The sequence below is a fragment of the Hypanus sabinus genome, chromosome 2, assembly GCF_030144855.1.
Source record: "Hypanus sabinus isolate sHypSab1 chromosome 2, sHypSab1.hap1, whole genome shotgun sequence".
NCBI classification, from domain to species: Eukaryota; Metazoa; Chordata; class Chondrichthyes; order Myliobatiformes; family Dasyatidae; genus Hypanus; species Hypanus sabinus.
Genome location: NC_082707.1, coordinates 32,837,089 through 33,864,290, shown reverse-complemented (window position 1 = coordinate 33,864,290; position 1,027,202 = coordinate 32,837,089). Strand labels below are relative to the sequence as shown.

At 40.4% G+C, this 1,027,202-nt stretch overlaps 3 protein-coding genes and 2 long non-coding RNA genes across 19 annotated transcripts; 3 read left to right on the top strand and 2 right to left on the bottom strand.

Annotated features, from left to right (window-relative positions):
* Positions 1-125,797: 125,797 nt before the first annotated feature.
* On the bottom strand, positions 125,798-893,900 carry mecom (MDS1 and EVI1 complex locus). 8 transcript variants are annotated; one of them, XM_059943765.1, is made up of 17 exons: positions 893,471-893,900; positions 586,182-586,519; positions 226,859-226,990; positions 201,620-201,722; positions 198,768-198,966; positions 196,506-196,653; positions 194,640-194,793; positions 179,277-180,636; positions 177,462-177,552; positions 168,088-168,114; positions 165,050-165,216; positions 162,373-162,450; positions 157,281-157,450; positions 153,233-153,377; positions 130,772-131,011; positions 128,928-129,123; positions 125,798-127,262 (listed from the first exon to the last, which is right to left on the bottom strand). In XM_059943765.1, exons 1-17 carry the CDS (start codon positions 893,505-893,507, stop codon positions 127,128-127,130), a joined length of 3,720 nt encoding a protein of 1,239 aa, XP_059799748.1. In that variant the 5' UTR covers positions 893,508-893,900; the 3' UTR covers positions 125,798-127,127. The 8 variants fall into 8 exon arrangements, with proteins under 8 accessions (XP_059799748.1, XP_059799753.1, XP_059799736.1 ...); XM_059943770.1 differs by having other exon boundaries at positions 177,462-177,549; XM_059943753.1 differs by having other exon boundaries at positions 194,640-194,796; positions 893,471-893,899.
* LOC132377639 (uncharacterized) lies at positions 262,841-272,687 on the top strand. Its single transcript, XR_009506705.1, has 2 exons — positions 262,841-263,238; positions 263,683-272,687. It is a non-coding gene; the product is annotated as an uncharacterized LOC132377639 (long non-coding RNA).
* Positions 412,269-463,879, top strand: LOC132377614 (uncharacterized). 4 transcript variants are annotated; one of them, XR_009506702.1, is made up of 5 exons: positions 412,269-412,322; positions 440,425-440,525; positions 441,353-441,766; positions 443,993-444,112; positions 461,030-463,879. It is a non-coding gene; the product is annotated as an uncharacterized LOC132377614 (long non-coding RNA). The 4 variants fall into 4 exon arrangements; XR_009506701.1 differs by having other exon boundaries at positions 460,999-463,879; XR_009506700.1 differs by lacking the exon at positions 461,030-463,879 and adding an exon at positions 446,261-453,039.
* On the top strand, positions 874,323-954,432 carry LOC132377519 (uncharacterized). Of its 5 annotated transcripts, none has more exons than XR_009506678.1 (3): positions 874,323-874,505; positions 891,571-891,688; positions 950,683-954,432. XR_009506678.1 is itself a non-coding variant. In XM_059943802.1 (3 exons), the coding sequence occupies exons 2-3, from the start codon at positions 947,361-947,363 to the stop codon at positions 951,093-951,095; spliced, it is 1,842 nt and encodes a 613-aa protein (XP_059799785.1). In that variant the 5' UTR covers positions 943,106-946,369; positions 947,162-947,360; the 3' UTR covers positions 951,096-954,432. The 5 variants fall into 5 exon arrangements, 1 of the variants encoding a protein (XP_059799785.1); XR_009506675.1 differs by lacking the exon at positions 874,323-874,505 and adding an exon at positions 889,444-889,631; XM_059943802.1 differs by lacking the exons at positions 874,323-874,505; positions 891,571-891,688 and adding exons at positions 943,106-946,369; positions 947,162-948,789.
* A 12,582-nt stretch (positions 954,433-967,014) lies between these two features.
* LOC132377533 (uncharacterized) lies at positions 967,015-968,223 on the bottom strand. Its single transcript, XM_059943813.1, has one exon. It carries the CDS (start codon positions 968,134-968,136, stop codon positions 967,015-967,017), a length of 1,122 nt encoding a protein of 373 aa, XP_059799796.1. The 5' UTR covers positions 968,137-968,223.
* Positions 968,224-1,027,202: the final 58,979 nt, after the last annotated feature.

Here is a 1,027,202-nt window from a genome sequence, read left to right as displayed (position 1 = left end):
TCCAATGTTATAAGTTTGGTCCATGAGATGGTTTCCAGAGATTGTGCCTAGACCGCTTGTATTTTACTTGCTTGTTCAACCTGAATACTACTGATCAGGCTCTCAGCAGATTGTGGGTCTTAAGGTTCATCCAGGGCTCCTGGTTAGGGAAGACTCTGAATTACTTTGTGGAGGCTCATTCATCTACGACTCTATTAATACAGTCCGTGACAACTGTGGTGTATTCGTCAGATCACCGCCCAGTCCACCGGTTTGCAGCTGCCTCTCTGCCTCCTGATACCACCTATTTGATGTCCTTACTTCTGGAGCCTGATCTTAAGCCTTTGCCTGTGTGCAGGTAGGAGGAGGACAGCCAGATGATCAGATTTCCTGAAATGCAGTCAAGAGATGGAATGGTAGGCATTCTTAATTGTAATATAGCATTAGTTGAGTGTGTTGAGACCCCTGGTGCTGCAGGTGATATGTTGATGATAATTGGACAGATTGTCAAGCCTGACTGAAGTTCCTGACAATGATTTAAATGCATCAGGGTAGGCTGTTTCTCATTTGCTGATGCTGGCACTCAGTACCTCGAATGGCTGCTTAACACTGGCCTTTGGTGGTATGTAAACTGCAGTCGGGATCACGGAATAGAACTCTATTGGTCAATGGAGCAGTCCGAACTTAATCATTAGATGTTCCATGTCAGGGAGTGGGAGTGAGGCAAGAGAGTGAGCTATCTGAGCACCACAAAGAGGTTATCATGAAGCACTGACACCCTCCTTTTGTCTTCTCTGAATCAGCAGTCCAGTCCATCCTGTGTATTGAGAAGCCCTCTGGTCTAATCACTAAATCTGTTGTGTCTGGATTGAGCCATGTCTCCATGAAACACAGAATGTGGCAATTACTAATTTCTTTCTGATACAGAAATCTTACCCTTAGGACCTCAGCTTGTTCTCCTGCACCTGTACTTTTGCTAACAAGATAATAGGTGAGGAAGTTTAATACCCCCTTGTTTCAATTGGGCTTAGAGTCCTCCCCTCTTCCCTTTCTATCAGCCATGGCAATATACCTTAAATACTTAATTTAAGAAGGCTTAAATTCTTCAGGTCACAGAGAATCCACATTCCTCACTGTATTGAAGAATGCCATTGAAGAGCTTTTCCTTTTTATTGGTCTTAGAAACACAAAATGATTGTCTCATCATTATTAAGAAAAACAGGAAAAAAGAGCCTATTCTCATAAATATTTTGCATATTTATCTAATCATTTCTGACATGGGGGAAAATACTTAGAGGATACAGAAACACATTCTCATTACTAACACTGGGCTTTTAATTTGTTCTTTGATGAGTTTCAAGAAGCCGTAATATTTTGAGTTGGAGTAAGTCAGTCCTAGGAGAAGGATCTTCCATGGAGCATCTCTGGAGATAGCCAATGAGTAGTCACCCTTCCATAAGTGGAGAATGTTATTGGACATGCTTGTTTCACTGCACTGTGACTAATTAGCACACAATCTATACATGCGAAGTTTAAGAGGAGCTAGCAAGTATGGACGTTGAGAGAGAAATAAATCAGCTGTGATCAAATGGAGGAATAGACTCAATGGGCTGAACAGCCTAGCTCTGCTCCTATGCCTTATGATCTTATGATATGTGTCAGAAGAAAGTAAGGTGAAATCTGCTCCATCAGCCTTTCCCTACTTGTAACTTCCCTAATCTTAATAAGACTGTTCAATGACTTTGAGCCCAATTTATTGTCTGAATGTGGAGACAAAGGAGTCTGTAGATGCTGGAATGTGGAGCAACAGGCGATCTGCTGGCAGAGCGGGGAGGTGGAATCAGGAGATACTGGCAGGCAAATGATGGAAGGAGGCAGACATGACAGATGTTGGGCTGGGCATGTGGGAGGGAGTGGGACATTTCACAGGGACAGCATGAAGGTTGGAGATAGTTGAGATAACCAGGAATACAAAAAGCTACCAGTGCTGGGGCTGAATCTGATAAGTAGGTGGAGTGAGACAAAAGGGAGTCAGTAGGTGAACTGAGTGTAGTGGGATAATGGAAACAGAAGGATGAGTGGAAGTTGAAGGAGAGGGGACAAAACTGGGAGGACTGGAAGGGAGTGGGGACGTGGAAGGTGAAGATGAGGGTGAGGGAGGAGCTCAAAGACAAATGTTGCAGCTCCTAAATTGGCAGGGATGGATAGGTGGAGAAGGATGAATGGCGAGGAAGCCATGAAAAGAGTGGATCCCATAGAAAGTAGAAAGGGATGAAGGGGTGACTCAGGAAGGAGAAAGTGAGGATCTTGTTGCAATGGCAAAAAAAGATGATAAGCTGGAAGCAAAGGCTTGTGAGGAGAAAGGAAAGGACTGGGGAATATGCTTCTCATGTTTTCTCTTTCTTTTCCTACCTCTGTCTATCATCCAACCACTATTGTCTCCTAACTCCATATCTACTCTCCCTCCCCTATATAGTGAAACCTGCCCATCATCTGACACCTGTCCTCAGTCTACCAATCACCTCCGAACCCTGTCTCACTGCTCCCCTTCTCTTTATAGTGGCCATCTCACCACTATACTCTCAGTACTCATGCAGGGCTTCGACCTGCAACATTAACAATTTCCTTCCTCTCTTCCTCAAACTGCTGCTTGACTTGCAGCAGTTCCTCCAACAGTTTGCTTGTTTCTCTGAATATATTGCTTCTGTCCTATCAGGAAATTGAAAAGCTGTGCAACATTCCAGTTAGAAATTTAGAACAAATTTCTCAGAATTTCGTCTGTATTTTTGGTTTATTTCTCCGATTTTACCATCTACATATGCAAATAACTGCTTCATAATGAAAGCACAGCAGTGCCTCTCCTTCCAAGTTAAGAATTTGTGAAGATTTGGCATGACATCTTAAACTTTGACAAACTTCTATAGATGTGTGGTTGTGAATATATTTACTGGCTGCATCACCTGCTGGTATGGAAGCACCAATGTCCTTGAATGGAAAATCCTACAAAAAGAATTGGTTACAGCCCAGTCCACCTGGTGCAAGAAAGTTGCATCCATCATCATGGATCTCCACCACCCAGGACACTTCACGTCATGTTCTCAATATTTATTGTTTATGTATTTATTATTAATATTATTTCTTTCTCTTTGTACTTGCACAGTTTGTTGTCCTTTGCAAACTGATTGAATGCCCAAGTTGTTGCAATCTTTCATTGATTCTGTTATGGTTATTATTCTACAAATTTATTGAGTATGCCAGCAGGAAAATGAATCTCAGTGTTAGATATGGGGACATAGATTTACTTTGAACTTTGAACCTCTGTGGGATAGCTGGCTGCTTTCAACTGGAGAATTTACCCAAACCTTGTTCTCTTTACTACTTTTAAATCCACTTTTTGCTAATATTCACTGTCTGCATCAGAGGTAAGCGTACCAACCAGTGATGATTGTTGGTGTTACTTTTACAACAGTGTTATCAGAGAAGCAGGAAATTAAATGTATTTGACAAAATGTTGTCTCTCTGTTGATGAAGGAAAGTGGTATCTGAAATCCTGATAAGTACATTGAGAGCAGACAATAACATGCTCAGCTCATGGTTGTAATTTGCTGCTACAGGGCTTGACATTTAAAACAACATGTGAGCTGAGGTTCTGCATAAGGTGTCTTTAGCAGGATCTCGTAAAAATTACATCTTTTACTTATTTCAGTAGTGACATTTTCACAAATATTACATTAATTTTTGTTGATAAAATAGCAGCAGAAATCATGAAAAATGAGCAGTGGGAGGCAAGAAAGGGGAAGGTTACAAATGCAAATATGGAGTCTGATTAGAACAGCTATTGAAATCTTGACTAAGATGCAATGTAACAGCAGCTTAGAGCACCAAACTTTAGCCTTCCTGATCAGTTCTACTTTCCATTAAATTTACTGCTGTTGCTGGGGTTTGTACCACTAACCAAACCTTGGATAAATCAATATGGCTTGTAACATCACTGATGTACAAATTTTACCAATACCCAGGCTATGATCATGTTTATAAAGTGGGATACTGACTCTGACCCGTGCAGCAGTGAATATTGGCCGCTTACAATATCATCAGTGAGGGTTGAGTTGCAAATCTCCAGTTCTAACTGGGGCTCCTTACAAGGTTTGGAGAAACCTGGGTATCAAATGGATGCAGCCAGACTCTGCAGTCTGATGTGTAATGGAAGTGTAGACAGTCCAGAATGGCTGTTTATACTCCTCTACTGGTATTGGACATTATTTCCACATTATCTCTGACCTATTATGACTTGTCTTTTGAAATGAATAATGCTTTTTACTGTTAAGTATAATTTGTACTGAACTTGGTGCTATTTTTTATAAACTATAAATAAAATGATAACTTGTGTTTTCAAAAAGATAAATATGTTTAACTTTGTTTAACTGAAAAAAACTCCCCCCCCCCCCCCCCGGCAACAACTTCTATTCCCCATTCTGGCCTCTTACCTCTTCTCACCCGCTCATCACCTTTCCCCTGGTGTCCCAGCTCCTTCTCTTTCTCCTATGGTCCAGTCCCAACTCTCATCAGATTCCTTTCTCTTCAGTCCTTTATCTATGCTAAGCACCTGGCTTCACCTATCACCTTCCAGCTATCCCCTTCCCTTCTCCTCCCACCTCCCACCTATTTATTCTCATGCCTTCATTCTTCAGTTCCAGTCCTTAAGAGGAGTCTCAGCTTAAAATGTTCACAGTTTATTCATTTCCATGGACCCTGCCTAACCTGCTGAGTTCCTCCAGCATTTTGTGTGTGTTGCTTTGGATTTCCAGCATCTGCAGGATCTCTCATGAATATGTTTAACTCCTTGTTTCTCTAAAATAGAAGATACCAGATACGTATTGCCTTCACACCACATTAAATGTGATTTAAAAAAAGGTTTGCATTTATACTCTTCTATTCATTAGATTAAGATTAGCTTTATTTGTCACCTAAACATCAAAACAGCAGAACATGCATTTGGAAGTTCTTTGCATCAAGGACTAACAGTCTTACGATTGTGCTGGGGGAGTGTTGCCATGCTTCTGCTGCCAACATAGTTGATGCTTGTGTCTTTGGAGTGAGTGAGGAAACCAGATCACTTGGAGGAAACCAACATGGTCATGGGGTGAAGCGTGGCTGCACATTTGCACTGCACAAGCTCCTTCAGAAAGAAGTGGGAAGAATTATTTGTTTTGACTGATGTTAGCGATGTGATTGTGTACCACTGGGTTGAGGATGTCTTGCTTTGTGGATTCTGAGGTTATCAATGAGGGTTCGTGTAGGTAACCGCTATCAGATGTGGGGGGAGAAGGCAGCTGATGGGACAGGGTGAATGGTTTGTGGGGTTTCCAACCACTGGAGGAACTCGACAGACTGCTCATCATCAGTGGGGATGGGCAATCGGGAGAAGAGAAGCTACTGTATTGACAATTCGAATCATCTCAGGGCTTCTATTCGCTCCTGCTGTTTTGATTCAGTTCTGAAAACCATCACAATGCTCCTTAATTCAAGCAGTCAGGGCTCAGAGTTTCTCAGAAGCCAATGAGTTTGAATGGTTCCCTCTGTCCATCTGATAATATCTTCCTTCAGCACCGAGTGTTCTGGGAGACTGCATTGGGCATCTAAAAGATGTGAACTGGCCAACTAAGCTAAGCTTAGCTAACTAAGCTAAGTCCCCACCATTGAGGAGATCTTCAAGAGGTGATGCCTCAAGAAGGCAGTGTCCATCATCAAGGACCCTCACCATCCAGGACACGCTGTCTTCTCTTTATTACCATCAGGGAAGAGGTACCGGAGTCTGAAGACCTAGCACAAAGTTTTAGAAAGTTTTTTCCCCTCTGCCATCATATTATTGAGCCATCCATGAACTACTCATGAACAGACACCTCTTTTATTTAGTTATTTAATTTTGGATTGTAACTTAAAGTAGATTTAAAATATCTTGCACAGTATTGCTGGCATAAACCAGCAAACTTCATGACATAGGTCAGTGATAATAAACCTGGTTCAGATTCTGAATTGAGTGTAGTGTCTCAATAGTGGGGGCATTATTGGATTCCTCATCCCTCTGGTGAAGTGGTTAATACGTTCAGACTACTGGTCAAAAACTGTGGAGAAACACACTGTATGTTTGCAATGCAGGACGTACTGCTTCAGACAGCACAGTAAATACAATTTGAAAATAATATTTACAAATCCCTATTTATTCCTGCAACAAACATCAGATCAACCATAAATGAGGAGTTGGATTACCATAAGACCATAAGATATAGGCCCAATGTGTCTGCTCTGCCACTTCATCATCGCTGATCCAATTTTCCTCTCAGCCCCAATCCCTGCTGTCCTCTCCCCATATCCCTTTATGCCCTAACCAATCAAGAATCTATCAACCTCTGCCTTAACTATACATAAAGACTTGGCTTCCACAGCTGATGGTGGTAAAGAATTCCACCAATTCACTATCCTCTGGCTAAAGTAATTCCTCCTCACCTTTGTTCTAGAGGATACCCCTCTACTCTAAGGCTGTGTCCTCTGCTCTTAGCCTCTCCCACCATTGGAAACATCTCTCCACATCCACTCTATCAAACCATTTGATAGGTTTCAATGAGGTCACCCCTCATTTTTCTGAATTCTAGTGAATAAAACCCATTACATCCTTGCGTTTATATTCTAGTCCTCTTGAAATGAATGCTAACATTGCATTTGCCTTCTGCACTATAAACTCAACCTGTAAATTAACCTTAACAGAATCCTGCTCAAGGACTCCCATCCCATTACACCCCTATTTATTTTATTTTCTCTCCATTTAGAAAATAATCATGCCTTTCATTTATTCTACTAAAAGTACATGACCATACACTTCCCAACATTGTATTCCATCTGCCATTTATTTGCCTATTCTCCTAAACTGTCTAACTCATTTTGTAGTCTGTCTACATCCTCAAAACTACCTGTCCCTCCACCTATCTTCATATCGTCTGCAAACTTTGTTACAAAGCCATCAATTCCATCATCCAAATCATTGACCTATAATGTAAAAAGAATGAGACCCAACTCAGACCCCAGTGGAACACTACTAGTCACCAGCAGACAGCCAGAAAAGGCTCCCTTCATTCCCACTCTTTGCCTCCTGCCAATCAGCTACTGCTTTATCCACGCTAAACCTTTCCTGTAATACCAAGGACTCATAGCTTGTTAAGCAGCCTCATGTGCGACATCTTGTCAAAGGCCTTCTGAAAATCCAAGTGTACAACATCAACCAATTCTCCTTTGTCTATCCTTCTTGCTATTTCTTCGAAGAATTTCAACTGATTCGTCAGACAAGATTTTCCCTTGAGGAATCCATGCTGACCACAGCTTATTTTATCATGTGCCTCCAAGTATTCTGAGAACTCATCCTTAATAACTGACTCCAATGTCTTCCCACCCACTGTGGTCAGACAAACCAGCCTATAGTTTCCTTTCTTCTGCCTCTCTCCCTTCTTGAAGAGTGGAGTGACATTTGCAACATTCTAGTCTTCCAGATTCATTGCAGATTCTTGTGATTCTTGGAAGTTCATTACAGATGCCTCCACAATCTCTTCAGCCAGCCTTTTCATAACCCTGGGGTGTATATCATCTGGTCCAAGTGACTTATCTACCTTTAGACCTTTCAGTTCCCCAAGCACCTTCTCAGTAGCAACAACCTGGCACTCAACATCAGTAAGACAAAAGAGCTGATTGTGGACTTCAGGAAGGGTAAGACAAACGAGCACATACCAATCCTCATAGAGGGATCAGAAGTGGAGAGAGCAAGCAACTTCAGGTTCCTTGGTGTCGAGATCTCTGAGGATCTAACCTGGTCCCAACATATTGATGTAGTTATAAAGAGGCTATACCTTATTAGAAGTTTGAAGAGATTCAGCACGTCAACAAATACATTCAAAACCTTCTATAGTTGTACCATGGAGAGCATTCTGACAGGCTGCACTACTGTCTGGTATGGAGGGGCTACTGCACAGGACCGAAAGAAGCTGCAGAAGGTTATAAATCTAGTCAGCTCCATCTTGGGCACGAGCCTACAAAGTACCCAGGACATCTTTAGGGACCGGTGCTTCAGAAAGGCAGATCCATTGTTAAGGACCTCCAACTCTCAGGGCATGCCCTTTTCTCATTGTTACCATCAGGTAAGAGGTACTAAAGCCCGAAGGCACAAATTCAGGAACAGCTTCTTCCATCCGATTCCTAAATGAACATTGAAGCTTTGGACACTACCTCCCTTTTTATTAATATACAGTATTTCTGTTTTTGCACATTTTATAACTCTATTCAATATATGCAATTTGATTTACTTGTTTATTTATTATTAAGTTTTATTTTATTTTATTTATTATTTTTTTCTCTCTCTGCTGGATTATGTATTGCATTGAACTGCTACTGCTAAGTTAACATATTTTACATCACATGCCAGTGATAATAAACCCAATTCTGATTCTGATTCTAGTTATGGTAACTTCATAGGCTTCATTGTCCTTAGACCTTGAACTTCCACTATACTGTTTGTGTCCTCCACAGTGAAGACAGGTGCAAAAATGTTTCACAGTGTTAATTGAGGCTCTCAGTTTGTCACAGTTGATCATGGATATTGCATCCCAGCTGTCTACATGATTCTCAAGCCCAGACAGTATAATATGGAGAGCAAGTTGTTGATCATGCAGCGTTCTCCACCTTTCCTTGCAACTGATAAATCCAAAGGAAGATCAGGGACTGATACAGCTTGGCACCAACGGCATGTAGTAGTTGCCAGTCAGTGTTGAACTCAATGTAGGACTGCCTTAGAGACAGCAGCATCAGATTTATTTTCTCAAGGTTTATGCCCAAAGCCTTCGCCACGAGTGGCCATAGCAGCAAGTCAGCGGAGGTTTGAGATCAGTTTTCCTTCTAGATGACTTACCAACCACAAATGACAAGCCCCATCTACCTGAAGCGACTGGTTTTAAGGCACGTGTAACCCACGTTTGCCCCTTCTCCTGTCACTAGAAATGGTTCTGCTGGGCTTTGTAGCTAAGGTCCCTGTGAAGAAGAGAAGAGAAGAATTGCCCTTAATTCAGCAGTGGAGTCACCAGGGCACCGTCATGGCGGTATTTCCATAGCAACCTATTCTTCTTTTTATGAGGCCGAATTAATAGCTCAATGCTGAACCTGACAATTCGAACTCGGGGGCCTTCACTCCAGAGTCTGGCGCTGATAATATTGCACCACCAAGCGGGACAAGCTGCATGTGAAGGCCAGAGGCTATTTGAGATGCACACCATTGGGAGCATTTCGTAGGCAGTGTGAGCTTGTCCCCACTATCACTCCCACCCTGTCTATAACAACCTTAAGGAACCAAGCGGCAGTGCCTCGTTTATTCGAAACTTGTGGGTTGCAGATTTCCTCAGACAGCGATGACACTGGTGCGAGAGAGAGAGCTCACGTCCTAAACAGTGCCAATGCAGAGGATTTATTTTATGCCGGTGATTTACACTGACACAGCAACCTGCTATAGATCTTTAAACACAAAAATGATACGAGTTGTCCTGATACTTTGACAATATTTGCCACAGCCTTGTATTCTGCATCAAGACTTATGAGAATATGGGAATGGAGGAGAAAATAAAACACGGAGAATGCAAAACGAAAACTGGATGGCATTTCAAAGGCTTGTCTTAAAGTTCACAACCAAGCATAAATGCAACCAAGTCCACACAAAATATTTGGATAATGTCTCCACCTTGTGAGTAGCCTTGCAACTGCAACCACAACTATTTTTTCCCCTCACACTCACACACAGCCAGTTAAATAGTTAGAATTGTACAGCATAGATGTAGAACATTCAGTAGAAGCTGACTACAGGGCACCCTGTTGTATTATCTCCATTGTCCAGAACTTTATCTACAGCCCTCTTTGTATAGGCAATTCAAGTGCTCATCGAGATGTTTCTCAATGCAGTCAGTGATCCTCTTCTACCACTCTGGGCAGGCAATATATTCTGGGTTCTTGTAATTTCCTTGGTGAAGAAGGTTCCCTCATATCCACCTTAAATCTTTTCCCCCTTATTCTAAATCTATGTCTTCTAGTTTTAATTTCCTCTGAAAGGTTTTCTGCCTATAAATATAGGTGATCTACCCAACCATACCCCCATATAATTTTATACACCTCAGTCATGTCTCCTCCTAACTACCTCTGTCCAATCAGAACAGACCTAGCTCCCCCAATCTGTCCTCCTAACTGAATAGCTCTATCCAAGGCAACATCCTGGCGTATTTCCTCTACACCCTCCCCAGCGCTATCACATCCTTCCAATGGCATGTTGACCAGAACTGCATGCAGTACTGCAGATGAGACCTGACTTAGTTCTTGGAAAATTGGAGCACAGTTTCCTTACTTCTGAATTAGATTTTATGGCTAATAGAGCCAGTATCTCTAGTGCCATTCAAACCATATTATCTATTTGTATTGCCACTTGTACACCACAACCACTCTGTTTCTCAGTATTCACTGACCCTACCATTCATAGCTTATGATTAACCTCAATAGTGCTCCCACAACACATCACCTCATATTTGTCTGCATTAAATTCCATCTGCCAGCTTTTAGCCTATTCAATCAGCACATCAACCACCCCCACCCCCCCGCAGGCTGACTGCTTTCCGCGCTGTCAACAGCTCTGCCAATTTTCATGACGTCAGCAAACTCATTGATGATGCCTCCCACAGCCATGTCCAAGGCATTCATGTGTGTTACTAACAGCAAGGGTGTCACCCAGATCCCTGTGTGACATCACTAATCACAGGCATCCATTCATAAAAAAGAGAACTTCTACCATAACTCTCTGTTCTCTCTCTCCTTTAGTCAACTGGTAACTCAATTGTGCCCACCAGTGTTTTAACAAAGCCCTTGCAATTGTTCCCCTTCCCTCCCATAAAAGCCTAGGATAAATCCCCTTCTGGTACTGTGGATTTATACACTTAAGGCATCAATAAACTCCTCTTTATTGATGGAAACCTGTGCAAGACCTTGAGATTTGTACTACCATCCTGAATATTTACCCCCTACTTTATTTGGCTATGGGTCGGAGTTCTCCAGCGATCAGTGGGAAGTTACACATTTTTCACAGAAGTTCTGAGCACATCCCTGAAGTGTTTTCTCCCCATGGTAACCTCACCCTACCACAAGTATACTTCAAGTGCCTGGTTTTGAGCATGCAAACAATGTAGTCGCCCCAACAAATTTACTGAGATTATCTTGGGATTTATAGACATTAGACAATAGACAATAGGTGCAGAAGTAGACCATTTGGCCCCTCGAGTCTGCACCGCCATTCTGAGATCATGGCTGATCATTCACTATCAATACCCAGTCCCTGCCTTGTCCCCATATCCCTTGATTCCCCTATCCATCAGATATCTATCCAGCTCCTTCTTGAAAGCATCCAGAGAATTGGCCTCCACTGTCTTCCGAGGCAGTGCATTCCACACCTCCACAACTCTCTGGGAGAAGAAGCTCTTCCTCAACTCTGTTTTAAATAACTGACCTCTTATTCTCAATCCATGCCCTCTGGTACTGGACTCTCCCAACATCTGGAACATATTTCCTGCCTCAATCCTATCAAATCCTTTAATTATCTTAAACGTTTCAATCAGATCCCCTCTCAATCTCCTCAATTCCAGCGTGTACAAGCCCAATCTCTCCAATCTCTCTGCGTAAGACAGCCCTGCCATCCCAGGAATCAACCTAGTGAAACTACGCTGTACTTCCTCAATTGCCAGAATGTCCTTTCTTAAACCTGGAGACCAAAACTGTACACAATATTCCAGGTGTGGTCTCACCAGGGCCCTGTACAAATGCAAAAGAACATCCTTGCTCTTGTATTCAATTCCCCTTGTAACAAAGGCCAACATTCCATTTGCCCTCTTCACTGCCTGTTGCACTTGCTCATTCACCTTCATTGACTGGTGAACTAGGACTCCTAGGTCTCTTTGCATTTCTCCCTTACCTAACTCGACACCGTTCAGACAATACTCTGCCCTCTTGTTCCTGCTTCCAAAGTGGATAACTTCACATTTATTCACATTGAATGACATCTGCCAAGTATCTGCCCACTCACTCAGCCTATCCAAGTCTCCCTGTATTCTCCTAACGTCCTCTTCGCATGTCACACTGCCACCCAGTTTAGTATCGTCAGCAAACTTGCTGATATAGTTTTCAATGCCCTCATCTAAATCATTGACATAAATCGTAAAGAGCTATGGTCCCAATACAGAGCCCTGTGGTACCCCACTAGTCACCTCCAGCCAGTCCGAGAAACACCCATTCACTGCTACCCTTTGCTTTCTATCTGCCAACCAGTTTTCTATCCATGTTGAAACCCTGCCCCCAATGCCATGAGCTCTAATTTTACTCACCAATCTCCTATGTGGCACCTTATCGAATGCCTTCTGAAAATCTAGGTACACAACATCTACTGGCTTACCCTCGTCTAACATCCTTGTTACACCCTCAAAAAACTCCAACAGATTAGTCAAGCATGATTTGCCCTTGGTAAATCCATGCTGGCTCGGCCTAATCCTATTTCTGCCATCTAGATGTGCCACTATTTCGTCCTTAATAATGGACTCAAGCATCTTCCCCATGACTGACGTTAGGCTAACAGGGCGATAGTTCTCCGTTTTCTCCTTCCCTCCCTTCTTGAAAAGTGGGACAACATTAGCCACTCTCCAATCTTCAGGAACTGATCCTGAATCTAAGGAACATTGGAAAATGATTACCAATGCATCCGCAATTTCCTGAGCCACCTCTTTTAGAACCCTCGGATGCAGACCATCTGGACCCGGGGATTTATTAGCCTTCAGTCCTACCAGTCTACTCATCACAGTTTCTTTCCTAATGTCAATCTGTCTCAATTCCTCTGATATCCTCTGACACTGGCCCATCCATACATCTGGGAGATTGCTTGTGTCCTCCCTGGTGAAGCCAGATCTAAAGTACACATTAAATTCTGTTGCCATTTCCCTGTTTCCCATAACAATTTCTCCCAATTCATTCTTCAAGGGGCCAACATTGTTCTTAACTATCTTCTTTCTCTTCACATAGCTAAAAAAGCTTTTGCTATCCCCTTTTATATTCCTGGCTAGACTGAGCTCATACCTGATTTTTTCTCTCCGTATTGCTTTTTTAGTTAAGATCTGCTGTTCCTTAAAACTTTCCCAATCATCTGTATTCCCACTCATCTTAACCCTGTCATACTTCTTTTTCTTTAATGCTATACAATCTCTGACTTCCTTTGTCAACCACTGTGGCCCCTTCCCCCTCTTTGAATCCTTCCTTCTCATTGGAATGAACTGCATTTGCATCTTTTGTATTATGCCCAAGAATATCTGCCACTGCTGATCCACTGTCTTTCCTGCCAGGGCATCCGCCCATTTAACTTTGGCCAGCTCATCCCTCAAGGCTCCGTAGTCTCCTTTATTTAATTGCAACACTGACACCTCTGATCTGCCCCTATCCCTCTCAAATTGTAGATAAAAACTTATCATGTTATGATCACTACTTCCTAATGGCTCCTTTACTTCAAGATCACTTATCAATTCCTGTTCATTACACATCACCAAGTCCAAAATAGCCTCGTTCCTGGTTGGCTCAAGCACAAGCTGTTCCAAAAATACATCCCTTAGACACTCCACAAACTCCCTATCCTGGGGTCCAGCACCTACCTGATTCTCCCAGTCCACCTGCATGTTGAAATCTCCCATAACGACTGCATTACCTTTAGCACATGCCAATGTTAACTCCCTAATCAACTTGTACCCAATATCCACGCTACTGTTTGGGGGCCTGTACACAACACCCATTAGGGTCTTTTTACCCTTACTGTTCCTCAGCTCAATCCACACAGACTCTACTTCCCCTGTTCCCAAGTCACCTCTTGCTAAGGACTGAATCTCATTCCTCACCAACAGGGCCACCCCACCCCCTCTTCCCATATTTCTGTCTCTACGATAGCACGTATACCCTGGTACACTCAATTCCCAGGCCTGATCCCCTTGCAGCCATGTCTCCGTTATCCCAACAATATTGTAGTTCCCCATTTTCATCTGAGCTTCAAGTTCATCTGTCTTATTTCTGACACTACGCGCATTCAAGTATAGAATTCTTAGCCCATTCCTCCTCTCTTTGCTTAAAACACTGTCTACTGTACCTAACCCAGCTCCTTGAACTTGCATCGGGCAAATTGCACCCTGAATTTTGATGACCTTCTCAAGATCACCCAAACCTTGTACACATTTAACCCCATGCACCTTCTGACCAACCCTCTGGATCTGGATCCCTGCCCCCTGCACATCTAGTTTAAACCCCCCCCGAGCAGCACTGGCAAATACTCCTGCAAGAATGTTAGTACCCCTTCGGTTCAGATGTAGACCATCCCTTCGAAACAGATCCCAATGTCCCTGGAACAAAAACCAATTATCCAAAAACCTGAACCCTTCCTTCCTGCACCATGCTCTCAGCCTCATATTAATGTGCATAATCATTCTATTCTTCGCCTCACTCGCACGTGGCACAGGTAGCAATCCCGAGATTGTCACCCTGGAGGTCCTGCCTTTCAGCTTCACTCCTAACTCCCTGAACTGTCTAAGCAGGACCCCCTCACTCACCTTACCTACATCATTGGTCCCTACATGGACCACTACATCTGGGTTCATGCCCTCACTCTCAAGAATAGCCTGCACCCGATCTGAGATGTCCCGGACCCTGGAACCAGGGAGGCAACATACCATCCGAGACTCCCGATCTGCCCCACAAAATCTCCTATCTGCCCCCCTAACTATAGAGTCCCCTAAAACTATCGCTTTATTCTCTTCCCTCCTCCCCTTTCTAGTTGAGGGTTCAACCTCTGTGCCAGAGGCAGGACCACTACAACTCATTCCTGGTAGGTCATCCCCATCAACAGTATCCAGTACGGTATACTTATTGTTAATGGGAATGGCCGCAGGGGTGCTCTGCTCTCTCTGCCTGCTCCCCCTGCCTCTCTGGACCGTCACCCATCTGCCTACTTCTTGGTTTTTTGGTGTGACTACCTCCTGATAACTCCTATCTATCTCTGCCTCTGCCTCCCGAATGATCCGTAGTTCATCCAGCTCCAGCTCCAGCTCCAACTCCCTAACTCGGTCTGATAGGAGCTGCAGCTGGACGCACCTTTTGCAGGTGTGGTCATCAGGGACAACTGTGTTGACCCTGACCTCCCACATACTGTATACGGAGCACACCACTGCTCTGACTGTCTCCCCCATACCTGAACTGGATTAATAGAATAAGTCTAAAAAGCACCTAGCAACCTTACCTTCTTCCCCTCAGCGAGCAATCACACAAGCTTACCGAAGTCACCTTACGCCGAAGCCCACTTAGCCAAAGCCCAGGACTCTGCTTCCACGGACTCCGCTGCCCAAGGAGGATGCTGAGAGTGGATTGTTTTGCATTCTAGTAAATTTGAAGCATCTTACAAAGTATTGCTGGCATTTTCCAAATATAACCATATAACAATTACAGCACGGAAACAGGCCATCTCAGCCCTTCTAGTCTGTGCCAAACGCTTACTCTCACCTAGCCCCATCGACCTGCACTCAGCCCATAACCCCCCATTCCTTTCCAGTCCATATACTTATCCAATTTTTTTTTAAATGACAATATCAAACCTGCCTCTACCACTTCTACTGGAAGCTTGTTCTACTCAGCTACCACTCTCTGAGTAAAGAAGTTCCCCCTCATGTTACCCCTAAACTTTTGCCCCCTAACTCTCAACTCATGTCCTCTTGTTTGAATCTTCCCTACTCTCAATGGAAAAAGCCTATCCACGTCAACTCTATCTACCCCCTCATAATTTTAAATACCTCTATCAAGTCCCCACTCAACCTTCTACACTCCAAAGAATAAAGACCTAACTTGTTCAACCTTTCTCTGCAACTTAGGTGCTGAAACCCAGGTAACATTCTAGTAAATCTTCTCTGTACTCTCTCTACTTTGTTGACATCTTTCCTATAATTCGGTGACCAGAACTGTACACAATACTCCAAATTCGGCCTTACCAATGCCTTGTACAATTTTAACATTACATCCCAACTCCTATACTCAATGTTCTGATTTATAAAGGCCAACATACCAAAAGCTTTCTTCACCACCCTATCCACATGAGATTCCACCTTCAGGGAACTATGCATCATTATTCTTAGATCACTCTGTTCTGCTGCATTCCTCAATGCCCTACCATGTACAATGTATGTCCTATTTTGATTAGTCCTACCAAAATGTAGCACCTCACAATTATCAGCATTAAACTCTATCTGCCATCTTTCTGCCCACTCTTCTAACTGGCCTAAAGCTTTGAAAACCTACTTCATTATCCACAATGCCACCTATCTTAGTATCATCTGCATACTTACTAATCCAATTTACCACTAACTTGAATTCCTCAGATAGGGCCCTTTCATCAATGGTCTACCATTGTGTGGTGGGGTAGAGATATGTCTCTACAAAAGGAGGTGTAAGGCCCTCCTTTCTTCTGCTAACAGCAGGTCACCCTGGGCAAGGTGTAGCACCTGCTTCGAACCCTCTTCCCCCTCTCCCCCCATTCAGGGTCACATGAAGCTATGGGAGCAGGTGGTGGATGGTCATATGAGCAGATGGTGCATAATCGCAAGTCCTGGTTATGTGACAATTGATCCCAGGCAGATGATCTCTGAAGTGTATTGATAACTGCTGGGGTCACCCATCTTTTACAGACACTGCCCAGGAGAAGACAATGGCAAACCACTTCTGTAGAAAAATTTGCCACGAACAATCATGGTCCTGGAAAGACTATGATTGCCCACATCATATGACACGGCACGTAACAAACCAATGGCATAATTGCCAAAGACAATTCTGGTTAATATTTGGGAAATTGAACCCCTCCTCCAGTCCAATATCCCTATTTTTCTTGTATGTCTTTGATATCTGTTCTTCCTTCTCATGTTGAGTGTAGGTGGAGGGCGGTGGGGGTATCTGTAATACACCCTCAGAAAAGTGACTTCTTTTTGTGCCTTATGTCAACCCATATGTCTTCATTTGAGGAAGCATCTGGGATAACCCCCAATTCAGTACTGAAGTAATGTGTCCTTTGACTAAAGTGTAATATCTCCTCCACTTTAAGTGCCCCCCAGCTGAAATTTCCATATCCTGAGCTGCAGTTCTGCCTGTCTTTCAACCATGGCTCAGTGGTGGCAGCAATATTGTTGTCCCCCAAATCCTTTGTGTTCAGCTGCATTACTACTATTGTCATTTCATTAAAATAGATGCAATTTTCTCTCAAAGTTCAGGCTAGCTTTATTATAAAAGTATGCATTCTATATATTGCCTTGAGATTCATCTTCTTACAGGCAGCCACAAAAACAAAGAAACCCAATAGAACTCATTAAAGAAAGACCATCAAACACCTAATGTGCAGGGGGATTAAAAAAAAAATCATACAAACAGTAAAAGTAAGTAAGTAGCATTCAGAAGTAGAATTCAGAAGTTCACAGAAGTCAGTCCACAGCCACGAAACCAATCACAACCAATCCAGGAGCCCGCTAGTTGTAGGCCACAGCCTCAGTTCAGCACAAAGACGAGTAAATGGCTCCGAGCAGCGAGCTGAACACTGGCCTGTCTCTCACCTCCAGTCCCCACACCACGACCTTTTCAACCTGGCCTGGTGCTTCAATCAGACCTGGGCCCTGCTGTTTCGATACACTCTTGGGTCTGGCACACGCTGCCCGGATGCAGTCCATACCTGACCTTTCCAATTCGGCCCAGTGCTTAAATAAGTCAGTCCTCGGCTTGCTCCTGCCATCTCGACTCTGCCTCGCCTCAGTTCTGCAGTTTTGAATCATTTCCATGTCTGCTCCAGCAACCATACTGAATTCCCTCAATGTGCACTTGTTTGTACCGACCAACTATTTCAGTCATAGAGAACTTATTTCATGTAACTGAATCAGTTATTGCAATGATCTACAGAATATGATTGACAGAGATGGCCTTGGTAGATAACCAAACTGACAGTTTATCAAATGGGGGCCTCGGGTCTGCACTGCACTTCAGTAAGATTATGGCTGGAATGATAGAATTGGAAGTTCGAGTCAGTGATATGATAGATGGTACTGCAGTTATGATGCATGAAATCTCCATGGATCCCCTGCATCTTAATTGCAGTGCTCATCTAAATACTACTAAACTGCCTGCTTTCACCAACCTCTCAGGCACTATAACTATGGTCTGGGAGAAGAAAAAAGTCTTCCTCCAATCACCTCTAAATCACTTACTCTAAACCTGTACCTTCCTCTTAGATTTTCTGAAAGCTTATTATTTTCTTCATCCTTATCAGTCTTTGACCAGCCAGTGCTTTCTATAACATTTTTCCAATCAATTAGCCTGCTATTCGCTTTGACAGCATTTTAAGCCCTTTTAAAGAAATAGAAAATGCTAAAGTGAAGTTATGCTACTGGATTAGAATTCCTGAAACCTGGCCTATTGATCTGGTGCCTAGTGAATAGTTTATTATAGTTAATAACCTGGAACAAAAATCTGGAATTAAAGGCTATAAAGAACTACTGATTGGCATAGAAAATAAGACCATAAGTCACAGGAGCAGAATTAGGCCATCTGGCCCATCGAGTCTGCTCCGCCATTCAATCATGGCTGATCTTTTTTTTCTATCTCCTCCTCAACCCCTGTTCCCAGCCTTCTCCCCGTAACCTTTGATGCCATGTCCAGTCAAGAACCTATCAATCTCTGCCTTAAATATACCCAACGACCTGGCCTCCACAGCTGCATGTGGCAACAAATTTCACAAATTCACCACTCTTTAGCTAAAGAAATTGCTCCGCATGTCTGTTTTGAAAGGGCGTCCCTCTATCCTGAGGCTGTGCCTCTTGTTTTAGACTCTCCCACCCATGGGAAACATCCTTTCCACATCTACTCTGTCTAGGCCTTTCAACGTTCGAAAGGTTTAAATGAGATCACTCTCTCATCTTTCTGAATTCCAGTGAGTACAGACATCAAAAAGTTCCTTGTATGATAACCCATTCATTCCTGGAATCATCCTCATGAACCTCCTCTGGACCCTGTCCAAGGCCAGCACATCTTTTCTAGGTTGAGGGGCTCAAAACTGTTCACAATAGTCAAGGTGAAGCCTTGGTCGTGACTTATAAAGCCTTGCTCTGGTATTCTAGACCTCTTGAAATGAATGCTAAAATGGTTTTTGTCTTCCTCACCATTAACTCAACCTGCAAGTTAACCTTCAGGGTGTTCTGCACAAGGTCTCCCAAGTCCCTCTGCATCTCAGATTCCTGTATTTTCTCTCCACTTAGAAGATAGTCCACACATTTATTTCTACTACCAAAGTGCAAGACCATGCATTTTCCAACATTGTAGTTCATTTGCCACTTTCTTTCCCATTCTCCTAATCTTTCTTCTATGTCCTACCTGTTTCCTCAACACTACCTACCACTCCACCAATCTTCATATCAAGTGCAAACTTAGCAACAAAGCCATCTATTCCATCATCTAAATCATTTACATACAGCATAAAAACATACAACATCTTCCCAACCACTGAGGTCAGGCTAACTGGTTTAATGTCCTTTCTGCTGTCTTCCTCCTTTCTTAAAGAGTGCAGTAACATTTGCAATTTCCCAGTCCTCTGGCACCATGCCAGAGTCCAATGATTTTAGGAAAATCATTTCTAATGCCAGCACAATCTCTAACACTATCACTTTCTGAACCCTCTGGTCCGAGTGACTTATGATTCTTTAGGTCTTTTAGCTTTTTGAGCACCTTCTCTCTTGTAACAGTAACTGCACCCACTTCTCTTCCTTCACACACTACAACATCAGGCACACTGCCAGTGTCTTCTACAGTGAAGACTGACATAAAATACTCACTTAGTTCATCAGTCATTTCCTTTGTCCCCTGTTATTATTTCTCCTGCCTCATTTTCTAGTGGTCCTATATCCACTCTCATTTCTCTTTTATTTTTAACATACTTGAAAAAAACTTTTACTGTCCACTTTGATATTATTTGCTAGCTTGCTTTCATATTTCATCTTTTCCCTTCTGATGATTTTTTTTACTTTCTCTAAGTAGGTTTTTAAAAACTTCCCAGTCCTCTGTCTTCCCACGAATATTTGCTTTTTTGTATGCCCTCTCTTTTGCTTTTATAATAGCTTTGACTTACCTTGTTAGCCATGGTTGTACTATCTTACCATTTGAGTATTTATTCATTTTTGGAATACAGACGTCCTGCACTTTCCTCATTTTTCCCAGAAACACACCCCATCACTGCTCTGCTGACATCCCTGCCAGCAGCTCCTTCCAATTTACTTTGGCCAACTCCTCTCTCAAACCACTGTAATTTCCCTTACTCCACTGCAATACTGCTACATAACACTTTACTTTCTCCCTATCAAATTTGAAATCGAACACAATCTTTGAAGTTCTTTTACCTTTAGCTCCCTAATCACCTCCGGTTCATTACATAACGCCCAATCTAGTATAGCTGATCCCCTAGTAGGGTCAGCGAAAAAGCTGTCTCTTAGGCCATTCAACAAACTCACTCTCTTGAGGTCCATTTCCAACCTGATTTTCCCAATCGCATGTTACAATCCCCCATGACTACCTTAACATTACCCTTTTGACTCGCCTTTTCTATTTCCTGTTGTAACCTGTGGTCCACTTCCCAGCCACTGTTGGGAGGCCTGTATATAATGTCATCAATGTCATTTTGCCCTTGCAGTTTCTTAACTCAACCCACAACGATTCAACATCTTCTGATCCTAAGTCACATCATTCTACTAATTTGATGCCATTCTTTACCAGCAGAGCCACACCACCCCCTCTGCCTACCTTCCTATCCCTCCAATATAACATGTAACCTTGGACATTCAGCTCCCAACTACAACCATCCTTCAGCCATGATTCAGTGATGGTCACAACATCATACATGGCAATCTGTAATATTGCAACAAGATCATCCATCTTAGTTCTTATACTATGCACGTTTAGATACAACACCCTCAGTACCATATTTGCAATCCTTTCCGACTCTGCATCTCTAAAGATTTGATACTCAGCCTGTTGGCTACAACTGAGTCCCATCACCTGCCTGCCCTTGCTGACAATCTGACTGCATGCTATTGTTACTTTTTTTTCCGTCTGTCCTTCCCTGAGTCCCTTCACTCCGGTTCCCACACCCCTGCCAAATTAGTTTAAACTCTCCCCAACAGCTCTAACAAACCTGTCCGTGAAAATATTGGTCCCCCTTGGGTTCAGGTGCAAACCCTCACTTTTGAATAGGTCATACCTCCCCCAATTATTCAAGAACCTGAAGCCCTGCACCAGCTTCTCAGCCACGCATTTATCTGCCAAATCATCCTGTTTCTACCCTCACTGGTGTGTGGCACAGGCAGCAATCCAGAAATTACTACCCTGGAGGTCCTGCTTCTCAGCTTTCTACCTAGCTCTCTATATTCTTTTCTCAGGACCTCATTGCTTTTGCTTCCTATGTCACTGGTACCAATATGTACCAATATATCTGGCTGCTCGCCCTCCCTCTCCAAAACGTAGTGAGCAAGATTTGAGATATCCCTGAACTTGGCACCTGGGAGGCAACATACCATCCTGGTGTCCTGATCACTTCCACAGAATCTCCTGTCTGTTACCCTCATTATTGAGTCCCCTATTACTACCACTTCCTTCTTCTCCCTCTTTCCCTTCTGCACCATGTAACCTGGTTGCCATTGCATTCTCCTGGGAGGCCATCCCCCACAAAAGTATCCAAAGTGGTTTGTTGTACTTATTTTTGAGGAGAGTGGCCACAGGGATGCTCAGCTCTAGCTGCCTGGTCCATTTCTTCTCACAGTCACCCATCTACTCGCCTCCTACAACTTCAGGGTGACTACTTCCCTGTAACTTTGATCAGTTATATCCTCACTCTCCAATGCAAGCCGAAGGTCATCCAGTTGCTGCTTCACATCCCTAACACGGTCTTCAAGGAGCTGCAGCCAGTTGCACTTCACCCAGATGTAGTTCCCCAAGAGACTCTGGATCTCCCAGTTCTCCAACATCCGGCACGAAGAGCACACCACAGCCATTTAAATGGTACGGTAAGAGAGGAAAAACAAAACAAAAAGAAAACCTTAACAGGCGCTTTACACAGAGCTGACGCCTCTTCCTAACCGAAGCCTCCTTTGAGCCAAAGCCTGTCGCTTCTACTCTCACTGCTGGCCTACTCCCAACAATGGCCACTCCGCTTATCTCTTCTGTACTTTTGTTTAGTTCGTAGAGCTCTGTTGACACCACTGAATGGCCATGTACAATGGACAAACACTCTCGAAGTTCCCTTTTTAAATAACCGCCCCTGACTTGCAAGAAATTCCTCTTGGTAGAGCTCTTTTAATGCCGTGATAGGCCACGTACAATATATGAGTGATTTAGCAGATGCTGGAAATCCTGAACAACATGCAGAAAATGCTGGAGGAACTCAGCAACTCAGACAGCATCTCTGGAGGGGAATAAACAGTCAATGCTTCAGACCATGACCCATTGTCAGAGATTGACATATAACTCATTTGATTTAGTCATATTATTCAGAATAGGAAGCCTGCCATCCGTTTCAAGTCCAGCCTATATATTTTTCTAGATCCAAAACGGCTGACTATTAAGTGCTGACTCTGAACAGTACTCTCTCTTCATGGACAATTAACAACAGACAATAAGTGCTTTTCTTGCCAGTGAACATATGTGCCTGTGAATGAACAAAATATTTTGCCATTCAGCCATGTTCCCTTTGGAGTTTTTATTCCTCATGGTATGTACATTTTTTGATAATTGGGACTATGTTCCTTTAGAATTTTACCATTGCTTATCTATTGGATGTGTCCTTCAGTCTGGGTGCATCTCACGCTCCCCAATTTACAGCCTAATACGCATTGACTTCTACAAACAAGCACTCACATAAAAGAGTTGGAAATGTCTTCTGAGCTGTCACAACCTCTGACTGGACAAATGAAACCCATTAACTGACAAACAGAAGCTGCCACAGTTGTCAAGAGAGCCAAATGAGAGTGAAAGTGTAGGCTAACTGTTCAACCAGTTTTTTAAAAAAACGACCGGGCCACAGCTCTATTGCTTTCTCTCCAGGCTTTCAAACTTGCAATTCAGGTACTGACACGAGGCGGGAAGAACACAAGGTTATGGCTGTCTGCATCTGTTAATGATGCTTGTCAACAGCTATCTGGACTCTGCATTCCATCAATCTGTCAAGCCAGGCCACAGACCCACAGTCTGCTGATCTCCTACTCCGTGCAAAACATTGACTTTCTCAGTGCTCTCTACAGATAAATCATGTGTGACTTGAATGAGTGGGCACAGCCAACCGTGGCACAAAGAAGCTTGCTGATGTTGTCTTATTCAAAGCATTAAAAAATGCCCTGTATAGAGAAAGGAAGATTTAAAACAGCACACAGACAGATTAAAGTGAATTCTGTGTTTGACAATAAGCATCTCAGTAATGATGCATTGATTTAATTAAACATTGCTTAGAATAACACAAAGACACAAGGCTATCTAAGTATCTGTGAGCACGTTTTAAAGAACTGAACTAACACTCTGTTCTGCACTCTGTTTCACTAAGACAGGACAGGAACGGTCAGTAGTCCTTGTCCGTCTGACATCAATGTGCACAGGCTGACCTACACATCCCTGCACCAAATCTATCCTCCAGAGAGAAGGGTGAAAGAGGTACTGCAAGTTTTCACAATGGGAAGTCCTGCTGCTATCTTTTTGGGAGGAGTTAAGCACACGATCATTTCAAATGTGCAGTATGTTTCTCATTACAGCACAGCCGTGAAGTTCAACAACACTTGAAAAATTCACTCAGGATGAAAGTTTTTGATTGAGTGTCCATAGTGAGGCTTTTCTAACTCCACAACTGTAAAACTGGGATGCTTCCATCCCCCAGCAGGTTAGTGACTGCAAAATACAAATCAGAAATAATTGAATTATCCAGGTTTGTGGAAGAACCATTCTGAATGTTAGCAAGGATGTTGATGCCTTTTGAACTTTGAAGTACAATATGCCTAATCCACACTTTTAAAGGAGCTGACACGCATCTCTGTTATGACTATAATTAACATATACTAGTACAGCACAGGAAAAGACCCTTCATCCCATGATGTTGTACTGAATTAAGCTAATAGCACCTAATTAAACTAACTCTTTCTGCCCGTACATGGTTCATATCACTCCATTCTCTACATATTCGTGTGCCCATTTAAAAGGCTCTTAAACACCTCTCACATATCTACCTCAACAATCACTCCTAGTAGCACATTCTGGGCCCTCACTGCTCTCTGTATCAAAGACTTGTCCCACACATCTCCTTTGGACTTACCCTCTTTCATCTTGAATACATGCCCTCCAGATTTTGACTCTGGGAGAAAGATAGTGGCTCTCTACCCTATTCCTCTCTTCATTTCCTACCAGGTCTCCCTTCAGAGAAAACAGTGCTAGTTCTTCCAGCCTCTCTTTATATCACATGCCTCTAATCTAGACAGTATCCTTTTAAACCTCTTCTCCAAAACCCCCACCTTCTTTCTATAATGTGGTAACCAGAACTGAATGCAACAGTTGAAGCTGCCACATAACTTCCCAAGTCTTGAACTCAAAGCCCCAACTAATAAAGGTAAGTGGGACGTGTTCCTTCCTTACCATCCAGTCAACTTGTCAGCCACATTCAGGGGGCTGTGGACTTGCAACACAAGATCTTTCTGCAGATGAAGTGGAAAAGGAGCCTTTGATGTTTTAAGAATTATGATTTCTCCCACTACTGGTCTGTTGAATGCCAGGGTATTATTGCACAGTGAATGGTTTCCCATCCAGTTTTAGGATAGAGCCAATCTGCAAATAAAAAAAGGAAATAGTGCTTAAACGATCCCATGAGTGCCACTTCTGCGTTGTTCAAAGCTTTGAAGGATAGATTTTCCCAACAGTGTCGTGTCTGGGAAGAGTAAGACTTTCAGGTTGTATACTGTATACACGATATTAAATTAAACCTTTGATAGTCCATTGGATCAAAGAAGAAAACTGGGGAAGACAGGAAAACGGATACTTGGACAATGCTTCTCACCTTCTGCATGCCACCTTGGCTGAATGGAGGAGCATTTTTAGTGATAGACTAAGACAACTGTGCTGCTCCAAAGAGTGCTATATGAGGTCATTCTTAACCTTGGTCATTAAATGAGTCAACCTATAGCCAGGGAAGTGATGATCCCTTCCTATTAGACTGTTTGAGGTGACTTAATTTTTATTACTTACTTCTCTTCTAATATTTATGTATCTGTGCACTTGTAACGCCATTGTGACACTGAATTTTCCTGAGGGATCAATAGAACATCTATCTATCTATCTCTATCTATTTATTCAAAGTCAAAGTCAACATTGAGTTTATTGTCATATTCACAAGTGCATGTGTACAAGACGTGCCTGCAGCAGCATCACAGGCGTGTGGCATCATATATGCAACATCCACAAAACCAATATAAACATGAGCTTATACAGAAATATACACAAAAGTTAAAGAGAAAACAGAGCTAAAATGAAAAAGGAAGTCAATTTGAGTGCAAAGTAATCATAGTGTCACTAAACTCTAGTGATAGAAGTTGTGCCAGTGGTTGAAGAAAGAAATGATTGGTAATTATGATATTATTAGGGTGAATATTTGATGATCTTTTTAAAATGATAGCAAGTGTGTATAGAGCACTATGATACAGGGGAAGTGGAAAGTGGATATTTTTGACTTACAATGAAGGGGAACTTTTATATAACCAGGGAACTACCTGCACAAGATGAATACAGCTCCAACAACACTGAAGAATTTCTACACTTTGCAGGACAGGGAGTCCTGCTTGACTTCCATCTAATCCACCAACTGAACATTTACTCTTTCACTGACACACAACACTACCCACAAGATTCATTGGATTAGTAGCCACTCTTCCACCCTGACATGACTTTGTCAATCTCCCAGACCCGTTTCTATGAGTCACACACACCCAGCCTTAGAAATATTTTATCACGTTTTTCATTAGCTCTGGGTCAAAAAGGAACTTTTTTTCCCATCAACATGATGGGAGTACTTTCAACTGATGAATTGCAGCAACTTACTGCTGCCATTTCGGTGGAAAATGGGAATGGGACAATAAATGGGAATGCAGCCATACTTCATTAGGAGTTTGAAGAGATTTGGCAGGACAACAAATACACTCAAAAGTTTCTATAGTTGTACCATGGAGAGCATTCTGACAGGCTGCATCACTGTCTGGTATGGAGGCTGTTGCTACTGCACAGGACCAAAAGAATCTGCAGAGGGTTGTAAATCTAGTCATCTCCATCTTGGGCACTAGGCTACAAAGTGCCCAGAACATATTCAGGGAGCACCGTCTCAGAAAGGCAGTGTCCATTATTAAGGACCTCCAGCACCCAGGGCATGCCCTTTTCTCACTGTTACCATCAGGTAGGAGATACACACTGTGGTGAACTACATATACCTGTCTGGACACGCCCCCTGCTGACTGCTCCTGTGGCTCCTCCCACAGACCCCTGTATAAAGGCGATCGAGGCCTGAGCCTGGCCTCTCAGTCTCCAGGATGTAGTATGGTGGTCACTCACTGCTGGTTCCTTCTTCCAGTCAATAAAAGCCGATATCTCGCCTTTACATCTCAGAGTGAGTTATTGATGGTGCATCACACACTCAGCGACTCAGAGCTTCTTCCCTTCTGTCACCTATTTCCTAAATGGACATTGAATCCTTGGACACTACCTCACTTTTTTAATATACATATTTCTGTCTTCGCATGTTTTTTAGAAATCTATGCAATGTATACTGTAATTGATTTACTTCTTTACTTATTATTATTTTTATTTTATTTCTATTTTTTTCTCTTCTAGATTATGTATTGCATTGAACTGCTGCGGCCAAGTTAACAAATTTCATGCCACATGCCAGTGATAATAAACCTGATTCTGATCCTGATTCTGAAATGCTGGCTTTACCAGCAACAACCTCATCTAATGAATGGATTAAAACACTGCATGTCCAAGGCATGGACTTAAGAGGCTATTACCCACTGAGTGTAGCCTGTCATGGGTGAATAATAATTTTTTTTTCATTGAAACTTCTCTTCCTGCTCTGACAAGTGAATGTGCAAGGCCATGGGAGACTATGACAGTGTTGCTTAAGATTAATGAAAAAATTACCTTTCTTACTTTCATAATCCTTCATATTCCTAATGTGCAATCTGCTATTTAACATTATTTTTATATTAACTTATTTGTGGTGATATTTTGTTTTATGTGCTGTGTGTGATATATGTTTTGTGGATGCAGTGTGGTTCAGAGGAACATTGTTTCGTTTGATTGTATTTATGTATAGTCAGGTGACAATAAACTTGAACTTCATATTCATTTGAAACAACAAATTCAGGTGTCACTATTGTGACACTGGCTGGGAGCAATTGCTGTAACATACAGATGTGAGAACTGTATTTTTTATGCAGGAAGGTTATACAGTGTGGGGTTGTAAGATCTAAGAGCAGAATTGGACCATTTGACCCATCACGTTTGCTCCACCATTTCGTCCTGGCTGATTTATTGTCTCTCTCAACTCCATTCTCCTGCATACTCCCCATACCCTTTGACACCCTTTCTAATCAAGAACCTATCAACCTCTTCTTTAAATATACCCAATGGCTTAGCCTTCACAGTTGTCTGTGGCAATGAATTCCACAGATTTGCCACCCCCTTGCTAAAGAAGTCCCTTATTTAAACACATCCAGTGGATACCTGCTACCTTTAAATCTTATTTATGTGCATGTAATTCCACTATGCATCCAGCGTTTCCCTTTGACTCGATTTTTTACAATCCAACCTCATATGAAGTTCCAGCAACAATTAGCAACAGCCATTTCCAAGCAGGCCAGGCATGAAGCTCAGAGTTAAGGTGAAAACAGAACTGAACTACTTGGATTCTGTGAGGTGGATTGTCATTATTCACAGTGTTAGGAAAAAAAGTTATATCTTAGTTCATTTCAACATTCCTAAACAATTATTAAAGATTATAATGTAAGGTAGAATATTGAGTGCTCTAATGTCAAGGTTTCAGTTCATAAGTATACAGTAGTAAATTTCTAGAGGTGCAGCCAACTCTGTAAACATGGGTTGAGTGTGAGTGGTTACAGGAAATGGATTATGCTTTGCAGCATGTCTGTTCTGCTCAATAAGGTTTCAATTGACAATGAAGTTAAATGTTCAATGAATACAAAAGTTCTTGGCAATTAGCTGTTCTGTAGCCAAAAGCATGGATTTGGAAACAGGATAATTGTTATCATTCCATTCTCCCACGTAGATTTTTTCTGGGTTTATTTGTACAGTATTTTTCTGGAGTCACTATCATTGTCTTCAGTGATTGTGGAGAGTATTTTGAATTTATTACACCATTACAATTTTGTTCCTAAACAGATCCAAATTTAAGATAGTGTTACCAGAAGGGAAGCAGTTGAACTGATTCAGCATAGCTATACTGAGAAATAACTTCATAGAACAATCAGATTTCCCTCTTGCCTATCTGGACTGTAAATGGGTGTTTGTGCATACTGCTCAAATCTCTGTCAAAGTTCAAAGTAAACTTATTATCTATGTACATACATGCCACCATATACTATCCTGAGATTCATTTTCTTGCAGGCATTCATAGTAGAACAAAGAAGTACAATAGAATCAATGAAAATCTGCACACTAAGACTGACAATGAATGTGTAAAAGAAGAGAAACTGCAAATACAAAAAATAGAGAAGTAGTGTGGGACCTGTGGCTCCTGCATCTCCTGCCTGATGGAGAGCATGGCCTAGTTGATGGGGGCCCTTGATGATGGATGCTGCTTTCTTGTAGCAGTGATCCTTGTACATATGCTCAACATATGACACTCTTGCCTTAACCATTTGTTTTAAAAGGGGTTACAGGAACACCCTTCATTTGTAACCTGGATCATTTCTGAGGTAATTTTAGTAGAACAGCTCTACAAGTCACAGCCCTTAGTTGGGCCTTCTCTTCCTTCAGTCTCAGCCTTAGTGTTAGCTTATCCAAGCTTGTCTTCATTAAACATGCTGCCTGTCAGCACTCATATTGCAAACCTTTTTCATGTTGCACTTGATAAATCACAAACCAGGTATAAAAATATAAATAGTCCAGGACAGAACAGATAAATTAATTGCATGTTTTATATCTGCTCAGTTTCACAGTTTACCAGCATACTCTGATCTATGTGCTACTGTATTCAATCTGGGTAAGATAGTCAATTGTTGTTGGGTATTCAAGGCTTTGCCTGGGCATGTCTGTGCTCTCTGATTGTGGTTTAAGACTGGCATCTAAATGGGCAATTTTATTAATCTGTAACCTGAAGTTGATATAAAACACAAATGCTTTTAACCTATTTTAAAGCAAGTTAATAAAATACCAACTCTTGCCTACTGGTTTTAGTAATGCTGTCCAGAGCATATTTCCCTTTGATACTGATAATGCCAGACTTACACAGTGTCGAACTGGCTAGATTCAAATCCACTGATTTTATTTTATTAGTTCAGGGGGGTTTAGGAAAGGTATTTCCAAATTACATAAATATATTTCTGAAACTATTGTCTAGTGTTTGAATTTTTCAGTCAATTCAAACTAGGTTGAAGGATCAACCTGCACCTATATTGCTGGTGCCTATAATTTGACATGGGTAGTTTGGCATAGCAACTTCCAAGCTGAAGAAATAACCCGTATTTGAACAGTCCCTAAACAGGAAAGGTTCTGTTAATGCGAAACAAATTAATACTAGACACATTGATGATATGTGTGAAAATGCACTCCCTCCAGCAGATATAACAGACCATGTTTTTAGAATTGTTCAAGCTGTGGAGAGATTCCCCCCCCACCGCCACCTCCCCTTCCGCTCATTTTCCACTCCTCATTCTGGCTCCGTCTTACCCTCCTCATCTCAGTTGCCTATCACGTCCCTTTGGTTGTCTTCCACCTACCCTCTCTCCCATGGTCTACTCTCCTCTCCCACCAGATTTCTTCCTCGTCAGCCCATTCACCTATCACCTTCATGCTTCTCATTTCATCCTCCCTCCTTGACTCACCTACCTTCCCCCTCATCTGCCTTCTCCTGTCACCTTCCAGCATATCCTCCCCCACCCCACCCAGCCTTCTTATTCTGGCTTCTTCTCCCTTCTTTTCCAGTCCTGATAAAGGGTCTCAGCCTGAAATGTTGACTCTTTATTCCTTTCCATAGATGTTTCCTGACCTGCTGAGCTCCTCCAGCATTTTGTGTGTGTTACTGTGAATTGTTTGTATCAACGAGTCTTTCTCAGCTGCCCAAGGATCCTGTACTCAAAATCATCAAAACTAACTGTAACAGCATTGAATAGTAGAGTACCTGATAGTATTTATGGTAGCTTTGATGACAGTAAAGTCTTTCTCAAACTTTCTCCAACACACAGACTGCTTCATTCACTAATTTTATGCAGGTGTGGTTAAACTTCCTTGTGTTTTATGAAGTCTCTTGTCACTTTAGTTATGGAGTTAAACATCTTAAGAAACATTGTGTTTATAAATTGTGACATGTTTCTGCATGAGTTACATGTTCCTTCTCACATTTACTCTGGGTGGAATAGAAGAAGAAATTATATGTAGCAGTCCAATGATTTGCATTTATCAATCCCTTATGAGGTTCATCTCAGTGAGGAATGAAGTATCCTGTGCCATTATTTTCCTATGTACTACTTGACAAGCCACTTATTTATCTTTTCAAAAGTATACATTGTGTTCTTCTGTGAAATTGGATGGCATTCAAGGAGTGTTGTTTCTGATCATTTATTAATTCATTGTGAAATGGCTCAAAGGGTACAAAATGTTTACATATTTTCAGCCAATGCCAAAATAAATTGAGCAGGACATTCAAGGGCTAAACTTGGGAGTGAAATATGTTGTATTGTATGCAAAGCAACGATTTTTCTTTCAAAAGCTGCATAATAAGGCCATAAGACCTAGGAGCAGAATTAGGCCATTTGGCCCATTGAGTCTGCTCCACTATTCAATCATGGCTGATCCTTTTTCCTCTCCTCTGCTCCACTCCCTGGCCTTCTCTTTGATGATGTGTCCAATCAAGAACCTATCAATCTCTGCCTTAAATAAGCTCAATGACCTGGCATCCACATCAGCCTGTGGTAATGAATTCCACAAATTCACCACCCTCTGGCAGAAGAAACTTCTCTGCCCTCATGTCCTAGACTCCTTTACCATGGGAAATATCCTTTCCCATGTCTACTCTGTCTAGGCCTTTTAACATCAATGAGAACTGCAACTTCCTTCTAAATTCCAGCACGTACAGATCCCAGAGCCATCAAACGTTCCTCGTACGATAACCATTTCATTCCTGGAATCATCTTTGTAAACCTCCTCTGAACCCTTTCCAATGCCAGCTCTTCTTTTCTTAGAAGAAGAGTCAATTTATTTTGGCATTAGCTGAAATTAAGTAAGCAATTTGTATCCTCTGAGGCATTTCAAAATGAATTAATAGATGTTCAGAAATAGCATGAATGTCAGTGATGCTTCACTACCAGATGAACTCAACACCTTTAATGCCCGCTTTGAAAGGGGGAGCACAACTACAGCTGTGAAGATCCCTGCTGCACCTGATGACCCTGTGATCTCTGTCGCAGAGGCCGATGTTAGGCTGTCTTTAAAGAGAGTGAACCCTCGTAAGGCGGATGGTCCCGATGGAGTATCTGGTAAGGCTCTGAAGACCTGTGCTAACCAGCTAGTGTGAGTATTCGAGGACATTTTCACCCTCTCACTGCTACGGGCAGAACTTCCCACTTGCTTCAAAAAGGCAACAATTATAACAGTGCCAAAGTAGAATAATGTGGGTTGCCTTAATGACTATCATCCAGAAGCACTCATATTGACAGTGATGAAATGCTTTGAGAGATTGGTCATGACTAGACTGATCTCCTGTTCAGCAAGGACCTGGACCCGTTGCAATTTGCCAACTGCCACAATAGGTCAACAGCAGATACAATCTCAATGTCTCTCCACACAGCTTTAGACCACCTGGACAACACAAACACCTATGTCAGGATGTTGTTCATCAACTATAGTTCAGCATTTAATACCATCATTCCCACAATCCTGATTGAGAAGTTACAGAACCTGGGTCTCTGTACCTCCCTCTGCAATTAGATCCTCAGCTTCCTAACCAGAAGATGACAATCTGTATGGATTGGTGATAATGTATCCTCCTCACTGACTATCAATGCTGGTGCACCTCAGGATGTGTGCTTAGCCCACTGATCTACTCTCTATATACACATGACTGGGTGGTTAGGCAGAGCTCAAATACCATCTATAAATTTGCTGATGATACAATCATTGTTGGTTGAATCGCAGGTGGTAATAAGAGGGCGTACAGGAGTGAGATATGCCAACTAGTGGAGTGGTGTCGCAGCAACAATCTAGCACTCTACATCAGTAAGACGAAAGAACTGATTGTGGAGTTCAGGAACAGTAAGAATAAGAAACACATACCAATCCTCATAGAGGGATCAGAAGTGGAGAGAGTGAGCAGTTTCAAGTTCCTGGGTGTCAAGATCTCTGAGGATCTAACCTGGTCCCAACATATTGATGTAGTTATAAAGAAGGCAAGACAGCAGCTATACCTTATTAGGAGTTTGAAGAGATTTGGCATGTCAACAAATACACTCAAAATCTTCTATAGTTGTATCATGGAGAGCATTCTGACAAGCTGCATCACTGTCTGGTATGGAGGGGCCAAAAGAAGCTGCAGAAGGTTGTAAATCTAGTCAGCTCCATCTTAGATACTAGCCTACAAAGTACCCCGGACATCTTCAGGGAACAGTGTCTCAGAAAGGTAGTGTCCATTATTAAAGACCTCCAGCACCCAGGGCAAGCCCTTTTCTCACTGTTACCATTAGGTAGGAGGTACAGAAGCCTAAAGGCACAAACTCAGCGATTCAGGAACAGCTTCTTCCCTTCTGCCATCCAATTCCTAAATGGACATTGAATCTTTGGACACTACCTCACTTTTTTAATATACAATATTTCTATTTTTGCACATTTTTAATCTCTTCAATATATGTAATTGATTTACTTGTTTACTTATTATTATTTTTTTCTCTGCTAGATTATCTTCTGCATTGAACTGTTGCTGCTAAGTTAACAAATTTTACATCATATGCTGGTGATAATAAACCTGATTCTGATTCTGAATCTGAAGAAGAGCCCTAAACTGTTCATAATACTCAAAGTGAGGTCTCACTACTGCCTTATAAAGCCTCAGCATCACATCCCTGCTCTTGTACTCAAGACCTCTTGAAATGAATGCTAACATTGCATTTGCCTTCCTCACCACCGACTCAAACCTGCAAGTGTTCTGCACAAGGACTCCTAAGACCCTTTAAATCTCAGATTTTTGGATTTTCTTCCCTTTTGAAAATTGTCTACATATTTATTTCTACTAATAAAATGAATGACCATGCATTGTCCAACATTGTGTTTCATTTGCCATTTTTATTTGCCAGATTCTCCTAATCTGTCTAATTCCTTCTGCAGCCTACCTGTTTCCTCAACACTACCTGCCCCTTCATCTGCAAACTTGGCAACAAGACCATCTATTCCATCATCTAATTTATTGATATACAGCATAAAAAGAAGCGGTCCCATCACCGATACCTGCGAAACACCACTAGTCACTGGCAGCCAACTAGAAAAGGATTCTTGTATTCCCATTCACTGCCTCCTATCAATTAGCCAATGCTCTAACTATGCCAGTAACTTTCCTGTAATATTATGGGTGTTTAACTTGGCAAGCAGCCTCATGTGTCTGACCTTGTCAAAGGCCTTCTGAAAGTCTGAATGTACAACATCCACAGAATCCCCTTTATCTGTTCTTCCTGTAATCTCAAATAATTCCAACAGGTTCATCAGGCAGGATTTTCCCTTAAGGCAAGCATGCTGACTTTGGCCTATCCTGCCCTGTGTCGCCAAGTACTCCATAACCTCATCCTTGAAAATTGACTCCATCTTCTCAGCCGCTGAGGTCAGGCTAACTGGTCTATAATTTCATTTCTGCTGCCTTCCTCCTTTCTTAAAGGGTGGAGTAACATTTGCAATTTTACAGTCCTCTGGCACCATGCCAGAGTCCAATGAATTTGAAAGATTTTTACTAATGCCTCCACAATCTCTACCACTACTTCTTTCAAAACCTCGGGGCACAGTTCATCTGGTCCAGATGACCTACGTACCCTTAATTCTTTCAGCTTTTTGACCACCCTCTCTCTTGTAATAGTAACTGCACTCACTTCTGTTCCCTCAGACCCTTCAACATCTGGCACACTGCTATTGTCTTCCACAGAGAAGACTGATGCAAAATACTCTATTAGTTCATCTGCCATCTCCTTGACCCCATTATTATTTCTCCAGCTTCATCTTCTATCGGTCCTATATCCACTCTCGTCTCTCTTTTATTTTTTACATACTTGAACAAGCTGTTACTATCCACTTTGATATTGTTTGCTAGATTGCTTTCATGTTTCACCTTTTTCCTCCTAATGATTCTTTTGGTTGCTCTCTGTAGGCTTTTAAAAGCTTCCCAATCCTCTATCTTCCTGCTAAGTTTTGCTTTGTTTTGTTTTTAAGTTTTTACATTAGCTTTGACACGCTTGTCAGCCACGGTTGTGCTATTTTGCTGTTTGAGTATTTATTCATCTTTGGAATACATCTATCCTGCAGCTTCCTCACTTTTCTCAGAAACTCTCACCACTGCTGTTCTGCTGTCATCCCTGCCAGCATCTCCCTACAATTTACTTTGGCCAGCTCCTCTCTCATATCACTGTAATTTGCTTTTCTCCACCGAAGTACTGCTACGTCAGACTTTACTTTCTCCCTATCAAATTTCAAGTTGAACTCAATCATATTGTGATCACTGCCTCCTGAGGGCTCTTTTACCTTAATGGTGGTTTATGAGGCTGATACAAATAGTTCCTTAGAAATAAACTTACTAATCCAATAAAACACTACAACTCTGCCAGAAGATACTTCAGTGAAATAAAATGATATTCATTCAGCATTAAACATGTGATCACAGAATATGGATAACACTGTAAATGCCAGCATTTTGTCTCCAGCCCCAATGCCTGTTGAATTTGCTAGGTTCATAGGCAATTTCAGAGAATGAGTAAGAATTAAATGAATCACAATCAGAGTAAGTGCAATAACTTTTCTTCCCTGAAAAATACTAATAAACCGATAGAGCTTTTAGAACAATTCAATAACTTTATGGCATCACCATCATTCATAGTAATATATTCCAGAATAATTTTTCTAAATTACTAGAATTAAGTTGCTCATGCTTTGGTGGGATTTGAACCAATGCTGCTAGATGTACAATCTAGGCTCCTGATTACTGATTCAGTCACTTAACATCTGTGCTGCAATATTCCTGTATGACATGGGATTTTCTATCCATCAGAATGCTAATGTGGTCCTGTTGCCCTGGCCTGCACACACATCTGAGTTATTAATGAAGACAAAGCTTCTGATTTAGTAGTTCACCTCCTTTGCCAACAGAGGTATACTGGAAAAGCACAAAAACAAGAACCACATGCCTTTATATTCCACTAAATGAAAGAGAAGCAGCCAGAAAAGATCTTGTGGCAATTAGTGCCCTTTTGCTCTCCCCGCCTTCCAGTATACCTCCAATATACTTCCAACTGCAGGAAACTCTAGGCTATAATAACTTAGATCATCCATTGTGTAGATGCTGAAAAGATACAGGTATTCCTGACACAATAGGTAGGTAAGTTTGTCTATTGTATCTGTATCTCATTGTACCTGTGAACATGACATTAAACTTGATTTGTACTTCATCCTGACAATGAGTATTGGAAAGGAGTTCAGGGTTATTGGATCATCACTTCTTACCTAGCACATAAGTGTTCATTTGGCAGAGTAAATGGCTGTTTTTGATCATGTTCGATTTGCCTCAGATACCAATGGTTGTCATCTTGGCCACCTGCTGTGTTCAATGTCATTTTAACCAATTACTCTTGTCATACATTTGATTGCTTTAATTTCAATGCAGCTGAGCTTTGTGAGCTATTGGCTACAACGTATCAGAGATTCAACTCACTCCGTACAATTTATCTGGCTGTTGAAAGCTGTTTTTCATTTGCTCGTCTCACGGCCTCTTGAACAACACACACAAAGTGCTGAACAAACTCAACATGTCAGACAACATTATGGAGGGAATAAAACAGTTGATGTTTCAGACTGAGACCCTTCAACCAGAATGGAAAGGAAGGGGAGAGAAGCTGGAATCCTTTTGTTCCCTCCCAAAAGAAGCTGCAGAGGGATATAAATTTATCCAGTTCCATCTTGGGTCCTACCCCGGACATCTTCAAGGAGCGGTGTCTCAGAAAGGCAGTGTCCATTATTAAGGATCTCCCGCACCCAGGGCATGCTCACTGTTACCTTTTCTCACTGTTACCATCAGGTAGGAGGTACAGAAGCCTGAAGGCACACAATCAGTGAATCAGGAGCAGCTTCTTCCCCTCTGCCATCTGATTACTAAATGGACATTAAAACCATGAACATTACCTCACTTTTTTAGTATAATTTCTATTTTTGCATGATTTAAAATTATTTTTCTTCTTCTATATTATGTATTGCATTGAACTGCTGCTGCTAAGTTAACAAATGTCACGACACATGCTGGTGATAATAAACCTGATTCCGATTCTGATTCTCATTCTGCTTCTGATTTGCCTCTTGACTATGTCATTACCCTACTCAGAAGACCATTCCAGTAACTTGTCTCTTTCAGTTTAGGAGTACTTGCTGCACTTCCAAGTTGGTCATAATCGATGGGTTTAATATAAATGCGCTTGTAATGGTTAAGTCTAACTCAAAGTTCAAGGTAAATTTATTATCAAAGTATGTATATTCCACCATATGCTATCCTGAGATACGTTTCCTTACAGGCATTCACACTAGGACAAAGAAATACAAAGAAAAAAAACTATACACAAAGACTGGCAAACAACCAATGTGCAAAAAAAAAGACAAACTGTGTAAATACAAAAACACAATAAATCAACAAACAAGAAAGCAAATAAATAAATAAATAAATAAATAAATATTGAGATCATGAGTTGTGAGTCCTTGAAAAGGAGTCCATAGGTTCTGAAAACAATTCAGTGTTGAGATGAGTGAAGTTATCCATGCTGGTTGAGGAGCCTGATGGTTGGAGGGTAATAATTGTTGCTGAACCTGGTGGTGTGGGATCTAAAGCTCCCATACCTCCTTCCCAACAGCAGCAACAGGTAGAGAGCATGGCTCTATTTATTGCTTTGTATGATCCATTTTTATTTTCCCCTTCAAGATTGAGCAATTTACACTCAATGTAGCAATAAATCTAATGAGTCTTCTTTGTTCTTGTACCTTCAAGGGTTTGAAAGGTGAGGTTCTATTTTGGCATTATACAACCGGAACTCTACAATGCTTGTCAACTGGCTTTTGGTTTTTTCAATGTTAGGTCATTTCTGGATGTACTTCAGTCATTTTTCTAGTTAGTTCAACAGTCTTTATTTTAAAAGAACAGCCTGTCTTTTCTTCCAGTGTGCTAAAACTCAGATGGATTTCATCAGTCAGAGTTCTTCCTATGTATATGATTTCTGGGAGTTTTGTTTGTGCTTTCCTCCACGAAAACTGATAGAAAATGCATGTGTAATTTCTCTGCCATTTTATCATTTCCCCAATAGAATTTCTAACTTGGATTTATTTATTACATCTATATCAAAACATACCATGTAATGTGCTGTTTGTTTTAACAATGAACACACCTATGGATATTTCGTGTGCAGCCTGCAAGTGTCCACACATTCTGGGGCCAAAATAGCATGTCCACAATGTTCAACAGAACAACACAAGCAGCAACAACAACAACCTCTGCCTCATTCTGTAAGGGAGCCACATTAACTTTAGCTGATCTATTTTTATATATCTTCTAAAGTTTTTACATTTTCTTTTACAATTTTTGCTAGACTGCTATTTTATACATATTAACACAGCAGTCCTTCTCGGCCGAATCCCAAAATGTGCAGGCTTACTGTGATCTCTTGACAGCTTAATAAACCACTGATTTAATCACTAAATCACTGATTTAACTTCTCCGAATAGTATTAGCCAAACATATGTTAGATTTTTTATAAATAACGTAGGTATAAATTCTGTAACTGTTAACCATGGCTTGTTTAATGCTGCGTTTTAGAAGTTTTCAAAGCCATTGCAGCCAACCGATGCTCCATGATATAATGGTTTGCTTTAGTCAGTAAAGGACCCAAAACTACCAGATCGTCTGTTAACTTCCTCTTGTGGTACCGTATTAGATCAACAAAAGCCTATTCCCTCATTACTTCCTCAATATACTGATCTAGTAAATCATTCCCCTTACACTCTTTGAATTCACCCTAGTGGGTGGTTGGGGTAGGGAATGTGGGCATTTTGAAGATTAAAAACAACCATCCCAGAATGGGAGAGTAAGCAGTGCTTTCAGTCTGATGATGGTCTCTTAGAACATCAAGAAAATATAAGCAAAGAGATTGATGACAATTTAATTGATGCATTGAATCTCCAGAAATGATAAATCATCGGATGAACTAGTGCAGCATGAGATAACAGACAATACAATTCAAGTTTAATTGTCATTCAACCATACATGAACATAGTCCAAATGAAACATGTTCCTCCAGGGCTAAGTTGCAAACACATTACCAGCAGCACACAGCACACTGTATATAGCACAAATAGCACTTATGATTATGATTTCAGAAAAACATAGTCACAAGGCACAAAAAGATCATAGCCCACGAGTGACTGACATAGCTTAGTAAGGTGTTCTGGTCCAGCTTGTTCTTCCACTGAGCAAACACTGGCGCGAAGTACTGACAGGAGAATCTAGTCCCTAACCCGGAATGGATTCCAGCATGTGCACAGAGGCCTCTCCCACATCACCTTGACATCTCTTCCGCTGGCTAACTGCTACAGGTGACCCCATGGCCTAGGCCTAGTCCTGGCCGCAACCCAGGCAACGCGAGTCCCTGCCGTCGGTCTCACCAATGACCAGTGTACTGGACTAAGTAACGTTCCCTTATGTTCACTGAGCAGCAGCAATAAATTAGGAAGTTAGCTCACCTTACCTGTTCTTAAGGTCTAGCAGACAAAATTAATGGGGAAGTAGCTATGTTTTATAGTGACAAAAGAAACAACGTGTCACTCTTAAGACCAATCTAACTGCACTGAAAGGCTTAATGGCACTCGGAAAAGCAGACTGTTAGGATGGTAATAAGAGCTATCGAGAGGCCTCGGTTAAGACTTTGAAATACATGAGGTGAGGCTTTGCCATGGGACACGTGGGGAGTGAACTCCTTCTACAGGTTGACAGGAGCAATCAATTACATGCTCTTCTGTGCCAGATTGGCTCTGTATCAATAACGAGGATGCTACACAATTGAAGTGGAAAATGGAAATGATAACGCAGTAATCCGCAGTCCAGCTGCTGCCACATCGAGTTGTGTGGATGAATGTGTGCCTTCAAGAGTATATTGGGCATGTCCAAACTAAAACCTGTGGGCTACCTGGAGATTCACAGTCTGCCGAGGACCAGATCTGTGCCATTCAAGATCGATGATCCAGAATTTATAAGAAGTCCAGGTTCGACATATGAAAGCATTTTTAAGAATGAAAAAAATAGCTCTGATTGAAGTTAGATATGGAATCGGACGCACGTCAGCTCTGGCGGGGTTTGCAGGCCGTTACTTCCTACAAGGCGAAACCTAACATCATGAATGGTTGTGATGCTTCACTCACGGGAGAGCTCAGTGCCTTCCACGTACGTAGAATAAAACTATACCTTTATGAATCCCTACAACATCCAGTGACCGTGGTCTTTGTCTCAGAGGACCGACGTCAGAACGTTTTTCAAGAGGGTGAATCCTCGTAAGGTGTCAGACCCCGATGGTGTACCCGGGAGGACACTGAAAACCTGTGCCTGCCAGCCAACCAACCGGCGGGAGTGTTCGATCTTCAATCTCTCACTGCTGCAGTTAGAGTTTCCCGCCCGCTTCAAAAGGGCAACAATCATACCAGACCTCAGGAAGAGCAGTGTGAGACCATCGCCCAGTTGCACTCACGTCTATTGTGATGAAGTGCTTTGAGAGCTTGGTCATGGCCAGAATCAACACCTGCCTAAGCAAGGACCAGGACAAGCTGCAATTTCCCTTTTGCCACAATAGGTCTACAGAGGATACAACCTCACTGGCTCTGCATCCGGCCTTGGATCACCTGGATAATGTCAGGCTGCTGTTTATTGATGCTCTGGCAGGGTCTGTGTTCTATGGGGAATGCTCAGCATTCAACACAATCATAGTTACAATCAACAAGGTCCAGAACATGGGCCTCTGTACCTCCCTCTGCAAATGGATCCTTGACTTCCTCATTGGGAGACACTGTCAGTGTGGCTTGGAAGTAACATCTCCTCCTCACTGACAATTGACGCTGGTGCTCCCCCAGGATGTGTGCTTAGTCCACTGCTCTATCCTCTGTACACCCTTAACTGTGTGGCTAGGGACAGCTCAAATGCTATCTATAAATTTGCCAACGACATAAGTAACGTTACCAAAATTTTAGATGGTGAGGAGGAGTACAGGAGCATGATAGATCAGCTGGTTGAGTGGTGTTGCAACAACAATCTCGGACTTATGTTAGTAAGACCAAGGAATGGATGGTAGACTTCAGAAAGCAAAGTTTGAGGGAGCACACATCAGCCTCATTGAGGGATCAGCAGTGGAAACGGTGAGAAGTTTCAGGTTCCTGGGTGTCAACATCTCTGAAGCTCTTTCCAGGGCCCAACATATTGATGTAATTACAAAAAAGGCACAACAGCAACTATATTTCATTAGGAGTCTGAGGAGATTTAGTGTGTCACCAAAGACTCGCGAATTTCTACAAGGTGATGCCTCAAAAAGTTAGCATCCGTCATTACGGACCCTGTTCACCCAGGGCACGTCCTCTTCTCATTGCTACTATCAAGCAGGAGGTACAGGAGCCTGAAGACACACACTCCACATTTCAAGAACAGCTTCTTCCCTTCTACCTTAAGATTTCTGAATAGACAATGAACCCAAAAATCTATTTTTTGCTCTCTTTTTGCACTTATTTAATTTAATTTACATGTATATTTCTTCGTGTAACATAGTTAATTTATAGTTTTTAAAATATATATACTGCTGCTGCGAATCAAAAAATATTCATGACATACAATACAGTGTAAAAGTCATAGGTATCTATATATTGCTAGGGTGCCTATAGACTTTTGCACACTACTGTATATTGGTTAAGATAGGAAGGTGGTTGTGAAACAGAAATAAGAGCTAGCTTCGTAGTAGCTCATTGGTATGAAGTGTTATTTGGTAACTGGAAAGACATAATATATAGTACTGTGCAAAACTCTTAGGTGCTCTAGCTACATATATGTGTCTAAGACATTTGCATAGTACAGTATGCTAATGATATTAAACTAGATTCTGATTCTGGCAAGTCAAAGCTCTAAATCCTATGCCTTTGTACCTCCCTCTGCAACTGGATCCTTGACTTACTCACCAGAATACCACAGAACTAACATCTCCACCTTGCTGATAATCAACACTGGTGTGCCTCAAGGATGCGTGCTTAGCCTACTGTTCTGCTCCTTCTACACCCATGACCGTGTGGCTCGGCCTAGCTCAAATGCTATCTATAAATTTGTTGATGGTGCAACTAACATTGGCAGAGTTTCAGATGGTGACGAGAAAGTGTACAGGAATGAGATATATCAGCTGGTTGAGTGGTGTCGCCGCAACAAACTTGCACTCAACATCAGTAAGATTTAAGAACTGATTGTGGGCTTCAGAAAGGGTAAGATGAGGGAAAACACACCAGTCTTCAAAGGGATCAGAAGTGGAAAGGGTGAGCTATTTCAAGCTTCTGGATGTCAACATTTTAGAGGATCTATGCTGGACCCAACATATCAATGCAGTTACTAAGAAGGCACCACAGCAGCTATATTTCATGAGCATTTTGAGGAGATTTGGAATGTCATGCCTTAAAGAGGCAGCATCCACCATTAAGGAGTCCTGTCAAACAGAACATGCCCTCGTCTTATTGTACCATAAAGAAGGAGTTACAGGAGCCTGGAGACACACACTCACAAATTTAGGAACAGCCTCTTCCCCTCTGTCATCAGATTTCTGAATGGATATTGAACCCATGAACACTACCTCACTACTTTTTGCATGACTTGTTTAATTTAACTATTTTATAGTTAAATTAAATTTTTGCACTACTTATTTAATTTAACTATTTTATGTAATTTACAGTTTTTATTATTATGTATTGCATTGTACTGCTGCCACAAAAATAACACATTTCATGACATCCATATGATGTTAAAAATGATTCTCATTCTGATTCTGAAATGAGTCAAATTTGGATTGGCTTTTCAATGTGACACCATCCCATTTGCAGAGAACTGAAGGAAATGGATTTAACTTCTAACCCTGGAAGAGCATCATTGGATGTATATGTTTTGTATGTGCTATCCTTTCTAGTTATCACCACCCAAGTGTTGCACAATCACCCTATCTTTTCACTTTCACTCTGAATTTCTCCTAACCAGAACTCTTCCAGCCCACCGACTCTCCAGTCTGAGCAGGTGCACTGGGGTTGTTCAGGTGATCCACATCCATCTTGAACTTCCTCCTTTCTTCCCTCGCTTTTCCCAGCAGGAAGTGCATTGGCAGTTCTTACTCTCCCCATGGCACAACTGTAATCTGGAATTAATGAGACGGGACTAGCATGGGCTGGCTGGTTTCCGACCTCGCCTGTGACATGTTCCATGATGTGTTGCACCGTCAGGCTGCAACTTAAATCGATTTCAGAAAAATGTCGCTTTGGCAAGGGTCACTAACAGCAACCTCATGACAAATACTAAGTTGCTTAACAGTCATGGAGGACAACTTCCCCCCACAAACACCCATCTCTCTTGCATTCACTGATTTAATTACCAGTTGGACCTTGGCTACAAAGGCCTTATCGACCGAGGTTTTGAAGAGGAAGGCTGCGCCTTTCTGTCTGAAAGGATTTCTTTCATCACCTAAGTTGCTGTAAGTGTTCTGCAGAGCTCTAATGTTCTCCAGCTACTTCAAGGTGGTGAGAGGCTGAGTTAATATTGTGATGAAAGACTAATCTCCTTATAAGGACTGAAGCTGCACATTTTAACTCTCGTTTGAAACCGACGACCATATGGCAATACAGGAAGGCTTCCGTTTACACTAAGTATTCCCCGCATTTCAACAGTTTTTCTTAGTGTTAAGTGTGTCACTGGAGTGTGCTTGTTACATGACTCCTGGTTTGCCTTGGGCATTCATCAGCTGTCGAGCAAAACTCAATCACCATGTTATGTAATACATTAATCTCCATTAATGCCCTTTAATTGCATTCTGAGATTTTTGACTTAATCCTTTGACTGACAGGTAAAGGGATTTGATCCATCTCACAGGGTGTTAGAGTGGAAATTAGTCTCTAGTTTGGCCTCAGACTCCAAGGAATGCAATTAAAAAGCACAAGAGGAGTTTCTCATCACCAAGCAATGGAAGTAAAGAGGAAAAATACCAAAAAAAAACTCAGTTTATATCAGATCAGATTGAATTCTTGGAAAATTAGCTGCATGCTTTCAGATTCCATTTTAAATCTGGTTTTTAGTATTTTTAAACTCCTTATTACATTGCCGAACATAAAACTTAGCTGAGCAAATGTCATTGGAGCATATTTTAACTCTTATTAAGTTGCATGGTTTAAACTAGCTGCTGCGCCATCAATAACTCACTCTGAGACGTAAAGGTGAGATATCGGCTTTTATTGACTGGAAGAAGGAACAAGCAGTGGTTGACCACCATACTACATCCTGGAGACTGAGAGGCCGGGCTCAGGCCTCAATTGCCTTTATACCGGGGTCTGTGGGAGGAGCCACGGTCAGTGGGAGGGGCCACATGAGCAGTCAGCAGGGGGCGTGTCCAGACAGGTCTATGTAGTTCACCACATTCACCCCCCCCCCCACTTTGTTTTAGAAAGAGTCCCCATGTGGCGAAGTTTCTTACAGGTTAAGTCTATCAGGTGGTCGAATCTGTCGCTGCGATCTACGTAGCACCGGCTGTGATTGCACCAGAGATGGTGGTTGTGCTGGTCCCGGCCTAACTGGAGGTGTCAGCCCACTAGGCGTCAGTGATCCCTCATGCATGTGCAAGGTGCCTGGTATATACGCGTACGAAACGCCTGGTATATGAGTGTCGTGAGGAGTCTGGAGTCTGTGTAGGGCCTGGTGTGCGCGGTGTCGCCTCGGGTACAGGGTTCATAGTTACTGGGGAGTGTTCAGGGTAGTGGTCTGCTGCTTCTGCGGGCGCCAGATCGCGGACGGAGACCGTGTCCTCCCGCCCATCAGGTAAGACCATATAGGCATACTGGGGGTTTGCATGTAAAAGGTGAACCCTCTCGACCAGCGGGGAGTATTTATTACTCCTCACATGTTTCCAGAGCAGCACTGGCCCTGGGGTCGTCAGCCAAACTGGTAGGGTGGTCCCAGTGACAGACTTCCTGGGAAAAGAGAATAGGCGCTCGTGAGGGGTGGCATTGGTGGATGTACATAACAGGAAGCGGATAGAGTGGAGTGCCTCAGGGAGGACCTCCTGCCATCGAGAGACGGGCAACCCTTTTGACTTAAGGGCTAAAAGTGTAGCCTTCCACACTGTGGCATTCTCCCTCTCCACCTGTCCATTTCCCCGGGGATTATAGCTCGTGGTCCGACTAGTAGCAATGCCCCTAGCTAGCAGGTACCGACACAGCTCGTCACTCATAAAGGAGGACCCTCTATCACTGTGGATATAGCAGGGATATCCAAACAGAGTGAAGAGCTGGCGCAGGGCTTTTATGATGGTCGTGGTACTGGTGTCGGGGCAGGGAATGGCAAAGGGTAACCGTGAGTATTTGTCGATAATATTGAGAAAATAGACATTGCAGTTGGTGGAGGGAAGGGGGCCCTTAAAGTCAACACTCAGTCGCTCAAAGGGGCGGGTGGCCTTGACAAGTTGTGCCGTTTTAGGACAGTAGAAGTGCGGTTTGCACTCAGTGCAGATTTGGCAGTCCCTGGTCATCGTCCTGATGGTCTCCGGGAGTACGGCAGGTTCCGGACTTTCACGAAAAGGTAAAATCGGGTGACCCCCAGATGGCAAAGATGTGCATGAAGGGCGTATAGCTGGTCAAGCTGTGTGCTAGCACACGCTCCCCGGGATAGGGCATCAGGAGGCTCATTGAGTCTGCCAGGCCAGTACAGGATGTCAAAGTTGTAAGTGGAGAGTTCTATTCTCCACCACAAAATTTTATCATTTTTGATTTTGCCCCGCTGTTGGTTGCTGAACATGAACGCAACCGAGTGCTGGTCGGTCAGCAAGGTGAACCTTCTGCTGGCGAGATAGTGCCTCCAGTGCCTAATAGCTTCCACTATGGCCTGGGCTTCTTTCTGTACCGCGGAGTGCCGAATTTCAGAGCCTTGAAGGGTACGAGAAAAGAATGCTACCGGCCTGCCTGCCTGATTGAGGGTAGCAGCAAGCATGAAATCGGAGGCATCACTCTCTACTTGGAAGAGAATGGTCTCGTCCACCTCATGCATCGTAGCTTTGGCAATGTCCCCTTTAATGCAGCTGAAGGCCGCGCAGGCCTCGGCAGAGAGGGGAAATGTGGTAGACTTGACCAGGGGGCGGGCTTTGTCTGCGTAATGGGGGACCCATTGGGTGTAATAGGAAAAGAAGCCCAGGCACCGTCTGAGGGCTCTGAGGGTGGTGGGAAGAGGGAGTTCTAACAGGGGGCGCTTATGGTCGGGATCAGGGCCAATGACCCCGTTTTCCACGACATACCCAAGGATAGCAAGTTGGGTGGTTTTGAACACACACTTGCCCCTGTTATAAGTAAGGTTCAGGGCTTCAGCCACTTGGAGAAATCGTTGGAGGTTGGCGTTGTGATCCGGCCAGTCGTGACCACAGATGGTGATGTTATCCAGATAGGGAAATGTGGCCTTCAGTTGGTACTAGTCCACCATTCGGTCCATTTCCCTCTGGAAGACCGAGACACCATTCGTGACAGCAAAAGGGACGCGCAGGAAGTGATAGAGCCTGCTGCCCACCTCGAAGGCGGTGTAGGGGCAGTCCTCTGGGCGGATGGGGAGCTGGTGATAAGCGGATTTCAGATCTATGGTCGAGTACACCTTGTACTGAGCTATCTGGTTGACCATATCCACGACGCGGGGTAGTGGGTACACGTCAAGCTGCGTGAACCTATTGATGGTTTGACTATAGTCCACCACCATCCTATTTTTCTGCCCAGTCCGAACAACAACCACCTGGGCCCTCCAAGGGCTTGTGCTTGGCTCAATGATCCCCTCCCCGAGCAGCCGCTGCACCTCTGACTGAATGAAGGCCCTGTCCCCCGCGCTGTACCTCCTGCTTTTAGTTGCCACCGGTTTACAGTCGGGGGTCAGGTTGGCGAACAGCGATGGGGGAGGGATCTTGAGGGTGGAGAGGCTGCAAGTGGTGTCAGTAGCGCAGCTGTCGGCATGGTGCTGGGTGGGATGTGTGGGTCGGTGTGTGTGCGTGGTCAGTAGCGGGGTATATGGCAAAGTCCCACCAAACTGAGGATTCCTGACAGTGAGTGGTGGGAGGGGCCCGTTATATGCCATAGTCACACTTTCGAGGTGGCTCTGGAAGTCCAGCCCCAATAGCACAGGTGCGCACAGTTGAGGCATGACCAGTAGCGCAAAGTTCCGATATTCTGTGCCCTGCACCACCAATGTCACTACACAACCCACCCGGATGTCTGTGGAATGCGACCCAGAAGCCATGGTGACCCTCTGGCTTACCGGCCTTGTCACGAGTCCGCAGCATTGCACCGTGTCTGGGTCAATAAAACTCTCAGTGCTGCCTGTGTCAAACAGGCAGCTAGTCCTGTGCCCCTCCACCAGGATGTCTGTCATTGACCTTGCAAGCTGGTGTGGGGCGCTTTGGTCGAGGGTCACGGTGGCCAGAGTTGAACCGCCGTCTTGGTGCCCGGTAAACACCGGCGGATCGGGGGCAGGGGATGTTGATGCCGACAAAAATGGTCGCCCACATCCGGACATGCAAGATGGTGACTCCCATGTCTCACACGGGTCGGGGTGGGGCATGTTGACGCCGACAAAGATGGCCGCCCACATCCGGGCATGCAAGATGGTGGCCCCCATGTCTCACACGCAGCGCTGCCTGACTCCGCTCGTAGTTTAGACTTACAGACCCTGGCGAAATGGCCCTTCTTCCCGCAGCTAGAGCAGGTCACTTCTCGGGCCGGGCAGCATTTTCAGGGGTGCTTTTCGAGTCCGCAGAAATAACACAACTCAGGCTTTCGCCTGGCCGCAGCCGTGGTCAGATTCGGGGAGTTCGTGGCATCACGACTGGCAGCGGCGTTGGTGAATTCGCTCATGGGAACCGGCAGCGGCGGGGTCTGAGGCGTCCAAGGAACTGGCAGGGGATCGTGCGACTGGACAGCGTCAGTGTTGTGCAGAGCAGCCTCCAGCTTGTCAGCCGTCTCGATCGCCGAGCGTAAGGTAAGATCGGCATTTTCCAGCAACCGCTGACGCACGTACACTGACCTCAGTCCTGTAACAAAGGCATCTCGTACTAGCAGCTCTGCATGTTGTTCTGCCGTGAGCGTTTTGCAGTCACAAGTTCGGACGAGTGTCTGTAGGGCGCTTGACTCTCCAGGCCACTGTCGTCGTGTAGCTAAGCGATGTCTTGCATAGACGGTGTTCACTGGCCGCAGGTACTGTCTTTTGAGGGCATCCAGTGCCCCTCCGTAGGTCAACAGGTCCCTGATAAATGAATAAACTTTTGGGGCGACCCTCGAGAGGAGAATTCTGTGCATAACAGCGGATTCAGTTGCACGAACCTCCTCCAAGTATGATTGGAAGCATGCAAGCCAGATTTCAAAGGCAAGAGCTGCGTCAGGGTCTTGGGGGTCCAAATCCAATCTTTCCGGATGTAAAACGGTTTCCATGTTTTAAAACTTCCAGTCAATAAAATTGATGCACCATCAATAACTCACTCTGAGACGTAAAGGCGAGATATCGGCTTTTATTGACTGGAAGAAGGAACAAGCAGTAGTTGACCACCATACTACATCCTGGAGACTGAGGGCCGGGCTCAAGCCTCAATCGCCTTTATACCGGGGTCTGTGGGAGGAGCCACGGTCAGTGGGAGGGGCCACAGGAGCAGTCAGCAAGGGGCGTGTCCAGACAGGTATATGTAGTTCACCACACTAGCATCACAACATAGGGTAGAGTACTACACCTATAATGGTTGCTCTAAGATTTCTTAAACAGAACTGAGTGCAAAAAGAAAATCTGGGACTGTGGTTGAAGTAAATAAGAAAGCAATACAGGGATGCTGTGCACTCAGTTGTCACTTTGTTGGAAGTGGAAGTTCTGCTGTAGCCCATTCACTCCAAGGTTTAACATGTTATGCATTCAGAGATACTCTTCTGCACACCACTGTCGTACTCAAATAAGTGTGATTATTTGATTTACTGTCACCTTCCTATCAGCTGGAAACAGTCTGGCCATTCTCCTCTGATCTCACTCATGCTTTCACCCACAGTACACTGTATGTTTTTTTGTTTTCAAAAGTTCAAAGTAGATGTGAGAGTAAGAAACTAGAAAGCTGAGATGACCTGCTTCCGTGCTGTAATTGTTATATGGTTATAGATTTATTATCAAAGTACACAGATTCATTTTCTTGCAGGCATGCTTAATAACTCCATAGCAGAATAATAACCACAATAAAAATAAAGGAAAAAAACGCACCAACGTGTGTTCAACCAGAGTGCAAACGACAACAAATTGTGCAAATACAAAGAGAAATAAATGAATAATAAGTATTGAGAACATGAGATGAAAAGTCCTTGAAAGTGGGTCCATAGGCTGTGGAAACATTTCAACGATGGGGCAAGTGAAGTTGAGTGCTTTTCCCCTTTGGTTCAAGAGCCTGATGGTTGAGGAGTTCCTGAACTTAGTGGTGTGAGACCTGAGTTTCCTGTACCTTCCTTCCAATGGCAGCAGTCAGAAGGACACATGTCCTGGGTGGTAGGAGTCCCTGATGATGGATCCTGCTTTCCTGTGACAATTCTTTGTGTGGATGTGCTCGGTGGTGAGGAGGGCTTTAACTGTGGGCCATATCCATTACTTTTTGATAGGTTTTCTGTTCAAGGGCATTTGTGATTCCATACCAGGCTGCGATGCATCTAGTCAATATACTCTCCACTGTGCATCTAAAGAAATTTGTCATGCCAAATCTTCATAAACACCTAAGGAAGTCGAGGAGCAGCCATGCATTCTTCACAATTGGCTTTACATACTGGACCCAGGACAAAATAATAACATCAAGGAATTTAAAGCACCTGACCCTCTCCGCCTCTGATCCTCTGATGAGGTTTGGCTCATGGACCTTGGGTTTCCTCCTCCCAAAGTCAATAATCACACCATTCTCTGTTAGCTCTGGAGATTGCTGTGCATGAAAATCCAAGGAGATCTGTAGTTTCCGAGATACTCAAGCAACCCCGTCTGGCACCAACAACCATTCCACGGTCAAAGTCAGTTGGATCATGTTTGTTCCCCATTCTGATGTTTGGTCTGAGTGACAACTGAACCCCTTGACCATGTCTACGTGTTTTAATGCATTGAATTGACTGATTGGATATTTGCATGAACGTGTACCTAATAAAGTGGCATCTCTCTCCCTGGCACCCTTACCAATTTTTATGCTCACTTTGAGGCATGGAACACAACAATGACCATGAGAGCAACCCTCCTCCCAGGTGAGCAGCCACTGTCTGTGACAGCAGGAGACGTGAGAAGGACTTAGCAGAGAGTTAGCCCTCATAAAGGCAGCTGAGCCAGACATCATCCCAGGCTGAGTATTTAGGGAGTGTGCACTGACATCTCCACAGACATCTTCAACACTTCATTCATCCAGGCTGCTGTCCCCATATGCTGGAAGTCAGCCACCATCATCCCCGTACCAAGGAACTCTGAACCCTCAGAACTGAATGACTACCGTTTGGTGGCCAATCATCATGAACTGCTTTGAATGGCTGGTAACGCAATACATCAAAAACTCCATTCCTGCCGCTCTGGACACTCACCGATATGCTTACAGAACCATTCTATGATCGATGTCATAGGATCTGTCATGCAGCTGGCTCTGATACACCTAGAAAACAAGGGCACTTGTGTCAGATTGCTGTTTCTGGATTTCATTTTGGCATTCAACACTATTGTCCCACAGACCTTGATGAACAAACTCCTACTCCTCGGTCTAAATACACCATTGTGCAACTGGGTGCTGGACTTCCTAACCAACAGATCTCAGAGAGTCAGGGCGCACAGCCGCTCCCCTCTACCCCTCATCCTCAACATGGTAGCCCACTAGGGCTGTGCGCTGAGCCTACTGTTGTACACTCCACTCACATACGACTACATGGCCAAACACCTGAGTAATCACATTGTCAAGATTGTTGATGACGGCGATGGGGCTCATCACCAACAACAATGAGATGGCTTACAGAGAGAAGGTGGAAGAGCTTGAGTTCTGCCAGGCACATGGTCTCATCCTCAATGTCAACCAGTCAAAGGAGATTGTTATCAATTTCATGAGAACTCGGACCACTCACACCCCTCTTTACATTGGTGCATTAGCAATGAAAACTGCGAGCATTTTCAAGCTTCTGGGACAGCACATCTTGCACAACCTCTCCTGGTCCCAGAGCACATCTTACACAATCAGGAAAGTGCCTAGTTTCCAGGAGGTTGAAGAGAGCTGGGCTACGCACATCAATACTTACATCACTTCACAGACATGCAGTAGAGAGCATCCTGACAAGCTGCATCTCTGCATGGTACGGAAACTGCACTGCGGCAGGCAGGAAAGAGGCTCTATAACAGGTAGTCAAAACTGCCCCGTGCATCACTGGCATCAGATTAATCACTATCAAAGACCTACTGCATATACAGGAATGTGCTGGAGTAATGCCATGGAGGGTCCCACTCACCTTGCTCATGGACTGGTCGTCCCAATCCCATCAGGGAGGAGGCTATGTAGTATCCACACCAGGACCACCCAGACTCAAAAACAATTAATTTCCTCAAGCTGTAAGGCTGATCAACAGCTCCACCCACTAACCCACTCCTCCACACGCCAACCACTGCTACTTTGTCATTTCCTGTCGGTTAACTTATTTACAGGCATCTCTGTGCCTAGTGTCACTTTATGGACGTTCAATCAACCTATGAGTATAAGCTATCTTATGTATTTACATTTATTGTGTTTTTTATTATTGTGTTATGTATCTTACTCTGATTTTTGGTGCTGCATTGGATTCTGAGGAATAATTATTTCATTTTCCTTTATCCTTGGGTACTGGCAATGATATTAAAGAATCTTGAATCATAAAACCTATATCGTTTGTCATAATGAACTGTGGCAATTTTAGTCTACATATATTAAAGATAGAACATACGTTTCACTACCTCATTAAATGGATTCCTCATTGCTTCCTCCTGTAAGCCTCTGCACCTGCTCAGACTCTACAGGTATCTTAAAAGGGAAATATGCTCCTCGTTCTCAAAAAGGATAAAATAACAGCATAACATGCCACATTTAGTTGCTCTGGTCTCCTAATATCTGGCTGTTATTCTTGTGAAGTGTTATGGGTGCTACATATACGTACAAACTTTGTAGAATTGCCTTTAGTACAGTGGATGGGTGCCGCTCATTTTCTGAATTGCAAATATTTTTGCAAAAGTTCTTCCATAATATAACTGAGTTTGTAGATTTAATGGAATCATAGAGGAAAAGACCCTTAAGCCCAATTTGTCCACACCGACTAAGAAGTCCTCATTTGATGCACATCCCTCTGAACCTTTCCTATCCACATACTTATCCAAAAGCTCTTAAAAAGTTGTTATTTTCCCTGCCTCAGCCACTTCCTCTGGCAGCTTGTTCGGCATACATACCAATGCCTGTGTGAAAAAGTTGCCCATCAGGTCTGTATTAAATCTTTTCCCACTTGTCTTTAACCTATGCTTTCTAATTCTTGGTTCCCAACCTTGGGAAAGAAGACTGTGTGCGTTCTCTCTCTTTCTGCCTTTCCTGATAATTAGCTCCATGATAAACATGATCAGAAGCCTTCCTGGACAGTGCTTCTGGGAACTGACAAGGAGAGGTGCTGAAGAATCCCACAAACTGCTCTTCTCTCAGTTTAACTTTATTTAGTTACTCAGGTGGTTCCAAAGCAGGCAGGCCAAATGATCTGTTTGAACACCAATGGACCCTGCTGCTACATTCACAGTTATATATTTCCTTGGAGGATACAAATTTGCAGAAAGACATGACTTCAGGTAACATTATGATATGATGCAAAATATATGAACAACTTTACTGCTATCTGCCTAACTTGCACTTTTTCTGTTTCATGTAACTACTTCCTTTATGATTCTAGAGAATGTAGGGTAATTTTTAATTAAATATTACGCATTGCTTACTTTTATTGATTTATCTCTAAAAGAATGTTCAAAGCAATTATGCAATCAAGAGAAGGCAATGTCTTATCAGTGCCAAGGTGTTCCTAATTTACTCCAAGAGTGTGAGACTGAAGGGACTAAATTAATTTTCTTTTGTTTATAAATATCTCCAGGAAAATATTTGGTATAATCAAAATAGTAGGCATATTTAATTTGACTTAGATAGAGAACTTTTATTTATCCTTTTCCTCCAAATGGGAATGGCATAACAATCTTCCACAATTTCCTGCTCTTACATTACTTTTTTCCTGCTGATTACATTTATATGTATGTTTTATATATATGTTTGTTGGCATGACTATGTTTTCCCTCACTATTTTGAACGCGCTGTGTATTTTTTTAATTTAATTTTTTATTTTACTGAAATACGGCACGGAATAGGCCCTTTGAGCTGTGCCACCCAGCAATCTCCTGATCTTATCTGAGCCGAATCACAGGACAATTTACAAAGAGCAGTTAGCCTACTGGGGGTACATCTTTGGAGCATGGAAGGAAATCAGATCACCCAGAGGAAACCCACATAGTCAAGTGGAGAAAGTACAAACTCTTTACAGGCAGTGTCAGTCAGGAATTGAAGGGGGGTCGCTGCTACGGTAAAGTGTATGATTTGCATCTTAGCCCCAGAGGAATGTTGTTTCATTCGGCTGTATTCGTGTACGGTTGAATGATAATTAAGCTTGAATTTGATTTGATTAATTTTTGATTTTGCATGTCTTCTGATATGCAGTACGTGGCAGGAAACACAGAATTTCAGCCCACTTAACAAGACCAGATGCTATTTTGGAAGATGGACTGGTATTTTCTGGCAAGCCTGTACTCCTGTGCACCACTCTCCCACCAAAGCTGAGAATAAACAAGCTAATTTAGGAATTACAACAAAATGCATAGATTGAATAGGTTCTGCGCCAAAGAATACTGCTGCTCCTTCATTGTATTAAGTTAAACTTTTGAGGGGAAAACGGATACATATTTCTCTTAAAAATTATTAAATAAACAACAGCAAATTGTTCAAAAAGTTTCATTATGCATTTCATTTCCCCTTTATGGGGAGAGTGTAGAAAAGAAAAACCACCTGGCAGTTTCTGTTTATCTCCCTCTTTTCCACCAATGTGAATGCTAATTTTCACCATTGTTGCTGTAAACAACGCTGCAAATATCTAGAATGGATAATATGCAATTAAGATTACAAATATTTCTCAGCAGAAAAATAGAGTTTTGTTTAAGAATGGAAGGAAATCCTGATATTGTAAGAGAATGAATGAGTGGGAGATGGGGGTGGGTGATTGGGGGGGTTGGTGGGAATTGGAGGGACCAAAGCTTTGATAAACCTTCTATAAAAACGCTTCTCTGTAAGTAAAAGCTCCTTTGTGAAATATTTTTCCACCTTCATTACCCAAAAATTCAATGTAAGTTGTAACAAAAATATATTGCATGACTGATCACTCAAGCCAAGGTGTTACTGTATCAACAGACCTGCATGAGTTACTTAGCCATTACAATTTACATCACAAAGTTGTGCTGGGTAGGGTAATGGTTCATTGTAAATTGTCCCATGATTAGGTGAGGGTTAAATTGGGGTTGTCAGGGGTTGTAGTGTGGCACAAGGAGCCAATTTCGTGCTATATCTCTAAATAAATAAATAAAATAAAATCAGGTGAATTTATTCTTAAAGGGAAACACCTCTCCTTGAAAAAAATAGATATTTTCCCTGAAGGTTTTTTTTTGTAAATTAATCAGAACCGGCAGGGGATGTACCTTCTCTGTTGCACACTAGTCTTCCTGCAACTGGCCTATGGAATATGTGAAGCCTCACTTGGGGGTCCTAACTAGAACAGTAGACAGGTGAGAAGGATCTCACTATGTATAGCAGCGAAAGCACATTGGCAGTGGCAGCTGCTGTACTGAGAATCACTGAGGAAAAATCTACCCTTGTACTGTTCAATGAAACCAAATTGATTCTTCTATTTCTCGCCTATATCACCTGCACTGCCCGCCCTCACACACCATGAAGTGTTAGTATTCAAACAAAAAAATTCAAGTTTTGAGTTCCAAAGAAATCAATGGCTTAAAATATGAAACAGAGCATATTAGCAGGAGTAGGACACTGTAAGAACTCAATAATAAGACAGCATCAGTGGAGGCAAAAGACGTAAGTTGATGTTTTGGCCCAAAGCCCTGCATTAGGACCAAGATGATGATTAACTTTGCTTTGAAATGTATGCATCTCCATCAACAACTACCTCATCGATCCATTCCTTCTCTGGAGGGTGATGCAGTGCAAGGTGAGGAGCAGGATTCCACAGATGTTCCATCCTCTGATTGAAGAAAGAGCTGGTCATTGTCTTCGGAAAGTGCGGTGGAGCATGTGCCTCTGTATGTACCAATGGTGCTGTGGTAGACATAGTTGAGAACTTTAAGTTCCTAGCTATGAGAATCTTTAATAGCTTGTCTTGGCCCAACCATGTAGATGATATGGCAAGAAAGCACACCAGTGCTTCTGCTTCCTAAGGAAAGTAGCTAATGATATTTGGCATGTTCTCATTAACCCTTGCAAAGTTTTACAGATGCACATTCGAAAGACCACTTGGAGTACTGTGCTCAGTTCTGATCACCTCACTACAGGAAGGATATGGAAACTTTAGAAAGGGTGCAGAGGAGATTCACAAGGATGTTGCCTGGATTGGGGAGCATGCCTTATGAGAATAGGTTGAGGAGTTTTGTGGGGTAAATTTTTTACACAGAGAGTGATGAGTGTGTGGAATGGATTGCTGGCAACGGTGGTGAAGGCAAATATGATAGGGTCTTTTAAGAGACTCATGGATCGATACATGGAGCTTAGAAAAATAGAGGGCTGTGGGTAACCCGAGGTAATTTCTAAAGTAAGTGCAAGTTCAGCACAGCATTGTGGGCTGAAAGGCCTGTATGGTGCTGAAGGTTTTCTATGTTTCTATATTTCTAAAGCATTCTATCTGGATGCAATGGCTCTGTCCAAGACTGCAAGAAATTGCAGAGAGTTCTGGACATAATTAAGTCCAACACAAAAACTGGCCACCCCTCCATAGATTCTGTCTACACTTCTTTCTCCCTGGAAGGCCTTTATCCCCATCCCAGACATCTTCTCTGTTACCCTCTTCCATCAGGCAAAAAGATGAAAGGTTTTTCCTTGTGTCTCAATAAGAGTGATAATAATAAACCAATTCCCAGCTCCTTCATTTTATTCCCAGTATCTTGACCTTGTGACCTTCATTCTGAACCGACCCCCACCCAACCACCACTCAGGCAAGGGAAATAATTCTCCCCCCATCCAGTCTCACTGACCTATTTGAATATTGTCTCTTTCAATAAGATCCCCTTTGATTTTCTTTGATTGTAGCTATCGCAGGCCTTGTTGATGAAATTATTCCTCATACAACAGTCACAAGCATCAGTCTGGGAAACTTTTGCTGCACATTGTCCTTCCTTTGATGAACAAATGTATTTGAGTTGTAACCTCTCATATTTTTGTTAGTAGTAGGCTTGTACAACAGAAATAGTTAAAAGCCCATATACTTTTCTTGAAAATGAGTCATTTACTCAACAGTGGTGAATTAAGAAATTAATGACAAGAAAACTTTTACAGAAACAAAGTATTATTGCCCCCACTAGATGGCACCACGCGTGCCTAGCTCCTCAACTGAAATGCTTGTCTCCATTTAATCCCAGGGCTGCACATTCTTTGGACCGTATCAGACTCCAAAGGTCAATTTTCCCAAGCCGTAACCCTTGCCAGCTGCCTATTTTTTCATCTTGTCTAACTAGCGCTTTAACTTAAAGAACTCAAAGAGCTGAAAGTACAAAGCTCCTAACTTCCTACACTCAATAGCAATATCAATGGTACGGTGATTCTGCTGCCCCACGGTAGACATGATTCACACAAAGAGATCTGCACAACTGAAAATTCAGTCAAAGAGGAACATTTCAAGGAACGTGTTTGAGCAGAGATATTGAGGTCCTGGATAAGAAGAACAAGGAGGTGCATTACAGGTATTGGCAGGAAGGAACAAATAGGGGAATTGAGGACTATAAGGAATATAATAGTGTTATGTATTTAATATTTAAGTCACCTTGTATATATATTGCTTGATTAATCATTCTTAGTCATTTAAATAATTCATTACAGGTTATAAGTATAAATACATGAATTGAATACATCAGCGTGCTACCACATGATACATGCATACCTCGCTTGAAATAAATACAGTTAGACCTGAAATTTCAAACTCCCCAATCTTCCTTTTAATTGGTTTAATATTTTGAAGTTACAAAACATAACATTGGCAATGAGGTATTTTTTAAAACAAACCAGAGACAACTATCAACCTGTTGAACTGTAGTGAGAAATACAAATTTTTTTAAAAATGCAGCGAGGATCGGTGAGTAAAAAAATGCAGCCCAGCATGTGCAGAACCTGTTGAGTAAAAAAAGGCAGAAAACAGAATAGTTCACAGCATCATAAAGAGAGAGTATCAGGTGATAATAATAATAATAATATTAAAAGAGAGCAGATATGGCAGGTTACATTGGAAAGATAGACAAGCTTGATTATACAACAGATAACTGGATTTTATATACTGAGCAAATTGAACTGTATTTTGAAGCAAATGTAATAACCAATGAGAAACAAGTACCAATTTTTTTGAGTGCATTGATTTAATGGCATGAAGTTTGTTTTGACATTTAACTGCTCCAACGAAACCAACATAAATTAGCTTTGCTGATACTGTCAAAACATTGCAGGAATATTTAGGGTTGAAGTAATTGTTTTTTTTTAAACTTTTTTATTGAATTTTCAAATAATTACAGAAAGAAAAAGAAAATATGTAAAAAAATATATATCCTACCCCCTCCCCTTAACCCCTCCCCCCTAACATCCCTATAGAAAAAAAGAAAGAAATAAAGAAAAAAAAGAAAGAGGGCCTGGATATCGGGAGATCCCTACATGCTCCATGGAGTTCGTAATAACTTTAGTATATACATTTATTTCTTTCCTCAAATAACCAATTATTTTATCTTCGGAGAACCTATATATTTAATCCTGTCTTTTGTAAATAAGGGTGCCAAATTTTCAAAAATGTTTCATATTTATCTCTTAAATTATAAGTAATTTTTTTCAAGTGGAATACAGCTGTAAATTTCATTCTTCCAACGATCTATACTTAAGTATGCATCCGATTTACAAGTAACTGCAATAGCCTTTTTGGCTACTGCCAGTGCAATTTTTATAAATTCTTTCTGATATTTATTCAATTTGGGTTTCGATTTTATCCCTTCAATGTCACCTAATAAAAATAATATTGGATTATGTGGAAGTTGTGTTCCAATAATTTGTTCCAATAAAACTCTTAAATTTGTCCAAAAAGATTGAATTTTAGAAGAAGACCAAGTAGAATGTAAAAAAGTACCAATTTCTTGTTTACATCGGAAACACTGATCGGATAAATTTGGGTTTAATTTATTTATTTTTTGTGGTGTAATATATAATTTTTTTAAATATTATATTACACTAATCTTAACCGGACATTTATTGTATTTGTCATACTATCAAGACATAGTCTTGACCATTTGTTTCTTCAATTTTAATATTCAAGTCACTTTCCCATTTTTGTCTTGACTTATGGACTCCTTGTTTAATTGCCTGTTTTTGAATCAAGCTATACATACAAGAAATAAATTTTTTAGTCTTTCCTTTTTGAATTAAAGTTTCTATTTCATTAGATTTCGGCAATAACATTGTTTGACCTAATTTTTCTCTTAGATAAGCCCTTAATTGGAAGTAACAAAAAAAATGTTGTTTGATACTTTATATTTATTCTTTAATTGATCAAATGACATTAATATACTTCCTTCAAAACCATCTCCTATATATCTAATCCCTTTTTGAAACCAATTATATAAAAGTTGATTATCCATTGTAAAAGGAATAAGTCTATTTTGAATTAAAGATCTCTTTGCTAATAAAGATTTCTTTGTCTCATCATCAACTTTTATCTTATTCCATAAGTCAATCAAATGCTTTAATATAGGAGGTTCTTTCTTTTCTCATATTCATTTAGATTCTCATTTATATATAAAATCTTCTGGTGTATTTTCTCCTATTTTATCTAGTTCTATTCTAATCCATGCCGGTCTATCTCTCTCAAAAAAAGGATGCAATAAATCTAAGTTGATTTACTTTATAATAATTCTTAAAATTTGGAAGTTGTAACCCTCCTAGATCAAATTTCCATGTCAATTTTTCCAATGATATTCTTGACATCTTACCTTTCCAAAGAAACTTCCTCACATATTTATTTAACTCTTGAAAAAACTTCTGGGGTAGTTGTATTGGTAGTGATTGAGATACATATTGTAGTCTATGGAATATATTCATTTTTATGGTATTTACTCTACCTACTAATGTTATTGGTAATACCATCCATTTATTAAGATCTTCTTGAATTTTTTTCAATAATGGTAAGTAATTTAATTTGTATAAGTTCTTTATATCATTATCAACTCTTATACCTAAATATTTTATACCATTTGCCGGCCATCTAAATTGAGTTATTAATCGACATCGACTATAATCTCCTTTAGTAAGAAGTAAAATTTCACTTTTATCCCAATTTATTTTATAACCTGATATTTTTCCATATTCTTCTAATCTATAGGATAATTTATGCAATGAGTGTGATGGGGTTGTTAAATAAAGCAGAACATCATCAGCAAATAAGTTAATCTTGTATTCTTCCTGATTAACTCTGAAACCCTTAATATCTGGGTCCATTCTAATTAATTCAGCTAATGGTTCTATCGCCAACACAAATAAAGCAGGTGATAATGGACAACCTTGCCTAGTTGACCTTGTTAACTGAATTGTTGTTGAAATTTGACCATTTGTCACTACTTTAGCTTTGGGATTAGTATTTAAGGTTTTAATCCATTTTATAAAAGATACTCCTAATCCATATTTTTCCAATACCTTAAATAAAAAATCCCATTCCAATCTATCAAATGCTTTTTCTGCATCTAAAGCAACTGCCACACTCATTTCCTCCTTTTGTGCCAAATGAATTATACTAAATAACCGAGTTACATTATCTGCTGATTGTCTATTTTTAATAAATCCTGTTTGATCCATATGTACATATTAATAAAGAAATAGGTCTATATGATGCTGGCTTTAAAAGATCTCTATCTTTTTTTGGCAATACTATTAAAATAGCTGTCGAAAAAGATTCTTGAAGTTTATGCGTTCTTTCCACTTGATGTATTAACTCCATAAAAGGAAGAATTAATAAATCTTTAAACTTTTTATAAAATTCAGGCGGAAAACCATCTTCTCCTGGAGATTTATTACTTTGAAGTGATCCCAAAGCTTCTTCAACTTCCTTCAATGTAAAAGGCATATCTAATCCCTTCTGTTCTTCCGTATTTAATTTTGGAAGAGTTATTTGTGATAAAAACCTTTCTATCTTGACATTATCATTTTGTGATTCTGATTTATACAACTCAGAATAAAAAGTCTTAAAAATTTCATTAATTTCTAAAGGTTTATAAGTAATTTTATTTACTCTTGTTCGAATTGCATTTATTGTTTTAAAAGTCTGGTCTGTTTTTAACTGCCATGCAAGGACCTTATGTGATCTTTCACCTAGTTCATAATACCTCTGTTTAGTTCTCATAATTGTTTTTTCTGTTCGAAATGTCTGAAGTGTATTATATTGTAACTTCTTATTAATAATTTGTCTTCATTTTTCTTCTGTCATATTTCTTTGAGATTCTTTTTCTAATTTTGTAATCTCTTTTTCCAATTGATCTATTTCTATCATATATTCCTTCTTAATTTTAGAAGTATAACTTATTATCTGACCTCTCAAATATGCCTTCATTGCTTCCCACAATATAAATTTATCATCAAATGAATGTGAATTTGTATCTAAAAAGAACTGAATCTGCTTTTCCATAAAATCACAAAAATCTTGATGTTTTAGTAATATTGAATTAAATCTCCATCTATAAATTGATTCCTCTTTATCTATCATTGGCATTGTCATTATCAAAGGAGAATGATCTGACAATATTCTCGCTTTATATTCCATATTTTTCACTCTGAATATTCGTTGATAATAGGAAAAAATCTATCCTTGAATATGTTTTATGTCTATTTGAATAAAATGAATAATCTCTTTCTTTTGGATTAATTCTTCTCCATATATCAATCAAATTTAAGTCTTTCATCAATGATAGAGTTAATTTTACTACGTTGATTTTGTGACAACCTTTGTTGGTCTATCTAAAACTGGATCTAGACAAAAGTTAAAATCTCCACCTATTAATATTTTGTCATGTGCGTTAGCCGAATTCAAAAAGACCTCTTGTATAAATTTTGCATCATTTTCATTTGGTGCATCAATATTCATAAGAGTCCAAGGTTCTGAAAAAATTTGACAATGTATAATTACGTATCTCCCCGCCGAATCAATTAATACGTTTTGTATTTTAATTGGTAAATTTTTATTAACCAAAATTGCAACTCCTCTCGCCTTTGAATTAAATGAAGCTGCAATAACATTTCCAACCCAGTTTCTTTTTAATCTCTAATGTTCTATGTCTGTTAAATGTGTTTCTTGTAAAAAAGCTATATCTGTTTTCATTTTTTTAAAATATGTTAAAATTCTTTTTCATTAAGCCCATTAACATTAAAACTTAAAAAATTCAGTAAATTAGTCATTATTTTAATTATGTTACTCCAATCTATAAAAATACCTAATCTTTCAACTTTCATGGTATCTTGGGAAATCTTTTTAAGATTCTCCATGTTGCTATGTGTGTCCCCACCGATCATCAAGGTGGAAAGATAGAAGAAAAATAGAGTATAAAGAAAAAAACAAAATACCCCCCTACTAATGTTGTGAAAAAAAAGAACACAACATTACCCTCCTCTATTGTACGGGTCATGGCAATCACCATGATTACACACGTGAATCCCGTAGTAATCGATCCAAAGCTCCCCAGCCCCCCACAACATAAAAAAGTATATATATATAGATATACAAGAAGAAAAAAATACTATTCTCAATTAGTATTTCTGAAATTTTGCTTTTCTCCCCTGTATCATCCTTAAATTCCATCACTTCCATTCACTGTCTCTGTCTTCATCTTTAATCCATTATGCTTGGAAATCTCTATGTGTAATTAGCGAATAGATGGAAGATTTTGTGCGAACTCCTCCGCTTCTCGATAATCGATAAAAAATCTTCTTTTCCCTCCTCCAAAAAAATTATCAGTGTTGCCGGGTGACGCATTATAAATTGATAACCCTTTTCCCATAAAACTTTTTTTGCTGGGTTAAATTCCTTCTTTCTCGTCAAAAGGTTATAACTTATATCAGGATAAAAAAGAACTGCCTTCCCTGCTATCATCAATGGCCCGTTTCTCTTTTTGGTACATTGGGCAGCTGCCTTCAGGATCTTTTCTTTATCTTGGTATCTTAAGCATTTTATCAAAATTGATCGTAGATTTTGATCAGCCTGAGGTCTTGACCTTAAGGCTCTATGAGCCCTTTCAATCTCAATTAGAGTTTCTCCTTCCATTTCCAATTTTTCAGGGATCCATTTTTGAAAACAATTTATTGGATCTTCTCCTTCTATATCTTCTTTAAGTCCAACAATTTTAATATTGTTTTGTCTACTAAAATTTTCAAGCTTATCAATTTTTTCCATGAATTGTTTTCTTTCTGATGTCCAGGCAGTAATATCATCTTCCATTTTTTTCATTCTTTCAACCATGTCTTCCGTTGTAGTTTCCAAATCTATAATTCTCTTTACCATTTTTTCCTGTCTTTTTGTTATTTTATCAAACACAATCTCCATATTTATCACTTTTTTGATTACTTTTAATGCATTTAATTTTTCTAATTTATGCATTATTTGCATCAAAGTCTTTTCAATATTTCCAGAAAAACTTTTACCTCCATCTTTGTCTGATTTTTCCAGAGAATCTGAGTCACTCTCAGATTCACTTTCACTTTTGGTTTCAGTCGTAACTGGGATTTGTAGTTCTGGTTGCTCCCATTTGCGCATGCTCCTTCCTTCACGTTTGCGCAGTTCTCGTTGGTCTTTTTCTTTAGAAATGGTTGATGTTGCCACAGTTTCCTGTTCTGTATCGCTGGTGGTATAATGTGCCTGAGCCCACGGTTCTTTGGCAGAAGTGAGCCTTGATTCTCTTCCAACTTGTGTTGTCTTCATGGTAGTAGTTTTCTTCATCTTCTGTTTGTGAGGCATAACTTGAAATAATCCGGAGTAGTTTATAAGTAACTTTTAGAAAGTATTGACTAACTTTTCTTCACTTAAACATTAATTTATTGATTTTTTACGGGAGAGCTGGGTTCCAGTGTCTCGATCCTATGTCATCACGTGACGTCCCTGAGTTGAAGTAATTGTTGATTGCAGACCGCTTTAGGTTTCATATTGGAATCAAAACAAAGGGACGTCCATTTCAGCATATGTGGCTGAATTGAAGAGATTGTCTGAGTATTGTCATGTTGGTAATGGGCTTAATGATGCACTGAGAAATCATTTAGTTTTTGGAATCTTACAAGAAAGCATTCAAAAATGGCTCCAAACTGAAACACAACTTACATTTAAAAGAGAAGTTGAAGTCACTGTTTCAATGGAAACCGCAACTGGAGATGTAATTGAGTTGCAGTCAGGAATGAAAGTGAGTGTGAACAAAATAGCTGCTTCTTAACAGAAACCAGCCTGGCTGAACAAATTGTGTTATCATTGTGGCAGGGGCTCACACACACCAGATCAATGCAGGTTTAGAGGTGAAACTTCTAGAAAATGCAACAAAGTAGAATACATAGAAAAAACATGTAGGGCAGACAAAATTGAATGGAATGCACAGGGAAGAGAAAAAGCAAAAAGGTCAAGTTGCAGTTTCAAAAAGAACACTAATTTGCATGCTGTTAATGAAAAAATTGATAATGATGAGAGTGACAAGAACTGTGTAGCTTTGAGATCTACAATATGAAAACTAACAATAGACAAGCAAAATAGTGTACACCAGAAGTGAATGGCAAAGTAATTAAAATGGAATTAGACATTGGTTCAGTTGTTTTAGTCATTCCACAAAATGAGATTGAGAAGCATTTCTAAACTGAATAAACTGATTTCTAAACTGATACTGAACTGAATCCTGAAGATATCCAACTAAGAACTTACACTGGAGAAAGATCACTCCTGTGGGAATGACATCCATAGCAGTGAAATGCAACAACCAACAAGCCACATTGAGCTTGTATGTGGTAAAAACAGGAGGATCAGCATTGCAAAGATGTGATTAGCTGTCACAACTACAACTTGATTGGAGATCCAACCACAATTTACATTGAGTTAGTTTTATTTCTTATATCCTTCACATACATGAAGAGTAAAAATCTTTACATTACATCTAAACCTGCAATTTATAATTATTTGTAGTAAATAGTATGTACAACAGGACAGTCAATACAGCGTAGAAATACAATTGTATCAGCATGAATTAATCAGTCTGACAGCCTGGTACCATTTCCGAGATGGTAGCAGCTGGAACAGTTTGTGGTTGGGGTGTCTTGGGTCCCCAATGATCCTTCAGGCCCTTTTTACATGTCTATGTCTGTAAATATCCTGAATAGTGGGAAGTTCACATCCACAAATGCGCTGGGCTGTCTGCACCACTCTCTGCAGAGTCCTGCGATTGAGGGAAGTACAGTTCCCATACCAGGCAGTGATGCAGCCAGCCAGGATGATCTCAATTGTGCCTTTGTACAAAGTCCTTCTCTTGCCAAACTTCTTCAACATCTGAGGTGAAAGAGGCACTGATGTGCTTTTTTTCACCATAGAGACGGTATGTACAGAACACATGAGATCCTCAGTGACGTGTATGCCAAGGAACTTAAAGCCGTACACCCTCTCAATCCCAGATCCATTGACATCAATAAGGGTTAGGCTGTCTCCATTCCTCCTGTAGTCCAACCAGCTCCTTTGTTTTTGCAACATTGTCAAGGTGATGACTTCCTCTCTGTAGACTGCCTCATTATTATTTCAGATTAAGCCAATCAATGTAGTGTCATCAGCAAATTTAATTGGCAGATTGGAGCTGTGGCTAGTGATACAGTCATGGGTATACAGAGAGTAAAGGAAGGGGGTTAGGACACAGCCCTGAGGGGCTCCTTTGTTGAGGGTCAGAGGGTCAGAGGTGACGGAGCCCACACTTACCATCTGCTGGTGATCTGACAGGAAGTCCCAGATCCAACTGCACAAGGCAGGGTGAACTCTGAGGTCTCTTATTTTCTTGTTGAGTCTAAAGGGAATTATGGTGTTGAATGCTGAACTGTAGTCGAAGAACAGAATTCTCACATAAGCATCCTTCTTCTCCAGATGTGTAAGGAGGGTGTGTAGAGCTGTGGCTATTGCAACATCTGTTGATTGGTTGTGTCAGTAGGTGAATTGTAGGGGGTCCAGTGTGGGTGGTAGCAAGCTGCAGGTGTAGTCCTTGACCAGCCTCTCAAAGCATTTGCTTATTATTGAGGTGAGTGCGACAGGACACCAATCATTCAGACATGTTACCTTGGTCTTTTTAGGTACAGGAACAATGGTGGATGTTACGAAGCAGGAGGGCACTCTACACTGGGAGAGGGAGAGATTAAAAATCTCTGTAAACACACCTGCCAGTTGTGCCGTGCACATCCTGATTACTCACCCTGGGATCCCGCCCAGTCCCATGTCCTTGTGACTGTCCACTCACTGGAAGCACTTGCGTACTTCAGCATCAGAGATGACCAAGGTGCAGGCCGCTTCGGCAGCTCTCCGCGGGGGCTCAGTGTTGGTGACATCAAACCGAGCATGAAAAAGATTTAGCTCATCTGGGAGAGAGGCAGCGATCTTTGTAGTGCCACTGCACGTGGCTTTGAAGTCTGCAATGGTGTGCAGACCTTGCCATAAGCTGCACATGTTGTTGGTGGAGAGTTGTGCCTGGATCTTGTCCCTGTATTGTCGTTTTGCTGGCTTGAGGACTTTGTGTAGATCCCCTACAATAAAGTCAACTGAAAATGAATTCAGAAAGATACTGGATGATGCACCAGCTGTCTCTATATAAAACACCATGAACTGTTGCCTAATGGAGATGATGGTGCCAACCTCTGTATCTCTGGTATTGGACCAAGGGAGGACCATGCTTCTCAGAGGACGCATGAAGGTGACAAAAGCAGTGACTACAACAGCTTTTGTTGGAAACATATTTAGAAAACTTCTGATATACTAACCAGTCAGTTACTTGTGAAATGTGGCTTGTTTTTAAGCTGGAAGACAGTTCAAGGAGCTATAGGAAAAGTTGCGAGCATTTGGATTTTGTGAGTATAAAGAGTCAGAACCTACTGTGTATGCATTAAGGTTATTGCACAAACTTCAAATGGGAGACAAGAGGCTGCTTATGAAAGTAAATGGAAAGACAAAAGCCCAGCTGGATGAATGGGAGGGCAAAAAGAGAGGAGTCAATGGAGGGACAAAAACAGAGGATTCGTCAGATGATGTTGTGGATGAGGAAACCAAGGGGAAAGGTCAGATCGTAAAGGGAGCAATAGAAGGATTAATAAGAAAATACTCCAGTGAACTAAACGCACCTTCCCTGATCAAGATGCACAAGCTAGAAGAAGACAAAGAAAGGAGAAGAAAGGTGTCCAGAGCTGTCAGAACCACTTCCTTCAGTCTCAGAGTCAACTCCTACAACCACCATGGAGGAAGCCCTAGAGCCTGAAATTGTTTTCACAGTCAGAAGCCTCACCTGCTAAGCTGAGTGATCCTCCTCATCAGGAAAGACATTACCCCACAAGAGTAAGAGATCTTGCACAACAATTAAAACTTTAGAGCTGAATGGAACAATTTGAAATTTACAATGTTGCGGATGTCTGTATATAGTAGATGTGTTATATAATATTCTGTGTATATAGTTGAGATGTATTCTCTATTGAGTTGAAGTTTACAGCTAAGCTGTTGAGTATTTAATATTTCAATAATATTTGAGTGAGCTTGTATGTGTATTATTTCATTAAGCATTCTTGCTCATTTTAATAATTCATTATGGGTTATATGTATAAATAGAAACATAGAAAACCTACAGCACAATACAGGTCCTTCAGCCCACAAAGTTGTACCGAACATGTCCCTAACTTAGAAATTACTAGACTTCCCCATAGCCCTCTATTTTTCTAAGCTCCATGTACCTATCCAAAAGTCTCTTAAAAGACCCTACCGTATCCACCTCTACCACAGTTGCCGGCAGCCCATGCCACGCACTCATCACTCTCTGAGTAAAAAATCTTACCCCTAACATCTCCTCTGTACCTTAAACCTGTGTCCTCTTGTGGCAACCATTTCAGCCCTGGGGAAAAAGCCTCTGACTATCCACATGATCAATGCCTCTCATCATCTTATATATCTCTATCAGATCACCTCTCATCCTCCGTCGCTCTAAGGAGAAAAGGCTGAATTCACTCAACCTGTTTTCATAAGGCATGCTCCCCAATCCAGGCAACATCCTTGTAAATCTCCCCTCCACCCGTTCTATGGCTTCCACATCCTTCCTGTAGTGAGGCGACCAGAACTGAGCACAGTACTCCAAGCGGGGTCTGACCAGGGTTCTGTTAATTGCATGCACCATCACAGTACCACATGAAATATTTGCACCTCACTTAAAGTAAACACTAAGTTAGACCCAAAATTTCGGACTACCCTGTCTTCTTTGCAATTAGATTAATGTTTTGAAGTTACAAAGCATAACAAATGGAATACTTAAGAAGGAATCAGAGGATGTAAAAGAAGGTATGAGGTTGCTCCAGCTGATAAAATGAAAGTTTCCAGAGATATACTAAGAGCAAAAAGATAGCAAGGGACAAATCTTGAAGATCAGCATGATGATCTATGCATGGAGTTGGAAGAGATGGGGGAGATCCTAAATGGATTTCTTGCATTTGTATTTATTTGGGAGGCAGACACAGGGTCTATAGAAATGGGGAAAAGCAGCTGTGAAGTCATGGACCATATGCAGATTACAGAGAAGGAGGGGTTTGCTGTTGAGGCAAATTAAAGTGAATAAATCCCCAGGACTTGACAAGGTGTTCCCTTGGACCTTGTGGGAGGCTCGGGCAGAAACTGTATCGGCCCCAGAAAAGGTTTTTTTAAGTGTTCCTTGCCATGGGTGAGGTGCCAGTTAAGAGCAAAGGTGTTTCCACTGTTTAAGAAAGGCTCTAAGAATAAAATGGGCAATTATAGACTGGTTAGCCTGATGTGAGTAGTGGGTAAGTTATTGGAAGGTATTCTAAAGGACTGGCTATGTAAGTATTTAGATTGAGAAGGACTGATTAGAGGACAACAACACGGTCTTGTGTGTGATAGGTCACGTCCAGCCAATCTTATAGAGTTTTTTAAAGAAATTATCAGAAAGTTTGGTGAAGGAAAGTTAGTGGATGTTGTCAACATGGACTTAAGTATGGAATTTAAGGCAGACAAATGTGAGGTCTTGCACTTTGGAAGAACAAATCAGGGTAGGGCTAATACAATAAGTGGTAGGACCCTGAGGAATGTGGTAGCTCAGAGGCATTTGGGAATATAGATTTCATAAGATATAAGAGCAGAATTAGGCCTTTCGGCCTATCGACTCTGCTCCACCATTTAACCATGACTGATCCTTTTTTTCCTCCTCTTCAACCCCATTTCCCGGCCTTCTCCCTGTAACCTTTGACGCCATGTTCGATCAAGAACCTATCAATCACTGCCTTATATACACCCAATGACTCGGCATCCCTGGCTGCATGTGGCAACAAAATTCACAAATTCACCACCCTCTGGCTGAAGAAATTTCTCCACATCTGTGTTTTGAAAGGACACCCCTCTAACCTGAGGTTGTGCTCTCTTGTCCTAGACTCTTCCACCATGGAAAACATCCTTTAGACGTCTACTATGTCTAGCCCTTTCAACATTTGAAAGGTTTCAATGAGATCCTCCCTCATCCTTCTAAATTCCAGCGAGTACAGACCCAGAGCCATCAAACGTTCCTCGTATGATAACCCTTTCATTCCTGGAATCATCCTTGTGAACCTCCTCTGGACCCTCTCCAATGCCAGCACATCTCTTCTAATATGAGAAGCCCAGAAATGTAAATGATACTCAAGGTGAGGCCTCACCAGTGCCTTATAAAGCCTCAGCATTACATTCCTGCCTTTATACTCTGGACCTTTTGAAATGAATGCTAACATGGCATTTGCCTTTCTCACCACTGACTTCACCTACAAGTTAACTTTGAGGGTGTTCTGCACAAGGACTCTCAAATCCCTTTGCATCTCAGATTTTTGGATTTTCTCCCATTTAGAAAATTGTCTGCACATTTATTTCTACTGCCAAAGTGCCTGACCATGCATTTTCCAAGCCTTCTCACAGATGAGGTGGAAATTCTGGAATAAACTTGAATCAACGAAGGATGCTTATGAAGTTAAATCAAGAAACATGGGTGACAACAGGACTTCACTTCCAGATGAACTCAATGGCCTCAATGCTCACTTTGACCATCAAAGCATGGAGGAACCATCATGAACACCCACAGTCCACAATGTTTTGAGAGGCTGGTGATGAATCATATCCTGCCACAGAGGTGACTTGGATCTGCTCCAATTCGCCTCCCGGAGGAACAGGTTTACATCAGATGCCACCTCATTGGCTTTTCACTCAACCCTGAAACATCTAGACAGCAAAGCTATCAGGATGCACTTTATCTACTGCTCAGCGCTCAATACCATTATCCCCTCAAAACTAATCAATAAGCTTTAAGACCTTGGCTTCAGTAACTCCTTGTGCAATTGGATACTTGATTTCCTCAGTTGCAGACAACAGTCAGATCGGATTGGCAACAGCATCTTCTCCACAGACTCCATCAGCACAGGTGCAGCACAAGACTGTGTGCTCTACTCGATTTACGCTTATGACTGTTTAACAAAGCACAGCTCCAATGCCATATTCAAGTTTGCTGATGACACCACCACTGTAGGCCAAATCAATATGCAGGAGGGCGATTGAAAATCTGGCTGAGTGATGCCATAACAATAACCTCTTACTTAATGTCAGCAAGACCAAGGACCTGATTATAGACTTCAGAAGGAGGAAAGCAGAGCCTCACTGGAGGATTAGAGCTGGAGAAGGTCAACAACTTTAAATTCCTTGGTGTTATTATTTTAGAGAATCTGTCCGGGGTCCAGCATTTAAGTTCAATTGCGAGGAAAGCACAGCAGCGTCTCTGCTTCTATAGGAGTTTGCGAAGATTCAACATGACATCTAAAACTTTGACAAACTTAGGTTGGTGTGTAGTGGAGTGTTTATTGACTGGCTGCGTCACAGCCTGGCATGGAAACACCAATGCCCTTGAATGGAAAGTCCTATAAAATATGGTGGATACAGCCCAGTCCATCATGGGTAAAGCCCTCCCATTATTGAGCACATCGACATGACTATTTCACAGGAAAGCAGCATCAGGGACTCACACCACCCGGGACATGCTCTCTTCTCACTGCTGCTGTCAGGAAGAAGGTACAGAAGGTTCAGGACTCACACTGCTAGGATCAGAAACAGTAATTACCCATCAACCATCAGGGTCTTGAACCAAAGGTGATAACCACTCATCTACATTTGCCCCATCATTGAGATGTTCACACAACCTATGAAATCAATTCAGGAACTCTTCTTTTCATGTTCTTGATATTTATTGCTTATTTGTTGATTACAATTATTATTGCTTTTTTCTTGTATTTGCACAGTTTTTTGTCTTTTGCACACTGGTTGAACACCCAACTTAGTGTGGTCTTCCATTGATTCTATTATGGTTATTAGTTTATTTTGGATTTATAGAGAGTGCCTGGAAGAAAATGAATTTCAGGTTTGTACAGTGGTGCTAAACAGTTTGTGAACCCTGTAGAATTTTCTTTATTCCTGTCTAAATATGATCTAAAATGTGATCAGATCTTCACTTAAGTCCTAAAATTTGATAAAGAGAACCCAATCAAATAAATAACACCAAAAGCATTATACTTGTTCATTTATTTATTGAGAAAAATGATCCAATATTACATGTAGTTGTTGGAGAAATCATGTGAACCTTTGCTTTCAGTAAATGATGTGACCACCTTGTACAGCAATAACTTCAGCCAAATATTTCCTGTAACTGTTGATCAGTCCTGCACATCGACTTGGAAGAATTTTAGGCCATTCCTCTTTACAAAACTGCTTCAACAGGATGTTGGTGGGCTTGCTTCAGGTCCTTCCACAACATTCCTATAGGATTTAGTTCAAGACTTTGAGTCAACCATTCCAAAACACAAATTTTCTTCTTTTTAAACCATTCAGATGTTGAATTACTCTTGTCTTTTGGATCATTGTCTTGTTGCATTATCCAGCTTCTATTGAACTTCCAGTGACAGACAGCTACCCTGACATTCTCCTGTAAAATATCTTGATACAATTCTGAATTCACTGTTACCTCAATGATTACAAGCCGTCCAGGCCTTGAGGCAGCAAAGCAACCCCAAACCATAATGCTCCTTCCATCATGCTTCACAGTTCGGTTGAGGTTCTAGTGTTGGTGTGCAGTGCCCTCTTTTTCACCAAACATAGCAACATGCATTCCTGCCAGGAAGTTAAACTTCTGTCTCATCTGTCCTCCGAACATTGTCCCAGTAGTGTTGTAGAACATCCAGGTGGTCTTTTGCAAACTTGAGACGTGCAGCAATGATTTTTTTTTTTGGAGAGCAGTGGTGTCCTTTCATGAACACCATTCTTGTTCAGTGCTTTTCTTATAGTGGACATATGAACAGAGACTTTAGCAAGTTCTAGAGATTTCTGCTGATCTTTTGCTGTTACCCTTGGGTTCTTTTTCACCTCCTTCAGCATTGCTCATTGTGCTCTAGGCGTGATCTTTGCAAGATGCCTATTCCTAGAGAGAGTAGCAACAATACTGAGTTTCCTCCATTTGTAGACAGTTTCTCTTACTGTGGACTGATCAACACTCAGATCTTTAGACATGCGTTTGTAGCCTTGTCCAGCTTCATGCATCTTTACGATTCTTTTCTAAGGTCCTCTGAAAGTTGTTTTGATCGAGGTACAGTATACATAAATAGATCTTTCTTGAAAAGAGCAGGCTCTGTCAGTAACCTGACTTTGTGTGCCTTTTTTATAGGGCAGGACACCTCTCCAAGCCATTCCTCCAATCTCATGTCATTGATTGGTACACCTGACTCCAAATAGCTTTTGTAGGAGGCATTGCCCCAGAGGTACACATACTTTTTCTAATGAATACAAATAATATTGGATAATTTTTTTCAATAAATAAATGAACAAGAATAATTAATCCTGCTCACCATAGCCTTCTCATGGCCCCTTCTGGATCTCCTAATTTCATTCTTTCCTGGCACTCTTGTAATTTTCTAGAGCTCTAACAGTACTGAGTTTCCTGAACCTTTCGTAAGCTTTTCTTTTCTCCTTAACTAGATTTTCTACGTTCTTTGTACACCATGGTTCTGTTACCCTACCATCCTTTCCCTGCCTCAATGGAACATACCTATGCAGAACTTCATGCAAATGTTCTCTGAACATTTGCTGCATTTCTGCCATGTACTTCCCTGAGAATATCTGCTCCCAGTTTACGTTTCCAAGTTCCTGCTTAATAGCATCTTATTTCCTCCTACCCCAATTAAAAGTTTTCCCAAATTTTCTGCTCCTATTCTTCTCCAGTGCAATGGTAAAAGAGATAGAGTTGTGGATCACTACCTCCAAAATGTTCTCCCACCAAGAGATCTGACACCTGACCAGGTTGATTTCCCAATACCAGATCAAGTATAGCCTCTCCTCGAGTTGTCTTAACTACATATTGCATCAGGAAATCTTCCTGTACACACCTAACAAACCCCACCCCATCTAAACCCCTTGCTCTAAGGAGATGCCAGTCAATATTAGGAAGGTTAAAATCTCCCATTACAACAGCCCGGTTATTATTGCACCCTTCCAGAATCTGCCTCCCTATCTGCTCCTTGATATCCCTGTTACTATTGGGGGTCTATAAAAAACTCAGCAGAATTATTGACCCCTTCCTGTTTATGACTTCCTCCCACAATAACTCAATAGAAAACCCCTCCATGACTTTCTCCTTTTCTGCAGCCGTGACTCTATCTCCATGAGCAGTATCACTGTCCCACCTCTTTTACATCCCTCCCTGTCCTTTTTGAAACATCTAAAGCCCAGCACACTCAGCAGCCATTCCTGCCCCTAAGACACCCAAGTCTCTTCAATGGCCACAACATCATACTTCCACGTTTTGATCCATGCTCTAGCTTCATCTGCCTTGCTCGTATTTCTCCTTGCATTAAAATAGACACATCTCAAATGACTGGCTATAGACCAGTGAGTCTTACTGCAATGGTGGGCAAGTTGTTGGAGAAGATCCCGAGAGGCAGGATTTATGAGCATCTGGAGAGACATAATCTGATTAGGGATAAATCAGCATGGCCTTGTCAAGAGCAGGTCATGCCTTACGAACTTTGTTGAATTCTTCAAGGATGTGACAAAACACATTGATGAAGGTAGAGCAGTGGATGTAGTGGATAAGGATTTCAGTAAGGAATATGATAAGGTTCCCCATGTGAGGCTCATTCAGAAAGTAATGAGGTATGGGATCCAAGGCTTGACCAGAATTGGCCTGACCACAGAAGGCAAAGGGTGGTTGTCGATGGTTCATATTCTGTCTGGAAAACAGTGACCAGTGGTGCTCTGCAGCGATCTGTTCTTGGACCCCTCCTCTTTGTGACTTTTATAAATGACCTGGATGAGGAAGTAGAAGGGTGGGTTAGAAAGTTTGCTGATGACACAAAATTTGGGGGTGTTGTGGATAATCTGGAGGGTTGTCAAAGGTTACAGCGGGACAGCAATAGGGCACAGAACTGGGCTGAGAAGTGGCAGATGGAGTGTGAAGTGGTTCATTTCAGTAGGTCAAATTTGAAGTCAGAATATAATACTAATGCTAAGACTCTTGGCAGTGTGGAGGATCAGCAAGACCTTGGGGTGCATGTCCATAGGACAATCAAAGCTGCTGTGCAGGTTGACAGTATTGTTAAGAAGGTGTATGGCGTGTTGGGCTTCATCAAGGGATTGAGTTCAAAAGCCATGAGGTAATGTTACAGCTATATAAGACCATAGTTAGACCCCACTTGGTGTACTGTGTTAATTTCTGGTCACCTCGTTACAGGAAGGATGTAAATTCAAAACCTAGGCAGTGTGTACCTTTCATTGCAATGAAATTATTTTTTTATCCTGATTTGCAATCTAGTGCTCCATCAAGTCAGGAGGCCAAAGATAATCCAATAAGGAATGCAAAAGAGATTGCCACCACCATTAAGTATGTGAGAGCAAATCTATAATTTGCTTTAAGACTTACAGTGCAGTGTTTTAGCATTCTATCTCTCATAAGTTTTTGCTTCTTTTTACTCTCCATTTTCTTAGCAATCCATTTTGGGTTGGTTGACTATAACCTATACCAAATTGACTAGATTGCTACAGTTAAGCTGTTTGCTAGCAAGTTAATTATAGAAACAAATGCAGCTGGTATCTGATGAACCAGATGAACTGTTTGTAATGCAGGGTGCTGGGATGTTAATGTAACAGGGGTGGCCAGTGGACATTACACTGGTTCCATAGACACTGGCATTTGCCATTTCACAGTGAATAAAACTGGTTCAGCTGACAGAGGTGATCCTGCAAATTGGATAACTGAGCACAATTAATCTGGTTAAGACTGAAGTACCAGCAATTAACCAAATATAGGCTGTATGAGAAAATAGCCAAGAGAAGGCAAAATTCAGATTTGTGTCAGATCAAAGTCAGAGACTGGAAGCCTGGACTCCACCTGGTTTATTATCAATAAAGTCCACACTATCCCATGACAAGAGGTAAGTTCCTTAATTCCTTTTGAATACCTCAAATGAACTCACCTTGGCTAATGTTGCCAGCTTAATTGTGCTTAAAAATATTAGAGCGTAATACTTGGCTTGACAATCGCAAGAGTAAGAAATGGAAGAATCTGCTCAAGGAGAAGCTGCTTTAAAAGTCTTGTGGATTTCATCAGACCAATAAACAGTTCATTAGATGTATTACAGCCAGATATTACAGGCTACACTGCAGTAAATAGTTGATGATGATTAATGTCAAGCAGTCATCAATGCATCAAGCTAATTGACAGATTACGAGAAGTGATATGCCCAGGTCGACAAACCCTTTAATGTTTTCTTGTGAAAGTAATTATCAGTTTATGTATGGTCATGCTGGCAGAATTGAAATACACCACAAACCACATTCATTACTCATGATGTATATGAAGGATTATCCCTTTTGAATATAATAATGGTGATTAAGCTGTAAAGGTATGACTAGATGCTATCAAGTATATAGGACAAATTTATATTGATAAAGCTCTGTCAAAAGGCATTGGGCTAGGTTGCAAAAGCCAGTGAATAACAGTAGATGGTATTTAACATATCAGTAAAGTAAGTGTCAACATATTTATTATCCATAGTCCATTGTTTTAATAAATGTTGATTCATGCAAACTGATCAATTATTTTAATGATCTTAAAGAAGCAATAAAGTCTGTCCTTTCAAATGGATATCCAGATCACTGGTGGTATCCAGTTCTGAGATGCCTCATAATATTTCTGTCAATGAATAACAAAATAACATAAGTGCTGGTTAGTTTCTAATATGTAAGTACCTCATTTATCAGAGGAGTAACAGCCATTAGAAGAATAAGATGGATTTTCATCATTACAAATTTATTGAACAGTAAAGACTTTATAGAATAGTCGCTCACCTCTTAACTCCCTGAAGAGTTTTCATTGTTAACAAGACACAATTAGGAGCTATTGAATACTCCGCACTTGTCTGGATGATCACTGCTACAACAATAATCAAGAAATTTGGCATCTTCCATGAAAGCGACAGTCTGCTTAACTGGCATTCAATCCACTAAAATTCATTCTGGTCACTACTGGCTCACCACCGCTGCAGTTTGCATCATTCATCAAATTTACCAGTAGCTCTGTAGCTTAGAGGTTAGAGCTTGTAAACCAGGAACTATGAGTTGATGTCTCTATGGGGCCTGAACTTCCCTCTGCTATCTGTAAAGAGTTTGTACGATTTCCCCATGACCACGTAGGTTTCGTCTGAGTTTCCTCCCACAGTCCAAAGTTGGTAGGGTAATCTATCATTGTAAATTGTCCTGTTATTAGGCTAGGGTTAAATTGGGGGATTGATGGATGATGTGGCAGAAAGGGCCAGATGGGCCTATTCTGTGAAGTATCTTAATAAATAAATAAAATAAAAAATCTTTCTCAACCAGGCAACACCTCATATAGAGGTGTTCCATTATCTTCACAGCTCGACTAGCTGTCTCTTCCCAAGTTCCAAGGAAATGCTGGTTGGTAGATTAACTGTCCACTGTAAATCACCTCAAGTGCAGGAAGGTGTTCGGAGAGTCAGGGTGAAATTGATGAATATGTGACAGAGATTACCTTACAGAAAAATAAGAGAGGAAATTAAATCAATGGAATTGTTTCGAAAGCCTTGATGACTTGATGAACCCAAAGGTCTTTGTCTATGTATTTAGAAATTTTGAGAATATATGCAACTACAACTTGCAAAGCCTGTTCTAGCAATAACTGCCATACCCATGGCAGCGACTACTCAGGAGGGAATATCACACTCCCTGACTCGCCTCCAAATAACTGAATTCCAAGTCAATAGTACACTTAATCCTTGTCAATTCAGTAGATCAATGAAGTCAAACAACCAAAGTAAGTGGTTGTAGCTGTAGCTTCTCAAACCTCTGTCTCCTGTTGAAGGCCAGACCAGACAACTGGTCTTGGTTTTGATGCACACCTACTACACAAATCCTCTTCTGTCTGGAAAGGGCTGAATAACTCTTCCCATGAGTTACAAGGCCCTGCACCATCAACTATAAACACAATGTCTCCTGAGAGGAAATTGTGCTTTATACCTGACCATTTTGGATGTCCCTGTAACTGTGGTAAGTACTCCTCGACCCAAAGTTCCCAAAGCAAGTTTGACAATTATTGGATCTGCTTCCATCCATGACAAGCATAAGTGCCTTCCTTTTGGTACTCTCCTGTTGATAGTGACGGTGAAATTTTCAGGAGCGGCAGATGATTGGGTGTTAGTGCTTCCCAGTAATTGGGATCAGAGGATGCCTTAGTAATAGGATGAGCATTGATAATAACCTCTACTTTGAAAAGACTGTGTGAAAACCCTCTTCGTCAAGGTTCTATACGTTTATAGTGGAAGTGAAGACCTTTTGCACAGGACTGATCAATCTCATCAATGTTCCCCCATGATGTGAGCCAGCTGGGAGGTTAAAAATCTACTTAATTCCTCTCTGATTTACAAGTGGTTCCACTTCTCAATGACTTCTGTTAACTCATGTTCAGCTCCAACAAAGTTTGTCATATTATTTCTTTATTCTTATTTGTCTACGAAGATATAAGTACTATCTTCTTCCGACTCTTTGAGCTGCACTACCCAGCAACCTCTGATTTAATCCTAACCTAATCAGAGGACAATTTACAATGACTAATTAACCTACCAATCAGTCTTTGGAATGTGGGAGGAAACTGGAGCACGTGGAGGCAACTCACAAGGTCATGGGAGAACGTACAAACTCCTTAAAGACAGCAGCGGGAATCAAACCTGGGTTGTAGGTACCATAAAGAATTGTGGTAACCATTATGCTACCTGCCACCTCAACATCAGGCACAGTTCACGAAACTGTCCTTGTTTTGCTGTAAAGTGTGCAAATGCATTAACAAAGGAATCTGAGCCAATGAAGATGACTCTTCAGTGTGAGCAGCTTGTATAGATAGACAGGTAAATATGAGCCCCATACGTCTTCACTGTACTCCTTCTGCTCTTCACCTCAAAAGCCCCAAAGCAGTCCACTCCTACACATATAAACGGAGGTTCATCTGGAGAGACCCTGTCCAGAGATAGAACTGCCATGTGCTGGCACCCTGGAGCTGTGTGCAACCATCGACAAATTACACACAGACCGGATTCTTCTTATTGCTGTTCCAACACCAGGAATCCAGGATTTGTGGCACAATCTGGATAACAATATGATTACAGTCACCATGTCTGCCCTCTTGATGTACATATCTTAGAATGAGGTCTGCAATATGAAGACCCTTTACCAGTATAATTGCCCTACTAAGCCGTCTACCAATTCACAAGACACCATCTTTAAGTACTGGATTGAGCTTGAAAATATCACTATTTCCTTTCACATTTTCTCCCCTTTGCAAACTTGAGATTTCATATGGAAATCTCTCTCCATTTCAGTCTTACTGATCTCCACCACTGACATCTGATTTTAAACCTTTCCATGTCTGTCTCCAAAGAATACCTTTTTTGTTCTTCATCCACGTCAGACCAAACAAGAAACAAGAGCAGGTTATTAAATCTGAAAATCCAGGCCAGTGTGTTCCTCAGATGGGCCCAAGATGGGAATTGATGTGCTATACGTGTTACTGCATCCATCTCCTCTTCAGACTGCACGGCATTCATTGTAACTCTCCTCTAGACTTCCAGATTAGCTAGCAGAAGTTCTTCAGATCAATCAGGATTCACAGGCCATTCTCTGTCAGGCTGAAGAAGATACTAAGACCCTGACACCCATGTTTTATTCTTTAGGGATGCTTCCACCTTCAAACAGCTAGAGGCCACCTCTGCTGGGTGGCTTGAAGTGTTTACATGCTCTCCATTGGGAAGCTTGCGAGACCTTTAGAGTCTCTGAATCCCATTTGCAATGAAGATTCAGAACCAGGAAGTTTCATTCTTTCCACACTTCAACACAGAAGTACTATCAGTCCAAAACACTAAGTCTTGGAGCTGCAAGTGCAACCCCTTCCTCCACAATGTGTCCAGACAGCTTGCCACTGTAGCAGCATTGAGCTCCATACGAGGGATGGAAACTGACTTCAATGGAGCTATCGTAGATTTTCCCATGAAACAAAACCTGTGCACCTGAGACAGTGTGTTGTGCAACAATAGGCAGGTCACTGCTCCATAGACATCTACGCTTGTATCTGTAAACCGGTATTACTGTGCAGCAGTAACTTCTCCAAAATCCAGGTGCTTAAAACATTTAACAACCTTGAAGTCTTCCAACTGGCAGAGTTCTCCCAAACAGCTTGTTCATTCATAAGTAACATGTTCTTCTAGCTCTTTCTTGTATGTACCTTGAGGAATCTTCCACTTGACTGTATATTCCTAAAGGATTATTGATGGAGCTAACTGTGGAAGGATCCTCCTTCTCATGAGTGATGTATCATTGATTGTGATATTAAATTTGAAAGCCAGACTGAATACCCAGTATTCCCTCCACAGAAGGTATATCCCGATCTAGCTCCAAATTCTTTATGTCTTTTGCTTTATGCTCCTCTGGCATCACAGCTAGCACATTATGTCTGTTGCTTAAACACCTTGTGAGTTGAAAGCTGCCTTTAGCGCAAATGTATACACAGTTATAGTAGAGAGACACCTCTCCCTCCTCAGAGGACAAGTGGCCATCAACGTAGAAGCAACGTCAAACCTTTTCCACCATCTCTTAGCTGAACTGTTCTTCATTGTCTCCTGTGCATGTCTTAAGGGCAAATTTGGCACAGCTTGGTGATGAAGTTGCTCCAAAGAAATGTACAGTACTGTACCACTATTCTGTAGTCTACCGTATCTTGGCTGTGGTCATGGACAGGCAACCAGACACCCCTCAGCAGATCTGCATCGTCCGCTGGTACTTTAACCTGATAAAATATTGATTCAGCATCTGCCATGATCAGCACTTATTCCTTTCTGAATCAGGTCATGACTCCAATCAGTCAGCTAGTAAAATCTGGTCCCTTTAAGAGCTGAGCGTTAAATGATGTTCTCTCAAAGTTGAACACGACACTGTTTCATTTTTCCAGGATGGTAAACACCATGATGTGGAATATTCCCAGTCTTTCCCATCACTGCATTCCAAATCTTCCACAGGCACTCTTTTGGCATAATCTTCGGAGATGACATCATTCATGAAAGCTGTGTAGTCAAAGCGAAATAAAAAATCCCTTTTAAACCTTCTCCTTAGATTTAGAGTACATGGTCCCACAATCTTCTTATTATTTGCATGTTAGCCTCATTCTTTCTGAAAGGTAAACTAATCTGGTCATGGCCATCCATCAGTTTTTCAGAATCTGCAACCAGTTCCATGAACTTGTGGTATTTTCTTGACAACCCAGGCTACATCCTGAATACATTCAGGGAAGTCTGCCTTGAACTGCCGCTGACAAAGCTCATCCAAGTTCAAAACTGAGATCCTGTTAACTGTCAGCTCAGGCTGTGCACAATCTTTCCCATCATTATTGTCTCCTTACAGTCATACCCAACATTGTCCTAATTGCATATGGACCATTATTAATACTGCAAATCACCTGCAACGGCTCCAGTTCTTTAGGCACATTAATCCCCGTCAGCAGCTCAAGTTCAGAATCAATCTCTGGCAAATGGACGTTTCACGTGAGACCATCCCTAGAAATCTCTCTGTCATTGAATGTTCCCCCTGTTGGCAGGCATACTTTCCTGTGTATAGACGTTAAGTAGATCACAATAATTTTCATCGCCTAAGCCAGCCACTTCCAATCCTGAAATAATATAGCTACTCACAACTTCTCTTGACCCATAGTGAATAAGAGAATGTGTGTCCTATTTCCTGTGAGGTTGAGAGCTTGTTTATGAGGCCCACTGTGCAGGACACTGCTGTACTCCTTTGCTCTAAGAAAACTTAATAACTATTGCCTTGATACCCTTCTTAGACTTCACTGGAGCCATGAGAAGTTTACAATCATGATTGCCAGCCCTTGTAAGGCTATTAGAGAGAAGGGAACTACTCGCTGCTGTGTCTGATCTTTCATGGCTTGTTCTGACTCAGCTTCCCTCTGAGTAGATATCAAGAATGCTGGGATGCTTAACACTACATATCTTGCATGAAAGACGCTTCCTGCAATCTTTGCTGATGTGTCCTCTACACAAAGAGCCAGAGCAGACACCATTTTCCTTTAGGAAAACAATCTTCTCATGGTTCTCACGGTTCTTTAAACCAGCTGAGGTCGCAAATCCAATGTGTGTGTCTACCCCCCATGAAAAGGACAAAGCCTTTAGGCTGATGAGACCACTTCCCTTCCTTTAGTTTCAGGTTCAGTTTTAGCTTTACTTCCCACAGTGGTTCTCAGTAGTGGCAAAGCTGCTGCCTTTAGATCTAGAATGAAGCTGTGACTTAGTTTTGTTTGCACCTTTGCTCATTGTCAGTGATGGAACATCCTGTATATTCCCAGTCATTGGGTCTGTTGCAATCTTTACTTGTCTTTTAATAAAATTGGCAATGTCAGTGAGAGTAGCCCTATGGTTGTGCCTTTCTTGCAGGGTATGTACCACGGTTCTCCATCCATCCTTACGCTTAGGGGGCATTTTCTTTATAGTAGTCAACAGGTTGGCAGCATATCCTTCTCACACAGGTACTGAACTGCTTCCATGCCATTGAAACGGCCTTTAAGAAAAAGGGCCTTTTCCACGTAGGCAGATGCAATTTTCTGTTCAATACCAAAATGTTCCCGTAGTGGAGCCTTAGCCTTGATAAATCCTCGCTTAGGATCAACTTCTAACAAATTTCCCAGGGTGACCCCTAGTGTTCTGTTCAAGCTAATAGAGACAGTCACTATAGCTATCATTCATGCTTCCAACACTGTTTTCAAAAGCCTTCATGAATGCGTGCTACTGCCGTGGATCACCATTGAAGGTTTGGATTTCTCTTTTAGGCAAAGATGAAAAACGTGCCAGTAAGGTTGTTCTTTCATTTTGCTTCCTCATAATATCATAAAGACAGTTTGGATCTCTATCATCTGAAACAAGAGTGTTTGACTTCTCTAAGTGAATGCTCTCATGAGCACTTTGCTGGATGTGGCATAGATTCAGAGTACATCAATAGTACAGACTGAGAATAAGCACCTTGAGCTAACTCTTGGGGGTTTGGTTCATGTTTCACAGACACAAGGAATGAATAAATCAGCATTTACATTGGATGTTTTTGTTTTTCTTTGTGCCATTTCAATTTCTGAATTGGACTGCCCCGCTGGAGCACTTTTAGCACCCAACACCCTGGACGCTGTCCCTTAGCTTCAGCCAATATGTGCAACAATTTCGTCTTCCAACTTAAGCTGTTCCTTCCTTTTCTGTAGCTGTTCCTTTTGCACTTCCAGCATGTGTGTGTCCTTCAATAATCGTTAATGCAGCTAAATCAGCCTCTTTTAATGCGTAGAGAGAAGGTAGTTGATACAGAAATTTCTTTTCCTGTTGCAGAGCTCTATAAGCTTCTTTCAGCTTTTAACATTTGACACACTGTCACTTGGCTTTACATCATTATGTATGTCATCTGTTATATCTAGAATCATAACATGCATTGGAACTTGAGAAACATTATCTGTTGGAAGGTGAGGCATGTTTTTGTTGACAAAATGTAGTGAATACTTGAAAACAAGCTAAAAATTGCCAAGGGCTAAGTGAGGGAGTATTGCATTGCATGACACTGAAAGGTAATGTAATGGTTGGAAGCATACACTGTGCATAATTCTCAACCACTGATATTGAGTTGGGGTTCACTTTAAGAGGCTGGTCTGACGTGAGGGCACAAGTACATGAAGTGTTTTTATTGCTCTTTGTGTTCTGTGTTTGGAGGACAATAAGGGGATCGTTCCCTTAAACTTAAAATGCCTCTGCCATTTTATTTATGAAAATTGATGTTCCTGATGGACTAGGACAATTGCAGAGTTATTCAACATTTCGGCCATTGCAGCCGCTTTCAAACTTCTAGAGTTTTGGGAACAAAATGCTGTCGCTTAGTTTGTACAAGCCAAGGCCTAATCTGCGCTGCAAGAAATCTCCACAGACGACATCAGATTTTACATGTAGTAGCTCTATGGTAGTGAGAGTGATGAGTCTGCCTGAACACCCGCCTGAATACAATAAACATTGATCGCTGAAAACTCCCCTTTACAGACTTTTAGACTATCAGAATCTGAGCACGTCAAACAGTCGCTGTCCTTGCCTGGCCAGGAATATGCTAGGCCATCGGAGCTTATGGACCACATCCTGTCTCTCCTGGGAAATCACCATTCTTGTTTTATTTTTAAAGAACCCTTCATGCAGCAAATGCCTGATCAAGTTTGCACTGTCCTGGCAAATGCTCCTGCGATGGGCTATCGGGGGCTTGCTAAAATGAGTGTGCTGCCAGCATCACCTATTGATCAGAAGACAAAGAACAATGAAACATTGCTGGAGGCTGCCAATGGCAGCAGGATCCAGACTAATGGGACATGATGGGTGATCCTCTGCTTCAGTGGGTGACATTAGACATGGGACTTTGTCCTGGCTAAAGTGGCAGAACCTCTGCTTGGCATGGATTTTCTGTGTGCCCAAAGACTGTTAGTTGATCTTAAGAACTGTTGGCTTGTGGACATCAAGGACGGTGTGTTGTTACCCTGTTTTCCCAGAAAATCCCCCACAACACCTCTGTCAAGGGCATACACCACGGCAAATGAATTCACTCAACTGCTGAGAAAATTCCCAAACCTCACCAAGCCCACATTCTCAACTACAGTCACAAAACATGGGGGCAAACAGCACATTTCCTCAACTGTCCTGTCGGTCCATGCCCCAAAAAGCTGGCAACCGTGAAGGCTGAGTTTGCCAACGTGGAAAGGCTTGGCATTGTACACAGGTTGAATATCCCCTGAGCTTTGCCTCTCCATATGGTCTCCAAATCCAGTGGTGGTTGCCGTCCATGTGATGATTTCTGATGCCTTAATGAGCTCACCATCTCTGATTTTTTTTTTTAACCCTGTCCCACACATCCAAGACTTTTTGGCACGTTTAGCAGGAAAGTTAATATTTTTCTAAAGTTAATTTAGCTAAGGGCTATCATCAAGAGCCAGTATGCTCAGAGGACAGTCCCGAAATGGCTGTGATAGCCCAGTTTGGACTCTCTGAGTTTCTGTGCATGCCACTTGGGCTGAAAAATGCAGCACAGACTTTCCAAAGGTTGATAGGCTCTGTATTAAAAGTCTTAGATTTTCTTTTTGTTTACGTGGATGACATACTTGTTGCCACTGCACTCAAATCTCAACACTTATCTAATCTCTGCACTCTTTTCGAGTGCTTAAGACCACATGGGTTGACTGTTAACCCTGCCAAGTGCCAGTCTGGGTTGTCAACCATTGACTTTCTCATCTATCACATTTCTGCAGAAGGTGTGAAACCCCTCCCATCAAAATTAGCTGCTATTATGGATTTCCCACCGCCCTACACTACTAATAAACTACAGGAGTTTTTAGCTGTGGTGATACATCATTCTATGAGCTGCTGAATTTACACTCTCCCTGTATAATGCCCTTAAAGGCAATACCCTTAATCACATGATTGACTGATCAGCAGATATGGCCAGAACATTTGATGACACCAAACTAGCTCTTTCCAATGCAACTGTACTGGTGCACCTGCTTCCCAACACACCTGTAGCCATTAATACTGACGCTTCAGACAATGCTGTGCACGAACAGTTGGTCGGAGGCGTGTGGTAGCCGCTCACCTTCTTCCCCTGGCAACTCTGTGCCCCCAAAAGGAAGTACAACGCATTCGACTGTGAGCTTCTCGGTCTCCTGCTGGCTGGCTGCCAGTTTTGTTTTCTTCTAGAGAGTCGCCATGTCACAGCATTCGGTGACCACAAACCCCTTGTGCACACGATGGACAAAATATCATCCCTTGGTCTGTACGGCAGCAATGCCATCTGGCCTACATATCAGGGTTCACAACTGGCATACAGTGCATCAAGGGGAGAAGTAATGCCATGGCTGATTGCTTCTCATGGCCAACCATGGAGGCCATACACATAGGAGTTGACTATGTCGGCATGGCAGCAACCAAGTTACTATCCAAGAGGTCCAGGCTTACTGAACAGCAGTCATGGGCCAGCGGCTGGCTAATATTAAGTTAGGGGAAGCTAGGGTTTCTCTCCTGCATGATGTCTCCAGCATTGCCAGAAGTCGTCCCTCTAAGATCGATGATGGTCGCATTCGTGACCTGGGGGTTCATCAGCACCTGGTTTGCTCTTTTTAGCTCTGTTTCCTCTCCTTTCAGATCGCTGCAATGGGCCAGAATCTTGGCGTTAGGTTACATCACAACACACCATATGACCCACAGTCCACTGGCCAATCCAAGTATCTTCACCAATCCTTAAAGGCTGCTCTGAGAGCTTCCCTGGTGGATGAGTGTTAGCATGATCGACTCCCGTGGGTCCTGCTGGGGCTCAGAACACTTCCAAAAGTGAACCTGCAGTTGTTTCTGGCTCAGCTGGTATTGTTACGATACGGCAACAATGAATATAGAAGTGAGACAGGTTTTTTTATAAACAGATAAAACATTTATTAAACACTGCTCAATAAAAAATGAAAAGTAAACAAACAACTAACTTAACCGGATGTTAACTGCTATACGGCAACTTGAACAGTTCTTAAAGTGATAAAGGCAAACACAGTTCTTAATGCAAAAGTCCAAATGATTTACACAGTCAATTAGGAAAAACTTCCCTGAAGTAATGAATTCCTTGACCTCATGACGTTACTGCTGATCCCAAGCGAAATATGCCTTGCCAGAAGGATTTACGACGAAGAAAATAAAACGGCTTAAAGGCACTGACCTTCTCCTTGGCGAATAACCCCGCTCCAGCCCTTTCTGACCTTATAGCAGAGACTATCTCAGATGCAGGCCACTACCCTCTGAATGAGGATTCAATAAGGTCGATCCTGTATTACCAATGACGACACCAACTTCACTCGATCTTTCAGGTCTCTGTACTCCCATAACTCTTCACTCTCCCACTGGACTAAACTGGCAGTGTTTGGTGAGACTGCAGGCAATAACCTTTGAGACTTAAGGCAGAAAGTAAAACTCCACTTTATAACAAAACTGTGTCATGAAACGAACACGTAACATAACGGAGTCACTGACGAATTAACCCACGAACTGGCCTACGTCACAGCAAGGCTTTCCTCTTTTATACCTGTTGAGACAGGCCATCACATGACCTCACACTGGGGGGAAAATTACATCACTCCACCAATTCAAGACCATTACATTTCACTCAGCAGAGACTCAATTACATCATGTGACAGTCACAAGGTACCCACGGGGTATGTAACAGTATAACGGACAGCTGTTATGAGTGGTCGGCCGCTCAACAGCATTCCATCCTCCTCAGTATATTAATTTTCTTTGCACATATTCCTATCTCCGATCATGACGTACAGCATTGGTTTCCTGTTGTCCTACACTCCGCCGCATTTATTTTTGTCCACCATAATGCACAACAACGTCCCCTTACCCCCTTTATGATGGGCTGTTCTACGTTTTGGAATGGAGAGGAAAGACTTTTATCATAGATGGGGAGGGTAAACCTGAATTTATTTTGATAGATTGCCTTAAACCGGCTGACCAAAATTTGGAGCTTTTCGCTACCATGACCCTGAACATTTCAATGCATCTCTGGACAAACCGGAGTCCCCTGCTGTTACTCCATCCACGGAACATTGGACCCGAGCTGGGCGGCTTATTTGAGCTCTGGACAGACTGATGATGTCGGTTTTAGTGAATTCTGGGGGAGGTGTGGGAAGGCGGTCAGTGTAGGGTAAGTGGAAATGTGCATAATTCACAACCACTGACATTGATTCACGTTCACGTTAAGAGGCTGGTCTGATGATGGCATAATGATGTGAAGTTCTTTTCATTGCTCTTTATTTTCTGTTACGGTTTCCCATAAACTTAAAACATCTCTGCCATTTATTTTTAAAAACCTGTACCACGGTTCCAACTAACTGAATTTCAAGTCAAAAAGTGTGTTTAATCCGTTATTACAAACCAACATTAAATTGTCCGACTCTTCCGTAATTCACGTAAAACAAAGACGAGCAAGATGAGTGTGATGACCATAATTAGATGAAACTTGAACGAGAATAAGCAGTCAACAAAAGATATGCACTCCCTACTCATTTCCGCTCTATGCCTACATGGAGGTGAACGGGTGACAGTATTTGTTAACCACCACCCACACCATGCACTGCCCGCTAACCGCCGCCTAAACCCGTGTGAGAAATTCCCTTAACCCTGAGTGAGGATGTGAAACAGAAATACAATACAGGCAGACAGTACATGGAACAATCGCTATTCCCAGAAGGATAAAGGCAGCAAGTACACCTGAAGTAGTGTGTTCCTGGGCTAGTAATTCCACCTCCCACTTCCTACATCAATCAGCCTTGGAAATGTATTGTTATCCCTTCAGAACCACAGTCTAAATCTTGATGCTGCTTGCTCTTCCCCTCCAGCTCTTCCGAAGTATATTGAGCAAGAACGCAGTGATTCAGAAAAACAGCTCATAACCGCCTTCTCTGGACTAATTAGAGATGCACAATAATTAGTTCCACAATCTTAGATATCTATCATTATTAAAAATGCAAAAATAGAATAAAAACAAATATTGCCAGCCATATAATATTTAAAGTACAATGAAAATGTTTGGATTTATTTCTACAGCTCCTGAATTCAAAAGCAGTTAACAAGTAATTCTGATGAAAGCTCATTACCCTCACCTGTACTGCATTATAATGTTCCATGAAACAATATCTCTCTTTCTCTTTCTGACTGTTGGGATTTGACAGCATTCTTTGTTTTTATGTGCTAGCAATAGTGTAAGTGCATACAGCTATTAGAATAGATTTTTAACAATCTGGGTGATTTTGCCTTGTGGCAAAGGCTTGATAGGTTAAAAATAAAAGAAAAATCTACAGATGCTGGAAATCCAAGCAACACACACACAAAATGCTGGAGGAATTCAGCAGGCCAGGCAGCATCTATGGATAAAAGTACAGCCGACATTTCGGGCCAAGACCTCTCGTCAGTACTGGAGAAATAAAGCTGAGGAGTAGATTTTAAAAGTGGGGGAGGGGAGGGAGAAACACAAAGTGAAAGGGGAAACTGGGGGGGGGGAGGGATGAAATAAAGAGCTGGGAATTTGATTAGTAAACGAGATACAGGGCTGGAGAAGTGGGAGTCTGATAGAAGAGAACAGAAGGCCAAAAAAAATTACAGGGGGATGCAACGGGCAGGAAAGGAGATAAGGTGAGAGAAGGGGAAGGGGAAAGGTGAAGGAGAGAGTGGGGAATTGCCGGAAGTTTGAGAAATCGATGTTCATGCCAGCAGGTTGGAGGGTACCCAGACAGAACATAAAGTGTTCCTCCATCCCAAGTGTGGCCTCATCACGACAATGGAGGAGGCCATGGATAGATATCCTTCCCCGTGTTCTTTCTTCCATGGCCTTCTGTCTTCTTCTATCAGACTCCCCCTTAATATTCCCTTACTCTTGCACCTATCTCCTTTAAGACATCCAGAGCGGCAAGGAAACGCTAAGAGCATGCCATCACTCAGATTCGCACTGGCATTTCTTTTCCACACTGGCAGCCCAGTGGGAAAAGAGCAGCATAGGGTCCAGAACACCTCAGGAACAGAGTTGTGCTGCAAAAATGTAGCGAAAGATTTCCATACTGCAGACCAAATAGTAAGACTGCTGAGAATGCATAAGAAAGTGTTTGGTGTACTGTCAGGCCTGCAGTATCAGAGAGCACTGAGGACCATTGGGGTCTGTACAGAAAATGGATTGTGTCTGTTCCTGTTTGTGATAAGTAGCCAGTTCTAACAGCACACCTTATGGGTGCTGACACTGGCAGATACTGAGTGGAAGCCATATTGGACATTTAGCATTTTTGTAGGAATTCCAATGCTTGACTGGAAACATTCATAGGAATTACTCCAGAATACATCAGGAAAAATGTATATAGTGGTGAGCTGTAAGTGGTGGCAATGTTCATTACAATAATAGTAATGTATCCACTTCTTTCAGGGTTCCTGAATCAAATGTTATTGTTCAACATTTAGAATAAACCACCAGGTAAAGTAATGATGCTGAGATACATCCTAGGAAGCACTGTGACACATCATCAGTGATATAACCTGGGGTCATCGGGTGTTTCACATCTTCCAACATCAGACACCCTTGCCCGTGCGACCCAGCCAGGGTTGATCAGAGCCTGTCTTGTGTCCCAGCAGCGTTGGTCCGGTAGTCACACCTTTTGATCTGTAGCCATCTGGAAGCTCACTCAGCACCTTCTGTGAAGGTCCTGTTGGCTCTTCTCTTTGCCGCCCCCAAAATGCCAAGTGTAGGTTCTGCAGAGCGAGTGGCCAGCAACCCACACCTACTGGCTCACACTGTGGCCTCCACCCCTGTCTCTGGCACTGCTCTGCCAGCTCCTGTATTTGGCCTTCCTACACTCAAACATCTCCTCAATCCAATCTTCTCAAGCACTGTCAGTTCTACGCTGACCACCAGCTTCGAGGTTTCTGACAGAACAACTATGTCAGGCCTTGGTGATGTGATGAAGTCGGGGATCTTTAATTATGAGCCATGATCGACCTTCAGTTGCCAGTCAGATGCTGTGGCAAGCAAGCCTGATGGTGACCTGGGCTGGTGCTATAGTTGGTCTCCAGCTTTGACCAAGTCTACGAGCTTTCTGTGTTGGTCGACGTGTGTACTGTTGTTAATGGCTGAGAGATTTTTTTGCCACAGCCTTCAGCACCCGGTCACGGCACCAGTGGTAGCAGCCTACTGCAATGGTGTTTGGCAGCTGTTTGAGGGTGTTTTACAGGGTTCCTCTGCCAGAGCATAGAGGACTTGATGGTTCCTTGCTTGCAGAGGGAGGTACAGAGGCCCAGGCTCTGCAACTTCTCAATCCGAATTGTGGGAATGATAGTATTAACTTATAACATTATTAAATTATAACTCCTTAACATTAATTTCCTTGTAGGCATTCACAGTAGAACAGAGAAATACAATAGAATCAGTGAAAAACTACCCAGAGAAAGACTGATAAACAACCAATGCTCAAAAGAAGATAAACTCTGCAAATAAATAAATAAATAAATGGACACAGATAAACCAATAAATAAATAAATAGATCGATGATTTGGTAGCTGGTTAAAGCAAGAACAGAATTTTGAGGCATTTTAAGGCACTGGTGAGACTTCACTTGGAGTCTGGGCTGCCTACCTAAGAAAGGATGTGTTGACTTTGCAGAGGATTCAGAAAAGGTTCGTGAGAATGATTCCAGGAATGAAAAGGTTATCATATGAGGACATTTGGATGACTCAGTTGCTGGAATTTAGAAAAGCCGGGGGGTGGGGGGGGGTGGAATCTCATTGAAACCTATTGAATTTTGAAAGGCCTAGACAGAGTGGGTGTTGTCTGGATGTTTCCTGTGGTGGGGTAGTCCAGGACCAGAGGGCACAGCCTCAGAATAGAAAGTTCATTTAGAACAGAGATGAGGAGGAATTTCTTTAGAGGGTGATGAATCTGTGGAACTTGTTGCCATGGGCAGCTGTGGAGGTCAGGTCATAGAGTATATTTTAAAGCAGAGGTTGATAGGTTCTTGATTAGTCAGGGTGTGAAAGGCTATTGTTGAAAGGCAGAAGAATGGGGTTGAGAGGAAAAATGGATCAGACATGATGAAATGGCAGAGAAGACTCAATTGGCTGAATGACCTAATTCTGCTCCTATCTCTTATGGTCTTTCGGTCTTATAGAAAGATAGATAAAACTGATGACATGGGATGTATAATCCTTGAGAGTGAGTCCATAAGTTGTGGAAGCAGTTCAATGTTGGGGTGAGTGAACTTATCCACTCTGGTTCAAGAGCTTGATGGTTGAAGAGTAATAGCTGTAGCTGAAGCTGGTGATGTGGGACCTAAGGTTCCTGTACTACCCCACTGAAGGCAGCAGCATGAAGAGAGAATAGCTTAGTTGGTGATGATGGATGCTGCTTTCTTGTGGCAGTGCTTTTTTCCATTTCTGGGCAGTGGTGTTTCCATACCAGGACCCTGATACAACCAGTCAGAATATTGTCCACTGTGCATCTATAGAAGAATTATCTGTAATTTGGACATCCCAAATGCTAGATTTTTTTTGCTTCTTTTGTATTTATTTCAATTATTTAAGCAGTTGGATTCAGACAGTGCCTTAGGCTTGCCTAGATGGCAACAATGGGAAAGAGGACTGGAGAACTCAGTGATTCTGCATTTTCCAACACAACCATTTAGCTCCTTGTTGTTTTGCCATTCGCAGTTGGATTACCGGGGAATGCACCCTCTACCCCAGCTCTGCCTCCTAGCACCCTCAAAGGAAAATTCAAAATGCAGCTGTGATTTCTGTAAATTACTAGATTGAACATTAACAAGGTGGTCAATTAGAAGAGATTTTGTTTTTGTGTTTTATATCAATTTTCATGCTTGGGGCAGAAGTTCAGTTTTATGGGAGTGAATAGGAAGTTGTTTGTGTTCTTGAAACTCAAGGCTTAATTAGAACATATTCACAATCAGCTGTTAAAATTCTGAATTAAAGTATTTGAAATTTTGACCTAAAGCTTTTGGCAAAATCCATGCCGGAGAGCTTCTGCTTTAATTTCTGTGTGGTCCTGTAGATTTTTCTGTTTTATGTGTTTGATATTAAACAGAATATCGTGTTGTGACATGGCCTGTTGTTCATCAGTGTCCTTTATTCCCTGTCACAATCAAGCTTCTGTCCTGCTATTATGAGAAGCCCAGGTTTAACAGGATAACACAGTTTATCTCATTCCAAAATACCCAAACCACAAATGAACTGTCTGGTGTTGGAGAGTGACCTGGGAGATATCATATTCCCTGTGCATTCATGAACAGCTGCCTTCTGTTTCCAGCCCTTTGTGATCTGATCCTGTAGCTGTCATGAATAGAATGGATAGATTTCAGCAGGACCTGGTCACTGTCATTGTAGAGTGACATGAAACACCGTTAGGCATCGACTCTGTTGCCATAACAACTTGCAAAATCCTACGATAGGGCTAATATTTTTGGGGCTTAATTCTATTTTATTCCTTGACCTGCCATTAAAGTAAGTGAAAGTATTTACACCAGACATACATTTTATCAGGTCAGAAGTAAATCAGCATGTTACTATTGGCAAACTAGAGGTTTGCAATTTGGAAACCTCTTTTCCAAAGCAATTTGGAAGACTCAGTTTACACTGACTGAAAGTATTTCTGTATGCTTGTGGTCTTGGGCCACAGCAGCCCATCCACTTTGAGGTTCAGTGTGTTGTGTATTCAGAGATGCTCTTCTGCACACCACTGTTGTAATGTGTGGTTACTTAAGTTGCTGTCGCCTTCCTGTCAGCTTGAATCAGTCTGGCCATTCTCCTCTGACCTCTCTCATTAACAAGGCACATTTGCCTACAGAACTACTGCTCACTGGACTGGGTGTTTTTTTTTTTGGTTTTCGCACCATTCGTTATAGATTGTAGGTGTTGGGTGTGAAAATCGCAGGAGATCAGCAGTTTCTGAGATACTCAAGCCACTCTGTCTGGCACCAACAATCATTACATGGTCAAAGTCACTTAGATCAAATTTCTTCCCCATTCTGTTGTTTTGTCCGAAGAACAACTGAACCTCAAGACCATGCCTGCATGCTTTTATGGTTTGAGTCGATAGCACAAGGTAGGATGATTAGATATTTGCATTAATCAGCATGTGTACCTAATAAAATGGCCACTGGGTGTAGTAACCTTAAGCAAGTACATGCAACTTCTTTCAGAATAAAAAAAGAAGAATATGTCTTGTATTATTAGCTCCAATCTCAGTGTCTCCTCCCGACGTAATTTTGTTTTACCATGTGCATGCTACAAGTTTCTGAACTTAATAGTAGTGAGGGATCTAATGGGTTAATTTATCTCCCCTCATTAACCTACCTTGAACTTAAAGGTCTCCCAAGCTCCAATAGTACCTTAAATAGCTATTCCTACTTGTGTTACTACAGTAAATGGATCTTCCTAAAGCAGAACACCCACAGCCTCTATTCTTAACCAAAATGGTAAGAGTCATGGTGCTTTGGGGGCTTGATTTAAGGCACTGTTATGTTCTTCAGCAGACCACTTTTTGGTTGTTCTCTGAGGGCTGCACTTGTTGACATGAGAACTCAGCATACTTGAAGAACATAGATGCACCCACCAAAGGAAGAGATACAGCCTTCGACTATTTATGTATGTCTTCCTTCAGTAGTCAGAGGCACCTTCCTTTTTCAAGTTCGCTTGATTTAAACCAGTGCCTAAGAAGAATGTGGTAACCTGCCTCAATTACTATTGTTCAGTAGCACTTACAATCACAGTGATGAAATGTTTTGAGAGGGTGATAATGAAACATATCAACTCCCGCCTGAGAAGCAACTTGGATCTGCTCCATTTTGCCTACGAGAGCAACAGAACCACAGCAAAAGCCTTCTCACTGGCTCTTCACTCAACCATGGAACATCTGGACAGCAATGGTGTGTATGTAACAATACTCGTTATCAACTACAGCTCAGCATTCAATACCATCATCCCCTCAAATCTAATCAATAAGCTTCAAGATCTTCACCCCAATACCTCCTTGTGCAATTAGATACTCAATTTCCTCACTTGCAGAACCTAATCATCTCTTCCACAATCACCATCCGCACAAGTACACCACAAGGCAGCGTGCTTAGCCCCCGGCTCTATTCGCTTTACACATACGACTGTGTGGCTAAACACAGCTTAAATGGCATGTTCAAGCCTGCTGACAATGCCACAGTTGCAGGCAGAAACAAAGATGGTAAGGGAGACTGAAAATCTTGGCTGACTGGTGCCATAACAACAACCTCTTACTCAATGTCAGAATGACCATGGAGCTGATTATTGACTAGGAGAAGGAAACCAGCAGTCCATGAGCCAGTCCTCATTGGCAAATCAGAGGTAGAGAAGGTCAGCAATTTCAAATTCCTAAGTGTTTCGAAGGAAATGTCCTGGGCTCAGCATGTAAGTGCAATTACGAAGAAAGAATGACAGTGCCTCTACTTTCTTAGAGATTTGTGAAGATTTGGCATGACATCTAAAGTTTTGACGAACTACTAAAGATTGTGAGTGTGTAGACTGGCTGCATCACAGACTGGTATAGAAACATCAATGCTCTTGAGTTATATATGGGTGGGTGGAGATACAGCACAACTGAAGAAGGTTAAAGGGGTTCCTCCCCTCTGCTTGCCTGCAGTTCAACATTGGCCAAGGATTTATAGAGTTTGCCCACAAAAGACAAACCTCAGGTTTGTATAAGGTGACATATATGTACTTTGATAATAAATCTACTTTGTCTTTGACTTTGTTACTATGACATTTTATAATGACAGACCTTATTTCCAAAAATACTTAGGGCTAAAGAGAAGCTGTTTTTTTACCTCAAATAAATAAATTTTCAAATAAACTCTTCTTGGGCTTCCAGCAGGTTACAAGTATTGATTATAACCCACATTTCAATAACAAACTCTGCCATCTTCTTCAGGAATGATGCATGGGTTTGGTCTAGACCAGTGGTATTTACACCCCCATAATCCAATCCTCCTGGTTCAATCAGGTTTCCATTCTCCCATCTTGTTTACAATTAAATTCTAGTCTTTACTTAGAGCAAGACCATTGTCTTTGATAAAATTCTTTTCCTTTCGTTTCAATAAAAAATAAAATTAAAAATATTAAGTATTAAAATAGGTAGAAGGAAGGAAAATCTGTCTGCTATCTGATTTAATAAAGAAAATAATGAGAAAAGGGAAGTGGGCACAACATTAGAGTCAATAACAACATTTAATGGAACAACATTGCAATATATCGTCATGGAGTCAAACAGCACAGTACATGGTCTTTTGGCCCACTGAGTCCATGAGACCATTTACATTAACCTTTCACTGGTTCCAATTAATTGTCCTCACCTTCCCCCTCACCCCAACTCATCTACACAGACAGGGCAACCTAGAGTGGACAGTTACCTATCGCGTGGATGTGGAAGGAAACTTATGCACACTCCATGAGCAACAGTGGTCAGGGTTGAACCCAGGCTGCTGTAACTGCGATGTAGCAACCCTACTGGTTGCATTACTGTACAACCACAAAAAGAATAAAAAATAATAAACTTTGCTGCAAATGGCATTGACAATGAAAGTGAACAGAGGACTGCTCTAATTAATGTGGAGACTGCCCCATAGTTTAGTAGAAAAGCTGCTGGGCCCAGAGAATGGCAGTAATAAACTAAAAAATAAACTAAAGAATTGTTGGATTTGTTGCCAAGTGAGATGGTGAAATGCTTTAGGTGTGATTCATGTTTAAGGAAACATAGAGTTTGAGATTGTAGCTGAACAGAGAAAGTTTTCACAAGAACACAAGAATGTAATTATGCCAGCACACTCCCACAGGTGCTAAGATGCAGGTTAGTTTGTGGAATCAATGATCTTTGGATTCAGAGGTGAACTTGACCTTTGAGAACGCACTGAAAACTGCTCAGCCTACAGAATTGGCAAGGAAAAACATGCAAGACTAGCAAGTGAAACCAGCTGTTTCATGTAATATTGAGACTGGTGGAGAAGAGGGAAACCATATAATTCAAAGCAAACAGAACGTTATTTTTAAAAAGTCAACAAAGGCTGTTACCACTGTCGAGGGAAATAGAGAAATACATGTGTCTCAATAATGGTTGAGGCAAGAAAACTGCCACTATATGATTTAAAAGGCCACATCACAAGACCGTGTAAGACTAAACACAAAATAAAGTTGAATGAACAATACAAAATTAAGAAATTAAAGGTAGATTTTTCCACTATTTTCCCCACATAAGGAAAGCATTTGAAGAGGGAGTGCTCGTGGTGCCTAATGAAAAATGGGCTGGCTTAACAGAAGTAGAGCCTCTGTTTGTTGTCATGAATGTGAATGACAGAGTTATGATGTTTTAATTTGACGTTAGGTGCCATGTTTCTCTGATGAATCACATTGAATATTCAACTGGTTAGGAAACTCTTAAAATAACACGGCAAATTCTGAAAGCTTATGAAGGTAAAAGCATTGAAGTAGTTTGACCAAAGATGTGTTAAAAGTTTACCACTAGCCTTTATTGAAGGGTCTGAACTAAACCTGCTGGGAAGATATTTACTAAACAAAATTCTCCTGGATTTAGAGGAAAATTCATCACATTATGATGAGTAGGACTGGAATACACCAGTTCTCACTGTAATGGAGAGCTGAAAAGGCCTTCAGAAATCATCCAAGTATGTTGTAAAGCAGCCAAGCCAAAATTCTTGTTAATCCTAATTCTGCACTCTAGTTCTTCAAGACAAGGTCAGCACCTTATGGAAGGAATGAACATTTGAGGAGAAGAATGACAGGAATTTATAGAGAGAATAACTAAGTCTTTTAAGTACTCTAAATGGACAGCACCAATTGACATGAATTTCATCACTGGATCAGTAACCTGTTCCTAAAATGGAAGAACCATATCCATTTGTTTGGAAGTTGAAATACAATAAATTGGATATGAGATAATGTTTTAGAAACAATCTAATAAGTAATTGATGATCAATTGTTTCATTATTTCATTAGGAGTTTGAGGAGATTTGGTATGTCACCAAAAACACACACATTTTCTACAGATATACCATGGAGAGCATTATAACTGGTTGCATCACCCTCTAGTATTGTGGGGGAGGCTACTGCAGAGGATCAAAGAATGCTGCAGAGAATTATAAAATTAGTTGGTACCATCATGGGCACTAGCCTCCATAGCATCCAGGACATCTTCAATGAGCGATGCCTCTGTTACATATCCCGTAACTGGATAACTTACCAGCAAAGATAGAGAGGTCCGTTGAAGTCTGATGGCACAATTTTCAAACGGTTTTATTTATAAAGGGGCACAAAAGTAAGGTTGATACAAACATTCAGACAATGCACGTCGTCAATACTCAATCTAGAGGCCGTGTATAGTAATAAGCATCCTTAAGAAATAGTCTCGACTGTTGTCTAGGGGATAATATATTGTCCGTTGGAGATATAAAAGTCACTCAGAAGTCTGCAGGCTTCAGCCTTTTGGGGAATCGCTGGGTTTCACGTGTTTTAGAGAGATTGGTGAGGAAAGGAAAAAACTTGCCCGGGTCTTTATGAAGCAACTCCGTTGAATCAGGGGAGCGTTGGTTCCCCGTTGTTAGTTCAAAGTCCTTTTTGGTGTTATCAGCCACCCGCTCCCCAGGCAAAGGAGAGGCGGAACGCACGTGGCTTTGTATGGCTTCCCACTAGCAAGGGAGCGCTGAGCGATGGTGTCCTTCTGGTGCGTCGCTGGGGTACTGCCTCCTGCAGTCCCCTTTTATCTTGACTTGCAGAGTTGTAGATGTCCATCAAAGTAGGGTGATGCAATCCCCACCCCCACATTGCCCGAGGGTGTCCATATCCATGGTGGCTGTCACGTAGCAGGGACGTGCACTTCACACAGGTGTCTCTAAGAACAATGGCCAAAACCGTTGTATTGTCTCTCATTTCCTGGGTCCGAGACCCGAATTAATAGTGATCTTGCGATTCTCCGGAAGGAGGGGGCTGCTCCCGCCCCTTCCGCCCCTCAGAGCTGTGGTACATTCATAACACCTCAAAAAGGTGGCATCTATCATTAAAGATCCCCATCACCCAGATCATGCCTTGTTCTCAATGCTACCATCAAGTAGGAGGTACAGAAGTGTGAAGACACACACTCAGTGATACAAGAACAGCTTCTTCCCCTCTGTCATCCGATTTCTGAATGGACTTTGAACCCATGAACAGTACCTCACTACTTTTTTATTTCTATTTTATATATATATATACACACACACACACACACACACACACTTACTGTAATTCTGTTTTTTTCTATTATTGTGTATTATGTAACTGTAGCATAGTTGTTAGCACAACACACTGTTATGCATTGTACTGCTGCTGCAAACTTAACAAATTCCACGACGTATGTCGATCATTTTGAATCTGATCCAGATTCTTATTCTGATATACAGTATTACTGTTGTTCAGTGAAATTTCAGCTCCATCTGCTGCCTTGCAGACAACCATGGAAGGGTGCTGCATGGCATTCCCAAGGCTGCTATTTACTCTGATAATATCTTGGTTAAGGAAGCCTTAAGAGACAAACACCTGCAGAATCTGGCAGAAGCATTGTGGACTGGATAAAAACAGGCCCACATAAAGAAAAGTAAATGTGTGTTTTTGACAAAAGAAGTGCAGTTCTTCTAGCATAGTTTAGATGCGACACATACAGTTCAAGGAAGGTAAAAGTTATTATCAGTGCTCCTATTTTAAATCACAGAACAAAGAACACAGGTAGAAGAGTGCATGCAGTCCCTTCAGACCCCGATGATATGCCAATCTTTAACCTATTCCAAAATCAATCGAACCCTTCCCATCCATGCGGCCTATATTCAGCTTCCATCTATGTACCTATTTTAGAGTCTCTTAAGTGTCTCTAATGTATCTGCTTCTACTATTACCCTGGCAGTTCGTTCCACAGACATACCACTTGCTGAATTTAAAAAAAAAAACACTACTTCTGGCAACCCTCCTATACTTTCCTCCAATAATTTTAAAGCTATGCTCTCTCATTTTGGCCATTTCCATCCTCAGAAAAAAGTGCTTGCTGTCCTCTCTATCTATGCCTGTCATTATCTTATACACCACTATCAAGTTGCCACTCATCCCCCTTCACTCCAAAGCAGGAAAGTCGTAGCTCACTCAAACTTCTCTCATAAGACATGCTTTCTAATTCAGGCAGCATCTTGGTAAATCTCCTCTGTACCCATTCATAAGCTTCTATCTTTTTCCTATAATAAGGCAATCAGAACTGAACACAATACTTAATGTAACTGTAGCACAACGCATTTTAGTACCGGTGACCCTGGTTCAATTCTTGCTGCTGTCTGTAAGGAGTTTTTATGTTCTCCCCATGACTATTTAGGTTTCATCCCACAGTCCAAAGATATACCAGTTGGTAGGTTAATCGGTCATTGTAAATTGTCTGGTGATTTGGCTAGAATGAAATTGGGGGATTGCTGGGCAGCAGGGCTTGGAAAAGGTGGAAGGCCTATTCTGCACTATATGTCAATAAGTAAATTTATAAAACTGAGCTGAAGACATATATGAGATTGATGATGTTTTACAATAAATTTTTGCTATATTTAGCCCTTAGCTTTACTGCACCCATTGCTGCAAGTATATAAGCTGTAGGTGTATGAAGTTCTATAACAGTTTTGTACATTTCAAAGAATTGCTATAGAGCGCTGATATGTTAGTCCACTAAATCACTAAGTAGAGAGAGAGAGTTAACCTCATCTGGTATTACATCTCCATATTTTGTTGGTGTTGTGTTGACTCATTAGTTGGAAGAAAGTTTGAAAGGCTGTTAGGATCTTATGCTCAAAGAACTGACAGCAGCACACACGCACACAAACTATTCTCAAATGGACAAAGAAGACTTAGCCATCATGTTTGGGTACAGTGATTCTATAAGCACATTTATGGATATTGTTTACACAAATTATAAACCCCTGATTTCCCTTGTCATAAACTGAAGCCAGTGTCTCAAATAGTTTCCCCATGAGTTCAAAGACGGGCTGTAATCTTGACAGCACATAAATGTACTATCTTTTCCAAGCCAGAAATAGCAAGAAAATGCAATGTTTTCAGACATATTCCAGTGTCAGGTTCAATTATTAATGATAGATTATCTGGACACTATGCCTATGAGTTGTGCACAAAAGATTGTGTACTGTCCCAAGTGTCGATCAAAAGCTTTCTGGACTGTTTGACAGATTCTGTGAAATGTTGAAATACCTTAATGGTGAGGGGTGGGAGTGAAATATAGTAAAATATATAATTTATGGAGTAATATGCATAATTTAATGTATATAGTTGTTAGCTGTTCTCCTTTAAGCCAGCAAAGTTCGTGGTGCCTTAGGTTTTATCATGTATCGTTGTATTGAAGTTTGGAAGACGTAATTTCTGATTGTTCCCTTTAAGGCTGTATTTGCAGAGATAGTCATGAAATCAAAGAGTTACATGGCATGGTACCAGGCCTTTGGCCCAAGTTACATAACTGAGCTACTCTGGTTCATATGCCTTTAGACCTTCCTTATCCAAATGTCTTTTAAACATTGTAATTGTACCTGACTCTACCACTTCTGCTGGCAGCTTGATTCGCCTACCCTCCTCCTCCTGTGTGGAAAGGTTGCTTCACAGGTTCCCTTTAAACCTATGCCCTCTACCTTTAGACCCCTAGCCTAGGAAAAAGATTATGATTTTTTGGTTTATCTATGTTAATCCTCTCTTATCCTCCTGTGCTCTGGGAAAAAAGCCCTAGTTACTCAAGTCAGTCCTTATAATTCGAGCTTTCCAGTCCCAGTAATGTCCATGTGAATCTTTTTGGCTTAATTACATTTTACCTATGTGCTCTCAGACTTGAATAACATGTATAACTTGCTACAAGATAAAACATAGTTCTCATCTTTTTTTTTTGCTTCTGAATTAAACATTGGTGATTGTGCTTAAGTTAAAATCTTTGGGCCTTTAAATATCATCTTGTGATGGTTTGGGCTGATGATTGCAATAGGATATATTGCATTCAACAAACATATGCTTTACATAAATGTTAATAAACAAGAATTGTTTATTCTTCAGAAGTATTCTTTAATTGTCACAATTAATTTGTCCATAAGTTAAATGAAGATGTATGGTAGTATACCTATTTTCATCTGGAAGAGCATGACGTGAAGGCATTGAGGTAATGTGGTCCTCACATGAGCAATAATTAGAATGTTGTACACAGTATTGCTCTCCCATTATGAAAATTATAATAAAAAGTGTGCAAGCGAAGAATTAAAGATGAAGGGTAAGTGTCTAAGGTGATGAGCTAAAGTTACAAAAAAAAAATCAGAAGTTTGTTCTTAGACCACTAGTGTTCAGAAGACTAATGAGACTCAATAGACATTCAATATTAAGGCAGCTTATGAGAAGGTAGATATTTTTGTAGTAGTGATGCAAAGATATTGAGAGAGACCATACCGGCTAGTTAGATAATATTATGAAGGTAGAAAAGTTAGGCGAAGTCAAAGTTGTTTATTGTCAAATTCACAAGTTCATGCATGCACAGGCGCAATGAAAAACATCACAGAGCAGCAAATAAGTAGCATCTAGAAGAAGAACAAAAACTGGGGATAAAGGATGGTAATGATCAGGCACAGCTGCTGGAAAGAGATATGCAGGAATACACCATACTACCTGTGATGAATTCTGATAAATAAAGGAGGAGAGAATGGGAACCATTAAGGGAGAGATGAACAACAGTTGAAACCAGAATGGGACAGGGGTGGGAAAAGCTTGAAATACCTGTGGATGGAACTAGGAGGGGTAGTGGATGAAGATGGCAGAAGGAGGGCGGTGGTGTGTGTGGGATTGGGGACTAAAAAGCTTAGTTGTTATGCCATTGGTGTGTGGACCACCCAGATAGAATGTAAGGTGCTGTTCTTCCTGGTTACACTGGGTGTCTGCAGTATTTCTACTGGTTGTGCACCTGGAGCTAGGGGACGGGGCTTAAAATTAAAGCCAGGTCCTTGTGAAGCACCTGTTAACAAAAGCAAGTTGAAGTTTTGAATGTCTTTCCACAAATAAGAAAGATGTCAATCAATTGTGGTTGATAATTTTTATTTTCCAATGATATTAAAAACGATGGAAGAAAGTGAATATTTCAGTTAGAAATTAGCAATGATCTCAATGAGTGGAGAAGTAGACTTGATTAGTTAAAGGCCTGCTCCTGTTCCTGTTTTTTTTGTGATTCTGGTTCACTGGAACACTCAGAGTGTAAATGTGTTACAGTAGACATTTGCATTTCAACTGATTAACAATGGCCACATCTCCATATGGGTACAAGTTACCAATCCAGCAGTCTGATAAATCATGAAATTGCATAAGGCTTTACTATTTAGCTGGTGCTCTCTTAGGAGCTCTAGGAAAATGAATGAACCTGCTTGTCTCCAGAACACAACATCAATCATACTTTGACTATCGGTGGACGTTGCCTTCTGACTCATGCCAATTGAATTGCCCCTGGTGCCATAACAAAGACATTTACAGCTGTTATCAATTTAACAGCTATAGACAAGAGCAGATGGAACCACTGAGGACCCCTCATTCTGCTCAGATCAGATCTGATCTTGCTGATTTCTTTAGATCCTGCTTTTCTAACAGATGTTCGATAATTTATCTTGGTCTGTGAACCCTTTCCCAAGGTGAGGTGTGAGTAGAAACTTTCCTCTTATTAGTAGAGCACCATATCATTCACCTTGCAGATCCCCCATTTCATTCATCTTACTCAATTTCCTAGGCATTGGTAACGCAAGAGGTGTTAGCTTTATTTTCAATAACAGTATATAGACTACAATATAAATTGAGAGGATCTCCTTTATAATTGGCTTCACTCGTGGTTTTGACCCACTAATGAAAACCAGAAACCATCCATCACCAAATTGAATCCTTGTTAATTGTAACATATGTTATCATTCTATATTAACTCTAGAAGTAGGCCAATTGATTTGCACCATTTCACTCCACTTCTAATGTTGTCATAAAGGATATGCAGATCCAAAAAAGGGATGTGAACAACCCCCCCACCCCACCACTTCCCCAGCTTGAAAAGATGAGCAATAAGAAAAAGTATTAAGCAATAAGTGTGAAAATTCAAGAGTACAGAACTGAAGTCTTTCAAGCATTAGATGCTGACAAGTACGATAAAAAAGAAAGTGGATAACTGGTGAACAGCTCATGTGATCTTAATTATTTAAAAATAGGTGTAATGGAATCCAGAATTACAGATCGATTCATCCAAGATAGCAGCAAGAAAAGGTCTTCTCAAGTATAATTAGAAAGGTACTTACAGATGTTTCAAAAATATATATGTCACTGTACAAAAGTCTTAAGCTCACACATAAATAGCTAGGGTGTCTAAAACTTTTAAACAGTACTGTATTTTTCAATGTGGAGCAAGTTTGTAAATCTGGCGAGAGCAAAGGATTTTGGGAATGGTGAGGGTGGAGCGCCGTGGGAGGGGTGTAGGACACGTTGTAGAGAGGGAGTGCCAGAGGTGGGAGGTGGAGCAGGTGCAGACACACTCAGCACCTGAAATACCAGGCAGGGTAATTTGATTCCAAACAATTGGTTTATTGATCATTACAAAATGCCTCTCTGGTGCTTCCCACTCCCTCCCCTCTCCCTTCACCTTTTCCCAACCATGATTCCCCTTTCCTTCCCTCCTTCCCACTCTCGGTCCACAAGAGAGATCCATATCAGAATCAAGTTTATCATCACTCACATATGTCATGATTTTTTTTTGGAGCAGAACAGTTCAATATATAAAGCCATTAAAGTATTGTGCAAAAGACTTAGGCACACAAGCTGCATATATGTGCCTCAGAGCTTTGCACAGTACTGCAGGGGCAGCGTGTGAAAGGTATACATCATATCCAGTGGAATTATTTTAATGAAACGTACCAAATGTTGCAAGAACGATTTTTTTGAGTCAGAGAGTAGTTAATCTGTGCTATGCTCTGCCACGGACTGCAGTGGAGGCCAAGTCCATGGGTATATTTAAGGCGGAAGTTGATAGTTTCTAATCGGTCAGGGCATTCAAGGATATGGCGAGAAGGCAGGTGCATGGGATTGAGTGGGATCCGGGATCAACCGTGATAGAATGGCAGAGCAGGCTTGATGGGCTGATGGGCCTAATGCAGCACCTATGTCTTATGGTCTTATAGTCTTATAATGAGATTACTCATGGATAATCAGCAGACAAAATAGGCATGTGATAAAGATTCAAAGTTTGAGACTATTGGTTAAGATATATGTGTATAGAATTAAAGAAAAATTAGCCAGCTGGATTGAAAATTGGTCAGGTAATAGAAAGCAGAAAACAGTGATAAATAGATGTGAATCTGACTGGAGGGCGGTGATTGGCGGAGTTTTCCCAGGAGCGCGTTTTGGTCCCTCTCCTATTTGTTCTATTCATAAATGATGTGGAAAGGGTAAAGGGAACAATATCAGCTATGATAATAACACTGAGCTTTGTGACCAGGTAATACGTAGGAAAGATGGATAACATTTAGGGCATCAAGATAAATTATGAAACTGGATTAAGTACTGGCAGATGGGAAATGAAAAAGACGCATTTCTATAATGCATGCTAATGTAGCAAATATAAAACATGTGTCCTCAGTTGCTGGACATTTTGTTTGCAAAGATAAAATAAGAAAAAATACTTTGTAGTCATTATTGTCTATTTACTTAAATTGTCCAATAAGTCTGAGGCCATTGGTAACAAAGATAATCAAAACCTGGGAAGCATCATGAGGAGCTGCAAATGCAGATCGAAACAATTGGAATACCGAGTGAAAATGGGCCAGTTTAATGTCGAAATTCAATGAAGAGCAATGAGGTGTAGCTGCATTAAAAGTATTGCAATGTGGATCTAATTGCGCAGTAATTATAAGGCAAAGCTGAGAAGGAGTAATTGGTATTGTAGAAAACTGATAATGTTATATAATTCTCCTTTTCTTCAAAGACCACTGTAGTTTAATGATAAGGCCAGTGTGAGAAGCTTTAAATTGTGAGTTGATGCACTATTTTTGCCACCTACCTGGGACTTCTGTGATTTGTTCTTCTTCTGACTTTAAATGCCAGTTGGCAGTCCAATTCAGAAGTGCCCTTGAGATTTGTACTACCATCCTGAATATTTACCCCCTACTTTATTTGGCTATGGGTCGGAGTTCTCCAGCGATCAGTGGGAAGTTACACATTTTTCACAGAAGTTCTGAGCACATCCCTGAAGCGTTTTCTCCCCATGGTAACCTCACCCTACCACAAGTATCATGCTTCAAGTGCCTGGTTTTGAGCATGCAAACAATGTAGTCGCCCCAACAAATTTACTGAGATTATCTTGGGATTTAATGCTCAAGGAGGATGCTGAGAGTGGTTTGTTTTGCATTCTAGTAAATTTGAAGCATCTTACAAAGTATTGCTGGCATTTTCCAAATATAACCATATAACAATTACAGCACGGAAACAGGCCATCTCAGCCCTTCTAGTCCGTGCCAAACGCTTACTCTCACCTAGCCCCATCGACCTGCACTCAGCCCATAACCCCCCATTCCTTTCCAGTCCATATACTTATCCAATTTTTTTTTAATGACAATATCAAACCTGCCTCTACCACTTCTACTGGAAGCTCGTTCTACTCAGCTACCACTCTCTGAGTAAAGAAGTTCCCCCTCAACCTTCTACACTCCAAAGAATAAAGACCTAAGTTGTTCAACCTTTCTCTGTAACCTAGGTGCTGAAACCCAGGTAACATTCTAGTAAATCTTCTCTGTACTCTCTCTATTTTGTTGACATCTTTCCCATAATTCAGTGACCAGAACTGTACACAATACTCCAAATTTGGCCTCACCAATGCCTTGTACAATTTTAACATTACATCCCAACTCCTATATTCAGTACTCAAGGCCAGCATATCAAAAGCTTTCTTCACCACCCAATCCAATGAGATTCCACCTTCAGGGAACTATGCACCATTATTCCTAGATCACTCTGTTCTACTGCATTCTTCAATGCCCTACCATTTACCATGTATGTCCTATTTTGATTAGTCCTACCAAAATGTAGCACCTTACACTTATCAGCATTAAACTCCATCTGCCATCTTTCAGCCCACTCTTCTAACTGGCCCAAATCTCTCTGCAAGCTTTGAAATCCTGCTTCATTATCCACAACGCCACCTATCTTAGTATCATCTGCATACTTACTAATCCAATTTACCACCCCATCATCCAGATCATTAATGTATATGACAAACAACATTGGACCCAGTACAGGTCCCTGAGGCACACCACTAGTCACTGACCTCCAACCTGACAAACAGTTATCCACCACTACTCTCTGGCATCTCAAATCTTGAGATTCCTCTGGGGTTGTGCAAAGTCCATGTCTCAAATTATATAGAAGGCATAATAGATATTGAGGTTTCGGCTAGGCCTGAGGTCTTGATATTCAAATACTCTTTTCCTCAGTCAATCATAGTACTGATGTACTGAAAGTGACAGTGAATTTCATCACTGGTGTCTGTCTTTAATGTGAGGAGGTTCCAGAGATATGGGATACTGTACATGTTGTACCAAGTCTTTTTAAGATTGTTGTTGGTAGACAGTATGGCACTGTGGGCACATGCTGGTGGGGTCTACACCTTGGTCTTGTGGATGTTGAATGTAACACTCACCTTCTCATAAACTTCAGTAAATGAGTTAACAATATCTTAAAGCCTAGCCTCTGAGGAAGCCAAAAACAATGGTATCATCTGTATTTGGCAGCCTGACAACTGAGGTATGGACTATATTGGGTCTATAGTGCAATTGGTCATTTGTAAGATACCTTAGCTTGAACTGTGTCCCATCAGTTCTGAAATTAGCTCCAATCCCTCAGGAAATGTGTAGAAGTGAGGATGCAATATCGCATATCTAATGTGGAGCAAAAAGCCTTGTTTCATAATGGTCTTCTTTGAGATTGGTTCTGCTGTAAACCTGGTGGTTACTATTACGGCTTGCAAACCTTTGTAGAGCAAGACTACAATGGGTCCAGAGGACACTCACAAGAATGATGCTGAAAATGAAAGGGATAACCTATAAGGAATGGTTGATTGCTCTGAGCCTATACTTTCCAGAGTTTAGAAAAATTTGGGTCAAGGGGGAAATCTCATTGAAATCAAACAAATATTGAATGGCCTAGATAGAGTGTACATGGAGAGGATGTTTCTCCATAAGACCAGTGGGCACAGCCTCAGAATATGAGGATGTCCCTTTAGAACTGAGATGAGGAGGAATTTCTTTAGCCAGTGGGTGGTGGATCTGTGGAATGCATTGCTACAGAAGGCTGTGGTAGATTCATTTGGGTAGATTTGAAGTAGAGTTTGCTAGATTCATATCAAAGGTATCAAAGGTTACAGGGAGAAGGCAGGAGAATGGGGTTGAGGGGGAAATAAAGCAGCTATGTTAGGATGCCAAGGCAGCCTCAATGGGCCAAATAGAATTCATCTGATGAATACGAAGGTCAACCAAATTTGAGGAGACTATCCCACAGTGCCTTCTGATTTGTGTAGTGAGAGGTTTTAGTGAGGTTGAACAAGGCCATGCAGTTGCTGCTCCCTGCATTTCATTCAGATGTAGTCTGGTGGAGATTATAATATGTAATTAATGAATTGTGATCTATTAATCCTTCTGGCCTATCCTCAAGAGAATTAGGCTGAAGAAGTGAAAATGGCCTTTTCTGTCTCATCCATATTTCACTCTCAATCTGTATCTATTGATACTATCAATATGAACATATAATACAATAGTATACCAGAAGTTAATGGGTGGCCACACCTCTCTCTGTAACTGGATTTTGGACTTCTTGACAGAAAGATCACAGGCAGTCATTCCGTGTTGGCAGCCCCATCACGCCAAGCACCAGCACCCCCAGTGCTACGTGTACAGCACTGATGCATGATGGTGCTACTGGATCCAATTCAAACTGGATCATCAAGTTCACTGATGACACAACAGTCAATGGGCTCATCAACAACGATGGCATGACAGCATACAGAGAGAAGCTGGTATAATGGAGCGAGAACAACAACTGAATCTCAGTGTTTACAAGACTAAATGGATGATTGTGGACTTTGGGAAGGCGCAGGCTGACCTCTCCTCATTGCACATACATGGCCCCTTCATGGAGGGAATTAGAACCACATAGTTACTGGGAGTGCGCATAGAGGACAATCTCTACTGGTCCCCCAACACCACCTCTTTAGTTAAGAAAGCACAGCAGTCTCCACTTCCTGAGGAGACCGAGGCAAGTGAGGCTCCAACCCCAAACCACCCCCCCCACTCTACCATCTAACTAATTGAGCACCATTGGAAGTGCCCTAACCAGTTACATCACTGTCTGCAAGGCATCTGACTGCAAGACCCTAGAGAGGATTGCGAGAACTGCTAAGAAGATCATCGCAGTCTTCCTTCCACCCATCTGAGATATTTATCACAAGTGCTCTGTACACAGGGCCCTTTGCATTGTGAAGGATCCCTCCCATTTGCCCCACAATCTCTTTGACCCCCCCCCCCCCCTTCTATCAGGAATGAGGTACCATAGTGTTAGAATAAGGTCTGCTACGATGGGAAACATCTTCTTACCCAGACCATGAGACTTCTGAATTCTCTGCCACCACCCATGTATGAAGTGCCTGTAGGATTATAATGTTTACTTTTTAACTTGTGTGTGAAAACACTTTGCGCTACATGTCAATCTTCTGGAATATATTTTACTCTTTGTTAATTTATTTGTGGTAACTGTGCAACTTAGTCTGGGAAACATTGTTTTGTCTGCAATAAATTTGAACTTGAACTTGAGGCGAGGTCACCTATTCCCTTTTAATATTCACACCATGAATCATGAGGAAGAAGGGCATTTTTATGCACATCTTTGAGATTTATTTTGTAGCAATTGGATTCATGTACAGTGGCTGGTGGTGATTGCTCTAACTAAATCATGCAATTTCAACTAGCAGAGATACGTTTCTCTGCATAAAAAAAACACCCCTGACACCTCTGTACCTACTTCCCACCACCTTAAAACTGTGTCCTCTCATGTTAGCCATTTCAGCCCTGGAAAAAAGGCCTCTGACTATTCACACAATCAATATCTCTCATCTTATACACTTCTTATTTGAATTTGTTTGATTTGATCTTATTTGATTTCTATTTTATGTTAGAATTGCAATAACGTCTGCTTTAGTTATCCAAGCCATGACATCTCATGCTCTGGCATTCTTTGCTTAAAGAAATTCCTCATAACCTTTCACAGAACATGAAACATAAAATATTACATCGTAATATAGGCCCTTCAGCCCACGATGTCATGCCGACTTTTTAACTCTAAGATCAATCTAACCCTTCCTCTTACAAAGCCCCTTCTATTAGCCACTTCTGCTCTCAGAAAAGTCTTTGGCTATCCACTTTGTCTATGCCTCTTAACATCTTGTACACCTCTATGAAATCACCTTTCATCCTCCTTCACTCCAAAGAGAAAAGTCCTAGGTTGCTAAACCTATCTTGATAAGACATCCTGGTAAACCTCCTCTGTACATCCTTCCTATAATGAGGTGAATAAAACTGAGCAGAATTTTCCAAGTGTGGTCTAACCAGAGTTTTGTTGAGCTGTAACATTGCCTCGTGGCCTCTCAAACTCAAACCCCCAACAAATAAAGGCCATCACAGCATACACATTCTGAGCAACCCAATGAACTTGCATGGCAACTTAGAGAGTTCTATGAACATGGACCCCAATATCACTCTGGTCCTCAACATTACTAAGAATCTTGCCATTAACCATGTATTCTGTCTTAAAAGTTTGACCTTCTAAAATGAATCACTTCATACTTCTCCAGGTTGAACTTCATCTGCCACTTCTTAGCCCAGCTCTGCATCCTGTCAATGTCCTATTGTAACCAACAACAACCTTCCATATTATCTACAACACCACCGACATTCTGGTCATCTATAAACTTACTAACCCACCCTTCCTCTTCATCATCCAAGTCATTTATATAAAAAAAACACAAAGATCAGGGGTTCCAGAAAAGATCCCTGTGGAACACCAGAGGGCACTAACCTCCAGGCAGAATACTCGTCATTGACCAACACCCTCTGCCTTTCATGGGCAATCCAATTCTCTATCCATACAGCCAAGTTTCCCTGGATTCTCTGTTGACTTTCTGAATAAATTTCTGACTTCCTTTGAGTTTCATCACAGAAGGTGATCCCCCCAGTGGGTTGATCTAAAGTTAGAAGGCATAATTTCAAACATTGGTGTTCCCCATTTAAGAGAGATATGAGGATGATTTCTGCCTCTCAAAGGGTTGTAAATGTTTAAATTTTCCACCCAAGAGAACTGTAGAGATAGAACATAGAACACAGAAAGGTACAGTACAATCCAGTTGCTTCCGCCCATGATGTTGTGCTGAATCTTTAGCCTACTCTATTCAAACACCTGCCACTCCTTTGTAAAAAAAAACCTCACTCTGACATCCTTTTAGTCAAAGTTTCAAATGTTCATTTATTATCAAAGCATGTGTGCATATGCAACTCTGAAATTCATCTTCTCCAGATAGTCACGAAGCAAAGAAAGAACATGAAAGCCTTTCGGAGAGATACATGAAACCCACCTCCCCCTGCACAAAAAGAAATGACATCCTGATCATCAACTCCCAGAAACCCACCTCCCCCTGCACAAAACAGAACGAGAACATTGACCCTAAAAACAACTTGTCCCCCCACACAAAAAAAGCTCACAACACAACAGAACATCAAGTCCCAACAGAACAGAAAAGGAACCGGCATTTGAAAAAACACAGAATACAAATTATTATAAAAACGTAAGTCTGAGAAACGGCCACAGTTCATAAACGTATTAACCACAATACCACCTTACGATATCACGGACATTCAACAAAAGAGAAGGACACCACATGAGGCAGAGAGGCCTACCCACCTGGCACAGCAAGCCACACAGCAATAGGCCACCCACAGATTCCTTTTCCGGCAACGATCAAAAGGAAAGCAGTCGGTGCTGAACTCTCACTCGCCTTTCACATTTGTCTTGATGTCTCAATATTTTTCCTCTAATCACCTTAAGTCTCTGGCTGTCCACTCTATCTATGATTCTGATTCTGATCTTGAGCACCACTATCAAGTCACCATTCATACTCCAAAGAAAAAGGACCTAGCTCACTCAATCTGTCCTCATAAGACGAGTTCTCTAATCCAGGCGGTATCCAGGTGTATCCCTCAGGCTCGCCCAGCTCTTGTTCATTTAGGGGAAAACAGCCTTTGGCCCTGCCAGACTGGGAAATCACATTTGTGTGGATACTGTGTAACTTACACAGTTACAGACCCACAATGCAAAACATCAGACAATACTTCGTATGCAATTAAATGATTGAACATTATGAATCTTAATCTGAACATAAGGTTAGTAATGAAAATTTTAAAAGGGCCCAATTCAAAGAAAAGTCGAAAGCTCAGGTTGGAGATAACTCAGTAGTCATTCTTCCACCATCGGTCTCCTCCGAGTGTTGCTGACCTTCAGACCCTCAGATCCCAGTCTACTCCGTCCGGTGGTCTACCAGCCCTCTCCACGCGTATCTTCTCTCTTCATCTTTCCTCGATAAAAGACCGTGAGAAAACATCCTTCCAGATACACAAGGCAGTGCAACAATCTCTGATTGGCTAACCTGCATACCACAGTCCTGTTATTTCCAGCCATAACACAAGCATTGCTGCTACAGAGAAACCATTATCTCAGCAGTGAACATTACAGAGAAGCCATTACATCAGCAGTGAATCCTTACAGTGCGTGACACAGGTAAATCTTCTTTGCACTCCTCTGCAATATCCATATTGCTATATTTTCTCTTATTTGTCTATTTTTTTCTGACAACCATTATGAGAAATGTTACCAAGTGACTTCTGAAACTCCCAGAGCATAACATGTACTGTATTTGTTTTATCTATCCAACAACAGTTCAACATTATTGAATCTCCATTTCATTACTCCTCTCTGCATATAAAGAATTCAGCGTGCCCCTTGGTTAAACAATTTATATGTTCCATTTACATAGAAACAGCTGCTAAAGAACTCAGGATACTGCAAGAAATTACACATTACAGTTTGCCAGGTGCATTGTTCAAATATGCCTGGCACACAGCATTTCTTACTAACCTGTTCTATATTTACATTCAACTCATTTCACTTCCATAAATGTCAAAGGACTTTATTCCATACTTTTGTAATGGACACATAAAACCATTGTCTCTTCATGATTTACAGTAACATATTGATCCCCATACCTAGGATGCCTCCTGTCAGTGATTCTACTTTGATGTGGTGGCATTGGGCAGTCCTTGACCCTTATTTACGTTGGAAATTAGGTTAAGTCTCTTCAACCAAGTATTGTATCAGAGCTCATTTCACTCTGTTGTCTTGTTTTGGACTTCATCTATTCATTGATTTCATTTAGACATATTTCTTTCTTTTTAAAACACAAAAAATACAACTGCAGATGCTGTGGATCAAACAATACGTACATAACGCTGGAAGAACTCAGTGGGCCAGGCAGCATCCGTGAGAAAAGAGTAGCCAACGTTTCAGGCTGAGACCCTTCATCAGGAATCATTCCTGATTCTTCCAGCATTGTGTACGTATTCTTTCTTTCTTTTTATTTTGTTTCTTTTTGTTTCTCCTCACAGAATCAATCAATTTTGTCTTCTAGCTCTCAATTTCTTTTATTCCTCTCAACACAATTTTGGAATTTTTTTCCCAAGTGTTCTTCCAGTTTTCCTTGCAAACACCTTTCCATTTTACTACTGGTTTAGTAAAGGTGTCAAAGGTTACAGTGAGAAGGCGGGTGATTGGGGTTGAGAGAGGGAATAAATCAGCCTTGATGGAATCGATGGAGCAGACTCAATGGGTCAAAGAGCCTAATTCTGCTCCTATAGCTAATACTTCTATGGTCTTTTAACATTTTCCTGATGACATTATGCTTCATTTTCTCCATGGTAATCACTTGCACATCCTCTGTCATAGTCTTTCTTCCTTCTTGAGGTTCTTCAGTGTCACTTCGCATGACAATACTGGATAAACACCCTTCAGCTCTCCTGATACTTGCCTGATGCACACATCAAGTGAGATCATTTATTTTATATTAGCCTATTGATTTGTCACTTGGGTGCTACATTGATCAACTAGTTTCAAAGACTGAGTTCTGTAAAACATCTTAACTTTTCCCATTTCAGTTCTTCTGGTCATAATATTGTCCTGGAAACTCTTCAGGCAAAATTTTGCAGTGAATTGGGAAACAATGTGAGACTAACTTAAGTTGCATGTAAACATTAATATGCTATTAAGGAGGGACGTTAATGTGTTTGAAGCAGTTCAGAGAAAGTTTATTAATTAATGGGAATCAGAGTGATAAGTCAGAGACAGGGGCCGTTAGCCTACAGTAGATTCAGTGTACAGGGAGACCATGAGAAAGAATGTATAGTTGATAGGGCAAAATTGCAGTCAGTGGGATAGATTGAAGTGTGTCTTGTTAATGCAAGAAGTATCAGAAACAAGGGTGATAGACTTAGAGCATAGGTCAATGCATGGAAATATGACTTTGTGGCCATTAGGGAGACTTGGCTGTCACAAGCGCAGGAATGGCTGCTGGATGTTCTGGGGTTTAGATGTTTCAAGAGGGACAGGGAAGGAGGTAAAAGAGGCGAGGGACTGGCATTGCTAATCAGGGATTGAATCACAATTGCAGAAATGGAAGTTTTCATGGAGGGGTTGTCTGTGGAAGTTAGAAACTGGGAGGGGGGCCATCACTCCATTGGGAGTATTCTATAGACCCCTCCAGGAGCAACAGAGACACCAAGGAATAGATCATGAGGCAGGTTTTGGAAAGGTCCAAAAATAACAGGGTTGTCGTCATGAGTGACTTCAACTTCACTAATAATGATTGAGATCTCCTCAGTACAGAAATGCTTAGATGGGGCATTATTTGTTAGGTGTCTCCAGAAAGGATTCCTGACACAATATGTAGAGGAGTGGCCATACTGGATCTGGTGTTAGGCAATGAACCAGGTCAGGTGTCAGATCACTCGATGGGTAAGCATTTCGAAGAGAATAACCACAACTCCCTGACCTTTACCATAGCCTTGGATAGGGATAAAGGGATAGGAGCAGATGGTATGGGAAAATATTTAATTGGGGAAGGGAGAAATTATGATGCTATTACAGAGGAACTTCTGAGTATACTGTATATAGTGGTTTCTGGTTAATTGGGATATATCAGCATTATACATTTTGGCCCAATTAACTGAAGTTTCATGAAAATAATTTAAGAAGTGTAAAAAAAGACAAGCTACCATTTAAAAGAGTAACAAATTATGTAGTTAAATGAAATATAGAACAAATTAAATACTACTAATAGGGACCATAAAACTGTGTATTAGTTCCTAATAGTTATCGACCGAGGAATTCCTTCAGTGTTCAAGTTCTTTAGATTGACCGTAAATGAACAAAATCAGTGCAGACACCTGGTGTAGATAATGGATTGCTAATAAAATACAATTGACAATTGCATCCTTCAAATCTTCATTTTCATTGTAATGTTCAAATTGCTTGTCGATACCTTCAAATTCTTCATATTTTCTAACTTGTTGAAGCAGTGAAATTATTTCATTTTCACACCTGACCATTTTTGGCAGCTCCAAGCCCATATGCCTGAAACGATAGAGAGCAAATTAGTTCTGATTTGTCTTGCTCCCTGTTTCTCACCAACTATTGGTGACAAAAATCACTGCCTTTTGAACAGAAGAGCATGTAACTGTCACTATTTAAGAACTGTTCGCTCTAAGCAAGATGTGGAGTCTAACAGTCACACGCATCCGACACTAGTTAGAAACTGTTCAAAAGCAGTCTCCTGTCACAATTAAGTGACAGAGTGTCCCAAATAAACAAAGGGAATCACGGCTATTTATTTGACAAATTTTAGTTCTTTAAGACTTGTCACAAACAAGTGGCTGGCCAATTAACCAATGGACCAATCCATAGAACCATAGAACCATAGAAACACTAGAGCACAGAACACAGGCCATTCAGCCCTTCTAGTCTGTGTCAAAACTTTATTCTGCTAGTCCCATTGACCTGCAACCAGTCCATAACCCTCCAGACCTCTCCCATCCATGTATCTATCCAATTTATTCTTAAAACTTAAGAGTGAGTCTGCATTTACCACGTCAGATAGCAGCTCTTTACACACTCCCACCACTCTCTGAGTGAAGAAGTTCCCCCTAAACCTTTCCACTTTCACTCTAAAGCCATGTCCTCTCATATTTATCTCTTCTAATCTAAGTGGAAAGCGCCTACTCGCATTTACTCTGTCTATACACCTCATAATTTTGTAAACCTCTATCAAATCCTCCCTTATTCTTTGACACTCCAAGGAATAAAGTCCTAACCTGTTCAATCTTTCCCTGTAATGCAACTCCTGAAGACCCGGCAACATCCTAGTAAATCTTCTCTGCACTCATTCAACCTTACAGATATCGTTCCTGTCGTTAGGTGACCAGAACTGTACATAATCCACTAGATTTAGAATGGATGTACTCAGGCAAATGCACAATGTAAATGTGGAGGTTGTTCAGGGTATTCTTGATAGGAATTCTTGATATGTACGTCCCAATGAGGCAGGGAAAGGATGCTAGGGTAAAGGAACCATGAGTGACAAGAGATGTGGAACATCTAGTCATGAGGAAGAAAGAAACTTACTTAAAGTTTAGGAAACAATGATCAGAGAGGTTTCTAGAGAAATACAAGGATTTAGCTGAAGAATGGACTTATGTGACCTGGAAAATGGTTCAGTTTAATAACAAAGAATGTATACAGTATACAACCTGAAATTCTTCCTCTTTGCAGACTTCCACAAAACAATAAACCCCATAGAATGAATGATAGAAAGGTCAGTACCCTGAAGCCCCATTTCCCCCTCCCATCACACAAGCAGCAGCAGAAGCATCAACTCTCCCCCCATTTGCGTCAGCAGAAGCACCGAGCCCCCCCTCCAAACCTGCCCACCATGCAAACGGTAGCAATGGCCCTCAGAAATCTTGATCTGGAGTCCATCAAAATCTGCAATCCATAACTCAGCACATCAGTATCTCACGCAGGCTCTCTCTGCATTGAGGGAAAGCAAGGTCGCTCTCCTGCAACAATGAGAGTGGAGACCGACAACTTGTTGTGCCAATGTTACAACCATCCACGTTGCTTCTCCAAGGATTGATAGGCTCTCTCCATCAAAAGAGAGAGAAAGACATGGTTCAAGAACAGAAGCCTTCTTCCAATGCAACACACACTGCTTCCGTGTTTCAGTCTCCCGTGACGCATCAGTCAGTGAAATCGGTGAAGAGCTGGGATGTCTATGGGGCTGCTCCCTAACGTTCTGTAGATTGTGTAGTACCAGGTCATTCAGCTGGTCCAAAAATGCACCGCTTGTGAAGAACTATAGTTCGCAGACTCCGATAGAACATAGAACAGGAGGCAGGAGAATGTTTTGGTGATCAGGATTAAGGCATTCAACACATCAGTGAAGAGCAGGAGGATGACCCGAGCAACAGTAGGAACAATCAGGGATAGAAGAAAAATCCATTGGAAGAGGTAGGTTAAGTCCTTAATGAATACTTTGCTTCAGTATTAACCAGTGAGAGGAAACTTAACCTTTGTGAGCACAGAATAAAGCAGGCTGATATGCGAAAGCATGCCGATGTTAAGAAATGAGATGTGCTGGAACTTCTGAAAAAGATTGCGATAGACAATGCCTCGTGGCCAGGTGGGATATCTACCAGGTTACTATGGGAAGTGAGGGAAAAAATTGTTTTGCCTTTGGCGATGATCTTTGCACCCCATTGGCTAGAAAAGTAATACTAGATGACTGGAATGTGGCTAATGTAATTCCTCTGTTCAAGAAAGGGATAATGTTAAATAATGTTTTTCAGATATATAAAGTGTAAAAGAGAGATGAGAGTGGATATCAATCGCTGGAAAATGAAGCAGGAGAGGTAGTAATGGGGGACAAAGAAATGGCAGATGAACTGGATAAGTATTTTGCAGCAGACTTCACTGTGGAGGACACTAGCAGTATGGTGGAAGTTCCAGGTATCAGGGGTTATGAAGTGTGTGAAGCTACCATTACTAGAGAGAAGTTTCTTAGGAAACTGGAAGGTCTGAAGTTAGATAAGTCACCTGGATCAGATAGTGTACACCCCAGAGTTCTGAAAGAGGTGGCTGAAGAGATTGTGGAGGCATTAGTAATGATCTTTCAAGAACCACTAGGTTCTGCAATGATTCTGGAAGACTGGAAAGTTGCAAATGTGATTCCACTATTCAAAAAGGGAAAGAGGTAGGAGAAGGGAAACTATAGACCAGTTAGTCTGACCTCAATGGTTGGAAAAATGTTGGAGTTGATTATTAAGAATGAGGCCTCAACGTGCTTGGAGGCACATAATAAAATAGGCCATAGTTGGCATGGTTTCCTCAAGGGAAAATCTTGCCTGACAAATCTTCTGGAATTATTTGAAGAAATAACAAGCAGTATAGACAAAGGAGAATTAGTTGATATTGTAGACTTGGATTTTCAGAAAACCTTTGACAAGGTGCCACACATGAGGCTGCTTAACAAGTTACAAGCCCATGGTATTACTGGAAAGATCCTAACATGGATAAAACAGTGGCTGATTGCCAGGAGGGAAAGAGTGGGAATAAAGGGAGCTTTTCTGGCTGGCTCCTGGTGACTAGTGGTGTTCCACAGGGGTCTGTGTTGGGTTCGATTCTTTTTATGTTATATGTCAATGGTTTGATGATGAAATTGATGAAATTGAAAGTTTATAGATACTATGAAAATAGGTGGGGGGGGCAGGTAGTTGAGAGGAAGGAGAGACTGATTAGGAGAATGGGCAAATAAGTGGCAGCTGTATAGCCATGCACTTGGTTAAAAGAAATGAAAGAGCAGGCTGTTTTGTAAATGAAGAGAAAATACAAAAAAAAAACTGAGGTGCAAAGGGACTTGGGAGCCCTTGTGCAGGATTCCCTAAAGGTTAGTTTGCAGATAACGTCAGTGCTTAGGAAGGTAAATGCAATATTAGCATTAATTTCATGAGGACTAGAACATAAAAGCAACGGTGAAATGTTGAGTCTTTATAAAGCACTGGTGAGGCCCCACTTTGGAGTATTGTGAGCAGTTAGGGCCACTTATCTTAGAAAGGATGTGCTGAAACTGGAGAGGGTTCAAAGGAGGTTCACAGAAATTGTTCCAGGATTGAATGACTTGCCATATGGAGAGTATTTGACAGCACTGGGTTCAGAAGAATGAGTGGTGACTTAATTGAAACCTATTGAATAGTGAAAGGTCTTTTACAGTGGATGTGCAGAGGATGTTTTATTTGGTAGGAGAGTCTAAGACCAGAGGACACAGCCTCAGAATAAAAGGGTGTCCTTTTACAACAGAGATGAGGTGGAATTTCTTTAGCCAGAGAGTGGTGATTCAGTGGAATTCTTTGCATCAGGCTTCTGTGGAGTCCAAGTCTTTATGCATATTGTACTTAAGGCAGAGGTTCATACAAAGATTCTTGATTGGTCAGAGCATGAAAGGACATGAGGAGAAAGCAAGAGATTGGGGCTGAGAGGAAAACTGGATCAGTGATGATGAAATAGTGGAGCAGACTGGATGGTCCAAATGGCCTAATTCTGCTTCTATATCTTATGGTTTTCTGCGGCCTCACCAATGCTTTTTTAATCGTCAGCATGACATTCCAGTCCTCTCAACGTTGTATTTGCCTTCCTCACCACCAATTCAACCTGCAAACTAACTTTTAGGAACCCAGCGTGAGGTCACCCAGGTCCTTTTGCACCTTGGATTTTTGAATTTTCTATCTCTTTCAAAAATAGTCCATGCTTTTGTTCCTTCTACCAAATTGCATGACCATAGACTTCCTGCTACTGCATTACATCCACCATTTCTTGCACATCTTCCTACTCTGTCTTAGCCCTTCTGCAGCTTCCCTGCTTCCTCAACATTATCTGTCCCTCCACCTATCCTCGCCATTGTCTGCAAACTTAACATCAAAGCCATCAAGTAGATGATCCAAATCATTGACAAATGTCGTAAAAGTAAGGGGTCCCAACACTGACCCCTGCAGAACACCACCAGTCATCGGCAGCCAACAAGAAAATGCTCCCATTACTCTCAGTCCATGCCTCCCGCCAATTAGCTAATTCTCTTTCCATGCTAGTATATTTCCTGCAATACCATGGACTCCTATCTTGTTAAACAGCCTCATGTCATGGGCCTTCTGAAAATTCATGCGCCAGAGTCTATGAATTCCCTGTAAAATGATCAATGTATTAATGACTCCGCAAAGCTGGCCCTACTGAGGCAGTTCCTTGCAAACAACCTGTCAAATCCCACAGTGATAGTGTCCTTACCAGACTGAGAATCAGCCCCTGTCAAAATGAGCCTGCCCTCCTCTTACTCAGTGGCAAACAGACCCTTCCAAACAAAGAACTATTGATCCTCCTTAGTCTGTTGTGCCTACATTTCAGACTGAGTCTTCATTTGAAGACAATGGTATTAAAAATATAACTGTTTTTGCAGTGAAATTTTGATTTGAGCAATTCTGGCTGGAGTAAATCTCATTCATCCATTAAAACTCATAAACACTGGAAAGTGTTTGTTTAAGAAGGGAATTGTAATACTTGTAACTTAATGGAGGTCTTTCCAATAAAATCGTCAATTACAATACTAAAGAATGAATAATTTGTACAGCTAAGAATTGATTACAACTAATTTCAAGACAGCTTTTTTATTTATTAATTAAATGTATTAATTGCAAACATAATTAGCCAAACAATTTCCCCAGTTTTATGGACAAAGGCAGGGGATTCATACAAATGCAGGTAGAAATGCTGAAGAGTATTTATAAATTATTAGATTAGTACGAAGTGATTATAAAACAATGAATCTAACATGAACGAGCCTGGTGGTGAGATGGAACTGGAAGCCTTACTTTAAAACTCTGATTTATTTGTGATAGGATGACTGCACTCAGGAACAGAGTGCATGTGTTGTGAAGATTCCCTCGGGCACTGTCTCACATAAGTAATTAAAGGCACACTTTCCCATTGCTATGGCCAGTGGCAAAGGAGGGGAACGAGGGTGTTCGGAAAACCTGGCTCCGCCTGGGAGAGGCAGATCTGCATTTTGTTGCCAAGCACAACGTTCCAGCAGGCTTCTTGAACCAAGCTGATAGGGTTTTCACTAAAATGGATGCCATGCTTCTCTTAGAGGTTACAGTGGACTTAAATAAAACCAGCCATCAGCACCAATATCCAGAGAAGGTTGGTAATCAGTGGAGAGCTTTGAAGATTCAAAGCCCTTAACCTTTTATAATATATTTCTGCAAGGAACTTCTGTTGATTCTTTTCAATACAAGAATCAAGAATTATATTTTTATGTTTTTCTTCTAATTATTATAGTACAAACAAACAATAGGAGCAGGCTTGTTGGCATGTGACAAGATCATGGCTAAATTAACTGTAAGCTCAAGTCAGTATACTTGTCCACCCACAGCCACCTTTTAGCCCTTGCTTACTAAGTATCCATTTACCTCTGTTTTATAAAAAACCTTTAAAGTCTCCATTATTTTTAGTTGTTCCCTCAAAGTTATTCTCATTTTTATATAAAAGGATAATCCCTTACTTTTTAAGCAGTAACCCCTGACACTAATTTTTTCATGACAGGAAGCTTTCTCTCCAAAACTCTTGTCAAACTCCTATCAAAACTCTTCAGATTTCAGTCAACACACACAAAATAGTGGAGGAACTCAGTAAGTCAGGCAGCATCTATAGAAAAGAATGCAGTTAACATTTCGGGCAGAGGCCCTTCATCAGGACACTTTTCCATAGATGTTGCCTGTCCTGCTGAGTTCCTCCAGCATTTTGTATGTGTTGCTTGGATTGCCAGCATCTCCAAATTTTCTCTTGTTTCAGATTTCAGTCAAGTCACTTTTCATTCTTCTTAACTTCACCTGGTGTTCCACAAGTCTGTGTCTTCAGCCATCTTCTCTACTCTTTATACACTCATGACTGTGTGGCCAGATTAACTCCACCTACAAGTTTGTAGATGATACTGCCATTGATGGGCCATATCTCAAATAAGGATGAGTCGGAGTACAGGAAGGAGTAGAGAGCTTATTAAAATGGTGTCATGAAAACAACCTTTCGATCAATGACAGTAAAACAAAAAAGATGGTTGTTGGCTTCTGGACAGGGAGAGAAATGCACATTCTGTTGCCTACATAAAAGATGTTGAGGTTGAGAGATTGAGGAGAGCTTCAGAATGCTAGGAGTGGACATCACCAATAGTCTGATCTGGTCCAACCATGCAGATGCCACAACCTCTAATTCCTCGAGAGGCTAAAGAAATTTGGCACAACTCCCTCAATCCTTAGCAATGTTTGTTGCTACACCATAGAAACCATCCTATCCAGATGCATCAAGGCTTGGTATGATAACTGTTCTGTCTGTGATTGAAAGAAACTACAGAGAGCTGTGGACATAGCTCAACATATTACAGGATCCAACCTCCCCTCTATGGACCTGTCTATAATTCTCATTGCCTCAGTAAAGCAGCAAACAATCAAAGATCACAAGCTGATCACTGATATTCTCCCTTCTCCCCACTTCCATTGAACAGAAGATAAAAAAGCCTGAAAGCACAAATCACCAGGCTAAAGGATAGCTTCTACCTGGCTGTTAATAAACTGTAGAATGGTTCAAATTATAAGGTAGACTCTTGACCTCACAATCTTCCTTGTTATTATCTTGCACCTTATTGTCTACCTGCATTGCACTTTCTCTGTAGTTGTTGCACTTATTCTCCATTCCGTTTTTGTTTTACCTTATACTAGCTCAATGCTTTTCACTGTATCTCAGTACATGTAACAATAATAAACTAATTCCAGATACAGGTCCTAATCTGTCCTTGTACGTGTTACCACATAGAACAGAGAGCATAGGACACCAATGCAGGTATTATGTAATGGGACATAGAATACTACAGCACAATACAGGCCATTCAGCCCAATGATGTTGTGCTGATCTTTTAACATATGCTCAGATCAATCTTAGCCATCCCTCCACTTTCCTATCATCCATGTGCCTAATGAAGAGTTTCTTAAATGTCCCTAATGTATTTGTCTTTACCACCATCTCTGGCAGGGCATTCAACACACCCCTACACTCACTGTAAAATACCTCATCCACACTATACTTTCCTCCAACCAGCTTAAAATTATGCCCCCTCACATTAGCATTTCCGCACAGGGAAAAATCTCTGGCTATCCACTTGATATATGCCTTTTATGATCTTGTATACCTCAATCAAGTTGCTTCTCAACTTGTTTCACTCCAAAATGAAAAACCCGAGCTCACTTAATCTATCCTCATAAGACCTACACTTTAATTTGGGTATAGGCAGTGTTATGATAGTCATGGAGGATTTCAATATGCAAGTAGATCAGGAAAATCAGGTTGGTGCTGTATTCCAAGAAAGAGAATTTATAAAATGTCTATGAGATGACCTTTTAGAGCAGCCTGTGGTTCAACCCATGAATGGATAGGCTATTCTGGATTGGGTGTTGTGTAATGAACCAAATTTGATTAAGGAGCTTAAGGTAAAGGAACCCTTAGGAATCAGTGATGATAATAAGATCGATTGCACCTGGCAATTTGAGAGAGAGAGAAGCTAAAGTCAGTATTACAGTGGGAATAAACAGAGGCACACAGAGGAAAACCCACCTGGTCCCAAAGGGAACGTACAAACTATACAAACAGCACCAGAGGTTTGGACTGAACCCAGATCAATGGAGCAGTGAGGCAGAAGCTCTGTCGTTACCTTGGATTCTTTTACCTTCATCCACAATCATAACAACTCATTTGTAAAATGGCACGTCCAATGGCATAGCACCAGTACAGTGCTAAAATTTCATTAAGTTTTGGGAAAGTGGTTTGAACACATCATCCTTTGACTCAGATACACATTGGTCAAATTTTCCATTATCTTCTTTGTAAGGTTAGTGGTAACATATAGAAGTTGGCATCGTATGCTGAGCGTTCACATCAGTAGTGACTGGAATGCCATATTCATGCTTGTAACGTCACCCAGTGCTCTTTGGTTCAAAGGACTATCAGCAGTCTTTCCTGGTGGGGCATCTGTGCATTCTATGCCACTTCATGAACCCTTGCCTCTTATCTTTGGTGTTTGTTCTAATCATTCTTGTGTTCCATTGGTCTAGAAATGCCAATGAATTGACAAAAGAGCAAGGCTCTCAAAATACTAACATGTGTGACCGGATCAAACCAGAAATGAAGAAATAAAAGTGGAAGTAAATCTGAGTTAACTGAGATTTAAAATTGCAATTAGGAGCATATTTATACACAGTGTGTCTGAACCACAATTTAGGTCCATCTGCTCTGGATCATCATCACTTGTGGCTCCAGAGAGTTTATGGCTTAATGACATTGGATCATAAAATGATATTTGAAGGAAAACATATCTTAAGAATCAGCACGTAAATTCAGGTTGGTGAAATCGATTGAGTGGACTTTCTTCCAGAGTGCCGTTGACAGGAAGCAGAACTGTGGAAAAAGACAAGCCACGGAGATAACCGTGTCTCAGCCTGGATACTTGCCTCCTGCGTCAGCAGAAAATGCTGCTGCCACTGCTGTCTCAGTTCCATAGCCACTGTAGGGAAATCTTAGAGGTGGAGTGGAGGCTTGCTGTCGCAGCTGCCCAAGCTGGCCAGAAGCAGGGTTGCAGTATGTCTGAGAAGGCAGCGAATAACCAGATGATGATGCCCATTTTAGAAGGAAAGTAACCAGTTATTGGTCACCTCTCCTTGCTCCGAGAATTGAAAACTTTAGTTGTGCTTTAGCTCAATTGAAGATCTAAATGACTTTCCAACTCAGCTGTCATGGCCCTGTTTAAGCAGGTTACCATTTTAAATATTTAGCACATGTGTATGTGTGTTTGTACTACATTTGTCTCTGTATGTCTATGCTCTTCATCTCTGTGTGTGTATAAATGTACTGTATATTTACCTGTTTGTGTCAGTGTATGTGTGTTACATATTCCTCTGCATGTGTGTACATTCCACATCTGCCTGCTCTTCAGTGACGTGGTGCAGGATAGGTGGCAGCTGAGTGTTCACCATGCCAGTCAGGAAATCATTAAATGAAATCCTTATTCTCTTTAGCTACCTCTATGAAAAACAATTTACTTTTAAAACACCCATTATCTCAGTCATATCATCTTTATTATATTCACATAAACTCAAATGGTCCATTCCCCTTCATAAATGCCACTTAATTCTGGTAGTAGTTACATAGAAACACAGACAACATACAGCACAATACAGGCCCTTCAGCCCACAAAGCTGTGCCGAGCATGTCCCTGCCTTAGAACTACCTAGGCTTTACCCATAGCCATCCATTTTTCTAAGCTCCATGCAATCATCCAGGAGTCTCTTAAAAGACCCTATTGTTTCCGCCTCCATCTCTGCTGCCGACAGCCCATTCCACACACTCACCATTCTCTGCATAAAAAAACATCTCCTGACATCTCCTCTGTACCTACTTCATAGCACCTTAAAACTATGCCCTCTCGAGCTAGCCATTTCAGCCCTGGGGAAAATCCTCTGACTATTCACATGATCAATGCCTCTCATTATTTTGTACACCTCTATCAGGTCACCTCTCATACTTCGTCACTCCAAGGAGTAAAGGCCGAGTTCACTCAACCTATTCTCATAAGGCATGCTCCCCAACCAAGGCAACATCCTTGTGAATCTCCTCTGCACCCTTTCTATGGCTTCCACGTCCTTCCTGTACTGTAGTGAGGTGACCGGAATTGAGCACAGTTCTCCAAGTGGGGTCTGACTAGGGTTCTATAAATCTGCAACATTACCTCTCGGCTCTTAAACTCAATCCCACAGTTGATGAAGGCCAATGCACCGTTTGCCTTCTTAACTACAGAGTCAACCGGCGTAGCAGCTTTGAGTGTCCTATGGACTTGGACCCCAAGATCCCTTTGATCCTCTACACTGCCAAGAGTCTTACCATTAATGTTATATTTTGCCATCATATTTGACCTACCAAAATGGACCACTTCACACTTACCTGAGTTGAACTCCATCTGCCACTTCTCAGCTGTTTTGCATCCTATCAATGTCCTGTTGTAACCTCTGACAGCCCTCCACAACACCCCCAACCTTTGTGTCATCAGCAAATTTACTAACCCAAGTTGTATTTTGTATTTTGCTATCCCCATCTTTGGCTCAGGAAATGGCTAAGCATCCACTGTTGGCAGACTGGGAAAGCTGGGCTGGTGCTTTGCCCACATTGCACACTTTCACCCATTTCCAGCACTGCTGAACCCAGAGCAACAAATGCAAAATGCACCCGGACTCAACAGGTCAGGCAGCATCTACAGAGGGGATTAAACAGTCAATGTTTTGGGCCAAGACCCTTCATCAGGACTGAAAAGGAGGGGGGGATAGAAGCCAGAATTGGGGGGGGGGAGGGAGGAGTATAAACTGGCAAATGACAGGTGAAAGAAGGTGAGGGTCAGAAGGTATGTGCTTGGGGAGGGAGGAACGAAGTAAAAAGTTGGGAGGTGATAGGTTGAAGAAGAGGGAATCTGATAGGAGAGGAGGGTGGACCATGGGAGAAAAGGAAGCAGGATGGCTGGCAGAAGAAGGTGATGGGCAGGTGAGAGGAAGAGAAATGGTAAGAGGGGGCCAAAAGGGGGAGTGGAAAAAAGGGAGAAGATAGAGAGATGGAAACCACTCATTCAAGATCTTGGTGTCTGAACATACATGCACAAGCAGACCTTGGGTTTGCTTTTATTTTTATTAGCTGTTCCTCTCATTATATTTTTATTTAAATGCATAACAGATACATTGTACAAAGCATTTAGAGAAAGTACCTCAGTTTGCTGGCTATTCAAAATCAGATATAAACAAAAAAAAGACGAATCTGCTCGCCATGAACGGCGAAATATAAGAAATACAATCTGTTTTTTTGTTTTTTTCAAACATAAGTTTGGCACATTTATACCTTAACTGCTGCCACTGAATAGGGTTACTGGAACAAAACACCACACAAGCAGACAAATAGCTTAAAATATCAGGTACAGGTCTAATTAGGAGAATCATGCTGTAATGAAGGAGTCATAACTGTTCATACAATCGAATCAGCTCATTGTATTAAACAAAACAAACTAAGTAAAGTCTATTCATTAGGCAGATTCATTAAAACGCATAAGATTGATTTTTTTGTGTTTTTTTCCCCCAACACTATTTGGCACTCATGTATATCCGCTGCCTTACCCCTCCCCTCCCTATCCCCACCCTCACCCTCCCTGCCCCAGACTTGGGATCAAAGATCTCAACCTGTGATATGAAGCACCTGTCAGTATGTGTGTATGCTTGTGTGTGAACTGAACAGTGTGATATTGCTAAGTAACCAAATAAATAGCACAGTGCCGCACACACATCGTTAACAAAAATTACACAAATGATTGTCTAAAATTAAAGTTAATTTGGAAGTTTTCCGGGGGGTGGGGGAAGAAACATTTATTTCTGAATGCAGATTGGAGATCTTCAGTGTTGTCTTTGTTTTATGAAACAGAGTTTGATTACACAATAATAAAAGTCATCTTGATTTGTGCTTAAAAGAACTGAAAAATAATGCAAATAATAGGTTTGTACAGGAAGAGACAATGTTGCCCAAACTCCCCATTAAAATGAATTTTATACAAATGATTTAGTTTTCAACAAATCGAATTCTCAGATACATTGAAAATGGTCTAACCCTCTCCCAGTGAGTACAATGGAAGACGCTCTCCTGGGCCACGGAGACGTGAGCACCCAGTTCCTAGTTGAACTACTTTGAGTTGCATTGATCCTCACAACGCAGCTGCCTTCGCTGTGCAAAACAAAATACTAGGAGAATAAATACAATTCTTTTTTTTTTAAACTGTCAGTTTAAGGTCACAAAATTCCGATTGGGGTGACCCAGCAGATTTCTAAGGCTTTCTGCTCAGGAGTCTCTCTCTATAAATAGACACGAAAGGAAAGGGTAAAAATAAAAGAATCAAAAATTCCAAAGGTCATGCTATGTACGACGCTGGACTTGGTCCCATCTGGTTATTGCGAAGTGTCATACATGGCTAACAGATTGCAGGGTGCTGGGCTCTGTTGCAGCTCTTGGCAGACTGTGCCACATGTTGGGGCCACTGTGCGATGCGGAGTGAATGGGTTCCTTGTCGGACAGAGAGAGCATCATGGCATAGGCCTAGCAAGGAAAGCAAAAGAAGAGTTAAGATAAAAGAAGAAAAATTACAGTATGTGCTGCAGCATGCTTTTAATTTAGTTATTATTCCCGTCCAACCAACAACCATCTTCCCACCAGTCGAGGGTGGAATGGTAGCGCAGTGGCCAGCGCAACACTTCACAGTACCAGCGACGTCGGTTCAATTCCCGCCACTGTCTGCAAGCAGTTTGTACGTTCTCCCCATGACCGCGCAGGTTTCCTCCAGAGGCTCCCGTTTCCTCCCGCGGTCCAAAGATGTACTAGTTGGTTGGTTAATTGGTCTTTGTAAATTGTCCTGTGATTAAATCAATTAAATCAAGGATTACTGGGCAGCGCAGCTCGAAGTGAAGGGGACTATTCCACTCTGTATCTCAATAAATAAATAGGTCTGTGCTGATTCAAGAGCTAGAGCATCCTCCTATTGACCAGGTTGTGTGTACACAACAATAAATACTTGAACTTATGGAAAACAAAGTGGTAAAACATCATGTCATAGAACCAAGAGGTACAAATCTAAGTAACATGTCCAGGAGAAGTTGCATTGTTGGACAGAGAGATCAGATTTCATGACTCTGTACTGGAAACCCTCTTTCTAAATCTAATTAACATGACACTTTGGAAGGAACCCTACGGTACAGGCTTCTTGTGGGTTGCTGAATGGGAAATACTAACTCAGTTGGAAAATTAGCTTCCCTAGGGACCCGTGGTTTGTTATTTTTCATTTATTTGCACTTTGTGGCTGTTGTCAGGAAAGGCCATTCTTAATCATTCTTGAGAAGAACATGGCACCCTCTGCCTGAAGTCACTGCAATTCTTTTGCTTGGGGCACTTCCATACTGTTCTGGCAGGGTTGTCCAGGATCTTGATCCACTGATACATTACACAAAGAAGGATTGTTGGAGGTGACTGCCCCTTCCGTCCCTCTGTTAATAACCGAATGTGATACCAGGCTGGTAGCTGAATAGATTGAATTTAATCTATTTTTTATGTGTGTGGATAGGATATTCTATCAATTTTCCACAATATCAGGTAAATGCCCATGTTGCTGCTATACTTGGTTGCAGATGTTGGTAGTTGCTGGAGCCCTACAAACAGGATTTTCTTTTGCCAATGAACACAGACACAAACCGGTGAAAAGGCTCCATGGGCTAATTCTGGTTCATTTCATTGTTAGTGTTTTATCCAGTATACCCGGTCGGCACCAAACTTGATTAATTCCATTGGCCGATAAAACTTGCTGTGGGAATGCTATTACTGTCGGGCAGCGTGGGTGATGCAGTTGAAGCCACTGCTTCACAATGCCAGAGACAAAGGTTCAGTCCTGTGGATTTCTCCCTGTTACTACGTGGGTTTTCCCTACACCCCAAAGACATGCAGGTCTTTAGGTTAATTAGTGAGTAGACCTTGCTGTACAGGTGAGTGATATAAGCTGGTTTTGAAGGCTGGGAGAATGGAAATAATATTAGATTAGTGTAAATTGAGGATTAATTTCAGACTTGGTGGGCCAAAGTGTGATTTCCCATGCTGTATCTCTATGACTCAATGATACACGTCAATAGACAGGATGAACACTCATCCAATTCACCCAATTCTTTAGCTAATTAACCTCATGTCATAAAGTGAACACCGTCCTCTCATGTGTCTCACCTGTGACTTTGATTTCCTGTATAAGGGCTGCTTCAGATCCTCTGACAGATGGGTAGTGCTGTATGTGTTCAGATCGGCCTCAACGAATTGACTGTTCTCAGCTTTCCTTGCGTTGAGGCTGTCTGTGAAGTGCCGGATATGTTCTAGGGCGGAAAGACTGCTCTTGTTTTCAAGTCTCACATCATCTGCTTTATAACTTCAAAGAAGAACAGATTGGTTGTACGATGTGCATATGCAAACAATACCAAGTAACTCTGGCACAATCATTTCAGTCCATATTTTCTCCAGAACGAAACAAACTGAGTTGATTGTTAGTCATGATATTAAAGCCTGATGTTTCCAAAGAAAACTGCAATGTGCTTGATGAGATGTGGAATGAGGAGGCTTCTTCCGAGCCACAGGGTAGAGAACAAAATCTACATGACCTGCTCACAGCCTCCTGTCTATAACTCTCACAAATCAGAATGGACTGGGTTTTCACTTGAGTTTTCAGTTTGCCCACCCTCATGTTCAACTAACATCAATGGAGAATTAAATCACTCTAGTTGGGTGTAAAGTCAGATAGTCAGCAAGGGATGTAGATTAAAATCCATCCAATCTCTTCATAATATTTCTATATATAACATGATTACTTGGTTTACAAGATCCAAAAATTAAATTTGTTATGTGTTTCTGAAGCTGATACCTCTACACACATTCTGGAGCCAAAGCATTAAGTTAATGCACTCTCTAAGTAGCTGTATGAATGGGGACTAAAAATCAACAGCCAAGTATAATATTTAATTACAAGAGCTTTAGACTACGGTTTATGTTTCTTCTGTATCTAAATATGGGCCTGTTTGTCCTTACCTAGTTTTCAACTAATAGATGCCAAGGAACTACTTAAACTTTACTCCCTGTATACCTATGACTGTGTCGCCACCCACAGCTCCGACCTGCTAAATAAATTTGCTGATGACACTACATTGATTGGCCTTACCTCAAACAATAACGAGGTGGCCTACAGGGAAGAAGTCATCTCTCTGACACAGTGGTGTCAAGAAAACAACCTCTCCCTCAATGTCACAGAAACAAAGGAGCTGGTTGTGGATTACAGGAGGAATGGAGACAGGCTAATCCTTATTGACGACAATGGATCTGGGGTTGAGAGGGTGAAAAGCTTCAAGTTCCTTGGCATCAACATCACCAAGGCCCTCACGTGGTCTGTGCACACCAGCTGTGTGGTGAAAAAGGCAGAGCAGCACCTCTTTCACCTCAGACAGTTGAAGAAGTTTAGTATGGGCCCCCAATTCCTAAAGAACTTTCTATAGGGGTACAATTGAGAACATCCTGACAAGCTGCATCACTGCCCGATATGGGAACTGTATTTCCCTCAATCGAAGGACCCTGCAGAGAGTGGTGCAGACAGCCCAGCACGTCTGTAGTTGTGAACTCCCCGTGCTTCAGGACATTTATAAGGACAGGTGTGTAAAAAGGGCTCGTAGGATCATTGGGGACCCAAACCATCCCCACCACAATCTATTCCAGCTGCTACCATCCGGGAAGCAATACCGCAGCATAAAATCCAGGGCCAACAGGCTCCGGGGACAGTTTCTTCCACCAGGCCATCAGACTGATGAACTCACACTGACTTGGGTATATTCTATACTACATTGACTGTTCTATTTATTATAAATAACTATGATTGCACATTGAACATTTAGATTTTTACTCCTCATGTATGTGAAGGATTATAGAAATAAAATCAATTCAATTCAATATCGAGACTTAATGTTTGCAGGACTTTGAAGGTGATTGTGCTAGTTGTTATTACGCTGTTAATGCTACTTGTGGTACAGACCAACCTGCTAGGAGATTCCTTGCTGTCTTGCTCTGTCTCCCTCGCCTCAAATTCAGAATGTTCTTGATTTCCTCCATCCATCTTACAAACAACTGGATCATTGGTTAGTTTTCTTATTGGGTTACAGACTCCTTCGTCTTCCTCCAGCTCCACATCATCTTCTCCATCATCATCATCATCGTCCAGTTCACGAATTTTCTGACTGGTCACGAGACTTTTCTCCTCATAATGACTCCCATTGATTCTAGAGAGTGAGAACAGCAAGAGGTGAGGGACTTCATTCTGATCTTTGATGCTTGGTCACAGTTAATAAGGGCAATCGTACCCAAGGACTGATGGTGAGAGTTCTGTGAACTGAAGGGGTTCCTTTGTACAAACATTGTTTGTTTCTTTTTCCATTTTGATCATTAGAACATCTCACTGGGGATATTAATCAATGGGAAGGTATACAGTATACAAAAATATAGAAGCTATTGATAAAATACAAAAATAGAAATTTCTTAAAATGATTAAGATGCATGATAGTGGCAGAATGGAAAGAAGAGTAGTTAATGGAGAGAAAGTCAAAAATAAGATCAAATAATGCACTACTTGTGCAAATGTAAGAAGGTAACACATTCCAGGAATCAGTTTTAGGATTTGCTTTGTCCATTGATGAAACTGATTTGAGGATAGAGATAGGATTTGCCGATGTTACCAAATTAAAGGTCATGGTAAATGAGACGGCATGAAATTATATTTGATATTGATGGTTTATGGGAATGGGTAGGTGTGTTGAAAATTCAGACAAATCTAGGTGAAGATATATGAGGGGTGATTGATAAGTTTGTGGCCAAAAGTAGAAGGAATCAGTTTTTGAAAACTAGCAGATTTATTTTTCAACATAGTCCCCTCCTACATTTACACACTTAGTCCAGCGGTCGTGGAGCATACGGATCTTGGACCCCCAGAAAGTGTCCACAGATGGGTGATTGATAAGTTTATGGCCTAAGGTAGAAGGAGATGAGTTATACAGCTGTCGTTACATACACATGCAGGAAGTTTGAAATTAGTAACTCATCTCCTTCTACCTTAGGGCACAAACTTATTAATCACCCCGATGAGTTATTAACTTCAAACTTTCTGCATAATCACTCAAAGAGTCAAACTGCATGTGCACGTAACGAGAGCTGTATAACTCATCTCCTTCTACCTTAGGCTACAAACTTATCAATCACTACTACTGTGGACTCTTTTTGGAGGTCCAAGATCGGTATGCTCCACAACTGCTGGACTAAGTGTGTAAATGTAGGGGGGGACTATGTTGAAAAATAAATGTGCTAGGTTTTCTAAAATTTACTCCTTCTAGCTTAGGCCTCAAACTTATCAATCACCCCTCGTACAGAGAGCTCTTTCATAGTGAGATTGTCAGTAGATTAAAAGTGCAGCAGTTGGGATATTTGTTTTATATGTAATACTCTTTAAAATATACTGTAGTGTTGACTCTGATCAAGACAATTTAGCTCATATTGCATGATTAATATAGTGTATTATTTTATAGTTCTTGCTACGTAAAATATTGATGTCCATGAAAAATATAATTTTCCTGGAAGTTATATCATGGGTTGTGATGAGAGAGTTGGAAAGAATAACATCATATTACTGTACTTGTGAATAAATGTCTAAAAGCATATTAAAATGATCAAAAAATGAAAGACCGTGTCTACTGGACAATTAATTAGTAAAAAGGATTGAAGAGTAGAATATTAAAAAAAGGAAACTGTGCTAAACATTTTTATGTAAAAATTAAAAGTATGATTAAATCCACCTTCAAAATTGATTCCTGAAATCATCAATGTAATACAAATGATTTCTTGAGGAGCAAAATATTTTAAAATGGTTAAGAGTGTGTCGTCAGACAGTGAGATAAGAGCAGCACTGAAAGGAGGTGGTGAATTATCTGTGGTGTCTCAGTCAGCCTCAGACTACTTCCTTGGTGGCTTATCAGGTTGAAAAGCAAAAATTGCAATGCTGGAAAATTAAAAACAAAAATTGCTGAGAACGCCCAGCAGGTCAGGCAGCCTTTACAGAGAGAGAAATAATTAATAGTTCAGGTCTGAAACCCTGGTTAGTTCACTGATCCTCTTTTCACAGATGCTGATTCTTTCCAGTGTTTTGCATAGCATATCAGGTGGGCTGCAGCATACACTTCCATTCCAGAGAAGATGATAACAAACTAACAAAGTTATGATAGTACCAAAGCTATGAATTGAAACTTCAGCTCATGTCTCTATGATGTTCTTTTTACTTGGCAAATACACAGTGTATATGTGTCCTTTCTTAATAGTAAGCCAAACATTTCTTCTGTTGCGGGTAAATGAGATGACCACATTCTGGTTTCACATCTCTGCCCATTTGAAGCCAGGTGATACCCTATGTTCCTGTTCTTAAGAGACAGAATGAGGAATAGAATATCCAGCCCATCACACCTGCTCTGCCGTTCAGTGGTATCACCAATAATATTTTACCTTACAGCCACTTTCCTGAACTAAGTCCATATGCTTTAGTTCCCATAATATCCGAGAATCTATTAAATTCTGATTTGGATATATTCAATGTCAGAAGCCTCACAGAAATCTTTCACCTAGTGGTTTATCAAATGCCTTTGATTCAGTTCATTCCTGGTACTTGATCCTGTTGAAAACTGGCATCAACAGTTAAAAAAAGCTTAATTGCAAAAGCTGATATTTCTTCAAGTCTGATCGTGATCCTACTGTTTAATAATCAGCTATTTAAATATCACTAGCTATGCTAAACAACTATCATTAGGTGAGCATTTTCAGCAGTTGATTGGTTAAAACAGAATCAAGATATTTTTGTTTATTACCTCAGGGAAATTGTGTTACTCAAATCAAAATAAAATCACAAAATATATCCTTTTAAGTTTACACATTGATTTTCATATTGTTCTGATTTTTTTCAGAGACTATACCTTCAATATTGATTTCCCTTTTTTGGTTTTCTAAAGTTGACATTTCTGCTGTTTTGTCTAATAACTCTGATCTTTCTAAAAAAGTTTCAGTCCACCAGACTGATTGAGCAATGTGATTTATGGAAGTGTTATGTGACTAATTTAGATAGGCATCTTGGTCAGCATGGATGAGCTGGGCCAAGAAGACTGTGTGTTGTATAACTCTTATTACTCTAATAAATGTCTTGTCAGGTGTCCTTTGAGGGATGGTTTTGGGCTGCATCATTTAGCAATGGGAAATATGAGGAGGAATTACTGAGATGAGTGAGTGAGTGACCAGTGACATGTTGTAAAAAGGAACACAGAACCGTAGAATTGTTTAATCCACGAAGATGGCCAATTTGTCACCTTGTGTCTTTCTGAAAGCCCTGATTGATTCTATTTCTATTTCATCTATAAACAGTGAATTCCAAATTTAAATTACTCTATGAGTAAACAAAGTTTTTTTTTCCTTATGTATCCCTTGCAGTATTTGTACAATTTTTTAAACTGGTGTCACTTGGTCCTCGAATCAGCTTGCAATGGAACAGCTTTACTCTGATTACTCTGTCTAAACCAGTCATGGCCTTCTATTAAATTTCCTCTCAACATTTTGTGCTCTATGAACAACACTGGCTTCTCCAGCCCACCTTTATAATAAAAGCGCTCATGCTTTTCATAGAAAAGGTGCAAATTAAATTACTTTTCATATATATTTATTATAAATAGCTGCAGATATGATATTGATAAAACATTGTGTTTGGATATCTGTGTGCTTCTCTGTAGGTGAAGTACAGCTTGAAACTGCAGTATCTGTGGCAGTGAGCCTTAGTAAAATTGTCATTTGACGTCATGTGCCGTCCCAGTTTCATGTGCTTCGATCCCTTGACTCCTTTCCTTTCTGATAGCTATTGTATTCTTTCAGCTATATAAATGTAAGTTCCTGCCACAATTATTTACCAGCTGAAGTATCTGTCAAGGTACTAACTCCAAGATTTTTTATTCATTTCCCAGCTATCATTCTGTAGCTGGGTTTACAAAAAAAAACACAAATAGATAAAACAGTTTCAATATGATTGCAGGCACATGTTTGGATCTTACTCAAGAAATCATTACACCGACTCTCATTTAAGAGAATACAAAGGATCCAATATACTTAAGAGAATTTATGCTCCAGCCCAGTGTTCTGAGGATTCATTAAAATCACACTAACTGTTACCAGGTGTAGGTACAATAACAGAGAATGAGACAAACATTCTCACTTTCACTTACACAGGCATCCACACACAAAACCAAAGCATGCATTGTACATAAACAAAAGCATGCATTCACAATTGCACAGATATTGCAATTTCCAACTGCAGTTCACCTTTAGGGCAAACACATGTTCATGGGCAGCAATACCTTCCAATTTACATTCTTCAGCCAATATAATTGCCGCAGTAAATTATTTTTAAAGTGTATGAAATGTAAATAGATGAGACTTATACTTCTACATATATCTAAACAAGTCATTCTGTCACTTAACAAAGGTCAACATTTGCTTTAAATAACACAGACGTTAATTCAGAGTACGCATACATACTTCGATGTATACAAAAGCAGATATGATATAATTAAGATATTTGCACATAACAATGTACAGGCAGGATTTGAATATACACAATACAGTAATTTTTTAAACATTATATTCAAGTGTAATTATGAGAACTAGTGACATTTGGGTATATATACAAACTACGAGAGTGTTCTTAACTACCTTGGGACCTCTGGAGTTCAACCATTCACATGCAATTGAACAGCAGACCTGTATACAGGAATTACTGAGTGATGGAGACCACTAATGGGATCCCAGTAATTGAGTAAATGGGCCTCCCACATTACGATGGGTCCTGGCTCCAAACCTAACCCTATAATGGGTTTAGAAAAATATTGATTTTAATGAGGTTTTTCAGCCTATGGAATAGATTTTTAATGGTCTTTTTAATGCTGGTGATTCCTAGGTATTGTAATATGCTCTTAATGAATGTCAATGCATTTTAAACTTCTGAAAAAACTCAGAGCTTTCACAGGAGACAAAGCTCTACCAGCAGCTTTGGTTTCTGTTAAAGCCAGTAGGGAACAATCTGGGGATGAAGCCTCGGGAATTGACATCAGAAGGGGTTAATGCTCCAGTCTTCACCCTGGGTTCAGAGAGCAGGGGAAATGCTCTTCCAGCCAAAGTGAGTGGGGACTGTGAGCTGTGTTACTGACTCTTGGAAGATATAGCCATTATTATAAATAGATTATGCAAATCCACACACACGCACAATTAACCAGCAGATTCACATCGTGATTTATTGGGCACACACATCTCCCAGTTTGGGTGGAATTCCAGAATCTGTTGAGTAAACTAAGAGCTGATTATTAATCCAGAAACTGGTTAGCATTCAGGACAGTCAGCCACATGGAATACTATAACCCATTTTAGTTGCAATAATGTTAATTCCTTTTTACATTAAATGTACCTATTCATGAAGCATGGTTTGTTAGATAACAATCTCAGTGGTAATTGTTTCCCTGGCAGACTGCTGTGATTCCATGGATCCCAATACTGGGTAAAGACAAATGTCAGAGCAAACATCTTAATTCATGGAGATATCATAAATCTCAACCCGTTAAAATATGACTGTACAACAGTACTGAACAGATTGCTTGCACTCTGCTTCAGGGGTCCTAGGCCAATTTTTCTACTGCATAGGTGGCAGGAAAGGAAATTATGGCTAGTGGAAACTCAGCAGAATGGTAATAATTAAGGAGAAACAAAAAGCCATTTCTTTTCCACTTAATATATGTTGTGATGCAATGTTCAGGCTTCGATTTAGACACGGGCCTCCCTTAAGAACAACGGCAGTTTGCAAAATAAATCATTTGAGTATGACTCTCCTGGGACCTTAGCAGTAACATAAAAGCACCTTATTACGGCTTTTAGAGAATCAAGTTATTTGCAATAGCCTTAAATAGGCTTCTTAGTTCCACTGTGAACTCCGAGATTATGCCTCTGCCAAAAGATCATGCCTTTGCCTATTTTATGGTCAGTAGATTCACCCCTTCTGACCTGAAATTCGTGCAATGTTGAGTGCAGTAATCAACATCTATTTTCTTGACTCTCCCGACCACGATCGGATTACTTACATACTGATGTTGTCAAATCAGAAAGCATGGGTTGTTAATTAACACTCACTCTAATGATTCTGTTATAGGAGTAAACCTTTGCCAATGGGAAAATGGAGGATTCTTGATGAAATGTATACATTATACATACCTTGCTGACATGTATGCATTGGGAAACATTGTAAAATAACATGATAAGAATAGTACTGGGAGTATCTGACACCTTCTCAGATCTCTCTCTAGACTATCACCGTGCCATTGAACTTCAGGCCTTTCTATCCCCGATCTCGTTTCCTCTGGAGACTTTTCCTCCAGATTCTCTACTGTGATTTACCATTCCTAGCCCTCCCCAAGATCCATAAATAGGATTGTTCTAGTGAACCCATCATTTCAACCTGTCCCTGTCCCACAGCATGTACTTTCTTCTACCCTGACTGTATTCTTTCTTACTTGGTCCAATCTCTTTCCACGTAAGCCTGTAAAACTCTCTACCCTTTTGACAGTGTCCTTTTTTTCAGGGTGCAAGTGGCTCCCTTTCACTGGGAATCTTCACTCCCTCTATACTTACACCCCACACCAGAATCTTCTATGCTCAATTCTTCCCTGAACAGAAATTCAACTAGCCCTTTTTACTGCCTCCCTCCTTTCCCTGGCTGAATTCATTTTTACATTGAAGAACTTCTCTTTCAGCTCTTCTTGATTTTTTTCCAGATTGTAGCTATTGAACATTATATGAGCCCCAGCTAATCTAGTCTCTTGGTGGGATACATGAAGCTGTGCTCGTTTGAGTTCCACTCAGGACCCAAGTTCATCTCTTGCTTTGATATATTCATGACTGTGGTGTTGGTGCTTTCTCTCAATGGGCTTGGAAGGTACATCAGCTTTGCTTCTATCCAGCTCTTTGTCTACTTCTGCTCAACTTCTCTACCTTCTTGCCAAAGAACAACGTAGTCACCAATATCCAGTATAAGCCCACAGACTCTCATGGCTATCCCAGCACTTTTTTCTGTCTTAAGACCAGAAGACCTTAAGATGTAGAGGCAGAATTGGACCATTTGGCCCATTGAGCTTGGTCCAGCATTTCATCATGGCTGATCCAACTTTCCTCTCAGTCCCAAACTCCTGCCTTCTCCCTGTATCCCTCCATGTACTGACTGATCAAGAAACTATACATGAAGACTTAGCCTCCACAGCTGCCTGTGGCAACAAATTCCACAGATTCACTGCTCTCTGGCTAAAGAAATTCCTCCTTAGCTCCATTCTAAATGGATGTCCATCTACTCTGAGGTGCTGTCCTGTGATCTTGGACTCCCTTGCCATAGGAAACATGAATTTTGCTTCAAATATTGGTTCCATTTCATTTGTTAGTCTCCCAAGGTTCACCCTTTGTGTAGAGATGAAATCACGGTCAATTTCTAAGATTTTTTTTTTCTTAATTGCAGCTTTTGTTCCATCACCATGAAACGAGCAGTCACCTGAATTCATTTCCCACAGTTCTGCCCTCAACCCCACATCTCTCACCTACAGTAATGATAGAATTCACCTCGTCCTCATCTTCCACCCTCCCAGCCTTCACCGTCAATAAGTCATTCTTTATAATGTCTGCCTACCTTCTACATAATGCAACAACCTTTTCCCTTCCCCTTTCAACATTTGGTCTCTGTCTGCAGAAATACCCAACTACTGTTCTCACAGCATTTTCCCATGCAACTGCAGAAGGTGCCATACCTGCATTTTTTACCTCCTCCTTTCCCACTAGCTGGAGTTCCAAACTCCTTCCAGGTGAAGCAGAGATTCACGTGTAATTCTTCCAATTTCTGGAATTGCATTCAGTACTCATGAGGTGGTCTCCTCTCCACTACGAAAACCAAATGCAGATTGGGTGACGACTATGCACAACACCTCTGCTCAGCCCACAAATGAGATTCTGAGCTTCCAGTTTCCTGTTATTCTCCATTCAAATCCTACTATGACTTCTCCTTCAGCCCTTTACATTGTCCCAAAGAAGCCTGACATAGACTCAAGGAACTTTCATCTCATCTTCCAGTTGGACACGTTACAGTCCCATAGACTCAGCACTGAATTCAAGAATTTCAGAAAACAAGTTTGTGTCAGGGCTGACCATGACTGATGAAAGATCACCAATCTGCATACTTAAATCAGTTTTCTCTCTCTTCATTGAAACTGACTGACCTATTAGAAATTCTCTTTTATTTCAGGTTTTCAATAAATATAGCGATTTGCCATTGTTTGTTTGCCTTATTGTGAGCCTTCTCCCATTTACAGGTCCCAGATATTCAGCATTATGCCCATGATGCTAAATCATTGAATACTTTTGAGGCTGGGTTCAGAGCAGTCACAATTAAGAGCAGTCAAATGTTGTGGGGAATATGGCAGGAAAACAGAGTTGAGCCCACAACCTTGTGGGGACAGGTTTGAAGGACTATATAGCCTATTTTTATCTTATATTCTTATTCAACTTGAATGCTGACCATGAAAAACATTATCAGAATCAGAATCAGGTTTAATATTATCGGTACATGTGGTGAAATTTGTTGCTTTTCGGCAGCTGAACTTCACAATACATGATAATAAAAACTATAAATTACAATAAGAATTATATATAACAAAACTAAATTAAATAAGTAGTGCAAAAAGAGAGGGAAAAGCACTGAGGTAGTATTCATGGGTTCTTTGTCCATTCAGAAATCTGATACCAGAAGGGACGAAGCTGTTGCTGAAATGTTGAGAGTATGTCTTCAGGTTCTTGCACCCCTTCCTTGATGGCAGCAAGTAGAAGAGGGCATCGCTTTTGGAGATGCCCAACGCCCATGATGGAGCTGGCTGAGTTACAACTTCCTGCGGCTTTTTCCGATGCTGTGTAGCAGCTCCTTACCAGGTGAGGATGCAACCAGCTCGAATGCTCTTTATGGTACATTTGTAGAAATAACGATTCAGGATACTGAAAAAAGCTTTAAGTGGGTATAGAACTGTGAAAGCATACTTTGGAATAATGGCTGAGGTTTGTCATGTGGTCAGTATGTACTGATAGTCAGAGGTGAACAGCTGGGTTGTAGTGGAGTTCTGAAATCCTATTTCTATTGCATTTGAAGCATTGTAGTGACAGTTCTTCACCAGTTGTAACACACTTTGAAAATATCCAAGACTGAAAATGGAACAGTATAAATATTTTTTTTTCATCCCACATTTTTTATTTTGTGTTGCAGGAACTGCAGCCACAAAGAGGATGCTGGTGCACTCTCCCCAGAAAGGATATTGGAAGACAACCATCATATGAGAACTGACTTAACCATAGTGCCAGGAAGTTGCTTGCATGTCTGAATGGTTTGGGAGAAGGCTTCATTTTGTTGGGAAGCACAAAGTAAAAGAGGGAACAGGAAAATTTAGCTTGCTTAAACAGCCTTTTTAATCTGTAAACATCCTTACAAAGAAAGCAGACAGGCTGAAATTAACAAAGTCAAGATCTTGCAATGCACAAGCAAATATCTGGAATATCTTCATTTTTATAATAGAAAGGCAAATGCTGAGAAGCATTGGGGAAATTCCATCGACCATTTATAGTCAGATATAAATATATTTTCTGGTGAGATCTAACCTAAATAGCCCAGGGCAACAGGCCAGCAGAATGTGGTGTAGCTTGCAGAAATCGCAATGACATCAGCCGTTATCAGTTCTGCAGGAAAAGCATTATTTGGTAAATCGTCTGAAACCGTAAGGACAAATGATTCACTGATTGCAGTCCAAGACGTGTTTTTATGTCAGTCTTGTAACACCAGTTGAGTCCTGAATCTCCATAACATCAGTCTTTCTCTCCCAACCACAAAAACAATTACAATAATTGGTTTACAGATTAGGCCTGGTACAAAAGACAGGAAATGATCTTTTTGCAAAAATAATAAAAATAAATGATTTATCCAACAATTTGTGAAGGCAAAATTAAAGTAATGCAGTAGAATGGAGAAGATTAATTACTGGAGTCAGCCTGTGTGAATATGGAGACCAGGCATTTGGCCTAATGCCTGTCTGTTATGATATAAGCCATGTGCAACATGTGTACTCTGTATGATAAAACTCCGGATAATTGTTAACTTTATGCACAGGTTAGAATTGTTCCCAGCAGCAATTCTAATATTGACAAGATCATCCAATTCATGATAATTAACCTCACTTGAGTTCATTGTTTAAATATTCTCCAAGAACCGAAGGATTTGTTTTATTTTTTTTTTACATACCGATTATATTCTACAGATCTTTTTCTCCAAATTTCTACAGATTCTGGAAATTTCTACAGATATGCCTTGGAGAGCATTCTAACTGGTTGCATCAACATCTGGTATGGAGAGGCCTCAGCACAGGAAATAAACCCCGTAAACTCAGTCAGCTCCATCATGTGCAATAGCCTCCTCTGCATCAAGGACATCTTCAAAAAGTGGCATCCATCATTAACGACCTCCATCACACAGGGTATAACCTCTTCTCATTGCTGCTTTCAGGAAGGGGGTACAGGAACCTGAAGACACACCCTCAGAGTTTTAGAAACAGCTTCTTCCCAACCGCCATCAGATTTCTAAATGGACAATGAACCCGTGAGCACTAACTCACTAATTTTCTTCGCTTTTTGCACTACTAATATCATTTAATTTATTATATATTAATGTATGTGTGTGTATTATTGCAAACAACAAATTACATGGCATATGTTACTGATAGTAGTTCTAATTCTGTTTCTGACTCTGACATTCATTCACAGAGGGTGATCAACAAGCTTAAAAACAGAGATAAATTTTATTTGTAATATTGGTGATTTTTTTTCCAAAATGCTCATTCATTCATTGTTTTACTGGAAGAAGGAAAGGACTGTTTTCATTCTGGAGAGAATTTTTGTATTTTACGGTGGAAAAATTTGTAATGAAGGTACACCTAGATTATCTTAGCATTTAGCAGTATTAGCCAAAATTTAATGTAAATTGAACAAATTAAGTGCAAGCTGCATTGTATTCAAGTTAAACTAATAACCTTGTCAATGAGCTACCCTTCTGAAATGGGACAAGAGGGTCAGTTACTGTGGATTTCTAAACCTAAAATATTTGACGTTATATGAGCAATATGCAAAAGAAGCCAAACTCATTGCTTAGTTTGAGAATTATATACTGCCATTGGAATGGTCACCCTAACTCATCCAAAGAAGGCTAATTATAAATATGATTGGTTCCTGGCAAAGAAATAGCAAGGGAGCTATCTTGACTAGTTTACATTTGGAAACATGTCACTGGTGATAGAGCTGGAGATGAGTCTCTTGTTCCCCAATAATTTCTGTAATTAAGTTATGCTGCTCTTCTGTGATTCCTCACCCTAACTCATTACTGATCTCGCTAATTATACTCAGACAGCCAATATAATTGAGGCGGTTCTACTCTGTTCTAATGGAGAAAGGTTCTTCATATTACTTCTGCACAATTCTTCTCTGCAAACGAGTTGCAGAATTATACTGAAATCAATCTGACTTGTAAGACCTTAAAGATAAGAAACTGTGTGCTACTGCAATAATCCTTAAAAGGTCGTAATGGTTGATAATAATGTCAGAGCAGATTATAGAAATGGGAAATTGTGAATATAAATGTAAACTGGCAATTTTGCAGATGTCACTCTAAAAGAAGAATTTTTAGATTCAGTAAGAAGGTGTAATTGAGCAGTACCATTCTCTTACACCCAAGAAAGTACTTAATGTGTGGATTATTTTGTTTGTATGAGTTTCAATGCTATACACTTGCTTGTTGTTGTTGAGTGCTGTCAAGTCATCATCAACACACATATAGTAGGGATGTCCACAGGGTTTTCGCGGCAAGATACAGAAGGAGATTGCCAGGCTTTTCTTCCACACAGTTTGCGACCTGGCCAGCTCAGGACCATCTGCCTTGAAGTCCAGTGCTGATGCCACTACACCACCATACACTTGTAATGGGGCATATTTTCTGTTATCATCTATATGTTCAAACTTGTACCCTGCCTTCATATCTACATGTTCCCAAGGTTAAAAACTACAATTTCCAAAGATTATTCACTATATACTCTCCATATTATTCATTTTCCCTTGCTTATCTATCTCATTATTGCCTTTGTTTCACTTCATGTAACTGCTCTCTATTGTATTTCCTGTCTGTTCAGTATCTCCTTCAATAATCAGACTGCAACTATATCAAATGGAAGTCAGTGAGGCAGTAACTTTAACAAGAATAGGAAAGTGGGGAAAGAAAAATTCCTTGTTATTTATTTTTGCATTAGATCTGCTGAGAAAATAATGTTGTATTTAGTCTCTCCTTATCAATGTATGACAATAATGAGAATTGGACAGACATGAAGGGGGTGAGATTGAGCACAGTTCAAGCTGCCAGCTTGCAGGTCTGTCATAAACGATGTAGAACTGGCTCTAAACCAAAAGTATAAGGCTAGATGATTAAGAAAACAAAATCACTAATTACACTTTCAAATGCAGCAATTTGCAGAGGATAAAATATCCATCAAAAGCAGCTGAAAGTGCAGGAGTTGGAAAGGAAACATTATATGACCTTCTGACCTCAACTTTCTTTACCAACTTCCTGCATTGTTACATGTTGAGGCCAGATGTTGGCAAAAAAAGGCAGGATCACCAAGAAGTCTTAATGTGCATTTAATGTTAATTTAATCAAATTTTATCTTGCATATTTCAGCTTTGATATTTCTATCATTCCTGTTACCATTACAAAGAGGGGGGAAAGCTGAAGTGACCTGGGAAGATTTTTATCTCTGTAATCTCTGTGATGTTTAAAAATGTTATGCAAAATTAACAAAAACAAAAAATAAATGTGTACCTAATCTTAGATTTAAACATTGCTCTGGAGGTTAATGAAACTGAGTCAAAAAAAACTTTAAAAAAAAATTCCTTTCAAGAAAAGTAATGGAAAACAATTTAAGAGGAACAAAAAGGTTCAGTATCAAATCTTAAGGCCATGGAGTAATCCATCATCAAACTGTATGGTTCAATAACGTGTTACTTGACACAGCTGAAGAACTTAGTCTGCACATTGCTAAGCATATTGGTGAATGCAATTCTGGTTGGGCAGAGCACCCAACTTGTGCCAGCACTAGCCTCCATTGTATCCAAGACATCTTCAAAGAGCAATGCCTCAGAAAGACAGTACCCATCATTAAGGTACCCCACCACCCTGTACACACCATTGTTACCACGAGGAATCAAGCATGGAGGCAAACAGTCAGCCACTCAGTAACAGTCTTTTCTCTGCCATCTGATTTCTGAATAGACACTAAACCCTTCAACGACCTCAGTAGTTTTCTATTTCCGATTTTTGCACTACTTCTTTAATTTAACTATTTGATATATATACTTACTATTATTTACAGTTTTTTCCCTATATTATCATGCATTGCATTGTACTGCTGCCACAGAGTCAACAAACTTCACAGCATATGCCAGTGATGTTAAACCTGATTCTGATTCTGACCTCAGTTGGGAGAATTCACTCCGAATTTCCATTATTAAGTTTGATTTTTGTTTGATACCAATAATCAGAACAGAACGTCAGCAGATATATTCACGCCCTGCCTTTTACTTGCAGTGATGGGAGCCTCAGGTATCATAAACAATGATCTGAAATAGTACACCCAGGAAGCCTTCGCACCTCTGAATCAGAGCTTGTGGGTCGAAGCCCAAAGCATTTAAGCAGCATTATCGAAAGTAACACGTCAGTGTAGTACTGAGGAAGCACTGGATAATTCAAAGGGAAATTCCAGATGAGGTGTCAAATCCAGGTCTATTTTGCATGCTCAGTTGGACTTTAAAAAAAGAAACCTATTCATATTATGTGAAGAGTGTTGACCAAGTGCTTGTATCTGGAATTAGTACTTGATGGTTGGCATGCTGGGTGAGGGATCTATGGTGTAGGACTCTGTGATGACCGTGGCTTTCTGCTACTCTGTTGAACAATAGTAGCCTGTAATGTATAAAAATGCATCAGCTCTGCATTTACTTTATTTCTCCTCATGGGACTTCATCAACTTCAAACTGAAACCCATTTATTTACAAATGTTTTCACTTCAAAAGTAAAAGTTACTTATGTCCAAAAGAATTATACAGCCAATAAGTCAAGGTGAAAGGTGCCATGCAAATGAAATGTTGCTCTTTCACTTCAAGTGAACCATAAACTTGATTAGGATCTGAATACCACAAGAGCAGTGATCATAAATGCCATGCCATCAGCAGTTGAATACACTTTTTCCACATGTAGAGTACACAAAATTATGAGGGATATAGACAGGGTTAATGTAAGCAAGCTTTTTTTCCACTGAGGTTGGGTGAGACTAGAACTAGAGGTCTTAACTTCAGGGTGAAAGGTGAAAATTTTAAGTGGAACCTGAGGAAGATCACCTTCACTCAGAGGTTAGTGCATGTGTGGAACAAGATGTCAGTGGATTTAGTTTTAATTGTAACATTTAAAGGAAGTTTAGATATATACATAAATAGGAGGGGTAGAGAGGACTATGGCTTAGTTGCAGGTCAATAAAACTACACAGGGATTATACTACAGAACCACACAACCCCCATAGCCTCTGAGACATTGAGGAATAAATATTTGGGCAGATTTGGGAAAGGTGTAATATCAATAAGATTGTTGTTGTGGGTGATTTAATTTTCCCTAATATAGACTGGGATTGCTTTAGTGCAAGATGTTTAGATGGGGCAGAATTTCTTAGGTGTATCCAGCAGAGTTTCTTAAATCAGTATGTAGATAGTCCAACGAGCATTTCAGGATGTATGTTGTATACATTTCTCTGACATTAAATGTACCTTTGAAACCTTGAAACCTTTGAAAGAAGAGGGGCCATACTGGACCTGGTGTTGGATAGTGAACCTGGCCAGGTTGCTGACCTTTCAGAGGGAGAATAATTAATGAGAAGTGATCACGACTCCTTAAGTTTTCAGATTGCTATAAAGGATAAGTAAGATCTTGCAGATGAGTATTTAATTGGAGCAGGGAAAATTATGAGATTATTAAGCAAGAACTACAGAGAGTTAATTGGAAATTGCTGGGTTTGGGCAAGTTAGCTGACATTTGAAGGTTGCTGAAAGAGCACATATACAAAGTTCAGGACATGGGGGTTCCAGTAAGAAGGAAGGACAAGGATGGTAAGGTCAGGGAATCCTGGATATCAAGAGAGGTGGTGAATTGAGTCAGGAAGTAAAGGAAAAGTACATAAGGCTTAGAAAGCTGAAGTCAAGTAGTGCCCTTGAGGATTATAAAGAAACAAGAAATGAACTCAAGAAAGGAATTATGTAAGCCAGCAGGGGCCATTAAAAATACTTGGCAAGTAGGATAAAGAGAATCCCTAGGCATTGCACTCCTACGTCAAGAGCAAGAGGATAGCTGGGTAGGACACTCCAAGATAAACGAGGGAATATGCTTGGAAGTGCAGGATGTGGGTGAGGTTCTAAATGAGTACTTTGCAACACTATTTATCAAAGTAAAGCATGTAGAGTATAGGGAGATCAGTGTGGAGTGCACTAATATGTTGGAGGATCTCAAGTTGGTTCCCCACATGATGTAAGTTTAATGCTGAATCCCTTGAGGTCCAGAATAATGTCTAGCCATGAACAGCACTGGAATTATAACTTACAAAAGGAGAAGTTGTTAGAAATTTTACAACATTTTTTCAAAAATAATGATGAAGAGCACAATCGTAAGAGCACAATCGAGGAATATAGATTGAAAGGGAAAGATCAAATCTATTGTGAAAGATGGAAATGCTTAGAAATTTCTCCCTTATATTGGCAGTGCATTGAACTCTTTCTCTGCCTTTCAATAGACACCAACCAAACAAATCTGAAAGGTGCAGTACAAAATGCTATTGCCTCTATTTTGTGAACTGCCAACTAAGGATGAGTTTCTGCACTGCAGAGCATAATGCTAATAAAGCAACCTTAAACAAAACCAAAGCCAAAAGTGAGAAAATTGAAGGAATTGTATCTAAATGCGCACAACATTCATAATAATCAGGAAGAGTTAATGTCACTTGGAGCCAAAGAGATTTGAATCAAAATTCATCGGAGATTTCTACAGGTGTACCGTAGACAGCATTCTAATTGGTTGCATCACTGTCTGGTATTTACTTTTTTTATATATATCTTATTGAAATTTACAGTTTCTTTTTAATATGATGTACTTTAATGAAGTGCTGCTGCCACAATGCAACAAATTCCATGGGATGGGGCAAGGGGTAGTGCTGCTGTGGACACTTACTGCTGCCTCTGTGCCCAGATGTGGAAGGGTGGGTAGGATCCGTGGGTGATATTTAATCTGATTCTGATTCCGATTCGATATATCTCAAATACCAAGAGTTGCAGAATGTATATTTTAATGGAATTATGAGATATTCTGGTAGAGCTTCTGCAGCATCTTCATAAATGTGTATGTGGGTGGAGCTGGTGACAAGGTGAAAGCAGGGGTCGTGGTCAAACCTTCCACTGACTGGTGGGCAGTCTAAACCCAAAGACACTCTCCTTCTTGCACTGGGTCTCTGTGGGAAGGCAGTTTCAAGTCGTGTGGCAAGCTCCATGCCCAGAATACCTATAATAGCTGGAAAGGATCTATCCTTAGGCTCAAAGACAGTGCAGACTTTAAATTAAAATCAATTGATCATATTTAACCTGGCTCAGATTTCCCAATCTTAAGTGTAGGAAAATCTGAGGAAATGCTAATCTCTGGACACCCGTGGAGTACACTGAGACCTGTATTTGGCTGGGTGGACATCAGCAAATGTTAGTGAATCCCAAGCATTGCCAGTACAGGTCAGTAAAGATCTGATAGCTCCAAGTGGATCTACGGCTCTAAATGAAAGATAAGTGTAAATACATTTTGATGAAATCTCCTGAGGAATTTTGCTATTTTGTTTTAGTCAAAGTCAGCTGTCCAAAGCTTTAACTCATTTTGTGTTTATATTTGTGGAAGTGATATGATCTGTAAATATGAAGCACCCAGAAACACGAACCAGCCTTGTGCCTAATTTCCTTACTTGCATCCTCAAAGCATGTTACAACGTTACTTGGTTCTTTCCATGAATCCCTATGGTCTTTTAATTCCTGCAATTCTTCTTAACATGCTTCACCAATATGTAAAACAGATGTATATTTCTGGGACAACTTGACCAGAAAGGAAACCTGTGAAAAATGATATGAAGCTTGCAGCCCAACGCCATTACCATTACAGTCTTCTAGATGATGGACTTCGGAAAAACTCAAACGATATTGGGCTTTGCTGATCATAAGATGATCTAAAAAGATTCAGTGCATCTACTGACCTGTGAACAACTGCAGTACAATCAGTTTTTGATGGCAGCAATATGTGGCCTTGGATAATGCATGGAAAAGACCCTGAGTTGACACTAACAACTGACTACCCTTTAAAGTAGTCTTATATTTATCCAGCGGTTATGCCAAATCATGGAGTCATAGAATTGTATAGCATATAAATGGGCCCATCATGTCCATATTTGCCCAACTACAATACAAACTTTCTTGTTATCAACAGTACACCAACATTTGTAGCCCTACCACCTACTTCACTGAGTATACAAACTTATTAATCATTCCTTGCTTGGTATTTTTGTTAATATGTAGTATTTGTAACTTTATAAAATTAATGGTGGAAATTACACTATTCACCATTTACATTGTGCCACTTAAGAACTGTAAGTTTGTGTACTCTTGGGTAGATTTAGAATCATAATATGGATGTATTCAGTTCTCACTGGAAACTGTTTTCAAAAAGGAAAAACTAAAAAGCTAAGTTAACCTCCTTAATGACATTTAAGCACACATTACATACGAGTGACTATGGATCTGATTCTCTTACATGTTGCATCGTGGAAGCCAATAAATTAAAATAACAAAGATTTTGTTGTTACAATGGTGCCAAAATTATTCTTTTGATTCTGGTTTTCTTAATGAGTTACAGGTGTAGATGATTAAAAAGGGAGTATCCTTTTCAGTGCCTGTTCTCAGTTCTGTAACTCAAGAGCCAGACAGCACGTCACATCTGCAAAGCAGAGGCCAGGCCACAGATTTATTAAAATTGCTGTTTGACTGCTGCAAGCTAATTGTGTGTTGAGTGACTAAGGACTGAAGTAATCCCCACAGGAAAAGGCCAAATCTTTTTGCTGGATGAACTTTGTAGCCAAGCCAAGGTGACCTACAGCGAATGCACAGAGCCCAATTTTTGTTCAAGTACAGGTATTATTTTCTCTCCAAAGGATTGCAGGCTACCTTTACCCAATTTTCCTTCTTGTCCCCTCATCTTTGTGAGCACCAGAATACATTTCCTTCATTCAGAACAAAGCAGGACTGTTTCGCTGTTTGGATATTGCTTGCAAGTCCAGCCCAATTTTTGGCAGATGCGCAGTTTCAGTTCAAACTCTGCACTATTCCAAATAAACTTGACTGAATCTTGCTGGCAAATGCTGGCTGTTCTGCAGTGAAGTGCTCGCATTTATTGCAAGACTGGGACTTCAGTGCTTCTGAGGAAGTCATCAGTTGGTGGATTTGTTCCATCTGGTGAATTGGTCAGTGTGCTCTGCTGCTTGGCACTGCCTGGAAATCCAAAGGCAGGGCACAATCTAGGGAAAGTTACCCAGCACTTACAATGGCAGTTCTTCCCACTGACTCGGAATCCGCCAGACCTTTCCATTTTACAGCTGTGAGGGACGGTAAACTACTTTGCTTTTCCGGTACTCTTAGTCTTTTCAATAGTGGATTTATTTTGATTTTTATGAAAACTTTTATTAAACATTGTTTATTTTGTTTTTATATAGATTTTGCATATTTGAAAATATCAGAAGCAGTACAAAACATTGGTGAGTTTGACTGGTACTAGCCATTGCTGTTGGTAAAAAGGATTTCTCAGCAGTTCTATGGGTGGGTTTATTCCAGCCCACCAATATAGCCCGATTACTAATGGGGTGGCCTTTGTTGCCAGCAAGGCATTGCTTATTGGGTGAAGGGACAGTCTTGACCAGAAATTTATGGTCTAAACTGGGTAAGTAAGGACAACAGGAAATCCAGGTGGTAAACATTACTCAGGCCAATGCATCTACTGCACCTTGAGATTCACAATGCTTTTATTTTCCAAAATTAATTACATTCACAGATCTCAGTCTCCTAAGGCATCAGAAACCCTTCAAAAGTCCTTAGAATCATAGGATTGTTACGAGACGGAAGGAAGTCATGTGGCCCACTAAGTGTACTTTGGCTTCCAATACAGTAATACCATCAAGTCCCAATCTCCACCTTTCAAGTACCTATCCAGTTCTCCTCTGCAGGTACTGACTAATATTGTTTCTACCACTCTTAGATGCAATGAATTCCACATCCCAACTATTCTCCAAGTGAAAAAGGATCTCCTTACATTCACATTCTGTCTTTTTGTCCTGGTTTTTGGATATGGGAACAGTCCTGTTCATCCAGCCTATCCACACAAGTCAATATCTTATACAAAATGCTGGTGGAACGCAGCAGGCCAGGCAGCAACTATAGGAAGAAGTACAGTCCACGTTTCCGGCCGAGAACCTTCGTCAGGACTTACTGAAAGAAGAGATAGTAAGAGATTTTAAAGTGGGAGGGGGAGGGGGAGATCCAAAATGATAGGAGAAGACAGGACAGGGAGGGATGAAGCTCAGAGCTGGGAAGTTGATTGGAAAAAGAGATTCAGAGCTGGAGAAGGGAGAGGATCATAGGGCAAGATGCCTGGGGAGAAAGAAAGGGTGAGGGAAGCACCAGAGGAAGATGGAGAACAGGCAAGGAGTGATTGTAAGAGGGACAGAGAAAGAAAAAAAAGGGGGAAATAATAAATAAATAAATAAGGGATGGGGTAAGAAGGGGAGGAGGGACATTAATGGAAGTTAGAGAAATCAATGTTCATGCCATAAGGTTGGAGGCTACCCAGACAGAATATAAGGTGTTGTTCCTCCAACCTGAATGTGGCTTCATCTTTACAGTAGAGGAGGCCATGGATAGACATACCAGAATGGGAACGGGATGTGGAATTAAAATGTGTGGCCACTGGGAGATCCTGCTCTGTCTGATGGACAGAGCACAGGTGTTCAGTGAAACGGTCTCCCAGTCTGAGTCAGGTCTCTCCAATATATAGAAGGACGCACTGGGAGCACCGGACACAGTATATCACATCAGCTGACTCACAGGTGAAGTGTCGCCTCACCTGGGAGGACTGTCTGGGGCCCTGAATGGTGGTGAGGGAGGAAGTGTAAGGGCAGGTGTAGCACTTGTTCCGTTTACAAGGATAAGTGCCAGGAGGGAGATCGGTGGGAAGGGATTGGGGGGGGGGGGGTGGGGGGAGCGAATGGACAAGGGAGTCACGTAGGGAGCGATCCCTGTAGAAAGCAGAAAGGGGGGGGGGAAGTTGTGCTTGATGGTGGGATCCCATTGGAGGTGGCAGAAGTTATGGAGAATTATATGTTGGATCCAGAGGCTGGTAGGGTAGTAGGTGAGGACAAGGGGAACCCTATCCCTAGTGGGGTTGCGGGAGGATGTGGTGAAAGCAGATTACGTGAAATGGGAGAGATGCGTTTGAGAGCAGAGTTGATGGTGGAGGAAGGGAAGCCCCATTCTTTAAAAAGGGAAGACATCTCCTTCGTCCTGGAATGAAAAGCCTCATCCTGAGAGCAGATGTGGTGGAGACGGAGGAATTGCGAGATGGGGATGGCATTTTTGCAGGAGACAGGGTGGGAAGAGGAATAGTCCAGGCAGCTGTGAGAGTCTGTAAGCTTATCAGTAGATAAACTGTCTCCAGAGACAGAGACAGAAAGATCAAGAAAGGGGTGGGAGATGGCGGAAATGGACCAGGTAAATTTGAGGGCAGGGTGAAAGTTGGAGGCAAAGTTAATAACGTCAACCAGCTTAGCATGGGTGCAGGAAGCAGCGCCAGTGCAGTCATCGATGTAGTGAAAGAAAAGACGGGGGATGGATACCAGTATAGGCTTGGAACATGGACTGTTCCACAAAGCCAACAAAAAGGCAGGCATAACTGGGACCCTACGGGTGCCCTTGGCTACACCTTTAGTTTGGAGGAAGTGGGAGGAGGCAAAGGAGAAATTATTAAGAGTAAGAACTAATTCTGCTAGATGGATGAGAGTACTGGTAGAGGGGAACTGGTTAAGTCTGGAATCCAAAAAGAAGCAGAGAGCTTTGAGACCTTCCTGGTGGGGGATGGAGGTATATAGGGACTGGACATCCATGGTGAAAATAAGGCAGTGGGGGCCAGGGAACTTAAAATCATTGAAAAAATTCAGAGCGTGAAAAGTGCCATGAACATTAAGGTACACATTTTACTTCCACGTCCCATTCCCATTCTGATATGTCAATCCATGGCTTCCTCTGCTGTCAAGATGAAGCCACACTCAGGTTGGAGGAACAACATTTTATATTCTGTCTGGGTAGCCTCCAACCTGATGGCATGAACATTGATTTCTCTAACTTCCGTTAATGTCCCTCCTCCCCTTCTTACCCTATCCCTTATTTATTTGTTTAATTATTTGTTTGTTTGTTTGTCTATCTATATATTTATCTATCAACCCATCTATTTATTTATTTATCTATCTATCTATTTATTTATTTATTTATTTATTTATTTATTTATTTATTTATTTATTATTTCTCTCCCCTCCCCCCCTTTTTTTTCTCTCTCTCTGGCCCTCTCACAATCACTCTGCCTTCTCTCCATCTCCCTCTGGTGCTCCCCTCCCACTTTCTTTCTCCCTAGGCCTCCCGTCCCATGATCCTCTCCCTTCTCCAGCTCTGTATCCCCTGTGCCAATCAACTTTCCAGCTCTTAACTTCATCCCTCCCCATCCTGTCTTCTCTTATCATTTCGGATCTCCCCCTCCCCTTCCCACTTTCAAATCTCTCACTATCTCTCCTTTCGGTTAGTCCTGATGAAAGGTCTCCGCCCAAAATGTTGACTGTACTTCTTCCTATAGATGCTGCCTGACCTGCTACATTCCACCAGCATTTTGTCTGTGTTGCTTGAATTTCCAGCGTCCACAGATGTCCTCGTGTTTGCATTATCTTATAAACATCTAACAAATCTCCTCTCAACCTTCTTTGGTTGAAGGGTAATAATTAATTCATTGTGTCACTTTGATATTTTGATTGACTTGAAGTGATGACAAAATTTATACAAAAAAAATCAATAAAACTTTTATTTCTTTATCAAGAAGAAGACATGCTTGGCACATCACTCACCTCTCCTCTATGTGCCCTGGTGAACATTCAGTGTGGTTACTATTTCCAATGAAATTCCGAATTTCAGTAAAGTAGGCATCTTCCTTATCATCCAGAATGGCACTGCTACTGTCTATTTCTGAATGAGGTGAAGATGTTGCAGTTCCTGGAAAACAAATTGGTAACATACAGCATTATGACTAAAGTCTGGGGAACTGGACAAAAGGGTTTAATAAGTTGGTGGATGTGAAAAATGTACATTCAGTTACTTCTTGTGGATCAGCCAGAATCCATGCCCATTCATAACTGACTTTTTAAGGCAGTTGGAGCAGCAACAGTTTGATTTCTTGGCAAATTATTCTTTCTATTTATTGATTTTGCAGGGATGTAAGCATTCCTGGCAAAACTAACGTTTATTGCCCAATCCTTCTTGCCTATGAGAGAGGTGGTGAGCTACCATCTTAAAACAATGCAGTTTTTCAATGTTGATGCACGCCCATGATGTTGCTTGGGAGAGCATTCCATGATTTGAACCTAGCTTTGATGAACGACTGGCCAAATGACGTTGGATGGTGTTGTTCGTGTGGATTTGCTGTCTTTGCTCGTTGAGGTCAGACATTTGGGAGATGCTGTCAAGGTTGCCTGGGCGAGTTCCTATATTATATTTGTACATGCTGTAATCACAATGTGCCAGTGATGCAAGGAATGAACATCCAGTGTGATTGTGGGACTGCGTATCAAGTGAGAGATTTTCTGAATTTCTCACAAAAAGCAATGGTTGGTAGACTTACCATCCCAATGAAATTATCAAATCAAATCTTTGATGCTGTTAAAATCTGGAAATTAATTTTGGCAAGTTATGTCTATCATTTACACCACTGCTAAAACAGGGAGATAAAGGCAAAATTAGGGCATCGCGTCAGGTCCAGGGTTCTTTCATTTTTGATGGAAAAATTTCTTGATGGTTATGAGCTTTTAGTATTGTGGATCCTCAGTGAATGGAAAGATTTTTGGATGCTATGGTGATAATGAAACATGGTAATTGTGCAGGGAAATGTGTTTAGGCATGGGATCAGAGAATGAGCTATAGGGGGTTAGTCACCTCAAAGCTGCGACAGACAGGTAGCTGGGTGACTGTCAGGGAAAGGAAAGGAGGTGGGCAGCCATTGCAGAGTGCTCCTGTAGCCATTCCCCTCAATAATAAGTATACCTCTTTAGATACTCTTGGGAGGGGACAACCTAGCAGGGGAAGTACAAAGACCAGGTCTTCGGGGCTGAATTTGCCTCTGTGGATCAGGAGGGGGAGAGGAGTGCTGTTGAAATATGGGATTCCAAAGTTAGAGAATTTTGAATGAAACTTTTGTTGTTATGTTCCTAAAACAAGACATGCTTTCAGATTGTATTGGCATGTGTGAAACATAATAGGCATATGAAACCCATGTTAGAGTGAAGCCTGACAGGAAAAGTATAATCCAATGTGTTGATTTTAACAAGAAAACACTTCAAAAATGGAATAAAGCATTTTATGTGTGATGTGCTCATAAAAATGAGGCAAAAATACCAATAATGCTGAAATAAAAGAGTTCTGAAGTCAGAAAGAGGGGCCTGATTCTTAATCATAATCACTCAAGATAAGACTCCCCATTATTTTTGGGAAGAGGCATAAATTCATATATTGTAAGTGAAGTAACATCTTGGCTGCCATAATGTGCTTGGATGACAATAATGCCCTTTTCCTTCAGGACATTGAGTCCACTAATTGCTAATTACAAATTGAAATACGGACTCCAAAGTTCTGTTAAAACAGGAGTACGGTTCTCTGTTTACAGGCAATGTACTGTACAGTGATTCAATCAGGTATGCCATTAAATCTCAGCAAATTAAAATTATAGCTAAAAATTAAGCTGAAGAAAATGCATTAGAACAAAAAAAATTGCGATAACTTGAAGCCTCTAATTACAATTTTGGATGAGACAGTTCTTGTCTGTTCCAAGAATAGAATATGGCTCAAATCTTTGATATGGTAACAACAACTCCTCTAGGACTTCATCAGCATTAACCACAGCCTTGTCAGAGTCCAATTTACTGTTCATTTCCCTGGTAGTTGGACTTTCATCATAAGTATTGCTTCACTGACAAGTATTTCCCTTGTTTATCATTATTAAGAGCCAGAAAGGACAGAAAAAAAAATGCAACTAAAAACACTAGCTGATAGTTTACTTGTACAACACCTCTTTAACTAAACCAAATTGTCTGAGGTCCAGTTACCCCTCTTGTGAAATACATAGCTTTCAGAAAATGTGGTCTGTAAAGACATTCCGCCAAAATAAACTGCAATGGTCTTCTTTATTCTTGGAGTTCAACAGGCCTTGCTCACACACACAAGGAACACTCCTCTTGCTGTATCTTGAAAACAAAAGCTGCATTTTGATCTGCCATTTACTTGTGTGTGATGGTGTGGCAATAATTGCTATGGGCCAAGTCTTTGATATTTTTCAGTAAAATGTCAAGCCAACTTGACAGTCACATTGAGCAATGCTGACTTGCTCTGCTGAGTCCACAAAACAAGCATTTGGAAATTGAGAGGACGGAGCCGGAGTTTGAACAAAGGGCAGCAAGACCTGTAGAAAAGACTCTTTGGCCTACCTGCTTCATTCTGTGGCAGTACAACGATCGCCACCATAACTACTCACTGCCATTTAGTGGCTATTGTTGCCACTTAACATAGGCAGGAAGCACCTCAATGTATCCTAATCCTGAGTGATACTGAAAGGATTTTAACTTGAAAAAAATCCTCTATGTGCCAGGCAACGACAGTTTAGGAATCCCTAAGATGCAGTCATTGGCAAATGCATGGGGTGAGGAGTGAATCTCTGTAAAAAATCTCATTCGTTCCTACATTCCCGGTAACTCTCATTCCCTTCCACAAGACCTTTCTGGAGCTTCCAATGCACCAATGAGTAGGCCATCTGATCTGCAAAGGGCCACAAGTTCTGTAAGTCCACATTATCAGCTCGGCCACTCTCAGCTGTCAGAATTTTAATGCATGCTGAGCCACCTTCCATTAACATAAGCACCTCCAATTGTTGGTCCATTTGTTGACCACCCACAGACCTCAACTTCCAAATGTAAAATTATTTTCCCAATGTTTAATTGTCTGACACAGGACCTCTCTCGAATTCCTTTAGTCATAAATCCTTATTTGGACCTTTTTCATTGCTGTTCCATATCAGAACATTTTCCCAATTTTTAAAACATCTTTTCAAATTTCTCAAAGCAAAGATTTAAAAGATTGCACCTCAGTGATTTTCATTGTAATATATTCCACGTGATGGATTCATTATGACACTTGAGAAAGTTATTTTATCATCTCATAGGCAAGCTATCTAAACAGTCGTAACACTCAACAATTTCCCCCAACCTTATAAATTATTCTCTATCAAGTGCCCAAGCAATTCCCTTTTGAAAGTGCTAATTGACTTTTTCCCATAATCAGTGAGTGTCAGGTTTAGTCGCTCTGAACCTCCTAATATCCAATGTTCAAAATTTTTAAATGGTCATTCCCAGTCCATGGATATTCCACCAAATAGGGCAGTTTTTCCTCCAGCAACCCACCTAAATCCAGTCATGACGTCGTCCATCCCCATCAAATTCCTTTGCAACCTTCTTTGCTCCAAGAAGAACAATTTCATTTCTTCCAATCTAACCTTGTAGCTGCAATCACTCCCACTAAGTATCCAAATAAGTGCTTCTATTATTGTCGAAAGCAATTGTTTCCCTTTTTGGAACGTCCAATAGCACCATACCACTTCTTCATTAAAGAGGACAGGGATGTTCTGGCAATCAGTTTCCATGTTCCTGCTTGAGCTGCTCAACCTGCAAGTATAGGGTAATTCGTGCCATTCTTTTCCCTTTCCTGGCTCGTGTGGAAAATGATCAGCTTCATATTGGGATTTCTTGATTAATGTGGAAGCTGAAGTTTAATCTATCAAACTATTTTAAGACACAGCAGGAATGCTACTGTCCAAAATTTCAAAGTCCTATCTTAAAGTCAGCTGGGGCTGCTTACCTGACATGTTTCCATTCTCATGCTTCTTCAGATGTCTGTCCAGATTCGTTTGCTGACCAAAGCACCTGTCACAGAGGTGGCACTTGAATGGTTTTTCCTTGTTGTGAATGTTGCGTACATGCCGTTGCAAATTGGAGGAGATACTGAATGAGCGGTCACAGTATTTACACCTTTTGGGGGAAAAGTAGATATCAAAGATTATACTTTTCCTTCTTTTAAACCCTTGGTGCATTTTCTATTTTGACTTTTTAAGAAGTATATTGTGTTCTCTTTTTGTACTATTTATTAAATTTTATATATATTTCTTATTGTAATTAATAGTATAATTTATGTATTACATTGTACTACTGCAATATTGCATTGTACATATTTCACAACATAGAGTACATCTGTAATAATAAACCTGATTCTGATTCTAAAATATCACAGGTGACTCACTGGTATTACTTTTGAGAAGTTAAATGTGCTTAAAGGATGTTAAAGGAAATAATTTTAATTAGTGGATTAATGATCTGACCCATATATACCAAAAGAATTTCCAACGAAACAAGTGTATTTTTATTCTTCACTCAAATACACCTGGTCTTTCTTAAATTTTTGATAATTACGTCTCTAATGAGTTGAACACAAATTGTGGAAAAGCTGTTTATTTATTTTCCAACTTCCCTTCCACTTCTGGGAGGGGTGCCTTGCTGAGCACATCAGTAGTTCCCAACTAATACAATCTGTACCTACTGAACAAGAAGAATCAACATGATTTTGTTACTACCTCTGGGTGATTTTTCATCCTGGGCAGCCTGCAAATAACGAACACTGAACTGAACGGAACCGAAATATGCCTTTTGATCTTATGTTTTATATTCTGTGTTTTCGTCCATTTTTCTGTTGCAGTTTGCATGTTATTCTTTGAATGGGTTGGTTCTTAATTGTTTTGTGACTGCTTGTTGGAAGGGCAAATTTCAGGGTTATATACTCCATACATACTTTGATAATATATGTACTCTGAATCTTTGAATCCCTCCCTTTTTCACTGTAATGCAAGAGGAGGAATAAGATGATGAAATAGTCAAGTCAAGTTTATTGTTATTTAACTATATATATATATAACCTATAGAAATGAGACAATGTTTCTCTGAACCAGGGTGAAGAACACAGTAGTACATAAAACATATGATAATTTATGAAAGTATGAATAAAATCTACAGGTGCATCACACATAAATAACAAACTAACGTGCATTAATTTAAAATATTGTAAGGTATAGATGAGATATTGTAAGGTACAGTGACACTTTGAATACCATGTGGCAGAGAATTCAGATGCCTAATGGCCCGGGGCAAGAAGCTGTTTCTTATCCTGACCATTCTTGTTTTTATATATCATAGTCTCTTGCCTGATGGCAGAAAATCAAAGAGGATGCTGGATGGAAGGGTGGGATCTTTAATAATACTAGAGGCCCTGCATACGCAGCACTCCCGATAAATGTCCTCTACAGGGAGACTCCTATGATCCTCTCAGCTGTTCTCACAGTCCTTTGTAAGGACTTCTGGCCCGATGCTAGACTGCTTCCATACACGATGGGAATGCAACTTGTCAGGACGCTCTCAATGCTGCTCCTGTAAAACGCAGTTAAGATGGGAGAGTTTTGCTTGCCTCAATCTTCTTAGGGAGTAGAAACACTGCTGTGACTTCTTGTTCAGGGAGGTGATATTAAGGGACCAAGTGTGGTCATCCGTGATGTGAGCTCCCAGGAACGTGGTCCACTTAACTCTCTCTATGGAAGAACCATAAATTCACAGAGGGGGATGGTTCATCTGCACCTTCCTGAAATCCACAAGCCTTCTCCACATTCAGGCTTATGTTTTCTCCACCAGCCACTCCACTTCCTCTCTATACTCTGTCTCGTCATTGTTCTCGATAAGGCCAACCACTGGTGTGTCATCTACAAACTTGACACAATAGCTGACTTGGGTTGGGTTTTGCCAGTGGTTCCAAATAGAACCATCATGAAACAGCCCTCGGTGCCATACTTCCACCTATGTGCTGAGAAATGCAGATGTCAGAACTCATCGAATAATTCAGAGGGCAAATCTGTCAGCTTGATCACTACTGCACTCCACATGGAACCCAGTCCTGGTGAGGGGATTCTAGATCCCACTTATTTCAGTAGCAATTGTAATCATGTGGAATAAGAAGCAAAGGGAATATAACTTTAAAATATTTAAAGAAAAATAATTTATGTAATCATTTATGTGTTTAGTTACTTCAATTTAATAGTTCCTTCTGAATGGCAGAGTTGCTTAGTGTTGGATCTGAAATCAGAGACCTTGAGCAATGGACCCAGTCTGGTCATAACTCAAAACAAAAGGGGCTTTGTAAGATTATCTTAGTTGAAGTAGAGTTTAAGTGGATCATGAACACTGATGGACCAGATGGACCAAATGGCTGTATATTGTGCTGAGTACTCTATGGTACTCTGTGATTAAAGCCTCGGTACAAGGCACTGAGTCCTACAGCTTTACGCTGCCCTGACAAGTAACTTGCTCCATTGTCTGCAGCATGGAAGTTATGCCGATCGCGCCACTTGGCCCACATCTACATATTCCTTCTCTTTTACACGTTTGCATACGTAGGCCATCTATGGTTCAATGCCTTTGGCAACGAGACACACGTATTAAGTTCTTAGCTTGCTCTATCCCATGTGTTGCAGCTTCTAAAGAATGACAAACTTGGCCAAGATTTTTCATGCAAAATTATGTCCAGTGATTACATCTTTTCTTCTTCCACGATTAGCCTACTCAATTGCCAGTCCCAAAGGAAGCTCTGTTATCTTCCAAGAAAGATTACAATAAACAAAGTAAATGTTTAATACTGTGCCAATGTGAGCAGTTTAGTCTATCAAGCTGGTAGGACAGGCATCAGCTTTCATACCCTGTAGTCATTTAGAATCCCTTGGGCCTTGGTCGTATTTCTCCGTACACTGTTCTACAGACATAAAATAATTATTCTGACTGCTGTTTATGGCAAATGATGATAGTCTTCATCACCCTTATTTTTTTTTTATCTTGCTTCCCCTCAATAACTTCAGAAAACATACATCTGTCACATAATGATGTTTGGCAATTTTTCAATGTGAAAATTGTTTAATATGATACTAATTGTTTCAGTCTCTTAAAGCAGTAAAAACCATACAATCTGCATGATGCTTACTGTGACATATAAATCATGGATGCTACAGTCTAGCCACACACACTCAGGAACAGCAGGGGCTTGGGGAAATGCCATGTAGAATGTCCCGAATTATTCTGCTCCTTCTTTATCACTGACAATCTTCTGTTTGCTGATTGCACAGCCTACAATTTGGATTGCACACTATTTTAGAGTCTTTCTACTGTTACAAAAATCTCTACAGTCATTACCCTTGGGCTGTCCTTGGCTGGAGTTCTCATAAGCAATCTTAACTATTACATTATATGTACAGATATGGGTACCGCCAAACCCTGCTGTACTTTCGAAGACTGGGTGAGGATATGGAAGTTTGAGGCGGAAAACGATTAGAGACTTATGTGTTCTGCATTGGTTAAGTATTTCATATACCGAGAAATAAGGTGGCAGATTTTCAGCTATAAACCAACATTGCAGATTTTATAGATGATTGCCATCGAAATGAGAGGAATTGAAAACCAGGCTGTTTCTGTTTTATTTGCTGATGTACAAATGACAGTGTGATGCCGGGGGTCATGTTGAAACCATACCTCAATTTGTTTGTTGCATTTGCACTTGTGTTCCTGGTTATGCTGCTCACTGAAACTGTACAGTATTAAACTTCTTTTGGGAAGATAAGTGGGTTAACAGATAACACCTGGTCTGTGTGGTCTGCTGGTCTGTTTTTGCTCAGCTGAAGGGATCAGACACTGATATCTGGGAATATTTTTGCTTCCTTGTTCAGAGTCACTCTGGACTTTTATGTATTTTGAGGCATTAAATAGTAGTTTTGAAGTGGCAGTTGGAGACAGTGTTAAGAAGTGTCTGTTCTTGGAGTAACGTGCCCGAGCTACAGAGACTGATCTTTTGCTGTCCATCAACTTCAAGCGTATCTAAGACACTGCACATCTTTGAAGATAACATTTAATATGTATTGTAACTATGTGGTATTATACTTGGCTTTGAACTAAGAACTGGGAAGTGGGTTTAGACTAAATATGCACTTTTTGACCAAGACAGGCCTGATGAGCTGAACTTGCTCACTTCATGGCATAAGAAGCTTTGCTTATTTTTATATAATCTAGGTGTTTCTAAGGACATGAGGGAAAAAAATTACTGCACAAAATGCAGTTAAATTAGTTGAGATTATTCTCTGGGTAGCAAAGCACAATTTATTGCATTTATGAAAAGAACAGAGCTGTGTTCTGTGACACAGTTATCAATAAGCTGGGTCACTGGCTTCGTGTGAAAAAGCTGGGCTGTTCACATTTCAACACTTTCTGCTCCATTTATTGGAATGAGAGATTGTCTTCTGAGAGCGCCTTTGAGAGTATTTGGGTTCTGGTCCAATTAGTGGTGATCATTACAGAGATCTTCAAAGAGGTAAAAGCCATCCACACAATGTGTCAGAAAGTGCAAAACCAAATGGTCCTGACCACCAGATATGATTTAGGGAAGCAGTCCAAAATTCCATTTGGGGCATGAGGACCCAGCAAGAAAGAGAGTTGTGATCTACAAGTAAAGGCATCAAGTAACCTTCAGCGCACTGAGTGTGTTTTATAACATTTTTGTTTACAAAATTATGTTCCAACATGGGATTTCATACTGCCTTTTAAAATGTTTATTTATAATGGGGCTAAATTGAGAAGCGCTATTTTTTATTAAATATACCAAGGTATAAAATCTCCTTGAAAGCCTGATATGTAAACAATCCACCTACTTCTGAGTATGTGCTGTGAGATAGGCTATAAAAATCAGATGTATTTACATGGACTTTACTTTTGAGGGGATCATTTCCTTTCAAATGAAACATTTTGCCAGAGTAGCAACTTCGACACAGGTATGATTTATGGGCAGGGTATTTCCCATTAACACGGTTTTCTCTAACCTGTAAGGTTGCTCTCCAGTGTGTGTCCGAAGGTGCCGGGTCAGGTTTGCAGATCTTGGAAAAATCTTGCCGCAGTATCTATTGAGAGGAGAGAAACAAGGTCAGATGGATTGCTACAAGGAGCAGTCATGGAATTCATACTGAAATGCTTCGGTTTGGTGCACAGGGAATAGGAAAAGATTTTTTTTTAATGGCATTTGTTATAAATAATGATTCGAATGGTTAATTTCATCTTGAAAGGAAACCTCTTTTTCTAATTAAAGCAATCTGAACATTACACAGGAAACAGAAAAGAGCCTTTCCTGGCAGCTATGTAGTTTGGCTGTCATCTTCTGAAATCAGGAGCAAAAGGGATTTTTTTTAGCAGTGCCAAGGCTCCCTGTTTATTAGGAGCACACAGTGGTCACCTTCAGTTGTTAAAATTTTTCTGCTGAAATACCTCTTTATCTCAGGCTGCTTACTTTGAACTCTCTGGCATTCTTGGCCTCCCTCCATCTGTATCATCTCTGGATTAAATGGTGATCTTCTCCAGATCTCTAATTGTTCCCTTGTATACTTAAGAATGGTCTGGGTGTTCCTCTGTTTGATTTTCCCTTCCTCTCTTTGGAGAGACATTGGGTTCAGCTCAGCACTTTGTCTTGACTGCAAAGTGGAGAGTGGTAACTTACTATATACACAACCCATTTTATCACTGTGACATAGCTGTCAGTTCTCCGATGCCTTTGTGCTCCCCTTGTGAATCACATATGGAGAATATTTGTGTTCCAAAACGATATAATCAACTATAGACACAACAAACCCAAAATTACTTTTGATTTTTATCCAAGTACACAATACGCAAATGATAAAATTAGCCATGAACAAATAAGCCAGACCAAATAGTTTCCCAACATTCACTGGCTATAGTACCAGACAAGCAGAGTGAACACTGGCCAGGTTGGAAAGTCTCCAATTGTAAACTATTGGTCAGACTGGAGAGACTCTATCCAGTACCGGATTTTCTTGATCAGAGTATTTTCATTAAGCACAGAACTAGTCAGACTGAGATCTCCACTGAGTACAGCACTACCCAGAATGGAGTAGTGATGTAGTGATACAGCGATACTCAGAATGGATTACACTGACAATAGAGATATTGCTTCCTGAACAACCTTGGTTGTATATTATGGATTTTGAGCTGCTGATCATGAAAATCACTGTGAAAATTCCCCATCCTGCACTTTTTATTTGAAATCACCTCTATTTATTACTTCAATTCATAATTTATCAGTATAACTGATACCAAGATTAAGGAAGGCATTTTGGTTGGTCGACAAATCCAATAAGTCATCAATTACAGACAGTTTGAATAATTTCTAGTGAGACTGGAGAAAATTGCATGGAAGGCATTCAAGGACATTGTTGAAAATTTTCTTGGCAACTACAAAGCATCAAACGATGTACAAATGGTTCGCAACATGCTTCAAGCATACAAAACCATGAAATGCAACATGTTACTAAAGATTCATTTTCCATTCAGAATTCTTCTCCGAACATCTTGGCACTGTCGGTGATGAACACAGTGAAAGGTTTCACCAGGACATTGTGGTCAAGGAGAAACGGTATCAGGGCAACTGGAATCCATTAATACTGGCTGATTATTATTGGACACTTAAGCGAGAAGCCTCCTGAATTGTTGAGCTCCTCCAGCCTTTGTGTGTGTGTGTGTGTGTGTGTGTGTGTGTGTGTGTGTGTGTGTGTGTGTGTGTGTGTGTGTGTGTGTGTGTGTGTGTGTGTGTGTGTTGCCTTTAATCCCAGGAATGTTGCTTGAATGTTCAGTTATTCCAATAGTCCAATCCCTTTGACCCTTACATCTCTGCCCAACTCTGTTTCTCTGCAAAATTTCCTTCTTGAGAATACACCCAGTTTTATTAACTATTAAAAGTGGTGCAAATAATGATGATAAGTAATCTGCTGTACAGTTATTGCCCAAGTGAAAAATCATATATTCCACTTAAACCAAAGAGTTACAATTTGTCTAATACATAAACACACCAAAGATTGCCCAAGTTCAAATCATGGATCATTATGGTGAAAGAGTAGACTAATTAGCCAATAAGTTCAATAGCCCATTCATTCTCCAAGTCAAGATGAAGATAGGGTTGTACTAGATGATAAGTGTTGAAATAAGTAATACAGATTCCCGATTAATATCTGGAATCAAAATAACTCCCATTAAGTCATTAGAACAAAAGCTCATTTACTAGGTCGTAGCTACTGTGCCTAGTAAACAGGCATACAGCAAATGGCTGCCATGCTGTGAAGCTGGTGGGATCAAGTTTGATCTAAGAGTAAAGCATTCTCCTTAAATGGGGCACAAGAGAAGTCAGGAAGTTTTCCACAAATAAAGTAACCAACTGTCAGTCAAATCTAGCTGATAAGACTCAGCTCCAGTTCATTGTTGAGTGATCCAATTTGGTTTCCTATAATTCAACATAACCTTAGCGAGAGTTCATTGAGGTCTGGCTTCGAATAGCTAAGAATCATTCTGAATCTCAATTGTATTATATTTTCCCTAGGTATGAGGAAAAATGGCTGCCATTCTCATTATTTCATAATGGCAATTTGCAGAAGAAAACGCAGTGAAAATTTAGCATTGCTGCTAGCGTGATTCTCAATTTGAGGAGAATGTAATTACCTGCAGGTGTACCGTTCCTTGCCCTTTCGCAGCAGGCTTTCTGGAATGACGGACGGGGGTGCCCTAAAATCAAACATTGAGGGGACAGACCGGAGGAGGTCATTGGCTTCTGGCTTCAATGAACTGAAACCTTCCAGCTTCTCTGCCATGTTCTCAATTGCTGACATCTGACGTGCAGGGAAAGAAATGGAAGGGAGAGAGAAAAGAAATTACATTTTATCAAGAGTTTCACCTAAATTGAATACACAAATATTTGTTCTCACATCTTGGTTAATTATATTGAGGCTTCCAAGACAAAATACATACTAACACTTTTTCAAAATATTTAAACATAAAAAGTAACTTTATTGTTCATAAGTAAACCTCAACAGCTTTGTCTGTTCTTTCACTGCATGTGGGGAAGCTGTCTTCTTTGTTGGGGATTTATCAGTGATGTTTCTTTAAAATTTTGCTCCACTTTCTCTCAGGGAGTAGCTGATCTAGTTATTCTCCCCCCAATTAATTGCTTGCATTTATAGTAAATACCTTTATTCTGCCGACTGATCCAGCCGCCCACTCTCTTCTTTCACACTATATGTCTCGGCCCTAGTTACAAATTGCATTGTACAAGGCACCTCTGCCAATTTGCAAAATGTCTTTCATCAAACATTTGAAAATCTCTAAGGAAAGTCTAGATGCATTTACTTGTCACACAGCATATATGAAAGCACTGGAAGGCACTGGGGTCTGCCTGTGCTCAAGCTTTATTCATAATCATTCATAGCTGCTAAAACATTCCCTGCACAATGCAACTGGACAGCACATTTGTCAATATGAATGATACTGACATCACAGATCAAAGGGCAGACATAGGTAATAATGATGCTGCTGTGTGCTACAAGGGAATTCTTCCCACCACCAGCCAATCTTTTATCAATCTGTACAGATACATATACAGTATAAGCAAATATATATATTTGTGCTGTGTGTAATTTTAAATAAAATATTGCTTTCTAGGTTCTGTGCAAACCATGTTTTAACAAAAATACACTAAAATTTTCAATAAAATTAGGATAACTGATTAGAGATTAAGAAATGAGATGAAGCCTTTAAGTTATGATATCTACTTATGGGACAAAGGTGGAAAGGTCTTACACTTACTAGTTAAGTGAAAGGATAATGAGAACACAGGAAGTTATTTTATTATTAATTCATCATCAGAAGCAGCTTCGGGAAAATGGTTTTGAAATAAATGATTCTAAGAACCAGAACAGTTTTTTTTCACCTAAATAAGATAGGTTGTTACTATGCCTACCCATTTTAGCAGGGTAATATCCATCGACTGAGAAGGGGATTTAACTTTAATACAATTGCTTGGGTTCAGGAGAAGGTTGATGGGAGGCAGATATTTAGGCAGCAGGTATTACATCATGTGAGAAACTGGGATCTGTTCAATAATCCTTGTTGGAAATGTCTGTGAAGTCTCTTAATTTAACCAATATTCTGTAGTTATTAATGCTTAAAAACTGCTTTAAATTTGATGCAGTATTTCTGTCATCATTTGTTCCATAAATTAAAAATCAACTGATTGCTATTATAGTCAAAACCAATCAAAGTAATAGAAGAAATAATTTAGTAACTACTGCTAGGTCCAAATAGAATTAGAAAAGACTGTTACACTTCAAAAAGATGAAGTATTTGGGCAAAATTACATTTAATATTTACCATCTGTGTGTGCCTGCAGTTCTCACTGCAGGTTCATGTGCCATAGTTACTATTTGGAAAATCGGAGATAATAATTTTAAAAGTGATCATAACAAATGTTCACCCCAAAATAATGTGACTATTTTTTATCTATCAGGTATTGCAGGAGGAAGGAATATTCTGGTCAGTCAATATGGCGAAACTTGTAAACACATTCTTTCTGCTTTGTGTATAGAATAAACATAATAACACTACCATTCAATCAATAGTCCTGAGTAGAAAGAATGTCTTACGCTTTAGCAGAGGGAAGATAATCTTAAACAGTTCTGGAAAAGGATAAGGACTATTCTCGGTACCTGGGTGAAGCTGAACTGATCTAATTAATATACTTTCAAACTCATTCATCTCATTACAGGACCTTGGATCATTTCACTGACCACCACAAAACTGGAAAATGAAGCATTCCCACCAGCCTTGTCTCATCTAGACCATTGTAGATGAAGAATAATTTAGGATGCTTTGTATTTTTAAATACAAAGTGATTAATTATATCAATCAATATGATACGATCAGGCTTTAATTGCTTATCAAATTCCTAAAATAAGTTATTGACATTAGAAGAAAATATTACCTTTCTAAAGCATTAATTTGATAAAAACAATTGGTACAAAAAAGCTTAATTTTCTTTTAAAGGGAACAAACTCTTAGCAGTTACAAAGCTATACAGATGTAAGACATACTTAATATCAGTAAATGGCAGTATTACTTAGCAGCTGAATAATTTGTGATTTACTTTCTCACAATCACTGATCTTATCTCCAGCCAGATGTCTGAATAAGGAAATAATGCCACTCCCTCCTAATCCCATTGAGGCTGTTAACCTTGTACTGATGCAATCCAGTATTTAACTCTATTCCCAGCACAAATCAAGTATGCAGACGACGCCATTATTGGACAAAAGCAAATATTTATAAACTTTTTTTGTGAAAGCAAAGATATGATCAACAATAGACTAAGCAATTATCACAGACTCTGCTATTCACTGGCTCTAATCTATAGGTGACAGAAATAAATACAAGTGGGTTTTGAGAGGCCCTGATATCGGTTCAGTTACCAGATGGAGTGATTTAGAACTCAGTCTACTGTGTGAATTACTTAAATACTGCTTGTGATTATGGTAATGCAATCTGATCCTGAAGTAAAATGGCAAACATTTACACTTTTATTTAGAGGAGGGAAAGGAAGAGAAGGGAGTGTGGGAGATTTTAAATCATCCTGAGTTATGCACCAATTAATAAACCTTTCATTTTGATCCTTATGAATTATGGTTTGGAATTATAAGCAGAGGAACTTACCCAAATTCTTTGATCTGGCAAGCGGAACTAGGGAGTAGGACCAAAATACAAAAATAAATTACAATCCACAAATTGTGACTCTTTCAGCTGCCATAATTGTTTACAAATGACAAATGATATTGTTTGCATTGGCCTCTGATGAGATTTTCTTTCCCCAAAAGCATAAATACCAGTTATTAAGTGGTCTCAAATCAATTCTTTACAATGTGCTTTAGATTTTAGATCAGGAGTCCGAGTTTGTACCATTCTTCCCAATATGAGCCTAGGTGCAATGTCAAATAAATAACGTGCAGGATAGCTAGATTCTGAAACATCACTATTTCTGTTTATTTTGGTGATCTGAGCCCCTTGTTCTGATGACCTAACTGGGATCCAGATATCAGTCAGGAATCTGTATTACTCTTTTTTAATGTTTATCATCAACCCTATACTGTTGATGTTTGAAATATCAACTAACCTTATCAGACTTAGTCACTGTATATTTTTGAAGTCACAGTTGCTAATATTTACTGAATTTACTGAGTAAGGCCGAGGTATTGTTCCAAAGAGAAAATGCGAACACAGTGGTGCAGCTAGCAGAGCTACTGTCTCACAGCTGCAGTGACCCTGGCTTGATCCTGGCCTCTGGTGTTATTGGTGTGGACTTCGCACATTGTCCCTGTGACCCTGCGGGTTTTCTCCATGTGTGCCTGTTTCCTCCCACATCCCAAAGACTTGCTGGTTGCTAAGTTAAATGATGCTTGCACCAAGTATGTAGTAAGGTCTGGGGAAGGGGAGAAACTGATAAAAATATAGAGAGAATAAAATGGGGTTAGTATAATGTTAATATAAGTATTTTCATGATGATTAGCATGGACTAAATGGGTCTGTTTCCTTACTGTGTAGCTTTAGTGCTCGATGCTTCTATGAACATTGAAATTTTTCCACACATTGACCAGTGGATTAAGAACAGAAAATGCTGTAAGTGTTTAACATGCCAAACAACATCTGTGAAAAGAGAAACAACTCAAGTTTCAGGACTGAGGCCCTTCAATTGACAAATGTTCTCAGATCTGAAACTTCACCTAACTTGCTTAGTACTTCAAGCATTTTCTATTTTGTTTTCATTTCAGAGTTCTAGCCTCCACATTTTTTAAAATTTTCATTGACTCTGTGGATCCCCTCCCATGATCAATCTTCTGGATGGTCAATCTTAGAGCTCCTGAGAGTTATAAGGTCACCAGGAAGGGTCCTAAGAAGGGACCTAGGAAAGTTAGAAGGGGAGATCAGAAGACCTGCTGAGTAGGATTCCCAAAAACCTCAAGTGTTCTACATATATGTGAAGAACAGAAGAATGACTAGAGGGGGAAATATGCTTGGAGGCAGGGGAGGAATGAGAGTCTTTAAAAAAATACTTTTCTTTGTTGTTTACCAAGGAGAGGGATTTTGACAAATGTGAAAGTCAGCTTGGTACAGGCTAATATGATGGGGCTTGTCAACGTTATGAAAGGGGATGTGCTGGACTTTTGAAAAACATTTAGTTAGTTAAGTCCCCAGGACCAGATGGGATATTCCCAGGTTACAATGGGAAGTGAGCGAAGAAAATGCTACATTTTGGGCGATGATCTTTACATCCACACTCAAAGTAGTAGCAGATGATTGGATGGCGGAAAATGTTATTCCTTTGTTCAAGAAAGTTAATAGGGAATTATAGACCAGTAGGTCCTACATCAGTGGTGGGCAAAGTCATGGAGAGGATTCTTGGGGACAGGATTTATGAGCATTTGGAGAAGCATAGTCTTATTATGGATAGTGAGCATAGCTTTGTGAAGCACAGGGTGTACCCCGTGAGCCTGACTGAATTTCTGGAGGAGGTGTCAATACAAGTTGATGAAGGTAGACCAGTGGATGTTACATATGTGTATTTTGGTAAGCTGTTTGACAAAATTCCCTGTAATAGGCTCTTTCAGAAAGTCATGAAGCTTGGCTGCATGGATTTGGAATAGGTTCGCCCACAGAAGGGGGGGGGGGGAGTAGACGGAGCACATTCTGCCTGGAGGTCAATGCTAGTGACTGGCGATGTTCCACAGGAAACTGTTCTGGGACATCCCCCCACCCCCACCCCCACCACCACTCTTAGTGATTTTTTATAAATGACTCAGATAAGGAGTTGGAAGAGTGGGTTAGTAAACCTGCAGATGATATGTAGGTTGTTAGTGTTGTGGATAATGAAGAAAATTGTCATAGGTTACAGCACGACTTAGATAGGATGCAGAGCTGGGCAGATAAAGTTCAATCTGGAAAAGTATACAGTGATACACTTTCGAAAATTGAACTTGAAGGTAGAGTGCAAGGTTAATGGGAGGATTCTTAGCAGTGTGGAGGAACAGAGAGATCTTAGATTCCAAGTACATAGATCCCTCAAAGTTATTGTACAAGTTGATAGGATAGTTAAGAAGGCATATGTTATGTTGGCCCTCATTAATTGTGTGATTGAATTCAAGAGCTGTGAGATAATGTTGCAGCATCAGAAATCTCTAATTAGACCATGTTTGGAGTATTGCGTTCAGTTCTGGTTGCCTCATTGTAGAGTAAAAATGTCGAAGCTTTAGAAAGGGTGCAGAGGAGATTGGAGTAGAGGGCATGTCCTGTGAAGGTAAGTTGAGGGAACTAGGCCTTTCCCTTTGGGGTGATGGAGAAATGGGAGTTGATTTGATAGAGGCATAGACAGAATGGTCAGCAAGCATCTTTTTCTCTGGGAAGCAAAGGCCAATTACCAGAGGACATCCATTTAAGGTGAACGGTGGAAAGTTTAGGGGAATTGTCAGAGTAGGAGTTTTTTTTACACAGGAGAGTGGTGGCTGCTTAGAATGTACTCTCGAGGGTGGCAATAAAATCTGATGCAATATGGAAGTTTAGGGCATTCTTCGATAGGCACATGATTGAGAGAAAAAAGAAGGGTTCTGGGCTATGGAGGTAAGGGCTAGATTAATCTTGGATGAGGTTAATATAGGTTGGCACACCACTGTGAACCAAAGGGCATGTACTGTGTAGTTGTGTTCTATATTCTATGTTTAAATTACTAATAATAGATCCCTTGTTAAGGTATCCAATATCATTAAGCTGTATAAATGAAGAACAGTGACTGCAATAAACATGAATATTTTGATTTAAAAATTAAATCATAAAGTAATTTAACCTTGAAAATTCTGACATGATAAGTATTAACCTTGTAAATAGGTCATTAGAATCAAAGCGACAGCATAAATCCAAGTATTTACAACATTTGCTCTCCCTTTCCATGAACTGCCCAGCCTAATTCACAACTTTAATGAGTGTTAAATATACGATAACAGCATCAGAGCTTTTTATTACTGAAGAGTTGGGCTCAAGATTTCAGATAATTAAAAGTTATCAATTAGATATGAATTGTTTAGAATATGTCTTCTTTTGTCTTGAGTAATAAAGCAGCAAAATTTGCTTTCTTAAATTTATTTTAAAATGCATTAGAAACTAATGGGTCCAATATAAGTGACCTGGAATCAGAAGTCTTGAATATTGAGTGTCTTTAAATGGTATCTTGCTATTAATTAGTATTCTTGTAAAAGTAGCAAGAATTGGTGATTAAAGGAAAACTTGGTTCTATAAACAACCAAGAAAGCAAATATCATCCTGGAAGATGATGTAAGTGATGCCCTCATCAAAATGCTGCAGGAAAATCTATTGACCTTCTCTTTTTTTTACTGTGTTTAAAGAAGAGGGGAGGTAGTGAACAACTCTGCCGAAGATGAGACCCCACTCATAAAGGTGAGGCTGCATAAATCCAGCCCAGTTTTAGTGGTGCTCATTCATAGAGGAGCTAGCAATGTAATCTCTACCAGCCAAGAACATTACTTACAGGTGAGTGTTAAAGCATAACTAATGCCATATAAAACATGTGATTGACACTGACAATGGGATTTCAAGGAAGTAAATCTAATAATTCTGATTTTTACCTTATTCCACAAAACTGATAAGAACCCACTATACCTTTAATGATTATAGATTAATGTCTGTACCAAATAAAACCGTGCATTAGGCTAATCCTCAACAAAAAGTTCCAATGATTTTAAAATAGTACCTAAAGAAATTTAATAACAATGTATGCAGTAGAGCTGAAGGGGCATCTGGACATTTAACTAAGGTGGAACTAATCAGCCTTTACCAAACAATGACATAGCATTCGTCCATTTTCGTTTATGGCAGCTTAAACCCTGCATCATTATATTAAAAAAAGTTTCCACAGCTCTTATATTCACATTCTAATTATAGTTAGCAATTTGATTAATAATGATTATATCCATGTTAAATATCACAATTTTTGCCAGTGACCTTTAATCTTAAACACATGATCAGTGAAACATGTTAGTCAAAACTGAACGAGCTGTCACACCAGATGTTTTAGGAACCTAAATAACAATATTACTTTGGCTCTAAATTATTCCACATAAATCAGAAAGAATTTCAATACCCATTCTTTCAATTCACAGAAGTGTCTAAAGAACGACAAGGCTGCAATCCAGTGGTCATTTTGCAATCAATAGAATGCACCACTTCATTTGTTACCACTCCATTTATGTTTAGCTGTGAAAGGGAATTAACATGAAATTTACCCAGCTCAAAATTCCACCACAGCTCCAGCAATTCTTTTTGCTAGCTGGTGATCAATCTGTTTGGACAAATGTGCAGTGGTAAAATACCATGAACATTTCAAATGTAGGGGCTGCAGCAGGATTAACTATTTCAGACTCAGGAACCTGGATCCGCAAACTGAGACTGGGCTGGAAGATCAATGGCTGAGAGCGAATGTATTGAATAAGTAAATGTGTCTAACCTGCTTTGCTGTAAATTTGGGCCATTTACTGGGCCCTGAACTGTTAGTTAATTGTTTAGTACAAAATATGAAAGATGTGACTGATGTTGATGCTGATCAGCCGGGACAGGCGTTTTTTTTGACCACCCGACAAATGGGGATAGATTAATGCAAAAGGGCTAGTTTTATTTAGAGCACACAGTTACAGGCAAACTCATAATGATATCAAACCAGAAAAGATGTCTGCTTCAAGTCAACAGAGCCCTATATTCCATTTTACATTAAAATATGGGAAATCTTGTTGTATGTCACTGCTTTAGAAGGTTGCTTCTGGTTGTAACTTGGGCTCATTTCCTGGTGACCCCATTGGCAGCACAGAATGAAGGGGACACAAATATTCCCAGCTCCTATCCAATACATTAGAGGGGGAAAGAAGGATCAGAAGTTGGAGGGTACAGCTGAACTTTAATACAGCAAGTTTATTTACTGTCTATGAATTCATGCAGATGAAGGCTTATCTAATTTCTTTTAGCGCTTTGCACCTGAAATAAAATGGAGAGATATGTAGAAAAACCTAGTGCTGGTTTACATCATAAATGAATCCTAGTAATAAACTCTGAATTGGATAACTGGATATTGTGCAGTATGGATATGCGCTCAAACATAAGATATTCAGACAATTATGGGAGTGACCAGGGTCAGTTACACACAAAATGCTAACTGAATCCCACACAAGTGTGAAAAGAAAAGGAAAATGAGGGGTGAAGTCTAATGATTCAAAATTCTGTAAATATCGAGAGAGGAATAAATGCAATTAGATGGGGTGATTTCATTTGGAAGGTTGGACCAAACATGGTCTCAATTCCTTCTTTAATTTAAGTAGGAATTGTGTTTCTTAATTGTCAGTGGTCTGAGTAGCTGAAACAGTCATTGCAAACTGTATTAAGACAGCAAAGTGGTTTCCTCACTCACTGGCCTGCACTGACCTTCGCCACTGGTTGAGGAAGGCACTACTACCAGTTAAATAGCTGTGAACAGTGATTTCAAAACAATTGGATCTGCACAGGCTTATGCATTACAGATGTCTTAAAGTGGAACCAGTTGTCATGGAACTTGTCCTGGAATATACTGTAAATATAACAGGTCCTACTGCACTGGGGCTGGAAAACAATACTGAAGCAACTTGCAGGAAGCCGATCGGCAGCATTGCAGTATAAATGCATGACTTGGAATTATATGGCTTATTAGACGTCACCAGTTCAAACTCTCCTAAATGACTGAGTGCAAAGAATCTTTATTTCAAACGTGATCTAAGCACCAGGGATTTAATCCTTTCCTATCATTAGCTTCTCTCTCCATTTAATGTCTGCAAATAACTATTTCTCATCTGTTTCTTATTGCTATAGTTAGAATACCCTTACACTGTAATGTGAACAAATGCATTTACCATGGTATATTTTGTTTCTATTTAGGGTTTTTGAGTAAGTGATATCACAGCAGGCTACCCTAATGAAATGGTCAACATCTGAGGGACAGAAATATTATCATTATAGTCTTGCAGTCTTATACATGAGATAGGGGAATCGTGAATCGCCGTTTCGACATTTCTTACCCTCAAAACACGTTTTTAAAAGACATTTAAAACTTGATTTTACTACCATTTCTGTTTCTTCTTCGAGTGTTAGGAGAAAGCATGCAAATGCCTTTCCTGGATTGCCTGCAGACACTCATTATCTGGTTGGCTAACAGGTCTAGTGGCTGGTCCAGTGAAAACAGGCCAAACAGTGCCCAAAATGGAATAGATTTATTGGAACAGATTTGAACACAGGTTCATGGGACCAAAGATCAATATTTTACTTTTGTTTCAGATTTTCTTTTCTGATCATCAGTGTTGACAAAGTAGGCATTATTGAAATGGCTGACATGGACATCTCATTCTAAGTCATCCTGACAAGAGGTGTCCCATCTTATTAATCAGCAGAAGTTTGTACTGTGCTTCCAAATATCTTGAGATATTTTATCACATCAAAAGCACTATAAGAATATAAATTGCTCTCCTTCCTTGATAATATAGTAAAACTCTACTTTGTAGCTTGAAGGAAACAATGGAGAGAGGAAACCATAGATAGGGGACATACTCATAGCTGGAAGACCTTCCTACATATCACTCTACATGGAGAACTATCATGCAGCATAACGTTCTTCAAGAACTGAGCTTCAACAGAGGTGAACAAGAGTTGTTCACTCATGCTACAGAGATGGCTCCAGGTGGAAAGAGGGTTTGGGTAGGATGGTGATCCAGCCAATCATGCTGATGCCTCACAGCTGTTTTGATTTATGTTCAATCCTGACCTTTGGAGCTAGTGCAGGGAATTCTCATGTTCTCCCTGTGACCAGATGGGTTTTCTCTGAATGTGCCACTTTACTCCCGCTTCCCAATCACGTGGAAGTCGGTAGACTAATTGCCCCTAGGGTGTTGGTGAACAGAAGAACCTGAGTGGAGTTGAAGGAAATGTGGAGACAATAAAGTGGATGGGTGTGGGTAGGTGCTTTATGATTAGAGTGGACTTGATAGACTCGTTTCCATAGCTTATTTTAATACTGTAATCATGTGGAAGAGAGCCTTTTTAGTTAAATACAGCTAAAGCCTTTCAGTTCTGTCCAATTGGCAAAAAAATGGTTGTCAAGTCAGGAAAAAGCCAAGATTCTGTGCCTATTTAAAAGGACTATAGGAATAAAATGTACCATAATATGAGAGGATTACAAGTTGTAAATTCTTAATGGAAATTAAATTCTGGCCACTTTTGTGTAGAAGGTTGATCAAAAACATATCATTTTGGAAATTTGCCCTGTTTTTCTGGACACCAACTCCCTGATCTTAAGGAAGTAACTACCCAAAGGAGATACAAATTCAGCTGAAACAACTGGCTGTAATTGTAGTTAAGACTTCTTGATTACTGGTCCAGCGACATATTGTACTGCTCCTTGACAACTGAATTCAGATCAGTTCAATTCAGTTGTTATAACAGCTGTGCAAATTCAAAATGCTATGGCAGACATTTACAATTTGGCTTCTAGGAAAATTAAATTGCTATTATCCTATCAGAAGAGTATTGGTGCAGAGTGGGCATGTCACTGGCTATATAATATCAAATTATCATGAAAACTCACATGGACCAGAAGTGTTCTTCAAGGAGGGACATTTTCTGCCCTTACCTGGTCTGATTTACATGTGACTCCTGTTTCAGATTCTCTTAACTGCGTACAGCATGAAAACAGGCCCCTCTGCCCAACTTGTCCATGACAAACAAAAATGTCCATCCAAGTTAGTCCCATTTGACTGCATAACCCATATCCTTCTAAACCTTTCCCATCCATGTATCTGCCACTATCTATTAAAAGTTTTAATCTCAGTCTCAACCACCTCCTCCAGCCTCTCATTCCTCATACATATAGCTCTCTGGGTTAAAAATCTACCCTTTGAAAGGATCTAATGAAGTACTTCATTGTCAGATGCTTCCCAGGTCAGAGGCATCCTTTGAGGAAGGTAAGTGTGCTGTCCTAAAAGTGTTGTCAAAGATCTGCCCCATGTCAGGGTGATAAGCTAAAATTACGCCCACCACCACTCTACTAACCTTCAAGATGCTGGGAATGTCATGAACTTGCATCCCCTTCCTTCCCAACCTGATGCCAACTCAATGAACACTAAAGCCACATGTGGATTAAACCGAGAGACAAGTTTGAATGTTACTTATGATCCACAGCAGAAGGGGGATACAGTTGCTAGTGTCAGAGTTGGTGGGGAATATCCAACTACATAATTACATTGTTATGCAAAACACCTAATTCTTCTTGACTGATACCTGTTTCCAATAGGACAAAATGAAGGGAGAACCTACTTCATATTTTAAGCTGCCATTGTCAATGATGCAGTGCAATATACCTGCATGAAAATATAATATCTGTTTATGATAGTTTAGGTATGGTAAATTCTAATGGATCTAGTAAATAGTATACTGCAGGAAATATTATGCCTACATATAATAGAAAATGTGCTGTTCTAATGGTTCCAATAAAAACACACTGGTCTAATGTATGCGATACTCCTATATGAAAAAGTCAGTAAATTCAAGTGTAGCTTGTTATAAACCATGTGCATTTAATTAGAAATGCACTCATTACAGGTTTCATATTTCTACAATTAAAATTAATTAGCTCATGGAGTTTAAAATTTATATATAAAACACAGTAATCCAAATGACCTACCTGGTTTGTGTTCCTATGTAATTGTACAAAAGCTACACTGTGCAACTGGAACACAATATTTCAGGCGCATCATAAATAAAACAACTTGATCTGATCCCAATACAAATAACAAACATATTGTGCTGCTGAGGATATAGCACTGTTACAGGAATTAATGACACACTGTGTTACTTAACATTCTTACATGCTGTAAATGAAAATACACTGTTACTTCAATCTGATAAAAACACTATTAGCATTTCTGAAATGGTGCCAATGAACAGGGAAATCGAGTTACCTGTGGATGGAATAAGAAATTTGGAGTAGGCTTCATGTACTTCTCCTTCAGTCCTTCTACTGGGTCAGAAAGTTTCCTTTTTTCCACTCTACTTTGACAAAATATGAACAAAATTGACAATATTAATCTTGGTTGGAATAAAGCAATGAGGAAACTAAACAGTTTTCAGTTTATGGCCTGAACTAACTAGCTAGTATCAGACAAAGTGAAGTTTTATTCCTCACGAGATCACTTTTGGCTCTGTGATTTTCTGTCAGTCTTGGCTTCAGATACAGTTAATTGGAACAAGTGACAAATCTGTCATTGTATGAGCATAAAGATAAAGCTTACAGAGGGTGCAGATTTGCTCTGATCCAATCGGTTAATTCAGAGTTGTTTTGTCAGAAGCAGGTAACAAGTTGCTTGTCCTTCTCTGCGATGAACTATTATCAACTCATATTATGTAAGTATGGGAAAGACCACTATTTTAAAATAGGGAATAAAAAAATTAAAATAAAGCTATTCAGTCATAAACCAGCATATCTTTAAAGATGCTTTTGGCAAGAGGAAGGCAAGATGACTGGATAGCTGGATAGCTTAGAGAAATGAACATGGAGAAATAAATGATGGCAATAACATAATTTATCAAGTTCTGCTACATCCTATTGCAGTTTACAGCACTTATTTAAGGATAACATGGCAAGGAACTGTTTCACTGGGTTATTTTTTTAATACAAGGTATATGGTATATGGTACAAGGTATATATGGTATATGGTATATGGTACAAGGTAAATATGTATCCAGGACAAAGAAGCAGGCAAGGGAAAAAAAAACTTTGCAGACATGACCCACCCAGAAAACTGCCTTTTCCAAAAGCTCTCTTCCAGAAAGCATTATAGGGCTATGAAAACCAAAACTTCATGTCATTCTAATGGTTTCTTTCTCCAAGCAGTTGTGATCAACCATTCTAGTTAGGCTCCCCTCCATCCTCCTTTATGTATTACCACACACACTGCAAACACTTTAAATCATATTTTATAATGCTGTTTGAAATGCAAATATATGCTGGTACTTGTGTATTTATACACATTTTATTCTTATCACATTAACCTCTACATTTATTATTATAAAGTTCTTTGTTCTTTATAATTGTTGAATATTTTTGCTTTTTGTTGCATGTCCAACACACCACAGTGAAAATGAAACGATTTTACAACTTCAACAAGTTAGGAATATAAAGAATTTGAAGGTATTGACAATTATAATGAAAATGAAGATTTGAAGAATGCATTCATTGGCAGCACTGTACGACGGCAGTTCATTATCTACACTAGGTGTCTGCACTGATTTTGCTCATTTACAGTCAATCAAAAGAACGCACCAGCCTACACTGGATGAATTCCTCCGGTGATAACTATTGGGAACAAATACACATTTTTATATTCCATATCAGTAATATTTGTAGTGTTCTAATTTGTTCTGTTATTCATTTAAATATATAAGTTGTTACTTCGTTAAATAGTAGTTTATCTTTTTTGCACCATTTTAACTATTTCCATGAAATTTCAGCTAATAGGGGCAACTGCTTAAACGGACGAAAACGTACTGGTGACAACATGTCCCAATTATCCAGAATCCACTGTACATGTAAATGTATTTTTGTGAATAAAGTTGATCCTTGAAAAGGTGTGAATACTGTCAAGTTGGGAAGTGTGTAGTTTTGAAGGACACATTACACTATGGGAACATATTCTGAGATCCGTTGCAACAATGATGTGTACATGTGCCCTTAACTCTAGATAAGATGCCAAGACAGAAGCAACATGTTGCCTTACCTGTATATTGGATCCATGAAGAAAGGTGTTGGTTTGGCATGCTGCAGAGAATGATCTGAGCTCTTGGCTTGCTCAACACTGGAGATCCTCCGCTCCCCAAACACGTGATTCTTCCGGGGTTCTAACACGGTGCCTGCGTTGGCCCGACTCCTGCTGCTCATGCTCAGATCCAGAGGCTGCTCTTCACTTGCATAATGAGAACTCAGTGGCTTTAAGGTCACGGGTGGAATTGGCTTCTCCTCCTTACGTTTGGTGGTGAGATCAAAGGGTGATTCGGAACTTGCATTCCTCAGCTTCTTCAGCTCGCTGGGTGACTGGGGTTCTATTTTTAAGGGTACACCGCTTAAGTCTCTATCTGGGAATGGGTACATTGATTGAGAAAAGGCAGGGAAAAATTGAAAAGGGAACATGGAAGGGTATGGCAAGGGTCCTACTTTTTTGTCTTGCATGCCTACAAGTCCAGTAGAACCAAAGTACTTCTCAGCGATAGAAGCAATAGCCTTAATAGAGTCATTAACAGCTCCTGTCACTGCAATCTGTTCATCCAGTGGAGGGGATAAAAGTGAGTGATTGGAAAATTCTCTCTTATTGGTGTTTGTAGGGACTGCTTTCTGAGGGCTATTTGCACTCTCTGCTGTAGTTTTGCCATTTTCTTTGTTTTTCTCTTTGTCACTTTCAATGTCGCTTTCCAGATCAGATCCAGAGGTCGTCTCTAAGTCACTGCCACTGGGTGTACTGACATCATCGAGGTCACTGCTTTCTGATTGGTCACTGGTTTTGCCCCGTGGCTTCTCCTGAGAAGTCTTCTCAGATGGGACCCCCAGGGGTCGAACTTCATCTGAAGGAGACTGCCGATTTGCTGCCTTCAAAGCGTCCGGTGTGTTAGGCAGCATTTGGGATGATGGCAACAACTGGCTTTGATGTTTGGTGTTCTGCTCGTTGCTTGACAGCCCTTTTACTGGTGAGCTAGCAGGTATCAATTGAGGCCTGTGATAAAGCCCTGAGGGAAACAGACCAGGAAAGCTAAATGGAAAGCCAGGGGCTGCTGGGAAAGTTAGTCCAGCCGCGTGCCTATTTGCACCAAAATAGTCAGCAAGGCCAGGATTGCTATGATTCAAGTTCACCAAGCTGGACTTCTCCAAAGTTGGAGCATTTGCAAGGGTAATGCCTTGACCGAATAAGCCCCCTGTGGTGAAATGGTTCTTCCCTTCACAAAATCGTCGATGCTTGTTTAATGATGAGGTCGTGCTGAACATTTGACCGCAGTCCTTGCACTTGATCTGTGTTCTGCAATCTGCGTGCATTCTTTTATGGCGGCACAAGTTAGAAAACTGTGTGTATGATTTGTGACAAACTTCACCTGCAGATGGAAAAAAATGGAAACAAGTTAATCACCACATATCTCTACAGCTGTAGCAGTGAGAACATTGGAGCAATATGTTTAGAGCATCCCCTCCACAAAGATTATCTGCTAGAGATGTGAGCATTTCAGTAAAATATACATTGTATCCCAACAACTTTATGGTCCACCATAGCCAATAAGTACCTGAAAAATTCCTGATAAAATATCACACTTATAACTTAAACATGCTGTTTCATTGTAACTAGGAAACCCAAGATTTGCTTCTTTTGTAAACCCTGATGAGAATGCTGTTCCATTTTAAAATTGGCTGGGTGATAGATTTAGGTAGAATAACCAAGATAAATAGAGCATTAATATTGGTGTTGACGGAATTGTAGGAGAAGTTGTAAATGGAAAGTGAAACAGTTTAATTTCAGATATACTGCCGTCATCAAGTGGCAGAGTCAAATGCAGAATACACTTCCTCAGCAATGCACTTGACATTTAATGGCTTCTAAGGAGGATGAGTATTTTAATTTAAATTGATTCAAATTAAAGCGGGTTTTCACGCTCTCCATTCCCACTGGGAACTGAACCAAAATGACAAATTTATTTTAGGTATAACTGAGAGAACCTCCAAGAAGACTGTAACTTTGTCATTGGGTTTGAAGGCTTGTGTGCACCGATGACCCAGAGAGTGGTGTTGGCTGGAGTCGGCTTTATGTTTTGGCTCTTGGTAGGGTCACCTATGCCAAACAGATCAAAGGGTACAGGATAGGTTAAGAGTGTTTCACCACTCCTCCAGGTTTGGGGGTTCAGCTCCAGGTTAACAACCCTGAGTGATGAAAGAAAATTGTAACGGAGACGGCAATCAAGAATCCTTTTGCTCTGAGTGCAAAGGCATTCCCGAATCTCCACCCTGCACCTGCATGACTGACAGTAGTGAAAACCCAGAGGAAGCTACCGACATGATGAAGCAACCCTGAACACCCAGAGACGGAGGACCTTCGGTGCTGCCCTAAGTGGAAGCGCCATTACAGGCAGTAAGTAAGTAACTGAGAGGAATCAAAAATATCCTGTACCACTGGGTTTTAAAAAAATCAACACTTGCACTTAAACAGCCTCAGATCAACCCAGAGCACCTTACAACTGATAAGGTTTTTTGATGAGTAGACTGTATGGTAATGTAGAAATTCAGCAGGTACTTTGAACTGAGCAGATTCAAATCAGAAGTGTGATATTGTCTATGTAATGTTCTATGAAGGTAATGCCTGAGATATATACATTGGCTAAGAAACCAGGGACAACTCTCTTTATCTTCAATGCTTCAGTATTTTTTACATCATTCTAAGACAGGGGTTCCCAGTGTAGGGTCCACAGATCCCATGAATCCCACGATTAATGGTAGGGGTCCATGGAATAAAAAAGGTTGGGGACCTCTGGTTTAAGAGGACAAACAAGACAATGGCTTGCTACTTCACCTGAATTATAATGCCATGGCTGCTATGTACCGTATTGGACCCAAGTCCCTGAGTCGGTAGATTTCATCCAGTGCACCACCCAATTCCTAGCAGCTCTAAATATGAGATTTTAACCCATTTCTGGTATGCATTTTAACAAGTCATTTTCTCTATTTGGGTTGAGTTGAAACTCCCATTCTACTCAGTATATACCTGTACCAGCAGTTACTGTAGTGGCTTAGTCTGCTTGAGTGTTCTTGTGCAGGCTTTGTTTGATTTGAGCAGATCAGTTTGGAGGTCATTAAGTCTAATTGTATGGCCAAGATTTCAACTAATGCTGTTGCCTAAGGAAAGTTATATATAAGGCAATGACTTTTCCCTTCTATGCATGTGAAACTGACTAATTAGAACAGTTAGAACAGTACTTTGCTCTGAATTCCCATTATGCAGTAAGTACAGTTTTTGAATGGAACCAGATGTTATTCTTCTAAGAACACTGGAGCCTCAGATGGTATCTTGGGATCTGCACTTGTTAATAATGAATTGTTGCTGTAGTCATACTCATCCTTTGCACATCAAAGCAGGAAAACAATGGGTATTGAGTGCTCTGAATGACTTGTCAACAACTTTTTTTTAACATTTGGAAAAAACTGACAAAGTATCACAATGCAATGATCCCATCGCTATTTTAAGCAGAAAAGAAGGAAGCTCAATTGAATGTATCCCATCCTGCACTCCAAGTTCCCATGGTCCTACAATCACGTCCTCTACTTCCCCTCTTACTGTTCCTGATGGTAGCCTTCCTGCATTTGAATGTTTCTCTAACCTTAGCCATTCACATTAAACACTACAAGATAAATAGAAAGCACTGAAGTGTTTCAATAATGCCAATGATACACTGAAATGGGTTGCAAAATGTTATGTACCTTCCATTAAAGCATTACTTCCTATCTTCTGATGACCATTACAGAGCAAACTATCAATAAACTCCACAGTTACATAACATTACTTCCCTTTGCCCGATTGCTAAATACTTGCACTTTGCAAAAGTTTGTCAGCAACATGAAAGTTAAGTTATTAATTAATGATACTGAACTAAGCTGATTCATGTAACTGCTGGTATATATGCAAACAGCCATATACTAGGTGGAATTGGAGTTCCAACTCAACCATTATCACCAGACTGATCGTTGATAGTAAACTTCTGAAGTGGGTTAAAATATTGTGTAAGATGACAAGAACCTGGAACATGTGGCTTGTAATGTGTGAAAGCAACCCATTAAGTGGATGCTGAACCTCTATATAATAAGTGTAGGTACTTTTCCTGGTTTTAATAGTTCCTGCATAAAGGCCAAAAAACATTTCATTACAATGCCATTGAAACAATTTTTAAAGTGATGGAGCATAACCCAAACACACAATGATTCTGTTCTATAGTGTACAGGACTGGTGCAATTCTGGAACAAATGTTACTCCTCATTTCCTTGCCATATGCAAGGAGTGCATGTAAGGCTGGTTAGCATCTGGACTGAGAACATCCTACTTAACTTGAGTGTGAAGAAAGGAGTTACATTTACCATTTTAAAATGGTTAATGTTAAATGTGGTGGAAATTGCAAAAGGTGACCAATTAAATGCAGAGGCTGGTGGAACAGAAGTTATTTAATTGACAGTAAATTGATACTTCTCTCACAGCAAAATGTGAAATTACCTGGTTAACTCTGGCCTCACACTATAAGAGATACTCTGCTTATCCTATCTATCACTACCCACCCTCTACAACTTATAATTAACTTGTTTTCTCTTCCGCATCTGAGAAAGGAGCTTTGGTCTTTCACTGCATCTTTCCACAAATGTTGCCCAAATTGCTAAATGTTTCCAGTGGCTTCTATTTTTACTATAGAACATAGAATGGTACAGCACATTACAGGCCATTCAGCCCACAATGTTGTGCTGACCCTCAGACCCTGCCTCACATATAACCCCCCCACCTTAAATTCCATATATTATTAATATTAATATTATGATTAATCTTATTCTTTCTTGATTCCAAATTGATATTCCCAAATTTAGGAAACAGAGATAATGCTTGTAAAATAACACATTAACCATTGATCATTAACTTAAAATTCTAAAGTACAATAGAGTAAAACAAACACTCTTGATGAATTAAATTAATTGGCATTAAAATGAAAGCTTGGCCAGAGCAAACTCATGTCTTTTCCTATTGTACCCTGTACTTGCCTATTTTCTTATACATCCAGTCACAGAGATTTTAAAAATAAAGACTACGATTAAAAAGTGAATATATTCCTGTTTTAGTCCTTTAGGAAAAGTGTCACTAGTCTAGTGACTATGAAAACATAAGAAATTGCAGGGTAGATCAGTTGGTCACTCATCTTACTCCACCGTTCCATAAGACTTTTGAAATTCAGTGTTACATTCCTATATTGATTCCAAATCTCTTGATATGCTGAAATCCACTGCTTTCTTTCCTCAATAAAACCGGCAACTGGACTTTCATAGCCGTCTTTGGTTCCAAAGGTCCTCTACTTTCTCGGAAAAGAATTATCTTCTCATCTCAGTCATGTTCTGAACACCTCCTCCAAGGAATTATCACTACTGTATCTACCCTGTCAAGGCTATTTTTTTGTTTGGAAATGGTTTATTAACTTTATCTGGGGATTTTACTGTTATCTCAGATAATCCTCCTGTTATACACCTTGATAATTAAAAAACTTGCCAATTTATTTTCCATAATTTAAGGGAAATACCACTTGTTCATCCTTCAAAGTACGTCACTGCTCCAAGATGTCCTCGTGTTTGATATTATAAGCAAATGGGAATCCAACATGCTACTCTGCCATCCATTAATGTTGATGTCCAGTGTCAATTCACACATGTAATGTTTGAATAAATGGAGACAAACATTAGCCAGCTTCATAGTGGGGGGAGGGGGGGTCAATCCAAAATGAAGTCTAATACTGTTTTGTTAAGTTGACAGTCTAATGCAGTCAGGCCAGTTGTTTCACCCTGCTTCAGGGTGTGTTGGCTTTCAATAAGAAATGCTTCTAAGTATTAAGGAAGATTTAGTAAAGCTGCACTTGCCAATTATAGATTTGTTGGACAACAATATAACAGAGACAAGGAAGGAACTACTGAACTAATTATCTGACCTCTACCATCGCTTGCTAATTGTCACCTGTTTAGCACCTTCATCCTTACTTTTGCTTCTGAAGATCATGAATTGAATCTCAATGCTAGACATCTGAGATAGTACTGCACCACCTGAGGTGCCAAATTGTTGATTGAGATCCTACACCTAAGGTTCTCGTACTATTACTGTGAAACAAAAAGGATGTAGTGCCACTGTTTGATCATCAGCACCAAAAAATGATTGATTATAGCTGGTGGATTTGTAGAAACTGAAGGCCAAGTTTGTCTCAAAAGCAATTATGTTTATATTTTGGAGTACGTTGCAAAGTGGTTTGAGATACTCTGATAATATGCAAGTTTTGAACCTGTTAGCCAGAAAGGTCAGCAGGAAGTAAATGTAAAGGTCGGAGTTTCAGTGAACAGGTGATCGACAGTTAATATCCACTGAATCTTTACAGAATGTGAACAAAGGAAATATAATGATAAAATGTGTAATAGAATTGAATGCATGCAAGATTCCAAACACTATATCTGAACTAGATTCACCGATGAAAGATTACTTGCCCTTTATCACATGATAACCATTTGTCTTTTACAACCAGAAACAAGGCCAAACACATGAGTAGATGGGCCAAATGGCCTGTTCCTGTGTTGTAATTCTCCAACACTTACTTATACAGAGGGATCAAGCCTTGGGGGGGGGGGGGTTTATTCATGGCAAACCACTTTCTGTGTTAAGGGAAATGCTCGATCAGTAACATTGCATTCAGTAATCAATTTAAAACACAATTTTACTAAAATAAAAGAAAAACCTACATTTGTAGGGAAATTTTTATAACCTCAGGATTCCCCATAATATCTTGCGACCATGTAACACTGTTTAATTTGGCTGTATTCATGTATAGTTGAATGACAACTAAACTTGAACTTGAACCTGATGGTCATTTAGTTGTCTGGACACTGTCATAAACTAGGCAAATGATGCAGATAATTCACACACAGTTACTGTAGATTCCAAGAACAGGCTCCTGATCATTTATTTCAGCAGTGTTATTTACGAAACGTTCATGGCTCAGGATGTGGAGGAAATCCCCAAACCTTTCAAACAGTGCCACGGGACGTCACACACCCATGTGAAGAGCCAAAACTCTCATCCAAATGATGGAAATATTTACGAGATATGAAAATGCCCTACAATTGTTATAACTTTATGGATCTTGACCTTCCTAAATGAAAAGCAACAAATTGGGGTAAGCAATGTATGGGTTCAGTGTTCGGAGCCAGATCAGGGTGGAAGAACCTCTAGAATTCTTTAACCCAGGTAATTACAGAGGTTAGATCATCAGAAGTACTGAAAATTAGGTCACTACACTTGAAACATCAAAAGGAAATTTAGAGCCTTATGGGCGTGTGGTAGATCAGCCATGGTCATATTGAAAGGGAGGGCAGGCTTAAGGATCCAGCTGACCTGCTCCTCCTCTTTTCTTGATTTCTTGTGAGAATGCAAGACATTGAACCAGCTGAAGTTAACCTCCATGGGCTTCTGCGCTCCCTGATTCTGATAATCACATGGAGTAGGACTGGATTCACATACTGTCCAGATTGGATAGGGGTGGTGCAGGGCTTCAATGAACCATTGGGTTTTCACCAATCTATCTCCTATTGACAGCCACAAAATAAGCAGACCTAGTCAATACAGTTCCATGACTTGCCATCTCTCTCTGCTGTCAAGCCAACACCATAGGAACTGTAATTCCACAAACTCACCTTGCAATAAAGTAATAAGCATTTTGGTCAAATATATAAGAACTGATTGCACTGATGCAAGTGAGCCCAACTTTTTACTGGGATCAGCAATAATTTGTCAAGGTTCTTGAACAATGAAGTCTTCAGGCAATGTGTAGCACAAACAGACTCAGCCAGGATTGTAATTATTGTATGGTAGAGTGGGGTCCAATACCATGTGACCTGCTCCTACATATACATCCTGTGTTCTTTTGTCCCTTCACATTATTACAGTCACTGCTTCACAAGGCCAGAGACTTGGGTTCTCTACGTTTCCTTCCACATCCCAAAGAATCCATGCATCAGTAGGTTAATTTGCCATTGTAATTTGCCCCTACTGTGGAGCTTAATGATGGAATATGAGCAGGAGGAATAAACTGGGCCTGATAAAAATATAAGGAGAATAAAAAATGGGATTATTGTATAATTAATTTAATTGGTTAGTTGATGATCGGTGTGAACATTGGGCTGAAAGGCATGTTTCTGTGCTGCATGTTTTCATGACTTTATCCTAGCACAGTAAGAGCAAGTATTCCATTAACTCCTGAATACAAATAGGTATATATGATTTGTCAATAGTAATTGGAATTAAAATATAGTAATATAGCCAGGAATGATCATTCTAATGCTCTAAATGGATTATATCAAAAACCCCTTCTGCTTCAATACCTTTTGTCAGTATTAACTTGGCAAGTTATGAATTTGGTACAACCACAGCAGGTATTCATACATACAACAATGTCAACAGAAGTTAACCCTTTTCCTATCTCTACTGCATTAAAAGTAGGATGCTTTAAAAAATGTCTTTGTTTATCAAATGATGCATCTAAAATGTTCAGCGCAATTAATTAAAATAAATCATTGCAAGGTTATTGTGCTGATCAACACTTAATGGAAAATGTTTCTATAGCAGTGATTTATCTCATTTACATTAACTCAAGAGTTCAAATGTAACTTTATAACCCAGAACTGGAATTCCAAACCTTTCAACTTCTCTGCCCATTATGTATGTACTTAGACAGTTAAAGCTTGAACGGTTATGCAGGTGTATTTCTTTTAAAATATTATTATTCGATTTCTATTTCTCAAAATTGATGGCAAAAATTACTGTCATGTGGACTAAAAACTATTAAAACGTGCAAATTAAAGGCGGCACGGCAGTGCAATGGTTAGCACAAAGCCTTACAGTACTAGCGACCTGGGTTCAATTCCTGCTGCTGCACGTAAGAAGTTTGTACGTTCTTCCTGTGACTGCATGGTTTCCTCCAGGTGCTCTGGTTTCCTCCCACAGTCCAAAGATGCACTGGTTGGTATGTTAATCGGTCCTAGATTAGGCTAACATTAAACTGGGGGACTGCTGAGTGGAGTGCTCAAAGGGCTAGAAGGCCTACTCCATGCTGCCAATAAATAATAGCGAATAAATAAATGAAAAATATACTCAGTAGCCTTCTAAACCTAATAAAGTGGCCACTGAGTGTGGGTTCGGGGACATCTGCTGCCCACCCACGTCAAAGTTCAGCATGTTGTGCATTCGGAGATGCCTGTACACCACTGTTGTGAAATGTGGTTACTTGAATTACTGTCGCCTTCCTGTCAGCTAGAACCAGTAAGGCCATCCTCATCTGAGATCTCTCATTAACAAGGCATTTTTGTCCAGAAAACCTCCGCCGACTGGATTTTTTATTTGTTTTTTACACCATTCTCTGTGAATGCCCAAGACAGTTGTATGAGAGAAGCAGCTTCTGAGATACTCAAACTACCCCGTCTGGTACTGACAATCATTCCACAGTCAAAGTCACTTAGATTCCATTCTTATGTTTGATATGAACAGCAAAGGAACCTCTTGACCATATCCACATGCTTTTATGCATTAAGTTGCTGCCACGTGATTGACTGATTAGTTATTTTCATCAACAAGCAGGTGTACCGAATGAAGTGGCACTGAGTGTACTGCCCAGAGTAGTTGGTTATCAGCCAGATACACCACAGAGCAATCATTTTAAAGTAGCATTTGGACAGACTCTGGGGTTACAATCAACACCCAATCTTTATTATTCCTGTATTACTCCTCACCTGCATGAATGTTGTTCATATAATCCTCACCCGCATCTCTCAATTTCTGCCCCCACTTTCCTCAGGAGATACAATCGGCAAGGAGGCATAATGACTAAAGATTCAGTCAGAAATACAACTACTTAAAGGATAGTATTCATACACTCACACAATTTGGAAATGCTCTGTGCCCAAATTGGCTGTTGAATTGCTTACATTTACAACAATGTCTGCATTTCAGATTCCTTAAGTTTGTTATAGTCAGATATGATGGTGGGGATAAGATCTCATTACCTATTAAATGTTTGCAATGGAATGCACCTTAAATAGACTCTGACAACCAAGAACACCTCCAGCCCCTGTGTGGCTTAGCAACTAAGCCCAGTGGAACTATTTCTACTGACAGGAAAACTGTGAAAGATAGGTTACCGGCACCTTAAAACCAGCTGCTTCGGGCAGATGGGGTCTCATCGGCTGTGGTTGGCAGCTCATCTAGAAGGAAAACTCTGATCTCAAACCTCCACTACCTTGCAGCTCCACCCACTCATGGGGAAGGCTTTGGGAGTAAACCCTGAGGAAAAACCCAGAGCTGCCATCACTAAGGCAGGCCTACGTTGAGTTCAATGCTGACTGGAGATGCTGTTGGTGCCAAACTGTATCAGTCCCTACCATTCCTTTGCATTCATCAGCTGTGTGGAGAGGGGGAGCCTGCTACATGGGCAAGAGCTTGCTCTCCATATCATTCTGCCCTGGCTTGTGTATCATCTAGGCAGTTGGGACGCAACACCCATGGTGAGACCAGACCAATGGAGGGCCATGGATTTCAGCAGTGCTCCTCTGGCTGTGAACTGTTTTTGGGCGTCCTGAGCCCATGAATTTATTTCTTTCCCAAAAGTCCTAAATAAGCCAATAGGAACTTTGCTAAAATAATTGATTTCAAAGATTTTTTTTCTCTCTGGAGTAAAGCTAATCATTGTGAAGGCTATCTGAAACCACCATCCCTGTTTCTTTCTGCAGATGCTGACTGCCCTACTGAGAGCCTCCAGCAATTTCTGTTTTTATTTCTAACTCAGCGTCCTAGAGAGGCACAGTGGCACAGCAAGTGGAGTCGCAGTCTCACAACTACAGTGACCTGGATTCATTTCTGACTTCAGATACTGACCAGGTGGAGTTTGTGCATTTGCCCTGTGAGACAGAAGTTTCATCTGGCTAATCTGCTTTCCTAACTGGCTACCGTCAATTGGTTGGATAAACATAGCACCTAGGGAAGACTTGATAGGAATGTGGAGAGAATAAAACGAACTAGGGTAGGTTTAGTGTATATCGATGACTGATAGTCTGTACAGAATTAGTCGGCTGTAGAGCCACTTTCTGTGCATCATCCCTCCATGACTCTTTCTTAATCGAACTGATAGTGAGTTAAGTGACACCAGTATCATCCATTTAATTATGTGAGGGCCAACTGGAAGATGGCAGCACAGTAAAAGGACAGCTTTCCGTTTATGAGCAGTAAAGCTTGCCTGCTTTATTTAATGGAGTCCTATTAACTATCATATACTGTAGTGAATAATACATATCTCTATAAAGAATTAGGAACTCATATCAATTCTAAAATCAATTTTCCTTTCTTCTGATGTACATTTTGGCAATTCAGATATTTAAGTGTCTGTCAGATTCCACAGTGTTCAGGCAGTGTGTGGTTTGCCAGAGTCACATGTGGGGATAATATGAGAAAGCTCGCAGCTCTCAGCTCCGTGTAGTCTTTCAGTTTCACACTTCATTGTTTCAGTCAAACTGCTCCCCATTTACACCCCCCCCCCCACTAATTTCTAAATGTTCCAGGCATTACCACCTGACAAGCTTTTCATCACTTTCAAATGCTGTGAGCGTACCGCAAACCACAAACCACTTTGTACTATCAGGTCCATCTGATGCCAGTGTGCTTTGTGAAGTAATTTTCTGAGAACATAGTAATTAGGCAGTACTCAGGGGCTGCATATTTGTTGCTTATTAAAACAAATTAAGTTCTATTTTGAATTCGTTTTGGCCTATACATCCATGTGGTTTCCATTCAGTGGCTCGACTTTTTTTTGAACAAGCTAGTAATTACTTTTTTTGTTTTATTATAGTTAAGGATTTTTTTCTGTTTAGCTAAGGCAGGATGCAGTAATAAGAGACAGTTGCTGAGAACAGGCCTAGCAGGAGGATAAACCGAGTGTGCGTGTGTGGGCCTTTTAAATAAATGACTATGGATGAAGTCGAGGAGAGCAGGTAACACAATACAATGCTCGAACAATATAACTCCACTCGGTACAGCTGGATTACCAAACAATTTGTAAGATCATTACCTGGCAGTGAACAACGAAAAATCAATTGCAATATCATTTGATAGCTTTACCATGCAAAAAGAAAAGAGATTAACACAGGTTTAGTCTCTCAAAAGTACAGAAAAAAGATCAAATGCTGTAAAAGGTGTAATAATTTGTTGAAAATATTCCTATTTCTGTACTTTCCATAGCTCCCTGTGAAGTAGTGCAAGAAGTTTTTCTTGCGTTGAAAGCACTTACAAATGTGAGCAAATGTGAGCAAAATCAAATAATTAATCGGCAATAAGATCGGAGAGTGAATGGTGCTCAAGCTTGCTTAATATCCATTTCTGAGCCCCTAAGCAGGGATTGCCCAAGCCTTGCTGCAGGTCATTAGAAAAACTGTTTTTAGCTTGATTAGCCGATCTTAACTGAGAGATTAACAAAACAAAACTACATCGGCTATCTCTGTATCTTTGTTATTGAGGAGAGAGGGAATAAAGTTCAAATTTATACTGAAAAGCAAACATGCAGTTATCAGGTGAAGGTAGGATCTGACTATGGCATTGTCCGCAATTAAAAAGCCTGGTAACACTCACCAGATGGACTCAAGCATGAGTAGTTACTTAGGTAGGGACAGTAAAGTATTATGCCTAAGTATGAGCCCAAGGTCCAGAGAAGAAAGGTTGCATATTGCGGAGAAAGTTAATGTATAAAATAACAAAAACCTGTTTAATAAATAGTTTAACTTGCACAAGTTTCATTAAGAGAAATTCCCATGAGACTGATTTGGTCTACCAGCTGCTGGGTTGGTTTGTCCTGATTTCCACATTTTTCCTTGATATGAAACCACCAATCTAATATCAACTGCTTCGAGCTACTATCCAGGTTCACACAGTCCTCTCCATCCATCCTGTGGCTAGAAATAGACATTCAGTAAAAAGGTTCCCTTTTCTTCATGGGGTGTTGTGCAGGGTTTGAGCAATCCAATGTGCACACGGTGTTCCACAGGTACCTGACCATAATTCTGCCTCATGTGGTTCTACCAGTAACTTGATCACATAACCTGTGCCCAGTAGGCATTCTAATAACCTAATTACATTGTTGTTATATCATAAGTTGTACTGACAACAGAAGCATGGGTTTGCACGCGTGCATTGACAATTCATAAGTCTCAGTGAGGGGACATGCAACTGTTCGTTTCTCCAGATCTCTGCCACAGCAGCAGAACCGGGAACTGCTCATATTTGTAAGTGCTTTCAACGCAAGAAAAACTTCTTGCACTACTTCACAGGGAGCTATGGGAAGAATGCAGGTCAGGAGCAGTGGCCAAATGCTTGGTCAGAGCGTGTGCCTTTAAAAAGAACGTGAAGGAGCAGGGACAGAAGGAAAAGCAAAAATATTTGGAGAAATTCCATTGGTGGCTGTAGACATGGGCACTAACAGTGGAAAAGATTGGGGAGGGGAAGAGGAGAAGTGCAAACGCAGATTTCTAGGGCCAGAGGAAGAGTTAGAAAAGGATTCAAATGGATTGGGAATATTGTGGAAATGGAAGGCTATGGAAAGCATAAAACAAGTAAAGAAGTCGTTGTCAACAAGTAGTTGACAAGAAGTAGCATGAGGGAAGATATCATTATGTCTGGAACAGGACACAAGAGTTTTTGCAAAGCAATGTTAATGGGCAAATATAATGCAGAATGCCAGCTAGAATGTCTTGGAATAATTGAAAGACTAATACTGGATGATATGTAAATAGCTGATGTTATAGATCTGATATTATAGATCAGTCTTCCAGAGGCTATCTGAGGACAAACAGAAACATAGAAAACCTACAGCACAATACAGGCCCTTCAGCCCACAAAGTTGTGCCGAACATGTCCTTACCTTAGAAATTACTAGGCTTACCCATAGCCCTCTAGTTTTTCTAAGCTCCATGTACCTATCCAAATGTCTCTTAAAAGATCCTATCGTATCTGTTGCCGGCAGACCATTCCACGCACTCACCACTTTCTTAGTAAAAAACTCACCACTGACATCTCCTCTGTACCTGATCCCCAGCACCTTAAACCTGTGTCCTCTTGTGGCAACCATTTCAGCCTGGGGAAAAAGCGTCTGACTATCCACATGATCAATGCCTCTCATCATCTTATACATCAAATGTTTAGTTGGCAGTAAAAAAGGACATGTGGTGAAACAGGTTTGTTCATCCCCAGATTCTGGCTAAGCAAAGGGACTTTACTGATGATCATGAAAATCTGCAGTGGAGCCTTAAACAGAAGGCAAGTAGTAGTAACAGAACAAGTCCTACGGCCCTTGTAATGTGCACTAACATGTGACAAGATCATGCCAGAACTTCGTCCTCACGACCTCCTCCATCCACACCCCTCACTTCCACTGTATTCCAAAGATTTACCTCAGCATTGAATATATGCAACAGCCTTCTTAGGTAGAGAATCCCAAAGATTTACTATTTTCTGAATGGAGAACGTTCAACCTGACCTCAGTGCTGTACATCTGCCATCATGCTCTGAGACTGTACCCCCTCCACTGGAATCCACCAGAAACAATCTCAGCATCTCCAACATCTTATGTTTCAGTGAGATACACCTCATTCTTTAAAACCTCAGATCATATGGGCTCACTCTACCTAATATTTCCCTCTATGTCAGTCCTCTTTTCCCAGGAATCCATTCAATAAACCATAACTGCACTGTGTCCATGGTAAATCCTTCACTTTTTCATACATAGAGACAAACACGGCACATATTACCCCAGGTTTAGTGTCCCCAATTATTATACAATTGCAACGAGGCTTTGTATACTTGAAGCTTCTGGCTTATTAACATCTAAAGGGAGGATCTCAAATGGTTCATCCCAGAGAAGTGGAGGGTGGATTAAATCAGGGAACAGCAGCATTTACTGTCTCAGAGAGCACCTTTAATCTTTTTCTGAGAAGTTTCTTTTAGATCCATGTGCACAAAAAAATATTAAATCTAGGCCTCTTCTAAAACCTAGGAACTCAAAGAACCTCCATTGTTGACTTCATTGCCGTCAACCTCAGCTACCACAGATGGAAGAAGCACTGTAAATGAGACTCATTTGCTGAACCACGAAGCTGTTGGGTTTTCAGAGTATTAGCGACAATATTTTAGCTAAATGAACCAAGTACACAAACAGGTTCATGTGCATCCTCCTGTCCATCCTCTCTGTGGTGAAGATCACAGCTACCCTAGCTAACGGTGAGAGCAAACAGGATGACTCACAGATGAATGGCTTGACACTGCTGTGGATGTGCTTGTGTTGCTTGAGACCTGAGGAAGTGGCGAATGTCTTTCCACATTCCGGACAGGCATGCGCTCGAGCACCGACATGCTGTGAGCGAATGTGTCTCTGCAGATTGCTGGGGTCTGTAAAAACCTGCTGGGAAACAGTAAAGAAATCTGATGCAGGGAGATGAAATACAGAGATCAAGGTACAGTTTTTCAATCACACACAGAAGCTAGTTTCTACAAGGAATGCTTTATTTTACCATTAACTTGACTTAATCTTCAAACTTTATTTAGTTTTCCTGTCTATTGTTTGACCTACTCTATACTATGGCTCCAAGAATGTTTATCTCAGTAACTGATCCAGATGCACAGATCATTTTATATCAGGTTTTATCTAAAAAATCATGAAGGAATTGGGTTTAAAGCATAAAACTTTAAAAATAACTGGATTTTATATACTGTACCATCCAGTCTATCTTCATCTGAGAGTTGATTCCACACTAACAGCACATAAAGCTACAAGCCCCATCTTTGATTTTCAACGATGCACTAGACACTGCCTCTTATGACTGGGAGAACAGAATTTTTTTTATTTTTTGGTGGTCCTCATTGATCCAAAAGCCCCTGCAACTAATGAAAATGGCATAATCCAGGAAATCTTGTGGTATGAGACCCTGTTTTCCCGTGTTCAGCCCTTTCTCCATAGCGGCAAAAGTGTACGTGCCAGGTGGCCTAAATGGCCACCAGCTCAGCTCGGTAGAAATGAAAAGCATTGATGGCATATTCCAAAAGAAAAGAACAATCATTATAGGGATGGAATATAATTGATTGAAGCTAAATTTTATGCCCAATAAAACACACTTAGAAAGATTGGAATTGGTGACTGTGAATCAGCCAGTACGTGACATCTCTTTCTGCCTCTCTCTCTCCTTCTCGCCCCCTGGCTTCGCCACTCTCTTCTCTCTCTCTCCTGCTCTTTCCCCCCTCTCTCTCTTCAAAGCTCAAAATAAATAAATTTATTTTCAAAGTACACATATATTATACTATACTACCTTGAGATCTATTTTCTTGCAGGCATTTATAGAAAAATAAAACAACAGAATTTCATTACAAACTACACATAAACAAAGACAGAGAAATAACCAATATGTAAAAGAAGACAAACTGTGCAAATAAGATATAATACTGAGAACAAGAGTTATAAGGAGTCCCTGACAGTGAGTCTGTAGAACATAGAGTCAGTTCACAGTAGTCGTGATTGAAACCTTATGGTTGTAGAGTAATAACTTCCTGAACCTGGCAAGTCTTTGGTCCCTTCTGTCTGATGGTTATAGAGAGATGGCAAGGCCTAGATTAGGAATATCCAACCTGGGGTCCACAGACCCCTCAGTTAATGGTAGGGGTCCACAGCATAGAACCAAGAACCCTTGGCCAGGACAGTGGAGGTCTTTGAAGACGAATGCTGTTTTCTTGAGGCAGCACTCCATGAAATGTTCTCACTGGTGGGTAGGGCTTTGCCTCTGAAGGACTAAACTCTATCTACCACCTTCTATAACCTTTTCCATTCCGGGTCATTCATTCATGTTTCAAATCAAAGGAGATATAATTTGGGCTGCCGTCTCCCACAAACACTTATGGTGAGCACCACTAGTCTTTTGTAGGTTGGGTGCTGAAAACTACTCTTCATTTTAGGGTTGAGACAAAGTGTGCTGGAATTGGGAAAATGAAGTGATTTTTACTTCCAACTTTCCGAAACAATTTAAGAATTATAATTGGATTCCGAAAAGTCATGTTTTTTATAAATCTTCCAGTCCTCCTTTTCCCTGCCCAGTTATGAGGAAATGAAACCCTTCACCATACCTTGGCGCAGTTTTCACATTCATAGTGCTTGCCACTGTCATGTGACATCTGGTGACGAATGAGATTCGACTTCCAGTTGAAGGCTTTAGGGCACTGGTCGCACTTATATTCTCTCTCCTCCGTATGTGTCATCAGATGTCTGTCCAGGCTGCCGAGTCAGTAAGAGAGAGCCCATTATTCTCATTCTCTCTAGGACAGCCTGTGCCTTACTTGGACCAATGCTATGAGTTCATTATCATTCCCAGTCTAAAACGGGTAACGCGCCAGCTTTAAAAAAATCAGCTGGGGCTGCAGTGTTCTACAAGTAATATTTTCCTCAATTCCATGCCCTTCTTCAAGATTGTTGGCTTATAATGGGGTTCTGGCTTAATGCACCCTGACAGCTTAAAGCACAATGCCAAAGCACCCTTTCATGATTCATAAGATCAGTTGAGATGCATGTTGGAAAACTCAGTTGCCAAGCCTAATCTTGTCTAACCCAATTTTGTACCTGGAGATTTTCTGGCAGGAGTCACTGATGAAAGTTGTGGGCAGATCCTGGCTTTATCCAATGCAAGGCCGGTTGTAGCATATCCCCAATGAATCTCAGTAGTTCTCTTTCTGATCAATGTATGGTAACATCAAGCCACATATTGCTGAACATGCATGCATTCTGCAAGTGCATGGACATCTCACAAGGACATGTATATTTCACATCTTCACATAGTCACTATAAGTTTCAATCAAGCATCAATTTGACAAATAGGAAGTCGACTGGGTTGTGGGCTGCCTAAACTAATTAAGTGATAACGTCCTTTCACCAGTCAGACACAGCTCTTCCAAATGGTTATATTTATGACAATCTCAGACAACTTCACTGATTCTCTAATAGTCTATCTTTCCCTGAGAGTTTTCCTCAGAAATCTGAGCGCATCCTAATGGATGGCAGCAATAGTGACATGTCAATGGCCTTTTGGCCACCAGCCCTCTTTGAAAACTTTGTCGGTTGTCAGAGTTAGAACAAGAGGGTGCTGCTTATTATTAAAACCACAAGTGTGTTGTCTTCTGAAGTGATAGTCTTTCTGAACGCCAATATCTGGAGAATCAGAAACAGTTGAGAGTTGTGTATAGAGGAGCGGGATGGACATCGGAGAATGGAATGCCAGAAGCACGGCGGAGGGGAGGTGGATCAGGGAACCGTCATTTTCATTGGAGTGCAGAGTATGAGGGGAGTTGTACCGTTGAGCAAGACTGACCATTGAGAGCATTATATACTTTAATTTTACAAGAATCTAGCTTTGGGGTGCACCTTTTCGAACGAGCTCTACTAAATATTAAAGAAAGAAACATAATTGAACCATTCCCAGGGAATGGATGCCAATTAAAGTATTAGCATAAATTAAGAGCTGTCAGTTAACATTGTCACTATGGGTAGGCCCTTCCTGCCTCCTATCAGCAGAAACTGAGCCTGGTCATGCCCACACTGTGACTGACAAGTTAAAAAGTGAAACAACTTACTCAATGTTCCTGTAGCTCAAAGCTAGCAGGCAGAACTGAAAATAGATTGCTTTGGCTGAGGGGCAATAGACAAAGGCTCAAAATGAAAATAAGGAAAGGCCAAGTCTGAATTTAATGTTGAGCCATCAAAAGCACTGGACTTTTTGCAAAATTAGGTATGACATTAGAGATCAGAATATTTCATCCAATCATTTTAGAAGCAATCAATAATGTGATTGAAAAAAAGGCAGCTTTCAAATTAGTTAACTTACTAATAATAATTAAACTGGAAGAAGTAATGAATCAGACAAAACCTTTACTGGTGATAATTGAGGCTTATAATTTATCTGGTTCACCGTACTATTGTACTTTCATCCTGTTTCTCTCTCACACACACACAGACACACACACACACACACACACACACACACACACACACACACACACACACACACACACACACACACACACACACACACACACACACACACACACACACACACACACACACACACCATATGAAATATAATCCTGAAGTATGACGTTTGTTTGAAGGTTGAAAATTCCAAAGCTCTCTTTTCCTGCACATTTCACTCACAACACCTGCAACAAGACAGGACTTTGTGGCTTTTTTTTGTCACACATTATAGAGAGATAGTAACATTTGCTGGGGTCACTCAGGGGGCAGAGCTTAATTACGACAACGTTTTCCCTTCAGCTTATTGACATTAGGAAGTACAGTATCTGCCTACAAAACAGAACCTGCATTAAGTAGGCAGCACCTACCTTTGAGCGTCTGGGTAGACTCCGTCACACTCCTTACACTCGTGAAGTTCATCTTCACCATTCAGCTTCGGTTTGAAGTCTTCATCTACCATAGAGAATGCAGTGGGAGAACTGCTGCAAGTGAACTTCTGGTGGTCCAGCAGCTCTGCTTTGCACTCAAAGAGCTTATTGCACTCATCGCAACGATACTCACGCTCCTCTGCAGCAATGAAATACCACTTCATAATCTCGAAACCAGATTGAACTGAACTTTAAGACTTAATAACTCTAATTATTTATTATCAGTGCTAAATATGTTAAAGTCCACCTTGCTGTTAGGAGAGCTAGCTAATGACATCACATGATATAGGTTTTATATGGCATGAGTCAATAACCAATTACAGTAGTCTATGAATAATAATGGGTATCAGAACTGCATAGTTCATGGTCTACTCAACCAGTTCTCACAAGTTCAGGTTATCATCAACAGCATACCCTTGACTTTTCCTTTTCACACTTTAAAGTGGACAAACACTCATTTTAGAGTTTCTAATACCTGGCCTGGTACAAAATGAATGGAAAATACTTATGTCTTCTTTTTAGGGGAGCTTGTTCTATAATCAAGTTATTCTTTTAGTATGTGTCAGTTGGTTCCTTCATATGGTTTGAATGTAACTTAATCTAAATGAGCAGCAGCATAAATACAGCCACAAGGCAGATATGTGCAGTTCAAGAAGAAATACTGAAATGCTTCAAGGGACCAGTGTTCACATGCCTACATATAGCAAACATAGTTAAAGGCATAGGAAACACTTCAAGATGCCCTAATAGAGCTTGTGAATGCATTAAAACACGCCAGAGGACCAATGACATTATTGAAGGCTAACTGTCTCTCTATTCTATTTGTTAATGCTCTCCAACCATAAATTACAGGTAAATATATCACACACTAAACGTGCTGGACTCACTCGACAATTCCTGCATCTTCTCCTCAATAGATGTTAATCTCAAGTTAGAATTTTGACTTCCAATGACCCAGCTCAATCCTTTCTAAAATCCTGGTTCTGCTGGCCAGCTCTATCAGTCAAATTGGAATTATCCACTGGAAGCGGCCAACTGTCTTTACAATTTAAATTTATGTCTAATGTCAGAGCTTGTTTCTCTTTGATCCTTGCATTCCTAAAACAAGAGGACATTAAAAAAAAACTGAAGGAGTGAACTATTTTGGCTCTGGAGTCCATTCCATCCTCCAATAAAATCATGGCTGATCATTCAGCTGAACACTCTGCCACTCTTCGGTCCCATTTCCTTTAATTCCTTAACAGCCCATAAATCTCAGCATCATATATGCTCAGTTACAGAACATCCAGAGCCTTGGATGTAGAAAATTCCTAAGATTTACAACATCTATGCAAAGGAATTTCTCCTTGTCTCAGTACTAATGGGTCATCCCATTATTTTAAGATGGTATTTTCATTATATCTCCCTGGTTCAGATGCAGACACCTCAACAGGGAAGAGAGCCGATTATTCTGAGCAACATCTCAGCAAACTGTGCCACCCATCCATTGCCTTACCGAAACAGACTCTAATGACATCTTCTTTGCAAAGACGCAATTATAAACAGATTTGGGGGTTGAGGGTATACGATATATAGTTAAAATAAGTGTATTTGCTGCAGAGGTTTTGTTTGTTCTTTCATGGTCAATGCGCTTTTTCTTTCAAAGTGATATTCCAAAGACATTTTCTTACACAATAAGATATTAATTTGACCGGCTTCAAGAGAAAAAGCACATCTAATAAGATAACATAGACTTCATACGGTAACAATGGGAAGGAAGTCAATTTTTTATACACAGTGATTTACAAAACAGGCATTCATTGCCAGGATCAATGGCTCATGGTCCTTTAATATCTTCAAGAATGTTTCTTATGAAGAAGAGAATAGACCAACTGAGTGCATTGTGTCAGCAATGTGCACAAACTGCCAAATACTTGATAATTAATCGTCTGTTTTCATCCATGGTGCACAGGGTATTTAAAATGCAACTTCAGGCTCAAGAGTAATATTTTAATCCAACCGCATGCTACTTCAAAAGGGGCAGGCATTCCTAGCTACTGGGAGAACAAAGAAGGAAAGTAGCTACAACTGGCAGCAGCATTGTGTGCTCTTTCCACACAATCAAAATCATGCTACAGAGGACAAGATGTTCTGCCATAGCTACGACAAGAGCAGAAGCGTTCACACCCTTTTGCGTCAGAGTGGGTGAGTAACTTGATGTCAACTCTGAAGTGCTTCCTCTTCCTTTCACTAATGCCAACTCTTCTAGACCACTGGAACTTCTCTGCATCTCATAAGTTTGCAACAAATGCTGTTATTTTGTTTGCAAAATATTTTTAACCAGTACTGGTACAAAGGAAGCACAAGTAAAAGCAGACACGGTAGCAAGTTACTCTGGAACTGTACCAAAATCCATTAAAGTAAATGGACAATAACAAAGAAGCATTTAGCTTCAATCTACCTCAAAGTTCCCAAAATGACCAAGGAAGAACTGAAGAAAATCACTCACACAGGGAATAATGCATGAATAAAATTTAGATACAAGAACGGGAGCCGAATATTCCAAATTCATCACGGCCACAATGTTGCTGCAACCAGCAATGTTGTCATCTTTACTGTGTTCTAAAGTCATGAAATTAATATCATTTGTAAACCACTTCTCTGTTTTTATAATTATACAATGATAGTTCCTCTCAATGCCCAACATTTCTGACAGGGGATCAGGTAAAAACACCCAACAAGCCAGGAAATGTTAAACTATAACCGCACTGGCAGCAGGTGCAGGAATCTGTCTTGATGCAATTGTTGCTCACCAAGTATCTCTGGAGCCATTGTTTCTTGAGGGTAGCCTCCACTCTTCATCAACACCAAGAGCTCCTCTCCTGGGCTAATGTCTCGTATAATTCTGTAAAAAATCTGGAGAATAAAAAAGACAGGTTGCAGTAAGTATGAAGAAGAGAATTATGTGGCTGTCTGGAGGAGGTAGTGATGCCAATCTGCCACTGTTCTCCTCTGCTTCTCACTAGCCTGGGACACCGATGGTCAGATGCCAAGTGCTTTTTGTTGTTTTGCTGCCTGTTATCAAAAACTGATTCCTCACCAGCACCAGCACAACACCACCCCTGCCCGCAGATTTTCAGTTCTGATATCAGGCCCTTATCTTTATTGCTTCTCAACAGGCAGATTTACAATGTCAGATTTGCATCTGAATAGCAGATTCCACAAAAGTCTATTCCACAATGCTTCATGACACATCCAAAACAAGAACTCGAATGCAGAATATCGCAATGTAACATCTAGGAGAAGGAGCAGGAATGCTGAGCCGGCATTAGAATCAGTGATGGATGAGTTCGGAAAGGTGATCTCTGCTGTGTGAAATCAGCATGATCTTCTCATCAACACGATATGGGTATAAGGCAGTTTCATGGAATAAGTTCTTGTGGAACTGAAACATATATTGAACTTAACATAGCAAGTTAGATAATGAATCATGAGAGGTCTTAACTTTCTGGAAGAATGAATGAGATAAATGGAAGTTTTATTCATCAGCGCAAGACTCCTGTGAAAAATGTTTATTTATTTATTGGGATACAACCATTCCAGTCCTTTGAGCCACACCGCACCCCTCCCCATTCCCCCACTTTAATCCTAGCCTAATCGCGGGACAATTTACAATTAACCTACCAACTGGTATGCCTTTGTATTGTGGGGGGAAACCGGAGCACCAGGAGGAAACCCACGTGATCACAGGGAAAAGGTACCAACTCCTTACAGGCAGCTGAGGGAAATGAACCTGGATCGCCTGAACTGCAAAGTGTTGTGCTAACCACCATGCTACCACGCTGTGAGTGGAATAAACTTCTTCACTTGGAGAATCATGAGGTTCTGGAATCCATTTAAAGAGTTAATGGTTAGACCAGAAACTTTATCACCCTGTCGAGATCAGATAGGGTAGATGGATGTAGGAAAATAAGTTGAAGAGAACTGGGAACAGCATGTGTAGATGTGATTAGAAATGTTTGCTCACAATGACATGGTCTGGTTAATTCAAATGGGAAGTTTTCGTGCTGAAATGTATCTGAAATATCATTGAAAGTAAATGCTTATTTGGCAGACCCCAGTCTTTTAACATATTATGGATATGCTAGAGTGACGGTTAGCTTTGTTGCTCAGTAAGTTTAGATGCCACATCTGCATGCTAGTCCTCTGCCAGCCTAGTAATGGATCATTCAAGGGTCAGAACGTGCTCTCATTCCTGAATGGCCCGAAGAATCCAATGGAAAAGCAGGTGAATTAGGTTGATTTTTAAGACGAGGCAAGTGTGGGGCTCCCCTAACTAGAAGTTGCTGCACTCTGGTAGAAGTTATTGACAGGAATGTGCATGGATGCTGCCTAAATTTACTGATATATCAAGGTATAATGATGTCATCTGCTTTTACCAAGTGCAGATATGAGGAGGGAAGACAGCAGGCTGTTTTTTTTTTCCTAATGTCTTATCATTGTACAGGTACCCCAAAATTAGCTGTCACTGTGGGCTGTGCTCCTCAAATGAACTTTCTCTAGGACAATACAACAGACTTGAGAGTCCACTAACTCCCCACACCATCCTTGCAAACACTTTCAAATGCTCCCTCCCATAAACAATAATCTGCAGTGTTGGAAACATCTAATACCAACTGAGCAGTTCATTTCCAGTTATGATAAAAGAACTAACGATATTCACCCAAATCTTGATTGGGTAAATAGTTTAGCTATGAGTTTCAAATGAAGTCAATTTTACACGAAACTCAATTCTACTCTTTTTGTCCCTACATTGTAAAGTGAAGCTGCTTGTATGAAATGTGTTATAAATAATGACAAAAAGGTGAAAAAATATTTCTGCAATCAAAGCACACAGATCTAGGGCAATCTGAACATTTTGTACATGAGGATATGCTGCAAATCTGATTCACTCTGGAACTGCTGACCAGTAAGAATTTGCATTCTTAAAGGATTATAATCACCAGGGAGTTACCAGCCGCACACTAATTTATTTTACTGGGTTTAACAAATAAACACAGAAATAACAGCAGTGATATGATCGTATCTTTACTCCATGACGTGTTAATTTCTGTGAAACAGCAACCAACTCCCCAACACTCTGAGTAATCCCCAACCCTGGCTTAATTTGGAAACTTTGAAATAAAATTGAGAAGCGGCAGAACAGCAGTTCCAAATAGAGTGTCCATCGAAAACCTGTGCCATGAGGGAGAGGGAAGCTTTGGAATAGCACTTGTTCAAAGATTGGCAAACAGAAACAGTCTGATCTAGCCATTTTCCCCCATTGGAATGGGAACTTTATCAATAGCTCCATCCAGTCATGGTGGGAATGAAAAAGTGAAGTTAGTGCATTTTACCACCAGGTGGCTCCTGACACCCAGAGATCACTTAGCATCCACCGAGTGCCTGCTGACTGAAAACCAAAAGCTACAAAACTTTTAATAGGCTCTTTTCCTTATCTCAAGACAGATGCAGATTTGGTTTAGCTACTTTATCTGAGAACAGCTAAGAAAACACCCTTTCTTTCCCCATCTACATCTCTATGGAAAACTATTTCTAATAGGGTTGAGAAAGCTGGACTTCCATTTAATAAGAGCTCAATGGACTCCATTGTCTAGTTCGAACACTCGGTAAATCTAGTCTCTTTTTCAGACACGGATTTTCCTCTCCAGTGTTGTGTTAATGCTTAAACTGAAATATGTAATAAATCTGCACTGACATGGAAATGAAATGAGGAATGGAGTTGTGCAAACAAGGTCACATCTCGAAAGGTAAAGCTCCTGAGGAAGGATCAAAGAAAATTCTCTTGTGCAATTTTCCAAAGTTATTCTACTGATAAAGAAACAGGACTTTTGAATGGACGATAATGCAATTTCCCTCTTGACAGAATTCTTTGGTTTACTTTCCTCTACCTCAATCCCACCATCATTTAGCCAGGGAACAGCCAATCTGTGGAATTCATTGCCACAGACGGTTATGCAGGCCAAGTCACAGGTATATTTAAAGCAGATGTTGCTTGATTCTTCATTAGTAAGGTTGCCAAAGGTTGCAGGGAGAAAGCAGGAGAATGGGCTTGAGAGAGTTAATAAATTAGCCATGATGGAATGGCGGAGAAGACTGGATGGTCTAAATGGTCTAATTCTGCTCCTATGTCTTATCATCACTTTCTCATCAATTTCTCAGTGTTATGAATACAGCAACTGGGGCTCTCAAAAGGTTAAAATGCTACATGTTGTTTAACAACAGAAAGGAAGCACCACAGAATTACGCAGCACAGAAACTGGCCTGTCAGCTCAGTCTATGGCGAACATCAAGCACCCAATTATACTAACCCCACTTCATTCTCTCCATATCCCCATCAACCCCTCTAGCTTCTACCACTCACTGGGGTCAATTTACAGTAGCCAATTAACCTACCCACCCAAACAATGTTTGGAATGTGGGAAGAAACCACAGCATGTTGAGGAAACCAACAAGGCCCCAGGGAGAGTGTACAAAGTCCACACAGAGGTCAGAATTGAACCAGTTCACTTTAACTGCTCTACTGGCTGCCCATCTGTGCTGCTACACGGCCTCATACACATCTGCCCGTTTTCCGTCAGTACGTATGAAATCCAATGGGATGAGAGTCATCTGCAGACAGAGTAGAAACTAGGATCAGCAGTGGAATTTGATGTGTGTTAAATTTGATCAATACCCATGGTGGGAGTGTTGAGCATTGTTAAGAACCTTCATGAAGGTCTTTCTTCCACAGTTCACTGCGCTATTTTCTCTACATTTCCTTTCAAAACTCTGAATGTCTTTGTTTTGTGCAGTGGACAGGTGATGTCGGACTGTGCAATGCAATGTAAAAAGAGGAGCAAAACAAAAATAATGTTCTTCTTAATGAGGCACTAAACCCTGAAAATGGAAGGCATCTCTCAGTACTCTGAAAGCTTTAAAATGAATTGGTACAACAATGTAATTCAATGTCACTGGAACTGCAAGTCAGGGGTTTGGAGTAATAATCTGGAAATCAAGAGTTCAAATCCCATCTTGCTAGCTTGAAAATTTGAATATAATTTAATAAAATCTAAAATTTAAAGCTGGTTATCATTCAAAGTAGTAATAAAGTTGCTAATTTATAATAAAACCATTGGCTTCAAAGGAAGGAACTTGCTATCCTGACTTGATCAAGCCTTAAATCATTGGTAATGAACCTGCCTTTCACATGCCCTTCAAGCTGCCATGTTACAGGGATGGGCAATAGATGTTGGTTTTGGACATGATGTAGTCATCCTGGTGATGAGTTTTTAATAGTTTCCCCGCACCCAGAATTAACTAGATAAGTTTTATCTAATATATAATTTCTGTGTTTGGAAATGTCAGTGACCAGTTCTACAAATAAATGTGGCTGAGCTCATGTGCTGACATATGTAATGAATAACTGCAGACCTTTCAACTTTCCAGGAAGTTAGCTGGGATAATACGAACGGAACTCGAGGACTATTGTTCCTAATGATTACCAATCGAGTCATTTCACTCACAGAGTCCTGAATCTTTACTCAGCTGATGCCTTGGCGAGGGCACCAAAAATCTTCTTTCACGTGGATGACAGCAGTGACCCGAACACTTACACCCCTTCCACTTCTCGTACCCATCTCACAACTGCCCAGGACACATAACAAACGTGATGATACCGTAGTCTTCAGTAAAGCACTTGTTTCCTTGCCTAAACGTTGTTCCCAAATCCAAAAAAAAAATTCCCTTAGACTTATCCAATATGAACCCCCTTTCATCTTTGTATCCCAAGTGAAATGAAAGATGGGACGTAACACAATATTTAGCCTTTTGTTCAATCAGAATCTGCCTCATTAAGTGACACAATATATCCAATGATCTACGGATTTCATTCGAGGCACTCACTGGGATGAGGAGTGTATCTTATGCTGCACTGGGTTTTGAGTGGTTACTCAATGCTGGAAAGCCAGGCTTGGGTTTATTCTATCAAACTCAAGTTTGACTTTGTGGCTTGCTCCCTTGCTGGACTCGCAACAGCTTATCTGGCTATGGAATTAAATACGTTGATATGAATAGTAGATGACATTGTTCCTCACATTTGCAATCTCAATCAATAAGAAAATAGCTGACCGTCTTCAACTCCATGTAACTTCTCCCATATCCACTATCCCCAAACTCCCATATACTCCCCGCAACTCAAATGTTCTCCATCTTCAAGTACTCAGAGATGGATCAACCACAACAGGAATAGAGCTTTTCAAAAATTTAAAGTGTGGATGTTTATTATAGAATTGCACTTGTTGCAACTTTCATCACTGGTGATAACTAAACATATGCTCTTCTCACTTATACAAGTAAACGACAATAGTCTCCTTGGGAGGTGTTGGGCATTCAGAAAATCAAGAGCAGTTTTAATTCTAGAGGCAGGAAGTGCCTCTGCAGCAGCTGTGGATACTAGGTGATTTATTATTTTCCAATATACAATATAATGCTTAAGCCATAAAAATGTAGTCAGAGGGTGTGAGAATACAAATATTGTACTGTGTTATACATTGGCAAAAGCTCTGTACACCTAGCATAGGGTCACAGGATATTATTCAAAGTGTAATAAGAACAGAATTTCATGCAGAGTAGCTTGAAGAATGGAAAAGTTTCTGAAAACGCAGAGCAACACACATGCAAAATTCTGGAGGAACTCAGCAGGTCAAGCAGCATCTGTGGAGGGAAATGACAATAAACATTTTGGGCCAAGACCCTTCATCAGGGCTCAAAGTATTGACTGTTTATTCCTCTCTGTAGATGCAGCCTGACATGCCGAGTCCTTCCAGCATTATGTGTGTTGCTTGGATTTCCAGCAACTGCACACTTTCTCTTGTTTTGTGGGCCTATTGCCATGCTGTATATCTAATCAGAAAAATAAATAAAACCCACGTTGAACCATACACCATCCCTCCAACCATTCTCAGAGAGGCAGTGCATCAGAAACACCCAACGCAATAGAAGTTTCTTACTAACTTCAAAGTCATTGGCGATGTAGAGAGACAAGTATCTCCATCACTTCAATTAGTGAAGTTTACAAAAGCCTGAATATATTGATATGTGCATGGAGTTAATAAGGCCGTCTTGGTTATCTAGCTGTCGGTGGAGAAATTTACAGACATAAATATGTGAGTACCTCACGAATCATTACAGCCTCCAATTTAAAGTCACAAGACAGGTTTGCAGATGGGTGGCCTGACTGGTTAAATAACGAGCAACCTTGACACGTATTGTGTGACGCGGACAGTTTGCTGATTGTGAAACCGTGGCAACAAGCCAGTGGGCAACTGTTGCATTTAATTCAATGAGCATGAGTACCGCTCAAGACTAGTGAAACAAAATGTCTCTCGGGTTTTATGGTTAGCCAGCAATAGCGCAAATAAGTAGCCAAGCCGATCATATTGTGAACGTGCCAACGAGTCCTCGTCAGAAATGGCAGTATTTTGATTAGTGCCAGCAGTTTAGAAGTCCAAAGCCCACCTCCTCCAATCAGAGACTGGCCTGAGTTAGGGATTGGTCAGAGTTGTGTAGTAATGTTAATGTCCTACTTTCCCTGTCTTAAATACTGAAAATAATCTGGGAACAGGGAGAAGGTGAGAAGCATAAGACATTGCTGACTTTGTGGGCTATGAAGAACTCTAGAATAGTTTGCATTTGGAACGACTCTTCAACTACCAAGTCTTGGACACAATGTGGGATAACATGATCGTTGGAAGGCTGGGACTTTGCTCCTTTATGAATGAAGAAAGCATGGCATGTCATCTAAAACTTTGATAAACTTCGATAGATGTGTGGTGGACAGTATATTGAATGGTTGTATCGTGGCCTGGTATGGAAGTACCAATGCCACTTAAAGGAAAATCCTACAAACACTAGTGGATATGGCCCATTCCATTACAGGTAAAGCCCTTCCCACCTTTGAGCATATTTGCATGGAGTGTTGCCGCAGGAAAGCAGCATCCATCATCAAGGACTCCCACCACCCAGCCATGATCTTTTCTCACTGTTGCCATCAGGAAGAAGGTACTGGAGCTTCAAGACTCACACCAGCATGTTCAGGAACATTTATTACTTCTCAGCCATCAGGTTCTTGAACCATTGAGGATAACTTCACTCAACTTCACTTGTCCCATCACTGACCTATGTACTCACTTTCAATGACTCTTCATCTCATGTTCTCAATATTTGTTGCTTATTTATTATTATTATTTCTATTGTCTTTTGTAATTACACAGTTTGCTGGCTTTTACACATTGGTTGCTATCTGTCCTGTTGGGTGCAGTCTTTTGCTGATTCTACTGTGTTATTTGCATTTGCTGTGTATACCCACAGGAAAATGAATCTCAGGGTTGTACATGGTGACATATACAGTATGTACTTTGATATTAAATTAACATTGAATCTCATAGTTCATCTCAAGATATATCTGTATCAGACATCATGTGACTTGGGCCAAGCCCATGGTATGGAGTGAGGGTGCATGGGATTCAGAGAGATCACGATGTAAACCCTCAATGCAAGTGCACAGATGATAATGTACGTACATTCTGTATAAGAGCCAGCACCGGAAAGTCGCATGTTCACATACACGCGTTTGTGAGAAGGCATGCATGTGAAGGGACAAGGAATGGGTTGTAGGAAGAGGTGGCGTACGTGGAAAAGGATTTACAGTGTAAGACAGTGTCTCTGTAGACCTACAGAACTGCCAATTGCATATGGTTCAGTTGGTAGTCCCACCAAGGTCAGATAGCATGTGCTAACATCAGCTAACAGCCCATATTTGTGTTGGCCACAAAATCATTGACAGACAAAAAGGCTAGTAGTACACTGCACATATGTAATCAAAGCTATAGAAAAAGTTTTGAAGTCCAATGTAAGGACTTCCTTATATTTCAATAAGGAAGTCCTATATTGGGTGGATGTGCATTATCCACACAGTATGCCAACAGAGAAAAAAAAATCTGTATCAAAGTGTGATATATAATATGCAAATTCAATTATATGAAATAAACTATATACATAAAATAGACAGAATATTCAGTAAACTACAGTACAAAATAAACAATACAATGTAAAGTAAGCATACATGAACAAACATTAAATAGACAAGAGCATAAAACATAGTGCATATCATAATTGATACACACACAAATAATTTGCACACTCAAAGGATCTCACCAATATCCAGACACATATTCACTATGAAAGTAATTTTATCCTATGTTGCCTGGCAGATAAAATTCAGCAGGATTGCAAAAAAAATATTGTGCAGAATTCTACTAGTTTCTCAGGACATAAACTAGGTAAAAGCTGACTACAACGTTCTCCAGACTCAGCCTAATTATTCTAACATTAAAACAAAAAGATTGGAAAATGTAAATATCTCATTTTAAAGAGAAATACCTTTTAATGTGTATACCCAATTATCAAAACTAAAATCAGTGGTTGTTGATTGACTGAAGTGAACAAGGCTTTGTACAGAATCTCAATGTTACTTATTTCTACTCTGGAATCCGTTTTCCAAAATTGGTGTATCATGAATGAATATTTACTGAAATTTTAATTATGTTAATCCTTTGGTTGGTCAAATAAAAAACATTTGATACCTTGGGGCCTGTAATCAATGGAATTAAGAAGAATGAGAGGTGACCTCAATGAAAGCTATTGAATGGTGAAAGACCTTGATAGAGTGGGTGTGGACAGGATGTTTCCTATGGTGGGAGAGTCTAAGACCAGAGGACACATCCTCAGAATAGGTGAGTGTCCTTTTAGAAAAGAAATGAGAGGGATTTCTTTAGCCAGAGAGTGGTGAATCTGTGGAATTTGTTGCCACAAGCAGCTGTGGAGGCCAAATCTTTATGGATATTTAAGGCAGAGGTTGATAGATTCTTGATTGGACAGGGCATGGAAGAGATTTTGGGGAGAAGGCAGGAGAATGCAGCTGAGAGGAAAGTTGGATCAGCCGTGATGAAATGGTGGAGCAGAATCAATGGGCAAATGGTCTAATTCTGCTCCTATATCTTATGGTCTTAATAATCACACTTAGTCTAGGAATAACGCTCCTTCACAGGAAGATCTTCTGATTTCATTTTCAGTTTGCTTTACATTGAATGAAACTAAAATGAGGCACATTTTAGGTTTTTCACTAGAAATCTAATCTCAATGCTTAACTGGGCTTTTGGCCTTATGCCTGGATTCCAATAATAGAAATCATGTGGAGCCCACTTACTCAGTATGATATAGTTATGTACGATTATTGAGTGTATTACATGTCTGAATTGGTCTTTGCATAAAAAAGTTTATTAAAGATGCATCCCTACAGAGTAGATTAACTTCTAACATGCAGCTTTTTGCTAATTTTATAGGTATAATATTATCAAACGTTATTACAGAGGCAATTTTTAGAAGTCTGACTTTACTGCCCTGCTAGCAACAGAACATATTTTGAGCAGGGTTATGTGCAGACAACCTAAGCACATGGATAACAATCACAGTACTGTATGTGTAAGATATAGGACACATGTCGCTTGTGATCTGCTTGTACTAGAGTGTTACCAGATCTTCAGCATCAGACTCCGCCAGGTAAACTCAAGACTATTCCATCACAGGATCAGCCCTCTACTCAGCTTCAAGTATTCAAGTTCAGTGCCCAGTCCATTGCAAAATACGTTTGCTGCTGTCAGATTTTCCTCTCAGCTCTCTACCTGAACATCGGCAATATGAAATACTGCAAACAGCTAGTTAAAGTCAGAATGGTCAACCCAACCTGTGTTCCCAAAACCAGGCACTGGAGAGATTAAATTTGGTATTGATGATTTTTTTTTTAAAGTTTCACAACTTTGAAAAGGTGCCGTTCAGATTTTGCAATGAAATGTTTTGCTTGGATTCAGAATTCCATACAATGGGAGTGCATGGGATGTGGTTTGCTCCACTGGAATTTTATACTTGGATACAATTATCCTTGAATCAGCTATAGGTTTATCTTAAGTCAGCTAGATCCTAAAAACAGACTGGGCTTCTGCTTATAGTGGCTATGAGGGGAGATTCTCAACATTGTTTCTTTGAATAATCAGTGTTTATAATTACCATATCATAAAATGGGAAAAGGGCTGTGGGATTATCATGCATTCATTATTATTTGATGAATTGCGTATTGTTTGATCATGACATCCTTAATCGGAGTGCTTTTCCTAGAGCGAGAGACAATGTAACAATTGTCATAAAACTGTCAGCAGGCCAAACAATTGCTTCCCAAAGGAAGGAGACAGAAATGTGAAAGGTCTGATTCAGACCAGGTGGCAATGGAGACACCAAAACCAAAGGAGGCATTTTGAAACCTATAGAACATGGTTTCTTAAAAAAAAACATGAGAAGTTATGGAAGTCTCTATTGTAAACAGGACTATGTCACATCACAATAGTGATTAATGCGGGCAGTGGTCAGTGTGCTTGCTGGTTAGTGGGACATTTCAATAGTTACAGACTCCAGCCAGCAGAACAATACAGTGACTGAAAATTCCGGTCAATAGAACTATTCAGTGACTGCAAATTTGGGGATGTGAAACAATGAGTGACAGGGAAGTCACCGCTTCCAACCACCATCTCAGGTTAAACTATAGAATGGGTCCCAATTATAGCACTGACTCACAGTTAAGGACGACGCTGTGAGCACGCCTGGTGCTGGAAAGTGCCATCAGTCAGACTGCGAATGGAGACAACACTTAACTTACACCACCCTCTCCCCCAGTTTGCTCGGGGTAAGGGATATTTAAAAATTGAACCTGCTGCAGGGGAAAAATCCAAATGGCTGTTTTAACATCAGCGATGCTGAAAATGGAAAATATTGGGTTGTCTACCTCGTCTATATTCTCCTAAATATAACTCTCCATTAACTTCATAGTGACCAACAAGGAACACTATATGCTGTCAAATCAGAACTATATTAACATGGCAACCAATGTATCCCAGCAAGTGACACTGGGAGGCATTAAAGCTATGCAAGGACTACCATTAAACAAAGCTGCAGCTATTGCTTTGTAAGCACGGAGAAAGTAGTTAATGACACCTTAATTGATATGGTGTTGTGCAGTAGATGATTGCCCGAATTTTGGATTTAATTCTTGTTTCTATTTTTTCACCTCACACTTGCTGTCTGACACACTGAGCATTTTCTGCCTTTATTTCTTGTTTCCATAGCTGTACCTCTGTTACATTGCTGAAATAATTGCAACCAAAAAATAATCATAACTGAATTGATTTTCATTAAAAGAATCTGAAAGTGCTCGCCAAATGCAAACAGAAAATACCAAGCGATTTTCACGGAAGGGAGAAAAAAAGACAATACTGTTTGCATTGAATGAAGGTTGCCAGGCTTCCAGAGAACTAAAACTTTTCTTTGATTCTATTTTTCTTTAAAACTGGAGGTGTGAAAGGTAGGTAAGGAGACCAGTGTTTATTCTGGAATACAAAAGGGTACTATTCTGGCTTTGTCCTACATTCATAAGAAAGATTTTTCTCCCTGGATCAGGGAGAGATTGCTCCTTTTCAAAAGCAAGACATAGGTGACTAAAATCAGATTGAAAGCTAACGTCCAATCCCAGCCTCACACAAAGTGCCATCGCTTGCTTTTATCACCTCACAGCTGCAAAGGAATAATACAGCTCTACACTATCCTCAGATAACTATCAAATATTTCCAAGCCTTATCTGAAGACCTCCTACTTGCAGCTGTCTGTGTGTGTGAGTGCATACAAGAGGCTTACTTCTGGCCTTGGTCCAGCAGGATACTTGGTAACATAAATCTATGCTAGGCTCAACCTTACCAAGAGTCCTCCCAAGCAGCCGCACCCCTCTACTTTAAGACACGAATGCATGGTGTTGAATTTAACAGGCAAGCTCATGTAATTATAATTAAAGGCTAACAATCACCACTGATCGAGTGTCTCTGTTTCGGTCTTGATACTGAAAGACTGCCCTTACACAAAGGAGTCGTTCAGTGGGTAACGAGTGGTGCTCATTCAATTCTTTGCCATTTCTTTGCCCCAGATAGAAGAGGCAGAGAAAAGGAAACTGCCAGGGGCACTTGAGTCAGTTCCTCGGCAGCGGGCACTTCAGAAAACTCCCTCCAGTCAAAAACGATCAGTGTTCACTCTGCTATAGTCAACTATTAAATATTCCATTCCTGGCTTTCTTTCAGCATTCCTTCTGTATCTCTTGGCATCAGACATTATAATTACTCTGCAACTCTCACATATAGTTCATTATTCTGCTCGAGTTCATGTTTCCCACAGTGTTTACAGCTTTGGTATCACCTGTACATCAAAAATAAAGAGGCACAATTCTACAACCCTCTCCTCAGAGATTTACAATTCTGCTACAACTGTGATCTTCTACACAAGAAATACAACAAGAAAATAAACTTTCAAGACAGTTGAGAGAGCAGAGGGTTAACCATTATAAAAATCAGTACAATTTGCCCACTCTATCACACAAGCCCAAATCAACAAGGGGCCATTCATATTTTTGCAACTCACCCCAGAGGCACCTATTTTGTGATTTGGATCAGGCCTGTGGACCTGATGGGCAACACAAATTAGATGAGGTTTTCATCTGAATTGGTTTGACATCTTATATGATCATTGTACCGCAAAACTATTTTACAAATGAGCTGTCAAGTTTCCTAATCCTCCCACAAAGTTCACTGTGAGGGACACTTCCTCTCAGCACTGCACCCTGAAATAAATAAAGATCACAGAAGTGAAGCACAGCATTCAGGATGATTCCTTAATACTGTCACACAGTGGTAACAATGGAGTTAAACTGGCAATTTTCCACACTGGAATGCCTGACATTAGTACTATTGATTAGCTCTCAATTACTCCAATTTTGCTTCGATAAATATTTGAAATAAGTAATGACACCAAAGAGAACCTCAATTAAATAAAAAGGAAATGTGTCCAAGGGCTCCATTCAGACATAGACAAGAAATTACGACACTGTATGGTGTCTTAAATGATGCATCCAAGAAGGTATGCCCCTTTCTCCTTTCCACCATCAGGGAAGAGATACCAGAGCCTGAAGACCCACACTGAATAATTCAGAAACAACTTCTTCCACTCCACCATCAGAATTCTGAATGGTCCATGAAATACTTCGCTATTCCTTTTGATTGTGCAATTTATTTATTCTGTGGTTTATGATATTTTATGAATTTGCATTGTACTGCTGCTGCTGCTAAACAACACATTTCATGTCAGCCAATGTAGTGATAAAAAATCTGATTCTGATATTAGCTTATTTACTTCTGTGCTATAAACTGTTCACTCTTCAAATATACTTTTCTAACTTTATGAAATAATGAAAATATTCTTAAAATTACAACAGATACCTTCCTTTCAGCACTCTCTCATGGATTGATTAAATGTCCTGAGTGAGTTCATTCATAACACCACTGCTATACTGAAACCAATCAGAATTTGGCATTGCACAATTTTAAGTACTGGGCGTCCCAGCTGAAATCTGCTTTTAAATTAATTAGTTATCAATTAGTGTGGGTTGGTCTTCACAACTGATTATGCCATTTATAGTTTTTTAAAAGCAAATATAATCAGGTTGTGAGTTCAGATTGTTCACTAAGACCAGCTTGTTTATAGAATCTTCGTCTTTTTCCACCAGTTTTTACGTTTCCTTCAACTAACACACAATCCTGATTTGGAAATGCATCTCAAGCCCTTCAATATTGCTCGGTATAAACCCTGAAACTCTCTACTGTCAAGATGAGCCCTAAAGCAGACATCACAAACATGAGAAAGTCTGCAGTTGCTGGAAATCCAAAGCTACACAGACAATATGCTGGAGGAACTCAGAAGATCAGGCAGCATCAGGACTGGTGAAGGTACTTGTCCCGAAACATCAACTGTTTACTCTTTTCCTTAGATTCTGCCTGGCCTGCTGAGTTTCTCCAGCATTTTGTGTGTGTTGCTAAAACAGACATATCAAATTGGGTTGAGTGATTGTTTCTATGTCCAATGTAATTCTCTGAATACTTGGCTCTATCTTTTATCAACACACCAACTCTGAAGCTGCTGACAGAGGAATTCAGTGTGTAAAACAGACTAGCTAACTCACGCCCATAAACTATAGTATAACTTAAAAAAACACATTTAAATGTAAAATAATAGTCAAAACTTTATTTGTGTTTAGCATGCATAACCTTCAAAGGTGCTGTAAGAATCTTATAGTGTTGATGTTTCCAATGTTTATTTTTAATTACTGTAGATGTCCCAATAATCAATATTGTACATGGAATACTTTAACATGGAATTAAAATGGTCTGGCAACTGGTGATCAAGATAATTAACAGGACTAGATTACATTCATTTTCCTGGCTCCAGTGTTCAATGTGTGCATTATTAATCATTCATAATGAGGATGTTATTTATTAAGTTCTCTTGTTTTGTTCTGGAATGCAAAAGTGATGAAAATTATTCTGATTTGATTAAGTATTGCCGTGAATGTTAATATTGTCCCGCAATGCAGACTGATATAATGCATCCCAAACCAGATTCTCTATTGCAACCTAAGTCACAGAAGACACATCAGTCAGCTAACAGTAAACATGCAAGTTAACGAATCTCCTCTTTCAGTAGTGAGGTATTTCCTTAAGTGCATGGCTTGTCATGCCAGTGGGAAGATATTTTTGTTATTTTATAATATCTTACACATCGGCAAGTGCAAATAAGAAATACAAAACATAATTAAAGGAACAAGGATACTGAGAGAAATGGAGGTCTGTTTCAATTCCAACCAAAATTAGGTGATCTAATAGTAAAATCTATTAAGATAGAATGTGTTGGTATAATAAATCAACCAACCGAATGTTATAAATTTAATATCACTGAAAAACTGAAGGAACATGCTAAGCTTTTGTAAATATCCTTTGGGCTGTTAGGACATGAGAAACTGGATGAGGTGTGTAAAAAAACACTTATCTGCTTTTATTGCATATACTGTAGATCATGCAGTAAAATAATGCTACATGTAACTTTAAATGGTTGTTATGATTTCTGGTGCAATTCCTGTCTAGATCACTAACTTCCAGTCGTGACTCACAACCAAGGGTGCCACTTCTCCACCATATATCATACACAGTCTTGACCTATGTACAGAAACTGCATCAAACGTTCGTGACCTCTGACCATTGTGGTTCACTCACAGTAAATTTTAGAATATATCACACAAAATAAACGAACGGTGGGACGGTGGTTTGTATTTTTGCTGGCTCACCCACATTGACAGTAGGTGTATTCTGTAGCACCAACAATAACGCTGACTGGGGCTCAGATACAGTGCAGTATCCACATTACCTCAAACTGCCTTGTTTATCTCTTCCCTGCCTCCATTTCTTTCCACCACACTTTATTCTCTACCCCTCTCTTGCTGCGGTGGTCGCATTTTCCCTTTTCACCGTGGCTATCTGGGTGGGTGCTCTTTAACGTTACTGAATGCGCACCTTGACCTCAAATTGAAAACAAAATGCTTTCAAGTGCCAAAGAAAAACATTTCTTAAAGGGAAGTGAAGTTTAAGAGACTACTAGAAAGGTATATGGAGGAATTTAAGGTGGGGGGTTATATGGGAGGAGGGTTTGAGGGCCGCCACCACATTGTGGGCCGAAGGGCCTGTAAAGGGCTGTACTATTCTATGTTCTATGTCCATGTTCTAAAACATTAAGCTTCACTTTTTCTTATGTTAGTCACACCGAAAATGGATTACGTTGAATTGCTGGCAAAAGCAGCAGAAGGAAAATTCATAATGGAAGTTAAAAAGAGAGGTGGATGAGTGCTTGAAAAATTAAGATTAGCTTTAGCTTCCTTTGTCACAGGTACATCGAAACATACAGTGAAATGCGTGGTTTTGCATCAAATCAAATCAGCGAGGATTGTGCTGGGGGCAGTGTACAATCGTTGCCACATTTCCAGTGCCAACACAGTTTTCCCACAGTTAACTGACCCATATGCCTTTGGAATGTGGGAGGAAACTGGAGCTCTCGAAGGAAACCCATGAGGTCCTGGGGAGAACGGACAGACTCCTTACGCACAGCAGTGAGAATCGAACCCTGATCGGTGATTACTACTGCTGTAAAGTGATTGAGCTAACTGCTGCGTTACTGTGGCGCCCCATTTTATTTTAATTAGAACTTCAGATTCCCCTGCTGCAGGTAAACAAAAATAAATTGAATAGGATTAAGGTGATGGCTCTAATTATCAATGCAAATAGAGTTACTGATTGGCTGCTATAAATCAACCAACACAACCTAAGAATGTGCTGGAGGTGGCCTACAGCGTCACCACGCATTCCAGCGCCAAAATGGCATGCCTACCGAGTTCGCTTAACAACACAAGCATTAAAATATGCTCTGAGATACATTATGATTTTGTCACTGAAGCACTGAAACAAGCCCAATAAAAGTTTGACATTTTTATTTAAATAAACTAAGCAAAATATAAGTCAGGTGAAATAAATCTATTTGGAACCTTGAGGAGATAATTTCTGGTGTGAACATTCTTACAGAAATTTAACCTAAGATACATGCAAACAAATAGTTTTACTAGAACTACCATTTTAGCATCCTGATAACCATGTCTAAAAATTGTAGTAAGATCTATTATGTTAATAGCCTGTCCAACCAAAGACATTAATAACATGGTGTACCTTATGATAATTGATGGCCATATGTCCAGAGATATTATCTAGTTCAATGTTACAATCTTTGATTTGTGTCATATGAGTCATGTAGCATTGTGGCAGAACAGCCAAAGATTTCCTATTCCACCCTCCACCATGCCAAGCTGCATTGTAAAGTTGTCCTGTGTTGACGTTGTGAAGTGCCACCCACTATTATAAACATTGTGGGCAGACTATCCCAGCTGAGCTAATGAATTACCTTCATACTGATTAATATAACTAACTGTTTGGATGCTAAGTGACAGCCAAAAACAACTTGAAGAGTTAGGAAAAGTTGCACAGCCTAAAATTTGAAGGGTAAATTACACCTGGTGTCCCAAAACAATACTTGGGTGTGAAAAAAAAGGATATTAAACACTTTAGACCAGTATCTAATAATTTGCCAAGACTGAGGTATAACATTTTGACAAGACAATGATTTTATTTTGATTCACTGAGCATACTTCCAGAAGAATGAGGCTTGCCTTGCCTACTTTCTGACCATGTCTTGGTGATAAAATCAACAATTTTCAGATTCAGATCTATTTCAAAGTTCAAAGTAAATTTATTATCGAAGTACATATATGTCACCATGTACAACCCTGAGATTCATGTCTTGTGGGCATACTCAATAAATCCAATAACCAAAAGAGAATCAATGAAAGACGGCACCCAACAGTGCAGATAAACTGTGTGCAAAAGAGAACAAACTGTGTAAATACAAAGGAAAAATAAATAAATAAATGAGCAATAAATATCAAGATCATGATACGAGTAGTCCTTGAAAGTGAGTCCATAGGTTGTGAGAACAGTTCAATGTTAGGGCAAGTGAAGTTGAGTGAAGTTATCCACTCTGGCTCAACAGCCTGATAGTTGAGGAGTAATAAATGTTCCTGAATCTGATGTGTGAGTCCTGAGGCTCTTGTACCTTCTTCCTGATGGGAGCAGCAAGAAGAATGCATGACAACGCTCCATGTCAATCTGCTCAAAGGTGGGGAGGGCATTACCCGTAATGACTGGACCGTATCCACTACGTTTTGTACGATTTTCCTTTCAGGGGCATTGATGTTTTCATACCAGGCTGTGATGCAACCAGTCAAAGTACGGCACCATCCACATCACATCAACAGCAGTTTGTCAAAGTTATCACATGCACATGAAAACATACAGTGATCTGTGCTGTTTGCATTAACAACCAACACAATCTGGATGTGTGCTAAGGGCAGCCCACAAGTGTCACCACACATTGCAACATGCCCAGCATGTTCACAGGACAACAACAACAAAACAACGACAGCAAAACAAGCCCTGGTACTCCCTCTCAACACCGACATGCAGTCAGGAAGATAGTCCTCACACAATATTCTTCATGATAAGGCATAACAGACTTTTTTTTAAAATCAGAAGAGACTTTGATATAGGAAAGAGGTAAAGGAATTTGGAGGAGAACAAGACTGGAAGGGTGATTGAAGTCAATATCTTAAATAATATGCAGAAATGTGAAGGTGTTGTGAAAGCACATTTGAGTGAAGGTGGTTCAAGGGCAACCTTTGAATGTCGAGAACAGTGGACCAAAAACAAGCCTCACTGAAGATTTTAGAATTCCCCACCCCACCGCCACACTGTAAGTGAAATTGAGATAAGGGTTTTAAAATGTGGACCCCAAGGTCAAAAAGAGATTGATTGGCTAAGTACAATAAAAATATAGTCGAACAAACACATGCACAGTTAATGTGCTCAGTTGTGTGCAAGGGGAATCAGTTCAAGGATTCTGGATTGTCTCGATGGTGCTGGCAGTCAGGATGACATAGAAAGGAGATCACAATTTCACTGGGACAAGGCAAGGAAATAGTGGAAGCATAAGTGAGCAATTGTTCACATATTCAAGGGGCAAATTTGAAAACTGACTCATTGTTGAAATCCAACCTTGGGATTGAAAGGGAAAACAGAGTTATATGTTAGTGATTAGTCCAGAAAGTCGCAGGGCATCTGAAGGCACATTCCTAATTGTGAAACCTAGCATTTGTTGATTTTTTTCCTTACTAAGTAGCCAGTATGTAGGTCTTTGACTCATCTGGGACATGATCAGTCAGGTTTAACTTCAAAAGTAGTTATAGGTGGGAACAGTTGAGTCAAACAAAGTATGACCCACAATCATTACTCCAGCCAACGCAGCGATTCTATTTCATTTTACCATCCAAAAAGATTGGATAAACAACATTTGAAGAATAAGAAATTATGTTGTCTTTGACTAATAGTCTGAATTAATGTAAAATTAAACTAGGGGGTTTGGCTAATTTGTGCTTTTCCAATGATGAAGTAGTGAAAAGTGACTGATTGTCATCACTAGAGTCATGCCAGTAATTCACCGGAGTATTTCATTAACAGGACGTCAGAGGTGTAAATAAGCATTGCATTGCTGTCTAGAGGATAGTCTGATTCAATTCAGTGTTGTGTTTCTGTCAATTAAAACATAGACCACAAGTGTGTGCTATCTGTTTATAAAGTATGAAAATAGTTATGAATAAACTCTTCTCAGGCTTCCAGCTAGGTACAGGTATCGATTCTAACTGATGTTTAGATGACAAACTCTGCCATCTTCATCAGGATATGTCTAGTCTGGTGGCATTTATACCCCAGTAGTCTGTCCATCCTGACTGGTTAGTCCTCATCCAATCAGGTTTCCATTCTCCCACCTTGCTTACAATCGAATTCCCATTCTCATTTAGAGCGACACGTTCGTCTTTGATAAATACAGGAGAGCCGGACCACAGGGGTATGAATACCAGCAGAGTAGACATACCCGGGCATCATCTCCGAAGAGGATGGCAGAGCTTATCATTGAAATGCCAGTTATAAACGATATCTTAACCTAGCTGGAAGCCCAAGAAGAGTTTATTCATTGTATATGCAGGGAAAGCACTAGATCCTTTTTTATTAAATGAAAATAGTTGTCTGACTGAGTGACAATCAACTATAAATATTGAGAAGCAGAAAAAAGGGACATTCTAATTTGGGAAAGAGGTAAAAACTATCACTTTATGGTTGCTCTAAAAATTCATAACTCTTCAACTTCTATCTAAAATTCCTTACAAAAATATAAAAAAGACAAAATTGTTAGATTATACATGTGGACAATTATAGTGCATTTATGTAATGCCCCTCATAGGATTAATTAACATACTATTACAATCTTTGACTCTTTGTATCAAAGATGTTGACCTCAAAAAGTGAATAAAGAATGTAAGCGAACTAACTTCTTTCATAACCAATTATGAACAAACTCAGGTGATGAAGTGAGCTAGATTCACAATGATTCATAGTGATTGGTTACTTTTTCCATATTCTTCAGGTTATGGAGTTTCTGCAACTGGTGTTTTTCTCTACAAGGAGCATTGCTGCAGGAAAGCAGAATCCATCATCAACGACACTCACCACCCAGACCAAGCTTTCTTCTTGCTGCTGCCATTAGGAAGAAGGTACAGGAGTCTCAGGATCCCCACCACCATGCTCAGGAACGGATGTTACCCCTCAACTGTCAGGCTCTTGAACCAGAGGGGATAACTTCATCACTGAACCATTCCTACAACCTATGAACTCACCTTCAAGGACTCTTCATCTCATGTTCTCATTATGTATTACTTATTCATTATTATTATTATTTGAGTCTTTTTCTGTATTTGCACTGTTTGTTGTCTTGCACATTGGGTGATTGGCTGTCTTGCTGTGTGCAATTTTTCATTGATTCTATTGTGTTTCTTATATTTATTGTGAATGCCCTAAGAACACGAATCTCAGAGTAGTATAAGGTATATTTTGATAAATTTGTTTTGAACTTTGATGATCCCAAAAATATCTGCATTCATGATCAAGCTAAGTTTGGATTTATTTTCCTTCAAAGTTCCAGAAATTTATTTACATATCACTAAATATTATATCAATGAAGAACCAGGATAATTCACCAATAATATACTCTTAGATGATTTGGCTTAAAGTACATTCTTCACATATTTATGATTTTGATTAATTCTCCTGAAAATAGGTTCAACAGAAACAAGGAAATGTTTTTAAATGAGATTGTCCCTTTCACTGTCTGCAAGTAACCTGGCTTCAAATAACTGAAAAGATCATAAAACCTACACACTTGCTGGTTATAGTGGCCCATTTCTTGGTAAATTATACGTAAATTATGTGCATTCAAAAGCTTTCAAAACATGCTTTTTAGTGTCCTTGCCCTCACAAAAGAAGCTTCATTTTAAGACCGTTCTGGAAGAGCCACAAATAGGCACAAATAGCATTTACTTGCTGTGATGAATAACCTGGTTCAATAATTTGCCCACTTTTATGGGCACAGCCACGTTCCACCATGGTTTTTACTTTGAAATTAGGGTAGATTATTGCAGAAACTGGATTTGAACTAAAAAAAAATGTGCTTAAAATTGTGCAATCTTTTGCAATGCAGTGGCTTATTTTATTGCTTAGAGAGCACATTCAACCTAATGGAAACCCCGGGAAGCCCTGGGCCAGAGCGTGTGTTTTGTGCTTGTATGTGTGTGAGATCTCTGGCCTTGAAATACATTGTGCAAATATTAGCATAAGAATGCTTAAGGGATTCATATGAAATTCCCTTGACTGCTATTTAGATAACCCACTTAGAATTAATAGATTAACATTTTCATTAGAATATGAAACAGCGAAATACAATACCAACAAATTAACTATTCTTATGCTACTATTTATACATGGTAATTTCAAAACTTCTGTTTATTAATAAACTTCTGAAGATAAAGACTCATTGTGAGGATTAATCAGAATCATTGCAAAATTTCATCTTTTAAAAGAGACCTGATGTCGAGACTCCCTCTTTAAAGGGTGAAGCCATACTGTGCTATATTAACATACAAATGCATGAGGACTTTAGAAGGAAATTCCTTTGTCCACTCCTTTAAGGTAATGACTTGCCTCTGCAATAATCATATGATGCAATCTCACTCCTTACCTAATTCACATACATTGAATGTGGTAACCATATTCTACTACTTAACAAAACAATTGTTTAAAGAAGTCCCATGGATAAAAGAAGTTCCGAAAAAAAACATAATTAGTAAATCCATGCTAGGCCTTGCAGCATTATTAATGCCTACCCTCAGATCCTGCCCCTTTTTGCAGTGATCAATTTCAGGTCACTTTCATTCATTCATCTATCAGGACAACCATCACTTTGTACTTAGCCTGATTTACCAACAAAGCCATCAGTAATTACATTACTGCAATAAAATAGAATCAACATTTTTGAATGAACACTGATCAGAACAAGAATAAGCAGATCTCATGATGAATTAATATACATTTTAAGGAGGGGAAAAAAGATTTCTGATCCCAGTTTTCAATGTCACTCCCACCTAGTGTGTAATATAAAAGATTCTAATAGATCTATGGCTTCCTGGAAATGGTCTTAAATATTTGAAGCTGAAATGCAGTCACTTATATGCAAAACCTACAAAATGCATTGTTTATTTTGCCTGTGGCATTCTGTATTATTCATTATTTTGTTATTTTCTTTCATTTGTACCATTCCTGATCTTCTTCACAACCTGCTAGAGCATCTAGTTTGCCTAACTTCTATGACATATGGACCTTTCCAACCTTATCTTAATTACAGGATCAATCGATTACACTCAAATCTGCGCCCACTTAACTGCCAGCCCAGTTTTGCTGCCAGGTCCTCTCCTTAAGTAATAATTCTGAATGGTGCAGCAAGTCAGGCCACATCAGAAGTAGGAGTTTCTGAGTTTACCTTAGATTTCCAGCATCCACAGCAGTATATTTTGGACTCAGGAAGTGGTCCTTTTTCTTAGCTACCATCTCTTTTCAAAGTCTTTATGGTAATCCTGACTGGAGGATGTCACTTTAAGAGATGTTGCAATTATTTTGTTAACTGTTTCTGTTGGCTGAATAACACAACCAACCCGACTTTAACATGTAGTGAAATCTGATGAACTGTGATTACTCTATTTATAATCAAGCTTTGTACACAATGAACAGCGTTGTTATGACAACCATTATCACATTTTTCTTCCAAATTCCAATCTCCACCCATCTCCCCTAGCAAAACTGAAATGCCAATTCTGTTTCTCTCTGCACGGATGCTGCCTGAATAGACAAGTATTTTAAGAGCGTTCTTCTTTTGCTTCAGGATTCTGGTCTGCAATGCTTTAGTTTCCTGTCATATCAGACCTGTTTTCCTTTGTACATCCAAATCTGTCTTCCCAAAACACCAATGATCAGATTTTTAAGAAAGTGGGGAAAAATCTCAGATGATGACTAAGGTGCCTCATTTCACATGAGAGGGACCTGTCTCACTTGCTTCTTTTACTGATCAGTTACATGCACAGTCAATGTACTGGTAGCTTTATTTCCCACCTCTGTGATATTCCTAGGTTTTGGAGTTCCACTCCTCTGTCCAACCTATGTGCATCCCTTTGGAGTCACCATTACAAGAAAAGAGATCTGTTTGAACATGAGAGCAGCTCAAACTCTATTTAACATTGGCCTCTCAACCATTTCACTAGTCTATGCCCTCAGATTGATTTCTCTCAATTCTAGCATTTCCTCCAGTTAAGTCTTATCTTCACCAACTGCATCCCTATCATTACCTCAAGCTGAAACAAACGGTCACTATTTCAGTTACAGTTACATCACAAGCTTTTGCACGCATATCCACTCTCATAAGTGCTGCTCAGTTCCACATCCCAGTCCACCCGTAACTTAAGACATTTGGCACTTAAATTCTCACTCATGAACTTGAAACCCCTTGACTCAAGTACAGCAACACTTTCCACCCATTCATCCTTCCTGAAATCCAACCCATTCAAGATTTCAGGACATCTGCCTTCAAAGTTCAAAGTAAATTTATTATCAAATTACGTATATGACACCAAGTGCTATTCTGGATTCACCTTTTTGTGGGCATTCACAGTAGAGCGAAGAAACGCAACAGAATCAATAAAAAGCCAATACTAACTAACAAGCAACCGAAGTGCAAAAGAACACAAACTGTGCAAATGTAAAAAAAACAAGTAAATAAATAATATTGAAAACATGAGGTACAAACTCCTTGAAAGCTGGCTGTGAAATCAGTTCAGTGCTGAGATGAGTGAAGTTGTCCACACTGGTTTAGGAGCCTGATGGTTGTAGGGTAATAACTATTCCTGAACCTGGTGGTGTGGGACCCAAACCTCCTGTACCTCCTTTCTGATGGCAGCAGTGGGAAGGAGGCATGGCCTGGGTAGTGATGCTGCTTTGCTGCGAGGGCACTCCATGTAGATGTGCTTAATGGTGGAGAGGCTTCTCTTCTGACGGATTGGCCTCTGTCCACTACTTGTATCATGCACTGAGTCTCACTCTCCCGTCACTCCTATTGTTGCTAACAGTCATTGAATCCTAATCTGCCCCTTGCACAGATTCAAAAAAAATATTGTCCTTCAAAGATCTGTGTACAAATTCCTTGCAGTGACATTACACATTGAGAAGAAACATCAGTCCTGGTGCCACCGGGTGTGAACTTCACTATGTCACCTTCTGATATCAAGTAACTAATTAACATATCTAAACATAAAATATGGGAACAGGACCATTACTAAATAGCAGGAAGTGATCTATTCTCCTTTATTTGTAGAAGAGAAAGGCAATTAAAATCAATATAAATTCCTTACAATGTAATCTTTATATTAGTCCCATTTTCTACTGGTACTATATTCGATTTGCATCACCAATGTAACCATACTCATGTAGCTTACATAATTGGACAGTATATAAGAATATTTTTAAAACCAGGTCATTTTAGCTCCAATTAAAAAGTGAGGTTCTGTTGCTTAGCTTTGGTAACTGAGTTCTTTGCTAATATCTATTGTTTCCTTCCACTAGTATTTTGCATGTGATTGGGTCTGAGCTGTTTCTGTGTAAGGGAGGCAGTCAAAATGATTCGTGTGTTTTCACAAAAATCATAAAATAACAAACAGACAGGAGATGACAACACTGGACAACAACAAGAAAAATAACTGCCAGACTGTGAGAAGAAACCCGTGTAATCTGTGCTTCACATCTGCCTTATGGCACTTAACACAAGAGCAAACAGGACATAAGGATCTACAGTAGCTTTGCTATCAGTTTCTAATCCTATGCTCTCCTTAAAGCTTTGCAATAGCCTTTGAAACCCCAGGTGATAAAGCCCAACAAGTATTTTCAACATACCTGATCATTTATCTGGCATGCGACTAGGTTGTGATCATAGCTTCGTCCAAACCTGATGTATTTGAGCCAGCTCCCTATATCAGGCTGACTGGCATCGATGCAGAACTTCACATTGCCTAACTCATCCAAAACCTGGAAGAAAAATGTTGAGATAAGATCAGTATAGATTGAGTCACAATGGAATCTAGAAATAAACTATGTACCTCACACATCGTTAATTCAAAAAGTGGCTCTCTCATACATGTGCACATAAATGCATACATGTTGTTACAGTAGGCATACTTAACAGGGAACATATAATTAATCCCTTTAACTGAATACTGTTTTAGAGTTAGGGCAGCATTTTCTACACATTTCCTGATTAGAGGGGAGTGGAAAAGGAATCATAATTCACCTCTTTCCCTTATGGTGGAATATAACCCTGACTTTTATTCTCTAAGGTTACGATCTCACTCCCCTAATTTCCCCCCAAGAAGTCAATGCCTATGATGCAGAGGTTTCATCTCTATGCAGCAACCATTTATAACTACTATGTCATTGTTGTGATTAAAAAAACACTTTCAGCAAAGGATTAACTTCAGCACTAATTTCACATGAACAGATGTTTGATTGCCTGAACATCCACTGAAAAATACACTAAGTTCATTGAAAACACAGTGATAATGGTGGGTTTGCAATGACAACTTATTGCAATGTCTATCCATTGATTTACATAAGAGGTTGCTGTTGTGCCAACAGCTTCCATCAGCATGATTACGTTAATTAGATTAAATAACAATGAACAACTATATTGTTTATGGGGTTAAAGCAGAAACACTAACCAATAATAAAGCATTAAAAGGACGATGAGTTTTTCCTTGTATTTGACAATAATTGCATATGGGAAAAACTGAACTTGATATAACAGTAATGACACTTGCTTGTCATTTACACATTCGATCTTTGTGCACACATTAGTCACTGGGCACGAGAACACACCTACAGATTTACTGTAGCTCTTAGTATATAAAAAAGTACAAAACTTATGCCTACATGTGTAAACATACACAGTTGCACATCCACCCACCCAGTGAGCAACATTTATTATATACCATTCACAGCTACTCTTTACACCTTCAATGGAAACAGCTACTGAACAAAACCATTTTATAATATGTAACCTTCAAAACTTTCACTATCTAACTGTGAATCAGGCTTGAGATACTGTAAATATCAAGAGGTGGGTAAGTGCAGACAATGAACGCTGTGTGTTTGAATTGAGAAAATTATTCTTTATCATGAAAACACCCACACATTTTAATAAAAACTGGGAAGAACGGAATGACAAATGCCAAAGTAATTGTCCAGTAAGTTTAATAGGTTAACATACAATAACCCCAACTACCATATATTCATTGAAATTTGGAAGATTACTACAACAAAGTACAGTTTCGGACTACAAATTAGAAGGAGGAGCAATTATTAAAACCTAGAAGAGACAACTGAAAACGAAAGTATCCTGCGCCCATCAATGATTAAGCGATACAATTAGTTGAGACAATTAGTTTACTTAAAATATCTCCTTCCCCAGAAATATTATTTTCATAAAATCTATTTGCATTTCGTTGGAGGAACTGGCTTTATCTAGTAACGACTGAAGGTTAAGAGGCTAGTCTCTGTTTACTTAACCTTCAAGTACTATAACTAGCAAATCAGACAGCCTCTACGGGAGCTGCTCCAGGTCATTAACTTGCAATAACTTTCAGGGACGCACTACTGTACTGTAAGGTGCTGTTAGATTCATCTTAGCGGGGTAAACGGCCTCCTCTTTTCTCAGTTGCGCCCAATTACTTCACCGTTAATGAAACTATATACAGGGAGGGCAGCTGTGGAACACCAGGAACTGCAGCCCTTCAGTCAGTTCGTAGATAAAATAATCGCGGCCTGTAACACTCGGCGTGCGGAGTAGCAGCGCCAGCTCACCTTACTTTCCCGACATACAGATGGCAGGGAAAGCTATCGCCGACCGCGCGAGTTTTGAGTCGCGCCTTTTCCAAATATTTATTAATTTTAAGCAGGTATATTTCAAACCATGTATAAAAATTATACACCCTCCGTGTTTCTAAAACATTGTGAATTTCTGATTATCGCGCACTGAAGGAAAACAAACAGTATTTTGTTTAATCTGCATCTCCTGGTCATTCTCGGTAAACACCTGAAGCGAGAATCGACTCATCGGTACCGACTCGCTTCTCGCCACTTAGGGGCACACGGGAAGTAGAAATGAAAATACAAAGGTTTTGTCCTGCTGGCGATCGTGCTTGTACTCTCTTGTCAAGAATTAGATATAATTAGCACAGAGAAAGAAGTCGAAACCGGGTAACCAAACGCACTGCGACTGGGCCATTCAAAACTTCCTCTATCACTCTTTCTGGGGAGCACACTCACTTAAAGTGCGGCACGTTCTGCAGGTGCCGTTTTAAGACCAATTACTGGAAGGACCTCGATTAGAAAGCGATTTAAAAATAAAGTATATGCCTATTCCGGCTGCCTCTGGTCTCATGAAGAGAGAAATCCCTTTACAGATCCGGTGCCCCCGCTTTCAGGACGAGTGGAGAAGGGCAGCCAAATGTTCCGGTAAAGATGCAAGAACTCGCGGGAATTATGCATTGATGCACTTTATTTCTGCATTGATGCGATGAACGTTTTGTTTGAAGGGGAGGTTGCTATTATAGGGGTCCCAGGCTTCAGGGAGTTTACGGTGTTTGAAGGCTTCAGATCGCCGATCGCGAGTGCCCCGTACAGCCGGAACCTTCTCCACGGCCTGGGCCACGGTGATACCGGGAGGTGTGTGTGTGTGTGTGTGTTTAGTGAGAGAGCGTGGTGTTATAACACTGGATAGGCGACGGTATTTAAAGTTTGAGCAGGAAACTTAAAGGAAGAGTAACTTTCTCCGAGTTCATCGGCTGGTTAACAGTGAACGAGACGGGTAACCCAGCCACTTACCTGCAAGGGGCACAAAGAGGGAGAGAGAGGGGGGTGGGAGAGAAAGAGGTTGAAGGGAGCCAGCATGGAGCGAGGGCAGAGGCTGTAGCCCACAGCCAGCCAGGGCGTGGGGGGAACTCGCTTACCTTCAGGACGGGACGGGACGGGACAGGACGGTCACCCGCTGCAAACAGCCACCACCCTGCTTCAACTGCCGTTAAAAACAAATCCAAATCCAGTTGGTGCGGCCGGCCGGGGGCTTTACTCCCGGCTGATCTCTCTCCCCCCAACCTCAGAAGGCCCTCACTCCTAGTTACGGGGGCTGAGCCCAGTCTCTCTCTCTTTCTCTCTCTCTCTCTCTCTCTCTCTCTAACACTCCGGGTTAGTTTATTTGCCCAGCTCGGTCAAGGCCATCAAGTTGTGAAAAATCGCAGGGGGAGGGTAGCAACTCCTGTGGGGGTGGTCGATCCCCTTACTGACCCGCTCGGGTGGGGTAAGGAGGGGTGGTTGAAATGATGGAGGGGGGGCAGGGCGGCGAGTACAGAACCGCTGCTCAGCCTCTAGGACCTGCTCCCGGGTGAGTAAAGGAACCGATGCACGCAAACACGCGGCTTTCCCTGGACCTAAAGCGCCCTTTCCCTTTCCCTTCCCTGTCTCTCTGTCTGTCTCTTCCTTTCTTCTCGCTCTGATGAAGTGTCAGATGCGTCCTCGATCGCCGAGGTCAGCGAAAGGTCGTTATTGGAGAGAGATCTCCTGGAGAGCTCATTAAAAAGACAGTAACCCGGTGACCGGCTAACATGGGCTGGATTTAAAGAGACAGCGTCCTGTCTCTCTCTCTCTCTCTCTCTCTCTCTCTCTCTCTCTCTCTCGCTCTCTCTCTCTCTCTCTCTCTCACAATCACTCGCTCGCTCGCATCTCTCTCTCTCTCTCTCTCTCTCTTCTCTCTCACAATCACTCGCTCGCTCGCATCTCTCTCTCTCTCTCTCTCTCTTCTCTCTCACAATCACTCGCTCGCTCGCATCTCTCTCTCTCTCTCTCTCTCTCTCTCTCTCTCTCTCTCTCTCTCTCTCTCTCTCTCACTTTCTCTCTATTGCAATACCTTCGGCTAGAAGTAAGCATGTAGTGAAAGCTCCGATTTAATAACGCGCCCATCAGTAAGCAACATTAGCTCGGACTGGCGAATTCGACGCTGCTGTCGCTACACTCTACCGGTGAAGCATTATTGAGTTAACACAATGAAGATCAATAACTAATCAGAAAAAAATACAGGCCCAATTTGAACAATTTACTAGCCTATTTACATTGAAGAACTGTTACACTTGGGATTAAAGTTTGCTTTAAAACGAAAGTAGACACTAAAATCTCTTTAAAAACGTTTATATTTAAGTCAGATAAACATGTTATAAGCCATTCGTGCGGTGGCGTCGACAATAATTTCGCGGAGATGTATTATAATTTGTTTTATGGTTGTTTTCTCCCGCTCCCGAAACCAGCTCCACAAGACTCGTGTTTACATAAATCACTTGCTGAAATCGGATCTATGCCCACACAGGGCCATCTCGATTCCCACTTTTACTTAAAGATCTCATCATGTGAAGAGGTCTTTCTCCGGGAGATAACAATACAGTTGCCTGAAGGTGAATTGCACAGAATATTAATCGCCAGTGCTGCCATTATCCCCTCTGTACATTTCGACGCGTTTTTATTCAGTAATAAGTGGGATCCGTTCCCACTGATGTAACTTTGACGCTGTCTTGGAAAACTCCCTAACGAAAGCTGCCAAAGTGAATAGGTCAGGACAGGCTGGGGGCCATTTTCCTTTTGCCCCCGGGAACACATCACCAGCGCATAGACGCAAAATACTTTTGTAAACTTTTCGCTATAGGAGTGCCAGGCGATTTTGAGACGGATAATTTTAGGTTGAAAATATTATAATTGTTTAAAAAACGACAAACACGTGTACAATAATTGAACATGGCGTGATCTGTTTTTAAAAACTGTTAACAGTTGCACTGAATATTATTTATCCATACATATTAAATATTATATGTACATACCCTTGAACGAGGATTGTTAAAATAACTTCAACGAGCACTCACAAAATACAAACATTCAGGTACAGACCGATGCATACACTCGAGAGATTTACGTACAGAGCCACACACTCAGTGTTTCACAGATGCAAGCTCGATTACAGGTTTCTCCTCAGAAAATAAACTAATTTCAGGATAAGCAGGAAGAATAGATGAGAGATCGCAAATAGGAAAAGGATGTCCCATGATCAGTCAGTGGCTGTGGTATTCCTGTCCGCTTTCGCCCCGTTTATCCGCACTGAAGATATTCCAATTTCTTCAATATGATAGCCCTGGGGAGAGAGTCCAACTATCTACTAATTGAGTTACTCAACATTTAACAAGGAACTCAAACGCCGAGGCTTTTCCCTTCCCTGTTCTCTCCGAACCAAAGTCCCTCCATCACTCTGCTACCTCAAGTCCTCAGATCATCTTTCTGGTGCTGACTCCCGGGAGGCATTTATAAAATTGCCTTCATGTCATTTCGTAAAATAAAAGATTCTTTTTAATTGCTATTGTTTAAAGGGTTTCTTTCCGCAGTGGCTACAACAAGTTTCCAAACCTTTTTCGGATTGATGTTAAACATTTAATGAGAGGTACTCTGTCGGTGATGCAATAAGTAAAGTTCTGGGCACTTTCCAAAACACTCTCAAAATCTTCCATCACGCTTTTTTTTTAAGAAAGGAAGACACAATTACCGATTTATTTTACGTTCATTCATAATGTGAATGTCGGAGAGGCTTCTAGCATCTACTACTGCTACTGCACCTTGTGTGGTGGTATTAATTACCTCAAGCTTAGTAAGTTTTCTGCCGAGAGAATCCTCATACCGGGACAATATAAACCGTGCCAAAATAACCCAAAGAACACCGCCAAATTACTTATATTTACTTTTATTAATCTAACGAAGTCGCTGCCTCTGACAGGGCGAAGCGTGCGTCTGCTGTGCATACGGAAAACTGTTCTTTATTATATTTTCATGTTGTTTTGTTGTGTGTGAATATTACTGACGTGCGGCTTGAACTGCGACGCCAGGTACTGCCGGATAAACTCCGGGACTCCTTTGTAAATAGCACCAAAACCTGGCTGGAGATTCCCATAGTCTCGCAGCTCTGAGAACCTTCACTAAACCCCGGTTGCTGACCGCCAGTTTCCTGTCGTTCCTCAAGATGTCCATTGTTGGAGCTTTTTAATTTAGCAATAAATTGGGCAAGCTGGGCCTATGAGCTGTTCTATTTTCTTCCTGTCAGGATGAGGGATTTGTTTTATGATGCATTGTGTGTTAAATAGAAGCAGCAGTGAGCTGGGAAACTGATTACTATTCTGAGGAGTTGTTCTGCTTTTCTGATATAGAGCTGTTTTTTTTAAAGAGTGCAGTTCTCTGAAAAGCAGGAAATGTTTCTGAGTAAACAAAAGCGTCGAGTATCAGGAGCACGTCCTGGGCAAATTAGCTTTATATTGATAAGGCTGAGACTGGGAGCTGGACTGGGTTTCATGGCGCGTCAATGTCAGAAACCAACCAGCAGATGGCAATCGCAATCGGTAGTAAAATGATCTGACATTAGTTTTCGGGTTTTAGCCAATATATAGTTTGTTTCGCACATAGCCAATCTGCTCATCGCCGCATTACTCTAAATTGTTGTCGCTTTAACTGCTGACGTTGGGGAAAATATCATAGCTTTCGGACGCTTTTCAGTTAAATTCCTGGGTCTGGAGTCCCCTTTTCAATGCTATTATCCAGAAATCGATTCTATCCAATTGAACCCAAAAATACGCATAACAATACCAGCGTTACTTGAGGATAAAGGCAAGTAATCAAGGGGTTACTGGACAATTAGCTGTAATATCATGCACTTAGCGGAAAAGTCAGAGAAACCAGGAAATGACTTAATAATAATTTATACCATGCAGTCATGTTAATGAAAATATCTCGGTCCGGTGGTAACTTTTAAAGGGAGAGTGGTCTGGAAGATTAAAATGGACAATAATTAATCACAAATGAAGGTTTCGTCCTGAAGGATAATTGCCGGTGTTAGATTATTACACTTGCACTTTGTCAGAAAGGCACACGCGCATTTATATGAAGTAATTTACACAAACACACACGCGCTCAGATCGATGCGTGGACATATTCGGCTGGAGAGAAACACGCCCACAAACATGCAGAGGGAAGCTCATACACAGACTGGGAAAATAATACAATCCCAGAGGAGACATCCGCTCGCTTTCCGTGGCAATGGCCTACTGGATGAAGACATCCTGTATAACATTGTACCCTGATCTCAAACTCGGGACCACATTTTAACTCGTGGTCTCTAACTTGGGGATGGAGAGTTTCGAAGCCTGTTTGTTACTTAGTGATATCTCTTAATGGAAAGCATGTTTGTGTCAAAACTGGGCGAGGAAGTTTGATGCATAGCGTGGCGATCTGTGCAGTAAGCAGGCCGTTGACACCTATTCTCGAAGCTCGTATATTGCGAATGACTAGGTGGAGTAAATTAGTGAAACTGCACTCTTCAGGATTCAAGGGTAGGATGAGCACAACGGTGGGAATCAGTATTACTTGTACGGCAGCGAACAAGCAGTCAAGCTTACACTTGGTTTTCTTTTCCACTTCTTTCTATTGAACAGGAATGAATTTGCTGAAACAGTCTACCAATTTCCTGTTGCCAATGCTGCCTTACTGCCCAAGTCCTTTTCCGACTCCCTGCGGATTTAGGAAACAGTGAAGAAAAACTACTGAACGGGGGAGAAATACAGGCACAAACAGAAACATACAAACACAGACGTTTTCACAGTGACAAGGGCACTTTATTACACTCATCTGCAACAGTTGCACTGGCTCGGGGGCAGTTAATATAATACACTGCAGGACATACCACCTCAGTGATTATACCCAGCTATTGACTCAATTCTGGATACCTTTAAATAGCAGCCACACAAAAAGAAAGATTTATTTTCTAGGATTCAAACGCACAAAACTAAATTTGCAACGCATGCCAATATCCATGGGGCCTACTTGAGATGTTCTTTACATCAATATGTGTCTCTCATATCACCTCATGCCTCTTAAGCTGTTGATTGCACTTCAACATCTGAAATAGCTTCACATTAAGGGACAGAATGAGGATGTAGTAGGATACTTAGACACGTACAGTACAAACACACCAGAAACAAAATATATAACAATAAATACAATTCGCTAAATAGCCGTTCTCCCTCGTGCATAGACATGGGCAGCATAAGTACACAGGTAGTCACTCTTATGGAAGTAAACTGCAAAATGCTCCTAGACTCAAGCAACACATAAAATACACCAAACACCCACCAAAACAGACAAACCTGTAAATTCCAACACATAAGTAATTAGCATTTAAACCTTGCGCACAGACTGGTAATAATAGATGTTTGTGGAGATATGCAGTACATATTGAAAATATAATGAAATGCATACTTAAAATGACTTCTTTGGCCTTTTGATCCCGTTGTGCAAATAATATAACTAAGTTTTAAGTAATTTCTTTTGTACAAAATGTTATATTGACACGTGTGCTCTCCCGTTTAAAAATTTACTGGGATTTTTTTTTTTAATAAGAGCTTTCCTTTTTAAACAACCCCTTGGCAGACATTTCCTGAAAATATGCAAGAATACCAGAGAAATTTGGAACAGGAAAAGGCCAGTAGTCCTGAATACCATTTTTTTTGTTGGAGAGTGACAATCATAAATATAGTAGTTTTAAGGTAGGCAATGTCCCGAGAGACTTGACGGGGCTGAAATAAATAAATCGATATTGAGCCATAGGTCAGTGGGGAATTGTTGGGCATGTGTGCGAGAGTGCGTTACGAAGGTGCGGCGAAACGGTGAGAGCGGCAATAGGACACAAGGAATGTTCACCTAGGTGCTGGCATGGGCCAGATGGGCCAAATCGCCTCTTTCTGTGTTTCATTGTATGGTATACTAAAAGCTGAAAGGGGCGATTAGGACGAGCAACAGAAGGCATGACTTAAAGATGTTTTTTTTAGAAAATTCTAAAAGATATACTGAATGGTCAAGAGGGGCTGTCCCAGGGGGAACTGCGCTGAAGCAGTTGATGGAGTCCACAACAAATGGTAAGTTAATTATCTGACTAAGAGGAATTAATGGCATGAGAGGAGATGTAAAGTTGAAGAAGGGGCTATTATTATGTGGGAGGAGAGGGGTGGAAGTAACAACGGTGAATATCACCTTCTCCCCATTGGTCAATTATTTCCTTATCCTCTTTTCATTCTCCGCACCACTGGTCTTCCTTAATAACATTCCTTGAATCTATTATGCCTTGGGTAAAAATGCCCAATTTCTCAGCTTCCTTCGCCATTCCTAATTTTGCTCATTTGAGCCCATCATTCTGTGAGATTTTCCTTGCCGCTCTCTTCAATTTGGTTCGTTGGAATTCTTTTTTTCGAACGCCCTCACCTGCTCCATCGCCCCTCTTTAACTGAATCGCCATTCAAGCACAGACATTGCCGGAGACACATAAAAGTGACAGATTTCCTTCCTTGAATTGGTGGCAGTACTATATATACCTGTATACCAATCAAACAATGGTTACCACAAATAATACGGAATTTCTTGAATTGTGAGTTTACTTGGCTACTAAAATGCGGATCTCGTGCGGGTCAATGGATGAATGCCGCCGTTGGTAAAGCGGTTGGCATGGAAGCGACGGGCCGAAATGCCGGTTTCCATGCTATACAACTCCATGGCTCTGTGACTAAACTTCAGTTTCAGTTTCCAAGCTGTCATGGTGGGATTCGAAAGTATGGTAGGCGAATGGTCTGAGAATATGGACCATTTCAAAGATCTGGCACCTTCCGTCTTTACTCCTAATCTCGTTCCAGTCCTGTTTGATGAATGCTATTCTCTGAATCTTTATTAAGCATCTTGAATTATATTCGTTGAAACTGTACTCCCTGATGTAATTCTAACACACCTCTGGTATTCCCATTCTTTACATCGGTGCAGACTTTGCTTGAAACATCTCAGAAAATTATTTTTCGCCAGAATCTTCACGACTCATCTCTTCCCATCCACAATACACCAAAGCCTACAATAAACCCTCTCCTCACATCCTAGGGGAAAAGGGCCTGAAAAAATAATTTTAATCCGAATAGTTGTCAGATCCTATATCAGGGGACAGTCTGATTTCTGGGAAACGGGGTTCTGAGTTGGTCTCCCTTTGCTCAACCCCATTAACTCCACCTGTTCTATTCCGGTTCCCGTGCATGACCCACAGTAAGTCCCAGGAGGTAACCGATGGGTGCCGGCTTCCCAAAATCGGACTAAATGAGTGCCAGTAGAATAATAAACCTCTATGTTCTCTCAAAGGTAACAATATCCTTCCAATAACCAGTCGCCCAGATCCACACGGCGCAGTGAAAGTGAAACGCTGGAGAGGTGAAGTGATTTTAAACGACCACGGCAGAGAACCTGCGTTCATTTCCTTTCAACTTAAAAAAAAACAGACGTCGTCAACAAACTACACATTCTGAACCATAACCAACCGGCCGGCAGCGTAGTAGAGGGACTGGGACTGCCACTACAGCAACGAGAGTCTTGCTAAAGAGATAGTATTTGATCAGATTCATTTATTCACTCATTAAATAAAAATAATTATGTAGATTACAATTCATGTTGGGTTTAGAACTGTTTGGTGACCTGTTGTCTATCCTGAAGCATGGCTTTCTGGAATTATAGCATGTGATTTATATAGCGCCACGCCACATGTCCGTATTTCAGTGGTCACGTATATACCTGCCTACAATCTTTGAGTATTTGAGTCTAACTTTGTATGTATCTGTCGTGTATCTTTGAATAACGCTTAGATGTGCTTACGACATGGAAGCTCGGACATTGACCTTTCACTTGTAGTTTGAAGCATTCCATTCTGAATTCCAGCCCCGGCATTTCGACTTTGATATTTGCGCCGGATTTGATAATCTCTGACACCAGCACTCACCTGAGGCATGGACCAGGATGAGTGGGTCTAGTGACTCAGACATGTAATGGGACACAACGTGGAATCTCGTGAGGCCGATCCTGTCCTCTCATTGCCACTTTCAGCAAAAGGAGTTTCCATATTCGTTTCACGCTTCTCCAATCGGCTATTTGCAGAAGATCATTGATTCGCCACGTTCCCATTCTAACAGAAAGGGGAATTAGAACGCCCTTTCCTCATACAGCTTCGTCTCAAGCGGACATTTTTTTTTCATTCCCTATGCAAGGAGGTAATTTGTTAATCAGAGTCGGGGTAGGCAAGCAACAACCTGCTGGGAACTGTCCAGTGCCAACCGACCAGACCGTGCATTTTATTACATGGTGCCTTAGAAACGCGCCTATGAAAAAATCTTCCTGAAATTATATAAACAAATCTGCCGTTCCTTACAATGTAAGGTTTTACAAGAGGGTAACAGTGATAATGGATGAACGTAAATGTTGATTCAAGGCTGCTGGCCACTGGGCATTCAGACTGCCGCCTCCAATCTGAAGTTGATGGTATTCTCTGACCATAGTCACTACATCCAATGAAGTCGGTTTATGAGATAGGTGAAAAATCCCGACAGGTCAATGTATTTAATAATATTTACATAACGTGAAAGCATCCATCAATAAATTAAAGTTGAAATATAATTAATATTTTTCATTAATGAAAAATGTAAAATAATATTTATTTGGTCAGGGTTAGAATAAGGCCGATATTCGAACCGTTTTCCTTTTTAAATGAGATTGTTAATAATAAATAATATGCATGTGGATTTTGTGAGGCTGTAGACGCCGAAATGCTGACATTACATTTAAGGACATATGCGTCATTACATCAGTATATGTGTAAATAATGTGGACTCTATATTATATAATGACCGTTTTAAAAATTCTAATCAAGCTGGACACGGACCGGAGATCCATGAGCCAGTGCTCATGGTGGAATCGATGGTGCAGGGAGTCAGCGACTTTAAATTCCTCGATGTTATCCTTTCAGCGGATCTGTCCTGGTTCCAGCAATTAAGTGCTATTATGAAGAAAGCACGGCAGTGCCTCTGCTTCCTTAGAAGTTTGCGAATATTCCACATGACATCTAAAACATTGCCAAATTTCAATGGATGTGTGGCGGAGAGAGTATTGACTGGTTGTATCGCGGCCTGGTATGGAAAATCTGACATAAAATAATGGATACGGCCCAGTCCTTCACGGGCGAAGCCCTCCCCATCATTGAGCACATCTACACGGAGCGCTGTCACAGGAAAGCAGCATCTACCACCAAGGACACGCTCTCTTCTCGCTGCTGCCATCGGGAAGAAGGCATAAGACCCTTAAGACCCACACCAGGAGGTTCAGGAACAGTTATTGACCCTCAGCCATCAGGGTCTTGAACCAGAGGGGATAACTTCACCCAACGTCACTCGCCCCATTGCTGAACTGTTCCTGCAACCCCTGGGCTCACTCTCAAGGACTTTTATCTCATGTTCTCGATATGTATTGCCTACTTATTATTATCATTTTCTTTTGTATTTGCACTTTTTTAAAAAATTTCGCACGTTGTCCTGTTGGGCGCGGCCTTTCATTGAATCTATTGTTTCTCTTTAATTTACTGTGCATGCCCGCAAGAAAATGAATCTCAGGACTGTGTGTAGTGACATATATGTACTTTGACAATAAATTTACTTCGACTTTGACTTAATTATTTACATGTGTACCGACGTTTAATTAATGGAATCTGTTGGTGCCAGGCGTACAACCGTTGCTGGGACCCTGCTGCTTTGGATGATCAACTTACTGTCCGGAGAGTTTCCCTGCAACCAAAGCATACTGCCGGGAGAGTTACGCTTTCTTTCTATCTAGTTGATTTAATTTATCAAACACTTTGAATCTCACTCGAATCCCGGAGCTCCAGCTACGAGGAAGCGAACACCAATTCGCAAGGATTGCTGGAGGGAATTCCAGGCACTGGACCTACTTTTAATTGCCCACTCGCACGTTCCACGGTGAATAATGCGAGCTTATTGTGCTAGAAATAAGTTTGAATAGAACTATGAACCTCCCTCTCTCTCAAAATATTAATCAAAATATTCACAGAGGAAAAGATTGTTAATTAGATTGTAGAATAATTACCTTTGAGGTAAACAGCATCGCGAAGTTAACTGCCTACATCTCTCTACATTCACTTCGCTTCCACTGAACGGCATGTTTATCCAATTGGATAAGAATGTGGATACAAAGGGGGAAATTCTTAGCAGGGTTACACATTCTCTCGTTTGCATTCTCTACGTTTCGATTTGTGGTTGTTTAAGAACCAGGTTATATTAAATCAATTTAATGCAGAAAGTGCTCCATTTGTCTGGATCTGTGTTTACGTGCTGTCAATATTGTGACATTATTTCTTCAGTTACTACGGCCGCTTCTTCAGTGTTTGCTTGTTTCCCCCCCGCGATTCTTTTCCAAGATATTTGTTGGCCTCGCTTGTTGTGTCGGTGTGATTTGATTGCCATTAATCACTCTCACGATTACCAGAGCTCTCCACCGTTATACTTCATCAACTTTCTCCGTTCGCTTCATTAAAACGACACCTTCTCCGATTAAGCAGGAAACACCGAGCCTAGGAACTGGGAACGATCGTTGTGTTCAATGGGAAACCAAATGGAAAACCGAGCAAGTCTTTTCCGGGACCTTTATTCAAGCATTTCACTCATTATTTAAATCTAGATTTTTTTTTTAATTTTAAAAGCTTTCTTTCCCTTAGATTTCTTTTTTTCTCTTTGTTGACCCCGAATGCCTGCCGTGATTTCGGTTTTACTTCCCCCGAAGTGTCAAACGCACAGAGGGACAAGTTTCGCTAATCGCTTGTTCTGACTTCAAAAGGGTTCTGGACTTGAAGGAGGCCGTCGAGAGGTTGGTATCAGTGATGTGTTTATTGCTCTAGGCGGGGAATCCTTTTATATAGAGAGATATTATATATTACTAATCTTCCTCAAACACTCATTGCGGGTTTCACTCCCTAATTCAGCATTTTACTTGTTTAGACATTTTAGTAGGTTCGGATATCGATTTAAATTCACGGATGAAGTCCGGGAACTTCTCATTCGGCGCCTTTGGATTGGATGAAAGACTGGCTTCGACAAATCCAACCTTCCAGTGCACATTTTGCGACGGGGGAGGTTATAGCAAGTTAAAGCATTGAAATATTATATAACTATCAGTAAAGAAACTTTAACGTACTGGATCACATTGCTGTTTTATCTCTGAGCTGAAAAAATAATTATTATTTGTAATAAAAAGCCAGTTTTAAGCCAAATTACAAATAAAAGGCCTTGAGAGATTTAAAATGAAAACTGCTGTTTAACCGTGGCGGAATGGGAAACACACGGGGAGAGAGAGCCAGTCTTCAGTGTAAGTTCCCAAAATGATGTGTGCGACATCAGCTTTTCACGCCCGTTTCCTCCATTGATACCCCTTACCAACTGGACTCAATCAACATATAACGCTAAACAAAGGAAAACTGCCACTTTTGAGTCCACGACGTTACTTTGTGTGTCTAGTTCCTAGAAAATATTAAAGAGGAAACAACATTTTCCTTGTCAAAGTTATTCAGAGAGCGACGACCAGATGTTAAAAAAAGGAATGTTCAACATTAAGGGAAGATTGAATGCGTTGAAGTTTTTCCTTGAAACAAGACCTAATGTAGTCTAATTATTTAAATTAGATGTAAATGAGATTTGCTGTTGCAAATGATGTTGTTCGGTATCCGTCGTATTATGTATTAATCCAATGGTTTCTGCAAACTGCCCGCGTAATCTAAAATTTGTCCCTGGGATTAACAACAACCCTAATTGTGATAGCCAGGTGCTGCATCACATCCCTTCAAATGGAAAACGTGATGCACAATCCTGCGATGTGAAGATTTAAAAACTATAATCAAATTTCTTTACAAAAATGGGTTTTAAAACTTTCACATTCGTCAAATTGACTAATCAATTTATTTATAGTGATTGGCTTCTAGAGACCGAAATAATCAGACGTAAATGCTACAGGTCACTTTAATTCGTCTGTCTCCTAGAAAGAAAACTGCTAACGCTCACACCATGATTACGAAAATATATTTCATAAAGTTAAGGCATTACACTTCGATTTCAGCTGTTGAATGTGTAATTTAACTTAAACAATTGATTCTAATTGTGCTGGATTATTTTTATCTGCGACAGTTTAGCCTAAGTACAACCAAAGGTATTCCAGTTCTGGGCTCTGCCTCTTCAAGCTCCATCGTTTCGGGTGCAGATTGCGCTTTTAGTGGTTGACATCTTTTTCTCTTTCAAGAAACCATTCATTCCGATTATCTTCAAGATGCAGCAAGAATAGCGAATCAGTGTACTTATATCTTCTGATTTCTCATCCATTCACCTGCTTTGCGTTGAATAGATGAATTTTAACGATTAATACTATTTGTCATTGCAAGAGGATATTAATAATCTGGACAGTCCACATTATCACCTCTGCAGATCAGTTTAAAAATTTAGACACACCCCAACAGAAAAAAAACCGCATTTGTGTCCAACGTTACACATCATGAAGTTCATATAAACAATCGCTGGTTCTGAATTGAATGATTGGGACCAATTTACAAAGCCCCAGCCTGTTAACACCTGCAAAACGCAGGATCTGGCATTTACACTTCGCACATTAGACGAACTAGTTAAAACGATTTTCCCCCCATCAAAAAAACGACCTTGCAGGCCGTTCAGAAGTGGAAACAGTGGCTGTATTTTAACCATTATATGCAAGAATACTACTTGTTTAATATTGAAATAGCAACATCTCAGAACGAGGGGCAGATTCAGTCCTAGGGTTTTACCCGAAGGCCTTTAAGGTAAATAATAATTTCTCGTTCAAACTGTAAGTTAAGTTGCAAGTGAAGAAAAACACAAGATCCCTCTTCCTTTCCCTATTCCCCAGCTTCTCAACCGGTTCTACAACAGCCCCGCTAAAATATATTCAACATACAGACACACGCTACCACCCACCTCCTCAAAAAATAAACTGGAAATAAAAATATTCATAAATTTAGAAGGAATTTGTTGTACTGGTAATGGAAGCTGGATGTGATAGCTGACTGTTCTGGACAACGGAAACACAAATCAGCATGTGTGCCGACTTTTACAACAGTCCATCCAAGGAAGCGTCTTACACAACGATTTAACACAAAGCGTCAGCAGTGTTTCCTCAACACCGTGTTCTTCAGCTCGTAACTTTCTGATTGCAGCCAAATGAAAGATGCATTTATCTTTTTTTTAAAAAAAGAGGCCAATCTTGTACTCAAGAGTGTGGCGGAGTTAGTATTACGGTAAGATAGATACTCCCTCAAGGATGTAAATGGACACCTTTAAAGGGTAATTTTCACAGTCTAACCAGGAGTAAAACAGAAGGTCTTGAGGTGGTCAAAATCCTCTCACATGTGCTGTGCTAATGGCTTCCCCGTGCCCAGGGTGCATTCCAACACATCATTAAGAACTTGTTTTATTTCGTACGTATTATCAGTCGCGATTCACCGCTACATACATTCTGCAGTGATCCAGGGGTTCCTCTGGAAGGGCCGATCGACTGGAGTTTATATCTAATGTGCTGAACGGACAGTTGCCCTTTCATCTAATAAACCAAATACACGTTTCTCTTGTAGTGAGACTATCACTTCATGGTCCGTTTTATTTGATTTAGTTACCCTACATAGGTTCCTACATGTATTACCGCCAATTTGCTTCATCGTGCAAATAATAGAAGGAGGAGTTTCGAAGCTCTGGTCCAAATCGCCGGCTAGTTGAAACACAATCAATTATTTCTCTTAAAAAAAACCGTTTTAACTGGTAATTAGTCAAATATTGCCAAAATCCATTTTCTCTCATTTATATTGCCTTTAGTATTAATTTCTACGCGAGGAATCACAAGAGCCAATAACATATATCCGGAATGTGATGCGAAGAGACAAACTCCCATTGCGCTATGGTAGCAAGTTGAAACGAATTAATAGTTTTAGAGATGTCTGCCAGGCATTCTAAACGAATTAGGTTTGAAACGACTATTGGATAATATTGCTAGTTAAGAGATTGATTTTGTAGGAAATATAATTTCAGGAGCACGTGCTTAGAAGGCGTAAACCCTTTTGTTAAAAGATGATATGGATATGTCAGTCCACTTCCGAGTGATATTTAAATTGCTTTTAATATTTCCCTTGACGAAGTAGTCCATTTACTTTCTCCCCACCCACCCCCCCTCCAAAATTACATTGCAGCTTGCCAGGTAGAGTTATATAGAATGGCTCGCAGCTCTCTCCTGGATACAGGCACATAACTGAGAGACTGCTACATTCCGCCACAGTAAAACAGTTTTCTTGAAAAAGACAGAAGCCTTGCCGCAATGCCCTGCACTTCATAAATCACATCTTTATATGGACAAGGTCAGGGCACCTAACAGCTCAGACACAGGTCTTTGCAGAGTTTCTGCACACTAAGGCATGTTTATTCTCCAGCACAGATCTCTGAGGAGCAGTCCAGCACGCCTCTAATTACTTTTGATTATTTTCATTTGTTGGGGGTCAGCTCTGTTGCCAGTGTTGCTGCAGGGCTGATTTACTACAAATTCCATGCCTTTGAGGGACTGAATGGTGTGTTTTTTAGAATTAGCACCGATTATTCTGCCTCCTTCTTGTGGTATACTGTAAACAGGAAACCAGGACGGGAGACTGTCCTTTAGCAGACGCATAGTAGTCCCTCTCTTCTCCTTTAATGAAGCAGAAAGCTTTATTATTTTACACCGGAGACGCACTAATAGAATATTGTGTTATGCAGCGAGAGAGCTCACTTCAAAACTCCAGAGAACAACCCCTCCAGTGTCAGCACACTAGAGCCTGACAGATTTTTAATGTCATTAGCAACGGTTAGATTGTCAGGTCATCTTATTTATATTTGATGTGGGTTTGCACATTAACTTCCTTTCCCCTCCCGTTTCGTTAACCAATGAATATTTTACATTTGTTATTAGATTACTTAAGGCAAGCACTTGAACCTGGGATGGAAGGACTGAGGGCCGAACACACAAACCACGCTGTATTTTACTTTCTCCATCCAGAGCTTGGTGATTTAATGAGTTGTCGGCGATTCATACACTTTTAATTCCAGGGACGAGCACACGTCCTGAAAACAATTCGATAAGTAAACCAATTATTTGCGAGATATTATTCTCCCGCGGTCGGCTGGACTCATGTTGTTACTCGCTTGTTTACCTTTTGTTTCCCAAAAATAATTCCTTGAAAGCCTCACTTTTATGTAAAAAAAAATGCCTTCTGAGGCGCTGCGTCTCCCAGCATTGTTTTCGGCCTGTTACACGTGAAGAAAATAATCTGGAGAACGTTGCCTCCCTCCCCGCACAGCCCCGCGGGTGGTGCCTTTACACTTGGGTAATTTGGTTCAATATTGGTGACCCGCTGCGGGGTTAGAATAGGATTCAACCCAGCCCAGGCCGGGAGAGAGCTGGTCACCCCGCATAGAGTTACCCCTGGAACGTAGTTACATACCGGTGTTGTTGCATCAACAAGATGACGCCCTAAATCTGGAGCTCAAAGGTATTGACGTCCATTTTAAGGATTGAATAGAATTACATAGACCATAGAACAGCATGGTACATGCTCTTTGGCCTACGATGTTTTGCAGAATTTATAATCTATTCTAAGATTTATCTAATCCTTCCCCGTAACATAGCCTTCCATTTTTCTATTATTCACGTACCTATCTAAAAAGAGTTGCTATTGTCTTTCATGTTTCTGCCTGCCACTCTTCCCGGTCAGCTGTTCCATGCACCCACCACTCTTTGTGTTTAAAAACTTACATCTGACATCTCCCTAAACATTTAATCAATTCCGTTAAAATTATACCCTTTCCATTTCCACCCTGAGAAAACGTCTCTGGCTACCCACCCAATCTATGCCTTTTATCATTTTGTTTCCCCTCTCTCATTCACCTCACCCCAAAGAGAAAGCCCTAGCCTGCTCAAACTTTCCTCATAATTCAATGCTCTTTAATCCAGGTAAATCTCCTCAGCAACCTCTCTAATGCGCTAACCAGAAATGAATATTCTGAGTGTGCACCTGCATTTCAAAGGAGGCCATTCATGCAATTACTGTTAAGAGAATCTCTGCAGATGCTGGAAATCCCAGCAACACACACTGCTTGGGCTGAAGGGTTTCGGCGTGAAACATCGACTGTACTCTTTTCCTAGATGCTGCCTGGCCTTCTGAGTTCCTCCAGCATCTTGTGTGTGTTGCATGCAATTACTGTCCCTTCCAGTTTAGGTGTGGGGCGTGAGATAGGAAAAAGAATTTTAAGATGTATATTGTATACATTTCTCTGACATTAAATGTACCTTTTGAAATGTTCTTATTTTATTTCACTTCCCAGTTTATATCACACTCACTGATATTGAATTCTAGATGTCCATGTACTCAGGGTGAAATATTTGTGTCTGTGCAGCAGCGATGGCCACATATTTCACAAGACCATTCTCTCCCACCCTCCATTTTCAGCCCATTGATTCTGAGAAAGATTATTAGTTTTTACCAGCGTCCCAACCTTCACTATCCTTCAACAGGAGACCCACACAAACTGAGCTCATTCAGCTTGAAGGGCTGAATGGCCTACTCCTGCAGCTATTGTCTATTATCAGTCATTGTAATTCCCTGCCCATATACTGTTTGTCATACAGCTTAGAAATCCATCCCAGTGTCACACTTAGAACCTGCCTCCTACCATAACTGCAGAAGCCTCCATCTGTGCCACTGAACGTAGCGAATGAAGAATCTTATTAGAATCACTGAAAATCCATATAATACCATTCTTCCAATGGAGCTTTGCTAACTATTCTTTGGCTTGTTTAACGTGTTAACCGTAAGAATGTGATAACAAAGCCCCTGAGGTGCTCATTTTTTTCCACAATGAATCGTGTCAATAAAAGATTTGTCAAATCAATTGATTCTGATCAGTAATTCATATTACATCAGGTCAAAGAACATCTTTTGTCATACTCAGCAAAGATTATTTTTGCTAAAGAAGCCCTGATGAACTGGGATCTTTGCAATAATCACTTGAACAAGTAAGAGAGTGATGTATTCTAAAACTCAGTCTTTACCTTAGTAATGCTGGTATATATCAATGTAATTCGGCACCAAGAAGGACATTATTGTTGGCAAGCAATATTGAAATATTCAACCAAGTATTTTCCATAGTGGGATTCAGTTTTTACATTCATCGTTAAAATGAAATTTTTACCTCTTCTATTGACAATGAAAAGTGGGGTTTGGTCAGGAATTAGCGCTTGCTTTGATAAGTAGAATTGGGGAAAAGAGATACCTTCATTCACTTTTGCTAGGTGGCCAGATCCCATTATTTTGCCTATTTCTGGCTTAAGAGATTAGCTGGGCATTTCTTAAACTTACTTTTCAGCATCTCAAGACTAACCACCAATGTAGCTGAGCATAACACATGCACAGACCTCCATGTGGGTGGCCTTCCTAGAATTCACAGTTGGCAGTGTAATTCAAGTCAGTACTGCACATAATAAATTTGGGTAATATTATAATATATTTGCTTGTACCCTATTGTGTATTAGCTAATACTACTGAAAATACACAGTTCCTTTCTTCAGAGAAGGCTTTCCATTTTTACCTTCCAAACACCGAATCTAAGTACCGTATTCAATTATAGTATCAGTTGTGGTATATGATTTATAGACTTTAATTTAATTGCTAAGAAATTTTCCCCAGCAAATTGAATGTCAAATTGTTAAAGGTGATATAATTTTACAAACTTTGAACATTTAAAAATCAACTACAGAAATGCACCCATCAGAAAAGTGATCCCCTTCACCATCCTCATCGTGTTAGTACTGTATACACAGACAAGCAAACAATCCCTGACATATATTAATAACCAAACAACAAAATGCTCATGCAGCACAGACAAAATATTAGAGGAATTCAGCATGTCTGGCAGCATCCATGGAAATGAATAAATAGCCAACATTTCGGGCCAAGTTCCTTCCACAGGACTGGAAAGGAAGGGGAAAGATGCCAGAATAAAAGGGTTGGGGGTGGGGATGGCGGATAGCTAGAGTGTAATAGGTAGGTAGAAAATGTAAAGGACTCTGATAGGAGAGGGGACTGGACCACAGGAGCACAAAAAGAAGGACGGGCACCAGGGGGAGGTGATAGGCCGGTGAGAAGAGGTAAGAGGCCAAAATGGACAGTAGGAGAAGAGGGGAGGGGGGAGTACTCTTTTTTTAACAGGAAGAAGTCAATACTCACGCCTTCAGTTTGACGGCTACCCAGACGGAACTTAAGGCACTGCACCTCCAATCTGAGGGTGGCCACATCATGCCACAAGAAGGGGCCATGTGGGAACAGGAATGGGAATTGGAATTAAAATATTAGGCCAGCAGGAAGTTCTGCTTTAGATAGGTGGAGTGGAGGTACTCGACGAAGCAATCCTCCAATTTATGACGTGCCTCACCAGTGTAGGGGAGCCCACATCGGGTGCACCGGATACAATAGATGACCTCAGCAGATTTGCAGGTGAAGTATTTGTTAATGCAGTCTTGAAAGAACAATGTAAATGTTCCAGTTCAAATAAGGCACTGATGATGAGGATAACAAAGTGAGTCCCAGTTGTATTATTAACATGAAAAATGTGCAGCATTTGCTGTGAGTGTTAAGTATTGGCCTGGATTTTGTAGTACCAGGAAATAATTTTGCCATTAACTATTCATACTGTGGGCATGTTCAGTTTAAATGCTGTTGTGAGGCAAAGTTTTGAGAATGCTATCTGACCACAATACAATGAGGAAAACTGTGTGGCTGAGAATCAGCAGAAGAGTAAGCAACGGTGTCTGCCATTAAACTCTTGCTCGAAAGATTGTGGATTTAACAGTGCAAGGACAGAGAAGGAAATCGAAAGTAGACTGAACGATTTCATGTCTGAATCAGGTGCAGAAAGACGAATAAAGGGAATGCAATAAAATTATATTAATGAGAGAAAGAGAGCACATAAAGGCAAAAATAGATTTTAAATGTAAAAAAAATAGCTTTTTTAAAATCTCCAGAAACAAGTAAAACCTAAAGGGATAATATGCACCAGTTGTAATAACTAAGTTTTGGTATTGCTGTTTGGGAACAATAAACACCTTGCAGGCCATTGAAAGGATGCACAAGTGAAAATAGACAAGACTTATTTTCCTGTGTTAAGTTTAGTTTATGCCTACTTTGGAAACACCACAATATCATACCATTTGATGTAGAATACAGCAAGGAGTAGACAGTAGGATAGCATTTTGACAAAATTGGTGGTGGCGTGGTTCGGGAGAACTATTTTAATTCCACTGCCATTCTCATTCCAACATATTGGTCCATGGCCACCTGAACTGCCACGATGAGGCTACTTTCAGACCGGAGGAGAAACAGCTCATATTCTGTCTGTGTAGCATCCAACCTGATGGCATGATCATCAATTTCTTGAACTTCTGGTAATTTCTTTCCCCTCCCCATCCACATTTGTTCCATTCACCACTATGGCTCCCCTCTTACCCCTTATCTTCTCACCTGCCTATCACCCCCATCCCTGATTCCCTCCTCCTTCCATTTCTCCCCCAATCCACTCTCCATTCTTATCAGATTCCTTCTTCCTCAGCCTTTTCCATGTAGCACTTCGCAGCTTCTCTCTTCATCCCCTCCCCACCCACCCACTTCCTGGCTCACCTGACATCACCTATTATCTTCTGGCTTGTACTGTTTCCCCTCCCCACACCTTCTTATTCTGAATTGTTCCCCCTTCTTTTCCAGTCCTGATGAAGGGTCCCAGTCCAAAATCTACTAACAAAGGACATGCATGTTAGCATATATTAACTTGAGATTCATTTTCTTGCTGACATTTACAGCGAAAACAGAAATGAAATGGGAGTTTATTAAAAACTAAACATAAACAAAGACCAACAAACCATCAATGTGCAAAAGAAGACAAACTGTCCAGATAAAAATAATACTGAGAACTAGTTCAGTTTAACCATGCATCTGTTTCTTGTATAATGCTGTGTTATATTATTTGACAATAAATACCAACCAGCTTCACCAATACTTTATAAAAAGCATTGGCTCATTATCTCCTTTACAGTGCATATGAATTTTCTATATAAAAAAAACACACGCACACATTTTGTACGCATAATCCTTTTAACTCTATAATATTGCACCAGGACATCCTTTAGCACAACAATTCATGGAAATGAGCCTATACACTGTATGGGTAAAAGTGAAAATCCAGAGTGATAGAATAGAACTACCTATGAACACAGCAAAATGCCAAATACATAAACAAGCTTTATGTAGAGAAAAAAAGGGCAGCATTGGAAAAACCATTGAATATCATTGTTCCAAGAAAAAGTTAATAAAACATCTAATTTATTAAATTTATACCTGTATGTGTGTGTGTATATATATATACACACACACACACACACACACACACACACACACACACACACACACACTTCATCCATTATATTCCAGTTAATTAGTCCATTGGCAGCCACTTATTTAGGACAACTCTTAAAGAACAAAAGCTCATGGAGAAAATAGCCAGGATTCCCTTAATTTTTTTTGGAACACCATGCCACTTAGTTACAACAGGAGATTGTCGCTGAACAGTTTCGAATAAGTGTTATGTGAGCATTTATATCTAACAAGTCAGTTATGTGTACTTGTGTGACTGTGCTCAGGGTGTGCAATTTTTAAATAGCATCAATTGCATGTGCTCGTTCTAAAAGCAGTGATTTTTGTCAATGATAGTTGTTGAGAAGTAAGCAGTAAGATGATTTAGAATTGTTTTGTTCACTGCGATTTCAAGTGTTCAAGCTTGGATATGCCAGAAATGGACGGGAGTGAAAAATGAAATGATTTCAGTCTCCAACAAGTTGAATTTGAGGTATTAACAATTAACTTGAATATTATAATGAAAATGAAAATTTGGAGAATGCAACTATTAAAAGCATTGTATGAAGGTAGTCCATTATTTGCACTAGATGTCTGCACTAACTCTCATTTACAGTAACCATATAACCATATAACAATTACAGCACGAAAACAGGCCATCTCAGCCCTTCTAGTCCATGCCAAACACTTACTCCCACCTAGTCCCACCTACCTGCACTCAGCCCATAACCCTCCATTCCTTTCCTGTCCATATACCTATCCAATTTTACTTTAAATGACAATATCGAACCTGCCTCTACCACTTCTACTGGAAGCTCGTTTCACACAGCTACCACTCTCTGAGTAAAGAAATTCCCCCTAATGTTACCCCTAAACTTTTGCACCCTAACTCTCAACTCATGTCCTCTTGTTTGAATCTCCCCTACTCTCAATGGCCTATCCACGCCAATTCTATCTATCCCCCTCATAATTTAAAATACCTCTATCAAGTCCCCTCTCAACCTTCTACGCTCCAAGGAATAAAGACCTAACTTGTTCAACCTTTCTCTGTAACTTAGGTGCTGAAACCCAGGTAACATTCTAGTAGTTAATCAAAAAGACGTGGCAGTATGTTGGTTATCTGTTGTATCTGACAATGACATTAATACTTGTGTAGGACTGTTGTTAGAGTGGAATAACCATGACACTGGGACAGTTCCACTCCCTCGACCTTGGAAGTCCAGGTCCAGTGGTATGAGTAGTCATCACAAACTGGGTCTTCCTTGGTTGCAGTGGATGACCTTGACTTCTTCTGTGCCTTGTCATGCCCTTTGCTCTCCCCAAAATGTTGCAGAACTGCCTTCTTGACCGTTGGATCTCTCTGTTGATCTCTTATGCCCAGTCCACTGGAGGTGATTTCATATGTTAGGACAGCCATGTCCCTGTCTCACTGGGACATGAGGTCTGCTGGCTACCTGGTCTAGCCTGTCTGTCGAAGCAGTGTAATGGGGTGTGGTTGTTGCGGCACGCAAACAGCTACCTGGAGCAACAGGTGAGAGCTGAGTGTCCAGTGGAGACAAAAGTTGAGTGAGCTGCTCAGAATGGACACAACAAGCCCCTTCAGCTGCGGTGCTACCCCTACCTGGACACCACCCACACAGCAGCATACGTTCGGTGAATTTGTCTCTCAATAGTTGTGTTCTAGTTTGTTCTGCATTTCATTTAAATTCATCATTTGTTATTCAGCTAAATGGTAGTTTGTCCATTTTATACCCTTTTAACTATTTCTCCCACCCTGTAAGAACCCCAGAGATACAGAAATGCCAACAGAAGCTCCAAAGAGCTCATCCCTGGAAGAGGAAGGATATCCGAAGTTGGCTTACACCTGGGGACAACTTGAAAAACAGGCTCAGGACAGGGGTCTCTGGCAAGATGCTGTCAGAAGCCTAAGCCCCAGCCCCAGTAAGGCAGAAGGGCTTAAGACAAGCCACTGTATAGTTATATATCTACAGTATGCGTGTGTGTATGTGTGTCGGTGTTGCCGAATTTTATTATTTATATACAAATTTATGTATGTATATGTACTATATATAAATATCCTTACTAAAATTGCTGATGCAAGTTATAGATTCAGGGAAGGAAATCAGTCATCTGTATTCAGTCTGGCCCTATGAATGAATCTCAATCTAATTGCCCCTGAACTGATGGTCAATCCATCAGATCAGGGGCAGTTGGGAATTCACAATAAATTTTGTCATTTCCAGTGATATCAGAGGGATAGAATGGTAGGCAGAGGGAGTGGCGTGGCTCTGCTGGTAAAGAATGCCATCGAATCATTAGAAAAATGTGACATAGGATCGGAAGATGTTGAATCCTTGTGCGTTAAGAAACTGCAAGTGTGAAAGGACCCTGGTGGTGGTTATATACAGGCCTCCTGAGAAAGGCTGGGATGTGGACCACAGGTTACAAAAGGAAATAGAAATGGTGTGTCAAGAGGGCAATATTATGATAGTCATGGGAGATTTTAACATGCAGGTTGATTGGGAAGTCCAGGTTGGTAATGGATCTCAAAAGAGTGGAGGTTGTTTAATGGCAATGAGATGGCTTTTTAGAGCAGTTTGTCATTGAGCCTACTAGGGGATCAGCTATACTGGATAGGGTGTAATGTATTGAAATGGAGGTGATTAGGGAGCTTAAGGTAAAGGAACTATCTGGAGAGAAGATTTTTAAAACTTTATCCCATGTTCTTAATTGCCACTTTGAACTTAATCCTCTGATTGCTCTTTTAGGTACCTTGGGTGAGGCAGACACGCATTTGAGTCTGACTAAATGTTGAACATTATCTTTTGCCTCTCTTTTGGCTAGACGCATAGTTCTCCTTAGGTGGACAGATGTTGCCCCACCCACTTATGCTCAATGACTTAATGATATTATGTCCTGTTTAGACCTTGAAAAAATCATTATTGACTACTCAATTCAGACATAAAGTTTCAACAGGTGTGGGGACCTTTACGAATACTTTCATAACTCCCCTTTAGATTAAATTTATTCTTTTTAATCCCTTACTTTCAGCTTTTTTTCTCTCTGTAAATTTTATGGTTTCTTTTTGATGGAAATTACATTATAGTTTTGGTAGTAAGCATTATTATTCTTTTTAAAAATTTATATTGACAGCTCTGTGGGGTCGTAAGCTCTGATTATTTTTTTTACATATTGTAATGGTTGGCCTGGAGCTTCAAAGTGGGAGGTTAGGGAGGATACTAACTTTATATGATTTTATTCTGGGTGCTGTTTCCTTATTGTTATGAGTTACATAATTGAGACACTTATTTTGTACTGAATTAATCTTCACTTTGTTGTTGGGTTTTTTTGTTTGTAGTTGGTTTGTAGAAATGCATAAAAATTAACTAAAAAAAGGAACTATTAGAAGTCCGTGATCACAATATGACTGAGTTCAACTTGAAATTAGATAGGGAGAAATTAAAGTCTGATGCAGTGGTATTTCAGTGGAGTAAAGGAATTGACAGTGGTAAGAGAGAGGAGTTGGCCAAAGTAAATTGGAAAGAGATGCTAGCAGGGATGTCAGCAGAACAACAATGGCATGAGGTTCTGGGAAAAATGAGGAAGGCGTGGGATAAATGTATTTGAAAAACAAAGAAATATTCAAATGGCAGAATAGTACAACTGGCTGACAAGGGACGTCAAAGCTAACGTAAAAGTAAAACAGAGGACAAATAACAAAGCAAGAATTAACTGGAAGATAAAGGATTGGGAAACTTTTAACAGCCTACAGAGAGCAAATAAAAGAATCATTTGAAGGAAAAAGATGAAATATGAAAGCAAGCTAGAAAACAATATCAAAGTGGATAGAAAAAGCTTTTTCCAGTATATAATGTATAGAAGATGAAAGAGAGATGAGAGTGGAGACAGAACTGCAAGAAAATGAGGCTGGAGAATTAATAATGGGGGACAAGGAGATGGCTGATGAACTAAATGAGAATTTTGCATCAGTCTTCACTGTAGAGGACACCAGCACTGTGCCAGATGTTGAAGAGTGTGAAGGAAGAGAAGTGAGTGCAGTTACTGTTACAAGGGAGAAGGTGCTCAAAAAGCTGAAAGACCAAAAGGTACATAAGTTACCCAGACAAGATGAACTGCACCCTCGGGTTCTGAAAGAGGTAGAGGCAGAGATTGTGGAGGCATTAGTAATGATCTTTGAAGAATCATTGGACTCTGGCGTGGTTCTGGAGGACTGGAAAATTGCAAATGTCACTCCACTCTTTAAGAAAGGAGGGTGGCACCAGAAATAAAATTATAGTCCAGTTAGCCTGACCTCAGTAGTTGGGAAGGGGCAGGTAGTGTTGAGAAAACAGGAAGGTTGCTGAAGGACTTAGACAGATTAGGAGAATGGGCAAGAAAATGGCAAATAAAATATAATGTTAGAAAATGCACTTTGGTAGAAGAAATAAATGTGCAGACTATTTTCTAAACACGGATAAAAACCAAAAATATGAGATGCAATGGGACTTAGGGAGTCCTTGTGCAGAACATTCTGAAGGTTATCTTCATCTCTTCTCCCTCCTGCCATCTGGGAAAAGGCTCCGAAGCATTCGGGCTCTCACGGCCAGACTATGTAATAGTTTCTTCCCCCAAACTATCAGACTCCTCAATACCTTGACTGACACCTTGCCCTATTGTCCTGTTTATTATTTATTGTAATGCCTGCACTGTTTTTGTGCACTTTATGTAGTCCTGTGTGGGTCTGTCATCTAGTGTAGCTTTCTCTGTGTTGTTTTGTTTTACATAGTTCAGTCTAGTTTTTGTACTGTGTCATGTAACACCATGGTCCTGAAAAACGTTGTCTCATTTTTACTATGTACTGTACCAGCAATTATGGTCGAAATGACAATAAAAGTGACTTGTCTTGACTTGACTTGACTTGACTTGAACTTGCAGGTTTGAGTCGGAGGTAAGGAAGGCAAATGCAATGTCAACGTTCATTTCAAGAGGTCTAGAATACAAGGGCAGGACTGTGATGCTGATCCTAATAGCCATTTGAAACAAAATTCAATGAGGAAGATCAATGGCCAAACTTCAGCAGGATCTCTCTCCAAACTACTTTGTTACCCAAGGATGCCAATCAATCACAGATAGATCTTTACAATAAGAGTGTAACCTGAGGTGTATCTCTCTGATTAGATAAGTTACGACTACAGTAGTTAGCAATGGTAATGTAAACTCAGAGACAACTTAAGGTTTCAAAGGAGAAGATTCAAAACAATGAGTGATAGACCTTTATGGCATTGGAAGCCATTTGTATCTGTGCCCATAATTGGTCTTGTGGACCAACTTTACTGTCTTGCTACTGATCACTAATGCCTACCCTTACCATAAATCTCCAGCGCCACCTCCCTACCTCACATCAGCCCCCACTCCACAATTATCCATTTTCATCTATTTCAATAAATTATCTTATTTGTAAATTATACAGTATATTCAAAAGCATTTGAGATTCACATTTTAAAGGGGACACAAGATGCACTATTCTGTAAATCCATTACAAAAGGTTTGAAGAATTCATTACACCTTAATAAATTACTGTGTAGGCATTAGCTGGAGAACTTTACTCAGTTTATACATTAGAAACAATGTTAATACTTCAGATTTTCCAGAATGGCAGCAAGACTGAGGGATTCCAGTGATGTGGAAAGACTATAGATGTTGAGATAATTCTCCAAGACACAGCAGGTAAGTGGAGCTATTCAAAATTCAGGAATTTTATAGGGTAAATAGGGAGAACATTTCTGCCATCACCTTAAATTTGTATCCCTTGGTTACTCATTACCCTGTCAATCTATAAGGTGATTCTAAACTAAACAGGAGATGAAAAGAAATGAACTGGGAGGTTTTATGACCTGGAATCCATTGCTTGAAAATACCGGTTTAACTATTTTCATAAGGGAATTGAATAAGTTCTGGAAGGGGGTGGGGGTGAAAGTCTTTGGGATAGAGCAGGGGAGTGGGGTAATAACTGGGTTGGGCGCAGAAATTATTATTTAAATTGGGTTCTATGCAGCTTGAGTGTAGAGTTCGAGAAATAAATGTTTAAGCATGTGTTCAAGCTTGCAGTAGTTTTGTAATGATGTTCATAAAATTCACCCATGTTTTTGGAATACATTGGAGATTGAATTTTACTTGGAGGCGACTATGCAAATAACCTACAATATTTTACTCTTTGATTCTGTTTGCTGGAGCTGTTCTTGGAAGAATCTCTAAGAAGCGAATTAGAAACTTCACAGATACCTACTTTCAATCATGTCTGCATATCCAGAATTGGATATAAGATATTTAAACAAAAAATCTTTAAAATTAATGTGAAATGTGATTGCATACAATAAGAATCTTAATCATTAAACATTGCACAAACAGCTCCTTTAGTATATGTTGTAGGTACAATGAAACTAATGGTATACATTCTAATTTTAGTCAAATTCTGTATTCATTATTTTGTGATACCTTTATACTTTTATACAGGCAAATAGAAGAGGAAATCTTCATTACCTGTGGAATTGTTTTAATGTAATTGTTTATTCCAACTAAATTCTGTTTACATCTCTGTTCAAATAATTGTTTTATTCCAGCATTGACTCATCTCTGCTCTTCCCTTTCTGCCATATTCAGCTTCTTATCCAAGACATTTCGTAGGTGCCCTCTGCCAAGCCAGACTTATCATGATAAAATGGTGCCATGGCCAAACAGCTTGTCCAAAAACCAATTATGTACTGAAGAGGTGAAGCATATTATACTGACATGCATCTACTTTTTTTCAGTTATATACTTCTGAACAGCATTTTAAGATGTGTTGTAGATACTGATTAGCACATCACAGAAGCCATCCTCCTGTCCATGGACTCTGTCTATACTTTTCACTACATCAGTTAGCAGTCAGTATAATCAAAGACACCCCATCCACGCTGGACATTCTCCCTGTTCCCGTTCCATTGGGCAGAATGTACAAAACCCAAAAGCACCTACCAGCAAGCTCAAGCACAGCTTCTACCCAACTGTTATAAAGTTATTAAAGGGTATAAGATTAACTCTTGACCTCACTATCTATCCCTTTATGATCTTGCACCTTACTGTTTACCTGCACTGCACTTTCTCTGCGGATGCTACACTTCATTCTGCACTCTGCTATTGTTTTACCTTTTATTACCTCAATGCACAGATTTGATCTGTACGAACAGTATGCAAAGCAATCTTTAATAATAAAGCAGTTCTAACGCCAAAATTACAGCGTTTATGAAATGAAAAAATACAATGGATTCTTTTTTTTATTCTTTGGAATTGAAATGATATGAACAAGATATTTCCTTTCCTTGTGCTCTCCATTACCTCACCACTTGACCCTCCACTGATTCCAAATAATTTTTCAACTTTATGATATTTGTAACTGCAGATGAAGAAATGTATTATCTTCATGTTCTTTCTTATCTTTACATGCTTACCCTGCAAGTATTTTCTCATTCTGTGGGCAAAGTAGCGGTATTTAGCCATTAAAAAGCTCCAAGCAGTACTCAGTGCAGACTTATTCACAACTTGTACTTCCTTACATAGCTATTTGTGGTATTAGAAAATGCTCAATAAATTTCAACACACAAATACAACTTACAAACTTAAAACCATTTACAAGATTTCATGCACTGATTACCTAAAATATATATAATGATTTATAATTCTTGCAGCTATTACAATATTTGTGTTGAGGAAATCATTACTTTGAATTTTTAGTAGGAAGTATTTTATGTTATTCTGTAAGTAAGTCATATTTTAACCTTAAATTTAGAAAATACTAGACATTTAGCAAGTCAGTCATGGATGAGTGCTAAAATTCCTCCAAACCAATGTGTAGGACTGATCAATGGTTACTGGAATTGTTTGATTGAAGTTATTTCAGTACAAGGGGGTTACACCAGTTACTGAAAGCAAAGGATCACATACTGTTTCCAACAAATACTTGTAATATTGGATCATTTTTCTCAATAAATAAATAAAAAGTATAATGTTTTTTGTGTTATTTATTGAATTGGGTTCTCTTTATCTAGTTTTAGGACAGATAAAGATCTGATCATATTTTTGGTAATATTTATGCAGAAATAGAGAAAATTCTAAGGGTTCACAAACTTTCCAGCAACACTGTAAAACTTTGATAAACTTCTATAGATGTACAGTGGGTAGTATACTGACTGGTTGCATCATGGTCTGGTATGGAAACACCAATGCCTTTGAACTGAAAAGCTTACAAAAAGTGGTAGATGCAGCCCAGTCTATGACAGATAAAGCCCTCCCACCATTGAACACAGCGGTGTTGCAGTAAATCAGCATCTATCATCAAGGACCTCCACTGTCCAGGCCATGCTTTCTTCTCACCACTGCCATCATGAAGGAGATAGAGGATCCTCAGAACTGGTACCACTAAGTTCAAGAGCAGTTATTACCTGTCAACCATGAGGCTCTTGAACCAGAGGGGATAACTTGACTCAACGTCACTAACCTCGACATTGAATTGTTTCCATAACCAATGGACTCACTTTCAAGGATCCTTCACCTCATGTTCTTGATATTTATTTCTTATCTATCTGTCTATTTCTTTCTTTCTTTTTTTTTGCTTTTTGTATTTGTACATTGTTGTCTTTTGCACACTAGCTTGTCTGTCGGGTGCAGCATTTCATTGATTCTATGTTGTTTCTTTGTAGATACTGAGAATACCTGCAAGAAAATGAATCTCAGGGTTGTATTTGGTGATGATATATTTACTTTGATAATAAATTTACTTTGAACTTTGACTATTTGTTTCTCTATTACTGACTACAGATATTTTATATTTACCTTGCCATCTTGGCTCATTTTTTTTGTACTTCTCAATAAATTTGCATGAATTAACCACATGCGAAGTAAATTTCAATACTGGTGACACTGTCTTTAGTCACTGTAACAAACTTCATTCTAGAGCCACCTCCCTACCTGGCTTCTGTCTGATTGAACCTACTCTACACTGGTATCATACCAGTGAAAACAAACTCAGGACTATGTGTTTGCACCATCCTTAAAGCTGTACCTTTGCAGCTTTGTGGTAATACTTGACTCTATATCCATTTAATGAATCTCCTGCTCAAGGTCTCACTTGTGCCAAAATTACTTCCAAGTGTAACTATACCAACACACTTCTAACCGTCCTCTTTCATTTTGCTGTCTATCAACTTGAAATCGATTCAGCTTTGAATATAGTGACTCATTCCGTACAGAATCCTAGTTAGAGATTCCCATATTTCACGAATCTCTGATGAAAGAAATTCCTCTTCATATTGATCTCAACAGGACATTTTTTTTTTAATCCTCAAACTCTGTCAAGTTCCTGCAAGATTTTGTCATCCTTCAGAAAGATCGTTTTCTAAACTTTGAAGTGTACAAACCCAGTCTGCCTAATCTTGAATCATTGGGTAATACCTTCCTACCTTTAATTTTGTGAATCGGCTCTTCACTTTCCATATGGGAAGCATGTCCTTCTTTAAGTAAGGGGACCAAAATCTTGCAACACATTCCAGGGAAGGTCTCACTCATGAAACATAAATTTGCAGTCAAACATCCTTACTTATATACCACATTCCCCTTGAAATAAAGGTAAAAACAGTTAAACCACTTTCAATGTAAAATAAAGCTAAAATTAGTGGAAACAGATGTATAATTTTCAGCTGCTTATGATAACATTGCTGCAACCAGTCGGAGTGGAGGGTATTGGATAGTTCCCCTGTCAATTATCGCTGTAAGTGACTGAGATTGATTTAAAATGCATAATTTATGTCATTGTCTTTTCCTGAATAAGTTACTTGCTTTTATTAGAAAAAATGTATTGCAATTTCTATTACATTTCACCCCGCCCCTGCTTTAAAAATACAGTGTTGAATATTGGCAAAATAGCCTATATTTGATAATATAGACTATAGACAGTCTACAGTCTATATTGGCAAACTATAGACTGTTTGCTGTGAATCACAAGCCCACCCACATCCAACTCATTGATTGATTCGAAGTATGCGGAATATGCGCAGCACTGCAAACTTTTAGTTGGGCTTAGACTAGATGACAAGAAATAATTATTTTTGTACACTGCCAAGACATGTGGAAAAAAACATGGACAGGTTTCGAAGAGAAGATGGCATTTCTGCATTGAGGGGGATCAGCTGGTTATAAATTTAGACTGCAATTGATGATGAGCCTAGACGTAGCTTAGCTTCTTACAGATGCCAGAGAGGAATTTATGAAAGAGTTCCTGAAACTCTTTTAATTTTGCTTTTTGCTATACTCAGAAGATGGTCTTGCCTGTGTGCAAGGTTGGTTTTGACTGGGGTAGAATGGCCCTACTGCATTTAATTTTTTGTGGTGGTGTGTTTGAATATAGTAATGGAATTTATTTTCTTATTTCTTAGGTAACTTTTAAAGAAGGATGAAGAACTTATTTAAAAATTCTTAAATAGCAACAGGCAGCAAGTAAAACAGGCATTAATGCAGCTGAGGGGAAAATTGCTGAGTGAAAAGGAATGTAGTGGGTAGAAATATGTCTTTAATGGGTAATACTAAATGGGTGCACAGGATGCCTGTTATACATCCCTCCAGATACTAACATCAATAGAAATGAATAGGCTGAAACTTGCTGGCTGTGGCCAGCAGTTCTGGCATTCGGCCATTCAAACTGAAGTACATCCCAGACTTAGACACTTGCACTGTTAGTCTTGATCTTGTTGACAGATTTGGAATGCTGGGAAATTGCTGGGGAATTGTCCCTTGGATCCTTTGCCAGATCAGAGCTGGCCTGGGATCAGAAACCCCACTGATTTCAGTAGGGATTCTAATCCTGCAGGTTAGAAGAAATTAAAGTTTACAATGACTTTTCAATTATGTTTTGTAATTATCTAGTTACTTATTATCTATTTTTTATCTTTTATGATTTCAATTAACTTCATTTTTTAATTTAAATTTTAAATAATCTTTCATTGCTTACAATTTTAGTAGCTTTTAATTGTCGCAGAATATTGGAAATATTTTTAAAAATTGTAACCGATTTAACAGACGGCAAATCTCTTCCTTTAGCTTGGCCTTTTGTTTAGGATGTTTCAGAAGAGAGTTTACACCCACTGCTGGCTATCACCCACACTTCACCTCTAGACTCCAGAGTGCAGCAGGCCTCCGAGTCAGACCCTCTACAACCAACAGGTAAATGTGGGCAGACTTATTCCAGCATTATCTGGTTTATTATTGGCAATGGATTATAATGTGCTTAAAGCTGTGGGCCAAAGATACATTTCGTAACTCTTTATTTAAATAGCCATTCAAAATACTTACAGCAGCCAAACTTTAAAGAAATATCCCATGATGAATTATTGTTGTTTTTAAGCCCTGAATATAAATCATGGCAAGGAATGTAAGAGGAATGCATACCAGTGAAAGGAAAAAATTTTGAAGGGTAATCAAGGGAGTGGCAGATGTTATACCCCATAGGTAGCACTATGGGGTTTGTGTGTGTGTGTCTATATATAATTCTGACTGGCTGCATCACTGTCTGGTGGGGAGGGGTGAGCTACAGCACAGGATCGAAATTGCTGAAAGTTGTAAAAATAGTCAGTGTCTCAGATGGATCCCCACTGCCCAGGACATACCCTATTCTCTTTGTTAGCATCAGGAAGGAGGTACTGGAGTCTGAAAACACACACAGTGATTCTGGAACAGCTTCTTCTCCTCTGCCATCAGTTTTCTAAATGGACATTGAAACCATGAACACTACCACAGAACTTATTTAAAATTTCTGGTTTTGCACAACTTATTTCAACTTAACTAGTTAATATACACATATATAATTAATGTAATTCAGTTTTTAAAAATATTTATAATGTATTGCATTGCACTGCTGCCACAAAGTTAACACACTTCATAACATCTGCTGGTGATATTAAACCTGATCCTGATACATTATATGGACCCTATGTATCACACACACAGATGATGGTCCGAGAGCTGCATTGAACAAGGGAGGTCAAATGAAAAAAAAAGGGACATCATGAAATTGAATATTTATGTGAAGGACATACGTTTGGTTCTCCAGTTAATACAATGGGAAAACAGCTGGGACAGCTAACCCGAACTCCAGATACCAATGAGATGTCCTTGATATCCCCACCCTCTGCATTCCATGAGAAAAATCTAAAGCACTCAGTCAGAAAGTAATTATCAACATTTTGCGGACCATGTTCACAACAGTACTGACAAAACGTACTTGGTCAGCTAACAAAGGGCATTTCATTCTGGTGGGGGCACATAATGCAAATCCATGGAGAGAACAAACTGCTTTACAGATGGATGTAAGTATCACCTTGAAGAGAACATGCTATAATTAATGAGGTCGTACGGTTATAGTTTGTAAGGATAGGGTTCACAATCATTATATTCATTGAAACTGACTAATAATTAACTTGTGGCAAACTGCAGCAATGTGTGACGAGGCTCTGGATTTTTCAAAAGCGTAAAACATCAGAGCTGGCCTTTATACTTCGGAGACTACAATGCAACAGAAAACGACTTTTCAATTCTTTTGTTGTAAATTAGTAGCAAGTATAAAAGTCTGACTTCCAATTGAACGTTTGAGACAATAAGTAGCTGCGCTGGATTATAAATAGATATGTCAATCTCTGAACATAAGTGTCGTTGAAAATGCATTGCTCTGACACCATGTAAGTTGCTGCTTTGACCAATGGAACATCACTTGGTATCCTTTCTTGACTGGGAGTGAAGTGGGTTAAACATGCATTTTGAAACTCTGGCACTTGTCGAGTGAATTATTTTCCATGGATCAGCGTGTTCAGTCATAAAAATAAAGCACAGATCAATCTGGTCGTCTTCTGCTTAGTTTGAACTTTGTGAATGTGGGGCAAGCAGTGGGCATATTGGGCTTGACCTACTGTGAATGTAAGAATGAGGCTAATAGCAAAAATTTAACTGTAATACCAGGTTAGTGTGTTAGGTTAAGCATGACAATCTGGAAGGTGTTATTTTTTTGCTTCTCTACTTATAAAAATATTGAAATAATCATACTAAAATTATTTCAACATTTAGGAGAAGTTTGGATAGGTAAATGGATGGGAGGGGTATGAGGGGCTAGATTTAATTCTTCTTGGTTTGGGCTCAGTGCTGCTCCTTAATGATTCTGCAGACTAATTGGTTGCAGTGATACACAAGTCCAGTCACTCTGTATAGGATGCTGCATAGTTTTGATTGCTGGATCAAACCCTTGAGTAAGTCCTTGAGTAACGACAAGTCTTCTGTGAATCCACAAAAACTTATCAAATGTTGGTTAATTAAATACAACCGGTTAGATAACATATGATTAATTTTATACTAGTTGAATAACAGTGAATTTAGCATTTATATTACAGATTAAAAAATAGGCATTTGCAAAATGGTTATCAGAGTACACGAGCAGGAGTAGATAAATTATCTTTATTAGATAGTTAATTTATATTAAGTTGAGGTTCTTCTAAAGACAAAAAATTGTGCTCAGGTGAACTAGTTTAAGAATGGTTGAAAAGATCATTCTCTAAAACACTGAAGCACTTGATCTTCCATAAAATCATGGTGTTGTTTATAACAAGTGATTTGCAATACTGGTCAGTTCTGTAAAAGGGTTTGCAACGCACTGAGATGTTTTTCAAGTTATGAAAATGTGACCGATGATAAGTCCTGCATTCAAACATTGAAATAAACTGTCGCCCAAAGCATTTCATAAATTATACATATTCTTGAAGTGTGCATTAAATCTGTTTAAGTTAGTGCATTTATAAATAAAACACAGCAGCACCTCTGCTTCTTTAGGGATTTGAAAAGATTCGACATGACCATCTTCTATAGGTGTGTGGTGGAGAGTATATTGACTGGTTACATCACAGCCTGGAATGGAAACACAAATGCCCTTGAATGGAAAATCCTACAAAAAGCAATGGATATGGCCCAGTCCATCATGAGTAAAGCCCTCCCCACCATTGTGCATAACTGCACATAGTGCTGTCAAAAGAAAGCATCATCCATCATCAAGGACACCCACCATGCTCTCTTCTTACTGCTGCCATCGCCTCAGGACTAACACCACCAGGCTCAGGAACAGTTCTTACCCCTCAACTGTCAGGCTCTCTTTCAAGGACAGTTCATCTCAACTTCATGATTCTTATTGCTTATTTATTTATTATTATTATTTCTAGTTTTATTTTGCATTTGCACAGTTTGCCCAGCCTTTTGGGTGCGTTCTTCCATTAATTTTATTATGATTCTTGGACCTACTGAGTATGCCCGCATGAAAACAAATCTCAGGGTGTACTTGGTGACATAAATATACTTCGATAATAAATTCAATTGAACTTTGAACTTTGCATGTAAAACCCCTTTGCACGTAAGGGTCTTCACAGCCAATAAGACAATAAGGAGTAATTTCTGATTGTTTTGGAGATTTCTTGTGTCACCTGAAGCAGTCAGCACCATGTACTCAAGTGAAACGTGAACTCACAGCTTTATTGAAGGGGTTAACAATACACATGCTTGAGTTGTTACATCAAAGTTCCACTTTTAACATATAATCATTTTCTCTCCTTTCTCACTTCTTTCTGCTTTTCTTCCTTCCTTTCATGTTCTGCAACTTCCTCAGAGTATAGTTGTGAATTTTATCAGCGAGACTAAAATGAAATATATTACTGCTAATTCAAAGATGTCAAATTAATTTTTTGGAGATTTTTCAAAAGAAAAAAACCCACCATTCTTCTTTCTGTTAATAAATTGGGAATACTCATGAAAAGCCAGATCTAGGAGCTGCCTCACCAGCCAACTATTTCATGTGCAGTCGAGCAGTTGCTTCTCACTACAAGGTCTTGGCTCTCAAGAAATTGCACTTTACTCAGCAATGTGGAAGGCTGACATTTCATTTCCCAGATTGCATACAACTTCCTTTTATAAAGAATTATTGGAAACATTTCTCAGTAAATAGTTTACTGAAAGAAAAGCTGTTATACCCTGGAGTAGGAGCTATCTGATCTACTTATTATCCTGAATTTACAACAAAAACAACTGTGTAGATCAAAGATTTTAATTCACTCTAAAGGCATGGAAATTACTTGCTCGACTTTAGTAGAGATAATTTACCTCAAATAAATAAATACATTGATCAGTTCAGTTCAATTCTCTGTACAGATTTATAATTGAACATATCAGAATTGACCAAAGATACATTAAGGCTTCAACAAAAGTTAGAAATGTGGAAATACAGGAAGATCTGCAAGGTAACAACAGACTTTGAAACATCTCTATTTATTGAAGATGTGTTGTCAGATTTGAGGTGGATCCTGAATTAATAGTTGGTAAAAAGAACATGCAGCTATCTTGGTCATTCACCAAAGGCTCTCCATTGTCCTTTAGTTATGGGATGAACATCAAACAAAGCAATCACTTTTAGATCTTCAAACTGCTTCTGCATCCTTTCATGTTACCAGTTTCATGACCTTGTCAGCATAGTTTATATCCATTGCAATATGACGCAGACTGGGAAGCTACAATAGAGTGCACTCTGGGCTACAACTCCCCACTCTATGTCTAATTAGCTGAAATTACAATTTATTGTATTGTTTTAATGGGTTGTGAAAACAAAAGCATCGAAAACTCATGCAGATAGAGTGCAGGAGCATAATGGTTAATGCATTGCTTTACTGCACCAACAATCTCCAATCTGGGTTCAATTCCTGCTGTTAAATGAAATGAGTTTGTATGTTCTCCCTGTGACCATGTGGATTTCCTCTGGTTGCTCTGGTTTGCTCCCATATTCTAAGGAAGTATGGTTAGAGTTAAAGTTAGTGAATTGAGGGTGTGCAATGTTGCTGCCAGGAGGGTGGCAACACAATGCTTGGGCTCTGTGTTGGTTATTGATGCAAGCAATGGGATGAACATGCACAAAACAGTGCACCCTAACGCCTTCACCATCATTTTGGGAGATTTTAGCAAAGCCAGTCTGAAAAAAAATCACTAAGCATTTACTGTCAACAGAGCACTTGCAATACCAGAGGAAACAACACACTGGACCATTACTACACCACCATCAAGAATGCCTACCGTGCTATTCCATGCCCTCACTTCGGGATGTCTGATCTCTGCGACTATAGGCAGTGACTGAAGACTGCAACACCAGTAGTGAGGACCAAGAAAGTCTGGACAAGGGAAGCACAGGAGCGCCTACAGGACTGCTTTGAATCGGTAGACTGGACTATATTCAGGGATTCATCTTCGAATCTGGATGAGTATGCTGCAGTTGTTACTGACTTCATTAAAACCTGTGTGGACGAGTGTGTGCCTACAAAGACTTACTGTACATTCCCAAACCAAAAGCCATGGGTGAACCAGCAGGTACATCGTCTGCTGAAGGCTAGATCTGTGGCATTCAAGTCTGGCAACCCAGGCCTGTACCAGAAAACCAGGTATGATTTGCGGAGGCCTATTTCAAGGGAGAAAAGACAATTTTGAATGAGTTTGGAGGTAATATCAGATGCACGGCAACTCTGGCAGGGTCTGCAACGTTACTTTCTACAAAGTAAAACCCAATAGTATGTATGGAAGCGATGCTTCACTATCAGATGAACGCACTGCCTTCAATGCACGCTATAAAAGGGAGAACACAGCTGTTTCCGCTGCACCTGATGACCCTGTGATCTCAGTCTCAGAGGCTGATGTTAGACTGTCTTTAAAGAGAGTGAACCCTTGCAAGGCAGAAGGTCCTGATGGAGTACCTGGTAAGGCTCTGAAAACCTGTGCTGACCAACTAGCGGGTGTATTCAAAGACATTTTCAACCTCTCACTGCTACAAGCAGGTTCCCACTTGCTTCAAAAAGGCAACAATTATACCAGTGCCTAAGAAGAATAATGTGGGTTGGCTTAATGACTAGTGCCCAGTAGCGCTCACATCGACAGTGATGAAATGCTTTGACTGGTTGGTTATGACAAGACTGAACTCCTGCCTCAGCAAGGACCTGGACCTAATGCAATTTGCCTATCGTCACAATAGATCAACAGCAGCTGCAATCTCAATGGCTCTCCAATTGGCTTTAGACCACCTGGACAACACAAACACCTATGTCAGGATGCTGTTCATCGACTATAGCTCAGCATTTAATACCATCATTCCCACAATCCTGATTGAGAAGTTTCAGAACCTGGGCCTCTGTACCTCCCTCTGCAATTGGATTCTTGACTACAGTCTGTGCGGATTGGTGATAACATCTCCTCCTCACTGACGATCAACACCGGTGCACCTTGGGGTGTGTGCTTAGCCTACTGCCCTACTCTCTGTATACACATGACTGTGTGGCTAGGCGTAGTACAAGTACCATCTACAAACTTGCTGACGATACAACCATTGTTGGTAGAATCTCAGGTGGTGACGAGAAGGTGTACAGAAGTGTGGAATGCAGACTAGTGGAGTGGTGCCACAGCAACAACCTGGCACAACGTCAGTAAGACAAAAGAACTGATTGTGGACTTCAGGAAGGGTAAGATGAAGGAACACATACCAATCCTCACAGAGTGATCAGAAGTGGAGAGAGGGAGCAGCTTCAAGTTCCTGGGTGTCAAGATCTCTGAGGTTTTTACCTGGTCCCAACATATTGATGTAGTCATAAAGAAGGCAAGACAGCGACTATACTTTATTAGGAGTTTGAACAGATTTGGTATGTCAACAAATACACTCAGAATCTTCTATAATTGTACCGTGGAGAGTAGTCTGACAGGCTGCATCACTGTCTGGTATGGAGGGGCTACTGCACAGGACCAAAAGAAGCTGCAGAAGGTTGTAAATCTAGTCAGCTCCATCTTGGGCACTAGCCTACAAAGTACCCAGGACATCTTTAGGGAGTGGTGTCTCAGAAAGGCAACATCCATTATTAAGGACCTTCAGCACCCAGGGCATGCCCTTTTCTCACTGTTACCATCAGGTAGGAGATACAGAAGCCTGAAGGCATACACTCAGTGATTCAGGAACAGCTTCTTCCCCTCTGCCATCCAGTTCCTAAATGGACATTGAAGCTTTGGGCACTACCTCACCTTTTTCAATATACAGTGGTTTTGTTTTTGCTCATTTAAAAAAATCTATTCAATATATGTAATTGATTTACTTGTTTATTCATTATTATGTTTAATTTTATTTATTATTATAATTTCTCTCTCTGCTAGATTATGTATTGCATTGAAATGCTGCTGATAAGTTAACAAATTTCACGTCACATGCCAGTGATAATAAACCTGATTCTGATTCTGATGAACGATAAAGCGAATCATCTGAGAGATTTTGGACATATCCTACTGCAACTAACTAGATCTATTTTCACACATAGAACATAGAAATCTACAGCACATTACAGGATTTTTGGCCCACAATGTCGTGCTGACCATGTAACCTACTCTAGAAACTGCCCAGAATTACCCTACTGAATGGCCTTCTATTTTTCTGAGCTCCATGTACCTATCTAAGAGTCTGTCTACCTAAGAGTCCAAGAGTCTCTTAAAAGAAAATTAGTGGAATCAGATAAACTATAGCTGGACATCACCATTGGTCTTCAAGAGAGAACGGAACAAGATGAAGGAAGGTTTATCTTATTGCAGCTTATAGTAACATTTATTAAGGTGTGTATTTGAACACAACATGGTTTCAATGCTAAAATAACAGAATAGTGCTTTCATAAAATGAACCAAACTTATGGTTGAAATAGTCTATTATGGTTGAAGCCAACATTGTGGTTTAATTGCTGAAAACCTTTGGTGGCACTTACCTTTATTAAGTTTGTGATTGTCATTATGAAACATCAGAAAATTGAGTGGAGGAACATTTTCACAGAGGCAAATTAGAACCAATAAGGGAGTATTAACTGATGATGGCCAATGAAATAGAACAATTGTAATGACTGACCAACAAAAGATCAATTAAAAGTTTAGTTAAGAATTTATATTTAATATTTTCTACAGCAAGTTGAGACATGTGGTGACATATTTATTATTACAAGTTTATTCTTGGAACACCTGCTTGAATCACTTGCAAATGGTTAAGGAATATCAAACTGGTGCATATAACTTAAATTATTAACACTGAATTTGAGAATGACAGATCATTAATTTGAAACACTAATTGAGTTTCCTTCCCTACAGACGCTATTGACCGATACAGTATTTCCAGCATTTTCTGATTTAGTTTCTGAGGAGACAACTATCAGGAGACAAGAAGGATGGTGTTTTGAAGTTTTACATAAAAAGTAAATTTTACAAGGATCTAGTTAGAGTATGGATCTGTAAAGCTGGTGAATAAATCTAAAGTTATTATGTTACAACTGCAGGAAAAATAAACCAACGTTCCAGTTAATTCAGCCATTTTAAACTTAGGCAGAGAGAGCTGGAATTGTGTTTGGCTTTCTTTTCCCCAACCTGCTTTCAAGTCCAGCAAGACTATGCAAATATAGTTTTCTCCCTTTTGTCATTCAGGCACTTTAACAGCAAGGAATTTTGTAAAATTTCATCCCTAGTCCTCAGTTAATTAATATATAGCACAAGCTGAGTTTAATTCGACTCTGAATTGCATTTTTTTCACAGATTATAAGGAAGCATTTGAAGTGAATACGTCATCTTTGAAGGTGATCTTCGAAGCCTTGAGTTAAATATGCTTAGGGGCAGTGAATTGAGAGTTTTACTCTTATAGATTCAATCAACAAAATATATCTGCTTGGTTCCAAGTTGAATCAAAATGAAGAAATCCCCTATCAGCAGTACCCTTATCTTTGTGAGCAAATTAAATTTTTAATAAGAAACAATAACTTTAGTTTAAAATATGAACACAATTAGATTTACACATCTAAAATAAGATTAGAAAATCTTACTTCCAAAATAAGGAAATAAATGCATTCTTTTTTTGGTTAGCATGAAGGGTAACTAAACATGGTCATCCTTAATTGACCATGTTAAGCAGTGTGTATATGTTAAGATCTACATCACAATTTTGGATTGCTGTAATTAATAAGCAAAACTGTATTTCTAAAACAGAGAAAATTGCTTGTGTGCTACTTTATCACATGGCTGGCAAGTAACCAAGAAAAAAAAATACCTCTATGTATTAAATCTAACTTCAATTGGATTAATTGCAGAAAGGTTTAACTTTACAAATGAAACTATTGTCCCTTTGGATCATTGAAGTAAATCTGTTATGTTCAGATGGTGTTGGACCTGCTACACTTCCAGAGATTTCTGAACAGCTGAGAAACGGCAGGAATGATTCAATTTCTGTGTAATCACGAATGGGAAATTTATCATTTATTCTTGTTTCTTTTGGATAGAATTAATGAAGAAAATATCCACAGCACTCAGGCAGATACTATATTAGGAATGTTAGGCCCAACTTTTTTCAAACATGCCAAGTACTTGCCAGCATCATATGGGAGGTCCCTTCCTTTCCTGCTTTCTCTTGTTTGATGTAATCAGGGAGTATTGGAGAAGATGCAGCCACTCTGTCACTGCCTTCAGGACAGTTCCATCTGAGACAGAAGACAAAATAAGCCCAGACTAGTTCCTGGACTAAACCCAGACTAGAACTCACTGGAACCCCCTGCAGTTATAATCAACATTTTAGACACTCAGAGAAGGCTTGCTTATGGAGACAGACAGCTCACAATTTGTTGTAGTGAGCATTAAAGAACCCTCTGTCCCTTGTCCTCCATCTTCCTACTGAAAATAATCAGGGGATATCAGATTTAAAGAACCTCCATCTTCTTCCAAAGCCTTGTGGGAACGTAGGCAGACTTTCTATGGACAAATCTTTAAATGGAAAAATGGAGATATCTTTGCCTACATCATTTCATTAGCTTAAGTGACCTTGTGGTGTCAATGTAAAGATGCAAATCTGAGGTGGTAAATCGCAATGTTGCCTTGCAGAACACTTGTGTTCAGATTGCAAGGATGATGCTGAATTTCAAATCCCTCTTTACTTTAATTGTCCTTATCTCTCCACTTTGATCAATGTCTTCGATTTCCTACCATGATCTTTCTTAGTACAAACTCAAGAAAAAGTACCTCACCTTTGTTCTGGGCAATTTTGAGGATTTGAAACTTGATACGGAATTAAACAATTACAGGTAATTGTGGGATTATAGGTCAAACAATACATGTTGCTAAATACTTTTCATTTCAATGCATTCTTTTCTCTTTCATACTCCTAATAGCTATCTTTACATCATTAGTCTGTATTCTATCACAATTATTCCCTCTGTTCTCCCTTTTCTAAAACTTAAAGTTCATTTGTTTTCTCACTTTGAGTTCTGATGGAGGGTTCTTGATCTGAAAGACTGACCATTTCCTTTCCATGGATACAATCTGACCTACTGACGGCTTCTGCACTTTCTGTATCTATTTTTTTCTGTTGCAAATGAGGAAAAGATTGACTTAAAAAAACACTTATTTTTTAAAAATTCTCTTACTATCACACATCTAAGCATTTGGTAGGCAGCAGCAATACTGAGGAGACTGAGGTGCATGAGGCTCCCTGCCCCTCATTTTAACCAATTCTTACAGGAACACCATTAAGTGTATCCTTAGCAGCTGCATCTCTGTCTGGGACGGAATTGCAAGGCATCTGACCACAAGTCCTTACAAAGGATTGCGGGGTCTGCTGATAGGATTGTTAGAGTCTTGCTTCCTCCTATTACTGATATTTGTCAGGAGCTTTGCATACACAGGGCCCTTAGCATTGTCAATGATCCCTCCCATCTGTCAAACAATCTCTTTGACCCCCTACCATCAGGCAGGAGGTACCGTAGCATTAGGATGAGAACTGGTAGAATGGGAAACAGCTTCATACCAAGATCGTAAGACTACTAAACTTCCTACCACTATCCAGGTCTCATCATGTATGAAGCGCCAGTAGCGTTATACTATTTACTTTTTAACTTGTGTCATAAATGCACCTTATTATTTGTTAATTTATTTGTGGTAATATTACTGTATGTGATATGTGTGTGAACTATATGTACTGTGTTGTGCATCTTGGTCTGGAGGAGTGTTGTTTCATTTGGTGATATACATGTGCATGGTTGAATGACACTAAACTGAACTTGAACTTGTTTGCTCATATTGCCTCAGTAAATGGAGCTCTTTCTATCACCTTTGCATCTGGATTTTGTTTTGTTTTGCTTAAAAACTAGACCAACTACTATGTCTTGTGACATGTGTACAATCTCACAACATGGCTTCATAGCCTCGAGGAAGATTTCCCAAATCAAATGACAAAAGTCAAAATATCTTGAAGGCATAGATAAAAGAGGTGGCTTTGTTAATTCAGGAAGGTATTACAAGCTTTTTTTTAAAAAAATCATCTCTCCGACCACTTAATGGAAATTATCTCCCATGTGTCCAAGTTTGCCTATTCCCAAAAATTAATTAAATTACAAGAACATTACCACACTGACACACACACACACACACACCCCTAATGAGAATAGATTTGCAATTTAGAATTAAAGGATGCTTTTTATAGATTTTACATTGTGATTATTGCTATATTCCAGAAGTCCCGGGCAGTTTATCAAAATCAGAATCAGAACCAGGTTTATTATCACCGGCATGTGTCGTGTAACTTAACTTAGCAGCAGCAGTTCAATGCAATACATAATATGGGGAAATTATTAATAATAATTAATAAATCAATTACAGTACGTGTTTAATGAATAAATTAAAAATCATGCAAAAACAGAAATAATATTATTTTTTTAAAGTGAGGTAGGTTTCACGGGTTCATTGTCCATTTAGGAGTCGGAGGGGAAGAAGCTGTTCCTGAATCGCTGAGTATGTGCCTTCGGGCTTCCACTTTCACCGGCATGTACCATGCAAGCTTTTTTTTAAGTTACTCATCCATTTCAGGTCTTTCCCATGCCTCAGAATGGATACTATTGTCAAGGAAACAATGCCAACATCCCACTGCATATTCCACGTTCTGCAATAAGTCGCATCGGGGATTCTCCACCTCCACATAAGGAAGAAGCTCTACAGCCCATTAGGTAAAGCTGATAAAGATCAACTAACCCTCATGTGAGAATCTAAGTACAGAAATTATAATACTCTCCGCTGCAGTAACATTGTGCATTTCATAAAACATTCATTCATAGTTTTAAACCAATATCATTGCTAACTTAAATATAAAAATGAAATCACTAAACATATGATAGCAGCTACAAACAATAGGGTCCTGAATTACAGACCTGGATTACAAAGTTCTTCTTCCCCATTGGCTTCCTCCTACCCCCAAGTACAAGTGATAAAAGTATGATTATCATCAGGAATGGTTCAGTACAGAACCCATACCTTGATGAGAAGAACTTTACTTTGTGGACTTCCAAATCATTTATAGCAGCAAGTTCAACTGTATATTTGAACACACGAAATAGTATAGGTCTGTGTGCCAAAAGTCATAGCATATATTCAGTGATCACTTTATTGGCTACACCTGTACACCTACCCATTAAATGTCAATATCTATCCAGCCAATCATGTGGCAGCAACTCGATGCATAAAAGCATGGAGACATGGTCAAAAGGTTCAGGTATTATTCAGACCAAACATCAGAATGGGAAGGAAATATGATCAAAGTGACTTTGACCTTGGAATGATTGCTAGTGCTCGATGGGGCGGTTTGAGTATCACAGAAACTGCTGATTTTCTGGGATTTTGATGCACAACAGTCTCTGGAGATTATAGAGAATGGTATGGAAACAAAAAAAAAATCCCAGTGAGCAGCAGTTCTGTAGGTGAAAAGACCTTGTCAATGAGGAGGTCAGAGGAGAATGGACAAAATGGTGCAAACTGACAGGAAGGGAACAGTAACTCAAATGACCACACATTACAACAGATGCAGAAGAGCATCTCTGAACGCACAACACGTCAAACTATGAAGAGGATATGGGACATCAGAAGACCATGAACGTATACTCAGTAGCCACTTCGTTAGGTTCAGGATGTACTTAATAAAGAGGCCCCTGTGTACTCATGTCATTATCCTCAGAACTTATTTGGCATTGTAGTTCAAAATGTACCATTGGAAGTTCATCTATACATAGCAAAAATCTTCAAGGAGAACATGATAATTTAATTACCCAGGTGATATTAACTTCAAATCAGTTTCTATTATATATTCTGCACTCACATTTTTGTTATCCCACTCTACTCATCACAGCCCACATTCTGCAGTCTGCCTTCTATATTTCAACAATATGGATATAGTTTCCAATTCTGATATTTTTGTTGATATTTTATTTCATTAAGTTATAGTTTGGGATAGGTCTTTCTGGACCACCCAACTACCCCCGATTTAACCATAGTCTATTCACGGGACAATTCACAGGTCTATTCACGGGACAATTAACCTACTAATCATACATCTTTGTCTTTTAGTAAATTTGACAATGATGGCATTTCAGATATTTAACTTTAGACAGCAACATGAAAGTTGTTAAGTGACAAGCGCATCAAAGTGAGGGGACGATGGAAGCGACAAACCTTACTAATTTTGTAATTATTCACTTTTGTGGGCAATAATTCACTATGACCTCAGATATGTTATGGCCAAGTGTGCCATTTGACTCACATTGACAAATACTCAGTATCTCCAACAGACACCCGTCTACCTCTCAGCCCACATGCGAGTTATGATTGAAGACTGAAAAGTCCCTATCAAGTGGAGCATTTAAAGAAGCCATATGAACAAAACAGAATCGGCAGTGACCTCTAGAGTCAGCCTGTGATATATCTTTACTGTAAATCTGAAATCTGCAGAACCAAGCCAAGCTAATAAACACGAACAGAATAAAGGGAGGCACTGTTAGAGTCACACTGAGAGATAGCTTACTTGACAAGTGCATCCAGTGAAGAGAATACTCAACAATTAGCTGGAAACTTGGTTTCAAGTTATGATATTTCTAAAATTAAGTGTATAGTAATAATTATATTGTTCAAGTGCATGCGAAGTCTAGGATCAGTCAATGTATGACTGAAGAACTAATTTAGTTAACACTGAACACAAACCTATAGCAATTTGAACAAGTTCATGTGATCTTGTGATTTTGGATACATCATACACAGGTAAAATGAGATTAATTAAGGTTGTTTAATCAGTTTCCCAATTCAAAAGAACATAATCATATCATCATACTTTCTTTTGTTAAAAACATTTGACAAAACAACAAAGTGAGGGGACAACGGCGAGGCAAAGTAGGCATACAGCCACTTTAGAGGTAAGCGCAACTGAGCTTGAGCATAGGATTAAAATCCAGAAACACAAGATCAGGGGCTGGATTTTGGGGAACTCTGGAGCTGTACCACCCATCGTGCCAATGGTAGGAATATTCGGCAAAATTAATTTATTTGAATAAAAGAGCCCAAAGTGCAGGTCCGCTGTTGTGCCATGGAAGGTTGCTTTAAATGATCATCGAAGAGGGATTGGGCAGTCACTTATAACAATAAATTAACAACAAAACATTAACCTGGGGATAAATAAGTCCTCAACTGCAGGAACTAAAGCAAAGTGATGTGGAAATCTCCACATGTGAATTCCGTTTCTCAAATTTAAAGAAAATGGAATCAAATTTTGGAAGTAAAGTTAACATAAGGGTGAGAAGTTAGGCATCCAAAAATTTATTTCAACTGCACTTATAAATCATTCAAATATTCCAAGCCACATTGCAGAAGCATATAACACAAACTGATACCAAGCTGCAACATGAGATAATGCTGAGGTGACCAAAAGAGGCATGTTTTTAAGAAAAATCTTGTAAGATAAAAGTGGAAAACAGTGAGGGAATTCCAGAACATAGAACCCTGATGGTTAAAGATGAACTTTATTTCTCATATGCACACTGAAAAATAGAAATGTATAGTGAAATGCATTGTTTACGTCAATGACCAACACAGTCCGAGGGGGGCAACCCACAGGCGTCACCATGTTTCTCATAGCATGCCCACGATTTATGAACTCTTAATAATCTGTACAATTTTGGAGTGTGGAAGTAAGCTGGAGCACTCAGAGGAAACCTACACGGTCACAGGGAGTACATGCAAACCCCTAACAGGCAGCACAAAGGTGAAGTGTTATACTAGCCATGGTATTATCACATTACGAATATAAGAAAATGAGGTGCGATTCAGCCATTGGGTTACTTAAATCTGTTCCATCACTCCATAAGGTAAGGGGAGGTCAGAGTCACTTTTCTTACATTGGTCCCTGTTAAGAAGCTGATAAATGAGAACAGTGTAATTCAGCGCCCTGAGCCTGCCCTGTTATTAATCCTGAGTACAACTGATCTTCTACCTCAAACAACACACATAAAATGCTGGAAGAACTCAGCAGGCCAGGCAGAATCCATGGGAAAGAGTAAACAGGTGAGACCCTTTATCATTTTTTGCATGTTGCTTGGATTTCCAGCATCTGCACATTTTCTTATCTTTGTTCTACCTCAAATGCCATTTTCCTGCTCTATCCCAATGTCTTTCAATTCCTTCAACATACAGAAAGTTATGGATCTCTGCTTTGAATATACTCAGTGACTGAGTCTCCTCAGCCCTCTAGCATTGCAAAGATTCCTTGTATCTGGGTGAAGAGATTTCTTCTCATCACATTACTAAAACACCAGATTCAGAATCATTCATTCATTTATCACATATACCATACATTAAAGCATAACGACGTCCCTTATTCCTTTATTTTGGGGTGGTACGACTGGCTGCAAACATTTCAGTTAGGGGAAATGCCAGCCCTGTGTGTACTCCATCAATCTCCAGAAGAATCAAATAGATCTCAATGAGACCACTTCTGAATTTCCCAAACTCACTTGAGTATAGCCCCAGTCTCCTTAACCAGTCCTCACAGAAGTCAATCTGGTGAAACCTTTGCAATTGCCATGTACCCTTCCTTAGGCAGGGATAAACAGGAAGCCAGCATTGGAGAAGCAGAGAGATCTTGGAAGTGAAGAAGAGTTTACAGAAGTTGGATGGACGAACTGGACTGAAGATTTGAAAACTCCACTGAGAATTTTAAAACAGATGAACTATGACCTTACTGAATGGTGAAGCAGGCTTGAAGGACTTGAAGGACCAATTGGCCTAATCTTGCTCTTGTTCCTTATAAAGGTGTTGAATAAATGAAAGGCAATGTTGGTAAGTAAGTACAAGGGAGACGATGAGGAAGAACCAATGCGTGTTCATGCCCAGTCAGAAGAACTAGATAATCTCGTTTATTAACAGTTATTTAAGCCTAGACATTCTAATTATGGAATTAATGAGAGTTTGAGCAGGAGATATCATTGATGGTCTTAGAGAAGAGCTCAATACAAACCTGCAAATGATGTTGCAAATAGACCAAAAGTTTCTCTCTGGGGCAAGTATGACATCAATGTCAAGTTTGGTTCATTTTTGGGACAAGTACCAGGCAGGGGTTGGAGTCATTGACTCTGAAACTAGGTTTGTGACAAGGACTAAATATAATGGCTTCTTGTCCACTGGGCATTCAACTGGAGCACATTTTCGCCCATCGAACATTGGATGGTAGGCCAACAGTATGGGGGAGCATGGGACAGGTAGAATTGAGCATTTTGAGTGCATGTGTTGCTGAAATGGATTTTAGAAAAAATCAGATGTGTCAAAGCAGAGGCACAAGCAGGTGTAAACTGATCTTCCCTCACAACTCCTCATGAGTGAAGAGCTTTTCCAATTCTGGAGGCTGGATCAAATTGAAGTAGAGGAAAGGAAGGCTTGGAACCTCCCTCTAGCCCAGGATTATGTCCTCGTATCCTGTTCATTCTTTTTATTGCAACTCAATCACTCCGTGTCACAAGAACATTAGCTGGATTGTGGAAGTGTTCACACTGATTTAAACTTCCTTTGTCTGCTGAAAATTCAATGTGAATTTTTTATTATAATCAAATTGGGAGACTTATCCCTGATACTCCAACCTATTGCTTTTTACCCCCATTGCTGCCTGAGGCATTGGTCTGACTTGATTTTAAAATACATTTTGAATTGGCGAAGCACAGGGATGAGTGTCATTGATGCACTGGGAGCCTCTTACCCCACTGCTGCCAGTTCAGTAAAATCACCATCAGTAGGTTTATGCTCAAGAGATTTCATTGGTTAAGAAGCAGGGAACAAAAGGTAGCAGAAAATTGTTTTTGTTTAGGGACTGGGTTGCATCACAAAAATAATAAAAACTTCATTGCAGGCATGTTGACCAGTCCCATCTCTCGGGTTAGACCTCCCATTGTATTTCCCAAATGATCACCTGCACGTACCGCTGGATGACTTTTCAAATGGTAACAATCACTCTGATTGGCCCTTCTGTTTCCCATGAGACCAAACAAGCAGCCTAACTGACATGTTTTTTTTTACTGCAGGCTCTCATCCTATAAACTGTACACCCTATCTTAAACCACAAGACCAAAAGAAATAGGAGCAGAAGTAGGCCTTTTGACCCACCGAGTGTTCCCTGCCATTTCATCATGGCTGATACACTATCCCTCTCAACCCTATTCTCCTGTCTTCTCCCTGTAACCTTTGATGCCCTTCCTAATCAAGAACCTATCAGCTTCCACTGTAAATATACCTAGGAGCTTGGCCTCCACAAATGTCTGTAGCAATGACTTCCAAAGAGTCGCTATCCTCTGGCGAAGGATATTTCTCATCATTTCTATTCTAAAGGGACATCCTTGCATTCTGAGGCTATGCCCTCCAGTCCTAGACCCTCCCACTTTGAGAAACACCCTCTCCACATCCACTCCATCTAGGCCTTTCAATATTGAATTGAATTGAACATTCTTCTAAACTCCAGTGAGAATTCGCTTAGCTGAGTGATTGTAACAGAAGTTCTCATATAATACTGTATATACATTGTACTTTAATAATTCAACTAATTATTTCCATTGAAACTTCTGCTTCAGCCTTCAATATTCAGATTACAGTCATTGATTGGATGTGGCAAGGCAAAAGGGAATGGTCAAAGGAGATAAAATAACAGGACCACTATTAGCAGTTACTGTCTGAAAATAAAAACAGACAGGGCAGTGGTAATGGCCTGAAACCATTGAGCTCACTGTTTGGGCAAGTGCTACTCTTCAGGTTTTCGAGAGCTTCGTTCGGAGACTGGGGACAGAGAGGTCAGAGCGGTATTGGGGTGAATAATTCAAAGCCACAGAGAGTAGTAGTGAGCTCAACCCAGAATGTCATGGGCACATCCCTCCCCACCATAGAAAGTATCCACAAAGACTCTGCCTCAAGAAGGCAACATCTATCATAAAAAAATTGCCACCATCCCGATCATGCCATCTTCTTGCAGCTACCATGGGGCAGAAGGTACAGGAGTCTGATATCCCACAATACAACCACTTCACGTCAACCATTTGCTTCTTGAATCAACTTGCACAACCCTAACAGCAACACTTTGATCATTTTTGCACTCCAATGGACTTTTTAGTTCTTATTAAGTTTTTCATAATTTATGTAAATGTATATTTTTCATGTGAGCACTATGTCTCTGTTGCTGTGTGTCTGGGATGCTGCTTCAGATAGGTTTTTCATTGTTCCTGTACTTACATACACTTGTGCATATGACAATAAATTTGACTTTGATCGAAAAGCTAATTTGCACTTCTGTCTGCCCTCTCAGTTGAATGAAAGAGAGCCTATATACAAAAGCTCAGTACAACGAAAAGTGAGTGAGTTCCTCTAAGGTTCTGGCCAACAACTCCAAAAGAACCTTATTGTTATCTATTGCCATTTACAAGATGTTAACACGTACAAATTGACTGCAGCATTTTTCTGTAATTAGTTGACCTAGACACATTTTTATAGGTTGTGTAGGGAAAGGCTATATACTAATGCAAGTCGTTTTTAACTTAAGAAATAAAAACAGAACCTACATGTTCATCATCTGACAGGATAAGATGTAAATAAGGTTCTGATATTAACCCTTAAAAACATTGATTTTGTTACACATAACACTTAATTGTCAACTGAATCTTCTGACTCTGACTTTATCCTCAAGTTTTATTATACCTAGCAGATTGGTACACTGATTTGAACATTTCAAATGAAAAGAAATCTCGTTTTCTATTAACTGAAACCACAACCAGTTATTCTAATTGGCCTAACAACTACAGTATGGGCCTCAGGGGGAACCATTCCACAAATGTCGTCTCCCATTAGTGTCAACAGTTGCACCAATCTGATTACATTCACATCAAGGAGGAGCAATTCTCATTTTTCTATAATGATTACTTACCTCATTTAATCATTGGTAAAAATAAACAATTTAAATGTCAAAGTTAAACACTGGAGAAGATTCTAATCAACAAGATATTCACAAAGACTTCTTTGTCGCTATTTTCGATCCCATGAGTTTCAAATAAAAAGTGCAGAATTTGACTGAAAATTATTTTTATCCAGAGAGCTTAAAGCTTTTTCATCAACATTTTTACAAATGACTGCAATCTCAAAACTGTAACTAAGTTTTATTCATTTACATGCTGATGAACCAGCTGTGCATTTATAGCATTTTCTACATTTTTAAATTTTCTTATATAATTTCAATTTAACAATAGCAAGCAGAACAACTATAAATCCATTTCCAAGGTGATAACTTTAAAGATTGGACATGATCCAGTCAGATATCTAAGCCAAACTAATTAAACGTCTTGGGTGTTTGTTTCATTATCAATTAATCTAAACATAGTAATAGCCACTTACCAAAATATGTGGCGTGATTCTACGATCAAACTTTACCGACTTTAAGCAAGTCGGTACCAAACAGATCAAAACCCATCACCTTCATGTTTTGAAAGGTATCTCCACACGAAATAACTCCAAAGCCACCAACAGTTTAACATTAAAGGTTTCTGAACACAGTAACTTCTTTTGCATCTAACATATTTAGATCGTACTATTATAAATTCACCAACTATTTCTCATTAAAGAAATCCAAAGACAGCATTAATTAATTATGCATATATCTGTTCAAACTTGGTGATAATTCATGTTAAACTCCACCAAGCATAATGTCCAAATAAGAACTACTGTGGAAAGATATAGCACCTTTGTTCTAAAACATTTCACAGGCATTTAATCTTGAAGAGTTGTCACTATTAATAGGCAGATATTTGCACACAATAAGTTCCTACATACAATAAAATGAAAATCCTGTTTTTGTGGTATTTTTATGTGGGTTGAGAGGTGAATTCAGAACTGAATTCAGAGTTTGTAATTATTTAACATGGAAAAGAGAATGGATTTTGTCAAGGAAGTATGAAATTAGCAGAGAGTTTGAAGTTACTGTCTTTATGATTCTAAAATGATAAGATAACAATTCTAAATTGAACTGGCAATTCAAAACACTCCAAAAATTATTTATAGTCCATATTTCATCATCCTAGGTTAAAAAACGCCAAATCCATTTACACTGGTGTATTAATTCCATATTCAACTTTAAGTCAGCACGATAAGCTCAACAATCCATTTCAATTATACACCACTTATTCCATAGTTACAATGAATTGCACAACATAAGATTCTAAAACTCATTCAGTTCTGAATTAATTCAACATCCAAAAATAACACCTATTATCCCAGATGAATGAATGCAGTGCCACATCATTTGATTTCAAATTAAAAATGAAATCAAATTCTACTTCAGATGAATATGGAAATAATTATTCCAAAGTTATTGTTAATTCTTGCCTTTGGTATGTATATTACACCCAATTCATTGGTATTTCCAAATTTTTTATTCATCCAGATCAAAACACTGAAATTTGTCTATGCATTATATTTTACTGATAATTCCAAATGATTCGAAATTGCAGGGCGGATAATGAATAAACTAATAACATTTACAAAGGATTGTATCTCATACCCAATATTTCCAAATTGAACAATTGCTGTATATCTGATTGGTTAGACAATTCAGCTTTAAATTGCTATAACTGAACAAGCTCTTGTTAGATTATTCTCAACTCTTTCCTTTCAACTTATTTTGAAATAATAAAGTTTCAGTTGAATTTATTAATAAATCTTTCCAGTGTAAATTTATCAACAGGTTCTAAGATTTCTGGCAAGTAAAGGGAAGATATTTTGGAACAGGATTATTAATACAGATATATCCAAATAGCCATTGAATTAAAATATATTCTAATTTACTTTCATATATAGCAAATAATTCCATGTTCAAATTGATTTAAGTTACAACTAATTTATTAATTTTGAACATTGGTTCTAAACAAATTACATTTGTTTTTAATCCTTTGAAACAATTGCAGGCAAACCATATTAGACCATTTATATAAGATCATCCTGAATACCCTGCATTAATCCATTTGAAATATTTGCACTGGTCTAACAATTCCTTTGTAATCTCTTAAAACTATTTCTTAACAAATTATTTTGAATGTATCCTCTTTAAGAAAACACTAACAAACTTATCAAAAACTCTTTAGAATGTGTTGGATTATCATCTAATCTAAGTAAAGGAATATCAAATTATTCTAATTTATTTCCTATCAAAGAATTCTAAAATACACAATTAATTAAATTACCCAACTACTCCAAATTAGTTTAAATATTTTTGGAGCATATAATTCCCTAGGAATGTATCTAATCATATTAAATTATACCAAATTGACAAAGAAAATTGAGCAAATGCATAACATAATTTGTTCATTGAACAATTCTAAACAAACTCAGATCTTAGCAAACAACACCACCCTCCCATCAATATTCTATTTCTCTGCTGCCTATTACACAGTCCTATATCTGATAATTTATCTTCCAAACAAATCTTTGCAAAATATTCCATATAAACACCAAAGAAACCAACACATCAGCTTGTAGAACAATTATCTGCAAACGATCTAAACAATTACCTAGAAAAATAATTTCATGTGAAATTATTCAACATCAAATGTTTTGAATGAATCTATTCTGGCATATTAAACAGCTTTTTGTAATTGTTTACAAACGATTCCCTATTAAACAACTTCACATCAACCCTATTCCAGCAGTTCCCAATTCAAAGATTTCCTCATCAAACTATTCTACAATTAACAATCAAACACTAAAATAATCCCCCATTAAAGAATTCTTTGGCAATTCCTTCTCGTGCAATTCTCTGTGCAATGACTCTTGATCAACAATTTTAACTGTTCCACTGCAGACACAGTGTTTGAATAATTCCCTCCAGAAAATTATTCTCCAACAAACATTTTATGATGAAGCACTCAGATAAATTAGATTAAAAAACACAATATAATTCCCACTGAGCACATTCCAAGTAATTTGCAAATTCTTATTAAAATAGTTCCTTGTAAACAATTCCCTACCTCAGAATAATTTAATTACAAAACAATTTATTGTCAGAAATTATATTTAGGACATCTCTGAGAGTTTCTGATCAAGTAATTTCTTATTAATTCATTCCACATTTAACTTCTAAATCATTGAAAAGAATCTCTGCAGACATTTTCCAGACTTTCCAATAATTTAGTGAATGTTTCTATCAAGTACTTCTTATAACAATAATGAGAGTTCAAATGAATCTTATACAAATACTTAAATTATTTTCCAATAAACTTTTCTACTGATGTGAACTTTTCTACTGATTAAACAATAATTCTGAACCTGAACTATAATTTAATCCAGCTATTCTGTAACAAGATTCAATGAATTAGCAGGAGAACATTTGCTGTCAAAGTATTCCATATAAAACTATTTCAAATCAAATAATCTCATATTTTCTGCAAAATAAAGTATTGCTCAATCAACTCTCTATTAAAACATACAATGAATTATATATATTTTTTAAAATACTTGTATCAGTATGTTCAAACAAATACATAAAATGTATTAAATTTCATATCAGTATTTTCCAATTTCCAAGCTACTTGAAACAATTCCCAGATATACTAAATAATTCCATATGAAACTACTCCACATCAGAACATTGCATGTATTAATTTTCAATGATTGTCCTGTAAACTTACGAGTAGTTTCCTATCTGCTTCCAAGTTATTAAACTATTCCACAACAATTGCAGATTGTTACTGCAAACAATTACTCTGTTACTGCACATAAATTATTATTAAAGTTGTTCTAAACTTTATTAAACTAATATACAGTGTATTACTTGGAATATTTTATCAGCCAATCTTAACCACTTCCTCATTATACATCCTGAATAATATATCTCCAACAGTTCCATATTATGTTATACTAAATACCTCTGATCTGATTGTCAGCTTAAAACCTTACCAGCAAAATTTCCTTCCAATTATTCTAACAATTTAGTTGCGAATATTGAGACCGTTTAATTTTAAATTGTTTACATGTTGATAGACAGCGATTTCATCCATGATGTATTTAATATAATGACATTGACAAAAGTTTGCAACTTCTTCATAATTCACTAGTACAAATCTTTTGACAATCTGTGTCAAATTACAGGAAAAAGAAACAGAACAGTACCATATATATGAGTTGAAATTCAATTACTAGTTCGAGCTTCTAAGTTACAGGGAGCTGATGTAAATCACAGTTATTTATGTGACTCAATTAACGACAAAGTTGGATAAGCACAAGTAGAAACATTTGGCTGTGGAGTATAAAATGTATTGTGAGATATGATACGTCCCAGACATTGGGACCCACAAGGAGAATCATCACATTCTTTACCATTCCTGGGCTTTCCTCATTTCTCAGGAAATTCTGTCTCACTATGCCACAACGGAAGTTTTTTACTAGGGTCCAGACTCAGGAGAATTACAGATACAGGAAATAATACTTAGTATTAGCAGAAAACAACTGAACTTGAAGAAGAAAAATACCGCACAATTTAGGAGGCCAATACAAAACTTGGGACAGTACTGAACCACATGTTTTTGGTACAAAGCTTGGGTCAGTACCGAATCAATAACCACAGCCCTAATGTCTCTGCTTCGATCTTTAGCCTGTGCTGGCTTAGCTAACCACAGCTGGAGCCAGGGCTTGGCTGGAGATTGCAACAGTAGCCTCAGCTTCCCTGAGTGGGGAAGCGAGAAAGGAAGAAATCCTGTTTAAGGTTATACATTTGGTCTAATCCATTCCAAGCCCATTGTTTATGTAAAGTTTTGTCCTCAATGTTCCTTAACTTCATAAAAAAATGTGACATGTCAGGAAAAGGAGTTTCCAGTTTAATGCTGATAAGTCGCTACAATCTCAGATATAATATTAACTGGTCCTATTGCTCCTACTGACCCACTGAGAGACTTATAGACCCTAGAAAGTTTCGCAAGGTGATTGAATAGATGATTACTAACCTCAAGTGTGATATCAAAACAAAACACCAATTTTTTCATGTGTTAGAATTAAGACTGTTATTTTAAGACATTTTCTAATCAATGGTAAAGATAGCTCTTGTGTTAACATTTATCTTTAAAAATAATGCAATAAAACTAACAAAGGACAATTCCTATCAAGTTCCTTGGTCAAACTATCTCCTTTATCATAGGCATTTCTACAAAGCAGATGGCAATTCTCTCCCATTTGGGTAATTGTGTTGGGACACATGGGTCACAAGTTCCACCATGTTACTACAAGCAAACAGAAAAGTAAAGAAGAGTGGCACAGCAATGTTCAATGTTGTAAACTGCTAATGAAATGTAAACAGGTAAGGACAGGTAAAGGGTGGGACTGCAGCTGAAGTTCAGATATTTTAGCAGACAGTGAAAAATTACTTAATGTCCTAATGTGCATTGTTCCTCTAACAAAACTCAAGCTTTTGTGGCCCAGCATAGGCTTCAGAGACTTCCAAAAGCTGTATCATCCAGTGTGAAGCTAAGGACATGGCAACCCCATCTCTCACACTGATCTCTCTTCTGTCTCAGAGTAAGATATCATATTGTACAGGCCTTTAAATCATTCTGTTGAATGTGATGTGGGTGCCTTTGATAACCATCAACACAATGTAAAAATCTAATTTGGGATGTTTTTAAAGCAGGATTAGTCTTTTAGAAACAAAGAAAATAGGTCCAGGAGTAGGCCATTCAGCCCTTCGAGCCTGCACCGCCATTCAGTATGATCATGGCTGAATTCCATCACGCTAACAGAAATAACTGTTTGGTAAATGGACCTTCTGCTACCATATTGAAACTAATAGAAGTGTTTTAAAGAGCTTTGTCTTTGCAGGAAATTTAGCAAGTTAGTATTTGGTAACTGTTCACATTGGAGCTCATCATCAGTAAGTGACTTTTTTATATGAAGCAAGTAGGATTTTGTTGAAGCTTACTATTAATATATTACAATTTTGTAGAGCAAGGATGAAAACCAAATAATATCATTATTGTCCTCTGGCTGGATTTAGATTCTAATGAAGAGTGTAAGAGTGAAACTTTGCATAACTTTGAGACAGATATAATGGATTAAAGTTTACTTTTATAAAAATTTGTATGATATTTGGTAATAACAAAATATTTGACCAATATAATGATGTCTCATGTAGATACAAATTAATCATCGGAAATGTGATTTCTGTAACTCATGAACAACAGGATAAATTATTCTGCCTTACAGAGAAAGGAACGTCCAAGAGGACCACAACCATGTCGTGGTTTGGAGGCTTGCATTCCTCAATAACCTGGAGAGCTATGTTGGCTGGAGTCAGGGCTTTATGCTTTGACTCTTGGTAGGGTCACCCATGCCAAAGAGGTCAAAGGACAAAAGCCAGGCTAAGAGTGGTCCACTGGTCCTCCAGGTTCAGGGGTTCAGCTCAGAGCTAACAACCCTGACTCAGGAAACAAAATTGTTATGGAAGCAACAATGAAGAATGCTCTTCAACTGAGTGTGACGGTATTCCTCAGTCTCCACCCAAGACTTGCATGACTGACAGCAATGAAATCCAAGAGGAAGCTGCTGACATGATGAAGGAAGTTCTGAACACTGCCAGGGATGGAGGACCTTCACTGCTGTCCGAAATGCCAGCAGCATAATGGGCAGTAAGTACAGAAAAAGGAACAAACACCTTATCCCGTGCTCACTCCGCCATTCACTTAGGCCAGTCATGAGTGATCTATGGCCTATATTTGTATTTAGCTCTGTGTCCCTTATTACCTTGAATTACCAAAAGTCTAATTGATTTCAGAAGAAATGAATCAGCCAGTTTCAAATGGTGATTGCAAAAATCAGTCCTAAGCTTCCACCACCCTCTGTCTGCAGAAATATTTCTTTGCCTCGCTTCTCAAAGGCTTGGATTGAACAGGATCCCAAACGCTCCAACCAGCAGAACTGAGGAAACCTGCAGATGCTGGAAATTCAAACAACACACACAAAATGCTGGTGGAACACAATAGGCCAGGCAGCATCTATAGGAGAAGCACTGTCGATGAGTCCTGACGAAGGTTCCACCAGCATTTTGTGTGTTGTAACCAGCAGAAATAGTGTGTTTCTTTGCATCCTATCCATTTGTCTTAGTACTTCAGAAAATTCAGTTAATTCATCCTCAAGCTTTTACATTCAGGGAAATACAAACCTGGTTTGTATAATTTAACCCTTGAAGTCTATTTGTTAACCCAGAAAACATATCCTGCATGCCCTGAACGAGCACTGTATTTTCCTAAAATGTGTCGTTTTCAAATGTTCAATCTATTCAGGGGTTTGTAGCTGCAGAATAACATTATTCTGGTATCCTCTCACTTTTCATTCCACTGGCCTTCCAGATTACCTTCTGTACCTCTGGGCAACACTTCAATAATAATTAGTACATGGATGCCCAAACCACCCGTGCCACAGTTCTTCCGGATTCTTCAATATTAAGAAAGCCCATGGTTTCAGTTCTTTTTTTCCAAAGTGTATGACCTTACCTTTGTCTACAGTAAAATCCTCTTATTATAGATCTGTTAGGACAATTAGCAGTTGTCCATTTGTCTTCTCATCTAGCCCTTTAGTGTATTTTATGAGCTTGATGTCAAGTTTGACCTTGAGAAGTACTTTGCGCCACATACCCTTTTGTTTACATGATAGGGTGTAAGACTGTAAGATACAGGAACAGAATTCGACAATTTTGCCCATTGAAGCTGCACCACCATTCAATCAGGGCTGATTTATTTTTCCTCTCAATCCCACTTTCCTGCCTTCTCCCCAGAGCAGTTGTTGCCCTTACTAATTATGTATCCATCAACCTCCACTTTAACTATGCCGTAACATAGTCTCAGCTCAGCTCATCCAGCCCCTTCCTTCCTCCAGGCATAATTTTACCAAAACACACTGGATTGGCCTCCTCTTTTCCTAGAGCCTCTGTAAAATGCCATCTACTGAATCTCTTTTCCTTCTCTTATGTCACAACCATTCCTCCATCTTTGCATCAAAGGTCATTTGGTAACATTCCTGGGATTTGTCTAGGGACGTGAAACCATCTATGTAAGTGAGCACAGACACCAGAGATACTGCAGATGCGGGAAATCTAGATCAATACCCATACACACAACGTGCTGGAGGAGCTCAGCTTGTCAGGATGGGAATGAAAAGTTGATACTTCAGGCTGAGACCCTTCATTGGGCCCAAAATGTCCACTGTTCTTTCCCAAATATAAATGCTGCCTGAGTAGCTGAACTCCTCTGGCACATTGTCTGTAAATAAGCATTGTTGTTACAGCAATGCAGAACAAGATGGGAGATAAGTATTATTAATGCAGCAACTTATCGTGATCCTGGTCAGATGATGAAAACAGTCAGTAGTGAACTTTCTGAGAACAATTGGATATTTATAGTAAAACTAATATTTTGCATAGTTGTTCGAAAAGAGGATATAGGACTTAAAGTAATGCTCTTTGATGAAGCTAATATGAATGAACTATCTGAGTGGTATCCTTTCACACATACCCATCCAGAATAACATAAAATTTAGCTTTACAAATTTTATGTTACTGAAAGATAAATTCAGAAAATCACTTTTAAATTAGTACTCCAGAATTTGCACCTATAATTTATTCTAATACTTCAAAACAAAAAAAAAGAAAAACTCTCGCATTATTAGAAATAACATTTTTTCAGAAAAAATCTCTTCCAGGGATATCAAAATGTTCTAGTGCACTGTTCAAATAAAGCAAGGGTTTTCTCCTTATGTTGGACTATATGATATCCTTCAAATTACCCAACAGCAAAATCTGATCAACTGGACATTAGTTTCTTTGCTGTTTGTGCAACCTTGTGCGAACATATATCAAGAAGAGTTCTTCCCTGTCTTTCACTTTGGGATGTAAAAGGTGCCATGCAAGTACACTTATTGCTGTTTTGTCTGATTTTCTAACCACCTTAATAAGAATGGAAATAACTGATATGATACTCATAGAGCAAAAGATTTTCTTTTGAGACTGACGGAGAACACCTCAGGCAAATGGAGTAACAGCAGTTTCATCCTATTTGGAATCATGCTACATTTTCCTGAGAAAACATCAGGATGTCATCTGGCCCCTGAAGTGGAAGCTCTTCCTTCCCCAAGTTCCATCTCTGGCATAAAGAGTTCAAACGAATCCACACAAAAGATATCTTTCGTTTGCTTTTTCCATCAGTCATTCCTGTCAGTTTTGTTTTAAGGAAACACTGCTGTTGGGATGGTGAATTATCCTCGATTTGTCTCGTAAAGAACAAACATTTCAGTGCACTGGCTAACCAGCTGCACACTGGCCTATTGGACAGGGAGAGAATTGATTGCAAAACTCTATGGATAGGAAAGTTTCTTGGACTAGATGAAATTTTATCAAAGACAATTTAAATTTTAACAAGCTGGTTTGTGGGATAAATTGCACCATAATTTGCACATACCTGGTGATTTCTTTCCAAAAAAGTCATATTATGTTTGAGTTTTTTTGTTTGTGGTCTCTGGTATGTTTTTGTCTGGTATGAGGTGGTTGTAATAAGCAACAGAAAGTTGTAAAATTAGCCTTTAAGGAGTTTTGCTTCAGAAAAACAGTGTCCATTTATTAAGGACCTTCATCATCTAGGACATGCCCTCTTCTCATTGTTACCATCAGGATGGAGGTACAGAAACTTGTAGGGACACTCTCAGCAATTCAGGAACAGTTTCTTCCCTTCTGCCATCTAGTTTCTAAATGGGCATTGAACCCATGAATACTACCTCACATTTTAATTTAACTATCTGATATACGTACATATACTTTATGTAATTTGATTAATTTATTTTGTATATATTTATCATGTATTGCATTGTACTGCTGCTAAGTTAACAAATTTCATGACATATACTGATGATCTTAAACCTGATTTTGATTCTCTATCTTGAATGATAACAGATTTCAAGTCAATCCTTCCTATTTAAACAGTGCAGCCTTCCAGTTCTCACAATATGGTTTAAAATGATCTGCAGTATATATGCAGAAACCTCAGGCTCTTAGATGATGCTGAAAAGTAGAAGAGGCTGCAGACAAGCTATTGTGAGTGCTCATCTCTACACAAGACTGTTTCCTCACAATACAATTTCCTCACAAGACTGAACGACATTCAGTGAACACGGGCAATGTAGCAATGTAGGCACAGGGGATTGTAGAGGGCTCTTTCAAAGCAGGTGCTGCTGATTAGGGGCTTATTTGAACAGGCAGCTAAACTGTTTCTGCAGCACTCTGATGCGAAACCAGTCTGGGCCACTTCCTTACTCCCCCTAATTCATCTCTTGCCCTATATCTGCATTTGTGGGCCAAAGTTTCAATCACATTCAACAACATCACTCAGGAATTGTCAAACAACAACCAAATATGCAAATTCCACCCCTCCCCCATCACCCCCATCCTGTGTTTTGCAACTTGTTCCTCAAAAAAATGTTTTTTAAAATTTTAAATCAATTTCTGAATCAGGCCGGCTGTCTTACTTCCTTTCGAAAGGCTTCTGGTCTACACTTTTGCACTGGAGTCCAGGGTACATGTTGGGCACAGTAAATTGTGTTTCAGGGTGCCAGCACACTGTAAATCAAGTGAAGGGGAACGTGTGGGGTGGGCACATGAAAAGAGAGAACGCGAGAGGGAAAGCAACATTCAAAGAGGCAAAGCAAAGCAGGAATGCAGAGGAGAGGACAAAGGGGAACAGGAGGAAGAAGAAGGTATTTGAAGGGCGAGAGAAAAGGAAGAGGGAGGGAAGGCGAATCTGAAATAGGAGAGACAGATAAAAAGGAGGGTGGTGAGAACCTGACAGAAGAGGTATAAATGTGAGAAAAAGAGGCATTGTTTGACATTGAACATGAATGAGAAAAGGGGATAGCTGTCTAAAATAGGTGTAACACTGAGCAGTGACCATCAGTAGTATTGAACTAGTTTTTGACGTAGGGCCTCTATTAAAGATTTCTGGTGGACTACTGTTGCTAAACAGCAACTCCTAGTCCTGGCTTTGTGCACATTGTTAGGTCTAGGAATGTGCTCACTCACATCCACTGATGATATGACAGGCATGTTTGGGGGGTAGGAGGCAGGCAATCAACAGGGTCTTCAAAAAAGAGCCTAAAGGTCTGTATCATTCTCATGTCATTTGAGCCAATGAAAATAAAATGTAAATATTTCCATGACTGTGTGTAAGCTGCCTCCCCCTGTGTTCCTGATGGCCTGTTATTACCTGTTCATTTCCTAAGTCAAGGAACTTGGACATGCAGGTTACGTACTCCATCTGCTTAGTCCTGGATTTGTAGGTCAGTCTCTTACATTAATTGGGGGAAGTACATTTTCCTACCGAAACTGCTTTATATCTGGATGGTTTAGCTGAGAGGGAGAGCACTCATTCACCCAATCTGCCTGGTCATTCCATTTTTAGCGATGCGTGACTGTCGTTATGGTTTGTAACCCTAAAACATTGACCTAATTTAAAGGAAACTATAGAGAGTTCAAAATATGAGTCTAGCTTCAGTTTTTAATATAAGCGAGGTGCGCATCTATCACATAGTAGTGTCATGACGTATGCAATTCACATGTTTTTACATGTAACCATAATGAATTATATAAACAATAAAGAATGCTTAATCAAACAATATATTTAGACAATTACTTAAATATTACTGAAGTATTAAATACACTACAGCTTTGAGATGAATTTCCCTTCTGTATATTTTTGATTTCTTGTGGATGTAACGTGTTAAGCTTTGGAACTACATTTCCACCCAAGCATTCACTCTGTTTATGGACCACTGATTATTGGGTTCATGAGAAGACATTACATAAATGCAGTTTGTTGTTGGTGCTGCTCCCTGAGGCCAAACAAAGTCCTAACTTAAAGCATTCCTTACTGGCAAGAAACCTACATGATGGTTTAAGCCTGAAAATTCAACTTTTTCCCCTTCCTTCTCAGCTTAGCCTTTCCTCAAAGGGATGAATCTGCAAGTAATTTCACCATTCACATCAGATTGTTTATAGAGAGTGAAGCCTCTCAAACTTCATGCCTCAAGAGTGTGTACATAAAATGGACAGTCTGATAGAGCAGATTGTATTAGATTTCGAATTGTTTGACAGGATTCCTCTGCCTCTTTCAGTCATACAGGAAACAGTCAATTTATTAATGCATAGGTTAAGACCTAGCTGATGTTACTGCCCATGCTCTTAAGAGCTGAGGTAAAAATGCATATAAACGAATTGGCTAACTTGGGCATTTGTGTAACTTTACTATTCATAACAAATCTTGAGTTGAGACAGTAAGTACGAAATAAAATAAATCAAGGATAAGAACACGCAGAGTGCTCTGTGAAATAAGAAAGAATTTGTCAGCTAAGTGGTGGAATTCACTGAGTGCAACACTCATACATCTTAGGCTCAGTTTCATGCTCTAAGTTGCAAACTTTTTAATTTTGAAGTGCTCATTAACCCTGTTAGGTATACGTCACATCAACATGTGGATCATAGCACTTAAGGGAGCACCATCACAGAATGCACTATTTTTGGTATTAATTACTTGAGAATTATGTATTTATAACGGCAAAATTCTTTTTGTATCCGATGTTCCAAAGAAATGATGTTAGAAAATGTTATTGTTAAGTGAAACTAATGTCAGTCACTGTAATGAAGGTATAATTTTAGATTTTAGACTCAGAGTCTGTGAAGGGACAGTGGTGTATTTTCAAATTCAGATAGTGTGGCTCAGGATATGTTACTTGTTGAGCTGTTTAGTGATTCCATATTCCATAAGTACGGTAGTGACGCAGTAACAGAACGGTTACCACAGTGCCTTGCAGTACAGGCGACCCAGGTTCAATTCCCGTCGCTGCCTGTAAGGAGCTTGTACATTCTCCCTGTGATTGCATGGGTTTTTTCTGGGTGCTCTGGCTTCCTCTCACACTCCAAAGACGAAACAGTTGTTAGGTTAGTTGGTCTTTGTAAATTGTCTCGTGACTAGGTAGAGATTAAACTGGGAAGATTGCTGGGCAGTTTGGCTCGAAGGGCCAGAAGGGCCTATTCTGCATTGTATCTCAATAAATAAATAAATCAATTGTAATGAATTTAATTAAAATAACAAGAGAAAATAACTATAATATGTATATAGTGACTGCAAAGAGTGGAGATGATTGGCTAACTCCTCTGAAAATCAAGCTTAGCATCCACACTGCTGTTTGTGACTGAGAAGAGATTTCTTTGAATATAACTTATTCTCTTTGAAAAAATACCCTGCTTTTATTGGGAGAATATGTTTTAGTTACTATTTCCTCCAACTCTTTTATTAGGCATTGAATTGGAATAGATAGATTCTGCTCAACTCCTTGCAGTGGCCACTCAGGATCATAGAAGTCACTCTGCCCATGTCGTACCCATCTATACTAATCCAATTTGGAAGCACGTGCTCCATAATCTAGGCAACCCATTCTTGACTGGAATGACTGGGCTGATCTTGATGGGTCAGCTAAGGCTGCCACCAGGCTAAGATATCAGGTATGAGGTCCATCTGGTCACTTAACTCAGTAAATTATGGAACAACCTCAACTCAGGAATGAGTTCAAGGGCAGAATAGGAGGTAAGACCATTCAGGATAGGCCTTCCTTCTTTGCTGCAGTGGGAGTCAAGAATACATTGCCATGTATTTTGCAGCAAGTATCAGTGCTTTTCAATCTTTTTATTCCAAGTCTATTGGCTTTGTTTGCTTTATGAAAGTTTGCTTGTGGTGCTCCACCCCCAACTCACTAATAGACAATGTGATGTCATTAAAAGTTACTGTACAAAATTCAAGCCATTGATACCATCTATATCCATAACTTGTTACAGACGTTCACGATCAGACACATACATATTGAAATCAAATAGAAAGTTCTAGTATTTTAGCTGAAGGTGCATGGTCTTCAGTACAGGATATGGAGCCATGATTGTCCACAAGTTTATTCCCTGACTTTTGCCAGAGGCCATTCAGAGAAATGCTGTATCAAATTAGGATGGTTGCTCCTTTACAGGGGGTGAGGGAGAATTCATCAGCATCTGACAAGACACGGTTAACAAGCTGCAGAGACCTGTGAGCATGATGAGGTGCCTGTGTGTGGCGCAAGGGGAGGGGCAATTTAAAAAGAGGAGGAAATGAAAATTGGAAGAGAAAGTATGTCCTGCTGGCTTCTAAGTATACAGAGAAGTAACAGGCCTGTCACTGGCTGAGGACAGCCAGGTGTGAGCACATCTTACAGAAAAGCTCAATGACAAGTCTTCAAATCAACTCTCTGTGATCTCTGGGCACATATTCACTCTTATCTTGGTCTGCACATCCTCAATTATATGGGAAAAAGCAGTGACATACTTTTAGTGATAATATAATAATCAATATCCCAACTTTGTGGCAAATATCTGATAAAAGATGTAGGAAATGTCAAACAGAATTTACTCATTCTAGGATTACAGACCAGATCATACTGAGTAGAACAAAGGGTTTGGTAAACATCTTGGATATATTTACCTAAGTGAATAATTTGTGCCTGTGTATATCACCACTTTCATCAGCACTTGTGCTATGTGGTTCTACTAAACTGTATACATTACAATGTATATGAACTCTTAAGTGTATGAACTTTGCCTTCACACTGTATTAAGCTTTGGTTATTGCAGCATATAGATCATCAATAATGCATTGTCATTTAAACTCATTCCATCCTTCTGCAGAGTAAGAAACACTCTGAAAAATTACCTATGCTCTCAAAACAGTTTTCTTTTGAGTGTAACAGCTTTAGTTGACTATACTTTATATGTCCTCTGCAGCTTATGAATGCCCAACTAATTGATAGCCTTCACATATGAATGATCATTTGGGAAACTGATAGGAGGGATCTGCTGACTATTGCAGGGCTTCAGGCATCTTTCTTGCCAGAATTCAGTTTGTGGCCACATTTCCTACCTGTAAAGTGGTCTGGCTTGCATAACCTGAGGAGGACCCGTATAGATGCAAAGTTCAAAATGCAGGAACAATGAATAATAAAAACATGCTGAGACTAAATGTTTAAAATACAATTCCATCTGAAGAGCTACAATTTGTACAAATGCATTTATTTATTTTTGTACAGAAATATGTACTTTTGTTTGCTACTGTTCTCGAAGTATGTGGCTGTAGGCTACATAATAGTCATGTTGGTTGCAGTGCCTCACAATTTTCTTCCCTTTCCCCTCTGGCTTCTTTCTCCCATTCAGACAGACACAGAGACCACTGCATGTGATCAAGTTAGAATCCTGTGCAAAAATCCACACTTCAATTTGTTTCTTGGTGGACTTATTAGACAGCCAGGTCTATAGTATAATCTCCTGTTAAGAATATATTAATTTGACGACAGGTATTAATGCTTTGTTTATGCATACACTTAAGAGGTTATCAATGAAGAGTAATATCCTACGCAGGCATCGTGTCTCAGTGTTTTTAAAGGCTTTCAAGCTCTTGATGGTACTTTTTTTTTGCTGACCCTTAAGGTGTTTGGAGGCAAAGTTAAAGAGAAGCATTTCAGCCTGAGGGATGATTGAATAGAAAGAAAATGGGGGAGGGGGGCATAGTCCTCTTGATAGACCAATTTCCCAGAGCTGCATCGGCAGTAAGATTGATTGATGAATCTCCGCTCTGTCGTGAGCTGCCCCTTCAGAGCTGATCACATAAATACTCATTCAGCTCAAATTTTGCTTCACAAGACTCAGACAGCTTTGTTCTGTCACAGATATCATTGGAGAGAAAATGCTCCATTACTCACCCTTAATTAACTTTACCAGGCTCTGCTGGAACCAATATGGGCTGAGACTAAATCCCTGGATTTAACTAGGATTCCCCGCTTGGAAAAAAACAAGCTGAACTTAGTGGGCTTTCTTACTTCCTGCTCACCCAATTGTCTTAAATCAGATTTGTCTTCACATTTTATATTTTTCTGATAGAAGCAAATCAGAAATAAGTCACCTTTCTTTCTCTCCCAGTCTCTCTGTTTATTCATTTGAACGTCTCTCTCTTCCCCTCTCCTCACCTCCCTCCATCCACCCCCACTAAAGCCACAATATTTTTCACAGAAAGAATAAATTTTACATTTTAAGGAAAACAATCGTTGAAAGGACACACAAATTTCAATCAGAATATAGTTAAAGGCCATTTCTCCTGAGGTTGAACTGCTACCCTGAGGCCAATCAAATCAGTGAACTCTTTGCTTTGCCGTGATTGTAGAGCAGTACACACCACAAGTTCTGCTCAAAAGTAAGATTTTAAAAAAATATTCCTTTTGATGAAGGATGAGGGCAAAGGGACTTCACAACATTGCCCTTGAATCGCTTGATGTGATAGCCTTGTTAGAATTACGCTTTGTGGAGAGAGAGCTGAGTGAAAAAGGGCTCACTTAGGCATCAGCCCACTCTACAGCAGACGTTTGTTATTTTTCCCTGGTAGAAGTCTCTCTTTGTTATGTTTTACACAGGCCTTGGACTCTGGCCTGCTTAATCAACACTACTGTTGACTGCTGAGCTGGTAAGATGGAAATAGAAGTGACCACTTCAAGCTGTTCACCATTAGGAGACAGCTGGTCCATTTCAGAGACTCTGGCACATTGACATCTTAACAAATCCTTCCTGTAAATCCTGCGATATGGGATTCATTAAGATGCTGCTTAGGGTTATCTGGGAAAGGTGTAATAAGCTTTCAGGCCAGTGACAAATATTCTTAACCCTATAAATGTCAAATTCTTCTGCAGCAATCAACCGCCATTGACACAGATCAGAATATTGGCTGCGAAAAAAAAACTATTTTCAAATTTGGAACCATTTCCAGATAAAGAAAATATTAGATATCACAAGAAAAGATGTGTTATGTCAGCCGTTGACCACATTATAGTGTAACTTAAGAGAAACAGTTCACGGGAAATCTAAAGATATGTTTGACCTGGCATCACATTTCATATATCCAAAGCTGTTTCCAACTACCTAAATCTCTTGGATTAAATAGATAATCTAATTTTGACGAGATTAATTATATTGGAATTAAAAAAAAGTAACTGAGTTAAGCCATTTTCATGGTTGCGTACATATGGGTTCCATATTAACCAATGTCAGCTTGCACCCAGGGCAACTGAACTCCAGTCAGGATGTAACATGGGCTTTACTGATTCGAAGAGTCAATCAAACTTCAGCTTCAGGTTAGCTCACAAAATGAATGCATTATGCTAGTGCATTCTTCCATTTCTGTTACTAACTTAGCCAAAGTTCAAAAACAGTCCTAGCAACAACGAGAGAGGAATGTCTCTTGATAAATGCTCCAGCTATAAAGCCATCAATTAGTGACTCACTTTCATAAGGAATCATTACATCAAGCATGATCGACATCTGATATTGATTAAATATAAGCCTTCACATCTGCCAAATGGTTATTCTGTGTCCCCATTTTTGAAGTGGTACGGTGACTCTGTGGCCCAGGGTTTGAGGTTAAGGCTATTAGCCTTCAGCAATATTAAGGAGTAAATTAAACATCACCTTTCAATGTCCTCACACGGAGTTAAACATGGAAACCACTAAGTCATTCTCCAACTTGACTTATTGTATACAGATTTTGTTACACTTGTATCTCACTGAGATTTGTGGAATTCATTCAGTTGAAACACTGGAGAAGATTGGGCAGTTTAAAAAAAAACGTAGCCTGTATGATCAGCAACCCATCCACCAACTGAAATGTTCATTCCTCCACAGGCAGTAGCTGGGGTGTTTGCCATCAATAAAAAGCACAACACCTACTCTCCCAGGCAAACCCATCAGCACCTTCTAAATCCAGAACCTCCAAGGACAGCAGAATAAAAATCATAATCACCGGCATGTGTCGTGAAATTTGTTAACTGAACAGCTGCAGTTCAATACAGTACATAATATAGAAGAAAAAAAAACAAAATAAAATAATAATTAAAAATAAATCAATCAATTATGGTATACTGTACGTATATTGAGTAGATTAAAAATGGAGCAAAAACAGAAATACCATATATTAGAAGAGTGAGATAGTGTCCAAAGGTTCAATGTTCCATTTAGGAATCCAATGGCAGAGGGGAATAGGCTGTTCCTGAATTGCTGAGTGTGTGCCCTCAGGCTTCTGTACCTCCTACCTGATGGTAACAGTGAGAAAAGGGCATGGCCTGGGTGCTGGAGGTCCTTAATAATGGACACTGCCTTTCTGAGACACCACTCCCTGAAGATGTCCTGTGTACTTTGTAGGCTAGTACCTAAGATGGATCCGACTAAATTTATGACTCTCTGCAGCTTCTTTTGATCCTGTGCTGTAGACCCCCCCCCCCCGATACCAGATAGTGATGCAACCTCTCAAGTGCTCTCCACAGTACATCTATAGAAGTTTTTGAGTGTTTTTATTGACATATCAAATCTCTTCAAAACTCCTAACGAGGTATAGGCACTATGTTGCCTTCTTTAAAACTGCATCGATATGTTGCGACCAGATTAGATCCTCAGAGATCTTGACACCCAGGCACCTGAAGCTGCTCACTCTCTCCACTTCTGATCCCTCTATAAGAATGGGTTCCTTCGTCTTATCCTTCCTGAAGTCCACAATCAGCTCTTTCGTCTTCCTGACGTTGTTGCTGCGACACCACTCGACTAGCTGGCATGTCTCACAGCTGTACACCTGTTCACGAGGATGCCATTTCCAGCCCTTCTGTGTCATGTACAATCCTGATTTAGAAATAAACCCTCAGACTCCTTACCCAATCAGCAGTCCGATAAGTTCTTTCATCACCATCTTCTCATGAATAATTTGGGGCGGACAAGGAACAACGGCTTTTTCTGGAAAGCCCACATCCTGAAAATTAAATAGGCGGCATCACTGTGGCACAGCTACTGGAGCCACAGCTTCACAGGGCCAGAAACCCAGGTTCAGTCCTGATCTTGGGCATCGCGTGCATGGAGTTTGCACATTCTCCCTAGGTCAGCGTGGGTTTCACATATTTATTCATTTTTTTAAATTTAGTGATAACAGCACAGAGTAGGCCCTTTGTGCCCTTTGATCCATGCTGCCCCAGGAACCCCTGGCAACCCCGATTAACCACAACTAATCCTGGGACAATTTACAAATACCAATTAACCTACCCTGTACATCTTTGGACTGTGGGGGGAAACTGTAGCACCTGGGGAAAACCCATGATTTCCATGGGGGGGATGTACAGTGATTCCCTACAGATGGCGCTGGAATTGAACTCCGAATTCTGACACCCTGAGCTGTAATGGTGTTATACTATCCACATGCATGAATTGGTGACTTTACTTGACTTGGCTGGTTAATGACCACACGTTGGTTCAGCTTGTAGAGAATCTGCATTATAGTGCACTACGATCTTGGGCATTTTCCATGTGGAGTTTGCATGTTCTCCACATGATTGTGTGGAATGCCTCCAGAAGTTCTGGTTTCCTCCCACACCAAAAATGTTAGATTAATTGGCGACTGTAAATTGCCCCTTGTTTGTGGCTGGGCAGTAGGAATTGGGTTTAGTTGTTGAGAATATGGGAGAATTTAGGAAAAGGATGACGGTAGGATTAGTTTAACTGGATGGTAGATGATTGATATTGACTCACTGGTCTGATGGACTGGTTTCTGTGCTGCATCTCTCTGTGACTCAATAAAGGCATAAAGTTGAGGTCATTACCACCGGGCACATTGGAAGTTGTTAGACCTTCAACTTTTAAGCGTAAATTATTTTTTAAATAATGTGACATGTACAACTTATTCCCAAATAGCTACTGCAACACTGGCATTTTCATTTTTCATGTGCAGAGTTGCACACTTCTTGACTATAATCCTTGGAGATGTTTCACCTCCCTTGTTAATCCCAATTATTTGTCAATCCTCTGTATATGTGGTTGATATTGAATTGACCATGGTGATCTATATTTCCTGGCTTAGACTCCGCAACAAGGCTTCTTCAGTCAATCAGTTGAGAAATCATGTTGCTACTGCCTTGATCACAAAGATTCAAGAAGCCCTCAAAGTGCATATCACACTGGAACCAGCATTAAAGCTACACTAAAGGTTTCTGGGCAAATGCTAGTACAGAGGCATTTGTTTTCTGTGGACCATTTTTTATGCAATGGACCGATAGCATTAAGCAAAGGGTTCATGGACCCCATATTGGGAATTTCTGGCTGTGGACTATACTGATGATTATGAAATTTTATGGACACTGCACACCCAGAAAACTGTCTCTTCCAAACTTTCCCTTATGGAAAGCACTATAGGGTGATTTTTAATAAACCTTCACATCATCTTCCAAGTTTTTCCCCCAGGCAGCTAATCTGATCAACCACTCTAGTTAGCTCCCCCACCCCCTCTTTCTACTCCCCACCATCACTGCACTGTACTGTCAACAATCTAAACCACTTTTTATAATGCCTTTACATTGTAAATACATGCTGGCATTTATGTATTTATGCACATTTGATTCCATATCTGCACTTAGATCTTTAAGTCTATACTTTGTATAATTCTCTATTCTTCATAATTGTTGAATGTTGCTGTTTGTTGTTGCATGTTGTGTCAACATCCAAGCAAATTCCCAATACATGTAAATCTATACCACAAATATAATTGATCCTTGATTTGCTTGGTAAGGCATATAGTAAGATGAAGGAGTGAGGAAGGTACAACTTTGATATGAGATAGGAAGGATTTCAGTGTCAAGAAGAAACAGCAGATTTACTGCATTTTTATTGGAATTTGTTAAAAATTAGGCAAGAAGTTATCTTGGTCATAGTGAAATATGATCCCTTACACATAGCACGTGATACTTAACTCCAATCCACCAAATCATCACAAAGCTCAAGTTTGCAGTCTCTGTTCTGACTTCAGATACTTTGACGGAATCTGAAGAATGGGCAGAGTGGAATCAGAGAACGTCATTTGAAGTTTGAGCATTCTGGTAACAACATAATGTGTTGGTATTTGGGGGCAATGCATGATGAAGTGTTAATTGGAGCAAGGGTTAATTGCCAATCTCAACCAAATCTCTATGCAAAGGTGTTAAATGAGATCCAGGTGCTTCCCCTGAAACAAGGGAACAAACTTTGTAAATCCACCAGCTAGAATGACACTGAAAAACACCCTCATCCCTGCCTATTGCCTCCTTTCCTGTAATTGTTTCCAGGAAAAGGAAATAAATTTGAAGGCTATTACATTTAATAAATATAAGATTTATTACAAATATTATACTATATGAATACTTGGTACAGTTTTGTCCAATTCCTCTTTACCATATATTAGCAGAGGTTACTTTAAAAAAAGGTGTCTGATGTTTTCATTTTAATAGCAGAGAGAAATGCAGCATGTTGTTAAAAGTTATGTAGATTGGTTGGTGAATTGGCAACTGTAAATTGCTTCTCTCCGCCTCCCCCCCCCCCCTTTCTAATTCTGATGAAGAGTCACAGCCTGGAAAATCAACTGTTTATTCCTTTTCATAGATGGGGCTTGACCTCCTGACTTTGCCCAGCATTTTGTATGTGTTACTGTGAATTATTTCTAGAGCTTAGGCAAGTTGTGGAAATGGGGAAATTGATGGGAAAATGGGGAGACTAAAATGGGGATGAATGAAGGATTAGTATAAAAGGATAGAACATAGAACATAGAATAGTACAGCATATTACAGGCTCTTCGGCCCACAATGTTATGCCGACCCTCAAACCCTGCCTCCCATATAACCTGCCCCCAACTTAAATTCCTTCATATACCTGTCTAGTAGTCTCGTAAACTTCACTAGTGTATCTGCCTCCACCACTGACTCAGGCAGTGCATTCCACACACCAACCACTCTCTGAGTGAAAAACCTTCCTCTAATATCCCCCTTGAACTTCCTTCCCCTTACCTTAAAGCCACGTCCTCTTGTACTGAGAAGTGACACCCTGGGGAAGAGGCGCTGGCTGTCCACTCTGTCTATTCCTCTTAATATCTTGTACACCTCTATCATCTCTCCTCTCCTCCTCCTTCTCTCCAAAGAGTAAAGCCCTAGCTCCCTTAATCTCTGATCATAATGCATACTCTCTAAACCAGGTAGCATCCTGGTAAATCTCCTCTGTACCCTTTCCAATTTTCCACATCCTTCCTATACTGAGGCAACCAGAACTGGACACAGTACTCCAAGTGTGGCCTAACCAGAGTTTTATAGAGCTGCATCATTACGTCACATCTCTTAAACTCCATCCCTCGACTTATGAAAGCTAACACCCCATAAGCTTTCTTAACTACCCTATTTACCTATGAGGCAACTTTCAGGGATCTGTGGACATGTACCCCCAGATCCCTCTGCTCCTCCACACTACCAAGTATCCTGCCATTTACTTTGTACTCTGCCTTGGAGTTTGTCAAGGCAAAGTGTATCACCTCACACTTCTCCGGGTTGAACTCCATCTGCCACTTCTCAGCCCACTTCTGCATCCTATCAATGTCTCTTTGCAATCTTCGACAATCCTCTACACTATCTACAACACCACCAACCTTTGTGTCATCTGCAAACTTGCCAACTCACCCTTCTACCCCCACATCCAGGTTGTTAATAAAAATCACGAAAAGTAGAGGTCCCAGAACAGATCCTTGTGGGACACCACTAGTCACAACCCTCCAATCTGAATGTACTCCCTCCACCATGACCCTCTGCCTTCTGCAGGCAAGCCAATTCTAAATCCACCTGGCTAAACTTCCCTGGATCCCTTGCCTTCTGACTTTCTGAATAAGACCACTGTGTGGAACCTTGTCAAATGCCTTACTAAAATCCACGTAGATCACATCCACTGCACTACCTTCATCTATATGCCTGGTCATCTCCTCAAAGAACTCTATCAGGCTTGTTAGACACAATCTGCCCTTCACAAAGCAATGCTGACTGTCCCTCATCAGACCACGATTCTCTAAATGCCCATAGATCCTATCTCTAAGAATCTTTTCCAACAGCTTTCCCACCACAGACATAAGGCTCACTGGTCTATAATTACCTGTACTATCCCTACTACCTTTTTTGAATAAGAGGACAACATTCGCCTCCCTCCAATCCTCCGGTACCATTCCCGTGGACAACGAGGACATCAAGATCCTAGCCAGAGGCTCAGCAATCTCTTCCCTCACCTCATGGAGCAGCCTGGGGAATATTCTGTCAGGTCCTGGGGACATCCGTCCTAATGTATTTTAACAACTCCAACACCTCCTCTCCCTTAATATCAACATGCTCCAGAACATCAATCTCACTTATATTGTCCTCACCATCATCAAGTTCCCCCTCATTGGTGAATACCGAAGAGAAGTATTCATTGAGGACCTCGCTCACTTCCACAGCCTCCAGGCACATCTTCACACTTTTATCTCTAATCGGTCCTACGTTCACTCCTGCCATCTTTTTGATCTTCACATAATTGAAGAATGCCTTGGGATTTTCCTTTACCCTACTCGCCAAGGCCTTCTCATGCCCCCTTCTTGCTCTTCTCAGCCCCTTCTTAAGCTCCTTTCTTGCTACCTGATATTCCTCAATAGACCCATCTGATCCTTGCTTCCTAAACCTCATGTATGCTGCCTTCTTACACCTGATTAGATTTTCCACCTCACTTGTCACCCATGGTTCCTTCACCCTACCATTCTTTATTTTCCTCACCAGGACAAATTTATCCCTAACATCCTGCAAGAGATCCTTAAACATCGACCACATGTCCATAGTACATTTCCCAGCAAAAACATCATCCCAATTCACGCCCGTAAGTTCTAGCCTTATAGCCTCATAATTTGCCCTCCCCCAATTAAAAATTTTCCTGTCCTCTCTGATTCTATCCTTTCCCATGATAATGCTAAAGGTCAGGGAGCGGTCCCCCAGATGCTCACCCACTGACAGATCAGTGACCTGACCCGGTTCGTTACCTAATACTAGATCTAGTATGGCATTACCCCTAGTCGGCCTGTCAACATACTGTGACAGGAATCCATCCTGGACACTCTTAACAAACTCTGCCCCATCTAAACCCTTGGAACTAATCAAGTGCCAATCAATATTAGGGAAGTTAAAGTCACACATGATAACAACCCTGTTATTTTTGCACCTTTCCAAAATCTGCCTCCCAATCTGCTCCTCAGTATCTCTGCTGCTACCAGGGGGCCTACAGAATACCCCCAGTAGAGTAACTGCTCCCTTCCTGTTCCTGACTTCCACCCATACTGACTCAGAAGAGGATCCTGCTACATTATCCACCCTTTCTGTAGCTGAAATAGTATCCCTGACCAGTAATGCCACCCCTCCTCCCCTGTTTACCCCCTCTCTATCCCTTTTAAAGCACTGAAATCAGGAATATTGAGAATCCATTCCTGCCCTGGTGCCAGCCAAGTCTCCGTAATGGCCACTACATCATAATTCCATGTATGTATCCAAGCTCTCAGTTCATCTGGATGCTGAATGTTCAGTGTGACCTCAGTGGGCTGAATGGCCTGCTGCTGAACAGACACACAAAATGCTGGAGCAACTCACTAGGTCGTTACAGGCATGGCGGATTATGGGTGGAGAAGTGGTTTGAAGCAAGCGGCTGGGAGGTGATAGGTGGTAATGGTAAAGGGCAGAAGAAAATGGAATCAAATAGGAGAAGAAATGAACCATGGGAGTAGGGAGCGTGGAGGGGGACCAGTACGAGGTGGTGACTATGTGAGAAGAAGAGAAGGGAAGAGAGGGTAACTGGAATGGGGAGTGGGAAAGGAGAGATGGGGACTTTCAGTGGATGAGCAATTGGGGAACAGTGGCCACAATTCCTTAAACGTTAAGATACCTATGGATAAGGTAAGTATGGGCCTTGTGGGAGAGTATTAAATGGTTGCGGGGCAAATTAGGAGTGCATTGGGCAGGAACTAGGGGAGATAATTAGGAACATCCAGAATGTAGAAGGTGTTTAAAGACCAACTGCACAGAGTACAGGACAGAACGGAGAAAATGCCCAAAATCAGGTTGGAGGAACAACACCTTGCATTCTTATTACTTCTTCATCCCCCACTCACTCACCCACACTACCCCCCCACCACCACCTGTCATCTGCGAAGTTATATTCCTTCCCCTCCTCCCACCTTCTTACTCTGGCTTCAACTCCCTTCCTTTCAAATCCTGATAAACATGCTTGGCCCAAAATGGGAATTGTTTATTCCTCTCCATGGGTGCTGCCTGGCTTGCTGAGTTCTTCCAACATGTTGTGTGTGCGTTGCTCAAGGAGTCCAGGATCTAGAGAATCTCATGTTTATGAAGTGCCTGTATCCCTGTTGTATGACCCTCTGACTAAAAGTTCAAAGTAAATCTATTATCAAAGTGTATACAACTTTGAGATTCATCTTATTGCAGGCATTTATTTACAGGGAAAAAAAGAAATAGAATAGAATTTGCAAACAACTATGCATAATCAGACAAAGACTGACAATCAATGTACAAAAGAAGATGAAATGTGCAAATAAAAAGACACTGAGAATATATAGAATCCTTGAATGTGAGTCTGCAGAACTGTGCAGTTATTGGCCTGCATGATGTGAAGCTTCTAAGCACATGATTTGAGTCATAGTATGTTAAATGATGTCAACCACTGCTTTGATTTACAAGTGGCCATTCATGTCTCATGTAAATTTTGCTTTCTGTTAAATATTTATGTGTCACACATCACAAGGCTGATAATCTCACTGTATTCACAGTTGATTTTACAGCATATACAGTCATAGGTTGCGATAGCATAGAACCACGCCCTTCAGCCCATCTAGTCTGTGCTGAACTGCTATCCTGCCCAGTCTTATTGACTTGTACCTGAACCATTGCCTTCCATACCCCTCCCATCCATGTACTTATTCAATCTTCCCTTGCATGTTGCACTCGAATTCTTACTTACCTCTTCCGCTGGCAGCTCATTCCACACTCTCACCACCCTCTGAGTGAAGAGGTTTCTCCTCAGGTTCCCCTTAAATATTTCAACTTTCACGCCTAACCTCTGGCCTCTAGTTCTAGTCTCACCCCAACCTCAGTGGAAAAAAACTTGCTTACATTTACCCTATCGATACCTCTCATAATTTTGAATATCAAATCTCCTCTCTTTCTCCTATGCTCCCAGGAATAAAGTCCTAACCTTTCCCTATAACTCAGGTCAACAAGTCCCAACAACATCCTTGTAAATTTTCTCTGTATTCTTTCAATTGTATTATTACTTTTCCTGTAGGTAGGTGACCAGAATTGAGCACAATGTGAATTGACTATCATGTATTATAACAATGACTTAATTTTAAAGGATCATTGTTGTGTGTGAAGTGCTTTTGGATGTCTCCTAAGTGAAGAAAAGTAATGCATTACTGGTTAATTTCTTGCTTGTGGTGTGGGTTTACACACTGCACACCTAGATATCAAGGTCTGCATCCTGACCCGGTCCTTTGATTTGTATTGGCTTAGCTAATGTAAGTACTGTTGAGGCCTTAGTGAGCAATGGCTGTTGAAGGAAAAAGCAACCAAGATTCAAGACCTGATTGCTAATTCATGACTGTTGCTGCACTCAGTGTGCATTGTAATTATGTTTGCCAGCATAATGTACCGAGTATGCCCACGTAATTGAAAAAACTATTTACTGTACTTAAGTACTTGTAATTGCGAGGGCTACTTAGCTGCCATGCTTAATGTGCACTTGTAATTAGCAGTGTTAATTATGCACCATGTACTTAAATTGGGATTGACCAAGGTGGGGGATTAATCTCATTTAAAACCATATTGTTTCTAATGCCGTGCTCTGTGTTAGGACAGGAACAAATTGTGGCATCCATTTGCAATGAAGGTGTAGCGTCTCAATATTTACTGACTAGTTCATGAGCAAAAAATTACATCTGGAACAGATCCTGGAAAGTGTACAGCGCTGGTGGGTTTCAACTGAGCATCAGCAATTGCCAGTTTAAAAAGAAAAGGAACAATAGATCTGGCGGCAACTGTTAGTCAGGCCAATGCTTCAGACCTTTCTTTGGTGTTGAGTATTTGAATTGAAGTATTGACCAATGGACTTGTATTTCTCCATGGACTCTGGCTGACCAACTGAGTTTTTCTAGTATTTTTTCCATACTGTTTTATTTTTGACGCAGACATTTTGTTTCAGTACAGCAACCCATAAAAGTAGTAAAGGTTTCAGCAGCAACAGCAACCATGTTTATGATCATAGGTTAGCCAACATTTTAATTTTGTGTATGTGATTTACATAGTCACAACCTCTTGTCAGCAGTAAGGTGGCCCACCACATACCTGTTTAAACAAGCACCTTATAATATTTCATCACTAATCCACTCAAATAAAACATTCTATAAAGCAAACGAACTACTGTAACACAATAAAAGCAACAAGCATTTGTCTAAAGTAGATTTCCTCCATTCACAATGACCAATTATTTATATAGTGTGTACACCGTCTGCCAAATGCAAGTAGAAAGGAAAGCAGTCTAACTAATTACAAGTGTACAATACAATTTGCAAGAATCTTTATTGATTACTGGAACATAAATGCAATGTATAATCGATCACATGACGTACAAGTGTGCAGCAAAGAATGAATTTGGATTTAAAAAATGAAAGCATGCATGTCAAAATCATCTCAAATAAAAGTCCTACAACTGCATGAGAGTCATACTTCTGAGTGTTTATCCATTAAAAGTAGAGATCGAGGCAACTGCAAACGTGCAGTCAATTATGTAGAAAGTATAAACAAGTGCATTCATCTGAGCTATTAGTACTAAATCCTGTTAATTACAGGCATGTGATGCTTAAAACTGATAGTATTATCAACTTTGCTTATCGCAAGTAGATGATAACAATCTCATCAATTCAATTACACTGAAAACAGCAACTTGTGTTAGTTGTATGTATAATAATTTGATTATTATATATAAAAAAATAAACTGTCAATTAAAATGTTATAACAAGATGCATTATACCAAGAATGTACTTACTAATTACTGTCCATTACAAGTATAGAACAAGTCATTATGATGTCTATCAATTACAAGAACAAAATCAGGCAACTTCTGTCCGTGGCAACTACAGAGTAATGAGGGTGACCAATTTCAAGCACTTGAATATGGAATGTTACGTGAAAAAAAGCCTTCCAAACCTTAAGTATAGTATCAGTTACATGTACCAATTTATGAGAACTCTAAAGTAAATATGAAAAAACAACAAACGTTGTCAATATTATATGGATGGGAAGTAAAATATTCAGTCGGATACAAGTGCACAATGACAACCCTTTCCATTAGAATTACATAGGATCCATTGAGTCACTCACTCAAAGCATGTAATGGGCTTTGTCGATTATATTGGCATGACAGGTAACTCAAATGCCACAAAACTATGAAGCACAATGAAATTCACAACTAATTTAAGAAATTCACCCGGTAATTACGAATGCTCATGTTGTTTGAAACTTCTGTATTTTTAAATATTTAGTCCATATGTAATCTCACTTACAACTGTAATCACTACATATATAATCACTACTTACAACAGGGCCCCAGACAGTCCTTCCAGGTGAGGCGACACTTCACCTGTGAGTCGGCTGGTCTGGTATACTGCGTCCGGTGCTCCTGGTGTGGCCTTTTATATATTGGTGAGACCCGACACAGACTGGGAGACCGTTTCACTGAACACCTAAGCTCGGTCTGCCAGAGAAAGCAGGATCTCCCAGTGGCCACACATTTTAATTCCACGTCCCATTCCCATTCTGATATGTCTATCCATGGCCTCCTCTATTGTCAAAATGAATCCAAACTCAGGTTGGAGGAACAACACCTTATATACCGGCTGGGTAGTCTCCAACCTGATGGCATGAACATTGACTTCTCTAACTTCTGTTAATGCCCCTCCTCCCCTTCTTACCCCATCCCTGACAATATTTAGTTGTTTGCCTGTTCTCCATATCCCTCTGGTGCTCCCCCCCTCCTTTCTTTCTCCTGAGGCCTCCCGTCCCATGATCCTTTCCCTTCTCCAGCTCTGTATCACTTTCGCCAATCACCTTTCCAGCTCTTAGCTTCATCCCACCCCCTCTGGTCTTCTCCTATCATTTTGCATTTTCCCCTCCCCCCACTACTTACAGATCTCTTACTATCTTTCCTTTTGGTTAGTCCTGACGAAGGGTCTCGGCCCGAAACGTCAACAGCGCTTCTCCCTGTAGATGCTACCTGGCCTGCTGTGTTCCACCAGTGTTTTGTGTGTGTTGTTGTTTTCTTACAAGTGTTTGTTTCCATCAGTTAATGATGCAGAATAAGTAACGTTCTTGTTAATTGCATATGAAAAGCAATTTCATCCAAATTTAAGCACATAGTCAATCTATCAGTTATGTATCACTCTAGGGATGATAGTAACCAGTGTACCACTCAGAAAATGCTCAAGCAACTATCCAGGGTTGCGTTTGTATTCCTGATGATTGTTAACTTTAAAATTCTTTTTCTTAGTTGTGATGCCACCAAGACTAAACTGCTTTGTGTGCACTGGATGGGTTACAGAAAGAGGTACTGGAAGTAATGGCAACTGGAGTGAGAGCTCTGGTTTTTCACTTGCTTGGGCTTCTTGAAATGGAGCCCAAAATTAACTTTTCAATCTTGAGAAGGAGACATACTGGAACTGTCGCTCTGTCTGTATACAATTCCTAGCTGTGTAGACCCTATTCAGGAGAGTTGCCTGAATTGGAACTCCTCATTCAAAGGTAAGAGTGCTCCCACTAAATTAGAGATTGACTGGAGGCATTGATCAGAACACAATAGTTAGCTACTGCAGGTTAGGCATATGTACCTTGAAGGGACCTCACAGTGAAACAGCAAATCAGCTTTTTCCAATCCTGATGTAGAATCTTGGCCCGAAAAGTTGACCCTCCATGAATGATACCTGAATTGTAGAGTTCCTCCAACACTTTGTGTGTGTTGTTGAAGATATCCAACACCTGTGGGATCTCTTGTGTTTTCTGACTTACTGCTCCACTGCACAGTCTCATCAAGACATGCTAACCCAGAAGAATGAATCTTCTCTAAAATGGGAGTTCACTGAGATCTATTTTCCCTCACTGCTCCTCCTCTGATTTCTGCTGCTCTCCGGTTTTCTATTCTCCCCAGATTTCCATTCACTTCCCCCCAAATTCAACCACTTTCACTGGGGGAAATCCATGTGATCTAGGTGTGGAAGGGAACTGCAGCACCCAGAGAAAATCCCTCAAAGTAAAAAGAGGAACTTACAAAGTTAGCACCTGAAGACAGGAAAAATCCTGTATTCATGGCACTGTTCTTACATATATTCTTAATTTATATATCGTGTCAATTACAAATACACAGTGACAATATGAAGCTGTTATTTCAAAGTTGAGTACAACCACAAGGAAGAAATGTATTTAAAGCATTGTTAATTGACCATATCACTCAATCTTGACCTTGATGAAGTATGTATACCATCCATTATGTGCTGTGTCATGTGACATGGGCAATTATGGTCTTTCCATGACCATGATAGTTTTTGGCAAAATTTTCTATGGAAGTGGTTTGCCATTGCCTTCTTCAGGGCTGTGTCTTTACAAGACAGGTGACCCCAGCTACTATCAATACTTTTCAGAGGTTGTCTACCTGGCATCAGTGGTCGCATAACCAGGACTTGTGATATGTACCAGCTGCTCATACAAGCATCCACCACCTGCTCCCATGGCTTCACATGACCTGGATCGAGGGGCTAAGCAGGCATTGCATATTGCCCAAGGGGTCCAGCAGGGTAGCAGAGGGAAGAAGGGCCTTACACCTCCTATAGCAGAATCGTAATTCCACCCTGCCATTCAGTAGGTATATCATTTTATTCTTATTGAATGTCTTTGTCTTGTTCCATAGCTACGGTTGCGTAGCACAAAAGAAGTTGTATAACTATCTTACAATCTGAATAATATTATCTTATTTAACATATACACATCAAATGATATTTTGATTGCATGCACTGAACAATTGACTAGCCCGGTCAGCTGTACCACTACAGTTTGTAGTGATTCCCTTTATGGGGAGTGGAGCGATCACTAGAGGCACTGGTTCACAATGGAAAAACCTGGGCTCGGTCTTGACCTCGGGTGCCGTCTATGCAAGCTTCCATGTTCTTGTATAGGTTTCCTCCAGTTTCCTTCCACGTCCCAACCATGACCAGATTGGTGGAATAGCTAGTCTCAGTAAAGTGGTCCAGCTGTATAGGTGAAGGCCAAGTGGGGAGATTGAGCAAGGAGTTAATGAGAATGTGGAGAGAATAAAAATAGGATTTGGGTGAGATAAGTGTAAATGGTCATGATCAGTGGAGACTCTGTTTCTGCATTGCATTTCTCTATGACAGCTGTGAAGGTCAAGTTATTGGGTATATTTAAAGAAGGTGTTGACAGGTTATTGATTAACAAGGGCATTAAAGGTTTCAGGGAGAAGGCAGGAGAATGGGTTCAGGGAGAAAATAAATCAGCTGTAACTGAAGGTAGAGCTGACGCATTGGGGTGACACAAACTACCGGAAGCACATAGTTGGTTAGGAGCTTCTGTGGAAAAATAAGCTGATAGAATTTCAGGTCCAGGATCTCCCAGATTGGGAGACCACTTCTCTGAACACCTTCACTCTGCCTGCCACATAAAGCAGGATCTCCTGGTGGCCACCCATTCCAATACTATTTCCCATCCCCATACCGACATGTCAGTCCATGGCCTTCTCCCCTGCCACGATGAGGTCACACTGAGGTTGGAGGAGCAACAACTTGTATTCTGTCTGAGTAGCCTCCAACCTGATGGCATGAACTTCGATTTCTTGAACTTCTGGTAATTGCCAACTCCTCCAACCCCCTCCCCCCCCCACTTCTCCTTCTCCTTCAACGTTTCCCATTCCTGTTTCCCTCTGTCACCTTATCGCCTTGTCATCACCTCCCTCTTGTACTCCTCCCCCTTCCCTTTCTTCCATGGTCTTCTATCCTCTCCTATCAGATTCCCCCTTTTCTCTAGCCCTTTATCTCTTTCATCAATCAACTTTCTGGATCTTTACTTCACCCCCTCCTCCCCTCCTGGTTTCACCTATCACCTGCCACCCTGTACTTCTTCTTTCCCTCCCCCCACCATTCCAGTCCTGAAGAAGAGTCTTGGGCAAAATGTTGAGATTGTTTACTCTTTCCCAGGTGCTGCCTGACCTACTGAGTTCCTCCAGCATTTTGTGTGTATTGCTTGCATTTGGTTTTCTCTTGTTTGTGAGAAGGAAGGGCAAGAATGGCAAAGTAAGAGATTGTTAGTGTACTTGGGTGGGCTAGTAAATTTGCAGATGATACGAAGGTTGGTGGCGTTGTGGATAGCGTAAAAGACCGGCAAAGAATGTGGAGGCATATAGATCAGTTGCAGATGTGGGTAGAGAAATGGCAGATGGAGCTTAACCCAGGCAAGTGTGAAATTTTGTGCTTTGCTTGGTCAAATGTAATAAGAAAGTATGCTGTTAAGGGCAAGATTATGAGCAGTGTGATCTTGAGGTCTAAGTTCATAGCTTCTTAAAAGTGGCTGCACAGATTGGCAGGGTACTTAAGAAGGCATATGGTATGTTTGTCCTTATTAATTGAAGGATTGAATTCAAAATTTAGGAAGTTGAATTGCAGCTTTATAAAACTCTGGTTAGACTGCATCTGGAGTATTACATCCAGGTCTGGTCGCCCCATTATAGAAAGGATGGCAAGGCTTTGGGAGGGTGCAGAAGAGGATTACCAGGATGCTGTCTGGGTGATGAGCCATGTGCTATAACTAGAGATTGGACAAACGGGTTGTTTTCTCTGAAGTGGCGGAGGCTGAGGGGAGATCTGATAGAGGTTTTTAAGAGTGTGAGAGGTACAGGTAGAGTAGGCAGACAGTATCTTTTTCTCAGAGTTGAAATGTCTAGTTCCAGAATGTATGCATTTAAGGTGAGAGGGGGTAATTCTAAAGGAGATGTGAGAGGCAAGTGCTTTGTTACACAGAGATTGGTGATTGCCTGTAATATGCTGCCCGGTACGGTAGTAGATGCAGGTATATTAGAAACTTTGAAGTTTCTGAGATAGATACATAAATCTAGGAAATTGGAAGGATAAGGGCACTGTGTCAGCAAAGGGTTTCAATTAGTTTGCTGATTTAATAACTAACTTAGATGAAGCAGCACAACTTTGTGAGCTGAAGGCCCTGTTCTTGTTCTGTTTTGTTCTGCATTCGAATGGAGCAAATGTAACAGATAGAGAAGTAGACAATAGAATGGAGTTCTTTTGTTAATATATCATGCACCCCAATCTGGTATCTTCAACCCTCTAACATTTTATGCTGACACAGATCCAATAGGGGACAAGCTGTCCTTTTGGGCCTGGGTGCTAACTCAAGAATGCACTCATGCACAAAAATTAAAACTTTAATATTATAGGAATAAAGCTAAGGCTGGTGGATTGTTATTCAAAGCTTTTAAAGGTAGGACAAATGATTAAAGTAGGAACTTACATACAAAAATGGAACAGTTTAATACTGCAAATATCACCTTCCATTCTTCTTGCTAATTTTCTCTTTCATATAGATAAGAATATAATGTTGTGTTTAATCATTTTATTATCAAATCCTGAAAGAACAACTACCTTAATTCTTCCTCCTCCTCCTGGATACCATTTCCTATTTTTGGTGATTCAAGGAAGTTTTAAAGTAGCTGAGCTTTCATTAGCTTTCTTTTAGCCTTAAGGTGAAATTTAGATTGATGTTCTGATGTCTAGTCTTTAAAGCCTAAAATCCATGAAGCTTGAAGAGGTTCCAGTTAAAGAAAGCTCTCGAGCCATCTTAATGCACCAACAAGGATCTAGACAGTAAAAAATGGACTACATCTTTTTGGGCTCAGCTCAGAGTAAGTGAATCTCCCTGTGCAGTCTAACAGCATTACCTACGTGAATAATAGTATGCTGCAACAAGGAATGAAGGAAGCACATTTATGGCCATGATTTCCTTCAGGTCAAATTTCTATCTGCAGCTGGGCCTTCTCAAATTGGGGAGTTTGTTGGTGAGGAAACGAAAACAACTGAACTGGGGAAAAGAGAAGAAATTTGAACTTGGGAAGACAACAGGTTCCAAGAGTCAACAGCTGACATTTATTCTAACATTAAATATCTTGCAGTTAAATGTTTAATGTTAATTGGAGACCATTACTGAGCACGGGCATAATGAAGGCTTGTGCAACTTTTGGTTTCCCTTATAATTATACTGTAAAAGTCAAAATCATATACTGTATTTTCACATTTTTGCCAGCTAGGCCACAAGATTTAAAAACCCATGCATTAAAGTCTGATAAAGACAGAATCCTGCTAAAAGCAGCTGTCTTACTTTGTCAGGAGTAAAACTATGTCAGAACTAAGATAAATCTTTGTAACTAAGTCTGCCCATCACATCTGGTGTAGTATAAATGTCCATTCCTCACAAGCAGGTCTTGTTTCTCAAATACTAATTTCCTTTTTTCCCCGTTCTTCTCTCGTTTAGATGAAAGTAAATTCAAAATGTGTTTTTTTTTTGTTTCTGCTTGGGAAACCCATCATCTCAGGTAAAAGGACTGGCATATTCTCTTCCTGAAAGGCTGGTTTTTATCATCCACATGTGGCTTAAAAAGGATTGATGATTTGTGGAACAGTTTTTAGGTGACAGGTCATTCTGTTTGCAACCCAATATCACATTATCATTTGTCTCATAGAGTTTAATAAGTGTGCAGAGGTTAGCTTTCTGTCAAAAATAAATGGACATATCCTGATGGATGTTCACTCATCATCTGTATTATTGGAATACAAGGACTGGATTCTATCTGTTCATTAATTTAAAGGTTTATTTTCTATTTCTTTTCATGAAACATTAGGCAATTCAAAGGAAATTTCCGTTGGTTCTCTCTACCGTGTTAGTCATTTAACATTGCAAAGTCCTTCACTCGTGTTATTTATTTTTTCCCTTTTTGTCACACACAAAAAAAGAACTCCAAATTGCAAAGCCGTCACTTACTGAATCATTCCTGGAGTATTCCAGAGCTAAATAGGATTGATAGATCTAATTCTCTATTTATTTAAATGTAGAGAATCTGGTTCCTCTGCTTGAATTGACTACTCCTAGGAACACTAGCTAAATTCAGAATTTAATTGTGAGCAATTTTTTCTGTTAAAGTTTATGACCCTCGCACTAACACTATGCAATTGACCAACATATGGAGGATTGCATGGGATCAATATATTGTTTAATCTAGCAATGCAATTAACAGTACACAAAACAAACTTTCAATCCACCACCCACATCTGCAGATTTCCTCGTGTTTGCATTTTAAATCCACCACCATCCCTTGTCTTTCAATAGTTCTATCCAGCTGTCTTGTTATCTGTTTGAACTGAGGAGTGAAAGGTTTATTTACACACAAGACTTGTTGTAGAGGCTCCCTGCAGGCTTGTTTGTCCAGTGCCATGTGGACACTCAGCACTTTTATTGTCTGATATGGGGAGTAGGGATAGGAGCTCTGCTTTTATGTAGCTTAATTGTTTATTGACAATTAAGGGATAATTGGTGTTTTTACTGCCTCGCCTACTTCCACTAAGTTATTTTGCCACCAACTTTCCCTCATTAAATGGCAATACACATTAGTGACTGGATGCCCTTGGGTACAGAGATAAGGCAGAGGAGAGTGAGTGTAATGTAAAGGGCGTTCATAGCCTTTTGGGTTAAGCTTCCATGATCTGACAGCTCTTGTTATTCTTAAACTCTGCTTATAACTGCAAGAGTTTTCATAGTTTGTCAGCTGCAAAACAGGCCCTTTGGCCCAACTGATCCATGATGATCAAGATTCCCATCTATGCTGGTCTCATTTGCTTATATTTGGCCCATATCTCTCAAGGCCTTTCCTATCCATGGACCTGTCTGAGTACTTTGCATATGTTATTAGTGTACCTGCCTCAACCACACTCTGGCAAATTTGTCACATAAGTTAGAGTGGCTGAAAAATTCACAAACAAGAGAACATCTGTAGATGCTGGAAATCAAAGCAACACACGCTTAATGCTGGAGGAACTCAGCAGGCCAGGCAGCATCTGTGGATAAAAGTACAGTTTACTTTTCGGGTCGAAACGCTTCAGCAGGACTGGAGAAAAAAGTTGAGGGGTAGATTTGAAAGGTGGATCTGGGAGGAGAGAGAGAAAAACGCCAGGTGATGGGTAAAACTTAGACGGGGAGGGATGAAGCAAAGAACTAAGAAGTTGATAGGTGAAAGAGACAGAAGGCCATGGAAGAAAGAAGAAAAGGGATGGGGGGCATCAGAGGGAGAGGAGATTACCCCTCCACTGTCAGGATAAGGCCATACCTGTGTTGCAGGAAAAACACCTTATATTCTGTTTGGGTAGCCTCCAATCTGATGGCATCAACATCGATTTCTCAAACTTCTAGTAATACCTCCACCCACCCCCTTCACTGTTTCCCATCCCCTTTCCCTCTCTCGTTATATCCTTGCCCACCCATCGCCTCCCTCTGGTGCTCCTCCCCCCTTTTCTTCTTTCTTCCATGGCCTTCTGTCTCTTTCACCTGTCAACTTCCTGGCTCTTTGCTTCATCCCTCCCCCTCCAAGTTTCACCTATCACCTGGTGTTTCTCTTTCCCCTCTCTCCACCTTTCAAATCTATTCCTCAGCCTTTTTTCTCCAGTTTGGCTAAAGAGTTTTGGCCTAAAATGTTGACTGTACCTTTTTTCCATAGATGCTGCCTACTCTGCGAGTTCCTCCAAAATTTTGTGTGTGTTGGCTGAAAAATTCCATTGTTTGTCCCACCCCTTGAATAATCAGAATCAGGTTTGTAATCATCGTCTTATATGATGTGAAATTTGTTGTTTCACAGCGGCAGTATAGTGCAAAGACATAAAATTGCTATAAATTACAAAATAAATAAATTGTGCAATATAGGACCACATAGGAGAAGATCAAAGTGTCTAATCCCCTGAATGAGATGAAAGTTTGCACAAAGGTCTCATTACGCAATTAAAACCAGGGCATCTAGGCTCACTCAGGGAAACTACAGGGAGCACTGAGTGGTCTAATGTTGGGTGAGGTAGAGAACAAGGGTGATATTGACTTGGCCTGCAGTGTAATGGACACCAGGGACCTGGCAGCTATTATCTGGCAGACAGGATTATGCTGAGAGACAGGATTAATGATCACTTGGAATGACAGCGTCTAATCAGAGACAGGCAGCATGTCTTTGTCAGGGGCAGATCCTGTCTGACCGTTCTGACTGAATTTTATTTTGAAGAGGTAACAAACAGTGTGGCGGAGCCAAAATATGGTTTACATGGACCACACTAAGGCTTTTGACAAGTCCAAAAGGTTAGAACCCATGGGATTCAAAACAACTAAATCGAAATTGGCTCACAATAGGACACAGAAGGTAACGTTAGAGGGTTGTTTCAGTGATTGGATGATTTTACTAGTGATTGGTTTTGATGCAAGGACTTCTGCTGTTTGTAAATCACACAATTGATTTGAAAGTGGATGTAAAAGCCATAATCAATAAATTTGCAGATGATATGAAGGTTGGCAGAGCCATGGATGATGTGGAGTATAGTCTTAGGCTACAGAGTGTTCTTGATGTGTTGGTGAAATGGGCTAAAATGACTGATAGAATTCATCCAGATAAAAGTGAGGTGATACATTTTGGGAGTACTGCTGAGGCCTGGATATACACCATGAATGGTAGCATCTAGGGAAGTAGAAATGAACAGAAGGACCTTGAAGTATAAGTACAAAGATCCCTGAAGGCGGCAGTATGAATAGATAACCTGGTTAAGAAAGCAACTGGGATTCCAGCCTTCATTAAATGAGGCATTGAATACAAAAGCAGGGAGATTATCTTTCAATTTTGTAAAACTTTGGTTAGGTCTCACCTGGGGCATTGGCTCTATGTGCCACACTACAGGAAAAAAGAGATAGTGCTGGAGAGACTACAGAAACGTTGCCTGGGATGGAACATTTGAGGAGTGATTCCTGGGATGGCAGGACTGTCATATGTTGAAAGATTGGAGTGACTGGGCTTGTATACACTGGAATTTAGAAAGATGAGAGGGGATCTGATTGAAACATATAAGATTATTAAGGGATTGGACATGCTAGAGGCAGGAAGCATGTTCCTGATGTTGGGGGAGTCCAGAACCAGAGGCCACAGTTTAAGAATAAGTGGTAGGCCATTTAGAACAGAGTTCAAGAAAAACTTTTTCACCTAGAGAGTTGTGGATCTATGAATGCTCTGCCTCAGAAGGCAGTGGAGGCCAATTCTCTGGATGCTTTCAAGAAAGAGTTAGATAGAGCTCTTAAAGATAGCAGAGTCAAGGGATATGGGGAGAAGGCAGGAATGGGGTACTGACTGTGGATGATCAGCCATGATCACATTGAATGGCGGTGCTGGCTCGAAGGGCCAAATGGCCTACTCCTGCACCTATTGCCTATTGTCTATTGACTGGAGAAACAAAGTCTGTTCTCCCTGGAGCAGTGACTGTCAAGAAGGGCCATGATTGAGGACTATAAAATTATGAAGGGTATAGATAGGGTGTACAGTAGGGAACCTTGACTCCATATTCAAGATAGATAACATGAGAAGAGCGAGACAGAGATTCTGTTGGGACATGAAGGGAGCTTTCCAACTGAAGTGTGGTGAGTACCTGGAATGAGCTGTCTTTGAGGGTGGGTGAAGGTGGATGACTCACATCATTTAAGAAGTTGCTGGATGAGCACTTGAATTGCTGAAGCCAAATACAGTATTGGGAGGCCACTGGTCAGCATGGACATGTTGGGCCAAATGGTCGATTTCCATGAATGCTTCTGTGGCTTTATTATAAGTACCGTCCAACATTCTCTTCCATTAAGGAAACAAAACACTTGCGTTAGGACATTAGGACATTTCAAAATGTTGCAATGTTGAAAAGACTCTGAAGGCAAACCAGGCAAAATATAAAAAGCTTTCAACAATATTGTGCCCCTGTCCACTGTGATTTTTAACCCTAAGTTTAATCAAACCAGTGCTGATTAATGCCATGCAATTATAAAGCATTAATTGTTTCTCTTCATTTTCTAATTATGGCATTACATCAAATCAACAGAAGTTGAGAAAAGCATTGATCAGCTAGTACAAATGTTCTTGTTGCTATGTGGTGACCTTCTGCTTGTATAATTTTCCCATATAAATGAAAACATAAGTTAGCTTAGCTGTGATGCCAAACATAATTGACTAACTGCTAACACTCACTGCTCAGGATCACTTATGAACAGTGGAGGTTTGGGTGAGGTATTGGAAATCAATTTGGCAGCTTCATAATATGACTTTTCCACTTAAGATGGAGCTAGTCTATTTCTAGATGAGATAGTCCACAGTACATCCATTGCTTATGGAAAGATGGAGCAGTTTAACAGCTCAATCAGTAAATTCCTTCTGTCTTCCTTCATAGGCTGTCTAACCACAAGAATTTATCTTTTGTTTTAGTAGTTAACAATAGTGCTTTAAGTTCACAGCAAAACAAGTGAAGTGAAAATGTATGCTGAGCACTTTAAGGAGAGGAGCAAGAGGAGGTCAATATCCACACCTCTGGAAATCTGCTACTTTTTTCCTGCAGTTATCAGGACACTGATGCCATAAGTCATTCACTGCATTTTAACATTACCTTTTCCATTGTTCTATAAGGTACCAGTAACCATCGTGTTTCTTTTTTCTTAAAGTACGTATTTCCATTATTGAATTCAGCAGATGTCATCTTAGGAAACTCATGAATTGCTAACACTATATATACCTTGTTTATAGTGGAACTTCGAGGTGTAATATAGAAATAATTTTTAAATTCATCAAAACCACGAGATTGGAGATTGTAGTTCATATTGATGGATGGGTACAGAAAATATCTGTATATTTTTAGTAGATAGAACTATTTCTTATATATTGATGGATGAATATTGTTTTGTGGTCGTATTGCGAATAAGAATTCCTGAATTGGAAGAAAAACAATGCCATAATACTCTTTATCATCGACAGATAATCTCTATATAAATAAAAGACTAACTAAATTTCTTGCATTTATACTTTGCCTTTCATAACCATAGGATGGTTTAAGTTGCTGTACAGCCAATTAATTTTTTCTTAAGGTGTGGTTACTCATACAACATAGTTAAGAGTTGGTCGGTAATCCCAATGGATTGGTTTAATTCCCTTCTTGATGCATTGAGTTATTGAGGCTCAGCAAGAGCAAGCTGGAGAACAGTCAGGATGGCAATGCACACTGCAGTACAAGATATCCGTATGAACAAGAATGGCATCTTTCGGAGTTTACTGCATGCTGAGTCTGGAGTACCCATTAAAGTTACCCCTGCTGAGGGAATCAGGCCTGCAGTCCTCAGAGTCACCTCATGCCGGGGGGTGGAGGTGGGGACAGCATAAGTGGCGTGCGAGGAAGTGGAAGCGAGGCGAGTGGGCAGGAGTTCGTGCCAGGCAAAAAGCAAGCCCTAGCTGGCTGGCCCTCCAGTCCATTCTGCTCTCAAATGGACATTAAATTGACTACATCTGTGGCAACGAAATACTCGGCGGGAGTACAGAAATGGACGGAATCCTGGATGCCACCATTCAGCTGATTATTTATGTAACAGATATTCCCCCAAGCCATCGGACTACCAAACTACTGACCTCTGCTGTGCCTATTGTCTTGTTTATTATTTATTGTAATGTTCTGTTCTGTGTACTTTATGCAGGGTAGGTCTGTAGTCTAGTGTAGTTTTTTGTTGGTTTATGTAGTTCAGTATAGTTTTTGTATTGTTCGTATAGCACCATGGTCCTGAAAAACGTTATCTCATTTTTACTGCGTACTGTACCAGCAAGTATGGTCGAAATAACAATAAAAAGCAACTTGACTTGACTTGATCCATTTGGCATTACTGCTGTGTCTAGTGTTTGAAAACTTGTACGTTGGACTTAGAGATACCTTGTACTTTGTAGTTAAGTTGGGTGGCAACACTGGCGTGTAACCAAACTGTAGAATTAAGTTTATTAGCTTTCTATCCTGACAATGATTAATGTTTTATACTATAGGTTCCAGTGTCAAATCTGGATATTTTTGGTTAATGTACTGTTTAAAGTTTGCCCCACTTTTTTGTGTTCTCATGAACCATGTCATCCCATAAATTAAGGCAAACAAAACTACCTAAAATATAAAGGACAACATGATATATAAAATCAATTGCGTCTAATGGAGAATTAATAATGCCCTCCAAAAGACTCCAGAAGAATTTTAAAGAAAATTTGCAGTGAAAGCTAATTTAATAATTGGATGAAATTATGCAGAAAGTAGGATCATAACACAGAAAAAAATGGAAATCAGAGAAACATTATACACCTAGAAACAAGAACTTAAAATACAATAGTATAAAGCTAACTGTCTGGACTAGCTAGCAGGCCAGGTCATTGATTCAGAGATGTGTGTTTGAAACCCACCATCATAATTGAGGAATAAATCTGGATTTTCTTTTACAAAGCTGTTCACACTATTGATAAAGCCTTCATGATTGATTAATGTCCATCTGAAAAGGAAATCTGTAAAGTTTATCAAGTCTAATTTGGATGTGATTTCAGACCCATCAGTGAGGTTTACTCTTCAGTGGCTTTCCCATCTACAAAGTGAATAAATTAAAAATAATGCAAATTGGTCTGAGTGGCTTCACCAACCCTAAGAAGAGGTCATCATCACGCCAGTGCTCCCCAAGAGGATCACCCCAACAGTAATGCAGACTCACGCAGCCTTCACGCAATATGAACACACCCCATTACGAAATACTGATGAATAGGACAGACTGAGAAACAGCAATGTAGTACTCCCTACCCAATCTAATGAGAGTAAAAATACTCAGCTCTTACTCTCTCTAAGAGGGTTCTGACTACCCCAGAGAATAAGCTTCTTAAAGCCATCCTGCAGAAAAGTGACAAATCTCATTCACTATACATCACCTATTTCTGTAAAAACATAAGTTTTGGAATCTCAGAGATTATTCCTCTAACTCACAATACTCTCAGTGCTATATTGTACCCTTTAGTCATTCAGAAGTAGCATTTGTACAGATCCCAGTGATCAAAAAAGCAAAAGAAAATGCTGAAAATGTGAAATAAAAGGAGAACATGCTGGAGTTAGACAACAAGTCAGGCAGCATCAATGGAGAGAGAAACATATTAATGTTTCTAGTTGATGAACTGTCACCTATGAAGTTAGAAAGTGCACATGTTTTAGTTTGCAGAGAACACCAGGTAAATGGAGAAGATAGAGTAAGTATCTGTGACAGGCTTGAGGGGCTGAAGGACACAAAAGGTGACAGTGAAGGTTGACAGAAGCCGGACAAGATGATATGTTAGATGTAATTGTTTGGAAGATATCTAAGTAGAAGTAGATGACTGAGAAAAAGAGAGAGTAAAAATCAGGAGCCTTGACTTACAGAACACTGCAGTTAATGGAAACCTGGAATAAAATGGAAGGCCAGAACAACTGGAGTAGTTCAGTATGTCAAATAGTACCTGCCAAGATAGAAAAAAAAACTGAGTTGGTGTTGCAGGTCTATGGCCTTTTGCAAGACTGGTTAGTTCTGATTTAATTTGGCCATTGAGCGATATCAAATGAGAGCGCAGGAGGAATTGTGCGTATGATGTGATACGGTATATTTTTCAATGCATGATGTGATGGCAGATATTGTATATCATGTAAGCTGCATTCCAATTTGGCCAATACAAAATTAGTTTTAAGTTAAAGTTACTGTAAATATTCTGCAATCCATTACAGAAGGACAGCTCTCTTAAACAGTTCAGTTTAAGTAGCCATCCAATCAGGCGCCCTGAAAAATATTTTCATATCAAGTTTGATGTGAAGATGGGTAAATCTTGCTACTTCTGTTCAATTTGAGAAGTGGGTATGTTTCAATCTCACATCACTGAATGCAAGGTAAGGAGCATGGCTACAGGGTTGAGGCTCCCTTTCATCAAGAGGGAAATAAAATTGGAATAATGAACAACCTTGGTTTCTTACCATCTTCAATGTGTACACACAGACTCACACACAAGCATGTTCAGAGCCCTGGGAGCTTCCTGACAGACAGTTCAGCAGTGAGAAAGAAAGTTATGAGGGAGTCACTCATCCATCTTCGGAACCAGACCCTAGACAAGCAGACATTATTGTGTGTAATCCTTGGGGATCATGGGGGAGGGACTTTGAGCTCAACATACTGGAATGAGAAAACGAAACTTAGTGAGAAATAGCATGTCATTTGTTTTAAAAGATGTCTGTTCCAATGCAAGAAATTGACCAATTTTTGCTGTCTGACAGCAGTAGGGCTAATGATATTCAGCTTTATGTTTGCTCAAATATTCTGGATACCTTTAGTGAGATGCAGAATTCTCCTAACCCCACTGAGATTGTGCTATTCCATCACTGATTTTGAGCAAATGATGTTTTGTAATTTGTTATCACCACTGAATGGCATTGAATGGTGAAGACTGCTGCCTGGTAGCTGTAAGCTCAATTATCATAAATATTTAGGGTTAGTAATTACATATTTTAAGTATCTTTTTAATCAAAACTCTAACTGGTGTAACTGTGGAGTCTTGTATATTCACACAAGAAATAGCTATGGAAAATTTTAAAGGAGTATCAGTTTTCTCCTTAGCTATGTTATTTTCTGTCTCTTTTCACAAGAACAGCAGAATCAGGCTATTTGCTCTGTCAACTCTTTGCCACTTGATCACGGCTGATTTATTTTCTCTCTTAACCCATTCTCCTGCCTTCTCTCTGTAACCGTTCTCCTCTTTTGTAAAGGCAGTTATACTTATTCGGTCTTTGTTTCTACTTCTTTACCTGATTTAACATTGAGTTCACTTTCTAATTCTCCTTTCTTTTCAGGTTTCTCTGTAGTTCACTTTTCAGTTCATAAATGGCCTTGGCTAAGGAGATATCCTGTTGGATTCCCCCATTAACTTTGGTCCAGGATGCTGAATCTCTTGCTGTGAGTGTTCAGCAGCTATACATTCTGGGTTTTTTTTTGTTGAGCAGTAGGGTACAGGGGCAAGTCTAACTGACACCAAACACAATTGGATGCCATTCTGCACAATTAAACTTGCCTCCAGTTTCCTTCTAAATTTATATTTGGAGTCACTTGCACACACATTTTTAAGTACAAACTGCATCAAGGAATTGATTTTCAAAGTTAGATTGGATCAATTATTTCTGATTATGTAGTGCCCACTGGCTTCTCTCTTTTCATGGCTTAGCTGACAATGGCCTGGCATCACTTGTGTACCTAATAGTGTCTCAGCTGTGTAGCAATCATTTTGGTGGTGGATAAACATGCAATCTAGACCTTGGTTTATCATTTATCAAAAAACAGCAGCAACCCTCCGCCCCCCAGTAGATTGACAAAGAGATATGAACTTAACGTTCACCAAAGTGACATTGATATTTATCTTGGGATCTGCTGGGCTCATTTTTTATTACACAGCACAGACACCAAAACATCCTTGTGTGTTTCTGTGATGATCACAACCTTTCCATTGCACTGGCGCAAGACGTTAAAATGTCTTTTGAGCTCATCAGCAAGGACCAACAGGATTTTGTAACTTTTCCTATGACAGAGAAGGATGCCATTTCAAACTTCAAGGTATAGTTATTATCAAAGAACCTATATGTCACCATGTACAACCCTGAGAACGGTTTGGCCCAATCAAATCATATCTCAGAATAAAGCATTCCCCCCCCACTTATTTCTCTGTAATTTATTCTCTCGCACATACCCATTAATACCACCCCTCTCGCTGATTCTTTCACTAGCTGTTTGTACAGTAGAAAATCAGGAGGTTTTTAGGGTGTAGGAAGAAATTGAGGCACCTGGGCAATATCCACACAGTCCCAGTGAGAGTGTGCAAGAAACACGGAGAGTACCAGAGGTCAGAACTAAACTCAGATTTCCAGAGCTGTGATACACCTGCACTCCCCACAGCATCACTCCATTGGGTTGCACAAGCTTTACCCAAACACGAGAGATTGTTTACTGCCCTTACTGCATTTTCCCTCACTTCTACGCCAAGCCATTTCTTGAGATTTTCAGTGACCACCACAGAGTTTTGTTTTATAAAGTCTAACGTCTGAGTGGTCAATGCTGCAAGGTCAATACAGCTGTGAGCTCTGACTGCAGTCACCTTCGTAAATTTTTAAGACAGGAATTTGGGTGAATATCATGTCCTTTTATTTATAATGTGCTGAATTTCACAAAAATCACTTTTTTTTGTAGATCACCAGCCTGTTCTTTAGGACTTTCTGCAGGTGAATCACAATCAGTGGTATTATCACTGATTCTAAAATGTTTTGTTTTGCAGCAGCAGTACAGTGCAACAGATGAAAAGTAATACAAATTACTATAAGAAATATGTAAAAAATAAATAATCTGTGCACAAAAAGAACACAAGGGGAAGTGATGTTCATGGTCTGTAAAGAAATCTGACGATGGAGGGGAAGAAGTTGTTCTTAAAATGCTAAGTATGTGTCTTTAGCCTTCTGTATTTCCTCCCTGATGGTAGCAATAAGAAGAGAGCATGCCCTGAGTGGTGGGTGTCCTTAGTGATGGATACTGCTTTCTTGAGGAATCACCTATTGAGGATGCTTCCCCACCACCGAGGACCAATGCCCATGATGGAGAGGGCTGAGTACAACCCTCTGCAGCTTTTTTTGATCCTGTGCAGTGGCCTCCCAATACCAGATGGTGATACAACCAGTCAAAATGCTCTCCACATCACATCTATAGAAATTTGCTAGCGCTTTGGTGACAAACCAAATCTCCTCAAACTGCCTTTATGTTGTTTGCATGCAGCAAACAGCACAAATTTAATTCCTAATTTTAAAATCTACTTCCTAGTCACCTATTTTCACCCACACTCTGATGGATTCTCTGTTGTTTATTATGGGCACATTAGGATATGCCTTTCCTCCTTGACAGCAATAAACTCAACCCGTCCTGCCTGTCAACCACAGGATGCACAGGTGCTGCTGAAGACAGACAGCACGTAATAGTTTCCACCTCAAATGTTGAGATAATCTTTTCCTTTTTATAATAAAGGCCGTGATTCTATGGTAAACAATAAACAATGAAAAATGTACGGAAAAGTGGGTCAAAAATAAAATACAGATGTCTTCTGCAGCCTATAAATATGGCATGATCGTCACTTTTGTATGTTCGCTGAACTCAGCTTTCCAATTCTGCAGCTGTAAGGGAACTTGCTCTCAATTTAGATCCATGTAAGGAGTTACTTCCAACATCTCTGGTTGATCCTTCCTGGTCTAAACAATAGCCTCAATACCATCTGCTCATCTGCAACTGACACGCATTCTATCGGGATTACTCAGCCAACAGTATAATTGTCTGCGTGTGGAACACAAGCCGCTTTATCACCATTGTTTCCGGTAATCAGGCGCAGAATATTTTGGGATTCCCTGCCCAAAATAGAGAGCTTTGTTATGATTTGTTTTCCCATGTGTATGATGATTGCACCTTCTGATTTCAAAGTTGATCTGTTAACCAGTCCTTTTAGAATTAAAAATTGCAGCAGGTACTGTATGTCAACCATTAGATTGAAAGAAGCTGGGTGAATGCTTTTCTTTTATCTTAAATAGTTAAACAATTTTAAAAAAAGCAGGACAAAACGCACCACTGACCAAGCCTGTTCCTGAATTCAAGAAGATGCTCCAGCTCAGGTTAATTTTAACACCCAAAAGAATTTTGAATTTTCAATTTTGTGTGTGAAGAACTTTCTTATCATGTTAATCTTAGATGGTCCACATCTTTATCTGAGGTTCTACACCCTATCCTTTATACTTCAGTATGAGGCTACAGCTTCTGAAATGCAACATACACAAAATGCTGGAGGAACTCAGCAGGTCAGGCAGCGTCGATGGAAATGAATAAAGAGTCGATGTTTCAGGCTGAGACCTCGCCTCAGGATTGGAAAGGAGGAGGGAAGGTGGGTAGGCCAAGGAAGATGGCTAGGTGGGTAGGAAAGCTGGATGGCTGGAGAGGAAGGAATCTGGTGGGTGGAACCATAGGAGAAAGGGAAGGAAAGGGGGACCCAGGTAGAGGTGTTAGGCAGATGAAAAGAGGTAAGAGGCCAGCATAGGGAATAGGTGAGGGAAAGGGATTTTTTTTTACCAGATTGAGAAATTGATATTCCTGCCATTAGGTTGGAGGCTACCCAGACGGAATATAAAATGTTGCCCTTCCACCCAGAGGGTGGCCTCATCATGGCACAAGAAGAGGTCATGGACCAACATGACAGAATGGGAATCGGATTTAAAATGATTGGCCTCTGGGAAGTTCCACTTTTGGCAGATGGAGCAGAGAAGCTCGATGAAGCGATCCCTCAATTTCTGATGGTCCCACCAATGTAGAGGAGGCCACATTGAGAGCACCGGACACAATCGATGATCCAGAAGATTTTCTGGTGAAGTGTTGCTTCACCTGGAATGACTGTCTGGGTCCCTGAATGGAGGTGAGGGAGGAGGTGAAAGGACAGGTGAAGTACTTTGACCGCTTAAAAGGGTAAGTGCTGGGAGGAAGATTGGTGGGGAGGGACAAAAGGACAAGAGAATCATTGAGGGAGCGATCACTATTGAAAAGTGGACAGAGGGGGCACTAAAGATATGTTTGGTGGTAGGATCCCTTTGGAGGTGGTGGAACTTGCAGAGAATCATGTGTTGGATGTGGAGGCTAATGTGGTGATAGGTAAGGACAAGAGAAACTCGATCACTGTTAAGGCAGCAGGAAGATGGGGTGAGAGCAGATGTTGTGGAAATAGAAGAGATGTGGGTGAAGGCTGCATCAATGGTGGAGGAAGAGCAGTCCCTCCCTTTTAAAAAGGATGCTCTCTCTGATATCCTGTAAAGGAAATTGGCATCCTAGGAACATTCCTAAAATCTATCCTGCTATTCACTCTCAGAATATTATATGTCTCAATTATATGTGATCACTTTCTATTCTTCCACATGCCACTGGGTATCATAGAAACATAGAAAACCTGCAGCACAAAGCTATGCCAAATATATCCTTACCTTAGAAATCACCTAGGGTTATCCATACCCTCTCTTTTTCTAAGCTCCATGTACCTATCCAGGAGTCGCTTAAAAGACCCCTTCGTATCTGCCTCCAGCACTGTTGCCGGCAATGTCATCAATTCCTCCCCAAATCACAACCTAGTATAGGCAGTACAGAAAGCACGCAGGAGCAATGCTGTAGGTCAAGCAGAATGGGGGAGGGGGGAAGGAATTATTGACATCTCAGGTCAAAGCCCTGCAGCAGTCTGGCCCGGATGTCAACAACTCCTTTCCCTCCACACATACTGCTCAAACACTGAGTTCTTCCAGCAGGTTGTTTTGCCACTCAGATCCAGTTTCTGCAGCGTCTTGTGTCTCCATGAATCAGTGGTATTTTTCGAATCAGCTATGTGCTCTTACTGACCGTTGAAAGCCTCCTGACTTGTGGTAAATAGTAATCCCTTAATCCCTTGATATGGTGGAAGTCATACTTGAGACCATAGCTTGCAAATTAAAAACTGAGTGTAATATTGAGAAGCCGATTCAAAGATGAGAAATAAATTAGCTAACAGCATTCAGGTTAAGACTATTTCAAGATATATTGACCTGCCCACTTCAGTCCCATCTCTTCTGAAATTGATCAGATCAATCTTCCAGGCCATTTGGCCTCCTTCTGTGTCACCCAATCGTCCCTTCCTTCTTCAGGGGGAAAACATCCACTTAGAAAGAGTTATTGCTCCGTTACTTTTGGAACGCAAGCAATAAAATCAAGTTGAGCTAATTTAGAAGGCAGAGAACTGTCAGCAGGGTGACATTAGCCATGCCACAGCCACATCTCAGGTTGCAATTGTGGTTAAGTCTGTTAATGCCAATGCACTGGTACCACAAGCCACAAGAATGTTATGAATCAGAAAACAGTAAAATGTACTAAAGGAATCAGAAAATTTTGCTTTACTGGAGCGAATTCAAAATAATTTACCGCAGACCTCACCCCGCTCAAAGGAATCCTGCAATTAGTTTTGAAATGGTATTGTGCACTTCCATGAAGCTGCCAGCCAATCAAACAAGCATTTGATTTTTAAAGCTCCATTTTAGTCAAGGTTTTCAATCGTGTCCCATTCCTTAACGTCTGATCTTCTGCCCTGTCACATGATATTTTATATCCACACACTGGCACTAAAATAGCCTGTTAGATTTACAGCACCATTAACCTTCCCTGAAGTTTAGCATGTTGTGACAGAAGCCTGTGAATGCTGTTGAGTTGCAGAGTTTTGGGGGTAACCTGTATGTCAGAGCAGGATGACAGGGGTCAGTGTGGTGTAATCCTTCATTCTGCCCCGCAGCTGTCAGCTTCTCTTGGACGTCTCACACATTGATATACATTTCCATTATTCAGCGCAAAAAGGAGAGAGGAAGCCAAGTACATAGCTTGCCAATCAAATTTCACATGGTGCGCGGTTAATGTTTGTGAAGTATTTGAGAGGAGAACATGAAATTCTTTTTATGAGTTTTGTAATGGGCCTTTATCATCTCAGTGTGCTCAAAGTGGATACAGTATGGAATAAACTATGTAATACTGATTAGCCAGTAAATAAATTGTGTTAAAAATGGAAAAGGAATGTGGGGAAAGGACAAGAGACAGGAGCAATGTAGAGGAGTTTCAGAAACTGGATACTGTACTATGTATAAATAACTTTGAGGAAAACTGGCATAGTGAGTGCAATCTGGAGGAATGCATGGCCATGGGAAATTAACAATGCTTCTAAAAGCTGCCTGGACATTTTCTATTAAGAAATCATACCTGCTATGAAGTGCGGAACTTGATCACAGCAGCAAACTCCTGTTTTTCTTGTCCTTCAGCTAAAATACTGGAAGGAAGGACACTTGATGGAGCTAAGAGACCATGGCTCCTGAGGACTACTGGCTTGGCTGCTTAGTGCTCATTTCAACTGCAAATGGGGGGGGGGGGAATGTAATTGGGATCTCGTGGAGCACTCAGACTTCCGTGTTTAAACAACCTCCTTCCAGCTACCACCTTGATGTACATGTATACTGTATGGAATGGTTTATTTGGATGACATACAAACAATCCTTTCAGTGTATATCGGTAAATGTAACAATAATAAACCAATTACTAAATACCCATCTGCACTACCCTGCCCAGGATGATTGGCTGATGTCAATGGCATGGGGACCTGCTCCCTACTCCTGCACCACAGCCTCTCATCAGCACCTCCCCTCACATGAACTTTCATTGTTGCTGGCCCAGCTTTCAGATGGAAAGCCACCAACTAGTTCCCTGTACTTGCGAAGGAATAGCGGGAGGGGGTGGGTGGGCGGGAGAGTCAATTATTAAGAGACTAACCATGATTCACTCACAATGGCTCAAGCAAGAAACCCTGAGTTTTATTTGAATGCTGAACAGGAGGAGGAGCAAGATATCTGGCAGCTCCTAGGTGGAGCAGAGCTGGGAGTGAGCTTTTGAAAGATCATTGAGGGAAGGAGTGGAATCCTGGGGTGTTTGGCTACAGGAACTCACTGACCATGTGAGGCAAGGATGTTTCTCTTCTCACATCAAACCAAACATCGCAGCTTTTCTGAATGGGTTTTGCTAACTGTCCTTTTGGCTTGGCTGCTTTGCCCTCCAGTTCTGCTGGATGCATTGATCATACCGCTGCAGTGAGTAAGGATCCCATCTGGCAAGATAGGCATATTTGCTGCTCATTTTAAGGAATGCTTGGACATCTATGAACAACCGTTGGAAGACCATTGGCAGTAGGTCCTTTTAATTTTTTTTTCAAATCAACTATTTTCCTCTACCATTCTGCTTCAAAAGACTGAAGTAAATAGATTCGATTGAGTCTGTTACACTTAAGATATCTATTGCCCTAACAATTCCTGGTAATTCACTATGTTTTGATGAGTATCCAAAAGATTATCACTTATGTAGTATGAAGATTATCACCCTTTGTTGTACCTCAGACCTTGACAATTGTATACAGACTAACCTCCACATAGAAATTGAAGCCCTTGTTGTGAATTATTCTTGGGTCAGGAACCATTGTACATCAATTCGTCTTGATTTCAGAAGTATAAGAACTTAGATATTGACTTTTAAGTTTATATAATGGCAGAACTTGTAGGGCCAAGATGATAGAAACTAATCAAAAAAGTTCATTCAAAGAGATGGAATTGGTATGAAGGGCCAAATGGTTTCTTTTCCCCTATTCAATGTTTCAATGATTACTTATAATCTTACTGCCATTTTAGTTTCAAGCATTGAAGGCTGTTGCTGCTGGGACAGATGAAATAGGATGAAGAAGATATTCAGAAGCCCTTGTAGAAATAAGGTAGTGCTCTTCACAGTGGAGGTCTCAACATTTCTTGAAGGCTTGCTTTTCTTGATATCACAAAGCACCCAGGATCACTGAAAGCCTCTCTATGATCCTTTGGACCCCAAGTACGCTCGCTACTAGATTATTAGGCCACCAGGATACTTAACAAATGCCTCCTGTTAAAATTGTATTTTTGACAAGAGTCCTTCTTGGCTGGTTAGAAAATTGGAACTACTGGGTTTCATGTAGCTAAGTCTTCAGCTCATTTTAATCATCTACAGACCAGTTTCCCTCAGGAATTTCTCTTGTGTATATATATTAAAATAATGAATATTAGTCTGGGACTTTCACATACTGTTCTTCTAAAGACCCTCAAAAATTTTACTCACACCTCTCATCATGCCCTTTTAGCTTTTAGATAAGATTATTATGTTCTTCTCCAGAAATACTTCATTTGCCATTTTACTGTAAATTTGATTTATTGTTTCTATCTATGTAACATGGGACCTCTGGTATTTGGACATATAAACCAAAAACAGTGCCGCTCCTATAATTAAAATTTAAAAGGAATGGAATCATATGCAATTATACTCCACACTATGGAGAATTTAAATCTTCCTCTTGAATCTCTTATCAGTGCTTTAGTGTGGCTAGTATCAAATAAAGTCAATACATTCCTTTCAATATGTGAATAAAACTGCCTTCAAAGCTTTGCAGCTAAAGAAAAAGTTGATTATTGTTGGTTTAGTACTGGAAGGCACAGGTGTGTAAATCACTGAATCTTTTTTCAGTCAACCACCCTTTCCCTGTTAATTGGATCTTACTTTGGTGAGGAATTTGTTTGGTGCAAGGTTTAATTCATTGCGTGAAACAAAATATAATGATCTGTGCAGGCCTGTGTTGTATTTTAGCACATGCATGGATGCTAGCACTGAATGGACATGAATAAGGCTAATCATGAGCACAAAAGTCAACACCAAACACACGCCAAAGGATGAGCCCATTATCTTTGTACCATCTCTACCATGTCCACATCACAGATGTCCACCTTTCATCATTCTTTCTCTGCTTGCTGCTCAACAGAGAGAGAATAAATCTTCCAGTTGTTATCTTGAAATGAATCATGATTATTTGGACTTTGAACAAAATAGCCTTTTTGCTTTTAGTGTTTTGAAGGGTTTCTAAGGAATAATGATAACAAAAGGACGTGTTGAAATGACACTTATCCAGCTTTGAATGATGTGCAGCCAAAATATGGGAAATGCTCCCAGCTGTGTCCTGTATGCATTCTACATAACTTCTCGTTATAGTGTTTCCCTCAATGTCACAAGACTTCTTTTTCGCTCAATCTCTTCACATCTGTCTCTCTATTTTCTAAGATGAAATGTTGAATAGATCACAGAGAGTCTGAATAAGATCTTTGGTATGATCTGTTCAATTGCTCACAGTTATTATATTATTCCCATCCCAATGCCATTGCATTTGAAGTAAAAGGTGTTTTTGACACCACAGCAACATGATGCTATTGAAAAGCAGTTTATCTCAGATACTTAAGGGATGATGTAAAATCTTCTAGAGTTTTGCTTGAATTACTTTCTAGCTAGTAGATTGTGCATTTATCATTGGGGTGATGGAAGTGCCAAATTACGATTTCTGAAATTATTTGCAGTATCACAAAAACATATGAATACAGATTTATGAGATGTTAATTTCAACGGAAGGGTAATATGTGGGGGTTGGAGGCAGCCTCTAAGGATTGTGTTCATCAGATCCATTCAACGCTGTCAGTTACTTTCATTCATTTCAACGGGTGGGGCTACTGAAAAGCATTCTGATGTTGGCGTCAATCACACCCCAGCTCCTGTTTATTTCAGCTTTTCTTTTGTGAAGGTTAGGCTCTAGAGACGGGCTCTTTACACTCAAGTGGCCCTGCTGAAAACCAACCCTCAGACTTTGTAAAGTGCATAGAGTCATAGAGCTCTACAGCACAGAAACAGGCCCTTTGGCCCATCTAGTCTGTGCTAAATGGTTAATCTGCCTAGTCCCATCAACCTGCACCTGAACCATACCCTCCATATCCTTGCCATCCATATACTAACCAAATTTCTCCTGAATGTTGAAATCAAAACTGCATCCATCACTTGTGCTGGCAGCTCTTTCTGCTTTCTCAACAGCCTCTGCGTGAAGAAGTTCCCCTCATGTTCTCCCTTAAGCATTTCACCTTTCTCCCTAAACCCATGACTTCTAGTTCTAGTTTCATCTAATCTCAGTGGAAAAAACCTGCTGGCGTTTACCCTGTCTATACCCCTTATTATTCTGTATACCTCCACCAAATCTCCCCTCCTTTTCCTATGCTCCAGGGAATAAAGTCTAATCTATCCAACTTTCCACTATAACTCAGGTCCTCAAGTCCCAGCAACACCCTTGTAAATTTTCTCTGCATTCTTTCAATCTTATTGATACCTTTCCTGTAGGAAGGTGACCATATCTGCAAACAGTACTCTAAATTTGGCCTCACAACTTCAAGATTACATCCCAATTATCCACATAGTTGCCATCCACAAGGCGCAATAAAGGTTGAAACAGTGCTTCCTCACTCCCACTTATGACCCACCAATGTGTCTACTGGGAAGACACAAGATACTGGAATCTTGAGCAACAAGCAATCTGCTGGAAGAACTCAGCAGGTTGATCAGCAACTGTGGAAGCAATGGAAATGTCAACATTTCAAGTCAATACCCTGTATCAGGACTTGCCTCTGCACTTTCAGTCCTGATGTCAGGTTTCAACCTGAAACATCAATAATTCATTTCCTTCCACAGGTGCTGCAGGACCTGCTAGGTTCCTCCATTAGATTGTATGTTATGTCAACTGGAAAATTCATTCAATTAACCCATTCAGTTTTGAAATTAATTGGAAACTATCACAACTTGTTTCACTTAATTCTTGATTCTCAGTTTAGTTGCTTGAGAAATGGTGCTGCAATGTTGGAATTTGCCAGCTGAAATTCCCAGAGGATCCAGAACTTGGAAGGCTTTGATAGTTTAACGCAGAGGTTCCCAACCTTTTTATGTCATGCATCCCTACCATTAACTGAAGACTGGACCTTAGGTTAGGAACTCTTCGTCCAATGGATGACTTCTGCCTCTCTTTGAATATCCAGTTAGTTTCCCTGAATTTTTTGGGAATTTTTAGTTCTGTTTCATGGTCCATATTTCCATCAGAACTCAAAGGCCACTTTATCCCATTGGGTATGTGGACAACAGCCCTATTCCCCTAACTATGTTTCACTACTTATTCTCTTCAATTTCCCAACAACACCCCCTTCCTTCAAGGTTCTATTCTTGGCAACTTAGAGTGGTTAATTAACCTACCAGCCTCCATGCCTTTTGGATATGGGAGGATACTGGAGCATCAGGTCAACTCACATAGTCGCAGGGAGAAAGAGCAAACTCCCCACATTCAATATTGGAGGTCAGGATCAAACCTGGGACACTGGAGTTATTTACTTATTGTAAACTCTTTTGACAAAAAAGTGTTTTCCAAATATGAAAAAAGATGAAGCTGTGAAAAAAAACTGGAAACATTTAGGATCCAGGAATTAAATTTAATCAGTAGATCTGCATAAGGTAGTTTTCCTGCATTTTAGCAGTGAGCATTGATGACTTTCAAATGTTGAAAACCCTAGACAGAGTAGATGTGGAAAGGATATTTCCCATGGTGGAGGAGTCTAGGACAAGAGGGCACTGCCTCAGGATAGAGGGGCATCCATTTAAACAGATGCGGATAAATTTTTTTGGCCAGAAGATGGTGTATTTGTTACCACAAGTGGCTGTGGAAGCCAGGTTGCTGGGTGTGTTTAAGGTGGAGAATTTAAGTCTGGTTCTTGATTGGCCTTGGCATCAAAGGTTATGGGGAGAAAGCCAGGGAGTGGGGCTGAGGATGGGTGACAAAATTAAGGATCAGCCATGATTGAATGGTGGAGCAGAATCATTGGTCCAAATGGCCTAAATCTGCTCCGTGTCTTATGGTCTTATCATTGTCAACAAGTTTAGTCCCAGCAACTACCTTTCCAAAGTAACAAAATAAATGCTAGTATTTTTGTTTCCTAAGATTATATGAGGAATTTGATGAATCAGATCATCCACAATTCTCTCCTTACCTTGTATCTACCTCCTGTGTGATCACTGCATTTCCACTTAGGTTTGAAGCCGAATGTCCTCAATAAACCAGCTATTCTGCAAGGTGGAGTGAACTATCAGTGCCAAGCAGTCTTCAGGTGATGCAAACTGGAATTCTGCCCACAGCCATTCTGATAGCCCATAGACAACCTGGATTTTTTCTTGTTTGTCATACAGTGAAATGCATCATTCTGCGTCAACGACCAACACAGTCTGACTATATGCTGGGGGCAGCCCTCCAGTGTGGCCAACGTGGAATGCCCACAATGTACTAATCCTAACCCTTGTGTCTGTGGAGTATGGGATGAAACTGGAGCACTCAGAGGAAATCCATGTGGTCATAGGGAGAACGTACAAATTCCTTACAAATGGTGGCAGGAACTGAACGCCAGTCTCTTAGCTGGTGCTGTAAAGCATTGGGTTAACTGCAACACTACCATGCTATGGTATTCCACAATGTTCCAAGTAACATCAGTCTAAGTGGCTGATACTTTATCTTAAAATGCCACTCTTTTTTTCTGGATTCCTCCACCAGGAAAAGCAATCAGAAGCAGATTTAATATCACTGGCACGTGTTGTGAAATTAGTGGTTTAGTGAAAGCAGTATAATGCAATAAATAACAATGGAAAACGAAGAATTACAATAAGAAAATATATACAATGGATTCTGGTTAATTGGGCCATTGGTTAATCGAGGCAGCCACTTACTTGGGACAACTCTTAAAGAACAAAAACACATTGAGAAAATAGCCGGGATTCCCTTCATTTATTTGGGACACTATGCAGCTTAATTGGGCAGGATACTGTTGCCGAACAGTTTCTATCTACATCAGACATATGCACTTGCGTGGCTGTTAAGCTGTACTTAGAGCAAACAGTTTTTAGATAGTGTCAGTTGTGTGTGTTTGTGTTCAAAAGCAGTTATTTTTAATCACTGATAGTTGACAAGAAATAAGCAGTAAGACAGATCATAGCTGTTTTTCTCCCTGTAGTTTCAAGCATTCAGGCTTGGAGATGCCAGAAACAGCCGGGAGTGAAATTGAAATGATTTCACTACTTCAACAAGTTAGGAACTACAAAAGATTTGAAGGTATCAACAACCATCTTGAATGTTACCCTAAAAGTGAAGATTTGGAGGAGGTGATCATTGATAGCACTGTATGAAAGCAGTTCATTCTCTATACTAGGTGTCAGCACCAATTTGTTCATTTACAGTCAATCAAATAAATGTTCAAGGCAGCTTACAATCAATGAATTCCTCCATTGGTAACTATTAGGAATCCATACACAGTAGTATTGGTTATGTTTTCATTTCATTTGAGTGCCTAATTTGTTACTCAATTAAACAGTAGTTAGTCATTTTATACCTTTTAATTGTTTCCATGAAACTTTGGCTAATTGGGGCAACTTTTTAAATGGACCAAAATGAACTGGTCCCAATCTGTCCCAATTAACCTATGGTGTACATAGGTTCATTATCCTTTCAGAAATTGGATGGCAGAGAGGGAAAAGCTGTTCCAAAAATGTTGACCGTGTCTTCAGGCTCCTGTATCTCCTCTTTGATGGCATCAATGAGAAGAGGGCATGGCCTGGGTGATGGGGGTCATTAATGATTGATGCAGCTTTTTTGAGGCATTACCCTCTGAAGGTGCCTTCAGTGCTGGGGAGGCTGGTGCCCACGATGGAGCTGGCTGTCTCTGCAACTATCTGCAGCTTTTTCCGATCCTGTGCAGTGGCCCCTCTGTACGAGCTGGTGATGCAACCTTGTATCTTTGGGCATCTATCTTACCAAGCCCTTTCACAAATAGTCTGCTTAAATTCAGCCTGGCCCTAGTAATCAATTAACTTAGAGCACAGTCTTTTAAGCTCACAGAATATGATGCACGTTCTCCAACATTATCCAATGATTTTACTAATTGATTTCTATTACTCACACCTAGGAAAGAAGGTAGTGAGAGTACTACCAACTCCATAACTTAGAATGACACCTTAGTACAATAGGGAGAAGGAAGGAGTGCAGTAATATTGAATGTGCTCATGATTGAGATGATAATCTATCTGTTTTGTTGATGTCTATAACAGTCTTTCTAAATGTTTCAGTGAAATTTATTAACTATTCTAACATTAAAACAATAAGTATCACAATAAACTCAAAACAACATAAATTAACTGTGTCAATTAAAATAAAACAACAAACAACTGGCTTCACTAAGGAAGGGAATTGAAAAAGAAATGTTTGAATTCAGAAATAAATGCGGTATGTCCACATCTACCCTTACCAAATATTTATTGATACGTTGTAGAAAGCATCCCAGCTGGTTCCATCAGGGGCTGGTGTGGTAACTGCCCTGCCCATGACTGAAAGAAACTGCAGAGTTGTGTACACAACTTAGCATGTCATTGAAACCGACCTCTGCTCCAAGAGCCCTGTTTATACCTCTCACTGCCATGGTAAAGCAGCCAATATAATCAGACTCCACCCATTCCCTCTTCTGTTTTCTCCTATTGGGCAGAAGATACAAAAGCCTCATAGCACGTATCACCAGGCTCAAAACAGCTTCTACCCCACTGCTATAAAACTATTGGATGTTCCCTAGTATGATAAAATGTATCGACATCACCATCTATCTCATTATGATCCTGCACCTTATTCTTCACTTGCATTGCACTTTCTCTGTAAACGTTGCACTTTACTCTGCTTTATGTTATTGCTTTACCTCATTCTACCTCAATGCACTGTGTAATGATTTGATCTGTACAAACAATGTGCAAGACAAACTTTTCACTGTATCTCGGTTCATGTGACTATAGTAAACCAATCCCAAATGCTTACCTTTTTTGAAAAGGTCATCAACTGAACTGGATCAAGTGGAGTTGCTCTTTGACAAAGGAATCTGACCTCTCGTATGTTCTATTTTTCCCACTGCAGACTACAGTTACATGGAACATGCATTTGGCTGACAATTCCCTACAGAATCACTGGCCAGCCAACTTCTATATCCACTTCTATATTACACTGGAGGAGCCATTAGAGAAAACAGAATGGAGTTACACAGCGATACAGCTGGTAGAGCTTCTGCCTCACAGTGCCAGAGACCCAGGTTCAGTCCTGGCCTTGGGTGCTGTCTGTTGGAAGGTTCTCCTCATGAATGCTTGGACTTCTGCTACGTTCTTCAGTTTCCTCCCACATCGCAAAGTCATGCAGTTTAGTGATTTATTTTTATGAATTCCCTTAGTGTATAGGTGAATGATAGAATTTGGTGGGAGCCCTACCATCTCTTTGACGCCCTACCATCAGACAGGAGATATCATAGCATTAGGAAATATCTGTTAGGATGGAAAACAGCTTCCTCCCCCAGGCTAGAAGACTACTTAACTCGCCCCCAACACCCAATTCTCAACATGTATGAAGAGCCAGTAGCATGATAATGTTTACTTTATAACTTGTATGTATGTGCAGCATATTTGCAGATTTATTTATGGCAATTTTACTATGTGTTGTGTGTGCGAATTTTATGTACACTGTTGTGCACCTTGATCCGGAGGAACATTGATTACATGTGTACAGTTGAATGACAATGAAGTGAATTTGAACTTAAACTTGAGAATATGCAAGAATAAAAGGATTAACGTAGAGTTAGTATAAAGCAGTATAAGCTAGTTGGTCCAGACTTCAAGGGTTGAAGGGCCTCTTTCTGTGTTGGCTCAATGACTCTTCAAAAACTGAAAGCCAGACTTGATTCCTTGCATTCTAGTTTCTGAGAGAAATGCCCATAGAGATTCTGGAACAGGCCTAAGAATATGGAGCTAACAAATATAACATCAAGTAAGGAAGGAGAGAGGAACATGGAACTTTTCTTGACATACTTTGAAGGGCAAATACTAGGCTCCATTTGATAAACAATTACACAGAAAATTGTTACAGAGCTAGGCAGGCTTATTATGGTTTTATGAAAAGGGAAATTGAGTTTGACAAATCTAATAGATTTTGTTGAGGATGTAACAAGTGATTATTTGGTAAGGTACATAGAATGTTATCACATATAATAAGGGATAGGGAACTATGAGATGACATATTATTGTGGAGAGAGAATTGGTTAATAAACAGGAAGGGGAATAACATTTTTCAGTTTGGTAGATGGCACAAATATCGGGCTTTCATCTGTTCACAACATATTAATGTCAGGTCAAATGGCAAGATGTTTTTTGCCCCTAAAGACTCTACAGATCAGATTAATCATCAATAAATAATGGGGTCCTGTAAGAAAATTCTACAATAATTGTGAGTAACTTTAATTAGTACTTAAATTAGGCAAGTCAAATTGCCAAATGTAGATTTGAGGATGAATGATATCCTTATCCTGACAACTGAATAACAAAAAAGGAGAAAAGCTGAAGAGTTCCCTGGACCTGATGGCCCATGTCCTGGTTACAAAGATAATGGATGCATTTCTTAAACTCTGCAACGGTCATAAAATGGGAAAGCTACTAATGTAAACAACTCTATTCAAGAAAAGATGGATACAGAGAGCCACTGCGATGTCTGATATTAGAAAAGTGTTGGAATCTTTCATCCAGGACAAGGTAGTAAAACATCAAAAAAAAAACATCAGGGAGTTAAAGCAGAGTTATCATGGTTTAAATGAAAACACTGTAACATTAAACAATTATAAGGGTTCATAGAGATTATAATAGTGAACATAGAGGAAGGGTCTGAAAGATATATTACTTTTGTATTTCCTTACTAAATTTAATAAGGAGATACAGGGTAAAGGCAATGATAACGCAAGAACTCGTGGTTCTGGGAGTAAGTATGGATGCTTCTCAAGTTGGCAAGCTGTGGCTAGTGGGATACCACTATAGTGGTGCTTGAGTGCCAGCTATTAACAATCTGTATTAATGATTTTACTAAATAAACTAAGTGTCATATTTGAAAGTTTGCTGATGATATACTAAATAACATATATAATTTACATTTAAAAAGTAGTGTAAAGAGAACAAAAGATAGTGAGTTCGTATTCATGGGTTAATTGTCCATTCAGAAATCTACTTTAAAGATACTTTTTTAAAATAACAAGGTGTTGGGTAGTATTGATATTCAAAAGAATCTAAATCTGCTCACGTATGAAATATTGAAAGCTAACGGATACAACAGTTGATTAGGAAGACTAATGTTATTTAGCCTTTATTGCAAAAGGAATTGAATGGAGAAGTAAGAGAGTTTTACTATAATCTTTTGGTGTCTTAGTGCCTGGAGTACTGTACAGTTTTGGACTGCTTGTCAAAGAGGAAGTGCAACAAAGATTCACTAAACTGATTCCAGTGACAGGGAGTTTTGAAGTGCGGGAGAGATTGAGTGGACTAGATCTGTATTGTCTCGAGTTTAAAACGAAGAGATTTCTTTTTAAATTATAACATTCTTAAATACATTCTGATTGCAGGGGAAAAAGTCCTTTCCAGGTCAGAGTCTAGAATCAAAGGTCAGCATCACAGAATCGAAGTGAGGAAAAATTTCTTCACTCAGAATGTAATAACTCCATGGAATTCTTTTACTCCAGAGGACATTGGAGGCTCGGTCACTGAGTTCAATCAAACATTGATTCATGGATTTCTGGACTTCAAGTGAATGAAGGAATATAAGGATAGGGATAGTAGAGGAATGTGGTACCAAGGTAGCAGAGCAACTATAATCTTAGTGAATGGTGGAACAGGCTCAAGGGTTGGAGGGTTTTCTGTTGCTCCTGTTTCTTATGTTCAGGTGCCTCTGTACTTGATAGAGATGGAAGGTCGTTCAACTGAAATAATAGTCATTCTTAGGTTGGCAAGTTGTAAGCTTTTTATCCCTCAAAGGGGAATCTAGAACTGTGGGTGGGGTAAAGTTAAAAAAAAAGGACTATTCTTTTAAGATGGAGATGAGAAGAACCTTCCTCTGAGAGTAATGAATCTTTGGGGTCTCCTTCCCCAGGCAGCTGAGTCATTGAATGTTTTCAAGACAGGTGAGAGTTTTCAGACTACTGGAGAATCACGGGCTAAGGGTAAGGAATGGACAATTAGAGGTGAGTCCAAGATCAGCTGAGCTGAGATCTAACAGATCTGTAGACCCACTCTTGTTTCATTTTCACTGGTTGTTACCAGAATCACAGTAATAAAAGATTGGGTGACAATAGTAAAGTTATATGTCTGAACTCTAGATGATGCCAAGTTTAATTTCATTTTATAACACAGAGAAAAGGATGAAAACTTATAAGTACATAATTTTGGATTTACAAAGGCATACACAAACTTTAATATAATTGTTTTATGAACAACCTTGAAGTGACAATGTTATTTGGTCATTTTTCTACATGTAAATAGTGAGAATACTTGAAAACCAAACATTGTTAAGTAAGCTATTGCTTACGAATGTTTGGCAGCTGACGTCCTGAGGAGTGAACTACTGCTTGTGACAAAGACCTTTGGGCATATTGGATCATGGGACATAATGGTCCAGTCACACAAAGTCAGCTTTTTCTGCTGACTTGCAGGAGATTGCGATGACACTGTGCTTCACAGCAATTCTGCGCTACCACTTAATCAGCCAGACAGTGGCTCAAATTAATTGCAACCTTTCAAAATAAATCTTAAAATTTGTTCCAAATCTCCAGACGTCCAAGAAAAAAAAACACCCACACATTGTATTCCCAAATTACTTCCTTAATACATTTATCAAGCTTGTGATATCACTGTTACTACACCCAAGAGCAAGGCCATGATGCCATTCCTTTCTCACTATTGTGTTTGAACAAATCCTGTCATATTTTTAGCAAATCAGCTCTTTTGTTACAATGGACCTGCACGCATAGTGTTCCTCTTCCAGCCCCCCACTGAACACAGACAAAGACGAAGACAGACACAACATACAGAAACAAGGGTCAATTTTAAATCAACACATTTGTCATAAATTAATGGGATAGGGTGCACAGTAGTAGATCACCCCACCTGATTTGGCCCTCCTTTGTTCCCAGGAGTGTTAGTATGGTTTAGCTTTAGTCCTGTGGAGTTAGGTACCTTCTGAGGGAAAATAGAATGAAATGCAATTGCATATACACAGTCTGTTCAGGACGTGCATCCAGGAAACTGTGCAAATAAACAATACTGGATTTTTTAGTTCCATTTTGTAAGAGATGACAGAAGCTGTGTGCCTCCATCTTTCCATCCATCACCACCTTGTCAGAATAATCTGTGGTAGATAAGATTCCTAAATAACTAATGATTGATATGTCCACTATCTTCATTTGCACAATTAGAACCATTTTGGGGCAATTTGTTTCTTTTGCTTCCGTCTTTCAGCTGGACCTTTCCAAATTAAATGCAGGAGGTGCAGGATTCTTAAACGCAATTAGGAACAATCACAAGTTCTGTAAATGGGTTAGCTTGAAACAATGGCATTTGATAATTCTCCTTTTAACATGAATAAAAGTTGTAAAGTTTAAAAAAAACAAAAATAAGTGGCTCTCAGTCAACCCAGGTGTCTGCATGTACTGGAGCATTCTGGGTCAGATTGCACTTTGCCAAAATAAGAAGGCCTTTGTTCTCACTACGATGTTATCTACATGTACTTTTTTATGGCGTTGTGTGCTATTTTGATATCAATCAGCACTCCATGAAGAATTTTGAAAAAAATGATTAAATGCAAGTGCATAAAACAAGCTTGGGCAGTATTTTCTTTCAATGTGCTTCTGAATCTCATTAGATAATATTAAATTTATAACATTGCAAGGCTTCCAGTACATTGGATATTCACAAAAGAATGACTCTGAAAGCCAGAAAATAACCAGATGCTAAATTCCTAATGAAGTATTTTGGCAGCTGGCCTAAAGAGCCATATTATTATAATGAGCCAGCTTGTACTAGAGCAAGGATTCTAGTGATGTGCCTTGTTAGCTTGATTGTGCATTTTTAACTATTTTGCCCATAAAATTGCTGATCGTGCTAGGTGGATAATGTTGAGGGAGAAATTTGGGAGTTTGGAACATTGGTGTTCACGGGGATAAGAGTTGTACATCTTCTTAATCAGTGAAATGAACAGGCCAGCCGTAAACAGAAGAAGGACTGAGAGAGTGAATTAGAGTAGGCACTGAAAGAGAAATAAAATGATGATAGGAAGTTTGACTGAGAAGGAGAACAAAAAGAAACCCTGTGGGAAAACCTTTAAAAACAGACATTTGAAAAACCTTCAAAAATAATATGCAGCTTGAAGGAATGAGAATCCCCAATTCAAATTATTCACATTCTGGGCAAAACATGTTGATTGGCAGCCATTAGAAATCGCCAAAAATAAGTTGTAATATAATTATTTACTGGAATCAAATTTCTCTGGTGAGTTTAATAGGAGGTAATATGTAAACCTGGCAACTTTGTGGAAATTATCCTGAAACTAAGGATGATTTATCATTTCCATGAATCTAACAGATGAGCACCAATAATTGGCTCCCAGCTTTTGGTTATTTGCAATTTGTAGGGATAACTATTCCAAAACACAATTTGCGTCCAGTCTCTTATTTGTACATGGGTATGGTTCATATTTTTGGGTATTCTGGTCTATTAACACTTTTACTGTTTGCATAAGAGATGTCCAATTTTGTGTTCAATGATCAAATGTTAAGATCCAAATATTTAAAGAATTCCGAGGAATTCCTGAATTCCTGCTACTTATTTTAGAGAGGCTCGGATCACAATGCCAGGCACGGTATTATATTTGGTGGAAGAAAAGTCACACTCTACTGGAAATACACTAATATTTGAGATGTTAAAGTTTAATGAACTAGATTGATAATAATATCATTGTTTCCCTCCAACCATGACGTTGGAGGAATGAAGTATTGCTAATTTTCAAAGCTGTTGCCATGATGGAAGGGAGACAGAGGAGATCATTCAGTCACACTGAGATTTACTAGAAGGTTCTCTATTTAATTATAGAAGCTGAAAATCCTGCATACTGATCAGTTAGCAACTTGCAGTCTATACTCTCAGACTTTCTCTTTAATTTTCAAAGGTCAATTGTGATACTTAGCTGTAGAACTTTTGAAGGTGCAACAAGATGTTTGTTAAATGAGTTTGAGCATCAAGAGGGCATGCTCGTATGTTAAATGTTGGTTTCTGATTCTAGTTTCACAACTGAGATCTGAAAATAAATTACCTCTATGTTGCAAGTGCCCACTCAGGAGGAGTCCAAGTATGGCAATGAGCGATCTGTCTGTTTATTATTGTACATGGATCAAACATGGATCAAGTCAGAAGCTGTGTCGTGCTCATGATGTATATGTCCTTCATTCACTCTACATTATCTAGGTTGAGAACAACAGTGTAGATAGATAGTGGACAATGTTAAAGAAACAAACAGAATTTGTTTAAAATAAAGCCAACAGAAGAACTTGATGACTTTAGGATTCAAACTTCTTGACCCAGAATACAAATCATTTCTTAATAAAGAAAGTGTCAGACTTGGCACGAAGATGGAAATCCGTCAATGTGCAGGAAAGCAAAATCCTCAGAGTTAAATTGTCCAGAATCTTCTTTGAATTTTGCTTGTTCAGTGATTCTTGAAATTATAAATTTATAAATCTCAGCTTTGTGTTTAAGAGCTTTGTTCCTTTCAGGAGCAAGTTTTAAATAAAAATGATCAGGCTCCATACAGTAGTAGATGGATGAAAGGAGTTTGTGTATTAGGGGAAATAGACTAAGCACTTGGAGCCTTCAGTTTAGGATATTTTTCTAAAATCTTTTTCCAAATCATTTGAGGAATCAGCAATTAAAAATAAAAGCATTTTTGTCCTTGTGACTAAACTTGTGTATATTGTTTGTCCTATCTCTCCCCATAACAGTCATATAATGATGAAATGTACTGCTGTTCTAATTTTACACTGTTCTATAAAGAGAAGGTGATCAGAAGAGGTTTATGAGAATGATCTGGGAATGAAAGGGTAATGAATGAGGAGCATTAAATAGCCCTGTGCCTATACTCACAACAGTGTTGAAGAACGGAGGGGGAATCTCATTGAAACCTATCGAATATTGAATGGACTAAATAGAGTGGATATGGAGAGGATGTTTCCTATAGTGTGGAAGTCTAGGACCAGAGGGCTCAGCCTCAATAGTGGGACACCTCTTTATAACATAGATAAGAACAAATGTAGATGAAGGGTCTCGGCCCGAAACGTTGGCTACTCTTTTCTCACGGATGCTGCCTGACCTGCTGAGTTCTTCCAGCGTTGTGTATGTAGTCTAACAAATTTCTTTAGCCTGAAGGTGGTAAATATGTGGAATTCATTGCTACAGGTGGCTGTGAAGGCCAAATCATTGGGTATATTTAAAGCAGAGGTTGATAGGATCTTGATTAGTAAGGGTGACACAGGTTACAGGAAGAAAGTCCAGGAAATGGGGATGAGAGGGATAATAAATCAGCCATGATGGAATGGCAGAGCAGACTCGAAGGGTCAAATAGCCTAATTCTGCTCCTCTGGCTCATGGTCTCCGAGATATATGGTCATGCACACAACCATTCAGGATTTTTAATCTATCTACAATCCAATATTTCTGTTGGATTTTCAACATTTCCACTAGCTATCATTGCGGATCATCCATCTGTAAGTGAAACAGCCCAGCTTGGGCAATCTGCAACACCAGTTTTTATTCAGGCAGCAAATTGAAATTTTATTTCCGTTACCCACCATTTCCAGACAATCTCAGTAATCATGTCATGCAAGACCATGCCAGCACCCAGAGGAGCAATGCCATCTGTCCGATTCCCAATCTCCTCAATTCTTTGCACCCTGTAAATGATTCTTTCTGCCACATGCTAGGAAACTCCTCTTGGTTCTTGATTGCCATTAACCCAAACTAAGGGATAAACTCGAAGCAATCAGGCTGTTGAACCAATGGGGATAACTTCATTCAACTTCAATTGCCCCATTACTGAAATATTCTCACAACCTATGGACTTGCTCTTAAGGATTCTTCATCTCATTTCTTGATAATTGTTGCTTATTTATTATTATTATTATTTGTTTCTTTTTGTACTTGCACAGTTGTTGTCTTTTGGGGGTTGTACGCCCAAGTTGCAGTCTTTCATTGATTCTATTGTTGTTATTATTCTATTAAGGATTTATTACATATGCCCAGAAGAAAATGAATCTCGGTATTGTATATTGTGACATATATGTACTTTGATAATATATTTGCTTTGAACTTTGAACATATAGTAGACAGTAACCCTACCAGCACATCTAAGGAATGTGAGATGGAACTGTAGTGTGCAGAGGAACTTGCAAACTCTACACATCTGAGTTTAGGACCAAACACTTGTTGCAGGGACAGTATTTGGAAATGCCTGCAACAATTCACCCAATAGACTCCCACTAGGCGGTGCTTGCAATGACAAGAACAAAATGACCCACAAAGATAAAGGCCAAAAAGAGTTGTAGGATAAAGCAAATTTTAATCAGTTCAGATCTAAGCTCAGCATAATGGAACACATTCCTTTACATTTTTCAAGAAAAAATAATTGTAAATATTTGCTGAACTAAATAGAGCTACAAATAAAAGGCAATTTATGGGCTATGTGGAAGAATATTAATCTTGTTTCCATTCTAAATAGGTAAACTGGTTCATTATTTTCATGTGCTGAAGTACGATGAAAACTTGTCTTGCACACCTTTCATATCGATCAAATCATTACAAGGTAGAACAATAAGTGTGCAGAATAAAGTGTTACAGGTGGAAGGAAAGTGCAGTGCAGGAAAACACTTCATTGTGTAGATTGTGAGGTCAAGAGTCCATCTTGTCATACCAGGGAACCATTCGGTAGTCAGGCTTTTTATCTTCTACCCGATGGGAGGGAGAAGAAAAACTGTCCAGGGTGGGTGGGTTCCTGATTTACTGAGGAAGGAAGAAGTGTAGGCAGAGCCTATGGAGGAGAGGCTGCTTCCTGTGGTGTGCTGAAATGTGTCCACCACTGTGTAGTTTCTATGGTTTCAGGCAGAGCAGTTGCCATGCTCAGCTGTGATACCTCTGGATAGGATGCTTTTTATGGTGCATTGATAAAAATGGTGAGGATCGAAGGGGACATCAGAAGGAAGAAGAGACACTGGTGGACTTGCTTGGTTGCTTATGGAACTGTGAGGCTGTAGTGTCGTTACACCGTTCTTGAGCAAAAAGTATTGGGTCTTGATAGCAGGATGTAAGAAGAGGCAGGAGGTGGGTTTCAGGTTAATTGGAAGTTTATGTTTCAAGTGCTGAGAATTATTTTCCCAAGAACAAGTGCAATACATTGAATAGCCACTTTCAATGCTGTATTAACTTTAAACTGGATGTTTTAAATAGAGTATTTCTAAAGAGGCAAATCTTAAAAAAAATAACTTGGCTGTTACATGTAAAATGAGCTGCCAAGAAACAGTATTGTATGATTTAGAAATATTAATCACTTTCACAGTAAGTACATATGGGGACAAGGAGGTAAGATATCATATTGTGGTGATACTTACTCCTGGGAAGTATCAGTGGGCAAGAAAACTCTGCAATCAGTTGGCCACCTTCCTGAAGCTTATCACAGGGACTGTATTTGGAAACGCCTGAAACAATTTGCCCAATAGACTCTCAGCTAGGTGGTGTGGGCAATGACAAGAACAAAATAACCCACAAAGAAAAAGGGCCAAAAACAACTGTAGAACAAAGCAGGTACAAATCTGTTTAAATCTAAGCTCAGCACCATGCTTAAATGAACACATTCCTTTGCAGTTCTTTCAAGAAGATCTACTTGTAAATATTTGCTAACATTAAATAGAGTTACAAATAAAAAGCAATTCGTGGGGTATGTGGAAGAACATTAATCTTGTTTCCATTGTCAACCATCTTGTTCATTGTCATTGTATGCCTCCGACAATCTGCCTGACCCTTTGACTTGACCTTGCTTGGCCCAGAGTGATGAAAGGCTGATGGGAGTGTGACTTCAGGCTCTTGATCACCACAGAGCTCTCAGCTGTTCAGTCCTGCAACAGGCTGACCACAGCCCTTGGCAGTCGGAAACATTCTCGATTTCCGCGCATCATTTATCAGTCTGACTACTGCAGGCCAAGGCCATTTTCATTCAAAGGTTCTTTCATGCATCATTCAGTGGAGCCTTTTGCCATCCCCATGCCTCTGGGAACAGGGGGAAATACAGAAGTGAGGAGACAGACACTAGAGGCAAGCACCATTGGAGCTTTCTGATTCCATTAGCCAGTTTATTTGAAAGATATCCCTATGTGTTGTGAGGGACTATTTGACCAAATGTCTTCAATGTATCTTCAGAGCACATATCATGACGTAAATGCATGGGGGTGAGTGCAGTACAATAGCCACAAAATAGTTTTGAGTAAAGCGTTGTGTAATTAGACCCCTCCTCTCTATTGTTTGCATTGCACGCCTGTCAACTTTATGCTGCTCATTACAAGGGTAACACACACAAAATGCTACAGGAACTCAGCAGGATCTATGAAAATGTATGAACAACTCCCCCGACCCTGACACCACACCCACCATTTATTCTGGCACCTTTCCCCTTCCTTTCCAGTCCTGATGAAGGGCCTCAGCCTGAAGCTGAAACATTGACTGTGTATTCATTTTTATAGATGTTGCCTGACCTGCTGAGTTCCTGTAGCATTTTGTGCACGCTGCTCTGGATTTCCACCACCTGCAGAATTGCCTGTGTTTAACACTATAGGGGTTTCTGTAGGAAGCCAACATGCACCACACTGTGAGCTGGTGGTATATCTCATTAGGGATCCAGTGTTATAAATAGGGAAGCACCAATTAAATTAAATCTGCACTTCTTATGCAGGAGACAAAAGAGACTGCAGATGGTGGGACCCAGAGCTTAAAAAAAAACTGCTTTGCTTGTGGACTTCAGGAAGGGGAAGTCAAGGGAACACGTACCAGTCCTCATCGAGGGATCAGCTGTGCAAAGGGTGAGCATTTTCAAGTTCCTGGGTGTCAACATCTCTGAATTTCTACCTCAGGCCCAACATATTGATGCAATTACTAAGATGGCACGTTTGCAGCTATATTTCATTAGGAGTTTGAGGAGATTTGGTATGTCACCAAAGACTTCAACAAATTTCTACAGATGTACCACGGAGAGCATTCTAACTGGATGTATCACCATCTGGTATGGAGGAGCCACTGCACAGGTTCAGAAAAAGCTGCAGAGGGCTGAAAGTGAGCCAGCTCCATCATGGGCACTAGCCTTCCCCAGTAATGAGGACATAGAACATATAAAAGTACAGGACAGGCACGGGCCCACAATATTGTGCTGAACCAATAAAACTAGTAATCAAATGGCCAATGAAACAAATCCCTTATGTTTACATAATGTCCATATCCCTCCATTTCCCTTTCATTTATGTGTCTATGTAAATATCTTTTAAAAAGTCCCTAATGTAAACTACCTGCTTCTACCACCACCCCTGGCAGTGCCACCACTTTATATATAAAATAACTCACCCCTCACATCTCATTGGAAATTACCCTCTCTCACCTTAAATGCAAACCCTCTGATAGTAAACATTTCAGCCCCGTGAAGAAGATACAGTCTGCCTACTCTATCTGTCATCATAGCTTTATAAACTATATCAGATCTCTCCTCAGCCACTCCAGCAAAAACAAGCCAACACAGCACATGCTTTCTAACCCAGGGAGCATCCTGTAAACCTCTTCTACACCCTGTCCAAATCCTTGACTTCCTTTCTATAATGGAGTGACCAGAATGGTATGCAATACTTCAGATGCAGTCTAGCCAGTTTATAAAACTGCAACATAACTTTCTGACCTTTGAACTCAGTGCCTCAACTAATAAAGGCAAGCATGCAATTTGCCTTCTAAACTACCCTATCACCGGTGTGGCTACTTTAAGGGACCTATGAACTTGGATCCCAAGATCCCCCTGCTCCTCAATGCTGTTGAGGGTCTTGCATTTAACAGTGCAATCTGTTTATGAAGATGCAACACTTAACATTTGGCTGGGTTAAACTCCATCTGCCATTTCTCTGCTCATATCGCCAACTGATCTATATCCCCCTGTATTCTTCTTCAGTGTAGTACACCATCCACAACACCAACAATAATCATATTCATATCATCTGTAAATTTACTACCCACCCATCTACATTTTCATCCAGGTCATTGATGTACATCACAACCAGCAGAGGTCCCTGTACAGACCCCTGTGGAACACCGCTAATCATAGACCTCCAGCTAGAATAAGTCCATTCGACCACTACTCCCTGTCTTCTGTGGGCAAGCCTGCTCTGAATCCAAATGGGCAATTCACCATGGATCTCATGCACCTTAATAGTCCTGGCATTAAAAATGCATATACTACAAACTACCCGTCCCATCATTATCTATTGCTGTGCTCCTGTCTATTTTTATTGGCCCTGACATCTAACATCCTCTCCATCCCTTCACTTTCTGACTTGCTGTGCTGGTTCCCATCCCCTTGCCAAACTAGTTTAAATCTTCCTGAGTAGCACTGGCAAATCTCCCAGCCAAGATAACAGTCCCCTCCAATTTAGGTGCAACCCATCCCTCTTGTACAGATCGCCCCCACCCCAGAAGAGTATCTGGGGCACCTCTTGAAGATGTATTCAAAATATGATGCCTCAAAAAGGTGGCATCCATAATTAAGGACCTCTATCGCCCAGAATGTGCCCTCTTCTCATTGCTACCATCAGGAAGGAGGCTCAGGAGCTCAAAGACACACTCTCAATGTTTTAGAAACTGCACCTTCCACTTTGCCATCAGATGAACCATCTGCTGAACACTATCTCACTGTTTTTTGTTTGCTTTCTTTTACAATAAGAAATATATTCAATATATATTTGTAATTTGTAGCTTTTTAATGTATTGACTGTTCTGCTGCTGCAAAACAACACATTTACTGACAACCGGTATGTCAGTGATAACAAACCTGGAGAGTTTATGGAAAATGGAAAAATTCAAAGGGTCAAACAGCATCCATAGAGGATAAGCAATGTTGGATATTTTTTGGTTGGGATCTTCAATGAGAGTGAAGAGGGAATATAATCAGTATAAAGAAGTGAGAGGTGGTGCGAGGTAGAGGCAGGACAGAGCCTTTGGGGGGAATGGAGGAAGACGGGGAGTGTTGAGGCAGGCTGGTGGCTAACAGTGTCAGGTGGAAACAGACACAGGAGGGTTGACTGGCAGATGGATCCAGGTAGGAAAGAGTAATTCACCTTGGTAATAGAGCAGGAAGGTTGATGGAAAAGCTGAACAAAGTGAAAGAGAAGCCAGGTAAACTGGTAGGAGTGGGAAAGGAATATGGTACTGTGGGAGAGCAAGAAATTGGATATTTTTGTGTTCGTACCATTGCATTGTAGGCTACCCAAGCTAAACTTGAAGTGTTGTAGTTCTTCTAGTTTGAGCCTTAAGCAGGAGATGATTTGTGGTTGGTTGGTTGGTGTGTGGGGGGAGAATCCACCCTCACAAACAACACAACATGGGAGAGAGCTGGATCCAAGGCATTCAAGTTTCTGTTGGAGGAGTTGGTGTAAAATACAGCAATGGTCTGCAGTCAGACCATTGTGATAAGCATAGAGTCAAGAGGCAGGAACCTGGATGGAGTGTCAGTATGGGGATGAATTGGGTGCAGGTACCAACGTGGAAGAGAAAAAGTGCTCAGTTCTCCAACAGAGTATGACAACTGCGAAAACATCACCTTGAGGAGAATATCCACTGAGCCTGAACTTGATTGGTTTTATTATTTTTGCCAATAAGATGTCTTCTGCGAATTGTTCACACACAGAGTTGAGTGGAATTTCTTACATGGTGGCATCAGTAATGCCCAACCACATGCACATTTGATTCATACTGCCTATTGCTTGATCTACATGAACATTAACAAATACTTTTCACACCTCGCTCAATGTAATTCGAGATACCACATGCATAGGGGATAGATTTGTTGCATTTAAAAATGACTGATGTCAAAAATGGATTGACTTATCCACTTTTGTGCCACTAGCTAATTCCTGTAGCTTATTTTCATTTTCCCCCTTCTCCTGAAAATATTACTTTGTCTGAATGGATCATTAAAAGTAGTAATGTTTGGTAACACTTTGAATGTTGAATTATTCTGCAACAGATTTGCAGGCGGGTGAAGATACTTACGATTAATTTAGAAAGCTTGGGTGTAGGCTTGGGAAGAGCATTACTAGACTGATAGTACAAATGAGGGCTTTTGTTCAGCAGTCAAAGTGGGGAAGCCTTCTCAAAATGTTAACGTGTTCAAACAAACTTTTCTACCTAAGCAAAACAGGCTCAGCTTTTCCATTCTTGGAAAATTGTGAGAGGCTAGGCAAGGAGACATTATTTTTCCTGACTGAGGGATTGATAAGGAGATTGCATAGTTTCATAGTAATAAATGTGAGATTTTTTTTTAAACAAGAGAAAATCTGCGGATGCTGAAATTCCAAGTAACACATACCAAATGCTGGAGGAACTCAGCAGGCCAGGCAGTATCTGTAGAAAAGAGTATAGTCGACGTTTTGAGATGAGACCCTTCACCAGGACTGGAGGAAAAAGGATAAGGAGTCAGAGTTAGAAGGTGGGGCGGGGAGGGGGGAAAGAAACACAAGGTGATTCATGAGTGAAGGAAAGAGCTGGGAAGTTGATCAGTAAAAGAGATGTAGGGCTGGAAAAGGGGGCGTCTGATAGGAGAAGACAGAAGGCCATGGAAGAAAGAAAAGGGGAGGAGCTTCAAAGGGAGGTGACGGGCAGGCAAGGAGATAAGGTGAGAGAGGGCAAAGGGAATGCGGAATAGTAAAAAGGGGTGGGGGCCTGACTGGAAGTTAAAGAAATCAATGTTCTTGCATCAGGTTGGAGGCTACCCAGATGGAGGAGAAGGTGTAGATTTTTTTTTAATGTAGAAAGGTATTGTGTTCATGTGTTGCTTGAGGGGATGATAGCAACAGATTCAATAGGAACTTTTATAAATGGCAGGCAATGGGGAAATGAAGATCTTGGTTAATTCTTTGGATGCCCCCCAAAATGATGAGTGGCCAAATATTTTGCTTCTGAGTTAGCGCAACATCTTGTTATCAAAGGGTGAAGTGAATGAATACAAGAACAAAATGTTACTCTTTCAATTATTTTGTTTCACTTCATAAACCTAATGTGTGATGAAATATACGATATGATAGAGAAGTCAAACAAGGTCCAACAGTTGAAGAGAATGCTGAAATTGTTTTGGGAATTTCAATTTTTGATGCCTCATTTACACCTTCAATGCCAGGTAGTTTTGGGACGAACAAGGAATTTCCTAGTGTTTTTGAATTAATGAATGGGGCAGTGGGGAGAGGAGAAATGCTGAAATAGAAGAAAATCTGGAGGTAGGGAATTGATCTCTTGGAAGGCAATCTTTTTCTTAAATTCCATTGAATAAATTATACCGTGTTAGATTAATTTTCTCACAGGCAGAAGCAGGATTCAAATCTTGGTCCAAACCCATCTCTTATATTGCTTTAATATTTATTGTGAGGAAGGGAAATCCGGGTGTAAAAGATCCAACCTTTACAGTAGCTTGGTATCTTAGGAGTTGCGGGACTCCTATATGAGGTCATAGAACATCAAGAAAAGTTAAAAATGACTTTTGATGAAGAAATACTTAAGGGGGAATCATCAAATGAGGCAATATTTCTTGGTTTTATTCAGAGTTATGTATAAGGAAGTGGCATGGTTTGACAGTGGGATCAGCCCAACAGCAATAATTTTAATGCATGCTAATAACTTGTATCTGTACAAAGAATGCTTTGTCTGTCCCACTGAAAGTAGTCAAATTAAATTCCCTGTGTGCTTGTGAAGTGATGAAGATCTTCAAAGGAACGAAAACAAGAACCTGACTGCTGTTTGAATGGCGAAGGTAAACTGTGGATATGCTAGCCACCTTGCTCACTGTAGCATGTAATCTAAACAGAACTAGTCAACAGCAGAATCATTAGTAATAGAGAATGGAGAGGTTGAATAAATAGTGGAGGAAGAGATATTTAAACATAATTAGCGAGGGTGAGAAACCACCCAGTTACAGTGGATAAGGCATGCACTCAGAAGTGCTGGCTGAGGAGAATTCTGCCAATGATGTTCCCACAGGCAGACTACAAGGAGATCCTCTGGAGTTACTGGAATCAAACTTTTCTCCTTTCTTGAAAAGGAAAGATGGATACTATTAATGGAGTTCTCAAAGTACCTTGGCACATTCTCCTTTGTCAAGATTTGCGAGATTACACTGTGCTCTTTGATTGAACTTACTTTTCACCAATTCTAGGACTTTAGTGGGGAGACCGAACTTAGCACCTCGTTCTTTTACAAACGTAATATTTTGTTTTTTCAGTCTGGACTGCGAGAGAAACTTTATCAGATAATGAGCTATGGAAATGAGGACACTAGCACCAGAAAGAGAGTTATGAAGCAGTTCTGAAACATACTTATTTCAGTGGGCACTGATAGCCTTTCTCTGTTTTTTGGATTGCAGATCTTTATATTTTTAAGATATGAATCACCTTTGCAGCACTGAAGAATCCATATGATAACAGACATCCTCTGAACTTCCCACCCTCTGCACCCCTTCATTAGGTCAGTGCATTTTTGTTGGACCTTGGCCTTCAGGTGCTATAGAACTATTTTTCTCCATTGAAGCATGGAGTTCTGATCTACAGTGTCTCGTGTTTGTACAGGATCTTCTGTTCCCTCTCACCAAAAAAGCTCTGTAAAAAGTTTCTATACAGGTGCTAATTATGATAGACTTCAAGAAGGGGGTCCAGACACTGCCGATAACCACTTGCTCCTATTGGTTGAAAGTCATCAGGTTGTCTCTGAATAGGAAGACCAATCCATGAGACTTTCAACATTGAATTTCTTGTGGCAACCTTAATTGCCTCTATTATTTTTGTTCCAAGCTAATGGAATGACAAGAGAACATATGGACTCTCTTGTAAGGACTCTACAACTCATGTTCTCACTACCATTTTATCTATCTATTTAATTATCTGTCTATTTGTCATTTTATTTATTTATTTATCCGCCTGTTCATTTATTAAGATCATTTTCTTCTTTGGCATTTGCGCCGTTCGATGTATTTTGCACATTAGTTGTTTGTCTGTCTTTGCAGTTTTTCATTGATTTTATTGTGTTTCTTAGTATTTACTGTGAATGCCCCCAAGAAAGTGAATTTCAGGGTAATAATTGGTGACATACTGTATATGTACTTCGATAATAAATGAAATTTGAAACTTTGATGCACAGAATATACATTTTCTATTGGCTTTGATCTCACTCTTACAACAAGGAAAGAGGCCTTCTCATAGTAGTCAGGTATCATTCTGGGTTTGATAGGAACAAAAAATGTATTCTGCGTAATTTTGTATCAACTTAACTAATTTTCCAGGTAGGGCTTCTTTAGGAGAAGTAGATTAGGTGAAACGAATGCGTGGAAGTATTGGAAATGTATAAGATCAATTTACTTTTTAGATTGAATTATGAAAATAGCTTTCCATTTTAGGTTCATTGAAATTATATGTCTATTGATAACAATTAAATGCTCAATTGCATTGCTCCACCACCATTACAATTACATTCAGTGGCCACTTTATTACACCTGTTCAGTAATGCAAATATCTAATCAGTTAATCATGTGGCAGCAACTCAATATACAAAGGCATGCAGACATGGACAAGATGTCAATTATTTTTCAGACCAAAGTCAGAAAGGAGAAGAAATGCGATCTAAGTCATTTGACTGTGGAATGATTGTTGGTGCCAGATGGGGTGGTTTGAGTATTTCAGAAACTGCTGATCTCCTGAGATTTTCATGCAAAACTGTCTCTAGAATTTACAAAGAATGGTACAAAAAGCAAAAAAAAAAAATCCAGGGAGCGGCAGTTCTGTCAGCAAAAATGTCTTATCATGAGAAAGATAAGAAGAGAATGGAAAGACCATTTCAAGCAGACAGGTGACAGTAACTCAAATAACCTTGGGTTACAACAGCAGTGTGCTGAAGAATGCACGAGACATTTAAGTTGAAGTGGATGGGCTACAACAGCTGAAGACCATGAATATACACTCATTGAGAGTATAAAATGGACAAAATATACTCTGGATATTTATACAGTGTCTATAAAAATGTTCATCCCCATTGGAAGTTTTTATGTTTTATTGTTTTACAGCATTGAATCACTGTAGACTTTGGAAGCAGGAACAAGAGGGCAGAGTATTGTCTGAACGGTGTAGAGTTAGGTAAGGGAGAAATGCAGAGACCTAGGAGTCCTAGTTCATCAGTCAATGAAGGTGAATGAGCAAGTGCAACAGGCAGTGAAGAGGGCAAATGGAATGTTGGCCTTTGTTACAAGGGGAATTGAATATAAGAGCAAGGATGTTCTTTTGCATCTGTACAGGGCCCTGGTGAGACCACACCTGGAATATTGTGTACAGTTTTGGTCTCCAGGTTTAAGGAAGGACATTCTGGCAATTGAGGAAGTGCAGCGTAGATTCACTAGGTTGATTCCTGGGATGACAGGGCTGTCTTACGCAGAGAGATTGGAGAGATTGGGCTTGTACACACCGGAATTGAGGAGATTGAGAGGGGATCTGATTGAAACGTTTAAGATAATTAAAGGATTTGATAGGATTGAGGCAGGAAATATGTTCCAGATGTTGGGAGAGTCCAGTACCAGAGGGCATGGATTGAGAATAAGAGGTCAGTTATTTAAAACAGAGTTGAGGAAAAACTTCTTCTCCCAGAGAGTTGTGGAGGTGTGGAATGCACTGCCTCGGAAGATGGTGGAGGCCAATTCTCTGGATGCTTTCAAGAAGGAGCTAGATAGATATCTGATGGATAGGGGAATCAAGGGATATGGGGACAAGGCAGGGACTGGGTATTGATAGTGAATGATCAGCCATGATCTCAGAATGGCGGTGCAGACTCGAGGGGCCGAATGGTCTACTTCTGCACCTATTGTCTATTGTCTATTTAAATTGGCTTTTTTGACACTGATCAACAGAAAAAGACTCTTTCACTTCAAAGTAAAAACAGATCTCTACAAAGTGATCCAAATTAATTACAAATATAAAACACAAAATATTTGATTGTCTAAGTATTTACCCCCTTTAGTATTACACACCAAATCATCATTGGTGCAGCCAATTGGTTCTAAAAGTTATATAATTAATTAAATGGAGATCCCCGTGTGCAGTCAAGGTGTTTCAATTGATTGTTGTAAAAATACACCTGTATCTGGAAGGTACAATTGTTGGCGAGTCAGTATCCTGGCAAAAACTACACCATGAAACAAAAGGACACTACAAGCAACTCCACAAAAAGATTATTGGAAAGCACAAGCCAGGAGATGGGTACAAGAAAATTTCCAAGTCCCTGAATATCCCTTGGAGTACAGTTAAGTCAATTATCAAGAAATGGAAAGAATATGGCACAGCTGTAAATCTGCCTAGAGCAGGCCACTCTTAAAAACTGAGTAACCATACAAGAACGGGACTAGCGAGGCAGGCCACCAAGAGACCTATGACATCTTTGAAGGAGTTACAAGCTTCAGTGGCTGAGATGGGACAGACTGCACATATGTACAACTGTTGCCCGGGTACTTCACCAGTCACAGCTTTATGGAAGACTGGCAAAGAGAAAGCCATGGGTGAAAAAAAAAAATCACATGAAATCGCAGCTAGAATTTATCAGTAGGCATATGGGAGTCTCTGAAGTCAACTGGAAGTCAACAGATTCTATGGTCTGATGAATCCAAAATTGGGCTTTTTGACCATCAGACCAAACACTGCACATCATTCCTTACAATGAAGCATGGTGGTGGTTTCACTGCAGCAGGCCCTGGAATGCTTGTGAAAGTAGAGGGTAAAATGAATGCAGCAAAATACAGGGAAATCCTGGAGGAAAAGCTGATGCAATCTGCAAGAGAACTGCAGCTTGGGAGATGATTTATTTTCCAGAAAGACAACGACCCCAAATGTAAAACCAAAGGAATGTCTTAAAAACAACAAAGTTAATGTCCTGAAGTGGCCAAATCAGAGCCCAGACCTCAATCCAATTGAAAATTTGTGGCTGGACTTGAAAAGGGCTGTCTACTCACAATCCCAAAGCAATCTGAGAGATTGAGCAGCTTTGTAAAGAAGAAACATGGAACCATGGAACATTACAGCACAGAAACAGTTCTTTTGGCCCTTCTTGGCTGTGCCGAACCATTAGGCTGAGCCTATTCCCACTGACCTGCACCTGGCCCATATCGCTCCATACACCTCTCATCCATGTACCTGTCCAAGTTTTTCTTAAATGTTAATAGTGAGCCCACATTTACCACTTCATCTGGCAGCTCATTCCGCACTCCCACCACTCTGTGTGAAGAAACCTCCCTTAATGTTCCCTTTAAACTTTTTCTCCCTTCACCCTTAACCCATGTCCTCTGTTTTTTTCTCCGCTGGCCTCAGTGAAAAAAGCCTGCTTGCATTCGCTCTATCTATACCCATCATAATTTTATATACCTCTATCAAATCTCCCCTCATTCTTCTACGCTCCAGGGAATAAAGTCCTAACCTATTCAACCTTTCTCTGTAACACAGTTCCTTAAACCTTGTAAACCTTCTCTGCACTCTTTCAACCTTATTAATATCCTTCCTGTAATTCAGTGACCAAAACTGCACACAATACTCCAAATTTGGCCTCACCAATGCCTTATACAACCTCACCATGCCTTATACAACAAGAATGGGGAAAAATTGCAGTGTCCAGATTTGCAAAGCTGATAGAGACCTATCCACACAGACTTAAGGCAGTAATTGCTGCCAAAGGTGCAGCTACTAAATACTAACTTGAAGGGGGTGAGAAATTATGCAATCAATTTTTTGTGTTTAATAACTGTGACACAAAATACTCTTTTCTGTTGATCAGTATCAAAAATGCCAAATTAAATAATTAAATCCACTGTGGTTGAGTGCTGTAAAACAACAAAACATAAAAATTTCTGGGGGGGGGGGTTAATACTTCTTATAGGCACTGTATGTACACAAATACACATTGATATTTTTCATTTTCTGTAAGAGTTTGATTCAGAATAGTGGAAGGAGCAGAGTTATTTTGTAAAAGGTGAACTTTACACTTCGTCTGGTCATTGTCCTTTCTGATCGGGGTGTGTATTTGTATCCTTACAATAAGTCTATCAAATAGAAATGCTCCATTCTCGCAATGTCTCAGTTTAATAGGCGCATAAGTACACAAAAAAGTAGATAAGCAACTAATACTTCACATTGGATAGTTTTAGATAACATTATGCATGTAACCTGCAAATAAATAGCCAAGTTTCACTTTGGTACTCAATTCTATTGCTCACGGCTTTCTTATCTCAGGTGGGAACCTGGTCAGGATAGTGTAGTGGTGTTTTTATCTTTGCTGGATAACCCACAGTAGGTGGCAAAGAGCTTCAGCCCAAGGAGCTTGTGATTCATAAGACTATGGAGAATTTTAACTTCAACCAGTAAAAATACAGTACAGTAGGTGGACACTAAAAATACTTGAGCTACTCAAGTTTGCAATCAAAATAAATTGAATAATTATTGAAAAATAGATAGTAGGAATAATTTCAAGATTGCTCTTGCACTTGCTGGTCAGATAACATTTGCAAAGCACCACAGCTTCTATTTCGATTTTTACAAAGTTCCAAAAGCTCACGATCCTCTGATAGAAACATTTTGTTTCATCTGTCTTCTTTCAGTGAACTCTTGTTGGTAGTTGTAGATTTTCCCACTAGAGGCAAGATTTTCTCCACATCCACCCTGTCAACTGGTAATTCTTAGCTAGTTTATTATTGTCACACGTACTGAGACACAACACTTAAAATGCCAGAGGAACTCAGCAGGTGGGGCAGCATCTATGGAAAGGAATAAAGAATTAATGTTTTGGGCTGAGACCTCTCATATTCCTTTTCATAGATGCTGCCTGACCTGCTGGGTTTCTCAGCATTTTGTGTGCGTTACTCCAGATTTCCAACGTCTGCAGAATCTCTTGTAAAGAGCTGAGGTGAGAAACCTTGATTGCTATCCAGGTAGATCATCCATAAATAGGTATATTGAGGTAGTATGAAAGGGAAAAATAAAACTAACTGAATGCAGAAACAAGAGAAAATCTGCAGATGCTGGAAATCTGAGCAACACACACAAAATACTGGAGGAACTCAGCAGGACAAGCACCATTTTGTGTGTGTTTAACAGAATGCAGAATTTAGTGCCAAGTTACAGAATAAGTGCAGTGTAGATGATCAAGTAGGTTGCAATGACTATGACAAGGTAGAGTGTGAGATCAAGAGCTCTTGATCACAGTCCATTTAAAAGTCTTTTAACAGCAGGATGGAACCTGTCCTTGAGCCAAATGGTACATGTTCTCAAGATTTTGTATCTGCTATCAAATGGAAGATAAGTGGGGGGAGGAGGTTACATAGAAGAGAAAATGACTGGGGTGGGAAGGGTTATTTATTATGTTGGCTGTTTTCTCATGGCAACAGGAAAAATAGAATCAGTGTAGGGAAGACTGATTTGCATGACAGGCTGGGCTGTGTTCACTACTTACAGCAATTTCTTGCAGTCCTGGGCAGTTGCTATACCACGCTGTGGTGCTCCGGATAGGTTGCGCTTTATGGACCAAAACACCTCAGGATGTTATTTTTTTTCATTAGTTCATTCCCCCCCCCCCCCCACTCCTCAGAATTGCTACAGATACAAACCATCTTTCCTCTTGTGGCAACCTGACTATTCCAGGTAAACCTTCTTTGAGCTGATTCTAATGCATTCCTTAATTAAAAAGCCCAGTACTATTCACAGTACTCCATACGTGGTCTCGCCATATCCTGTATAACTGCCCTACTTTTCCAGATTCAAGAATGTTTAAAGTCATCTCCAGTACACAAGTGTAAAGGACAATGAAATAATTGTTACTCTGGGTCTGATTCAGCACAATAAGATAAAGAACACACTAACAATAAAATAAAGACAATAAATATAAATATGTAAGATTGCTTATATACAGTACTGTGCAAAAGTCTAAGGTACATATATATAGCTAGGATGCCTAAAACTTTTGAACAGTACTGTATTTGTCAACATGGAGCAGAGAGCCACACTACAGTTGTCCCCCTGGTGAACTCGACAATGTGATTTCTTGGGTGTTTGACTGTGTAGTGATCTGGGAGCAGAGTGTACGGCAATGGGCTCTGTACAGAGCCCCGATGGGTACTTGTATTGAGGCTGATGGGGAGAGAGGAGCAGTTGTGTATCCTGACGATCTGAGGACTGTTGGTTCGGAAGCCCAACGCGCGGTAGAACAGTGATGTATTTTGTATTATGAGTGACATAGATAGAGTAGACAGACAGTATCATTTACCCTATCAATAACCTAAGTAATAAACAATAATATTTTGTTAGTTATAGAACAGTATAACACAGTAACAAGCACTTTGGACAATTTTCTGAACCAAATAAATTAAGAATCAAATGGCCATCTAAGCTAGTTCATTCTGCCTACACAACCCTCCATGTTCTCACATTCATGTGCCAATGTTGACAGTCTCTAACGTATCTGCCTCTGCCACCACCAAAGGCAGCACATTCCAGACGGCTATCACTCTCTGTTTACAAAAACTTGCCCCTCACATCTCCTTTGAAATTCCCCCCTCTCATCTTAAATGCATGTCCTCTGCTTTTAAATATGTCAACCCTGAGAAAAAGGTACTGTCTGTCTACTCTATCTATGTCATTCATAATTTTATAAACTCTATCAGATCTCCCCTCAGACTCTGCCGCTCCGAAGTAAACAACCCAAGATTGAGCATCCTCTTGTTATAGTGTACGGTCTCTAATCCAAGCAGCATCCTGCTAAACCTCTTCTGCATCCTCTCCAAAGCCTGGACATCCTTCCTCTAATGGGACGACCATATGCAATACTCCAGATGCAGCTGAACTAGAGGTTTAGAAAACTATAGCATAGCTTGCTGGCTTTTGAATTCAGTGCCACTTCTAATAAAGGCAGGCATGCCATATGCTTTTTTAACTACCCTATCAACCTATGTAGCCACTTTCAGGGAGTTCAAGTCAATAAGACAAAACAGCTGATTGTGGACTTCAGGAAGGGTAAGACGAAGGAACACATACCAATCCTCATAGATTGATCAGAACTGGAGAGAGTAAGGAACTTCAAGTTCCTGGGTGTCAAGATCTCTGAGGATCTAACCTGGTCACAACATATCAATGTAGTTATAAAGATGGCAAGACAGCTGATATACTTTATTAGGAGTCTGAAGAGATTTGTTATGTCAACAAATACACTCAAAAGCTTCCACCGTTGTACCGTGGAGAGCATTCTGACAGGCTGCATCACTGTCTGGTATGGACGGGCTACTGCACAGGACCGAAGGAAGCTGCAGAAGGTTGTAAATCTAGTCAGCTCCAGCTTGGGTACTAGTCTACAAAGTACCTAGGACATCTTTAGGGAGCGGTGTCTCAGAAAGGCAACGTCCATTATTAAGGACCCCCGGCATCTAGGGCATGCCCTTTTCTCACTGTTACCATCAAGTAGGAGGTACAGCAGCCTGAAGGCACACACTCAGTGATTCAAAAACAGCTTCTTCCCCTCTGCCATCGCATTCCTAAATGGCATTGAAGCTTTGGACACAACCTCACTTTTTTTTAATATACAGTATTTCTGTTTTGGCACGTTTTTAAAATCTATTCAATATGTAACTGATTTACTTGTTTATTTATTATTATTATTTTTCTATCTGCTAGATTATGTATTGCATTGAATGGCTGCTGTTAAGTTAACAGATTTCACGTCACATGCCAGTGATAATAAACCTGATTCTGATTCTGATTCTGATACTACGAACTTAGATCTCAAAATCTTCTAGTCCTCAACACTCTTAAGGGTCTTGCCCTGAACAGAGTACTGTCTCTTTACATTTGACCTATCAAGGCGTCACACTTCACATTTGAATGTGTTGAACTCCATCTGCCATTTCTCTGCTCATATCTGCAAATGATCTATATCCCACTGTATGCAGTATTTTACCAGTTATCTGCACTATCCCCAACACCAACAATCTTTGTATCATCTGAAAACACTAATGCACTCATCTACATTTTCATTCAGGTCATTTATACACATCACAATTAGAAGAGGTTCCAGTTCAGATACCTGCAGATCTTCACTAATCACAGACCTCCAGCTAGAAAGATCCCTTCAATTACTACCCCCTATCTTCTATGGCAAGCCATTTCTGAATCCAATCAGTCAATTCACCATTGATCCCATGTATCTTAATCTTCCAGATGAGCCTCCAATTGATGGACCTTGTCAAATGCCTTACCAAAATCTACGTAGACAAAATCCGTAGCTCTACCTTCATTAATCACCCTTGTTACCTTAGCATAAAACTCAACCAATTTAGTAATACAAGACTAGCTTCACACAAAACCATGCAGGCTCTCCCTCATTAGGCCATGGTTTTGCAAATGCTCATAAATCCTATCCCTCTGAAATTTCTTCAATGACTTTTCTTCCAGTGATGTGATATCACTGGTCTATTATCCCAGGTTCCCTTCTTGATCAATGGAACAACATTAGCTACTCACCATCCCTCCATGAACCTGCCTGCGGCTAGAGAGGACACAAAGTTATTGGTAAGGCCCCAGAAAACTCTTTAATTGCATCTCTCAACAACCTGGGGTATACCCCATCAGGTCCTGGTGATGTATTCACCTTAATGCCCTTTAAGAGACACAACAATAATTTCTCTTCTACTTTGAAATGCCTTCGCATATAAACTCTCAGCATTGATCTCCCTGTCCTCCATGTCCTTCTCCTTGGTAAAGTACTCATTAAGAACTTCACACCCATCCTCTGCATCCTTGAGTGGTCCTACCCAATCATTCACGGTGCCTGAATACTATTTTTTGCAGATTGTGCACCAGGAAAACCAAATTGCTCTGCTCCTCAGAGCTCCACAACTTCTCACTATTTAAATAATGACATGTAAAGCAATGCCTCCAAAATAGGCCATCTCACATTTCTTCATTTGTCATACCTTTGTACAATCATTGAACCGAGCTATGTATATCCCTTTGTTACCTCCTTAAATACCCTTCCTGCTTACTCTCCTATCTATTTTAGTATCTTCACTAATTTAGTAACCAGGCCTTTGTTGCCTTTAAGCAAGTCATTTATATCAATTTTAAAGAGTGCTGTACCATTCTATGCTCCATGTAAAAATATAAGGCCTCAGCACTAATTCCTGTGGCTCTCTCTCAGTATATCTTGCCAACAAAAGTTAGACCTATTTAGAAGCAGCAACACACTCAAAATGCTGGAGGAGCTCAGCAGGTCAGGCTGCATCTATGGAAATTAACATTTGACGTTTCATGCCCTTCATCAGGACTGGAAAGGAAGGGGGAAGAGGCCAGAATAAGGAGTTGGGGGAGGGAAGGTGTTAGGTGAAGCTAGGTGAGTCAACCTATTTATTTTTACTCTTGAATTTCTGTCAATCAGCCAATCTTTTATCTACACCAGTACATTGCTTCCCACACCACGAGGTTTTCTGCAGCGACAGGAAGACGTGGCACCTTATCAAATACCTTCCGAAAATCTAGGTACAATATATCCACCTGTTCCTCCTTACCCACAACTCAGCTAATTTCCTCAAAGAACTTTAATAAATTTGTCAACATGGTTTCCCCTTCACACAAATCTTCACTCGACTGCCAGGAATATTTTTAGTTTTGCAATGCTCTCTTATAATAACTTCTAACACTTTCCCATTGACAGATGTAAAGCCAACAGACCTATAATTTTCCAATTTCTGGTTTACTTTATGAATAAAGGAGTTATTTTGCTATGTTCCAGTCAAATGAAACTTCCCTGTACCAAGGGATTCTGAAAAATTAAAAATAATGGATATCAACTATCTCACTAAATAAGACCTGAGGGTGCAGTCCATCAAGATCCTGGGTTGTTAGCCAATACGTTCTACAATTGCTCAGTACCACAACCCCTGTGATTGCCCCAAGATGTTACTTCCTTTGTATAAGGTATCTGCTGGAATATGTCAACTTGGCTCAGTTGGAAGCAGATTTCCCTATGATTCATAACCAACTCTCATTGCCAAGTACAAGATATACCTCTCTTTCCAATGTACTAGCAAAAGAGAACTGCAGTTAAAAAATTGGAACAGAAAGTCCTGAATGATCCTTAGGGTTGGGTGTTCTAGTTGTGAACTGACTAACATTCCTCCCCAGAGCACCAATTCATCACCGTGCTATTGTGTGGTTTGTTTTGTAAAAATCAATTGCTTACCAACATAATGTTGACAGGACTTCTAAGTTACTAGTTACTATATATGAAGTGTTTGTAACAGAAGGACAAGTCAGCAGGGTTCATCCGTTGATTGTAGCCTGCAATTTACAGTACTGTGCAAAAGTCTTAGTTACATATATATATATATATATATATATCGGGGTGCACAGTACTGTAGTAATTTTATATTTAGGCCTGTACTGCTGCCACAAAAAAGCTAATTTCATGATATTTGTGAATAAGGTAAGATAAGATCAGATGAAACTTTACTTATCCTGAGGTAATTATTGTTGCAAGTTTGTTCAGTCAGAAATATATACTTTAAAATACAAAATAAAAACTTTGAGGTATGAAAAAGAATACAAACTGTGTATTAAAAAGTAATAGTGCAGAATACAGATGTGCAATGAAACCATGTACTGATATACTTGAGGAGGAGGAGTTGTAGAGTCTTATAGCCGCAGGGAGAAAGGATCTCCTGTGCCGTTCAGTGGTGCACCTTAATGGAATCAGTCTGTTACAAAAGGTGCTGCTCTGTTAGTTCAGTATGTCATGGAGGGATTGTTCATAATGCTCTGTAGCTTTAGCGGCATCCTCCTCTCAGGCAGAACCAACAGGGATTCCAGTTCCACCTCCAGAACAGAACCAGTCTTTCTGACAAGCTTATCCATATTTTTGGCATCAGGGGCTCTCACTCTACTGCCCCCGCAGACTACAGCATGGAACAGAATGCTGGCCACCATTGAGTTGTAGAACATCTGAGGATAAACCTGATTCTGATATGGGCCTCTATTGTGGACTGAGAGTGGGAAGGGGGCAGGGAGAGGGGAGTCATGGTTGGGAAAGGGGGAAGGGAGAGGGGAGGGAGCGGGTAGCACCAGAGGGATATTCTGTAATGATCAATAAACCAATTGTTTGGACTCAAGTGACCTTGGCTGGTGTCTACACTCACACCAACCCACCACCCCCCCACCCTTGGCACTCCTTCTCTGCCACCTGTCCCACACCCCTCCCATTCCTGCCATCCTTTCCTTCCACCAGATTTACAAACTTGTTCTTTGCCCCATATTGACAAATACAGTACCGTGTAGAAGTCTTAGGCATCCCAGGTATATATATGTGCCTAAGACTTTACTAAGAAAGGCTATATAGTTCACCTGGTCTTTCTTCCTTGCATGCTTTCTCCCACTCCACTCAGTTTAGCCGATCATCATACAATTATGCACAATAGAATTAGTCAACAGCTTTCCGTTATTCTCTAATTTTTCAGAATAGGATTACTTGGACTGCGTTCTTAGTCTTTCTTCTATAGAAATTCACTCTTCTTTTCCACCACCTGACTAAGCTGCTGAAAGAGGATGTTTACTTATGTTTAAGTACTTCACCAAGGTTACCTAATGAATTGCAGGTCCACCTATTTTGCAATAGGGCTCAGATACTGTATGTGCATGTGGGATAGTGAGTAATTACAGTTTTTCTGTGTTCATGTTCTTGAATGTAAAGAGCTGTTGTCTGTTGTAAAGAAACATTGACAACAGCACAGGATGTTCTGACCACTTCACAAGCCTTTTACTGGTTACCTAGTTACCCTGGAGTACTGAGTGCAAATAATGGCAGCCATTTCTGAGCCAGCTAACATGGATGTGAGGCATATTACAGCTTAAGAGCCAAAAGCTGTTTGGAATTAGCACTAAAAAGGGTAAAGCAACGCTTCCCTCCTGTGCCTATATCTAAATGCTTTTATTGCAGTCAATGAATCACTGGTTTCAGTGTAACAAGATGCCATTTGTCTCAAATCAGTCTGGACTACTGTTACTTGTTAACGTTGTTGCCTCTGTAAGGCTATGGGGTGATTTAACTATTTATGGGCACCATGGCTTTGACAATGAACTGAAGGATATTCAGGCTCATCAGGTTAGTCAGAGAGAAAGCAACAGGATTAATCATTTCAAAACAACACACACAACATGCCAGAGGAACTCAGCAGGTCAGGCAGCATCTATGGAGATGAATGAACAGAGTTCTGCTGAAGGGTTTTGGCTCAAAACGTCGACGATACTTTTTTCCATAGCTTCTCCCGGGCCTGCCGAGTTTCTCCAGCACTTTCTGCGTGTTGCTTGGATTTCCAGCATCAGCAGATTTTCTTTTGTATGACATTTCAAAGGCAGGTTAAAACTATTGGGCAAGATCAACGTGGCAGCAAGACAGTCTAATGGAAAGTGTTGACTCATTTCCTTGATACTATATCTGTTCAGCTGAACACAAATGTCCAAGATAACCTGATGATCAGATGCCAGCACATTGAACCTTTTGCTCATAATGGTTCTTCTTGTGCTGGAGAGAGACTGGGCGCACTTTGTGCCTGGTCCCTTTGCTTTATGCCAAGGATGAAAGGCATTTATTTGAATGAAGTTGCCATCTCAATGAAAATATGTACTGTATATGTAAGAAATGTTCAATGTTTTTAAAATAATTTGTATTATATGGAGCTTTTAGGCTCAAAGGGCTGGAAGGGCCTATCCCATGCTTTGTCACAATAAATAAATAAAAGCTAAATTAATCTCATTCAGGCGCATTTAGTTCTTAGTGTCTATGCCTTGATGATTTAGTCGCTTAAACACAAATATGTATGTCTATTTAAATAGCTATTAACTGTGCTTGCTATCACAGACGTATTCAAAGAATTCAGTTGGTTGTCAAGCTAGGGGGGCATTGCCAATAGCTGTCAGGGTGGGTCCTTACTGGTACACTGCTGGAAGCCTCAACACTGCTTTGAGCCTAATCTGCCTCGATGCATGCCTCCTGGGTTTGCAGTTCGAATTATCTTGCTCAGTCTTCCGCCTCTGGAATGGGTAAGTGAGGGCAGTTGGGCACCATGGGCACCAGGCCAAGTCCTGGTCAGTCTGCCCCATATAAACATTTGTGAGGCAGGAGTACTGCTTTTCCACCATCAAATAAGAAGCATCCTCTTGGTGGGGTCTGAATTGCACAAAGCTAGGAAAGAATTCCAATTGCAGTGTTGTTCCAGTTCCAATTTTGACTTTGCTGTGCCTTAATTCTATAAGATATGTGATAATTCTAGCCAGATATTGTTCAGGCAAAAATGGAAAAATTCTGTACATTTGACAAAATGATTTTTCACTGATTTCCAAAACTAATAATACTGCAAGAATTCCTTTCTCTTACTGACAAAAACCAGAAGTTTTAGACAATTGCAAACAAACAGATGAGATTCAATCTGAACAGGGAATGCTATAATTTGTTGGTCTATAAATATTTTGAATTTATTGCACACAGAGAATTCAACAGGCCCCTAAAATCCTTGTTATATATGGAGTTACAGTATCAATTCACCAAACAATTGCAAGATTAAGATTTATCAGGTTATGTAAAATGAATAGACAACATTTGGAGGTAGGGGTGGGGGGTTGATGTGGTAAAGTTAGATTTGGAAGTGGATCTAGCTGGTATGAACTGTATGTACATCTTGGTTTGCATAGACATGTGAGGCCAAAGGGATCATTTCTGTTCTGTTTCATTCTATGAGTCTGTTAAGGGGAAAGGGGTTAGGAAATATATCTGGGAGTTTAATGGGCAATAAGCTCCACAATGGATGGCCCCCAGCTCAGCTGAGAATGGAGGAAGGTTAGGCATAGGGCTAGCAAACCCATTCTGTAAAAATCCAGTGCTCCAGAAATGCCAACAGAAGCTCCAAAGACCTCATCCCTGGAAGAGGGAAGAACGACGAGTCAGCTTACAGAGAGGAGGTGCAGTGGCTAACGGACTGGTGCAGAGCCAACAACCTGTCTCTGAATGTGAACAAAACAAAAGAAATGGTTGTTGACTACAGGAGGGCACGGAGCCACCACTCCCCGCTGAACGTCGACAGCTCCTCGGTAGAGATCGTTAAGAGCACCAAATTTCTTGGTGTTCACCTGACGGAGAATCTCACCGAGATTCCTCAACACCGGCGCCATAGCAAAGAAAGCCCAGCAGCGTCTCTACTTTCTGCGAAGGCTGAGGAAAGTCCATCTCCCACCCCCCATCCTCATCACATTCTACAGGGGTTGTACTGAGAGCATCCTGAGCAGCTGCATCACTGCCTGGTTCAGAAATTGCACCATCTCGGATCACAAGACCCTGCAACTGATAGAGAGGTCAGCTGAGAAGACCATCGGGGTCTCTCTTCCCGCCATCATGCACATTTACACTACACACTGCATCTGCAAAGCAAACAGCATTATGAAGGACCCCACGCACCCCTCATACAATCTACCATCTCTCCTGCTGTCTGAGAAAAGGCACCAAAGCATTGGGGCTCTCGCAACCAGACTATGTAACAGTTTCTTCCCCCAAGCTATCAGACTCCTCAATACCCGAAGCCTGGACTGACACCTTACTGCCCTATTGTCCTGTTTATTATTTATTGTAATACCTGCACTGTTTTGTGCACTTTATGCAGTCCTGGGTAGGTCTGTAGTCTAGTGTAGTTTTTTTTCTGTGTTGTTTTTTACATAGTTCTGTCTGTGTCATGTAACACCATGGTCCTGAAAAACATTGTCTCATTTTTACTGTGCACTGTACCAGCAGTTATGGTTGAAATGACAATAAAAGTGACTTGACTTGAAGAGTATGGAGAAGATGGGCTACACTTGGGATAACTTGAAAATCTGGCCCAGGGCGGAGAGCTCTGGCAAGCTGCTGTTGGTGGCTTATGACCCAGTAGGGGTGATGGGCTTGTAAGTAAATAATGTGCAATAAAATCTGGAAGGCTTTTGCATTGAACCACTCGCACTAGAAAAGTACACTTAATGGAGTAGCTCGTAGAACCTTATTAAGGGAGTAAAAGTCCCTTTAAAAGCTCCTTTAGCGAAGCTAGCAAGGATAACTTTCAATTATCAAGAAACTGGATTTGAGTTTTCATTAAACTGACAATGGTTTTGGATGAGTCAATGTATTCATATTTGATTTGTTCTTGGTCTAGCTTGTATTATTATCTTTAAATTAAATGCAAAACAGTGACCACTTGTCATTTTTGTTGGTATTGTGTGGTGCCCTGTTTCATCTCCAATTTCCAAGCCTTAGCTGCACTTCAAAGTTTTGCAGGTGTGTGTTTCTTTAATGAAAGCCTTTAAAAGTGTTGGAATATTAACAGTGGAACTGCTGTTTCTTGCTGCCAGTCTGTTTTGCATTAACAACCCAACAAATCAAATTCCTCTCCACCAGCACCCAAGGCTGGATCTCAGCTATCATGCAGCAATAATTATGTGCTGGGCGGGAATCCATTCAAAAAATTACAAGACACACTGTGTGACAAGCATGTAACTGAATAAGCTTTCAATCTTTTTTTGCAGGAGGGAGTCACTTGGTTTCTATTTAGGACGAAAGGGAAACTATGGGTTATTAAGGTTGCTAGGGCGAGTAGCTGTGCGAAATGGAGAACCCCCTAGGTAGAACACAGGGCACGATAACTAGAAACAGATCAGGGAGTAGGCCTAGGAACTGATTGGGATGGATTTTAAGCTGTATCTACTGTATGGCAAAATGTACTTCTGCTACTTATTCTGATTGGACCCAGTAACACATTAACTTCTATTTCCCCCAACTGCAGTAACAAAATATTAAAAGGGTGACTGCCACATTTAGAATAAAATGATTCTGAAGTGAACTTTCCTTTGGCTGTACTTGAGTTCCTTTTGGCACAGAGGCATAAATCCAGTGTCATATCAGGTGTTGCTTAGGTTGGGGGGGGGGAGTAAGTGGGGGTCCGAAGCAGTTACCAGCAGTTGTGCATATGTGGAGCAACCTGAAGGAAAAGCAAAGAATGTCAGTGTGGGACACACCAGATAATTTTGGGTGCATTTTAAGAAAAAACATTTTATTCTCAGGAGGTGGTTGGTGTGCTTTTAAAAGAGTTTACTGCATTTTGACAGTTTAAGGTTTTTGAAAGAATTGATAGCAACTTACATCCTTGAAACTAAAACTTTTATTTGTTTAGCTTTTAGATAAAAAAAAGGCATTCTTGCTGCAAAGTGAAATAGGATAATGCATCTGGTGAGGAAGTAACTTGCTGACAAGTAGCCAGATTAGGGATCTCTCATTATTTTGAGGAACTTTGCGCCTGTATGGATTATGAGCAGTGGTGATTAGTGGATGCTGTTCAGGAAATTCCAACAGTCCGATGGGCTGTTAGCACACAGCCCACTGATTCATATGTCATCTGCTAGCTATAAACTCCAAATTTGCTGTAAACCCATTATTTAAACACACTTGAAATAAGACATTGAACAAGTTAATTAGCTGGGTAATTAGAAACCAACCACACTATTAGGAACACATTCCGTTTGTGATACTGGTGCATACACATTGGAGAAACAAACAAAAATGCATTTCAGCATTTAAGAAAGAGTTGGAAATGCTGGCGAACCACAAACGCTTTCTGCATCAGTTTGTGAATAGGTTACCTTTCAACACACTTAAAACAAGGATGATTTAATAGATTGCTTTGTCCTTAATGAAAAATGCCCCAGCCTCAACCCAAACAAAGTATCTAATGTGCGGTTGGCTTTTTTTTCCTTCGGCAAGGCAGCTCTGCACTGATAAGACCATTGGCTGCTATTCTCCAAGGACTGGAGCTGCTGGAGAACTGCAGCGGACCTCATCCCCTGTTACTTCTGATGCGGGTGATCTTCCGACTCCACGGCGCCAACCACTACATGTTACCCACCGTGAGAGAGCAGGACGCAGGCACTGGTAGTCAGGAGTTATCGTCTATCATACTGATTGACGAAACCAAGAGTGAGTAGAAAAAATAAACATGAACAGAGACTGCAGTGTTTAGGGTAGTCAGCTGGGAGTTTCAGTATTTGGCCTTAGTGATCCCAGTCTCATGGTGGGTTATCTTTCCCTTCTGCTATCATTTATCATAACTCTAAGGCCAGTGAGAGACAAACCTCGGAGCATTCTATTGGTTACGTTCATTATGCTTTCTCCTTCCTCTAACATGTCTTCCTTTTAATAAACCCCATCACTTTCCTCCCCCACCCCCTCATGCTCTATCCCTTCGCATCCCAATCCCTGAGGCACAATGAAATCCAACACTGAAGCAAGATCCTATTTAAGTAATTAAGCTATGTTATTTTATTGATTCAGAAGTTTACGCATGTTCATGTCAGCACAGGCAAAATGGGTTAAATATTTAACCACTGCACAGGCTGAACTGTATTAAAATAAATTGCTTTCTGATAGCTCACTGCTTCTTCCCCTGTTCTTATCACAAGTTACTAAAGATACTGATTGCAGAATTTATTTAAAATTTAGAAGATTCAAAGTTCAGTTTCAGTCATGATGATAGTGCCTAATTACTTTAAATCAAGTTGATATTAAGTAATGTTCATATTGGGCCATAGTGCACTCAGATATGTCTTATTCTCTTTTTTAAGTTGTTTCTATTCAGGTGCTCCAACTTGCCTCAGCCACTTGTGCACACAGGGTCCAGATTATTGATTCACCTTCATTGCCTGCACCAAGAGGGTATTCAGTGCGGCTCATTCACTCAGCCTCATACCCGGAAGATGTTTAGATATGGCTGACTTCACTTCAATCATTTTTACCTAGTCCGTTCACAGATAAGGCTTACTCAGTTCAACTACAAGCAGCCAGCAGGAACTCAAAACCAACTCGTTGACATCTCCGGAATTTCAAGGGGAGCCAGGGATGGTTTACCTGCTTCAGGCATGCAGGGATGCAGGGAGATCCTAATGCTCTCTGTTTCAGTCGCTCATTGTCAAGGATTCATTGTCAAACATTCGTTGCCTATATTAACTGTTTTGACTGTGATTGGAGAGTCACTGAATATGGGGATATAGAAGTACAATAAGTAAGCATCATTCTGGAGACACTGTTGGTAGAGGCTCACCAAGCCAAAGGTGCATCACACTTTTATACCCTTAAGGTCAAAGTTAACAATAGGTGATTCAATACAATTTCAATCGACACAATGACATTGTTTACTTCAATACTTTGGGTTGACGAAAGGGTTCCTTTGAGGTACATATTTACATTGAAAGTACATTGTAATTCATAAGACACCTCAAAATGTTCAAGGGCCTTTGTTGGGAGAAAATATTTAGAACAGATATTCTCAAAACTTCTAGCAGCAGAGAGGCAGACTCTCAAAATTAGTGTTGTCAGGGCTGTCTCTGAGTACACAAATATCCTGAGTACACAAAAATCTATTGATTGCCTATACCAGTGACCATGTTTGATATGCTAAGTGATAACGTCTGTTCGATCTGCCAGCTTGAACTCAAGTCACAATGGTGCAAATAATTTAGGCATGTTGTCTGGTTTGATGCAAGCCAATTAGCATAACCCTTAGTGTCTTAGCATTTGACTCATGCATATGCACATGTATCAAGGTCACCATTTTACAAACCATATATCTTAGTATGTGGGCTTTTAACTGCTTGCAATTTATAATTTACAAAATGGAAGATTAATCGCAAGCTTCCTTAGCTACCACTAAGAACTGAAGACTGGTTCTTGTTGGAATTAATATCTCCTATATTTGCATGACACCAGAATGCTCCCAACCGTACTCTGCTCTTGGCCCCTGGACAGAAATCTGTCCCAGGATGCTCAAACTTTAAGGAGGATCTAATTAAGTAGGGCAGCAAAAATGCCCGTCACTTTAGATCCCTTCTCCAATTAATAACCTATCATAATAACCTTACGTATCTGCAGCTACACTATCTGTCATCTCTAAGTGCCTATCTACAAGACTAAGCAGAGATGGCAATAAAATGTTCCAGAAATTTGACCACATCCTCTTCTTGGATACTTCGTCTTTCTCAATTCCAATAGTTTTTAAAATGCAGCATTGTCATCTGTGCTCGTTGTCTCTTTTCCTGCTGGCCAATTGCAATTTAATCAGATCTTTATTTTCGCCCCTAACTAAAACCGTCAGACATTGCTGTCAGTAGTTACTCTGTGGGCAGGGGGCACCAGCAAAGTAACTTTGTTTCAGCTTCACAGGCAACCGTTCACATTCCATGCCACGACAGAAGATTAATCTAACAACAAGCCTCTCAGTCGCTTAGATCGACCTACAAGAGGGTTTGGGGTGGTCTCTACTTGAATAACTGCAAGGACCTCACCCTGATGGCACCCCCTCCTGGCCCAATCAATGAAAGGGCCCAGCTCATTTGTGTTCACTCCCCATTCAGGCTGGGTGGCTGCCTTCAGATGCCCCGTGCAGTTTATTCTTTTACTCAGTCTTTCTTGCTATTGAGCTTGTGGAATGAACGAGGGTGGAATCTGATGTCACTGCCATAGCTTGGACACCTCCCACCTATTTTTCCAACATCTTTCTATTCTGATCTATATAACTGATCATTTGCTGTACCTCCCAGCACTAGCCTTCAATAGAAAGTTCAGTTATCACTATTCTTTAACACATTATAAAGGCTTGTTCTCTCTGTGGCTTCTGTATTTGCATTCTCATTACTGTCATCCATAGGTCTGCTTCCATCATGAGATATCACCGGCTGCTGTTCATCACTCATGTTCTCTGTATTGACACAGTCATTGGGTAGACATGGCCCCAGGTACTGCCTGTGAGGGCGACAACAAGTTGAGAACTTGAGTCATACAGTTTGGCCCGAGTCCAGTGTTTCCACTGGCTGCCTCATCGGGTCTGCACAGATGTCATTTGTTCAGAGTACCACCTGTGGTCCTATCCACCTGGGAGTGAACCTTGCCTTTCCAGGTGGCTCCCTTAACATGATGCAGTCACCTGGTGGGAGTACTACCTTCTCTCCTTCAGGCTCTCTCTGGTCGGTAATATGTTGCTGCTGTTTTGTCGGCTCCTCAACGCCTTAAGCTGGTTGCAATGTATCCTGAGTATCTGCAACTAATCTTACTAAATTGTCATTTGCAGTTTCTTTCACTACATGCTCAAATTTTTGTCATCTCTGTTGCTCTGTTTGCCCCTTGGTGTGCACATTCATTCCCTTTTTACTCATTACTCCCCCACTTTCTGGCGTGTCTTCACTTCAATTGTTGCTACCTCTAAAGGCAGCTACACTACTTCCACACTTCTTGTCTATGTTTGCCCCCTACCCTTGGAACTTCCTGACATTATTCCCACACATAGCCCAGTCTCTTGTCCCTGCCAGGGGCTGCTGTGTCTCTGTGGGCCATGTTGTCTGCTCTGGGGATCACACATGTTTTCTGTCCCTATCTTGCCCATGTTACTTCTCCCTTTCTTGAGTCTATGATAGCACCTGCCCTACTTAGTGTGTCTATCTCCAGGACAGTTCCCTAATTGTTTGGGCACATTCAGGAATCTACAGGAAGCTGCACTGCTTCAATCTCAAGTAGCTGATGCTGACCTCTCGCCCGCATTGTTTCACCCCCAGCACTGGTAATGTAAATAACCTCTCCAGCCATAGGCAAGGGTAGATCAGTTATTGATACTGACAACCCTGTGTCATATCATATTGCTGTCTCCCTAATAAACAATGTGTATAGATCCGTCTGTGACCACTACTAGCAATGGATGCTGCCATCAACTGTCTGTCTAACCTGGATGCTGCCTTCTCCACCTCGAATATTTGGTCAGCAGTCAGATTGGAGAGAGAGGGCATTGCTCTATTTCTGTCTGTTTTGGTGAGTGGTTCAGAATCAGGTTTATTATCACCGGCATGCAACGTGAAATTTCTCACACCTCCCTCCCTTATTAGGACGTTGCCTCCGACTATGGCCTATTAGACCGCAGCTGCAACAGATCTACGTCCATTATCCTTGCTAAGTGCCCCGTTTGCTAGCACACACAGCAAGTCATCATAGAAGCTCCATTTACTACGGATGCTCTACAACTTCTCTTCTGACTTCTCTAGTCTGTCTCCCCAGCCCATGATACTGTCACTGGGTGGGATGATCCCACTGCAGTCCCATGTCTGAAGCTTCCCGGTGGGCTGAGCTCAGACCTTTCTTTAGCATTTTCAGGAAGACTGGATCATCCCTCCCTGGACTGTCCAACCTTAAATATTCCTCATAAGCTTGATACTTAATGCTCTGCAGAGTCCATGGCTGGCTCATCAACTCTCTGAACCACTGACATTATCATTCCCCAGTTACTCTCATCTCCTCCAGTCTCTGCTTCACCTCGCTCTTAAAGAAGCGATATCTCTCCTCATTACCAGTGTTCCCGGAAGTTGTCCCGGTACCATCCCGCACTCCCTGAGCCGGATAGTCCAACATATTCCTCAGCCATTTCCGTTTAACCAACATGTTTATATCTTTTCATGAATTTCATTCATTTCTTCAAGCTTACGCCAGAACTCTGAATCCCACAAGTGACGTGAAGCGACGGCAGCTTGGAGAAAATGTTTTGCTTCTCCTCAGAGCTGAAGCACTTATGAATGACAGCAATCAGATGGCTTGGCTCTTCAGGATTCTCGACTTGCAGTTGCCTCAATAAGTGCCATCCCAACAAATTTACCTGGACATAACCTCACTTTCAAATATCTCCTAACTAATTCCCCTAATATGCAAAATATTAGGGATGGGTAAAAATTAAATAGTATGTATTTAAAACCACAAAGTATGTACTCTGCAATCATTCAATTCTGTGCTGCTCACTGAACTCATGGTGCCTGTTGTATCCCTTTCTTTTAAAAATCTTCTACCAAGGTTTGAAACACTATTCATAAAACACACAAACACACTCCCAAGCAAGTATGCTACTATGCAGTTCCCCAAATGAGTAGACATGGCAACCTGAATGTAACCACTTTTTGCAACTGGTGACACTGTCTCAACAAACTACTCAAAAAATGCCTGGTCCTACACACACACACACACACACACACACGCACACACACACACACACACACCCCCTTGATCTGAACAGATCTAAGCCACGTTAAAGTTATTCACCCCCTTAAACTGCTTAAATTGATGACGGCACAGTGGGTCATAAATGTATCCCAGACAAGCCCCCCAAATGTAGTGATTGTGAATGAAGTCACTGGAGAGACAGTGAAGCTGGAGATATAGAAGCCGTTATTCATCACAAGCAGGCATCATTCTGGAGACACTCTAGCAGAGGCTCAGAAACCCAGAAATTCATCACATTTTTATATCTGTATGATCAAATTAACAGTAGGTGATTCAATACAATTTTAATAGTTACAATGAAACTGGTTGGAAAACGGTTCTTCGAAGTACATATTTCACAGTGGAAATACATTATAATTGATAAAACCCCTCTGAAGATTCAGATGCCTTTATCGGGAGAAAATAATTAGCCAGGTATTCTAAAAACTTCTGATGACGGAGAGCCAGACTCCCAAAATTAATGTTGTCAGGGCAGTCTCTGAGTATATGTGGTAAGAACACAAAAACTATTGATTGCCTATACCTGTGACCATGCTTGATATGCTAAGTGACAACATCTGTCTGGACTGCCATCTTGAATTCATGTCACAATAGTGCAAGTAACTTATAATGTTGCCTGATTTGTGCAGGCCAATTAACACAATCCCATTGTTTTAGCATTTGACTCATGCAGATGTAAATGTCTTAATGTCATAATTCTGCAAACCATATCTCTTAGTCTGTGGGCTTTTAACTTCAGTTTACTGTTTGAAATTCACAATAAAAACTGAAGGCTGATTTGCAAGCTTCCAAAACATATTTACAATTATAATAAGCACTGAAGTCTGGTTCTTGCTTGAATTTATATCTGCGATATTCACATAACTCCAGAATATTCCCTAACATTAATGATAGCCCGATGTATGCTCTCTCCTTCATTTGGGCTTGTGAAGGAATGGCATTAAATACAGCTTGTTGATTTACCACTGGATATGGGAATCCTTGCACAATGTAGTTGCTTGTAAATGGAAGTAAGGACTCTGTTCATGCATGATTTTATAGTTCAGTGCACCTATGCCTCTTACACAAGAGAACTTTTACTAAAAGATCAAAGTTTGCTGGATTCAACATTGCTGCACACTTTATCTGCTCATCAGTGAGGAGACATTTGCATCAATTAAATAAAGTGGAAAACAGGTATGGCATTGACTCTGCCTTCATTCCCAGGTAGGTAAAAAGTGGCCTAATACTGCAGCTCTAATGCTAGGTGCAATCAACACTGATTTTGCAGCCTTAACCAGGAGTGAAAGTCCCTTCATTTTTTTTAGGAACAGCCATGGATATTTCTTACCAGTATTGGTTGTATCCCAAAGTTTGCATTGGCCACTCTCTTAATAGTGTACTTACTTTTGGCTCTTATCACCAAAAATAAAATCTTAAGACTATTTCCAGGAGTGTTGACAAAAAAAAATTGATGCGAGGAAGTAGCAAGAGAAATAACAAAAGACTTGAATCAGGTGAATATTCAGAGGACTAAGAAGATCAGAGGTGGAGGATTTAGAACATTATTCTGGGGACTTGGTAAATGAAGGAGAGTGACCTATTAACCCAGGGATAACCCAACACAGTATTGAAGGAGTGCAGGTGGGAAGTGATTGTGGAAACAGAGAGCTGAAGCCAAGAGAGGAATTGGAAAACAAGGAATGAAAACTTAAGTTAGCAAACAAGGTTTTACACAACCAGGGAAAGAAGGAATGACTTCATTTGCACAGTGCCTGTCACAACCGTAAAATGTCCCAAACTGTTTTACAGCTAATAGAATATTTTTCTCTGTTTGATATCTTTGCAGTGTACAGACCTGTCAGCCAATTTGTTCCCAGCAAGCTCCCTGAAACAAAAACATGATAATGGCCAGATATTCTATGAGGTAATGTTGGTTTCAAGATAAAAGTTCAACAGGTCACTGGAGAGAAGAACACCAGTTCTTCTTCAGAACAGCTTTGTTTGATCTCTCCTGTCAGCCTGAGAGGGTTAACAGCATTTAACATCTCATTTAAAATATGGCACCTCAGAGATAAATATGTCACATGGCTGAAATTAAATGTGTATATTAATAGATTCAATGAACAGCATTTAAAAAGTAAAAGAAAATTAATAACGTCTGTTACTGTGTCTCTAGGGAGTCTCTCTCTTTTGTTATATCCCACTATTGGCTCATAACTGGAATATGGAAAGATAAGCCAGCTTTCTGGCCTGTATTACACTCACCCTTGCAGAAAGAAGTTCTGCACCTGTGTTTGCATGTGTAGTGAGTGCTCTATTCTCATGGCAGCCATTTATTAACATGAGTGGGATTGGCATGTTCTCAGTGCATTCAAAAGGCTCTGTTGTAACTTTATAGAGCAAGCTGGGGACTGATCATTGGTTGCACATTTTCCCTTTAAATCACAACTTCATACTGCTGTCAATACACACCAAACAAGTTAGTTTCCTTGAGGACATCTCTAATTTTTTTCTTTTGAAATGGGTAAATATCAAATAGTTTTTTGGCAGGCATTAACAAATAAGAAGTGTCTCTGTGGTGTGGGAAAGGAGATGTAACTGCTAAAAAGAGACCCTAATAATGACTAATGGTGGTCTGTTGGACTGATCTTGGGTCTGTAATTTTCATATTATATGTTGATGATCTGGATGATAGGTGGCTTTGTGGATGATACAAAGATCAATGGAGGGGCAGTTATTGTTGAGGAAGCAGAAGTTTGCAGAAGGACTTATAAGGACAGATTTGGTGAAAGGACAAAGAAATGGCAGATGGAATACAGCGCAGTGAAGTGCACTTTGGTTGAAGGAATAGGGGAGTAGACTATTTTCTAAATGAGAAATGAATTCAAAAATTGGAGGTACAAAGGGACACGGGAATCCCAGTACAGGATTCCCTGAAGGTTAACTTATAGTTTGAGTCAGTGTTGTGTTACAAGGTGATGATATTGATTAACAACAGTACATGGCTTATTTCAATAATGATAGGTGCTTGGATTAAGGATGGAATCTCCCAATATTCTGTGTTTTGCACAATGATGGCAAATGATTTTACTTTGGAAAGGAAGCAATATCTAAATATTTAAAAACTATATCAGAAACCCAGAAAGTTACAGTCCTCCTGAGACCTGACACTCAAAATGCAACCAGTGATATCTTAATGGGTTTAGCAGCTCATCTCTGAGGGCAAGAGCTCGAAGAGAAAACACGTGATAGGAGACAAGCCATTGTTGTCCTTCACATCCTTCCATTCTGGCAAGATTCACTTCCAAAATCTTCATCCATAGTTTCAACTAGCCACTGTAGTAACAAGTAATCTGTGGTGAAACTCAGCAGGTTGAGCAGCATTTGTGGTAGGAATTGTTGATGTTCCAGATCAAACCCTGAATCAGGATGCTTCAAGGAATTATAAAAAAAATGTCAGAACATAGGCAGAGGTTTTGTGTACCTTTGAATTACTCTTGTTTCTAGAAGAGTAATCTAGTCAGTAATATGCACCCCCACTCTTCTCCCCCCCCCCCAGCCTTGTGAGCTATTTTCACTCAGGAACCTATCTAAAGAGCTTCTGAAAACCCTGGTTGATCCAATTTTGCACCATCTCTGCAGAGTCCAAGTTCCAGATCATATTTGCTCTTCATGTAAGACTTAATTTTCCTCAAATCTTTCCTCAAATATTCAATGTGCCTACCCCCTTGGACACCTGAATCATTCATGAAGAGGAACAGCTCCTTTCTAATTATCCTTTCTGAACTAATGATAGATTATACACATCTTACAAATTTCCTCTCATCCGTTTTTACTTGAAGAAGAAAAATCCTTTTTATTGCTTGAATTCAGATTCCTCAATTGCTGTGGTGGGATTAGAATTCAAAAGTCTTATTCAATATTCCAGGCCTCTTGATGCTAAGCCAGTAACTTAACCACCAGGCTACCAACCCACAGATGCCTATTCCCTGATTTTTTCCTGATTTGCATCATTCCACCCTAGGCAGACACAACTTTCCACTGCCTTAAATAAGGTTGGAAATTCCTTCACTTAAACCCCTCATCTCCACAAGTCTCTCCTCCTTTAAGATGCTCTTTGAAACCAACATCATTGAATAAGCTTTTTGATCACTTCTTTTAGTACCTTCAGTTTCAATGCCTGTTAAGTATTTGGGTTATTTTATTACATTAAAGACTCTATGTAAATGTTGGTTGTTATTGCTATTGATGCTAATTAAATTGCATAATGTTATATTTAATAAGGCTGCCAATTCTCCATGAAAATATCATAAATCTAGCACATTATAAAAATATTCTCATGAGATTATCAGTAACCCTAAAAGATTTATTATTTCGCATTTATTGCCTTCTGTCATGCCAACCCCTTTTCTTTACTTTTAAGGTGTAATTGTAAGGGGCTTCCTTAATTTATAGGAAAGTTGGAAATGCCAGCCAATCAGAAGTCAAGAAAGTTACTTCAATGTAATCATGCCATAATTCATGCCCACTGCCTACAGCAGAATATTGATACATTACCCTCTCAAATAACAATACTGTCTCCCACAGCAGAGCTGCATGCAGAGACAGACACGGGAGAAAGAAGGTGATTGACTTTTGCAGACAGAAAACGTGTTATATATTAGCCTTGTCAGCCATCATAAAGTATTCCCCTAAGTATCGGTAAATGTGCAATCTGTCCACTTCCTTGCACAGTCCCCCATCCTCCCAGCAGCACTGCCATTCTAACTCAACAGCATCCAGCTCTTAACAGCTGCTTAAAGCTGATACAAGCACTTCTATCTCTCAGCAGGCAATTCTTACATAACCATTTATTTTTCCAGATTTTTTTAAAGAGCCTGCAGGATTTAATTATGTATACAGACACTCCTATAAACTCTATTCTGAGAGCTTTATTGACTTTTCACTGTGCCTGCATATTCCGACAATTAAACCAAATAAAACTTTCCATTTCTGCCAAGCCCGACTCAGGTTTTTGTCTGCTGTAATAACACTACCCAATGCAAACAGATAATAGTTACCAGGAACAGTTGGATTTTTACAGCATCTTAATCTTATAGGTGATCAATTGGACCCTCCATCTCAGAACCTAGGATGAATTCTGCCTAGTTTCTTGGACCTTTAAAGTGACAGGGGCAGTGACAAAGGGTAAAGGGAAATGGCCTGCCTCATATTGCTGTAGTGAAAGGCCGTGCAAGGTGTGCTTGGTCTGTACTTTCAGATGGCTCCTGTCTAAGCTGGACCTGATCAGTGCCGTGCTTTCACTTTCCTGTTCAATAACAGTTACCAAGCATTAGCAAAGGCTGTCCGGCTGACTGATGGCCAGTTATGCCGGGTTTTCCGAGAAGGGGAGCTGGAGGCAGAGAGGGGGAGGGAGAGATAGCTGTTGCCTTTGTCTACCTTCCCCAGTGTGATTCTGTGGTATTTACAAGACTTCTGCTACTCCCCATTCAATACAGCGTGTGACATTTCTTACACAGCGGGCAGTCACAGGCACACCAGGCCCGTCTGTGGAAACCTACCTCTTTTTTCATCCATCTCCAGCAGAATTATGCACCTCTACTACTCTCTTAAACTATTCTAATTTCCCTTCCCCTCTTTAAGCTGCCCTGTGAGCCATGAGTATGCATTAAAATCTCCCTAAAACAGTTACCCAGAGGCAATGTAATTCCAAAACAAGCACCTAACACTTCACAGCTAAGAAATAATGGATTAATTTGAACCTAATGTCGCCCCAGTTTACTGCTCCAAATGTTCTGCTGCAGACATAGCCCGGAGGCATAGCGCTGTGGCATGAGCACAACTCCTGGAACCGCAGCTACAGTTGGCTTAACATCTGTGCTTCACATTTACTATGTGCCTCATTATCCTGTGCCCCACTGAGCCTACCTGTCCCAATCAAGCTTCTCAGCCACAGGCTATCCAATTTTTTCCCAACTAAGAATCTTTGTTCTCTTTCTCACTTACTAAATTTCTGAGAGACCTCTGCACCCTTAGCAGTAGGGGTTTCTGTCCAGGCATACCTTATGTGTTCTGGAGACTCTGAACATTTCTTTAATAAACAGAGGGAGAGGGGGGAAAAAAACTGAAACATAAAATGCTCCAACCTGTCACTAAATAAATCTCTGCCTCTTTTTCCGCTGGTTCCAGTACGGGGCCTGAACACATCAGAAAGTTGTTTGTTTGACTTTATAGGCCTGATTTATTTTGAGAGTGTGAAGTGTGAACACTGGGATCAGCAAGCACACATTTCGGAGCCGAGGAAACCAGAGAAATGATTAGTAACTACTTTTCAAATGAAAATATTTTTTCTGAATAGTAAATGTTTTTACTGGGCACCACCTGATTTAACTTGAAGCGCTCGTTTGCAGCAAGGCCGTGAAGTTTAAAATATTTGTCACTAAAGCCAATTAAAATATAAAAATGAATTAAAGAGTCACAAATATGCACTAAAGTACCAGTTTTACATGTGTGATATAATAGATACATTGTTGAAGTGTTGTAATTACAGCATGAGGTTTGGGTTCTGGAGGTTAGCTCCACACATGGATTTAGATCCAAGGTTATGCTGTATAATGTTTATATAAGATGTATGGAATTAATCAAGTGACATTAATTTGATGATATCATTATGCCAGGACATTGAATAATTATCGTTACTTGGAAAACTTTAAATAGCATTTCCAATGCTGATGTTAGAGCATGATAAAAACTTACAAATCATTTCTTTAGTTCTTTTTTCTTCTACATCTATACTCTTGGCACTCCCAAGATGGTGACCATTATGACTTCTTTTTTCAGGTGGTTGTTAAAAAAAGCTAGCCTCCATCTGGTTTATATCAGCAGTGGAGCAAAGGTATTCTCCTGCTTCAGGTTCTGTTTATCACCAACTTAGCCCGTGTACCAGGCACACGTATTTCTGTCTCTTTTGCGTATTCACTTAACAAAATGGTCCTAGCAAATGCTCAAGGCTCTTTCACCTCAAAACCAACTTAAATGCAGTTCGTTGAATGGTGTAGGTATTAATCTGTTCATCGCCTTTCTTGTTAGCTCTCCTTCTGTGTACACCCATGGCTCAAAGCAACAGGGTCTTTATTAAGGACATTAGCTTGACAGGGTTGGTGTTATTTTTGTCAAATAACACACACCAATAAGCAAAATGAACAGGAGGGGCAATGCTTTCTGTGGAAGCCACTTGACTCTTGAAAAAGGGGGAATCCTTTTCATTTGATGTAGCTACTGTAAAAAAGAACAACATTTTTACAAAGCAGAAGCAAAATTAATCTTGCTGCATAACTGAATGTCTCTACCTCCTGTTTACTAATGAATAGTTTCTCCATGGTTACTTACTTTTATGAGACAGAAGGCTTCTTGCAATCTATTCCTCCAGTTCCATTTTCATCCTTCATCAAGGGTAAAAATGAAATGACTTCACCCCACTCAACTTTCCATTCAGCTTCTAAAAATTTAATTAAAGGTGGCAGCCTCTTCTCATATGCAACAGTCAAGTTACTCAGTTAACTGAATAGTTAAAGAACAGAGGAAATAAACTGCATTATCATCTTCTGCCTTCTAAAGCAAGGTGATTTTTTTCAGAAAATTGCAGTCAGTGACGGATAGTTACATAGAGATTATTCGTTTAAAACAATTCATGAACCACCACAACAGTGTGATAATTAAGATTGATTGACAATGGCCTTCTCTAGTCATCTTCACTCTATCACTGTGTAAAGTCTATTTAAGAATGAGTTTATTCCTAAATTGCAGGCCAAAGGTATGTGAAATAACTGATTCATTGTGCTACGATCTTTTTTGTTTCTTTAAGTAAAACTCACAAAGTCTGTACTCTTAAAATTAAATATAGTAAATATTTTTAATATAAAAAAAGAACAAATACATCTACATGAAACATTGCCATAGAAAAGCAGCATCCAACATCAAAGATCCTCACCATCCAGGCCAGGCTCCTTTCTCACCACTGCCATCAGGACTCGCTCCACCAGGTTCAGGAACAGTTACTACCCCTCAACCATCAGGCTCTTGAACAAAAGGGGATAAATACACTCATTCTATCTCTGGTGCTGCCATAGCCAACGGTCTCACTTTAAGAACTCTTTACCTTGTTATTTCATGCTCATTATTTATTGCTATTTATTTCTATTTGCATTTGCACAGTTTGTTCATTGATCCTGTTTACAGTTACTGTTCTATAGATATGCTAAGTATGCCTGCAGGAAATGAATCTCAATGTTGTATGTGGTGACGTGTACGGACTCTGATGATAAATTTTATTTTGAACTTCGAAATGCAACAATTTCATTCTAAATCTTTGTCCAATTGTATGAGTTCAGAATCAGAATCTGACTTATTATCACTGATATTTGACTTGAAATTTGTTGTTTTGAGGCAGCAGTAATGCAGGAATTCGATATGATCACAAGTTACAAAAACAGATAAATAGTTTAAATGAAGGAACAACAAGGTAGTATTCTGTGGTTCATCAATGAATATACAATATACAGTGTGTGTGATCTTGACAGAGAATCTGACCAAAGCTTCATTTGACAGTTGTTGCAATTTGATGTGTAACTCATACAGATCACCAAATTTTTCCCATGGAAAATCTACGTTATTACCTATGTGGAATCTTGAATTGTGCAGTCTGGCTCCATTTCCTCGCACAGTTAAAGTGCAGTGCAAAGTAGGTATCATTTAAGGGAATAGCAGACCATTCCTGATGGTTGAATAATCCACCATACAACACTACAGCAGTGAATAGAATGGGTGGGTAAGAGCTAAAGAAATCTAAATTCTTTTGGTAAAGGAGGCAATAAAGGTTTAGAATGCAGAAGGTTGTTTTTCCTTGCTAAATTATCATTAGGGCTGGATAAACTGGGAGGAGGTGATAACATTTCTTGCCTGTTCCCAATACCTCTGATGCAGTAAAAGGTTGTAATGAATAACATTAGATCAACTTAAAGCAGAAGCAATCGTCTGTTCACCAGGATAACTGGAATTACTGAGGAGAAGCACATTCTGCTGTCTTCTCCATTATGCTTGAAGAAGAGTTATGAAAATACCTTCTTGTTGCAGTATAAGCTATTGCTACTTAGAGAAATAGACTTTGAACTAGCTCTTTAATGAAGCTCTATCTGTGGTGACTCTGCTAACTACCAGAAGTCACTATTTCCTGGTTGTTTTATTTACAAAACATTAGCCACCATCAGAATGTTTTTTTAATCAATGACTCAGCCACAAAAAATACACATTATATTACAGCCAATTTGTGGAAAACTTTATCTTTCAAATATCATTTTCAAAACTCAGACGAGTAGGAAAGGAACAGGAAACATAATTTGCTTGTTTACAAACGCAGATTGTATTTGTAGGCGGATCAGTTAACATGATGCTATTGTACAAGTTCGCTTTTATTAGAAAATGTTTGGAGTGTGATAATTCTGCCAACAGTAGCTTTCTGTAAACATTCTGTTCAGTAATTTTGAAGACTTTCGAATACCGCAAGATATAAGATCCATTCCTTCAATTTAATTTGTGTAAAAATCACTGGAAAGATCAGTTCCACAAAATTATGAGTGTATGTTTTAGTTAACAACTTCATGGTAAAGATACAACAATTTTTTGAAAATGATTAATCAATTAAAAATGACATTGACTGGTGTTCAAACCAACTCAGTGTGCTTAATGACTGTTGATTGCACATGTCTAATGATCTCACTGCCCAATGACTGCACTTTCAATGAAGTAGTTGATTAATGCTCACATTAAACTTGATGCTTATGCTGACTAGTGATCACACCAGTTCGATTATTTTGGGTAACAAGTGACTAATAATCTCATTCTGACACTTCTTTCCTAATTTGGTGCCATTTCGATTGTCACCAATACATCTGTTACCTCTGAACTTGACTTTCTAATGTACTCGTGGCTGACTTCACTTGTTCTACTCTCTGGAAATTTGAAGTTACTGTCTACGTTAAACTTACAGAATCAGAATTAAGTTTAATATCACTGGCATATAGCATCAAATTTGTAGGATTGTGGTAGCAGTACATTGTAATATATATTAATAAAAAAAATTATAAATTACAATAAGTATATGTGAAAACTAAATTAAATAAATAGTGCAAAAAGAGAGAAAAGAAGAAAATAGTGAGGCAAAGTTCATGAATCCATTGTCTATTCAGAAAATGGATGGTGAAGAGGAGGGCACTGTTCCTGAATTGTTCAGTGTGTGCCTTCATGCTCCTGTACCTCCTCCTTGATGGTAGCACTGAGGAGAGGGCATGTTCTGAGTAATGGGGGTCCTTAATAATGGATGCTGCATTTTTGACGCATCGCCTTTCAAGTGTGTCCGTGATGCTGGGGAGGCCTAAAACCCATGATAGGGTTGGCGGAGTTTACACGTTTCTGCAGCTCTTTATGATCCTGTGCAGTGGCCAGTCCACATCAGACAGTGATACAACCAGCTAGAATGCTCTCCATGGTACATCTGCAGAAATTTGCGCGTGGCTTTGGTGACATACAAATTTCTACAAACTCCTAATGAAAGATAGCCGCTGTGGTGCTACAATTGTCGTTCTTTGCAATTGCATCAATATGTTTAGCCCAGGATAGATCTTCACAGATAATGCCACCCAGAAACATAAAAGGGCTCACCCTTTCCATTTCTGACCCCTCAATGAGTTCTTATGAGTGTTCTCTGAATTTCCTCTCCCTGAAGTTCACAGTCAATTCCTTGATCTTACTGACGTTGAGTGCAAGATTGCTGTTTCAGCACAACTCAACCAGCTGATCTAGTATGCTGTTGCACGGCCCCTCATAACCGACATCAGCTTCTGTTCTATGCACTGATCTCCAATGACACATTGATAAGGATGCTGCTATTTTAAATGTTCACCCTTGTTTACAAATCCCTTCATGATCTCTATCCTTAAACTTACTCTGTTCCAATAACTCCCAGAAATGATAATAATAATAATAATAGCAATAATTATTTATTACTTATTTATAAAGCACTTTTCATACAAATGATATAGTTTAAAGTGCTTTACAGGGGATAAATTACAAACATGAAAATAAAAGACTAAATCATGTTAGTTTAGAGCAAGTTTAAGTGAATGGGTTTTGAGTTGGTGTTTAGGAGTGTCAACTGAGTCTGAATCCTTTATAGTTTGGGGTTTTGAGTTCCACAATTAAGGAGCATAGTTAAAACAAAAGCTGACCTGCCAATTTTCTTTGAAGGAGATTATTTAAATTTAAGAGACTGGCAGAAGAAGATCTGAAAGCTCGAGCAGGATTATAGAATAAAAGTAATTCTATTGAGAGCTTTATAAACAAATAAGAGAACTTTAAGATTAACTCTGAAAGATTTGATTTGATATGAACAAAACCAATGACTGCATTCTTCTAACTTCAGGCTGCTAATTATCTCCAAACTTAAGGGTTCCACCACATTTGTCTCTGCTTTTGTTGTTCAAGGCCCTTGGTTCTGAAATTCCAACCCTTAAATGTCTTGAATGGCATGGCTGAGTCGGACTGCGCTGTGTGATTTGGAATGAATTTCTCAAGAGTAAATTTTTTGCTTGTGGTCTTTAAATCATTCATTTCTGGCACAACAACAAATAGAGCTGAGCATGCAGAGAGATATGGATAAATTAAGTGAGTGGACAAGGGTTGGCAGATGGAGTATGATGTTGGTAAATGTGAGGTCATCCATTTTGGAAGGGAAAATAGAAGATCAGATTCCTGTTATGGGAAAAGATTCCAGTATGTTGGTAGGCTGAGTGATGTAGGAGTGCTTGTGCATGTATCACACAAGGTTTATTTACAAGTATAACAGGTTATCAGGTAGACAAATGGAAAGTTGGTCTTCATTGCTATAGGGATTGAATTTAAGAACAGGGAGGTTATGCTGCAACTATACAGGTACAAGTGAGGCCACACCTGGAGTACTGTGTGCATTTCCGGTCTCCTTACTTGAGGAAAGACATATTGACTTTGGAGGTGGTGCAGTGGAGGTTCACCAGATTGATTCTGGAGATGAGTAGGTTAATTTATGAGAAGCGATTAAATTGTCTGGGACTATACTCATTGGAATGCAGAAGAATGAGAGGGGATCTTAGAGTGGTATAGATAAGACAAAGGTAGGAAAATTGTTTTCACTGCTAAGTGAGACTAGAACTAGAGAACGTAGCTTCAAGATTTGGGGGAATAGATTTAGGACAGAGGTGAGGAGAAACGGCACTTCCAAGAGAGCAATGAATCTATGGAATTCTCTGCCCAGGGAAACAGTAGAAGCTACCTCATTAAATATATTTAAGACAGATAGATGTTTGCACAGCAGGGGAAATTAAAGGGTATGGGGAAAAGGAAGGTAATGTGGACCTGAGTCCATGGCCAGATCAGCCATAATCTTACTGAATGGCTGCAAAGGCTTGATGGGCTAAAAGGCCAACTCCTGCTTCTATTTCTTATTTTCTATTTCTTATTTCTATTTCTTTTTTGTGCCACTCCATCCCCTTCTCCTTCTTTAAGAAGTTCTTTAAAATAGAATTTCATAATCTGTTCTAATAGTTCCTTAGCACACAACTGCAGATGCTGGAAAATGAACAAAACCCAACAAAAATCTCAAAATACTTAGTTGGCCAGAGCAACACGTACAAAATGCCGGAGGAACTCAGTATGTCAGGCGGCATCTATGGAAAAGAGTAAACAGTCGAGACCCTTCATCAGGACTCAGCTCGAAACGCCGAGTGTTTACTCTTTTCCATAGATGTTGACCTGCTGAGTTCCTCCAGCCTTTTGTGTCAGTTGATTTGGATTTTCAGCATCTGCAGATTTTCTCATGTTTGTTGGCATGAGCTTAGTTGGCCAGGCAGCTTTTTATGGAGAGAGAAACAGAAGTTAACATTTCAGGTTGATGGACTTTCATCATTAACATGAATTTTTTAGATGATGACTGATATTATGAGTTTTTGTAAAAGTTTCTGTTTCCATTGGTAAAATTTCCACATATGTATTTGGTATATTAGATAGCAATTGCATGAAGCAACTTGGAACATTCTGCTATGTTAGACATACAAATACAGGTTATTGTTACTGCAGTATTAATGTATTTTTAATCCACTGAAAACAAGTTCTGCAGGAGTATAGTTAAAAAAATAAGAGATGAATAATTTTGTCGGTTGGAGATAAATTCGTCTTTGTGTTTTTGTTTATTTCTGAGGCAAAATGGGCAGTGGAATCATGAATTATCCTGCCAATTTGAATCAAAGTGCTTACTCAACCAACGTGGCAATATGCAGGATCTGAAAAAGTTGCAGAGGCTTGTCCATCATAAGGACTAACCATCCCACCATCGAGGGCATCTTCAAAAGTCAATGCCTCAAGAAGGCAGCATCCATCATTCAAGATCCTCAACATATATAGAACCTGCCCTTTTCTCATTACTACTGTCATGGAGGGGTTACTGGAACCTGAAGACACCAGTTCAACATTTTAGCAACGGCTTCTTCCCCTTTGCCATTAAATTTCTTATTTCCTACTTATTTGCTTAGCGATATATTGCCCTTTCGCCCCTTTGAGCCACACCACTGCAGCAACCCCCAACAACCCCAATTAACCCTCACCTAATCATGGGACAATTTATAATTTTCTATTAAACAAGTCGGCGTGTTTTTGGACAGTGGGAGGAAACTGGAGCACCCATGGAAAACCCGTACATTCCACGGCGAGGACATACAGACTACTTACAGACAGTACCAGGTTTGAACTTCAAACTCTAGAATGCTAGGAGATGTAATAGAGTCATGCTAATGGCTGTGCTACTGTAGCACCCCATGGGATAAACACGACTTCACTAGTTTGGTCTCTTCTTGAACAATTTCTAATTTTTTTATATATTTCTTATTGTAACTGATAGTAATATATATTTTAAATGTATTGCCTTGTACTGCTGCCACACAACAACAAATCTTACAATGTATGTCAGTGAGAATAAACCTGATTCTCATTCTGATTTGCAAAACTGAAAATCCTTATTGCAATGGAAGCACTGCATAGAACTCCCTCAACATAATTAAGACCACGCTGCAGGGGTACATAAAAATGTCAGGAAAGAGTCTTCATCATCTATTCAAAGCAAATATTTACCACTATAATTGCAATGCATTCCATAAAACATGCTCTTACCCAGTGGTGTCCTTGGAAGTGACAGTGAGGATTGTTCCCACACATGCTCATTTTATATGCCTGGAAAATTTCACCTCGGAATCCTCTTTCTTTTCCTTGCTTGTTAAAACCAATGCTCTGATTCAGGAGCAAGGAGTACAGGCCATCCTTTGTTTAGTAGTATGACGGGGAAAACGAGTATTCAGTCAGTTTCAGCAAGTCACAGTCCCTGCCATCTCCCCATAGACCTGCTAATTCTTCTTTGGATATTTAACAAACTCCCTTCAGCAATTGAATCTGCCCCCTCTATTTGTCCTTGGCATTTCTGTATATTCCATGCCCTAACTAGCATTTCCATGAGTGGGATAGTTTTGAACAAGAGAACAAATTTTGAAAAATAAAGAAAACTTAAAATAAAGAAATTAATTCACACAGAACAGTGGTGAATCTCTGTGAATTCTCTATCCTGGGAGGTTGTGGTAGTTAGATCACTAGAATTATTTAATGTAGAGATAGACAATGCTTTTGAAAGGTCGTGGAATTAAGAAATGTTGGGGAATGGCACAGAAGAGATGAGATATACAATACCTGCAAAGAAAAGGTGGGTAGATCAACGTGTAAGTGACAAAGTACATCGGCATGGAAGAGATGTGGTAGGCCAGCCATGGTCATGTTGAACGGCAAGGTGGCTTATGGTGTCAGGTGGCCTCCTTTTGCTCCTATTTTCCTTTTCGTCTTATACTTCAAATTGTTTCCACATAAAAGAATAATCTTTGTGTTATTTTTGGTTCTTTTATCAGTCACTTTGCTGATGAGAAGAACATGAATCTGCCTTCATCAATTTATATATCTTCCATGAGATCATCTATTCTAAGAACAACCCCAGCTTCTCAGTCATTAATATCAGTAAAGTCCTTCATCCCTACAATCAATCTGGCAAATTTTTTCTGCCCTTTCTCCAAAAGTACAGCATACAGAACTGGACACAACTCTTCAGTTATCGACAAACCTGTGTTCATTAAAGGTTCATCATGAAGTAAAAACAGAAAATTCTGCAAACACTCCTCAGGTTAGGCAGCATCTGTGGAAAGAATTAATGTATTGTGTCAAAGACCCTTCATCGTCAATATGTTAAATGTTTGGGGCATTTGCTGTTTTTATTTCAGGATATTCAGCAGTTGCAATTTCTTTTCTGCTTTTCATCATGACTTCATTGCTCTTGTAATCCACGTCTCCGGTTATAAAATACAAGGTTCAGTTTGCTTTCTCAACTTCTCTTGCACTTTCAGTACTGTAGCCTATGCATATATACCTCTCCGTTCTTGTTCAGTTTTTAAAATTGTGCTCTCTTGCTCATGCTGCCAGCTATCGTTAAGAATATTGAGTGAAAAGAATAAAGACAATCTTTGTTTAAGCGGAACACAAGTCTATTGAAAAGCAAGTTCTTAACTGCATCCACATTAAATGGACAATAGCTTCAGATACATCACTTGACATGTCAACCGCTGTTACTTTAAGCTTATGCTATCGGTTCCCCTTTTGTTGCTGCTAACGCAAACTAAATAGCAACATTGTCATTGATGTACCTTTTTAAAACACAACACACTTTATTCTTTAACACTTTTCACTTCAAGGATCCTAAACAAATTGCTGTGCGTCACTGCAGTATCTTCTTCGATGGGAACTCATCAAGTATTCTATAAGCACTCTTTCCAGACACTTGTTTCCACTTTTGAGTTTTTCCATTAAATTTCTGTGGTACTTTGTGCAGTACTGTCTAGCTGTTTGAAAGACGTTATGTCACTATAATGTTTATTAGTGTGCTGGCCTTAAGCCTTGCTTCATGCCTCGGCCAGATCTATTCACCACTGGCAGTATGCCTGGGTGATCTTTTGGGTTTTAAACTAGGAATAGATTTAAGGATTTGAACTAAATCCTGCGTGAGACAGAAAGAGCCCACAGTTAGCATGAGGACGAAAGGAGCAGACAGAGGAAGCTAGGCTTTTAAATTTCACCAGTTTCATTGTCTCCCTGCAAAACTGAGATATAAATTGGTTCATAGAAGTGTGGCATTTTCCATCAACAACAGCCAAACAAAACTGGCCTCAGTGACGGCCTGTTCTTGTTTTTTCAGCACTATTTTTCACGTGAGTGAATATCAGGAAATTAAACTGGATCACAGCCCTACCCTTCTCTGTACCTCAAAATGTACATTTTTGGAAAGTCAATATGGCCTTTCAGCCTTTGGTTGCAAAAGTAAAATAATTATATTCTACTTTCTGCAATTGAAAATCACTTGGTAAAAACACCACAAGTATTACTGGTGAGAAAAAGTGGCCAACTTTAATTAGCCAGTCACATTCCAGCAAGGTGACATATCACCCAATTCCTTCAACGTTCTTTGCTTGGCATTGGTAGTCACTCTGTCAACATTGAAATAAACAAAATAAAACAGGAAGTGCTGGGAATACTTAAAAGCTCATGAAGGGTGCATGGAGAGAGAAGGTAATGTTTCAAGGTGATGACCTTCCATTAGACTTGTCAGAATTCAGACAGGAACCAGGATTGAAGATGCAGAGAAAATGGTCAGGATTGGAGGTGGGGAAGAGAGCAGAAGCGAAGCTCTGTGAAGAGGGCCAAAGAGAATAAGTGACTAAAAGGAGTGGTAGTACGTAGTGAAACAGGATGGTAAAAGGATTAGCGAAGAACAAACTTTGCACTTGATCCGGTGTAAACATATGTGAAGCAGAATAATTATCTGAAACCACCATGAAAAAAACTGAATTTCCACCAGACGCCTTGCCCTCCCTTTCTTTTCCAGCATGTTTGGTTTTATTTAAGAATGGTAGAAATTGCAGTCATTGTTTTCTTGAATAACACACAGATAATAGCAATAGATTAAGCAGTAAATGTGGATAACCTGAGTTTGAACACAGTTCAAAGTTCAAAGTTAATTTATTATCAAAGTACATATACAATCCCAACAATCATTTTCATGCAGACAGACTTAATAGAATAATAACCATAACAGCATCAATGAAAGATTGCACCAAATGGGCGTTCAAGCTGTGTAAATGCAAAAAGAAAATAAAGTAAGCAATAAGTATTGACAGCATGAGATGAGTTGATATTCCTCTTCTGGGGGCTTTCTTTTTAAAGGATTTTCCAGCTTGAAGGTTTTCAACCATATCAGGATAAATCCTTCCCATCAACTGAAATGGTTCATGTGCATACACAGCTCATTCAGCAGTGTCTTGTGCCTCCCGATCAGGTCCTCAACAGTCATCTACTGAGCACATGCCTTTCGTTTGTGAAACCAGCATTTTCAATCTCAAGATGACTAATGAGATGGAGTTAAAGCAATTACTATTTTGGGCATTTCTGCAGCTCTGACTGAATTCAGGTTTGCAAAAATTTGTGTCTGATGTCCCAACATAGGAGAATGTGAAATGAAACAAAATCGTTTGAAGAAATATGCAAACATTCATATCTGTGCCACTTGTGACAATCCTTTCAGTCCTGTTAACATTTGTGCAAATCACTCTCTGCTTCCCCCCACCTATAGAGTAGACTGACCACATTTGCTGGTATGTGCACAGGTTGGTTCACCTCTGCACAGGATTTTATACTGCATTGCACTTGTTTTGACACTATTGGTGTCAATTTAATGGATGATGTGCTGTCTTTGATGAGCAAGGCATGGGGGACATCACGTGATGACGTAGGATCGAGACGTGGAAATCCAGCTCTCCCATAAAAAATAAAATAATGTTTAATTGAAGAAAAGTTAGTAAATACTTTTAAAAGATTACTTATAAACTACTCAGTATTGTCTTAAGATATGTCTCCTAAACAGAAGCAGAAGAAAACTACTACTTTGAAGACAACACAAGTTGGAAAAGAATCAAGGCCGGCCGCCATGAAAGAGCCTCGGGCTCAAGTGCATTTTACCTCCAGCGATACAAAACAGGAAATTGTGGCAACATCAACCGTTTCCAAAAAAAAAAGAGCAACATGAATTGCGCATGCGTGAAGGAAGGTGCATGCGCAAACACGAGCAACCCAAACTACAAATCCCAGCTATGATCGGAACTGAAAGTAAAAGTGAATATGAGGTGGAATCAGATTCTCTGGATAAATCAGATGAAGATGAAGAGGCAAACAAAGAAGAGCAACAGGAGGAGGTTGGAGGTGATATTGAAGACATAAAAAAATCTTTGGTGCAAATAATGCATGAATTAAAACCATTAAAAGTAATAAAAAAGATATTAAAATATGAAGATTATGTTTGATAAAATGATGAAAAGACAGGACAAAATGGACAAGAAAATTAAAAACTTGGAAGAAACAACGAGAGACACCATTGATAGAGTAAATAAAATGGAAGATAATATTTCTGCCTGGACGTCAGAAAGAAAACGGTTGATGGAAAAAGTGGATGTACTTGAAAATTTTAGCAGACAAAATAATATTAAGATTGTTGGACTTAAAGAAGGTATAGAGGGAGAGGATCCAATAATTTTTTTTCAAAAATGGATTCCAGAAATTTTGGAAATGGAAGAAGGAACCCAGTTAATTGAAATTGAAAGGGCTCACAGAGCCTTAAGATCAAGACCTCAAGTTGATCAAAACCCACGATCAATCTTAATAAAATGCTTAAGATATCAAGATAAAGAAAAGATCCTGAAGGTGGATGCCCAACGTGCCAGAAAGAGAAACGGGCCATTGATGATAGAAGGGAAAACAATTCTTTTCTATCCTGATATAAGTTATGACCTTTTGAAGAGAAAGTAGGAATTTAACCCAGCGAAAAATGTTTTATGGGAAAAGGGGTATAAATTTATATTGCGCCATCCAGCAACCCTGATCATTTTTTTGGATGACAGAAAAAGAAGATCTTTTACTGATTAACGGGAGGCGGAAGAATTTGCACAAGAACTCCCAAATATTTGCTCACCACAGCCAAAGATTTAAAAGTGAAACGAATTAAAGATGAAGACATGGACAGTGGATGGAGTTGATGGATGTTTAAGGACAGAAGAATATTTAAATATATTCTTAATTATATGATACAGAGGGAGAAAGGTAAAAATTTGAGAAATATTAATCGAGAGTATTGATATTATTTTTTCTTCTCTTATATATACTTTTTTCTGTTACGGGGGAGCTGGGGGAACTTTGGATCGATTGCAATGGGATTCATGTGTGTAATCATGGCGATTGCCAAAACCTGTACAACGGAGGGGGGTAATGTTGTGTTTTTTTTAATTCACAACATTAGTAGGGGGGTATTTTGTTATTTTTTTCTTTTATAATCTATTTTTCTTTAATCTTTCTTTCTTTGCCTGGACAATCGAGGGGGAGACACATAGCAACACAGAGAATTTTAAAAAGATTCCCCAAGGTACTACGAAAGTTGAAAAGTTAGGTATTACTATAGACTGGAGTAACCCTGTTAAAAATAATGAATAATTTACTGAATTTTTAAAGTTTTAATGTTAATGGGCTTAATGGACCAGCGTAAAGAAAAAGAATTTTTCCATACATTAAGAAAATGAAAATAGATATAGCTTTTAGCTGCATTCCATTTGAAAAAATTACTTATAATTTAAGAGATAAATATGAAATATTTCTGAAAATTTGGCATCCTTATTTACAAAAGATAGGATTAAATATATAGGTGTTCTGAAGATAAAATGATTGATTATTTGGGGAAAGAAATGAATATATGTACTAAAGCTATTATGAGCTCCATGGAGCATGTGGGGATCTTCCGATATCCAGGCATTCTTTCTTTCTTTCTTTCTTTTTTTTCTCTTTTTTTTTCTCCGTCTACAGGGATATGTTAGGGGGGAGGGGTTAAGGGGAGGGGGAAGGGTTGAATAAAAAAGAGGAAGAAAAAAAGAAAAAGAGGAAGAAGAGAGAAAAAAAGTAGAGCAAGGCATGTTGCATACAGGTGCTTGCATGTAGGGCACTCTGAGCTGTACTGTGCAAATAGGACAGATATCAACAGCACCCAATGCTGAGTTAACAGCATACTGCAAAACTTAAAGGAATCACCGATTACTGAGAGATTTGTTGTCAATTTTTGCTGATTAATCACTAACTTTTATAAATGATTGGTTCCTCCAGACCTTCATGATTTCAGGCAGACGTGTGTCTGGAACTCAGTGTGTTTGTGCAGACTTTGACACTGATTAAAGCACAATTATTCCCACACAAGGAATTTTAGTTGTTATTCCTTGTGCAAGAAAGATCGGAGAACGCACCTAAGGGCAAGACAAGAAGAAGGTGGTTGAACAGAAGGAAGGGAAATGGCCACTTCCATCAAGGGTCTTCTGGGAGAATTCTCCTCTCTCTGTCTCAGTTGGTGACAGTGTCTGATGAGCCGGAAATTCATACTGGAGAAGGTCCACAAGAAATATGCCACATGTTCCAACTACATTTGCCAATGGACGTCAGGAGCTTGGTGGCTACGACCTTCCAGACAGTGAGCTCTACCCAGACGGCAGCTGGGAATACTTGCAGCATTTCCCCTGAGCACTACACCTGGTACACTACACCTGGAGGTTATACTCATTACTCAAGGAGAGCTGAAACCATGTCATTCTACCCTGTCACTATGGTAATGGAATGAGGCTTTGCCTAGACTGCAGCATTTTCAATAATGCAGTTGGGTTATTCCAAAAGTTCTTTGTGTCATCCTGGAGGTGTGTGTGCATGCTCAATATGGAGCTGGTGTGTGAACGTACAACGATAATGAGGCAACATTCGTGATAGATTCATTGGTGTCATAGACGCTTCCTATTCTGCACAATTCCAATGAGTCGCTTTAAGCAGCTATCCATTGTCCCATCAATCGATGTACACCTTAACAAACTAAAGGCATGGCTATGAATCCACAAAGACTTAAGTGCAAGTCTTCAGACTGTCTGGTGTATCTTTACATTGCACTAAACGTGCCATCATTATCCAACAAAAAACACTTCAAAGGAAACCAATTAGTTTCACCCATGTTCTTTCCCCAGAGCCCTACTATATGGATTAGGGATAGTAAGATGTGTGGATGCTATGTTGGCACCAGGAGCAAGGCAATACTTGTGGGCTGTCTCCAGCACAGCTTGGGTTGTGTTGGTTGTTGAAGCAAAACAATGCATTTCACTGTATGTTTCAATGTAGATATAACAAATAAAACCATTCTATCAATCTATCAGTTTTTCTATTTTCAAATATACACTCAGTGGCCACTTAATTAGGTAGAGCTGTACACTTGCTTGTTAATACAAATATCTAATCAGCCAGTCATGTGTCTGCAACTCAATGCATCAAAGCATGCACACATGGGCAAGAGGTTCAGGTGGTGCTCAAACCAAACATCAGAATGGGGATGAAATGTGATCTCAGTGAGTTTGACCATCTAATGACTGTCGGTGCCAGATGGGGTGGTTTGAGTATCTCAGAAACTGCTGATCTCCTGGACTTCAAAGCAGAAGGATTCTGAGCATTTAAAGAGAATGGTGTGATGAACAAAAAGCATCCAGTGAGTGGCAGATCTGCAGGTGAAAATGCTTTATTAATGAGAGAGGTCGGAGGAGAATGGCCAGACTGCTTCAAGTTGACAGGAAGGTGACAGCACTCAAATAAGCATGTATTACAGTAGCGGTGCGTAGAAAAGCATCACTGAATACACAACTCTTCAGACATGGAAATGGATGGCTTGTAACAGGAGAAGGCCTTCCCTGTACCTAATAAAATGGCCATTGAATGCATATCCACTTACACGCATTTTCATCTCTGTTGTTCCGGTTCTGGCTTTCACGAGTTCTATCTCAAAAATAAGGAACAGATGTTTAGTGTATTGGCATTGGTGCAATTTTGGCTGGCATCATTGGACAGCAGAATTTCAAGTTGGCTTGCTCCACTTGGCCTGGATTTCCAATGCAGCTCTAGTATGAACATGGTCTGGCATTCAGTATAGCATCACATGAGCTAGCTACTCCAAGAATATTACAGCATATTCTGTTGATAACAAGGATGAACCATCAAGCCAAGTATCCCTCGAGATATTCTGCCTTAAGACATTAAACGTGTAAAACTGATATTGAAAATAAGGTGATGGAAAAATAACAAATTTCCTTACTGGAAAGTCCATCTTTATTTACATTTCTGGTTTAGAGTTGTTAACTCAACTGGCACAACACACAATTTCACAGTCTGCTGATGTACTGAAGCATAATGAAAATGGGAATAAGGATGTGCCATCTCATCTAGCCTATCCTTTAAATCAGGGCTTCCCCTCCTGGGGCCCACAGACCCCCAATCAATGGCAGGGGTCTATGGCATAAGAACAGTTGGGTATCCCTGCTTTAGATTAATATCCAAACATGTATAAGTTTGTTTACCATTTCCCCTGCACCTGCCTACCCTATCCCCACCATCTGTAAGGAAATAAATTCCCATATTGACAAGAGCTGAAGGTAGGAGTAGGTTGGGTGAGATATTGCCACTCAAAGCAACCACCGGTTTACTTAACTATGACATAAATTTCACTTGCCAAGTGCAGGGTCATATCCAAAGCCCAAATAGTAAATGTGATTGGCTTCTCACTGCAGGTGTCGCGCCATGCTGTGAACGATGTATAGTATATTTCGTCCTTCACAAGTACAAAATACTTTTGCACGTTCAATGCTGCAGACATCACAGCTGAAACTTGCTTAAACTGTAACCGTTGAGGTCTGCTTCTTCATTAGGTTAAAGGGCATTAAAACTCACCGTTGTACAGAGTCTTTAAAGTACCCCTTTTTTTGGTATTATTTGGCTCCCAGCCAACATCTCCTCAACCTCTTGCCATTGGTATCCCCAAGGCTCCCGTGCATAGCTAGTGGTCCACTCCCCCAACTTCCTACCTGAACCCCTTGAACCCTGGTATTTTCTTTCACCAGTGGTGTATACAAAATCTCTGGCCCCAATCCTCCCTATCACGGTCTCCACATAACTTTATGAATGGTTTCATCCACAACCTTGCCCACTCTCCCTTGTGATTTATGAACTACCAGATATTCTCAGTAATCGGGAAAGCAGAGGAGGAAAGGTCTTGACACTTGGAAATTAACTCCAGGGAGTAGCCCGCAAAATTGGTGTAAACCCCTCCATTGGCAAACTCATCATGCTTTCCAGATCACAGATCAACTTTAGGTCAAGGTTCAACTTTATTTGTCATATACAGTACATATATGTATTAAGAAATTGCTGTGGTGTGTTGCAAAATAAACCGCAACATTCAACACTGCAGATAATTATAAATTAAAGTTAGAAATGCAGATATAGAACAAAATGTGCATAAATAAATATACCAGCATATATTTACAATGAAAACTATTATAAAAAAGTGATCTAAAGTGTTTTACTGTGACAGAGGTAATTGATAGAGGGGATGGGAGGGCTTACTAAAGTGGTTGATCAGCTTAACTCTCTGGAGGAAGAAACTTTTAACAAGACATGAAGTTTTTGTTTTAATAGCCCTATAGCGCTTTTCAGAACTGTGATTTTGGAATAGAAGTTTCCAGAGTGGGTAGTGTCTGCAATCATTTTTTTCTGACCGTTACTTTGCCCTGGAAACATACAAGTCCTGCAGTGATGGTGGACGGCAGCCAATGACTTCTTCTAGATGCTGCAGAAGACATCTATATTTGTCTACTTTCCTCTCCTTGTTTACCCTGTACCACTAATTGCACAGCAAGGAAAGATGGTCAGCCCAAACAGCTATCAATGTTAATCTGTAAGTGTTCACCAGAAAGTTTGAACAGTAGTTTCTGGACAACTATCAGATTTTTTCCGAATACCTTTGGGGAAATTCCGATGAGAGTTAATTGCTGCCTAACGGTCAGTGCAACAGATCCTGCATACGTGGCAACTGAATTTGATGAAACAGTAAATAAGTCAAAGGGAAGTTCCTGATCTGGATACTGCTCATCTTACTGCTTCAACCAGGGCTCACCAATAAAATCTAGTATCTTCTGGTCTTGTGTTTGCTGAAAATTCATGAGAGGAATTAACTGTGTATAATATATTTTCCCAATAAATTTATTTCCGTATGTTTCTATATTAGCCTGTGTTAAAAGAATTGGTAACATACCTCTCTTCACATAAGTCATTAAAATTTATGAAAGAATAGGCAGCAACTCTTGAGAGTTTTGGTAGTCATATTTGTACAAGATGATATCATTGATTTGAATTAAGAGAGAATAAAAACCAGGACCGAAATAACAGGCTGTCTCTTCAATATAGCCTATTCCATACAATGGTGCAGAGAAAATTACCCTTCTGAAATCAGAAGATATTATACCAGGCGTTGAGATAAGAGTATTTCTATTTTTAAAGATTCTGTAGTTATGCTTTGTAGTCTCACACAAAAGATTGCTCTAATAAAACCCTGGCATGGTGCCCCAGCTGTTGCTAGTTTGTGCAGTGCAGAACTGTTGCCCTATTTGAAATAAAATGTGCTGACCACTCACACACAATGACCTTTAAAACTGGACTAGCATATTCCACTTCCATTCAACCAGTTCACTTATGACCTGGGATGAGAGGGAAAATATCCTTTCACAAAGCTAACTTAACTGGCAGGAAATTTTGAATAAGTTTGGATTTTTAAAAATTTTGATGATGATTTCACTTTAAAATAGTAAAGGGGCTGAGATAAAACTCCACGGCAATTTTTGCCTGAGCTTGAGTATAATACAGACTCAGTAAGAAAAAGGCCTATCTGTTATCAATCTTCCAAGTGCTGGAGGAAATGGAGGATGCTGACCTGAAGCCCACTCCCTTGGGTCAGTGCATGCTGGGAAGGAAAACAGACCACAGAGCAGACAATTTTCAGCTTGGCTGCATTCACTTTCTCTACTAGGCCCCATGAAAACAAACTGACATAACAAAGGACACAAAATTAATGACCCGTAGTCTTTGTCAATTGACTTCTGGTACCAGCAGCCAATTCACCTTAATTTTTTTTTCACTTTTGTAAACTTTCAACATGTCCTCTGGCATCTGGTTGAGACTCTTGGCATTAAACTCTTCAAAGAGTCCAGTTGTTGCCTCTTTTTGTAATTTGTTAATCTAACTGTAATTATGCTTCTAAAACAACAAACAAACCAACAGTTTTGGATCAGCGTTAAGCTATTAGCTGAAACATTTAAGATACGAGTTAATTAAAATCACCTCCCCAGTGTAGTCTTGTATTTCATAGAGAGGACTAATCAATAACAACTGTCAAGATATTCTTTCAGCTTAAAGACTCACATGCAGAATATGGCTCAATACTTCAAGTCACATCAAAGGAAGATTTAATCAAATTCTCAAGTTGAATTGCGCATAGTAAAATAATTTCAAAACTCCAAACCTTAAACCAGTACATGCTCTTTAATTTGTTCTGCCTACAGGAGACGTCATCCTAAATTTCCTGGAATAAACCCACAAGTATCCAGTACTCTCTGGTGCAACATAGCAGAAAGAAAGAGAACCCAGAATTGAGAAGAATGTGAGTGAGAGACGGGTAAAGGGAGCAACTGTGTAACCTAAATGAGAAATAAATAAGAATGATTAATTAAAAAAAAAATAATAATAGAAAACAGTTCCAACACTTGGGGAATCAGTGTCAACATTTCTTAAGAAAATGGGATGTTGACAGAAATGGGGTCCTCTGACATTCTGGGTTATAGCAACAAGACTACATTGCCACAACACTGTCATATTGCTGCTAACTCAATCTGAAATAAGAATTTAATGAACTTGTTGATCCCTGAATTGAGGTTATATTCAAATAAGACACTATCTTATTTAGCGGGGAGCAATATTGAGGGACTACGGTATATAACTGCAACCAATTATTTGTCTGCTCATTCATTTATATACGAGTTCTAGATTCACTATCAAATCGTCTCAGATTGATATTTACTTGCATGGAGTTGCTGTGGGAAATGGACACTCATTATCTTAGTGAGCTGTGCACCTCTGGTAGAAAAAGTGCAATCTAAAAGCTGTTTGTGGACACAGCTGTGAAAATATATTGTATTGGACACATGGTAACTCTCCATCCTGGATTTTTACTAGGTACAGCAATTTTAAGTAACAGAGGAACAGAAAGTAAATATCTCAAAGCATTAATGCCAGGTTAGGCCATTGGAGCTTGTAAAGGCACAGAGAAGAAAGAAAACAATGCACTCTTCTTTTGAAAAAAATGCATTTTGATTTTAATAACATAGAAGTGCTTTCAATTACCTTTTACCATTCCTGATGGCTTCAAAGTCACATTTAGAAGTGCCAACCTTTCAAATGAAGATCCTCTGTTTCTAAACTCAGGCAGTACTTCGCCTTGTTTAGAGCCTCAGGATTTTACAGTTATGATCTTAAGAGATATTATTCCCATATTTCATAATATTATTTTAAACTTATCAGTGGAATAATTAAGTTACAAGCTGTATGCAAGGAAATGTTAAGATTCTTGTACAAGATAGCTAGAACATGTCTGAAAATTTCAAATTAATTCCTACGGAAATATTTAATTTTGAAATAAACAGCTTGTGCCAGATTGAACCTCCTGTAACTATTGTGACTATATAGTAGCTTTCAGTTTGTATAGAAATGATCTCATTGTATTGTTATGGGTACAAGCCATGGATTCAGAATCATTACTGAAAAGTGAATATTTACAATTAACAACAATGTCATTTAAACATAAAATAGTTTATGTTTACTTTTATTTTTCCTTTTGCTCAGAAGCTATAGCCTCTACAGGAAGCTAATCACCCTTTCAACTCATGATTTCATATCTTCAACTTCATGGCACTGATGACTAAAGTCCCAGTTGCTTATGAAGACGCCTGCTACATAGCATTGAATTGGCTCAGTTAGTTACTAGTAAGTAGTGGGTTCAAAGCTGATCTGTACAACTAAGTTCATAATCTATGTTGGCACTTAGGTGAAGTGGTGGAGGAACACTACATTGCCAGATCTGCCTTCTTTAGCTGTGGCATTAAGCTGAGATCCATTTATTAATTCAGATGAAGACTGAAAGTCAAAAGGCACACCCTGGAAAGAGCTCTCCTGGTTTCAGAGGACCATAACAATTCAGATTAGATTTAAAGATAACAATTCAGATTAGATTTGATACTTGTCAGGCGTATATCGAAACATACAGTGAAATGTATCAGTTGCGTCAAATCAAATCACCGAAGGTTGTTCTGGGCAGTTTGTAGATGTCACTGCTTTTCTGGTGCCAACATTCCATACCCAAAACTCGCTAACCCTATTGGTACATCTTTGGGATGTGGGAGGAAGTTGGAGCACCTGAAGGAAACCCATGCAGTCATGGGGAAAACAGATAAATTTCTTACAGGCAGTGGTGGGAATTGAACTTTGCTCAGTGATTGCTTGCGATGTATAGTGATGCACCAAGCACTATGCTACCATGTTGTCCACCACTACTCGTACCAACTTCTCACTCCAGTGTAATGGGAGATGTGCAACAGTCATTAGCCTACGTGGGCATACAAATTTCAAAAAGCTAATAAAATACCAAGCAGGCAGCGGAGAGGTTCAGCCCATAGAGCTGCTGCCCCAATATTCCAGAGAATCAGGTTTGATCCTGACCTCTGGTGCACCCTGTGTGTGGACTACACGTTCTCCCTTTGGACCACAGGGGGTGTTCCATTCTCCTCCCACATTCAAAGATGGTCGTTCATTTATTTGGCTGCTTTAAACCGTATCTAGCTTGTGGGTGAGTGGTAGAATTTGGGGGTCATTAATTAGAATAGGGGAGAATGAAATTAAATTTGCATGAGGTTAGTGTAAATGGATGCTTGATAGTCAAGGGGCTTCTTCTGGGGTGAATCAGTCTGCGATCATTGGCTTTAATTATGCGAGCCCTAAGCTATGGAATTCTCTCCCCAAACCAGACCTTTTTATCCCTCTCTCCTTTGCTTCTTTAATCCCTACCAAGCACTTGGCCATTTCCTATTTTATTTCTGACTGCTTTTCCTGTAAAGCTCTTTGAAATGGTTTGTTGTGTTAATATATCTTATTAATTGAGATTCTATTGATTGCATTACTACAGTACTGCAGCCTGTTGAGAACAGGACCATAGGATCGATACGAATAAAAAAAATTAAAATACGGTGGATTCCGGTTAATAACAACACATTGGGACCAATAGATTTTGGTCCAATTAGTGATCTTTCACGGAAATAGTTAAAAAGTTATAAAGAAAGAAAACTACCATTTAACTGAGCAACAAATTATGTACTTAAATAAAACACAGAACAAGTTAGAACACTCCAATACTACAGGTGGTTGTCCATCATATCCGATGATGACAGGAAAACAGTGCAGGAGAGTTTTTAAAGTGGAAAAGCAATGGCACAGGGGCAGTTCCGTTCTCTCAACCTCGGAAGTCCAGGTGCAGTGTGACAAGTACTGCCACTGTAACCCGGGAACTGGGAATTTCCCTAGTTGTAGTGGATGACCTTGACATGTTATTGTAGTGGATGGGCCTTGTCATGTTATTGTAGTGGATGGGCCTTGTCATGCCATTTTCTCTCTGCGTACCACTGCAGAACTGCCTTCCTAGCCATTGGATCTCATCCAGCCAGTCCACTGGAGCTGGCTTCAGATGCTAGGCCAGGTATGTCCCTATCTCACCGGGGTATGAGACCTGCTGGTTACCCTCACCTGGTTTAGCCCTCCTGTTGAAGTGGTGTACTGGTGTATGGCCACTGTCACATCAAAACAGCTATTTAGAGTCACAGGGGAGAACTGAGAGTCCGGTGGAGACCAAGAGTAATGTTCAAGATGATTGTTGATCTCTTCAAATTCTACTTGTTGAAGTAGTGAAGTCATTCCATTTTCTGTCCTGGCTTGAATTGTCCTACTGCTTCTTTCCCGCCAATATATCAGTGACAAAAATCACTGCTTTTTGAACATAAACACATGCAACTGTGGTGTACACAAGACTGATGCTAGTTAGAAAATGTTCAGGAATAGCCTCCTGCCCCAATTAAGCGGCATGGTGTCCCAGATAAATGAAGGGAATCCCAGATATTTTCTCAATTTGTTTTGTTCTTTAAGAATTGTCCCAAATAAGTGGCTGGCCCCAATTAACTGATGAGCCAATTAACCAGAATCCACGGTACTTATTATACTTAAAGAATATTAGAAAGATATTGGTTACCTGCAAATCTTTAAAAGGCTTCGTGTTAAGAATTAAAGCCAAAGATTTACTTTAACTGGTCTTTCAGATGTCAATGCTTCTCACAACAAGTCATACATCTTTATTTCTGTTGGTTTTATTAATTTCACTTGAGCAATGACAAGCTGTTCTTATTGTTCGAGCTAATCCGCTAGAGGAAATATGTTGGCACGCTGGCAAATATCCTTGGCTCCCCTAAATTGTTTGCAAATAGTTTCATTGTTCGTGTTTAAGTCTGTGGAAACAGCAGCAACTCACTTGAGGCTGCCCAGTGAGCCTACATCTGCCCACATGGCTCAAGCTGCCGTAAGCTCATCTATTATTGTCTGTTGCTATCTTCCACTTATTTCATGTAAGTGCATCGGGACATAAAAGCCATCTACTCTTATCATTAAATTGAGTTTTCCTTCCCCCTTTCCTTCTCCCCCCACCATGATACTCAATTATGTGTAATGAAGTATCACATAGGTTAATCATTATTGCAGATCAATCTGCATCGTTACATAGCACTGCCTCTCGTGATCACATTACATTGCCTTACAATCAAACCAGCACACCCTCTAAGGGGACAACAGAAGGGCGATAAAGAAATAATTACTTATGAAAGATGCTTTAGGATTAGTTTATAATTTTTCTTATTGATCTTTGGTTTAGGGCATGACCTTTATAGAAGAAGGCATACTTTCACTTAATGTGTTTTATGTTTTGAAAGTGGTTCATAAAAATCAATGATTTATCTTGTTTTCTTTTGGAAGCAGCCTGCTTTACAGTTTCCAAATCATATGGACTGCCTCCACTCCAAGAATTTATTCCAAAATAATATATATTTTTAAAATTAGAATTCAGCACACAGAGATTGTTCGGCTCCCTTTCATGACCCTTTTCATGTTGGAATGGGGAAGGCAGGGCTCTTTTCAAGGCAGGTTATTGAATTTCAGTGATCTGGTGATATAATCAATACACCTATATGCAGACCGGGCTTGAGCCTGCTTCCAGTTTACACGGGCAGATTACACCATGACGTGGTGCTATAGTGTAAAAGGAAAACAGTTCAAATCTTTTCTGAGATCTTTACTGGTAGATGGAAATAAAAGTCAGGAAAATATACCTTTGGTTACTTTACAGTTCCCAGGTTGAGGAATTCAATAGCGCGGCACATGTTTTTTTTATACAGTACATGCTTTAATAGAGATATAAAATGATGGCAGGATGTAATTTGGGTCCTTTTAAACATGCATGGTTTGACTTTGAACCATGTGCTTATGTGCCTGTCATTGACTTCTGCACGCGAGATACCGGGTATGAAGCAGTGACTTAGCTTGGCAGGAAATGCACTTTGGACTTTGACACTGAAACATTGTAGGCTGGAGGCATGAAGGAGCCTAGTGGGCTATGAACATGAAAGAAAGCCCTTCTAGAAGGAGGCACTGCTTGAGTGCCTCTTAAAGAGTAGGCCTTCTTTACATTGCTACAGGGGAATCTGCTGCAGATGATATTTGATGGACCGATTTCTGAACTATTTACAAGTGAGTCCTAAATTCTTCTCTCTAGGGATCCCCTCCCCACCACTCAATTCTCCGACCACCATCCCATCCCATTTGGGTTCTTCATGTTCCCCGACCGATTCGCTCATGTTTGCCGTGGCATTCTTATAATTAGGCCATGTCACGGTAGTCCAGTTTTTCCAGCAGTAAGTTCAATGAAAATCTTCCATTGACAATGGACCAACCATATCTGTACAACACTCAGGCTATAATGCAACCAACACACACCTGCTGCATTTATATGGGATTGTTGTCATGCAGAAGGTAGTGAATGTACAGCACTCAAAACTGCAGTCCTGTGATTTTGTATGGGCAGAAATCACTCCACAGTGGCTGTACATCAAGATATCATGGGGCTTCCACAGGCCGTCATTTTAATTTTAATTTTATGCATTTCGGCCTTCAGTCTATATCCCCAAGAAAATTCTCTTTTGTCTCTCTGGTCCAGTGAGGAAGGGCTTTGCCACATTGAACTCCATCTGCCACTCATTTGCTGAATTATTAAAACTATGTTCAATAAGACCACAAGACATAGTCCACTGACCCTTACAATAACCATATAGCCAACAATCACAGCACGGAAACAGGCCATCTCGGCCCTCCTAGTCCGTGCCGAACCCTTAATCTCACCTAGTCCCACCTACCTGCACTCAGCCCATAACCCTCCACTCCTTTCCTGTCCATATACCTATACAACTTCTGGCATTCATTCATTCTGTGTCCCCAAACTTGCTGCTTATCTGGAAAAGTTGGATGTTATAATATAAATTAATGATTATTCATTTTAAATAAATATCTAAGACTCCACTATAAATCTCAGGAGGGTCTGCTCATTACATCCTGTCATCCAAAAATTACCTCCTTTACCCCTGTCTCCTACCTTCCAATCTATTGTTCACCCACCTCACAAAGCTAGCTTCAGCCCCAAGCATTTTCATTTCTCAGATAGAATCTTATCATATGCCTGTTCATCAGCCATTACCCACCCATCAACCACAGTAAAGACTTCCAGGTAGGTCATTCTTAACTTCGCACGTTTCCATTTAGGTACTTACAGTCTATTTTTTCACTTGCCTGAGCACTTGGTCACTCTGTCTCCAGTTTGCATAACTTCAAAGGTTTTGAGAATGTAGGCACGCTCAGAATATGCTACTTTCATTATGAGGGACTGGAGTTCTGCTCTGCACACAGAATTATAGTTAGGGTCATAAACTAGGCACTGCTGAGCTGGAACTGATTCCGTGGCTACTGGTCTTAACCCAGTAACTACTAAATAATCAGTCTTTCAGGGGTCCTTGCAGAGCCATGCTCACGTAAACTGTGAGCAGTTATGGACAGACTCCGAATCACTTTGATGAAAGTGGTAATTGCACTGTCCATATATTTCCCATGCTCCTGGTCCTGATCACTGACAATACTCAACACCACCTTCCTTTAAAAATAGACTTACATTGTAGTGTTGTTTATCTGCAAAACATGTACTTTCCCATGTATGCAGGCACACTCTTTGACTGTTGATCATCAGCAGTGAAAACCTACTTGATTCTTCTCAGATTCACACATGTTTGATTGTTGTCCACTGTTTTGCAATAAGTATAAAAACAAACAGCAGTCACTGCAAGCAGTTACGTTACTAACTGAAATAAACTTTTAACATTTCAAAACATATACAAGGACTAGAGTGAGCATTAGGTTTGATTCTTCCTATGACATAAGTTCGTCTGGCATGTGCAAATCTGACTCTATCATTAATTGGAGTTAACCCCCCCCCCCCCGAAAGGATTCTGGAAACTGAGGGTCACTTTGGAGCCCCTTTGGAAATCTGAACAAACTCCTTTACCGAACTGTAAGAAGGAATATCAGTCATTTATTAATGGCCATGCATGCAATACCAGATACCAGCAGATGGCAGTTGTAGCCAGTTTCCAAAGATCTACATAATTGAAACCAGGACTCATTCTCAACGTGACTGCCATCCACATAAATGTAAACCCCATTATCTCTCAGGCAATAGATAACTAAATCACACTTTCATATCCAGGTGGGAGTTACTGATTTAATCAAAAAAAAGATTTCTGGCATTAAATCATCAACAAGGTCTTGCCACTAATCGTGAGGACATTTTGATTACATGCAAGAGAGCTTAGTGTATATGAGTGTCTACCTTAACTTCTTGCATGGATTATGATCACGCCATGTCAAATTAACATATACTGCCCCATACTTTAAAAAGTGCTAGGATTCAGTGACAAACTGCAGTTTCAAGGCTGCACCACATAAGTATGAGACATCATAATTCAACCTTCTGGCAAGTATCAGGTAAGTTTGGGTGTAACATGCACTCATAAGCACAAAGAACTCTCAACTTGAGACTCTAGAGTCAAATAGAGTTCATTATCTCTGCTTGTTTAATGTTTAACCAATACCAAACTTTTGTAAAGTGTTATCTAGAATACTATTTCTGCATAGGCCAGTATCTTTGTCTTCTTTTGACATAAGATATCTTTTGCTCTCAAATACTATTGAATAGCTGTTTGACAAGCCCTCCTGGAGTGACAGAGCAAACAAGTCAAAAGCATTCTTTGCAACTTTTATATCAGGCTTTTAAAAGACGGCAGTCTCCTTCCTCAACATGCTGGAGGTCAGAAATAAGTGAAAATGACAGGATGAACTAAACATTTCTGTAAGAAAGCCAATATACTTGTGCTGAGAGAAAAAAAACAAAGAACTAGCCAGAGAGAAGCTAGAAAGTAAGGAAAGGCAATGAACAAACCTGTTGCACAAAGCAAACAGATTCTTTTGACTGTTAAGTCTAAAACACTTGCTTCAAAGTGAATCACAACAGATTTATATACCCAGGGCCAATTTGTCAGCTACATTTCGGAATAGTTGCTGCCAATTTTGGAACATTACATAGGAATGTCTGTCTCAAGGAAAGCACTTTTGTGTTTTGCTTTGCTAACCTGGCAGCCATGTCCTTGCTGACACCAGTCAATGTTCGTTACTGATTGATTGGGATATAAAAACGCTGATTAGAATCACCAATCGATTCTCCGGCCCATCTTAATGGTCCAGGATTAAATTGGAGTCTGATGAGCAAGGTTTGTGTTTTATTTTACAAAATTTAAATTTAAATTCAGGTTGGCTCTGACAACTTCCTTGTTAAATTACCACTAAAATATCTTGCAAGTTTCCATTCCAAATGCAGCATTTGTATGGAGAACTGAGCAGCTTACCTAATTAATTTAGTTTGCCATCAATATAAATGTTGCGTTTGCTCTCAGCCCATCTAGAAACCACACTAAAATAATAATAACTGTAGCTGAACTGCCGAAGTATAAGGATATGGCTGGGAAAAGCAAAACCATGCCAGACCTGTGAAATAATCTATCAGTTCCCTGCCTGACCTCTGTGGCAGTAAAGCAACCCCCTAACACCAGGCATCCAATACACTGTCCCACTAACCTAAAGCCATTAGATTTCACCAGACCTTGGTGCCAGATGGTTTTGGAGTTATTGAACGCCTGTGGTATCACTCTGAAGGGGGTCACATGAAGGACACTAAAATATGAATAAAAGCATTTTTATTGGGAAGAACAAACAGATTTTTAGATTGATGAGATAGTTCTTGGGTGTGTTTCACAAGTTTTCAGTTATTAATTCTACAGGAAAATTGAAATATATCGCCCATTATTTGAATGCCTTTCTGTGATAATAGTAATTTTCTATTCTCTTTATAAACAATTATTGTTCTGTCAGTGTCCCTGACTCGCATAATATGAGTGACTAAATTTTATTTGTTTTGGCCTTCAGGTTATAGAGAAACTGGTGCATGTAAAATTTGCTGCACATTCACCTAAGTATCGTGAAAAAGTATCTCTGTCACTAACTGAAGAGAATGATTGCTTTTAACAAATTTCACAGCATATGCTGGTGATATTAGATCTGATCTAAATAGGCACTGCACCCTTGTTAAGATATCACACAGCAAAATTCTCGTACCACCTGATCAACATCACCACATCAGTCAAACAATGCACTGTATCACAAAACTTATCTCCTGTTAGAAATCTGCTTACTTCAAAGATAAATAACAAAATGTGACCAAATTAAAAGTGGAAGCTTTGGACAATGATTAAGCGTAACTGCAATGTTTAAACAGAAAATTCCAGAAACAATATTACTCTCAGAGGAGGAATGCTTTTGGAAAATATTATTCAAATGTTGAAGGGAAACATTTAAAAAAGGCCTCAAAATTCATGTCCAGTTAGAAAGACTTATTGAAGCACTTACATGCTGCACTTCATCTTCAATATTCATTCCATTGCTTTTGGATATTTAAAAGCACTTTGTAGTTGATAGCAGAGTTCTTGTGGCATTGCACATGGCTAGTCGGACAATATACTGTTTGATCTGACAGAATGTTTCTGACCACGTAGGATACAGTATAATGATGCCATTGTCATTCCTTTACAAATAGTACAATCTTGAAATTTAGTCTTTGTACAGCAGTTGTGGGTGTCAAATTCATTGAATGTCAATTTTTCTATGAAATCTCTAAATTATTGTCCTCAATTATTATTCAAAAGGTATTACTCTCAAAAATTAACATTCAGCATTTAGCTTTTAATTTGTATGCAGCCAAATATGGCAGTATGATTTTGAAAAGTAAGGTCCCCATGTCAATATTGACTCAACGATTTTAGCAGTACTGGTTAAGTAACATGAAGGGCCGCATGCACAATGGACATTCTCTCTTTTCCCTCTTCCACCGGACAAGAGAAGCAAAAGACTGAAAGCAAGTTCCACCAAGCTCAAGGACAGCTTCTACCCTTCCGTTATAAGGGCACTGAATGGCTCCCCAGTACAATAAGATGGACCAAGGTTAATACTTCAGATCATACAATTTTTATATATGCTTTGTTCATACAACCAACCATGTCTAGGGCTGTTATTATTTTATCTTCCTTCTACGATCTTCCTAGATGGACTCTTGACCTCACAATTTACCTTGTTGCGAACTGACAGCTTACTACTAACCTGCACTGCACTTTTACTGCAGCTGTTATACTTTATTCTGCAAACTATTATTGGTTTACCTCGATGCAATGTGTAATGATTTGATCTGTATGAACAGTAGGCAAGGCAAGCTTTTCACTGTGTCGTAGTGCATTTGACAATAATAAAACAGTAATATTCCAAGGAAACTCACACTTGCTAACAACAAGGATAGAAGCTCCCGAATGCCTCCCTGAGAGGAAAATCTGGCTATGGTTCAAACTCCCAAGCAGCACATCCAACTTGGAGCCTCTTTCATGCTTAATTCCTGCAGGAAGCCTTGAACATTTATGAGTTAAATTGTTTTCCTTGGCTTTATAAACAGCAGCTGAATTCCTGAATTTGATTAATGTTTTGCCAATCTAAAACCACGCATCAGCTATACAAATGATGAGGTTTCAAATGGGAGTGACTTTGTTGACATTGTCTCCTTGAAGTAATAATATTTCTTCACCCAGTAGAGAAGAAAGTTACAAGTTCACACCTGAGAGAGATCAACATGTCACACTGTGTACACAGATAAGCCCTTTAACTTTGCAACTCTGCAAAGTCATTATGATTCATAATCAACTATGGAGACAGTGGACTTTAAGATCAATAGATCAAATATTTGTCCTAACTATTAAGATATTTAAACTATTATGTTGAATGCTTGCCCTTCTGTGAGCAGATAGGTTCTTCTGACAGGAGTTGCCAAGGTTACAATAGGTATGTTCAACACATTGTGTATTTCTGCCATGCAATCAATCATATCTCCTGACAAATAATTTTCTGGAAGCAATTTTTTTTTCATTTATAATCTATATTAGCAAGGTGAAAGTGCAAATTACCTTAGAAAGTGTGATAGTGAATATCATGAAGAATCATAATGAGAGATCCTGACAAAATGGGGCTTGAATGTAACATAATTGGGGAAGTCCAGAACGAGGGGTCACAGTTTAAGGATAAAGGGGAAGCCTTTTAGGACCGAGATGAGGAAAAACTTCTTCACACAGAGAGAGGTGAATCTGTGGAATTCTCTGCCACAGTAAACAGTTGGGGCTGGTTCATTGGCTATATTTAAGAGGAAGTTAGATATGGCCCTTGTGGCTAAAGGGATCAGGGGGTATGGAGAGAAAGCAGGTACAGGGTTCTGAGTTGGATGATAAGCCATGATCATACTGAGTGGTGGTGCAGGCTCGAAGGGCTGAATGGCCTACTCCTGCACCTATTTTCTATGTTTCTATAATAAGCTAGATGTAACTGAATGATCTTAGGAATGCTGGATAATGTTAGGTGAAGGACTATTCTGTGTCATGGATGATGTTATAATGGATGACTTATAATCATGTATATAGCAAAGGTATGTGATCACATCAAACTTCCAGGTTAAAAATGCGTCCCTAAATTTTAGACAGCTTCTCTTTAAAGGTATCTTTTTTTAATCTGCATATACCTGTTGCAATTACTTCAGCCTTCTAACCCATGCTCTTGTAAGGCGCATGACAAATAATTATTAGATTCAAGGTTAAATATTCAAGATTGTTTAATGTCATTTCCAGTACACAAGTGAAAAGGAAAATGTAATAACTGTTACTCCTGATCTGATGTAGGACAAAAAAACACAATGAGATAAGGAACACAAGATTAATAAATCTCAATAAATATAACTATAACACACACACATAACTATATAACAAATGTGTGTAATATATATACACACACACATATAGATTGATTGTATGTACATACACTAGGTACAGGAGGGCCTGACATATGGTGACTCTGACAGGAAATGATAAAAAGTGGGAAACTATCAGAAAATATTAATGAAGGTAGTGTAATGTACCGTATATTATTGGTGCTTATATGAGACAATAGTGAAAGCAATGTACTGTATATGATCAAGAAGCCAACTGCTAAAAGAAATAGGAGTGGTCACAGCAACAGAATATTGTGCTGATGATTTGTTGGTCACCCGATACAGTTCTGCTTTCTGCAAGTTCCCAAAATGTGCCAACATACTAGTTCATGTCTAGAAAAAAAAGGGGGGAAATATCAGCAGGTAGATTGGGGAATGGCGGACATTAATGGAGAGAAGAAAGCCATTCTGTCCATTCCATTTCTTTGATCCAGCTTATCCCGTTGCCCCTCCCTTTTTCCATGAAACTTCAGATGTTTTTGTTTCAAGTATTTAATCGATTTTCCTTTGAAAAATTACCATTGATCTTGTTCCTCTACCCTTACTGGCACCACTTTTTGGATCGCAGTACCTCAATGAGTAAAGAATGTTGATCCTGAACCTTTTGCCAATCACTTTACACCGGCGTACTTTAGTTGCCAATTCCCCGATACAAGAATCCCTTCATGGTTATGAATAATTTTATCTTAGGTTTCTCAATCTTCTTACTCCAAGGCAAATAGACGTTTTCCAGTCTCCACAGAAATCGAATCTATTTATCTCTGGGTGACATTTTAATTAATTTCTTCTCCATCTAATCTAAGCATTTGATATACCTCAGAAAGTCTTAAATGACAGTACTTCAGCTGGAGTTGAGTTTTTTCTTTCCTCAGTGCACATTTTCACTATGGCTACTCTTATACCCCTCACCCCCAATAGCCCAGCTTGCTCCAGAACAAAAGGGTTGAAGCTAGCATTGATTGAATTCGTCCTATAAATCTCCCCTACATCATCCTAAAATTGTGAATCCAGACATAATACTCCATCTCAGACGTAATGAGTGTTTTAGAAGTTTTTAACAGGGATTCATTGCTTTTCATCTCAGAGACCCTATCCTGCACCCAGCACATATGTGAAATTAGAAAGAAGGCATGGTAGCCCCTCTACTTCCTTAGAAGATTCGACATGATATCTAAAACTTCAACAAACTTCGATAGATGTGTTGTGTAGAATATATGGATAGCTGCATCATAGCATGGTATGGGAACACCAATGCTCTTGAATGGAAAATCCTACAAAAGGTAGTGGATGTGGCCCAGCCCATCATGCGTAAGGCCTTCCCCACTATTGAGCATATCTACACAGAACACTGTCACGAGAAAGCAGCATTTATCATCAGGGACCCCTGCCATCCAGGTCATACTCTCTTCTCGCTGCTGCCATGAGAAAGAAGGTACAAGAGACTCAGAACTCACACCACCAGGTTCAGGAGCAGTTAATAATACCCCTCAGCCATTGGGCTCTTGGACCAGAGGGGATACCTTTACTTGCCCCATCACTGAATTCTTCCCAACTATGGATTCACTTTCAAGGACTCCATCTCATGTTCTCGATATTTATTGCTTATTTAATATTATGATTATTATGTTTTCTTTTGCATTTGCGCAGTTTGTTGTCATTTTCACACTGGTTGTCTGCCCTGTTGGATGTTGTCTTACATTGTCTCTATTATGGTTATTGGATTTCTTGAGTATGCCCAAAAGAAAACAAACCTCCAGGTTGTATATGATGATATATATGTAGTTTGATAATATATTTACTTTGAAATTTGTACTTTTTTGATGTGTGCCACTATTAAAAATGACATATCTTCCAGCTTTGATAATGTTTACACATTCACCCACCTCTCTCTATGCCTCTAGAATGTAAAGCTGAGGCTTTATAAGGCACAGGACAGACCACATTTGGAGCATTGTGGGTAGTTTTTGGCCCTTTACCTAAGAAAGGACGTGCTGGTACTGTGGAGGTTCTAGAGGAGGTACATGAGAATGATCCTGGGAATAAAAGGGTAAACATATGAGGAGCATTTGATAACTTGCCAAGAATTTAGAAGAATGGGGATCTCATTGAAACCTATTGAATATTGAAGGGGCTAAATAGAGTGGATGAGGAGAGGATGTGGGGGGGTCTAGGACCAGAGGGCACAGCATCAAAATAAAAGGACATCTATTTAGAACAGAGGTGAAGAGGAACTTCTTTAGTCTGAGGGTGGTGTATCTGTAGAATTCATTGCAACATATGCAAAATGCTGGAGACACTCAGCAGGTCGGGCAGCATCAATGAAAATGAATAAGCAGTTGAGGTTTCAGGCTGAGGCCCTTCTTCAGGACTGGAAAGGAAGGGGGAGGATGCCAGAATCTGGAATTCATTGCCTATGGAGGCCAAGCCATTGGATATATTTAAAGCAGAGGTTGATTGGGTCTTGATTAGTCAGGGCATTAAAGGTTACAGGGGAAATGTAAAAGAATGGGCTTAAGAGGGGGAGGGATAATAAACCAGCCACGATCAAATGGCGGAGCACTCAATGGGCCAAATAGCCTAATTCTGCTCCTGTTTTATGGTCTTCATCTCTCATCTCCTCCACCCACTTTATTTTCACAATATTGGGGCGAAGACAAGGAGAGGAACCAGACATCATATAGACAAAGAAGCCTCACAAGGGGCTGGCATGACTGGGTCTCTACAGCCCATCCATTTGATGGCAGCTTTTCATGATCAGCCTCTGCTCTGTTCTGCTCCGATCTGTTGCTGGTTTCTCTCTGAGTGGAAATCTCCAGTTCATAAGAAAATAGGAGTCTCAGTTGCCATTTTTGTTTTGCTTCCTTGAATTCGTGCATTCATCATCAATAACAAAGACAAATTCAACAGAGCAAAACCTGAGAGCTTTTAACATTCTCACTTGTATTGAGTAGCTGGCAGGAATCCAGGTTCACATTATCACAAAGTATTTAATAGAATTGTTTCAGTCTTTAATGGTCTCATCAACAGAAGTAGATAGATGCAGGAGAAAGGAAGAGACTGAATGGAGGTAGCACCATAACATATTTGTCACTGTCTTATCAGTACAATTAGATTGCCAAAACATGCAGAGAAAAATCGATTGAGAATTTGTAGCACATCAAAATGTTTTTTGTCTTTAATGTTGACAATTGAATTAATTTGCCATTGTTCAAAGTATCTTAATGTATCAATTTTGCTGGGGGTTGCAATTCACTTTGATGTTTTCCCCCCCAAAAGGCCCACCAAGACCCAGCAGGTTGCAAACTGCAGTCAGTGTTTAATTTACAGGTTTAACTCATTTACTACCAACCTCCCTGCACATTCACAGCAAAGGGTGCCAATAATCATCAGGAAAGTCCAGGAGAAGCAGTAAGATTTGCTGACAAAAGGGACCGGTGAACATGATGCAGATGTGTGGCAACTGTACCCATATAGGAATGGAAACATTGCACTGGAGAATTAGAAGTCAGCTATTTCAGCATCTTTATAAACAGTGCAAAAGGGCAGCGAATTGGACCTGTAGAAATGAACGACAGGATTTGATGTTGAATAATCTGTTTTGATCAATTCTACATGCTACCCGTTCCAGATTTGACCAGCACTGAAAAAATTGTAGTTAACAGTCAGAGAATGTTTTAAACTGTAGAGATGGAACCAAAGAGGATTTATCTCTGGGAAGGAAAGGGAATTAGAACATACACATTGATAAGGTGGTTAAGAAGGCTTATGCTATGCAGGACTTCATTAGGTGGGGAATCAAGTTCAAGAGCCTCGAGGTAATGTTGTAGCTCTGTAAAACTCTAGTTAGACCACAGGTGAAATATTGTATTTATTTCTGGTCACCTCATTATAGTAAGGATGTATAAGCTTTAGAAATGGTGCAGAAGAAATTTACTAGGCTGCTGCTTGGATTAGAGATCATGTCTTATGAGGCTAGATTAAGCAAGCTAGGGGTTTGCTCTGTGGAATGAGGAGGAGTGAGAATTGACTTGATGGTGGTGTACAGGATGATAAAAGGGATACATTAAGTGGCTACCCAGAGGCTTTTTCCCGGGATAGAAACGGCTAATATGACATGATGACATGGCATAATTTTATGATGATTGGTGGAAAGTATGGGGGGGGGGGGATGTCTCATAGATACGTTTTTTACACAGCAGGTGGTGGATGTGTAGAATGCCCTCCCACGGGTGGTGGTAGTGGCAGATACATTAGGGACATTTAAGAAACATTTAGGCACATGGACAAGAGAAAATATGAGGACTATGTGGATGCAAGATTATTGATTAACAAAGGGTACAAAACAGGAATGTAAAATTCAAGTTACAAATAGATTATTCATAATCTTATTTACTGGCAGAACTCGCTCGAAGAACTGAGTGATCCCCCCTTTGCTCCAGATTCATTTATTCGTATTCTTAGCTGAGACTGGAAGCTCAACAAAGCTCAACAATTGATCTGAGATCTTCATAGAGATTGTCACTGTGTCTTATCTCTTCACTTGAACCAACAAGAGAGGTTTTCTATTATTATTATTATTATTATTATTATTATTATTGTTATTATTTCATTTGTGGCTGTCTTGTGCCATGGCTCAGAAATAAACCACTGAAATTGGTGTCGAGAGTTACTCAAAGTCACAGTAAATTTGGTGTTAAGGTATGTAGTTGGGTGGTGTTGTGCATAGCACAGATGAATGGCAAAGGATACAGTGGGATATAGATCACTTGTAGATATGGACAGATAAATATTATATAGAGTTTAACTTGGCTAAATGTGAAGTGCTGCACCTTGATAGATCAAATGTAAAGAGCTAGTATATGGTTAAGGACAAGTCTATTAACAGTGCTGATGAGTAGAGGGATCTTGGGGTTGGAATTCATAGCTCTCTGAAAGTGGCTATGCAGATTGATAGGGTGGTTAAAAAGGCATATGGCATGCTTGCCTTTACCAGTGAAGGCATTATGTTCAAAAGTCAGGAAGTTATGCTGCTGTTTTATAAAACTTTAGTTCAGCCACTTCTAGAGTATTGCATACAGCTCTGGTCACTCATTAAAGGTAGGCTGTCAAGGCTTCGGAGAGGGCACAGAAGACATTTACCAGGATGCTGCCTGGATTAAAGGGGCATACGCCATAATGAGAGGCTGGACAAGCTTGGGCTGTTTTTGCTGAAGTGGTAGAGACTGAGCGGAGATCAGACAGAGGTTCATAAGATTATGTAAGGCATAGATAGAGTGAACAGTCAGAATCATTCCCCCGCAAGTTGAAATGTCTCATATCACAGGGCACGCATTTAAGATGAGAGGGGTAATTTCAAGGAGGTTTTCACACAGACTGGTGGGTACCTGGAATGCCCTGCCTGGGGTAGTGGTAGAGGTAGACACACTAGAGACTTTTAAGAGACATTTAGATAGGAAAACAGAAGGATGTGAACATTGTGTAGGCATAAGGGATTAGTTTAATTGGCCACTTGATCACTAATTTGTTTGGTTCAACACAATATTGTGGGCTGAATGGTGCTGTACTCTTCTATGTATGTGTCACTACAGAGTATCTTAAGATTCATTTTCTTCCGGGCATTTACAGGAAAATAAATAAATTTGGTAGAATTTATTAAGAAATATACATAAACAAAGACTGACAACAAGGCGACAAACAGCACAAATAAAAATACAAACATCATAATAATGATAATATGAATTATAGAGTCCTTGAGAGTGAGTCTGTATTGTCAAGTCCTTGAAAGTAAGTCTGAAAGTAAACCTTCCAATCATTTCTAAACAGAATGATACCAAACAAGATGCTGAAGCTTGTGGTAGGTTGTGAGGATCTGCTACATTCTGTGGCAAAGAATAAGGGCTTAACACTTGATAAACTACTGATGTTAAATATTCTGGATGAGTGCGTTTTGAGAGCTGTTGCACAGATTCCACTTTGTGTAAATATCTGCGGTTACTTCTGCCATCCACACAGCCAGTTCTGATGACTTTTGTTCAGTTCTGCCAGAAAATCAGCTGAAAGCCTAGGACCTATGTAGTTTCTAGATTAGCAATAGTGCCAACTTGGCAATCATGCCTTTCCAGTTTGTCTGCTGTAATACCGGACTCCACAGTGCACATGGGATATAAACTTGTAGTGTGTCAGAGTAAGGATATTTTCAAAAAGATTAGAGCTCCAGCATTTTTGGGGTTAAAATCATTATTTCGACTGCTCTTTGTAAAGGAGCAAACACCAATTGTGTTATAATGACCATCAGTTAGTTACATTTCCAAAGCATACACACCCTGAATAATTTAGAGAACATAAACTGTTTCTATACATGATCATTTCTTCATTCAAATCAGAGGTGTGATGACTGTTAGTGTGACAAAAAAATTCTTTTACCTTAAGGCTTTAAGTTTTGTTTTGTAAAAATCAATTTTCTTAAATGCTTTTGCTGCCGCAAGTTATGTTAAATATTTTCATATTTTCAAAATGTAAAAAAAATATTTTCAGGGCCAATTAAGGAATAACTATATACATCATCAACTTTGAAACATAGCCTTAGCAGTATTTTTATTTTTGTTGTTAGCAATGAGTTGATTGAAATACTGAAGAAAAATCCCTGCTGTATAGTTCTGCATGATTCATGGGCCATCTGGTTAAACAATCAGGTTATCCTTAGTGTTGCCCTCGTATCCTCTCCCTCCAAGTAAATGAGAGTAAATCTTCACAGCTCTTGTCCACAATTTACACTAAATGTTCAATCTCAACACATAGGCTCCAGTTTCTATGGGCTGCCTGATGTTGGAAAGTATCACATTTCCCTCCTCCGCTTGATCCTTCCAACATCTCTTTCATGCTTGGTTGCTTTTACAAGGCATAGTTTTGCTGTGGCAACAGAGATTACAGAGAATCAAACAGGTAAAGGCCCCAGGCAATGTGGGAACAGAGCAGGTCTAAATTGGAGGCACGGGGTTGCGGCTTTATCCCCATTCACATCCTGAACCTCCAACCACAACAGTTGCACAAATTGCCTTGTAGTCTATTGCTCTGACAGGCAAGGCTATCCTGAGGCCAAATGTGATACACACCAAAATAGCGTATTATACATTGAACGATATTAACCTGAGTAATTAAACTGTAAACATGATTGATAACCTTGATTTCATTTCAAATTTTCAAGATATTTATTTTATAATAAAGCAGATGGAGAGAATTTCCTGTGGAAGGTTTGCTTTTAAAATGAAAGAAAACACTCTATTCTCTGATTTTTTGATTGTACAAACAATGTCTGTGCATTCATTAGCTACTTTTCAATCTCTAAGCATTATCTTGATTCTGACTCACTAACTTCTGCATATTTTTAGGCCTATTTGCTTCATTATTCCCTTTATTTTTAAAATAGTTTGATAACTGAGAGGGTAGGTGAAGTACAAGCCACTCTGACAACTCCCTGTTACTGATAAAACACAATCATCAGGACATGTTGAAAAATCCACTGATTTTGCTACTCCCAAAGCTAAGAAGCAATTTTACTTCACTGTTTTCTCAGTCAGCATTCAATCTGGAAAAAAATACGTCTTTGGGAGACTAATCGGATGCCAGAGCACAAGGACTACTATTAAAGGATAGGACGTACAAGATTCTTATCACATGACACCTTATGTGACTAAAGATGGACTTACCATCAAGTGAACTATAATAACAAACATTCCCATGACATTTAATATCCCTCTGGAAATTCATCAGAGGTGTTTCTGATTATTTCTACACATGACTCAAATCAATTAATGCTGTCCTTGTGAGGCATGTTAAGGAAATTAGACTATGTTGTTCTGGAAGTGTTTATTGTTGAGCATTCATCAGATAAATCCATCTTTGCAGTGTAGCATAAAAACAGGATGCCATTAATGCAAACGTTTATCTTTTATGCACCAGGCCCCCAGCTACTACTCATTAATCCATTGCCTTTCTCCACATGGCCCCAAGACGTGACCATGCCTCACCTTCTGATTCTTTCATCAAGCCTTGAACCTGAACCTCCTCCCAATTCCTGATGTTTGAAGTAGCTGGCCAATGATCTATACCATGATTGGTAATCCATGGCCACAGTGAGCTAGCACAATTTAGGAGTAATGGCTCACCAAGTTTAAATGATAAAGAATTGTGAAGGCTTGGAAAGAATAAACGGAGATATAGGGGCAAAGGATAGGAATGTATAACTGCCCAACTTGCTTGCATGATCAAAACTATTATTGACTGGACAAAGGACAAATAACTGGATAACTGTCGATCATTCACCTTGTTTGCAGAATCAAATGTATTGTTCAAATTATTGAGTGGAAATTGTAGGACTCTTGTTCCAGTTTTGCAACTGTTTCCCCAGAACATTTTTGGATAGAGCTAGGGACAGATGCAGAGTGTGCAGTTTGAATTTCATCAGCACTTTTCACATTCTCAGGGGACCTTGTGGCATCTTACAGCAGCTGAATATTGCACTAAGGGGGAACAACAGGTTATCTTGTCATTATTCTAATAGAAAAATACTGTGCACAGAGTGATTACACTTCAGTAAGACTTCATTAACTATAAAACTCTTTCGGAAGTTCCTGGGTTTAGACAACACAGACAAAATGCTGGTGGACCAGGCAGCATCTATAAGGAGAAGCACTGTCGATGTTTCGGGCCGAGACCCTATGTCAGGACTAGCATTTTGTCTGTTGCTTGAATTTCCAGCATCTGCAGATTTCCTCGTGTTTGCTCCTGGGTTTAGATTTTTTTAATAATAAAATTATTATAATTCAAATTGCAATTTAATTAATCAATTGATATCATTAAATTAGAGAGAGTGCAGAGACGATTTACTAGGATGTTACCTGGGTTTCAGCACTTAAGTTACAGAGAAAGGTTGAACAAGTTGGGTCTCTATTCATTGAAGCATAGAAGGTTGAGGGGGGGATTTGATCGAGGTATTTAAAGTTTTGAGAGGGATAGATAGAGTTGACGTGAATAGGCTGTTTCCATTGAGAGTAGGGGAGATTCAAACGAGAGGACATGATTTGAGAGTTAGGGGGCAGAAGTTTAAGGGAAACACGAGGGGATATTTCTTTACTCAGAGAGTGATAGCTGTGTGGAATGAGCTTCCTGTAGAAGTAGTAGAGGCCAGTTCAGTTGTGTCATTTAAGGTAAAATTGGATAGGTATATGGACAGGAAAGGAGTGGAGGGTTATGGGCTGAGTGCGGGTAGGTGGTTCTAGGTGAGATTAAGAGTTCGGCATGGACTAGGAGGGCCCAGATGGCCTGTTTCCGTGCTGTGATTGTTATATGGTTATATGGTTATTAATGTACGTGCTTGATTATGAATATAGGGTACTGCGATTGCAAGTGTGATTTAATATAATGTCTTCGGTACTACCCTATTTTTTGATTCATAATATGTATCCTCATGTACTCTGTATTCTTCTATGTGAAAATTAATAAAAATATTGAAAAAGAAAGGAAGTTTCAAGTGCATGAGATTTAGCGTGGCATCACAAGGTGTCCTGGTGTAGGGTCTCGGCCTGAAATTACTTAAGCCCATCACCCCTACTGGGCATAGGCTGTGACAGCATCTCACTAGAGTTCTCTGGACTGGGCCACTCTTTCAAGTTGTCCCCGGGTGTGTCTGGTCTTCGGGGTGAAGATCCTTCCTCCCTCTGTGATAAGGTGTTTGAAATTTCTGTTGACATTTCTGTAGCTCTAGGTTTTTACGGGATTGGGTTGTAAAGCCAATGCCCAAACCTCCTCCTTTTGCAGCCAGGCTTGGAACCATCTGTGTCAGAACTTTGGTCTGAAATGTTGGCTCTTTATTTCTCTATATAAATGCTACCTGACCTGCTGAGTTCCTCCAGAATATTATGTTTGTTATTCTAGATTTCCAGCATCTGCAGAATCTCTTGTGTTCAAGAGTATAAAATTAGATGAATCAATTATTTCTCATTGGCTGGTTATAATCCCAGCATAACTCTTCAACTCTTCCCCAGGTAGTTCAGTGGAACTTTTGACATTTACATGAAGGAGAAAGCAATCCTGCAGTTTAACCCATGTGTTATAATTTAGAAACCCTTGGCAATGTGTCACCCCACTCAGTACATCACTGAGTGTCAGTTTTAGATTAAGAACTCAAATGTTTGCAGTGAGCTTGAACTCATGATCTTTTGATTCAAAGCCAAGAGTGCTAGTTGACTCAAATGAAATTGAAGAGGAGAAGGGTGAGGAGTAATGTGTCCTTGTTGAAGTATAGGCATCAGTCTCACAGTAGCTTTTTATCATAAACCTTTGGGATATTTACCATTGGTTGACAAACGAATGGTGCAGTCACAATGGATTATTCAAGGTAAATCTGGTTTCTAAGAATGTTTTTAAGAACAGTCTCTAACTCCTTTCTTCATTGCAGTAAGCCTCATTGAAAACTTATTCAGACAATCCTGGCGTGAAAGACCATGAGTGTTATAAGGCTGGTTTGTTTTTTTATGTACTAATTAATCAATGCTGACACTGAGCCACATCCTTCCTCCTCCTTCATTAGTTTAATTACCTATTTATATGGATGAGGCTCTTTGCTCCATGCATCTCATTATTGTATTAACATGCTTGCATAACAAACAGTTTCGCCATTGTTGATGTTGCACCAGGAGTTTGTATTCAGAAGCCTGTGATGTATGACAGCTTCCATTGTCATCAGTTTGAATTATCCAGTTTCGTCTGTTACATTTACATTTTATTTATCAGAGCCCCAACAAATCCCGAGCTGATGTGAAACTCTGTCTCATACTCCTTTGCTGATGATATAAAGCTAAGAGAGCAGAGAAATGAGTATTATTTTATAAAATGGTGTCACTTAAGGTCCACACAGACTTTTAGATCAGCATATGCTACTGCTTAGATACAAGTTTTCCAACAGAAATCTGAAAAGTACACCATATTAAGGTATAAGCATAGAATTACATTTTAAGGAGGTGTTTCATCCAGATGTCAATCTAGGGGGAGATTATGAACTCCATTGTTTTGGAAATTGATTCATAATATAAACCACTGCCTCATCTTCCAAATTCCTCTCACCTCATCATAACCTTCAATTTTGTTTACTTTTTCTTGATTTTCCTCCCCTGTACAAGATAGTCCAAAAGATATGGCTTGCACCACAATGTTTTCCTGCTCTTCCTAAGGGGATTCTTTTTCCTATCAACCTGTGGTATAACTGAAGTTAAACTCCTACCGGAAACACAAAACCCTTGCTGAGATATTCACCCCGCCCATCCCTCATCCCCAGGCGATCTTGTCTGTGTGTGACATCTTTTCACCCCATTATCAAATTTGATCTGTGTCACAGATTTGTCCGGAATAAAAATGGGCAAATAACCCACATGTACTTGGTAGCTTTCCACTTTCATGCAATTTGGCCCTAACATTGGAAGCCTAACATCAGTTTCCCATTTTAACAGTATTTGTGTTGGATTATAGTTCTCCTGTTAGTTTGTGATTCCCATTCGAATTAAGAAATAAAACATTGTATCTTCCAGAAAACACTACAGAAGAATCGGTTATTCAGGTTCTTCCTAGTGGAATGAAATCCTGCACGGGTCAAAGATAAAAGTGTGAAGTTAAATTTCCACAAGGCAGTGAAATTCTGAAGAATATGATATCCAAGTAAAATGACTCAATTACCGAACAGTGGCATGTCTAGTAAATCAAACTATATGGCTTTACAATGAAATACAACAGGTGGGGGTTAATCTTGGCCTTTCACTAAGTATATCCCTTCCGATCTGGGATGTAACTTTCTTCCAACCAACTATAAAGAGACTTCAGTTGGGCAATAGGAGATGATAGATCAAAATGAGGAAATTAACAGAAACCCTTGTCGTGGCATTTAACCTACAAAACATGACACAGCCCCTATTGTGATTTCTCACAATGTGGAATGTGAAAGAATAAACAGTATGACTACACAGCATGTTTTTGAAGCCCCAGGCAAGCAGTAGCAACAGACAATGCAAACACTTTTAATGTTTTTACAGAAATTTGAACTCATTTTCCCTCTTCCTGGACAAAAGTAACTAATGACGTTCCTCTCCAAATTATTTAAAACCTGGACATACTGTGACACCATGGAGCATACTTGGACTTGATTACTGACTTAGTGCACAAGGAACAGTACACACAATCAGTTTAAGATCCTAGCTATGTCCGTGCAAATGAAAGGGGCTTACAACAGATCATTTATGGGTTAAGTCAGCCAATTCTATAAATGATCTGAGTCATTTATCTTCATAGAAATTGAACTTTATTTGTGTTATTATCTGGGAATAATCCAAAATTCCCTTCTGTATTGGAAAGGCCTATTATTACAACATACTTGAAGATGGAATTAATTAACATGAAGTAAAGCAAAACTTAATACAAGTCATTAGGCAGTATTATTTCACAGTAAGGTAATCATATTCACTGACAGCTATCGTGACCTTCTCTTCCTTATGTCAGTATAAATACTGTAGTCTACAGATTCAATATAAACTACATACTACTCTCCAAAGATCAATAAATCATCTTATTGACTTGTGACCTTCAGCTGCAACTTCTACTCTCAATTCAGACATATCCAGCTTTCCCCTTCAGAAAATTTTACCCCAAGCACGTGAACCCTATTCCTCCTTCTTCCTGCCCTCATAGGAAATTGGGGGCTCACCTCCTCTTCAGTGGACAGGTACATGGGCAGGAAAGATTTAGTGGAATTTGGGACAAATAGCAGCAAAAGGACGGACATCTTGATGGGCATGGACCATTTGGGCTGAAAGACCTGCTTACATACTGTATGAATCTGCAGTTGTGCTGATCAAAGGGGTTTTAGTCTCTATTCCACCGATCACCACTCCTAACTCCAACCCACTCTGAATCAAACTATGTAATATCAAGAAGCTCAGGCTTGATTCCTATGGGAGCTCCTCACTTGAAACAACACCTCCAATACTCCCAGTTGTATCAATGTATAGCCTGAATATACATACTGCAATTTTTAACACTTACCCTTTATGTTCCTGGGTTTACACACACTGTTTAAAACCAAACCATTTTTCTTCAATTCCTTTCTGGAAAAATAGCCAAAAGTATCCTGAACTATACTGTCCAGAAACCCTAGTCTTCAACGTCTGCTTTGAGAGGTATAACACTCTCCGGGATTTAATAGTCTCATGCTTATGCCAGGGGTTATCAGTTAGTGTTTCTAGTAAGATCAGCACCAGAGGGTTTGTGAATAAGATGTAATAACATGTCAAGGCTTGATTAGAGTTCTCACACTTACTTGCAAACATGTGGAATGTGGGAATTACAGACATATAGAATGTGTGGATTATTTCCAAATTAGCAATGGCTTTGTTGCGAAATAGATAAACAGACTAAATGATTGGCAGTGGAAGTGTCTTTTACAAAAAAAAGGGTTAGATAGAAGCCAAGTAATGAAAGAGGAGGCAGAATGTTCTTCCTTTGAGCATTGGAGCTGTATTTCAAATTATAATTCAAAATAGGTATATGGAAATGCTGCCTGTTGAGTGAAGACAATTAAGGAGACATTTCTATCATAAGTTTGCATGCCACAGTCCCAAGGGGGCATTGGATTGCTTGGAGGGAGAGAGAGTTATGAAGAAGCAAGTGGGGGCAGTTGGCACACCTTGTGAGCCACAGTCCCAAGATGACATTGGATTGTGCAAAATTATGCATTTCGCAAGGACCAGTAAAAAGAAGTTAGGTTTAAATGGAGTGGCAATTGTGTGAGTGGGCCAGTTTTGGAGTGAGGAGTTGAGGCTTCAGGGAGAAAAGGCATTGGCCATAGTTAGATTATTAAGTTTTTCTCTTTTATTCTTTTGTTATTAGTTATTGCACTTTTAGAGCAGTGGGGATGCCAGGCAAGACACTGAAATGCTCCTCCTACAGGATGTGGGAAGGTAGTGACACCTCCTGTGTTCCTGATAACCTCAGCTCCAGGAAGTGCATCCAGCTGCTTCTTCTACTAAGCTGTGTTAAAGAGTTGGAGCTGGAACCAAATTAATTCAGGAGGCTGAGGGGTTGATAAACAGAACATACAGGGAGGTAGTTACACCTAAGATGCAGGCCACATGTAACTGGGTGACCATCAAGACGGAAAAGGGGATTGGCAGGCAGTGCAGAGTACCCCTGTGGCCATTCTCCTCAACAACAGGTACTGTATACCACTTTAAATACTATTAGAGGGAATGACCCATCAGAGAGCCTCAGTGGTCAGGTCTTCAGCACTGAGTCTAGCTCTGTGGCTCAGACAGGAAGAAGGGACAAGAGGTGAGCTGTAGTGATAGGAGATTCATTAGTTAGGGAACAGAAAGGAGATTCTGTGGATGGGAATGAGATTCCAGTATGGTATGTTCTGGGCGCCAGGATTAGAGCCATCTGGGATCAAGTCCACAGCATTCTTAAGTGTAAGGGTGAGTAGCCAGTGGTCGTGGTCCATGTTGGTACCAATGACATAGGTAGGAGGGGTGAAGAGGTCCTGGAAATTGAGTTCAGGGAGTTAGGTGCTAAGTTAAAGGACAGGAACTCCAGGGATGTGATGTCAAGATTGCTACCTGGCCACATTCTAACCAGGCCAGAAATCAGAAGATCACACAGTTTAACACATGGCTAAGGAGCTGGTGCAGGAGGGAGGAATTCAGATTTTTATATCATTGGGCTCTCTTCCAGGTGAAACCTGTACAGAAGGGACAGTTTTCACCTGAACTGGAGGGGGTTTAATATCCTAGTGGGAAGGTTTGCTAGTGCTGCATGGTGGAGTTTAAACTAGAGTTGTAGGGGCACGGAAAACAGAGTTCGAGAACAGACAGTGGAGTAGTTAAGGCGAAAGATGTTAAGCCTACATACAAAGTCAGGAATCAAAAGATCAAACATGATGGGACTAATGTTCTGAGCTACATATATTTTAATGCAAGGAATATTAAGAAAGGTGGATAGCTTTGGGCATAGATCAGCATGTGAAATGATGACATTATAGTCGTAAGTGAGACTTTGTTGCAGGAGGGATAGGACTGGCAGCTCAATGTTTTGGATTTTCATTGTTTTAGAGTGGGAGGGATAAAAGGTGGAGGGTGGTATTATAATAATAGGCATCCGTTAGTCTTGAGAGGCCATGGATTTGCACCTTGGAAAGTTTTCGGGATGCAGGCCTGGGCAGGGTTGTATGGGAGACTGGCAGCTGCCCATACTGCAAGTCTCCCCTCTCCATGCCTCTGAGGTTGTCCAAGGGAAGGGCACCGGTGTCGTCGTCAGAGTACTGTGTGGTTAAGTACCTTGCTCAAGTATGCTGCCTTAGCTGAGGCTCAAACTAGTGACCTTCAGATCACTAGACCAACACCTTAACCACTTTGCCATGTGCCACATGGTTAACCGCGTGGCATTACTGGTCAGGGAAAATGTTACAGCAGTGCTAAGTCTGGACAGACAGGAGAGCTCAACTAGTGAAGCTTTGTGGGTAGAAATGAGGAATAAGAAAGGTATGATGACATTAATGGGATTATATTATGGACCATCCAACAACATGCAGGATCTAGAGGAGAAAAATTTGTAGAGAGATCGCAGAAAGTTGCAAGAAACATAAGGTTATGATAGTAGGTGACTTTAACTTTCCACAGTTTGACTGGGACTGCCATACTGTAAAAGGGCTGGATTGAAAAGAGTTTGTCAAAAATGTGTTTAGGAAATTTTCCTTAATCAGTACATAGAAGTCCTAACTAGAGAGAGTGTGATGCTAGATCTCCTATTAGGGAATGAGACAGGGCAGGTAACAGAAGTTTGTGTAGGGGTAGTTAACATGACTATACAGACCTTGAAAGTGGTGTCACAGGTAGATAGGTTTGTAAAGGCTTTTGGCACATAGGCCTTCATAAATCATTGTATTGAGTACTGGTGTTAGGAGCTCATGTTGAAATTGTGTTAGACATTGGTGAAACCTAATTTAGTGTACTGTGTCCAGTTTTGGTCACCTACCTACAGAAAAGATGCAAATAAGATTGAAAGAGTCCAGAGAAAGTTTACGTGGATGTTACCGGAACTTGAAGACCTGAGTTACAGGGAAAGGTTGACTAGGTTAGGACTTTATTCCCTCGGACATGGAAGACTGAGGAGAAATTTGATAGGGGTTTACAAAATTATGCAGGGTATAGATAGGGCAAATGCAAGCAAGCTTTTTCCACTGAGGTTGGGTGGGACTAGAACTAAAGTTGAAAAGGTGAAATGGTTCAGGGGTGTGTCTTTACTCAGAGGTTGGTGAGAGTGTGAAATGAGCTGCCAGTGCAAGTGGTGGATGTGGAGCTGATCTCAGCAGTTCAGAGAAATTTGGATAGGTACGTGGATGGGAAGGGTGTGGAGGACTATGGTCCAGGTGCAGGTCAATGGGATTAGGCATATTAATGGTTTGACATGGACTAAATGGGCCAAATGGCCCGATTCTGTACTATAATGTACCACGAGTCTGTGTGGGCATTTTCTAACGTGAGCTGGAAATCAAAGACATGTTATCCTCACTCTCTCCTTTCACATGTACGTGTGTTCTTTTCTTACACTTTAATGAAATGTTTGACATTTAAGATTCTGTCCTTTGTGTGAAGTGGAGGTAGAGTTCATAACTTGATAAAATTTTGAATAGATAATATACCTTAAATATTATCCTAGCAAACCATAAAGCCATTATTTGTGTGTTGCAATAAGTGAGTAATACTCAGGTAGGTTAACATTATCAGTACATTCTGCTGCAATGATCTTCTCTTGATTATCAGACTTTAGCTCGCTGGTACAAAGGAGTGTGCAAATGTGAGAAAATTTTAATTTATCGCTCTTTCGTCTGTGAGGTGTAAATCTATCCCACCTTGACAAACATGACATACATTAAGAAAAGTTTGATTGATATGAAGGAATTAAACCACAGATAATAAAGATCAGAGCAGGTGCAACTCTGTGAAACATATAAATACAAACAAAAGATTACCTACTGGCACCCAGCCAGAATCTAAATACCATGCTTTATCACTCCCTAATATCCTCCTCTGTGTGACTAGTTTAGTATTGATACTGCTACTGTGATCCCAAGCAGAACGCTGCCTTTCCTATTATTAAGAAGGACCTTGTGATTTTATTCTCAGCAATCATTAACTAAGCACAGTGCATACTACATTTACTGATTTGATTAGCTATGATGTCGCTTGAAGCCACAGCTATAAAACAATCTTTAGTGACATTTAAATGACTTAGGAGCAGCTCATTCCCTTTGTGGACTGGACAATGAAAGGGCAGATCAGATAGAGCATGGGGAAATGAGATGATCAGCAAAGCACACAACCCATTTATTCAACCAGAATTGTTTCCTATCCTTTCAATAGTAAACGATCACTAAGCAGCAATTGAATCTCTAAATCAGGTGCAGCTTTTAATCCTGCAACTGGATTCTTAAAGCTGAATCATTTCTGGTTACAGACTTGTGGGGATGATGGTTTATACCGTTGTGACATCTACTGAGGAACAGACTCTCGTTATGCTAAGGAGATTTCTGGTGTTCAAACAAGCAAATGTTGACGGGTGGCGATTTGATGGCACAGTATGATGCTGGATTAAATCGCAATGTCCCACTGGGCAGCAGAATGTGTGCTCCCCCGTGTGGTTGGCTCACGAAGTCGAACTGTCTGAGGTGTCTGTACTGTGTCAAAGGAATGAACTCCACCCCCCATCGGTGGGTGGTAATGGGTGAGTTTGGAGTGAGGAGGCCAGGAGGGCAGTCTTGCACATTTTCTGGAAGCTGGTTCTAAAACGGTATCAACGAACAGTAATAATAAGACATTCTTCTAGTTCAGCCGAGACGCAGGGCGCCTGCAGAAGAGGAGGTGGGAAGGAAGTATTGCATTTATGAGATTTCACACTGAGATTTATCAATTTATCAAATCACAACTGAGTTTGTGGATCAGAAATCATGTAACGTTTGCCTCAAGGGTGAGATCACAAGCAATCAGATTCTGTCACTTTTTGTGTACTTACAAAGTAAACACTTTTCTTTCCTCCAGTAAGCAACTCCTAAAATTTATTGTAGGAAATTTCAGCATTTGGTGGTTAACACTTCTGTATGGTATTGCTACATCGACTATTTTAACCAGGATATTTGAAATAATCAGGGAAATTTTCCTATTAAATATATGGAAAGGGAATCAGAATTAGAATAATACAACACGTTAAATATTAGTAATGCAGCAAAAATAGCTTTAATGCAAAGGAAACTTTTTTAATCATTCCACTGCCTAAATTCCATGGCATGGTAGTGTAGTTGAGGGGCACAGTAATGGGGTGGTTAGCACAACATTTATGGTACTGGTGACCCAGGTTGAATTCCTGTGGCTGCCTGTAAGGCGTTTTTTGCGTTTTCCCTGTGACTGTGTGGGTTTCCTCCAGGTGCTCCGGTTTCCTCCCATGGTCCAAAGACATACCGGTTGGTAGGTTAATTGGTCATTGTAAATTGCCCTATGATTAGGCGAGGGTTAAATTGTGTGAATTGCAGGGCCAGGTGCCAAATCGGTGCTGTATCTCAAATAAATAAACTAATTAAATTAAATCACAAAGGTTTAAAATCCTAATATTTAAGAAAACTTATGTCTGCTCTGTAGTCACTTTCTCAGTGGTTGATGTACTATAGCTTATACAATGTAAATGTACCTACTTGCAGCCATGCATTAAGAAATAAATTATTTTCAAACTAGCTGATTATCCAGATTTAACTTCTAGTCATGGGAGGGGCTTGACTAGTCCAACTGGAATGCAGAACTAGTGTTGCAGAATCACAGGAAATAAAAACTGGAATGGGTTTTTATTTTAGAACTAATTTCATTTAATATGCCGCATTTTGTGATACAGTATTTGCTCTTATCTCTATTCTTCTTCCTCGATGTCACAAGAAGAAATACTAGCCTGGGAAATGGGTCTTCAGGAATTGGCAAAGCCTGGCAAAACTGTATACAATCACAACTTCTGAGGGAAAAGTGAACAGATGTTTCAGGCATCAAAAGGCACAGAGCTATGATGGGAGCCAATGCATTGTTTCAGGTTGTGTACACAAAAGGTCAGAACAAAAACAATGGGCTGAATGGTTGAGGGCTATTGTAGGACTGAGAAGGCATTCTATTCTCTCAAAGCTGGAATGTTTTTATCTGTTAGCCTTCCAATCTCTACTTCTCTTCTTTATTTAAGAATAAAGAATATTCTCTTATTTAAGAATAAGGGGTAGGCCATTTAGAACAGAGATGCGGAGAAACTTTTTCACCCAGAGAGTGGTGGATATGTGGAATGCTCTGCCCCAGAAGGCAGTGGAGGCCAAGTCTCTGGATGCATTCAAGAGAGAGTTAGATAGAGCTCTTATAGATAGCGGGGTCAAGGGATATGGGGAGAGGGCAGGAACGGGGTACTGATTGTGTATGATCAGCCATGATCACAGTGAATGGCGGTGCTGGCTAGAAGGGCCAAATGGCCTACTCCTGCACCTACTGTCTATTGTCTTCGCTTTTCTGATGATTCATTTTCAACTCTGCCCTCTTTTGACTTCTCCATTTCCATTTAAACTATTAACCAGTGTCCACTGTATGCCCACTGATCCCCACCTTGACTGTATTTCATTTTTGCTTAAGGGTTCCATTCTCTCAGTTTCCCTATCTGTATTGCTTCTGCTCCCACAATGCTATTTTCCATGCCAATATTTCTGTTATGTCCTCTTCCCTCTCTGTCAAGTATTCTCCTCCATTACACAGGAGAGGGCTGCCAATTGTTCCTGGATGGGCTCACTCCCGGAATTAGGATATGGTTCTTTCTGACCATCCAACTTACTGGCCTTCATGATCCATGGGTTATTTTTGCTGCTTCTGTCATTTCTAATGTATTGCAGTAAACAAATACATATTTCCCTCAGATACATCTATAAAAGACAGACAATAATGCCTCTGGTTGACCCTGTAGAAGCTGCTGTGATCGAACATGCCACCATCTTACCGGAAGCTGTATTATGCTTGACTGCAACATTCATAAGCACACTGTCTTGGACTATAAACAAGAGAAAATCTGCAGATGCTGGAAACTGAAGCAACAGACACACAGAATGCTGGAGGAACTCAGCAGGCCAGGCAGCATCTATGGAAAAGAGCACAGTCGACGTTTCGGGCCAAGACCCTTCGGCAGGCCTGGAGAAAAAAAAGCTGACGAGTAGATTTAAAAGGTGGAGGGAGGGGAGAGAGAAACACAAGGTGATAGGTGAAACCTGAAGGGGGAGGGATAAAGTAAAGATCTGTGAAGTTGATCGGTCTAATCCTGCTGGGGTCTCGGCCCAGAACATAGACTGTCCTCTCTTCTGTAGATTCTGCCTGGCCTTCTGAGTTCCTCTGGCATTTTGTGTGCCCTTTTTTGTGATTTTACTGACAAGTTATACAGTATGTGCTTGCTCGCTGATGTGTGCTACATGTGCCCTGTGCTGTGTGTGACTGTTGGTACTGTGTTTTGCACCTCGGCCCCGGAGTAACGCTGTTTCGTTTGGCTGTACTCATGGGTGTTCATGTGCTGTTGAATGACAATCAAACTTGAACTTGAACTCAGATTTAGTTTCAAAGTTCAAAAGAAATTCAAATTAAGTAGAGTCAACTTTCCCTGAGTCTTTCTTTGTGAATTACTTTCGCTGCCCACAACAGCCTAATCAAAATCTCCCATTCTGAGTGCTCATTCTCATGCAGCCAGAGAACAGCTAACATCTCTCCCTTTGCTTCCAATAGTACTTGTAAGCTACCCCTTGCTCCAAACAGTTTGTGCAAGTAAGACAATAATTCCCTTGCACTTCCTTCAGTTTAGCATACTGAATTTGTTTGTGTTCTCTAAACTGGAAAACATGTTACAACTTGAACTTTGAGATTGAGTGTTCACTTTCCAGAAAACCCCCGTTCCATCAGTCAGTCTGAGCATCTTCCCCATGTGTATCTGAATTTTTCTGTCCTCGGCACTCTATGCCTTCCAATGAAGTTCAAAGTTAATTAGAAGAACAGCAGCTGATTGGAGACTTTTCAGGTATTTGAATCCAAAATCATATTAACAATGTCAGATCATATTTTTGGTCTCAGTTCTTTAAGATTATAGCTGTAGGTAATGACTTTGCCATTCCTAGCTATACTTCTCTTTTACAGTAAATGTTTTCCTCTTTCCTTGCCTCTTTTCCATCACCTTTGGCTTTACACCATTATCCATTTAATCATGTAATTTCTTCTGCTTCCCCTTTTGTTTTTCTTTCCTCCTTTCCCACTTTCCTTGGCTCTTAAAATCTGTCATATTTTAAATATTTTTCCTGATGAAAGGTTATTAACCCAAAACCCTTAACTGTGCATTATTGCACAGAGCAGACTGACCTGCTGAGTATATTCAGTATTCACTGTGTGCTCCAGTAATGATTGTGTATATAGGTCTCCATTGCAGTGATGGCTTTGTCCCAATACTGGAGAGGCATATTACTAGCTTCTTTCACCTAATGGACATCATTTGATTACCTCCAACATATTAAACCATCCCATGACTGATATAACATAAAGATATTGTTTCTAGCAATATATATATATACACACACAAACGAGATTCTGCAGATGCTGGAAATCCAGAGTAACACTGACAAAAATGCTAAAGGTACTTAGCAGATCAGGCAGCATCTATGAAGAGGAATAAAAGTCGATGCTTCAGGCCTGATGAAGGGTCTCGGCTTTATTCCTCTCCGTAGATGCTACCTGACCTGCCGAGTTCATCCAGCATTTTGTGTGTATTGATTCCAGTACTTTCTTTGCTTTATTTCAAATTTATAGCACCTGCAGTTTTTTGATTTCCAAGAATATCAGTGGGTCTATCACACTCCAGTGGTGATTCAGCAATGCAATTGCACGGGAGAAACAGAGAGACCAAGAGCTTCAGATTGATATAAGAATTCCTCTTTAACCCTTGACAGCAATTAAGCAAGATTGAGGAAACTACAACTAATATTGATAATTGCAGCTAACTCTTCACAATATAGGATGTCTCTAAGCCACAAAGATACTTCTACTTGTGTGCACCTGTTTCTATTCACTCCAACTCGTCACATATGAGAGGATTACACTTTATTTCGTAAAGGACAGTCCCCCTGTGAGGACAATCACTACTATCAAAATCTGTTTCCCAACTCAATGTGACTGACTGTCAAAAAGAGAATGCTTCATTGTTGACTGCTGAATTGAAAGAGAGGTGGTATTCCAGCCATGTGGATTAAATACTTAAGATAAGCACAATAACCCTGCTCATAAAGAAAAGGCAGGATTTACAAATTTGGCACTCAAACTTAAAAGTTTCATTTTTTAAAATAGCAAAATGGGAATTGTGAAAATGTTAATTTGAGTGCCATTTTCAGCAAAGGCAGTGTCCCTCGACACAAAAGCAAAATAGCCTGGAAAAAAATGTGTATATTATTCTTGGCTCTGACCCCTGATTAGTCCAGACATTGCAATGGAATCATTGCTATGAAAGGTCCTCTGATAGATGGTCACCTGTACCCCCTGACTGCTCTGCGTTGTGGAGAATTTGTTGAGCCTCCACTTGCTGGATGCCACAATCCCACATCTTGTATCTGATTTATGTTTCCTTTTGCGATCCCAAACGGAAGCAGTGTGAGGCTCCCTGGCTGTCATGCAAAGCAGCCAAGAACAAGTAAACTGGTTTTTCTTTGAATGGATCTGGCTAAGAAAAAACCACAGCAGCACAAACATTCAACCCCAACACTGAATAGTGCTCAGGCAGGAGTTATCAGCCTTAGCGATTCTGCAGACTCCAAAACCTTGCCAATAAATTTAAGAAAATATTAGATAAGCAGAACAGGCCATTTACATTAGCAGCTAATTTACATTCTGTTTCCTCAACCTATTACTTCATCTGTCCATTCTACATTTTAAAATTAGTTTTCTTCTGCCATTAAGAATAAAAGGTTATAACACTGCTTCACTAGGAATTCTCAAACCTAAGGCAAAGTTTCAAAGTTCTTTTGAAAGGCTAAGTGATAGTTGTGTGAAAGAGAGAATACTAATGGGTCAAACAGGAGAGTGGATTAGGCCAGGTTATTCATATGTGGACAAACACTAGTACATAGTTGATGTGCTAAGTGATTTGACACTGTACATTTTGGAATACAGTGCAAAAATATTTTCCAGGAGTGAAATCAGTGAATTTTTGAAAAAGGATCTGGTGCTTTTTCTAGTAATCTAGAATCTAGTGATGTTTTATCAAACTGTGAAGAGTCAGCCTTGGTTCATTGGTGAAAATGTTGTTTCTGGGGCTGTTGATTAAAATACCCCTCCTTCTATGATATGAACAAGCCATTCAGGCTGACTTTTGTGCACAGTAAGGAGAGAGTTCGGCTCTGCTGGAGTTGCCGTGTTTTGCATGAACTGAGAAACTTAGACTCTTTCTAATCTCTCTCTGGTGGTTGCAAAGAAAAACTGCAATTTCACTGAAAAGAAGATTGGTGGGGGAGGGGAAGGATTTCCTTGCATTTTTACTATATTTCTCTATGTGACTGCTCTGCAGGGGCATTGCATTGGCCATGAAGAGCTCCCGACATCCTGAAAATACAAAAAGGCATCTACAAACTTAAGCTATTTCTCTCTGCCACACGTTGTGGTCAGAATGTAAGTTGCAGTATCATTTCTGTAAGTTTGTTTACACTGAATACTAGCTTTACGACTTGTACTAAACAAGCAAAATTGTTTGACGTGGGAACAAAGATTAATCTGGAATTTAAAAATAACACATGGCAAATGAAGGTCTTGTTAATAAACTCAAGCTTTCAGAACAACACTTAATCAATCTGAAAGTTAGAAATTCCTCCTTTTTCCAGTACGAACAACTGATTAATATAGTAAGGAATGTGCACTGAGCTCTTCTATTGAAATTTGATGCGCTGACTTGAACTGCGTGCAACAGAGGACAAATTGCTACCTGAGTATGATACAAAAGGAGAATATTTTTAAATGTATTTATTCATGGGCTGCGGCTGTTGTTGGCAAGACCAGCATTTTGTGCCAAGCACTAATTGCCCTTGAACCACGTCAGTTACTTGAAGGTCACTTCAGACGCCGTTTAAAGATTCAGCCACGTTATGAAGTCCAAACCACTCTTAAAGCTGAGCTGCAGTAAGGATGGCAGCGTTCCTTCCCTCAAGGGCAGTAGTGAACCACTTGAGCTTTTATGACATTCAAGTAATTCACCTTTACTGCTACTAGCTTCTCAATTCCAGTCCTGGAGCTGGAAGTAGAGTGATTAAATTGCAGGTCTAACAAAGATTAAAGACCCGGGTATATATATGATCGTATCCTACTGCAGAAGAGAAGGAATCTAAGAGCAATTAATTAAATAACCATGAAATTACAAACGCGGGATGGTCATTGTTATTTTCTACCCAGTGATTGTTAAGTCCTTTAGCACATTTACTGCAATTAATTTTATTTTTATTTAGAGATGCAGCATGGTAACAGGCCCTTCTAGTCCAGCAACCCGATGGCGCCCAGTTACCGCCAGGTGACCAATTAAGCTGCTGGCCCATGAGCCTTTGGAATGTGCAAGCAAAACAGAGCACTTGAGGAAACCCATGTGGTCGTGGGGAGAACGTATAAACTCCTTACAGACAGCAATGGGGATTAACCCATTGAGGATCGATCTGATGCCGTGCAGTGTTACGCCAACCACTACGCTACCGTGTATTCCCTGACATCATCACCGATGTAAGTGGACAGCAGCAAATCAGGTGTCCATCATACAAGTAAACAGAAGATTAAAGTTGTGCAAGACTGTTCGTGCAAAGGTCTGTTACCACCAACAATGTGAGCATGCCAATGGCAAAATGTTCTCCCATTCTTTCTCTGCCCTGCAGGTGAGTGTCTTTTCTCCCCATGTTCCTCATTGCCTCTTCTGTAACTGAGATTCTACAAGAATCTGCAATTGTTTTCAAATTCTGGTGTATGACTTTATTTGATAGATACATACATCAGTAAAATCACCTGCAAAGGTAAACTAAACAAAAAATGCAGGTACAAAGTATTGCTTTTCACTATCCTAGCATCTCCCAAGGGATTTTACAGCAAATGAATACTTTTTGAAATTGTGAGATGTAGGGGGTGCATCAGGCAAGTGACATTCATCAAGGGCCGACAAGCAATAATGAAATAATGGCCAGGTTGTTTTCTTTCAGTGATGGAAGTCAGAGTTAGAGTTTAAGGGAGACCGGTGGAGGCAGGGGAGAAAACCTCTGCTCTACTTCAAGTGCATGCAGTGGGATTTTTTTCTTAATCCACTTGAGAAGAAAGCTGGGACTTTAACTCTTCGTCTCTTCTGAAAGATAATGCCACAGAACTTTGTCCTTGTTTTACATGTCAAGTGCATTCTATGAAAGTGTGAGTGGATGCATCCTGTTTCAGTAATTTAGTGAAAATTGAATTAATGGAATTGATATTGGAAATGTTGTCATAGAGTCATAGAACACTTCAGCACAGAAGCAAGCCCTTCTGTCCATTTAGTTGATGCTGAATCAACTATTATTCTGCCTAATCCCCCCGACCTGCACCTGAACCATTGCCCTCCATACCCCTCCCATCCAAACTTCTCTTCAATGATAAAATTGAACGCACATCCACTGCTTCTGCTTCCAGCACATTCTGCACTCTAAATACCCTCTGAGTGAAGATGTTCAATAGACAATAGACAATAGGTGCAGAAGTAGACCATTCGGCCCCTCGAGTCTGCACCGCCATTCTGAGATCATGGCTGATCATTCACTATCAATACCCGATCCCTGCCTTGTCCCCATATCCCTTGATTCCCCAATCCATCAGATATCTATCTAGCTCCTTCTTGAAAGCATCCAGAGAATTGGCCTCCACCATCTTCCGAGGCAGTGCATTCCACACCTCCACAACTCTCTGGGAGAAGAAGTTTTTCCTCAACTCTGTTTTAAATAACTGACCTCTTATTCTCAATCCATGCCCTCTGGTACTGGACTCTCCCAACATCTGGAACATATTTCCTGCCTCAATCCTATCAAATCCTTTAATTATCTTAAACGTTTCAATCAGATCCCCTCTCAATCTCCTCAATTCTGGTGTGTACAAGCCCAATCTCTCCAATCTCTCTGTGTAAGACAGCCTGTCATCCCAGGAATCAACCTAGTGAATCTACGCTGCACTTCCTCAATTGCCAGAATGTCCTTCCTTAAACCTGGAGACCAAAACTGTACACAATATTCCAGGTGTGGTCTCACCAGGGCCCTGTACAAATGCAAAAGGACATCCTTGCTCTTGTACTCAATTCCCCTTGTAATAAAGGCCAACATTCCATTTGCCCTCTTCACTGCCTGTTGCACTTGCTCATTCACCTTCATTGATTGATGAACTAGGACTCCTAGGTCTCTTTGCATTTCTCCCTTACCTAACTCTACATCGTTCAGACAATACTCTGCCCTCTTGTTCCTGCTTCCAAAGTGGATAACTTCACATTTATTCACATTGAATGACATCTGCCAAGTATCTGCCCACTCACCCAGCCTATCCAAGTCTCCCTGTATTCTCCTAATGTCCTCTTCGCATGTCACACTGCCACCCAGTTTAGTATCGTCAGCAAACTTGCTGATATAGTTCTCAATGCCCTCATCTAAATCATTGACATAAATTGTAAAGAGCTGTGCTCCCAATACAGAACCCTGTGGTACCCCACTAGTCACCTCCAGCCAGTCCAAGAAACACCCATTCACTGCTACCCTTTGCTTTCTATCTGCCAACCAGTCTTCATGTTCCTCCCCATGTTCCCCTTAAAATTTCACGTTTTACCCTTAACCCATGACCTTTGGTTTTAGACCCACCCAAACTCAGTGGAAAGTCCTATTTGCATTGACCCTATCTATACCCCTTATAATTTTTGCATACGTCTATCAAATCTCCCCTCATTCTTCAACAATCCAGGGAATAAACTCCTAACCTATTCATCCTTTCCTCATAACTCAGGTCCTCAAGTCCCTTGTAAAATTCCTCACAGTACTTTTTCAAAGAACTGCTGTGATTCTTCACTACCAGAAGAACTCAATGCTTTCTATGCTTGCTTTGGACAGGAGAACACAACTACAGCTGTGTTCCTGCTGCACCTGATGACCCTGTGATCTCTGTCTCAGAGGCTGTTGTTAGACGCTCTGTAAAGAGAATGAAGTTGGAAAGTCCCAATGGAGTACCTGGTAAGGCTCTGAAAACCTGTGCCAACCAACTAGTGGGATTATTCAAGAATATTTTCAGTCTCTCACTGCTACGGGCGGAAGTTCCCACTTCCTTCAAAAGAGCAACAATTATACTAGTGCCTAAGAGGAATAATGTGAGCTGTCTTAATGACTATCGCCCGGTAGCACTCACATTGAATTGAATTGACTTTATTTCTTACATCCTTCACATACATGAGGAGTAAAAATTTTTACGTTATGTCTCCATCTAAATGTGCCATGTGCAATCATAGTAATTTATAATAAATAGAACAGTCAATGTAATATAGAGTACACTCAAATCAGCATGAATTAATCAGTCTGATGGCCTGGTGGAAGAAGCTGTCCCGGATCCTGTTGGTCCTGGCTTTTATGCTGTGGTACCGCTTCCCAGATGGTAGCAGCTGGAATAGATTGTGGCTGGGATGACTTGTGTCCCCAATGATCCTATGGGCTCTTTTTACACACCTGTCCTTGTAAATGTCCTGAATCATGGGAAGTTTACAACTAAAGATGCACTGTCTGCACCACTCTCTGCAGAGTCCTGTGATTAAGGGAGGTACAGTTCCCATACCGAGCAGTGATGCAGCCAGTCAGGATGCTCTCAATTGTACCCCTGTAGGAAGTTCTTAGGATTGGGGGCCCATACCAAACTTCCTCAACTGTCTGAGGTGAAAGAGGTGCTGTTGTGCCTTTTTCACCACACAGCTGGTGTGTACAGACCACGTGAGGTCACATCAACAGTGATGAAATGCTTTGACAGGTTGGTCATGACCAGAATGAACTGCTGCCTCAGCAAAGACCTGGACCATTGCAATTTGCCTATCACCACAATAGGTCAATGGCAGATATAATCTCAATGGCTCTCCACACGGCTTTAGACCATCTGGAACACACAAGCACCTACGTCAGGATGCTGTTCATCGACTATAGTTCAGCATTTAATACCATTATTCTCACAATCCTGATTGAAAAGTTGCAGAACCTGGGCCTCTGTATCTCCCTCTGCAATTGGATCCTTGACTTCCTATCCGGAAGACCACGATCTGTGTGGATTGCATGATAACATTTCCTCCTCACTGACTATCAACACTGGTGCACCTCGGGGGTGTGTGCTTAGCCCACTGCTCTACTCTCTATATACACGTGATTGTCTGGCCAGGCACAGATCAAATACCATCGATAAATTTGATGATGATACAACCACTGTTGATAGAATCTCAGGTGGCAACGAAAGGGCGTACAGGAGTGTGGAATGCCGACTAGTGGAGTGGTGCCACAGCAACAACCTGGCACTCAACGTCAGTGAAACAAAAGAGCTGATTGTGGACTTCAGGAAGGGTAAGATGAAGGAACACATACCAATCCTCACAGAGGGATCAGAAGTGGAGAGAGAGAGCAGTTTCAAGTTCCTGGGTGTCAAGATCTCTGAGGATCTAACCTGGTTCCAACATATTGATGTAGTTATAAAGAAGGCAAAACAGCAGTGATACTTCATTGGGAGTTTTAAGATATTTGTCATGTCAATAAACACATTCAAAAACTTCTATAGATGTACCGTGGAGAGCATTCTGACAGACTGCATCACTGTCTGGTATGGGGGGGGGGTGGGTGGGGGCTATTGCACAAGATCAAAAAAAGCTGCAGAGGGTTGTAACTCTAGTCAGCTCCATCTTGAGTACTAGCCCACAAAGTACCCAGGACATCTTCAGGGAGTGGTGTCTCAGAAAGGCAGCGTCCATTATTAAGGACCTCCAGCACCCAGGGCGTGCCCTTTTCTCACTGTTACCATCAGGTAGGAGGTACAGAAGCCTGAAGGCACATACTCAGCGATTCAGGAACAGCTTCTTCCCCTCTGCCATCTGATTCCTAAATGCACATTGAACTCTTGGACACTACCTCACTTTTTTTCATACAGTATTTCTGTTTTTCCCACTTTTTAAAATCTATTCAATATATGTACTGTATACTGTAATTTATTTATTTGTTGTTTGTTTTATTTATTATTTTTTTCTCTTCCATATTATGTATTAAATTGAACTACTGCTACTAAGTTAACAAATTTCACGTCACATGCCGGTGATAATAAACTTGATTTTGATTTTGAACTTATTGATATCTTTCCTGTAGGGAGGTGACAAGAACTGCACACTCAATACCTCAGATCTGCCAATGTCTGAAACAACTTGAACATCCCAACTTTTGTACTCAATACTTTGATTTATGAAGGCCAAAAAGGCAGTGCCACTCTCAAAAAGGCTTTCAACCAAGAATGAATCTACTCTTTCTGCCAGTATTACAGTTGTCTTGCTACTTGTTTTATTATTGTCAACGTGGAGTAACTATTCAGAGTGATGGAAGCGAATTCAGTCCACAGTCTTTTGATTGAGGGTAAAGAGTTTGTAAATATATTAAATTGCAGATAAACATTAACACACCTCACAAGCGGTACAATTTTTCCTTGGTTGTAGGTAATTATGGGGACTCCAAAAAGTTAAGTGGGGTTATTCACAATAAGAGTTCCCTGCCAAAATTAGGATGAAGTTCCCAATCTAAAACGAAAAGATGCTGAAGTAGCATTTGTTGTGTGTGGACAGTGAGACGCCATTGCTCATATGAACACACAGGGCTCCTTAACCGTCATGAACTGTTTGTGCGAAGTTCAAGGTGATCCAGTGCCTTTTTCAGTCAATCATACTGATGACTTTTCTGGACTTTTTTCTTTTACTTTGTATTGACACCAGATGAAAATGCTGTGCATATTTGACAATCCTTGTTGTTCGAACTTTTGACAATTTACTTGGCCAGTACTGAAGCTCCACAGGTAAGCATGCCCATATACAACATGTCCTTGATGCATCAATCTACTCTGCAAAGAGAGGACAGGGTGGATCAAGCTGGTTTAAATATAGCTAAGGGGTTTCCTCGTGTTGTTCTGACTTTAGTATTTTAGATGATGTAATATGGACCGAGATCTGTGGCACAGGATACCAAAAAGTGGAACTTGTGCTAGAATTGGAGCATATTATTTTCCCTGTATCATATTAAAGTGTTTATAGAATTGTCAATCATATAGTAAATATAATAATAGAACACTGAATGTACAGTCTCCCCATGCTCACAACATTAGGCACTACCTCCTCAGTTACTGCTTAAAATTCTCAGTATGATACTTACTCTGGAGGAACTCAGCAGACTGGGCAATATCTATGGATAAGAGCAGACATTTGATATTTCAGGCTGAGAACATTCATGACTCCTTCCATAGATGCAGCCTAGTTCCTCCTGCATTTTGTGTCAGTTGTTTTAGATTTCCAGCATCTGCAGATTTTACTGTTTGTGACACTTAATCTGTCTCAGGTGATATTCCTGACTGAAATAGCAGTCTTTTCATGCAGAAAACTATTCAATGATCTGGAAATATCAACTTCTGCCATACAACAGACCCACATCCAACTGCACTGTAAAACGTGGACCTACATTCACAAGTAAGGTGAAACTTTCAAAGGAGTTCTCCTTGTGTCAAAAGGCTTGTCATGCACTATATAACGTTGTTCTGTCAGATAGATGCCTTATATCATTGCCTGGGGAGGTTAAAACGTTTGTCAGGCAAGTGATGAATGAGTTTTGCATCATGTTACGATGAACCAAAACCACTAATTTGCACAAAGTGCACAGATCAAGGGCTCTTCAATAAAGAAGTCATTAAGATAGTCTGCAGATCTCCATTTACCAAAGTGGGAACAGAATGGGAACAGAATGAACCAGTATTACTGACAGCAACCTGACAGAATGTATCAGGAAGAACGCCGTTCTGTAGAGTGCCAGACTTACTTTCCATAATTCTGACATACCTATCTGGCAAGCAGATTTGAGAAAGAACAGTTATACTGTAAATGTCATTGTTAATTACAGGACGTGATCATGAAAATTTTTCCTCAATTACATTCTCAGCTTTTAAAATGATTTATAGCCCGTAGGTGATAACTATTTTTTCTTTAACCATCGAATTAAAAACAATAATTGTTCAAAAAGGGAGAGTTGTAATTCAAGATCCTTAATAATGAAAGATAGCATTTCACACATTTGTTTTTTTTGTGTGGGTGCCCTATTGATTTCACAAATTCCACTGAACATTTAAGGATAAACCAGAATTGGCATTCTAAAGCACAAATGTCGTAGCATGATGTTGGTCCAACCTATTTGTCTTTATTTTCTGCAGTTTTAGGATGGTGTTTGTCTGTACTGGTGGCAGCTAATGGCTGTAATTGGCATTTGTGTTGGTCTAGGTCTCCAGGCGATTTCACAGCACACAATTAGCTTTTACCATGGTTCTATTAAAGGCAACTTTCATCTTTCAAATATTGATTGATCCATGGTGCACTTCTAACAGCTACTATTTTGAGTTGACAGAGGTATATTTATTTCCCAGCTTAGCTGATTTTTGGACAGGCAGCTCAGCTTGCCAACAATCAGTCTTGATGTTCCAAGAATTAAGGATCATTCTCAAAGAAAAAGCTTTATGTGATCCATGCTTTGTGCAATCCAGGAAATATAAAACAGTGTTTTAATTCCTTTTTGCCTGATTATGAAAACACTTCAGATGAGACTAAGGCGATTTATAACTGAATCCCCTATTTCAGGGGCTCCTAACCTTGGTTAATGGTAGGTATCCATGTCATAAAACTAGGATTGGTAACCCCAGTTCTATTCAGTTAAAAAATGATTCCATTCACTCTCCAATTGGTTGAGGGGTGATGATGGTAAGGACCTGTTATGTGGCCAACAGTGATTTACAGGGATAGATTTATCAGAGACTGGCTGTCATGTGATAATAGTTCTTGGGAAAAACCAGAATTCCTGACATTTTGTATTATGGGTTTAAGCTTTTGCTCCAGTCAGAAATCCAAGGGCAATGGTCATGGTACAGAACTTGCCAAAAATCTGATTCTCTCTGCAAAAGATTGAATGCATCAGTATTTATAATGATTTGTGCAAACTCTTTGAGATTGCAATTTGAATATGGGGGGAGGGGCACAGGGGAGGCCACAGAGCTGCAACAACCAAGCATCCCACTGATGCTTGGACTTCAGTCTTTGAGAGTCCAGTTTCCAGTGCTGTAACTACTGGGCAGACTTGAAAGCTAAATAAATAATGACGTGTGCAGCATTTGGCAGAGCGCGGAAGAAACCACAGAGCAACATTTTTGCTTCTGTGAGTTCAATTTGGCCAAATCCCAGTTGCAATTAAACACCAAGTTCACAAGAACTATGTGTGAGAACAATGTACTTTAAATGGGAGGAAAGAAAGATTGTGTATGGTTTGCTTTGTCTTTAAGAGGAATTATAAACCTGTGACCAGTTCATAGGCGATTTGATCAAGTGCAGACCATTTACACATCTGTTAATGATCACCTTCATCTAATGCAGGTGGTTATATTTAAATGTATGGAACATTGAACTTGTATGTAACAAGGTACAATAGAAGGTTCTGATTAAAATTAGCTCATCTAGATTTTTTATTTATTAATCTTTTACCTAATACATTTCATAATTTCAAAACATACATTATCTGTGCTGTAGAATTCATAAATGATTACAAATATTTTGAATAGATTCATAAAGTAATACAACATAGATAGAGGCCCTTTGGCCCAACAAGTCCATGCTGAACATGTTGCCCACCTAACCAATCCCAGATTCCTGTCTGGCCCATATCTTTCTCAGCTCCACCCCTCCATGTACCTATTTAAGTGCTTCTTAAATGATACTGTTATATTTGCCTGTATTACTGCTTCTGCCAGCTTGTTCCATATACTCACCACCTTCTGTGTGAAAAAGTTGGCCCTCAGGTCCCTTTAAAATTTTTCCCATTTCCCCTCATGCTATATCTATATGCCCTCTAGTTCTGGACTCCCCTCTCCTGCGAAAAAGACCTGCCATCCACCTTATCTATAATTCCATAATTATAAACACTTCTGTAAAACTACCACTCATTCTCCAACATCCCAAAGAATAAAGATTTAGCTTGGCCAACCTCTCCACATAATCTATATCTCCAAGTGTGACTGCACCAATGGCTTACACAACTGCAATGCTCAATTCATCGCAACTCGTATATTCAGTACCTTGAGTGAAGGCCGGTATGTTAAACACCCTTTTCATCATCTTACAATGCTGCTTTCAGTGGACCCAAGGTCCTTCTGCCACTTGTATCCTCGGTGCCTCTGTTCCATTACACTCCTTAGTGCCCTACCATTCATAGTACAAATGCTAAACAGGTTTGACTTTGCAAAATGTATCACCTCACACTAGGCTGCATTGAAATCTACTTGCCACCTCTTAGCCCACTTCCCCAACTGATGAAGTAATCGACGATAACCATCTTCACTATCAACAACAGCCCTAACTTCATGTCACCTGCAATCTTGCAATCAAACCTTGTGCATTTTCATCCAAATAATTTATAGAACTTACAAATAACAATGATTCCAACACTGAACCTGGTGCACACTGGCCTTCATGTTGAGAAACCACCACACTCTGCTTCATATTTCCAAACTAATTTGAATCCATTCTTCCTAGATTTATGGGACCTAAACTTCCAGACCAGACTATCATACAGGATCTTGCCAAAGGCTTTGCTGAAGTCCAAATAGACAACATCATCTGCCCTACCCTCATTGACTTTTTAAATTAACTCTTCAAAAAAGTCTAAAAGATTTGACAAACATGACTTCCCCCAGACAAAACCATGCCAACTTCCTCCTGATTAGACTCCTGCCCCTCAGAATTCTCTCCAGTAACTTTCCCATTGCTGATGTTAGGCTGACCGCTCTGTAGTTCCCTGGCTTGTCCTTGCTACCCTTTTTAAATAATAGAACAATATTAGCCACCTTCTAGTCTTCTTGAACTTCATGACTGGCTAACAATAAAGGGAATATCTCTATAAGGATGTCCATAATTTTCTTTCTAACCCTTCATAAAGTCTAAGGATGCACACTGTAAGGCATTGAGGATTTATTTTCCGTAGTGCACTGTAAGGCTGCCAATACCTCCTTCTCAGTAATCTGAAGGTCCTCTGAAATATCTCCAGTTGTTTTCTTTGTAACTTGAGCAGCCATGAGTTTCCCCCTCAGAAATATGGAGGAAAAATAATCATACCTCCTGTGGCTCAAGACTTAAGTGGCCCTGCTGATCTCTAAGGGGCATAAAGTACACTCTCCCTAGATGCCCTTTTACTCTCAATATAGCTATAGAACCTCCTGGAATTTTCCTTAACCTCATCTGCCAAATTGATTTCATATCCTCTCTTTGACCTCCTGATTTTCCCCTTAAAAATATTCATAGCCTTCTTATAGTCATCAAGGGATTTGCTTGATCCTGACTTCCTGAACCCGGTGCATGCTTTCTTCTTTTTGTTGATAATATTTAAGTTTACTGACAATACCTCTGTTGTAGACTGAATCAAAGGTGTTGATGAATCAGATTTAGGAGGGAGAATGAAAATCTGGCTGAGTGGTTCCACAACAAATTTTCACTCAACATCAGCAAGACCAAGGAGCTGATTATTGACGTCAGGAGGAGGAATCCAGAGGTCCATGAGCCAGTCCTCATCAGGGGATCAGAGTGGGAGAGGGTCAGCAACTTTTAATTCCTTGGTGTTATCACTTCAGGCCGCCTGTCCTGGGTCAGTCATTACAAAGAAAGCACAACAGTGCCCGTATTTCCTGAAAGTTTGCAAAGATTCTTATAGATGTGCAGTGGAGAGTATATTGACTGGTTGCATTACAGCCTGGTATGGAAATACCAGCGCCCTTGAATGGAAAAACCTAGAAAAAGTAGTGGAAATGGCCCTGTCCATCATGGGTAGAGCCCTCCCCACCATTGTGCACATCTACATGGAGTGCTGTTGCAGGAAAACAGCATTGATCATCAGGGACCCCCTCCACCCTGGCCATGCTCTCTTCGCACTGCTGCCAACAGGATGAAAGAAAGGGGGCCTCAGCACTCATACCATCAGTTTCAGGAACAATTGTTACCTCCAACCATCATGCCCTTGAAGAAAAGGGGATAACTTCACTCAACTTCGCTCGCCCCCATCACTGAAATGTTTCCACAATTTATGAACTCATTTTCAAGAACTCATGACCTCATGTTCTCGGTTTTTATTATTATATTTTTTTCTTTCTTATTATCTTTTGTACACTGGTTATCTGACCTGTTGGTGCAGTCTTTCATTGATTCTATTATGGTTATTGGATTTATAGTGTATGCCCACAAGAAAATGAACTTCAGGGTTGAATATGGTGACATATATGTACTTTAATAATAGATTTACACTGAGCTTTGAGCCTCAATAACTCTCATCAGTTAAAGTTCCCTGAACTTTCCAGGTTTAATCTAACAGGAACAGGCTGCTCCTGGACACTTGATATCACACTCATAAAAGCCTTTCACTTGCTAATTATTCCTTTCCCACCAAATAGACTCACCTAATAAACCTCTGCTATATCGTAATTACTTTGCTCCAGTCAGAAGCCAAACCTGTGGACTTGACCTTTCCTTTCCCTCATTATCTTAAGATTAATAGGATTATGATCACTAGAGTTAATAAAGTAAATCAATAAATAAGCAATAAATATCGAGAACATGAGATGAAGAATCCTTGAAAGTGAGTCCATAGGTTGTGGTAATAGTTCAGAGATGTGGTAAGTGTAGGTGGGTGTAGTTATCCCCTGTAGTTCAGTGTCATGTCAAATCTTGGTAAACTCCCAGGGAAGTAGAGACACTGTTCTGCTTACTTTATAATTGCAAATACATGCTGGGCTCAGGACAGGATAACACTGAGGAATTTAAAGTTGCTGACCCACTCCACCTCTGATCCCTGATGAGTATTGGCACATGGACCCCTGGTTTACTCCTCCCAAAGTCAATAATCAGCTCCTTGGTCTTTCTGACATTGAGTGAGAAGTTGCTGTTGCTACTCCACTCAGCCAGATTTTCAGTTTTCCTTCTATACCATCTTTGATTTGGCCTATGACAGTGGTATCATCTGCAAACTTACATATGGCATTGGAGCTGAGTAGGCAGCTAAGCACATAGATTTGTCGTGCAGCTGTGCTATTAGAGATTCTTGAGAAGATGTTTTTGCCAATTCTAATCGACTGGACCAATTCCACAAAACTTAGGTCTTGAAGCTTATTGATTAGTTTTGAGGGGATGATAATATTAAGTGCTGATAAAGAGAAATTGATAAAGAGCATCATGATGTATGCATCTCTGCTGTCAAGACATTCCAGGGTTGAGTGAAGAGCTGATGGGATGGTATATGCTGTGGACTTGTTGCTCTGGTAGGCAAACTGGGACGGATTGAAGACACTTCTCAGGAAGGAGTTGATATGTTTCATCATCAGCTTCTCGAAACACTTCATCACTGTGGGTGCAAGTGCTCCTGGATGATAGTGCTCCCTTCAATTACTTGCCTTGCCTTTTTCCCTAGAAAGTGTTCCAGTAGTGTACCCTACTGAGTAAGGCACTCTATGTATTGACTCAGAAAACTTTCCTAGACATCATTCACAAATTCCACCCATCCAGGCCCTTAACACTTTGTATGGCCCATTCAATACTAGCAAAATTAAAATCTCCCACTAATACAATCCTACTATTCTTACAAATCTGAGCAATTTCCCTGCTCAGCTGCTTCCCAAGTTCACGCTATGGGCCTATAATACAACCCCCACTGGATTTACCCTCCTCTTCTCTTTCTAAATTTTACCCATATGGATGATTCACCCCCCAAACGTCACCTCTAAGAATGGAAGTCGTTGTTATCAAAATGTTACGCCCCTTCCTCACTTACCTGTATTATATCATGCCTGTAGCATTTGTATCATGGAATACTGAGCTACCCTTGTCTTATGGCAATAACATATAATTCCTCAGAGCTAATCCATGCTCTGAGTTTGTCTACTTGACATAAATGCAGTTTAAATGATTATTTGTTTCCCTTGCCTTTACTGTATCTCTAGTTATCCTGAGTACTGGACTTGCTCTCACTGGCTACTGCTTTATCCCACGTGCTTAGAGTCCCCATCACCCCACCAGCCTAGCTTAAACCCTCCCACTACCAAATTTCCCTTAAAGGATATTGATCCCATCTAGTTCAAGTACTATCCATCCCTCTTGTACAGGTTGCTTCTATCCCAGAAAGGATCCCAGTTGTTCAGGAACCTGAATCCCTGCCTCGTGCACCAGCTCCTAAGTCACAAATTCAGATGGCCTGAACTTCTATTTCTGATCTTGCTAGCACATAGCAGTGGGAATAATCTGGAGATCTCTGTCTTCCAAGTCCACAAGGAATACTGCATAAATCTGAAAATTTAGTCCTTTAACTGGTACTGTCAATCAATGATATCATTCCAAATCTATAACCTACTGCAATTGCCTGACCTTGCCCCATGTCTCTGAACACCTATAGTAAATAAAGAAATTATCAATAGGGATTTTGAAATTAACAATCGGCCAAGAATCAATTGCTATTAGTAGAATAGAGTTCAAAATTATAACCATAATGAGCATACATAGCTATTTCCTATTATCCTGAAAGGCATAGCTTCTGATTTGTTAACTATGCCCTTTCATCTTAAACTGCAAGTGGAAGTTGTTTTTGATCATCCACTCAGTCATTTCTTCACATTTTTCAAAGTTGAAAGAAGTTATCTCTATCCTCCGACATTCCAAGAAAGACAACCCTTTTTCATGTAAGGTTAATCTGTGTAATTTTACCCTTCAAATTAAGATGTTATTCTGATACATCTGTGCCTTCTTGAACTCATATTTCCTGAGACGATGTATTTGGAACTGCTTACTTTAGGTGTGGTATAACCACAATTTTGTTTGTAAATTCTGTTTGCTTGTTCTTCAGTCCATAGACAGACATTCCATTAGACTTTCTTATTATTTTTTTGTGGCGCCAACAATATTTTAATATGCATGGGCTTTCCAAGTTTCTTTGTTGCTTCAAGGATTTCACCATTTAAAAACAAATATTCCATTATACATAAATATTGTATACAAATGTATAAATAGATAAAAATCTCATACCCTGGTGAAATAGGGACATGTCTATCCTAACATGAGAAGTAAGCTCAAGGAGACTGGGCAGATGAGATCTACAGTGAGATCTCATGGCCAGGAAGGCAGTCCATGGATAACAATGGAAATGACAAGGCACAAAAGCCGTCATAGTTATCCACTGCAACCAAGGAAGATCCTAGTTTCTGACGCTTGTTTGTACTGCTGGACCCAGACTTCTGAAGTCAAGAGATTAGAACTGCCCCAGTGCAAATGCTTTGTCACTTTAAAAACTCTCCCGCACAGATACCTGGTCAACATTGGACATGACAGACAATCACGATACATAAAGTATATTCTATAGATGATTGTTGTTAGAAAATATAATGGAAAAGAAAGTAGATAGAATGCATCACATAAAGAGAAAAGAGTATAATATATCATTTGAATGTGTTCCCTAAAGAATTATAGATACTTCAATTTTGTGAGGAAGGGTAGAACACTTATAGACTGAGAGATCACTAGCTTATGTAAAGTTTAAGTAATGCATCAATATTTACCATCCAAATTTTATCACTTATCCTTAAAATACTACTAATAATAACAATAATAATAACAAATACTTCATGGGATCCCCAGTGGGAAATTCTTTTGTTACAACAGCAACATTTAAAAACACACTTAGTAGTGTGCAAACTTAATGAATAATGAAGTACAGAATAAGAATATACACAATAATAACTTACCAATGTGCAATAATGTGTAATAATATTTTACGAAATAATAAAACAGAGACTATTGTACTATGATATGTGTTCTCCTGTCGCATAGAGATGAACTGTTGTATAAGCTTATTGCATTTAGTCGGACAGATTTTCTGTAACGATCCTTGTGACAGTGGAGCTGAATGAGTCAGTTCAAACAGGTGCTTATTTAGCAGATTGTCCCTAATGGATAACAGTTTGCTTAGTGACCACCTCTCCACCACCAACTCAAAAGAGTTCAGGTTGCATCCAAGGACAGATCCAGTCTTTTTGAAGAGTCTTTTTGCATCACCAGCACTGATGCTGCTCCTCTAACATGAAGTTGCAAAGACTGCACTCGCTACAACAGACTGGTAAAAGATCTCCAGCACCCTGCTGCATATGTTGAAGGATTTCAGCTTCCTTAGAAAATAGAATCTGCTCATCCCCTGTTTGTAAACAGCCTTGGTGTTGGTTTTCCAGTCAAGACTGTTGTTGATGTGAACACCCAAGTGTTTGCACTCCTCCACCACCACAACTTCTTCTCCCAGAATGAATGCAGGACTCATCATAGTCCTCTTCCTCTTAAAATCAGCACCTCCCTGGTTTTGGCCACTTCCAGGAGCAGATGATTCCTCTCACACCACTCCACAAACTTGTCCCCCAGTCCTCTGTACTCCGAGCCCTGCCCATCTCTGATACCCCCAACGACCGCAGAGTCATCAGAGAACTTCTGCAAGTGACAAGACTCAGAGTTGTACTGAAAATCTGAGGTGTACAGTGTGAACCGAAATGGAGACAGGACAGTCCCTTGTGGTGCTCCAGTACCACTCACCACTATCTCAGACAGAGAACTACTCAGCTGTACAAACTGGGGTCTATCTGCAAGGTAGTCAGTAGTCTAGGAGACAGTGGATTTGTCTACATCCATTCTTTGCATCTTGTTGCTCAGAAGAAATGTCTGGATAGCAATGCATCTAAATTGTTACTAGATTTGCAAGTTACCGAAAACCTATCAACATAAATTATATAGGCATCATATGTCCAAAAATGAAATGACATGACCTTTTTCACTTTTATAGGATTCTGAACTATTAGACATTGTATTTGTTAGAAACCTTATCAGACCTTGACACTTGTACTAACAATAATTTTCATTTGCTTGAATATCTGAGATACAGAGTATAAATAGATTGACGGATTGCTTATGAGACTTAAAACTAAATATTATAATACAGAATATATAATAAGCATATATATAGCTAATGAGAATATATAGCTGAGATTTTCTATTATCATACAGATAGACAATTAAAATCAGAATATGCATTTCACCAATGCTGATAGAAACAGCAGTACTGCAGCCTAAATTGTATTTCTGGCTATCAAGTCCAACATGCTGGGGTATCAACCAGTTTTATTAGAGAGAAAAAACAACTCTCGGACAGCTTCCAGTGTACAGTTTTCAGGGCTATATGGAATGTCTCTTTGGATGGCCAGAAGTCCTGAATTAATAGCTTTTTGTTATTATAGGATAAATGGGAGCGGGAAACTGGGTTGAAATGAAAAAAAAACGTTGGTGCAAATCAGAATTAATACCATGTCTCAGCTACTTAAAAGGGAAAATTTTCATATTTTACCCCTATCATTAACATCTCTTCTTGGCTATATTTTCACATTTTCATATCCACATGCAGTGCAAAATGAGGTAGGTGACAGCAGGGACGCTAGTTTCATACCTTTACTGTCTTTAAGCTACTGCTAGACTGAAATCTTCAGTAAAAAAAAACTTTTCATTAATTTGTACATCAAAAAACTTTTAGAAGAAATGATGGAGATAGACTAATTGAGGCCTAATTTGTCTCAATTGTAACAATCCTGTTAATATACTTTAAAAAAAATGAAAGAACACTACATCATTGCAGCCAGCCAGAAAAGGCTCCCTTTATTCACACTGTTTGCCTCCTGCTGGTCAGCCAATCTTCTATCCAGTAATATATTTCCTGTAATATCATGGGCTCTTATCTTGTTAAATCCTTCATGTGCGAAATCTTGTCAAATGCCTTCTGAAGATCCGAACAAACAACATCCACTGACTCTCCTTTGTGTCTGCTGCCTGTTATTTCCTCAAAGAATTCCAACAGGCAATTTTTGTTAAGGAAACCATGCTAACTTTGGCCTACTTCATCATGTGCCTCCGAGTGCCATGAAACCTCAAACTTAATAATGGACACCAAAACCTTCACAACTACTCAAGTCAGGCTAACTGGCATATTCTTCTTAAAGAGTGGAGTGACCTGTGCAATATTCCTGTCCTCCAGAACCATTCCAGGATCTAGTGATTCGTGAAAGATCATTAGTAATGCCTCCACAATCATTAGATTGTGAATTCAGAACAATAGGGTGTGGTCCATCAGGTGCAGGTTACTTATCTACCTTCAGTTTCCCAAGCACCTTCTCCTTAGTTATAGCAACTGTCTCTAACACTCTTGAATTTACTGTCTTCCACAGTGAAGACTGACACAAAATACTAAAGTTCATCTGCTAGTTCTTTCTCCCTCATTACTACTTATCCAGTTTCATTTTCCAGCAGTCTGATATCCACTTTTGCTTCTTTATGTACTTGAAAAAAAAGTTAGTATTTTCTTTTATATTATTGGCTAGCTTACTTTCAAATTTCATCTTTGCTCTCCTTATGGCCATTTTAGTTGCTCTCTGTTGGTTTTTAAGAGTTTCTAAATCCTCTAATTATTTACCACTACTTTTTGTCTCTCTTTTGCTTTTATGCTGTCTTTGACATGCCTTGTCAGCCACAGTTATGCCATCCTCCTTCTAGAATACTTATTCATCTTTGGGACGTATCTATCCTGCACCTATCTCTACCCAGGACATCTTTAGGGAGCGGTGTCTTAGAAAGGCAGCATCCATTATTAAGGACCTCCTGCACCCAGGGCATGCCCTTTTCTCACTGTTACCATCAGGTAGGAGGTGCACACTCAGCAATTCAAGAGCAGCCTCTTCCCCTCTGACATCCAATTCCTAAATGGACATTGAAGCTTTGGACACTGCCTCACTTTTTACTAATATACAGTATTTCTGTTTTTGACTTTTTAAAAAATCTATTCAACATATGTAATTGATTTACTTGTCTATTTTATTATTATGTTTTATTTATTATTATTATTTTTGTCTCTTTGCTAGATTATGTATTGCATTGAACTGCTGCTGCTAAGCTAACACATTTCACGCCACATGCTGGTGATAGTAAACCTGATTCTGATTCTACCACACTCCTCTTCCCTTCCCCACCTTTCTAAGCCACATACCTGACCTAGAGCCAGAGAACTGACTGCTGTGGCTTTCTCTGCTAGGCCATCCACCCAGCCCCTAACAGTATCCAAAGTGATATACCTGTTGTTGAGGTATACACTGCACTGGCTGCTTATCCCCTTTCCTGAGCCCTCCTAACAGTCACCGAGTTACCTGTGTTTTGCACCTTGAGTGTAACTGCCTTCCTGTATGTCCTGTCAATCAACCCCTCTGCCTCCTGAATGATCCGGAGTTCATTTCCAGTTCTAGTTCCTTAACATGGTCTGCAAGAAGCCACAGCTTGCAGATTTGATTGACAAGAATGCTGGAGATCTCCCTGCCTTCCTACATCCTGCAGGAGGAGCATTCCACTATACTGCCTGGCATCCCCACTGCTCTAAGTGTGCAGAAAGAAAGAAAGAAAATTTAACCCAAAAAAAAATCCAGCTACAGCCTTTGCCTTTTCTTGCCGAAGCCTCTATGAGTCAAAGCCTGAGCTGACTCATTCCCACAATGGTTGTTCCTCCAAAGGCCACGCCGCTTCAATGTAACTTCTTTTTATTGGCCCTTGCCAAGTGCCTAATTATGCACAATTCAACTTCTCCTTGGGAACTGGGGTTCGCACCATGTCTCCATGTCCCCACTTGCTTCTTTTGAACTCTCTCCCTTGCTACACAATCAAACATCTCCTCGAAAACTGTGGCGCACAGCATGTCCCGACTGCCTCGCTGACTCATCCACCTGCACAGAGGCAGGGGTGTAAATATCCTTCCTTTGTTTTCCCGTTGGTAGAATTACCAACATTGCTTAGTCAGGATAATGGACCAGATGTGGACAGGATGAATTATGGGTGTGACCTGCTGTAGGCAATAATGTCATTTCTGATGACAAACTTGTAGAAAAATATATTTTTTTAAAAAGCCACAGAAAGAAAAGTAAACAAGCATACTTTGAAAGGAAAAAGCAAAGATGTGTAATATTTTCTTTTAATGTTGGGTGTTTTGGATAATAAACTACACACATTAGGGAATTTGTCATACTCACCCTATTCATGGTGAGTGGGTCTACCAAGAATTAAGTATCAGAGCAAAGGAGGCTTTAAACTTACAGGTTCTCCATGGGCAAAGTACTGAGGTTAAGAAAAGGGTGAAACATGACTGATGCATTTATTGGCATTGATGTATGTCAATGTGCGAGGTCATAATCATGATCTTCCATTAAGGCTTCTGGGTGGAGTTGAATTATATTGGAACACTTTGAACTTTGGAATACATGATACTGGTTTTATGGGATCTGCTAATCTTTATAACGGAAGCTAAAACCTCATATGACACCATTCTTGTTGGCCTAATACTGCAGTCTCGGGTTTCTCAGAAGAGAGCGGACTTTTTGAACTGAATTTACTTACAGATGTCCTGACCAGGGAAATTTCAAATTATGTCCAGCACAAATTGAGTTAGTGATTCTTTACAGTACTTTAAAAAGCCATTAAACTTCATGACAGCCCAGTCCACAAAGCTGGTCATACACTCTACACAAAAAGACACAGCTCCCACAACAAATTAGTCACCAATTAAATGATGAAATTACTCCATATTGAGTTTAAAAGTTATTTTTTGTTGTATTCTTCTAAACTTGTGGATTAGGCACTCTGTTTACTTTTTGTGATAAACTCCATTTCAGCTATTCTATGCATAATTTGAAAGGGAGAATAATATTAAACCTGTTTGAATCTCCACAGTATTTGTTGACTTTGTGATCTCTGTTTCGAGGCCAATGTCAGAACATCCTTCAAGAGGGCAAACCCTTGCAAGACATCAGGCCCTGATTGTGTACCTGGTAGGGCACTGTAAACCTGTGCCAACCAACTGTCAGGAGAGTTCAAGGACATCTTCAATCTCTCATTGTTGCAATCAGAGGTTCCCACCTGCTTCCAAAGGGCGACAATCTACCTCAACGATCCAATTGCACTCATATCTATTGTGATGAAGTGCTTTGAGAGGTTGGTCATGGCCAGAATCAGCTCCTGCCTAAACAAGGAATTGGACTCACTGCAGTTTGCCAATTGCCGCAACAGGTCTACAGTGGATTCAATCTCACTGGCTCCCCACTCAGCCTTGGATCACCTGGACATCAACAACAGCTCCAACAGGCTGCTGTTTCATGATTACAGGTCAGTGTTCGAAACCATCCTACCTTCAGTACTAATCAGCAAGCTCCAAAACCTGGGCCTCTGACCTTGCTCTGCAACTGGATCCTTGGCTTCCTCATCAGGAGACTACCATCAGTGCAGATCAGAATTACACCTCCTCCTTGCTGACAATCAACACCTCGACGATGCATGCTGAGCCCACTCTTCTAATCTCTCTCCACCCTGAGCTGCGTGGATAGGCACAGCCCAAATGCCATCTATAAATCTGCCAATGGCTGAACTATTGTTGGCAGAACTTCAGATGGTATTGCAGAGGCACACAGGACCGAGATAGATCAGCTGGTTTCATGGCATCACAACAACCTTGAACTCAACATCAGCCAGTTCAAGGAATTGATTGTGGACTTTAGGAAAGGAAAGCTTAGGGAAGCCATACCAGTCCTCATCGAGGGATCGGCAGTGGAAGTAGTGAGCAGTTTCAAGTTCCTGGGCATCAACATCTCCAAGGACGTATCCTGGGTCCAACATATTGATATAATTAAGAAGTAGGCACAACAGTGGTTATATTTCATTAAGAGTTTGAGGGGACTAGATAAGTCACCAAAGACTATATAGTGAATTTTTAGAGATGAACCGTGGAGAGCATTCTAACTGGTTGTATCACAATCTGGTATGGAGGGACCACGGCACAGGATTGGAACAAGTTGCAGAAAGTTGCAAGCTCTGCTAGCCCCATCATAGGCACCGGCCTCCCCAGCTTTGGGCACATCTTCAAAAGGAAATTCCCCAAAAAGGTTGTATCCATCATCAAGGACCTCCATAACCCAGGACGTGCCCTCTTGTCGTTGTCAACATCAAAGGAGGAGGTACATGAGCCTGAAGACACACACTTAATGTTTTGGGAACAGATTCTTCCCCTCCAACATCAGATTTCTGAATGGACAATGAACCTATGCATACTACCTCACTTTTTTCTTGTTTTTGCTCTTTTTGCACTATATAATATTATGTAATTTATAACTATGTAATTTGTAATTTTTATTGTGTGATTTGTATTGACTAATGTGCACAAAAATCTTGTGCTGTGCAATTTTTTGCCCAGTGACAACAACATGTGTGCACTGAATTTTACATATAAAGGTATTCATTTTAACAGCTAGCAAAACAATATCAGTAAGAACTTTGATCTCTTCTGGGTTTGATCTTTTTCGCTTTTGTTCATCTGCACTCTCACAAAACATACAGAGCAGACTATAGCCAATAATGAAGGATTTTCTCCCCAGAACTTTTGCTTGTTAAATGACACATCAAAAAATCAAGTTCTCAAACAAAGAAGAGTTTCCTTTTCTTCCCACTTGCAAATTCTTCAGCAGCTGTTGCATCGTGATAATGCACACAGGTGAAACCAATTTCTGTAGTGTACATAAATGTAGCTATACGTTCCTGACCTCATGAGCTTTCAGTGTAGCAGTTTATACTGTTTCATTAAGCCATTCCGCTTTAGATGAACTAGCAGTTCTCTTGCACTTCACAGCCTTTGCTTCTTCGGAATTTGACATTAATAATTTCTTCTATTAAATTAGTAGAAATAAGCCAGTTCTAAAACTGGCAGACAAGTCATAGCACACTCCACATTGTCAACACTGTCTGCATCAGAAACCAGAAAAGGAAATGAGATTGGGTACGATTGTGGAATATACTTAAGAAGCCAATGAGGTAGAGGTGACAACCTTTTGTGTGAGGTTTAAGTTCTTATGTGCGCTCGTGACAAAAGATGTGTGCGCGCATACCTGCACACACCTTAAAGGGAACATTGGGGCCGAGGCCATTGTTCTGTTCTCTCTACACACATGGCTGTGTGGCTAAGCATAGCTCAGTAGTGCCATCTATTATTTCACAGATGACACTACTGTTGTTGTTCATTTCTTATAAGGTGACAAGAAGGCATAGAGGAGTGAGATAGATGGTTGAATGTTCTCAAAGCACCAACCTCACACTCAGTATCAGCAAGTCTAAGGAATTAATTGCAGGCTTTAGGAATGGAGGTCAGAAGGCCATGCACCAATCTTCACTGAAGGGTCAGTGTGGTATGAAAGCACGGTCTGGTATGGAGGCTCCAATGAACAGGATTGGAAGAGAATGTGGAGGAGATAGGTAGACTCAGCCCGCTGCATCGTGGGCAAAACCCTCTACGTCATGGAAGGCGCTTTCAAGACAGAATGCATCAAGAAGGCAGCATCCGTCATGAAGGGCCCTCACCAGGAGCCATACATTTTTCTCATCATCACCATCAGTGGCTAGGCATAAGAGTGGGTGATGCACATACGATTCAGAAACAGCTTTCTCCCATCTCCACTGGTTTTCTGAATGATCCATCAACCCATGAATACTATCTCTTCAAAGGCAACACAAGCGAATCTGCAGATGCTGGAAATAAATAAAAAAAACACAAAATGCTGGCAGAACTCAGCAGGCCAGACAGCATCTATGGGAGGAGGTAGTGACGACGTTTCGGGCTGAAACCCTTCATCAGGAGTGAAGTAACATGGGATGGTCGAGGGGGGATAAGAAGTGGGGGGAGGGATGAAGTAGAGAGCTGAGAAGTGATAGGCTGGAGGGAAATGGGCTAGGGGGAAGTGGAGAATTATGGGAAATAAAAGAGAAAGAAAGGTAGGGCTGGGGGGAGATTATAGTGAGGGGGGAAAAAGAGAAAGAGAACCAGACTAAAATAATAGATAGGGATGGTGGTAAGGGGGGGGGGCAGGGGTATCAACGGAGGTCTGTGAGTTGAATGTGGCCTGTGGCCACACACTTCAATTCCATAGACCACTCCCACTCTGACATGTCTGTCCATGGCCTCCTCTACCGTCAAGATGAGGCCACACGCAGGTCGATGGAGCAATACCTTATCTCCCGCCTAGGTAGCCTCCTACTTACCGGCATGAACATTCAACTCACAGACCTCCATTGATACCCCCATCCCTATCTATTATTTTAGTCTGGTTCTCTTTCTCTCTCTTTCCCCCCTCACTATAATCTCCCCCCAGCCCTACCTTTCTTTCTCTTTTATTTCCCATAATTCTCCACTTCCCCTAGCCCATTTCCCTCCAGCCTATCACTTCTCAGCTCTCTACTTTATCCCTCCCCCCACTTCTTATCCCCCCTCGACCATCCCATGTTACTTCACTCCTGATGAAGGGTTTCGGCCTGAAACGTCGTCACTACCTCCTCCCATAGATGCTGTCTGGCCTGCTGAGTTCTGCCAGCATTTTGTGTTTTTTAAAAAATTTTTAAATACTACCTCTTCCTTGCTTTAGTTCCTTTGTTTTTGCACTTTTGTTTGTAATTTAAGGCAATGTTATGTCTTTGAGCTGTACTGCTTCTGACAAATCACAAATTTTATGTCATATGTCCATGATAATAAATCTGATTCTGATATTACTGGTCAGATATCACCAGGTGTACAGGAGTGAGATAGGCCAACTGCTGGAGTGGTGTCGCAGCAACAAATCCTAACATTCAACGTCAGTAAGACGAAAGAGCTGATTGTGGACTTCAGGAAGGGTAAAACGAAGGAACACATACCGATCCTCATAGAGGGATCAGAAGTGGAGAGAGTGAGCAATTTCAAGTTCCTGGGTGTCAAGATCTCTGAGGATCTAACCTGGTCCCAGCATATTGATGCAGTTATAAACAAGTCAAGACAGTGACTTTACTTCATTAGGAGTTTGAAGAGATTTGGTATGTCAACAAATACACTCAAAAATTTAATAGATGTACTGTGGAGAGCATTCTGACAGGCTACATCACTGTCTGCTAAGGTGGGGGGTGCTACTGCACAGGACTGAAAGAAGCTGCAAAGGGTTGTAAATTTAGATGGCTCCATCTTGGGTATTAGCCTATAAAGTACCCAGGACATCTTCAAGGAGCGGTGTCTCAGAAAGGCCACATTCATTATTAAGGACCTCCAGCACCCAGAGCATGCCCTTTTCTTACTGTTACCTTCAGGCAGAAGGTACAGAAGCCTGAAGGCACACACTCTGCGATTCAGGAACAGCTTCTTTCCCTCTGCCATCTGATTCCTAAATGGACATTGAACCCATGAACAGTACCTCACTTTCTTAATATATATTATATCTATTTTAGGCACAATTTTAATCTATTCAATATACGTATACTGTAATTGATTTACTTACTTATATATTATTATTATTTTTCTTCTATGTAATGTATTGCATTGAACTGCGGCTGCTAAGTTAACAAATTTTATGTCACATGCCAACGATAATAAACCTGATTCTGATTCTGTAATTACTCTAGACCACTCCCTAGTTGCACAAATCATTCTAGTGTAATTTGTTTTTTTAAACAAATTGATAACTCTGCCTCTTTGCACTATTTTAGAGTAAACTTCACATTCTGTAATATTTAAATGTTGTGAGTGGAAACTTTAGGGAAAAATAGCCTGGAAAGTTGCCCAGATTTGGGCACACTTTATGCTGTGACCATCAAAAGCTGGAAGCCTTGCTGTCATTTATGAGTCTTGGACATTTACCACAGAGCTGACACTGATACAATTATAATATGGGATGAGGAAGAAAACCATAGGCACAAAAAGTGAAGTTTATGCTATTTTATTAGAATGTAATAAACACCAGCAGCACCTACTGCCGTTTCTGAGCTGAGTTGCACCGGACCTTATAACTTATGATCTTTCCAGATATTAATGTGCACATGCAGCATTGTTTTTGAACTTGTTGATGCTTCCTTTTGTGGGATTTCCTTCGTAATTTTTTTCAATCATTTGGAAATTCCTCATCAACTAAAATAACTGTTCTGATATAACGTATTTAAGATGGTTATGTTGTTTGTGAAGTGTATCAATGTTGAGGAAACAGATTGCCAATTCAGCAGTAATTAATTCTGAATTACAAGCCTTTTGTGCTTTAGATTTCCAAATTCTCTTAGAACTTGGCTGAATCTGGCCAACAGCTAACAAAAAATCACTTTCAGCTCATTAGTCTGAAGTGAATTCAATTTAGTTTCAAGTGTTATTCAAGTGTTATAAAGGAAATGTTCCAACTGACTACCACTCTCTGATTTCTCTAAGCAAAACAACCATGAGAATATTCCTTGACAATTGTACATCATTTGTAAACTTCCTTTCAATAAATGTTAATAATAGCTTTCTTTGATCTTAATTTGTTGGATTTATGACACCATCCCATCATTTCACCTTGATATTTCCCTATAAACCATTCTGTTCCATTCATGAAGAACATCTGGCTTCCTTGCTCTGTAATTAAAACATAAACATGATTTCCATTTGCTCACTCCAGTAATATGACAACAGGATTCCCACAGAGTGAACATTGCTGGCTGTGGTATAGTGGCACCCACTCTGGATCTCAAGGCATGTGGTCCTGGGTTTGAATCCAGACAGCTATTTGCACGCTTTCTGGGTTGAGCATCGAGCTACCAGCTCGACCTTGAAAAAAACAGACAATTGCTAGAGGAATGGCACGGTTGCCATCCGATGCATCACAAGGCATGGAAAGGAACAACAACAAGCATGAACATTACAGATATAAAATCACTACGGTAAATGTGATCCATTTCAAAGTTACGCAAACCTGGAAGTTAACACCATCAAGGACAAGTGATATGTTTAACTGGCACCCTATCAACCACCAAAAATGCTCACAAAGCCTGAGAAGTACATTACCTATTGAATCAGGGGTTCCCAACCATTTTAGTGCCATGGACACCTAACACTAAAACTGAGGAATTCTTGGACCCCAGTTTGGGAGCCCCTGTTATAGAATGCCATTCACCAAGGCTACTCTGACCTACAACCGTTCCCACCAATTCTGACAAGGATAGCAGACCAATACTTGAATGTTTCCCCAAGCCACACAACATTTTGATTTGGAAATAAATACATTGCCTGCCATTCATTACCCACAGTTTAACTCATTGCCTTGTTGGACTGTTAACTCAGAGCATTGTGGGAATACTTCCACAGGAAGGATTTCAGTGATTTGAGAAGGCACCTTACCACGACCTTCTCAAGGGCCTTTAGCAATGACGAACAAATGCTGGTCTTGCTAATAATTCCCAGATCCGGAAAACTGAAAAATAATTTTTGCTTCTATTGCTCATCCAGTTTAATGTGGTAAGTATTACAGACTACAGTTTAAAACAAACTTGCTCCTCAGTAGATGTTAAAAGAGCACTATCGATGCACACGTCACGTGGAGCTGATGGACAAGACATTATTCCTTCAGTAGCATAGGAATACGGCAATGAATTTTAATGGGTGTTAAATGGCTGATGGTGCCAAGATAATAAATGACAGGCACAGTAATACACAAGTAGCAGTGAGTTACGCAGATGATAATAAACAGCCAGTACTGAATTATACTGATGATTACAGATAACTGCCTCTGAGTTACTTACAAGATAATAGACAGCTGTCAGCGAGTTACCTATAGGATGATAAAGACTGTGTCCAGTGAAATGTGATCAGAGACATTCATTGAAGGCTCTAATGGGTTATTTAGGAAGAATAAACAGCTTCTGGTGAGTTGCATGTAGATAAATGATGTCAGTTCCAGTGAGTTCAACACAATCTATACTGTTGCAGTCATCTATATATCCTCTAAATGTCCAGATTCCAAATAATCAAATATCAGTTTTTTTTTTCAGTTTCAAAATTAAGAAGTTTTGAGCTCCAGTGAAGGCTGACACCTATAAAAAACCTGGGGTCATTTGGCAGCTCTTCCTTGGGGGAGGGGGGGGGTAACATTAATTCCACTCTTTCAAATACATCTTGAAAGATTGTGGAGATCTCACTCTGGCATTGCTTGAAGAGCATTAAAAAAAAAGTGAGGTGATTTCCTCTCCCTTCCTCTGGGGAACCCCAGCTTCGGCACACCACCCCCACATTCCAGATTCTCCTGTCTGTACTTCCCTAGTTGTCTAATCAGCCAAGGCTCATTGTTCTGAGGCTCTCAGGTGCAAAGGTTCCCCCTTTGCATCTCCATATCAGCCACCCAAACCTAAATATTATTAAAATAAACGAGAGTGAAATCAGCACCATTATTATGAATTAAAAAGCTGCATCTGGTGTGATGTGCCTTGCAGAACCTCTGCATATATGGACGATGAAGGATTCATCAGTGTGCTACACACATAACTGCATTGTGTGGTGATGGGCACTGTAAATTCAGAACATCCCAGACAAATTTTTGATTTCTCAGTTATTCCAAATGCAATGGCTCTGATGTTACTCATAAGGCAGAATCCTCCCCACGTTTAGAGTGCAACAAGTTGAACTGTCCGGAGGTGGCTGCTTCTCAGAGGAGGATGAGTCCGAAGCCCACGGAGCATTGTCAATTCTCTGTGATGAATGATCACGTCACAGGGTGAAAAGTTCAGCCTCCTCCACAACCTATTGCACCCAGACATTTTCCCATGCCACGATCAGAGTAATCTGTGAGAGGGAACAAGAGGTGAATAGAAAAGTAATGAACTCACATGAGATCACCAGTGCATATTATCTCTTTCTGCCGTTCTACCTCTGGACGTCCAACTGTCAAAACGCAAGGCTACGACCCTCCAGTCCTATCCAAACACAGAACCCACTGATGCTCAGCATCACAGTGTTAGAGTAAATAACCCCCAATCTTTCTGATTGCAGCTGCTAATCACTACAGCAGCAGTGTCTCTGTATTGGGGTCTGTACACTGACTACTGTGTCAGCTGATGGGGTATGAACATTGACAAAAAACAGTTGTGCATTATATTGGATGACGTACATTGACAAAGTAGTCACTTTAAAACTTGCACGTGGTAAGCTGCGGTAAACGGTGTGATAATAGGGTAGGTTGGTCTTAAGTTATACGCACACAAGGCATGCACATGTGGTGACAAATCTGATCATTCTGGAATTCCATAGTGTCTTCTGCGTGGTGGAGCACAGGTAAATTTATTTACCCGTCCCGCTTTGAAATAGTGTCTCAGGACCCCTATGACCCCAAGATAGAATACAGAGGATCTTTTCATAAGATTCCACCTCTGGCTGTGGCATACTTGGTTATTATTCAGGGGCACCAGTACAGTTTGTTATGCTCAAGTCTCTGCAGTGGGAGAATATTCCAATACTGAGCCAAGAAAAGACAAACATACAGTTTTCATAGAGGAATTAAAATCAGTCCTTCCTCTTCAGTTCTCAGTTCTGCAGTATGGACCACACTTTCTGAATTATCCAGAAACTCAATTGGAATACTCACAAAAATACTTTGGCTGTGAGAGTGGCCGGAGGGTGGTTACCTTGTGGTGAGTGACTCACCCTCTGCCGCTCCAGAGCCCTTCCACCATCAGTGTGGCACAAACCAGCAGAGTGACAGAGCTTTCCCCACTTACTTGGATGTGTGCAGCCTAGGACAACCCAAACTGCTTTAGTGACCCCCTATCAACCTCTCCAAATATTTGTACTCTCTATTATTGTCCCCAGTAAGGCTGCAGTGTGCTGTTCTCACTGGTCCAGACTATATAGACAGCACCTCTCAAGCCCATGATCTCGACCATCAAGAAGGACTAGGTCAGCAGGCGCACTGGGACACTGCCATCTACAGGCTCTTCACCAAATCACTCATTAGCCTAACTTAAAAAATATACCACCAGCTGGTCAGCTGAAATCCCATATCCATCTAATAATGTTCTTTTAATATTTCACCCATCCATACTTTAAGATACTGGAGAATAGTTCATAGTTAACAGACTGCCTCTGAAACCCTATGCACACCTTTTGCAAGCACAAACACATGACACAATCTCTACTCATTTGTTCACATGACACTATGAATAAAGGGGTGTTAATATTAAAACATTATTATTTGCAAAATAATTTTACTTATATCACAAATATTCCATGTTTCTTTTAACAATGAAAGGAAAAAAACCAGAAAAGACAAAACATTCAAAAGCTTTCCAGTCTCTGCATGCTTTACTTCGCTTAGTTATATAGGTGTAGGAGTCAATGGATACTCCTCTCCAACTCCTTATGTTGTATACCTGCTTCTCCCAGAAGCATTCTCCACTAGGTCTTTAGTTCTTTGTGGAGGGGCTTAATGGTAATGATCTTTGTGTGTGAGATGTGTATATATCTCTAACCCCATCTTCCAAAATTGTCAGCACTGTTATCTTCAAATTATCACAACACAACTGTATTTTCCTTAATGTCTTTGGCAGCACGCCTGTGAGCATCCAAGCAGCCACCATTCCACGTGCTTGTTGGTCAGCTGTCTGAGTAGGCCACAGGTCTCATTCAGAAATTGTTGTATTCCTGCTGACCCACGGGGCTCGGCATCTCCTCCGCTTCTTTGATTTGCTGGACCTTGCTTCAGACCGCATCCCGCCCGCCCACAGGTTTTCTTAATTTTTTTGTCCATGAGATGTGTATGTAGCTGGCAAGGCACCGTTTATTATCCATTCTGGAGTGACTTGTGAGACCAATCCAGGAGGGCATTAAAGTTTAGTTGGTTTTAGGGTTTGTAAAGCAACTCAAAGGCCATATTGGTTAAAGGTGACAGATATCCTTCCTTGAAGACCAATGATAAACCAAAATTTCCAAGTTCAAAGTAAGTTTATTATCAAGTTGCATATATGTCACCATATACAACCTGAGTGATTTGCTTGCAGGCACACACAGTAGATCAAAGAAACACAACAGAATCATTGATAGACCGCACCTAACAGAACAGATGAACAGCCAATGTGCAGAAGACAACAAATTGGGCAAATATATAGGTTGTGGGAATGGTTCCATGATGGGGCAAGTGAAAGTGAGAGAAGTTATCACCTCTGGTTCAAGAGTCTGATGGTTGAGGGGTGACAACTGTTCCTAAACCTGGTGGGGTGGGTCTTGAGGCTCCTGTACCACCTTCCTGATGGCAGCAGCAAGAAGAGGGCAAGGCCTGTAGGGTAGAGGTACTTGATGTACTCAGTGGTGGAGAAGGCTTTACCCATGATGGACTGGGCCATATCCATTACTTTTTGTAGGATTTTCTACCACACATCTATAGAAGTGTGTCAGAGTGTCAGATGTCATGCCAAATCTTTACATACTTCTAATGAAGGAGAGGCTCAGTCCTGCTGGAACCAGGAGAGATCCTACGAAATGATAACACCAAGGAATTTCAAGTTGCTGACACTCTCCACCTCTGATCCACTGATGAGGACTGGCTCATGCACCTCCCATTTCCTACACATGAAGTCAATAATCAGCTCTTTGGTCTTGCTGACATTTAGTGAGCGGTCACTGTTACAGCAGCGCGCCGCCAGGTTTTCAATCTCCCTCCTATATTCTGATTTGTCACCACCTTTGATGTGGCCAATGACAGTTATGTTGAGAGCAAACTTAAATACAGCCTTGGTGCTGAGCTTTGCTTCACAGTCATAAGTGTAAAGCAAGTAGAGCATGGGGCTAAGCACACTGCCTTGTGGTGCACCTGTGCTGATGGAGATTGTGGAAGAGATTTTCTTACAAATCTGAATAGACTGAAGTGAGGAAATCAAAGACACAATAACGCAGAAAGGTATTGAGGCTAAAGTCCTGAAGCTTATCAATTAGTTTTGAGGGGATGATAGTATTGAATGCTGAGCTCTAGTTGATGAAGAACATCCTGATGTATGCACCTTCACTACCCAGATGTTCAAGGGTTGAGTGAAGAGCCAATGAAACGGCATATATTGTGGACTTGTTGCTCTGGTAGGCAAATTGAAATGGATCCAAGTTTCTTCTCAGGCAGGAGTTGATGTTTCTTCACCAACCTCTCAAAGCATTAGTCATGATGGAGATAAGAGCTACTGGCCAATTGTCATTGAGACAGGTTACCACCTTGTTCTTAGGCACCGGTATAATTGAAGCCTTCTTGAAGCAGCTGCGTGCCTCAAACGCCTGCCAGTCAATCAGCACAGGCCTTTGTACTCAGCTGAGTACTCCATCTGGGTCAGATGCTTTCCATGGGTTCACCCTCTTGAATGAAGCTCTTAAATCAACCTCAGAGACATGAATGGCAATGATCTGGTCGGTCAGCAGCAGATTACAGATCTCATTGTTCATTTAAGGCTCTTGTTAGGGGAAGACTGAGTGATTTTGTGGAGACACACTCTTCTACAACTGTTTTTATAAGGTCCCTGACAACCATGGTGTATTTGTTCATATCCTCTGATAAATCCCTTAACATGGACCAATCTATTGCCTTGAAGCAATCCTGTAGCTGTTCCTCTGCCTTCTCTAATGACCTTTTTGCTGTCCCTATCTCTGAAGTCTTGTTCTTTAGCCTTTGTATGTAGGTAGAAGGAAACAGCCAAGTGATGACATTTCCTGAAACGCAGTCTAGGGACGGAAAGGTAGGTATTCCTAATTGCAGTAAAGCAGTGGTATGGTGTGTTGGGACCCCTAGTGCTGCAGGTTAAATGTTGATGATAATGGTGCAGAAATTTCGTTAAATAAGCCAGATTGAAGTCCCTGACAATGATTTGAAAGGCATCAGGGTAGGCTGTTTCTTGTTTGCTGTTCGCAGCATTCAATACTTTGAGTGCCTGTTTAACATCTCTCTTTGAAGATATGTAAACAGAATCACGGAATCAGGATCACGGAACAGAACTCTTGGTAAGCGGAAAAGTTGGCACTTAATCATAAGAAGTTCCAGGTTGAAGGAACAAGAGTGCAACAAGACTGCTGTCTCTGAGCATCACAAAGAGTTTATCATGAAACACAGACCCCAAACATTTGCCTTCTTAGTCCAATCCATCCTGTGTTTTGAGGAAGCCTCAAACCTGAGTGACATATACTGCATGTCCGGAGTGAGCCACATCTCTGTGAAATGCAGAACACAGCAATTTCTGATTTCCCTCCATGAAGCACAGAATGCAACAATTTTAGGATACTCCATCACCATGATTTTAATTCCAGGTTTTTACCTACATGAATAAAATTTTTCATTTGTCATGGTGGAATTTGAAATATCTTCAAGTCAAATACTACAAGCCTCCAAATATAAGACAAATAACTGGATATGGCCCAAGTGCAGAGTGAGAGACACCGAAGCAGATAGACAGTTCACAAATTTTAATGTGAACAGTATTAAAGAGAAAATAAACAATAAACGCTAGGCCAAATAGGGCCATTAACTAAAACTCTCAAATGGGAAATGAAGCCTACACTGCAGCTGAAAAGAAAGTCGAAACATTAAACGAATACTGCTAGTCTTCAGAGTCAGAGTCCAATTTCTTAGGGAAGGCTGAAAGCAAACAGACAGCGGTGTTGCTGTGCTCTGTCCAAGTCTCGACAAGCACTACAACAAGAAGTATGGAGTTAACTACTATCACGATTAAATAATAATTAGCTGACAAATGCAAATTCACAAGCACAATTGCCGTACCTACTGCGCTGCCAAATCTGTGGTTGTGACACAACCTCTTCACATTTACCCTACCTAGGCCTTTCAATAATCGATAGGTTTCAATGAGATCCACCCTCGTTCTTCTAAACTCCAGCGAGTACAGGCCCAGAGTCACCAAATGCTCCTCATATGTTATCTCTTTCATTCCCAAAATCATTTTCATGAACCACCTCCTTACCCTCTCCAATGCCAGCACATCTTTTCTTAGATAAGGGGCGCAAAACTGCTCACAATATTCAATGTGGTCTGACCCATGCTTCATAATGCCTCAGCATTACATACATGTCCCCTTCCTTAACATCTACTCAATGTCCAAGTTAACATTGCACTTCTGATTTTTGAATTTTTGCCCCGTTTAGAAAATAGTTTATGCCTTTATTGCCTCTACCAAGTACTTGACTAAACACTTCCCAATACTGTATTCCATCTGCCACATCTTTGCCCATTTTCCCAATCTGTCTAAGTCCTTCTGCAGTTTTCATGCTTCCTCAACAGATAGATTGCCCCTAAATCTATCTTTGTATCATCCATAAACCTGGCCACAAAGTCATCAATTCCTTCATCCAAATCATAGACATGTAACATGAAAAGAAGTGGTCCCAACACAGACCACTGTGGAACACCACTAGTCACCAGCATGGCAACCAAAGAGGCTCCGCTTATTCCTACTCTTTCCCTCCTGCCAGTCAGACAATCTTCTATCCATGCTAGCATCTTTCCTGTAATACCATGTGCACCTTGTCAAAGTCCTTATGAAAATCCAGATAAACAACATTCACCGACTCACCTTTGTCTATCCTACCTGTTATTTCCTCAAAAAATTACAACAGATTTATCAGGCAAAATTTCTCCTAAAACATAACATGTTGACCTCTGCTTATTTTGTTTTGTGCCTCCAAGTATTCTGAAACCACATCCTTAATAATGGACTTCAACATCTTTCCTACCACGGAAGTCAGGCTAACTGGCCTAGAATTTCCTTTCTTCCACATCTATCCCTTCTTAGAGATTGGAGTGACATTTGCAGTTTTCCAGTACTCCAGAATTTTGGTTTCAGGCTAGGCCAATTCCCATGGGAGAAAATGAAGATTTCTCCAATTTTATTATGTAATTATAATGGAATTAATCTTGTAAGAAGTCTAAACATTCAGATCACACAAAACGGTGGGTTCAAATTCAATAAATTAATGAAGAATATTTAAAGCAAGTCTGTATTGTGAGTGTGTTACAGAAAAGTCGATGTTCTCAATTTGTGAATTTCTTATCCTGGGTTAATGCTTTCTATCTGTGAATCTAACACAACAGTGCAAGTTTGTATTCTGTGCAGTTCTCATATTCACAGTGAGCTTTGATGTGCTTTATCCATGCGATTTTCACCAGTTACGCTTCTCTACTTCAGCCTTCTCCTGGTTTACATATCAGTTGTGGGTTTGCCTCTCGGTATCCTTTCTCATACCAAGCCAGTTCATCCATCACCCTGACTTCTCTAACTCACAGTGACTCCCAGTTCAGTTACACCTCAGTTTTAATATTGTCACTCTTGTTTTCAAACCCCTCAATGGTCTCATACATCCTTAACTCTATATCACTTCTGCTTTAAGAAGACAGATGCTAAGATCTCGAGCTGCACACATAAAACTGAAGGAACTCAGTGGATCAGGCAGCACCTATGGAAGAAAATATACAATTGACACTTCAGAAACAATAGAAAACCCCCGGATGCTGGAAATCCAAGCGACACACACAAAATGCAGGAGGAACTCAGCAGGCCAGGCAGCATCTATGGAAATGAATAAACAGTTGACATTTCGTGCCGAGACCCTTCAGCAGGACTGGAGAAAAAAAGATGAGGAGTAGATTGAAGCTTCAGGTTGAGACCCTTCAGTTCAGATGAAGGATCTGACCTGAAGCATTGACTGTGCATTTTGCTTCAGAGATGCCATTCCTCCAGTATCTTGTGTGTTGTCGCTTCTGATTAAAGACCTTTCCATTCAATGGTCACTTGTGTTGCTGTTTACTTCACTCCAGCAGTGATCATCATGCATCTGGCTAAGTAGTCCCTATGTCTGGGCATTCCTCTGCAGACCCCTTGACTTGTTACCACTATGCCATTACTTAAAACCTTTTATTTATGACTAAGTTTAGATAATCTCATCTAATATCTCTCCATATGTGACTGATCATAAAACATTGTTTGACAACAGTCCTGTAAAATGGTTATATTAAAGATGCCATATAAATGCAAGCTGCTAGTTGACGAATCCCTTTAAACAGGTCTGTACTAATGCTGTGTGAATCTGTTATCTGAGTTCTCAATGTACAAGGCTGCTACAAGAATTACATCTCTCGACGTGTGAAGTTCCTGGTGTACAACTTAGTTTGGAAGCCTATACGTTTGTGTTATGTATCAGGTTCCTCATTTCACAGGGTTGTTTAAATTGTTATTGATGGGATCGGTTTCACATACACGCCAACACAGGTCAGGTCACAGATGAGAAGGGACAGTTATTGATCCTGCTGATACCCTTCCCAGCACCAATGCAATCTAATTTATTTCCACAAGACATTCATGCCGTATATTTTTATGTGTATAAATAAGAACTTCTATGAATTGCAGACACAAACTTAATTACACAGCTGCAGTCAAAGACTGAAGACAAGCAGATACTGTCCAGACCAGCAGATGCGGGCAACATGGCACTGTCTCCAGCAACATTTGGCAACTGATTGAGTGAGGCTGGACACTAAATAAAGGATAATTAGGGAATATTTTACACTTAAGCCAGGAGTTTGCATTTAATTGTTATGTAAGGATTGGGAATTCTGTACAGAGGGAGAGAACAGGAAGTGTCTGCTCTATTGAAATGCTACTCTGGGGGCAAAGCAGTAGTTTTCTGGGTTCTGCCAATTTTGAAAGGAATCATGTTTAAAACAATATTTCAAGTTGTGCCTGTAATACATCAATATTTAAAGGACTAGGTAAAACTTGTTGAAAACACTAGTCTGACACATTAATGGCCCAACAAGAGGACTTTCTCATTTTAAACGATTGTTAATTAATTATAAGTCACTTGTTAGAAACATCTGTATTCCCTGAACACTGGAAGATAATGGGATTGAGGAGAAGAGCTGGAAAAAGCTGAGGTAATCAGTGAACTTAATGACATGAGCCTGGGGCCAGGAAGCAACTTCAGTGACCCCAGTAGCTGAGCCCCAGTCTGAGGTCAGAGACACGAATCTTTAGATACATCCATCACAAGGCCAGGGCACTTAGCCTCCATTCCCAAGGTCAGCTAGAGTAGGGAAGCTGGAGGTGGGGTCAGGGGGTAAAAGTGAAAGGTCATGCTATACTTCACCCAGATGATGCTGCCTATTTGTTTTGAAAACATTAACATGGAAACTTTTCAAATGCACAAGTAAAACAATCTTATGATCTGGGAGATGATGCTCTAATGTCATTGAAGACTGCAGCCATGTTTCTTACATTCAGACGTAAAGTGAGACATTTGTTAAATTTAAAGATATCAGCAGTAAATAAGTGTTATTTGTGCCTCTCTTGTTTAGTTGGGTAACAATTCATATGAAAAGTTGATGGATTCCTCATTGCACTGGGGAATATAGGAAATGCAATTAGCCTGTATGTAACTTCAAACACTGTAATTGTACTCCATGGGTTAATGTGTTAGCAACAGGAAATCAGCTCTAAGTAGAGGTTAAAGCTAGCATGATCTCAGGGGTACTAGAATGGTTGCTTATCTTATTAACAACATGTTCAGAATGAACATTTTCTATATACACATAATAATAGGTAGTTTAAATACAGTTTTGAAACCTAATGTTGCAATATTAATGAGGAACACGAAGGAATTTTTGATAGTTGTTAACTCTGGTTTAATAAATTCATGTTACTTCCAAATATTAATGCCTAGAATAAAGAACATTCTGAAAAAGGTGCTAGAGGGCAAAGTGTGCCACTTTAAGATCAGAGGTGATCTTCCTCAGTGCAATTTTCTAGAACTAAAGCTATATTCCTTAATTTCTCTTAAATGCACAAACCTACTGAGTTCAGTATTAAATGAACCCACTGACTGAATACACAGCTCTCTGGGCTACAGAACTCCAAAGATTTAGTGAGTGAAGAAACAGAAGAGAAGCTGCAGATGCTGGAAATCTTGAGCAACACACATAGAATGTTGGAGGAACTCAACAAGTCAGGTAACATCAATGTAGAGAAACAGTCGAGTTTTTGGGCTGGGGCCCTTCATTAGACCTGGAAAGGGACAGAAGCTAGAATGAGATGACGGAGGGGAGGGGAAGGTTCGCAAGCTGACAGGTGACAGGTGAGAACAAGTGAGGGGGAAGGTGGCTGGGTGAGTCGAAGGGGGAGGGGATGAAGTTTGAAACTGGGAGGTGACAGGTGGAAAGGTAAATGTCTGAAGAAGAAGGAATCTAATAGGAGAGGATAGTGGACCATGGAAAAAAGGGAAGGAGGAGGGGAACGAGAAGGAGGTGATGGGCAGGTGTGAAATGCAAAAATCTACTAATTGAAATTTTAAATGAACCCACTGAATGAATCCACAGCTCTCTGGGCTACAGAACTGCACAAATTCAGTGAATGGATAAACACAAGAGAGTCTGCAGATGCTGGAAATCAGGCATCAGAATGAATGGTTGAAGAAAGTTTCCTCACCTCAATTCTAAATGGATTACCCCATACTCTGAAACCCTCAGTTCCAGAATCCACATCCTCCAACCTCACCCACACACACACACATCCTGCTGCTTAGGACAATATTCTCCATGGATTGTCGCTTTGTCGTGGTGGAGAAGCTTGTGTGGTCCTGAGATCCCGAGAGCGATGCCGTCTGGAGCTATGCTCCTGGTAGGGTCACCCATGGCGGTAAGGTCGAGAGTGAGGTCCCTGACAAAGAACAAACCAACCAAGTCCTCGATGGTGGAACAGGTGGATGAAGTTACTATGAACTCAACGGCTGTGAAGGCAGATGAAGGCTGCAACAAATCCATTAACTCCAATCATCGTGGTTTCCATGCCATTGGAATCAGTTGGTTGATTTGTGAAGTATCCTGTGCTTCATGGAGTGCAACATCAAGTACACGTTAAACAAGTACACGCACAGGCATCTTCACTCTGTGATAGATCAATGGAACGAAGACCATCATCCTCGACCTTGAGGGATAGCAAAGATAATGACAGACAATAGGAATTCTCCTTGCATTCTTCCAAGGACTCGACAAACAGGCCAAGCTCACTCACTCTCTCCTGTACACCAAACCAGCCACCCCCTAGATCCACTAGAATGAATTTTTGCTGCAGTCCCTTAAGAGATTATGAGACCAAAGTTAAACACAATGCACGGTGTTCAGTTTCACCATGACCCTATATAATTGTAGTCAGACATCTTTTCTATATTCAACCCCGAATGCAATAAAGGCCAACATTCATTCAGTTTACCTCTCCAACCATTGTTGCTCCTGCACGCTGGGTGCCGTGGTAATGTAACAGTTAGCATGATGCTATTATAGCTCAGGGCATTCTAGAGTTCAGAGTTTAATTCTGATGTCGTTCTGTGGAATGCCTGGGCTTTTTTTGGGTCATCGGGTTTCCCCCACAGTCCAAAGAGATGCCTAGTAGGTTAATTGGTCATTGCAAGTTGTCCTGTGATTAGGTTAGGCTTAAGCAGGGTTGTGGGGTTGCTAAGGCAGCATGGCTCAAAGGACCAGAATGGCCCTTCACTGTGTTGTATAGCTAAGCAAGTAAACAAATGTTGGCTTTCGGTGACGTGCGTAACAACCTCTGTACAAGTCATAGTTGTGCATTCTACAAAGACCAAGAAGAATACATTCAACTATTCTGAATGTAAATAACTTCTGGGCCTCTCTTTCCTTACTATAGCCCCTTACTGTTCTTCCTATGCACTCACACATATGTGGCCAAATTCTGCTTTAGCTCCACTACGGGTTTTCAGATGACACCACTGTTGTGGGCCAGATCTCAAACAATGCCGAGATGGACAGCAAAGCAAAAAACCTGGCCATTGGCCTCAGGAAGTGTAGTGGAGTGCATGCTCCAGGAAGCATTAAGGAGTACTGAGGTGGAGATGGTTGGTTGAGAGCTTCAAGTTCCTCGGTGTAAACGATCTGGTCCAGCCACACTGATGCTATGGCCAACAAAGTACAACAGCAGCTCTACTTCCTCAAGACTAAGGAAATTCAATGTGTCCCCAATGACTCTTACAATTTGTTTTTTGCAGATGCACCATAGAAAGCATCCTAGTAAAATGTATCACAGTGTGGTATTACAGAAAGTTGTGAACACAGCTCAGTCCATCATGCAAGCCAGCTTCCATCTATTGATTTCATGTACACCTCATTTTGCCTTGGGAAAGCAGCCAGCAGGATTAAGGACCCTTCCCATCTTGCCAATCACAATTATTCTCTCTTCTCTCCTATCCTGCCAGGCAAAAGCTCTGGAAACCCACATCCCCAGACTCAAGAGCAGCTCCTACCCTACTGTTACCGGGCTCTTGAATGGACCTCTCATACACTAACGATGAACTCTTGATCTCCTGATCTACCTTGGCTTGACCTTTGCACTTTATTTGTGTACCTGCACTGCGTTTTTTTATGTAGATGTAACATTATAGTCTACATTTCTGTTTTTACTTTTTACTTCCTTCACATTCCTCTGTATGGCATGATCAGCCTGCATGTCATGCAGACAAAAGCTTTCCACTATATCCTTTGTACCTGTGCCAACAGTAAACCAATACCAATATTCTGATAACTGCTTAAATGGAATTATTCTTTTTATTTATACATTTGAGCCGGATTCTATGTTGTTACCAAGGTTTGTGCTTCAGATCATATGGTTTTTATACAAGCTTTGTTCATGCAATCCAACATTTCTAGGGATGTGATACTTGATCTCACAATTTACTTCATTATGACCTAGCATCTTACTACTTACCTGAACTGCCCTTTCTCAGTAACTGTAATACTTTGCAGCCTTTCAAGTCTACTCCTCAGCTACTTTTCTCCAGTCTTGCCAAAGGGTCTCAGTCCAAAATGTCGACTGTACTCTTTTCCATAGATGCTGCCTGTTCCTTCAGCATTTCATGTGTATTGCTCAGATTTCTAGCATCTGAAGACTTCATTACACTTAGCACTCTGTTATTGCTTTAACTTGGGTTTCCTCAGTGCAATGCTGTAATGAATTGATCTGCATGAACAGCAAGCAAGACGGATCGTTTCCCTGCACATCAATACGTGTGGCAAGGATAAACCAATTTATATATTCTCCAGTTTTCTTGCTTGTCTCCCATAAAGGTGTATAAATGCAGGTACAGATCATGTCACAAAATATTCAGTGTAAACAGGTGCTTCACATAACCTTAACCATGCCAGTCTGATACTTGTTCCAACTATTATGAGTTACCCAGGGGTGAGTGGTTGGGAGTGTTTTTAAATTTCAGGAAGTACAAGGTAGGTGAATGCTAAGCTGAATGGAGCATGGAAGAAAATTTGTTGGGGCAATTGGAATGGAATTGCTCAAGGGAAGGTACATTCAGTGGCCACTTTATTAGATACCTCCTGAGTATATGTTCATAGTCTTTGAAGTAGCCCATTCACTTCAAAGTTTGACATATTATGCATTCAGAGATACTCTTCGACAATAAGACCATTAGACAGGACAGCAGAATTAGGTATTTGGCTCATTGGGATGCTCTACCATACCATCATGGCTGATATGTTATCCCTCTCAACACTATTCTTCCGGCTTCTCCCTGTAACTTTTAATGCCCTCATTAATTAAGAACCTATCGACTTCAACCTAAAGTACACCCAGTGAACTGGCCTCCACAGCTGTTAGTGGCAATGAATTCCACAGATTCACCACTCTCTGGCTAAAGAACTTTTTCCTCATCTCTGTGTCTAAATGGATGCCCCTCTATTTTGAAGCTGTGCCCTCTGGTCCTAGACTCACCGACCATAGGAAGCATCCTCTCCACATCACTCTATCTAGGCCTTTCCATATTCGATAGTTTTCAATGAGATCCCCCTTCATTCTTCTAAACTCCAGTGAGTACAGGGTCAGAGCTATCAAACTCTGCTCATACATTAACCCTTTCATTCCTGGGATCATTCTTGTGAACCTCCTCTAGGCCCTCTCCATTGCCAACACACCTCTTCTTAGATAAGGGGCCCAAAACAGCTCACAATATTCCATTCGTGGTCTGACCTATGCCTTATAAAGCCTCAACATCACATCCTCACTTCTGTATTCTAATCCCTTCAAAATTAATGTTACATCACATTTGCCTTCCTTACAACTGACTCAGCCTGCAAGTTAACTCTTCAGGAATCTTGCACAAGGACTCCCAAGTGCCCATGCACCTCTGGTTTTTGAATTTTCTCACCATTTAGAAAACAGTCCACACCTAAATTCCTTCTGCTAAAGACATGACCTTGCATTTCCCTACACTATATTCTATTCCCCACTTCTTTGACCATTTCCCAATCTGTCTAAGTCCTTCTGTAGACACCCTGCTTCCTCAACACTACCTGCCCCTCCACCTATTGCATGTTAGCCAGAAAGCCATCAATTCCTTCATCCAAATCTTTGAGATATATGAGAAAAGCGGTCCCAACACTGACCCCTGCAGCACACCACGGATCTCTGGCAGCAAAGCAGAAAAGGCCCCTTTTATTCCCACTCTTTGCCTGCTGCCAGTCAGCCAATCTCCTTCTATGCATACTAGTACCTTTTCTAAAATACCTTAGTTTCTTATCTTCTTAAGCAGTCTCAAGTGCGGTGCCTTATCAAAGGCCTTCTGAAAATCCACCTAAGCTACATGTACTACCTCTCCTTTATCTATCCTGTCTACTGTTTCCTCAAGAATTCCAACAGATTTGTCAGGCAAGATTTTCCCATGGAAAAAAAACATGCTGACTTTGGCCTATTTTATCATGTGCCTCCAAATACCTCAAAACCACATCCTTAATAATAGTCTGACCTTTTTCCAGCTATTGAAGTCTCAGTGACTGGCCAATAATTTATTTCCTTCTGCCTCCCTCTATCCTTGAAGAATGGAGTGACATTTGTAATTTGCTGGTCCTCTGGAACCACTGCAGAATCTAGTGATTCTTGAAAGATCATTATTAATTCCTCCACAATCTCTTCCGCTACCTTTTTCAGAACCCCGAGGTGTAGTCCAACTGGTCCAAATGACTTATTAACCTTCAGACTTTTCAGCTTCACAAGCACCTTCACCTGAGCAATATCAATGACACTCACTGACCCACTGACACTCTTGAAATTCTGGCATACAGCTAGAGTCTTCTGCAGTGAAGAGCAATGCAAAATCCATCATTTCTTTGTCCCCCATTACTACCTCTCCATCTTCATTTTCCAGTGGTCTGATATCCACTTTTATCTCTTTATATATGTGGCACCAACAATCATTCCACAGTCAAAGTCACTTAGATCACATTGCTTTCCAATTCTGATGGTTGGTCGAAACGACAACTGAACCTCTTGACCATGTCTGCATGCTTTTATACATTGAGTTGTTGCTACGATTGGTTGATTAGATACTTGGATTCGCTAGCAGGTGAACAAATGTACCTAATTAAGTGACCACTGAATATATTCTCTATATATTTCTTCTGTGATGAATATATATCTAGAGGAGTGCTAACAGTCAAGCAACAGTGAAAACTTACAAGAGAGCACTGAGGTTGTTATTAAATATAACACAGGTTAAAAGCAAGGCTCGGCATCATTTTCCTATTTTAAAAACAGCAATAATAATAACTATAACAATTTGCATTTGCACATTGAGTGAATCTGCAGATGCTGGAAATAAATAAAAACACAAACTGTTGGTAGAACTCAGCAGGCCAGACAGCATCTATGGGAGGAGGTAGTGACGACGTTTCGGGCTGAAACCTTTCATCAGGAGAGTTCATCAGGCCTGAAACGTTGTCACTACCTCCTCCCGTAGATGCTGTCTGGCCTGCTGAGTTCTGCCAGCATTTTGTGTTTTTATTTGTATTTGCGCATCATCTTTCTTATTGAAAAATGCCTCGGGGCAAGCACATTACATTCCATTTCACTCCTGTGTCGGTCTTTTCAAGGTCAGGTTAGCGCACACGAGTTGTCCAAATGCACCAATCACATCTATTCACTGTTCTTGAGGTCTTGCTGTGCAAACACTGGCTGTTGTGTTTCCCCCTGTAATGGCAGCTCCACTTCTAAACTGTTTTCTCTGAAGTGTTTTGAGTTGTTTCCAGTTCAGATTCTTTCAATATCTACCCGTTACTATATTGCCTAAGGGTCAAAGAATAGGTAATGATGGTGAAATCTTTTAAGGTTTACTTGGTAGCTCGCCAATTTTTCAACTGTTACACAAACACACACGGCCTTCTTGATGTTGAATGCAACTTTTGCCTCAGTGTTAATATCAGGTTCCCCACAGCTCTCTTTTCTCTTTATATTCCTTATCTCTTTCAGGCATTCTAAGTGTTGAATGCTAGGAAGTTATGACAGTTCCTGCACTTTCAATGACCCCTCTGAACCATGTGAGTCTGGCTGGCTAATACTGCTTCCACTTCACTACATCGTCAAAAGGCTCTAAATCTTTTCCCTAGAATCCTTTTGTTGTCTTGTAGCACTTTCCCAGCCCCACCCCCTGAATTGCACTCTGTTACTGGGGTGATAGTTTTCACCTGTCTCTGTTGACATTGTCTAATGGGCTCAGAATAATCTTTTATTGCTTTTGAACACACCAATTAGCCACATACCATGCTGGCAATCCAGACCAGTAATACAACACCACAGACCTCAGTATTAAAGAACCACACAACTTCTAAACCCTGTAATCAACTGTGGTATCGGAGAAACCACCCACCAGAATTGCCCGAAACCCATCTGAATGGGCAGCGTTCAGACGGCTGCTGCTGACTGTGGAAAATGTCCAATTGCACATTCAATTTTATGTAGTTGTCGCACTACTTCAGCATATGTTTTTGGAATTGTGTTTACCTCTGGATTAATCCCTGCTTTGTTTTCCATCTCATCCAGTCTTCATTTATTAACCTCACTTCTTCCAGCCTTAGTTGACAATGTTCACAGTCCCTGGTAAACACACACATATCTAATGTCGGGGCTGACTGGATGGGAGTCAGTCCATGTGACTGTACAGGGATGTGTGAGGAAAACCTGTTTTTTACACACCAGGCATAGTTCGGGTCTGGGATACACAGCTAGTAAGATTGGTGAAAACAGAATCAAGCAGGGTTTTGTGAAGTGAATTGGACACAAAAGAGCTCATACTTTGAAGGTCCACTGGGAAAGAGATATGTGCCCATAGAGGATCAAACTATCTAGAAATACCAAACTCATCTCACTTGTCTTGCAAGATTTTGGTATCCACGCAGCTTTGTCAAGAAAGCTGTCAAAGACTTGATGGACCAAATGATCTCCTCCTCAGTCCTCTGTCCTGATCCATGAGATAAAAATTTAAGATCACCAGAAGAAAAACAAAAAATATTGGGAAAGGCTATGTTTAATATTGATGGGACATGGGAAGGAGACACCACATTCTGTAATACCTTTATTTAAGCGTTAAAACAGCCTTTGAAAGTGCAAGATGGCAGCTGGAACATGTGCATTGGACACCATATTGGTGAGGCCATCATAGACACAGGTGATTCTCCAAATGCTGGAAATAGCAACATCCCCAAAATGCTGGAGGAACTCACCCCTTGTTATTCTGGCTTCTGCACCGTTCCTTTCCAGTCCTGATGAAGGCTTTTGGGCAGATTCATCGACTGCTCATTTCCCCTCATAGATGCAGCCTGATCTGCTAAATTCCTTCAGGATTTTGTGTGTGGTGAGGCCATCAACTAGTCCCTAAGGAAGGCCGACTGAAAGTATACAGGGCAGACACACCTCAATGACAATCAGTGTATTAGTCATAAACTATTTGTCATCACCAATGCCATTTCAGGGCTCAGTGCTTCATGTAGAAACCTCTTTGTTGCACATAGCTGAAGAAGCAATGTGCTCGCTACTTAAGGAGACTATCCCTTGCATACAAGTTAGTTGCTTGTTCATAGGATGTGGTTGCTTTTGGCAAGGCCAGAATTTCTTGCCCGCTCCTAATTGTTCCTGAACAGAGTAGTTCTCTGTTACTGGGCCATTTTAGAGGCTGATGAGAGATGGTGTGGGTGGAACTGGAGTTGCATATGCACCAGAACAACAAAAGAAGTTCTCCCTGTGACTGAATGGGTTTCTTTTGGGGGCACCTGCTTCCTCCAAAATCGCAAAGATGTTTGAGTTGTTAAACTGGTCACTGTAACTTGCCTCTGGTGTTTAAGTGAATGATAAAATCTGAGAACTTAATGAGAATTTGATGAGAATAAAATTGTACTGGAACAGGGTTAATGGAAGGGGTTTTTGAAGGTTGGCAGGAACTTGATGGACCAAAGGGTCCGTTTCCTCTATCTGCTCTGCAACTCTGAATATAACTATTGAAGCATATGGGCATTTCTAGCAATGAAGTAGTTTCAAGGCCACCATTACTATTATAGTGTTTAATTCCAGATTCATTGAATTTAAATTCCATTGCTTGTCATTATTACAATCCTACAAGCACTGAGTGTTTTTGAAAGTCGGTTCTTTTCACAGAAAATTAGTTTATTGTGTCTAAACTGCACAGCTGACATATCTTGTCAAAAGACTTATAAGTCTGCTACATGCTGGACCATACTGAGTAGATGCTTCTTGCCAGCAACCATATGGGGAACAGCAGAGGATCCTGAGCAGAAGAAAGAGTAAAAGGAATTGGTGGATAAGGAAAGAGAAAAGAGGGTGGATTGGTAGCATAGTGATTAGCATAACACTATTAAAGCACCAACAACCTGATTTCAATTCCCATCACTGTCTGTAAGAAGTTTGTATGTTCTCCCCGTTACTGCATGGGTTTCCTCCCGGTGCTCCAGTTTCAGCTCATTGGGCTGGAAGTGCTTTTACTGTGCTGTATCTCTAAATGAAATAAATAAGGAGGCAGTAAACTGGGCCACTCCTTGCTGATTGCCCGTATGAAAGCAGTAAAAGCAAAAACCTCATTGCCTTGCCTCTGTATGACACTGTATAGTATTCCAACAAATTAAGGAGTGCACACAAATAATGTTCCTTGTTCACACTTTCATTCCTTGTCTTCTATGTGTCTTTGCATATATGAATACTCCTACACAACTCTAACGGCTCCAGTGTTTAGAAGATTGCTGGTTTTCAGCAGTGGGGACCACACCTGAATTTAGAGGATAGCATAGAGGACTACTTGATCTTGAAGGCTTTGTTACAGCTTAGACCATAAGACTTTAAGATATAGGAGCAGAGTTAGGCCATTCAGCCCATTGTGAATGCTCCATCATTCAAACAGGACAGACATTTTTCCCAACCTTGTTCTCCTTCCTTCTCCCTATAACTCAGCAATCAAGAGCCTATCAATCTCTGCCTTAAATACACCCAGTGACTTGTCCTCCACAGCACACTGTGGCAACGAATTCCACAGGTTCAGTATCCTCCAGCTTAAGGAATTGCTTCTCATCTCAGTTTTAAAGGGCGTCCCTGTGTCATCTGGGTACTGATGAAAGCAGAACGGTTGGCTAGCTGAAAGACAAAGCAAGGGCAAGGGTAAAGAAGCAAGGAAGAGACTGGAAGATGAATGCGGACGTGTTAAAAGAGGGCAGCAGGTTCTTGTTCCACTTTCCCTCCCTCAGGGAGATGCCTAATCCATTTTTGCACCTTTCTAACCAACAAGCCAATCTGCATGTTATAATGCATTCGCATCTGAAAATCCAGAGCAGCATCCAATGGTTGGGTAGCAACTGTCTTTGATGTAATGGGATGTGTGACAGTGAGCATAGGCTACTGCAACATTAATGAGTCCACAACTGTGTGAATAGAGTTGGAGGCCATTTCTACACTGATTGAATGAACTCCAAGCTCTGTTCAAAGCTCTTACACAGGCAGTTGCTCGATTCCACCATGTCTGAGTTAATTCTCTGAAAGAGCATTCACTTCACTTGATCCCGTTACCTGTCTTTAACCAATCCATTGTTAAAAATTACCTTTTCATTGTTTAAACATATGTACACTGCTAAGTGACAGCCATGTGAAAATAGAAGTAAGTTTATAGTGTCTATCTGATAGGGGTGGCACAGTACAGTAGTGGTTAGCACAACGCTTTAGAGTACCAGCAACCCGGGTTCAATTCCCGCCACTGTCAGTAAGGAGTTTGTGCGTTCTCCCCGTGACTGCTCGGGTTTTCTCCAGGTGCTCCGGTTTCCTCCCACAGTCCAACCACACACAGGCTGGTAGGTCATTGTAAATTGTCCCATGATTAGGCTAGGGTTAAATTAGGGGTTTCTGAGTAGTGTGGCTCAAAGGGGAGGAAGTGTATACTCAGTGCTGTATCAAAATAAATAAATAGATAGACAGATAGATAGTAGCAGGACATTTGGCAAAATCTTAAAAGATAGATTGATTAAGAAAGTAAAGGTGATAGGGTCCAGAGGAAAATGACAAGTTAGATTCAAAGCTGACTCAGTGGAAGAGATATATATGAGTATAATGGGTGTGTATTTAAATTAGTTAGTAGACAGATTAGAGGAAGATATTTTTCACAGTTGGTGGGGGTCTGGAATTCATTACCCAAAGTGGGTGGCAGAGATGACCCATCAGTGCTCTGCAGCTGGCAGCCAGACCAATGGCCCTGTGGCTGGCTTTGAGGTTCAGCAGGGAAGGGTAAAGTCAGGCAGAGTGATAGTGATAACAGACTCGATAGCTAAGAGGATGGACAGGAGATTCTGTGGCAGTGAAAGAGAATTCAGGATGGAGTGTTGCCTCCCAGGTGTTAGGGTCCAGGATGTCAAAGAGCAGCTGCAGAAGATTCTCAAGAGGGAGAGTGAGTAGCCAGAGGTCCTGGTGCACATTGGTACCAATGACATTGGTAGAAAGGGGGAAGAGGTCCTGCACAATGAGTGTACAGAGTTAGGGGAGTGGCTGAAGAACAGGACCTTAAAGATAGTTCTCTCTGGATTATTCCCAGTGACAGGGTGTATGGGATGTCTAGGGAGGGGTAGCACCTCTGGTGGGGGGGGGGGCCTGCCGTGCCCTTTTTCAGGGCAGCTCGTCCACCTTTGGTCCCCACCTGGTGCTCAGCTCTCACCTGTGGCTCCAAGTAGCTGTAACACATGCAGTGGCCACACCCCGGTAAACCGACTCGGCAGACGGGCCAAATCAGGTGAGGGCAGCCGTTGGGTCTTCGAGAGGAGGGGGTCTGTCCATATCAGCGTGTGAACTCTGGCCCTGGCAGATTGAGTGGAGGAGACCGATTTATGGTGCAACGGTCAAGAAGGCAGGCCCAGCAGGCGTTGTGGAGCACTAAGAGCACGACAAGACACTTAGACATCCTGGTCATCCACTGCAGCAGGAGAGGCCTCCGGCCATCTGCAAATTAGCACGTCTACTTCGAATCTGAAGGACTACTACCACTCCCAGTGCCACATGCTGGTCAGGACAGGAACAGGACAATGTGCAGCTGAATGTGTGGCTGAGGAAGAGGTGCAGGGGACAGGGTTTCGGATTTCTGTATCATTAGAATCTCTTCTGGGGAAGAATTGACCTGGACAGAAAGGAAGGATTACACCTGAGCTCATGGGAGACCAATATCCTCATGGGCAGGTTTGCTCGAGCAGCAGGGGACGGGCAGAGAATGGAATCCAGAGTGATAGGGCTGACGATGGGGCAGTTGATGCAATGTGTAATGAGACTATGAGTACGGACAGGCAGATGTCAGGATAAAATTGGAGTCGGGGGATGAGTTGAAGGGTAACGTGGGAGCAAAATCAAAAAAAAAGTGATGAATACAGGACTGAAGGAATTTTATTTGAATGTATGCAGTACACAGAATAAGGTAGATGATCTTGTAGTGCACTTTGAGATTGACAGGTATGATGTTGTGAGCATCACTGAGACCTGGCTGAAAGAAATCATAGTTAGGTGCTTAACACCCAGGGACACACATTATATCGAAAGGACAGGCAGGTAGGCAGGTGTGGTGGGGTGGCTCTGTTGGTAATAAATTAAATCAAATCATTAAAAAGAGGTGACATAGGTTAGGAAGATGTAGAATCCCTATGGGTAGAGTTATGGACTGCATGGGTAAAAAGACCTTGATAGGAATTATATACAGGCCCCTGAACAGTAGCAAGATCTTGGATATAAATTTCAACGGGAATAGAAAAGACAAATAACAAGGGCAAGGTTATGATAGTCATGAGGCATTTCAATTTGCCGGTCGGTTGGGAAAATTAGGTTGGTGCTGTATCCCAAGAGATGGAATTTGTAGAATACCTAGGAGATGGCTTTGTAGAGCAGCTTGTGGTTGGCCCCACTAGGGGAAAAACATTTCTGGATTTTGTGTTGTGAAATGAACCAGATTTCATTAAGGAGCTTAAGGTAAACGACCCATTAGGAGTCAGTGATCATAATATGATAGAATTCATCTTGTCATTTGAGAGGAAGAGGATAAATGTACCAGGTTTTACAATGGAGATGGCCAAAGAGATGGCCAAAGTTGATTGGAAGCGGTCTCTGGCAAGAATGGTGGCAGAATAGAAATGGCTGGAAATTCTAGAGGCAATTCAGAAGGTACAGGATAGAAACATCCCAAAGATGAAGTAGCATTCTAAGGGCAGGATGAGGCAACTGTGGGTGACAAAGAAAGTCAAAGACAGCATAAAAGCAAAAGAGAGAGTATATAATGGAGCAAAAATTAATGGGAAATGTTGTTGGAGAGGTAGAAATGGGGGACAAAGAAATGGCAGATGAACTTAGTAAGTATTTTGCATCAATCTTCATAATGGAAGACACCAGCAGTATACCAGAGGTCTGAGTGTCAGAAGTGAGTGCAGTTACTACTACTAAGGAGAAAGTGCTTGGGAAGCTGAAAGGTCAAAGGTCTGAAGGTAGACATATCACCTGGACAAGACAGACTACACCCCAAGGCTCTGAAAACAGTAGCTGAAGAGGTTGTGGAGGCATTACAGGTTTTTGATCTTTCAAGAATCATTATATTCTGTAATGGTTCCTGAGGACCGGAAAATTGCAAGTGCCACTCCACTCTTTAAGGAGCAAGGAAGAAGAAAAGAAATGAAAGAACAGTTAGCCTGACTTCAGAAATTAGGAAGATGTTGGAGTCTATTGTTAAGGATGAGGTTTTTAGATACTTGGAGGTGAATCTCAGAAAGGCACAATCTCAGAACAGTGGGATGTGCATTTAGAACAGTTACGAGAAGGGATTTCTTTAGCTAGAGGGTGGTGAACCTGTGGAAATTATTGCTATGGGCAGCTTAATATATTTAAAGCAGAGGTTGGTAGTTTCTCAGTTAGTCAAGGTTATGGGGAGAAGGCTGGAAAACGGGATTGAGAGTGATGATGGATCAGCCGTGATGGAATGGGAGAGCAGACTTGATGGGCTCAGTGACCTAATTTTGCTCCTATGTCAGATGGCCCTGTGGCTCAATCAGATGGCCGTGCCGTGCTTTCTGATTCAGTGCTGGAAATCTATTCGGGACTGAAACTTTCAAGACAGCGCTTTTTTTTTTCAGTCAAGAGATCTGAATCAAAGTTGTTCAGGTATGGAAAGGAAATAGCCATGGGATTTAAGGGAAAGTGACTAGGTTGATTGGCTTAGTGTGACATGATTGATAGATACGGGCTATGAATTTGGGTTAATTAATAAGGAAACAGGGAGGAGTGGAGGAAGACATCTTTTATTCAGAATAGTGAGAGTCTGCTCAATGGGATGGTGGAAACAGAAAACTTCATCCCAATTAGTGTGTACCTGTTTGAGCCCTGTGGATCTGCAACATACAAGATCACAGACCAGGAGAGGAGAAGTGGAAGATAGCTCCATTTATAACAGCTATGTGTGCCATCTGTTTCTAGAATTGTACATTTTTGCCAAGATCATTACATGGTAGAATGGACTTAAGGGGTTAATGGGCTGCTGATGTCTTCTGGGTTTCAATGTTTCTTCATCCCATTCTAACAAGGAAATTAATCTGGAAATTCAGAATGTCATGAAGAGCTTTCCAACCAATGAATTACTTTGAGCTAAAAAGGCAGTCATTTAGTACACAGCAAAGTCCAACTTCCAGCAACAAGGCAAAGGGTCAATCTCTTGCTGCTTCTTAGGAGACACTGGTAGACGAATTAACGTTGGCTAGAACACCAAGACCTGATCTATCCTCGCAAATGTATCATGCTCTCTGGAATTTGCAGAGGGCTTGGCATGGATTGTACAATTAATTTTGGGATTCAATTGTTTTGGGTCTTTTGAAACTTCTGCACACCATTGTGAGTCCAAGGGCCTATATCAAGGGTCCCTCAGTTATAGTAGGGGTCCACAGCATAAATATGGCTGGGAACTCCTAACCTCTACTGTGCTGTAATGTTCATTGCTTATGCTAATTCACAATCATCATAAGCATTCAGAGAAGTACGTAATCATAGCTCGAACACATCAAAAACAATGTGGCTACCATTTTTCCGAGTTGTCCCTTCAACTTAGAAATAATTGGACTGATGACCTGATAGTAGCATGATTAAGAATTTAAGGGGCCCACCAGTATTCACACAAATGCACACACAACTGCTCAAGCTGTTTTCCAATATGCAGTCATCTTCAATGTTTATATAAATATAAATAGATGATCTTTAAGTTTATATTGTTGACTTAAAATTATCAATTTAGGAAGAATTAAAGTGTAAAGCAAGTTTGCAAACAAGTGTAACCAGTGATATACAAGGCAAAATCAGCTGAAGTAAGGATTTGGTTCCACTGGGAGAAAATGACTGAAGCTTTTGGTTTTATATGAGAGTGATAAATAAACTGCCTGTTTGGCTATTCTTCTGTGGATTACCAAATGGATAACTTCTTCACGTTCACATCTATTTGAAAATAAAATATTTTGTCAGATTCATCACCATTAATGATCAAAACAATGGTCTTAACTTTGACAGAGAAATGAGCCACCACTATAGAATCATAGAACATTACAGTACAGAAACAGGCCTTTTGGCCTTTCTTGGCTGTGCCGAACCATTTTTCTGTCCAGTCCCACTGACCTGCACGTGGCCAATATCCCTCCATACACCTCTCATCCATGTACCTGTCCAAGTTTTTCTTAAATATTAAAAGTGAGCCCACATTTACCACTTCATCTGGCAGCTCATTCCACAAACGCTACTACAGGACTTTCACTGCATTCAGCTGCTTTCTTTTGCCCCTGTATGATCTCCCTTAAAACTAACCAACCATAAAGATCACCTCGTATGGATTGGTGTCAGGTTTTATTTGATAATGTTTCTGTGAATTGGGATGACACATCTAACAATGGTAAAAGGTTTATTTAAGCACCCTGCCTTTGTTTTGGCAGGACAATATGACAGTGATCATTTCTCAGCTTATATTCTTTGAGGTTGAATTAATCAGTTATTTTCTGCCCTTGGGAAGCTCAGAGGATTGGAATTAGTCTCAATGTTTCTACTTCACATTGCATGATTTCAAAAAATATGTAACTGCAAGAAAATACCACCATCTCTCTATCCATGCTGAGGCAAATTTTATTGATATGAACATGCAAACACAGAACAAAGAAGAAGTCCCAGAACATCAAAAAGACAAAGGCAATAGCAATAAAAATAGATGCTTGCAGACTAATCTGCAGTTAGATTCATTTTGTTAAAATAATGCAATAGACAGACATCTGTGCTTCAGCCATTAAGAATTCAAAAGTGTTTTCAGAAGAAAGAAATATTCCAATAAAAATTCCATTTTTATTCATTTCATATCCTCCTTGGGAACAAAGGGCTTGCTTGTAATTGGTCTTCATCCTTAAACAGAGCACACACCAACTTAGGGTTCACACAGATAATTAATCAACTTCTGCCACCATCTGTGGGAATTATTCTTGCTGCTGACAGAGTCTTGTAGCTGCAGTCATTTGGGGATCACACATTCAATGTACAGCACCCACTGTGTAAGTGCAGCTGCAGGCATGCACACCACCTGAGCAACTTCAGGTTTAAGCACTCATCTCAGTGGAACTATAGGCCACCATTTAAGACTCCATTCATGATCCAAGTCAACATTAAGTTAATAGGAGCAGAAATATTCATTCAGCCTGACTTTATAATTCACTATAAAATAATAAATCAGCAGCGATAGATGGGTAGAATATAGGTCTATCGTTGTTGCTTCCAACTGAAAAGAATTTTCATTGGACCCGAGCGATCCTAGAATATGTACTCGGAGTTGGAGAGGTAATGGAGGAAGATTGCTTTGATCTACTCTTAAGTTCCATTTGGCCTGCTACCTAAGTGATTCTGCAAACCAGTGGTCATATTTGAGGGATATAGGGCCATAATAAGATAGGATAATGCAAGCAGGTTTTTTCCACTGAGGCCCTAGAAATAGAGGCTATAGGTTAAGGGTGAAAGGTGAAATAGTTAAGGAGACTTCTACATTCAGAGGGTGATGCAAGTCTGAAACAAGCAGAAGCGGTGGATATGGGTTTGAGTGCAACATTTAGGAGAGGTTTGTGTAAATGCATGGATGGGAGGAGAATGGATGGCTATGGTCCATGTACTAGTTGATGGGACTAAGCAGAATAACAGTTTGGCATGGACTGAAAGGGCCTGTTTCTGTGTGGAGTGTTCTATGACTCTGTTTCAGATCTGGGATTTCTTTCTCATCGAGTAGCTACAATAGAGCAGCAGATGTTGTTTTGTAGAACAACACTGCAAACGCACTCAACTCTGCCATGTCACCATCCAGAAAATAACGAAAGAAAATTTTCTAAACATAGTGATTAACTATCACTTTGGGTGTCCTAAGTGTGTGGTTTGAAATTGCGCAAGACAGCAATTAAAGGTTGAATACTCAGTATAAAGATTACCTCTCCATTGAGTAATGGTACGATCTGTTCTAGCTTTGTTTTGGATTATAATCATGGTGACAAATAGTGTTTGTTCATCTAACTTCTTAAGCCTTGATAATGTGGTATAATTTTACAAAACATTTATATCATTTTTTTGATTTCTCCAACAACCTTTATTAAAAGAAAAGAAATCCTGCACGAATATCTCATTGGGAGTTGGGTATCTGTAGTATCTGGTTACTTTGCCAGTGTTGATGCAGGAAAACATTAGCAATACTGAGGGGCACAAGGTACCTAGACACCACAAATCCAATTCCATAGCAAACAACAGTTTTCATCACCTGTGGGATGTAGACATTTTTAGTAAAGGCAGAAATAAACGCTTGTGCTTAAACACCTTGATGAGGTGATAGTGAGCCACCTCTTTGAACTTCAGGGCAGTCTGAAATAACTTAGCTGATTGTTCAGCAATTTCAAATGGTAACTAAGGTACACCCACCCATGGATCTGGGGTCACATTTAGATGGCAGATTTCTCTGTGCAAAGGACACTAATGGATCAACTCTTTTACTGCAATGCGGTAATTTAATAGTCATCATTACAGATGTGTGTTTAATCCCAGGTTTATTTAAGTAGCTGAAATTACATTCCTTAGCTGACATTGTGGGATTTAGTTCAAATCTTCAGATTACAAGTTCAAGTCTCTGAGCTATTAGTCATGCTATCATGGCCCAAGTCAGTGATTCTTGGTGATAGTGACAGAGTTTATTCTGCAGTTTTTAAAAAATTGATTTCTGAAGAACAGAAGCCTCATGTTGGCTGAAACCATTGCACATAAGCTTACTTTAACTGTCCATTTCCCTCCATAGATGCTTCCTGACCTGCTGACTTCCTCCAGCTTTATGTGTGTTGCTCCAGACTCCAGCATTCCAAACATGATCATAGCATGGGTCTCCCTGAATCAAGTTCCGCTGCATGTGAAATTAAATGCAGTTTAAAACATTCCCAGCACGTCACAAAAATGAACAATATCAGCAAAGGAAATTCTGCTGAAACATCGGTCAAATGAAATATTAATTCTGCTTCTCTCTCCACAGATGCTACCTTATCATTTGAATATCACAGTACTTTCTGATTTTATTTATAATGGAATTTCCTCTGTGGTCCAGTGAGAAGTTATCTTCAGAAAGTCATAAATAAGCCACATAATGGAGACAGGCCAGGGAGAACTTTAGTCTGCATTTAATCTTCCTGTGAAGTATTTCCTTCTCACACAATTGGAAAATATATCTATATATCAGCTTAAATTACCTTCATCTCAATAAACACAATAAAGGATCCTGACATAAGAAGCAGATTTATATTAAGAGTTTTGCTGATAGAGTAAGATTTAATTTTTCAATTTTGAGATTGGAACAGTTGCAAGGTATGAAAGTGCCAAAGTAAAATGTGAGAAAACCTTGAATTTTCAGGTAAAATTGAAGTGACCTCTTGACTGGGCAGTAGCCCCTCTGTTCTATAGTGAGTCCAGTGGACATTGTTGGATCTACATGAAATCCCAAGTACGTGGACAATACAAATCTGAAGCGTGAATGACTGATGGAAGTTAATCTGCAGCAACTACTTACATTTCAGTTGGAGTCATCTTTTGTGCCATTGCTCGTTTTTTGCTGTGGTATCATCCACTTGGTGGTTTACTCACCAACACTCCACTCTATCATGGATCTTCTTCTACAGCCTTCAAAAAATCCATTCTCTCTTTGTGTGAAAATGTCAAATTCTAGTTCTTTCCAGTAGTACATGCAAAGTAACTCAATGGGGCCAAGTTTGTCTTTGGAGGGTGAGAGATTGTCGTAATCACCTCCTACCACTGACCTCACTGGAGATGTATTGTACATGGTGAGTGTGTAGAAGTGAACAACTTTCTCACATTTGTTCAGTGCCATTGACCAGAGACAAATTTCATCCCCAGAATCCCTCTCCATAGCAGCTGCCCGATCATCAGAACATCCCTGGCATTTTCCATTTTATCTTTTGACTGCTTGCTCTTTCCCAGTAGTGCTCTGCATTCTGTATTAAAGCAAAATGCTTTTGTGTTATTATGTAGGTTTAGTTTAAGTAGCAGTCAGCAGTGAGTGGTCCTCTCTAAAAGCTCGTCTTCAGTACTGGTTGTCATGGAAAGCTTCATTTGGAGCAGTCCATCTCCTACAGAACAGAAATTCTGTGGTACTTAAAATAAATGACCTCTTTCATTGCCATGGAATCTTGGCCTAAAATAGAAAACTGGTGACAACAAGCACAATCTGACAATCTGGAATGTATCAACATCAGCATTGCCTAATCATGTAATGGCTCTTTCCTCTTGTTTATCAACCTGCTGAACTTTATTGGAAGATGTTCTGTCAGAAGAGAGCATTCCTTTAGCTGTGATGATGCAGTTGGGGATTGTCCTGGAGCCATGCAGGAAGTCCACTGCTACAGGAAATACATTGTTTCATGGACAGGTGTGTGTCCTCTTATTGTTTCCAATGGAGAAATGGGAATCGCATGTGTTATGTTGAGAAATCAATGATAAATATTTGTACGAGTATAGTCATCACAAAAGTTGCTCAAGGAAAATAGTTGTTGGATTAACTATTAAAGTAACTGTAGGTATTTGATTCAGGAAACTGACTGAATATCTTTCATGTATTGCTTTGTATCATGTATTCCGTTAAGACAATTCAAGCTGTAGCGATTGAGGTGGGGGTCACATGAGTACCAGCTAACTCTAGACTAATATAAAAGCAGAATTTCCTGCAGTAAAGGATCCAAGTGAATAGGGATATTACAGAAACTGCAGAGCCCACAAACGAAGCCTCAAGTACAATGGCTGTGCCTGAGTCATCTGTGTCAAGGTCAAGTTCTGTGGTATTCACTGTCTTGCATATCACTGTCCCAGTTGGCCAAGTAAAAAGGTGGGACAGAAAAGAGGGAGATAGCAAGGGAGCAAGAGAGAGAGATAGTGAGAGAGATAACAAGAGAGAAGGCTAGCAAGGAGAGGGATAGTGAGAGTGAAAGATAGTAAGAGAGAGGTAACAAAAGAGAGAGAGCAAGAGAGAGAAAGGGGTAGCAAGAGAGGGAGAGAGGATAGCAAGATAGAGAGAGAGAGAGCGCTCTCAGAAGAGGGAGAGATAGCTAGAAAGTGGGAGAGAGAGCTAGAAAGTGGGAGAGAGAGCTAGCAAGAAAGGGAGAGAAAGATAGTGAGAGAGCAAAACACAGAGATCTAGTGAGAGAGGGTGAGCGAGATAGAGAAAGAAAGATACAGAGAGCTAGTGAGAGAGGGAGAGAGATAGAGATACTGAGAGAGAGAGAGGGAGTATGGCAGCGAACAGCTGCTGAGGCATGAATGAGAAAGGCATGCAGTGGTCAGCATATGCAGGCCATGAATTAGTGCTCAGGGATCAGTGACCATCAGAGAATGGGAAATAGGGTGACTGACTGTGATGTTTCAGAGAGTCAATCCACCCACATTGCGGTGCGGTCAGTAATTAGGTTGGAGCAGCTTCAGGGACTGGGTCCCACCAAATGATGTATCTTCACTTTCCCCAGTCAAAGTAGGTGAGAGAGAGTGATGCACCTGCAAGCGCACCCCCTCGCCCCAGGAGCAAGATAGTTGATGGCTGAGTAACAATCTTAGCTGGTTTTCAACAGGACCTACAGGATAATGCTAATATTAGCCAATATGAAATATTATATGTAAGTATTTCTGGTGTTCAAACTGTCATTCATAAATTTGCCTGCTGCATTTTGTAGGTAATGCTATTTACAAAATGTCAATTATTATTGTCAAATATCACTTTTCAATGGTAGATTTTTTTTCCGAAATGCTTCTTACAACTTGGGATAGGCCCCTGACTGAAGTTATATCTTTCGGGTAGAAAGAAAATACTTTGAACCACAAAACCAAAACCTGCAGCCCTTCCGAAAGCGGCTCGTCTCTCAAAACAATAATTTATCCTCTCCAACAATGTCGTTAATTTCAAAATCCTCATTCAGTGAAAAACCTTCCTTTCATTTACACTAACATTAACCTAACCTAACAGAATTATGCTCTGGTTGCTTAGAATTAGCTTTCAGTAAGGACCGGCAATTCTTAAAAAAAAGAGTGTGGAATGAGCTGCTTACGGAAGTGATGGATGCAGGTTCAATTTCAATTTAAGAGAAGTTTGGATAAGTATATGGATGGAAAGGGTACAGAGGACTATGATCCAGGTGCAGGTTGATAGGACTAAGTAGAATAAAAGTTTGGCATGGACTTGATGGGCTGAAGGGCCTGTTTCAGAGCTGTAGTACCATATAACCCTAAACTGTAACTATAAATGAGACACTCCGATCATTAATCCTTTAAAGTAAAAGACATTATTATTTCTGTATCAACACGAACACATAGGGAACATATCTCTCTTGTTGAAAATAAATTATTCTAATTATGTGGTAAGCTTATTATTGACCTTCCAAAAATCCTTATTTTGGGTTATTCCTTTTTAATTTAAATTGAAGCTCCAGTTGATCTTTATTTCTTTGTTTCATTGTTTCCTTCATTTTTAATGCACATGCCACACACATCATTTTAAAAAAATGTCGTTCCTCACGGAAAGGGTGGTGAAAGTAAAACTGAATTCTAGAACAGCCAGCAGCCAAGACAAGTAGCTGCTGCTTTCATGTGTTGTGGCCATTCTGCTCCTGCCACTGACTCAGCAGTTAGTGTTTCTGTAATAAAACTGCGACATTAAAAGCAAACATATTGAAAAATGTGGCTCTCAAACTTTTAATGCCATCAAAATAAATTTACTTAGCCCATTTAGCGTCATAATATTCTCCACACATGCAGTTCTTAATGCTATTATATTTTGCATCAACCCTTTCAGAATATGTGTTTCGGAGAGAAAGGCATCAGTTTATACTGGCAGCCTCAGAGAGGGTTAATTATTATGGTCCTGCATCTCCTGATTTGAAGTTTAGGTATAACTCTTTACCAACTTATTAAGGAGTAATATATCAATCCAGTTGCAATCAATTTTCTATACAATCTTGTTCTTGAGAAATAGTGCTACTGAAATGTATAATATCGATAGCAGGTAGGTTATGGAAGGACATCAAGCTGTGCACATTACAGTATTTTATGAATGAAACGGTGCTCTAAGTGTCAAGGTGTGAAACAAATCTGTGTGCGAAAAAGCCAATGAATTATTTTTCTCAATAAAGCATGATAGCTTTAGCAGTATACCCAGGAATTTCTCAGTGGAAACACACATGTCTAAGTTAAAAGGTCTGAGGGTTGAAGTCCTACCAAAAGAGCTGATCTCAGGTTTGGGCTGACATCGTATACCATAAAAGGAGACAGGCAATCTTGTGAGCGATATTACTATTCTCACCTGCATTTGGAATTATTACTTGCTCATGATTAATAGGATAAACCTAATTGGATTTACAGCACAGAGGGACACTTTTGCAGAATGGCTGACTCGTCACCAACACCATCAGCAAAATTCTCATCACCTTGTCGTGGGAGACTGGTTGCAAATGGGGTAAACCTGAACAAAGTTAGAATATAGCAGACTCCATTTTCAGAGTACTTCATTGGTTCTAAATTGCTGCAAACTGCCCAATGACTAAGGAAGGTGTTATACAAATTCGAGTCTTTTAAATATTTTGGGCACATAGCAGTTTTCTGCAGACTGGTTTTTGTCCATGCAGTCCGAGCCATGGTGTTAACTGCTCACTGGAATGACACGTAGAAGTACTGACATTGGCTGAGGTGTTTTGTGCTCTTTAGTATAACAGTGGCTGCCAAAAATGCATTTCTTATATACTAATTGGACAAGTCTTAACCAAATGTTATCCAGTGCTCCCTGCTTCAAACATTACCAGTTACTATAAAAAGAAATAAATGTAGTTGCTTTTGGAAGAGCACTTTAGCTAAAGAGATATTGATACAAAATTTTACTATCTGATTCAGGAAGAAAAAGAGCTCATTGAATAAGTTGAAAACTGTAAGAATGTTGATTATCCAGCATCATTTGGCAACCTATCACTCAAATCTCTGAGCAGCGGACATTGCAGATTATTTTTATCAATTAATTGCCTTTAGGTGGTGTCCACTCAATGCTCTATGAATGTGTTATGAAGCCACATCTATTATGAAATCTCTTCTGTCCATGCTCACCTTCTACTCCCTACTACTGCTGATTATTTCTTTAACTGCTGAATACATCATAATCATAAATGAATCAAGCTGTCTGAGGGAGAAGACTTTTGCTGCAATACTGTCAGTGTCTAATCATAAATAACAATGACATCATAGATGAAGGTCTATCTGCAGGTTGCTGCTCCTGATCGATAGCATCACTCCAGTAGTGTAAATAGCTTCTAATTCCCCATCTTCCTCCTTCAAATAGGTTCTCATTATTTATTATGGCCGTTAGGTTACAAGGCTGAGGTACTAGTTGGATTTATTTCTTCTTGCTGCTGAGAGTTCCAAGCTGGATCAGATGTTTCTCCGTGGAAACACTGCCCGGTGTTTCAGGCTGTGGATAACCACGAGAGAACCTGTCGAGCTTCCTTTTCATTGCAAATGATGCACAATGTGCTGTACACGGCTAATTATAAAGCCCGAACCATTCTCTGATTCATCGTACTTTAAAGTGGTAATACTACACCGTTTTAATTAACCAATATGTTTACATTTCAATTTGTCTGCTTCTTGGGTGACAGAGGTACACTCTCATTCTCAGATAAAAGCCTCTTTGCTTTTGAAAGCAAAAATTAGTATTTGGAGTACATGGGAGCAGGGTATGCTATTTAGCCTCTTAAACACATTCTACTATTAATAAGACGATGGCTCTTTCCTGACTACACTATTCTTCATATCATTAGTACTCTGGATTAACCAATATCTGCTGACCTCAAACTGACCTGATTCCAACTGAGGTCTGTAGAGGTGAATCCCAAATTTCTATTAGTGTCCACCTGTAGACCTGCTCGCTGTGTTCACACCTAAATAGTCTAGAAAATCCTCATCTAGCCTGCTCCTTAAGAATCCTGAGTGTACACAGACATGGCTAATAAGGTGTCAACTTTGCTCAAGAGCTAGTCACAGGTTTAAACCTTCTTTCTAGTTCTGAGCTCCTAATCTATACTGACATTTCATTACAGGACTGAATAAGTGTAGCAAAGTATAAGAGGATGTTCTTTTGATGGGATGTTAAAGCATGTGTCTGTTCTGACAGTTATTATACACTGAAAATGTATAGAACGACAGCTGACTGTATGCTAGTGTCTACCAGGCACAGAAAATAGAAAAATCACAAACATGAGAAAGACACAGATGCTGGAAATCCAAAGCAACACACACAAAATGCTGGAGGAACTCAGCAGGTCAGGCAGCATCTATGGAAAAGAGAAATCAATGAAATCAATGTTTCGGGTCGAGACCCTTCTTCAGAACTGAAATAGAAGGGGAAAGATGGCAGAATAAAAAGGTGGGAGAGGGGAAGGAGGCTAGCTAGAAGGTGAAAGGTGAAGCCAGGTGGGTGGGAAAGGTCAAGGGGCTGGAGAAGGAAGAATCTGATAGGAGTGGAGAGGGAACCATAGGAGAAAGGGAAGGACGGGACCTGGAGGGAAGTTATAGGCATGTGAGGAAACAGAGAAAGGTCAGAGTGAGGAATAGAGGAAAAGAGGAAGGGAAATTAGTTCACCGGAGGGTACCCAGACAGAATATAAGACATCATCAAAAATGAAGGAGTTGATTGTGGATTACAGGAGAAATGGAGACAGGATAGCCCCTATTGACATTAATAGGCTGTAGTTGAGAAGGTGAGTAGTTTCAAGTTCCTTGGTATACACATCACCGAGAATCTCACCTGGTCTATACAAATGAGCTGTGTGGTGAAAAAAGCACAACAGCACCTCTTTCACCTCAGACGGCTGAAGCAGTTTGGCATGAGTCTCCAAATCTTCAGGACTTTCTACAGGGACACCATTGAGAGCATCCTGACTGGCTGTGTCACCGCCTGGTATGGGAACTGTACTACCCTCAGTCACAGGACACTGCAGAGAGTGGTGTGGACAACTCCAGCGAATCTGTGGATGTGAACTTTCCTCCGTTCGGGACATTTACAGCAGCAGGTGCATAAAAAGGGCCCGGGGGATCAACAGGGACTCCAGTCGTCCCAACCACAAACTGCTTTAGCTGTTTCCATCTGCCAAACAGTACAGCAGCATTAAGACCAGGACCAACAGGCTCCCGAACAGCTTCTTTCACCAGGCCATCAGATTGATCAATACACATTGATCTGATTGCATATATCACTGTATATACATGTATACAGAGCAATTATGTATTCAGTCTTACTGTTCAGGCAATATCCTCCCACATTTCCCTTCCTTATTGCTTATACATTGTGATGGAGATGCAACATATAGATTTTTACTCCCTCATGTTGTGAGATGGATGTAAGAAATAAAATTTTAATTCTAATTCTTATAATCCCTTATCTCAATTGTTCCTGTTTCCCCCACATTTGCCCTTTTCAAAACCTATCTCACTATTTAGGGAACTTTTCTATTCAACAAATGTAACACAAAATGAAGGATGGGTTGTGGACACTTCTGTCACTTATTTGGGTCTTTCGCAGTAGTGTTGAGAAGATGCTGTTGCTGATTAGAGGCTCACTAGAACATATCAAAGGAGGTTTGAATAAACTGGAGCGATAAACTGGGAAAGGATGGCAGATTCTTTCTCTTTGTAGGGTTTTGAGAATTACCTGACAGCTTCACACAAGGGAACACTAGCTGAACGCAGGAAACAGGAGCCTCCCGGCCCTTCAAGTCTGCCTCATCATTCAAAGTGAACATAGTCGATCTCGGTCACTTTTAATAGACTCTTTTATATTTTCACATTTTGCTTTAATTAACTTGAAGTTCTCAATTTGCTGCAGTGTAATTGTAATGACATTACAAATACAGGGCCACTAAATTACTGATCCTTTAATGGACCCGCCTCTCCTCTCTCACCTTCATTAAGCACACTGCTTAATACTGTCCAGCTTTTTAACACAAGACCACTTATCCCTGCAGCAAGACAAGTGTCACACCTGCATCTACTCTCCTCCTTCACAACCATTCTGGGCCCCGGACCGTCCATCTAGGTGAGGTGACACTTACCCTGTGAGTCTGTTGTGATCATCAGCCTGTGAAGCATTCTTTACATCGGTGACACCCACCACATTTGGAGCAACTGATTTGTCGAGCACCTTCACTATTGGCCACAAAAGGTGGGATTCCCAGTGCCACCTATTTCAATTCACCTTTCCATTCCCATTTTGACCTGTCAGTTCATGACCCCCTCCACTGCCTTGATGAGGCCTCTCTTAGGTCAAAGGATCAACACCTCATATTCCATCTGGGCAGCCTCCAGCCTGAAGGCATGTATATTGATTTCTCTAGTTGCTCCTCCATCCTCCTCCTCTCTTTTCCCATTCCCAATTCTGGTTACCCTCGCATCCCTTTTCTCCCCCTCACCTGCAAATCACCTCCTTCTGGTTTCTCCTTCTCCCACGGTCCACCCTCCCCTTCTATGAGATAAATTCTTCTCCAGCCTTTTCCATCTGTCACATCCCAGCTCTTTACTTCATCTTCACCACCCCATCCCACCCCACCTACTTGGCTTCACCTATCACCATCTAGCTTGTATTCCTTTCCCTCTCCCTACCTTTTTATTCTGGCATTTTTCCCCCTTCTTTTCCAGTCTTGCTGAAGTGTCTCAGCCCAAAACATTGGCTGTTTATTCCTCTCCATAGACACTGCTTGGCCTGCTGGGTTCCTCCAGCACTTTGTGTGTGCTGGTCAACTGTTAAGATATTACTTGGGCCACAACTAGGAACTGTTTACAGTTTTTTCACCACGCTACAGGAAGGATGTGTTTGCACTAGAATGGGTCAAGAGGAGATTCATGAGGATGTTCCCAGGCTGGAGAATTTTAGCTATGCGGCCATCCATGCTGGATTGTTTTCTTTGGAACAAAGAAAGCTGAAAGGAGATTTAACTGAAGAGATATAACTAGTGAATGATCTTGACAAAGTTAACGGTAAGGACATATTTTATTTCTGTTCCTATTCACATCGATACACTTATTTCCTACCATTTTTGCAAACAAAATACTTATTATCCAATGTGCCAGTAACACTAAATACTGTATTAATTGCTATTTAATACAAAATAGTTCAACAAATCAGAAGTACGCCTGGAGGATATTGAACCAAAAATATTGCAACTGCTGCACCTTTAAATTAGGGGGTCCCAACTTGGTATCCATGGATCCCTTGGTTAATGGTAGGGTTCATGGCATAAGAAAAGTTGTGAACCCTTCCTTTAATGGAACTGGGAATGAATATCCTCTTCCTTTAATGGAACTGGGAATGAATATCCACTGAGGAAGTGCTAGGTTTATGTAAACCATTCTATATAACATTCACAACAGTGGACAATTTGGTAACTCAATTTATAATGGTCCAAGAAAGTACAGCAAATAACATGATTCTCTGTGGTTCACATCTTTCAACATCTTTCTCCTTGGGCTGTACGATGACTCAGACTTTCATCAACCACTATTCCAGAGGTAGAAGTAAAAGAATATGAAGGTGGCAACTTTACTATTCACTGGATCTGAAAGCACTGATTGAGACTCAAGCCTATCTTTAAAAAAATTCACTGTGGAATGCAGACCTCCAATTATCCTTTAATGAAGCAGAGTAAAAAGACACAGAAGCTCCCTAATGGGACACCTCAATTTAACACACAACAATGATTCATGTTTAAAGCTAAATTGTGGCCATGGAGTCATGAGCTCACAGTCATAAATTCATACTGTACTGAAACAGGCCATTCAGCCCACATATCCATGCTGACCATCAAAGAATCGTCTATATTAATGCCGTTTACCAACTGTTAGTCTATAGCTTTCCTTGCCTTGGTCATTTGAGTACTTGTTTCAATGTTTGTTAAATATTATGAGAGTCTCCAACACCCACCAGATCCCTGTCTCCACTCCTCACCCACTTTCATACAATGTGTTCCAGATTCCATCTACCTCTTGGGTATAAAGTTTCCCTCTAAATGTCTTATCTCTCACCCTAAATCTATATCCTCCAGATAAAGCTTTGAATTGTTTCTGAGAGATAAGATTAAGGCTTTATATTTTCTTTGCTGTCAATTTCCATAATTTCTACATCTTCTGTTGCAATTCAACATAAAACATGTTTCAGTGTATTACATACATGGAGCGTATTGTGATTTTGTAAATCTGGCGGGAGCAAAGGAAGTTGGGAATGGCGAGGGGGGAGCGCCATGGGAGGGGTGGTAAAGAAGAAGTGCCAAGGGTTGGGGGGGTGGTGAGGGTGCAGACACACCCAGCCCTGAGATACCAAGCAAGGTAAACACAAGGAAATCTGCAGATGCTGGAAATTCAAGCAACACACACAAAATGCTGGTGGAACACAGTCAGTCCTAACGAAGGGTCTCGGCCCGAAACGTCAACAGCGCTTCTCCCTATAGATGCTGCCTGGCCTGCTGCGTTCCACCAGCATTTTGTGGGTGTTACACCAAGCAAGGTCATTTGATTCCAAACAATTGGTTTATTGATCATTACAGGATGTCTCTCTGATGCTTTCCACTCCCTCCCCTTTCCCTTGCCCTCTTCCCAAACATGATTCCCCTCTCCCTGACCCCTTCCTGCTCTCAGTCCACAATAGACACCCATATCAGGTTTATCATCACTCACATATGTCATGAAATTTTTTTTTCATGGCAGCAGTACAGTGCAATACATAAAATTACTACAGTACTGTGCAAAAGTTTTAGATGCCCTAGCGATATATATGTGCCCAAGACTTTTAAACAATACTGTATACTACATCTATATATAGATGTAGGTATAGATATATTGATATACTGTATAAGATATATACTGGAAACGGTCTATCAGGCAGTGGAAAACTATAGATACACCAAAAATTTCTTTTTCACTTTTGAGAATGCAGAGTTATTACTAAACCACATTAATCTGCTCCTTGTTTATTCATAAACGCCTCTCTCTAATGATAACACTTAATAGCAATTTCCTTCATTGGAACAGTCTTATGTGGAAGAACTAGTGACATTTAGTCAAATGACATCACTTGCTGATGAAAATAGTACTATTGATCTCTTAAACATTAAGTGTCCTCCCACAGAAAATGGGAAGCATGCACTTTGAGAACATGTGTCCACTCTGACAGGCTGCATCACTATCTGTTATGGGGTGGGGGAGGGGGGTGGAGCTACTGCACAGGATCAAAAGAAGCTACGGAAAGTTGTAAAATTAGTCCATTCCATTTTGGGTACTAGCCTCTGTAGTATCCAAGACTTCTTCAAGCAGCAGTGCCTTGGATAGAGTGTCCATCATTAAGGACTCCCACCACCCAGAACATGCCCTCTTCTCATCGTTACACTCAGGAAGGAGTACAGAAGCCGGAAGGCACACACTCAATGGTTCAGGAACAGTTTCTTCCCCTCTGACATCTGATTCCTAAATGAACATTGAACCCATGAATACTACCTCACTTTTAATATTTCTGTTTTTGCACTATTTTTTAATTTCACACACACATACACACACACAGAGTAATTAATTTACTTATTTTTTTCCCATATTATCATGTATTGCATTGTACTGCTGCTGTTACGTTAATGAATTTCACAATATGTGCTGATGGTATTAAATCTGATTCTGATTCTAAAAAGGGAAAATTAATGTGAGTTTAGTAGAAACTTTAGAGGGGAACTGTAACTCAGTAATTTGTAGGCTAATCAGAATACAACACTGCAATTCCTGCTTGTAGAATTTGAACTGGATTTATTTTGCAGTAATAAAATCACATTTATCAAAATTGGTATAATTTATACCTCTGTGTTTTCCCCTCTTCCCTTCTTGTAGCTGAATTATATTTGATGGCTCTCTTTAAAATTCAGCTGAAGTATAGTGAGCTTCTGTTGATTGAGAACCCCGTATACTTGTGCTCTGCTGTTCCATTTCTCTCAGCCCCTGGTTTGCATGTACTTCTTAAGTGTAAGGTAAGTGATTGTACGGAGTCCGACCTCAGCAATGCTTTGTGGGGTATTAGCCGATGCACTACGAGGAAGACAATTAACTCTGAAAAGGTGCTGACAAACATCTTCAATAAAAGAAGCTTTTATTTCTGAGATATGCAGGGACATAATGGAATTTCCACAAAGTAACCTATATTTAAAATAAATCATGCTAAAAGGCAATATTGCTGCTTGAGTGTATCCTTCAACATTATTCTCATTTTTAAACCCTTGTTGCAATTAAGATCAGGGATCCATCAAGGTGGACAAACAAATACTCTCCGGACTTAAGTGGTTCTCTAGTTGTATCCAAGCATTGTCTCCCTGCCACTTTCAGTAAACATTTTCACTGTCACTTCAACCTTAATTACTTACTAACCTTCCATGACACATTGTGCATTCTTTCAGCATGGAATGCTTTTGCAATCTTGCACTTCAATAGTCCATAAACAAGTGGGGCTGCCGTGTGCCTGCTCACAAACCTCGATAGAACATAGAATATTACAGAACAGAATAAGCCCTTCGGCCCACAGTGTTGTGCCGCCTTGTCAAAGTTTTATGTATATTTAGTATCAAAGTATGTAAGTTATATACAACGTTGAATTTTGTCTTCTTACAGGCAGCCACAAAGACAAAGAAACCCAATGGAACCTATTAAAAAGGATCGTCAGAAACCTATTGTATGAAGAAACAAACAAATCAGGCAAACAATAAAAAGTAAATAAATAACAGAACTAAAGTTCACAAAAGTGAGTCCACAACCACCAACCTACTCTAAGTCCAATTATCCCTTCCCTCCTATACAACCCTCTATTTTTCTATCATCCGTGTGTCCATGTGCCAGGTCATTCCATGCATCCACCATTCTCTGTGTGAAGAACTGCCTCTGACACCCCACCCCCCATACTTACCTCCAATCACCTTCGTTATGCCCAATGATATCTCCTCTGTGCCAGATGGTACGTAATCAAGGCAAGTATGGAATACAGTGAGGGAGTAGCACTTATAGCAAACATGTTTATACAAACTGTTCATGTTAGGACCAACAGGGTATTATGCAATGTGTATTCCAATGAACTTGTGCAGGTCTGACTACTGACCAGATACAGAGTAGTAGAGAACAGCCAAGTTAAACTGCCTGAGTTCTACTTCATTTTAAAGTTCAGAGTTTTAAGAAGTTCGGTTTGCATCATCTGCAGAATATATCATGCTGATGTAATAATGTCACAAGTCGAGATGTGATGAGGGCAGGGAAGTTATTTTTCACTGTGGACACAAAGTGCTGATGTAGGTTAAGAGAACACTTCAAAATATCAAAATGCATACTGATCGTGCTAAGACAACTGTTTGGTGCTAGACAAGGGTTGTTAGTTCCTATTATGGAAGGATGTATCTCCCCGCTTCTGCCCTTCACTCTAACAACCCACTTCATCCCCTTCCACAGTTCAACATCAATGGGTGATTTGAGAGTGAAATATAAATGCCAAATTGTTTTGCAGATTTGTTTGAAATGAGAAAACTGGATATTTACAGAAAAGGGATGTGTTTAAAGGCAGGGGAGGAAGAAGATTGCCGAGTATATCATCCATGTCTTGCCATACAAAAGCACAGTAATTTTGCTTTTTAGAATGTGATGAAGAGCTCCTAAATCCTGACTGTGAATCTGTCATGATTGTTGACCTTATATGCTTCAAAGAGCCAGTCCTTCATCAACAGTATCGATTGCGGTCCTGGCCAGGGCAATGACTGTGGCTGGACTCTAGCTAGCTTCTTGCTTTTTCACTCTTCCCCACCTCTTGATTTGCGTGAAGGGAGAAAGAAAGCAGGAGCCACTAACTGACAGCTCAGTGGCAGAAATTAGAGCTGTTGCAAACCTATCTGAGCATCAATAGGTCTTCATTTGTCAAAAGCTAGCTTCAAAGTAAACTGTTAATGAACCAGTCCTTTGGAACTATTAATTATCATTTGATGAGTAAATCATATTACTTTCAGAACAATACAATTAGGCAGTGCAGGAGGCCATTCAGCCTATCAGTTCTTGTCAGAGCTTTCTAAGCACAACCATTTTCTTTTGGCAATGCTTTTACCTTCAATAGCCTACTTAAAAGTTACAATTGAATCTGGCTTCATCTTTCGGGCAGGATCTGCCAGGTGGCAACATGTTGTGAACAATAAAATCTTTGTTCTTTTTCAAGTCCTTATATCTGTGTTCACTGGTTTTCATAATTTAGAGTTAAAAGCATGGAAGCAGTCCTCTTCGCCCAACTTGCTCATGCCATGTTACTCAGTGAGCTGGTCCCACTTGCCCTTGTTTGGCCCATAGTCCTCTATACCTCTCCTCTCCATGTTCTTATCTCAATGGCTTTTAAACTTCACAACTTTTCCTGCCTCAACCACTACTTCTGCTATCTTATTCCAAATATGCAACATGCTTCAAATGATGAAACTGTCCCTGATGAACAGCGTCTGCCTCTGATCTTAAACATATGTCCTCTTGTTTTTAGTACACCCTCCCTGATGAGAAGAGTATGAGATATTTTATACCTCCATCGGATCACCTCTCAATCTTCTGTGTTTCTGTCAATAATGTCCTAGTCTACCCAACCTCTCCTTGTAACTCTGGCCCCAAAGTCTAGGTAAAATCCTGGTAAATCTTTTCTGCCAATGGAATCAAGGACAGCACGGTAACTAGGAGGAAGGGACGGTAGCATAGCTGTTAGCTAACTGCTATTATAGTGCCAGTGGCCAGGTTGAGCTCTGCTGCTGTCTGTAAGGAGTTTGTTATGTTCTCAGCATGACTGCGTGGGTTTTCTCAAGCTGCTTCAGTTTCCTCCACGTTCCAAAGATGTACAGATTACTAGCTTAGTTCATCACATGGGTATGATTGTGTGGCATGGGCTCATTGGCCCTGTTATCATGTTGCATTTTTAAAAAGAATTCCCCGCATCTTCTCCGTAAGAAACCTGAATATGAACACCTCCGTCAAATTTCCTCTGCGCATTGGGGGACACACTCTACAGATGCCGGAAGTTTGAATTAAAACTGGTTATACTTGTATTCCCAGAAGAAGATATCAACGGTATTCTGAGATAGGGCCTGATTCTGATCCATAGACACTGAGAAAGGGCCTATATAGTGTTTCATAAAGGTTTGCCTTCCTTTTACATTCTGAGTCTTCATCATTCAAGTCTTTGTTTTTTTATATGTAAATCAAAAGTGTTCCTATTTCCTTCAAATGTTTGCCTCTCTGTTCTGACATCTGCTTTAAAAGCTGTCAAATTTAGTTTATACCGTTCTGCTTTTACTGTGTTTATTTTTGTGATATACTGACAATTTAGAATTTCCTGAACTTCACCAAAGGAGAGCTGAGGCAGATTAGTGTCAGAGGTCTGAATTCTGGAAACAGTTCTGTGTTTTGATGCTTCTATGTGGCACAATTGCAGTTGAATTTCTCTGTGATTTTTGTTATTTGTCAGTACCAATAATTAGGGGTTTTGCATGGAATTCTGAAAAGGGGGTAGAATTTTTTTTTCCAAAACATCTTATTTAATGGTTTGACAGTGCACTCCCTGAGTGACAGGGGCAACTTCATCCCATTCATTTTACTGTATTGATCGGTGTTTACACTTTCCAGTGGGATTCAGGCAATAACCATTTTTATCTCATTTGCATCCATCATATCCTCAGTGTGCAATGTATCAATGTCATCACATATGGGAGAACACATACTGTTGTAAATAATAGATACATTTTTATTTTAAGCAGTGTAATATTATTTACTCTTTTATTACCGTTGAGTACTTGGTTTATTTGTCTTGTGTTCTCAAATGAGGCCAGGGTTCGCCAAATTCCATTTGACTATTGGATAGACTGAATGAGGTGGCTCTGTAGGACAGTGACTGATTCTGTTAGTGTACAGGCTTCCACTAGGATCACTGTGTAATCAAATTTCCTATCTGGCTTGGATCGCCCATATGTCAGGACACATGGCTACACGTCTCAAGGCCACCTGATGGTCAGTACACTCAACTGTGCAGTTGTGAGCCCCTCGCCACAAATTTCAGTAGTGCCCAGGATTATTGTTTTTCTCCAAGATCAAGGGGAGGGGGAAGAGAATTGAGAGAGAGAAGAGAGAGAGAGAGAGAGATGAGAGGGGAAGGGGAGAAGGGGATGAAGGGGAGGGGAGAGAGAGAATAGAGAGGAGGGGAGGGGAAGAAGGGTGGAGGGGAGAGGGGAAGGAGAGAGGGGGAAGGGAAGGAGAGGGGGAGGGGAAGGGGAAGGGGAAGAAGGGGGAAGGGGAGAGGGGGAAAGGGAGGGGAGAGAGGGGAAGGGGAGAAGGGGATGAAGGGGAGGGGAGAGAGAGAATAGAGAGGAGGGGAGGGGAAGAAGGGTGGAGAGGAGAGGGGAAGGAGAGAGGGGGAAGGGAAGGAGAGGGGGAGGGGAAGGGGAAGGGGAAGAAGGGGGAAGGGGAGAGGGGGAAAGGGAGGGGAGAGAGGGGAAGGGGAGAAGGGGATGAAGGGGAGGGGAGAGAGAGAATAGAGAGGAGGGGAGGGGAAGAAGGGTGGAGGGGAGAGGGGAAGGAGAGAGGGGGAAGGGAAGGAGAGGGGGAGGGGAAGGGGAAGAAGGGGGAAGGGGAGAGGGGGAAAGGGAGAAGGGGAGAGAGGGGAAGGGGAGAAGGGGATGAAGGGGAGGGGAGAGAGAGAATGCAAATGTTCACAAAGGACTGGAGTTTGGGATTGTGTTGATAACAAGTTAAGTGGGTGAAAGGCAGTGGCAGTGGAACTGGGCTGGAAGTGGATTTGTGAATCAGTTTGTGGTTGTGGAGTGGCATTTGCAAGAAGAAATTACTTGAAGGGGCTAGCGTAGGACTACAAGAAGAGTTAGACCTGCAGTCAGTTGAAATATGTTCAAGAAAGGCCACACACTGAGAGAGAAACATCAAGAAGGAGAGACCACCTGCTCACATTCTCCATCCAGTGACGGTCCCCACAATATGTTAATGATCTAGAACTGAACCAACAGTTTGAGCCTGTCTTTCTCTGAAGACTGCCAGAGACAGGTCTATTGAAGTTTGCTGTCAGTAAGTCTTATTGAATGTTATTCTTATGTTATGCTTACAATTTTGATTAAGTTCAAAATAGACATAAAACGGACCTAAAGTGCTTGTGCGCGCACGTGAGCACGCATTCATATGTGACAGGAGCAGGTTGTTTGGACTCCTTTTGCCATTCTGTCACTCAACCTTAATTACTGCCAATCAAAACAAAGATTATAATGGGTTATTATAATCACAAATTGTCTGCTTTAGCTGTTATTTTGTTTAATATGTGATTTTGCAGAATCCTCAGGATTAATACACCTAATAGATGCCTTCACAGAAAAAGTCATCAGCTGTCAGTGAGAGAAGAGGACATCGAGACTAGATTGATTGATTTATTTAATTTAGTGATACAGCGCAGAGTGGTCCTTCTTGCCCTTTGAACTGTGCTATCCCAGCAACCCCCAACAACCCCAATTTAACTCTCACCTAATCACGGGAAAATTTACAACGTCCAATTAGCATTGTACATCCTTGGACTGTGGGAAGAAACTGGAAACCCACACATTCCACGTACAGAGTCTCCTTATAGAGGTGACTGGAACTGAACTCTGAACTCCCACGGCCCAAGCTAACCACTATACCACTGCATAGTATCGTACCAATGCTTTACTCAAATAAACCATTGGTACAGCATAATCAGAGAGAATGGGGCACTTCCACCGATGACTGCTCACTCATAGAGACATCGGGTTGTGCAGCACAGAAACGGCCCTACAGCCCATCATGTCCATACTGACCTTTCTGCCCATCGACACTAATCCTATTTCCACATTATGTCCATATGTGTCTATGTTTCTGTCTAAACAGCTCTTAAACAGAATGATTGTTTCTGATTCTACCAACTCCTCTGGCAGTGAATTCCAGATATTAATCACTCTCTGTGTCAAAACATAGCCATCAACTCCCTTTTAAAATGACTTCCTCTCGCTGTGGCCTCTTGTTTTTCATCTCCCTACCATGGCAAAATACTCTGACTATCTAACTTATCTATGCTTCTTATAATTTTTGTGTATCTATCAAGTCACTCCCTAGACTCCTTCACTCCAGGAAAAACAAGCCCAACACTACTCAATCTCACCAGGGGTCTAGAGTCCTCCAATCCAAGCGATACCCCAGTGATTCTCCTATGCACCCTCTTTAGCAGAGCAGCACGCCTCATGTGCTATAATGACCAGAACTGCACATAATAATAAAAGTTTGATCAAAGCAGTGTGTTGTAAAGTTGCAATGTTATGTTTCAGTTTTATATTTGTGCCCAATATACGAAGGCATTGGATCGGATTGGAGGTTAGTTATTTTTTTCTTGTGGTTTAACTTTCTTATGCTTGTTTGTATGTATATATAGTCATCTATATACATGCAAATATTTCTTACCTTGCTCTTCCCTTTTTCTGTTTGCTCCCTTTTTTTTCTGTCCCTTACCATCCTACTCCTCAGTCTTGTAACATTTAACAAACAGTCGTGAACAACAAGCTCTATGACTCATTCTTAAATTCCAAAGAACCTTTGGATCACAAGAACCTCTGGATCCAACAAAGGTAACAATGCTGTATGCTGTATTCATCATCTTTATCTACTCCAGTTACCACTTTCAGGGAATTATGGACTCGAACCCCAAGATCTCTATTCATCAACATCCGTAAACACTCTCCTATTTATGGTATGTTTTACCCAATTTGACTTTCCAAGATGCATGACGTAATCAGGATTATATTCCATCTGCAAATGCCATTCCTAACATTCCATCTGATCCACATCTTGCTTTAACCTTCAACAATCTTTCTTGCTATCCGCAATACCACTAACCTTAAAATAAAGGATACAAATTGATGCCAAGATCCATGTTTTTTTGTATAGCTGGAGCCAGAATAGATTTTTCTTTCCTTTGTTTACAGGATGTGGACAAGGCAGGCATTTTTTGCACATTCCCAGTGTTTCTGAGCTGATGACATTTTTGCTGTGTGGAGTCACGTATGGTTCAATCTAATTAAGGATGGTAATTTTCATTCCCTAAACAACATGAGTGAGCCCAATGTCTTTTTACAGCAATCTGTTTGCGTCATTGTCAGGACTGCTGATTCTGTTTTCTTCTTGCTTGTCTTCACATTTAGGTTCCCTGGCTGCCATGTGGTATGGGGCAGAGGAGGTAGTACTGCTTTTGCACCGATCTATCAAACAAGGTTCATACCCAAACTCAGATGTTCACATTCCTCAGTTTTGCCCACGTTCCAAATGTGTGTTGGTGAGTTACATAGCTGCTGCAAGTTGCCCATAGTGTGTGATAGTTTTAGGAGAATCAGAAAAGAGACTAAGAGAAAATTGTTTACAGGAAAAATAATGGGAGGGATGTGGATGGGACAGATGGGAATGATCGGAGAGCAGGCACTGATGATGGCCAAAATGGCCTCCTTCTGTGCCATAAAATAATACAAATATGCTGGAATTCAAACTCATTTTCCTGGGTCATGAATTCAAGCCTCTGGATACTAGTCCAGTAACTTAAGTTCCTTGCTAACATATACATTATCCAGCTAGAATAAGCTGATATTTACAATTGGGAGTCATTTATTTTTACGCTCGACCTAATTTTGCATAACCCTGAGTGTTGTTTCAAAGTATAAAAAATGCTTCCAAGCGTTTACAGAGAACAAGATGGCATTTTAACATGACTCCTGCTACATAGAAAATGGTGTGAACCTCAGACATCTGAATAGAAATCAAACTACCTAAATCTTAGGGCTATCAATTAATTTCCATCAGATTTAAATGCAGTTTTCCACGCGAAAGTACTCCATCTGGCACAGTGCAAAATGATGAAAGACATTTCAAAAGGACACAGCCAGATTCTTGCTCCCAAACAACAAGAATGAATGCTTTTAGAAAGCATGCATTGATTTGTTCCACATTTATAATGTAGAAAAATCTAATGATAATATTAAATTGCTTTTAGAAGAAGATAATGGACATCAATACAGGTGATGTCTAGAAGAAGTCTGTGTTTTAATCCAAACTGTGTTCACAAGCAATTTATATGGAGAAATTGACAAAAATAAATTGTTTCTAAGTACTCATTTTACATTACACAATATTAGAAAGCACTGCAGATTTTTATCAGATGCGATTTTCTTACAAATCAAATAAGCCATCATATTCATTAACTGTATCTGTATTTGACATTTTGTTTGCATGTTTGGAGTTTCATGGTGGGATTATTTTCACTGGGAAATACTATATTTTTGATGCCATGTTCTATTTATGTGCTGTGGATATTCTGTAAAACTGAGTATGAATCCAGTGAAATCTCCCCCTTCACACATTATTACTTCACGTGAAAATGAGTCTCACTTGAGTCTCACATTTCCCTTTTAATATTTGCAACTTCTCATTTACATGCATTCTTGGCACACGCTCTCTCTTTTCTCTCAATCCCAGGGTCTTTTATTCGCTTCCCTCTCCCACTGCTCTTCTACCAGACTATTATCTCTCACAAGCCACCTTCCTTTCTTGTCCCCTGGTTTGATTACTTTTTGATCTCTATCATCTCATCCCTTCCCAACCCCTTGGACACTTAAACCATAAAGAGGCTGCCCGGTCCTGACAATGCCTGTTTTGTCATGCACACAAACGCAGACGATGGTAGCCACTCAGGAAGTAGGGATCAGCCACGGCCAGCTGATGCCAGGGGGGATGATTTATTGCTTAGTGTCCTCTGTGGCACTTGGACCCCTTCCCGCTGTCACTCACAGGCTGCAAAGATTCTGTCCTAAATCAGGAGGTTCCCCTTCGTCCTTTAGCGATTACAATGCCTGTCATAAAGTGTCTTTGAGCGAAGGGAAATGGGTATGAGAACAGAGGAAGAAAGGGAACAATCAGAAGAGGGGAGAAGATGGATGTTCTGTAACCTTTTCTCAGAGACCCATTTCTTGCACTTTTTCTCCTGTCTTTAGTAGGTTTTTGTTTTGACTGATGATAATGTAATAGCCTGATAAATTGATTTTGTGAGTTCCTTTCTCATCTCTTGAGAAGACGCTAAGTTGTTAGGACTTCAGAGGGCTCCGGGAGGCAGGAGACAACAATTAGTTTGTTCGACATGTCAGAAAGGAGGCGCAAAGTTTTTGCCAGGAGAAATCCTTTCTGACAGATTGGTGCTGACAAGGTTGGCAGCTGCTTTAGGAGAACTGAGCCCTGCTACTCCCTCAGAATCCTGAGAATACAGAGCCAGATACATTAACTCTTCAAATATGTACAGTGGAGCAGCTCGGAATCAGAAAGTATCCTCTGCCCCAAAATAAACAGAGACTGCCTAAGGAGCTGATTAGGCTTTTTGAAAATGTCTCAAAAGATATAAATAATTATACTGCTGTACCTACAACACAGGATGACCCAAATGGGAAAGAAAATATATTTAACTCTTTCATTTTGAATGCTGCAAGAACCATTACTATCCAGGCTTATAGAACGCTGTGAGACTGAGAATAAGCTTTCTCGGGATTATGTGTTGAAGGCATGTTTCATGATCTGTGAAAAAGAGATGTCAGACTGAATGTCCTCCCCAATGTGTCATGTGAAACTTCTGTTCATTTTATGTGATAAAACTCCTTTGATGCAGAAAGCAGAGCATTTCTAACAACACATGGCTCCGAATAAAGCTACACTTAGAAACTGCTGGTGCCTACAAAATCAATGATGTGTGCCTTTTTTCAATTCACTAAATGAGCACCTACAGTATGTTTCTGATATAGTTGACAGGAAGCACTGGTTCAGGATCTTATATTGGTATTGACAAAAATGGGAGGGTGAAAATGGGACCCAGTTGTTCACTTTCAGGTTCAAAGCGACACCTGTGACTCGCATGCATATCACGGACAAAGTCACTAAAAACATCATGATGGTTAGAATATTACAGCATGTACCATAATAGCCCTCTCTGGTTTGATATCAGTACTGCTATTTGAAGCTGAATGCTCCAGCTAAAGATCCTCTCTTAAACAAACATGTCTAAATGGTAACTAATGGAAACTACCACTATTTTATCCAATGCCCTTTCAGCTGTTAGATTAGATTTGAGTATCTGGAGTTCTCCTTCACACAAAGAAAGTTCAAAGGAGATTTAAAATTTTAGCCAAAAGACGCAAGAGCAATAAGAAGAATTTTTAATGTTAAAACTGTTAATGATCTGTTGTTTAGTCCACACAACTGTAAGACATGGGATCAGAATCAGGCCATGCAGCCCGTTGAGTTCTCTACACCACTCGATCATGATTAATTCATTATTCCTCTCAACCCCACTCTCCTGTATTCTCACCATAATCTTTGACACCCAGACAAATCAAGAACCTTCACTATTAACCTCCACTTTAAATATACCCAACAACTTGGCATCCAGGACTATTTACTGCCTGTTGTGGTGATACAAGTAGAATCAATGTTTTGCTGGAAATTGGAATGCAGGATAGATTTAATGGAGGATAAATTAAATGGCTCAAGGCAAAGAATTTGAAAATGGCAGTGATGAGGTTCTCTATCTAAGAGATGGTGTGGAGTCAATGGGCTGAATGGCCACCTTTACCATAACATTTCTATGATTGACTGAATTCCTCCCGCAGTTGCTGTGAGTCCGGTGCTCTTAAAGATGGACCAAACTGCATAATTTTACTGAGAGCGTATGGCAGATGCCAAGATTCTTACTTCTACCTACTGCAAAAGCCAGTTATACTCAGACATGGTACATTTATGGGCATCCATTGCAGTATGATATGGCTGGGAGATCAAGCAGACTCAGATTAATTTATTTATCACATGTACACCTAAACAACATATGTTGTTTGCTTTAAGAACCAACCCAACCTAAGGATGTTCAGGGGAGGGGGCAGCCTGCAAGTGGTGCCACACAGTCCGATGCCAACAAAGCATTGCCACCATTTTCACCGAACAACGCAAGTAACAAACTGAAGGCTCACAGAGGGCACTGGGCTGCTGCAGGACAAGGAAGGTTCTCAGAAATGGCCTTCAGTAGCCTGTAATGTTCATGAAGGATCTCCACAAAGTGTGAGGCATTTCTGTCATTTGTCAGAACCACAAAAGCAAGCTCAGAGCAGGGCAAGGACTGGACTGCCTTTAGCTATGAAGGTGACTGGAAAACGTTCATGGAACGTGGAAACCTGGAAGTTTCTTCCAGGTGGGTGGTGGAGATACTTCCCAACATCTCTAAGCTTGACATCCACTACAGACTAAGAGGGCATAGAAACTCTGACATCTTCTATTCTATAGGCAAAGAAGGCTTCTATCGTTGCAAGCGATGCCTCCCTTTCTGAAAGGCTGAATGCCTCCTACACACAATTTGATGCATTGAAAGATGTGACATTGAGGGAAGCCCCCTCTCCACCTGAGGAAGAGTGACCCTGTCTGGCTGCAGCAGAGGTGAGGGGGACCCTAGCAGGGTAAAACAAGCAAAGCTGAGGGCCTGGATAACAACTGAGAGACTATGGTAACAGCTAACAGAGGTCTTTAACTCTTTAAAGCAGTCCACTGTACCAGCAGGCTTCAAGGCAGCCACTATCATTCCGGTGCCCAAGAAAGCAATGATTACCACCCAGTGGCACTGACTTCAACAATCATGAAGTGCTTTAGCAGCTGGCAATGGATCATATAAAATGCCACCTTCTAGCTACACTGGACCCTTTTGTGTTTGCCTACCACTCAGACTGGTGCACTCATGATGCCATAGCATCGGCCCTCCACTCCGTCCTGTCCCATCTAGAAAACGTTGCCTCATATAAGAGATGTTGTTCATCGAGTTCAGCTCAGCATTTAACATGATCATCCCTCAAAGGGTGGTTAAACTGTTCTTGTTGCGACTCAACGCCGCTCCCTGTAGCTGGATCTTGAACTTCTTAACAGAAAGTCTCCTGTTTGTCCGAGCAGGCACCAACAACTCGAGCCCCATCACGCTGAGCGCCGCCCCCCACCCCCACGCAGGGCTGTGTGCTCAGCCTGCTGCTGGTCATACTGCTGACTCACGGCTGCACTGCCAGAGTCAACTCAAACCACACCATCATTTAGTGATGATACAACAGCAACAATAATGAGTCAACATGCAGACAGAGGGTAGAGCGGCTTGTCAAATAGTGTAAGAATAACAACTTGAGTCTTAACGTGAACAACTTGTGGACTTCAGGAATGTGCAGGTTGACCATCCTCCATTGTAAATCATTTGCTGTGGAGAGAGTGAAGAGCACAAAGTTCCGTGGTATGTACATAATGGACAATCTAACCCAAACCCACAATGCTTCCTCACTCGTAATGAAGGCACAGCAGTGAATACACTGAGACATGCTAGGCTCTCTATCCCCGTTCTAACAACTTTCTGCAGGAGCACCGCTGAGAGTGTCCTGTCTGTCTGCATCATTGTGTAGTACGGATTCTGCAAGTCATCTAACCACAGGACCCCACAGAGGATACTTCATACCACCGAGAGGATCGACAGGGTCTCCCTCCCCCAATATTTGTGACATTTACCAGGAGTGTTGCAGATGAAGGGCCCACAGCATTGTTGAGGACCCCCACCATCAGTAAGGAGGTACAGGAGCATCAGGACTAGAACTGCCAGACTCTGTAACAGCTTCTTCCCTCAGGCTGTGAGACTAATGAAAACGCTGCCACCAGAGAGACCTTCTCACTAGGTCAGCGTGCTGTTTACTGTATACTCTACTGTTTGCCATTTACCTGTGCTGCATGCATTTTGAATCATATTTTATTAATATATTTATGCTAACATTTTGGTTTACATGCTTTGTGTGTTACATGTTTTGTGGGTGCACCCTGTTTCAGAGGAAAGTTGTTTCATTTGTTTATATATGTACAGACAGATGACAATAAACTTGAAATTGATTGCAGGCTTCCCTATTTATTGTGCAGGTACCAAATCATCTTGAATTTGCTACTTGCCCAGAAGGAATTCTACTCTTTGAATGGCCACATGTTGTGTGACCAAAACCTGCAGACTATGCTTTTTATGTTTCCAACACGTTGGCCATAACCAACTTCATTCCTCAGTAATCTACTTTGTCAGACACATGTGCACATCCACAGGAGACCGAAGGTTGACCCCTGAGTGACATGCACTATTTGCTCAGGCCTGACCACAATGCACTTAAGAATGGAATTTCATTGAGAAAGCCTTTTCTCTCTGGGCAATTCCTGAAAACTAGGGATACCACTGACTTACTTTTCATTCTTTCCATCAGACTATTTGTAGAATTCCAGATGGCACTTACTTCAGCCACAACATGGCTCCCCTTTAAAGCCTGCTTTAAATGCTGCTAGTGACTCATTACCTTGACCTCCCACTGCAATGACCAGCCATCTAACAGTTAATGCTAGCTGGATACCACGTGCTTTAGAGTTCACAGCCAGCATGGAGTGTTATGTCTCACTTGGAATTCCTTGAACAATATGGGTTAATTGTTTATCGCAGTCCCAGCACCTATTTGGGAACTATTAATTTTATCTCCTTAGTTTTCACGTTCTAAACTGGAAGCAAGCATTAGGAATTTACATATGCAAGTGTAAGCCTTCACATTTGTTTGAGGTCTTCTTTGCAGCAGTATTCCACCTTGAATGCAGAGTTTTTGTTTCAAACCGAAGAATTACGTTTGGTGAAAGTATAATTTTCCCTTAAAGAAAGGTGGTTTCTCCTCCTCGCTGACAATCAACACTGGCAAACCTGAAGGATGCGTACTTAGCCCACTGCTCTACTCTTACGCCCGTGATTGTGTGGCTAGGCACAGCTCGAACATCATCAAAAAACTTGCCAATGACACAGCTATTGTTGGCAGAATTTCAGACGGTGATGAGGAGGTATACAGCAGCTGAGAGGCATCAGTTGCTTGAGTAGGGTCACACCAATAACCTTGCACTCGACATCAGCCAGACCAAGGAATTGATTGTGGACTCCAGGAAGTGGAATTCAAGGGGACACACACCAGTCCTTATTGAGGGATCAGCAGTGGAAAGTGTGAGCAGTTCCACGTTCTTGGGTATTAAGACCTCTGAAGATCTATCCTGGGCCCAACATGTTGATGCAATTACAAAGGCATGGCACTGGCTATATTTTATTAGGAGTTTGAGGAGACTTGATATGTCACTAAAGACACTTGCAAGTTTCTAGAGATGTACCGTGAAGAGCTTGCTAACCGGTTGCATCACCATGTGCTATGGAGGGGCCTCTGCACAGGATTGAAAAAAGCTGCAGAAAGTTGTAAACTCAGCCTGCTCCATCATGGGCACTCGACTCCCCAGCAGCAAGGGACTTTCAAAACATAATGCCTTAGAAAGGCAGCATCCATCATTAAGGACATGTCAGTACAGGAGCCTGAAGACACATACTCAATGTTTCAGAAACAGCTTCTTCCCTTTCCTCATCAGATTTCTGAATGGACAATGAATCCATGATAACTACCTCACTTTTTTTCCTTCCTCGCTTTTGGCACCACTCATTTAATTTAAATATATATATATTTCTTATTGTAATGCATATGTATATATATTATTGTAATGTGTGTATGTATATATCTTATTGTAATGTATAATTTTTATTATGTATTGCATTGTACTGCTGTCACGTGACAACAATTTTCTCAACATACGCCAGTCATATTAAACTTGATTCTGATTTTTACCCTTGCTTAAAAAAAAGCATTTTCATTTGATTATTCTGTGATAGAATTTGATTTATTGCTAATCCACAAGCAATCATTCCACAGGACTTTCACTTCATGGATTTTATTATATGTCTGTCATTTAATATACTTATGTTTTACATTTGTGTGGAGTTTTGAAAGGTGGAGAAGTGATCAAGTATTGTCATGTACAGGGGCTGCCAAGTGTTGCTAACTACCAGAGGCCCAAGAATTCCTCATGTGACCCCGCATTGAAGGTTCACTTCACTTAGTCCCATGTCAAAGGTCACAGGAGCCAGCCACAATGTGTAACCTCCATTGTTTAAATATGAAATGAAAGGTAAAAGGAACACTGCAGCTTTAGCTCCAAAAGGTTGTGCAGTAATACCACGAATGACAAATTAGACTATGAACAATAAGAGAGGGAAAAAAAGAGGGATTACTTCAAGTTCACTTCTGTAAGCTCTTCATCTTAATATTCTTGTTGTCATAGGCTGATGCTTCTCACACGGAATCCACGCAAGGAGGAAAGCTGATGGGAATTTTTCAGAATGGTTGATCAGCATCAGCAGAACGGCTTCAGTCATGCTAATTGCCATCCATTTTAAGTGACACAGTTTAGCAGGGGGCTGAAAAAGGTGAGGGTTTCTTTTAAATGTTAGTTTGAGGATGTGACTGACTGGAGGGTTACTCTGTGGGGTGCACACACTTTAGTGGTGGCTGTAGAATGGGCACAGGTGTATGTTTTAAATTCTGCTGGCTGTGGGATTCCATGAGTCTTCGTGTCAATAATCTAACCTAATTTCTTCCAATACTAGCATTGTTAACAGGAGTTTTCCAACACGAGATGTCTTGCAGGTCAAATGGGTATGTCAGGCAGATGAGCTGAATTCCATGTTCAACACGTGTGTGGTCGCAGGGCAACTGTGACAAATGATTAATGTATTTTGGGGTTCTTCTTCCCAATGGGCAATAATGCAACAGACCTATTGGCACAACACTGGCATTTGGACTTGGAAGCACTTCTGTCATGTGCGTTCAGTGGCTCTAAATTAAATCGCATGCCTGGGTGATGAACAACAATCAAGTCTTGATTGACTACACCAGCCAAAAAGCCACTGCACAAGCCTTGCCAACAACCTATCTGCCAACAAGCATACTGAACCTACTTCACACGAAGAACTGGACTCAGAGCTTACAGTCTGCTTCAAGTATATGTGCTGTTGGCACATCTGATCACTTCCAAATCACTTCTGGTTGCTTTGCTAGCCTCGTGGGACTGGCATTATGAAGTGACAGAGAGAGAAACTTCCTAAATAACTGTCCCATTGCATGATCACTTCCATATCATAAATAATTAGTTAAGTATGAGACTGCTTGATACTCAACACCTGACCCTTTGGCCCCCTTTCCCCTTCCCTTATTTAGTCCCTTTCTTCTTCAGCCTAATAGTTCTGGTTTCTTCTGAGTCATTCAAATATTTTAAAAAAGCGAACCAACACTTTTTAATTTTGCACATCCCTATAAATTTCACTTTGAACATTTTTTTGCTCCTTATTTGTGTTCTGTGGAAAAAACATTGAAATTTTCACATATGTTCAGGTCGAACTGGATGGGAATGGGAAAATCGGATGCATCTAGGAAAGTTCCCTTTGCATCAGGACAGACTACCGCATTTCAGAGAAAATTGCCCCAAATCAGAAAATACCTTTAATTTTAAAAAAAATGAAGGTATGTCAGAGTGATCCCCTGACATTGTGGTAATGTCCCCCATGGGTTCCCTAGCAGGCATTTTCCTCCCCTTACCTCCCCTTTCAACAGACAATATGACTTTGGTTGTATTGGTTGAGGAATGAATATCAGCCAAGCCATTTCTGCTATTGCTCCAAATTGTGTTCTTTCAAAGCCAGCAAGAACTCTATTGATGTGTCCATAACATCTCATTCAAAAGGAATACTGCTAGTATTGCAGAAATAAAACATTAGTGAACTTATTAAGAAAGGGAAATTTGTGGATGAAACATGAGTTATTAAGGTTTCCCTATTCTAATTTTGCCTTGACTGTATGAAAGACAACTTCATATTAAGGTATGCAAAGTGATAAACACCAAAACACTATTCCCCCTCACACACATGTTTACTATCCTACTTTTTATTTCAGTAAATAAAATATGGACTTACACTTCTTATGTCCTCTTCTGGACATGAAAATCATTCCATAAAAATGATTTATGGTCATGCACTTTGGTCGTAGAAATAAATGTGCGGACTATTTTCTAAATGGGGAGAAAATCCAAAAATCTGAGATGCAAAAGGACTTGAGAGTCCTTGGGCAGAACACCCTAAAGGTTAACTTGCAGGTTGAGTTGGTGAGGAAGGCAAATACCATGTTAGCATTCATTTCAAGAGGTCTAGAATACAAGAACAGGGATGTGATGCTGAGGCTTTAAAAGGCACTGGTGAGACCTCACCTTGAGTATTGTGAACAATTTTTGGCCCCTTATCTTGAAAAAGATGTGTTGGCATTGGAGAGGGTCTAGAGGAGGGTCACAAGGATGATGTCAGGAATGAATGGGTTATCATGCAAGGAACATTTGATGGCTCTGGGTCTGTCCCCGCTGGAAATCAGAAGGATGAAGGGGATCTCATTGAAACCTTTCACATGTTGAAAGGCCTAGGCAGAGTAGATGTGGAAAGGATGTCTCCCATAGTGGGAGAGTCTAGGACAAGAGGGCACAGGCTCAGGGTAGAGGAGTGCCCTTTCAAAACAGAGATGCAGAGATATTTCTTTAGCCAAAGGATGGTGTACTTGTGGAAATTCTTGTCACATGCAGCTGTGGAGGCCAGGTCTTTGAGTGCATTTAAGTCAGAGGCTGATAGATTCTTGATTGGACATGGCATCAAAGTTATGGGCAGAAGAAAGAGATAGAAAAAAAGATCAGCCATGATTGAATGGCAGAGCAGACTCAATGGGCCAGATGGCCTGATTCAGTTCCTATGTCTTATGGTTTTGTGGTCTAAACCTTACATTTAAATCCTATGTGACTTCATCTGATGATCCAGTACTGTGCATTTGGTATGAGATTATCTGAACTGAATTGTCTTGGAAAAATACAATTTTAGAGAAGACAAACTTTTATCTCCTGGATTTAAACAATTTAATTAGGGATTATAGGATATTATTCTCAATAACTTCTTGAATGGTCTTTTGATCTTTTGTGTGTTCGTGGTCATAGAACACACGAAAAAATGATAAGCTGTATATTCTGTTAATACGCATCTTGGATTTTAGTCTTGAATCCAATATAGGCCAAAGGAATTAATGTCTAGCCTCAAATCTAAGGAACAGAAAAGATGAGAGTATTTACACACTACCCTTTCTCATCTGGAACCTGAATTTGAATCCAGAAGACCTCATCTCTCTGATGGCTGCCAGTGTTGAAAGTGAAATGTATTTGACCAAGAACCAAATGGGCCTTCTCCCAAAGAGTGGAGCTGCCCAGAAACTGGCACTAAAGATAGACTGACACAGTCAGCAGAATGCTACAGGGAACTGGCACACCGAGCTGCTGAGATGATGTAATAGCCCACGAGAACAAAGCTCGAACATTTTATCAATGTCATCTCAGCCTCAAGATCTGCTGCTGACTACTGGCACATTCGAAATGTATATAAACCTGACGATCATTTGCTCATATTTTTATATATATACAGTAGCCAATGGGCCTATCATGCAGACAGCAGATGCTATCACATACAAATCATGAGGCCTGATAATCATGGGTTTCACGATTTGTTCAAAATAACTGCATGGAAGGTCATATTTTGCATACTTAGCTTGGTGAAAGTCAGGTAAAGGTACAATGCTGATGGAATGTCTGAGGTTATCTCAAAAGCCATTTGGGATCAATGCTTCAGCAATCTGTTGCTTATTACTTTCATGCAAAGTTCCTCAGAGCATTATTTAGATAAAACCCATAAGAGAGCATATTTAATTTCTACTCAAAAAAGCAGACTTTTTTTTTGCAGTGAAGTACTAAGGAACTGTATTACAGATCAGGATCATTTGTGGTCGACGTCAGACTACCTTGATGCTGACACAATGAGAGAAGAGATGGAAAAACAGTGTGTTTTTCATCACTGATAGATCTTATTTTGATCAGCACAAAATAGGCCCTTTTCAGCAGAAAGCATATATTAGAATACAACTGAGGGGCAAATAATCACAGGTAAACGTGCAAGGGAGCTTTACTGATGAACAATGGGAACATGATTAAACAGAGAAAATACACAAGTCCTCAGGCAGTATGACATTCACATCTTCTCAAGGAGAGAAGCCACCTCTGAGATTAAATGACCTGAAAAATAAACTGTACTGTTCCAAACGTCATCACCCTTCACTGAACCCTAAAAACAGAAAATAATTCTGAACCACTTGCTTGTTTGAATCATCCATCTGTTCTATGAGGTGAATGCATGTCAATTCTTTAATTCAGCAGGATGGATAAGGATCAAAGCATGCTCGGCTTTACTGATCCAGACTTACTCTTCAATGACTGCGCACAAAGATGTGTTTCACAAAAAAAAGCCCCAAAAAAGCAGAAATTCACACATGGAGTTACAACCCTATGGTAGCTGTTAGTTCATCTCCCTTGCATTGGGAATTCTTCAGCCAGTTTTTTTTTTGAATTAGTAAATATGCTGGAAAGCCTTACACACAACTGTTGCAGATTCCTCAAGTTTGAGGAAATTGCAGAGGTATCAACAGAGCAGGCATCCTGGGAAACTCTCTGTAAAACAGCAGGGCTCCATCTTGGTGCTTTTGGACCTCACTGATAGCCCAGCATCAGACATCATGATGTGCATGCTTTGAGATACCTGTTTATGAATAGGTGGACTGATTAGGATGATTTGCTCATTACTGTGCCGTAAAAATGGTACAGGGATACACCGGTAGGCTTTAGTAGGCATAGTGGGTAACAATGAAATACGTAAATCAGTAGTAACGATGCAACAGAATGCAAGCATACATGCTCAGAGCCTGCTGACTCCATGTGCTACATTATCGTTTATAATTCAGTTCCTTTTCTAGCTTTTGAATGTGTGTCTTCTTCAGTGTTAGAGCAGTGAGTACACGTTTCCCATATAAGTATTTATGATAAAATTGCAGGGACAAACTTGCAATTAAAGTCAAGACAGAATTCTGAAACAAAGCTGGGACAACTATTGTCATTGCATGTTGGCACCCCTGATCTTACTGGTACACTTATCTTCCAGACAGTATTCACTGTAATAATATTATTCATATTTGGCCCTTTTGAAAAGTAATGATGTCCATATGGTTAACCCATTGGCCTTTTGTTAAGTTTAAATTTCTTTATTTTATATATAATCATGTTACTGTTCTAGAAAGGATGCTTACACCTTCTCACAAACTGCATTACTATTAAAATCTAATGGAATGTTCTTGACCTGAAATATAACTCTTATACTCAACATTCAATGTTTGACCTTATAAATATTACAAGCATTTTGAGCTTTTATTACCTGCATTACTAAAGATGATAATTACTAAAAGGGGATTTGAGCATAGCTTCAGTGGTGCAAATTAATTTCTTAGGAATAGTCGATTAAAATCCAGTTTACCATCAGGTTAAATTATCAAGTTATGTTCAACTCAACTGAAGAAAGCGGTGGGATGATTGTCTAAAGGAAACATACCATAAGAGAGTAATTTATACTAACCACAGACTGAGTCAATTATTTTATCAGCTGTTATCTGACATTCATCGCTCGAGAGAAAAGTTACACCCACTGTGATTGGAAAGATGTGATGAAGTTTTGAAGTAAATTAAAAGTTTAATTCAGATTTTCAATTGTTTAAAAATGAAGGAAGAATTGCATTGATATAGTACCTATCATAATATGAGTCTACTCCAAAGTATCCTTCCATCCAATGGAACATTTTACAAAGTGCTAATATTATCTGTGATTGCCAACTTTTATCCAGTATTAGACAACGACCAGATACGTTGTGTTCTGTTTTAAAGAGGTTTTTGGATGGATAGACATTTTCCAAGTTACAAGGAATAACTCTCCTATTGTGCTTCAAAATAGTGCCATGGGATCTTGAGTGGTTACCTAAGAGAGCAGTTATCAATCATTGTTTAACACCTCACTTGAAAAAGAATTATTGATTAATTGGAATTACTACAGAAATGAAATGACCATTTGGTCCATTCATGTTTTCACTGCTCTTTGAACAGCTGACTATTCAGATCCATTGTTTTGCTTTTCTCCCCGTCGTCCTGCAATTATTTCTCCTCGTACGTGTCCATTTATGTTTTAATGCACCTTATTTCCCCTGCTTGAACCACCACTTCCTCAGCAAGGAAATGTTTCCTCAAATTCCCTCTATCTTTTGCTACGGAGTTCAATCTATCTTCCCTGGTCCTTGAACTATCCGTCATAGGAAACAAATTTCTTCCCATTTCCCTTTATATAATGCACTGAAGAAGTCCATTTAGATCATTAGATCTGTGTTGGGTGCGATTAACATAAAAGTATTACAGTGCCAGCAACCAGGTTCAATTCCACCGAGTTTCTGCATTCTCCTGTGACTACGCCGGGCTTCGTCCAGGTGCTCTAGTTTTCTCCCACATTCCAAAGATGTACAGGCTAGCGGGTTAATTGGTCACATGGGTGTAATAGGGCAGCGTGAGCTCAATCAGCTAGAAGGAGCTGTTACCATTCTGCATTTCTACATAGGTGGATAGATAGATTGATAGATAAAATAGTCATTTTCGTTCTTCAAGGAGCGACGCCACAAAAAGGTGGCATCCATCACATCTATACTTACTGTTATTTACAGTTTTTTCCTCTATTATTGTGTATTGTATTGTACCGCTGCTGCAAAATCAACAAGTTTCACAACATATGCAGGTGATATTAAACCTGATTCTGATTTCTGCTCTTTCTCATTACCTTGTCATGATCAAAGTTCAAAGTAAAAATATATTATCAGAATACGCAAAAGTCACTGCATACAACTCTGAGATTCTTCTTCTGTAGGCACACTTAGCAAATCTATAGAACAATAACTGTAAACAGGATCAATGGACAACAGACTGTGCAAATGCAGATATAAATAAATAACAAGCATAACAAGATAAAGAGTCCTTAAATGAGTGCAGTTATCCCCTTTTGTTCAAGAGCCTGATGTCTGAGGGTAATAACTGTTCTTGACCCTGTTGGTACGAGTCCTGAGACACCTGTACCCCCTGCTGGCAGCAGCGAGAAAAGAGCATTGCTGGGGGGGTGGGGGCTGTGAGGATCTTTGATGATGGATGCTGCTTTTCTACTGCAATGTTTCATGTAAATGTACTCAGTGGTTGGGAGAGTTTTACCCATGATGTACTGGGCCGGATCCGCTACCTTTTGAAGGATTTTCCGCTCAAACGCATTGGTGTTCCCATACCAGGCAGTACTGACTCTACCACACATCTATAGAAGCTGGCCAATGTTTTCGATGACATGCCAAACCTCTGCAGATTCCTGAGGAAGTAGGGGCATTGGCGTGCTTTCTTCACCATAATAATTATATGATGGGTCCAGGACAGGTCTCCTGAGATAGGAATTTATGGTTACTGACTCTCTCCACCTCTGATCTTCTGACGAGTACCGCCTCATGGAGTTCTGGTTTCTACAATCAATACCTTGGTCTTATTGACATCGAGTGAGAAGTTGTCATTATTACACCACTCAGCCAAATTTTCAGTCTCCCTTCTGTATGCTGATTCATCACCGCCTTTGATACAGCCCATAACAGTGATGTCTTCAGCAAAGTTTATGGTGTTGGAGCTGTAGTTAGCCACACAATCATAGGCGAAAAGCAAGAAGAGCGGGGGCTAAGGACACATCCCTGTGGTGTTCCTGTGCTGTTGGAGTGTGTGGAAGAGATACTTTTGCCAATCCAAACTGACTGGGGCCTCCAAGTGAGAAAATTCAGGATCCAATTGCACAAGGGGGTAGTGAGGCCCAGGTCTTGGAGTTTACTGATTAGTTTTGAGAAGATAATGGTGTTAAACGCCGAGCTGTAATCAATCTGTAATCATGATAAGAGCATTAAAATGAGCTAGGAATGATTTAAGGTGTGAGGGGGAATGAGCGTCCATTATTAAGGACCTCCAGCACCCAGGGCATGCCCTTTTCTCACTGTTACCATCAGGTAGGAAGTACAGAAGCCTGAAGGCACACACTCAGCGATTCAGGAACAGCTTCTTCCCCTCTGCCATCTGATTCCTAAATGGACATTGAACCCTTGAACACTACCTCACTTATTGATATATATTTTTCTGTTTTTGCATGATTTTTAATCTGTGCAATATGCGTATACTGAAATTGATTTACATTTTTTTCTTCTATATTATGTACTGCATTGAACGGCGGCTACTAAGTTATCAAATTTCAGGACATGCCAGCGATCATAAAACTGATTCTGATTCTAATTCTAACTTAAAGGGGATCTGAAAAGTAAGCTTCTCCCACAGAATAGAGTGGATTGGTAGAACATTCTGCAGCTAAAATCCTTTATCCTTGTAGTCATTCTGGTATTTCTTTTTTTCTGCACCCTCTCTCAGACCTTCTAATACACCCTAAAGTGTGATGACCCGAACTGGATCTTTTCTGAAGATACAATATATATCCCGTTTTGAGTTTCATTCCCTCCAGCAATACATCCCTTTCTTATTGCAGTCCCATCAAATTTTGCACTCACACATTTCCAGTAGCGGTTAATCCTACAGCCTCAAGAATTAGAAAGAAGAGAATATGAAATAATTCATGGCTGACAGTAAAAGGAGGGAAAGCATACACAAAATAAATAACATGCTTGCTTGTCTAGGTGGATGGATTAAACTCACATCTGTGCTTGGGTGATTTTCTATTGGAAAGTACTAAAAAGTTTGGGTATGGCCTCTAAGAACAGTGTAAAGAAGGGCAAATGGTGCTGAGCAGAAAATCAAATTCCTAAGTAAATGTTGTAATTGACTCTAAGGAAAATATATTGAGCAGATGCTTGCTCAGAGGAGAAATATACCAATAAGGTGGGTTACTTGTAAAAGTCCCCCTGGAGATGAAGTTGAGGTCCCCCCTTTGATCAGAGATAGTATATTAGATCTGCCCTTTCCTGGTCTGATTTCTGAGACAAAGACCATTCTGATTGTATGCAAGGTTCTGACTAGAATTATACTGGCTTTGAAAAGAACCTACCCAGGTGCGATTAGTCAATGCTGGCAGTTCTGCTGCACTGGAGCTGGTGGTGAGGGGCTTTATAATGCTTCAGAAATGTTAATAGTCAAGTTATAACAGATCTTCAGTGGCACTAATTTTAGAACTTGGCTACAAGTTCATTCCTTTATTTTGGAGCCCCCAGAACCTTTACTGTATGCTTCTTGCCCTTCCTGGGATGTGACTACAATGTGGTGGCCAGGAGGATAGGCCTGAACTCTCTCCCTTGATGTTGCACAAAGAAAGGAGGAAAAGGCACTTTCTGTGCTTATACTGCCATTTTGGAATACACTTTGTAAGCCTTCCTCACTGTCCACAATGCCTCCAATCTTAGTGTCATCAGCAAACTTGCTGATCCAATTTACCACATTATCATCTCAATCATTGATATCGACAACAAACAACAATGGTCCCAGCACAGATCTCTGCGGCACTAGTCATAGGCCTCCAGTCTCAGAAGCAATCATCCACTACCACTCTCTGTCTTCTCCCACACAGCCAATTTCAAATCCAGTTTACAACCTCTCCATGGATACCTAGTGTCAGAACCTTCTGAACTAACCTCCCATGTGGGACCTTGTCAAAGGCCTTACTAAAGTCCATGTAGACAACATCCACAGCCTTTCCTTCATCTACTTTCTTGGTAGCCTCCTTGAAAAACTCTATAAGATTCGTTAGACATGATCTAACCACACAAAGCCATGCTGACTATCCTTAATCAGCCCTTAGCTGTCCAAATACTTGTATATCCGATCTCTTAGAACTAATTTATCTACTACTGATGTCAGGCTCACCGGCCTGTAATTACCTGGATTACCTTTGGAGCCTTTTTTTAAACAAGGGAACAACATGAGCTAACCTCCGATCCTCCGGCACCGCACCTGTGGCTAAGGACATTTTAAATATTTCTGCCAGGGCCCCTGCAATTTCTACACTAGTCTCTCTCAAAGTCTGAAGAATTATCATGTCAGGCCCGGGGGGAATCTATCTTCTTTTATTTGCTGTTAGGCAGCAAGTGCCTCCTCCTCTTTAATCTCTGTATGTTCCATGACACCACTGCTTGTTTCCCTTCCTTCCATATACGCTATGCCAGTTTCCTGAGTAAATACTGATGCAAAAAAGCTGTTTAAGATCTCCCCATCTCGTGAGGCTCCACACACAGACAACCACTCTGATCTTCTAGGGGACCAATTTTGTCCCTTACTATCCTTTTACTCTTAATATACTTGTAGAAACCCTTCGGGTTTACCTTCACATTATCTGCCAAATCAACCTCATGTCTTCTTTTTGCCTTCCTGATTTCCTTCTTTAATATTTTCTTACATTTTCTACACTCTTCAAGTACCTCATTTGTTCCTTGTTACCTATACCTGCTAAACACCTCTCTCTTTTTCTTAACCAGATCGCCAATACTAGTAATGCCACTCCTTCCCCTTTCATCCCTCCCCCTCTATCACGTTCTGAAACAACGGAACCCCGGAATATTAAGCTGCCAGTCCTGCCCCTCCTGCAACCAAGTCTCACTAATGGCAATAATGTTGTAATCCCACGTTCCAATCCACATCTTAAGCTCATCTACCTTACCTACAATGTTCATTGCATTGAAATAGATGCACCTGAGAACATTTCTGTCACATACAAGCCTTTGATTTCTGTCTATACATGCAGTTCTCGCATGACCATTATCCTCTTCCACCTCACTATCTGCTCTAACACTCTGGCTCCCCTCCCCCTGCAGATCTAGTTTAAACGCCCCCTCCCCCCCACCCCCGGAGCAGCACTAGCAAATCTACCGCAAAGATGTTAGTCCCCTTCCAGTTCAGGTGCAAACCATTCTGTTGGAACAGGTCCCATCTTCCCTGGAACAAAGCCCATTTGTCCAGAAACAAGAAGCCCTCCCTCCTGCACCAACTCCTTAGCCATGTATTTAGCTGCATTATTGTCCTATTTCTAGCCGTGTGTAACACGGGTAGCAATCCTGAGATTGCAACCCTGGAGGTCCTGTCCTTCAACTTTGCACCTAACTCCCTAAACTCTCTTAGCAGGACCTCCTCCTCTTTCCTATCTATGTCATCAGTCCCTACATGGACCACGACATCTGGCTGCTCACCCTCCCTCCTGAGAATACCGAGAACTCGATCCAAGATATCATGGACCCTGGCACCAGGAAGACAACAAACCATCTGGGATTCTTGATCTCTCCCACAGAACCTCTTATCTGTCCTCCTATCGAATCCCCTATCACTACTGCTCTCCTCTTTTCCCTCCTTGCTTTCTGTGCTGAGGGTCCAGTCTCGGTCCCAGAGACACGACCACTACAACTTGTCCCTGTAGGTCATCCCCACCAACAATATCCAATTGTTGACGGGAACGGCCACAGGGGTGCTCTGCTCATTCTGACTATTCCCCTTCCTTCTCCTGACAGTCACCCAGCTACCTGCCTCTTGACGTTTAGGGGTGACTGTCTCCCTGAAACTCCTGTCTATTTCTGCCTCTGCCTCACAAATGATCCAAAGTTCACCCAGCTCCAGTTCCCTAACACGGTTTGTCAGGAGCTGCAGCTCGATGCTCCTTTTACAGGTGCAGTCATCAGGGACAATTGTGCTCGCCCTGACTTCCCACATACTGCAAACGGAGCACTTGACTGCCCTAACTGCTGCTTCCATTACCTACTCCTAAGTTAATTAAATTAATTAAAGGAACTTACCTGCCCTTACCTCACTGGGAGCAAGCTTGTCCTCTGCCTCTGCTTGCCGAAGCCTCTCGAGCCAAAGCCTCAAAGCTCCACTCCTACCCTGCACTCACACACTGGCCACCAAATTTGGAGTGTTGTGTGCAGTTCTGGTCACCTAACTATAGGAAGGATATCAGTAAGATTGAAAGAGTGCAGAGAAGATTTACTAGGATGCTGCCAGGTTTTCAGGAGTTGAGTTACAGGGAAAGATTGAACAGGTTAGGACTTTATTCCTTGGAGCGTAGAAGAATAAGGGGGGGATTTGATAGAGGTTTACAAAATTATTAGTGGTATAGACAGAGTAGATGCGAGTAGGCTCTTTCTACTTAGATTAGGTGAGATAAATGCGAGAGGACATGAAAGGGGAAAGGTTTGGGGGAACTTCTTCACTCAGAGAGTGGTGGCAGTGTGGAACGAGCTGCCATCTGATAGGGTAAGTGCTGGCTCACTCTTAAGTGTTAAGAATAAATTGGATAGATACATGGATGGGAGAGGTCTAGAGGGTTATGGACTGGGTGCAGGCTGATGGGACTAGCGGAATAAAGTTTCGGCACAGGCTAGAAGGGCCAAGTAGCCTGATTTCTATCCTGTAGTGTTCTATGGTTCTACTAGCACTATAAACCTCATCTACTTGGGCATCATATCCGTAAACACTTGTAACCGAGTCTTTAACTTCCTGCTATTTACTGGCTGGTACTTACACAGTTCCATACTTCTCCAGTCACACGTACAGCTCCAAACTCGTTGCTATGTCAAATAAATATTATCACATGTTTGCATAGTTGAGTTCTGACAGTCATTGACATGAAATGTTAACTCTGTTCTTTCTTCACATATTTTGCCTGTTCAGGATTTCCAGCATTTCCTCATTTTATTTAAAGCACTGCAATCTTTGCACTATACTGCTGTTTTATCTTCATCTTATTTATTGTTGATTACCAATGTATACCATTTACTCTGTGAGATTTCTGCAAACAAATTATTTCATTGCACCCTAGAGTATATGGCAATAAACTAATGCAAATCTAAATACAAACTGCCGTATGTACATTTTTTTATTTTAGTTTATACAAACTGGAGTAGTTAATCTTTAGGATTTATGCAGGGAAAATTATATTCAGCTGAAGAACTATTGTGGACAAGAAAAAAAATGAATGTAACTAGGTAACAAGCAGCACCCAAAGACACCAGCACAGCAATCAAGGAGTTAATTAGCGGTCTTGGTTAGATCAAGTCAGTGTTGCACTCCATAACTGAAGAGTTCAACAGAATGCTAACAGAAGCTCCTTCACACTACAGGAGACTTTTACAATCCAAGTACTTGCAGTCTTACAAGCACCCCTGAGAGCCACAAATTGAGAGAGATTAATTCTGTGTCCCTGCACCCCTCATTATCACTGGAGCTGAAGTAGGTCAAATGTGAATTAATCTCTTAAATTCCATTTGGATGTCAGTTCATACTCAGCAAACAGCAGCTCATTCACAATGCAATTTAAAAGTAATATATAGTATTATGAGAAAAATACATATATTGGAAGTGGAGATAAATGAGTAAAGATTCTGAGTCGTTTCATGTTATTTATCTTTGCTAACCACAAATAGTTGCAGTGGTTTTGTATGATAATCTTAAAGTTATAACATTAGACAATGTCCATACTTAAATTTACTGCCCAAGTAATGAAATGCGACTCAGTATTAACCACTTCTGTGACTTTGTTAGCAAAATAAAGGCTGGGTAACAATTCCCTCATCTCAAGCCAATCGAATCATGTGTGCTAAAGAATGTTTCAATTTCCAAACCTACATTTGGTAACAATCAAGCACTTATTTACAAGGAGTCCAGAGATAAGGTATTTGCAAATCACACACTTGGATAATTGATCACATTTGTTTCCTGAATATGCTTCAAGCTTCTTTTTTTTTTGTAGGCATTTTCCCCTAAGTTAGCATGTTTCTGATTACACTGAACCTTGTTAGCCTAGAGAAATGTTTACTGTGGTGAATGAAAATGGAGCAGGGCTGGGAGACAGGCCATGTCTGAACCAAGCTGGCAGCCATTCTTCCCAGAAGAGCTTTATCATTCTGAGGATGTTCCATCTCTTCTGGCCTTGCTCAGGATTTGAACTCACTGTGATTAGCAGAATGGATACAATTTCTGCAGTATGCGGTGAAACAAAAGTTGATAATACTACATCAAAACAGTATAAAATGTCACAATGAAATGCAGCACAAAAACATATGAAAACACAAAATGTTGGAGGAACTCAGCAGGTCAGACAGGTATCTATGGAAATGAATAAACAGTCACTGATTTGGGCCAAGACCCTTCATCACCTGATGAGAATGTTGTAGATGGTTTCACAGGAAAAAAGGAACAATATTAGTACTTACAGCCTCCTCAATTCCATTTAATCAATGAATTAGATCATTGTTCATTTTGTTTTCACTTAGTTTTTTTGCCTTTATTCTTTATGCCGTAACAATCCATGCCCTAGCAAAAATCTATCAGCCCTAGTCTTGAAGGCTTCAATTGACTCAGCAGGCACAGAAGTGAGAGGTCAGAACATGAGGAATAAGGGCATAGCCTTTGATTTCTCTGGATCCTATAAATCTATTGATACCTGTTTTGAACACACTAAATGACTGAGTATTCACAGCCTTTGGCTGTAGAGGATTCCAAAATTATACAGTCTCCTGAGTGAAGGAATGCCTTTTGATGTCTGATCCCTTGTCCTAAGACCTTACCCCTAGCCCTAGACTTTCCAGTCAAGGAACACAACTTTTCCATGAGTGCTTTTTCAAGCACCTGCTCCATCTTATCAATTTTAATGAAATCTGCACTAATTCATCTGATCTTTAGGAATTATAGATCTGTTCCATATCGCTCAATAAAAAGACCCTCTCATCCCAGGGTCAATATAGTAAACTGCAGATTGCACTGTTGCATCACAGCTTCAATGACATGAGCTGTCACATTCTCTGACTATGCATGTTTCCTCTGCTTGCTCCATTTTCTTCCCACATCTCAATAAAGTGAGGTAGGTTAATTGGCAAATGAAGATGGAATTGCTTTGCTGGGAGTCAGCATGGACGCAAATAGGCTGAATTTTTTTCTTCTACAGTTGCAAGACAAAATGTGTGAACCCTTTGCAATTACCTAGTTTTCTGCATTAATTACTCATAAAATATTGTCTAATCTTCAATCTAAGTCACAATAATAGACAAACACAATCTGCCTAAACTAATAACAAAAAAACAATTGATCTTCTCGTCAATATGTAGTACACCATTTAAACATCGCAGTCTAGGTTCAAAAACGTATGTGAACCTCTGAGGTAATGCCTTTTACAAAAACTATTTGGAGTCAGGTGTTCCAATCAATGAGATGAGATTGAAGGTGCGTGTTGTAGAGGTGTCCTGCCCTTTTAAAAAAAATGACACTAAAGTCAGGTTATTGACAGGGACTGCACTTCTCAAGAAAGATCTGTTTATGCGCACCATTCATTGATCAAAACAACTTTCAGAGGACCTTAGAAGAATTGTAGAGATGCATCTAGCTGGAAAAGGCTACAACAGCATTTCTAAAGACCTGAGAGTTCATTAGACCATAGTAAGAGAAATTGTCTCCAAATGGAGGAAATTCAGTACTGTTGCTACTCTCCCTAGGAGTGAGTGTCCTGCAAAGATCACACCAACAGCACGACATGTATTGCTGAAGGAGGTGACAAAGAACTCAGGGGTAACAACAAAAGACTTGCAGAAATCTCTAGAACTTGTTAGGGTCTCTATTTATGTTTCAACTATAAGGAAAGCATTGGACAAGAAAGGTGTTCATGGAAGGACAGCATGGAGGAAACCAGTGCTCTCCAAAAAAAAACTTTGCTGCATGTCTCAAGTTTAGAAAGACTACCTGAATGTTCCACACTGCTTCTGTGTTCTGTGGACAGATGAGACAATAATTGAACTTCTTGGAAAAAAATGCACACTGCTATGTTTGGAGGAAAAAAGGCACTGTACACCAACATCAAAACATAACAACTATAGAGCATGGTGGAAGGAGCATCATGGTTTTGGGGTGATTTGCTGCCTCAGGGCCTGGACAGCTTGCAATTGTTGAGGGAACAACAAATACAAAACTGCAACAGGACATTTTACAGGAGGATATCAGGGTAGTGGTCAGTCACCTGAAGCTTAATAGGAGCTGCATGATGCAACAAGACAATGATCTGAAACACAAGAGTAAATCAATGACAGAATGTTTTAAAATGAAGATAATTTGTGTTTTGAAATGGCCAAGTCAGAGTCCTGACCTTAACCCAATCATGATGCTGTGGCATGACCTGAAAGTATCCCAAAAATATTGATGAACTGAAGCAGTTTTGTATGGAGGAATGGCCTAAAATTCCTTCAAGCTGATGTGCAGAACTGATCAACAGCTACTGGAAACTTTTGGTTGAAGTTATTACTGAATAACGGGGGTCACACCAGAAAGCAAAGGTTCACATACTTTGTCCAACAAATACATGTAATATTGGATCATTTTTCTCAATACATAAATTAAAAAATATAATGTTTTTGTATTATTTATTTAATTGGGGTCTCTTTATCTAGTTTTAGGACATGTGAAGATCTGATCACATTTTAGGTTATATTTATGCAGAAATAGAGAAAATTCTAAAGGGTTTGCAAACTTTTTAGCACCACTGTATGTTGTAACATATTGTCTCTGGGTTGAGACTGGCCCATGCCAACCAAGATTTCTACTTAAGCTAGTCCCACTTGTCTATGTTTGGCCCATATCCCTTTAAAGCTTTCCTATCAAAGTACCTGTTGCAGTACCTTGTGTACGCTGTTACTGTACCTTCTTCAGCCACTTATTTAGTCAACTCATCCCATATACCGACCACCCGCTGGGTTAAAATGTTGCCCCTCAGCTTCCTATCAGATCTCCTCCTTCTCATTTAAACCTATGCCCTCTAGCTCTTAATTCTCCAAAAATCAGATTGCAAGGAACATACCTATTGCCTTCATGTTTTTATACACCTCTATAAGATCAGCCCACATTTCCTATGCTCCACTTTTGCACGCTTTACAGCTGATTGACACCTTTCCTACTGCACAGTGACTAAATGTGAACATAATATTCCAGATAACAGTAACACATACAAAATGCTGGAGGACCTCATCAGGACCCCATGGAAAAAAATACAGTTGATGTTTCGGCCTGCTGAGTTTCTCCAGCATTTTGTGGGTTTTGCTCAGATTTCCAGCATCTGCAGATTTTCTCTTGTTTGTGATAATATTCCAAATGCAGCCTCACCAATATCTTGTACAGCTGTAACATGACATCCCAACTTCTGTACTTAATGTCCTGACTGATGAAGACCAGCTTTTTCCTTGTGACTTGACTCATTCATATCCCTTCACAGCTTCTTTGCATTCTCCTTATAGCTGTCTGTCCCACCTACCTTTGTATTGTCTGCAAAATACAATTGGTTATTAAGTTGTAGATTTGGAAGAGAGGGAATTGGCCCATTTGTTATTACTCTCTTCCTTCTTTCTTAAATAATACTGCCATTCCACCCACTGTAACTGTACTAGAATCGTGACAATAATTGCTTTTAGTCACTCTTTTAGAGTCTATGATGTAAGCCACCAATCCAGCTACCTTGTCTGCTTGTCATTGATCTTTACTGATACATTCTCCATATAACTGGTTTCACCAGGAGCAACATACCTGAAGCCTAAAATTCGTATTTATAACAATGAGAGAAGGTAGTTGCCTTTGTAGTCAATGCATATATATGATGGGTTCAGTGTACCAACTCATACGGAACAAGCAGTCCATGTTTCCCAAATTCATGGGACTGATACTGATTTTTTTCACTTCTCATGATGCACATTCTGGATGGAACTTTATTTCATCAGCAGCTCCGTTGCTAAGGAGGCTAGAATGTTGGATGTGCAATATACTACTTTAAGGAATTGTATTATGGGCAAATCCACAAAGGTCTTGGCCCAAAATGTCAACTGGTTATTCCCCTCCATAGATGCTGCCTGACTTGTTGAGTTCCTCAAACAGTTTATGTGTGTTGCTCACAATTTCCAGCGTTTGCAGAGTCACCTGTGCTTATGATTGTAAACTTGTTTTTTCCTACTCAATTTCCTCCACTTTTATTAAAGAGCAATGTACTAAAATGCAGAAATCTGAAGGCTCAAAACCATAGTTTCCTCGGAGGAACTCTTGTTCCTGATCTCTTCACTTCACAAAGAGTGAACCTCATCTTAAAACGTCAGCATAAAATGTTGCCTCCACAGATGCTGATTGACCCTCAGGTGCACCCATGGAGGTCAAATTCCAGGTAAGGGGAAGTCCTCTGTTGTTTGATAATTACTAGTTGAGATCACTATTGTATTGACAACACCCAATAAGCAAATCATTGTTTTTCCTGTACAGATGTAAACCCTATGAACGGCAACTAGGATAATAGATAAAGTGACAGACATTGGCTGCTGTGCCACATGTTCTCCCCGAGACCACATGGGTTTCCTCTGGGTGCTCTGATTTCCTCCCACGGTCCAAAGATGTACCAGTTGGTAGGTTAATTGGTCATTGTAAATCGTGCTGTGATTAGGCCAGGATTAAATCGGGGGATTGATGGGCAGCACGGCTCAAAGGGCCAGAAGGGCCTATTCAGCACTATATCTCAATAAATAAATAAAAACAAATTATCATCGTGTCACGTGACCTTACTGGTATCAGGAAAACTAAAGGGAATTTGGTGCTATATTGTCTTGCTCTCAACAGTTTGCTGTCCATACCTTACTACCTTGGCTTGTGTATCGGCTTGGGTATCACGTAGACGGCTAGGATGTAATATCCATGATCAACTTAAACCAATGGAGGGCCTCATATAGTCTTGCAAGTTCCTAAGTCATTGACACATCTAATCATTCAGCTTTGTCTTAATTAGCATTTCCCTTTGTGCCTCAATAGTCATCACATACATTTAATGCTCCAGTATATTTTGCTTCTCAATACAATCTGAGGATGTTCCATTAGGAATCTAATTTCCTTTTGTTTTGCTCGCTGCATTCTAACCAGACTTGCTTTTGTCTCCCTCCCAAAGCAGATTTATTGGCTGTTGACAGCCTCATTAAACTTGAGCCCTGAGAGTCTATTATATCTTGCAATTATCTCTGAGTACTTTGGTAGTCATTCAACATTTAAAAAATCTTGGCCTTTTTAAAAAAAAATCTCCAGCACACTCAGATTGACATCTTCCTGTAGAGTTTCAGCATGATCTGTCTGTTATTTTGGCTTGAGGAATCTTTTTGATGGAAGACAGGACACTTGAGCTGGGAACTGTTCATCAGTTATCAAAGTTAAAAATTGAATTAATGGAAAGTCAGCACAGAAATGACTCCGCCTGAAACATCAACTGTTTATTCCTCTCCATTGTTGTTGCCTAACCTGCTGAGTTCCTCCAGCATATTGTGTGCGCAGAAATGAAAAGTGACTTTGGAAATGTGCAGGCTGGGCATTATTAAAGAAAAATGGGTACAAATCATCCAAATAGTTTTTAAGGGTGAATGCCACAATTTAACATTTTTGTGGATCCACTAAATGCAACACCCATTTTTGCAGAGGTAAAAGTACTTGAAATGTAATTTCTAAGCACATGGTCCTAACCAGTAGCCACCAAGTAATAAAGCTGCTGTTACTTAACACGAAGAAATCTGCAGATGCTGGAAATTCAAGCAACACATAAAAAATGCTGGTCTCTCTCCCCCTCCCACTTTCAAATTTCATACTATCTTTTCTTTCAGTTAGTCCACGAAGGGTCTCAGTCCGAAAAGCCAACTGTGCTTCTCCCTATAGATGCTGCCTGGCCTGCTGTGTTCCACCAGCATTTTGTGTGTGTGTGTGTGTGTGTCACTTGAGTTAGTTTAAGATGAATGAAAAACTGAAAAAGCATTGATGAACCACACAAAAAAGTGGAAACCACATTAAAAAATATATTAAAAAAAGCTAAAACACTAGATTTTTAAAAATCAGGTCATTTGGACAAGATTTGTTCCACTTTCTTGAACAATTGGCTCTAAACCCACATCATCAATGATGATCAGCTAGTCATTACTTCCATTACCTTACTATTGTTTTGTGGAGCCTTGCTGTTGCAAATTAGCCACAACTGTAAGGGAGAGAGTATACAAAAATAAAACAATTAATTGGCAAAAAAACACTTAAGAATTGAATGTCACAATAAAGACCCAACACTTTTTTCCTTCTGTGTTTGATCTTATTGGCCTGTGATTAGCTGGAGACATGTTTATCCCAGGCTTTTCCTATTGATGATAATTAAGTGACTGCTGTGAGGATAAATATCATTCCCATCCAAGTCATCCTTCTACATAAAAATTCGTACTAACCAAGATCAGCCACACTCACACAAAATGCTGGGGGAATTTAGACGTTCTGGCAGCATCTGTGGCATGGAGAGAAATAAGCAGAGACCCTTCTCCAGGACTGAAAAAGGTGGCAGAATAAGGGAAGAAATAACGAAGGGCTAATTCATTGTCCCTTCCAGATGGGTGGAAATGCCTATCATCACCTCATGATTACTGATATTGCAAAGACATACAAAAGTTAAAGGAGGATTTCAAGATCAACAGGGTCTTCCTTTGTTTTCACCAGCATATTTTAGTTATGACTCATTATGTGAACTGTCAGATCGAGATTGCAAATTGGCTGTGTTTTTAATTCTAAGTTTATAGAAATCCTTATTCAAGCACATATTATTTTGGTAAGCTAATTATCAACAGGAGTAGAATATTTCATTAATGCAGCTCTTATCTTGCACTTCCTGTCCATGAGAGCTAGCATGAAGCTGAGGTTGTTATTTTTATTAAATTTACAACTGAGTCACTTTGGCTGTTTCAGACTTTGGCTCAAGCTACCACAACGACTGTTAAATAAAATTTTAACTGATCTGAATAAATAGTCAACCTCTATGTTACCAGACACACAAATCTGCCTTAGAGGTTACGGTCTTCCTTCCGATTTTGGCCTGTTGTGTAAACTATTTGATAATCTCCTCACACCATGTCAAGTGGTGATAACATTGAAATATGAGTATTAACTAACTTCAGGGTAATTGTAACAGGATTGGCCACTTGGGAAGATATAGATGGTCTAAAATATCGGGATGCAGAACATATTGTAAAATGATAATGATCACCTAAACATCTTCCTGATATCCAGAACATTATCTCAAGATAAATGTGAATTTTTATTAAGGAGTTATAATTTAATGAATTTATTTTCTGGTTCAAAACTAAATCAACCGAACTCCAATCCAAATTCTGGTTTCTTCATCCTTCTTCTGAGTGGTTGTACATTATATGCATTGAAATATGATTGAATGACAGCAGTAAGACACTTAAAATCAAATTTTCTCAGATTAAAGCATCCTAATAAGCATTTCCTGCAAGTTTCTCATCACTGGGCATCTCTGGGTCTTCATCCACTGTTATAATTTCATAACAATAGCATTCTCTGTCCAGTCACTCATTGGAGCTGTGCAGGAAATGGCGATCACCATCATCCAGGGAGTAATAGCCATTGGCTCTACTCAGAGTCACACACCATTCTAACTGGGAAATGATCACTAAATCTTGGATCTCTCCATTTCACAGGACTCCAGGACTATCTTCACCAGAAGGACTCTGTTCAAGGAGATAGTTCACCTTGTCAGGGGGCACTTAGCAATATGTAATAAATGCTGGCCTAGCTCATAACGCAGAGGTCATGAAAAGAAATATCAAGGGCCCCATGAAAACTGGGTCTGTCCCAACTCCAACAAAACTCAGTTTCCCCCCATCCCTAAGCTTGTTTCCAGCTCCCAGATTTCACTCCTAACCCTTTGAAACATAGGCTGAATGATAAAGGACTAATCCTCTCCTGCTCTCCACATGCCCCTAACTACCCTTTCCGGTCATTGTTCTGACTGTGAACCCATTCTTTATCATAAGCAGATAACCTGCCCCTCTGATTATGATTAATCCCAATCTTCTGGTTTTGTTTCATGATCCCAAACAGACTTGCTCTCATTCACACCCTCACCGCTTACATTCCAGGCGCTGCTTCTGGGCTCTTCATAGCCTACAATAATACCCCAGTCATCCCATCAAGCTCTCAATCCCTTCAGACCCACTCCATCCCACTGCCTACCGACTCTTACAGATTTCTGATGCCCTTAACCCTTACGCATGCCCTTGACCTGTTTTGACATTTGACAGCAGTAAGAACACCCTAAATGCCATTTTTTTTAGCCGGAATTTGATGACTTTTCCTTAAGTGACCCAAAATACGCAAAAATGAAAATATTTGAAAATATTATACTTTTGTACAGGTGCTACAAATTTTTGTACACTGAGGCTGTTCCAGGTCAAACTTGACCCATATCTTGAAATGAATATTAAATCTCTGAAACATTAATTAAGGATTAATGTACATTGAGGTTGTTCTGGGTCAAATTTGATCTGTATCTACTGAAATGGATTTTACATCTCTGAAACATTAATTAAGGATTAAACACCCATTTATTAATGTCAGATAGGCTATTTATACATTCTAATTAGATCTGTGGTTCAAAATTTGGTATAGACACTTGTTATGAGGTGATTCATGGGCCGGGTCAAAATGGACCCAGACCATACTGTGAAGGTATAGAATATGAACTGTATGTAAGGGTTAAAGCTAGTTTGGTTTAATAATGAAAAGACATAGTGTTCTTGAAGTATTTATCAAAAGCCATTTGGATGGACTGGAATTTCTGGATCATTTTCTTATTTCATATATGGATTTCAAAGGCAATACTATTTTGCACAAGATCACTCCTACATTACACAAATTACTGCATTTAACCCGTATTTCAGGGATTATTTTGATAGGGCAGAGGCTTCAATAATTCCTTGCGTCTACAGATTTAGCAATACGACAAGGAATAGGGTCTTCTGGCCATTCAAGCCTGTGTTGCCAACAACCCCATGATTTAACCCAAGTCTGATCACAGAACAATTAACAATGACCAATTAACCTACTAACTGGTACATCTTTTGATAGTGAGTGGAAACAGGAGCACCCAGAGAAAACCCACGCTTTCCATACAAACTCCAGTGCCCCGAGATTTAATAGAGTTGTGCTGACCACACTAGTCTTCCTTGGTGCCGACAAGAACACAAACACAAACACAACAATCTCTTGTGTTTATGACTTCAATGTAACACATGCCTTTGTATTCTCTAAATGGTAATATTCAGTCTTTAAGATCATGAATCTTCTAAAATCAGAAAAATGATCTGGAATTCTGCATTCTTTCCAAGATACACAATTATGGGCTTTCAGTAGATACCCCCTGTGAGGATCCACTTGTATCTAGGCGCTAAGGGCACCCCAGCTTGCTCAGTCAGTTCTCTAAGCTGATTAAACTAATTGTATAGAACTCTGTTTTATTGACACAATAAAGAGAGGATAGCCAGGGACATAGAATGAGAAAATCATCTCTGTGCTGACAAACTAAAGGAGCAAGAGAGCCCCTTGCAGCTCTTCCATTCAACTAGAGAGTCTGATTCATCCACCACACCCCTGAACTTGTGACAAGACAAACAAAAGTCAGGCAGTCGCCCTATATTCAGCCAATTACATCAAGGTTTTCAGATTGATGCCGAATTACTACCTAAGGAGATTTTAATACTCGGCTGCAGCTTGAGATTTCTTTCTTTCTTGTCTCACTGCTTGTTCTAATGTCTCTTTCTTTGCCTTTCTTACTATCTGAATTCTTCTCTTTGTGGTGGAAATGATTGTTGTTGATACTCATGGGGATTGCTTAACATTTTTATCATAGTCTACTTTTCTTTCCAAAGCCTCTGGTTAAGATGTGAATTGTAGAAGTTCACAACATTCAGACAAGGAAATGGATATGGACATGCAAACGTGTTGGTCAGTAATTTCTTTTGAATTAATCCTGATTTTCTGTTGTAATTTTCCTGCGAACCTGTCTCCTCCCTCCAATATACAATAATGGGATTTACTCCACATCTCTTGCACGAACCTGTATTAACTCCAAGTACCGTAGTCTTTAAGTCCCTAGCATTTGGTCTTCACTAACATCAGAGTAACTCTTACTCTTTCCCTCCCTACATGCTATTTTATCAAAGCAATTTACAGGATGTGCAGTTCAGGCATCAGTATATCCAAACACACAAATTATGATCAGGAAGAGGCTGCATTGTCCCTTACGATTGCTTTGCTATTTAAATCCTGCTATTCTAAAAAAAAACAGATGCTGGAATTCTAAAATAGAAGTCAAAAATGCTCAAAACAATCAACAGGTCAGACAGCATTTGTAGAAAGAGAAACAGTTAACGTGACTGACCTGCTGAGTGTTTTATGTGTGATCTCATTATGATCTCACTGGAAACACCCAAGTGTCTTGCCAAGAGTCTCTCTGTCACATTTCCTGTCAGAGTCACCTTATGTTCAAATACTCCTGCATCGAATGTCACATATGTACTTACAATCAGTCTATGTATATATGGCCACTCTCAATAGATGCTTGTATATTGTGCTTTATAGGATTATTTTTATATTTATTATGTTTTTTATGCTTATTGAGAATCATTTCATTCTCCTTTATACTCATGTATTGAAGAATAAATTTAAACAATCTCGAATATCTGGTGTAACATATTAGCTCCATGAAAGAAAGCAACACAGGTCAATACCTTGAAGTATTCACTTTCTTTTCTTCTCCACAGATGCTGCCTGACCTGGTGAGTTATATTTTATAGTAGCAATTTTGTTTTCTACTTGTGTTTTATTTTTCTCACTTTCTTCTCGCCCCTTATTCCCCCTTACTTCAAGTGTTCCAAACATTGTTCCCATTCATTATATATTCACCTCTTCTTATTGAAGAATACATCTCTCTAAAGGCACTTATCTCAGTCACTTTAGCTGAAAATGAATGTCACGCTTCTCCCCTCGCAAATGTCACGCCACTATTTAAGAAGGGACTGAGGCAGCAAAAAGGAAATTATACGCCAGTTAGCCTGAATTCAGTGGTTGTGAAAATGTTGGAGTCCATTATTAAGGATGGGATTTCCGGGTACTTTAAGGCACAATAAAATAGGCTAAAGTCAGCATGGTTTTCTTAAGGGGAAATCTTGCTTGACAAATCTGTTGGAACTCTTTGAGGAAATAGCAGGCAGGATAGACAAAGGAGAATCAGTGGATGTTGTTTACTTGGATTTTCAGAAGGCTGCTGAGTATGAGGCTGCTGAGCAAGATAAGAGCCCAGGGAATTATAGGAAATATACTAGCATCGATAGAAGATTGGTTGGCTGGCAGAAGGCAAAAACTGGGAATAAAGGGGGCCTTTTCTGATTGGCTGCCGGTGACAAGAGTTGTCCTAAAGGGGTCGGTGTTGGGCAGCTTCTTTTCAAGTTAGATATCAATGATTTGGATGAAGGAATTAATGGCTTTGTGGCTAAGTTTGTGGATGATACAAAGACTGGTGGAGGGACTGGTAATGTTGAGAAAACAAGGAATCTACAAAGAACATAGATTGATTAGAAGAATGGGCAAGAAGTGGCAGATGGAATATAGTGTATGGATGTGTAAGATCATATACTTTGGCAAAAGGAATAAAGGCAACTATTTTTCAAATGTGGAAAAAAATTCAAAAATCAGAAGCGCAAAGGGACTTGGGAGTCCATAAGACAAAGGAGCAGAAGTCGGCCATTTTATCATGAGCTGATCTAGTCTCCCATTTAGTCCCACTCCCCCGCCTTCTCACCATAACCCTTGATGCCCTGGTTACTCAGATATCTATCAATCTCTGCCTTAAATACACCCAATGACTTGACCTCCACTGCTGCCCGTGGCAACAAATTCCACAGATTCATCACCCTCTGGCTAAAAAAATTTGTTCACACCTCTGAACTGAATGGGTGCCCTTCAATTCTTAAGTCATGCCCTCTTGTACTAGACTCCCCCACCATGGGATACAGCTTTGCCACATCCACTCTGTCCATGCCTTCCAACATTTGAAATGTTTCTATGAGGTCCCCTGTCATTCTTCCAAACCCCAAGGAGTGCAGTCCAACAGCGGTCAAATGTTCCTCAAATGTTAACCCTTTCATTTCTGAAATCATTCTAGTGAATCTGCTCTGAACTCTCTCCAATGTCAGCTCATTCTTTCTTAAATAAAGAACCCGAAACTGCACACAGTACTCCAAGTGAGGTCTTACCAGTGCCTTATAGAGCCTCAACATCACATCCCTGCTCCTATACTCTATTCCTCTAGAAATGAATGCCAACATTGCATTCGCCTTCTTCACCACCAACTCAACCTGGAGGTTAACCTTAAGGGTATCCTGCACGAGGACTCCCAAGTCCCACTGCATCTCAGAACTTTGAATTCTCTCCCCATTTAAACAATAAGTCAGCCCCTTTATTTCTTCTACCCCAAAGTGGATAACCATACACTTTCCAATCCTTGTGCAGGATTCCCTAAAGGTTAACTTGCAGGTTGAGTCAGTGGTAAGGAAGGCATATGCAATGTTAATGTTCATTTTGAGAAGACTAGAATATAAAATCAAGACCTAATGCTGAGGCTTCATAAGGCACTGGTCAGACTACATTTAGAGAATTGCAAACAGTTTTGGGCCTCTTATCTAAGAAAAGGTGTGCAGGTATTGGAGAGGATCCAGGGGGAATGAAAGGTTAATGCATAATGAGAGTTTGATGTTTCTGGGCCTGTACTTGCTAGAGTTTAGAAGAATGAGGGGGATCTTATGGAAAACAATCAAATATTGTAAGGTTGAATACTGAGTATTGAGTCCTCAGTTGACTTATCTCATTCATATTCCCAATTAGTACCGAAGAATGTTGCAAATCTGAAGATAAACATGACTGCAGATGATGGAATCTAGAATAAAAAACAGAATACAGGAAGAGTTCATTTAAGTCAAGCAACATCTGTGGAGGCAGAGGGTGTAAGCTGCCATTTCAGGTCAAGACCCTGCGTCAAGATACATTGATCTACACCTTTTGCTTCCAAGGATGCGGCTTCAATCATTGAATTCGTCCAGCATTTTGCTGTTCTTTTATGTTGCAGGTGTTTTAGCAAGTGTCTTAATTTTGTCACGTGTTAGTGAAAATTTACAATGATAAACAATATTCAGAACAAAAACAATAACAATATTCATAATTATAACTACTGTCGTTACAAAGAGTCTCTCCTTTCAAATGCAAGTGCACTGAAACTGTCAAAGCTCGGTTAGCACAGGAGTCTTGCAACCAGAAGATAGAACAGACTTGTATCTCATCTTCCTCAAGGCCAGAGAGCAACCATGATCCAGGAGTCAAAGGCTCATCATATTTCCAGGGCCTTATACTTACATAATGTGTCTTAGACTTAGAGACTTACAAGGATGTTGCCTGATGAGAACAGGTTGAGTGAACTCGTCTTTTTTCTTTGGTGCGACAGAGGATGACCCGAGAGGTGACATGATAGAGGTGTATAAGATGATAAGAGGCATTGATCGTGTGGATAGTCAGAGGCTTTTTCCCAGGGCTGAAATGGCTAGCCTGAGAGGGCACTGTTTAAAGGTGCTTGGAAGTACGTACAGAGGAGATGCCAGGGGTATGTTTTTTACACAGAGACTGGTGCGTACGTGGAATGGGCTACCAGCGATGGTGGTGGAGGCGAATACAATAGAGTCTTTTAAGAGACTTTTAGATAGGTACATGGAGCTTAGAAAAATAGAGGGCTAAGGATAACCCTAGGTAATTTCTAAGGTAAGGACATGTTCGGCACAGCTTTGTGGGCTGAAGGGCCTGTATTGTGCTGTTAGGTTTTCTATGTTTCTAGACTGTTTTATAGTTGACAGCCATAAATTTCTAGTCATCTTTAAAGTAAGCTAAGATTAATTACGAATTTGAAGGTTAAGGAGTGATTTTGATTTTGAAAGGCTTTGATGGAGTACATTGGGAACAACAGCTTGCACAGATGGAAGTGACCATTACTAGGTGGCACAACTTTTAGTTGAGTATCAAAAGAACTACAGGTGAGGTAAGGAGGGACATCTTCAAGCAGTAAATTATTATGACATGGAGTAAATTGCCCTAAATGATGGTGGAAGCTGGTTCAACAGGGATATGGATGAGTACTTAAGGAGGAATAATACATTTGAAGAAACAATAGAGGAATGGCATTAATTGGATCAACCTTATAAAAAGGTCTGTATAGGCATTATGAGTAAAGTGTTAATCTTTTATACTGCATAAGGCCATGAACTTGTTGATTTTTTTTTAACATAAGCACATTTTGAGTGCCCACAGAGTTCTGATTCATGACTGTGATGTGGATTGCAGGTTGAACTGAATAAGTATACCTTACCAAAGCAACTGCTCAGATTCAGCCCTGCAATTCCTTTGAAGAGGAGACCAACTTCTTTGAAGAACATTTGGCTTCTTCTCAACAGGCCATAATTATAACATTTCGATTAGCAGAATAATTTGAGACTGGGATGGTAGTCCAGCTTTGCCTGAAGTGTTGTTTACTGGCTATGCTCTAAATAAATGACCTTTGCTGTTTCCATCTGGCATTAGACCCTATTCAAAACTGTGAGAATCATCATTACAAACAAATACTGTTTCTTCTTTAGCTACTGAGATTATCTCAATAATGAAAAATTTGCTAATATTAATTTTACCTGATAGAAATACACCACTTTGACGCGAGTTGACGTGGAGCCTCCCCTTTTGTATCTCAAAGTTTACCACAAGCAACACTTCTATTTTTTCCACATAAAATCAGTTGGTTTGAGGCAAACAATACTCCCTCTCCAGCAGCTGGCATTATTTAATTTTGCACCAGTCAACAATTTTGCACATGAAGCTTTAATACTCGTCATTTTTCTGAGGTGAAGTTGAATAGTATCAGGTATCAGAATCTCACTGAAATAAGCTGAGCCTAAGTTCAGTAGATCCATTTCCATCCTCCAGAAGTTTGAAGAGACGGAAGAATCCAAGGACTCTGAGGATGGAGATGGAGGTTCTCAAGAACAGTAAAAATAATTTTAGTTAGTGATGAATACATAAATTATAAGATCTCTATGATACTTTCAATGAAATTTGAAAGTAAAGAGAACAAATTTTCAGTTATTTAATGTAATTTTGTACATAAACTTTGAATATTTTACCCTAGCTTTGATTCCTTTTTTTTCTTCACTGCGAGGGTCATGAGAGAGTGGAATGAGCTGTCAGTGCAAGTGATGGATGTGAGTTTGATTTCAATGTGTAAGAGAGGTTTGGATAGGTACATGGATGGGAGGGCTATGGACTGAGTGCAGTTGGATGGGACTAGGTAATAAAATGGTTCGTCATAGAATGGATGGGCCATTGAGCCTGTTTCTGTGCTGTGGTTTTCTATGATACTATTTCTGAAAAAAAAACATTGAACTAGAAATTTGTCTTCTGTTGCTGATGAGATGAGTGTTATGGCATCAGTGGCATAGTCTCCACAGTGCTTGGAGGATTCGACCATAGTGGGCCATATCTCAAATAATGATGAGTACAGGAAAAAGGTAGAGATTCTAATGATACGGTGTCATGATAACGCTTCCATTAGTATCAGCAAAACAAAAGACTTGGTCATTAACTTTAGTAGTGGGTCAATGCCCATACTCCTGACTATGTCAACTGTGTTGAGAGCTTCATGCTCCTAGTTATGAACATCACTAATAACCTGTGCTGGTCAAACCTTCCTTCACTTGCAAGGAAGATCACCAGCACCTTTACATCCTCAGGAGTTCAAAGAGATTTGTCATGCTTCCTTTGGACTTCACCAGTTTTTTTATCAAAGCGCCACTGAAAACACGCTATCTGGATACATCACAGCTTGATATGGCCCATGACCACAAGAAATCACAGAGCGTTATGGGCACAGCGGAAACCAGCCTCCGCTCCATAGATTCTGCCTATACTTAATGCTGCCTTGTAAAGCACCCAGCCGAATCAAGTTCAGATGTGTTATCACTAAAAATGTGTTATTTTGAAGCAGCAGTACCCTATAAAGAATGAAAAAATAAATATATAGTGCAATAAATAAATAAATAACAGAATAGTTAAATATTGCAAGAAAGGAATATGGGATAGCACTCATGGGTTCATTGACTGCTCAGAAATTTGATGGTGAAGGAGAGAAGCTGTTGCTGAATCTTTGAGTGTGGGTCTTCAGGCTCCTATGCCCCCTCTTGACAGTAGTTATGAGAAGGACATGCCCTGGATGGTGACATTCTTAAGAATGGATGCTGTCTTCCTGAGGCACTGCTTCTTGAAGATGCCCTCAATGGTAGGGAGAGTTGTGTCTACAACTCCCTGCACTCTCTGATATTAATCCTGATTCTGATTCTGACACTCTCCTGTGATCTTATGCATTGGAGCCTTTCTACCAAGGGCGTAATTGCAACCAGTTAGAATGATTTCCATCTATAGAAATCCGTAAGAGTCTTTGGTGATATGCCTTATCTCTTCAAACTCCTAACGAAGTGGAGCTTCAAACATGCCTTCTTTGTGATTGGATCAATCTATTGGGCCTAGGACAGATCCTCCGAGGCATTGACACCCAGGAACCTAAAGCTGCTCACCCTTTCTACTGTTGACCCGTCAATGAGGACTGTTGAGGGTTCTCCTGAATTTCCCTCCATTCATCAATTCCTTAGCCTTGATGAATTTGATTGTGAATTAGTTGTTGTGGCATCTCTCACCATCTATTTCACACCTGTATGTCTCCTGATTGCCATCTGAGATTCTTACTACAGAGGTCTCATGTGGGTATTTACAGATGGCTTCTGACTGGTGATTAGCCACACAGGTATAAGTATATAGAGAGTAGAGCTGTAGCTAAACATACATCCTTTTGATGCATCTGTGCTGATTGTCAGTGAGGAGGAGATGTTATGTTAATCCACACTGACTGCGGTATCCTGATGAGGAAGTTGGAGATTCAGTTGCAAAGGAAATACAGAGGCCCAGTTTCAGAAGTTCTGTAATTAATACTGAAGCAACAATTGTATTGAACACCGAGCTGTGATCAACAAACAATAATCTAACTCCACCAACTCTAGACATTTTCTTTCTGCCCCCTCCCCACCCCTCAGTGGACAGAATATACAGAAGCTTGAAAGCATATACCTTCATGCCCAATGCAAGCTTAATCCCACTGATGTTAGACTAAAAAAGAGTTCCTTAATATGATGAGAGGGACTCTTGCCCTCATAATCTACCTTTCTGTGACCTTGCATCTTATTGTCTACCTTCACTGTACTTTCTCTGAAAGGCTTTGCCTTTTGCTTGGCGGCCGGGGCTGGGGTCAAAGCACTCAGCAGAGATGGTGCTCGGTGTCGGAAGGCTGGTCAGAGGCTGGAAGTTTTCGGACGGACTCACAGTTGGCTGTGATCGGATGCTTCCAGAGGCTGCATCAGGAAGTTTTGCCGCATTGGAGGTTCATGGCAGGAAGAGTTTTTCTTACTTCTGCCGTCTGCGTGAAATGATGGGCTATCGGGGACTTTGAGACTTTTTTTTTACCGTGCCCATGGTCTACTCTTATCAAATTACAGCGTTGCTTTGCACTGTTGTAACTATATGTTACAATTATGTGGTTTTTGTCAGTTAGTCTTGGTCTGTCTTGTGTTTTTGTGATATCATACAGGAGGAACATTGTATCATTTCTTAATGCATACATTACTAAATGACAATAAACGAGGACTGAGTGTCCTCATAATCTAATCTAATCTAACTAATCTAATCTAACACTTGATTCAACACTGTTACTGTCTTACCCTGGACAACTTCAATGTGCGGTTGTAATGGATTGATGCGCATGAATGGTATGCACTTACCTCAGAGCCTGACAATAATAAACCAATTTATCAATTTACCAAGAAGTCCTGCACATAAATGATTCTTTGATTCCCAGACTCTTGGCTTTCACCCACAGAAACCCTTCTTGCAACTGACAAATGACAAAGAGCAAACATCACATCAGCGGGTAAACAGAGTGTCTTAGGGCACCGAACCTGGTCAATTAGGCCACTAGGTCTCTGGCAATCCTCAGCCCATTTACGCAAGTCCTAAATTAACCCCATTTGATCCTCCCTGCATCCCCAAGTTCTACAACTAACTTACTATCAAAAAAGAAATTTACAGTGGAAATAAACTTTCAACCCACTCCCGAAGATCTGAGGTGAAACTTGAGCACTCCTGGAGTAAAAAGGAGAACATACAAACCACACACGGATAGCGTTAGAAGAGAGAAATGAACCCAGCTCCCTGGTGCTCTGAGCCAGAAGCCTCACCGTGCTGTAAGAAGTAATATCACAGGGACTTCATTGTAGTAATTACTGTGCCACCTTGCAATATGCTCTGTGTGCCAACTAAATACACAGCTTCAGTTGAAGTAGTGTGAAGAGTGCACATAAACAGCTCTCTAAAGCTTACACCTATTGGGTATCTTGGCGTCAAATCTGTAGGCGGTTCGGTTTGGACTGAAACTGTGCTAAATACAAATCTTTAAATGCGGTGCCTTAATTTCATAGTGTCCCATTAACAGTTGGTTTCAACATTTGGCCAAAATTACTTCTATAATCCTTTTTACTTGTTAAAAGCAACAGACTTTCAACAGCACAAATCAGTAACTTTGACATATGTCACTAGAGTACTGTAAACACACATAATCTACTAATTGCTTCCAATTGTCTTCTTCCTTGACATGTGAAATGAGAAAAATGGGGGGAGATATGAGTTTGATTATTCAAAAACAGACTTTATTCAATATATATCTATATCTATACCCATACAGTAAATACAGGTTGCAGGGTGGAGATATGTATCTACCAAAGGAGGTGTAAAGTGCTCCATCACTCTGCTAGCCTGCAGGCCACCCTTGGGCAAGGTGCAGTGCCTCCTTAGCCCCCATTTAGAATCATGTGAAGTCATGGTATAAGGTGGTGGATGATCGTAAGATCAGCTTGTGTTTATCAGAAGTCCTGGTTATGCGACCACTGACACCAGGCAGACAATCTCTGAAGAGTTTGATAATGGCTGGGGTCACCCAACTTGTAACGATACTTCCTGGAAGAAGGCAGTGGCAAACCACTTCTCTAGAAACATTTGCCAAGAACAATCCTGGCCATGGAAAGACCATGATCGCCCATATCATACGACATGGCACATTAACAAACGAATGATTCAGTAAATACAATTGTGACTTGCCTTCTACATAAGAACATAAGAGATAGGAGCAGGAGTAGGCCAATTGGCCCCTCAAGCCTGCTCCGCCATTCAACAAGATCATGGCTGATCCAATCTTAACTCTAGTTATCACCGAATCCCACAAGGCAACGGTGCCAACCAACAGGGCATCATGCCGCCCATTTTATTTTATTATTCATCCCGCCCAAACCCATGTGATCACCCGGGGAGAAAAAAACCGATTTGCCAATTGAGGAGAAAAAATCTGGAAAATTCCTCTCCGACCCATCCAGGCTATCGAAAACTGGTCCAGGAGATCACATGGCTGATCTAAACCTAGCCTCATGTCCACTTACCTGCTCGCTCACCGTATCCCCTAATGCCATTTTTATCCAGGAAAATGTCTATCTACGTTTTGAATTTATTGAGTGTAGTAGCTTCCATGGCTCTCTGGGGCAGTAAATTACACAGCCCCGCTACCCTCTGAGTGAAGAAATTTCTTCTCATCTCAGTCCTGGAACGGCATCCCCTTATTTTAAGATTATGCCCCCTAGTCCTAGTTTCACCCATCATTGGGAACATTCTCCCCGCATCCACCCGATCAAGCCCCTTCACAATCTTGTATGTTTCAATAAGATCGCCTCTCATTCTTTGGAACTCCAATGAGAAGAGTCCCAATCTACTCAACCTCTCATCATACATCAACCCACCCATCCCCGGAATTAACCTAGTGAACCTTCTCTGCACTGCCTCGAGAGCCAGTATGTCCTTTCTTAAATATGGACACCAGAACTGCACGTAGTACTCCAGGTGTGGTCTCACCAATACCCGGTACAACTGTAGTAAGACGTCCCTGTTCTTATACTCCATCCCCCTAGCAATAAAAGCCAGCATTCCATTGGCCTTCTTGACCACCTGCTGCACTTGCATACTAACTTTTTGTGTTTTCTGCACCAGGACCCCCCGATTCCTTTGCATAGAAGCACTTTCCAATTTCTCTCCATTTAGATAATAACTTGCTCTATTATTTTTCCTGCCAAAGTGCAAGACCTCACACTTGTCAGTATTATATTTCATCTGCCAAATGTCTGCCCAATCACTCAGCCTATCTATGTCCCCCTGCAGGGTTTCAATGTCGTCCGCACTCATTACACTCCCTCCCATCTTTGTGTCATCAGCAAACTTCGATACATTGCACTTAGACCCTTTCTCCAAATCATTAATATAAATTGTAAAGAGTTGGGGTCCCAACACTAACCCCTGAAGATCACCACTAGTCGCTAACTGCCAGTCTGAGAATAAACCATTTATCCCAACTCTCTGTTTTCTGTTAGAAAGCCAATCCTCCACCTATGCCAGAATATTATCCCCAATCCCATGATTTTTTACTTTAAGTAATAATCTTTGGTGTGGCACCTTGTCAAATGCCTTTTGGAAGTCCAAATACACCACATCCACTGGTTCCCTTTTATCTACCCTATATGTTATGTCCTCAAAGAACTCCAACAAATTTGTCAAACATGACTTCCCTTTAGTAAAGCCATGCTGACTTTGTCCTATTAAGCTATGTTTATCCAAATGCCCTGTTACTGTTTCCTTAATTATCGATTCCAACATTTTGCCAACCACAGATGTTAGGCTAACTGGCCTATAATCCCCAGCCTTCTGTCTATTGCCCTTTTTAAATAAAGGAGTTATTATCATTTTCACAATCTGCCGAGACCATTGCCGAGTCCAGCGAGTTTTGAAAAATTATCACTAATGCATCCACAATCCTGACCGCCACTTCCCTTAAGACCCAAGGATGCAAGCCATCCGGTCCAGGGAATTTATCCACCTTCAGTCCCATTAATTTATCAAGTACCATTTCCTTGGTGATTTGAATCATAGTTAGCTTCTCTCCCCCTAGAGCCCCCTGTTTATCCAGTGTTGGGATATTTTGAGTGTCCTCTACTGTAAAAACTGATACAAAGTATTTGTTCAGCGTTTCCACCATCTCCATGTCCCCTACCATTAATTTCCCGGTCTCATCTTCTAGAGGACCAACATTTACTTTAGCCACCTTTTTTCTTTTTATGTAACTATAAAAACTCTTACTATCTGCTTTTATGTTTTTCGCCAATTTACTTTCATAATCTATCTTCCCCTTCTTAATCAATCTTTTTGTTATTTGCTGCTGATCTTTAAAAGCTTCTCGATCTTCAATCTTCCCACTAGATTTAGCTACCTTATATAACTTTCTTTTTAGTCATATACTTTGCTTTATTTCTTTACTTAGCCACGGATAACTATTTTTTCTTTTACACCCTTTTTTCTTCAGTGGAATATATTTTTCTTGATAGTTGTAAAATAACTCCTTAAATATACACCACTGATCAAGTACCAATCTACCCTTTAATCTATTTTCCCAATCCATCTTAAGCAATTCTGCTCTCATACTATCATAGTCTTCTTTATTTAAGCTCAGTACACTTGTTTGAGATCCAACCCTCTCATCCTCTAATTGATTATGGAATTCGACCATGTTATGGTCACTCATTCCAAGGGGATCCTTTACTAGGACATTTTTTATTAGTCCTGTCTCATTACACAGGACCAGATCTAAGACAGCTTGCCCCCTTGTCGGCTCAGTAACGTATTGTTCAAGGAACCCATCCCGAATACACTCAATAAACTCTTCTTCAAGGCTGCCGTGTCCGACTTGATTAGTTCTCTACATTCCCTGTACAAGCAATTCAATGCATTCTCTTCTGATACATCAGAGCCACTCGCTTGACCTTAAAAATGGATCCTGTGCAGCAATTGAAAGGTTGGTATTCAGTGGAAGTAGAAAAGGAGCTTGCGATATGCAATTGGATGGAAGTTATGCACTCTGTCACCTGCTCCTTCATTTGGTAGGAATGCTCTACCATCGTATTTGTTGGTCGGCTGCATCACAATCACGAGTGCAAGTTGCAGTTCAGGCAAGATTGCATCCATACGGGGAGTTGTGCTGTCATAGAATTTCAGAAATCTATGCAGAGTTGCAGGCCATTTACCCTGCTGTACCCATGCCAGCTCAAAATGGAGTTGCCTACATTACTCTCACTCCCCAGTTCTTGGTCTAAAGCCCTACAGGGCCTAACTCAAAGTAACATGCACAAAATTCTGGAGCAGTTTAAAAGGTCAGGCAGAATCTATGGAGGGGAATACACAATTGATCTTTTGAGACAAGCCCCTTCATCAGGACAATGAAAAGGAAGGCAGTAAAAGCTAGGTTTTAGGTCATAGTACTCATCCATACTTTATATAAGTTTATATAACTTGTAAATGCATTTGGGTTTTCTGTCTCCACCAGCACTTCAGGCAAAGCATTCCAGAATCCCAACATTCCTTTCTTCAACTCTAACCCTTTTAACAATAAGCTTAAATCTATGTCCTGTTACCTCTTTACCAAGGGAAAGAGATCCTACTTCTTGGATTTGAAAGCGGAGTACAGGGTTAATGGCAGGTTTCCGAGCAGTGTGGAAAACAGAGGGTAACTTGGGGTTCACATCCATAGATCCTTCGAAATTGCCACACAAATCAATAGGGTGATGAAGAAGGCATATGATGTCTTAGCCCTCTTTAATCAGGTATTGGGTTAAATGGTGACGAGGTAATTTTGCACCACTATAAAATTGTGGTTAGATCACACTTGGAGAGCTGTTTTCCATTCTGGTCACCTCATTAAAGGAAGAATGTGGAAGCTTTAAAGAAGGTGCAGAGGAGATTTGGCAGGATGTTGCCTGGAACACAGAGTAAGGTTAATGAGGAAAGGTTGAGCGAGCCAGGACCTTTTTCTCTGGAGAGAAGGAGGATGATGAGAGGAGACTTCATAGAGGTGTATAAGATGATAAGAGGCAATGATAGAGTGGCTAGCCAATACCCTTTTCCCAACACAGCAGTGGCTAACATGAGAGATCATAATTTTCAAAGTAAATGGAGGGAAGTATCGGGGTGGGTGTCAAAAGAAGCTTATTGACACAGAGGGGTGGGTGTGTGGACTACTACCAGGGGTGGTGGTAGAGAAATTTCTAAGGGGCTTTTATATAGGCACACGGATGAAAGAAAAATGGAGGGCTATGTAGGAGGGAAGCTCAGGTCGTTAAATGGTTAGCACAACACCATGGGCCGAAGGGCCTGTACTGCGCTCTACAAGATTTATGTTGCCCGCACCTGTGTGTGTATTAATAAATTAATATATGCATTTCCTTAACATATGCTTTATTAACCAAGTTATTGCTTACTATTCTATTCTTAAAAATCAAGTTGAAGAATGATCTAACATTGAGGTTTCAATGCCAAGGCCTTCCTAGGCTAGTTGGGATTACCACAGAAAACAGGCATTATCTGTCTCCAAACTGCCTATTGAAGAAATGAGTTGCATGGATTGGGTTTCCGAGGGATTAAAGAGATGGACAGTACGGGTTGATTTACTGAAAGATTTTACTTGGGAAATCAACATGGGACGCACAACACAATAAAACTGCTGGGATAGTCTTTCACCAAATCAGTGCAGTGTCACATTGCTGAAAGCTGGTCACAGTTCAGCTACTCTGCATCCGAGACGACGCTGGGAGCTGTGTCTGCATTTACTCCCAACTGGCAGGTTCTGAAATGCATATCCGAGGACAGCAAAACAGTTCATGCAAGGCAGTCAAAAGGAGACAACAGCAAGATAAACAAATATCAGTAGGGTCTACAAAGACCTCTATTATATTCAGAGGGAAAATGCTTTAACTGGTTATAATCAACAGGAAGCTCCAAAGCCAAGTACTTATATAGCTATACACCAATGCAGGGAGCAGAGAAACCATGAATTAGCTTTCTGTAATTTTTAATCTAAATGCGGGATGGGTAAAGGAGGTGAAAGTGTTGCTCCTTTGGGGTGAGAGGGTGCAATTTGACTCACCTTCTTCACAGGCGCCTCCATGTGAACAGTCACATGGGGATTCTATAAGAGCTACAGACTGCTTTTTCAATCTCCTCCAAAGAGGCATTGTGGAATGGTAGATGTAAGGAAGTACAGGGGTGGGAAATAAAAGAGGAAGATAATTTTTCAAAGGATTCAAATAATTGTTTCAAACTTTTGAAGCTCCTGGATGCATTAATTCTCACTTCGAGCTACTAGGTGAAGGACAAAAAAATTAAAACAGCAATGTAGAGAGGCTGGCTTTTGTTGTTTAATCCGTGGGCCTTCATTCATGCTCACTGTTAATCTCTTAAGACATTATAGAAGGATCTGACAAAGAAACATGAATACCTCCACTAGTGCCTTGAATAGGAGATGTTTGGGGGAAATTTGGTACAGGCTAAACCTTTTCATTGCAAAGTGACCACTGAAGCCAATTGTATTGGCTCACAGCTGCTTATGAGCACACTAGCCAGTCAACTAACAGCATGTGCCATATCTGTTTGTATATCACTGTACCACGGAGAACGATGGGATCAATCTCACTTGCAGCAATGGACCCTATTAGTGACATTGACCTTTCATTTGATGATTAGTTCTAAACTCTGTGTGACAGTATAGGAGTGAGGAACTTTTGTTTTCATCTTAATCCTCTTTAGCTTTCATCAGAGTAAGAGCCTCCTTCTGATTTGTTAATCTATGTTAGCTCCAGGGATGACTTCTGGTTTTCTTCCTCCTATTCTACAGGTGATTGTCTGCACTTCAGCCGTGAATTATAGATGACTTTGAACTCTGTCTCATCCCAATGGGTGGGGTTGTGGGGGCGGCGGGAGGGGGGTTGTAGGGAACAACTGACTGATGATCATCTGTGCCGCTTTAACATTCCTTTAACTTCCACCAATGTTTTCTAAACGTGAAACCCCTAATCTTTCAATTAACAGAAAGGGGGAGGCTGCTCATGAACAGCTTTAAAGTGCTATACATATCATCCTTCCTTGTATCTTCCTTCAGTTATCAATATGTTCAGAACCATTCCTTGAAGGCTAGGAAAATGACTGCACTGAGATATTATATTATCAACAGCTATTTGTTCATAGCCAATACTAGAATGCAAAAACCCTTACTAGACAATAAGCGATTGTCTGTTATTCCCCAACAGTTCATCCTCAAGAATGTTACTTGAATAGGAGAATATCGAGAAGCCAAGATGGAGTAGACATAGAGAGGATGTTTTCTCAATGGGGAGTGCTTAGGCTCAGAAGGCAAAGCATCTGAATAGAAGGATGTTCCTTTAGAACAGAGATGAAGAGGAATTTCTTGAGCCAGAGAGTGATGAGTCTGCAGAATTCATTGCCATGTATGGCTGTGGAGGCCAGCTCATTGGGTATCTTTGGTATATTTAATGTGGAGGTTGATAGGTTCTTGATTAGTAAGAGTGTCAATGGTTATGGGGAAAAGGCAGGAGAATGGGATTCAAGGGGATAATAAATCATATAACCATGTAACAATCACAGCATGGAAACAGGCCATCTCGGCCCTCCTAGTCCGTGCTGAACTCTTAATCTCACTTAGTCCCACCTACCCGCACTCAGCCCAAAACCCTTCATTCTTTTTCTGTCCATATACTTATCCAATTTTACCTTAAATGACACAATTGAACTGGCCTCCACTACTTCTACAGGAAGCTCATTCCACAAATCAGCCATGATGGAATGGCAGAGCAGACTCAATGGGCCAATTGGCCTAATTCAGCTCCTATATCTTGTGGTCTTATGATCTAATTAGAGATACCTACCAAACAGGAGTGGAAATAGGGCATCGAGCCATTGAAACTCTCTACTATTCATTAAAATCATGGCTGATCTTCAACCACAGCACCATTTTTCAGTTCTGTCTCCATATTCCATGGTTTCTTAACAATCTAGAAATCTTTTGATTTCCAAGTAGGATGAACAGGGAGGACATATTTCTTTTAGCAGATATGTTTAGGCTTCAGATAATCTGTTGAAAGGTCATGATCAAATTTAAAAGATTCTTTCATCTTATATGTAGCAAGGGCTTAAAACTGATTGGCATTAGAGGTAGAAATTTTCATCATATTAAAATAAAATACCTGGCTGAGCTTATAAAGAGCGTTAACTAACAAGATAACTGCTACATGGGTATACTTTAACTTGGCCTATTTTTTGCCCAGCAAAATTCTATGAATTGAATGACTTCCTCTATGTCAGATATTCTCAGATTCTATTGTGTGCAATTGAAAGTACTTATCCTTCTCAGACCGATGCAACAAAAACTCTGAAGATACTCAACAGGTCAAACAGCAGCTTTGGGAGCGAGTCATAGTCAAAAAGAATTGATGAACTTTCAAGACAAGGAAAAGGTAGAAATCCTTACTTTGAGACAGAGAGAGGGGGGAGAGAGAGATAGAGAGAGGGGGACAGGGAGAAAATGAAGATTAGAGATAGACAGATAGATAAATATATAGAGAGAAGAATTGCTGGTATTGTGAGACAAAGAACGCTTGTTGCAAATCAGAATTTTAAAAAAACATATGGAAATACCAACTGGTCCAGCAACATATGTGGAGAGTGACACATTGAGTTAATAATACATGCTGAAGTTTTGTAAACCAGTTTAGGGCACTGCACTCATTGTTGACAATGTAATCTCTTAATGTGATGACCGCTGGAATGAGGAAGAGTGGAGAACATGCCAGTCATTTTCAACCTCTTAAGAAGATCTACATTAAATGTGATGTAGTTGATTTTCCGTCATGACTTCCACATCCTTGTGAATTTTCAGATCAAAGCTGAATTGTTAGGCTTCGGAATGAATCAGTGCCCATGTGTATAACAATAAATCTATTTTAAATAACTTTCAAAGAGGTCTGATATGATTGAAGACACTATTCCTGAATCAGTTCCAAACTTCTCTCTCCAAGCAATCAGTTTCTTTGTAAGGTTGTTTCACAGAAGCCTATTGCTGGCCAAAAGGTAAGATGAATGACTGAGAGGATTGCTGTTCCTACTTATAATCCATTTCATCTGTCTTCTAGGAAACTACAGGGATTTCATTTAGCATATTTTACAGGACATCCTTTTGACTAATTGGATAAAAGAAACAAATTTCACTGTCAAGTGTTGTTGAATCTGAATGATCTTGTCGAGTTCTGGCTAAGTAGTGTATTTCTGCTCATTCTTGATAGTTCTGGGAATGAAAGGGTTAATGCATGAGGAATTGTTGGTGGCTCTTGGCCTGTACTCACTTGAGTTTAGAAGAATGAGGGGTGATCTCACTGAAACTTATCGAATACTGAAAGGCCTAGACAGAGTGAATGTAGAGAGGATGTCTCAGATAGTGGAGGAGTCTAGTACCAAAGTGCACTGCCTCAACGTTGAGGGCTATCCATTTTGAACAGAGCTGAGGAGGAATTTCTTTTTTTAGAGGGTAGTGAATCTGTAGAATTCATTGCCACAGATGGTTGTGGAGGCAAAGTCACTGGGCATATTTAAAGCAGGGGTAGCTATATTTTTGATTCGTTAGGGCTTCAAATGTCATGGGGAGAAGGCAGGAGAATCGGCCATGATGGAATGGTGAAGCAGACTCAATGGGCCAAATGGCCTAATTCAACTCCTATATTTAACGGTCTTATGGTCTAAATCCATTCAGTCAGAACTTAGAAACTCAGAAAAATAAACTGGACTACCTTTATTTATTCTGGAACTCACAACTTAATATACTGTTAAAGTTTCCTTAAATGACTTGCGGACTACAATGCAAGCTAGCCTCTTAAAGGATTCTTTGCATTTAGCTGTGACATGCTTTTCCTACAGTGTACGGTATTCCCTCATACTGCTTGCTCAGTCATTAAGCCACACCTTTGTCTTCTTCACCAATCTGTAGCTACAGTTTTGACCTTTGACTCCTCAAACTAGTCTTTGGCTTCCTGAAGCTTTTTTTCCCTGCTGGTTAATAGACTGCTGAATCCCTTTTCACTAAGAACAGAGGCATTAGAGAGACAGTTAATTGAAAAGCCTGACACAGCTGTGTGTTGAAAGACAGGAATCTGAATCGAAAAGCAATGGAATTTATCCAGGAAGGCCCTACTGTTTGTCAAGCTCTTGCTTTGGTTCATAAGTGTTTGTGGCCCCTCCCTTTATTAGACTGAAAGATGGCCCCAATCCACCACTTTCCCAGAAGAGAAGAAAAAAGAAATTATTCTGTAGCTAATTTTACGCCGTGATTTGAAAGTTACCTTATCTACTATTTCCCTTTCTCTTGAGATCTGTTAATAGGTTAGTAATGCTTTCAGATTATGAAGTGCAGGCACGATGAAATATCTTACACAAATTAATTTCAGCACCCATTGAGTTCATATCTGCTTTTGGAATGACTTATTATTACAAGGCTGCTCTTTTTTTCAGAATTTCATGGTGGGCTCTGTATTGTTTTATTAAAAAATCTGATCAGTTTATCATGAATCATGATCTTAATTTCCAGAAATAATCAACATGCAATGGAATTTGGCACACACCGAGATCAAGAATGTCATTAAATCAGCCTGTTGCATTCCAAATTCTGCTTTGATGATTCTCTTTGCATTAATTGTTACCAAATAATTAAGTTTGTAGTTCTGTTTTATTGGCAGATAGAAGATAACATTATAGTATCAGTCTGATGGAAGTTACAGTCTGTTGCACAGAGAACTGGAAGATATAAATCACCAGAGGAAGTAACACTAATGTAGCTCATAAAAACAAAGAGAGAGATCTTTAAATAGACTTTTTTGTTTAAAAATATCTTAGAGGAATCAATTTTCGATATTTATTATTGGCTTCAATGTTAATTTTGCAAAGTAGCACCTACATCTGATAATAAATATTTTTAAATTCAGTTTTCATGAGGACAATAGACTATCACAGAGTCATAGAGAATAGAAACTGACCCTTTGGCCAAACTGGTACTTGCCAATCAAGATTCCTATCTAATTTAAACCCATTTCCCTATGTTTTGCACATATCCCTCTCAGCTTTGCTCATCCACATTGTTGTCCAAATGTCTCTTGACATAAGTGCTTTTTAACATAACAAGGTTTTGCTTCCAGATGAGCGCAATGCCTTTAACACTCACCCTGACCTGGGGACAATTTCATAAACCCCCACAGCCCCCAACCACCTTGAGTCCAACATGACAGCATCCTTCAGGAGGGTGAATCCATGGAAAACAACTGGTTCAAACAGTATAGCTGTGCTACTAAACTGGCTGGAGTACTTACAGACATCTGCACTCTCCTGCTTCAGCAGCCTGAGGTACCCACCTGTGTTAAGCAGGATTCAATCATACTGGTGCCTCAGAAGAATATGGTGACTTGCCTTAATGACTATCATCTAGTAACACATACATCTTACTGTGACGTTGGTCATGAAGCATTTCAATTCCCACCTGAGGAGTGGTCTGGATCCACTCCAGTTTGCCTGTCATCACAACAGATCAACAGCGGATGCCATTTCATTGACTCTTCACTCAGCTCTGGAATATCTGAACTATGAACAAGGAACAATGAATATGTCAGTTGCTCTTCATTGATTACCGCTCAGCATTCAATACTATCAACCCCTCAAAAATCATCTCTAAGCTTCCAGACCTGGCCTTGATACCTCTCTGTGCTCAGTTTCCTCACTTGCACATCCCAGTCAGTTCAGATTGGCAACAACAATCTCCTCGACAATCACCATCAGCAAAGGTGCTCCACCAGGAACTGTGCTTCACCGTGTTTGCTTATTTTATACCAGTGATTGATTGGCCAACCACAGCTCGAATGTGGTATTTAATTTTGCTGATGATACCACTGTTGTTGGATGTATCAGTGTATAGGAGGGAGATTACTGATTAGTATAAGGGAAGTTTTTTGAGTAGATATTTAAAACGTAGTTTATAAATAAATGAATGAAACAGAAATGAACTCATTCATTTCAGCTGCTATTGTTTGGTCCATGAAATTTGTAAGCACTATGACTATAACATATCACAGAAATTTTAAAAATTACAACTTTATTGGTGAAAAGAAAGAGGAAATGCACATTGTGCATTAGCTCCAAACTAGTTTTGAACAAGTGTTCCACTGAGTAGAAACAAACTATTGGCACTAGGAAGAACCTACTAACCCTTAGCTTAAAGCTGTGAGGAAAACTGTATCTTAGGGAACATACGTGTCTTCAGATAGCATCTGAAATATCATTATCAAAATAAGAAAATGTTGTATTTCTGCAAGGATTTTGAAAGCGGCTTTACTGAGAGCTTGACCTAGTACAATGTATTCGCTCAGCTCAGTGGTTGTCTTCTCACTGTTGGATCAGGATGTTGAAGGTTCAACTCCATCAGAGCACACAGTCTAGGCTGTGCTAAAGCGTGTAAATCACTCACACCTCAGCAGCACCTACCTTAATGAACAAAAATAACGAACAGGTTGTGAGGTGTTGTGGAAACCACTTAACATACACATACTCTTCCTTCATCATTAACTCAGCACATCAGCCCAATTAATATTTTCCCCATTGAATCCGCATTATTGAAGGGCTCCTAGCCTCATGAAAATTTTATCTCCAAAATGAAGATTTATTTGTTGAATATTCACTGCTTTTAAATAGAAATATTTTCAGAATGTCTCAAATCATTTCACAATAAATGAAATGATTTTGTTATTATTTTAATGTGGGAAGCATGGCAGTCATTTTTATTTAACAAGCACCCTTAAGCAATAAATTGGTGAACAGGTTTACTAAAAACATAGGAACATGGAAAATAGGTGCAGGAGTAGGCCATTCAGCCCTTCAAGCCTGCGCTGCCATTCAGTATGATCATGGCTGATCATCCAACTCACAACCCTGTACCTGCTTTCTCTCCATACCCTCTGAACCCTTTAGCCACAAGGGCCTTATCTAACTCCCTCTTAAATATAGCCAATGAAATGGCCTCAACTGTTTCTTGTGGCAGAGAATTCCACAGATTCACCACTCTCTGTGTGAAGAAGTTTTCCTCATCTTGGTTTTAAAAGGCTTCCACTTTATCCTTAAACTGTGACCCCTCGTTCTGGACTTCTCCAACATCAGAAACAATCTTCCTGCATCTATAAGCCTAGTCGATCCAGTCTTTCTTCATATGAAAATCCTGCCATCCCAGGAATCAATCTGGTGAACCTTCTCTGTACTCCCTCTATGGGAAGAATGTCTTTCCTCAGATTAGGGGACCAAAACTGCACACAATACTCTAGGTGCGGTCTCACTAAGGCCTTGTACAACTGCAGTAGAAACTCCCTGCTCTTGTATTTGAATCCTTTTGCTATGAATGCCAACATACCATTTGCCTTTTTCACTGCCTGCTGTACCTGCATGCCCACTTTCAATGACTGGTGTACAATGACACCCAGGTTTCGTTGCACCTCCCCTTTTCCTAATCGGCCACGTTCAGATAATAATCTGTTTTCTTGTTCTTGCAATCAAAGTAGATAACCTCACATTTATCCACATTAAATTGCATCTGCCATGAATTTGCCCACTCATCTAACCTATCCAAGTCACCCTGCATCCTCTTATCATCCTTCTCACAACTAACACCGCCGCCCAGCTTCGTGTCATCCACAAACGTGGAGATGCTGCATTAATATATATTGTAAACAACTGGAGTCCCAGCACTGAGCCTTGTGGTACCCCATTAGTCACTGCCTGCTAGTGCCACATGTAACAAAGTACACGAAAATCTTGCTTTTCATACTGTTCATATGGGTCAAAGTGTGTATATTACATACACCCTTGAGAATTGTCTACGTACAGGCAGCCACAAAACGAAGAAACCCAATAGAACCCAGTAAAAAAAGACGACTGTCAAACATGCAATGTGCAGGGAAAAAAACAAATCGTGCCAACAATAAAAGTAAGCAAAGCAAGCATCATTGTGACAGGGCAATGTCAAGCAATAACAAAGTGCAGAATAATGTGTTACAGAGAAAGTGAAATGCAGGATCATAACGAGGTGGGTCAAGAATCCATCTTATCATACTAGGGAACTGTTCAATACTTGAATAACAGTGAGATAACAGCTGTCCCTGAGCCTTGTGGTAGGAGCTTTCATGTTTTTCTATCTTCCGCCTCATTGGTGAAAGGGGAGGGGCTTTGATTGTGCTGGCTGCTTTTTGGCATGAGGATTGCAGACGAAGTGCAATGAAATAAGAATAACTAGATAGACTGACATACAAATGTAGACTGAGGCATAAATACTGACTGGGATACCACTGACTGGCTCTCTTGATTTTAGAACCATAGAACCATAGAACACTACAGCACAGTACAGGCCCTTCAGCCCTCCATGTTGTGCCGACCCATATAATCCTTAAAAAAAAGTACTAAACCCACACTACCCAATAACCCTCCATTCTCTCTGAAATAACATCTGACAGAACAAGTATGAGCTTGGTATACTGTCTCATTGAAAAGATGCCACCTTCAGTAGTATAGCAATCAGTGTGTTCTTCACTGGAGCATTAGCTGTTCTTTGGAAAGTCTGGTTATCTTCATTTCTCACCTTTGAGATGCAATCATTTTTCTTTTTCTCTTGCATCTCTGAATTGGCTCAGAAAAGTTATTTACATCTTCAGACCATATGCATTACACACTTTATGGTTACTGATATTGGTGTTGATGAATAACATGATGGTAGAACAATGCCTGGAGGGCGATAGTTCCATTAAGAACATTGCATGAGGATAAAGGCATAGCAGGCATCGGGTGGAGAAGGGAAAGGGAATTGTAAATACTAAGGCATTATTCAAAATTGGCAGTGCTCCTCTGAAAGGTGACATGTTATACAAACACACAATGAAATCTTCATTATATCAACAAATGATCCAATCAGCCCTTTCTGACTTCTGGCCACATTAACTACAATATCATTCTGAGCTCTCAACCATTTTTGACTTTCTGCCCATGGCTGCAGTCCATTTTGTGAGTTGAGACTGGATAGAACTGCAATTACACAAATGAATGTCAATATATTTTTTTTCCTTTTCGGTGGGGGTTGGGGTAGAGATGGTTTACTCAGAAAGTACATATTGTACTTTGTGAAATACATTGACAATTCTGAATGATCTGTTATTATTGTGTATTATTAAAATAAATCCTGCCAGGATAAATGTCTCAACAGCTGAAACACAGATTATTTATATTGGCAATCAGGGTAATAACTCACCATTTCTATATTATTAAAGTAGAGAAATTTATCAAGACATTATTGAAAAGTTATTAACGCTGGTATCCCTTGTGGCCTGCAACACAGTATCACCATGTACCCCCAACTCTGCAGCTATCTATCACCCAGTCTTCCAGATGGCCTATCATCTTTATCACTCCCAGGTTGGTGACATCACCTGTTCTCCCATCTGAAATTGATGATGAAAGCAAACAGATCTATCTTGCTTACATTTACGAAATCAATTTAATTTTACAGGTCCAGAGTTGGTGGCATATTGACAGTTTGTGTTAATGGAACCCACTGCGTTTAGTGCCTGGAAGAAGAGTCTTCTTTGAATATTAACCTTGCATAATGAGGCATTTCATAATAAATTTTTTTACAACGTATTTACTTAATGGAAGGAATTATGGCTCCCTGTCAGCAATTAAACATTTTGAGGACTTTTGGAGTTCTTATCTTTCTTCCTCCTCCTTTAGTCTAAAATATATTTATCTCTTCTCTTCCTCCCATGGGACCAATGTCTCATAACTGCTCTAAGTGCATTGAAGTAAAGTTACCATAAATTAATGCATCTATAAAATTTTTTTAAAGTCATTTTCATTCCTAGGACAGTAAGTTATAAACAAAGTAATCGGATGACAGCTGAGTACTAAACACATTGAGATAACTAGAAATGAAAGGGCAGGGTCAACACACTGGTGTGTACATATCGATGCACTTGGATTTAAAATTACACTAGGGTAGGAATTGTTTTTGGCAAATAATTACTTCATTGAAATCCCAGTAGATTCCCTGCTATGCTGAATGATAAAAATTAAAAGAATTAGGATTTCACAATCATAGAGGAATTAAACTATAAAACATTCACTTTAATCAGCAGTACATTTTGAAATACCATTTCAAATTTGTATCAAAGCAACTTTCCCATTGTTTTACCTTCCTCATCTCTCTCTCTCTCCTGTATACTCCAGCCTTTAAAAAAAGATGCTTAGAAAAACATCATTTGGTTAAACTATTCCATCCTAACTGTAATATCTCATTGAACCTTTCCTTCCCCATCTAACTCTTATCAACATTGCTGATCTCTTTTCCTTCATTTGGTTATATAAGCTCATTTTAATGTACCTGAAATATTTGCTTTTAACAATCCCAGCAGTGACGAATTCCAGATTTCTAGCACTCTGAGCAAAGAAGTTATATTCCAACATTTTTCAATGGAACCACATTCTCCAGACCAACGTGTGTTTCATTATGCTGCATTAGCATATTAGGTGAGAAAATGATGGAATACACTATCAGGTCATGCAATACACTATCACGTGAGGAAGAAGGAAGCACTGATAATGCTTCATAAGAATAAGTTTTCACCAGAACTGACAACTGTTCTGAAATGTTAACTCTATTTCTCTTGCCACAGATACTGCCTGATATGCAAAGTGTTTCCAGGATTCTGATTCTTATGTCATAACATCTGCATAATTTTAGTTTTGCACATATATTAAAGACATTCCAGATGTCAAAAATAGAAGGCTTTTAATGTCTATGGGCTTTTTACCTGGAACTTCTACTTTGCACTTGTCTTTACGTTCTCTTCCTCCCAGACTTTTTTTTCTGTTAAGTAATCACTTAACCTCAAAGTTGGTTCATTGCTTAATACTACTGCAAAAGTACAAACACTTCAGGACAAAAATCCAACTTAAGAAATACTGGTTAACTTTTTATATATACTGTTTGATATAAAATTCCATTGACTTAACACACTCTACATAACAACCAACCATGAAACCACTTATTTACTTATTGGGTACATTTTAAATGTTAATTTAAATCCACTCATTGGATCATCAGCAGTTTGTTTGTTGCTCCATTTTCCAGCATCTGCAGTATCTTATCTCCCCACTTTTTGAATAACAATAATAATAATAATAGCAACAACAGCATTAACCAGATAGCATTAACCAACAGCATTAACAACAATACTTAGGTAAATCTCCAGAAAGCCACAATACTAAACACTACGAGAACAGTCTAGAAATTCATAGTAATTGAGAAATTGCTTGGCTATGCTCATTTTCCAGGTTTTAGCACTCTGAGCTGAGAAAAAAACCCCGCAATAATAGCAAAGAAAATAGATCATAGTGAGATAAAGGGAAACCTTTCAACATAACTTACTTCAAGCCTTAAGAAAATCTGCCAAACAGAGCTCAGCAGTAAAAAAAATACAAAGGCAATAAACACTTTCGCTATACCTATATTAACACATTATTTTGGCATGATATCTTGGTCTAAAAACTGATCTGAAAAATTTACAAAGAAAATTGAGAAATGAAATGAGAAATTTTGGAAAACTCTATGCACACACAAACATACTTAGATTAACACTACCTAGGACAGAAGGAGGAAGAGAAATAACAGACATAATAAAATATACACAACAGTCAAATAAAACTTCTAAGGATATATTTTCATCCACGAAAACATTCAGCGCTTCACACGAGCATATGCGATTCTAAAAAGAAGTACACAGCAGTAAACTTAAGTGAAAGCACAGAATCAGAGGATTCCTTGTGGCAATACAGAACCAGGCGGTTAAAACACACAAAAAAACAAAAATACATAATAGAAGGCCAGCGAGTTCAGGACGATAAATACAGAAAGTGCCGAGACAGACCAGAAACAATTCAATACATTACAGGATCCTTAAGCAGTTTAACTCAATCTGATTACTTTCGCAGGCACAATCAAGTGACAAAAATCGTTCATCAAAATCTTGCTTTAAAATACAAACTCATAAAAGAAACCGTATCTGACCACAAATACAAACCTGATCCAACTTTAGAGACAGAGTCGCACGAATTACATTATGACCAATCCATTATTACAGATAGGACGATTCATAATAACCATCAGGATAAGCAAGAAAAATGTACTTAATAGATATAGCCATTCCAAACACACATAACATACAGCAAATATTAAGTGAAAAACACCTGAAATAGGCTGAATTAAAAGAAGAAATTGAAAGACTATGGAACATGAACAGGGTATACATTGTCCTAATAGTAATATCTACTAATAGATAATATCTAGTAATATCTACTGGTATCATCCCTAAGTCATTACACAATAGCATTAAACAATTAGGCCTACTCAGCAGTATATGTGTAAATCTCCAGAAAGCCACAATACTAAATACCACACAAATAGTATCAAAGTTCTTAGCAATTGAGAATTGAATGTGTTTGTGTATTTAGCTATACCCAGACCTTAGGTTTTACCAGCTTGAGCTGAGAAAAAAACAAAAATACAATAATAATAAATGATAATGTTGATACTCTGATTCCTGACCTGATCATGAGACAGGCTTCCATCTACAGCTGGCCCAGAGCTCCTGTCCAGGACACTGTTTGCATAGCAATATCGTATGACTTAATCCCAACCTAATATACACTCAATGGCCTCTTCTTTAGGTACTGGAGTTTACCTAATAAAGTGGCCACAGGAATAGAACGTGGTACAGTCTTCTGCTGCTGTAACCCATCCACTTCAAAGTTCAATGTGCTGTGCATTCAGAGATGGCGTTCTGCACACCTTTGCTGTGCAGAGTGGTTACTTGAATTACTGCTGCCTTCCTGTCAGTTTGAACCAGTCTGGCCATTCTCCTCTGACCTCTCTCATTAACAAGGCTTATTTCTCCACAGAACTGACACTCACTGGAGGTTTTTTTTTGCTTTTCACACCATTCTCTGTAAACTCCAAAGACTGTTGTACATGGAACTCCCAGGAGATCAGAAGTTTGTGAGATACCCAAACACACCATTGGGCACCAACAATCATTGCAAAGCCAAAGTCACTTGAATCAAGTTTCCTCCTCATTCTGATGTTTGGTCTGAATAACAACTGAAAGTCTTGACCATGTCTATATACTTTTATGCAGTGAGTCACTGCTATGTGATTGGATTAGATATTTGCACTAATGAGTAGGTGCACAAGATGCTGTTGGTGAAACACAGTGAAATTTTGCTGGCAGCTTGCAAACCTTTTAAATGTACTTCTTCTGAACTACTCTCATTGCATTCAGCAGCCTGTAGTTTCCTTTTAAGTAATGCACTTTTGAACTGTCTTAATGAACTAGTGATTTCACGATCTTCTGAAGGAGCTGGCAGACCTAACTCTCAGGAATGCAGGGACAGCATAAGTGGACAAAAGTACATCACCATGGCTGGAGAAGAGGGAGGAGGGGAGAACTCCAAGCCAGACTAAAACGGCAAAGTGTAAAACTTCCTCTACCCAGTACCTTGTTAGCAAATGTACAGTCTCTGGAAAATAAGACTGAGAACCTAAGGGCAAGATTGCTGCATGGAGGGAAATGAAGAACTGCTGTATTCTGTATTTCATGGAGACATGGCTCACCTTAGACATGCTTGATATGTCATTAGGACCCAAGAGCTTCTCAATACTCCAGATGAACTAGACTGCTGACTTGAAGAGGGCAAAAGGTAGGGGCCTGTGTTTCGTGGAAATAGCAGCCTTGTCACACTCTTCTTCCCCTGACCTGGAACATCTAATGAGAAAGTGCTGACCATTCAACTTACCAAAAGAGTTTTCTTTCATGATCTTGACTACAATGTACATACTGCCAAGGGCCAATGTTAAGCAAGCACTCGAGGTATTGAGTGTAGTGGTTAGCAAACAAGAAATAGCCTAACCCGACACCTTCCAAATCATTGTTGGGGACTGCCATCAGGCTTGTTTGAAGAAATCTCTGCCCAGCTGTACCTCCCTTAATCTCAGCACTCTGCAGAGAGTGGTGTGGACAGCCCAGTGCATCTTTAGTTGTGAACTTCCCATGATTCAGGACATGTACAAAGACAGGTGTGAGAAAAGGGCCCAAAAGATTATAGGGGACTCTAGTCACCCCAACCACAATCTATTCCAGCTGCTACCATCCGGGAAACAGTACTGCAGCATAAAATCTAGGATAGCTTCTTCCACCAGGCCATGAAACTGATTAACTCATGCTGATTTGAGTGTATTTCTATGTTACATTAACTGCTCTATTTATTATAAATTATTATAAATTACTATGATTGCGCATTTAGACAGAGACGTAACATAAAGATTTTTACTCCTCATGTATGTGAAGGATGTAAGAAGTAAAGTCAATTCAATTCAGTTATGATCACTATATCACTTGTGGCATAAGGGGTCTGAACACACCTGAGCCCTGTTATCCTATGACTAGGAATGTCTACTGTTCCATCCCTAGACTACACGTCAGGAAATCTGATCATCTAGCTGTCCCCCTCCTATCTGCATACAGGCAGAGGCTAAAGATAGAGATTCCAGAGATAAGGACAATAAAGAGATGGTTATGGAAGGCACAGGAGAAGCTATAGGATTGCTTCAAGTCAGTAGACTGGGCTGCGCTCAAGTTCTCTTCAGAGGACCTGAATGAATAAGCCAGTTTGTCATGGACTTTATAAAAACCTTTGTAGATGAATGTGTCCCTCAAAATCTTTCAGAGTATTCTACAACCAGAAACCTTAGATGAACCAAAAGATCCACAATCTGCCAGATCAGTGACCAAGAAATATACAAGAGGTCCATGTATGACCTCAGGAAGCCATCAAAAACAAATTTGAATCCCTGAAAATATACGGGTTGAATTTATAACTTCCTACAAAGTGAGAACCACCAACATAGGTGACAACAAGGTTTTGCTCCCAGATGAGCTCAATGCCTTTTCTACTGGCTCTATTATCATTAAACTATGTGGGAGGGATATTGTTGCCAATCTGAACTGACTGGGCTGCGTGCTTTACCCCTGGGCTACTCGCTTTATTCACATGACTGTAAGGATAAGCACAGCTACAATGCCATACTGAAGTTTCTGAAGGCACCCGTGTCATTGGCTGCATCAAAGATGGTGATGAGTCAGCATATAGGAGGGAAATTTAAAATCTGGTTGCGTAGTGCCACAATAACAGTCTCTCACTTAGTGTCTGCAAGAGCAAGGAACTGATTATTGACTATAGGAAGAGGAAACCAGAGATCTATGAGCCAGTCCTCATCGGGTATCAGAGGTGGAGAGGGTCAGCAACTTTAAACTCTTTGGTGTTACCATTTCAGAGGATCTATTCTGGGTCCAGCATGTAAGTGCCATAACAAAGAAAGAATAGTAGTGTCCCTACTTTCTTAGAAGTGTACAAAGATTCAGCATGACCTCTAAAACTTTGACTTCTTTTGATGTACAGTGAAGAGTGTTTTGACTGGTTGCATCATGACCTGTTATGGAAACACCAATGCTCTTGAACAGAAAGATTCCCAAAATGTAGTGGATACAGTCCAGTGCATCATGGGGTTAAGCCTTCCTAATCAATGAAAACTTCTATATGAAATGCTGTTGCAGGAAAGCAGCATCCATCTCCAAGGACCTCCACTATCCAGACCATGCCTTCTTCTCACTGCTGCCATCAAGAATGAGGTGTAGGAGCCTCAGGACCCACACCACCAGCTTCAGGAACAGTCAACTATCAGGCTCTGGAACCTGTGGATATAACTTCACTCACCCCAAATACTGAACCTTTCCCATAACCCATGGACTCACTTTCAAGAAAGCTTCATCTTATGCTCTCAGTATTTATTGTTGAATTATTTAATATTGTTGTTTGATATTTGTTTCTTTGTATTTACTTTGTAATCACAAGAAATGAATTTCAGGGTTCCATATAGTGATATATACATATGTACTTTGTTAATAAACTTAATTTGATGTACAGTGTATGTAATAAATTGGCCATTGAGTGCATTGTGTGTGGCTGAAAGACCTGCTTCTATGTTGCCTAACACAATGACTGTATGAATCTAATTTTTGAATTGAACATACTGTAAGTATTTTAAAAGATATGCAGCTCATCCTGATGTAACTTTTGAAGACATGAAATTTACTTATGCATTGCTATCATATCTTCACCTTCCTCCTGATATTTATTCCTCTGATATGAGCTTTGAGTAAACCTGGCTGCCCTGACCCTCTGCTCAACTACGTCAGTGATAGTTATTATGTGTGTTGCTCATGTCAGGCTACCAAGAGGACTGTGCCTGTAAGGGTTGAATCACTTCTTGCATTATTGGCCAGCAAACTGTTGGAGGCTGTGGTCAATTGGCCTGGTCCCATCAAGGACCAAACCAGTCCCATTTAGTGCAGGGTTTCCTGCATCAAAATTTGGAAAGAAGGAAAATAATATAGTCTGTTCACATTTCAGAACGGTACTGATGAAGTGTTCTTGATCTGAAATGTGAATTGTTTCTGTTTCCACAGATGCTACTACACTGCTAAAGGCCTCCACCATTCTCTGCCTTTATTTGAGATCTCCAGCATCTGCATGTTTTTATGTTATCTGTGAGAGAAAAAAAACAAGTTAATTTTTAGTAACATTGAAGGTTTGAAAGAGAAGGGTAGAATAAAGGGAAGACCAAAAGACTTGAAGTAGCAACTGTATGCTCTGTTATGCTTTTATGCTTTTTTTTAGTGTTGTCTGCTAATAACAAATTATAGAACATGTCCAGCAAGTGACTCTAAACAAATAGAAACAGAAAAGACTGAGCCAAGATGATGACGACAGGCAGAAATGACTAGTTCTGATAATGAAAGGAAGAAAGCTGGAAGATCTAGGCCCTGAAACATTTACTGTTTCTCTTTCTTCAGCTGCTGCCTTAGGTGTTGGATGTTTCAACATTATATGTTCTTATTTAATATTTTCACTCTTCAATTATCTTTGATTAATCCCTGCTTTTCCGAATGAATTTCCATTCTGTCCCTCAGAGTTTTCTCCTACGACTTTCTTGCTACTTCCTTTAAGTGCTGCCGTGGAACTTTTTACATCAACACAAGAGAGCAGCAGTTCTTTGTTTATGTCCCATCTGAAAGATGAAACACCTTTGACCAAATGATTCTGCCTCAGTCCTCAAGAATCAAGCACCATTTTTTTGTTCAAGTCAAAAGAGGAGAAGCTAAAACAAGAACCGCTTGACCCTGTGGCATAAGGGAGAGACACCGCTGACACTACAAAGTGAAGTCATGGTACAGAAGACATTTGATTCAAATGGAGGCTATCCACAAGTTCGGAAGCAAATGGTGACCACAAAATCCACAGCCTTTGGGGTTAAAATAATAGACATCAGGTAATTAGCACCAGTTTGAAGTGATCTCAAATCAGATAGTTAAATGTAGCTTACCCGGAAATAACTCAAGTTGTTGCAAATTTATATTCTTTCAAAAAAGTTAAAGAGTTCATATCCAGAGCAAATTTCTGCCATGTGTATACAGTACATTGCTTTACTCAATGCTCTCTCCTGACCCAGCAGAATTACAACAGAGCTGAGCTCGAATTGGGATTTAGGTACAAGGCACAAAAGATACTGGAAATCTAGAGCAATCGGCACAATGTACCGGAGGAGCTCAGCAGGTCATGCAGCAGCTATGGAAAGTAATGAACAGTCGACATTTCGGGCTGAGACCCTTCTGCCTAACCTACTGAGCTCTCAGCATACACAGTATATTGTGTGTATGGTACTGTATTGCATTAAGTACAAAGCACTGTCTATGAGTCAAGAACTGCTACTTCCCTTTAACCATTTGGGTTCTTGAAGCAACTAGCAAAACTCAAATCACTAGTTTAGCAACGATATAACCATTCCAATCACTTTGCATTAAAATAGTCTTTTGTGTTGTTCTGATTATTTCTTTCTTGTAAAAAAATGTGTAGAACTTATGCCTTTTTGTGTGAATGCTGTCCTATGAAGCTAGGTGCATGTGATATTGCTGCAAATAAGGCTGTCATTGCAGTTGGGCATACACTTACTTGTGCACCAGAACTCATCAGCAACCTGATCATTTCAGAGGGTAATTAAGAGCTTACCAGTCTGGATTCCCATGTAAGCTAAACTGAATAAAGATGACAGATTTCCTTCTCTTAAGGATGTTTTTGAATTTGAAGGTTTTATACGAAAATCCATTAGTTTTGTTGACATTGCTGACTCTGATATTTTTATTTGAATACATCAGTCCAGACCAATAGATTAAGACTTAGTCCACCTACACTTCATTAATATTTGAAATATATTAGTTTTAATAAATTGTTTTTTGTCATATCCTATTTGATATTCCTATCAAAACAAAATCCTCTAAGGTAGTGTAGTTAGAACATTTGCCTGGGCCTCTGTGTCACCATTTTCCAATCAAAACAGATAATGTGGAAGATTCAAAATGATCGCTTGGACATTTATGATTATACACTCACATTCAATGAACCTGTGTACTAATACAGTTAACCAAGCAACATGAATCCATTGCTTCAATGTTTAGAAGCCCTAAACTTGGCAAATATTGGGAACAGTTAATACAAGCTGTGATAAGCCAGGAGGGATAAAGATATAATGAATACCATCAACCTGTTGCAAGTACGTATTACTGGAAGTTCTGTCATCATGGTTATTCAGTCCTTTTCTCCTCTCTTGTTGGTTGTTCTGGTCAATTTATTTCTTCAGTCAGTGGGATACACAGTGTATCTGTACTCAGACCTCAACATATCCACTGTTACCAACCCCACCCCCACCACCCACACCACACGACAAACTGAAAAATGTCTTGACCTCTTTGCCCTTGTCCTATGACCCTACCAAGACCTTCTTGTTCAATTTGTACTTCAACTAACAAATACCTGATTAGATAATGCTTCGTGTTGGTCTTAAAAAATGGGATGAAAGGTTAAATTTATGACTGCAAGGCCAGAATAAGGCAAGTGCACTCTAATCACGTTCAACCGATTCCCTGTTGGCTCATGCCTCCCATTTTCATTTCCAAATTTCACCAACTTTGCACTGCTGTCAGAGTCTCATTTCTGGGTCAATCAAGTGATTAGATAATATTATTGTGCAACCAGCTATTGTAAACAATGTAGCCTGCTTTCCAGTTGGGTTCACTGCAGACTGTTGTGGATTCAGAAGAAGGTGTACAATGATAATAGAACAAGGGAGTGCACTTTGAGATTGTGACATAGAAATTTCCCTCCCTCGGCACATAAGCAGATTTGGTTTTGCTTTGCCTTTCCTGATGTGCAGTGCTGTTTCTCTCTAGATGGAACAGATTAAATAAAAACAGTTTGCTTTTTAAAAGGAAAGCCCATGTTAATAAATGTGCTTGTTATTAAAAATATATCCAGGTCATTTGATTGCAGATTGTTCCTTGCTACTGGAATGTGACTTCCATTTGTAATCACTTTACCCATACAAATCACATATTTAAATCACAGATTAATTAAATGATCCAAAATCCCACTGTGATTGCTGAAGCAATTTCATGCTAATAGTAATTATTTAAAGAGGGAGCAGCAGCAGTGAAGGTTATTGATGAATCCTACTTCGCCAATATCTCTGTCAATATACCATGGAATGTCCTGCGTCACATCAACATCATGTAGTTGGAGGATGTCACAATCGGAAAATGGCACTAGTTTGCTTTGTAAACTATGATGCCCTTGCTATAAGAAATGATGCATGTCATCTCTATTCTACTTTCTCTTTGAAAATGTCAAATTGACTCTCTAGTAGGGGTACCTTTTTTATCCCATGAGCCAGTACCATTAAGCAGGGACCTGGCGACCCCAGGTTGGTAATCCCTGCTCTAAAGGCTGAATTACTTTATTGCAATTAGGGCTCCGTGGTAGTGGAGCAGTTATCATGATGCTTTTCAGGGTGTTCCAGGATTCAGTGTTCAATTCTGACACCATCAGTAAGGAGTTTGTATGTTCTCCCCTTGAACAGCATGGGATTCGTCAGGTGCTCCAGCTTCATTTCACAGTCCAAGGACCTACCGTTTAGTAGGTTAGTTAGTCATTGTAAATTGTCCTGTGATTAGGCTAGTGTTAAATAAGTGGGTTGCTGGTTGGCGCTGTTCATGGGGGCTGGAAAGAACTGTTCTGCGCTGTATCCTTAAATAAATAAATACAATGTGATGAGCAAAGGTTTGTCAATTTGATTTTAAAATCTAAGGGTGCAAGGCATGTTGAGATCATATACATCCTATACTGGTGCCATTTTCTTTGAGAGAAAGGAGACAGGCACTGTCATGACAGGAAGGTGCCTGCCTCTGTTCCCTCAAGGAAAATGGCACCAATATTGGATGCATATTGCAAATGGATGAGGACATATCTGGTAAGATCTTTCCTACTCAGTTCACTGTTATGTTTCTCGTTTTGTTTCTTCTTTAATTGCTGAGGGTTAATTTGTCTGCAGAGTTCCTCCATGTTCAGTTCACAAGAGATGAATACAATTGTTGAAGATACCATTTTCCAATTGTGATGTTTCCTTCTTCAGCCAGGCACTTGCTGAGAATGCATTATGGTGAACCAACATGGCCTCAGTTATGCTGGAATGCTTACTTAAAATAAAATGTCTTTTCTCTTTCTGGCTTTATTACCTTCAAAAAAAATTCGTCTTGAATCTTCATGTAACATATTTATACAATGATTATCTCACCAATAAACAACATCAAACTAATGCTAGTTGGACAGCAGAAGGGCAACACATTACAATTCTGGCAACACACTCTCTAACAGAGAGCTGTACATCCACATTCCTGAATGGCACTTAAATGCACGAAAAAGTAATTTCTCAAATTCTTCAATATCTTGGAATCTTCAGTACAGGTTACATTTTGTAGAGAAGACTGAGAAGAACATTGAAGTGGATTTATGATAAAGTATTTTTTGCATAATTCCAAATAATCTTGAGAGGGATATTCAGATGGTTGTGGGTCTTCAATTCAAAGTATATTTAAGCATGTATACTTTATACAACCTTGAGATTTGCCTCCTTACAGGCAGCTACAAAACAAAGAAACCTAATAGAACCCGTTAAAACAAAAGAAGGCCATCAAACAACTGATGTGCAGAGAGAAAATAAACAAATTATGCAAACAATAGAAGTAGGCAAGTAGCATTCAGAACTGAAGTTCATGATTCCACACCGATGTAGAAGCCTGTTAGTTGAAGGCCACAGCCTCAGCTCAGTGCAGAGAAGAGTAAACCTCCCAGAGCAGTGAGCTGAATCAACACATCCCTGATCTTTTCAATCTGGCCTGGCACTTAAATCATCCAGTCATCGGGCCATTCCTTGCTCTCAGACCCTGCTGCTTCAATGCGCTCTTGGTTCCGAGCCCTGCTTCTCTGATTCAGCCTCTTTTTTTAAACACTTTACACTCTTAACCATCCAAGATAGTTATGCCTTTCCAGTTCCAGTATCATGATCGCCTCCCATGTACTACTCCCTCAGTGGTGGGCTGTTCCTTGCATTAAATACTGGAATTATCTTTCTAACCCTCTTAGTCTACCTACTTCTCTTTTCACCATTAAAATATTCCTGAAAATGTACAGTCATCTTTAAGTAAATGTCCATTTTTGTTTCATTGTACACTTACAAAGTATTTTGGGACATTTTGCATTGATTATAGATGCTGTATAAATATAAGATCATAAGATATAGGAGCAGAAGTAGGCCATTCGGCCCACTGAGTCTGCTGTGCCATTCAGTCACGGGTTGATCCAATTTTGACAGTCATCCCCACTCCCTTGCCTTCTCCCCATACCCTTTAATGCCCTGGCTAATCAAAAACCTATCTCTCTCTGCCTTAAATGGACTTGGCCTCCACAGCCGCTTGTGGCAACAAATTCCACAGATTTACCACCCTCTGACTAAAGTAATTTCTCCGCAATTCTGTTCTAAATGGACGACCTTCAAACATGAAGTCGTGCCCTCTTGTCCTAGACACCCCTACCATGGGAAATAACTTTGCTATATCTAATCTGTTCATGCCTTTTAACATTTGGAATGTTTCAATGAGATCCCCCTCATTCTCCTGAACTCCAGGGAATACAGCCCAAGAGATGCCAGACGTTCCTCATACGGTAACCCTTTCATTCCTGGAATCATTCTTCTGAACATTCTCTGAACCCTCTCCAATGTCAGTATATCCTTTCTAAAATAAGGAGCCCAAAACTGCACACAATACTCCAAGTGCTTTATAGTGCCTCAACATCACATCCCTGCACATTTATTCTATACCTCTAGAAATGAATGCCAACATTGCATTCATCTTTGTCACCACTGACTCAACCTGGAGGTTAACCTTTAGGGTATCCTGCACAAGGACTCCTAAGTCCCTTTGCATCTCTGCATTTTGAATTCTCTCCCCATCAAATAATGGTCTGCCTGTTTATTTCTTCCACCAAAGTGCATGACCATACACTTTCCAGCATTGTCTTTCAGTTGCCACTTCTTTGCCCTTTTCCCTAAACTATCTAAGTCTCTCTACAGGCTCTCTGTTTCCTCAACACTGTCTGCTCCTCCACCTATCTTCATATCATCAGCAAACTTAGTCACAAGTCCAAATCATCGACATACATTGTAAAAAGCAGCGGTCACCAACCCCTGCGGAACTCCACTGGTAACCGGTGACCAGCCCGAATAGGATTCCTTTATTCCCAATCTCTGTTTTCTGGCAATCAAACAATGCTCTTAACAATAACTTCCCGGTAATTCCATGGGCTCTTATCTTGCTAAGCAGCCTCATGTGCGGCTTTAAATATAAAAGCTGCTATTGTTACCATTATTTGCATCTTTCAATATTTTTTATTTTTTGTCTATTTATCCATAACACCAATATTATAATAGCATACTGTATATTAGTACAACCTTCTTAATAAATGTTAATAACTTAAGTTGTAGTGTTAATGCATGAAATATAAAATCAGTTTTCTGATTACAGAAGAATTATAAGGCTGTTAGAGGTTCTGCATTTGTAAATTCTTCGTAACAACACAAGCATAGTAGGATGTGACTGCAGAGCATAAAATCTGTTATTGACCCTGCATGTAAACAATGGTCAATCTGACTTGAAACACAGAGCAGCTTGTGTCAGGTTGTAAAGGCTGCGATGCTTCATCTTCAAAGCTACGTTCTATACACTATTCTATTTAAGTTCCTTATGAAAAGGATTTCTAATATTGCAAGAAATAATGGGTAGCTTTGTGGCTTAACTTGTATTCACATCACCCCTCCCCCATATACCTCTTCTTAGCTCTGCTAACCTTCTGGGGCTCCATGGGACAAATTGCTCTTCAGGCTTCACAGGCTGAGCATTTTTACCAAGTATAGTGGTCAACAAGTAGCAACTAAGCCTCAGTAAGAGACCTGACGTTCCATCCAAAGACCACACTAATAACCTTTTGGCAATCTGTGAATTCAAAGGCCTTTTCCATTAATCAATGCTGATAGCAATTTCAAATAAGATGCTATCATTTCAAGAACACGTGAAATTAATATAATGTCATCAATGTTAATTAAATTAACATTTCACTTACCTTTCCAATTATAGTTTGTTGATGTTATTGAAGTGAATGAGGCTACAATGCCCTTGCTGGCATGAAGTGGAGGTTCAGATAATGGCTACATTCTGACCCTCACTCTGCAGGACTGAGCACCGTCCCAGGAATCAGTACTGAACTCTACAATGGAACTAGAGATCAATTATACTGATCTCTGCCCTACAATGAGACATGCAAGAAGGTTAACACTGACCCGAGAAGGATTGTTAGCCTATGGTCCTCTCCAGAACCATCAGCTGTAGTGCAATACCATCCGAGCCAATAAGGGTGATAAAGCCATATTCTTTGTCGATGTGTTGATAACATTTGACAATCAGGAAAATTTGCAAAGAGGCTGCATTTCAAATTGGAAAGTATAACATGTATATGAAAATAAAAATTCTTGCATTTGACATGCAGTATGTTATTTATACCTCCAAACTTCATTATGAATTCTTAAATTATTTAACTAGCCACTATGGTATAATGTACTAACAGATCCACTGCTACAAAATTATTAATTACACAACTATAAACATTTCAGGAAATGTTCTTTGTACATCAGCAAACTTGCACCAAATCCACCCAATAGTTTTTAGGATTCCGATCAGTTAATCGGCATTGCTGATAGTGGAGGAACTAGATATGAAGTGAAATCGGGGAAAAAAGTGAAATTAAATCAAGATGTGCCTTGAGGTTTGTTGTGATTTAGTGAAACACCTCCTCACCATTACTTCCAAAGGGATTCTGAAGGAGGACTTTTACTCATGGACTCCTTTCAAGAATTATTTGCACTGGGAACCTCTTACCCAGTGCATTAAAGGACTCAATACATCAGAAGTTAGTAGAAATAAATTTTCATCTTGCCATATAACTGTTGTTACAGTATCAGTTGATCATAACTCCAGCAGCAGTGAAGTCCTTTGTATGGTCATGCAAGGTGAGATATGGATGTAAATGTTTCTGATTTTTCTTCTCAATATGATTTGACTCACATTTTGACTGATTTCCATAGAGCAGAGATACAAAGTACTGATGGGAACAATATGGGCAGATACTATAAGGGGAGTCAATTTGCAAGTTTAGTCGTACATTTGCATGAACTGTTCATGATCAACTCCCTGTCAGACAGACATGCTTACACACAAAGTACTAACTTCACGTTTTCTGCTTTGTTTGTATTGGGAGAGAACTAGCTGTTCAGTACCCCAAGAGAATGACAACACCCAAAACCTAATCACTTCTTGGATATTTTTGTTAATCACATCAGAAACATTCATACATATTCCAAACCAGAAGCTTCTCCAAATAACAAATGCCTTTTGATAATAGACACTTGAAACTGATATAGATTATGGACTTACTTCCCAGCCTTGAAAGGGGTCCTTCAAGCTTGACAGCTCTTCTCCAACATAAGGACCAAGCTTCTCACCCACTTCCATCTTTCTCTTAGTCCATATTCCTAATCCGGCGCCTGGAATGCTTGACTCGCGCAGTTCAAATTCTAGTGGAATGGGTATGTCATCAGGAATGTAGATGGGAGCTTTATAAGGAGATCCATCCTTTGGTGTAAAGTCTTCATTGGATGTGGCAGGTGAGGACAGATCGTGGGCACTGAGGGACAGATGTCCCGTCTCTTCATCAGCATTCGGTTCCTCTTCTGCTGCTGTAGCTGAGTACTCATCATACAGGCTGTCATCACCTAATTAGAAAGATGAATTAGAAATAGAGAATTAGAAAGGTGTAGTGACACCAATCCAAGGATTATGGTACAATTTCTGACTGATATTTTATTCAATCTCTAGCGAAATAAAGATATTATAAGCAGTCTAGAAAATTGAGAGCATCACTGCCAATGTTGGAGAATTGTCATTCACAGTATCAAACAAAATCTGGGCCTGAAGTGAAAAATTGGGATCGTTAAGAGAAATGGAAGAAACATGGGACAAAAGGAGAGAATCAAAATCACTTTGAATATATGGGCATCAACATTGAAACATGATTGAGTCACTCCATGGATCTAAACTGGGGAATCTGTGGATAGAAACTTAACTTGAAATTGGCTATAGTGACTGGAAATAGTAGAAAAAGGGAGGAAAATATCTTGCTTGTCATCTTTTAGATTAATAATTCATAAAATATTAATAAACTCAATATTCTAGCATTCTAAGCTTCACCATATATGTTATAAAATCATGTATTATGTATCAGCAAAATAAGTGACTCTCACAGTGGCAGTACCAGTGTTGTGTGATAACATCTCCTGATAATTGACTGAATAAAAGTCTCAAATATTGCCTCCGTAATTGAACTATTTTGTAAGGTATAACAGGCTGACTAATCCAGGAAAGGCCTTATTAAATCACAACTTGGGTAAGTATGTCAGGCGTAATCATCATTCTTATTCTCTGATTGCTTTCTCATTATCCTCTCACAGCAAAAGCTCATCAGCTCTCAAAGTATTGTAAAGCATGAGAATATTCACATTTAGAACGTAGGGGCTTATAAAAACCTACCCTCTGCATTATTCTGCTGGTTAATGTTATTAAACATCAATCAGAGCATATTAAGTTCTGTACAAAGGTAAAGGATACCTTGCCAGTATTTCCACGTCAAAGTGAAATTTGAATCTGAGGCAATGTCGTATTATTTCTTTGTCTGAGATGGCTACTGTTTTGCTTTGGTAAAGCAGCAGTTTCCCTGCCAGTTGAATTTCCTGAAAAGGTGATGTTTTCATATTCTCTCCCACTTTCATATCTGAGCACAGAAAATATAAATCTTTTCTATTAGACACCCTATTGGTCCATTTCCCATCAGCGAAGTTACAGAAATCAGCGTCAGTCATCATCATTGGTATCATCAATGACCCCCATGACCCACAAGTGCTATCAGCTGCTGCTTCCAATGTATAATTTAAAAGTCTAAATTCACAATTCTATTCCCAGGACGAAAGTCATCCATATTATTTTCTCCTTTATGTGACAGTGAAGCTAAGTTTCAATTATCCCAACGTTCCCCAGAAACTCTTTTGTTAAGCCATTCGGAAGATTTGTTTTAGTGCTGTTAAAAGATTCTCAGTTAAAATTATTTTCATTGAACACTAGCTGCGGTAATGCTAAAAGCCCAATTAATGCACCAAGAATGCTTTTCACTCTCGCCGTGCTTTAAAACCATTCTCCTAACCATACTCAAAGTTCCATTTAAGCTCCATATTTTTAACATACTTAATTTAGAATTGGTGAGAATTAATCCTTCCAAATGTTCTGCGATGATTTTAAAAGATAAAGATTAGTTTGATTTGTCACATGTACATCGAAAGATTGAAACTTACAGAGAAATGCATCATTTGCACAACAGGTTTATATATTTGCCGGGGGCAGCCCACAAATGACTCCATGCTTCCACAGTTTACATGGAATTGCTGCAACTTACTCATCCAAACCCATATGTCTTTGGAATGTGGGAGAAAACCAAAGCAGTCGGAGGAAACGTATGTGGTTATGGGGAGAATGTACAAACTCGATCAAAGTTCAAAGTTCAAAGTTCAATGCTACCATATACAACTCTGAGATTCATTTTCTTGTGGGCATTCACAGTAAATACAAGAAACACAATAGAATCAATGACAGACCACGCCCAACAGAATGGACAAATGACCAATGTGCCATAGCCAACAAACTGTGCAATACAAAATGGAAGAAAAACTTATTAATAATAATAATAATAATAATAAATAAACAATAAGTATTGAGAACATGAGATGTAGATTCCTTGAAAGTGAGCTCCAATTTTGTGGGAACAGCTCAGGGATGGAATGAGTGGAGTGAAGTTATCTCACTGATTTAGGGACCTGATGGTGAGCGAGAATAACTGTTATGGGGCCCGTACCTTCTGCCTGATGCCAATGGTAGGGGTCATTGAAGATGTATACTGTTTTCCTTCAGCTGCGCTCCAAGTATGGGGAGGGCTCAGTGTTGGGAAGGGGTGTACCTCTGATGGACTGGGATGTATGCAGTACTTCTTGTAGGCTTATCCATTCACGGGCACTGGTGTTTCCATACCAGTCTATAGTGCATCCAGTCTATATACTCCCCACTGCATAATCAAAGTTGATGGATGTCATCCCGAATGCTTGCAATCTTCTAAGAAAGTAGAAGCACTGCTGTGCTTTCTTTAAAATGGCCCTTAAGTTCCAGGCCCAGGACAGATCCTCTGAAATGATAACACCAAGGAATTTAAAGTTGCTGACCCTCTCCACCTCTGACCCCTGGTGAGGATTGGCCAATGGAGCTCCAGTTTCCTGTTCCTGAAGTCAATAATCAGCTCCTTGGTCTTGCATAAGAGATTGTTGGTGTGACAGCATTCAGCCAGATTTTCAAATTACCTCCTAAATGCGGATTTGCTGCTACCTTTGATTTGGCCAAAGACAATGAATGGTCTTACCGGCAAACTTAAATATGGCACTGGAATTGTGCTTAGATACACAGTCATAAGTAGAAAGTAAGTTGAACAGGGGTCTGAGGATCCAACTTTGTGGTGCACCTGTGTCGATGGTGATTGCGGAAGAGATGTTGTTGCCAATCCAAGCTGACTGACATCTGCAAGTGAGGAAGTCAAGGATCCAGTTGCACAAGGAGTATTGAGGCCAAGGTCTTGAAGATGATTGATTAGTTTCGAGGGGATGATGTTATTTAATGTGGAGATGTAGTTAATGAACAACATCCTCTCCTACAGTATGCATCTTCATTGTCCAGATGTCCCAGGGTAGAGTGAGGAACCAATAAAATGGCATCTGTGTTGACTTGTCATGATGGTAGTCAAATTGGAGCAGATCCAAGTCACCTCTCAGGCAGGAGTTGATATACTTCATCACCAACCTCTCAAAACACTTTATCACTATGGATGTAAGTGCTTTTGGATGATGGTCTTTAAGGCAGGTTACCACTTTCTTAGGCACCAGTATAATTGAAGCCTGCTTGAAGCAGGTTGGTGTCTCAGATTGCCGAAGCGAGAGGTTAAAGTTATCAGTCAATTCTCCTGCCAGTTCAGACGGACAGTGGGGGGAGTTGAATCCTGAGCACTGATCGCTGGGATTGTAACAGCATTACGTTAGCCACTGCACTACCGTGTCAACCTCATCGTATCAAATTTATCATAATACTTACAAAAGAGTTTCACATTTTTATAGCTTTCTTGTTTATGATTTCATTCCCTGCATACTTCATTTCAGGTTAAAGTGCCATGACCAATACAGGCAGGGTGGTGACATCATCATCATGACATTTTCACCATCTGCAGGCGTTCAGTAATGTGCGAAGGCTTTCCTTCACTGCTTTTCCCTCTTCCCTATAATTACAAGTTCAACTTCAAAAGAATGCTCAGTCCAGCCTTTCGGTGAAGTATCTACCAGCGCGGACAGATGCAGATGGCAAACTGGATCTTTGCCTGACTTCTGCTGAACCAGCTACCAGCCAATCAACCAGTTGTGCTTCAGCAGCTTTGATCTTCAGCTACAAGCAACTTGTCAGCATCTACTGTGATAAACTTATTGGAGGCCAGGCAGATTGTTACAGGAGTGTTTAAATAACATCAACATTATTAGGAAATATTTAGCAGATATTAGTTTCCTAAACAAAACAAATTTCCTCTCTTCTTCTGAATGTTTAAATGATCATATCTGTCATTAAACCACTACATTTTTCTCCTGTGTTGGGTAGCTATAAGGAAATACTGGCTCGGACTGAAATTATTTGGCTCCTATTGTTTTGACAGAAAGGCCATGCCACACACAAATGATGTGGTGGAGTACTTTGTCAAAACTCACACCATCAGGTCCTGTGGTTTCAATAAGTGAGCAAAGAGGTCTCAAGTGCCTTTTCATGAGCTTGTTTCAATTTCACTGATGCAACAGTCCAAAAGTAAAATTTAGTGTCTGCTTTGCGTCGTTGACCAATGGGGTCTGATTCGTTTATCCAGTCAACGTTCTCTATTACCAGGGATGCTCATTGGAAATTTGGAGGGAGAAATGTGCATGATTATTCAATCATTTACTTTGATGCTTGGAACATTATGGCAGCCACTCCCAGTTTCCTGCGGTCATGAAGCAGGACCTGCAGCATGAAATTTAAATATGCTCACTGTTGTGTATTTAATGTCTCAAGAAGATTTGAAAAATTTTGCAAAAATATTGTTTGATTAGGCATGCTTGTTTATTTAAATAATTCATAATGGGTTCTATGTAACAATACGTGAATTGCCTACATCATCACGCCACCGCACGATATGTGTACACCTAACATGAAATTAGACTAACATTTCAGACTCCCGAGTCTTCCTTTAAATTAGTTTCATGTTTGGAAGTTGCAAAACATAATACGCACTCTGACCCTCACAATTAAAATTCATTACTAAAGGCTGTCAAAGTGATCCCTAATTAGTAATTTCTGAGACACTCTTATTAACTTTATTTCTTGTGTAGTCTCTTTTTTGCTTTTATTGCTCCTCTCCTCTGAAGTGATCATGTTGGTCACAACAAAAAATTCTATCCAAGCTTCACATTATCTACCTGTTTGAATTTCTGGGGACATTGATTCAGTTCCTTACAGATTTATAGCTAAGTTTCTCCAAGTGGTGCAAAACTTGTACAACCATTTATCAAGGTTTTCTGCTCCTGTGGTTTCTCTCGGGAATCTCATTCTCTTTGAGATGAGAGACTAGAATGATATTATCAAGCTCTGAATTCAGCACTGGAATCTAATCATTTCATTATTCTTCAATGGGCTATTTTACCATGGAGGGCATCACAAACAAGCCTGATCCCAATCCTACTTGCTTCTCCAGCAGGGATTTTGGAGTTCAATTACATTGTAAATCATTTCCCTTTCTTGGCAGGGGGGAAAATGCCAACACTTCCTGGAACCTCTGGCTTAGAAATTTGGTTACCCACCTAAGCCCCTAAATCTTTTACAAACTAATATAAAAATCATTCAGATGTGTCAGTATAAAATGCTCCATTCAGAATCAACTGTAAAATAAAATATATCACATCCAAACATCCAAGTGTTACAGGAAATTGCTATGATTGCAGCGTAAGATTTATGTTGAGAAAGGTAGAGTGAGTGAATAAGTGAGTGTGTGTGTGTGTGTGTGTGTGTGTGTGTGTGTGTGTGTGTGCGCACACGCGCGGCTGCACCTGTGTGTATATGAATGCACATGTGTCTATGCATACTTCCATGTTAGAGTTGCTATTTCTTTGTTTTCACAATCAGGAGAAGCCTTTTGCTACATGTGATTAATTTAGGTATCTGATATACTGTGTAATAATATTATCTTTCGGGAATATGCTATGGAAGTAGATGCATCAGGGTGAAGAGTTTCTAAATGCGCCTTCATTAAGTTTTAAGTATTAAGTTTACCAGCTTACTTTCCTGGTAAGATAAAAACTCCCTCAACTGTCTGCTCAAAAAATGTTTACCTGATATGCTGTGAGTGGTATTGTTACTGACGAGTCTTGGACAACACTAACAAGTAAAGAGAAAACAGATAGCAACCCTTTCAACCATCATTAATGCGGTAGCTGGAGATCTGGAGGATTTCAGCATTAAGGAATTTTTTTTCTGCTGATGAGCGATTAACAACCCTGAAGTGCCTCTCACCCCACTCACCATGCAACAACAACTTGCCTTAATATTCAGCTTTCCTAGTGAAGTTTAAAACTTCTCAGTGGGAATTTGCTCCAGATGGCAGGAGGGACACAGCTTTAAAACGCAGCATGAACACGTGAGTGTGGGCAAGGTCTGCCTTCTGAGGGGTAATTAGTCCAGCAGAGGATGGGTGCTGGTGGTGGACTTCAGCAACTCATCCTCAGCAGGTGATGTCTGGCAACATCCGCTTCAGTCGCCATCACAACAGGAGCCCAAAAGCTTCCAACAGACCAGAATGATGTTATCAAGCTGCAGAGCTCAGGACTGTAGATCAGAGAATACAAATCATTAATCCTTCCTGACATTGGCATCCTGGACAAGCCCTTGGAGAGGTTTATGACTTGGAGTTCTGGCTGATTTCCACAGAATAATTGTACCAACGCTACATGAGACACAAAGTGTTTTCTCCAATACAATATGGCACATATGAGGTTTAATACGGCACCGACTTTGCTCCCGAGAGCCACAAATAAATTTTTAACCATATCTGTGTGTTTTAAATATGATATTATTTGGAAAAAGTCTGCCTGATATTAAATAGTTGAAAGGATGTTAAAAGTGAAGACGATAATCAGGGTAATTGCCAAGTGCTGCAATGTGAAGGAAAGTATAAAAGTAGGAAAGAAACCAACAGCACGAATGTAGAAAAAAGGGAAGAACAATTGGAAAAATGATAGTAATAGAAACTATAAAGAGAGAGAAACATTTGAATGCTGGAAATAATATTTACTGAAAGTTTGATGCAATATATGTTCCGATATGCTAAAATGGTCTATGTTTAGCATTCCCTTATTTCAAACAATATGAATCATTATACTGTGGTTTTAGGATTCAGGATAATGTTTCAAATATCAGGTTAATGCAAAGCAATAAAAGCAATTGATATGTTTAATATTTTTTACTACTTCCAGATGATTAACTCTGGACATAGTCTAAACATTCTTTCCTTTCACTCCCAGTGTATTGTGGTGCTAGTATATACAAACAATCACAAGAAAGCATTGTATTTACTAACCAAGGCTACCCAAGTCCACTACACTTCTAAATCAAGAGAACTCGATCATTTGCAGGGATTTTCCTCAAAGTCATGCTCTACCTTGATTTGGAAATGTGTACCATTCCTTCATCGTCATTTGACTTAAATGCTAGAAATGGGGCGCCACAGTAGCGTAGCGGGTTGCGTGACACTATTATGGTTCGAGGTGTTGGAGTTTGGAGTTCAATTCTGCCGCCATCTGTGAGGAATTTGTACGTTCTTCCCTTGACTGTGTGGGTTGTCTGTGGGTGCTCCGGTTTCCTTCCACAGTCCAAGGACGTACTGGTTAGTAAGTTATTTGCTCATTGAAATTGTCCTGTGATTGGGCTAGTGTTGAATAGGTTGGATGCTGAGCAGCTCTTTGGGACAGAAGGGCCTGCTCCGTGCTCTATCTCCAGATAATTTCGCTACCCGGCAGCAGAGGGTTTGCAGAGATTCAAGAAGTTTGCTCAGTCCTGCTTTCTGAAGGATTATTAATGACGGACAGTGAATGCTGAGCTAAGCAACAATATCCAAATCTTGAAAAATAAATGAATAATGAAAACTGTGGTCTAGTGACACCCTTAAAGCCTACATATCAGCACTGATCTGCGTAAAAAAAATAGAATTGCGTATTAATGTGAATGTGACAGTGAATATGACATTTCCAATACAATGGTATTTTGGATTTATTCCCAGTTCAGATATTTATAAATTTCATCTTTGACGCAAGTGGTTAGATAGTTTAATTCTTGTTCACTAGCTTACTTTCCTGGCAAGATAAAAACTGCTTTAACATTGTTCTAACATTCTCAATGCCGTGTATCTATTGAGTCGTATGTTATGATTCTATTATTTAGTTCATATCAGTGGCACCAATACTCCATTAAATATTTATTGACTGAATAATCATTACCTAATAGCTTATGCTCTCCTGCTGCCAGTTTCTTGTCCGGAGAATGTGCTTGCGTTTAACTCTCCAGGGATCAGGTCAAAGTAAGGGTAGCCTACTTCAGTGACATAAAGAATTTTAAAATAAGGGCCTTATTAGCAATGTTGTGTGTTCGTGGGCTCTGAGTTTCAATCTTCCAATAAACCCTGTTCCTGCAAAAATACCTTCTAGCCCAACCTTTTATTTGATAGATTTGTGAGATCAGGACCTAAAATCATTTTGTCTCTGACAGAGGTGCACAATAAACTGGTGTGGATTTACACTATAAATTTAGTAGCATTAAATGTACACAGTAAATAAAGTGTCATGCAACAAACAAAGTGAAACTTTCAATATTTTGGTCCTCTCCACCCCAGGGTTAAACTCCTCTGATTTCAGATTCAAGAAATTACTTTGATACAGTTTTAATTTAAATATATGCTTAAACAGCAATTTAATATTCAAAATGTACAAAAAGTGAATGCAACTTTGAGCTTATAAAATGTGGAGAACACTATTGGCAAAGAATGAAACAACTTAGCTTTGTTGTAGAGTATCACAAATTAATTGGGACAGATATAGAAAATACAACATCACAGCGTGGTAGAGGCCCTTCAGTTCAAGTGTTGTGGTGACCATTTAACCTACTCTAAGATCATTAATCATCAGCCATTAACTCCTATCATCTATGTATTTCTATAATCCATATGTCTATCAAAGAGTTTCTTAAATACAACTTTTATATCTGCCTTTACCACCACCCCTGGTAGGGCATTCCACATACCCACAACTCTGTGTAAATACAAGAGGTGATTGATACGTTCGTGGCCTAAGGTAGAAGGAGTCAATTTTAGAAAGCCTAGAACATTTATTTTTCAACATAGTCCCCAGCTACATTTATACACTTAGTCCAGCGGTCATGGAGCATACGGATCTTGGATCTCCAGAAAGTGTCCGCAGATGGGTGATTGATAGGTTCGTGGCCTAAGGTAGAAGGAGATGAGTTATACAGCTCTCGTTACATGCAAATGCAGTTTAACTCTTTGAGTGATTAGGCAGAAAGTTTGAAGTTAATAACTCATCTCCTTCTACCTCAGGCCACAGACCTATCAATCACCCCTAATGAGTTATTAACCTCAAACATCAGGCCACGAACTTATCAACCACCCATCATAAAATACTTTCTATGATATTTCTCCCCCTCCCCAATAGCTTCCTCCAATCACCTTAAAAATCAGTCCTCTCATTTTAGCAAATATAGTCTGGGATATTTCAAAGCTGTTGAAGCCCTTTCTATTTTATTCCAATAACAAGCCATTCACAGGAGAGCAGACCTAGTACTTCACTTGACATTTCATTTCCTGCAATAGCTATTCTTTGGGGGTGGGGGGAAGGTAGGTGGGAGATGGTCCCTGCCACAATTTGTTGTAAAATTATAAACTGGTGCATAAAAAGTGATTGTGATTTCACTACAAGCGGTGAACAGATTGGTATCCCTGAAAAGAACAGCCTAGTCAGTCAGTCTGTTTTGGTGTCTGTGTGAAATCACTCTTACTGAAAGCCAAACTGCGATATGTCAAACAGTTTTGCAATTGAGATTCTCACAGACTCCAGAGAAACTTTTATTCCACTGGCCTGAGCTGAATTAGAATTAATTTCCAAATGAAAATCATTAGAAGATGACATTGAGGCTTCCGGTAGTTATTTCTGTTGATGCCATTTCATCATAATACAAGTATGAGGACACCACTCCAGTTACCGACGCAGGAAATTTTTATGGTCCTGATGGCCTGCATTCCAATCGACACCAAAATGTGAAAGGAGAATGGTTTAAATTGCTCTCTGCCTGGTCCTGCATACTTTTGTTTGCTTAAAATCATTCCTTGTTAATGCAGTCAGAAGAAAAATGTCTGAGATCCTGAGGTGATTCTGAAATCACTCACATTGATGTTTACAGTGGCAGAATTTATGGGCTTTGCCTTATACTGGGGATAGGGTATCTGCAGTCCAGAGGGCACATCTGTGGTGCTAATCAGATTACAGTAGTTCATCTGGAAAATTAACCTCTTTGCATTACTAGAAAAGGGTACAGAATGGTTCCTGTGGAAAGGCTGAGTGTTCTATTTCTGCTTCTAATTCCAATATATCCTTTCTTAAGTCAGTTACTTCATTGACTTTGAAATGGCACATCTTCTCTATTTTGACCTATCATTCTCGACCTCCTTTCCTAACTGTGGAATTAGAAATTCCCAGCATCAGGGGATCTCATCCAAGAATCCGAAGAGGATTCCAAATCATACAATGTCAGATTATTCCTTTTGGAATCACTATAAATCTGACCTTTTCTGTGCATTCTATTAAAGCTGAGAGTTCTGCACAATCTTCATGAAATTTCAAGGAATGTTTCTTGGAAAATTGCCCACAATCTTCCACAGAAGGAAAATTGTGAATCATGCACCTACAATTTCCCTAAATGGCTCCTGGTGAACATTGTTTCCCATAAGAACAATTGGATCATGATCAACACATTTATCTCAGATTTGATGATTCAACATAACAGAATTAAACCAGAAAGGTTTAAAACTGAACTACTGCCTAACTGACAGCTGATGTAGGCCAGCAAGCATAATGAGGATGAATGAATGGGACTTTTGATGCAAGTTAGGACATGAAGTGTAGAGAATTGGATGATTTGGGTATAGACACAGGAAATGCAATGGAACTTTCATGTTTTTTAGTAACAAAGTCAAGAATAATATTTCAGTATCGGATAAGAACAGGGTGGATGGAGTGATTTTACGGAAATCTAAAGTGTTAGTAGATTATCGAACATAGATTATAGAACACTACAGTACAATACAGACCCTTCAGTCCACGATGCTGTGCCAACATTTTAAGCTACTCTAAGATCAGTCTAATCATTCCCTCCTGCCTAGCTACCGAAGAGTCTCATAAATGTCCTTAATCTATCTGCCTCTACCACCAACCCTGGAAGGCAGTTCCTCACACTCACCACTCACTGGGTAAAAAATTTACCTCCGACATTTTCCCATATTTTACTCCAATCACCTTAATGGCCTCTCGTACTGGCCATTTCTACCCTGGGGAAAAGATGGTTGATGTTCAGTCAACCTATGAATCTTATCATCTTGTACTCCTTGATTAATTAACCTCACATCTTCCTTTGCTTCAAAGAGAAAAGCCGTAGTTCACTCAACCTATCCTCACAAGACATTCTCTCTAATGCCAGCAACATCTTGGTAAATTTTCTCTGTCCTCACTAAAGCTTCCATGTCCTTCTTATAATGAGATAACCAGAAGTGAACACAAAATTCCAAGTATGGTTTTTGCTTACATGAGGATTTTTGGTCTCAGGTTCTTCTCCTAATTATATATGAAATTGTGCTGTGAACTTTGATTCTTTTTCAGGACGGAAGCAGTCATAGGGAATGAAACTGGTATCAAGGACCAATGATGATAGTTTCAGTCTTTTAGATAGCTAGCTGGAGGAAGTTTATCCTCACCCAACAATGGACATTGCACAAGCTGATTGACAATTTGGTAAAGTGGAGTCATCAAGGGAATTGGTGCTGGGTAGAGATGGGTATCACCAACAGAAAAGGGAATTTTTTTTCAGATTATTTGATCTGGAGGCTGTGTATCAATGAGAAATGCAAGGGAATCTAGATGAGTTCTTGACGAGTTCTAGAGATAATGGTAGAGCCATGGGAAAAGATGCCAGTGTTGTTGGTTGTTTGACTATCACCAAATAGAACCAAGAGATTGTGGTTCACTGTGGCAAAGTCTACCAAAATCATTTTTATTACTTCAGATACTATCAGTCTTGAGGTCCTATTGCAGGGCAGAAACCTGATTGGATTAATTTAACAGGGAAATAAGGAAAGAGGAAATTGTGTTGACAGAGTCATTTTGCTGGGAGCTTAAATGAAAGTAATTGACTCAATTGCCTCCTATTGTATCAGAGTAAGTAAATTCCAAGTAAGCTAGGGATGGATTTGTGAATGGATAAAGAAATGGATAAATGGATTAGAGAATACCTTAAAAGGTTGAAAGGATCAAGGTTGAGTTTTACAGGGGTCTTGGGATAATAGTTGGTTTGAAGCAAGTCTTCACAAGGTAAACTAATGTGGGATCCAGAAAGGGAGGCATAGTGGTCAGCAATTTAGTCAGAATGGAGTCAATGAAGCAGAAACAGAGAGATTCTTACACTGGTTGCTAGAAATGAAGGGTGGCAAGGTTTGGCGAATAGAACTTGTAGTTTCTCATTACCTTTCTGCATGACCTAGGTAGGTAGGTAATGTTAGCAGATGAGATCAAAGCATGATATGCTCCATCTGCTCCAGCCAGACCAGAGTGCAGATGGTCTGTCACATCCATCTATTGCAGTGTCACTTGGAAGAAAGCAGAATGAGTTGAGAAATTACAAATTAAAGGATACTCTTTTTCTTTATTTTGAGTTATTGTACAGAGTTAAGATATTTGGTCTATCTCTGCAGGATGGATAGGAACAACCGAACTGTAAATAAAACATACTTGTAGTTTTAGCCTGTAGCCAATAGTGTGTCACAGGGTTTGATGCTGAGTCCACTGATTGTGATGTATATTAATGGTTTGAATGAGTATCTAGGTGGCATGATAAGTAAGTTTGTAGATGACAACAGAACAGTGAAGATAGTTTAAGGTTACTGAAGGATATTGATCAAATAGAAAAATGAACAAAAGAATTGAGTATGGAATTTAACAGACTGTAAACTGTTAACTCAAGTGTGAACTGATTCATTTTGGGAAGTTAAACCAGGGAAGGAGATACACAACATAATACAAGACCCTGGAGAGTATTGCTGAACAAAGAGACAAGTGCAAGTACATAGTTCCCTAAATATCTCAAAATGGTTATACAGGGTGATGAAGAAGGCTTATGGTGCACTTGCCTTCCTTAAATACAGCACTGAATACACGAGTTGGGATGTCATGTTGTAACTATACAAGCCACTGGCTAGGCTGTACTTGGAGGATTGTGTATCGCTCCTATTGCCACACAGCAGGAACGATGTGATAAAACTGGAGAAAGTGCAAACAAGATTCAAAATGATGTTAGCTGGATTGAAAGTCTAGTGTTAGAAGGAGAGATGTGTCGGGTTCAAATTCAAGTTTCTTGTCATTCAACCATATACATGTTTACCACCAAACGAAACAACGTTCTTGTGGACCAAGGAGCACAACACAGTACATAAAACTCACACACAACCCATGAAGTAATGTTACCACAAATACGTTAACAAAAAATTCCATTGGCTGGGTTTGCTTTCCCTGCAGCACAGGAAGCTGAGAAGTGACAGAAAGCAGTTGATATCTGGAACGTGCTGCCAGAGGAGGTGGTGGACACAGGAACCATAATGACACCCAAAAGACTACTGATTCAGACTCAGAATCAGAATCAGGTATATTATCACTGGCATGTGTCATTAAATTTGTTAACTTAGCAGAGGCAGTGCAATGCAATTTATGATAATATAGAAAGAAGAAATAAATAAATATATAAACAAGAAAATCGATTCAGTAAGTATGTTTGTGTATCGAGCAAACACGTGGAAATCTGCAGATGCTGGAAATTCAAACAACAACACACACAAAATTGGATAGACTGAAAATTGTTCCAAACAGAAATAATATATATTTAAAAGAAAGTGAGGTAGTGTCCAAGGATTCAATGCCCATTTAGGAATCAGACAGCAGATAGGAAGAAGCTGTTCCTGAATCACTGAGTGTGTGCCTTCAGACTTCTCTACCTCCTTCCTGATGGTAACAGGAATGAGAAGAGGGCACGTCCTGGGTGATGGGGATCCTTAATAATGGATGTCTGAGGCACCACACCTTGAAGGTGTCTTGGATACTAGTGCCCAAGATGGAGATGACTAATTTTACAACTTTCTGTTGCTTCTTTTGGTCCTCTGCCATAGCCCTCCACGTACCCACCCCCCCATACCAGACAGTGATGCAGAAAGTCAGAATGCTCTCCACGATACATCAATAGACGTTTTGTGTATTTTTAGGTGACAAACCAAATCTCTTTGACTACTAATGAAATATAGCCACTGTCTTGCTTTCATTGTAGCTGCAACAATTTCTTAGGACCAGCTTAGAGCCTCAGAGATCTTGATCTTGATACCCAGGGACTTGAAATTGCTCTCTCTCTCTCCATTTCTGATCTTTCTAGGGGGATTGGTTCACATTCCCTCCTCTTACCCTTCTTGAAGTCCATAATCAACTCTTTGGACTTACTGATACTGTTCCTGGGACACCACTCAACTAGCTGACATATCTTGTTCCTGCGCATACTCTCATCTCCATCTGGGATTCTACCAACAATGGTTGTATCATCAGCAAATTTATAGATGGTATTTGAGCTATACCTAGACACACTGTTGTGGGTGTAGAGAGAGTAGAGCAGGGGGCTAAGCACAAATCCCTGAGGTGCACCAGTATTGAATGTCAATGAGGAAGAGATCGTCAGCAAGGACTATGGGACAGATTCATGAATTACAAGGCATATGGACCAATCCAGGCAAGTTGGATTAGTATAGGTAAGCAAGATGGTGGGCATAGACATAGCTGGCCAAAGAGCCTGTCTCAATGTTGCATAGACTGACTCTGACTCTATGACAAAGTACAACTCACCTCCAATAAACATCCTAAGGGCTTGAACCCAATCTTAAAATCTGATGGAAAACTGCTCGACCAACAGCAAGTGTTTTCCTGAATTGAGGTCACCTGTACATCAGTATTTGGGTTTTAGTATGCAGACGACACTTGGATTTTCTCATGCTCAGAGGCTGAGCCACAAACCATTGTGGAATGGCTGACCGAAGCATATGAAAGAATAGGCTTCATAATCAGCATGATATGATATCCTGTCCCACTGTATCATCTGTTCTCCAACTATACATGTTTTCAGCAAGATCTGAATAAACTTAGACCACTTCCTATATTTTAGGGGCAAGCTGTCAGGGAAGGCAGACATCAATAATAGAATTCTCCACCACCTTCAATGCACCAGCACAGCTTCTGGTTGAGGGAAAGGGTATTTGAAAAACAGGATTTCAGACGTTGCATAAAACTCATGGTCCACTGAGCAGCAGTGATCTCTGCCCTCCCATATGCTTCTGAGACCTGGATTACATACAGCAGGGACTTCAACATACTGTAAAAATATCACCTGTGCTGTCTCTGCAAAATCCTCTAAATCCTCGGGAAGGATGAATGAAACAACATCAGTGTACTCTCCCAGGCCAACATCATTGAGCTTCCAGGTCACAATCATTGACTATTTTGGGCTGGTCACCTCTATCTCAGAACATCAGCCTCCCAAAACAGATGCTCTGTTTTGAGATCTATTTTGTAAATGGATTACCAAGTGAATAAAGAGGAAAAAGATGCTAGGGCGTTTTCAAAGCCTATTTGAAGAAACAAAGCCTTTCACTGACTCGAAGGAATCTGACTCCTAAGTGTTCAAAGTAGAGAAGGACTATTTGGGATAGTGTTAGAACTTTGACCATGCACAGAAAGTGCACAGAAGTCTGTGTAAGCAGCTGAGAGAGCACTTACAGTACTTCAGAAACCGCACAAACCTATCAGCTATTTCTTGCCCAATGTATGAAAGAGTCTACAGTACTCTTGCCATATTTGTCTCATTACTTACCTCAGAACATTACCACTGGGTTTAAATGAAGCATCCAAAATCCTTAGGAAGGTTATCTCAGGCTGAATTAGAAGAGTGAGAAAATGATACTTCAGTTTATATATCACCTGGACCTAATCTCACATAAACCAGTTCAGTTTATCAGAATAGTATATTGAACTTAGAACATGGGAACCATGGTAGTGTAGAAGTTAGTACGATGAGATTACAGCTCAGGGCATTCCAGAGTTTAATTCCAGTGCTATTCTGTAAGGAATTCTCTGTATGACCTCCTCATGGAATGCCTGAGTTTTCCTGGGTGTTCACAGTCCAAAGACGTACAAGGTATGTTACTTGGTCATTGTAGATTGTCACATGATTAGGTTAGTGTTAATCAGGGATGTGGGATTTTTGGGGTGGCATAGAATGAAGAGCCAGAAGGGTCGGCTCCATGCTGTATCACTAAATAAATAAAAAATAAACATTACAGTACAGTATAGGCCTTCTGGCCTATAGTGTTGTGCTAATCTTTTAACAAGCTAACTGCAAGATCAATCTAACTCTTCCCACCTATACATCCCTCTATTTTACTATCATCCATGTGCTTACCTAAGAGTTTCTTAAATGCTCCTTATGTATCTGCCTCTGTCACCAACCTTAGCAGGAAGTTCCCTCCTTGTTTAAAACCCACATACTTTCCTCCAATCATGTTAAAATTCTGCCCCCCTCATATTAATCATTTTTGCCCTGGGGAAAAAAGTCTCTTGCAATCCTATCAATCCACGCTTCTTATCATCCTGAACACCTCTATCCAGTGACAGCTCATCTTCGTTCACTGCAGTGAGAAAATCCCCAGGTCGCTCAAACTATCCTCATAAAACATGCCCCTTAATACAAGAACTAGGTCTTTAAAGAGATCCATTGATGTTCTGAAATTAATAATGGAATTCAAGAAGACTGGGAGAAAATACTCCTCTGATAGGAGAACAAAATGGGCAAGGTCCTGTCAGGACTGTTTCTAGAAAAGATAGCATAGACTTGAGGCTCATGGCCACAAAGGGAAGAATGATAGTTATTGAGGCTAAAATGGATACTTTTAGTCAGAGAAGTTTTTCAAGGAATTATGCTACATAGAGAAGAAGTGAGTCAACTATTGTAAACCATGCATTAATTGATTGGTGAATAGGTCATCAGGAACTGAAAAACTTTCCCCCGGTCTTTCATTGCTTTGGTGAATTGCTTCTAATTAGAGTTTATTTCACTGAGGTGGCAGTAATGTGTTGTTTTGTTGGACTTGTAAACACAATTCATGAAAATCAACTTGAAGTGGTAGCACTTCATCTACTAAAGCTCATCCAATAGACACTGCATAAAAATCAGACCTGGCCATTCAACTCCTCTTGGTTTGTGGGACCTCCATATTTCTGGTGCTTTGTTTTTCGCAATCCAAAAGGCACACTCTTCCAAATCACTGAATAACTTGTGAAATATATTGGGATGTCCTAATGTCATGAAAACAATTCAATGCAATCATTTTCTTACCAGGATTTGACCATGTTTTGAGAGGCTTCAAATATTTGGGGATTCAGAAAACAAATGGACTACAGAGTTTAGTGAGTTCAATGTAGAAAGTATTGATTTATTTAAAGTCTTTCTCCTCATAATCTGAATCAAAGCACACCACTGATTTCAAAGGATGCACTGAAATTCCTAAAAGCTGGGGCAGGGATACTAAACATTTCTACATATGATCTTGTAACTCTGGGAATTTTAAGAAACAGGTTGGCTAACGCCTGTTATCATCTCACGTGCTTTGACATGTACTTGTATGCTTATGCTGGGGTGAGTTAGCTTGAAAGGATGTTCGCTAATTTATGCTACGGTGCATGTTTACCTGCATTGGCGGCCCTAGACTATTCGTCAATCCAAAGGCAACTTAGCAAAGGGTTTGGGTGATTGTATTTTGATATGGCAAATATAAATAAGGATATGACTGGTTTCACAACAAATATTTTCCTGTATGATTTTTAGCAAAAAGCATTTGATAGTTTGCTATTGCCATTGTTTCCTAGTGAAAGAAGAAACACATGGTCAGAGCTTGAGATATCAACATAAACTCTGATTATCCTTATGTTCTGCCAGGTATTAACAATGATATTCTTCCCTGGCCATTGGATCACCCTAAACATTATATTATTGCTATTTGATTGCAATATATTAGCCATGTTCCTTCCTTAATCTCCTAGACAGATTAAAATTAGTATGTTTTTGTTGCATTGCTTTGAATTATTCACAAACATCTGTCTGATGTATGTGTGCGTGTGTTATTAAAAAGATTATTTTGATTCACATTATAACTAAACACATTCTGAAGGTGTATGCGTCTTTACAATTGCTGTTTCTTGAGTTCACCCTAATTAATGGTCTTGTCACTGCATGCAAAAGGTCAGCTAAAGTGTGAAAACTTCTGTTCCTTAGCAACACAACCCTTGCCAGAATGCCAGGATGCCAAAGCAAAGTTGCGACAATGCCAAAACTTGCATACAGCGACTAGACAACAAGGTTGCCCCATTGTTTAGCTCGGCATTGCTTTATGTATTTTTTTCCTGAGGGTTTTCCGTTTATGTGGCAGGGCCAGGAGCTGCTGGGGCTACAATATCATGTAGGAAAAATAGTCAAATTGATTTTGCAATTGTCAGCAATGTAACAAGTAGTTTACTTTTTCTGTCACAATGTTAATAACATATTGATGAAAATGTTTTCAGGCAAAGTGTAGTCTCAACATTAATTCTTTTCTTAAATATAGAATTAATTATATGCAAAAGCTTGTTTTTTCTCCCACTTCATAACATAGAAAAGTATCTTGAGATTTTTTCCGAGGCAAGTTATGTCTGACAACTTTGACTGAGTTTTTTGAGAAGTTGACAAAGTTGCTTGTTGAGTGTAAGACAGGAGACATTATCTACATGGACTTAAGGCCTCTTGTGGTAGGTTGATTTAGAAGCTGAAAATACATTGGATCAAGGGTGAATTGCAACTATGGATTTCGAACAGCTTTCCGATAGAAGACAAAGAGTATGGATAGAAGACTACTAATCCGGCTGGAGGCTTGTTACCAATGGCGTTCTGAAAAAAAATGGTGCTGGGACCTCTGTTGTTTGTGATATATATTGATAATCTAAATAAAATGTAGGCGGGTGGATAGTTTGTGGGTGACAGTAATATTAGTGGAGTTGTGGACAGTGTAAAGCACTATCAAAGAATACAATCGGATATAGTTCAGCTACAGATGTGGGTAGAAAAGTGGCAGATGAAGTTTACTCCAGTCAAGCTTGAGGTGTTGCATCTTAGGAGGCCAAATGAAAGAGAAACTATACAGTTAATTGTAGGCCTCATAATAGAATAGACATATAAAGGGATCTTTGGGTTCATATCCAGAGTTCATTGATAGGGGCACTGAGTATTGGAGTAGGGGAGTAATACTGAGCTATATAAAACGTTGTATATTCAGATGCCACTTGCAGTATTGTGTGCAGTTATAGTCACTCAATTATAAAAACAAAGGATACAGAGACAATCAAAGAGTGTAGAAGAAGCCTGCCAGAATGCTGGGTATGAGCTGTAAGGAAAGAATGGACGAAATTTGTGGTTCTGCTCAGTGTTGGAAGCTGAGGGAAGACCTGATAAAGGAATAGATAGGGTAGACAGTCAGAACTTTTTCCCCCAAGGTGGAAATTTCAAACATCAAAGAACATGTTAGACAGGAGAAGTATCAATGTGACGTGGCAGGCAATTTTTTTTTTTGTGGTGCTGAGATCGTTTACTGGGGTAATAGTGAAATCAAGCAGATTGATGGAGTTTAAAAGGCTTTAGATAGATACATGAATGTGAAACATGGATGACAAATTTCCCTTCATCTTTGTGGATCAACCACTTCTGGGATAAATTGCTCTTACCATTGGCCATTTTCCCTTTCAGTCCCACATCTTGAATCTTCTCAGTTATGCCTTTCTCCTACTGTTGCATTCTGAACAACCTAATCGTACTCAACGTAATTGGCAACACAGTTGCATCAGTTATAATCAACATCTCAGACTCTATCCCCTCTTGTTACCGTCGACCAGCGATCAATGTCCATCTGATGAAATTCACCTATAGTAATCAAAAACCCCAGCCTTACCTGCTGTGACTGGCATTGAAATCAATTACCATCTCAGCTTGAATAATGGATGATTATTCAAGTTTCCTAATGGCTGGTGTGAAAATTGAACTGTAATTGAGCCTTAGTTCCCAAATGCTTGATATGTTGTGCCTTTATTTTCTTTCTCTCTATTGCACCCACTTTACACTTCTTGAGTACTCTGACTTAACTAAATGTTTGCTTGAGCATTTCAGGAAAATATGCCTTCTTTGAAGAACACAAGAAAATAGGAGTAGGAGAGGACCAACAGGATCGACAGGCCTTGTCAGTCATATGATCATTGTATTTTGTATACTGAGATACAGCACAGAGGAGACCCTTATGGCTCCTTGAGCCCAATGCAGCTATATAGGACCCTGGTCAGACCCCACTTGGAGTACTGTGCTCAGTTCTGGCCGCCTCACTATAAGAAGGACATGGAAATCTCAGAGGAGATTGCCTGGATTGAGGAGTATACCTTATGAGAATAGGTTGAGTGAACTTGGCCTTATCTCCTTGCAGCGATGGGGGATGAGAGGTGACCTGATAGAGGTGTAGAAGATAATGAGAAGCATTGATCATGTGGATAATCAGAGGCTTTTCCACAGAGTTGAAATGGCTAGCACAAGAGTTTTAAGGTGCTTGGAAGTAGGTATAGAGGAGATGTCGGGGTAATTTTTTTTACCCAGAGAGTGGTAAGTGCGTGGAATGGGCTGCCGGCGGCAGTGGTGGAGTTTGAAACGATAGGGTCTTTTAAGAGACTCCTGGATGGCTACATGGAGCTTAGAAAAATAGAAGGCTATGGGTAAAGCTTAGGTAGTTCTAAGGTAGGGACGTGTTCAGCACAGCTTTGTGGGTCGAAGGGGCTGTATTGTGCAGTATATTTTCTATGTTTCTATGCTTCTAATGCCCAATTTAACCCTAGCCTAATTGCGGGAAAATTTATAATGACCAATTAACCTACCAACCAGTATGTTTTTGGACTCTGGGAGAAACTTGGAGCACCCAGAGGAAACCCACATGGTCAGGGGGAGAAAATGCAAACTCCTGACAGACAGCGGCAGGAATTGAACCTAGGTTGTTGGTACTATAAAGCATTGTGCTAATCGCTATGCTACTGCGCTGCTCAACATCGATCATAGCTGATCAATGTTGGGCTCTTCTTTGTCACTTACCTGCAACCTTCAGTTTCCTGATCTTTCAAATACTTATGTATCTACAGCTTAAATATTTCTAATGATCTAACCTTCACCACACTTGCTGCAGAGAATTTCAGATATATAGCACACCCTGAGAGATGAAATTTCTTTGCACCTGAGTCTGAGATGACAGGCTTCTTATTTTGTTGCCATGTTCTTTTGTTTATGATTCCCTAATTTGTGAAAACATTTCAAAATCTATCCTGTCAAGGGTGTTAGATGCTTGAATAAAGTCATCTCCCATTCTTCAAGGAACATATTCAAACTATCTAGCCTCTGTTGATAGGACAACCTTCTCAGCCCAGGAATTAGCCTGGTGCATCTTCTTTGGGCTGCCTCCAAAACATCAACGTTTCTGCTTTGGTTCTGTACACATTTGTGGTCTCATCAGCTCCCTCGTTGAAACCTATCAAATATTTTAAGTCTTAGGTAGAGTGGACATGAACAGAATGTTTCCTATAGTGAGTGAGTCTAGGACCTGAGGGCACAGACTCAGAATAGAAGGATGTCTCTTTAGAACAGAGATGAGGAGGAATTTCTTTAGTCAGAGGGTGGTGAATCTGTGAAATTCCTTGCCACAGATGGCTGTGGAAGCCAAGTCTTTGGGTACATTTGAAGCAAAAGTTGATGGGTTCTTGATTAGCAAGTGCATGAAAGGTTACAGGGAGAAGGCAGGAGAGTAGGTTTAGAGAGTAAGTTAGTCACGATGGAATGACAGAGTGGATTCAATGGGCTGAATGGCCTAATTCTGTTCGTAGGCCTGATGGTATTAACTGCAGCAAAGATCTGCATTCTTTCCATCCTTCTTCCAGCACCTGGTATCTTCACCCATTTCGGACATGTCTCATACAGGGAAGACGCTTAACTTATGCGCTGCACTCTTATGTGGCACCTTGGCCACACTTGAGTTTCTTCCCTCCTTCATTCAGAGTTTCCTCCTGCTTCCCCTGTATGACCCATGTCTGAAATGGGTGAAGATGCGAAATGGTGAAAAGAGACAACTATGGATTGGATTGAATATGTATTTCTCCTTGATGAAAGGCTGATTATGAGCTTTGGATCTTATGAGAGCAGTGCAAGGTAATTCATTATCTCAAAACTTATTATTAGCTGATAGCTTGCAGAACAATGAAATTATGTGTGGACATATCAAAACTAGGATGTAAGACAAATCAGGTATACCAAACAGGTTTAATAAGTTGAACTAAATGCATTTCATTTTCATTGGCACAATTTAGCTTTATAAATTATGGTAGGAAAGGGTTAATTTCATTTTCTTTCCCCATTAATTATTTTTTCAGAACTCTAAAACTGAGTATTTAGAAACTGCAATTCAGTTCAAAATAATCTTCAATAGTCACCTCTTTCCAGGATAAAAATATTCCCGTGTAAAAACAAAAAGAAATCTCATAATTTTCAGACTCACACACTTCACTATAACTGAAGTACTTCATTACAAGGAAAGTGAGCCATCTGTTTTGCGCCAAATGTGATGACTATGTCACACAGCAGGCCAAGCTTGGCTTATAAAGGAATTATTGCTGGAATGAATATCAAAATAATGAAAAAAATCCTCTCTCACACTAACTAAATCCACCAAAATATGTCCCCCAAAACAAAAAAAGCCTCAGGTCCAAAATGAATAGAATCAATCTCTTTATAATCAATTTGCTAGTTGGTTACCACTTGCACATACATCACAGTAAACCTGAGATTCTATTTTACTTCCAGAGGAACAAAATAGGGGTCAAACTATCCCCTTCTCTCTTCCTTCGCTTTCTATGTCTTTCGTACGTCTTCAACAATTCGCAGGACTCCATTTTCAGTTACAGGAGTTTGCAACTCTATTTGTTTTATATAGTGTGACTGTCCAAGATTGACTATTTGCTTCCAACTACTCTCCATCGATTTTCTTTTCCCTTTGGTTCTTTTGTTGCAGAGAGCAGAGCAGACTGAAAGATTTATAACAAATGTCTAACACCAATCATGTGATAACAGGTCCTCTTACTGAAAGTGATTGAAGGAGACCAATTCTCAGTGGCCATTTTGAGGAACATAAATAATTCTGATGCAAATAACATTATTTATTTCTTCCTGAAATATGTCTTTCAGTAGATAAGGACTGATGGAAGGTGACCTCACAATGGAGAAAAATAAATTTTTAAAAATCTGTGGATAAAGATGGGAGATTAAAGTGTTCAACAACATAGCTGAAAAGCAGAAAATCTTCAGAACTAACTTCAAACGTGTTCTGAGCTTAATCTTTTTGAAGTAACATTTTACTGATGTAATTGTTATTTAGATTTAAGTGGTTGGAGATTGCATACACAATAAAACATGAACATGGATTATTTGTTTTGTTTCAGTTCTAAATTTTTGGAGGGATTTTTCTTTGGAGGATGAAGTTAAAATATTGAAACAAAGAATACAGGGAAGAATTTGGAAGATGCTGTAGGTATGTCTGATGTTTTTGTGTGGAATTTCTTTGGTAATAATGTCATGTTGGAAACTCACTTTCTTGCTTTTTTGCAGGTGAGTAACATAGAGAAGGTTATTGTTGCTGAGGTGAATGTGGTTAGAATGGATCCCCCCCATTTAGCAATAAGAATTACTTATCCTCATACTCACATTAAAAATATAGGACAACAGTGTGGGGATTCACAGCAGGACACCATCCTGTCATGTTTTAATGGTTTCCTACATTGCCATGATAATGATTTCATTATGCCAGAATTCCAGTCATGGATTCCAAAAGGATGGCACAATAATTAACAAGTAAAGACAAATGTCTCATCACTTTTCCAGCAATATGTTTGAGGTTCAGAATTTTCCCCATTCGCACATTCTCTTCCATATCCAAGGCTACTTCTTTCAAAGATACATCTTGAACCTGTTTCACCATTTATTTAAATTATACTTGATCCTGTGACAACTCCATTTATTCATCTTCAAGGCATATTCCTGATTAACCCTGACAAACAAAAATCTAGGAGCCAAATATGAAATGGATAAACTGGCATCAAATATTGTTGCAGAAAAGATTTCCAAACTTTGACCATTTGGAAATGTGTCTGAAAAGCCTGGATTTAGCTTATGGACTCTGTCCACCAGTCATCAATATACCCATAAGTGGTAATATTTTCCATGCTTTTTCCATATCTCCCTCGTTAATGTTTTGAAAATCATGATCAAATTTTGCCTTAGCATTTCAAAATTCCAGGGAATATAGCTTACTCAATTTCTCTCATAAATTTAATCTTTGAAGGCCAGGTATCAGTCTGGCCAACTTTTGTTGCCTTTCTCCAAAACCTAAAAGTTGGTGCCTACAATGAAACACAATATCCTGCTGTAGTCTAACTAGGTCTTTGTATACAGAATAGTTCTCAACCTTTTTGTTTAAAGCTCCTCGATATTTTAATGACCTTGCACAGGTCACTGCATTTGTTTTTTGGATCTCCGATGCTTCAGGGTGTTCTCTCATATTATAATATACTCTTTCCTATGCCTTTTAAGTGCAAAGTGGCTAACCTCACATTTAACTATTTAAAATCTATTTGTTAACATTTTGATGAATTGCTCTATCTATTAATCTCTTTTTACATTCAAAGCTTCCATCAATTCTGCTCACAGTGTGGCCTGTTTTCCTATCATTGGCAAACTTAGATATGTGGCTTTGCATCATTTCATTTCAGTTGCTTATAAATACAGTGGAATGTTATGGTCCTAACACAATTCCTTGCAGGACCACAAGTCACATCCCACCAATTTGAGTAATTGCTCATTAATCCAACTCCGCGGCAAACCAGTTTCCTTAAACAGGTTAATAATTTGCCTTGGTTTCCACAAGCTTTAACTATAGATCACAATCTCTGAGGAAGGACTTCATCAAAAGCTTTTGGGGAGTCCATATGAGTAACATTATTACTACACTCCAATAGTTAACTTTAAAAATGGGTTTAACAAGCGTGATCTGGGTTTCAAATCAGCGCCCTTATTCTTGGATTAGGTGAAAATTTTCAATCTCACTCTGCACTGCAGTCATTTGTCAACAACTGATATCGAGTTGATTGGCCCAAAATTCAACAGTTTCCCTTCTCTAACCTTCCAGAAGGAGCAGGGCAGAGTTACCAGTACAGTATTACTCTGAGAAATGTGCAGCATGAAGATTACAGACTGAAGGTGAAATAATCAGAAGGCACAGACTAAGTTCAATGTAATCCTGCCTATTATGGTAACTTCAATATCCTTTCCATGCTCCCTTCTTGTGATTTTCACTGTTTTGTCACCCGCTCCTGCTGGCTGTATCTCATCCCATCAATAAAGATGAGGATAGGTCTCATTCTGGTCTACAGCTTCCGTTTAAACTTTACATTGAGCCTTAACACTACATACAGGCATCATATTTCACATTGAATAAACTTTTGATCTTCTCTGCTTCATTACGTTAGTTCACCAGAAACATGATTTATATTATTCACAAGTAACAATTTACAGCATAACTTGCAGGTTAATTTACATCACTCCCCTTCCTTCATTCAGAATCACTGAAGGCCAAGTACAGCAATCTGGTCCATGATTTTCACTCTGTGGTCTACACTGCCATTGATAAAATATGAGGGGCATGATGCTACCATTATGTTTGCATTTCTCAACATAATTCACATGAAATCAAGCAAACGTGCTAAAGGAATCTTAGAATCCAAAGGCAAACCATAAATAAAAACAGAACTCTTTCCTGATTCAGATTCGTGGTCTCAGATCTAAAAGTTTAATCATTTCTCTTTATTCTGTTTTCACAATTTCTGCTTGACCTTCCGACTGTTTTCAGCATTTTCTAGGTTTATGCCAGATTTCCAATATTCGCAGTCTGCTCAAAATTTTTTTTTTAGATTTTCAAGTGCATTTTTTGTCCAGCAGAGAGTGAGAGTCTGCATCAGTCTAAAACACATTGGACAAATAGCTAGTTCCACACACCATACTAATTTTTCTCTAATTGCATCCCTTTGCACTTTTTTTGAGTTTTGTACTTATTCTTTTGATTTATTGATGGGCCAACATTAACAATCCTCCACTAAAAGCCCTTGAAACGGTGGTGGACAGACATCTCCTGAAACATCGAAGTCTTTCTGGTAAAGATATATTTTTGTATATTTCTAAAGAAGGATGTTGCACAACATGAATGTGGAAGTACTCCTATGTATTTTTGAATATTAACTTAAAAAAACCCAAGAGACTACTTGCTGCAAATCATATTTTTAAACTGTTTTTTATTTACTGATAGTTTATTCACAGGTGACTGATAAGACATCATGAATGAAGAGATTTGATTTTGTGACAGTCTTATCAATCAAAATGAGAAACATTATGGTAAAAATATTTTTAAAATTATCTTCCGAAGTTTTGACTGCTTGCATTGATCAATGTCAGATCTTACATCTAATGCTAAGTCAATTTAAGTGAAACACTTCTGAAAACTAGAGTAATTTTGGGATTTATTTGCATTGATTGCATCGAAAGCAGAAACTACAAACATGTCTGTTTACATGATTGCATTTTTAGAGAGACTGCAATTTAACCTTTTCCCAATACAATCTGCAGCAATAAACTCCCAGCATGGCCATCTAATCAGTCATTTACTTAATGTCTTCTTAGGGTTGGCCCCTTGGGGTCATAGTTGACTGTTTTCCTTATGGTTCTGTGGGTTTTGAGGTGCCTAATGAGATCAATATGGAATCTTCAGACTCAGTCACATGTGGGTTAGAGTGAGGATTAGGAGTCACAGAGATAGAATAATACAGCACAGAAGTAAGCCCTTCAGCCCAACTCATTCATTCTTACCATGGTGCCCACTGAACTAGTCTGATTTGCCCATGTTTGGCCCATATCTCTCTGTTATCCAAATGAGCTTGAAATGCCGTTACTGTATTTGTCTCGGTCACTCTCCCTGGTAAGCTCATTTTATAGACACCCTCTGTGTGAAGAAGTTGCCCCTCTAGTCCCTATTAAATCATGACCTCCCAAATGACAAAACTCAGCATTCCAAACATGACCTTCACCTTTCTGTCTACCTGTGACTTCACTTTCAATTAAGCATATACTTGTACGCCAAGATCCCTCTGTTCTACAACACTGTCCAGGGCTCGCCTGTTCACTTCAAAAGTGTTACCTTGGTTTAGCTTCCATAAAATGCAACACATCAAAAAGATCCAATTTTAAATCCTTTTGCTACTCTTCAGCCCACTTACCAAGATTCCCCTGTTAATTTTTGATTCATGATTTTCCTTTGCACATTGTCTGCTTTCTCACAGTCTTTGACAGCATTTATCTTGGTGGTGTCATCTGCAACCTTATTACCCCACTTTGTACATTTTTATCCTAATTCTTTACTCAGATAATGAACAGCAACGGTCCCAGCGCCAAACCCTGAGGCTCACCGCTATTCAAAGGCCTCCAGAATGAGAAACAACCTTTGACCATCACCCTCTGCTTCCTGCCATCGAGCCATCATACAACAGTGCAGCACAGGAAAAGGTTTTTCAGCCCATGATGTTGTGCTGAACTAATTAAACACTTAGCAATACACACAAGATGCTGGTCGAACTCAGCAGGCTAAGCAGCATTTATGAAAAAAGCACAGTTGACATTTCTGGCCAAACTGCAGAAAAAAAAAGCTGAGGAGTAGAGGGGAGGAGCACCAGAGGGAGGTGATGGGCAGGCAAGGAGATAACATGAGAGTGGGAAAAAGGGATGGGAAATGTTGAAGTGGAGTTGGGGGGGGGGGGTGAGTTTGAGGAATTGATCTTCATTCCATCAGGTTGGAGGCTACCCAAACAGAATATAAGGTGTTGTTCCTCCAACCTAAGTGTAGCCTTATCACGACAGTGGAGGAGGCCATGGATGGACATATCGGAATGGGAATGGGAAGTGGAGTTAAAATGGGTGGCTACTGGGAGATCCCGCTTGGTCCTGCGGACAGAGTGTAGATGCTCAGTTGGAGAAACTCCTCCACTGATGTGATAAGGCCACACTGAGGTTGGAGAAACAACACCTTGTATTCTGTAGCCTCCAACTTGATGGCATGAACGTTGATTTCTCAAACTTCCAGTAATGCCTCCCACCTCCCCTTCACCATTTCCCATCCCCTTTCCCCTCTCTATGTTATCTCCTTGCCCACTCATCACCTCCCTCTGGCATTTTGTCTGTGTTGCTCAGATTTCTAGCATCTGCAAATTTTCTCTTGTTTGTAATTAAATGCCTACCTATATTAATCTCTTCTGTCTACATACCTCCATTGCCAGTATATTTGTCTGCCTATCCAGGAGCCTTCCAAACACATCCATCACATCTGCCTCCACTGCCACCCCTGAGAGCACATTCCAGGCACCCACTATTCCCTGTGTAAGATGTAGTTGTCCCACACATCTCCTTAGAACTTATCCCCTTTCACCCCAAATGTATGCTCTCTACTATTTTTCATCCCGACCCTGGGAGCATGATGGCTGTCTGCATGCATGCCTCCTGTTATCTCACAAACCCCTATCAGGTCTCTGTCACCTCAGAGAAAAACAACTCCCCTCATGGAACACACCTCCAATCCAGGCAGCATCCTGGCAAATCTCCTCCGCATGGTTGCCAAAGCCACCATCCCCCCTCCACCCCACAAATCTCTCCCTCAATGGAGCAACAAGAATTGAACACAGCACTCGAGCTGTGGCCCAGTCAGAGCTCCACTTAACAGGCGGGCAGATGGGTTGCTTGGGAAATGCTGGTGCTGAGGCTGCTTTTGCTGTGTTTCTTTGTACGCCCAGCCAAGAGGCACAACTTTTCAGCTACAATTGATGCTTCTTTTCCACTTTGAGACAGACATTCCCAGGAGTCAGAAATTTTTCGAGGAGGCTTTGGGAACATCCTTAAATAAAGTTCTCTGTATCATTGCTAATCACTTGCCTTCTCTGAGAGTATGATGGAGAGATACAAATAACATGACCTACCCAATGGAGCCATCTGGGTGTAATTAGTGAATATAACTATGTGCGTTATATATATAACACACACATCCAGTGGATTTGGGAGACTCTCTAGAGACAGTACTCTTATCTGCTCTGCAATTGGAATGGCAGGAGGGGGTGCTGTCATCAAACTTCTCTTTTCAGCTAGGGTGGAATGTTTCCCTCTATATTGTATATACCCAACAAACAGCACAACAGAGTATCTTCAGGAGGCTGAAATTGACTGGAGCAATGCCAGAAAAGTCTTTGCATTCCAGAAGAAACTCCCATGGTACTCTTGTCACTTTCTGCAAGCATCGCTTACATGCTTAATCACATGAATGTGTCTGTTGACGTCATGTTCACCTTGCTTTCCCATGATCCTTTTTTCCATCGCAATCCAATGGCTATTTAAGAGGTGCCCTTCTGCATGGGTGAGCAATGATGGTTAAGGTGCTGCTGGTGGTGGGAGTCCATTGCAGGAACCGGACAAAATAGGCTTGAGAAGCTGAATGGTCTTTTCCTCTCATGGACAAAGTTCTTCATGCATGAGAGGTGCCCGCAAATTCCATTTTTTTGAAGGACTTTCCAAAGGAATTTCAGAAACGGTTATGAATTTCCTGAAACACTCCAGACCTCATCGATTATTCAACTAAATTTACTTGCGGATGAGAGATGCATCACTCCATTTCACACCCTTTTTAACGGCACATATTTAGATTATACTACTTAACATGGATTGCAGGAATGACAAATTTTATTTCATGGAAATGCTTTCATAACATACATGCACTAACTTCCAGTGAATATTTTAAAATCAATTTGGGATGTGAGCTTGGCACATTGTAGCTTATACCCCTCCAAGAAAATAATACCAATTTCAGGTTTCTATTGTTTCAACAGTAAGTCCTTCTGTCTCTTATCATTGCCACTCTCAATAAAGCATATTTCTAAGGACCCGGCTATATGAAACAGCAGCATAAGCAAAGAAGGTGAACCTGTAAATGCCACCAGGCTCTAAAGGGCCAATCTCTGCTCTATCGTCAGTTACTGACTCACTCACTCGCCTCCTGAGAAATATTCATTAATTTTTATTAACAGCGAAAACATTTGTTCCCGTGACAATATTTGCATCGTTGAAATGATTTTCACCTCTGCCATAAGGTGTACTATCAGCTCATACATCACCCGATTACTTGGAGAGCAGAAAGACCCTCAGTCATTAGTGAGTGAATTAGGGATGATCTAAAGCACTATTAATCACAGTGACAAAAGCCTTAATGTTTCTGTGACCCCAGCAGAGTCTGGGGACCCGAGTGGAGGCGGAGGGAGAAAATGGAAACATATGTTTTTTACCGAAATAGTCCACCTCAGGAATAGAGCTGGGAGAATTCCCTTAAATATATTATTTAGTATTTCAATGCGGTTCCGACAATGTCTGTGAAATTGCCCTTCCAGCAATTAATGTCACTGTTTGTTTCTCCTGTCCTAAAATATCTGTTTATTTTATATCCATAACGTACATGCATATAAAATTTATTTTTATTGAGCAATAAATATTGATTTTTTTTTACTAAGAGACTGCTTTTATGAGAAAAGAGCAATTGTGTTCAATTAATAACCCTTCTGAGTCCAGACTTTTAATTATTATAATTTTTTAAAAATTCTATGGAATTTCCTATGCCTTTTCATTTACTTAATTCACAAATGGCACAGTGTTTGATTTACTGAGCTGAGGCAAGATTAAGTGCATGGAATTAAATATGTTCATTTAAAGGAGCAATGTTTCACCAACTTATATAAAATAGTGGATTGGATTTGAATAGCTTGCCAATATATTTTTTATCATTTGTAATATGCTTCATATCTTAGTGTTCCTTTTTATTTTGTATTATTAAACATTCCATACAAGATATTGCTTTCACCTGTTTTATGAAGGCCTGTTTATTGATTGAAGCTGGTTGCTTGCTAAACATTAATCACACTTGCTCAGAGTTCTACCTTAGAGTCATAAGCCTTAAGGTCCTGAATGAACCAGACATTTTGTATGATAAATCTCTCCGAAATATCTCAACCATAACACAGGTCCTCATTAACTGCTCATTTACCCAAGATGCACTCTGGTGCGCAAACGTTGACAAATGTGCGGGAAAGCCGGGGTTATTTTTTACACTGACTTCTGGGCCCCTCACCTCAGATTATTCATTTATTAAAGCAATCACAAAGGTCTCAATGCTTAATATTGCTCTCACCAAATATGAAAATGATCTACTTGCCTATTCCATGGTTCCTCTTAGGGCAAGCAATTCATCATCAACTGAGAATAAATGGGCTACTTCATTAGAACCATAATTTATGAGATGTAAGTAAGCTCCACACAGCAGCCACGCCTTGATGCTAACACTAATCCTGAAACCACTGAGATCCGTTACAACCATTGGCATTTAGAGACTAAACTTAAACCCACTACCCCCCCCCCCCCCCCTCCAAACGGAAATCTCAGTGCAGCCCAAGATCCACGCGAGCCTTATACTAATTAAATCCTGAAGCTATACTCCAGCTTGCTGATTCTAAAGCGGTATTTCTACCAGTGTTTCCAGTCCCTCGTCATTCATCTTTTTGTTGAATGGGATCTGTCAGGATCTAGTTATGGTGATCTCATTTTCAACAAGCGATAGCTGGAGATTTGCATCTGGAATGTGCAGCCAATGGCCCTCTCACTAATCTCCTGTGTCACTGGCAGTGTGCATATTAATAGGGAAGGGCTAAGAGTTTCCAACGAGGTGAGTGTTAAGAGTCTGAAGTAATTTTTTTGGTCATTAAATGCAATTTGTTCTGTTTTTCGCTCCACTCGATGGAGATTGTTTTCTGTTACGTGGCACTCTGCCATCATCGATTCAGTAAGGAATCATTAGCACTGAGGCAAGTTTGCTACAATGAGATTCAAGCTTTATCTGGGCACCCCCTGCTTGTGCTTAAAATGGATCGACAAATTGGTTGTTATGATCCTCATCTAATCTCACACATTCCACACCATTTTATGAGCCCGATCGCTAACTCACAACTGAGGCACACTGATGGCTGTTGACTTATCTTTATTATAGTTCATCTTCTTATTTTTATTTTAGAGATACTGCATGATGACAAGACCTTCTGTCTCAGCAAGCCCACACCATCCAATTACACCCATATGATTAGACTTTGAAATCTCTGCAGATGTACCATGAAGAGCACGCTAACTGCTGCATCTTTCTCTGGCATGGAGGGGAGGCAGAGGGGGCTACTGCACAGGCTCAGAATAAGCTGCAAACACTTGTGAACACAGTCAGCTCCATTATTGGGACTAGGCTCTACAGCATCTAAGACATCTTCAAAGAGCAATGTCTCAAAAAGGTGGCATCCATCATTAAGCATGCCCCCTCCACCCTGCCCATCACCAGGACAAGCTCTGCTCTCATTGCTACCATCAGAAAGGAGGTACAGAAGCTTCTTCCCCTCTGCCATCCAATTTCTGAATGGACAATGATCCCTTGAGCACTACATCACTACTTATTTATCTTTCTAGATATATAGCTACTTATTCATTAAATTCATTTATTTAGAAACATAGAAAGCCTACAGCACAATACTGGCCCTAACTCAAAGTTGTTCCAAACACGTCCCTACCTTAGAAGTTACTAGGCTTACCTATATCCCTCTATTTTTCTAAGCTCCATGTACTTATCCAAAAGCCTCTCAAAAGACCTATCGTATCTACCTCCACCACCGTTACCAGCAGCCCATTCCATGCACTCACCACTCTCTGAGTAAAAAAACTTACCTCTGACATCTCCTCTGTATCTGCTCTCCAGCCCCTTAAACCTGTGTCCTTTTGTGGCAACCATTTCAGTCCTGGGAGACATTTATTTGAAATTTTTGAGCTACTTAGTTAATTTAAGTAATATTTTTATTTACTGTAATTCACTGTTTTTCCTCTATTATTATGTATTGCATAGTACTGCTGCCACAAAGGCAACAAATTTCACAACATATGCCTTCAACATGAAACCTGATTCTGATGTGATTCTGACCAAGTAACCTACAAACCCATAGGTCTTTGGTACGTCTTTGATGGATTTTCTTGTGGTTATCAGTAAAGCAAGGAATAGTTGGCCCAAGCATTGAAACATTTCTACTGTTTTTGGCCATCTGTATCAGTCAAGAATACTTCATGAAGGTAAGTTGTAATATGGATAAGGAGAGATAATACCCGACAATGTACCTTCACTCAAAGATCATGCAGCACCCCATTTTATCTTTCTCCAAGGTGCATGGTTCCATTTCCTGCACGAGAATCTTTATATGATGTGCAAGTGAGGCTGAACACAGAATGCCAATGTCTACCAAGCCATGACTACTTATCTGCATACATTCCATGTCTTTCAACTCACAACTGGATTCAAAATTGGATCCCAGAAGTGCAAGAACCCAAGTGTCACCAATATGCTTCTGTGTAATCCCACTTTAAACCTAAACTTGACAAAGGTCCCTCAGCCCTAATGCATATGCACTTCATCCTAAAGGATTGGGCTCCCTGCACTTTAGCATTAATCGCTTCGTGGTGTAGGCTCGTTAGACCAAATGGTTTGTTGCTGTCTTCTAAATCTGACACCATGATATGTAATAAAACTTCCTTATCACAAACCATGAAGATTGTGTTACAATGAAGAATAGAGCATAGCATGTGCACAACACACACACACACACACACACACACACACTCTCTCAGACAGAGAGGACAACTATGAGATTGCACCTGTTTCTACAGGAAGTAAAACACATTAATTTTCAATGCTATTTAAGATCCAATGATAAAATATTTTAATAACCTTATTGCATCAGTGAACATTTTTAAATGCTGTATTTTTATCAATGAAAGTAAGTAGCTTTTCATTAGTACCTAGCAGGCAAAACTCTGCCTCAAGCATAATTTGCAATTTAATGTAAAGGTCACCAAGAGATTTAAGCAAGGGGAATGCACAGCACATATACTGTGATGTTTTACTACTCAATCAAATATGGATATCATTTACATATTTAAATATATATTCATTTGCTCGCAGACAACTCTGACTGATCCCACATTCCCCATTTCATTCTCTTTTTAAATACATCATTGAAATGGCACTGCTCTATAAGTAATAATGGATGTACAATGAATTGGATTTATAATTGAGCTAAAATGACATTGGAGTTATCGCAACTTTCTTTGATGGTCTAGGGTATAAGAGTGAAGGTTACGGTGCATTTTTAGTATTCAAGGTTTTGATCCTCAAAATAAATGAAATGAGCACACAAGCAAAAGAGATGTCAGGAGTCACAGGTGCAGTTTTTGGATTCCTAAAACCCTTGGTCCTATTGCTGGAGCCATATAGCCTGCAGGTGAGATAAATGGTCCCCTGCTGCTGTTAGGCATGCCATGAATGATACCTCCAGCAAGGCCCTGTGACTAGAAACTAGTCAGCCTTGAAATTAACATCCTGAGGAAAACCTCTTTCTCCCCTCCAGACAACAGCAGCTTAAGATAAAAACAACAGATGACAAAGGAGGTTCAGTCAGACAGCGGGGAAGTTACATTCTGCGTTGGAGGAAATGTTTGTTTTTCTATCACACATTTATGGTACTGTGCTACTAGAAGTAGATAACGACTTCGGCCAATGGGGGCGATCCCATTGCTTCCTGTAACATATGCACAGTTGAAAGTACAATAAAGGATGGCGACCTTTGACACTTCAAAGAGCCTTCATTTCAGAGCACTGGGTGTAATTAAATGTGATGATTATTCACCTTAATGCAACAAAGTCTGTAGGTAAATCTGATAAGGGAAGAATGATCTTGCACTCCCTACAGCAGGGGGAAAATCACCACATTCACAGAATCTTTTTTTGATTTTAAAAGAAATAGCTATAGCACCTCCCATGTTATGCAAGTAAAATATTCATAATGGGCTCCAGTCCAAAACAGTAGCTAGTCTCTCACATAAATCAGGCTGGAATTATTTTAGGAGGGAGCTGCAGCTCATTACTCTCAGGTTTCCATACTAGATAAGATATGGATATCAAATTGATTGGCTACATTTGTAGAAACTTAAGTTTTGCTGGTTTGCTATTCAACGGTGTGTAGAGAATACAAACAGGCTTGGTTTTTCTATCATTGCACCCAAGCACGGCAGAGGTTATTGTCTGACTTAAGGAACTACTTTACTTCACCAATCTTAATACATATGTTAAAGGGTTTTACCAAAGCTTTTTATCAAATATAAAGATCCACCTTGCATTTTTCCTAAAGACTACTGCCCTTACTTCTAAAGGGCAGCTACTTTGTAACAAACAATAAGTATTAATGATAATGGTATTTAGATGTCAGAAAAACCTTTGTAGGTATGATATTAACGCAAAACAGATGTCAGATTTATATATAATATATAATAAATTAAATATATAAGAAACACAGCTATAGGGAATATAAATAGGAAATGCAGTACTTTAGTCATTTTTTATATAGAGATAACACAGGTTCACACTTCAGGTGAACTTTATATTTTTACGCGCACCAGGGTGTCACGTATGAGTAGACATGTCCCGTAATTGCCATGTTGCAAAAATTAAACTGCTCATCCAATTTGCCTTTTACCTTTCAACATGTTTAATTATTATTACAGAAGAGGAGAATTTATTTATCACCTTTCAATGTTTAAGGTTGGTCTAGAACAATTCAAGGTCAGCAGAATACTGTTGCCACCATATTGTGCATAGAACCTTCAGAAATAGTGACAAAACGGAGAAGAATCATCTGGCCTGTATTTTTAAAATGGCACGGCTTGCCGTTGTTGTTCTTCAAAGTAATGTTGTGGGATCTTTCATGTCACATGAAAGGCAATGACATTTGGGTTAATCTGACAGCTGACAGTGGAGTATTTCTGTAACACTGGTTTGAGCGCCTCGTCCAGCCGAGTTTATGAGCGTAAGCTTCGAGTGGGGCTTGAACCCTCAGCCGTCTAACAGAGAAGCCAAAGCTGTACCTAATGAACATACTCCAATGCAAAGGAAGTCTTTTTTTTTCAAATTTCAAATTATCCTTATCATTATCCTTCTACTTAACTGCTTTACTCTGACTTTCATTCAAATTGTTGAATCCACTCATTCAGCGAGTGGACCTTTTCCAATAGGACACTCTTGGTCTACTCCAAAAGCTAGGCACAACTGAAACAAGGATGTTGACTGCATTGGAGGGCTTGAGTTATAAGGAGAGTTTGGATAGTCTGTGTCTGTTTTCTATGGAGCAAAAGAGGCTAAGTTGTATTACAGAGACATACACATTAAATAATGAGAAGCATATTGTAGATACAGAAGATTCTCATGACAGGGGTCTAAAACTAGAAGGCATTGGTTCAAGGTGAGAGGAAGGAGATTCACATGGGATGAGGAGTAAAAATCTTCTAGAGAAAGAGTAGATGGTATCTGGAATGAGCTTCCAAAGGAGGTGTTGGATGTAAGAACAGTAACAAGATTTAAGAGGCATCTGGTCAGATATTTGATGAACGAGGCAAAGAGAGATATGAAATTAATGCATGCAAGTAGGATTGGTATGATGGTTAATATTGGTGTGGTGGGCTGAAGGGTCTGTAAAAATCCACCACATGAAATTTCTCCTTCAGCTTTGATGGTATGCTAAGCAGAGGCCAGCTAAGAGTATTTGCCTCTTCAGCACTCTGGCTGAATGAAGGTGTGTTTGCTCCAATATAAATTGAGTAGCTTTCTAGAGTCTGAATGGAAACTCACCAATCCTGACCACTTGATATGATGTAAGCTGGCAAATTGACCTTCTTCACAAATTTGTAAAATACGTATATAAAATATAAGGTGCCACGGTAGCTCAGCGGTTAGTAATGCTACTACAGCTTGGTAGTTCTGAGTTCAGATCTGTCGCCGTCTGTAAGGAGTTTGTACGCTCTGGTCGTGACCATGTGGGTTTCTCTCGGTGCTCCAGTTTCCTCCCACAGTCCAAAGACATGTAGGTTAGTTAGTCATTGTAAATTGTCTTTCGATTAGACATGTGCTAAATAAGTGGGTTGCTGGGCAGCACGGGTAGTCAGGATGGAAGGGCCTAGACCATGCTGTAGCTCTAATAATAAAAGAATAAAATTGGTTGTATATATGCAAAATTATAGGAAATGGTATCATGGAATTTGTCACCATTAAATCAAATTTTATGTATCGCGATTAGTTTAGTATAGGATTCTGAGGGAAGAAGACTGAAAAGAAAGTGATCACTCTTGTTTATAGTGTTGTCAGTGTCAGGAGAGTCCATGCATGAACTGAAATGGATTTTTAGGTTGATAGACATGTTGAATTCTCCCATGACAAGAGCCTGGAGGACCATAATGCTAATGCTGTCCTGAAATGCTCTGCTACTGGAGTTTATAGACTGAAATCAACCTTTGCTGAAGTAATTTATGGAATTTGGTCTTCATTAATATGTAGGATCCAAAGGGATTCTTATCAATAACAAACAAATTTTACTGAAAAATCTAATCTCCTCAAAGGTATCCAATATAGCCTTTAGGCATTAGTGAATGCAAATCTCACAGCAATTCAATTGTGTTTTTTTTGTTTCTGGTGAGGCATATGTCCATTTTGCAAAAAGAAAAGGAGTACATTGTTGTTGGATGACTGAGAAGAAATACACCATTGAGATCTGTAAAATGCTGAACAGAGAGGGTAATCAGGATGTAAGCAAATCATTTAATTTAAACTGTAATTACAGAACGAGAGGGCATAAGAACAAATTGCCCAGTCTCAAGTGGCCCTAGAAATTAGAAGAGATTTTTTTTACCATGTTTTAACCATCAAAAGCAGTTAATACCCCACTAATTAAATCAATTAAACCGATGTGACTATTTATCTAATTTGGATGGGGGTGTTGTTTTAAGCTTAACTATGGACATAAATGATCGATTAATCATTACAAAAAATGAAAGGCCCTCGATAGTGTAGGCAGCAATCTTAATGAACGGATCTGGTTAGTAATTTTTCTCCGACATAATTGCAGAGTCTATTAAAGACTTACTTGTGAATATCTAGGCAAGTTGTTACAGGGCAAATAATATCACTATTATTTGTACCTCAATGAAATGAAATGCAACATTATTCCAAACGTAGCTTTTGGGTCAGTTTTTCACCCTACATGATATTTGTTCTCCGTGGCCAGATTTCTTGATTCCCAAAGTGTCTCAAACACTGACAATGCACAAGTCAGGAGTGTGATGCATGCACAGGCTGGATGGGGAAAGTTGTAATGCACATATGAATAAAGATCAGCAGTGAGCCACCCAGCCTCTTAAGCACACTCAATCATTTAATAAGGTCAAGGCCGATCTGATTGTACACTCGTCCCCACATTCCTGTCTACCTGTAGTAACCTTCTCCCCACCGCCACCCCTCCCAACCCTACTTCCCATAAATCCTTCTAGAGTCATAGAGAAGTACAGCACACTAACAGGCCCTTCGGCCCATCTAGTCCATCCTAAAACCATTTAAACAGCCTATTCCCGTCGACCTGCTCCGGGACCGTAGGCCTCCAAATCACTACCATCCATTTACCTGTCAAAACTTCTATTAAACTTTGAAATTGAGCTTGCATGGACTACTTGCACTGGCAGCTCATTCCACAGTCTCATGACCCACTGAATGAAGAAGCTTCCCCTCATGTTCCCATTAAACTTTTTACCTTTCACCCTTAACTCTTGACCTCTGGTTGTCATCTACTTCCGTATTGAAGATACTTTCTATTTCCAGTACTTTTTGAAGCACTGACTCATGACCTTCTTAATAAAAATAACTTGTCTCATATCTGCTGTAAATGCACATGCCCTTACAACCTGCGGCCCTGGTTATAGACTCCACGGGAAGAAACACCCTCACCACTTATACCCTGTTAAATCCCAATGGAATCTAATATTTTTCTGATCTGTTGCCATATGACAACCTGCCCATTTCAGGAAATGGTCCAGTGAATGTTCTCCAAACTGTTGTAAACACAATTACCACCTGATGATAGGAGACAATACTCCACACAGTACTCAGAAAGTGGTTTCTCCAATGCCCTGTTTTAATGAAGCATAACTCCCACATTTTCATATTCAGCTCCTTTCCTAATTGCTTCTTTAACTTGCATACTTGTCTTTTTTTTCAGGATTATAACCACAGATACCCAAAACCCTCTATATCTGAGAACTCCACAATCTCACATAAATTAGTTAAGATGAACTTTTTACATTTTTCCTGTCAAAATGGACAATTTCACATTCTCCCATATCAGAGTGTTATGAATAACTTGTCTTGTGGAAATTCAATTTTACAGGAATTCTCCTATACATTTTAAAGCATTTATCAAGCCAATAATAATAATATGTTTCTTGGCATTCATTAATGATGGATACGGTTATATTCTGTTGGTTTAATTGTGGGTAGTGTTAGAGTAAATATTCAATGAAATCAAAGAAGCATTTGTAAAGCAATACAATATGGCTAGGTGTACAAAATAGATATTCTGCTTACGGAGAAGTAGGCTTACAGAGAGTCTTGGAAATGAAACCCTTGCATAACTCCAGGGATCACCCATACTCCATTTATCAGACCTTGGCCGACTGACTTAACCCATCTATATCCCTCTATAACCACCTTTTGCCCCCTTCACAGCTTGCTTTTCCACTTCCTTTTCTACGATTAGCAACTTTAGAAACCATACCCCTGATCCCTTCATCCAGGATATTTCTAGCTGAGGTCCCCGAGCTGAACCCTGTGTCACACCTTTATTTTTTCAGTTAGCCAACTAGAAAAGACACACATAGAGTATGTCTACACTTTCTTTCCTGTTTGCTAACCAGTCTTCTATACATGCCAATTTATTATTTCCTAATGCACGACCTTTCCACAATAGCCTTTTATAATGCACGTTATCAGATGATTTATAGAATCTCAACATCTTCTCCAAATTTAAAATCCACCAAAGGCTTTACATATGTGCTCAACACATAACTCTGCAACTTACTCAGGCTTCTTTTTGCAGGATGTTCCAAATCTGTGGCTATCAACATCTAGAAGGACGAATGCAATACTGGCACACTACAAATTACATCGTGACTTGACATTCATCACTTTTTCCTCATGGACACCGGGTCAGCACTTCACCCAAAGGATCACAATCATGCAAAGAGGAAGAAGAAGAAAAAATGGAAGTCCAAAACTAAAACAGAGAATGTTAGAGCCGCTCAACTTGTTAAGCAGCATCTGTGGGGAAAGAGACAGAACTGAACATTCAAGTCAAGAGCTCTAAATCAGAAGCAGAAACGTGAGAAAATAAACATGTTTCTGATGGAACATTATGTCATTTTCCACAAGTGCTGTCTGACCTGCTAAGGCTTTCCAGTTTTTTTTTTGTTTTTATTCAGCATGTTTTAAATTGCACAGAGCAGGAGGTGTGGAGCAATAGAGGTAGTGTGTCTCATTGTGTACCCATCAAAGTTGTCAAAGTCACAATTATTTTTAAACGAGCAGTTACAGACAGAACAGAAAATAAGAAACACATTGAAACAGAAATACATAGTCATGTTTGTCTGGTGGATTTGAAGCTCTTTTCCGGGGAACACGCTAAGAAAGTAGCGCAATATTAATACGCAGCAGCCTCTCCGGACTCTGGATTGGGGATTGCCAAACATTATGTGGATTTTCTGGTGTAGTCTGTTTTGTCATATGCTTTTGTGATATCGTTCTGGGGGAACGTTGTCTCATTTTTTAATTGCATTGCATTTGTGGTTTCTAAGTGACAACAAACTGAATCTGAATCGTAGATGAGAGGTTGATGGGTCCAGGCTGAGTAATAGTTTGCCATGGAATAGATGGGCCAAAAGTTCTGATTTTGTGATGTTAGTGCTCTCTGATTGTATGACTCTGTACTTTAGTGGGAGATAAGCAGTATCACCACAATGAACAAACTAAATCATAAAAGTAATTAATGGCTCAGTGCACTCACGTTCCCACTTAAATAAAATCCAAACCGGAAACATATCTTTATTCAAAGGAATGCGAAAGGGACCACAGCTGTTTAGAATAGGTTCTTCCTACTATAAATATATTTTTAAAACTTGACTGCATGTAATATCCCATTAATAAATGACAGTGAAATAAAATATTCAAGAAGGAGTAGGGTCAATAAAAGAAAACAAAAATATTATAAGTTTCTGTTCTTTAGATTTTCTGGCACAATTTATATAAAAGCAGATTCTGTTAATCTTATGACAGGATTGAATGAGAAAAGACCTATTTTTTGTAAAGGATTATGATTTCTCAATGTAATCTGTGAGTTATTTTTCTTCATAAATTAGATGATTGACACTATTTACAACTTACTTTACAACAGTGAGTTTGCTGGCCACAAGGGAAATGAGTGTTCTTTTTAATCAAAGATGGTGGAATCCAAAAATGTTATTCATTTATAAAATGATTTTAAACCTTGTGACAAGACACAGGGGCAAGCCTTGGACATGGCTCTCTTGCCCTTCTAAAGTGAAAAAGGTGAATATCTGATTCCCCTCCTGTGGAGATTATCCAGTGCTCTGTTGCTTCCATCTCCCAAGCCTTCAAAACTCTTAAAAATCAGTGATTCAATAACTCTCCATGTCCCTTCACTATAAATTCATGGCAATGTGGTCAAAGATGTTCTTTTGTGTAACGTGCTATGCAATCCAAAGGAAGCCAAGTTGGATAGACCGTGAAAACAAGCATATGAATCACAGAACATGATTGACCCAGGCACAACAGTTCAGAAGCAAGCAGTTTTGTGCTGTCTGCTAGTGGTTGGTGTATGCAATCATTATCAACTGTATTAAAAACTGGTTGCGCACCTCAATGTGCTGATGCCATCTGTCACTGCCAGCAGCAAAAATGGGCAATCTCAGGATATTCCGAGGTTCAACCATTCTCAGGCATTGAAACCCAACTGTAGGCTTTATTCTCACATCCCCCAGCTACCACACTCAGCTCGCTCTTCCACAATGACAGCAACATCATCATCAGAGAGATTGCCGTTCGCTTACACGTCACTGAAGCAGCATCAGCCAAGGTTATGGTCAGTGTCCAAGCTAATGGTGCCCTCATACTTAATTTGTCTTTAAGATCCTGCATCTTCCTCAGTTAACAGCCACTGATTTATCAGACACAGATAGTGTAAGCGTAGATACCACCCATCGTTTGCATCATTCGCCTTACTAATTTCCTCTTTCCATGAAGCCAAAACCTGCAGTGTGACCAGATGATTGTGAAAAAAACAACAGCTGGAAGAAAAGACACCAGTGAAGATGTATAGACATGCAATCGTTTGATTGGATACTCTCAGAATCAGGTTTAATATCACCGGCATATATCGTAAAATGTTTTGACTTTGTGGCAACAGTACAATGCAATTCACAAAAATTGAGAAAAAAGCCTGTGAATAACAGTATGAATACCTATAAAAATATAATTAAATAAATAGTGGAAAAAAATCTTTAAAAGTTATGAGGTAGCATTCATGGGTTCAATGTCCATTTAGGAATCAGATGGCAGAGGAGAAGAAGCTGTTCCTGAACTGTTGAGTGTGTTCCTTCAGGCTCCAGACATTTGCTTAAATACCAAGATAAGTATCTAGTGTTTGCTATCTATATCTGGATCTGTATGAACAGTATGCAAACCCAACTTTCCACATTACACATGACAAAGATAAACAAATGTATTAATTTACCAGATGAGGTACAAGAGCTTCTTGTGGAGGACAAATTGTGTGTGTGTGTGTGTGTGTGTGTGTGTGTGTGTGTGTGTGTGTGTGTGTGTGTGTGTGTGTGTGTGTTCTTGTTCGTTCCACAACAGAGTCATCACCCAGCGACATCTCTGTGAATCACGAAGATGACTCAAGTTCAAATTTTGCATTGGATTGCTTCAAAATAAAGGTAGAACAAACAACTTGCTCCAGTACACTGAGTATTGATCTGATTAATTCATCTCCTGTGGACAGGACGAGATTCTGAGAATGTTCATTAGGAGTTAAGAAATACCTACTCACAAAATGGTAAGTGTAGTGTGTAACTTGCTGCAAGTTAATAGATGCCAGATAGTTCAAGCAATAAACTGAAATCTGAGATTGAGAGGCTTTTACTAGTTAAACATAGTAAAGGAAACAGAAAGAATCTTGGCATTTTGTTGTGAATGGAAGATACTCCAGGGCTTGAAAAACTTAGCATTTCCCTGAATTTGTAAGTAAACTAGTAAGGCTGTCAAATGGGAACAACAGGAGTGGTTGGAAGAAAGATGTCTGAGTTTGATAGTACTGCCTATTTGTCACAGGAGTTAGCTTACAAACGTTGTGCCAACTTACTCATTAGCCACAATGTCAACGATCAGATTTGTGAAATCTGTCATTATTAGAGTTAGGTCCACTTATATCCCTCTTCTAATGTGCCAATGAACAAAATTAAGTCTGAACTCTCTTTTTTAACCTATATCCATATACTCCTAAAACATCTTAGATACCTCAATCACACCTTCCCCTAATCTCCCCTGTTCCATTGAAGACAAACCCAGTTCCTCCAGCCCATCCACATAACTGTTGCCCTGTACTCTGGAATCATTTGGGCAAATCTCCTTTGCACCTTCTCCAAAGATTTCACATTTTTTTCTAAAACTTGCTTTCAAAGGTCATGAAGTCATGTATGATATGCCGATAGTGGCTAAAATAGTCATTATTATGGTACGTGACATCCTTGGTCTTGTACTTTATTTATAAAGCCATACCTTAAGTTTATAAAGCCTAGGACCCCAATTGACATTATAACCACATTTAGAAAACCCTCTGATTTATATTGCCTCTTACCGTTCTTCCTTCCAAATTGTAACAGTTCATATTTTCCAACTTTAAACTTCATCTGCACCAGCCTTCCCATTCCATGTTTCCTTGAAATCCAGATTATCTGTAGATTCGGAATGTATGTCCTATACATCCAAATCCATCAGAACAATGGTATATACTTCTATTCAGTGCCGGGGAGTCCACTTTACACTTCCCTTCTCTGTTTCTCATTACTTGGGAATATTTTAATGTTCACTTTTCAGTCACAACCTTGATGACAAATCTTTCTAAATATAATGAAAACCAATATAAACCACATCAGTTGTAGTTTCCTCACAGACATTTTCTCTTTCTTCATCAAAATGAAGCTATGTGGTTAGATTTGATTTGTTTTGAAAAAATTAATGCTGGATTTCATGAACTAATCCACTTTACTTCAATTTCTAATCATGGCTTTGAGAAGTTTTCCACCCTCCAAGGCTGAGTGTAAAACTCCTGCAAATGCCTGCAAGAAAATGAACCTTAAGGTGGTATATGGTAATATACAGTATACATACTTTGATAATACATTTTTCTTTAACTTTTACCTTGACTTTAAAGGCCTGTTACTGTTAATGCATTTATTCTTACATTCTCTTCGAAACACATTTGCTATTTTACAGTCCCGAGGCACCCTTTCACCCTATAATCATTTGGAGTAGAATGGTCAGGGTTTGTACAATTTCCTCATTCACTTCCTTCAGTATCCAAGGATGCATCCCACCAATGACAGGTGAATTATCTAAAAGAGTTATTTGCTTTACTGGTATCTTCACATAATTAATAATTAGCCCACTGAGAATCTGAATTTCATTTTCCATTTTTCAGACTCAAGTAAGTCTCATTGGTTGGGGAAGGCTGATGCAAATCATGCATAATATGCTGTTATGGTTAAAATAATATGTATTAACATGACTTCTTTGATCTTGAACTCCATATCTAATCTAAGCCCTGTCATTTCCCTCCAGGACTAACCTTTCTTTTCACCCTCCTGTTCACATGTCATAGAACACTACAGCAGAGAACAGGCCCTTCAGCATGTGTCAAACGATTCATCTGCCTAGTACCAGTGACCTGTACCATGCCTGTGGCTCTCCATACATCTCCCATCCATGTATCTATCCAAATTTCTCTTAAATATTGAAATCAAACCCATATCCATCATTTCCACTGGCAGCTCATTCCACGCTCTTACCACCCTCTGAGTGAAGAAGTTCCCCCTCGTGTTCCCCTTAAATATTTCACCTTTCACCATTAACCCTTAACCTCTAGTCTCACCTAACGTCAATAGGAAAAGACTGCTTGCATTTATTTTATCTGTACCACTCATAATTTTGTAGACTTCTATCAAATCTCCACTCATTTTTCTATGCTCTAGGGAATAAAGTCCTCACCCATTCCATCTTTCTTGATTACTCTGGTCCACAGGTCCTTGCAACATCCTTGTAAATTTTCTCTGTGCTCTGTCAATCTCATTGACATCTTTCTAGTAGGTGGGTGAGCAAAACTACACAGAATATTTCAGATTATGCCTCTCCAACATTTTATGCAGCTTCAACATAAAGTCCCAACTCTTGCACTCAGTACTTTGATTTATGAAGCCCAATGTGCCAAAAGCTTTCTTTATGACTCTATCGACCGTGACACCACTTTCAAGGAATTGTGATCTGTATTCCCAGATCCTTCTATCCTACCACATTCCTCAGTGCCATTCTGCTCAATTTGTAAGTGTTACCCTGCTTTGCCCTCCTAAAGTGCAACACCTCACACTTACCTGCTTTAAATTCCATCTGCCCTTCTTCAGGCAGTCCAGTCCAGATCCTCACTGTCCACCACACCTCCTCAATCTTGGTATTGCTGCAAATTTTCAAATCCAATTTACCACACTATCATCCAGATCATTGATATAGATGTCTATAGCATACTTTTACTTTCCTTTTATCTTGGCTTATGCTCTTTTCACATGCTGCCTCTTTGCTTTCCCTCTGAGCTTCCCATTATTAGTCTGGTTCTCACTCATGTCAAAACATTTCCGCTTATTTTGGGTGACTAATGATGTCCAATTTTCCTTAGTTTGAGTCATTGGCAGAATCTATTAATGATGCACAAAATGTAGACCTTTGAGCTAAATAGATGCAGAAAGCTTCAGAATCAAGGTGGTTTATGAAACGAAGACAGAAATGAGCCAGTTTTCCAAAATGTGATTTCAACTCTACAGGCATCCCCCATCTTACAGAAAAGAACAGTTTGTATGGCAATTTTCCATAATGCAAGGACATATCTGCAAATGCATCAAGAAACGTGCGTCAAAGAAAAAATAATAGTGTTGATTTATTTCTTTTCAAGCAAATCAAATGAGAGAAAATTTTATTCCACGACTCAAATATTTGGGTGTTGTTTTGTGACTTCTGTAAGGGTAAATTTCTGTAACCTGAAGCCTACTTCTTTCTTTTATTGAGTTTCATATATAAAAAAAAACATAACATAATAATGAATAGGTTATAAGTGCAATAGACTTGAAATTACATTAATAATAAGATAATAATATCCTATTAAAATATCAACAAAAAAGTACATTAATCAATCAAGCCTATAATAATTATATATGAAAAAAATAAAAATGATCATCAAAAGGAAAAAAAATAAAAATACAAGAAAAAATATATATTGAGAAAAAAAAACACTAAACTAAACTAACATGGGCAATAATAACAGTTTATATGTATATGATAGTGTCAAAAACTCCGGAACTCCATACCTGAACAAGAATAAGCAGAGAGAAGGTCTGGAAGAGGCCAAATTAATTCATATGAAAATGTCGAATGAATGGTCCCCAAGTTTCTTCAAATTTAATTGATGAGTCAAAAATAGTGCTTCTAATTTTTTCCAAACTCAGATAAGAAATAGTTTGAGAGAACCACTGAAACGTGGTAGGAGGATTTACTTCTTTCCAATTTTGTAATATAGACCTTCTGGCCATTAATGTTACAAAAGCAATCATTCGTCTAATTGAAGGGGAAAACCGATTACCATCCTCATTTGGTATACCAAAAATTGCAGTAATAAAATGAGGTTGTAAATCGATATTCCAAATTGAGGAAATGGTAGTAAATATGTCCTTCCAATAGTTATGTAAAGTGGGACATGACCAAAACATGTGGGTCAATGAAGCCACATCTGAATGACACCTGTCACATTGAGGGTTAATATGAGAATAGAATCGAGCAAGCTTATCTTTAGACATATGAGCTCTATGTACAATTTTAAATTGTATTAAAGCATGTTTAGCACATATAGAAGAAGAATTAACCATTTGTAAAATTTTTTCCCATTTTTCTGTTGATATATTATATTGAAGTTCTTTTTCCCATTTTTGTTTAATTCTACCTGATATTTCTGGTTGTATCTTCATAATCATATTATAAATAAAAGCCACTAATCCCTTCTGACAAGGATTTAAGGTAAAAATCAAATCTGAGAAATCCACTGAAGTTGAATTGGGGAAAGATGGTAGAACTTTATGTAAAAAATTTCTGATTTGTAAATATCTAAAAAAATTAGATTTAGGTAACTTAAATTTGTTGGAAAGTTGGTCGAAAGACATCAAACTACCTTCAAAAAAAAGATCACGAAAACATTTTATACCTTTCCTTTTCCATATGCTAAAAGCTTGATCAGTCAAAGAAGGTTTGAAAAAAAAATTAAGTAAAATAGGGCTATCAAGAACAAAGTTTTTCAGAGTAAAAAACTTACGATATTGAAACCAAATTCGTAATGTATGTTTGACAACAGGATTGGATATCTGTTTATTGAATTTAACTAAATCAGCAGGAAGAGAAGAACCAAGAACGGAAAATAGAGAATATCCCTGTGCCTCATTGCATTCTAAATTTACCCACTGTGGGCACAATGGTGAATCCAAATCTAACTTCCAATATATTAGGTTACGAATATTATTTGCCCAATAGTAAAATCTAAAGTTAGGTAAAGCTAAACCACCATCTTTTTTAGATTTTTGTAATTACCTTTTACTTAACCTGGGGTTTTTATTTTGCCACACAAATGAGGAAATTTTTGAATCAATGTTATCAAAAAAAGATTTAGGAATAAAAATTGGTAAAGCTTGAAATAAATATAAAAATTTCGGTAAAATCATCATTTTAATAGCATTAATCCGACCAACTAATGATAAGGATAGGGGAGACCATCTTGTAGTAAGTTGTTGAAACATGAAGCCTACTTCTATTTTGAATTTATAACATTTACAGTGTTTCAGATGCAGACATTAGAAAAAAAAGAATAAATGAGGGTGTCATAAACACAGAATAAATGATAAATTATTGTCTTTCCACCTCCATCACTACCTCTCAGCTTCGCTTGTGCATCATATCTGACCGCTATTCCAATCTCTTTCTGTCAAGAAAGGGTCAATCCCCAGTAAACTGGTGGACTCTCCCTAGCAGTTGGTTAAAATGCAAAGAAACACACAGCTCTGGATCCTTGCAGTAAGTTAATTAACAGTAGTTGTGATTAATAATCAGTCTCGTTTATTAGTAAATTTCTGCCTGCGATGGCTGTGTGACAGAACAAAAGCCTTCAGAGAGAAGGCAGCTATATTTATCCTGATTGTGTTTTGGGAATTTTAACATGTTTTGTGCAGGTCTGACAAATGGGCTATTAATTATCTAATGCTGTCTGACAAGAGGCAGTTGATAAAGATGTATGTTGTTGAATCAGAGGATGAAAACTGTAGGAGAGGAACCCCACAGGGAAAGATCTGTCCAAGTCTGGGATGCTGGCCACAAAGACATCAGCAACCAGTCTGTTTTGGCTTGTGTCACCCGCTCTGGTAATGAAATATGGTGTGACATTGAGGACATATTTTGAAAATTTGTACTGTAAATTCTGATTAGCAAAAAGTAAAGTAGGCCTTCAGTAAATTGGGGTTAAGCCATAATCAATAACACACATGGAGCATCTGGCTTGCTTTGCATAGCTGTGGGTGAAAATGGCAGTTCATTATCATTAATGATTCTCTAAACAGGGGAAGCAAATGCCAAAACACTTTCACTTTCCCATTTCTTTATTTGTGAGTTTACCTTGCAGCTACAAGGTAGAGTCGCCAATCTCCCTTCTTATTTCTGAAACTATTATTTGAGCTGCATCCTAACAATTCGAGCTAAGTTTACATTAGTGCTAGTTCTACAGCAAGTGAATTCAAGTCATTTGCAAATGTCCCTACTTTTCATTTAATACTTATTAAAATGTCCAATTCTTTATGACTGTGAGTGCTGTAAATTTCTAAAATGATTTATTTCAACATGTGAGCAACATGATCAATGGGTTCAATATGAAGAATTGATTTTAACATATATTTTCATGACTTTATTGATACATTCCTGTTCTTTCAATCTAAGCTTGTTTCATGCTTTTAAGATGCTGGAGCACCATTGTGCTCTTTCTTTGGGTATTAGAGCAACCAAAGAAAATTATCCTCTAGCTACACAGACAAAATGCTGAAGGAAGATAGCAAGTCAGCACCTTTAGAAGGAAATAACCAGCTGGCGTTTGGGGCAAGGCCATTCATCAGGAGTGGAAAGGAAAGGGGCAGAAGCCAGAATGAGAAGAAATAGGGATAAGAGTAGAGCACAGGCTGGCTGGTGATAGGTGAAACCAGGTAAAGAGTGTGGGAGGAAGAGAGGGGATGTGAGAAGCTGGGAGGAAATAGGTAGAGGAGATACAGTTGGCATGTAAAAAAGATGACAACACTTAGGAATTAAGTCAACGGTAATCTGGTTTGATCCATCTGGTGTTGGGATGAGCATTTTCATCAGTAAAGACTTCAGTGTTGATGGATTACCAGGCTTTTGAATGGGACAGCAAATTGACCTAGCAGCAAGAGATTCAGAAACTTCTACTTTTCCACAAATTCCTTAGTGTATCGAATGTTTATTCCAGTAGAGGCCATGTATTTCATTGTACGACCAATGAAATACAAGTGCAATGTGGTGACCTCTGAAAATAAAGTTTTCATGCAACCATTTTGTAAATTTTAAGTAAACAAAGTAAATATACAGTAAGTCAAAACAAGAATAATAATGTGGTTTCAAACTTCTGTCCAGATAATCTTGAAAGTTATTTCCATCACATCTTTTAGTACAAACCTGCCCAGTGGCTTGTTTTCATTCATGCTCATTCAATTAATTGCTGCTTTAATAGCAACATTCCTCCATCCCACTTTGCCACATGGCACTGTGACTGTGGCTTACAGAGTGCTCTGTATTATACAGATCAATTAATAAGCAAAGAGTCACTTCAACCCTTCAAGCCACTATTGGATTGCACAGCTGATTCCAGACAAACCATTTGTTGTGCCCGTTAAAGTTTCCCTGACTCTTTCATTTCAAAGAAGTGAATTTCTAGCTATTTTGCAACTGGTTAGCAAGTGTCAGGAGCTACTACTAGTCTATTGTCTCTAGAATTAGATTTCTTGCATTGATTAGATTAACTTCATTTGTCACGTCTACTCCAAAACAGTGAATTGAGTTGTTTGCATCTAGGATGAGTCAGACTCAGCCTGCAAGTGTCACCACACTTCTGACACCATCACCTGCCCACAATTTACTAGCCCTAATTCCTAAGTCTGGAAAGTGGAAGGAAACTGGAAGTTCTCCCTACATGCTTTCAAATTCCTTTGGTGGATCAGCATATGGAGTCAAGTGTGATCATCTAAATCATAGGCAATGCAAATGCTGGAAATCTTAAGCAACACACAGCAATTCTGGAGGAACTCTGCATATCAAGCAGCATCTATGGAAAGGAATAAACGGTTGACTATTTATTTCATGTCACAGATGCTGCTTGACCTGCTGAGTTCCTCCAGCATTGGTGAGTGCAGCTCAACCTTTCTCATGTTGTACATTTCTGCTTTTTGTCTGACTCAGTTGAAATAAATTTTACTGTGTGCAAATCTGAATTACTGCAAAGAAAGTTCTCCTCTCAGCCCATTCTGTCTGTGCAAATATAAAAGATTCTGGAAAGTATCGAAGATAAATCATTATTGAGAAAATAACTGTTATTTTTAGTAACTGACATTCTTGGCACTCCTTCTCTAGTAAGGGTAGTATTTGGTAATAGGAATGCTCCCATGGCCAAACATGCACGGTCCATACTTGAATGTGAGTATCCTCAGGAGAGGAGCAGAACAAGTGGAGGGGTTTAGTGGGAATGTGGAATGCACTGCAGACAAACTTCAGTGCTATTTTCATTTGAAGCTCTTTATTTTCTTTCAGGAAAATAGCAACTGAATTGTTTGAGAAGACGGAGTAAAAACAGAAAGTTGTTGGAAAAGGTTTAAAAAAGAGCTAGGAGTGAAAGTTTGAAACTGAAGTCCATTTTATTGCCAAGGACCCCGGATCAGATAACACATATAGCTCATCAGATCACTGTAAAGAATGTAGTGTGTTCTTGGGGGAGTGAATTGTCTGTCTGTTTGGCTGAAAACTCCACTATAGCTGGTAAAAATAAGGATTAATGTTCCCAGTACCATCATGGCATCAATCCAAGCTAAAAAGATCTTTCTTTCAATATTTGAAATACTATTAATAACTATATCTGTCGCCGTCAGTAGCAAGATCTGATGAGTACATCAACCAATAAGTTATAGTCAGGTCTAATGACTAGAGGTATTTATCATACCTCAACAAAAGCCACGACATCTTTCTATTTTTACATCAGACTTGAAATATTATTTTACAAAATAGATGCAATTTAGCTAATGTAAGCAATTTAGCTGAAATAAATGCCTATGTCTTCAGCAGATGCTAGGGCACTTGTATAAGAAATAATGTGTTTATATAAAAGCACTCATTTGATAATAAAAGAAAATCTACATATAAAGAAACTGACCTGTTTCCAATTTAATTAAACTTCCATTAAAAAGAAAAAAAATGAACCCATTGTTTATTTAATATAATCTTTACCTGATTAGTTAGTCTTTAGATTCATTCACGAACATCTTTTCATTAATCTAAGCTCTAATAGTTTGAGTTCCACTACCTCACCATAATTATTTCCTCCTTAACTTTGTAATTATAAGGAGCATGCTAAAGAATTTGATCACTAGATGAATAACAAGGGTTATAGTTTTGTTATAGGATTTTGGTTATTTGGTTATGGGATTGTTGATGCAAATTTCCCAAGACCAGGTGGGTTAAACTTCTCCAAAGTGGTGACTGGTCCAAGGCTAAGGCCCTGAGATGAGGAGGCAGATAGGACTTGTAGGGAGAGGAGCCGGCAATTTCGACTCAAGTGGGCCTTAGAAGGAAGTCAGTGAACAAGGCAGATTGTTGGCTAGGATGAGTCTGACAGAAGAATTGGATCCCAAGGGCCTTGACCTCAAAACTATTGATGAAGTACAGAATGAGAAGCCAGAGATTTGAAAAATTAGACCATAAGACATAGGAACAGAATTAATTCATTCAGTCCATTGAGTCGACTCTGCCATTCTACCATGACTAACTTACATTTTCAACCTACTTCTCCTGCTTTCTCCCTGTAACTTTAGATCTCTTTACTAATCAAGAAATCATTAACCTTTGCTTTAAATATACCCTTCATAGCTGTCTATTAGAATCCAGAATCAGAATCAGGTTTATTATCACTGGCATGTGACGTGAAGTTTGTTAACTTAGCAGCAGCAGTTCAATATAATACATAATCTAGCAGAGAGAAAAAATAACAAATAAAATAAAATTAATAATAATAATAAATAAACAAGTAAATCAATTACATATATTGAATAGATTTTTTAAAAGGCATGCAAAAACAGAAATATTGTGTATTAAAAAGAAATGAGGTAGTGTCCAAAGATTCAATGTCCATTTAGGAATCAGATGGTGGAGGGGAAGAAGCTGTTCCTCAGTCGTTATGTGTGTGCCTTCAGGCTTCTGTACCTCCTACAGTGAGAAAAGGGCATGTCCTGGGTGCTGGACATCCTTAATAATGGATGCTGCCTTTCTGAGACACCGCTCCCTAAAGCTGTCCTGGGTACTTTGTAGGCTAGTACCCAAGATAGAGCTGACTAGATTTACAACCTTCTGCAGCTTCTTTTGGTCCTGTGCAGTAGCCCCTCCATACCAGACAGTGATGCAGCCTATCAGAATACTATCCAAGGTACAACTATAGAGGTTTTTGAGTGTATTTGTTGACATGCCAAATCTCTTCAAACTCCTAATAAAGCATAGCTGCTGTCTTGCTTTCTTTATAACTACATTGATATGTTGGAATCAGGTTAGATCCTCAGAGATCTTGACACCCAGGAACTTGAAGCTGTTCACTCTCTCCACTCCTGATCTCTCTATGAAGATTGGTATGTGCCCCTTTGTCTTACCCTACCTGAAGTCCACAATCAGCTTTATCATCTTACTGATGTTAAGTGCCAGGTCGTTGCTGTGGCACCACTCCACTAGCTGGCATATCTCACTCCTGTACAACCTCTTATCACCACCTGAGGTTCTACCAACAATGATTGTATCATCAGCAAACTTATAGATTGAGCTATGCGTAGCCACACAGTCATGTGTATACAGAGAGTAGAGCAGTGGGCTAACACACACCCTTGAGGTGTGCCAGTGTTGCTCGTCTGCAAGGAGGAGATATTATCACCAATCCACACAGATTGTGGTTTTCTGGTTTGGAAGTTGAGGATCCAATTGCAGAGGGAGGTACAGAGGCCCAGGTTCTGCAACTTCTCAATCAGGATTGTGGGAATGATGGTATTAAATGGTGAGCAATCGTCGATGAACAGCATCCTGACGTAAGAGTCTGTGTTGTCCAGGTGATCTAAAGCCGTGTGCAGAGCCATTGGGATTGCATCTGCCATTGACCTATTGTGGCGATAGGCAAATTGCAATGGGTCCAGGTCCTTGTTGAGGCAAGAGTTCAGTCTCATCATGACCAACCTCTCAAAGCATTTCATCACTGTCGATGTGAGTGCCACCGGGCGATAGTCGTTAAAGCAGCCCACATTATTATTCTTGGGCACTGGTATTACTGTTGCCTTTTTGAAGCAAGTGGGAATTTTGAGATTAGTGCTTAGTCTCATGTGACTGGGGAGCAGATCCTAAATGACCAAATGTGAGTAAAGAACTAATGTTTCAGGGGTTCCAATACTGTGATGCATGACTAAATCTTTCTTGTCTGAGGAGCACTAACGGCAAATAATTGCAGGAAAATCTGATCAAATTTACTAGCACTGAAGGGGTATGATGTTATCCAATGTCAAACTGATGTGGAACCAGCACCAGGTGAGTGCAGGCAAAGCATTTTAGGGAGTGATCAATCAAATTTCTGGATTAGTGTAGAACTACTATAAATGGTTGCTACCACATTTCCCTCATGCTCAACTTGGAATCACGTAACAATGGAAAAATAATGTTATGAAATTTCACTTCTAGATCTGTACATATGTTTAGTGCCTATTTCCTTTTTTGTTTCCTTATTCTCTAAAGGTCCATGAGACAACGTTCTTTGTCAAATAGTCTATACAAAGAACAGATACTGCTTTTGTCCAGACCATGGAAATAACTCCTTACAAAGACTGGATATGTTTTATGTGCTCCGTATGAAAAGAAGTATTTTCCTCATAAACACAAAAGATCTGAAGATGTTAGAAATCCAAAAAAAAATTCTGGAGATCAGGCAACATTTATGGAGAGGAATAAATATCAGGTAGCATCTATGGAGAATAAATATTCAGGTAGCATCTATCGAGAGGAATAAACAGTCAGACAGTATCTATGGAGAGGAATGAACAGTTTTGGGCTGAGATCCTTTATCAGGACTCAACCAATTTTCAACTGTCTTCAGGATAAGCTGTGCAAACTACTATAAAATCCTTATGATTAAACAAATTGCATGGATGGAGGCTTTCAGAATAGAATTTTCTGAAAGGGTTTGCATTCTTGGTGAAAATCCAAGATATTATACCTGAGACTTTTTTTCAGAAGCAATTGTCACCGTTATGTGTTTCACACATAGAAGTAGAACCCAAAATGGAGGTTTTGGGTGAACTCGTAATTGCAGCTGGCCATACTTGTTTTGAATCCAGTGTGAGGCAAGTGGCATTGCCTTTTAGAGACCAGCTGATTCCACAATGAACCATATCTAATCTTCTCCTCTAATAACCTGCTGAAATCAATTTTGCAAACTCTACCCCTCAGTTGAATTGTTATGGTATTAAACAACCTTATTGACAACATAAATCAAGTTATAGTTGTGTGAATAAGGATTTTCACAGCCAAATAATCTTGCCTTCCAGATTCTAGCAGCCCATCAAACCATCTGTGACACAGCCCATAAAGACAATAGAATAATCGGAGCTACCCGAGGAAAGCTTTAAGGCATTTTCTTCCCAGCAATAATATTGATAGAGCTATGTGTTTAATTCTAATTGATTTATTAGCTGCTTAAGCAAGTCTGAGGAATCGCAATGGCAGACTTAGACTTAAAGCAAATGATTTACAAGATAATGTTTGACTCCTGCACAGGGTAATCAGATCCAGACAATGGATGATAGGGTAATTGAGAAGAAATAAAAGAGGATAAATTGCAGGCTGCTAATGAGTTTACAGGGCCTAATGGGGAGGACATCAGTTTTAACAGTGGGGTTACTAGCTAGGTCTCGGGGTTTTTGTTTCCTGAATGCAGTGTTGGTGAAAATGAAGATTTATAATAACAATACCATTTAAATACATCTTCATTTTCTTCATACCTGCAGTATATTCCAGTAGCTAATGTGAGTATTTTCTGAGTTCCTTTCTTTATAAAAAAAAACACTCCCACATGAGAAATTCTGCATGTCATTTCTCTCAGTATTAGAAGAATGTTTCCGAAGTTACTCAATACTTGCTAAGTGGGACATTTTTCAAACTCACCTAAATTAACTTTTCACTGGTCAAAAACAGCCACTTGAACTTTAACCAAAAGAAATCAATGGTGAAAAGAAATATAAAGTGCTGCATTATTATAGTGAAGGAGCTTATCACAGCAATAACCTGAAGCTTCAGCAAGATCCAAAGGATTAGCTGCAGTGGAAAATATAAAGAAACGATGAATGATAGAAGTAATTGCAAGCTATTGACCTGCTTTATTTTCCCACTTCACCTGGAACTTATCTTTCCCAGTGCCTGAGGTTCTGATATACAGTGCTTTCAGGAACCTCTGTGTATGCATGTTGTAACATCACTTATCAAATCATGAAAATCTATGCTTTCCCTTCTAGTTAATAGCATAACTGCCAGACAAGCACCAAGATAGACTTAAAATATGTTCATTTTCACCTAGTTGGTCTTAAAGTGAAAGAAGCCTTGTTTTCCCCCCTCCATTGCCTCTGGATGTTCTCGTCTTTTATAAGCAATTAAATAATTCTTGAATGTAGTCAGAATTACAGCAACCAATTTGCACAGACCGGGCTACTGCAAAAACAAATGTTAACAATTTGACAATGTTTTAGTTACACTCCTTGAGAGAATGATATCTGGACTCACAGGGGCAGGCTACAAAAAAAACTTGCATTTGTTTGAAGCTGTCAAGATATGTAAAATTGATAGGAAGGGAAGAGATTATTATGCTGATTGAAGCTTTGGAGAGGTCAAGATGATGGTGGGGCTGCTCTAATAACAGTGGAATATATTGCTTAAAAATTAGAGCCAGGCCTCTTGGGACCGAACTTAGGAAACACATGTACATGCAGAGGGTGCAAGGTATTTAGAACACTAATTAACAAATGGCAACTGGTACTCGATAATTCTGAGATGGACAGATTATTGAGAATTAAAGTTAAAATTAACTGGAGAAAAGGCAAAATATGGAGTTAGGCTAGAGATTAGGCATGGTCATTTTGAATGTTTGAACAGGTTTAAGTGTCTAAATAGGTTGATCCTTTCCTCTGCTACTATGTTTGTGTGGTCCCATCAGTATTGGCAATTGGTAAGATCGAAGTTCATTTTTAAGAAGGGTCTGAGTTCATTAACACTCTCCTGGGAAATCTTTAGTGGAGGATGGCACCTTCAGAAGTGTAACATTGGGTAAATTGTACAAGGTGTGGCCTAGATTTTGTATTCAAGCAATATTTTGGATTGGGGCTTGAAATCCGAAGGGAGAAAAGAATCCTACTATCCAAACCACACAGAATACACCAATTTTAAGACTAAACAGATTTATACATTCATGAAGAATGGATTGCTATTTAATATTGTCTGCATATTCTGATCTGCTCTGAAAATTAATATCCATTACAGAGAACTATTATTGCTTTCTGCATCCGATATATGTGACTAACCACAAACTTCTACCAGAACTGTTGTCATAGTTTTTAGTATAACTCCAGTCTCTTTGGCTGCAATTCACATTCAACAATTATAGGTCCTGGAAAGGCAATGGAGTATAATCATAACTCAAATGAGACCTTAACTAATGGGCATTATAAGAAGTAAACTTAATTCATTCCTCACATAGAAGTGGCATTAACCTTGCTAAGGTTATTACGAAGACTTTGAATCCTTGCACACAATACAATATTAATACCAACAAACTATTTTCTATTTAAAAGGCTTGCTTATTTATTATGACAGTACATGCACAGGATGACCCGGTAGTGTAAACATTAACTTGTAAGGTACTTAATAAATATGCAGAGACCATGTCTAGAATAAACTCAAGGCACTGCCCTGTAACAGCAAAGATAATAAAAATGCAAAGCCTTGTGTTACACAGCTGTAAATGCTTTATTCTTCAGACTTATCGTTATGCACACCATGTAACTCAGTCTTTCAACTCTGCAACCATATGAGAGTAGAACTGTGGTGAGGTTGCAATCTGGATGGCATATCCTTCTAAGCTGTTTGCAAAGCAATTTTAAAGATAGGTATGAGGTATTTTGCTTCCTTTTAACACAGTGTCAAGAATTTACCTGTCAGATATATCATGACTTTGATAATAGATTTTTTCCTATATTTTATCTCATTCCAACATTGGCAAACCAATTCTATTGCAGTGTTTACCAATCAGTCACAGTCCCTCACAGTCTTCATTAAATCATACCATGCTATACTGTGGATTTATTAGCATAATGGATTAAAGTTGCCAAAAATTATTTTATTTGCGACTCTAATATGAGCTTTCATTCATAGAATATAAAATAGTAAGATGCTTCACGGCAGCCACATAAGGAGATCTTTGGAAGCATAATGAAAAACTGGTCAGAGAGAGCGTTGCTAAAGGAGATTTTAAAAGAGAGATTATGTGGAGGACAGGTTCGTGTAGAAAAATATATAGTTTGAGATTTTAGCCACCAGTAATGGAAGGATTTTTTTTTAAAGATAGTCAAAAGGTCAGAAGTAAATGCCTCAGATTTCTTAAATGTAGGCCAAAATTATGGAGGTAGGAAAAAGTGCAATGTGATGGTTTTGAAAACATGTCCTGGAGTTGTAAAGGTGAGGCACTGCTTAACAGGAATTCAATGTAAGTCACTTCTGGTAAGGAAGATGGGTGAATGGTACATAGGACAGCAGAATTTATAATGGGTAGCTAAAGGGAGGCCAATTAGTAACGTGGTGAAATAGTTAAGCTAACAGTCTTCAAATCAATTCTTTAGCTCTTTTGAGACAGGTTTGCTAACTAACATGAAAGGAGACGAAGATTGTACAATGCAGTTTATCCATTTTCCAGCTAGTGAGTGACCTAGTACTTTTGAGATCTTTGTCTACTCACCTGTGCACACACAGTGCCATCATTGTTCCTATGATAATTGCAGCATTATCTATTGATTTTAATTATAATATATTGTTAGAAATTACTGTAAAACAATGATCACCTCAGTATATATAGCAGTGGAGCAAATTTCTGTTTTTAACCTCATATTCTGATTATTTGTATTCTGAAGATTTCAAACAAAAAGTATGTCAAAATGAAAATAAACTATTTTGGTCACAGTTTAGCAATTAAATATTAAATTAAACATTTTTTTGTCCGTCTTCCCCTGCCCCTCTCTCTCTCTCATGCACACACATGCACCTTCATGCATGTGCTCATGCAAATACAATGAATAATACTATATTTTCTTGGTCTTAAGTTTATTCCCTCAAAGTCTGCCTAACACCCTTTGATCTTTCTCCCAGTGTTTAAACATCACAGGTGCCATTGACCCTCCAATGAAACTTGTATGGCCTTGCTTGACTGCTTTTTCTATCTTAGTGCCAACAGCAAGATAAATGAAACACTGCTTTATTTGAGCGATGCTGTTTTGGGGGCTATTGATTTTTGGTCCTTTCTGTTTAAAACTGAGATCTAAAAAGTTGACAGTGGGTCATTAATTTCATCATATACTCGTTGTCCCATCCATAACCAATCACAACCAGGAGTTTGCTTGTCAGTCTATGTTTGCAGTTTATTTGTTTGCTTTTGTGTGGCCTTTGTTCACAAAGCACCTGCAGTTATTTTGTTTTATTTTCAACCTTCAGCTCTTTTAACTCCTTGGATCTCCTTACTACTATACCCTGATCATAAATAATGCCTTTACAGGTCATTTACATTTTAAAAATCCATCAGATCCCTGAACTGACCTTTATATTAAATATGAAATATTAATGATGTGGTAACAACAAGGTGATGTCTGATTTTTTGACCTGTTGCTCAAAATCTGTTTCTGGATATAAATCTGTATCTTCAAATTGCAAACAATATTTACTAGCAGGGGAACCCTTTATCAATTCGGCATTTAATCTCAAAGCTGCTTGACTACAGAAAACACATTAGTATTAATTCCCAACAATGTTCACCTAACATAGAACATTATAGCACAGGAAAGGCACAGGACTTAGAGCAGACCATGAGTAGATCAATATATTTAAATGAACAACACTATAAATTGTAAAAAGGCCCACTAAATTTCAGCAATTCAGTGGTTAACTCTGTATTACTTTTCCCAAAATACATTAGTTGGTAAAAAGTAAAAGCAATTATTAATGTCAGAGGAAGAACCGTCTAATATTCAGCGACTGATGACACCTGTTTTATGGAATTGGTTGAGGTAATCAAAATTGAATAAAGAAGGTGATCTGCAAGGAGGAGGAAGCAGTAATTTGATCCTGTACAGGTATTCATGAAGTTATTAAGTCCAAGAAAAACAGAGGAAAGCTGGTAATTGGGAACTCCTTGTGTGGTTGAAATCACTCCATTAATTTGACTGACACAATTTAGCCCAAACTATTGTCATTAATACTTTGAGGATCAATTGAAGTCTGAGCCTGGAGGACAACCCCCATAAAAGAGATGTCCCAATTAACCACAGTACAGTGAGCCAATTCCAACACCACACATACAGAAAACCCACTATTTTGGTCAAGTCCCTTAAGATGCAATCAGTTCAATAGTTCTGCCCAGCCAACGGGTTGCTAAATTAAAGAATTCAAGCTCATTCGCAGCTCCAGCCCGGACTACAGTTAAAGTGGAGATGTGGCTTTGTGCCATTTTTTTTTCCTTTTCAACCTCCTTTCCCTAATCTAATTATGCCTTGAAGTTGTCTGCATTTGAGAAATTAATACTTCAATGAAATATCTTGCTGATTCCATAAGTAGCACAGGGATTGTAGGGAAACATATTTATAATATTAACTCTGCCAGTCTCTAAGCTCTGTGGAACCTCCTGGGCACATTGGCAGACCACTAATAAAATGAAATGATAGCATATGTGCTTTGTTTAATTTTGATGTCTTCATAATGTATTACACAATTAGATTGATTTGACAATTTCCATTATGTTTGATAAAATATTTATTGAGCCCCTACGATGATAACTCTTATCTAACCACCATTTGTTCTGGAGATGTGACATATTTAATATATAAGTAACATCACTCAGATCTATGTTCCAGTTAGCCCATTAGATTTTATTTGCAGAGTACAGTGTAAAGTCATCAATAACAGTTTGATAGATCCCTGTCTGCTGGGTGTCTGACAGTTGCAGAGAGCGCTTGCTCACATTTACCAGCGCTGTCACATCAATCATGGAGAAGAAATTTACTGTGTGAAATTGGCCTCATCTGTCTCAATGTTTGATGCAGATAGAGTTTGTTCTTCTGATAGAGGGATCGTTAGTCACCTTGGCCCACACCTCCCCTGGTACTAATGCCCCATCTAGGCACTGTCTGCTGTAAGACAAGGAGCTGAAGAGAAGTTTCGGGGCTGATTAAAATGGCGGTGGAAGATGCATTTGGCACAGTGCAGCTTGCCTGCACAGACAATTACAGGAGCCTGCGAATGACACATCCCCCCTTGCAGACATAATTAAGGTGTATTATTTGTCAAGGGGGTCAACGGTGAACAAATGTCCTAGTAAAGTGAGGCTGAAGGAAAGGGAAGGGGGAGATAATGAAATTCATGGATGACAAATGGCTTTCAGCCTGACATTGTGGCATCTGACTCCGAGAGAGAGAGTGAGAGAGAGAGAGAAAGAGACATTCACAGTGGCTGTAACTTGAGGACACACTGTTTAAGGGTGTTTGGCATGTTTCTCTTTGGAGTCTTTTAATTTGAGAGTTATGCAATACCAGCTGCCACTTCCAAAAACAAATCTCAGCTATTGGCTTTACAGGAACTAAAATTATGATGTTAATTTCTGATATTTGGAGAATCAAGTATGCCATATCTCAGCAAATATGATATTTGTATCTGCGAATCTTCTTTTTCCTTTAATAGCACGGTGTTTCAACTGGGAAAAAGAAAACTTGCTTTTTTGTCAAAAATGCAAACCAATTTGCCCCTGGTTTTTATAGACAAGATTGATGCCACTGTTCAATTCAGTGGCTGGTAAGTTTCCTTCAGCATATAGAGAAAACTCAGTTTTCGCTCTCTCTCCTTACAGTTTCCCCTTGACTTGGCATTGATGCCAGCAAATCACTTCCTCTCAGGCTGATAGAAGCCCATGTAAGGATTTAACACTGGTTCGAATTCCATGCTTCAATTTAACTATCTGATTAACCAGTATTGAAGAAAAACAAAAGAACAGGGTAAACATTGACTGCTTACTTGGATGAGCTCAAAATGTGCAGTATCACATCTGGGACCAGTAATATTCAGACCAATACTGATTTCAATAGAAAAGACTATTAAACAGGACACATAATGGGCAACAGATGCAATACTGCCATAATGTGATGCCGCCCAAGATGGTGTTTCTACCCTTATTTCCACTTAATTAGTTTTGATGGGGTTTACCCATAATCTTCTTTTCCCTAACTACATGCCAATAGATATATTTTCTTGAGGCTAATTAGGATAAATGGGGTTAATTTTCCAACCCAAAATTAACCCATACAGCCATCTTCACAGGCAAATTAAGACCAATTGCATAAATGGTTAATACACAATGTCTTAATGAAGCCATTTAAAAATACATGAGATCTGTTTGTTTGTGTGTCAATAATTACCAACAGTACATGTGCATAGCACATGGATCTTTATTACTTCATTACTATCTCTTTCTCCGTTGCCATTTGGATATTACCAACTTAAGCACTTTCTATCTTAAATCAGACGGTATTGTTTAGACCAACAATACCCTCCAATTTTACGGAACAGCAGAATCTCTCCTCTCGAAATCCAAGTCATTGGAGAAGCTGCCAAAAATGTCTGTTAGCCGACTCGCTGGAACTAAGAGGGAAAACGTTCCTGCACGTCTGCTCCTTAGCAAACTCTCCTTGCCAAGTAAAAAATGAATTGGATGCCTCCCTTACCCCCAAATCACCAGGATATGCGGTATCCAGAAACCATTGTTTGGAATGCAGAATTAATTTTTGAAGAGAGAATGAACAAACGATGGTTTTTCTTTTTAGGAAAACCTCAGCATTATAAGAATATGTGTGACTTCTTGTGTTGAATAACTGGGCAAAAATAAAAATGCAAAATTGAGTGATTTTTAATGAATATTAATGTGTGGTTATCGTAAACATTTCAATATGTCTTTGGCTGGGAGAAGGGACAGAATACTGATTAACATGTGAGATACATCTGAATGCTATCATCTGCTCAAGTTCTACAACTCCAGTATAAACTTTGCTGGAACATCAGTGGCATGTGACCAATGATAACAAAAACTTTTTTAAAACAAACTTCAAGCTTAAGTACCAACCTCTATCCATTTCTTCACGATAAGTAAACTTGAGAACAAAGAATATCAGATGTCCAGCAGTGCTGCTGAAGAATATATAGTGCAAAATATAAATTACCAATTGGAAATTGTACGAAACAGGACCGGAGAGACACAACACCAACAAAGACAGATGCTAAAAATGTGAAGTCATAATAGGCTCATTGGGAATAAAGGCTCTTGGCTCAGCTAACTCCCATTAACAATGAACAATCATATCTAAGTATCTCTAAATACTTGCACAATTGGTTCAAATTTGCAGTTCTGTAAATGTTGTTTTTTTATGTAAGTAATATGAGGAGAGAGGGGAAGCTTATTAGTTTTTAGTAGTAACATAAAATGGCAGACAATGGACCAACGGACTGTCATAAACCTCTTTTGATTTTCAACCTATCCAAAGGTGCCCATCTGACATCCCTACAAAAATCTACAATCACCTCCATGGACTTCAAAACCTGATTGCACTGTTACAGTCAAAGGGCGAGAGTACAGAGAGTAGAGCGTTTGCTTCCATTGATCCAACCACCAAATATGTACTACCCCTGTCCAAGTGCCAGAGGGTAATCAGTTTTTTCCTCCCAATTTGTGTGACCACAAGGCACCGACATATAATACTCTCTGATGGAGTCTAACACTGGCACAGGTGGCAGGAAAAACTTTAATATAGCTGCAGGTCCCTCATCTTCCCATACTCTGAGATCAGAGCCGATAGACAGAAGGCCCTGGATATGCCTACGTAATCTCATCTTAAAATAAAATAGCATAGACATGTCCAGTATGCCTCATTACATCTGCCTATCTGCCAATCCATATTTCCATATGTGAATGAATAAGACATAATGATTAGTAAAGGAACAGTACTTTTGACTTTATGTTGGAAAACTCTGCATTCAACACTCCTTCGCCCTACAATTAGCAATTAATATTGAATTCTAATTTCCATTTCCAATGGATTCTATACACTTTTGATAAAAATGCAAATAAAGGCAAAGGTTTTAATGGTGTGCAAGTTATATTTGAACTGCAAAGATTTTTATCCCATGAGTCTTCTTGAATATATATTTCAGGTCAGTTTGGCATAATTATTAAAACCAGTATAGTCTAGCAATTGTAAAGGAATTGATGAAGCACATTTAATAGCTGGCTCATGGAGGACTAAAAATTGTTGTTCAAGGATCTGTTACTAGGAATTAATATGGGTCTCCATCATGAGATATCCAAGATTGGGAATAGTGTCAAGAATTCAGAGATAAAAGGGCTGGCTGTGATCAGTAAAGTGGATAGGTGGGGAGAATACTAACAACACCTGAAAAGGGGCTGGGCTGGGCGAAAAGAAGAAGAGTTGGGAGTATTGTTGGGAATTAATCCGACTACTGAGGACTGAATGGTTATGAGGAGCTGGGTCAGCACGTTGGTGGAGATGGAGCTGTTGGATGAAATGCTGTTGCTAGGGGTGAGTGTGAGAGTAGGTGAGGTAGTGGGAGCCCCAGGGAAGAACTGGAAATATCATTGTGACTTTCTGGAGCTTGATTTCTAACAGTGGACTCTATAAGTTGAAGCAGGTTCCCTTTAAATAACGCTGATGCAGGCCATTGGGATAGCCCACTTCCACGCAATCTGTGGGCCTCACATGCATGAGAAAATAAACACAATTCTACCGGTGTGCGCATTGCATGCTGTTGGATGTTATTTCACATTTCTGATGAACTCACTGCATTGGCGTTAAACACTTTGGAACACTGAGGCGATTGCCTAACTTGCAACAAGACTGTGGGTTTCCATTACGTTTACAATATACTGCATTGAAGTTGAATGATGTCCTGCACTAAGGCAGGCCAGACCCATTCATTTCCTAGTATTCTGCCTTTCTTTCTCAATCCTAATCTTTTGTACGGGATAGAAATTCGCGGTATAATATTGATGATCAAACCCTGAAAAATGTTATCAATACGAATTATCAAATACTTACATCAACTGATTAGTTTATTAAACCGAGATGTCATTTTAAAAAGATATACAGTACCTATAGACCTCAGATCAAGCAATTTTTGCCAAATAAAATCAAATTGGTGTACTTTTATCATTAAAATGTACAATGGGACAATATAAATGCTTGGCATTAAATATCCAATCAAGTCCATCATTAGAAATAATTGTTGAGAAAGATCTTACAGTATCTACATCAAACATGAGCGGTGGGCTGCTCCCTGCTTTGGATCAGGCTTGATATTAATGACCATGCTAGATAATCTGAAGGACTCTCTCTTTCCTTCCAGGAAAGCAGTCAGCGACAGGCAAAGCGATTCAGACCTTAACTCACCTGAGCTTTGGTGACATCCTCAGCTCCACCTTAACTGGGATCACTAATTCACAGGGAGAAAAGGAAAATGCCATCCCGTGGAACAGACCCCTCCTTATACAGTATCATGCAAATATAGTTGTAGAAATCTAAAAAAAAATTGAAATTCTTTTTTATAATGAAGTGAAGGATTCCTGCTTCAGAAAGAATGATTGTTGGGGGAGAACCAGAACATTCAATGGGTGTAATTTTCACTAGCTAGCAAGTTACTAATACAGTGGATGAAGCGTGGATCATTTCTCCTTCCTCCTTATATACCATACTGTTTTCTTGGTGGCAAATAAGCAGGATGTTGTCCCTACAACATTCATAATTATAGACTATCTTGTATGGATCGCATATTAGAGAGAGCAATAACATCCACAATGAAAACATTTGAGAAATATGCAGACAGGCTCGCCCAGAAGCCATGTAGGGCACAGCCTGGATGCTGAGGGCCCCCGTGATGGATGGCATCTTCTTGAGGCACCACCTTTTGATGATGCCCTTGTTGATGGAGAGGCTAGTACCCATGATGGAACAGGCTGAACCTTTGAACCTGAACTTGGCAATGTAACTCTGAAACTAGCCACTTCCATTAAGTGATTTATTCAGCAATTTAAAACAAGAGTCAACTATTAAATCACAACCTATGTATATATTGCACAATTATATAATGAGCTTGTGGTCTTTTTCTTAAATTTGCAACATTGAAAGAACCAAAAAGTAACTCATTATTTTCATGGTTACAATGGCATCCAATAATGTCATTAATAAAATAAGTTTGTCACAAGGATAATTACTGCAGAGATATACCAGTCATTAACAACAATATAAATTATCACAGAATGTCTCTATTTGGCTTGAACTTTATGTTCCTACTTGTGATCAGCTAACCACAGTGAAGACAGCAAAATAATACCTGGGATTTGAGCTGGTGTCCTGAGCCTCACATTACTTCGCTTGCACGCTCAGCAGCAACACTATGCAGAAGATAACTATCTCTTGCAAAACATAGCTCTTGATTTAATGTTGCAGCAGCAGAGACATGGAGGAGGTCGTTTGCCAAGCAGGACAAGGGTACAAGGTAATACAATGATTCTTTCAACCCTTCCTGAATCAAAAAGAAAGATGAAGCCTATTGGAATCTGAATTCCAGCCCTTCTCTATTCTGTTTGATTCACACATTTCAGCTATGGTATATGATTGTCGATAAGACCATTAGATAAAGGAGCAGAATTAGCAGAATCAAGTCTGCTCTGCTATTCAATCATGACTGATCCTTTATTCTTCTCCTCAGCCCCACTGCCTGGCTTTCTCCCCATAACGTTTGATGCAATGTCCAAACAAAAACCTATCCAGCTTTGTCTCAAATACACCCAATGACCTGGCCTCCACAGTTGCCTCGGTAACAAATTCTACAAATTCACCACCATCTGGCTAACAAAATATCTCCGCATCTCCGTTTTAATTGGATGCCCCTCTATTCTGAGGCTGTGCCCTTTTGTCCTAGACTCCCCCACCATGGGAAACATTCTTTCCATATCCACTCTGCTTTTCAACATTCAAAAGGTTTCAATGAGATCCCCCTCATTCTTCTAAATTCTAGTGAGTACAAACATTCCTTGTATGATACGTTAGGGAAAGCTGTGATGCACTGAGCCTGTTGCATTAGGAACAAAGGGGAAAGACTAATGATGTAAAATAAATGAAATACTGTACGCATTCAGAATCAGAATCAGGGTTGTAATCATAGACACAGGTCATAAAGTTTGTTGTTTTGTGGTAGCATTATTGTGCCAGACACCGAAGTATTAGTATAAGTTACAAGAAAAAAATATTAGATAAATAGTACCAAAGAGGAATAATGAGGCCACGTTCATGAGTTAATGGACCATTCAGCAGGGAAGAATCTGTTCCTAAAATACTGAGTTTCCATATTAGGCCCCTACTGCTCCTTGCTGATGGTAGTACCAAGATGAGGCCATATTCATTCAGATACAAAGATGAATCCTTAATTGTGGCTCAATCCACTGATCCTGCAGTGAATTACTTCACTCTCACCATGAATAATCATCTCATGAAAATGAAGGTATCATTTGTCCCATTTCATATTCTATTCCGAATCACAGTAAATTTCAGAACTTGCTAGGGCCCATGAGTTTACAAGTAAAAGCAAGGAAACAAGTTACAGAAGTCCTGAGTGTAAAGCATGTGTCTTAGAAATCAGCAGCAAAGACAGCTGGTTTAATGGTGTCACAGATTCTGGGAGGGAATCTGGTTTAACAGATTTTGAGAAGGAACTTAAAAAAAAAAGCTCAACATTTATGACAGAATGAATGAATTGACAAATATCAAGGGTGGCCGCCAGCATGGCTTTACCTTGGAGACAAACTGTACATAGGCACAACACAGTAATATGGCAAAATCTTAAAGGAGTGTTGTGTGCACCTAAGAGACATGACTGAGCATGAAGTATTTTCCATTAGTGCATAATTTAGGGACAAGGAGTACAAATTAAAAGCTTTGGGCTAGAGATTCAAGAGGGATGTGTGAAAAAACTCATGTTTAATCATACAGTCATAGAGCGCTGCAGCAGAGCAACAAGCCATTTACTGTCAGGGTGGAGGTACAGAAGCCTGAAGGCACACACTCAGCAATTCAGGAACAGCTTCTTCATCCCAGTCATCCAATTCCTAAATGGACATTGAACCCATGAACATTACCTCACTTTTATTATTTCTGTGTTTGCACTGCTTAATTTAGCTATTGATATATACTTACTGTGATTTAGTTTCTTTCTATATTATCATGTATTGCATTGAACTGCTGCTGCTAAGTTAACAAATTTCACGACACATGCTGGTGATATTAAACCTGTTTCTGATTCTAGTCCATGCCATACTATTATCCTGCCCCATTCTAATGACCTGCACCTAGAACATAGGCCTTCATATCATTCCCATTCAGGTACTTAACTAAATGTCTCTTATCTGCTGAAATCAAACCCACATTCACCACTTTGGCAGGCGGCTCATTCTACACTCTCCCCATTCACTGAGTGAATATGTCCCCCTAAGCCAGGGGTCGGCAACCCGCAGCTCCGGAGCCGCATGCGACTCTTTCATCTCTGTGCTACGGCTCCCCGTGGTTTGTTAGTTTTTGAAATGTAATTCGAAATTTGAAGATTATGGTGATCTTGTACAATCTAAAAAACGTTGTGGAGACCCCATTTCCTGGCACATCCGAACCGGCTCACAATTAGCCACCGTTCCAGCTAAGGGAGATAGCCTATGGGGGTTTGTGAGTACGTGTCTTTTGGAGCATCCACGCCCACAGGGACGGGTTGAGGGAGGCTTTAAAGCAAGGCTGTTTAGTTCGAATAAAGTTACCTTTGACTGCAGTGTCTTTATTTTAGCGCTGCGTGTAGCACACCACTACAACGTGTTTTTTATCACTATTAATATACATCACCACTGCCAATGCCTGACACCCGCCAGTGCGTGCTTTCTTTTAATTCTTTGATCCAAGGTAGGCTAACTATGGAGTAACCTTCAACCCAACGTCTTTTTTTCGGAGTTCAAAATGTTTTTGTTGCATGCAGAAATGTAATTTCGTTTTCTCTGCAGGAGTTCATCAATTTCATAAATGTAACACATTATAATTTGTTTATACATAGCATAAAGGCAAAAAAAAAACCCGTTGTATGCAGTGTTATTTCATTTTAAATGTCAAACGGGTTTTGTGGCTCCCAGTGTTTTCTTTTCTGTGGGAAATGGGTCCATATTGGCTCTTTCAGTGGTAAACGTTGCCGACCCCTGCCCTAAGCATTTCACCCATGACCTCTAGTTCTAATCTCACTTAACAGCAGGGGAAAAAGCCTGCATTTACCCTATCTATACCCCTTATACTACCACTACCCTTCTTGTAGCCCTACCAAAAACAAAATTCACTGCCTGCAAAAGTAGTTGAAACAGAACTTTGGACTTTTTGGAATTTGCTAATTAACTTGCAGAATGAGGAAAACTGATAAGATAGCTCTCTTTTGAACCAGCACAGAGTCGTTGGGTTAATTGGCCTCTTCTATACCAAAATGATACTATTAACCCTCAGAGGGAGACCATCAGCACAGCAGTCCAAATGAATACCTGCATGCTGATGCCCTGGATAGATACATAATCATAAGTTTTAAATGTCTGGTACACAGGATGTTTGAAAATGAGACAATATCCTGGAGACCAAACTAGTCAAAGTGACAGATAAGGTAAAACTCCAAAGATAGTTCATATTAAATTTTGGCATTGAAATGCATTAACTCTTGCTGATGAGGATCGTTTCAAGACTAAATCATAGATAGTGTGCTTCAAACAAGGCATGAAAACGAGGAAGACAGTGAGCGAAGAAATCTGTGTTGGGGAAATGGATTTAATTTTTTTCTCTGATGATCTTATTCATTGCAGGGTTTATTTCACTTAGAATTAGAAAGCCCCATAGAAGATGTTGAACTTTTACTTGCCATTTTATAGTATATCTTTACTCCATTGGGAACAAGTCTACCGGTTTAAATTAAAGTTGCATTTATTTCCACAAGCTGCAGTAAACAATGTACTGTCACGGAGTAAAAGACAATTATTGGAAATGAGTAATAATTAATTTTTAGTACTGCAGCACAAGTGTGTTCAAGTCCACCCTTGAACAAGAAGCGAAGTTTGATGAATTGGGGTGTGTTGAGAAGGACAGAGAGTGGTGGTGTAGCAATCGTGCACGGGCAAGTTCTTTAGATAACGACATCCGAGGGAACGCTCCTGACTATGTGTGTGATGGAAATAAGGTGTGAAAGGGTTAGAATAATGGTGAGGTAGATTGTAAAATACTTTGAACAGAAGATGAATGAGAGCAGCATGACAGTGCCGTGGCTGAATTGTAAATGAGGGTGAGAAACAAGATAACAGGGCCCAAAGTCAATGCTGAAATGATATGATATTGTAGGTTTTAAAGTGACTTTCAGCATCTCTGTGATTCTTTCCTAATGGAACAAAACAAATGATAAAGCCTAGTAGGACCACAGGCAAGAAATGCCAGGAAAGCATACACAAGGTGACTGAGTAAGATTAGTCATCACACTGTTCCCACTTATATCACCAGCCACGCGCATTGCAAGGAGATTTTACAACAAAAATGGCACATTTTGGTTTGGAATGTCACTCACATCAATTGTTTGCATGATTCGTGTATTTTGTCTTTCTCTCGTTGGCTTTTTTATTTTTATTCTTTTTGTTATTTTTTTCTTTAAATTTACTGTAAATTGTCCCAGTCTCCCATTCCCTGAACTCCCGTTTCATTGTGATGACCTGTGTCAGTGTTTCCCCTTGTCCTTGTCTCTGTTCCTTCATTACAGACCCGGAGACTTCCACAGGGGAACAGCCAAAAGGATAGTTGTAGTGTGGAGGAGCAGAGGGATCTGGGGGTACATGTCCACAGATCGCTGAAAATTACCTCACAGGTAGATAGGGTAGTAAGGAAAGTTTATGGGGTGTTAGCTTTCATAAGTCAAGGGATAGAGTTTAAGAGTCGCGAGGTAATGATGCAGCTCTATAATACTTGGAGTACTGTGTCCTTTTCTGGTTGCCTCACAATAGGAAGGGTGTGGAAGAATTGGAAAGGGTACAGAGGAGATTTACCAGGATACTGTATCCATCATGATTAGAGATTAAGGCAACTAGGGCTTTACTCTCTGGAGAGAAGGAGGATGAGAGGAGACATGATAGAGGTGTACAAGATATTAAGAGGAATAGATAGAGTGGACAGCCAGTGCCTCTTCCCCAGGGCACCACTGCTCAGTACAAGAGGACATGGCTTTAAGGTAAGGGGGTGGGAAGTTCAAGGGGGATGTTAGAGGAAGGTTTTTCACTCAGTGTGGTTGGTGCATGCAATGCTCTGCCTGAGTCAGTGGTGGAGGCAGATACATGAGTGAAATTTAAGAGACTACTAGACAGGAATATGGAGGAAGTTAAGGTGGGGGTTATATGGGAGGCAGGGTTTAAGGGTCGGCACAACATTGTGGGCTGAATGGCCTGTACTGTGGTGTACTGTTCTGTGTTCTATGATTAGGCTCGGATTGAATTAGAGCAACGTGACTTGAAATGGCAGAAGGGCCTATTCTGCACTGTATCTCAACTAATAGGTAAATAAGATCAGAGGGAACTAGGGTTACGTATGTAAAAGTCAATGGATGTATTGGGGTAGGATGAATAAGTGGTTAATAAGGCATTTACAACTATGGGCTTCATTAGTAGAGGTGCAGAGTGTAAAAGCAGTTAAGTTACATTAAACGGTCTTGAAATACAATTGGCATGGATGGGTTAGCCTATAAGAGTCCATTTCTATAAACTATGTTCAATCCTTAACTGGAGTATTATTTTTAATTCTGCTCACCAATATTATGCAGGAATTAGAGAGGCTCCAGAAAGGTTAGCATACACTTTACAACACCAGCAATTGGAGTTCAGTTCCCACCGCTGCCTGAAAAGAGTTTGTGCCTTCTTCCCTATGGCCACGTGGGTTTCCTCTGGGTGCTCTGCGTTCTTCCCACAGTCAGAAGATGCATGGGTTAGAGTTAGTAAGTTGTGAGCATGCTAAGATGGTGCTGGAAGCATGGCAATACTGCCAGCTGCCCCAGCACATCCCCAAACTACACTGGTCGCAATAGCTAGCAGATCACTTTGTTCATTGGATAGTATGCACACATTGTGGTCATTGTGTTTAGTTTACATTCAGTAGTCATTAATAATGGGCCAGACAGTGGTGCAGTGGCATCACCACCGGACTTCGAGCTGAATAGTCCTGAGTTTAAATCTGGCCCGGTCCCAATCTGGGCAACAGCAGTACCTGCCACGAAAATGACAACTCAATGACGCACAACACAATTGTTGACAAAGATGGTACATTCAAACAATAAATATGCCACTGATAAACCCATGTCACATGGTTGCAGGTTCATTTCTCACTCCAACATAAGGACCAAATGTAGGTCAACAGACGTGGACAGTATTGAGGGCATACTGCTCTGACAAAACTGCTGTCTTTCAGGTAGGATATTTAACCAATGCCCTGCCTGCCTCTTAAATGGGGATGTGAAATTTCAACTGGCTCTGTTCCGTAAAAGGGAAAAAGGATTCTGCCTCTTTAACTCCACAGCCAGCATCTTTTATAATAACTTTCTTACCTTGTTGTATATGGGGCTTTGTAATGACCAAGGAAGGCGCTGCATTTATTACATTACAATAGTAATTCTACTTCAAAGTACATCACTGGCAGCAAAACATAAAAGCTACCATATAAATCCAAGTTTTTTGAGACTGTCAAATGTGTTCTGGATTGCAAAATGCCTTGGTGAAAATTTGGCTGCAGCCCTACCATGTCCTTCCTTAATCCACAAATAACTTAATACACAATGGCAAGAAGGAACATTTTTTAAAAAGGGGCAACATTTTGGAGGTTATGCAGAGACAGTGCAAGAGAGGGGTTACAATTCATTGTGATTCTATTCCTCCTTGGTAATGTTCCCTCTTTGTCGAAAGCAGGAATAAAGGGAAATGCTAAAGTCATAACCCAGTGATATCTTTGTTCTGTGCCACAGTAGGATATTTAATGAGAACTTAGGGTGGAGTAGGGGTGCCCTCTGTCAAGCTTACCTAAGAACTTTCTCCTTACTGGCTTTTGCTCTCCCTAACTATGCTGGGAACAAACTCTTCAGCCCTTATGCCAGGGATCATCGGCCCCAAACGTCGACAGCGCTTCTCCTTATAGATGCTGCCTGGCCTGCTGCGTTCCACTAGCATTTTGTGTGTGTTGCTTGAATTTCCAGCACCTGCAGATTTCCTCATGTTTATCATTCCTCTCTTGTCAGCTTTGACATTATTACGTCACTGAATTCAAATACAAATTAATATTAAAAGAAGCGTGGCTTCACTTCGCTACCTTCACAACTTTTGGGTGTGCGGCCTGCATGGAGACTCCCACCTCCCCTATAGAATCTTAGCAATTAAATCAATATAATGCCTCAAATCCATAATTGCTGAATTATTAATGGTAGTCTTAGGGTCAGAGAAATTCCAGATGGAGAAACTTCAGTCTTTATTACAGTTAGGGAGAAAGGTGGCTTTAAATGATAAGGTTAGGAACATGTTACAATGAAGCTCTTTACATGAAAAACATGTGATGCTTCTCCTTTTCAATAATTTCAAAATACCATTTTGTATTATTAAATTACTTTGAAATAGAATGTTAGCTGTTTAAGAGGATCATTATATTCTAGCTCCTGGAAGGCAAAGGTTAGGTACTTTGGGAATGGAGACTAACAGTTGAAGCTACAGCTGAGTCTTGACTGATGAAACTTCAAATTGAGTAAAACAATTCAGCAGAGAAATTAGTTATTGAGTTAAGCGATTGCCAGACAGGAAACAAATTGAAAGTTCTGAACTGGTTTTAAAACTATAGCTAAGTGCTTCTTGGATGCTAGTTATTCATTTTAATAAAGGATAAAATGGGTTTTGCATCTATGATCGGCAGCCCTCCTCTAGGTTCTATTGGCTAATTAAATCTTTGTTGGACAAATGAAACGAGTGTTTCTCTGATTGCCTATTGTGCTTAATGTTGCTCAGAGGCCTCTTTGTTCCAAGAAATTTTCATCAAATGAGTCTGCAGCTTTATTTTTAAAATGTTAATAAAATGTTGGTGAATAAAAAGGAGTGAAGGCTTTATGAGAACACAACAAAATATGCAGGTGCTGGAAATCCCAAGCAACACATCCAAAATGCTGGAGGAACTTTGCAGGCCAGGCAGTGTTTATGGAAAAGAGTAACCAGTTGACTTTTTGGGCTGAGAGCCTTCATCAGGACTCAGTCCGAAATGTCGACTATTTACTCTTCTTCATAGATGCTGCCTGGCCTGCTGAGTTCCTCCAGCATGTTGCGTGTGTTATGTTGGAAAACGACTGCCTGACATAACCTGGCCAAACTCAGCCGGATACACCAGACATTGATAGAATATACAAACAACTGCTGAAAGAATAGGTATACTGTGTTGTGGCGTCAGAGAGGCCTGGTATGGCACCTTTATTAAAAAAATAGAAAGAAGAAGAAATGGTTTAACTGTGCTACACAAAATGCTGGAGGAACTCAGTAGACCAGGCAGCAACTATGGAAAAGAGTACAGTCAAAATTTCGGATCGAGATCCTTCAGCTGGATTTCCAGCATCTGCAAATTTTCTCTTGTTTGTGATGGTTAAACTGTGGATCATTTAGTCCAGGTTCTAGTACAGAAAACTATCAGAATTGTTAGTTCAAAATCAAAACAAATTGCATATAGCCAATCAAGGACATCCAAGATGAATTTGTTAAAGGCAAGATACATTCAACAAATTTAGTAGAAATCATTTGAAGAAGCAATTAATGGTTAAAAGGAATGAGTAATATTTACTTAATATGGATGAAGAGTTCAAATCCCAATACAGTAAGTTAGTTCAATAAGTTTGATATTTTGAATACAGTCACAAGCTAGAAGGATGTTGGATTATTGAAAAGAAAATCACCACTTTCTTTCTTTAGGAAGTGACCTAATAATGGGATTTGGCCTGGTGTATCTTAGGTTGATAATATCCCAAGAACAATGAATATAGCTTTGCCAATATCATTCATGTCTCAAGAACATATGAAATGATGAATGCCTGGAGTTGAAAGTGTTGTACGCACACACACGCAAAGGATGTTGGTTTTATATATAATTGACCAGGGGGAATAAATTCCAATGATTAATAGTGGCAAAAGCATTGGAAATCAGGCAAACTTGACGAAAGACTTTTAAGCTCTTTTGGAAAATTCTGGAATGTTGGCAGATCCAATTTAACATGGAAAGCATTGAACTGAATGAAAGATCTAGAGATTCACAAACATGATAAATTGTCTCTCAACAGGAAATACATCTAAAAGCTATTAAATCATCTCAGCCCTGGATTAGAAACATGAAGCTTTAAGTCTGATTTTCCTTTCACAGATGTTGCTTGACCTGCTTCTTGCTTCCAGCATTTTTAGTTTCTGATGTGCAACATCCACAGTATTTTGCTTTTTTATTCATGCATGTTTTAATTTGTCTCAGAGTGTAGTTGAGAAAATGATCCTTTAAAGGGAAACACTATAAATATTTGAGAATGATGCAGGGGAATAGGCAGGGCAATGGATTAAATGTAGATGGCTCCAACAAGAATTAGCACAGACACAGCTGCATCAATGGCCGTATAACATATGGTTAATACACAGGTCAGATAAAATTCCTAAAAAGATCAAAATGGATTATAATAAGATAGAGACGGAACATAAATATAGTATAGATAGAGACAGAACATGAATCATTTGTCTCGTCTTGTGTTTTAGCTACTCCCTGAGATAATCTTGATCTGCAGCAAACAGCACCTTGCATAAAAAAGGGAGGAATGATGTACTTTTTGTTGTTCTTGTGAATTCTGTCTTTGAAATATGAACAAATCCTTTTTCATGATGCACAATAGTTTCATTCAGTTTGACACGGGCTTCCACATGATAACAGACCTCAATCAAATTCTTAAAGGATGCATCAGATATGATGGATTGGAGAGAAGCATCAGTTATATATCACACAACTTTCAGAAAGCCTTTGACAAAGCAGCAGATGAGGGACTATTGTAAAAGGCTAAGTGTTATATAGTTAGGGGTGGGAAAGAAAATTGAATTAAAAGCTGATTATAGGTGAAGAAAGAGAAAGTATGAGTCAGAATAAATCAATCTGAAAACCAAGAAAAGCTCAAGGCAACATTGATAAGAATGGTGGAATGGACAAAAGTAAGTGGAAGATGAAATTCAATGTCAAAAAATGTGAAGTGCTACATTTTGGTAAAGAGAGAGGAAATAATAATCATAACCTGAATGGAAAAAAGCTGACTGATGTGGAAGATTAGAGAGATTTAGGGGTTTAGGTCCACGAGACATTGCAAACAGCAACTCAACATACATAAAGCCATAAAAAATCTAATGGAATTCTGGATTTTATGACATGGGGTATGGAATGTAAAACTCATAATGTAATGGTGAATCTGTATAAAATCTTAGTATGATCACAGTTGGAATGCTGTGAACAATTTATGTCTCCTCACCAGAAGGAGATGGAGTGCAAGAAAAGGTAGAGTTTGTAATCAGTAGGAGACCACCTGTTTTATAATGTTAGTTGGCCAGAGTAACATGATATAAATGCAAATAAATATTTGGACATTGTTGATTGTAGTTTGAATTTGTTTCAAACCACAAAAGAAGTGAATAGCTAATTTGAGTAACTGAAGTTCCCAGAACAAGAACACACACATACATGAGATTTAGAACAGGAAAGATATTTTTATTCACAGAATTATAAAGCTTTTGAATGCATCAACTAAGTTAGTGAATGAACCAGAGACCATGTCAAGATTTAAGAATGTTAGGTAATGAAGGGGAGAGTAACCCTACACCTGGGCATATCTCCACAGTAACCAACAACTTAGTGATTTTGTCTTGGAGACCGATGTCTGAGCATCTTTCAAGAGGCTGAACCCTCACAAGGTGTCAGGCCTGACAGTGTATTTGGCCAGGTACAGTAAACCATTGAACTTTAGACTTCAAGCAGTAATCCTGGCTGAACTGTTCCAGGGTATCTGCTATGGTCTGAAGTTTCCACCTGTTTCAAAAGGTTAGCTATTATTCCACTGCCAAGAAGAGTTAAGGTGGATTTCCCAAATTACTGTCTCCCAGCAGCACTGCATCCTCTGTAACTAACTGTTTCAAGAAGTTGGTTATGGCTGGAATTGGCTCCTGCCTGAAAAAGGACCTGCAGATGCTAAAATTCACCTACCAATAGGTTGACAGTGGACATGATGTCACCAGCTCTCCACTTCACTCTGGAGCACATAGACAACTGCAAGACATACATCAGGCTACTGATCATCAATTACAGCTCAGTGTTCAACAACATCATTCTCTCAATACTAATGGTGTTATTATGTTAAGAAAGAAATTCATTTCCCAGTGGCAACGCAAGGGGTTCACACGGAACTGGAAGCTGCAATGGTGAGCTGGTCATGTGTGCTTTGTGTTGAGCAGCAGTTCAGTAATAACATGTTCTAACATAAACCCCTGACATGTGTGCTTTTATTCAATATGAACATAACGCTAATAACCAAGTTTCAAAGCCTGGATTCGCAACTCCCTTATTGGGAGACCACAGTCTGCAGATTAGTAATAATCTTCACTGTCAATCAACACATACCTCAAGGATGCAAGTATAGCCCGCTGCTCTGTTCTCTCTACACTTATGACTATGCAGCCAAGCACATTTCAAACCCCTTCTAAAAATTCACCGTTGGCATCACTTTTGTTTGTAGAATCCGAAAGAGACTTACAGGAACAAGATAACTCAACTCATTAATTGGTGTCAGAACAACAAACTCACATTCAACATCAGCAAGACCAAAAACTGAATGTGGACTTCAGGAAGGGGAAGTTCTGAGAACAAACTGGAATTCTCATTGACGGGTCAGCAGTGGAAGGAGTCGTCAGCATCTCAGAGAATCTATTCTTGGAACGTATCAAAGCAATCACACAGAAGGCATGCCAGCAGCTCTACTTTGTTAGAAGATTTGGTTTGTCACCAAAGACGCTTTCAAATTTCTATAGATGACAGTGGAGAGAATTCTAACTGGTTGCATCACTGCCTGGCGTGGAGCCTCCAACACAATGGATCACGACAGGCTGCAGCGGCCTATAGAATCTGGCAGCTCCATCTTGGGCCCAAACATCTCCACCATCGAGTATGTCTCCTAGAGGCAGTGCCTGAAGAAGATTGCATCCTAATTAAGGACATTCACCATCTGGCCTTTGCCTCATTAGTAGTATCAAGAACAAGACACACGAACCTGAAGATTCATACTCAGGGGAACAACTTCTTTCCCTCCATCATCAGACTTCATGGATCCATGAACACTACCTCATTATTCTTTTATTCTTGCACTATTTATTTTACTTTTATAATCTATATATTTCTGTATGTCTTTGCACTGTATTCATTATCATTATTATGCTGTGCCATATAATGTAGGCAATCATGGTCCCATGGCTATGATATTCTTTGCAAATTTTTCTACAGAAGTGCTTTCTTCTGGGCAATGTCTTTACAAGATGGGTAACCCCAGCCATTATCAATACTCTTCAGAGATTTCTGCTTGAAGTCAGTGGCCGAATAACCCAAAATTGTGACATGCACTAGTTGCTGATACCACCTGCTCCCGTGGCTTCACTTGACCCTGATCGGGGGTGGGTGGGGGTATGGTGTAGCACCTGCTTAGCTCAAGGGTGACCTGCAGGCTAGCGGAGGGACGGAAGTGCATCTCCATCCCGTTACCCACTGTACTGCTGCTGCAAAACAACAAACCATGTCATATGTCAGATGATAGATCTGGTTCGGATGAATTAATGAAAAGTAGGGTGAAGGAACATTGGAGCTGAGTTGACTGAAGGGATTTTTAGGTAACAAGTACCAATGTAGGCTGGTTAGGACATTTGGCTTGTTGGTGTATTGTGATTTCTATTTATCTCTCTGTGCAATTCATACAACACTGATGACTTTAAATTATATCAGAATAAATGGAAATGTTTCCTCCCTGAACCATTATCAACCGTCCTTTTATATACTGAACATAACAGATACAAGGATCTGCTTAAATCATTGATATTTTTTCTATCAATATCCAAAACAACACACACACAAAATTCTGGAAGAACTCAGCAGGCCAGGCAGCGTCTATGAAAATGAATAAGCAAGTGATGTTTTGGGCCGAGACCCTCTTCAGGACTGAAGTAGGGTCTCGGCCCAAAACGTCAACTATTTATTCATTTCCATAGATGTTGCCTGGCCTGCTGAGTTCCTCCAGCAACAGAAGATTACTTTGGTGAACAGGACAAAAAATAGAGAGAGCAAGGGGAAGGTGGAGAAGGGTGCAGAGGAGGTAGTCCTTTCCTACCCACCCCTCCCCTTACAATCCCTCAATGCCTCATCCACAAATTTGCTGGGCTCAACTTTAATTAGCAGAATAGCAGGCTCTTGGAATAACATTCACTCTCCTGGCAAGAGACTATGTGCTGCAAGTTTGTGAATGTCATAAAACAGTTAAATACTTACTCCAGAATCTTAAATCTAAAGTTCCATCATTGCAAGATGAAGTTATGAGCCACCTGTAATTTTAATTTAAACAGAGGAAACTCTGTAGAATCAAAATGAGCTACTTCCAACTGTCACAGAGTATTGAGTGGGAGTAAAAACAAGGGAGGAGTGGGAGAAATAAAAGAAGCTATGTTCCTGGATACTTACAAGATTTGCTCTATATTTTTATCATGAGATGATGCCATGCTTGGAATATAAAGACTGACAGAGGTTACTCTGATTATTATGTACAGGGAACAACTAAGTGATGGATAGATTTTCACAGTTACCATCTCAGTACTAACTACTGGAACACAATTTATCTCCACTAATGTTTAAATAAATTACTGAAGCCCATTCATAAAATTTTATGGCAAGGAGTTGGCTGGCTTACGTTTCCATTATGCTTTAATGTCAAAATGTGGCTTTTGGACATGCGGAAAAAAAACAACACAGATGTTAGAAATCTGTAAAAAACACGGCCACTTTATCAGCATTTGCAAAAAGACTAGTTTATAGAGAAGGGGAAAAAATTAGCGATTTTGAATATATGCAATGCCTCATTTAATCCTGAGGAAAGGTAAGAATTTCTTGTATACCTTAATGTTTGTAGTGCTGTTTGGTTGATGCCAACATATTGTCAATTCAATAGTGTTTTGAGCACTCACTTGGATCGAACAGTGGAATTAATACAGTAAAGAAAATGAGGGGACTTCATGAGCAGCCTTGTAATAGAGTAAAAGAGCGACTGGATGTGGTCCTCATTCCAATTTTACCCAATGAAGTGCGGAAATGCCTAGTTTTTGCTGAATTGCTTCATTTTGCTCTCTCACAAATATTATTATATGACACGCTATGCAAGAAATGCAGACAGATGCAATCATAAGATTAAATGATACCATAGGTCTGTCAAAGAAAAACACACACCAAATGACTGCAGTCTTGATATCAACTAGAGTTCAAGCAGAATTAAGCTCCATACCAATTTCCATACAAACCATTCTGCTCTTTTTCTTACAAGACTCCACTTGAACAGACAAACAAGGTTGCAGCCTCAACAGTGTTATCACATTTCTTGCAAAGCTATGCTACCCATACAGAATGCTAACACTGATGAACATATTCACAGGCTCAGGGAATATGCCATTTGTGTTTAGATTGTTAAAAAAAAGCTACAGATGGAAATAAATATACCTCGATGGATCACAATATTGGCCAGGAATTTGTGGATCAGGAACACAAGGATAACTCAATGCAACATTTATTAAAGATACAGCAGCGCTGTAGCAGTTGTCAAAATATAATTACTTTCTCAATGCCAGCCGCTATGCTTTTTTGTAGGTCTAAACAAAATGAGATGTCTGAAGCACTGATCCTCTGCATTTCAAAAGCTGCCAATGTAATACATTATTGTATCCTAATCCCATCATTTATTTCTGATAGATTATCTATGTTTTCCAAACTTGCTGTAGGACTGTCTAATGTGCTGTTAAAAGGCAAATATTTTCTTGTATATTTATGTTTGAAGAATTCCAAATGTATATGACCATGATCTTACCGTCGATCATGCCAGCCTAGATCTTTGCACAACACTCCAGCTCCTGAATCAAATGATTTGTTTCACTTCCCATCCCAGAAGTTCAAACCCCAGTGCAGTACTGAGGGAATGCCACACTAATTATTATATATTAAATGAATCCCATATATTGTATTTTTTAATTAGATGCAAAAGATCCCATGCATTGGAACATATTTATTCCTCCTTCAGTGGACCAAATGTGATGGATTCAACCTGTTGCCTGCTCTTGGATCCCACACTTAATCACTTAGCTTTACCTATCCGCTGGATGGTTTGTGATGGAGGCTTCTACTGCTTAACCCTTCCACGAGGCGAAGTGGGCCACAACTGGTCAACAGACCTCAGGTGGTGAAACTGGAGACTGAGACCCCAGCATGCCTGATGGCGTTTTTCAGCTTGTCCCTTCTTTCTACGTTACACTTGAAATATTTCACAAACATGTTGTCGCTATAAAGGACTTTGGAATAACTTGAAAGTGTTCCTTCCTGTATTTCTGGGCTCTGTTGGCAATGCTAGCATGTATTGTCCATCATTAAGGTGGCACGCTAGTGCAGAGGGTGGACGTTTGCTTGGCGATCAGAGCTATCACTTTACAGTGGCAGCAATCACCAATTCGCACTTTAAGGTTTAATCTAGCTAATGTTAATCTTTCTAAATTGCACTGAAGAGGTAGTAAGTACTCCACTACGATGGTGGCTTTGGAGTTGCATATTTCCAGATCAAGAAGGGTGGAAAAATTTTGAATGCTCTCCCTGTGACTGTGTGAGTTTCCTCCTGGTGCTCTGGTTTCCTCCCATATTATAAAGACGTACTGTACGCTTATGGTTGGTGAGTTGTGGACATGCTATCTTAATACCAGAAGCTTGATGACAATGTGGGCTACCCCTGCACAATTCTTGGACTGTGTTGGTCATTGATGCATTTCACATTTTGTTGCATGTTTTCATGTACGTGTGATAAATAATACTAATCTTTATAAATTGGACTGAGGAGGTAGTTAAATCTCCCCCACAGTGATAGCTTTGGACTTGCATACAATCCAGATCAGCAGGCTGCTAAATTTCCTTCCTAGAAAGACATCAGTGTAACATGTTACTCTTAAACTATAATATCTCTCAAGTACTTGAGCTTTAGTAACCTGTTAAGAAGAGGGACATACATTTAATACAGGGAAATATTTTATAATAATTGGACTGTGTCAGGAATGTTAGATTTGGCCAGTCTTCATTGCTTTTCAGGGCTAGTGATATTTATTACTTTCCACTCCTTCTGTCAGCATCCCAGTGAGTTTATGCAATGCCAAGGTAGATAGTCATTATCCACTTGCACACAGTGAGTTTCTATTCTGAAAAAGTAGATCAGGAGAATGCACAGAATATCTCAAACGGATCAAAAATGGATCAGCCATCCATGAACTGAGTCAGTGGTTATACTGCAGGCAGCTTTACTGCCCTATTGAAATCTGCCTGGGCTTAGGAAGATGGGGAGGAACGTGATTATGCAAAAGGACAGAAAAGATAACATTAACCAATGAAAACCACGGTAATGAAGGAGAGATTAAAAAAACACAGATAAAGAGCTGGTGTTGACATCGTCGACTTGTGACAGATGGCACCATCAGAGAATGACAGTCTAACATCATCCCCTGTCACTTGTTAACAGTCATGCCCTATTAACCACAATTAGACACATGTGTCAGTGTTTTATCAATCAGCTTTCAAGTTCATTACAGCTTAAATTCCATTAAAAATGTTCTGACTTTTCAGATCCTCAAGCATTTACATTTCACAAGATAGGAGGGGAAAATGAAGCAGAGTGCATCCACCTCAATTAGGCAGGAATTTCATTAAAATAATCAAAAAAGCCATGAACAGTTCACACATGATTTATGGATGTATGGTGCTCAATTATGTTTATGCCCACAAATAATGGACATCCAGATTTATTAGGAAATTACTTGTGAATATTACTTAAACTGCAAAGTAAATTGATTCGATATTTTAAGAATAATTTCTTGGCAATTTTTCTGCATTTTTTCCACTGCCAAGTGGATACTCATGAGTTTTTTTGCTCATTGTTGTGATATGTGTGTACTCTGTCCAACGCAATACTGCGCTCACAGGCATCCTCTACCCACTTAGTCACTGAGGAAAAGGGGCCAACCGAGCTAGGTTAGGCTGTTCTGTGATGATCTTCCAGCATCTACACACAATTACAGTCAGGGGTGGCCCTGTTTCCTTTGGGCAGAGAATTAATGTGTTTGGAGACCTCTGTTAAGTAAGAAAGCTAAGTTAGTTGCACAAAAAAAGTTTTGATGGTTTTATTTCATGGAAGAACAAGTAGAAGTTTATGGAAGAATGCCCCACCAGAGTGATTGACAACTAGTGTAGTCTGATTGGTTGTATCCACATCATCCTGCCAGATGGCAATGTTAAGCTTAGTCTGGATAGAACTGGATTGGTGCAAATCAAATAATGTTCATTCTGGGAATTGTGTTGACTGAAGCAAACAGCAAAGTTTGCAATTAGTCCCATTAACCAAAACCTAACTATAAATATAAATCAGCACAGAATCTTATTCTGCAAGGAAAATATCAAAGTTCTGCAGTGTTATTTTTTGATCACAATTTATCAGTGCAAATGAAAGTTTGCAGCCACCAAACTTTCACGTACCTACAATAAACCTCATGGGCTCAGTATAAGATAAATGAACATTTTTCATCAGTTTCTTGCTGTATATAATTTTGTGGAAAGCCAGCACCTAAACTATAGAAAATACAGTGTAAATTCCATTATGGAATTATTTGAAGGAAATCGAAATAATAATTAACAAATACAGGTGGACAATGAGAATGTGCTGAGGATTTGAAAGACAAAAAAAACTGATGGGAAAACTTGTGTTAATGTGAGACAGCAGATCTCTGAAACCTCCACTAAACATCAAGGAAACACAGTAGCACTTAACATCAGTCTAAAATAAGATTTGCCCATGTTTCCTAATCCAGTATATTTTAAGTTACTGGCCAATATGCTTTATTTATGCCTATCTGTGTATCGACTGTATATCTATATATATAATATTTACATACATATTTATGTACTTCTCCCAGATGATATCAATACATTCTCATCCGTCTGACATCCACGAGGAATGAGGACTACCAGTTGCATGGGAATTGCTCAAAAAATCTTGTATTTCACACATTTGATGCATAAACCTTTCAATAATCTGCCAGACCTTATGTCATCTCCATATCCTTTTAAATAACTGTATTTCACACAGCAATTCTATATTTTAAGGCTAATCAGTTCATTGTAAAATACAGCAAAATTGACTCAAATGAATGACTGAACTCACTATCACATGAATTGCCAGATCCTCAAAGAGGATGATATGTTTATATGTTAATCAGCCTTTATGTAAAAGATAAATAAAGTCTTTCCATACTTATTTTGCTTAACATTTGAAATAAAATTCACTGTTTTAGCTTATTTTCATAAAAACAAATTTTTCCAGTTGTTTGAAAAATCCAGATGTATGAATAATGGATAATTATTCACTATATAACTGAACCATAACATATTCACATATAAACAGAGCTGCAAAATGTGCGAATATTTTTTCTTGTCAAATTTTTACATATAACCTTAGGCTATCTTTTTAAAAGAATGATAAATTATGAAAGTTGACAGAATGTGTATGTGCATTGTAAATTTTATCGCTGGGCATTCATTTTGATAAGTGCATGGTGAAATCCACACGGGGGCTCTATCATACACATCAGATACTCAGGGCCAGGGGGTTTATCAACCTGAGATTCACCGACCCTTTGGTTAATGGTAGGGACCATTGACATAAAAAAAAGGTTGGGAACCCCTGCTCTAGTCTACAAAGACTTTGACTCCTCCTTGTTTGAAGAAATCATTTGGTGCCACATTAAAAATATTATGTGAAATAGAGAATAACTTCAAAATGGGTTTGTTTACTTGGCAAAAAAATTTCTGTAATTTTTTTTTTGGTAGACAGCCTCGAATTATAGAGTCCATATGCTTGTCCAAACTCTTTTTAAAAAATGATTCACTTCTTCTTTCTGGTCTTTTCATGGATCTTTGCCATATCCTGTTTAAATTTTAGGCTGATACAAGAACATCCTTCCTATAGTTCATGTGGCATCACTGAATACTATATTTAACAATGGGGATGTGTCTGCATGCATGTGTATAATAGCACATATAAAAGTAAGATTGAGAAGCAAAAACAGGTTGCTCCCGTGCCATTCAATAAGAACCTCAGTGGCACATTCCCACATCCCTTGAGTTCCTTGATATCTAAATATCAACTGGCATTTGGAATTGGTTTATTATTGTCATTGCCAAACATAATAAGGTAGACTGGAAAGCATGCTATTCATACAGATCAATTTATTAATTTATTACACAGACCATTGAGGTAATTTAAGGTGAAACAATAATAGAATTCAGAATAAAGTGTAACAGAAAGAACAGAGCATGTAGACCATAAGGTGCAAGATCATCGTAATGTTGATTGTGAGATGAGGAGTACATCTATTGTACTGAATAACTACTTGTGTTGAATGCACATAGTGACTGACCCTCCATGGCCCTCTTGGGTAGAGTAAAAAATTTCGATGATTGACTCTCCTCAGACTGAAGAAATTTAAGCCCCTAATATTTTGAGAATGCAGCCCATGGGTTTAGATTCATCTGACAGGGTTTACAATATCCCTGCGTCTACCTTTGCAAGACCCAGAAAAATTTCTATAAGATCACTTCTCAGTCTTCTAAACTGAGGAAAAGTAGACCCAGTCCACTTGATCTCTTCTTATACAACATACTCAGCAGTCCAAAATCAATCTAGTGAACACTCATTGTATTCCTCTATCACAACTATATCCTTCTTCAAGTAGTGAGGGCAGAGCTATCCATAACATTTCAAATCAGCCACACAACGTAATCGGAACAACATGTGTCTAATCTTGAAGTGATATCCTCTTGCAGTAAAAATTACCATATCTGTTTTTTCTTTGTTGGTAGCTGTACCAACTGTAAACATTCAGTGATTTGTGTTCAAGGAACCCTCTGAACACCAGAAGTGAAAGTGACAAGTATTGGTGTCCAAGAGTGCCCCTGAATACCCATAAACTTCAGTCAATCACTATGCAAAGCATACTGTCTATTTTTCTAGGTGAATGATGATACGCTGAATACACTGCAGACAGGGTAAGTAGGCTTTTTCCTCGGAGGGTGGGTGCGACTAGAACTGGAGGTCATAGGTTTAGGGCGAGAGGTGAATATTTAAGGGGAATCTGAGGGGGAACCACTCAGAGGGTGGTGAGTGTAGAATAAGCTGCCAGTGGAAGAGCCGGATTTGGGTCAGATTGCAATATTTGAGAGAAGTTTAGATAGGTACATGAACGAGAGAGGTATGGGAGGATATGGCCAGATGCACTAGGCAGAAAAACAAGTCAGAATGGACTAGTCAGGCCAAAGGATCTGTTTTTGCGCTGCAGCACACGTTGACTTTATGACTGGCTGACTGGTAGAAGGCAAAGTGTGGGAATAGAGGGGACTTTTTCTGGTTAGCATAGGCAAGTTGGGCTGAAGGGCCTACCTCTAGGTAGCACAGCTCTATGACGTCACTCTACTATATATTTCCAATCACAAAGAAGGGAATATCTGCAGATGCTGGAAATCCGAGCCACATACACAAAATGCTGGAGGAACTCAGCAGGCCAGATATTAAGGGGGATATTAGAGGAAGGCTTTTCACTCAGAGAGTGGTTGGTGCGTGGAATGCACTGCCTGAGTTGGTGGTGGAGGCAGATACACTAGTGAAGTTTAAGAGACTACTAGACAAGTATATGGATGAGTTTAAGGTGGGGGGTTATATGGGAGGCAGGGTTTGAGTGTCGGCACAATATTGTGGGCTGAAGGGCCTGTAATGTGCTGTACTATTCTATGTTCTATGTTCATGATGCAAAGTACAAGAACAAGTGAAATATCTAACACTACTAAACCTAAAAAAAAGAGTGTATCAAAGCACTATGTTACACTAAATGAGCCATAATTGAAAGGTAGAGCAGAAGCAATTGTCTGAGTGGCCCAATTCTTTTCCTATATCTTATGGTCTAATGATGTTTATCATTAACTGTTAGATTTTACTGCTTTTGACACCTTACTATACATAAAACACAATGACACCTCCGGATCAGTTATTTCCATTCTTGTCTCTTTTTTCAAAAGGTTCCAGTTCCAGGCCATTACAGAAAAAATTTAGGCTGATGTTTCAGTTCAGAGCTTCAGGCCAACTGCACTGTCGAAAGTGTTAAAAGTTATGGAGAGAAGGCTGGAGAACGGAGTTGAGAAGGAAATGGCGCAGCCATGATCAAATGATGGAGTAGTCTCACTGGGCTGAATGGTCTAATTCTGTTCCTTTGTCCTATGGTCTTCTTTAGATGACTCTCTAAACAGGGCACTCTCAAATGCCTGGTACATCTAATTTAAGTAAGAGGTAGGCAATTATCATATCATCCCCCACTCAATAGATAATCGGTATATTAAGATTTTACTGCAAAAGGGATCTTCTGTCTATTCTTTCAGATCAGTTGCTGTGTTTCAAGGATGTTGCCTGGATCGGTGAGCATGCCTTACAAGAATAGATTGAGTGAACTCGACCTTTTCTCCTTGGAGTGATGGAGTACGAAAGGTGACCTGATAGATGTGTATAAGATGATGAGAGGCATTGATCATGTGGATAGTCAGAGACTTTATTCCAGGGCTGAAATGGTTGCCACAAGAGGACACAAGTTTAAGGTGCAGGGGAGTAGGTACAGAGGAGATGTCAGGGGTATGTTTTTTACTCAGAGAGTGGTGAGTGAATGGAATGGGCTGCCGGCAACAGTGGTGGAGGCGGATATGATAGGTTCTTTTAAGAGACTTTTGGACCGGTACATGGAGCTTAGAAAAATAGAGGGCTATATGTAAGCCAAGAAATTTCTAAGGTAGGGACATGTTCGGCACAACGTAGTGGGCTGAAGGGCCTGTATTGTGCTGTAGGTTTTCTATGTTTCTATGTTTCCATTGCTAGAACAGAGACTAAATTTCAGAAGTATCTTAAAAGGCTGGAACTATTCTGCAGTACGTGCAAAGGGCTACATTAAGGGAAATAGTTAAATATTTCTTCAAATCCTGAAATTCTATTTCATATCCTACTGGAAGTTCCACCACACACCGCTGGTTTCTCAGCAAGATGCATATGAAAATCAGTTATTTCCAGAGTCAGTGTAGTGGTGATCATTTCCAGGCTGAATCGCACTACTGTGGAAAAACAACTGGACACTACTGTTCGCAGACTGCATTTGTGCCAAGTGCTTGATTTCTGCATCAGACACATACAGAATGATGGAATTACCAGAACAATGCTTTCTTAGAACATGGCCTGAGAAAATAGGCCCTGTTCCAAACACTGCCTGATGTTCAATACCTTAACAACCACCAGGTTTTAATGGCATGTTTCCTTGAGCTGGTCCACGTCTGCAGCCGCAGCACTTCTCATTGAGGGCTTTCTTAATTAACTCCTGTCCTTTGTTACCTATCCATCAATCTTACTCTTTGACTGCCCTCTACTGATTTGCAGTGCCTTGGATCCCCAGTCAATCTGCTGCTCTCTCTATTTCACCCCAGGTTCTGGCCTCGAGCCATCAGACTTGCCCTTGACTCTAGGACACCCTGAGTCTATTATTACCATCAAGCTGCAAGATCACACTGACCAAGTGCAGGCAAATAAAGGCCAGAGGGCATAGGAACAGAATTAGCTTATTTGGCGTGTTGAATCAGCGCCATCATTCTGATTTTTCCCCCTCTCCCGCTTCTCCCCATAACCTTTGACACCCTTACTAATCAAGAACCTGTCTACCACCACTCTAAATATACCCTGTGACTTTGTCTCCACAGTTAACTATATGAGATGATCATAGATGGTAGTTAATGGACTAAAGGGCCAAAGGGCCTGATTCTGGGCTTTATGACCCTTGGCTTTCTCAGGTCTGGCCCCAACTCTCAAGCATACTCCTGACCTCATGCCCCCAACCTAGAACACCAACATTCTTGTCTCTCGGACTGCTTCCCATTTGACCACACTGGATTGATACCAGGCTGGGCCTTACCTGATATTTCCACAGCAAGCTCCAAAATGGGAAAGGGGATTACATTGGAGCCAATCAGCCTGAGGCATCATGTGTTGCTGAACTTAGCTGTGGCAAAAGTGTCTTTGGCACACAGCACAGTTACCATTTGTTATCTCCTTCAGTAAAAAATATATTCATGGTCCTGCTCTTAGCTTATACCAGTGACTACTCTTGCCTTTTCCTTTACTTCCCTTCACATGCAGAATATTTAACTATGACCATACTGTTTTCAATACACATAATGGCCATTCATTCACTGCAAACCCATGCATGAGCACAATTTTGCAAAGTGAAGCAAATCGATATTAATTAAAATGGCATGACTGGGACGAGCAGCAGCAGAAAGGGCCGTTGATCTCAGTGGCAGCAGGCTGGTCATTTAGTAAATATGATAAGGAGTGGAAAAAGATTCTACTAAAAAACGAGGGTGTCCCTTGGGAGGCGTATGGAGGGAGCTTTAAAGCCCCTTTTACTTCTGTCAAGCATTACATGCATCAAAGTGGAGCTGCATGAGGTATCAGCCACTACGAGGTATCAGCCACTACATGGTATCACAGCATTTTAGGCAACTGTTTTAAAACATTGCTAAATTAAACTCTTAAGGTTTCAATTTATTAATCAATTATTAGCATAGAGGATGGTCGTTTCATGGAGTGTAACAGTCTGCATATTAAGGCCTTTGTGAGTCTCATGTTCATTAACATGAAGGTGGAATTTGCATTTCTTGATCGACTGTTACAGTTTTAATATCCTTTTTTCTTGTTTTACATCAATCATTGAAACCAGTGCCACCACAGGCCATCATTAACCTTCCAAATCTCCCACTAAACAAATACTACAAGAACTCACTAATTTGTAGATCAAACAACCACTTGCCCATTATATAATTGAAATGAAAGGCAGAATGTTACAGTTCTGAAGAGTAAAGTAATTACTAGCTGTTAATTGCTCACTTGAGGTGGCTCCCTTTTAATTAAAAGAAACAGCTAGTTGCATGCCGATAAGCTGCAGCCAGAGACTATGGGTTTTAATCAACAAATCAGTGGGGAAAACAAACATTTCTTTTGGCCGTGGTGAGTATCTGAACCAAAATCCTCAAATGCCCAACTCAGATTAAGCAAGAGTCCGGCTGGTCCAGGCAGGTTTTATTTTAACTTAGAGAATGTCTGTTTGAGTGTCCTTCCGCCATTCCTGCTGGTGCTGAAGGGACTAATCACATTCTGATGGTTGTGATCACTCAAGTAAAGAAATTTAGCTACTTTCCTCTTGACTTCATCATTCCGGGTAATTGGCCTGTCTCAGATAAGCAGTCCTTTCTTAACAGCTCTTTAAAGTCTGGAAGGCCCACAGACTGTGAGCTTAATGACTGGCCATATTTCACAGCACTAAGGAGAAATTCAAGGGAGAAGGAGTTTCACCCACCCTCCAACTTGTCCTTAATTCTATTGTTGAAGACCATTCAACTCCCTCCATTCAAATGCACCTGCTAACTCATTTGAATGATAAACAAATTATATAATTATTCACGTATTAATCCTGATGTGTGGTGTTTTGCAGAGATCGTCCTTTGAGTTTTGCTAGGAATAAAATCCAGGATATTTGGTTCAGAATGATTAAGTTTGCTATATTCAAATCTCTCTGCATCACAGCAGATCAGATTTTGAATGACACACGCTGGCCAATTCAGGTAAGTACAGTTTTATTCTCTTTAAATTAAAATAACGTTCATATGTTAACGTCCGTAAAAGTCAAGAATTAGCATGGGATAATGATACTGAGGAGTTTCGATTTATAAAACAGGGTAGAAGTGGATTGGGACCAAATGTCACTTTCTCTAGCGTATCAAGGAGGTAGGACTGATGTTAGGAGTTGAAAACAAATGTAACATAATACACTAAATCCAAAGGTAGACTCGGCAAATTCGAATCTCAGTCTCATTAGCAATGCTGCCTCATCAGAAGAGTTGGAGGTAGGTTGAGGTATATGATTCATAGTCAACAGACTGTTGTTTTCTAAGGGAAGTCAGATTACTCAAAAATCAATACAGAGGAAATAGGATCAATAGCAATTTCTCCCAATAGAAGTAGAGTTATTAATACAGGAACATGCAATGAGTGGAGGATAGCTGTACATAAACTATATTCAAAGATCACTCCCAGACACTTCCCACAGTGTAATCACCAAGCTTGATTGACAAAGTAATTATAGCCATGTCTAGTCTGACTGGTACAAGCATTTTCACCACATGCAGCTTTATATCTATTGGAACCACGCAGAACAGGGATAGGGGCCAGGGTTAGGAAATGAAGGGGTGGAAGGGAAAAGAGGAAAGAGATAGTGGAGAAGGGTTGTAATGGTTTACCATGGTCAGAAATGGGAGCAAGTAAACCAAAAGGTTTGAAGGTCAAAAGTTCAGGTTTTCAGATATAAAGTTTAGAAAGATCAGTGCATGCTGCTTATTCCGGGGCAATATACCTAAATTCTCATGTAGCTTTGAGTTTTCCAGCTGAATTTTGTACTAATGATAGATTTCTTGATTGTAAATAGACGTTGCTCTCTGTTTCACAGTTACAAGAAAGGGGCATAGCCATGCATTAACTTGTGATAAACTGACTTGATATCAATAGGAAGTCAATATAGATCTGTGCCATCTAGGCTAGAACACTGATAATCAATACAACCAATGACAACAACAGACATAATCACTCATCAAGGTCTTATTGCTATCTCATCTTAATCATCATTATACACAACAACAATGTGTGTGCGCGCGCGGCCACCAGCGCACCAGATTTCCATGAAGTCGAATATTCAAAGTTCAATATAAATTTACTGTCAAAGAATGTATACGTCACCAGAAATGCACTTTCTTGACAGCATTCACAGAATAAAGAAATAGAATGAAATTAATGAAAAATGTACACACTCACACACAAACTGATAAAAAAAACAAAGTTCAAAAGAGGAATTGCAAATACTAAAAAGTAAGTAGATAGACAGACACACAAATAACTAAATAAATAATACTGAGAACATGAGTAGTAAAGTCTTTGAACGTGTGTACGTAGTTTGTTCACTTGATCTGCCAATGCATCTGCTTTAGAACTTCAAGATAATAGCACAATTCAGTAAATTAAAGTGGTGCTGTTTGGGTTCCATATCTGGGCTTTACACTCAGGTGATTATGGAAGTGTTAAGACTTGGGCTGGATAAAAGTACCCAAGGTCCTCTGGAACTTCCCTTCTTGTTTGCTTCATCCAGCAAATAACTGGGCATTGTTGATTGCCTTAAGCACAGCATGACTGAAAGCAGATATTTATTGATGTCATGTTAGTGATCAGCTCGATTGTGACAAACTCGCCTTGGGGTTTAAAATCTCTGGAAGCGTATTAATCTCTCTATAAAAATGTAAAACTTTTGGAGTCTACCTCCATAACAAAAATGTGCAGTGGTCTGACTGTACTTCTAATGTGCCCATAAGGAAACTACATAGTCCTGCAATAAAGTGCATTGGTTTTCCATCTATTTACTACTGTCCTAGTAACCATTTGGAATTAACCACTTGCCTGAAAGTTCAAGGCTGTGGTAACAGTGACAACACTTGGCAGTGCCGTTCCCTTGGTGGAATTTGGCTGGAGCTCGATCCTCAACACATTCCGCTCTCTTTGTAAAGCAGCCACATCTGACAATCTGTGGACAGTTTTCCCTGTGTCAGCATTGACTAAAGAATACAAATAAGGCAGCAACCCATTGGAAAGTCCTTCAAGAATATAATAGTAATAGCTGAAAAATATATTAAATAAAAATTAATATGGACAATAATATAAACAAACATGAAAGCCTGGAGATGCTGGAAATCCAAAGCAACACACACAAAATTCCCTCTGCTATCTTTAAGGCATTTTACACTCTCCCCGTGATGCGTGGGTTTTGTCCAGCTGCTCCAGTTTCCTCCCACACTCCAAAGACGTACCGATTTGTAAGCTAATTGGTCGTTGTAAATTGTCCTGTGTTTAGGCTAGGATTAAATTTGGGGATTGTTTGGCTTAAAGGGCCAGCTGGTGTATCCACGGTGTATCTCAATAAGTAAAATGCTGGAGTAAATCAGCAGGCCTGGCAGCATCTATGGAAAAGAGTAAACAGTCGATGTTTCGGGCTGAAACTGAGAATAATATTTCCACTTTCAGATACTCACTTTTAAAACACAGCCCTGTATTGTCAGCCCAGGTCACATTGATCATTGTCTTCTTTCAGCCATTAAGCTTGTCCAAAGTCCTCCAAAGGAAGGATTCATTCACCAATATTCATTTCCCAAGTCCAACATCCCCAGTAGCGAGGCCCTGGTCACCTTCAGTTGGGCAGGGCACATCATTTACATGCCTGACATCAGGCTCCTGAAAAGGATACCCTATTCCAAGCTCTGCCATGCAAAGTGTTTACCAGGCAAACAGAGGGGGAAAAAAAATCAAGGAAGTGCTTAAAGCTTTCTTGGCATTCTCACTGACTCCCGGGAATCTGTGACCCATGATTGCTCAAAATGGAGGAAAAACATTTGGAATGGTATTGAAAACTAAACGCATATTTAGGAAATATGCAGGACGTAGGTGACAGAAGGAGCAAACTACCTCACTATCTATTCATACACCAGCCACATTAGCCACCATCTGTGGAAAAGTCTGTAGTTCCAACCGTGGCCTCATCAGCCACGTGAGAGCCCAGAGGATGATAGTAGAGAGCTGCTTCTCAGAATGGAAGCCTGTGAGCAGTGGCTTTCTACTAGGATTACTGCTGAGTCCTCTGTTGTTCATTATTAGTAATAATGATTTGGATGAGAATGTTGATGGCATGATTAAAAATGTTTCTGTCAGCAGTAAAGCTGGTGCTACGGTGTATGGTGAAGAAGGTTGTCTGAGATTACAATAGGATATTGATCAATTGGAAAATGGGCAACAGAATGGCAGATGGAATTTAAACCAGATAAGTACAAGGGGTTGCACTTTGGAAAGTTGAACCAAAGCAACACACACACGAAGACTGCAGGACCCTGATAAGTGTTGTGGAAGAGGAGCTGAGGGATACAAGTACATGGTTTTCTGAAAGTGGCACCACAGGCAGACGGTGGGATGAATGAAGGCAGCACAAGTCACACTTGCGTTGATCGGTGGAGGCACTGAGTATTCAGAATTGGGCAATTACATTACAGTTGTACAAAATATAAGCTAGGCTGCTTGAATGAGTGGGTGCAATTCTGATTTCTACTCTACTGGAAAGGTGTGATTAAACTTAATAGGGGTGCAGAAAATAGTCATAAGGATTCATCAGTCCTGCCGAAGAGTTTTGGCCCGAAACATCGACTACTTTTTTTCCATAGATGCTGCCTGGCCTACTAAGTTCCTCCAATATTTTGTGTTCCTTGGACTTCCAGCATTTGCAGATTTTCTCTTGTTTGTGATTTGATTACTACTCTGTGAAGTCTCTTCCAGGGATGCCTACCCTGAAGAAGTTTAAATCTTCCCTTCAACAAGAGTTCACTGAAACTCTCTCTCACTGCTCCCTCTTTGTGATCCCTGCTGCACTCCAGTCCTGCAGAAGGGTTTCGGCCTAAAACATTAACTATACTTTTTTCCATAGATGCTGCCTGGCCTACTGAGTTCCTCAAGCATTTTGTGTGTACTACTGGGATTTCCAGCATCGGCAGATTTTCTCTTGTTCATAGGATGTTGCCTTGATTGGAGGGTTTGAGTTATAGGGTGCAATTGGATCAACTGGGCCTGCTTTCCATGAAGCAAGGCAAGTTGAGAAGTAACAGGGAAGAGGTTTTAAAACATGGATTTTCAAATATCTTTCTGAGGGAATAAGGGTCAACATGCAAAGTTGGTTTCTCAGGGACAAAGAAGTTGCTCAGAAATTATTTCATTGTTAAATTACATTCACACAATTTTTGTTATCAGCAAGGTTCAGTATTTTCAATGGTATTGAAGATAGGGCATAAGTGCATGAAGTTCAGCTTGATTCAGTTGATTGGATTTGTAGGTACTGAAACTGTACAGAGGAGCAAATTCTAAGTATTCACTTCATTTCTGTGTTCAAATCAAATTGACCAGTTGTCCTTAACTTTACACAGCAAGATTGTGATATCGTTATTTGACTATAAGGCATAGGAGCCCATTCAGCCCATCGAGCTTTGCTATCAAGCTTTGCAGTGTACCTATCCCACACCACATAGTGCAGAGGACAATAAACTTAACTTGAATATTATGACTATAAATTCTGTGTTACTATCTTTGTCCAAATGTAAATTGAAGGACATGCATCAAGATCAACTTTTGCTCAATTTTCCAACCACTATCAGATAAGAACATCAGAAATAGGAGCAGGAGTAGGCCATCCTGCCCATTGAGCCTGCCCCACCATTCAATAAGATCATGGCTGATCTGTCTGTAAATTCAGCTCCATCTACCTGCCTTTTCCCCATAACCCTTAATTCCCCGACTATGTAAAAATCTATCTAACTGTATCTTAAATATATTTAGTGAAGAAGCCTCAACTGCTTCCCTGGGCAGAGAATTCCACAGATTCACCACTCTCTGGGGAAAACAGTTTCTCCTCATCTCCATCCTAAATCTTCTCCCCTGAATCTTGAGGCAACCTCCCCTAATTCTAGTCTCACCTACCAACGGAAACAACTTTCCTACTTCTATCTTATCTATCCCTTTCAAAATTTTTGTATGTTTCTATAAGATCCCCTCTCATTCTTCTGAATTCCAGAGTATATAGTCCCAGGTGACTCAATCTCTCCTCAACAGTTAACCCCTTCATCTCTGGAATCAACCTGGTGAACCTCCTCTGCACTGCCTCCAAAGCCAGTATATCCTTCCTCAAGTATGGAGACCGGAACTGCACACAGTACTCCAGGTGTGGTCTCACCAGTTCCCTGTATAGTTGCAGCATAACCTTCCTGCTCTTGAATTCAACCCCTCTATCAATGAAGGCCAATATTCCATTTGCCTTCTTAATAACCTGTTATACCTGCAAGTCAACTTTATGCGATTCATGCACAAGCACTCCCAAGTTCTTCTGCACAGCAGCATGCTGCAATCTTTCACCATTTAAATAATAAGCTGCTCTTCTATTATTCCTTCCAAAGTGGATGATCTCACATTTACCAACATTGTATTCCATCTGCCGGACCTTGGCCCACTCACTTAACCTATCTATATCCCTCTGCAGACCCTCCACATCCTCTGTACAATTGGCTTTTCCACTCAGTTTAGTATCATCAGCAAATTTTGCTGTACTACACTCAGTCCCCTCTTCCAAATCATCAATGTAAATGGTAAACAGCTGCAGACCCAGCACCAACCCCTGCAGCACCCCACTCACCACTGACTGCCAACAGGAGAAACACCCATTTATACCAACTCTCTGCCTTCTATTGGTTAACCAATCCACTATTCATGTCAATACACTTTCTCTAAATCCATGCATCCGCATCTTATTTATAAGTCTCTTGTGCGGCGCCTTATCGAACAACTTCTGGAAATCCAAGTATATGAGATCCACCTGTTCCCCTCTATCCACTGCACTCATTATGTCCTCAAAGAACTCCAGTATATTTGTCAAACAGGACCTGCCCTTTCTGAATCCATGCTGCATCTGTCTAATGGAACCATTCCTTTCTAAATGTTTCACTATTTCTTCCTTAATGACAGCATCAAGCATTATCCTGACTACAGATGTTAAGCTAACTGGCCTATTGTTGCCTGTCTATTGCCTACATCTTTTTTTTAAAGTGGCGTGAAATTTGCTATCTTCCAAACTGCCGGGACCTACCCAGAGTCTAGAGAATTTTGCGAAATGAATATCAACACGTCTACTATAACCTCCGCCAATTCCTTCAGCACCCTGGGATGCTTCCCATCAGGACCTGGGGACTTATCTATCTTCAGGCCCTCTAGTTTGCTCATCACTAACTCTTTAGTGACAGTGATGTTATCGAGGTCCTCACCTCCCATTTCGTCCATAACATCATTTTTTGGCATATTAGATGTGTCCTCCAGCATGAAGACTGACACAAAATAGTCGTTCAATGCCTCAGCCATTTCCTTATCACCCAATATCAATTTCCCCTTCTCATCTTCCAAGGGACCTACGTTGACTTTAGCCACCCTTTTCTGCCTTATATATTTATAAAGCTTTTGCTATCTGTTTTTATACTTTGTGCTAATTTACTTTCATACTCTATCTTCCCTGTCCTTATTTCTGGTTTGGTTCTTCTTTGTTGCTTTTAAAAGTTGTCCCAATCCTGCAGTCTCCCACTATTCTTTGCGACTTTGTACGCGAGCTTTTAATTTGATACTATCTTTTATTTCCTTAGTTATCCAAGGCTGGCTCTCCCCACACTTACTGTCCTTACTTTTGACTGGAATATAATTTTGTTGAGCACTGTGAAAAATCTCTTTGAAAGTATTCCACTGTTCCTCAACTGTCCCACCAAATAGCCTGTGCTCCCAATTCACATTAGCCAGCTCCTCCCTCATCCTGTTGTAGTCTCCCTTGTTCAAGCATAGTACACCAGTTTTAGATCTAACTATTTCATCCTCCATCTGCGTGCGAATTTCAGTCATACTATGATCACTCTTTCCTCGAGGATCCCTGACTACAAGATCGTTAATCTTACCTGTCTCATTGCACAGTACTAGATCTAAGATAGCATTTTCCCTTGCAGGTTCACTAACATGCTGCTCAAGAAAGCCATCACAGATGCATTCTATGAAGTCCTCCTCAAGAATTCCTTGACCAACCTGATTCACCCAATCTGTGTGGAAGTTAAAATCCCCCATGACAACTGCTGTTCTTTTCTTACAAGCCTCAGTTATTTCTCCATTAATCGCCTCTGCCACTGCAGTATTTTGATTAGGTGGCCTGTAGTCAACTCCCACCAGTGACTTTTTCCCTTTACTGTTCTAAATCTCTACCCAGATGGACTCAACAGTCTGCTCTGTAGATCTTATATCGTCTCTCACAATCGCCCGGATCTCATCCCTAATCAAGAGCGCCACTCCACCTCCTTTGCCTTCCCACCTATCTTTCCGTATTACCTGATACCCTTGGATATTTAATTCCCAGTCATCTCCATCTTGCAACCAGGTTTCTGTAATGGCCACTAAATCATACTCCTTTGTACTGATCTGTGCCACATGTTCACTAACCTCGTTTCTAATACTATGGGCATTTAGATAAAGTGGCCCTTATACTCATTGTCCTTTTAGAATCAAGTGACCTATGCGATTTTTGCTTTTTATTTTTATGCACTCTACTCTTACTTTTTTCTTCACTAACTCTAGCTTTGGTCTCTGCATCACTTCCCTCTTCTTTTCTGTGTGGGTTTCCATCCCCCTGCCATATTAGTTTAAAGACTCCCCAAAAGCACTAACAATCTCCCTAGGACATTGATCCCGACTCTGTCCAGATGTAGACCGTCCAGATGGTACTGGTCCCACCTCCACCAGAAGCGGTTCCAATGCCCCAAGAATCTGAAACCCTCCCTCCTGCACCACCCCTCAACCCACATATTCATTCTAGCTATCCTGCTATTCCAACTCTGGCTATCATGTGGCACCAGTAATAATCCTGAGATTATTACCTTTGAGGTCCTACTCTTTAATTTACCTCCCAGCTCCCTAAATTCAGCTTGTAGGACCTCATCCCGCTTTCTTCCTATATCATTAGTACCTATATGCACCACAACAGCTGGCTGCTCACCCTCCCCTTTCAGAATGCCCTGCAGCCTCTCCGAGACATCTCTGACCCTTGCACCCGGGAGGCAACACCCTATACGGGAGTCCTGTTTGCAGCCACAGAAGCTCCTCTCTATTCCCCGTACCATGGAATCCCCTACCACAACAGCTCCGCCACTCTTTTCCATCTCCTCATGTGCAGTAGAGCCACCTGCGGTGCCATGATCCTGGCTACTGTTGCCTTCATCTGATGAGCCATCTCCCCCAACAGACTCCTGAGCGGTATATCTGTTTTGAAGGGAGATGACCGCAGGAGCCTCCTGTACTACCTTCCTGCTGCTACTCTTCCTGTTGGTCACTCATTCTCTATCTTTCCTTAGATCCTTAAACTGCAGTGTGACCAACTCACTAAATGTGCTATCCACAACATTCTCAGCATCTCGGATGCTCCAAAGTGAGTCCATGTGCAGCTTCAGTGCCACCATGTGTCTATCAGGAGCGGCAGCTGGACACACTTCCTGCACACGTAGTCTTCAGATGCTAAATATACCCTGCTATACCTGAGCACTTGTGTGAAGACAGAAAATCAAACCAAGGAGTTAGAAGCCCATCTGATTATTGACCAAGGGAGTCCCAAACTCTAGCTTCATCTGGTGACTTTCAAATTTTCTGGGGCTGTGATATCAATTTATTCTCCACATTCCATATTCATCTGCAAAGGACCCAACACCCTCCACTGACCCTATTGTGGAAAAAGGAGAATAGCACTAGCCGTTGAGTATTTCTTCACCTCCACGCTCCCCCCCCCCCCCCCCATGGTGAGATAAAGGTGTTGCAGTCGGTTATTAGGATGAGGTCTCAGGGTACTTGGAGGCACGTGGTAAAATAGCCTGTAGTCAGAGCATGGTTTCCTTAAGGGGAAACCTTGCCTGACAAATCTGTTGGAATTCTTTGAAGAAATAACAAGCAGGATAGACAAAGGAGAATCGGTTGATGTTGTGTGCTTGGATTTTCAGAAGGCCTTTGACAAAGTGCCACACATGAGGCTGCTTAACAAGTTACATGGTATTAACTAAAAAATTCAAGCATGGCTGATTGGCAGGAGGCAAAGAGTGGGAATAAAGGGAGCCTATTCTGTCTGGCCCCCAGTGTCCAGTGGTGTTCCACAGGGGTCTGTGTTGGGACCAATTCTTTTTATGTTATATGTCAATGATTTATATGACAGAATTGATGGCTTTGGTGCAAAGTTTGCAGATGATATGAAGAGAGGTGGAGGAGCAGGTAATTTTTAGGAAATAGAGAAGCTACAGAAGGACTTAGATTATGAGAATGGGAAAATAAGTGGCAGATGGAATACAGTGTCCGGAAGTGTATGGTCATGCAATTTGGTAGAAGAAACAAAAGGGCTGACTATTTTCTAAATGGAGAGAAGATACAAAAACTGAGGCACAAAGGGACTTAGAAGTCTTTGTGCAGGATTCCCTAAAGATTAATTTACAGGTTGAGTCTGTGGTAAGGAAGGTAAATGCAATGTTAGCATTAATTTCAAAAGGACAGGAATGTAAAAGCAAGGATGTACTGTTGAAACTTTATAAAGCACTGGCGAGGACTCACTCGGAGTATTTTGAGCAGTTTTGGATCCTTAAGGTTCAAAGGCCATGTAAGAAAATAATTCCAGGATTGAACGGCTTGTCGTATGAAGAGCATGCTATGGCTCTGGGCCTGTATTCCACAGAATTCCGAAGAATGAGGGTTGATTTCATTGAAAGGTGAAAGGCCTTGATAGAGTGGAATTGAAGAGGGTGTTTCCTGTGGTGGGAGAGTCTAAGACCAGAGGACACAACCTCAGTTACTACAGGGTCGTCCCTTTAGAATGGAGATGAGGAGGTATTTCTTTAGCCAGAGAGAGGTAAATCTGTGGAATTCTTTGCCACAGACAGCTGTGGAGGCAACATCTTTATGTATATTTAAGGCAGAGGTTGATGGGTTCTTGACTGGTCAGGGCATGAGTGGATATGGGGAGAAGGCAGGAGATTGGGATAGAGAATAAATATCAGAATGGGGAAGAAATGTGATGCAAGTGACGTTGACTAAAATAATTGTTGGCGCAGGATGGGGTGATTTCAATATCACAGAAACAGCTGTTCTTCTGGGATTTTTACATGCAACTGTCTCTAAAGTTTACAGAGAAATGTGTGAAAATTATGTGAGCAGCAGTTCTATGGGTGAAAAGCCCTGTTAATGAGAGAGGTCAAAGGAGAACGGCCGAGGTTTTGGCCCAAAACGTTGACTGTACTCTTTTCCGAGATGCTGCCTAGCTAGCCGATTTCCTCCAGAATTTTGTGTGGGTTGCTACAGATTTTGACATGTTTGTGAATAGCTAGTTAGCTGGCTTAAGCTAACAGGAAGGCAACAGTAACTCAAATAACTACGCGTTACAATAGTGGTGTGCAGAAGAGCATTTCTGAACACATAGCATATCAAATCTTGAAGTGGATGGGCTACAGCATCAGAAGACAATACCTAATAACAGTAGATACCTAATAAAGCAGCCACTGAAAGTATAGCTTCATTCTGCTCAAGCCCATACTGGGGATGATTGAGGAAACTGCACTTAAGGTAGATGAGTGTTTAGTAGTTGCACAGCTATTTTGGAGTCAAAGGGGCAATTTCTATACCATGTGACTCTATGGGCCAAACATGTTCAAAGGTTCATTTATTATCAAAGTAAGTATGCAGTATACAACTCCGAGATTTATCTTCTCCAGGTAGTCACAAAACAAAGAAAACCAAGGAGGTCATTCAAAGAAAAGCATCAAACCTCCCTACACACAAAAAAACTTACAAATCACTTCAAATTAAATTGTGCAACGGCAACAAGAGCATCAACCTACCAACCACCACCCATGCGTAAAAACAAATCAGGAGAACTGTGAGAACATTAAACCACAACCCCCCCCCCAACTCCCACTATTGGGTAACCTCTCAACCCTTATTGCAAAATGCTTTTTACATCATTGCTCCTGAAAGATACACAGAGGTACATATTTTGTGCTAAAGGTGCAATTATAATTAGTTGTTATTGTAATACTCATCTTTATATCCACATCTTTGGCGGATGCTGGAAGTCTAAATCTGGTCAGCTACAACTGGCGGCAATGAGGATTTATTGCACCCAACACCACACAGCACTAATTGGTATTGAGAACCATTTAAAATCCATTAATTTACATTAATAATCTTCGGGCATTAAAATGACACCAAAATATTAGTGCTAATAAATAGTGTTCTCAGAGAATGTAATATGCAAAATAATATTAAAATTGCCAGCTGAGCCTACCAACACTTTCAACATGTTTCTCTACTCCTGCGCCCCTTATGTAAATAGTTTATTGTGGTAAGACAATTTAACATTCTTCATGTTGATATGATATGCCTAATCAGGTGTCCTATGCAATAAAACGGTATAATGATCTCTGCTTTTTAATACACATCTTATAATGAACAAAATCCTGAATCAGTCTGACATATACAAGAATCTCAACAACAGGGAAAAGAGTAGAGGAACCCTGTTTTTCTTTTACAAAAGTACTTTTCATTTGATGCCAGCAGATTAAGAAAACACTTTGGACGACACCGTAACATAGCAGTTTGCCTGTCACTTTACAGCGACAGTATTTAGGGTTCAATTCCTGCTGCTGTCTGTAAGGAGTTTGTATGATCTCCCTATGACCATGTGGGCTTCCTCCAAGTGCTCTGGTTTCCTCCCACATTCCAAAGATGTACAAGTTAGCAGGTTAATTGGTAACCGGGCGGCATGGGCTCATTTAGGCCATGTGAGCGTGCTGAATCTCTAAATAAAAAATAAATAACATTACAAAAATAAACCTTGCAAAAACATTTTTATAAACTGGCAAGATTTTCAAAATGTCAGTTTAAAGAAATATATTTTTCTTGAAGTTACATTTTCTGATTAGAAATACCATTTATGGAGCATCCTGCTCAAAACAACATTGTCCTGATTTTCTTAAAACAAACAAAACCTCTTTGCTCAGCCAAACTTTAGTTTTTTATCTACCATCCATGTTATTGATAAGCATTTTTCTCTGGAAATTATTCTTCCTGAGCATCCTGTTCCTGATTGTCAGTCAACACCTGTTACTTCACTCTGGACATTTGCGGTTTTTGATTGGAATGTTTCGCCTTCTTTCCAACATTCCTTTCCCCCCCAAAAGTTTATCAGAGGAAACACTTGCATTCACAAGGATGGTTTCCACACAGTGACAGATTAATCCACACTGAGTGCACTTCCTTCAGAGAGAGGACACTAATTATTAAGAAGGCACTTAGGACACAATGTGAGCTGACATCTGACAGACTACTCTCTGCCAGCTTTGCATTGTCTTACTGTCAGACACTGTCAGTTCCCAGGCTTAATTACATCCTGTTTACAAACACTCGGCCTGGCTTCAGATGAGGCCTATCTGAAGGTTGTCAAAGGTCAGGGTCGTGTCACAAGGATGATGTTATCTGTCTGTAGCAACTAGTCCAAAAAATTGGGTAATGGTATTTGACCTATTTCTCTGAATTTCTTTATCTGACCGATCCCGATCAGGATTGAGATAACATTAATGGCCTATAATCAATAAAAACAATACCAGTCCCAGCATAGATTGATAATCAGCTTATGTTATTACACCGTTATTTGTAACAATTATTCTCAATTTATCTGTTTTAGTAGGTTAGATGTATTTTATAATGTACTTTCACTTCAGGAATTAAACAGAAACTGGAGTGCACCCATTTTTGATGAGCTGAAACCTGGTGTGCTTTAGCACCAATGTCCAGTTGGGTACTTACCCTCTAAAAATTACAGAACTGTTCAGAATCCAGATTTACATGCAGAAGGAAGTACTAAATTGAAATATGCAATTACTCATCCAATTTCATGGATTATCTGACAATTAAGGTTCAAAGCTGAAAGTAAACCCATTCTCAAAGTACACATGCCACCATATACAACCAGAGATTTATTTTATTGCAGAAATACTCAATAAATTCAGTAGCCATAATAGAATCAGTGAAAGACTGCTCCAGCAGGATGAACAACCAGTGTACAAAATTCAACAAAGAGTGCAAATACAAAAAGAAAGACAAAAAGGAATAAATAATGATAATAAATAAACAATAAATATCGAGAACATGACATAAAGTGTCCTTGAAATTGAGTCTGGTGGTTTTGGGAACAGTTCAGTGATGGGGTGAGTGAAGTTATCTCCTCTGGTCCCGGGAGAGGGGGGATAAATTTTCCTCATTCATTCATGCTCTGAGTATATCTTAGTGGTTGAGGGATAATAATTGTTGTAGAACCTGGTGATGTGAGTCCTGAGGCTCCTGTGCCTTCTACCTAATGGCAGCAGCAATTCTACTTGGCTGGTGGGGATCCATGTTGACACTTACTTAATTACTGCTTGCTCCATAGTTGGTGTTTAGGGCAGCAACGAAGTCCCTCATAATGACTGCTGTTTTTCTGTGACATCACTCCATGTAGATGTGATCAATGGTGGAGAGGGCTTTACCCATGATGGACTGGACCATATCCACTACTTTTTGTAGGATTTTCCATTCAAGAGCATTGGTGTTTCCATACTAAGCTATGTTGCAGCCAGTCAATATACCACACATCCATAGAAGCTTGTCAAAGTTTTCGAAGTAATGCCAAACCTTCACAAACATCTAAGGAAGTAGAGGCGCTGCCATGCTTTCTTCCTAATTGCACTTACAGGACAGGACCTCTGAAATGATAACACCAACAAATTTAAAGTTGCTGACCCTCTCCAGCTCTGATCCCGTAATGAGGACTGGATCATGGACCTCCGCTTTCCTTTCCCTGAAGCAAATAATCAGCTGACATTGAGTGAGAGGTTCTTGTTGTGTCACCACTCAGCCAGATTCTCAGTCTCCCTCCTATAGGCTGACTCATCACCACCTTTTATTCTGCCTTTGACAGTGGTATTGTCAACCAGCTAAGTACGGCAATGGAGCTGTGCTTAGCTTCACAGTCAGAACTGTAAAGCGAGTGGAGGTGGCAGCTAAGCACACAGCTTTGTGATGCAGCCAAGCTGATGAAGATTGTCGAGCAGATTTTGTTGCAAACCGCTCCAGTTAGAATGGGTGGACGGTTATGAGGGCACTCTAAAACACACAAGATATGGCAGCCACACAGTGCCAACAGACTTCGGATGCCAGGAAGAAGACTAAGGCTGCAGAAGAAAGGCATATAGTACTCACAATAACTCCAAAAGTCATGCAAGAGCTAATCAAGTGGCCAGGAGTCTGATGACATTACTACAGGAGGAACCTATCAGGAAGTCTCCCCTTGCAGAGGCCTCTCAAGGGAGAATGTCTGAGAAAAATAATTACAATCGGACAGGATACATCAATACGATGAGCATGCTACTCTTTACATTTACATTATGGGAATGATTAAATATTTTCACACAAAAATCAGAGTTCTTTAAGTGAGGTGACAGTCATCAGGCTATAGAAAGACATTATAGCAAATGTATGCTATGGAAACTGCACTGTGGCTGACAGGAAAGCTCAGCAACGGGTAGTCAAAACTGCCCAATGCATCATGGGCACCTGACTACCCATCACCAAGGACGTATATACAGAAAGATGCCAGAAAAGAACCAGTAACATCAAGGATCCTACCCACCATGCTCACGAACTGTTTGGTTTACTCCCATTACGGAGGAGGCTATGTAACATCCACACCAGGATGACCAGACTCAATGTCAGTTCCTTCCCCCAAGCAGTAAGGCTGATCAATACCTCCACCTATTAACGGATCCCACAACCACCAATTTTTCATTTCCTGTCAGATTCACCTTATGTACAGACACCCCAGTGCCTAGTGCCACTTTATGAACATATAATCTATGTATATAAGCTATCTTATGTGTTTATATTTATTGTGTTTTTATTATTGTTTTTTATCATTATTCTTTATTTTGTGCTGCATCAGATCCAAAGCGTTAATTTTCTTTTCTCTTTACACTTGTATACTGGAAATGACATTAAACTATCTTGAGTTGTTAAAGTAATAGGAACTTGATTAATTCAGTCATGTTTTATACTCTGGCGAACCTGTACAGCAGAATGGGGAAATTTATACATTTTCTGCCCTTCTCTTGAATATTTGGTGTACAGTTTTAGTGTTCAGGAGGACTAGAAGGTAAAAGGGTCAGTTGATATGCACTGAAGAGTTTTATTTTGCTAATTATGAAAATCATTGCTGTATTACAATCCCTTATAATCCATACTGATAATGGCTGGCCCGCTCAGCTCATCAGGGAGATGGTTCTGAAGATGTTGAGCAGAGAATCTGTCAATGGTTTCTGTCTTCAGAAATGGTGCTGAGCTGAGTGAATGAGAAGGTTTCAGCTATCCTCCAGAGAAACAATCTCTCAACATGCCAACAAACTTATTTATATTTAGATCCAAGAAACTAGATATCTTATTTTTCCAATAGACATGCACAGGGAAATGCATTGCTAGAAGTCAGAGCACTTTATATCTCTGAAGGAGGCAATTTGCCCTGGCATGTATAGACCAACCCTTTAACTATTTAATCCCAGCCCCTTCCCTTTCACAAGACCGCAGATTCATTTGCTGCCCCTTTAAAAATTGTTTTGGGTGTTGTTCCCACCATTGTTTCTGAGGAGCAACCTGCATCTTGAGTGTAAAAGAACTTCATATTATTCTTTCTGTGCATGCTTAAATTTATATCCTCTAGTCAGCAACTATCTCTTTGTTATTCTCATCACCTTGTTTTGCTTCCTTGTTACTTTCTACTACCCACATTATTTTCTTTAATATTAATACAAGATTACACATAGCTCAAAGTCTCTTTCACTTGAATTTTTTTTACAATCCCTCAGAGGAACAATGTTTGCATCACTCGTCTGTTTCTGTTGGAACTATGTCTGGTTCCTACTTTTGTCTGAACATTTCTCACTGTTGGGCCACTGTTGTATCTGCCAAGTTTTCCTTCTGACTAATATGAGCTTGCTCCTTTTGCTCTGTATCAGAACTTGTATTTCAAATCAAAGCCATTGGCATTTTATTTCTTCAACATGTTTTAAAATTATTGGTAACATTTATGCCACTAAATGATTGCACTGAATGCATACATCTTGCAGCGGGTCCCCATTAACCTGCAGCATCAATTCCCCATAGTGACACTATGAGATTATGAAATAAATCCCCATCCTACAGCAACAATTGAAGGCTCTCTGAAGAGAGCAGTCTTCTGGAAGCAGCCTCATGCTAGGCTCTATTATCAGAGGAGGGCTTGACTTCGAATTGACCCTGGGGTTTCGTACCATTAACGAAGTTATGTTATAACCTTAATAATAATACTGTAATTTAAATTTAGCCATGCTAGATGTTCTTTTAATTCACTGGAGTGATTTGAACCACAAGCTTCAAAGCAAAGTTTGAACCACAAGTTCAAAGTAAGTTTATTGTTGAAGTACGTAAATATCACCATATACTGTCTCATTTTCTTGCAGGCATTCACAGTAGAACAAAGAAATACTATAGAATCAACAAAAAACTGCACACAAGGCTGACAAATAGTCCACATGTAAATACAAAAAAAAATTAATTAAACAAAATAACGCTGAGAACATGAGTTGTAGAGTTCTTGAAAGTGAGTCCATAGGTTGAGGAACCAGTTCGGAGTTGAAGTTAGTGAAACTATCCACACTTCACTTTTTGGACCCCAAGTGGTGAAGGAATTACTTGATAAAATTAATAATTCCAAAAATGTAAGTTATTGTGGGAATCACTATTAGCTTAATTTAAAATTACATAATCAAAATCAGAGTCTCACAAAATGAAACTCACATAGTCATTCATGCCAGTGAAATAAATTGCTGGGTTGAACAATCTCTGAGCAGTGTTTGATCCAGCACACTTCATTTATCCAGTAATTTTGAAGGAAATATATATAGTCCAGCCTTCTTGCAGACAGACACGTTAACTCTGACACAACCCTCACAACGAGGTCCCAATTAAGTGTTCTTATCTAACATTCCAAATACAAGTCTCAGACAATGACCTCAAGCTGAGCATGGGCAAAGAATTTAAATAAAATATTTGACTTTCACAAAAATACATGGCAATGGGAGTCTCATGTCAATTGCTTGCTATGATGTTTGGTAACTTTATGTGAAAGAAAGAGATTTAATGAATCAGAACAGCATTACACTGACAGAAACAGAGTAAGATCGTTTCCACATGCAGTAAAGGTTGAGGGCATGCCACTTTTCCCTCTGTTTTCATGTTGTAAATAGTCATTAATTAATTGTTTGGCATCCCTTTGTTAGTTGCCAGAGGTGAACTGGCCTAAATTGCCTGCTTAGCTCTCCTTTAAATTGTTCTAAGCTGCCATACTCTTGGTTGAGCAAAGCTTTGATTATTTTTTATTCTGTACTTGCTTTCTTGGTGACTCTTTCTATTTACTTTGCACCCTTTATCTTAGAACTCTACCTTCTTATTGAATCAGAATCTGTTTATTATCTCTGAAATTATTTTTCATGAAATGTGTACTTTTGCAGCAGCAATAACATGCAAGACATAACATTGCTATAAATTACTGAATAGATAAATAAATCAGTAAGCAAACTGTTCAAGGAAAGTGAGTATAAAATAGCATTCATGAATTCCTAAATCTGATGGTGGGGGAAGCTGTTCCTAAATCACCGAGTGTGAGTGGTCTGTCTCTTGTTTCTCCTCTCCAATGTAGAAACAAAGCGAGTGCATATCCTGGGTGGTGAGGCCTCTTAGTGATGGATGCCACCTTCTTGAAGCTCGGCCTCTTGAAGATGTCCTGATGGTCGTGGGAGTTGTGCATGTGTTAACTCTCTGCAGCTTCCTGTGACCCTTTTCACTGGGTTACGATGCAACCAGTCAGAACATTGTCCTCGGCACATCTACAGAAATTTTCTAGCATCTTTGGTGACATATGTCGGCAGTGCTGTTGGGTTGGGAGTTCCAGTATTTGGAACTGGAAGTGCTGAAGAAAAGTTGATTACATTTCCAAACTGAAGAAGGGCTGATGAGGGGAAGAGAGAAAGCTGTAAGTGGTATTCCCAGCTACTTTTATCCTTCCAGGGAATAAAGATTGCAAGTTTGGGAAGAGCGATCAAACAAACGTTAGGAATGAGAGCAACTGGCAAGTAGTTCTCTCGATTTTGTCTAAGAGTATAGATGAAAGAAAACTCTTCTTTACCCATTCCCTCATCTAATGGTTTAACGCACATTCATTCTGTAATCTGTCAATCTGTATTGTAACTAGCACTGAGCTACGAAAAGAAATCAAATCAAAATAAAATTCCATTTTAGAATCTCATAAATGAAAGCATCTCTTGATTTTGTCTATAACTCTTTATTACGGTTATTCAGCTCTTAGGGCAAGTCAACAGTGATTATGTTAACAAATTAGCCCAGATAAAGTCCACTTCCAGTTGAAGTGTTGATTAAATCAAATTAACAGTACAGACACTTTATAGCTAAGCACAGTTATAACTCATATTTAAAATAATATTGGTTGTCAGGTCATCTGCTCACTGCTTGACTGATTGCCATTTTGCTGGCATCTTTCATAAGGAACAAAGGAACCTGGGCTTCAGTTAATGTCCTAAACCAATGTTTAGAACTCAAAATTTTGAGTGGCAATAAACTGCATTGTCTAAAAAAAGACAAAATGTGCAATATCTCAGACGGACATCACTGAAGTCTGGATAACTGTAAGAAGCTGGTGTGTGGTTGGTAGCAATTATTTGAGTGATTTTGTATATAGGATCGTGCTATGCCAATTACTCTTCATACATCTCTCTGATTCTCAATTTCAAGTGCACATTACAACTGCTTGGTTTCATGTTGTACTGTGCAAAAATCCCTGAGAGGGAACTTCAATGAATACAAATATACTTCAAGCCAGCAGATTTACAAATATGAATAGTAAAATTTTCCTAGAATGAAAGGCCTCATCCTGAGACCAGATGCGGCGGAGGCAGAGGAATTGAGAGAAAGGGACTTTCATTCTAGGACAAAGGAGAGGTCTTCCTTTTTAAAGAAAGGGGCTTCCCTTCGTCCACTATCAACTCTGCCCTCCATCGTGTCTCCCGTATTTCACGCACCTCTGCCCTCAGCCCATACCCCCACCAGCCCACCAGGGATAGAGTCCCTCTGGTCCTCACCTATCACCCTACCAGCCTACAGATCCAATGTATAATCCTCCGTAACTTCCGCCACCTCCTACATGATCCCACCACTAACCACATCTTCTCCTCCCCCGCACTCTTGGCTTTCCGCAGGGATCGCTCCCTACGCGACTCGCTTGTCCATTCATCCCCCCCCCATCCCTCCTCACGGACCTCCCTCCGGGCACTCAATTCTGCAAATGGAAGAAGTGCTACACCTGCCCCCACACTTCTTCCCTTACCACCATCCCAGGCCCCAGACAGTCCTTTCAGGTGAGGCACCACTTCACCTGCGAGTCACCTGTGGTGATATACTGTATCCGGCGCTCCCGATGTGGCCATTTATACATTGGGGAGACCCGCTGCAGACTGGGAGACCGTTTCGCCAAACACCGGCGCTCAGTCCTCCAGCAGTGGCGGGATCTCCCTGTGGCCACACACTTCAATTCCACAGACCACTCCCACTCTGACATGTCTGTCCATGGCCTCCTCTACCGTCAAGATGAGGCCACACGCAGGTCGATGGAGCAATACCTTATCTCCCGCCTAGGTAGCCTCCTTCCTGCCGGCATGAACATCCAACTCACTGACCTCCGTTGATACCCCTCCCCTCACCCCCATCCCTATCTATTATTTGAGTCTGGTTCTCTTTCTCTCTCTTTTTCCCCCCTCACTATAATCTCTCCCCCCAGCCCTACCTTTCTTTCTCTTTTATTTCCCATAATTCTCCACCTTCCCCCAGCCCATTTCCATCCAGTCTATTACTTCTCAGCTCTCTACTTTATCCCTCCCCCCACTTTTTATCCCCCCTCGACCATCCCATGTTACTTCACTCCTGATGAAGGGTTTCGGCCCGAAACATCGTCACTACCTCCTCCCATTGATGCTGTCTGGCCTGCTGAGTTCTGCCAGCATTTTGTGTTTTGCAAGGTATCAATGGTAGGGTTGTCTCACAAGCATTGCCCAGATTCAGGACTATCACGACATCACCAGTAGCTGATAGATTAATAGTCCTGATGGTCATCGCACAGTGGTAGTGCCAACCTTATCACGGCACCCAAGCTACCACTTCTCAGTTACTGCCGGGTAGCTCTGGCTTATCCAGAAGGGTCCTGTCTTTAGTGATTTGGTTTCTTTTGCTATTAGTTTTTCTCCAAGACCTGGGGTTGTGCTGGTGCACCTTGAGACCCTATCCTATATTTGACAGAAGAGTCCATTTTTCCTCTTGTCTCTTGCTAATTAGGTCTGATTATCACAATGCAGCCTGTCGTATCAGTTATAATACCACCATCTCAAGAGCATGGTGCATTTTAAGCAACACTTCATATCACCTTACAGTTCTAAACAACTCTGGCGAAGCCGATTCAGTGATGTAACTCCAACCAATCATGTTTGGGGGATTTTAAAGTGCAATGAAACCAAGCAAAATGTATAGGATGCAGAATGCTGGCAATTATTTGCTTTTGATGCACATCTTCAAAAGGCAGTACCTCAGTATCCACAGCATCCATCCATTATTGAGGACCTTAAGCATCTGGAACATGCGCTCATTACTTCCATTAGGGAGGAGGTACAGGAGCCTGGAGACCCATTCTCAACATTTTAGGAACAGCATTTACTCCTGTACAATCAGATTTCTGAATGGTCCACGGACACTGCCTCACTATTCTCTTTTGCACTACTTATTTATTTGTAGCAACTTGTTTAGGACTTGCACTGTACTGCTGCCACAAAACAACATATTTCACAATATGGATCTATGATAACAAACCTGATTCTGATTCATCAACGACCATGGCATTAATAGAAGCACTAGTGGTAACATTGTAGGCAGATGCGGTAAATACTGTGATGAGCAGCATTCAGATCAAACTTCTAAGAATAGCTGTTAAGTGTTTCTCACTATCAGAGACATTTAACAGCAACTTGAAAGCCATTGATGACTGTGTTCTGGGGAAGGAACCTTAATGATAAAGGCCTAGCTGCCTTGTGGAGCATGCTCCATTTTCCTTCTTTTATTGGTGGTGTTTCTTCAACATTGTCATGGCCAAGGATGGTAGTGGGGATGCTATCCCACTACCTATTAAATGTTCCAAATGGGGTACATCTCAAATACCCTCAGACAACTAAGTTCAGCTCTTGACCCTCACAGCTTTTAGCTACTAAGCCCAGTGGAACTGTTTCTACTGACAGGCAAAGGGGTAAAAGTGGGTTACTAGTGCCTTAAGACCAATCACTTTGGACAGATTGGGCTCGTCAGCCATGGTTGGCAGCTCACGTAGGAGAAGAAAAGTTCTGATCACAGAGCTGTTGCCCAAGTAGCCTGCTACATGGGCAACGGCTTGCTCTCCACATCATACTGCCCTTGCTTGCGTATCATGTAGGCAGTTGAGATGCAACATCCATTGTTGACCCCAGCAAAAAGTAGGCGCGATTGGTGGTATGTTGGTACCACATAAAACTGAATGGCAATATCCTCAGGAAAGGGTGCTTTAGCCCATGAGTGATAGCAGAATGACAACTAATTAGGATCACCCAATACTTCCATCCAAAACTAACAAAAAGCGTGCATCATGAGAAAGGAAAGTCCAGATACTTGTTTCAAAGAATAACACAAGACTGTTTGTTCAGGAATAATGATAATCATGGTGTTTTTGTAGACAGATTGGTGCAACATTCAGTTCATACTGCTGCAATCATCCCAGCCAGTAATGTTTTCAAAAACGTACGAAGTCTGTTCAAATTTCTAAGATTTTTTTTTCAGCTTTAAATAAACTGGAACATTAAAGGGTTGTCCAGTAACAATATTATGCTACCAGATGTTGGTAAACATGAAATGTTGCTTGTGTTTAAAAAAGAAAGCAAAAGTTTACTGGCAAAATCAAATGCAGTTGTTCTTATTTTCCTCAAGCCATAGCTGCGGCCAGTATAATGATTTGAAACAAGATCTTTTACAACAAAGCATTCCCAGTTGTTTCAATGAGCTTGGCCTGGAAATTCTCTGACACAATGTCAACAGCCGTTTTGAAATGAGCGCAGTTACAATATGATGGAGTGTGGGCCAGACTCTGTCCTGGTAACCCTACTCTAGATATTTTAGCAGCAGAATCAGCATGATGGACTACAAGATGATTTGAAACCGTAAAAGGAGAAAAATAATCTGTGTGGGGAAAAGGGCTGGTGAGTCACTGGCTGTTTCATTACAATTTTCTCCCTGTATAAACATAGAAGAAACATATTCTAAGATATATGTTATCTTGACATTCCTCCTGGAAGAATGTTTCACTCTAGACTTGCTCTTTTTTTTCCAAAGACTGCCATTGCCTCCACTTCTTCTGTAATTTTCTTTATCTTGCTCAATTCTCAGAAATTATTCACCAATGAAAACATCCTCCTTCCACTAATGACCTTGTCCCATCACTCACCACCTCATGGACTGACTGGTATAAGCCAGCGTTCCATGTTGGGTCACGTTGGACTTGTCCTGTCAGCTGAGTTCACCATTCACAGCACTTATTTACCTGCTCTTAGCTTTGATAGTGGCAGAGAGACTCTTTGCATCTAGAAGGTGTTGTACAACTGAAGATCCTTCCCAGAATTTTGCTGTCTTTTGAACTGTTTCTAAATGTCTCTGATAGTAAGAGACATTGCACGACTATTTAATTAGATCATCATCTTTATGTGTTGCATAGTATGAAGAAGGCAGTCATGGTTTTCACGACCATGATTGTTCATGGCAAATTTTTCTACAAAAGTGGTTGGCCATTACCTTCTTCTGGGTATTGGCTTTACAAGATTGGAGACCCTAGCCATTATCAATACTCTACAGAGATTGTCTGCATGGTGTCAGTGGTTGCATAACCAAGGCTTGTGATATGCACCGGCTGCTCTTACAACTAACCAACCATACCCTGCTTCCATAGCTTCATATGACCCTTGTCAGTGGGCTAAGCAGGTGCTGCACCGTTCCTAAGGTTGACCTGCAGGCTAGAGGAGGGAAGGAGCGCCTTACATCCCCTTAATTAGATATATTTAAAATTCTATCTTGAAAACAAAAGTACTAAGAAATAATTTAGAAAGTAAAGTGAAATGAATGAAATAGATTACTGACATTACTTGGGCATATTTTTTCGACAGGGTTGGTAACTTCATACATATAAATAGTTGCAGTTAATTTAAAGGTGGAAGACGTCCCAAATAATTAAAATAGACTTGTGCATTTTGAAATTATTCACACTCCCAGCCCTGGAATACAGCTAAGGGATTGAAGGTAATGTGTATCAAATCCCATTTTCTAACACTGACGCAAGAGGTCCTGCAGGTAATGGAAATCTTGAGCAACCCACACAAAATGCTGGAGGGATTTATCAGTTCATGCAGCATTAATAGAGGGAAATAAACTGTTGATATTTTGTTCCGAGAACTTTCATCAGGTCCTGGTGAAAGCTCTTGGCCCCGAAATATCAACTGTTAATTTGCTCCATAGACACTGCATGAATTGATAAATTCATCTAGCGTTTTATGTGTACTGCTCTCTGACACAAGTTGCATGGTGAATCCAAAGGTGGAGCATGAGGGCAGAATCACTGGCATCTGATTTCAAATTCATTTTCCTAAGCAGACATGCCTGCCAGTCATATTGATTCAGTCCATTATTTCTCCTCCCTTCCACCCCATCACTACTTTTCCCTTCTGTTCTGCCCTACCCATTTCTCTGCATCATATATCTCATGTCTTATATCTTACAATAGTCAGACCTGAAACATTAATTAACAGTTTATCTCTCTACAGAAGCTACCTGGAATCCTGAGTATTTCCCTCAATCCAATTTCCAACATCAGTAGTATCTGTCTTCTGTAGAAACAACAGTCATCTTCAAGATTATATGCTCCAAAAAAAAAAGTTACATGGTGAAGATATTGCTCAGGCATAAAATAGTGGCCAAACCAATATCAGATAGGCTCTCCACAGTCAACAGCAATGATATATTTATTATTGGCTATCTGCTATAAATATCCTCTCTATTATCTCTTAACTTTACAAATGTGGACCATGATTATAATCTGATCACCTATGGTTGGGTAAAATGTATGGGCAGATAAAGTCTCTCAGTGATTTACTCTGTAACTATTTTTTATCAAAGATCAATCACTAGACAAAAGTACCATGTGATTAATTATTCGTTATAAGGATAACTATGATTTGTTGAATTGGAAAAAAATTACATCTGGCGAAAGACTAGAGTTCCATGAGGAGTCTCACATCCTTAGTTGGCAAGTTAATTGGTCATTGTAAATTGTCCCGTGATTAGGCTAGGATTAAGTTGAGGGATGGGTGGGTGGTGCAGCTCGAAGGGCTGGAGGGGCCTTTTCTGTGCTGTAGCTCAACAAATAAATAAATATTATCAACTTTGCCCCTCCACCTTTTCCTATCTGCCTGCCCCACTGATATTCTTATACCTGAGCACAGTTTAAGAGTACGGGTTATAACTATTGGGTGTACTATTGTAGTGCAACAATCCTGTAATATCAAGGTTCTGTTATTACTTGCTTAGTTTGTGATTCCTTTTATTTGGTGTTAAGTGCTGCCACTTTGCAGCCCCTGTGTCTTTCACAATGTACAGATGATTTCTGCATTTCTACTGACAGATAAGTTGTTGTTTGCTCAGCAACCAAGGGCCTGAAATGGTGACAGATTTATGATGTGTAATGCACAGTCCTTGTACTCACATGAGGTGCTAAAACATGAATAACCCTCACAGCTCATGTGATTGCATCCACATAAAGCATTCAATTGGTCATTGTACAATTCCTCACCAGAACAAGAAATAACTTTCTGTACTGCGCTCAGGCTAAAAGAAATTCCTCTTGTCACTTTTGGATCTCCCTGTCCAACACATTTCAAAACCATTTAAATGTGCATTTAATGCCTTGTTCCCACCATCCACCCCTGCTAGTTCCAACACTCCCTTTTCCACTCACTGGAAAAAGGGGCCATGATACAAAGTATTTACAAGAGATAGAAATTATTTTATGAAGCTAATGTGAAGATTTTTTTCAATGATTAGAATACCTCATCTTCACTTTCATACAAGCAAATAAACAAGTGTCATATTCTAGCTTCACACCTTATAGCAATAGGAAAACCATGGTGTTAGGGATGGAATGAAAAGGTTTTTCAATGATTGTCATAGTAATTGATTGTCATATAGCAGATAGCAGTCAGGGGCGACCCGACTGTTAACCCTGATTTGACTATGGAACAACAGAGCTTTATTTTAATTAGACTATGAATCTGTTCATCAAAATCAAGAGCCAGACTGGGAAGACAGATTTGAAGATCTGCCTAAATTTTACCTGACTTAATTACTTTGGCTCAGTAATTTTTATCCTTTGACTTAAAAATTGATGTTTAATTGACGGAAGTCCTTTCATGTCAAAAGGACCTGCAAAACCAAAACTTTGGAAAACTCCAACTGATTAATTTATACTTGATCAATGCTTATCTTTTTGAAGCAATTTATTTCTTTGTGCTCCCTACAGTTCAATCCTATTAATTCAGTTATTCTTTTGTCTTCTAAATAGCACAGTAATTTAAATTAAGCAATTGGATTAAAGACTGTATAGTTTTTCAAGCAGACTATGAATATAATTTAAGTAATTTTGAATGAGCAGGAGGATAATGTGGAATAAGTCCTATCTTATCTCCCTTGAGAGATGCTGTTATTTTATTACACAACCTCATTTCTGAACCTAGTGTCTCTTAATGATGCTGCCGTCGGACGCCAATAAGGAACAGATATGCAGGCAGATTCAGGAAAGGTGTAAAAACAAGAGGATTGTTGCAATGTGAACTTCATCTTCCCTAATGTAGACTCCTTGATGCAAGAGGTTTAGAATGGACAGAATTTGCTTGGTACATCCAGGAGGATTTCTGACATCAACCTGTAGTGATCCATAGGGAAGATGTACCAGCTGGTGGTGCCGTGGCATCTGCACCAGACTTTGAGGCAAGTGGTCCAGGGTTCAAACCCGGCCGGCTTCTTGCATGCTTTCCATCCAACACACTCACAAAATGCTGGAGGAACTCAGCAAGCCAGGCAGCAGCTGTGGAAAAGAGTGCAGGTAGCGTTTCGGGCCAAAACCCTTCGGCAGGACTGGAAGGAAAAAAGCTGAGGAGCAGATTTAAAAGGTGTGGGGTGGGGAGAGAGAAACACCAGGTGATAGGTGAAACCTTAAGGGGAGGGATGAAGTGAACAGTTGGGAGACAGAGGGCCATGGAAGAAAGAAAAGGGGGGAGGAGCACCAGAGGAAGGCGATGGATAGGCGAGGAGATAAGCTGAGAGAGGGAAAGGGGGATGGGAAATGGGGAAGGAGGGGAGTGGGGGGCATTACTGGAAGTTTGAGAAATCGATTTTCATGCCATCAGATTGGAGGCAACCCAAAAGGAATATAAGGTGTTGTCCCTCCAACCTAAGTGTTGCCTCATCACAACAGTGGAAGAGGCCATGGATAGACATATTGGAATGGGGATGGGAAGTGGAATTAAAATGGATAGCCAGTGGGTGATCCTACTTTTTCTGCCACTGGAACCCTCATCTCCCCTTCCCACCACTCCGCAATCCCGTGTCTCTCAGGTCACCCTCCACCAGCTCTTGGGCCCTCGGAGACTCCATCTTCCTCTCAACCCACCAACCCAAACCTCCTTTCTCCTCAGACACAACCGTCTTCCCCCCTCCAATCCCAACTCTCGTCCATGCTGGGTCTTCACCATTCCCTTGGTATGGATTCTTCACCCCACACCGATGACCCCTTCTTCCATCTTCAACTCTCCTCCTCATCCTGGTCACCTCACCCTAGTCTTCTGCCTGCTCTGGACCTCCTCATTGCCAACTGCCATAGGGACATCAACCGTCTAGACTTCAACACTCTTCTCTCCTACTCCAAACTCACTCCTTCCAAATGATTGGCTCTCTACTCCCTCCACACCAATCCTAACCTCACCATCAAACCTGTAGATAAGGGAGGTGCTGTAGTATTCTGGTGTACTGACCTCTACCTTGCTGAGACTTAGGGACAACTCTCAGACATCTCCTCTTACTTACCCCTCGAACAAGACCCCACTAAGGAGCACCAGGAGATTGTCTCCCACACCATCACCAACCTTATTGACTCTGGGGATCTTCCATCCACTGCCATCAACCTCATAGTTCCTGCATCCCGCACCTCCTGTTTCTATCTTCTACACAAGATCCACAAACCCGCACATCCAGGCAGATCCATTGTTTCAGTCCTTTTCTACCTACATCCATGATATTTCACACACTCTGGATCTTTTCAATGATTTCAGGTTCCCTGACTCCCATCATCTTATTTTTACTATGGATGTCCAGTCCCTCTACACCTCCATCCCCCACCAGAAAGGCTTCAAAGCTCTTTGTTTATTTCTGGACACCTGATCTAACCAGTTCCCCTCCACCACCACTCTCCTCTGTCTAGTGAAACTTGCCTCACTCTTAATAATTTCTCCTTCAGCTCCTCCCACTTCCTTCAAACAAAAGGTGTAGCCATGGACACTTACATGGGTCCCAGTTATGCCTGTCTGTTTGTTGGCTACACGGAACAGTCTATTTTCCAAGCCCACACTGGTGACCGTCCTTCACTTTTCCTATGTTACATCAATGACTACATCGGTGTTGTTTCCTGCACCCAGGCTGAACTTATCGACTTCAACAACTTTGCCTCCAACTTCTACCCTGACCTCAAATTTGCCAGGTCCTCTTCCAGCACCTCCCTCCCTTTTCTCGATCTCACTGTCTCCATCTTCAGACAGCTTATCCCCTGATGTTTATTATAAACCTACAGACTCACTCAGCTACCTGGACTATACCTCTTCCCACCCAATAACTTGTAAAAACGCCATCCCCTTCTCTCAATTCCTCTGTCTCTGCGCATCTGCTCTCAGGGTGAGGCTTTTCATACTAGAATAAAGGAGATGTCTTCCTTTTTCAAAGAAAGGGGCTTTCTTTCCTCCACCATCAATGCTACTCTCAACCGCATCTCTTCCATTTCACGCATGTCTGCTCTTACCCCATCCTCCTGCCGCCCTAACAGGGATAAGGTTCCTTTTGTCCTCACCTACCACCTACCTCCGCGTCCAGCACATAGTTCTCCAAAACTTCCTCCATTTCCAACAGGATCCCATCACCAAGCACATCCTTCCCTCCCGCCCACTTTCTTTTTCCGCAGGGTTCGCTCCCTACGCAACTCCCTTGTCCTTTCATCCTTCCCCACTGATCGCCCTCCTGGCACTTACCCTTGCAAGCCAAACAAGTGCTACACCTGCCCCTACACCTCCTCCCTCATTACCATTCAGGGCCCCAAACAGTCCTTCCAGATGAGGCGACACTTCACCTGGAAGTCCGTTGGGGTCATATACTGTGTCCGGTGCTCATAGTGTGGCCTCCTGTATAGCGGTGAGACTGAACGTAGAGTGGGAGACTGCTTCGTTGAGCACCTATGCTCTGTCCACCAGAAAAAATGGGATCTCCCAGTGGCCACTCATTTTAATTCCACTTCCCAATCCCATTCTGATATGTCTATCCATGGCCTTCTCCACTGTCATGATGAGGCCACACTCAGATTGCAGGAAAAACACCTTATATTCTGTTTGGGTAATCTCCAACCTGATAGCATGAACATCGATATCTCCAACTTCCAGTAATGCATCCCAACCCCTTCTCCTTCACCATTTCCCAGCCCCATTTCCCTCTCTCAGCTTATTTCCTTCCCTGCCCATCACCTCCTTCTGGTGCTCCTCCCCCTTTTCTTTCTTCCATGGCCCTCTGTCTCTTTCAACAATCGACTTCCCAGCTCTTTATTTCAACCCTTCCCTTCCTGGTATCACCCATCACCCTGTGTTTCTCTCTCCTCTCCCCCCACCTTTTAAATCTACTCCTCAGCTTTTTCTCCTCCAGGCTTGCTGAAACATCGACCGTACCGGTTTTCCACAGATGCTGCCTGGCCTGCTGAGTTCCTCCAGCATTTTATACATGTTGCTCAGATTTCCAGCATCAGCATGTTTTCTTTTGTTTATGATTGGACACCTTCCATCCATGCTAGTTTGAGTGTTGGGCTAGCAACTCGGATGCTAAAGAAATGGAAAAGTTTCCACCTGATGCCCACAAGGTGCAGAAAGGAACAACATAGGGAAGAGTGATCACAACTGCTAAGACTGGTAAAAGTAAGGATAAGTATGGCTTCTACAAGAGTATTAAATTGGAGAAGGGAAAATTACAAGAGTCTCTGGCAGGAACCAGGGAGAGTAAATTGGCGACCATTGTTTTCGGCTAAGTCCACATCAGCTCCTAACTGGACAACGTGGCCCATTTGATAACCATTGCTATCAAGTACTTGGAATATTTACTCACTCCACTAATTTCTCATTAACTGTACTGTGCACTGTCTAAAAGATACCAATGTCTCAATTCCAGGTCCTTTCATTACTCATCCACTTATGGCATTTTGGAAATCATGCCTAACAGTCCCGGATTCACTTTGCTCTCTCCCCCTGACCTCCAATACTGTGGCAAACTCCACATCCACATATCCCAGCTGGCACTAAATTAGAGATTCAGCAGACAGGTTGTGTTAACAGCTATTGGGCAAGGCAACACAGAAATAGTTACACATCAGTAACTACTGAGTGGCCACGTGATATGCAGAGAAGATTGTACCGGCCACAACTGGAGTCGTCAGTACTGAGGCCAGGAATGAATTTGGTGCTGAAAAGAAAGCTGATATTCATTTTCCCGTACCTCCTCTTCTGAATTACAAACTGCAGATGATACACTATATACATATACCCTTACTAAACCACCGCTCTCTGTTCCACAATCTTACTCTTTGGCATTTCTTTTCAAGAGGTTAGATCTGAAACACAGATGGTGATAGAAACAATAAAGAAATATCATCACTTAATATGGCACTCACAGCCAGCAGCTGGATACTGGCACCACATAATTCACACAGGCAGGGGATATCCTCATGTGCATGAGTGGCCTGGCAGAGCAGTGGGAAAGTGCTGTGTAACTGCCAAGATCCCATAGGGAGAGGTGATATGTGAATCCTTGTGCATGGGACTCCGATAAGAACATTGAAGTGTTAGTCCATGAGTATACTCAGTGAAATACTTGGCTTGCTAGGAGCAAACCGTGAAAAATGAAATCAGACAAAATGTTTCCCTCTTTAAAAGTGAAATCTCGCGGATAGCAAGAGACCTACATTTTCTGTGTTAAATTTACTGTTTGGTCACTGTATTCTCATAAGAAACAGATTAGTCATCCAGCCTCTCTCACCAAAGTGATGGTGTGCAGCCAGGTTTTGTAGAGAGCTGGTTTTCATGTTAGCAGACAGCCACTCTTCTTGACAATAACATTCTAATGGAAGTAGAATCAGTGCAAAACAATACCCATGGGCACTTTCTGGCTTCGAATGGAGTTTGTATAGGCCAGTGTGATGCTTTGTTTACTTCCATCATTTTAATTTGGCTCCATGTGCATTGGGGAGTGTTAGGTTTAAAGAGCTCAGATCATAATGAAGTCTTTAACTAGGCCTTTCCCTCAGAGTCAGTCGATAGAAAGCGCTAAATGTTGATGCATGAGCTTAATTGTTGTGATTAATCCTTTCCAGTTTGTCACAAAGAGGCTAGATTTAATTCTTGAAGTGTAAAGATTCTTTATGACAACGAGTGCTGTCAAAACAGTTGAACAATGGACTCTTAATCCTAGTGATCAGTGGAACTAACAACTCCCTGACAGACGCACTGTTGTAGAATGGGCCAGCTTTGACAATCTTGCACTCTCACACATCCAGTGTCTCAGGAACATGTCATCTGCTTTCATCGTTAGTGGGCTAGAATTGTAGCTGGAGCGTGTTTTGGAAAACTGATTCAACGCCAATCAAAATACAAATCGTGAAATGTGCAATTGTGTAATTATATTCTTTGCCGGTTTGAGGTGAAAGATTAACTGGGTGTACTAAAAGCAATGCGCAAGTATTGTGGGTGGTTGAAGAGGAGGAATAATTAACTTCAATATCAGTCACCCAGCAGCTTTTTATGATCATTATAAATCACCATGTTTTCAACTAATCTGATTTTCAATTCATAACAAAGTATAGTACAGCTATTGATTGAAGCAAAGTAATTCTCTAGTATGATGTGGGAATGGCTGTTTATGAAATCTCAACTCTATCCTTCATCTAACCTGATTAATCACAATCTGACTGTCATATCTGAGCCTACATATTGCGGTCAGAACTACCTACCTCCATCTGCATCACATTGCCTGGGTTTCTCCCTGTCTCAGACCAGCAACAGCTGAAACCCTTATCCCCTGGTCTTCACCATGCCAGGGTTTTCCTGGGCTCTTCCCTCCTCTGCAAATTTCCATCCAAAACTCTGCCATCTGTATCCTGAGACAACCCAATGGCACTCATTGATTGTTTCTAGCGACAACTCAAATTTTTTCAATTTTAGAATTCTAAGCATCATTTTGAAGTTGCCCAATAGCTAGGCCATTCTTCATTTCTGTAATCTCCTCCAGCCACACTGCCCTCCAAGATCTCTGTTCCAATTCTGTTTCATTAGCTCTCCAGTATTGGCAGTTACTCTTTTGAACTGTCTAGCCTCTCTTCCCCCTTAAGATGCTCCTTAAAACTTACCTCTTCCACCAGGATTTTGGTCACCATTTCCTGAAGTGATGCAATGTCTAATTTTATTTGATAATACTTCGGAGAAACGTCTGGCATGTTTTACCACATTAATGGAGATAGGCCAATGCAAATTGGTGTTTTATTGAAATAACAATCTTTACTTTTCTTATTTCAGAAGCTAAACTATATTTCTGGCTGAGAAAGTATGCCTGTTTGTTTTATAACTTTGAGCCCAAAATGTGTGAATTTTATTGCATAAAATGAAGGCCTTGATATCACAGTCAAAATAACAGAACAAAGAGTTTTATATAAATGCCTTAAACATTAAATGGCAAAATTAGTGACAAACATTTTCAGATCCATGGTTTTCTGCTCTTCTTGCTTGCCAAGAATCTGACAATGATTTTATTATGTTGATAAAATTGTAACTCTAAGTACTTCTCTGCTATAGTACTATTGTGCATTAAAATATCAGCAGTCATGTCTCATCTTGTCCCCACTACTCACCAGCATAGTTGTTTGTTACTATTTCAGAGTGGTTTTGGAATTACTGATGCAGTGAAGCAACTTCATCCCAAAATGGGATAGTGACAGATTTACTGCAGAATTTGGTCACTACTAATCACTAAAGCATGGGGAAGTCAAAAGCTGTGGTACAAGAATTGGAATGTGAGCAGTTCCTTAATTCAATGTAAATAAGATTTCTGCCTGTAAGCAAGTTATTACTTTTTCCCTTTAATGAATGAATTAGAGTTGAGTTGTAACAGAAGATGGGAATGGCCAGATCTGTGAGTTACTCCTTCATTTGGTTTTCCCCTTTAGTTCACACATATTTTGACTAGAAGTTCTCAATTATCTCCATATGTTTTCAATGTTTGCTCTCACCCACCACCACCCTCAGCTCCAAAAAAGCTTAAAGACAAAAATAGATACTTCTGCATGGATGTATATGAAAATGCCAGTGTAAATATAGACACAACTTAACTGCAAGAATAATTCCGAGATTTGGCATGTTTCAGCTGTAGCTCGTTTTGCCAGTTTGAGTGTCAGCATTTCTCCTTTTCAGTATATCATTCTCTGTGCCAAAGCTGACAATCCTGACCTTTGATCTTTGAAGTCCCTGTGTTCAAGAACTGGAGATGTGATTCAAGCAAATTCCCCAGACAGTAAGTCATCAAACGGAAAAGGTATCATTTCCACTCCCACTTCCCATCTAATTTTGTTTTTGGCCACTGCTCTGTAGCAGATGATGCTCTGGGTTGCTTTTATTTTCAGTGCTTTATTGACTTTAATTGTAGAGCTTTAAAAAGGCACAAGATTAGGGACTGGGTCTAAGTAACAGAACAAGCACATGTTCAGAGACCTATACATCTTAAGGCAACTAGCACTCAATTAAGGCAATTGAACCAAATATTGCAACTGGAAAAGAGATTGGTTATATTGATGCTCCCATCAGCCCCAGTCAAATTGATTTTTTATGGCCTTGAAAGAGAGAGACCATAAGACATAAGAGCAGAATTAGGCCATTCAGATCATAGAGTCTGCTCTGCCATGGCTGATCCCAGATCCCACTCAACCCTACACAACTGCCTTATTGCCATCCTTTGAGGCCCTGACCTCATTGGAAAATCAGGAAACGATCAACTTCCACCTTAAATATACGCACGGACTTGGCCTGCACCACAGTCTGTGGCAGAGCATCCCACAGATTCACTACTCTCGGGCTAAAAAGATTTTTTAATGGGTTGCCCCTCAGTTTTGAGGCTGTGCTCTCTAGTTCTGGATACTCCCATCATAGAAAACATCCTCTCCACATCCACCCTATCTAGTCCTTTCAACCTTCGGAGAGAAGAGCCCTATGACACAACAACAGGATTGGATCGGAAATGACACACTTTGGTGCTGGTCTATGGGAGCAATGGTCCAGAGGTACACAAGGGAAAATGTCAACAGGAACAGGAGCAGTCCATATTGCCCTTTGAGCTTGTGCTGCCATCGAATAAAATGCTGGCTGCTTTGTTCTTGGCTTGAACTCAATCTTCTTTCTGGGTGACCACAATCTTTGTAGACCAAATACCTGTCAACCACAGCCTTGAATTTAATTAATGAGACATCTTTTAGAATCCCGGTGGATAGAGAATTCCTGCTGCTTGAGAGAAGAAATGAAGCACCCAGAATCCCACACATTTTAAGATCACTATTCCTTGCTGCAAACTTCAGTGAGCGTTGGCTCTACCTGCTTCATATGATGATCTTGCTTTTCTCTCCATAAGCACCATCAAACAGACTCAAGCCTGTCAAGTACTTGAATGAGAGGCTACCTAGACATACCATCTGCTGCAGTTTTGCTCCCTAGGGAAATAAAAGACCCATGTAGCAAATAAATGTATTTTGTATGGTATTCATTGAAAGTGCAGCCATCATATCACTGTGTTTCTTTGACACCAAGAGTAAGGCTTGGTTCCATAAAAGCAATTGTACTTGGAAACATCAAGGAAACTGGCTGTCACTCCATCCTTCTGTAGTCTAAGAAAAATCCATGAAATGAGAGCTCTTAGACTGCCAGATCCAACGTCAAACGCACAAACTCTTCTACGTTAGTGATTAATTGTGTGTCAGAAGGCAGTTCAAATTGAAATACTCCAGCTAGTCACTCTGTTCATACAATCCAAACAATCTCCTAATAGCTTGAAACATTTAGACAAGTAATTTGAAAAGACAATTATTGCAAAAATAAACTTACGGCGCATGGAGTATTAGTGACTTAACTATCATTACCCAACAAAATCAATGGCAGATGTTTGCCTTCATACTGACCAGTGCAACATGAAAATTTCTGATCTCATTTTCAGAAAAAAACATTAAACAAACATTTTTGTTTCGATTGCTGGAAAACCAAATGGAGACTGGATTACACTGTTTGAGAGCAGAGCCTAAAACAAGGATCATTTCTGAAATTTAGATGTTTGCGTGTGTCAATCACGTCACTCACTTAAAACAAAATGGATCTATGCATTTTGAGTTGAAAGGAGAAGTGACAATCAGTGCAGGGGGAATTGGGTATTCTTTACTTCTTACTGCATCGTCATTTTCCTGTCTTCTCCCATTAATTACTCGATCAGATCAGAAGAAAAGGCAGCAAACAGAGGAACAAGAAACTCCCTGGCTTCTTTTCACACCCAAACAAGAGAAAAGAATGGGCATCCTATCACAGAGTGAGGGCTGAATGGCTTCCTCTTTACTATATCATTCTGCACTCAGTGGGAACTTTATTACTGTAGGTACCTCCTGTACTAATAAAGTGGCCACTGAGTACATGTTCATAGTGTATTGCTGCTGCAGCCAACCCACTTTAAGGTTCGACATGCTGTGCATCCAAAGATGCTCTTCTTCACACCATTGTTGTAACGTGTGGTTATTTGAGTTATTGTCACCTTCCTGTCAACTTGAACCAGTCTGGCCATTCTCCTCTATCCTCTCAGTAACAAGGTGTCTTTGCCTGCAGGAATACTGCTCACTGGTTGTTTTTTTTTGCACCATTGTCTGTAAACTCTAGAGACTGTTATGCATGAAAATCCCAGGAATCAGCAGTTTCTGAGGTATTCAAATCACCCTGTCAGGCACCAGCAATCATTCCACGGTCTAAGTCACTTACATCATATTTCTTGCCCATTCTGATGTTGGGTCGGAACAAGAATTGAACCTCCTGGCCATGTCTGCATGTTTTTATGCATTGAGTTACTGCCATTGATTGGCTGATTAGATATTTGCATTAACAAGCAGGTGTACAGGTGTACCTAATAAACCGAGCAGATACCTCTATCTCTAAAATGGCTCTGGTTATTACCTTTGAAGGGTGATATGCCAGATTATCTCCAAACTACTGGACTGAGGATTCACATTCTGTACCTGTTGCTGTAGCCTACAGAAGTGCTGGTTGTGTCCTGGAGTGCCTCTGTTGTCACTAAATCACTTGTAATCCAAGTAACCTAGATTTACCATATAAATGCCATTGGAACCTTTTAGGATTAAACAGTCACTTCCCCAAGCCATCAGGCTGATCAACACCTCTGCCCATTTTTTTTATATGCTACCTTGGATCCAGAGTAACACTCATTTTGTTTTCTTTTAACTTATGAACTGAGGAATGACAAAGATCAATCTTGAATTGATTTGAGTTGTACTGAATTGATGCAAGTGTCACCCTTTCATGAACCACCTCACATTAACCCAAAGTAAGTGCCAAAATTTAACCAAATTGATGCCAAATTAAACCAAACCCATTTGTCTACACATGATCCATATCCTCACTCCCTGCACGTTCATATGACTAGGTGCCTTTTAAGTGCCACTAGTGTGTCTGCTTCCACCATCACCCCCTGGCAACATGGCACCAGCTACTGTCTGTATAAAAACCTTACTCTGCACGTCTGCAATATGCTAGAGGAAGTCAGCAAGCCAGGCAGCAGCTGTGAAAAGGAGTAAAGAATCGACGTTTTGGGCCAAGTCAGTATCCTGCGCTTTCAGAGCCACGGGAGCAAGGGGAGCAATCTGGGACATGTCCCTGCACTAAATCCACAGCCTCATCTCCCAGCTGAGTGAATGATGCAGGCGTTGCTTACACAGGATTCAAGAGAATGGAATCTTAAGACCTTAAGACATAGGAGCTGAATTAGGCTATTTGACCAGTCAAGTCTTCTCCACCATTCCATCATGGATGATATATTTTCACTGTCAACACCATCCTCCTGCCTTCTTCCCATAAACCATGACATGCTCACTAATTATGAACATATCAAATTCCATTTTATATACTTTCAATGACCTGGCCTCCATAGCCACCCGTGGGAATAATTTCCCACAGATTCACCACCCCCTGGCTCAAGAAATTCCTCCTCATCTCTGTTCTAAAAAGACAACCTTGTCTTCTGAGTCTGTGCTGTCTGGTCTTAGACTCTTGCACTATAGGAAACATCCTCTCCACGTCCACTCTATCTGGAATCATAGAGTTGTACATACATAAAGACAGGCCCTTTGGCCCATTGAGTCTGCACCAGTTATCAACATCCATTTGCTGCATTCCTACACTAATCGCATTTTATTCTTCTAACATTCCCATGAACCACCCCCCCACCACCCACATACCATCACTGATCTACACAATAGGACAACTGGCAGTGGACAATGGCACCAACCTGCACATCTCTAGAACAGGGGAGGAAACGGAAGCATGCCAGAAGTCATTCATCGAGTTATTGAAGAACTCTACATAGTTAGCATTGGAAGTTAACACTGAACCTGAGCCACTGGACCTCTGAGCATCTGTGCCACTGTGCTGTCTTGAGTCTTTGACAGAGAAAGGTTTCTCTTAAGGAGCTCTCAATATCACAGTCCCTAACGCGAGACAAGTGGCCTTCCCTACATATTTCATTGGCCAATAGCATAGCTCACCGATATCCAGGCAAGGAACCCAGATGACACAATAATCCTTCAGTTACTGTTTCACAGGTCCACCTTCACTGATAATAAGCCAACAAGACTTGACCATCTGATCCAATTATTGACGTGGTTTGATGCAATTCTCCTCAGTGATCTGATGTTCACCCAACCAGCTTTTGTTTAAAAAAAGTAGAAAACCATTTTTTTTGTTTCATCTCAAATGGGTTGGTCTAAACCTCTGACCCACGGCATGTTCTCCCTCTGAGAGAATGCAGCTTTCCATTCCTCCATGGCAGCCATTGTCTGTGTTGTTGCTGCCTTGTTGCCATAGGGACTGTGCCTGTAACGTCAATTCCCCCTCTCAGATCAGTGTGCAAATGATATCTGTGATATCATAGCAACAGCGATATCACAGAGGTTTTACACTCATAAAGGAATAAGTTCAGGAACTTTAGCTTTATTGGTAAAAATGGCACCTCAGCACCTCAGCACTGGGATTTACCAACCAAGTCTAGGCAGATTATTTGATTGTGGCCCTGCATTGTTATAGTGTAATTTTCCAGACAAATGTCAACATAATGCTTTTCCAAATATCTTTTCAGTTAATTTCATGGACCCCAAATCTGCATTAATGCAAAAAAATGTGTAACTAAACTTTCATAAGATGTTCTGTACAATAACAGCCTGGTCAAAACAAAGGCATGCAGGTCCAGAGGGTAAAAATCATTCCTAATGAACCTAATGGAGTTGTTGAGGATGTGGGAAGAGCACAAATGGGATTTGTGATTGATTGTCGGTGATGACTTTGTAGACTGAAAGGTTTATTTCTGTGTTGTATCTATTCATCTATGAGACTCACAAATATCAAATTCAATCCTCAACCTTCAACTTTCCACTATTTTAATAACTAATGATGTATTAACAAACAAAATTAAAATTATGTCACTTGATGCTGCTCTCAAACTGTAGAAATACTGCCACATCTTCAACAGATGGGATAGTAAATTGTGTTGCTTATTCTTCATTGGCACTTTAAACAATGAATTTGTTCTTAGTCACAGCCAAGCAAGTAGCTATTGGACTTAAACATCTCAATAGCAGTGAACACAATGTCTCCAGATAGTAAAAAAAAAGACCTAAAAGGGGAATAGAGAAAACAGTAAGAGATTTATAAACATAGTTATAGAGAGGAATAGAACAATAATAGGCCCTTTGGCCATCTTGTCCATGCCCACCATGATGCCTATCTACACTGATCCCATCTGCCCACATTAGGCCATATCTCGGTACTCCATTTTTATCAAGGTACCTGACCAATGCTGTTCAGATGCTATAGTTATATCATTCCTCTCTACACCACCCTATGTATGAAAATTTACCACTCAGATCACCTTTAAATTTCTCTCCTCTCACCTTAAACTTATGCACCCGAGATTTAGACCTGGGAAGAAGACTCTATCCTATTTATGTCTGCCAAAATTGTACTGGTGCCTATAAAGTCACCCATCAGCCTCCTACGTTCGAGTGAGAATAAATTCAGACTATGAATTTCTCATTATACACAAGCCCTCCATTTCAGGCAACATCCTGGTGAATCTCTTCTGCACTCTTTCTAATGTTAGCACATTCTACCAGTGATGTCCAAAACTGTATGCAATAAACCAAGTACAGCTTAACCAATGTTTGATATTACACATGACATCCCAATTCAGTGCCTCATCCTATGAAGGCAACCATACCAAATGAGTCACAGAGTCACAGACTCATTCCTCATTACGTTCCTTATTACTTTATCTCATTTTTCAAGGAACTATGAGCTTGTACCCTAAGGCCCCTGCCATTTGCTGGATATATACTGGCAGTGCTTGACAGAATGCATTACCTCACACTTGTCTGGATTAAGTTCCATCTGTTACAGTTCAGCCAAACTTTCCATCAGATCTACAGTATGCCCCTCTAGATCCTTAGATAAGCTTCTTCACTATGTTCAGCTCCAGCAATTTTCATTCCATCTACAAACTTACTAATCAGACCATCTACATTTTTATTTAATGTATGACAAACAACAAAGGACGTGGCTCCACACCAACCCTAAAAATCTCCTGCTGCTAACCTCTACCTCTTATTACACAGGCAATTTTGAATCCTGTTTGCCAATGCACCTCATGTTCTATGTACTTTGATCTTCTTCACCAAGGTGGAGGATCTTGTTAACATCCTTGCAAGGTCTATGTATGCCACATTTATTGGTCTGTCTTCATTTGTTATCTTAGCTACCACCTCTGACAACTCAAGCATATTTGTAAGGCAGGATTTCCCCTGCATAAAACTATGCTGAGTTACTCTAATTATTCTCTGCTTTTTCAAATAAACATAAATTCTATCCCTTGGAAATTCTTTTTTCCAATAATTATCCTACCACTGATGTGAGGGTTCACTGGCCTGTAGTTTCCCAGTTTAAACCTGCTGCACTTTTGAATAGGGAACAACATTTTCTGTCTTCCAGTAATTTTGTACGTCGGCCAAAGCTAATGAAGATGCAAAAACTTCTGTCAGAGCTCCTCCCTTGCTTCCATGACATCCTGGAAAAGCTCCCATTGGGCCCCAGGGATTTACCCACATTATTGTGCACCAAAATCTGAACACTTCCACCTTGCTGAAAGAGACATTTTATACCCCTTCCCTGGCTCTCCTCCTCCATATCCATTTAAATTGAAAATGTGAAGAAATATTTTTGATCTGTATTAAATCTGAATGCTATTGCAATCATGAATCAAATTGTTCCAATATATCATTTGCATGTGAATCAGAACAGGTTGCTTCAATGTGGCTGTTCTGCCATCATATGCAGAAAAAACAGTTCTGGAGGCAGAGAAACATGAATGTCTATATTTTACTGTTCATAAATAAAAAAGAATCCACAGATGCTAGAATCTAGAGCAACATACACAAAATGCTGGAGGAACTCAGGAGGTCAGTCAGCGTCTGTGGAAATGGGTGGCATTGTGGTTAGCACAACACTTTACAGTACAGGTGACCCAGGTACAATTCTGTGCTGTTTGTAAGGAGTTTGTACGTTCTCTCCTTGACCGTTTGGGTTTCCCCTGGGGGTTCTTGTTTCTTCCCACAGTCCAAAGATGTACTGGTTGGTAGGTTAGTTGGTCATTGTCAAATGTCCTGTGATTAGGTAAGTATTAAATTGGAGGATTATTGGCGACGTGGCTTGAGGGGCCCAAAGGGCCTATTCTGCTCTGTATCTCAATAAATAAATAAATAATCAAACATTCGATATTTTGGGTCAAGATCTTTCATCGGGACTGACATACAAGGCTGATAGGATACAGTCTTCTTCCCAACACAGCGGAGTCTAAAACTGTTCATTACTAGTTAGAAAACCCATCAAATTTTCCCATCTGCACATCAAAAAATATCAGGTAACAAGGATTTTGATATATTTTCAATTTTAGGCAAATGACCAACTTATATTCCAGCTGGCCTGTGATTTCTTTATACTGACCAAATGTAGCCTCATTGGAAAGTATTCAATTCCTGACTCTGGCATCACTCACTTTGCTGAGTATCTAGTCAAATTAAACTTTAGATCGAGTTATTTTTAAATGCTCGACATTGAAGCTTAAATTCTCCCCCAAACTGAGAGGAAAAAAAAGGAATTTGTATTTACCAAGCATGTCTGTTTGCAAACAACTTGTCTTTGTTGTTTATTGATGGTTACCAATGCAAAATGCAGCACACGTTCTTAGAATCTGAATCAGGTTTAATATCACTGACATATGTGGTAGTAGTACTATGCAATACGTGATAAATATAGGAAAAAAAAGCCATTTCACATTCATTTAGCGATACTATTAATATTACAAAAAACACTTAAAAAGCTATTGCATACCCTTCTGATCTGGTACAATTGAGGTTTATACACTGAGGAACACTATAGTCTGCACCTGGGCGCAGAGCGAGAAAGCTTCACTGTCAAGGCTGTCATTTTGAAAAATTTGTGTTGATCAAGTTGTTAGTATCAAACCCACTAGAGAAAATGCAACTTCAACCTTAGACTGCGCTGCCCTACCAAGCTTGGCAGCTTTTTGTTTATCTTAAGGTTGACTAAGCAGAACACAAACATACTTATTTTAGTGGCTTCTTGTCAATGCATGCAAACAATCGTTTTATTTGGAAAGCTCCACAAGAGCTTGCTCCCCAGTTTCTTTAATTTGAGGACATTATGCCTCACTGCACAATACATTGCTAATTTGCAATTCCTTCAGAGGCATTTATTCAATTAAATTTTGATAAAGATGAATTGCTTGCAATCTTTATGCCGCCTTTTCATATGGGATAGGAGGCCACTATAAATTGGGGGAACGTTGTATTTTCCACAGATAGTTTATGGACTGTTCTCGTGAGGTGCAGCTGGCCCGAAAGATCATCAAAAAACTAACATTGCCTTTTCCAAAATACTGTTAGACTATTTTTGGATACTGATTTTCTTCTCAACTAATGCAATATGTATACACTTAGAATCAATCGGCTGCTTCTGAGTACTCCCTATCTTGATTGATGATAGCCTGTTATGTCTCTCAATATATTACCTCATTTTCTTACAGACTAGATTAATATTCCATTGATATTATTGTTTGATTATTCCATACCATTGCTATGTAAAAGAAGCATTGGCTAAGTGAAGTAAGTAGAACAATTTCCATTTAAAAATAGCATAACAATGTTTCACCAGCACCTTGAGCAGTCATTTGCAAATAATGACAATCATGCTAACTTAAAGTTTCCAAAGCTACAAAGAGGTACAAGAAATTCAAAAAGATACAGTCTGCGTCAGTTTGGGCAGCTGAGCCAACAGGTAACTGATATGGTTCAAAGTGGAGAAGTGAAAATTTAATTCATGCAACTCTAAAGACTCAAAGGAAAACATGAATCAGTCCTGTGTGAATACATTCATGGAGTCATTAGGAAAATATTTATCTGCAGGAAAACAAAAGGACAAATTGGAATGTTGGAAAATCAGTAGGAAGACGCACTGACCAATAAACGTTGCATTGTTGCAGCATAAGGCAATGCTTACACTCTATAATTACTGTATTTATGGATAGATTGAATCAGCTAATTACAAGAAGAATGTTGCAGCCTTGGTCAGGTAAAAAGGAAGGATATGCCTAATGTTAAATGTTAGGAAATTAATGGTGGCAACCTATAGTATTATGACAGTATAATTATAATATTACTGCACCAGTAATCTAAAGATCTAAAGGTTAGCGCCAAGAATTTCCTTTTTTTTACAATCAGTTGATATAAATTCCATGTAATCCTTATATTCCACAAAGCACTTGAGTTTTTGCTGGAATTGAAATGCATGAATGACTCAACATGAAATTGAATTCAACTAATCAGATAAGTTAGACTATGGAAACTACAGACTGGTGTAAGCCTCAGCTGGTTTGAGAAGGGATGTGCTATCCTTGCTAATTCTGAGCTGCATTTCACTATACTTTACGTGGTTCACTTACTTTTCCCTTTGAGAAATACAAGTAAGGTTTTCAGTTGTAAACTGAACTACTAAAGACTCAAGATGATGCACCAATACCATCTCAAGACAAGCAGGGGCTGGGCAGGAAGTGTGGCTGCAGCAATACCAACAGCATCTTGAGAACATTTTTAGACATTTGTTTTTTTAAACAAAGAGACTGGAGTTATCTGACTGATGATATCAAGGTTAGAAAGGTTAGCATCAAAGTTCAAACACCAGCAAATCTGCAGGTGCTGTAAATCCAAAGCAAACACACAGAAAATGCGGAGGAACTCTGCAGGCCAGGCAGCATCTGTGAAAAAGAGTAAACAGTTGACATCTTGGGCCAAAACCATTCATCAGGACCCTGATGGTTCTTGGCCTGAAACGTAGACTATTTACTCCTTTCCCTAGATGCTGCCTGGTCTTCTGAGTTCCTCCATTATCAACGTTGTTCTTTTGTAAGGATCTTTGATTCCAGACTGAGCCAATGGCCATTCCCCCACCATTGTGCAGCAGTTCTCCTCAGCCATGTTCCTGTTATCCCAATCCTCCATTCACAATTGGTCAATGAATTTTTCTATAAATACACAGCCTCGTGTTTTTCTTTAAAGAGTGGCTGATTTATGGGTTGGACAAAAATCAAATAAAGGCAACAGCAGTATTATTAAAAAAAGTCAAGAGGAGGGTAATGGAAGTTGACGGAATGGGTGGTCTGATTCTGGCTGATGGATCTTTCACTTCGCAGGTGCACGTTATGTTTTCAAGTGCCAAATTATAATCTGCATTAGTGAAAATACCAAAGAACTGTTGTTGACATATCTGAATTCTCACTGTTAAATCAACAAGCAGATGTTGGTGCAGTGAGTGTCTGAATTACAATGGAACTGATCCATATGGCACCATGAGCTGGAATGACTCAAAAGTAAACAAAAGTAGACTCGATAGGTGATTCAAACTATTTTTTTATCACTATACTCACAATTGGAATGAGAATAGTGCTGCCAAAAATTAATATTCACTTAAGCTATCAAATCATATTACAATGCAAAATTCAATGTTTAACATCAGGTTTAGCCTTGAGACGATCATGAAATCACCTGTCACATGCCATGCCAGCCTTCCCGGGAAATGTATTTCTGTTTTTTCCTTGCACCCTATTTCATACACATATCATGAATTATTAAGTTTAGTTGGTAAAGTGCATGCAGCATTAAGAACCTGAAGCTAAACTCCCCGAATGCTCTCCTAACCTTGCTACTTCTGCCTGGCTCCTGAACCATTTGATGAAATACAGCTGAAATCTCATAGAAAGCTACAAAAGCACAGTTGAAATCCTATTATTAAAAAAAACCCATCAGCTCTCTACTAATATCTCACTCTCTCTTTGCTATTAATCATAGATTGCAGGTGCTTATTGGGAATGTCTTGACTTGATGGTCAAATCACAGAATTAATAACCCAAAGGCATGGATATGTTTCACATGTCAGATATGGAATTTAAATCCAGCTAATAATCGGAGAATTCATAGAAAATCTAATCTAAGTAATAATGACCACAATATTACCAGATCGCTGTAAAACCTTCTGCTTCAGATATGTCCTTCAGATGAGTAAATCTACTGCTTTTACCCATTTGGGCTTCCATGGGACTCCAAACCACAACATATTAAACTAAGAAATGTCAACTGAAAAAGTCCAGCAATGCACTCAATTCAAGAGCAATACCATAGTCCCAAAAGATAGATTAATTAAACTCCTCTCAAACCTGTGATATCCTTCCCTTGTCTGATGTCCTGCTCAGTTCTCCATTTTGTTCACAGCAATCTCTCCCCATGCAATCCTAGGTTTACACAATAGACTTTCCATTACTCTAACTTGACAGTTCACCTCAGCCATAGTCCAATTATCCCCACCTTCTTCTTCCACAGCTGGCTGGTAGAGTGCTGTATCAATAAATACGTGGCCTGGTGTTTTTTCCTTAAAGGGTAGCTGACATATTGGTTGTTAGGGAATGCCAATAATGAAAATTCAAAAAAGAATGATCTACCTGAATAGGAGACCCAAATTAGCATAATTAATTTACACCAGTCAGGGTTTGATTCCCGTTGCTGCCTGTAAGCAGTTTGTACGTTCACCCCCTGATCAAGTCAGTTTCCTCTAGGTGCTCTAGTTTCCTCCTGTATTCCAAACGCATACAGGTTTGGGTCAGCAAGTGGTGGGCATGCTATGTTGATGTTGGAAGCGTAGCATCCTTTGAGGATTGGCCCAGCACATCCTCAGATCGTTTTAGTCATTTAGTCGTTTTAGACACATTTCACTGTATGTTTTGATATAACTGTGACAGATAAAGTTAACCTTTGAAAAGAAACAACCACTGCCAATGATCTTGACAGAAACAATTAGAATGTAGAAGACAGATTCAGAAGTTTTATAATTCTCCAACTCCCTCCTCCAGGCCAGTGTGATAGTAGACAAATCAACATTAACAAAACTTAACATAGAACATAGAAATCTACAGCACATTACAGACCCTTCAGCCCACAATATTGTGCTGACCATGTAACCTACTCTCGAAACTACCTAGATTTACCCTTCCATGTAGCCCTTTATTTTCTAAGCTCCATGTATCTATGTAAGAGTCTCTTAAAAGACCCCGTTTTATCTGCCTCAACCACCGTAGCTGGCATTGCCTTCCACAAACCCACAGTGTGAAAAACTTACTCCTGACATCCCCTCTGGAGCTACTTCCAAGCACTTTAAAACTATGCCACCTCATGGGAAAAAGCCTCTGGCTATCCACACGATTAATGCCTCTAATCATCATATACACCTCTATTAGGTCACCTCTCATTCTCTGTTGCTCCAAGGACAAGTTCACTCAACCTATTCTTATAAGGCATGCTCTCCAATCCAGACAGCATCCTTGTAAATCTCCTCTCCACTCCTTCTATAGTATCCACATCCTTCCTGTAGGTGAGGTGACCAGAAATGAACACAATACTCTAAGTGGAGTCTGACTAAAGTCTTATATAGCTGTAATATTATCTCACTGCTCTTGAACTCAATTGCATGATTGATGATTGAGCAGCAGTTTTGAGTGTCCTGTGGACACAGACCCTAAAATCTCTCTGATCCTCCACAATGCCAAGAGTCTTACCATTAATACTATATTCTGTCTTCAATACTGAAATATCATAAAAATACTTTCAGCACATCTGAAGATCTTTAACAGAAAAGAACCAAAAGGAACTTTTGAACAAGAAGGTATACGTTTCATTTTAAGGAAGACAAATGCAATGTTTGCATTAATTTCCAGACAACTAGAATATAAAAGCAAGGGTGTAATGCTGAGGCTTAATAAGGCACTGGTCAGACTGCACTTGGACTGTTCTGAGCAATTCTGGGCCCCTCATCTAAGAGAGAATGTGCTGGATTCGGAGGAGAATCATGTGAATGATCCTGGAAATGAAATGGTTAATGTACGAGGAGCATTTGATGGCCCTAAGCCTGTATTTGATTGAATTTAGAAGAATGAGGCGGATTTCTTTGAAAGCTGCTGAACACTGAAGGGCCTAGATAGATTGGACGTGGAGAGGATTTTTCCAATCAAGAGAGAGAGTGTTGAGGACCAGAGGGCACAGACTCAGAATAGAAGGATGTCCCTTTAGAACAGATGAGGAGGAACTTCTTCAGTCATCGGCTGGTGAACCTGGAGAATTCAAAGGGTTATGGAGGCCCAGCCACTTTGCCTATTTAAAGCGGAAGTTGATAGGTTGTTGATTAGAAGGAGTGTCAAAAGTTACTGGGGAGGGCGTCAGAGGGCAGAAGAATAGGTTTGAGAGGAAAAGTAAATCAACCATGATCAAATGTCAGAGCAGACTCACTAGGCCAAATGGCCTAATTCTGTCCTGTGTCTTATCATTGTATTGTCAAACAATTGGAAAAAAGAGTTACAGGATTTTGACTTAGTAATAACAAAAAAGTGCTGGAAAGATTCCATAGACCAGGCAGCAACTGTGCAGAGAGAAAAAGTGACGATATTTTGAAATTGATGACATATCATCAGTCCTGCCTCATTGATCTGAAATACTATTATGGTTTCTCTCTATGCACATGCTACTTGATCTCAAAAATAGACCGGCATAGATAGAAAGAGGCCCTTTGGCCAATGATATTATTCTGAACTAATTAGAATAGTAACTAAAAGCTTATTAAATCAACCCCTTCTGTCTATACAAGTCCATATCCCCCAATTCCCTGCAAACTCATGTGCCTATCCGAGAATCCTTTGAGAGCCTCTATCATATTTGTCTCCACCACCAGCTCTGGTACCACATGCTAAGCACCCACCTTTCACTATGTAAAAAAAACTTGCCCTGCACATTTCCTTTGAACTTATTCCCTTTCACCTTATATGCATGCCCTCTAGTATTAGACATGTTGACCTTGGGAAAAAGATACCGGCTGTCTAACTATGCCCCTCATAAATACTATAAATTTCCATCAGCCCTCCCCTCAGTCTCTGCCTCTACAGAAAAACACAATCCAAGTTTGGCCAACTCCTTCTCATTGCACATACCCTCTAATCCAAGCAGCATCTTGGTAAACCTCCTCTGCACCCTCTCAATAACCTCTACATTTTGTCCTTTAATGAAGTGACCAGAATTAAAGGCAATACTCCAGATGCAGCCTAATCAGAGTTTTGTAAAACTGCAATATACCTTTGAGACCCCTGGCCTCAGTACTTCGACCAATAAAGGCAGGCATGTCATGTGCCTTCTTAAAACCCAATCAAATTTTTCTGTCATTTTCAGAGGACACCTCTTTAAAAACCCATGGACTATTTCCAGTATGCTCTGTTTCAATTCCTGAATTCTAGCATCAACATTATTTAAAATTTTAATTAAGCATTAATTAAATTTAATAACTAATTAAAAAGTGAAATGCTGTTGATGCTGGATTTTAATAAGGTCACTGTTATAATGCAGGAAACATGCAGACAATTTACAAACTGCAAGCATCCACAAGCAAATATGATGTTAACTAGACAATCTGTTAATTGAGGAATAAGTATTGACTTAGACATTAAGGATAAATCCCTTGATCTTCCTTCAAAATAAATTGAGATTTCTCACATTTCTCACAATGAGAAAGCAAAATGCCACAGGCCTCATTGGTTCAACCTCTCCTAGTGCACTTTTCCTCTTCCCAGCGAAGACTTGTTACAGAACATATGAGCACATGATATCCTTCTTTCGATAAGGAGATCAGACTATATGAACTATTCTAGATGTGATCTCCACAATGCAATTGCAGCAATATTCTAATACTGCATTATTCTCTAATTTTCTTCGCACCCTCCAAAAACACGCAAGACAGACGTGCTTGTGTAACATTTGATACCGTTTGCCCATCTTAGAATGTTTCATTGATTCTCTTGTCTTTCTTTGAATCTACTGTAAATGCCTGGAAGAAAATGAATCTCAGGGTAGTATACGCACTTTGATAATAAATTCCCTTTGAACTTTGACGTTGGTTTAAATACTAGTGATTTAACACTCTGATATTCAGAACACACTAACGTCGACCCCTGCTCTCCAAGAAGATATGAAAAAAAATAACAGTAAGGTGAGTAATACTAAGACCATATGTGATGAGAGGAATCAGAGTCACGGAAAAGCCAAAACAATGAACTTTGGTAGGCTAAATGCTCACCCAAGTAATCTGGCTGTGGGAAATGTTTTGCAAGAGCCTTGCACACAGTTTTAAGTAGGTATGAATGAGCAATATGGTTCTCTGCTGCCCCTAGACATCACAAGAGAACTGAGCAGCAGTATATTTCGCAGCATGGAGGAAATCAAGCAATTAAAGGACAGGAAAAGCAGGCATCAACTTCATGGGAAGTCATGACCCTCCATCCCAAGAAAGAAAGAAATACATTGATATTTAAACTGAGATGAATTATGATTCTTTCCGTTAATGCACGTGAGAAATGCCTGTCACACCAACTATAGAGCAGACTTTCAGAGTTGCCAGACAAGATGCAACCAGTAAGTTATCTAGCTACTCTCTTTCTAACACTCTTGATTTTGTTTAATAGTGTGGTACTCCTTTAAGAAGATCAACTCTTTCAAGACGAAAAGACATGAATTGAGCTTTTATTCTCAAAACGTGAGGGATAAAGTTCAGGTTACATGTAGGATGACTAAATGAATGCCCAATTCACAGAATATTTATATACTGGCATTCATGCATTACGTATATAAATATAAAACACTTCAATCTGTTTGTTTTAGAATTTTTAAAAGAAATTAGGTTGGTTAACAATATAGTAATTGTGTTTGGGTGCTAGGTAAAGCCAATAAAATGGCCTAGTGACCTAGACGTTGAAAGGTTCAAATAAAACTGCTAGTGTGTTGGGGGGTTTGGGTGGGTGGTAGGGGGGAAAGGGAAGAGAAGGAAAGGTGAGCCAATAACACTTAAAATGCAATCCCTAGTTAAAATCGAATTCACTCTGCAAAATGCACCCCAAAACTAAATGGCATCAAACATTATTGATTGGGACATTTTAAGGGGAATGAACAATGAGTGATCCCTCTCAGGACTAGTAGCTGGAAACTCTCGACAATGCTCAGATATTTCGTCTTTGGGGTTGTGTTTGAATTAGTTCTGGAACACTGCACACTGATGACCGTTGAGGATAATTCAACGAGGTCGTTTACAGTGTTCCTTTTTTCAGTGAGTTATCACTTGCCTGGCCAGTGCAAAGAGCCTCCACACCCAATCCATAAATTAGGCTTGCTCCACTACATTTCATACAGTTTGACAATTTTCACCCTAAATGTCATTAAGCGTTTAAAGTTTAGTTTAAATTATTGGTCCTCTACCTGATTATAGTTCAAATCAAAAGAAAAAGCGACAACAATGCAAGGGCACCCCTGCCACTCATGCACAAATAGCATGGAATAGTTGGGTCGAGATTCTAGATTGTACCGCCAACCTTTTCCATTTGTAGCACTGGCCAAAAGAGAATTAGAAAGAGAAAAAAAACATTCCTCAGGAGCACTCCTATTTGTACAAATCCATCCAGTACTATTAACCAAATAGATTGAGTCCTTTCCATGTAACTGGCTATGTTTATCAAGGAAGGACAGAAATTCAGCAGAATCTGTTACCTCTGAGAATAGAAAACACTTGTTGTTTGACCCTGAAGTATTACAGTAGTTATCTGTCCCACCACTTTGCAACAGATGAACAAGGAAATGTACTGGATTTCATCTACTAAAAGCATTGCCCTCTAGCCTCCAGGTTATGGGCACACTCTTACTATCGTAGGCCACTGCCTTTTGCTTTGATCTTTTCAGGTCTCTGTCAGGTCTACCTCAAAGGGAAATCCTGCACCAGGGTTTGATGACATTCAGCTATTAGTGTGCATTTCATAACAGTTGTATCATTTTGTAAAAGGTGACACAATAAAGAGCAATCCTCTCCACATTAAAGAAAGCCAAAGCAACTGAGAGACTAGGCTGAACACAAACTGTTGGCAATATAGTTAATATCATTGAGGTAATTCTGCTTTTGAAACAGAAACCTAATGTTACTCTAAGTATTATTTTTGTTCATCTAATATCTCCCATGCATTGCCAACTGGATAAATTTGATTTTGAAAACATTTAAGAGTTGAATTAACTCCAGAATATGAATCATCATCTCTGGAGTTAACCACAAACTCAAAAGAGAACCATCATACCTTGCTGACCCTGTGGTTGTGGAGGGCGAGAAGGAAAACCATTCCCTTTTAAGGAAGTCCTCTTTTACTGGGAGCAGATCATGTTTCAAATATTGGTGACTCCAATCTCAAACTTGAAGAAATTTTCAAAGCTGTCCTGGATATATCCAGTGTCGGTTCCTGTCTATTTTATGATTAATAGTGAATATTTCTGCATCATGAGGAAAACAGCCAGGCAAGAACTCACAAGTCTCCTTATTGTGCAGTATTCTTGGTCAAATACTGTATCCAAATCTCCTTTGCCTCTTAAAGTCAATCAAGTTATTGATCGAATAGACACCAAGGGTTCCAACAGAGGAGGTGAAGTTTAAAGTCCTGGAATACCTAAATACATTTGTTTACTAGTTGTATTTTCTTTTACAAGATGGCACATGGTTTTCCATATAACTTTATGGATGTCCGTACCATTGAACATTGGAATAAGGAATGAATACATAGGTTTCTTCAAGAATCACACTTCCCCCTGATATCAATTTGAATGCAATCTAATGCAGCTCTGGGATGAGGATTTTCTCTTCTGAATTTATTGTGAGCACTTCTACTTTTCTTCGATCATTCTTTATGGTGCTTTTTCTTGGATGAGAAAAGTACTATTCCAAACATTGTGCACCCAGATCTGAATGTCTCATCATTGCGAACCACTCATGTATCTGAAAAATTAGTTCATTCTCCTACCTTCTCATTTCAGCCCCGGGTTTACCAGATTTATACCACTGCAAGTGTGCCATACTCACTATTCTCAACCTTACAAAAGACTTCTTGTTGAAAAGGTCACACTCTGTGTCTGCACCTTTGCAGGTTACTATATTATCTTTTGGAGAGTTTTTTAGAAATACTTTTGTCTCATGTGACTTTACTCAATATGATGGTTGACTACCTTTCCTTTCTGTTGGACCTACACTATACAATATAACTCCTTCTTCCAATGTAGCAGGAACAGCTTCAACATTTCTCTTTCATAACCTTTAGTTATCCTAGCCCACCACAAAACTCCATTCTTGGTTATTTATACTCCAACATATGAATTTAACCACTCAGTGTTAGAAACCACTAGCACAATGTCAGTTTCCACAGGTCCACAGGCAAGGCAGGAGAAGTGAACTCAGACAGCATCACAGTTGTTATTCCCGCTGCACAACTCCAGTGATCCTGACTTCAGACTCTTTGAAGAGTTTGCACATTCTCCCTGCGACTATAGAAGGTCCACTATACACCCCTCTTCTTCCCATATCCCAAAAATATGCTGGTTGGCTAACATGTGATTGTAAATTGCCCCTAATATAGGTGGGTGGCAAGAAAACTGGAAGGAATTGACGGACATGTTAGGCAAGGGGAAATAATTTGGGGAAAGAGGCTGGTAAGATTATTCTAAGAGCTAGTATAGATTTGATGGGCTATGAATTCTTATGTTGTAAAATATGAAATATGTAAAATGTCTTTCCAATAACTCCATGGTTGTTGTTATATTACCTGAGTATTTATTAGACAGCAAGTTAAGATCACATGCAAGGGTTGCCCCTGAATTAATAGTCACAGTCATGACCATTCACTGAAATTTACGTCAGGGTGCTTGTATGCCATCTTTGCTGAGATACGCCACGAATGATGCTTTGCTACACACCAGCAATTTGCAGAAGTCAGCAAATGATCTACTGGCAAAGTGAGGCCTTCCCATTTTGATAAATACAACATTTTCATTCAGAACTGGAAGGTCAGTTGGCTGCCTTGTGGAGTTCCCAAATGTACAAGCATTCGCAAAAGGCACTCAGAAACATTGCTGGCAACCTCCTTCCATGAACATCACACAGAAGGAAACTGTCTCTGTATGGACTGTTGTTCAGAGGCCTTTACTCCCAGAGTGGCAGAGATCTCTTCCTCCACTCCTCCCTTCAGCATAACACCTACTCATTCTGTGCCAAAAGTTCTGTTTCTTTATGTTGCGACCTTTTGCTTTCTCGAGTAAATGGATATTGCCAGCAGTGTCGTAAATGTTACCCTTACTTCCCTTTCTTCCTAAAACAGTATTTTGTTTTCTGTAAATAACCCCATTCATGCTGCTTTGAAAGATGCACTAAAGATTTTTAAGCACTTTTAAGATAGGATTAGGGAGGTTGTTTATGATGTTTTAATGCCAGAGAAAGAGTAGACAAATTTCTAGGTCCAGAGGATCAATACTCATATCATTGCATTAATATTAAAAATTGGACGTTGAAAATGTCATGTAGCAATAAAGCACCTTTTCTACAGGTCTCCATTCTGTATCTCTGCACAGAGGGAACGGAAGATAAATGCAGTCAGGACAGTGGGATCAGTGAAAGGAGTCTATGTTCATTACACCTTCACTGGCAAATCTAGCTTCCATAGCTGAGAGTGGCATCCACACTCAAATGTTTATCTGTTCTATTATTTGTAAGTTACCCTTCATGGTGAATTCCCATCCGTGATTAACTATAGGGATAGAAATTACGTGCAACACATAAGAAATTCTGCAGGGTCTCAGCAAATCAGGCTATGGAGGGGTATAAATAGTCAATATTTTGGGCTGAGGTGTTTATACTTATTCTGGCTTCTGTCCTCTTCCTCTCCATCCCAATGAAGACTCTCAGCCTGAAATATTGACAAATTATTGTTCTCCATAGATGCTGCCTGGCCTCCTGAATTCCTGCAGCATTTAGTGTGTTGCTCAATATTTCCAGCATCTGCAGAATCTCTTGTGTTTAGGAATAGAAATTATATTTGCATCCTAAATATTTTTGCAAATGAGATGTTAAAGATGAATTTATATAGCACCTAATGACACTTCTAAGCAATATCCTGAACTACTTCATAAATTAGAAGGTGCTTTGTCAATTGTATCAGGAATGATCACATCAGCAAATATGCCCAAAGCAAAACCTCAACTCTGCAGATAACTGTTGGGTGATTCTTGCCATAAGGATTACTAGCCAGAATAGTGGGAGAACTTTCTGAACTTCATCCAATGTTGTCACAGGATCATTAATGCTGACCTGAAGCACAAGAAACAGTTTAACAACTGCTCTGAATACTGAACCACAGAGCAATTTGCCTGTCGCCACAATAGGTCAACAGCAGATGCAATCTCAATGGCTCTCCACATGGCTTTAGACACCTATGTCAGGATGCTGTTCATCGACTATAGCTCAGCATTTAATACCATCATTCCCACAGTCCTGATTGAGAAGTTGCAGAACCTGGGCCTCTGTACCTCCCTCTGCAATTGGATCCTCGACTTCCTAACGAGAAGACCACAATCTGTGCGGACTGGTGATAACGTATCCACCTCGCTGATGATCAACACTGGCACACCTCAGGGGTGTGTGCTTAGCCCATTGCTCTACTCTCCATATACACATGACTGTGTGGCTAGGCATAGCACAAATACCATCTATAAATCTGCTGACAATACAACCATTGTTGGTAGAATCTCAGGTGGTGATGAGAGGGTGTACAGGAGTGAGATATGCCAACTAGCGGAATGGTGCCGCAACAACCTGGCACTCAACGTCAGTAAGACGAAAGAGCTGATTGTGGACTTCAGGAAGGGTAAGACGAAGGAACACATACCAATCCTCACAGAGGGATCAGAAGTGGAGGATAAATTTGGAATGTAAATCTGTACAAGACTTTTCATTGTTTTCAATTTTAGGATTTTCGCTTCCTTTTTCTTTATCTAAATTGAATTAACAAATAACTAATCCCATAGTTAAACATACATTGCGAATATGGTTTCAATTTTGTAAATTTTTTGGCTTGAATAAGTTTATCTTATCAAGCCCAATAATATCTAACTTTCTTTTTCGGCCCTCTTTTATGGATCAAGCCTTTGTTTTATGGAAAACAAAAGGTATAACATGTTTTCGTGATCTATTTTTAGATAATAGTTTTATGTCCTTTGAACAGCTATCTAATAAATATAATTTACCTAAAACTCATTTTTTTAGATATTTGCAAGTGCGAAATTTTTTGAATAATGAGTTACAGTCTTTTCTGAAATTATGTCCATCGGACATACAGGAAATTTTTTTGGCTCTGAATCCTTGTCAGTAGGGTTTAGTAGCCACCATTTATAATATGATCATGAAAATACAGACAGAAGTATCAGAAAAAATTAAGAAGGAATGGGAAAAAGAACTTCATTGTCTTATACCCACTGAGCAGTGGGAGAAAACTTTACAATTAATCTATTCTTCTATTTGTGCTAAACATGCCCTAATACAATTTAAGGATGTACATAGAGCTCATCTGTCTAAGGATAAACTTGCTCGATTTTATTCTTATGTTAATCCAACCTGTGACATATGTCTTTCTGAAATTGCTTCATTGACCCACATGTTTTGGTCTTGCCCTTGTTTGCAAAATTACTGGAAAGATATTTTCGGTATTATTTCAACAGTTCTGAATATCAACCGCATCCTATTACTGCAATTTTCGGTTTACCAATGGTGGATAATATTTGCTTATCCCCCTCAGGTCGACGGATGATTGCATTTGTTACATTAATGGCTAGAAGATCTATTCTATTGAATTGGAAAGAAATTAATCCTCCAACTATATTTTAGTGGTTTTCTCAAACTATCTCTTGTTTGAGCTTAGAAAAAATTAGAAGAATACTTCAGTTAAATCTGAAGAAACTTGGAGACCATTTGTTCAACATTTTCATATGAGTTAAATTGTCTTTACCTAAAGCTCACTTTTATTATCCTTAATTATTTGGATGGAGGTACGGAGTTATTGGCACTACTGTATATATTTGACATAATGCAATGGCCCATGTTGGTTAGTTGTTTTTTTTCTCTTTTTTGGGTTTTTTTTACTTCTTTTGTTCATAATTACTATGAGTTTGTGAGGTTATTATACATTGATTATCATCTATTTGAATGTTTATTTATACTATTAACTATGTATGTACTCTCAAACTCTCTGTATTCATGTTTCATTTATGTTTGTTTAAAAATTAATAAAAATATTAAAAAAGAAAGAAAGAAGTGGAGAGAGTGAGCAATTTCAAGTTCCTGGGTGTCAAGATCTCTGAGGATCTAACCTGGTCCCAACATATCAATGTAGTCATAAAGAAGACAAGATAGCAGCTACACTTTATTAGGGGTTTGAAGAGATTTGGCAAGTCAACAAATATGCTCAAAAACTTCTATAGTTTTATCATGGAGAGCATTCTGACAGGCTGCATCACTGTCTGGTATGGAGGGGCTACTGCACAGGACCGAAAGAAGCTACAGAAAGCTGTAAATCTAGTCAGCTCCATCTTGGGCACTAGCCTACAAAGTACCCAGGACATCCTTAGGGAGCGGTGTCTCAGAAAGGCAATGTCCGTTATTAAGGACCTCCAGCACCCAGGACATGCCCTTTTCTCACTGTTACCATCAGGGAGGAGGTACAGAAGTCTGAAGGCACACACTCTGTGTTTCAGGAACAGCTTCTCCCCCACTGCCATCCGATTCCTAAATGGACATTGAATCTTTGGACACTACCTCACTCTTTTTTTCATATACATTATTTCTGGTTTTTTTTCTGATACATTCTGATTCAAGGAGAAAGAGGTAAACTAAACATTCAAAGCTTAGAAACATCACTGGAAGGCTGAATTGGGTAAGGCTACACCTGGATTTAATGCCAGGTTAGTCATTCAGTACAGGATTTCTGGCATTTTCCACTGAAGCTGAAAACTACAGTTGGTAGAACCCATTTAGAAAGCGTATAATGAGCAGTTTTGGTTCCCATATGTGTTGGCATTGCAGAAGGTCCAGAGGAGACTCACAAAACAGATCTCAGGAATAAAAGGGTTAACAGATGAGGCGCATTTGATGGCCCTGGGCCTGAATTCACTGGAGTTAAGAAGAATGAGGGTGAATCTCATTGAAACCTACTGAATATTGAAAGGCATAGATACCGTGGATGTACAGGGGATGTTTCCAATAATGGGAGAGTCTGGGACCAGAATAGAAATGTATCCTTAGAACAGAGATGAGGAAAAGTTTCTTTAGCCAGAGGGTGGTGAATCTGTGGAATTCATTTTCACAGATGGTTGTGGAGGCAAAGTTATTTGGAATATTTAAAACAGGTTTTTAAGTACTTAATTAGCAAGGGTGTCAATAGTTATGGGGAGAGGGTAGGAGATAAATCACCAGGCTCTTGGACCAAAGGGGATAATTTCATTCAACTTCACTCACCCGAACACTGTACTGTTCCTGCAGCCTATGAACTCACTTTCAAGGATTCTTCATATCATGTTCTCGATATTTATTGCTTATTTATTAATATTATTTCTTTTACAGTGTATTTGCACAGTTTCTTGTTTTTTTCACATTGGTAGTTTGTCCATCTTACTGTTTGTAGTCTTTCATTGATTCTATTATGCATCTTGTATCTATTGTGATACCCACAAGAAAAACAAATCTCAGGATTATAGATGGTGACATACAAGTACTTTGATAATAAATTTACTCTGGACTTTGAACATTGAAATGATTGCATGGCAGAGCAGATTCAATGGGCCCTATGTCTTATAGACTAACTCCCTAGTAAATTCCGATCTGTAACAGACTGGAAAATGAGAGCCAGGATTTTCTGCTTCTAATCTTGTCGACACATGATTTCACCATAAATAAATTCAATTGGAAAAGCAAATCCTGATTGGAAAATCCTGGCTATAAATCATAGTTTCTAAGCCAAATATATCAGAGTTATAATAATTTATGGTACTTCAATGCCATTTTTATGGATGAAGTTGAGAACCTACATTGCAGCCAGATCTACCTCTGGACCTATCCTATCTTGCACCTTAGGAGGCTTACTTCTCTTTAGCTAAGCACCTCAGCGGAACAGAGTTATGACTTGAACACCTGAGTTCTAGGAATTACATACATAAAGAATTCTGAGGATGGGAAATCACGTCCACCTTCAGAAACCACAGGGGTTTCTCCAATGAAATAGAAGTTCTGATCCCAAACCATAATCTTCCTGCAGAATTCCCTCCTTTGGTGGTACAGATGAATCCAAAATGGGTTAGTATTATGTTTATACCGTTCTAACAACAGTTTTCTATTTGTACCTTGGTGTGTTACTCTGGATTTCTAACATTAGCAGAATCTCTCCTGTTAATTCTATTTATATACCTGCTTTAATGAAGCAAAACCTCCAAAGAATTATTTTATTTTTACTTCAAGCTGCAGCTCGGCAACAGGCCATTCTGGCCCACTGAGCCATTTCCACCCAATTACAACCATGCCTCCAGTTAACTGTTCGTCCTTGGAATGCGGGAGGAAACCAGAACACTCGGAAGAAACCTACATGGCTACGGGGAGAATGTATGTACTGTACGTCTCACAAGCAGTACGGGGGAAATGGAATCCAGGTTGCTGGTGCTGTAGCTAACTGCTACACCCAATTAGGTGAGCCATCCTTGTAGAATAAACTCTAGCATCTGAATAGAAAACTCGTTAAATATTTCCTCTGTAAACATTTCTTCAATAGGATAACTAAAGATTTCCCACATAATAGTTCTCCTTCTCACTTATCCACTTATAACCTCATTGGTTAGGCCTTTGTTAGTTTGGAATGCAATTTTTTTTCAAATAGTAAATACTAAAGTTCTGTGACCAGAGTAAGAGGATGTGACAGCTCATTCCACTTCCCACCTTTTAATAACAGGTTGTTACAACATTCAGAGGCTGTGGACGAGTGACTGCTGCTCATTAATAGTGAGTAATGGGGCAGGAAATGGAGAACCAGGGTGCAAAGGTCAGCTGAATCTACTGGAGTGAGGTAAGCAGCAGTGAAATAGCTAAAAGTCCAAACCACGATGAGAGGTGAAACAGCTGGCTCTTATTACCAAGTTAGTACCACAGAAAGAACCGGAAGACCAGTCTGCACACACCATTTGTCTTGCCATTGCAAAACAGTGGCACAACCACAGTGTATTTTGTGTTGGATCATTTTAAAGCACTGGTACTGTTTTCAAGCAATATTGTTCTTCAGAACTTCAGCTATAGTGCACAAGTTTTACAAATAAAACAGGTTAGAAGAAGTACTTCTACCAAAATAAACCCACCTGCTTTTAATGATCAGAGTGTTCCCAATTACAACAGGTAAATTACCATATAATCAGTGATATGAGCCAAATGGGCGAGAGTGAAGAGCTGTAATTCATGGTTGATGACAAAGGTGACCTGCGTTGGTCTACGGAGTTTGTTACAGTTAAGTTACGGACTCTGCAGTGAACTATATACCGAGTTCTTGAATTCCAAAATCAGACTCCGGTTTCTATATGTCTCCCTGAAGTATTAATGTGCAGAAGATTTTTTTTTAATTTATTACTAATTTGCAGGATTAACTTTAGAGTGATGGGCGTGGGTGATTTCAAGTTGCTGCAGATAGTTGTCCTCTCACTTCTTTGTTCTGTGCTATGGGCATGAAGGGAATTGTACTGTTGTGTGATGTTTCGGAATAGAACTTTACATTGTCTTTCTTTGAACATTGGTCATCTGCAGGAGGTATACATGTCTTGTGTGCAGCCTGGCCAGTAATCCATGAAGGACTGTCACTGGCTTCTAACCAAGAGGTACATTCAGAAATGTACTCAAAATCAATAAGGCTCTGACCAAAGCAAATAAAGAGAAATTATTCAATAGAGACAAAGAGCCAAATGCAAAGAAACCCTTGTTCATGCAATACACTGTCATCAACAGGAACCTGCTGACTCAAATAACAACAGAGGTAGGACATCACGGTAGACTAGTGGTTAGCACAACGCTTTACAGCACCATCGATCCAAGTTCAATTCCCATTGCTGCCTGTAAGGAGTTTATATGTTCACCCCGTGACTGTGAGTGTTCCCTCCTTGTGCTCTGGTTTCCTCCAAAGATCCAAAGATGTATCAGTTGGTAGGTTAGTTGATCATTGTAAATTATCTTGTGATGCGGCTTGGATTAAATCAGGGCATATTAAATTGGGGGATTTCTGAGGGCCAGAATTGTCGATTTCATGCTGTATCTTAATAAAATAAATCTGATGGTCACAAGGGAATTAAATAGGTGTTTGAGAAGAAAAAATATACATGAAGACAAGGAAATACGTCTGATTGCATTACCATTGCAAATAGCCTGCATAGATTTGATAAACAAAATAGCCTACATATATTTTGTAATAATTCTGTATTGCTATATGAAGCCTTTATACTTGCACCTCCTCTGTTCTTTCCCCAGTCATCTGTTCATCCCTTTTCTTCCGGTCAACGTTCCAACCAAAAAGGCACAACAACGCCTCTTTCACCTCAGATAGTTGAGTAAGTTCGGTATGGGCCCCCAAATCCTATGAACTTTCTACAGGGGCACAGTTGAGAGCATCCTGATTGGCTGCATCACTGCCCGGTATGGGAACTGTACCTCCCTTAATCACAGGATTCTGCAGACAGTGGTGCAGACAGCCCAACACATCTATAGTTGTGAACTTCCTATGATTCAGGACATTTGCAAAGTCAGGTGTAAGAAAAGGGCCCGAAGGTTCATTGGGGATCTAAGTCACCCCAATCACAATCTTTTCCAGCAGCTACCGTCTGGGAAACAGTGCCGCGGCTTAAAAGTCAGAACCAACAGGCTCCGGGACAGTTTCTTCCACCAGGTCATCTGACTGCTTAAGTCATGCTGATTTGTGTGTATTTCTATGTTACATTGACTGTTGTATTTATTATAAATTACTATGATTGCACATTTCTTGCACATAGACAGAGATGTAACATAAAGATTTTTACTCCTTATGTATGTGCAGATGTAAGAAATAAAGTCAATTCAATTCAAAATCTCATGATCTAGTAGATCTCAGCCTGTCTCCCAGGATGTCTCTGCAGGTACCGGTCAAACCTGGTAGCCTGAAGCAAAGAGCGGAGCTTTTGGAGATGATGAGTGGTGCACTGGTCTCAAGTGAATGAGGCCAGACTTCCACAACTAGGTAGCCTCAGGCAGCCAGGATTGTTATCAGAAACCAGCCCATGTCAACAGAGCAGAATGAAACAATTCCCTGGCTAGAGATTCCTGACAAATTCCCCAGAGGTAGAAACCTTGTTTGGGAGTTAGAGTGAAAACAACCTGTTTGGATCCTTTGCAATTCTGAATAGCTTTTGTGAGTTACAGATTGAAGCATTTATTCTCCAGTCATAGTAAGGGCCAAGCAGCCAACTCTAACCTACACTTCACTAATTTTAATGCTATTACCTTATTATGCTGTCATTCTTGTGATATTAGGCAAAGATGTATTTAACAGGATATACACTCAGTGACCACTTTATTAAGTACACCTGTACATCTGCTTATTAATGAAAATATCAAATCAGTCAACCATGTGTCAGCAACTCAATTCATAAAAGCATGCAGACATGGACAAGAGGTTCAGTTGTTTTTCTGACCACATCAGAATGGGGAAGAAATGTGATCTAAATGACTTTGACCGTGGAATGATTGTTGATGCCAGTTGAGGTGGTTTGACTATCTCTTGATCTCCTGTGATTTTCATGCACAGAAAATGGTGCGATAAAAGTAATATCCAGTGAGTGGCAGTTCTGTGGGCAAAAATGCCTTGTTAATGCAAGAGGGCAGAAGAGAATGGCCAGACTGGTTCAAGTTGACAGGAAGGTGACAGTAACTTAAATAACCACGTGTTACAGCAGTGGTGTACAGAAGATTATTTCTGAATGCTCTTCTGCATACCAGCCACTTAGAATCTTGAAGTGGATGGGCTAAATCAGCAGAGCACCATGAAAGTACACTCAGTGACCATTTTATTAGGTACAGGAAGTTGCTAATAAAGTGGCCAATAAGTGTATTTTCCAAGTTCTTTTTACTCAGAGCCTGCCAAAACTACAATAGAGTATGAGGATGAAACACCTGATATCAGATAAATACAAAATTTGTACAATTGTTTTACAAGAAATCCTTCAGGATTCATCTTACCTGCAGAAAGCTCTGCAGCCCCCTGGTGGAAAACAACCTTAAAAATTTCATGAGCTGGTTAAACGTGAGTTGAACCACAAGTTACAATCCACCTGTGGCATTTTTAAACTGCAGTAAAGTATCCCATCGGCATGCCTGAGATAACCACTAACCTTTTAATTCTCTAACCCTGTCCTCACTGGACTGTTCACCCAGTTTCACCAATCACTTGAGTGCACATCCCCACACATTCCTGTGTTTTTCTTACATGTACAGCATCTATGAGACAGTTGTAATTTCTTCTTGGATCTTCTGTAAGTTCTTCAAAACCAGGAATTTATGTCAGCAAATACCTTAATGCCTTAAAGTGAGTCTGAACTTTTATTTTCCTTGAATTTCTTCTGCTTTAGGGTATTGAAACTGAAAGGCCATGCTAGCAAGTTCAAAAACAGTTATTACCCTTCAACCCTAGGTCCCTGAAACATCGTGGATAATTTCACTCATCTGAATAATGAACTGATACCACAACCCATGAACTCACTTTGAAGTACTGTTGAACCGACGTTCTCAATGTTATACATTTACTTTATGATTACTTTATTTATAATTTGTTGGTTTTTATTGTATTTGTACAGTTTGTCTTCTTTTGCACTTTACTTGTTTGTGAGTCTTTGTGTAATTTCTCATTGGTTCTATTATATTTTCTTTGTCCTACCGAGAATGCCCAGAAGAAAATGAATCTCAGGGTACTATACTTTGAATTTATAAAAGCTGAACATTGAAAGGCTGATCTCAACATTATTCATTCATACATACTGTAAGACCATAAGATATACAAGGGGTGATTGATAAGTTTTGTGGCCCAAGTAGAAGGAGTCAATTTTAGAAAACCTAGCACATTTATTTTTCCTACATTTACACACTTAGTCCAGCGGTCGTGAACCATACGGATCCCTTCTTTGTAGAAGCCGGCGCCTTGGACCTCCAGAAGTGGTCCACAGCATGGGGTGATTGATAAGTTCATGGTCTATGGTAGAAGGAGATGAGTTATTAATTTCAAACTTTCTGCATAATCACTCAAAGAATTGAACTGCATGTGCATCTAATGAGAGCTCCTTCTACCTTAGGCCACAAACTTAATCAATCACCCCTGCTGTGGACCACCTGCAAGTCTAAGATGCTCTCTTATCCATGCTGGTATCTTCCCTATAATACCATCCACCAACCCTATCTCCAGCTCTTGGATTAGAGAAGCTTTCAACGAATGGATTGGGAAATAGTTCAGAACTGTTATTCATGAATCGAGTAATAAAGATATTACACCAAATTACATGCAGTTTTTGAACCACATATGCATTTCCTCTTAAAGTGCGGACACAGAGATTGGTATTTTCCAACTTGCCAAAATGTATGGTTTTCCAGCAATTATAATACTAATTATATTTTATACATGCTTTTATAACATCCTGTTTCCTTGACGTCAGATAGATTTTTATTATACTATGTAGCTAAGACTGCTACATGTGAAGCATTGAATACATTTTTTTTCTACAGCAATCTATAGACTCACCTTTAAGGACTCTTTATCCCATGCTCTCAATATTTATTGCTCATTTTTTCTTTCCTTTCTTTTTCTATTTCAAAGTTCAAATTCAAAGTAGATTTATTATCAAAGTACATACGTATATGTCACAGTTTGTTGGTTTTTTTTTGCATATTGGTTGTTGTCCGCCCTGTTGGGTGTGGTCTTACTGTGATTGTCCACAAGAGAATGAATCTCAGGGTTGTATATGGTGACATATGTGTTCTTTGACAATAGATTTACTTTGAACTTCGAAGATTCTACATGTGGAATAAATGCCAAATGAGTGTTGTTGACAGTTTGCTGAGTGTAGAGAGAGATCTGTGTGTTGGTGAAATGGTAGATGGCTGCAGCTCAGGCAACTGTGAGGTGGTACATTTGGGAATATATACAAGGTTAGGACATATACCATGAATAGTGGGTCTTGAGAAACAGAAGGAACCTGGAGTAAAACTCCATAGATCCTCGGATGTGGCAACACAGAGAGGTAACAGAGTTAGGAGGGCACCTTCATTAATTGGAGTCTTGAGTACAGAATGCTCCACTTTATAAAGCTTCTTTCAGACCTCTGATGCAGCTCTGATTGTCATGTCATAGTTGAAATGTAACTGATTCCTTAAGGTTTTTATAGCCAGTGGTGGTAACAGGGGACAAGCTACCACTGCCTATTAAATGTTCCCAATGGTGTGTGTCTCAAATAGCCTCTGACAACCAATCCAGCTCCTGGCCTTCACATATGGCTTAGCTACTAAGCCCAGCGGAACCATTTCTACTGACAAAAGAAGGAGCAAGGGTGGGTTACTAGTGCCTTAAAACCACTCACTTTGGACAGATGGGGCTCATCAGCCTTGGTTGGCAGCTCATCTAGAAGAAGGAAAACTCTGATCTCAAAGCTCCACTGCCTTGTGGCTATACCCACTCATGGGGAAGGCATCGGGAGTAAATGTCAAGGGAAAAATCCAGAGCTGGAGTCCCTAAGGCAGTCCCACATTGAGTTCAATGCTGACTGTCAACTCCTGTGACACTCCTGGTACCGAACTCTGTCGGTCTCTGCCAGTTCTTTGCGTTCATCAGATGTGTGGAGAGGGGGAGCTTGCTGCATGGGCAACAGCTTGCTCTCCATATCATACTGCCCAGGCTTGAGTATCGAGAGAGCTGGATGCAACATCCATGGTCAACTCTGAGTGACAGAGACCCTCCCTCACTCACTCATTTGGAATGTAACATCATTGGAGATGGTAAAGAAGAGATTCTCCACCACTTTGCCAGAGACAGAGCAGCTCAATTATGAGGAGGTACTAGAAAATCAAGGTTTATCCTCATTGGAGCAGAGGAGGCAGAGAGAAGATGACTAAGATGTATAAAATTCTGATGGGTAGAGAGAGGCATGGGAAATGTTTCCATATACCAGAAGTCAATAAAACTAGATGACATAGATGAAAATAAGAGGAAGAAATTTAGAGAGGATATTAAGGGGTATTTCTTCACCCAAAGGGGATAAAATTTCCTAGCATGCGCTACCTTACAAAGTGGATAAAGCTGGGTCAGTGGCCACATTTAGGAAATGTCAAGGTTGCACTTGAATCATCCAGCAATAGAAAGCAGTAGAAAAAGTGCTGGAAGCTGGGACTAATATATTTGCCCACTGGCTCATGTGGACAAATTGGGCCAAAGGCTTGTTTCCATGCTGTACAATTCCACAACTTTACGTTGTACTTCGAGATTAAACATGACTATCAAGAAGACTCTTTTGCACTTCAGCTAACGTGTTTCAGCTGGAACTTTTGGCTGATAAAGGTGGAATGTTTTGACTATTCTATTAAGTTGGAAGACAGTAATAATTGTTAAAAGATGCTGATCCAGTTGGATCCACAGCATACTGGGAGATATCTGAGAGCATAGACAATTCCATGGAAGTCGTTATAATATTATTACTGTTTGACTCATCAGACAAACAACTCCTAAATTTGTCAGTTACATATCCTAAGTCAATTTTCTTTGATTGCAATTCAGATTTGCCTAATTGTGTAATATACCAATTCATATAGCCACATGGCAAAATGCATACTTTTAGAGCTAGATCTTTTTGGATTTGCAAGTTGTTTTAATCGCTCTAACACTGTCAGCCATGCCTTCAATTGCCAAGGTCTAAAGCACAAACTTCTGTTCCTAAACTTTCCTGCCTCTCTCTCTTACATGTCTGCACTCAATTGTTCTGAAAAGAGAAACATGGCATCCAGCTGAGGCAGGTTGACTCTGCTCAACATGATTCAGAGCAATATAAAGGCAATTCTTTTACGTTATCAATAGATGTTGAAGGAAGGTTTAATGTCACATTAAATGATGTCCATTCCTGCAAACTTTCAAACCAAACCAGATGTGTACATAAGGCAAAGAACAATGACATCTCTAAGTAAAGCAATGTGATTGCTGTAAATCAGAAATGTACTGAAAACAGAGGAAATACCCAGCAAGTCAGGCAGCATCTGCAGTGAGGGAAATGGAGTGAGTGTTCGAGGTGCTGATTTACAGTACATCAGCACAGAGCTGTTATATTGGGCAACAGCACCTAAGCTTAGTTTCCATCATCTTCACCAAACAAGAGCACGTTATGTAGAAAACATTATACAATCTAACACAACAGTCGGCTTACCCTTCATCTACTTCACAAATTTAATAAGATATCAGTGTCATTTTGCATTAATGACAGCGATTCTCCTCAATAACTATCTCAGGCTTGAGCAACACACAAAATGCTGGAGGAACTCAGCAGGCCAGGCAGCGTCTATGGAAAAGAGTACAGGCGACATTTTGGGCCGAGACCCTCTTTTTCGCTTGACTTTTTTTTACCCCTTACATTCACCACTTGATTGTATGATCAATTAAAAATGGTTCAATCCCTTTCACTTCTCCCCACAATCTCAGAACACCTATCTCAGACTGAAACTGTAAATATTTTAATAATATTTTATTACTCCTTTTGTAAATTATTAGCCACTTAATTATATACATTACTTTTTTTTGGTTTTCTGTGTAGAATGTGGACCTATAACTTTTGGTTTGTTTTCCACTCTCCACCACCTGTTAGTGATGAAGCACAGTCATTTAGGAAGATCAAGTTGTTCTTTAATAGTGGTTAAAGTAGCAAATTAGCATAACATAATTTCATATCTCATTTGGTGTTTTAAGTTGCCTTGGTGCTGTACTTATCATCCAGGAACTCAGACAATATCACTCATCATGGTTTAATAAATATGGATTGTTTGCACATACTTACCAGCAAAAGTGCCTCACAGGCCTTTTTCCCTCATAGATATAAAAGTATTAAAGATCGAGCAATGCAATTACAACAAGGATCTTGCCATATTAATCCTGGGTGCAAACTTCTGCTGTCCACTACCTTTCTGACAGTATTCCCTTTTGAAAATATCCTGTTCAGTAGTGGCAAAGTTGCTTATTTATTACTTAATTCAGCGGAGAAGCTCACTGCATAACCGTAGGCCAACAACCATGAAAAGCAAAATGTGGATCTACTTATTTCAGTCTGGTAACTGAAATGTTGTTTATTTCATTTTGGAAAGTTATCAAAACTAAGCAGCAAGTTTCATCTTATGGTTTACACAGAAAATGTAGTGGTTTTATAGAAGCATCTTCTAACAAAATTCTTGGAAGTATTTTTTAAGATTCCTTTTTTCTGAATCTAATTTAGTTTCAGCCTTGGAAGGCAATAGCTTTGCAAATATATCTTCCTGTTTATTCTGTAAGAAATTGAGAATAACTTAATCAATTGTAGCAATTAATTTGGTTAAATTAACCTGCCTTAACATAAAGGCAAAGCACACTACTGGAGATGTTCCTAAAGTGCAGAAACCATGTTACCTTAAGCATGATTCTGAGGTTATGTAGTTTGACAAGGTACACACTGTTTGAGAGCCAGAATTCTGAACACCAGCCCTTTTATACAAGTTTGGCGAAGACAGTTACATAATTCATGTAATCGTAATAGCACTAATATGTTACAATGAGCATCTGCTGAAGTAGGTTTAACTCATTGGGGGTAAAGAATAAAAACAAAATCATCTGGGAAATATTCTGCTGAATTCCAGCGGAATGAAATCAGTTAAGACTTGAATTAGAGAAATTATGCAGAATTAGAGAAGTTGGAATCATAAATGTTGATAAATTTGTTACTGATGTGAAACTTATTAGAAAAATAAGACGAATGCCAATAGACTAAAAGATTAACATATTCTAAAAATAGATTCTATTTAGTATGGTTAACGAAAAAACTGTCAGTTCATGCAAATATGAAGAATATACTAAATGTGAATGGAATAAAGGAGCAGCTCTGAAACCTGATCCCAGTAAAATTGGAGGATCTCGTTACTGAGTGCAGTCCTTATGGAACCAACATTTAAGATACATGAGCAGAATATCACAAATATTGACTAAATCTGATGAAACATTATTTCCTGGTGTTTTGTTTCATTCCTTTCTCTTCTCCCTCTAGTGGTCTTGCATGATGCAAAATAAGAGTGTCCACCTTGCAAGGTCAAAGCACAGCTATTTGGTTAACCAATGGGGTAAAGGGGTACAATGCAGTTTAGAGCAGGCAGTGGGAAATCTCTTCACTTTATACCCATTGGTTGCTGCCAGAGGTTCCCAACCCCTTTTATGTCATGGACCCCTCCAATTAATCAAGGGGTCCGTGGACCCCAGCTTGAGAACCCCTGATTTTTGCAATGGACTAGCCATGTTTCCATGTACCCATCATTGATAAATCTCACATTGTCTGCAGGGAGACAATGTTCCACATTGAAATCTAAAGTACATATACTTACTTTTTATTGAAATTCCTATTTCTAACATAACTCGAATGATTTTCATAATTTCAAAATGTTGAATCCCAAATTTCAATTTATCTGGTCGCTGCCATTCCTCAATGCAAGCAAACTGCTTCAGTTAACAGCAGTTTTGGAGATCTCTGTGGATGGGAAAGGTCTTTAAGGATATGGACAAAATGCAGGCAGATGGAAGCAGGAGAGGACTTTGTGTGATATAGACAAATTGGTGTGTAAGGCCTGTTTCTGTGCTGTACAGCTTTATGACTCTATTCTTGTCCTGGAATCAAGACACTTTAGTTTCAATTACAACCAAGTCCTTCAGGTATTTCAATGAAATTGGTTTCATGAATATGAATATGGTTTTAGCTTTGGATTCAAATATTAAATTGTCCTGTTGGTTATAAGAAACCCAAAGGCAGTATTTAAAATGCAAATAAAGACAATTCCAGTTAATTGGGACATCAATTAATCGGGGCAACCATTTATGTGGGACAACATTTACAGAACAAAAACTAACTGAAAAAAATAGCTGGGATTCCCTTCATTTATTTGCTACAGTATGATGCTTAATTAGAACAGGACACTGTTGCTGACAGTTTCTAACTAGCGTCAGTCATGTGAACTTGTATGACTGTTAGACACTCCACCATGCTTAGACTGAACAGTTTTTAAATAGTGTCAGTTGTATGTGTTTGTGTTCAAAAGCAGTGATTTTGTCACTGACCGTTGAGAAATAAGCATTAAGACAATTCAGAACTGTTTTGCTCACTTGAAGCATTCAAGCTTGAAGATGCCAGAAATGGTAGGGATTGAAAATGAAACGATTTCACTACTCCATCAAGTTGGGAACACAAAAAACTTGAAAGTATCGACAATTATCTTGAATGTTACAGTGAAACTGAAGGTTTGGAGGATGCAATTGCCCAACGCATTGCATGAAAGCAGTCCATTATCTGCAGTTGCTGCCTTAGTTCAGAAGGTGTCTTATCTTTCCCTTCTACCTACTGTCAGTGAGATCTACCTGCATGAGTCATGCCCCTTAAACAAGATGCTTCTAACCAGGGCTGCAGTTTTGGTCATTTTTACAATCAATGGTCCTTATTGTTTCTATGCTGTTACTTACAGGTATTGCAAACACACACTATTTTAAATCATGTTCCTGAACAAATTGCTCTGTTCTAAGCTCTGGGACAGTGCACACAACCCATTGTTTATTGTACACCCGTCTCCACTCATTTGGAATAGATCAAGCCTCAAGCAGCCATCAATTACAAACTAAGGCCAACCAGTTGACATTAGCTCTCACAAGACTGCCAGAGAGAAATCCTGTATATACATATTTGTGTGTTATTCTCCATGTTTCCCACAAAGGTCAGTAAGTTCACGTGGGCTAAGACTTGCTTTGAAATAAGCCAAAATTTTGAGATGGTCCATTTTTTTAAAAACTTGTTGAGGCTAAAATGAAATTTTATGTCATGAAAGATTAAGACTTGGACTAAAGTTCAACTGTGTAAATATATTGAGTATAGTTTATTCAACAGGGTAAGAGTTATATATTGCGTAACCACATGCTTTTCAGAAATAAATATTTGAATTGAACCCCGCCCTATTATAAATCATTTTGATTCATTGCTGTTTACATATTTCATAGAGCATTTAGACAGAAGGTTTCTTCTTGAACATTTCAATCATTTCAAGGTGAGGAGCTGAGTTGGCTGTAACTGAAGACACTATGAACTTTCACCAGACTTAAACACTGGAAAGATCTCACAAGAGGAGGAAGAGGACTTTCAATCCCTTGAGCCTCTTCCATCATTCAATTAGATCGTGGCTGATCTATATCTTAACAAATTATAACCAGCTTAGTGCCCTGACTCTTAACAAAAAAGATATTCACCTCAGTTTTTAAGTTTCCAGTCTTTCTAGCCTCATGACCTTTTTTTTTTGGTGACAGTGCCAAATTTCCACTTCCTATTGAGTGAGGAAATTATATTTGAACAGCTTAGTCTTAACCTTATGAGTTTATCCCTTTGTTCTGGACTGGCACCATCAGAGGAAATAGTTTCCCTCCCTCCACTCTATCATAACCTTTAATCAAACTTTCCCCATCAACCAGTGCAATACAGTGGATGTTGGAATTATTCACTCCTGCATGTAAGTTTTTTGTTCAGATTTCTGTACCTGATAAGGACACAGCACAGCCTGTTACACTCAGACATGTACTGAGAGCTCTGAGTGTGATAGGGGCCAATCCACTTCCTGGTTCTACTCATTTCACAGCTGTAGTTTGAAAACAAACAGGCAAGTGGCTATCACCAGAAATATCTTATTATTTTTATTTTGAATAATAATTTATTAAACTTGCTCTATAATTACTTGAAAAGTTCTTTATATTTACTAAAGGAGGCAAGCTTTAATAATGCTCTGTCCTCTCCTTCGCTATATATTTTGAGATGAGCTTAATAAGTTTTGTGGCAATGAGAAATAATTAAAAACCATATGATCATATCTGGAACTTATTTGTGCATCCATAGACCAACCAGTACCACTGTGGATTAAATTATTCCGTTTCTGACTATGTAATGTCATCTGGAAAATAAAGAAAAGTCCTCACAGTCAATCTACCACCCTTTACTTTTAAATAATTCATTAACTTTCTCTGCATATAATGAAATACCTTCCCCATGCAATGTCATTCATTATCTTATGATGGTATTTGGTTCATTGTTCCCTAAACTCAAAAGAAGTTTTTAATCCCTATCAGATCTAGGTATCTATGGGTACTCTCACTATGGGAGGTTATAATGTATTAACTTACTCTTCAAGATCTAGCTTACTTCCCTGTTTAGTCTCTGCAGCAAGGTCTCGCTGCCAATACACACTGTTTGAGTGGTGGGTTCCCCCTCCTTATCAAGGAGGAGATACGTCCAGCTATTGAAGGAGCTGTCCACACAGAAACAAAAGAATGAGGAAAAAAATTCTAGTTCTTCTTTCTGTTGTTCCATCTTTCTGTCACTCTCTTTGTCATTTCAAGCAATCCCCAATCTTTTCTAATACTTATACTGTTTCGATACTGGTAGACATTATTTGCCTTTGATTTTTTTCAGATACCTTTGCTGAGACAATGTAATTTTCACAAATTTTCTTAAAGCTTCTTGGAACAGAGCTCCCCAATACCCCAAATTAACGCTGTCTCTCTGAGTGCACAAATTTCCCAACCATGGATTGATCAGCTACACCTATGACCACGTTTGATGTGCTAAGTGACAAAATCAATCTTGTCTGCAAGCTTTTGTGAATGCAGTCACAATGGATTAAACAGTTTAGCCAGTGTTGTCTGGTTTTATGCAGGCCAATTAACATATCCCCATTGTCTTACAGTGATTAAACATGGGGCTACAAAACCTCACTGTTTATTTGCTTACAACAGGAAGTTGAGCAAAGAATATTGGTTAGAAATTTAACTTTGTCAAAAACAGCTATGACCCTTTGGCAAGGTCATGCTTCTCTGCTAGAAAGCTGAGGTAAGCAATAAGCTTCTCAGGCCCTGGAAAGATAACATCCATCACAACCATCTTATAGGTAGGACACTTACAGAGGAATGATTGTGAGGTAAACAGAATACCAATTCAATTTGCCTTTAGGTAGACAGATACTTTATTGATCCCAAAGAAAATTAGTGTCATTGTAGCATTACAAGTGCACAGATATACAAATATTAGAAGTAAGAAAAAATAAAAAGTGACCTTAAAAAATAAGATGCATAAGACTTTCAAATCAAATAAAACAAAATTTACAGGATTTCCAAATTCACATTTATAAGATGTTAGTGAAATCCCCTAATATTTTACAGTAATGGGTGCACATTCACACCATCCAGATAAGAAGTGATGGTAGTATTGCATAATATTGCACAGGGTGTCCACATTAACAGGGTTTGGTAAACAGAAGTTAATAACAGTCTAACAGAAGGGGGTCATCACTTCCCCAGCTACAGGTTGACTCATTCTAGAGCCTAATGACTGAAGGTAAGACTGACCCATTTTGGAGAAGCGCATTTGACATTGTCTATTACTGAAAGCGCTCCTCTGTTCAGCCAAGGTTGCATACAGAAGCTGAGAATCCTTGTCCAGAATTGCAGGAATCTTCAAACTTCCAATAACAGTGGTATGTGGTTCAGTTCCTAATTGTTATTAAGGAAGATCTCAGAGGCAACCGGAATGGAATTCAAGCACCCTCACCGTATCTTGATTTCTGACGCATGAGGTAAACACCTGAACAAATATTTATCTCCTTCTGGGGTTATGTATTACAGACGGAGAGGGAGTGAAAAGAGAATGATGCTGGAATTATCTCATGTCATGCAGCACCCACTCACACAGATGTAGCTAGTCCTTCTTCATGTAACTTATTAAGAAGAAGGAGGGGACGTTGCAGCTAACTCTGCATTGCTGTAGAATTATTGGCTCCCTTTGGATTATTGTGCCTTGTTGCTGAAAATAGTGCTCTTGACTAATGGTGGTCTTAAAAGAAATAAAAGATGTTTTGAAAACCAGGTTTAGGAAGAAAGAAGTGAAAACTTCATCTCACTTCTTCAATCGGGCAATGTTGCAAAAGACATCACTCGCATCAGCATGAAAGAGACCAAGTTTTTGTGATGTAGGTTTAAGAAAAGATTTCAATCAAAACTTTTCGCATAATGCATAAAAAGTGACAGTAAAGATTGGGAGGAGTGGGCTTACTTCTAACTCCAGTTCTTGTTATTTTTGGAGAACTTCTACACTTAAAAAACACAGTTGCCAGTAACATTAAAACATTACTGAAGTTAGTCCCTTAAATATCTGTCAACCTCAAAGAGATGATATCCTAGATTTCTTGGTCAAACAGCTGGCAGAGTTTAAGTCCATCAGCACTTCAGGCAAAAGAGAAAAGCCTCCATGAAAAAGATCTTTCAGGATGAAATATTTCTTTGTGAGTACTGAGGATCACACATTTTGGATCAGAAGATTTTCAGACCAAATTTGTTGGTATTTTGGGAAAACATCCAATTCCTTTTAACTCGATTTTACTTTGAAATAATTTAATTTTATGTCCAATTTTCAAGGTTTTGTTCCCCAATTTTACATTTTCTCTCCCTTTCTCCATAAATACCTTCAACTTGTTTCTGTAAAATGGCAATTTTATTCCTTCTCAATGCACAAAATATCTTGGGCCATCATTAGTGTTATTAGTTATATAAATACAAGGTGTTAATATTGTTAATGTTGTTTGGAGGCCATGTCACTGCTCCCTTGCTGTTATGTTAAAATACCTTTGTGCAAAGAGCTGATTAGCAAAGAGTAAGCTGGTGGGAGCCAACCTGTACTTATGGGTAAAATACACGTTGCCACTGTTCTCCAATGCATCAATCAGTCACCTTGGCTGACATTAGAAACCCATTTCTGTCAAATTTGTATGCTACCTCATTACACCAAAGAAAACTAAATTCCACTGCATTGTTTAAAAATAACTCTGCTCTTATTTAAAATCACTTAATTGGTTCAAGCAACGTCCTACAGTGAAAATATTTCAACATACAGTATGTTTCCACAGCTGAAACAGATATTCCATTTCTGCGATCATTATTGTCTTCCACCGTCATTCCAATGACTATCAAAAGATGAGAAAATGCACATTGTAGGAGGTTTGAAAATCTGGTTGTCCATCTACACCATGAAAGTTCATCTTCAATGTGCCTGATCAAGAAAAAGCCCTGGCAGGACACCTTCTGCATCTTTTATAGAAATCACTGGTGATAAGTAGAACCATTACTCACTGTGATTTTCCAAGATGTAACTTCTGCAGTGTTTGAAATTTATAAAAGGTTACTGATAACATATTTCAAATCCCAGTACAATATCAACCAGCATTATCCTCACAGCAAGGCAATTATCTATTTAAGCACAGCATATTATGCATCTGAAATTTTGTTGCGAGTATTGTTACTGACATTGTAGTTGTTTTAGGGATTACTATGACTAACAGGAGGCGTGTGTGGTGCCAAATGACATCAGTATAGTGCCAAGTCACAACCTTTGCGGCCTTATTATTGTAGAATTGCCAAGGAGATGGTGAAATTGTGTTTGGTCTGTTGTGTACAATCAGTTCACTGATGCTCAGCAGAGAGAAGTTTGCCTCAAACCGAGCTGCACTTCAATGTGTGACTAGTAATAATAAAGGACAGTTTTTTCACAAATCTGATAATGAAAGCAGAAACTAGCGCAAGTTGAACAAAATGTCACCTCGTTGCCAGTCTCATTCAGTATCAGTTACTTTTGTTCTGCAGCTCAGCAAGTTCGGTATTAAATTTACAATTTTCAAATTCTTGATTCCCCCAGCCAACATATAATAAAGTCTAAAGCCCATTGTAGAAACAAAAAAATTCAATTGTTTTAGTAAAAGATTTATCTTATTTTCAAAATAAATCAGAATAATAAAAAAAAACAGGCTCATGTGAAGCTTCTTCGCCTCCAAATCTTCCCCATGCATTTCACATTCTATTGAGAAATAAGACAAGTGAGATGTGTTATCGTATCACCCATCCGCCTGGATTTGGGAAATTTAGCTGATGCAAAACAAGGCATTAATTTGGAGAGGCCCTAGCTACTTACAATGCTTAGTATTCTGACAATGATGAATGGCATCATTCGAAGCAAATGGTAATTTCACTTTTTTGTGACAGTACTTTAGAGTAAAACCGACTCTCACTGCACAAAGCATTTGCAATCCCATTGAAATAAAGCTGTACCTGAATATCAGAAATCCTTCATTGTTAACTATCATCTGATATTCTTGATTGGCTTTGCACTAAAGTTTTGGAGATGAATTAAGAGGAACGGAGGTTAAGTCCTAACCTTGAAAGATTTAACATCTATTGAAATACTGTCTTAAGTCCCTCCTTGTTTTGCATTTGCCAAACTTTCAAATTCAATGAGGGAGGGCTAAACACAAAACATGTCACATTCATCAAGTGAATCTGCTGAGAAGACAGCTAAAGGAAAATGTATTAAAAAAAAGAGAGGTGGAAAAAAGCATAATCTATTGCTGTGTCTGTGGGGGTAGCTGCAGAGTGGGTGAGATTGGGGGAATGTTAGCACCAAGCATTTCAGGAAGGAATAATGACACCCTGCAGAGCAGAATAAGGAACTGATGAGAATATTGTGCTTTAGGCAAGCCTTGATCGCTGGGTTAGCAAAGAGATGAGACTTCCCTTTATACTTCCACTCACACTAATTGCACAAACATTTAGACGTTCTTGTGAACTTACTGAAAGCAAGGATTTCTTCTTCTGTGGTAGGGACAGAATATAAAATGTATTCTCAGCTGTTTATTATCCTACGTCAAGGCATAATTCCATCACCATTTGTTTGTCTTTAACCGTCCACCCTCACCAGTCTAATCTATATTAGCAAACATGGCTGCCACCAAGACAGCTGGCTGAAGTGCCCTTGCTTCCTTGCCAATGCCAAATGAAGCTACGTCACCTTTGCTCAGATTGCAGGAGTGAAAAGGGGAAAAAATTAGTTGTTTAGCACTTCGTGTTTCTAAACAGAGACCTGTATGGTGTTAAGAATCATACAGACACGATTATTTAAAACATCTTTCCCTACCAATTTTTTGCTGCAGAATTAATCAACTTATTTTACCAAGCCAATTTGTCTCTGCTAAAATGGCAGGCTTTTGATGGTCACAGTTAAGTGTTCTGACACTTTAATATCAACTTGAAATGTCAATGCCTTTCTTCAAGGTAAAACCAGTCCTGCTGTCAAAAGCGCGAGGGTGGAAACCATCAACTTTGGTGGTACGGGACTGCCTCCGCTTTCCAGTACACTAGAGATATTACATTACCTGTTCACTGCCAACTACAGCAGTACTGTCAACGGCAAACTGGTAGAGTAAATGGAGGTAACTAGATACTTATCCAGCTGGAGAGGTGAAACTTTGGCTTTGGCAGAAAATACTCCTTAAACTTCCAGGACCGTTGCTCTGCATATTCTATTCTTTCAAGCTGCTATGTGTACAGCACAGGATCTTAAAATCATTGACACTGAGGCAGCAGTCCACAAGATGAAAAAGGCATTTCTTAACTGAGAATTCAGCGCATTGTTGCAAAAAGAGTCCAAATACATTTAGAATAAAGTGATTTGTTTCTGTATTAGCATTTGCATGTATCAAAATATGGATTGCCATTGGATTGGGCAATACTGGAATAAGTACCCTAACATTCACTTTTGTTAGTTCACACCCAAAATTGCTCTGAGAAAAACCTTCTACTTGCTTGTCCCAAACCAGACACCGAACGTGAAAGCAGAATAAACTATATTGTGCAAACACGAGGAAATCTGCAGATGCTGGAAATTCAAACAACACCCAAAATGCTGGTAGAACACAGCAGGTCAGGCAGCATCTATAAGGAGAAGCGCTGTTGACGTTTCGGGCTGAGACCCTTTGTCAGGACTAACCGAAAGGAAAGATAGTAAGAGATTTGAAAGTAGTGGGGGGGGGGGGAGGGGGAAATGCGAAATGATAGGAGAAATAAACCACCTGTGTCTGATCTGGGGGATAGTAAAGAATGGTAAAGTATGTGAGAGTGAAAGCTTCAGGGATTTAGTATCTGGAGGTCTGGACATGACATTAGTCATGGTAATGTGAAAAATATGAACTTCAGTGTTACAAGGTAAAGATGAATCAATGTCCTCTTAAATCTATAAGGTAGGCATTAAGTAAGAAAGGTGAATGAATTTGCATTTCTACACTGCCTTCCACAATGCTTTCTAGGGTGTCCAAAGTGCTTTTTAGTCAATCAAGTTCATGTTGAAGTGTGGCCATTGTGGTAATGTAAGGAATGTCCCACTAACAGCAATGTGCTGACAAGTCGAATCTAGGGCGTAAAATAAGTCATATGAAGTAAACATGCCACACAGGATTATACATATTGAACTTTGTTGCTACAGTTCAGCTGCATGGAAGCTTTATTATAAAATCACACTTGTAGGTTATAAAAGCAAATACTTCTTAGTTGATATGGTTCTGGGGGTAAATTTTGACCTTGGGAACCAATGTTCCTTTACTTCATACTCTTCAGTTCAAGCCATGGAATCTTTCATATCCACCTGAGAATACTGACAAAGCCTTAGGTTTAATTTCTAATCTAAACAGAGGCACGTCTGACTGTGCACCATTCTCTCGGTACTGCATCGGGAGCACCTGCTCAAGTTTCTGAGGTGGGGCCTAAACACATAACCTTTGAACTTAAAACAAAAAAGAAACAATAGAGAAGGGCCTAAAATGAACAGGAATTTCAGTCCTGATGAAGGGTCTCGGCCCGAAACGTTGACAGTGCTTCTCCTCATAGATGCTGCCTGGCCTGTTGTGTTCCACCAGCATTTTGTGTGTGTTTTAGGAATTTAATTTGTCACTTATAGAATAAATTGCACTCCTAATCCATTCGATTTTCTTTTCCTCTTAAGAAAATATATTTACATCTGTTGCCCAAATTTGCTTACAAGATCATTCCAAGATGTTATTGGTAGACCCACTAAGTACCATCCAAAACTCTGCCTCCAAAATACAATATATTGACTTCAAATGACTGAACTTCTGAGGCAGAAAACAACCCACTAATATAATCATGAAGATTGCTTAGAAACATAGAAAACCTACAGCACAATACAGGCCCTTCAGCCCACAAAGCTGTATCAAACATGTCCTTACCTTAGAAATTACCTAGGGTTACGCATAGGCCTCTATTTTTCTAAACTCCATGTACCTATCCCCGAGTTTCTTAAAAGACCCTATCGTATCCACCTCCACCACCGTCGGCGGCAGCCCATTCCACGCACTCACTGCTGTCGGTGTAAAAAACTTACCCCTGACTTCTCCTCTGTACCTTAGAGATACTGACAATGATATCTTAAATATGGAACACAAAGGTTACTACATGTGACACTCCCTTTGGATGTAGAGCTTATCTTATTTCTTAACAGACTCCCAGAAGCCAAAGTAGGTCATACGTTATAGCAGGGATTATAAAACCATGAGACATGGGAGACTCATCTGCCATTCCATCATGGTTGATTTATTATTCCTGTCAATCTCATTCTCCTGCCCTCTCCCCATAACCTTGAATGCTTTCAATAATCAAGAACTTATCAAACTCCACTTTAAATATACCCACTGACATGGTGGCCACAGCTATCTATGGACATTAAATCCACAGATTCACCATCCTCTGGCTAAAGAAATTCTTCCTCAAAAGAGACATCTTTTTGTTCTGAGTCTGTGTCTTCTGGTCCTAGACTCTCCCAGTCTTTGTAGGCCTTCCAATATTTGACAGGTTTTAATGAGATCCCCCCCCCCCCCATTCTCCTAAACTCCAGCGAGTACAGGCCCAAACACTCCTCATATAAACAGTCATTGATAAAAGGTAGACAACATACGATATTCACACTCGTTCATGCTCCCAAGCAATTGCTTCTGTAGCTTACACTAATCATGCTGCTCGTGGGCACCATCCATCAGCAATATGCGTCCTAATATTGTAACTTGCTAATATCATGCCAACTTATATTTTTGTGAGCAGATGCTTGAGTGGCGGGTGAAGTGTGTCTGACTTGGGAAACAATAAAGAAAGGCAAACCATGGGAGAGTGTGAGCTTCAGGGATATACTACTGGACAGCACATGGACAGGTATCCTGGATCTGTAGACACATAATCTGTTTTCACAAGTCAACCCTGAGTGTCTCACAAAACAGCAAATGATTACAAGTGAGCAGTACAAGTCTTCCAATGGATTTCCAAAAGCTATAGTTGTTAGGATGTTGCTGGGAAATGAGGACCGGAAGTATAGGAAATATTGAATAGGTTAGGACATTTTTTCCCCTGGAGTGTAGGAAAATGAGTACAGCGTTGATAGAGGTACACAAAATTATCCTCAGGGAAAATTCAAGCAGGCTTTTCCCACTAAGGCTGCGTGAAACAAGAACTAGAGGTCATAGGTTCTGCGTTATAGGTGAAATATTTAAGGGGAACCTGAGGGGGAAATTCTTCACTCAGAGGGTGGGGTAAGTGTGGAACAGGCTGCCAGCAGAAGTGGTGGATGCAGGTTCGATTTCAACATTTAAGAGAAGTTTGGATACATACATGGATGGGAGGGGTGTGGAGGGTTGTGGACAGATGCTGGTCAATGGGACTAGACTGAATAACAGTTCAGCCAGACTAGGTAGGCTGAAAGGTGTCTTTCTGTGCTGTGAGGCTCTACTCATCTTGCCCAAGTACTGTGGAGCCACATCACTCATCTACTTGATACATGCCCAGCACTGGTGTACTTCCCTACTGTGGCACAACCAGGACTGCTCAACTCCATCTGTACACATTATCAGCTGATCAACTACAGCGACCATTTCACCCAAAGAATTTTTACTGATGTATGAGCCACTCTATTGCAAAAAAAAATGGAAGAGTTAAGACCAGGCATAGAGTGAATAGTATGGCTACTGCTGACCAAATCACCAAAGAGTGAATGGTCAGGCCACTACTGGGTCAACAAAGCCCTAGCTAAGGATATGGCCAGTGGCAGGGCTGAAGATATCCTGATATCCTCTCATTTCACCTTAACCTCATTTTGTCGTCAGTTCTGATTTACTAATGTAAGTGGTGTTAGCACAGATTTTTTATTTTTTCCCACTCCTTTACCAACACTTGCAAGTCCGTGTCCGCTGGAGGCTAGACACCTATCCTGGGGTTAATGGTCTGTGTCGGTGTGTCAGCCGGAGGGAGAAACGGGGCTTGTTTTTTCTGCCATTGTCTTGTTGCTTATTTTATTCTGTGTTGTTTACCAAGCATTGTGGGTAAGCTCTGTTGACACTGGAACATTTGAGGGCTGTCCCCTGCACACCTCAAGTGTGTTGGTTGATAACACAAATGACTCATTTTTCTGTATGTTTTGATGTACATATGATAAGTAAATTTGAATCCTGAAACCTTAACCCATGTGTTTTTCTTATTTCAGACACCTGGCAATGATGTAACAGGAAGGAGAGGATGAAGGCATAGACATCATCAGTTCAGCTAGTGGCATGGCATATCACTTCAAGGAGAGGCGAACTGTTCAGACCAAGCCAATGGGCATGAGTTCAGAGACTGGGAATATAGCCCGTGGTCAGTTCATAGAGCAGAAATATTTCAAGGCCAACTTGTTTGAGGGCAAGAATGTACATTCTGTTCGCCACTTCATTAGTTATCTTCTGTGCCTAATAAAGTGGCCACGGGGTGCATATTACTGGTCTTCTGCTGGTGGAGCCCATCCACTTCAAGGTTCAATGTGTTTTGCATTCAGAGAAGCTCTTTTAGCACTGTTGTAAAGCGTGGTTACTTGAATTACTGTTGCATTCCTGTCAGCTTGAACCAGTCTGGTCTCTCTCATTAACAAGGCATTTTTGCCCACAGAACTGTTGTTGTTTTGCACACCATTCTCTGTAAGTTCTAGAGACTGCTGTGCATGAAAATCCCAAAGAGGTCAACAGTTTCTAAGATATTCAAACCACTTCCTCTGGCATCAGCAATTATTCCATGGTCAAAATCACTTGGTTCACATTTCTTCCCTATTCTGATGTTTGGTCTGAACAACTGAAGACTTTTATGCACTGAGTTGCTGACGTGTGATTGGCTGATTAGATATTTGTATCAATAAGCAGGTATACCAAATAAAGTGGGCACTGAATTTACAAGTTCTACAGTGGACGGCTCTAATGCGTTCATTGATGGGACTGCAGACAAAAGACCCAGATGGGTGTGTAGGATAAAATGCTTGGAACATTGGGAGGTCTAAGGATTCATCTGTATTCGATGTCACAGTGCATGGAGGAATTCAGCAGCAACTTGTGGCCAATGCCTCACCACATGTGGCCTGGAGTCCTGCTTTGCTGGCACAGAAGTGATAAACAACTCTTCACATTTGACAGATCAGCAAATTTGTCTGATCTTCCAGCTTTCAACGTTGTTCCAGGACCAGATGTGCTCAAGTAGGAACTCAGAGAATCATTCAGCTCTGTGTTAGCTCAGAGTGTGGCCACCTTGGCTGCATGTCTCTGTGGTCAAACGGAGTTTCTCATTCAGGCCTCCAATAGATTACAGGGTTTGCTGAAAGTGAACTGCACTGGGTGCATGGACTGTGAAAAACTGTCCTCTCCTGGACTGATAGAATTTGTATTGGACTACCATTGCCCTTAGTGTTGTTGGTTAACCCACTGTACAAAATCACTTCTGTGCCCTGTGTCCCATTCCAGCTTAAGGTGTCTCTTTAAAGTCATCTGCAATCTCATCTACTGAAGGTGAACAGCTTTCCATGAGCCAGAATGCTGCCTGTGGGGGCTACGGTTCTAGGGGCAATAATGAGCACATGGTCTAGGAAGAAAAGGCATAAAGGGGGGTGAATAAAGAGGACTCATAAATGTGACTTTATAATGTTTCAGTTGTGGTAGCTTTTACTTCTTCGTGATACCTATGCAGATACTCTGATGTTTGGTGACTGGGGAAAGGTAAGGTGGAGAAACATGGAAAATAAAGAAAAGAAACCTGTATTTCACCCTGATAAGGAGTTTGTGGATGGTAATCGGGTGCACAGGCTGCCTCCTCTCTTCCTCTTCGACCTGCTGCCCCTTCTGTCCATTCCTGATGGTGTGCTGCCCCTTTGGAGATAGCAATAATGTAGAACAGATCATCATCTATCTCATAAAATGCTGGTGGAACACAGCAGGCCAGGTAGCATCTATAAGTAGAAGCATTGTCAATGTTTCGGGCCAAGACCCTTCATCAGGATGCTGCCTGGCCTGCTGTATTCCACCAGCATTTTGTGTGTGTTGTTTGAATTTCCAGCATTTGCAGATTTCCTTGTGTTTACCAGCTATCTCATCACCAATTCTGCCAAGTACAGCTTGTCTAGAAGCATTGTTTGGACAGCCTCTGGTTAGTTCTATCACAGCTCGTAATGTATGTGCCTGTGCATACTGATATCATCATTAAAATTGATTTGGTACAGATTTGGCATTGCAAGTTAGACAAATTGCAGTATACGAATTTCAATTCATGCAAAGGGATGTGATACATAGAACCATAGAACATTAGAGCACAGAAACATGCCTTTTGGCCCTGCCAAACCATTTTTCTGCCTAGTCCCACTGACCTGCACCTGGCCCATATCCCTCCATATACCTCTCATCCATGTACCTGTCCAAGTTTTTCTAAAAATGTTGAAAGTGAGCCCACATTTACCACTTCATCTTGCAGCTCATTCCACACTCCCAAAACTCTGTGTGTGAAGAAGTCCCTCCTAATGTTACATCAGTAACTTTCAATTTTTTTCAGGCAATTGACTTTAACCAAATGGTTTACCCATACTGCCCAACAGGAGAAAGCTCTCCAGTCTGCAGAATGGTATTTATTTAAAGAAGGAGAGACATTGAGGTTTCTTCAACATTGTGCAGTCTGCTCTGGGGTCAGGCTCTCCTCTTTGAAAGCCACCAAAGCAATAATCTAAATCCCTGCACTCTTCCTGAGTAGTAGATAGCCTGTAAGTAGTTAGTGAGTACTTTGAACCAAACCAAATTAGGAGATGGGGTGACAGTTGTGTTGTTTTGTTTATATACTGTACATCCATTGAAGGGATGTGGGTTTCATAGGCTGAGCCTATACTTAGTTGCCCATCCCATTTCCCCCTTGAGAAAGTGGTATTGCACTGCCCGTAAGAGCTGGTGCAGTCTTTCCGCCATGTGTATACCCATAATGCTGTTAGGAAGAGTAGAAATTAGCTTTATAAAGGTTAGCTTCATTTTTTCATTTGAAACATAGAGAGAAATGCATTGTTTGTGTTGAGGCGGTGCTGGGGGCAGCCTACAAATGAATTGCATTCCCACAACTTACCAGCCCTAATTCATACGTCTTTGGAATGTGGGAGGAAACTTAGGTGATCGCAAGGAAAACTTACAAGCTCCTTACAGAGAGTGGCAGGAACTAAACCTCAATCGTACAGCTGGCACTGTAAAGCATTGTGCTAACTGCTGTTCTACTGTGCTGCCTACGTTGTACCATTGCCAATAGTGTGACCTCTTGGGTGGTTACGTTGAAACAAATGGGGCCTGGAACTTGAAGTTGGCATGAACCATTGTGGTCAGGATTCTGACCCGTGACGGGGAAGGAACAGGCAGTCAGGGTGGTGTGTTGGTGTTCCGGAATGGAAAATTAGGTCCTCAAATGCCAGCGATGAGGCTAGATGGTGATGAGGATGCAGGAATCCACAGACAATGGCAGGGTTGCAATCAAAATGGTGAGGTAGATGTCATTGGAATGAAGACACATGGCATGATGATACAATAATAACTCTTTAAATGTTGTTCCTTTCCAGGTGATGCAACACTGGATTGGGAGAACTCAAAAAGATTTTGCCACAGTGCATTTTTTTTCCAACCTTCACAGCTGCATTTCTTTTTAACAGAGTTGATAGATCAAAAAATGGTTTACTGGACCAAATGAGTCCTCCTAATAACAGCTGGTGTTGGCTTCCAATTTAGAACAGTCAATAGTGAAACCCTAGTGCATCATGGTTGGATATCAGACTGAAACTATAAAAGGAATAAGGTTAGGGGTGCTGAAAGAAGGTCATATCGGTGAGGTAGATTCTCAAGACATTCAAAGGAAATGTAAAATTTTTAAAAAACATAAAAAGCATTGTCGTCAGCCACTGCCTTTTCATTTCCTAGAACACCCTGCTTAACTGATCCTGCGACTTCAGATGAGGTCAACAATATTTCCAGTGAGTGTGCCAACATTCTTCCTGGTCCTAATCGACAGTCCGCATCTCCACAATACTATATTGGGAATCATATAGTACAAATTATTCCCCACAGTGGAGAAGCACCCAGGCAGGTCTCTCCCATCCTGTTAGGTTATTGGGCTACTTATGGCAGAGTAATGCAAATAGAAGAAAATTCATTATAGAAAAAGGGAAATACATTACAGAGGTTCACAGGAATGAAGCAATGAAGAGCTTTGAAGGATACTAATGCCCTAAGAGATATATGAAAGTATCCAAGAATGAGGAAGATAGGTAAGTAGGAATCCCCACTGGATTAGATACAGATTCAAGACAAATATAAGCTTATGCAAGGAGTGCAGCTCAAATAATGTAATTAAAGCCCAGTCAGGATACGTAATGGTTTCTCTGGCAGACTTCCAGAATGGATGCCATGTTTGCATGGGCAATAAGTACTCCAGCATGAGAGAAGATGAATATATTAACGTGACTCTCCTATAAAGCTGTCTCTTGATTTTTTCACTCATAATGTGTCATGTCAAATGATGTGGACGATCATGGTCTTTCTGCCATGATTGTTCTTGGCAAATTTTTCTACAGAAGTGGTGCAGGTGCACCATTGCCTTTTTCTGGGCAGTGTCTTTACAAGACGGGTGACTCCAGCCATTATCAATACTCTTCAGATGTTGTCTGCCTGGTGCCAGTGGTCGCATAACCAGGACTTGTGATGTGTACCACCTGCTCATACAACCATCCACCACCAGCTCCCATGGTTTCACTTGACCCTAATCGGGGGATAAGCAAGTGCTACACCTTGCCCAAGGATGAGCTACAGCTGAGCAGAGGGAAGGAGCACCTTACACCTCCTTTGGTGGAGACGTATCTCCACCGCGCCACCCTCTCGACTTTATAGTGCTTTTAAATGGGAGGGAATCAGCAATCAAATTCCAGTTGGAGATGCTAGTAATACAAAAGCAAAATAATTGAGGTGCTGGAAGTCCGAAATGAAAAAGAAAATTAAAATGATCAGTAGGTCAGGTAACATCTGTGAAGTTAACAAGTCCTGCTCTCTCAACTGACATTGCCTCACCTGCTGAGTATTTCCAGTATTCTTAGCTTTCATTTTGGTGATGACAGCTGTAATTGTGAGAAAGTAGTGAAACCCATGTTGAACTGTTTGGCAGCACAGGAAATAGACTGATGGATTTACATTATGTTACCTTCCAGCTCTCGAACAGAAGAGTACAGAATGGGACAGGACCTTCAGCGCACGATGTTGTTCTTTATTTATTCAGGTATTGAGATACAGTGCAGTATAGGCCCTTTGAGCTGTAGTACCTGCTACTCCCAGTTTATCCCTAGCCTAATCACAGGACAATTTACGATGGCCAATTAACCTACCAGCCGGTACGTCTTTGGAATATGAAGGAAACCGGAGCATCTGGAGGAAACCAATGCAGCCACGGGGAGAATGTACAAATGCATTACAGACAGCGGTGGAAAATGAATTTGGGTCGCTAGTACTTTAAACTTACTCAGCAATTAATATAACCCTTCCTTCTTACACAGTCCATAATTCTGCATTTTTCTTCTATCCATGTGTATTTACTGAAACATTTCTCCTGTACATATACAGCATGCCTTGGTTGGATTTGATGACTCAAAACATATTGATTCATATTTGCCTGCCACCATTCTGCTCAACTTTCAAACTTTATTCACTGTCAACTATTCCATTAATTTTGCACTTTATGACCTCTTAGCTCCAGACCTCATCACAGGCCTTGGTCTAAAATGGACCGAGGAGCTGAATGCCACAGGCAAACATGATTGGCTTTGACATCAAGGCAGCATGTGATAGAGTGCAGCAACAAAGCTCCCATATCTTATTCCAAGGAAACACTAAAGATTGCAGATTGCAGAATCTGGAAGAACAGTGTTTCATGTTCTACATGAGCAGATACAACCCAATAGGATGAAAACTGAATTTTTCATGTTCTGGGGCAAAATATGTTTCCCCTCCACCCCCTCCCCATCTCTTTTTAACCACCGGGTTTCTTAATTCCTTCCTTTTCAAACTTGCCGGCTCCTGTGCCCCATTACCTAGTTTCTTGCCCCTCCCCCATCTGGCTCGATGCACCAGGCCTCCTACCCATTTCCCCACTAGTTCCATCTGACCATCATCCCTCCCTTATCTGGTCCCACTTATTACCTTTCCTACTTAACTGATTCTAGAATCTGCAGACCTTTGTTGTTTCCATGTTTCATCTTTTATGTTTAACTCCATCTCTCCCTCCCTCTCCACATGGTGCCATCTCCCATCATCCTCTTCCTCACATGCAATGCCTGTCTTAAGCCCTTTCCCCTTCCTTCTTGCGGACACCCCTCTCGGGCTTTCTGCCTGTTCTGGATCTTTTCACCTCTAATTACCAATGGGACATTTCACTCATTCAACATTCCCCTCATGTTTCCAACCCCAGCCGCCCTGAATGCACTGCCGCCCACTCCCTCCGCACCAATCCCAATCCCAGCGTCAAACCCACAGACAAGGGTGCTGCTTTTGAAGTCTGGTGAGTGACCTCTACTTTGTTGAGATCAGATGGCAGTTCTGGGGTATCAGGAAACTACTGAAAAGCCACTGCTCCCACACCATCACCGACCTCATTGGCACCAGAGATCTCCCCTCTACAGCCTCCACTCTCTTTGTTTCCCATCTCTGTTATGTCCATTTCTACCTTCTGCCCAAGATTTACAAACCCAACTGCCCCATAGGCCTATTGTTTCTGTCTGCTCCCTCCCCAATGAACTTGTGTCCTTATACCCCGATTTCATTTTGTCCACTCTGGCTCAGTTCCTTCCCACCTACATTTGTGATGCTTTGCGTGCTCTCCATCATTTCAACAACTTTCGGTTCCCTAGTCCTGCCCACCTTACTTTTTCACTGTGGATGTCTAGTCCCTGTACACATCCATCCCCACCTGGAAGGGTCCAAGGCTCACTGCTTCCTTCTTGATGACGGACCCAACAAAATCTGCCTCCAACACCACCCTGTTCCACCTGGTAGAACAGGCCCGCAACCCGAACAATTCTTTTGGCTCCTTCCAATTTCTCTAAACCCAAGGTATACTTGTATGGGTCTTAGTTATGCCTGCCTTTTCATCAGCTATGTGGAGCTATCGATATTCCAAACCTACACTGACAATGCTTCTTAACTCTTTTCCAATATATTGACAATTACATTGATGTTGCTTCCTGCACCCATGCAAAAGATCAACTTTGCCACCACCTTTCACTCGCTCTTAAATGCACTTGGTCCATTTCCATTTCTCCCCTTTTTCAATCTCTCTGTCTACACCTCCAGAGTCAGATTATCTATTAAATCCACTGACTCCCACAACTCTTCCAGGCCTGTCACTTTCAAGGATCCTTTACCTTTCTCTCAGTTCCTTCGACTCCTCTGCATCTGTTCCCATGACGAGGCTTTCTATTCCAGGAGGTTCAATATTGTCATTAAAAAAAAAAAATTGGATAGGTATATGGACAGGAAAGGAATGGAGGGTTATGGGCTGAGTGCAGGTCGGTGGGACTAGGTGAGACTAAGCGTTCGGCACGGACTAGAAGGGCTCACATGGCCTGTTTCCGTGCTGTAGTTGTTATATGTTATATGTCTGAAATGTCCTCTTTTTTTTCTGAAAGTGGGTTTCCTCTTCACTGTTATCATTCTATCTACTTACCTGTTTCCCCTCCACTTCTCACATATCTGCCCTCACCACATCCCCCCATGATAAAACAGGGATAAGATTCCCCTCATCCTCACTCACCTTCCTTGAGCCTCTGCATTCAACATTTCATTCTCCCCAGCATTACGTTTCACAGGATCCCATTACTAGGTACATCTTGCCCTCTCATTACCTCTCCACTTTTCACAGGGATTACTTTCTCCACCACTCACCTGTCCACCCTCTCCTCCCCATGATTCCCTCTAGGTACGTATTCCTGCAAATGTTGCACCTGCCCCTACATTTCCTCCATCACCATCATTCAGGGCTCCAAATAGTCCTCCAGGTGAGTCATCACTTCACATATGAATCCATTGGTGTCATTTATTGCATCTGGTACACCCAGTGTGGTCTCCTCTGCATTGGTGTGAACTGACCCAGACTGGGGGATCACGTTATTGAGCATCTTCATCCAATCACTGTAACAGCCAGGATCTCCTGGTGGCCATCTCCCATTCCCATACTGACACGCCTGTCCATGGTCTCCTCTACTGGCAAGATGCGGCTACATGCAATTAAAGTAATAACACCTCATAATGTGTTTTTGTATTCATGAACCGGACAGCATCAACATCTATTTTTCTATTCCCCTTCTCTTTCTCCTCCCCCACCCTCACAACCTACCTTCCATCCTCCCTGTTGTTCCCCCACCTCCTTACCTTTATTCCATAGTTCACTGGAATTCCTTCAGATTCCATCTCATTAAGCCTTTCACCTCTTCCAGCTTCTCACATCAACTCAACTCACCCTTCCCCCACTTACCTAACTTCTCTCTCTCACCTGGAGTCACCTGCCAGCTTGTACTCCTCCCCATCTTTTTTATTCTGGAGTCTACCCTCTTTATTTCCAATCCTGATGATCTAGGCCAGTGGCTCACCAACCTCCGAGCACTGCAGCTGACTCATATCATTTCATACCACCAAATCATATTGTTCCCTCGCGGCCCAGTAGCACGTACTTTGCGGCCCAGTAACAGTCCGCGGTCCAGTGGTCCGGGGGCACTGATCTAGGCCAAAAACCATCGTCTGTACAATTCCCTTCCATGATGCTTCCTGACCTGCCAAATTCCTCCAGCACATTGTGTGTCATGCAACTCTAAATATGCACTTTAAAGTCTTAGTTGCTCAAGTTGTACAGTACCAGTCACATGCTTTAAGACTTCGGAAAAGTGAAATGTACCTTTTGATGGGAAAGAGGAGGAACAGTTAGCTGAAATAATTTCTTTCTCCAGATTCTATCAATAAGCTTGAAAATCAGTGATAGAGAAACAGAAGGACATGTTAGAGATTATTATTCCATGATGATAAAAAAAGAAAGATTTAAAAAAATAATAATTTAATTATAAATCTCAATTTCCCCAGAATTGCTCAAATTAATTTCTTGGTGGCAAGTGTTTTTTTAACAGTGTATCACAAAGATAGGGTGGAGTGGTGAATATGTGTCTCTACCAAAAGAGATGTAAGGTGCTCCTTTCCTCTGCTAGTTACAGGTCACACTTGGGAGTGGTGTCGCATCTGCTCAGTCCCCCCAAATCAGGGTTATGTGAAGCCTTGGGAGCAGGTGGTGGATAGTCGTATGAGAGTTCAGGTACAGCACAAGTCCTGGTCATGTGACTAACTGAGGCTCTTTAGAGATCGACAATGGATGGCTCACCCACCTTATAAAGACCACTGCCAGGATGGAAAACTACTTCTGTAGAAAAATTTGCCAAGGACAGTCCTGGCCAGGGAAAGACATATGACATTTTATGACATGGCACATAATGAACAAATGAATCACAGAAATAGATCAGTTCCACGTTCTCTCCAAGGAATTTAATGGGGGAAATCATTATTGAGCAATTGTGTAATATGGACAATGCCCGAGCTGTCTTTACTAAACCAGAGCATTATTAAACTGAAACATTGTTGTTGTCATTTTTGGCTGGATTAATGAAATAGTGTCCTACTAATTACCAATTAACCTCTTATGTCAGGGGTAACACCATGTTCATTATGAGCGTGCCTCACAGTTTAGCTTTGGAGAAACAATATCTTTGTCGGCAGTACCTTCTGAAACAGTGTATCTGCCCCCCACTTTGCTTTGACAGTGTTAACATGGAATTAAAGACTTCAGCCTCCGAAGATCTTGAGATATAATATTAGCTTGCAAAAGCTTGCCATAAAGCATTGAGTAGCCAATGGCAATTTAAGTGCTGCAGATCAACAATAAAGGTACACATGCATGGAATTTGGAAATCTGGTAGCATATTATAAATGACAGACAATATGAACAAGAAAAATGCAAAGAGAAGGTTGTTATGCTTCTCCTATTCCAGGGTAAAGATGTGTAGTGCAGGTGTCCTGTAAATAGCAGAGATTCCTTGCACAAGTTATCATTCAGAGGCTTCATTGGACTTAATTGGTAAAACATGAGGTCAGCAAAGTACTTCAAGGTCAGAAGCATGTTTATTACACTGACATATGTCACGATATTTGTGGTTTCCTGGCAGCAGTACAGTGCAATATGTAAAAAATACTATAAATTGCAATGAGAAATGTATATGAAAAATAAGTTAAATAAAGAGAGAGCAAAAATATTGAGGGTATTTTTGGGTGCATTGTCCATTTGGAAATCCGAAAGAGGAGGGGAGGAATCTGTTCCAAACACGTTGAGTGTGTGTCTTCAGGTTTGCAATCTTATCGTGCCTCTGTTATAGCACTAACTCAACCAGATACACATACATCGACCTCTTTCCCTGCACTTGCGTGAGCACACAGAAAAAAAAATGACCAGTTCTCTCCCTTGTTTGTACAAGTGCACACACACACTCGCAGCCATACATGCAGATTCCCCCATTACCTCCTGCGTGCACAACAAGCACTTGTGCTCACTTTCACATTCAACCCATTCGCTGTCATTAACAAGTAAGTGTGATTCCACACTCACATACAAAGTGGTGCAGATGGGCCGATTTGAACTTTTGTTGCTAGATGCCCTTTTGTTGATTTTGCTTCTCAATTTTTTTTCCAAGATAGATCATTCTTTCAAGAGTCTGCAAAGATCCCCTGTAACAACAGCTGCACAGGTCTTTACACCCACGCAACCCATACACCCCCCCCCCCCCCCCACAACCAAACTTCTTTTCAGCAGGTCTCTCACTTTAGAAAACACGCTTCATTACATCGCCTCTTACTTGAGCTGCAAGGGCCCATTCAAGGAAGATAAGCCTCTTAGAAATGAAGTAGCGTTGAGTTTAGGTTGTGACTGACAGCAGGAAGGTTTATCCATTGAGTGGACAATACTGCATTCTCTACATTAATCTAGGAGGCGGACAATGATCTGTTTCTAGGCCACATCGCATCTCTTTCCCACAGCAGAAGGTGATTAGAGTTAAGAAACAGGGACTGAGAAAGAAAGCAGAACACTATCTCTTCAGTCCTCCTGCTTCCTCCGTGTATATTAAGGAAGTTCTAGGCCAAATACATCAATCACAGATTCACATTCAGGATGTGCTGGTTCAGCAGTTAGTGAGTGACAGCCTGGCAGGTGAGTGAAGGAATTACGTGACAAAAGGTTTTGCCGAATCATTGTTAGTCCAGAAAACTAACAATCATAGACTGATATGTAATTACTTGGAAATGTTTAAACAGCAGGAAGCAAATTGAAAGTTTTATGGTGATTAACACATAAGCTAAAAAAGCAAAAACAAATGCAAGTTAAATAATTAAATGAAGGACATTTATGTGAAACAATTCTGCACCTTTCACAGCACATCCTAATCAGTAAATATCCACATTCCATCAATATAACTTCCATCAGATTCCATTATTAAAGACATCATTTCCATTACTATTGTTGCATTAATAAAATAGATTAAATTGTGAAAGAGGCATGATGTTAGATCACTTCAATAAAATGTGTAATAGAATTTCAAGGAAAACTCAACCAAATTAAAGAACGTAATGAAAATACACAACCAGCTGCCAATTAATTGTTGCAGCGCCAGAGGTTAACTGTTTTCCTGGGCAATCATAAGGAATATTGTACAATATCCTGTCTTCGGAGAACTGCACCAACACTCTATGAATCACCTAGCTTCCTAGTATGGCTCTGGCTCAGTATCAGCAATACCAAGTGTTAGCTCTCATCCAAAACAAGAGATTTGCATCCAGTATACACTACATGTTATTACATTGAACAATAATACAGGATTTGTTGTTCTGAAAGCGTCTTTTATTTACTTATTTATTTGGTTAGTTATTTATTTAGAGATGCAGTGGCCCTTCCAGCCCAATGAGCCACATTGCCTAGCAACGCACCTATTTAACACTAGGGCAATTTACAATGACCACTAATCGGTATGCCTTTGGATTGTGGGGGGAGACTGGAGCACTCTGGAGGAAACCCATGCAGTTCATGGGGAGAACGGGCTGTTTGTTCACTCCTTATGGGTAGTGCTGGAAATGAACTCTGAACTCCGGATCACCCTGAGCTGTAATAATCTCACAGTAACTGCCATAGCACCCTCTAATTGTTGCTTCCAAAATAGCAACAATATCAATATGTGCTGACATTTGACAAATAATTAACTTAAACTTTGACATTTTTCTTATGTAACATTACTGGTGATGGGTTTAATTTATGTGGGGAGCAAATTAATATGCAGCAATAAAATTCCCAATAAAAGCCCTGGTTAGTATTGAAAATTGAGTCCTGCATAACACAGCTGATTTTTCTGCCCGCACCCCCCCAAAAAAATTATAAATGGCAGAACAAACAGCCATTGTCAGACATCATAGAGACAATGGCAACTTCTCACTAAATTCATCCACAATGGTCTTGAGGTTGTAACCATAACCGTGGCAGACTGCAGATCAACCAGAGTTTGCTGCCCATTCAAACCAAACACTAGCCACTCACTAGGGCACTTATCTGCCTTGGCACTGCCTCGGTTTTTACATCATAAGACCATAAGATGACAGAGTCAGAATTAAGCCATTTAGCCCATCGAATCTGCTCCGCCATTCCATCATGGCTGATCCTGGATCCCACTCAAACCCATATACCTGCATTTTCACCATGTTCTTTGATGCCCTGACTAAACAGGAAATGATCACTCTAGATTGTTCCTAATGTGTAGGTGAGTGGTACAATACTGATGGGCATGTGAGGAGAATAAAATGATATTACTGTAACTGGGCGCCTCGTGGTCAGTGTGGACTTGATGGGCCAAATGACCTGTTCCCATACTGCATGACTGTCATTGAGATTTTACATTCATCCTGACTTCAAGTACTGTTTCCCCAATTAGTTTCCCCCAGGTGCTCTGGTTACCTCCCATATCCCAAAAATGGGCATTCCATTAATTGGTTGCTCCAAGTGACTCTGTTCATGGAGACAATTGGCAAAATAATCAAAGAGAAGTTACTGGAGAGAAGGAGCCACATGGATCATAAGGGGAGTTACAATAAGTAAGAATATATGTCTATATGTTGTGGTCAGAACTCCTGCTGGAAACAGAGAATGCTGAAAATCTTCAGCAGGTCCCTGGCAGCACCTGTGGAGAAGGAACCAAACTTAATGCTTTTGGGATGATGGACTTAAAGATTTCAGCTATTCCCTCATTATTTATGCCTCAGAAAACAGAAGACAATTGAAAACAGCGAGAGCTACATTTTAAGATATGTGATAAAGGAATAAAAATGCAATAAATGGCATGGTTTCGGGAACCTAGCTTGAAGCAGCTCTTCAGCATCTTAGTATAAAGCCATTCTCTGTTTCGCGATGTGCTCTGGATATTTTATAGATCAGATCTTTTCCCATTCGGACAACAAGCAATATATGGAGCTGGAAAGCTGGGATCTCAGTTTTATTATCCAGTCACCTTCTTCCTAATGGCTGGGGAAGAAAGCTGAGCAGATGATAAAAAGACAGACAATAGCACCTCTTAGGCTCAGTTTTATTTCCACATTGGAGACAGGGTTTTCTCTGGGGATAAGAGCGAGAAATCCTTCCTCGGGTAGGTATTGGTCAGTCTGGAGGAAGCAGCACTTCATATATATATATATATTAGAGTAAAACTGCCAATCGCCAAACTGCTGTCAGCAAGAGCAGTAAGATCAGCAGCTTTCCAGAGACTTGAGCAGAAGCAGAATTAAAGTTCTGTGAGAAGTTTCACCCCTGGCCCTGAATCATACGTGGTGTCTCTATGGCTGCCGGATCCTGGCATTCATGCGGAAGCTGGGCTTAAGCAATATTACAGTACCACTGCAGTTGTAATTTTATGGAATGCCATCAGCCATCTGTTTAGTGGATTTTGGCAAGGAGTGGGCCACACTCAACATCTAGTGGTCTGTTCGGTTTAGGGTTATGCCACATTGATTCCAGCAGCACAAGGTGGTTTTTCTCTGCGTCCTGTTCCAATATCTCATCCCTGGACATTTAGAATTTTGTAGAGTAATGGGTTTGACTCAAAGATGTAAAAACAAAACTTTTCTGGATTTTCCCCAGCTTTTCAGTTTTTAACCATAGAACTGAGGTAACGATGCAATAAATGAACATAATGGACAGAAGAACAACTTGCATTTTAATAACCGCTTTCATATTCTTTTCAGCCAAAGGAGAATATTTGCTAGTGTAATGTAGCTAACAATATAGCAAGCACTCATAACCGGTACCAAAATAATAAAAAATCTGCAGTAGGAATACTGATTGAAGGATAATTATTTAATAGGACTTGTGGTTTGTTTTAAAAATAAAATACCATGGGATCTTTCACATTCATTTGTGAGATCAGCCAGGGTCCTTATTTAACAGATCAGTGGCACAAATGTCATTATAGACTGATCGGGCTGAATGGCCTTTTTGTCCAATTAGAATTCAAAAGTTACTGCTTCTGACATGCAGTATTCCCTCTTCTGAGTGTCAGTTTAGAGCTTTATGCACAGATCTCTTTATTGTGATTTAAAACAGAGACAAGAGTGTTATTAACAGTCAAAGGTAGTTGACTATGTGGAGCATTTAGGGAGAATATGTCACAGCCACTCACTCTCAACAGTTTCTGATTTCCTAAGAACTAAACATTTCCTGATTTCTTCACTTTCTGTCCAATCTGTTACATCTGCCTCAAGTAACTCATAGTATGGTGGCCTGCAGAAGGCAAAAGGGCATCATCAGTTCTGATTAGTGATCTGTCAGTAGTAATGAGAAACACAATAGTGCTTATCATACTTCTCTGGCAGGGGGTGGGGGTGTGAGATGGTTGGACCTTTTTAAATTCTAATAAGAATCTCCCCAGGAAACAGTCAATTATTGCATGTAGTTTACTGACTATCCCTTGAAATAACTATTCATCTTAATGCTAATATCCATTTCCTCAGAATCTCAGGTAGTTTTAAAATTATATTTGCTCTATAAGGGAGATATACGTTGTGTTACAACCTATAAAATAATCTGCAAAAGGCCTCGGTTAGCTCTCACACTTGAATGTGCTTTGAACTCAGCTCAGGAATCTCAATTCATGCCACTCCCTAAACTGCTGGAAGTTGAAACAAGGCACAGGAAGGAGATGCTGTTAATTGACAGGCTTCAATCTTATTATTAGAGCAGCTGGTCAGAGGATCACAAAAATAGATGGAGACAGCTAATTATGATTTTCAATTTTTCACCGGATGAGGGAAAATGAAGCCAAAATCCCTCAAAGCTCTGGAATAGTGTTACAAAAGTCACAGCCACTCGCTCTCAGCCACTGCAGGCAACTATGTTCAGAGAACACGTGCACTGGTTGTCTAATAGTGCATTAGAGAGAGGGGCTAAATAACTGTAGTTGACTCACACCTATCTTAATGCGCCTATGCCGGGTTTGACATACGTTCATCCCGCATTTCCATGGCCTCCCTCCGACTCTTATCTCGGCATGTTTCAAATTCCCACAAACATGCTGTCACAGCATAGCTCATGAGCGATTCCCAGACAAGTGCTGCTGTGTGGTAACTTTCCTCTCTTCTGCAAACACTGACCTCCCAGGTGGTCAGGAAGTGGCTGGCTGAGCCAATGCTCTACATTTAACTCCTCCTGGACAAGAGTGTAAGGAAACTGAATAAAACCCAGCTAACTTTAATACAACCTTTTTTCATTTTTTGACTAATACGCACATTTATCTTTACTGAATGGCACACAAGACAGTTTTCACATTTGGTTTTGTTACTTTGCACTGGCTAGGACAGACAGGCCAGTATCCTTTCCTCTTGATCTCGTTTGTCTGTCTGGGAGGTGGCCTGCTTATTTGACTGTTCAAGTATGAAGGATGAGGCATGGGGGCTGGGGTCAGTGTGCAGATTAGCCTGTGAGCTCTACGATAGACACTCCAGGTTTTCATTTCAGCTCTTTAATGAGACTGAACTCTGACCCAGACTGATGAGTTCCATACCTGTCCTGGTGTGCTTTCTTCTAAAAACCATCTGACACCAGTTCTCTGTCTGACATGGATGTGACTAATGAATTCTCAGAATAAAGTAATGGCTTAGAATTAGTTACTTGCAAGAATTTAAACTTCTTAATAGATTTGTATTCTCTCACTGATGGGTAAGGTATGAACAACACAAATTATGTAAGTTGAAAAGAACAAAGAAGATTCTGTTTACATTTTTCAGATAATGTTACTGAATCGATATAATTCTAAATTGCAGAGAGGAAGGCTGGGTTTATATGTGACTGCACTTCTTGAATATCCATGCAGAAATATTAAATAATTTGGTTCTAATGATTAGAATCAAAATCCACTGTAAATACTGAATAGCTAAAATAAAAGAACATTTTAAAAGTTCGCAGAAACCTCATGAGTATCATGGAGGTAGCTTAAAGTCTCAGACCCTTCAGCAGCTCAACTCATTTTTCCTAAAAATGCTGTATAATTCAGAAAAAAACATTTCTAATGTTATAGTTCTATTGCACCTTATGATAACCTAGTATATTGTTTTTAATGCACTGCTGCTTTACCCACTATTAAGTAATAAATGAGCACATTGGCTCAAAGTGACCTAAAAGTGTCAAGTTGTCCTGGAAAACCCCTTTCTGGTACTTTCTTTTGGAGAACTATTTCTGGTCTTCCCCTCACAATTCAATAGTGAGAGGGACGATAGCACTGAGCTGCTCTTGTTATAGGAAATTGGTTTACTTATAAGTGCCTTCACATGAGCTTCAGGGTTCTGAAAGGCAGTCTCATTGGAATGAACATCACTGGCACAAGACAACAGTTGGTGGCGAACAGCCAGCACTTATATATGCATATGCAAAGAGGGAGTCCTGAATTTACTCCCAGATTCTTAACAGTAAACCCTGGTGCCAGATCCTTTGCTGAAGAATCTGCTCAGTGACCTAAATCAGCTTTGACTTGGGCCAGTACTCAGAGGAAAGGTAATGCTATTTTTAATTATTTGTTTTTCCTGTAACATATTTAATTATTCAGTTGTTTTTAAATGCCTTAGATATTTATTTTTCATATTTTAATCATGTAAAATATCATTTACTTTTAATGATTTTTGCATGTCTCTATCAGAGATACTCTGAAGCATTCCAAAACTTGACTTCTTTGTTAGCGAGCAAAGCTGGTTCTGGAATCTTGGTCTTGGTTAAAGGTTTCCCGTGTAGTTTTGCAGCTAAGGTTTTCTCTGACTCACCCACACTTCCATATCTTGCGGAATGAGACTCGGGTACTCTGGGAGAACTTGTGCTGGGTTCAGAATACTCTTGGATGAATGGATCTGAATGAAGTAAGTCCAAGGGAATGGGGAATCTGAGTGATGATGGCCAACAGCAGACGTCAGGTTAACAATACTCCCAAGAGGTGAAGCTAAATGTCAATCTAGTTTAGTTTATACATGGCAAATGAGTGTGCAGCCTAATGCTTATATTAAATCTGATTTAATTTCACATTATTTCAGTCAGCCTAATGGTTACTTTACTTTCCATTCTTGAGCACACAAGACTGAATGTTGTAATAGAGAAGCACCAGTAAGGAAATTATTTCTAGATGTAAGAAAGTCTAAGTGAAGGGAGTTGAACTCTGTCAAATAAGGAACCAAGGAAAAATTTCTCCATACAAAGAGCATTGAAAACCTAGAATTTGTTGCTACATAGAGTATTTAAAATAGATAACACTAAGACAATGATGCTTGGCCCATAAGTTAGGAAAATAAAATCAAACTAGAAAACAACCTAAAACTAGATGGGTTATCATGAACTTAAGATGAAAGGGTGGAAATAAATCTCTACCAAAGGAGGTATAAGGTTCTCCTTTCCTCTGCTAGCCTGCAGGTCACCCTTGGGCAAGGTGTAGCACCTGCTCAGCCCCCCGATCAGGTTCACGTAAAACTATGGGATCAGGTGGTGGATGCTCGTATGAGCAGCTCGTGCATATCACAAGTTCTGATTATGCGACCACTGATGCTGGACAGACGATCTCTGAAGGGTATTGATAATGGCTGAGGTCACCCATCTTGTAAAGACACTGCCCAGGAGGAGACAAAGGCAAACCACTTCTGTAGAAAAATTGCTTAGGACAATAATGGTTATGAGATGATCACTCACATCATATGACGTGGTACATAATGATGATGATGATTACAAACTTGTCAAATGCGATGTTGGGGTTCAGCCAAACAAATATAGAATCAGTATTATGTGAAATATTTTCCAACATTCAGTGTTAGGGTACAGGAATTAGCCTCAGTATATGTAGAGACTGGCTCAGTGAATTCTTCAAGTAAAAATGGATGTTTGTAGATATCAGACTTGGGGAGGCTTCACATTTTCTAAGGATGTTTGCCGTTGATACATTCTGTCAGAGTTTCTGTTGAATTGCAAACTTTGGGGTGAGATGATATTTATGCCCATAGAACACTGACCTAATACAAATCAGTGACTTCAGAATAACTTAGATTATGTACCACGTTCATCAGCTCCATGCCATCCTCATAATGTTTAATATCATAATGATTACTTTCTTTTACAATACTTCCAGCTTGCTATTTCATTTCAATTGTTTTCTGTAATGATTTCTTCAGGCCAGAGACCAATAGGCTCTGAGGGTTTTAAAGCACATGATTGGTTAATTGTTGTTTAATAAGTGTCATTAATTGTTTAGATTAATTCCTTGTTTAGATTAATTCCTTGTGTCTTTCTTGCTCTCTGTAACGTGGTCTCCTGGAGATTTCTGTTTAGACTTGTTAAGTTTACTTTGAAGGCTCAGGGATTCCAACTAACTTGTATTATTTATACGACACCCAATTAGCACTAATCGCGGGGGATCTAGTTTCGAGAATGTTACGTCTCGTGGTGTCACTCTGCCAGTCCACCGACGTTCCATTGGAATTCATATGAATAAAGTTTGGTCACTATCTCCACATTGGAGTCTATCTTTGCTCTGCACTTGGGTTCCAACATTGCCAGCACACAGCATGAAAGTTCTCATAGAAACTGTCTAAACTTCAACTCCATAAAATTAGCAGAATGGCTGAAGATTTTGATAGTGGATAAGAAACCTTTGATGCCAGCCTTACCCCAAAATATTAAAATCAAAAATAACAAAAAATTGAGAAGTCTGTCTATTGAATATGGAAGTGTTGTTGGTACTTAAAGAACATTTTGGAGCTGAGATAATCACTCAAAACCATGTTAGAATCTCTGTAATACTAGAAAAACAGTCAGATTCAAATTTTATTATTAATACACTAGAAATTGTCAATAAATAAAGTGGAATAAACTAAAGGGGATTTTTAAAATAGCTGAAAGAAACTGCATACATTTTTAAACTGCATTCTCACATTATATTACTCCAGAATCCCTGGAATTCAACTGGTAGTCAATGGTTTTAATAACACAAAGCCACATGCTGAGATTCAGACAAAATATTCAACTCAAGAATGATATTCTTATCTAATCGATGAATGAAACTCAGAAAAAAAAATGTCAAGCCTTTTTTTGGCTCAGTTCATACGCAATGTTATTTTATATACTCAAGAAGCTCTAGGAGCTGCTAATGGGCAGTTAATTTACCATGATGCATTAAGTCTATGCTTCATCAATCATAATTAAGGCCGTTTGTTATTTCATTACACCATCGAGAAATGCCCTTTCAAAGTTAAATGACCCCCCCTACACACAAATAATTATATAAAGCTTTGGTTTCTTTACATCTCCCGATAGTATTGTTTACAGCATCACAAGACTGCAATCTTATTATTGGAGCAATGTTTACGGCCCAGAGTGAAGAATGCCCCAGTGGAATGAAAGCTGTTGTGTTTTACTTCATACAATAAAATTTAACACTCCCAATGAAGGCTAAATTGTTTAAACATTTACAGCAGTTGTCATAAATGTTTACTTCTTCTACCTCCATCTGATGGATCCATTTCAAGATATTTGTGCACAGTTATTTAATTACAAATTTCTATGAATGCCCAAACCAGGAAAATTAAATAATTACAAGTTGGATTAGTTTGAAACAGGTTATATGTCTGACTACACAATATTACATTACTGAATGGACAGAAAGAACTGTCAGTGAAAGGCAGGGGAGGGGGTGGCAGAGTGAGGGCAGCAATCTAGTTCCTAAAGATTACAACTATAGAAACACAAGGTAGAGTTCTAAATTCAGTGTTTATTTTAATGTTTCACGTGGGATGTCCATTTTAAGAACTAACAGTTCTATATATATATATATAAAAAATGTGAGAAATGCAAGGTGATAGGGGAATGTTGTCAATGAGCATAATTCCTATTCCTGTGACGTTACAGTACCGAGAGCTCATGAAACAACCAAAGTTGAATTCTGTTTATAAGGATATCTATGTTTAAGGCAAAATTTATTCAGACACTAGTGTACAATAATGCTTTCTATTCTGCAATTGATTTATTGTTCAACCATCAGCTTATATAATGATCCACTGTTGAAGGTTGAATTTAACAATCACGCTGATGAATAAGAAAGAACAGTTTCCATTGACAACAGAGCCCAGTTCTAGACTCCTTTCATCCAGAAAGTAAATAGAGCAGAGCAGTGAGCCCTGAACCTGTAGGTATGCTCCTTCTTATCCTCTCTATTCTCTCACAAGCTTTCTCATAAAATATCATGCAAATAAAAACATCATGTCTTATCTACTCTGGGCACTCCTAAAAGCAATACATACGAACAAGCTGGAGGAACTCAGCAGGTCGGGCAGCATCCGTGGAAACGAACAGTCAATGTTTCGGGCCAAGATCCTTCGTCAGGACAGACAGGATCTCGGCCCGAAACGTTGACTGCTCATTTCCACGGATGCTGCCTGACCTGCTGAGTTCCTCCAGATTTTGTACAAGTTGATTTGACCCCAGCATCTGCCGTGTACTTTGTGTTGACTCCTAAAAGCAAACTATCTCACATATAACAGATACTAAAGTAGATCTGCCAAGAAATTTAATGCCACTGTTATTCGGAAGGAATGATGTGGAGGTTTTGGAGAGAGAATAAAGGAGGTCCACCAAGATGTTGTCTGGATTTGAGAGCATAAGCTAAAAGGAGAATTGATAATTCCCTTCTCCCTCTTAGTCCACAATAGAGACCCATATCAGAATCAGGTTTATCATCACTCACATATATCATGGAATTTGTTCCTTTTGCAGCAGCAGCAGAGTGCAATTCATAAAATACTACAGTACTGTACAAAAGTCTTAGGCACCCGATCTCGGTATACACACACCCCCCCACCCCCAAAGACTTTTTCACAGTACTGTATATTTAATGAGTGAGGGAAGAAATTGGAAGGAGATCTACGGGCCAAGTTTTTTTACACTGAGAGTAAATTGTGTCAGTAGAAATGGTGGAAGCAGATATGAAAGCAACATTTAAACAGGCAAGTGAACAGGCAAGAGCTGAAGGATATAGACCATGTACAGGCAGATGGAATCACTTTAAATTGGCATCATGGTTGGCATCACATTATGGCTGAAAGGCCTGCTTCTGTAGTGTAATGTTTTACATTGTATTGACTGGAGGGCTCTAATATTATAATAATAATTTTAAGTGGAGAAATCAATTATATCAATTATAGCAACCAGATAGTTACAAACTTCAAATTTGTCCACTTCTCTATATTGAGAATAATGAAACAATTAGTCATAAGATACTTTGACAAATTAATTAGTACCAAGAGGTTTCAAGAGAGAATTAACAAAAAAAAAGTTGACACTGATAATCAGAATCAGGTTTATTATCACCGGCATGTGCTGTGAAATTTGTTAACTTAGCAGCAGCAATTCAATGCCATGCATAATATAGCAGAGAGAGAAATAATAATAATAAATAAACAAGTAAATCAATTATGTATATTGAATAGCTTTTTTAAAAATGTGCAAAAACAGAAATACTGTATTTTTTTGAAAAAAGTGAGGTCATGTCCAAAGCTTCAATATCCATTTAGGAATCGGATGGCAGAGGGGAAGAAGCTGTTCCTGAATCGCTGAGTGCATGCCTTCAGGCTTCTGTACCTCCTACCTGATGGTAACAGTGAGAAAAGGGCATGCCCTGGGTGCTGGAGGTCCTTAATAATGGACGCTGCCTTTCTGAGACACCGCTCCCCAAAAGATGTCCTGGGTACTTTGTAGGGTAGGACCTAAAATGGAGCTGACTAGATTTACAACCTTCTGCAGCTTCTTTCGGTTCTATGCAGTAGCCCCTCCATACCAGACAGTGATGCAGCCTGTCAGAATGCTCTCCACGGTACAGCTACAGAAGTTTTTGAGTGTATTTGTTGACATGCCAAATCTCTTCAAACTCCTAATAAAGTGTAGCTGCTATCTTGCCTTCTTTATGACTACATTGATATGTTGCGACCAGGTTAGATCCTCAGAGACCTTGCCACCCAGGAACTTGAAATTGTTCACTCTCTCCACTTCTGATTCTTCTGTGAGGATTGGTATGTGTTCTTTCATCTTACCCTTCCTGAAGTCCACAATCAGCTCTTTCATCTTACTGATGCTGAGTGCAGGATTGTTGCTGTGGCACCACTCCACTAGTTGGCATATCTCACTCATGTATGCCTTTTCGTCACCAACTGAGATTTTACCAACAATGGTTGTATCATGAGCAAATTTGTAGTTGGTCTTTTAGCTATGCCTAGCCACACAGTCAAGTGTATACAGAGAGTAGAGCAGTGGGCTAATCACACACTCTTGAGGTGCACCAGTGTTGACCATCAGTGAGGAGGATATGCTATCACCAATCTGCACAGACCGTAGCCAAGGATCCAATTGCAGAGGGAGGTACAGAAGCCCAGGTTCTGCAACTTCCCAATCAGGATTGTGGGAATGATGGTATTGAATGCTGAACTATAATCGATGAACAGCGTCCTGATGTAGATGTTTGTGTTGTCCAGGTGGTCTAAAGCCTTGTGAAGAGCCATTGAGATTGCCTCTGCCATTGACCTATTGTGGCGATAGGCAAATTGCAATGGGTCCAGGTCCTTGCTGAGGCAGGAGTTCAGTCTAGTCATAACCAACTTCTCATAGCATTTCATCACTGTGAGTACTACCTAGTGATAGTCATTAAGACAGTCCACATTATTCTTCTTAGGAACTGGTATAATTGTTGTCATTTTGAAACAAGTGGAACTTCTGTGGGTAGCAGTGAGAGGTTGAAAATGTCCTTGAACTCTCCCGCAAGCACAGATTTTCAGAGCCTTACCAGGTACAAACATTGGGAAAAATTGGGGAGATGATGAGTCAAAGAGGTAGATCACAAAGGTTAGAAAGATTAGAAAGATGAGAGAGGGAAAGGCAGAGAGGCTTAGAGGATAAATGCCGCAGCTCAGTTTCTCAGCAGCTGAAAGGATAGAAGTCAATGGTAGAGTTACCACAGCCAGTCTGAGATACAGAGAGGAGTGAAGTAATACAACGACAAGGGGGAAATTATCTGTTTAAAATTGGAGCTTTGTTGACCACCATCCACTTGAGCATCATATTGATGAGCTTGGGGGGGGGGGGAAATAAGATGGCACAAGTTAGAATAAATGAGCTGTAGTCTTAAATTCATGGAGGTTGATAGTGGAGAGGCCAGTTGGGATTGCATTAAAATGGTCAAATCTAAATGTAACAAAAGTGAGGCTGATGCATTGTAGAAGGAATGAATGGAAACTGGCAGTCTTAATGAGAATAAGGGTGTACACTCAAAATGGGAAAATATATATCAAGTGCAGCCTGAGATAAGTTGCAGAGAGAGTGATAGATCCAATGGCTAGCTAGCAGAGTCAGTTACAATGACCGTGCACAGAACGATAGATGGGAATTTGCAGCTGTTGACTCTCACTATTATACAGGAGATGACCTTACACTTTTCTCTCGAGTAGCAACATGTAGTGATTAACTTGAAAGTCCAGAAGCTGTTGCCAGTGATTACCAGCTGCTGTATGAGTTGGATAGTTGCACCTTCTTCAGAAATTTCTGAATGGACATTTCCAATCACTCATGCTGGAAGCTACCCCAAAGTTATTACCATTGATTAAGGTGTAACGGAGCTTTAATGTTGTAATTATTATAACAATCTCTCTTAACTCTACTGAATTTTGTGTGGGTGGGTAATTCCTCATATAATTGATTTAAAATCCCATTTGTTTTAAAGTTCATGTCATTTTCTGTACATGATCCAATCTTTATTTTATGCTCCCTAAAAGGTTTAGCTTGTGATTATGAGGGCAGTGGGAAATTTATCCCGCTTGTGTTTCTTGATGCTCATTACTGGAGATTCACTGTTACGCAACCCTGGCACTTTCATCTGGTCCATGCCTTCATTAATCTGATCCAACACTTGCCTTTATTGGGAACTTCCTTCTCTTTACACAAATTTTAAGGTTTGTGGTTATGAATATGCTAATATAGTGGGGTTATTTCTTTTGGTTTCTGTGGGTGTGGTTGTTATTGGATTCTAGGGAATGAGTGTTCAGGAGTGGGGGGTGTGCGGGCAAGGGTTGGTGGGGGTATGTAGACAAGGGTTGGTGGGGTTGTGTTGACAGGGGTTGGTGGGGTGGGTGTGGACCAGTGTTGATGTGAGAGCTTTGCTTAATTTTAGGGTTAGGGTAGGATTAGGGTTAGGATTAGTGGTAAGGTTAAGGTTAGGGCTCGGGCTGATGTGACTAAAAAATATGATTTCAACATCTTGATTTGCGGAACACTAGAACTCTTCAATGTGATTTCAAAGAGTATTTATCTCCAAATGCGTATTTCAATTTGCTGGTTGACATCACTGTTGCCAGGTGCAGGGTGTCACTTGACCTGACACCTGAAAATGACTGATGTGGGGAAAGATGAAACACATTTCAGTTCAGTCTTTCAGTGTCACTTCCTTTCAGGTCACAATAAGCACTGTTGTTTAGCAGGCAACTACAAAATCTGAACCATGGACTAATACAGGTCTTTCCCAAATTCATTTGGAGGAAGACTGTACTCCTCCTTTGCAGGGCATTGGCATTGGATAGGCAATTAAATACTTAGAGACAGTGAGAACAATGAGTAAGTTCACGTGAGTTGAGCTGGAATGTTGAAACCTGGAATGACACTTCCAGAGGCTGTCACTGAAGGAAGCCATATTACTCTGATGTAGGAGCTGATCAAGGATTTATGCAAATGTCAGTGTTAATGCATCACATTTCATTAGAACACGGGTCTGTGAGGGAAGTTGTACTGACTTTCTTGCCGGTCAATACAAGTCAGCATCTACTGGGACAATCGAGGAGGTCCAGGTGTGCTCCTTCCATGTCAGATGTTGGTGTCCCTTGTCACAGAACCTAGCCACCCTCTGTTGACAAGCTCTTCTGAAAACTCCTCATTGCCATTTACTTAGTAAATGTTCGATATGGCAGCCTTAAAATATCTGCTCTAACGTGTTACAGTTGTATTGAAATGAGGTCTGTGAATTAATTGGCTTTATACAGTCAGGTAAGAATTTAACTTGCTGGAATTTCTAGTGTATTGAGAAGAAGTTATATGCTATATTGCTGTATTTTCATTGGATTTCATTTGAAGACCAGCTGAAGTTGTATAACTAGAGGGTATATAATGTCTTTGAATATATACACCATTCTATACATACCATAGTGAAACGTCTGCAATATATAACTCTGTTCAGTGTAGGTTGCATGCACTATTTGGGACATCATACAGTATAACTGCTGGCAATCATATTCTGTGAGGATCTCCATACTGAATATACCACAAGAATTTCTATCCAATATATACTAGGGGTTATGTTCCATGTATGCTGTTGGTGACTCCGTCCAGTATATACCACTATGTAACATACTGCTGCAAACAGCAGCCGGTACAAAGCACAATGGAACCTTAAAACCATTCGCTTTGGGCATACGGGACTCATCGGCCGTGGTTGGCAGCTCAGCAAATAGAAGGAAAACGCTGATCGCAAACCTCTACTGCCTTGTGGTTACAACCACTCATGGGGAAGGGTTCGGGAGCAGACCCTAAGGAAAAATCTGAAGTGGTCTCACTAAGGCAATCCTATGTTGAGCTCAACATTGACTGGCAACTCCTGAAAAGCTGCTGATGCCAAACTGCATTGTCTCTGCAATTCCTTTGGATTCATCAGCTTTGTAGAGAGAGGGAGTTTACTACATAGGCAACAGCTTGTTCTCCATATTGCACTGCCCTCACTGACTTACTACAATGGCTTGCATCTCACATAGATGGCTGGGACGCAGTATCTATGGTCTCTCCTGACCAGTGGAGGGCCTCATAAAACACAGGGGAGCAGCAGCATATATGGAACAATTCCATATATACCAGAGGTGGCTCAACCCAACCTATATCACAGTGGACCACTGAGTATAGACTGCTGGAGATTCTATTCAGTTCATACTGTTGGAAACCAGTCAAATATTATCAAAACAACAGTTCTGCAAATAATACTGTGTCTCAATATGTCTAGCAATTACACACTTTTACAACTCTTCCTCACATGTGTTTAAGCATAGCACACCTAGTGAAATTTATTACGTGATCACGGTTTGGTAAGATTTAAAATATTGAAATGCAGAATTCAAAATTATCCATTTTCTTCTCTGAACAAATTTGCACAACAGCTGTTTCTGGCAAAGGGGGCATAAAGATTGAAAATAATGAAAATGTTGCCAAACAGAAAGGAATTTTCATGACATTTCTTCACAAGGATTAGATTTATTTTGAGGCAGCATGCCAGAATGAAAGAGATGTGTTTGTGGAGGTGTTAGGCAATATTTTTTCAACTGTCAAAATTATTTTAATTTATTCTTTCATATTGGGTGTTACTTGGGAAAAGGGGAAGGCTTTATAAACTGAAAGACTGAGAACAAGGTGTGCAATTATCAAACAATATGTTAGCGTGCAAGGCACAGACTGGAAAGACACAGTTCCAGGACCCTTCCTCAAAATACTTGGATTTTGGGGCAAGTCCAGAATGCCTTGACAACAGTGTCTTTGTGCAGAATGACACCAGGGAAAACGAGGGAGAGTCCAGGAAACCCGCTGAAAACAAGCCAACCCTTGTATGCCTTTTGGAGAAGTTTGAATCATCAGCTATAGTCGGGACTGGGAACAGTTTGCGAAATTAAAGACCACCAGATATGTGTTATATCAGACTATCACGATCCTAGCTCAAGCATTCTTCTGTGTTTGCTTTTCCATTCAGAGAGTTTCCTTTGCCTTTCCTATTATTCTCTTCTAAATAAATTCAGCATGCATTATTATTAAACTACCATGCCTTGTCTACGTTTAAACCATGGAAAGAAAATTTACAAATATTGCATGAAACATTTGCTGGATGATTGATTGGTGAAGTTTTAGCAAATGACACAGAGCAAGACAGGGGCTTCCTGTTCAAGGCCCACCATTTTTTTTTAATGACTTTCTTTGGCAGGAAGGCCTTCTGTCTTCAAAAGTGCAAGTAGCTGCTCAAAATGGAGAGACTGATTTGTCAAACACTCACTCTGTACTTCTGACAGTGTGTGAAATTAAATTATATTCACTGGATCTTGGTAAAAAGTAACAAATTACCTTCTTCCTCTTCTGCACTTTCTGCAGTTACATTAGCGGCAGGAAGGCGAGTAATTGCATTGCTTTAAGACTGGAAGCTTGCAGGAAGATGATTAATATCATCTTGGGTGGCAGGATAGCACAGCATTACAGCTCCAGCATAGCATAGCATAGCATTACAGGATAGCACAGCATTACAGCTCCAGCATAGCATAGCATAGCATTACAGGATAGCACAGCATTACAGCTCCAGTGACTGGCGTCCAATTCATGACACTGTCTGTAAGGAGTTTATATGTTCTCACCATAACCACATAGGTTTCCTTTGGGTGCCCGTTTCCTCATGCATTCCCAAAACGTACATGTAGGTAGGTTAATTGGTCACCTTTGCATAATTAGACGGTGTGAGCTCGTTGGGCCAGAAGGGCCTGTTATTGTGCTGAATCTCTAAATAAATAAGTAAAATTATCATAGCCATTCACTTCTATTTTTATAGCACTTTGTGCCTGTAAGAGGCTGGACAGCCCCTACTAAACTAATACATTCCAACTTTAACAGCATCATGAAGATCACTATGAAATAACTTTGGCCAGCATTTTAACCACTTACCCATCCCCTTGGGCTGTCCACTCCTGACATTTGGGCAGCACAGTGATGCAGCCAGCAGAGTTGCCACCTCATAATGCCAGCAACTTGGGCTCAATTCTGACCTCAGGTTCTATCTGCGATGGGTATACTTGTTCACTCGCTGACTGGATGGTATTGGTATCGATATTGGCTTGTTATTGTCGTGTGTACCAAGATACTGCAGAAGTTTTTCTTGCAGACAGTTCATACAGATCAAATCGTTGCACAGTGGATTGAGAGAGAAAAGGGTAAAACACCAACAATACAGAATAAAGTGTACAAGCTGCAGAGAAAGTGCAGTGCAGGCAAACAATAAAGTGCACGATCACAATGAGATAGATTGTGAGGTCAAGATTCTATCTTACTGTACAAAAGATGAAGCCAGCAAATGACAGCGATGTTCTGCAGACAGTTCACAAAACTGCTTCATTTTACAAATATGATTCCACTACTAAGCTGCATAAGAAACATTCCAAATGTTAAAAGGCCTGAACAGATTAGATATGGCAAGTTATTTCCCATGGTAGGGGAGTCTAGGACAAGAGGTCATGACCTCCATTTGGAACAGAAATATGGAGAAATTACTTTAGTCAGAAGGTGGTAAATATATGGACTTTGTTGCCAAGAGCAGCTGTGGAGGCCAAGTCATTGGGTGTATTTAAGGCAGAGATAGATAGGTTCTTGATTATCCATGGCATCAAAGGGTATGGGGAGAAGGCAGGGAAGTGGGGATGCCTGGAAGAATTGGATCAGCCCATGATTGAATGGCGGAGCAGACTCAAAGGGCCAAATGGCCTACTTCTGCTGCTATATCTTATGGTCTTATACTAAGCTGTGTGCGATTGGAAGCTGTGATTTACATTTTGATGGTGTGTTCTTGGGCTAATTGATAGATCTAGCACTTTTCTATCTCTGAGGAAGTTTGGTGAGGTTGGAAATGAAGTGTGTGGCCTAGTGGCCTGGAAGCCTAGAGGCTGGGCTTGACCCCATGATTGTCTCCATTCCTTCTCCCAAACTGAGACATCAAGAAGTTGATGAGGACAAGAGCAGAGTGTGCCCTGGTGTTCAGTGATGTCTGCCTGTATTCGACTAGCCTTCCTCTCTCTCTCTCACTAGCTGCAGAGGAAAGTGCAGAAGTCTTGGGATCCATGTTGTGATCGACGAGGCTCATGGCTGGGGACATTGAGGTTCACGTTGCTTGTGTTTCTCAATTATCTTTGCAGTTTGATCAGGGTGATCGATGCAGAATGGGATGCTTCAATGTATAGACAATAGACAATAGGTGCAGAAGTAGACCATTCGGCCCCTCGAGTCTGCACCGCCATTCTGAGATCATGGCTGATCATTCACTATCAATACCCAGTCCCTGCCTTGTCCCCATATCCCTTCATTCCCCAATCCATCAGATATCTATCTAGCTCCTTCTTGAAAGCATCTAGAGAATTGGCCTCCACCGTCTTCCGAGGCAGTGCATTCCACACCTCCACAACTCTCTGGGAGAAGAAGCTCTTCCTCAACTCTGTTTTAAATAACTGACCTCTTATTCTCAATCCATGCCCTCTGGTACTGGACTCTCCCAACATCTGGAATGTATTTCCTGCCTCAATCCTATCAAATCCCTTAATTATCTTAAATGTTTCAATCAGATCCCCTCTCAATCTCCTCAATTCCAGTGTGTACAAGCCCAATCTCTCCAATCTCTCTGCGTAAGACAGCCCTGCCATCCCAGGAATCAACCTAGTGAATCTACGCTGCACTTCCTCAATTGCCAGAATGTCCTTCCTTAAACCTGGAGACCAAAACTGTACACAATATTCCAGGTGTGGTCTTACCAGGGCCCTGTACAAATGCAAAAGGACATCCTTGCTCTTGTACTCAATTCCCCTTGTAATAAAGGCCAACATTCCATTTGCCCTCTTCACTGCCTGTTGCACTTGCTCATTCACCTTCATTGACTGATGAACTAGGACTCCTAGGTCTCTTTGCATTTCTCCCTTACCTAACTCTACACCGTTTAGACAATACTCTGCCCTCTTGTTCCTGCTTCCAAAGTGGATAACCTGGCTGTGCAGTCTGCAATGGGCTAGCAGCACAGAGCTGAACTGAACTGGATACTCCTGGTTTGACATTGATATTCTAGGTGTTCACTTGCTTTTTGATGCTTATGCAATTCGTTATTTTTCTTGTGCGTTGGGTGTTTGATGGTTTTCTTTGACTGAGTTCCATGATGTTTCTTTGTCTTGGGACTGCCTTTGGGAAGACGAATCTCAGAGTTGTATCCTGTATACACATTTTGATAAAAAAATGTACTTTGAATCTTTTTAGAGGTCTATTCAAGCATCTGATAACAGTGGGGAAAAATTTGTCCTTGAACCTGGTGGTTCATGCTTTCAGACATTTGTATCTTCTGCCTGTGATGGAGAGTGGGCAGGGTGAGAACAGAATGGCTATGGTGTGGTCTTTGATTATGCTGGCTGCTTTACTGAGGCAGCAAAGCATAGCATTCATAGAGAGGTGGCTCATTTCTGTTATGTGCTGATCTGTGTCTGCACCTCCCAAAAATTAGCATGTTGCTAGGGTAACTGGCCATTGTAAATTGTGATCCTGTGGACAGATAGTAGAATTTAGTACAAACAGATTAGCGTAAGACTGGTGTAAATTGTGCTTGATCACCATGATTCGATTACATGGAGACAAACTTCTGGCCTCAAAACCCAAATTGTCCAAATTACACCATTCTCTACATTTCCAGCCATATAATGGTTGTTACACAGGTCAAGAAGCTCATCAAATCTGTAGACATGCCACCTATAGAATAGACTTCCTAACAATTTGTTGCTAGAGGGTTCCCTGCCTCCAGTCTGACAGCTGTCCCAGCCTGGAGTGACCATTGGTATCTCAGGATGTCGCTTGGACTGAAGCTGGCTGTAGCTGAGCTGTTTGAGCTTGGATGACTGAGTAAATGTGAGTGATTTGATATCTGCATGTTGTTTAATGGAATACCCAAGATCTTATAAACTTTGGCCATTCCACCTGAGCTGACTGGCTGTCTGGCCAACATCCCTCCAAGGCATGCATGAGTTGACACTTGCATTGAACTGACAAGTGACGACCTTTGGCAGTACTTGCTGGTTGATGTCTGTACCTTGGTCGTAAAGGTACAGTTGAGGTACATCTGTCTGCTACACCCACCCATTATATTGATAGGCTCTACTATTCATTTTTGCTATTAGACCATAATTTAGTCTTCAGGGACCCATCAACTCAGGTCCAGAATTCTAGCACAACCTCTTAAAAGAGAGGCAAAATATTTTGAGGGTTTGTTTTTTATTTGCAGAATCGGTATCAAAAGCCCAGTGGATTCCCAGGTCTGCATGTGGTCCAACACGATTGATCATATCACACATCAGTGGCAGGTCCTCTTCTTCTTTGATAGCATCCAGACAAATTGTCAAACCACAGTAGAATGAGGTGGCTGACTATATAACTGCACTGTTCTGAGGAGTTATGACCAATGCTGGAGACTATAGACCTAAGGAAGAGTTTTGTTGAAACAGTTTAAGGACATAATCCTCCTTGAAGAGGTATCACCAATCCGCACTAGCTCCAGGCACAGAAACATTCAGAAAATCGCAGCATTCAGGATAATATTGAGGACAATGACGTCCTGCATAAAGAGCACACAGAGACCTTGTGTAGGCAATGAAAAGAGTGCAACAATTCTCAATCTATCCTCCTGCTTTCCCCAACAGGCATCATTGCCCCATCTATGGAAAAGGCTCTGGTCAGCCAGTAGCCTCATCAACCACTTCAGAAGCTAGAAGAACTTAGTGGAAGCAAGTCATCCAGCATTCCAAGGGGATGCCCAAGAAGGCATTGGGCATTACTCAACCCAATTTGATCTCCTGGTGGCCAACCCCACTCCCATTCTGACACGTCAGTCCATGGCCTCTTCTTCTTCCAAAATGAGGCCATCAGGCTGGAGGAGCAACACCTCATATTCCATCTGGGGGTAGCATCCAACCTGATGGCATGAGCATCAATTTTTCCAAACACAGTAATTTTTCCCTCTTCTTCAGTTCTGCACTCTGCACTCCCCCCCCCCCCCAAACATCTTCTCTTCTCCTCATCTGTCGATAATCTTCTCTGGTGCTCTTCTTCTTTCCCTTTATCCCATGGTTTACTTTCCTCTCCTGTTATATTCCTTCTTCTCCAACTCCTTACCTTTCCTACCTATCATCTCCTGGCTTCTAACTTCAAGCCCAATCCCCACTCACTTCATCCGGCTTCTTCCTCCTTCCTTTCCTATCCTTTATTCATTTCCATAAATGCTACCTGACCTTTTGAGTTCCTCTAGCATTTTGTGTGTTGCATTGGCCAGCGATTTGAGTGAAGCTTCATATTGTCAGGTTGAGCAAACCACACCCTTTCTCTTTGCAGCAAAGAAGGTTGAGAAGTGACTAGATAGATGTGTACAAGATAATAAGAGGCATAGATTAAGGGAAAAGTCAGGGACATTTTCCCATGGTAGAAATAATTAATATGAGGGGGTATCATTTTAAGGTCATTGGAGGAAAGTGTAGGGGGATGTCAGAAGTCAGTATTCCACACAAAGAGTGGTGAGCGCATAGTGGTAGAGACAGATACATTAGGGACATTTAAGAAACTCTTAGATAGGCATATGGATGATATAAAAATATACGGCTCTCTAGGATAGAAGGGTTAGATTGATCTTAGAACAGGCTAAAAGGTCAGCACATCTTGAGCAGAATGGACTGTACTGTGTTGTACTATTCTATGTTCGAAGAAGACCAACCTAAAGCCACTCTCTTACATTCAGAATAGTACCACTTGACTGATATAACACCCTTCCCTCCTCAACCCCCTAAATTCAGCTGCTTACTCTTTCCACTGCACACTATCTTTCCAGACCTTCAAAACTTTCAGGTCAAGCTGGAGCAGACGGTGAAGAAGGGGTCCCTACAGATGATGCACCTCTCTTGTTTTCACCCTTAAAGTACCAGTTCAGAAACTACCCAGCTATCATGAGTTGGAGAAATCTGATTACCACATTATCTATTACATGCACTGGAGCAAGGTGGATAAAGGCTTAGGCAAGAGAACATTGAACAAGCCTTTGAAAGGAGCACCACTACACAGTCCGTACATTAAACAGATGAAGATCCATTATGAAGTCAACACTTCAGAATTATTTGTAATGCTTTTGCTAAGAGCCAGGACAGACACAATGGATCAAACCACTGTAACCTTCATTGCTTATATCTCTATTAAACATAGTATTGTAATCATATATTAAAGAAAAAAATATTTAAAAATGCATGAGATTACATTAATGAAATGATTGTTACAAATTGTGGCCCAAATAAGTGCATACTAGATATAGAAAGAGGTAGACATCCGTCTTGGGTTGCTAATACTAAAAAGGCACTTGTGTATTGACTGCTAATATATTTTCCTCTCAAAATTTGGTACAATTTGCCTGAAGTTAATTTAAACCCCATCATGCTTCAATATGCTGTATAACTTGCATAAAAAAGACATCCTAAAATATTCAAATTGCATACATTATATGAAGGCATGTAATATATTAAATTAGATATATATTACACAAGAAGTGCATAATATGCAAATGAGGGCTTCTAGGAGTTCAGTTTTAAACAAAATATCAACTGTAAAGAAAAGGATTGGCTTCATTTTTAGCTGGATGAAATCAAAATATTAGGGCTATTATAGATGAGATGTCACTGTAAGTGTGCACACTTGTATAATACGAATATTATTCATTTTCTGTGAAAGCCAGAAAATGATTAATGTTACACACTAAATAAAGTAATTCCATCCTGTACAATAATAATTTCAAATATAAAGGCTTCAGATTATTGACGTCTTGCTACAATTTGGAACCTTAGAGACAATTTCCATGCAAAAGCCTTCCCTACCTAGCTGAGGGAGCTGTCTTAATGTCAAGCTAACTGAGGCTAAATAAAACAAATAGCAGTGTTTTGTGTAATGTTTCTAAACTGTGATGGAGTTTTGCAGGCATGTGTACATTGCTCAAATTACGAGCTGTGCAATGGAGTGCAAAAAAGATCGTAGAAAGTTGTTGTAGTGATTGATGAATCCCAAAAGAGGTGGTAAATTATTCAAATAAATGCAAGTCCTTATTCACTGGAAGATTCCATGACCTTGTGGTAAGATGTGAGCTGATGTATTTTGGAAGTACTAATGAGGCCAGGGCATATACCATGAGTGTTAAGGCCCTAGGGAATACTGAGGAACAGAGGGACCTTGGTGTGCAAGTCTAAAGATCCTTGAAGGTGGCAGCACAGGTCAAGAAGACACATGAGTTGCTGGCCGTCATTAGCCAGGCCACTAAATACAAGAGCAGGGAAGACATGCTCCAACTTTATAACAAAATTGTTCAGACTTCAGCTGGAGTAGCACATACAGGAATCACCACACTACAGGAAAATGTGACAGCAGTGGAAAAGGTGTAGAGGAGATTCACCAGATGTGGCCTGGAATAGAGTGTTTTAGTTATGAGGAGAGAATTGGACTGTTTTTTTTCCAGGGGTAGAGAAAGTAAAAGGGGGCATGATTGAGATATTTAAAATTATGAGTGGTAAATATAGGAGTGAAGGTTGCAGGATTCTCTTCTCCTTAATTGTGCAGAATAAAACTAGAAGATAACAATTTAGGCATGGGTTAAGAGATTTAAAAGGTATCTGAGGGGGCTTTTCTCATCCAGAGAAGAATGAGTAATAAGAATGCACTATTGAATGGAGTGTTGTCTTGGTAGCATAGTGGCTAGCGCAACACTTTACAGTCGGTGATCAGAGTTCAGTTCCTGACATTGTCTATATGGAGTCTGTATGTCCTCATAGGTTTCCTCTGGGTGCTTGAGTATCCACCCACATTCCAGGGACAGATGGGCTAGTGAGTGTTTGTAAGTTGTGAGCATGCTATGTTTTCTCCTGAAGCATGGTGAGACTTGTCAGCTGACACCAGCACATCCTTAGACTGATGCACACAAAGCATTTCATTGTATTTTTCAAAGTTTCAATGTACATCCTGTGAGATGTGGGACTTCAGGATGCAGCTATAAAGACAAAACTGTGGCTATATTTCATTAGGAGGTTGGAGAGATTTGGTTTGTCAACTAAAATGCTCAAAAAATACTAGAAATGTACTGTGGAGAGCATTCTGACAGGCTGCATCATTGTCTGGAATTGGAGGGGGCTACTGCATAGGACCAAAAAAAGCTACAGAAAGTTGTAAAATTAGTCAGCTCCATCTTGGGTACTAGCCTCCATAGTATCCAAGACATCTTCTAGGAGCAGTGCATCAGAAAGGCACTATCCATCATTAAGGATCCCCAACAGCCAGGACATGCCCTGTTCTTATCGTTACCATCAGGTAGGAGGTACAGGAGCCTGAAGGCACACACTCAGCGATTCAGGAACAGCTTCTTCCCCTCTGCCATCCAATTCCTAAATGGACATTGAACCCATGAACATTACCTCACATTTTTTAATATTATTTCTGTTTTTTGTAATGTTATTTCTGTTGCACTTACTGTAGTTGATTTACTTAGTTACTTGTTTTCATTTTATATAATCATGTATTTCATTGTACAGCTACTGCTAAGTTAACCTGATTTTGATTCTGATCTTGATAATGGTCTCCCTGATGACTACATCTGCAGGAAATGCACCAAATTGTCAAGGTCAAGGATCTGGAACTGGAGCTGAATGCACTCAGGACCATCTGCGAGGCTGAAAACTTCACAGATGAGACTTTTACTGAGCTGGTCAAACCCAGAGTGTAATCTTTGGAGAGTAGTTGCATGACCACCAGGAGAAGCAAGGGGAGTAGGCAGTCAGTGCAGGGCTCAGCCACAAGTACACTCCTTTGATACTGCTGGGGGAGGGGGGGTTACGATCTACCAGACCACTGCAGCAGCCAGGCCAGTGGAACTGTTGCCGGCTCTGAAGCTCAGCAGGGGAGAGTAAAGCTGGGCAAAGTGATAGTGACAGGAGACTCGATAGGGGAATGGACAGCAGATTCTGTTTTCAGTGAAAGAGACACTGGGATGGTGCTTTGCCTCCCAAGTGCTAGGCATGCAAGTGCATGCCTCAGAGTGGCTGTAGAAAATTCACAAGAGGGAAGAAGGTGAGCAGCCAGTTTTAGTGGTGCACATTGGCACCAATTGTGTAAGTAGAAAGGGGGAAGCAGTCCCGCACAGTTAGAAGAGTTAGCTAGGGAAAAGGCTAAAGTACAGGGTCTCCAAGGTAGTAATCTCTGGATTACTCCCAGTACCACGTGCCGGTCAGGGCAGGAATAGGATGATAGTACAGATGAAGGGGTGGCTGTAGAAGTGGTGGAGAGGGCAGGGTTTCAGATTTCTGTATCTTTGGGATCCTTCTGGGGATTGTATGGAACGTATAAAAAGGACCAGTTACACGTGAACCCAAGTCGCACCAAGAAAAGGAATGAGGCAGACGATCTTGCGGTGCAATTAGAGATTGGCAGGTATGGCCCAGTGTGCATCACTGAGTTGCGGCTAAAAGAAGATCACAGTTGGGGGCTTAACATCCGAGGATACAAATTGTATCGAGAGGACAGACAGGTGGAGTGTCTCTGAAAAAATTAAAATTAAATCCTTAGAAAGAGGTAACACCCATAGAAAGATGCAGAATCCTTGTGAGTTGAGTTAGGATAACTGTAATGGTAAAAAGACCCTGTTGGGGGTTATATACAGCCTCCTGAACAGTAACCAGGATCTGAGATATAAATTTCAATAGTAAATAGAAAAGGTATGTGATGAGCGCAATGTTACAATGTTACAATAGTCATGGGGAATTTCAGTATACAGATAGATTGGAAATACTAGTTGGTACTGGGTTGCAAGAGAGGGAGTTCGTAGAATGTCTTTTTAGAGAAGCTTGTGGTTTACCTCACTTGAGGAAAGGCACTTCTGGATTGGGCGTTTTGTAATGAACCAGATTTGATGAGGAAGCTTGAAGTAAAAGAACACTTAGGAGACAGTGATCACATTATGATAGAATTCACCCTGCAGTTTGAGAGCGAGAAAACAAAGTCAGATGTATCAGTGGAGTAAAGGGAATTACAGAAGCATGAGAGAGGAACTGGCCAAAGTTGATTGGAAGGGATCACCAGCAGGGCTGATGGCAGAACAGTAATGGAGCTTCTGGCAGCAATTTGGAAGATGCAGGATAGATATATCCCAAAGATAAAGGAGTATTCTAAAGGGAGGATGAGACAACTGTTGCTGACAAGAGAAGTCAAAGACAGCATAAAAGCAAAAGAAAGGACATATAATATCGCAAAAAATAGTGGAGGATTCAGAAGCTTTAAAAACCAACAGAAGGCAACTAAAATGATAAAGAGAAAAGATGAAATATGAAGGGGAGCCAGCCAATAATATCAAAGATTATTCTAAAAGTTTTCAGCTATAGGAAATAAACTGGCAGGGTAGACAAAGGAGAGATAATGGATGTTTTTAACATTGATTTTCAGAAGACCTTTGACAAGATGCTGTACATGACACTGCTTAGCAGGATAAGAACCCATGGTATTAAGGGAAAGGCATTGGCATGGATAGAAGATTGGCTAACTGGCAGGAAGCAAAGAATGGGAACAAAGGCGGTATTTTCTGGTTGGCTGTCGCTGATGGGTGATGTTACGCAGGGGTTGGTATTGGGACCACTTTCTTTCGTGTTATATGTCAACGATTTGGATGACAGAATTGGTGGCTTTGTAGCCAGGTTTGCTGTTCATACAAAGATAGGTGGTGGAGCAGGTAGTGTTGAGAAAGCAGAGGATCTGCAGAAGGACTTTAGCAGATTGGGAGAATGTGTAAAGAAGTGGCAGATAGAATATAGTGTAGGAAAGTGCATAGTCAGGTACTTCAGTAGAAGGAATAAAGGTGTAGGCTGTTTTAGAAACGGGGAGAAAACAAAATTCTGATGTGCAAACGGACATGAGAATCCTTGTGCAAGATTTCATAAAGGTTAATTTGTAGGTTGAGTCTGTGGTAAAGAAGGCAAATGCAATGTTAGCATTCATTTCAAGATGATTTGAAAATAAGAGCAAGTATGTGATGCTGAGGCTTTATAAGTCATTGAAAGGGCCAGACTTACAGTATCCTGAGAAGTTTGGGGCCCCTTCTCCAATGAAAGTATGTGCTGGACTTGAAGAGCATCCAGAGGAGGTTCACTGGAATGATTCCGGGAAAAGGATGAACATTGCATCCTTTTGCTAGCTCTGGGCCTATACTCACTGGATTATAGAATAAGGAGAGTTCTCATTTAAACCTATTGAATATTGAAAGGTCTAGATAGAGTGGATGTGAAAGGATGTTTTCTATAGAAAGTGAGTCTAGAAACTGAGGGCCAGCCAGAGGATAGAGGGTTGTCGATTTAGAACAGAGGTGAGATGGAATTTCTTTAGCTAGAGGGTGGAATTCATTGCCATGGACAGCTATGGAGGCCAAGTCATTAAGTATATTTAAAGTGGAAGTTTATAGGTTTCTTTGTTAATAAGGGTGTCAAAGGTTACAAGGAGAAAGGAGAAGGCAGGAGAATGGCGTTGAGAGAGATAGTAAATCACTCATGATGGAATGGCAGAACTGATTCGATGGGCTGAGTGGCCTAATTCTGTTCCTAAGTCTTATGGTTTTATATATGACAAATAAAGCTAATTGAAGTAATTAACAGCTTTTAACAGGTGCCTGGAGAAGCACTGAAATCACCAAGGCATAGAAACAGGCCCATATGACCGACATCATTCATGTCAACCATGACACTCTTCTGTGCTAATCCCATTTGCCTTTGTTCTACCTACATCCCTTTACTCCGTTCCTTTCCAAGCAACTCTCTGAATGCCTCTGAAACTTTGTAATAGTATCTGCCTCCCTTGCTTCCTCTGTCAGCCCACTCTGAATATTCACCACCCTGATTCCTCCGATCTCCTTTCAACTTCTCCCCTCACCTTAAGTCTCTGTAAACCTCAGTCTCCTGTGTTCCACTGAAAGTGAATCCAGCCCTTCCAATTTCAGAATCACAATGAGAACATGGGACACGTTGTGAAATTTGTTGTTTTGAGGCAGCAGTACATTGCAATAAATACTAATATATTAAAAATCTATAAATGACAAAGTATATATACAGTGTGTGTATATCAATGTGTGTATATATATTTTATATTTATATAATATAAAATTAAGTAATTAATGCAAAAGGGGGTAAGAGTATTCAAGTAGTGTACATGGGTTCATTGTTCATTCAACAAATTTCTCCTTTTAGTGGTCAGAGTGGTCAGCAGCACTGGGGCTCCACAGGGGACTGTCCTGTCTCCCTTTGTTTTCACCATCTACACCTTGGACTTCAACTACAACACAGAGTCTTGCTATCTTCAAAAGTTTTCTGATGACTCTGCCATCGTTGGATGCACCAGCAAGGGAGATAAGGCTGAGTACAGGGCTATGGTGAGAAACTTTGTCACATGGTGCGAGCAGAATCATCTGCGGCTTAATGTGAAAAAGACTAATGTGCTGGTGGTGGACCTGAGGAGGGCTAAGGCACCAGTGACCCCTGTTTCCATCCAAGGGGTCAGTGTGCACATAGTGGAGGATTACAAATACCTGGGGATACGAATGGACAATAAACTGGACTGGTCAAAGAACACTGAGGCTGTCTACAAGAAGGGTCAGAGCCATCTCTATTTCCTGAGGAGACTGAGGTCCTTTAACATCTGCCGGATGATGCTGAGGATGTTCTATGAGGCTGTGGTGGCCAGTGCTATCATGTTTGCTGTTGTGTGCTGGGGCAACAGGCTGAGGGTAGCGGACACCAACAGAGTCAACAAACTCATTCGTAAGGTCAGTGATGTTGTGGGGGTAGAACTGGACTCTCTGACGGTGGTGTCTGAAAAGAGGATGCTGTCCAAGTTGCATGCCATCTTGGATAATGACTCCCATCCCATCCACTCCATAATGTACTGGTTAGGCACAGGAGTACATTCAGCCAGAGACTCATTCCACTGAGATGTAACACTGAGCGTCATAGGAAGTCATTCCTACCTGTGGCCATCAAACTTTACAACTCCTCCCTCAGAGTGTCAGACACCCTGAGCCAATAGGCTGGTCCTGGACTTATTTCCACTTATCATGATTAACATGATAAGTGGAAATAAGATAATATTATCACATTAATTAATTAATTATGGTTTTATATTGCTATATTTCTTCACTATTCTTGGTTGCTGTGGCTGTAATGAAACCCAATTTCCCTCTGGATCAATAAAGTATGTCTGTCTGTCTGTAACTATACCCCTGCATTCCAAGCAATTTCTACATATTACAAACACAAAGGTCTCGTCACAAACCCCTGTGCATTTATTATGGACTTCCAGTGAGAAAAACACTGAACTAACATCTCCCTCTCACCCAACCAATGTTGGATCAAGTCCCACTACATCCCTGGATCCCTTATGCCTTAACCTTTAGAACCAACCAACCATATGGGACCTTCTCAAAAGACCTACTCAAGTCCATCTAGATACACTGCCTAACATCCATCAGTCTCTTTGGTTACTTCCTCAAAAACTCAATCAGATATGTCAGATATGATCTTTCCTACACAAAAGCATGTTGAATCCTTTGAATCCATCCCTGCCTTTTCAAGTGAACATAAATCCTGTTTCTCAGAATCTTCTCCAAAATCTTTCCTGATGCAAGGGTCACTGACCTGTGGTTTCCAGGCATAGCCCTCTGCTCTTTTTGAACAAATGGCCAACATTAGCTGTTAAACAGTCTTCTGGAGCCTCCCCTATGTGTAATAAAAATGTAAAAGTCTCCGTCTGGACCCCCGCAATCTCCCCACCCCTTTGCTTTCCTTACCATGCTGGGACAAATCTCATCAAACCTTGGAGGTTTACCCTGCCTATTGTGCTCCAAAATTTCTGTCACCTCCTTCCTAATACAACATGGATGTCTTCCTGAGTATTAGCATATCTCTTCCCTTAGCTCTCCAGCTTCCATTTTCTTCTCCCCGGGGAAGACTCATGAGAATTATCCAGTTACGATCTCATGCATATCTACAGGTTTCACATGTTAAAGGACATTTGACCAGTATTGAAAGGCCAGATGAATATACTTGTGTGCTCACTAGTCAGCATAGATATAGTGGCCAAATGGCCTGTTTCCATGCTCTATGAATTATGATTCCACAACATGCAAGACAAGAAGTTTTTCCATTCATTTATCCTGACAAGCCATGGGGAATCAGTACACCTTTCACTATCATGTCAAGTCAACCACAGAAGTGCAACACCATGATATAAAATCTGATGGGCAGGAAACAAAGGGTTACAATCAATGGGTATGCTGCACCCTAGGGACTTACACTGGCGATCACAACCTCAGTTTGTGTAGGACACAACAGCAAAAAAATTAGCAAAGAACAAAAGACACTGTAACAAATCAGGAGCACAGATAATTCGTGAATTGTTAAGATGACATTGAATGTAGTGAAATTTGAGGCAATATATTATTTTGCATAAAGTTTGGGAATGGAAACAGCCAATCGGTTACAAAAATGTTGAAATGTCTTCATGAGTTTGAATGAAATAAATGCCACATACATGGGTAGCTGAGCTGCCATGGCAAATTCACGCTTGGTGGTGATAAAAAAATCTACCATGTCATCTTTGCCTTGTTTGCTACAATATGATATGAACTGAGTATTTTGAAACAAAATAATTTATTAAATGCTCAAGATCTTCATAGATATAGTTTAGTTAAATATATTAAAGAAAACTAAGAAATACAGGGAGTCATTGTAATGCAAGTATTGAGGTCTTTTCATGTTGCTGGGTTGCACAACACTTTTCAAGGTAATCCAAGTTTCAAAAACGGAAAACTGCATCCTTATTAAAAAATAAAATAAATCCTTGATACAGCTAAGGGGCTGATCAATGGAATTGTTAAACACTGCAATAGATAGAGTAAGAACAAGAAATTATTGAATATAGGAGAGAAAATCACAGAGATATACCAACAAAAAGTAAGTTCCCTTGCTTTTCCCCATTGGCTAACAAATTTTTTTCATAAGTTTATAGTAGTGATGAGTTCCATGTTGAAGTATAGGACTTGTAGGTCACGGACCATCCTCTTCAGTCATCCCAAGATCACAGGTGACCAGATCAACCACCAGAAGAGAATCATACCCAACTATCATCACTGATGATGATGTTGAGATGAACTCCAGCATCTGTTCATCTGCAAAAACTTAAGCTTAAACTCACACTTGTGGATTCAGAAAAGATCATGAAAAAGTGAATGAGAAGTGAGAAAACTAAAGAACTGCAAAAAAAACTATGTTGTTATAGGGTCCTCTACATCCAAAAACTTTGAAGGTCCAAGTTTTACAAAGGCATTATCACACAAAATTTAACAACAATATGGATTATAGATTAATTGGAAAGAATTGTGCCCTTAGAACTAAGTTGTTTATGGATTTCATAATTAGGAAATCAAGAATTATCCCAAAGAAATCACCTCCATTTTTTTATGAAAATGAATGAATGAGATCAGAAAATGACCCTGCAGGGATCTGGTATGAAATAACACAATTTCACTCTGAAGCCCTAAGATTTGTCTTCCCACAGGCAGCTACGAAATGAAGAAACACCATGGAACCTGTTCAAAGAAAACATCAAACATCCAATGGGCAAAAAAAAGAAATCACGCAAACAACAAAATAAACAAGGAAGGCAGAATTTAAAACATCAAACCACAGGGTCATTAAAACAGTCTAGGAATATTCAGTTTAGTTCAGTTCCACTTAGTGGTGTGTTGTTCATTGACTGAAGGCCACAGAACCAGTCACATAAAATACCAATAAAAATGTAGTCACCAAAAATCAGAGACATATAGAGTGATGCTAGAAAGTTCTGTGAATCCTGTAGAATTTTCTCCATGTCTTCATAAGTATGACCTAAAATGTGATCAGATTTTCATGTAAGTCCTAAAACTAGATAAAGAGAACCCAACTGAATAAACAACACAAGAAAAAACATTATACTTGATCATTTATTTATTGAGAAAAATGATCCAATTGTACATGTAAAGTATTTTTTAGAAAAATTACATGAACTTCTGGGGTAATGTCTTCAACAAAAGCTATTTGGAGTGATGAGTTCCAATCAATGAGATGAGATTAAAGGTGTGCATTGGAGAGGTACCCTGCCCTATAATAAAAGACACATAGTCAGGTTACTGACAGAGCCTGCTCTTCTCAAGAAAGGTCTGTTTATGCGCACCAAGCCTCAATCAAAACAACTTTTTGAGGACCTCAGAAGGAGAATTGTAGAGAGGCATGAGGCTGGAAAAGGCTACAAATGCATTTCTAAAGACCTGAGTGTTCATCAGTCCACGGTAAGAGAAATTGTCTACAAATGGAGGAAACTCAGTACTGTTGCTACTCTCCCTAGGAGTGGGTGTCCTGCAAAGATCACATCAAGAGCTCAACATGCAATGCTGAAGGAGTTGAAAGAGAATCCAAGGGTAACAGCAAAAGACCTGCAGAAATCTCTAGAACTTGCTAACGTCTCTGTTTGTGTGTTCACTATAAGAAAAACACTGAACAATAATGGTGTTCATGGAAGGACACCACAGAGGAAACCACTGCTCTCTGAAAAAACATTGCTGCACTTCTCAAGTCTGCAAAAGACTACCTGGATGTTCTACAAAACTTCTAGGACAAAGTTCTGTGGTCAGATGAGACAAAAGTTGAACTTTATGGTGGAAATACACATTGCTATATTTGGAGGAAAAGTGGCACTGCACACCAGCTCCAAAACCTTATCCCAACTGTGATGCATGGTTGAAGGAAAATTGTGGTTTGGGTGTGCTTTGCTGCCTCAGGTCCGGACAGCTTGTAATCGTTGAAAGAACAGTGAATTCAAAATTGTCTCAAGACCTTTTACAGGAGAATGTTAGGGTAGCAGTCGGTAATCTGAAGCTTAATAGAAGTTGGATAATGCAACAAGACAATAATCCGAAAGACAGGAGTAAACTAACAACAGAATTGTTTAAAAAGATGAAAATCTGTGTTTTGGAATGGCCAAGTCAAAGTCCTAGACTTAAACTTATAGGAATGTTGTGGAAGGATCTGAAGCAAGCAGTTCATGCAAGGAAACTCACCAACATCCCAGAGTTAAAGCAGTTTTCTAAGGAAAAATGGCCTGGAGTTCCTTCAAGCTGATGTGCAGGACTGATCAACAGTTACCGGAAATACTTGGTTAAAGTTATTACTATACAAGGGGGTCACATCAGATACTGAAAGCAAAGTTTCACATACTTTTTCCAACAAAACATGTAATATTGGATCATTTTTCTCAATAAATAAATGAACAAGTGTAATGTTTGTGTGTTATTTATGTAATTAGCTTCTCTTTATCTAGTCTTAGGACTTAAGTGAAGATCTGACCACATTTTAGGTCATACTTGTGCAGAAATCGAGAAAATTCTATTGGGTGCACAAACTTCCTAGCATCACTGTGTAAGGTTAGCTGCAGAGTCCAATCCCCAAACCACATCGATTAAACCTTGTCCAAGGCTCAAGACTCTGGCTTCACCCTCTGGCAGCATCAAGTGCGAGGGAAAGGGACCAGTCAAATGCAACTGTTCTTTTGCATCAGCTTATTATCATACATTATTTCCACAGTAGTCTTCAATTTCTTGTGAACTAAATTTTTCTAAAAATCTAATAGATTACCAAATATTACCTTTTAAACTGTCATGGTTATTACCAGCTCTCGGATACAACCATAGCATTCATGGGAATTCAGGAACACAGTAGTATTTCATAAGCAATAGGAAACAGCCACTATAAATTCCCCTGTCACCCACAGATCACACCACTGCCATTGCTTTTCTCTTCTTACCTGAAGGACTGACTTACATTGGAGCAGTGTTCTATAGATTTCTGAAACTCTTGAGCATAGTCAGTACAGAAACAGGCCCTTCTGCCCATCTAGTCCATGCCAAAACCATTTAAATTCCCAACTGCAAATGACCTGCACTGGGGCCATAGCTCTCTATATTCATACTCTCCATTTTCCTATCCATACTAAATCCAAACGATTTTTTTCACTGACAACTCATAACTCGGGGGCTCTTCTTAAGTGCCTGTAACATCCTTTGAAGAAAAAATTACAATTGTCTTTAAGCCTGCTATTTACACCACTTTCAAAAATGTTCTTTCTCCTTCAAATATTTTGTAAGTATCTAACTTGCTCTTGAAAGCTATTTATGAATCAATATTCGTCATTCTAATCCCTAAGTACTAAACTAGCTTCTCTGCAACTCCATTTAATTTTGTGTTTGTTGCTTAAGGTTTTCAGCATCTGCAGAATCCCTTGTGTACTTCTAGCATATTCTGTTTTTACTTCAGAATTCTAGCAATTGTTTTTATTTGCTATTTCATTTTAGGTTAAGCGTGTTGAAAAGGATATATAATCTACCTTTGGGTAAATTATCAGCCTGCTGCTTGGAAAATAAATAAAAGAGAATGAAATTTCATCACAAAGAGTTTGAAATACCAATGCTATACCCAGGTGGCAAGTTAACTCTGCTATCCTGCATTCAATTTGGTTTCTCTGCAATTTGATGCCAAAATTCTATCTACTCCAGTTCCAGTAAAGCAAAGACGGCTAGGCATGGACAGTAATTTGTTGCAAGTTCACACAAAAATTCCTTCAAAGTAACCTGTAAGAGTACACTCATAAAATATATAATCAGAACTTCATGCTTCACTGACACCAAATCCCTCCAGGTGTACTTCAAGGCTACTTCGATGACTAAACAACAACTTATGATTGATAGTCATTTCATAACCCAGAGTCCTGCATGACCAATGCTGGGAATGTCCCATCTTACTGAGAGAGATCAATAAGATGTTGGTGGCACCATAGTCAAACAGGCTTGAGATTCTAAGTCCCCAATATTCACTCATGAAGGCTCATGGCACCTTGTCAGTATGATTTTTCTGTGTCTGTGTTTGACAATCAACTGCCACTCTCCCTGAAATGATGACAAGCATTCCATAATGTTATGCACTACTTAGAAGCATAATACTTGGCCTGGGATAGAATTCAACTGTAGCTTAGCTGTACCTCCCTTGACTGCATCAGCCAGGCTAGAAAGAAACATATGAACCTGCATCAAATGATGAGGTTGAAGTAAATTTACTATTAAAGTACATACATGTCACCATATACAACCCTAAAATTCAATACCTTGCAGGCATACTCAATAAATCTATAGAATAATAACCGTAATAGTATCAATGAAAAACTGCCCAACTTGGGCATTCAACCAGTGTAAAGAAGACAACAAAATGTGCAAATATAAAAACAAAGAAACAATAATAATAAATAAATAAGTGATAAATATCGCGGACGTGATATGCAAGTTCTTGTGAGTGGTTGTGGGAACATTTCAGTGATGGGGAAGTGAAGTTGAGTGAAGTTATTCCCTTTGGTTCAAGAGCCTGATGGTTGAAAGGTTGCAACTGCTGAGGAAAGGCGAACGAAGGAAGATCTTACCTTTATGACTTTGCACTATACTGCTGCCACAAAACAACAAATTTCATGTCATTTGCAGTGATGATAAATCTGATACTAATTTTGATTCTGTAGTTGATAGAAGTCAGGAGGAAATTTCTCCTCTGGAGTTCATCTGGAGGCAAATTGTTGTACCTCAATTATTTAAGTTCAAGAAAATCATTGCAGTTGCTTTGCTCAGAAGAGTCCAATGCCAAGCTTCGTCATCTAATCTAATTCAGTAATGACTGCTCTCCATTATAAGCAGAAGCAGATGTTTACCTCAGCTAGTGGAAGTGCATGTCCACAGACAGCAAGGACAGACTGGATAAGTAGCAGATAACAGCTGGACCACACAAATGCTGCCAATAATATGTTTAATAAATAGAAATATAGCCAGCTACTGCCATGTTGAATGGCATTACCATGATCAAATCTCTCACCAATGGTATCCAAAGAGTTATGCTTAACTTGACCTGTTACAACAGTAGTTCAAAACTTAAGCATCTGTTAATAAATGATTCACATATTAATTTACCTGCTAACTTACAAGGCACAAAACTTGAATGTGGTGGAATACACAGCATCCACCAAGTTTCCTTTGTTTATCCTGTTTGTCGCTCGACAAAATCACACAGCTCCAAAAGCAAACTGGAAGTCTGACAAAAGTCCTGGTCATTCATGCAATTGATTGGGAGCACATGCATCATCTTAAACATTTACTCCCTTTGCTGCAATGTATTGTGGATTCAGCAAATATCAATAAATTTCCAACAATCTGAGACATCCATCACATCAAATGATAAGGGAGACAGAGGCTCACCTCAATTCCTTTCTCCAAATCAAATGTTCTGCTGGCTTGGAAGAAAAAAAAAATGCCATTCTTTTGTTAATCTGGGTATTAAATGCTAGAATTCCCAATTTACCTCCTCTGTGGGAGTACCTTCAACAAATTGTAGAAATTCAAAAAGGCAGTCTATTGCAGCTTTGTTAATGATAATTAAAACAAGAGTAATTTATGCCCACATCCTATAAAAGGACAATGAGAAAAAACAAATTATCCTAAAACTTCATAACAGCCAGTCTAGTGATGAAGAAAGGTATGATAAGAGTTATGGCGTTCAAGTCATGTATGCGTTGGCTAACGTGGTGATTTTACAACTGGAAGAAACAATCTCACAATTGTTCTTGCATTAAGGAAATCAATTCATGTGATTCTATATCAATAAAAACTTATATTGATCATGTGTGAGGGGTAAATAGCAAGTTATTTTGAGATAGTTAAGACAGTGATGGCTTTGTGCTATTCCTTGGACAATTTAACAGAAGGTATACTGTAGCAATGAGGGAATATGATTTCTTCTTCACTTTCAGGTTATTACTAGTTTGAAAGAAGTAAGGAACAACATTTATCAGTGTTACCTGTCCATAGTTTTCAATTATTTCAGCTCTTTTGATGAGATAAGTCATCATAATTATATAAGAATTCAGTCTGTGGACAATTAAAAATAATTAATTGAGATTAATTATGTAATTTAAATATAATCAGAATTTAATTGCAGCTTTAATTATACCACTAAACAATAATACAGTACTAAATGTTTATACTTTATGAATTAGGTTAGTTATTTTTTATTGCTGAAAATTTGTGTTCAAATTTTAATAACATTTCAAAAATTTTTAATGATTTTATTAAATTTTCATAAATAGTGAATACCTTTTGATGCATCTAAATATAGGACAACCTACCAAATCTTTGTACTTGCCTTTAGGGAGAGATTTATTCAAGGCAGAGACATTATTTGAGACAGTTTTGGAAAACGTGTTCCCGTTAGGGTGATCTACACAAAGTATTTGTAGATATACTGTTTCACTACTGATCAGAGAGTTTGAGATATATTTTATTGATTGTTCATAATTTGCTTTGAAAGGCATATCTTACCAGTGCATTCATTGGCAGCCTTGACAAAGTATAAGTTATTCATACATGCTTTGTACTATCTCATGTGTTATGAAATAATGAAATCAGATCAAAGGACATCTAAGGTTATGGGAAGAGCTGTCTGAGGAAATGGTTGAAGCTGATACAATTACTACATTTAAATAAAATCTGGACAGGTATATCATAGGAAAGGCGTAGAGAGATATAATCCAAAAGCAGGGAAATGGTACAAAATCAGGAGGTCACATTAGTCCGCAAGAATGAATTGGGCCAAGTGATCTATTTCCATATAACTCTGTGACTCAGTAGGGATGATGATTAAATTGCTAACTTGAGCATTGGTGAACAGCTTATTGATCAGTGATTGGAACTTTAGCAATGTTGATTGCTAATCAATTACTTAGCTGATGATTAAGCAGGAATTTGATGGTTTGGATTTTTCTTGCTTTCCTTTTCTGAGCAGGTAATACTCGGACTATATTCCACTTTGTTAGACGAGTACTACTGTTCAGCCACAAGTGTGGCTGAAAATTTTGACTAAAAGGCTTGTCGTTATGCATGAGCAGAGGCAGTCTTTGCCACTTGACTGTTCAACAATAGAAAGGTAGCCTCTCCAAGCCTTGTGCTTCCTCATTTGGAATTCATGCAGTTATATTTCAGTAGATGCAGGTTTGGATTGCACTGAGAAGCAAGTGCTTCAGCTGATTCATTGCTCCCTAGGACAATGAGGCAAAATTATTTCCTTGTCTTACTATTTCAGCTGAACAAAATCACCGATTACACATAGCTCAGAAGCTCACCATTGTGCAGCCTCTCTATTTATTTCCAATTATATTATTTGCAGTGTCTGCCATCAGTAAATATTAATCATCTTTTTAAATTATCCACCAAGCATTAATAGTTTTGTAGTCGAAGAGCATGCCCAAGTGCTTCGCTGTGAATAGATGGTGTGGATTTATAGTAGAAGACTCCATAGTAAAACTCCATTCCTTCAGCAGTGACAGACTGTTTGTCAGCTAAACTCCCCTGTCATGTATCCCTACCACTGCCATCTCATGCATGGAGACCTTCACTTTTAGTGCTACCACTTGCACCCTTATGCAACCTTTGTCATTGATCGCTGATCCAATCCAGTGCCCGCATGTTCTCCAAGTGTCTACACAAGTAATGAGGTGCTTGGGCTGTAAAATTAAACTGTCAACTGTCAGCGATTGATAACCACAAGGAGAGCTGACCTAGAACACCTGCACTAGTGGCCAAGACAGGTGGGACACGTTTGATCGCTGGGGCCTACTAGTCAGGTTGACCTCACGGTGTCCCTCTGTGTATTCTGTATGTGACAAGAGACATCAGAACCTCGCAGTATGCGTCTGCGTAAAAGTATGATTTGTAATAAATCCTGGATATATGTTTGTAAATCAATATCCAGAATTTATTTGTAGTTAGAGTTATCTACTTTTTGTTAACCTTTATCCATTCAATTTGATTTGGATGTTAACCACATTTTTTTTTGCCAGGCAATCAATTGCACTATTCATATGACATTTATTGAATGCTTGCGTTCAGTGACAATCAAAGAAAGGACTTTTAAGTGTGTTAATTCTTTTTTTGCACGTTAACCCTGCCTGTATCTTGAAATATAACAAGGAAAGCAGAAGATATGGGGATAAAGCAAGAAAGTGAATGAGGCCAGGGATCTCTATTGGCAGGAACAGGCTCAGCCAATAGTATTGCTCCCACCCTTCATGTTCATGTGAGGTTTTAGTGATAAAGAGGATAGGATGAAGAAATTAAATCAAAATGTAATGTCTCCCTGTTGAATTGGTTCATGTCTCACAGTGGTATAGAAATAGAGAATAGGGCCTTACCTGAACCTTATCTTCAAAAGGTGTATCAAGTGACAGGGAAAAGAGGCTACAGAAAATTAACCATGACTAATGTAAATAACATACCTAATATGACTATATAACTAAAGAGATGTCTGTAAGAAGTGAAATAATTATTCTAAATGGGTATCTTTCATTTCCACATAGCCAGTATTGGTTGTTGACTGCACATAAGATGCTAATGAATTAAGAAGTAATGAAATCTAGGTCTTAAATTAAGAATCACAAAACTGCATATCATCAGGTTCCTCCCCCCCCTCCATATTTTCTGCACATTGGATTTAGTGAGGTAGCCTATTATTTTGTGGCCTTAGTTCTCATTGTAGTAATATTTGAGTAATATTGTAAATATATTGTTTGATTATGCACTCTTTGTTGTTTATATAATTCATTATGGATATACGTACAAAGTACGTGAATGGCAAATGTTAAAGTGCTTGTCTCGCGAAAAGAAAAAAATTAAACTAATGTACACGCATTCCAGACTTCCAATGTTGTTCTATTTAGATTAGTTTTTGTGTTTTGGAGTTTTTGGATTTACAAAACATAACAGTGGCAATGTGTAAGTTTTAAGAAGAACCAGAGACAGCTACATACCTGTTGAAGTGCAGTGAGTTGTTGGAGTTTTTTTAAAAAAAAAACAGTGAGACAAGAGAGTTAAAAAAAATTGCAGTGTGTGTTCTTTGGAAGGGAAGACTTGGTTGAGTTAAAAAAAAAGGGAGAAAAAGCACAAATTCACAGTTACTGGTCTGAAAATTAGGTATAATTTGCAGAGGGCGATTTCAAGTGTGAAGAGATGAGTTGAAACGAGGTTGGAGGCAACACTGGATGTGTGACAACTCTGTCAGTGTTTGCAAGATGTTACTTCCTACAAAGCAAAACCCAATAGCATGAGTGGCAGCAATGCTTCAGTACCAGATGAACCCAACATCTCCGATGTCTGCTTTGAAAGGGAGAATATAACTATTATTTTGCACCTGATGACCCTGTGATTTGTCACAGAGGCCGATGTTAGGCATCTTTAAAGGTGGTGAACCCCCCCAAAAAGCGGAAGGTCGCAATGGAGTACCTGGTAAGGTTCTGAAAATCTGTGCCAACCAACTAGCAGGAGTATTCAAGGACACTTTCAACTTCTCACTGCTACGGGCGGAAGTTGCCACTTGCTTCAAAAAGGCAACAATTATACCGGTGCCTAGGAAGAATAATGTGAGCTGCCTTAATGACTATCGCCTGATAGCACTTACATCTACAGTGATGAAACGCTTTGAGAGGTTGGTCATGACAAGACTAAACTCTTACCTCAGCAAGGACCTGGACCTATTGCAATTTCCCTATCGCACAATAGGTCAACAGCAGACACAATCTCAATGGCTGTTCACACAGCCTTAGACCACCTGGACAACACAAACAGCTACGTCAGGATTCTGTTCATCGACTATAGCTCAGCATTTAACATCATCATTCTCACAATCCTGATTGAAAAGTTACAGAATCTGGACCTCTGTACCTCCCTCTGCAATTGAATCCTCAACTTCCTAACTGAAAGATCACAATCTTTGCGGATTTGTGATAATATCTCCTCCTCGCTGACAATCAACACTGGCGCACCTCAGGGGTATGTGCTTAGCCCACTGCTCTACTCTCTATATACCCACAACTGTGTGGCTAGGCCTAGCTCAAATACCATCTATAAATTTGATGATGATACAACCATTGTTGGTAGAATCTCAAATGGAGATGAGAGGGCGTACAGGAGTGAAATACGCCAACTAGTGGAATGGTTCTGCAGCAACAACCTTGCACTCAATGTCATTAAGATGAAAGAACTGATTGTGGACTTCAGGAAAGGTAAGATGAAGGAACAGATACCAATCCTCATAGAGGGATCAGAAGTGGAGAGAGTGAACAGTTTCAAGTTCCTGAGTGTCAAGATCTCTGAGGACCTAACCTGGTCCCAACATATCGATGCAATTATAAAGAAAGCAAGACAGCGACTATGCTTCGTTAGAAGTTTAAAGAGATTTAGTGTGTCAACAAATACACTCAAATACTTCTATAGATGTACCATGGAGAGCCTTCTGACTGGCTGCATCACTGTCTGGTATGGAGGGGCTACTGCAGCAGACCGCAAGAAGCTGCAGAGGGTTGCAGATCTAGTCAGCTCCATCTTGGGCACTAGCCTACAAAGTACACAGGACATCTTCAAGGAGCGGTGTCTCAGAAAGGCAGCATCCATTATTAAGGACCTCCAGCACCCAGGCCATGCCCTTTTCTCACTGTTACCATCAGGTAGGAGGTACAGAAGCCTGAAGGCACACACTCAGTGATTCAGGAACAGCTTCTTCCCCTCTGTCATCCAATTCTTAAATGGACATTGACCTGTGAGCAATACCTCACTTTTTAAATATATATTATTTCTGTTTTTTTTCACAATTTTTAATCTATCCAGTATAGGTATACTGTAATAGATTTACATATTTAATTAGTATTTTGTTATTATTTTCTTTTCTCCTTCTATATTATGTATTGCAATGAACTGCTGCTGCTGCTGAGTTAACAAATTTTGTGACACACCCCAGGGATAGTAAACCTGATTCTGATTCTAATTCATAAACAGTGAGTACTGGGTGATAATAATCATAAATAAAAAAATAGAAATGTATGGCTGCCTCAGAAAGGTAGACACATTCAATTACTCAACAGATAACTGGATATTGTATATGGAGTGAATTGAGCAGTATTTTCAAGTAAATAGAACAGCCAATGAGAAGTTAGTACCAGTTCTGCTGGATATAATAGTTATAGTAGGTGAGAAGTCATAGTATAGTTATGGTAGGTGGGAGCAAGTATTAATAGGAGTTTGACTGCTCCAACCAAACCAGCCAAAAGGGGCTTTGCTATAATCATGAAAGTAATGCTGAAACAATTATAACTGAAGTCATCCTTGACTACAGAATGTTTTAGGTTTCATAGCAGAATCAAAAGGATAGGGAGTCCATCTATATACTACTAAAAATCTCATGCTCTGTCTGTGACCTCCAATTAGTGCAAACGGTGCATTGCAGTGACACTTTTTTTTGACTAAATTGGCTTAAAATGTGCTAACTTACAGAATGCAGGCGAAGTTCAGGGTTATATATTTGTATAAAATTGCTCTTTTTCCAAAATCAACAGTCCTGCTTTCACCCGAAAGCCGATCCACCATCATGGAAATCGGGCCGCGACACCACGACGCATGCGCACAGCCAGCCTCAGCAGTGACACCAAGCTGACCAAAAGGGCAGGGAAGGGCAGCTCTATTTTGATTCTCTCAAAGGGTGCCCCAAATGTCACCCAGTTCTCTAGTTTCACATATATGGCTGAATTGAAGAAGCATTTTCATTTTTGTAATGGGATAAATGATGGACTGAGAGATCATTTAGTTAATGGTCTCATAAGAGAACATTTAAAATTGGCTCCTAAGTGAAGCACAACTTATATTTAAAAGAACAGTTGAAATAGCTGCTTCAATGGAAACAGCAGATTCAGACTCAATTGAATTGCAGTCAACAATGAAAGTAAGTGTGAACAAAATTACAGTCTAAACAGAAACCAGTCTGACTGAACAAACTGTGTATTCATCGTGGCAGGGGCTCACCAGACCAATGCAGGTTTAAAGGTGAAACTTATAGAAGATTCAATAAAGTAGGACAAATACAAATAGCATGTCAGGCAGACAAAAATAAATGGACTGCACAGAGAAGAGAAAAAGATAAAAACTCAAGTTGCAGTTTCAAAATAAAAATGCTAATCTGTATGCCATTAATTAAAAATCTAATAATGAGAATGACACAGGACTGAGTAGCCTTAAGATTTACAATGTTAAAACTAATCAGAGACAAGCAATATGGCTTATTCGAGAAGTGAATGGGAAATTAATTAAAGTAGAATTGTACAGTTGGTTCATCTGTTTCAGCCACTCCACAAAATTAGTTTGAATGCCATTTCAAAAATATTAAACTGAATCCTGCTGATATCCAATTAAGAACTTATACCGAAGAAAAGATAACTTCGGTAGGAATGACATTTGTAACAGTGAAATACAACAACCAACAAGAAACATTGGGCTTGCAAGTGGTAAAAACAGGAGGGCCAGCATTGTGGGAACATGAGTGGCTGAGACAACTAAAACTTGATTTGAGATCCATCTGCTATTCGCCTGTCGCGTCACCTGCAATAGAGTCAACCAAAAGTGAATTAGAAAGATACTGGATGATGCCACAGCAGTGTTCAAGGATGGCATCAGAAAACTCAAGCATATCAAAGGTTAAGTAAGGTTAAATGAAAACATAACATTTAGTTTTTACAAGACCTGTCTGTTTCCTTTTACTTTCCATGATAAATTAGCCAGTGAGCTAGATTGCATGGAGGCTGAAGGAATTCTTTGCAAGGTTGTGTAGAACCCTTGAGCAATGCCAGTGGTCCCAGTAGCCAGGATCCACGGCAATTTTAAGTTCAGCATCAACCCTGTACTGAAAGTATATCAATGCCCTTTACCCAAACTAGAGGATATATTTGCAAACCTTACTGGAGGAAAACGCTTCAGCAAAGGAGATTTAGCTGAGACCTACATGCAGATGAAAGAAGCGTCCAAATTGTTTCTCACCATAAACAATCAGAAAGGGCTTTATTGCTATAATATTCTTATTTTTGGGGTAACATAATCAGCTGCACTGCGGACCAGGTGCTGCAAGGCTGCCCAGGCACCCAGTATTACCTGGATGGCGTCATTGTTACTGGAAAGGATGGCAAGAAACACTTGCAAAGTGTTTAGAAGATTATGCGCTCAAAGCATGGACAACAAGTATGAAATCTTTAAACCAAGCATCACTTACTGTGGTCATACGCATAAGGATTACACAAGTGTGCTGAGAAAATTCAAGCAATGCTGGATACCCCAAGGCCAAAGGTCATGTCGCAGTTTCAGTCAGTCTTAGAATTTGTCAAATACTAGGATAACTTCCTGCCAGACCTGGCTACTGTGCTCCACCCGTTGAGCTCATTACTGTGATAGGGAAGGAATGGCACTGGACAAAGCAGTGTGAGGTGGCTTTCAAAAAGGTAAAGAAACTGGTGATGTCAGCCACTGTATTACCACATTATCCAGTGAAGTTTGCCTGTGTTGCCTTGTCTTATGGTAGAGGTGCAGTCCTGTCATATGTTACAAGTGATGGGAGGGAACAGCCCATAGTCTTTGCATCACATTCTCTTACCATTAGAAAAAAATACACACAGATTGACAGAAAGGCCTTGAGGCTGGCTTGAGGTGTAAAATATGTTAACCAATAATCTTTTTCAATAAAATATTTTAAAGTATTTTAATCAATAATAAGAGTATTTACTCTTTTGTACTGATCATCAACCACAAGTGTCCATTTTCAACTCATAGAAAGGTTTTTTCCCCAAACAACAACAGCACAAATGCAGAGGTGGGCTCTGGGAGGACACAATTACAAATCAAATTCAAGAGGATGACTAATCATGAAAATACTGGTGGATTGGCCTGTTCATCCTCAGAAAAGGAAATTCCTGAATAATTTACAAAAGAGGACACTCCCTTGATGCAAATCGAAAGTCTCCCTGTAACAGCAGAGATGATCCAAAAGGAAAAGACCCCACACTGTCCCAGGTCTACAGAGCCATCCAAATTGGCTGGAATGTGTGGCATTATGTCCCAATCCCCCATTTTTACCAGAGCCAGGATGAACTTGCCCTTGGCAGGGGTTGGCTTACATGGGATTAAGAACTGTACCATCCAAGCTGAGAGCTGAAGTGTTGGAGAAGTTACATGCCACTCACCCAGGCATGCTCAAAATGAAAGCATTGGTTCTAAGTTTTGTCTGGTGGCCTGGGACAGATCAGCAGATCAACCAGCTTGACATGCATTGTTTGGAATGCCAACCTGTTCAGAAGATGCCAAGAAAAGCACCTCTCAGTCCCTGGGAATCATGGTACTGGCAAAGGATTCATGTAGATTTTGCTGAACCATTCATGGGCAGAAATTTCTTGTTAGTGGTGGATGCAGCTACAAAGTGGCCAGAAGGGTTCCCAAAAGCACTAAAGCCATGCATATTGTTGACGTGATTAAATTTTTTAGGCCTGAATGGGACTTATATCTGTATTTCAGTTGAGATGCATTTTACATTGTTTTGTTTATAGCTCAGCAGAGGAGTATTGTAATTTTAATATTTCAGTAATATCTGAGTAATGTAAATATATTGTTTGATTAAGCTTTGCTGTTGTTTGCATAATTCATTATGGTGAATGGCACACATTATTTCTCCACCGTATCTTAAGTGCGTGTCTCACTAAAAGTACAAATGAAAATAATGTATATGCATTCCGGACGCCCTTGTTTTTATTTCAATTAGTTTTATGTTGTGGCATTACAAAACATAACAAGTTCAATTAAACTACACACTTAATTATTTTCCTGGTCTCTTCCCCAGCTTCTAAGGACACCGAGTGGTCCAGCATGCCAACCATAGCCGCTGATATTCTGAAAGACAAGATTGACTGGCAAGCAAACCCAAGTGGGATAGTCATCTTCTACTGAGTCCCACTGTCCTCAATCACTGAATGATTGGACAGCAAGTAGGAGGTACAGGAGCCGAAGCTCCCACACCATCAGGATCAAAAACAGTTATTACTCTTCAACAATCAAGCTCCTGAACAGTGTGGATAAGTTCATTCACCTCAACAGTGAACTGATTCCACAAACTATAAATTCAATTTCAAAGAATCTAAACCTCTTTGTGATTTTTATAAATGACCTGGATGAAGAAGTAGAAGGGTGGAAGGGAAGCAGTGGAAGTAAGTTTGCTGATGACACAAAAGGTGGGGGGTGTTGTGGATAGTCTGGAGGACATCGATACAACGCAGAACCAGGCTGAAAAGTGGCAGCTGACTTCAACCCAGATAAGTGTTAAAAGTTAAAATCTGTCCCAAGCCTTATTGGCTCATCAGGCCGGTGCTTATGTCGGTTTCCGTGGCTTGAAGAGACTGAGAGTACAAGACTTTCCCCCGCCCCCGGATAGGATGCCAGTCTATCACAAGGTTAATCCCCCCAGCATTTTGCTGGTATCCAGTTTCAGCTGGGGGGACTGGAGCAGTGTGTGGTTAAATGCCCTGCTCAAGGACACAACAAGTTGCATCAGCTGGGGCTCAAACTCACGGCCTTCAAATCGCTAGTCCAACGCCTTAACCACGTGGCTATGCACCACCCGGATAAGTGTGATGTGGTTCATTTTGGTAGGTCCAATTGAAGACAGAATATAATATAAATGGTAAGACTCTTGGCAATGTGAAGGATCTGAGATATCTTGGGGTCCATGTCGACAGGACACCTAAAGCTGCTGTGCAAGTTGACAGTGTTGTTAACAAGGTGCATAGTGTGTTGGCATTCATCAACCGTGGGATTGAGTTCAAGAGCCATGCATGAGGTAATGTTACAGTTATATAAGAACTTGGTCAGACCCCACTTGGAGTACTGTGTTCAGTTCTGATCAGCTCACTGCAGGAAGGATATGGATACTGCAGAGAGTGTAAAGGAGATTTACAAGGATGTTGCCTGGATTGGAGGGTGGACCTTATGAGAATAGGTTAAGTGAACTTGGCCTTTTCTCCTTGGAGCGACGGAGGATGAGAGGCGACCTGATAGAGGTGTATAAGATGATGAGAGGCATTGATCAGGCTTTTCCCCAGGGCTGAAATGAATAACATGAGGGGGTATAATTTAAAGAGCTTGGAAGTAGGTACAGACGGGATGGCAGGGGTAAGTTTCTCACAAAGAGAGCGGTTGGTGCATGGAATGCACTGCTGGTGACTGCAGTGGAGGTGGATACAATAGGATCTTTTAGGAGACTCATAGATAGGTACATGGAGCTTAAAGAAATAAGGAGCTATGCAGTCGGGTAATTCTAAGCAGTTTCTAGAGTAGGTTAAATGGTTAGCACAACATTGATGGCCGAAGGGCCTGCAATGTGCTGTAGATTTCTATATTCTCTATATTATTTATTTACTTAATCATTTTTTTTATTTGCACATTGATTGTTAGTCTTTTTGTGTGTATTTTCTTTGATTCTGTTGTATTTCTTTGTTCTACTGTGAATTCCTGCAAGAAAATGAATCTCAGGGTAGTATATGGTGACATATGTGTACTTTGATAAAACATCTACTTTGAACAAATAGACAATGCTGTCAGTGATCGTTTGTATTGATCTATCATAAAGGAGATAAAAAGTTCTTGTGATTCTATAGATTCAATTATTCTGAGATAAATAAGTTCAAAGAAATTGGAAGGCAGATAAGTATTTTTAATAAGAGATATATTCAAACAAATGAAGAGCAAGTAATGCAAAAATTGCATTGCTGCTCAAATACACTTCCATGCATTCAAAATAAATTACTCCAGAAATCTGCAGCAGATTATGATTTATAAATAGATTTCAAAAGAAAATAAATGAATAAAAGCATAAAAAAGGTCCCTGTACATTTGTATGGAACATAAGGAAATGTTTCATTGTAAATAAAAATATCAAAATGTAGACACCTAAAAAGGGGTGAAATGATCAGAACAGCAAAAGAACTGGAATAAAGCAGACCAGCTCTTTTGATATTGTTACAATTCTAGAGCAGTGACGAAAAAATATCAAAATGCTAAATGTGGCAGGGGCATAAAGTGAAAGAACACCAATGTAATGACTATAAGAAAAGACATGGGAAATGTACCGTCCCCAAGGAATATCATCAGCAGAATAAACAGACTGTATTGTCAAAAGTGACTCAGTTGAGGGCACTCTGAGTCAGAAGTGCATGGGTTCAGATCCCACTCACAAGAATGAGAACAAAAACCAAAAATCTCCTGACTCTATCCAGTGCATCACTGAAGAAAAGTTATGCTGTCAGAGATACCGTCTTTCATATTGTACATTCATCTGCCATCAGGTACAAGTGAGCAACCTGATGAAGGGTCTTGGCCTGAAATATCGACTGTTTATTCTTTTCCATAGACCTGATGAAGGTTCTCGGCCTGAAATGTCGACTATTTACTCTTTTCCATAAATGCTGCCCGGTCTGCTGAGTTCCTCCAGCACTTTGTGTGTGCTGTTTGGATTTCCAGCATCTGTAGATTTTCCCTTGCTTGTGATTGTACATTACCAGCAATTTGTTGACTTAAAAGGACACTTCAGTATATTGTTAAAGGTATGCTAAAAGTGCAATAATTTCCTTTTCAGACAAATGAGATTGGCATTCATAAGTCTTCAGCTAAAATAAATATTCCCAGGATTTAATTTACACCAAAACTTGGAAACAATTAAGACTGTGAAAAGAGAGTGATTTACAATCAGTGTATATAATCAGAGCAGCACTTAACATATTTCCCTGAAATTTCTCCATCATCTCTATAATGTTTAAATATGTAAACATGTAAATGGAGATCTAAGATGCCATTCAGCCTCTAGTTTATTTTGTCACTCATTGAGTTTATATCTAATCAATGTTAAATCCATTTATGTGCCGTATCACATAGTTTTGTACATTTGAATGGCAAAAATCTATCAAAACTATCAAATCACACTTCTCACTAAATAACAAAGATGACAAATTTCAAATCAATGTATTAACTACCAGCTTTGCATCATTGCAGGGGCTTTGTCTTAATACAAACTCAGGAAAACCCAGTAAAGTCTTTCTCCACAGGTAAGTTGTCTTATGTCAGTTTGCATTGTTTACACTGACTAAAATAGCAGTTTAGCAGGGAAAATGTTTGTGGGGATCAGACATTTTATAGTCACAAGATTGAGTTGTATTTACTTCTGATTTGGAGAAACAGAAAATCGCACCATAGTTGTCAACAATTGGAATTGGTATGCAAACTGTTGTTTCACAAAGCATTGCATTAAAGCTAATGAAAGCGAAGAATTGAAATACCGAGGGAATACTCATCTAGATAATAAAATCAGATCTGAAAATGTAAGCAGCTTCACTCTGTGAAATAAGTTAAACTTCCAGTCTGTTAGCATAGTACATTAAATTACGTTCTATGGCACAATCTGTTCCTGCATAAAAATATGCTATAACTTTAGTGCATTGAAGAACTGTGTTGAGAGATATCATGTCAGTTTAATGTTGCTGAATTAACCCAAGAAAATGAATGCAAGAATGCTAAGCATTTGGACCTGGAATATAATCTTCACTTTTAAGAACTGCTGTGTGCAATTTTAGGATTACTAAATTGTCATACTGTATTCCAGTTTAGGCACTTGAAGTTTAGTAAGGGTGGTAGTTCTAGCTGGTCTCTATTTAAGACATTTTCTTTATCCCAGATTCCAAAGGTTGGTGCACTTAAATACAGGCAGTCCCTGAGTTACGAACGTCCAACTTACGAACAACTTGTACTTATAAACGAAGGGAGGAGAACGCCGTCCGCCATTTTAAGTCATTGCCGTTAACACTGTGTTAAGTGTGTAACTTTGTATTTCTTAAATATTTCTTAGCAAGATTCACCCCGACACCCCCACCCCTTTTCCAGTCAGCACCGCCCCCACTTGTCCCACTTAACCTGTCTCAGTGCGGGTGGACTTTAGGACCCAAGGGAGCAGAGGACCCTCGGCTGCTGCTGAATCTGCAGCTTTCTGTTCTGTTGACGGAAAACGATCGCAATTGAAAATGAAGTGGAAATAATAAAGCGATCAGAAAGAGGTGAAACACCATCAGTCGTTGGAAAAGCGTTAGGCTACAGTCAGTCAACATTCTGAACAACGTTAAAGGATAAAGTGAGAATTCTGGAGCATGTGAAAGGCCCTGCCCTGATGAAAGCTACAATTATTCATAAGCAACGCAGTGGTTTAATTATTGAAATACATACATTTCTTAAGTTTTTTAATGCATAGAAAGGTAAAATATATACTCTATACTAAGACAAACGTTTGACTGACACTAAATAACACCAGATGTACCTGTTCTGACTTATGTACAAATCTGACTTAAAGACGGACTCAGAAACGGAACTCGTTCGCAACCCGGGGACTGCCTGTATTCAAAGCAAGGGGCAGCCACCAGGGGAGCCCTCCACAATTTGTTATCAGCATTCAGTTTCCCTGGGGTGAGTCAAAGGCCAACTAAAAAATCTGAAGGGGAACATTTTCTGGGACTGATTACCTTAGGTCTTTTTTCAGACCATGGGAAGATACAGTAATGAATCTCACTCCTTTTTGCCTCAACATCATCATCTGAGATTATGCCGACAACAGTTGTGTCATCAGAGATGGTGTTTCAGCTAGAGTATACCAGCGGGCTGAACATGCACCCTTGAGATGCACCTGTGTTAATTATTAGTGAGAAGGAAAGTTATTTCCAATCTGCACTGATCATGGTTGGAGAGGGAAGGCTGTATAAATGCAGGCTTTTATTTTACTTACTCTCCCACTTCTTCAATGACCCCAGAAATTAAATATGGATGTAAATTATGTACAGTGAATTTTGTCCTCAGAAACAGTTACATAAAGGAACATTGTGAATGGTACAGTACATTGCATAAGAAATGTAAAGTTGTTATCAATTCCATGAACTCTACTTCAAAATTGCAAGAATCTTATAAACTACACAATAATTTCTATTGGAACTCTTGGTCCTTAAATGAAAATATAATGTCAATAGTACCAAAACCTAATTTTATTCCTTAAGTGCATGAAGCAGAGCAACATGTTCAGTTCAAAGTATTTCCATTCTTATTTGAGGCACCATATAGCTGGTGGGGGAATAGCCACAGCAAACCATGTGATACTAAAATACCTTGCACCATTAAGCACATTCAATCAATAATCACTTCTTCTAATTGTATCATATAAATAGAAACAGATAAAAGCCAATGGAATTGCCCTGTATCCTGCTGGTGAATCGTGTGATTAGGACTTCACAATACCTTTCCTATTTACCTAAAAAGAGAGATTGCAATTTTAGTACAATTGCAGGGATCAGGACGTGCCTAGTTACTGATGAAAACAACGTTGTTGGGTCTTAAATCTGTTGTGTGCTTCCGAACTCCCTGATTTCTAATGTTTTTATCAGAGACCAAAACAGTACTCCAGGCGTAGTGTCACCAGGGATTGGAATAATTGTACCAAGATTCCTTCTATATTCAAATCCCAGCATAATAAAGGCTAACATGCCATTTGTCTTCCTAAGTATTTGCTGCATCTCCGTGTTGGCTTTCACTAATCTGTACAAGACATTTTGCTCCCTTTGAACATCACCTTTACCTGTTATTCACCATTTGATAACTGATCTGCTTTACTGTTGACAACTTACAATGTCTTGCATTTTATTTTATCTAGCCACTCACTCAGCTTGCCAATAATCACTTGAAGCCTCTTCAGACCCTTCAGAGTACTCCTAATTGGGAATAAACAGTCAACAGTTGAGACCCATCGTTGTCCTGATGAAGGGTCTCAAGCCAAAACAAGGACTGTTTATTCCCCTCCATAGATGCTGCCTAACCTAAACAGTTCCAGCATTTTGTGTGCTACTCTAGATTACCAGCACCTGTAGAATCTCTTGTGTATGGAATATAACATTTGGTTCCCTCAGTAAGATCACTGACATAAAGCTAAGGCCCAAGATTTGATCCCATGGATATCCCATAAATCATTGCTTGCAAATCTGAGAAAGATCTGTTTATCCACTCATTTTACATTCTGTCCAGCAGACATTTCTCAATCTGTATTCAATTCTATTAACCTCAATTCTGTGTACTCTAACTCTGTTGAGTAAAAGAACAAGTGCTTAACTCCACTTAACTTTTCCACGCAGGGATGGGAATCCCTTTTTTTTAAATAAAAAAGATTATTGAAGTAAGCTATTTATGGCTGACATATAGCAGAGGAGTCAGATGCAAAACGTAACCGGCTCCTCACCTCAACATGTCTAAGCTCTACCTTTGAACAGCTCTCTGCTCCATAACGATGTGGGAGATCAGACATGCCAGAGTCCAAGCTCCAACGTACTCTGCACATCTGCAGTACAGTGTTCTGCCATGAATTTCAGAAATGCTGTTACCCTAGTAATGCTGTTAGCCAGCAGTTATCTCCAGAAGTATTTGAGAAGATGGACCTTACACTCAACGACTGCAGGACAAAGGTTCTTCCACCCAGTGCAAGAGATTATCTTCTGCAAATAAAGGGTTAGAGTGACATACTAGAACATTTCCCATATGTCATGAGCCAACTCTCAGCAAAAGAAGACATTAATGATGAAATTCACCGCTGCCTTCAATGCACAGCACAATCTTGGCCAGCAGAGGAAAAAGATATTTGAAGGTAAAGAACCCAGACCCAGAATCAAACCTGTGGTCTATCAACCAGCAAAAATCCCTAACCTCCCACTTTCTATTGTGACTTGGATCACTAATAGCAGGGAGTGCGTAAGTATCGCCAAGGCCACCTACACAGTCCTCCAGATTCACTGAAGATTCAGCAAGCTATTGTCAGTGGCACGTCTCATGCTAACACCATCAGCAATGATGAGCTTGTAACATTCAGTTGTTTGTTTCAGGGAGGCTACATTGCTCACACGCCCAGACTCTGAAGAAAGGCAGACTGTCATGGCAAGAAATAGCCAGAAAATTGAAGAAAAAGATTCAAAGATGTACTCAAAGTCCCAATAATTTCCACTGACATCTGGGAACCTCTGGGCCTTGATTGTTTAACGTGGAGAAGGAGTATTCATGACTTATTGTCAAACTTTTTCTATGCTTTGGGAGTACACAGTTCTTGTATAAGTGACAGCAGGATGCAGCATATTGCAAACATGTGATCTGCCATCCTTTCATACGTGCCTTGTCCTGTCTATGGAAGTATCTGCATTTCCCATGTTCTCACCGTTGTCCATTTTAGAACCCACAAATTTACAGTGGAAGCACATATTCTTTATCCCAGATGGCTGAGTAACAGGAAGGCAGCAGCACGCATAAAGAGCTTTTCCACGTTAACAGTTTACCTTGACAAGAGGCAAAAAAGTGATTTAAAACATCACATGTCAAAATTACATTCTCGCCCAATGTTGATGCTCAGGCTTTGAGAATGAATCAGTCTTAAAATCAGAGCATGATTCGAATGCAGTACACACTGTTAGCATACATTGAAATGTGCAACAGAACAACAGCAAGTTGAACCACTGACCTCATTTGAATTTATGCATAGAATTTGAATCAATAATGATCATCCATGGATGCTGCTTTGCTTACATGGGAGGTACAGCGAGGAACTTCATGTGATTAAGTATTTCAACAGTAATGGTCTAAGTATGGTTATAGAGAACGATTCATCAATAACAGTCTCACACTCCCTATATTTCATATTCACATTTAATTTATAATTTATTATACCTTGTGTGGAAAATTAGTCAAAGTAGTTGCTGTGTTCTTTTATGATTTTCATGATGATGGAGAATTATATAAAGGGCAGAGCAGGCAAAACAATGAAGAACTGAAAAGATTCCGCAAGAAGAGAGTCTATGTGGTGTGGTAGTGTAGGGGTTAGCAGTATAGGTGACCTGTGTTCAATTCCTGGTGCTGCCTGCAAGGAGTTTGTATGTTCTGACCATGATTGCGTGGGTTTTCTCTAGGTGCTCCAGATTCATCCCACAGTCCAAGAACCTGCCGAGACATTCTGGTAGGTAAGTTAATTGATCATTGTAAATTGTCCTGTTATTAGGGCATAACTTGGGAGACTGCTGGGTGACAAGACTCAAAGTGCCAAAAGGGCCTGATCCATGCTGTATCTCAATCTATCCAATAAATAGCATTTAATTGCAATTCAGAGACACATTGAAATAGAACTTGAAAAAAAAACTTGAGACTGAGAATGACTTGCTTCCACTTGGTTTCAAAAAGTTCTTTGGTGCAGAGTAGGGCCAATACAATGGGAAGTGTCAGAAGTGATTTGTTTTTATCAATTAGTTGTAAAATAAAAGCTTCAATGGAAAGAAAAATTAGGAGAGATGCAAGTTTGGATGCCAAAGTGATATTATCATTTATCTTGTTACCAAAAGTTAAAATGCTCTTTGTTATATTTTCATGTTTCCCCAATAGAAGAAGTAGGATATTTATTTCTTTTTGGCAGCCATTTTTGAACTCTTGTCCTTAAAGTAATAATCTATCTTGCTTTGCAAACTTTCTTTTAAGTATCTAAACAGCCATGAAACTCCAAAGTGAAGTACAAAAATCCTGTATCCTCAAATTTGGTAGTTTAACTCATGTGGCTTATGGAATGGGTGTGTAGTCCTTTAAGAAGCAAGTAATCAAGTCTTCTCTGTGTTGTTAGTACATTGGAACAAAAGTAAGATGAGTTGCACGCTGGGTAGGTTCCATCACTTTATTATTAACAACTCATTACAAACCATAAAGCTCAATGCACTGGTCACCACTGTCATTCAGCCATTTTGACTCATTTTTTGTCAGGCACTTATTTTGTTCTGCACATTACTCACCCATATTCTCTCCTGCTGAAAATATGTCTATGAAGGTTATCAGTCATCAGGTCAACGTATATCAAGCAGAAGTAAATCAGGGTAACTGGACTTGCTGTGTTGTCTAGAAGATGTTTTGCCACTCATCTGAGAGGCTTCTTCAGTTTTAATCCATTGGTGGGTAGTTTTGTGGAAAACCCGTCCCTAGACAGAAGGGATGGGGTACAATACCACCTATCACCTTGCAACCAAGTCCTAACATCTCCACCTTGGCACCTCCATAACAGTTCACACCTCAATTCATGCAAAGATAAGAATAATGACCCTCTCATTTCCTCTATGACTTAACAACCCTCATGTGATTCTTATACCTTTAAACAACTCACAGAGTTTATAAACCGGAAATCTATCCACCCTGGATTAGAACTGAAAAACTCTCTCAGATGAGTGGCAAATGTTTTCTAGACAACACAGCAAGTCCAGTTACCTTGATTTACTACTGCTCCTACCGAGGACAAACTTTGCATCTCTCTCTTTTCTGTCACATGCAGATCCAAAATTTTGACTGTTTCACTTTCCACAGATACTGCCAGACCTGCTATGTGTTTGAAATATCTTCTGTATTTGTTTGATAGAATATGAGATATGAGGAAGATGCAAAAGTTTAGATAAATTGGGTGAATGGGCAGATTGATGGCAGGTACTGTTTTAGAGAGGTAAATGTAATATTTTCTACTTTATTTCTTAAAACAGAATAACAATTCAATGTCTGAATGGTGATAGAGGGGGAGAAAGGTGGTACAATGAAACCTGAATGATCTTCTACACTATTCCTCAAGTAGATGATCTAAAAGTTTACATCCAGTGACAGAAAGTCGGCTGGACTCAGAGGTGCAGAGAAGTGCAGGGAAGCAACTGCAAGTCATCAGAAGACAGATAGATACACTACTAGAACAGAAGTACCAAATTCTTGCCACCGCAACAGATTCGAGAAATAATGAAGCTGAAGCCCACATTCCATCTGCCAGAAGTCACTACACTGAGATTATACAAAGAAATAGAGAGGAGAGTCTCCTATATGAGGGTCAGAATTCCATCTCAAAAAGGTCGCTGGAGATGTTGGCTTGATGTTGATGGTAGCAAGGATGGATATTTCAGAGGATGAACCATTAATATTGTACAGCCAAAACATCACAACCTCAGAACCGAGTCAGACCAGGAAATGACCACACAACTCAAAGAAGATTTATAATGGATAAATACTACTTGGTTCAATGTGTCCTTTCTTGAATAAAATACCTTGTTTGTTAGGTTAAATAACCAGCAATCCTTGAGAATTATGGAACCCCATAGCGCATGGGATGACAGTGTTATTTTGTCAATGGTAAACAATGAAAAGAACTATTAACATTAATGTCAAGTCCCAGCTCTTGCTCCATAACCTTGTAGGTTACAGCGCATCAACTCACTCAGGTCCCATCTTAAATATCAGCAGAATTTATACCTTCGTCATTAGATAGTGAATTACAGACACCACCCTTTTAGCTTGTAATCTGATTCTCTAAGCTCTCCTCCAGCTTAAATCAATTAATGGCCCCAATGGTTTGACCATGCTCTTTAGGAAGATGGGTTCTTTCTATAAATCCGAGCCAAGCTATTCATAATTATACACACCCTAATGAAATCTCTCGTCTATCTTCTTTGTTCAACATCAGGAAAGAATCCCAGTCTACCCAACAATATAAAGTTATCCAGTTTGAGATGAAAAACAGAAGGCTGAGTGGTATTTAGATGAGAGATTTGGGAAGTGTTGCTGGATAAGGGGTGTCCTTGTAAACCACTCACTCAAAGCAAATGTGAAGTTGAGAAGCACTTATCTATAATTATATCAAACTTTGATTCTGAAGTATTGTGCTCCATTTTGGTCTCATAACCTAAAAAAATATATACATACCATAATCAGAAGTGAAAGTATAGCACACTAATTAATGGAATAGGCAGGCTGTCATAAAAGACTGTAATACCAGAAGACATACAAACAGAATTAGGTCATTTTGCCCATCGAGTCTGCTCCACTTTTCCATCATGGCTGATAAATAATCCCTCTCAGACCCATTCTCCTGCCTTCTTCCCGTAACCTTGACGCCCTGGCTAATCAAATACCTATTAACCTTGGCTTCAAATATACTCAATGGCATGGCCTCCACAACTTTCTGAGGCAAAGAATTCCACAGATTCACTATCTTCTGGCTAAAAATAATTACTACTCATCTCTGGTCTAGTAGATGTCTCTCCATTCTGAGGCTCTGCCCTCTGGTACCAGACTCACCCACTATAGGAACATCCTCTACATCCACTCTATCTAGGACTTTCAATATTCAATAGGTTTCAATAAGATTTCGCCTCATTCTTCTAAACTCCAGTGTACTAAGCCTCAAAGCCATCAAACCCTCCTCATACATTAACCCTTTTATTCCTGGAATCATTCCCATGCACCTCCTCTGAACCCTCTCCAATGCTAGTACATCTTTTCTTAGATAAGGGGTCCAAAACCGTTCACAAGACTCCATGTAGCCTGACTGTTACCTCAAAGTCTCAGCATTGCATCCTTGCTCTTATATTCTCAACTTCATGAAATGAATGCTAACATTGTATTTGCCTTCCTTACAACCAACTTAACCTGCAAGCTAACCTTTTAGGGAATCCTGCACAAGAACTCCCAAGTCCTTTGCACCTCAGATTCTACAATTCTATCCTTATTTAGAAAAGAGTTTATACGTTTATTCCTTTTACCAAAGAGCATAACCATACACTCCCGTACACTACTGTATATTACATTTGTCATTTCACTGCCCATTCTCGCAATCTGTCAAAGTACTTTTGCAGACTCCCTGCTTCCTCAACAGTACCTGCCCCAACACCTATCTGTGTATTGTCTGCAAACTTGGCCACAAAGCCATCAATTCTGCCATCCAAATCATTGACATAACATGAAAAGAAGCAGTCACAACACTGACCCTTGCAGATTACCACTAGTCAACAGCATCCAACCAGAAAAAGCCCCCTTTATTCCCATTCTTTTCCTCGTGCCAGTCAGCCAATCTTCTATCCATTTTTTTTTAAACCACAGAGCCATCCTATCTCTTCTGCCTACCTGCCTGTCCTTTTAATACAATAGTGTATCCTTGGATGTTAAACTCCCAACTATGATCTTCTTCCGGCTATGACTCAGTGATGCCCACAACATCGTACCAGCACACCTTAACTGTGCTACAAGATCATCTACCGTATTCTGTATACCGTGTGCATAAATATATAACACCTTCAGTCCTGTATTCAGCACACTTAGCAATTTCACCTCCATGTTACACTTCAACTCATCACATTGACTGCAACTTTGCCCTATTATCTGCCTGTTCTTCCTCACAATCTCACTACACACTACATCTAGTTGTGTGGCAACTGTTCCACCCTCACCCCGGTCACTCAGCTCTTGCCCCCCTGTCAAATTAGTTTAATCTTTCCCCGACAGCCTGCCCACAAGGATGTCGGACCTCTCGGGTTCAGGTGTAAACCTATCCTTTTTATGCAAGTCATTCCTTTTCCAGAGAGATTCCAATAATCCAGAAATCTGAAACCCTGCCCCCTGCACAACTTCCTCAGCTATGCATTCATCTGCAAAATCCAGAGCTTACTACGCAGAAGGTCCTGTTTTTCAACTTTCTACCTAACTCCCTATATTCTCTCTGCAGGAATTCCTCCCTTTTCCTGCCTATTCCATTGGTACCATAACTTCTGGTTGCCCACACTCTGCTCTGTACAGTACTGCAGACCAGATCAAAGACACCCATTGCCCTGGCACCTCAAAGGCAAAATACCACCTGGGAGTCTCTTTTATGTGCACACGGTAGAATAGCCTGTACCACTTTTGCATTCCTCATTTCCCTACTTCCCTTCAGAGTCACAGAGCCAGAGACTCGATCACTGGGGCTTCCCTCAGTAAGTCATCCCCCAACAGTTTCCAAAGCGGTATACATATTATTGAGGGGAATAGCCGCTGGGTACTCTACGCTGGCTGCCTATTCCCTTTCTCTCTCCTGAGGTACCTGCTTCTTGCAAATTAGAGGTGACTACCTCCCTGAGGCTCCTATCTGTCTCCTTCTCATTCCCTCAAATGACCTGAAGATTGTTGAGCTGCAGCTCCGGTTCCTTAATATAGTCTCTAAAGAGCTGCAGCTCGATGCAATTCATGCAGATGTAGTTATCAGGGAGACTGGAAGTCTCTCATGTTCCTACATCTCACATAGAGAACTTGCCACTAACTCTGGACCAATTCTCAGCACACTAGCTACGCACTAATAGACAAAGAAAAGGAAAACAAACTTATTAGAAACTTATATAGAACCTCCACCTGCGCTTGTCCAAGACTGTTCTCGGTGAAGCCTTTTGAGTCAAAGCCTCCCACTCTAACGCTGGCCCACTCCAGCAATGGCCACTCTACTTACACCTCCCTTCTTTTTATTGGCTCAAAAAAAACCTCATTCCTGATGAAACCTATTCTTTTCAAATGGCATCCACCCTGTGATGATATCTCTCTCTGACTCACTACTTCAAAGCCCTATATTTGTAGAAGTGTTTTAAAATGAGAGGAGTTCTAATTGATTTGTGCAAAGTTCTGACAAGGACAGGTAGACTGGTGGTGTGGATGGTGTTTCCCTTATCTTGGGGGAGGAATGGGAGAGAACTGGAATCATGGGCCCATAGTCTCCTCTGGATGTGGAGTAAGAGATATAGCATTAAGATGAGTAGATCAGAGGATGAGAGTGGTGAATCTATTGAATTATTCTCCGCAGAATACAGTGGAAACCAAGTTGCTGAATATAACTTAGAAGACAGAAAAATATCTAAATACAAAAGGCATCAAGAGGTATGGGAAAGAGCAGGAATATGGTTATTAAGATAAATGATCATCCACAATTGCATTCAGAAGCAGAACAGTCCACAGGGGCAAGATTGCCTAACTCTGCTGCTGTTTTCCCACACATCTAAGTTTCTATTTTACTCCTGTTCTGAAATCCTGCAACTTCAACTGACTTTGCTTGCAGCACCTCCAACTTAAATTTGAGCCTCACTCTGGAGTCCTGCAATATGCAAATTCAGCCAGAGCCTAGAAACCACAGTGATTACTTTTGTGTCTGTTTCATGTTGGACTAAACACGATGATTTCAACTCCCTCAATGGTCCATTAAAATTCTCTATGCAATTGTATATTCAGGAAAGAGAATAGAGAAAAATAGCAAGGTCACGGTATTTGAAAATCAGAAAATAAACCATAGATGCCAAAATGCAGAAACAAAAACAGAAAATTCATGAACCACTCAACAGTTCAGACAATATTGGTAAAAGGAGAATAGTGTTAATGTTACAGGTCAACATTTTTCATCAGAAACGACCTGCTAAATGTTTCCAGCATTTTCTGTTATTGTTTGAAATAAGAAAATAATAATCTGTGATAAACCATTTGATATTATTTCTTGTGGGGAAAATAAATCGTATGCCTGGAAGTGAGTCATTGAAAGGAAAGCACAGGGTTGAATTGTAAGGCGTGTAAGTGTGCAAAGTTTAAGACCAAAATTCCAGTGCTTTATTTGAGTAAAAATATATTGGACTTTCCTGCAGAGAGCAAAACCAATATTTTGTTCTAGCTTAATGCCAATCTATTGGCTGGAGTATTAAAACATTAATGGACTGATTTGACAAAACTATGAAAAGTCTTCTAAAATTCAGCATTTAATAAAATGCCTTAAGTCCAAGTGTGTTACCCAAAGCAATAAACATGTTGATCTTATGGAGTGAAATTGTGTACTATGTTCACACCTTCACTTTTCTATTTTGCACCTGATTTGTTAAGCAATAACCCGTTGTTTTTAAGAGTAGTTCTTCCCTTAAAACTCTAGCTGAGCTGAGCACCTCTCATTCTGTGCATCATGCAAAAAGTAGTAATTCCAGAATTAAGACAATGAGCTGCTTTCATTGCTCTGTCATGTTAACGTTTCCTTCATTTGAGTCCACTGTGTGATGTAAGATGCCTTACAGCATCAGATGAAGTTGAATGGATTTGAATGTTGCTGGCACTATTGTCCACCCATAAACACCCAACAGCTAAGGAGGCACTTAACAGTCAGCAATATTGTTGTGCCAGGCTTGTTTAGGTAAAAGTGGCAAATAAAAACTTTAAAAAAAGAAATCACAGTTGTAGGAAGAATTGCAGATGTCATACCCTGAAGGATATTAGTGAACCAGATGGGTTTTTACTATAATCTAGTAGTTCTATGATTGCTGTAGATGAGTCAGGCTCCTTTTAAAATTCCACTTTTTTATTTAGTTGCCTGAATTTAAATTCCCCAGCTGCCACATTAGCACTGAAGCTCATGCCTCTGGAACAGTGGTCCAGAACTCTGGCTGTTAATCATGTATCATGACCACTCCAATCCCAACTGGGGCCCAACTCCGCCTTCTGGAAAAGTATATATTTGGCTCTTGAGCAAAGAGAGGATGAGTTTTGGCTCTGATGTCCCTTTGAATTAATAGCCTATTAATGTTGAGTTGTGAGGCTCAGATGACAAATAATGGCTGTTCAATAAACTACCAGAAAGTTGGCAGTAGCCGTTGATTTGGACCCCAGCAAGGAATCCAAGCCTTCGAGGGATGAGGAGGGGAGAAGGCAAGTTGAGAAAATAGTGGGCAAGTCTTGAGGTTAAGCACTAAAACTCGCAGCAGCTCAGGGCTCTTGAACTCGAGCTGCCATGCTGCAGCTAACTGCAAGTTCAAATGCATCGTGCATTCATTCATATTACCTGGCTCTCAGGCTGAGAATGCTATCTACTGAACGCTTACAAGTACAGCAGCCTTGTTGTAACTGGTTGAAATGATTGCCTATGTTATACTGTGGTAGTTTTATATAAGAACATTAGAATGTAAGCAATGGAAGCAAGCATAAGCATCTTTGTCGCCTTGTTCAAGTTCATTGACATTCGACTGTACACGTGTATACCGCCAAACAAAACAATGTCTCTCTGCACCAAGGAGCAAAACGCAGTACCTATAACTCACACACATAACATATAAATTAATGTTACCGCAAACACATTAATAAAAAATAAAATATATTCCAAGTGATTGACATTTAGCATATAAGGTGCAATTACAACACGAAGTAAAAAGTACACAATACAATGCTACTGGGGCTTCATATGTGTTGAGATCTGGTTAGTGGCAAGGAGTTCAGTAGTCTCCTGGCCTGGGAGAAGAAGCTGTTCCCCTTCCTAACAGTCACCGTCCTAATACTACGGTACCTCCTGCCTGATAGTAGGGTGTCAAAGAGATTGTGGGATCAATGGGAAGGATCATTGACAATGCTAAGGGCCCTGCATACACTGCGCTCTTGATAAATATCTCAGATGGATGGAAGAGCAACCCCGATGAACGTCTTAGCAGTTCTCACAATCTTTTTGTGGGGACTTGCAGTCAGATGGCTTGCAATTCCTGTACCAAACAGTGATGCAGCCAGGCAGGACACTCAATGGTGCTCCTGTAAAAATTGTTTGGAATAGTGGGGGCTTGGGAGGGGGTAGCCTCATTCACTTCAATGTCCTCAGGAAGTGGAGACGCTGCTCTGCTTTCTTGAACAAAGATGTGTTGAAGGATCAAGTGGGACCATCCATTATGTGCAACCCCAGAAATTTGTGCCCCTAAATCGCTCCACAGGGGTGCTATTTACATGCAGTGAGGAGTGGTCAGACTGCACCTTCCTAAAGTCCACATTCACCTCTTTAGTCTTGTCCAGGTCGAGACTCAATTTATCCACCAGCTTTCTGTAGCGAAGCCTGTAGAATGGTGCAAGAACAACAACTTGCCAGTCAATAAGATAGCGACTGATCTTTTACCTCTTCCTGTACCTCACATATGCCTTTATTTTCTTAATACCCAAAACACTGTTGATCTATCTTGAATGTACACTGCAACTGAGTCCCTACAGCCCTTTTATTCCAAAGGATTTCTAACCTCCAGCTGAAGATCTCTCAATTCGGAATAGCTGATCTCCCCCCTATCCTTTATTCTAAGGGTATATCCCTTGTTTTAGACACTGGATCCAGGTAAACATGTCTTCACCAACTCTGCCAAGTCTTATAGGAAATCTGTATGCTTAAATGGGATCATCTAACATTCTTCTAGAGAGTGTGCGATCCAAGTCTGTTTAATCTGTCTTTCTGACCCAGCACTGATGCAGTGTTTCAATCTGAAATATCAACGATTGCTTTCCACCATAAAAGCTGCTCGACCCACTGAATTCCTCCAACAGATGTTTGATGCTTAATTTCTCTTCATGTAATAAACTCACCATTTCAGGAATCAACCTGTGAACTTCCACAGCACTCCCTCCATCTTGCGCATTCATCGAACAGAGCTGTACACAATATTCCAGATAATGCCTCAGAGCCCTATAAAATGTGATGAGCACTTTTGCAATAAAAGGCTATCATGTTCATAGAGTCATCAAATTCCACAAGCCAGAAACAGACATCTCTGGCCAACTCATCCATTGTAACCAAAGTGTATTTCTGATCTCATCCCATTTACCCGCATCCTATCAAAGAATCTGTCCAAATGCCTTTTAAATTTGTAATTGTACTTGCCTCTACCACTTCCTCTAGCAGCTCATTCCATATACCCCTTACCCTCTATGTGAAAAACATTGCCTCTCAGGTCCCCTTTAAAAATTTCCCTCTCACCTTAAACCTTTGGCCTATACCTTATAGCTTCTGGCTTCATGACCCTGGGAAAAATTCTGTGACCATCCGCCTTAACTCTGCCCCTCACCGTTTTATACACTTTTTAGCTTCCTTTTCTCCAGGGAAAGCAATCCCAGCCTTTTCACACCAGCTCTTGTAGCATCAGTATGAATATTTTCTGCACCCTCTCCAATTTAATCATATCCTTTGTATGGTATGGTGGCCAGAAATGCACACAATATTCCAGTAACCCACACAAAATGCTGGAGAAACTCAGCAGGTCAGGCAGCATCTATGGAGATAAACAGTTGACTTTTCGAGCCAGGAACCCTTCTCAAGGCAGAAACATTGTCTATTTCCCTCTGTAGATGTTACATGATCTATTGAGTTCCTCCAGAATTATCTGTGTGTTGTTTAAGATTTCCAGCATCTGCAGAATCTCCTATGTTACAATTTTTTAGGTCTGGAATTCCCACACTGACACGTCTGTCCTCAGCCTCCTTGACTACCAGGGTAAGGCTGAACATAAAATAAAGAAACAGCACCTCATATTATGCGTGGATAGTCTACAACCTGATGGCGTGAAGATTGAATTCCCCAACTTAGTGTAAATTGCTTCCCTTTTGTCCCGACACCCACCTCAGCCCCCATCACCCAGTTCTTTCCACCTCCTTCGGCCACTCCATCTGTCCAGAAACTTGGAATAAGTACATGGATGGGAGGGGTAATGGGAGTATGGAGGGCCATAGTCTCGGGGCAGATTAATGGGACTAGGCAGAATAAGTTTAGCAGGGATTAGATGGCTGAAGGGCTGTAGGGCTCTTTGACTCCGTACTTGCACATTTTTTCCAGGTGTTAGTCTATCTGCTATTTTATTTCTTATTCACACAGTGTACCCATTTCCCTTTGAAATCTGCACACATCCTCCGTCTCTATTCACTATCCCACTTTGTTTTATGGAATCAACAAACTAGAAAAATGTTGAACTCAGATAGGTTCCTAAGTAATCCATCCTTCAAAATATGCACAGACAAACTGGAGATTTCACTGGCACTCATTTAAGCACTGAAATGCTGTTCATTACTGACCCTGTGCATCATAAGTCATTTTAATATTTATAGCTAAAGTGCTTTTGATTTGCAGAATGACTCAATCAGTTTTAGCTCTACCAAATGACACTACACACACAGAAAAGGAATGAGATCAAGAGAATCATTTATTAACTTAATATTGCTTACACCAAGATGTGGAAAATGATTCTTCCTTTAATAAAAACATTTTTTTAAATTTAAGACTTATTGATTTGCCTAGCATAAACTAAAGTCTTTGGCAATTCCCACAGTGTCTCACAATATTTCAATTATTCTCTTTTATTACACTGCTCAATCAATGAAGGTTTAAATTCACGCTGATGAAGAGGAAAATGGCCTTTCATTCATTCTTCTAAGCACTTTTAGAATTATAATAATATTGTTTTTAGCAACAGAGGATGTCGCTGAGCTCAGATGTTAACATTGTCAGTGGACAGGATTCTCATAATATCCTCAGGATGGTGTCTCCTAAAAATACTTAGATCTTTTGCCTCGAGGTTTTACTGATGATACTTGGACTGTGCTCCAGTCGGTATTTCTTTTACTAAAAGGTCACAAAATCAGGAAACAGGAGATCGGCCATCAAAGGCCACGGCTGCTTTCTGGGTCAGATCCTCTCATCATCAGGACATGGAGTTTGTGTCGAGGACCTGGGAGGAAATGCATCTCTGCTCTCCTATTGTTGTGCATTTCCTTTTGTCTTTAAGCTTGTTAGGGCCAAGCCATAGAGTAGCACCGCATATTTCACCAGCACACATCTTTAATCTCCACACAGCAACCCTGGATTATGATAGCAGATAAAGGTCAGGGTACTCATCTGCAACAGACAGCCGTTTTGGCTCGGTGTTACAGTTTGTGGTTATGTAGGAGCTATCAGACGAAATCCATGTAGTAATAGAATGGATAAAAATAGTGCAGAATGTCTGATTTTGCCTTGAGTTGCTCCTATAACTGACTAATGTAAAAACATTTGCTGAGAAATGTTAGAATGCTGTTGTACACCCAGTGCAGGTGGCTTGCAGTCCAGCTATCATGGGACCAGTAAGCACTCCAGCAATGAGTTTATTTGTAATGGATTAAACCACCATAACACTAAAGGTCGGTGGTACTGTAGGGTCAAACAGATTCACAGCAATTGGCCTGTAGTACAGTGAGGCCAGACAACAGCAAAGCAGCAGGTCACACATATAAAAAAAGACTTTTTGCCTAATATGGTAAAGTACACAAAGGCACCTGTCAAGAGCATTTACAAAAAAAAAATTGGCTCCTACCTCCATATAGTCAGATGGCCTGACAGTGTTGAACACTGAGTTAAGTTTTCAACCTTCCTTAGAAGAAAGAATTTGAGAGTCAGGAAGTTTAAGGAAGGGGGCTTCAGAAGTTTGGACCTAGACGAAAGTACGGCCAACATTGGTGAAAGGGTTCAAATGGTGGATGCATGTGGACAAGCCAGAACTGAAGAGACCTAAGTGTGATAGGCGCGGGCATGTTTACCATAATAAGGAGAACAAGACTGAGGCCAGAAGATGCAAAATGAAAAGTTATTGTGGTTAGAGTTGGGGAGTTGTGAGCATGGAATGTTGGCACCAGAAGCACAGTGACACTTGTGGGCTGCCCAGCACAATGCTCGCTGACTTGATCTGATGAAAATGGCACATTTCATTGTACAGTATATTTAGATAACCATATGACAAATAAAGCTAATCTGGCTGTCTGTCGTTAATTTACATTCCTGCATGTTGCACTTTCTGTCAGCATAGATGAATGTCTTTCAACCAATCATATTGCTGTGTTACCTATGAATGAAAACATCCAGGTATGTGCTCCAGAATAATGACCTTGAAACCTATTAACCTTCTTTCACTCTCTAGGCTCTGTGCTGTCTCATTACATCAAAATACTTCAGTGAGTTGTGATTTGTATTGATTGAAATATAAAATGAAGCTTAGTTTTTGTCTCTGTGACATATTGATGTGGTGAGACTGCAATCAGAATAAATTTCTGAGGAATAACTCACACTTCTTTTTATAAATACTTGTAAAGGCCATTCCATGTAATACTCTCATTTACAGACCCCCTTAACCTTGTCATTGTTCCAGCCCCAGTAAAGTAGGGCTTCTGGGCTGGTGCCAAGTTCCAATCAATGTTAAGATATCTTTCCACTGTGCTTTTTTGTTCTTTCCTGAGAATGGATTTAATTGTTTAAATTTATTTCTAAAGTTTCCTTTACACATTTCTCTTCCACCACTATATGTATCTGAGAAATGTTATTGTATGCAGAATGGTAAACTATTGTAACTCAAAAAGTGCAAATGCAAGCCAGGATTAGTACTAATCAGGACAACATTACTCCAGATATGGGCACAGGGCTCGAAGTGGCTGACATTCCAAGTGAAGAATTGCTGGGGAAAGAAAAATGGAAAAAAGCTCATGTAAAGATCTCAGCGAGAGGGAGATTTCTTTACCACTCTTACCAGAATAAAGAAATGTTGCCTCAGAACCTGTCCCATTGCTTAAATCTTATTAACAAACAATCTTGTGATAGTGTTATTCTTCAAAGCAATTAAAAAGAAATATTATGTGAGATTTTGAAAAATTTTACCAGACATTTTCTTTGAGATGCTCGCAATCAATTGACCAACTTTGCCTGAAAAGAGAGTGAACCCACCCATGATTTGTTGTACAATTTTATGCACCACTGCCACTGGGCAAGTGTAAAACTGACATTCCACCCTAACCTAACTTGTTAGTTGCCAACAGTACCCCTATTGGTTTTGCAGATAAATAGGGATTCTGCCTCACTCATTGCAAAGTTACAGAGGGGATATTGAGTAAACTTCTGTCCCACAGATGTCATCACAGATTATAGCTCATTTAAAATATCGTTCATTCAATAAATGAACTCAAACGTTTATGTATATAAAACAAATACAGCCAAAGAATTTCTATCTCTGAGCCAGATGACAATGTAGCCCAGGGACAAGTAGATCAGTGTTAGCCCACAAATAACTAAACTCACTCTTTCAATGCTTGTTACTCTGGCCAATTAAAGGCACAAGCCTCAGAGTTTACCACAGCAATTGCATTAAATATCCTACACAGCTGCTTCAGTGAAATCATATCCATATCTGAAATTCATCCTATTATGATATGCTAATGAGAATCATAAATACATAGAGTCATAACCCATGCCATACTTAACTGGCCAATAATTTCCCATCATATAATGTGGTTATTCATTTATTAATGAGTCCTTGCTCAGCATTAACTGGCAGCTGCTTTTAGGCTGTATCACACTGATCCCAGTTTTACCATTGTGGTCACTGCCTGCACGTCCCACTCCCACACTGAAATTTTGCCACTACATGGCTTCAATCACACTGCTGGCATCACCCTGGCAATCCTTCTGTGAGCCACTTTCGGCTGCAAGTTATGAATGAGCGCAGACTGTGGCAACTAGTGGCCTACCCGAGGATCATTGCAATGGCCTTCTGCTAACAAAAAGTTGAAACAAAGTAAAGCCGGTAGAAGCGCACGGATAAGCAGCCCGCGTCAGTCTTGTAACTGAAGACTGGTGAGCTCATTCGAATGAATTGGCTGTGCTGGCGTATGGCTCAAACACCAAGCGTGAAGTGCATCCAGCTGCTCTGCTCAGGAACATACTTTGTGCTTCTAGAATCAGTTGTTAAACCATAGCACAGTGAGGGGTTAGATAAAAATACAACTGACTGCGCCCCTCCACATATTCCAGCAATTTGCATTTCTCCGTGGAAGCACAAGCCAGTTGTCAGCACGTTCCGCCTATTCGAGCTACACACAGGCACCTCCTCTCTGCAAATTGTTTCCCTTTTCGTCTCTATTACAATAATAAATTTCGCTAACATTTCCAATCCACTGAATCCAACATTCTTCTGCTTCTCCCTGTACATTTGTTATGGTCTCTTAACCAGTGTCGTGCGTCTTCAATATTCTCTTTTTCATCTGACCCCATCCAGATCTCATTATGCATCACACCAGAAATGTACTTAAACTCCCCACAATAAAGAGAACAGCTGAATAATCTCACTTTATTATTCTTTTTGGCACAGTGATCTTGCCAAACTACTGGTTACATAGCAACAGTGGTTATCTACACAGAAAACCATTACACATCAATAATATTCACTTGTTTTGAAAATGAGCTCCAAACAATAATTGCCTCTTTTCATCAGAAGATAACCATTCTATCTGAAGTGTTATACCAATCTGTGCCTGCATGTACAGTATGTAATTCTATTGGTTACGAGCCTCACATATTACACTGAACAAAAATAAAAGTTTTGCTTTAGAAACACATGAATTACAATAGTAATTGCAAATGGTTTAGGTTTTACCTTCATTAATAGATTAGAAGACATGCCAATAGTTTCCTCCTACTCCAAGAAATCCTTTGTAGTAGGACAAAATTATCTGTAGGTTTAGAGAGCAATTGTTCCACATCCCTCTCAGAGGCATTGATTCAAACTTCCTTTCTTTTTTTTTCTTGCTTTTTTTTAAAAAATCTATACAAGCAGTGCTTAAAATACTTCACAACAGTAGATAAAAAAAGCACAAGACATCATTCAATAGGTCATAATATAATGACTGTGTTCAATAAGAATAGACTATTCAGATAAACATTAAAGGTGCTGGCCTGGCCTTGCCAATACACAACATACCAATACAAATGGTCAAAGTCATAAATGTATGCACTCAGATACACTCATGTTGCAAGATGCAAATATCTGCACCTAGACTGTTGTATACAAAGAGAGGGGAAATGGCAAGAAAGTGAATTATTTTCAAGTTTGATTATAATCTCATTCAATGGCAGACCTTGCTCAAGAGGTGTCACGTTGTATTACTAATTGTATTTTTATTTTTCTATGTTCGCATTTTGCATGAAATTACATGAACACAGTACCTGGGCATTGAAATATCTATGCACACACAAACTTCCAAATATGCAAAAACTTCTCCAGTAATTTCAACTTCACCTCTTCTGTCTGATCACACTACTTGGCATTTATTGAATCTTCTAATGCTAATTGAAGGTGTTGTGAGCAAAGGACAAAGGCAGCAAGGGTTCCCTCTGAAGTTGAAAAGGGATTTACAATCGATGGTTAAAAAAGAGGTACCACTTAGTTGGAAAGGCCAATAGCACAGCGATGGGTCACTAAAAAAGAGGCCTTGCAGTCAAGGCTATTTTATATGTCTGCTATGGTACTTGGCAGGCTGTCTCCCTGTAATCTACTCTGAGAGGTGTACAGCCAGCTGTATAATGTCTTCAGAGCAAGGCACAGTGTGGCAGTGGGAAGTGCTCCATAAACATAGTGTAACTGTAATGTTGTCAGTCTGTGACATTATGGTTGTTGTGACAAGAGATCATGTTGCTGCTGGTAAAATTAGAGCAGTAACAGGTAATAAGGCTAGAAATAGGAAAAGAAGCTAGCCCTTGTGCTTCAGCTTGTTTCCAGCTGTTGAATCCCTGCGCCTTGGAGTGTAACCAACTTTAAGGACTGCCTTGGAAAAAATCTCCCAGACAAGGCTGCAAAACCAAAGAAAAAATCTCAAAGGTAATTAAATTGCTTTCTTGTTACCCTCAAGTACTTCTGTTTGCTAGTAACTAAACCATTGGAGATAGAGAAGTGGGGAAGCACAGAGAATTTGATTGGTGGATGCTGAAAGGCGATGAAACACTTAGGAAAATGTCAAATAAAGTTAGTGAATCCTACAGAAGTAGAAACAGAAGACCAAAGATCCATATAAAAGCAATATCTCCAAGCATGCTACACCTAAACAATTTCTCTGAACTGTTCTCTGAAGTGTCAGCCATTACAATGGCAAATGTGATTAACTTGAATTGGTATCTTGGTTGGCATAGATCAATTGGGCAAAAGGTCCTGTTTCTGTGCTGTATAACCCTATGACTTTATGTTACCTTGGCCAATATTGGTACATTGAATGGACAATACTGTATTCAATATTTTATAAGGCAATAGGTCCATAAAAACAAATGTATTTTGCATGCCCATTTGATCTTTATTTGTATTGTTTAATATGAATTACCTCAGAATCTATCAACATAACAGGAGGTTTGGAACATGACGGTGAAAGAGTCAATAAGCAGATTTTCAATGTGTTAGCTTTTACCCAGCCTTGATTTTATCATAAATAAGCCCAGAGAAGCAGGAGCCATTCTCTGCTCAATGCAATTACTGATGTTAGCATCAGAACTGCTAAGAGCAATCTGGTGTAACATGAAGAAATATATATTCTATTCCACGGTGAATTACAATTTGCAGATCCTTCTGGCAACTTTCAACACCACCATCGCCAGTTATTACCTTAGGGCTTCAAGGGACATCCAGCAATGAAAGCTTTGAAAGCAATGGTGTATTTTAATTTAGCATACATTTGTCTTTCTTCATTTTTATTTCCCCTATTAGTCTAAGTCTTAGAGTTTGTTTTGTTCTAGCCTGCTCTCAATCATCTACTTTTTATATCAGTTTCTTCCGCCCTTCAAACCCCAAGAATATGATTGCCTAGCAACTGGAATGTATGGTGGCCATCTTTGACCCCCCCCCCCCCTCCCCGATCCATTATTGGTTTTGGCCAGAGTTGATGTTGCTGGCTATCTGGGTGAAGCTAGACAAGGGATTGTAACGGTGAGACAGCTGAAATTTTCACAGGTGGAGCACAAACAAAATTATCGCAGTGCACATTCCCAGTCAATCTGACGTAAATAGAGCAGAAAGCCCTGCATAGTTAGTGTTACTTAATTGCTTTTCTTCAACTATTTAAGGGGAAATCATGGAGATGATTCTTAAAGTCCCTGCTGAGTAAGCCCACCTACACAGAAAATGACAAATTAATGAAGGTATCCAGCTCTAAATAATTTGATGAATAGTCAATATTCTTTTCTTGATGAAAAACACCTCACTTAGAGAAATATTTACATAAAATATGTTTGCATTGAGAATCTTTATGTAACTACACTGGTCCAATAAAATAATGGCCACGCATCATACAGATGTCCTTGAAGATTTATTTTTATCCCTCTCCCTTTCTTCTGTAGACACCGTGAAAACTACAAGAAAATAAAAGACATAAAAAGTTTGAAACATACTTCTCTCAGTCTTTTAAAGTCTCTCAAGCTAGTGTCCACTGATAAACAGGCAAAAAACAGCAGCACAACAGAAGTGTGCTGAAATCAAATAAAATCACTAAAAACATATCACACTGTTCATGTAAAGGCACATCAACAACATTAGACACAATATAAAACACATAAAAACAATTACCATGCATGCCTCTTGGACCACATGCAGAATAAGGTCATTTTAGGGCCATATGTCTATCTCTGCATCCATGGTGGTTCTAACCCATAATGCCACAGTCATGCTCTTATTAAACTCTGGTCATGTGACCCATTGCACACTACATTGAATAAAACCTTACATAAAAAGCACAAATTTTTAATAAAACATTATTTTAAGACTTTAAAAAATCATGAACTTATGACAAAAACATATAAAATAAACTTCTCAATGAAACATGTCTCTGAGACAGTTACACTTTGCTCTGCAGTTGCAACTAGATTGAGTTAAGGCCATAACATTTCTTCAAGGACTGCTGTATTGTGTAGGGATGTTTTGTTCCATCACAACAGGGAGACCACTGCAGTCAATTCTTACTCAGCTCTTCTTATGACTTGTCTGCTGAGTCACCTGACCTGGCCTTCTACCATCCCCAGACTTCCTCAGAACTTTCCTCCTACCAGGGCTTGCATGTCACATTGTGAGATTATGGGAGCAATCTACCATTCTTCTGAAGGAGCCTTGTCTGCTATTACAAATGTGTGTTGCTGCTATATACCTTTAAGGGCAGGTGTTATGCAGCAAAGTCAGTGAAGATGGGTAAGATCCCATGAAGAATCACCTTAATCCCATTTGATAGCTTGCTTCTGTAGCATCATAACACTACTTCAAACTGATTTTGGCCTTTTTTTGCCAGGAAATCTTTATGGGCACTAGTAATTGATAGAGCTATGTTACAGCATACCAAAATGAGTTCAGTTGAATTTCTGCTCTTAAATTCTGACCAATTCAGCTCTACAGATTATTTTTACCCTTCAATTAGTAGACTTGCTTTTTCTTTACCCTAAGCTCTGAAATTTTCTCCTTGATCTGTTTATTTCATCTCCACCTAACATTAGCCTCCAAGCCTCATGGTTTGAAGGGTTGCATGTCTCAGTGACGCAAAGAGCTATATTAGCTGGAGTCAGGGCCTCATGCTTTGGCTCTTGGTATGGTCACCCATGCCAAACAGGGACAGGCTAAGAGTGGTTCAACAGACCTCTGGGATCAGGTGCTCAGTACAGGGATAAAAACTCTGACTGTCAAACAAAATTGTTAGGGAAACACAATGAAGAATCCTTCTACATCTGAGTGCAATGGTATTCCTGAGTCTCCACCCGGGAGCTGGATGACTGACAGTAGTGAAAAGGAAACACTGAACACCGCCAGAGATGGAGGACCTTTACCGCTGCCCTAAACACCAACAGCATAACAGGCAGCAAGTAAGTGCCCAACATTAAGAAGACCTTTCTCTTAGGAATGCAAATAAGAAATCAGGAATGGAGATCAATTGATTTTTCAGCGGTAATATTTGTCTCATAACATTCGTCAGAAGTGTTTGGGAGTTATTCCCATATTAATAGAGCGCTGTGAATGGAAGCCACTGTAATGCTTGACCTTGATTGTCATGCAGGTGTATTCAAGCCTAGCATTCAGGGAGGAGTACATCCTTGAATCGCCCTTCCTTTCCGGAATCGTCTGGTCACTGCTTGATATGTTAAACCTTGAAAACGGGAAGTGGCGACGGCGAAACAAAAACTGATGTGGCGCAGCTGGTAGAGCCACTGTCCCGCAGATCCACTGAGTTCAGTCTGATTTCCAGCACGGCCTCTGAGTTTGTCCATTCTACCTGAGAGTGTGTGCAATTCCCCTGGCATGCCAACAAGGAGGCAAAATGACATCCTATTGACTGCTATAAATTACCCGCAGTGTGTAGGAGAGCGGTAGAGCCTGGGAGAAGCTATTGAGCATCTGGGGAGAAAGCAATGGGATCAGTATAACTGGTTGCTGGCGGCTTGGTGCAGACCTGATGGGTCAAAGGAACCGAACCCCTCTGCCTGACTCGATGGTACATCCACGCACTACCATGTTTCCATATAACAAAATGTTATCACTTCCATATATCTAAAACCAATTGTTAAAAGTGAAAGCTTTCCATCCCATTGAGAAACAGAATCTGTACCCTAAAGAGATTCTCACTTCTATGAAAAAAAAGTAAGAATTATTTGGGGGAAATTTTCACAGCACTGTGACACAAAGAATACAATGTTCTCGCTTAGCCCTCAAATGCTGGTATTAAAAATGTTTCCAACTGGATATAGTTTTATGGGAGTGGAAAGGATTCTTCTACTGCATGCAGACCTCACTAAACCAAATGAACACTACTCAAGCGAATGTGTCATCCAATTTGCTTCTTTGGTGAATGTACTGAAGGTCACTTCCCTTGCAAACCAGTTGGTGGCACATTGCGTCCCAAATAGGAGCCCACATTGATAGAATGGGTCAGCAAAACAGGAGAGATGCACTCTGTAATCATCAAGTCGCAGAGTCATAGGAAAGTACAGCACAGAAACTGACCCTTCAGCCCATCTATTCCATCCTAAAATCATTTAAACAGCCTATTCCCATCGGCCTGCACAGGGCTATAGCCCTCCGTATCCCTACCATCAATGTACTTAGTCAAACTTCGATTAAACATAGAAATTGAGCTTGTCTTTGCAGCTCACTCCACAGTCTTCTGAACCTCATAGTTATTTTACTGCAAAATGAATGTAATTTAGCAGGGGACACATACATTTTGAATTTTTGTTTTCACTTTAATGTCACAAGGAGATTAAAAACACATGTTTGCTGATCTGGGTAACTAATGCACAAGATTTATTAGCCTAAAGAATGATATCTAGGCCTCAGAGTTTTTGTAACAACTGATTTATGTGTTTGTGTTGCTGACCCCCCCCCCCCCCTCATTAGCAGTAGCCTGGGCTTAGTCAAGAAGTGAGGAGTCCAAGCCCTGGTCCATCACGTTTGTTCGGCTGGCAGTACTAAATACGTGCTGCACAGACGTGGGATTTCTCTTTCAGATATGATACTAAACTGAAGTCCTTTCTTCTAACTCTTGTGGATTAAGGGGATGGTATTAGGCCTGCACAGACAGATACTTCTCAGTCTCATCCCAGTTAACAGGACTCACCTGCCATTCATTTCCAACACATCACCAGTAGCCCATTTAAAGCCAACTCTTATCCACCATCTTAGTTTACCCATCGAACCTCCAGCTTCAACCATTTGCCACTAGCCTTCAGTTACCTTGTCACGCTAAGAATCTGTTCTCACTCATTTTGTGACCCCCCCCCCCCCCCCTTTGTGCCTTGATAACTTGCAGCTTATTAGTAAAGTATTACTTACCGCTAACTTGTCTCCACTGCTCTGCTTTTGGATCAAGCCTCCTCTACATTTCCTGACGGTTGGAAGTCACAACCTGGAAGAAATTCTGTCTTGCTCAGCAACGTTTTATCCTTGACTTACACCATCAACAATTGAGCAACTTCTCTTCTATCTGTTTGGCTCAGTATGTGCAGTTTCTCTTCGTGCACAAGCCAGCAGCGGTATTTTCCTACATAATTACAAATGTATTCTATTCCAGAAATAAAAGTATTTTATTATAAAAAGTACATAGAACAGTTTGTCTGCAAAAAGACCCGATGGTAAATGAGAAGAAATCTTTTGACATAAGGATGGGTGTTGCAGATAACATTAACTTCCAAACAAAAGGAATTGGAATTTTTTTAGGTTTCTGAGTACCAACTTTAGGATACATAACTAACTGGATTTCCAAGCATCAATTCTCCTCTGCCTTGAAGGGACAGGGGAGAGTGAACTTAAATCAATACCTCAGATGCTGTAATCTGTAAGCTTTATTGATAATTCTCAGACAACATGATCTGTGGAGACTCAATAGACTGTGGATGCTGGAATCTACTGAAAAAATGAATATGATGAAGGAACTCAGTGGTGAAAAAATCTGCAGGTGCTGGAAATCCAAGCTACACACACAAAATGCTGGAGGAACTCAGCCACTCAGGCAGCGTCTAGAGAGGGGAATGGACAATCAACATTTGGGGTTGAGACTGTTCACCTGGAAGAGAGCAAAAGCATCTGTTGAAATAATCCTGACTCTTTGCTTATGGCCTGCTACAGCAATTTGAATACAGGAGGATAAGAAACTGCAAAGCAGTGAACTCAGGCCAGTACACCATGAACCCATTCCTCACCATCATCGGTATTACCTACATGCGGCACTGCCTCAGGAAAGCAACATCTATCATCCAAGAGCTCCACCATATGTGGCATGCCATCTTCTTACAACTGTCATGGGGCAGGAGGTGCAGCAGCCTGAGGATATGCTCCACTAAGTTCAAGAACAACTACTTCCCTTCAACCATTTGCTTCTTGAACCAGCTTAAGACCATAAGATATAGTAGCTGAATTAGGCCATCTGGCTCATCGAGTCTGCTCCGGCATTCGATCATGGCTGGTCCTTTTTTTTTTAATCTACTCCCTAACCCGTTCCCAGCCTTCTCCCCGTAACCTTTGATGCCATGTCCAGTCAAGAACCTATCAACCTCTGCCTTAAATACACCCAACGACCTGGCCCCACAGCTGCGCATGGCAACAAATTCCACAAATTCACCACCCTTTGGCTAAAGAAATTTCTCTGCATCTTTGTTTTGAAAGGTGCCCCTCCATCCTGAGGCTGTGCCCTCTTGTCCTAGACTCTCCCACCATGAGAAACATCCTTTCCACATCTACTCTGTCTAGGTCTTTCAACATTCGAAAGGCTTCAACGAGATCCCCCCCCCCCCCCCACAACCTTCTGAATTCCAGTGAGTACAGACCCAGAGCCATCGAACACTCCTCATATGATAACACTTTCGTTCACAGAAGCATCCTTGTGAATCTTCTCTGGATCCTCCCCAATGCCAGCACATCTTTTCTAAGATGAGGGGCTCAAAACTGTTCACAGTACTCAGGGTGAGGCCACATTAGTGCTTTATAAAGCCTCAGCATCACCTCCCTGCTCTTGTATTCTAGCCCTCTTGAAATGAATGCTGATATGGCATTTGCCTTCCTCTCCACCGACTCAACCTGAAAGTTAACCTTCAGGGTATTCTGCACAAGGACTCCCAAGACCCTCTGCATCTCAGATTCCAGGATTTTCTCCCCATTTAGAAAATAGTTTGCACAGTTATTTCTACTAACATAGTGCATGACAATGCATCTTCCAACTTTGTATTTCATTTGCCACTTCCTTGACTATTATCCTAATCCTTGCCTATTATCCTAAGTCCTCTGCATCTATTTCCTCAACACAACCTGGCCCTCCACCAATCTCCGTATCATCTGCAAACTTGGCAACAAAGCCATCTATTCCATCCTTTTAATAATTTATATACAGCATAAAAAGGAATGGTCCCAAAACCAACTCCTGTAGAACACCACTAATCACTGGCAGCCAACCAGAAAAGGATCCTTTTATTCCCACTCGCTGCCTCCTACCCATCAGCCAAAGCTCCAACCATGTTAGTAACTTTCCTGTAATACCATGGGCTCTTAACTTGGTATGCAGTCTTATGTGTGGCACCTTGTCAAAGGCCTTCTGAAAGTCCAAATATACAACATCTACTACATCCCCTTTATCTCTCCTACTTGTAATCTACTCAAAAAATTCCAACAGGTTCATCAGGCAGGATTTTCCCTGAAGGAAACCATGCTGACTTTGTACTAGCTTGTCTTGTGTCACAATCTTGCACAACCCTAATCATTTCCTTAGTGTGGTACACTATGACCACTTTATCTACCTTGCACTACAATAGACTTATTTCTTTTCTTTCATTGTAATTGCATTCTTTCTTGTGTAACCTTTGTATAATTTATGCTTTGCTTGTGAATATTGTTATCTCATGCTATGTGCCTGTGATGCTACTGAAAATATGTTTTTCATTGCACCTGTGCACATGTACCTACATAGATGGCAATAAACTCAACTTTGAAAGGTCAAATGAAAGTTGAAAAGCTAACTGCACTTCCTTCTCCTTTATCATCCTTAATCCAAGTCGTGACTATGCTTCTGCCTGTTTAGCTTCTGTAAGCAGTCAGTATCAGCCATTTCCAGGCTAGTACCTATGGGCCAGAGTAAGTAACTAGGGTGAAACCACTTGCATACCTATGCCATCTTACACATCCTCAGGATGTTCCAAAATTCTCCACAGTAAATAAGTTACCTTTTGAAATGCACTCACTTGTTTTAGTAGCCAAGTGTGGCAGCCAATTTGAGATGAGAGTTCTGTTAATGTTGAAGAAAAAAGTACCATTGGAAACTTTAGATCTGGAATTCAAGGTCTGTTGAACTCCTTCAGGGTGAATTATTCTAGTTTTGAGACTCCAATTTTTTTTGTTGTTTTTACAATTATTGGTAACAATGACCTCAAACCCAGCACAAAAGAATTCCAGGATCTCCTCTTATCTCTCTGGTCCTCAGCAGTAATTGCATCTCATTAATGCTATCGTGAACACTTTCAAACTTTCCCACATTCTTGCTTTGCAAAGGTTAGTTCACCATCAGTATCAGTTCAAAGCATTTTAGTAAATATCCTAATTGCTGCTTTAGACTCAACTCATTTTATAAAGTTAGAGAGCTTGGCAGGATCAAGATTCGGTCCATTAAAAAAAAATGCCAAGTCCTTGCACAGTTCAGAAAGAGTTCAGTCCTGTGAAAGGCCCATTTATGGATTTAAGAACACGTAAATAATTGTATAATTTTAATAATAATTTAATTTTGCTGCCATGTAATCAAGGCAGCATTTAGTGTAACATCCTGCATGAAATTTCTAACCAATGAGCCTGAATGAGTGTATTTTGTGCAAAGCAGCAGAAAGATGCAAATTATATTGACTTTTCCTTCCTCCCTTCTTTAAAGATCACTTTGTTATCTTTTTAACTTTCAACAGGTTTATTTCCACTCTAATACTCAGGCGTCCTACCCTCAGCGGTCTGCTACTTGGCACAAGATCCAAGTTGACTTTGCTATCACTGGGTACAGCAAAACCCTGGTTGCTGTTGAGTTCCTTCGTAGCAAATTCACAAGATTCCTCTTTTATTGAAGTGGTTTGTACAAAGCAGGCCCTGAAAAATCTCTTGCCAAAGCGTCCAGTTAACTTTCCAAACATCCTGTTTTTACTACATTAGGTTCATTATTATGTAGCTTTCAAGCTTATTTATCACAAGGTTAGTTAGTGCCGAGGGAATCCCTCAAAGAATTTGCATGGTTAACTGACAATATACTTGTGTGTGTACTTCTGTTTTTTTAAGCAATGCAATGAATGGTTGAGTCTCAAAAGAATTTTCTCCCCTTTACCGAATACTACATTAAGAAGCAGAGTCTGTTTGGAGATAAGGATTCATTTACTTTCTCTGCCTGTGGTTCAGAAATCATAAGCACACAGAGGAGACCTCTTCAATATGAAGGAATATTTCTCTTCCTACTTTGAGAATTAAAATTTTCTTAATAATCCAGAGAGGGTCAGCTTCATCTTCAGATTTGTTAAATCTCACAGGTATCCTTATCCTTTATGATTAAAAGCACTTCCATGCTTGGAGTAAGGGCTATGCACTATTATAGAATCAAAGAATTGTTTTAGTCCTTACATAGTCATTTGTCCCATCAATCCATGCAAGAAAAGGTAGTTCTGCGGACTGCAGAAATATGGGATGATTTCAAGGGTAAAAAAAGCTGAACTGTTTTGGTTTGAATGCGAAAAGAGATAAAGCTTGTTACCATTTGCAAATGCAACAACTTTCAAAATGGAGCAACAATCTGCTGGAGGAGCTCAGCAGGCCGAGAAGCATCTGGTCCTGATGCAGGGTTGTGATTCAGAACGTCAAAAATTCTCTTTCCCTCACAGATGCTGCTCGGCCCGTGGAGTTCCCCCATCAGACTGCTTGTTGATGCAGATCCCAACATCTGCAGTCATTCAAAATAAAAATGTCTACAACACTAATCCACAATTGTGTGAGTGCTTGGAGATAGAAAAATATTTCCTTATGTTTGGCAAGTGTTGTTTTTGATCTAAATGCCATTATTTATTGGACCTATTGTATATTTATAATCCTCCAGCCCCCTCTCTAATGGAAAGTAACAATCGTGGAGTTACGCAGCCTGGGAATAAACCCTTCATATCATTAAATCCCATCAAACACACCCTTTCACTAATATTTCCCACATTCTAATCAACAGAACCCAATCCCCCAACCACCAGATTTTGCAATCTCAATATCCAAGGAGCAATTTGTTTTCAGATTCTTGAATGTACCTCTTGTAAGATAAAAATGAACTCTTAATTTCACAAATCTACCTTGATGAGGCACTTGCCCATTCCTGATGAAGGGTCTCGGCCCGAAATGTCGGCTGCTCTTTTCTCACGGATGCTGCCTGACTTGCTGAGTTCTTCCAGCATTGTGTACATATTCTTTGATCCACAGCATCTGCAGTTGTATTTCTGCAGTTTATTAAACCTGCCTGTCTTTAGGGATGTGGAGGAAACCAGAACTCCCGGAGGAAACATTCACGAAGTACACGCAAACTTCACACAGAGGCTGGGATTGAACCAGCACTGCTGGAGGGAGCCATGAGGCAGCAGCTCTACTTACCAGACCTCTTTGTTGCTCCAGGTCTGGAACAATAAAGTTTTACTCATAAGCTCCACTCCACTTAATGTTTCAACTGAAGAAAGAGTTTCCACAGCAATAATATAAAATAAGAGTTCAGGGCAATCTGACAACTTAGTTCTTCAAAGGAAGATGAACTTCAATCAAGCAGTTCAGCCTAGTTCCAACTTGTGTCAAAAATTTATTGATGAGTTAGTTATAAGAGTCATAGGGCACCACAGCTCAGAAACAGGCCTTTCAGACTATCTAGTCTGTGCCAAACTATTAACCTGCCTAGTTCTATCGACCCACACCTAGACTGTAGCCTTCTGTATTCCTCTCATCGATGTATTCATCAAAACTTCTTTTAAATGTTGCAATTGCTGGAAGATTGTTACACACTCACACCACCCTTTGAGTGAAGAAGCTTCCCCTCAGTTTCCCCATAATATATCACCTTTCACCCTTAACCCATGACCTCTGGTTCTAGTCTTAGTGGGAAAAGCCTGTTAGATTGACCTCATCCACATCCCTCATAATTTTGTATACCTCTATTAAATAACCACCCACCCCCATTCTCCTATGCTCCATGGATTAAAGTGCTAACTTATTCAACCCTTCTCCGTAATTCAGGTCCTCAAGCCCCAGCAACACCCTTGCTCTGTACTCTTTCAATCTTACTGATACCTTTCATGTAGGTAGATCGGTGACCAGAACTGCTCGTAGTATTCCAAATTTGGCCTTGCCAAATCCTGATCTTAGTTGATTTCATTTCTAGTATACCTAAGTGAGTTCCAGTTCGTCTCAGAACATAATGTGAACTGGAGCAGAAAAAGATGAGTTTTTGTGCATAGTCCAGTGGTTCCTGCTGAAAATCATGTTGAGAAAAAGACCAGATATGGCTACTATATCTTGGCACACATTTAAAAAAAATGACCTGAAGCTTTCTGTGAAATGATTTCACTGGAAGATTCCAGTGGAGGAGAATAGAGAAAGAGAGAGGAGAAGCTGATTCTTACATTTCTGCCCTTGGCTCTACAGAGTTGGACCCAGTTGAGAAATCTAATAATTTTTCTTCTGGATTCAGCTTTCGTACTGCCAGTACAACAACCAGAGCAGGAAAAACCTAAAATTCCAAAGGTGAGCTGAGGGCCAGGACTGAAATCCAATAGCATTTCAATCTACTGACTTAAAGGGTGGAGGAAGCTGATTTAACTGAACATGTCAAAGGGAACTCTGGATAATTTGTTGAAGGGAGACCAGGGAAGGTTGGAAATGGAACTAACGGGATAATTCTTTCAGAAAGCTTGCTGCAGAAATGACAGGATGAATGGTCTCTTTCTCTGCCTTTAGGACAGGAGATATTTGTTTGTGGTTATATATGCAGAGCATTGTTTGGTGATTATGCTCACCATGAAAGCAATGCAACCACACGGGTGAGAGGGTTGGGGAGCAGAAAGGAAGAATGAGGTTTGAGGAAGTCCAACCAGCTCTTGATATTCCTGAAGGCATTTCACACAACAAAGCAATGATAAGTTAATTCATAAGACCATAAGATATAGGAACAGAATTAGGCCATTCAGCCCATTGAGTCTACCCTGACATTCGTCCATTCTGATTTTTTATCCCTCTCAATCCCATTCTCCTGTCTTCCCTCCATAACCTCTGATGCCCTTACTAATCAAGCGCCTATCAAACTCTGTTTTAAACATACACAGGACCTGGTCTCCACAGTCCTCCAGGGCAATAGTTTCTACAGACTCATCATTCTCTGGCTAAAGAAATTCCTCATCATCTCTGTTCTAATGGGATCCTGATCCATTTCTATATCCAGTAACTTGGCCTCCCCATCCTGACTTGCTGTTTATGCCTTCAGTGCTTCCAAACATAAGAATCCAAAGGACAGCATCGCAAACCCAGTGATTGACTTGTCCGTTTTGTAGATTTGCAATCTGCCAGCTACTGTGCATTCAGAAAAGCTCAGACACAGCACCACAGATGATTGCATTAAGTTAAGCAGCAAACTTTAAGAAGAAAAATACAGATGAAATAACAACATACAGAAATGGTATATTTTTACAGACTTCAGCATAAACATGTGACGGATGAGTGAAGGAGATGCTGCAGTTAACGCAAATGGAAGCCAACCCACATTAAAAACAAATCTCAAGATGTACAACACTGCTAACATGGAGCTAGATCCGATTGAAAAAACATGTTTAAATAATTAAAGCTGCTTTTCAGTGGAATTAAACCATAATTGTGAGCTATTAAGCTGGAAGACAGCCAAATTTCCTTGATCAGCAAGTGTTTCAGCAAAATGTATCTAACATCTTTTTTATCCTACCATTGCTGTGGACCTCATGCCAGAAGCAAGACTGAGAGTGTACCTGTTACTTTAAGCGCTGGGGATCCATCAGGTCTTGTCGACCATCAATAGCAGCAATACCCCATCACAACATGTAACCTCATAGCCTAATCAGTTCTCTTTAGGAGGAACACAGAAGCACCAATGGGCATCTGTAAAAATGAGGAGCCAACCTGAGAAAGCCGCCTGTATGCTAAGCACCAACAATTCAGATGTAATGGACAGGGATTAGCAATTCCACCAACAATGGTTCAGAAGAAAGTTCAGCAGTTTTGCGATGCAAAGATAACTAGCATAGAAAACAGGCTTTTCAGCCCAGCTCATCCACACTGACCGAACTGCTCCCATTCCCACATTTGGCCCATATCTCTCTAAACCTTTCTTGTCCATGTGCTTGTGCAAATGTTTTTTAAGCAATCTAGGTGTACCCAACTCCATTATTTCCTCCAGCAGCTCATTCTATAAACCCCCTATCCTCTGTGTGGAAAGCCTTGCTCCTCAGTTCCTGTTTTAATCTTTCCCCTCTCAATGTTTTATAGTTTTATACTCCCCTGTCCTGAGGAAAAGACTGTGGCTATTCAACTTACAGATTTCCCTCAAGATTTTATAAATCTCTATGAGGTCACCCCAACCAGTTATGAAAAGTGACACACTTGTTCTATGCCCCTTATCACTTATCCCTCATCCTCCTTCACTCCAAAGAAAAGAGACTAGATTACTCATCCTTTTCTCATAATACATGCTCTCTAATCTAGGCTGTATCCTGGTGCAGCTCCTCTGCACATTCTCCAAACCTGTCATATCCTTCCTATAATGATGGGGCAACCAGAACTGAACACGATTTTTCAAGTGTGGTCTAACCAGCATTTTACAGAGTTGCAACATTACCTCGCAGCTCTTGAAGTCAATCCCCCAACTAATGAAGTCCAGCACAGCATACGCCTTCTGAATGACTCGAGCAACCTGCGTGGCAACTCTGAGCAGTCTATGGATGTGAATGGGAAGCTCTCTGATGACTGCACAAAATTCAATTCCAAATACAGCTCCTCAGAAAACGAAGCATGCAGTAAGACCACAGTAATGCTCTGCTCAAAAGCCCAGAAAACACCATCTCTGACAAGACAGAGTCTTCAGATCTACTTTTAATATATTCAGTGGCATTGATGCCATAAATTTCCATGTTGATCAGAATCTAAATGGATCCCGACACATAAATGTTGTGGTTATAAGAGCAGATTAAAAGCGAACAACCCTACAGAGTGTTTCCCCTCCTTGTGGTCCTGAGGCATTCTATCAGGAATGTCAGTCTTTCTAATTATCAGAATGACTGTAACTCCAACAACACTCAAGAGGCTCACCACATCACATGAAATAATGCAGGCCACTTGATTGGCAGCCAATCCGTGACTATAAACACTAATTTGCTCCAGCACTGGCTCACTATGGCTGTTGTGGATGTAATTTACATAAATGTATAGCAGTTATTCATTTTGACTGCTCTTGCAGCACTTCCCAAATTTTCAAACTCTACCTTCGAAAGGAACAACACAGCGAGCGGCTGGGATTCCCACCAACAGGAGGTTGCTCCCCAAGTCGCAGGTTACGCTGACTTGGAAATACTGTGCCTGCTTTCAATATCACTGGGTCTAAACCCTGGAAGTCCCTGTTGAAAAGAACCAAAGGAGGACCGTTGTGCACCAAGCAGGCAGTTGGGCACATTGCTACTGACATCAGCATCCGAGAAAACTAATAAATAAAGCAGAAATCTTACAAGCCATTATTCACAATTATCCTAACTATTAGAAAATAGTCATTGTCATTCTTTAAATGTCCATTTTAATTTTGGAGTGTATATTAGCTGCATAAATGTGTAAATTGTTTTTTATATTTCCTACAGTATACAAATGATTTTCCTTTAAATCTCTTAACTTCCTGAATGGGATGGAGATGGTGATATATAAATGCAAGTGTGTTTTTATTATTTTCTCTTCAGTTATTTTACCCTATTACTGCTTTGTCCATAGCAGAGAATTCTGGCCAAATTCTGGAAAGAATCCTCACAGCACCACCCCTCCTCTTTTTCCCTGGGCAATCCACAACATTCAACATTGAAGAACCAATCCATTTTCTTCTATCTGCCTTCTCACACCTCTGGGTCTTTCACAATGAGTGCTCCAAGTAATCAGATTGTTAGAGTTCAAAGATAAGGCTCCCCACCGGCTTCTCAAGGACAATTAACTGCAGGCCTTGTTAATGAAAATGAAAATGCAAGCTCGTTATGCAAGGCATAATTTGGAGCACACGTACAGTGCGTATACACACAAAGAGCATTATATGGATAACAGCTGTATGATAACATATTTCAAGTTCCTTCCTCACTTATTTTATAAGCATTTCACCCAAGTGTATGCTACCCTACATCTGGCACGGTTAACACACCCACACATTACAATATAAAAATAGCAAAACAAATTTTATTTTTTAAATAAATGTCAGACTCTACGTAATAAAGAGCAGCAGATGCCTGTTGCTGGGTTTAAGACTGTACTATTTCAATCCCAGGGGTTCTGTTTGATGCCCATAAACCACTTAATGACATCATCTGACTGTTCGACCACAATTTATTCTCATTTCTAAGTTTATGCTCAATTGATCATTGCAAAGTGGTCAGGCAACTGTTTTGAGGAATTCTTGGCCCTCTTTTGCTCGTCATCTCCCCCTTACCGCAGCACATCACCTCACATTGTGATTCAATGGCCACGAAGATAGCTAGTCAGCTTGTATGCAAACCTTTCCCATTGCTGTTGTGAACTGGCTGGCTTTTGTAAAATATATAATTTCAACAGAAAAAAAAGCAGGGGCCTTTTCTAGTGCAGGAAACCTGGTTTTCATTAATAAATTGTTGCAAAACGCAACAGCAAACAGATAGACATCCAGTGTCAGGCAGCACACTTGTATGAATTGCCCGGCTGTCTTTGACATGCTGTCAGATTTGACAGTGTTTCTTTTATATCACTGAAGTGTAGCATAATAAATATCTTGTGGGGAAACAAAAACTAATACAGGTATAGGGTGTACTCGTCTGCACACAAACATAAAGTGTCTGCACATAGGCCGTTATTCATGTGAAAAGCAAAATATGGTTAAAATTACCAGAATGACTGGGAAGTCAATCTTACTCCCCATTAAAAAGGAGTAGAGGAGCCATTATATTTGTGTTTCAGGAAAAGGGGAACATCACCATCTCGTTTACAACCATCTTCAAAAATGGAGGTGTGGGAAGAGGTTATTCAACAAATTTTATCCTCATTGTAAGTTGCCAGGCACCACATGGGTGGGAAATACTCGAGAGCAGAAGGAATAATGTGATGCAAGAGAAAATATTAAAATGAAGTAGAATCAATCTGTGTTATTGATTGTCATGAAAACTGCATTAAATACTCAAGCAGAATTATATTTAATAACACTATGCAATTTATAAGGTGGAAATATTAATGACTCTGTGCAGTTCTGAAGAAAAAGGCTGACACAACAAAGTGATTTGTCCATTTGTAGGAGTAAATATTCACCTCCTTTAATATTAATGGATTTTTGCTTTGGTGCTGTTCTCACAGTCAATGCTTTCATTTTTTTTGCTGAGATGTGTACCAAGTCTAATGTGCTCCCAGATCCAGATGACTCAATTTGCAACTCTGACAGAATGCAGCAAGGAGGGCAGAAAATAGAACCGAGGGGCATTAAAATATCTGCACAGGAATGTGAGAGAGATTGGAGAAACTGATTAGATTAATATAGAGAAATAGGGAGAATGGGAAGAAGAGAATGATCTTTTTTCTCACTTTGAGCTTAATTCTGACATACACATTTTGTTTCACTCTTCTAAAAACTGTTGTGTCAAACTCTGTACTTCCCTGATCAACTAAATTCTAGATTCCTTTAATTTCCATTATATCTCCATCAACCTTTACCTTTCACTCTTCCCTGACTTCTGCATCCCATTTTTCCACTCTCTCGTTCCCTCCATCTTCTCTTTTTTTTCTGTCCTCTCTGTGTGTCTGCCCCAGTCTGCCGAGACTGAACCATCCACAGATTCTGCTCCAGGCATGTTGGACAAGAATGTGTAAAAAAAAGTTAACTATTCCTAACAGATGCTTCAATAGTTATTAACAAGCTACACACACAGCTGCCAATGCTTAAAAATATTTTATGGGCAAAATTTTATTGTAAAAAGCGCCAGCTCTGTCTTGCAGGTAAGTAAATAAAATGTATTTATTGAATTATTTTGAAATCTCGACAGATCAAATTTTCTCCTTATCAATTTTTAATGTTGTGGCTGGTTTATAACATATTTAACTCCTGAAGTGCTGAGCACTTCCTGCTTTTAAAATATAATTTTTGCCATTAAAATAGGACTATTAAGACTACCCAAATATATCAACTAGTTACCCCAAGAAATGTCGGCATTGAGAAAGGAACTGCAGAGGAGTGATAGTGGAGACTAGTGCAAGCAAGGCTTCATTATGTCCGAAAGCATCTTACACTTTAAGTACCTGGCTCTACAAACTCTAATCACGCAACCTATCCTCATTTTGCCAGACTAGTGAGTCATTAATACAACAACACCAAGCCAATCTTTGCGCATTACATGACCCAATTAATTCTCTATTAAAAATGAAAGCAACTAGTTCCATTGAGGAACTTGAAGGCACGATGATTTAAAATTCTGATCTTTCACCTCTGATACCTGTGCTTAAACCAAGTCCACGTTAATGGGATGAAGGAACCTCTCTGACAGGAGGATGTGTGGCACAATAACTTAGAAGATTTTTTCCTCACCTTTGGGATTGGAGCTCAATAAAAAGCCTCCTCTATCTCACCGTGGAAATGGCATTTTGTGAAATGATAATTTCCCAATAGGCAAGAGCACGGAACTACATAGAGCAAAAATGTCAGAATCCTGCCCGCCATATCTAATCTTACTCAGAGAGGCAAAATAAAAATAGAAAAGACCTGTTGTAATATGGAAAAAAAACTTTGGGATTAATATAGGCCAGCATGTAAGGAGGGCAATTCGATACATCATCTTACTCAAACCTTGAACGTGATCAATATTGTCATCCAGCAAAAGTAGATAAGTATGTAATTTTGCCAGTGCCGTGACTTCTAATCTCAAAGATCTATCAGAAAGAGTTACAGAGGACTAGCACACAGTAAACAATTCACGCCTCTGCATGAAGCTGTTGGAGAGAAAAAATTAATACAGCACCATTACAATGAAAGATTCTGGTTTCTGAGTTCCAAGAAGGAAGAGGATGAGCTAAACTGTATTGAGAGAAAATCAGAGACAGTGTTTAGTTAAATGAGTCAAACTAATCACTTAATAAATCCCACAAGCAAAAGCATAAAATTTCCAGAAAAAAAAATTCCCTATATTCCAAGATATTTGCATAATCTAACTCAAGGAGGCCTTTCATCTATTAGTTGAGGGACAGAATAGAAGAACACTAAGGATATGCCTACAACATTAATTAGAGCACAGTTTATGTACTGCATGTATCACTGGTCACCATATTACAAGATAGGTGCAATTTTACAGGACAGAGTGAGGAAGGAATTTATGAGAATGTTGACAGGACTGGAAAACTACAGTCTGCCAATGCAAGATAGGATACATTTGGATTGAAAATCAAAAACACTGCAGATGTTGGTATTCTGGTATAAAAAACATCTCTCTCTAGAGGCCCAGGACCTGAAATGTTAACTGTTTCTCTTTGCATGGATTCTGCTTGGCCTGCAGTATGCTCGCAACATTTTTGGCTTTTGTTTTAGGATAAATTAGAGTCATTTTCTTTGAAACAGAGGAAGCTGAGGGGAGATTTAAATGAGGAGTCTAAATCAAGGATTTTTATCAGGTTTCTTTTAGATGCATAGGGATGGTTTGGGGAGAGAGAAGGGAGTTAGGATAGGCTCAATATTTCTGCCTTCTACTTGACCTGCTGAGTTTCACTGGGATTTTGGGTCTGTTGAGGAGAGTTAGGAGTCAGGTTCGGTTTTTGGGAATGGGATGTGGGGAAACTGGCTCACAAGCCAGATTCTAACGTCAAGCTTCCGCTCCACATTTAAAGGCCAGCAACATGAACTGACCGGAGTTCGAGGCCTAGTTTTCAGCTCCCATCACTGACAACTCTGGAATTTGAGGCCTGAGTTCAAGCCCACACCTAGGGTCGCAATTCATCATCATCTGTGACTCCTCAGTGAATATCGAAGATCAATGACAATGCTCGAAGGTCGATTGAAGGTCCAGATGCAGCTTGAAGCTGGAAGGCCAGTTTGAAGTCCTATCAGGGCCCAGTGGACAGCATCTGAACCTCTAAATATCTGCAGGTCCACTGGAGGCGGCCTGGGGTTATGTGCGTGAGGGGGTGGGTGAGTGTTAGGGAGGAATGGGACTTGTTTCGCTGTTGCTGCTTTGTAGCTCATAAGCTTTTGTTTTGTGTGTGTTCTGCATTGCTCTGCTGAACATGGTGGGCTTGCTATACTGTCACCAAAATGTGTAGTGAAGAATATTGCAAGTCGTGCACTCGCTGCATACAGCGGAAGACACTGCCTACGCGGGCAGCCTGGACCTGTTGTGTGTGGATTTCCTGTCCATAGAACCTGATGCCAGCAACATGGCGAATGTCTTAGTTATCACGGATCATTAAACCAGATATGCTCAGGCTTTTCCTATCAAGGACCGGAGGGTGTCTATGGTGGCAAAAGTGTTATGAGAGAAGTATTTTGTTATTTTGTTTATTATGGCTGCCCCAGGCAGATAAATGAAGTCCCATACCTGGTCACTGGACTCATCTATGAGTTACTGGGTATACTTGGAGTTGAGAAGTCAAGGACCATGCCCTATCACCCGCAGGGTGATCCCCAGCCTGAGAGGTTTAATTGGACCTTGCTAGACATGCTCGGGACCCTGGAGATCAGGTGGAGTCAACGTATTGGTCATCTGGTTCACTGTTACAACTGTACACGAAATGAAGCTACTGGGTATTTGCCATATTATCTGATGTTTGGGCGCGAGGCGAGGTTGCCCATTGACCTTTGTTTTGGAGTGACTTACCACCGAAGCCTTATCTGAAGTATGTGTCTGATATGAGGAGAGAGTTGAAAAGGGCTTATGAATTGACTGGGGTCGCAGTAGCCAAGCAGAATCATGGAAAGAAGAGGAGGTATGATTAGAAGGTGAGGTTCTCCCAACTCCTGCTGGGAGACCGAGTCTTCATAAGGAATTTGGGGCTCCCTGGAAAGCAAAAGTTGGCTGACCGCTGGTGGCTGACCGTTAGGCAGCCACACCCTATGTGGTAGAGAGTCAGATGCCAAACCTACCAGTTTTCCGGGTGAAACCAGAGGAGGGGAATGGGCCTGTCAAGATTCTCCATTGGAACCACCTGTTGCCTCTGGGACAAGAGGTACGTGTAGACCCAGAGCACGACTTGGAGACTACACCTAGTAAGAGGACTCTGCAGAAATGCAGGGCGACTGCAAGGCCCACAGTGGGAGAGGGTGGGCCAGGCCCCGCCCATGAGAACAATACTGATTCGGAGAATGATGATCTGGATGTATGGTACATTCTGCCTTTCGCTAACTCTCCATTGATTGAGGCAGTGACTCCTGGCCCTTCTCCCACTGTCAAGTGAAGTGGGTGGGGGGTGCTATCTGTGGGCAGCCTGGGTTACAGCAGGACCCTGAAGAAGAGGAAGCGGGGTCTGGACACGGGACAGAGGGTTCTGAGTTGCAGGGGGGCACGATTGATAGATGGAGGGAAGATTCGCCAAGTAGACCCGAAGTATCCCCAGTAGTGTCTGAGCCTGAGGAGGTTCAGAGGTCTCAGAGAATTAGGAGACCACCAGATAGGTTGGCCTATGTAGTGCCTGGGGAACAGGGCATTATCTCTACTGTTTTGGGGAGCTATGCCACTGCCTTTTGTACCTGGATAGGGCTCTGTGTTTTGCAGGAAGAGTTGGCAAATTATCTCAATGTCATGAGGACATGACTAAATTTGGTGGGGGGAGAAAGTAATGGCTTCTTTGTAAAGTCCACTGCTAAGGTCACGGTTTCTCTGTAGCAGCCATGTTTGGGTTATTGCTGGAGATAACAGGACTGTCAGCCAATCGGGGATTGTTGTTTTGTCTTGTGTATCTGGAAAGATGTTTCCGCGGTCTTTTTGCCGAGGAGAGATGAAGAGGGAAGACGCAAGTGGAGAAAGCTGGTAGAACACCGGACGAAGTGGACTGGGATCTGAGGGTCCAAAGGTTGACAACATTTGGAAGAGACCGATGGTGAAAGGATGACCACTGAGTGAGCTCCAACAGGAACTTGGACTTTGAGTTGGGCCTTTTTCTGTTTTGTTTATTTTCACTACTAGCCCTATCTTCAGATTAAGATTCATAAAGTCTATCATTTAATTGTATACGGTGTACTGTCTGATATTTTGTGTTGTGGTTTGTAACTGGGGGTACATTACACAGCACCCACACAAATGTGATTACCCAGTCTGGTGGAGTCGAAGGCTGATCCCCCGAGATGAACGCGAGCTGGGCAAGCCTGAGGGTTACATACACGTGATAAATAAATCTGATCCTGAAGGAGAGAGATAGAATACGTAAGAAGAGCCTTAGTAGGTGGGTCATAAATTATTGTTTAAAAGTGTTTGGTTTACGAGAGTGGTACTGGTCTGGAAATCACTGTCAAAAAGAATGATAGGGTGAGAACTGCTCACCATATGTGAGAGGGAAAAGGATGGGTCTTTGTAAAGTCACGAGCTGGAACCAAGTACTGAATGCTCTGAGATACATTAGACTGGTTTGCTTGTCTTTTCACGAGAACAAAAACAACAAGCCAAATCCTCCTTTCAATCTACGACAAGGGCAGTTAAATAATTCTTGCTAGTATTAATCTACAGTCAGGGGAGTTCAGAGTGTGCATGGGGACATGCAGCTGGAGCAGATCACCGAGGTGGGATGACATGAACTTGGAGAAGTTTTGGTACGTTGGCCTTCATAAATCAGGGCTTTGAGTACAAGAGTTGGGATGTTATGTTGAAGCTGCATAAGCAATGGTGAGGCTGAATTTGAAGTACTATGTGTAGTTCTGGTCACTTCCTACAGGACAGCGATTTATGGGCTTGAAAACGCCACACATAAAACGCAGGAAGCCAAAATGTTGACTGTACTTTTTTCCAAAGATTCTGCCTGGCCTGCTGAGTTCCTCCAGCATTTTGTGTGTGTTGCTCGGATTACCTAATCTGAAGATTTTCTCTTGTTTGCTCTTTGTGGGGGGGGGGGTTAGAATAAACAGTCGACATTTCGGGACAAGACCCTTTACAAAGCTTGAAAGAATGCAAAGAAAATTTACAAGGATGTTGCTGGGACTTGAGGACCTGAGTTATGGGGAAAGATTGAATAGATTAGCACTTTATTCACTGGAGAGCAGGAGAATGAGGGGAGATCATTTAGGTGTAAAAAGTAACGAGGGGTAAAAATATAGTGAATGCAAGCAGGCTTTTTCCCCCTCAGGTTGAGTGCAACTAGAACGAAAGGTCATATGTTAAGGGGTGAAAGAAGAAATCTTTAAGAGGAATCTGAGATAGAGCTTCTTTACTAAGAGGGTAGTGTGCATGTGGAATGAGAAGACAGTGGAAGTGATAGATGCAGGTTCAAGTGAAACATTTGGAAAAAAATATCGAATAAGTACACGAAGGAGAGAGCTATGTAGGAATATGATCCGGGTACTGATGGATGGGACTAAACAGAAGACTACATTAGCACTGACTGGATGGGCCAAAGGGCCTGTTTATGTGCTGTAGTGCTCTATGACTCTATTCGTTGGTGAGGATATTGGAATGGGAAGCCGTCAAGCCTTGCTAAAAACGGCAATGATGGACTTGTGGGTTTTCATGGGAATGTGGCCAGTGTCTTTATAAATTTGCTTGTAATCTGTGAATAATTCTGCAGAGAGGGTATCAAGGAAACTCAGATTGAGACGTTAAAACTGTGGATTAGGAAATTGGCAGCAGTGAGAAAGGAATTAGTTTCAACAGTGAAAGAAAGCAGCCTTGGTAATGGAGTGGAATTGCGAAGGAAGTCATACTTGGGGTTGAGTTTTATGCCAAGGTTCTGCATGTCTGAGCTTAGGCTGAAGTGGCAGCCAAGGAGTTTGGATTCAAGGTCAGAAGTACCTATGTACCAGCATTAAGATATCAGTCTGAGTGCTTTAGTTCCAATAGGAGAAATAAAACAAATGTCGGAGCATTCTTCAGGGAACATTGAACTGGAGAATGCAGGACAAAGATACTTAACCTCTTTCCCCTTTGTCAAATGATTGAAGTTTAGCACAAAGAACAAATGCTCAACACGCCAATGCAGCCAATGATATGCTTTTGAGTGATAATTGCTTGATGTAATCAATTAGAACACAGAGTCTATGTGATAATGATCTGCTATTCTGTTTCCGTGGGGTATATATTTCCATGGGCACCAATGAGGACCCACCTGTTCCTTGTGTGTAGATCATTCTCTCCCAATTTAGAATGCAGACAGTACCCTAATTTAATGTTCCAACTGAAAGCTGGATCCTCTGTCAATGCATTTCCGCAAAATTAATGTTTTTAAAAATATTCACCCAAATAAATGGGAGCCACTGAAGGAAGCCAAATGTACTTGTGATTAGCTTGTTCAGAAAACCCTAGCCCATCTACTTCCCATTGTATGTGAACTCTTAAGTACCTGTATCTCAAAGAGAATTAGAATCAGAATCAGTTAGGCATTAGAATCAAAAGCCTATAATCTGCAGAGGCACAAGAAACATTTTCCAAGAATTTATGGTATCTTTTCAATAATGTCAACTTAAAATAGTTCTGCTGATTTCCTACATAGAAATAAGCCATGATCTTAGCCCACACTCTCAAACTGCAGCAACAAATATTGATAGGTAATTTCTAATGAGGCACATCAGTCCTGTGCTTGTTTAAAGGTCCTAGACATACACAATCACCCCTCACTCTCTCCTCAGCTGAAATATAGCAATAGTCTGTTTACCCCTACAATATACAACCAGGTCATGCATGATACTTTGAAACTTCCATACAAACTAATACATTGAAGTGAGAAGTTAAGAAACGGATGGCAACGATTTAACAAAATCTTGGAAAATTACACTAGTCGAGTTCACAAAAATGTCAAAGTGCTGTACCACTTGCAATCAATTCATGTCACAGAGACCAGCTGGAACTCTTGGATATTGTCAGGGAACTTTGAAACAACAGTCAAAAAGACATTTACTTTTGGCTGGCAAGTCAGCACGCTTGTTAAGTCAGTGAAGAAGTAGACTCAATGAAGCATGCAAAGTCATGAAATGTGTTTCTTTGACCTTGCTGGAACAACCGCTAGCAAACCTGGTACTGAGTAGACGATCCAAAAACGGGTACAGCATGTGACAACATTGTTAAATGTTTGTACTTTACGTCATAATTCATAAGCAATATAGCTAGCAGTGAATTACAAGGTCATAGGCACACTTTTAATAACAATGTTATCACTCCCTGCGCCGTACAAGATCCTGGCTTTATTTGAGAGTGAATAATATCATGGAGGTTTCTTACAATTTCGGGTGTTGGGTATTACTTGGTATCTAATCCAATGTTGTAAACTTGACTACTGCACCAATCCAAACTGGTTTACCATCACTGGGTTCCAGCTAACAGATTCGTGGGAGGTCAGTGTGAGAATCATCATTCACAAAATCACCCTCGGTACTGAGCTTTAAGCCCCGGGAGTATATAATTAGAGTAAATGTGCCAGTGAGCTAACGTATTTTAACTAGAGCAGGTAGAGTCAGTTACATTCTGTGTCCAAACTTGCACTGCACTGCAATTACAATTCACTGTGATGGCATGTGGTGCTGATGAAATTGTAACAACGATGACATTGTCAAAATACATGAAGTTTGTTCTAAGATACAAAAGCACCTAGTAGCACAGACAAATACAGAGAAGGCCATTCATCCCCTTGACACCAGCTTGACTTTCTGCAAAAGTGACCCATTTAGTCTCATTCCCTGTTTCTTTCTCTGGAGGCTTTGGATTATTTTTCCTCTCTTGCTCAAGTGTTTACCCAATTGCTTTTCAAAAGCAAAAATCGAATCAGCTTCCACTACCTTTGTGAATTTTGGATCATAGCTACTTGCCATATGAAGATGCTTATCCACTTTTCACCTTTATTTCTTCCATTAATTGCATTCAGTTTGGGTCTGAACCTATCAGCATTGAAATAATTTCTACATTTCATGGTTTTTTAACAATTATATCAACTCACATTTCAAATTTCTCAGCTGTGAGGAAAACATCCTTTGTAGAATGTGCCCAGATTTAGACTCATTTGTGGTCAGACCAAACTTTTATAGAGGTTCAAAATGACTCAATTCATTTTATGGCTTATAGCTCCACTTATAAAACCCGGGATCCAAAATGCCTTTTAAAATCACATTCCCAATCACTTTCAGATTTTTGTCTGCACATACTTCCAGGCCTTTCTCTTTCAGAAACCCACTTAGATCTGTGTTTCATTTTCTTCCTACTGTATTATTAGATTTCTTTACATACTGTAAAATGTCATCAGCTAAGTCTCTGCATTCTTCAAGTTCCCAAACCTAAATTTGGAACTTCCTACCCCAACAACATTGTGGGAATATCTTTATCAGATAGACTGCCCTAATCTAACCAACTTCAAGGGTGGTTGCAGGCAGGTAATAATCACAAAATTGCTAGTAACGCCTACATCTGATAAACGAGCAGAAGAAAGTCTGTCCTCACATGTCAATCGTTTACCATACTTCTATATTTCCTTTGAGCCTCTAGTTTTTCAGCAATACACTGTACACCAATTCCAAATCAAGATGTCTTTCAACACTTTCCCTTAGTTCTTCCTACATTCAGCCAGTCTCTGCACTGTTCCCTCCCTTTACTGTTTAATCTTACTGTCAATCTTCCATCATCCAAGCGTCTCTGGCTTTGGTCACTCTATCTTTCCCCCTTGTAAGAACATTCCAAAACTACCCACACCAACGCTTTTTCAAAGACACTCCATTGTTTAGCCTGCCAACTTTTGATTCCAATTTACCTTGGCTAGATCCTTTCTCAGCCCACTGAAATTGGCCATCCTTCAATTAATATTTTACATAACTAATCTAAACCTTCAAATACAATGACTGCTGTTCTTCAATGTTCCCCCACTGATATTTGATCCACCTTTTCCCCCAGCATCAGAACCCACAAAGGCTTTTTCCTCACTGGAGAGGATAGGCTCTGCTCAATAACATTCTCCTGAGCACACATCAGAAATCCATTGCATCTTTGTTCTTCACACTATCATTACTTCAGTTTGGATTAAGACGGTCACGTTTGCCAATAATCATAAGAGTGTAGTTCTTATATTCCACATTGACTCCACTCTATCCTCCTCATTAGTTGGTAGAGTGCAAAATGGTAACTCTATTTTTTGAGTTAGCTCTAACCAGATAGATTCTTTGCCGGCATTACAATATTATGATCTGATTACAAGGTCAACAGTAAGGAAATTACTGAGAAAAGATTCTTGGGGATAGAGAAGCATAGACTTATTCATGATAGTCAGCATGTCCTTGTGTAGGAAATGTCATGTCGTACAGACTTGAGCTTTATGAGGAGGTGACAAAGATGAGAGAAGGCTAATGGTTGTTGTCTCCGTAGACTTCAATTATATATTCAACTAAGTCCCTCAGGGTACGATAATTATGAAGATTAAGAATTATAGGATCCACAGAGCCTTGGAGGACTGGATTGAAAATCAGATTGGCTATAGAAAAGCGAGGGTAATGTGAAGCAGGGCTATTCTGGAGGCCTGTAGTCAGATGGGTTTCACAGGGGTCAGAGCTAGGAACTCTGCTGTTTGGTATATATATATTATTATTTCAAAAGTGCGGGTGGGTTGATTAGTAAGTTTTCAGGTAACCGAAAACTTGGCAGAGTTGTGGACAATGAGGAGATCTGTCAAAAATACAACAGGATATAGATCAGCTGGAAGTATGAGTGGAGAAATGACAGATGGAGTTTAGCCCATACAAGTGTGAGGTGTGCCAAAGGGTAACAACTCACATTTATCCAAATTAAAACCCACCTGCTCTTTCTCGGTCCACATTTCCAACTGGAATGGCCACTCCTAAAATATAGCCCTCAGCTTTGTGGATCCAATCCAGTGAAGTCTGTTACTGCTCAAGGTCCAAAGTCTAGAGCTCAAGCCTTTCCAGCTGACAGCACTTCCATCAGCTGAAAGGTATTTATCGGTTCTATCAATAACTTGAAGGTACTCTCTTGGTCTATGAAGCAGCAGCTGGCTGTGTACTCAGTACAATGTACTATGACATAGATGGCTGCCTGGAAATTCCACAGAAGTACACTAGCAAGAAACTTACAGACTTCCTGAGTAACTGGATGTTCGTGACCATTATCTACCTTCCCCGTGTTTTCTTTTGCCCACTTTCTGATCTTCTTGACACTTCCTTCCTCCTCATCCAGCCAAGCTGATTCAAATAGCTTAGCTCCTTGTGTAAGAAAATATGAACTGAAACACACCATTCAACCCCTCAAGCTCGTCCAGCTATTCAGCATCATCATAGCTGACCATCGGCTGCTGGTCTCATCCCCATAACGCAGTAACAGTCTCCTCACCTCCGATATGGCCATGGAAGGAGATACTGTTTGAAGTGACAAATGATATGATCTTTACAGGAGATTATAGAGAACAGAAAAAGTAAGATTGAACAAGAGCAAAGCAATGTTCAGAGATGAACTTTTGGGGAGACATACTCAGGAAAGAGCACTCAGGAAAATAGAACACAAGGAACATCAACATGACTGCACAATTTTGAAGAACATTAAGCCAGTTTTTTTAACTGACAGTTCAGAAAGAGACAGTTCCTAGGTAACAACGTGGCTTGTAAAAGAAAAACTATAGGAAGGGCAGTATCAGTTCAAATTAGTAACATTAGTAAGAAAATCTTTTGTCCTTGTCTAACTGAAGTTTAACTTTGGCTTATCATTTAAAAGAGCACCACTGTATTTCTAACGTATTTTGCTTTTAATTCAGATTCAACAATTAAATCTGACCTCTTGTGCAAACATTTCATAATATTCCCCTGTCATGAGAAAGCAAATACTTTCACAGTTAGCTCTACTGGTCCTTCTCATTATATGTCCTGTAGGTTTGTAGTTAGACAAATGATAAAAAAAAAGTGATTGTGTTTATTTTGGGGAATTATCAATATGGCAAATCTTTAATTTCCTATACAGCATGATGTATACAGAAAACCTGGGCAATGGAAAGCTAAGGACTCTCAGGGTTTCCCATGCAAATACTTGGAAGTGCACTTTAGCACTAATGTTGTCAATCTGTACACAATGGCAGCCTTCTACACCACCGGTACAAAAGAGCAGTTTTCAGTTGTCTGTGCAACTCTTCGTGGAGCAAATGATTCGTGGTAGTCGCCCCCTTCCTCTGGCACTGAACTTTATTCCCAACACCTTACAAATGTAGACACCCGTGCTGCTGTGGACAAACAGTTTATCAAATGACTTATATTCATCATACACCCTCTGCTTGCCTCGCACAGAGTGATGATCAAAGTTCAAAGTTTAAAATGTATTATCGAAGTACGTGTGTAACCATATGCTACCCTGGGAATTATTTTCTTGCAGATATTCACAGTAGAACAAAGAAATACAGTAAAATGAATAACTACACTCAAACAAAAATGAACAAATAACCAATGTGCAAAAGAAGACAAATTGTGTAAATATAAAAAGGCATATTAATAATAGTAAATAAATAAAAAAAATAAATAAGAGTCGTAGTGTTCTTGGCAGTGAGTCCATGGGTTTAGAATCAGTTCAGTGTTGAGCTGAGTGAAGTTACCTATGCTGGTTCAGGAGGCTGATGTTTGAAGGGTAATAACCGTTCCTGAACCTGGTGGTGTGGGACCTAAGACACATGTACCTCCTTCCCAATGGCAGCAGTGAGAAGAAAGCATAGCCAGGATGGTGGGTGGTCCTTGACGATGGATGCTGCTTTCTTGTGGCACCAAGAACTCAGCATCCATAGCAATGATAGTTGCTCCAGAATATACAGAGTCTTCCCAGCTCCACTCAATGTTATTATTACTAATGTAAAATTTCTAAATTATATTCTTCTGCTAATATAAGATCACTGAAGACAAGAGAGACTGCAGATCCTAGAATGTAGAAAGCATGCCCTTTTCTCTCTGTTACCATTAGGAAGGAGGTACAGAAGCCTGAAGGCACACACTCAGCAATTCAGGAATATATTCTTCCCCTCTGCCATCCAATTCCTGAATGGACTTTGAAGCTTTGGACACTACTTCACATTTTTTAATATATAGTATATCCATTTTTGCACAAATGTTTTCATCTATTCAATATATGTCAATGATATACTTGTTTATTTGTTGTTACTATTTTAATTTGATTTATTGTTATTATTATTTTTATTTTATTTATTATTTTTCTCTCTCTCTGCTAGATTATGTTTTGCATTGAACTGCTGCTGCTAAGTTAACAAATTTCACGTCACAGGCCAGTGACAATAAACCTGATTCTGATTCTGGAACAGAAGACAGAATAGTGGGTCAAATAGCATCTATGATGGCAAAACTGTAAGCTGAAATTTCTGGTTGATACCCCATATCAGGACAGAGAAGGAAGAGGAAGAATGGCCATTATGTAACAACACAAGGAAGGCAAAGGACATAGACTGGTAGGTAATTGATGGAACCAGGTGGGGAAAGGTGAGTGGGGAAGGAATGGGATGGGAAAGGAGAACAAAAGATGAAACTATCTGAAATTCAAACATTCAATATTCAAACTTTGGCTCTTTCAAACTTGTGAATACTAAATGTTCTGATTTCAGGTCGCTCATGCCCCACAGTGTTCTTCTCCCACAAACCTGTCCATCTAGTTTTGTTCTCTCTTTCTTTACCTTTCCTACAATCTCCCTCCTCCACACAGTTCCATTTACCCATCACCCTCTCTCCATTCAGTTCAGAGGTTCCCAGCTTTTTTTACGCCATGGTTCCTTACCATTAATCGAGGGGTCCATGGACCCCAGGTTGGGAACCCCTGATATAGTTCCACCTATTACCTACTAGTCTTTGTCCCAACCCCACCCCCTCACACTGCTGTGCACAGCCATTATTTCCTCATCCCGCTCAGTCCTGATGCAGGATTTTGATGCAAAATGTCAACTTACACCTACTGCTTCCATTGATGCTGCTTGACAGTGCTGCGTTCTTCCAGCATTCTGCTTTTAAGTATGAGATCAGTGCTTGCTCTGCATTTCCAACTTTTCTTTTCACTCAGTGATATTATGCATCTCTTTCTCACAACTGGTCTAAGAGAGAAAAAAATCAAGTTTTGCTTTTCTCCCTTTAAGTTTCTTTCAGGTGGGTGCTAACCAATTTCTCAGGAACATCCGCTGATATTTTCTCACTGGTTCTGAGCCTCCTAACATTAGTAATCAGAAGGAACCATAGCCGTCTACATCTGTTAACAGAAATGACTTCAGCTTCGTTCAATTATGTAGAGATTATTTTTAGAAAAATATTCTATTGTTAATTAAATCGCAAGAACATTATTAGCAGTAAAATACCTGTCACAAGTGAATACAGAATCGTAGCTTTTTGTATTTTTCAGATAGACAGAAACACTGCTGCACATTAAGGAATAGTTTTATGTGCAAGGACACACATGTATGTACTCATCCAGCGTATTTACACAAGTGGCAATAATGAACCCCTAAGACTTTAGCCACTCACCGTTAAGGTTTCAAAATGTTTAGCCCTGGTCATTGTTATTTATACATAGCATTTCCCTAGTGATAAACAAGACACTATTTTCCCATGCCATACTCAGGGACACTCCCAAGATAGCCAGACTTCATGTCTAGACTAGAGCATTTTCTTGACTTGCCATGTGGGCAGCTGGTCTGGCCAGATTATTCCATCATTCAGTTTTATTAACTAAGTTTATCTGTTTTTATTAGATAATAGATCAAGTGGGTGTTTTGGGAAATTGAAATTGTTTGTGCTATCTCACCAATCTGAACTCCTTTTTTTTCTCCCCTTAAAACAAGTTTCAGGCAATAATAGGAGTAATGTGGGTTTCCAAAAAAAAAATTCAATACAAGTTGAGTCATGTTGCATATTAGCTAAAAAAGAAGGGTGGGATGAAGTCCTTATAATGACTACCATGGACCCATTAGCCCATGTAGTTATTTTGAAATTATATTTTATGCACCATTCATTGTGAACACTTGATGTGAATGTTTGAGCCCTGCCCTGACATTATGTTAGGCAGTGCAAATTTCCAACTCCTTATGTTCACTCAACTCCCAACAATTCACTTGTAATCCCGGACTAATGGCAAGAGAACTTCAAGGTAAGGAAAGCTATATCAGAGAAAAAAAAAACAATTGCATGTGGCTATGATCAAAGTAAGCTTCGTTTAAAAGACCCTGAAGAAAGAAAACAGGAAAAATTCAGGGAAAGTAGAAACTTACCAGCACCACTTTGAGCAATCAAACTCCAGACCTGTTTACATTGCCCTGCAGCAATTATGCCTCATCTCCCACCATTTACAATAGTTAATGCACCATGCACCCTTGCATTCATTTCCACCTCAATTAGCTCCATACACTTAATATTAGACTCTCCAGTAACCCTCTTCCTGTCACCTTGACACTCTGTTAGGAATTAAACTGCTTCACTCGAGCTATCACTTTGATATTAAGCTTGCATTGAGTAACCACGTTTCAAAACGACGTTAGTACCCAAAGCCCATTTCGCTCACATGCCGTTTTCATGTTAGACATTGATTGATACATTAAAGTGAATCACATAGATTATAAAGTACATGTTCTGATAAGTGGCAGATTAATTGCATTCAATGTAAGAATGCAATGAAGTGCTTGGACTCTTGCATAAACTGGCATCAGAAACAGAGCGAATTATTATCAGCTGCAGCTCTTATGCTGCCAGCTGAATCAAGTTCTACCAGATGAGGAGGCAATGTGCAAAAGCATGACCAGGCAAAATATTTGCACAGTTAAAACTGAGTTTTCATTATAATGTTACATAACCTAGAGTCTTCATCTTTCCCCAGAAATCTTAAATATAATGCCTACTTTATTATTTATTAAAGTACAAAAGCAGCCGATAAATTCTGACACCTGAGCTGTGTTACCTATTGTTCTTCAGACTCAGTGCATGTTTTCTGTGCCGTGAGCTGTGCACCTTTACATAGTTTTCCCATTCCAAATAATGTCTGCACATGCAATGAAAAACAAGTGTGGATTGTATCCGACTTGGCTTGGTCTAATATTCTGAATGGAGAATTAGATTAAGGGCTTGTATTCCAATTCTGAAAGTCTGAAGCAGGTCCCACAACTTTGGTATTAACCATTTGTCTTTCCACAGATGCTGCCTGTCCAGCTGAGTATTTCAAGCATTTTCAGCTGTTATGGCAGGAAATAACATTTCTCACAAACCATAAGAGATTTTGTTAGTAATTTGCTATATGTAACTGCAATTAACATTAGATATCTATAATGTCTTAATAATGTTTGTTCATGTTCCAGAAGCTCATAGCAAGTAATTTTCAGTTGGCTTTCCAGGTTCATAAGATGAGCATCCTATTATTTGGAGACAAAAGAGACATTCAGCAAAAAGAATTTACAGATTATGAGGTCTCAGACATGGAAGTGTAGTGAGCATTGGGTAGGGAAAGACCAGATATGGCAATTTCTGTCTCCAAACCAGAAGGTTGCAACCATCTTAAAGATATGAACAGAGAATCAACCATGCCGTCTAAAGCAATGTAGTAGTGCTGCTCTGTCACAGATGCCAGCCTTCAAATGACACACAAAAGTTAAGATCTGTCTTCCATCTCGGATAAGAGTACAAGTTTGAAAAGCAATATTTAAACAAAAGTAGCTCTCCCTAACATCTAAGTTAACATTTTTCTCAATCGACTCCAATAAAGAAATTCCAATCGTCGCCATTTGGATGTGGGAAATTTGCTGCCAAATTTCTTATATTGCAACAGCAATTCAAGACTGTTTATTGTCATTCTTCAGTACACAAATGTAAAAGAGGACAAATATGAAAGTATATGATGTTGGCTGTAAAATCCTTTAAGATGTCCTGAGGTTGTAATGGTGCTGTATAAATGTGAGTCTTTATTTTAAAATGGTAACCACTGAGCAACTCAAGCAACCTCACCTTCATGTTGAAAGCTGAACATACTTTTTCCAAGATGGTTCTCAACATGTACATTATTACTGGCTTCTCTAATCATCGACTGGCAAGTAATTAATGATTTAAAATCTGTCACCTATTACACTGGTTGACCAATCTAACTTGATAGATTGCATTGAATAATCTTATATCTCAAGGAATGATTATTGTTTTGCTATAGGAAGTATTAACCGAGGATTGTGATACAAATTTGCTACCTTGGTAAAGGTTTCAGGAAATAATCTATCCCTCCCAAAATCCGTGAGCAGACACCATTGACCAGCACAGACACCCCCATCCATCTCAAATATTTTTATAACTAACATAGAAATATTCACAGTCTATTTTAACCATACAAATTTGTCCTCTTATGTATGCATTAACTGCAATGATGTAATAATATATAGATGCTTGAAATCCATTTCTGGAATTCATTTTGACTGACGTACTTGAACTGAATTGCAGAAGTATATAAATGATGAAGCAGTACATACAGCACTGTGGAAAAATTCTACGTATTTACTTAAAACGCTCTTCAGACTTTTCTCCATTGTGTATTGCAGTTTCCAGAAGGTTATAATTCTAAGAGAATACAGAACAATCATGGATGGTATAAACCTGGCATGTCTCTAAACATTACAAGGAAATGAGCATTTTATACACTTCACAATCCTTGGATAGAATTTTATGTACAGCAGTTATCTGAAAAGAGAGTGGTTTTCAGAGATGATAAGACATAGGTGCAGAATCCCGTCATTCCGTCATGAGTGATTTATTATACCTCTCAAACCCATTCTCCTGCCTTCTCTCCATAACCTTGACACCCTCACTAATTAGGAATCTATCAGCCTCCACTTTAAATATACCCAGTGACTTGACCTCCACTGCCGTCTGTTGAAATACATTCCTCTGGCTAATTCCTCCTCATCTCTGTTCTAAAAAGATGTCCTTCTATTCTGAGACTGTGCCCTCTGGTTCTCAACTCACCCACTACAGGAAAATCCTCTCCACATCCACTCTGTCCAGCTCTTTCAATAGGTTTCAATGAGATCCCCCTTCATTCTTTTAACTCCAGTGAGTACAGGCCATCAAACGCTCCTCGTACATCTTTATTCCCTGGTGCCTCTTATCCCATCTATCTTGTATTTTTCTATAAATGGGAATTTGCAGGGGTGTTTCTTCTTCCTATTTATGTTGCATAAGCATGCTTTTATAAACTCTGATTGTTTAGTTCATCACTATTATTAGGACATAGACAGTAACCCAATTGTTTAATTGCAGCTAATGGGAACCCGATTCGTCTCATCTGTTTAAACAAGGTTAAGCTATCAAAATATTTTAAATGCAGATATTGTTTACTTAGTCTGACCACAGGATATATCAGCATATTCTCTACCTAAAAAAATTCTATTCAGTTCCATTTTATCTCAACAGTACTCTACATAATAAAAACTAAAAAAATGTTAAATTTATTTGGGATTAAATCTTAATGGTGATTTAGTTCTAATTGAATTCTTTATTCAGCTGAGGCTTTCCTTAACAGTTTGCAGAAAACACTTGAAATAGCAGGAGAATCAAAGTACAGGCAAAATACGAACAGGAGTGTATCAATGACGACTGCCCAGTGATCCCATCCGTTGGTATACCAATGTCCATGACACGGTTTGGAACGAAACACATTTATTTCTGTGACTCACCGCTCAGGAGCCTTTAGTGACTTTATTTGTTTTGTTGCGGTTGAGGGAAGAAGCTTCGAAGCAGTGGTTGACCGCTTCCCTGTTGGGTAGGTTAATAATTCTATGTCATCGCAAAACTTGCTCCTGCAACTCACAGTACTTTACTTAGGGCAATGGTATTTATTTCTTGGTGGAGGTGGTAAAGGTGTTGTTCTCCATTTTGAAAGGTTAGTTCCATGTTCCAGGCAGGACTATTGGGGTTTGCAATATTTTCCTTTCTTTCACTGGCACCTTGCTTAAATGTGATTGTGAAAGTGATTTGAAGTCAACTGCTTGTATCAGCTTTAGACATACAGTTCTACTTTTTGAGCAGGCATAAGACAAATTCATCAAAGTTTCTTTTCTGTATTTAATTGTGTGGCTGCAACAGGGAGAAATTTTGAATTTCTGTTAGAAGTGCCAATGCAGATAATGAGGAACCCTGGATACTGCACATTAGTTCCTGGGATACGTTGCATGCCACCACATAACATCATCTACTTCAGAAAAACATTCTTTCCAGAGTATGACAGTGGTTATAAACTAGGGCACAAATTCAACAAACAGCTGAACAAAAAGCTGTCAGTACCAGTGTTAACTGCATATACAGGGACTGGAAAATTTACTATTTACTTGAAATGGTAAAACAGAAAAGATTCTGTTCCTGGGATAATATTCAATACAAAGTTGACTCCTCAAACATAGTCTCTGTTTCTGAAAAGTCTGCATGCCACCTATTAGCTTTACTGTATAATATCTCTTTAACCCTGGACCAACTGACCTTTGTTACAAAGCAGTCAAAATGTAATTCCAAGCTTCCATTGAATCTATTCCATAATAATGAGAAACGCAGAGCTGTATTTCCATTGTGTTAGCTGATTGGCCATTGATAGGAGTTATATCTGCATTCTCCAACATTAATGCAGGATGCAGGCAAACACATCCACTTAGTGTTCTGGTGAAGGGTCTCAGCCTGAAACATCAACTGTTTATTCATTTCCATACATGCTGCCTGACCTACTGAGTTCCTCCAGCACTTTGTGTGTGTTACATCCAATAATGATCCCCTTGTAATGCTGGTTATTTATAGAACCAGCTTAATCTAGTGATTGGTTGTAAACATTCTGAAGAGTTAGACAGCAATAGGTACCTACGCAGATCAATATCCTGCAATGAAGATACATATTACCTATATCCAACAGGCACAGCCTGAAGTATTCAGCATTAATACTAGGTGATCAGTGACATGCAAATTTATTGAACATGCTGTTTGTTGCTTAGCTCATTGTACTCTTAAAAGAAACAAACAATAATATCATTCTTCTGATCCTGTCGCTTTAACTAGTTACTGTGTTCCAGAGTTGGCCAGACTGATAGCTTGTTTTTACACTGTTCAGTACTAACACCCACAAATGTGAGACAGATCAAGCATAGCCTAAGTTAGGAATGTATTAAATTTGGACAAAATATCTTCTCTTGGAGTTTTATAGAATGATTTTATTTAAGCTATACATCTTCTTTTGTTCTGAACTTTTACTAAATCATTTGAAAGCTCTTTAGTCCAATTAACATCAAAATAAAACAAAATGTTTGCTTACAATGTCATCACCCTAGATATCCTTCTATTCAAAAAAAATCAAATGAGCATGTCAGTATTATAGGTTTGTGTTGATTGTACAGTTCTTCAAACATGAGCTGTTTTCTTATTAATTTGCAACTTCCTTCTTTCTAACTCATTCATCCAAACAAAAGCACATGTTTAACTCATATTTTAGAACCTCTTTGGCTATTAATCTTTGTAACATTTGTTCAAAGGTTTTACAAAAAATGCCAAGTTTGCATTATCAGCTCATTATCCATCTTTTCAGCCAGTCAGGAATTTCTTCCACAAAAGTACACCAGAAAATTATTTAAATATGGACTTAAAATGTGTTTTCCAGTGCTCGCCCACCAGATCCGTCAACGACTTTCCCTGTAACTAAGGTTAAAGTTATTCGTCTATTATTTCCAGGTGTGTCTCTTGACACTATGTTACAATATAATCAGGCTAGGCACTTTTCAAAACATCAGAGCATTGCTCCTGAATTTAGTCAACCCACAAATGACCATTGATTAGAAAACATAAGGGCTGTATTTACAGGTTAGGATTGTTTTTTATAACAGTGAAATGACTTATTGAAGAAGGGAGAACTATGTCAATGATTGTTCCTGATAGGAGCTGATGCTATCCAATATGTCATTATAACTTAGAGATCTTTTATAGTCATGAAACTTACTTTAATTTTGTTTACATATTTACTCATTGAACTGAGCATTGCTGCATGCCCCTTAAACCAAATATCCTGATAAATTATTTTAGAGTTAGCTGCTGTGGGTCAAAAATCACATTTAGTCCTAACTAAGGACAGTTGGATTTCCTTCCCTACATGACATTTCCTATCTTTCTTTAGCCAGAGAGTGGTGAATCTGTGGAAATCGTTGCCACAGGCAGCTCTGGAGGCAAGTCTTTAAATATATTTAAGGCAGAGGTTGATAGATTCTTACTTGGTCAGGGCATGAAGGGATGCAGGGAGAAGGCAGGAGAGTGGGGCTGACAGGGAAAATGAATCAGCCAGGATGAAATGGTGGAGCAGATTCAACGGGCCAAATGGCCTAATTCTGCTCCTATATCTTATGGTTGCATGCTCTTATGACATTAATGAATCAGATGGGATTTACAAGTCTGATTTATGCAATTACTGATAATAATCATTTTATTTCAGGATTATCTTATTAACAACTGTCAGAGTGGGATTGAAATTAATTTCTTCAGATCATTTCTTTGGGTCACTGGATTACTAATCTGGTTATTTAACCATGAACCCACTGCCCCCATAATATGCTTGTAATAACAGCGCCTCCCAAAAAGTACCTATCATAGTTAGACTTGTCGTTGGTTTAGTGACACCAAGGCAACCTATTACCACATGATGGGTAACCAAATAGAAGTGCCAATGAGCAATGTAGTTGGACTTTGAGATGGTTCCTTTACTACTAGTGCACTTTGCTTGTGATTCAATGGAGAAGCTGGATTATGTGATCGCCATCACTCACTTTGGAAATGTCTCAACGTTCTGAAAGCAGGCTGAATGAGATAATAATTTAAACAGACTCTGCGGCATAAAGAATTGTTAAGTGTAGAGTGGGAGGAGCAGCAAGCTATGATTGGAGGGGAAACGGAATACAGATGTTAAGCTGGAAAAAAAACTATTTTTAAAATAAGAAAAACATGAAATTTTGTCCGAACCCATGAAGCTCCAGGGTGCTGCAGGGTATTAGAAAAATATATCAAAAGATTTGAAGACTATAGCTTGTCATCAGCAGGTGGGTTCCAATAAAAATATTTGGCTACTCTACATTTTCCCATCTGGTTTCATTGGTGTGCCATTTTTAATAAAATGTTCAAATATGAACATTTTTAGAAATTCTTTAGTACAGCTACTGCCTTAGCTTATAACATTTATCACGGGTGGTACTCGTTCAACAACCCATTCTGAAGTGTATCATTGCCATCAGTTTAAATGTTGTGTCAAAATAATCTCTGATTGTAAAGTTGAGGTGATTGTAAACTAGTTCCAGTCACTCCAGGGTCTGATTTTAAGCAAAAAACTAGAAAATGGTGAATTAACATAAAAGGAACTTGAAGACGAATTTCTTACTCGTATGATCTTCATTGCAAGATCCTGTAGAATAGAGAAGAATCCCCAGACTGCATGAAATTACCACAAGGGGGAACTGAGTGATGGGAAATGTATTCCATGCATAAGTTACACATTTCTCCTTGTCACTCTATGAATGACTGCAAAGTGCAGAGATTAAGCATTGTTACACAACAGGTGTGTGTAGACACACTAGGCAGCATAGTTTTGACATTAGACATGCAATATAATATACCCCATATTGCACGATTTAATCAGTTTTAATGGCTTATTGGGGAGGACTCACGCTGGGTAAACGAGACAGTCAGTGGGGCACCTACAAAACACTGAACATATGTAGTCCACAGCATTAATTGAACAAGCTTTTCATCAAATGATTAAAAATTCAATAGGGGTTAAATTGGTCAATGGCTGTAATGCAAAACCAGCGAATAGTAAACTAGTGGTCCTCTTGCACCATGCTCAACTTCCTATTCCAATAATTAATCCAATAACAGGCCCTAATAACTCACTATTAATCAAACTGCCTTCTCCGCTGCTGAAGACCAATTTAACTGTCAATCTCTTTCAAAGCAAAAGTATGTTCCTATTATACAATAATTTGAGAATCCTTGAAATTCATTGTTTAAATGCTTCTTTAATTCCCACTTACACTCTGCTTGTCAAAATCATCACAATATACTACCACCATTTTGAAACACCCTGGCTTCTCATTAATGTTGGTGCAGCCTTTTAACTTAACTCCTCATGTTCAGTAACATGGTGACTGTGTAAACATAAGCAAGGGTTATCCTATCAGATTCCTCCTCAAAACATATTTTGTACATTTCCCCATTACAGCATCTTGTTTTTTTTTTACATCCTGATGAATTCTGGAAAAATCCATTTGCTCTGGTAGTCTTTAAACTTTGAGGATCCCATTTAGGCCCTTGAATAAACTTGTCCTTAAGTTCTTTCCAAATAACAGGGCCACCCGGGGTGAGTGAATTTCAGATGTGGCACACTATCAGTCGGCACTGAGACGAAGCAAGCAGCTACAGTCACCACCATTACAGGGATTGTTGCCAAAACTAAATGCCCTACTCCCGTTGTCCTCTCTTATCCGACCTAAGCGGTCAAAGGGGCAAATTTCATTGGAACACGCAAGCTGTCTGTGGTGACACAACCGGCTGCAGCAGCTCACCAAAGCCCTTGAAGTAAGAACCAAGGTCCGATTTTGGCCAGCCTCGGGTCTCTGAGTTGGGGCATGTGCCACCTGTGTGGTTCCTACTTCAGGCCAGGAAGAAAGACTCAGGCAGCTTTCAGCTCCCAAGTTTCTCAACAGCCCTTGCTCTATAGTTCAGCCCTGTGCTGCTGTTCTCTGAACTGGCTCCAGTACTCGAAGGTCTGAACAAAGCACTGTACAGTTTTAGTGCAATCACTTCCAACTGGTAACTAAGCTTTCTGTACAAGCTAACATTCTGTTTGCTTTGTTGATTGATGTTTGGCAGCAAATAGACATGTTATTAACGCCCTGACATCTCTGAACCACCTCCGAAGCTGTTCCAACACTATTTATAAAAATATTTTTATCACCTTTTTCTTTAAAATGCATTTACTCATTGGATTTCACTCGCCTAAAGCCCACCCACTGGTGCATTAACTCATTTTGTAAATCTGCACTTTTCCAGCCTCTGCTGGATTCACCTACAAACATGACCACTTTTTTTTCTTAGCTAACATTGGAAACTCCAGCCTGCTGCCTTGTTGTTGTCAAATGGCTCATGCTGGACTCTATTCAAGAACAAGAACATCTGATGTGAACTTCCAACTGCCCATCATTTTTCATTTCTCTTTGATCTGGGCACATTTTCGTTTTCAAATCAAAACCTGGCTTTATATTAAAAATCCAACCATAGTTTCTGAAAACAGCTCAAACCGTGCAAAGCCCTTAACCATAACCATAAAAAGTCTCTCTAAGTCCAACTGAAAAATTCCAGTCATTGTTTAAAACACTTAAATCACCTTTCTTTTTCCAGCAATGACTGATTGGGGTAACTTTGACTCTTGAATGCAAATGTAAAATGCAAGGCCAACAAATAAACAAATGCAAATAAAAGAAATGAGAGAGGTTTTAATGGTTGATGGTTGAATATTTTGCCCCATGACTCAATGTGATCATTCTTCCTTAGTCTCCCTGCCTGAAAAAGTGCTGTCCCAGTTTTAACTGCTGCTGTGGGTTGGCATCCCTTTTCCAAGCTGATAAATTCAAGAGTAGGACATTCACTGGTAATTGAATTTCATAATGCTTTCAACACACTATATGTAAAGGTACACACTGTGATGAGATCAATGTCAACACATTAGCAGTTGCAGCTCATGTGAATTAAAAAAAGTGTTGCAAAGTTTAAAGTACAAAACATATAATGTGCCATTTATTTCCAACAAAGCAGCATTAAATAAAATATTCAGGGGTCTTTAAATCTACTTAATTTGAACTGTATCATGTGTCTTTTCCTGTACAATATACTATTTCCAAGATAATGGATTTTCTATTTTGTCACACAAAAATATACTAGCTATATACTAGTACTGGATATAAATCAAAGTAGTGGCCATTCACCTTGTTGTCTCAATTTAAGTAATGAGTACAAACAGGGCTATGAGGAGATAAGAAAACCAAAGGCTTTAGGAAGGACAACAATGTTATAGAATTCATCCTTCAAGTTGTCATAGTAAGACTTGTATTTTTATTTTCCTCTTCAACAGAACTACCATTTCATTCAGAACATACATTACAATATATGGAAGTATCACTGAAATTCTGTTAATAAGTTAATACTGTGTATGGCTAAAATTACTTCCTTCAAATGCTGACAGATATCTTTTCAATGCTAGGATCAATGCTGTTATTCCCACCTCATACAGTGATATGTGTGTCAAGGTATGCCACTGTTTACACAACTTTCAAGCAGTATTAATATGAACTTTACTTTTCCCCACCTTTCAAAAATCATGATCCATTATCCTTTTAAAGGCTATATTTGTGATTGGCAGCAGATAAACATATAATATGTAATCCCTTAAACAAATTATAGACTGATCAAATTAGTTACTTTGCATCTGTTCAATATGGCTGAAACATACAAGAGCAAGAGACTAATGAGTCTATGTCTTATTTGACAGGAAGATATATATTAGGGAATTAAATATTTACCGTCATTAAACAAGTATGAATAAAGCCAATTGTTTCACACTGTTCTGATTACTCTGACCCCATAATAAAGTATCATCATTATTAGAAGTTAGTGAAAGAAAATCCCCAATGTTTGCTTGTAATTTCAAACATGCAATTTGTTTCTGTATATGCATCGACTACAAGCCAAATTTATTCCTATGAAATTGCCCGCCTTAATATCTCTGACTCTCTTGACATCACAGATGAACCAAGATACAGTCCTAGGCCTTTGAGTGAGAAGGGCAGAGGGATTAAGTCTCACAAAGTATTTTTAGCACATATGTCACATTAACACTTCATTAAGAGAGGTAATGTCTTGGAGTCTTTTGCACAGATAATCACCGTTCAGGTTATTTGAAGAAACATAGGAACATAGAAAACCTACAGCACAATACAGGCCCTTCAACCCATAAAATTGTGCTGAACACGTCCCTACCTTAGAAATTACTAGGCTTACCCTTAGCCCTCTGGATTTTTCTAAGCTCCATGTACCTATCTAAAAGTCTCTTTAAAAAGTTTCCACCTCCACCACGATGGCCAGCATCCCATTCTATGCACTCACCACGCTCTGAGTAAAAAACTTACCCCGACATCTCCTCTGTACCTACTCCCCAGCACCTTAAACCTGTTTCCTCTTGTGGCAACCATTTCAGCCCTGGGAAAAAGCCTCTGACTATCCACACGATCAATGTGGATCAATGTTGCTCATCAAAAAGCAGAAGAACCAGTTCTTCTAGTGTCCTGGCTAATATTTATTCTTCATCAAGCATTAACAACATTTTACATTTACACTACTGATTACTCTTTGTGGAGCATTGCTGTCTGAAAAATCACTTGCTGAATATTTTCTTGATTGCATCAAGTGCTTCATTTTCAGTCTTAAACATCAGAGGTTCTGGGGTCATGAAAGTTGTGATATATTATATATATCTCCAAGCCCTTTCCTTTTCCAAATTCATTCCTGCTCTTACAACCATGGCACTGGACCTTTTTGTAAACCTGTCAGATCCTTCACCATCTGTACAATTGTTGTTCAATTCATAATGAAGATTGTAGGGACAAGTGTTATGGTTCAGCCAGGACTAAATATGAGTCACTGGATGTTCATTACAAGCAAGACAAAACCAACAGCAAGAAATAACTTCAAAACATACAACAGTAAGAGAATTTTTAATACATAGTTTCATCACTAATTACTTAATATGTGCATAAACGTTTACAGAAAATGCACAAGGCAAGTAGAATCTGTGAAGAAAGGAAGGAAGTTTCATGCTGATGATGGTCTATCAATGGAAAGTGATCTCTCTCTCTCTCAAAGTGATCTCTCTCTCTCTCTCCCTCTTCTTCTCCCTCTCTCTCCCCCTCTGTCCCTCTCTCCCTTTCTCCCTCTTTCCTGCATTCTCTGTTTTCACTTCAGATTTCTAGCATCTGCTGTATTTGTTTATGGCTCATATCAAAGAAAAAAAAATCATTTTCAATATAGAAACCCTATTTCAAGGGTACAGCTGAAGGGAAAATAGGAAAGAAAGTCTGAGAAGATTAATTTATGCCCCCAATCATTGATCTAATTATCCAAATTTGCAGTATTAAGAGGAAAGATCATAATTAAAGGGTTGTTGACAAATTTGACCCCCTCTCTGATTCATCTCCAACCTCTAAATGAATGTAATCTGAAATGCCAACTTTTGCCAAGCTAGCAATGATGCCACTTTCTCTACAGAAGTAAGATGAAACAGTCACTTCACAACTGTGTCTTAAGTCACTTGCATCCTATACGAACGTTTTAGAAGGTGTGACCCAGAAATCAGCTTTGCCCTCTGCAGCCTGCAAATGTGTCCATTCTGGCGAGGAATACACCCGGGCAAACCTAAATCTGGCACTCAAATGTAAAGGAAATGCTCACCTCTAAAGTGGATATACTGTATTTGCAAACATTCTCCACCAATTGGCCATCCTGGCCACCTTACATCAAAGTTTACTTCCAGTGCAATTCAGCACTGGGAAGATTTGCAGTCATATTGGTATATTCCTTCCAAGACTGGCTTGGTAATTCCCTGGGGGTGGTGGGGAGAGGTCATGCACCAAATACTGAAGACTGTTGCTTGGAGACTGAGCACACGCAATGCCTTGTAGGTAAATCATGATCATCTCTGCCAGAGTTCAGGCTAAACACTTCACATCTGGATGAATGAACTTTGGCTTTTCTGACCATTAAGTGGTTCATTAACTCTTTAAAAAGCATTAAAGGGTCATTATCTCTGATGCATCATCATTGGCTGCTATCTTTCTATTACTGCTAATGAAATCCATTTCCTTAGGACGCCCACGTTTCAACATGTGCATTCCACTGTTTCACTAATGATTCATTATTATTGGAAGTGCCATCATCATTTCTCCCTTCTTCAGAAAAATAGTTCATGCTTACTGACCCACTTAGTTTTCCTACAAAAATCCGTTTAGCTTTATCGTCGAATGTGTGCTGTCAAAATTTGTTGAATTTTCACTTCCAAAGACTATCAATTTCAGTTGACAGTTAATGAGTTTTAGGTGGAGTAAAAGCACCAACAGAGATTTGTTGGGCCAAATGGCCTGCTCGATGTCGTATATTTTATGTGGTTCTGTGCTAAGGTACACTGCATGCCCTGTAGATAATGTAACAGTGCATGAGAGGAAAGATGAAATGTGAAGGTAAGCTAGCCAATCATATCAGAGAGGATACCAAAGAATTTTTCAGATCTATATAGAGTAAAATAAAGACAAGAAAGAGTAGCTATCAGATCACAGGAAAATAACACTGAAGTGGTAGTAATGGGGACAAGGAAATGGCAGACAAACTGAGTAAGTATTTCACGACATCCATACAAATCACAGAACTATTCATTTTTGTGCTAGCTAGATTTATAATTTACCTGTTGGATACCACATAACTGATACTCAGAACAATCAGCAGAATTTGCCTGAAGTAATACAAACCAACTGAAACCCCAACAGTTATGTTCCAATATCCAACCATCCATCAACTTCCCCACAACTCCGTCTAAAGTTTACAATAAAAATGCTGAGCTAACTTTTGAAGTGGTAATGATAGTGAAAATGTTGCTGTCACCATAATTACTCCATGAAGCTGACAGGAAATTTGGGATTTCTACCCTCATGTAGTTAAGCACACAAATCCCAAAATGACTTTCAGAAATTCAACCCTCCTTCATTGGCTGTGTTGTTTGCAATGTTTTCCAATCAAATAATGTGAATCACTTGAATTGGCACAATTCCACTACTTTTCATGTATTTTGATAGTGATCCGGATGATGGAATTGATAGCTTTATGGCCAAGTTTGCCGATGATACAAAACGAGGTGGAGGGACAGGTGATGCTGAGGAAGTAGCGAATCTGCAGAAGAACCTGGACAGGTGAGGAGAATGGGCAAAGAAGTGGCCAATGGAATATAGTGTAGGGAAGTGTATGGTCATGCACTCTGATAGAAGGAATAAATATATAGACTATTTTTGAAATATGGAGTGAGTTCAGAAATTGGAGGCGCAAAAGCCCTAGTGCAGGCTTCCCTAAAGGCTAACTTAAATGTTGACTAAGTAGTAAGGAAGACAAATGCAAAGCTAGCATTAATTTCAAGAGGACCAGGATATGAAAGCAAGTATGTAATGAATTATAAGGAATAGGTCAGAGTATTTGGAGAATTATGAGCAGTTTGAGCTCAATATCTAAGAAAAGATGTGCTGGTGTTGAAGAGGGTCCAAAGGACGTTCACAAGAATGATTTAGGGAATGAAAGAGTTAATGTATGAGAAGCATATGTTTGCTTTGGGCCATGTTCATGGGTGTTTTGAAGAATTGGAGATCTCGTTGATACCTATCACATATTGAAAGGTCAAGGCAGAGTTGACATGGGCAGATGTTGCCAATTGTGGCAGAGTCTAGGACCAAAGGATACAGGCTCAGTATAGAACAATATCACTTTAGAACATAGATGAGAAGGTTTTTTTTAAGAAGCGGGTGTTGAATCTGGAATTCATTGCCTCAGAGAGCAGTGGAGGCCAAGTCATTGGGTATATTTAAAGTAGTGGTCAATAGGTTCTTGCTTAGCAAAGATGTCAAAGGTTTTGGGAAGAAGGCAGGAGAATGGGGTTCAGATGGAAATTAAATCAGCTTTGATCTAATGGTGAAGCAGACTTGGAGGGGGCGAATTGCCTAATTCAGCTGCTATGACTTATGGTGATGCAGTCGATTTCCAAACCACTCTTGCTGAAATACCCTGGAAGTCTTATACTTGTTTGCATGAAATTCCAATGTTATACAAACCCATAATTACTGATTATGAATTCCTTGGTCCTCTCAATTGGAACTGCCTCATTTAAAGGATCCAAAATATATACATTTTGTTTGAGAATTTTTTAATGTGAATTCTGCTTTACATCATATTTATGTTCAAGTATTTGCTTACTATTGTGTAGGGGCATTTAGAGAAAAAAACTCAAAGCTCACCTTAGACCTAAAAATCGGAAAGCTGATCATTCTTCCCAATCCTACCTTGAGTGACACAAAATTAACTTAACCCATCCTTGCATTTAACTAATAGCCTTACACTTCCTTGGCGATGAAACTACTTAAGCCAAGTTTAAAGACTGTCTAGAATAGTAGATTTACCACAAATTGACACAAACTTATTCCTATGGAACTGATGCAAAATTTCAATCTCCTGTTCAAAGACATCAGTCTAAGAGAAAGGAAATCAACTATAATGGTCCATTAGGTACTAGTTACCTGTCTCCCGCTCACATGGTGTCAACTGTCACTTCTCTGTATTATCTCTTGTAGAACCTAAAATCTAAATGTATCTGAATTACCACAGTCTGATTTCAGTACTGCCACATGTTCCACATTACAAAACTTTGATGCTAAAATGAACATGTCCTATAGTTCTATCAATGCACTATTGAATACACTGTATGTTCAAAAGTAATTATATTTCAAAAGTTGAGCTGATATCTTGTAGTAAATTTGACTACCTTAGATCAGAATCTGTATTATCTTTGCACTTACTCTCCAATGACTGAAAACAGGTGACTGGCCATTGTGACAAAATGAGATCTCTGGAATTTGCAGTATCTTTGGTTTTGCTTATTACAAAGTTCCCATTTATCACAAGTTTGGGTGTTGCACGCTATTTCTTTCTGCTAAATGGAACTTCCCAAATGACCGTCTTGACTATTATCCCGCCATCTATTTCACTTTTTGTGTTACAGAGTCAACTGTGCCAGGTTAATAGTTCTAATTGTTACACCAAGCCTGTCACCTTCATCCTAATACAGAACATTCTTATCTCACACCCATTGAGGCATGGTAATGGTATGATAAATAATATGATGATCAAAAAGTACAGGTGCTGGAATGCTAAAATAAAAACAGAAATTATTGGAAGTACAGATCAGAACAAGATTCATCTGTGGGAGGAGAAATTGTGTTGATGTTTCAGGGTGGATGGCCCTTCATCAGAAAGATTTAAGTTTTTTAAGGGACTGAAACTTCTTCTTTAGCTGATTTGGATATAAAGGTTCCGGAGGTTGTCCTGCACAATGAGAATAAAGCATTTGTACGAAATAAGCTCACTTGGATTGACTAATAATTCGTGTATAAAATTACACAAATGATCAACCATTTAGCGATCGCGTTAGAAAACACGTGAGCACAGTCTAAGGAGCCTCATCGGGTAGAAACGGGTGAAGAGGTATAAGGTGTATAGATGAGAGGTCAAGTCCACAATTGCTTGTTCACGTAGATATAAACACTGCGCGGAGGGAGAACAGGAGAGCTGACTCCAGTGTCAAGGCCGACATATCTACCCATCTCGAGAAAAAAAGTGACGACTGCTCGATGTGCTCCAAATGATTGCTGCCTTTCCTGTATTCCAGCAGTGATTATACTGCAAGGGAGCGACTGGAGGCACCTATGGAAAGTTAAAGATTTATGTGGCTCACGAAGGTCTCATTTTAAAATATGTTGATAGAGTCCGGTTTATTTTTGCACAAAACAGACAAATAACGGCAGATAGGTGAAGGAAACTGTCACGTCCCAAGCCACCATTAACTTCGGACGATTTTTTCCGGGTTTCTCGTTCGGTTGATTTTTTTTTAAAGTTGAAGTATTAACCCTACACCATGCTGCAATACTGTAGTTTCTGGGTCAAAGGTTGAGAGATGCAATGATAGATATAAATTTAAAAAAATAAACACACAGGTTATGGGCGCACTGTCAAAGTACAGTATTGACCCATTTCTTCGTTAGCGTTTCTTCGAAGGCTGTTCAAATGATAAATGGAGTCACCCCTTCTAAGGACCTGCATTACTTTCAACCTTGTGCGGGTTGTTTTTTTTTAACAAGGAGAATCATATTGCAAGGAATACAGTTTACCGCTAAATCACAAGGGCAATGCCAAAATGAACCGATGCGACGCAATAACTGGCGAATTCCTGAACGGTAAAGTCCTTAACCGTTAGTGTTTCTGATCTTCAGTGAACCGCACTTGCCAACACGCTTAGATTTCCATTGTAAGGCTTGGAAAAAGAAGGTCTTTTGAGGAATTCGACGGACAAGAATGAGGAACTAAGGAATGTGGTACGTGGCAACCATAGCCGCCGAGCGTTATTCACACCTTTCATCTCAAGCGCATGTGTGGCCACAACTGAAATGGGTGTGTCTGATTTCGCAATCGTTGAGTGTAATGGGGGCTTGATGGTTAATGTTTCAGTTGCGCGCCTGGAGTCGTCTTTGATGGTGGAAGGTGATTCTAATGATGTAAAGTCAGGTTTATATTGGCCGGGCATGGTGCGCTTTCAGACCCATGTAGAGCAAGGGCCTTTGAGGCACCTCTCTCCCCCTGAGGGTCACATCGCCGCAGTGATTTACACTCAACTCGCTTGTTTTAGTTTCGTGTTACCAAATTATGGTTGGTTATCATTTCACAAGCCTGCACTCATAAGGGTCCATATTGTGTTCCTGTTCGGCAGCTTCCCCCCCCCCCCTCCTCCCACCCCCTACCAACCTTGCCTGAAGGTGTACAGCTGTACAATATGCCCGCTGCTGTGATGTATAGCTGCGAGGGTCGCCGCCTTTGAGGTAATCATAATGAGATGCTGTAGCTTATAAAGGAGGTGAAATAATTTTAACACAGACACACAATGAGTTTATTTATTTAGAAAGCAGTTAAAAGTAGTCTGGGGATTGGAATATTCAGTGTTGACATTGTACAGAACTGGCTCCGCGCCAGGGTAACTCTCAAAGGAAAAACAAAACAGTGGACAAGCAAGTCAGACCCTTCTCCTTCCAGGGGCCTAAAATCAATGAGAAATGTTAACGGGAGGATGATTTTGGTTGAATCGTGATGGTTCGTTACACCGTAAACCTTTCGAACGGGACGATGAAGCCCGTTAACAGTCAGTTCGCCGGAGTGGAAAACAGACATCCCCGATCCCGAGGGATTGTCTGGGGGCGAAGTATTATTGGGTCGTGTTCTGACAGTTGTGATCCAGTAAACTGTAAACTGAAGCAGGACCGATTATTTAAAATTGAGGTCGGATATGGGACAATTTCTTTTTCTCGCTCTTTCTATCAAGGATTTTAGTTAGGGGACGGATTTGTCCATCATGCCCTTTTCGAAAACAAAGTAGAGCTAGTTCTTAGTCTCTGCGGAGCTACCAACACACCAAATAACTCTGTTCCAGAACACCTTCCGAATAGCTTTAAATATTCCTAAATTTAACTCCGCTCTGTATCCATCTACGGTTTTAAATCCACAACACCATCGCCTTTAAATTACTGGTTTCCACCTATCAGATGCAGTACTGCAGATCTGCAAGACCCCAGTCCTTCTGGTCGTGGAAGTGTTGTTGTTGAGGAAGAATATCGCACTGTCCTTGGAGGTTAATTTCTTAACCTTCACGGCATTAAATACTATTTGCAAAACACCTTCGTCCCTTCGTCCGATGCTGTAGTGTAGATGCAGAATTCGCAAAGTCCATGTGCAGAATGTTATGGCAAGGTGAAGTGACAACTTAACCGCGCTCTCTGTGTGGGAAAATAAGGTGGAAAGTTGAATTTGAAATCAACTCATTGCCTGAAGCACTATGACTGAAAGTGACCTAACACTGAACAGTCAGAAAGAGATAATGAGATACAAGCACGGGGAAAGAGTTACAAGAAAACCAGCCGGACAGAGAAAAATCAGAGAGGATCGAACGGACAAAATACGAAAAAAATATATACAGGTATCTGTCTCATGAAAATACAATTTCTCCAATTCGTCTGTATATTGGTGGATGAAATAAAGTGCGAACACTTGGCAGATCATCTTTGCAGGTTTTTCTATAACGTTGTCGTCAACACAGTACTGTACTTCATTCTGCGACCTGATTTTCACTCCCTCACTTCAGATAGCGAGGGTATCCTAAATAAACCTCAGATGAAGAAGTTATGGGAAACTAAGGGAGGATTACCCACAGATATGTCAGGCGCCAGTATATCAAGTTGACTGCGACTATATTCTAGTTATAGTCTGAAAAGCACAGATGTTAAAATGAAATCAGCCCGCGTGTTTATCTGTGCGTAGCACGCCCGGTAAATACAATGAAGATCGCCAACTGCGGAAAAAAAACTTTCAACCTGTTTTGTGCTAATTAGTCTGAAATTTTCATTTATATTTTACAAAGCCTCACTCGTTGCTCCCCTCCCCCCCCCCCCCCCCTCTGTTTTACAGCTAGGCTCACGAACAGCACTCACAAACTGAGAGGCCTTTCAGAAATACGTTACTTTAAAAACAGATGGAATAAAATATGATATATTGGCTGCAAAGGCGTTTAAGCCCTGCATCTCTGCCGTGGTCAGAATGTAGCCAGCGTCCCGTGCCGGAAACTTTCGCTGAAAGCAAAGCACGACAGGGCTGGTGTATAATTGAACTTCAGGCCTGCGATAAAATCATCCTTAAAACAACGACATTAAAATAGAGGCCATCTGATTACATGCACAGACTGGGTGGGGGTAAAATAAAATGCTGCAGAACAGAACGCTTAGTAGACTGGTACCCGTCCAGTGCAGAGTTCAAAGTGGATGAAGGCCGATAATGTATAGCTCGGACCGTGCGTCCTTGTATAGGGGACATATCTCTCTGAGACACCTATCTGTACAATCAGATTTTAGAGACAGTCACGCTGCTGTTATCAAAGATAAAGTGCATCTTAGGATAGTGTTAACAACTACATTAAAATATATTTACACTACTTTCTCTGGCACCGATGATTACGACCAAACGCTCGCCTCCCATCCCACTAACCCAAAATTGAATTTACAAAATAACTGCTGAGAGCAAAGAAAGGTTTTTATAAAAATCCAAAATAATAAAGTGCAAGCGCCCCCCCCCCCCCTCCGGCCTCTATGTTAGTTTAAGACCGCGGCTGTTTTTTATTTTATTTTCCTACGTTAGAACCCGTCCAACGTTGGACTAATCCCTGTCTTTAGCTCCCCCATAGGCAAGTGCCCCAGACTCTTTTAAAACAATTATTTAAAACACGCGGTACCATTGAGAAGTTTTGCAAACGTTTCATTGCGATAAAATAAATTAAATCTTTTTAAAATAAGATGCTTACGCTTGCTGCAGCCTGGCTTAAGAAAACACATTAGAACGCGTTTAAGTTATTTGAAATTGAGCTTGCACAATTAGAAAGTCTAAGCTGTGGTGATTCTGCGTAAATTCCGACCACTACTGCACAATTCTCACCCCACACACATTCAGTTCAGATCAGTGATTACTGATGGAAAGACTATAAATAATGCCTGCATTTATATATACACACTCAATGTCGCTGACACGATGATCCATTTATGATTCCTAAACGATCTTCAGTAGCGGTCTGTGAGATTGTGTACCGTCTATATGATGAGTTTATCGTCACAATGGGACACTCAAAACGTTCTGTCACTTTGCCCGACTTGCTACGAATTCACCAATTAAGAAAACAGAGGCGATCTTCTACTTTTGAATGCGTTCGTGCTGTTTACTGTACGTGGATGACTAATTCTCCCACCTTACCCCGCAAAAAAAGAGTGCAATTCTGAAATAACGACACTTTAAATGTGGCAACCAAGACCTACAGGCAACAGTCTCAGTAATATTAACTGAAATGATAGAAGTATTTTTTTTCAAATATCTAGATATGGGAGAGCTGTACATCAAAGGCGTGTAGAGAGGGGAAAACGCTGGTGGGTGAAAAGAGATGATACCGGTAAAGAATATAGCCTGATTCCTTCACAGTACTTCAAAGTTTCACAGGTAGAACTCATTATTAAATCACTTGCAGTGCGAAGTTTTGTAAAACAGGAGGTGATAAATTATTAATGCAGCCACTGCGGTTGCTACTTTCGGTTATTAGTTTACTGGGAAGTAGGATTGTTGTCTTTTAGTGGGTCAGTAGGTTGAAAAGATGGGTTGTAGTGGGTTTCGGAATCGCGCAACAACTTATTCTTGTAGTAATTAGACTACCTTTACAATCACTGTAATAGGAACCTTTTAGATGTGTGTGTGTGTGTAAAAGCAGGTAGCTTCCTTGGGTTCTGATGATATTCGACCACATTATCACTATGTTTACGTCCTGCGTACTATTGTCACTAAATAAAAGAGACTTTCCACTTGTCCCGAAAAGTAGTAACGATTTCGGGGTGTGTCTCTAGCTTTCTGGTTTCGAACCAGTGTGTCTGAGTTAGAAACACAAATTACAGTTTCATTAGCGTAAAGTCTAAATGTAAAGCGGTGATGAAATTAGCTTTTATTTTCGAAGGGGAAAGTCTCACAGAGAGATACGGCCCTCAATCAACTTTTTAAAAAAAAACTCAGCTCTATCCAGTTTTCAGCTCTACCTCAAACTTCGAATGCATTAACTTATAAATGAAACATTTTAATGAGAGAGAATAACATTCTCTCTGTAGAATTTAAAGCACAAACATGTATAATTGAAAGTATGATTTGAAACGAGCGATTATATAGAAGGGTCAGGTGGATCGTTGATACTATCCCTTGCTTCTTTGCCGACCCAATAATGCCAAGAGTCACAGCGGAAAAGCAAAAGGTCAAGGCACGATATCATGGCGGATTTGTGGTGGGTGGCGACGTTAAAGCATGGGTTCTGTTTCAGTACGTGAGGACAGACGCAGAGGGGCGGGGAGGGGGCGAGCGTTACAAGTTGTCGCCGTCCACTTCTGCTCGGGAGCTACTAGGATGACAGAGGGCCGGAGTTCTACCTGACATATTCACCTGCTTTTCACGTTACAAACCCCAGATCCCCAGATCCGCTCCAGACATGATCTGAAGTTTGGGAAGGTGCCTCGCAGATGGGCAACAGCGCCACTGTTTGCAAGTACCGAAACACAACACTGCACAGCAAAAGACTCAGCTTTTCAAAGTTCCATCTCTCTCTCGCTCGCTCGCTCGCTCGCTCTCTCTCTTTCTCGCTTGCTCTCAGCGTGCCTCGCCTTTAACTTTGCAGAAACTCCAGTGGCAGAATCCGACCAACATTCACCCCCAACCCCTCCACCACCAACACCCCTCTAGTGTCACTCTGTGAAAGCCGGTTGCCAGGAAGCGAGCAAGCCCTCGGATGCTGTGCTGCTGTTGTAGCCAAAAGGGGCAAAGAGGGGGATAGAGTGGGAGAAAGGGAAAGAGAGAGAGAGAGAGAGAGAGAGAGAGAGAGAGAGAGAGAGAGAGAGAGAGAGAGAGAGAGAGAGAGAGAGAGAGAGAGCGAGAAGGAGAGAGGGAGCGAGGAGAGGGAGGGAGGGAGAGGGAAGTGGAGGGGGAGAGAGAGAGAGAGAGAGGGAGAGAGAGGAGTGAGTGAGAGAGAGGAGTGAGTGAGAGAGAGCGAGAGAGGGAGCTACCAATCCCATTCCGGTAGCTGACTCGAGATGAGATTCAACAGTCTGCCCTCAGCGCTGGGTCGGAGGGAAAAGGAGCGATCGGTTTAAGTAGCTTTGTCAATGGGACCCCCGACATCGACCAGACACATAAAGTCATACAAAATGGCAGAAAAGGGAAAGTGACAGAGAAATGGGATGTTGCACCTACTTGTGGCCAGTTTGCGAGCCCTCCCTTTGGATCTCATGGTGGCTGTGTCCGATGCTGATGGGATTCTCAAGATTCTCGGATGTCTTTCTGTCTCTTTCACTCCCTCTCTCTCACACTCCCTCACTCTGTCTTTCACTCTCTCTCTCCCTTTCTCAATCCGGACTCGCTATCTCTCCCGCATTGTCAGTTTAGACACCTTCGCACATGCGCACTGCCTTGCTGCCGCGTTGCCAAAAAGTTTGGAGCGATTGATCACTTGAAGCGAGATTGTGTCAGAATGTGTCAAAAAAAAGTGGATTGTAACCTCCGGCACCCGACACTTCCAGCGTCGCAAGGATTGCTCACAGACCGCGACCGTGCCGCTGACAAACCACAGCAATTATATTTATAATTATTCGATTATTAGACCCACCAGCACTGTCTTTGGCAGACTTAATAAAATACCATCCGGTAATAGGACTGTTCATATTGAGTCGTGTTGCTGTTATGTAACTATTATGTCTGCTAATTTAGTAGCGTGGCTGCTGAGTACCGCCTGGATTTGACTGTGCGCTAGGCTCTGTATTTAATATTGACAAGTTGAATGCATCAATGGAATTTAATAACTCCATAAATAAGTCAAATAGTGGGAAGAAACGAGGCATAATGATGACTCTGTGAGGGTTCACGAAATTTCATGTTCTAACCCGCTGGGTTATTTTGTCATTCCAGCCACATGTACAGTAGCTAACTGTGTGCACCACATCCAAAGTGAGTTTCTCCTGCTCTGGGTGTGTAACCATTGTAACACTGTACCGCTATTTGACCGTAATATCCGCGCATTACTTTTGCTTCCAGGCAGAAGCTTCGTCCAGAGATAGGATGTTGAATAGACTTCAAATAAATGTGCCCATTTCAATCTCTGGTATGACTCTGGAACCAATTTCTCCCCATCGCTTTGATTTATTAGGACTGTTATTAGTGGCTGTAATGGACGGGGTTATCGCCTCGCAGCCAGTGACCAGTCTGAACACACGGGCTATATTACAACACTGCACACAGCCCCTTGATGAGGACTATCACACGCCCTCCAGCCTCTGCAGTAAAAAGTTATTTTTAAATTCCTTTACTTTGTTCTTCCGGTGAATTAGGTAATCCGATTTCGCTGGGATGTTGCTGTGAGTTATGCCTCCTGACTGTTGATATTTATAATATTGATAATATGATAAATATTTTGAAACAAAGAAATCGAATCTTTCAATTAGCTTGAAACCTTCATGCTCCCAGTGCATTTAGTCTTCCCACTCTATCACACTCACCACGGAAATGCGGAATTTCTGCTATTTCGTTAACAGAGGACTTCAATCAATCTTCGATTTGTTTATTTTACACCGAGAACAAAGTTTGCTGTCAGCCTAATACGGTTTAATGTAATATTACCATCGCTTTCAATGTCCCGTGTACCCGAGGCGGACTGCGGTCACAAAAAATAAAAGGCCAATTGCGGCCAGGTAATCCCTGGTTTAGAGAGGGGGCCCGTTGCAAAGAGCGACTTTCTCCCGAAGATCCGGATCGCTCTGTGGGAGCGAGATTGTATCACTGGGAGGAAATGGACTCCTCTTGGGGGGAAAAAAAGCTCAGAACATCACCATGTCAGTCTTGGTATAAAGATTGCAACAAAAATCTCGTCGCAGCGTCTGCATCCTTCGAATTACACAGAAAGACAGGAACATGCAGACAAATACCTACACACACACACACACACACACACACACACACACACACACATCAGCGAAAGAGATCATTCAAAGCGCGATCAATACTGCTGAAGAAAGGTATAACTCAATTCTCTTTTTGTTAACATTTATCAGTACGATTTATAGATACCGCCCCAGCTTTCCGCTAGTTCCTATTGGAGGTGACCGCGTCAATTCCATGAATTTGGAGCAGTCGCTCCCTGTACTTGTGGTCAGCCTGAGAAACACAATCACATTTTATTCACAACAGTTAAAACGGCAAAAGGGAAAGACGAATCCAAGTGTGGTTAATTTAAATCCCAGCATCACGACTGCTAATCACAGACCATATTTCGTTCATTAGAGTGGAATTTGCACACAAAATTATTGTCGTGCCCAAGCGTTTTTTTCACATAATTGATAAGTAATAACAGTAGTAATAGACATTTTTCAGTCCGCATAACGAGGTTATTCATTTAAAAAAGCCATTTTTAAATAATTCATTGGAAAGTTATAGGATTTCGAATGGTTAACAAACAAAAAAAGTGATGTGAATGTGTTCTTATAATCCAAAATTCGGTGCACTATTAAATGGAACTCATATCGTAACGGACGCAGCACGTTAGAGGGAACTGCTCTGTCCAACATACTACCGATTCTGCGTATCGAATTATTAGTACTATATTGCTAAGTCTGTACTAACAACAGGAACCTCTATGCTTGGTGGTTAGTGAGAATCAATCGCGCACTGGCAGACTAGGCTGATTATAATATTCTTGATTGCTATTAGTGGATCTGTTTTCTTAAGATTATTCTGTTTTCTTCCGAAATAAATCATGTATTCGCCAAGTCAAGCGGCTTCCTAATGAACTTGCCGCCGATGTTATACTAAAATTGTAATTTTTGAACACGGTCATTTTCCATTATAATTGCCTCGCTCTAGCCAAGGCGAAGTTTGTAACACATGTTTTAGTTCCCTTTCCGTAACTTTCTTCACCTTTGTGGAGATCCCCCTATGGGCCCGACCCGTTGGTGTCTATGCAAATTGCACTGGCATGAAATTCCTACATATATGGAATGCGGTTTCCACTCCATAACCTGTTCCCCTAATTGTGTACATCACTCGCGCCGAAAAGAACCGGCACAGCAGCCAAAGTGTCCGCTCGCCGCTGCAGAAATAATTTTCAAATGGTTCAAAATATAGAAATTTTTTTTACAACTTCATGGTTTTTTTCGTTTCCACATATTGTCAAACAATTACATGTTTACTGGGCGAGTTATGCGTAGTAACTCTCTGCCATTGTCCCTGTTCACTGAACTTTACATCATGCTATTGAATTACAGCAGAACGGCCACAATAGAAAAATCAAGATTCCCTTAACTACCAGTAGATTTATTTAATCACTGTAATGCAATTATATACTGTTAATTCAGGGACTGATTTAAAGCAAGCTGTTTAAAAATTAAACTGGTGTCTGACCAGAGCCAGCGAATAGATTAACCAACCCTTCTCATTTAGGCACATGGGCCGAAACATAGAACCCGGGCTCAATTAGTCTAAATGGAAACTGTTTTCCTTCCATTGCCATAATTCACTGCTCTTAATAACACTTTAAAAAATACACTTATTATACGCCGACCTCGGTGGCATGAAGTAGCAGAACCAGAAAGTAGCAGAGAGATATGTAGAGCCCTTGGGCTGTAATCATTAGAAATTAATTGGGTTCAGGGCCTTGGGTAGTCGGGCTAAATTAATAGCTTGTCCGGCGGTTCAAATCCAAATCCTGTCCAAGGGAGAACATGCAGCCTGAGACCCTGGAGACGCTGGGTTTGTAAGCAGCCGGCTTTTCCACTCTGTACCTTTTTAAAGCTGCAAGTCCGGATTGAACTAGGATTGGAGAGGGTTCTGCAGGAGTGACCTGAGGAAATTAAATCCCTACTTTCTATGGGGCATTTTTTTTTATTTGGACGTTTTCTGGGTTGCAAAAAAGAGTGCGAGAGTGAGAAAGGAAGAGAGAGAAGGAAAGAGAGAAAGAGAGGGAGAGAGTGAGAGAGAGAAAGAGAGAGGAGAGCGAGAGTGTGTGTGAGAGAGAGAGCGAGAGAGAGAGAGCGAGAGAGAGCGAGAGAGAGAGAGAGAGAGGAGAGCGAGAGTGTGTGTGTGTGTGTGTGAGAGAGAGAGAGAGAGAGAGAGAGAGAGAGAGAGAGAGAGAAGGAAGGGGTGTCTTGAACACGCCGAGCTGTCGTAGATGGAGTAAAAGTGAAAAGGAAGCCTCGGGCGAAAGGAAATTACTGCAAGCCCGCGTGACCTTTGAAAGAGGTAATCAATCAAGTGATCAAGAGGGATATTTATCATTGTTCTGTAGGGTGAGTGTGCGAATGCACGCAAGGCGACTCCGCCAAAATAGCTCAAGTTCGGGAGCGGCATACACAAGGATTACCCTGCGAAAATCAACCAAATCTGTATTTGACAAATTCGCATCAAATACCGTGACCGTGCGAAAAGAGGGAAGAGATTAAGAACGAAGTGAGAGACATGCGGGAGATGGGGGTGTGAGTGGGTGGCAGGGGGAATGTTGGTGTTGGAGGAGATGGGGGTGGTGCCGCCCCTCCGTGCTATGAGATGAGAATTTTCTTCGCCTTAGGTTTAAACCCAAGCCACTACTAAATATACACCCAAGTAGTTTGGATAAATGTTACCAATTTCTAGGAAGGGAAGGGCCGGCCCAATGAAAACAAAACTATCATGAAATAAATGGCCATTCAATGGGTATTGAAAGTCGGAAAAAGGCTAGTGTGGGTGGGTGGGGGGTAACTTTCACAAAACTTAAAGCGAGGTACAAAACCTGAGGTTTTCTTTGAGATTCATTGCTCTAAATCAGCTGGAGCTTCGATTCTATCGATACCGTGAAACAATCATTGTATATAGCTTATTATTCACTTAAGGGATGTCTAGGGTGTTCTATATTTAATGCGCTGCCCCAATCGTTCGAGAAGATGGTACTGTTTTTTACTAAAAATAAAATTTATTAATAATAAAAATATATATACAATTACAAAAGAAACAATGCATGTCTCTTTACTTTCATAGTATGGTAGGTTACCTTCACTGAGCACTGCAGATCTTTTGATGAAGGTAATTCCACTGTACTGTTGGGCAAGGAGGGCCGAAGCTTTGGTCCAGGTATAACATTTTCTTTCTAAGTCAGGACGGGTGTACAACATTAAAGGGAACCTGGTTGTGATGTTGCTGTCAAATGACTATCCTTTCTGGAAGACTTGTTGAATGGAGAAATGACAGAAATGAACAGAGACCAGCGTGGGGTGTTGTATTTTGGGAGGTCAAATGCAAGAGTAAAGCAATAGAGTAAATTGTAGAACCTGGAGGAGCACTGATGAACAGGAGGATCTTGGGGTGCAAGTCAATAGTACCCTGAAAGTGAGTCACTATATTCAGAAGCAGGGAAACATTTGGGGAGCCAAGAGACAAATCAAAAAGTCACAAATCTGGCAATTACATGACTGATCAAGACAAATATCTGGCCAGTTAGTAGTCCTCTACTTTATTGATGGTTTAGTGTCTGTAACATCATTGACAAAGTTGAATTTTCTATTTTGGATATTTGTGTGGCAACATTGTTATTTGATAACATACCTTGCTGTTGCCCAATCCTTGTTGAATTACCGCCAACAATCATTATCCAGAGAAAAGAAAAGGAAATCCTCAGATTAACAATATTTAGAAATCAACCCAAACCTAACAAAAAATATGCATTACATAGAAAGCCTAATAGACACAAAACCTGCATCTAACCTTATACTCGCCCCAGTTATGATTTTCATTCCCTTTCTCTTATTAACCCAATTGGTTGCATGGTAGCTTCAAGCTTCTGTAGAATGAGTGTGCAATGAAGACAGAACTCAACAGCTGTTGACAACAGTGCTGAAATTCCTACACATGAAGACAAGAGAAATGTCAGCTGCAGATTGTGGGGATTGGAGTGTGTAAATCAGACAGTGATAAATGAGTCTTGGTAACTTTGGTTCTCAAAGGTCCAGACATGAAGGAAGGACTGAAGCTGTCACAGAATTTGAATGTTTGGACATCCCTGGAAAGAAATACACAAGTGTTCAGTGCTGTGAGATCTCATACTACAGAGAGGATGTAAGGAAAAGCAATAATTGAAAGGATAGCATAACTGTAAGGTTTGAAGTAGGCAGGAAGGAATAATAATTGTAGACAGAGCCTAGTGTAGTATATAACATGGAAAAGCTAAATGGAGTCAAACTGTTAACCCAACATGGATGGAATGATTAGTAAGCCATGAATTTTATCTTGTCCATGAGAATAAAATCTATAGGGAGTGCAATGTTTCAGTTTGGATACATCTGAATGTTAAGCGATGTTTATTGTTGAGATAATTGGCATAAAATATGGAAAAGTTTTTACTGTGAAGGGATGGGAGGACAACTTGAAACAGGAGGAGACACAAACATCAACAGATTGAAACCAAATGGTAAGGCTCTTTGGCTAGGTGTGAAATAAAATATATATATATATATATATATAATGAATTGGGGGGAATACAGTACAGTTTTCATTGCAGAAAACAGAAAGTAATGCCATATTGCAGTGAACATTAGATCTTACATTTACAAATGCATTCATAACCCCAGGACAAAGTAAAGTGTTCCATGGGCGATAAAAAGATAGTTGACGTCTTATAACAGTTGTAATTTGTGAAACCTAATTTTACCTTTGCACTGGAAGTAATGTATTGTGGATACACTATTCTGAATTGAATATATGAACCATCAAGAATAAAGTACTATTAAAAACATAAAATGGGGTCCTGGTATGAAAATTCAAAGCAGAATAAAGAAAGCTGGGTTGGGTAGGAAGCGATGGCTGAAGTGCAGAGCAAAAGGGCAACTTGGGAGGGAACTGAGTAACCACACGTATAGTTCGGTAGAGTGATAGAACAGCGATAATCATTCAGAGATGTATGATACCAGATTGTGAAGTCTGTGAGATGATGACCAATGAAGCAAAGATGGCTTCAACAAGGACCATGTACGGACAACGATTCTCAACACTGGGATAAAAAACCACAATAGTAAAGTCGGAATACTAGGAAATTAGATTCTACTATTGTTGTCTATGTGTCCTTTTTAGAATACATTGACTTTTACTGGGGGACTGAATCCATTAAAGTCAAAATGAGCCGAGTCTGCAGCTCAGATCACTACCCTCTATAGGTGGGTACTCTGCAGAACTAACAGCTAAATTGATCCTTAGGTATATCTTCCATTTTCTCCAGTTGGTGACAGGGTGTGGGGAGACCGGATGGTACACCTTTCTGTTAGTTAGGAGAACGTCTTTCAATCGCAAACCCAAATCTGAAATAAAAGGTTGTGGCCTCTAGTCTGCCCGAACCGAATCCAGCTTTCCGTTACCAGAGGCCCTGAAAACTTTAAACAGCGGATAAGAAAGAAAATGAGTGAAATCGTGAGTCTAAGGTGCAGAGAGAAGACCAAGGAGAATCCGTCCCTTCCCATTTCTCACTTATTCAAATTACTTTGTGTAATTTACTAATTCAGTCGATATTGATAATTAAAAATATTTATTTATAGAGCGACTGACAAACGACCATCCATAATATCATAACTCTGACTCTTCCAACTTGGCTAACCAATCTCCACCATCGTCAAAAACACTTGAGGGTTTACCAAGGCTGCAGCAGTCAAGGTCGTCTTCTCGATAGCAATCGTACATAGGTAATGAAAGAGAATAGAATAAAACGTTATTGTCATTGCTCAAGACAACAGAATTGCAGTGCTACTCCAGTCCGTGCAAAACAGATATCTACAATGCATGTGGTATAGCTTAATTTAAAAAAATGTTATATTTACATGCAACAAGTGACTTAGATAGTCTATGACATTAAAAGGCCATTGGCAAGTCGGGGTGTAGATTATTCATGGGCATAACAACCCTCGGGAAGCTGTTTTTCAGTCTTACTGTCTTGGCTAAGGTGTTTCTCTATCTTCTACCAGATGACAGGAGATTGAACAGACAATGTCCGGGGACGGGATGGGGTCTTTAATGACGTTACGAGCGCGCCATGGGCATCGAGAGTTGTAGATTGTCTCCAGATCCGGTAGCCGAGTCCCAGTGATATGCTGAGCGGCGCTAATGATTCGGCGGGAGTACCCTGTGATCTGCTTTGCTGCAGCTAGAGTACCACACCGTCATTCCACATGACAGCATGCTCTCCATCGCACATCGATTAAAGTTGGCCAGCAATTTCTGGGGCCGATTAACTCTCCTTAATCACTTCAGGTGGTACAGTCGCTGTTGTGCCTTCCCTGCTATCGAGGTTGTGTTGACGGACCAAGAGAGCTCATATGAATTTCCAGCTTCTGCAGATTTTCTCGTGCTTGTGGAGCTCCTTGGTAATGTTCATTCCAAAAAAAACATCTGGAAGCTGGAGGCCCTTTCTACTATCTCACCATTTATGAATAGTGGAGCTTACTCGGGACCTCTTGACTTAACCGTTTTCTCTAATATCTCTCACATCCTATAAAGTAAGTAAAAACGGATCAGTTGACTAGTGACTTTATGGAGTACCCGATTTTACAATTAGAATTAGCGTGAGTATGGGAGGGGGGACTGCGGATGTTGGAAATCTGAAATAAAACATAAACACTCAACGGGCCAGGCAGCATCTGTGGAGACAGAAGGAGAGTTAACTGTTTTAGCTTGTCAAACCGGGTGATTGTATATGAAACCTGCAGGAAAACAATAAACACTAACGGTAACCACAACGATCGCTAATCAAGAAGAGTCAATCTTTCTAACCCGATCGTAAATCATCCCCTTCCCCCCGGAAATGTAATTTCAAAGTCTTTCAACATTTGTAATAAAGTCTACGAGCAATATCCATCCGTGGAATAATTCCATGATCGATCTACTGCAGAGCGTCCCCACCATGCGCCCCTCTTCTGAGTAAATTCAGACATACGCACCAACTTGCCAGAAGTCAGGAAGCAGGTCGCCCACCCCCCATTCGAAGAATGGCTTCACATTATTTCCCCCTGAAATCGTTACGTAATCAGTGTCGTTTCAGCAGTTATGCTTTCCACAGTTACTAACTTTCCACGCGCGCTTCACCTGTAAAATACATGAATCATAATTCATGTGCGCGGGGGACAATGCTGGAGCTACGGTCGCCAGCGTCCCCCATTCACGACCATCAAAATGGCTTTATAATTGAATCTGAATTTCAGAGTAAAGCGTTCCAGATTCTCTTTATTATCATCTTTCCAACATTAGAAAAGATGCAAAACAGGATAGGTATCCTCTCAAATGTTTTCCCCTCAATTCGTCACCTATAATATCATTTCCCCTTGCACAGGCTACTTACACTGGTCAGAATGCAAACTAACTAGACTGAATGAAAAGCAACAGGTTTTTATATTTGTGCAGTTTGGGGAGATGCCAACTTGATAAGGTATTGCAGTGAGGAGCGAACTTGGACAGAGAGCCAGTCTGCAGCGCCTCCCGCTGGTGAATTATCTGCTTACAGGACCATGCTCATTTGCCGTATACCTGAGGTCGGATATTCAGGGTCTGTTTCTTTATTACTGGAGTTCAAATGAATGTTCGCCCACGTATATCTAAAGAACAACTTCATATCTGTAAACTAAATTAATCCATCAGTTTAAGATTATGAACGGAACTTTCGAAGGCAATCTTCACTCGGACAAAACATCCAGGCTGCATCTTGATGAAGAGTCGGACTGTGCTCTCTTTTCCATAGAAGCTGCCTGGCCTGCTGAGTTCCTCCAACATTTTGTGTGTCTGTTGCTTGGATTTCCAGCATCTGCAGATCTGCGCGGGCTGCATTTTGCTCCTCTAATTCGGGAGCTGGAGAAGTTGGAAACTTACGCACACGTGGGCAACCTGAAGAGTAGTTTCCATTAAGAACATTTAACGACAGAAGAAAAGCTCCAGTATAAATACAGACTGCTTTTATTTTTTAAAAAAGGCCAGGTTAGACAGAACGTTAGAACACCCGCATTTCTTTAAACATTAAACCACAAATCCTACGGCATTTTCAAGTCTCCAAAAGGAGAAAATCCTAACATTTTCTTAAACAATGGACTAATTCAACTTTTATGACCTAATAACTCCCTGAAGGAAGACCTAATCGCGCACTTAAAGCTCTTATCCTCTACAGCCCCCGTTAAGCAGAGATTGTTGGATTTATGATGTCAGTTCTGTAATTACAGCGCGCTTCATTTACAACGGATTTAAAAAAAAATGTCCGCTGGCTAGAAAGGCAACCGCATTGCTAAAGTACAGTACATTGTAAAAATAAATCTACTCTGAGAAAATTGTTCAGGGCTCGTGCCTCCCATCGTACTGTGGAAGAACTTTATATTTTAGTTTTGGATCACTTGGTTTGAAAATGAATGCCTAGTTCCAGGACGGGTTTTTTCACCTAGGAATCACAGAAAACAAACTATCTGCAGCTTAAAATGCGCCGTTGCCGGATATAGTAATTATAACTGCTTATGATTTGAGGACAAACCTAATTACTGAGCAAATATAGTCTCTGCCCAGCGCAGCGAAGCTGTGATCGCAGGGCGGCTCTTTGGTGCCACCTAACGATAGTGATACGAAGTCACAGCTTTCTTCATGGTCGGGCAACTTGGGCTCATTTCCGGCTCCTGAAAATCGTTACTCGCCATTCGGTGAATAATTACCACACCGGAGGAGGCAATTCAGCCACTCGGATCCGTGCCGGCTCCATGCAAGGCCAATTAAGCTATTCCCCTGCACTAATCTTCTAAATACTTTCAAGTAACTCCCAAATCTGCCTCCACCACAGTTTCTCCTATTCCCCTCACTTTGAGATTTCTTTTTGCCAATCAACTTCCTACTATTTTCCTAATCTCTTTATAAAATGGGGGCACTTACTCTCTGCTGGGGCCCATCCCAACCTCTACATCAAGAAATAAAATAGAGATATTGTAAATGGCCGCTTGGCAGCCAGCATGCACATAATGGGCCGAAGAACCTGTTTCCAGGCTGTATGACTTTCTGACTCCATAACACCTCCAGTCTCATCAGTCTACAGAACAAAAGTCCTTCATCCCGAGGGTCTTGGTGAGAAATTTCCTCTGCACCCTGGGCAAAGCCTTCAAAGCTTTCCTGAAGTGTCAGTCTTCAAAGAGGTTATGACCCAGCCAATGTTTTATTAAGGTTCACCTTGCACTTGAACTTCATGCTTCTTTCCCATGATCCCATATGTTGCATTCAATTAAAAAAAAACAGATACAAACATTCCCTTTTATTTGGGGTGACACAGTTGTGGGGGGGGGGGGGTGGGGGAGGAATATGGTCATGGAAATCATTTCATTAAGTGAAATTCTGAAATTTAAAAAATACTACTCAAAAGGTGTCCTTCGTGTATTGTGCTGCATGGACAACAAGGTAACTTTTCTCACACCAAATAATAATTTCATAATCTGCTCCAAAACATTGAGAGTATCATGAAAATTGCTAAACCAAGCATTCACAATTCAAGAAATACCAATATATCCTCTCTCTTCTCCCGTAAACTTTTAAAAATGCCATCACTGATTTGCATTACTTTTTCTCATTACGTTTCATTGACTAACTGTGTTCATTTAGCCCTCCAGTCAGTCTGGCTATCCTTGTTGTCTATTATAATCCTCACACTTCATCAGGATTTGTGTCTTCCGTAATGCTGGATTTTGTTTGCCGGCTACCTATCCAAATTATCTCTATACACTAAGCAAAATACTCCACTGAAAACTTTTTTGGAGTCTAAGAAACATCTGATCAAATGTCTTTTAAATTCCATATATATTATATCAAGCACATTTTTCTCATAGGTCCTTTATCAGAAAACTCCATGAAATGATGTAACAAATCTATTCTATCTTTCACTCCATCTGTCCAAATCTCCCTATTTTGCTGCTATATATTTGTCCACCCTATCAATATTTTAGTGGTTGGTCCGTAGTTACTGGGTTTATCCCTCCAATTTTTGAATAAAGGTATGACTTTTGCAATTATCTTAGACACAATCAGTGAATCTATAACTGTCCTAAGCCTTTGTAATTTCTTCCCCTACTCCTCTCAGCAACCTAAAAACTTTCCCAAAGGGATTTATCCACACTAAGTGCAAGATGGCCTTTCTAAAGTCTCTTCATCAAACTTTATTCCATCTAAAATCGCAGTTGCATCCTCATTTATTGCCTCAAGCACACCTCTGCCTCAGGAGTAATTTTACATTTTTGTTGCTCTTCACAAGCCCACAGCACAAACATGTAATAAGGGTAGTGACACAATTGTAATGGGGGACTTCAATGTGCAAGGGGATTGGGAAAACTAGGGTGGAGTCAGATTGCAAGAGGGAATTTGTTGAATGCGTATGAGATGGTATGTTAGAGCAGCTTCTGCTTGAGCTGGCTCAGGGAAAGGCTACCTTAGATTGCGTGTTGTGTAATAACGCAAATCATATTAGGGAGCTTAATGCAAAGGAACCCTTTAGGAGACAGTGATTACAAAAGGATTGAATTCATACTGAAATTTGAGAGGGAGTAGCTTAAGTCACATGTATCGGTATCACAATGGAATAAAGAGAGTTACAGAGGCATGGGAGAGGAGCTTGGCTGGGTGGACTGGGGGAGAATACTGGCAGGGATGACAGCAGAGTAGAGATAGCTGATGTTTCTGGAATAGTTAACATGGCACAGGATAGATATGTCCCACAGAGGAAGAAGTTCTGAATTGGCAGGGGTAGCCAGCCATGGCTGATAAAGGAAGTTAAGGTCTACATAAAATCCAAGGAAAGGGCATATAAGGTAGCAAATGTGAGTGGGAAGTTGGATAATTGGGAAGCTTTTAAAGTCTATCAAAAGGTAACTAAAAAAGCTATAAGAAGGGAAAAGATGAAATAAGAGGACAGGCTGGCCAATAATATAAAGCAAGATACCAGAAGATTTTTCAATTATATGAAGAGTACAAGGGAGGTGAGAGTTGATATTGGATCACTGGAAAATTTTGTTGATGAGGTAGTAATGGGGGACAAGGAACTGGCAGGTGAATATATTGGGTACTTTGCATCTGCCTTCACTGTGGAAAACACTACCAGTGTTTCAGAGTCCATAGGTGGCCGAGAGCAGGAGCAAGTGCCATTGCTGTGACAAAGGAAAACGTGAGAAGCAAACTCAAAGGTCTTAAGGTGGATAAGTCACTTGGACCAGATGGACGACACCCCAGAGTCCTGAGAGAAGTTGCTGAACAGATAACGGATGCATTGGCCATGATCTTTCAAGAATCACTTGATTCTGGCATGGTTCTGGAGGACTGGAAGATTGCAGATGTCACTGCACTCTTTAAGAATGGAGGAAGGCAAAAGAAAGGAAATTAGAGGCCAGTTAACCCAACCTCAGTGGTTGGGAAAGTGTTGGAGTCTATCATTAAGGATGAGGTTTCAAGGTACTTGGAGACTAATGATAAAATAAGTCAAAGTCAGCATGATTTCTGTTAAGGGAAATCTTTCCTGACAAGTTCTTCGAGGAAGTAACAAGCAAAATGGATAGAGAAGAGACAGTGAACGTCATTTACTGGGATTTTCAGAAGGCGTTTGATAAGGTGACACACATGAGAGTGCTTAACAACATAAAATTCTATGGCATTACAGGAAATATACTGGCATGGATAGTGGAATGGCCAACAGGCAGGAGGCAGTGAGTTGGAATAAAAGGGGCCTGCTCTGATTGGCTGCCGGTGACTGGTGGTGTTCCTTAGGGGTCAGTATTGGGACCACTACTTTTCACTTTGTTTGTCAATGATTTAGATAATGGAATTGATGGCTTTGTGACAAAGTTTGTGGATGATACGAAGATAGGTGGAGGGGTAGGTGGTGCTGAGGAAGCAATGTGATTGCAGGAGGACTTAGACAAACTGGAAGAATGGGCAAAAAGTGGCAGATGGAATACAGTGTTGGGAAATGTATGATAATGTATTTTGGTAAAAGGAACAACAGTGTGGACTAAATGGGGAGAGGGTTCAAAGATCACAGGTGCAGAGGAACTTGGGGGTCCTCATGCAAGACTCCCAGAAGGTTGATTTACAGGCTGAGTCTGTGGTAAAGAAAGCAAATGCAATGATGGCATTTATTTCAAGGGGAGTAGAATATGAAAACAAGGAGATAATGCTGAGCCTCTATAAGACACTAGTCAGGCCACACTTGGAGTACTGTCGACAGCTTTGGGCCCCATGTCTCAGAAAGGATGTGTTGTCATCGGAGAGAGTCCAGAGGAGGTTCACGAGGATGATTCGTGGAACGAAGGGAGCGTTTGGCAGCTTTGGGCCTGTACACACTGGAATTTAGAAGATTGCGGAGCAATCTCATCGAAACCTACTGAATGTTGAAAGGACTAGGTAGGGTGGATGTGGAGAGGATGCTTCCTATGGTGGGGTATCCAGAACTGAGGGGACAACCTCAAAATTGAGGGGCAACATTTTAGAACAGAGGTAAGGAGGATTTTTTTAAATCCAGAGAATAGTAAATCTATGGAATCCTCTGCCACTGATTGAAATGGAAGCGGAATCCGTGGGTATACTTAAGGCAGAAATTGATCATTCCCTGATCGGTCAGGGCATCAAAGGATATGGTGAGAAGGCAGGTGTATGGGATTGAGTGTGATCTGGGATCAGCCATGATGAGCCATGGTAGAGCAGACTCGAGGGGCTGAATGGCCTAAGTTTGCTCCTATGTCTTATGGTCTAAACCCCAAACCCCTTGCAACACTACTGATGTCGAGATGCATATTCAATGCTTTTGCATTTCTTTACCTTTTCTGATGGTTTCTTTTATTTCCTTTGTTGACTTTCTGTAGTCTGCCTGGTTCTCACTTGTGCTAACAACCTGACATTGATCATAAGGCCTTTTTTGTTGCTCCATCTTGCTCTTTTTGGTTATTCAATTGATCCTACCTTTAACTTCCCTCATGGAATTGTATCAAAACTGCAGGTCAAATGTCTCTACCATAAAGGCCTTTCCTTGTTCAGCTTCATCCTTGCTTACCAAGCTCTGCTTTGTGTTTATCCAGGCCACTTCTATTCATTTAAACAGGCCTTGAGTCTTCACTTCGAGATGAGCTCAACACATTTTATGCACTCCTTGCAAGAGAAAATAAAACTACAGCTGTCTATGAGGATCCCTGCAGCATCTGGTGACCCTGTGATCTCTGTCTCAGTGTCAGAACGTCTTTCAAAGGAGTGAACCATCACAGGGAGACAGGCCCTGATGGAGTACCTGGTAGGGCTCTGAAAATGTGTGCCAACAAACTGGCAGGTGTGTTCAAAGACATTTTCAATCACTCATTGCTGCAGTCGGAAGTTACAACGTGCCTCAAAGGTGCAAAAGTCATTCTAGTCCTCAAGAAATGCAGGATGAGCTGTCATCCAGTAGCACTCACATCTACCGAGATGTAATGCTTTAGAGGTTGGTTATGGTTAGAGTCAATTCCTTCCTAAGCAAGGACCTGGACCCACTGCAATTCACCTATTGCCTCAATAGTTTACGATGGATGCGATCTGATTAGCAATTCACACAGCCCTGGATTACCTGGACAACACTAATACTTATGTCAGCCTGCTGTTTATTGACTATGGCTCTGCATTCAACACAACCATTCCTACAGTTCTGACCAGCAAGCTCCAAAACCTGGGCTTCTGTTCCTCCCTCTGCAATTCAATCCTCAACCTCCTCACCAGAAGACCACAGTCTGTGCGGATGAGAAATACCATCCTCCGCCTTGCCGATGATCAGCACTGGTGCACCTCAAGGATGCATGCTTAGCCCACTGCTATACTCTCTCTACCACCCATGACTGTGTGGCAAGGCATAGCTCAAATGCCATCCATAAATGTGCTGACAACACAACTATTGTTTGTAGAATTTCAGATGTGGATGAGAAGGTGAGCAGGAGTGAGATAGATCAGCTAGTTGAGTGGTGCTGCAGCAACAACCTCACACTCAATGTCAGTAAGACCAAAGAACTCATTGTGGAATTCGGAAAGGTGTAAGCTGAAAAGTTCTCTACCTTGTCCAGGCATGCCTGCATATGCTTAGGATGCTGCAAGGCAGGACAGATTTTAGAAAGACTATAAATTTCCATGAGGGGTTTTAATATTTGAGATGGAGTTTCCCCAGAACAAATTATGTCACTATTAGGGAAGTCATTTTTGCTGGTCTACAAATCGAACAAGGCATCAATTCAAATGACAGGCAATTCAAAGAACTTCTAGTGGGACCAGAGAAAATCGCATGGAAGGCATTCAATAATGTTGTTGGCAATCTTCTTGGTAACTGCAGAGCACCAAACTACGTGCAGCTGGTTGACAACATGGTTCAAGCATACAAAACTATGAAGTGCAACATGTCACTGAAGATTGACTTTCTGCATTCCCATTTAGACTTCTTCCCTGTAAGTACAGGCACATGGTGAAAGGTTTCACCAAGACATTATGGTCATGGAGGAACAGTATTAGGGCAACTGGAATCCATCAATGCTAGTTGATTATTGCTGGACCCTTAAGCAGGAAGCCTGAGACACTAAGTACAAATGAAAATAATCAACAAAACATTTTTAGCTTAGTTGAACTATTGCAAAGCATCAGCACCGTTGTGAAATTCAACATGCTATACTCAATAAAAGTTAACTTCTTGTTTCTCCAAATTCATATGTGACACAAGTAGTCTGAAATAATATTTGTGTTCATTTTCAAAATTTCTGAGGAAGCAACACTTTTGAAAAAAATTGTCACCCAATGTGATGGAAACACAAGCACAATAGGAGAGAGACACAGGGATAGTGTTTTGAGTTAGGTTGAACATAAGAACTCTGCTCCCAGCCAAAACTGGGAAGTGTAATCTGTTTATATCTCACTTCCTAAGAATTGTCCCATAAGTTTAAAATCCCATCATAGGTTAAGCCCTTCCATCCATTGAGCACATCTCCATGAAGCACTGTTGCAGGAAAGCAGCATCCATCATCAAGGACCCCCACCATCGAGGTCATGTTCTCTTCACACTGCTGACACCAGGAAGAAGATACAGGAGCCTCAGGACTCACACCACCAGGTTCAGGAACAGTTATTACCCCTGAACCATCAGGCTCTTGAACAGTAGGGATAATTTCACTCAACTTCACTGAACGGTTCAGACAACCTCTGAACTTACTCTCAAGGACATTTGAACTCATATTCTTCATTTATTTATTTTTTTCATCACCTGGTAAAACCTGAAGTATGGGCATAGCCAAGCACAAATGTTTGTCAATTGCTAGGAATTAGTGGTGTTTAGTAATGTGACTTTCTGAAGATTTACGTAAATATTGCTGTGTAGGCCTAATTGTTTAATACTATTGTGTACAGCATACCATTGCCTTTGTAAGAGCTGGGGAGCAGCCAATACCCACCAAAAGAACATCGGCAGGTATCCTGACCTCTGCAAGAGACTGGCAACTGTTGGTGGACCTCGAAAGGCAGCTGAGGTTCCCTGACCATATCGCAGGGACCACCCTGTGACCAGACGTTGTCCTTGTGTCTGAGTCTACGAAGCTGGTGGTGATGCTGGAGCTGACAGTCCCATGGGAAGATCGCTTGGAAGAGGCCTTTGAAAGGAAGCTGTCTAAGTATGCAGGACTGGTCGGCGACTGCCAGCAGGCTGGATGGAGAGCGAGGTGTCTCCCAGAGGAGGTTGGTTGTAGGGGATTCGCAGCCCGTTCCTTAGCCAGAGCCTTCAGCAATTTGGGCATCAAGGGAAAGAGGAAGAGGAGAGCCATCTGCAGTACTACCGATGCAACAGAGAGGGCCTCAAGGTGGCTGTGGCTCAAGAGAGGGGAGCCATGGAGTCATGTGTAGCTAGCCACCTGGACACAAGCTGGGGTCTGATCAGCCCCAGCTGGGTCACCTGGAGAAGGGTGTATGATGTTGAAAGACCCAAAACACCCAGTGATTCCAGGAACATCACTGATGATGTGTCCAGAAGCATCAGTAGATGTATGCACACAGCGACGTTGGGATAATACCAGTTATAGATATTGTTATTGGGACAGATATATCCTGTCCATGTTACATAGTTTTTCAATGTTTTCTTTTAATTCAGCATATTTCTAGTGTTTTTCACGTTGATTCTGTATGTTGTGTGTGTTTAGAATGGCTATGACTATGAATTAAGTTGTTCTTGATTTTTCTCCAGTAATATTATATCCGGACAATTATTATGGATTCTCTTTCATTGGATTGGTTGCAATATAATTTGTAGGCGTCTGACTCTAAACCTGAACAGACTTTTATTTATTTTATTTGTATTTTACTTGCATGTCGATGTTCCTAACTTCACCTACACAATATGCGCACATGGGATTTTGTCTTCTGGCTACGCTAGAAATTGCTTCATAGAGTGTGCCTTGCCAATGTGCACATTGATATTCCTTATACACAATAAATGCATCTCAGGATAGTCCCAAAGAAACAAAATTCAAAAAAAATCTTCCTCACATAAAGAATAATTGCTCTTTCTAGAGTTTGCCCCAGTCTCAGCGTATTTGTTAACGTATCTCCACCTGTTTGGTGGGGCGCCATTTAAATGAATATATCAGTTTAGTACATGCATACTCCAGATGTCGCAAAGATCTTGTGGCAGCCAGGCTCCATCAATAACTGTAAGCTTAACAACACAAATCTCCATGATTTGATGTCATTACTCATTGAAGATGGCCTGTCCTGGGTTTGGAGGACTGTGGGTCGGTGGGTGTTTGGGAGGGAGGATTGGGGCTTACTTTGCTGTAGCTGTTCTGTTGTTGCTTGTGTTTCTCTGTGAACACGGCGGATGCTGCGTTGGTGCTGGAAAATATGGCGACACTTGAAGGCTGCCCCATAGGTTGTGGTGGTAGTTAACCACTTCACTGTGTCTTTTGATGTACATATGACGTATAAATTGATCTGAAAAATACATCAATGAAGCTGAATCTGAATTCATTGGATTTAATAGGAAAGGACAAACAAAAATTACCTCAGCGGCAGAACCGATCAACACTCACCAAGACCTTAATCGGTCTAGGTGGTAAGAGGGGCTTTTCTGGTCAGATTCTTCATGTACTATGGAAATGCACTCTACACTTGGAATGGCTGCATAGGAAGGTCTGCATGAAGCTTGTTTTCCTTCCAGCACAGCCAGATGTCTGTAAGGCATGGCTGTTGACTAGCACATTCCAGGCTGTATCAGTACATACTGTGGAACAAATGGAAGCTAGGTGCAGGTGATACAGAGGTTCTGTAGGGAAGGGTCACAGGCTAGGGCTTTTCCAGTATTGGACACAGAGGGGCTGAGGCTGGTGGGAAAGCCTCTTAAACAAGGAAAGGATGTATCTCCCCAGGAGCCACAGGATTGGCAGTTGCTATATAGAACATGTTAACACTACTGAATATATTGACCAAATGACATCAGGAACATAGAACTTATTTTTTGTACTGTACATTGATATGAACAACGTTTAATTTTGATATATAAAATGAATCTGGCCATCTCTCTGCACAGTACAAAGTGACTACTGTATTGTCAGATATGCATTGTTTTAGAAACTTAGGCTTTATCAGCTTCCACAAATTACCACAAAAAGATACAAGTCTGATTGAATTCTTTGAGGATGTAACAAAACACATTGATGAAGGTAGAGCAGTAGATGCAGTGTCCCAGAACAGATCCCTGAGGCACACCACTGGTCACCAACATCCATGCATCTGTCTACAACTACTCTTTGCTTTCTGTGGACAAGCCAGTTCTGGAGCCACAAAGCAATGTCCCCACAGATCCCATGCCTCTGCACTTTCTCAATAAGCCTTGCATGGGGCACCTTATCAAATGCCTTGCTGAAATACATGTACACTACATCTACTGCTCAACCTGCATCAATGTGTTTTGCCACCTCCTCAAAAAATTCAATCAGGCTCATCAGACACAACCTGCCTTTGACAAAGCCATGCTGACTATTCCTCATCTTATTATGCTTCAGCAAATGTTCATAAATCCTGCCTCTCAGGATCTTCTCCATCAATTTACCAACCACTAAAGTAAAACTCACTGGTCTGTAATTTCCTGGGCTATCTCTACTCCCTTTCTTGAATAAGAGAACAACATCCTCAACCCTCTAATCCTCCGGAACCTCTCCCATCCCCATTGATGATGCAAAGATCATTGCCAGAGGACCAGCAATCTCCTCCCTTACCTCCGACTGTAGCCTGGGGTACATCTTGTCCTGTCCCAGTGACTTATCCAACTTGATGCTTTTCAAAAGCTCCAGCATATCCTCTTTCTTAATCTCTACATGCTCAAGCTTTGCAGTCTGCTATAAGTCATCTGTACAATCGCCAAGATCCTTTTCTGTAGTGAATACTGAAGCAAAGTACTCATTAAGTACCTCTGCTGTCTCCTCTGGTTCCATACACACTTTTCCACTGTCACACTTGATCGGTCCTATTCTCTCATGTCTTATCCTCTTGCTCTTCACATACTTGTAGAATGCCTTGGGGTTTTCTTAATCCTGTTCATCAAGGCCTTTTACATGGTCCCTTCTTAAACTCCTTCCTGCTAGCCTTATAATCTTCTGGATCTCTATCATTACCTGTTTTTTTTTTAACCTTTCGCATGCTCTTCTTTTCTTCTTGACTAGATTTACAACAGTCTTTGTACACCACAGTTCCTGTACCCTACCATCCTTTACCTGTCTCATTGGAATGCAGAACCCCATGTAAACATCCCCTAAACATCAGTTCTGGGACCCCCCCTTTGTGATTTTTATAAACGACCTGGATGAAGAAGTAGAAGGGTGGGTTAGTAAATTTGCTGATGACACAAAGGATGGGATTGTTGTGGATAGTCTGGAGGGTTGTGAAAGGTTACAACAGGACATCAATAGGATGCAGAACTGAGTTGAGAATTGGCAGATGGACTTCAACCCATATAAGTGTGAAGTGGTTCATTTTGGTAGGTCCAATTTGAAGACAGAATATAATATAAATGGTAAGACTCTTGGCAGTGGAGATGATCTGAGAGACCTTAGGGTTTGTGTCGATGGGACACTCAAAGCTGCTGCGCAGGTTAACAGTGTTGTTTAGAAGGCATATGGTGTGTTAGTAGTCATCAACTGTGGGACTGAGTTCAAGAGCTATCAAGTAATGCTACAGTATATAAGATCTTAGTCAGATCCCACTTGCATTACTGTGTTCAGTTCCAACACCTCACTACAGAAAGAATGTGGATACTTTAGAGAGAGTGCAGAAGAGATTTACAAGGATGTTGCCTGGATTGGAGAGTGTACTTGGCCTTTTCTCCTTGGTGCCACGGAGGATAAGAGCTGACCTGATTGAGGTGTGTGCGATGAGGGGCATTCATTGTGTGGATAGCCAGAGGCTTTTTCCCAGGGCTGAAATGGGTAACACGAGGGGGCGTAGTTTTAAGGTGCTTGGAAGTAGGTACAGAGGAGATGTCAGGGTAAGTTTTTCCACAGAGAGTGGTGGGTGCATGGAATGCGCTGCTGGCAGTGGTGGTGGAAGCGGATACAATAGGGTCTTTTAAGAGGCTCTTAGATAGGTACAAGGAGCTCAGAAAAATAGAGGCCTATGCGCTAGGGAGATTCTAGACAGTCTCTAGAGTAGGTTACACGGTTGGCACAACATTGTGGGCCGAAGGGCCTGTAATGTGCTGTAAAATTCTGTTCTATGTTCTGATACTGAACTGAAGAGCAAGAATCCCCAGTGGCTTGACCAATATTTATCCCTTAATCAATTTCACTAAAATTGTTTAGGAGGGGCTTTGTTTCTGACTCTGAAATTGTAAACTGGAGAGCTGTACTTAGTAAACAATGGAAGATGCTTGGCCTACAAAGTTCAAAGTAAGTTTATTATTAAAGTATGTATACATCACTATATAGTACTTCGAGATTCATTTTCTTGCAGACATTTATAGTAGAACAAAGAAATACAATAGAATAGATAAACTGTAAATACAGAAAAAAACAGTAAATAAATACATGATCATAGAGTTTTGACAAACATTAACATGAAACAGCAACCACATCTTGAAACAGAGCTGTCCTTCAGCCATACATTATCCTGACTTTCAGTTTACTCCTGACGTGCTTTCATTTGAATATGTTAAATGTTATATTTCTAGTCTGATAGCCAATGAGCCCTCAACCTCTTCTTCATACATGTCATTCTATGGGGATTACAGTTATCAAAATTCTTATGGAGCATGGTTTTAAAAGTTAATGTACTCAAAAGGCAAATTATATACAGTATTTATTAAAAGTGAGGAAGTGATGACATTTTTATCTTGGCTATTGACAAACTTTGTCAGGATAAAGAAATATTTTTACTGTGTTGAAGTAGCAGTCTTTTAATGTAGGAAAATAGCTACCTAGCAGTTTTTAAATGTTAGAATCCTATTTTTAAATGTGTCTTATTTCCCTCAATATTTTGGTTTTGCATTTTTATATTCTAACACATCTTGCTCTTCACCCGCCAAAATGTTTAGTTAGATTAATTGAACAGGTCACTGCTGCTAGTGTGAATTTCATGAAATAGATCCCAGACTGAGAAGATCGAAAAATCCATGTGATTCTGAAGGAAACAGTAGAATGACCCAAAATTCTTTTAGTGACAGCTAGAAAGCAAAGAGCAACAGCAAACCAGAAGTTTTATATACATCAAAAAGCTGAATGGTAACAGACTAGCTAGGCAAGTGCTAGATGACTTTTTTGCCACATATATCAATAATAGACTTAAAACTACAGCATGTGGCTGATAGTAAAGTAGGCTATGTATTGATTACAGAAAGATATCATTTAAGCTGAACAAAGCAGCAAAGTAAAAGGTGTTGGCTAGAGAGGCTTCAGCAAGTAGGCAAAAGTGAGTAGCAGCTAAGATTTTTTTATACAGTACTTAACTAAGAAGATAGTAAATTACCACTACTTAAATAAAGTAGGGATGCAGGATCAGATATGTTGTAGCTGCATGATATGAGAGCTGGTGGGACTCCAGTAAAATTCCTGATGACTTCATCTGGAGCAAGTATTGCTTGCTCGAGAAATTCAGGCTCAAAGTTGATTACCTGAGATCTGAGCTTCCAATACTGTGATTCTTCAGGGAAGGGTAAAGTTACCTGGACACTGTTTCAGGTAGCAGTCACACGAATTAGACTATAAGGCCACAAGACCATAATTAGATTAAATACTTCAAATTCTGTCTGTGAGCATGGACAAGAGGGTGTGACTGAGGCTGATAGTGTGAACTAAGAGGTAGCACTGGGGGAGTCTCAGCCCTTGACATTGCCAAACAGGTCTGAGAGTGTTGCTACCTGTGAGGATGAGAATGGATACTGATAGAAGGATGAGCAACCAAACTTTGGCACCATGGTTTCAAGAGAGGGGACAGAAGAGAAATATAGTGTAATAGGGATAGTGTAGCCAGACAATTCTCTGTTGCAAAGATCGAGAGACCTGATAGCTGTTTTGTGCCTCGTTTGGGACATCTCATCTGACCTGCGGAGAAATTGGAAGTGGGAGGGGAAAAATCCAGTTGCTGTGGTCCATGTGGTGCCAATAGTGTAGGAAGAATAAGGAAAGAGGTTCTGCTGATGAAATGTTAGCAGCACCAAAATGATAATAATTTCTGGATTAGACACAAGAGATTCTGCAAATGCTGGAAGTTCAGAGCAACACGCACACAGTGCTGGAGGAACTTAGCAGGTCAGGCAGCATCTGTGAAAATGAACAAACAGTTTCAAGCCGAGATCCTTCATCAGGACTGGAAAGGAAGAGGGAAAATACCAGAATAAGAGGGTGGGGGAAGGGGAAGGAAGAGAAGCTGGAAGGTGATAGGTGAAGTCACATGAGTGGTGGAGGGGATATGAAGTAAGAGGTTGTGAGGTTGATAGGTAAAAATACAAAGGGCTGGTGAAGAGCGAATCTGACAGGAGAGGAGAGTTGAGCATGGGAGAAAAAAAAAGAGACCTCAGGAGAAGGTGATAGGTGGGTGAGAAGAAGAGGTAAGAAGACAGAATGGGGGAATAGAAGACTGAAGGTGGAGGAGATAAAAGAAATTACCAAAAGTTGGAGTAATTGATGTTCATGCCATCGAAGTTGGAGGCTACCTAGACAAAATATAAGTTGTTGCTCCTCAGACCTGAGAATTGCCTCAGTGTGGCTGAAGAAGCCATGGGATGACATGTTGGAATGGGAATGGGGATAGGAATTAAAATGGTTGGATATAGGGAAATTCCACTTTTGTGGATTGAGCAAAGGTGCTGGGCAAAGCAGTCCCCCAATTTATGTCAGGTCTCACCAATGTAGAGGAGCCACATTGTGAGCTCTAGGTAGAGTAGACAACCCTAAACGATTCATAGGTGAATGGCAGGTGTAGCAATTCTGTCACTTGCAGAGGTATGTGCCAGGAGGGACAAAATCCTTAGATTCTTACATGAGACACGTGCAAATTGGCACAGGGTTAATAAAATCAGAAAACTAAATGCGTGGCTCAAAGATTGGAGTGGGGAAGTGGGTTTGAATTCATGGACATTGCCACCATATTGGGGAAGGAGGAAGGACAAGCAGGTGTGTGGAAGTAGTGAGTTGCCTCTGCTGATAAAAATTGAAACTAAATCTTTAGAAAAGAATTGTCATAGGATAAGGAGATCTAGAATCATCATAGGTACAGTTAAAAAATACAAAGGTAATAAAAAACCCTTATGTGATTTATATAGAAGCCAAACATAGCCAACATATAGGGTACAAATTACAATGGGTGATAGAAAGATATATAAAATGGGCAATTTTACAATTGTCATGGGGGATTTCAATATGTAGTTAGATTGGAAAAATCAGGTTGGAGCTGGATTCAAGAGAAGGAATTTGTAGAATGACAGATGTGTTTTTTTAAAAAAGAGAAGCTTGTGGTTAAACTAACTAGGGAAAAGGCAATACTGGAATGGGTGTACTGAAATGAACTGGATTTGATTAGGGAACTTAAGATAAAGGAAATATTAGGAGACAATGACTGTAATATGATGGGATTCACTTTGAGGGTAAACTTAAATTGAATATATTAGTATTACAGTCAGGGTAAAGGGAACTATAGAGGCATGAGAGTGGAGCTGGCTAAAGTTGATTGGAAGGGGTCACTAGGAGAGATGATAGCAGAACAGCAACAGCTGGATTTTCTGAGTGTAACTCAGAAAATAATAGATTGGTTCATCAAAAGCAATGTTCTAAAGGGAAGATGTTGCAACCATGGCTAATGAGAGAAGTCAAAGATAGCATAAAAGCAAAAGAGAGGGCATATACCAGTAATATTGCATAAATTAGTGGGAAGCTACAAGATTGTGAAGTTTTAAAAACACATCAGAAGGCAACAAGAAAGCAATAAAGAGAAAAAAATATGAATGCTAGCCAATAACATGTTAGAGGATACAAAAAGATTTTTTTTAAAGAGTAAAAGAGAGGCAAGAGTGTACATCAGACTGCTGGAAACTGTCGCTGGAGGTACTAATGAAGAACAAAGAAATGGTGGATGACCTGAATAAGTATTTTACATCACTTCACTGTAGAAGACATCAGCAGCATGCTGATTAGAAGGTGGTTGGTAGGCTAAAAAGTCTGAAGGTAGATTCATCACCGCTAGCAGATGGACCACACCCCAGAGAGATTGTGCGGGCATTAGTGTCAAGAATCATTATACTCCGCAATGATTCTGGAGGACTGGAAAATTGCAAATATCATTTTACTCTCCAAGAATGGAGGGAGGCAAAAGACAGGAACTTATGGGCCATTTAGCTTGACTTCAATGGTTGGGATAACGTTGGAGTCTATTATTAAGGATGAGATTTCGGGGTACTTTGAGGCATGATAAAATTGGTCAAAGTCAGCATTATTTTTTAAGGGGAAATCTTGTCTGACAAATCTGTTGGAATTCTTTGAGGAAATAACAAGCAACAGAGAAATGAGAGTCAGTGGATGATAAAAGCTGACGGTATTACAGGAAAGATACTAGCATGGTAGAAGATTGGCTGACCGGCAGAATACAAACAAATGGGATTAAAAGGGGCTTTTTCTGGTTGGCAGCCAAGGTCTAATGGTGTCCCATGTGGGTCAGTGTTGGGCCTACTGCTTTTCACGTCATATGTTAATGACCTGGAAGATGGAATTGGCAGCTTTGTGATCAACTTTGTGGACAATAGGTGGAGGGGCAGGCAGTGTTGAGGAAGCAGAGAGTCTGCAGGAGTTTGACAGATGATGAAAATAGGCAAAGTGGCAGATGGAATACAGTGCAGGGAAATGTATGATCATGAATGTTGGCAGAAGGAATAAAGGCGTAGTCTATTTTCTAAATGGAGCAAATGCAGACCCCAGAAGTACAAAGGGACTTAGTGCAGTCCTAGTGCAGGATTGCCAGAAAGTTAGCTTGCAGGTAGTAAGGAAGGTAAATGCAATATTAGCATTTGTTTCAAGAGGACTAGAATATAAAAGCAAGGATGTAATTCTGATGCTTTACAAGGTACTGGTCAGACTACATCTGGAGTATTTTGAGCAGTTTGGGTCTCATGTCTAAGAAAGAAAATGCAACCATTGGAGATAGTCCAGAGATTTACAAGAATAATCCCAGGAATGAAAGTAAGAGATGCTTTTGATTTGTTCTGGGCCTGTACTCACTGAAACTTAGAAGCATGATGGGGTGGGGGGGGGGGGAGAGAAGATATCTTATCGAAACCCCTGAAATATGAAATATTGAAAAACCTGCATAGGGTGGACATGGAGATGCCACCAATAGTGAGACAGTCTAGGACCAGAAGTTGCAGCCTCTGAAGACACAGACGTCCCTTTAGAACAGAGAGGAGGAGGAATTTTTCTTTAGCGAGAGCGTGGTGAATCAGTGGAATTCATTGCCACTGTTGGCTATGACAGCCAAATCTTTGGATGTATTAAAAATGGAGGTTGATAGTTTCTGGATTAGTAAAGGTGTCAAAGTTTACAGGAAAATGGCAGAGAATGGGATTGAAGGGCGAAATTGATCAGCCGTGATCAACACAGACTCAATGGGCAAGTAGGCCAATTCTGCTCCTCTGTCCACCATCAAGGACATCTTCAAAAAGCTGCATCCATCATTAAGGAACCTTACAATCCAGTACATGCCATTTTCTCATTACTATCATCAAGAAAGGAGCCCGAAGACCGACACTTAATATTTTCGGAATAGTTTCTTACCTGTGCCGTTCTGAACAACTTATATTGTTATTCAAACTTGTTACTCATATTTTGCACCTTCATATTTATTATAACCGATAGCAATATTTTTGCCTTGCACTGCACTGATACCACAAAACAAAACATTTCACAACATAAAATAAATCTGATTCCGATTCATTTACTTCCTAGATATTCAGGCAGCTTTGTGACATGTAGAAGGTAGGAATGAACCTCAGCCACTTCCTATTGATTGCAATTCCTCAGCTAAAATGACCATCAAACTTTGGCTCCAGGATAAGGTCAAATATAATTAAGATTCAGAATTTCTAATACTCAAACATATGGATGGTTTGAGTGTAATGTCACAGATTTAAAGTTCACATCTTATTTTCAAATCTTACCACGTTCAACTTCTCCATCAGCACCAAATTATCTGAGCATAGAACATTACATTACAGTCTCTTCAACCTACTCTACAATCAATCTAAACCTTCCCTCCCACACAGCCCTCAAAGTTTTTGCATCCATGCACCCATCTAAGAATGTCTTAATATCCTTAATGTATCTGCCTTTATCACTCCCCCAGCAGCACCTTCCATACACCCATACTGTGAAAAAAAAACTCACCTCTGGTACCCCCTATACTTTCCCCCAATCACTTTATAATTATGCCCTTTGTATTAACAATTTCCACCCTGGAAAAAGGTGCGGTCTGTCCACTTGACCAATGCCTCTCATCTTGTGTACCTCTATCAAGTCATCTCATTCTCTAAGAGAAAAGCCTTAGCTCACTCAACCTATAAGGCATGCTCTCCAATCCAGGAAACACCCTGGTAAATCTCCTCTGCTTCTAAAGCTTCTACATCCTTCCAATAACAAGGCAACCAGAAATGAACACAGTATTCCAAGTGTGGTCCGGGGTTTTATAAAGCCCCGAGATCCCTGTGACTGCTAAAAAAATTTCTTTTTAATCTTCTTATTAAGCTTCCAATAAACAATATTAATACTAATACATAGAGATCAGGAATATATTAATAACGGTTAACATATATAAACACATATTCAAGTAACAAATGGAGTCTAACCTCCCAATCTCTTAGTAATTACCCATGAAAAAGATAATTATAATTATAAAAAAAGAGAAAAAGGTAAAAACCCAAACTAAAACAAACTAACCTAAAAAAAGATTGGGCTGCCATCATTCAATGGTTAAAATTATATTTTGTCCTTAACTTTGCTCCTCTATACATAAAAACATGTTTTTGTGATTTATTTATGGATGATTGTTTTATGTCTTTTGAACAGTTGTCTAATAAATATTATTTGCCTAGATCACACTTTTTCAGATATTTACAGATTAGAAACTTTCTGAATGCTACTTTACCTTTCTGATATCACATCTAGTTGAAGTTACAGAAAAAAAATTGGGTTTAAACTCCTTTCAGAAGAGTTTAATAGCAATTATTTATGATTTGATTATGAAAATACTCTCGGTACTTCTGATAAAATTAAGAGTGAATGGGAAAGAGAACTTCAAATATCTACCTACAGAGAAATGGGAGAAAATTCTTAAACCAGTTAGTACTTCATCAATGTGTGCCAGACATGCTTTGATACAGTTTAAGGTGGTTCATAGGGCTCATATGTCCAAGGATATGTTAGCACATTTTTACTGTCATATAACCCTGTTTGTGATAGATGTAATTCTGAAGTAGCTTCTTTGACACATATGTTCTGGTCGTGCCTCTTAAGAAAATATTGGAAAGATATTTTTGATATTATTTCAGTAGATCTGTGTGTTGATTTTCAACCTCATCCTATTACTGCAATCTTTGGACTACCAGTGATAGACTGGTCATTTATCCTCATCAGCTTGTCGTTTAATTGCTTTCTTGACATTAATAGCCAGAAGATCCATTTTATTTAAATGGAAAAATTCCAACCCACCTACCACATTTCAATGGTTTTCTCAGCGATTGCATGTTTAAATTTGTGAAAGATAGGAACAGTACTACGGACCCCTCAGTTAAACTTGATGAAACTTGGAAGCCTTCAATATCTTCATGATGTAAGTTGACCCTTTCTGAATACTTCCGTCAGTAATTTTTTTTATGTATAGAGGAGCTAAAAATCTTGTATTCTGCCTTTAAATTAGCACTTCCAAAGCATATCACTTCACACTTTTCCAGGTTGTCTCATCTGGTTCTACTCCCGTGGCCAGTGAGGATGCAGATAATCACCAAAAGCACAGCAATTTCTTTCACTTCCTGTAGTAACCTGGGATACATCCCATCGGTCCATGGGACTTGCTTATAGTAACACGTTACCCAGGTTCCAGCAAATTCTTTCTCTTCGCATCAAGATGTTCTAGTTTTTGCACTGTCCTCACAAACATCAAAGCCCCTCTCACTGATGAATACTGAAGCAAAGTATGATCAGTTCCACCTTCACTCTAGTCATCCTGTTCTTCGCATTAGTTTTCCTTAATCCTCCTCACCAAGGACTTCTCATGTCTACTTCTAGCTTTCCCAAGTCCATTGTTAAGCTCCCTAGCTCTCCAGAGCCCTGTCTGATCCTTGCTTCATAAATCTTAAGTTCTTTCTTCCTTGCAACTAGATGTTCCACATCTCGTCAACCATGGTTTCTTCATTATTTCCCTGCCTCAATGGCACTAACAATTGTGCACCACAGTAGCATGTACAGTTAGCATAACACTATTGGGGCATTCCGAAGTTCAATTCTGGTACCATTCTGTAATGTCTCTGTATGCCCTGCCATGGAATGCGTGGGTTTTCTTCAAGTCCTCTAGTTTCCTCCCACAATCTAGACATACCAGGTAGGTTAATTGCTTGTTGTAAACTGGCCTATGATTAGATTAGGGTTTATTAGGCTTCCCAGAACCCTATGGAAGCACTCCCTGAACAAACTCCACATTTCTGCTGTACATTTCCAAATACATTTGTTCCCAATTTGTACTCCCAAGTTCCTGCCAATTAATAACAAGTTCCCCTTCTCTAATTAAATACTTTGCCCCTCCTCCCATCACTCTCCAAAGCTATGTTAAAGGTCCAGGAGTTACGGTCACCATCTCCAAAATACTCACCTACTAAGGGACCTGACACCTGACCATGTTCATTGCCTAGTAGCAGATTTAGTATGGCTTGCCAGCCAGTCCACATTGAATCAGGAATCCTTCAACACCTAATAAATTCCACCCCATCCAAACCTTTTGCAGAGGTGCCAATCAATATTAGAAATTTTAACTACCCCAAACAACCCAGTTATGTTTGCATATTTCCAAAATCTGTTCCTCAGTGTCTCCCTCAACTCAGGTGAGATGCATAAAATCTTCTTGCCTCAAAACAAGTCATCACTATTTTGCTCAGCTGCACCTCAGTAAAGTTAAATGTGGGACATGGCTCAGAAAAGTCACTGATTATGTACTAAGATTGGAGAAAAACTGCTTTGTATGCCATCCAGCTAGATCAATTCGAAATCTAGGTACTAGTAAGGAAAATTAACATTTAGTAGATAGATGTAATTCAGACCTAAAAGTAGGATGCAAAGATCTACTATGCTTGTATCATCTCGGAATGTAAAATTAATCACCATTAGGACAATATTTATTGATTTATCCCTGAATGAAGAAATCATCATTTTTTCTTCCAGTGTGGCTGCCTGTTATTACTGATTAACATCAAGATATTACAGATGCAAGTGAATGCTGGAGAAGTTATGACTACTTAAATGTACACCCTATCCTCATTATATGCAGGGAATACATTCCTCGCAGTCACATATAGATATACTGTGCATGTGAATAATTATTTAAATGGAGAAAATAGGGATGCGTTCAGGGGGGCTTCCTAAATGTTTTATCTGTAATTTATTCACATTTTCGTACCAATATGACACAAACGCAGTACCATGAGGCAATATTTGAATATTTTGTCAATTTAAGGTAATATTCAACATAATAAATTTTAGAAAGTTAATATACTAGATCCTAAGAGCACAGGGGTTTAGTGAATGGTAAACCAAGAGAGGCTTCATCTTTGTCTCCTTCGGCATTGGAACACATAAGCAGAGTCAACCTATCCTTTGCTGCCTTGAAACCTGACGCAGTTTTTTTATCCTTACTTAAGTGCATTTCGGCATATGCTTTCAAAAAAGCCCAGTCTCGTCTGCATTAAGACACCTGCTTTGGTGCGATGCATAGCCCGCAGCTGCAAAGGGTAGCGTTCTGCAGCTTCGTGGTCAGCACTAGCTTGGTCACCACACACAGCTAAGTTGTAAAGCCTATGATGATCAACAAACTTAGAAAAACATCCCCTACTTGCATTAAAGCTAACAATATCACTTGACACTTCCTCACTAACCTCTGAACAAAGGCGAGCATAAATTTCCAAAGCTTGAACATGAAGATGAACAGAACTGACTGTTTTTTGTCTCATGCTCAATGTACAAACTCAACATTTTCTCATTTTGTCATAATTGGGTTACGAACTTTGGTAACAACCTTTGAAGACTCTTGTGGTTAATCAATCACTGCACTTTTTATTTTCTCACCATTTTTCCTTGTTTCCGATTGTGGACTCACCCAGGCTGAAGCAGCATCCTAGAGCTGTTACCTTCACCTGACGCGGCCCTGTTTATAATTTCCGACCTTTCTCAAGTGATAAAGCAGATATCTGCTGCTTGGCTGATGGCCCAGGACACTTGGAGGCATAGTTAAATATTTCAAGCACAAAAGTGGTGCACCATAGGTAACAACAACAAAAGTTTAAGAGCGCAAAATCGCACATCCACATATTGCCAAAACCAATGCAAGACTGTCAGGAGTGAGACTGAGGCCTGCGCACATGACTTGTATTGGTGGGAAAGCGGTACTTCTCGTCAGCCTCGCATAACTGAGTTTTGGACGCTTATAAGAAGTTGGTAGAAATAGGATCGATGCATAACTGAATCTGCATTGTCTGAAGATATAATGAGGATAGGGTGTATTTGCAAAGTACAACAAATACCTGTAGTTTTAGTCTGAGAAAACAAATGTTAGTGAAATTGAAGGCACAAGATTTAACAATTTTATTACACTGACAATCTTACATTTGAGAACCAACTGGAGCATTCAGTAACATTAAACTGAAAGTTTACAATTCCAAATTCTAAATTCATTAGCCCAACCGACTAAATATGCTGTTAAGCTTTAAGATTTTCAAATGTAAATCAACCTGCATTTGAGAAATACAATCAGCTCTTTCAACTTCTTGAAGATGAGATTCAGTCATAGCAAAAACACCAAAAATGTCTCTAAGTTTGATGATCCATCACTTTCAAATAACCACTCTCAGGTTGCAATGGCAAGAAACAAGTCAACATTGCTGACTTGTTTGGCAAGCAAGATGGCTTGCTGGCAATCTCTATGTATAGCAATAAACTGCTATTAAACCAAGAAACCAAGCCTCTATTTGGATCATTTAGTACTGTACTGCACCCTTGCCCAAAATATTAATTTTAGTACTAAATCAAAGCAAGATAGATTGTGCATTCACCTCTCCCAAGGAAAGAATCAAAAACTAGAGGGGAGGAAAAAGATTGAGACCAACATAACATTGCATATGGATTATATGATACAGATTCAACAGCCAGAGGTGATTAAAACAGGTACAACATAAGAAATTTGAACAGATACATGGAGGGAAGAACTGGGTCTATATGAGGCTGACTTATATGGGTATCTACAAAGCCTTGCTCCATGCTGTATTGCTCCAGTTTTACCTCAACTACAATTAAGTCCAAGTTTCTCATTCTATTAAGTCTTTGGATATCAACACCATATTTACTGTCCAGGACTTCAATTCACAAAACTGGACATCAAGTTTTTTGGAAAGTACAAATGACAGTGAAAAATTAAAATATCACTGTCACCTTACCCTATAGTCAAAATCTCCAAAGTGGAATTTAAAAATATTTAAAAAGCAGAGCCACATGACTATTATCCATCTTTATAGATGGGAAAATGTACAATTCTGATTTGCAACAACTCCCTTCTTCAATCACCTTATGATGCAACATCTACCCATTTACCTCCACAGTAGCGGGACTCAGGAAACACTCCCAGGTGAAGACACGAGTCACCATTTTACTGTTTCATACTCATGCAATGTCTGCTGCATTGGAGAGTAGATTGAATAGTACTTTTGCAGAAAAACTCCCATTAATTTACACATATGCCTAAAATTCAGATCAAACTAGTTTTGCAAAAGAAATGTTGACATCACAAAGTAATTTTCAGATTTTTCTTCACAAAATCTTGATGTACTGCTTTGAGTCTTGCTACTGATTCAAAGCCAAATACAATTTAATGGATCTACACTCCTTTTTGCAACCCGCCTCAGTACAGCCATTCCTGATGAAAGATCAACCTGCAATTCTACTTTGCTCTCAAAGTGCCAGCTGACCTGCTGCAACTACATGTTTAAAATCTCCACTATTCCAGCATTTAATCCAGCTAGTACCAACCACATCCTGTCCTGCAAAAGGATCTCATCCCAAAATGTCAACTGTACTTCTCTCCCTTGCGCCTCCCTCCCCCCCCCCCCCCCTCCCCCTCAAATAGATGCTGTCTGGCCTGCTGAGTTCCTACAGCATTTTGTGTGTTGCCCACAAAATTCAAGTTCGGTCTTACCCGACTCTGACCATCCTTCTAGCTTAATTTCTACCCTTCACTTATAGTGTTTTTAAATTTCCTTCAGTGCTACTCATCTACCTCTCCAAAACTTAAGTTATTTTTACCTACAATTTAAGCCTTGATATATTTTTATTAGGAAGCTATTAAAACCTCATTTTACAAGTGTATACTAAACCTCTTAAGCAAATCACATCCATCTACAGGACATTTCTAATTTTAAAGTTAATTGCTCATCTCTAAAGCTGGTTTCAACCTAGAGGACAAACATTATTAAAAAAACAATATAATTAACAGTGGAGATCTCAGACCACATCCAATGAGGAAAAATATTCAGGAATAATGAAGCATGGAAGACTTCAACCCAAAATCCCTCTCCCAGATATCCTTGCACAACCACAGAACAGGCTCTTCAGCCCATAATGGTGTGAAAACCAATTAAATTAGTATTCAAATGGCCAACTAAACCCTACTGCCTATAAAATTGCCATATCCTTCCATTTCCCTCACATTTACACCCATCTATTTTTAAAGTCCTTAACATATCTGTCCATCAGAGGATGTACATTCCAAACACTAACCACTTTGAAAATCCTTCAAGTCCTTTAAACTTACCTTCACTTTAAATGCACGCCCTACTTTACCCAGCGGAAAAGATACCGTGTCTACTCTACACTTCAATCTTTAAATCTATCAGATCTCCCTCCTCAGCCTGTACTACTCCAGAGAGAACAATTAATGCCCCTTATCATCAAATACCATGTAATCCCGAAAGAACTAAAAAAAAATAACTATGCATATTTGACGACAGGTCAAAGGGAAAGAGGCGAAATCCAAAGTTAAAGGCACATAAAGTATTCCACAAAGGTTATGAAGTTGTATCTTTAATAATCTAAACGATTTAAGATATAAAGGGTGGGTTAACTTCAAGCAGATGGAGTCTGCTGCCATTTCAGCTCTCCGCCGTTGAGTGGTGGCCGGCAATAAAATGTATGACCAGCGCAGATTTGCAGGTCCCACAGCTCTGGGAAATGCAGTACAGGCCATAGCGTCTGGTCAAGCTATTTAATCTCCCTGCCCTCCGCACCCCGACCCTGCGTAGCACACCCTGCCAGGCTAACAGAGACGAACTCTTCGCGACAGCATCAAGCCCCACACTGGCGTGGAAACCGGCGCTGACCGCGGCCTAAACGGCTGGGCGTGCAGCAGGGGGGCCGAGGCCGCCATTCCGCACGTTGCAACAGGGGGTCCTGGGCCGCCGGGGAGGAGGCCGCGGCTTAAACTTTTTTCTCTCTGCCCACCAACAATAAATCACGCTTCCCAACCTTTGCTGGGCCCTTTCGCCATCGCTGAAAGTTAGCCAAGAAAACAGCGAGGGCTCCCGACAGCGGGACTTTAAACAAGGGCCCGCGTTGCCCCCGCATTAGGGTTAGAGAGCGACACTGTCTCCCCCGCAGCTGGACACGGCGCCGCCGGGAACCTGCGCTGATATAGGCTTCGTGACGTCATTAACCCGGCCCACAACTTCCATTGGTCCACAACAAACGGCGGCAGTTTTCCTGCCTTGCTGATTGGCCCGCCTGCTTTTTTTATGCCGCATACGCCGGCCCGCCATAGCCAATCACTTTGACTCATAAAAACGCTCATGTAACTTGTACTGGATGTAATGAGTACACGTTTTTCATCTGAATAATTTATTTATTTTATAATTTATAATTTTATAATTTATTTAATTTTTTAAAAGTTATTTTTCTTACGCATGCGCTCGTTACGTTCGTTATAGTACCCTGAGTGAAACTGAGGGTTTGATGAGTGTGGGGACTTGGCGTCCTTGCATTGAATATATGCAATGATTCTTGCAAGCTTGCCCCGACAACATCGTGATGTTTCTGTTTTAGAATTCACTCCATCTTTGCATGCTAAATTAAACTTACAACGAATTCCACAAATATAATTGATAAAGACGAAATTTTACAAGGTTTTGTATGAGCTCCCGACCAACATGTCTGTCCCAAGAGAACAAATCCGTATTAATCTGAGCACTGAATCCCTCTTAATTTACACCCTTGAAGTGGAAGCCCTGAGAGGTTTAACTGATACACAAAAACTATGAAAGTCCTTCATGCGTAACCAGAAGGAGACATTTCCCACAGCAGAGAGGAGACACACAATGTTGGAATATTGAGGGGGAAAAAACTGGAAGAACTTGGAGATTAAGCAGCATCTGTAAGGCAAAGCGAAGGTTAATGTGCTGATGCCCTGCAGCCAGACTGAGAGTGAGCAAAGAATCTGACAAATATTTCAAGTAATCCGTGGGGCAATTGGCAGTTGAAAAGAAGAAACGCTACAACACGTTTACAAATTATGAAAGAAGCTGTCCAGTCGGTTGGCTGATCTTCTACTCTGATGTTATGTCCTCTGGTTCTCGGCTGCCCTATCTAGCACACCTGCTGGAATTAAACCTTTTAATCCTCACTTGGATCTCATCTGCTTAAATAGATAACCTATTCTTTGGGACACCAGAGAATGCTAAACTAATCTTCGACATATTTTGTTAAAGAAACAAAATGGGATGAGGAGTAGACGATTTTTCCTTTGAGTCTGCCTCATCATTCCATAAAGCTGATGATCCAAATTCCCTGTTCCTGATTTCTCTCAATTGCCATTGATCTTTTCAATCATTAGTATCATATCTAACTGCATCTTGTATATGCTTAATAATTAGGACACATTTATCTTCTGTGGCAGAAAATTCCATCGGATTGAGTGAACAAATATTTCTTCATTGCAGTTCTAAATGCCTTATTCTGTAATGTTAGGCTACAACCCCAGATTCTGGATTTCCAGATAGTCCTCTCCTCCCAGAAACCTAGCAAATCTTTGTTGAGCTCACTCTAAGTATATTTTAATAGAGAAAAAAAAAAATTGTACACAGTAACTCAGGTGTGACAGACATCTCAGTAGCTTACCAGATCACCTGTTCTACCTTCCTGCAAATATTCCGTTAATCGTGTACAAAGCCATCCAAAGTATTCTGAACACAGCCGAGAGGCAGATGGCAACAACAAGGGGAAGAAGAAGTGAAATGGGGAAACAAAATCTTCCTTAGCTAAATGCAGATTCATGTTGCTCTAAAATACTGCTATATTTTCAACAAATACAATGACAAACAACAATTAAAATGCTAAATCAAGCTACAGTTGTGGAGAAAGAAGTGCTGACATTTCTAAGATCAATGTTCAAAACACATTTAGTTCCAGAAGTATGTACATTGCATACAACATTGAGATTTATCTTCTTGCAGGCAGCCACAAGGCAAAGAAAGACAATAGAGCCCATTAAAACCCCCCATATTGTTATCTTTAATATTTTTCCCTTTTAGGATTCTTTTGAAGACCCTGACCTGGAGTTAGACACTGACAATGGTTCTTTGTGGGAATGGGTCCCGCCCTCAGGGTTCCATAACTGGCAGTTGGTCGGCACGCTAAAGGATCGGCCTAAGAGTCCTGCTCAAATTCAGAAGCCTAGGATCTCAAGGCTCTGGTAGTGGGCGGATCAAGGGTCGGTGTCACGACAGGAGACCAACGTGTTGTTGGGGGAGTCGGGATATCTGCTGTGTGCCTGGAGACCTGGGTCCTTTGTGATCTTTGGGCACAGAGCTCGAAAAAAGCAACATAACGGATTTTTAACATTGTAAACCAGCGAGTTTTTTGTTATATCTCCCCACTCGCTGGGAAAATGGAGACCTCTTCCTCTCTTATGAGGGAGAGAGAGAACCAGTGGTATATTGAATACCAGGTGAAACGCGAAGTCTTTGGGGTAACTGCAAGTCTGCATCTTTGTTATTGCTTTGCTCACACTTTAGTGCTCGGTGGCGGATGCTTTTTTTTGGTGGTGGGGGGAGGGGAATCATTGCTCGCTGCCGCTCACGCACGGGGTGGGGAGCTGGGGGGGGGTGCTTTGGGGTTCTAACATTTAATTGTTGTTCATTCTTTGGGGCACTGCTCTGTTTTCGTGGATGGTTGTGAGGAAAAAGCATTTCAGGATGTATATTATATATGGAGGAATTTAAGGTGGGGAGGTTATAGGGGAGGGACGGTTTAAGGGTCGGCACAACATTGTGGGCTGAAGGGCCTGTACTGTGCTGTACAGTATGTTCTATGTATACATTTCTCTGAGGTTTAAGTTTAAGTTTAAGTTTAAGTCTTTGAACCATGTAACAAAGACTGTCCAAGTTCCAATGTGGGTAAAAAACAAACTGTGCAAACAAAAAAACACGACACATTAATCGCAGAGCTGGTTCAGCATGGAGGTGGGCGCTGGTGATCGCCGGCTACAGCTGCAGGGTCAGTTCAGTTCTGAAGTGAGTAAACCTCACTGAGCAGAGTGCTGAACACCGGTTCGTCCTTCGTCAATCGCGGAAAGAGTACAAGTAAAGTACACAAAAGCACATGGGACATGAACTGCACAGAGTCTGTCTTCAGAGCCAGCAGAAAGTAAGACAAAAGGAGTCAAATGGGGCAGAGAGGAGAGGGCAGCGAGTAAAAGAGAAAACGTTTTAACAATACGGAAGAAAGGGAACAAGTGACAAAACAGGCAAATTAAAGAAGTAAAAGGCATAAATGAGTCCAGAGAATAATAAAGCATTTTGCTAGAGAGTTGAAGTTCAACATAAAGGTCTGGCAGGATAGAGCTCAAATGGCAACAGTTTGTATTTTGCACGTTGGTTGTTTGTCAGTCCTTGTTTATGTGCCGTTTTTCATTTGTCCTATTGAATTTCTTCTACTCCAAGAAAATAAATCTCGGGGTAGTATATGGTGACATACTGTTCGGGTATTTCGGAAGTAAATTTACTTTGCTCTTTGAGCTTTGAACAAATGGTCAACCATCTGGTATGTAAAAAGTGCGTGTTAACACCAGGCCACTAACCTCACAATGGGGAATCCTGATACCACACTGTCTTTACAATGTTATCATGTCTTCCAAAAAATGTACTTGGATTTTTTTTTGCCAATCTCTGACTCTCCAAGGATGATGGCAATAAGATACTACCGTTTCTGGATTAAAGAACAGTAACAGCTGATAGACTTTTTAAAATTCATGTTTATCACAAGAATGTACTGATTCTTGATGTAGTTCTGAACTTTTCCTGAAAAGTTTTGGGAAGTATGAGTCTGGTCTAACCGTGGGGTTATAAAAACTCAGCAAAGTCCAGTTCTAACTCACTTCCCTGCTTCAATATGCTGCACTGTCTTAGCACTGAAAATGTTTACTCGGAAGTGGCTCCCATGTCATTCTTAGTGCTTACATCATTCATCTTTATACACAAAATATACATTTTTTATATAATTGCTACTATTGAGTTTCATTTGTTATTTATCTGCTCACTTGCACAACCAATCTAAATACTGCTGTTTATTTGCTGAAAAACCTGAATCATCAAATTATTTAAATTAAACTACAGAACTTACATAGCACTTGAGACTTCAGTGCTTTGAGTGAAGAAGTTTTAATTATAAGTAACCGTGAGGAGAATTTTAAATTGATATCCAAAGTAATTTAGTGAATAACTCTACCACAAAGTTACTTGAAGAGCCAAGAGGCTGGAAAGGTATAATATATGCATAAATACAGAGTCACTGTGAAATATTCTATTGAATAAAGAAATCTGTCTGTACACAGTTGTCCAAACATGAGGTGCATTTGCCACTAGACAATATTTCTCATTTAGGTAATACTGAAAAGAAACAGTGCCACTGTGATATTTTGATTTTGTTTTGAACAAAGAAATATATTTAGTAAAGAAAGGGCTGATATTTTGTTCTGAGCTGTCCTCTTCCTGGTATTGATACAAAAGACTAGCATTGGACAATGTAGTATTGTGTATTGGGATGCCGTATAATGTTATCTGTGTTTACAGCATTCAGTGTTTCGTATGAAGGGTTGAGAATTTCCTGCATGCTTGTATCAAGCCTTATCTTTGGTTGGCAGTATCTTCTTCTGGCATTCACCGAGCTTAATTCTGAAAACATTTTGAACCCACGTTCATACTATATGAGGGTTTGTTCTTAATATGATCATCAAACCAATCTAATTGAAATCTTGTGTACTGTGATTGAGATATAAAACAATCTAGATTCAGAAGCTGTAAAACATAAGAAAATATGAAATGAGACTGCAGAGCAATTTGAGGCTGAGGATAATGCATTTTGGTGCCAATGTGGGGATAGTGAATTGGAGTAATGCCATGCAGAACAAATAGATAGATCATGATACTAAACTGGAAATAATGTAAACTTGTTTTTTTATTTATTGAGTACCGTGTGGAATAGGCCCTTAGAGCTGTGCTCCCTAACAATCCCCCGATTTAATCCAGGCCTAATCATGGGCCAATTTACAATAGCCAATTAACCTACCAATCTGTACTTTTTTGGACTGTGGGAAAAAATTAGAACACCTCGAGGAAACCCACACTGTCACAGGGAGAACGTACAATCTCCTTACAGGCAGCAGCACAAAATGATCCCGGGTCACTGTTACTGTAAAACATTGTGCTAACCACCATGCTACCGTTCTGGACCTGTTGGAGCACTTGTGGGTTAACCTTAATGAAGCTGATGATGGTGGCACCACTGGCATCATCCTACCCACCATCAAAAACACACATGCTGAAAGGTGCTGGAGAAAGACCAGCAATTTCATGAAGGATCCCACACATCCTGCTCATGGATTGTTTGTCCAACTCTCTTCAGGGAGGGGGCTACATAGCATCTATGCAAGGACCACCAGACACAGTTTCTTCCCACAAGCGGTAAGGTTGATTAACATCTCCACCCATTAACCCACCTGTCACTTCCTGTCAGAGTCACCTTATGTACAGAAACCCCAGTATCTAGCCTCACGTTATGTACATACAGAGTCATGAATATTAACTATCTAATGATTTACATTTATTGTGTTCTTCATCTTAGTGTGTTTATTTTGTGCTGTATCGGAGACGAAGTAACGACTATTTCATTCTTCTTTACAACACTTAAGTACTGGAAGTTATATTAAACAATTTCAAATCTTGAACTTACATTAGAAAATATCAAATTTCATACAATGAAAATGTATTCGGCATTTAATTTATTTTTTAATATCCAGCACAATTTAGCTGTAGACACTTTACTTTTTCCCTTCAAATGAAAATATCTAATTTTATTTGAACTCTTTCCAAGTGATTTCCATTATCTTATTTTCCAATTGTCTTTGATCTATCTGTGCTAGACCCATTCTTTTTCATTTATAATTAGTTAACCCAAGATTACACTGTCTCTCTCAAAGAGCAGGGCTATTGCTTTATGAGCCAATAACTAGAAATAAAGAAAATATTTCTGGTTTGGAACTTTCTAATATAACTGATATTCTTTTACTGTATGTAGCATTCTAAACCTGCATGTTTTGAAACTCTTAAAAATTAATTCAATTGTAGAAAATGTTAAGGGTGTAAACGGTGTTACATTTAAGTGTTGGACTCATGTTGGTGTGTTATGGATGTGTTGGTGCATGTGGAACTTTATAGAACTGTTTAGGTCTTGTAATGTTCCCAGCTTGATGTGCTGGAGGAATCACACAGGGTGCAACCCCCTTGAGTACATATTATCTAGTGTGAGAAATGGGTTTTGGAAAATAAAGAAAACTATTCTCCAAATATCACGGACCCTGGCACCAGGGAGGGAACAGAGCATCTGGGATTTTTGATCTCTTCCACAGAACCTCTTATTTGTCCCCCTAACTATCAAATCCCCTATCACTACTGCTCTCCTCTTTTTCCTCCTTCCCTTCTGAGCTGAGAGTCCAGTCTTGGTGCCAGAGACGCGACCACTACAACTTGCCCCTGGTAGGTCGTCCCCACCAACAGTATCCAAAATGGTACACTTATTGTTGATGGGAATGGCCACAGGGGTGCTCTGCTCTTCCTGTCTATTCCCCTTCCCTCTCCTGACAGTCACCCAACTACCTGTTTCTTAACTCCTAGGGTGACTATCTCCCTGAAACTCCTGTCTATTTCTGCCTCTGCCTCACGAATGATCCGAAGTTCATCCAGCTCCAGTTCCCTAACTCGGTTTGTCAGGAGCTGTAGCTGGATGCACCTTTTACAGGTGTAGTCATCAGGGACAATTGTGCTTGCCCTGACTTCCCACGTACTGTAAACGAAGCACTCGACTGTCCTAACTGCTGCCTCCATTACCTACTTCTAAGTTAATTAGATTAATTAAAGGAGCTTACCCGGCCTTACCTCTCTGGGAGCAAGCTCGTCCTCAGCCTCTGCTTGCTGAAGCCTCTTGAGCCAAAGCCTTCCTACTCAGTCTCCCGCTCTGTTAATCTGCTCACTTTTAAACTCTCCCGCTGTTCTCACAGGCTGACCTTCACACACTTCCGCAGTTGTACGCTGTTCAAACTGCTAAAGAAACGGGGCCCAAAACTATTGGCAATATTCCAAGTGTAGCCTGATTAGTGTCTTATAAAGGCTCAACGTTATCTCCTTGCTTTTATATTCTATTCCGCTTGAAATAAATGCCAACATTGCATTTGCCTTCCTCATCACAGACCCAACCTGTAAATTAACCCTCTGGGCATCTTGCATGAGAATTCCTAGGTCACTCTGCACTTCTGGTGTTGAAACCTTCTTCCACACTATTGTTCCTTTTACCAAAATGCATTATCGTACATTTTCCTACACAGTATTTCATTTGCCACTTTTTCGCCCATTTTTCTAATTTGTCTAAGACCTTCTGCAACCGGATTACTTCATCTGCACTACTTACTCCTCCACCTATCTTCGTATTATCCGCAAACTTTGCCGCAAAGCCATCAAATCCATTATCCAAATCATTGACAAACAATGTGAAAAGTAGCGGTCCAAATGCCGACACCTAAGGAAAACCACTAGTCACTGGCAGCAACCAAAAAAGGCCTCCTTTATTCCCACTTGCTGCCTCCTGCCTGTCAGCCATTTCTCTATCTATGCCAGTGTCTTTCCTGTAATGCCATAGGATATTATCTTGTTAAGCAGCCTCACGTGTGGCACTTTACCAAACGCCTTCTCAAAATACAAATAAATGACACCCACTGCCTCTCCTTTGTCCATCCTGCTTGTTACTTCTTCAAAGAACTCTAACAGATTTGTCGGGAAAGATTTCCCTTTACAGAAAACATGCTGACTTTGACTTAATTTATCGTTAGTCTCCAAGTACCCCGAAGCTTCATCCTTAATAATAGACTCCAATACTCTCCCAACCACTGGCCTATAATTTCCTTTCTTTTGCCTTCCTTCGATCTTAAAGAGTGGAGTGACATCGGCAATCTTCCAGTCCTCTGGGACCATGCCAGAATCAAATGATTCTTGAAAGATCATGACCAATGCATCCATTATCTCTTCAGCAACCTCTCTCAGGACTCTGGGATGTAGTCCATCTGGTCCAGGTGACTTATCCACCTTAAGATCTTTGAGTTTGCCTGACATTTCTTAAAGTCATGACAGTACTTCAGGTCATCTTTGAATTTTTAAAAATTATATTCTTAAGTGTTTTCTTAATCGATTCCAATAAACATAAATTAGTTATCATAAAATTATAAACATAAAAACATAAACATAAAATTAGTGAGTTTTACTTTGTGCTAAAAACCTACGCTGAAGTATTCTGCAGACTTTCCGAAGATTTCTCCGCCTGTCTTCATAGATACAGGTACACAAACTCAAGATACATGAAATTGATAATAATCCAGAATTGATGCTTGGAAGGAGTCTATACAGGAATCTATACAGAGCTCAGCAGAGATCCACTGGAGATCAAGGCAAGCTAATTACAGATACAAGAGGAAAATGGAAACTGAGTGTCACGCTGACCCAACAGATAGCTACATTTTGGAGAGGAACTATGAGTTCTGTGGACATCAGCTATGGATCAGCCAGAGGACTGATTCCATGCGCTCATCTTCTAGTTTTATATGGGATGCTGTAAGTATAATAATCTGCTTTCAGACGTATAAGGAAGCAAATTCTAGATCAGTGATCTATACTGCATGTTTGTTAAAAACAATACATTTTTAAAGAATGATACAGAATCATATCCTATTTACAGTAATTATTCAAAAGTACTGTATCACACAGAGCTGTACTGAGGATTATAGGAAAATGCTTGTGGTTTAGGATTGTCAAATGCGTTTGTCTTATTGAAGAATCTAGTGCAGTAAAGCTTGTTGAAATGTTTGATTTCATTGTTCCAAGTTGGCACGGTTTCCTCTGCTGGCAGCCCACACTCAACTTGTTCTGACCTTTCTATTCTCTGCTTACTGTACCCTGAAAGCGCATCAAAGGATGAGGAAGAAAAAAAAATCTGAGTCAAGTACTTGATTGCTACAGTCTATAACCCCATAGATCATGGGGAAAATGAATGATTAAAGAAGCCAAGCACTGAACATGAAGCAAACATTGGGTTCTTCTCCACTGAACAGAACAGAAAGCTATTGATTGAACAGTATAGAATATATTAAAAGTTGTTGAATCTGACCATTAATACTAATTCAAGGTTTACTTTCAATATTCATGCTCTTTCATTAAGTATTCATCTGGACGTTATATTCTATCATACTTTGAATGTTTGCCAGTTTCAGTATATTTTTGTATAAATTTCTTATTGTAATTTATAGTCTAAAAAATGTATTACACAACACTGTTGCAGCAAAACAATAGATTTCACAATGTATTTCAGTGATATTAAACCTGATTCTGAATCCTTTCCTGAATAGTCATGATAAAAGGCGGTTCAACTATAATGATTTTGAGCTGTATTGATCTTGAATTTACTTCTGCGTGTTGAACCTTAATATTTCAGCATTTTGGCCATTGATTTCCAAGAATCAGATGTGGATTCAGTAAGGATTTAGGTGCAGGTTTATTTTGAATATTGAATTTAATTCTGTATTTGGATTTGTGACTCCGAAGCAGCATATGGAAAGAACATAGTAATAATAGCAAGTAGTGATTAAAGATAACTATTTTCATTTAATGTGATCTGGTTCATGCCTCCTTGGATTGTGTGAGAATTTGGAGTTGAGGTTGCATTAGATCAGTCACGGTCTTATTGAATGGCTGAGTAGGCTTGAAAAGCTGAGAGGCTTAGATGTTTATTTACTTGTATGGTCTTGTCTTGTCCATTATTGATAATGCTCTGTGAATCGACTTGGCTGAAGTCCAGATTCTGAGTGGGTCATGCTCTCAGCCAGAGCTGAGATCTAGCACTTCAGGCTGAATATAGTACATAGAACTTAAAACACAGCATAGTACAGGCCCTTCAGCCCACAATGTTGTGCCAACCCTTAAACCACACCTCCCATATACCCCCCCCCACCTTAAATTCCTCCATATACCTGTCTAGTAGACTCTTAAACTTCACCAGTGTATCTGCCTCCACCACTGAATCAGGCTACGTCCTCACTACACCGGATAAATCCATAAGCAAAGCTTTTTCTCTCCGTTTTTACCCTCCGTCCACACTAAAACGGCGTTTTCATCCCCCAAAACCAGACCTTTTCAGAAACGCTTTCCAGGGTGGGTATTTCTGAAAATGCTGCTTGGGCAGATCAGAGTGGATGGGGTAACTGGAGAAACCTGAAAACTCTATCAGACGGCAGCACGTTATTTCATTGTTTTCTTGATCACAGCCTAACAATTTCAGAACAGACGGCAATGAGACTGAAGCCAGAAGAGGTAGAAATGTACTCACCAAATACTTTGACCCATAACTTACTGAATAAATAAGTATACTCACTTTGCCCTGTTTTCTGTCCTTGCTCGTTTGATAGCGGTTTACCTATTTATGCAAGTACTTCTCTGACCACAGATGTATAACAGCCTAATGTAACGTTGCATGGAAATACAAGATAACACTGATGCAGACATTAAAACATTTATACATTTAACAAGGTGCTTTATTAATGCAACAGAGTTAATCAGTTTTTCAATGTTCGTCATCAGCCAGGTCAATCTGTCCATGAACTCCCCATCGGTTGCCTCCATATGCTCCAGTATTTGTTTTTATTTTACTTTAAAGTTCTCCTGTGTGAGAGCCAACAGCTGTCCGTCGTTTTAAGTTTTTCTAGTCTGTAACTACACAAACGCGCACTTTTACGGCGAGATTCGACACCAAATATGTCGCTTGTTTTCGGTAGATGTGTCCTGCGCATGCCCAGTAGGAGGAGATTCGCCGAAATCTCCGTTTCAATGTGGATAGAGATATTTTCAAAAACACATAGTGTGGACGCCTATCGTTTTTACACAAAACCGGCGTTTTCAAAATTATCCGGTCAAATGTGGATGTAGCCTTAGGCAGTGCATTCCATGCACCAACCACTCTCTGATTAAAAACCCTTCCTCTAATATTCTCCTTGAACTTCCCACCCCTTACTTTAGAGCCATGTCCTTGTGAATATTTTGTGAATAGTTGTGAATGTTTTGGCCTTGACTTCATCATTCACATGCTGGGCTCTTCCATTATTGAACATGCGATTGATTGGAATTTCCTCTTCCAATTTGAATGTGCATCCCCTTTAGCTCTGGATGTGGCATGCTGTAAAGCTTTAATTTAACCTGTTGGCTGGGAGATCCCAACATTTATTGTAATGTGTTTTTGCTGTTTAAATCAAATTATATTGTTTTTCCTCAATTTAGGTGATTCACTGCCAACTATTGCAATGATCAGTGGTTATATTGTGAATTAAGTCTGTTTCATTAATTGTTAGTTCTCAGACAGATTATTACAGACAACAGTCCTTAGCATGCTCCATAAATTCACGGCCTTTCAGATGTAAACTGGCCTGTTTATCCATAAGAACACCTTTAAAAATCATTTAAAAACCAACCTGCCTTTCCTGCTTGGTGTCTAAGTTCTGCATTCTGCACCCTGCCCCTTCGCATCTGAGGCTTACCTACCTCTCAAAAACTGTTTCATGATTGACATAATTTCTTTGATAGAAATAAGGGATTTGGTATGAGAGTCCAGAGTAAATTTCTTTAAAATGTCTTATCGGGAGGTGTGGTAACTTGTATTGCAATCTACTGTAAATTGATCTCAATAGAGAGGGTGGCAAGATGCACAGATTTGCAAATGGAATTTAATACAGCAAAATTATACGTTTCTGCAAAGAAGATGAGAAGGAGAATTGAAAATTTAATTGTACCATTCTAAGGAGCGAGCAGGATGAGAGTGAGTGGCAGAGAGCCATGATGGAGAGGCAATTTATGTAATTCTTTGAAAGTAGCCAGATATATTGAAATCAAGTTAATTGTCATATCCACAAGTACCTTGGGCGAGGTGCAGCAGATATTTAGACCCCCTGATCAAGAACACGAAAAGCCAACGGAGCAGCTGGTGCATATCACAAGTTCTGGTTAGGCAACCAATGACGTCAGGCAGACAGGGTATCATTAATGCCCGGGGTCACCCATTCTGTAAAGACACTGGCCAGCGAAAGACAATGGCAAACCAATTCTGTAAAAATATTTGGCAAGAAGAATCATGATCATAGAAAGACCATGAACATCCACGTCATATGACATGGCACGTAACAATTGAACGAACAAGTAAATGTATGTACAGGTGTCATGAAAATTGAGAGAGTAATTAGCAGATCATGTGGGGCATCGGAGTAAATACAGTTATGCTTTATCTTTAGACATTGTAACTAGAATACTATACCTAGATTGGTTTATCACAGCTTTAGAAGGTGCTGAGGAGATTTTCCAGAATAGTTGCATGGTTAAGTTGGCAAATCTGGTGCTGTTCTCCTTAGATAAAAAAGAAGCTTGAGGGAAATTTGATGAAGTGTATATGATTATCAAATGAGATAGAAGTAACATCTGATCACATGTACTGGGGTACAGAAACAAGGGAACATAGATTTAAACTACAGGGCAAGAAATAGATGAAGGGAATGTGGAAGAATCTCTTTATGTATTAGAAGATAATAACTTGGATTTGTTGCCTACTTGGTATAAGAAGTGGAGACAATTGATGATTTTAAAAATAAATTGGACAGGAACTTCAGGGTAATAAATTTGCAGAGCAATAGGGGAATGAGATTGACTGGGTCATTCTGAATAGAGTCAGCATAGACTCTGTGGTCAAATATTCTCTTCTGCCACAGTGACTATACGTGACAATATACTTCCTCCATAATCGCCAGAGATACTTTTCTTCTGTAGCTTTCTGTAAAAGCTGTAACCTGATATATTTAGTTACAAATCTTGACCATCTTCCAGCCATATCATAGTAATGGCCACCAGATGTGACTTCCCAGTTGATCTTGTGGCATGATTCATTTAACTTTGACTTGTGTTTGTGGACTACACACTCTAACCAATCTTTCTGTTGTAATGTTTATCTTGTACATTTCCCATTCCTCTTCTGTTTTAATTATATTGCAGCTTCTAGTTCCTCCTGTAGTTTGAGTTCATAAAACACCTTTCTGACTTCATTTAACTTACCTTCCTTTAATTAATTTTAGCAGTGTTGTGAGTACTTTGTAGCCCTCAGTCTCCCTTTCTTCATTTTACTGAAAGCTCTTGAGATAGGAGCACAAGCCATCATTCTAGCCAATGCATTGTATTTTAAGGAGGTTATTTTTTAATTCATTATGCAAGTTGTAAGTTATTAGCAAAGCCTCTGTTTAGAGTCCATCCCTGTTATCCTTGAGCCCAAGTTCCTAAAGGTCTAAGACCAGAGGACACAGCCTCAGAACAGGAGGCTGAATTTCTTTTGCCAAGAATGGTGAATCTGTGAAATTCTTTGCCAAAGGCTCTCTGAGGATTTTGCTTCTCAGAGTTTCAAAATGATGACCACTGTCAATGCTCCCTGGATTCAATCTGCTCTCCATGAGACTGCATGGGGCTCCTCCTGTACTTCCAATTCAAAAATTGGGTATCCACAACTTATAGATTCACGTTCAAAGATTCTACAAATTATATTCTCAGTATTATTTGTTGACTTATTAATTATTATTATTGCTTTTTTTTTAGTATTTGCACAGTTTGTCTTCTTTTACACATTGGTTTTCAGTCATTGTGTGTAGCTTTTCACTGATTCTATTGTATTTTTGTTCTACTGTGAATGCCTGCAAGAAAATAACTTTCAGAGTGGAATATTTATTTAGGCATTGAGATACCGTGCAGAATAGGCCCTTTTGGCCCTTCGAGCCCAGCCACACAAAACTCCTGATTTAATCCTAGCCTAATCACAGGATCATTTCCAATGATCAATTAACCTATCAACTGCTTCAACTTTGGTGCGTGGGAAGAAACCGGAGCACCCAGAGGAAACCCACTCCGTTACGGGGAGAATATACGAGATCTTTACAGGCAGTGGCGGGAATTGAACCTGGGTCACTGGGACTATAAAGTGTGGTAGCCACAATGCTACGCTGCTGACCTGGTAATTTGCTGCTGATGTTAATTGCCACCAGTAAATTTATTATCACACTTCCTATGTAGATAAGGCAATATGTAAGTATATGCTTTGATAATAAATTTACTTTGTACTTTTTGTGCTCATATAATAATGATGAGCCGCCATGTGAATACATATTTCACTTGCTACATTTTTGTTTGCACGCTGGTCCCATATTGCATCAAGGACAACTGAAGTAGTTCTAACATTGTTATATTTCTCATGCTCTCGCTCTGTCAGTATTTTGAAAAGTAGAGAATAATCTTTTCTGGCATGAAGGTGATCGAACTGGGTGCTGGCACTAGAATAGTGACAATCTTGGCAGTCCTACTGGGTAAGTTCAAGGAATTTAAAGGTAAGATTTCCTTTTTTGCTAATTAGATGAAAATTAAACCTTCTTGAGAACAAATTGTGATCATTTTAATTTCATTAACATGAGAAATAGAAGACCATTAAAAAATTTTGCATCCCTATTCAAGCACGATCTTAACCAGCACACCATTAACTTACAATATCCTCTGGAAGTTTTCTGAGCATATAATTTAATGAGCCGTTGCACCTGTTTATTTGATTGATAAAGCATTCATCCCATTCACTTCTCTTCTACATTCATAGTTATAAAACCATTCAACATGAAATCAAGCTCTTCAACCCAACGACCATAAAGGACCCAATTACATAACCCCATGTTATTTCCCTTATATTCCCATCAGCTCCCACTCTCCTACACTCAACAGACAATTTTCCAATTTTCACCAACCAACCTGCTTGTCGTTGCAAGTCAAAGAACAGGAGGAGCCCCATGCAGTCTCATGGAGAGCAGATTGAATCCAGGGAGCATTGGCAGTGGTCAGTACTTTGAGCCTTTGGGAAGCAAAATCCTCAGAGAGCCTGGGTAAACTAGCGATAATTTCGGTGGACGGTGCCTTTGTTGGAGATGGGTTGGCATTAAAGTGTAACAAAGCCTAGAGTCATTCATCAAAGGGTATGAGTCCACTTGCATTCAGCAACAATCTCATCAAGAAAAAAGATCACTGGATCACCAGCTAAATGTGACTCTGAGCTTCACATCATTGGCAGTCCCCCAGAGAAAAGCCAATCCCTTACATAGTGACCTCAGCACCTCTGGATAGAGAAGCATTGCTGATTCACCAGGATGATTGTGGCATTTAACCTGCACTAATACAAACAGTTGACATCAAACTGAGCAGAAATTATTGCTGAGTTAGGTAGAATCCAAAGACCACTGGACGTTTGTTAGAATAAGGTGAGAGGGGATAGGTTCAAACAGGATGTGAGGTAAGTTTTTTACTCAGTAGCCTGGAATGTGCTACCTAGTATGCTATTAGAGGCAAATAAATTACAGATTTTTAAGATGGGCACATGGATATGAGGAAGATAGAGGATATGAATGTTGTGTAGGTAGGAGGGATTAGTTTTTGGGCATTTTTGATTTGCTTTTTATCTAGTTCCGCAAAACATTGTGGGCCAAAGGCCCTCTTCCTGTGTTGAATTGACTTTATTTCTTGGATCCTTTACATACATGAGGAGTAAAAATCTTTACGTTATGTCTCCATCTAAATGTTCAATGTGCAAACATAGTAATTTATAATAATTTAGAATAAATAGAACAGTCAATGTAATATAGAGTACGCTCAAATCACCGTGAGTTCATCAGTCTGATGGCCTGGTGGAAGAAGCTGTCCCGGAGCCTGTTGGTCCTGGCTTTTATGCTGCGGAACCACTTCCTGGATGGTAGCAGCTGGAATAGATTGCGGTTGGGCTGGCTCGGGTCCCCGATGATCCTCCGGGCCCTTTTTACACACCTGTCTTCGTAACTGTTCTGAATCATGGGAAGTTCACAACTACAGATGTGCTGGGCTGTCTGCACCACTCTCTGCAGAATCCTGCGATTGAAGGAGGTACAGTTCACATACCGGGCAGTGATGCAGCCAGTCAGGACGCTCTCAATTGTGCCCCTATAGAAAGTTCTTATGATTTCGGTGCCCATACCAAACTTCCTAAACCGTCTGAGGTGAAAGAAGCACTGTTGTGCCTTTTTCACCGCACAGCCGGTGTGTACAGACCACGTGAGGTCCTCAGTGATGTGTATGCCGAGGAACTTAAAGCTGTTCACCTCCTCAACCCCAGGTCCTTTGATGTCAATGGTGGTGAGCCTGTCTCCATTCCTCCTGTAATCCACAACCAGCTCCTGTACTGTTCTCTTTGATGTTCTAAGCAAGACGTGGGAATACTAGAGGTAGTAGCTGTAGGTGTCGTCATTTCTACCCTTGGCTGAGCAGCCTAAGGTTCCAGATCAAATGGACTTCCTATAGGAATGACAGTCTTTCGTCAGTACCTGATTAGAAGCTCAATCAATAACCAAACTGGTTTAAAAAAAATCTGTTTGCTGATATTTTGTGGCGATATTCTGTTTGGTGATTGTTTAGTAAAATAAATAGATACTGTGGTAAACTATGTATACCTGTCTGGACACACCCCTCTGCTGACTGCTCCACCCACAGACCCCTGTATAAAGGCGATTGGAGGCACTGCTCCCCCCTCAGTCTCCGAGATGCCGTGCTCCATTTTGCTGCTAATAAAAGCCTATCGTTCGCCTCCCGTCTCCGAGAGTTATTGATGGTGCATCAATTTTATCAGCAGCAATTTTAAAACATGGGGAGCATTTTACAACCTGACAGATTGGATCGCGACCCTCAATCCCAGGAAGCCGGTGACGTTTTCGAACTCTGGCTAGCATGCTTCGAATCGTACCTGGAGGAGATTCATGTAACTGACCCTGCCACGATGCGCAGGGTTCTCCTCTCCAGAGTCAGTGCAAAGGTCTACTCCATGATCAGAGACCAAACGGACTACCAGGGTGCGATGGATGCCCTCAAAAAACAATACCGGCGGCCGGTGAACACCGTCTACACAAGACATCGCTTAGCGACATGACGGCAGCGGGCCGGAGAGTCGAGCGTTGAGTTTGTCCGGGTCCTACAGACACTCGTGTGGGCCTGCGACTGCAGGGGACTGACGGCGGAGCAGCATGCGGAGCTGCTAGTAAGAGATGCCTTCGTTACAGGGATCAGGTCAGTGTACATGCGCCAGTGGCTGCTGGAACACACTGATCTTACCTTACATTCGGCGATCGAACTGGCCGACATGCTGGAGGCCGCTCTGCACGATGCTGATGCTGTCCAGGTGCGCAATCTCCTGCTGGCCCCGTGGACACTGCAGACCCCGCAACCCACCGGCGAATTGACCTCGGCTGCTGCCAGTCGCAAGTCCATGAAGTCCCTGTAACCCGCCAGCGAGTCGACCATGGCTGCTGCCAGTTGCAAGTAGGTGCAGTGTTACTTCTGCAGACTCGAAAGGCACCCCCGAAAATGCTTCCCGGCCCGAGAAGCGACCTGCTCCAGCTGTTGAAAGAAGCCCCGCCTCCGACCCACTGGTGCCTACCGGGCACCAAGATGGCGATTCAACTCTGGCCTCCGAGACCCTTGACCAAAGCGCTCCACATCAGCTTGCAAGGTCAATGATAGACATCCTGGTGGAGGGATGCAGGACTAGCTGCCTGTTTGACACGGGCAGCACTGAGAGTTTTATTCACCCGGACACGGTGCAAAGCTGCGGACTCGTGACACGGCCGGTAAGCTAGAGGGTCACCATGGCTTCTGGTTCACATTCCACAGACATCCAGGGGGGTTGTGTAGCGACATTGGTGGTGCAGGGCACAGAATATCGGGACTTTGCGTTACTGGTCATGCCTCAGCTGTGTGCCCCTGTGCTTTTGGGGCTCGACTTCCAGAGCCACCTGAAAACTGTGACAATGGAGTATGACGGGCCCCTCCCACCAATTGCTGTCAGAAATCCTCAGTTTTGTGGGACTTCGTTATATACCCCGCTACTGACCACACACACACACCAACCCGCACATCCCACTCACCACCATGCCAACGGCCGCGCTACTGACACCACTTGCAGCCTCTCCACCCTCAAGATCCCTCCCCCACTGCTGTTCGCCAACCTGACCCCCGACTGTAAACCTGTGGCAACTAAAAGCAGGAGGTACAGTGCGGGGGACAGGGCCTTCATTAAGCAGCGGCTGCTCAGGGAGGGGATCATTGAGCCAAGCACAAGTCCTTGGAGGGCCCAGGTGGTCGTTGTTCGGACTGGGCAGAAAAATAGGATTGTCTTGGACTATAGCCAGACCATCAATAGGTTCACGCAGCTTGACACGTACCCCCTACCCCGCATCGCGGACATGGTCAATCAGATAGCTCAGTACAAGGTGTACTCGACCATAGACCTGAAATCCGCTTACCACCAGCTCCCCATCCACCCGGAGGACTGCCCCTACACCGTCTTTGAGGCGGGCAGCAGGCTCTATCACTTCCTGCGCATCCCCTTCGGTGTCACGAATGGTGTCTCTGTCTTCCAGAGGGAAATGGACCGGATGGTGGACCAGTGCCAACTGAAGGCCACGTTCCCATATCTGGATAACATCACCATCTGCGGTCACGACTGGCAGGATCACGACACCAACCTCCAATGATTTTTCCAAGTGGCTAAAGCTCTTAACCTCACCTATAACAGGGAGAAGTGTGTGTTCGGAACCACCCGACTCGCTATCCTTGGGTATGTCATGGAGAACGGGGTCATTGGCCCTGACCCCGACCGTATGCACCCCCTGTTGGAACTCCCTCTTCCCACCTCTCTCAAAGCCCTCAAACGGTGCCTGGGCTTCTTTTCCTATTACACCCAATGGGTCCCTCACTATGCAGACAATGCCCACCCCCTGGTCAAGTCCACCGCATTTCCCCTCTCTGCTGAGGCCTGTGCGGCCTTCAGCCGCATTAAAGGGGACATTGCCAAAGCAACGATACATTCCCTTCCAAGTAGAGAGTGACGCCTCCGACCTCGCGCTGGCTGCTACCCTCAATCAGGCAGGAAGGCCGGTAGCATTCTTCTCCCGTACTCTTCAAGGCCCTGAAATTTGGCACCCTACAGTGGAGAAAGAAGCCCAGGCCATAGAGGAAGCTATTAGGCACTGGAGGCACTATCTCACCGGCAAAAGGCTTACCTTGCTGACCGACCAGCGCTCAGTTGCGTTCATGTTCAGCAACCAACAGCGGGGCAAAATCAAAAATGATAAAATTTTGCGGTGGAGAATAGAACTCTCCACCTACAACTATGATATCCTGTACTGGCCTGGAAGGCTCAATGAGCCCCCTGATGCCCTATCCAGGGGAATGTGTGCCAGCGCGCAGCTCAACCGGCAATATGCCCTCCATGCAGATCTTTGCCACCCGGGAGTCACCCGACTTTACCATTTCGTGAAAGCCCAGAACCTGCCTTACTCCCTTGAGGAAATCAGGACGATGACCAGGGACTGCCAAGTCTGCGCTGAGTGCAAACCGCACTTCTACCGTCCTGAAAAGGCACAACTTATCAAGGCCACCCACCCCTTTGAGCGACTGAGTGTTGACTTTAAGGGCTCCCTTCCCTCCACTGACTGCAATGTCTACTTTCTCAACATTATCGACGAGTACTCGCGGTTCCCCTTTGCCATCCCCTGCCCCGACACCACTGCCACGTCTGTCATAAAAGCCCTGCGCCAGCTCTTCACTCTGTTCGGGTATCCCTGCTATATCCACAGTGATAGAGGGTCCTCCTTTGTGAGTGACGAGCTGCACCAGTACCTGCTGGCTAAGGGTATTGCTGCTAGTCGGACCACGAGTTATAATCCCCGGGGAAATGGACAGGTGGAGAGGGAGAATGCCACGGTGTGGAAGGCCACACTCTTAGCCCTTAGGTCAAAGGGACTGCTGGTCTCTCACTGGCAGGAGGTCCTCCCCAAGGCACTCCACTCCATCCGCTCTCTGTTATGCACGTCCACCAATGCCACCCCTCATGAGCGCCTATTCTCTTTTCCCAGGAAGTCTGCCACTGGGACCACCCTACCGGCTTGGCTGACATCCCCAGGGCCAGTGCTGCTCCGGAAACATGCGAGGAGTAATAAATACTCCCGATGGTCGAGAGGGTTCACCTACTTCATGCGAACCCCCAGTATGCCTACGTGGTCTTACCTGATGGGTGGGAGGACACGGTCTCCGTACGCGACCTGACGCCCGCAGGAGCAGCAGGCCCCTACCCTGAACACTCCACGGGGACTATGAACCCCGTACCCACCGATGTATATACCCACGAGACATGGCGCACACCAAGCCCTACACAGACTCCTCACGACATTCCCATACCAGGCGCCATGCACACGCATGAGGGATTACTGACGCCTAATGGGCTGGCACCTCTAGTCAGGCTGGAGCCAGCACAACCACCGTCACTGGTTCTACGTAGATCGCAGCGACAGACTTGACCGCCTGATAGACTTAACCTGTAAATATACTTGTAAGAAACTTTGCCCCGTGGGGACTCTCTTTTAAAACAAATGGGGGGGTGAATGTGGTGAACTACATATACCTGTCTGGACACGCCCCCTGCTGACTGCTCCTGTGGCTCCTCCCACAGACCCCTGTATAAAGGCAATTGGAGGCACTGCTCCCCCCTCAGTCTCCGAGATGCTGTGCTCCGTTTTGCTGCTCATAAAAGCCTATCGTTCGCCTCCCATTTCCGAGCGTTATTGAGGGTGCATCAGATACACATCTAGAGAACTGAATTTGTTCACCATTCATTTTCAACGTAGTCTTGTCATAATGTCAACCCTCTCGTTTTGTGGATATGGGAAGGGAAGGTGCAGGTGTGAATGGTCTATCGTCCTATTTAGTGTAGCAGCCTCTCAGTAACGCAATGTTAGTGGTGCTGTGCTTTCATTCACACATTAAACATTGATACCCCTGGCTTTCTCTGGTAAACAATACTCTAACATTATTTTTAAGAGTGGAGTTATCCTGGAGTCTGGCAAATAATCCTTAATCCAGATCATTGCCCTGTTGCTGTTTGTTCAGGTTTGAACATAGAACATAGAAATCTACAGGCCCTTAAGCCAACAATGTTGTGCTGAGCATGCAACCCACTCTAGAAACTGCCTAGAATTACTTTACCGCATCACCTTCTATTCTTCTAAGCTTCATGTACCTATCTAAGAGTGTCTAAAAGACCCTATTGTATCCGGCTCCACCACCGTTGTCACCACGCTCTGTGTGGAAAAACTTACCCCTGACATCTCCCCGGTGCCTACTTCCAAGCACCTTAAAACAGTGCCCCCTTGTGCTAGCCATTTCAGCCCTGGGGAAAAAGCCTCTGGCTATCCCCACGATCAATGCCTCTCATCAGCTTATATGCAGTTTGCTGTGTGTAAAATGGCTAATCATCAAAAGTAGTTAATTGGCTGCACATGCATAGTGATGTTCTAAGTTGTGAAGGGTGTTGCATAAGGAAATACTTGCTTTTAAAATCCTCACATATAAATCAGTTCTGCTTCATGAGGAAGCTGGGAAATGTACCAATAAAATCCATACCAGACTGAGGCTTGACTTTCAGAATTCTCTCACACTTTGGCAACTTAACCTCTGTGTAACCCCACACAGGCTGACCAATGTACAGCGGTTGTGCTCCAGAAATGCCTGCTGAGGTATTCCCTGGGAAAGGGCTGTGTGAATGGACATCAGCCAACAGCTAAATAAATACCCCCTGGTTTATTAGTGTCATGCGTACCGAGGTACAGTGAAAATCTTTGTTTTGCATGCCATCTAAAGAGATCATTTCATCACAACAGTACAGGCGAGAACGATAACAGAATGGAGAATACAGAGAAAGTGCAATGAAGACTGACAATATGTGCAAGGTCATAATGAGGTAGATTGTTAGGTCATGGGTCCATCTTATCCTATTAGGGGCCCTGTCAATATTTTTATTACAATGGGGCAGAATATTTCTTTTTATAACCAAGTTTCAGAAGTGGGCTATTGTGTAGCTGAGATGTGTCATTATTTTTTTCAGGAGGAGATGTAACAATCACAGACCGACCAAATGTGTTAAAGCAAACAGAACATAATGTTGCTGCCAGCGTCCCTGCTTCCTGCAGAAATCGGGCAAATATCCGTGCATTATCGTGGGGTCTAGATCATACTCAGTTTCCTACTGACTATGATTTCATCCTTGATGGGGAAATTGTCTACGTTGCAAAGACCTATCCGTTATTATTAAAGACCCCACAACATCTGAGCTGTGAGAGAACTACCATTTACCTCTCCTCCAAAATGTGGCAGGACTTTCAAGTCAACAGCTTCTATGAGGAAATTCTTCCAAAGCGTTTTCATTGCCAACTAGTTAACAGAAATGAAGAAGATAATATCAATGTGTACAAAGTAACCAAAAAGATTACAAGTTCTGGGGATCAGCCAGCAACATAGAACAAAAGGTCTGTGTATCACATTATAAGACTCTAGAAGTTCCCAAGGATTTCTTTTGTAATATCATCTACAGAAAAAGTCAGCTTGAAGAAATATTTTTGACTTATTTGATCTGATTTTCTCTGGAAGTCGGACTTTTCTCCGCTCTGTCTCCTGAAGGTATGAGGGTAACAGATAGGTAGAGCTGCCCAGTATGTGGCACAAGACCCATTTTTCATGACTGAATCCAAGGTGTGGCATTTTAACCATGGGATAAATTTTGCTACAGCATGATTTAACAATCTGATCTCACCTCAGTTACGTCAGTTCAAGAGTACAAGTGGCAATCACTAGTGAGTGTTTTTGGGAATGATCCTGATTTTATTTCCCTCCGGCAACTTTGAAGCTCTCCAAAATCAGAATCAGAATCAAATTTAATATCACTGGCATATGTCATGAAATTTGTTGTTATCTGGCAGCGATACATTGCAGTACCTAATAATAAGAACAGTAAATTATAGTAAGAAGCTTATATATTTAAAAAAGTTAAATTAAATATGAGAAAAATAAACAGAGAAAAAAAGTAGTGAGGTAATGCTCATAGGTTCAATGTCCATTCAGAAATCTGATGGCACAGAGGAAGAAGCTGTTCCTGAATTGCTAAGAGTGCGCCTTCAGGCTCCTGTACCTTCTCCCTGCCGTAGCAGTGAGAAGAGGTCATGTCCAGGGTTGATGGGGGTTCTTAATGATGCATGCTGACTTTTTGAGGCATCACTCCTTGAAGATGTCCTGGATGTTGGGGAGGCTAGTGTTCATGATGAAGCTGACTAAGTTTACAGCTGCACAATTTGCAAAATGGTGCAATGAGATGTCTAGTTGGCTATCCAATTAGTGCTCATTCATTGAATTTGAGGTTTTATATGCAGAAGCAGTTTTCAACATTAGGATAATCAATGAAGCCAGTAAACTGCTGAGGATATGGATGCCATATTTTAAAAAGGGGCATAGAGAGCGATGTGCAATTTAAATTCGGGAACGATACAAGATGACCTGAAGTAGGGTCGTGGCCTGAAACTTTGACTGTATACTCATTTCCATCAATGCCCTCTGACCTGCTGAGATCCTCCAGCATTTTTATGTGTTTTTTGGATTTTCACCATCTGCAGAATTTCTTGTGCTTATGATACAAGAATTGTGGGGAGTCACACCTTCTGCAGCCCTCTGATGCCTCCATGTATCATCTTCCAGCTTGTCACTACTTCCACTCTTCCCTCTTCTATCATCCCTCATCACTTGGATCCACCTACCTCCTGCCAGCTCCTGCTCTGCACATTCCTTCCATTTCTTATATTGGATATCTCCCCTCTACCTTTCAGTCCAAATGAAAGGCATTGACCCAATACACCAACCGTTCATTTCATTCCACAAATGCTGCCTGACCTGCTGATCAGGAAAGCTTAATCAGACTGATGCTCTTTTCTCTCAAAAAGAAAAAAGAACAACTGAGAGGTGGCCTGGTATGGTTCTTTAAGAATATGAGAGTTTGACAAGGTAGACTTAAGGACGAAGAGGTCATGGCTAAGAAAGTGGAAGATAAATTCAATCGGAATTCTAGAGAAATTTCTTCACATAGAGAAGGGTTAGCATGTGGAATATGTTGCCACTTGGAGTGGTGTGATCATTTGGGGAACAGGTAACTAAACATGGGATAGAATGCAGAAGTGTGGGAGGCAGCTTGAGTGGAGCATGAAGATTAAAATGCAACTTCCAGCCCAAGTGGCAAGTTTTTTGCTGCAGTAAATATTATGTAGTGAAATATAAACTTTGGTTAGAAAAATGTGGAGGGGCTTTTGTCCTTGTGTCGCAGAACTATATGCATTTGGAATTGATGCTAACAGTAAGTAGCAGCAAAAATGACTGTACGTGTACAGTGAATGATTTTGAGCAATGACAGGGGTTTGAGGTTTACAGTGTGGAACAATGCTGCTTACTGAAGGACTTCAACAAAGCGCACAATGGAATGAATTGTTTGGATAAAAAGCAGAAGCAGAACTGTACTATTATAAAGATTAGGTTTTACTTGTCACATGTGCCTCAAAGCATGGAAACAAACAGTAAAAGGTGTCATTTGCTCCAATGAGCAACACAGTTCAAGGATGTGCTGGTGACAGCTCGCCAGTGTTGCTATGCCTCTGGTGCCAACATAGCTTACTAATTTACTACCCATACATCTTGGGAGTGAGGGAAGAAAGTGGAGTTCCCAGAGGATACCCACGTTGTCACGGAGAGAGCGTACAAACTCTTTGCAGACAGTGGTGGGAGTTGAACCTCGATCACCGGTGCCATAAGGCATTACACTACCATAGCGTTATTATGCATTTCTTGTTAAGCAGAAGGCAAAATGAAAATTGTCAAAAAAACCGTAGAAAAGATATCAGGAAAACTACATCTTCAATATGTCTGGAATAACTCCCCCATAACATGAAATCAAAGACTCAGAATTATTGATGAATGAGTTCTTGTACAAAGCAGATGAGACATGAATAACAAATGAACTTTTCTCATATTCCACAGGACAATGGCCTTCTTCTTACTGAGTTCATGGGAAATTTTACACAACATTAATCAAATCCGAGAATTGAGTTTTTTTGAAATTTGTCACTTCTCTATTTTTTTCCACTGAAAACTCTGATTATAAGGACTATTCTAAGGAAAATGCCAATGATTTGTTCATGACAACATAGCCTTTTGTTGCTCAAACAAAGGTATTCATCAGAAAGTTGTGTGGATCTATGATTAAATGAATGTGTGGAAACTATTGTAACTACTCAACCAAGTTGCGTAAGTTTCCTCCATACCAGTTAAGACCAGGAACTGCAAACGATTTTATTTAACCTTAAATCTTAACTTATTTAATTAAAAAGATTTTATCACCTTTACTGCAAAATTCAGCTAATGTAGCTCTGACCTAATATTAAAATCAGGGTTCTCCAAGCATCTACATGCCAAATAGGGTGGTTTATTGTCTTCAGAAGTATTTCTTGTAATCTTTCTATCTTGTTTGCAGAGCACCTTTCTATTTCTCATTTTGGCTGTCTCAAGCCTCAATGACATATCAGTGAACAAAATGGTTTATTATAATCATTCCTATGATTTCCATGTGATTTACTTTCATGTTAATGATAACCATTCAAATAAATTTGTGGGTTATTATGCTTTGTACATAAAGATCCAACAGTTTAGTATTCAAGAGTAAATTAAAATTGTGTATTGACTTCTTGAAAATATCTTTGTAAATGTTTCGAAGCTTGGTCAATCCAATAAAGAACAATAAAGGTGATTTGGCAGCCCAATCATTAAAAACCACAGTACTATTTGATTTGTATATAGTCATTAGTATTAGTAAAGTTTAAACAATTTTCTCACTTCATATTTAGCTTTGGGATCACATATTTTTTCATTTATTCTCACCTGAAGAATTGAGTCAAAATGATGTTTTATTGGATTACATACATATGACTGTGAACTGATTAACTGGAGAGACACTGAAACTGATTGATTGATTGATACATATATTTATTCCTCACCACAAGCAGGTTTTCTTTTGGAGACCATCTCAGTAAAGTCTCCTGAATTCACAGTACATTGAGCAGATAATTCAATATGGAGACAAGAGGGTTCCTGCAGGTGCGGGAAATCTTGAGCAACACCCAAAAAATAGTGGTGTCCTGATGGAGGGTCTTCACCCAAAATGTCAACTGTTCATTCCCTTCCATAGCTGCTGCGTTTTGTGTGTTGTTCCATGTAATTCAATGCAATAGCTACAATATCATTGCTTATTTCAACATTCTGAGTCTGACAAATGTTTCTGTTGATTTACATATTTATGATTGGTGGACACAGTGATTGAGAAGATACATTTGAATGCTCAAATACATTTATCAGGAGTGCAGCATACGCAGGGTTCTTAGATTTATTAAGGATCCTACCCATCCATCCAGCATGCTCGTTGACTTTCTACCATCAGCAGGAGACTCTGATGCGTGAAAACATGAACAATCAGGATGGGAAACAGTTTCTTCCCTCAGGCCATTAGCCTCAATACGCTTGAACATGGCCCAAGTGCAGATACAGAGAGACACTGAAGTGGGTGGATAGTTCACAGACTTTAATGCGAACCGTATGTTAAGGGAAAGTAAAACAATAAATGCTAGGCCAAACATTAACCAAAACTCTCAAATGGGAAACTAGATGCCAACACCGCGGCTGAAAGGAATTAGGTAAATATAAAACAAATGTGGCTAGTCTTCAGCATCAGCCGACTCAATAGTTCACTTCCTCCAGCAGGGCCAAACGCAAGCAAGAAGCAACATACTGCTGTGCCACGCTCAAGTCTTGACAATGCTACACCAAAAGGAAGGGAGTTAATATGCCATAACAAAATAGTAATTAACTGACACGTGCATATTCTCGAGAGTAATTACCGAATCTGCTGCGCAACCCACCTGCGGGGGCATGTAGACCCTGCAGCAAAGTCCATGGTTGTGACAAGACCCCTTCCCTAGATGCAGCTCCTGAGGCACCAAGGACCTGTGCCTGCTGGAAGTCCTTGATGAGTGACATGTCGAAGATGTCCTTCGCTGGGATTCAGGAACAAACTTCAAGACCATACCCTTCCCAATCCACAAGGTACTGGACCTTACCATGTATCCAGTGAGATTGCAGGAGGTGCCAAACAGTATAGACCAGGGAACCATCTACCAAGCCTGAAAGACGTGGAGGTAGGGGTGACAAGGGTCAGCGGAGAGGTAGTAACATGGGAAACCTGGGAAACATGAAACACAATCTGTATGAGATCTTCTTGACAGCCTTTTCCACTACAAATGGTCCCACATAGCATGGAGCCAATTTCCGGTTCTCGACTTTCAGGGGAAGATCCCTTGATGCCAACCAGACCTCCTCTCCTGGTGGGAAAGGTCTCTCCGGTCTGCAGAGCTGATCAGCTGCTGAGCATATTGTTTCTGGGCTTGCATTAGTGAAGCTGTGGCTCATCTCCAGATATGCTGGATCGGCTGTTCAGCAGCAGGAACTTCTTCATCAATCTCCTGGTAGGGAAGAGCGGTGGCTGGAATCCTTTCTGGCATTCAAAGGCAGCATACCAGTGGTGGTCGACTGGAGGTTATTTGAGTGATTTCTGGCCAAACCGATTGGGAGCTCCAGGATGTGGGGTTGGAAAAGGCGAGGCAGCGCGGGGTTGTCTCCACCTCCTGGTTCACTCTCTCAGTCTGACCATTGGATTGGGGGTGGAAACCAGACGAGAGACTGGCCAAGGCACCTACAAGAGAGCAGAAAGCTTTCCAAAAGCGAGAAGTGAACTGTGGCCCACGATCAGACACCATATCCTGACAGAAGCCATGGATCCTGAATACATGTTGGACCATGAGTGTGGCAATCTCACAAGCCAAGGGGAGCTGAGGGAGGGCAGCTTTAGAGAATCGAACCAAAACGACCAAATGGGGGCAGCCCAGTGATGAAATCCACCAAGAGGAGGGACTAGGGGTGGTGGGGCACAGGCAGTGGACATAGCAGACCCGTGGAACACTGGAGTGACATCTTGTTCTGAGCGCAGGTGGGACAGGCAGATACAAAGTCGTGGACACTCTGGGACATAGATGGCCACCAAAATTGTCTCTTAATGAACTCCTGGGTCTGTTGAACTCCTGGATGTCCAGCCAGACAGGATGTGTGACCCCATTCCAACTCTTTGGAGCGCACGGCAGCAAGGACAAACAGACAGTTGGGAGGCCCCCACCCCGGCCTGGGTCCGACTGTTGGGCGGCCCTCAACTCTGCCTCTATTCCCCAGATCACTGGAGCAGCAAAACATGAGCAAGGAAGAATGGGTTCTTGATCGGCATTGTCCTCCGATCTGTTGAACTGCCGGAAGAGAGTGTCAGCCTTGGTATTGCAGCTGGCGGGACAATATATAAAGATGAAATTACACTGGCTGAAGAAGGGAGCCCACTGGCCTTGACGGGAGTTGAGTCTCTTCGCATCCTGAATGTTGGAGAGGTTCTTGTGATCCATACAAACCATGAAAGAATGCTCAGCCCCCTCCAGCCAGGGTCAGCATTCCACCACGGTCTCCTGGACAGCCAGACGTTCCTGCTCCCCAACATCAAAATTACTCACAGCCAGGGTCAGCATTCCACCACAGTCTCCTGGACAGTCAGACGTTCCTGCTCCCCAACGTCAAAATTACTCACGGCCAGGGTCAAGCAATGGAAGAGAAAGACATAACAGTGCAGCTAGCTATCTGTAGAAGAGTGCTGAGAGAGGAGAGCTCCAACACCAACATCAGATGCATCCACCTCAACTATGAATGATCAATATTGATTTGGCCGATGCAGCAGTGGGGCAGTAGAGCAACGTTGCATTAACTCCAAATATACTTGTTTGGCATCATCTGTCCAATGGACTCCTGCAGACATCCACCTGGTCAGTGCGTTTATGGCCGTTGTGATACAGCCAAAATTCCGGATGAAGCGGTGATAAAAGTTCACAAACTGCATGAAGCACCATACCTGTGTGACAGTAGGTGGTTCGGGCCATCCTGTAGCTGTCTGTATTTCACTAGAGTCTATTTGAACGCTCGTTGGGGTAAGTATATAGCCCAAAAGTGACACCTGGTCTTTATGGGACTCACATTTCTCAGGCTTGGCGTCCAGGTTATTTTCAAGGAGCTGTCTGAGAACCCTCTGGACATGCTGGATGTGTTCCTGGTGAGAGCAGGCATAGGTAAGAATGTTGTCTAAATGCACGAAAACAAACTGGTTCAATATGTCCCTGAGCACATCATTAACCAAGGCCTGGAAAACAGTGGGAGCATTGGCGATACCAAAGGGTGTAGTTGTGGGGTCACAAGGTACTCATATTTGCCACTAGAGTTGTGGAGAGCCATCTTCCACTCATCCCCTTCTCTCATATGATTGTAAGGACTGTGTAGATCAATTTTGGAAAATATGGTTGCTCCCAGAGATATTCGAATGCAGATGTCAACAGGGGAAGAGTGGAGTGGTTCTTCATGGTGATACTGTTAAGGGACTGATAATCGATGTGGGGTCAGAGCTTGCCATCTTTCTTGCTCATAGAAAAGAATCCTGCTTCTGCTGACGAGGTTGACAGATGGATAAACCCCACGGCCAATGCCTCCTTGATGTATTCTTCCACAGCCACCATTTCAGGGTGAGAGAGGGAGAAGAGCTGGTCCTGGGAAGGACTAGTGCCAGGAATGAGGTCTATGGCCTGTGCGGGGGCAGGGTGATGGCCTCCTTTTACTGAAGGCCTCAAGGAGATCAGCATATTCAGGAGGAATCCCAGACAGGGCCACATCCTTAGCTGACACAAGAGGGGAGTCATTGAACGGAGCTTGAGCTGGACCCAGACGGGTAGACAGGCGTGCCGGCCCCCACTCTTTCAGAGACCAGTCGATCCATGGAGTACGCTGGGATAACTAACTGAGACCAAATGCCAGTGGCAGTTCAGGTGAATCAACCAGACAGAAGGACAGTTCTTCACTGTGTTTACCTATGAGCACAAGTTGGTGGGGTTCGGTGGAAAGGTGGATCTGGCTGGAGCCCAGAGGGTGACCATCCATGACCTTGACATTGATCTTTTCTCTCAATTCCTGAGTCGGAACTCCCCACCTTTGAGCTAGAGAGATGTCCATGAAATTCCCAGCTGCACTAGAGTTGATAAATGAATCCCATGACAAGAAAGCTGTGAGCATAACACAAGTAGAGGAAGCTGATTCCAGAGAGAACTGTCCCATTAGGACTCCCCTTGTTGCTGTCGAGTATCCTCTTTTGCTGGAGGCTTGGGACCTGCTGCCCAGAGATGTCCTGGATCACCACTATAGAGGCAGGGACCTGTTCTCCTGCTCCGCTCTCAATTCTTCCTGAGATAGGTGCTTGTGCCCTTGCATAGACCCCTTTGTGGACTGGGTGCTGCGTGATGAGGGAGAGGGGGAGGTGGAGGTAAGACAGTGATTAGGCGCTGCAGAGGAAGCTTGAGGCATTCTTTCCCTGTGCCACTCAGTTACCTGGTTGTCAACTCAAACAGCCAAATTAGTCAGGTCATCCAGACTATTCTGTTTGTCACAGACAGAGATCTCATGCCGGACTCCTGCATTCAGTCCACACTGGAAGGCAGTGATCTCTCATTCCATCCTGTCTCTTTTGCAAACATGTGGAATTTGACTGCCTAGGCCAGGGGTCGGCAACGTTTACCACTGAAAGAGCCAATATGGACCCATTTCCCACAGAAAAGAAAACACTGGGAGCCACAAAATGAAATAACACTGCATACAACGGGTTTTTTTTTTGCCTTTATGCTATGTATAAACAAACTATAATGTGTTGCATTTATGAAATTGATGAACTCCTGCAGAGAAAACGAAATTACATTTCTGCATGCAACAAAAACATTTTGAACTCCCGAAAAAAAGACGTTGGGTTGAAGGTTACTCCATAGTTAGCCTACCTTGGATCGAAGAATTAAAAGAAATCGTGCACTGGCGGCTGTTAGGCATTGGCAGTGGTGATGTATATTAATAGCGATAAAAAAACACGTTGTAGCGGTGTGCTACACGCAGCGCTAAAATAAAGACTGCAGTCAAAGGTAACTTTATTCGAACTAAACAGCCTTGCTTTAAAGCCTCCCTCAACCCGTCCCCGTGGGCGCGGATGCTCCAAAAGACACGTACTCACAAACCCCCGTAGGCTATCTCCCTTAGCCGGAACAGTGGCTAATTGTGAGCCGGTTTGGATGTGCTAGGAAACGGTGTCTCCGCAAAGTTTTCAGATTGTACAAGATCACCATAATCTTCAAATTTCGAATTACATTTCAAAAGCTAACAAACCACGGGGAGCCGCATCACAGAGATCAAAGAGCCGCACGTGGCTCCGGAGCCGCAGGTTGCCGACCTCTGGCCTAGGCCCTCACTATCCCTCGGCTTTGGCGCAAGTCCAGGAGTCGGTGGGCAGCCTCCTGATCACAGACTGGAAGGTCAAAAACCCACCTTAACTCTGCAAATAAAATGGCAAAACGACTGGGCTGTGGGGATTCTTTGCTCCCATAAGGTTTTGAAGGGGCTGGGTGGAGGTCCACTTAGGAGATTTACATGTACACTAGTTTACACCATTATCATCAAAATGACCAGGCTGGGCTTGGAATGTCAGCTCACATTGGGAAATAAAATTTCTGCAGTCGTTAGGATCACCAAAGTACCTACTCGGTGGTGGAACTCAGTTCTCGTATGGACACGGGAGTCTGTGATGGTCCGAAAGCGGGAGTCAGTTCTGGACTGGGCGTGGGATTGAAAGCAGTATTGGTGGAGGTTATCAGGGCAACAGAAAAGGAGGACCTACGAGTTGCTGGGAGAGGGACTGATGCGGCTAGATTCTGCTGAATCGCACTGGCAAAAACGTTAATTGTTGTAGATATTTCAACCCGAAACATCAACAATTCTAACCCCCATCCCACCAGATAAAGCTCAACCCACAAGGTTCCTTCAGCAAATAGTTTGCTGGTCCACATATACTTTACCATGAACAGCTGTTGTTCTCTGATTCACGTGACACCCCATTAGTCACTGCCTGTCACCCGGAAAGAGTTCCATTTATTCCTACCCTACGTGTTAAGCAACTCTCAATCCATGCCTACGTGATACTCAGAATCTCTTGTGCTTTCATCCTGTGCCTTATCAGAAGCATCAGATTAGTTATCTATTCCCTGGCAGTGTTTCTTTACTAATATAGTAATACAGATTTCCTTTGGATCCTCCCCCTCTTTGGACCCTGAAATATCTGGAAGATTACTTGTATCCTATTATGTGAACATCCAGTACTTTAATCATTCTGCTATATGTTCGTTCCCAATTATAATGTCAACCCCTCTTACTGATAGCCCACATTTGTCTCCACTGCGTTTGTCCTGATCAGTTAATTATCCTGGGCTACACCTGCCCATTCATTTCCACCCTCATCTCCATTCAGGATTCCAAACACTCCTTCTAGGTGAGGTTGGGTCATCTGTGAATCTGCAGGAGTTGTCTATTGTGTCTGGTGCTTCCGATATGGCCTCCCCTACATTGGTGAGAACCATCGTAATTTGGGGTATTGCTTCATAGAACATCTCTGCATCATCCACCAAAAACAAAGCTTCCCAGTGGCCAAACATTTTTATTCTGATTTTTATTCCCATTCCAACACGTCAATCCATGGCTTCCAACCTGATGGCATGAATATCGACTTCTCCTTCTGGTAAAAAAACATTTTCCCGTCTCCTCCCCTCTCCTTCTATTCCTCACTCTTGCCTCTTAACTCTTCTTACTTGCCTATCACCTCCCCCTTCTCCTTCCCTTTCTCCTATGGTCCACTCTCCTCTCCTATCAAATTCCTTCTCTCTAGCCCTTGACCATTCTCACCCACCTTGCTTCACCTATTAACTTCTGGCATCTACCCCTTCCCTTTTCAGAATAGAAGAACTTTCTCAGTTTGAATTGTCGACTGTTTATGCATTTCCATCGCTGCTGCCTGACCTGCAGAGTTCCTCCAGCATTTTGTGAGTGATCCTTTAACTGATTATCAGATTCATATTTGTTTATTTATCACATGTACATTGAAACGTACAGTGAAATGCATCATCTGCATTAAGGACCAACACAACCTAAGGAAGTGCCAGGGGTAACCAGCTGACCTGGTGCTTGGTGATGGCCCAAGTACAGACTCAGACAGACAGACACAGACATACTTTATTGATCTCGAGGGAAATTGGGTTTTGTTACAGCTGCACCAACCAAGAATAGTGTAGAAATATAGCAATATAAAACCATAAATAATTAAATAATAATAAGTAAATTATTCCAAGTGGAAATAAGTCCAGGACTAGCTTATTGGCTCAGTGTGTCTGACACTTCGAGGGAGGAGTGGTTAAGTTTAATGGCCACAGGCAGGAATGACTTCCTATGATGCTCAGTGTTACATCTCAGTGGAATGAGTCTCTGGCTGAATGTATTCCTGTGCCTAACCAGTACATTATGGAGTGGATGGGAGTCATTGTCCAAGATGGCATGCAACTTGGACAGCATCCTCTTTTCAGACACCACCGTCAGAGAGTCCAGTTCCACCCCCACAACATCACTGGCCTTACGAATGAGTTTGTTGATTCTGTTGGTGTCTGCTACCCTCAGCCTGCTGCCCCAGCACACAACAGCAAACATGACAGACAGACAGACAAACATGGCAGATGGGGTTTAATGCTGAGAAGTGTGAGGTTCTACATTTTGGCAGGAATAATCCAAATAGAACATACAGAGTAAATGATAGGGCATTGAGGAATGCAGAGGAACAGAAAGATCTAGGAATAACTGTGCATAGTTCCCTGAAAGTGGAGTCTCATGTAGATAGGGTGGTGAAGAGGGCTTTTGCAACGCTGGCCTTTATAAATCAAAGCATTGAGTACAGAAGTTAGAATGTAATGCTAAAGTTGTACAAGGCATTGGTAAGGCCAAATTTGGAATATTGTGTGCAGTTCTGGTCACCGAATTATAGGAAAGATATCAATAAATTAGAGAGAGTGCAGAGACGATTTACTAGGATGTTACCTGGGTTTCAGCAATTAAGTTACAGAGAAAGGTTGAACAAGTTAGGTCTCTGTTCATTGGAGCGTAGAAGGTTGAGGGGGGATTTGATCGAGGTATTTAAAATTTTGAGAGGGATAGATAGAGTTGACGTGAACAGGCTGTTTCCATTGGGAGTAGGGGAGATTCAAACTAGAGGACATGATTTGAGAGTTAGGGGGCAGAAGTTTAAGGGAAACACGAGGGGGTATTTCTTTACTCAAAGAGTGATAGCTGTGTGGAATGAGCTTCCTGTAGAAGTAGTAGAGGCCAGTTCAGTTGTGTCATTTAAGGTAAAATTGGATAGGTATATGGACAGGAAAGGAGTGGAGGGTTATGGGCTGAGTGCGGGTAGGTGGGACTAGGTGAGATTAAGAGTTCGGCACGGACTAGGAGGGCCAAGATGGCCTGGTTCCGTGCTGTGATTGTTATATATGATAGCACTGGTCACCACAGACTCGTAGAACATCCTCAGCATCATCCGGCAGATGTTGAAGGACCTCAGTCTCCTCAGGAAATAGAGGCGGCTCTGACCCTTCTTGTAGACACCCTCAGTGTTCTTTGACCAGTCCAGTTTATTGTCCATTCGTATCCCCAGGTATTTGTAATCGTCCACCATGTGCACACTGACCCCTTGGATGGAAACAGGGGTCACCGGTTCCTTAGCCCTCCTCAGGTCCACCACCAGCTCCTTAGTCTTTTTCACATTAAGCTGCAGATGATTCTGCACGCACCATGTGACAAAGTTTCCCACCGTAGCCCTGTACTCAGCCTCATCTCCCTTGCTGCTGCATCCAACTATGGCAGAGTCATCAGAAAACCTCTGAAGATGGCAAGACTTTGTGCAGTAGTTGAAGTCCGAGGTGTAGATGGTGACGAGAAAGGGAGACAGGACAGTCCCCTGTGGAGCCCCAGTGCTGCTGACCACTCTGTCTGACACACAGTGTTGCAAGCACACGTATTGTGGCCTGCCAGTCAGGTAATCAATAATCCATGACACCAGGGAAGCATCCACCTGCATCACTGTCAGCTTCTCACCCAGCAGAACAGGGCAGATGGTGTTGAACGCACTGGAGAAGTCAAAAAACATTACCCTCACAGTGCTCGCCAGCTTGTCCTCAACTCCTAGTCGGGGCTGATAGGCAAACTGGATGGGGTCTAAGTGTGGCCTAACCCTAGGCCGGAGGTGCTCTAGAACACATCTCTCCAGGGTCTTCATGATGTGGGAGGTCAATGCCACCGGTCTGTAGCCATTGGAGCCACTGGGGCGCGGCGTCTTCGGTACAGGAACGAGGCAGGACGTCTTCCACAGCACAGGAATCCTCTGGAGACTCAGGCTCAGGTTGAAGACGTGGTGAAGTACTCCACACAGCTGGGGGGCACAGGTTTTGAGCACCCTGGAGCTGACACCATCCGGGCCTGCAGCCTTGCTTGGGTGGAGACGTACATCCCAAGAGGGAGAGGTACATCAGCAGAATGAAGAGTTCACTGAGTTTTAATAAGAACTGCACAGAACCAAAGGAAAATAAAAAAAAAACATTAGGCCAACAGGGCCACTAATGAAAATGTTCAAACTAAAATCTAACGCCGTCACCGTGGCTTGGAAACAGTAAATCAAATCTAATAAGTACCACTCCTTTGCAGTGTCAAACTTAATAGTAATCTTCCTTTCTATAACGTGGACTAAGTTAAACAGGGAGTATTGTCATTACTATGCTTTAGTCAAGTCTGAACAAGACTGAAACAAAAGGATGGGAGTTAAATATAACCACAAATAAACCCTAATTGGGTGGAATGTGCATTCTTCTGAATGCCAACTCCTTCCAGCTGCCCGCCATTGAGGGCACCCAGACTCCACAGCAGAGTAAATGGTTGTGACACCCGCAACTATCGCCATACACACCACGCCAACATAGCATGTCCACGATGTTCAGAGGGACAACACAAGCAACAACAAGACAACAGCAGCAAAAAAAAAGCCCCTTTTCCCACATACCCACTCACACCTACAGTCAACGCAAGCATATCTGTTGGCCAAGGACGTTCAATTTAAAAGTAGTTCAATTGAATACTGTTTCATGACATCTTGAGTGTGAAAAGCAATAATAAAACCCTGTGGCTTCACTGGCTGCACGTGATCATTTAAATTCCAGTTGCGTCTTCTTGTGGATTTAACCATGTGATCAAATTCTTTTCCCAATAAAGGGTTAAAATCCCCAAAATGCAAAACACATGCTCCACAATTTTCCAGAACTCAGTTCGGTTAGTCTTCTCACACAAGATGAATTGATCACAACAGTAGTAACATCACAGCAAACTTCATAGAGCACATCCAGAGTGACTGTAGTAGACTAGCCTTTCTGTTTTTAACCATGCCTGTGCATTTGTAATATATCGACCCAGCTGTTGTATTTTCAGATTTTCAGAAATTCTCACTCCAGTAAGTGGACACCACAGTTCTTATAATCCGGAGTACTTATCTAATCAATATTGTGATCCATGACTGGTACCTGAGAATCATGCTTCCATAGATCAGCCCTGAAACATCACAATATGACATCTCTCTTCATGAAAAGCATTCTATGAAAACAGGCACAGCTTGCAGACTAAGAGCTAATTTATTAAAAAAAAGAGTACATAAATAAGCAGCAAAACCACAATTCCCCTACAATCACTCTTCATGAAAATCTATAAACCGCAGCTGCTACTTCCAAAGGAGCTCCTCTACCAGCTATGGTAGTTAAAACATTCAAAGCAAAGGCATCTTCAGGTCTTTTTAATATGGAGGTGGTTTCAATAGTGTTTTTGGAAAATCCATGCCAGGAAAGGAAATGGAGAAGGACCAGCACTTGGAATTTAACTTAATCCAGTACAGAGATAAAAATGATAAACACTAAACATTCTGCAGATGGAGGAACGCAGCAGGTCATGCAGCATCTAAGGAGAGGATGTTTTGGCTGAGACCATTTATCATGAAACATCAACTGCTAATTCCTCTACTTAGATGCTACCTGACCTGCTGAGTTCCTCCAGTGCTTTCTGTGGATTACAGAGATATAAGGGTGGTACAGTTGTGTAGTGGTTAGCACAACACTTTACAGTAAGGGTGACTGGGGTTTCAATTCCTGCACAGCCTGTAGGAATTTATACATTCTCCCCGTAACCACATGGGTTTCCTTTGTGTGTCCCGGTTTCCTTCAACAGTCCAAAGGTGAACCATTGGTAGGTTAATTGGTCATTGTAAGTTGTCCATGATTGGGCTAGGAGATTGCAGGGCCATGTGGTTCTGTTGCATATCTCAATAAATCATCTTCATTTATAGCCCATGATAATAATATGATTAAGAATAACTGATTATGGAAAAAATAATGCAACTGTTTCAGTAGAGTGCTTTAGGGTTATTCCATTCTGTTAAAGCCTACAGTTTTTCAAATCTTTACTGTTGCTGGTATGTTATTTGACTGGGTCACAGTAAATCATTCCACAACTATGTCATTTCTGTGTTGAACTGCTTCTATAGCACTTCTGGAAGCATGAATATCGAAATAAATTATAGACTTGTTTTGGACAGAATAGGTGTAAGAGCACAATTACCAGCAATCGGGTTGTTTATCAGAATGTATAAGATCAAATAAGTGAACAACAAAGAACTTTTGGTCTGAAATTTTCTTAGCAAGTTGCTGTGAACTGGAATGGTCCAAAACAGCGATAGAAGGGATTCCAGGAAGAGTTCCCCACTACACAAAGAAAGAAATATGGATATATCTTGTATATAAAAGGAAAAAAAAGAATACATTGAAAAAGATGTTTCAAAGAGCTATTACAGTCACAATGGGCTGAATGGCCTCTGTTGCATAATCCTATGCAACTATCTTGCCCGGTGAACGTTATACCATTGAATGCTTGGTTCAGCAAGCTGAGTGTTCCCATGCATGGGGAGAAATACACAGAAAAATGCTTAGATAAGAGTTATTCAGAGAGGTCCTGGGCACAATTACGACTCTAACACTCAGCAGGTCCAACCGAATCTATGATCTACGTCCGAACAGCGGCTTCATCTTTTACAAGGCCTTTTCGGAAATATGAGAAAGATTGTTTACACAAATAGGTTTCTTTTAAACATTTTTTTTTGTATTCTAAAATGACTGAGATCCGCAAAAAATTATAAAGCCGTCAGTTTCTCGCTTCTATTTGGCACTTTTATTTTGTTAGTTCGTTTATTTTTTTTTAAATACAGTTGACTTTTTTTTTAAACAGGATTTTAGAAACACTTTCTGTGCACAATGTTAGCCCCAACTTCCTTGTACTCGCAGTCTGTCACCCACATCTGTCGGAAAGCCGACAGGGAGGAGAGGATGGAGCCGCCAATCCACACCGAGTTTTTCCTCTCGGCCGGAGCGCACACTTTGACCAGGGTGCCGGTGGGGACCATTTTGGTCAATTCCTTCAGCATCCTCTCGTCGATGCCCGGGAACAAGCTGGAACCTCCGGCGAGGATCACGTTGGCGTAGAGATCCCTTCTCAGGTCGATGTCACACTTCATGATAGTGTTGAAGCAGAGTTTATCGATGCCCGGGGCTTCGGTGCCGATGTTGGCCGGGATGAAGAGCGTCTCGGGGCAGCGGAACCTTTGGCTCTGGATCTTGATGACCTGACCATCCGGCAGCTTGTAATCCTTCTCCACTTCGCAAGGTTTCTTGCACATCTCTGCCTGCAGATCCAGAGCCACGTAACACAGCCTCTCCTTGATGTCCCTCACTATCTCTTTCTCGGCTGTGCTGACGAACGAGATCCCACTCTCGGTGAGGATCCTCACCAGATACTCGGTGAGGTCCCTCCCTCCCAGCTCCAGCCTCAGAACGGCGTGGGGCAAGCAGTAACCCTCGTAAATAGGCACCGTGTGGGTCACTCCGTCGCCACTGTCCATCACACACCCCGTGGTTCTGCCGGAGGCATAGAGGGCCAGTACCGCTTGGACGGCGACGTACATGGCCGGCACCTCGAAACCCTCGAAGAGGATCTGACACATCCTTTCCCTGTTGCCCAGCGGGTTCAGGGGAGCCTCGGTCACCAGAGCCGGTCTCTCGTTCGGCTTAATTTTCAAATCGTTGTCATACATGTACCTCCAGATCTTGTCCATGTCGTCCCAGCAGGTGACTATGCCGTGTTCCACGGGGTACTTGATGGACAGCACCCCTCTCTTGGCTTGGGCTTCTTCGCCGATGTAGAAGTCCTTCTGCCCGGCTCCGATGATGAGCGATTTCTGCCGCGGCTTGCCGATCACGTTGTAGAAGATCGAGCGAGGCTCTTTATCTCCCGAGATGCCAGATTTGATCAGACCTGACCCATTGTCGATGACTATGGCGGGTTGGAAGTCCATCATCCTTGGCAGGGCGCCGTGAGTAGCCAACACAACGCCCACCTCACACCAGTAAGACTGCACTAAAGATGTGCTTTTCAACGTTGCTTAAAGAGCAATAGACTGACCCCTGTGAAGCCCTTGATGTAACATTTCTGTGAGGTTTCACACATGCAATTGTGACAGCTTGGAAGGATTATGAGGAAATAATCATTGGTGGCCGCGGTCGCGTCAGCTAGCAACCTCTGGACAACCACTCAACACAGTTACTTCATAACCAATCTGCAGCAGCTTTGCTTTTAATTACGGATAACAATGAAGCTCGCATCTAAAGTGAGGCATTAATCCAACGACTCGGCAACACTATTGATCATGCAATGATAAATTTAACGAGTGGATAGTTTCAATACATATTCACCCTTTGGACCTAATCTGAAATCAAACACATCGTAAAGAATAAACAGCAAACACGAGGAAATCTGCAGATGCTGGAAATTCAAACAAAAACACACACAAAGTGCTGGTGGAACACAGCAGGCCAGGCAGCATCTATAGGGAGAAGCGCTGTCGACGTTTGGGGCCGAGACCCTTCGTTAGTCTCGGCCCGAAACGTCGACAGTGCTTCTCCCTATAGATGCTGCCTGGCCTGCTGTGTTCTGCCAGCATTTTGTGTGTGTTGTTGTTACATCGTACATAATAGTTAATGTTAGTTAATCAGATTAATTCATTTTAATAATTAAGGTAATTACACAATTTTATATGCTGAGTAGATTTTGCCATTGTTGCTGAACTAAAGTTTTGGACATGGAACATTTGGCAAAGAAAATTGCTATCCACTGTGTTTGGATTTGCACTTCCGATCGGAGGAGCGCTCAGTTGTGACAGAACTTGTCTGGCACCTTTGCTGGAGACAATTCACAATTTCCTCTGCTCCAACTACTTGTCAAAATAGTTTGCAAAGAAATCCAAGAAACTGTCCACTTTATTGAATGATAGTGCCTTTGCATCATGATATCCTCATTTGGCTTAGTGGAATTTCCAGAGTGCTTTGCAGTGGCACACAAAAGCAACGTTGCCAGCTGTATTCAGGGAGACATGGAGACAGACAACCCAAAGCTTGATCCAAGGGATAGGATCTAAGGAAGAGGGATAGAGAGGCAGAGAAGGGAATTCAAGGGTATAGGAGCTTGTCTGTGGAAGGTGCAATTCTGCCACAGGCTGTAAAGAGTTTGTACATTCTCCCCATGACCAAGTGGGATTTCCCTGTGTGCCCTCCATAGTCCAAAGACTTGGGTTGATAGGTTAACTGGGTGGCACTGGCTCATTAGACTGGAAGTGCCTGCTACTGTGCCCTGTTGTTGAGGAAGAAGGAGAGGAAGGAAAGGAAGGAGAAGGAGAAGAACACTTAACTTTGCAGTGGAGTTATCGGGGCACTGTCATGACGGCGTTTCCATAGCAAGCTACTCTTGTTTTTACGAGGCTGAGTTGCTAGCTCGACACTCAACCCAACTTGGATTCAAACCTGGGAACCTTTGCTCCAGAGTCCGGCGCTGATATTATTGCACCACCAAGTGGGACCCCTGTTGTTAAATACAATTAAAAACAAAAATAAATTGAAATGTAGTCTAATGTATGACAGAATATAAAATAAAACCAACTGTTATGAACTTTCTCATCCAACACTATACCAAACCAAGGAGAAGGATGAAGTCAGTGCAGGTAAAGTTTATGGCAGGGATAATGGCTTCAGATTTACCAGATGTTAGACAGAGGAAACTTCAGATCATCTAGTATTGGAAGTGAGACAGTGAGACAATCAGAACCTTTGGACAGATCGAGGGCTGAGAGTGAAGTGGAGATAAGGGTCATCACTCTAGGTACAGAACTTGAGTTGTATTTTCAGGTTGCAAGATGTCAAAAATGATAGGAAAAACTTAGTGGCCCTCAAACACTAGCATTTGATTCCCTTCTGCTGATGTCTCCTTTACCTTCTTAATATACAATAATTCCACTTAATTTGCAGACATTTCAGCAGGGATATCTGCAGAACAATGCTGCCACAGAGTAAGCTTCTTTCCAATATTGAAGTTTACGGGACAAAATTATACAAACTCAGCACTGAAGTGGGTTGAAAGAGTCAGGTGACCAAGTACTGGTTTGAATTGGTGAGTACCACTCCAATCATATAAATGTAATTTCAATGAAAGCACAACAGTGCCTTCACTTCCTTAGGAGTGTATGGAGATTCGGCATGACATCAAAAACTTTGACAAACTTGTATAGATTTGTAGTGGGAAGTGTATTGATGGCTGTATTATGACCTGGTATTGGAACACCAATGCCTTTGAATGGAAAATCCTACAAGTGGATTTGGCTCAGTACATCACAGGTAAACCATTGGGCACATCGACATGAAATGTTACCACAGGAAAGCAGCATCCATCATCAAAGGTCCTCACCACCAAGGCCATGCTTTTTTCTCATTGCTGCCATCAGGCAGAAAGTGCAAATGCCTCTAGACTCACGCCACCAGGTTCAAGAATAGTTACTACCCCACAACCATCAGGCACTTGAACGAAGGTGAATAACTACACTCATCTATTGAGATCCCACAACAAATGATCTCAATTGTCTTGTTTATCTTGTTATTTTGAACTCCTGTTATTTATTGTTGTTTATTTATATTTGCATCGGCACAATCTGTTGTCTTCTAATCTCTTCTTGGTCTGTCATTGATCCTGTATATGGTTACTATTGTATAGATTTGCTGAGTATGCCCACAGGGAAAAGAACCCCAGGGTGGTGCATGGTGACATAAGTGCATGACGATAATAAAATTTACTTTAAGCTTTAACCACAGTGAATCTGGGATGGATGGAGTTGTTCTTATGGAGTTTTGGGATTGGCTCCCCTCAGAGAACTCCAGCTACCTCTATTAATGGCCACTCCTATCCCTGATCTTCCTCCTATGACGCTCCAACTCCCATACCTCTACTTCCTCTCCTCCTCCTCCACCATCTGCTGTTATTGATGACCTCATAGGTAAAGAGGTCTGGTCCTCGCAATGCCAGAGTAAGGGAGCATTTAATAGCCAGCTACGTATCAGTTTTGGTACCCCAGCTCTGTTGCTGCAACCAGCTTCCTAAATGAATTAGGGTGAAATCTGACTGAGAGGACCCTTGTCTCCAAGGTACCTGTTGCAGTAAAGGTTGGACATAGAACTGGCACAGGAAGAATACATAACTGCTGTTTGGAAGTTCAGCACAAACTTTTACAATCCAGTGTTTGCAGTAAATGGTAAAGGAATGCAATTAGCTTCTATTGACTGTGACAAAAAAACAGACAGGACATATGGATGCAATCTATGGTACACTGAGAGCCTTTAATGTGGGTGCTTTCTAGTGCTGTTGCCTCTGCTCAGGAGGAAAGATATAAGCATTCTTCATGACACATGGAATCTCAAGCCATCTCCTCGTGATAATTGACTGATTGCAGATTGTGCTGGAGCTAGGCAAAGTGCTGCTTTAAACCGCTGCATGTTTCTTAATTACCAAAATGTCTCAATTTCTATAGATTATGGAATTACTTCATTTAATGAAAGAGATGAAGTGCCAAGCTATGGCTTCAATAGGAAATGCAGCTTGGACATTAAATTCCCTTGTGAAGCAAAGGCATCAAGTCAATAAAGCTGATCTTTCACACACACGTGGCCAAAATAGATCTGCTCTTAATGATGATAAAAATAATGCAAGAGTGAAAGCCCTAGTTTAGACCATTAATATAAGGAAAGAATAAAATCTGATTCCTCCATGGTATATGCTAAAATAACTTGGAAGTTTGTAAAAGTAAATGGAGTTAGCTTAGAAGTAGGAATGTTTTAAGAAAGTAAAAGGAGGACAAGTCCACAGCTTTGAGAGGAGGTAATAATGGGTTGTCTAAGGAAGGTGAAATCTTTGTCCAGGTGCAGGTACAAAATGGTGCCTTAACATGAGAAAGTATTAATATGAGGTGTTTTGAAAGGTATAAAAGGGCAATTTCTTTATGCAAGGGGGAATCTCCTCTTAGATTGGTTGACAACTCGTGCTGGCATTAAGAACTGAAGATAGAATCAAGGACATCAAGAGAGAAAAAAATCAGAGAGAGAGAGAGAGAGAGAGGAAGAGAGAGAGGAAGAGGGAGAGGGAGAGGAAGGGAGAGAGAGAAAAAAGAGGGAAAGAGAGAGGTAGAAGGGGGGGGGGGGATGCGTGAAAGTTCTTTGGATCTGAGGTTCCTCCAGCATTATGAAGCTTAGTTAGTTTAATGGATGATAAGTATTAGTTTGTTTTCCATATACTTCTTCATTACACATTTGTTTCTCTTTCTGTATTGTTATATAACAATCATAAAGTGATTTCTTGTAATTTAACACGTGTATAGTGACTCTTTTGTTTGTGAATACATTTGCAAATATCTCTTGCCAAATTAGAAACAAACATGGAGTGAATTTTAAAATAATTTTCATTCCGATTAGGTAATCAGACCATTAGGCAAAAAGCACTATTGAATAACAAGTTCCAACAAATGTGTACGTGCTGTATGCACCATTGAAATGAGGTGCAGAAATTCTTCATACCTACTGGTGCTGTTTGTTGTGAGCTGAGTTTATCCTACAATTTGCTTAGAATAAAGAAGACCACATTGCTAAAGATCCTATATCAAGAAAATTAGTCTTATTTTATATCCTATTTTTCATTTATTACAGAATAGATTATTTTTTTTGTCAGGATAATGCATTTCCTGACTTAGCCTTCCATGGTAATACAACGTTCTTATTAAACAGTTTATTTTAAATACACTGGGAGTTGATCAGGATAACAGCCAATAATTTAACATGTTATCCCATGCAATAATAACATATAAATGAAATTAAATGCATTTGTTTATATCTGAACTTGTAAACTAAATGCAGATAAACAGAAGACTAACTGCATGTTCTCACCTTTACCATTAGATGGAGCTCTTTATCTTTCCTGGTGAGGATAAGGACCAGCAAGATGCATTAAGACCATAAAACTATTAGACTATAAGATATAGGAGCAGAATTAGGTCATTCAAACCTTTGAGTGTGCTCTTCTATTCCACCATGACTGATTTATTAACATTTTCAACCCCATTCACCCGACTTATCCCCATAACCTCTGATGCCCTAGCTAATCAAGAACCTATCAACCTTTGCTTTAAATGCACTTAATGACTTGGCCTCCAAGCCAACTATGGCAATGAATTCCACAGTTTGGCTAAATAAATTCCTCCTCATCTCTTTTCAATAGTGATGTCTTTCTATCCTAAGGCTGTGCATTCTGGTCCTAGTCTCTTCCACTATTAGAAACACCCTGTGCATGTCCACTCTAGCTAGGCCTTATAGTATTCAGCAGATTTCAAATGTGTAAGAGGAAAACCCCATTTCAATGCTGTTCTCAATTACAGCACCTCCAGTTCTCAGACATTCTTACCTTTGGCCATTAGTCAACCTATAGCCGGGGAAGTGATGACCCTCTCCTGTTAGACTGCTTGTGGTAACTTTTTTTAATTCTTTCTACTTCTCTTCTAATGTTTATACCTGTGCACTTGCAATGCTACTGTGATACTGTAATTTTCATCAGGATCAATGAAGTATCGATCTATCTATCTGCCCTCACCTCCAAGCAGGGATAAAATTCCTACCACTCCATGAGCCTCCACATCCAACACAACATTTTCCATAAATGGGATCATACTACTAAACACCTTCCCCTTCCCCACAACATCTTCACTTTCCACTCTCCATGAATCCCTTATCCACTCGTCTCTCCCCACTGATCTCCCTCCTTACATAACCTGAGAGGGCTAGCCAAAGCTCAAATGCCACCTATAAACTTGCCAATCACACACCTATTGTTGGCAGAATTTCAGCTGGTGACAGAGGCATGTAGGAGTGAGCTAGATCAACTGATTAAGTGGGATTTCAGCAAAAACCTTGCTCTCGATCTCAGTAAGACCAAAGGATTGATTGTGGACTTCATGAAGGGGAAGTTGAGGGAATACATATCAGTCCTCATTGTGGGATCAGCAGTGAAAAGGGTGAGTAGTTTCAAGTTCCTGTCATCATCTCTGAGGGTCTATCCCGTGCCCCACATATTGATGCAATTACAGAGAAAGCACAACAGTGTCTATATTTCATTAGGAGTTTGAGGAGATTTGGTGTGTCACCAAAGCCACTTGCAAATTTCTACAGGTGTACCATGGTCAGCATTTTAACTGGTTGCATCACTGTCTTGTATGGATGGGCCTCTGCACAGGATCAGAAAAAAACTGCAGACTGTTGTTAACTCGGCCATCTCCATCAAGGACACCAGCCTCCGCAGTGTTGAGGACATCTTCAAAAGATGATACCTCAAAAAAGTGGCATCCATCTTTAAGGCTCCCATTGCTCACATCAAGCGGAAGGTATAGGAGGAATTAAATAAGTATTACAAAAAAGAAATACATACTGCATATAATGTATATATTGTTGTTGTTCCTTTCCAATCCTTGTATCTCATTGGGCGGCATCTTGCCGTTTCTTTAGCATCTTTTCTTTTTCTGAAGCCGGGTTGCTAGCTCGATGCTCAACTCAGCTCAGGTGGAAAGAGTGCAAGGAGCCGGCAGGGTTCTTGTTTCTTATCGTAACTTATATTGTGTTTTGTTATGCATGGCACTGCACTGCTGCTGCAGCACAACAAATTTTATGACATTTACCAGTGATATTGAACCTGATTCTGATTCAGCAAGCATAAGGTGGTGGTGGAGCTTAATTAAAACTGTATTATCAAAGTAGGTGTATATCAAAATTATCAAAAAGGTGACATTGAATTATTAAGGACACCTGTCGCCCAGGAAATGCTCTCTTCTCTCTTCCTACCACTGCCATCAGCAAGGAGGTAGAGGAGCCTAAGGTCCCATAATCAATGTTTTACAACCAGTCCCTACCCCTCTGCCCTCAGATTTCTAAACAGAAAATGAATCAAGCCATGAACATTACCTTACTATTTATGCTCTCTTTTAACACTACTTATTTAATATATATACATATGTGTGTTCAAGGATTCAAAGATTTATTATGAAAGAATGTATAAATTATACATTTTTAAATTTGTCTGCTTACAGGCAGTCACAAAGCAAGAAGCCTGAATAAACCAATAAAACAAGACCACAAACCAACATCCAGAGAAACAGAGAGAGGAAAAAACATACACACACATCATGCAAACAACAGAAACAAGTCAACAGCATCCTGAACCGGACTGAGTCCCAGATCTGCTCCAGGAGCAGCTGGACCAGGCCCAAGACTTGGTCACAAATCATCACACCAGCGGGGTAGAAATACACAGCAGACAGATCAGCTCTCACCCTTGGTGCCATAGAAAAAGGAAAGAACATTTGCAGGAGAGCAGGAAAAATGCTCCCAACTCTTACCTCCAAACCCAATACTCAGGCTTCCAGTTTATCCAGGCTGACATTTAAAGTGTACAAGCACCGGGTAGTATCACAGTCTAAGAACCAGGCCCCAACACAGTGACACACCTGGGCCGCCAGCCCAAAGCCATTCTCAGTCTCACCAACTTGGCTTGGCACTTGGAATGATCCAACCTTGCTCCAGGGTTAAGTGGAAAGCATCAAAAATCTTCTACATCGACTCCTCTCCAAATCACTCACCTCATCTCCAACAGCAACACAAGCTCTGTCTGTGACCCCGGCTCGAACATGTTGCGCCTTGCATGGCTCATCCCCTGAACCAGCCTCACCACCACCTGGCTTCTCACTGTCTGTGATAGTTCACCACAATTTGCTTCAAAAAAGATGTTAGAAGTAGTGCTTTATTTGATTCTCTTGCCTTATGATTTACTAGCAGGATGTTTCACACACAAGATTGCTATCCGGTCCTGACGCTTGGCCCCTTAGGTTCTCAATATCATTCTGAATGCTGTTCTTCCTACTTTGGTTTTGGCCTTGGAATTCCTTGGAGACAGTGCTGATGTTGCAGTTTGGGTACATCCATGAACTTCATCCCTCTGACCACATGGGGGCAATGCAACAGCACAGATGGAAGACCGGCCACATCCTCAGGTAAACGATGTTCTGTCCTGATATCTGCTCCTGTTTGAATGTGAGCACATGGCTTTCCTCTGAGTACCCTGGCCTCCTCCCACATCCCACAATGTGTGGGGTAGTAAGTTAATTGGCTTCTGTAAATTGCCTCTAGTGTAGATGGCTGGTTGAATTTCAGGGGAGAGTTAATGGCAATGTGGGAAGAGTTAAATGGATTATGGTAGAAATAGTGTACAAAAAATGTGGCGGTGGATGGGTTGCATGGAATGTGAGTGAAGTGGCCAATTGCAATGTTCTAGTTCAAAGGGTGTAATGAGTAGCCATCTTACTCAAAATGTTGTTGTGTTTTGGACTTCACTGGCTACCCAATCACAAGTTGCCCAGACTGGACTACATGGATCAGAGCAAAGGTTGGGTCAGGTTGAGGAAAAAAAAAGTACTTGGTTTTGGATTGTATTAGACTTCCAATCAGTGCCCTCAAACAAGAACTGGATGGACTCTTGTAGGACAATAATCTGCAGGGCTGTGCAGAAAGAACAGCTACTGGAGCAACAGACAATCTGCTGGAGGAACTCACTGTGTCAAACAGTATCTGTGGAAGGGGGAATGAATTGTTGATGAAACCCTGATTCAGTTCCAGCTTCCGGAATCTGCAGTCTCCTGCATATCCAATAGAACTATTTGGCTCACCTTGGCAGGACTAAATGAGCCAAAGGACCAGATTTTATGCAGTAACAATCTCACAATGCAATAAAATGTTTTCCCAGCATCCATAGGAGAAACTGGGATGGAAGTTTCTATTGTTCTCCTTGGAAGGCGCTATAATGATTTTAGGACTGGTTGATATGACTCACTCCACCTGAGCTTAAGCTGCAGCTGAGTTCACCAGAGGATAACTCATCCTGCACACATCAGAACTGACTGCATGGTTAATATGTATTTTCTGGGTTTATTTGACAATAAAAACATGATGGAGCATTGCCAAGTCTACAGGTCAGGACAGAAGGAAGCTTTAATGGCAGAAAAGAACTCAGAGGCCGACAACAGTGGTATTAAGTTTCATCCTCCTCACAAATCCAACAATTCCTCTGCTAAGCAGAAAATTAAATAGAAGCAATTTTTGTTATGCAGCCAACGTCCAGACGTGAAGATTAAGGAGAGTTACCCAATCGCTTTTTACACTTTTTGAAAATTGAACTTTTTACATGGAGTGGATGAACTGGGAGAACAGATTTTAGTGTTACTTTTGCATGCTTTAAATTTGTGTTTTGTTATTAAGGTCTCTACTTTTTGGAAACATGTGGGATGTATCTTAGGTTTCACACCACCAGGTTCAGGAACAGTTATTACAATACAACCATCAGGCTCTGGAACTGGTGGGGATAATTTCATTCACCACAATGCTGAACTGATTCTGTCGACAATCTACAGATTTACTTTCAAGGATCCTACAACTAATGTTCTCAATATTTTTTTCACTTTAATTGTACAACTTGTCTTCTTTTATACATTGTTTTGTCAGTCTTTTGATTATGTGAAGTTTGTCATAAATGCTGTTGTATTTCTTTAGTAGTCTGTAAATGCCTGCAAGAAAATGAAACTCAAGGTAGTGCATGATGACACAGTAACAGACACACAATGCTGGAGGAACTCAACAAGTCAGGCAGCGTCCATGGAAAAAGGTAAACAGTTGACATTTTGGGCTGAAACCCTCATCGCTACTGGAAAAAGAGATGGGAAGACAGAGTAAGAAGGTGGGGGAGGGGAGGAAGAAATACAAGGTAGTAGGTTATAGGTGAAACTGGGAAAGGGGGGGATTGAAGTTAAAAGCTAGGAAGTCAATTGGTGAAAATAAAGGGCTAGAGAAGGGGGAATCTGATAGTAAAGAACATAAGACCATGGAAGAAAGGGAAGGGGAGAAGCATCATGGGGAGGTGATGGGCAGGTAAGAAGATAAGATGAGAGGAAAATGGGAATGGAGAATGGGGAGTCTCCCATTAGCAATCTATGGAGTAGGATGCGTGTGTGCTGCTCCTACCTTTGATAACCTACTTCACACTGCTAGATCTGTTTAAAGTTTAAAGATTTATTACTTTTACTGAAGGTTTTACAATCTACTTACAATGGCAGGGATTTTTAAAAAAAGCTGGGAATGGGGAATGGTGAAGGAGAGGAGGGCGGGCAATCGAGAAATCGATGTTCATGCCACCAGGTTGGAGGGTTCCCAAATGGAATATGAGGTGTTGCTCCTCCAACCTGAGTGTGGCCTCACTGAGGCATAGAGGATGCCATGAATTGATATGTCGGAATGGGAATGGGAAATAGAATTGAAATAGGTGGCTACTGGGAGATCCCACTTTTTCTGGCGAAACAGTCTCTCGGTTTGCATCAGGTCTCACCGACTTGCAGAAGGCCACACCAGGAGCAGCAGATACAGTAGATGGCCCCAACATACTCACAGGTGAGATGTCACCTCACCTGGAAGGGCTGTTTGGGACCCTGAATGGTAGTGAGGCAGGAGATGGCGTGGCACTTGTTCCACTTGCAAGGATAAGTGCCAGAAGGGAGATCAGTGGGGAGGGATGAATGGACTAGGGAGTGATCCCTGCAGAAAGCATAAAGTGTGGGGAGGATAAAGATGTGCTTGGTGATAGGATCCCGTTAGAGATGACTCTCCATCGCTTCACCCCTCCATCAATAAACTGCTTATTGATGGCATGCACTTTTTAAAACACTGTGGTTAGTCCAACATGGTTGTATAATAAATGTTTGGTTTATCAAATCTCCACTGGCTACAGCTCTTTACTTCACCTCTCCCTCTCCCAGTTTCACTGATCACCTCTTCCTCCCCTCCCCTCACCTTCTTACTCTGACTTCTCATCTTTTCTTCCAAGTCCTGAAGAGGGCTTTCAGCCCAAAAGCATCAACAATTTACTCTTTTCCATAGGTGCTGCCTGGCCTGTTGAGTTCACCCAGTATGTTGTTTGCGTTACTTTCATTTCTTGTAGCTGCAGATTTTCTCTTGTTTGTGGTAACATATACATACTTAACTTTGATAATGAATTGTACCTTACAGCAAAAGAGAATCATGGAAAATTAAAATAATGCAGACAGGATAACTGTTAACTTGATTAGCTCTGAGAAACGATCTCCGGGAACTACGAAGTGAAGCTAACCGTGCCTGTTGCTTGCATCTCTGGGGGCACTCTGACTTCATGCTGCCTCCTTCTCCAGTTATGGTTCTGGTAGTTTGCAGCGGTCACCAGCACAACGTCTCTTCCTATAATTTGCTAGAGTTAGATAAAATACATCTTAAGCTGCTTATTGATGGGTTATACTTTTTTAATCAAATCAAGTCAGGTCAACTTTTCCTGTCATTTCGATCATAACTGCTGGTACAGTACATAGTAAAAATGAGACAATGTTTTTCAGGACCGTGGTGTTACACGACACAGTACAAAAAACTAGACTGAACTACTTAATAAAAAAACAACACAGAGAGAGCTACACTAGACTGCAGACCTACACTGGACTGCATAAAGTGCACAAAAACAGTGGAGACATTACAATAGATAATAAACAGGACAGTAGGGCAAGGTGTCAGTCCAGGCTTCGAGTATCGAGGAGTCTGATAGCTTGGGGGAAGAAACTGTTACATAGTCTGGTCGTGAGAGCCCGAACACTTCGGAGCCTTTTCCCAGACGGCAGGAGGGAGAAGAGATTGTATGAGGGGTGCATGGGGTCCTTCATAATGCTGTTTGCTTTGCGGATGCAGCGCGTGCTGTAAATGTCCATGATGGCGGGAAGAGAGACCCCGATGATCTTCTTAGCTGACCTCACTATCCGCCGCAAGGTTTTGCGATCCGAGTTAGTGCAATTTCCGAACAAGGCAGTGATGCAGCTGCTCAGGATGCTCTCAATACAACCCCTGTAGAATGTGATGAGGGTGGGGGGTGGGAGATGGACTTTCCTCAGCCTTCGCAAAAAGTAGAGACGCTGGTGGGCTTTCTTTGCTATGGAGCTGGTGTTGAGGGACCAGGTGAGAAACAGTACAGTATACAGAATTTTGTCAGTGCTATCTGGGTGTTTCATAAAGGTTTGGTTTATGGAATCTCTACTGGTAATTTAATAGCTTTGATGTCTTAGTAGGCACTTCCTTCCTGCACTCTGTTAGTGAAGAGCATGTAAAAAAAATCTGGGTTGGAGTGGGGCTTATGGAATTAACTGTTGTATACATGTCTGAGCAAGTTTTGCCTGCTGTAAGGCAGTGTCTGTAATGAAGGTACACGTATCAATTTGGGGAGGTGCTTGAAATGGAAGATGGTGATGATCTGTAAGGGACTAGTTGGGGCATCAGGGGGCCATTGCCATTAGAAGGAGGCAATGTTCCTTCTTGACTTTCTGCCTTAAGGACTTCCAGTAGCACTCACATCTACAGTGATGAAATGCTTTGAGAGATTGGTCATGAGTAGATTGAACTCCTGCCTCAGCAAGGTTCTGGACCCACTGCAATTTGCATTTCGCCACATTAGGTCAATGGTAGACGCAATCTCAATGGCTCTTCACACGGCCTTAGACCACCTGGACAATACAAACACCTATGTCAGGATGCTGTTCATCGACTATAGCTCAGCTTTTAACACCATCATTTCCATAATCTTGATTGAGAAGTTACAGAACCTGGGCCTCTGTACCTCCCTCTGCAATTGGATCTTTGACTTCCTAACTGGAAGACCACAATCTGTGCAGATTGGTGACAAGTTAAGGAAAAACTTCTACTCCCAGAGAGTTGTGGGGGTCTGGAATGCACTGCCTCGGAAGGTAGTTGAGGCCAATTCTCTAGATGCTTTCAAGAAGGAGCTAGATAGGTATCTTATGGATAGGGTAATCAAGGGATATGGGGACAAGGTAGGAACCGGGTATTGATAGTAGATGATCAGTCATGATCTCAAAATGGCGGTGCAGGCTCGAAGGGCCTAATGGTCTGCACCTATTGTCTATTATCTATTGTCAATTGTCTAATATTTCCTCCTCGCTGTTAATCAACCCTGGTGCACCTCAGGGGTGTGTGCTACTCTCTATATACACATGACTGTGTGGCTAGGTATAGCTCAAATATCATCTATCAAATATCAAATATCAAATGGCTGACGATGCAACCATTGTTGGTAGAATCTCAGATGGAGATGAGAGGGAGTACAGGAGCGAGATATGCCAACTAGTGGAGTGGGTCACAACAACAACCTGGCATTCAACATCCATAAGACGAAAGAGCTGATTGCAGACTTCACAAAAGATAAGATGAAAGAACACATATGAACACATATGAATCCTTATAGAGGGATGCAAAGAAGGTAAGACAGCATCTATACTTCATTAGGAGTTTGAAGAGATTTGGTATGTCAACAAAAACGCTCAAAAGCTTCTATAGATGTACAGTGGAGAGCATTCTGACAGGCTGCAATCTTGGGTACTAGCCTACAAAGTGCCCAGGACATCTTCAAGGAGCACCATCTCAGAAAGGCAGCGTCCATTATTAAGGACCCCCAGCACCCAAGGCAAGCCCTTTTCTCACTGTTACCATCAGGTAAAAGGTACAGAAGCCTGAAGGCACACACTCAGTGATTCAGGAACAGCTTCTTCCTCTCTGCCATCCGATTCCTAAATAGACAATGATCCCGTGAACACTATCTCACCTTTTTAATATATATTTCTGTTTTCGCACAATTTTTAATATATTAATTGTACATATACTGTAATTGATTTACTTATTATTTTCATTTTTTTCCTACATTATGTACAGCATTGAACTACTGCTGCTAATTTAACAAATTTCACGACACATGCTGGTGATAACAAACCTGATTCTGATTCTAGTCATTTATTATGAAGGGTGTTAGCGGTCAGAAGTGATAGTGGTGTTGGGTTGAGTAAGGCTGGAAGTGTGGTGGGGGTGGAGACAGAGAGGAAGGGTCCCCCAGGTGCCTACAAAGCACTGGTGAGGCCTCACTTGGAATATTGTGAACAGGTCTGGGCCCTTTATCCCAGAAAGGATGTGCTGAAACTGGAGAGGGTTCAAAGGAGGTTCACAAAATCTATTGCAGGATTGAACAGTTTGTCATATGAAGAGTGTTTGATGGCTCCGAAACTGTATTAACTAGAATTCAGAAGAATGAGGGGTGACACATTGAAATTAATTGAATGGTGAAAACCTTTGATAGAGTGAATATGGAGAGTATGTTCCCTATGGTGGTAGAATCTAAGACCATAAGGGAAACCTCAGAATAGAGTGGTGTCCTTTTAGAACAGAGATGAGGAGGAATTTCTTTAGCTGGAGAGTGGTGAATCTGTGGAACTCTTTGTCACAGGCAGCTGTGGAGGCCAAGTCTTTATGTATGTTTAAGGCAGAGGTTGACAGATGTTTGAATTGTCAGGGCGTGAAGGGATATGGGGAGAAGGAAGGAGATTGGGGTTGAGAGGAAAATTGGATCAGACATAATGAGATGGTGGAACAGACTTGATGGGCCAAATGGCCTGATTCTGCTCCTATATCTTACAGTCTTCTGGTCTTAAAAAGTCCTTTCCACAAATGCCCAGCGGCTGACAAAGGTCACTCGCAGACAAATGAAAATCCTGAATGTGGCATCCAGACATGTAGTGCATCTTGCTGGCTTTCAGTGCACAGATGTAGTGTTCTCCATCCTCCATAAGTCAGGTGCGTGGAAGATTCCTAAATGAAAATTGTGGACTTCCAATATCTTCTTGCATAAAATCATGCTCCTTTGCATTCCGATTTCTTAGAGACTGTGGCAAGTTGTTGGAAGGAACTGAGATCTGGAGCACAGTGAGGAGTGTTACAACGAAAGGGTTTCTGACACAAGAGGAAGACGTGGTGAATAGGGGAGAGATGCTCTATCTGTAGGAACACTCCTCTGTTGTAACACGCTTCACTGTGTTCCAGATCACAGTTCCTTCCAACAACTTGCTGAGGCACCAGGGACATAGAGAACAGAGGAAGAGAGTACTGGCCAGCACCAGCAGGGGAATCCTTGACCTTGTGATCAGCACAGAGGTGAGGCCATTGAAACTGCTGGCAAACTCAAAGCTGATTCCGTTTCTCACATCCCTTTGGCATTCCGGATTGGAGAAGATAAACAGAAGCTTCACTTAGCTGCTAGATAAGCTCAGTGCAAGAACATGGGTGACTTCTGCTGCAAAGGATTTGAATGAGATTTCCGAAGGGGCTGCTGACATAGGAATGAATGGAAGTGTAGAGAAAAAAAATTTTCTGCATTTGGAGATCATGTTAAGAGCACGTACACACGCTGAGGACATGTTCACTGAAGCGCAGATGCATCACTAGAGAGCACAGGCATTCCTACAGTCCCCGGGTTGACTCCTGTAGCTCATGGTTGTGCGCCACGTTGTCCTGCAGAGCATAAGAAAGCCTCACACTGAGGTTTGTCTGAGGGACTGCTTCCTGAGCAATCTGGGCATGCACAGCCCCTTGCTAAGAGGCCCTCTTCCCTCCCTCCTCTGACTTTGCTCTGGCTTCAGCAATGATAACTGACTGTTATGCCTGGCAGCAAAAAAATGTGATCAAAAGCCTTATGTTCAATAAAAACAATAGCATATTCAGCAACGTATTTTGCAGAAGTATGCAATTATGAACCGGTAACCAACTTCCAAGTTGTCGATTATCCCTTTCAGTGGTGATCCTTCCTGTTATTTAAAGCAACTTTGATCACATTAGCTTATTGACCTTCACAAGGCTTTGCTGTAACATATGATGAGTGCTACATTCATAATGTGAATTATAAAATCATAAGACACAGGAGCAGAATTAAGCCATTCGGCCCATCAACTCTGTTCTGTATTCATTCACGGCTGATTTATTATCCCTCTCAAATCCATTCTCTTGCCTTCTCCCTGCAAGTTTTGACATTCCTACTGATCAAGAACCTAACAATGCTTTAAATAGACCCAATGACTTGGCATCCCCGGCTGCCTGTGGCAATAAATTCCACAGATTCACCACCAGCTATCCAATGATGGTTGGCACATTGTAAATGAAGGATTGTCTAAATAAAGAAGAAGGTTCTGGGAGGAAATCTGGAGCAACACACAAAAAGTGCTGGAGGAACTCTGTAGGTCAGGCAGCATCTATGGAAAAGGAATAAAAACAGTCAATGTTTCATGCCAAGACCGTTCATCAGGAATCTAAATGAAAGATGTTGGGTACGAATTTCAGCTTTGTTTCTCTGCTTATTTGTATTTCATCAAAACACATTCAATTCGAGTTTACTTGTCACTCAACCATGATGAATATTCATGAACACAGCCAAACGAGGTAGTGTTCATCAACAGTCACACACAGGAACGCATTCATGGAGCAAGAGATCCCCACACCCCCCTCCCCTGTGACACCACAGTTTAATGCCCAGTCATTGCACATGCATGTCAGAAACCCATATAAAATATCAGTAAATACAACGACGCAGAACATGCATGTACATAGTCCAGACTCCCCCAGCCCACCGAGATCATCTGTCGTCCACCAGGCAACTCTGTGACTTTTAGGTCCAGTCCTCGCATATACAAGCACATTTACCATAGAATATTAGAGAAAATACAATGACACAGTATGTGCATGGATATAATCCAGACCTCCCAGCCCATTGGGATCATCTCTCGACTGGTCCAGACACCTGCTAGGCAATACCGTGGCTTAGAGGCCCAGTCGTCATAAACACAGGCACATATGAAACACAACCAGACAGGTAAATGTGTATATAGTCCAGTACCCTCAGTCCAATTGAAATCTTCAGTCGGCCACGAACGCACTGCACCATCCTCGGTAGAGCGTGACTACTCAGATGCCTCTCTCCCCCGCAGCTGAAAAGCAAGCGGCCCTGCAGCTCGAGGCCCGAGTCAACTGAGCACTGCCAGGAAGTCTGCAGTTGACCACGACAGAGCCTGCCTTCTGCCGATTGAGACCCTGGGAGGGCAGTGCTGAGTCCTTTCGAGATGCCGTGCCAAACCGCCCCTGGTGAAGTACAACTGCTTCGTCTCCTCACTCCGACAGCTGCAAACAGGCGACACTGTGGCTTCAGCTCTAGTCCTTGCTGAGAGTTAGGCTGGGGAGTTCCTCCACCATCCACCCCTGTTCTCATCCAATAAGTCAGTGAATCAGGCATCCAAGAGGGTCTTGAGATCGCAAGAAAAGCGGCCACTCGCCAGTTGACTGCACGCCTCCATCAACTCAGGCAGCAGCACCTGCAGTGCTTTAAGTTGTTCTTGCACAGCAGGATCTTGCGGTCATAAGAACTACATTGAGGTAGAACAGTAGCACCTTTGTTGACCCTGTAGAAGCTGCTACGACCAATCTGGCTGGTGGGTTGGAGAAGGAGAAGCCAAGCAGCAGGTTGGAGAAAGAATTGGCTGGCGGATTGGAGAAGGAGGAGCCAGCTGGTGGGCTGGAGGAGCTGACATGGTTGCAGACTGTGTTGCTGCCTGCTACTCGATGGCATCGAAGCTGGTGTACGGAAGTAAAACCGCGAGTGACTGTCTTGGATGTTTCTCTTGCAATCACAAGACCCCGTTGGACATTAATAATGTAAGATACTGCAGGCCTGGCTCCCTTGTTTGGTGACATGACAGAAAGCAAAGCAGCAGCGTGGCCTGTATGGTTGAGAGGACTAGGCCTCAGGCTGTGGACTTGCCTGCTGCTGCAGTCCAGGTGAGGAGACACTGGAGACGGTGTAGTGTGGTGACAGTGCTCGGTTGGGGCAAGTCTCTCTGCTGGTGCTGTCCGTCAGTGTTTGATCAAAGGAATGATAGGCTGGGTTGCTGGGAACTGTACCATCAATTTGTGAGACATGTTGTTCAGGATCTTGGACTGTATATGTGTCCTCTTGCATGACTATGTTTTCTTCCTCACTATTTTGTAAGTGCTATGCATGTTTGCGCCATGGCTCCAGAGGAATACTACCCTGTTCAGCTGTATCCATATATACTCGAATAATAATTAAACGTCATCTGATTTGATACACCAAGGTTATTACTTTATAAAAAGAGTCAGAGACATGTGTGTCCCCACAAAATTGTTCTGTTTTCCCCCACCAGAAGTCCTGGATGAGCCATGATATCAACAATGTGCTGAGGCTAGATCAGAGCCATTCAGGTCTGGCGACCAAGTAACGTATCAGAGGTCCAGGTACAATCTCCAGAAAGCCATCTCACAAGCAAGGTGAAAATTCCAGACCAAACTTGAATCACTGAAGGATGCTTGACAACTGCAGCAGGGCTTGAATGCTATGACCTCCTACGAAGTGAAACCAAGCGACATGCAGTAGGTGACAACAAGGCATCATTCCCAGATGGATTCAATGCGTTTTATGCTTGCTTGATCGTCAAAGCACAGAGGAACCTTCACCCTCTGATGACCCTGTGACTTCAGTCTCGGAGGCCGACGTGAGAGCATCCCTGATATCCTTAACATCTCACTTCAGCAGTGTGAGGTGCCCACCTGTCTGTAGGAGACTACAATTATACCAACGCTTAAAAATAAAGCAGTAACCTGCCCTAATGACTAACATCCAGTTCATCCACTATGATGAAGTGCTTTGAGAGACTGCTGATAAACAGATCAATTACTGCCTAAGAAGTGACTTAGATCCACTCCATTTTGCCTACCATTACAACAGGTCACAGCAGATGCAACTTCAATGGATCTACACTCATCCCTATAACATCTGACACTGAAAATGCATGTATCAGGATGCTCTTTATTGACTATAGTTCAGAATTCAATATTTAAGTTTGTTGATCACACCACCATCGTAGCCAGAATCAAAGGTAGTGAAGAATCAGCGTATAGGAGGGAGATTGAAAATCTGGCTAAGTAATGTCACAGCAGCAACCTCTCAGTGTCAGCATGACCAAGGAGCTGATTACTGACTTCAGGAGGAGGAAACCAGAAATAAAGTCCTCATCAGAGAGGGTCAGTAACTTCTAATTCCATGATGTTATCATTTCAGAGGATCTGTCCCGGGTCCTGCACATAATTGCCATTATGAAGAAAGCATGGCAGTGCCTCTACTTTCTTAGAACTTTGCAAAGACCTAGCATGTTATCAAAAATGCTGACAAACTTCTGAAGATGTGTGGTGGAGAGTGTAGTGACTGGTTGCATCACAGCCTGGTAAGGAAGCACGATCCCCTTGAATGGAAGAGCCTGCAAAAAGTAGTGGGTACAGCCCAGTCCAACACAGGCAGAACCATCCCTACCAGTGAGCAGATCGACACTGAGCGCTGTCATAGGAAAGCAGCATCCATCATCAAGGACCCCACCAATCAGGTCATGCTTCCATCTCGCTGCTACTATGAGGAAGCCCAGGACCCTCACCACTAGGTTCAGGAATAGTTATTATCCTTCAATCATCAGATGCTTGAACCAGCAGGGATAACTTCAACCACACCATAACTGAATTGTTTCCACTTTCAAGGACTCTTCATCTCACTTTCTCAATATTTATTTATTGTATTTGTACAGTTTATTGTCTTTTGCACTTTGCTTGTCCATCTTGTTGGGGTGGTCTTTCATTGTTTCTGTTGTGTTTTTGTATTTACCATGAATGCCCTTAAGAAAATAAATGTCAGTGTTGTTTATAGTGGAGACATATGTACTTTGATGGTAAATTCACTTTGAACATTGAAAGCATTCTGACTGTTCAATCATGACCTTGTGTAGAAACTCCAATGTATAGGACACAAGAGGCTATAGAGTGTTGTGGACTCAGTCAGTTCCATCACTAGTACAGCTCTGCTCATTGTCAAGGGCAGCTACATAAGGCAGTATTTCAGAAAGGCAACATCGACTGTCGGGAGCCCTCACCACCTGGACCATGCCCTCATTTGGATACTGATATGAGGCAAGAGGTACAGGAGTCTGAAGACCTGCAATTGAAGGTTCAGAGACAGCCCTTTCCCCCTGCTATTAGGTTCTTGAACTAATCTAAAAAACATTAACATTATCTCAGATTAACTCTCTCTCAGATTTTCTCACTCAACTTGCGCTAATATTACGTTTACTTTATTGTGTATGTTACGCATAATTTATGTTAATTTACATTTATGTTAACTAATTATTGTCATGTTTATAATACCGCTGCCATGAAAAGCTAATTTTCATGGAATTTATACCCTGCTCTTGCACGCCTGTGCCAATAAACTTGAACCTTTGAACTGTTGTGAACACGATACCTCTGGGCAATGTTTCAAGTTGGCAGCTAGGTGCCAGTATTGTGATGGCACATCAGCTTAGCTAATGTCCTGCAATGTCTTCAATGCTATAGTCCAGGGGTCAGCAACCTTTACCACTGAAAGAGCCACTTGGACCCGTTTCCCACAGAAAAGAAAACACTGGGAGCCGCAAAACCCGTTTGACATTTAAAATGAAATAACACTGCATACAACGTTTTTTTTGCCTTTATGCTATGTATAAACAAACTATAATGTGTTGCATTTATGAAATTGATGAACTCCTGCAGAGAAAACGAAATTACATTTCTGCATGCAACAAAAACATTTTGAACTCCGAAAAAAAGACGTTGGGTTGAAGGTTACTTTTAAGTAAAATACTCAACGTCTATTTGAGTCCTTCTTGTATTTATGAAAAACGCCAAACTTAAATTTGCCGCCAGCAGCAAACCAAAAATAACATCAGCCAGCTGTCAGCCTGAAAAATAAAAGGACTATTTCACTGAACAATGAAAAAATATGAATATACATAAAATAATAGGCAATTAAAATATTTATCATACTTGGTTAATGGGATTTCTGCTCCTGGACCTCAGCGCACAGCGTCTGCACATCAGGGCTGTATGACGTCACCTTCATCTTTACACAGGATCGCAAGCTGTCATCTGTGAGGCGTGCGCGATGTTTGTTTTTAATAAAGTTCATGTTGGAGAACACCTGCTCACATACATATGTGGATCCAAAGATCGACAGGACTCCAAGCGCATACTTTTTCATGTTTACATAAATGTCGGGCATAGCATTCCATGTTTCGAACACAAGTTTGTCCGGTTTTGGAAGGTTTTCAATATCACTCCATTTGTGTTTCTGAGCAAGAACGGCCTTCTGACGGGCAACATCTTCAAGGTCTGCTGTCAAGCGTCTAAACTTGGACACCCATATGTCTTTGTCGGCTATGTCGGCCAGTTCCATCTCAAGATCAGGTTGACTCACACCTGCCAATGCAGTCGTATTCAGTAGGGAAGGATCGATGCTTAAGGGAGTGACCGGGAAGGATAATGTGTTTTTTTCCTCTCTGAACTCACAGAAGCGTTTCCCAAACGATGTTTGCATTGCGATGATTGCAGAATGTAAATACTCCGAAATTATCATGTCGTGACCTTGTTTGAACTCTCTCAAATTGGGGAAGTGAGACAAAGTGCCTTTCTGTAAATCTCTGGCAAGCACTGTCAACTTGCGCTCGAATGCCAAAACATCCTCCAACATGTGCAGGGCTGTGCGTCCTTTCCCCTGAAGAGCTGTGTTCAGCGTGTTCAGGTGCGCTGTCATGTCTACCATGAAGTGTAGCTTTTCCAGCCACTCTGGCTGTTCCAGCTCAGGAAAGGTGAGCCCTTTGCTGCCCAGGAAAGTTTTCACTTCTTCCAGACACGCGACAAAGCGTTTCAGCACCTCCCCTTTGGACAGCCACCGGACTTTGTTGTGCAGCAGGAGATCAGAATATGCGCTTTCCATCTCGTCCAGTAACAAACGGAATTGACGGTGATTTAAACTTTTTGCCATTATTTTATTGACAATCTGAATGACAACATCCATTACTTCTGTGCATTCCGGAGGAAATGTTTGAGCGCACAGTGCCTCTTGGTGCAAGATGCAGTGAAAAGTCAGCAGCTTTCTGTCCAGCGACTTCTGCAGTAAAGCCACAAATCCCTTGTGCGTTCCCGTCATATTCGGAGCCCCATCAGTAGCTACTGACACCAGATGGGTGGTCTTTATTCCTTTGGCTCTTAAACAATTCAAGACAGCCTCACAGATGTCCTCCCCCCGTGTTTGGTCTTTTAGAGGTATCAACTCAATCAGTTCTTCCTGTGGCCCAGCAGAGTTTACATACCGGCAGAACAACGCTATTTGTTCAATATCACCTTTGTCTTTAGACTCGTCACAGGCAATCGAGTAGGCCACAGCTGAATTGATGTCTTTAATTTGCTGTCTTGTGATGTCTTCTGCCATTTTTATGGTTCTGTCTTTGACAGTCTTTGCAGAGAGGGGCATATCCCTGATTTTCTGCACAATTTCACTCTTGTTTTTAAAGTCCGTGAATAGATGTTCTGAAATCTTAATGAAAGATTCTTTTATATATTCACCATCTGTAAACTGCTTCCCGTGCCTGACTATTTCCTGAGCGGCAATATAACTGGCGTATGTCATTGATTTTCCAGACTTCATCCATTTCTGGAAATGATTTTTGCTCAGATCAACCTTCCGCATCAGTTCCGAAACGGCTTTTTTTCTCTCATCTCCATCCGGATATTTTTGAGCAAAGGCTGCGTGTTTACTCTGGAAATGCCTTGCGACATTTGACTTTTTGTTGTTTGCTAGTTTCTCATTGCATATTAAGCATACCGGTAAACCAGTCTCGTCAACAGTGAAAGCAAATGAATCTGTCCACGTATCATTAAACGTTCTGTTTTCTTCAGTCACTTTTCTTTTTTTAGAATTCTCCATATTTGGCTTACCTTGGATCGAAAAATTAAAGAAATCGCGCACTGGCGGGTGTCAGGTATTGGCAGTGGTGACGTATATTAATAGCGATAAAAACACGTTGTAGCGGTGTGCTCACGCAGTCAGTAAACTGCAGTCGAATAACTTTATTCGAACTAAACAGCCTTGCTTTTAAGCCTCCCTCAACCCAGCCCCCATGGACGCAGATGCTGCAAAAGACGCGTACTCACAAACCCCCGTAGGCTATCTCCCTTAGCCGGAATGCTGGCTAATTGTGAGCCGTTTCGGATGTGCCAGGAAATGTGTCGCCACACTTAGATTGTACAAGATCACCATAATCTTCAAATTTAGAATTACATTTCAAAAGCTAACAAACTAACATAAAATACATTTTAATTAAATACTGACCAATTATTTCCCAAAGCCACAGGGAGCCGCAGCACAGAGGTGAAAGAGCCACAAATGGCTCGGGAGCCGCAGGTTGCCGACCCCCGCTATAGTCAGATGTTTTCTGGTCTCACAACCTTGGTTGTTTTTAGCACTGTCAACCATTCCTTGAAAATGAATTGGCTGAAGGCTAGTTGTGGTGATTCGAGGTGTTGGGGGTGGTTTACAGTCAGAAATTGAGATGAATTTCAATTTTAAATACTGGTGCTTCTGGCTGAGCATAGGTGTGAATATTCAGCTTGGTATATTCCACATTGTAGTAATGACTGCAACTTTAGTTGTAACCAGTCATTTTGACTCCTCAGAATAGTTTTATTCACTCCAGCTTTCATTCCCTCTGAAACTGATGTGATCAATCTGCAGGCACACAGCCATGTTACCACCTAACACCCTGACCACTTCTGCCAATGACGATGATGATTTTTAAAACTTTTTCCTTCCAGTTTTGATTTCTGTTCTTATTCTAATAACTTTCTAGTTTTGTTTGCATCCCATCTATTGACTAAATCTACCTTCAGCAAAGATAACCTTTTTGGTGGCATTTATCTTGAGACACAGATCACCTGGTGATCCACCAGCAGGACTGTGAGGAGCTTTATAAGAATGTTAAGGGCAAAAATATAACTAGTGAAAAAGTAAGGCCCATTTGGGACAGCGGGGCCAATCTGTTTATACAACAGAGAAGACATAGGTCAGGTCTTAAATGAAAACTTATTATCTGTATTCACAAAGGACAGTACAGGTGGCGCTTCTGTCAGTGAAGGGTAAGTTGAAAGCCTGGTCCAGGTCTCCATAAATAAAGATGTGGGATTCAGCACTTTGGCAGATTTAAAGCTGGTTAAACCCCCAGGAATGAATGGAATTTACACCAGGTTCTGACAGGACGTAAGGGGAAAACTGCTGGGGCTCTAGCTGAGATTTTAAATTCTTTGCTGGTGGACAGCAAACATGATCCCCTATTTCAAGAAAACCTAGTAACTACACAGTCCAATATCCATGGGCTCTGTAGTTATTGAAGATACTGGAAAACATGCAAAAGAGAATGACTGATCACTTTGAAAGCAGGGGACTAATCGGAGACACACAAAAGACTGCAAATACTGGAATTTTGAGCTTAAGTGAAGTGTTTGAGCTCAACAAGTCTGACAGATCTTCAGAGAGAAAAAGGCAATCTCTGTTTTTGGTTTACATTGTTCATCTGCAACCAAAGAGAGGAAGGGGAGCTAGCCAGTATAAGGAGATGAGGGGAAGTGTGGGGCAAGAGCTGGCAGGGGATAGGTGGACCCAGATGAGGAGGAGTTGATTAGCAGGTGGAGTCAGGTGTGTGAGGGAAGGTTGGAACTAGTGATAGAAGCTGGGAGGTCATTGTGAAGGCAACAAAGGGAAGCAGATTACAGAATCTAATAGGAAAGGAAGCTAATGAGTGGAAGTATGGTGGGCAGATGGGAATAGTAGGGGAAGGGGGACCCAATGGCATGAGTGTATGGGTGATGGTCAGATGAAATAGAGGGGGAAAATGGGAAAAAAAACAGGAGATAGAGAGCAGCTGGGGGCATGTGTTGGAAAGAAGAGTGTGCACGAGAGGATGTAGTTAGGTCTCTATTCATTGGAGCGTAGAAGGTTGAGGGGGGATTTGATCGAGGTATTTAAAATTTTGAGAGGGATAGATAGAATTGACGTGAATAGGCTGTTTCCATTGAGAGTAGGGGAGATTCAAACGAGAGGACATGATTTGAGAGTTAGGGGGCAGAAGTTTTAGGGAAACACAAGGGGGTATTTCTTTACTCAGAGAGTGATAGCTGTGTGGAATGAGCTTCCTGTAGAAGTAGTAGAGGCCAGTTCAGTTGTGTCATTTAAGGTAAAATTGGATAGGTATATGGACAGGAAAGGAGTGGAGGGTTATGGGCTGAGTGCGAGTAGGTGGGACTAGGTGAGATTATGAGTTCGGCACGGGCTAGGAGGGCTGAGACGGCCTGTTTCTGAGCTGTGATTGTTATATGGCTATATGGTTATATGGATTAGAAGGAGAGAGAGAGAGAGATGGAGGGGCAGCCCCTTACCTGCAACTGGGAAATTCAGTGTTCATGCCATTGGCTTGTAAACTACCCAGGCAGAACATAAGGTGCTGTTTTAGTACAGGGCTAATCAAAGACAGCTAACATAGCTTTGTCATGGGCAAATCCAATTTTACCATTCTGATTGAATTATTTGAGGAGATAATTATTTGACAGTAAATATGATTTATAAGCACTTTAGTAAAGCCTTTGACATGGTCCCACATGAGAAATTAGTTCAACCGGTTAGGGTACCTAGCATCCAAGTTGACATGCTGGGTCCAAAATTGGCTTACACATAGGAGACAGAGGGTGATGGTAGAGTGGTGGGTTTTTTTCGATAAGATACTTGTGACTAAAGGAATCCAACAAGGATTGGCTCTGGGACAATATGAGTAATATATGTGAATGACGTAGATGTAGGTGTGGGAGACAAGATCAACAAGTGTATGGGTGTCAAGAAATTTTGTTGTCAGTGTGGAAGTTAGTCAGGCTGAAGAAAAATCTTTCTTCTTTGGTGAAAGGGCCTTATACTGTAAATGGCAAATGGAATTTAATTCAGAAAATTGAGGTGATAGGTATTGGTAGCGCTAATGAAGCTAAGACATGCACCATGAAAGGCAGGGTCTCGGAGAATATTAAAGAATAGAGGGATCTTGCTCAAGTCAATACAAGTGGGCAAATTGGTTGGGAAGGCATCCAGGTTATAGGCCTTCATTAATTAGCAAGTTTACACTCCAACATTTTAAAACCTTTTTCACACTTCAGCTGGAGTACTGCATGGATTTTTCTACTCTACAATATATAGGAAGCGTGTGATGATGGCGGAGAGGGTGCAGGTGAGATTCCTGGCTTGGAACTGTTCAATTATGAAGACAGACTGGAGAAGCAAGGTCTTTTCTCTCTGGAGAAAAGAGGGTACGTGACGAGATTGGATAAAATTGCAGGGGATATAAACAAAGTAGATTGTAGCAAACTTCTTCCTGTATCAGTTTTAGATAAAAGTAGAGGACATAGGTTTGTAGTAATAAGACCATAAAACATAGGAGCTGAAATAGGCCATTTGGCCCTTTGAGTCAGCTCCATCATGGTTGATTTATTATCCCTCTGAACCCTATTTTCCTGCCCCCTCCATGTAACCCTTGACACCCTTACTAATCAAGAACGTATCAAACTCTGCTTTAAATATCTGTGGTAATAAATTCCACAGATCCTCCACCTTCTAGTTAAAAATAATCCCCCCTCATCTCTGTTCTAAAGGGACATGTTTCTATCTAGAGGCTGTGCCCACTGGTCCTAGACTCCCCTACTACAGGAAACATCCTGTTTACGTCCACTCAACCTAGACCTTTAAATATTCAATAGGTTTCAGTGTGAAACCTCATTCTTTTAAGGAAGACATGGACAGCAGGATCACAGAATAATACCTCAAGAAGTCACACACATTCTGACTTGTAAATATGTTATCAGTAGTTCTTCATTACCTGGTCTAACATCTTACCTCACAGTGCTGCGGGAGTACCTTCAGCATAATGACTGCTACAGGTTAAGAGGCAGCACATCAGCACCTCCTCAAGGCAATTGGAGATGTGCAATAAATGCTGGCCTTGTCCACAGTGCCAAGGTCCAACACCCACCAAAATGAATAAACAAGTATATCTCTCCTCCATCAACAGTGCCTTCCAAAATGTGATGTTTGCATGCCCACTTGTTCAGGTTGAGGCCCAGCCCATGATTTATCTTGGTAGGTAGAAATTTCGGTGATAAGTGGTTCCAGTCTCTTGAGCTATGGGAAGACCAGAGTGTTTTCAGTGATGTATGAACTGGAAAAGCGTCCACAAAATTTTCCACACTAGTCACTAATAGAAAATTGATTATTTTCTTTCCATCTTGCCTGGAGCAGAGTCTGATTCCATTCAGAAAAAGAGCAATTTTTGAAGAATTATTTATTTTTTTTAAACAAGGAATTTAGGTCATTGGTGAGACCTAAGTGATATATAAAGCTGTTTATTTGCATGTTGCATGACAGATGACTGATAGTTATTACATGCAAAATGAAGTGGTATTGCAAAGATAGCTAACAGTCTGGTCACAGCTGCCATGCTGATATCTAATGCATGGACTGAATCTGTCAGACAGTATTAACGTAATTAGTTTGCAAAGCTTACTCAACTCTGACCAGCCGCTTCCAAGTGGTGCTGTTGCCCTTTTACACACTTTTATGATATGGCAACAGTTGCAAATGCTTCTGTATTCACAGTTCAGCAATAGGTGGAAGCTTATAAAGCTTGGTCTCTCATAAATATACATCAAAACGTATGCATCAACTGTCAAATGAACTATATTTTGTCGCTGGAAACAAGGCCCCTGACAAGAAGCATTTGAGAAAGCTGTCACTTCATGTTTGACATGCTACAAATTCCAATTTTAACCCATACACAGTGGTGGTAAATTTGTTGAGGGTGTAGCTATTTTTTCCTGCATCAATTCCACATTTGGTTTCAGTAGGCATTGTGTCCCTGATTTTAACTCCTCCCTTCCCTGTCAATCTTTGACACTCTGTAGAAGTCTCAGATATAACAAGCATAGCCATGACCTTGCTCCCTTCTGGCTGCATTCTAATGTTACGAAGTTCGTTTAAACAAGCGATGACTACATTGGCAGAACATTGTTGGAACGTAATTACAAACTACTGTTAAATTTGGAGGGCTGGACAAGGACTCCATCCTTTCCATCAGGAGGGAGCCAGGCTGGGAAGCTTTAAAAATTAATCAGCAAGATCCTTTCAAGGTAAATGTGCTGCTTTGGATTCCATAAAGAAAGGCTGGGTTTGTACCCTTTTGTTGTGTGAATGTTGGCTTCCTAGCAAGAGAACAACTGACCTTGTGTTAGGAAGTAAAAGCCTGGCCTTTAAGATGGACCAGCCCTCCCACATCCACCCCCTTCACACTAAACATAAGACCTATGAGGCATGGGTGTGCTAATCCTAGTAAGTTTGTTGAAAACGCCATTTCTCCATTAATGGCAAGGATGGAGTCTTTATCCAGCTCTCCAAATTTAACAGAAGTTCAAGTCCTAGTTTTCAATTACATTCCAACAATACTCTGCCAATGGAATGATCGTTTGTTCAAATGAACTTATTTGTTGGCGCGTGGCCAAGTGGTTAAGGCGTTCATCTAGTGATCTGAAGGTCGCTAGTTTGAGCCTTGGCTGAGGCTGCGTGTGAATCCTTGAGCAAGGCACTTAACCACACATTGTTCTGCAAAGACACCGGTGTCAAGCTGTATGGGTCCTAATGCCCTTCCCTTGGACAACATCGGTGGTGTGGAGAGGGGAGACGTGAGTGTAGAGAGGGGAGAATTGCAGCTTGGGCAACTGCCGGTCTACCATACAACTTTGCCCAGGCTTGCACCCTGGAGAACTTTCCAAGGCGCAAATCCATGGTCTCACGAGACTAACAGAGGCCTACATACAGTAATATTCGGACATAATGCTCTAAAGAAACCTAGCCCCTTATTCGAGGCATGGGTGAAATTTACTAATTTCAAATAATATATACCAATAATAGGAAATTAAGGATGGCCTTAAACTAGGAGCCTGGGTATTTGATACATTTTATCTTTTTAGGAATCACAATTACTTTGCCCAAGGGTGTTTTGTTTTACACTAGTTTCTCCACACTTTGCTTTGCCTAACCCCACTGGTACCTCATATCCATTAAAGTCAGGGGTTGGTAAATACTGCTCTGGGTTGGCTACTGAGGGAGAAGGATCTGTGAATTATTCATCTGTTACTCACTCTATGAGAATTACACTTCAGGAAAGAAGGACACTATATCCAAGCAACTGTGTACCCAGATCTCTCATGCAGATTTCTGTCGACCCTGTATACACAACGGCATGAGCCTATGGTCTGTGCAGCATCATTTGAACAATAATGTATTACAAAAATGGGAGAATGAGTAAGCTCCCTGAAGTTTCATGCTTTCTCCACCTTTCATGAAAATTGTCTCCCTCAAGCCATTTTATTACAATGTCTCTATATTCTTTGCTTCCGTCCATATGAAACTTAGACACAAATGGCAGAATAGAATGAATATTCGCATAATAAATGTTATTAGTTCATTATCTTTTTCTAATCGTCCTTTAAAATTAATATATGTCCCCTCCTTAACTATCTTACAATTTTGTGTAAAAGTTGTGATTTAGTTAGGAGTACAGTTTTAAAAGTTTGGGTATGAGTCCCTTCACTCCAATCTCTCAAATGTTTCTTAGAGACAGTGTACGAGCTACTGGCTACTGGCTACTTCATAACCACTTCATAATCTGAATCTCAGAATCAAGGCATATCTATGGGAACAAAGACAGACTTAGTGCCTCAGGTTGAAGTTCCTTTGTCTCAGTAGCTAATTCACAACTCAATTTAACAATCCCTGAGGAGTTTAATAAGGGTGTTGCCAGGACTTGAGGATCTGAGGTTAAGCAGGTTGGGACTTGATTCACTGGAGCATAGGAGAATGAAAGCTCACCACATAGAGACAAATGAAATCACAAAGGCATAGATCAGGTCAAAACTTAATCTTTTCCCAGAGTTGGGGAATCAAGGACTAGTGGACATAAGTTTAGTGTGAGAAAGGAGAGTTTTAGTAGGAATCTAAGTGGCCATGTTTTCACCCAGTTGAGGCAGGTATGTTTGCAACATTGAAAAGGCATGTAAGCAGTTACAAGGATAAGAAAAGTTTAGAGGATATGGACTGAACACAGGCAAATGGGACAAGCTTGGGGGGGGGGGTGATCATTGCTGGTATAGACCAGTTGGGCTGAAGGGCCTGTTTGCAGCTCCATGACACAATAATGGTATGGCCTTAATTGACAAAAGATATCATTACACAAGTAAAATGTACCTCCAGCATTTTCTGTTCTTAGTTTAGTTCTATTTTGATTCTCTTAATCTGAATCACAATGCACAGTACCAAATTATACTATCTAGATGACATCACCGGATGATGGTGAGTGACAGTAACCGTGTTGCTTCAGAGGTTGCTCACCAGTCTTCTTCTACCCCCTCCCCACGAGAGCAGCAGCTCCCAGGGAGTTTCAGAGGCAGCTCCTAAGATGTTGCACCTTGCTCCGAAAGGAAGTTGTTTTGTTCCATGGTGTACACGTATATGGTCAAATGACAATAAAATTGAACTTAAAAATATTCCTTTCAATTTCGTGGAGACAAGCAATCCTGGATGAATTCCACTGGGCAGAGAACACAGGTCAGACAAATTGCTTCAACCCTCCCATGCCACACCCACATGTGGGGTCAACACGGAACAAGCGCCTTTCTGACTGAACGTGGTTCAATTATCCATGAGGGTAAGCAAACAAAAGAGAATAAATCTACTTGAAAAAGAAATTAAGGCCAAAAAAGTATTTACAAGCCACTGATATGATATTTTAGAAAAGGACTCGGAGAGAATTGGGAATAATTTGCAATTTATTAGCCTTGGCTCAGAGATTTGTGAGACAGCACTATATTATTGTCAATGTAGCATGGAGGTCAACGCGCTCCACTTGTGTACTCACATTCCTGGTACGCAATGCTGCCACCCGAAGTACTGTACACGAATGCTAAATCATTTCATTCATTCTGCCATAACCCCTTCTCGCCATGAATAGCTGTAGAAAAGAAAGCCTTTCATTTGTATATATAGCATGCTCCACAATATCTCATAGCATTTCACAGCTACTTCAGTACTTTTGGCAGTGCTGTTACTGTTGTCGTGCAGAAAGTACAGCCGCATCCAAACAGCAATGTAGTCGTAGCCGTGTCTATGACAGCTGAGAAAGGCAGCTTAAAATCTCAATAGAAAAACTTCACCTTTGTCGGTGTAGTGGACCCTCTGTGCTATACTGAAATGGCCATCTAGTGAGATTTGAAAATGAAATCCCTAGTGGGATAGGAACTCACAATCTTCTGCACTGGAGCGGACAAACTTCGTGAATGAAAGGACCTCTACTCCAATTAATATTTTTTCACTATGACAGCTCATTACACTTCCCATTGCAGTTTTTTTTTGCTTTATTCAAGCTGCCAAAACTTTAGCTTTTCACTATATTACCACCAAAAATGAAAAATATGTACAGGTGAATTCTACAAAGACTCATGATTTTCAATCACCAAAAAGAGAAAATCTGCAGACTCTGGAAATCCGAGCAACACACACAAAATGCTGGAGGAACTTAGCAGGCCAGGCAGCATCTATGGAAAAGTGTACAATCGACATTTCTGGCCAAGACCCTTCAGCAGGGCTGGAGAAAAAAAGATGAGGAGTAGATTTAAAAGATGGGGGGAGGGGAGGGAGAAACACAAGGTGATAGGCAAAACCAGGAAGAGGAGCAGTGAAGTAAAGAGGTTGGAAGGTGATTGGTGAAAGAGATACAGGGCTGGAGAGGGGGGAATCTAATAGGAGAGGACAGAAGACAATGGAAGAAAGAAAAGGGGGGGGGGTGGAAGAGCACCAGATGGAGATGTTGGGGAGGCAAGGAGATAAGGTGAGAGACGGAAAAGGGGATGGGAAATGATAAAAGGGAGGGGTGTGGGCATCATTGGAAGTTCAAGAAATTGATGTTCATGCCATCAGGTTGGAGGCTACCCAGACAGGATATAAGGTGTTGTTCCTCCAACATGAGCTTGTCCTCATCGCGACAGTAGAGGAGGCCATGGAATGACATATTGGAAATGGAATGGGAAGTGGAATTAAATTGGTTGACCACGGGGAGATCCTGCTTCATCTGGCAGACTGGGCATAGTGGTTCAGCGAAGTTGTCTCCCAATCTACGTCGGGTCTCACCAATATACAAGATGCCACACTAGGAGCACCAGACACAGTATGTGACCCCAACAGACTCACAGGTGAAATGTCGCTTCACCTGGAAGGACTGTTTGGGACCCTGAATGGCAGTGAGGGATGAGGTGTAGGGGCAGGTGTATCACTTGCTCTGCTTGCACGGATAAGTGCCAGGAGGGAGATAAGCGGGGTGGGGCAAATGGGCAAAGGAATCGCATAAGGATCAATCCCTGTGGAAAACAGAAAATGGAGATGGTGGGAGTTACAGAGAATTATGTGCTGGACATAGAGGCTTGTGGGGTGGTAGGTGAGGATGAGGAACCCTATCCCCGGTAGGGTGGCAGGAGGATGGGGTGGGAGCAGACACAGTTGAGGGCAGCATTGATGGTGGAGGAAGGGAAGCCCCTTTCTTTGAAAAAGCAGGACATTTCCTTCGTCCCTATTGTCCTGTTTATTATTTATTGTAATGCCTGCACTCTTTTGTGTACTTTATGAAGTCCTGGGTAGGTCTGTAGTCTGGTGTAGTTGTTGTGTGTTTTTTTTCCTCTGTGTTGTTTTTTTTTAAGTAGTTCAGTCTAGTTTTTTGTACTGTTTCATGTAACACCATGGTCCTGAAAAACGTTGTCTGATTTTTACTATGTACTGTACCAGCAGTTATGGTCGAAATGACAATATAAGTGACTTGACTTGACTTGAATGAAAAACCTCATCCTGAGAGCAGATGTGACAGAGATGGAGGAATTGAGAGAAGGGGATTTTCTGTCCATGGATCATTCCAGGCATTGGACATGGAGATCTGATGTGCAAAACTCCATTCCAGTGTACAGCCATGTGACATTAACTGTAAATAAATAACCAGTGCTTTTGGAGGTTTAGACCACTAAAGGAGGCCAATTTAATAGCATTTCATTCTCATCAGCTACTCAGATTCATAAATTTACCCCTGAAGATTTTTGGAGTGATCTTTTTAAAGAAGTTAGACTGCATGTTAATTGTTAGAGAATGTTGGGATGTAGAATCAGAGTAAAATCAATTTCGATCAACATTCAGGCTACACGCCATTACTCTGAGCAAGGCAAAGGGCTAAATAATGTTAAAAATGAAAATGAAAAGAATTAACTGTAAAAACATTTTAAAATGGAATTAAAATAGAAGAGGGCACTACCAAAGATGAACAACAGCTTACTGGTAGATCATACTGTAAGAGAATCAACTAAAAGCATCGCTTATGATATCCTTCATGAAGTAATTTGTGGTGAACTATTGCCTCAGATAGTGAGGAGGCTGGCGGAGGTAAGGCTGGTTTGGGGGATGAGATGTGCCAGGCATTGTAATGCATTCGATCCGCCGGTTTGTAGATGGAGCTCACATCACTACCAGAGATGGAATGAGTGATTTGGAGAGGAGCCGATGCGGAAGAGTTTCACTGCCCATCCACCTAACCCAGGCACGACGTTGGATCGCTCTAAGTGCGGAGCGGATTTGGTGAGATTGAGAACTGCTTTTGGCGGGGAGGCTCGGGCGTAACCGGGAGATTGGATTCAGGTCCCAGAACATGGCACTTCTCGGTGCTTGGACAATTTAACCATCGCCCAGATAGACTGAGTGTTGGCAACAGAAGCAAAGGTCAGGCTGATTTCACTTGCACTCCCACAAGCGTTCATTCCTTTCTCTGTGGCGCCGAGCCTGTGAATTTAGCTGGCTGCTGTGCGCTTCTGCCCAGCTGGTGTGTAAACTGGAAACCAAGGCTTGGCTTGGGCCTACTCTGGCGGCTCCAGGAGTATATTCAGGATGCTGTTGGCCTGGTTCTATTGTCTGCACAATGTGTGTTTTTCTCTCTGTGCAGTGGTTTCACTGGACAACAAACTTTTGCCAAAAGAGTTGCTTCCTCAGAAACTTTTTTTGTCTATGATAGACTGCTTGAAGAGGAACACAAATATAATTTCAGACTACTTGTATCACGTAGGAATTTGGAGAAACAACAATTTAACTTTTATTGCATATAATGTGTTTAATTGTATAATGGTGCTGATGCTTTGCAATAGTCCAACTAAGTTAAAAATATTTTGTTAATGATTTTCATTTCTACTCAGTGTCTGAGGCTTCTTGCTTAAGTATCCAACAATAATTTGCCAGCATTGATGGATTCCAGCTGTCCTGGTATCTTTTCTTCATGACCGCGATGTCCTGGTGAAACCTTTCACCATACTTGTCACTAACAGCACCAAGATTTGCAGGGAAGAAGTCTAAATGGGAATGCAGAAAATGAATCTTTAGTGACATGTTGCATTTCATGGTTTTATATGCTTGAAGCATGGTTTCAACCAGCTGCATGTAGTTTGGTGCTCTGTAGTTGCCGAGAAAAATTTCAACAACTTCCTTGAATGCCTTCCATGTGATTTTCTCCAGTTCCACTAGAAATTCTTCAAATTGCCTGTCATTGATGACCTGTTTGATTTGTGGACCAACACAAATGCTTTCCTTAATCTTGGCATCAGTTATTCTGGGAAGAATCTGTCTCAAATATCAAAATCCTTCATAGAAAATTTTGTGCCTGGTGATAGCAAATTCTATCCTTACAGTCCTGAATCCAATAACTAATACTAAAATGTGTCCTGCCATGCAGTAGCCATGCCACCTAGGCATGCCAAGCAAGCCTGGACAATATAGGAAACTTTCCAGCTTACATTGTAGGCACCATTTTAATTGACTTGAATTATGAATTGAAATAATAACCATAAGTGATTTCAAAAAATGGTGCATGATAGTGATTTTCATGATCAGTAGCCCAAAATTCGTAAGATACACCTAAAGATATTCAGGAAGCAAAATCTTTGTTGTCCAGTGTTTTTAGTCTTTATTTAAATTGTGTTATTCGAGTTCCTTGCTTTGTGGCTGTCTGTAAACAGACAAATTTCAAGGTGTATAATTTATATATTGTTTGATAATAAATGTGCTTTGAATCTTTGAATCTTGAATCCTAAAAATTGAAACATATGAATTTTATAGGGCCTTTCACATTTTCTGGCAGGGCATATGAAATTGCTTTATGAACTATTCATTATTTTTATGAAGTGTAGTCACTGTATAGATTGTAAATCGTGGCAGCACTAAGGGTCCAATAAACTCCCACAAACAACAATGTGATAAAATCATCCGTTTTTGTTGCCATTTTGGACAGAGTTATTGGCCAGAACACTGAGATTAATCACGCTGTTCTTTTTTGTAATAATATCATGGGATTTTTTAATGTTCACATGAGAGAAAAGATGTTCAACATTTTATCTGTAAAACTGTACCCCGATAATGCAACCATCCCTCAGTGTTGCTCTGGATTATCAAGCTTGGTTTTTGTGCTACTTTCAGGAGTATAATGCATGACATTTTACAATAAGCTAACTCAATAACACTAAGTGTAAAGAGAACAAAATTGAAGCCACCCATCATGACTGTTTAACCCTGTCCTCTCATTTTGCCCACCACTGAACTCAACAGAGAGCTAAGTTGAACGGGTAGTCAAGTAGTTGTCCAGCTCAAACTCACCCTAGTGCCACCAGGCAAATCAGTTCAAAATGGTGTCAATGAGTTATTGGGAAGTTGTGCAATAAAATAGAGGGGGAAAATACACCAAAATGCTCAGTAACAAAAATAGAATAAAACTGAGGGGTAAAATGTCAAACCTGGTTTGATCATCTGGTGCAAAGAGGAGGCAACAGCATAGAAATTCTAAAGCGGCTGTCTAAAGGATGCTCTTGAACCTGGCCCTGGAGGGATTGTTTGAATCAGTGTATGGGCTCATGGGAAAGTGATTTTCCGACTTGCACGAGATGCATTGAATTCTGGACTTTCTATTACAAAGCCTGCAGACCTTATTTCAAATACTAAAGTGGAAATACAAATTTTAAAGCATGATCTCCTGCTCTGGGGAGGAGTTTTTTTAAAAATAGTTCTGAATCCTTCAGCCATGATTCACTTTGATCTTGCCTTGCTGTGACTTGGTGGATTGATTCCCTAACATGTCCAAGCAGGTATTCTACCTCCAAATAATGTCTGTCTCTCCTGTTGGGGACCTAATGGTATTTGAAAGGTAAATGTTCCCTTTATTGCTGAAGGCGTGACGCCAAATAGCAGAAGGAATGTTGCAATTTCCTTTGAAGTACTGATCACATTTATATTTTGTTTCTATTACTCAGCATGTGCTACACCATAGAATTTCTAGCCCAATGCACTTTCAACAAAAAAAAGGATGGGTAATAAATAAAAGGCCACAAAGGCCTTCATGAAACTTACCAAATATTAAAATGCCTAGATAGAGTAAACGTAGAGAGGATGTTTCTGTAGTAGTGGGGCCAAGTCCAGAGAGCACAACCTTAGAACAAAAGGATGCCCAAAAAGGATCCAGTGCCTTCCTGGCATCTATGACAACTAAACTCTTCTCGAGCTTCCAGCCAGGTGCAGGTATTGATTATAACCAATGTTTCAATGACAAACTCTGCCATCTTTATCAGGGATAATGCCTAGAAATGTGTACGCTGGTGGTACTTATACCTCTGTAGTCTGTCCCTCCTGATTATTTAGTCTTCACCCAATCAGATTTCTGCTCTGCCACCTTGTTTATTACTTTGAACGTGATGTAAGCAAGGTGGAAGAGTGGAAACCTGATTGGATGAAGACTAACCAATCAGAAGGGATAGATTACAGAGGTATAAATATCACTGGACAAGACATGCCCAGGCAGCATCCCTGATGAAGGTGGCAGAGTTTGTCATTGAAGCATCAGTCATAATTGATACCTGTACCTGGATGGAAGCCCCAAAAGGATGTCCCTTTAGAACAGAGATGAGGAGGAACTTCTTTTCCCAGAGCGTACTGAATCTGTGGAATTTATTGCACCAGATGGCTGTTGAGGCCAAGACATTGGGCATATTTAAGGTAGAGTTTGATAGATTCTTGATTAGTCAGGGCATTAAAAGTTACAAGGAGAAGGCAGGAGAGTAGGGTTGAGAGGGATTATAAATCAGCCAAGATGTTATGATAGATGAAACTTGATGGACCAAATGGCTTAACTCTGCTCATATATCTGAATTGGTTAGTGATAATCAGTTAATTAGTTAAATTCTGATTGAGTGCTGCAGTGATGCATGTGCTAATTTTCTGACAGAAGTTGTTCTTATGGAGATGTATTGTGCTGTGTCGTGTTTGGAGATCCTGGGGTGGGCATGGCTCCTTCTATTGATACATTAGAGTCCAAGGCTGTTCACTTGCATGTTACTTATGAGACCTGTAGGTTGATCAGACCGTGTGTAATTGAAGGAGAAACAAATCTTGCGGGTTGAGTGGGCAACTCCAAGTCTATGTTATGTTTAACAATGCAATACTGTTGCAAAGAGTCACTAATTTGTGGTAATTGATGTGGTATTTTCTAAGAATATGATAAGAGTTCTATGAATGCAATACATAATGTGCTGAAGTGTTATGTTGTAGGAAGGGGGTCACTACCCCACTCAGCAGAATCTGAGGTGATACCTGACCTGCTGAGGGTCAATGGTCAAAGGTCAATCAGTCCTTGAGATTGGATTGGTTGAGGCCTGAAGGTAAAACTCGTGATTGGCGAGCCCTGAGGTTGATGCCTGAAGTTCGGACTAGTGATTGGCGAGGCCCAGAGATCAAACCTGTGATCGGTGTGTCCTGGGGTCACTGCAGAGGGCAAAACTGAAGATCCAAGTCTAGAGTTCAAAGAGCCTGGAAGTAGAAAGCCAGAAAGGTCAAAGTACAAAACTGGTGGGTTCAGAAATAGAGGCCTGAAGGTCGAGTCTGCGAGATTAGGCTAGAGACTAGAGGTTGGAAGCCCAAAGTCTGTGAGCTTGAGAGTCCTGGGCCAAGGAAGTTGCTTGGGATGGGGGCCTGTGTGCATGAGTTGAAAGGTGGGAAGTTTCTGTGCAGTGTATTGTGTCGTTTTTGTTGTGTTGAACATTGTGGGTGCATTATGTTGGTACCAAGATGTCTGGCAACACTTGCGGACTGCCCGAAGAACATCATTGGGTGTGTTGGTTATTAACACAAATAACACATTTTCACTGTATTTTTCAACGTACATATGATAAATAACTGAATCTAAATACACTTCATTTCACAGGTGAGCACAATGCAGAATTCTTAGCTCAACTCTAAGCGTATACGTTCAGCTATTCAGAGCAGCTAGTTCATTTAAATGTGTACTTGTACCTGGTGATATTTATCACCAATAAAACAGTGGCACCAGGTTCTCCTTGGATTGATAGCTGGAGCTCACCCTCTATTCACTGTCGTGTCACACAAGTGACAGTCAAATGAGGGATGGAACTCAGATGTTCCTGTAAAGGTAAATTGACATTTCATGTGAGGTAAATGCATTCCAATGGGAAGATTTCTTAAAGGTATTTTCTGCAGAAGTCACAACTAATTTAACACAATTCTGAATTTATCTCCCAGCAGGAATTAACAGGAAAATACTCTTTGCGATGATTGATATATCAAACCAGTCAGAGATACTCAGCTGTATGTCAGAAATTTCCAACTAGAAATAAGTGAAGAGGGAGAATAAGAATAATTTAAAATAAATCACCATGTGTAAAATGATGGAATAAAATCTTCATTTTCTCTTTCTTTCTGTTGTGGAGCTGAGAGTGTGCACAGGTGGATTTGGAGAAGGCGGATTCAACTGTCTCTCTCTCTCTCTCTCTCTCTCCCTACAATGCTGAATAAGCAAGCATGGGTCAGTTGAATGCTCCACAATGAAGGTGGAAGAGTGTGGAAACATGCCTTGAAAATAGAAATGGAAATTAAGATTTTGATTTATTATTCTGAGCTGCATCTCAATGTAGAGGTTAAAATTACATAAAGACCATAAGACATACGAGTGGAATTAGGCCATTTGGCCTATTTGATCTGCTCCACCATTCCATCATGGCTGATTTATTATTCCCCTCAGCCTCATCTTCCTGTGTTCGCTCCATAACCTTTGACACCCTTTCTAATCAAGAACCTCTGCTTTAAAATACCGAGTGACATGGCATCCACAGCTATTTGTGGCAAAGAATTCCACAGATTCATCACCCTTAGGCTAAAGAAATTTCTCGTTATCTCTGGTCAAAAGGGACATTCTTCCTTTCCAAGGTCGTGCCCTCTGGTCCTAGATACCACCACTACAGGAAACATATTCCCTTCTCTCTTTCTAGGCCTTTCAATATTTGATAGGTTTCAGTTAGATATCACCCCCACACACACACACCTTTATTCCAACTGGGAGATAAATTCATAATGGTGGTAAATAATTTGTGACATCTATGGCAGAAATCTTCAGGAAATCTAGCTCACAAAATGCACTAACATCACACAAAATATCAATTTCCCATCACTGGCTTCTTCCCTGAGCCACACCTCTGCTGTGTCTGATAGTCATATATTCTCATCTGGTGATTCACTGATGTACACAGAAAGCTCCAGACAGAAAAGAATCTCACTGTTTAAGAATAGATCACACACTCACAAGATGTACTCTCCGTAGCCACGTTATTAGGTATCTCCTGTACCTAATAAATTAGCCACTGAGTGTATGTTCATGGCCTTCTACTGCTGTAGCCCATCCACTTCAAGATTCAACTTGATGTGCGTTATGAGATGCTCCTTTTGCACACCACTGTTGTAACTCATGGTTATTTGAATTACTGTTACTTTCCTATCGGCTTGCACCAGTCTAGCCATTCTTCCCTGTCCTCTTTCGTTAATGACACATTTTTGCCCACACGTGTGCTGCTCACTGGATGTTTTTTTCACAATATTATCTCTAAACTCTAGAGACTGGTGTGTGTGTGTGAAGATCCCAGGAAGTCAGCAGATTCTGAGAAATTGAAATCACCCGGTCTGGCACTAACAATCTTTCCACAGTCAATGTCACTTGCATCACATTTCTTCTACATTCTGCTGTTTAGTCTAAAGGACAGCTAAACCTCTTGGCCATGTATGCATGCTTTTATGCATTGAGTTGTGCCACATGATTGGTTGATTAAATATTTGCATTAACAAGCAAGTGTACCTATTAAAGTAGCCACTGATTGTAATTGGAAGTTGAATGCTATGTAAGCTCAGAAAGCCATACCAGTAGTTTGATTTGTTTTGGCATGATCATGCATGTTCAGAACTATTCATTCGACCACTACCCACTGTTGTCCCTCCTCATGGTTGAGCAGGCTGTGCACTACATAGCTTCTGACATTCATGTTGCTTGTCTGAGAGAATGTTTCCATCAGGTTAATGTCAAACCATCAGCAAGATTCAACTTTATGACCTTAAGGCTGTAAAATTCTGTTAACGTTGCAATAGAAGAGCACTCGCCTAGTTAATCCTCTGTTTTAAAAGCTTGGAATCATGGATATTTGCAACAAAGAAAGAAGCAACACCTTCATTACTGTTCTAGTACAATAATAGGGTTAATAACAGTTCTAGTACGATTACTATGCTCCTCTGTTCCATAAATCAATCTGCCACCTTACTGAACCATCCTGCCATTTTAGGGGGTCATTGGGCATATACTCTAATCTCCTTCAGGTTGTTGATACTTTCGTGTCCCAATCCATTTGCCCCAATTTCACATTTATTCTGTATTCCCTCACCTTGTTTGCCCTGCCACAAATGCTGCAGATGCTGAAAGTTTGAAACAAAAACAGGCAATGCTGGAATGACTCAGTGCATCAGGGATCTTCTTTGGAAGAAGGACCAGAGGAAGATGAGGTGCCATTCTTCAGGTTGGGCTTGAGTGAAACAGTGTAAGAAGCCAAAGATGGGGAGAGCATTGAGGGAGTGGGAGAAGTTAAAGTGAAAGGGACCAAGGTATGGATGACTGCTGTAGACTGAATTGAAGAGTTCTGTGAAGTAGTCACCAGGTCTTCTTTTGGATTTTAAATGTGGAGGGAATCACATCTAGGAGATCTTGAGCTGAAATATTAGCCCTTTTTATTCTTTCACAGTTGCTGTCAGGTGTGCTGAATGTTTCCAGCATATTCTGAGCAGATTTCACCCCACACGGTGAATGAATTCTTATCGTCCCCATCTCTATCTTTATTTCCAGCTACCAAGGATAACACTAACCTTGTGCTAATTGCAGACTTCCCTATCTGAGCTTCCTACATTGAAGTCTAGATCATCAAGAGATGCCATTTACCCAGCACTGAATGCTCCAGTATCCCAATAGTAATGCTAGATTGATTACACTATATTCATTTCATCTACCCCTGACATGATAGCATAAAGGTAGTGAACAGTACTGATAGTCCGATAGCCATTAGAGACTATTTCCTCCCTTGCCCCCTAACAGCCAGTGATCCACTTAATTCTCAAGGACCCTCAGTTATTTAACAAGTTGCTTTGAAAGAATTTACTTCAGTCCTTGTGGATTATTGGGTTACATTTTGGTTACTAAATATTTTCCTTTTTAACTTCAATGCTCACAGTGATAACACAAAATTAAAGGAGTGGCAATATAATCTTTGTTGAAAGTGAACTGTGTTGCTCAAAGTGAAGCCATTTTATGCCTTTTGGATCGATGGTTTGATTTTTCAGAGCATTTTAAGCAGGGACTCTGATGGCCCTGATATAATTAATTTTACCTCTTTTGCTTGATAACTTCAAATCTGCATGCAACATGCAATAATGTGTAACAAACAGTGTGTGATAATGACTGCACAATCTGTCCATGCGTGCAATAAGATAAGTTTGGCCTGTAAACTAAGATTTGTGTCACACAAGTGTCAGACAGTGACAGTCTCTGATATGAAAAAGTTTAAACAACCATATTTGACATTCATTAGCATTACCTCTGATTCAAACAACTAAGTTCAGAGGATCTGCCCTGGGTCTTGCATATAAATGCATTGCGAAGAAAGCACGCCAGCACATTTACTTCCTGAGAAGTTTGCAAAACTACTGCATGTCATGTAAAACTTTAATATAACTTCAACAAACTTTTACAGATGTGTGGTGGAGAGTATATTGACTAGCTGCATCGCAGCCTGGTATGGAATCACTAATGCTCTTGAATGGAAAAGCCTACAAAGAACAGTGGATACTGCCCAGTCCATTAAGGGTAATGCTCTCCCTCTCATAAGCGCAACTACACGGAGCACTGTGTAAGAAAGGAGCATCCATCATCAAGGACTCCCACTGTCCAGGCCATTCACTCTGTGATCCATGCTGTCTTCTTGCTTCTCTCTTCTCGAAGATGGTATAGGAGCCTCAGGACCCACACCACATGTTGAGGAACAGTTAATACCCTTCAACTATCAGGTGCTTGAACCAGAGGAGATGACTTCAACCATCCCATCACTGAACTGTTCCCATAATCTATGGGTTCACTTTCAAGGACTCTTCATCTCTTCTTGGTATCTGTTGTATATTTATTGTTATTGCTGTTTTCCTTTTCATATTTGCACAGTTTGTTGTCTTTTGCACAACAAACTGTTTGTTCTTCCTGTTGACTCTGCTACCTTTTATTGATTTTATTGTGCTTCTTGTATTTACTGTGAATGCCCAGAAGCAAATGAATCTCAGGGTTTTATATGGTGACATATGCATATTTGATAATAAATTTACTTTAATCTTTTGAACTTGAATGCCCTGATGTTATGAGCTCCTTACCTCAGCTGTGCCAGCTGTTCTTTCCAAATGTCTGACTTTTCTGATGGCAAGTGAATCTGGAGCTCAGTGTGCAATCCTGAAGAATGAAGAAAAGGAAGAATGTCAGTGATAACAAACTTGCAAATAAAAATGCAGATGACGGAAACTTGTAATAAAATCAGAAAGTACCCAGCAGGTCAGGCATTAACTGTGAGGCAATAAAAAAATATTAGTGGAAGGCAAAAGAGACTGCTGAAACTCCTGACTAATAAATGAACTCTTAATGTACAAATGTAAATGAACTCTTAGGTGCAGTGTTCTGTGGAGCTGTTCAAATGCCTCCAATACCTTCAGAAAGGGTATTCTTATTCTTAGAGAACTAGTGTGTGTTCATTGTTTCAATCTTCCATCAGCATTTCACTTTTGCTTAATCATTTATTTAATTTGATTGTTTAATCATTACTTGCCTTCACATCACTGCCACTCATCTTGGTCCATTCCATTTTTCCTGCTTTTTTGCCACCACTGTTAGAATTCTGAAACTGCATCCATAGAACATTACAGCACAGAAACAGGCCTTTTGGCCCTTCTTGGCTGAACCATTTTTCTGCCTATTCCCACTGACCTGCACCTGGACCATATCCCTCCATACACCTCTCATCCATGTACCTGTCCAAGTTTTTTTTAAATGTTAAAAGTGAACCTGCATTTACCACTTCATCTGGCAGCTCATTCCACACTCCCACCCTGGAGGAGCCCCCCCCCCATGTTCCCTTTAAACTTTTCCCCTTTCACCTTTAACTCATGTCCTCTGTTTTTTTTTTCTCCTCTGGCCTCAGTGGAAAAAGCCTGCTTGCATTCATTCTATTTATACCCATCATAATTTTATATACCTCTATCAAGGGTCCCCTCATTCTTCTACACTCCAGGGAATAAAGTCCTAACCTATTCAACCTTTCTCTGTAACTCAGTTTCTTAAGTCCCGGCAACATCCTTATAAACCTTCTTTGTACTCTTTCAACCTTATTAACATCCTTCCTGTAATTTGCTGACCAAAATTGCACACAATAAAAAAAGTTCAGACTTCAATTAAAAAAAAGTTCAACAGGTCTTTCCTGTTCTACTGCTGTTGACAGGATCTTAATCCTGTGTGCATTTAATTATCTTTTAATTATCCATTCATAAAATGAGGACATTAACTTCACGGGATCTGGAGTCAGATATGGATCTGACCAAGTTCAAGTTTATTGTCATCTGACTGTACGTATATACAATCAAATGTAACAATGTTGCTCTAGACACCTGTGTACCCTAATACATATATCACACATAGCACATAAAACAAAATATTAACTCAATTAAGTTTATAAAATATAATTCAAAATGCATGTGAAGTGTGCAGTAAACAGTTTGCTGTCTGAGTGATGAGACCTCAGTGGTGATCGGATATTCATTAATCTCACAGCCTCACATACCCAGATATGCAGTCCCAGGCCTGATATTCCCGTACCACTTACCTGCAGGTAGTGGGTCAGGAGATTATATGATGGGTGGTAGGGATCCTCAACAATGCTTCAGGTCCTTCCTATACAACAACACCAGTTAATATCTCAAAGAGTAAGGAGAGAGATTCAGATGATCCTCCAGTTAAAATGTCTGATTTTCAGATGGAATTTACAATAGTCATGGTTACAGTTACCAAGTCAAGTAACTTTTTAAAAAAATCTAGTCTTATTCAATAATTTTTACAATGATGTTGCCAGGAGTTGAGGGTCTGAGTTATAGGGAGAGGATGGACAGTCTAGGATTCTCTTGGGAATGAAGGAGACTGAAAGGTGATGAGGTCCCTTCACTCCATGGAAGGGGGTGTGTAAAATAACTCGGAGTATAGGTGCACTCAGTCTTTTTCCCAGGATTTGAAATCAAGAACTATAATGCATAGGTTTAAGGTGAGAGGGGAAAGATGTCGCAGGAACTTGAGGCAGCATTCCAAAGGAGTTTTCCCTCTTTACTCTTTACCTCATTCTTCCTTCACCAACAAAACACTAATTAATTCCAATGGCATCCGCCAGTGCACCTTTGGAAGATTTGGACTTGTGCTCTTCTAACTCTTGATTCCCCACCATGGGGGCACCTAAATCCTGAATTCAGGCACAACAGAGATCTACTTGTTATGAAATGATGAACTGTGTGACCTTAAACTGAAAATTATTGACTGAAATGTTATTTCTACTCTCCATGGATGTAACTAGCATGCAGGAGTTTTCTGTTTCTCTTCCTTGGGTGATGGTGCAGTGAAGTTCTATGATTCTGAAAGTATTGTTAATAACTGGTATTCCTAGGTTTTGGCATTATCATTAATTCAGGTCACATCAGACATGGATCAGATAGCTTTTGAAAGTCATCCTATGAGGTAAATTCTTAGCAAGCCCAACGATCCAGCAGGTGCTCATGAGATTGAATAATAAGTTGTGACACGAAACGTTCAGGGAATTCAAGCTTATGAACAGGCTCTGGGATGGATGTAACATCCGCTGGGAGGTAACAACCTAGAGAAAGACCTGTAGTGAGAAAACAGTGCTGGAAAGCCAAAGAAAGATTTCTACGTGATCAGCAACATGAGGTAAGGAACGGAAAGATTTTCCACCTGTGAACTGAAGATAAATTCACTTTATACAAGACTGTGCAAAAGACTTGGGTACATATGTATAGCTCGGGCGCCTACAGCCTTTGCACAGTACTGTAGTAATTTATGTATTGCACTGTACTGTTGCCGCAAAAAGAACAACAAATTTTATGACAGATGTGGGTGATGATAAAGCTGATTCTGATATGGAGCTCTGTTGTAGACTGAGAGTGGGAAGGAGGCAGGGAGAGGGGAATCATGGTTGAGGAAAGGAAAGGGTCGGCGGGGGTGGGGGGAAGAGGAAGCACCAGAGAGACATTCTGCAGTTATCAATAAGCTATTTGTTTGGAATCAAATGACCTTGCCTTGTGTCTCAGGGCTGGGTGTGTCTGCACCTGTGCCAAACTTGCCATTGACACTCCTCTTCTGCCACCTGTCCCACATGCCTCTTGCAGCACTTCACCCTCACCATTCCCAACATCTTTTGCTCCTGCCAGACTCTCTCTCCACTGCATTTTGACAAATACAGTACTGTACAAAAGTTTTAGGCATCCTAGATTTATATATATATATACACACACCTAAGACTTTTGCACAGTACTTAGATATTCAATACAGAAATGATTGAACAATATAACAGTAAACAGAAACTCTACCTCAAGGAAGTATATTTACATAGTTTTACTTACTTTAATTATTACAAAATTACTATCAATATTTACCAAACTTTCACTTATTTATAAGGAAAAGATACAGTATATTGCATATGCATTTTCTATTTTCTAGGCCATAAGATATAGGAGCAGAAGTAGGCCATTTGGCCCATCGAGTCTGCTCCACCATTCAGTCATGGACTGATCCAATTCCTCCAGTCATCTCCACTCCTCTGCCTTCTCCCCATACCCTTTGATGCCCTGGCTTTGATGCTCAAGAAGCTATCTATCTCTGTCTTAAATACACCCAATGACTTGGTTTCCACAGTCACAGATTTACCACCCTCTGACTGAAGTAATTTCTCGGCATCTCTGTTCTCAATGAACATCCTTCATTCCTGAAGTCATGCCGTCTTTTCCTAGACTCCAGTACCATGGAAAATAACCTTACCATATCTCATCTGTTCAGGCCTCCTAACATTCAGAATGTTTCTATGAGATCCTCTCCTTATTCTCCTGAACTCCAGGGAATACAGCCCAAAAGATGCTAGACGTCCCTCATACAGTAAACTTTTCATTCCTGGAATCATTCTCGCGAATCTTCTCAAACCCTCTCCAATGTCAGTATATCCTTTCTAAAATAAGGAACCTAAAACTGCCCACAATATTCCAAGTGTGGTCTCACGAGTTCCTTATAGAGCCTCAACATCACATCCCTGCTCTTATATTCTACGGCTCTAGAAATGAATGCCAACATTGCATTCGCCTTCTTCACCACCAACTCAACTTGAAGGTTAACCTTAGGGTATCCTGCACAAGGACTCCCAAGTCCCTTTGCATCTCTGCATTTTGAATTCTCTCTCCATCTAAGTAATAGTCGGCCCGTCTATTTCTTCCACCAAAGTGCATGACCATACACTTTCCAACATTGTATTTCATTTGCCACTTCTTTGCCCATTCCCCTAAACTATCTAAGTCTCTCTGCAGGCTCTCTGTTTCCTCAACACCATCTGCTCCTCCACCTATCTTTGTATCATTGGCAAATTTAGCCACAAATCCATTAATACCGCAGCGGTCCCAACACTGACCCTTGTGGAACTCCAATCGTAACCGGCAGCCAGCCAGAATAGGATCCCTTTATTCTCACACTCTGTTTTCTGCCGATCAGCCAATGCTCCACCCACGCTAGTAACTTCCCTGTAATTCCATGGGCTCTTATCTTGCTAAGCAACCTCATGTGCAGCATCTTATCAAAGGCCTTCTGAAAATCCAAGAACACCACATCCACTGCAACTCTTTTGTCTACCCGGCTTGTAATTTCCTCAATGAATTGCAGTAGGTTAGTCAAGCAGGATTTTCCTTTCAGGAAAACCATGCTGGCTTTAGCTTATCTTGTCATGTGCCTCAGGTACTTCGTAATATCATCCCTAACAATTGATTCCTACAACTTCTCAACCACTGATGTCCGGCTAACAGGTCTATAGTTTCCTTTCTGTTGCTTCCCACACTTCTTAAATAGTGGGGTTGTAGCGGTGTGCTACACGCAGCGCTAAAATAACGACACGGAGTCAGTAAACTGCAATTAAAGATGATTTTATTCAAACTTCACAGCCTTGCTTTAAAGCCTCCCCCATCCCGCCCTCCCCAGGCGCGGATGCTCCAAGGGACACGTACTCACAAACCCGCACAGGCTTTTCTCCCTTTGTTGCGGATCTGGCCTTTGTGCCTGCACACTGGCTATTTGTGAGCCGGTTCGAGTGCGCTAGGAAGTGGGTCGCCACATAACACCCCCCCCCCACCACCGGCGACACCCCCCCCAATGTCCACAATTTGGGCCGAACCCTGTTTGGGAGGTCGGCCTCTGCGCCGAGGTGCCGGAAACTCGACCGGTTGCGCCAAGTCCACATGGGCCGGTTTGAGTCGGTCCACCGTGAAAACCTCCTCTCTCCCCCCAACGTCCAGCACGAATGTGGACCCGTTGTTCCTGAGCACCGTAAACGGCCCCTCGTAGGGCTGTTGCAGTGGTGGCCGATGCCCACCCCTTCATACAAACACAAACTTACCGTTCTGCAGGTCTTTTGGGTACGCAGGTCGGGTTCTGCCCATGCTGCGAAGTGGGTATGGGGGCCAGGTCACCGAGTCTCTTGCATAGTCTGCCCAGGACTGCTGTGGGTTCTTCCTCTTGCCCCCTTGGGGCTGGTATGAACTCCCCTGGGATGACCAAGAGTGCGCCGTACACCAACTTGGCTGACGAGGTGTGCAGATCGTCTTTGGGCACTGTGCGGATGCTGAGTAGGACCCAGGGAAGCTTGTCCACCCAGTTAGCTCCTCTCAGGCGGGCCATGAGAGCCGACTTTAGGTGACGGTGGAAACGCTCCACTAGTCCATTCAACTGTGGGTGGTAGGCAGTGGTGTGGTGCAGCTGTGACCCCAAAAGGCTGGCCATAGCTGACCACAGGCTGGAGGTGAACTGGGCGCCTCTGTCGGAGGTAATGTGGGCCGGTACACCAAAGCGAGACACCCAGGTGGCGATCAGTGCCCGGGCACAAGATTCGGAGGTGGTGTCGGTGAGCGGGATCGCCTCTGGCCATCTTGTGAACTGGTCCACGATAGTGAGGAGGTGCTGCGCTCCTCGCGACACTGGCAGTGGGCCCACGATATCCACATGAATGTGGTCAAAATGCCAGTGGGTGGGGTGGAACTGCTGCGGCAGAGCTTTGGTGTGCCGCTGCACCTTGGCTGTCTGGCAGTGCATGCACGTTTTGGCCCATTCACTGACCTGTTTGCGGAGTCAGTGCCAAACAAACCTGCTGGAGTCCATCCGGACAGTTGTCCGGATGGAGGGGTGCGCCAAGTTATGAATGGAGTCGAAAACATGTCGCCGCCAAGGTGTCGGGACGACGGGACGGGGCTGGCCAGTAGCGACGTCACAGAGTAGGGTCCTCTCACCCGGGCCCACGGGGAGGTCCTGGAGCTGCAGACCGGAGACTGCGGTTCTGTAACTCAGAATCTCCTCATCTGCCTGCTGTGCCTCTGCCATCGCCTCAAAGTCTATTCCCTGGGAAAGGGCATGAATGTTAGGGCGAGAGAGTGCATCTGCCACGACATTGTCCTTACCCGAGACATGCCGGACATCCGTCGTGTATTCAGAGATGTAGGACAGATGGCACTGCTGGCGGGACGACCAGGGATCGGACACCTTCGTGAACGTAAAGGTAAGCGGTTTGTGGTCCGTGAACGCGGTGAAGGGCCTACCTTCTAAGAAGTACCTGAAATGCCGGATAGCCAGGTATAGCGCCAACAGTTCCTGGTCGAAAGCACTGTATTTGAGCTCGGGTGGCCGCAGGTGTTTGCTGAAAAACGCCAGGGGTTGCCAGCGACCTGCGATGAGCTGCTCCAGTACCCCACCGACTGCCATGTTAGATGCGTCCACTGTGAGGGCGGTAGGGACGTCCATTCTGGGATGTACTAGCATCGCGGCGTTTGCCAAAGCTTCCTTCATTTGAATGAAAGCGGCGGCGGACTCCTCGTCCCAGGTAATGTCCTTGCTCGGACCCGACATCAGGGCGAACAGGGGGCGCATGATCTGGGCAGCTGAAGGGAGGAAATGGTGGTAGAAATTGACCATACCTACGAATTCCTGAAGGCCTTTGATCGTGGTGGGTCAGGGGAAATGGCGGACCGCATCTACCTTAGCGGGCAGAGGGGTTGCCCCGTCTTTAGTAATCCTGTGGCCCAGGAAGTCAATGGTGTTGAGCCCCAACTGGCATTTGGCCGGGTTGATTGTTAGACCGTATTCACTCAGCCGGGCATAGAGATGACGGAGGTGGGACAGATGCTCCTGACGACTGCTGCTGGCTATGAGGATGTCGTCCAAATAAATGAATGCGGTCCAGGTCACGTCCCACCACGTCCATTAACCGCTGCAATGTCTGTGTGGCATTCTTCAGGCCGAATGGCATGCGGAGGAACTCGAAAAAGCCGAATGGGGTGATGAGAGCCGTTTTGGGGATGTCGTCCGGATGCTTTGGGATTTGATGGTATCCTCGGACGAGGTCTACCTTGGAGAAGATCCGTGCGCCGTGCAGATTTGCTGCAAAGTCCTGAATGTGCGGCACAGGGTAGCGGTCTGGTGTGGTAGCCACATTCAGCCTGCGGTAGTCGCTGCACGGTCTCCAGCCCCCTGTCGCTTTGGGCACCATGTGCGGGGGGGGAGGCCCATGGGTTGTTGGACCACCGGATGATCCCCAATTCCTCCATCCTCTTGAACTCCTCCTTTGCCAGTCGGAGCTTGTCCGGGGGAAGCCGCCGAGCACAGGCGTGGAGGGGTTGTCCCTGGGTCGGGATGTGTTGCTGTACGCCATGTCGGGGCATGGCTGCCGTGAACTGCGGTGCCAAAACTGATGGGAAATCCGCCAGGACCCTGGTGAAATCGTTGACGGACAGCGTGATGGAGTTGAGGTGAGGGGCTGGCAACTGGGCTGCACCCAGGGAGAACGTCTGAAAGGTCTTGGCGTGGACCAGTCTCTGCCTCAGCAGGTCGACCAGCAGGCTGTGAGACCGCAAAAAATCCACCCCCGGGAGCAGTTGGGTTACGGCGGCCAGTGTGAAGTCCCACGTGAACTGGCTGGAGCCGAACTGTAGCTGCACCTGACGGGTGCCATGGGTCCTTACTGTGCTGCCGTTCACGGCCCTCGGGGGGGAAACCTGGTGCCCTGCTGCGGGTGTCGTAACTCGTCAGAGGTAAGACGCTGATCACCGCACTGGTGTCGACCAACAAATGGCGTCCCGACCGCTGGTCCCACACATACAGGAGGCTATCCCGAAGGCCAGCTGCTGTAACCATCAGCGGCGGCTGGCCCTGGCATTTCCCATGAACTGGCAGGGCAGGTGACAACGGTGGGCTTCTGCGCCCCACCTCTGGTGGTAGAAACACCATTGTTCATTGGGCTCCCCACCCCCGCCTCTGGGGTTAGCGGGCTCTGCAGCCGGGCCTGGACTGGTTTGCTGCTGGGAGCGTGGCCTGGTGATCTGTGCGATGGACGCCCCGCTCACCTTTTTGGCGTTCCACAGCAAGTCCGCCCGGGCTGCCACCTTCCGGGGGTCGCTGAAATCCGTGTCGGACAGCAGCAGGCGAATGTCCTCGGGCAGCTGCTCCAGGAATGCCTGCTCAAACATGAGGGAGGGCTTGTGCCCTCCGGCCAGGGAGAGCATCTCGTTCATCAAAGCAGACGGTGGCCTGTCTCCCAAACCATCCAGGTGCAGTATGCGGGCAGCTCGCTTGCGCCGTGAGAGTCTGAAAGTCCTTATGAGCAGGGCTTTGAATTCCATGTACTTGCCGTCAGCTGGGGGAGACTGTACGAAATCCGCAACCTGGGCCGCTGTGTCCTGGTCATGGGAGCTCACCACATAGTAGTAATGTGTGTCCTCTGAGGTTATCTGCCGAATGTGGAATTGGGCTTCTGCTTGCTGGAACCATAGGTGAGGTCGCAGCGTCCAGAAGCTTGGCAGTTTCAATGAAACCGCATGAGCAGATGCGGCGTCGTTCATCTCTGGTCCAAAAATCATTTGGACCGTCGGGGTCACCAATTGTAGCAGTGTGCTACACGCAGCGCTAAAATAACGACACGGAGTCGGTAAACTGCAGTCAAAGATAATTTTATTCGAACTTCACAGCCTTGCTTTAAAGCCTCCCTCATCCCGCCCTCCCCAGGCACGGATGCTCCAAGGGACACGTACTCACAAACCCTCGCAGGCTTTTCTCCCTTTGTTGCGGACTTGGCCTTTGTGCCTGCACGCTGGCTATTTGTGAGCCGGTTCGAGTGCGTTAGGAAGTGGGTCGCCACAGGGTAACATTTGCAATTTTCCAGTCATCCGGTACAATGCCAAAATCTATCGATTCTTGAAAGATCATTATTAATGCCTCCACAACCTCCCCAGCTACTTCCTTCAGAACCTGAGGGTGCATTCCATCAGGTCCAGGAGATTTATCCACCCTCAGACCATTAAGCTTCCTGAGCACCTTCTCAGTTGTAATTTTCACTGCACAAACTTCACTTCCCCGACAATCTTGAATGTCCAGTATCCTGCAGATTTCTTCCACTGTGAAGATTGATGCAAAATACACATTCAGTTCCTCTGCCATCTCTGCTTCTCTCATTACAATATCTGCAGTGTCATTTTCTATTGGTCCTATATCTACCCTCAACTCCCTTTTACCCTCATATACTTAAAAAAGCTTTTAGTATCTTCTTTGATATTAGTTGCCAGCTTCCATTCATAATTCATCTTTTCCTTCCTAGTGACCTTCTAAGTTCCCTTCTATATGTTTTTTAAAGCTTCCCAATCCTCTATTTTCCCACTAGCTCTCGCTTTCTTGTATGCTTCCTGTTTTGCTTTTATTTTGGCTCTGAATTCACTTATCAGCTACGGTAGCATCCTTTCATTTGAAAATTTCATCTTATTTGGAATATATCTATCTTGCACTTCCACCATTTTTCACAGAAACTCCAGCCATTGCTGCTCTGCTGTCCTTCCGGCTAATGCCCCTTTCCAGTCAATTTTGCCCGTTCCCCTCTCATGCCATTGTAATTTCCTTTATTCCACTGAAATACCAACACATTGAAATTTAGTTTCTCCTTCTCAAATCTCAAAGTGAACTCAATGATATTGTGATCACTGTTCCCTAAGGGTTCTTTAACCTTGAACTCTCTTATCACCTCCGGATCATTGCTCAACACCCAATCCCCTAGTGGGATCAACAACAAGCTGTTCTAAAAAGCCATCCCTTAGACACTCTACAAGTTCTCTCTCTTGAGGTCCAGTACTGGCCTAGTTTTCCCAATCCACGTTCATGTTAAAATCCCCAACGATTATCATGACATTGCCCTTCTGACACGCCTTTTCTATCTCCTGCTGTAATTTGTAATCCACATCCCGGCTGCTGTTTGGAGGCCTGTATACAACTGCCATTAGGGTCCTTTTACCCTTGCCCCATTTCTTAACTCAACCCATAGAGACTCTACACCTTCCAATCCTATGTCATCCCTTTCTAATGATTTAATATTATTTCTTATATACAGGGCCACAGTACCCCCTCTGCCTACTAACCTATCTTTCCAATACACCGTATATGCTCAGACATTCAGCTCCCAATGGCAGCCATCCTTTAGCCAGGTTTCAGAGATGGCCACAATGTCATACTTGCCCATCTGTAGCTGAATTTCAAGATCGTCCATTTTATTTCTTATGCTGCGTGCATTCAAGTATAACACTTTCAGTCCTGTATTGCATTCTGTTTTAACTGTACCATGCTTCTATTGCCCTGTAAATCATCCCACTGGCTGTGATTATGCCTCATCTCCTGCCTGTCCTTTCTATCATTTCTGTTGCATGCTATCTTTGGTTTATTTCTGTTTTCCCTTCCTCAGCCCTATCACTCTAATTCCCATCCCCCTGCCAAATTATTTTAAACCCTCCCTAACAACTCTATTAAATGTGCCTGCTAGGATATCGGACCCCTTTGGGTTCAGGTGTAACCCATCCTTTTTGTACAGTTCTTACCACCCCCAGAAAAGGCCCCAATGATCCAGGAATCTGAAGCCCTGCCCACTACACCAGTCTCTCAGCCATGCATTAGTATGCCTGATCATGCTACTCTTGCACTCGTTAGCATGTGGCACAGGCAGCAATCCTGAGATTATTACTCTGGAGGTTCCACTTTTCAGCTTCCTACCTAACTCCCTGAATTCTCTCTTCAGAACCTCCTCCCTTTTTCTACCTATATCATTGGTACCAACGCATACCAAGGCTTCAGGCTGTTCATTCTTTCCCTTCAGAATACTCTACAGCCGATCCGATACATCCTGTACCCTGGCAGCTGGGAGTTATCTCTATCAGGCTGACAGAACCTCCTGTCTGTTCCTCACTATGGAGTGCCCTATAACTACAGCATTCCTCATCTTCCTCAGTGCCAGAGACCTGATCACTGTGGTCGTCCTCTGTCAGATCACCCCAATCCCCAACAGCATCCAAAATGAGATAATGATTACTGAGGGAGATGGCCACAGGAGTGCTCTCTACTGTCTGAGCTCTTTCCATCCCTTCCTTGACAGTCACCCACTTATCTAACTCCTGCAACCTTGGAGTGACTAGCTCCCTGTAGCTCCTCTCTATCTCCTGCTCACTTTCCCTAATAAGCTGTAGGTCATAAAGCCACAGCTCCAGATCCCTAACACGGTCTCTCAGGAGCTGCAACTTGGTGCACCTGGCACAGATGTGGCAATCTGGGAGACTGGAAGATTCTCAGGATTCCCACATCTGACACTCAGAGCAAAGTACTGACCCTACTGAGATGCTCTCTGTTCCTCAAAAAATGCAAGGGATAAACAAAGTCAATTTACCCACTTAACTCGCCAAAGCCAGCTTTCGCCGAAGCCTGAATAAGCCAAAACCCTACCACTCTGACTCAGCCCACTTCTTTGATGACCGCTCCGCTAGGCAGCGTCTCCCTTTTATGCCGAAACCATCCCTGCTCTTCAAGACAGAATTGGTGCTCCAGTTTTAGGTGAGTTCCCGCGAAGCTTTCCCCTTTTAAACGTCGCTCCCGGACCACATTCACAGGACATCATTCACCAAAACATATTTGCATTCCCCTTGATTTGGAAACAAAACATTGAAATAATGATGAAGGGAAAATACAGTGAACCAATTTGTACATTTTATTTTAATTCATGAGTTAAATCTTTACCACTAAATCTTTGATTGTATATTGTGTGACTATCTTTCAAAGCACTGATCATTTGTAAAGCTTCTATAAGTGATTCATAGTGACTAACAAACTTCATTGAAGGAGTCATTTTACTGAGTGATTTCTTTGTGGATAGAGTCTATTTATTTATGCATACTATTTTTAATAAATAAACACTTGTGCTCATAGAGCATTCCTATTTTGAGCATACTGAATTTAATATACTGATAGCTATTCTTCACTGTCTATTCATCGTGCACTGTTCAAGTCATGGATAAATGTGTAAATTGTGGATATTCTGTGATGTGAATCATATAGTTAAAGTTTCCCCAATATACCACTTCCTCCTTGTTTTCAAAGTTCAAAGTGAATTTATTATCAAAGTACATATACGTCACCATATACAACCCTGAGATAGATCTCCTTGTGGGTATTCACAGTAAATAAAAGAAACTATGGTTCTCTGTGAGCATTGTGTTGTTGGACTGGCAGGGCTGCCTGGCATTTTGATATCTCCAGGAGCGGTCTGCAGGACGTGTGCCTTCAGGGGTGGGGGCCGTGGATGACCTGGTCTTAGCCTATGTCGCCGACTGAAGCATCATGGGAGACTGAAATATAGGACAGCAGGTGGTGTGGACAGCTGCTGGAAGAAGGCCTGTGTACTCAAGCCATTCTTTCTCTGTCTCCTTTTAATGGTGAGCGACAGTCTGTTGAGTCGGGAGGCTTGGAGAAGCAATATGGAAGATTGTAGAATCGGAACAATGAGCTGCTGGTCTCCCACTCTCATTGTTGCAGGATGGGGTGGAGGGGAGGGTTGATGCTACTGCTGCTGCTTCTGTGTTGGAGGGGGACAGAGCTTTAGGGGTCTGATGCTCCTGCCATTTAGTCTTCGGGTTTTTTCATTTCTTGGGTGTCTGTGTAGAGTAAGAATTTCAGGTTGTGTACTGTATACATTCTATGATATTAAATTAAACCATTTGAACTAGTGGGACAATAGAATCAATGAAAGACCACACACAACAGATGGACAAACAATGAATGTGTAAGAAACAACAAACTCTGTAAAACAAAAAAAAAGAAATAATGATAATAATAGCAAATAAATAAGCCATAAATACTGAGAACATGAGGTAGAGAGTTCTTGAAAGTGATTCTATATGCTATGGGAACTGTTCAGTGATGGGGTGATTGAAGTTGAGTGAAATGATCAGTTCTGGTTCAAGAGCCTGGTGGTTGAGAGGTTAAGTATAAACTTTATTTTTCATATGTACTTCAAATCATACGGTGGACTGAGTTGTATTTTTGCATCAATGATCACCAGAGCCTGAGGACTGTGCTAGAAGCAGTCCACAAGTGCTACCATGATTCTGGCACCATAACTAACCACAACTTACTAAACGCACCATAACCGTACACATGTGGAATGTGGCAGGAAACCCATGTAGTCATGAGAAGAACGGACAAACTCCTTTCAGAGAATAGTGGGAATCAAACCCCAATCAATGATCAATGGCATTGTAAAGTGATTATATTAACCATTACACTACCGTGCTGCCCCCAATGCTTGGCCTGTTGATTCTATGCTAGTTCTTTTACCAATGCATCAGATCTATTCCATTCACTATTGTACTGTAAATTTTACTCTTTCACATGCCTGACAATACCCTTGTATCTCACGTTACCTACCTATGAAAATGGTAATTTATCAATTTATCGATTACCACTGGTATAGGTGGGTAGCAGGAGACGGGGATATTGGAGGAAATTGGAGTGTCTAGGGAAGCTGGTCTCAGGAGTACGTGCAATCAGAAATGAACCTGGATTACTGGTAACTGCTTTGCCTAAATGAGCCCCTTGTTACTTATGTCTCTCTGTTTTCTTGCTCTCCCTTCTAAGTGTATCTTATATGTGGAAATCTATCTTCTCTTGACACTGATGAAAATCAGTTGATGACTGCTGGAATCAAATTTCACACAATGGGCAAGGATTCCAGATAAAAATACATGAATTCACAAAGTCAATCATCCTTAGAATTTTCAGCAGTGTAGGGCAGGAAAAGTTCCATTTCATTCTTCAGCTTCCACCCCTAGAAGTGAAGCAGCCCTGTAGCCTACAGCAGGTTATGGACCAGTGCCAAGTGATACATAAGCCACTGAACTGTCATGTCATGACACCTTAAAGAACAAAATGCTCATCTGTCTTGACCTTCATTTGGCTCTCCCAGCACCACCCTCTCTCCGCTCCCACACATCAGCATCCGACTTGGCATGAAATTCAACAAGACCAACAACATCAACACAAGGCCCTGAGAGATATTTAGTATTTTTAATATATTTTTTATTATATCTTAAGATAATATTTTATCTATTGAACTACTGCCGCTGCAAAGCAACAAATTTCATGACATATTGGGAAGATTATAGGAAGATGTAAAACCTTTAGAGAGGGTGCAGTGGAGATCTACCAGGATGCTGCCTAGATCAGAGAGCATGTCTTATGAGGATAAGTTGAGTGAGCGACGGCTTTTCTCTTTGGAGCAAGGGAGAACGAGAAGCAACTTGATAAAGTTGCACAAGATGGTAATAGGCTTAGATCAAGTGGATGGGCAGAGACTTTTTTCCAGGGTGGAATTGGCTAATACAAGGGGGCATAATTTAAGGTGAGTGGAGGAAACTTTGGGGGGATGTCAGAGGTAAGTATTTTACACAGAAAGTGGTAGATGCATGGAATGTCCTGCCAGGGATGGTGGTAGAGACAGATACTTTAGGGAAATTTAACAAACTCTTAGATAGGTGCACGTATGATTAAAAAATGGAGGACTGCATAGGAAGGAAAGTTTAGATTGATCTTCATGTAGGTTAAAAAGCCATCCCAACATCATGGGCTGAAGGGCCTGTACAGTGCAGTAGTGTTCTATATTCCATACATCAGTGGTAATAATCCCAATTCTGAGCTTGATTCTCTTCAAAGTACCTGAACCCTCATACCCTCTGCAAGGAATAGGAGGAATTTTAGAAATAGCTCCGATCTGCCTGGATGGGTGCAAACATGATAATACTTAAGATGCTTACGCCTGTCAACAATGGGATTCATCAGAAGCCTTCCTGATTAATTCACCATAAACCTTCCTCCATAATTACCACATTATAAGTACAATGTAGCACTCTGTAGGTTGAAATATTTCTCCCAACCAAGTTACTGTGCCAAAACAGTCCTACTCTTCTCTGAAAGGTTTGAGAAAGCTCTTGTTAAAGCTAATGCATAATCGGAACTCATCCAGGGAAAGCAGCCCAGCCTACCTTTAACTCTTCTCCAAAGATCATCACCTTATTGTACTGGAGAGGCTTGTAAGTTCCTGAGGTCCTGGAGTTTAGTCATCTGGAGTGTAGCTCCTGTTAGGGTTTCCCATGGCAATAAGGTCAAGGGAGAGTTTCCAGACAAAGTGTGATCCAAGGTTGAGCTAGCAGAAGATTATGACACATCACAGTGGCTGTGAAGGTGGAGGAAGGTTGCAGTAGTGAATGGTTCCCAGTCATCTGGCATTCCATGATAGTGGACACTGACACCCATCTGTCAAGGACCTTAAGGTGGCTGCCCATGCATCAGCCTTGCCACATTAAATAAAGTCATGCACAGCCTTTCTCCATTAAGAGAATCTTCTCTAATATCGCAGATTAAATTCTGTGCTGATCAGCAAGTGGCGAAGCGGGGCAGGGTTATATGGATTCAGACCAACCTCTACAGTGACCTGAAGACCCTCCAGAAGACGGCCTCTTAGGAGAACATCATACTTGATTTGAATGATCACTCTAAAGTCCTCCAGTCCGGGCAATCCAATATACTTGCTTCAAAGCTATCGTATCCTTTCACACACTGTCACATAAATATAAGGTAATCATGTGATTCTTCATTCTATGGCAAACAATCACCAAAACAACAATTGGACCAAATCCTGCAGAGTCAACAGGAACAGCTGCTCTGCAGCCCTGGTACCCGAATACTGTCCTGTCAGTCCCCCAGGAACGTACTTGTCCAGTGCTCACCAGTTGGTGCAATTGCCCAGCACTCTTTGACAAACCTGCCAGTCTTTAGTAGGCTGACAGCTCTCAACACTCAATGCTGAGCGGGGCAGATCCCAGTGTTGATGTCACACCCTTCATTTCATAGGCAGTGGACGTTTTGTTTGGGTATTGCTCTTTTTTTAAAAA

What these genes read in the sequence shown, in the direction of transcription:
- LOC132377533 (XM_059943813.1), bottom strand. Translation starts at nt 968,136, where the DNA reads ATGATGGACTTCCAACCCGCCATAGTCATCGACAATGGGTCAGGTCTG.
- LOC132377519 (XM_059943802.1), top strand. Translation starts at nt 947,361, where the DNA reads ATGTCATGGAGAACGGGGTCATTGGCCCTGACCCCGACCGTATGCACC. An exon ending in CTACTTCATGCGAACCCCCA is followed by an intron (nt 948,790 to 950,682) that starts GTATGCCTACGT and finishes TATTTTTTTCAG; the next exon opens with GAGGAGATGTAACAATCACA.
- mecom (XM_059943753.1), bottom strand. Translation starts at nt 893,507, where the DNA reads ATGAGATCCAAAGGGAGGGCTCGCAAACTGGCCACAA. An exon ending in GGCTCGCAAACTGGCCACAA is followed by an intron (nt 586,520 to 893,470) that starts GTAGGTGCAACA and finishes CTTTCTAATTAG; the next exon opens with GTGATGACAGCCTGTATGAT. An exon ending in ACCCCTTTCAAGGCTGGGAA is followed by an intron (nt 226,991 to 586,181) that starts GTAAGTCCATAA and finishes TTTTTCTTCCAG; the next exon opens with GTTTTGGATGAGTTAGGCAA.